Genomic DNA, 1,153,433 nt, shown 5'->3' on the forward strand with positions numbered 1-1,153,433 from the left:
TTGCTCTATATTGTGAAGGTAAAATTATGTTTCCAACAAGATCTGTACCATTTAGCCTTTCCAAATGGGATTCAAAGGACCTGTCATGATGTTGTTACAAGCTTAAACCACCACTGATTAAAATAGGTGAGTCTGTCCTTTAGAATTACAATCAAACTTTGGAAGAAGGCTCCAGGCTAGAGTTTCAAAGCTGACCTCTCCACTGTGCTGTCATTTGATAACTTAGCTGCATTTCCCCTGTATTTTCTGTTTGGATCCCTACTAGTAGATGGTGATCTTACCAGTATAAAGACCTTGGTGAGACTACTAGAGCAAGCTGGGATCTTCCCAGAGCAGTGAGAAATTGAGTACATTCTCCTCAGCACTGTCCTCGTTTAGGTTTCTTCCTCCTTTCATACTGAAGGATATTTTTGGTACTCTGTCTGCTAATACTCATGTATGCGATACTTGCGATGGGCAGCATTACATTGTATGAGCTGGGTGAAACCTTGTTATGAGTTGCATTAAAACGTTGTTGAGATTGATGGGCGTGAACACAGACTTCAACAAACATAACTGTAAGGATTAATTAATCAAAATCCCCCACCCAAGTCAAGAATGCTGGCTGAAAAGAAGTATGGGCCTGTAAGTTAAGAATCTACTCCTTTTGCTGTTGGTTTCTGCTGCATTTGGAGAAGCAAGACTTCGTACATTCCTTATAAATAAACAAGACTGCACCAAAGAAAATACCAGACTCCATCATCAATTTCTACTCCCAACTGGAACATAAGTGATGTTTGTTGAGCCCTGGTTGTGTGTAGATTTTGGAAGAGTAACATCACTTATCTTTTCCCCCTCAGTCTGAGCCCTGCACTATCTAGGCAACAGGGTTTGCACATTTGTGTACACGAAGAGAAGATAAAAAACTAGCAAAGCACACCACAACCAGTAAAACTCTTGAGTTCTTCATACACAGAGAGCCACCACTGACATAAGATACATGGAATTAAACACTGATGCTAGAGCATCAGTTGCTATCAGACAAAGGGCACTTTGAAATCCATTCAAAGCACACAAACCAGAATTTTTATATCTGGGGTTGCTAAGGTTAGGCATTTAAAGCCCTGTTTAGGGCTGCAAATTAAACTGGCCTGATTTTCTGAAGTTCTGAATGCCCAACAATTTTTTACAGTGGTCCAGGATAACTGTCACCTCTGAAAACGCAAACCATTTTTATTTAGGTCCAACATTTAGGTACCCATATTTGAAAATGTTCTCTCTCTCTCTTTTTTTTTTTTTGGTAAAATATAGAATATTCTTTTGTAAAATATAGAACATAATCTCAATTTCTTCTGCATTGTTCTCACACATTTTCCCTCCAGAGATTACAATGGTATGTTCTGGCAAGAAAAGCAAAAGTGCACTGAGACTGTGTACTACAGCTATTGAACTCAACATTCCCATTGGCTTCAGAGATTCACACTTTGATAACAGAATACTTTTATTTTGTGTTATATGCCAATACAGGCCTTGCCATTAATTTGGAATTCTGCCCAACTCTGCCCGACTATCTCCATTCACAGAAGCAACATGTAACAGCACCAGATTCTATTTGTCAAAACTGGTCATTATTTTCAAGAAAACTCCAGACGAGAGATTAAGCACAAAAGATCACTTTATTCCTAAAATCACATCCATATCACCTTGTAGAGGTGCACTTCTAGTTTTCAACACTGTAAATATATATCTTTTTTTTTTGTTTAACATATATATTTTAAAGGAAACAAACTAAGAAATAAATACAAAGCATAACAGTTTCAACTTTACATTTGCTTTGAGCATTGTCTGGTCTGGCATTCACTCTGAGGAGTTTTGCTCCTCTTTGAAACACTTAAAAAAAAAAAAAAGAAAGAAATCCAGAGCTAGCTCTCCAAAATCCTCAGGTAATCAGCTTTCTCATCCTCTTTCAATACAAAACATTCTGGAGCATGCTTGGATTGTCTTATATCAGTTTTACAATTCTAAAATCCTTCATTACTAATACACATGCTTTCTGGGAGACAATGTACAAGGATCAGAGTAATAGTCGTGTTAGTCTGTATTCGCAAAAAGAAAAGGAGTACTTGTGGCACCTTAGAGACTAATCAATTTATTTGAGCATAAGCTTTAGTGAGCTACAGCTCACTTCATCGGATGCATACTGTTTCCATCGTGCATCCGATGAAGTGAGCTGTAGCTCACGAAAGCTTATGCTCAAATAAATTGGTTAGTCTCTAAGGTGCCACAAGTACTCCTTATCTTTTAACGTACAAGGATGTAAATGTTCACAGAAAATTCCAGGTTACAAAATGTTCGTTTGGTAATGTACATGTCCACTGGTGAAGAGTTCCCAAAGCAGCAAGGAAATCAGTACTAAAGAAGTTTGCTGCTTTGATCGATGCGAACCTTACAAGACCAGACAATTCCCAAAGTTATTGATTGCATAACTGCAGGACAATCTGGGACTGGGGCTCTACATCAAATCTAATTAGTCAAAATGGTTAGCAATGCACATAAACTGCAGTATAAAATATGCCACCAAGGTCATCAAAGCATGCTATGGATGGAATTATTCTTACATGATCGGCACAGCTCACCACAATTGCACAGCTCTTTCTCGCAGCCAGGCATCAAGGACTGATACAGCAATTTTTATAAGGGTTTTACAGTTAAAGATGGGCTACAATAGTCAATTGCAGAAAATGTCATGTTTCTTCAAACACAGAGAGGAGATTGGATATGGCAAATGTTTTGCTTTGAATGTTCCATTGTCAGAAGCGATGCCCCTTAAAGGTTCCACTTGGAATGAGGGACAAGTATGGGACTGAATGGGTGTGGCTCTGAGCTCATCCAGTAAGTACCTCTTTCTGGGGGCAGTATTCCCAAAAATGAAATCACCGCGTGTTGGGCTGGTATAACTACATCTATATGGGCATTTTAAGAGCACCCAACAGCTCCATCACAGAGCAAGTATTTTAGCATCAGCGCATCTCTGTTCACAACAGGGTGTGAGGTAGTTTAGAACCAAGCTATGGAAGCCTATTCTCAAGAAACCTGGTAAAGGGGGAAAGATGCCAAAGGACGGTTAATGCACAAAACCACCATTATATAACACAACTGGCAGTCTCTGCTGGGGAGGAATGGGACCAGGGAGTCTGCTGCAGGTCAGGAATGAGGACCATTGACAGATGAGTGGAGAAATTCATAATAGGCCCCACATGCATTAAGCCTGGCCCTAACATTTCTTTCATGAGCTTTGAACCAAGGGCATTAAAATTTACTCCACAAAGAAAGCCCAGCTATTAAAAAAATTATAATAATGAAGTCAATATAGGAGAGAGGAACCCAAAATATTACAAGAACCTCGTGTCTCAAGATTCTCAGAGTAAGTTAGTAGAAATTGAGTCCTAAATGAATAGATTAGCTGTATGGGATGTTTGAATCTAAAAAAAATTATCTACTTTGTATTTGTTGCTCTGGCAAGACATGCTCAATGGATACTTTCTTTTGCCAATGCAACTGACTGAAAATATTCTCACAATACAATAAATGTATCAGTGTATTGTACTCGTGAATTCCAGGAGTGGAGAAATGATGGTAATGGTGCATGATGTAAACTACACAATCCCACACAAAGCCTGATCCTGCACCCCTTGAAGTCAATGGCAATCCCCTCATTGACTTCAGTGGTGAATGATCAGAGCCACAACGCATGCAGACAGTGAAAGCGGGTGCTTGCCTGGTGCCTGGATAGATTGGCTTAAACTTTGCACCTTAATAATTCTCAGCTTTCTACTACTTACAATGAAAGTTTGGATTCTAATGAATTGGGACTTGTATACATTACTCAGGTATGGGGCAGAGAGATGAACAGCTAAGTCCCTTCAGTTCATCATCATTCAGAAAAATATATGTTAGGTGCAGAAAGGAGAAAAAAAACAGGAGCAGCGAGTAGAGACAAAAAAAGAGGAGCTGGTAGCCCTGGGGCATCCCTGTTGAACCCTTCCCCTAGAAACTATTTCTGCATTGTTCTTTACAGTCTATTCTCCATGGCTTTATGTTCACTTTTGTTATAATCCTTTCCATAACAAAATCTAGATTATAAAATTCTTTAAATTAAAAGAAAAAAATATGAACGAGAGTCTAAGTAAAAATAAGACTCAAATGAATTTCAGGATTCTGGTGACATGGATTTATGAAACATCTACATATACTTTCTAAGTTATATGTATGCATATATGTGCATGTTTGCAACTACACGACAATCTCATCATCAGATGGCTCATTATGAGAGCACTTGCTAATATAAGATTGGTATACTTCGACTCTTAACCATGTTAAACCCCATACTCTTGTTATATAATCTCTCTTCATATCATTTAAAATATTTACTTCCTAATGCCTGTAAATTGCATTTTACCTGTACAACAGTCCCAAATTAGGAAATGTTAATAAAGTCTTTGTTATAAAATGAGTACAAGTGGACAAACACAAATGTCAAAGCAGAATCTTATCAACCCTCTGTATCAGATTATGAAGTTTTGGATTTCCCAGTCCTCCTACCAGCATTTAGCTTTAATCTGTTACTTGAAGCTCCCTTTGCACCCTAGGCTGCATCTCTGCCCACTTTTAATAATAATCCTATTTTTTCCAGGTCACATCTATATTTTCCTCTTGCACCACATAGTCCTGAAAGGTAGAAAGCAGAAAGAACCTGCTTCAGGTCCTTAGTAATGAAGCCATTTGTGATTCCTTTGAAAGTGTAGTTTCTGCATGTGTCAAATTCCTATGAGAAATTCCTGTGAAGAATTTAGCAGCTGAATTAAACAAAAAGCAACAAACATATGTAGAAGGTGCCAGACAACAGTTCTAGTGGCTGACTATACTTCAAGGGAAGTACAATATCTAAATGTTTTCATAAAAGGAGAATATTAATTGAAGGGGAACTCTTTATACCATCTATCTATACACATAAAGGTATGTACGTGCTAGGTATTTATCATAAATCACCTGCATCACACAGAGACTACAGGTATTTGTATAGTCTCAAAACATTACCAAGAAAAAGAACTACTCTATTTCCTTGTAGGTGTGTAAGTTTACTAGTGTTTGTTTAGGGAGACGCTTCAATAATTGTTATTGAGTCAGATTACATGGCGCACGGTCTCAAGGTGTAGGCACTGGTCTGAATAAGTACAATACAACCCTGCTTATCCAAAGGTTTCAGGAGACATTTGACACCTTCAGATAAACAGCATTTTGTTTGATAGGATATTTAAGTCAGTTCTGTATATGCCCCAGAATCCTCAGACAAACATACCATAGAGTGTTGCTGATGTTTCTGCCAGCTTTCATGACTCACCAGACAGCACTGAAAATCCTGGGAAACAAGCTTACCTTCTGTTAACTGGGGTTTGATTCATTGGGATTGCACACAAATAATGCATGGGCTGAGGTGATCAATAAGGAAATAGTTCTAGTGAAAGTTCTGGGGATACATTGTTAGTTTTTATATTGCACCAACAATGCAGTCCCACGGCACTTCCATTGCCTCTACCACAGCTCAGGGCCTGTAGCAACAGAGGGGGGCTCCTGTTTACTCCCTATATGAGGATTTTAGTGGTTTACCTGATGCAGTCTGAACTGCAATTCCCAGCACACTTATGTAAGGGATACAGCTCAATGCTCTGAAAAAAGTTATACTTATCATTCTATTAGACTGGGGGTGAGGAGGTGGGCGAAGAGATAATTCTCTGATTTCGCTAATAATGACTTATGCCAGCAGGGTATTATTACTCTGAGTAAGGTTTGTTATTCAGTTACTGCCACCATTCATATATGTTACAGTAATAAAATGCATGAGTAACTAAACATAAGTGATGTGTAACTCAACTTCCATCAGCTGTAAATTGTAGCCATCCTATGGGAAAATGGCAGGAATTTTCAGATTCCCCCCATGAGAATCCCATATATCACAGTTGTCATCTTGGATTCCCTTTGTCTAAGATAAGCTACATGGCAATTTCAAAAGTTTAAACTGCTGCTGAAGCATTTTAAATCTAAAACAAAGGACCCAGTTTTGCCGTGAGATGTGGGCACAATTCCTACTCATATCAGTCAAAGCTTTCTAATGAGTGCTTGTGGATTCCAACTGACACTCACAAAAATCACGTGTAGGAGAGCTGGCTAAAGTACAGCCTGCACACTTCCACAAACACCCTAATTTTTAATATGGACGTTCACTCCAGGGAGACAACAGGTCACAGCATACAAGGGAGCCAAGTGGGACCTGTAGTGTCTACAGACTGCACTATTGTCCTGAAGATGGAGATATGCAATTTGCTCTATTTTATGTGTGTTACTTACAGCCAAATTACAAACATCCCTCAACTGGGAACAACATGAACACCCCGGGCTTGAATGTCCACTGTTTCACACCTTGTGTACATCACTTTTAAGTGACCATAAAAAGGGTATAATATGCTACCAAATTACAATAGTAGCATTTTATACCCAGTTGCTCAGGTGCAAGGCCTCATCTAGACCAGAGTACCTGATTCTGTTGTAACTCAAGTTCATCAATTTACCTATTAGCCTAAGTTCACTAACAAAACTTTAAATGCTTTGTCTAGCTGCCCCAAGCTTTGGAATACACTGAGAGATCGGGACCAGAAATGAGCATTTGTATCTTAGAGCACAGGTTTTTGGAGCATCTAGATTAACTTTTACAACTGTCTAGGCAAGGTGGGTGAGGTAATATCTTTTACTGGACCAGCTTCTGTGGTGAAAGATACAAGCTTTTGAGCTACACAGAGCTCTTCTTCAGGTAGAGCTCTGTGTAGCTCAAAAACTTGTCTCTTTCACCAACAGAAGTGGTCCAGTAAAAGATATTACCTCACTCATCTTCTCTCTCTAATGTCCCAGAACTACCATGGCTACACCACCACTGCACTTTACAATTCTATTAGTTAATTCAAATTAGCAGGCAATCAATTAACTTACAAGATCAAGACTGTAGCTTGAATAAATCATTAATAGATACACAATTGGGAGGCAGTGGGTAATCAGGCCCTAGACTCTGGAACCTGTAAATTAATATTTCTAAAATATGTCCTTGCACCATGGCAGCTAATTTGACTTTATGCATGCACAAGATTGTTGTTTTTAACTGGCTTTGATGTTTCCTAATGGCTACAACCATCACTACTATAACTTCCTAAAAACGTATTCCAAACTCACCCCAATGGTATCTGAGCACCTTGCAAAACTTATATAAAGACAACAAATACTTCCTAAAAGGAAAATAATTACAAAATTCCCATTTGCCAGAAAAGTTCAAAAACTGAGTTAGTCTAGTCTCTGATTCCATATTTTATATTCTTGGGTGGGCATCGCATACATTTTGGTCCAACAGAACTAGTAGCTCTATCTAACAATGCAATAATAAACTCTAGTAACTTTACCTTCTAGTCTCTGCACTGACTCTGTCTATGCATAATATTGTTAAATGATCTGTAGTTATTAAAAGTTCATATTTTATCAATTGAAGAAACCCTGAAAAATCGGTTTCATTTACCTACAGTATTGAATTACCAACATCATGACTAAGGCCCTACTTAACTTGTGATATTGCAGACATTGGGGATTCTGCAATATAAGGTTTCCACCGCAATTTTGTCAGGCTGGCAGCTGACAGCGGAACCCGTCCATCAGATGGGCGCTGACAGTGGGAGCCCTGGCCCTCAGCCCCGTGCACGGCTGACAGCAGGAGCCCCGTCCATCAGCCAGGTGGCTGACACTGGGAGCTTCCACTGTCAATCCCACGCACGGCTGACAGAGGGAGCGCATTTTCCAAATTACTGCAAATAATATAGGCCCATTATTACTCTTCTGCAATTTCCCATGTCTTGTCCGCGACTCAACCGCAATTATATGACAATCATCCCACAATTCAAGTAGTGCCTTAATCATGACCTTTCACCTCCTTCCTCTATCAGAAGAGCCTACCAACTTGTCAAAGCAGATACAATACAGAAAATTCTCTAATTTAATGTTATAATAATAAAAATACATTAAGGTGAAGATACATTAACTGCATTAGAATTTTCCACAGCACTAATAAGCACTGAACTCCAGTGGGAGTTGTAGTCAGGACAAACATGCAGAATTGATTTCTAAAGAAAGAGAAATAAATGGAGCTCCAGAGGAAGCAAACTGCACTGAAGCACCAAGTTTCCTCTACATGAAAAAGGCTAATTTCACCTCTGTGCTAAACATCTCACATCAGCCTTGAATTCACTTGTTTTGTTATAGTTCAAACTGAACATGTTACTTTTGCAGAAGATAACGTAAAAATAAAAAGTACACACTGCAAATTCCTGGAAGAAAACAAATTTAATTTTCTTTGCCTTTTACCACATTGCTTCATTGTCAAAAGGAACTTCTTAAACGAAGGCTCATGAAATGGAAAACTGTGCCTCTGCATTATCAAATGTCCCTCCATGGAAAAATAAAAATACTTGCTTCTTTCAGTGGTACACTAGTTTCCTTTGCTAGAGAAAGACAAAATTATATTTTTGTTGCTTTTTAAATTAAAGAAAGTCTAAACTGATCTTTCAGGAGCTTGTTTGTAGGGTTATTTGACAATGGTTTGGAAAACAGAGCCGAGCAATTTTTGCTCAATTCAAAAACTCATTTTCCCAGAGAAATCAGTTTTACAAATACGGCCTGCTCTTGCTGAAAATATGGTTTGGTTTGGTGCCAGACGTTTCTGGGAATAAAAGTGTTTTTAATGTATTTGGAAGAAAGAGACACTTAATTAAAAAAGGAAACTTTAAAGGTAACTCTGCTGAGCACCACATGAGCTTGATGCTAGTCTAAACTGAAGCTAGCATTGGGAGAAAACAGAGGAAATGAAAAAGAATAAGGAAAAACTGAGGGTGGAGTTTATCGTTTTTAATGTCAAAGTCAATTTAAGTGCTAAATAGAAACAATGTCTCTAGAGTGAGAATATAAACAAATGCTATTAGCATAGAGATCTAACAACAAAACTCTTACAGTCTGACAGGAGACAAGAGAACATCTGGTCAGTCCTGTTCTATCTCAGTCACAGATAAAATATATAGTTATAGTATGCTATATAGTTCAGAGTACCTGTATATATCCCATCATCCTGAAGGGACACACTTTTTAATGGTACATCTAAGCAGCTCAACTATGCTTTTAGTTCTTTCCACCAAGAAACAAGCTAAAAACTCAGAGCAGGGTTGACAAAAATCATACATGAATACCAGAATTCCATTAAGCAGCAATCCCACAATGAAGAAAATCTATAAAAGAACTGGAAAAAGCTGAGGACATTTATACCAAAATATAAATTAATCCTCCTGCCTCACCACTGGCACATTATATTGGAAGAGAATGTTCATGGCAGAAGAGCATACCAGGCAATAAATAGATTTTGTGGGTTTTTAAAGACTGAGCAAAAATGAGATGCTCAAAACATACAACTCCAAAACCACCAACATTACTCGTTATACAAGACTAAAAGATCCAAACCACAAAATGGAAAGTGGTGGGGTTATTTTGGCTTGCAAAGGTTTGAAAATTCTGTGCCAACACAGACACAATGACTCACTTCAGAGACAGGTTCAAAGCACAAATAATTATCAGAGAGGGGACTAACAGGTGTGTGAAAGTGGCATGATGTGATGGGGAATCGTAATGTTAAAAAATTCCTATTTGTTTGTGAGGAAGGATGAGGTAATTTATCTCAGCTGTGGCTGACATACTTTTTTTGGATATTTGAAGTTCTACAGATCCTGTTGCTCTGCACTTTGAGAATTTCTCACATGTACTCTGCTATAGGTTAATCTTTCAAATTCTTCATGTCCCAAAACTGGGGTGAATAGAGGCCTGGGTGGCTAGTAGATGTAATAAGAAATCTAGAATATATAGATATCTTTGATCTATGAAGCCTCAGAGGGCAAGATCAGAGAGAATGCGAGAAGGAGGGGTGTAGACTGATGGCTTCTAAAGAGTCTTTTTTTGGCTCAGCAGCATTCTACAGAATAATTGTCCATGTCTGGGAAGTATACATTCAAAACCCTGCACTTTGTCTGTGAGAGTCTAAACCCAGGGACAATTGGTACAGATCTATTTCGTTCTTATGTTACAACACTCCCTACAATGGTGGCAATTAGAGCTAACAAAACTGGAAAATGATGTAATTTGTTTATTCACAGTCTGAGAATAGTGAAATTAGTTGTTAATTTATTTGTAGTCTCTTGCCAATGTCAACTCTGATGCTGAAGGTTCAACCCAAGAAAGACAAGGCAGGTTCCATGCTACTCAATAGGTCCAGCAAAGATTACAATTGTCAAGGGATTTTTGTTTGTTTCTTTTTAAATAAAAGTTTAGTCTAAAATTTTCTACCTCTGTACTTGAAGTTAATCAAAGAGCTCTGTACCCAAAACTTAGTCTGAATTCCACTATGCTAAATAAATGTGGTAATCAGCAGCCAGTGGTAGCTGATGGCTCATGAGCAATATTCCACATGCAGAGCACCACTACTAAGCACTATGAGCCATGACACCTAATAAAATGTATCACGTAATGTCCATGCATCTCCAATAAGAACCATCTTGATTCAGGCTATGGGGGCAAACGGTTTGGGGAGGGAATACAGGAGCTAACATGAGAAAGACTGAAGATGGGTCTGGCGATAAGGAAAAAAAGATAAAATTGCGAAAGTTATTCAACTTTACAGGAAATATATCAGAAAGAGGAAACATTTCTTTTTTTCTCTGTCAAGTGTCTGCTGTTTTGTAGCCACCATGCTATCTGTTCCTTCATGCTTTTAGCCCAACTGGTATTCAGAAAGAAATTCTTTCAGGTTAAGCAGTGTGATAGATTGATATACAACTCATTATATCATTATGTTCAAGCAGAGGAAAATCATATTTGACTTGACTAACTCTGACTTGTCATCTTGTTTTGCTCTCGCAAAGGTGTATTAGACCAACAGAAAAAAAATTCCAGGTCGATAAACTTGGACAGTAGATGCTCCAAAGATCATGTACTTCAGAAGAAATATCAATCTTTCCTAATTATTTTTGCCAATGACATCAATATTGTGTGTAAAAACAGAACCTCTTCTTCCCACACGGGCAAGCCCAGTGAGATGTAGAGCTTTTGCTAAGTCACATGGACTGGAGATTAGAGGATCCTGGTGATCACAATGTGAAAATGCTCAAGATTAAGAAAAAAAGCAGATAATCTGATCAAGTTACAAAGGACAAGTAGGACAGTTAACACTGAGATGTAAATTACTAAAGCAAGAACCAATGAAGAGTCAGATCAAACTACAATAGTTACATTAATTTTTTTCCATGAAGATTATGAGAAAAGTGTATAAGCGGCTTTTTAAATCCCTAGTTGAACACTGTAGTCTATTATTTTCTTTGAAATATTTTTGACTGCAAATTCTCATTTTTGTATTGCTGAGTCTGATCAGCAGCATGCCAGTGGTCAGCTGTAATTCTGCTTTTCTAAACACAAACACCACATTTGACAAATTTACAATAATTTTTGTAGAAATTTAAGTAAAACTTGAAGAGTCATCTTTGAATTAAGCAGATAGTTATCTACTTGTCAAACTGGAAGCTTGACTAGGAATTTCCCGCTTGGAACATAGATAAGAAATGACAATTTCGTAACTCAACAATTCAAGTAAAGTCAGAATTAAATACAGCATCCATGAATTGATTTGTTTTTATCATGAGGGTTTTTTCCTTGTCATACCAGGTGATACACATGCCTGTTACTTCCCTAATCTATTGTACTGTATGTACTACAGCCGAAAATAAGGGAAAAGTCGGACACCTAGTCAAAATGATTTAGAAAACAGCTTATCATTTACAAAGAACTATGGATTAAGAATAATTTAAAAAAATAAAAACAATCTATTTTCCCTAGTGATGTAATAAAGATCATCATTCTGTTTCCTAATCGGTGCCTTCAGGTAACAAGTACTTAATTTATATTCCTTCCAGTCTATGGTTCATATGCCATTTTTGTATTCCAATCTGGCTCTGCCTTTTATTTCCTTCCATTCTCCTTTCCTTGGTTAGATTAAAGAGGTAGGGTGTTAATGGGGAACTTGATATAGATTGAAGATCTATTTTATCCCCCCGGAGACCACCCTGATTTGAACAAATTGAAGAGAGTGAAGCAGCCCCTTTGTGTCCTTGCAAAGCCTTTTCCATTTCAGCATTTCCAGCTGGCAGGCATGGTCCCCTTTGTTCATTGAGAGAACAAGAAAAAAGGTGCCTGTACAAGAAGGTTGTGAATAATTTCGTATAGCATCATGGAGACTGCAAAAGCTCCTTTCCACTCTCCTTTATGGTTGGTGAGCATGTGTACGTGAGGTGGATCCAGTGAGGGAGTGCAGAGAACTGGTGCTTGAGGCTCGAACTGGGCGAGAAACAAGCTGTTGTGTGCCAGTGCCCAGTTCTGCTGTTGCCACTTCCTCGTTACTCTCTTCCTTGTGGGCACTGTTTTGTGCTGGACACTCAAAATGCACACAGTGAAACACCTGGGAAAAAAAATGAAGAGATAAGCAAAACAATTAACAGTAGCGAAAGTGTGAACAGAACTAAACAACACCTTCAGTGAAGCATGCAGGCAACGTGCCAGTGCCAAAGGGCTGATCCAAGCTAGAATGTTTCATCGTGGGCTTAACAGCCTGTGTTCAGAACCCACAACTGTTAGGGTTGAAACAAATGCGAGTAACAGCCATGTAGGGGGAGAAGGCCTTAGCCGATAAGCCTTTATGTCTGGTAGCCTTTAGTTTGAGGTGCTGAGCCTGAATTCAGTCAGATAGATAGTTCTGAGGCATATGGGGACATTTTGGTGATTTGGAAAAATCCTTTAGTTTGCAAAGCAGCATATCTATAATCTAAAAGCTATCAAATGACAATGAAAATGACTTAATTAAACTCCAGAAAGGCTGAACATCCACATTATCTATGAATTAAAGTGACATTGTAATGCAGATGATGTTATCTCATGACTGCCCTCTACTGTATTCAGCAACACCTCAGCAGATGCAATATTTTGCAGTACACAGAAATACAGGATTTGCCAGGTCCAAGGAGACCATTGCTTCATCAAATGCAGAATTCTGCTTCAAGTAGCAGCCAACAATTGATGTTTCAAGATGTGATCATTGTGCAAGCAGTACATAGGGGAACTCCTTCCAGACCCTGCAGGTGATTATCTTAGGCCCTAAAACAGGAAGATTTCCCTTTCAACATTTTTCACCATATTTCCTAGGTTAGTATAGCTGCTTATAGAACACCTGTTCATGTAGCTATTCAGTGGGTCCTTATAAATGCCACTGAACTGTTTGCTTCAATGATTTTTCCATGACAGTCAATTGCACAGGTTTACCACCAACTGTGTAAATAAATCTTTCCTTCTATTAATTTTAAATTTGCTGCCAATCAATTTCATTGAGTGTCCTCTTGTTCTTCTGTCACGGCACTAGCTGAAGAGGGATGCCTGCTTAGTTTTTACTAATCCATTCATTATTTTGTATGCTATCATGCTTCTTCTTATTCTCCTCTTAAACAGTCCAAAACATTTAAATCTCATCTCATAGCCACATAAACCCACTGAAACCTCTTCAAATCTTAGCTGTCCTTTCCTAGGCCTTTTAAGTTCAGCAACATCCTTTTTGAGGTCAGATGACCAAAACCAAACAAAGCACACAAAGTGTAGACAGATCATTGATTTATACAAGACCAGTATAATATTATCTATTATTTTCTACCCTGTCTTTAATACAATTTAGAATCCTATTAGTCTTTTTCACTGTGACTGCACATTGAGCAGACATCTTCATTGAACTGTCTACAGTAACCCCTAGATCTTTTTCCTGAGAGTTGCTAGCTAATTTAGAACCCAACAGCGTGTATGAAACCAAGAGAGCTTTATTCACAGTCATGTTCTCTGTAGCTCTCTTATTATAATTTCTTGTGTCTTTCTTGGTGCCAAAATTCTTGCAATTTTTTTTTGTCGTCTGCTCTGTTATTTTCTCTCCATTTCTAGGTGTGATATATATAATGTTAGCTTCTTTTGTAAACTCATCTCTGCATTTGCAATTGCGTTGCTGTGCTGTCTTTCATTAAATAGATTTCTCAAAGACTGTGATTACTTGCTAGGCTTTAAAGTTTTGAAGGTAACAGCCACTGTCATTTTTCTAGCTTCCATTACAAGTATCAGGATTTAAGGGAATGGACTATAGCTGATCAATGCATCTTTATAGTACACTGCTTTCCTAGCAAGGTGGTATGGTCAAAATGGGTAGGGCACAGGTCTGGAAATCGAGACACTCCATGCTCCCACAATGTCCTATGCAAATAGAGTTTCTCATTTAAAATTTCATCTTATATTTATATAGTGATACATCTTTTTATACAGTAGCTATTACTAACCATTAGCTGATATCAATCTATAAAATCAGAAAAACTTGTCTCCTAAATTATACCTTTCATTGTTACCATTTCTTTTTCATACCAGGCTGTAATGTTCACCTCAGAAGCTGCCACATTGACACTACTGTGGACTCAAGAGGTGTTTTATTATTGTTTCACTTTAACATATATAGAGCAACACTACTGAAGAGGGGGGAGGATTCAGAAGAACAATCCTGGATGTATCAATTCCACTCAGTATTTGATTTATATATGTAACCACAGATAAAGTAAAAACAAACAATGATGCATGTGCTTCTTTATAAAAGCAGGAACCAATAACTCAGTATTATCCTCTAATCTGAGGATTTCTTGTGCTTCTCTTGGGAAATTTGATGAAGTTCTGGCATCCAAATAAGGAGAGCCAAACTCCCCTACATTTGTTTGAGGACAAGAGGCCTCTTGCAGCAGACATGGCACTGGTCTATCAGGGACATCATCCAAAACTTTCAGTCACAATAAACCAATGACAAAAAGACCTGAGGAGAACAAATATTCTTTTTTCTTATTTATAAAAAAAATAGAAAGACTGACAAGTACAAGGAAAAAAGCCAATGAAAACTTTTTGTACTGAAATATACCAAAACCCAATATTTCATCTGAAATTTATGGCTTTCAATTCTGTCAACAAATGGAAAAAAACACAGGAATGGACAGAAGAGTTTATAATAATTAAATAAAAACATTTACAAAATAGTTCAATGTCACCTACCAACTACAAAAAACACTCAACCATCCACTGCCATCCTGAGAAAAGTGTGGAAAAAACACAGATTATGCTCTAAAAGTCATAAAATCCAAGCTCTGACAGACCAAGTAGGGAAGTACATCCTAGAGTTGAGGACTCCTCATTGAGAACAGGCTGTCAGCAGCCCATTTTGTTTAAAATTACACTGTTTCAATCAAGAAGTCTACTATTTACGGGCAAATAAATCTGGTCATCTGAAAAAGAATGATACACAAGCGGCATGTGCCCAGATTAATTTCAAAGCATGTGCCCAGATTAATTTCCTATGTAACTGAGATAAAATATTCTGAAGGAATAAAATGAAAGGAGCAGAATAATTTATGGCTTGAATATAGATATGATAAAGGCAGGAAGTGAATGGTAAGAATTTTCTAAAGAGCATCTGATCTGATTGATTAAAAGGATGAGGAAGTCATGTAACAAATCAAAACAGATTTGTGAAAAGAACAGAACAGTAACAACGAGATACTGCTGTGTATCAATAATCTAAACAAACTGGGACACATTAAACAGGGGGAATAAACTGAGTAACACATTTATATACACTATGATAACAGCAGCTTAGATGTGGCATGTTATGTAAAGGAAGGAAGTAGGGACCTAATTCTTCTCTCTGTGAAGTCAATGGGAGTTTGGCCATCAGACTTCAAAGGGAAAAGAATACAACCCTTTAAGAAGAGCAGTCATTGACTTCTGAGTAATAAAAGGACATGATAAAAACAGAATAACAAATTTTGGAAGACTGTGGGAAAAGGCTGGTGAAATCGGATCAAATAAAAAAAAAGGAAAGACCACAGGAGAAATGGGAAGTTTTCAAAAATATATTAATGTATGCCTGCCATCTAGTGATAAGCACAGTAAGAGTAGAAGAAAAATGCTAACATGAATGAACATGGTGGTATAAAATAAAATCAAGACTAAAGGAAGAGACACAAAGTCGGTGAGATATACGATGTCAAATTCAAAAGAGGATTACAAAGTGAAATTAGTGGAGAGATTAAAAATGGAGGTAGAGAATACAAGAAACTTTTAATAAGAAGTTAAGATAAATGAATGGAAGAGCAATTCTAAGTACATCAGGAACAAAAGGTCAGTGAAAAAGGTATTAGGGCCTCCAAGAGATAGCATTAGGGGAATTTGACAGAAGTAGTAAATTCTGCTAAAAATTTAATGAATTAATTGCCTTATCGTTCACAAAAGATGAGAGCCAGAAGTAGACACACGTTTCCCAGAGGAAGCAGATACAATGCTGAAGGAAATCAGGATCATGCTAAATAGGTAATTAAAACAAAATCTAACGTCCAAAGAGTAAAAAAAAACCACAAAAAACTTTACAGTCACATGCTTATAAAGACCAAAGCTCCAAAGGAAATGGCAAATATTCATGTTCTTCAGACATATCTCAAATCGTTTGGAAACAGGGAAGGTAGTGGCAGATTGGAGAGAAGCTTGTGCAATACCTATAATTAAGCAGGAATCAGATTCTTTATCTTTTAAGACACCTTACTCAAAACATACAGGTGGCAGCCTGGCTTGTACCAGGCTGCAATTCAAATTAGAGTATTCTTGAGCTCATAAGAAGTTGCATATCTTTGTATTTGTGCAACATTTTTTTACTTAATGCTTACTAATACATAGCATTTTACATTTTTTAAAAACATTTTATAAGCACTAACTAGGTAATAATCCTTACACACTTACCTCACAGGTATGTAAGTATTATTTACCCACTTTACAGATGAGGAAAACAGGAAGGAAGAGAGTAACTTGCCCAAAGCCACAAAACATGGAAAGGGTAAAGCTAGGATTAGAACACATGGAATGAACTCCCAGCCCCACTGAAATCAATGGCAGTTTTACCACTGACTTCCATGGGGCCAGAGTTTCATCTACCAGCTCTCAGTTCCTTTCAAGAACAAGGAATCCCAGCCTGCTCACCTGCTAGGTTAACTCCCAGGCAGTCTAACCAGTGCAGCTAGGTCCTAACAGAGCTGTCTGATTGGCCAAACCACCCAATTGCCTGAAGATATCAGCAGACATGCTCTTAAGACCCACAGCAGCAGCAAGGCACTAGCTGCTTAATGCATCCACTCACGGCTGTGATCGCTCCTTAGCCTGCTTGTTCCCATGTTCTAAACTCAGATCCGGCCCTGCTCCTGCCATGGACTCAGCCTTGCCTCACTCCAGGTAATCTGGCTCTGACCCTCAGCTCCAATTCCTGGCCTGACTCCTGCTTCAACCACTAGATCTGACTCTTGCTGCAACAACCAGTGTTTACTGCCTATTTCCCAGTCCCTAACTGTTTGATCAGTCCACCAAGAGGAACCCATCAGAGGAAAAGGGGTTCAGTTCTCTCTGGCTTAGATCCCACCATGACAAATGTTTTCCCGTCACAGATAGTGGGTGCAGTGTAGGAGCTGCAGGCTCAGATTGCTGCCCTGCAGGTGTAGAATGTGGCCTTGCAAGCACAAGCTGCACAACTTGCAGCTCTGTCCACTGCTCCCCATGAACCAAAGACTCCACTGCCAGATAAATTCAACAGTGACTGTAGCAAATTCTGTGGATTTCTGAATCTGTGCTGGCTTCTGTTTCTGTTGCAATGAAGAGCACTGACCAAGCCAAAGTAGAATTTATCATCCGCTTGCTGACTGAGGAGGCCCTGGCCTGGGCTTCCGCTGCTCATGGAAAAATCTAGCCCTCTCTTGGGTCAGTTTGAAAACTTTGTGCAAGCCATGGTGGTAATCTTTGATGACCCAAATCACATATGCACAGCAGAGGCTGCGCTTCAAGCATTGCGTCAGGGGGGCTGATTGGTTGCCAAGTTTGCCACAAATTTTCAGGGCCTGGTAGCAGACACTGAATGGAAAGAGGCTTGCAGTGTTACCACTTCCAGCTTGGCTGCCATGAAAAAAACGAAGATGACCGGGCACAGATGGAGTCCTTGCTTGGCCTGGACAGTATAATCGAACTGTGCATTAAGAGTGATCACCGTCTGACGGAGCAGTGCCAAGAGTGAAGCTCAGCCTCTTGTGGCCCATTGGTTTTCCTAACCCCAGTTTGCTAACCACAGGCTTTGTCCCCACAGACTGCCCATGCCCAGTCCTCCCTTTCCAAGGCTGAAGAAAAAAAAGACATACAAAATGGCAGGTTTATGCCTGTACTGCAGAGAACCAGGACACTTCGCATTGGGCTGTCCTGCCCCAGCAAATTCCATGTCTCAGCCCCAACAAAGATGCCTGGGTTGATGTTCTTCCCCTCCCCCGAGTACTTGATATTGATATTTGTCTGCCAGTACTTTGGCAACAGCTAACCAGAACCTGACACATTTCCGACTCTCCCTCTAACTTTGACACCCCACCATATCTGAGGTCCGCCTGGAAGCGCTGGTTGATTTGGGTGCTTCAGTAATTTCATAGACTTGGACTTTGCATGAGCACATGCAATGCCCATCCAGGTGTGAAAGCTCTCCATACTCGGTGGAGTGTATCGAAGGGACACTTCTCTTGTAGGGCCTGGTTACCCACCAGACTGCCCTCTTGGAGGTTACTATCCTCCAGTTTGGGCTCATCCAAGCACCACACTCTCAGATTATCCTCAGCATGCACTGGCTTGCCACCCACAATCCACATATCCATTGGCGGGCAGATGCAGTACATTTCAGCTCCCTGCATTGTCAGCAATCATGTCTCCCAATACTCAGCCCTGGACCAGAAGATCTCTGTGCTCACTCTGCCTCCTCAGAAAATCTGAGGCCATTAGTTCACAGGGAATCTCTGTACTCTCCGCATCCCTTCCTGCCACCTCAGTGATACCTGCTGAATACCAAGAATTTATAAGAAGAATGTGTACACCTTGCCACCCCATCCACTTATGACTGCTCCATTAATCTTTATCTGGAAGTGGAGATCTCTTTTGGTTATACCTACTCTCTTTTTGAAGCTGCCTTCAAAAGAACCTTCAAAATGATTTCATTCATCCATCCATATCTCTAGCTGGGGCACTGACCTTCTTTGTAAAAGAGGAGGATGGATCTCTAATGCCCTGTTTGGAATACAGCAAGCTAAACAAAGTTACCAAACAGAATTGGTAACTCCTGTCCCCTATCAGGGAATTCTTTCAATGACTTAGCTCTTCCATGGTCTTCACAAAGTTAGACCTCCATGGAGTTTATAACCTGGTAAGGGTTAGGAAGATTGACGAGTGGAAGTCCATCTTCCATACCTGGTAGAGACATTTCAAATAGCTAGTTATGCCGTTTGGCCTGTGCAATTCCCTGGCAATCTTCTAGCATTTCATCAATGATATCTTCAGGGACATGCTACACCATTTTGTATTATCTTAATCATAGAATATCAGCGTTGGAAGGGACCTCAGGAGGTCATCTAGTCCAACCCCCTGCTCAAAGCAGGACCAATCCCCAATTAAATCATCCCAGCCAGGGCTTTGTCAAGCCTGACCTTAAAAACTTCTAAGGAAGGAGATTCTACCACCTCCCTAGGTAACGCATTCCAGTGTTTCACCACCCTCCTAGTGAAAAAGTTTTTCCTAATAGCCAACCTAAACCTCCCCCACTGCAACTTGAGACCATTACTCCTTGTCCTGTCCTCTTCTACCACTAAGAATAGTCTAGAACCATCCTCTTTGGAACCACCTCTCAGGTAGTTGAAAGCAGCTATCAAATCCCCCCTCATTCTTCTCTTCTGCAGACTAAACAACCCCAGTTCCCTCAGCCTTTCCTCATAAGTCATGTGTTCCAGACCCCTAATCATTTTTGTTGCCCTTCGCTGGACTCTCTCCAATTTTTCCACATCCTTCTTGTAGTGTGGGGCTCAAAACTGGACACAGCACTCTAGATGAGGACTCACCAATGTCCAATAGAGGGGAACGATCACATCCCTCGATCTTCTGGCTATGCCCCTACTTATACAGCCCAAAATTCCATTGGCCTTCTTGGCAACAAGGGCACACTGTTGACTCATATCCAGCTTCTCGTCCACTGTCACCCCTAGGTTCTTTTCCGCAGAACTGCGGCCTAGCCATTCGGTCCCTAGTCTGTAGCGGTGCATTGGATTCTTCCGTCCTAAGTGCAGGACCCTGCACTTATCCTTGTTGAACCTCATCAGATTTCTTTTGGCCCAATCCTCCAATTTGTCTAGGTCCCTCTGTATCCTATCCCTACCTGCCACCGTATCTACCACTCCTCCTAGTTTAGTATCGTCCGCAAATTTGCTGAGAGTGCAATCCACACAATCCTCCAGATCATTTATAAAGATATTGAACAAAACCGGCCCCAGGACCAACCCTTGGGGCACTCCACTTGATACCGGCTGCCATCTAGACATGGAGCCATTGATCACTATCCGTTGAGCCCGACAATCTAGCCAACTTTCTACCCACCTTATAGTGCATTCATCCACCCCATACTTCTTTAACTTGCTGACAAGTATACTGTGGGAGACAGTGTCAAAAGCTTTGCTAAAGTCAAGAAACAATACATCCACTGCTTTCCCTTCATCCACAGAACCAGTTATCTCATCATAGAAGGTGATTAGATTAGTCAGGCACGACCTTCCCTTGGTGAATCCATTCTGCCTGTTCCTGATCACTTTCCTCTCGTGTAAGTGCTTCAGGATTGATTCCTTGAGGACCTGCTCCATGATTTTTCCAGGGACTGAGGTGAGGCTGACTGGCCTGTAGTTCCCAGGATCCTCCTCCTTCCCTTTTTTAAAGATGGGCACTACATTAGCCTTTTTCCAGTCATCCGGGACTTCCCCCGATCGCCATGAGTTTTCAAAGATAATGGCCAATGGCTCTGCAATCACAGCCGCCAACTCCTTTAGCACACTCGGATGCAACGCATCCGGCCCCATGGACTTGTGCACGTCCAGCTTTTCTAAATAGTCCCTAACCACTTCTTTCTCCACAGAGGGCTGGCCACCTACTCCCCATGCTGTGTTGCCCAGCGCAGCAGTCTGGGAGCTGACCTTGTTTGTGAAGACAGAGGCAAAAAAAGCATTGAGTACATTAGCTTTTTCCACATCCTCTGTCACTAGGTTGCATCCCTCATTCAGTAAGGGGCTCACACGTTCCTTGGCTTTCTTCTTGTTGCCAACATACCTGAAGAAACCCTTCTTGTTACTCTTAACATCTCTTGCTAGCTGCAGCTCCAGGTGTGATTTGGCCCTCCTGATCCGCAAGGATTTCACTGTTAAGCCAAGCTGGTCGCCTGCCATATTTACTATTCTTTAGACACATCGGGACGGTTTGTCCCTGTAACCTCAATAGGGATTCTTTGAAATACAGCCAGCTCTCCTGGACTCCTTTCCCCCTCATGTTATTCCCCCAGGGGATCCTACCCATCAGGTCCCCGAGGGAGTCGAAGTCTAAGTCCAGGGTCCGTATTCTGCTGCTTACCTTTTTTCTCTGTGTCAGGATCCTGAACTCGACCAACTCATGGTCACTGCCTCCCAGATTCCCATCCACTTTTGCTTCCCCTACTAATTCTTCCTGGTTTGTGAGCAGCAGGTCAAGAAAAGCTCTCCCCCTAGTTAGCTCCTCCAGAACTTGCACCAGGAAATTGTCCCCTACATTTTCCAAAAACTTCCTGGATTGTCTGTGCACCGCTGTAGTACTCTCCCAGCAGATATCAGGATGATTAAAGTCGCCCATGAGAACCAGGGCGTGCGATCTAGTAGCTTCTGTGAGTTGCCGGAAGAAAGCCTCGTCCACCTCATCCCCCTGGTCCAGTGGCCTATAGCAAACTCCCACCACTACATCACTCTTGTTGCTCACACTTCTAAACTTAATCCAGAGACACTCAGGTTTTTCTGCAGTTTCATACCAGAGCTCTGAGCAGTCATACTGCTCCCTTACATACAGTGCTACTCCCCCACCTTTTGTGCCCTGCCTGTCCTTCCTGAACAGTTTATAACCATCCATGACAGTACTCCAGTCATGTGAGTTACCCCACCAAGTCTCTGTTATTCCAATCACGTCATAATTCCTTGCCTTCACCAGGACCTCCAGTTCTCCCTGCTTGTTTCCTCATCTTTTCAGAAAATCAGGCCTTTTACAATCATCACGTATGCAACATCCTAGAGGGACTCCTTCAACATTGTCTGTATGCTAAGCCTGAGAAGTGAGAGTTTGACCAAGATACAATTGAATTCCTCAGGTATATCATCTGTCCCAAAGGGATAATCATGGACTAAAGATCATGGACTAAAGAGGCCGTAGGCAACTGGACTTCCATGGGGTACAGCAATTTGTGGGCTTTGCCAGTTTTCACAGGAAATTTATCAAGGGCTTTCCTAGTTTAGTCACCCTGTGATTGTCCTGCTAAGTAAGGGAGCCTGGTTCACCTGGTCCCTAGAAGCCCAATCCAACTTCAAGCAACTAAAAGAGAGCTTCACTATGGCACCCATACTGACCCCACAAAACTATTTACAATAGAGGCCCAAGTGTCAAACTTTGCTCTGGATGCAGTGTTGTCCCAGCCAGCAGATGACTGCACCCCCATGCCTTCTAGTCACATAAGCTAATTCATATGGAGAGAAACTTTGATATAGGGAAAAGGAGGTGATAGCCATAAAGGCAGCCTTTGAGGAACGGCACCGTCTTCTAGAAGGGCCCAGGTTCCCTGTACAAGTCCTCAGAGATCACAAGAACCTGGAATATCTTTGGACAGTCAGGCACCTTAACCAATGAGAGGTCTGCTGGTCCCTCTTGTTTGCCTGGCTCAATTTAATAATTACCTGTCATCCAGTGTCAAAAAACCTGTCCTGCAAGGATGAGTACCTTGACTCTGGCAGGCGAACTCCTTCAACAGTTCTTAAGGTGTCCAATTTTGTTAATGGGACAACAGACAGCAACCTGATGTCTTCCTCTATTCCTTGCAGCCCAATGACCCATTCACAGCTTAGATCCACCCATTCCTTGATGATGCCGGTACCCAGCCTGTTGCAGAGTTTAGAATACAGGATGATGTCCTCTTCCAGAAAGGCTGTATTCATGTTCTGGGGGGACAGCTTAGGCTTTAAGCCATGAATCACCACTTCTTGGTCACTTTGGCCACTTCAAGACCTGTAACTTGGTGTCAAGGACTTTCTGATGGTTGGGCCTGCACACCTCTGTCAAAAAGTGATAAAACACCCTGCAATCTTGGTGCCTGAACCAAGAGCCCATGCTTGAAACCGCTTGCTCTTCTCCAACCCCATCATATCCACTGTGGATCACCATGTCCATGGACTTCATAGTGGAGCTACCTTGCTCTCAGGGGTACACAACGATCTGGCTTGCTTTTTCCTAGAGAGAGTTTTTATTACCACAGATTGTCAAGAAGACCAGGGACCTCAGTTAATCTCCAGTTTCTGGCAGGAGCGTCTAATGCTCCTGGGCATAGAATCCCTCATCTCATCTATATACCATCTGCACACCAACTAGCAAACAGAATGGGTCAACCAGATCCTTGAACAATACCTTTGCTGCTTTTGAACTATCATCAAGACAACTGGGTTTCCCCTCTTCTCTATGTTGAATTTGTGTATGATAATGCCTCCAGCCAACAAAGTCCCTTCTTTGCCAATGATGGGTTTCATCTTTGTTTTCACCCAGCTATTCCTGCAAAGTCTCTTGTACCTGCTGCTGCAGATTTAACTTCCCACCTATGTCAAATACACCAAGAATCGAAGGAACACCTGACATCTGCTAAGGAGGCTTAAACCCCATGCCAACCAGGATTGCCAGGCTACTCCCACTCTTGCCATACACTACAAGGTTTGGCTACCCACTTGGAAACTTAGGTCAATGCGCCCGTTGGCTAAATTAGACCACCAGTATCTGGGTCCAAGATTCTGGAACAGGTCAATCCAGTGGCATTCAGGTTACAATTGCCTGAGTCCCTCTGGATCCACACAGAGTTCCATGTCTCCTTCCTCAAGCCTTATATCAAGAACCCATTTCTGCCCTGGTCCACCTCATCACCCCCACCTATCACTGTCCAGGGGCAGGAAAAATATTTGGTTTGACAGATCCTTGACTCCCGACACATCAGAAGGAAACTCCAGTACTTAGTGGACAGGGATGGTTATGGTCTGGATGAATGATCCTGGGAACAAGTGGAAAATATTCATGCCTTGAGTCTGCTTGCGGGAATTTTACAAAACCTTTCCTGACAGTTCTGGCCCTGATGCCCCTGGGAAACGCCCTTCAAGGAGGGGATACTGTCAGGAATAAGGTCCTGCAGCTAGCCTGTTTACCTGCTAGCTTAACCCTCAGGCCATATAATGAACCAGCTGAGCCCCAAGTGAGCTGCCTGATTGGCCAAACTGCCTGATTGGCTGAGGCGATCACCAGACCTACTCTTAAGACCAATAGCAGGGTGCTGGCTGCTCAAACATTTGCCCACAGCAGCTATAGCGCCTACACTTGCTTGTTCCCAGACTTGATCCTGCCCTGTTCCTAGCCTTGCTTCACTCCAGCTAACCCAGCTCTGACCCTCAGCTTTGATTCCTGGCCTGACTCCTGCTCAAGCCACTAGACACTACTCCTGCTCCAGCCAATAGGCAAGACTGCCCACATCCTGGTCCCTAACGGTTCCCAGTCTTTTGTTCATTCTACTAGGTCATTCTGCTTCCTTAGTTTGTTGCATTAGTCTTGTACATCCACTTCAACACCATAAAATATAATCATTTTGCCATTTTCATATGTTTTCCAGTAACATGGAGTATGACTGCCAGTTCCGACGGTGTCATGTGCAGCAACATGCTGTTGAAAACCTTAAACCAGCCCTACTAATAATCTAGGAACTATAGATTTGAAATATTAAGCTTCACAGTGGAGAAAAATAATGGAAATGTGAATCAGAGAGAATATGAGAACACCTGGAAAGGTGTGACTTAATGAAGCGTGCATGCATTCACAGAACGAAGATCATGTCAAACAAATACTATATTGTTTTGAAGAAATGAAATAGCTGATGGGGGAAAGGCAAACAGTAAAACTAATTTTTTTTGGTCTTGAAGAAAAGTTTCTGATAGAGTGCAACATGAAAGAGCCAGTTTAGGAAGAAAAGTTCAGAATGTGAGTGCTTAACATTTTCTTTCCTGATTTGTAACCATATGTAAAACACGGTACGTTAGCGGCTTTTATGAACTAAGAGATTAAAATAAAAGAAAAAGGACCTGATTCTCATTTACACTAAGGCCCATTTATATTGGTCTGGGAACATAAAGTGGCCCTAAAATGGATGTAAATTGTATTTGTGGTCTTAAACTTCGTGTAAATATAATTTACTCCCACTTTAGGGCCACTTTACACTGTCAGAGCAGTGTAATAGAGCTGTAGTGTAAATTAATATTAAGTGCCAACAATTAAGGTATATCCAAAAGGAGACAGTTAAAGGTAGATGGAGGAGGCTACTGGGTTAGAGGAATGATTTTACGCACTATACTGTATCTGTGACTTAGACAATTCATTGCATTTCAGTAAATGCAGAGAAATTTAAGATATGAAACTCAGGAGAAAACCAAAAAAGATTACAACCTCAATGATCACTGAAGATGTGGGGTAGTAGACAATAAGACTGTAGATCCTGTTGCATATGGCTTTACAAAAAATAAAACAGCGGGATCAAACACTATATAAATCAGAGAAAACTGCTTTGGTTTTTATTGAAGAGACTATTGAGGCTAGCTTTGGAATACTGTGCAATGTTCTGGCCATCTTATTATTTAAAAAACAACAACATAAGGGCTCACAACTTAATACTAGTGAAGAGGCAGGCAATACGGAATTTAGATGGGATTCTTCTGAGCAGTTACTTAATATATAGCAAAACAACCAAATGGATAGGTGCAACTCTCATAATATTGCTCTTGTAGAGTTTAACAGAAATAAAATAATTATTTGGAACAAAGTTGACTTTGGAATACAGTTCTTAGTGTCAAAAGAGGGAATGACCTAAATGGGCACCATGGTCTCTTTCCGACCTTTATAATACAAGCTACAGTGTGGAGAGCCAGAATGTGTAATGAATTTGCACGTACAGAAGGAATTTTCACCCCAGGCAATGTGCTCTACATAAACTACTATACAGCTCCTTAGAAATAGTACCAATTTCTACAGAGAATTGCACTAAAAAGCCCCCTGAGCGTCAGGTCTTAACCAACCTTTAGCTATTGGGGATCAGGATGAAACTTATCCTATGGGCAGAATAGCTCATAAATGCCTACTGCACACTTTCTTGGCCTTCCTCTGAAGTTTCTGATACTGGTTACTGTTGGTGACAGGATACCACCTAAACTGATCTCTGGTTTGATCCAGTACGGCAGCTCCTATGTTCCTAAATTACTGCAAACTTCATTTATGGTTTGCGGAGAATGAGAGTTATCTGCTTGATATTAACCTTCTGAAATGTCAGGAATTAAATCAAAGGAGTCTGTAAAGAATGAAACCCATAGGGAACAAAACAATGGCAAAGAGAAGGCTCCTTGAGGAAACAATGGGGGGAATGATGAACTGGAGAATATCCCGTCTGGCTCCATCCAAACTAGAATGGTTTACTCTTTCCAAGGCTGGGCCTAGGATCAGAGGGGATCCTAAACCTCACAAATGTTAGGAAAGAAAGGAGTGGTTACCCAGGTTGTGTCAGTGAAAGCTGACAGATGGACTGAGGCACACTGATACATAGCCTGTTGCTGCAGGATTGGCTGCTTTTCCTGCCAGAAAGAGAGGTAGGTGGCCTGAGAGGAATTCATAAACGATGGCAAGGAAAGCTGAAGGTGTAAGACAGATCCATTTGTGTTGGCCTTTTATTGTTTTTAGCCTTTGCTTTTCTTGCTTTTGTACCTTAAAAGGAATGAAAACATAATGTCTTGTTTTAGGTGCTGTTTCTGTGAACGTACAAACATGCACTGTCACATATGCTCCCGAAGAGAAACTCTGACAGGTACAACACCATGATTGGGAACCAGGGAGATTCCAGACCAGAAATCCAATCTAAGAGTGGTTGGACTGCACTGTTCCTCCCAGAGTGAGGTGCAAGAAGCCACGCCTGTCACCTAAAGGGTGCACTCCATGAGGAAAAAAGGGGTTTAAGATGCAGTTTTCCCTGTAGGCAGGATACTGTGCCTTTCATTGAACAGCTTTGTAAAACTGGACAAAGTATTCAGTGGTGAAAGTGAAATCAGTTAGAAATAAAAACAAGAAACGGGTATTGGAAATGATCATCCAAACTTATGAAATATTCTTTCACAGATACTCAGTCCCAAAACCAGGACATAATCACAGAGTTGATTCACAGCTTTAAAGTAAATTCTGCATCTGTAGCTCATCTATTGCTTTGTCACAGGAGCTAGTACAGATGAATTTTGGAGGGAAAGGGAATTGATCTAACTTTTATCACCATTTCAGGAGCAGTCTCCAAGACCAATGTAGTGTCACATTTATAATGTCCCCAGAATTCTAATGTTATAAGTATATGTATAGGAATAAATTTATATTAGTGATCTTTAGTAAAGAGATGACAACCAAAAGAGACTGACGAGTGTAAATATGATAGTCTACATAAAGCAGAAATGGAATAAGCTTTCATGGTGTACTTTCACCAAATCCATGGGAGGCAGGAAGATATTCTGGCTCCAAATTTCGGAGAACTCACTAATGAAAACTGAGCTTCACAACAAGACGTAAATTTTTAAAACATTTTTAGTGTTTAAAATATTTTTGATCTTTGTTTCCAGGGTGTACTTCTTCCCATTTCAGTCTCTTGCTCATTCTCTTTCCAACCTTCTGCTGAGTGTTGGCAGTGCTGATTGCTGATTCCGAAAGGTATGCATGATAGCAACCATTGCCTCAGCCATTTGTACTGACTTGACTTGTGAACTTTCACTCTATATACCTTCTGTTGCCTTGCCTAGGACAAACATCCCCATATAGTAAATAAAATCAGAACTCTTGACTTCTAGTACCACTACAGTTGCGAGAGTCCACCTGAAAGTCACATAACACACTTTACTGATTACTTATTATTATTTGAATCACCACAGGAGCCCGTCACGGACCAGGACTCTATCATGCTTGGCACTGTACAAACACAGAACAAAAAAGACCCAAAGAGCTTACAATGTAAGCACCGGACAAGAGACAACAGATGGATACAGCTAATTGGCACAGGAGAACAAGACAATATTGATCAGCATGATAGGCAGTGGTCTCAGCACACCAGCAGCCTAATCATTGTCAATTTTTTTGAAGGCAACACTGCAAAGGAGAGTTGGAAGGAGGAATCTAAAAAAAAATAATGAAGTGGCTTTGCAGATGTTGACAGGGAGCTCATCCCAAGCATGAGGGGCAACATGGCAGAAAGCCTGAAAGTGCTTGTTTGAAAATTTAACAAGTAAGTGATAGTGGCTGACATCATGGACTGATTGGAGGCAGGAGTCAACCTTACAGTACTAAATAAGAGATGACAGGAAGGGTGGGGAGAGACTGTGAAGGGCCTTGAAAGTGAAGACAAACGGCTTATGTTTGATACAACAGAGAAGAGGGAGTCAGTGAAGGGATTTAAAGAGAAGGGTGAGATGGTCACAATGATGGGATAGGAAAACTATCTTTGCAGCAGCATTCTGAATGGCAATGAGTGCTACAAGATAGCACCTGTCAAGTCCAAAAAACAGAATGTTGCAGTAACTGAGACACAAGATGATGAGAGCCTGGATGAGAGCTTAAGCTCTGTCGATGGATAGGAAAGGTTGTATCTTACAAATGTTATACCAAAAACATCTGAAAGACTTAGGCCTTGTCTACACTAAAGGGAAAAGTCGATCTAAGCTATGCAATCTGAGCTATGTGAATAGCAAGTCTTAGAGCCTGGGGATCACGGCATGCCCTGGTGACAAATTGGGGGGCGGGGGGGGAGGGGAGGAACCCACCGTAACTGAAATTTATAAGTGAACTAACCATGCTATCCTAACCAACTAGAACTATCTACAGCAAAACCCAAAAGTACTGCTAAGCCGCTTGACGAAGCAGAGCAAGGGGAAGTTCCAGCTATCGTCACTGGTGGTAAGAAGGAATTGAGGGCCCTTTATTGGGTGCCATGAAGGCACAACTCCAGGAGGTGCCTAGGCTGACCCCACGGATGTTGCTAGGGGAAAAATATTCCAGCTACTGTGCACATGCGCGCGCACACACCTGATTCAGAACTGATATGAACAAGTACTCAAAGAAGAACTGTTTCTTCTTCAAGGAGTGTCCCTATGGGTGCTCCACATTAGGTGGCTACCAAGCAGTTCACTCTAAGGTGGGTGTGGTGCGGGGTGCTTCAGAGTTGATTCCAGTACCAAAGAAAGCACAGCCGAGCTGAACACTCAGAAGCAAAGTCATGACTTATTGAGTAGTATTCAGCAAATGTACGTATAGATGCCCTTACATATTTCAATAATGGGCACATTTTTGAGGAATGCTGTAAAGGCGGAAATGGACCTCGTAGAGTAAATACATATGTTCAAAGATATTTGAATATTACAAGACTTGTAGCAAGAATTAATGCAGAAGGATATCATCTTGGAAAGACTTTGATTAGAGATTACAGACATTTTTAATCTACCAGCAAGCAAGACAAACAATTTCAGGGTCTTTCTATCCAGATGGAAGGCCAGGGCTCTTCTGATGTCAAGGGTGTACAACTGTGCTTCTTGATTATCGAGGGGAGGCATAGGGTGGAAGAATGGCAGGTGAAAGAATGGGTTGGTTAGTATGGAACTGGAAGAAATTTTAGGTATAAACATTTTGGATGGGATCGCAGCATGACCTTGTCCTTAAAAAATACTGTGAAAGGGGGGCATGCCATAAGGGCCCCTACTTAGCCATCACTTGGAAATCAGGAATGTCGTTTTCACTGACAAATGGAGCAGTGAGCAGGTAGCCATCTGTTCAAATGGGGGTTCTTGTGAGGCATTTAGGTATTAGATTAAGGTTCCAAAGAGCAGTAGGGTGCTTGACTTGCAGATCAAGGTTCCTCAGGGAACTCGGAAATCTCTCTGTCATTGGGTGGGCAAAAATGGAATAACCCTCCATTGGAGAGTTGAAAGCCCTGATGGCTGCTAGATGGTCTCTGACAGAGTTCAGTGAGAGTACAGAACTTTTTAGTGTTAGGATATAGTCCAGTATATCTGGCAGTGATGAGGTCATCGTTGGAATATATCTGAGGTCACACCAAAAGAGAAATCTTGTCCGTTTTTGAGAGTATGTGCAGCGAACAGACACTTTCCACCTGTGTAATAGTACTTTTTTTTTTTTTTTTTTTACACTTCCTCTGATCAGGTGGGTCTCTAATCCCATGAACCATCGACCAACCATGCTTTGAGACAAAACACTGTGAAACTGGAGTGAAGGATCTTCCTGCCTTACTGGGAAAGGAGATGAGGAGGGCATGAAGAGTGATCGGGGAGCAAACGGCCAATTATATTAAGTAAGGAATACATGTTAGTCTGGGCCACGTCAGAATTATTAAGATGACTCTGACTTTGTCTCTTTTTATTTTGAGGAGAACATTGGCTATTAGAGGAGTCTGTAGGAATACATACAGGAGATCCGACAACCCAATGAAGGTGAATAACATCCCTCAAGGATCAGTGACCCAGTCTGCCTCTCAAGCAAAACTGGGTACATTTATTGCTTAACTCTGTGGCGAACAAATCTGAGGAGTGCTGCATTGATGGAATATGTGGTGTAATAAGCTGGGGTCTATTTCCCACTCATGGTCTTTGAAAAAGTGCCTGCTAAGTGCATCCACAGTCACATTTTGAACCTCCAGGAGATAGGCTGCTGTGATGATGACCTAGATGCGTATGCACCAATTTCAAAGCTTGACATCCTTTGCGCAGACAGAGGGAGGGTTCTTGCTCCGCCTTGCCAACTAATATAAAACACGCATAATATGTTGTCTATCATGATCTTTATGTGTTTGCCCCTGATTAGAGGTAAAAATTGGAGACTCGTACCTGACTGCTCTGAATTCCAGGAGGTTGATGTGCAGCGTGGTCTCTTGCAACATCCATTTGCCCAGGGATGTGCAAGCATCTAGATGTATTCCCCACCCTAGTAGAGAGGCATCTGTCATTATGATGACCACTGGGAGAGGATGTGCAAATGGGACTCCTGTGCACACATTGTGATAATCTTTCCAGCAGTTGAGGGATTGTTTTACTCAGGTGGGTATGGAAAGAAGCACATTTTAACTGTGTTTGTTTGGTGAATAAACAGCCTGAGCCTAAAAGCAGTTCTTGACTGGAGTTTGGGAACTGAGTTGCATTGTACTGGCTATGTTGGAAATGGTCACAAACCTGTGCAGAGAAAAATAGGCTCTTCCTGTTAATGAACTGAGATGAGCCCCTAAGAATTCTAAGTTTTGCAGAGTGGTCAAAGTGGACTTTTGAATGTTGAACTGTAGGGCCTATTTGAGGAAGAGATCTATGGCTTTGGAAGTTGCCTGTGACGTTCAGGTAAGGGAATACTAAAATATATTTCCTGCAGTGCTGTGCTGCTACTACTGACATGACTTTCGAAAAGACCCTTGGGGCAGATGACAGGCCAAAGCGAAGCACCTGGTACTGAAAGTGGTCCTGACTGACAGTGAAACATGGGAATCGTTTGTGGGATGGATGGATCACTATGTGGAAATATGCATCCCAAAGGTCAAGGGCTGAGAACCAATCCCCTTGCTCTAGTGATGGAATTAGTAGCCTCAAATCTAGGATAAGTCTCCAACTGCCATTCTTTGCTGGTACCAGAAAATACCCAGAATAAAATCACTTTCATCTGTGTTGCATGGGAACTGGTTTTATAGCCCCCAAGCATAGGACAGAATCTATTTCTCGATGAAGCAAGCTCTTGTGACGGTCCCTGAAGAGCGATGGGATAGGGGGTTTGTTGGTGGAAGCTTAGTAAAGTGGATGGTGTGCTCTGTGGAAATAATCTCCAAAACCCACTTCTCTGTATGATTAACTCCCCAGCCCACCTGAAGCAAATGGAGGAAAGCAGGTGAATTGGTGCAGCTGGTAAGGAGAAGGAGAAGGATGGTAATTCAGGCCGTCAACTAGCCTGTCAAAATTGCTGCTTGAAGGTGGAAAGAGAGAGGTGGAAGGCTGAGAGGTGGATGGTTTCCTTTTCTGGAATCGATGTCTCTTCTGATGCGGTTCATATGACATCTGGAAGGTCAGGCATTAAGCAAGATGGGATCTCCAAGCCATCTGGGCCTTGCTGAGCTTTCTCTTGTGGGCAGGTGTATAGATACCAAGAGAATGTCAGGTAGCCCTAGAGTCCTTTAACATTCACAGAGTTTCAATCGTGCTGTCCACAAACAATGCAGACCTATCAAAAGGGAGGTCCTCCACCTTATTAGAATCATAGAATTGGAAGGGACCTCGAGAGGTCATCTAGTCCAGTCCCCTGCACTCAAGGCAGGAATAAGTCTTATCTAGACCATCCCTGACAGGTGTTTGTCCAACCTGCTCTTATCCCCAGTGATGGAGATTCCACCACCTCCCTAGACAATTTATTCCAGTTCTTAACCGCTCTGAGAGTTAGGAAGTTTTTCCTAATGTCCAATCTAAACCACTCTTGCTGCAATTTAAGCCCATTGCTTCTTGTCCTATCCTCAGAGGTTAAGAACAACAATTTTTCTCCCTCCTCCTTGTAACAACCTTTTATGTACTTGAAAACTGTTATCAAGTCCCCTCTCAGTCTTCTCTTCTCCAGACTAAACAAACCCAATTTTTTTCAATCTTCCCTCATAGGTCATGTTTTCTAGATCTTTAATCATTTGTGTTGCTCTTCTCTGGACTTTCTCCAATTTGTCCACATCTTTCCTGAAATGTGGTGCCTAGAACTGGACACAATACTCCAGTTGAGGCCTAATCAGCGTGGAATAGAGCAGAAGAATTACTTCTTGTGTCTTGCTTACAATACTCCTGCTAATACATCCCAGAATGATATTTGCTTTTTTTTTTTTTTTCTCAACAGCATTACACTGTTGACTCATATTTAGCTTGTGATCCACTATGACCCCCAGATCCCTTTTAGCAGTACTTTAGCTGATGGCTAGACATCCATGAGCAGATGTTAGAGAGATAGACTGAGATTTTAATTTGGATAGAAGAAGACAGCGTAAACAACAAGCACGAGAGGTGCTAAAGATCAATCACAACATCGCTAACATGGTAGGAAACTGCTTTTCATGCTTGAAATACAAGCCATGCCAAGAAGCAGAGCCACAGAGTCTTCATCCAGTTCCACAAAGGCCTTATGAAAAGGTAGGCACTGACTTATTTACCTCGCACTCAAAGGATCATTTAATAGTCACAGATTATTATTCTCTGTATTCAGAAATTTGCACACTGCACAGTACTAATAGTAAGTAAGTGACAGCAAGTGTGAAGGGTATCTTGTCCATACATGGAATTCCAGATGAAGTCTTTACTGATAATGGACCACAATTTTCTAGTGCAGATTTTAGGCAACTTGCAATAGATTGTGATTTTCATCACAGAACATCAAGTCCAAATTACCCCATCAAATGGATTTGTGGAAAGGTCTATATGGACAGTAAAGAGGCTTATGAAAAAGACTTTTGACAGCAGGGGTGATTTGTAGAAAGCTTTACTGGTTTACCAAAGTGCACCCCTGGAGAATGACTTTTCTCCAGTACAGCTGTTAATGGGAAGAAGGATCAAATCTAATTTACCAATTACTGATAACTTGCTGAAATCTCAGAACAATGAAACTATAAGGAAGATGAAAGAAAATCAGAAGTGGAAGCAGAAATATTATTTTGACAAAAGTACCCAGTATCCCAGGTGATAGAGTGTACCTGAGGAATCACACATGGAATATTTGGGGCCAAATGGGTACCATTAAAGAACAGCTGTATCCAAGGTCATATGTAGTCCAGACAGAACAGGGGACACATTTCGATGTAATATAAGGGATCTGTGAGTAATCCTAGAAAGTTCCAACACACTGACAGTACATGTGGACTCTGGTATTTCCCATCTGACTGATCCTTTATTATCAACACACAAAGGAGAAACTGTCAAGGAACAAGAGAACAACTCAGATTCTAATGAAAGAGTGATACTGAGAAGATCAGAGTGGAGATTAAGCCTCCTGAAAGACTCATAGAGACTTGCTAACCTGCCTGGAGAAGTCGTATTTGAGGAAAGTGAGTGGTAAAGACACTCCAGAGTGATGTACTGGTAACCTCTCCTCTCTAGGTAGTTGACAAATTGGGTTTATGGAAATGCACGACATGGGTAGAGAATTTAATGCATGTGTTATTAGATAATTGTTAGCTCTTTTTATATATGTGTATATATATGTGTATATAAGAGTTAATTTGTTTTTCTTTAAGATGAAAGATGTAGAGATGTGTTTGTAGAAGACTATAATTTAGAAACTTTCCCTCATAAGTGACAATATTATGAACATAGGAATTTGGACATGTGCTCTGGAGGCGGGGATTGAGAACACCACATGGCTGTGTGCAGCAGTTTATCAGATACACTCTCCAGTTTGTTTTATTAAAATTTTATTTCTTTCTCATTCACTGGTTCGTTACTTAATGAACCCCACATTGTTAGTGCTGAAGACAGCTGACAGGCCAAGGACGATGAGGATGGAGTACTGATTCTGAGACTTGTCTAGAAAAAGATAATTTGAGACTTTGGTGAGAGCGGTTTCAGGGGAATGCAATGGGCAGAAGCCAGACTGGAGAGAATCAAGGATGGAATTGAAAAGGAACTCCAGACAGTGATTGTAGACAACACATTCAATGAGCTTAGAGATGAAAGGGGAAGGGGTAGTTGGAGATAGAAGTGGGGTCAAGGTTGGTTATTTTTTAAGATGGGAGAGATTAAAACATGCTTGGAAAGAACCAGACAAAAGTGAGAGGTTAAAGAGAAGATTAAGGGAGAGGATGAGAGTGGGCACGAGAGTGATCAAGAAATGTGTGGGATGGATTCACGGGGCAAATAGAGGGGTAGGAGCTGGAGAGCAGATAAACTTCTGCATCCGTGACAGTGGAGGAGGAGAGTTGTCCTGGGGAAGGGAAGGGAAGCTGAGGGGAGGGGGAAGGTCACATTGTATTTTCTCTTGAGAGAAATCAGCAAGATCCTGTGCTGAGAGAGAAATGGAGGCAGGAGGAGTGGAGGGTTTGAGGAGTGAGTCAAAGGTGGCAAAAAGGCAGCTGAGATTGTGGGTGTGAGATTCACTTAAATTGAAGTTGTTTACCTAGGAAGATGGCAGAACTGAAGGAGGAGAGAACTAATTTGCAAGGGAGGAAGTCAGCCCAGTCACAGGATTTCCACCAGAGATGCTCTGCAGTGTGAGCGCAGGAAGCAGATGTTGGGGGTGGGCTGGGGGTTGACAGAGGAGACCTTGTGATGGCAGAAAGGGGCAAAACAGTCCAGGGTGGAGGAGAGTGAAGCATGGAGAGAATCAAAAACCCCATCAAAGGAAGAAAGGGAAGAGAGGGCTGAGAGCAGGTGAGAAGTTATCCACACTGATGGCCTGGAAGTCACAGAAAGACTGAGTGACAGGATGAGGGGAGTAGGGGGACTGATGGGTGATGCTGAAAGAGATCAGACAATGATCGGAGAAGGGGAACTCAGCAACAGGAGATCAGAAAGAGAGCGGTGCTTGGGCAAGAACAAGTAAAACGAATAGCCATTTTCATGAGTGGGACAATTGAACCGGGGCTGCAGGTCAAATGAGGGCTTGAGGGTGTGGAAACGTGTAGCTAAGGGATCAGCAGGATTGTCAACATGGAAGCTGAAGTCATCAATGTGGAGTGTGGGAGACTGAGAGGAAAGAAAGCAAGAGAGAGCAAAGAGTTGAAATCAGAGAGCATGGCTGATGGGGAGGAGTTCGGTGGATGGTAGTTGACAGTTAACATGGAGGGGGACAGGAGAATAATGTCGGATGCAGTGTTGCTCAAAAAAGGCAAAAGGGTGGGAAGAGGAGGTGTTGGAAGTGGCATGAATAGAAGAGAAGACCAATACCTTCACCATAGTCTGATCCAGGGAGTGTAAAAATCCTCTGTAAGAGAGGGCAGAGGAAGTGTCTGAATTATAGCTGTATTACAATAATGCTGAAAGGGCCATGAACACAATCAGAACCACATTGTGTGGCTCTGCAAACACACAGGAAAACATGGTTCCTGACCCAAACAGCTTACAATCTAAGACTCTGCTAAGACATACACATGTACTCACTTAACTTTACACATTTTGAGTGGCACCCCAAAGATAATTGCAGAAATAGGGTCTGATTTGAGACAATATGTAATCAGAGTCTCAAACTAGTGGGGAGGAGCAGGGTAACAACAGAAAGATCACATGGTTACATACTGCAGGGTAACTAGTGCACAACTTGATGTTTCTAAATATTCTGAATTAAAAATAAATAAATAAATAAAATCAGCTATCCTGATTACCACACAACATAGTCATTGCTGACTGATTGCTTGGCTCACTGACTTATAAGTAGAATAATCCTATTTATACATGATCGTCTTCTGGAAAATGAGACTTTTTATTATTATTTACAGGGCATCTTAATATTGTGTGATAAAAAAACAAGCGATCAGAGCCTATATTGCTTCCCCAATGCATTTATAATTGTGTGATCATTCCTAAAAATAAACATTTGTATGCTAAGTATTACTTCTAACTTACAGCAATGTTCAACAATGCCATGATGAAGGCCAGACAAACATTTTGGGCTTGTCTACACTACAAAATTAGGTCGGCTTAACTTCATCACTCAGGGCTGTGAAAATATTCACGCACTGTTGTGATGTAATTAAGATGACCTAAGCCCCATTGTAGATACTGCTAGGTCAACGGAAGAATTCTTCTGTCAACCTAGCTACCGCCTCTCAGAGTGCTACAGTGGTTTTTACATTTGGCTGTAAAGAAACCTGTACAGTCTGGAAAGATAATGACAAAGTGACCAAAATACTCTTCATTACTAGATTGCTAGAGCAGCAATAAACATAGGTACATTTTAGGCAGCATTAGCAGTTTACTATGGAAATAGAATGAAATCTGTATATTCAGCAAGAATACAATAGTTTTTCCTCTCTTAAAAACTGTCCCATACCTCATTAGCTGTGTTGTGAGTTCCAACTATTCTGATGAAGGATGCAGGTTGTCTGTCAAAAGTTATTGCTTGCCAAGATCTACAAAAGAAAGCAGAGGGACATACTGTATTAGGCAGAGTCACCATAGGTTGCAGTGAAATACAGAAAGAATCCATTGAAGTGACAAAACTGGCTGGCATTTAATGGGACCAGAAGGGGGACACACTTTTCATAGCCTGAATTTCCAGCAGTCTTGGTTCAGTTTAGATTTTTTAAGTGCCGTGACTCTACTTAGGTGTACTCCACACACAATTCAGTGCAAAAATTCATACAGAGAAGTTAAGCTCTAACTATTGTTAAAGACCTTTAAGAAAAATTGTAATAGAAAAAAATATTGGTCAGAATTCTAAAGCTCCTTTGAATTAATTTCTGACAGTATCAATAATAGAAATATACAGGAGGAAATGGATGTTCACATTAACTACCTGTAGAGACCAAAGGAATCACCAGGGCTGGATTAAGGCAAATCAGAGCTGTAGGCACATGATGACATGAACTCTCCACCTCTTGCATGGCTCCATCCCGTGGCCTCACCCCCAGCGCTGTGGCCTCATTCCCCACTTCAAATGGCAGTGGTGCCACCCTCCCTTTCTAAAGGCAGCAATATGGGGTCCCCTTCATTCAGCCAGGAGTGACAGGAGCAACTCCTCCCGCTGGGAACAGCAGGCCCCCACCTTTATCCTCTCAGAGGGGCAGGAGCTGGGGTGTAAACGTTGGTTAGGTGGGGAAAGACTGAGTTCACTGTACTCTTCTCCTGCCACACACACACTCCTGTTTTGGAGGGTAGGGAAGAAACTGAGATGCATAGGCTCTCTGCAACCATAAGGGCTAGAAACATTCTTCTGAAGTGATCACATGATTCAAGGTGCTGGGGCCCTAATATTGGTCTTTAGTACCTATACCTTTATCTGGCCCTGGGAACCACCCAAGTCTTTCAGGGTATGTCTCCACTGCAATTAGACACCTGTGGATGGTCTGTGCCAGCAGACACAAGCAGGCAGGGCTAAGGCTAAGGGGCTGTTTAATTCCAATGTAGGTGTTCGGGCTGAAGCCCAAGCTCTGGGACCCTCCCACCTCGCAGGATCCTAGAGCCTAGGCACCAGCCTGAGCCCGAATGTCTACACCACAGTTAAACAGCCTCTTCACCCAATTCAGCCCCAGGTTTTTAATTGCAGTGTATATACACTCTTAGTTACTCTTTGCTTGGTTGTTGAAAGTTTCAATCATTTGTCTGTGCATTTTTAGTGCATCCATGACCATGTTACCTTGGTCCCATAAATCCTTGATTAATATAATGATTATTGCAGTTTACACAGCATATTTCTAATCAGTATGTTGGCACCCACAACCGTAAAAATCACACAGTATTTTTATCTAAAAGATTTGCAGTCCATAATTAGATTTCTTTCTTCCACATCAGATAGTTGCAGACACATGTTTTTCAGTGATTATTGCTAATTACAAATGAAAGATCAAAAATTATTTATATTTAGATTTATGTCAGTTCATTGTTCTTTGGACCCTTTACTGAATCCTCACTCTATAAAGCAATTTTATAGAAAGAAAAAGACCACTTATTCAACATGTTAACTCAGTACTTATTCTTCATTACAACAAAGTGAAATATATCAGTTATTAAGAAAGGCAAGAGGTAGAAAATCATAGGGTATGTCTAAACTACAGTTGGGAAGTGTGACTGAAGCACACTCACACATACCGATACTAGCTTTGATCTAGCTATATCAGAGCTATCTCGAGTTAGAATAGAAGTGGCAGTCAATGGAAACAAGTTACTCTCATCTCACTTTTAGGGATCCCACTCATTACAAAATCTCAGAGAGATACAGTTGCCTTAGTATTATGTCAACGGTTTTATATGCAGCAAATTGTGTAAATTGGAACCTTAGTCAATTTATATTTTGTCCTCACTCTTAATCCTGTACTCCAGATGGTTTACTTACAACAATTAATAAAGAAACAATTGCATGCAATAGGACAAATTAGCTCCCATAAGGAAAGAAACTTTGTTTCAATTTTTATGATATACTGTAAAATCATCCCTGCATTGTGATTTTTAAAAAGAAAATTGCTTCCTCACCTTACTGCCTTGAAGTCTGACTTTTACATCATAATCCTTTTCTTGAACAGGAATATTTGATTTGCAAACAGTGTGGAGGTTGTAATGTTGTGTAGCAGACTTTGCATGGGATTGTGAAATCTCTACCTCCTAATAAAATAGAGCAGCATTACCCCAATAAACAAGACGCAAAGCACTCTGATTCCCACCATTCCTTCAAGCTCACATATCATGCTAAAAGTGAAAGAGGAGGAACAGGAAAGAAAAATACGATCTGAAGGTCTCAGTTTAAGAGCAATCTTCCATTATACTGGATTTCAGAGAGACAAGGTGAGTGAGGTAGTATCTTTTATTGGACCAACTTCTGTTGGTGAAAGAAATTTTCGAGCTACACAGAGCTCTTCTTCAGCTCAGCAACACTGCAATCATCATACTGGATTAACACTTAATTGCATTCAAATTTATTTTCAATAATACAACCTGAATGCTAGATACAAAATTAACCTTAATTAAAACTACCGTTACAAAGGGATTTGAATGATAAAAAAGTAATTAATACAATTTGATGAACTTCCCGAAGAGAAAAAAAAATCAGACATTTTCCTGAATTTATTCAGAATAACTTCAAATGTTATTCATAGAAGAAACAAGATAGCAACAGAAAAAGTGACAAGCACATCAGACCCTCCCAGTCCCTTATAACAGCTTTGCTGCTCACAGGGCCATTTGACTTGAACTAGAGTTTTATCCTGATAGTAAACTTTCGATCTCTTCTTCACAAAGATGGTATTACTGTGTCTAGGTTTTACTAGTTTTATTATCATGAGGTTGTATTCATTTAAAGGAGACTATCAATCTCAATCTGTTCCAATTTACACTAGTTTTACTGCATTGACTTCAGTGGAGTTATTTATGATTTATGTAAGTGAAATATGAATCTGTCACCTCCCCCCCTCCCGAGGTACAACATCCATCTGCACTCATGGCCTGCACATAATGTATTGTTTATTTGTATTCCTTATGGGGTTTGGGTCCCTCCTACTGTAGAGATCTGACTATCTCTTCATGCTCTAAATCAGTGTTTCCCAAACTTGGGACACCACTTGTTCAGGGAAAGCCCCTGGCGGGCCGGGCCGGTTTGTTTACCTGCTGCGTCCGCAGGTTTGGCCGAGCGTGGCTCCCACTGGCCGCGGTTCGCTGCTCCAGGCCAATGGGGGCTGAGGGAAGTGGCGCGGGATGTGCTGGCCGCCCTTCCTACAGCCCCCATTGGCCTGGAGCGGCGAACCGCGGCCAGCGGGAGCCGCGATTGGCCAAACCTGCGGAAGCTGCAGGTAAACAAACCAGCCCGGCTCGCCAGGGGCTTTCCCTGAACAAGCGGCGTCCCAAGTTTGGGAAACACTGCACTAAATGAACATGAAATCAGATAGGACTCTTTCACTGACTATCCCTATCTTTGTACGTCTATGGGAGTGCAAGTATGTTCTCAGTGGGGTATCTTTGCTTCTTGAGTTTGCTTTCCTTATTAGTCTGACAGAGCCTGAGTCAATTAACATTCAGGGCCTATTGCAAGTCCTACGTATTCACTTATGCTTTTGTATGAGGTGCAAACTGCCAAAGTTGAGTTTCTGTTTTATTTTGGAGAGTTGTGGCACTCTTACTAGTAATGACCCATCACTTCAGTTTGCATTAATGTATGTGCTTGCACATATAAGTATATGCAATTCATGTACTGAAAAATAAATATTTCTTTTTACAGACTGAACACTAAGAGAAGAAAAAGTGATATGGAAAGGCTAAATCTGCCTCTCACCACAGTGATCTGGAAAATATTCTAAAATTATGCTATGTGAAGGTGTTTAAATTGCTAGGAAAAGTTATTAGGAAGGGGCTATGTCTTTGTGGCTTCCCAAGTTAGGACACTTGTAGTTCTGGGACCAGGAAAAAGTTAGTTCAGGGATCCTAGTATACAATGTAAGTAGAAATATACCTATTTATAGCAATTCTGAGCACAGGTCAGATAATAGTGCCATCCTTCAATACAGATTCCCCCCAAAATGGGAATAAGTAACACAGACTGTCATCTCTCAGATGAAGTGGAGACAATGGGGCAGACGCATCCACCCAGTCATGCAGCAGTGGGATGTGACTGATATTAAAAGGCATTGAACAAGTGGTAGAAGTCCACTGAAGATCCTTTCAGTGACATTTTATGCAACTGCTTCCTGCAGATACCTCACAACCACTGCCATCACTGGCAGGTAGGAGAATCCTTATTGGCTGCCACAATGCTGTGATTGGAAAAGTACCACAATCACTTCTTTAGTCATATTGAAAGATGATGTAACAAATCTGAAGATTTTCTTGAGGATTTGAGATGTGAGGGGAGACAGGGTTTTTAACTTTTTATTAAAGTTGGTCCAGAGCATCTTTACTATTTTTTGGTACATACAACACCTATTTCCATGCTCGTTCAACACTTATTTACAACATTAGAGAATAAATTTCATAGTTATCAAACAACCTCCCAGTATCCACCACCATTTTTCCCCTAACCTACTGACAGACTCTAACACTGTGTGGCTAATTATAACTGGGAGGGCTGGGATAAGGATTCCTCCAAGGTAAGTTACTAATACAGTACAATCACTCAGCAAGATTCAGTTCCAGAACTGATATAAGAATCTGCTGAGCACGTCACCGTGGTGTGTTTCCTCTTTCCTCCTTGTTTTTTAAACTTTATGGAAGTGTTGATCTTTTTTTACCCTCGCACAGTGTCTGACTGGTTTACTCATTTTAGATTTTCTGCTCAAGCTGAGGCAGTCCTGGTCATCACTTTAACAGTAGACATAATCATTACCTCCAGCTGAGGTCTACAGCTTGAAGAAAAGACTAGGGACCAGCAACATACACTGACTTACACTAGGGTCCTCAAGCTGAAAGGCAGCAGTGCAAGTTGCTTGGTCTGCGGAATTCCCCTGGTACCATTTTTAAAAAGAAATTAGCCTTGTTACAGCCCTAAGGTGTTTTATTTAATACTCTACATCTCACCTCAGCCACACACCCCCAACTCTCTCATACTGCCTGACTCCCCTAAGGAGATGCAGTAATTGATAATTAGCATTCCAAAGCCAAGCTTGCATCCTGTGAGCCCGTCATATTTAATTACATTTTAACTATATTCGTCTTCAATAATAGCCCGAACATAATTTAGATAATTATCTCTCACTCTCTTATTCTCTTACTCTGTCTGTCTCACTTAAAGCTCTTTGCAACAAAAATCGCTTTTTCTGCTCAAACACACAAACAGACTCTCAGGCCAAGTGCTTTCATCTCTCCAACAGCAACAGCTGTCACTAGAAAACTCAATGGCTTTGCGCATCCAACAATCGACTCAGGAAAAAAAAAATCTTCATGTTTCTTCCTACTTCTTTATTTACTGGGGCAGGTGGGAGAAGAAGAATGGAAGAGGCATTACTATCCAGGCAAATTATAGCCTGTATCTCCATTATGGCACTTTACCTCTTACAAGGTGTAATGGCTTTTCTCACTGGTTTAAACTCTTGCCTGGTAAGTCATCTGAAAAGGTGCAGTCTTTCTAATATGATTTATTGTACATAATGACCTTTCCCCTTTTTGTGTTTCCCTCCAGAAGAAAGCAAGTTAAGAAAGAGGGAGAAACATATCTGTTACTGAGGTTTTCTAAGGATCCACTGACACTGTGAAGAGCTACTATATGACAGGATCTACTTACAACACAGTAGTGCTGGACGTGGTTAAAACCCAATTCATTCTTGTAGTGTAGAAAGAACTGAACTATACTTCAGAATTATGCTCCAACCGGGCTAATTCCAAGAGTTTAGCACGACACAAGAACACTTAAAATACGGTTTGGTTCTTGCTACACTGCAAGACCAAACCTATTTTAACTGTGTAAGATACTACCATGTTATAAGGAAGTCTAGCATTATGCTACCTTTCCATAACACAGACAGGGCCCAAGCAACAGCATTAATACACCTAATTTCTACGGATATCCACTAGCACAAATTCCCCTTTAAAATATGAATGAACACAAACTGAATTTACATCAAACATGGAGTTCTTTCATGGGTCCAGCTTATTTGCAATCTACGGTGCTAAACTGGAAATCCAAATTCTACTTATTCTCATGGAGGCAGGACAGAGGCAAAAGTGCCAGTCCCCAGGCTAGGTAGCAGTAGTGGGGATGGCAGTTTCATATGCTCTTCTAGATGGTCTCTGGGATCACAGGGAACCAGCCTCAAAAATTTGATGACTGAATCAATGATTGTGGCTGAGGTATGTACAAGTAGCTTCTACTGGAGTTGTGGTAATAGGGAGACTTAATGGCAAAAATGGACAATAGGATGAGTAAAAATTTCAAATGGCCTCCTGTCTGTGCACACATAAATCTGATAATTGCATTAACATTAAATTGGTCATCAAGCACCCAACTAGTATGTGCAAACTGCCATTTGTAAACACAAACGTGTGTATCACACAAAAGACAAGCCCATTGTGTCTACAGCAAGCAATGCAGCATGTTCTGCACAAGTAATATTCCTCCTGTATTATAACCAATACTATATCAATTTCTACTATGGAACAACTACAAAATTAACATGGATATGTGTATTAAAAATGCTATGAAAACAGTCATTGCAGTTCAACAGCAGCTAATTTTCAAATGTTAATAAGTTGGCAGTTTTTCTTTTCCTTTTTTAAATACCAAAAAAGACCAAACCATTTTATAGACAAATTGCCCGTAAATTTCCAGTTTATAAAGAAAGCTCATTTTCAGATACAGTGGTGCCAAATAAAATAAAATAAAATAATCCCCAATCTGCCCACCCTGGGAAATCTCTAATTTAGCACTTTAACATAAGAACAGGGGAGATCCAGCTAGCAGCTGCATGACCACATAAGGCGCCCAAGTTAAGGAACCAGCTCAGTCCTCTTCTCTAGGGGACCAGCAGGGTCTGGGTTGGGGCATAGGGAAAGGAGAAAATACTGTAAAGGGACCTGCATAATAAAAGCTAAGGCTATTTTAATTTTATTTTTTTTAATTAAAGTAAAACTCAGCATCCCTTTTCTCCTCACCTCCCTCAGTTAAGGACTATGAGAGCTTCAGCTCAGATTCCACCCATTTGTGATGTCACCGTTACAGTTTTCCAAAGAGCCTGGCAAAATTCTCCCACAAAAAGAGGACTGTCAAACCTAGTACTTCTAAAGGAGCAATAAGGATGCCAGCTCAAGTAGTTGTTTTTCCTCTGTAACTCTCTTTTCTTAGCCTCTCTTTGGTTAATTTATTTTTAATAGAGACAAAGCTAAAAGACATCTAATAGTGCATCTTTGTTACATTTATGTTATATTCCTTGATATGATAGTAATGAACAATGAAGAAAAGTAGAGCAAGAGGACTTGAAATGGCAATAGAAGTCTTTGAAGAAAGATACCATGAAATCTCTGAAGTAAATGCAAGAATAAGCACTACACATTAGTCATGGCAATATCTGTCACATAACTGCAGTATGTATTAACAAACAAACATGTTACCCTCTTTATAAGAAGTCCCTTAACTTTAAAATACATAAATACAAATTAATTAAAAACACCAACAAGACTGGCATTCCAGTAAACATTATACATCATTCCTCAGTGGCACTCCATCCAGGATACCAAAAGATCTATACTCCCTGAAGAGTTACCAATTAGCCTCTCTTTAGATAATTTATTTTTAATACACTTTATCAGACTCATGTATTGAGGCAACTGTCTGTGTTTAAAATACTCTGACAAACAACACAGGAAACAACGTTATTTATAAATGAACATAATATAAAAGCAGTCCACTAATTATCACTGGAGTATCTTTTCATCCAGAGTTCACTATGGCATTGTGAAGTGAATGAGAATTACTTCTGGGGGAAACCTGTGCCAAAAAATTAAAAATTCTGTGCACAATATTTTACAATTCTGCATATTTTTGGTCAATATAACACAATATAATCAAGGTGGTTTCAATTATTTTGGTAATTTATTTAAACTACAATACAATGCATGGAGAATGGCAGTGGGGAGCACTGGAAGAAATCCCCAAACTCCCTCTGTCTAATAGTAATGTTGCTAGTTGACCCTTTACTTCTAGTTATTAGTCAACAAATATATGCAGCTATATGCTCAGTGTTAGATCATAGGCAACTGAAGAGCAAGTGAGGGCTGGGGACTCAAAGTCACAATTTATATTGGCTACTGAGCATCTCCAAAAAGGTCAGTAACAAACAGTTCATGGAGCACATTTTGATAGGATATTTTTTCAGTCCAAAAATTTAGACCAGGCTCTAATCACTAAAGAACCACAAGTATTTATAAGGCCATACTGCCCTTTACAATAATGCTCCTTTACACCACTCTAGCAATGTAAAGGGGACTTAAAATTTGTACACCTGTTTTATACTCCTGGGGGAATTCACAAAGACAATGGGAACAATTCCCTACATTCTGCTCTGCCTGAGGGAACAGAGCCAGCCCTACGCCTACCTCTTCAGAAACACTGCCAAGCCCTGCCCCTACACGCTGAGCATGCCCGCAATAGTGAGCGAGAGGGACAGTGTCCCTCTCTCTCTCTCTCTCACAAGTATTACTGCCCAGCTCCTCCCCCCATGGTGATTTATGTCTCTACCAGCTGCTCTGGGTGCCCAAACTGACCTGCCTGCACTGCCAGGGAAGCGGTACATGACAGCTCTTGTGGCTTCCCTTTGCTTTCCTGTCAGAAGTAATTTTTCTGCGAAGCACAGAAATCTGTGGGGGCCATGAATTCTACACACGTGAAGCAGAATTCCCCCAGGAATAGAGAATGATGTGGGATGAGATGTTAATACACTCTGGACCTGGCCTAAAAAAACTGACAATACTGGACCCACACTTCTTCAAATTTTTACTTTTCTGCACATAGACTTACTGGATCCCAGGATACAAGTGTTGTGTGCTACATTATTTACATTTGAGGCTTCAAAACCAGAGGGTAATCACAAAACAGACAACCTAATTTTGGCATTCTGTCCAATATGAACTGGGCTTTCTAAGATTAAGTTACTGTGATCATTTCCTTATGGAGAAAAGCTTCTGACAATCCCCCAAAAGGTTTTTATTCTGAATATTTTTCCCCTGTGGAAGACATGCAATCCTGTAAGCATTTGCACATGGATTTGAAGCTATAACTCCTATATGAATTAAACAAAACAAAACAAAAACATCCCCAACTATTAACAAGGGATCTTTTAATGAACTGATATAAAGTTTTACAATGTGTGATTTACTGTAGTCATAAAACACCAACTTGATAATGCATATTTATTACAATAAAAAGACTGACTTATGAAAGAGATTTAACGAAGTCTATACTGACTTCCTGACATCTTTAAATGCCGCGAATGAAAAAATACATCTCTTTTTAACGTAATCTCTCCTTTCACAACTTCAGTGTAACATACAACAAAATAATGAATATTACAATAAAATATTTTTTTAAATGCAGCAAAGAATGTTTTATAAAATAGTCAAAGTAGAGCAATAGTAAAACAGAACCAAGTCACTAGGGAGCAGATTTTCAAAGATATTCAGACACCTAAAGATGCTGATAGATGCCTGGTGGGATTTTTCAAAAGCGCCAATGAGAGTTAGGCACCTAACCTGATTAGGAGCTTTTAAATATCTAGCCCGGTGTTCATCTGCATCTTTAGACACCTAAATACCTTTGAAAATCTGGCCCTAAAACCTACGGTTCCTGATTATGTAACTTTGTTAAACAAAACACTGGGAGTCAAATTTTCCAATATTGCCTCAAAACTTGTGCACACAAAACGTACGTATACACCCACTTGGGTGTCTGCAAACACAAACATATAGAGTGAGTATCCATCTGATTGGCACACCCCTGGTGCACACAAATTCTTGCAGGCAGAAAATTTGCAAGCACAATTTTGGAGGGTAAGCAGATCCCATATTGAACATTTTGTTGTATATATTTATTTCCACTATTTTGATGGATTGTGTACCTGTAGCCCATGGTTGTTCATGTAACCATTAAAAGTAATGAAGGGCTCTAATAAGATCATAATATATGCAGTAACACAACGAATGAACAGGATGCTGCTTATGACTTTTCATCCAACCCCCACTGTGGACCAAATCTTGATTATTTAACTTTTCAGATAACTAGAACAGAAAAGTTGATTGACAGAAAATTAAATAAATAACATTTTGGTGTGTGAGATAGAATCATGTTCCCTATTAATCAGTTCCTTTGTGGTGTGCAGGGTAACATGATATTTATCACTCTACTCTCACACACTCCTTTGGGGTGTCATTTCATGGCCTACCCATAAAAACTTCACATTTACAGGAACTGGCCCTCTATTACTGTCGATAACATCTAATTGACATGTCAAACTCCAAAGAATGTAGTAAATTGTAGTATCACTTCAAAGATGAAAATAAACTGGTAAAAAGGTAAATCATTATCTGTCTCTCTGTAACAACATACAAACATGCTAGAGATTGATAATTAAGGGAGAAAATTCTTCTTCCACTATTCTCACCACACCAAATTAGCTATTAACCTGATCTTTGGAAACAAGGCCACTCAGCTTGTAATTCAGTCTTGTACAATTTGAACAGCAAAAACACTGACCCAAGTTCATAGTGATTCAAATTTGAACTATTTTAGTCATGAAATATGGCTGTCCAAAAAAATGAGCGCAATTTTTGGTTTGCATCATGTCAGAGAGCAGGGAGATGATAGGTTATCTCCGTATGATTCTGGTGAGACTAAACTTTGAATACTCATTCAACTCCCTGCATCTCAACACCAAAAAGATATAGACATATTGGAGGGAGTTCAGAGAAGATGACAAAAATGATTTAGAGGCTGGAGGGATTGATTTATGAAGAAAGATTAAAAACTAAATATTAGCTAAACTTGTACAACTAAGGTGGTGGGAGAGACAGAATGACTGTCTATAAATATGCTATTTGAAGAGTGTGAAATTCAAGAAAGGAGAGTGATTGTTTAGTGTGATATAGGGGAAGCAATTAAGTAAAATTAGATAGGCACATTCAGACTGAATATCAGGAAGGATTACTAATGGTAGAAATCTACTAAATTGGGGAGTAGTTACCATCAGAAAGGGGTGAAAGCCCTGTCACTTGAGTCATAGGAAATTGTACTGACTGAATATAACTCTAGCAAATATACTGTAGGGAACAATCCTGCAGCAGCCCCCAAGGGATGAACCTGAAGACCTAATAATTCTGCTCCATCTCTGATTTCTATGATTCATGTATTTAATTTTTCCGGTACAAACTTTACTTGGAATGAATCAATAGTTTAATATTGTGAATGCGTTATAACATTTTGTGCCAGCCAAGTGGTATTTTCAATGCTATAAAAACTACACATGATTTGGTCAGCCAAGGCAAAATTGTGATTTTTCAAGGGTGTAATGAAATTAGATCCTGCATGTCAGCAATCTAATTAGGACAAATCTTTTCGGAAGAGAACAGAAATGCCACCTTTAGCACAAGATACATTAACCTTTGACTTGGTTTGTGTCTGTACAAGTGATTCTAACAGTCACTGTGGTTTAATGGCCACTTCTATAACAAAGGGCAGCTGCAAACACTAGCGGCACCAGGCATGTGAAGAGCAACCTATCACCTAGTTTGTGAACATTCAGACAGTTTCTATTAATTAGATAGCTAAATGACTATCTTATACAACAATCAACTCCACAGCAAATAAACACTACCATCAAATAAGAATTGCAACATTAGGTAGGCCTTCCCTTACACCACAGGGTAATCAACCCTCTCTCATAGGGAATGCCTGATGTTTGGATTATTATTTTGTGGTAACAATTACAATGGCGTTGGTTATGGGGGTATGTGTATTTATTTATATTCAGATGAAAAATATTTATTTTCAGAATACCACAGCTCAGCAAAAGCAGTTTCTCAAGATATGGTTGGCCATGAGATGCCTTACAGATCCAAATTTAGCCAAAACGTCATTATATAAAATATACAACCATGAAATGGAAGAAGAAAAGAAAAAAGTGTATTCATGAAAAAAGCCAATGATATAAAAAGACTTTTTAGGTCCCATCCAGGCCATTGTCCCAGGGATCAATGCAGGATTGTTTCTATTATATTTTCTAGTGTTTTGTCCAGTGTAGTTTTGAAGATATAAGAGCAGGAACTCCATTCAGTACTTTTCCAAACATTCAAATATGGGCAGGCAGTCACCAGTACTCTCCAACCCCTGTTCCACCAACTGTGAGTGTGCCCTTGACAAGGGGATGGGAAGCTGTATTAGTGGAAATGGTGTGTTCAGGTTTCAGGTGCATAGGTTTCAGTAACACGTAGATTAGTTTAGCAGCCTATTAGTATTTGTTAAGTTCACCAGAGTTGGCAATAGTTGCACAAGGTTTAGCAGACATCTCCAGAGCTGCTCGAGGCTGGGAGCCAAACTGAAATGTGATATGTTAAAGGTGCAACATACAAGTCAGTAAGATTCATATATTCATAGACTTTAAGGCCACAAGGGTCCACTGGGATTGTTTAGTCTGATCTATTTTATAGCACAGGTCATAGAAGTTCCTTGAATCTCCAGTATGATGTCATGATAAGTCCATGAGTCTAAGTTATTGTAATGTACATACTTAGGGGCCATGTGATGGGGCGCCTGCCCTGCACTGGCCCTGATAGGGTTAAAACCCAGCCTGAAGGGCTGCAAGGAACAGCCAATTAGGGCAGTGGCTAGCACCATGAACAGGGCTGCTAGGGCTTGCAGGCCCAAGGCCCTGGGAGGAGGGTGAAGGAGCCAAAGGCAGGAGCCAAAGGTGTTCAGGCTGTGGGGAAGTGGCCCAGAGAATTGAGACAGATTGCTGGAGAAAGAAAGGAGGGGCAGCGGGAAACTGTTGTTTACAGGGTCCCTGGGCTGGGGCCCAGAGTAGTGGGTGGGCCTGGGCCTTGGTCTCCCCCACCACCGGTGAAGAAGTGGCCAGGCTATGGACTGCCAAGCCACTGTGAGGAGCGGCTAGACTGTTGCAGAAGGAGTCCCCCGGAAGAGGGGAACCCAGATTGTGACATGGCCGGAGGGCTGTGATACAAAGCAGAGGCAGTGAGACTGGAACTGCAGTGGGTCTGCAAGTGGAGACGAGGACGGGAGAGCCACCACCACTGGAGGGCACACCCGCTGACCAGCGCTAATTCCGAAATGGCCAGCAGGAGGCGCCAGTGTGGTGAGACAGGCCCGAAAGTGGTATAGGTCCCTGAGGCTCCTTTACAGTATCTTATCCACTATCTCTAGATTTGGTCCTATGACTGTATTAAACAGTAAGGCAGGTGCAAAAAAACATAGCATGGTGGAATATTAAATTGATGGACAGTTGTGCCCTCTACAAAGCAAGCCCCAATCGAAAAAAGAATTTCTATAAAGAAATATTATTTACACTATAACTACAAACAAGAAATCCTGGACTAATGTACAATTCCATTTATTTTCTTTTTACACACAATTTATTGTAAGAATATTACAAATGTTTGATCAAACTGGAGATTGTCAATCACTAGCTATAGAGAAAAGGAAAACTAGAAAACTTTCTAGTTCAGAAAAATAGATCATGTGAGTCCCACGTAAGAGGAAAGGGTAGCTTAAGTGAAAGGACACCACCACAATAGTGGAAAGTCACAGAGGTATGGTACAGCAAGTCAACTAAGTTATGAAAACCAAGAGTATAGTTTTGAATTGGCTTTGGCTAAGGAGCCATCAGCAATGATGGAAGATGGCAAAAATATCTTGTTTCGAGTAATAAGAGAATAATCTGGCTGCCACACTGTGGCATTCCTGAAGTTGGAAAAGTAAGGATTTAAAAAAAAAACCATAACGAGGTAATTGCAATAGTTGAAATGAGAGGTAATTAAGACATGAATATAGATTTCTTGTCAGGACTGAGTAAGGATAAAATCTGGTAATATTCAGGAGATGGCAACAAGCAGACTAAAGCAGGAAAGATATGGAAGTATAAAAAGGGAAAAATCAAGGGTCCAGGGCAGGGTCCAAGTTTTCTAATTTTGGGAGTAAAGTTAAAGTCTGAGGCACAGCAGAATCAGATACACTGAACAAACAGGATGCTCTTTCTCAGTAGGAAAAAAAAAAAAGCAACAAGTTTTTTAAAGCCAACTTATCCAGAATAAATGAGTCAAGCATCTAATTAATGGCTTTTAGTCAGAGATGGCCACCATTGGAATAACCACAGAAATTAATGATTTAAAAATGTCTGAGATACTAACTTCCTTATAAAAAAAAAATTTCCATAACAAAAATATAGAAAAGAACACTGACAATGAGGAAGTGATTAGACATTATAAAAATAGCTATTAATAAAATGCAATTAGGAAATATGTAGAAAGTTTGAACACATACAGAACTGATTAATTTACACTAAGGCCCCATTTACACCTCACTGACAGTGAGAATCAGATCCATAAAAGTCTGGGTAGTCTATATCCTAAGCTATTAAGCAAGTTAGCAAATAAACTTACTACACACTACTAGAAATTAGTTTTGAAAACTACTGAAAAAACTGGGAAGTACCAAGAAATTGGAGAAAAGCATATCTAGTACTAATCTTCAAAAAAAGAAAGGATTCTAATTTCTGTCTTCAGTAAACAAGGGTAATGGGTGTGGTGGGCAAGGCCCCCTTACTCCCAAATGATTTCTGGGTGTTGAAATGGTCTGTTGGGGTGTCAAGGTTCCTCCCCCACTCTGAACTCTAGGGTACAGATGTGGGGACCTGCATGAAAACCTCCTAAGCTTACTTTTACCAGCTTAGGTTAAAACTTCCCCAAGGTACAAATTAATTTTATCCTTTGTCCTTGGAATATCCACTGCCACCACCAAACTCTAACTGGGTTTACTAGGAAACGCAGTTTGGACACGTCTTTCCCCCCAAAATCCTCCCAACCCTTGCACCCCACTTCCTGGGAAAGGTTTGGTAAAAATCCTCACTAATTTGCATAGGAGACCACAGACCCAAACCCTTGGATCTGAGAACAATGAAAAAGCATTCAGTTTTCTTACAAGAAGACTTTTAATAGAAATAGAAGTAAATAGAAGTAAAGAAATCACCTCTGTAAAATCAGGATGGTAGATACCTTACAGGGTAATTAGATTCAAAACAGAGAATCCCTCTAGGCAAAACCTTAAGTTACAAAAAAGACACACAGACAGAAATAGTCATTCTATTCAGCACAATTCTTTTCTCAGCCATTTAAAGAAATCATAATCTAACGCATACCTAGCTAGATTACTTACTAAAAGTTCTAAGACTCCATTCCTGTTCTATCCCCGGCAAAAGCAGCATATAGACAGACACACAGACCCTTTGTTTCTCTCCCTCCTCCCAGCTTTTGAAAGTATCTTGTCTCCTCATTGGTCATTTTGGTCAGGTGCCAGCGAGGTTACCTTTAGCTTCTTAACCCTTTACGGGTGAGAGGATTTTTCCTCTGGCCAGGAGGGATTTTAAAGGGGTTTACCCTTCCCTTTATATTTATGCCATGGGGCCACTGACAGCTGATGTAAGTTGCCCCATTTTATGTCGGGGAGCATCCTAGTGCCAAAACGTCTCCCCAAGTAGAGGCACGCACAGGTGGCTTAAAACCACCATTGTCCAAATCTCTCAAGCTGTGCCAAGTGCTCTTTGGCCACAACTCAGTATTTGGGCCTAAGTGTCCAATTAAAAAAGCTAGAATTTGACATTTCAGTTCATTGAGCCCATACAGAGTATTGTTCATAAACACTCTATAGAACAAGAATTATTCTCCAGAATTATTCAGTGAATATTTCTGAAAAATGATGAATTGAAGATCATAATCTGTTTATGGACAATTTACAAAATGAAGAGACAAAATTCATTTTCTACATTTTTCTATAGCAATTATTCACTCAGATTTCTGATATATTACTCCTAAAAATTAATTCCACTTGGCCTGGAGAAAAACACTATCACATGGATTGGAAACTGGCAAAAAGAAGGTAAACAAACAGTAAATGGCAAAATCTCAAGAATGGAAAAGGTTTCTTATGGAGTAACCCAGAGATCCATGTTTTCTCTGACCTTGTTGATGATCATGGGGTGGACTTTAATATCATGTTAAGGAAGCTCACAGATTACATCAGTTTGGGAGGAGATGCCAGTACCAGTGATGACCAATATAATACATCTATAGAAAAAATAATGCCACACATATATGTTTCCTGGGAAAGAACAGTGATACCAAAAGAAAACCAGGGGCTTGTCTACACAGCAAGTTACTGTGCAGAAGCATTTCTTTGCTCTTGAAAATGATTTGGTTGCAATTACAATCCATGTGTTGGTTGCATATAAAGAGATCACATCATATAATGGCTCCACACTGCACACTTTGAATATTGCACTCACTCTGGACACCTTGTTAATAAAGATATACTAGCAAATTGGAGAATGCTTACAGAAGAACAACAAAAATGTGGAGCTGGAGGGTTAGATTTTTGAGGAAAGATTTAAATATGCATAGCCTGCCAGAGATGACTCAAGAGTGGAACATGGTAACCGCTACAAATATCTGAAAGAGAGAGGAGATATTATTTAGTATGATATATGGGAGTATAACTAGAAGTAATGGAATGAAGTTAAGAAAGTAAAAAACTTACAGAAGGCAAATTGTATTAGATGACAGAAAAGTCTCTGAATGAGAACTAATGAAAATACCAACACTTAAACACATTTAAAGTAAATTGGCCACTGAAAATAATTCTACATCTTGAAAGACAAAATCAGTGAAAAATCCTGCGCCATAGTCCGATTTTAGTTTAGTTTTGAAAGACATAATTGCTGCCTGCTCATAAAGTGACCTATGAGTCTAATCTGGCTAGCACAATACCCACGAGACTTAGAAGATGTATTCATAATTTATTGTCATCTTCAAAATACCGAGCTGTACATGCCAAAAAGAGTTACAAAATATATGTAAAGCTCTACCTGACTGGCTATAGGCTAATATAAAAGGGAAAGAAGTATTCATGATGCAATTTACAAGAAATGTACAATTCCTTCCACCTCCAGATCACAAAGTACACTTCTATGAATTTCATATTTCTCCACAGGAGTGGTCTGTCCAGGTGGCCATATCAGTTTCTCAACATCTTAATTCTTTAATATCTGTAGAAATGGCCATATATTAAATTTCTCTGCTTTGCACCATTTCTTCAATATCCTTAAATATCTTTACCAAACTAGGCATTAAGGTCTTAACTACATTAAACCTCTGAGTAACATCTACAGAATGTTGATTTTAAATATAAGCCTATTCTCTAATGGCCCAGAACTGTGCAATGAGCAATCCTGAGAGTGATAAAGAATTAATCCAGTACTGTAAACCAGAAGAGGTTGAGTGCAGCAACACATTCAGCTGGGAGGGTGAGTCTTTCGCCCTCATTAGCTGATTAAGAAGCAAAATTGAGAGGATTAAATATTGAGGGGAAAGTTTTTTAAAAAAATCTCATACATCTTATTTTCATAACCATGGAAGAAGATCTAAATAATTAGAGTGAGAGCTCATACAGCAAAAAAAGAAAATGATGACTACAATAAGCTCAAAGTATTCTAAAATAGATCATTTCCCTACTCCAGCATTTGTTGCACAGAATATATAATGTTTTGAAAAGCCTGAGAGACTGCTAACAACTAAGTCAGAATCTCTCTGTTTAACGACAGATCAGCTGTACATCTGGCAGTCAGTGCATTAATCTTCCCTTCTCTAATGAACTGTGCATGCTACTGGCCATGATCTCTTGTGTGTCAGCACAAGTCATTTCTGCTTTCATATAGTTCTAATTCTTAGGTTATATTTATAAAATGGGAAGCTGTCTGGCAACAATGTGACAGCTATAGCTCCAATGGACACCATTGTGGGAACGCTATATCCATTTCTGCTGAATTTGAACTAGATAAGAATCAGTCAAATATTGGACTGATTAAAACATCAGGATATTTCCTTATTTCTGCAGTAGCTTCTGATTTAAGTTTTTGTAAAATCTAAATTTTAATTCAGAAAAAAATCTACTTTAACCAATTAAACAAATTCTAAAAGGGTGTGTGTGTGTATATATATATTATATATAAACTATTTATTTATTTAGGAATTTTTAACAAGCTTACAAATTCTTGCCATGTAAATATCAAAAACAAAACAATCATTACAACAGTTGTTTTTGTTTAAAGAAACATTATATAGGGATACAGTCATCAGATCTTTCTATTTAATGAGGTGTTACCACATTACAAAGTGAGCATCATTATGACACATATGTCACTTCAGGGATTTTATTGAGTGAAATCTCAATTCACACATATTAACAGAGCAGGCATGTCTATCAAATATTATTATTCAAAAAAATTGACAGGTGTGTTGGGTTTTTTAAGGTGAATGTACTATGTCTGAGTATTGAATAAAAATAACTAAATATTTAAGTATCAATGTCTGTTTTGCTCAGTACATAGTTAGCGTATTAATTTTTCTATAACCACAACCTCCCATATTTTTTGAACCATTCCTCTATAGTTGTACTATTTTTCTCTTTCCTATGAGAGGCTACCAATAGTTGACCGGTTACTAGCAGATGAAAGTAATTTTTCATTTCCTCTTGTCACCATTTCCACTAGCAAGCCCAAAGAAGATTACCAAAGGATCATTCGGTAATAAATATCCAACAATTTGTGATATTTGGTTACGGATTGCATCCCAGTACTCTCTAATGACTTGACATTTCCGCTATATATGCATTAATTCTCCTCTTTCACCACAATTTCTCCAACATGCATTCCCATTCAATCTATATATATATTTAACCTAACTGGTGTGAGGTACCACTGAATCAGAATCTTATTATTTTATTGTGCTATCTATTAAAGTTAGCTTTCCGTATAAAAAAGAAAATTTTTTAGAAATTTCTCTCTCTAGAAAGCTAAGAAATATAATGCCTGACTCAAAAGTACTGGAATTGGCAAGAATGGGCCAGTTGTAGTTAGTTTTGCTCTCTAATTAAGTTGGAAAATTTTCTCTACTGAATAGCTAGTCAACTGTGAGTGCCCATGATTCTCCCAATCTTTGAAGCTTTCTGGTTTGTGATACGGGTTAAGATGTGGATTATTAGCGGTAGGTGTCACTGGCAAAGGAAAAGAACTGATCTTATTTCTATCCCAAACCTACAAAGTAGCCTTTGTTAAAGGATGTGTGTAAATGATGTGTGGGCATGATTTTTTTTATTAATCCATACTAGCATAGTGATATTTACACTGCCACAATTTTCTTGTTCTATGAAGACCCAGTGTTTGGCTGGGTTAGCGCATTCCCACTCCACTTCTGCTGGCTTGGGAGTACCATAGAATATTTGGAAAAGCTAGTCCCCCATGTTTAATGGGTCTGTAAAGGGGAGATATTTGTCATTAAATGTGCTATTGTAATGTTACCCAATTACAGAAACAGATTTAATCAGTCGACAAACATATGTGTTTCTATATAGTTTCAGAACAGCCAATATTTTCAGCTGAAATTAGACCGCTTTCACCATCTTCCAAAGCTCTGGAAGCTTTACATGTATAACTGAGATTGTTTGATATGATTACGCACTCAAATGTCGAGAAATGTCAAAGGTAAGGTTATATTTGCAACTCTAACCATGCCAAAGCGAATCATGGCATACTCATGGTTAACTAGCTATTCGGTAAAGAAACTTTTCTAACTTAATTAGAGAGCAAACTGACTATAACTGGCCCACTCTCCCCTGGTACCAGTATTTTCAAGTCAAGCGTTATGTTTCTCAGCTTTCTAGAAAAGCTTTTTTATACAAAAAACTCAAATAAAGCCATATATCCTCCTGAAGTATTTCCAACAGCCTAAGACATACATGAGTAGCATCTTGTAATACCATTCATTCTTGCGTACTTTGCTTTCATTGTCATAATGGTCCAGTGTATCTTTATTGAGTTACACTTAAAATTCTCTTCTCTCTACAGTATTACATTTTAATAATTTACAGTTACAATGTATATGCTTATGCAACCTTAACTACGGCTGCTGCTGCTACATCTGCTAAAATAATCTAAAGAGAAAACAGGTTAAATCAAGAAATGAAAAAAAAACAACCCAGTATGAAGAGATATTATACCCCTTGAAAGCCTTTTTAACATTTTGATCTTCACTGTGGATATTTCAACTTCAAAAGCCTCATAATTTACATTGCTTAACATTTACAAATATCAAAAGAACAAAACAGAAGATAAAAGGTTGTAGGCTATATTTTCCAAAAGATCTGCTCATGTTGCAAATGTAAAAGCATCAATTATACCTTTAAACGGATGTGTGCAAGTTGCATTTAGGAGTGCTTTTAATTCTCTTCAGGTGACATTTAGTAGTAAAACTACTGTAACCCAAAAGAAGAAAGTAGAAATACGTGTGGGGAGGAGAGGCTGGGAACTGTCTATTTAAACAAATTACATATTTCAACCTTTCCCAACTGTGATTAGTCATTGAGTACCCAAATTTAGTTGAGGCTTCTGCATACATAATTATGATTTATTTAAAAGCACTCGTGGTAATAGTTTGTTCTCCATCACCTACAAATGAAGTTACTGAGGGAGACATTTGATTCTGAAATTGGAAAATGTTTTACTCATTATGATATGTAGTAAAGATAATCAGAAGGAGGAGACCCCCACCCCCTTTATTTTGTGTTAAGAGGGCAGTCAGACACTGGGTTATTTAAACTTTCAGGAGAAGAAGTTTCATAGACAGAAATTTGGCAAACTATACTTGATAAATATGAAAAGTTAAAAGTTGATTTGGTTAGAGGGGACTGTTTACATTTTGATATCCCTGTAATTAACGTATCAGCCTCTGAATTAATAAAATCAGGTTTTCACATTGTACTGATTTTCCTTTAGTCACAGAGACACTTGACTGAGTGAAGCGGACACCACGCTGTAAAAAGTGCAAAGAGGAGAAGCCAAAGATAATCCTGTGGTTAAAGCACAGAACTAGGAATGAGAAGATCACGGACTTTCTGTGAGAAATGGGGTATGTCACAACCTGAGGGTACTTCAGCATGCCCATCTATAAAATGCAGATGATAATAGTTACATACCTGACAATGATACTGTGAAGCTTAAGTCATTTAACAACTGTAAAGTAACTTGAGGTCTTCAGATGGAAGGTGGTAAAAATGGGCAAGTACTGTGTTCTAGTGAGAGAAGAGCAGTGATCAGGATGCAACTCTCTGTGTTAAGTTTTCTTCATCTATTTCTGGAAAAACCCCCATGTTACTTCACATATGTATCTGAGCACCAAATATGGGGTCATGTTCTTTAGGCTAACAGAAAAGTATGACTATTCTATATACTTGAGATATAGCCAAGAATTTCTGAATTCTTTTCAACATATTTAAAAAATAAAATCACATTGATATGAAAGACTACAGCAGTCAAATAGCTATCTTTCCATAAAAACTGACAATAGTTAGTTCATTAATAAACATCCATACTTATTTCAGGTCAGTAATAACATAAACCATACTTTTTTAGAGGGAATAAATATAATTTTAAAAATATTCAAGAAGACTCTCCTAGACTTTTGTTAGGGACCAATTAGTGTATGAAACTCATAATTTTATACAGTGAAAGATTAACCTCTTTGCTCTTTTTCAATGAACGATCTTTATTAGCCTCATGTTTGAGAACCTATTGCTCTTTAAAGGAAATGAGACCCTCAAATTTGAGATTTCTTGTTATACCTAAAATTTTCCCAGAATTACAGTTTGTAGATTAAATAAGCCATTTTCTTTGTGATAAAGGGAAAATGTTGCCTGGATGCATCAAGATTCTAACTTCCTCCATAGAAGGCTTTGGCTCTTTCATTTGGCCAAATCCAACAGTCCTTTACTCAGGTCCAGCTCCCAGAGAATTCAAGAGTTTTGCCTGTATGAAGATGGCAGTACTGACAAAGGTTAAAAATCACGGTCCTAACCCTGCAGTGTCTACTCATACAATATTTCAGACTTCTATGAGCGTTTTGTCTGAGTAAAGATTGGAGAATCAGTCTCCATATTTGTTGAAAATGGACACCTCTTCTGCTCTGTGCCTGCACTGAACATATTTTAATAAAAGATAGTTACCTTTTCCATAACTGGTGTTCTTCGAGTTGTGTTGCTCATGTCTATTCCACAATAGGTGTGCGTGCTCACCATGTGCACTGGTGCCGGAAGTTTTCCCCCTAGCAGTACCCATGGGGGGGAGTGCCCCAGCAACCCCTGGAGCGGTGCCTCCATGGCGTGGTATAAGGGGAGCTGTGTGCTTCCCCCACCGTCAGTTCCTTCTTGCCAAACTCCTCCAACAGAGGGGAAGGAGGGTGGGATGTGGAATAGACATGAGCAACACATCTTGAAGAACACCAGTTATGGAAAAGGTAACTGTCTTTTCTTCTTCAAGTGATTGTTCATGTCTATTTCACAATAGGTGATTCCAAGCTATATCTGTTGGAGCTGGGTAGGAGTTCACAAAAATTCTCAGGATGGAGTACAGCCCTGCCGAACCCGGCGTCATCCCTGGTTTGGGAGATGATGGTATTATGCGAGGTGAATGTGTGAACCGAGGACCACGTGGCAGCCTTACAAATGTCCTGGATGGGGATGTGGGTCAAGAAGGCAGCCGACGAGGCTTGCGCTTGAGTCAAGTGCACTTTCACAATCGGTGGCAGGGGGATACTTGCCAAATCATAACAGGTACGGATGCATGAAGTGATCCGGTTGGAGAACCACTGAGTGGAGATCAACCGACCTCTCATGTGCTCAGTCGAGGCGATGAATAGTTGCGAGGACTTTCCGAATGGCTTGGTCCGCTCGAGATGGAAAGCCAGCGTCCGTCGCACATCAAGCATGTGGAGACGGCACTCCTCACTGAATGTGTGGGGCTTGGGGCAGAGGACTGGTAGAAAAATGTCTTGACCCATGTGATAGGTGGAGACCACCTTCGGGAAGAACGCAGGGTGTGGGCAGAGCTGGACCGTGTCCTTATGAAAAACCGTGTATGGAGGCTCAGAGATCAGGGCCCTGAGCTCCAAGACCCGCCTGGCTGACATGATCCCGCCACCAGGAAGGCCAATTTCCACGAGAGGTGGGACCAGGAACAAATGCCTAGCGGCTCAAACGGGGGCCCCCGTGAGATGGCCCAACACCAGATTCAAGTCCAACTGCGGGACCGGGGGCCTAACATACAGAAAAAGACAGTCCAACCCTTGAGGAACCGGCCAATCATAACATGGGAGAATACCGTGTGACCCCGCACCAGCGGATGGAAGGCTGATATGGCCGCCAGGTGCACCTTGACTGATGAGGGTGTCAGGCCCTGGGCTCTAAGGTGGAGAAGGTAGTCCAGGATAAGCTGGATTGGGGCGGCCACTGGGGAAACGCCCCGCTCATCCGCCCATCTGGAGAACAGAGACCACTTTGCCAAGTAGGCGCGTCGCATGGAGGGCTGCCTGCTTTCTAGGAGGACGCGTTGAACTCCTTCTGAGCACGTCCTTTCTTCCCTACCTAACCACTGAGCAGCCACGCCGTGAGGTGGAGAGCTGCTAGGTTGGGGTGGAAGAGGCAGCCCCAGTCCTGGGAGAGCAGGTCCAGGCGAAACGGCAATGGCCACAGTGGAGCAACCGCCAGGCCCACGAGGGTCCCGTACCAATGTTGCCTGGGCCATGCTGGGGCAATCAGGAGGACCCAGGCCTTGTCCATCTTTACTTTCTCCAGGTCCTTGCTGATCAGTGGGAATGGGGGTAAGGCATAGAGAAACTGGCCTGACCAGGACAGGAGGAAGGCATCAGAGATAGCGCCCTGTCCCAGTTCCCCCCTGGAGCAGAATCTGGGATAGCGCCGAGTCTGCCGAGTAGCGAACAGGTCCACCTGGGGAGTCCCCCACACTCTGAAAAGAAGCCTGTGGTGGAGAGACCACTCGTGCTGAGAGAAGTCCCTGCTCAAGCGATCCACCCGTGCACCCAGTAGATGGAAGGCCTTTAGGCAGATCGCGTCAGCTATACAGAAATCCCACAGCCTGAGGGCTTCGCGGCAGAGGATCGGGCCCCACCTTGCCTGTTGATATAGAACATCAAGGCTGGTGTTGTCCGTGAAGACCCTGACCACTCTGCACTCTACGCGCGAGTGGAAGGCCACGCACGCCAGCCGTACCGCCCTGAGTTCCTTGACATTTATGTGTAGGGTCAGATCCTGAGCTGACCACAGACCTTGGGTCTGAACATTCCACACAAGGGCCCCCCAACCCAGGTCCAAGGCATCGAACACCAGTTCCAGTGACAGGGCCGTGTCCCTGAATGGGACCCCTTGGAGCATGTTGCTTGGGGCGGACCACCACCGTACGGAGGCAATCTCCGAGTCAGGTAAGGTGAGGACTTTGTCATCCTGTCCCTGGCCTGGGAGAACTCCGAGGCCAACCAGAGCTGAAGGGGCCTCATCCTGAGTCTGGCGTGACAGACCACGTACGTGCACTCCGACATGTGACCCAAGAGCTAGAGGCACGCTCTGGCTGCTGTCACCAGGAACCTTGTGGCCGTGTCGATGAGCCCCTTCAGGGTCTCGAACCTGTCCGGTGGGAGGGAGGCTCTGGCTGACGAGGCATCCAGGAGCGCCCCGATAAACACTATGTGTTGAACCGGGACTAACGTGGACTTGGTGTTGTTTACCAACAGGCCCAAAGCGGTTTACGTGGATGGGAGGAGCGTCACATGATCCCTCGCCTGCGGCTGGGAGCTGCCCTTGACCAGCCAATCGTCCAGAGAGGGAAAGATCTGGACCCCCTTGGCGCCTGAGGTAGGGCGCTACCACCGACATACATTTTGTAAATACCCTGGAGGCAGTGGACAGGCCAAATGGGAGGACCGTAAATTGGTAGTGTTCCTGCCCCACCACAAAATGGAGGAAGCGTCTGTGCCCCTTGAATATATGAATGTGGAAGTATGCGTCCTGCAGATCGAGGGCAGTGTACCAGTCCCCGGGATCCAGGGAGGGGATGATGGAGGCCAGGGAGACCATGCGGAACTTGAGCTTCACCATGTACTGGTTCAGACCTCACAGGTCCAGAACAGGCCTGAATCCCCCTTTGGCCTTCGGGATAAGGAAATAGCGGGAGTAGTACCCCTTGCCTTTGAACTCCCTGGGTATCACTTCCACAGCTCCTAGACCCAGGAGCGGCCCCACCTCCTGCTCGAGCAGAGCTTTGTGCGAAGGGTCCCCCAGGAGGGACGGGGGCGTGGGATGGTTGGGCGGGGAAGAAGTACACTGGAGGGTGTAGCCCTGGGAGATGGTGTTGAGGACCCACCAGTCCGAGGTCAGCTGCAACCGCTCTGGGAGGAAAGCACACAACGGATTGGAGAAGGGAATTTTACTGAGAGTGCATCCCTGATGAGAACTGGCAGGGTGCCCCCGAGTGTCCTGTCAAAACCGCTTTTTCCCCGCCTGCTTGCCCTTGGAGGACCCAGGTTGGGGGGCAGGCCAAGACTGCCTCTGAGGGCGCCTCTTATAGTTCCGCGACTTCTTATAGGAGGCCTTGTATTTCAGGTGGGTGGCCTGAGTGGGAGTCTGTTGCAGCTTTAACTTAGATTTAGCCAGAGCTGGAACACAGAGACCCAGAGTCTGGAGAGTCGTGCGGGAGTCTTTCATGCCATGCAGCCTTGTATCCTTTTGTTCCACAAACAGAGCTTTGCTGTCAAATGGGAAATCCTTCATGGAGGTCTGTGCCTCACTGGACAGCCCAAGAGACAGCCCAGTCCCTTGTCATGGACGCCACGGAGGTCATGGACTGCGCAGCCGTGTCTGTTGCATCCAAAGCTGCCTGTAGGGTTGCCCTGGCAGCCACTGTACCCTCCTCCACCAGCGCTTTGAAATCCTTCTTATTGCGCTCCTGGAGTGAGTCCTTGAACTTGGGCAGGGAGCCCCACAGATTGAACTCATATCGGCCCAGGAGAGCCTGGTGGTTTGCCACTCGTACCTGAAAGTGCGAGGACGAATAAATTTTTCTTCCAAAAGAGTCCAGCCTCCATGAGTCTTTATTTTTCAGGATAGGGGCTGGCTGGCCCTGCCGTTCCCTGTGGTTGACTGACTCAACCACAAGGGAGTTGGGCGCCAGGTGGGTGTATAAGTACTCGTGTCCCTTGGCAGGTACAAACTAGTTGCGTTCCACCCTCTTAGAGATGGGGGCCAACGAGGCTGGTGTTTGCCACAGGGCATTTGAAATTTTTGCCACCCCTTCATGGAGAGGCAAGGCTACCTTGCCCGGTGCCAAAGAGGACAGCACATTAAACAGGAAGTTCGAGGGCTTCTCCATCTCCTCTGCCTGGAGATGAAGGCTTGATGCCACCCTTTTTAAGAGTTCTTGGTGGGCCCTAAAGTCCTCCTGCGGGAAGGAGGAGGGCGGGGCCATAATCGCCTCATCTGGGGAGGCTGAGGAGGCCGGTGCGGTACTCTGGGTGTCCATTGGCACCAGAGGGTCTCCAGGCATGGTGCCAAGGATGTACGTCCCACCGACTCCTTCCTCGGAGGTCTGGAGAGGGAGGCCGATGGTTCTTCTGAGGCTCCGGCCACCGGGGGCTGTGTCAGAGGTCACGGTGCCCACTGGTACCATTGGGCCGGCCACTGGGCCTGGTGCCCCTGCACCTGCTGCGGCACCAGCAGAGCCAGTTGTTCAGCCTGGCTGGCATAGCCCATCAATGGACGACTACGAATGGAGGCCGCGCTGACGTACGACCTGCCACTGTCCCTGGACCAGGAGGAGCGGCAGTGCCGGAAGTGACGTCAACCACGGGACCATGATCGTGACATGGAGGACCGGTACTGTCGGTAACAGCTGCTCTGCGATTGGCTCTGACGGGTGTACCTGCAACGGCAGGACACCGGCGATAGACGCCCGGGGCTGTGGAGGCGATGCCTTGGCGGGGTCTTGGAGTGGGATTCCGAGTGGGAATGGCGTCAACACCCATGCCATGACTGGCTGCAATAACCCCTCTGAGACAAGGACCACTGGCGAGGTCTGCCTCGGTCCCGTGGGTATTCGCTCCTTGAGGTGGAGTGGTGCCGGGAGTCTCGGTCAGACGGAACCCAACCAGTCTGGTGGGAGTCGAGGGAAATCCACGTGGACTTTGCCCTGAACGGTCGCTGGGTGGCCAACGAAGTCGGGAACATTCCCTCGACTGAGACCAGTACTGAGCCAGGGGTGACTGCTGAGATCCCAGCAGCAGCTTGCCTCTGGAGCGTGGAGCTGACATCGGCGGTGCTCCTGGTACTGTCATGGACATAACATCCCGGGCAGCCTGCAGGGCCTCAGGCGTGGAGGGCATCCGGACATCTGGGGAGGCCTGCTCAGAATGGGCCGGGCTACTCCATTCGACCTGAGTCGGAGACCTAGAGGCCGGTGGGGATTGAGGACTGCCCGACATGGGTCTAGCCTCTGTCCTGGGTTTACTTCGGTGCTGCTGTGAAGAAGGCATCTTTCTAGCCTTCTTGGCATGCCCCGTGGATGGGAAGCAGTGTCAACTGGTCGATGGCGCCGGAAGGTCGCTGCGCACTGATACTGTGGTACCCAGTGCCGACTCGGAGTGGCGCGCTGGAGTTGGGGTCAGCGCCGACTCCATCAGAATGGCCCGGAGCCTAATGTCCCCTTCTCTCTTGGTCTGAGGCTTAAACAACTTGCATATCTTGCAACGATCGCTGATATGGGCTTCTCCCAAACAGCACAGACAGTTCGCGTGTGGGTCACTCCTTGGCACAGATCGCCTACAAGTGTTGCACGACTTAAAACCTGGGGTGTGGGGCATGCCCTGGCTCAGGTGCTCTAACTAACTGAACTAACTAAACAGCTAACTAACTACAGGTACCAACACTGAATGAACAAGCAGTTCTGGGGACGAGCTACAGAAAAGCTGGAGCAGAATAGTTTTGACGCACCTTCACTGGTGGCAAGAAGGAACAGAGGGTGGGGAGGGCATGCAGCTCCCCTTATTCCGCGCCATGGAGACGTCACTCCAGGGGTCGCTGGGGCGCTCCCCCCTTACGGGTACTCCTAGGGGAAAAACTTCCGGCACCTCTGCACATGGAGAGCACGCACACCTATTGTGGAATACACATGAGCGATCACCTGAAGAAGAACCTAATTTATTTTTCACCATATATATTATATATTGAGATTTATTTTAGTGGTCTCTGTATCTGAGGTCTGAATGACTCAACATCTTGGTCTCTCAGCCTTTCACCTCTGCATTTCTTATTGCAGCCATTGCATAAATCAAAGATATCACAGAATAAGTGAAATGATCTAAAATGCTGAGAAGTCTTACCTCAGACGTAAAGCATCAGAAAGCAGGTTGGATAAAATCCAATTACTTTTTTTAAGTGGGGGAAAGCTTTTATAAATTTAAATAGGATTTTTTAGATTGAAGTTAAACACATTTTCTTTGTAAAAATAAACCTATTTAAAATTTAATATGAAATTATGACAATCTATGTTAAGGCATAATTTTACCTCAGTCTATTAAAATTATTTAAATTGAATAAATATGTAAGATTCAAGTAGTACATGTTTGTTGCTGAAGTTTTAAAGAAAGTCAAACCACTGCGCTGGAGGAAGTCATTGTCTAAGCACCTGGAACCAGAGTTTGTTGAAGAGCTAAACCAGCTTTTGACAATAGTAGCTACTTCTACAGTGCAGAGAGAATATTTTTTTCATTTCAGCTCATAGTTGAGAAACCAATTGGGACTAGGCAATAAAGCTTGTTCTCCTCTTTCCATCTATGAATAAAAATGAGGTGTGAGAGGATGCAACCTACTAATTCTAAAATCTTGGAGGACATGGTGACTAGAAATAATCAGTTCAATTCACTATCTACTGATAACACTTCTTTTGTTTAATAAATCAGTTAGTTTTAAATGCAAATCATGTTTTGATAAACTTGCTTTTTCCCCTTATGTATCACACATGTGTAATTTAGTTTTACATATTTAATTAAAAAAAAGTTTAAAATTCTGGTTTTGTGCATTTTTAATTGAATTTAAATTTCCATCCAAATGCAGCCTGACACAAATCATGAGTAAACAAAATCTAATAAGCAATACATCATTCACCATTTTCTAATATAATATAAAAATGTAAAAATCAAGAATCTGAATGAATATATGTTCAGCTATATAATTGCTTAAATAAATGTGTATAGATGTCATGAATCCTTCTGATTCACAAAAAGTAGTACCAATTTAGTATAAAGCCTATATTTAGTTGCAAATCAACATGTTTTAATGGTTATCAACCAGTAAGAATCAATCTTTCTTCTGGAAAATAACTAAAAAGTACAAATGCAAAACAAGATTAAAATTGATTATTTAAATCAATACACCTAATGAGAAAGTAGAAAGAAAATGGAGTGAGGAAGAAGGTGGACATCCTGAAACAGCATAGAAAGAGGAGAGTATATAAATTTGCCTAATGTAGATGTGGACAGTATAGCGAGAAGCCTATAATATGGTTGGTATCTCACAGCTACAAACAAGTCTATCTTGTATAAAATCAAAGGCATAAGAAATACAATTGGTGAAGTAGTTTGAAATAAATGCAAATTCCTTATCTTATTTAAGAAAACAGAAGAGAAATCATAAGTCTCATAAAACTAACAAAAAAGCTGTTCTTTAAAAGCACCTGAATTCAGGCGGTCAAAGCAGAACTCTCTGCTGAATTATGAGTTTGAGAGAAAGTATTTAATCCTCACTTCTGTGGACAGTGATTGAGAAAAGTCACTAAGTCTGAAAGGAAGATAATGAGCCGTATACAAAGAAATAATAGAAGGAACAAGTTTGACTCTATAATCCACGATTTTGCTTTAAAAGGTTATCAGCAGAACATGGCCAACTCATACAAATTCAACGGATCAACTACATGTTGGCATAATACTTTTAAAAAGTCACAGGCATCAAAACAGCAGGCAAGAAATCTACAGGAGGGCCATGTACAAGACAGATAAACGACAGCAATGGCTTGTGATGAAAGCGCCATGGCATCTCATCTCATCATCATGATTTACAAGACTTACAAGGTAGCACAAAATCAACAATTCTGGCAGCAACTGGCCTTGTTCAAACCCAATAGGGATAAGTAGTTGCAAAGATGAATATATATATGTGAATGAATGGCTAATGCAGAGTGTGGCTATCTTGTTCTCCAACCCCTGACTATGTCGTAGGGTCTGAGTTGTTTTACAGCTTACACAAAGACATAACACTCCTTTTCTATTACAGAATAATTCTGTTCGGTGGGAGACAGTTTTTTGTTCAGAAATGCAAAGGGGTGTTTCTTGTTATCCTCCCCAGTTTGCATCAATACAGCTCCAAGATATGTGCTGGGTGCATCAGAACACAAGTCAAACTTTTTCTTCAAATCTGGACTGGCTAAAATGGGTGTCTTTGATCAAATTTGTTTCACTGCATCAAAACCCTTTTGACAGATGTCTAATCAAACCACTTTTTCTGCCTTTGTATTCTGGCATAAGTTTGTGATAGGACCAATGCTGTTAGTGAAACCTCTCACAAATTTTTGACAATAGATCTATGAAAGATTGAACCAGTTTTTAGTTTTGGGCCAATTCACAATAGCTTCCACTTTCAGGAGATCTGCGTAGATTTGGCCTCCACTCACCCAATGACCCTGGTTAAGAGATCTTTGCTGACCCCACCATACATTTTGACACCTTCACTGTGATGCCTACCTCCTCAAGATTTCTCAATACCTTTCCCTACTTGTGTTTTGTGTTCCTCTCAGGTGTTGCTAAATAGAGCAATATCATCTATGTAGTTTATAGCAAAGTCCTGGAACCCACATAATATCTGATTATGCCTATGGAATGTATCCTCTGCATCAGTTAATCCAAAGAGTAGTATCTTAAACTCCAAAAGTCCAAAATCAGTAATGAATGCAGACTTTTTCTGTGACTCAGTATCCAAGGGAACTTGCCAAAATTCCTTGGTTAAATCCACAGCAGTTAAATACTTAGCTAAGTGTATCTAACATATCATCCACACAAGCATCTGGGACTGTAACAGCATTACATTTTCTATAATCCACACAAAACCTTACTGTACAGTCTTTCTGTGGGACACTAGGATAATGAAGAAAATCCAGGGGGCTGTCTGAGACTGCTACAATTTCCATGTCTAGCATGCTGTGCATCTCCCCCTTGATCTCTTCCCTCATCCCTGTTGTCCTGTAAGCCCTACTGGTTACTGGGTGTGCTTCATTGGTGTTAATCTGATGTTCTCTCACGTGAGTCAGGCTAGATTTGTTAGAAAACACCCCTTTCTGACTTTGTAACACACTCATGACTTCTCTCTTTTCTAGTTGGGTTATCCTTTCACTTCAATTAACACTCTCTAACGGGGTCTCCCCCTTACTCTCAAACATTAAGTCTAAGAGAGACAATACTCTCATCCCTCATCTGCATACCACATCATGTTTACTATAGCCTCCCTATTATATTTTCAGTATGTTAATGTGAGCAGTTTGGGGTAAGCCCTGATAGTAGGTTTCTGTACATGCACTTAATTTAGTCTCTTTATCACCTCAAAGGATCCTCCCATGAGTTCTGCTCTTTTTCAGGGACTAACACCAGAAACAAATCACCTGTATCAGTGGTTCTCTACCTTTCCTGACTCCTGTACTCCTTTCAGAAGTCTGATTTGTCTTACGTTCCTCAAGTTTCACCTCACTTAAAAACTACTTGCTTACAAAATCAGACATAAAAATACAAAAGTGTCCCAGCATACTATTACTGAAAAATTGCTTACTTTCTCATTTTTACCAGTACTGGAAGAAGCAAAGACTTCAGTCCAGAAGTTGACTAATGAAGGCATTTATATTGAATCCTTAAGTGAACAGGACAAGAAGTGTTTGTTAAGACAACTGAAAAAGTACACAGACTTGATTCTTAAAAATCTACAACAGCGACTTCTAGATTCTACTCAACCTCTCCATAGCTTTTACAGATCCCTGTCCTATAAAACACCGACAGTTGAGTGGAGTGAGGCACTACCAGCAATGGGGCTGCCATGTGCTCAGGACAGAATAGAGAATTTGAACACAGAGTGGAATATCATACGACGAATGAATGAAGATTTGACTTCAACTTCTTTTTTTATCATCACTAGTAGCTTGACCTGATCTTTATGCTATGTTTCCTGGGCTGAAAGAAGTAGGAATTCATCTCTTGCTACTCCCAGTCACAACAGCTACAGTTGAGCGTTCTTTTTCATCATTGAATAGAATTTTGTGTTCTGAAAGAAGTCGCCTTCTGCCTGATCACATGAATGAACTAATGAGCATATTAACTGAAGGAATGGAAGTATCGGACACATGAGAAGCCACCAAAGATTAATGCATTGCATTCAAGAAGTTAATTAACAGAGTTGTGCAAAATTATAACAAGAAACCAAGAAAGATGTAGAGCTTCATAGAAGGCTTGAGTAGCCAATTTTAATTTGTGTGATGATTTTAAAATCTAATAAAATGATCATGAAGCATTTTTCAGTTTTTACTATGGTGCCATACAGCCCACCTTCACCCTCACGGTCTCACCCCTCATCGGCCCTGACCCCCCTGCCTGTAAATCTGAACACCCCCCGCCAATTTCAATTCCTGGGGAAAACACTGGGCTGGGGAATACCTTTCTGCTGCTCTAGTACTCAGATCTGTATTTCCTGTGCCTTCATTTGCTGCTTGTATGTTCTCTCTTCTATTTTGATTGCTGCCATTTGTCCTGTCCCTTGTAGTTGGCCTTGGCTACCTAGGTCGCCTCCATTCACCACTGGTGAACCCGCTCCTCTGCCTCATTGTTGGCTTTGGCTGCCTCGATCATCTCTAAGCACCGTTGGTGATATTCTGCTACCACTGCAGCTTTTCTTTTTTGTGCTGCAGCTCATGCAATCATCTCTCGGATTGTCATCTTTGCCATCTGCACACACAGGCCTCTGTCTCTGTGGAACTGCAATTTGGCCAGCTCTACCTGCACAGCTGTCTCCTGCAGGGGTTAATGTCTGGCTGGTTTCCCAACCCTGGGTCACCTTCCTCTTCCTCCTCCTGCTGCTGCTCAAAATACCGGATGAACAAGCTTCTCAAATCCTCTGCTGATCTCTCTTGCTCCGGAAAACCATATTTCAAACATTGGCTCCCATGCTGCTTTTTATCCACTGCGTCCAAGGAATCTGACTCATTTCCCTCCTTCTGTGTTGCATTTCCCTTAACCCAAAATAAACAAAAGAAAATAATAAGCCATAGTTCGTACTTTGCTTCTTCATTTTTGAATCCATTGGGGTCTGCTTAGCAAGTGTTTGGAGTGTGAACCTCAGTAGGCTGATATTGGTGTGCAACTCCTATAATGACTATACCACTGTGACATTTTGGAGATCACCCAGACTGGGAACGGTTTTTCATACAGCCTGCCCTGTAACTTTGGAGTTCCTTGGTGCCATGAGGCCACAATTCAACACCCTGACACCAGCAGCCTGTTTACAAGCACAAGGTCTCACCCTGGCTTCCACCAGCCTAGTTACTCCTTGCAAGGTAACACCAACAGCCCTTCCAGTCCCGAGTCTTCCTAAATCCATCCTCCCAGAGTTCTTAACTACCAGATACTTGGACCATTCCTCTCTGGTTCATCATTCCTGACAGGGCAAAACCAGTCCCCCAGTTATCAATTCATTTTGTGTCACATACACACAAAACATGCAGTCTGCACATCAGAGACCTGTTTCGCATAAAAATAAACAAAAAGTTTATTTAGCAGAAAAACCACAGATCTCAGGTGAAATAGTGAGGGAAAGCAAACATATACATGTTACGCAGAAAATAAACAAAGACGTGACTTCACGCTTTACCACTTTCATATTAGATAAAATCTCTTTTCTATTACAAGTCACTTATTGCCTTAAAACAGTTCCACATTGTACCCACTAGCTATAGGGCAGGATCCAGTGTTCACAGGCAGGGTCCCACTAAGTCTTTGTCCACACCAAGCAGCTTTTAGCGACATGGCTGTACTGCTTATGCCATGCTGCTAAAAGGTGCACAGAGTAGCTGCTGTTTGTCAAGCTCTCCTGCCTACAAAAAACTTCCAACCCCACGCGCGGCAGCAGCTTTGTCAACAGGAGAGCGCTCCTGCTGACAAAGCGATGTACACACCAGAGCTTTTCATTGGTAAAACTTTTGTCGTTCGGGGGTGTGGGTTTTTTTGTTTTTTTTTTAACACTCCCGAATGACAAAAGTTTTGCCGACGAAGTTCCAGTGTAGACAAAGCTTTAGAGGCTGTCCCTCAGTTTCTGGATGAAAACTTCACTTTCAAGCCTCCTTTTTAATAGGATTTCTCCACCTGCACCCACTTTTTTTCCTCTCCAGGTATGGTGACTCAAGGTTATTCAGAGTGGGATAAATTCTCTCTTGAGTTGATAGCCAGGATTTCTCAATGTCCTCCCGTTCACTTTAATGGCCCACCGTTGTCTTTTTCTGGGTTGTACGATGGATTGTTACTAGAGTGCAGTTTTGTGTAAATATGTGTCATGCGAAGTGCCTCTCCCTGTCTGGCCACTCATTGCCCTGCCTGCAATGAAGTCGAGCCAAAGATTATGGACGCAGTTCTCTAAATACACAAATACAAAAATTCATAACCACAGTGGGTATACATAACTCAAAATGACCTCGAAGTTCAGAACATTACAAGCTTTCATAAAAGACCTTACTCGATATACTTCCATAGTACAATAATATAGCATTCAATCAATCAGTTCAGCTGCTTATTTTTGGGGCCTAAACCTTCTGTTCTCCCTTTGGGATGTCTGTACTCTGATCATCACAAAGAGTATGCACCTATAAGTACTGCAGACAGATACCAAAGAGAGCAAGAGAGACAAAGCCATGCATATTCAAAACATGAAAAATAAATTCCTCACTACTCAAACCAAAGCATTATTATGCTTTATGAGCTAATGTCTAATAGGAAGTCAAAAAAGAGAAGAATGAGGGGGAGGAACAGAGAATGCATTTGTGTATGAGCAATACAATTAGGTCAGTATAAATATGTCTCTTAGGGGTCTGAAAAATCCATACCCCAGAATGAAGCAGTTAAACTGATCTAAGCCTCGGTGTAGACTGTGCTAGGTCGATGGAAGAATTCTCCTGTCAACCGAGCTATTGCCTCTCAGGGAGATGGAGTACCTACACCAATGGGAGAACCCTTCCCGTCTGTGTAGGTAGTGCCTTCACTGAAGCAGCGCAGCTGCACCACTATAGTGTTTTAAGTGTAGATAAGCCCTCAGCAGGCGCTAACTGTGGAGAGAGGGAGATAGTTTGTATTTAAGATATAATCTCTTGTAGTAAAATAAAAACAATAACTTGAGAGTTGGCAGTTTTATCATAGTAGCTGTTGAGCTGATCTTCAAGATTCATACCCCATGAGAGGCAGAAAGTCAAAGCCACTAGAGAAAGTTAAAGCTAGTTTAAGAATGTATAAAATGATTTAATTAAAAACATCTCCCCCTGAATATTTTTACTTTGTTTTTAAATGCAAAACTAAGCATTAGACATGCTGGACATATTTAAACTTAGCAATTTCTCATCAATCTTTGCAAAACATAGATTTAAAAATTCAGAATATTAGATGAAAAAATGCATAAAAATCTGATCTATTTACCACCATGGAAAGCAAGTACAAACCTCTTCTTATCAAAGACAAGTGGAAAACTACCAATTATTCTGCAGTATTACAAACTAAACATCCTGCTTATCCTGTTGCAGGACTACAACTCATTCAGTTCTTCCGGATTCATGTGGCTAAGGTTATTTTTGAAACAACAAAAGTAACAATAATGGCCCGTGGATTGATTCGATATTGTAAAAGCAATGTTGCCTATTACCACAGAATATTGAGCTGTTAGAGGGGCCCTGGGGGTTTCACTCTTGTGGGTCCAGAGGAGGAACAAATATCATTTTCCCCAGCCAGTACAGCTGCACTCACCCCAGCATCTTTTTTCAGTGGTGCTGTCCTGGGTAAATAAGTTATGTTCTCCTTTCCTCTGGGATATTAACTAACTAAAAGTTTGCTTTTCGTCATCAAAATGGAGTCCTTCTAAAAAAAAAATTCTGTGAATTTCAGTTCATGCACATTCCTTGTCATGAAACATTAAAAAAAAAAATGCATCCAGCCCACTTTCAGCTGTGATCTTGTCAGATTTTACAAGCTTGTAAGGGTAAGCCCAGGTCAGTGCTTGGGTGAGAGTAAAATCTAATACCTGCAGGAAATTGTATTTCTGATTCAGACAAGGGCCCTCTTTTCTCTGAGACAATATTGGACCAATACCCCAGCATGGTGCTAGGGTTACTGTGCTGTCTTTCAGAAGAGATATAAAACCAAGAACCTCACTACTTTTAAAGGTAATACTTTGCACCTTTATGCTGCCTTTTTATACTGCGCTTGCACAAAACCCACAAGATTTTTGTAGCTGAACAGCAGCAATCAAGAGTATTGGGTAAAAGCAGGCAATGAAAAAAACAGCATCTGAGACTGACCAGGGACTGGAAAACCTTTTCCGTAGCCTCTCTAGGTCACTGTTAGAGGACACAGAGAAAAAGAGCTAGATATTAACCACAACTGATTAAAATAAAAGCTATCAAATGCAACTTTAAACACAGAATATTCAGAATTCTGAGTGCCTCCTTAAGTACTGAAATATAATACAGGTCTATTTTTTATCTGTGAAACCTTATTATAGAATACCCTCTCCCTTTAATATACCAGGTACTTGAGGCTGGTACTCATTTTCTTTCCTTTTGCTTCCCTGAGAATCCTTTACAGTGTGAACACATTAGCACAAGGAACAGTAGTTCAGTACTCTATTGTTCAAGGATCTAATGTTCAATAATTAAACAAAGTGACCCCTTTATGCCTATCTGACTTGTTTCAACACAAACACTGCCAGTGGTGTAATGAACAGATTAATGAGAAGACTTTTTTATTCTTGTCAAGTGAGACTTGAATGTAAGCTAAGCACTGGGACAATTTCCCAGCTGTCTTGCTATAATTTGTGCTATTTTTTTTTTTCATTCAACAAACAAGGCTAACAGTGAATCTTCAGAATCTTGGGCAACACATTCTGGAGTACACAATACTGGGGTGAGGATAATTCAATGCAAAAAAGAAATAATTATGCTCCAAACCTACAATGTTTGACTCCAGAGGTCCAGGGCAGTTCCTCCTCTCCTGCTCCATTGGACTATAAGCCATATATGAGAATACATAACACACATGCAACACATGACTCTGAAACATGGATATCTGGGCTGTTTGTCTCCCTTTTCTCTGCAGAACAACAGAATTCATCATACCAAGTTATAGATTATAAATGCTTGGGAATTTTTGTTTAGAAATTAAATCCAAAATCCAGTTTTCAATAAAAGATATGTAACTAATAAGTATTTTTTTCTTCTTCTAAATATTTGAATAACCTGAAAAAGGCCAAACCATGTTTTTTGAAATATGGTTAAAAATTATGGCTTTTAGCCACTGACCTTTCTCCATTTCTTGACACATGATGATTTATTATATGGGGGAAAGGACAGAAAAGTGGAACACTGTAGATGGACAGATAACTTCATTGGGAAAAGTATACTTAAATCCCACTCTAGAAAATGTAAACTACAAAAATAATTGGACTTATGAAGTATCCTCCTCCCAACAGATTTTTACTTGGGATTCACTGATTCAGTCCTAATGGTGGCAGTACAAATGGCATCTACATAGGAAATGAATGCTGGGAGATGAGCTCAGAATTTGGGAAGTGGAATAGCTACAGTAAGCAGCATGCACATGTTGTAATAATAAAGAGGTCTGGAAACTTTTGAACATGTACCACCACAAAGCACTCTAGTATGGAAGACAAACAAAAGTCAAGTGGGAAAAAAAGGTAAATAACGACAATGTGCCTTTAGTTTTGCAATAATGAAACAGTACTTTCCGTTATGAAAAAGATAAAACTCGACTGAAATAGTCACACAGATAATTGGTGTCAAATTTCTAGGAATTGCATATGCATAAGCCATATGTTTGGTCTTATCTACAAAATAATTCCATGGATAGAATTTTCCACGGGGAAACCGAGCACTATAAAATAAGTACCATAGATTAGAATCCATTTCTCAATAACAATACAAAAGAGAACTTCAAAGATCAACATTTCAGGTGATATTAATCTTGGTGATAGTCTGTTTTGTTTTTTTTAATCATGGTACTTATTTTATCAAAAGTAAGAATCATTAACCCAAGGAATGATTCCTTCTGGCCTTTGGTTTCTTTTATTTTTAATATGAATTCTAGACTTCTTGTCAGTAAATTCTTCTAACAAGTACACGTCTCTATTGTTCAAAACTAACAAACTCAAGCAAACTTGTCACAAATGTCTGCCCTTTAAAAAAACAAAACAAAACAAAAAAAAACAAAAAAACCCAGAACCTGACTGGTTTTCATTACTGTCATACTGCGTAGAGAAAAACAGGGTTTAGTTTGAAAGCCGAAAAAATTTGCCTACATAGAGCATCTTTAAAATGACAATTACACAATAAGTGTGCATTAATTGGCTCCCATTTAAGGACAGCAAGCGTTCCCTGTGAAGACAACAACACCCCGGCTTCTCTTCCTCAATCCTCAGCCTTTTGAGACTGAGTGAGAGAGAAGAGGTTAGGAATAGCCTGTCACTGGAGGCTTTGAGCACTGAATTACTAATTCAGGCAAAATACTACATTAAAATACCATTACCCTGACCAAAGGCAACACATTCAGAGTTTAAAAGGAATTTTCACACTTGGGTAGACTATCAAATACAGTATATGCTACTTGAACAAAATTCAATTTACTTTCCCTTTGTTTCTTATTATTTTCTTTGACATTCTTACTGATCATCAAAGAAGTCTGCTGAAGTTTGAGTTTGCTACCTTTATAGTTTGTTCTACTCCTCCTGTTGGGAATCCAGCAGGCTAGTTTGGGGACCTCACAATCACTTTCAAGACAACAGTCTACAAAGGATTAGAATTTCAGTACAGGATTAGGCAAACAGACAAGCCAGGTTGCAAGGGAAAAAGCTCTTATCCAAGCACATCTTTAAGAACAGCAACAGGGATACAGAATATCTCTAGCAAAGTAAATTGTTTTGGTTTAAACATTCACCTTTTTTCCAACTCTGCGAGTCTGTCTCTCTCTCTAAAGCTGAATTTCATCCCTAATTCTCCCCATTTTCTTTTGCTATTGCAACATATGCTGCATTGTAAGAGACATCACTCATTTTTCTACGGTTCACAACAGTATTAGCTGTACAACTTGTGCTAAAGACAATAATTGGAGAATTTCAGACAACCATGAACATAAAACGGTTATATTATATAAAGCTTTCTGTAACTGTTATTCTTTGAGATGTGTTGCACATGTCCATTCCAATGTAGGTCTATATGTGCTCAGAGCACAGCTGCCAGAATTTTTTCCCCTAGAGGTATCTGTCAGGTTGGGTCCGGGGCCCTCTGGTGCCGTGCGCTCATAACACTGGTATAAAGGGCCCTGCTAATCCACTCTTCCTCAGTTTCTTCTTACCAACTGACTCCGATAACAGGGGTTGGAGGTTGGGTTTTGGAATGGACATGTACAACATATCTCGAAGAACAGTTACAGAAAGCTTAATAACCATTTTTTCCTCTTCAAGTGCTTGCACATGTCCATTCCAATGTCGGTGACTCACAAGCAGTTGTACAGGAGGTGGGCTTGAAGTTCAAGGACAGGCTGACTGCAAGACTGCACGGCTGCAGTTGGAGTCATTTCTAGCCTGCCGGGTGATGGCATAGCGCATTGAGAATGTTGCTGATCTGCAGATGTCCTGAATAGGAACTTGCGCTAGGAAAGCGGCCGAGGGGGCCTGTGATCTTGTGAAATAAGCAGTCATGTTAGCAGGGGCCAAGAGTTTGTAATGCCCAGATGCATGAAGTAATCCAGGATGAAATGGGAAGGCCCTTCTTTCTCTCTGCAAATGCTATGAACAGCTGAGTCAATCTGTGGAATGGTTTGGTAGTTTATATACAGAAAGCCAGAGCCTGTCTAACATTCAAAGAGTGTAGGCACTGTTCCGCTCTGCTCGCATGCAGTTTAGGATAGAATACTCAGAGGAAGATTGCTTGACTGCAGTGGAATTGTGAAACCACCTTTGAGAGGAACGACAGGTGTGGATTCAGCTGAATCTTATCTTTGAAGAAGATCACACATGGGGGTTCCAACGTAAGGGCCCAGATCTCTGAAACCCTTCTGGCCGGAGAGATGGCTACTAAGAAGGCCACTTTCCAGGAGAGATGTAACAACAAGCATGTTGCTAGTGGCTCAAACGGTGGACCAGTGAGTTTTGACAGGACGAGGTTTAGATCCCAGGGAGGAATGGGTTCTCTAACCTGGGGGTATATCCTCTCCAGGTCTTTAAGAAAACAGATAACCATCTTGTGCGAAAAAATGGATCGGTTGTTGACCTTGGGATGGAAGGCTGAAATGAACCTTAAAGTGAACCTTGACTGAAGAGAGGGACAGACCTTGTTGTTTCAGAAGCAGAAGGTACTCCAAAATGAGCTGTAGTGAGGACTGCATAGTTGAATTCTCTGTTGGTAGGACCAGATGGAGAACCACTTCGATTTTGCAAGGTAGGTGGCACTGGTAGAGGATTTTCTACAGCCCAGTAGGATTCTACAGACTTGCTCCTCATGATTCAGCCATGGAGCTTCCAGGCCACCAGATGAAGAGAGCTAAGTTTCAGATAGGAGCTGCAGGGTTGGTGCATAGGAGCTGGAAAAGGGACACGCCTCTGCTTCTGGGAGCTGCTTGAAGTAAGAGCTGCCTGGAGCCTGTACCCCTGAGCCTCTCCCCGCGCCCTAACCCCATTCCCCCAGCCCTGATCCCCCTCCTGCCCTCCGAACCTCTCGATCCCAGCTCGGAGCATTCCCCTGCACCCGAAACCCCTCATCCCTAGCCCCACTCCAGAGCCCGCCCCCCTCCCCGCCCCCCAAACCCCTACCCCAGCCCTGATCCCCCTCCTGCCCTCCGAACTCTTTGGTCCCAGCCCAGAGCACCCTTCTACATCCCAAACTCCTCATCCACAGCCCCACCCCAGAGCCCGCCCCCCACTACTGGAGCCCTCATTCCCCTTCCCCCGCACCCTACTCCCCCACCACAGCCTGGAGTCCCCTCCTGCACCCTGAACTCCTCATTTCTGGCCCCACCCTGGAGTCCGCACCCCCTCCCACAACCCAACCCCAATTTTGTGAGCATTCATGGCCCACCATACAATTTCTATTCCCAGATGTGGCCCTCTGGTCAAAAAGTTTGCCCACCCCTGCTTTAACTAGTACAAAGTATATGCGCTCTGTATGCTTTGCCGTAGGAGGGAGGGAGGCAGGGGTTTGCCACAGTGCCCTGACTGGGTCCATAATGGTCTTGTTGAGTGGTAGAGCAACACTAGAGGGACCTGCCGCTGACAACATATCTAGAAGTCTGTGTATTGTCTCCTTGACCACCTCTGCTTGTATACCCGAGTTTGAGGCTCCCGGCTTTACCAAGTCCTGATATGCCTTGGGTTCATCTTGCGGCGGGGAGACCCCTGCTGCCACCATTGCCTCATCTGGGAAGGAGGAGGAGGAGGCGATGACCGGCTTAGGAGCCTCTGTCACTTCCTCAGCGTCAGCCGAGGCCTGTGGGACTTCTTCCTGAAGGTTGGTGTGGATTTGGTACTGGAGTCTGGGTTGGGGTCTCTCAACGCAGTTCTGGGGGTGCCCTGGTCTCTGAAGCCACAGAGTATGATCGCTTTGAGAAGGTGCCCTGGGCCGGGGAAACCCCATGGGTTCCAAAATGGCCATTGCATAGGCACTGGTGCCCATGGACCTGGTGGCCAAGTGTTTGGCGGCACCCCTGTACTTGGGGCCACAGTAGTATAGGATTGGTCCGGGGAGCAGTGCATGTGGCTGTGATGATAGGGAAAGTAAGACCACAGTTTGGACTCTGATGAAGAGAATGAACTGCAGTGAGGAGACAAAGGCGGTGCCATTCCCTTCAGTGCCAGTGATCGTCATCATGGAGAAGATTGTGCAGGTGCTGCCAAATGGGGTTTCCCCTAGAAGGCGGTCACCATATAGGGCAAATTCCAGGAGATGGCTCTCTAGCTGCTCAGCAGGTACTGGCACTGCTGAGTCTTGAACATCCAGGGACACAAATATCAGTAGGGAAAGTAGGTCCATGACCACTGCAAATACCTGCAGAGTTGACAGTACCGCGAACTGGCCAATATATTGTCCGCGTGAGGAAGATGTCAGTGTCAGCGGAGCTTGCAGTGGTACTGAAGCTGAAAGTACCTGTTGCGATGGTGGGGAGGAAGAGCGGTCTGACGTGAGTCTCGCTCTATCCCAGTCCCCCTGCCTGCTTGTCTTTGGCACCGGGGATTGGCTCTTCTCCTGGTGCTTCTGGTGTTTCTTCTAAGGCACCAAAGAAGAATGGTGCCCGGACTCTCAACTGGTGAGAAGAGCACCCGGCACCGAAGCTGAGGTGCTTGATGCTGAGTCTGAGCATGGCTCCAAAGCAAGTCTTAGGGCTGCCTCCATGAGAAGCACCTTCACCTCGCTTCCCGGTCCTTCTTGGTGCAGGGTTTGAAGTCTCTGCAAACCTGGCAGTGGTCTTTTCTGTGAGATTTCCCTAAGCGCCTGAAGCAACTCAAATACGGGTCACTCAATGGCACTGACTTGCCACAGGAAGCTTGAAGCAGGGCTTGAAGCCTGGCAACCAAGGCATGCCCCAGCACCGAAATGTGAACAGCCTTGCTGACTAAGTGCACAGGCATTCAAAACTATCTATTAAAAATTATTAAACTATTAGAATTAACTACTAACTACTACAGTACAATAACTATTTACACTAAGAGGTAGGAAAAAGTCACTAGGAGAAATTCCCTGAGCAATGAGAAGTTCCAGAAACCGTCACAGGTGGTAAGAAGGAACTGAGGGAGAGTGGGGTCGCCAGCATTATGAGCACGTGTATACACCTACACTGAAATGGACATGTGCAAGCACTCAAAGAAAACCCTGCATTTTGCGCATGCGTTCTCTCTCTCTCTGTGTGTATATATACACACACACACAGATTGTGATAGGGTGCTGGGCAAAGGGTTGCAGATTCAGCCCTCTGTCATGCCCGCTCCTCATTAGAGGAACGAATTAGAGTGGGCTGGAGGTAACCTGGCCCTAATTGGGGACAGCAGGAGTAAAGGGAAAAGGCAGGGAATGGAAGCAGGGAGATAGTTCTCCCCTCCCACCTGCCTGCAGACGGTGAAGAGTGACTTGTACATGGTGAAATGGTGGTGGAAACAAGCCTGAGAATAAAGTGCACCAGTGATTACTAAACCCAGGGTCTCCCAGTAACTTTGTGAACCTAGCAGAGGTAGAAGCAAAGGGGGCCCTACCACGCTCTGCTACACGTGGGGGCTCGTCCGGGATCTCCTGTGCCAGAGCAAGTGTTTGGCAGCCCGGAGATGGAGGAGACTCTGCAATAGCTGGTCAAGCAGCAGGAGGTGCAGAAGGCAATGCAATGTTTTCAACAAGTCCACCATCTGGAGAGACAGGCCTTGCTCACCTGGCAGACAGAACAGCAGAGCCTGCAGGACTTCATTTGGGAGCAGGCCGGCATCCAACAATAGCACCTGCAGAAAGTGGTGAATCACACGGCAGGGGATGGTGCTTGGGCGCCAGGCCAAGGACTATGTAAAATGGGCCCGACAGATGATGCCGACACCTTCCTAGCTGCTGGAGCTGGATGGGACAGGACAACCTGGGCCGGGCAACTGGCTTCCTACATAGCTGGCAAAGCCCAAGCAGCCTACATGGCCCTAAGTGAAGGACAGGCCAGAAATTATGAAGTAGTGAAGGCAGCCATCCTGGATTGGGTGGGGCTGTCCGCGAAGTACCAGCAGAAGTTCCGGGCAGTGAGGTGAACGGCGGGTTTGCGGCCCCGGGCATTCACCCAAAAGTTAATGGACCGGGCCACCCGCTGGCTGAGGTCGGACACCCAGACTGTGGGGGAGATCACAGACAAGCTCGTCGTAGAGCAGTTCTTACAGGGCCTTCCCGAGAACATAAAGGTGTGGGTGAGGAGGCACCAACCGAATATGGTCGAGGCAGTTGTGAAATGTACAGAGGAGTAGGTGGAGGCGTCCTTTCCCAGGAAGGAAGGATGGCCAAGCAGGGATGTGGAGACCAGGAGAAGGCCCAGAGAAACCCCGCCTGGGAAGGGCCTGAGAATGAACGGGAGGACATGTGAGGGGCTCTCCTGGGGTCCTGACCGGTGGTCTGCTTGCAGTGCAGACAACCGGAACACACATGAATTGTGGGTGGGCGGAGTTGTGTGACTGGGCAAACACTGGAGGGCAGGGAAAGGAGCAGAAGCTGTCCACCATTCCAGTGATGATGGGGAGGAAATTCCAGCAAGGGCTGGTGGACTCAGCCTCAGCCTGCTCCCTAGTACAAAGGAAGCTGGTGAGGATGCACTGGTAGATTCCCAGGGCGAAGATGGATATAGAATGTGTCCACAGGGATAGGAGGCAATACACTATGGCCCAGGTGCCCCTTGAGGTTTGGGGCAGGTTTAAGCGGCAATGGGTTGGGGTAGTAAAGAGCCTATCCCATGGTAGCAGGTATGGACTGGGACCCCTTCCCAAAAGGGAAGGTGGGCAGAGGGAGAAGCCCAAGACAGGGAAAAGGAGAGATTCCCCTAAGAAGGGGCTAGAAACCCCCGAGCAGAAAACCTCTAGAGAACAGAGCACGAGAAGGAGGGGGAAGCTATGGGCAAGACATCCACCCTAAGGCCCTTGACTGGAGAGCAAGACCCGGTGGAGGCACTTATTAGCAGACCCCCAAAGGAAGAGACGCCGGCTCTGTTGGACAAGCGTGGGGGACAGGAAGCCCTGAGTGTCCAGGAGGGGGCCAGGACCAACCCCGAACCCTGATGGAAAGGAAGGGGGGGAAAACAGGGTAACACCCAAGGGGCTGTGAATCGTGCGAGGACCTGTGGGTCACGGTGGAGCTGTGGGGCCATCCACCCCCATACAATGTAGTTTCTGTGGGTGGGGGATGAAGGAAACCCACACGGAAAGCCCTGGTATTGACCTGAAAGAGGGGAAAAGACCTCCCCATAGAGGGCTCCCCCCTCCCCCAGGAGAGGAAGGAGAGGACATGGAGGTGTGAACCTGGCGGTTCGAGAAGGGGAGGAGATGTGTGACAGAGTGCTGGGCAAAGGGTTGCAGATTCAGCCTGTCATGTCCGCTCCTTGTTAAGGGAACAAATTAGAGTGGGCTGGAGGTAACCTGGCCCTAACTGGGGAGAGCAGGAGGAAAGGGAAAAGGCAGGGAATGGAAGCAGGGAGGTAGCTCTCCCCTCCCTCCTGCCTGCCTCCGAGTGACTTTGTGAAGCTAGCAGAGGCAGAAGCCAAGGGGGCCCCACCATGCTCTGCTACAGGGATTTACTTATTTTTAAATATAAATGCTCTTTCAGAATGAGAACTGATATGCCAAGTTTCAACTGAAAGTAAATATTTACATGTAGTTAATAATATAATACACCCTCGCTATAACACCCACTAGAATCCAAGTCTTTTGTTCGTTATAGCCAGGGATTCATTAGACTGAAAAAAAAAAACAATCAAAACGAATGATAAATTACTGGAGTAAGTTAATGAAGTTGCCTTGGATAAAGGCTTTATCATTATTAATTAATTAATTAAGCTAACAATAACCATTTGTGACATGCATCCAGTATTTTGTATTAATTCACTGAAGAACACAGCACAAAAAAACTCAAATCTCAAATTGAAATGGAACATTCAAAACCAGTCAAATATGAAAAATTTAAAAGTGCATCAACAAATTTTCAGTTTTGTTTCAATTCAAAAAATAAGAATGCCAAATGTTGATTTAAGTCTCAGTTCTAAAAAATTAATTAATTTTGCTTTCCTGCGCCGGTTGCATGGAAGCCAACATCAGCATTTGATGGAGTTGCAGGATTTTTACTGCCTCAACATCCTGTGTTTACATCAATGCAAAAGCAGTCTCTAACTGCGTTATTGCCTCAGATGCAAGTGGGGCAGGGGATGCTGGTTCGTCTGCCTCATCGATTTCATTTTCTTAGGCATCTGACCTCCCAAACACGTTGTTAATGATGTCTTCATCTGTCAGCATGATGGTAACTGCACACTCATCATCCATGTGAAGCCAGTCATTCACAACAGCTTCAGGATTCTCCACTCCATTTGGCAAATGAAGCATCTGGACATCCAACAGAAGTTGCTCATTGTCGTCATTTTCTAGTTGGAGCACTTCTGCATCATGATTGACAGTTGGCAGGGAGGACCTTAATGTCTTGTTCCAAATGTTTATGAAATTTCCTGAATGAATATCGGACCACGTGTCAGCTGCAAGATATATCAAATCTTTCAGAGTGAAGGATGTCAAAAAAGTCAGATAGCTTGTATTCCTTGTGACTAGGATTTCCCTCAGTAGCCTTTTTCTATACTGCTAATTGAATGCTGCAATTATCCCACCATCCATCAGCTCGATTTTTGACGTTGTGTTTTTAGGTAAGTAGACAATTTTTCTGGCAGATGTCACTAACTGGTGTGCAGGGAGTGCGCTGGGCAGTTGTCCAGGAGTAACAGGACTCTTCCATCTTAATGCACTCAATGTTGACGTTTCTTAACAGTAGGGACATAGTCCTCAATATACCATGGATTAAACATTTCCCGTCATCCAGGCTTTTCTGAGTTCTTGTAATTCACTGGAAGTGACTTCATATTAACGTGATGAAAGCATCGTGGCTGTCATGACTTTCCAATGAAAAGTGGGATAATTTTGGAACTTCCACATTTGCATGTTAACAGAACAGAAACATCACCCTTTCCTTCAGAATTCTATATCCCTGCACCATATCTGTTCTCTGGGACAATGTCCTGTCAGGCACACATGTCCAAAACAACCCTGTTTCATCGGCATTGTATATCTCAGGGGTTCTCAAACTGGGGTCACGAGGTTATTACATGGGGGGTTGTGAGCTGTCAGCCTCAACCCCAAGCCCCGCTTTGCATCCAGCATTTATAATGGTGTTAAATATATAAAAAAGTGTTTTTAATTTATAAAGGGGGGTCGCACTCAAAGGCTTGCTATGTGAAAGGGGTCACCAATACAAAGGTTTGAGAACCACTAGTATATCTGCTCAAGCATATAACCTCCTTCTAACAAAAGTTGCTTTAGCTTTGGGAGAAAGCTGTCTACAGCCTCATCATCACATGAACGGGACTCACCAACAATTTTCAGTTTCTGAATGCCATGCCTTTTTTCAAATCCTCGCAATCAGTCACCAGATTCTTTGAATGTTGTTTCAGGATTAATTTGCTGTACCAGGATGTTTGCTTTTTTGCAAATGATCGGTCCAGATACAGGATTACCACTGCTTCTGCACAGCTGGAACCACAAGACTGCTTCATCTAGTGCATCGTCATCGGATTTTAATTTATTTTGTGACAATCCTTTGTCAATCTTGACTTTATGGACAAATGCTTGGAGATTTTTCTGTTTTGTTTTTTTTTAATGTTCCAGTTGTGCTTTTTGACAGACCATACTCACATCAGAGATCTGCCTGCATTGCTCCTTTTTTCAAATGATCAATAATTCCTAGCTTTATTGCAACACAAATTGATTTTCGCTTTGGAGGCATGGCTCATATTTTAATGACACTTTTGTTTCAGAAGCACAATGTGACACTTCTGTTTTGGAAGCACAGCATGAACATATGGCACTGGATAAAAACTGTGCATGTATGTGCAACATCCTTTTGTTATTTATTTATTTATTTGTTTGTTTGTTTGTTTGTTTACAATACTGTAGTTGGGATCCAGGGACCAGGACTGTTATAGCCGAAGGTTTGTAATTATGAAAGGCATTCTAGAGTGTGTACTGTATCTTAATGGTCATCTGCTATTGTAGTGTAGTGTTGGTATAGAAGGCACTGGAATAATATACATAGCCCCAACACCCACCATCTGGTGACAAGTCTCTTATTTTCCTTAACAAAGGAGTGCAAACATACACCAGTTTAACTTGTACACCAGTGAGTAGTTCATTTTCTTCTCTTTGTTAAGATTTCTTTCCCTCATCAAACACTAACACCCTGTCCAAACTAATTTTCAATGAGGACAGCATGTCACTATTTAGTGCATAACTAAATGACTGGGTATTCTCTCAGAAACACTATTCTGCATTCAATGAAATTATTAGGAATTATCAGATAGGAACTAGTTCAGTGAAAAACTCTGAATACAATATTAATACCTTTCTGGGGTCTATTAACAGAAGTGTCAGATGTAAGATATGGGATGTAATTGTCTTGCTCTACTTGGCACTAGTGAGGCCTCAGCTGGAGTACTGAGTCCAATTCTGGGTGCCGCACTTTCAGTGAGATGTGGACAAATTGGAGAGATTCCAGAGAAGAGCAACAAAAATGATAATAAATGTTTAGAAAACCTGACCTATGAGGAAAAGTTAAGAAACTATGCATGTTTAGTCTTGTGTATTTACAAGCTTAAGATCTATGCTCTCAAAGTGAGATTTCCAGGAGTAGCTAAGTTACTTAGGCACACACATTTCAATGAAAATCATTTCTGCTTCTAAGTCAGCTCGGAACTCTTGAAAAATCCCACTATTTTTTTTAAAATTAAAGATAATTCAAGGGTTTTTCAGCTCTCCTGTGACTGTTTGCAAAAGAGAACTTGACTAAATGACTGAGTATGCAGGAAAGATAGTGAACATGATTGTACACAATGTCAAATACAAAATAAATTAACCGGAAAAAAAAACCCAGAAAAAATATTGCCCCTTCCCCCGTATCTAACTTTTTCCATGTATATTGATGTTAGGAGTTATTTGTATCTATAGTAGGTACAAACATTTCAGACAGAAAGGAGATTTTTCAAGTTGATGGTGTTTCTTTAAATGTTATTAACTCCATTGGATTGTACTGTTTTTGTATCCACTATGCTTTTGTAAGTTTGAGCTTCAGGGCAGAGACCTTTATTTGTTTAGCACAGATCATTATCAGGGGAGCTCATAGAACTGTCTATACTTAATGTTGCCCAACACTTCCCATTACATGACCTTTTTTTAGTTGATTATACCATTGCCAAACTTAAAATTATTCAGGCTGATATTTTCCATGCCAGGTGTCAGCTTCAGGTTGATGATTTCTTTTGGAAACTTTCAGCAAAAAAGGTTCAGCAGTTTCTGAGCATGAGAGTAGTGAAAAATACCCTGTTTAGCCCACGTTAAAACAATAAATCCATTCTTTGAGAACTTCTAGCACTTCTGTCCTTTGGATCTCGGGCTTGAAATTGAGTGAGAGGGGTGCCATGGAAGTGCCATTTGCTATTTCCATGTTAAAAAAAAATTCCAAATTTGGCCAAGCTATAAACTTTTTTAAAGCCTCACTTCAAACATGTTCACTAGAAACTTTGTTCAAGTTTGACAGCTAATATATCTGAAGATTCTGCTTGCTCTGACCATGGTCTTGCACAGTAGTAGTTCTTTCCTTGCAATTGCTCTTTCTGGCTGCGGTAGGGCTGCGTGGTGGCACGCACAGAGAATGAGAGCAGAGAGACTGCTTCTTCTGTGCTCTCAGTCTCTCAGTGCTTCCCTTGATGGTGACCAAGCAACATGGAGGATGATGCAGCCTGTCATGAATGCAGAGGGAACAAAAGCCAGGCCTGGGAGTAAAGTTGCCAATTTGGTTGGATGTAGTCCTGGAGGTTTCATCACGTCATATAATCTTTAATTAATCCTGGTGGGTTGGTAACCCTAGCTGAGAGCAACAGGTTGGTGGCAGAGGGAGTAGATTGGGATGAGGTACCTGGGGAAGGAAGGGGGGTGGGTAGGTGATAGGGAAAATGGTAGCAGATGGGGGGGTGGGGGAAAGACTGGGACTGAGAGCCAGCAGGGAACTGGGAGTTATGAGTGGGGGGGAGGAAGGAGACTGAAATCAGATGCAGAACTGGGGGCACTGGATGAAACTGACTGGGAGTGGCTGTGTCCAAGGGGTGAAAACTGGAATGAGGAGCAAGGAGCAGGACACAGGTCTGGAAGAGGGACAGACTTGAATGGTTTAAGAAAAACAGTATGTGATCATGTAATTAAAGACTATCATAATGCATATGCACAAGGGGAGAAAATTAAGGTTGCAAGAGCTTGACCTAGCAACCTTAATATTCTTTCAATGTAGTTTTAAAAATGTAATTTTGGTAGAACAGTAGCTATACTGTAGTTAAAGTTGTGCTACAAAGTTCAGATTTAATAGAAATTTTCAATCTTTATTTCGTAAAAATTGCAGTGAAATGGCAAAAACCTTAACAGAATATAAACTTTGAGCACTATTTAAATTTTTTATGGTGATTTGATGAAAAATGAATTGATATAGAAAGAATAATAAAAGTTCAAAAATCACCCTTTTTTTTCACTGGATTGTTCTCACTTTCACCCCTTTTAGAGGAAACACCACACACTGGGACTCATCCTTTGGCCACTATGTTGCTCCTCATGTGCTCATTCCAAGAATATCATTTATACATTTTTACCTATCACAGAAAATATGTGAGCCAAGGTGAATCTACCAAATTTTAATTTGATGACAAATTTGCTGTAGCATGAATGCTTGCACCCTCTCTCTCTCTCTCTCACACACACACACACAAGTTTCCTGAGCTACAAAAGAGGAGACCAGAAGTTCAGATCTCATTTCTTCTAAATGCTATTCTCATGCAATTCACTACCCTTATTACTGACTACAGCCATAAACTCCAATCTAGAAGACAGGGAAGAGATGCTGATCGCCCTTCCACACCCTTTTTCAAAAATAAATTAGCAAAGATATTATGCAAGATCACCGCAGGCAGAAAACCCAGGTCTCTAAAATGACAGTAACCAATCTAATCCACTACACTAATCTGCCTTTTAGAGGGACTAAACCAGTTTTAGTTATTCTTTCACTAAACATTATAAATCACATCCTCTATCCCAGAGCCAGGCATAGACTCCAGGATTCCTGATCACCAGTATTCTTCTGTTGACTAGTAAACAGTTACGTAACTCACTGTAAAAGTGTGTGTGAAATCCCCCTACCGTGTTAGGTCTAGAAAAGGTCTAGCAATTACTTGTGTAGCTCAAACAGTAAGGGCCTAAGATAGGGATGTGTAGGTCAAGGAATTCAAACCCTACTGCTGATTTATGTGGCGGGATGGTATGGTTGCATGTGATTCACACAGTGAAAAGGCCACTTTCAAACAGGGGTTGTAATTAAGAACCATCACATGACACGAGCAACATTAAGGCAAAATACTTTCTCAAATGCACGGATTATGGGACAGTCAGATGTGCTGATCTGTTGATATAATTGTTATAAAAACATATGAAGTCACTATCAAGGTGTTGCATTATAGGGTAAATTAGATTAAGCTGTGAATGGCGTATGTGTATCTGTTGGAGCTAGAAATGAAAGCCTATGGAACATTGGAGTGTATTATTGACAATGTGTAGGCAATAAGGTAGAAAGGAATGTACCAGTCTATCCCTTTCTTATTTCCATGTGTGACAGATTGTGGATATATCTTTATCAACTTGTAAACTTCAATTTGTTTTGTGAATCCTATTTTGGTTCAGAGGCTCTACTTTGTACTGTAACCTCCTTTGTGTATCCATTTTGTAGCCGGATGTAATGGGGTTTACAAACTCCACAATAGGCCTGAAGGGGTTAAAAGGCAATACTGGGCCCAAGTAGACCTGCTCCTCCAGGCCTGCTGAGCATGCTCCTACTGGAGAAGTGGGTTGAAAGGAGCTGAGAAGCCCATGCAAATGGTGATGGGAAGGAGGATGACTCCTCTGGGAAGCCAGACAAAAGACTGCCTGAGAGGGCACACAGATTGGGTAAGGCTCATAGACAGTGCCTTCTCCAACCACCACTCCCTTTGAGGTCCTGCAGAGCCTTGCTCCTTTGGTCTCTTTATTAACTGATTGACTGGTTCTAGAGGCCATGCCCCAAACTGAAGGGACATATAGGTAGGAAGTAGCTCAGGGCAGTGGACTTAGACTTGCTGCAGGGAGGATCCTGGTCTGGGACCCAGTGGAGTGGGAGGGCCTGGGTCTGGATCCTCCTACCACACCACTTTAAGGTCTGTTGCCCAGATGTGGGTGGAAACCAGGAGATTTCCAGCTTAGAGTCAGGAACCAGGCATCTATACTATCCTGAAAGAGATGCAAGGGGCTGGAGGGCCAATGGCATACCTGCTAGGCTGTCTGGTCTTCCAAGTGACCTATCACACAGGGGCTTGAGACCTTTGTCTGAGAAGCTATGACAGAACAATCAAGGGTCAACAACATAATGACTATTCCCTACTGGGTTTTCTATGGGTAGGGGCCCTGACTCTCAGCCCAGAAGCTGATAGGGGACATGGAGCCTGAAACTTTCCTAGGAAGAAGCACATGGGTAAATGGAGGACACAGGCTGTTTTAAAAGGGTGTTTTTCTAAGCCAGAGGCCAGACCACAATGACTGGCAAGACCACTGGGCTAAGGAGGGCAGAAAGGGCTACCAAGCCTAAGGATGCAGACCAAGCCTCAGACTCATAGGAGGGCATAAGGTCAGGCTTGGGGAGTGTGCTCAGGATTTTGCTGTTTTTCAAAGATCTGTAACTCTCCAGCATGTACTTTATTAAGAAGCAAGTGGTTAAGAAATTCTTTTGCTAGGCCAGTGTTCCTTGCTTTCCTGTACCTGAAGGGCTAACTGAGAAATCAGAGCTCCCACAGCCTGAAGGGATTGTGGGGGAAAGCATCTAATCAAGTGGGAGCTTGGGAGTGTTGTCAGACACAGGGTCTGTTTGTGGGAGTTTGCTGGAGAGACCCAGAGCTAGAAAAGTGATCAGTCACTACCCTGATAAAGGGCTCTTAGAAACTTAAGAGCCCAGAATTTGGGACACATTACAACAGACTGTGTCCATCCAGAAAGGTAGCTGGGCCAGGTTAAGACACCTTGCTTGTCAGGTTTTGGGTAGACAGAGTGTGTCCTACTGCAACCTTAACTGTAACTAAACATTCTTTTTGTTTGCTAATAAATATTACATTGCCAAACCAGTCTGGAAAAATGTGGAACTGGCTTGATCGGCAGCATCCACAAAAGTTGGTTTTGGTTTGAAAGAATGTCTCTTCATCTACACTTGAAGTCTCCACTCCCCAAAATCACATTTGTTGGGGTCTAGTCTCAGTTATTTGCAAGTTATAGGTATAATTCCAACCAGTGTTAGTGAGCCGTAACCATGTAAATCTCACACAGATCAATGGGATAATAGTTTGCTTAGTTTCTCCCATGGGCAAATAAGTGGAAAAAAATTAAACTCACTTGCAGGAAACTTTTGTTCGATCAGCCACCATCGTCCATTGCTGCTGATTAGTGGAAACCTCAATGTAGTAACTATAGCTCCGATCATCACAGTCCCAGAGAAGTAACCTGGACAGGGAGAAATAGAATATAGAAGTGATCAGTAAAATTACCACTAAACCAAGCTGCTCATTATTTTTTTTCAGTCTTTTCTATCTTCTCCTTAATCCTTATTTAGCTATACTCTTTGGTCTACAATGTGCCTCTAACAATCAGTGTTCCCTGTTGATACCCTTTTCCTTTCGCACATTATTTCGGGTATTCTTCTGAGTCCCAACTATTCACACTACTTTATGTTAACGCCAACAATCAATCTATAATATATTCCCTATAGTCATTCTACAATATTCATACAGTTTATTTTTAATTTATTTACTAATCTATATATACTCTATTTCAATTGCCAGGTGGAACTGCCAGTGTATCACTGACTTGAAGATCTGTTTGGATAATGTGGCTGTGTACAGAAAGCACAGCTCAAGGGCTAGAAATAAAATAAAGCAGATCCTGATTGTGTGGAATACTGTCTTCTTGCATATATTCTCGTATTGTGGCGCAAACACAAGGATTACTCACTAACAGAGAACTCAAGGCCTGCATATGAAATGGGAATTTCTCATCTCTATGGATCAAATTGGCAAAGAAAGAAAAAGTAAAACTGGCCTATTCAGGTCAGGTCAGGTCAGGTCAGGTCTTAAGAAGGACCCCTTCCTCTACTCATACTACCTAATGAGTGTGCTGTCCTTCAGGAAACACATTAAATGCATTGTTAAGGAGCTCCCTTCACCTTATCTTGGTTTTCCTGCAGTGTCCAGGACACAAGGCACCAGGAATATGGTTTAACTAAGCTCCAACTTTATCAAGTGAGACATCTGGGAACTATACGGCAATAGCTTGTCCAGAGCAGGTCATCCTTCCATTGTAACGTGTGCCACCTGGAGGGAGGTGGCCTTCAGCCTCCTACTCCTAAAAGTGTCATATGCTACCTCTGTGATTATTTGTACTGCATTTATGCCTCCTACTCCTCTGTTTCATCTGCTGTAGGGCTGTTGTCAGCTTCCGTTAACCTGTCTCGGAACCATTTCTGGGACTCCACTGCCCTTCCCTCCCAATATGAGGTTTAAAGGAGTGGGAAAGAGAGGGTCATCTCCTCACTGTACCAAACATTAGAAGCCCCATCCCCATTTCCCACCTTCTTTATGAGATATGGCTTCCTATTTCTCTTCTAGGTCTGGTTTATTAGGTAACTGAACCCCATGCTCAACGATTACCTGCACTGGGCACTTATGAAAAAAAATAATTTTACAATCTAACCTACCTACTAGGTCCCTGGGCTGTTCACAGGGAGATGAAACCACACCCATCTCAGCCCAATCTGGCAGTGAGATAAATTCTTTTCCAGCACTAAAAAGGCAACTAGCATGATGTCTACAACAAGGTCCACAAGCCCAGTCCTACCATAATGCCAAGGGGGGTGAGAGGGTGGAGCAGGAGCCCCCCCACCCCGCTGCAGAATGGTACCCTCAGACAGGAGGAAAGATTTATAGACCTTCCCCGTGGGTGCATGGGAGTCAGTAGGCCTATGCTGAACCCTTGTCCAACCAATGAGCCACAGAGCTCCGCCTCCTTCACTCTTCAAGCCTGAAGGAGCAGAGGGCGTGTATGCAATCCTTGAAGGAGCCAAGGGTTTTCTTTCCCCTGATATTCCAGACAAAATTTTCCCAAATCTTGAGGTGGAGTCTATGCTACAGGGACTAGTACACCATAGCTATGGCGCCACAGCAATGTCAGCATAATCCTGTAGTGTAGATGCAGGCTACAGGAATGGAAAGGGTTTTTCCATTGCTGTTGGAACACCACCTCCCCAAACAAAGGTACTGAGGCTGCTGAAAGCATTCTTTCATTGACCTACCTGCGTCTGCATTGGGGATTAGATCGCCATAGCTATGGCCCTTGGAGTGTGCTTTTTTTCACAGCCCAAGTACTGTAACTATGTCAACCTAAATTTTAAGTGTAGACCCGGCCTGAGGCTTGGGGGTGGTGGGAGGCAATCTCATTACATATTTTTCTTTAGAAGCAGTGAAGCATTTTTAAAAATTGATTAATAGATGTGATTTTGTTTATATCTTACATAAGTGCCTGGGCTGGCTGCATACCATTGATTAGCAGGGGTTTGGTTTACAACTAATTGCTTTCTTTGCTGTTGTTTTGATACAAAACTCAATAGCAAGTATGTTTTCAAAACTCTTATCTTTGCTGCTTGAGTTAGGAGTGACTGTAGACAAACTCAACAAACTGCACTTCCCTTTCTTCAAAATAATTGCTCTCTCTTCAGTCTGTGAACCAAGTTTTTAAATGGTAATATTCTAATTAGAAAGCCTGCATTATGCATGTTATGGCAAACTAGATTATGCTGAATGTGGTTTTTTTTTATCTTCTATTCATTTCCTTAAGGGATTAATTCTCTATCAGATTAAGAGTTACAAAGATTGAAGTCCTTTGCTTATTCACTGAACTGGGTGCCCTTTAAAAGCTCACAGAAAGTGCCTGCTCCATATTGTTTATGCAGTATGCCTAAATTTGTGCAATACCCTAGTGTAAATATTTCAGCCTTTGTGATAATTTGGCTAGCAGATTCTTGTCAGCAAATGTTGCTAACACTAAGGCTGGTGCACACTAGGAACTTATGTTGGTATAACTCTGTGGAAAATCCATACCCCTGAGCAACACAGTTATACTGACCTAATCCCTGGTGTAGACAGTACTATGTTGACAGATCGCTTCTCCTGTTAACGTAGCTACTGCCTCTCTGGGATGTGAAGTACCTATACAGAAGGGAGAAGCTCTCCTGTTGGCACAGATAGTGTCTTCACTAAGCACTACAGTGTCACAGCTGCACTGGTGTAAGTGCAGACAAGCCCTAACTGTAATGAACATTTGGTATATTTTGATTGCACCTGCTGTCTGCTATGAAATCTAGTGGGACCTGTTCCTACCACAACAATCAGAGCACAACTAACCAATCAAAAACAGCTAGAACTACATTGACCATCTAAATCACTATAAGTAGAGCTAAACATACAAGTAAAAAGAAAACTGTGGAATCTAGTTAGCACAATTAACAAAAGGGGCTAGTCAGGGTTCTTTCCTCAACTATGCACAGGAAACCCTTTTCAAACTACAGTGGGTAAGGATTGTTGCCTGTCACTGAAAATATCAAGAAACATCCAAATTGAGCCAGCTAGATTCTAAAAGAAAATAAACTTGGTCACATTTAAACACTTTTCCAGGAGCAAACTATCAAGCTTGTGTGTCTTTAAGGATCTCTTACCAGAATGCTTAAGTCTCATATAATTTCACTTCTCCCCAGTGAGACAATCTTTCTTGCTTTCAGCTGCTACCTCTGCTGTGACAAAAATTACTGTTCAAAAATTATTCCACTCCTCAGAGTTAAACAATGCTGCTGGTAGAGAGGTGAAAATGACCTAGCTGGGAGCTGAACAAAGAGCCCTTTTCCTTATGGGAAAATGCTGTCCATAGCTAAGCCTGCCTTGCTTTAGGAATTCATTTACTAGGAATATATGGGTCCAATCTCTGACCCAAGAATAGTGCTAAGGCCTCATGCTTCCATGATCCTGTGCAAATCAGAACCTGGTAAAACTTTAGGTTTAGCATTATATTTCCTATTTCTCAATCTCAGAAAATTTGGGCTCAGGTAGGCTGAACAAACAGATTTTACAAAGAGACTTCAGAATCTCTCAACTCAATCCCAAACCATTAATATTATTAATAAATAATAATTTAAGACACTAAAATAAAAGGCTTCCAAAAGAAGCCTTTTAGCTCTCATTAGTTCTGTCTATCTGCAAATTAAAAATTCAGAGCTGATTCTGTCAAATTCCCAGAGGCATCTTTTCAGGACTTGGTCAGAAGAAAGATTCAGCTATGAGAAATTCTGCTTCCTCAGATCCTCACTCACCCTGCTTTTCTACAACTGTTAAGGTTGTTTGCCAGCTCAAGACAAGACAGACTTCCGTGTTAAAAGTCTGACAACGTAAGGGTAGAATCCTAGATGTGACGAGTACTTATAAACAACAGATACTGAATCTATTTAACAATTTCTAATCGTAGGCTAAATCTTCTGAAGGATTATAAAGAGGGAAAAAGGCAAAAACATATGTAAATTGTTTTCTTTTATAAAGGCTGAAAAAAAAAGTACCTAATTACGTTTTTCAATGGATTTCTTTCATTATTGGGGACTCAATGCAGTTTCCTTGTGCCAGGTCTTCAAAGTTTTGATCAGGAGTTTAAAATTCAAATATTTCCAATAGCACAGTGGTAATTATAATTATTCTAACCGCTAAATGCTCTAATTAAAACACAAGTGGTGTGGATTGAGAGCAAAAGACTAAGTGGACATATCTCTTTTTTTGTGAGTTGCTCTCATCTCAGCAGTACTTGGCCCAGGTTAAACTACTTGAAAGAGGACATGGCTTTGGGTTATCATTAACAAACAGCGTATTAATTTAAGCCACTCCCAAAGAGATTTAACATGAATGATAAAAATAGACACTTACTCCTTTGGGATTTGTGAAAGATGCAAAATAAGAGTTTGGCCTTTGCCTCCACATTTTTTTTAAGAACAAAGAGAGAAAAGAAATACACTGTTTGGAATTTATTTGGCAAGAGCTGTCTTTTCAGAGAAAAAAAGCAAAAGCCTGCCAGGCACTTGCATGAATATTCACCAGTGCACACTGGGCACAAGGGCCACTTTTCATGCCACATGCACTAATCCTTCCAACGTATTCCAGGCAAGCTACTAGGGTAAACTTCTATAGAGGAGCTGTGCTTTGCTGTGATGAATTTGGGATGGCTGAAAGGAGAATGTCTAACTACAGAAGGCAGAGCTGTGTACACAACAGGAATACATCAGTCATGGGCAAAGCTGATGATGATACTGGGGCTTCCCATATTAGAATAAAATGTTACGTTAGCTTTCATTAGTAAATCTTGCCCTGTGGGCTGAGAGAGAAATGCTGAGTGAACTGAAGGTTCCTGCAGCTCATTCCTTGCAATAGCAGGAGCATTAAACATTTGTTTCTCTTATATTAACATTCCCAGAAGCCCAAGGCTTCCCCTATTATTCACTTAAGCACTAGTGTTTATTTAAATTACAAATTTGATAACACACTGCACTTTATAAAGTGCATTTAAAATACAGGTAAATATTTCCATGTTACAGGTGGGGGAACTGAGGCATACACAGATTAAGTGATTTGTCCTAGTCCATGCAGCAAAACCAGGTCAAAGCCTGGCCTAGAATCGAAGTGTCCTCTCTCCTAGCCTTGAGCATAGAGTAACCATGTTGCCTATCACATTCAGTAGCCCTGATATTCACTTGCAGCTATATGCAACATTCACTACTGGGTGTCTTAGCAAATGGCATGAGTCTGCTATGCCTTGTCCTCTAGCTCAAGAAATGTATATTGTAAATACAGTTATGCTGGAAGGTGTTAATGGCTGCCACCAAGCAGGCTGTTGATCTACAGACAATCACAGACCTGGTTAAAGCTGATATATATGCTAAGCACCCTTCTCTCAGGAGCCATAAAAAGAGCAATTAAGCCCATTTATGTAGTGACATAGCTGGAAACAGTAGAAGCTGCCACTCAAGGCAATGGGTCCTATGTTATGGCCTGATACTAAACCTACTAAAGGGTTCCCTGATTGCAATTGTAGAGGTACACACTTAGTAAATAAACAGCATTCCACCAAAGAAATAACTGAGTTGTATCATCAATTTCTCCTCCTAACGGAACAAGCGTGCAAGGCCCCAAATATTGGCTAACTATACAGGGCAAAAGAGGCAACGATACTTTTTTTCAAAACAGCTAAAAGTGTCATATGCTACCCCTGTGATTATTTGTACTGCATTTATGCCAGTATTTTACATTGCTGCTGCTCAGATTAAAAAAAAGCTGGGCATGTTTAGTCTTGAGAGGAGATGACTGGTGGGAGACCAGATAACAGTCTTCAAATATGTTAAGGGCTGTTATAAAGGGGACGGTGATCAATTACTCTCCGTGTCCACCAAGGGTAGGACAAATAATGGCCTTAATCTGCAGCAAGCGAGATTTAGGTTCGATATTAGCATAAATTTTCCAACTATAAAGATAGTTAAGCACTGGACTAGCCTTCCAAGGGAGGTTTTTAGGAACTGGTTAGACCAGGGGCGGGCAAACTTTTTGGCCTAAGAGCCGCATTGGGTTTCTGAAATTGTATGGAGTGCTGGTTAGGGGAATCATAGAATATCAGGGTTGGAAGGGACCTCAGGAGGTCATCTAGTCCAACCCCCTGCTCAAAGCAGGACCAATCCCCAATTAAATCATCCCAGCCAGGGCTTTGTCAAGCCTGACCTTCAAAACTTCTAAGGAAGGAGATTCTACCACCTCCCTAGGTAACGCATTCCAGTGCCTCCCCAAACAGCCAGGCATGGCCCGGCCCCTGCCCCCTATCTGACCCCCCCTGGGACTCCTGCCCCATCCAACACCCTCTGTTCCCTGACAGCTCCCTGTCCCAGTCCCCTGACCACTCCCAGAACCCCTGCCCCTAACTGCCCCCTGCCGCCCCATCCAACCGCCTCCTCCTTCCTGATTGCCCCCCCAGGACCCCTGCCCCATCCAACCACCCCTTCTCCCTGACCGTCCCCAGACACCTCGCCCCAACTGCCTCCCCACCCCATCCAACGCCCCCCTCTCCTTCCTGAGTGCCCCCCTCCAGGACCCCTGCCTCCATTCAACCCCCCTGTTCCCCACCCTCTGACCATCCCGACCCCTATCCATGCCCCTGACCACCCCCCGAACTCCCCTGCCCTCTATCCAACCCCTGCTCCCTGCCCCCTTACTGCGCGGCCTGGAGCACTGGTGGCTGGCGGCACGGCTGCACCAGGACAAGCAGCCACGCCACGCAGCACAGAGCAACAGGTCAGGCCGGGTTCTGCAGCTGCGCTACCCAGAGCATTGCGCCGGCGGCAAGGTGAGGCTGTGGGGGAGGAGGGACAGCAGGGGAGGGGCCAGGGGCTAGCTTCCCAGGCCAGGAGCCGGGCAGGATGGTCCCACGGGCCAGATGTGGCCTGTGGGCTGTAGTTTGCCCACCTCTGGGTTAGACAAACACCTGTCAGGGATGGTCTAGATATACGTGGTTCTACCTCAGTGCAGGGGGCTGGATTAGGTGACCTCTCAAGATCATGAGCAGCCCCATAATTCTGTGGTCCTATACTTCCAATCTGTCAGCTTTCTGGGGAGGATTTTTGTTCCCTGAACAGTATGTTCTGAGTGTGGTAAATAACTGGGAGCTGAGAAAATACTTAATAATAACGCACCTCACAAGAACATATCCCCTTCTTGAATACCTTAAAGGCAGTTCATGACACACAGATACCAGATTGTAATATGTCCATACAGTATGTGCAGTTTGCTAGAAAACCAGGTGTAGTTCAGAAAATATTCAAGCACAAGGTAACAACACTCTTAAAGAAAAATGTAATGAGCAAGCTTTAATAAACAGAATATTTTCATGGAAAGACACTTAAATTACCTACAGTTTCTGTAATCTCCCTTTCTGTTACTGCATTTATTTGTGTTTGAGTAGGTTTTCCTGCAGCCAACCAGTCCCTTTGCTGGATCCTGTAGAGGAGCCATAACCCTGCACACTTGTTTTGTGCTAGTATCATCCTTATTTAGACTTACGACTTCACTGCAGGATCAGGAAAGCAGAGAAGATTAGCAGTAAGGGAAGAAAGTGATAATTAGCAAAAATTGCATGGGATAATTGGAAATAGAATACGTGTCTGGGATGATGAAATACAGAGAAAATATTAACAAATTAATTCAAGAACCTTTAATGTTAGAAGGTACTTTGAAGATGAAAAGCACCATATATGTGCCTATTACTATTATTAAAGAGGGACAAGTAGTTAATATATGTTTACAGAGGTATAAAATAAGCCTATTTATTTTAACATGAGGAAGAAATTAAGATGCAGGCAAATACCATATGCACTGTTACAAATTATGTACTTGTGGATTGTCTTTTCTTCCCCTTTGGGAAACTGTAGAAAAAAATCTATAGGGTTATCAGCCAAATACGGAACTATAATATCATTAAAATCTCCAATTCAAGGATTGTTACAAGAGAGTTACAGCTACTCAGCTGATTTTGATACTGCAGCACTTTCATTACTAAAAACAATTTTAGCAGCTAAATAGGAAGGCACTTGCATTGCGTTTGCCATGTTAAATACACAATTTACCACATTTCTGCTCCTCATGGGATAACTTTTTTTTTTTTGTTACTGATAAGGACCAACCAGAGGGGAAAATGTGAAAGACATTTTTAGTCCAAGTAGAAAACAGAGTATGAGAAACTGGCTAAAAGGGACGTTTTATGTTCTGCATCAGCTACCTGCTTCAACTATATTATTATCTGCCACATGTGTGAGCCTTAACTTTTTCTTAGATAAACTTCATAAATGATAATTTTGTATTTTCCTATCCAAAATCTAAAAGATACAAATAAACTCATTTTCTTCTTTAAAAAAAATTCAAAATGTTTACAGGTCCTTTGTTGCAATGGCTGCTTACTATGAAAATATTTCTAAGCTTGTAATATTCATTAGAATTTCTTGCTAAATGTTTACATCTGGGAGTAAAGTGCTTCTCAGTTTATAAACAATCATTTGAAGGAGACAAATAAATTAAATCTGCAGTAAATCACAAGCACAAAACAGGTTCCTAAACTGTTTAACCTTCTGCATTTCCAATGCAGATAAGTTTCAACAGCCCTTCTGTTGAATTTAGTTGCCATAGTAATTTGCCCTAGTAGTTGCCATAGTTGCCATGAATTTAGTTGCCATAGTAATACTTTCTAACCCTGAAATATGACTTTAATGGAATTCCTTCCAGTTTCTGTAGACTACAAACATCTACTACCCTTTTTAAAGAATCACTGTTCTTGATCTCTTTGGATTTACCACATAATCTGAATATAGTAATGCTTATGAAACTCAAAACATATTTTCATTCCTAATCAATAGTTTAGGGCCCAGCCCATTGGTCTAGTAACAAATTCAGCTTCTGAAGGGAGGAGCAATTCACTCTATATTGACTCTCTATAGCCTACCTAAGAGAAGTGCTGCTGAACTTTGGAAGGATCCTCCTCTCCCAGCTGAAAAAATGGGATCACTCAAAGTGCCTTGAGGGAGATAGCTAAAGAATAGACAAAGATTGTGGAGGATCCTCCATCTTTCTCAAAAAAATGCAGGTTTAAATGAAGGGGAAGCTTAACTGACTGAATTTCTGTACTAAATTCAGCTTAATTCTGGTTTCTCTTTCGGGGACTCCTGATAATAGCAGCACCTTTGACCTTTCAGGTTTCACACTAAGGGAAGCTACTAGACAGCAATAGCAGCTAAACAATATGAGAACGGACAGCAATAGTGTAATGCTGATGTAGAAGAATGGTAACAAAAGAAGGCCCTCCACAGTCTATGTTTATAGTTATACTATTTAGGGACAAGACACCTTCACTAGTGACTAAGGCAGTATTTTGCTTCTTCAGCATTTGAGACTGAACATTTGTCTGTGGTTGCCTTGCATTACTTTGGGAGACAGTAATTTTTTTCGCACTTGTTTTAAAAGTCTGATGTTAGGTTTAATGCTGAACATTCATCAAGAGGTTAAAAGGTTTATGAACTGTGAAATAAATGCTGCTGTCCAGGGTGACTGAATGGACATTTCACTGGAGGCTGCTGTTAGGGCTGGTGAATCTTCCTGCAGTAGCAAATGCCTTTACATAAGCTAAACCCATATGTATCTGGTTTTAGTTTGGTCTATAAGGAGGCAGTGTGGTTTCTTTTGTCTTTTAAAGGGGGCGGGAAGATGGGAGGGGATATAGGTGGTGTAGCACTACCTCTTTAACGCTACACTACTCGAGGGTTCGCCTCTCTCAGAGGAATCCCTGGATGCCCCTTTAGAGTAGCTTTCAATCTGGTTTGTTCTGTTGCAGCAGCAAAAAGCTGGCAGAGTCCGAGTTGGGAACTGATCCCATGTTTTCACAGTTCACTCTCATTACAACTGACTAATAATTTTATAATATGGAATAATATACTTTATATTTTAATTTACGCAATTACACAAACCAATTATATAACCATCATTTTCTGGCCCCAAAAGCTACCATTCATCTAAAACTGTTTAATAATGAGAATTATTAAAATTGGTTCTGCTGGAAGACAATAGAGGGTGGCACAGAGCTTAATTACAGAAAATAGTCAATTTCTTGCACTAACCTGAAAATATTGAAAAGGATATAATGATTAGCCAATTGAAAGATGATAGGCAAAGGAACTATAAACTGAGAAAGTATATAAATTAGTGATTAGTCCCCTAATCTTTTATGTTGTCAGGCCTCTGCAGATTTTTTATTCTTAAATTTTAATGTTTTTTAATTGGTATGAAAATGATGTAATTACTTCTCAATCACCAACTTCTAAGACATTCTGAGTACTGTATTTTTCCTTTTTCTATGTAAGCTGTGATAGTTGGTTGAGGATATAAAAGCCCAAACTGAAGAGTGTGAACTGTTCACTGTACAAAGGTACTGACCGTAATATCATTGCTCATTGAACGTTCACCAGCAACATCTCTGGACTCAAATTCAGTGCAATTTCTATAGCAGTATTATCATAATTGCTAATGTTATGGTTAAGAATCTGTCAGGGTGTCTAACCCCTACACAGCTAACTTCAGTTTTATAATAGACATAATAGTTTTGTAGTTTCAGCTTGTAACAGACACAAGTTTATCAGGAGGACAATAAATATTTCCTGAAATTTATAAGGTGCAGGAGTACTAAACTAAGTGGTTCACCAATTCTGCACTCATCCAAAAATAGCTCCACTTCTAAAAAATGCAAATGTACAGACAGTTAGTGTATAATGTGAATAAGAGGAGAACAGGACACGAGAGAAAATCCTTAAGTCTCAGACCTTTTCCTTGTGCTTTTACTGATATTTTCCTTCAGGTTGGATCAAAGTCTTAAATTTTGTTTTAATTAAAAAAGACAGAAAAAAAGCATCAATTGTTGCAAGGAGTTTCAATCTCACTGGCTAATCAGTCAGGTACCTGTCTTAACAGGGAGAGGGCACAGATCTAGTTTCTAGCAATACATGCCTGACTTTGTAGATCAGGTTTCAGAGTAACAGCCGTGTTAGTCTGTATTTGCAAAAAGAAAAGGAGTACTTGTGGCACCTTAGAGACTAACCAATTTATCTGAGCATAAGCTTTCGTGAGCTACAGCTCACTTCATCGGATGCATACTGTGGAAAGTGTAGAAGATCTTTTTATACACATAAAGCATGAAAAAATACCTCCTCCCACCCCACTCTCCTGCTGATAATAGCTTATCTAAAGTGATCACTCTCCTTACAATGTGTATGATAAACAAGTTGAGCCATTTCCAGCACAAATCCAGGTTTTCTCACCCCTCCCTCCCTCCCACAAACCCACTCTCCTGCTGGTAATAGCTTATCTAAAGTGATCACTCTCCTTACAATGTGTATGATAATCACGGTGGGCCATTTCCAGCACAAATCCAGGATTTAACAAGAACGTCTTGGGGGGTGGTGGTGGTAGGAAAAAACAAGGGGAAATAGGTTACCTTGCATAATGACTTAGCCACTCCCAGTCTCTATTCAAGGCTAAGTTAATTGTATCCAATTTGCAAATGAATTCCAATTCAACAGTTTCTTGCTGGAGTCTGGATTTGAAGTTTTTTTGTTGTAATATAGCAACTTTCATGTCTGTAATCGCGTGACCAGAGAGATTGAAGTGTTCTCCGACTGGTTTATGAATGTTATAATTCTTGACATCTGATTTGCGTCCATTTATTCTTTTACGTAGAGACTGTCCAGTTTGACCAATGTACGTGGCAGAGGGGCATTGCTGGCACATGATGGCATATATCACATTGGTGGATGTGCAGGTGAACGAGCCTCTGATAGTGTGGCTGATGTTATTAGGCCCTGTGATGGTGTCCCCTGAATAGATATGTGGGTACAGTTGGCAACGGGCTTTGTTGCAAGGATAGGTTCCTGGGTTAGTGGTTCTGTTGTGTGGGTATGTGGTTGCTGGTGAGTATTTGCTTCAGGTTGGGGGGCTGTCTGTAGGCAAGGACTGGCCTGTCTCCCAAGATTTGTGAGAGTGTTGGGTCATCCTTCAGGATAGGTTGTAGATCCTTAATAATGCGTTGGAGGGGCTGAAGGTGATGGCTAGTGGCGTTCTGTTATTTTCTTTGTTCGGCCTGTCCTGTAGTAGGTGACTTCTGGGAACTCTTCTGGCTCTATCAGTCTGTTTCTTCACTTCCGTAGGTGGGTACTGTAGTTTTAAGAATGCTTGATAGAGATCTTGTAGGTGTTTGTCTCTGTCTGAGGGGTTGGAGCAAATGCGGTTGTATCGCAGAGCTTGGCTGTAGACGATGGATCTTGTGGTGTGGTCAGGGTGAAAGCTGGAGGCATGTAGGTAAGTATAGCGGTCAGTAGGCTTCCGGTGTAGGGTAGTGTTTATGTGACCATCATTTATTAGCACTGTAGTGTCCAGGAAGTGGATCTCTTGTGTGGACTGGACCTGGCTGAGGTTGATGGTGGGATGGAAATTGTTGAAATCATGGTGGAATTCCTCAAGGCTTCTTTTCCATGGGTCCAGATGATGAAGATGTCATCAATATAGTGCAAGCAGAGTAGGGGCATTAGGGGACGAGAGCTGAGGAAGCGTTGTTCTAAGTCAGCCATAAAAATGTTGGCATACTGTGGGGCCATGCGGGTACCCACAGCAGTGCCGCTGATCTGAAGGTATACATTGTCCCCAAATGTAAAATAGTTATGGGTAAGGACAAAGTCACAAAGTTCAGCCACCAGGTTAGCCGTGACATTATCGGGGATAGTGTTCTTGACGGCTTGTAGTCCATCTTTGTGTGGAATGTTGGTGTAGAGGGCTTCTACATCCATAGTGGCCAGGATGGTGTTATCAGGAAGATCACCGATGGACTGTAGTTTCCTCAGGAAGTCAGTGGTGTCTCGAAGGTAGCTGGGAGTGCTGGTAGTGTAGGGCCTGAGGAGGGAGTCTACATAGCCAGACAATCCTGCTGTCAGGGTGCCAATGCCTGAGATGATGGGGCACCCAGGATTTCCAGGTTTATGGATCTTGGGTAGTAGATAGAATATTCCAGGTCGGAGTTCCAGGGGTGTGTCTGTGCGGATTTGATCTTGTGCTTTTTCAGGGAGTTTCTTGAGCAAATGCTGTAGTTTCTTTTGGTAACTCTCAGTGGGATCAGAGGGTAATGGCTTGTAGAAAGTGGTGTTGGAGAGCTGTCGAGCAGCCTCTTGTTCATATTCCAACCTATTCACTATGACAACAGCACTTCCTTCGTCAGCCTTTTTGATTATGATGTCAGAGTTGTTTCTGAGGCTGTGGATGGCATTGTGTTCCGCACGGCTGAGGTTATGGGGCAAGTGATGTTGCTTTTCCACAATTTCAGCTCGTGCACGTCGGTGGAAGCACTCTATGTAGAAGTCCAGTCTGCTGTTTCGACCTTCAGGAGGAGTCCACCTAGAATCCTTCTTTTTGTAGTGTTGGTAGGGAGGTCTCTGTGGATTAGTATGTTGTTCAGAGGTATGTTGGAAATATTCCTTGAGTCGGAGACGTCCAAAATAGGATTCTGGGTCACCACAGAACTGTATCATGTTCGTGGGCGTGGAGGGGCAGAAGGAGAGGCCCCGAGATAGGACAGCTGCTTCCGCTGGGCTGAGAGTATAGTTGGATAGGTTAACAATATTGCTGGGTGGGTTGAGGGAACCATTGCTGTGGCCCCTTGTGGCATGTAGTAGTTTAGAAAGTTTAGAAAGAAGGATTCTAGATGGACTCCTCCTGAAGGTCGAAACAGCAGACTGGACTTCTACATAGAGTGCTTCCGCCGACGTGCATGGGCTGAAATTGTGGAGATCCACTTCTTGGACACTACAGTGCTAATCAATGATGGTCACATAAACACCACCCTATACCGGAAACCTACTGACCGCTATTCCTACCTACGTGCCTCCAGCTTTCACCCTGACCACGCCACACGGTCCATCGTCTACAGCCAAGCTCTGCGATACAACCACATTTGCTCCAATCCCTCAGACAGAGACAAACACCTACAAGTTCTCTATCAAGCATTCTTACAACTACAAGACCCACCTGCGGAAGTGAAGAAACAGATTGATAGAGCCAGAAGAGTTCCCAGAAGTCACCTACTACAGGACAGGCCTAACAAAGAAAATAACAGAACGCCACTAGCCGTCACCTTTAGCCCCCAACTAAAACCCCTCCAACATATTATTAAGGATCTACAACCTATCCTGAAGGATGACCCAACACTCTCACAAATCTTGGGAGACAGGCCTGTCCTTGCCTACAGACAGCCCCCCAACCTGAAGCAAATACTCACCAGCAACCACATAACACACAACAGAACCACTAACCCAGGAACCTATCCTTGCAACAAAGCCCGTTGCCAACTGTGTCCACATATCTATTCAGGGGACACCATCATAGGGCCTAATAACATCAGCCACACTATCAGAGGCTCGTTCACCTGCACATCCACCAATGTGATATATGCCATCATGTGCCAGCAATGCCCCTCTGTCACGTACATTGGTCAAACTGGACAGTCTCTACGTAAAAGAATAAATGGACACAAATCAGATGTCAAGAATTATAACATTCATAAACCAGTCGGAGAACACTTCAATCTCTCTGGTCACGCGATTACAGACATGAAAGTTGCTATATTACAACAAAAAAACTTCAAATCCGGACTCCAGCAAGAAACTGTTGAATTGGAATTCATTTGCAAATTGGATACAATTAACTTAGGCTTGAATAGAGACTGGGAGTGGCTAAGTCATTATGCAAGGTAACCTATTTCCCCTTGTTTTTTCCTACCACCACCACCCCCCCAGACGTTCTTGTTAAATCCTGGATTTGTGCTGGAAATGGCCCACCTTGATTATCATACACATTGTAAGGAGAGTGATCACTTTAGATAAGCTATTACCAGCAGGAGAGTGGGGTGGGAGGAGGTATTTTTTCATGCTTTATGTGTATAAAAAGATCTTCTACACTTTCCACAGTATGCATCCGATGAAGTGAGCTGTAGCTTATGCTCAGATAAATTGGTTAGTCTCTAAGGTGCCACAAGTACTCCTTTTCTTTTTGTAGATCAGCTATTGCTAACCTCTGAGGGTGCCAAGATTTCCAGCTTCATCCACAAGCACTGTAAATTTAGAAACCTCTCTTATAAAATGTCATATAAGACACAAATGCAGTTCCTGACAACATACAAGAACACTACCTGATTTTCTTAGGGCTTGTCTATATATTGAATTATTCCAAATAGCTATTCTGGGATAGTTCCATGTGCATACACTCTTATTCCAGAATAAGAGAGCCTTGGTCTAGTTCAGCATAATCCACTTTGAAAGTAGAATAAGAAACAGGAACAAGGCACTCTTATTCCAAAATAATGGAGTTATTCAGGAATAATTATTGCACTTTAGAAAAGAAATATTTGTGGCACCTTAGAGACTAACCAATTTATTTGAGCATAAGCTTTCGTAAGCTACAGCTCACTTCATCGGATGCATACTGTGGAAAGTGTAGAAGATCTTTTTATATACACATAAAGCATGAAAAAATACCTCCTCCCATCCCACTCTCCTGCTGATAATAGCTTATCTAAAGTGCGAATACAGACTAACACGGCTGTGACTCTGAAACCTATTGCACTTTAAATTCCCACCCTATCTTAATCCAAATTAACTTTCACATGTAGACAATCCCTTCGTGTGAAAACAATCAGCTCAATCGGGTAAATCTACACTGTAGGTAATAGTAAGCCTCCCACCCTGTGTAGACAGAGTCAGGCTAGTGGGGCTTGAGCTAGCGTGCTAAAAATAGCAGTATGGACATTGTGGCTTGAGCTGGAGCTCAGGCTCTCTAGCCTAGGGTGTCAGAATCCATCCTAACTCTGCAGTGAAGACATACCCTAAGAGTGGGCATATAATTTTAAGATGACTCTCTCCTTTCTTCAGTTGCTGCTATCATTTTTATCTAATAACATGAGTATTACAGAGCATCTAGCTGCTCCATAGTTAATGTTGAAACTAATTTTCTGTTTTAATACAGTAGACTTTTTTTCTGCTTTTTATAACTTTTTTTAAATCTTACTTTTGTATTTTGGTGCTATCCAAACAGATGTACAAGGCAGTCATTTGACATCATTGACAGGTTTCAGAGTAACAGCCGTGTTAGTCTGTATTCGCAAAAAGAAAAGGAGTACTTGTGGCACCTTAGAGACTAACCAATTTATTTGAGCATAAGCTTTCGTGAGCTGTAGCTCACGAAAGCTTATGCTCAAATAAATTGATTAGTCTCTAAGGTGCCACAAGTACTCCTTTTCATTTGACATCATGTAACTTTTACTTTTGTTCTGATATTATATTACTGTATTGAATTTGATAGATGTTGAGAAATTAAACATACTATGTTACATTGGAACAAAAATAAAAAACAAATAGATAAATACTAAAATATCCCCAATGATACAATTACTGACCAGGAAATGTTTCACATTTCAGAGTTGATTTACAAGAAAGCAATTTTATCTGTAAGGCTGCTGAAGCCTCATTGCTACTGGGTCTTTAGAGAAGAAGAATCCCCTTACCGTATTGATCCAATCATGAATGGCTGTGCTAGCTGTACCACAATAGCACCACTGCCTAGCTGATGACACGTGTACCCGGAATCCCAGTCATAATTCTTTGTATCTCCATTCAACAAGGCATTGCGACTTCGACTTACACCCTCAATCACACTGGCACAATCTGCAATTGTTGCAACATTTTCAGCGGGAACTGTAAATTAAAACACAATGAGAGCAAACGTGATCAAATGGACAGCAAATGAGTTATCCAGTGTTAACAATTTTTATTTCTGGTGAAGAATAAAAAATAAGCATAGAATTATCGCTAACACAGGGAGCTATGGATCTGTTTCATAGCATAAATTAAAAACACGTGTGATCTCTGAACCCAAGCAGTAAAATTTTTACAGCACTGATTCCAGCGTAGTCGTGTGACAAAATAAGTATTGATAACTAACATTCGGGGATAACTAACATTTGGGATATCATAGTTGGGACATTAACATTCTGCTTCCTTTCCTGTTGGTGTGAAAGGACCCTGTTGATAGTTTCCGCTAGACAAGCATGCCCAGGCAGCGTGAATGGAATGCCAATAACAGGAGCATTCCCCAGCTAATCAAGCAGAGGCAGGTAGGGGCAAAAATAAAATCCTGCATAGAAGTTATGTCTCTTGGCAAGGAGAGGAAAAAAGAGACCATATGGACCTTAACTTAATGGGAGTGGAGGAAAAGAGAGTAGATGCTATTTTCCCTCCTGGGGGTAGTGTTGCAGTATTATGAGATTTTTGTTTTCTTTTTTACACGGACTTTTATCCAAAACTCATTTTGGATCATGTGTCCATTTATATGTGACTGCAAAAATGCCACTGCACTACTGCTATCAAAAAGTAAAAGAGTTTACTGGAGAATATGGGGCCCAGCTAATACAATAATTATAATTATTAATAAAATACCTATCTCTTATGTAGTAGAACTGCAATTATTTGAATGTCACAGCAACTGTGAATAAGTTCAAAAAATTGAGGAAACCTTCATTGTAATGAATGGATGACTGAGATGACAACAGAGAGTTTCAGATAATCAAGGTTAGACTGCAATTCTATAACAAACTAAAAGCTGGAATTCGAATATTTTCTGTAACGTTTTTAGAGGTTTAGGAAGCTTACAAACTCATTTGTGTCAGAATAAAACAATGTTTGAGTATTAGGGGCATTTTCCTCTGATTCAGGAAAGACATCTTCTTAGAGATTGTTCCTTTGCATGGACTGGTTCTTTTCCTACTCATTCTATTCTGTTTAGGACTGCATGCTCAGTGGACTCCAATCTGTTTCATCCTTCTGAAACAGCTTCCCCACCTTTCCAGAGCAAACACAGCTCATTACAGTAACAGTTTATTTATGGGTAGAGGCCATTTAAGCAATTTCCCCAAAGATCAAAACAATAATAACGTGAAGGCTGTTAACTCCTCTCGGAGCATGTTGACAGGATGGGGTGGGCTTGTGTGTGCACGGGTGCTTTTCTCTACACTGTGTTCTACAAAGTGCTTTCACAAAAAGCTCTTATTTCTTGAATTCCCCAGTATTTACCTTAAGCAACGGTTAAGCGGGTATAGTGCTCTCTTAACTAGTTCCTTTCTATAATTCATTTGGCCTAAAAGCTGCTGTCAAGTTTTCAAACTTCATCTTGACAGTAAAGAGACAAATACATACACTTTTACATTTATAAAGATGGCAGAAATCCCTTCATTAAAGATATACTATTCAAGTCCAGTACCTTCTTAACAGTCGACACAGGAGTCTTAAGATATTCCCTCTTTCTTTAGCTAAACCTTTCATATTTTTATCTAACACCACTGCAAATGCAAAAAACAATGCTAAAGGAATGCCTGGATTGCAAAATGAAGCTCTCAAGTTTGGAAATGCAAAAATTAAAGTTGTTTGCTGAACCGTAACCATTTGCATGTATGTATTATGATACACAGTTTAATTATATGATAATATATTATTTTTGACAGGGCCATTGCCTCCTTTAGTATGCAGATGAGATATTACGCAGTGAATAAAGCAGCTGTTCAGTTTTTTATTTTATATATATATAGCCTCACTATATGAATAGGTGGTGCCTTGCCTTATTTACTGCACACAAATAACCCTTTCCCTGTTTTGCTACACTCAATCTAACATGTACTGTGAGTCCATATAATCCTGCATCCCTTCATAAGCATTTTCACTTATTATACAGCATGACGAATGCCTCTTTCCATATTCATCTTCATATATTAGTCCTGTCTTCACTGTAGTGTTAGCTCAACTTATCAACACTTGAGATAACTCCTCTTGAGTTAATCTAGCTCAACTGAGAGTGGTCACACTATAAAACAGCACTCAAATTGCACAGAGTGTTTAGATTAGCAGAACAGAGCAACTGTCAGCAGCTCTCAGCTTTAACCCATACCTTCTGAGAGGCCAGCTAGCTCAAGTTTAAAGCATCACTTAACTCAAACTAGAGATTTTTGTATGTGAAAAGGGGTCACCTTAGGGGGCAACATACTGAAGACTGTTCCACTGTATGGAAAAATGCTGGGCTTCTTCACATCCCTGCCTCATTCCACAAGTACCCTCACAAATCGTATTCCATATGTACATACACATTTAAAATAAAATATCTACACCTGACTTTCTTACATATTCCTGTGCATAAGCAATTGTTCAGAGATCATGTACTGCCTGAAAATTTTCTAATCTGTTTACATACATGTGTATGTGCAGTGCCAATAATAAATAATAGAAAGGATGTGCACATACACAAAATAAACTTTGTTAACTCTTACAACTAAAGCAAAGCAAAACTGACTTTTCTCAGACCTCTAAAAGGCACATCATGACCTAATGTCCCATTCAAGTTCTTATTTTTTTTTATTTTTTTTATTTTATTTTTTTACCAGCGCAGGCTGAAGTACTATACCTAAAAAAAAGGGGGAGAAGGGTGAAATGTTTCATAATGGCAAAAGTGTACAGTATTTCTTCAGTACTGAAAACAGTTGAACCATTTTTGCTCAGGCCTTCAAAACAAAAATTCAACCCAACCTATCCCCAATTCCTCACACTAGAACTAAGAACAAATGTGCAAAATTTCAACCCAAAGAGTAAAAACTAAAGTTATGGCAAATGAAAAAGATCCTTTAGAATTGGAGCACTAGTGTAACTATTGTAACACCACAACCTTAACTCTGCCCCACTAGGAATGCCACCTGTTCAGTGCCACCTTTTCCAAATTACCCCCTCCCACCTCAGCCAGGTACTTCCCTCCTCAACTTTCCCTTCAGCATGCTCCTTTCCCTCAAGTATCAGTTCCAAATATTATTAATTGTGGGTGTTTTATATAGGGGGTACTGGAAGGTTGGTGTCCCTAAGGAGACAGAGTTAAGATTGTGGCTTGTGATCGGTAGCATATTTTAGCTGTGGTGGTACTAAGATGTGAGCTTCGGACGGAGGAGTAGAGGTTGGCTATCTTTTCATTTCCTTGCTTTTTTGGTTTTGTGAGGTATATTATGTGTGTAGCAACTGCTTAACAATGAACAGGATCTGGTGAAGCCAAAGTGGCAAGTGTGGATTGTGGTTGGGGATATGAGGAAGGGCAACCCCAAGTATTGCCAAATGCAAGCATTTAACACCATGAAACAGATCCCCCAAAACTCATGAGACTGGATTAAACTGGTAGATGTATATTTATTTATTTTAAATCACATTTTTTGTTCGTTTCCTCTTTTTGAGTTGAGGACTATGTCTTCACTGGAGTGTTAACGCTGGTGGTCAGCACCTGGTCCTAAGTACCCACACTACAAAGCCACAACTGAGTTACTTGTCCTCACTGGTGCTGTGTACACACTTGTATATTTGCTAGGATATTTGGGAGGCGTATCCCATGTTACTTTGCACTGCTGCAAGCTCAGCCGCCCTATGATACTTTCCCAGGGAATTGTGGGAGCCTTGTCTGTTTTTCTGGGCACATGAGGGGAATTAAGGGAAGGCAGTGGATGACTATCAGCTCTCAGCTGATTTAGCCTGCATCCTCTCTGCAAGGTGGGCATGTTGCCTCACTTGGGCTTTAACTGATAGCCTCAGATGAGCCAGCAAACCCAGGTTGAAAACACCACCAAACTTGGCTGAGAGGGTTTGGTGTGTGGACAGGAGGGGAGGGATCAGTGCAAAACCGAAGTAAAAACTCTGCAGAGAAGACATAGCCTGTAGCGAGAAGTACCCACCCTCAGTGAGTCTGGGATCATTTCAGGCTCAAAAGCCAAATTTAAATGCATTAACGCAATCCTCCCTGTTGGCTACTGGAAGGGGGATTCAATTTACTGTCTTCTAATTCTGTCCTTCTACATCCCCTGTCCCTATAACTGGTTTCAGAGGAACAGCCTTGTTAGTCTGTATTCACAAAAAGAAAAGGAGTACTTGTGGCACCTTAGAGACTAACAAATTTATTTGGGCATAAGCTTTCGTGAGCTACAGCTCACTTCATCGGATGCATTCAGTGGAAAATACAGTGGGAAGATTTATATACATAGAGAACATGAAACAATGGATGTTACCATACACATTGTAACGAGAGTGATCACTTAAGGTGAGCTATTACCAGCAGGAAAGCGCGGGGGGGACGGACCTTTTGTAGTGATAATCAAGGTGGGCCAAGTTGTCAACTGCTGGAAATGGCTCACCTTGATTATCACTACAAAAGGTTCCCCCCCCGCCACTCTCCTGCTGGTAATAGCTCACCTTAAGTGATCACTCTCGTTACAGTGTGTATGGTAACACCCATTGTTTCATGTTCTCTATGTATATAAATCTCCCCACTGTATTTTCCACTGAATGCATCCGATGAAGTGAGCTGTAGCTCACAAAAGCTTATGCCCAAATAAATTTGTTAGTCTCTAAGGTGCCACAAGTACTCCTTTTCTTTTTGTCCCTATAACTGTCTCCCTTTCACCTGATCCTCCCTGCCCACCCCTTCCTGTCTTTCTCCCTAGTTTATCTTGTCTTCTGTCCCACTCATATGCCCTCACTATGATCTCCCATAATCCTGTCTTCCACATTTCTAATATCCGTTTACTCTGCAGAGGTGCAAGTTGGATTCACTCCTTTTCAGAAAAATGGAAGGCAGTGACCATCTTAGCTACCTGCAACATAAACTTTCTTCTGCACAGGCTTTAGAGAAACACAACCCTCTGAACTGAGGGCAGCCTGTGGTCTCCATCCACAGAGAACAATGTGAAATGGTAATCTTGTTGAAAAAAAAGCTATTTATTTTATTTTTATTTATTTTAATTTTATAGTTGCGAACCGAGTGAGTGGCGAACAGAGGACAGGCAAACAGAGGGAGTTTGCCTGGGGGTAGTTCCCACAGAGTGTTTTTGCCTTTCAGGCTTCTGTGAGCAGTGAATACAACATCTGAAGAGGCTCTTAGAAGGAAGACATTACGGATAGTGAGCGACCAGCTGTTGTGACCTGGACAGGATGTGCCATGTTTGTCAGAGGATAGAAGCAACTTCGTCTGTACGAAGTGCAAGCTGGTCTCGATAGTGGAAGACAAGATTAAAGGACTAGAGACCCAAGCATCAACCCTGCATTACATCAGAGAAAATGAAGACTTTCTGGATAGAAGCCAGCATTTGGTACTGCAGGCACAACATGCTGAAGAATCAGAGAGGGCAGTGCAGAACGGGGAAGAAAACTGGCAGCATATGACCTCCGGAAGAAGAAAGAGGAGAACCCATGTACTTCAATGAAGATAGAGGTAAGAAACTGTTTTCAGGCTCTCTGCACAGGTACTACGGCGGAGAATGGTTTGGAAGAGTTATCCAAAGGAAGGGATCAGAAGGAGACCCCATTGATCGGAAAGCATGGGATGCATTGTCCTAGGGATGGGGGTTCCATGACCACCACTCTCAAGAGAAGGAGACAGGTGGTGGTGGTCAGGGACTCCCTCCTAAGGGAGATGGAGTCATCCATCCGCAGTCCAGACCAGGAAACTCAAGAAGTGTGCTTCTTGCCTGGAGCTAGAATTCGGGATGTGACAGAGTGTCTGCCGAGACTGATCAAGCCCTCGGACTGCTACCCCTTCCTACTTCTCTACATGGGCACCAATGATACTGCCAAGAATGACCTTGAGGGGGTCACTGCAGACTACGTGGCTCTGGGAAGAAGGATAAAGGAGTTTGAGGCGCAAGTCATGTTCTTGTCCATCCTCCCTGTTGAAGGAAAAGGCCCAGGTAGGGTCCATCGAATTGTGGAAGTAAATGCGTGGTTACGCAGGTGGTGGCGGGGAGAGGGCTTTGGATTCTTTGACCATGGGATGTTGTTCCACGAAGAAGGATTGGGGGAAGGATTGCTAGGAAGAGATGGGATTCACCTAACAAAGGCAGGAAACAGCCTCTTCAAAGGCTTGCTAACCTGGTGAGGAGGGCTTTAAACTAAGTTTGGCAGGAGACGGTGACTTAAGCCCAGAGGTAAGTGGGGAAGTGGGACACCAGGAGGAAACACAAGGAGGAGGGTGCAACAGGGGAGGCTCCTGATTCATACTGAGAAAGTAGGGCAATCGACTACTTATCTTAAATGCTTGACACAAGAAGCCTGGGAAACAAGCAGGAAGAATTGGAAGTCCTCGCACGATCAAGGAACTGTGATTGGAATAACAGAGACTTGGTGGGGTAACTCACATGACTGGAGCACTGTCATGGATGGGTGTAAACTGTTCAGGAAGAACAGGTGGGAGAGAAAAGGAGGAGGAGTTGCACTGTATGTAAGAGAGCAGTATGATTGCTCAGAGCTCCAGTATGAAAATGGAGAAAAGCCTGTTCAGAGTCTATGGGTTAAGGTTAGAGGCGAGACCAACAAGTGTGATGTTGTGGTGGGCATCTACGATAGACCACCAGACCAGGAGGATGATGTAAACGAGGCTTTCTTCGGACAACTTACAGAAGTTTCCAGATCGCAGGCCCTGGTTCTAATGGGGGACTTCAATCACCCTGACATCTGCTGGGAGAGCAATAAGCAGTGCAGAGACAATCCAGGAAGTTTTTGGAGAGTGTTGGGGACAACTTCCTGGTGCAAGTGCTGGAGGAACCAACTAGGGGCCATGCTCCTCTTGACCTGCTGCTCACACACAGGTAAGAATTGATAGGGGAAGTAGAAGTGAGTGGCAACCTGGGCAGCAGTGACCATGAGATGGTCGAATTCAGGATCCTGACAAAAAGAAGAAAGAAAAGCAGCAGAATACGGACCCAGGACTTCAGAAAAGCAGACTTTGACTTCCTCAGGGAACTGATGGGCAGGATCCCCTGGGAGGCTAATTTGAGGCAGAAAGTAGTCCAGGGTAGCTGCCTGTATTTTAAAGAAGCCCTATTGATGACGCAGGAACAAATCAACAGAATATGCAGAAAGAATAGCAAATATGGCAGGCGACCAGCTTGGCTTAACAGAAAAATCTTCAGTGAGCTTAAACACAAAAAGGAAGCTTACAAGAAGTGGAAACTTGGACAGATGACTAGGAAGGAGTACAAAAATATTGCTCAAGCATGCTGAGGTGTAATCAGGAAGGCCAAAGCAAAACTGAAGTTGCAACTAGCAAGGGATGTGAAGGATAACAAGAAGGGTTTCTACAGGTATGTTAGCAACAAGAAGGTCAGGAAAAGTGTGAGACCCTTACTGAATGGAGGAGGTAAACTAGTGACAGATGATGTGGAAAAAGCTGAAGTACTCAATGCTTTTTTTGCCTTGGTCTTCACAGACAAGGCCAGCTCCCAGACTGCTGGACTGGGCAGTGCAGTATGGGGAGGAAGTGAAAGAACAAGTTAGGGACTTTAGAAAAGCTGGACATGCACAAGTCCATGGGTCCAGATCTAATGCATCTGAGGGTGCTGAGGGAGTTGGCTGATGTGATTGCAGAGCCATTGGCCATTATCTTTGAAAACTTGTGGCAATCAGGGGAGGTCCCGGACGACTGGAAAAAAGAAAATATAGTGCCCATCTTTAAAAAAGGGAAGAAGGAGAATCCAAGGAACTACAGACCAGGCAGCCTCACCTCAGTCCCTGGAAAAATCATGGAGCAGGTCCTCAAGGAATCCATTTTGAAACCCTTGGAGGCAAGGAAGGTGATCAGGAACAGTCAACATGGATTCACCAAGGGCAAGTCATGCCTGACCAACCTGACTGCCTTCTATGGTGAGATACTGGCTCTGTGGATATGGGGAAAGCGGTGGACATGATATATCTTAACTTTAGCAAAGCTTTTGATACGGTCTCCCACAATATTCTTGTCAGCAAGTTAAAAAAGTATGGATTGGATGAATGGACTATAAGGTGGATAGAAAGCTGGCTAGATTGTTGGGCTCAACGGGTAGTGATCAATGGCTCCATGTCTAGTTGGCAGCCGGTATCAAGTGGAGTGCCCCAGGAGTTGGTCCTGGGGCTGGTTTTGTTCAACATCTTCATTAATGATCTGGATGATGGGATGAATTGCACCCTCAGCAAGTTCGCACATGATACTAAACTGGAGGGAAAGGAAGATATGCTGGAGGGTAGGGATAGGGTCCTGAGTGACCTAGAAAAATTGGAGGATTGGGCCAAAATAAATCTGATGAGGTTCAACAAGGACAAATGCAGAGTCCTGTACTTACGACCGAAGAATCCTATACATTGCTACAGGCTGGGGACCGACTGGCTAAGCGACAGTTCTTGAGAAAAGGACCTGGGGATTTCAGTGGACGAGAAGCTGGATATGAGTCAACAGTGTGCCCTTGTTGCCAAGAAGGCTAACAGCATATTGGGCTTCATTAGTAGGAGCACTGCGAGCAGATCGAGGGAAGTGATTATTCCCCTCTATTCGGCACTAGTGAGGCTACATCTGGAGTATTGTGTCCAGTTTTGGGCACCACTACAGAAAGGATGTGGACAAATTGGAGAGAGTCCAGCAGAGGGCAACAAAAATGATTAAGGGGCTGGGGCACATGATTTATGAGGAGAGGCTGAGGGAACTTGGCTTATTTAGTCTGCGGGGGAAAAGGAGTGGGGGTGGGGGGGATTTGATAGCAGCCTTCAACTAACTGAAGGGGGGTTCCAAAGAGGATGCAGCTAGGCTGTTCTCAGTGGTAGCAGATGACAGAACAAGGAGCAATGGTCTCAAGTTATAGTGGGAGAGGTCTAGGCTGGTTATTAGGAAACACTATTTCACTAGGAGGATGGTGAAGCACTGGAATGGGTTACCTAAGGAGGAGGTGGAATCTCCATCCTTAGAGGTTTTTAAGGCCTGGCTTGACAAAGCCCTGGCTGGGATGATTTAGTTGGGGTTGGTCCTGCTTTGAGCAGGGGCTTGGACTAGATGACCTCCTGAGGTCTCTTCCAACCCTAATCTTCTATGATTCTATGATTAATTTATCTGAAATAGAAAATTTTATGTGCCAGCCCCTGATGAAGGACAAACTTTCAGTGATGAAGAGTAATGGCAAAATATTGTCCTTTATGCTAAATATTTATTTTCTGAAACTACCCTCTGCACTAGATCTACTCAAAATTCATTACTTTACCAATTTTGTGTAGCTAATAGTGGGGCGGGGGGGCTTGTCTCCCCCTCTTCCCCCCAAGAAATCCGTTGACTAAAAGGCTAAATGGTCAAAAATAAATTTCTCTTGGAGACCAATTTCAAACACTTCATATTAAAAATGTGTGAAAAGAAACCAAAGAAGAACTACACAGAAAATTCTGAGGGCATAATAAACTAACACTGAAATTTCACATGGAAAGACCACTAGAAGGAGGTAAAAACAGGAATTTATGCTATTTTAAGACCATGTCAGAACACACACAATTATAGAATTGCAACTGCTGCTTCTATAATGTTCTTTTAAAGTACTGCATTGTTTGAAAATGGTTTAAACACAGTCATGTGAAACTTGAGAACTACTCATGAAACTCTTCAGCTCTAAAAAATCATTGAGATCAATTTTAAATGAAGAGCATCCCTAGAATACCATTTTTACTATACTGCTCATGGTTTTCATAAAAAGGAGTGGGAATATGGCTTTTCTTATTGCTGAGACAACCCACCATATGCTGCCGAGACAAAATCAATCCCTATGCCAGAAAAGCACTGCACTAACCCTATGGTCCATGACAGAAAGCTACCAAGTACCATCTCATCATGTGCCATATCAAAAGCTACCAAGTGACCATACATGATATCCAAAAAACCATCTGGTCCTTAATGCCTGAAAACAGTTATTCACTAAATTTCTGATTTATAAGTAAAATAAATAAAATTGTGGCAAACATTGGAAATGTTTCAATAGGAAGGACTCAAAATGTGTTACTGTGAATAGACATGACAAAGCCTTGGCTGAGATGATTTAGTTGGTGTTGGTCCTGCTTTGAGCAGGGGATTGGACTAGATGACCTCCTGAGGTCTCTTCCAACCCTCATCTTCTATGATTCTAAGACATGAAATAGTCCTTCCCCCGACAGTAAAAACTGCAAGTGCTGGCACCAAAAAAGAAAGTTCTTTGGCTCTTCTTTCCCCTCCTTGCCTTGCAGACAGAGGAGAGACTTCCTTGGAATTAAGAAAACATATAGACTGCTGCTTTCAGTTTAAGGGGGAAAACTACTGACCTTTAGGTTAGAAAAGGGGCAGTGGGGCAATGCCAGTGTAACGATAATGCTTTCAGTTTGTGGTTTGAGGCTTTATATCCCATTCCTAGACGTTTTGTGAACTGTGCAAGACATTAATTTAGCATTGCACACCTCAACTCTATTCAAAAATTCACTTGCACACACCAAGCCCTACCCTCCCTCTGTTACACTGAATGATTTTTGAACTACTCCACAACCTCCTCACTCCTAAAAAACTATTACCTTGCCAAGCTGAACTTCCCAATAATTGCCCAGAAACCTGTCTCACTACACACCGAATGCAATACTGTGGTCCTTTTTATAGTGGTAAATTAAACAGTGACTCTAACTGCAACACACAGAAGGTGCCATATTGTTTTTGCTCCCAAGGGGAGTCTGCCACTCCCCATTTTGAATGTTCATTATCATCTTTCATACCCGCCTGATAAATTTATTAAAAACACCATCTGGATGGGACTCTGCTCTGTGCAGTATTTTCAGTCTTCTGGCTCTCTTCCTTTTCCCCCCTGGAATTTCTGCCTCAATTTGTGTCATTTTGTTTACAAAAATGCACTGCCAAAAACAACAGTCTAGTTTCTATCTATTTCTGTGTTTCTTTTTCTATGCTTCAGCTATCCAACTATTACAGTAACCCAAGCTGCAAGAAAAAGCAAAAGAGGAATGACTACATGGATGGGAATTACTTTTTTCGCCTTCTGTGCACATAGCAATTTTGCTCAGACAAATTTAATTTGCTGTTATGGAATGCAAAGAATGCATGTTAACAAAGTGTGAGCATTCAGTAAGCAAACAAAGTAAAAAATGACTCTGGCAGTGGATAACAGCAAGAAAATACTTATCTAAAAATGATTTTACTGTTCCCCACTCTTATGTTGCAGCATGGAGTGGTCAACAGCTTGCCAGTACATTTAAGGGCAGTGTTATTTCCAGGACATGAGCTGGGGGCCACCTATACCAACTATGTTTAAAAATAAGACTGACATGTTATTTAACTACCTTCCACCTCCGAGAGAAAGTGGTAGAGAAAAATGTCAGTCAGATATGTATATTTTCCCTTCTTTTTTATTTGGAGGTATTCTTTTTTTAAAAAACTATTTTTAACACCCAGTGTTTTCTGTAGGAAAAACTGGTCCCTAAGGTTACAGTTCTACTCTGAAAAGTGACTTTGCAAAAGTAACACTGTGGATTTCCATATTTATACCTCAGTGACTTCCATAGATGAGACTAAAGCTGGGTTCTTTCCATCTCAGGCATCACCACCAGTAATAAAGTCTGTTAAGGCCAAATTCTACCCTCAGTGAAACCAGTGCGTCTTTATTGCCTTCAGCTGGCTAGCATGGGTGTAAGCAATTGGTAATTAGCAATGTTGATGAACGAGAAGAAACAGATAGAATTCACCTGATTTTTGTATTGGCTCTCAGGGCTAACAGGAGTAATAAAAACATAATGTAGTTAATAAAATAAGTATATGACTCATACCCAGAGAAAGCAGATACATGTAAGAAGGTACCATTTTTATATAATCTATTTTCCTAAGAGAACTCACTTTTAAGATACTGCAGACTTTATCTGTTGGACATGTTTCTGATGAAATCTAGCTTTCCTTTCAACTCAACAATCTGGGTTTGAGGCTAAAAAGTTCAGTTAATAGAATGGATCACTCAGATTCCACAGAATTGTGTTGCTGATTTGCAGTCAGGAAGGTACACAAATGCTAGCAGGGGTTTCTCAGAGACAGTACCTGAATACATTTCAACCCATTGCAGATCTATTATTTCAGTTAAAAGAACTGTATGACTTTATTTCTCCACAGATTGGAAGGACAACAATCAACATCCAATCACACTAGAGGAAAGTGTTGCTTTTTTTTAAATGTGAAGTGACCATTCTTTCTCCTTCTGTTGCCTGTCAGACTGCCCATTTACCTTCCCTCATATCAGTGGCAAAATGATATTTTCTCTCTATTCAGCAGTAGGTTAAAGTTTCCTCACTGGCAAACTACACATGTAAACACTTAATGCTGAGGGCAAAGAAAAAGAAAGGAAATTAGGGTTGCTAACTGCTGTAACCAGTTTTGCTCTTTCCTATTATGTTACTTTAATCTTTTTCCACTTGGCAAACATAGGGATTTTTACCACTATTTTGGGTGGAGATTAAATGAACATCTCTTGTTCATTTTATTAAAAAATAAATAACATTAGGTATCCAGACTGTACATTTAACTACTGTATGAAAACATGTGTTCCTGTTGCTGTCACCCCCGTCTTTCCTGACTCCCACAAACAGGATTTTACACCCATCTGTTGTTACATCTGGTCCCTATTAAGATCATAAGCTCCTTCAGGCAGGCACTGGAGGATATGTTTGTACCTCACCCAGCACAACAGGCTCTGGTTGGGGGCTCCTAGGTGTGGCCCCTGTTGCAACACCACAGTACATAAGAAATTAACATAGTTGGTTTTGATATTTATAATAGTTTCTAATATTGTATTAGGCCAAAACATTTTTGAGCATGAAAATCAAAGATGCCAGCAAAGCTCTGGGGAGAGTGTACTTGCTACTTAACCTTTGCTACACAGGAAGCAGAAGGGCTACAATGCATTTTTTTTTTTTAAATAGCCATACAAAACAATATAGCTATTTGTTTGTTCAGAGTTGTTTTTTGTCTTCTGATGAAGGTGTAGATTTTGTTTTCTTAAACTAGCTACGTAGGGATAGATGGTGGCTTCTGCAACTGCAGCCATAGTGTGTGTGCGGGGGGGGGGGGGGGAGGGGGAGAGAGGAGACGACATGCAGCAGTCCCTGGAGGAATTCTGCTTAAAAGCTGTTGTGGCAGATGGAATATATCCAGGACACTGGGAGAAGGTGCTCAGGAACAGCAATGATTACATTCTTTTAAAGGGTGGAGTCTCTATTTTCTCCACCACACACAAACTTACTTCTCAGTAATAGCTGATGCAAAAGAGGCCAGGGTGCTGTCCACATTGTACCCAGCCGTACCCCTACTGAGGTGTGATATGCCATTCTAGTCTGCTTCTTCTTTCAGTCCAGGAATGTAAACACCCAAATTATGGCTGCTTCTGAATTAATTAAAAAATCACTTTAGTGTCAATCAACTTGTTCCTAAGAGAAATTTGATGTGGTCCCTAAAGCACACTTGAAACATACCTTGCAACCACACACGAAAGTGTACTCAAGAGGGAACAAATGTTGCAACCATCATTTAGATTACACCTGCTTAGAGCAAAGTTCAGTACAGTGTGGTCCTCAACTATGCCAGTCTCCATTGTGCAGTGCCAGTGTGAGCAGAGATAGATGGTGTATTAGTCCCAAGAGAGAAGCAACCAGGAACTTGGGTAACAGAAGGGAGGAACTAGAACTACTGATGCAGGAAGTGAAACCAGATGTTACAGGGATAACAGAAACATGGTGGAATAGTAGTCATAACTGGAGTACAAGTATTGACGGCTAGGTACTGTTCAGGAAAGACAGAAATACAGGTAAAGGTGGTGGAGTAGCATTGTATATTAATGACGAGGCAGACTGTAAAGAAATGAGAAGTGATGGAATGGATAAAACAGATTCAAAATCACTTTGAGGAAGAAAGCTACCAGAGGCTCCCCCAGGAAAGTGCTTGAGGTATGCCACAGACTCCCCCCCAGGATCCAATCTGGATATGGATGGAGACCTCAGATGCTTTTAATGAAATAAATACTACTGGGAATTGTGTGATTACGGGAGACTTTCATTTCCCAGATATAGATTGGAGGACATGTGCTACTAATAATGGTAGGGCCCAGATTTTCCTGGATGTGACAGCTGACAGATTTCTTCACCAAACAGTTACCAAATCAACAAGTGATGATGCCATTTTAGATTTGTTACCAGTTAGTAGTGGGGACCTCATAGAAGAGCTGGCTGTAGGGGACAATGTTTGCTAAAGTGATCATGAGCTAATTCACTTACAAATAAATGAAAGAATAAACAAAAATAGGTCTGCCAAAAGAGCAGACTTAAAAAAATTAAGGGAATTATTGAACTGGACTAGACTGAAGAACTCATGGATCTGAATGTGGAGGAAGCTTGGAATTACTTCAAGTCAAAGCTGCAGAAACTATCTGAGGCCTGCATCCCAAGCAAGGGGGAAAAAATTCAGAGGAAAGAGTTACAGACCAAACTGGATGAGCAAGCAGCTCAAACAGGTTATGAAAAGAAGGCCTACAAAGAATGGAAAATAGGATTGATCAGTAAGGAAAGCTACCCCCTTGGAAGTCAGAAAGTGTACAGAAAAAGTGAGAACTGCCAAAATCAGGCAGAGCTGGACCTTGTAAAGGAAATTAAAACAAATAGTAAAAGGTTCTATAGCTATATAAATAAAAGAAAACAAGGAAGGAGAAATGGGCCCACTAAGCACGGAGAATGGGTGATTAAAGATAATTTAGGCGTGACCCAAAAACTAAACAAATACTTTGCCTCAGTTTTTAATAACTGTAATGAGGAGTTTAGAGATAGTGGCAGGGTGGCTAATGGAAATGTGGATATGGAAGTAGAAATTACCATAGCTAAAGTGGAAATCAAACTCAAACAGCATAATGGGACCAGATTGGGGGCCCAGATAATCTCTGTCCATTAATATTATAGGAACTGGTATATGAAATTGCAAGCCCAAGAGCAAGAATTTTTAATGAATTAATAAACTCAGGGGTCATACTGGAGAATTGCTAATAGAGTGCCTATTTTTAAGAACAGTAAAATAGTGCTCTGGGAAACTACAGGCCTGTTAGTTTGACCTCAGTTGTATGCAAGGTCTTGGAACAAATTTTGCAAGAGAAAGTAGTTAAGGACATAGAGGTCAATCGTAATTGGGATTGTCATAAATATACAGCTAAGGGTAGCATAAAATCCCTCCTTACCTGTAAAGGGTTAAGAAGCTCAGACAACCTGGTTGGCACCTGACCAGAAGGACCAATGGGGAAAGAAGATACTTTCAAATCGGGGAGGGGGAGCTTTGTTTGGTGCTCTGTGTGTGTTCTCCCCAGAGACAAAGGGAGAGACCAAGCAAGTAATCCAGCTCCCACTGAAATGATACATCTAATATTACAGAAATAGTAAGTAATAGCAAGGAAATGTGTCAGAGTATCTTTTGTTTTAACTTGTGAATTGTCCCTGTGCTAAGAGGGAGGTTTATCTCTGTTTTTATAACTTTAAAGTTTTGTCTGGAGGAGAAATCCTCTGTGTTTTGAATCTTTTTGTTACCCTGTAAAGTTATCTTCCATCCTGATTTTACAGAGGTGATTCTTTTATTTTTTTTTAAATAAATTCTTCTTTTAAGAACCTGCTTGATTTTTCATTGTTCTTAAGATCCAAGGGTGGGTCTGTGTTCACCTGTACCAATTGGTGAGGATATTATTCTCAAGACTTCCCCAGGAAAGGGGGTGTAGGGCTTGGGGGAATATTTTGGGGGAATAGGACTCCAAGTGGTCCTTTCCCTGATTCTTTGTCTTAATCACTTGGTGGTGGCAGCACAGTGTTCAAGGACAAGGTGGAATTTATGCCTTGGGAAAGTTTTTAACCTAAGCTGGTAAAAATAAGCTTAGGGGGTCTTGCATGTGGGTCCCCACATCTGTACCCCAGAGGTCAGAGTGGGGAAGGAACCCTGACAGGGATAAAATAAAACATGGTTTTATAAGAGGTAGATCATGCCAGACCAACCTGATCTCTTTCTCTGAGAAGATAACTGATTGTTTAGACAAAGGAAATGCAGTAGACCTAATCTACCTGGATCTAAGTAAGGCATTTGATACAGTTTCATATGGGAAATTATTAGTTAACTTGGAGAAGATGGGGATTAATATGAGAATTGAAAGGCGGATAAGGAACTTTGTAAAGGGGAGACTACAAAGTGTCATACTGAATGGTAAACTGTCAGGCTGGAGGCAGGTTACTAGTGGAGTTCCTCAGGGATCAGTCTTGGGACCAATCTTATTCAACATGTTCATTAATGAATTTGGCACAAAAAGTGGCAGTGTGCTAATAAAATGTGTAGATGACACAAAGTTGGGAGGTACTGCTGATATGGAGGAGGATCGGAATTTCTTGATCTTGATGACCTTGAAAACTGGAGTAACAGAAACTGGATGAAATTTAATAGTGCAAAGCGGCAGGTGCACTTAGGGACTAACAACAATTTTTTTCTATAAGCTGGGGACTTATCAGTTGGAAGCGACCGATGACAAGACAGACTTGGGTGTATTGGTTGATCACAGGGTGACTGTTTCGCCAATATGATGCAGCCAAGAAAAAAGGCTAATTCAATCCTAAAATGCATCAGGTGAGGTACTTCCTGTAGATACAGGGAAGTGTTAGTACTATTATATAAGGCACTGGTGAGACCTCATCTGGAATATTGTGGGCAATTCTACTCTCCCATGTTTAAGAAAGATGAATTCAAACTGGAGCAGGTGCAGAGAAGGGCTACTAGGATGAGCAGAGGAATGGAGAACCAACCTTATGAGAAGAGACTCAAAGAGCTTGGTTGTTTAGCCTAAACAAAGGCTGAGGGGAGATATGATTGTTCTCTATAAATACATCAGAGGGATAAATACCAGGGAGGAAGAGGAGTTGTTTACATTAAGGGACTATGTTGACACAAGAACAAATGGATTTAAACTGGCCATGAACAAGTTTAGGCTTGAAATTAGATAAAGGTTTCTACCCATCAGAGGACTGAGGTTCTGGAACAGCCTTCCAAGGGAAGCAGTGGAAACAAAAAACCTAACTTTACTTCAAGACTGAGTTTGATAACTTTGTGGAGGAGATGGGATTATGAGACTGCCTAGAACGGCATGTAGCTGAGCTGTGACTGCTAGTAGCAAATATTCCCAATGGCTGGTGCTGGGACACTACATGTGGAGGGTTCTGAGTTACTACAAAGAAGTCTTTCCCTGGTGAATGGCTGTTGGGCCTTGCCGAAATTCTCAGGGTCCAACTGACGGCCATATTTGGGGTCTGGAAGGAATTTTCCCCCAGGTCAGATTGGCAAAGACTCTGGGCGGTTTTCACCTTCCTCTGTGGCCTGGGTCACTTGGCAGGTTTAAACTAGAGTCAATGGTGGATTCTCCGAAACTGGAAGTCTTTAAATCATGATCTGAGGGCTTCCATAACTCAGACAGAGGTTAGGGGTCTATTATAGGAGTGGGTGGGTAAAGTTCTGTGGCATATAATGTCCAGGAGGTTGGACTAGATGATCATGATGGTCCTGTCTGGCCTTTAAGTCTGAATTTATATCTGTGTAAACTAGATCACACCAATTAAGAGCTGAATGAGACTATTATAAGACACAACCTTTCTCCAGAAGTATCCATTATTACTGAAACCTAGTTTCCTCTAGAGTATCGATAAAGAGGGAGATGTCCAAAAGGCACAAATGGGAGTTTAGGGCCAAGTATCTGATTCCCATTGAATTTCAGTGGGAGTTAGATGCTTAATTCCCATTTATTCCTTAACAAATCTCCCCCCAAAACCTTACATTGCACTTAATAAAAGGCAGTTTCATTTTGTGGACAGAAGACCATACTCTGTGTCAGGAGACCTGGATTTTAAACCCTTAATGTGCCAGTGATTCACTGTGTGACCATGGGCAAGACACTTACTTCTTTGAGCCTGTTTCCTCATCTGTAAAATGATATTTAACCACCTACATAGAGCTCTTTGAGATCCGTATTAAGTGCTAATTATTATATTAGCAGTGTTTATTAATACTTAGCATGTATGTAACATAAATCCTCAACACGTTTGAGATAGGTATGTGTTATTTGCCCCATTTCACATGAGAAAAGACACGGAAAGATTAAGATATTTCTCTAATGTTACTCAGTGAGTAAATGGCAGAATTGGGATTAGAATTCAGGAGATCCTGGCTCTCAGTCTTGTGCTTAAGCCAGTAAATAATGTTGACTTTTTAGATTGTCAACAGTCCTTCCTACCTTTAAATATTGAAAACCCAAGATCTGACAAATTATCTGCTGTAGATGGCAATTTTTATGTTTACCACGACTAGTAGTTAGACAAGCCAGTCAGCACCCTGGGTATTACATGGGAATGTAAATTTTCCCATACACTCCTACGTAGTGGAATTTGCTACCTGGAAGAAAAGAGGGAGGAAGTTAGAATCAATAAGGTTTCTACTGACCTGAGAAAAACTAGTAACACTTGCTAGTGTTGCATGCAGTTGGCTGGTTTAGAATAACAAAAGAGAAGTCTGCTTTTTCTGGTCAATATCTGCTGGGGCTTGCTGTTTCTGACCCAACGAATCAGATCAAGATCATTCAAGTAATTAGAATGAAACAGACTTTTCACTAACACCATAGTGGCTATAGAGCTCTTTCATTAAACATGAGGCCTTCCTGCAGCCTGCTTTCAGAAACAGCAATTGCTTCAGAAAAACTTAGGAAATGAGCATTGTTTGCCGCAGCATTGGAAACAGGGAAGAAAGAAAACCTAAACCAGGGGAACAGATCTTTAGATCTACAGAGAAATGGGCAGCAGTAAATAAAACTAGGCATGTGGCTGTTTTTTACTGTAGAGGGAAAAAAATTCCCAGCAGTATTTAGATAATCTTAAAATTTTAATAATTTCCTAAGGGTATGCTTAGTGCAAAGCTGACAGATGTTGCTGGGAAAACCTGTTCAACTTTGAAAAAAAGCTAACCTTTAAAAAGGGGAGCAAGAACAAGATACGACAGCTTTGTGTAGATTTGACATTAAACTGGACAAGAAAACAGCACCTCTCACTGCTTCACCATGGGGGAGAGAGAGTAATATTTCACAAAGCCGAACTGCATTACTAGGAAATTGATTTGGCTATTTTCCCTTTGCTATATGCTTAAATGATTTTTTAAATAACTGCCATTGAGCAAAAGACAAGTGAATGATTATTTATTCCGTTTCTTTCTTTCCTTCCTTTTTTCTTTAAAACAATTTCTCATAAGGTACAGGATGGTCTGCAAATGAGGGTTCACAATGATTCATAAGTTTTGAATAGCATTCCCCAGAGGGTAACCAAGGGCATTCTATTTTTTATATCCATCTCCTACTCTTTACCCATTATTCACTGTTTTCCCCTGTTATGTTATGTAGAAGTAGAAAGATAGGCTGATAAATTGAGACAGGCCTGAAAAGCCAGAGATAAGTACAACATATAATATAGGCTTTCAGATTGTACTCCCAATGATCTGGACCAGACCTCAAGGTGAGGTGAGAGGTTGCTCCTACCCCCATGCTTGCATAGTCCTTGACATTCCCTAAGCAGAAGATGCCAATAGTGCCAGATTTGAGGATTTCAGTAACTCAGCCAGAGGTTAGGGGTCTGTTACAGGAGTGGGTGGGTGAGGTTCTGTGACCTGCAGTGTGCAGGAAGTCAGACTAGATGATCATGATGGTCCCTTCTGGCCTTAAAGTCTATGTGTCTAGTACAGCAGGGATATTATAACACTGACTACTGTCTCCTTGGACTGAGTTTAGGTGATCAAATTCTCTTCACTCCAAAGCAGAGAAGGGCAAAAGGAAACTCCAAGACAAGAAAAGACAACAAATGTATAAGGAAGCTCCTGACCTTTTGTAGTAGGCCCTTGTCACGGGGTAGTTAAAGAACACTAGCAAGGTCATCACATCGCAGGGTCCTGGACTCTGCATCCAAACTAGTAGTTCTGTCATTTGCTAAGACACTGGTATATTTTGCTTTACATTTATAAATAAAGTCTCAGACTTAACGCTGTTCAAAATTTTTGATGGTGAAATTCATGACAGCAATCACCGTGTCTCTTTTTTAAATTTTATGTTCTTGTTAAGCAAAATATTTATGTCAATACTATAAGGATGTATGTAGGGCTGTTTAACAAACGTATGCATTTACAGACTAACAACATGCCATAAGGAAAATTAAACCTCAGCCCAAACATCTGCATTGGGGAACAATTTCACAAGATCTCATTCATTTATATCACTTATCTTGTTTATCAGGACAATGAATTATAAATTGGCACTAAAACAAGCAGTGCTAGAAAGAGCAATTCCATCTAGCTTTCCCTTAAAACTGCTAGACAACTGCCATTAGAGCTTTTTGGATATTGATTACAGTACCTGTTTTACATCTCTCTTCTCACATTAACTTTTAAATGTCATACGTTGGGAGCTAATGGTTTTGACATGAAAATGTTGTATGTAAAACACAGTGACACAAAATTGCTATTATCAATCTACTACATGAAATTACACTTCACTTTTATTACTTGTTTGCCAGGCTCCTAATCTCCACTTTACAGCGATGGCCATTATGTAGACACTACACACTTGAAAATAATATGTCTGACAAATGTCCCTCCCTGTATGGAAAGCTACCTGATCCAATTGAATAAGTCTAATAAAGAGATTAAATAACATAGACTATATGCAGTTGCATGAGAACCCCCAAAAAGCGTCTCTCAGTGACCCAATTTTTTGTTATTTCTTTGATTGATGCTTTAAATAAGAGGACCCTTTTGTATCATTCCTGGCAATTGTCCAGGAAGTTGTTAAAGGTCACACAGCTCTTCCTAAAATGGCTGTGTCCCCCTGATGGACTAGCCAACATGCATTTTCTTAGTAAAACAGGCTCTTATAATGACTGCATTGTAATCTCTTGTAGTATTTAATGGCTGCCACACTGTCTACACAGTCAATGAAGTAACTGTATCTAAGAGCTAGTCTAAATAAACAGTGCACAGCAAGATGGGGTGTAAATCCACAGTGCACAAGTCTGCCGCACACTAATTGTGGACACTGCTATCATGCCCTAAAAGTTCCCTAGTGCACTTTGAGCTACTCCCATATTGAAACAGGAGGTCATAGAATCATAGAATATCAGGGTTGGAAGGGATCTCAGGAGGTCATCTAGTCCAACCCCCTGCTCAAAAGCAGGACCAATCCCCAATTAAATCATCCCAGCCAGGGCTTTGTCAAGCCTGACCTTAAAAACTTCTAAAGGAGATTCCACCACCTCCCTAGGCAACGCATTCCAGTGTTTCACCACCCTCCTAGTGAAAAAGTTTTTCCTAATAGCCAACCTAAACCTCCCCCACTGCAACTTGAGACCATTACTCTTTGTCCTGTCCTCTTCTACCACTGAGAATAGTCTAGAACCATCCTCTCTGGAACCACCTCTCAGGTAGCTGAAAGCAGCTATCAAATCCCCCCTCATTCTTCTCTTCTGCAGACTAAACAATCCCAGTTCCCTCAGCCTTTCCTCATAAGTCATGTGTTCCAGACCCCTAATCATTTTTGTTGCCCTTCGCTGGACTCTTTCCAATTTATCCACATCCTTCTTGTAGTGTGGGGCCCAAAACTGGACACAGTACTCCAGATGAGGCCTCACCAATGTCGAATAGAGGGGGACAATCACGTCCCTCGATCTGCTCGCTATGCCCCTACTTATACATCCCAAAATGCCATTGGCCTTCTTAGCAACAAGGGCACACTGCTGACTCATATCCAGCTTCTCGTCCACTGTCACCCCTAGGTCCTTTTCCGCAGAACTGCTGCCTAGCCATTCGGTCCCTAGTTTGTAGCTGTGCATTGGGTTCTTCTGTCCTAAGTGCAGGACCCTGCACTTATCCTTATTGAACCTCATCAGATTTCTTTTGGCCCAATCCTCCAATTTGTCCAGGTCCCTCTGTATCCTATCCCTGCCCTCCAGCGTATCTACCACTCCTCCCAGTTTAGTATCATCCGCAAATTTGCTGAGAGTGCAATCCACACAATCCTCCAGATTTATGAAGATATTGAACAAAACCGGCCCCAGGACCGACCCCTGGGGCACTCCACTTGACACCGGCTGCCAACTAGACATGGAGCCATTGATCACTACCCGTTGAGCCCGACAATCTAGCCAACTTTCTACCCATCTTATAGTGCATTCATCCAGCCCGTACTTCTTTAACTTGCTGACAAGAATACTGTGGGAGACCATGTCAAAAGCTTTGCTAAAGTCAAGAAACAATACATCCACTGCTTTCCCTTCATCCACAGAACCAGTAATCTCATCATAGAAGGCGATTAGATTAGTCAGGCATGACCTTCCCTTGGTGAATCCATGCTGACTGTTCCTGATCACTTTCCTCTCCTCTAAGTGCTTCAGGATTGATTCTTTGAGGACCTGCTCCATGATTTTTCCGGGGACTGAAGTGAGGCTGACTGGCCTGTAGTTCCCAGGATCCTCCTTCTTCCCTTTTTTAAAGATTGGCACTACATTAGCCTTTTTCCAGTCATCCGGGACTTCCCCCGTTCGCCATGAGTTTTCAAAGATAATGGCCAATGGCTCTGCAATCACAGCCGTCAGTTCCTTTAGCACTCTTAGATGCAACTCGTCCGGCCCCATGGACTTGTGCACGTCAGTGCGCACTAGGTCAGTGTGCACTAGGAAACCTAACATGGTGGCAGGGTCCACACAGACAATTAGTGAACAGCAGGCTAATGCACTGTATATTTACACCCCAGATTGCCATGCATGAACTGTTTGTCTAGACCAGTGGTCCCCAAACTTTTTACCTCACGCTCCCATTACCCCTATCTGCTCTTCTCCCCTGCCCCCAGAGCCGGGGCCGGAGCCAGAAGTGGGGCTGGCAGGGGGGAAGGGGACACAGACAGAGGTATGGGGTCTGAGGCTGGGGCCATAGTTGGGGGTAACGGGGGAGTGGAGCCAAGGTCGGCAGCTGGGGCCCCGGGCATCGAGCTGGCAGCTGGGGCTGAGCCAGGAGTGGAGCTGGGTGGCACTCTGTCCCTGACCAGGCCCCAGCTGTAAACCCCCCTCCCCGAAATGTTCCTCTGTGCCCCCCTAGACAAGCCATAACACATTGCTTCTGTAAGATATTTGAGAATGCAAGGTGCTATATGTAACCAAATTCTTTTCTAAACTATCCACTTTTAGCCTTAGTGCCCTCACACAGTTCTCAGAGAATAGTTCTTGTGGGGTCCTTCACACTCTGAGTTACTTGAACACTGCAATATCACTTAGAAAAGTGGGAGGCACTGAGAGATCTTCATTAAGCAGCACAGAAAGAGCTAAATCCTGTGCCAGCCCTCCCACCGGCATCACAAAGGCCTGGATCCACACAGGGACTTAGGCGTTACAATGCTGAGCATCAGGGCACGTAACTTTTAGGTGACTAGAAAATCATTGGAACACACAAATTTAAAAAGCCTGAGTCAGATGCCCAGGCTTTTATACAATGAACAGGGAGAGATGAGTGCCGAAGAATGTAATGCACGTAAGCCAGCACGCTAGGTGGAGAGATGCCTAAAATAGCCAATGGGAGATGCTGACAAGAGAGATGTGTCCTCAGCCCCTCCCCCTCTCACAGAGTTAGGCACCTAGCTCCAGGATGATGCCTATCTCGCTAGTGATCCACAACTAGGAACCCCTCCTCTGAAGTCTGGCAGCTTAGGCGCCTAAGCTGTTTCTTGTGAGAATGAGTTAGGCACATGCCTAACTTCACACAAAACACTGGAGGCAGCAGCAGCGACCTCCTTGTAACTTCTAGGCCAGTGGTTAGAGCACTCCGCTGAAAAGTGGGAGAATCAGATTGAATTTCCACCCCTTCGGCTTGATAGGATGAGAGGAGGCCAAAGGATTTGAACAGGCATCTCGTATCTCTCAAGAGAGTGCTCTAACTAGAGCCCTGCAAATCCGCGGATATCTGCAGACCATTTTTGCAGATAGTGGATCGGATACAGATAAAACCATGCAAGGCTCTACTCACCAATGGCACCTGGCCCGCGGCATCCGGCTTGGGCAGCCTGGGGAGCAGTTGGGGCCAGTGGCCGGGAGGCAGGTTGGAGTCGGGGCTGCCCAACATCCACTCACCATGCCACTTCCTGGCCAGCAGTTCGGGCCCCTCAGGCAACACCAGTGTCCCCACCCTGGCCGTGCTCCCAGTCCTGGGCCCAGTCTTCCAGCTCCTGGGCAACAAGGCCCACACCCGGCCATGGGGATTGGAACACTTGGGGCCCCAGCGCCCTACCCCTCCGCTCCACTGTGATGCAACACGTACTGCTGCTGCCGTGTGCTGTTGCTCGCAAGCCCCTGGGAGCAGCACAGGATGAGACGCCCCTTCCCCCCAGTTGCCTCCCCCCATGCTGCCCCTTCCCCTCGAGACCCTGCCCCCGCGCTTCCCCTTACCTCCAGTCCTCACCCTCGTGCTGCCTCTTCCTGCAAGACCCTACCCCCACACTCGCTCCCCTCTCCCCCCGCGGTCGCTAGCCCTTGTGAGATGGCTTGCTTCTGCAGGTGCGGCTACAGGTAAAAGACAGCTAGCGGATCGCAGGTTGGATCACGAGTTGCTACTGGCGGATGTGGATCCACATTTTTGTATCCGTGCAGGGCTCTAGCTCTAACCACTGACCTATGGGATAATTTGATCAGGGTGTTTCTCAGTCTGTGAAAGCTGTTGCACTGTGGATAAATGCCTAAACAGTTATTGGGTCAGAGAGAGAGAGAAAGAGACTGGCTCTCTAGCCTTGTGATTAGAACAGCTACCTGCAAGGTGCAAGACCCAAAGTCCAGTCCCTCTGCTCCAATCATTCTTTATTTATCAAAAGTGGAACAGCTTCAACAGGAAAGACTGAGAAAGACCCATATCAGAATATTTCATAGCTCAATGTTCAGAGCATTCTCCTGAGCCATGTGGGAGACCCTGTTCAAAAACTGTTTCCCCTTACCTCAAGCAGAGGGGGAACTGAATCTGGGTTTCCCACATCCCAGGTGAGTGCTCTGACCACTGGGCTAACAGTTATACAGTGGGAAACACCACTTCCTCCTCTGGCCAGATATTGAATGGGGCCTGATCCAGTAGGCAATCTCTGAGCCTGGGGCCCCAGACCCTTCTGAGCCTGGGAGATCATAGACAGGACCAGAGGTGGGCTTTTAAATCTGCGATGACATAATCCATGGGCTGTTACCCAGACAGAGGGGGAGTGGGGCAGCTGCAGGGGCAAAGGAAACGGTGTAGTTTCCTCTTCCTCTGCTTCATTTCAAATGACTGGAAAGCACAATCCAAAAACTTCATAAAATCTGGCCTGTGATTTCTGTAATGAGAAGCAGAGGACACATGATTGGGAAAGCATAAAGGAGCAGGAGTCTAAGCCTGTCCCAATGGATGCAGGAGAGATGTATCATCTGCAGAGCCTTCTGACTGAGATCTTACTGAAAAACTAGCCATCTTGAGCTCTGTGTTAAACTTAATTATTAATAAGATGCACAAATAAAAACCATCAAATTGCATTAAGTCACCCAGCTCTACCAAAACACACAACTGAAGTTAGACAGTGAGAGCATGTCCCCACTGTTCCAATAAAGCTTAGAAGAAAGAGTATGCAAATATGATTTAAATATTTCTGATTGAAACTTTAACATTTTTCAATTTTTTGTAATATAATGCATTTCAACAACCCTAAGAGATTCCATGGAAATTTGCAAAACATTAGAACAAATCTCAGGCTTCCTATGGTAAATATAAACATTTACACTTCAATTTATTGCACTTTCAGTTTTGTCTTATAACAGTAACATGGAAAACAAAGTCAATAAAGATCAGGCTAGTTATTCCTGTTATCATCAGGCTAGAATTCAAATAATTTCCTGGCAGAATTCTGTCATTTATATGCTAATTGTATCACAGATAACGGCATGCTTTCGATATACTGTTATTCTTTGCTAAAATCTAACTGTAACGTTAACAGGGTAACTTACCATTTAATGTTGCTATAAAAAAGATATTTAAGTCTTTACAACCTTTAGCAATGGAGATTGAGCAAAACCAAGAGTCTCCATCACTATATTTAAACTGAAATGCAACTGCTTTTATCAGGCATCCATTGACATGCAACTGCTAAAACAGACAAAGAAAGCAGCAACATGTCACACCAGAACTCTGCTAAAACCAAACCAAGTGTCAGAGAGATATTATCTGAAAGACAAGTGAATTAGGATCTAAGCTCAGACGTATACCCACACACCTTGACCCCCTTATTTGTTGGTCTGACAAAGTAGCCTTTAAATATTACAGCTCTCACCTCACAAGTTGAAAACAGTGTTACATGTGCCCTAAACTGTAGATTAAAAAACCCAAAACAGCACCCTAAATAATTCTTAAAATCCCAGCTCTACTAATACTATAATACACATGTATCTATTACTGATTTGCACACAGTAATAATATGGCTTTATATGAGTGAGCACAAGATTTCTGCACCTTAAATTAGCTAAGACCGTATTTATTTTAAAAGTATTTACTCCAACATGCTGGGTACTATTCTCTGTTGAGTAACTGCATACTCTTTTTGATATTGCACTTTTTCTTTAAATGCAATTCCTTCCTACACTGCCTGGATACAGTACCTTGCTGACATCAGATATGAGATTATTTTGTGAACTCCTCAGGGCACAGATAAGGTCTTTTTATCTGTATTATGAGGAGCCTTGCACACTCTTGAACCATGCCAAATAAAATTTAGAAAGACTTAACCTGACCTTTCATATATTTTTGTGACTGGCCCCTTTAAGAAAGAGTGGGTGTCCAGTGCACCTGCGACTGATTAGCTGTTACTCAATTGGGTTTAATTAAGTCAAGGCACATGGGCCTGAGGAGACGGAAGACAGGAAGAGGAAGGGGAGAACTGCCTGGCAGAAGCAAGGAAAGGTGAGGAAAGAACTGCCTGAGAAATACATAGAGAACAGCAGGTAAGAGCTACCTGGGAGGAGCAAGGGATAGCTGCCTGGGAGAGACAGGAAATTTCTGCAGGTATTACTTGGAAATAGGGAGGAACTGGCGAGGAGGCAAGTGGAAAGGTTAGCCTGCTGACTTAATATTTGAATATTTGAAGACAAAATATTCCCCCCCCGTATTAATACGTACTCTGGGTTAAATATTGGGATGGACACTGCAGAGAGACATCTCTGATGAACTCAGAATTTGGGGCTCACTGTTTACCACCTGCAAGATACGGTTTCAACTGGCAGAGTCCTGAAGAATTTGCTGACAAGACAGACAAGCTGGTGTGTCAAGGAGTTGTCACACAGCTTAGCTGTAGCACAACTCTCATTTTCTGAGGCTTGAGAGGGATAACATATGAGATGTTGAACCCCATAATGCTTTATGGGAATATGCTTATGAATGTATATATGACATAACTGGAATATGTTTTATGCTACATATGCCATGTAACATATCTCTATAAAGGTTATGATCTACTGAATATATTCATTCTATTTGTATGCATGTATCATTTTTGTATTCAAAGTTATCAATATTGGCTATGTACTTGTTTAATTTTGAATATTTGAATATTTGAGACTCAGTGTTTTTAACAATTTATGAGTTTATCCTGTATAAGCTTTATTCAGGGTAAAACGGATTTATTTGGGGTTTGGACCCCATTGGGAGCTGGGCATCTGAGTGTTGGAGACAGGAACACTTCTTAAGCTGTTTTCAGTTAAGCCTGCAGCTTTTAGGTAATGTGGCTCAGACCTGGGGTTGTGTTTGTAGCAAGCTAATGTGCCTGGCTCAAACAAGGCAAGGTTCTGAAGCCCCAAGCTGCCAGAGAAAACGGGCTCAGAGGTAGTCTCGGCACATCATTTAGAGGGTTTCTGTGATCCAACCCATCACAACACAGTAACTCACAATGCTGAGAATCCCAGCAGACAGTCACAGTAAGTCTTTTAGACTTGGCCTCTACTCAAAGCTTGAGTGAGCATAGCTATTCTGGGCAGAGATATGAAAAAAACACACCCCTGGCTGACAATTATGGCAACAAAAAGCCCCAGTGTAGACGCAGCCAGAAAAGTGCTTCTGTAAGCACAATGTTCTTTACGGAGGTCATATTCCTACATTCGCAGAAAAATTCCTTCTGTCAATGTATGCTGTGCCTACACAAGGTGGCTATGCAGGCATTGCTATGACACCATAGGCTCTGTAGTGCAGATACATCTTTAAAGTCATGTAGCCAACCTACAATGGAAGCAGACACAGGAATGTTCTTACAAACAAATGGGCTTTGCTTCTACTGGTATGAGTGGAACCCTAGGGTTGCAAAGACAAGATGAGTTCAGGCAATGAACCTGAAATGACTGAGAACAAAAGTGTCTTTAGTAATTTACATATAGTAGAGATAACTATAGAATTAAAAAACAGTTGTATTTCTTACCTATAAGACCTTTCTCAAGAGTGAAGGTTTTGTTCGTAAACATGCATTCAAATGCCACAATATGGAAAACTTTGTTCACTGTGTTGTGGGTGCCAACTATTCGGATGTACCTAAGAGAAGAGAGAAAAAACAAGTTAAAGACAATGAAGACCCACTTCCCAAGTTACCAATGATTCATTAGGATGCTGTCAGTGCTCTTGCCCTATCAAAGTATTTTGCCCAGCCACAAGAACCGGAGAATTGTTAAGAAGATTATGGATTTGACTACAGATATTGCACCTACTCAGAAATTCTGGCTCCAACAGAGCTTAGAAGAGTTACAGCAAATTTAAGAGCTGTGAAATGTATCAGAATTTTACAGGATTTGGATTAGATTTATCAAGAAAATCAAAACAAGACATCATCCAGCTCAAACATCAACTGTTTGTCCACAATACAACAACATTTGAGAACTAAAAATAGCTGCCTGATTCTACTAATGGCTACAGAGGCTAATTGACAACTTTCCACCACAATGAAAGATTTCATACACTAAAAATAAACTCAATAAATCAATGTAGCTTCCCTACAGAAGCCATAAATTCTCTTTTATTATAATGCTGCTTCTAATTCCAAATTGCTAAATTAACTCTTGACACATCAGACACCAACTTCTTTCGTGCAATACCTTTTATTAATTTCAGAGAAGTTATTTGAACAGTCAGGCTTCTGGGTTTCACTCTTGGTTATATAGCTTGCACTTCTGAACGCTAACGCAAAGTCACAGGCAGTGGCTGTTGAACAAAGTGGCCTATTCACCCTCTGCATTACCTTGGAGGCTTCACCTTCTACAAACAAGTATTAACCTTGAATCAATCTGCTCCCCTCATTTTCCAAAGGGATCTGACAGTTCAGAGGTTAATGAACAGTTGAAGTCATTATTATGAGTTCTGGAAAATCCCAAATGGGATACTATACGCTGTCTTGATGGATCTTAAAAAACAACCAGGAAAATGACTTGAATAGATAGCATTTCTCCAATTATGAATTATCCACACTGAAGGAAGGTGCATATTAAATGAACAGATTTCAATTAAGAGAAAGTAGAAGCTGTAAGACGTTAGCAATATCTTTCCCTCTGCTGTGTAAAATAACCTTTCATTTATCTAATGTAATTTTAGTTCTAACCTAATGGCTGTTCGCTAATACAGTAAGCTTGTCTCACGTTCATCATCACTGCAAGCTAACTAGGTAAAGTAAATGATGATTTTTTTTTTATCCCTTAACTAAGAAAGCTTTTTGTACTTAGGGCTATTTTCCCTTTTAGTTTTATTTAGGTCCCATCTACATACCAAAATGATTGTGTTAAAGGCACAATTCTTAAAAACTGCTGTTGATAAATGTTTCAACTAATACGTATTTTTCATTAGTGTAGGCAGAGCGGAATTCTTTAAAATGCTTTTAAATAAGTGGTTTACGAAATTTTTACTACATCCACAAAGGTGGCTAAACTATGTAAGCTGAAAACATTTGAAAGATCAACTTTTAAAATAAATCTCCTAATGTGATTTTATGTTGCAGACAGAATTTTAGTCTATCTTTAGGCAGTCAGCAAATACATTTATTTATTTTATCTGCTGACTGTTTCAAAGTGTTGACTTACTTAAAATTTATTACTAAATACACTTTTTGGCCAACTTATGTGACATGCTAAATCATACTGAATTTATGAACTTTCTCCAACAGGGAGCTGTAAGCCTCTACCTGCGCTACACTTGATGCAAAACATGTAATGTTAACTCTTGTGAGTACCACAACTTTGGTTCTTGCTGCTGGCAGTCCTGTAATGACAAAAAATTCAGTCATGTGATTTTTGAGGGAAAGAAACTCCTTCATACAGGGAAGGTGTACTATACTGCATGCCTAGAGACCAAAGTTCTAGTCCAAGTTCTTTCACTGACTGCTGTTAATATTTCTGAACCCTTCACAATCCTTATAATGAATCAAGGCTTCATGCCACTATGTTGGGGGGAACTATCACTCACCCATTTCACAGATAGATACCTGAGAGTACACACACAGCTGGGAATAGAATATAACAGAGCCAAATATTATACACTTTGCCTCACAGCATTTCAAAAGATCTTCTAGTTCTTTAGCTTAAGCGATAGAAGTTCATGCTTTTACATCTAGCAGTCCCAGGTCTGGTCCTTTCAGATTACCCAGAGGTATTGTTACATTTGACTTTGCTGACGACAACTCTCATATCACACTGCTCCCAGAGCCAGAGCCAGAAACCAAAATACTGTTGCACAGAATTTTACTGTAGTCTCAAAAATACTTGCAAAGTGTATGTTGTCTCCCTGTATAGGCTGATCCCCATAGAGAACAACAGAATGCTCTTTTCCTCCACCAGTTACTCCTAAAGTATAGTAGGAGAGGTCAGTGCTGTGAATCTGAAGGTTGTCAAACCCTGCTTATGACCCATGTGGAGGTGAAAAAAACATATACATTGTCATAAATATAAGGGGAAGGGTAAACCCCTTTGAAATTCCTCCTGGCCAGGGGAAAGCTCCTCTCACCTGTAAAGGGTTAAGAAGCTAAAGGTAACCTCGCTGGCACCTGACCAAAATGACCAATGAGGAGACAAGATACTTTCAAAAGCTGGGAGGAGGGAGAGAAACAAAGGGTCTGTGTCTGTCTGTGTGCTGCTTTTGCCAGGGACAGAACAGGAATGGAGTCTTAGAACTTTTAGTAAGTAATCTAGCTAGGTATGTGTTAGATTATGATTTCTTTAAATGGCTGAGAAAAGAATTGTGCTGAATAGAATAACTATTTCTGTCTGTGTATCTTTTTTGTAACTTAAGGTTTTGCCTAGAGGGGTTCTCTATGTTTTCTAATCTAATTACCCTGTAAGATATCTACCATCCTGATTTTACAGGGGGGATTTCTTCATTTCTATTTACTTCTATTTTCTATTAAAAGTCTTCTTGTAAAAGACTGAATGCTTTTTCATTGTTCTCAGATCCAAGGGTTTGGGTCTGTGGTCACCTATGCAAATTGGTGAGGCTTTTTATCCCACATTTCCCAGGAAAGGGGGGGTGCAAGTGTTGGGAGGATTGTTCATTGTTCTTAAGATCCAAGGGTCTGGGTCTGTAGTCACCTAGGCAAATTGGTGAGGCTTTTTACCAAACCTTGTCCAGGAAGTGGGGTGCAGGGTTTTGGGAAGTATTTTGGGGGGAAAGACGCGTCCAAACAGCTCTTCCCCAGTAACCAGTATTAGTTTGGTGGTGGTAGCGGCCATTCCAAGGACCACGGGTGGAATACTTTGTACCTTGGGGAAGTTTTGACTTAAGCTGGTAAAGATAAGCTTAGGAGGTTTTTCATGCAGGTCCCCACATCTGTACCCTAGAGTTCAGAGTGGGGGAGGAACCTTGACATGGTGGCATAGTGGTGGGATTAACCTGAAATCATTTTGAGATCCAGTTGAGATTTTTTGAACTAGAAATACAGATTTTAAAAAGGAATTTTTTTTTCCTGTGGCTTTGAAGCAGCTTTGAAACTGAAAGCATCTTGGGTTTTCCCTGCTTTGTGGCCAAGCAGAGACAAAAGGGGATTATCTTGTGAATTGCAGGTTTTCTTTGCCTGGAGGCAGGGTACTTAACTCCTGCAGGGAAATTCACAGTCTTCCAACCCAGAGGTTTTTTTTTTTCTTTTCTTCCTAAAAGTAAATAGGGGGTGTGTGTTCTACCCATTTGCTTTTTCTTTGGGCTGGGTAAGCAGGTTTCCAAGTAGTTTGGAGGTTTTTTGCTTTAAGTTGGGCCCAGAACAGAGACAAGGGAATTGTCTTTTTCTGTAGGCTGACAATCACTATCAGAGAATAGGTATTCTATTCCAGCACAGCAAAATTTTACAGCCAAGTTTTGTTTGTTTATTTCTAAACCTCGGGTGTAAAGTTAGTTAAAAACAGAGAGGTTAGAATGACCAAATCCTCAGCTCGACTACAGCTGGAATTAGCCAAATTTCAGGCTGAGGAAAGACAAAGGGAACATGAAAGACAGATAGAACTCATGCGGCTGAAGAAGGAACAAGAAAGGGAGGCAGAACAACACCAAGCGGCTGCTCACAGGAGAGCTATGGAAGCGAGGGACAAAGAACTGGAGGAGAAGGAAAAAGAGAGGAAGTATGTGGAGGAGATGGAGAAGATAAAGGCTCAGCAGAATATCCCAACAAACCCTAGTAATCCTTCTCCAAGTACCACTTCCCATCCCAGAAAGTTCCCCACCTACAAGGCAGGCGATGATACTGAGGCCTTCCTAGAAAACTTCGAAAGGGCCTGCCTTGGATACAACCTCTCTACTGACCAGTACATGGTAGAGCTGAGGCCGCAGCTCAGTGGACCCTTAGCTGAGGTGGCAGCTGAAATGCCTAAAGAACACATGAACAAGTATGAACTGTTTAAATCCAAGGCGAGAGTCAGAATGGGGATAACACCCGAGCAGTCTCGTCGGAGGTTCAGAGCCCTAAGGTGGAAACCAGACATGTCATTTACCCGACATGCCTACCACATTGTGAAACATTGGGATGCCTGGATATCAGGAGCAAGTGTTGAATCTCCAGTAAATTTGCCCTTCCTAATGCAAATGGAACAGTTCTTAGAGGGTGTTCCTGAGGAAATAGAAAGATACATCCTAGATGGGAAACCCAAAACTGTAATCGAGGCAGGAGAGATTGGAGCCAGATGGGTGGAGGTGGCAGAGAAGAAGAAAACTGGTCGCAGTTGGAGCGGAGACCAGAAGGGACCACCCCAGACCACACCCTATTACCGGGGGCCGCCCAAGGCCCCACCTACCTCCCAAAGAACCCTCCAGACCCCTTATCGTCCTGCCACCCCGTTCTCCAGCAACCCTCCTCGCCCCAGTGACCCGTCAGCTGGACGATGTTTTAAATGTAACGAGCTGGGGCATGTAAAGGCCAACTGCCCCAAGAACCCCAACAGATTACAGTTCATTGCACCGGAATCACACCAGAGGTCCACAGGCCCAGATACTTCCCAGATACCCTTAGAGCGGAGGGAAACTGTGAGTGTGGGCGGGAAGAAGGTCACCGCGTGGAGGGACACCGGAGCACAAGTGTCAGCTATCCATGCTTCCTTAGTGGACCCCAATTTAATCAACCCAGAGATCCAAGTGACGATTCAACCCTTCAAGTCCAACTCTTTCAATTTGCCTACAGCCAAGTTGCCTGTCCAGTACAAGGGCTGGTCAGGAATGTGGACTTTTGCAGTCTATGATGATTATCCCATCCCCATGCTGTTGGGGGAAGACTTGGCCAATCATGTGAAGCAGGCCAAGAGGGTGGGAACGGTCACCCGCAGCCAGGCTAAACAAGCCGTGAGGCCTAGCTCTGTTCCGGAAACTGCTATCAGGACCCAGTCAGAGGTGATGGACCTGGACCTTAGGCCAATGTCTGCAACAGCAGTAGTGGATCCAGTCCCAGAGACCCAGACGGAACCAGTCCCAGAACCGGAACCAGCCGAACAACCAACACCAGACCCTGTGTCAGCACTGAATCCAGTACTTGCAACCTCAACACCAGAGGGCCCCACTGAACCTGAACTGGCAGCAGCCGATAACCCTACACAAGAGGCTCAGCCGGAGCCTGAATCCCAACATAGTGCACCAGCGGAGAGCGGTTCACAGTCAACAGAAACAGCTCCATCCCCTATATTGCTTCCAGAGGGACCATGCCTAGGTCCACAATCCAATGAGGGACTGATGTCTCCAGCATCAAGGGAACAGTTCCAGACCGAACAGGAAGCAGATGAAAGCCTCCAGAGAGCTTGGACGGCGGCACGGAGCAACCCACCGCCTCTCAGCTCTTCTAATCGATCCAGGGTTGTTGTAGAAAGAGGACTTTTATACAAGGAAACTCTTTCTGGTGGATACCAGGAAGACTGGCATCCTCAGAGACAGTTGGTAGTTCCAACTAAATACCGGGCCAAGCTCTTGAGCTTAGCCCATGATCACCCTAGTGGCCATGCTGGGGTGAACAGGACCAAAGACCGTTTGGGGGGGTCATTCCACTGGGAGGGAATGGGCAAGGATGTTTCTACCTATGTCCAGTCTTGTGAGGTGTGCCAAAGAGTGGGAAAACCCCAAGACCAGGTCAAAGCCCCTCTACAACCACTCCCCATCATTGAAGTTCCATTTCAGCGAGTAGCTGTGGATATTCTGGGTCCTTTTCCGAAAAAGACAGCCAGAGGAAAGCAGTACATACTGACTTTCATGGATTTTGCCACCCGATGGCCGGAAGCAGTAGCTCTAAGCAACACCAGGGCTAAAAGTGTATGCCAGGCACTAGCAGACATTTTTGCCAGGGTAGGTTGGCCCTCCGACATCCTCACAGATGCAGGGACTAATTTCCTGGCAGGAACTATGAAAAACCTTTGGGAAGCTCATGGGGTAAATCACTTGGTTGCCACTCCTTACCACCATCAAACAAATGGCATGGTGGAGAAGTTTAATGGAACTTTGGGGGCCATGATACGTAAATTCGTAAATGAGCACTCCAATGATTGGGACCTAGTGTTGCAGCAGTTGCTCTTTGCCTACAGAGCTGTACCACATCCCAGTTTAGGGTTTTCCCCATTTGAACTTGTATATGGCCGTGAGGTTAAGGGGCCATTGCAGTTGGTGAAGCAGCAATGGGAGGGATTTACACCTTCTCCAGGAACTAACATTCTGGACTTTGTAACCAACCTACAAAACACCCTCCGAACCTCTTTAGCCCTTGCTAAAGAAAACTTACAGGATGCTCAAAAAGAGCAAAAAGCCTGGTATGATAAACATGCCAGAGAGCGTTCCTTCAAAGTAGGAGACCAGGTCATGGTCTTAAGGGCGCTCCAGGCCCATAAAATGGAAGCATCGTGGGAAGGGCCATTCACGGTCCAGGAGCGCCTGGGAGCTGTTAATTATCTCATAGCATTCCCCACCTCCAACCGAAAGCCTAAGGTGTACCATATTAATTCTCTAAAGCCCTTTTATTCCAGAGAATTAAAGGTTTGTCAGTTTACAGCCCAGGGAGAAGATGATGCTGAGTGGCCTGAAGGTGTCTACTACGAAGGGAAATGTGCTGGTGGTGTGGAAGAGGTGAACCTCTCCATGACCCTTGGGCGTATGCAGCGACAGCAGATCCAGGAGCTGTGCACTAGCTACGCGCCAACGTTCTCAGCCACCCCAGGACTGACTGAACGGGCATACCACTCCATTGACACAGGTAATGCTCACCCAATTAGGGTCCAACCTTACCGGGTGTCTCCTCAAGCTAAAACTGCTATAGAACGGGAGATCCAGGATATGTTACAGATGGGTGTAATCCGCCCCTCTGAAAGTGCATGGGCATCTCCAGTGGTTCTAGTTCCCAAACCAGATGGGGAAATACGTTTTTGCGTGGACTACCGTAAGCTAAATGCTGTAACTCGCCCAGACAACTATCCAATGCCACGCACAGATGAACTGTTAGAGAAACTGGGACGGGCCCAGTTCATCTCTACCTTGGACTTAACAAAGGGGTACTGGCAGGTACCGCTAGATGAATCTGCCAAGGAAAGGTCAGCCTTCATCACACATCTCGGGCTGTATGAATTTAATGTACTCCCTTTCGGGCTGCGAAATGCACCCGCCACTTTCCAAAGACTTGTAGATGGTCTCCTAGCGGGATTAGGAGAATATGCAGTCGCCTACCTTGACGATGTGGCCATATTTTCGGATTCCTGGGCAGACCACCTGGAACATCTACAAAAAGTCCTTGAGCGCATAAGGGAGGCAGGACTAACTGTTAAGGCTAAGAAGTGTCAAATAGGCCTAAACAGAGTGACTTACCTTGGACACCAGGTGGGTCAAGGAACTATCAGCCCCCTACAGGCCAAAGTGGATGCTATCCAAAAGTGGCCTGTCCCAAAGTCAAAGAAACAGGTTCAATCCTTCTTAGGCTTGGCCGGTTATTACAGGCGATTTGTACCGCACTACAGCCAAATCGCTGCCCCACTGACAGACCTAACCAAAAAGAAACAGCCAAATGCTGTTCAGTGGACCGGAAAGTGTCAGAAGGCCTTTAACAAGCTTAAAGCGACACTCATATCTGACCCTGTACTAAGGGCCCCAGACTTTGACAAACCGTTCCTAGTAACCACAGATGCATCCGAGCGTGGTGTGGGAGCAGTTTTAATGCAGAAAGGATCTGATCAAGAATTCCACCCTGTAGTGTTTCTCAGCAAAAAACTGTCTGAGAGGGAAAGCAACTGGTCAGTCACTGAAAAAGAATGTTATGCCATTGTCTACACTCTGGAAAAGCTACGCCCATATGTTTGGGGACGGCGTTTCCACCTGCAAACCGACCATGCTGCACTGAAGTGGCTTCACACCGTCAAAGAAACTAACAAAAAACTTCTTCGGTGGAGTTTAGCTCTCCAAGATTTTGATTTCGACATCCAACACATCTCAGGAGCTTCTAACAAAGTGGCTGATGCACTCTCCCGTGAAAGTTTCCCAGAATCAACTGGTTAAAATCGTCCTTAAGATGTGGAAAATATTGTTAGTCTTTATGTACTTGGTAGTATATTTAGAGATGCATGTGTCTTATTAACTCTGTTTTTCCTAGAGCTCCAGGAAGAAATCCCAGCCAGTGTTTCACCCTAGCTGAGATTTGGGGGCGTGTCATAAATATAAGGGGAAGGGTAAACCCCTTTGAAATTCCTCCTGGCCAGGGGAAAGCTCCTCTCACCTGTAAAGGGTTAAGAAGCTAAAGGTAACCTCGCTGGCACCTGACCAAAATGACCAATGAGGAGACAAGATACTTTCAAAAGCTGGGAGGAGGGAGAGAAACAAAGGGTCTGTGTCTGTCTGTGTGCTGCTTTTGCCAGGGACAGAACAGGAATGGAGTCTTAGAACTTTTAGTAAGTAATCTAGCTAGGTATGTGTTAGATTATGATTTCTTTAAATGGCTGAGAAAAGAATTGTGCTGAATAGAATAACTATTTCTGTCTGTGTATCTTTTTTGTAACTTAAGGTTTTGCCTAGAGGGGTTCTCTATGTTTTCTAATCTAATTACCCTGTAAGATATCTACCATCCTGATTTTACAGGGGGGATTTCTTCATTTCTATTTACTTCTATTTTCTATTAAAAGTCTTCTTGTAAAAGACTGAATGCTTTTTCATTGTTCTCAGATCCAAGGGTTTGGGTCTGTGGTCACCTATGCAAATTGGTGAGGCTTTTTATCCAACATTTCCCAGGAAAGGGGGGGTGCAAGTGTTGGGAGGATTGTTCATTGTTCTTAAGATCCAAGGGTCTGGGTCTGTAGTCACCTAGGCAAATTGGTGAGGCTTTTTACCAAACCTTGTCCAGGAAGTGGGGTGCAGGGTTTTGGGAAGTATTTTGGGGGGAAAGACGCGTCCAAACAGCTCTTCCCCAGTAACCAGTATTAGTTTGGTGGTGGTAGCGGCCATTCCAAGGACCACGGGTGGAATACTTTGTACCTTGGGGAAGTTTTGACTTAAGCTGGTAAAGATAAGCTTAGGAGGTTTTTCATGCAGGTCCCCACATCTGTACCCTAGAGTTCAGAGTGGGGGAGGAACCTTGACATACATATATGTATAAAAGCTAGTGAAACAACCCTGGAGTAACTGCTGGCATGATTTCATATTGCTAAACGTATTTAGAAGTGAATTTGGGTGTTGTATTGTTGTATTTCTGGTGTTTGTATCTTTCCCTTTAAGGATAGGGCGTGGTACTCTTCTGTAGAGTCTTTCAGATTGAGACCAAGGGGCAAGATATTTTGCTGGTGAGTCTAGAGAGGGGAAGAACCTGCCTCTGCAAACTCCAAAAAATTCAGAACTTACAATAAACCTATCTTTCAGAAGGCAAGCATTATTATCTGAAGTGTAACATCAGAACTTATGGGGGACTGAATATCTCAGGGCATTGCTAATGAACAAAGCTCTTCGCTGTTGGTATTTACTGATTTTCTCAAAAAAAATTCCGGGTTTTGAAAAAGCCAGTATTTGGGTTTTACTGATTTTCACCCAAATTTTGGCTTTTTGGGACCCATAAATGTTCTGTGGAAGAAACACACAGGGCTATGCTGAAGGGCCAGGGTTAGGAGGGTAACGGAAGGCTGCACTCCATGAGTACTGATCCCCCACCCATAGACTGAGGCTGACCCCAGCCCTTCGGCACAACCCTGTCTACTTCCCAGGGCCACGCAGAAGGGCTGGGGTCAGGAGTGGGTGCTGTCTGGCAGAGGAAGCAGATGGGCTCCTTGTGGGTGGTCTCTACTGCCAGGACCACCAGGCTCCCTGCCCATCTCGCTCTCCAGTGGTGCAGGTGCAGCAGCCATCAACTGGCAGTTAGCCTACTCTGTGCAGGAAGCCAGCAGGGACTCTGTGAATGGGGAGCTGAAGATAGGACCCTGGAATCTGTGGCAGGATGGTCAATGCTTCTGGCCCTTTAGCACAAACCACTCTGCTTCCTCTGTGAAGTGAGGGAGCGAGAAGAGCAGGGAGCCCATTTCTGGCAACTGAGACCACAATCACATCAGTAACCCCTGCCCCAGGCAACCCTTCTCTGCCCATTGCCCTTTGTTTTAGATTACTTACTTTCTCTGTTTTTAAAATTTAGAATAAACACTAATACATTCCCAGGAAATTTTGAAAAAAAATACCATAAATATCCAAAATGAAGGGCCTTACTAATGAGCTACCTAGCCTTTCACCTGCAGGTTGTCAGTTTGAATCCTAATTTTAATTTAATTTAATTTTAACTTTCAAAGGGCAAATTCATTGGTATACCAGAGCACTGCAAAGCAACCAAACTAATTAAGGTTCCAGAGTAACAGCCGTGTTAGTCTGTATTCGCAAAAAGAAAAGGAGTACTTGTGGCACCTTAGAGACTAACCAATTTATTTGAGCATAAGCTTTCGTGAGCTACAGCTCACTTCATCGGATGCATCCGATGAAGCGAGCTGTAGCTCACGAAAGCTTATGCTCAAATAAATTGGTTAGTCTCTAAGAAACTAATTAAGCTGGGTTTACAGCTGCTTCGTATCTCTAGAGAGACACAAAGCTACTGAAATCTACTGGTGAATCTGGCCCTTAATTTGCAACTGACTAAATGTTTTAGAGAGCTGTATTACATACCATACACTGATGCTGTGTGAAAAGAAGGTTGCTCGGTGCCTCATCCGTAGGGTCTAATGTCTCTGTGCTTTAAGGGGTAATGTCTCCCTGCTCTCCTGGCTCATTTGTGCTGCCAGTGGACCCAAACTAGCTGGGCCCTGGGGAACCTCCCAGCACTGATGCCCAAGTTACCATATGGTGAAGGAATCTTTAAAGAGCAATGACAGTTGGACAAGCGAGAACTCTTCTCATCTGTTCTGTCTCCCTCAGATCACTTACTGATTACAACCAAGAGAACTGCTGTGTGCAAATTAGCTGAAGATGAAGGGTGGTGATTGGTTGAGCTACCTCTAATGTCACAAAGATCACACTTAAAAGCTACTTAAGCAGTTCACCTTACCCTTTCTGTAGCTTACTTAAAAGCTTTTAGATAAAAAAATCAACAATAACATGGCTTAATTGCAACTAAATTTCTTCAAATATAGCCTATGCACAGGATTTCAATTAATTTTAACTAAGTGGAAAGTTTGGAAAGTTTTTACTTCAGTATGAAATAGTGTTTCTTTATGTATGAAAAAAACAGTGTCTCATATATATATATATATACACACACACACACACACACAGTTTTTTTAATACATAAAGAAGCTGAATCCCAGCCTTAAATGCAAAACAGAAGTCAACCTTAACTATGGAGTCACAGCCAGTGCCTCCAGAATACGTACAATATATTATACAAAATTTGGAAAGCTCTTGAAAATACTTCAAAATGTAGAGAAATATATAAATGAAAGATATTAAAGTATATTACCTTAAATGCATATTCTTACTACTACACTCACCTACCTTGTGAATATAATACCTATATTGGTCCATGTTTAATTATTCACCTTTAACATTCACTGTAATCTCAGGAAATTAAAATGTAAAATTCACAAAATGACGTATTTTAAAATAACTTCCTCCGTAAAAATAGATAAATACATCATTAATCCTTCACCAGTCGAACTGACCAAATGGAAAGAATATTTTGTAACTTGTCCAGCAGGAGGTGCTATATGAAAAACATCATCTCCATAAAAGATCAATAGCATCCCCACTGAAATATAGCCAGCCTATACAGCTCAGCACCTGAGATGCAAAATTCATGCCAGATCCCAAGCCTTCATCAAAACCTAAGTCTCATTATCCATTTACCCCTGAAATAAACCCATAGGTAACTCACAGCAATCAATAAAATGGTCTACATTTATTCTTATTATACAATTTACAGTAAAAAGAATGAATATTTTCAAAGCTTTCTGTTCTATGTCATGGCATAGGAACAATGACAGATACCACACTTTCTAGACAATTATTTTTGAATGAAAGCTGGAGGTTTCACTTGTTTCTCTTCCCCTTTCAATGTCATTTCTCAAATACATAGGAGGCTGAGATTTAAGCTGATAATAATGGCACTGCAGATAACTGACTTTATCAAGTCTGTAGAGGGATACTGCTGGAAAAATAGAATGGATGTTCCTCAGTATCTCTAAGGTCCTCTGCAAGAGCTTAGCCAGATGGAAGATAATTAAAACTTAAATAGGGATAGGGAAGATACACATGCAACAAACTGACCACCTCTGATGCAAATGAATGCTAAGGGCAGAAATCCTTATCTAGCTATCCAGAATTACATCTTTATCTTCCTCTTCTTTAACTAATTCTACACAATAACTAGGTTCGGTGCACACATGAAGATTAGGGTAGGAAAGGAATACAGTTCAGAGTAGACAAAAAAAGAAAAAGAGTGGACAGTACTTGAACTTTCAAGCTAGTTTAAATTATGAGGGGCAGAACAAAGTGAAAGTTGGAGTATCTAAATCACAGGTCAATCATCCAAAGACACATGTACTTATACTTCTCGCAGCCATATTAGTGACTGCCCCTTCCCTCCCTTAACAGAAAGCCTCTGTCTATGGTGTGCCATTTTGTAACTTCAGTCCCTGCCTCCTCCATTTATTAGTTTAAGCTCTAACATAAAATGTAGCTTTGCTTATCTAGGATGAAGACTGTGGTTTGGAGCAGCTCATACTTCATTACAGTTGAGATTGTACACAAAGTGAATGGAAAGCAGTGGGCACTCGTACAGATACTGGAAAAGCTTAAGACCCCCTGATCTAAGCACTGGGAGGCCTAGACTACAGGCATCTCTTTGTGAGCCCAACATGCAAGTCCTAATGCAAAGGTTATCATCAAAGTCAACATGGAACTAAAAGTGTGCCTGCCCTGCTCTGCACTCAGTAGTAAGCTTCCCTGTAGTCTGGAGGAACGTTTAGCTCTGGGAGTTGTGTTACATTTCTGCATATTAGCTTGAGCTTCTCTTTGGGGAATTACAGGTGCATGTTTTTTTGTACAACCTTGCAAATCAGTTTCTCTCCCAATTCACAAACACTGACACACCCCTTTACACAGGAAATAAATATTAGGACAATTACTCATGAAAATGACTGCCTATAATAATTTAAGTGTTCTGTATTCACTGAGCACTCAACTTAGAGTTCAGCAGTATTAGGGCTTCAATGTGGTTGCAGTGCACTATTTAATCAAACACATAGTCTCAGCAATGTCATCTTATAACCTGCAATCCTGAAGTGAAAATAACTGTACCTACTAAAATGCAATTCAAAATTGTCACATTTTCCATTTAGCTCGTGGAGGGGGAGTAATGCAGCACACTACCAAGCTGAAGATCTAGGTCCAGGGAGTGACCTTGAAATTCTTGTCCCTATGCCAAATGGAGATTGGTATGTTGCAGCTACATCCAACTCTGTCTGTGGGAAGAATGTGGCAATAGGCAAGAAATGAGGCTTGTACAGAATCCTCTCTAGGCTCATCAACAGAGCATTACTAATTGGGATAATCAGAAACCACAGATTCTGCTCCTCTGTTTTAAGAAATCTGGGAAAGGAAATAAACTAAACTAAAATAAGAGAAAAAGATTACATTGACATGAGATACTGCTTCACATAAACATGAAAATCCTTATTCTGTTTTAATTTCGTGCTATATAATATTTATCAAGCAATGCCATTAGTCAAACCTGGCAAAGAAAGGGAAAAACAGAGAAATTTCTTGCTCTTTATTTAAAAATATCAACTAAGTAAGCAAGAGAACCTCATAGAGTATCATGCCACCAACTCTGAAGAGTTTGAGATAGCAGCAGCAGCTTTAATATGACCCAAGAATATTCTATAGAACACAAAATAAATGGTTTGCAGTGTTCTCATTTGACAAGGGATAGGAACATATGTTATAATTACACACCAAAGAACGTATCGTATCTTGAATAATAGCTAAAAGTATTTCACACTAGTGATCATCTATAATAAAACCTATTCCATCAGCTAATAACTATATATTTCTATGTTAATCTTCATAGTTAGATTATTTAAATACTATTATCACAAAAGGTACTTACTGTGGTATTACTACAATAAGGAATTAATAATATAAGAACCCAGCCTTCCTCCCAATAAATCCTGTATTTTTTCCCCTCGGGTTTCTCATTAGGTTAAAAAGCAGCACTATTTCCTGCCTTAATCTTGCATTCTTTCATGTGGTAAGAATTTATTCTAGATATAAAATCATTAAATGCACAGCTTTAACAATTTACTCTAGCACCCTGATTTTTAAAATCATATTTTCACCTGAGGGGTATAAATTAAAGTCTATGTTTCATTTGATCCAAATGGCAAAAAAATGTCATTGCCTGACACTGGAAACATGATCTCCCTCCAAGCAAAGCAGAATGGATTCAGAATGTCTGGTACATCTTGGTAATGGACAAAATAACTATGTCTGAATGATAAATACCAACAATACACAGCTATATTCAACAAACAGATAGGCTTAAAAGCCTCTTATGAACACTTTTCAACCAGTTACACTGAAGAAATTTGCTTTCATATAAGTAATTGTAAACAATTGCCTAAACACTGGAGAGATGGTTCAGAAATACATCAATGATGGTGTGGTAATGCAACCATAGTTAAGGTTTCACAAAGATTTCCATTTTAAGAAGGAAAATTAAATTCTCTAAAATCTATTTAAATCACATTTTATAGTTAAAAATATTATCATCAGTAAATTATGATGCAAGGCAAGAAAATACAGGGGTTTCACATTTTGATCATTTGTCACATTTGGATTGCTCCTGACATACATCATCAGAACTGAAGTTAAGACATATGGTACTGACAACATAAGTTATGATGACAGAATGTCAGTTCTTTTTCTATAGGACTTGAAAAGATGCACTTGTAACCCACGCTAACACAGTGGTGGTTTTGGTCCTTTAGCTCAAGCAGTAAAGCTTCAAGTGGGGGATAGGGACAGGAGCTGGGATGGAAGGAGGAGTAATAGCAGAGGGGTGTGAGAAGAATAGCTTAAAAGGATGGAGACCCAATATATAATTTTTAAATTTTATATTTCATATGATAGTTTCATCTTGATAAGCTTTAAAGTAACTTTATCAAGATGTAGATGTCAGAAGATAAGATAGAAAGGTTACTGTAATTGCTTTGTTTCCAAGAATAAGAAACTGGAGGTGATGACACTGATCATAAGTTTGAACTTATTTTTAATTTAATTGATGAATGAATATTGAGTGATTGGATGTATCAGGGTTTTTTCCAATTAGCTATTTTTATAGGATTTTAATATTGAACTTTTCATAAACTGGCGACATAACATTATCTTAAGACCTTTCACTCGATAAGTCCATACTAGCCTCTTCAAAACTGGTCTCATGTATCTGGAATTTTCATGTTTTTGGGAGGTCACAGATAGGGGCGTCCACATTGTAGCGGCACCTTACCTCTCTAACTGTGTGCAACACAAAGGTCAGCTGTAGGCAGGGGGCGCCCTGAAGATGCTGTGCCTAGGGTTGCATAAGGGGTAAATCCAGCCCTGATGGCACAGTCAATGAAGTCTGCAAACTATAAGGATCAAGGGTAAGGCCAAGAAACTTCACCTACTGGATCAGTGAGCCATGTGAGGGAAGATTGACCTTCTTGAACCTCTAAGGCTAGCCACCTTGTGGAGAAGCAGCCACAACATCAATAAAAAAAGCTCTTGATTTTATTTTTGTGTGTTTTAATAAAAGTTATAAAAGAGATACTGAGTTAATTTCCTATGTTGCTTGATGAAAGAAATGTAAGGGCCTGGGGTGAATGCCAGCTGGTCAACCTAAAAGCCAGACCAGCTCCCGCTAATTAGTCTTTGGTGCTTGTAAGCAATCAGAGACAGGCTTGGGGAACAGGGGCAGAACAATCTATAACTGCTAGAACAAACACTCCCCTCCAGGATCTGGAACTGAATTGCGAATTTCCGAGTCTCAACAATCCCCTGCTCTCAGCACGTAGCTGTGAAAGCCACCGGGAAATTGTGTCTCTTATCTACCACTAGTGGCTACTCCGCACAGAGGGTGGCAACCTGCTACCAAATACTCAAATAGCTCAAGTGGCGGAGGTCAGTATTGTAGATCTAAAGGCTCCAACTGGGCTGATAATCTATGCTGGGGTCAATATGGCTCCCCACCCTAGAATTTCAGAGGATGGGTCAAACTTGTTGTTTGAATCTATGTGTTTTCTTTGTATAATTTCACATGTTATAAGAATATTAATAGGTTTGCAAAGTCAAGCATTCAGGTTAAGAAATAGAAGAATTAAGGTTGCCTATACAACTTAATTGCCCTCGCACCGCGCCCTTGTGCATATGCATTTAGGATACAGTCTTTAATTAATTATGTGATCATATATCATTTTTTCACAGAATTCCTGCTTCATTTAGTGCACAGAATGGATGTTGCACCGAGAATGAAATCAGGGTTGTGTTGTGAAGGAAGCTGTTGTCTGTAAATTGGAAAACGTGTGGTTAATGGGGCAAGGAACTTTAGGAATAGAAAGTTTGGGTCTTGTGGTTAAGGAACTGGAATGCCATCCTGGAGAACTGGAGTCTATCCTTGTTTCTGCCACAAATTCCTTTGTGATGCTGGGCAAATTGTTTACATCATTTTTTTTTTTTACTGGTGTCCTATAGTTCTGTATCCTTCATTTTCTGGGTGCTCACCTTGAGACATCTGGAGGCAAATTTGCAGAAATGCTGAGTGCTCACAACTGCAACTAAAGTTGATTAGTACTATGCTTTGAAAATATAAGGGGCTATAAAAATGCTAAGTACTCTGAAAAATCAGGCCCTAAGTGTCTGCCTCAAGTTGGGCACACAAAATTAGTGGTAAAATAAAATACCCTCTCTACCTTATAAGTGTGTTATGAAGATAAATTCATTAATGTTTGTGCAGTACTTAGATACTATGTTGGGAACATCATAGAAAAGTCCATGAAGAAAATAATGTTGCATTCAGTGGAAGGATCGGATGGTGAGTGGTAAAATAAGGTCAGGGGCCACACATTGAATGACGTACATAGAAAGAAATACTGAATGTCGACTACCCATTAGGTGAGCATGGTCCATCCTGTGCACTGAATGAGGCTAGACGTTCTGTAGGGGAAAACAAGTATGTGATCATATAATTATAGATAGTATCAAAACGCATGCTCTCAAAAGGGTTCAATTAAGGTTGCACAGGCAACTTTAATTCTGGCATTTATTAATTTTTGAGAACTTGATTTTAAAACCTTAAAGTTTCTTTTAATGTAGTTTTTTTGTATGTGATATACATATAAGATATACGACCTAACATTCAAATACACTGTCTTGGAAAGAAAGTTTATTTTTGCTTAACTTAGTGTTTAGTTTCGGTATTTCATTTATTTTCTTTTCTGTTTATTTTGGTTGTTTTCTGCATAGAACTTGGAAACAATAGGTGACGAATAAGCAGGGGTGGGAGTGTTGGGGACCAATAACTAATCCCTTTTCTGTATCCATTCTGTGCTATTGACAACAAATCTATCCATGTGGGAATACATTAAATCTTTTTTTACTGTTCAAAATATGTTTGAAACAATCTTACCTATTTTGAAGACTAAAAGTAAAATGTAAAAAGTTCAGTATTTGCATTTTTTTAAATTAATTACACTTTCATCAACTTAAGTATTCAGAACAAAAAATAGGTTCAACTTTAAACGAGGTAGCCTTCCCCCAGCTTATCAGATACATGTTTGCATTTGTTGTAGAGTTTTGAACTATAAGAAACACTATATTTTTAATTGATGGCATGGTGCCAGAAGTCTGGGACAGGTATCTTTTATCCTGCTTAAATCAACATAAGTTAATAGGTGTATTAATTATCACCTGTATCCATGCAAACTCATTTTTCTGCCATTCCCCATGCTTGATGTGTATCACTGGTTAAAATTTTCTCTCTCTCTTTGTACACAAGATCCTTGCGTAGACTAACTTGTGCATCCTGAATCATATGTTCCTTTAAAAGGTCTGATTCCTAACTGGGGATGGGGGGGGAGAGGAATCCTTACACTATGTGCTTGTGTACTCGAGAGTCATGTAAACTTGGGCATAACTGATTTGGTCTATGAGACAGGAATGGTAAAGAATGGAGTGTGCAGCCAAAAACCTGAGGCCAAACTGAATTTGAATGATGTCTCTCTCTTTCAGAGCAATGACAGACACAAATGAGGAGTATAGACACTAAAAACACTACAGCCAGTTTTCCCAATGAAATTAGAAATTGTTCACCTTCCTGTCAGAAATGCAGCATTTACATACAGCACATAATTTCTATAAATCTTCTTGTGGTTCAAGGGGAAAAGAACCACAGTTCAAGGACTGTATTAGTTCTCCTGTCAACTAACACCCACCCCCATCCCACCCCAAATACAAAGAAAAAATACTTCCTTATAAAAGGAAACCTGTATCACTTTGGCATTTAAAAGATGTTTCTGTAGTGAAGGGAACTGTACTGAACAACTAAATCTTTGCCATTTGACAAAACATTTAATTTTGCGGTTTGATCCTGTTTGAGAATAATGGATACTTCTAGCTGCCTATAAGTTATAAAGGTTTTGCTTGTATTTTTTTCAGACTCCTCTACTCCTAGTTGGTCACGTTCCATTTTTTCCACCAATTGCTATGACAGCAACGCCATGGAGGTCTGCTGTTAAAACTTTCCTTATTTTAATAAAACATTTGTTTCATGTTAATGTGAATACAATAAATAAGGTTTTATTTTAATTGCACAGAACAATTAAAGTGGTCTTCTGGCCACTTGGTAGAATATGTATCCATAAACAACTGAATGGACTACATGAACCGATATACACATCAGCGGTAGGAGGACAATCCCCTCAACTTTTACCTCTCACCCAAAAACTGCACATGCAACTATCATGACTTGCACACTTTATTGCAGATACAAATGCTTCTGATATTTTCCTAAACAACTGCACTGCATCTTACTTCTGCTGCTTTCATTTGTACAGTTGACCCATTTCATTCCCATAACAGCTGCTGCTGAGTACACTATAGATTAATTTAGCTGCGGATACCCTGGAGGACTTCTAATGCCACACTTCAGTCAGCTGCCTCAGAACAGTACTTGGAAAATGTGTGCTAAGGCACAAAAATGTACCTATTGTAGATCCCCTTTAATCCTTAGAGTAGTAACAGCAGCAATAAAATGGAGACAAACGTGAGTATTGCTTAGGCATAAATTCTAATCCCCTAAAAACAGTGAACAAGAAGACAATCTAAAAAGTGGAGAAGGCGTGAATGAGGAATATCTTGCATCAGTATCCCTTTCTAACTGACTGGCTAGTGCACTGAGAGCAGATAAAGTTTTGTTTGCCTTTGACAAAGTGGGTTAATGCCAAAGAAAAATAAATTTGATACATATAAAAAACAGGTCCAAGTCAATTTCGGGTTTCGTTTTCCATGCGTGGGACAATTTATGGAAGAATGCCACTACCAGGACTACCTAGCTCTTATCCCTTATAACTATTTAGGAACAAGTAGCATTCACATTCTGATCATTACCTTTCTTATCTTACAAAGCTCCTGCTTCAGAGGTGCTCTTCAGCTTATATCATGTACAGCCCAACAGACAAGGGCATTAAAAGGTCATTGTGTGTTTGTTTCTCACTAGAAAAGGAAACAGTGTCATTCACAATCATCTACACTTCTTTTTCTTGGCAACTCTGTCACATGCACAACCCTTCAAACTCACACAGCTGAACCAACAGACTCATGGCAAAAAGATAAAAGAATATAAGGGGGGAAAAGGCTTACTAGCCTTAAAACAACGTGCAAAATGGGAACATCATACCTTAAAAAGGTATGAAGCAGGAACAAATGTGAAAACAATACACTTGGAACAGAAAATCTTAAAAAATACACCAAGTCCATTTTACCTGACTGGAAATCCCTGCTACACAGATATGAAATAGCTCATAATGGCAGCGAACCACATAAAATGCTTACACAGAACTCAACCATTTAACACTTGCAGGCAAAACATATCTAAACCTGTAAACGTTGCACAGGACCAAATATATTTTCATCCAAACAGCTGTTCAGATACAAGCAGCAGTCTAATAGGTGGTTTCATTAACCTATGCATTCCTCCTAGTAGATTCACTACACTGTTTACCCCAACCCTTCATATTGCTGCTGTTGCCTGGTCAGTTAAGGGAATGAAAACATTGATGCAGTTGTGTGACAGATACATACAGTGTGTAGTTGCACAAGAAGCTACACACTGCATTTAACTGTCACCACACACTGTGCAACTGACATGGTTCTGGAGATATTTAAACAACTGAGCATCTGCACAGACAGAAGCATAATTAAGGGACAGAGAGTGGCATGACATAGTTTTCCATTTCCAAGTCAGAATGATGAGCTTGCAGGGAAATAAAATTTTTAAAAGAATTCTTCATTTCTAACTTTAGATTAATTTTCTAAATAGAAAAGAATAAACCTGCCAAATACAAGAGATAAGCCCAAATCATGCAATTTGCTCAAAACTGAACTTCCAAATTGTGTGTGAGAGCGTATGCATTGACATTCAAATCCTCAGATCTGAACCTGTCTCTGGCATTTTAGTTTCAGGTAAGATCCCAAAATGGAATGGACCTGTTCTCCTAATAACCTTTGGATGTGGACCAAAGAAGCAGAAGTCCTGTAACATCAGCTGATCTCATGTGACTTTTACCATTTGGGTGCAGAAATCTTGTAAAAGTGGCTAATAAGATCTGTATTTGAATCAAATCTGTATTTGAATCATAGTTCTGGTTCAGCACTAATCCTACATATAAAACCTCCATAACAGGATGAAATCTAACACAAATGCATCGAGAAGATACATATAAGATAGAAGGTTTTATGTGTGCACCAGCACAAACTTCATGCACACAAAGCGTATACACACTACAAATAAAATTGATGCATAACAAGTTTATGTGCATGGCATAGAGCACATAAAATTTCTCTTCTGGTAACAGCTGGCACATAAATTTTCAGTTACGACAAATAATGGCTTAAATGACCCAAAATTCAGACATTAAAACCCCCCTACATGTTGCACCATATCTACTGAGGAAACACCTCTCCACTAAATTTTTTCTAATTAGACATTTTTTTTTTAAGATATCAGTAAAAATGAAAGGTTGGATTGCCAAGGACATATTTCAGCCAGAGCCCAATTTTAAAAAAATCCCATTAAAATTATGAAAGTAATTAAATTAAACCTACAAAAAATTCAAAGGGTACAAAAAGTAACACTGTGTGAAATTTCATACTAATTGGCCAGCTAGTGTTGGACGGGAGAGGGGTGCAGGGAGAGGAACCAACCAACCGAAAAAAACCCAACCCTTCCTAAAAAAATCAAATTCCCCTCCCACTCCCTCCAAAAAACCCACCCAAGAGATTGTACCCTATTTTAAGCCCAGTTTTGAATACATTTTAATGATGAAATTGGTATTAGGTTCTATAAAGTTAGGTGTCACTTCACACTAGCCCGTATCATGACTGCAAAAAGACTCAGATTATTATAAATTATATTAAGCAGGCAATAAAATCTCAGGAAACTGTACCATACTGTTAAGTGACTACAGTTATCAACTGTACCAACTAAAGATGGGTCAAAGTCTTACCATGGACTTGGTGGGGGGGAGATGGGGCAAAGGTTCAGCCAAACACATGCTATGAAGTCACACTTTAAATTTACAAATCCCAGAATTTAGAATAGACAGTTGAAAATGAAGTCCATGCTCTTTGATAGAATAATCTGAATTTCCACTAAATACAATCTATACCCTGATCTCTATAAACTTTTTAAAATGTCATTAATTTATTGTATGCAGCGTACTTGTAGCTGTGTTGGTCCCAGGATATACAAGGTGGATGAGGTAATATCTTTTATTGCAGTGTTTCCCAAAACTTGGGACGTCGCTTGTTCAGGGAAAGCCCTTGGCGGGCCGGGCCAGTTTGTTTACCTGCCACATCCGCAAGTTCGGCTGATCGTGGCTCCCACTGGCTGCAGTTCGCTGTGCCCGGCCAATGGGGGCTGCGTGAAGCAGCGCGGGCTGAGGGACGTACTTGCCGCCGCTTCCCGCAGCCCCCATTGGCCAGATACAGTGAACAGCGACCAGTGGGAGCCGCAATCAGCTGAACTTGCGGACGTGGCAGGTAAACAAACCGGCCGGGCCCGCCACAGGCTTTCCCTGAACAAGTGGCGTCCCAAGTTTGGGAAACACTGTTTTATTGGACCAACTTCTGTTGGTGGGAGCGAACTAAAGAAGAGCTCTGTGTGGCTCAAAAGCTTGTCTCTCTCACCAACATAAGTTGCTCCTCTAAAAGATATTAGCTCACCCACCTTGTCTCTTCTTTGAACTTGTATGAGTTATATAACTGTTCATAAAGTATATTGCTTACTTATTTTCTCATTTTATAAAGCACTCATGTCCAGGGCTCTGTATTTTCATAATCCCTCCCCAAAACTGTGTATGCTAAAGAAAACAAAAACAGTAACTGAGTGCTTGTTTACAAACAGACACACACAAAATTAGCTATATATAATTTATTTTGGTTTTGCTTTTATCTTTTACCTCAGCCTTATTTTACCCAAGTTATTTATAAAAATGTAATACAAATATTAAAACCGCCAAAGTCCTCGTTTCCTATTGGTTGCCATACACCATCTCTGTGATACTGTGTAGTTTAACTCTTTATTGTCTGTTTCTATTTCGTATAGCTATTTTTAAGAGATTGAACTAAAGTTTTCAACTCCTCCAATAACTGCCAGTAAGTACCCTGCTTGATGGCCACTATCTCTTAGTAATTTTTTTTTTAAAAGCCCCAGTGCTGTAACTGAATTTACTTGGGTAAATTCCTATGCCTGTAGAGAGACCCATCATTGAAGTCAACAGGACTCTGCATGAGCACAAAGGTCTACGTGCATGGATCTGATTTTAAGACTAGGGCCTTAGTTTGAATTTGGACAAGAACTGTATCTACCTATGTGTTTGTGCAGCACCCAGCACAATCATTAACCAATCTTGAATGGGCCCTTTGGGAGCTACCTGAATAAATAAATAATAAAATCACAGGGACATAAAATTTGTTATTGGATCAGACCAATGGTGAAACAAGAGGTCTCAGACACAGGCCAGAAACATGAGCAGCAGAAAAAAGTAAAAAAACACTGTTAAGGGCAATTTTGGAGTAACCAGGTCGTAGGGGAAGTTCTTTCCAATGCTGGTCAGTCTGCGGCTGTCTTATACTCTGAAGCATGGAGGTTATATCTATTAAGTCAACACATGGAGGGGTTTCATTCATTTAATGGTGGACCTGTTCTGATGGTGGGGCTGATTATGATTTTTGAAAACTTAAAAAACAGAAAGAGCATGAAATTTGATAACTAACATCTTGAGAGAATGAATTTATGATTTTTTTTTTTATAAACTGGCTTCTTTTATTGTTATCAGATTGGATATTAGCAGCTTCATGGAAGAAATATGTAGTTTTGTACAGCTCTCCTTCAACAAAGATTTTTTTCACATTTGCAGATGAAAGCTGACAGCAACATGGAGCCACTAAGGAACCTCTTCAGTCCACAGCACTGCAGTTACCAGCCTTATTGACAAAAGCAGGATGTGACGAGAAATTTTGTCCCAGAAGTGTGTCAAATACATCCTGTGTTTCCTGGATGAGACCAGGGAGCATAAACCCAACATTGAGATTTCTTAGACCAAAACAACTGTGCTGAAGACTATGTCCTGCCTTAAAAGACTTATTTACAAGCCAATATTGTGACATTTTCATTCACAGAAGATGTCTATAATGCAAGTGCTTATGGTATGTTTCCACCAGCGATTATGCGGATTACCCTGTAAGAAGAATTTTTAGGAGAGTCTGACTGAAGTGTTTCTTGCTTCTAAATTGCCTGAGATGAACTCATTGACAGAGCAAGGTTGGCCTACTTTTCCATGAGGGGAGTAAATGAATGAATAAAAAAAATAAAAAAATAAAAAGCAGAGTCATAATACAAAGATTTCATTGTCTCAAAATAGCCTTTCATTCTACATGCAGTTTTAAATTTTCATCTCTGATATGTTTTTAACTACAGAGTAATCTTTTCTTAGAAGTTCTAAGAGAGTATCCTATCCCAGTTTGTGGTTAATAAACAAACCAAAGTCTAGACATTTTGTATGGCCATTTATGGTAACAATGGTAAAGATCTCTGGAAGTTTACAGAGTAGATAGTCATCTAAGATTTTTCTCAATAGATTATTGCTTTGATTTTGTGAACTTTGCTGTAAATGATCATAAATCTTGTACAGATATATTAAAGCTTTTTAAAATGAATTTAATACAGACAAATAATTTCACACTTAATGAGCTACAGTGTCTGGAAAGGCTGATCTTGCTTTCCCCTTTGCAGAACTTGCTGCTTACAGGTCAAACTCTCGCTGAAGGTTTTGGGTTTTTAAAACACAAAACGATCCATTAAAAAAAACAACATACTAACCAGATTAACCAAACTTGGTAAATCTGACTTTTTTGTTTTTTTTAAATACAAGTAGTTTAGAAAAGGATTAACAGAGGACTCAAATATATATGGAAGTATACATTACACACTGTATAAAATGGAGGCAAAAGTCATTATAAGCTATAAAAAGCATCCTTTTCAGATAAGCCAACCTATCTTTAAACTTCCAGAAGTCCTTAAAAATATATAAAAGAAAATATCAATTAATTCTTCTAGAGCTTTGAACTTCTGTGCCTTATGAAAGAAATTTGGCATTATAGCAATTTGTAAAATCATTGGCTACCTGTCTATAGTTTCTATTCCAGTTAATCAGTAAGTGTTTTGTAGTCTGTATTACTTTCCCAGTACACTCAAGAACTAGCTGCTAATTACTGCGGGTCTGAAAAAAGCAGCGCACAAATGACAAAAGGAATACATTATTTAGGGGGTTATTCATCAGATTCAGACAGTGCATTGGATTCAACCTTGAAAGTGTCATATGACCAGTTATTTTTAAATCAAATTGTATTTTACTGGAAATAATAAAGGTGGCATGGCAAAAGAGCACACTAAATTGACATGAACAGTAGGTCTATATTAATCTGCAACAAACATTTCCAGTTACCACAGCAAGAGCAGAAAGATGGCTGCATCTTCTTCCCAACCAGAAAGATGGCTGCATCTTAATAGTTTGTGAAGAGCTATATAAAACCCTTCCAAAATCCAACTCCTGGAAAACAAGTTGTGTGTGTTCGTGTGTGTATTATTACACACGAATACATATGTGAACACACATACACACGTGTGCGTGTGTGTATATATATATAAAATACACACGTACATACTTACGTGTATTAAAGTATTCTTCAGAGCACATATTCAGGAATAACAATTACTTAACGTAAAAGACCCTTGTCCTTGCTATTTATTTCTCTCAACTCAAATATCTCTCTTTCTCTGCTGCAATTCCTTTTATCTGTAGAACAAAATCATGTTTATCATCTACAGCTCATCACATTTCTCTTGCTGACTGAATGAAGGGTCAGCAAAAAAAACTAAGTTGATGAATACACAAAGGAAACAATTGGCACTGCCTCACCAACTTAGTGGATTATAATGGATATTCTTTCATTGAGGGGTTACTCACCAGGCTAAAATAGTTTAGTGTTTTGTGCATTGTACATGAGATAATTTTCTTTTGCTAAAATTCAACTCTGTGTCTCTACAACTCTAAAATATTCTAGCATTAAAACCATTTTAACAACATGTAGCAGTGAAACATGCAAGCACAGAGGTAGCCGACTCAAGTTCAGAAAGCACCTATTATCATAATCTGTTTGTATTACAGTTGCACCTAGATGCCAGACTGAGACTGGAACCCCATATTGTGGTAGGTGTTGTATACATTGCAACAAACAACCCCTGTCCCAATGAGCTACTGATCTAAATAGACAAAACCACCAAGGGGTGGGGGAAAAGTTAGTATCATCCTGGTTTTCCACATAGGGCAATTTACCTAATATCTCTGTTCCTCAAGGTCATATTGGAAATCTATGCAAGAACTAGGAATTAAACCCAGATCTCCTGAGTCCTAGAGCAGTGCCTTAAGCAAAAGATCATCTGCTCTCTCTACAAGCCACACCAATGTTATACCAACTTCACATGGCCAAATATTCTAAGAAAATGTTTTTAATATGTCATCAATATTCACTTCATTGTGAAGGAAGGGAGAGACCAAAAGGACTATTAATCACTGAAAAAAAGGGAGAAAGAATTTTTGACCAGAACACTCCTGTTTTGTCTGTAATAGGAAATAAATAAATTTATTAATTTTCTAATCTTTCTATGATTTGTTCACCTGCAGAATAATTACACTCAGGTTGTCCCACTTCAAATGTATATTAACATCACCCAGTCATTATCTAAATAAATTGGTATTGAGAATTAGCCAGACAGTTTCAGTCTGTTAAAAACATGTACTATGAATGAGAAGAGCAGAAGCTGTTAGGTTTTTATCAAAATTATGAAAATTAATGGAATACCTACTTTTGGAAGTCAGTTTGCCCTTGTCTGTGTCCTTGGTTGGCATCTCTTATTTTTTAAACTAATCACACACTTCTATTTGGTACAAATCTGTTGTTGGCCACAACTCAGGTGAAGCAAGACTGAGCATCTTTACCCATAGGTGCAATAAAGCATCAGTGAAATAAATTAAAATTTCACATGTAACGCCACATTAACGTAGCCTCCTTCAAACATTTACCAAAAAGCTTTTACTAACTCTGATAATGCATGCAACTCAACCCCTATAAGCCCATCTGTTACCAAAGGCACTTAGAAAAGGGAGGCGAATGAACAATTCCCCTTTCACTGTCTCTAGGCATTAAACCACAGAATTTCTGTTTGATAGTGTCCCTGTACAGCACTCATTTCCACTGGAAAATCAGGAAGTCTGACATTTCACGGAAGTTACAATATAACTTTGTTCCCTGTAAAAGAGGCTGGCTTAAAGAGTGTCACAAATTATCACCCATGTCACCAGAAAAGAATGTAACTCCTTTGGGGCAAATGCAGTAATTTGTCACTTACACCAATGGTTCCCAAACATTTTAGTACTGTGGCTCCCTAACAGCTATTTTGAAACTTGGTGGCTCCCCACAACCAAATGCTGGGTTGTGTTTTTTGGTTTTTTTACCAACTCACAACATTAGATTCAGGAGTTCAGAACACCAGAGTTTGGATGGTTTTGCAACTTTATACAACTACATACAGTTTATTAAATTATATAACCCAATGTATTTGGGTTTTTTAAATTATCATTTGAAAATAAGGATTTTTTGGCATGTTCAGACACAGTTGAAGATTTTAGTGAGAAGAATGGGCCTGTTTCAAACTGCATAATTGCGCAATGTTTGGTTGAATCTCTGATAGCACCACATGCAAGTTGCTTCCCAAGTTTAAACGATGTCTGTGTTTACAGTTCACAATATCATTACTGAAAACCAAGACACAGAGATAAATGGAAGCAGCACTTTCATAGTGTCATCACAGACTTCTTTGTATTCTTCTTTAACAAAAATCCAGAATTCCTGGCTTGTTAGATTTGAAAACTTGGTCTTCAGCATGTGATCAAACTTGGAATAGAGTCAACTCTTTGCCAAGAACGGGTTTTTAATCCAATTGGTACCTGGAAAATCTTGTTCCACTCCAGAAAAAATAGTAATCAAAATAGGAATACAATCCAGACAAATGAATTAATATTTGGTCTTTAACAGCATTTCTATCATTTTCACTCTGTTCTTTTAAAGAGGCTGATTACACTGGAAATATCTCGGTAATTCCCTTTTCAATGTGGCACCTCCAAAGCCAAAGCTTCTTCATTAATCCCCCGATTCTCTCTTTCATATCTAGTATATTGTATTCCTACCTTGAAATTTTACATTCAGTTTTCTAAGTGTGTCCACCAGGTAAGTTAACATACTCAAGAACTCCACATTACACATGTAATCTGTAAGATCTGTTTCCTCCAGGAATAAATTCTGATTTCATCATACAATACAGGATGCATTGTAACACTTTCCTACTAGATAACTTTTGCCTGACTTCACTGAGAAACGGAAGCTGAGTTTGGTCAGAGCCTATCTGATTGTACAACATGCTAAAACAATGTATTTTCACTGCCTGAGAATTTATAAAACTAACAATTTTAATAACTATGGAGAGGGCCTCATGCACTTCAGATTGCAACTTCTTTAATGCCAAAAATTAGCAAATAGTCATATAGTGTGCCCAAATTGCTGCTGGTGCCATTTTCTTACTTGTGATGCAACCTCACTGCTCTTTCTGGTCATGTCTCCTGCCCCATCAATGCACAGCCCCACACATGTAGCCCAGTTTAGACCTTCATCTATCATGAAGCTATCAAGGATTTGGTTATTTCCTCACTAGTTGTTTGGGTTGGGATTTCTTTGCAAAATAAGAGTTCTTCAACTATTGTACCTTCTTTGAAAAATCTCACATAACACAGAAACTGAGCTATGTAGGCTACATCTCTGGACTCATCAAGCTTCGCTACAAAATATTGACTTTTCCTAACTTGTCTCTCAGCTGGTCCTGGATGTTGTCTGAAGGTCACCTGTGCATTAACAGATGGTATTATTTGACATAGGAATGGTTTTCAGTACCATGGTTACTTGTTTCCCAATCATAATTCTATACATTTCACTGCTGTTAGAAGTAGAAGGGTCTTACCAATGGTGTGTGCTTACCTGCATTTTGGAATTCACATGGCCACAACCTAAAATGCTTCTAAGGCTTTTTGAGGAACAGCTAGTTCTCTAGGTATGACTTTTTTTTTTTTTTTGCTGTTATAATTCTTCTGGTTTCTGAAGGAAAAAATTGTGGCTTTTGTTTATGAATTCTGGGTGCTCAATTTCTAATTGTCTCTGCAGATTCCCTGGCTTCACATTTTAATTTACTAACACTTGAAAACAAATGACACATTGTGGCTTTGGAATTTCTGTAGTAATATCAAAACATGAAAATCCAAACATAATGTAGTTATAATTATTTTGTCTACTTTGTATCCTTGTCTGGTTAACTTTATTACAATCATCATCTTCTTCACCTGAACGTTTGCTACATACAGACTTAGCATTTGGTAAAAATCATTCCATTATAAAGATAAGACACACTGGTCTCTTCCTCAGACCCCTTCTCCTAACTCAGGGGCGGTCAAACGTTTTGGACCAAGGGCCACATCTGGGTATAGAAATTGTATGTTGGGCTATAAATGCTCATGAAATTGGGGGTTAGGTGCAGGAGGGGGTGAGGGCTCCGGCGGGGGGGTGCAGGAGGGTGGAGCTGAGGGGTTCGGAGGGCAGAAAGGAGATCAGGGCTGGGACAAGGGGTTTGGGTGCAGGAGAGGGTCGGGGTGCAGGCTCCGGGTGGAACTTACCTCAAGCAGCTCCCAGAAGCAGCAGCATGTCCCCCCTCTGGCTCCTACACGGAGGCACAGCCCAGCAGCTCTACATGCTGCCCTGGCTGCGGGTGCCGCCCCTGCAGCTCCCATTGGCCCCATTGGCTGACCAATGGGAGCTGGAGGGAGGTGCTTGGGGCAGGGGCAGCGTGCGGAGGCCCTGCCAGCCCCTACCCATAGGAGCCGGAGAGGGGATGTGCCGCTGCTTCTGGGACCTTGCGGAGCAAGCCCCCGACCTCAGTCCCCGGCAGGAGCTTGAGGGCCGGATGAAAACACCTGAATGGCCGGATGCGGCCCTGGGGTCATAGTTTGCCCACCCCTGTCCTAACTGCTAGTGCTGCCACTGTTGCTACCGGCACTGAGAGGCTCTCTTTGCCCTCTGCACCAGCAGGAGGCTTTCAGCCAACAGACTTTGTGCTTAAAGCTCCTTCTAGCAGGGAGACTCTGCAGGAGTGAAGAGCACAGTCTCCTGGCCCCAGCAGCAGCATAAGACACAGCAGACTTTTAAGCCTCATTTAATAGTCTCTTAATTTTGGGGGGGGGCCCCCCGAAAACAGCATATTGATTAACAGTTTTTTCTCCAAATACTTATGGCTCCTTGACTTACAGTTAAGGAAGCACTGGCTTACACAATGCCTTTGGGTAGGGTGACCAGATCGCAAGTATAAAAAATTGGGACAGAGCGTGGGGGGTAATAGGCACCTATATAAGAAAAATCCCCAAACGTCGGGACTGTCCCTATAAAATCAGGACATCTGGTCACCCTACCTTTAGGTTACCATAGCCTGACATGATATGCCATAGCATTAACAAAATTTTACAAAATATGTTGCAGTGGAGTGCACAATCAATGTGTGAACCTTTAAAAATAAAATATTACTAGAGTACCAAGCCCAGATAAAAGGAATAAAACTGCATATTTGTGTCAATAATATAAAGAGATCCACCTTGAATGATTTCTTTAGTACTGCATATTTCAACAGTCTAGCTACTCAGTGGCAGAGCCCTATGTAAAATCAAAGAGAACATTAATAAAGAGCCACTACCTGCCTGTACAGAAATATACATACAACTTTAAGGATGATTATGATGACTGCAATGAAATACTTCTGTTTCATGATAACTGAAAATACACAGTAATCATTTCCTTCCTCAGACAGCATAAACAATTAATTCCAGACAAAAATTATATATCCATTGTGAAAGATATGGCAATTTTGTGCAATATCCTGAAAAAACCTTATTGAATTACATTTAATTCAGTAAGGTTTATTTTAAGTATCTTTGGAATTCATTTTATTAAAAATGCAAATGTTTATGTATTACTGTGGAATTGTATGTAACATGTCGTGCGGGGGAGAAGATGTGAGTAATGTAAATACTGGGAAACGTTGAGTAGGGCACTATCAAATTCATGGTCCATTTTGGTCAATTTCATGGTCATAGGATTTTAAAAATCTTAAATTTCATGGTTTCAGCTATTTAAATCCGAAATTTCACAGTGTTGTAATTGTAGGGGTCCTGACCCAAAAAGGAGTTGTGGGGTTGGTGCAAGGTTATTGGGGGGAGAGGGGGGGTTGTGGTACTGCTACCCTTACTTCTGCACTGCTGCTGGTGGTGGCCCTGCCTTCAGAGGTGGGCAGCCGGGGAGCAGCGACTGCTGGCCAGGAGCCCAGCACTGAAGGCAGAGCCACTGCAAGCAGCAGCACAGATGTAAGGATGGCACGGTATGGTATTACCGCCCTTACTTCTGCGCTGCTGTCTGCAGAGCTGGGCCCTCAGTCAGCAGCCTCCACTCTCCGGCTGCCCAGCTCTGAAGGCAGCAATGCAGAAGTAAGGGTGGCCTGGTATGGTATTGCCACCCTTAGTTCTGTGCTGCTGTTGGCGGAGCGCTGCCTTCAGAGCTGGGCACCCAGACAACAGCCACTGCTCTCTAGCTGTCCAGCTCTGAAGGCAGCGCAGAAGTATAGGTGGCTATACCATGATCCCCTAAATTAATCTTGTGCCCCCCTCCCCCCTCCCCCCGCAACTCCCTTTTGGGTCAGGACCCCCAATTTTAGAAATGCTGGTCTCCCCCATGAAGTCTGTATAGTATAGGGTAAAAATCACACAAAAGACCAGATTTCACGGGCAGGACTAGATTTCACAGTCCGTGACGTGTTTTTCATGGCCGTGAATTTGGAAGTGCCCTAGTTATGAGCTTCAAAGGATTACTTGAAACAATTTACCAGACAAGAATAAACTTTTAAAGTCAAGTGGGTTTTCCAGAAATGTCTAGTGGGAGCTGTATGCAATTGTAACCCCTCTGGTTCTGCAAGAACTCAACCTTTTAAAGCTTCACCCTGAGGTGGGGACCTTTCTCTGCTGATCACTTGTTATATGAGGACAAGATCAGAGGCACAAACTGTATAAAGGAGTGACTCTCAGATTCATGAGTGTGCCTGTTCTGAGCAAAAGGTGTTATGAACTCATAAGCACAGAAAACTCCTGCGTAGGGTTTGAAGAACTGATTCCTACCAGAGCACTTGTTGGGGGTTGGGTGATTTCTGATAAGTTTATTAGCATGTGTATAGGTTCTTTTATTGTTTTAGTATGTTTTCTCCTGTATTGCTTTCACTTTAAGAATAAATGTTCTTGTTTGAGAAAAGCTGTGTGGTACCTTATAATTGTGGGCAATTACACTATTTACAGCCTCTGAGGAGAAGGCAAAACAGTGCTGCTTATGTGGCTCGACTTGCTGGGGTATTCACAGTGCAGGCAGTGAACTGTGCAGTTTGGAAAAATCCCAGTCAGCAGGGAGAGAGACGTGTGTCTCTATCCAAGAGAGGTGATGGCTAAGGAGCTTGGATCCTAAAAGTGGGTGCCCTTGCTAGACCACAGGGGGGAAAAACAGGTGTAGTTCCCTTAACTGTGCCACCCATCACAAAGAGTTCCAAGCAATCAAACAAATTTTGGCAATAACTTTTTCAGATGTTTGGCTAAGAAAGTAGTAATTTCAAGCAAAAGAGGAATGATTAAATGAACAGTGTTTAATCACTCAATACCCGCAACATTTATGACTCTGGAAATCTATATCCTCAAACGCATTAAATATAAGTTTGTTATGATATGACTACTTTGTTTAAGCAAGTTAAAATAAAAGTAAAAACAGAAATGGCAAGATTCCCTTCAGACAGGCAATGACATCTAATACTGAAAGGATACTTTCGGTAAATTCCTGAGCGGGACAATCTTAAATAGAAAAAAAATCAAACCAAACCCTGTTTAACACAAAAGCAGTAATTTGTCTCAGCTCTTTATTTGGAAATCATAGCTGGAATTTTTTCTGGATGCATACTGTCAAGAAAGAGGGATCTGTAAACAAGCACAAATAGTAAAAACAAAAACACTGCATAATGACCACATCCTTACTCGGACACCACCCTCCACAGCACAAACCCAACCCTAACATGATAATCTAGTGGAGATGCACTGTTACAATTGTCTTTAATGTGTGCAATGTCATAGGTACAAATAGAGTGTCTCACTATCCACAAAGAACCCTGGGATACCATGCCTGAAATGGCAGCGCTAATGTCACATAGCAGCAGCAGCAGTATGGACACAAGTATACACATGAACACAGCATTAGAGCTGTGTCCAGCACAACATAATGTGGGGAGCACGCACGAGCATGTGCATGGTCCAACACTTGAGTATGTGCGCCAGTGCAGACATAGCCTAAAAGACTTATCACAAATCTGTGCAAATTTAGAGTCTGTGGACTTCACCTTCATTAACATGTCATGTCTATTTTTCTGAATCTTCTGTATTACTTTTTTATAACCATCCTATTCATTATAGTGAGTCCACAAATTTTAAGTTTGAACTTGGTACTGGTTTATTTCAATATATAGATAAACTGAAGTAGAAGAGTTCTGTGCCTTGTATTCGTGCATATTAATTATCAGAAGACACATTTCAGCGGGCAGCTATTCATTGTTGTTTAATGTTTTATTCCCAGTGGTAATTGATGTCAGTTATGACAAGAAGACTATTATGAGACTACCACTATCTTTTCCATTGGAACATTATTCTCAGCCTAATGAAAAAATCCCTCCTATCTGAGTGCAGAGATACTCAATATTATTTATTGCCATATTTTGAATAGCTAACAATTACAGAATAACACTGGATACATTTCAGAGGGGTTATAAAGTTGTGATCAGATTATTCTTTTACTTCAGAAAGTGGGACCACAGCCCTTCTCTTGCTCCATCAGCTTCTTTGGCTTCCTATCTATCTCAGTGCCAGCTCAAAATTTCAGTTTTCATTTTCTGAACTCTGACTCGGTCTACTCTACTCCTCTGAACCCATATCCAGTTCCTCTACCCTTGGCTGGTCACTTATCTCCTATGATCTCCACCCTCTCCTCCCAGAAGGTCAAGTGTAAAGTAACGATCAAGCAAAGTTATCAAGTATCAAGCATAGATGATATGGTCAGAATGAATTATCTCACATCACCACCTTATATTAAATTTTGAGGTCAGTCTGAAGTTAATGTTTTACTTGTGTACCTTCACTATAACATTTACTAGACCCATTGCCTCCAAATTCAGCAGTTTCATTCTTGCTATGAAACCAAACCAGTCTAGTGTTCACAACTGTATGATTCTACTGTACCCACCTCCTCCTCAATTACCTAATCATAGAACTCTCTCAATCTCCACCAAATCCCTCTGAGATTATATCCATCAGCTCTCTCACATCCCAGTTCCTTTCATCCATGCTTCTAATTTTGGCTCCCTCTATCACCTCCCCATAATGTTTCACATTAGGGTCACTCTCAATTGTACAGTCACATGTGTTTGGAGATGCCACACAATCCTCTGGCCCAAATGAACCAATTTACCTCTTTAAAATGTCTCATTAACATCTTCCTATTCCCTTTAGTTTTCAAGATGTTTGTAGAGAGACTCAGTTGCAATCTAGCATATTAAACTATACACAAACAAAAAGCATTGTAATGCATAATATTTTTACTACCCTTCTACTGTATTTAACTTGTAGTACATTGAACTCCTAGGTTCCACATTTTGTATCTTCTGCCTCAATGAACAGTTCCTTGTTATGAAGAATTCAATAAAATATTAAAAAAGATAAAGATTGCTGTCAAATATAAATTCATTTTTATGTTTTCGGCAAACCCATGGCCCTTCACAAACTGTTCTATTATGTCTTCACTAGAAATTCTATCTAGTAGTGAACAATCATTCTTTTCCAAGTTACGAATTCTTCATAAGTGATGATACTGGAGTTTCTCTTTGCTGATGAATTAAAATGTGGTTAGGAGTTTTCAAAGTGTAAAATGGCTGTGATCTCATCCAATTTAAAAGGTATAACCTTAGAGCCCTTTCTTGATCTAGCTTTTCCTGTAGAAGAGGATCCTGAACATAAATTCCTCTTATTGTCTCTAGAAAATTTATAGTCTTCTATCTGAATTGTTGATGGAAACATTTTAAATCTGGTCTAAAGCAAAGATTCTAAAAGATTGATCCATATCTGAAGGGCATATGTCATTGTAAAATTATCTACTCTGCCTGTGAATTCAACAGTACTTGATTTTTCAAGGAGAATCAAGAATTACTTGCGTAGCTGGAACTGGACAAATTTCAACACCAATACTTCTGTATAACTGGAATAATAACAATCATTTACCCAAAGCATGATTTCTATCTTCTGTAATTATTTCAATTATCACTTTATACAGCAACTACTAAATGAAAATGTTTAAATAAAATCTGATTTAATGGGGTATATCTGTACGTAGGAAGCTCTTTGGGAAAAAGCATTATCCATTCTGCTGCATGTAAGTAACTAAAGAACTAGTGACTGTAAGACACGTTATCTATTAAAATATCAGAGAAGGTACCGGTCTTCAAAATTCAAAACAAGGAAATAGAATACAAAGAATCTGAAGTGTCAGAAAAAGGAAAATCCCACCAAGACTAAGCTTTGTTACTAATCATATTTGTTATGGTAGTGCCTAAGGGTCAACCAAGAATGTGCCCCCCTTTCACTAGTTACTGTACAATCACAAAGGGGGTAGACAGTCCCTGCCCCAAAGGGCTTACTATCTAAATAGATAGAGGTGGGGAGGAAAAAGTGAAACAAGCAGAGTAAACAATTTGGTGTAATGTATGTCCACAGCATTCCAAATTTCTCAGTGCCTAGGAGCATAGCTTTAATTTTAAAATACTTATGGTCCATATCATCTTGAGTTTATGTACTTGTCCCTTTCTCAGACATCCTTTCTGATAAACATCCAAAAAGGCTTGTGTTTTAAATGAAATATAATCTCAATGTTCAAAAGTCAATCATGGAAAAAATATTTTCCCCTATTTCAAATGAGATCTGATTTTACAGTCCTCCTTTGCAAAAAGTGACATTTTGTTAACATGTTTGGCTTTAAATTTTCATATGTTTACAGAATTTTGTGAAAAAAAGCCTTTCAGCAGAACTGTTTACCTCCTTTGGTACCTCCATTACCACAATGACCTAACATTTCACATTTTATTTGGTTGGAACCCACGTGCTGCGGGTAAATCACATATGTAGACATTGAAGGGGCATTCCTATACTTCTTTTATTCCTTATAACATAATAAAAACAGTTGTTTTCCTGAACCAGAAACGGAGTATAATTTGTACAATACCTGGACCAGACGTTAACAGTAATGTTTATCTGAGAAGCACTTTAAATATTTTTCTTATTACTTAGAAAAATCTATAGCTATAGAATGATAATTTGTAACAGGGAAAACCCTATGTTGACACTTTGATTTCTGCACCTACTGTTCCAGTTTTCTGCCATCTTTTCACTGCATTCATAGTGCCCATATATAAATAGAAAAGGAGAAATATAGGGAATTCCATATAGAAGGGGCATGTGTTTTGGTCCACTATAACTGGAGAACACTGTAACTGCATCTACACTATTGCTCAAAACTTATATAGTCTTTTTATATGAAAATGCCTATTCTACCCCTAAAACTTCAACCTTGAAATGATGCAGATTCTCATAAATACTAATCCCAAAGGCATGAGAAATATTTAAAATGGAATTCAGAGTAAAACTTTCCTGACTTTTGAAATATTAAAGCGTCATCATAAAAAATACATTTTAAAAGGGATTACATACGTTTTATTTTATGATGCATCCTGGTGTCCTTTCTAGAGAGTGAAATTCCTGTTTTGTATTTTAGTAAAAGGTTTGAGCTATAGATGGAACTTGCTTAAGCAAAGGCTGAGACTGGTAAATTAATGTTTTCTTTGGCCTGGGAATATACCACTCTTACTGATGTTGGAGGTGCAGTCTGAACTGCTCTCAACTGAGGAAGAGTTCATGCCTGACTAAATTGTCTGTCTCCTATTAAAATTATATAGATTAATACCGGAAAGGCTCCTAAACATATTTTGTACCCATTTTCTCTTGTATTTAGAACAGATTTAAGTAGTACAAGAAGACCACCCTCAAATTCCTCACTATGAAAGCAGAAAGAATAAATTTTATTCCCTTTAATGTAGCCAATTAAATATGCAATGTTTGCCTTTTCATCTGCCACGGGAAATCTGTTTTATATCATTCTTCTCTATGTTAGAATGAATCACTGTTACTGTGATGCCGGCAGACCAGGTGCCTGCCAAGACCCCTAGGTTTCAACTGAACACTGACCAATACATAGCTGTAGACCCGTCTGGCTCACCTTTGTGTTAGCATTGTTAAAATAGATGTTAAGTTTATAAGAATGTGTTCAGTGTTTAGCCGTGATGAAATGCTAGTAGGATGCTGCATGTAGTAATCTCACTTATAACATCTGTACCCCATGTTATAAGGTTATATTGAGTTTTTGCATTGTAAAACTCTAATTGTGTGAGTCATCAAACAGGTCATCAAATGTAAAATGCTGGCTTCCTACAGAAGGTTTAGGTCCTGCCCACCAAGAAGGTCCACTGAAACCAAATGAGCCACTGTGAAACATCAAAGTACAAAGACTTTGCTAGTTGCTCTCTCCCCACATCGATGAAGGGGAGACATACAAGTGAACTCATACCATCAGCTTGAACTCTGGGGAAAGGAATAAAAATCCCTGACAGGAGGAAACTGGATCTCTGTGCTGCTTGGACTTCAGGAGGGCAAGATTTCTAAGCACAAACAAGGGATTCCCCTGCTGCTTAGCCTGGGGTAGCCCTAGAGGACATACAGAGCTTGCATATTACAGCAGCTTCTATCATCTTTTGAAACCTTATGGCTGACTTAGAACCACGCTTCCTCAGCTCTCATCCCCTAATGCCCCTACTCTACTTGCACTACATTGATGACATCTTTGTCATCTGGACCCATAGGAAGGAGGCCCTTGAGGAATTCCACCAGGGTTTCAGCAATTTCCATCCCACCACCAACCTCAGCCTGGACCAGTCCACACAAGAGATCCACTTCCTGGACACTAGTGTGCTAATAAGTGATGGTCACATAAACACCACCCTATACCAGAAATCTACTTACCGCTATACTTCCCTACATGCCTCCAGCTTTCATCCAGACCATATCACACAATCCATTGTCTACAGCCAAGTTCTAAGTTACAACCGCATTTGCTCCAATCCCTCAGACAGAGACAAACACCTACAGGATCTCTATCAAGCGTTCTTAAAACTATAATACCCACCTGGTGAAGTGAAGAAACAGACTGACAGAGCCAGAAGGCTATATGTGTGCTATATATTCTGCTTATTGTATTTTTCACTACATGCATTTGATGAAGTGGGTTTTAGCCCATGAAAGCTTATGCCCAAATAAATCTGTTAGTCTCTAAAGTTCCGCAAGGACTTCTCGTTGTTTTTGCTGATACAGACTAACAAGGCTACCACTCTGAAACCTGTCATTTGTATTATGTGTTTACCTGCGTTACACTTGTAAATAACTCTTATTTCTTTTTCTTAGTTAATAAATCTTTAGTTAATTTATCACAGGATTGGCTACATGTGTTGTCTTTGGTATAGGATCTAAGGTGCAACTGACCTGGAGTAAGTGACTGGGAGTAACCCGAATATTATTGAGATTTTTGGTGTAAAGGGACCATCTATCACAAAGGCAAGCTTACCTGGGTGGCAAGATAGAATAGAGTACCCAAGGGGACAGTCTGTGACTCCATGCCAAGGCTGTTATAGTGCTTGAGGAGTTCACACTTGATACTTGGTTGGGGAAATGTAAGTAACACTCATAACCAGTTTGGAGTTTTTGCTCTGCTTCTTAATAGTCTGTCCTGAGGTTGGTACTCACACTTCTGAGCCACTCCAGACAGCATGACAGCCACATCATTAGTTCACAATTAATGCAAATGATCCAATGTTCTTACTGTATGTCAGATATGGTCTGAGAACTAACATTAAAGTAATCCCTCTTCCCACAATACTTGGGTAACTATACAGACTTATAAATATTGTGTACAGCCTTGGAGGTTAGTGTGATATTACATCTTAAAATGATGTCATTCAGGACATTTTATCACAGTTAGAACTCCACCTTCTAAATAGCAAATTCAGATATTATAATACAAAAATGTCCTTATAAAAGGAATCACATTTGCTATTCTACCTTAAAACAGAACATTTACAGAAGATTAAACATATATAAGCAAAGAGAGAAACAATAGTACATTACAGACTAGACTACAACTGTGGCTCACTGTTGCACAGGGTGCACAAGAGCAGGAAGAAGGCTTCTTAAATTCTTCTCCCTTCGGGAACGTAGATAAACTATAGTCTAGCTGTGACAGGTTTCAATTGGTCCACCGAGCCACTGGGGGGTGGTGGGGAGCTACTGCCTCACTGGCAGGCCTTGGTCACACCTTTCTGTCACTAGGGAATTAGCGGACGCGCCGGGGGAGCGCGGGCAAGAGTCAGTGGCACACCCCACAGGCAGGGGGAGTGCTGGCAAGAGTCTGTAGCGCATCCCTCAGGCAGGGGGAGCACCAGCAAGAGTCAGTGGCATTGTCGGGATTCTGCTACCCGAGGTGGGTTGGCCGGGGTAGGGGAACGCAGGCCCACCCAACTCCACTGCGTTCCAGCCCAGGGCTCTGATGCTGCCCTGACTGGGTTAAGGCCCCCCGCCCTTTGTACTTCCTGTTCCATCCCCTCCCCTTCCGGGGGTCGGAGTAAGCTTGGTCTGGCCCCGCCCACTCAGGCTGAGAGAGTGGCTCTTTACCCTCTGGTTTGGAGGGAAGCCACCCTGGCTCCCTACAGTAGCCCACAGACAAGTATCCTCATAAACCACTCAGACTTTGCTCTCATGCTAACAGTAAGGTCCTCAGAATCACCAGATATATTTCTAGTCATATTTCACAAAATGTTCCTGAGTTGTGTTTATTTTTGTTTAAATCACACCACTGGAGATTAGTTTCACTGGGCAATAGAATTGGTTTAATATTTTCCTTTTCATTCTGGAAAAGCTTGATTATGCTCAAAGAGGACTTTTTCAATCTAAAATAAAAAGCTCCTGTGGCTTTAAAAACCAGTCACAAGGACTTGTAAAAAACAACAACAAAAAACCAACAGTCTAAAATCCAAGATGGCATGTGTGAACTACAGTTCCGAACCTAAGGAGTTCAAAGGGGAGTGGTAATATTAGCACACCACTCAACTATGCAGTTTCCATGAAAAATCAAAACATAAGAATGGCCACGTTGAGTCAGACCAATGGTCCAGCTAGCCCAGTAGCCTGTCTTCTGAGATTGGCCAATGCCAGATGTTTCAGAAGGAATGAACAGAACAGGCAATCGAGTGATCCAGTCCCTGTCATCCACTCCCAGACTCTGGAAAACAGAGGGTAGAGACACTCAGAACATGGGGTTGCATCCCTGACCATCTTGGTTAATAGCCATTGATGGACCTATCCTCCATGAACTTATCTAGTTGTTTTTTGAACCCTGTTATAGTTTTGGCCTTCACAACACCCCCCGCAATGAATTCCACAGGTTGACTGTGCATTATGTGAAGAAGTACTTCCTTTCATTTGTTTTAAACCTGCTGCCTATTAATTTCATTGGGTGACCTATGGTTCTTGTGTTATGCGAAGCTGTAAATAACACTTCCTTATTCACTTTCTCCACATCAGTCAAGATTTTATAGACCTCTATCATATCCCCTCTTAGTTGTCTCTTTTGAAAGCTGAAAAGTCCTAATCTTTTTAATTGCTCCTCATATGGAAGCTGTTCCATATCCCTAACCAAATTAAAAATGTCATTAAAAAAATGACATTGGGGTCTTAATCTTTCTAAAGACCACATGTACGCTAAAGGACATTGGACACGTACAAAAAAAAATCCTACTGCATAGCTCTGAGGTCCTGGAGGGAACAAGACTATAATTTTCTCCAGTGTCTCCAATGACATTAAATCATCTGACGACATCCTAGTTGTGAAATACAAAATTTTATATTGTTGGTCAGATATTACAGTCAGAGACACATAAGAAATATAGTTAAGATAGTTAGAAATATGGATTACATGCAGGTTTCTCTGTAGTTTCTGAAAAAATACAAATTGGTGGATTCAGAATGCATGAATTTTATCACAGTACAGATGTATTAGTTTCTTCCAAACACACAGGGAGGCATAAATGGCACATCCTTTCATTTGATATTGTGATATAAATGTTATTGCTAGCTAATGTCCAAGTTCAATAAATTCTGAAAGCGTAGATGATGTACCAGAAGACAAAGTAATCAATCACCTTGAGTTTCACATAAGTTAACTCCATCTTCCCCAAAAATATGTTTTGCCTAGACTGAAATCCCAGAGGAGATGGATCCCTTCATTTAAAAAGAGCATCAAAACTAACAGAAAAGTTTCCAGATACTCAAGCTCTTTGTCTTCCTTCACTCCCACTCACATCTGAAGTGAAAACTCACATCTGAACATATCACAGTGAGCCAATTTAAGGATTGTTTACTAGGATTTTTTTTCAGTTAGATGCCTAACAATGAATGGTGTGGTGCAGCTGGACAGTGAGTAAGACTTTAATAGTGTACACTGGGGTGGGCAAACACAGGGCCAGGGAAGGCAGGGAGCCTGCCTTAGCCCCACTGCGCGCTGCTGCCACCCCGAAGCCACTCAAGATAAGCGGCACTGGGCCGGAGCCCGCACCCCTCCTGCGCCCCAACCCTCTGCCCGAGGCTCCTGCCACACCCTGAACCCCTCCTGTATTTTGCAGCCCAACCCCTTGCCTTGAGCCCCCTGCCATACCCCTCCTGCACCCCAAAACCCTGCCCTAAGCCCCCTCCCGCACTCCTCCCTGCACCCCAACCCCCTGCCCTGAGCCCCTTCCTGCACACCGCACCCCCTCCCACATCCCGCACTCCCTCCTACACCCCAACCCCCTGCCCCAGCCCTACATGAATGGCCCTGCATGCAATTTCCCCACCCAGATGTGGCCCTCAGGCCAAAAAGTTTGCCCACCCCTGGTGTACACTGAGATTGATTACTTGGAAAAAAAATGTTCCGAAAAAAGCTAGTGTTAAAATTTAAAGCAGACTCAACTCCTCCAAGTACATACAGTATACAACAATACATGGAAAATCCTTGTCATAGAAGCAGGACCCAGTGATTTTCAAATCTAAGGAAAAATAGTAAAGATCTTCTGATTCCTGATCTCATGAACAGAGAACATGATAATGATTGGTTCTTTTCAACTACACTTTTTTTTAACCCTACCTTCAACATCAATGTTGTTCTTATTCAATTCAAAGTCTCTGGCCTTCCAAAAATAAATAAATAAATAAATCTTTGCACTGCTGAATTTAATTGCCAGAACAGTGTCTGATCCTAACAGGTCAGCATTGATCTCTCTAAACCAATTGGCTCTTTCATTAGAGAGAAAATGAAGCAAAGAGAAAAGGCAAGTGAGCTCTTGCACATGCAGCTGGACTTCATCTTTTTTTACCCTGCTTCTCCCTCATTAACTAGCAGCCAATCGATCAGGAACCTGCTCAGAACCCAGAAAAACGATTCATCACTTCTGACACAGAATGATTTTAACATGTCACTAAAGTAAAGAATATTTGGGGTATCCCAACTCTATCTTTGCAGCCTGCCCCCTTTCACATATTTTTTTTAAAGAGAAGTCCAAATTCTACATCCTTTAACAAAGTCCAAATTTAAGCTCAATGTAGCACTCAGAATATGTCCCTATCAGTTAGTTGTCCTAAAACAGGATTTTTTGGAGCAGGGCACCTAATCTGAAATCTTCTCTATAGTGAAGAATTCAGTTTAATCAGGGAGAGAACCACATGGGGAAAGGCAAGAGAGAATATTCCTCCACTAACCCCCAAACTCATCACTGGCCTCACTATTCCTTAGCTCAGTGCTACCCCACCTGGGGGTCGTGAGCCCCTGGGGGTGGGGGGGCAAAGGACGGGTTTAGGGGTGCTGCAAGTGAAGGATGCGAATTAGGGGTGACAAGCAGCAGGGCAACTGCCCCAGGCCCCACAACCAAGGGCTCCCGCTGCCCTGGGCTGAAGCCCAAGCCCAAGCTCCTCCCAGTGCCTGGGGCTGAAGCATGTAAGGTTTGCAGGGACCCCTGTGGCATGGGGCCCCGGGCACTTGCCCTGCCTGCCACCCCTAAGGCTGGCCCTGAATATTACCCATAATTTACTTAATGATAATAAAGGTATGGGGTCTCAATTTTTTCAAGTCTTAGTGTGGAGGGGAGGGGCGGAGGGGTCCACAATTTTTTTTAAGTCCAAAGGGGGTCACCAGCACAAAAAGGTTGAAAAACACTGCCTTAGCTGATCAAATTCAAGCACCCAATTCTCACCTGCAAGGCTCTTCATAATCTCACTTCTAGCTACACCTCTGCTTTCATATTCCTTACACTACTACTTGCTCCCTAATACTCATCTCCAATTATCTCTCATCACCACTCCGTTGTTGTTCTTCTACTCCCAGCTCCATGTCTTCATTTATTCTGGCCCCATGCTTAGAAGAGTTCCCGGCATTTTATCTGCTAAATGCTCTCTGATTTGTCAAGTCACTCTTTAAAAGCACATTTCTTCCACAGATTTTACCTACACTAGGATCTTCACCGTTTAAAGCTCTCCACACGCTTTTACCTAAGCTGTTGTCCCATGCTTTGTCTTCTCTATATCAAACTTTAATGTCTGCAGAGTGTTTTGTCCCTTTCCTGTGTTCCCTAAAGTGCCATGCATATGCATTTCATGCAGTTCTCAATTCATATTCATACCAGCAAGACCATGAGGAGGGGAAAACAAGGAGACTAAGCATAAGATTGTACAACAGGAAGTAAAGGAATCAGGAAGAAAGAAAACTAAGGAAACAAAAAGTGGAGTAAGGAAAGGAGAAGAGAGTACGGGGAAAATAAAGGTCAGAACAGACAACAGATAACAAGGAAAAATGGAGTAAGACCACCACAGGAAAGGAATGCTGCTGTGGATTATAAAAAATTTCCAGTGAAAGAAATTGACAGTGACTAGACTGGGGAATATAGAAAGAGGAGGAGGAATGAGTAAATAAAACCAAAAGAATGAAAATGGAATAAGGCAATGGTTCTCAATTTTTTCTCCCTTTCCACACCAGAACTCCTGCCCTATTTAGCCAGAATATATACACAACAGTCTTCCAATTTAGCAAATAGGAAGGACAGGGTGGTCACGACTTCCTGACACCTGTTCGTCACACTCTACCCCATCCCCAGGTCAAGTGGGAATCTGTAGGATAGAATGGGAAGAAACAGACACTGAAAAGAAAAAATTATAAATAAAAAAACAAAAGAGAGAGAGAGACGAGACACAAACCATGTAGGGCAACAAAAATATTTTTGCTTATAGTGTTAATGGCTATATTCCATTGTCTGTCTCTGGAATGCTACCCACATAACTCTATTAATTTTGGGGATCCTGGAGGTGAAAGTATGTTGTCAAACTTCTGTCCCAACTGTTTAGCCTATAACTAGATTTACTGGGTAAATAACTCTCCTCCCTGAATTTTAATCTCTGACAAACACAACAATGGTTTACATCTCATGTGTCTGTAAAGTTCTCTTTTCTGCAATAGAAGCAAAACACAAGAGAGAACAACAGGCCCTTGCTAAAATTACTGAAAGTTCATAATGAAATCAAGCTTTTTACAGTTTTAAAGCCTCCAAGCACTCTGAATGCTGAACATCTGACTGATTTCTGGGAGTAGGCAGCTGATAGCTGGAAACAAGCACAAAGCTGGTACCCATAGGCAGCCATGTTTCTTTATTACTATTTTGATCTTCCTTGTTTTTTCCTAACACATCCTCATAATGCACCAAACATTATGAAATGTGCCTTTGAGATCTCTCCAAGGACATATCCACTTTACAGAAAGAAAATGAGAGAGAAGAAAGGGGATGAGGGGAATTGTCCTAAAATGGAAAAATTAGAAAAAGATGAATTTTCACATATTAACCTGTGTGCAATGATTTCCTTTCACTTTTTGTAATGCTTGCTTGGTATTACATCACTGATCCTTTCCACATGCAAGCCCAAAATGGCAAATTGCTTATCTCTAAGTCTAAGCGTATTTGTGCACAAACACTACATTAAAACAATACCATAAAAAAAAAAAAAAAACACCCAACCCAAACAAAACCAAAAACAAACCCACAACACTCTTCTACAGTATACATCTAAATACAATAAATTCTTCATCTGTATAGTCTTTCACATAATGGGCCAGCCTGACTGATGCTACCTACTTTAGTTCTGTCCCCAATCACTTATTTTTAATGAGATGTATGTTCTTTTGTTTTGGGCTTTTAAACCTATGAGTGAACCTATGACATAACACTATGTTTAAATAAGTTTAATTCATCCCACTGTGACTCATGTGGATGGCTGAAACATAACAGTGCAATGAATGTGACAGATTTCTAAGCATAAAAAGAGAACTGACTGCTCCAACTAACTCTCAATATTTCTTGTTTGAACAGAGAGTAAGTTATGTTTTCTAAATACAAGGACAGACAGAACTATTGCCATTCACTTTAGCAGAGGTGATGTGTCGGGAGGGGGGCAAACAGGGTCAAGTGCTTCCCCTCCCTCCCCCCCGAGCTGCTGGCCTGGGCAAGGAACGGAAGGGGCAGGATCAGAGCTGGAGCCGAAGGGGCGGTCCAGAGCCTCTTCTGGCCATGCTAGGATGCTGCCCAGTGCAGAGCAGCAGCTGCCTGGGAGAGCACTGGCCATGGCAGGCTGCCCCCCACCCAGGCTCGGCTTCCTGGCATAGCGGCTGAGCAAGCCAGAGGCTCCCCACCCTCCCAAAATGCTCAGCCCCTGTCCCTGGAAGTCAAGCCTGGGCAGAAAGCAGGCTGCTACTGCTGCCCCTCTCCAGCCAGGCTCTCCCCCAAGCAGCTGGCTATGCTGCACAGAGCAACGACCGGGAGCAGCTCTGTCCCACGCCCCTCCTGGGCCTGGTTGCCAGGGAGAGCAGCCGAACATTGGCTTCTGCCCCTCCCGGCCCCCGCAGATAACATGGGGTGGGGTGGAGGTGGGAAGAGCACAGGGGACCCGGGTTGGGGAGGTCATGTGTCCTCCCCTTTAGCTGGTGCCCTCCCAGTATGGGGAGGACCAGTCAGCTATGCTGAGTTTAGTATCTATGACACAACTGGCTAACCAATTTAATTTCACAGTCAAGAATTTAGGAGTTGTTCACAACATACCACAGCAATGGTCCATCAAGTTGAGTAGCCCATCTCTAACAAAAAGAACAGGAGTACTTGTGGCACCTTAAAGACTAACAAATTTATTAGAGCATAAGCTTTTGTGGGCTACAGCCCACTTCATCAGATGCACAGAATGGAACATATAGTAAGATAGATATATAGAGTGTATATATATACACACATACAGATAAGTTGGAAGTTACCATATAAACTGTGAGAGGCTAATTAGTTAAGATGAGCTATTATCAGCAGAAGAAAAAAACTTTTGTAGTGATAATCAAGATGGTCTCTTTAGACAGTTGACAAGAAGGTGTGAGGATACTTAACTTAAGGAAATAGAGTCAATATGTGTAATGACCCAGCCACTCCCAGTCTCTATTCAAACCCAAGTTAATGGTATCTAGTTTGCATATTAATTCAAGCTCAGCAGTTTCTCGATGGAGTCTGTTTTTGAAGCTTTTCTGTTGCAAAATTGCCACCCTTAAAACTTTTACTGAGTGGCCAGAGAGGCTGAAGTGTTCTCCTACTGGTTTTTGAATGTTACGATTCCTGATGTCAGATTTCTGTCCATTTATTCTTTTGCGTAGAGACTGTCCAGTTTGGGCAATGTACATGGCAGAGGGGCATTGCTGGCACATGATAGCATATACCACATTGGTAGATGTGCAGGTGAACGAGCCCCTGATGGCATGGCTAATGTGATTAGGTCCTATGATGGTGTCACTTGAATAAATATGTGGACAGAGTTGGCATCAGGCTTTGTTGCAAGGATAGGTTCCTGGGTTAGTGTTTTTCTTGTGTTGTGTGTGGTTTCTGGTGAGTATTTGCTTCAGGTTGGGGGGCTGTCTGTAAGCGAGGAATGCCTCCCAAGATCTGTGAGAGTGAGGGATCATTTTTCAGGATAGGTTGTAAATCTTTGATGATGCGCTAGAGAGGTTTTAGTTGGGGGCTGAAGGTGATGGCTAGTGGCGTTCTGTTATTTTCTTTGTTGGGCCTGTCCTGTAGTAGGTGACTTCTGGGTACTCTTCTGGCTCTGTCAATCTGCTTTTTCACTTCAGCAGGTGGGTACTGTAGTTTTAAGAATGCTTGATAGAGATCTTGTAGGTGTTTGTCTCTGTCTGAGGGATTGGAGCAAATGCGGCTGTATCTTAGAGCTTGGCTGTAGACAATGGATCGTGTGGTGTGTCCTGGATGGAAGCTGGAGGCATGGAGGTAAGTATAGCGGTCAGTAGGTTTCTGGTATAGGGTGGTGTTTATGTGACCATCACTTATTAGCACAGTAGTGTCCAGGAAATGGACCGCTTGTGTGGATTGGTCTAGGATGAGGTTGATGGTGGGATGGAAATTGTTGAAATCATGATGGAATTCCTCAAGGGCTTCTTTTCCATGGGTCCAGATGATGAAGAGGTCATCAGTGTAGCGCAAGTAGAGTAGGGGCGTTAGGGGACAAGAGCTGAGGAAGCGTTGTTCTAAGTCAGCCATAAAAATGTTGGCATACTGTGGGGCCATGTGGGTACCCATAGCAGTGCCGCTGATTTGAAGGTATATATTGTCCCCAAATGTGAAATAGTTATGGGTGAGGACAAAGTCACAAAGGTCAGCCACCGGGTTTGCCGTGACATTATCGGGGATGCTGTTCCTGACGGCTTGTAGTCCATCTTTGTGTGAATGTTGGTATAGAAGGCTTCTACATCCATAGTGACCAGGAGGGTGTTTTCAGGAAGATCACCGATGGATTGTAGTTTCCTCAGGAAGTCAGTGGTGTCTCGAAGATAGCTGGGAGTGCTGGTAGCATAGGGCCTGAGGAGAGAGTCCACATAGCCAGACAATCCTGCTGTCAGGGTGCCAATGCCTGAAATGACGGAGCGTCCAAGATTCCCAGGTTTATGGATCTTGGGAAGCAGATCTCTAACATCGGCCAGCAGCCAATGCTTCAGAAGAAGGTTCAAGAAATTTTTCAGGGGATAATTAGAGAATAATTAGCAGCCTACAGGAATAATTCTCTTAACTACATCAGTTAGTAATGGACTTGTGCCCATAGCATGAGGATTTATGGCATATCCATGTTAAATGTTTAATCCGTCTAATGAAATTGTGGATGTTCTCCCTATGCATCTATATAAAGGTCTCTTTTTAACAACTACATTTTTGGACTACAATATTTAATGGCAATGCATTCTACAGGTTAATTATGCATTATGCAAAAAATTTTCCTTATGTTGCATTTCAACTTCATTAGCTCTGCATTGTCTGCACTAAATGTCAGCCAGCCAGGCATTATCCCAGAGGAAATGGTTTGGCACTTGGTAAGCAAGAGAACTGGACCAACCAGATCCAATGATACAGAATTTAATTTAATTCATATACTGGTGACAATGCTACCCATATTTCCTCACTGACCCTACTAGTGGCCCCATATACAGTAGAACCTCAGAGTTACAGATACCTTGGGAATGGAGGTTATCCGTAACTCTAAAATGTTCTGTAACTCTGAAGAAGAGGTTATGGACTTCAGCCACACGGGGGGTTGGGGCTGCAGCCAGGGGAAGGGGGCGGTCAGGGCTCCGGGTGGGAGGGAGTCGGGGCTTCTGACCCACAGAATGCCAGGGCTCCAGGCAGGGGGCTCGGGGTTTCTGGCCCGCAGGAGCACTGGGGGACTCAGTGCTTTAGACCTGGGGAAAGTGCTGCGGCCTGGGGCTTCAGGGCCGTGGCTCTGCTCCCAGTTTCAGCCTCGTGGGGGTGTCAGGGCTCGGGACTTTAGCTATGGGGAGAGTGCTGGGGCTGAAACTAGGGCTTCCCTTGTAGCGAAAGCCCTGAGCCCCAGCCCCCCATGCGGGGCTGAAGCCAGGAACAGAGCCATGGGGCTGAAGCTCCGAGACCAGACGCCCCCATAAGGCTGAAACCGGGACTGGAGCCATGGGGCTGCAGCCCCAAGGCCCAGCACTCCCCCCAGCCTGAAGCCCTGAGTCTTGGTGCTCACAAGGGTCAGAAGCCCCTCACCCCTCACTCACACTCTGTGGCTGCAGCCTTAAGACCTGAGCCTCGGGCCAGTACAGTAATTGCTGCTTTTTTTGTGTGCATGTCTGCACTGCTGCCTGATTCAGGGCTTCTGGTTCCACAGCATGTCCAGTTGACCAGCAAGTCTGTAACTCTGGTGTACACATCTTTGAGGTACTACAATACATGTTGAGGGAGAAGTAACAGAATGGCAACCTGAATGATACGCCACCCAGGGCAAATGAACAATTGCCCGTGGGTTCTCATAAAAGGAATGGAACCGCTCTTGACGCCATCTACAAATTCATATGCAGATCAACAATACCTCTAGGTCCATAGTAAACAGTACTATAGAAAACTGATAGATCTTAAAAGTAAATAAATAAAAGGTCACCTGATCTTCATTCATCACCACATGAGATCAGGGAATGAAGAGGTATGGGGCAGAGCTGGTAGAAAAACAATTTTGTGGAAAATTTTAGTAGTTGTTTCTGTTCCACTGGGTTTGAATTTATTCTTTTTCTGTTTTTCATTATTTTTTAATATCTGTTTTTATATGTTTCAAAATATAACATTTAACAAAAACCTGGTTTTCACTAAGAAAATTAATTTTTAGTACATTAAAAATTTCAATAACAATTTAGAAAATGATTGATAAAATTTTAATGCAGATATGAATATGTTACTGACAGCTTTGTGAAACAGAAAATTTTGATTATGACCATTTTCATTAAAATTTTCATTTTCTTAAAGAAGCCATGTTTCAATAAATCATTCTGTGCTAAAAATTTCAACCAGCTCTAGTAAAGAGGTTTAACAACTTAGTCCAAGTGGAGAAGACTTGGGAATCTTCTCAGTCAACAGAACACTTAAGAAAGGGGGCAAAATGAGAGCAAGTGGAGCAGCAGAACCTGGTGGCATAATTACTTCAGTTGTAGCTCTTTATAAATGGCCATATCCCCCAAATATGGTTATTGTCTCTCAAGAGAAGAAAAGAACAAATTAATACTGATAATTATTTCAGCATGAACTGAACACACAGGAGTCACGGAGTACAGCAAACAGGAGTACATATCCATATTTTTGTTTTCTACATAATAGACATGAATATAGGAACCATTATTTCATTATTATTTCAGTTTAATGATATTTTCTCTTTTATTTTCTATTTATAGCCATTTACTATCACATCTATTAATTACAAAGTAAAATGAAATTGCTGGAGATGGAGATCTGAACTGATTCTACAAAGTGTTAGTACTTGCTCCCACTTCAATAAACCTCACAGCAGAAGACTAAAATGAAAAATAATGTGTTAGGATATAGATATTCAGGCCCGTCTGCAAAGGCCTGTACTTTAAGAATTTAGGTGTATTCTTATCACTTGGCTAGTTCTAGAGGTATAAAAGAAAGAATCAAAATCACTGTCTGCTGGTGTAAGGGCCTTCTCTTACTGTGACAGTCTGAGGCCCTGTTCTTAGGCTAAGGCCTTTGGCTAAGCAGCAGAGGCAGCCATAAGCTAGGAAGCGAACAGTCACATCCTCACATTCCAAACTAGTCACATTGAAATAAGGTGCTATTGGGCTGTTAGGCACTATCAGGACAGGATTGTATTCCTATCACCTCCAGAGAAAGGGAAGTGCCTAGAAAATGTAAAAGGAAACTTAGTTTGATAGCATCCTGTCTGGCAAGAACTCACTTATCAATAGCTGGGATGTGAAATCCTCACTTCTGTATTGTCTTGTCATTATAGTTCCCACTTTGCTATTGTTTGTCTGTATAATCTCTGTCTGGTTCTGTGATTGCTCCTGTCTGCTGTATAATTAATTTTGCTGGGTGTAAACTAATTAAGGTGGTGGGATATAATTGGTTACATAATCATGTTACAATATGTTAGGATTGGTTAGTTAAATTTCAGGAAAATGATTGGTTAAGGTATAGCTAAGCAGAACTCAAGTTTTACTATATAATCTGTAGTCAATGAGGAAGTGAGTGGGTGTGGGGGAGATGAGAACAGGGAATGGGGGTAAGGAAATTGGAATAATGTTTGGCTAAGGGCAGGAATGGGAACAGGGACACAGGTGTAAGGCTCTGTGGTGTCAGAGCTGGGAAGGAGGATACTAAGGAAGGAAACTGGAATCATGCTTGCTGGAAGTTCACCCCAATAAACATGGAATTGTTTGCACCTTTGGACTTCGGGTATTGTTGCTCTCTGTTCATGCGAGAAGGACCAGGAAGTAAGTGGGTGAAGGAATAAGCCCCCTAACATAATAAACATATTAAAAAATACTAAATATAGGAAGTTTCAATGGTGAAAATCAATTATAGGGCCTGATTATTTATTTTAACCCTTGAGTAACTGTTGTAGTAACTCTCCTCAATCCATTAGCACATACAAAACTTCTGAAAGGACAATAGCCTTACTCAGAGACCCCATCTTCTGCATATCATAACAAAAATGGAGCTTGGTCAAGAAATCTTCCATCTGGAGCCTGCATTTTTCATTTAGCAGTTGGTTATTTATTTTTTATTAAAGAATTGCAGCTGTAATTCAGGCCAGAGTTTAGTACGGAGGAAGGTCACTGTCATAATTAGCAAAAAGAAAAGGAGTACTTGTGGCACCTTAGAGACTAACCAGCTGTAGCTCACGAAAGCTCATGCTCAAATAAATTGGTTAGTCTCTAAGGTGCCACAAGTACTCCTTTTCTTTTTGCGAATACAGACTAACACGGCTGTTACTCTGAAACCTGTCATAATTAGGACACATTTCACTGTGCAAAAATGCCAGCACTTGTTTAGGAATATTTTTCATTAAATAAATTAAAATCTAAAAAGCCCAATTTCCTGGAGTTTTCAGTATTTGTCAGTACTTCACACTATGACTGTTAGCACTACATTACTGCCCACTTTGAAACTGGCTAGTTTATCCAGATTTTTAAGGAAGAATATAAAAACAATCAACAAGCATCTTGTAGGGTATAAACACCAAGGAGGAACTCCTTAGTGGTTTCCACTGAGGTAGAATCAAGACTAATGGAATGAAATGAAAGAAATGAATATATTAATTCACAAAAGAGTTACTAATGGTAAAATCTATAACACTGTACTAGGATAGTCACAAAAGTCCTATAAATAGAGTTATTTGAAACTCCACTAGAGAAAATATTGTAGGAACCAATCCTGATTCAGTCTCCCAGGAATGGGCCAGATGACTTAATGGGTCATTTCCAACTTGTGATGTGAAGCTGAGAGGGTGTAGAAAAGAGGAGCATCAGAATAGGTTTTGAGGAAGAAGAAATGCAGGACACAATGTCTACTGACAGTGATTATTCTTCAGCATGCTGTTACCAGAAATTATCAATTATCAACCTCACACCAAAAAGCTCTGTAGACAATCTACTGTAAGATATGATATCTATTTATTTTTTATGGTCCAAACTAGTTGCTATTATATCTAAATATTAGACCAGATGCTGTTTAATTTCCTGGGACCCAGCTCTATCACTATGTATTTTTTAATTACTATTTTTGCTTGCAAGAAACTGGTGGCTTACACATTCCCTCTCCCATGCCCCTCCCATCTCTACCATCAACAGTTCTTTGTTACTTAATAGTAAGATACTTATGGAATTTATTCAGAATTTGTAATTTTTAAATTTTATATTATACTATCTAGAAAAATAATTTAATATTAGCTGCAAGTAAATCATGAAATCCCTCTTTGTTCAAGTAAATGCTAAACATGTAAATTAGTATTATTTAGGATCAGAGATTGACAATAGTAAAAGTATACACATTTCAAAACAAATGAGAATGGCTATGCCCTGAAGATTACAATCTAGAAGGCACAAACAGGTATAGAACAGATACCAAGAAGAATACATAAAGTAGCACTGTGGACTATGTTTCTTTTTAGGAGTGACTTGAAGCACTTACTATTGTAAAGGAGACGTTTCAGTGAGAATCTTCTTCAACCTGTGGTAGTAAAACCTGGCTGTATGAGCCAGAGGTCAGAGCAAAGGACAGATCTATTCTAGATCAACCTGAGACCCTGACCTCAATGTGCAAGACTGGTTTGTGTCAAAAAATTCAAGTGCAACCCAAATGAAAAACTGAAGGAGGAGGTGGATGAAGGGGAGAGGACCTTAACTGAAAACTACATACTGCCTTCAAAATATGCTTTCCAGGGAAATATTCCTCCCCACAAAAAGACACAGAGCACTCAGCTATAAATACCAAGAAAAAATTTCTGCCTGTGAGCAATTACCTAACCATTTGAAAAACAGAAATAAGCAAAAACAGACCAATCCTGAAAGTCCACCACACTGGCATGGACTACACAGAACAGTCAATTACAATCATATTCAGCAATGATGTAGGTCAACTGAAAGCTCTGGAAAACTCTACAGATGACCTGTTGGCCTACATGAAAATATATTTGTGAAGTTTATCCACCATTCATGACAGAGTTCATGTTTTCTGCCTACAGACTTCATTTTAGGGCTATAGAATGCTGTACTGTATTTCAAATAGTCATTTCACACTTTGCACAATGGTGTTGTATGGCACATTATAAAAAGCTTGTAATAATAATACTTAAAGGGTGTTATTAAAAAAGAGAGGAAATTAGTGGTGGTGAAGTAATATCAAACATGCAGTACCCAGAATGAAACCATTTAGCTATGTAACCTTGATTCATTGTAAAAGAAACCAAACCAATTATGGTCTGGGGAAACTGTTCCCCTTGGAAAAGCCAAGGGTTGGGTGGGAAAAAAAGAGGCAAAGATACTTTGTTGTGTTCATTTGCCTCATGCAAATACCCCCATGTTCTTCTCACTGCAATTTCAAAATTCAGGGGCCCAACTGTAAGGAATGAACCCAAATCCTTGGGCTGTGCCAGTATAAGCAATCATTCCTTTTTCTATGCTTTACAACCAAGAATCGTGGGAGGCTTCACTTTTATTGATGCCACGTAAAAACACATTTAAAACCAGAATGCACTACAACTATTGAGTACCAGCAAATTGACTCTTACATTAAAGTACATCCAAAACATACAAACATATAGCTGTACTCATTTCATGTTAACACATATGTAACATCTGGGAAAGAGAATGGGATGATTTCCAATAATAAAGGCTACGATTTAGTCATAGGTATTTCTAATAAAAGTCAAGGACAGGTCACGGGCAATAAACAAAAATTCACGGCCTGTGACCTGTCCATGACTTGTACTATAAATACCCTTGACTAAATCTTAGCTGGAGGGCGACTGTTGGGGGGGGGGGGGTCCCAGCGCGAGCTGCTGCTCCAGGAGGCTGCTACTTGGAGGTGCCCTCAGGGGGCAGCTGCTCTGGGCAGGGTCCAGGAGGCCAGCAGCACCAGCTGCTGGGGCCCACCAAGCATCAGCTGCTCCAGCTGCCCCCATGTTGCCCACTTGCCATTGCTTCTGCCACCCCAGGGCCAGCTGCCTGGGGCTGCCTGAGTAGCAGCTGGCCCTGGGGCAGCTCCAGCAGCAGCCAGTCCATCTGGGTGCGGGGCTGTCCGAATGTCTGGCTGAAGAGCCGCTCCAGCAGTGGCCAGTGTGGCTGTTCCTGGCGCTGCCTGAGCAGCTGTTCCTGGGGCCAGCTACATGGGGGCCCTGGGCTCAGCCACACTGGCTGCTGCAAAGGTCACGGAGGTTGCAGAAAGTCATGGAATCCGTGACTTCCATGACAGACATGGATCCCTACCAATAATGCATTTTCAAACATAGTAACTCCTCACTTAAAATTGTCCTGGTTAACGTTGTTTCGTTGTTACGTTGCTGATCAATTAGGGAACATGCTTGTTTAAAGTTGTGCAATGCTCCCTTATAGTGTCGTTTGGCAGCTGCCTGCTTTGTCCACTGCTTGCAGGAAGAGCAGCCCGTTGCAGCTAGCTGGTGGGGGCTTGGAACCAGGGTGGACCAGCAGCCACCCTATCAGCTCCCCATTCCCTTAAGTTCCCTGTGCAGCAGCCACCCAGCAGGCTATCAATTGCCAGCAGTTCAGTTGTCCCTCCCCCTCACTACCATGTGCTGCTCCTTCCCTCTGCCTTGGAGCTGCTCCCCGGAGCCTCCTGCTTGCTGTGCTGTGTGTGTGTGTGGGGGGGGAAGTAAGGAGGGGAAAAGGGGGGCTAATGTCAGGGTGTCCCCCTCTCCCCTTCCTGCACCCTGCTTACCCCATCTTCAATAGAGCAGGGGGGGACACACAACAGAGCTCAGGATGGAGGGAGCTTCCTGGCAGTAGCTGCCTTCTCAACTTGCTGATTAACTTAAAACGGCAGTGTAGTTAGAGTGGGGTCAGTGTACTTAAAGGAGCAATGCACATCTCTCTCTCACACACAGGGTGTGTGTGTGTGTGTCTGCCATACCGTCTCCCCTCCCTCCGTTCGTTCTCCCTTGTAGAGTGTGAGGCTACATTAAAAACGAGTTAACCCTTGAGGGCTCAGCCAGTTGCTAGTTCTTCATTTAGCATCCCCTGGGAAATATCCCACCCTCTGACCACCACCTCAACCAAGCTTCACAATCATCATCGCTGTGTACCAGCATTAAATTGTTTGTTTAAAACTTATACTCTCTCTCTGTGAGAGTGTATATTATATAGTCTTTTGTCTGGTAAAAAAAATTTCCCTGGAACCTAACTCCCCCCATTTACATTAATTCTTATGGAGAAATTGGATTCGCTTAACATTGTTTCGCTTAAAGTCACATTTTTCAGGAACATAACTACAACATTAAGCAAGGAGTTACTGTATATGTAGAAAGAGAAAAAAATCCAAATGTCAGGTATTAAAAAGGCTGCATACGATTTATGGATGCATAGTGTGTATGTTCTCTATTCATTAACTTATTTCAATGCAAAGATAGTCTGACTCTAAATCGTCATGTCTTAAAACATAGGATCGTCCTCCAAATCCCTAAAATACTGATAAAAATAACAGAATATCACAGAAATTAAAGTATATACACACAAAGTCTGCATTTGAATGAAGTCAACTTAATTTTTCTATTTAAAGTTAAACTTAAGCATGAACATGCCATATGCTCTGTGTCTGCAGAATGTCCATCAACATTTCTAAGCAATAGCAGACACAGAGAAAAGGAAATTACAGTAGCAAGAAACTCTTTTTCATTGTCATTTCTAACGTAACAATCTTTAATATTGCTTCAATAGATACACAAGATTTATTATGCAACTTTTGCAAAGAAATACTGTACTGTATTTTTTTGTACATAGGTTATCTATATCTGCAAAGCAAAGGCTATAAAAAAGGTAGGCAAACTACGGCCCATGGGCAATATCCGGCCTGCAGGACCGTCCTGCTCGGCCCTTGAGTTGCCGGCTAGCCCACAGCCCCTCCCCTGCTGCTCCCCCTCCCCCACAGCCTCACCTTGCTGCGCCGCCAGCGCTCTGGCCTGCTGCTTCTGCTGGGCAGCGTGGTGGCGTGGCTGGCTCCGGCTGGGCGGCAAGCTCCTGCTACTCTGAGCGGCACGGTAAGGGAGTGGGGGGGTTGGATAAAGGGCAGAGGGTCCCGGGGGGGCAGTCAGGGGACAGGGGGCGGTTGGATGGGGTAGAGGTTCTGGGAGGGGGCGGTCAGGGGATGGGGAACAGGGGGGTTGGATAGGCATGGGAGTCCTGGGGGGGCTGTCAGAGGGCGGGAAGAGGGTGGATAGGGGTCGGGGCAGTCGGGGACAGGGAGCAGGTGGGGGGTTGGATGGGGGTGGGGTCCCGGGGGGTTGGTTGGGGCAGAGGGTCCTGGGGAGCAGTCAGGGGACAAGGAGCAGGGGGGGTTGGATGGGTCGGGGGTTTTGAGGGGGGCAGCAGCCAGGCTGTTTGGGGAGGCACAGCCTTTCCTATCCAGCCTTCCATATAGTTGCGCAACCCCGATGTGGCCCTCGGGCCAAAAAGTTTGCCCAACCTTGGGCTATAATAATTTTTAAGAAACTGTAATGTGTGTGGATAGCCTATAATGTAGGAAGAAACAAATAAGCAGGAACATAAGAGGAGTAATTAGAGTGCAACCTGAACTTCGAGTTGTAACCATTTGTCAGTTTTCACATAGGATCAGACCAATTATTTTATACTGAGCAGGCTGATAGCTTAATTTTATGTCTGAACATATTCACGAAGTAAATCAAATACTTTTAGGAAGCTTAAAGTATAATTACTGAATAATTACTTTTTTGAGCAGAACATTTTTTGTTACTATGATAAATAAGATAATTCCATGTTAGAATTATAAAGTTATTTGTGGTGATGATTTGTGTATGATTTATGAATTCTAGTTGCTATTATGAAGTTATTGCTGTGAAAACTGCTGTGTCATGTAATGCCTTCTGTGTGAATCCACCATGGACTGACAGGACCTAGCATGTATTCACCAGACTAGGGACAATGGAGATATTTAACTTTAATGAACACTTTGACCTGTCAGTAGATATGCTAAGGATATTTGCTGGAACTGGGAGATTTCCTACTTGTCTGCAGGAAGAGGAAAAGGAGTAAGTGGAAAGTTACCAGAAATAGGACAGACAGTGGTGACAATGGAGGGGTTTAAAGAGGGCTCACTAGGGAAAGGCTCAGGGACACACAAAAAACATTAGGCAGGAGAGAAGGGGATGGACCAGTCAAGATCAGAGAAAGTGAGCTGGGCTAGAGAAGGCTCCATGTTTCATAAAAGTCATGCACTGCAGCTGAAGGATCCTGGATGGCTCCAGATGACTCTGATACCACACCAAAGAATGTGGTGCAGTGGTGAGGAAACTGAGCCAGGGATAATGTGTGTAGGGTTTAATATTTTTGAAGAGAACTGTGTATTTCTTGTGCTATTAAAGCAAGAGAAATACCGTTGTAGAATTTTGTGTGAAGTGCCTGTGCATTTCATGTGTTACATTATTCATGTGCTCCTTGAAGAAGTAGACTGTAGACCCAGAACACCCCATGGCTGGAATTCTGGGAAAGCATGTGTTTAAGTTGGGGGGTTGGAGGGGGAGGGAAGAAGGGAACCTGAGGACTCAGCACAAGTGCTAGAACTGGGTATGGGGCTGTGTGGTCACAGCTCTCTGCAGGGGGGTACCAGATAGAGGTTCTGCACTCCAAGAGTGTGCCCCGAGGCCCTAAAGACAGTGGGAGTGAGTCGGCTCCATTCAGACGCAGGGGGTTAAAACACACAGGATCCAGCAGAGGGAATCCCCTCACAACAGTCTGGTGAGTGGCCAGAAGAGGTGCTCGGCTGGCTCTTTGACATTTGCACCCAAGAATCCATAGGTTAATAAAAAAAACCCATATGCGAGATTCTTGACCCAAAACCACCACAAGTGTAAGAGAGACCCAAACCACCAAATATGTAAGATTTTAAGAGAAACAATAAAAGTACACCTAATTGTTCACACATTTAACCAAACACTCTTCAGTGTGTAATATGAAACTCTAATGTCTAGAACTTCAGACATGACATACTGTATGCTTACTGGTAATAACATATGTCACAAATAGCAATATATAAAAAAATTCACAGACTAAGATCTCATCTTTTCTTACATTCCTTAGAAAATGACTAAGTACTCATTAGTAAGTCTTATCTTCAAATTACACATTGTATATTGATAGCAATAGTCACAGTAAAAGAAATATCAATGTTTCACTGAATTAATTCCTTCCAACAGGAGGAGTAGTCAATGCTTCTCTTATCTAAAAAGGGTTTCACTCGCTCTGTAATCCTGTTATTTCGTGTTCTCTCCGTCTTCTCTGTCTGGGGCATGAATCTATACATAAATTTCTAGGAACCCAACACAATAAAATGCTATTTAAAAAAATCAGCGCTGTAGAAAAAATGTTTAAACATAAAAATATCTGTTTGATCTGATGGCCTAACAGCCGTGTCCTATACCATAATGAAGGATATCTGGGTTTGTTTTTCTTGCACTGAAGACCAAGACTGCCATAGAGGCATGGTGTTTAGCCCTTGGGAAAAGGTAAATCTTTACATCAGCATCGCCAAAAATATGACTGAGGAGTAATTTTGAAAGGCTTTGAAGGGTAGTCTGTCTAGTCCTCTTCAGAGGGAAGGATTGTTGGTGAAACACACACTGATGTAGGGTGTGGATTTCAAATGAGAATAAGAGAAGAATATCTTTTAGGTTCCATCAGGATGCAGTGCACTACTCAAAACTAAAACAAATTAAAACATGCAGACAAAACTGTTCATCACCTACTTTATTATCAAGCTAAACCTGATAATCCAAAAAACTCTGGTTTTAAAAAGTAAATTACAAAAATTAAGTTACCATTGACAGAGTTTTAAAATAACTGACTCAAGAGTGGTCACTGCTAGGAACTTCAGCCAATTATTCTTATAATAGTAAGTGGAAAGAACAAGATTAAACACTGTAAACCAAATGTCTCAGGCAGAAGACAATCAATATTTTTAGCCAATCAATAAACTGCACCAAAGTGATGCCACAGAAAGAGTTCTGCTGATAGATAAACAAGTCAGCGAAATACATCTCATTAATTCATGGTGTAGAACTTCAGCCAGTCTATATAACGTGTTGCTTCAGCTCAGCTACTAGTAACTGGATCAAAGAGCCAAGACTAGGCTCAACGGACTTCTCAATCAAAACTATAACTAGCACCAAAAGGCATCAGAAACAAATAGTTCCAACCAAGGAGGAAACAACTTAAAAGTTATATTCTGAAATCGTGTCTGAGCTGATTGAAAGTCCAGTGGTATTCTTATGCCAGTGAAAAGGCATCAGAAGAAGAATAAACAAATGATGTAACAGACAGGAACAAGTTAGTACAGTGCTGGGGGAGCAAGGAATGAAAAATTCAAGGACAACTTTCAGTACAGATTACTTACAATACAACTCCACTCTGGCACCATCTCGGAGAGCTGGGCATCTTTTCTGAGGGGCCTTAGTAACAGGATGAAGGAAAAAACACCACGCAAAACAATGCTGGGAAAGGGAGAAACACTACCGCCCTCCCTCCTCAGAGGGGCATCATTCTGCAAAAATCTCACATTGAGCTGAGATTCTTAGTATTCCAATTCTACTGAGGGTATAATATAAAACTCTGCCAACTGCAAAAGCCAAGAAAGAAGTACAGCATATAAAGCCCAGAACAAAGCATACTGAAGCTCCGGTGGGCTTCACATAACTTTAGTTCAACAGCCCTGAATTTTAAGGTTACCATATTCTATATTTGTTTCATATAATCTTCTACAGAACTCAAATTACTTAAATTTACAGAATTATTCGCATGGAGTTAGCTGCTCCTATCTAGACCATTTACTGTGGAAGTGAATTCTAAGCACTGGACACACATACAATTAGCACCTTCAAGGTTTACACAGTCACTGATAATGAAACTGAGCAAGCAAACAGAAAGAAACAGTCTCTCTTTTCTTTTATTGACTCCTGATCTGTTTACAAGGATCAATTTGCACATTTTGTTCACTGTAACAAATTAGACCAAGCATAGACTTCAGCATCTTTTATTACAATGGTTCCCAACCTTTTCAGGCAACCATTAATTTACTAGACTAAAACTTTGCTTGTACCAGCCAGCCAGGCAGCAAGAAAATGCTACAATGATATCACTACTAGAGGAAAAGGGGGGAAAAAAAGCTATGTTCACTAATGAGAACTTGGGACTTAAATCAGGCCAAGAGAAAACAGGGCATTGAGTCAGACATGGAATTCCTACATATCTCTGTATAAATGAAATATAGCAGTTCACAGCAACACATGCATTATATTGGGGCTTAGATGCTAAAGTGACGATGGGCACCCATCACTAGATTAGATAAATAAAGAGATGTTTCAGTTGAACAATGAAGATTCTTGAATATGATGAATCTGCTGGTCACCCTGATACCTGATCATTTTTCTAGATACATAGATCATTCACCATATAAGGAAATATTTTAGTGATGAATACTTAGCTCTAGCATGATGGAGGAGGTTAATTATGGCACACCAGCATCAGATCAAAATACACTTTTGCAGATGGGAAACAGCTGGTTCTTACTTCTCAGATGGCCTTGAGAAACTTCTCAGCTGGCCTTTTTTATTATTTTTTATTCCCAGCTAGCTGTTTCTTGCTGAAATGATGAACTCTTTCCTCTTATCAGAGTTTACTAGTTGACAAGCCAGCTGACGGAGCTAAAGTGAGAGAGACAGTCGAGACTGAAGTCATCAAATGTAGAGACACTCAATCTTCCTGAAATTCTGGAAAACTTAGAAGGACCCTGCTTGTCAATGATGCAGCTACCTCACACTCTTTTTTCCTTTGATTTAAAGCAACAAAAACTCATGAAGGATTTTATGTAAATTATTAGAAAAGAACCTGTAATGAACCTGTCAGTAGTACACAATCCCTCCCCACCACCTTCCACCTTTCCTTCAGTCATTTTGTTTTATGGGGAAATGAGATAATAATTCAACAACACATGCCACTTTTTTTCTCTCTGAACACACACATGAATTTCTCAAGAGAAATCTTAACATGACACGCCTGAACACATTTTACCACTAAGCATTCTCTACACATTTCATAGTCAAACTTCACTCCTTTTCACATATAACATCAACTGAAGGGGCCTGAATAATACACCAACTGTAACATTTTATAAAATAAAAAACATTAAGTAACAAATTAATACCTTAGAGAAACACTTTCAAATAATCTGCTTGACAAAAAGTTTAAAAAGGAAAATCTCTAGAGATACATTGACATTTTAAGGAACTATTAGTGACACCAACCAAGTCCAGACTATTGAATTAAATGATATAATAAGTCCACTCCCTACATGAGATTCTGAAAAGAACTTTATGAGAGTTCGATGTCAGTGCTAAAATGAATAAAACTACCTAGCAAATAACTTGGAAACAATACCCAATTAATACATCCTTTACTGGTCATTTCTTCTTCCCCTGCACCAAACAGGGAAACTGAACAAATTCATTAATAGCCTATCCAGTATTGGGGTTTACTAGCAATATTACCTTTTTAATCTGGAATAAAGTCTATGGCTTTGATGTGCTAAAAGATAGATCACCAATTAATTTCTCTGGTCTGTACCTATCTTAAAGGTCTCTTTGTAATGTCCATCAAAATATCACCTTACTACTGATGCCTAGACAGAGATAAACCGAAGTGTTAATACGAAGTTCATCACACAACTTTTAGCAATAGGTCCCATTTACTGAGTTCCAGAAACACAGTACTTTGTTAAGAGTTTCCTTTTTAACTGTTCTTTCCAGGGAGGAACAAAAAGAAAGCGGGATTGCACTGCTTTTTTCCAAATACTTCTGTATACGTGAAGCTGATCTTTGATCCTTCTTAGTGTTATGTCCCAAAAGAAATTTATTTGTAGCTTCATTGTAGCACATATCTTTAAGCATTTTTATTTGTATTTCACAAGAGATTCCCCCCCCCAAAAACGATCACCTTTTTTTGTGTATATTATTTTGCCCTTACATAAACCCCTCAATTCTGCGAGGTGCTGCTGACATAATAGAAGTTGCTGGACCACCCTCAAACAGTATTGACTACACTGGGTGAAGGGAGACTCAGTATCTTTCAGAAAGTGCTCAGCTCTTCACAGAATCAAGCCTTTTATGAAAGGCTAAAAGCAACATAGGGATGCATAAGACAAACAAAGGATGCATCCACATTGCTGCTATACTGATTTACAGTTATAGCCATGAAACTTTGGTAGAGTTTGCACACTAAACAACAGATTAAATACTTACTTGAGATTTACATGTTAAAATGAGAAGAAGAAAAAAGAATTTCTAAATGTTAAACTAAACTGGTCTATTTTCTGAAGGATACACATTTAAAAAAATCTAATTTCAATGCAGCATTCATATTCATCAGGATATTTCATAAAATACTATGTACCACCAGAATGATGTGAGGTTAATTGGAAAGTCTGTGGAGAAATTCCATATTTTTTAAAAATATAGTTTGTTATCATGGAATCATAGAAATGTAGGACTGAAAGGGACATCCAGAAGTCATCAAGTCCACCCCTCTGCACTGTGGCAGGACCCAGTAAACCCAGACCATCCCTGACAGGGGTTTGTCCAACTTGTTTTTAAGAACTGGTGGGGATTCCACAACCTTCCTAGGAGTCTATTCCAGAATTTAGCTATCCTCATACTTAGAAAGTTTTCCCTAATATCTGTCCTAAATCTCCCTTGCTGCAGATTAAGCCAATTACTTCTTGTCCTACCTTCAGTGAACATGGAGAACAATCGATTGCCATCCTCTTTATAACAGCCATTAACATATTTGGAAAGCTGTACTAGGTCCTATCCCGCACCCCCGTCTTCTTTTCTCAAGACTAAACATGTCTGTTTTTTTTAACTTTACCACATAGGTCAGGTTTTCTAAACCTTTTATCATTTTTGTTACTCTCCTCTGGACTCTCCCCAATTTGTCCACATCTTTCTTAAGTGAGGTGCCCAGAATTGGACAAAGACTAGCGCTGAGGCCTTACCAGTGCTCAGTAGAGTGAGACAAGTACCACCCAAGTCTTACATATGACACTCCTGTTAATATACCCCAGAAGGATATTTGCCTTTGTCGCAGCTGCATCGCATTGTTGGCTCATGTACAATTTGTGATCCACTATAACCCCCATATCCTTTTTGGCAGTACTACCAGCTAGCCAGTCATTCCTCATTTTGCAGTTGTGCATTTGATTTTTCCTTCCTAAGTGAACTATGCTGCACGTCTCCAATTAATTTCATTTTGTTGAATTCACAACAATTCTCTAATTTGTCACGGTCATTTTGAATTCTAGTCCTGCCCTCCAAAATGCTTGCAACTCTTCCCAGCTTGGTATCATCTACAAATTTTAAAAGCATACACTCCACTCCATTATCCAAGTCATTAATACAAATATTGAATAGTACCAGACCCAGGACTGACCCTTGTGAGACCCGACTAGATATGTCCCCCCAGTTTGACAGCGAAACATTGATAACTATTCTTTGTGTAAAAAGAAAAGGAGTACTTGTGGCACCTTAGCGACTAACCAATTTATTTGAGCATAAGCTTTCGTGAGCTAAGCTCACTTCATCGGATGCATACTGTGGAAAGTGTAGAAGATCTTTTTATATACAAACAAAGCATGAAAAAATACCTCCTCTCACCCCACTCTCCTGCTGGTAATAGCTTATCTAAAGTGATCACTCTCCTTACAATGTTCCTCTTGTTTTTTCCTACCCCCCCGACGTTCTTGTTAAACCCTGAATATGTGCTGGAAATGGCCCACCTTGATTATCATACACATTGTAAGGAGAGTGATCACTTTAGATAATCTATTACCAGCAGGAGAGTGGGGTGGGAGGAGGTATTTTTTCATGCTTTGTGTGTATATAAAAAGATCTTCTACACTTTCCACAGTATGCATCCGATGAAGTGAGCTGTAGCTCACGAAAGCTTATGCTCATATAAATTGGTTAGTCTCTAAGGTGCCACAAGTACTCCTTTTCTTTTTGCGAATACAGACTAACACGGCTGTTACTCTGAAACCTATTCTTTGTGTATGGCTTTTCAACTGATTGTGCACTCACCTTATAGCAATTTCATCTAGACCACATTTCTCTAGTTCACTGATGAGCATGTCATGTGGAACTGTGTCAAAAGCCTTACTAAAAATCAAGATGCATCACATCTAGCGCTTCTCCCCTATATACTAGGCCAGTAACCCTGTCACAAAAGAAATTAAGTTGGTTAGGTAATATTTGTTCTTGATAAATCCATATTGGCTATTCCTTATAACCCTATTATCTTCAAGGTGCTTTCAAATTGATTGTTTAATAATTTGTTCCAGTATCTTTGTCACTAGTATTCAGTGAATCTGCAGATTATTGTTGATACTAAGAAAACCTGCCTCATTATATGGCTTATACTCACTTCTCTGTAAGAAAATGTACACAGAAAGCAGAAATAATATGGTAGTGTGTAACAGAGGGAGGGATCACCCAGCTCACTGAATTATGATCTTTGCTTTTTTTATTTTTAAGATATTTCATCTATTTCTGACCTCTTAATATCATAATCCTAAAATTGAAGCAAAGAGTTATTATTCATGAGTATGAGTAACAAGGTATGCAATAGGTATTAAAGAAAATCTATCACTTCCTCACACTGCTCACAAAGAAATTCCGTAAGAGAAGCATTTCTTCTTTGATCTTTGTGGTAACAGCTCCTCGTAAAGTGGAAATAGCCCTTCCTCTCAGAATCTCCTTTGCTATACCATTTGCTGCAAGTGTAAACTTGTATACACTACCTGCATATAACATCTGTTCTTCTTAATGCCAGAGAGAACTAACACTAATTATGAGAACTGTGTGTCCCCTGCTCCTCCCCCCCCCGCCCCCAACAATGCATTGCCTCTGCATACTTGCTACCAGGAGAGTCTACAAGGAGTCTTTAGCTGGATTACCAAAACCAAACTGGTTATTGTACTTTATGCATGACAAATAACAAAGAGAAGAACCTTGCTGCAAGCCACAATATAAACGCTTATCTTGATATTATCCAATAGCCATGGGCTCTCCTTTGATTATCTCTGTACAGAAAAGTTGGCCAAAATGTGGCCCCTGGAATTCCAAAATGCTACTCATATTCCTTCATCATTCATGTTGAAATCTAAACAATAAAGACTAAAATCATAGCAACGTAATCTCCATTTTAGGCTGCACTGCAAGTAGGGACCTGCAGTCTCTATTGCCTCAACAGCCGTATAAAAGTAATCTGCTGTTTTATACAAGTTAACTGCAATCTTGGCAAATATCAATGATGCCCTTGGTTGAGAAAACTTCAGACATCACTGCTTTAATGCTTCTAGAAGGCATGTTTCTGCTACCCTTATACTTCAAACCCTCTTATTCTGCTGCAAGGGTGACTAATGTGGCAGAATTGGGTCCACTAGGGAGTCACACACTTTGTTGCTACTGTAGGCAAAGCTCCTTTCACACACCAGGTGTTCCGTCATCACTCCATTCTCCTCCATAAGCTCCCTGTGAGCCACCACCCCATCTGCTTCTGTTTCAGGAAGTCCCTGCAACCCTGCCCCTCCCCCCACACATTCCAGGTGCTCTGTGTGCCTCCCCATTTCCCTGGTCCCCATTCACCCCCTCATGCCAGGGACTCTGTGTGCCCTATTTCCCATGTTCCCCATATGAGCGCTCCTATTCCCCCATATGAGGGGGTTCTCTGTGATGCCCTCATTCCCCCACATGCCAGAGTCTGTGTGTGCCACATTTTCCATGTTACCAGGTTTACCATGGTGCCAACATGCCGGGCGGGCCCCCACATTTGGAAGGGGCCCATAAAGAGACATCTCCAGCCCCAGCGTCTTGGCCGTGGGTCCGACCCCCAGCTGCTTCCATCACAGACAGGGCCTCGGCTGACCCCATAGAGAGAGAGAGAGCCCTCCGCCCCGGACTTCTCCACACACAGCTTCCCGGGGCCCCCCAGCCCAACCATCCCAGAACCCCCACAAGCCTAGCCCCACAGAGACCCACTGCCCCCAGCCCAGCCCCTCAGAGAGCGAGCGAGACTGGTCCCCCCACCCCTTCTCCCCACACACCGCTCCCTGGACCCCCCCCAGCCCAGCCCCACAGAGACCCACTGCCCCCAGCCCCCACCCCCTCCAAACAGCTCCCCAGCACAGCCCCACAGAGACCCACCACCCCTAGCCCCACACGAGACCCGCCCCCCAGTCCTCACCTCCATATAGACCCCCCTCACAATTCCTCCCCCCTTGTGCCCTATTGTCCCTGGCTGGCCCCTTGCTCTGGGAACCGCCTCTGCTCCCCCCGGTGCCATGTCCCATTGCCTCCAGCAGGCTCCTTGACAATGGGGGTCCACAAATATGTTTGGTGCCAGGCCCACAAAAGGTTAATCCAGCCCTGACTTTCCCCCATACCAGGGTAACCCATTCTCCTCTCCATCATGGGCTCTGAATGCCCTCCATCAGAGCTCCATCATTCTTTCCCTCATGCATGCCAGGGCTGTGTGCACCTCAGTTCCCCCCCACCCCCTCAAGATAGCTGAAGCAGATAGCTCTGCTAACCAGATGCCATGGGCTTCATGCGTTCTCATTTTTCCCCTCTCTTGGCTTTTCCCAAAATCAATATGGTTCTGCCCATTGAGATCTAGAATGATCCCTGAAAGTTTTGAATTGTTAGGATACAGCATTCTGAAGTTATGGCATTACACCCAGAGAAATGCCATCAAGTTGAGCGTAAGCCTCGCAAGCTCGACCAAGTACTACCACTCACCATGTTTAAAGTCCAGAACAGACCCTTCCCATTTCTTACTCTTTCAGAAGTAAAAACAACTTCAAAATGCCACAGAAAAGGAATTAATGCTCAAAATAGTTGAAAACAGTTTGTAGCTACACTTCCTATTCTTTAAAGCTGGCCATACAGAAAGATTGGAAGAGACCTAGTGTCTTACTCTTCTGTCTAGAGCACAGAAGACAGTAGTTCCTGTTTTAGTTTGTGCACTTTCAATATTACACAGAAAAATTCATCAAAGAACAGGATGGAGCTATGGGTGATTCTGGATAAATAATGCTACTAATATAGGGTCAAAGTCAAGCCAATATTAGCATCAAACTATGCTAAAATGATTCTCCCTCATTTATTTCCTTTTCTCTGAATGGTAGCTCTTCTGAAAAGCTCCTGCCTCAAAAAGACTAACTAAAATGCCAGTGGGTAACAATTTGAAATCCACAGCAGAGAAGTATTACAGTCACATTTAATTATATGATTCACTGCTTCTTCTTTAACATGCAATAAACAAGGCAATAAATTAGAAAATATTTTCTACAGTCTGTTCCATTAAAATTATTTTCTTTTTAAGCTTTGTGTCAACAAGAAAAATTCATTATTTCTATGGCATTTTAGTACTATTGAAACTTGCAAGAATATTACAAAACAGATTTATCTTTCATTGTTATAAATGTTTAACTGGAAACCAGCTGTGTGGATGTCAGTTTTAAGACTTCAAATTTCTGTATTATAGATTTAAAATAAAAAAAACCCTATGTTAATAAAATGTTAAGGTTGAAAGTTTAAACATAATGAAGTCTGGAACTTTTAATGTATGGTCCCCACAGTAATCATAACTCATCCCATTGCATATAGTATCAATCTAATTGGGTACTACTTTATTCTGCATAGAACTATAATGTGGCTGAGTTAACACTATTGTGGGAGCCATAACTTACAAATTTCCTAATTTTTGTGTATTTAAATTCTCAACTTCACTCTGGCATCAGCATACTTTTTAGCACTGAACTATCTTTAAAAGCAACTATGAACAAGAGAAAAGGTCTAGTATATTAAATGTAAAATGAATTCATATCAAAATGTGTGTTCTCCGGTGCCTCCTTGAGGTTTGTACCTGAGGTTGTAGGCCTAATGGGTTACCTATGTTGAACACTTTACGCAAGGAAGCTTAAATTTCTCAAGTATCATGCATAGTATGGGATCATGTCTGTGTCATAATATATATGAGCAAAACAGTCAAATTATGGTTGCACAAGCAACCTTCATTCTGACATTTTCCAACTTCTGACTTTTTCTGACTTTACTAATTTTCTTTTAATACTGTTTATGTGTTCGTAATTTCCTACATTTTAAAAAAATCCTAACTGAAAAAAATCAAATTCCATGATGTGGCATCATATTGACACCCACATGGGTCATCAGCAGGACTGGAACCTTTAAATCCATTGCACAGCACTCCACTGCTTGAACTAATGGATTAACTGATAGCAGCAGTAGGTTATCATCATCTATGTGGACCAGCTCTAGAGGCAGATGGGACTGGGAATGCCAGTGAGTTTCACAGATATTTGCCAAGAGCAGAGGAATTGTGAGACTCTGGGATCTTGGGTTTCATTCCAATCTCCGAAGGGAAATGTCACATCTGCCATTCCCATTAAGCATGACCTCTTCTGCCCAATCCACTCCACCCTGTCCTTATCCCAGTCTTAGGCCTGGTCTATGGGGTTAGGTCGAATTTAGCCACGGTAGGTCGATTTTAAAATGAATGCATCCACACAACCAACCCTGTTCCGTCGACTTAAAGGGCTCTTAAAATCAACTTCTGTACTCCTCCCTGACAAGGGGAGTAGTGCTAAAATCGACTTTGCTGGGTCGAATTTGGGGTAGTACGGACGCAAATCGACAGTATTGGCCTCCAGGAGCTATCCCAGAGTGCTCCATTCTGACTGCTCTGGACAGCGCTTTGAACTCTGATGCACTAACCAGGTAAACAGGAAAAGCCCTGGGAACTTTTGAATTTCATTTCCTGTTTGGTCAGCATGGCGAACTCAGCAGCACAGGTGACCATGCAGTCCCCCCAGAATCGTAGAACGTTTCTATGCTCTCCCTATCATCTCCGTCCCTGAGGTTATTGCAGATTAGAAGGTGAAAAAAACGCACTCGCGATAACATGTTTTCCAGCCTCATGCAGTCTTCCCACACTGATAGGGCACAGCTTAATGCATGGAGGCATTCAGTGGCAGAGGCCAGGAAAGAATTAAGTGAGTGTGAAGAGCAGAGGCAGGACATGATGCTGAGGCTAATGGGGGAGCAAACGGACATGACGAAGAGTCTGTTGGAGCTGCAGGAAAGCCAACAAGAGCACAGACCCCTGCTGCATCCATTGTATAACCGTCTACCCTCCTCCCCATGTTCCATAGCCTCCTCACCCAGACGCCCAAGAACGCAGGGGTGGGAAGGCTCTGGGCACCCAGCCACTCTACTCCAGAGGATGGCCCAAGCAACAAAAGGCTGTCATTTCAAACAGTTTCATTTTCATTGTGGCTACAATAGGCAATGTGGCCTTGTCCTTCCCTCCTCCCCCACCCCACCCGGGCTACCTTGTCCGTTATCTCATTTTTTAAAAAATTAATAAAGAAAGAATGCATGATTTCAAAACAAATAGTTACTTTACTTTGAAGGGGGGAGAGTGGTTGGCTTACAGGGAATTGAAATCAACAAAGGAAGCAGGTTTGCATCAAGGAGAAATACACACAACTGTCATACCGAAGCCTGGCCAGCCATGAAACTGGTTTTCAAAGCCTCTCTGATGCGCAGCGTGCCTTGCTGTGCTCTTCTCATCACCCTGGTGTCTGGCTGCTCAAAATCAGTTGCCAGGCAATTTGCCTCAACCTCCCACCCCACCACAAATGTCTCCCCCTTACTCTCACAGATATTATGGAGCACACAGCAAGTAGCAATAACTATGGGAATGTTGGTTGCGCTGAGGTCTGACCTAGTCAGCAAACAGCACCAGCAAGCTTTTAAACATCCAAAGGCACATTCTACCACCATTTTGCACTTGCTCAGCCTATAGTTCACAGAATCATAGAATATCAGGGCTGGAAGGGACCTCAGGAGGTCATCTAGTCCAACCCGCTGCTCAAAGCAGGACCAATCCCCAATTTTTGCCCCAGATCCCTAAATGGCCCCCCTCAAGGATTGAACTCACAACCCTGGGTTTAGCAGGCCAATGCTCAAACCACTGAGCTATTCCTCCCCCCAGCTGAACTGCTCCTTACTACTATCCAGGCTTCATGAGCCATGGGAGCAAGGGGTAGGACTGGGTAGGTGCGACTGTGCGGTGCTGCCGGCTGGGAGAGCAGCCTGAGGCAGAAGCCTCCAGCTCACATGATATTCCAGGCAGGACTGAATCTCCATATGACGAAACTTAAAGAAGAGAATGACCTTGAGTCTCTGGCTCCCATTCGATGCTCTAAGAGGAGACTAGCCATGTCTGTCCAGGCGCCCCTGATCAACCTCACTGAGGTCTGCCAGGAGCACCCAGGAGACATACGACAGCTATCAGTCCTACTGCATCATCTGCCATGAAGGCAAGGAGCTGCTGCTGTGTAGCAATGCAGTACCACATCTGCCAGCAGCACCCTGGAGACGTACGGTGACGGTGAGCTGAGCGGGCTCCATGCTTGCCATGGTATAGCATCTGAACGCCAGGAAAAGAGGCACGAAACGATTGTCTTACATTGCTTTCACAGAGGGAGGGAGGGGGGCCTGATGACATGTACCCAAAACCACCCGCTACAATGTTTTTGCCCCATCAGGCAACCAAGAATTCCAATGGGCAGCAGAGACTGCGGGAACTGTGGGATAGCTACCCACAGTGCACCGCTCTGTAAGTTGATGCTAGCCACTGTAGTGAGGATGCACTCCACTGACTTAATGCGTGAAGTGTGGACATATGCAATCAACTGTATAAAAATAGTTTCTAAAAATTGACTTCTATAAAATTGACCTAATTTCATAGTGTAGACATTCCCTTAGTTCTCTTTCCCATCCTGGCTCCTTGTCCCAGTCTTACTTTCTTCACCTAGCCAGTCCCCGTCTCCACCCCTCAGGCTTCTCAGTCCAGTCCATCGAGTCCTTGTTTCACCCCTTTGGACTCCCATCCCAACCTGGCCCCCACTCTCAGTTCCAGTCTCCTTGTCAAGCCATTCACAGTTTCCTTGTAACCCCTCACATCTCCTTGCCCCCAATTTCCTTACCTGACCACTGCTAGTTACCCCCCAGCCCCTCATTCCTTATCCCCAGTCTAAATCACTTCTAGTTCCAGTTCCTCCCAGCCCTGGCTCTTGATCTGATTCATTTTTCCCAGTCATTCTGACCTCCAGCTGCCCACATTCCTCATCCACACTTGCTCCTAGTCTACCTCTCCATGCTCTTTGTTCTGTCTCAGTGTCTCCCTACTTGACCCTGGCTCTTGTCCCAGTCTCTTTGCATAGCAGTTCCAGTTCTCCACCTAGTACCTAGCTCCTCATCAAACCTGTGTCCCTCCCCACTTACCTTCTTCCCCCATCTGATCTCAGCCTCCTTCCAACCTACTGGCTTCCAATCTCCTGCACTCAGTTTCCCTCTCGGCCACCCAGTCTCCTTGCCCAGCCAGTCCCAGCCTCCTCCACCCTAGGACCCAGTGTCCCCACATCCTTAACATCCAGTCTCTGTTTTCCCCTGTGCCTCATAGACTCCTTCTCCTGACCTTCTTCCCAGACCCCCAGCAGATCTGGCTCTTGTTACCTCTAAATTCAAATCAGGCAGCTTTTTCCTATGTTTGTCTCACTGTCTGAGCCCCCTGCTTTCAGTTCAGACACCCAGATCCAGCATGGGCAGTAGCAACCCACAGCTGCAATTTCATGGAAAGTCCTGCTCAGCCTTGGGCTGGAACATGCCTAGTGTAGACAGAATCTTCAGTGAATTTAGCTGTAAAGTTCTAGCAAGTCTCTACTAAGTATGGGTGGACCGTGCTTTTTCAAAGGTTTATAATTTGGTCAAGCTTGGGCAGATTTGTATGAGAAGAACAAAAAGCATATCGCTGACACAAAGGCCACCCCTCTGCCAAATTGCAAGTCTCTGCTCCAAAGCATAGGAACTCTAGAGCTTCTCAAACAAAGATTACCAGGATAGATATGAGGAAACATGAGGAAAACATATTTTTTCCTAAACTTGTTCTCAGAAATGACTGAACCATTTTGGCAGAAATTCTCCAAATATTTAGCCTGAAGCAGACACCTAATATGGAATATTTTACCCCAAATGGTTAATTTTCAAAGTTATAAGCAACTGAAAACAAGACCTTATAATTGGAAGTGTTGGGCAACCTTAATATCAGATGGTGCTACCAGCCCCACTTATAACACAGGTCTTTGAATGCAAGAGCTAAAACACGTGTGTCCACATCATTCTGGATAGCCTAAAAGGTCTTACACAAATGGATGGGAGAAATAACCTCATGAATGAAATCCTGGATCGTGTATGTACATTTCTGATATGTCTATATTATTTTATTACATATATGAGGGGTCATCAGCTCTGGAATAGGCTTCCCCACCGTATGAAATAGCACAAGTCTATCGACCATGCAGTGTACACCGAAATCCTATTTACATGGGCTGCTGCAAAGATGGACTTTTGAGAGAAATCAGAATTGTGTGTTCTGAGGGCAGCTTCTTTTTCTAATTTAGGGCAGGGATGCCTAGAGCCTTGAGTAGGATCCTTGTTGTTCTCTCTCTAAATCTAAATAAATAAATGAATGAGAAAGATCATACAGTAAGAGATGCTTCCTTTGTAACTTCAGTAAGGTCACTCTTTGTTTTTAGAGGAAATGGTACAAAACAAACAAAACTGATTTACAAAACTTTGTGTTATTACAGATTTATATTCAAAATTACCAAAAACTAAAGTATTAATCTTGTTTTTTTTTTAATTTTTGTTTTTTAGGTGTTGCTACTGGTAGGGTATTTTATCTGAATTTTACAAAACTGCTAAAGATAAGATAAAAAAAATTGACAATTAAGGTCCTGATCCTGCAAACACTTAAACAGGTATTTAACTTTATTCCTATGAATACTCCCATTGAGTTCAATGGGATTACATATGTATATAAATGTTTGCAATATCAGGGGCTAAAACTGTATTTTTATTTAAAAACAAAACACTTCTCTCAGTGGCATAAAATTTGGCACCTCAAAACAAAAATGCTTTAATGTTAACACTGAAACATTAGACTTTCAATACATGAACAAAATTACTGTGAACATTTTTAAACAGAACAACACTTTAAAAAATAGGAGCTGAAAATTAGGCCCTTCAGTCCATTTTTAGGCACCTAAGAGTGGGATTTTCAAGGGTACCTATGTGACTCAGGAGCATATATCCTATTGTCTTGAAACTGCATACCCTGATGCTGGTGTATAGCCTGGTGAAAGCATCACACATTTCTTCACTTCTGGGATTTTAATACATAGGAAGGTGTTGGGTTGTGGTGTTTGCAAATGCAGGCTGGGCTATATGCTTATCAAATTTTGTGTTAAGAGTTTGTGTTTTTCTCATAATAAGGATGCTAAAGAGGGCCTGGATTTGTGTTTTTTCAGCAAAAATTAACATTTTATGTGCAAAAATTCTTAGTAGTAAAAAAACCCTACATAAAATCTGAAATTCTATGAACAATTAAAAACTAATTAAAGAAATAAAGACAAAACATCCATATAATCAGTTTGAGACCATAAAATGGCAAGCAGAGAAATAACATGAAAATAAAAATCTGATTTAAATTAAAAAAATAGATTTATAAAAATAATCTGATTTAAATACGGAATCACAATTTTTAAAAATCAACTACTTTAAATAAACTTCTGCAGGTTATTAAGGCAAATAAGATTATTTAAAAAAAAATCTTAGTGAAAATGTTCATGGAAATAATAGTCAGCCATGAGAGTAGATGGGATAGAAATCAAAGGGCTATTCATACTTGGGAACATACACTAAACACCAACTGGAGTCAAAAAGAAATTCTCCCCATAGATTATTGCAAAATAAGGAACAATGCATGAAGTTTATGCTTTCTTCTGATGGGCATTCTATAGGTCACTGCCAAAGACAGGATATCTAACTAGACAGACAATTGTTGTGGGGAAGCAACTATGAGGTTCCTGTGAAACAGACAGTAACCCATCACCACTTTTAAGACAATAAAGGAAAATTTTACTAGAATAAAATTGCCTACAAATAGTTACACTGCACTCTAAAGAGTTAAGCTAGGCTTTGATCAGATGGTTTTGCTCCTTTATATTAAAATAAAAGAACAGCAATTAGTACGTTATTTAAATCCTGTTTGCCCTGATACTGTCCACATTACTTGCATTTCATGTCTTGCCAACATCTTTACAGAGTAAACTCCAATCTTACCAAGAGACTGGCCCGAGGGGAGGTGTGGGGGGGCGGGGGGAGGAAGCCTTTATGCTGAAAATAATGAAAATAACAAAGGAGCCATTTTACTGCTGCAAACTCTGACAATTTCCTCTTTGCATTAAAAAAGATAATAAGTGTCAAGCCCGTTATTAAAGCATATGACAGCTTTTAGAAAAAGGACAGCATACCCAACTCTGCAGTTAGTCAGTGTGGACACATGGGAAAAGAGCAAACAGTTTTTCTAACAGATTTTTTTGTATCAATGCCAATATGGCAACTAATATGAAAATGTTATTACTGTACTTTAATTCTTCTTCCAGCCTTTTTAATAACATTTTTCTCTAATTGATTCTGAGAAGCTACTTTGTGGACAAGCAGAAGTGTTTCTAAAAGATGTGGCATTAAGGACAAGACATGAGGTCAAATCAAGCTGTGACAACTTTTCAGACCCTTAAAGAACAGTTACACTGCTCATGGCATATCCTTGGGACTCATTTGCAGTCAGTGTAGCAAAGCACTGTTCTTAGGCTATGGAATGCGTCTCCCTGAGGAAATGCCAACCAATCTTGAGGAAGATGTTGTTCCTCTGCTGCTCTAATGTTTTGGGTTGAACAACAATTACAATCACTCCCACTCAATCCCAAAGTCAGGAGAGGAAATAGTGGCAGCAAGACTATGGCGGCTTCAGGAGATGGTTCTAGAGACTCATTTCTCTTATCAGCTTGATCATTATGAAGTTCTGAGCAAGGGGGGGAAGTGAAAGGATGAAGAGAAAGTAGAGCTACTCCACCAGCCTCTTTAACAGAGGGTTTTACAGAAAAGTGAATTAGAGGAATTTCCATTTCCTTTGATAACAAGGCTCCACAGATCTCATCCCAAATTTTATGTTGCTATTGAAATTCTGGGCTAGCTTTTCCAGTGTAACTGGACAAAAATACCCCACACCTTCAGAAGCATCAGCAAGTCAAATTCTTCATATGAACTTATATACAGCCTCTATATCACAATGAGGGAGAGAAGTTAGAAAATAAAAATGTAATGGGGTTGTCATCCATTGGAGAAAAGCTTGCTATCATTAAAAAAGGACAGTTAATCTGAGTTTTTAAAAAATGTGTATATAAAAAAATTGGCATTTTAAATAGATAGCATACCTGGACAGAGAGAGAGAGAGAGAGAGTGAGTATGTGTGCGCGCACGCACATGCATTTTAAGTTAACGGTTTTTCTGTACACCTGTTTAGAAGGCTCTTTGGGCAGATAAAAGAGAAACACAAAACAACATATTTAAGGCCCACCTTCTCTCCCTTCCCTTTTATCTCTGCACACAACTATCTGTGCTGCTTGTTTAGTTTCAACTCTGCTGCTCCTGTTTCCAGTGAAACAGGACCTGGGGAAAGATGTGCATCATCTACAAAATGGTGAAAGTGGATATTTACAAAGGAATAGCAAACATACAAAGTAAACAAAAGTGATGAAAGAAAAAATAAAAATGTTCACATCTATTTCACTTCATAAGGTTTATTTGTAACAACAGGTAGGTGCAAAGTTTTCAGATGGAAATGTGATTTTTTTTTAGTTGACTGTATACCTTTAATTAAAAGTAGAGAAAAGTAGATGCTGGACATACACTCACCTCACACACAGCCCCACACCCCTTGAGACATATAATTCATATATCATGAGAAAAAGAGTCATTGGTCAAGTGCTTCAACAACTAAAGGTCACTGCTTATTCTCTAGACAAAAAGAACCCAAAGAAGCTAAATTAATTTGGTTGTGTCTTGTGGGGAGGAGGCAGGACTGCAATCTGAAGACATTTTTAGCATGGAAAAGCACAACATTAGTCACCAGTTAGTCAGATATGAAACTAGAAAAGTCATACAGTACAGTGAATGGACCTGGGAGTTCATCCTAATAGAGAAGACTAGAGAGTATATGTGAATCATGTCATGAATACTCAGGTAGACTCAGTGGGTAGACAGCAGCAAGAGAGCAGCCGCCAATGTGGCATGGCTGTGAAAAAGGCTAATGAAACCCTAGGATGCATCAGGCAAGATATATCCAGTAGAGACAGGGAAATGTTAGTACTATTATACAAGGCACTGGTGAGACCTCATTTGGAATACTGTATGCAATTCTGGTCTCCTATGTTTAAGGATAATGAATTCAAACTGGTACAGGTGCAGAGAATGGCTATAGGATGATCAGAAGAATGGAAAACCTCCCTTATGAGAGGAGACAAAGAGTTTGGCTTGTTTAGCCTAACCAAAAGAAGGTTATAGGGAGAGAAGATTGTTGCCCATAAATACATCAGAGGGATAAACACTAGGGAGGGAGAGGACTTATTTTAGTTAAGGCTGGTGTTGGCACAAGAACAAATTGATATAAACTGGCCACCAGCAAGTTTAGGCTTGAAAGTAGATGAAGGTTTCTAACCATGAGAGGAGTGAGGTTCTCGAACAGCCTTCCAAGGGGAGTACTGGGGGCAAAAAACCTAACTGGCTTCAAGAGTGAGCTTGATAAGTTTATGGAGAGAGAGGTGGCATGATTGGACAGTGTGACGCTCTGTACCTCGGGGGAACACCTTACACCCCTATGTTCATCTTTATAAAATGATTGTGTGGTATCCAATGCAAAGTTTGTCATGTTGGGTGTCTTTGGAAGGCTCATGATGCACTGAGCATGGTTATTATAGTGATGTTATAGTAATTGTTACAGTAATGCTATACGTTATAATTTAATGTATGTAGTTATGAGGCCGAAAACATATCCTCATGGCTTAAAATAAGCCCAGGCAAAAATTCTCCAAGAGCAGAGAGGTAGTTCACATCTCATCAGGGCAGGTATGGGACAAACCTAGCCCAGCAAAACAAAAGATGTTGGCCTAGGCACCAACAAAAGAAACTGTTAGACTCTCCAGTGAGTCACCTCCCTTTCCTTTGGTCAGTTTGGAACTGCGATGAGTTAATGCTCATCTGACTCTGAAGGAGGGGAGGCAAAGCCAAGAGGAAAGAAAGGACATGAAAAAAGGGAGAGACATTTTCCATGCTCTCTCTCTCTTCCACCTACATCTACAGACATCACCACCACCACGTGACCGAAGCACTGATCAAAGGGGAGAGAACCTGGCTGAAGAGCAACCAGCCAGCCTGTGGTGAGAAGCATTTAAGTTTGTAAGGGCACTGAAAGTGTTAAGACAGCTTAGAATGTGTTTTGCTTTTATTTCATTTGACCAAATCTCACTTGTTATGCTTTGAGTTATAATCACTTAAAATCTATCTTTATAATTAATAAATCTGTTCGTTTATTCTACTTGAAGCAGTGCGTTTGGTTTGAAGCGTAACAGAGACTCTCCTTGGGATAACAAGCCTGGTACATATCAATTTCTTTGTTAAACTGACGAACTCATATAAGCTTACAGTGTCCAGCGGGCATAACTGGACACTGCAAGATGGAGGTTCCTAGGGCTGTGTCTGGGACCGCAGATATTGGCTAGTGTCATTCGCTTTGCAAGTAGCTGGGAGCAATTTACATGCCAGAGGCTGTGCATGAACAGCCCAGGAGTGGGGGTTCTCACAGCAGAGCAGGGTAAGGCTGGCTCTCAGAGTCAAGGATTGGAGTGACCTAGCAGATCACTGGTCCATATAACACAGAGGGGAATGTCACAGACAGATGTGGCCAATCCCCAGCTGCTAGTAGTGAATATTTCCGCAGTGGTCAGTGATGGGACACTAGATGGAGAATGCTCTGAGTTACCACAAACAATTCTTTCCCAGATGTCTGGCTGTTGGATCTTGCCGAAATGCTCAGGGTCCAACTCACCGCCGTATGGGAGGCTGGGAAGGAATTTCCCCCGGGTCAGATTGGCAGAGACCCTGGGAGATTTTCACCTTCCTCTGCAGCATGGGGCATGGGTCATTTGCAGGTTTAAACTAGTGTAAATGGTAGATTCTCTGTAACTGGTAGTCTTTAAATCATCATTTGAGGGCTTCAATAACTCATCCAGAGTTTATGAATCTATTACAGTAGTGGGTAGGTAAGGTTTTGCAGCCTGCAAAGTGCAGAAGGTCATATTAGATATTCATAATGGTTGCCTTCTGGGCTTGAAGTCTATGTGTCTATGCGAAAGGTGGAAAATCACAACAATGGCAATGTCTCTAGGTTAAAGAGAGATTAAAGAATTATAAAGCCCTTTACCTGTGTTTTTCCCGATAAGGTTTCTCATATAATATTTAATGGAGGCAGTTAAAATAACCTCTGATTTTGATATACCTTACACACAAACCTCCAGCTACTGTGGAACATTAATTTCAATGTGCATGCTGGGATGATGCTCGAACAGTCCTTTATGTCAAGGGCTGCTTTTAACTGCAAGCATATTTTTTCATGTGAGGCATCCAGTATAATGTTGAGAGAAAAACTTACATTTTTAATTTTATGGCAGACTCCACGCACACAGTTATCTGTTGGCGAGAGCTATTGGACACTTGTACATTCAAAGGCCCCCTTTTCTTTAGGCTACCCTTTAACTCAGTCCCTTCATCATGAAACTTTTTCTCTAAGACAGCTTTGAAACTGTTGTCAATACCTCTCTACAGACCAGGAGGGACAGGGTGTAAGTCATTTTCACACCATATTTGATATATAGTAGCCTGGAAAATGGTAGCCATGAAGTTGAACCCAGATCTTTTGGGTGACAGTGTAACATACTGTCGTTCTATATAATCAACTTTAGATATCATTTCTTCTTCAGTAAACACTTCCATTACTAGTGGTCCTTTTTATTTTCCTTGATTTAGCTTTGATCTGTTTTAAAGTTCATGACTGGCAAGATGTCTTCAGCTACCTGTTTACAAAACCTTATGTAAACAAAATTTAGGAATTCTTTTCAGCCGTAATTCACTTTGAAATAAATTCATTGTCTACCAACAACTCTTACCAGCATTTAAAAATCTCTTCTCATTTCTACAATAAGAAAACTTGTCATAGAACTTTGATATGTCAAGACACAAGATTTCCAACAGTTGACAAGAATGTCTGAGGAACAGTGGGGCGTGGAGGAGGGGAATAAACATGGGGAAATCATTTTACTTTGTGTAATGACCCATCCACTCCCAGTCTCTATTCAAGCCTAGAGTTAATTGTATCCAGTTTGCAAATTAATTCCAATTCAGCAGTCTCTCGCTGGAGTTTGTTTTTGAAGTTTTTTTGTTGAAGAATTGCAACTTTTAGGTCTGTAATCGAGTGACCAAAGAGATAGAAGTGTTCTCCAACTGGTTGTTGGATGTTATAATTCTTGACGTCTGATTTGTGTCCATTTATTCTTTTATGTAGAGACTGTCCAGTTTGACCAATGTACATGGCAGAGGGGCATTGCCACCTGCTGAAGTGAAGGAACAGATTGACAGAGCCAGAAGAGTACCCAGAAGTCTCCTACTACAGGACAGTCCCAACAAAGAAAATAACAGAACACCACTAGCCATCACCTTCAGCCCCCAACTAAAACCTCTCCAACGCACCATCAAGGATCTACAACGTATCCTGAAGGACGACCCATCACTCTCACAGATCTTAGGAGACAGGCCAGTCCTTGCTTACAGACAGCCCCCCAACCTGAAGCAAATACTCACCAGAAACCACACACAACACAAGAAAAACACTAACCCAGGAACCTATCCTTGCAACTAAGCCCGTTGCCAACTGTGTCCACATATCTATTCAGGGGACGCCATCATAGGGCCTAATTACATCAGCCACACTATCAGAGGCTTGTTCACCTGCACATCTACTAATGTGATATATGTCGTCATGTGCCAGCAATGCCCCTCTGCCATGTACATTGGTCAAACTGGACAGTCTCTACGTAAAAGAATAAATGGACACAAATCAGACGTCAAGAATTATAACATTCAAAAACCAGTCGGAGAACACTTCAATCTCTTTGGTCACTCAATTACAGACCTAAAAGTTGCAATTCTTCAACAAAAAAACTTCAAAAACAGACTCCAATGAGAGACTGCTGAATTAGAATTAATTTGCAAACTGGATACAATTAATTTAGGCTTGAATAGAGACTGGGAGTGGATGGGTCATTACACAAAGTAAAACGATTTCCCCATGTTTATTCCCCCCCTCCAACCCACACTGTTCCTCAGACGTTCTTGTCAACTGTTGGAAATGGCCCACCTTGATTATCACAACAAAATGTCCCCCCCGTCCCACTCTTCTGCTGGTAATAGCTCACCTTAAGTGATCACTCTCTTGTTACAGTGTGTATGGTAACACCCATTGTTTCATGTTCTCTATGTATATATATCTCCCCACTGTATTTTCCACTGAATGCATCTGACGAAATGAGCTGTAGCTCATGAAAGCTTATGCTCAAATAAATTTGTTAGTCTCTAAGGTGCCACAAGTACTCCTTTTCTTTATGGCATGAAAGTACTTCTTACTCCCATAGAGAAAAAATATGTTAAGGTTGAAAGTTTATATCAGTAACTTAAGGCTTAAATACATTACAGGTATGTTCTAGTAATTCAAAATCAAGCACTACAAATTCAGAATGAAGGCTATACTTAACAAAAATGCAGAATTAAGGCACCCACACAACATTAAACTTTGTCCTGTATTAATGTCATGCAATAACTATGCAATTACGATTAAAGCAGTAGTTCTCAACCTATTAATCATTGTAAGCCACATATGCAGCCCACAATGTGTTACCCGGGCTGCAGGTTGAGAATCACAGCACCCCTCCTCCCAAACCCTCCCCTCACACCACTATGTCCAGTGCCCCCAGCCCAGAGACCTCCTCCACAGAGTGGGGCCAGGAACAGAGCCCCGGTGGCGGGGCCAGGCGGCAGGGACCCCGGAACCCATTGTGCGAGGCCAGGCGGAAGCCCCGACCTGACCCCAACGCCAAACCTGACCCCAAACGCTCACTGTGTGGGGACCGGGCAGCAGCCCCGACTCTGGATCTTGCTGTGCAGGGCCGGATGGCAGCCCAAACCCGATCCCGCAGCCAACCCTGATTGCTGCTGTGTGGAGCTGGGTGGCTGCCCTGTCCTTGACCCCGGACCTTGGTGTGTGGGGCCAGGTGACAGTCCCAACTCCAACCCTGCTGTGCAGGGCGTGTGGCAGCTCCGACCCTGACCCTGCTGTGGGGGGCTGGCAGCAGCCCTGACCCTGGGCCCTGCTGTGTGGCAGTCCCGGCCCTGGACCCTGCCACGCTTTAGCATACAGCTGGGTTGCAGCTGTGTGCTAATTAAGCCACATGTTGCCTGTGGGCTGCAGGTTGAAAACCATTGGAATAAGGTATAATAATGTTTATGGCCCAGATCCCTAAGCCCCCATATTTTAGCTCTTATGATATTCCTATATCAATAGTGGGAATTTCCTTATTTTTAATTATTTTTTAAAAACTATCTTACATGAACACCAAACAAGAAACTGAAAGAGAATGTTACCATGCAATATTTCTAGTAATAGGATGATATGTAGTATCACCCTTAAATATTTTTTTCAAGCTTTAAACAGCAGATTCAATGAAGCACTGCAGAGTTGCCAGAGTGTCCGAGCCAGATAAACTGGATTTATAGCTGCTTTGCATTGCCAGTGCTGTGGAAGGTAGCTGAAGCATCTGGCAAATGTGGCCCTTAATATTAATTTACTTATAGATATAGATGGCTACGTTAATTGGCACAATGTGAAGAGAAAACCCCATCTCCAATATGTTTGTTCTTTATGGGTTTCCCCTGCACATCTGCCCCAGTTCCCCCACCACTGCCATCTCAATGCACAGTCGAGCCAAGGCAGTAGGGCCACAGAGAGCCTTCCAAGCACTGATAGTCAAACTAGTATGTGGACACAGAATCTTTAAACAGCAGAGCCAGTTGGGCCAAATAAACTACCAGTCAGTAGTCTTGAAACATGTCCAGTCTCCTCATATGACTGATTCATTACAACCAATAGAAATGTTGCACACAAATAAATTGTACTGAAAGGGTGGCAATTAGTTGAATTACCTCTGATGTCACAATGTCCCATTTAAGAGTTACCTGAACCAGTCTGTAGCCTATATAACCAAAGCAATTATATACAACAATCATTAATAACTTAGTTTAATTACAACCTAATTTTTTCAAATATAGCCTATGTGTACAATTTCAATTAACATTAACTATATGGAAAATTTTAAGACTCTGCCTTATTATTTTAAGATGGTTTGGACCAAAGAAAAGACTGACAGATGCTAAATTACTTAGACAATTATAACTAAATTTTTACTTAGGGACTAACAAATTTACTTGTAAAATCTCACACAACTGGGTACAGATTGAATCGTCTAAGTGCTGTAAGTATGGGGAGGAATACAGTATTTTTCATACAAATAAGAGATCGTATCACTGCTTTAAGTGCAAATTAGAGCTCAATCTTAAACCTGGAGTTGTGCTCAGTGCCTACATAATAAGTAGTACAAAGTAAATTTCATTACCCAAAAGTTTGGGAGTGAAGCCCCACTCAAAGGAAATTATATCAGTCATTCCCCCTACAATCCCTTTGTGCATTGAAGGCCTACTCATATTAATTTATAGATCTTCTGCATTTCCTCTTGCCCCCCAAAAGGTTGCATCCCACACTTTGGGAAATGCTGGACAAAACTTATACAACATGATAGACAACAAAACAAAACAGCAGTGAAAACTTGGTGGCTTACATAGGCTAGTTCAGAGCTAAATTAACTTGAAAGTTAACTTCCTTATCCCCTGAACTGGAATATTGCAGGGGCACTGCTGGTTGAAAAGAAAGCACATAGTAAATAGATGAATGCTGACTGAACTATTATAATACCAGATAGATAAGGGAACTTATGTAAAATGACTATACTACAGTATTATAATAACGAATGGAATATAATTAAATAATGAAAACAGACAGACATTACAAAATACTACAGAAATGTACTTGAAGCTGAAGAAAACATACATGATGTTGTATTGTATTATGTAAGAAACAGCATGTGAAGATACAATTGATGATTGCCTTGTAATTTTTTTAATGTATACATTCAGGGGGGCTTGAATGCTTGTACGTTCAAGCACAGCTTTGGTTTTTCATGATGAATAATTAAACATAGAAACAATACTTAAACATAATATTATCCCTTACCAAAAACTACCACCACCTTTTAGTTTTCCTTTCTTGTTACCACTTCAGTAGCTGTGTATCCTATATCATTTCAGTCCTAATTAAAACATAAAATGTCTTTAAGAAATGTTACGTCCTAATTTACCGCTTAATTTAATCTTATCGGTCAAACACTGCTAACACTGCATCTCTTAAACAGAACAAACTTATCTATTATCACACACCAAAAACCACATTAAAAGGAACCTTGCACTTCTGACAGATGATAGTAAAAGCAAGGAAATTTACAGTTAAAGAAGAAATACATCATACATCCTCCTGATACCTAATTGCAATGTGTTGCTTTAAGAGAACCATTACAGTGATGTTCCATAGTGCCTACATATGGGAGGATATATGACAAGTTTCACTCTTATCTTTGCTTTTATTATTTTCTCTCTATTCTACTTAGCAGTCTTTTAATATAAGGGGAAAGAAACACAAAAGGTCGTGCTGCAGTGCCCTGAACTCCTTGATGGGTGGGGAGACTACACCTTCATTGCGCAACAATGACCCCCTGCAGTAAATTAAAGAGTGACACTGATTGGCTCCAAAGGGAGTTCAGTAAAGGAGAACTTGAAAAAACAGATGATGGTTACCATTTGCGATCTTGAGAGTAGGGCAAAGGAGGAGTCCCTGAGAATTCTGATAGGGAGAGGAAAGACATTTACCGGTATGAGTGAGGTCATACCAAAGGTTTCAGCAAATGGGATAATAAAGCCATAGAGCACAGATTAAAAAACTGCATTTGGAAATTAATATGTAATCTGGCGATCAAAGATTCGCCTGGAGAGGCTAGAGGATTGCAGAGGAAAGAGCATATGCACTTGGACCTTTAAGAAGATTTATGTTGGGGGGCAAGTTACTGCAAGTAATTTCTTTAAACTTACAAAAAGAAGAAAAAAAGCATTATTTTTACCTCCATGAAGGAGAGCATGCAGTTAGCCCACATTACAGCGTGGATAAAAATCAATGACTTTTTAAAATAAATAAATAAATAAAAAATAAATCCGATTTTTTTGATAAAATGCGTTTTGAGAAAAAACCCTATCTAAAGATAGTTTTAATTAAGATACATTATAGCTCAAAGATATCTCATCATGGAATAGGGATTATAAATTTTAATTCTATAGTATGAGACAATATATTCATGTAATGTTTAAGAAAAGTTTTGTAAATGAGTTCCAATAGCTATTAGATTAGGGACCCAATCTTATGGGGTTCCAGAGGCTTCTGTATAGATTATTTAGGTTAATCTTTTTATCTACCCAATGGGACTCAGTGCTCAGTCTAGACGGCACCATCAGAGATGCTTAGTTTTGCAGTTCTCAAACTGTGGATTTATGTCTCTAGAGATAACATGTTTGTTAACAGCAAAAACGTTTATAAAAAATTATATATAGAGGTGAGAAATAACAGACCTCAACTCTATTGTCCCTCTACAAATTTGTGTACACAGAGTCAATACCTTACCTCTCTCTAAAAATGCAAAGTTTCAAAAAGTTCAATGAATAGAAGATTGCTGGGGGCAGAATAGATCTGGACAAGGAGTAAAAGTCTGGAGATAAATGTGAGAAGGGAGGGACAGGTAGCAGAAACAAAAGTGAAATTGTTTGAGCACCATATTCCAGATGTCTTGAGGTCTTTTTGAGTGTAGCCTTCTTTGATTTGAGATCTACCATACCATTCTCTCACTAGAAGGGAAAACCTATAATAGCAGCAGGCCATAAAAGAGACCCAGTTTGAGAATATTTTAATGAAGTTCCTCTACTTGTGGGTAAGACAGGCATGCATGCAAAATGCAAACAGTGAAACAAAGAAATGCAAGGCCTACTTGCCAGAATGAAACAATCCTGAGAAGTGTTCCTTCTCAGGAGGAAGCTGCTTTGAAGATGATGAAAGGAACATGTCTGAATATGCAGGATCTTCAGGTTGGTAAACTTTTTTTATTTCATACGTCTTTCTTAAGGACTGCCTTTCTTCCTTCTGGAGTATTCTTGAATTCTCATGTTTGAGCCAAAAATATAGTTGTTACTCTATGGTACTATCATTTTAGATGCAGTTGTGATAAAAAAATAAATAGCTGAAATAGGCAGATCTTCCTTTTACAATTTCACCTTTAAAGTAATACTGAGTGTCAGAGAATGCCATGAGTAATACTAAATTGGCAGTATGGTAATTATAATTAAATAACTGCATTGACTTATTTTGTTTAGGAGAATCCATCCTCAACATACAGGATTCTGAAGGCTATCCACCTTCAAGATCACCATCATTTTCTATAGTTTCAGAGTTATTATCTTACTACATGTTCCATTCTATGCGTCCAATCAAGTGGGCTGTAGCCCACGAAAGCTTATGCTCTAATAAATTTGTTAGTCTCTAAGGTGCCACAAGTACTCCTGTTCTTTTTGCAGATACAGACTAACATGGCTGCTACTCTGAAAAACCTGCCAATGATAGTGTTTCAGTCACATCATGTATGTCACATAGCCAAAGTATATCACCTGTAGCAAAAAGAAAAAAAAATCATTATCCAGAAACAACAATAGATAAGTTTGTGATAAGAACCAGCAGATTACAAAAAGAGATAATTGATGAAAAAATTGCCTGGTTTGTTGATGCAACAAACTCTCCTTTCCGTATGATTGAGAACCACACTTCATTAACATAGTTCAGTCATTAAGACCAGGATACAGTCCACCTAGCAGAGCAGATGTCACAGGCAAATTGCTGGATAAAGTGTATGAAAGAGAAATTGAGCAGTGTGCAAAAGGTCTAGAGGGTAAAATTGTTAACCTGAGTCTTGATAGGTGGAGCAATGTCCACAATGATCCTGTTGTATGTGCTTGTGTGACAACAGAAGAAGGGAATGTCTTCCTTACAGAAACAATTGATACATCAGGAAATGCACATACAGCATAATACTTACAAAAAGTAGCAGTAAAAGCTATAACAAACTGTGAAAAAAAAATTCAAATGTCTAGTATGCAGCTTGGTCACAGACAATACTACAAATGTATCCAAGATGAAGAAATTTAGAAGAGAGTCCCAAGCTAATAACATATGGTTGCACTGCTCATTTGATGCACCTCCTAGCCAAAGACTTCAGTGTTCCAGAAATAAAGGCTAATGTTGTTGAAATTGCAAAATACTTCCAAAACAACCACTTTGCAGCAGCTGCTCTGAAAAAAGTGGGAGGGACCAAGCTAACTCTCCCACCAGATGTGTGATGAACTCAGTAGTGGACTGTTTTGAGCACTATATCAAGAACTGGCCTAATGTGATGACAGTTTGTGAACAAAACTGTGAAAAAATAGATGGCACTGTCTCAACCAGAGCTCTCAATATTGGGCTTAAAAGAAACGTTGAACACATGCTAAGTACCCTGAAGCCTATTTCTGTAGCCTTGAGCAAAATGTAGGAAAATAGCTATTTAATTGCTGACACTGTTGAAATTTGGAAGGAACTGAGATAGATCTTAAAAAGAGAAATATGCAATGACAGAGTTAAATTACAAGCATTAAAAAAACAAATGGGACAAGCGCTATCCCCAGCTCATTTTCTTGCAAATATTCTCAATATTTGGCACCAGGCTCAAACCTGAACTGCTGAAGAAGAGGAGTTGGCTATGACATGGACATCCAGCAATCATACCTCCATAATGCCAACCCTAATAAACTTCAGAGCCAAGGATGAACCATTCAAGAAATATATGTTTGCTGATGATGTTTTAAAGAAAGTCACACTAGTGAACTGGTGGAAGTCACTTAAGCACTTGAATGCAGAGACTGTTGAAGTGATGATCTCACTTTTAACAGCAGTAGCTTCTTCTGCCGGTGTAGAAAGAATATTTTCTTCCTTTGGACTAATTCATTCCAAACTGAGAACTCGTTTGGGACCTGAAAAAGCAGGAAAGCTTGTTTTTCTTTTCCAGATTATGAAGAAACAGGAAAATGAAGGTGAAGATGACTGAGTTAGCTGCAGAAGCCAATATTTTAAGTTTCTCATGTTGACCTGGCTGACACAGTCTATCTAATTTTTTTTTAATATTTCATTTAACTACTTTAGTTTAAAACAATTTTAACAAAAACAAACCTGATTTTAAAAAACTTGAATGTTTAACTAAATTCAAAAATTCATATGCTTGTTTTGTTAAAATATTATATGTTTGCTGTTAAAGAAAAAAATCCAGAATACGTAACATTGTTGTTTTAGTTAAATAAAACAATTTAAATGTCTGTCTGGTGATGTTCCCCTCCTAATACAGCATGGCAAGAAAATCCTCCAAATATTAATGATTAACCCGTTCAATAGGAGATAGTTCACCTCCCAATGACTTCATAAATATCTGCTTCAATTACCTTTGGTAAATGAAATAACTAAACAATCATTCATTTTCTGATATAGCTGTTAAACTAATCTGAAAAGTTTTCAAAATAAATCACTTTAAAAATGTACAGTGTGTACCTTCTAAACATGAAACCTACATCTATCTCTGAGTTGTGAAGAATATGTATTAAGGTTAACAACAACCAACAAGAATGCACTTTTATGTAGAAATCCATGATTAAATCAAGTCTTCCTGACCAGTGATTTAAATCAATTTGATTTAAATCAAATCCACACTGCCACATTATAATTAATGGTTCCACACAAATAAGCATCTTAAGGATGCAACATTCCTATTGGCTAAAGACTCATATACAAATATGACATCTGTCAAAAATGAAATTTTTAATACTATAGTTATGATCTCCTGAAAACAGGATATTGTAATAGGAAGTGCTGAAACAACATTAACTTACTGCATTTCAAATACCAATACAATGGTCTTAGTTGGCTTCTCTATCACTTGTTTTATTTCACAGGGTAAGTTCAGACATTTGAAAACTACACAGTAAACTGCATTTGTACACCTTATATTATCTGGAATCTGTAACATATACAGCAGCAGCGCTGATGAGGTCTCTAAGCTCTAATGCTAAAGTTACACATTTTGTGACTGAAGAGGACAAATAAAGAACCACCATTGTTGGAGAAAGCAACACTTTATTCCCCTTATTTGGTAGTTACACTAATTTTGATATTTCAGTCAACATGGCATTTGCTTCGGTTCCACAGAAGGAGCACATAGATCAAAAATGTCTACAATTCTGCTTTGCAAAACTAAAATTTAGCAAGAAGGGAGGAAGGGAATCTGCAGTTAATCAACCTCTTCCTGAAATGGCAGCTGACAGTCCACTGAAACAGAATTAGTTAGCAATATAGCAAGGCCTTGGAAAAGGGAAGGGGGAAGGAAGAGAATAATTTATTCAATCAGAAAGTTTATTTAAAAAAAATCTTCAAAACATGTTTAACTTCAAACTTTTTACCCAAATAACCTCTCATTAAGAATGATCACAGAACTAAAACCACTGAGATTGGCTATAGTGTTTTAAGTTTAATTAACCACATTAATTAATGCTAAAAACAATGTTAACAGTGTATTATTTTGATCTAGTTAAATAAAGGATTATACACATTTCAGTAAATTATACAACATTAAACATTTAAGTAACTTGCAATGAAGCCATTACTGTCATTCAAATAAGTTTCCACAGTTAAAGGCTGCATGTTATGTATGAACTGATTTGGCATTACAAGAATATAAATCCTTTATCTGCTTAGTGAGAACATGGAATGAAGAGAGAATTTCTGTTCTTGAGTGAGAAGAAGTTTGCAGTTGCATAGCACGCTCTAGTGGCCAAAGGTATTCAAGATAACTAAGATCTCTGAAGTAAAATGAATAATTTGTTCACGTTCAGACTGAAAATATTGTATTATTTCTATTGAAGTAGTACCCAAAATGTGTTAGGTGCTTTTCAAACAGACAGGAAGATACCCTCCCTGCAATGCACCTTTTCTGACCATTTCAATACCGAATTCTCAACATCAGCTTTTGTTTTTCTCGGTGAAGGTTTACTAAATTTTTTAAATATATTTTAAACCATTTTTGCTATTTTCTACCAGGGCGAGTACATCTTCCCTTTCAAACCCAGCATAAATGGCAGAGCAGAAAGAATTTGTGTTATTAGAGTTCACATTCCTTTTCTTCATCAAGCACAAAGCACATGTATAGGAACCTCACTGAACCACTTGAAGACAGCCATGATTATGAACTGGTCTGTTTCCTTCTGATGCACACACTCAGCACTATGAATGAGGTTACAAAAGGTTACAGACTATGAATAAGGAATTGGACACAAATAGGTAACCAACTTCAGCCTTGTAATGTGATTATAGGATCATAGAATATCAGGGTTGGAAGGGACCTCAAGAGGTCACCTAGTCCAACCCCCTGCTCAAAGCAGGACCAATCCCCAACTAAAACATCCCAGCCAGGGCTTTGTCAAGCCTGATCTTAAAAACTTCAAAGGAAGGAGATTCCACCACCTCCCTAGGTAATGCATTCCAGTGCTTCACCACCCTCCTAGTGAAAAAGTTTTTCCTAATATCCAACCTAAACCTCCCCCACTGCAACTTGAGACCATTACTCCTCGTTCTGTCATCTGCTACCAAGGAGAACAGTCTAGATCCATCCTCTTTGGAACCCCCTTTCAGGTATTGAAAGCAGCTATCAAATCCACCTTCATTCTTCTCTTCCACAGACTAAACAACCCCAATTCCCTCAGCCTCCCCTCATAAGTCTCGTGTTCCAGTCCCCCAATCATTTTTGTTGTCCTTCGCTGGACTCTTTCCAATTTTTCCACATCCTTCTTGTAGTGTGGGGCCCAAAACTGGACACAGTACTCCAGATGAGGCCTCACCAATGTTGAATAGAGGGGAACGATCATATCCCTCGATCTGCTGGCAATGCCCCTACTTATACAGCCCAAAATGCCATTGGCCTTCTTGGCAACAACGGCACACTGGTGACTCATATCCAGCTTCTCATCCACTGTAATCCCCAGGTCCTTTTTTCAAGAACTGCCACTTAGCCAGTCGGTCCCTAGTCTGTAGCGGTGCATGGGATTCTTCCATCCTAAATGCAGGACTCTGCACTTGTCCTTGTGAACCTCATCAGATTTCTTTTGGCCCAATCCTCCAATTTGTCTAGGCCCCTCTGTATCCTATCCCTACCCTCCAGGTTATCTACCTCTCCTCCCAGTTTAGTGTCATCTGCAAACTTGCTGAGGGTGCAATCCACACCATCCTCCAGATCATTAATGAAGATATTGAACAAAACCGGCCCCAGGGCCAGCCCTTGGGGCACTCCACTTGATACCGGCTGCCAACTAGACATGGAGCCATTGATCGCTACCCGACAATCTAGCCCGATTGAGCCCGACAGTCTAGCCAGCTTTCTATTCACCTTACAGTCTATTCATTCAGCCCATACTTCTTTAACTTGCTGGCAAGAATACTGTGATACATGATATTCTGTATGTATATAAAAAAATAGTTATTTCCATTAATCTGCTTGAAAATGCTTTGAGCTATGGAAAGAAGTTTAATTATAAAACAAATTCAATCATCATTTTTCTTTATTAAAAATCATGCTATTGTTGCTGTACACATGATACACAAAAATTGTTTGCCTCATTTGGGAAATGAGAGATATAACACTGCAAGAAAAATAAGTACATTTTCTGATTTCTGCAAGAGTCCAATAGAGGTATCTATCTATCTTCAAATAAAGCCTTGCCTTTTTTTTTTTTTTTAAAGGTAGATTTTCAATTGGTGCGCCTCATCTCTGTCATGAAGCTTTTCCATTAAAGATGAGGGCCATACAGATAAAACCCCACATACAGTTTTTAAACGCAAGACCAAACCTCAGTGGCACAATTATGAAATAAATTAAGTCTTGTTCCTTTCAGTCTTTAATTCTAATGCTCTTGAAAATAAGTTTAATATACCTACACAAAACAGAACACACATACCAGTCTATTATATTCTGTGCTAACTCATTAAATAATGGCCCAAACCTGTTAATTTGCTTAAAGTTTATGGTCAAAAGTTTTCATTTATGATATAATTTTAGCCCAACACCACAAAATTATACTTGGCTGAAAGAAGCAACTTTTCTGATGGGAAAGCAAAATATTAGTTTTTTTTATTATCACAGTGTAAGAGGGGGGAAGTAGATTTTATACCTGGGTTGATACATTTTCATGACAATTCCGCAAAGGTGCTTTAAACCACACTTTAAAATTTCCACCCATTTAAATAATTTCTTCTAGTGTAATTAAATCACACAGTACACTCACTTTAAAAACGTAATTTAAAAAAAATAGAATACCAGACATTGTAAGCTTATCTATCTACCAGTGTGGTGGTGGTGGTATTTATTTTGTTTTTAAGGGGGTGGATTTCTCTTTCGAGCCAAATCATATATATTAAGCTGTACTGTCCATAAAGTTCATGGTACAACAAGAAAACCCAAAAAATATAAATCTGAGCTATGAAGGCTGATGAAGAAAACCTTTCCAATAAGACATCAACAACAAGACATATATTCTGTGGACATATTATCCTTTTCAGAAATTATTTACTGAAAGTGAATGTGTGAATTTATTCTCTTGAAATGCCATTATGACAACAAACAATAAGAAAAAAGTTATTTCATTCTCTTTTTTGCAGGGTTGATATGGTAGTTTCATAACTTAATCCTGGAAAATGGTATATTTGTAGTATGGTGATGCTAACTGGACTATTACACCTTAAACTTACATACCGGGAAAATAATTACACATCTTGTGCAATCCAGCATTACTTTTCACTTATCTTTATAACAAAGTGCATAATTATAGGCCACATTAGAGGACACACTACGGAAATGTGACCTAATGCATATCCTTATCTGTCTAAAATTCTACATATAAAGATACAACTACAAGGTCATGCCACAGATTGACATGAAGATAGGTTATCTTAAACTAGAATTTTAAGACTAGAGCATACAATTGTGCAGGAAAATCCATGGAAGAGGACAAAATTCCCAGGGAACTGCACAGAGTCTTCTCCTAATGCTCTCCATAGGATAAATGACCTGGGAACCACAGAGAGGGAAGAGATGTTGCTTCTTAAACCTCTGAAGACCAGGGACCAGTAATGAAATTTGTTCTCAACCTGTCACCATAGAGCCCTCTCCATCCTGGCAGAAGGGTTCCCTCAGAATCCACACCATGATTGGATTCTGCCCACTTACTGCTGCTTTTACCAACACCGCCTCTTGTTACTAGCCCTCTTCCCATGTTCCCTGCCTCATCTCCACCTATTCAATTACTGTAAGGTGGGTGCATACCAGTTGAAACACTGTACTCAAAGTGTAGATATCAACAGTTCATTGTCAAACTTGGGGGACTCACCTATTGGGATCCTGCAAGGGTCTGCGCTGGATCCAATACTATTCAACATTTTCATTAATGATCTGAATAATGGAATGGAGAGCATGCTTATAAAGTTTGCAGGTGACACCAAGCTGGGAGGAGTTGCAAGCACTTTGGAGGACAGGATTAGAATTCAAAATGATCTTGACAAATTGGAGAACTGGTCTGAAATCAACAAAATGAAATTCAGTAACAGAAAATTCAAAGTAATTCACTAAGGAAGGCAAAATCAAATGCACAACTACAAAATGGGGAATAACTAGCTAGGTGGGAGTGCTGCTGAAAAGCATCTGTGAATTATAATTGATCACAAACTGAATATGAGTCAACAACTAGCCTGCAAGAAAGGCTAGTATCATGCTGGGGTGTATTAACAGGATTGTCATATGTACGACATGGGAGGTAATGGTCCCACTCTACTAGGCACTGGTAAGGCCTCAGCTGGAGTACTGTGTCCAATTCTGGGGACCACACTTTAGGGAAGGTGTGGCTAAACTGAAGAGAGAAGAAAGCAACAAAAATAATAAAAGGTTTAGAAAACCTGATCTATGCATAAGTTTTAAAAAAACTGGACATGTTCAGTCTTGAGAAAAGACGGAGGTGGGGACCTAATAACAGTCTTCAAAATACGTTAAAGGAGGTTATAAAGAACATGGTGATCGATTGTTCTCGATGTCCACCGATGTTAGGACAAGAAGTAATGGGCTTAATCTGCAGCAAAGAAGATGTAGGTTAGATACTAGGAAAAACTTCCTAGCTATAAAGATAGATAAGCTCTGGAATAGGCTCCATGGGAGATTGTGTAATCTCTGTCATTTGAGGTTTTTAAGAACAAGTTAGAAGGCCTAAATATATGTATTCCTAGGTCAGTGCAGGGGGTGCACTCGATAACCTCTCAAGGTCCGTTCTAGCCCTTCATTCCTATGATTGTATTATTCTATGATTTTATGCTTCCTTCTATTTCCATAGTGGAGAATGTGGATTCACCTCTGCTTCAGAGTTCCCATTCCTCATATAACAAAATAAATAGACTAAACAATAAACTGACAGCAGACAATGGATTATATCAGTTGCTAATGGACATCTAGGATGCTGAACAACTATCTTGTGCACAGCATTCAAGATTATTATGTAAAATCAGAGCTCACTACGTTTCTGGAGGTGCATTTTAATCCTTAAACAAATGTTGGCTACAGCATGCACCCAACTGAAGGTCAAAGCAACAAGTTGTATTGAACACATTTTAATGTTCAGGAGACTGGCAAAATTTGCTGGAAACTATTTTGAGATTAAGGTTTTTTGATTATGATAATTTCAACATTTGATCTTAATTTTGTCAGTTGAAAATATCCTCGAACCCCCCCCCACACACACACACACTTTAATATCAGAAGATTTGAAAGCACTACAAATTCAACAACTCAGCAATTCTAAATTGTTATTATCACCGTCCACCTTTTGATTATCACAATGTTTAGGAATATATTCTTTTGACAAAATAAAAACTAAGCATCTGACAATCCTTTCTGGAAAAATAGTGGGCTGTGTAATGTACCTATTTTTATTAGCAATTATTTTACACATATTATGCTGAAATATTGAATTTCTCAAGGTAACGGATCTCTTCTAAACTGAAACTTTTTCAACATCTTTTTCCCTCCTTATTAACCATTATGATTTTGTATTTTATTGTACTTTCAAATGGTCTTAACATGCAATTCATGCGTCTTCTTTCCAGTCTGAAGCCTCACTTTTCAAACAGACTTAACATTCATCTTTATTACTTGGTCCTTTATCCTTTCTAATACAGATATTAACTGTGTAAACACTGGGATGAAGTTTGCATGAAATCTCTATCCATAGCTTTTTAACAAATCCTATCTTTATAACTTGTATTATCAAAATAGATATTTTTTAAGGGTCAGTATATGTGTGGTACCTGATTAATTAAATTCTCAACATTCTCAATTTTTTCTTAATTTTGTTAAGTAGACTTTTTGGGAAGTGTTTTAGATTAACACACTGCAATGGGTAAAACAAATTGTTCATTTCACTTCTAAAGAGCCTTTGTTTAGTCTTCCTGAGAATATGTTGAAAAGCCTTATACATTCTTTTTGCTCTCACTGTACATAATGCTCACACATATAGACTATTCTGCATTCACCATAAAAATCACTCTCTCTTGCCAGAAAGAACTATGGGGAGGGGAGAGGAGGGAAAAAGTTAAGAAAAAGAATCAGAATCAATTATGTCAAAATCTTGGGATATTTTAATTCTATGGTCTTTTCTGTAAAACAGTGGTTCTCAACCAGGGGTACACGTACCCTGGAGGTACGCAGAGGTCTTCCAGGGGTACATCAGCTCAACTCATCTAGATATTTGCCTCATTTTACAACAGGCTACATAAAAAGCACTAGCAAAGTCAGTACAAACTAAAATTTCATACAATGACTTGTTTCTACTGCTCTATATAGTATACACTGAAATGTAAGTACAATATTTATATTCCAATTTATTTATTTTATAATCATATGGTAAAAATTAGAAAGCAAGCAATTTTTCAGTATTAATGTGCTCTGACACTTTTGTAGTTTTATGCCTGATTTTGCAAGCAAGTAGTTTTTAAGTGAGGTGAAACTTGGGGGTACACAAGACAAATCAGACTCCTGAAAAGGGTACAGTAGTCTGAAAAAGTTGAGAGCAACTGCAGGTAAAACACAATATGTTGCCTTTGGAATATTTAAAATTTAAACCTCATTACTGGACTGTATCACACTACATGGGCCAGCAACAAGTCAACGCACAGCGCATTTAACTCCATTTGTCTGCTTATCCATGAGAGAAGTAACCATTTATATTTCACATAAACTGATATTCTACAGTAGTTTTATAAATGGAATAAATAACTTTTTATTCCATTTATCTTCCAAAACACCTTAGTTAGAGTAAGCGTATGCTTGGCCCTGTGCAGGTGCAGCCTCCTGTCTCCTTGCATCATGATGAAAGGTCAGGGACAGACACGGTCCTTGCACTCAGGATTACAAGGACTATACGTAGGGCCCTACAAAATTCATGGTCCATTTTGGTGAATTTCACCACAGTCACAGGATTTTTAAAATAGCAAATTTCATGATTTCAGGCATTTAAATTTGAAATACCATGGTGTTGTAATTGTAGGGGTCCTGACCCAAAAAGGAGTTGTGGGGTGGTTGAAAGATTATTGCGGGGGCGGGGGTGCAGTACTGCTACCCTTCTGTGCTGCTGCAGGCGGCAGCACTGTCATCAGAGCTGGGCAGTTGGAGAGCGGCAGCTACTGGCCGGGAGCCCAGCTCTGAAGGCAGAGCCGCTGCCCACAGCAGCGCAAGAACTAAGGATGGCATAGCATGGTATTGCCACCCTTACTTCTGCGCTGCTGCCTGCAGCGCTGGGCCCTGAGTTAGCAGCCGCCACTCTCCTGCTATCCAGCTCTGAAAGCAGCAGCGCAGAAGTAAGGGTGGCATAGTATTGTATTGCCACCCTTACTTCTGTACTGCTGCTGGCAGGGCGCTGCCTTCAGAGCTGGGCACCTGGCCGACAGCTGCTGCTCTCCAGCCACCCAACTCTGAAGACAGTACAGAAGCAAGGGTGGCAATACCATGATTCCCCCTAAAATAACTTTGTGACCCCTGTGCAACTCCCTTTTGGGTCAGGACCCCTAATTTGAGAAATGCTGGTCTCATCCATGAAACCTCTATAGCTAATGGTAAAATCACACAAAAAAACTCCAGATTTCATGGTGGAAGACTGGATTTCACAGTCCGTGATGTGTTTTTCATGGCCGAGAATTTGGCAGGGCGCTAACTACATGATGCTACCAACAGGGATTGAAGTGAGTGAAAAAGAGAGAGGGCAGGAGGGCTAACCCTACTGCTTCCCACCTCATCAGCTAGTGAAGCTCCCTACACTTCCAGGAAACATTTTTTCAGTGTACTTGCAGCACAATGGCTCCCAAATCTCCTCTTGAGACATTTATAGGCAGTCACAAATGCAAGATTATGCCTTTAAGAGCTCAATCGTGCCTTTATTCATTTTAATTTTATTAGCAAGTATAATAAATTATCACATACACATTCCCTTTTGCTGCAGAAATTCACTGTATACCTACACACTTTACAAACCGTACCAAGTCTTATGACTCTTCTGTAGTCCCATTATATACATCCTGTATTATTGTGTAGTCTAAAGAATTCCATAGATTACTTCTGCTTGCAGAGATGCTCTTAAAGTATTTTAATAGGAACAAGAACTTGAAATAGCATGTGATGTCTCAGAAGTCAACATAATATTATATTTACTCACACATCTTTTCCCTACTTTCAAACAAATGGATATGTTACATATGAACTGTCAGAACAACAAAAACTACATCAGTTCTCATGTCTAAACAGCTCTAAAATGGGAATACAGGCATGATGGGACTCTGTAATGTATATTTTTGTATAACACTGAAAGAGTAGCAATTTTTTTATTTGCTATATTCATTTCTAATCAATAAGCAAGTGGTATAAACACAACAGCTTTTATACTCCTAGCCCCTATACTCCTTTCCATGTGACAATGCAAATGGCCCAAGTTCAGCAGAAAACAGAAAGGTGTCAAAGAAAAGAGATAGAAACCCTTTCCTGAGTCCTTAATGAGGTCTCCAGAGCCAAAGGCAAACCAATAACAAATTGTACTTTCTACATAGTGGAGTGGGGGGGGAAGGGGGACGGGAAGGAAAGAAAAAATTAGAGCGAGAGAACCCTGGAGCATGTCATATGAAATTAATTGAACTTAGCCTTGCCAAGGAAACATTGGTAATAAACCCTCCCCACCTAAATTAAGTTTTTACACCAAGAGAAAAATAAAAATTTATGGCAGTAATTTCATCTTGAAAAACCTAGAAGTGCTTGCTGATTTTCTAGCACTCAGTAGAAAAATCCCAGAGGAGCAATGCAGACAGCAATAAGGCAGACTTCTAAAAAGATACCATTTAATTTCTCACTCCTCCCCTTGCATTATTACCACTATCCCACTTCTTTTTAGCTGACTATTAACTCTCTCACTGCAATATGCTTTCGTCAAGTTTCCAGTCATAAAGACTATAACCTCCATGGACTAACAGTTCAAAAAGAAGAAACTATATCTTTGCAGGTTCAATCATTCCTGTTATTCCATGAACAGCCAAATTATGCTAGACTTCGGATTAATTTGGGATTAACAAAAGGTGTCATAGACCAAAGGCAGAGACTGAAAATATTCTGTCTCAACATGGGCTAGAGGATTACCTTCTGCAGAACATCCGACACCAGATTTCTTAACTGTTTAAGAAGACTTACATGCTACAGAAACAAAACCATCTAACATTTGTCAGTTCTCTACTTCCACATCTTCATTCCCTTTTTTCTGTCTTGCTTCACCTTTATTTCCTACTTACACAGTATAGCAACCCATACTTGCCACTCTTCTATTTATTACATGGTTTTTTAGCCTTTGTTCATTTGAGTACTAGAAGTGAGAGTCTCCTTGTTTTGACTTGCTTTGTCTTAGTCTCAGGCAAGTTAGTATCTTTGTACCTCCATTTTTCCCATCTGCAAAATGGGGATAAAAACAGTTACATACCTTTTCATAACTATTGTTCTTCAAGATGCGTTGCTTATGTCCATTCCATTCTAGGTGTGTGCACGTCCACATGCACAGTCATTGATGATTTTTGCCTTAGGGGTATCCATAGGGTCGGTTATGGCACCCCATTGAGTGCCATGCTCATGCGCTGATACTAGGTGCCGCTGACCCTACGCCCTCTCAGTTCCTTCTTGCCAGCAACTCCGACAGATGGGTAGAAGGGCGGATAATGAAATGGACATGAGCAACACATCTCGAAGAACAACAGTTACAAAAATGTGGGTAACCATTTTTTCTTTGAGTGCTTGCTCATGTTGATTCCATGCTAGGTGACTCACAAGCAGTATCTCTGGAAGTGGGCTCAGAGTTCACAGCCTAGCAGCTTGCAGCACAGCTCTACCAAAGTCAGCATCGTACTGGGCCTGTTGGGTAAGTACGTAATGGGACATGTGGATGAATGACCAGGTAGCTGCCCTACAGATGTCCTGGATTGGCACCTGGGCTAGGAAAGCTGCTGAAGAGTTTTGTGCCATGGTTGAGTGAGCAGTGACAATCGCCAGAGGGGGCACCTTTGCCTGACTGTAGCAGCAGCAAATGCAGGCAAATTGATCCAAGAAGAAATTCTTTGAGTGGACACTGGACACCCTTTCATCCTGTCGGCCACCGCAATGAACAATTGCGTCGACTTCCAGAATGGCTTGGTCCTTTCAATGTAGGATGCTAGTGCCCTCCTGATGCCGAGGGAATGCAACCTACGTTCCTTCTCCGACTTACGTGGCTTTGGAAAAAAAACAGGTAAGTAAATGTCCTGGCCTGTATGAAACTGTGAGACCATCTTGGGCAGGAAAGCTGTGGCCACAGCTGGACATTGGCTTTGTAAAAGACAGTACAGGGTGGTTCTGAGGTAAGCACCCTAATCTCAGAGACCCGACAGGCGGATGTTATTGCAACGAGGAACACGATCTTCCAGGAGAGAGCAGGAAGCCAGAGGTTCAAAGGTAGGCTGTAACAGCACAAGATTCAGTTCCCATGGAGAAACAGGGTCCCTGATGTGAGGGTAGAGGCGCTCAGGGCCTTTGAGGAACCTGGCAGTCATGTCCTGGGTGAAAACTGACCTACCCTCAAGCGGCGGGGTGCAAGGCTGAGATAACGTCCAAGTGGACCTTGATAGATGAAAGGGACAGGCCTCGGAGCTTGAAATGCAGAAGGTAGTCCAGAATTAACAGCAACGAGGCCCACTTGGGCTGAATGCCTTTGTCCAAAGTCCAATAAGCAAACCGCTTCCATTCAGCCAGGTAGGTTGCTCAGGTGGAGGACTTTCTACTGCCCAACAGGACCTGCTGGACAGTGGCCAACCACTCCTGCTCCTCCACATTTAACCATGCAGCAGGCAAGCCGTCAGATGCAGTGCCACCAGGTTCGGGTGCAGAAGACTCCCATGGTTTTGGGACAGCAGTTCTGGCCTGAGCGGTTGCTATAATGGAACAGCCACCAAGAGTTCCAGCAGCATGCCAAACCAGTGCTAGCGCGGCCAAGGAGGATGAGGATCACCTTCACCCTATCCTGCTTGATCTTCATGAAGACTCTGAATTAGCGGCACTGGGGGAAGGTGTCCCCGACCATGGGAGCAGAAAAGCATCCAACAGGGAGCCTCCGTCAATCCCCAGAATTGAGCAGAAAACGTGGCATTTCCTGTTCTGCCTGGACGCGAACAGGTCCACCTGGGGAGTCCCCCACCTCTGGAAGATGATGCTGACCACTTCTGGATGGAGGGACCACTCATGGAGAGACAAGAAAGACCTGCTGAGGCGATCCGTCAAAGCATTCCTGGTCCTTGGGGAGGTGTGAGGCTATGAGATGGATGTCGTGTTATACACTGAAGTCCCAGAGCCTGAAGGCTTCCTGTCAAAGGGCAGGCGATCTGGCTCTGCCTTTCTTGTTGATATAGAACATAGCCGCTGTATTGTCCATCAGGACCTGGACCACCCCGCTTTTCATGAGAGGTAGAAAGGCTTGGCAGGCCAGGCGAACTGCCCTGAGCTCCCTGAAGTTGATGTGTAGGGAGCAAACAGACTTGATCAACGACCTTGTGTGCTGAGACTGCCCAGGTGAGCTCCCCACCCAGGTCCGAGGGATCACCGACGGGGACAAAGCCGGAACGGGAACTCCCTCCAACAACATGCAGGATTCTACCACCATGTGAGTGACAATAGTACTTGGCCCAGGACCCTGACCAGAGTGTCCATGCTGTGACTGTTGGGGACATAGACCAACACCAGCCACGCCTGCAGGAGCTTGAGGCGGAGCCGCGTGTGCCGAACCACATAAGAGCAGGCTGCCATGTGGCCCAACAATTGCAGGCACGTAAAAGCAGTGGTGAGAGGGTGGGCTTGCATGCACAAGATCAGGTCTGCCATGGCTTGGAACCGAGCCTTGGAGAGGAAGGCTCTAGCCTGAGTTGAGTCAAGGACCGTCCAATAAACTCTATGCATTGCACTGGAATTAAGGTTGACTTTGTCTCATTTATCAATAGGCTCAGGTCGCGATAGGTGGAGCAAACCAGATTGAGATGCCACCGCACAATCCCGGGATCAGCCCTTTATTAACCAGTCATCAAGGTGCAGATAAATTTGCACTTCTTAGCGCCGCAGGTAAGCAGCCACTAGAGATATGCACTTCGTAAACACCAAATGGCAGAGCCATGAATTGGAAATGGTGGTGGCCCAACATAAAATAGAGGAAACGCTTGTGCCCTGGGAAAATGGAAATATGTGTCATTTAAGATGAGGGTGGTGTACAAGTCTCCCGGATCCAGGGAAGGAATAATGGAGGCCAGAGAGACCATGCAAAACTTCAACTTTTGTAGAGACTTGTTGAGGTGGCACAGGTCGGGAATGGGTCTGAGGCCCCCTTTTGCTTTTGGGACTAGGAAATAGTAGGAGTAGAACCCTCTCCCCTTCAAATCTGGAGGGATCTCCTCTACCGCAGGCATAGGAGGTTCTTGAACTCTTGAATGAGTAGTGGCTCACGAGAAGGGTCCCTGAAGAGGGATGGGGGAAGGGGGTGAGAAGGAGGGTTGACCACGAACTGTAGGGTGTAGCTTGCAGATATTATGTCAAGAACCCAAAGGTCCAAGGTCAGCCACGACCAGAGGGGAACAAGGCAGTTGAGGAAAGAGCCGGGGGGACGGGGTGGATGGATGGATCCTGGGAAGTGACTGGGGCACCATCCTCGGGAGCACCCTCCAAGAACCAGGCTGGGCAGAGGAACAGGAAGATGAAGGGTGACGCCGTTTAAATCCTTTGTCTCTTCCTGTAGGAGCTGGACCTGTAAATCCTTCCTGTAGGAGCTGGACCAGGGGACACCCCAGGACCTTGACAGAGGCTGAGGGGGATGGAATGGCTTTTTAGCCTGCTTAGGGGTGTGTAGGCCCAAGAAACGGAGCGTGGCATGGGAGTCTTTAAGGCAATGGAGCTGTGCATCGGTCAGCTCCATAAAGAGCCCTGCTTACTCAAACGGGAGGTCTTGAAGGGTAATCTGCATCTCCTGGGACAGCCCAGAGGACTGTAATCAGGAGCTGTGCCTCATGACCACAGCAGAGGTGACCACCCTGGGCACTGAGTCCGTAGCGTCCCAGGCCATCTGGAGGGTGCCTGTTACCACTGCTTTACCCTCTTCCACCAAGGTGGCAAACTACTGGGCTCAGTCCTGAGGAAGGCTTCCTTGAACTTGCTGATGGAGTCCCACAGGTTGAAGTTGTACCTGCCTAACTGGACCTGATGGCTAGACATTTGAGCTTGCAGGCTGGCTGTCAAATACATTTTCCTGCCAAACAAGTCGAGCCTCTTGGCATCTTTATTTTGCAGCGTGCTGCTCACCTGGCCCTTTCGTTGACAGTGGACACAAGCAAGGATCCTGCTGGAGGGTGGGTATACAGGTACTCAAATCCATTTGCCGGCACATAGTACTTCTTTTCCACCTTCTTGTAGGTAGCAGAATGGAAGAGGGGATCTGCCACGCAGACTTAGCAATTTTTAGGACCCCTGGGTGGACGGGCAACGTGACTCAGGCCAGGGTGGAGGAGGGTATGACATTAAAGAGGTCGTCTGACCAGTCCACTTCCTTAACTAATTCCTTTAATTTTTTTAAATTTTCCCTTTTGAAATCAAGAACCCTAGTTGCAGACCTATTTTTGTTTATCCTTCCATTTAGTTTAAACTGAATTAACTCATGATCACTCAAACCAAGAGTTGTCCTCTTCAACCAGTTCTTCTATGAGGTTCTCGCTACTTACCAATACTAAATCTAAAGTGCCTTCACCTCTTGTTGGTTCAGTGACTATTTGATGAAAAAAATCTGTCAGCTGTCACATCCAGAAATATCTGGGCCCTAAAACCATTAGTAGCATTCGCCCTACAATGTATATCTGGTAAATTAAAGTCTTCCACAATCACATAACTCCAGGTAGAATTTATTGCATTAAAACAGAGGTCCCCAACACAGTGCCTATGGGCACAATGGCACCCTCTGGGGCAGTCGTGTGTGCCTGCAGGACACCGCGCCGCCAAAATGCCACTACGGAATATGCCTGCCGAAGAACCGCCCACCGAAATGCCGCCGAGAAGCGTTGCCGTTTCTCGGCAGCATTTCAGTGGCGACGCTTCTTGCCGCTGCCGCATCTTGGCAGCAGGCTGTCTGGTGCCCACTACAGTCTTCTGGGAATAGGAATATGCAATTCCCACAGAAAGGTTGGGGACCACTGCATTAAAATATTAAAGAAATCTCTATCCATATCCAAATGGGATCCTGGGGTTCTGCAGAAGACCCCAAGGACTATCCCAGTGGAGCCTCTGTTACCCTTCTTCCCCAAAGTGATTCTGACCCAAACAGATTCCATTTTAGTCACCCCATCAATTTTAATTTCTTTATACTCTACCTTGTCATTAATATACAATGCTACTCCACCACCTATACCTTTATTTCTGTCTTTCGTGAACAGTACATACCCTTCAATAGCTGTATTCCAGTCATGACTACCATGCCACCATTTTTCGTTATCCCTATAATGTCTGTTTTTACTTCTTGCACTAGTAATTCTAGTTCCTCTACTTTGTTATCCAGACTCCTTGCACTGGTGTACAGACATCTTAATTGTTTCTGCTTGGCTTCACCCAGATTCTTCACTCGATTAGGTACAGTCATTTTACTATCAGCATCGCCTACCTGACTGTCAGTAACAGCTGTACTGACAATATCTTTCCTCTTGTTCATTCTCCTACCCTCTGTTGTTCCTTTCTCCATCGTTGCATCTTCTAATCAGTTGTGCCAACCTCCATTCCAGAAGTTTATTTCCCTTCCTACTCAGGTGGAGTCCGTCCCATGAGAACACTCCTCTATCTGTGACTGCCTCCCATGCAATGTTCGACCAACATTCCAAAGCCCTCCTTACAGCACCATTGCCTGAGCCATCTCTTGTCCATCATAATCTTGTCTCACCTTCTCTCTCCTCCTCTAGGAACAGGCAGAATACTGAAGTTCACCTGAATCTCTATTTCTTAAAGCATCTTCCCCAGCCTAACAGTCTTCCTTGATGTGTTTAGGCAAGAATATAACATTAACATTTGTTCTCACATGAAGGACAATCAGAGGATTCTTTCCTGCTCCCATTAGGATCTTCTTCAGTCTCAGGTCCACATCCCATATTTTAGTCCCCAACAGACAACACACTATTCCATACTCCAGATCAGCTCTAGTGACAGGCATGTCTGTTCTTCTTACTAGGGAGCCCCTAGTCACGGAAACCTGCCTCTTCTTAATAGTGGTGTCATTCTCCGGCCTTCCTGCTTCTGTTTTTTTCTAATTGAAAGTCTTCTTGCCTTTTCTTCTCACTTGCAATCTTCTGTGAGTCATCTTCTATCCTCCTGCAGCTCCAAACTCTGACTATCTCCATGTGTCTTCCCCTTTTCTTGTAGGACAAGCTACTCTTCTCATCTTCCTGGCTCACTCATCTTCTGTTACTGCCTGCCTTTCCCCTTCATTTTCAAACTCAGCAAACCTGTTTTTCAGCTCTATTTCTCCTTCCCTAACTGGTCTTTTCCTCTGCCCTGATCTCATAGTCACATGCTTCCACTGGCCCATTTCCTCATCAAGAGGTCTACCCTCACAGTTATCTGGTCCAGCACGCATCTGCAAGTGTTGGGGTTTCCCTTTAGCCTCTTCTCTTCTTTCCGCTGTCATCTGCTCAAATCCCCTTCGAAACCTAACCATAGTTTCTAGCTGCATTTCCGAACTGCGGATCTTCTTGTCCATCAGATCCAACAGGCAGCACCTGCAAATGAAGCACCTTTCAGTTACCCTCTCCAGAATAATGTACATCCCAGGCCTTCCACATCCAGTCACCTTCACTGTCTCTTCCATTCTTTGGGTCACTACCACTTCTGCCTCTGTAGCTGTCACACTCTTCCCTTCTAACCTCCCATCAAGAAGGAAAAAACAGAAACAAAAAAACAGCACCCAAAACAGAAAAAAACAAAACAGAAACCCCACATATACCCTCCCCCAAACTTCTCCGGTTTTCAGCTCATGTATTACCGCAGTGCCTAGAAGGCTCAGTCATAGACTGGGACCTCATTGTGCTAGGTACCGTACAAACGAACAAAGATGGCCCCTGCCTCAAAGAGCTTACAATCTAAGTAGAAGACAAAGACAACAGATGACACAGAGAGGGGTTGGGGGGGCAAGGAAACAATGAGGCAGTACAGGTCAGCATAATAGGCAGTGCTATTAGCGTGTCAGCAACTTAACCATTATCAAGTTTTTTGTAGGCATCATGGCAAAAGTATTTTAAGGAGGGATTTGAAAGAGGATAATTAGATAGCTCTGCAGATGATTACAGGTAGTTCTTCCCAAGCATGAAGGGCAACATGGAAGAAAGCAAACAGGTGCTGATTTGAAATTTTAATAGGTGGGTGATGGATATAGAGCATTATCAGAACCTCAGTGAACAAAACTCTGACAAAGGCCAGTATTGCATTTTCTTCCTCTAGAAATAGCTCTGCCAACCCAGTCTAAGTTAGACTGACTTTATCCAGGAAATGTAGGACATCAATCTACAGAGGTAGATGGGTGATGGTAGTGATCCCAAATTTGCCCTTTGAAACCCGACAGAGGTTAAACACATGGACTACAGTTTTGGGTGGAGCACCACATATGATATCAAATGCAAATTCAAGTGAGCACCCTCAGTTCTTTAGCCTTCTTTCTGCTCATGGTGAACAAACCACCCAACTGAGGAAAGATGGCTAAAAAAGGAGCCTTCTAAATTTCTAATAATACAATACTCAGGATGATGTGTAAATCATGGATAACTGTTAACAAGGTTACCCAGCCTTGCTCCAAATAATATGAACTGCTGATTATGGTCCTTGACCGTTAATGCCTTGGGCTCTAAAAGCAAAACAACTAGAACTGGGAAATATTAATGACCTGTCTAGAAGATGGTTTCTTTCTACCTGGTCTCTATATGCCTAATACAGAGACTGAAGAGCCCAAACACCTGAAAATTGTCCCCTAAATCACCATCAAAGGTAGCTCCACTCAGTCCTGTCTGCCACTGTACAGTGGATATGAAAATCATGTAGCTGGCAGAGTTTAGCACACAAACAAAGACCCCTTAAGGTAAAGGGAAAAAATATAATTACTATAAATATCAGGACCCTAACTCATACATTCTACATTGTGACAGGATGATGCAGCCGCTGTCATTGACAGCTCCCTGATTCTCTGCCAGGTTCCAAGGAACTGTTCACCAGCTGTGGATTGCTGAAGTGTATTGTCCTCCAGGCATGCTGCTGAGCCCAAACCTCATTGCCATGACAAATTTCCTGCACCAGAGGGCTGTGGGAAGGATTATATAGGAGTTGGCTCTTTACCCATTGTGAAATCCCCATGTTGGGGGAATCCCAAGCCAAAGGGTTCCAAACACACTCTAATACCTTTGTACTGCTCAGATGACCCAGAAGGACTTATAAGGCAACTAGAAATGTCTTGTTATGTAATTTCCCATTGTACAATGGGATAACGTGGTTTAAGAAGTCTGGAAAAATAAGGGGTTTTTTTTAGCAGTAAAACAGTAGTTTTTGTGAAAATGATTAATACTTCACTTTTCCCTGAAAAATTACATGAAAGTTTTGTGCACTCCCATTCTTGACTGTAATTCAGAACTCATGAATATGTTTTTGCCTACTGTTGATGATACAATGTTCTCTTATTACTAATCTACAGTATGTCAATCCAGAGTAAGGGATAAAATATATTTATAGTTTTTAGTTTCAGACAAGAGAGAATTATTTAAATTTCATTCATTTTCACTCCAAAAATAGTATAAATTTGCTGTATTGCAACAATTTGTTCCCCCTTCATTCACACGCTTATCTGTGAAGGTGTAATGAAGTATGGTGTTGGAAAACATCTCCCTTTACAGCCTGTTATGCAATAATTTCTTCTCATCCTTCACTCTATTATAGATTCATAGATATTTAGGTCAGAAGGGACCATTATGATCATCTAGTCTGACCTCCTGCACAACGCAGGCCACAGAATTTCACCCACCACTCCTGCAAAAAACCCTCACACCTATATCTGTGCTACTGAAGTCCTCAAATAGTAGTTTACAGACTTCAAGGAGCAGAGAATCCTCCAGCAAGTGACCCGTGCCCCATACTACAGAGGAAGGCGGTTGTTTCTATTGCGGTTTTCTAATCAGATTTTACCAAAATATATTATAAATCCTTTTTTCTGATCTTTATAAGAAAAATGAAATCTAAACAGAAAGTGGTGCTTGTGTGTACACATACATACAACCTCCCACCCCCATGGTAAACTTAGGGCTTGTCTACATGGTATAGCAATGCGCACTAGAGGAGCATGAATTCTAAAGTGCACCAATGTGTTCAACACTCACTGGCTTGTGTAGACCCTGCTGGTGTCACCTAAAAGTTCCCTAGTGTGCACTGACAAATTAAGAATACTCAAGTGCATTTTTATCAATATAGTGGGGGGAAAGACATCAAGGAAGTCCCCACATTGACATTACACTAAATTAACATGCAAAAAAAGGTTAGTTTATAATCCCTCCCCCGCCAACACTATAATGCCCACACACTCAGCTGCCCAACAGATTTGTTCTTCTAATGATACTACAAGGGGAATAAGGTTATTAAAAAAAATCGAAACAGGTCTTTAAAAATTAGTTTTACCTGGTAACAAACATACTAATACGCACGAAAGCATAATTAGTTATTGCCTGGCACCACAGAGCATAGCTAAGGTTGTCTGGGTGCCTTAATACTACATTGCCACACCTTAACATGTTTGGATATGTAAAATTTCAACAGTAACTCTGAATTTCTACAATTTGTAACACTTGTTTTGGGATAATTAAAACACCCCTGTGATTTTTTTTACCTGTATGTTACTCATACATACTCTGAATCTTAACTCCATTTAAAGCAAGGTTTTGTTTTATTTTTGGTTATCTGACCATATAAAAATAGGACCAAGTTGATTAGGAAGCTAAAATAACTTCCCCCATGTACAAAAATCCTGAAGATTTGGAGAATGAAATGCTGCAAAAATTCCTCTGAGTCTGCAGAGAAATCCTCAAATATGCTGTCAAAAGTTCCTGCAGATTTCTTTTATCCATGATAAAGCTCTCCACATGACTGGTTACAAATAACCAAGAAAAAGCTTTCCCAGTCTTCAGATGAAAGGATAATAAATACACAGGATTTTAAAGAAAAATAATAACGAACTTCAGAATATTCCATTAATTTTTAAGTGATCTACTGTCTCCCTTGCTAATTAAAAAAGCATACAAAATGTACAGCTCAGGTTTTTAAAGACATTGTTACGCAATGTAAGAGGATATATGGATAATCTTAACAGACTGAGGTTGTAGAAAAAATAAAAATCAATAAATCACAGCTCTGTAAAGAACTCCAGAGCATCTACCTTTATAAACAGTGCACTGAATTTATCCAAAGAAATACTCCCAAATCCTGTTTTTTAAACTTAAACATGGTAAGAGTTGTGCTAAGGCTTCCAGTCTCTTGAAGGTCACATGACCACCTAAGTCCAGTAACTTCAGGAAACTTCAGTAGCCAAAGCAATTCTTCAGTTTATAGAGAACCATTAGTGCCAGAAGAAAAATGTCATCAGGTCTACACAGACACCATATATCTTGCTTCTAAGTAGCTACGAAAAGATCTCTTTAGGGCAGCTCATAAAAAAACACTGGGTTTTAAAAATGGTCGTCCAGTTGCTTTTTGTATGTATCATTTAAGAAATGTTTCAACATTAGAATCAATTTGTGAGAGCTATGTTTTTAATTGAGTTTCTATAAGCACACACAGAATAGGAATAAAGATATTTACATTATAGCAAATTGAATATATTAAGGCAGCATTGTACAGGTCTTCCATCTAACCGATTAACTGTTTTAAAGGGAAAATATACTCTAAATCTTATGTCAATAAAGAGTTCATAAGTTAATTAACCTCTCCATCTTACAACATGATAAAATTCCAATGTACAAATTGAATATTTCAGGGTTTTGTTTTTGTCTTTTTTAAAAAACATGCCTCTTGAATGAAACAGTGATTTTAATGCCAATGACTAGTAAAAAAATCTTTCATGATCTGCAGTAAAATAAGAGACCAGTGACACACATTGCCACCTAGTGGAAATATTGTTTAACTAAGAACATAGGAGCTGTAGCTCACGAAAGCTTATGCTCAAATAAATTGGTTAGTCTCTAAGATGCCACAAGTACTCCTTTTCTTTTTGCGAATACAGACTAACACGGCTGCTACTCTGAAACCTAAGAACAAAGGAACAGCCTTAGAAGATCAGACCAGTGGTTCTATTTAGTCCAGTATCCTGTTTTTAGCAGTGGCAGGTGCCAGATGTTTCAAAGGAAGGTGCAAGAACCCACTTGTTGACAGTTCTAGAATAACTTATCTATAAACAAACTTTCTTCCTAATGTCTTAGTCAGTGGTAGCTTACATCCTTGAAACATGATGGTATAGATTCCTCCTTTTAAAAAATGTTTATTTACCTCTACCTTATATAAATAATAACATCCACAACTGCATTAAAGTCAAAAACTTTTCTGAATTATTAGCATCTTATATCCTCGATTATATCTGTGGCCCTGAATTCCACAGGTTATTATGCAATGTATTTTTAAAAATCAGTTAATCTTATTGCCATTTAGTTAGCTGAATGTTGTCTTGAACTCATATTCTGAGACATGGCAACTGGAGCACTGATTTATCTTCTCCATGTCTTTCATTATTTTGTACACGGAAGCAAGCAGGCAGCAGCTCACTGGCTGGGAAAGTAGAATAAAGCTCCCAACAACCTCTCCAGCATTCGCAATCCCAAGCATTCAAAAAATCATGTTTTAGGCCCCCCCAAATAGAGTGAAGACTGGCTTAAAATCAGATTATCATAAATAACAAATTTGGGTTCTTTATATTTGCCTTCAGTTTTGAATTTTTATTACAGACTTGGGTCACATATTCAAGCTTTTCTCTACAACCACAAGGGCTAGAATCATATATACATCCATTTTATGAAAGCTGAAATCATGCAGTAATAGTATTCCAGAAGTCAGTGTTTTAAGAAAAAAAACAAACATCATGACAAACCTCACAAAAAACAGAAGAGCATTGCATCTAGCTCAAGACCCTTTCTTCAGGGCTAGTCTTATTTTCAAACAAAAGCCCAAAACAAGAGCACACACTCAAAATGCTAGATGATCATAATGGTCCCTTCTGACCTAAATATCTATGAATCTATTAATCATCTCAGGCTTTTCAAGCTTCCATTAAACGTGAGGAAAAAAGACATGTTCTCTCCCTGTATTAATCCTTTGTGGTGGCTAACATGGAGACTTCCATACTAAGACTCTGTGATCCCAAGCCTATCTGTTGCCACTGCCCCAGAAGCAAAGAGCCTGATACTTGGTTTCCTATAGATCACGTTGGATCCTACTCAAGTGCCCTGCAACTACAGCTCCAAGTTTTAAAAGAGAGCAAGGCCAAAACAGGCACACACAGATGTTCACATGCCCTCAAGGCCCACCGCCCTGTTACAGTATCTATCAGATCTTTTTCTTGCATGGTTACACCTAATTTACTACCTGTCTACATATGGAGCTATTCATGTACCACTGTTCCTGAACAACACTGCGTGTAGACACTCTTATGCTGGAAAAAAAAAAGGCTTTGTTCCTGTGTAGATTAAACTAAACAGGATCAAGGCCCCGCTGTTCTAGAATAAGAGTGCTAACAGGCAGAGATATTCTGGAATACCTGTTCCTGAATAACTCCATGTGGCAACAAATCCTCAGAACCCAGTAAAGTATATGAGAAGTTCAAGTTAGTCTTTCCAGTGTGCGTTATGTTGCATATCACCACTGAATTTCATCTGCCATCGTTCTACCTAGTCACTTAGTTATGCTAGGTCCCTCTGAAGTTCCTCACTGCCTTCTCGAGTCTTAACTAGCTTCAATTTTGTTTGTTGGCCAATTTTGCCACCTCAGCATTCACCCCCTTTTCCAAGTCATTAATAAATATATTAAAACACCAATCCTGCCGAGCATTTCACTGTTAACCTTTTGCCATGTTGAAAGATGACCATTTATTCCTGCTCTGTCTGTCTGTAATCCATGACTGTACTTTACCTCTCACCCCATTATTTTAGTTTACCTTTGTAGATGATTTTTATCAAAGACTTTTTGAAAGTCCAAATTAAGTCAGCCAGGTATTGTTTATCAAGTATATTGTTGCCATGCTCAAATAGTACTATCCTAGAGAAGCACAATTTTCCTTTATATAAATTATTTTAATTTGCCTATTCATATAGAATCACAGAACAGGAAGGGACCTTGAGAGGTCATCTAGTTTAGTTCCCTCCACTCATGGTAGGACTAAGTATTATCTAGACCATTCCTGACAGGTGTTTGTCTAACCTGCGTTAAAAATCTCCCATGCTGGAGACTCCACAACCTCCCTAGGCAATTTATTCCAGTGCTTAACCACCGACAGGTAGGAAACTTTTCCCTAATGTCCAACCTAAACCTCCTTTGCTGCAATTTAAGTCTATTGCTTCTTGTCCTATCCTCAGAGGTTAAGAAGAACGATTTTTCTTCCTCCTCCTTGTAATAACCTTTTATGTACTTGAAAACTGTTATCATGTCCCCTCTCAGTCTTCTCTTTTCCAGACTAAACAAACACAATTTTTTCAATCTTCCCTCATAGGTCATGTTTTCTAGACCTTTAATCGGTTTTGTCGCTCTTCTCTGGACTCTCTCCAATTTTCCCACATCCTTCCTGAAATGCGGTGCCCAGAACTGGACACAGTACTCCAGTAGAGGTCTAATCAGCGAATAGTAAAGCGGAAGAATTACTTCTCATGTCTTGCTTACAACACTCCTGCTAATACATCCCAGAATGATGGTGTTTTTTTTTTTGCAATAGCATTACACTATTGACTCATATGTAGCTTGTGGTCCACTATGACCCTCAGATCTCTTTCTGCAGTAGTCCTTCTTAGGCAGTCATTTCCCATTTTGTATGTGTGCAACTGATTGTTTCTTCCTAAAAGGGAGTATTTTGCATTTGTCCTTATTGAATTTCATCCTATTTACTTCAGACCATTTCTCCAGTTTGCTTATTTAAGCATGCTTACTTAAGTATAGCAGAAACCCATTTATCTGGTCTAATAGGAACAGGGCCAGATCAGATAATCAAAACTCCGGATAAACCGGAGAATAGGAAAATGCAATGCTGCAGCGCCATCCAGCAGCCACAGGAGAGATCACCCGCTCTGGCACTGGAATCCTGGTTGTTCAGTAAATGCAGAGTTAAGGGAGGGTCAGATAAATGGGATTCTATGATATTTTATAGTTCTATTGCTTCAGCACATTTTCCTCATATTGAAATAAGGTTCTCTGGTTTCTTTTTCTCAGAATTACTCCTCATGTCCTTTCAAAAGACAGGTACAACTTTCGTGAGACTCCAGTCCTCTGGAATAGTAGTTGATTTTAATGAGAGATTATATATTTTTGCTAGTAGCTCAGCTACTAGCCACCTTAAGTTTCTTCACAACTCTTGGATGTACCATCCAGACCTTGTGGCCTGTTGCTCTTTAATTTAATCACTTTGTTACAGCACCTCAGTCTCGACAGTGCCTAATCTTTATTACCTGAAAAGAGTTTAGAGAAAAGCTCCCAACATTCTGTGTGGCTTTCCATTTGTTTAGGGGTATGTATACTTTCTGTGATTCATCATATACCAGAATGGCTTCTATAACCTCCTGATTTTTAAAATATCCTTACTTTTGACTGTTAAGTTTTGACAGAGAACATTTGCGCTAGGGGTTAGCACCCTAGTCTAGAACTTGATAGACATGGGTTTAAGACTGTGGAGCCCCCCACCGAGTGGCACCTTCATGACGCTCTATATATGGTCCTGCCGACCTGACCCCCCTTCAGTTCCTTCTTGACGGCTATTCAGATAGAGGGGAAGGAGCGTGGGTATTGGAATGGACGTGAACAACACCTCTCGAAGAACAACAGTTATGAGAAGGTGAATAACCGTTTCTTCTTCACCTCGATTCCAATCAGGTGACTCCCAAGCTCCACCCCTGAAGTGGGGATTTAAGGAATAGTTGATTGGAGCACCGCTCTACCAAACGCTGCACCATCTCTGGAGTGTTGGGTGATCGCATAGTGCGAGGTAAACATATGTACTGATGAACATGTTGCTGTCCTGCACATCTCTTGTATTGGTACTTGGGCCAGAAACACTGCTGCTGAGGCTTGTGTCCTTGTGGAATGTGCCTTAATAGCCAGGGCTGAGATTGGTAGACCTTTCATCTGGTCTGCCAATGCCACGAATAGTTGGTTCGACTTCCTGAACGGCTTTATGAGCTTGATATAAAATGCTAGCGCCCAATGAACATCCAATGAGCGTAGCCTCTGCTCTTAGGTACTGTTGAGGCTTTGAATAAAAGATGGGTAGAAAAATGTCTTGGCTAGTATGTAATTGTGACACTACCTTAGGAAGAAAGGCTGGGTGGGGTGTTAGTTGCACCTTGTCCTTGTGGAAGACCATGTATAGAGGATTGGAGGTAAAGGCCTTTAACTCTGACACCCTCCTAGCTGATTGATGGCCACCAGGAAGGCTACTTTCCACAACAGATAGAGAAGGGAGCAAGTCACCAATGGTTCGAATGGGGGCCACATTAGTCTGGAGAGGACCAGGTTAAAGTCCCATGCAGGAACAGGCAGTCTAACCTGTGGATATAGCCATTTCAGGACCTTAAGAAAATGTCCTATCAAAGGATTAGCAAATAGAGAATACCCAGACACTCCTGAATGGAAGGCCGAGATGGCCGTGAGGTGTGGATGACGCTGCCAGGCTTTGTTGGTTGAGGTGCAGAAGGTACTCCAGGATGAGTGGTATAGATGCCTGGAGTGGACGTGTGTGTTGCTGGGCACACCAGTGAATGAACCTCATACATTTGGCTAGATAAGTGGCCCTGGTGGATGGTTTCCTGCTGCCAAGTAGAACCTCCCTTACTGGTTCTGAGCACAGGAGCTCCATGGGATTTAATCATGAAGCTTCCAGGCCGTGAGATGGACGGACTGGAAGTCTGAATGGTGAAGGCAACTGTGGTCCTGAGTGATCAGATTGGGGTAGAGTGGTAACACGATCGGGGTGTCCACTGACAGCTCCAGAAGCGTGATGTTCCAATGTTGATGGGGCCATGCTGGGGCCAGCAGAATTACCTCTGCTTTGCCCCTGCTGGATCTTGAGAAACACCTTGTGCACGAGTGGTACTGTGGGAAGGCATACATGAGGCGGTCTCACCAGGGTAGCAGGAACACATCCATGACTGAACCCGGGCTGTGTTTCTGAAAGGAGCAGAACATTGGGCACTTTATGTTGCTCCAGGTAGCAAAAAGATCGACCTGAGGAAACCCCCACCTTTGGAAGATGGAATGAAGGACATCCAGATGGATGGACCACTCGTGGTTGCAAAACGATCTGCTGAGGTGATCCGCTAGTTCGTTCTGCATTCTTGGGAGATAGGACACCTCCAGGTGAATGGGGTGGTCTACGCAGAACTCCGATCGGGGGAGGAGCAGGCTCCACCCTGCTTGTTGATGTAAAACATAGCAGTTGTGTTGTCCGTCATCACTGCCACGCACTGGCCTTGCAGCTGGGACTGGAAAGTTTGGCATGCTAGTCGCACTGCTCTGAGCTCCCTGATATTGATATGGAGGGAGAGCTCATCCTGCAACCACAGGCCTTGTGTTCAGAGATCTCCCAGATGCACCCCACAACCCAGAGCTGATGAGTCCATTACTAGGGACAAGGAGGGCCGTGGGCTGCTGAAAGGAACACCTTCACATTCCATCTGAGGGTTGAGCCACCAATGTAGGGGCTTGAGTATGTGTCCTGGCACCATCACTACCAAGTCCAGGCTGTCGTGTCCCAGGCAGTATACAGATGCGAGCCATGCTTTAAGGGGCCTGAGCCTCAGTCTGGCATGCTGGACCATGTAAGCGCAACCTGCCATGTGGCCAAGGAGATTCAGGCATCCCTTTGCAGTAGTGGTCGGGTACCGTCGGAGGCTTTGGATAATGTCTGTCATGGTTTGGAATCGGGTCTCCATCAGGAATGCCCTTGCCTGTACCGAGTCCAGCACCACTCTGATGAATTCTGTTCTTTGGGTCGGTGATAAGGTTGACTTGTTCATGTTGAGAAATCGTCTGTGCGCAGGCCGAATGGCTATGTGAAAGTACTTGTCTTTCATGTTGAGGGTGGTGTACCAGTCTCCCGGATCCAAGGACAGGATAACAGAGATCAGGGAGACCATGCAGAACTTCAACTTTACCATGTTCTGGTTGAATCCTTGCAGGTCTAAAATGGGTGTGAAAACTCCCTTTATCTTGGGGATTGGAAAACAGTGGGAGTAGAATCCCTTGACCCTTCGCTCCCAAGGAACCTCTTCCACTGCCCCTATGGTGAGGAGTGACTGCACCTCCTGGATAAGGAGTTGCACGTGAGAACGGTCCCTGAAGAGGGACGGGGAAGGCAGGGTGGAAGGGAGGGGAGGAGCAGAATTGGAGAAAATATCCCACTTCTACCATGTGAAGAACCCAGTGGTCCGATGTTGTAAAACCAGGCAAGTTTCTAGACAAGCTAATGTACCCCCGAGAGACCTCTATGTATCCCTAGGGGTACACAGACCCCTGGTTGAGAACCACTGAATTAGAACAAAGAATAGAATATAGCAACTCAGAACACAGGCTTCACAACGTGCTTTTGTTCAACAGAAAATATGAATTGCATAAAATTCTGCAAGCTACACCATGGGAATTCTACGCCTGTGAGAGGACATGTCAGATGAAGAGGAAGGATTGTTCAATGGTTAGGGCACGAGACAGATTCAAAAGATCTGAATTCAACTCACCATGAGCCACAGTTTTCCTGGTGTGATCTTGGGTAAATCATTATTATTAATTATTATTATTAAGTCTTTGTACCTCAGTTTCCAATTTGTAAAATGGGTATAATACAGTGGTCCCCAAACTGTGGGCCTGCCCCCTAGAGGGGCACAGTGGGTCCAGGCCAGCCCCATGGGAGGCGGGGAGAGAGTGCCACCCAGATCCACTGTACCCCCAGTTCCGCTCCAGACCCATTCCCAGCAGCCCAGACACAAAAAGTCTGGTTACCCACAGTAGGAGAGGCACAATCTAAGTAATAACTGATTCTTTTTGATGAAGTATTTGCCATGTGCTGCTTAGAAAAATATTTACTTCTGAGGTGAGAATGGAGATTTCAAAAATAATTTCTTTATGTTTTAAGTCCCAGAAAATACACCACACACTTCCCTCTTGATTATGCACTGCTTTTCTTACCACAGAAACACATAGTACAGTAAGCTGCAAAACCTCTGACACCAGTTCAGCTTTTGTATGTTCCCCACACTACAGAAGAGGGTGTGAAAATAAATCAATAAATTAACATCTGCCAAGAGAAAGAGCCGAGTCAATTTCACAGCATAACTGAATACAGCCAGCTGGGAATGGGGGTGGGTTCTATTCTTATCAGTTCTAAAGGCTTTCAAATGCAAAAGTAGGCCACAATTTGAGTGTATACAACTATGGAAGGAGGTGTAATGATGAGATTTGTGGGATCTTTCAAACTTGAATCCACACTGAAGCTCTGTATGAAAAGAGAGTGTAATACAGATTTTAAAATCAATATTTAATGCACTTACTGTATGCAGGGGTGTCAAAATGGGCAGGGAAAGAGCCCTGTCACCTTTTCAGCAGGAGCCTCGTACCCTTCCCCCACGAAGGCCCAGCCTTCCTGGCCAGGCCGGCAGCTGGAGCCCGGGCAGCTGTGGGTCACCACACTGCAGACCTTCCACATGCCTGGGGTCGGGGGGTGGTGAGCAGCCCCCGGCCCATGTCCCAGCCCTGTGGGCCCTGACCCTGCCCAGGACAGGACGATCCGCGGCTCCCCAATTCTGCCTGCGCGCAGCTTTTACCTGGACCCGGTTCTGACTGGGGGGCTGCAGCCCAGCCATGGTAAGAGCTGCACGGACAGCCGTGGGGAGCTACACCGTGGGGAACACAGGCCAGGGACTGCTCTTGACTCCCCCCACCCCATTCTGGGTAGGTGGAAGGTCCGCGACATAGCTCTTACCATGGCTGGGCTGCAGCACCCAGCTGAAGCCAGGTTGGGGTAAGAGCCAAGAACAGTGGTGGGGAGTCACAGATCCTCCTACCCTGGGCAAATGGTCTGGGGGGCAGGACATGGGCTGAGGGCTGCTCTTGGTCCCCCACCCTGGGCAGGTGGAGGTTCTGTGACTCCCAGCCCGCTGCACCTTCCACCTTGGCCGGGGATGGGGCCTTGGGCGGGGCCTCAGGCAGACAGGAGGGGCGGGGAGCCATGACCCCTGACCCCCCCCACACTTTTGGGCAGGCTCTGCTGCCCTTGATAGTATGTACAGTTATTCTCTCATGTTAACAATTAAGAATAGTGTACAGTGAAAATTTGTTAAAGTCACTGGTTTAAGTGTTTGCCATAATAATGAAGTGCCTTATAAAAATAAAAGAATGAATTTACCCTCACAATATCTTTATGAAGTAAGAAATTATTATCCTCACTTTACAGATGGAGAAACAGACACAAAGATTAAATGACTTAAAGGTCACACAGGAAGCGTGGCAAACAGAAACTGAACCCAGATTTCTTAAGTCTGAATCCAGTGATTTAACCAAAGATAATCTTTCCACTCCCTAGCAGGATACTGAAAGTACCAAACAAGTTGTTTCCAGTGGTAGTATGGGAAAATGATAAATTGTGCAAGGAAAATTTCATCACGTTAGCCCCCTCAACTGACCCACCCCCATCTTTAATATTCTATTCCTTTTAGCATTTTTCTGTAACTGAAAGGGTATGTTTTAAGCTAGCCTCGGAGAGGCACTTGCGCAAATCCTCATTATAACTGATTATTTTTGTTAAAGTATTTGCCATGTGTTACTTAAAAAAATATTTACTTCTGTGGTAAGAAATGGCATTTTCAAAACTAATTTCTTTATGTTTTAAGTCCCAGAAAATACACCACACCTGGCCCTCATGATTATGCAGAGCTTTTTTTTTTTTTAACGACTTCCTATGTTTCCTTTATGTTCTTCCTTTTCTTCCGTTTTCCTTTCCCTCACTAGTTTTCTTCCGTTAGCTGTATACCCCATAAATTTTTCATCCCTTTTTTTCCCCATTTCCTAAACACTGTAGAAAGGCAAGTCTTATTGTTTTTTCCATTTTTATTTCTCTATCTTTCGAACCTGCTCCTTTCTCTGACTTTTTCAGTGTTCTTTCCATTTCTCTTCTCCCCGTAAATTTCACCATTCTTCTTTATCGTCTTGCCCCTCAATCCCACCTCCTTTTTCTTCCTCTCCATCATTCCACTCACACTCGTTGTCCTTGCCCCAGGGAACACGCACACATGTATTCCCTCACCCCCATCTTCACAACAAAAGATGAATCCTACTTCTGCATCTGGAGTGCAGAGACATTCAGTCCAGTTTGCAGGCCAGGTGGACTGATTAGTTCAGTCGGCTATCCTTGATTTAGTCTGAGACAAGAAAGAGTGAGCCAAACTTCAATTACATGCTCAGCATACGTTCTGCCAGGACTAGGAGTGGAGGAGAAAGTTGTGGCAGTAATTTAGGGAGCTGCAAGGAGGATATGGCAATAGAGCCAGTGAGAGGGAATTGCAGCAAAGAGCTTTTTATATCCTCTCAGTAAAGCAACCTTAGACAGTCATATGGTCTTGTATAAAGTGGAGATAGCCCTCTAACCCAGGGGTTCTCAAACAGGGGGATCATGACTCCTCAGGGGGCAGCAAGGTGGTTACATGGGGGTCACAAATTAAATAAATTTTAAATTAAATAAAATTTAATTTTTATTAATTTATTAATAAAATTTAAATTAACCCTCCCTTCCCACCATTTTTAATTTAGAAGGGATGTCACACTGAGAGCCTTGCTGTCTGAAAGGGGTCAGCAATACGAAGTTTGAGAACCACTGAGTCTAACCACTACACTATTCTACAAGCGGACATGAAAGAAAGTGACTTGATACTGTGCTAAACCAGACAGCACTACCTAATCTGAACAGAGAAATTAAGAGCAATTGTAGTTTGTCAAATCAGGATTAGACTTCACACAAATGACACTAATGAAATCCTTAGAAGGTTCTGCTTCAAAATCTGTAGCAAGATTATAAACTCATAATCCTGTACATAGCACTTTTCCAACTTAAACCACTATAATATGATTTTTAAATGCAGCTGATTTTCTATTCAAGGGGAAAACAAACAGTCAAGTTGAAGTTTCTTGGGAGGAAAAAGTTTTGTTGTGTGTTACAATGCATTTAATGTGACACTCCTATTCACCATATTGGTTCTACCTTAAAAACAAAGAAAGGAATATATGTTTATACACAGAATGCGCCCTGACCCTTCCCAACAGGGAACCAAGTTTAAACACAATGGGCCAAATTTACTCCTAGTAATTATATCGTTAATGTCAACTGAATTACACCAAAGATGACTCTGGCCCAACGTTAGTTGACAGCTGGCTTTAAAAAACCTGGATCCTGAAACTGAAGAGCAAATCCACATCAATGTATGCCTCTGTTTTTGCACGTAAGATTTGAATATTCATAACAATCCAGAAATGGAATCGTTATCTGCTTTGCACTTCAAGTGTGATTTTTAACTGTGGTATAGTTTTAGATAAACAACAAACCATACCCATCATCTGTTTAGAAATAAGGAAAAGCATGTTTGCTTTAGACACTGACATTAAACAAATTCAACAGATGGCCCTCGCTGATCAGCCAACTGAAGTAAACTAGAATACTTATGAATCCAGCAAAATAGATTTCCTTTATAAAATTTTTCCTGTAAAATAATTAAATTTTAACAGAAACATCAAAACCTGTGACATACTGTAGAATTCTTAATATCTACAATATGTAAATTAATTCATTGGGTAACTAGAGGTTACTATACAAAAACTGATCATTTTGGTCCATATCACATTTCTTTTTCGGTTCAAATGGTCTAACAGATGCTACATTTTGAAGATTCCCAATGAATGCTCACAATTCCTATGAACATTAGAAATGAAACTCACAGCTTTTCATCATGCAAAATATGTATGGACTACATCATTTATAAGAATAATTATAACTCATTACAGTATAACCTGAAACATAATCAGACATAACAGAAAATAGTCCAACTCTATTTCTTTCCTAGATAAGACCCACCAAGAACTCTGCTGGTTTTAATATGATACCTTGGCCAACGGAAGTCAAGTATTTTCACACCAGCAAATCTATTTACAGACAATCTTATTTTCACATTGAAAGATTAAAATTTTCAGAAAGCGTACAGCCTGGCACATTGACTAGAGCTTTTGATGATCAATATGCAAATTGGTTTTTGTTCCTCCCCCGAGCTGACCATGTGTCAGTAAGAGCTCCCTCTTCTAAAGTATCAGCATAAGTTATGATGTTGGTTGATAAGGGACCTGACAAAGAAATCCTGAAGAAAGTTCTTGGTGATTGTTTTATTAATTATGATCACAGGCTTCAGAGAAATCTTCTTTTGATACCAGTGAGGTAGAAGCAACTCATTTGGAGCAGAAATTGAAAGACCAAGCCAAATATCAAATGTACACAAGAAGTCAGATGAACAAAGATTTTGTAATCAGTGAATACTTTCCTAGTCAAGGCTGTAACTTGCTTGAGCTTGTGGGTGTTTGCAGGGAGTCACTGTACCAGCTTGAGGACTGAGGCTATGTCATCACTAGGGCTCTGCGTCTGTCATCGAGGTCACAGAAGTCATGATTCTGTGACTTTCCAAGACCTCCAAACTTCTGCAGTGGCCAGTGTGGGTGACCTCAGGGCTGCCCAAGCAGCTAGCTCCTGGGCCAGCTGTTCAGGTGGCCCTGGGGACAGCCACACCAGCCACTACTGGAGCAGGGCCCCACAGCCAGCTGCACCGACCGCTGCTCAGGCAGCCCTGGCAGCTGGCCCCGGGACTGCTCAAGCAGCGGACAGTGTGGCTGGCCCAGGGGACCACCGAGCAGCAGTCCCAGGGTGGTCTGAGCTGCTGCTGCTCAGCAGTCCATGGCAGCTGGTGCCATTGGTCTCGCCCCCCCAATCAGTGCCCCCCCAGGCAATATTTGTTTATTGACCATGACTTGTCCATTACTTTTACTAAAAATACCCATGACTAAACTGTAGCCTTAGTCATCACCTCTGTTTTCCAAACTAGTTTTTGCTTTCTTAATGCTGAGATGGCAGGATGAAAAATAATAAAGTACTTACATAGTAGTCAACACATCCAAAGCACTGAACAAAACATGAATTAGTCTTCAAAACAACCATGTTTAACAAGTAATTCCCATTTCACAGATGCGGATACTGAGTCAAAGATGTACTGCCACCTGTCCAAGGCTCCAAGGTGAGTCAGTGGAAGAAAGACAACTTTGGTAAGCCTTTGAAGAAAAGTACAGGATTCCAGTGGCTGGAAAGACTAAGGCAACTGGGAGACGAAGGCAGTTAGCCAGCTGATATCGGGGGACTTATTCTTATTGCTACTGAATTAACTTGGGCAGCAAAAGTCCTATGGACATTAATGACAAGCCTTTATCATAAAGCTTTTAAAATCCCTTTGGGCTGTTTTGAGGTCTTAGAGAGCGCTCCTTGCCTGAAACTCCATTCCCATGTTTTTCAATCAGATCACAAATCTTCTAGAGAGGTACTATAAATTAAATCAAATCTCTTTTGGAGTGCTGCATATATTTTTCAAGTAAACACCACTTTCTACAGAAACAAATCACTTGCTGAATGTTACTAGTGCTACATCATTTTGTAGTCACTGCCTTCCTCCCCAAGTTCCAGGTTTGTTTTTAAATGCTTATAAAAGGTTCTCTAGTCCTGTGGAATTATTAGCATCCCTCAAAATATACTTAATTTGAACCATTTTCTTAATGCCTGTATATAAATTATCACCACTCTGATTATCCACTAGGATCATTGTACTAAAATTATGTTTGCTATACTTAAAGAGTACGAGAGCCCTAGAGATAAGAATGAAAGTGAAACATAGCTTCTTGAATGATAATTGCTTTGCACTGGCTCCCATAAGTAGAAGGAAAAATGACTGCACTTCACTGCAGTAGTTTCAGAACCTTCTCTGAGGTTGTTTGTCCAAGAACAGAAAGCATGGGGGGGAGGGGCAAGGGGGGGGTTACACTTCCTTTCTGGTCCATTCATAAAAGCCACAGCTTTTCACTGGAGGATCTGCACAGTAGATAAGGAACAATTACCTGGCATCCCAACAGTTATCTGCATTGCTACATAAGTATTTGCATCCCTTTCTATTTTGTTCTCTCATCTTTCTTTTCAAGGCCAGGGGGAGATAGAACATGGTCTTCCACTTAACTCATCTGTTGCAAGGCTGGGGCATAAAATGATTATTGGGGAATAAGCTGTGGAGGCATGAGACAAAAAATTCTTAGTTCTTGTTGGCCCATTTGTCTCATAATAAGGAAAGGAATGGAATTTCCGGTCAGTGGATAGATAGATTCTAATTTTTTAAATTTCAATATTTTAAAATTCAATATTTTGTCAGGTCATTTGCATTGCACCCATTGCCATAGAAGCTAAGTACCTTAATAAGAAAAATAAATCAAGGAGTACTTAATCATATGACATCTCCAAACCATCTGACATTTCAAAAGAAAAATAGCAATATTAAAAGAGATCAAAATCTAAATAAGTTGTCAAAATATGAAACAAGAAAAGCACATTTAAAACTATTTTCTGCAATTACATTATTTTCCACAACTGTCTGCATGCCATCCTTCAGCTTTTGTTTAATAAGGGCTTTAGTTATAGGACAATACCTATATAGAAATAAAGAAAGAATATTTACTTTCAATTTATGATCTGTTAAGCCATGTTTAAAAAAAAATCAGGAAAATGCTCAATACAAAAATGACTATTATATGAATAAGGCAATAAAATAGCAACATGATAGGGAGGAGGGAGGAGCAGGGAGACATCTTTCTACTTAACACAAACCTTTTTGTAGAGTCCAGAATTTCTACAAAAACTACACTATTTTCTATACTGTAAGTTTGTCCACTAGGACAATTACTTTTTTCCACCTTTTTTTTTCTCCAGTGTAAACTTTATTAAAACCCCCAAGATAGTGTTGTATTATGTTAAGAGAAGGGTCTGATAAATACTTCTGAGGATTTCATGCTGCCCTAATCTTCTGTCTCAGCCCTTTCTAATTTCTAAAGCAAGAGGACAAAAACAGAATGATTTTAGAAGGCTCTGAAGTCTAGCAAGGAAGAACCATATACATACAATAGTTTAAATACACTACTACATATACACATTTCAAAGGTTTCTGATCAAAAACAGTAAAAAGCAAACTACAAGTGAAAGAAAAGGTATACGATAGTGACACCATGTGGCTACATTTTGCTCTGAATTATTTTGGGACATTACTCTCAGTACATTTGTCACTGTCTTATAGTTTTCTTTTAAAAATCTAAACCCCAACCAAATTTCTTGCAAATCTGTGTGACAGAACAAACTAAAAAAACTTGCTTACAAAACATAAAAATAGAGATGGATTGAAGAAAATGCAATATCTTAAAAGGTGAAGTGAGTTGCTCTGTTTTAATCAAATCATCTATCCAAACTCCAATTCCCAAAAAATTTTGGACCACCATATACGGGATTATAGAAGAAAGTGAAAGTACATTAGTGTTCTGTCTGTATTTTTTATTATTTCCCATATCTATAACTAGGAGATGATTATCCACCAAAACAACAAATACTTACCTTGTATTTTATCCTGACCTAAAGCCTTACTGAGAAGGATCCAGAATACTGGCTACTGACACGTGGCACTGGATACTTTTTTTGCTAGCTTTACAATTAGCTTACTTAGAAAAAGATATTAGGCAATGTGTAGTAATTTGTAAGGTCTCTGGCATCTAATAATAGTTTTTTTAATACTAGTCAACCACTGCACATTGCAGCATGGATAGCAGGTTTTCTTTAAAGGATAAGTTGACAGTTTCTTTGTAGGGGTTACAGGAAACCTCTACTCCCTTTTTCCACCCAGGAAGAACACTGGGTCAGAATCACAGGTGCTGGCCCTGACGGCATCATTGCTTCCAATAACTACTGAATGTGAGAAGGCCCTACATTTTTGGAAGAAAGTCATTGCTCCTGGCCCTGTGTTTGGCTTATTGGCCTCACAAGCCAAAAAGAATACCCTCAATATAGATCCTCTCTGTGAATGTTGTAACAATTTTTCAAGATGAGATATGAACTGAGCACTGCCAAGAACATGGAGCAGACAAGGACCCTGCCCCAAGGAGCTTCCAATAGAACCAAAACAGAATTCCTCTTTTTTATGTGAATAGCAGCATTGTTTAGGGTACTGAATTAGTAATAAGGTGTGTAATAAGAATTTTGAGGAGAGATATGAAGGAGATAATAGAAACATTAATTTCTCAAGCAGAAAGAATGGATTACAAAAAAGATACCCACTGCACAAGTCTTCATGCCCAGGGATTTCTGCATTCTTTAACTGTTAGTGGAGGGAACTGTGAAACAGGATATCTGGGTTCTATTCCTAACTCTACCATTGACTCTGTTGTATAACTGTGAACAAGTCACTTAACCTGTTTTTCATTTCCCTGTCTTTGTAAAGACCTCACAGATCCGTAGATGAAAATGGCGATGTAAGTGCAAAGTATTATTATGAAATGGAGACAGAGATTGCTTGTTCTCAGGGAAAAGGAGATAGATTATTTAAAACAAATATCCCTGTAATGTATTTTCATTCTTATTTGCTTTTCTGCACAGTAAATGGTACATCTATACCACCTAAGTGAAGGGGATTGAACAAGTAGCAGTTAAGGGGTCAGAAAAAATATAATTATGGCAAAATGAGAAAAACTCAATGATAGTAAACAAAGAAAGCTTTGTATATGGTGACATTTCCCCAGTGCACAATCTGGATAGTTGAATAGCTGCGTACCCTTAATTCTCTAGCCGGTGGTGCCTTTACACTGCTTTGCTGTCAGAACACCCACCCCTGGCCTGTTTACAAAGCCTTTAGAATGCAAATTCACTCTCAACAAAACACTGAGCACTCTGACCAGTCACTCATGAATTACATACAGGGAGTAAATTCTTAGTCCTAGCATTGTCCTCCCAGAAATGTGCATCTTGTACTGCTCAGTACCCTTCTGAATTGTACAAGCTCATAGGAAGTTCATCATTTCATCAAGGGAAAATGATAACGCACAATCCTTGTTATCCCAAATACACTTTCCCACATACTTTAGACCAAACACCCTGGTTAAGATAAAACAAGAACTACAGAAAGATAGATTTTAAGTGATTACAAGTAATAATGCATAAAAGTCAGGATTGGTTACAAAAGAAATTAACAAGTAAAACGCAAGCTAATACCTAACCTAACAAGCTAAGTGAACTTAAGAGCAAAAGGTTTTCCTCACCATACTCTGCAGTAAATGTCACAGGTTGGGTCTCTTTCAGCCTGGAACCCTTCCCCTTTACTTTAGTTCTTTGAGAGTCATTAAGGTCATCAGCAGAAATGAAGGGAGAGAGAGGTGAGTTGGAAACCACGGTCTCTCATTCTTATGTTACTCTCCCTTCTTTGAGGATTACCACCAGCTGGGGTGCAGGCAACAAGCAGTTTCTTGTGGACGTGAGATTTAAGCTGTGACATACTGTGCCCCATGTAACGCCCTGTACCCACATATTTACCATTGTAATACGATTATGTTTTGAACAAAAGTATGCCTTGTGAAGTATCATTTGAAAAGTCATACTTTGCTAATCAGCAATGTCCTGTTAAAATGTGTGTATTATTGCATATAAAGTTATGAAATTTTGCTATATATTTGTTACTGGAACATGCTGAGAGTCTGGGAAACACCCACAGACTAGCTCCTTAGAAATAACAAAGGAACTATAAACAAAGGACTTACACATCATCCCCAGAGATACCTCAACTAACACGTAAACAGAAGGCGCAAGCAAGAATTTGCAATTCATATGAAGGAAACTTGGCAACTCACATACGCCATGGAACTGCCCGACTCCCATGACCCAGTAGAGACTTTTCCAGTAAAAGGCTCAGAGTATAAAAGTAGGGGAGAGAAGGGTCTCTAACCACCTCTCTCCTCCACCATCTGTACTGAAACAAGATTGCTTGAAAGCCTTTGAACTGGTGAGATTGGTCCCAAGTTGGGAAAGGATCCAGCTTGTGTACTAGAAACTGTGAACTGCCCGTTGCTCAAAAGTTCATCTTGTACCCTGGTGATGTCACACTGTCCCTGTGATGAAATGTAAATTTCTTATTCACACCGTCCCCTTGCTGGAGAATGGCCACTTAAGCAAGTGATAGCCCATTAACACCTGGTTGGGGCCAGTGTGTCTTTGCCTCTGAAAAACTGGTTTGTGGGTGTTATCCAGAATTACAGCATATTTCAGTAACAATCATACAGTAGAATCTCATAACTTCACATATAGCATCGCTACACATATGTAGGCATCGTTTACTGGGGGGCCTCTAAACTTAACTGGGAGTGTTCCACTTGGGAAGATCCTTAATGCTGCAATCCAGCCTTCAGGACTACAACTCCCATGTTGCCTTGGGGAAGACAGAGAGAGACTTCCTTTACTAGGGAATGCAGGGAGAACATGTGATGGGCTCCATTTTGGAGAGGAGCCGAGATTGCTCTATGGAGCTCTGTCCAAACCAGAAGCTGCTGCTAAACTGCTGCTAGAAAGCCAGAAGCTGCTGCTTAGAGTCTGCTAGGGCTTTGATCAAGCAGAGAGCCTCAGAGGCTGTTGATGGGCTTCACTGGAGCCAGGGCAGAGACAGTTGCTTTACCCAGAGCTGAGTGAAGGCAATATGGGTAACCACCACCTTTGTCTGGGAAAGTACTTGCAGAAAAGAGACTTTAAGGAGTTATCTGAGTCTCAGAAGAGGGAAAGAGGTCTTGTCATCTAACCAGAATCAGGGTTGCTGACATCTGCTTAAAACAACTCCAATCTTCAGAGGGGTTGGGCAGCTTGGAATGATTCCAAATTAGAATTGTTCTGCCCCTTGTTGCCTTGGCTGGACTTATTTACTGGACCAATAGAATGCTGTCCCCAGCTTCACAATCTTCAAGCACACCCATGCAAGCATTTAGAACTCTGAAATCCAGGGGAGTGTACACTCAGAGGTGGGTAAATGGTGACACTGTAAATGCAAGTTAAATATGTTTATTAATTGATTTATCCAACTGCCCCTGCTGATCTAAATTAGTAGCGACATTTAATCTCAGTCTACTATCCCACGTTTCCTCAAATTATTAAGTAAATGTGTGTTAACTCTAATCTAAGTGTATACTGGGTATATATTATTTATAATTGGTATTTTAGAGTTAGACCCATTGCACAGATTAGTTTAGGTTTATTCCTGGAGTCTCCAAAGGCTTGCCAGTGAGAGTGTACAGGCCCAGCCAGATGGAAGCACCGCTCATTTTAATGTCCTTAACAAGTAAAAGGACTGCAGCAGAGGGGTGGATAGAGGATTCCCACCTATCCAATATCATCACTGGGATACTCAGGATCTCCTTTACTGCCAACAATATCAGGCATCCAGGCACACAGGTGAGCGTTGCTTGCTCCCAAGTAACCCAGGGAGGAAAGGAGTAGGTTATACATATTTCAACAGTATAATGATATTCAGCAGTTTATGACTTTTCAAATGATACTTCACAAGGCATACTTTGTACAAAATTTATCATAGTCTTGCGAAAGCGGTGAACAAAACAGTATAGACTGTCACACATATATTATATATATATATACATACATACACACACACACACACACACACACACAAAGCTTCCCCTACTAAAAGAGACTATGATGACCTTCCCTTCACATTAAATGAACGTAAACATCTAAGATGGTGATCATATCCCATAAAGCAAGAGTAAAACATAACGTCTCTGTTTGCAAAAGCATAAGCAAGTTTCCCATTGTAATTTCAAAAAAAGTCACACTAGAGGGTTTGTTCACCATAGTTTTATTTTTAGTATATAATCAAGCCTTTCGTCAGGACAAGCAAAATTCTTACAGACCTAGAAAAACACCTACCATACATGCTTGAGGGAAAACATAAGTAGTTAGTGTTGAATCATAAAAGTATCACTGGCCATATTAAGTTACTAAGATGTCAAAGTATAACCAACCAGTTTGGACACCTCAGTGCACTGTCAACTGAGAGGTATTACGCATGAAGTACAACAGCACCCTTAGTTCACAAGTTAATTTGGATATTTTAAAATGCTATACAAAAACAATTTCAGGCTCTAATAGAGGCTACAATACATTATAAGTAATGTAATGAATGACTGATGAAGGCTGACTGAATTAGTCTATGTTTTTTGTGAAAAATTGTACATTTAAAAATTAACCTAACCAGAATTTGGGGGATGGAACACACATTCAACACAGCATGCTTTTCTAAATAAGCTCATATGAAGCTGGTATTGATACTGATAAACAGATTCATGAGTGAACAGATGCAAACTGAAGATGATGAAAAGTGAGCACAGAATGAAGAAAAATGCAGTTATGTGGAGAACTGGAGAATTTATTCAAACAACATTTACGCATAATGAAAGACTGTATATTTTCTTAAAACTCGGGTATTTGGTAGTCTCTTCTTGAAGAGCTCTCACTTTGCATGACTGATATTTATATGACAGATAACTCAGACAGCTAACCTGGCCAGTATTACAAGGTTAATAGTTTCTTTATAAGCTGCATTTTAACAATTTATCTGGTGTATTAGATACAAACATAATGTCCTTCATCATCAAGCATCGTATCTGTGTTGTTCAATTTTTTTTATTTATATATTTTTTGAGAGTAAAACCATAATAACTGCACCCAATGAACACATAACCCCAATCTCCACTTGTGCTTGGGCTCTTCTCTATCCATCACAAAGCATTCTTAGGTAATAGTGTTGTGAAGAGTCTTGCTCCAAATTCTCTTTTTTAAACCCATTTCAAGACTGTATGAATAAAAGAGTAATTATTGGAGACCTTGTGCAATTGAACTTTAATCCGTTCTGTTGGGGCCTGATATTGATTTTTTTTTCCACTTTAGCGCAAAAGAATACAGAGTCTAACTACTGAGATTTTTAGGTACCACCATTTAATGCATCAGGAACATCCAGCAGAAGCAGACTGCATTAAAGAAAAACTGCAGGCCTTTAGATAAATACTTAATTAAGGAACAGACTGAGTGTTTAGGTTCCACTCTCAGTTGGGAGCAGTGTGCTGCCTAGGTGTCCCTGTCAGGTTCCCTTCGTTTGACCCTTTGGCCCTACTCCTGTCCCTGTTATTTCATTAGTTGTCCCCAGGAAAAAAAAAAAAAGCCCTGGGAACCAATTGCTACTCAGAGTATGGTTTACTCTAGAACAGCGTGGGCAGGGGCAGAATAAATTACTGCAGTTCTTACTGACTGACCTCACAGGTGCTCCCCTCTGCAGGAAACTACTCTAACTATTCAACAGGGAGGAGCAGAGCATTCCCCCTGACTCTTTTAAACTCTTTCCTGTTCACTTGCTTGAAAAGGGGAATATCTAGACAGCAGGGGCTGTATTCTGTACCAGACTCATACCCACATTCTGGGTAAGTCTTACTTGCTGAGCAGAGGGAAGAGCCTTCCTCCCTTGCTTGGCTGTGAAAAACAAGGCCATAATCTAGCTCTAAATATACTGCATATTAAGAAATGAATTTCCAGCACAGTTTCTGAACATGTCAGTTTTTAAACATTTCCAAAAATATAAATCATCCTAGTGCCCAGGAGTGTTTATTTTACCAATACAACGTCAGACTGGATCCCATGTTGAAAGTATGCGTTAAGAGATCAGAAAATGCGGCTCACCATTGGAGTGCACAGGAAAGACATATACTTTTTTCAACTCCACCTTCCATATAAGTAAGGATAAGGCCTTTTCCTGTAGCCATATTAGGAGAGCAGCAGCCAATAGCCAAGAAGCAGAAAGTCACATCCTCACATTCCATCTAAATTACACTAAAACAATGTAATATCAGGCTGTTAAGAAGGCAGTCCTGTCCTACTAGTACCCACCATCACCAGATAAAGAAACAGATCTTAAGATGCTTAAAGAAAACTTTGTTTGATAGAACTCTAGCATTCTCTCTGGCAAGAAATCACTTAACATTTGTGATTGTTAAATCTGTACTTCTATTATTTTGCCTTTATGGTCCCTACTTCTCTGTTGTTTATCTGTATGGTCGCTGTCTAGTTCTTTGATTGTTTCTGTCTATTGCATAACTAATTTTGGTAGGTGTAAATCAACCATGTTGGTAGGGTATGATTGTTTAAAGAATTGTTTTACACTATGTCAGTATTGGTTAGAAAATTTAGTAATATTTTAGTAAAATGATTGGTTAAGATACTGCTAAGCAAGACTCAAATTTCACTCTATAAACTGGAGTCCAAAAGAAAGTTTCTGGGAATCAACTCCAGAACACAGCCCCAAGATCAGAGCTGCCAGATCTCACACCATGCAGAAGCTGGAGTCCTCCAGATGACCTAATCCTGACCAGCCAGCAGGAAAAGTTTGTCTGCCTTATTCGGAGTGGTGAGCATTGTATGCTTAGCGTGTGCATTCTGTTTTGGTGATTGTTAATAAATAGAGGTTAAGTTGGATATTACTATGTAAGGCTCTTTCACTGGTAAAAGACCCCGTCAACCTCCAAAAGATTAAGCCCTGAGGCCCTGAGTCCACAGGGAATGGGTGTTTGTTCTGAGTCCATAGGGAATTGGTGTTTACCTGTAGCCCACAGAGGGGTAAAGTTAGGCCTCTTTCCCCTGGAGCCCTAGTAACTGGGAAAGGGTGGGGATGCCTAAATCAACTGGGTTACACCTTAAGCCCTAGGAATTAGGTAGAGGTGGAAGCCTTGAGCTCCAGGAACTAGGTAGAGATGGGCTGTCCTAGAGTGTGCGGGCAACAAATTTAGGGTAAAGCTAGATGCCTTGTACCTGGAGCCCTAGGAACTGGGAAAGGGTGGGGGTGCCTAGACTAAAAGGTTTACACCTTGAGCCCACGGAAGGGTAAAGGTGGGTACCCTAGAGAGTGTGTGTAATCTTGAATTTTATGAGGGTAACATATAAAAACACCCTTTGAAGTTTTAAATAACGGTTTAAAAATCAAATAATTATTTTTTATAAAAAGTCAGCTTGCACCAAGCTTGAGTTTCTTGTTTTCTTATGCATTCAAACAGCAAGCTGTATTTCCTGTTGCTTATCCTAAATGAGACAGTCAAAATGGCACCTCCCTACTTGATGAATGATTTGGTCTCTTACTAGGCTTCCATTTTAAACTGTAGCCAACCAGTGAGAAAGGGAAGAAGAATAAACTGCACTCAGTGCTACGTCAGCTACTTATTTAAGAACTGAGTTCCTCCTTTCATTTTAACGTTTCTGAAGTAACTGCTGCTTTCTGGTTCAAACCCCCCACCACATCCCTTATCTCCCCCCGCCCCCCAAAAGGACATCAGAGGAGAGGGGGATAAAATACTCTGCTCCCAGAAGAGACTTATGATCCTTCCCGAACACCTCTCAAAACTACATTTCCAGGTTTTATTACTCTACTGTACTTTTTCAAACCTTTTTCATCTGCATCATACAAGAATAGTCATGGGTGCATTTTGGAAACCTGAAATACCTAAGGGGGGGAAGACCCATGTACTTATAGCAAGAGTGACAAATTCAGAGGAGGAAGAAATTATGCTTTTAAGATCTGAGTTTCTCTCTTTCAGTATCATTGCCTCTATGGTGTTCCCTACTAAATTGTGGGAGAATGCCAAATGGGAAAATTATATTTTCTTTGAATATGATGCAAATATCTGAACAATTAAACAAAAAAAGTATCTGATAGAGGATAAATAATAAAAGGAGTACTTGTGGAATGTTTCAGATGAAGTTTTATTTCATCTGATTCTATATATTTCTAAATTAGAAAAAAAAACACTTTTACAGTAGTGTTTTATCTGCTTTATAAGCTGGACATTTATATACCAACCATGTTTATGATAATTACCCAGTTCCTACGCTGGTAAACTATCTAGCTGTTTCTCAGATTGTTCTTTGACCTAATATGTTTAGAGGACTGTGTCTGACAAGCTTCCAAATTGTGATGGGATTTTTTGGTTTTTGTTCTCTATGTTTTCTTTAGAAAGTTATCACTGATGTTTAATTATGAACATGTAATATAAATAGTGTTAAGCTTTAGAAATTATTTATTGTTTACAATTAGATGCAGAGATTACAATATATTTTGAACAACATAACCTCACCAATGACTAGGAGACCCACTATGTTACTGGATCTTGCTAAATAGCAAGTGAATAAACAAAAAAACTAAGATACTTCATCACAAAATGTACTTAGTTCATCAGACAACTGAAGTTTAGCTTTAAATATTAATTATATCATAAAAGGAAATGTAGAATTTTTTAAATTAACAAAATCTTTATATAAGGCCTCACTAAAAGTGTGCTGGCTATTAAATCATTATTGAGCAGTGTGGAGAGATTGTTGTTTTGTATACAACAGCTGGAGAGTGTGTGCTAATTAGCAAAGTTCTACTCTATTACATCACAGTTTTGCTTTGAAAGAAAGTTCTTTCATACCTTTATACAAAACCAATTATTCTTATCCACCTGTTGACAGAGGCAGCTTCTTTGATGGATAAACCACGCAGTCTACTTAAAGCAGTACATCTGCCTTTTGCCAGACATGCATAATTCTTATTAACAAAAATAAGTATCATGTGCTGTGAAACGAGAATATACTCAGACTTAGACAGTAACCTTATTTGGTCAAAAGAGGTTCTCTCTGTCCATATTTTGAGTCTGTAGTGAAGAACACTGTTGGCCACACCTCATTCAGATGCCAAAGAACTTATTTATAGCTGAGGATTTATTGTCCATGTTTGTTTACTGCATTGCTCTGGTTGTATGGAGAATTGGTTTAAAAACAGAATTTAAAATGAGAAAAAAAGATGAGCAAGGTCTTATCTGTCATATCATCATAGAAGTGCTGAAATTACACAGTAAAGGAATAATCTGCTCCCTTTGCCTGCCAACGCAGGATTGCTCCCTTCATACAGTACATATACTAGTATGGTGTCCAGTCTGTTTTTAAAAGGTCTCAAACAACTGGACTTCCAAGAGAATGTCATGAATTTTACCCTGATATTTAGCTTAAGTTATCCTTTTCTTCTCCCTTTACATATACATCAAACAAAACAAAGAGAACAGTTATGTGCCTTACAGGAACTGTGGTTTGTGATGTGTTGTCCACAGAGATCCCACTCTTGGAGTTCACGCATCCTGTGCATGCAAGATCAGATTCTTTTGAAAATCATTGTTCATTAGAACCATGCCTGCATCCTGAATGCCCTCTTGCACGCCAGAGCTGAGAGCATAAAGTGTTCACCCTGCCCAAACCACGCATTCTGTTCCTTCATTGATAAGAATCCCATAGAAGTAGGACTCTGATCAGCAGGGAAGAAACCATTCTCTTCAAATGAATGTCATGTTGACTAGTCACCACCAAGGAGTTGGGAGTAGGGTGAGAAAAAGGGTATTTGGAGCCCTTGGCTGGAATTTTTCTTTTTTTAATTAGCCTTCATACACAGGGGTGCAATGGTGACAGGAATCTGCTAAATGTTATGGGCTGATTATAGGACAGCATCATTGACAGGCAGTGCTAGTTTGCCTCGAGATGTGGTGGGGAGGATATCCACTTGGGAGCATTGGAGCGCCTGTATTTCCTCCAAGGGAACCTATAAGGTCTTGGCTACACTATTCATCAAGTCCTGAAAAACCTTTAAATTCAATTGCATAGGATCATAGAGAGGGTCTGATAGCTTCATGTAGAGAAGACTAGGATTTGCTGGAAGGAGATACTTCCTCATTAGCTCTTGGCTGCTATTTCTCCTTGAAGTTTTCTTGATAATGGAGGCTGCCTGGAGAAGAGACTCATCTTGATGGGCCCACTTACAAAAAGACACCCCATAGAACTGGTCACCATAGAGAGGCCTAAGGATTCTATCAAGTCCAGTGTGCTGGGACATAAGGGAATGGAGCAGGACCCCAATACTGCCTGCCAGGGTTGGCAATGACTGGTTCCTGGAATGTCCTCCTCAGGGCTCATAGCTGAGGATGCAGGTTGGAAAGAGAAGGAAATCATGGATAAAGATGCTGGATTCTGAAGACATGTCCTCCACTGCATCCATTGGAGGAGCTCAAGGTGTTGGAACCAGCAGTCAAATCGGTACCAGTGGTCGAATGAGTACTGGCAGTTGGGTAGGCAGTGGCATCTGAATTGATACCAGTGACTGAGCTTTCATGGGCAGGAGCAGCAGTTCTGATTGATATGTTGCGTATATCAATACTGACAAGAACATCTTCCCACATGCAATTTATGCTTACAGCCCTCAAAGGGTGGTGAAGATTGGACAAACAGTCCATGTGACTGGAGGGCTCCAAGGGGAAACAGTCTGGGGCCTGAAAATTTCTTCTGAGTCCTTGTGACTGGAGGGCTCTGAAGGTCCTGAGAACTGTGCTGAACAGGACTGCCTACCGAGAGACTTCTCGGTATGCAGAATGGTAGCAGACCTTTTTGGCAGTTCCTGGCTCTTGGTAACAAAGGAAACTAAAGCCACAACAGTACACAGAGCAGGATGCAAGATTTCCTTAGATCTTAATCTCTGAGGCAACTTTTCCCTGTGCTTATAGTTCTCATCAGGGGACTGAGCGCCCCCCCACCTCCTTTTTTTTTAAGACGGTTTGGAGGTCTCAGAGGTTGATCTTAGGTCTTTGCTCACCAGAACTGAAGCCAAAGATGAGGAGGTCACTGGGATACTCTGCATGGCAGAGGACATGTGGGACCCCAGAAGTCCAGTAAGGAGAAGCTTAAGTTGTCTTCCGTCAGTTTCTGAGATCTGCTCTTAAATCCAGAGAGGCCTTGCACTTTGATGGGATGTGGAACTCTCCGAGGCAGCCAGAATGCCAATGGGAGAGGGGGAAGGACCTATAACAGGTATGAATTCTGGGGTTTGGGGCATAACCTCCAGAAAGGAATTTACAGTCGAAAAAGGGGCCAATAGATAGGAAGAGCCCAAACCAGGGCTGAAAAATTAAAGAAGGCACAAACTCGCACTGGGAAAAGACGACAAAATTGCTGGAAAAGGGAAAGATACTAAAAGAAAAAAAACACACAGAAAAGTCGTGTGTAGCTAGAAAGTCAGCAAACACTGCAATGCTCCGTTTCAATCCACAGGTGATTGAGAAGGAACTGGAATGGTGGCAGGTCCACCCCTCCCTATATATGCTCAGTCCACAGCGTGAGGGAGTCTAGGATGTGAGATTGACCCACATGCACTGCTGAAAAAAAGTCTCCAATCACAGAAACATCGGCACACACACATATAATGTGGAAACAACATCTGGAAGAAGAGCTCTTTTTGTTAATGTCAGCCAGCCAGCACCCAGACTTTCAGGTCCAGGTGCAGGATTCAGCCATTATTCTGCAGGATAAAATCCAGTAGGACCTGCATATTGACAAGTTCATGTGGTCCAAATAACAAAACTATCTGGCCCATGCTGGAACTATCACAATGATCTGACCCGCAGCCTGCTTGAGGTTCCTCATGACTCTGGGTATTGATGGAAAGGTGTACATCAAACCAGGAGTAGACAAAAATGCGAAAGGTGTCTGAGAGGAAGCCCAGACTCACCCCTCACTTGGAGCAGAACCCTGGACAGTTGTCCACCTGTAGGAATCCCAATCTGAAACAGACGTTTAGGAAGACCACGGTCTTGAGGGACCATTTATGCTTTTTGGATAAGTCTCTGTTAAGATGGCCTGCTAGTGTGATGTAGAGCTGCTGGAGTAATATGATGATGAATGAACCAGTCCCAGAGATGTGTAGCTTCCTGGCACAGAGGAGAGGATCTGGTTCCCCCTTGCCTACTGATATAGTGCATCACTGTGGTAGTGTCCCTAAACACTTGTATTGTCTAACAGATGAGGGGCAGGAAATCGCTACACGCCAGTCAGATAGCGCGAATTCCAGAATGTTTGTATATAGGAAAGCCTTGTGGGCAGACCACTTCACTTGGATCTTCAAGTGGTTAAGATGGGCTCCTCATCTGAGCACAAACATCTGTTTCTAGAGTCTTTGTTAGTTAAAGCACTGAAAAGCGTACACAACTGCACACCTGGGTTGGATACATCCACCAATCCAATGAGAATAGGGCTTCCTGAGGAGCTGTGACCACCTGATCCACGCTGTGCCTATCTAGTAGTTATGTTGATCTCAACCTCAATCTTGAAAGGGCGAAAGGTGAAGTCCAGCATACTGTATGACATATCAACATGCTGACATGTGTCCCCAGAAGTATGAGTCCAGTCCTCAGTAATGTTATCAATGAGTCTGAAGTTTATTATTAGGTTGAACATAATCTGAAACTTGGGTTAAGGGAGGTACACTCTTGCCTACTTGGAATCTAAGAGTGTCCTGATAACTCCACGGTCTGAATTGTGGTCAGTGTGGATTTTTCTTTGCTGACCTGAAGTCCTAATCAACAAAGAGGTTTAGTGTCTTCTGAAGTGAATCGGTCACTTGTTGGGAGATGGGATGGTAGGGGATTTCCCCCATATCAGCCAGTCACCAGGAGGGGGTACACTTGGATTTGTCTTCTCAGATGGGCAGCCACATATCTAACATGTTGGTGATTACCTGTGGGGCTAAGGAAAGACCAAAGGGTAGGACTCTATTGAGAGTGTGATGTTCCAACCAGGAACCTCAGGTGCTTTCTCTGAGCCAAATGTATTGAAATGTGAAAACAGGCGTCTTGAAGGCTGAGAGCCAAGCACGCTCCATGGAACGAGAAGAGACCATCACTACTGGGGCATTAGTACAGGACTTCACATTAAGACTTCTGGAGGAGTGAGTCTTAGAAGATGCTTTCTGTTCTGTCTGAAAAAGGGGAAAAAATAAATTGGTGCTTGCCTTGGTCCAGGGAGCAGTGCTCTTTTCAGGCCCTGTCTAAATGCATCACTGATGCAACTGAGGCACATGTGCACCACATGTGGAATCTGTGAGGACAATCACTCAAAGAAGAAACGTACCTGTATGTTGAATCCCTTTCCTCCATCACTTTTTAATCTCTCTTTTAGCAATGTATGATATGGCTCCATCAGTATCAAGATGCCACATAATTTAAAAAAATTATCTTCAACACCTCTGTGAGGTAGGGAAGTGCTATTATCTCCATAATACAATAAAATGAGTCAAAAAGAGACTAAGTTACTTCCCTAAAATTCATTCAAGAAATATGTGCAGAGTAGAGAACTGAACAGAGGTCTCCAAGGTCCCAGACTAGCACCTAGCCACTGGACCATCTTTTTTAGAGGTTGTAAACTCTTTGACTGAGGGACCATGTCTTTGTAGGTATTTGTACAGCTCCTAACACAATGGCCTCTCTCCTGCAGAAAAGCTCTACTTGCAGTAGGGAAAAGGAGGGCGAGAATTTTTTAATGAGGTTCCCCTGTGCCCAGTGACCTCTTTCCCTCCATTATCAGGGACATCTCACCACTAACGGCTGTCTCCTGGAGGGGGGGAAAAGAATCTACTTGCCGAAGCATAAGAGCCCTACAAGAAGGGACAGGCCCTTTTTGGGCTATCATTGTTTAGTTTGCCGTATGGTTCCACTACTTTACTTTGCATTTTTATATACAAAAGAGATCATTTATTAAAAAGATTTACAGTGTATATCATGAACATTTTAAAGCATTTCAAATTTCTCAGCAAATCACAGCTGCTGAGTGCTACTTTTATTGAATGAAAAAATACTAAGAGTCTTACCTCATTGGACTATAACTAGAGGAAGAGAAAAGAATACGCAAACTATTGTTCAACTGTGCTGTAAATATATTTAGAGAGAGAGAGAAGAGCACCAACGTTTTCAAACATGGTTCCCTAAAGTTCAGCAACTAAATTCATATTTATGCATCTACAGACCTAGTCTGATATTTGTAGATAAGTGACATCCACAACTTTCATTGAAATTACTATCAGATGTGGGTGCTCAACACCTGTGAAAATCAAGCCACTTATTTAGGTGCCTAAGAATTGAAAAGATACGCATACAGTATTATGCATATAAACTAACCTGCAGACACGGGCAGGAAAATACAGCTTCTGCCAGGACCGACAGAGATATTTAGAATGATCGATCACACGGATCCAGTCTAGCTCATCCATGGACACCTCAATATAGTAGGAATAAGACCTGTGGATTGCCAGAAATAATCATTAGAATAGAAGCAGTCAATACTCGTGAAATAACCTGCTTTCTGGAAGTTGGTGTTTATGTAAAAATATATTTTCACAAAAGGAACCCATATTCAGACTTCTGTGAGGAGGCTGCATTACAAATTGCTTTAAAAATAAATTTTAATGTAATCATATGTTAAAAGATATTTTCAGAACTACATAAAATGGTCAAATTCAGAATTCCCAGTAATAAGATGAGCTAAATTTAAAACCAGCACTGCAATTACTTCTACTGAAATATTAACAAGATATCAGAGAAAATTTAGCAGATCATAAATGTCAGCCTGAAACCCTTAACTGGAAAATGGAAGTTTATTTTGCGTCATGACATCTTTTTCATTGATTTTCTTCATCAGTCTTGACCTAGTTAGGTACAGTTGCTTCTCTTTCTATGTAATTTATCTAAGCTTTTTTTGAATTCTACTGTTTTTTTACTTAGTTGGTTCATATCTTGTTACTATTGGTCATTTATGCATTGACTAAAAAGTATTTCTTTAGAAGCTTTAAATCTGTTGACTTTCGGTGTTTCCAAGGGAGAAAGAAAAAAAACACAAATTCCAGTAGTTCTGAGTTGATGGAACTTTTGCTCAACAATAAAAGTTTAGCTTTTAAACTAACAGATCACTTCTAAAAAAATCAGTATATGTTATTCTGAAAGAACAATAACTGCACTTGAGATTATAAGTGAGTTTATTTTAAAGAATTAGTAACGTTAATATTTTTTATTCTAAAATAATGAAAATTGGTTACAAAAATCCAGTGGCAGGGTGACCATTTACTGACTATATATTGTTAAAGATCTGGGAATAGTTTAACACAAGGATGGTCTACGCTAGAAAATAATATTGAACCAACTACATCGCTCAGGGTGTGAAAAATCCACACACCTGAGCAATGTAGTTAAGTTGACCTAAGTCCCTATGCAGACAACACTAGGTTGACAGAATCATTTCAATGTAGAAAAGTTCATCATTGTTGTATATTAAATGTAATACTCTGTGAAAAACAAAAGGCATGAAAACTTTCCTCTTGCGTAACAGAATAAAGATATTTGCAAACAGCTGTATGATCTAGAGAACTATTAATAAAATTAAAAAAAAAAAAAACCCTTCCTGATAGCTAATATTAAATTGATATATTTTTGCTAATAGAAAATAAGGCTTGGAATTTCCAAAGTTACAGTGTCACCCAACTGTTAAACTTGTGTGCAATTTGATTCTTTAAGAACACGAAATAGCAAGAATAAAATATGAGGTAGGGTAGTTATATTAGTTAAGTGGGCAGTGATCATTCAAATTTCACACGTCTCCTTAAACAGGTCCCTAAGAACTATATTCATAACTTGGTAATTACCAGTCTGGGCAATTTTATTACACATAGGTTACTGTCACAAACCTAACACAAACAGAAAGGTTTTTCATTAAAATGATATTATTTTAACCAAAAGGATTCATTTTAAAATTCTCCTGCAGTATTGTCAACTGAAACACAAAAATATCATGTCACTGCAGGAGAACCAGAAAGTGAAATTGACCAGCCCAGTGTCATTATCTAAGTGCAAATGAGAAAGGTAGACAGCATAAATGGAGAGAAATGAATCACTTGTTTAAAATGATTTGAATAATTTAAGCAGCTATTAGTAAAAGAAGGAGTTTTATATATTTAAAGCATGTGGATGACTAAAATATTATGCATTTTAATACTGCAAAGTGAACGTGACTTGTTACATAAGTAACAAGTATGAAGCAAAAAAACCTCATAAGCCTATTCGAATGTTAAACATTAACATTTAAATTCAAGTTGTCAACGCTATCCCAACCATGATACGCTACTGAAACTGTGCAATTTATAGGCACTTAATAAAAGTTAATAATTCAATATTTTATCATTGAGGCAGGTCGGGTATAATCAGTTTTAATTTCTCTTAAATCAGGGTGACTTGTCACATACCGGCTATCTCTGTCCCAGAGTAGTATTCGTATGTGGTTGACTATCGATGGCTGACCTAGTTTAATTTCAATGCCAGAACGGCAGTCATCATCAATCGGGTGCCGGGAAAAACCATGATCCAAGTCGTAATTCTGTGTGTCCCCATCTAGCAAAGCAGACTTCAGCTCTCCTTTTACAACCTGGGCTCCATATTTCATAGTTGCAATGTTCTCACCTGGTACTAAAAGGGGAAAGAAAGAGTTGCTTACCAGTTATGATTTTACAACACAAACAAATTAGCAGAGATGATTTGGTGGCTACACAACCCTTCAGGTTGCTTCAGGGCTGTGAGCACCTAATCCAAAGGTCAATGAAGTTAATGGGAATTTATTGGCTCAATGGTCTTTGAATCAGGGCCTAGAACTTGGGCCCCTTGTCTGCCAAAGCAGCAAAATCCAACCTTTGCCACAGAATTGTGCCACAAAATCTAGTCTTATCAACACAGTTGGAGATAATGATCCTTAACTTCATTTGTAAAATACTGAGATATATGGTTGAAAAGTGTTGAGATAAAGTATTGTTTCTTTAAAAAACATGTTTCTATCCCTCATAATTGCAAAGAAAATGCTGAAAATATGACCTGAATGCAAAATACTGTGTTGTCTTCCTGATTCTATAGACAGGCTGACAATAGCTTTAGGGTGTACATTTTCCCATTCATTTCAATGTGGTGTTAGGTCTAAAACCTAGATAAGGTAAGTTAAAATGTTGACATTTTAAACATTTCATTGACGAACATGTTAGCAGAAACACCCAACTAAGATGCTGCCCCCATAATTACAAACAGCCTCCATTGCTTCCACAAATGCCAAAAGTCCCACCTGTCTTTTATCCACCTGTCACAACCTCCAGCTGGACTCACCCCACACTAATTTTGTACAATAGACTTATTGTCAATACAAATATTTACAAGCATATTGAAGACTAAACATGAGTGGACAGCATAAAAATAAACTGAACTTAGTATAACAGGCTACTGTTTCCAGTATTACTTAAGTTCATATTTAATTTTTCTAACTTGTTAAGATTTAAATGAAGCTGCTGCAGAATCCATGGAGCTTACTGAAAAATTTAGGTCCAGCTTGCTATTGAGTACATGGTGTCTCAGATCATAAGGCTGAAACATAGGTATTTATTGACAGGAGGAAGGCTTGTGTAGAACAAGGCAGCCTCTCCTTTGAGAGAATGTACATGGATCTGTTACAACCGTTGTCTTTCTATCCTGAACTGTTTGTGAAGTTCCTGGAAATCTGCCTATTCTCTAAAAGTAGTAATAATTAAGTGGGCTAACCATACACATTTCATGATGCATTATTTAATACTTTGAAGTGAATAGTTTTCTGATGATAGTTTACAGTTTAATTTGAACTTAGTACTTAAGGAAAAGCTACAGGAATTCAATTCTTAAAATAGCTACATTATTGACAGGGTGAGAAATCATGTGCTTCGGTGCCTGCTATCAAATGCTATCAACATGAATGCAGAGGATCAGTAAGGCCTGTAGTTTCCAAAGTGAAAAATCTGAAGGGACAGCTGCTAAAAAAAGCAGTTTCTCATGATGGAAAGCTCATCCCTGCATGATTTAAGAGACCACAATACAGAATATTCTCTAAGAGTATTCAACATTATTCTCAATTGCAGGGTAAATATTCTGTGCTATGTAAGCATTACTTTATAGCACACAAATGTTTTAATAAAACATTTGCCAACTGTAAAAGGTTAAAACCTAATTCACAAATGATACAAATAATCTAGTACAATTGTGGAGACAGGTTCCTATTACAGCAAACACAAGTGAAATGCTTTCCTCTCTTTTCATACCTAAAATGTAAGCTCTCTGGTGCAGGGACTGATTTTCATTTTACACATTACGTGCGCAAACAATGTAAAGAGGAAAAGAAAAAATCAGATACAGAATATTTTGAAACTAAACAGCAAAACTATTATTTTTATTACAAAATTGGCAATAAAAATCTGACAGATGTCTGCATTAAAGTTTGATTAATTTTTAGATATAAGGTTCTGCAAACGGTTTTTCTTGAGGAAAAATTAAGCATTTTGATAAAAATGCACTCTGCTGTAATTTACATGCTGAAGCGATATCTAGGCTATGTGGAGTTAACATATTTTGCTGATTTCCATTTAATGTTTGTCATCACTGCCATTGCAATTCTTCAGAAAAAGAGCAAATGAAAGTTAGGAAACTATTCCAGTTATATTTTTCATTGCTCTTTCTGCCTCCAGGTCAGATAAAAAAATTCACTCTCACTTAAAGCAATTTCAGATATTCCCAAGCATTCCCAAGGTGTTGGTTTAGGCATTTTAATTGTATAGGCATTTTCCAATTAGTAATATACCACCCATTTCTACTGGTAAATTATAAATCCATACATAGGGCCCTACCAAATTCACAGTCTATTTTGGTCAATTTCACGGTCATAGGATTTAAAAAATAGTAAATTTCATGATTTCAGCTATTTAAATGTGAAATTTCACAGTGTTACAATTGTAGGGGTCCTGACCCAAAGAAGAGTTGCGGGGGCCGGGGAGGGGGTGGAATTGCAACGTTATTGGGGGGGGGGTTACAGTACTTCTATCCTTACCTCTGCACGACTGCTGGCGGTGGTGCTGCCTTCAGTGCTGGGCAGCTGGAAAGCAAAGGCTGCTGGGTGGCAGCCCAGCCCTTAAGGGAAAGCCACTGCCAGCAGCAGTGCAGAAGTGAGGACCCCCAATTTCAGAAACACTGGTCTCTCCCATGAAATCTGTATAGTGTAGGGTAAAAACACACAAAAGACCTGATTTCACAGGAGGAAGCCAGATTTCACGGTCCATGACACATTTTTTCATGGCTGTGGATTTGGCAGGGCCCTCGCCATAGAACAGTTGCATTTTGAAAGTCCATCCTCAACAAGTTTAAAAAAATACTGATGCTCACTTAGCATGCCCCTGTAGTTGAGGTCCATGTCCCGACTTTCAGAACGGACTTTAATGGCATCCAGAATGGCATCAGGTGACAGCAATCCAGAAGGTCTTACAACATTTAGTAGCTCTGTCAGACTCATCAGGGGTAAGCGTACTGCCTGCATGATTTCAACATGATTCTCCTTGGGGTTATGTTTACACCAGTTCATCAAAGCCTGGAAAATATCCTTCTCAGGTGCTGCAAATGAATCCCTCAGCACAACATTTAGAAGAGCAGCCTAAGTAGAGAACATCCGAGAAAATTCATGTCTAAAACATAACAAAAATTAACAGATCTTTAACTAGTAAAGCTATAAAAGTTTTCAAAACTTGATTATACTAGTGGGACAGTGACTTTGTAGACAAACACCATGCTATTAAATAGCTTACATGTAGCCAGGGCATTAAAAAGTATTTTACTGAGAAAAGGAATTTTGGTCAGGATGTTGGTTTAATGCCTATCTAGCAGATGGCACCTCTAACAGAGCAACATTCCAAAGGAGTGAATGCCCAGCACTGTCAGATCAAAGTATAAGCCAAAGTCCTTATACTTGAATCCTAACCTTCTTGGTCAGAGACGAAAACACTACTGGCTCACTATGAGACTCTTACTGAGCAGCCTCCCTGGCCTTTCAGTTTTTATTTTGAGTATTGTACTCAGTTATAGCTTACTTGCTTTTACTCATTTTAATCACTTATGCAAGAATTCTAGGTTTTCTACTTACATAATAGGTTATGATTGTACCACCACCACCAGAACTAGGCTTAGAGTGTGTAAATGTCTCAAGCCACTCAAATTAATGGTATCTTTAAATTCTCGGTTCTGATGGGTCAAGGAGTAAATAAAGGTGATTTTTAGATTTGGCAGTATAGTGGGCTGCTAAAGTAAAATTTTGAACTTAGCTATATGATCTGACCTCTGAACTTAGCTATATGATCACTGGTGTGAAAATTAGATGCAGGTTTTGTATCACCCACTCCAAGCTCTTTCCCTCCTCTTTTCTCTTTTGGGGCCAAGCTGGTAACTGCAGAAAAGATTCACGAAACTCTATCTCCTGGACAGAAGCACAAACACGCATCTATTGCAAAATGAAACCTACCAGAATTGAACAACTTTTTGCATTTTCACTTTGCAGACAGTATAAGTAGGAATGAGCCTTAGAACAAGGAAGTCCTCCTGCAGCACTGGTTATGCCACAAATTCCAGTTACTGAAAGGAGGTAGCATGTTTCCTGGTCAATGGAGTCTGCTGATTTGTTCCATTCTACACTGATGTTATCCCCAGTGCATTCTTAGTTGACATATAATATCTGGCATCAAGCAGTTAACAGTGAGGACTTGAGTGTCAAAAGGGAGCGGAAGCAATTATAGTCTCCTTTGTAACCAGATACCAAGTTAGCTAGCTCTGTAAGGTCTCTGGTCCCTATTCGTAGAATAAATGTTCTCATTAAACCTGTCAAAAAAGTCAGTGTATTTTTTACAGTAAAAGGCACTTGAAATATTTTTCATACACATTTTAATATCCCTTTATAACCACGCATTGAAAGCTTGAAACTGAAACTTGCATTCTTACAAAAAAATTCTGCTACTTCACATGTATGCTGGTTTGAGTGCTGGGTTACTGGTACTGAGTTTTGAGGCAGATGAAACAGTATGGGAGCATTTACTGTAGAAGAAAAGACATCTAGGACTAAATCCTCTGGTGCAGTGTAGCCACTTGGCATTGTAACATCGATGTATCCAGCCCAGAAGGCTCACTCTAGTGCAGAGAGAACAGGAGTACTTGTGACACCTTAGAGACTAACAAATTTATTTGAGCATAAGGTTTCGTGGGCTACAGCCCACTTCATCGGATGCATGCAGTGGAAAATACAGGACGATTTTATATACACAGAGAATATGAAACAATGGGTATTACCATGCACACTATAATCATAGAATATCAGGGTTGGAAGGGACCTCAGGAGGTCATCTAGTCCAACCCCCTGCTCAAAGCAGGGCCAATCCCCAATTTTTGCCCCAGATCCCTAAATGGCCCCCTCAAGAATTGAACTCACAACCCTGGGTTTAGCAGGCCAATGCTTAAACCTGAGAGTGATCAGTTAAGGTGAGCTATTACCAGCAGGATTGTAGTTTCCTCAGGAAGTCAGTGGTGTCTCAAAGATAGCTAGGAGTGTTGGCAGTGTGGAGCCTGAGGAGGGAGTCTACATAGCCAGACAATCCTGCTGTCAGAGTGCCTGATCAGGGTTCCAGGGGTATGTCTGTGCGGATTTGCTCTTGTGCTTTTTCAGGGAGTTTCTTGAGCAGATGGTGTAGTTTCTTTTGGTAACCCTCAGTGGGATCAGAGGGTAATTGCTTGTAGAATGTGGTGTTGGAGAGCTGCCTAGACACACCCCTAGAGCCCCGAGCAGGGGTATTCCATCTGCTACCCAAGATCCATAAATGTGGAAATACTGGACGCTCTGTCATCTCAGGCATTGGCACCCTGACAGCAGGATTGTCTGGCTATGTAGACTCCCTCCTCAGGCCCTACGCTACCAGCACTCCCAGCTACCTTCGAACCACCACTGACTTTCTGAGGAAACTACAATCCATAAGTGATTTTCCTGAAAACACTATCCTAACTACTATGGATGTAGAATCCCTCTACACCAACATTCCATACAAAGATGGACTACAAGCCATCAGGAACAGTATCCCCGATAATGTCACAGCAAACCTGGTGGCTGACCTTTGTGACTTTGTCCTCACCCATAACTATTTCACATTTGGGAAAATGTATATATTAGCAGCACTGCTATGGATACCTGCATGGCCCCACAGTATGCCAACACTTTTAAGGCTGACTTAGAACAACGCTTCCTCAGCTCTCGTCCCCTAATGCCTCTACTCTACTTGTGCTACATTGATGACATCTTCATCATCTGGACCCATGGAAAAGAAGCCCTTGAGGAATTCCACCATGATTTCAACAATGTCCATCCCACCATCAACCTCAGCCTGGACCAGTCCACACAACAGGTCTACTTCCTGGACACTACGGTGCTGATAAGCGATAGTCACAACCACCACCCTATACCGGAAACCTACTGTCCGCTACACTTACCTACATGCCTCCAGCTTTCATCCAGACCACACCACACAATCCGTTGTCTACAGCCAAGCTCTAAGATACAACCGCATTTGCTCCAACCGCTCAGACAGAGACAAACACCTACAAGATCTCTATCAAGTATTCTTACAACTACAATACCCAGCTGCTGAAGTGAAGAAACAGATTGACAGAGCCAGAAGAGTACCCAGAAGTCACCTACTACAGGACAGGCACAACAAAGAAAATAACAGAACGCCACTAGCTATCACCTTCAGCCCCCAACTAAAACCTCTCCAACGCATCATCAAGGATCTACAACCTATCCTGAAGGACGACCCATCACTCACACAGATCTTGGGAGACAGGCCAGTCCTTGCTTACAGACAGCCCCCCAACCTGAAGCAAATACTTACCAGCAACCACCCACGAAAAACACTAACCCAGGAACCTATCCTTGCAACTAAGCCCGTTGCCAACTGTGTCCACATATCTATTCAAGGGACACCATCATAGGGCCTAATCACATCAGCCACACTATCAGAGGCTCCTTCAACTGCACATCTACCAATGTGATATATGCCATCGTGTGCCAGCAATGCCCCTCCGCCACGTACATTGGCCAAACCGGACAGTCTCTAAGTAAAAGAATAAATGGACACAAATCAGACGTCAAGAATTATAACATTCAAAAACCTGTCAGGGAACACTTCAGTCTCTCTGGTCACTCAATTACAGACCTAAAAGTCACAATATTACAACAACAAAACTTCAAAAACAGACTCCAAAGAGAGACTGCTGAATTGGAATTAATTTGCAAACTGGATACCATTAAATTAGGCTTGAATAAAGACTGGGAGTGGTTGTGTCATTACAAAAGTAAAATTATTTCTCCATGTTTATTTCCCCCCCCTGTACTGTTCCTCACACGTTCTTGTCAACTGCTGGAAATGGCCCATCTTGATTATCATTATAAAAGGTTGTTTTTTTTTTCACCTGCTGGTAATAGCTCACCTTAACTGATCACTCTCATTATAGTGTGCACGGTAACACCCATTGTTTCATGTTCTCTGTGTATATAAAATTATCCTACTGTATTTTCCACTGTATAAATCGGATGAAGTGGGCTGTACCCCACGAAAGCTTATGCTTAGATAAATTTGTTAGTCTCTAAGGTGCCACAAGTACTCCTGTTCTTTTCGTGGATATAGACTAACACGGCTGCTACTCTGAAATCTAGTGCAGAGGTGGGCAAACTACGGCCCGCGGGCCACATCCGGCCCACAGAACCGTCCTGACCGGCCCTTGAGCTCCCGGCTGGGGAGGCTAGCCCCCTGCCCCTCCCTTGCTGCCTCCCCTTCCCGCAGCCACGCTGCCGCATGGGCAGCGGAACTGGCTCCAGCTGGGCGGTACGGCTGGCAGTCCCGGTGCTCTCAGAGGCATGGTAAGGGAGCGGGGGGGTTGGATAAAGGGGCAGGGGGTCCCGGGGGGATGTCAGAGAGCAGGGGGAGGTTGGATGGGGCGGAGGTTTGGGGGGGGGGGCAGTCAGGGGACGGGGAACAGGGGAGGTTGGATAGGTGTGGGAGGCCCGGGGGGCCTGACAGGGGTCGGGGGTGTGGATAGGGGTCGGGGCAGTCAGGGGACAGGGAGGGCGTTGGATAAGAGTGAGGTCCGGGGGGGGGGGGGCGGTTATGGGACAAGGAGCGGGGGCGTTGGATGGGTCAGGGATTCTGAGGGGGGCAGTCAGGGGCCAGGGAGCGGTTGGATAAGCGTGGGAGCCCTGGGGGGGCCTGTCAGGGGTCGGGGAGTTGGATAGGGGGTGGGGAGTCCTGGGAGGAGGCGGTCGGGGACAAGGAGCGGGGGGGTTGGATGGGTCAAGGGTTCTGAGGGGGCAGGAAGTGGGAGGGGGTGGGGGCCAGGCTGTTTGGGGAGGCACAGCCTTTCCTACCCGGCCCTCCATACAGTTTCGCAAACCCGATGTGGCCCTCGGGCCAAAACGTTTGCCCAACCCTGTTCTAGTGCATGGGGGAACTCCAGTGGCACAGAGCCACCACAGAGATTCCTACGCACATTCATATACTACATCTAGTACAATGTAGGGGGTGTGACCAGAGGAAGGGACATAACTACACTGCAATAATCCAAAATTGTGGTTTTAGCCCGTTGGGACAATTAACAGCTGATGTAAACTGCAGCAGCCCAAAGGCTGCTCCAACTTATGCTTGGAGAATGATCCTGAGTGTAGGAGCCCTAGAATCAGGAAATGAACATAAACTGAGTTTTATGCCATCTTTGCAACTCCCTCCTCCAAACCTTTACTGCGTACACTTTGTCCAGATTTCAAACGCCAGACTACACTGTTCAAAGGACAGTGCAGACTTTACAAATATGTAAGAAAACATACAGAAGAAAAGAAGGTAAATATTTTCCTCCTACCCTTGACAATGTCCTGTTAAGAGTCACGTTTAAGTTTTATAATTGGTCACAATTGACTAGCTCAATAGATATTACATTTAGGAATGATCTTTAGGGTCTCTATTACCACAATGTTTATGTTTATAGAATTCTACAAAATATTACTTATTCATCTCATCTTGACTTGAGTAACTCCAGCAATGCAATTTCACTGCTAATTGACCTTACTATTAAAGTCTCTTATTACTTGGCCTATGCTTCTCTTTTCTTCATTTCAGACCACGATTAGCATTTTATCATAGTGTTTTTTGTAGACCACAACCAACATGCCTGAAAGAACTTACAAAGACGCACCTTAGAAAGTGACAGAAAGCCTTCGCTGGAGAGCACCTCTTGAGCATTTCTATCCATAAACATACAGCACATACAAGTCAGTTTAGGGAGTGAGTAGAGACTGGCAACATCAAAGGTCATACAAACGTTCTGAATATTAAGTATGGTGCAAAGATATTCAGAGGTGGAATCCTCCAATTCTGGGAATCCATATTTGTGAGCCAGGCTCAGGAAATCCAGGAGTACCTCTTCCTTCTCATCTCTTAATGTAGCACGGCCTGTGTAGATATATTTCAGCAGCATTGTAAATGCTTCTGCAGTGGTATCCTGAAGAGGGATTTCTGCTTCAGGCTGAGATTCTCTCATTCCACCATATAATAATGCTCTAGAGACAGAAAGAAAATGTGAGAAACTTGCACCCTCACAATAGGTGCCTTATTATATATATTTAAACAGTAAAGTAAATAAAGCAAGCATCCAAATGCCAGGTGAAAAAATAAATGAAGGTATATTTGCAATGGCTCCTCAGAGGAGACCACATAAAATGAAAAAGAATGGTCTTGAAAATATGAAACGGAAGCTGTGCAGACAGCTTAAAATTCAGCTCTACTCTGATAGTGTCTACGTAGGAATAGCACTGTGGGAGTCTCTTCATCATTATCTCAATTATTCTACATCAAGTTTAGTCAGTTTACAGGTAAAAAGAATGGGATGTGAGGTGGATTTTGTTTTTTTAATTTCAGCTCTGAAAATTCACCCTGGGATCTGACAGTTAAGTTAGGTTCTTTCCTACTCACACATCACCACCAGCAGTAAAGAGTTTTCAGAAAAAAATTATGTCCTTAGTGACACCTGCACAGCCCCACTGAAAGTTGAGGAAGCAGAAGTACAGACAGGTGAAATGACTTGCTAATGCTCTTACTATGAAAGAATAGCAGAACTGACAACAGAACCCAGGAGTATCAATCCCCATTTCATTGCTCTATCCACTAACTATGGCATAGGACAACATTGGAGGCCGAGGTGATGAGACTTGAGAAGAATCAAAAAATTTGCAACGTGTTTTCTCTAGATGATAGGTAATTTGTGCATTCTGTACACATACGTCTTAGTTTAATCACTAGCATCTCTGGCATTCATATAAGAGAAGAATTATCTTGAAATTTTACTAGGTACATTTTAAGAATGGTAAGTAGATCTGCTGTGTTAAAATGAGACATGAGTTTCAACGCAATTTTTAAACATACAATATTTTCCTAGTTCATATTGCAGCAGATAGACTCTTTTAAATGAGCAATTTCAGCAAGAAAGGCTAAAACTAAACATTTTTAATAAATAAGTTGTATACAAAATGGGAAATGACTGCCTAGGAAGGAAAGGGATCTGGGGTTCAGTGGACCACAAGCTAAATATCAGTCAACAGTGTAACACTTTTGCAAAAAAAAAAAGCAGACATATTTATGGGATGTATTAGCGGAAGCGTTGTGAACAAGACATGTGAAGTAATTCTTCCTCTCTACTCCGTGCTGATTAGGCCTCAACTGGAGTACTGTGTCCAGTTCTGGGCATCACATTTCAGGAAAGATGTGGACAAATTGGAGAAAGTCCGGAGAAGAACAAAAATTATTAAAGGTCTAGAAAACATGACCTATGAGGGAAGATTGAAAAAAATTGGGTTTATTTAGTCTGGAAAAGAGAAGACTGACAGGGGACATGATAACAGTTTTCAAGTACATAAAAGGTTGTTACAAGGAGGAAGGAGAAAAATTGTTCTTCTTAACCTCTGAGGATAGGACAAGAAGCATTGGGCTTAAATTGCAGCAAGGGAGGTTTAGATTGGACATTAGAAAAAACTTCCTACCTGTCAGGGTGGTTAAGCATTGGAATGAATTGCCTAGGGAGGTTGTGGAACCACCATCATTGGAGTTTAAGAGCAGGTTAGACAAATACCTGTCAGGGATGGTCTAGATAATAGTTAGTCCTGCCATGAGTGCAGGGGACTGGACTAGATGACCTCTCAAGCTCCCCTCCAGTCCTATGATTCTATGATACAAGCATGTTACCTGTATTTACACTTTTACTTTACAGAGGAAACCATCATCATATTTACATCATCCCATTTGTGTTCTGAAGTTTATTTCTTTTTAATCTGTAAATTGAGAGCCCAATTTAATAAAAGTCTAAAACATTATGATCTCATGGCATTTTCCAGCTTTTTACAGTTGGCCACAATGCTTTGATGCACTGGGAAGGACTCACACAAGAAAGGTCATGTTCAGTAAATAGTGGATTATGGAAGTATTTCTCTGAACTTCCTAATGTATATTTCATACACAAAGTTTCCTTTAAGCCTGACAAGAAGCAATACATCACCTGAAATAATGGCATCTGGCAGCCAGAATCACTCTATGTGCAGGAAAACGTTTCTTTTCTACAATAAAGGTAACATCACTATACTCCTCCCCATTCATTAGAGCACCAACATTCTCTGACAAAATGTGAACATGGTCAATTTCCCCCACAGCTGTGTAAGGACGGAGTGGGTGACTATTACTCATCTTGATGAAGTGATGGTATTGGCAGCCTACAGGAAGAAAGAAAAGAACCATAAGCATTTTTAAAACTGGGTACTGAAACTAACTCCAAGAACAAGTTACAATTACAAAAAAGCTAATGTAGATGGAATTTAGACAATTACAAGGGATAACAATTTAGTGAGGTTTCTGTTAAATCAGTTACAATAGGAACCCACCCAACGTACTTCAAAAATTATATTTCAGTTTGATTTCAGATATCTCCACCCTACTTTTATTCTGCCAATGCATCTGTTCTAAATCAACAAGATCCCATCAATCAAATCAAAGTATCTGAATGGGCTGTAAAACTTCTGCACTACTAAATGATTCACAAAAGACAAAACTGTGTATAAATTAAAATTAGTTGACTGACCAAGGATAGAGAAATCATCATCTGAGTAAACAGGCTTAGTCTAAATACTGAAATCTATGCTAAAGTGTTTTCATCAGTAATTAGCCAGATTATGGGTGTTCATGACATATTCTGCCTGGATCCAGATTAACGAGAACTGAAATAATTAGTGATTCTTAATTACTAACATATGAAGATTGTTCAGGCAGAGATTCTAGTAAATCCTTGAAAGACTTAGAAGAATCCACCGGGAAGCCATCTCCACCAAGTATATTTTCAGACTGAAGAGGCCTTATGAGAAAAAAGACCTGCTCTTCAATTGCAGAGTCTAAAAGATCTCTTAAGTAGAGAAATGGCATTTACAAGGCATATGGTTTAACTATTCATTTCACTTTGTGTGTGTACCCATGTGGTGTATAATTTGAAATAGCATTCCTTACACTTCAACTATCACTTGGGGAGAGAAATAACATGTTGTCTACATTTACAGAAAATATACCTCTGAATATTTTCTTCTTACCTAACAGACCAGAAACCTACCCCACTTGATTCTCTAGCCATATGCTTTACCGCTGGAAATCCACAAGCTTAAACAAAACGTGCAGACAGCCATAAAGGGTGATATATCCTTGACTGTAACAACATTATTATACGAAATTTCAATATTATACCATAAATTAAGTTGGTGATGGCCATTCCATTCTAAGCCTCAATTGTTAGTCTCCTGTAACTTCCCCCAAAAACCTGGGGGAGTAAATTTGTTATAAATATTCTCAGTCATTTTTTCAGAGTTTAAAGGTAAAATGGAGAGCAAACCCAGAAATGGAATTAAGCTCAGATTTGTGCGTTGAGCGTCCTCAACCATCAGGCTTCAGGAAGCATTCAGTTCAGAAATTTTTGACTAAGTTATTTTTCCTCTTTGATACTCTCTTAGAATCGCCCTGTTCACTGAACGTATCCAAGAAAGGGGCAACACAAATACCAGAGTTCTCATTGTAAATAAACACAAGCTGCGATATTTGTGATAACACAGAATGATGTATTCTGGGATACCTTCTGTGAACCAGGAAGTACCAAAATGATTTCACAGAAAGGAAAAGGGAATTTTAGAAATTAAAGTTCATTTCTGTGCAGTCCAGCTTGTGAGGACATGCAATGTAAAATATTGGGGTTTAATATTTATTCTTACATTGCAGTTCACTTAAGAGAAAGTCAGTTCAACGGTTTGACATTAGTGATGCAGATTTTACACTTCAAAAATATTTTCAGACACTTTTTGTGTTCTAGTAACCAGCTTTATTTAAAACGTTAAATTGGGTATGTGTGTGTGACAGGGTCAGGCCAGATGGCTATAGGAGAGTAACAGAAGACAGATATATTAGCCCCAGGCTAAGTAGGTCCATTTTCACTTGGTAAGGTAACAGGGAAGGTTCCAGAACAATCAGGAACCTTCTGGACACAATTAGGACAAGCTGATTAGAACACCTGCAGCCAATCAAGAAGCTGCTAGAATCAATTAAGGCAGGCTAATCAGGGCACCTGGGTTTTAAAAAGGAGCTCACTTCAGTTTGTGGTGTGCATGTGAGGAGCTGGGAGCAAGGAGCACTAGGAGCGGAGAGTGAGAATGCGGACTGTTGGAGAACTGAGGTGTACAAGCATTATCAGACATCAGGAGGAAGGTCCTATGGTGAGGATAAAGGTGTCGGGAGGAGGCCATGGGGAAGCAGCCCAGGGAGCTGTAGCTGTCGCACAGTTGTTCCATGAGGCACTCTAGACAGCTGCATTCCACAGGGCCCTGGGCTGGAACCCGGAGTAGAGGGCAGGCCCGGGTTCCCCCCAAATCCTCCCAACTCCTGGTCAGACACAGGAGTCGTCGACCTGGACCATGAATTCAGAAAAACGGCCAAGCTGAGGGCTGCCGTGAAGCTCCAAGGTGAGCAAATCCGCCAATAAGCACAAGACCCACCAAGGTAACGCAGGAACTTTGTCACAGTGTGCAATCCTCCATGAAGACAGAAGTAATTAAATTCACATACTGCACATATTCATTTCTGTAATAAAATAGTATGAAGTGTCACAAACTGAATGCATTCTCCTAGCTATATATGCTTTATGTGCACATTCTAGTAAGTGTGCAGAACGAAAAATACAACTGAGTTTAAATAGAGTATTTCTATTTCAGTACCATCTAGAAGCTCTGAGAACATAGCCTCACTGTGGTAGATACTGTACAAAAAAAGAGAATCCCTCCCCCCAAAAGCTTAAATTTAGACAAGACAGAAAGGGTGAGAGAGAAAAAAGCAGAAGATAGAAGAGGTGACTGACCCAAGGACACACAACAGGTCAGGGTAGCGAGGGGAACAGAATCCAGGTCTCCCATTCTGCCTATTACTTACATTAGGTGAGTGTTCTTGGTCAAACTCACTGCAAGTATAAGCAGAAACAACTCCAATGATGCCAAACAAATCGCTTCCACTTATGCAAATTATGAATCTGGGACTCTGAGCCTTTACTTAAATTTGTGATCCTATAGGTCCCCTCCATGATACATCAAAGAGGCTATGGTACTTTCAAGAATAATAAATCAAACACCCCCAAAAACAAAGCTCTCTATATAGTAGACTTTACCATAGTATCAATTAACATACCTTTAGCTGCTGAAAATTTGTAGACAAATTAGTCTTTAGGAAAAACCAGACGCATTTTATCATGTAATACCTTTTTACCAAAAGAACAAATAAAAATCTATAAATTATAACTAGGGCTGTCGATTAATCCCAGTTAACTCGCGCAATTAACTCAAAAAAAGTAATCACAATTAATCACAGTTTTAATCGCACTGTTAAACAATAGAATACCAATTCAAATGTATTAAATATTTTGGATGTTTTTCTACATTTTCAAATATATTGATTTAAATTACAACACAGAAGACAAAGTGTACAGTGCACTCACTTAATATTATTTTTATTACAAATATTTGCATTGTAAAAATGATAAACAAAAGAAATAGTTTTCAGAGTAACAGTCGTGTTAGTCTGTATTCGCAAAAAGAAAAGGAGTACTTGTGGCACCTTAGAGACTAACCAATTTATTTGAGCATAAGCTTTCGTGAGCTACAGCTCACTTCATCGGATGCATATTGTGGAAAGTGTAGATCTTTTTATACACACAAAGCATGAAAAAATACCTCCCCCCACCCCACTCTCCTGCTGGTAATAGCTTATCTAAAGCGATCACTCTCCTTACAATGTGTATGATAATCAAGATGGGCCATTTCTAGCACAAATCCAGGGTTTAATAAGAACGTCGGGGGGGGGGGGGGAGGCGTGGTAGGAAAAAACAAGGGGAAATAGGTTACCTTGCATAATGACTTAGCCACTCCCAGTCTCTATTCAAGCCTAAGTTAATTGTATCCAATTTGCAAATGAATTCCAATTCAACAGTTTTTTTCAATAGTATTTTTCAATTCAGCTCATACAAGTACTGTAGTTCAATCTCTTTATTGTGAAAGTGCAACTTACAAATGTAGATTTTTTTTTTTTTGGTTACATAACTGCACTCAGAAAAACAATGTAAAACTTTAGAGCCTAGGAGGCCACATACTCCTACTTCTTGTTCAGCCAATCATTAAGACAAACAAGATTGTTTACATTTATGGGAGATAATGCTGCCGGCTGCTTATTTACAATGTCACCTGAAAGTGAGAAAAGAAAAGGAGGACTTGTGGCACCTTAGAGACTAACAAATTTATTAGAGCATAAGCTTTCATGAGCTACAGCTCACTTTGAAAGCTTATGCTCTAATAAATTCTTAGTCACTAAGGTGCCACAAGTACTCCTTTTCTTTTTACGGATACAGACTAACTACTCTGAAACCTGAAAGTGAGAACAGGCATTCACGTGGCACTTTTGTTGCCAGCATTGCAAGGTATTTACATGCCAGATATGCTAAACATTCGTGTGCCGCTTCATGCTTCAGTACCAGTCCAGAGGATGGGCTTCCATGCTGATGTCGCTCGTTAAAAAAATAATGTGTTAATTAAATTTTGACTGAGCTCCTTGGGGGGTGGGGTGGAGAATAGTATGTCTCCTGCTGTTTTACCTGCATTCTGCCATATATTTCATGTTACAGTAGTCTCGGATGATGACCCAGCACATGTTGTTCATTTTAAGAAAACTTTCACTACAGATTTGACTAATGCAAAGAAGGTACCAATGTGAGATTTCTAAAGATAGCTGCAGGACTCGACCCAAAGGTCAAGAATCTGAAGTGCCTTCCAAAATCTGAGCGGGACGAATGTGGAGCATGCTTTCAGAAGTCTTCAAGAGCAACACGCCCATGCGGAAACTACAGAACCTGAACCACAAAAAAGAAAATCAACCTTCTGCTGGTGGCATCTGACTCAGATGATGAAAGTGAACATGTATCGGTCTGCTCTACTTTGGATTGTTATTGAGCAGAATCCATCATCTGCATGGATGCATGTCCTCTGGAATGATGGTTAAAGCATAAAGGAAGATATGAATCTTTAGCGCATCTGGCATGTAAATATCTTGCAACGCTGGCTACAACAATGTCATGCAAACACCTGTTCTCGCTTTCAGGTGACATTGTAAACTAGAAGTGTAAGCATTATCTCCCGCAAATGTAAACAAACTTGTTTGTCTGAGTGACTGGCTGAACGAGAAGTAGGACTGAGTGGACCTGTAGGCTCTAAAGGTTTACATTGTTTTATTTTTTAATGCAGTTATTTTTTGTACATTATTCTACATGTGTAAATTCAACTTTCACAATAAAAAGATTGCATTACAGTACTTGTATAAGGTGACTTGAAAAATACTATTTTTTTTTTACAGCACATATATTTGTAATAAAAAATAAATATAAAGTGAGCCCCGTACTCTGTGTTCTGTATTGTAATTGAAATATATTTGAAAATGTACAAAACATCCAAAAATATATAAATAAATGGTATTCTATTATTGTTTAACAGTGCGATTAATCATGTGATTAATTTTTTTAATGGCATGATTAATCACAATTAATTTTTTTGATCGCTTGACAGCCCTAATTATAACGTATCACCTAGTGGCAGATCTAGAATCTATATCCCCATCAGGATTTCCACATCCTACATTTTAGGAGTCCCTGCTTTTCACTTGAATTATGACTCTTAAGAGTAGAGTCAGATGAATCTCACCAGAACTGGCATAGATCTTCCTTCTACTTTCTCATCCTCATGGGAAGCTGGGAGATTCATACATGGCAGTTTATGGTGTAGCAGGATATTCGCTTCCCCCCCATCTATTTACTTCCATGTATCTGCCCTACACTCTGTTACATCCTCCTTTCCTTTTGAGATCAGTGTGTGGAGGGATGTGACCAAACACACACAATGGGTTAATTTTTCTAGGTGTGTTTGAAATCAAGTTGACAGAAAAGATTCGTCTGGCTCTCCACTAACTTTATTTCCAACATCTGTAGATGCTGCCTACACTGGTAACTGAGTGGGTTAAAGATGAATAGCCTTCATCTCAAGTCAAAACAGGTAAAAAACCTCTGGATTAGCAAGTGGCAGTTTGTATTCCTGCAAGAATCAATGTGTAGCCGCAGTACTCAGACTAAGGCTCACAATCTGCAAGTGGCCCTTTAATGTGTCTCCTGCACATATTAAAACCCTATGAGATTTAATTATCCAATCTAAGTTATTGACCAATCAGGACGCTTTTACTATGTTATTAACCAATTGCAGTTGATAAAATAATAACACTTGATCATTTTGCTGTGAGAATTTTATATATGTAAGCAAACTAAATATTTCCCATCATACGGTTTAAATATGAATATATAGTACTATAGTAAATGCAACAATGAATTCACACTACTGTGGCTCTTTTGGGTAATGCTGACCGCTAATTTGGCTCCTGAACCACTGAACTCTGATTATCACTGGTGTACAGGATGATAGGTAGAATCTGTTTGGGGAGTATTTCTGGGAGGCTTCGCCATTTAGACAATAGATGTGATTTGCCCTCTAAAAGGAACAATGTTGTGCTAGTCAAGAGTATGGACTACAACTATGCTGATTGCTGAAGACTTAGCGTTCCAAGAAATGGATTGGTTACTGGTGTGGGAGTTTTTCAAATTCTGTAGCAACAAAGGATTGAGATGACTGTTAACTTGATATAGATCAAGTGTTGGGGGTTTAGAATTTACCTTTCAACCTTGACTAGGGCATTGTAGGATACTAAAGCTGGTTTGAAATGGAGGTTCTGGTCACATTCAGTGCATAATCTGTTTGGAATAAGGCCAAATACCATAATTATTTAATCATAAATGGCACTGCCTGATCATGCCTGCATTGCAGACACACTGCAGGAAGTTGCCAATGATGCTATATTGGCTGATCTCTGCCCGGCTGGTTACTCCATTAGATATAAATCCAGGCAGGGACAGGGACAATATGTGCCCATACTTTTTAATGTTAAGCTGCAGCACAGGAGGTGACTCACCCCTGAAAATGAATCTGAATATACCCTAGTATCAAATTAATCTAGAGATCAAGGTGATATACAGGCCACCTTACAACTCTTAAGATTTTTCTCAAAATGATTCAGCTTTGCATTACAGCCATCAAAATTAACAGTCCTAGGAGATGTTACTACCAAGGATGACTCATGTATGCAATTTTGCAATCTCACCACTTGCACAACAGCTACAAGAGTACCCCAAGCAGTTTCAGGCACAAGCTGTATTGGTCAGCACACCTTTAATTTGATATTCAGAATTGGTTTGGAAACTAAGAACATAAGAATGATCGTACTGGGTTAGACCAATGGTCCATTTAGCCCAGTATCCTCTCTTCCTACAATGGCCAATGCCAGATACTTCAAAGAGAATTAATAGAACAGGACAATCATCAAGTGATCCATTCTGTCATCCACTCCCAGCATCTACCATTCAAGAGGCTGAGGGACATCCAGAACATAGGGGTGCATCCCTGATCATCTTGTCTAATATCCATTGATGGACCTATCCTCCATGAACTTATCTAGTTCTCTTTTGAATCAAGTTATATTTTGGGCTTCACAATACTCCCTGGCAACAAGTGCCTGCTGCCTATTAATTTCATTGGGTGACCTCTGATTCTTCTGTTATATAAAGGGCTAAAGAACACTTCCTTATTCCCTTTCTCCATAGCATTCACAATTTTCATAGACCTCATATTCTCTCCTCTCTCCACCACCCCCCGTTAGTCGTCTCTTTTCCAAGCTGAACAGTCTCCGTCTTTTTCATCTCTCCTCATACAGAAGCCATTCCATACCCCTAATCATTTTTGTTGCCCTTCTATGTATCTTTTCCAATTCTAATATATCTTTGTGACGGGGCAACCAGAATTGCATGCAGTCTTCAAGGTGTGGGCATGGATTTATATAATGGCATTATGATGTTTACGGTCTTATCATCTATCCCTTTCCTGATCCTTTTAGCTTTATTGACTGCTGCTGCACACTGAGCGGATGTTTTCAGAGAATTAACCAGAATTACTCCAAGATCTCTTTCTTGAGTGGTAATAGCCAATTTAGACCCCATCACTTTGTATGTGTATTTGGGATTATGTTTTCCAATACGCATTACTTTGCATGTATCAACATTGAAATTCATCTGCTATTTTGTTGCCCAGTCACCCAGTCTTGTGAGATCCCTTAGTAACTCTTCACTCTTCTGCTTTGGACTTACAAAATTACTCAAGAAGTTATCATCGGCAAATTTTGCTACCTCACTGTTTAGTCCTTTTCCCAGATCATTTATGAACATTGAACAGCAAAGATCCCACTACAAATCCCTGGGGGACCCTGTTATTTACCCCTCTCCATTCTGAAAACTCACCATTTATTCCTTCCCTGTATTTCCTGTCTCTTAACCAGTTAATGATCCATGAGAAGACCTTCCCCTATTTATCCCATGACTGCTTACTTTGCTTAAGAGCCCGATTCGGTAAAGGACCTTGTTCAAAGGCTTTCTGAAACTCAAAGTACGCTGTATCCACTGGGTCACCCTTGGCCACATTTGTTACCAATCTATTAGAATTCTTTGAGGGTGTCGAGGCATGATTGCCCTTTACGAAAGTCAAGTTGAATCTTTTCCAACAGCTCATGCTCATCCACGCATCTGATAATTCTGTTTACCAGTTTTCCTGCTACTGAAGTTAGGTTTACCAATCTGTAAGTGCCAGTATCACCTCTGGAACCTTTTTAAAAATCAGCTTTATATTAATCATTATTTAAATCAGCAAGCAGGAATCCTTGATTTAAATCATTAGTTCTGATCTAATTTAATGGTTGGTAACTGTGATGCTTCTTGGGGTATTCAAGGCGGTGAGTCACTTTGTAACCAACTACCTCCAGTGCTAGGGAGTCTTGCCTATGTTAGCTGGGTATTGGCTGCCTAACACAATTAGTCTGTCAGCCACTCACTCTTCTCTGGGCTACACCAGCTCTGTCTTTGCCTGGCAGGTTGACAATAGATTTACCTGAGCCTCCAAGTTCCTTCAAAGTGTATCCTTGTGGTGTCCAGCCCCTGATCACTGGATACTGAGAGAAATCCCAGATCATCTCATCCCAAAGGTACAGTGTACCACAGTTTACCTGTTTTACCTTAGACCACTGCTCCTACATCACACACAACACTGGAATCCAATTATAAACCAAAAGCGTATTTCTTTAAGAAAGAACAGAGATTCAGATCAAAACCAGTGTGAGAGATGGGAACAAATGATTACATAATAAAACATCATAACATGCATTCTAAAGACTAAACTAACAAGTTATCAGGTTTCCGAGTAGCAGCCATGTTAGTCTGTATTCGCAAAAAGAAAAGGAGTACTTGTGGCACCTTAGAGACTAACCAATTTATTTGAGCATAAGCTTTCCTGAGCTACAGCTCACTTCATCAGATGCATAACAAGTTATCGTCGTGTCTAAACCTAAGGAAACTGTCTACAGAAGTTTTTCTCACCCAAAGCTCTCTCCAGCACTTTCAACCAAGCCTTGCCGAGGTCCCCTTTTCATGAAGCAAACTTACTGCCAGTTTACTTCCTCGGTGAAGGATACCAGGGTCTATTTTTTCACCCCCAAATATACCACAACAGATCTTTGATGTTTACGTCACAAAAGGTACCATCCTCCTCCTCCCCCCTCCCCGCTGTTTACTTTTTCTGTTACTTTTCTTCTGAAGTTTCCACCAGCTCCTCATTAGCATTTGGTTTAGAATGCTAATACAATCCTATTGTATGACATACAATACACAATGGTCCCCACAGGAGATGTGTGTTTCCCACCCCTCTGTCTGGAGGAGTTTGTTTCAAGACACACTACCTTTCAGTGACCTGTTTTTAACTACAGATCTAGAGAACATAACTTTTAGTATAAAACACATAGTTCTGAACATATTTTCCAAACATACATCTCACAATGGCTATGAGGACCTGTGTGAGACATGCTTTAATGTCTTAATCCTTACACTTTCTTTCGTTGAACCCAGAGGATCCTATACCCCTATACACACCAGTGCCCTCTGCCAGTTGGCATCCAGAGTTTCTAGGGTCACAGTAACCGTTAAAACATGTTGATTTGCATCTAAATATAGCTTTTCCACTAAAACTGATATATTTTTGCTTACCAGGACAACATACTGTAGCTATACATATTTATGCAGTTATATAGCTTAACACACATTTATTCAGGTTCTTAATTTTTACATGTTTTATGATGTTTGCAAATAGTGAATCCTACCTTTTATTTTTTACTTATGATTTGTGTCAAGTTGCATTTCGATTGAAATTGGAATTCAATTAAAATGGGCAAAAAATAAGTTTTATTAGTTAAATAAAACTACTTTAAATGTCTGAATATATAAGAAAATAAACTGATCTGATTGTTTCTGGTTACCATATGCCTCAATATTTTAGAATTAGTAGATATCATCTTACAGCACATTTTAATTATATATTGGAAGAGGAAGACAAATTGTCCGGCTTTTTCAACTCCTAATCAGTATGATGGGATAACATGGTTTTGGTAATTAAATATTCATGGTAAACAGGCCCAATGGCCTGTGATGGGATATTAGATTGGGTGGGATCCGAGTTACCCAGGAAAGAATTTTCTGTAGTATCTGGCTGATGAATCTTGCCCATATGCTCAGGGTTTAGCTGATCGCCATATTTGGGATCAGGAAGGAATTTTCCTCCAGGGCAGATTGGAAGAGGCCCTGGAGGTTTTTCGCCTTCCTCTGTAGCATGGGGCACAGGTCACTTGCTGGAGGATTCTCTGCTCCTTGAAGTCTTTAAACCACAATTTGAGGACTTCAATAGCACAGACATAGGTGAGATGTTTTTTGCAGGAGTGGTGGGTGAAATTCTGTGGCCTGCGTTGTGCAGGAGTTCAGACTAGATGAACATAATGGTCCCTTCTGACCTAAATATCTACGAATCTATGATATCTTTGGTATCATCTGCAGTCTATATGAAAACCTTATAGATTCATAGAATATCAGAGTTGGAAGGGACCTCAGGAGGTCATCTAGTCCAACACCCTTCTCAAAGCAGGACCAATCCCCAATTTTGCCCCAGAACCCCCTAAATGGCCCCCTCAAGGATTGAACTCACAACCCTGGATTAGGAATATAAACAAAAATATTGTGTTGGTATACGTGATGTGACACTCCATATTATTTTTAGAAATATGCTTATGATATAAATATGGCAAAACTAAGATATTTTATGCAAGATGGCTCACATAAAATTATCATTGGAAAGGTTATGATTTACTGAATGTGATTATCCAATTTGTATGCATGTATCATTTCTGTATCTGGAGTTAGGAATATTGACTATGTAACAATTACAACTATGGTTATACTTGGAGATGCCAACCAGACAGTAAGCAATCGGCCTTGATAGGTCATTAGAAAAAAAATCTTTGAAGATGTGGATGTCCCATCTTCTGGAAGTTCCTTCCTGTGGACATTGCAAATGTAAGCAGAGTCAGGATGAGCTCTACCCTGACATCTGGTGGCAAGTCATGGTAGGTTGTGGAAAAGAACTTCAGGGGCTGATCTCATTTGCATAGGCACACCCACCCTGCCTAGATGGTCACTTTGGCTGCTGTAGGAGCCCCAGTTTCTCTGTTATAGGGGCAGGAATAAACTGTTATTATCCTGATTATGTGAATCAAGGACAGTGGAACTGTACTTGGCCTTTTGTTATGATGCAGGGACTCACCATCACCCAAGCAGCACTCGCTAGGCAAGGGTCATGGGATCCAAAACCCAGTGAATAGAGAAAGGCTGGGGACAGGAATTAATACTTGGTGGTATGGGCCCCTGGTGAGGGCCTTACATGCTAATTGCACTTCCTCCTCTCACCACTGTGGAATATCAGAGCTAATTTTGATTCCATCAGGAGTCTAGTTAGACTGCTGAGCCAAATTCACTTTGGGCTAATAGTGCACCAGCACTGAGGCTCCCCTACTACAAGCTGAAATCACAAGAGAGCTAAACTTACTAAGAGCTGAACTCATTGAGTGTTGTGTTAAGTAGTGGGGGAGCCTGAAGATATATTGGGGAGCAGTTTGCGGGACGGCTGGCAAGCAGAGCGGCTGGTGGAGCGGAGCAGTTTGTCGGATGCCTGGAGCAGCTCATGGGGGCAGCTGGCAGAGCGAAGCCCCATGGAGAGGTGGGGCAATAAGCTTTGGACCGTATTAGGTACCCCTTAACCCCCTCCATCTCCACCGAGGTTGCGAGGTAAAACTCTGCAGATAAACTTTCAAACTCTGGGGCTGCCCTGACCAGGGACAGAAACTTTTAGATTGTTGGACTTTTGGGACTTTGGGTGATTTTGGGTTGCTGGACTCAAGAACCAAAGGGAAAGGACACGCCCCAATTTGCTTGGGGTGGGTTTTTTGCTCATAGGTTGTGTTATGAATCCTGTTGGTGGTGTTTCCCCAACATAATGCCACATTGTTTCTCTCTGTTATTAAAAGGCTTTTTGCTACACTCAGACTCTGTGCTTGCGAGAGGGGAAGTATTGCCTCTTGGAGGCGCCCAGCGGGGGTGGTATACATTTGTCCCAGGTCACTGGGTGGGGGCTCGAGCCGGTTTTGCATTGTGTTATTGGAATGGAACCCCTAGATACTGAACCCAGCCCTTGTTGCTGCCAACTCTGATGGGCAGAAGGGTTACACAAATAAACCTGGTTTCATGGTTGCTTTGACACTGCAAGGTCAGGTGATGTCACCTGGTACAAGGAACCACCTTCGACACTACTGGTATTTTTCCACTGGAAACAAAGGCTTCCTGCCTTATGTAAATTCTATTTAAGGCTGGGGAGTAAGGCAAACAGGCCTCTTCTCCATGCCCTCCTGCCCAAAGAAGAAAGACTTCTGAAAGTACCTGAAGAGACAAAGGAACTGAGCTGTGGGAAAGGCAAGGGCTGAGTCCAAACTAAGACAGGAGTCTAGTCTGTAAAGAGAAATAACTGGAACTCTAAGCTACAGAAACTCTGCAACTTGACTAAAACAACATTCAGGGTGAGAAATTAAATTTTGTTACCTGTTTCTTGAGTATATGAAGCTTAGTTTGCATGTTTTGTTTTATTTGCTCAGTAATCTGCTTTGTTATGTTTGCTATGCCTTATCATCACTTAAAATTTATCTTTTGTAGTTAATAAACTTATTTCTTGTTTATAACATAACCCAGTTTGTGCAATTCATATGGGGGGGCAGAGGGAGAAAGAAGCTCTGCATCTCTCTCTCTCCATATTGAGGGAGAATTTTTATGAGCTTGCACTGGGTAGATCTTTCTATACAGCGCAAGACAATATTATTTTGGGTGTACTTTCCAGAGGGGAGCTGCACTTGAGTGCTGAGCAATTTCCTAGCTGAATCTTCCCATAGAGAGCTGCTTGCAGACCCTGTGAGTTTCTACAGCTGGTGCGTCCCTACCTGAGTGTGTGTGTGCTGTCAGAAGCCGAAGAGCCTGATTCAGCAAAACAGGGAGAGGGAGCCCAGGCTAGCGGAGCAGGCAGGTTCAATGAAACCCCAGTACATCAGGTGGGCGCTGAAAGGGGGGGGGGGCGGGGGGGTCCCAACCCGCCACAGTATAATTATAATTTTAATCAACAAGCAGTAAAAACAGATCAGATTATGTCTCTCCATTCTGCATGTACAGCATATAATTTTATCCTGATACATCCCTGCAATTACCATTAAGGTCAATTGGAGCTGTGCGCACATAACTGAGGATGTAACTGGCTCTAGCTAATGACAAGTAGTAAATCAAAGTAATCCATATAGTATGTACATCACAGAAGTTAAGACATTCTGAAATCTCCTGATTTCTGAAAATTAATGTAACAGTGTTACAATTTAAAAAAATGTTTTTGTTTGCCTTGCCCCCTACTCCCTTCTTGTGGGAGGGGGAAATTAAAGGAAAAAAAGGGATTCGCTCACTATTCTCTCCCCACTAAGCTGCCTTTTGCTGACAAAACTGTGTAGTGTAGACAAGGCCCAAGTGTCCACATGGGGAGTTAATGCGCACTAGTTATTCTGCACTAAATTTACAGCTTACTTTACTCTGCACTAACTTTCCCACATAGATAAGTCCAGAGCAGCTTTTTCTGAGTAGCAGCTATTCCACAATGTACCGTGGTAATAGATACTTAGACCCTGAAAGCACCTGTTAACATTACATATACACGTTGTTATTTATATTCCAGAAGCACTTAAGAGATTCCAACCAATGTTAGGGCTCCACTGTGCTAGGCACTGTACTGAATCACAGTAAGCAGCAATTCTAAAGAGTTTGCATTCTAAACAGACAAAGTGTGGGAGAAAGGAATGCAACATGTAAGCAGAAGTTGGACAACTGAGACACAGAGGTTAAGTGCCAAGAATTGAACTCAAGTCTCCTTTGAGTTCCATAATCTTTAGACACTATAGTAATTATATTTATACAATTCAAAGGCAAAAAACTACATTAACATGAAGTTGAGGTTGCATGGTGGTATGTTGATAAATGCAAAGTAATGCACATTGGAAAACATAATCCCAACTATACATACAAAATGACGGCGTCTAAATTCACTGTTCCGCTCAAGAAAGAGCTCTTGGAGTCATTGTGGCTAGTTCTCTGAAAACATCCACTCAGAATGCAGCAGCAGTCAAAAAAGCTAACAATGTTAGGAACCATTAGGAAAGGGATAGATAATAAGACAGAAAATACCATAATGCCTCTATATAAATCCATGGTACAACCCCACCTTGAATACTGCGAGCAGACCTGGTCGCCCGATTTTTTAAAAAAATACATTGGAATTGGAAAAGGTACATAGTAGGGCAACAAAAATGATTAGGGGTATGGAACAGCACAATATGAGGAGAGCTTAAAAAGACTGGGACTTGGAAACAAGACAAGTAAGGGGAGATACGATCGAGGTCTATAAAATCTTGACTGGTGTGGAGAAAGTGATTAAGGAAGTGTTATTTACTCCTTCACATAACATGACAACTTGGGGACACCAAATGAAATTAATAATCAGCTGGTTTAAAACAAATGAAAGGAAGTACTTTCTTTACACAATGCACAATCAACATGTGGAACTCTTTGCCAGGAGATGCTGCGAAGGCCAAAACTATAACAAGGTTTAAAAAAAAAAAAGAGAGGTTTCAGAGTAGCAGCCGTGTTAGTCTGTATTCGCCAGAAGAAAAGGAGTACTTGTGGCACTTTAGAGACTAACAGATTTATTTGAGCATAAGCTTTCATGAGCTACAGTTCTCTTCATCAGATGCATTACAGAGATTAAAATTTATTTGAGCATAAGCTTTCGTGTATTTTCTACTGTATGCATCCGATGAAGTGAGCTGTAGCTCACGAAAGCTTATGCTCAAATAAATTTGTTAGTCTCTAAGGTGCCACAAGTATGCCTCTTCTTTTTGAGAAAAAAAAAAAAGAGAAATTCCTGGAGGAGAGGTCCATCAATGGCTATTAGCCAGGATGAGCAGGGATGCAACACCATGCTCTGAGTGTCCCTAGCCGTGGTTTGCCAGAAGCCAGGAGTGGACGACAGGGGATGGACCACTCAAAGACTGCCTGTTCTGTTTATTCTCTCTGAATCACCTGGCATTGGCTACTGTCGGAAAACCGGATATTGGACTAGCTGGAGCATGGGTCTGACCCATTATGGCCATTCTTATGTTGTCCCCCTGCGGGAATGCTCAGTTGAGCAAAACTCAAATGTCTGAAACCAAGGAAATGCACAGTTAAGGCTGCCCATGGAACCTTAACCCTCCCTTCTTGGAGCAGTGCCCCAGTAGGTCTTATTAAGACCCATACCTTTGCTCTGCCAGTACCATAGTTGCTGAAATGTACAAGCTCTTCACCTCTTCTTACAACCAATTCACTCTCCCCCACAGGATTCCATCTAACGCTTTTAAAGGACATAAAAGTATAAGAAAAAGAAAGGAAAAAAAAGGTTGCCCATGCCATATCCTCCCTGGTCCCTTGGAAATGGCAGAGCCAATGGGAATTATTTGCATATACTCCAGGTACAATCAGTGTGTCAGACATTATGTGTACCTTCACTAAAGAGTGAAAGCAGTAGTTAGGTCCTGTTGGTAAAGGTGTGTTTGTGATAATAAGGACAGGTGTGGATTATCTTGAGGTGTGAGACAGACCTGTGATTATGCTCTGAAGAGATCTCTGTTTGTCACACTTCAGTGTATATGAGCAAAGAGAAGAGCTGCATGTGCACCTTTGGGATCCATTACGCATTATTTCAATACAGAATTATGTAGGTTATGTAAGTAGCAAGGCATAGGGCTTTTATTACAAGGATTATTGTCAGCAGTGAGGTGGAATATGAAAGGATTTTAATGTTATAATGATGGTATAGTGAAAGTGTAGGTTGAGAAGGTATCCTATGAATAAGTGTAAGGAGGTTGCAAAAGGCTGTGAAGTGGTTCTTAAATTGTACATGGGTGGTACTCTTTCTGCAGAGTTGGTTAAGTGTCTGTGTGAGGTCTGGATCTGGAACCTCCTGAATCTTAAGCCAGGTCAACACTACATACCTATACTGGTATAACTACACCACTCAGGGGTGTGAAAAATCTACATCCCTGAGCAACATGGTTATACTGACCTAACTCCGCGTGTACAGTGCTATGTCAACGGGATAGCTTCTGCTGTCAACATAGCTCCCACCTCTCAGGGAGGAGGGGATTAACCAATGTGCTGCAGCCACGCAGCTGTAGTGCTGTATGTGAAGACAAGCCTTTCTAGTGCCAAGGGCTAACGTTACTTGTGTCTATGTGCATACTGAGGCACTGCTTGAAGAGGGTAGAGGGAAGGTGGCATGGGCCACCTTCCTCTCCCACTCCCTTTATATCCTTTAACAGTATTAGATGGAATCCTGTGCGTAAGAGTGAATGGGTTGTAAAAGAAGCTGAAACATACATGCTCTTCACCAACTGTTGAAATTGTTCTTAAATACTATTCACTATTTGAGCCACCAAAAACTTAGTAGGTGCCATGCATTACCAAAGGTAAAAACTGACTGAGACCATTTTGACCCACATCACAGCAACAGTTGGATCTCTAGTTCTAGTACATACACAAAAAAAACCACCCTAGAAATTAAAAAAAACCCCACAAACAGCTATTTTATTCAGGGATTACATCTCCAGAAACCTTGGCTCAAATGACCTCCAATTTGGGTCACTAATCCTACTCTGCATTCCCACAAGGCCCAGCAAATTAAAAAAAAAAACCCATGGAAACATGTGGATTTTAAAGCATTGTCCTTTAAACAGGACAGATAGGGGGAAAGGGCTCCTCTACACATCCATCTGCAGCATATAAGGCTCTGAAAAGAGTGAATAAGAACATGCCATGGAGATGAATACAACCTGAACTAATAATTCAGGCGTGGTCTACACTGGAACTTCATGGGCAAAACTTTTTGTCGTTCGGGGGGGGGGGGGGGGGTGCGTGTGTGGTTTTTTAACACCCCTGAACGACAAAAGTTTTACAGATGAAAAGCACCGATGTGAACAGCACGTTGTCGAAAGCTGCTGCTGCTCATTGGGGTGGAATTTTTCTGTATGCAGGAGAGCTCTCTCCTGCCGACAAACAGCAGCTACATTGCTCACCTTTTAGCAGCATGACTGTAGCAGCACAGCCGTGTTGCTAAAAGCTGCATAGTGTAGACAGTCTCAGACATGAGAACCACTTCATTTATCCCAGTGGTTGTTCCCATGTCCCTCCTAAGTGTTTCAGAGCCTGTGATATGCATTAAGTATGCCCATTCTCAGCTCCCAACACAAAGAGCAAGCACTTCCCTATATCCTGGCTCATATGGGGACAGGAAGGAGATCAAACTCTCCCAAAAGGTCAAGCTGCCCCCATCCCCCAAAACTGGCTCACATGGAGCAGGGTAGGGAGGGGGGTGTCCAACCTCTGTATATGTGCATGGGCCCTGCGGATCTTGGCATACACAGACAGCAAAGAAAGGGGCTCAGTCACCCCAAGAGGAGCAAGCCCCCCTATACCCCTGCTTATATGAGGGGGTAGAGAGGGTAGCTCAGACCCACAGAGAGGGGCAAGAGGTCTCCAGATATGGGAACACACACACAAGGGGAGAATATGGCGCTGACAGGTACCCCAGCCTCTATTCTACACCAATCCTGCTGGCACTCACCCCCATGTTCCCCTTCTCAGTGTCCCACCCCTCCAAAACCCATAATCCCCAAGCCTCCCTCACCCCTCTTCTACTACTCACCATACTATTTATCCCCATCCATTTGCTAAAGATCCAAACCTCTCTCCCCCTATTCCCTCACTCCTCCATCCCCTAATACCACTCCCAGGAAGCATTCGTGGCTAATTTTTTCCTCCTAAAAACTTTGATTATACCCCCCCAAAAATGGAATTGCCACCACAATTATCCCACTCACAAGTTACACCAACCTTCAATCACTTAACCCATTCACTCCTTTTATCTTACATGGGGACTTGTGATTAACTTATCCTGTTATTAGACAAGGTGGGTGAACTAATATCTTTGATTTGCTCAACTTCTGTTGGTGAGAGACAAACTTTACACAGAAGTCTGAGGAAGAGCTCGAAAGCTTCTCTCTCTCACCAACAGAAGAAGTTGGTCCAATCAAAGATATTAGCTCACCCACCTTGTCTCTCTAATATCCTAGGACCTACACAGCTACAACATTAAGTTATTAAGCAAGGGAAGTTATCCTTAGTTATGTTAATTGAAGGATTAGTTCACAGCCAGTCTCAAAGAGGTCAGTGATTCATTCAGTCATTAGTACCTATCAATTTAGCAGTACAAGGCAACAGAAATCTTTTTTTGGGGGAGGGAGGTTGTAACATTGTAACCCTTGCTCAAACGATCCCAAATTTGGATTACTAATGCTACTTTGCACCCTCATGAGGCACATCAAATTTCAAAGAAATATGAAAAGGAGTACTTGTGGCACCTTAGAGACTCACAAATTTATTTGAGCATAAGCTTTCGTGAGCTACAGCTCACTCACGAAAGTTTATGCTCAAATAAATTTGTTAGTCCTAAGGTGCCACAAGTACTCCTTTTCTTTTTGCGAATACAGACTAACACGGCTGCTACTCTGAAAGAAATATGAGTAACCCTTTGGATTTCAGAGCACTTTACATGCTGTAAGACTCAAAGCTTGTAAATAGTGCCATTTTTCTGTACTGGTGCGTGCATGCTGTAAAAAAACAAAACCAAACCCCATCTTAAATACTTTCCTCAATTTGGGTTCCCCACAGACTTAGTAGATACCATGCACCAACTTAAGAAAAACTCAGATTGGGACCATTTTGAGCTGCATCACATCAATAGTTTGATCTTTAGCTCCAAGCCAAAAAAAAAAAAAAAGCCACCTAGAGACTCTCAAAAACAGCTACTTTTTTCTAGGCTTCTGCCGCCACAACCGCTACCTCAACTGACCCCCAAAATTTGAGTCACTAGCGCTACCCTGCACTCTCCTCAGACACACTCAACTCCAAAGAAATCCAACTAAATCCATCAATTTTAGGGTATTTGGAGAGGTCAAGCAGAAGTCATAATGCAACTTTAACTAGACTGGCACTGCCAGGGCACTAAAACAAGTGCTAGTCTCTGAAGTGCCACAAGGACTCCTCGGTTTTTTTGCTGATACAGACTAACACGGCTACCACTGAAACCTGTCATACTATGGACATTGCTTCCCCCGCACCCCTTTCCTGCTCCCCACTACAGGCCATTTCAGGTGCACTTCCTCCCTCGCACAATAACAGGGTTTCTGCAGCGGGCCCCCGTTTGTGCTCCCCAGTGCGGGGGACCACGAATTATCCCCTCACAGCGCTGTGCCGGGGTCGTATTCGCTGGCCCTGACATGGCGGCGGGCGGGTGCCAGCCGCGGCCGGAGGGGAGGCAGCGGCTCGGCCAAGGGCCGGTCGGGACGGAACAGCCTAAACACCGACCGCGGCGTGCAACCCTTGACACACAGGAGAGCAGGCACCCAGGCGCGGGAGCCGGCCCTAGCGCAGGCCGGGACCGCGAAATCCCCAGAGGACGCACAGAAGCCCTCAGGGGGCGGAGGGGCCCGCCCCCCGCTCACACGCGGCGAGGGGTGCGCGCCCCGCCACCACCCCTTGCCGGGGCTCCGCGCCCCCTTGGTGGGCGGGGACAGAGGACAACCCCGGGCGATGGTGCGCCGGCCCAACAACAACCCCCCAGGACTCACCGGCCGGAGCGGTGGTAGCGGCAGTTGCACCCTCCCCTTCCTCGGCTCGGCACCCCGGCGTCACTACGTCATCCCCCCTGCACGTTGAGCTCCCCTAGCAACGACAGACGTGCCCCTACGTGCTGACGTACATAGCAACAAGGGAGCCGGGGTGACTGGCTCTATAGCTACGGCCTCGGGACGCCCTAGGCTTGGGAGCTGTGTGCCAGCGCTGCGGGCCCGTTCCCATCAGCCCCGGCGCCCCGCTAGGATCAGTAACGAGCTGCGTCATTGAGCCCGGAGTCGCTGAGCACTTTCCCTCTCTGATACCCAACCCAGGGGCAGCGGAAACGAGTGAGATCGTGGAGATGGGTGGGGCCTTCTCCTCAGCCCCGCCCCCCGGCTGGGTTCCCCCCCCAAAGAGTTTTTAGTTTGTGTAAAAATTATTTCCTGATGGTAATTTCCCCCCTACTGTTACTCACACCTTCTTGTCAACTGTTTGAAATGGGCCATCCTGATTATCACTACTAAAGTTTTTTTTCCTCCTGCTGCTAATAGCCCACGTTAATTAGAACGAGCTGTACTTAGGGTACCTTAGAGACTAACAAATTTATTAGCGCATAAGCTTTCCTGGGCTACAGCCCACTTCAGGGGATGCATTCAGTGGGAAATACAGTAGGAAGATACATATATACACACACAGAGAACATGAAAAAATGGGGGTTGCCATACACACTATAACAAGAGTGATGAGTTAAGGTGGGCTATTATCAGCAGGAGGAAAAAATAAAAACCTTTAGTAGTGATAATCAAGATGGCCCATTTCCAACAGTTGACAAGAAGGTGTGAGTAACAGTAGGGGGAATAAATAAACATGGGGAAATAGTTTTACTTTGTGCAATGACCCATCCACTCCCAGTCTTTATTCAAGCCTAAATTAATTGTATCCACTTTGCAAATTAATTCCAATTCAGCAGTTTCTCCTTGGAGTCTGTTTTTGAAGTTTTTTGCGGTAGTATTGCCCTTTTTAGGTCTAATCGTGTGACCAGAGAGATTGAAGTGTCATTACGCTAAGTAAAGCTATTTCCCCGTGCTTATTTTTTCCCCTACTTGTTACTCACACCTTCTTGTCAACTGTTGGAAATGGGCCATCTTGATTATCACTGCAAAAGGTTTGGTTGTTGGTTTTTTTTCCAACAATTATTATCCTGCTGATAATACCTCACCTTAACTGATCACTCTTGTTATAGTGGGTATGGCAACTCCCATTTTTCATGTTCTCTGTGTGTGTGTGTATATATATATCTTCCTACTGTATTTTCTGCTGCATGCATCCGATGAAGTGGGTTTTAGCCCATGACAGCTTATGCTCAAATAAATTTGTTAGTCTCTAAGGTGCCACAAATACTCCTTGTTCTTTTTGCTGATACAGACTAACAGGGCTACCACTCTGAAACCTGCCACCTTACTTAATTACTCTCGTTAGAGTTGGTATGACAATCCCCATTTTTTCATGTTCTCTGTGTATATATATATATATATATAATCTTCCTACTGTATTTTCCACTACATGCATCTTATGAAGTGGGTTTAGGCCACGGAAGTTTATGCCCAAATAAATTTGTTAGTCTCTTAGGTGCCACAAGTACTCCTTGTTTTTTAGCGAATACATGTTTTTTATTGGCTTTTGTTAGTTTGTCATGTCAACATGCTTTTGTTAGTTTGTCATGTCAACATTTTAATAATTATTCCCTAAAGGTTTAAATGAGTCCCTGTTAATCTTCAGTAGCTAAGGTGGTATACGACAAATCAACAACAGTTAGACTTTGCTTCTTTCCATGAAGCAGAGATGAAAGCTCTCTCTCCTTCCTCAAATATTCAAGAGTGTGATCTTGCCATCAGTCACCTCAACTGCTATTTTAGTTATATTTTCATTTACACATATATTAGTCACCTAGAAGCCCAAACCACAGCATCTTCCCATGCATTTGCACAGAAACAATTGACTAAATGCATGTTAGTTAAAAATCATATTAACTGTCTCTAAACCCACTTATCTCCCACCTCTGCTCATTCAACCCCTTATGTCGTTAAACACTCAACAAAGCAGAGCAAGAAATTGTCACTCATCCCATTTGTGGAATAAGATATTGTTCAGTCCCTTGATTACAGGACTCCATACAAAATTACTCATTCGCATTTCCAGTCACACATATACTTTGATATGTAATGCTGTCATCCCTGATGTAATACTACATAAGAACAGTGCACCTACAATGTAAACTGTGCTCATAAGCATCTAATTTTGAAATATTAATAAGATTTGTCATTTTGACCTTGGTTAGGCTTTCCTTTGACTTTCACTTCGGATTTCTTTCTTTAGTACCACAAAAACTATGTAAATTAGTTCACTGTAGAAAACTCCACTCCCACCACTGGTGCAACTAGTGGACTAAATAATCTCCTAATGCAGTGCTACTCAAAGTGGTGGTCCGCGGACCAGTGCCAGTGTGTGAGCCATTGGCTGCCGGTCTGTGCGCACATTGGAAAAAAAAGATTGCCGGTCCCCCACATCAGATAGCTTGAGAAGCACTGTCCTAATGCACCATGGCAAGCCTGGAGATCTTGGAAATGCAGGGGGAAGAAGCCACAGTTAGCACTCCTATTTCTGTTATTTTACTCAAGACTCATTTAGAGCCGTGTTCTCATCATAGTAGCAGTGTGACAAGCTCTCTCTACTTTGTAATCAGATGTATGACAACAGCTTGCATAGGCATTCCTGTGCTAGCTTTAATCTAGCTAGAGTGACTAAAAATAGCAGCAAAGATGTGGTGGTGCAGGCTTCACCAGGGGCTGCACAAGCCTCCCTGGAGCCCTGAATACATGCTCACGCTTGCAACCTGCCTTGGGGTCCATGCTGCCACATCTTCATTGCTATTTTTAACCATGCTACCTATATTAAAGCTAGTGTGAGTATGCATACACCAGCTGCAATCATACTTTTGGTTGCAGAGTAGACACACCCAGGAACATGAGTATGCAAAACCACTGATAGTGTGACCAGATCATGCTTGTTCTGTTCAAAAAAAGGACTGAATTTGACTTTAGGGTGTATATGTTTCAAAAGCACCTAACTCCTATTTTCAAAAATGATTCAGTCACTTACAAGCTAAGTCTTATTGAAAGTTAATGGGACTTAGCTGCTTTTGACTTCTGTCCTTATTGTAAAAAGAAAAGGAGTATTAAGGTGCCACAAGTACTCCTTTTCTTTTTGCGAATACAGACTAACATGGCTGCTATTCTGAAACCTATCCTTATTGTGTTACACCCTATCTTGAAGCCCCATTCTTCTGCTTTTCTCAAAACTGTTTCCATGTTGTTTCCTATGCTTGTTACACACTCAGGTCTACTCTGTCAAGACACTCCCATCATTTCAAATTCCTCCTAAAAACCTTCGGTGATGCCTACAAAATGTGAGGCAACAACTACAGGAAAACATGACAACCACCAAAACGTATTTATGCCCAAAATAACCAATGCTTCCTCTTATTGCTGTAACCCTTATCCTTTTTGGCTACATCCCATTTCAATTGTTTATTGAACACTCTCTTCCCAAAATGCATCAGCCCACTTCTAAAGTTATTTTGTGAGCTCTTCAAATCAGTGATATCTTTTTTAAGTGTGTAAAGTAGTTAGCACAATGATGGGTGCTGTAAAAAATAAAGAAAGGAGTTTCAATTAGCACAGGGGAGGGGTAGTAGGATTGTCTTTCCAAATCCTAAATACTTGTTCCCTATGTCAGAGTAATAAGTGTATGACATAAGATGAGGTTGCCTAAGATGCTTGAGCCCTAATGACTGTTTTTAAGAGTTCTCTCAGATTGCCCTTTCTGCATCTCTCAAAATTAATCTAGAGGATTTGCTTTAAACGTGAACTTCGTGGCCATTGAATTGTTTCCTGGTATAAGGATCTAAAAGTTAACCTGCATTTATTTTTGTGAATATTGTTGAGATTGAAAAGGTAGGCACAGGTACAGTAGCTTTAATAAAGGATATTTTGCTGCATTAAATTTATTACCTACCATCTTGGAATGGGTAAAAATTATTCCAGGCTATTAAAAACTGGGCACATCTATGTTAGGAGTCACATAGCAATTTGTAATAGAATAAATTCTTCCAGATCTGCTGTCTCAAGGACATGCTGTAATTTTTTTATTTTAATTATTTATTTTTGCACCAACAGGGCTTGTTCATGTTCTAACAAGATGAAGTGTAGCTTCTTTCCTCTGTTCCCCACTAGTCCCTGGACAATAATTTTCTATTAAAACTTCTAGACCCAGAAAAGTAAAAGTAATATACAAGGTTATATTTCTTAAAGTCACCATTTCATTTCATTTTTGGCTCTTCTTACTGTCTCCCACAGTAGAAAGTCACCACACATCTCTGCTTATCTCTTATACAGCCCATAGTTACCATAGTAGCAGAGAATTGTAGAGAGGGATTTTGAAAGTTTTGCAGACACTTTATTTGGAAATAAATATTTTTATCTGATGCCACAGGGCTATCCAATTTAACAGTCACATCACTCAGGGCTGTTCAGTCCCAACAGGAATTATAAAGTGCTTATAGAACGCACTAAATACCAAGATGGTTTTGTTATGGGTTTTGGGCAGGCAGGGGAACGGGACGGTAAAGTGAGTATTTCAGTGCTACTGAAACACTTTAACATGAAACTGGCTCCATGTAAGATTTATAAACTTAAAGTGTTTTCCTGTTATTTACAACTTCAGTGTAACTGCAACCACTATTTTTTAAAAGGCAGATAAAAAGTTGTCATAACAGCAGAGAGTCATGGTTTCACAAACTACTAGGATTTTAGTTAAACTCCTATATCAAATTGTAGCTTGACATAAAAGATGTTTTAAATACACTATATTTAGCAGCACCCCAGGCATTACACACAATCACAGATAAGTATATCTGCCAGCTCTCAGCCACTGAACAAGGAATCATGGCATTTTCAGCTACTCCTTAGTTGTAAGCTAATTGCTGCATAGCCCTTGATTTTTAGAATAGATGTTCAGATTCTGTGCTCTTAAGATGCCCACTCTTGAGATCACGTGACAAGTCTGCCAACCTCCTCTGCCTACTTGCAGTCAACAGTCAGAGCTGCTCAAATGCAACACAGACTGAACTCTCTCCGTTGGCCTCGATGTGGCACTGCCATTAAGTTTCTAGTCTCAAGCAGCTTGAGTACCTACAAGTTGCAACTGAAAGTCTACTGCTTACTGACATAACTAAATGTACACACAAAGGTCCCAATCCTGCTTCCATTGAAGTCCAAACGAATTTTGCCACAGACTTCAGTGTAAGCAAGATGTGGCCCAAAAGACTAGTTTAAAGTGTTTTATCCCCTCTCCAAGTTTAACAAACAAAAAACCTGTCGCAGGTGGTAGACCTACATGACGTAAGATACAGCAATCTTCCTACTCACATATCCCACCCCCAATATACCAGTTCTCAGGCTGGTTCAAACATAGCTATATTGTGCAGCCAAAATTTCACTAACTCAATCAGCCCCGAAGGGGAGAATATACTAATTTTTGCATAAATGGTGAATGTGCATGAGTGCATTTTCAGAACACAGATGGTATTATGTTCTAATTAGAAACAGGAAGCAGTGGCATCACAAAAAAGAAAACAAAAGAAGAATACAAGGGGGAATTCAAGCAAGATGAGGTTTTAACAGGATTGGTAAAGAACTATTTGTGGGTGATGTTAATTTCTGTCAGTCAAGTATATGTCTCATGAATAGTAGAGTATGTTATATGTTTTCAGCCTCCGGGAGAAGGCTTGTACCTATTGTATAGTATGTTACTTTAAAACTAGATGAGGGTCACCATGTGGTTAGGATTCAAAATTTCAATCCAGTAGCCATCAGGATCCTGAATAAATGCAAGTCCTTTCATTTTACCTACAATAAAAAGATACATATTTTCAGATATAGTTAAGAACAATCTTAATAGTCTTTAAAGATTAAGATGCATATTTTACACTGACAAGAATGACACAGATTTATGGTTTCAAGATTGCCTCGTGTCTTTGCGTGGCAGACAGAGCAGGCAGTTAAAATAATGTGTTCTAGATCATATTTCATCACCAACCCCGAGGATCCAGTTCAGACTTTTAAAGACAGTCAGGGAAGCAGTTTACATGATTAACTTGTGCTTTAGAACTATGGGACAGATAGTATTTGTGCAAGTTTGCTCATTATCATATCATACTTGACATAACTGAAGTGACACTATAACCCTGTCATGTTGTAGTTCAGCCTAACTGCAAAAGTTGGAACCAATGTTATAAAATTGCCATTTTAAAATTGCTTTTTGCTTCACTGCTATGTCATCAGAGGCCTTTTCCAACCTCCTATACAAACAATGAATGTAAAGTCCAAACACTAGCTCTTCCTGGTGGCTGTTGTATTTTTGTGCTTTTGTTTGTTAAAGCCAAAATTCAGCTCACGCTTTTTTCCCAGGCATGGCTGATCCTAGGGTTCCTCCCTGAGGACTATTCAACTCACATCTAGATTCTCCCTTCCCCACTTTCTTTCTGCCCAGGTGATGGTATTGAGTCACCTATCTCAAAGTGAACAGCACCCACTTAACCCTTTCCTAGCAGCACCAACACCTGCTAACAAGGCGGGACGCTTCAGGTAAATACTGCCAGCATGTTATGTACTTCATGATTTTTTTAAATTTAAGTTTATCAGCAAAGACGTTTAATTGCCATTTGCTTTGACAGAGAAATTGACGAACTAGAAAAAAGGTTATATGAGGTCTCCTTTCAAACTCTTGTTCTTATACTATCTATCAGGGTATTTAAAAAGTTGATTCCCAGCCTCTGCACTAGGGTCACACATACCAATGCTAGTTCCAGCGAAAGAACCATAGGGCTTCAGTTACATCACTATGTGTGATTTCAGAAGATCTCTAGCACAGGTAGAGAGGGTCTATTTCTTCCTATGGTGAACAGAAAGTGGGGGTATCACAGAGAGAATAGCGTGCTCTGTGATGTTACACTCCAATTCAGGTAGGAATCAGTGCTCCAAAAGGAGAGCCATTTTCTTCCCCTGTTGGAAAGATGCTATCATGACAAAGTTTTCATGAAAGGCAGTTACTGACAGGAGCAACTAATAGAAGACAGGGAAAGTGAGTTCTGTCTTGGAGCTGTGAGGTCCCTTCATACAGGAATAGGTTTGATAATACAGATTTTTCTTGGTTCCCTGCCAGATTTTTTTTTAAAGCTGATTATGCAATGAGATTCTCTCTCAATATAGACCCCAGAGGAATATTTTAACACTCTCTCCACTGCATGAAATATAAAAGATTATACAATTCAAAGGGGAAAAAAAATATCCCTCAATAGTCCTATTCTATACCACAATAACTAGAAGACTGCTTAGGTTAGTAATGGATAAAAACAAGTTTTCAGAGGATTTAACAGCAGTAAAAAGAAAAGAAAAAACGTAACAGAAAGAGGAATCCAGGTAATCCAATTTGGTTCAGTCTGCAGTTTTGGTTACACCAATAAGCAGACGTAGGCACCACCACTTTGCACGACGAACACTTGACAAAATTACCGGATTTAGTCACAGACATTGGGGGTGGGGAGAGTTATGTCATTCAATCATTCAACCCATAAAATAGCACACATAATTTTCCACACTGAAAAAATACAGTAACCTAGCTAGCTAATAAATAATAAATTCAACTCATAATTAATGAAAAAATGTGTGTATATAGTATGAGATTACTACATGAGAAATGAAAATGAGCTTGCTTTGGGATTTTACAAGGCACTTACATCATTTAAACACATTTGGTACCCTGAATAATAATACTACTTCTTGCAAATCACATAAATAGGGAACCCATGGTCTCCTACCCTCACCTTATTGCAAAGGCACAGGGGTTATTGCTGCCCTAGTGCTGCAGAAAACCCTATGGGAAGAAGGGGATCAATTTATACAGAGGGCTGAAGGGGGAATAGGGGGACTCCCATAGTGCATTAATTAACACTTAATAAATATATAAATACATTACAGAGATAAGAACCTGGAGTGACAGGCTTAACTTTATGACAAGCTCCAGAGAAAGAAGACCCAGAGAGATTAATGGTAGGGGGAATCCTAGGGAGGCCAAAGGGGCTGATAGAGGGAGCGGACAGAACAAGGGTAGAGACAGAGTTACTGCTGGGTTGATCCAGGTCTTCTGGATCTCCCCTGTGGGTGGAAACACTGATAAATATCACTATAGGAGGGAACAATAGAATGGAATGCCCAGAAGAACAAATAACTTGAGGACAATTTCCTGAGGGGATCCTTACTCTTGCAGAGCTTTTCTAGCTCAGATATTTAAGCCTTGTCTACACTGCCACTTATAGCGCAGAAACTTTCTTCGCTCAGGGGTGTGAAATAACTGTAAAGTGCTGAAAAGTGGCAGTGTAGACACTGCTACAATGTTGGGAGCTGTGCTCCCAGCACTGGTAGCTATTCCCCTCGTGGAGGTGGTTTTATTACAGCGCTGGGAGAGCATTAACGTCGGCTGTGTAGACATTCCCACATAGGGTGGTTTGGCCCACAGAAATAAAAATCTGCACATCTTCCATGTGTTTTTAGACCAATGGAGGGAAAAAAAAACAAAAAAAAACCAGTGACCACAATTCAAGTGTCTTTTAAAATTGCCGATGAAACTGAGTTAACAAAATAAATGAGGTTATAAACAAGAAAATATACTTCAAGTGAAAAAACTATAAATGGACTTCTTGGCAACGAAATTGTAAGTTTTCTTACAGGAAAAGCCACAAACTGTCTGGAAAGGAAGAGCAGATTGAATTACTTGCCTCAGTGAAGTTAAATTCTCAAACAGAGAATTGTTGTGCCTGTGATGACGACAACCAACCGGGGCTTGCTCACCTGCGGCTTCCCCTCGGAGGTGCGGCCAGGCAGGTCTGCCTCTGCAACTCAGGCACAGCTCCCATTGGCCACTATGGCCAATAGGCTGGGAGCCTCCCAGCCAATGGGCTTGCGGGGGGGGGGGGCAAAAGGGGAGATTGTAGGGAGCTCGGGAGCAGGGGGCAGGAGAGCTGTCTCTGGGAGGTACAAAGGGGGGGTCTCAGGGTTGTGTGGGTCTCTGTGGGGTGGGGGAGGAGTGATGGAGGGAGCCAGCTGCAGCCCGGGTCTGCTCTGCCGGGGGGGAGGCGGAGTGTGTTGCTTTCGCCCATCCAGGAAGTCCCCTCTGTACTCAGTGCCAGCCCCGGGGTGCCCATTGCTGCTCCTTCCCCCACCCAGACTCCATTTGTCTGTCCCCACAACCCCCCAGATATTATATATGTGTGTGTGAGAAAGAGAGACAGACAGACAGACTGCTGCTGCTTTCTCTCTCTCTCTCTCTCTCTCTGCCCAGGGGCCAGGGCTGAGCTGCTGCCTGCGGCTCTCCCTTGCCCTCCTTTCTGTGGAGGCGCAGCCAGGCAGCTCTGGGAGCCAGGGAGGGGGACGCAGGCAGTGTGAGCTGCCCTGCCTCTGCAGAGACTCTCTTTCAGAGTCATTACAATCCACTTCCCCTGCAAGGCTGCTGTTGGAGGAAGATCAGACCCAACTCCAGGTACCTCCCCTGGCTGCAGGAAGCGCCAGGGCTACTGTCTTCCGAGCCCAGCTCGGAAGGCAACACAGAAGTGACTGTGGAAATCTCGCAACCCCCCTACAACAACGTTATGACCCCCTTTTGGGTTGGAACCCTCACGGTTACATCACCATGAAATTTCAGATGTAAACACCTAAAACCATGAAATTGACTATTATAAAAATCCTATGACCGTGAAATTGATCAAAATGGACCATGAATTTGGTAGGGCCCTAATTATCTAGAATTGATACAGCAGAAAGTAACCAGAATGATACAACGAGTAAAGTTTTTTATTTAAAAAGAGGACAGAGATAGCACATTTGTATCCTTTGGAAGAAAAGACAATCAAGAGGGGACTGTTAGCGTTGCAATGTATGACAAGTTGCGGAACCTTCCCAATTTTGATGGATAGATTATTTCGTTAGGCTTTTAGGATGTTAAAATGAAACAACACAGATGTTACATGTGAATTTGGCACATAGGACAAACGTTCCCCAATCATAGGATTGCTGCCATATGAAATTCTATATGGAATAGAAGAGATAACACAACACGGTCAATTGAAGTAGCAACAAAAGTGCACAAACTTTAGCCATAGATAGCTGACCAGATTTCCAGAAGTTACTCTGGGGCAGGCCAAATATAAGTTTTTCCTAGTGTGTAAAAGAGAGAAACTTTGATTGGCTCTAGCAAAACCTGAGGATGATGAATGAATTCAAGAAGTCACAGCAGCTATTAAAAACCCATATCACCTAACCTCCTCCCCTAATAATACATGAAAGAAAGATGAAGTCACAGTTTACTAGGGAAAAAAAATCATCAAGAATCAAATCATATTGATAAGATGACTTGGTGAAGACTTACCATCATCTGGTCTCTTCACAAATTTCACTCCCAGCTCTTCAAACCTCTTACAAGCTGCAGCTACATCAGGGACTGCAATTCCAATGTGACCTGTGCAACAGAGTAAGCAGAGGCAGAATACACAGTGCATAAATGAGCAAAAATTACAACAAATGGATTGTTGTTACAGTACCAAAATATGACAAGCACTTTACCCTATGCAAAGAGCTTCCAAGTTAGCTCATCTAAAATGCATCTTAATGTGTTAAAATAATTTACTCAAGGAAAGCCCTGTTTTAGTTTCTGGAAAAAAAAAAAATCTATTAAGGGTACTATCATTTTTGGCATTTTTATCTTCTCCCAGTAACCTAGCTGTTTCATAGGGTCTCAAAAGTTAAAACGTTTTGCAGAATACTCTAGTGACACAGTGATATACACAATAGAATCAGAGTTGAAGAAAAATGAAATTGAAAGGTAAAGGCAAAAGTGTTCATAAAAAACAGTAAGTCCAAGTATCAGGAAGTTTTCTGTATTTACAAAATAGGGTAAGAATTTAAACACTAATATTGTGTTTATAAAGGCAAGTACACTAATCACTTGTTCCCAGGTTCAGGGATCAGTTCAGAAACTTCAAATATCAAATTAAATAGTCTAGTCTAAAAAATGTATGTGATAAATCATACCAGTGACCTTTCAGACATTCAGAATATCCAGTCACAGAATTCCTCTGCACGTCAGGGCCAAATTTTGCTCTCACCCATATATCTGAGCGAAACTCAATCTTATATTTTAAAAAATTGAATGTTCTTCTAATTACACACAAAGTTCCAACCAAGATCCAAGTTCATGTTCTTTAGCTAAGTCTCAACACTGGGAGCAACCAGAGATAAAATATTATTTTTACTATGTTAAAATGTCTATCAGAAACAATGATAAAATTGACTCTTAAAGCAAGTGTATGTACAAACTACAACTGTGGCTTATTATTCTTAAGACAATATATTTACCCACAAGTTCTTATTCCTAATTTTCAAGGGTCTGTATATCGGAAAAACAGAGGTAAAAGTCCAGATTTCAAAATCTCTTCAAGTCTCCAAAATGAGTACTTTTTACTTAAACTAATCCACAATGCGAAGTCACTTCATCCACATAACTGTACAATAAAAATGCTATTAGTGTACAGTTATCATAACGAAGTAGTAGAACTGTTCCAATAACCTGTACACTTAACTTATGGCTCTATTTTACATATGAACATTTTCTCAATTCAATGGTCTAACGACTTAGAGACAATCAGACACTGAAAAGAAGAAAAATGACTGCAGTGCGTAACTTTCTCTAAAACATACCAAATCCCCGAGGATCTGAATTGCCATTGTGGTAAGACTGATTCTCATCATTTTCAGTGCCCCAATTACTATGAGAGAAAGGGAAAAACATAATTAATATAAAAGGAAGAGCAGCATGCTGTTTAAAAAAAAATTCTGAGAAGAATCAAAGAATATTTAGAAATATATGGCATTACTCACAGCCAAGAGTGCATTATAGTCTAGATCCCTACAGTTCAGGGACAGCTGTCCTCATTCATAGAATAATGCCTATCAGAACATTCTCCCAAAGTTACAGCATTTAGATACTACAGAAATGGATTAATTCAAAATGCATCTATAGATGGAACTCTGAATGCAATTTCCCCGTGTTTGGAATTTGAACATTGTTTGCAGAAGGATAACTTATATTTCCATGTTCTCATTGTGATAATTTAAAATGTTCTCTTTTGCCTCATCTACAAGCCACTTTACACCGCCGCAACTTTCTCGTACAGGGGTGTGAAAAAACACCTCCTCAGCACTGCAAGTTTCAGCGCTGTAAAGTGGCAGTATAGACAGTGCACTAGCCTTGGGAGCTGTGCTCCCAGCGCTATTCCCCTCATGGAGGTGGGGTGTTTTTTTTTTCGTTTAGTTTAAAAAAAAAACAAAAACAAAAAAAAACAGAAAACAAAAACCAGAGCTCTCTCCCAGTGCTGATGCCCCGACTGCACAGCCATGTTAAAGCGCTGCCACGGCAGCACTTCAGCATTGCTAGTGAAGACATACCCTAAGATAATTTTTTTTGGAGTTTGTGCAATATATGGACTCACACATAGAAACTAAAAATTTTATTAAAGTTAATGTTTAAAATCAAATTTACACAAGTTAAGGGGGAAGGTACTGTACATCTGGGGTCGGGCTTGGGTTATGGGGGATTGCAAGTATCGGTTACAAGGTTCACGAGGTACAAACATATCACATAAATCCAGATTGGGGTGTGGGAGTTTTTAAAAGCGTCAGTGGATAAATGGGCTGGGGTACGCCACCCATGGAATGTATTAAGAGTCCAAATCAGTACTGGTGTAGAGAATAAGTACATGGGTGGGGTACATCCCTTGATTGATTTCCCTGGTTGGCATTCATGGTTACTCAACCTGGTACTGGTGGTGTCCTGTGACGTGTTCTGTGTAGATGTCTCTGGACCACTACACTCATATCAAATAGTATTATATTAATTACGGTTGTGCCTGAAGACTCCAATCAGAGTTGGGGCCCCATTATATTAAAGTCTGACCAAACACACATTAAGAAACAGATCCTGTACCAAAGAGCTAAACAGTCATAATAGGCAATTCAACAGATGGAAATGGAGAAACAATAATATAAGAGGTCATACAATTATTCAGCTCTCATTTGCAAATCTTGTGGCTTAATACAAATATAAGCTGTAGGATGTTTTATAAGTGTTAACCTTTCACTAATTTTCATTCTATTTCTTCTGGCTCATTGAAACTGAATTCCTGACTGCTTCCTATTACTGAATTTCCCATCTTTCATTGTTATTAGACAACACTCCTGCCAAGAACACTTAAATATATTAAATCCCTTTGCCCTGCCCTCTCTCCACCATTCAACCATAGGGTACCCTCAGCCACTTTTCCAGAGTCATTACAATCCACTCTCCCAGAATAAAATCCCTTCCCTAGCACATGTTTGCAAATTGTTAATGATGTCATAGGTTGGCAGTAACAGTTCTGGGACTTTGAAGGTGTATTCCCTGCACTAGGAGGCAGGCAGACTGAGCCAAGCTTGCTTCCCCACTACTGCTGTGGCTCTAGCTGTGTCTGGATTCTGCTCCTCTCAAGGATTCAGGCTCAACTCTGGAAGGGTTGGGATGGGGCTCTAACCTCATATAGATTAGGAAGAGGGGGTGTTGCAGGGGTCAGCTCTCAGCTATTCACTGGGTGTGGAGGGAAGAGGGACCTGAAATAGCACAACGGGGGAGTACAAATTTGTTTTATTGAGTTTGTGTACTGGTCTATTTGGGAGGTTCTCTATGTCTCTACATAAGTTATCATAGCACCTATCATTACCAGCTGTCAAAACATTTAGGATACATTTTATTTCCATGTCAAAACACATGGTGGCACACTGACAAAATAGTTAGTCATTCTGTGTAACAATTGAGACTTCAAGCAAATTTCTCCCATCGCTGTAGTATTACATGATAAAGTGACATTAAAAGAGCCACATGCACTCAAAAAACAAAGACAAAATAATTTTACGTCCCTCTTCTATACCACTTTTAATCCATCAGTCTCAAAGTACTCTATACAGTGAAAGCTTAAATAGACTTTTCTAAGGTCACACAGTGAGTTAATAGCAGTGCTGGGGATAGAATCCAGATTGGACTCCCAACTGTATCCTCAGTCCAGTACACCACAACCGCCTCATAGCTGTTCTCTAAAATTCCTTTTCTAGTACACTGGACCCCTTCATCTTCCTTTTCACTGCTCTCCCTTAATTAACGTTTTCCTCAGGAAGCAGTTTCCCCCTCCTTTATGCTATGTTGGGGCTAGTGAATATTGAGAAAAAGCACAGTTCTACTTGTTCAGGTATCCAGCATCCATCTACTTGTCATTTCCAGCATCCAAGCCATACTTTTATGATGATATAAAAGAGGAAGTATTTTTCCACATTACGTTAATTGTACACAACCATGATCAGATAAAACAAAATACAATAATATAACCTAGTGCAAAGCACACAGTTGTAACTAATATCCATTAAATATAAGCAGAAGTGAACTGTAAAAAGCTGGAGTTAACACTTACTGTGTTAGTTCAAGTGTAGCCTTTCTAGAGAAAGTCCAAGCTGTTCTCTCTTTTGTATCTTTTGGGATATCATTTTTATCTTCATAAGCCAAAAAATAAAGTGAAAATTTCATAGTGGGAAAGTCACATTTTTGGAGCAATCTAAAAGGCAACAATTTTAAAAACAAGAGAGTCATAATTGATGGCATTTTTAAAGCGGCAACTAGACTGCAAGTCAACTAAAAAAAAAAATACCACAACAAACAAACAAACCACCACCCACTTTCTCCCTTTAGAGAATTATGACTATTCTCTTCCCTGCCCTCCTACAGCCCCACAAAGGTGGTTCAGTTTTCAAATATATGTCATGGAAATATTCTTGAGAGCTATATTCATGAACACGTTTGGAAAATAATCAATTAAAAAAAAACAACTTATGAACCTCTGAAAACTAGTAACTGTAGGTACACTAGAATAAAAATCTCAAGTCTGAGACTGGTATTCAATGCCTTGTGCATGAGAGTTTCCATAAGGGTGCTTATGTCCATCTTCCTTATTTATTTTTTTCACCGAAGACTTAACAGGCAATAAACTAGTAAGAGTATTTATTTTTTAAAACTCAATACAATTAATCTGTTGAACTCATTGCCACAAGATATCACTGAGGCCAGTGCATAGCAGAATTAAAAAAAAAAGAAAAAAAAAACCCACACCCAACAATAACATACATTTAGATGGATGAGAACGTTCACACTTACATTAGACAGGATAGAAAGATAGAAAAACAACAGGATACAGAACCTTCATATTTCATGGAACAAGCCAGCTGCTAGATGCCTTGGGTTAGGAAAGCCTGCCCATAAAGGAAGCTTTGTTTCTTTATTGGCAGTTACAGATATTCATGCACAGTCCTCTGAGGTATTTGGTATTAGCTATTGTCAGACACAGAATACTGTACTAGGTATAGACTACTAGTCTAATCTGGTATGGCATTTCCTGTGAAAATCCATTAGCTTCAAGAAAATAAATCAAGGTTTGTACTCAGAGAATCCATAATCAATTTTATTTGCCTTCCAGCAATAAAGATGTTTTAATGTCTCACTTTTCATACAATACAAAAAAAGCAGTATAGGAAATACCTGACTCAGTATGCCTGTTCACGTCTGTAATTCAATCTTTTTCAGCCAACACTAAATCTCCTCCAAGGAGACATAGGTCACTCAGACTAATATATACTCTGTTTCAATCACTTCTCACTAAGTAACAAATACAGTTTATATGAAATAGCTCAGTCAGAGATATTCATTAACTTCTCATTTCTGATTAAACCCACTGCTTCTTGAACCTTTCACTCGTGAAAATATTTGGAAAATATTTTCCTTATTAACTTTAGATGGTGCTTTTTCATAGGTCAGAATGTTTCAGATCTGCCAGAACTTTGTTTCAGGGCCCTTCTGCTGTGCTTGATGTTTGAAATGAATTTTAAGCACAAACAAAATGCCACTGCAGGGCACTAGCCTCCCAGCAACATTCCCCACATGAGTGGGCTGGGATGCCTACCACCTTCTGGGGCAAACACCTAAGAGCCGAGAACACTAGAAAGCTAGGGCAGACAGAGCAGCCCTAGAAATCTTTTAATAGTCCTAAGACTTCAGCTTCTTGTTTATCCTTCAATTAAGTCAGAGTATCGTGCTTAGGACAGAATTTTATTACTAAGAAAATTACTGCAATATCACAATTTCTGTATGATTATTTAACTGCAGCATCAGAGAGGAGAAAGCCTGTAAGCTTAAAATATATTTAAGACAAACCTTATCTCATGCAATTTTTACTCACGTCATTCCAAGAACTCTTGTATAAAAATCCAGTGACTTCTTAGGATCTTTTATTCGTAACATTGTCTGCTGCAACAGAAAATCCTAGAGAAAAATTATAGTAGTTATGCTACTCAGGAAAGCATATTAAGATGCCAATACAAATACATGAAGTTGGGCTTTTATTGTGAATCAATAATTTAGAAGGATATTGTCAAGATCAGTAGGACCAAAAAGTTATAAACATAAATACATACATGGTATGTCTATAAGTCTATTGCCCTGACCCTGCAAACACCTACAGGGCCTACATAATTATTGATAAAAGATATTAGTCTGTAAAGTGCTTTGCAAATTTACAGTACTGTGCAAAGTAATTGCAAAACGAAAAGGAGTACTTGTGGCACCTTAGAGACTAACCAATTTATTTGAGCATAAGCTTTCGTGAGCTACAGCTCACTTCATCGGATGCATACTGTGGAAAGTGTAGAAGATTTTTTTATACACACAAAGCATTAAAAAATACCTCCCCCCACCTCACTCTCCTGCTATTACCAGCAGGAGAGTGGGGTGGGGGGAGGTATTTTTTCATGCTTTGTGTGTATAAAAAGATCTTCTACACTTTCCACAGTATGCATCCGATGAAGTGAGCTGTAGCTCACGAAAGCTTATGCTCAAATAAATTGGTTAGTCTCTAAGGTGCCACTAGTACTCCTTTTCTTCTGGTGTATACCGACTAACACGGCTGTTACTCTGAAACCTGCGAAGTAATTGTTTTCCCTCACCAATGATAAATGCTTTGGTATTTTGTTACTTAAATTAAAAACCAAAAAAGCTAACATACTTTATCTTTGTTTCCATCCCTTTACACATAGTTACTCCATTTGAACCACTCTTGGGGGGCTCAAACTACACCTCTAGATGTATACCTCTTTAAACAGAACATAAGGACAGAAGGGACCATCAGATCATCTAGTATGACCACCTTTATATCACAGGCCATTAAATTTCACCCCGATAATCCTATATTATGCTCTAAAACAGGGATGGGCAAACTATGGCCTGCAGGCCGGATCCAGCCGTCAGGGCTCTGGATCTGGCCCGCAGGATTGCCACCCCTGTGGCACCACCGGAAGGCACCACATCCCTCCAGGAGCAGGGGGGAGAGAGGAAAGGGGCAGAGCGCTCCGTGCGCTGCCCTCGCCTATAGGCACCACCCCCTGCCCTCGCCTATAGGCACCGCCCCCCCATTGGCTGGGAAAGGGGAACCGCAGCCAATGGGAGCTTACGGGCAGGTACCCACAGGTGAGGGCAGTGCGCGGAACCCTCTCCCCTCCCCCAACCCCGCTTTCCCCAGGGGCCGCAGGGACATGGTGCCAGCCGCTTCCAGGAGCAGCACGTAGCCAGGGCGGGCAGACAGGCAGGGAGCCTACCCTGGCCCCGGTACACGCTACTGCCACCCTGGAGCCCACACCCCAAACGCCTCCTGCACCACAGCCCCCTGCCGTGAACCCCCTGCCGCACCCCAACCCCCTGCCCTGAGCCCCCTGCCACACCCCTACCCCCTGCCCTGAGCCCCCTCGTACACCCTGCACTCCTCCTCCATCCAAATCCCTTGCCCTGAGCCTCTTCCTGTACACTGCACCAACTCCAACACCCCAAACCCCTGCCCCAGCCCTACATTCATGGTCCTGCATGCCATTTTCCCACCCAGGTGTGGCCCTCGGGCCAAAAAATTTGCCTACCCCCGCCCTAAGACTTCAGTTAGACCAAAGCATTTCAGTCCACAAGAGATTTAACTGTTGCATGCCCCAGACATACAACACGAGAGGCTAAGGTACCACCAGTGCCTAAAGCCCTTGCAATAGCACAGAATTGATTAGGTGAGATATGCTCAGATGATCCCACCAGATGAACCATGACCCATTCTACAGAGGAAGGGGGAGGGGGTGGAACCCCAAACCAAGTACCTGCCAATCTGACCTGGGAGAAAATTTCCTCCTGACCCCAAATCTTGTGATTCTCTGTACCACTTCAGTGGCCTGGTACATTTTATCCCGTTGTCTCTCCAACTGGGACCAATCTCTGATGCTTCAGGGAAAGGTGGCAAAGGGGATCAAAAATCCTTCCTGATCTCTGCAGATGACCACTCAAAGCTCTGAAGCATGAGCTTTAATGTCTGGATAACATAGCAATACCCAGATCCTGCATTTTTCTGTCTCCCTCGGACTCCGTTCTTGCCTCTTAATGCTACTGAGTAGATTGCTTCTTTTTTTTTCCTCTCAATTTCTTCTAATTTGCCAATGCTTTATTTTAAATGTGTTGTCATCAGGCCACAGGGAAATTTCAGTTATTTTGTGGCCATAAGAATTCACTTTTTGATGTAAAATGGAAACAGTCCTCGGGAGTCTAGCCCTAACAAATAATTTACAAGATAAAATTCCATATCAAGAATGGTTCAAATATTATTGCATAGTCCCCTCCAAAACAAGGCAATCATGTAAAACTAGTCTATGGAGTTTTCTCCAGCCAATCCTTTTTCAGAATAAAAGATCCTGTAAAGTACTGTGCTAAACTGCAACAAAGATCTAAAAAGGAGTTTGTCTTAACTTTTACTCAAGGTCCCCCCGCCCCCCCGTGATTCAAATGCAGCACACTAAGAATATTTGAGCCTTTCTACATCTGATCCTGTTGCTTTGCTATCAGAACTGATTTATTATTATTATTGGCTGCAATTATAAGCTTTAAAATGGGAAGCCGATCCTTTCCGCACTGTCCTTGAGATAAGAAAAGTGACAGGGACCCATGTCTAAAAAGAGAAAGAAAAAAAAAGTAAAAAAAAAAAAAAGTAAAATCGGATAGATTTTTCTGTCAAATGGCTCCGATCCAGCCCCCGAAAAAAGTTTACACCAGCCTTGTTAAACGCAGTGAGTTATCAAGGATCGAAGAGTCCCTCTAACAGTGTGCGGGAGACGCCGTCCAACTGTATGCAGACTTAGTTACTCAACTACAGAGAAATCCAGGTGAGAGGGGAAACCACCATTGGGGCTGCATAAGGAGATCCTCCCCTTGCCCCATTAGGTAAGGGCGCCACAGGAATCTGCACTCTCTGCACTCTCCCGCTGCTCCCTTGAGCGTCTCAGAGGCCAGACTCCCTGTCTCGCTCACTGCACGTTCCCCACTCCCCCTATCACTTCACCCTCCTCGTCACCACGTTCTTCCTAATCCCCTATCTCCCCAGATTGCCTCTTTCATCAGCAGCTTCCTCCCCCAGTCCCCCGCTTACCTTGGTACTGGGATCCGGGTTGGAGCAGACGTGGTAGGCTGCTTCGTCGCTGAGGCCGCTGAGCTCCGGCTGTTCCGACATGTTGGAATTAGAATTGCTGAGCAAGGACTCGGGGCGATTAAGAAACGTATCTGTTACTACAAACACAAAGCACGGGGCGTTTTCTCATCAGCAGCCTCTACCAGAGTAAGAAACAGAGGAGCGTCCCAGCCAGTCACTGCAACCATTGCAAATTAGGCACGTCAGGATGATGTAATATTTCCATCAGGGTTGTCTCTGACTCTCTCTTACTACAATTCCCAGCATGCAATGTTTAATTTGCGATTAAACCACCTGAATCAGTCCACTTAAACAAAACAGCAAGTCCCACCTTTCAGTGCTTCGTAGTCGTGTAGCTAATACCGAACCGGGATATGCAATGCTACACTGAATAGAGTCTATTTATATATTGCACAATACATATGTGGAAGAGCTGCACAACCTTTATGGCAGAAGAGAAAGTGAAATCAAGATATTTGTCACTGTCCAAAATACCAAGGAGCGAGAGAAAGATATGTCCTCAAACTGTCAGATAGCATCGGGGTTAGCAACGTGTCCGTACACAGACACAAGTGTCCGTGATAAAAATTTTGAGGTCCATGGTAATTTTTCAAAAAATTTAATGACTGAATGATATAACCCCTTCCAATGTCCGTCACTAAGTATTGTAATTTTGTCAAGTGTATCGCACAACATGGTGGTGCTGAGCCCTGGATACTATAAATGATTGTCTATCTAATAAGGAAGAAATCAGTCTATATTTAATTCAGGGAGAAAGACAGCAATTTTCATGTGGTCCTCCCTGTTAAATGCTTCAGCAGGACCAATACCATCAATGTGGCCACTGAATGCCACTCAAGCACCTCGCAGTCTAAAAAGCAAGAAGTATCTAAAGCAACTCGGGGAGGAAAGAGAGCATATGAAGCATTATGCTATTTAGTGACCTACCACCAAATAAGAATTGGACAATACTACAAAAGTGACACATGATACAAAATTCCAAGCAATAATGCAAGACCCTTTTCCAGGAAAGCGTTTTGTGTGTTCTATCTGTCTCTGAAAGGCAACTCTCAGATTTCTTTTCACACATCAGTTGGCTGCCCAGATAGCGAGTGTGAAAAATCGGGACGGGGTGGGGAGTAACAGGAGCCTATATCAGAAAAAGCCCCAAATATCAGGACTGTCCCTATAAAATCAGGACATCTGGTCACCCTACATGTCAGTGCCTGTATATAATAGCTTGTTATGACAATAAACATTTGATTTGGAAACGATAGATTCCAGCATGATGGAACATAGTCTAGCCTAGAATTTGTGACTGGAGTTACCACTGTTGTTAGTTGTCCAACACAACAAACTTGTTTCTCATTAAATAATAAACTTGAGGAATTATGATTTATCAGCATATCAAGATGCAACATAAATTGTTGTTCTAAAATGTCATCATATTGAGTCAAAATGTCATCACATATCTGAAAAGGATATTTCATGGAATCTGAAAATGGTTAAAAATAGGACAAAGTAGGTTGCATTTTAGAACTCTATGAATAATATTTAACCTATGGGAACTGCTAGTTTTGTCTTGCCATAGATTGTGGATTTGGGAGAAGGTAAATATTAATGAAGTGAAGAGAAAGTAGAGAGAAACAACCACAACTTTTTTTCTCAAACTGATAGAGAACAAAAGGAAAGCCAAATATTGCACTAGCAGGTAGAACAAAGGCATACTGAAAATCAGTTGAAATTAGAAATGTTGCTCCCTTAACAAACAAACAAACAAACAAAACAAAAAACAGATTACCATATATCTTCCTGCAAAATATTGTAACAGAACAATTAAAGCTCACAGAGTGTAAATTTGTAATGTATGTATATTTTTATTGCAGAAGTTTCCAAGTCACAAGAGAGCTACCATCCAGTGGTACAATCCTTTTACTGTATGAGTGTTACAGAATATATGCAGAGCATGAAGAAAAATTACAATCTTTATATAACACAAAGTTTGAATATCACTTAAAAATATCCTCATTTCGTCCTGCATATGAACGTAGGCCCCAAACCTGCAAACACTCATGCATGAGCTTAACTTTACTATCATGAAAAATTCCTCTGACTTATATGGGACTATTCAGGGTAGTAAAGTTAAGCATGTGTGTAAGCATTTGCTGGACTGGGGTTGCAGAGTATAGTTCATCTGTCTTATCTTGTTATTAAATAAGTGGGAGGAATGGCCCTGCTTCCTTGCCTTTCCTAATTATTGGCAATGCAAAGAATATTATTCAAAACAGATAAGTGAATTAAAAAAAAATAAGGCCATAAGAGCAAAATTGAAAGACAAAATAATTTGTTATGATACAGGTTGCAAATATATATAAATTAAAGAGGAAAAATAAAATGAAACTGTATTAAAAAATTTGAAACCTAGGAAATGTCAAGTTGAGGCAAAATTTAAAAAACAAACAGATACAAAAATTGGAAAGTACTGTTAACGTATTCCAAGCATTCCACGTTGTGTATTAGATGGGTACCATATTTCCCTACTTTGCTTTAGATAGTTGCCCTGTTTCTCTGACAGGCTTTAGTGGGTGTGCTAGACAGAGGCCATTCTGTGCAGGTGTGCCAGAAAGAGGCAAGAGCAGCAGGAACTTTGTCTCTACTGTCTAGTATACTTGCATAGGGGACAGCCTTAATGTGGCTGCCACCACTTCAGAAACTGGGCATGTCTATACTGCCACGCAGTCCAGTGTATGAATAGCAGTGTGCACCAAAGTGCTGTACTATAACTCGCCCCATGTGGATAATGTGGGCATGAGCTGAAAGATCCCTAGTTCACTATATGGTGCTGCTTGCACAGATTTTATTGCAGGTGTGAAGCCCTAGTTTCTTTCCTTGACTGCTATATGAAGCAAAGGAAACTAAAATATGATTAAAATAGGAAAAAGTGATTTAAATCCACAAAAACTGACTGGGGACTCATGAGCAAGCATGGTACTTGAAAGTACTTTTGACTAATATTTTAAAATTGATTTCAAGTTGACAATGGTCCTTTAATGTTGTTTAGGGACCACTGTTTGACTTCAGGCTTGGGACAAAATGTATGGCTATAGTTAGAATATTTTTGATTTATTTATTAAGCACTGTTACCTTTGATATTCGTACATCACTTTCTGATCTTTGGGTAGGAGGTAGTCCATAAATATTCTTATTTTAAATTATTGTTTTTGGGCCAGACCAGGCCTTAGAGGGCATATGGAGAGGATGGACCCTACATAATTAAAGGATACTAGGAATGCGAGGGTGCGGTGGTGCTGCACTAAAAAATTGCAGGCAGAGGAACTATATGATTAAAGCTTACTGCCCTGATTCTGCTTCCTTCCAAAAGTTAGGGAAAGGATCTCTGCAAACCTCTCTATACAAGAGCTGTGAGTGGGGTCTAAAGAAGAAGCATGTTGTGTATGATTTTGCCTGGGGATATAGCTCATACCACATGCCCTATTCCCTCTGTGGGCAGAAACACTAAACAGGGAGAGACTGTGGAGTATAGTAGGTCACAATACAGGAAAGCAGTAATGCTGCCTTTGCAATGGCTGTGAAAGTTGCACCTGAGCATTTACCCCTTGGGCAGAATTTGGTCCATCAAATGTGCACATTTCTGGTGGTTAATTAAAGAGGGATCATTCAACTTGACAACAGAACAAGTCAGAAAATCGGTTGGCTAATGAAACCTGGCCCTGGGCACATGCAACAGGGGATCTAACCCTGAGACAGTGGAGCACCTACAGGCACAGCAGGAGTTTTCCTCATGGGAAGAGAGGGCTTCTAAGGCTACAGGGGCCATGGTTAGGGAGCAAGTTAGGGGGACGGACAGTGACCTGGCTGGCGCGGAGTTGTGGGAAGGGGTCAGTGGCAGAAAATGAGCGTTCAGAGACCAGGTACCAGGCCTTAGTGCGGCAAGTTAGGGCGCTGTGGATCGCCAAGCGGGGTGGCATCAGAGACAGCAGAGCAGCCGCACGCGCCTGCAGCGTGGCTCCCACCCCCCACGTTGGGCCGGGCCGCGCGAAGACTGCTTGGCTGGCTCGCGCGCCAACGATTCTCTCCATAACGGTCTGGTCAGCGGTTGCGACCTCCCCACCCCCTTCCATGTACCCTTCCGCAGCGCTGTCTAGTCCCGGCGCTCGAGCCTGGGAGCAGCGACGGCATCTTCGGGTTTCGGAAGGTGGAGGGATCCGACGGAACTCATTTCTCTCTCGTCTTGGGAGGGAAACCGTCGGCGCTTGGCTGAGCAGGTGAGTGTCCCGTTTCTCTCAAGAGGTCCGGCAAGCTGCTCGGTACAGGGCCGAGCCAGGTCAGTGAAGGGGGTGGCCTGCGATGGGGGAGGAGAGGCCGTCACCCACCTGCTCCTCCAGAAGGAGGCGCAAGAGACCGGACACCTCCTGAAAGCAAAAGGAGAGAAAGTTAAGAGCCAGACATACCCTCCCTCCAGAAACCGGCCACTCTCAGTGCCCGGCCCCGGAGGGAGCGTGTGAGACCGACAGCGGGAGGCCGCAAGAGACGCCGTTGTCTGTACGCATCACACCCAAACACAGAGTCCGGTCTGGGCGTGGTGGACGAGGCTGAGGCGCCCGCCCGCTTCTAATATTTGGGCTAGGCAGCAAAGCCAACCGTTTTCCCCGGGGAAGGCGGAGAGCGCTTCCGCTCCCCTCAGGAGGTGGGGAAAACTAAAGAGAGCCCAACCGAGCTGCAGGGATGAGGGAAAAGGGAGACCCCGACTCCCCCATTGACGGGAGGGGGCCTCCAAGGGGCGGGGAGGAGAGAAACCATCGCATTCGTCTCCGTCGCAATAGAGGGGCCGCCACTCCCTCTAGTTTTAAGGTAGGGAGGGAGTGGATGAAATCCTGTCTCCATTGAAGTCGTCAGGGTTTTGCCACTGACGTCAGTTGGCCAAGATTTCACCAACTTCCCCAGCCCTGTGGGGAGGGAGGCGCACTAACGCCCTGAATCTAGAGGGAGAGAGAGACTTACCGAAACAGCCGTAGAGAAAGAGAGCAACTGAGAGTCGTACAATTACCCCAGCCACCACTGGAGGTGGAAAAAAAGAGAGACTGATGCCTTCCAGCCCCTGAAAGTGGGGAGGGGGAGATGAAGAGCCTGACTCCAACCTCAGTAAGAGACGGCAAAGGTGGCTTTTTTGCCATATTAGCACTTCAGGGTTTTGGAGTCTGCTAGTGGTTGGTTTGGCCACTTACATATACCAGGTCTGGTCTATTTGATATTCAGGCTGCAACAGACCCCCAAGTAACTGCTTGGCAGCCCAGAATATCAAGAGAACTGATGCTATATCTCTTCCTCCCTCCTCTGACACATCCCTGTGCCAGATGCTGCAAGACTGTGCATGTCCTGGGTGTTGCAATTCGTGGGTGGAAAGACCTGGCATTATAGCATAAAAGGAAGAAACAAAGTTCAGGATTGGAGTCAGACTCCCCACTGTCATGGAAAAGAAATCCTGACCCCCTACTCCCTAAGGAAGAGGCCATCCTGTGATCCCTAAGAAAGAGACTGACTCTAACCCCTGAAGAAGGAAGAGCATGATTGCACCTATCCCTTGCTCCAGGCAGCATAGGCAGGGCATATACTGACACCCACCCTCAGGGGAGAGGAAGTAAAAATTTCCATGCAGGGGTGCTGGAACAATTTTTTTAGGGGGGGTGCTGAAAGTCATTGTACAAACTGTGCATCCTGTAAATGATGGAAGCCGTGCATCGGGTTGCTATTATTACTTCAAGCCAGGAGGTGTTCCATCCCCAGCACCTCCAGTTGCAGCACCCCTACTTCCACTTAGACCCTGTATGTAGTGAGCACACCCATGACCCTGTAGTGAAAGAGATATAAATACTCCCCTTCAGGAATAAGGGGAGATAGATCTACCTTCCGGATTCTAGGGTGTAGACAGACTGACCAATCTCAACCCTAGCCTCAAAGAGAAAGAGGGATACTGATGACCCTGGCATTAGGGACAGACAGTGAGACAGTTGCAGGAAGAGAGACAAAAATGTGGCTCTGTGCTCCTTCCTCCTAGCTCAGGAAAGCAATGAACAGGAGTGACCATCTCCCCTGCACCCTGTTGGGGGTGGGGAGAGATCCATCAATCTCTCCCATCTATAGGAGAAAAGAGATCAAATGAGGTTACCCTCCAGTCCTTGCCCAAGTCAGAGAGAGACTGCCGCTCCTCCTCCCTAATATAAGGGGTGGAGGAGGTAGATAGATACTTCGGCTCTTGGAAGTGGGATGGGGAAGAAAGTGAGAGCGTGTGTATAAGAGACCAAAGAGTTGATCTGGACCTCAGTGAGAGAGTGACTGATCCTTTGGTTCCAAGGGGACTGATGAGGGAGACTAACCCCCTCCTACACATCTGGGCACTAGGGAAGACACTATCTGAGATCTTCAGCTTCATGGGGAGGGGCTAGAGAGAGAAATAAACTAGCCAGTCCATTCGAGTGGCAGGTTCAGGTGAGAAAGATTTAACTCTTATCCAACGACCAGCCTTACACCGAGAAAGATCACTGATCCATTCCCCTCAGATACAGATGAGGTGTACTCCCATCGTTAGATGTGGGAAAGATTGAAATGGATACATTATCTGAAACATAAGGATAAAGATTGGGTGTGGGGCAGGGAGCTGAACTATAATCATGGGGTTAGGACTTCTCCCTTCTGATTTTTCTGCATCAGGATTTTTTTTTCAAGAAAGGAAAACAGCTTTGGTTCCGGAGGAGGTGATTGTATGTTAGATTCCATAGAACCTCTCAAGGACTGCTGTGTCAAGATCTTTATTTTCAAATTACTCTCTGTACAATGGCATTCTTCAGAAGTTTTTTCTACTTTCTAAAGCCCCCATCACTACAGTATTTAAATGCATCACAATCTTTATTTTGTCACAGCTGCACCTGTATTCCCCTTCTGTTGTCCCTCCAGGGTCAACCACTTTAGGTTCCAGCCGTTACCTCTCTTGCATAGAGACCTGTAGCTCTCCTCTTCCTGAGTGGGGTTTTTCCAGGCTGCATACTTCCCTGTTTACACTGATATCCTCAGCAAGCCAGACTGCCTAAACAGGCCGGTGTCTGTGCCTTGCTTTGCTAAGGCTACAAACAGCTGTAATTGCCAACAGTCACAAGTTACCACACAGCTCTTCGTAAGCAAGCACATTTGTTCTTAAGATAAAAGCATCACAGAGAAAATACATTAAACAATAAAAAACGTACAAAGATGCTCATAAAACTTACCAGAGATCATCACTGCCCCCCAGCTCCAACATGGGCTTTGGTAGGAGCCAGTCCTTCAAACCTCACCAAGCATTCTTTCTATGGTCAGTTGCAGCTCAGAACTAGTCTACCCCCCTGAGGAACAGATAAGTCATTCCTTTGTACAGCTTGGGCCTTTGATTTTGAAACTGGGAACAGGTAATTAGCAGACAGTGATCCTCTCCTCAGGGCATAGCTTCAGAAGGCTGGGTTTTTGCATAACCTGAGGTAAGGAATTTGCAGTATTCATGTCCCTCTAGAGCAGTGTTTCCCAAACTTTAACAGCCGGCGAAACCCTTTCACTAAATTGTGAAACCTCATGAACCTCCTCCTAAAAATGAATATTTCCAGGGATTTAAGTTTAAATTTCCTCTGCACTTCACACACTGTGGGGCTCCTGCTGCTGGACCCCGTTGAGCTTGGGCTGCAGGTCCTGCTGACTGCTGGAGCTCGGGGTGCCAGCCCCAACTGCCCAGGCCCGCTCTCCCTGGGGTTCAGGCTGCCGGCTCCCCCACTGATGGGGGCAGGGCTCAGGCTGTCAGCCCCAACTGCCCGGCCCCGCTCTCTCTGGGGCTCGGGCTGTCTGCCCTGCAATTGGGTCCCACCTGCTGCCTCCAATGCCTGGGGTCCTCTGGCCACCATTAGTGAAATTTTTCTGGCGAACCCCCTGTAATGTTCTGTGAACCCCTAGGGCTTTGCGAACCCCAGTTTGGGAACCACTGCTCCAGAGATTCCCCAGGCAAACCACTGGTTACTGTTTGAGCAAAAAGTCCATTCTCATCTGGCACATTTTCAGTTTAGTACCTTGAAGCTTATAACACTTCCCAGGGTTCACATCACATCTCCTTTCTAGAAAGAGGGGACATACAGTCCTGGCCCACAATAACACATAGTTTTTGCCTTTAATACAGTTCTTGCCAAAGAAACTTAATACAATAAATTTATTCAAAGTTATTGTGGGGAATTGCAATGTTTGTCACATCTATCCCTCAACACCCTTGTGAGCTGGGGGTTGTGATGGTGCCTCCCATAAGGCTTTATGGAAATATACTTATGAATGTATATATGACATAACTAGAATGTGTTTTATGCTACATATGCCACGTAACGTATCTCTGTAAAGGGTATGATCTACTGAATCTATTAATCCTATTTGTGTGCATGTATTATTTTTGTATTCAAAGTTATGAATATTAGCTGCATACTTCTTTGATTCTGAGTAGGTTTTAGTGAAGCAGTTGGTCAGCTTCCTGAGAAGACTATTCTCAATAAGTGTCCAACCAAGAAGCCCTTAAGCCAACAATGAACTTGGAGACACCAATCCACATCTGGGGTTTCCCAGGAATGTGGCTTGGCTGGTAAGGAGCTCAGTCATGCATAGACATGTGACTTGCCCAGGTGACTCTAAAACTCCATTTTGTAGCTGGACTTCACATAGGAGAGAGGAGGGGGGTCTCCACCCATAAGAGAAAGTCTATTTAAACCCCTGGGAGACCCTTCCATTTTGTCTTCAGCTGGCTAAAGAAAGGGCCTCTCCACCCTCAAAGATACCCGAAAGAAACTGGAACAAAGAACAGTAACTACAGGGGGTGTGAGTGATTGCTGGACCCAGACTAGAAGGAGATTAGTCTGTAAAGGGAAGCTTACTGGAACTGGTGAGGTTTTTATCTGTATTCAGTTTGATTAGACATAGACTTGCATGTTTTATTTTATTTTGCTTGGTAATTCACTTTTTTCTGTCTGTTACTACCACTTAGAGTGTATCAAAGCTCTTGACCTTATTCTTGATATTATTTCTGGAAAACATGTTGTCAAGGTTCCTCCCCCACTCTGAACTCTAGGGTACAGATGTGGGGACCTGCATGAAAAACCTCCTAAGCTTATCTTTACCAGCTTAGGTCAAAAACTTCCCCAAGGTACAAAATATTTCCCCCGTTGTCCTTGGACTGGCCGCTGCCACCACCAAACTAATACTGGTTACTGGGGAAGAGCTGTTTGGACGCGTCCTTCCCCCCAAAAATACTTCCCAAAACCTTGCACCCCACTTCCTGGACAAGGTTTGGTAAAAAGCCTCACCAATTTGCCTAGGTGACTACAGACCCAGACCCTTGGATCTTAAGAACAATGAACAATCTTCCCAACACTTGCACCCCCCCCTTTCCTGGGAAATGTTGGATAAAAAGCCTCACCAATTTGCATAGGTGACCACAGACCCAAACCCTTGGATCTGAGAACAATGAAAAAGCATTCAGTTTTCTTACAAGAAGACTTTTAATAAAAATAGAAGTAAATAGAAATAAAGAAATCCCCCCTGTAAACTCAGGATGGTAGATATCTTACAGGGTAATTAGATTCAAAAACATAGAGAACCCCTCTAGGCAAAACCTTAAGTTACAAAAAAGATACACAGACAGAAATAGTTATTCTATTCAGCACAATTCTTTTCTCAGCCATTTAAAGAAATCATAATCTAACACATACCTAGCTAGATTACTTACTAAAAGTTCTAAGACTCCATTCCTGGTCTATCCCTGGCAAAGACCCAGCATACAGACTGACACAGACCCTTTGTTTCTCTCCCTCCTCCCAGCTTTTGAAAGTATCTTGTCTCCTCATTGGTCATTTTGGTCAGGTGCCAGCGAGGTTACCTTTAGCTTCTTAACCCTTTACAGGTGAGAGGAGCTTTCCCCTGGCCAGGAGGGATTTCAAAGGGTTTTACCCTTCCCTTTATATTTATGACACATGTAGTGAATGTTCTACCTTTAAACTTTGATTGGACTGTCTTAAAGGGTTCTATTGATAGTGACAGAATAGCTGTGGTGGGACACTCTTTTGGTGCTGCCACAGCCATTGAGGCTCTTAGCAAAGAAGCTAGATTCAAGTGTGGCATTGGCCTGGATGCATGGATGCTTCCTCTAGATCAGTGGTTCTCAAAGTCGGTCCGCCGCTTGTTCAGGGAAAGCCCCGGCACGCCGGACTGGTTTGTTTACCTACCGTGTCCGCAGGTTCAGCTGATCGCGGCTCCCACTGGCCGCGGTTCACCGCTCCAGGCCAATGGGGGCTGCGGGAAGGGTGGCCAGCACGTCCCTTGACCCGCACCAATTCCCGCAGCCCCCATTGGCCTGGAGTGGTGAACCGGAGCCGGTGGGAGCCGCGATCGGCCAAACCTGCAGATGCGGCAGGTAAACAAACCTGTCTGGTGCGCCAGGGGCTTTCCCTGAACAAGCAGCGGACCAGCTTTGAGAACCACTGCTCTAGGTGATGAAGTTTATGCCAAGGTCCACCAGCCATTGTTGTTTATCAACTCAGAAAAATTCCAGTAGGCTTCAAATGTTCTAAAGATGAAGAAACTTTACTCCACTGGCACAGAAAGAAAAATGATCGCTATCAAGGGATCAGTACATCAGAGTTTTCCAGATTTTACCTTCCTGGTTGGTACCTTTGTTGGAAAGATTTTCAAATTAAAGGGAGAAATAGACCCAAATATAGCTATAGATATAAGCAACAAAACTTCATTGGCCTTCTTGCAGAAACATTTAGGTCTGGAGAAAGGTTTTGATCAGTGGGACGCTCTCGTAGATGGCGAAGGTCATAATGTCATTCCCGGAATCAACATTGATCTACCCTCAACTCGGCCTGAATCACTAGAATGAAGAAACTGATAATACCGTGTATACTAAAGCACTTCTTAAGTCTTCAACAAGATCTTACTTAGAAGTATAGTACTGGTGGCCAGCTACTTCCCACAGCTACAGCATATTTTTTTTTCTTACTTATCAAGACAGGTGACTGTGAGGCAGTCTTATTGCACACTGATAAGAGTTGCAGGGGTTTAAATTCATAACAGCCTATAAACTTATTATTTAAAATACTGTAATAAACTTTTACTTTCTACCAATTAAATACTAAATCATTTATTAGATAGATGTCTGGCTCTAAATTAGGAAAGAAGCAGTGTTGCCTAGTGTTTACATCAGGCGACTTTCATTCTGGCAAGAGTTTGGGCAAAATGTTTAACCTCTCTGCTCTTCAGCATCTCCATTCTTAAATGGAGAGAATACCTAACCAGCGTATCAGATGCTTTGAGCCCTCCAGCTGTAGAGTGCTACATAAGTACTGGAAAAAAAAAAAAATTACTAGAACGGAGTTAGCCTGACTTCAAGAATATCAAACGGGAAGCCCTGATTCAGTTTCTTAAGATTCTGATCCCAAATGGAGATATTTTGTAAAATCCATTTCCACCAGCACCACTGGAAGCCTCCTGAGAGCAGTTGTTCTTGGGAGGGTTCCTGTAAGATTTCTGGAAGTTTGGCTTTTCTTGTGAAGTTTCAGTTCCATCTTAACTGCAAACTGAAAGAAGGCTCCTTCTAGTTTTGGATTTGACCCAGAACCAAAATTGCAAGGACAGATTAGGATCTAGGGACTTAAATCACAGTCCTGCCTCCCAAAATTCAAACCAGTTTGGATTGTAGGTGCCACATACGGTATTTTTAGTAGTTAATAACTGATTCTGTTTTTTAGAAGCCACAGTGTACAAGCTTAAGCATTCCTGCCATTCTCTAGGAAACTAAAACTGCATACAAATTAGCTGAAATGTTTTCCCTCCATGACAGACAATGGAAGACTAGTAAAATTTCTTGTCAAGATTACAAAGCACATAGAGCACTTGGGTTGGATTTTCCAAAGCACCTAAGTGACACAGGAAGCGCAAGTCCCGTAAAAGTCAATGGGATTTTGCACCTTCTCTATGCAGCTTTTGCCTGCTTTGTAAACATCAGTTGGGGATGAGGCTGATACTGGAGAGAAAATTGAACTCTCAAGGCAATGTAGTCTTCATTTTTAAGAGTAATTATTTTGTCTTTATATACATTTTCCTGCTTTGTACAAATGCCATCTCAACATATTGTGACATGCAGTGTTACATTTAGGGATGCTTCTTTACATGCAAAGAAAAAGAAATCAGGGAGGGATAGCTCAGTGGTTTGAGTATTGGCCTGCTAAACCCAGGGTTTTGAGTTCAATCCTTGAGGGGGCCATTTCGGGATCTGGGGCAAAAATTGGGGATTGGTACTGCTTTGAGCAGGGGGTTGGACTAGGTGACCTCCTGAGGTCCCTTCCAACCCTGATATTCTATGATTTTACTTAATTAACCCAGAGTATGTATTAATACTTGGGGGGGAGGGGGGCAAACAGCTGTGCATATCCATCAATGTTATAGAGGGCGAACAATTCATGAGTTTACCCTGTATAAAGCTTTATACAGGGTAAAACGGATTTATTTAGGGTTTGGACCCCACTGGGAGTTGGGCATCTGAGTGTCAAGGACAGGAACACTTCCTAAGTTGCTTTCAATTAAGCCTACAGCTGTTATGGGACGTGGTTCAGATCTGGATCTGGGTTTGCAGCAGGCTAGCGGGTCTGGCTCAAACCAGGCAGGGCACTGAAGTCCTAAGCTGACAGGGCAGAAAAGCAGGAGCAGAAGTAGTCTTGGAACATCAGGTGGCAACCCCCACGGGGTTTCTGTGATCCATCCTGTCACAGGGGTAATAGTATTTTCCTGGTTTCAGAGTAACAGCCGTGTTAGTCTGTATTCGCAAAAAGAAAAGGAGTACTTGTGGCACCTTAGAGACTAACCAATTTATTTGAGCATGAGCTTTCGTGAGCTACAGCTCACTTCATCGGATGCATACCGTGGAAACTGCAGCAGACATTATATACACACAGAGATCATGAAACAATACCTCCTCCCACCCCACTGTCCTGCTGGTAATAGCTTATCTAAAGTGATCATCAAGTTGGGCCATTTCCAGCACAAATCCAGGTTTTCTCACCCTCCACCCCTCCACACCCCTGCTTTTACAGATGGGAAACAGAGAGGCTAAGGTATTTAGGTGCCTAACTCCTATTGATCAGTGGGAGTTAGGTGCCTAAGTATACTTGAGGATCCGGGCCTAAGTGACCAAGATCACACAAAAAGAAAAGGAGTACTTGTGGCACCTTAGAGACTAACCAATTTATTTGAGCATAAGCTTTTGTGAGCTACAGCTCACTTCATCGGATGCATACAGTGGAAAATACAGTGGGGAGATTTTATATACATAGAGAACATGAAACAATGGGTGTTACCATACACACTGTAACGAGAGTGATCACTTAAGATGAGCTGTTACCAGCAGGAGAGCACGATAGGGAAGGAACCTTTTGTAGTGATAATCAAGGTGGGCCATTTCCAGCAGTTGACAAGAACATGTGAGGAACAGTAAGGGGGGAAATAAACAAGGGGAAATAGTTTCTTTGTGTAATGACCCATCCACTCCCAGTCTCTATTCAAGCCTAAATTAATTGTATCCAGTTTGCAAATTAATTCCAATTCAGCAGTCTCTTGTTGGAGTCTGTTTTTGAAGTTTTTTTATTGAAGAATTTCCACTTTTAGGTCTGTAATCGAGTGACCAAAGAGATTGAAGTGTTCTCCAACTAGTTTTTGAATGTTCTAATTCTTGACGTCTGATTTGTGTCCATTCTTTTACATAGAGACTGTCCAGTTTGGCCAATGTACATGGCAGAGGGGCATTGCTGGCACATGATGGCATATATCACATTGGTAGATGCGCAGGTGAACGAGCCTCTGATAGTGTGGCTGATGTGATTAGGCCCTATGATGGTGTCCCCTGAATAGATATGTGGACACAGTTGGCAATGGGCTTTGTTGCCAGGATAGGTTCCTGGGTTAGTGTTTTTTGTTGTGTGGTGTGTGGTTGCTGGTGAGTATTTGCTTCAGGTTGGGGGGCTGTCTGTAAACAACGACTGGCCTGTCTCCCAAGATCTGTGAGAGTTATGGGTCATCCTTCAGGATAGGTTGAATAAAGACTGGGAGTGGATGTGTCATTACACAAAGTAAAACTATTTCCCCTTGTTTATTTCCCCCCTACTGTTCCTCACACATTCTTGTCAACCACTGGAAATGGCCCACCTTGATTATCACTACAAAAAGTTCCTTCCCACCCTGGTGCTCTCTTGCTGGTAATAGCTCATCTTAAGTGATCACTCCCATTACAGTGTGTATGGTAACACCCATTGTTTCATGTTCTCTGTGTATATAAATTCTCCCCACTGTATTTTCCACTGTATGCATCCGATGAAGTGAGCTGTAGCTCACAAAAGCTTATGCTCAAATAAATTGGTTAGTCTCTAAGGTGCCACAAGTACTCCTTTTCTTTTTGCGGATACAGACTAACACGGCTGCTACTCTGAAACAAAGTCTGTGGTGGACCAGAGAATTGAATGCTTGTCTTCCAAGTCATAAGCTAGTGCCCTAATCATTGGACAACTCCTGATGGTTTAAATACTAGCATCAGCCAATTAGTGAGCTATGAAGGGCGGCCCTTCAGCCCTTGCTGGGAATTATGTCCTGCAGAGCCTAGATTCATAGGGTTCCCCCATGGAAAGCTAGCCAAAGCGTTTAGTGGTTCTAACAGAAAAGGTCAGCAACTCACAATTCCTGTGTTTCTGGGTTCTAGTCTGCCTGGTTGTTACAAAAGTCAGATGAGACTACTTGTGTGCTTATAAGTTAAGCATTTGCATAAGTGTTGGCAAGAGTGGGGTCCAAAAATGTATTTATTCGGAGGCTTAATTGTTTCAGTAAAAATTGGGGAATGTTGTATTACTGATTTACTGGAAATTAACTTTTAAATCAAATTATAGTATATGTAAGATAGAATTAATCTGCAAAACTGAAACCAACTTGTGTTAAATGTTTTTGCTTTCCTGCATTTATGTTATACAACAACTGTATCAATTTTTTTTTTTTTTTTTTAGTGACTAGTAGTTTTTATCCCATAAACTATGACTAAGTCTCACTCATGTTAATATAGGTTGCTGGCTCTTCATTCTCCACAGTATTCTTCTGCACTGCTGAAAAAACAAAATGAAATCTGTACATTGAAATCAAACTTGTTTAAGTGCTATATAATAAAAATATACAGTAGGTAAAGGTTGAATAAGTTTCAGTAAACTAAACTGAGAAAGTTTCTAAACTGTATCTTCATCTGCACTTGTTTTTGTGTGTTGATTAGCAAAATAAGACTAGTTGTTTACATGTAGTCATTTTCTTAAATTAGAATGACTAGTACAAGTTTAGAAAAGATTCTCTGTACCTGCAGTAGATATTACAGAAGGAAAAAAAGCTGTTTTATTGCTTATGTCAACTATGTACACGATTGGCCAGTATTTCCATCAGTTCAGTGGTTCAGATTTAGATCTCAATTCTACAAACATACACAACTTCATGCATGAGTAATCTCATTGGAGTCAACAGGACTACTCATGTGCATTGAGTTAAATGTATGTGTGATGCTCTGTACCTCATAGGAACACCCTACACCCCCATGTTCATCTGTATAAAATGATTGTGTGGTATCCAATGCAAAGTTTGTCATGTTGGGTGTCTTTGGAAGGCTTATAATACACTGAGCATAGTTGTTATAGTAATTGTTACAGTAATGTTATAGGTTATAATTTCATGTATATAGTTATGAGGCTGAAAATATATCCTCATGGCTTAAAGCAAGCTCATGCAAAAACTCTCCAAGAACAGACAGGCAGTTCACCCCTCATCAGGGCATGGATGGGACAAACCCAGCCCAGCCTCACAGGAACAATGGATACTGGCTTAGGCAGCAACAGAAGAACCTTAGACCCTTGAGGGAGTTACCTCCTTTCTTTGGGCAGTTAGGGACTGCAATGAGGTAATGCTCACCTGACTCTGAAGGGGGGCAGGGCACATGCACAAAGCCAAGAAGAAAGAAAGGACATGATACAAGGGAGAGACATTTTGCCATGCTCTCTCTCTCCCACCTCCATCTGCATACACCACAACCACCAAGTGACTGAAACGCTGATCAAATGGGAGAGCCTGACTGAAAAGCCAGCCTGTGGTGAGAAGCATCTGAGTTTTTAAGGACATTGAAAGTGTTAAGATCAGCTTAGAATGGGGTTTGCTTTTATTGCATTTGACCAAATCTGACTTGTTATACTTTGAGTTATAATCATTTAAATCTACCTTTATAGTTAATAAATCTGTTCATTCATTCTACCTGAAGCAGTTCATTTGGTTTGCAGTGTGTTAGAGACTCCCCTTGGGAGAACAAGCATGGTACATATCAATTTCTTTGTTAAATTGACTAACTTATATAAGCTTGCAGCGTCTAGTGGGCATAACTGGACACTGCAAGATGGAGGTTCCCAGGATTGTGTCTGGGACTGGAGATATTGGCTAGTGTCATTCACTTGCAAGTAGCTGGGAGCAGCTTACATGCTAGCAGCTGTGCGTGAACAGCCCAGGACTGGGGGTTCTCACAGCAGAGCAGGGTAAGGCTGGCTTCCAGAGTAAGGATTGGAGAAGCCTAGCAGATCACCGGTTCAGATAATACCAAAGAGGAATGTCATAATGTGCTACGTCTGGGAGATTTGTGCATCAAAAAACTAAAAATTCTGCATATTTTGTCAAAACACCACAATATAATCATGCTGGTTTCCAGTTGTTTTGGTCATGTATTTAAACTACAATACAGAAAAAAGTAACACACAAAAAAGTTACAACTACTTGGTAACCAATACCCTACCCCTAATTCTGGATTTTCATTTAAATTACATTCCAGAACACCAAACAGCACAATAAAAATAAAATAGAATGTCATTTTAAATTGCTTACACTTTTACACAAGTCATTTTTGCTAATCATGGTCCTGCATTTCAGTACAATCCAGTATTCTAATTTAAATTATAGTACAGAAAACAAAGCCTTTAAGTTTTTCCTCACTTAGTGATTTCCTTTAGCAGAACGGATCAAATTGTACAGTGAAAAACTCTGCATCTGCAGAGTTTGAGACAGCATTTATGCAATTTGAGGCCAGCATTTATGTGACTGCATTTGTGCAGTTTGGAATTCTGTCTTTCACTGAAAGCCAAAACACCTGAGGGCTACAAAAATAGCTGCACTTTAAATAGCTTCAGGCACAATTTTTTCTCCTCTACAGTTTTAGCTCCTGTTCAGGTACCTCAGAAAATGCCAGGTATTGTTTATATCCTGCCATTTTTAAACACGATGAGAATCAAATCTACATGTCTCAGAAAATTCAGATCTTCTTGTCCAAATGAGAAATATTTGTCAATTTTTTCAGAAGACTGATAGCCTCTAAAGAGATCTAGACAGGCAAGTTTTTCCAACAGGAGATAAGTTTTCTGCCTCTCAAAATTTGAAGAACTCTGAGGTGCTTTCTGAAGAAAGGGAGCTCTAGATGTGAACTGAAATATCTGTAGTTCTTCCAGAAGGTCAAATGTGTTAACACTGCAAGGCTTCCTGCTCTCGAATGTCAGATTTAAACTGAGACTTTGTTCACATATCTCTGCTAGAAAAGTGATGTGTACTTTCAACAATGCATACTTAGCTGCGTCATTCTGTGTGAACTATTCAGAAAATGCTGAAACTGGAGAGCTGGTGTTGCACTCTTCATTAAAAACTTTTGTAGAATTGAAAGTTCTTAGATTGATACCGAACAGCATGGAATGAGCTGTTCCCGTGTGTGGGCTAGGAGGCCTGGATGCTTTTCCAGCTGGAGATTCTTGTAGTTTCTGGTTCATGAAATGGAGCTACCTCACTTTTGTACTACCCAAGTTGTAAAGTGCTTCAAAAACGTGTTCTATAAATGTTTCTAAATGCTTCACCAATACCTTCAACAATATGTCAAACAGAGGATATGCCCAGAATTCAGAAACAGTATTATCTAAGAAAAAACATAGAATCAAATGCCTTTTTCATGTAAGTAGTATTGTCAGTATCAATTACTACATTTTCATGATCAATCTGGTACTCATTTACAGCTTTGACTACAGCCTGTGAAACAGTTGAGTGATTATCATCACCTAAAAAACACCGTGTCCACCAAAAAAAGTAAACAAGTCAACTGCAATCAGGTTCTAATGGTGCAAGCAGTACATTCAGAACTGATCTCACCTCGTCACCACAACATTCAAAAATAACAGCAATTTTCTTGTCTTTAAGCTTCAGTTTTCTTTCAGGTACACTTCAGGTATGTATGTCTCAGTCAGTTGTGTCCAGGAATCGCACACCCCATTCCAGACCCTGCTGTCAAGAAATTCTCTCACAAGTGGATGGTCAGTCTTTGACAAGGGGATGTTGGCACCTGCTAGTGTCTTCACCCATGCTGTACAAATCTGAACGTAGAAGCAGTTAGATAAGTCTTGAATGAGGACAAATGTTTACTACCCATGTAATATTGTTAATCTAAGATTTATTCATATTATATTTAGTTCCGAATTTCTAGATTTTAATTTAGATTTAAAGTATAGTAAATCATATATGTAAATAAAATATTTGGTTTATGCCTCTAAGGAGAGGCACACTCAATAACAAAAATGCATCATCAAATCAATCAACTAAAATATCACATGAAAGTGCAAGTTATAGTGTAGAGCAGTGGTTTTCAAACTTCTTTTCTGGTGACCCAGTTGAAGAAAATTGTTGATGCCCGTGACCCAGTACTTCCCCCTGCCTAGGAGCCGGACCTGCTGCTGGCTGCTTGTGGGGCGCAGCGTGGTGTCAGAACAGATAGTGACTTGCCTGCCTCAGCTGGGCAGCACTGCCGCTGGGACTTTTAACAGCCTGGTTTAGTGGTGCTGACTAGAGCCACCCTGACCCATTGCCTTACATTCCGTGACACAGTACTGGGTCGCAACCCACAGTTTGAAAACGACTGGTGTAGTGTGTATTATTAAAGAGAAAACTGACCATAATCACTTAAAAAAAAAAAGTTAACAGAGCTGTATATTCAAGATCTTATAGCAAGTGAAGAGACCCTATCGCTATAGCTCTTCTAAGCTGCTACTTATATTTCAGTATAAGAACATTTTTTTGTATTTCCATTCACCTTCACATGTTCTTGCTTCGCCTGGGTTTTGTTTTTCCAGTGTACTTGTAATGGTCTTCTGATGTTTGTTTCTGCCTTTCTCCCTTGATTTTTTTTTTTTTTTGGGATGCACAATGATCCACAATTGCATACCATCAGTCATGATTGAGAACAACATTGCAGGATGTGCAAAATAAATTGTTCCCATCCACATGCAGTTTTATAGGGATTCTTGAGTATGAGAAGGTGGTGCAGCCATTTGTAATGCATGATGTGAAGACTGTACAAGTTGTGCAAAAGAATGAATATCCCTTTGGTCACTTCATCTGGACCTATCTGGCTACTTTGGGAACTGCTTGGTTCTGACTGTCCTGACAGTTTATTGACTGCTTGATACATATTTTATTTTCCCTCAAAGTCTTTTTTTTTTTTAAATGGGTAAGTAAAATAGATCCTGAGCTGTAATCTAACCCCATTATGCCACTCTGGCACAGGAGCAAAGCAAGAAAGCCCATAGACCTTCTTAGCTGAGGATTCCCTTGGTATGAAAGAGTCCTGACTGTCCTATGCCAATCCCTGTATAGGAAACAAGGAGGGCTGGGGAAAGGAGCACAGTCAGAGCATGCTACACTCTTGCCATTGTGAGTTGAACATGGCCCCCTGGGGACCCACTAGCTGGCATATTTTGTGGTAACAGCTTCCATCCTTGTACTCTTTAACCAACCAACAATAAATGTACTGATTGATTTAAAATCAAGCGCATACTTGACCAAAAAGGGGACTTGTACCACTCTAAAGGTCAATAAAGTTAAGCTATCAGCAAAAGTGCCTGAGAATGATCTCTGCTGTTCTTTGATGGTAAACGGTGAATCAGACAGGGATTCAGGTGAATGCTGAGCTGGACAGAGAATAGGAGTGAGGAGCATTGGAGGCAATCCCCAAACCTCTTTGTCTAATAGTAATGTAATTAAGTTTGAGCCTTTATTTCTAGTCATTAGTCAACTAAAGATGAAGCCATATGTTCAGTATGGCATCACAGGCAACTGAAGATTAAGTGAGAGCTGGAGAATCAAACTCCCAGTTTATATTAGCTACTGACCATCTCTAGAAAGGTCAGTAGTAAACAGTTCATGGAGCACATGGACTGAAAACTTTTTCAGGGGTCTGGGTGTGGCTGGCTCACTACAAAAGCAACTTTCCTTCTCCTGGAATTGACACCTCCTCATCAATTATTGGGAGGGGACTACATCCACCCTGATTGAATTGCCCCTGTCAATACTGGTTCTACACTTGTGAGGTAACTCCCTTCTCTTCATGTGTCAGTATAATAATGCCTGCATCTGTAATTTTCACTCCATGCATCTGAAGTGGGGTTTTTCCCGCAATGAAAGCTTATGCCCAAATAAATCTGTTAGTCTTTATGGTGCCACCGGCCTCCTTGTTGTTTTAATAAAAAAAAAATAGTTTTATTCTCTGATGCTGCAAACTCCTATGCACATGCTTAATTTGACCACTATAAAGTCATGGTCCTGCTTAAATGTGTGCAGGATCAGGTCCTTAATTTCAATATTATTTTTTGCCTATAGCAGTTTTGTAAAATTGAAATAAAATATCCTACCAGTAGTAGAGTGTGTTTAAAAAATAGCATTTATAATTTAGTTATATGTTTTAATCTAAATTTGCAGTGGTGCACACATTCAAATTTAGTTTAACAAGGCCTTAATGGATTTAACTTGCTTGATTTAAATCAGTTTTTTTTAAATTATGTTATTTACCCTGTCCTATGTACCTCTTTATGCAGTGTTTTCTGATATTTCTTTCAAGTGTCAGTAATTTCTATTTGTTTGTCCAAAACAATGTGACTAGACTTAAATATAGTCAGTACATCTTCAGTTGTCTTATATTTACTACTTTGGCAGTGATAGTAATATATGTTTTGTCACAAACCGCTTTACTAGTTGTCATTAGGATAGGTTGGGTTATTGTATATCTTATGGAAGATTAAGTGTTGAACCTCCTGTCTTAGGTGAAAATGAGGCAAAGTGGTTATAAACTGAAGTATTTTACAGTTTTCCATTATTCCTGGAGTATCTAATTTGAGTGAAAGATACATGAATACTGCAACATATGTAATGAGTTTCAGATTTGCCTCGTTATTCTGATTTATGAGATTTTTTCTTCCTCTGTCACATTTGTAGCTTTGTAACTAAGTTGTCCATGTGTCATTTGAATTTTTATTCACAGTTATAGGTTTTATCGCTACTTCTGTCAAACACTGATCAGTGAAGACATAGCATTTGTGTGTCAAAAATGTTTATTCCAAACATACAACTTGTAAGATGGTCACGGTGGGAGACCACACGCCCTTTGCTACAACACTTCTGGAGTGCTTCGGTTCAGGGGAAAATTAGCTCACAGTTAGTGTCCCAGGCGTGCAGTCACACTGAGCAGCGATAAGTCTATAGGCCCAGAGCCCTCAATCAGGGCGAAGCAACACACAGTTAATGGCTCTGGCTTGTGGTCTGGGAGACCAGCAACGAGTCTCTCTGCTCAGGTCCTCAGTCAGGGCAGTAATCCCGTAGGGGCTCTGACCTATGGTGAGTCATGCAGAGCAATAGAGAGCCTATTCCCCCAGCCCTCAATCGGGGAAGGGCAGCACTCAGTTCAGGAAAGGGGCTCTGGCCTTCAGTCCAGCAGAGCAACAGTGGGGAGATTAGCTCTCTGGTGTGAGACTCAGCAAACAATCTAGAAAAGGAGTACTTGTGGCACCTTAGAGACTAACCAATTTATTTGAGCATAAGCTTTCGTGAGTTACAGCTCACTTCATCAGATGCATTTGCCATCCTAGTTCAGGCAGGGTCCAGACCAATGCAGGCCTCCTGACCACAAAGTGGGGATGCTGCCACCCCTCACAGTGAGATGACAGGAGGACACAGGCCCTCCCGCTCCACTACATCCCAGCCCAGTGCCCTAACAGTGGTCCGCCACTGGGTCAGTGGGAAAAATCAAACCGCAACACACTGGCTGCTTGCAATCAGTCACACAGCCAAGCCCTATTTGGCTTCCCTAGGCTCCTTCCTACACTCAGTCCAGGTACCTGGGGTTGTTGTTGGTCTTGCTTGAGTAAACAACGAGCAGCAGCCCAAACAGCTCCTTGGTATCCCTGGCGTCCGGCAGCTCCATCCATCCTTCCAGGTCTCTGTAGTAGCTTCTATCAAGTCAAGGCTCCAGCAGCAGGGGAAAGACATGCTGCTACTCTGCACCAACTGAGCTAGAGGGCTGGCCTTTTATAGTTCCTGTTCCTGCTCTGCCCCTGTGCTTCTGGTGGAGTGGCCATGGGTTTGCCAGTTCTGCCCACCAGAGGGCAGTCACGGTTCTCTCCCGGTCTGTCAGGGAGGAAGGCAATGCCCCCTTGCTACACAACCGTATATTTTGATTTCACATGATTTCCATGATAAATGGAACATTGTGGATATTGCTCCACCAATCAAGACTCAGTAAGAGTTTTCTTCTCCAGGAATAGCGCACATGCTGTTTAATCTCATCATATACTGAATCCAGCAATCTTTCAGTAAATGTGCACATGCTTCATGTTGAGCACAAGAGTAGACCCAGTGCAGTCAGTGGGACTACTCACATGCTTAAATTCAAGTAGAAGCATAAGTTGTTTGCAAGATAGGGGCCTAAGTCATCAATGAGGTTGTCACAGTCCTCAAATTAGCTGCAACTCTGATCCTCCTGGTCTCCTCCAGTACACCCCACTAGGTCTTAGGCCTCCAGCCATCACCTGTCTCAGACCAGGGCCTTAGTTTTCAGATCCCTGCAATTCGTTATGATTTTGCCTGCAGTTCTGATCTCTCAGGGTAATGACACGGTTATCCAGTGATCAGTCTGTTTTTTTCAGAACCACTTTTTTAAAAAAATCAATAATACTTTGCTTTACGAAAGCAAACAGTTTATATGCATCCTTAGCTTACCAGGTGTTCACCCATCTTCAACATGGAGATCCTGGTAGGGCTAAAATACTTGAAGTCCTCCCACAGAGCTTGTTTTTGTTGATCACAGTCTCGTGCCTGTCAGTTCTGGATGGTGTCTCTCCCTGGATCAGGGCTGTTATTTTTATAAAATTTGAAGTTCCTTTTCTGCTAAGGCCTTTGAAACAGGTAAAACCAATCAATATGTGTGCTTTTTCCTAAGGGGGTGAAACTTCTGTTGTATGTTTGAATATAATAAGGCATGATGTCAAATAACTAACTCAGTTTAAGTTTTATTAGTAGTTAATACAGTGCTATACAGAAAGGAAAACATGTTACCTACTGTCTGTAATTGGAGAAGTGATGGGAGCTTATTTCAGTTCACTCCTAACTTCCCAAGCTCTTTATATACTAGTTTAGAACACAGAAAACCCTTTCTCGTGTTCTTTTTGTAGGGTGGTTTTGCTGACATTAGTTTATTTTGAATATTTTCTGCTGGTGCTAATCAATAAATTAATGACAGGTTTCAGAGTACAGCCGTGTTAGTCTGTATTCGCAAAAAGAAAAGGAGTACTAGTGGCACCTTAGAGACTAACCAATTTATTAATAAATGAATGACATCTGTAACCATATTTAGCTTTTAATGACTTAGAAATCAATCAGTGTTTCCTGTTACACTGATTACAGAATACGTCTGCTTTATCAAATATTCCTTGTCCATTTTGTCAATTACTTAATTTGATCAGTTACAGTGTAGTTATGAGTATCCCTTATCAGTTACACCATTTTGTCCATTACAGCATACATCTATAACAGGCATTCCTTTATATGCTATGTGTGTTTACAGAAAAGAGATAAAAAATGACCTATTGCCCTGTGAAGCTTTTTTTAATGATATCTGCTTTACTTAATTGATATGCTAAAAGCACCTTTTGATAGTTTTTTTTAAAATTATTATTATTATTATTATTATTATTCATTATTAATTACAGAAAACACCTGCCCCATATCAGTTACAACTGGTCCCTTTCTGGGCATTTGGACTAGGTCAGTTAAGTCAGAGTAAAAACCAAAGTGGATAATTAAGTACAGTCCTACTGATTACAGACATTTTTGTGAACACTAGTTTAACACAAATCATTAGGGTTAGCTAAAGTTCATTTTAGATTAATCTTAAATACAAAGAATTATAAACACAAGGCATAGTGGGACTTTGGTTCACCAAGAAAGAATCAAAAGGTTAGGGTAGGTTGAGTCATTTACTGTATTGTTTCAGTACTGGAGATTTGCATTCATTATCCCGCATTTTCAGTAGTTTCTGTAGAAAACATTCTTTATTTTATCCATTTAAGCAGGAATGCAATCACTACTAACAAGCCCATAAAGATACATATCATATTTATAAAATTAAAACAATAGTGTTTAAATATTCAGTGATTTCATATCATCTGTCCTAGAATCAAGACCTTTAACATATATGAAGGAATTTGAAAAATGACAAAAATAAATTTTAATTACAGTAAGCCAACTTGCTTGCTTGTTACTTTACTTCATTTGTCCAACTATACTAGCTCAAATTAATTTAACTTTTTTATTCGAGATATTAAAGTGCAAAAGGTACTTATTTTATAGTCTGAGCATCTCTACCCATGAATTAAAAATGCAATCAGTATAACAAGAAATTCTACAACAACCCCACAAATTAGAATAGAGCCATACAGCTCAAATGAATATATTAAATTCTTTACTTCACAAGACAAAATGAATGTAACTGTCAAGTTCAAAGCTTAGCACCCAAATTGGTGTAAAAGGGCTGTCAATCAATATTCTCTGGACATCTCTACATAAATTATGAAACCCAGCCACTCTGCAATATTTGATATATCATTAATGACAAACTTGTAATTTTCACAGGCATTTAAAAATAGACAAATTCAAATGAAATCGATAAACTGCTCTGATTTTCATTGTAACTCAAAAATGAAAGGAAATAGCATTTACGAACAATTAAGGTTAAATATTTTTCCAAATTCAGTGAAAAGTTTAGCATTTCTTACTAAAAGATCCAGAATATTCAAAGTGACTGACTGCAACAGCATCTTCAATTTCATCCTTAGTATCAGCAGCACAATTTTCAGAATGTTATTTGAGATTTGCCACCACATCTTTGTTGCACTTTTTACATCATGCATGTAATTCTTTCTTAACATTGCCAGCACTAAAGAGTTTCTTCAAAATATTTCCAGATGAGATCCTTGTTGCAATCAGGAGACACTGTCCATTTTCACACTAAATATCTAGTACTATAACCTTGTATAATAAAATTGTAAAAATTAAACATTTTTCTGCAAAAATTTATATAAAAAGCAACTTATTCCTAGCTATGCCCTGATCTTGCAAGCACTTATGTATGTGAGTACTCCTATTGACTACAGTGGAGCTACTCTTGCGTAAAGTTACTGACATGCATAAATGTTTGTGGGCGGAGGCCTTTAGGGCCTGGTCCAAAAGCCGATTGAAGTCAATGGGAGTCTTTGATGTGGTCAGCCCATGTGTGTGTGTTATAAACTGATGGATCCCGTTGCTTTCATGGATGAGTGTTCAGCCAGTATTAACTTAAGTTTTAGATTTATTTGTTTTTATGGCTTCTCACACGGGAAGCTCATCCAGTCCTGGATTTGCAGATGCAGTTACATGTCTTGCAAGTGTAGTCTTACTGAGAGAAGGGTTTGAGGCATTGACCTTAACACATGCTCTCTTCTTCTGCAAAGACCTTACACACTACTCCTCAAAAGTGGACATGGCCTCATATTACAGACCTCTCCATATGGATCTGTCCAGAGAAACTTTTTAACCAGGTTTTAATGTCTATGTTGCATACTTTGAGGCATAGGTGCTGACTCTGTCGATGCTCTGGGGTGGAGCACCCAAGGGAAAAAATTGGGTGCTCTGCACTCACCGGCAGCTCTCCACCCTGCCTCCCCAGCTCACCTCTGCTTCCACTCTGCCTCTGCCTCCTCCCCTGAGTGTGCCGCCGCGTCCTGCTTCTCCTCCCTCCCAGCGCTTGCGCTGCGAAACAGGTGTTTAACGTGGCAAGCACTGGGAGGAGGAGGAGGAACACTGCACACTTGGGGAAGAGGCGGGGGCAGGGATTTGTGGAGGGGTTGAATAGGGTCGGGGGGGGGAGTCGGGGCGGGCCTGAGGGTGGGGCTGAGGGCAGGGGGACACGAGAACCCACCGGCGCCAACGAAAGTTGGTGCCTGTGCTTTGAGGTTGGCCTTCAGTTGTCTTTGTATCTGAGGATTGATTGACCTTTAGAGTGGGTTCCCATGCTCAGTTGGCTATAGAACACTGCTTTTGGTATATGGGAAAGTCTCCATGCAGACCAAACGTCCTGACTCAGCAAAGCTGAGCACTGATGAGCGTATTCTTGATGCCAGGGGTTTGGCACCTCTCAAGGATTTAAGTGCTGGGGATCCTGTTCTGCTTCTTGATGTTGCAGATGGATCTTAAGCAGCAAAGGTGCCTTTAATTTACAAATTAAAGTAACCAATATAAATTTTAAAAAGCTTCTTTAATTTTTTTAAAAAATGATTGATTTTATTCACTCTGATATTTACAGGTAATTTGATATTGGGTAGAATAAAAGGCTATAATATTATATTTTAATCAATTCCAAATTGTTTAAAATATATGGTAAAACATTACTGAAAAATAAATATAAATAATTGGAAAATACTTTTTAAAATTGTCAATAATCAGATTCATGTAATGTTTGTGTTAAAGAAATCTATATAAGTTCCATAATATGTTATCTTTAACAACTTTGAGAGAACTTGACAGAAATATTAGGATTGTGTATTTGGTAAATGAGTTTAGAGGTCTACTACCTTTTTTTCCTACTCTCACTTGAGGATATAATTAAAGGCCTTTCTAAAGCATTGTTACAATAAGTGAATTGTTTGTAAATTGCAGGCTTCAAGATGGAGGAGGTGCCAGGGGATCAGATGGAAAGCCCAGACACTAGAGAGGAAGCTGGGCCCGGCCCCGCTCCGCCAGAGGAAGCTGGGCCCGGCCCCGCTCCGCCAGAGGAAGCTGGGCCCGGCCCCGCTCCGCCAGAGAAAGCTGGGCCTGGCCCTGTTCGACATGTGGCATCTCTCCGTCCTCCCCTAGAGTCGTTTAGCCCTTCTCTGGGTAACCGCAGGATGTCTAAGTTTCGTCGGAGTACTAGTGGAGTTCAATCTCTACAAGAAACTTTAAAAGAAAAACAGGTTTAGTATCAACTATTACAACTATAACAATGTAGTTTTCTCTCTCAATGTTCTGTTTCTTTTCTCAATTTATTATATCAATTTTTGTTAGGAAGATCTGCCTATTAGAATATGGCTGACTTTTTCTTGAAATAGTTTTTTGCAATATTTTCTTTTTTAATTTTAAAGTAATGAATAAAAAAGTGCAAAAAACATTCACAAATAACATATACAGATATATAGTTGCAGTCAAGCTATATTTGACTTTGGTCCTGCAAATATTTATGCATGTGTTTAACTTTATGTACTGTTAGTAATCCCACTGAAGTTACTGGTAAGTGATCTTTCTTTTTTTGTATTGGGACAACAATAATTGAAGTAGTGAATTATGGAAGGAGTGTACTAGTCAAAATATAACACACATATAGTAAAATATTCCGGGAGGTAGTTGTGGAGTATACTGTCCATTTAAGGGACACTCTGTAGCTTACAGCCAAGACAGCCGGGCTGCAGCGAAGGAATATCCTCCATCACTCTTGGGGCTGGGCAAAATAAACAGGAAAAGGAAGGGAGATGGAATCAGAAGCCACACTGAATTATAGGTTGCAGTCCCCCTCAGCACTAGGGCACTATGATGGGGGCCCTAGAGATTTTGGTTTTCTGATTGTAAGTTGGTTGCTCTGACTTAATGTTCTGAGGACTTAAGAACTTCGTTAAACTCCTCCTTCTTTGGCCTGATACCTAAAGAAAATGGAGAAATCCTGCCTGCTTCCTAGAATAATAAGAGAGAACTGGGGACTCTGCTGCTGGGGTTGGTTTGGAGGCCTTGATTATTTTTGTTGTTGTTATTAGTTTGGTTTTGGCCTTCACCATCTTGGATCTTCTACATGTAGCCTAGCTGACAGGATCTCTTGGGAGCCCCCTTCCTCTTAGAAGGGTCATGAATGGGAATCTCCGATTATTCCTGCAACAACAACAAACAGGTCAACAGAAACCGCTAGTTCCAGGAAGCACAGGTGGCTGCCCAGCAGCACCTAAAGGAAGCACAGGTAGCAGAGAGGAAACCAATTTCAGGAAGCATGGCTGGTGGCTCAATAGGAGATGCAGATAGCCACCCACAAATAACAACAGGATATGGTACATGCCAATCAGGAGTGGAACCACCAATTTCAGTCAGACATGGCTAGACTGCTCACCCCGCGGTCTGCAGGGGGAAGGGACCACCCTGGGAGGAGAAACTAGCTGTAGCATACATCTGAGCCTCACCCTGACCAAGCTGAGAGATGGTGATGGTAACCTAGAAGCCTATTTGACCATTGTTGAATGGGTTGATACCCCAGAGGTTCTGTGAGAGAAATACCTAAGTGGTACAGCTGTCCCCGTACATCACCAGGAGGCACAGGTAGCCTACTGCATGCTGAGTGAGGATTAAGCAGGGTCTTATACTGCACTAAAGATGGCTATAATGGATTGGTTCAACCTTTCCCCAGAGGTATGTCAGTGGAGATACTGGGGCTGAGGCATTTTCCACAAAAGCATTCCCATGTTTTGTGGCCCAGTGATTCTAGTATCTGGCCTCTTGGTGGCTGGTTCCAGAGACCCAAGTCTGTGGGGGAATTAATGAACCAATATTTGAACATCCTCCCAGATGTGGTGCAAGCCTGGGTCCAGTGCTTCCAGCTGCCATCTGTAGCAGTGTCTGTGGAAATCACTGAGATGTTCCTGGAGGCCACAGCATCTAGGAAGGAAAGTCCAGTCTCATGATGGCCTGCCTCGCTAGGAATTGTGGCAGGAGACAACACAGCTAGTGCCCAGCGACATCTGCCACCACAGCCCCAACCAGGACCGTAATTTTATTAAGTTCACAATCTTTACTGCTCCGTCTAACACTTAGGAAAGTTCTTCTGGCCATGTTTGTTTTGTTCTTTGACCTTGCTTACAAAATCCTTCACCTTGCCAATCATGGAGGCAGTCCCGTCTGTGCCAAACACTAAGACAGTTTTTCCAGTGTAATTCTCCCTCCTCGAGGTAGGCCATTGACACTCTGAAGATTTCCTCCCACATCGTGTGATGTGGCAGTTGTCTACAAAATAAAAAAAATTCTTTTATATAATTTCCATCAATACCTGACATTAGCCAAGAGTTGAGTATGACTTCTGATATCTGTTGATTCATCAAGATGCAGTGCAGATTTTCTGCTTGATTTGATTTTTTTTATCAGACCACAGTCTCAATGTCAGCTAATGTCATCAATGCAGTGACTTATCATATTATCTGAAAGGGAAACTTTTGCAATTTCATTGACTGCATTTTCACCTAACATTGTTCTCACCATTTCTTTGCATGCTGGTGAAATTAATGTTTCTGCGACTCTATGCAACTTTTTCATCTTTGCTACAAACTCAGCGACCAAGTAGCTTGGTTTCAGTGGTTTATCAGAAACTATTACACAATGTTTCATCAGATGCACTTGTTTTTCATTTTGATCCTTCAAATGCTCAAAAAAATATTTGCCTTTGTTGGCAGGGGACAGATGTTTGCTAGTAAGGTGTCGATTTTACTTACTTGGCACCACAGCATGGTTTGAGAGTTTCTCCCCACACATAAGACATTGTCAAAAAGAGTAAGATGGTTCACCTATAAATGAAAATCCAAATTGCAAATAACTCTCACAATAGCACTGGCTCACCACTTTGACTTTCTTATGTTCATGTCAGCTTCATCACTGAAAGTAGATGTGGAGGTGCCAGAATCTCTTTTCCTCAAATATTTGTCCATTTTTGAGTCTTCAATTCAAAATTCACTACTGTAACTTAATGGTTGATAAGAAAACACAGCTACCACATAATACCATGTGAACAGCAAGGTCATTTGAGCATAGTGTGTGTAATGTCTGTCTCACATGTACACTGAAGAGGAACAGCACAAAACGCAATTTGGTTATGACACTAATTAAAATAAAGAAACTTTTCTCCACACAAGTGACTTTTCCAAAATTCTGTGGCACACATGTTCATGCTTGATAGCACACCGATGTGCCGTGGCACACCAACTGGGAAACACCGCTTTAAGGGACAGTCTGGCTCTTACAGACAAATCAGCCTGGGTGCATTCAAGGAGCATCCTGCCTCCTCTTGGAGCTGGGCTATATAAAAAGGAAAAGGAAGCTGAGTAAGGGAGGGGGGACAAGAAGCAATGGTGGTAGCTACAGGTTGTGGGTTCACTCAGGCACCAGGACACTAGCTTGACCTAGACCTTCAGAGACTTGTTTTTTGACTGAGGACTGGTTTACAGAATAGGATAATGTGCTTTACAGGATTGTGATTTCTAAACCACACTAACGTGTTGTGCATTAATTGGTCTGATTAGATCCTGAATAGATCCTGCTAGTACCCTTTAATTTAGTACTGTTTGAAACAATAGTATGTTAAAGTGCAGTAGGGAACCTTGAGTGCACACCAGCAGGGTCTACAAGAACTAATAAATAGGGAACATGTTAGTGAGCTTTAGAAATCACACCCCCCGTACAGCGCATTAACTCACTGTGTAGATAAGTCCTAAGTTTGGTTGTTCTGAGGTAAGGGCCTTAGGAATTTGGTTAAGCTGCTCCTTCACTGACATGATGCCTAAAGAAAAGGGAGAAAGCCAGCCTGCCTCTTGCAACAATAAGAAAACTAGGAACTCTGCAAGCTGGGGTTGGTTTGGAGGCCTTCTTAAAGGGGACATGATTTTTTTTTTGTTGGTTTGGTTTTGCTCTTTCCCTTCTTGGATCCTGTATACAGATATTCTGTGTTTGCTTATCCTTGACATTCCCTCAGAGTTGACTTGTATATTTCAATGGTTATTTTTATTTTGTTCTCCAAGTAGTGTCACTGTAGGTACTCCACTTCAGGTGCGCATGCATCCCCGTGTGCCTTTGATTGGAGATTTTCTGTGGTTCCCATTTGGGCCCATGCATACACTTTACACATCCTCAGGCCCTGCACCAAGGATATATAGAGCTGCATGGGTGAACTACCCTTAATTCCTTCTCAAGTGCCTTTGGCCTGAGTTGGGAAGTCGAGCGTATCCGCTTCATTTAGATATAGGCAGTTAGCTAAACATAGTTTTCTTAGTTGTTTTCTTAGCTCAATTTAGTTATAGTATTTAGTTTGTGGGTTTGTTTGTTTCCCTGCCTGAAGAATTCTGGACTTTGATGCTTCTGGGTTATGCTGGGATCCCCAGGTTTTAAGCACTGTCTTTCCTACTGGAAAGCTATCCTGGTCAGTGGTGGACACCCATATACCAACCAAGTGTAAGATTTCCTCCTTCAAGAGAAGATCTTGTAAAAACTGGGACCATAACATTTAAATCTGTTAATGGTGAAACAAACCATAAGTCCAGTCTCCAACTCAGGTTCTGAGAACCCCACTGTGGACTGGCCTCTGAGCACACTTAGTGCCCTATGTGTGGGTCCTGGTCACCGAAAGCCTTCAGCTTCAGGTACCCCATCTGTCTCTGGGTCTCAGTCACCAAAAACATTGAGGGATACAGCAGAACCAAGAGTAAGACTGTGGGTAATGACAAGAGGAGCAGGAGTGGTTGGTCTCTTATTAAGAAGTCTTGGTCACCGACTCAAAAGAATGTTCTGGAGACCTCAGGTCCTAGTAGGAGTGCTACTGAGTGCTAGTCTAGGTGGTTCTGGTACTGTGAGACTGTCGAAGGCTTCCTATAAGAGTCACTCTTCCACTAAATTGAATTCAGTACCAAAGACTTTGCTGGCATCAGGTGGTCATGTCCATTCTGGTAGACATTTCACTTCGAAGAAGTCTGAACTATCCAACTTTTCTATACCTTTGATACCAACACTGGTATCCCATACTGCTACATCAGTACCACCTGAGTCTGGCTTCGGATGTACTCATTCAAAACATTCAGTGTCCACAGCACTGACATTTTTTGGACAGATCTGTGATTTGGTACTGATGCTGGCCTCCACAGGATACTCGTGGAGGAATTCTGCACCACTGTGCAAGTGCAGAATTAATATCCCCCACAGATTTTACTCTTTCCCCACAGGTAAATTGAATCACATGCCCCTCCTGGGCTGTGGTCCAGGGATATGGCGTCTGGTTCAGGCATCAGGCGCAGCTGGGGGAGATGCATCCAGGGAGGGGCAAGGCTGGGAACAACCTGGCTGGTGGCTCCCACCATGTGGTGGGCTCCAACAGATAGTTGCACTGAGCTGTGGGAGGGATGGGGACAGCACATCCCCTTCCACTGCACAGGCTGCTCCCAGGGCCAGGTCAGACCCACTTCCAGGAACCTCCCCCGACTGCAGGAAGCTCTGCACCTCCCTATCCCCACATCCTGCCCCCATTGCTCCCCAGCAGTAGACGGAGGGGTCACTGTTTGGGGAGTTGCCCCCTCTTTCTGCCCAAACCCCGTGAATCTGGACCCCACCCCAAATCCCCCCTGATGAGCCCAATCCTCTGCATCCAGACCCCTCACACACCCAGACTCCCCTGCTGAGCCCCAACCCTCTGCACATAGAACACCCCACTGAGCCCTCTGTATCTGGACCCCCATCCCACTGAGCCCCACACCACCAAGGCCTACTCCCCCAGCACCTGGAGCCCTCTGCTGAGCCCCCTGCCCTCAGACCCCTGTGAGCCCAATGCTCCCCCACAGCCAGACCGCTCCCTGCCAAGATCCAACCATCTTCTCCTTCACCCTCTGCAGAGTCCCATTCCCCCTGCACCCAGAATCCCCCAATGAGCCCCTGTGCATCCAGATCCCACCCGCCCCTAGACCCACCACTGAACCACCCGCAAGGGCTGACAAGGAGGTAACAGCTCACATAAACATTTCCTTGTCATCCATTACCAGGTTGTAACGCCTTCACCAGCTTTCATGGCAGATGAATTTAGACAATTTCTGGAGCTGTTGAAGTACATCACAGATATGCTTCAAATTCCTTTAGAGAAGCTCCAGGACTCTCCTCATAAGCCCCTGGACGTTTTACATACTTCAGCATCTGCACATGTGGCTTTTCCTGTGAATGGGGCTTTATTAGAGCCTACTACGACCATCTTTGTCATGGATTCAGTTAATGAGCATAGTAGACAATACCATATGAAGTCTACCCCTTACAACAAAAACCAGAAGTGACTGTTTCTTTGGCTGCAAGAGTTACTTGGGGTCTAAATTAGGTGTTACCACTTAAGAAAGAGATCTTGGAGTCATCGTGGATAGTTCTCTGAAAACATCCACTCAGTGTACAGCAGCAGTCAGAAAAGCGAACAGAATGTTGGGAATCATTAAGAAAGGGATAGATAATAAAGCAGAAAATATCATATTGCCGCTATATAAATCCATGGTATGCCCTATCTTGAATACTGCATGCAGATGTGGTCGCCCCAGCTCAAAAAAGATATATTGGAATTGGAAAAGGTTCAGAAAAGGGCAACAAAAATGATTAGGGATATGGAGGAGAGATTAATAAGACTGGGAGTTTTCAGCTTGGAAGAGAGATGACTAAGGGGGGATATGATAGAGGTATATAAAATTATGACTGGTGTGGAGAAAGTAAATAAGGAAGTTTATTTACACAAGAACTCGGGGTCACCAAATAAGATTAATAGGCAGCAGGTTTAAAATAAAAGGAAGTATTTCTTCACACAACGCACAGTCAACCTGTGGAACTCTTTGCCAGGAGATGTTGTGAAGGCCAAAACTATAACAGGGTTCAAAAAAGAACGAAGTAAATTCATGGAGAATAGGTCCATTAATGGCTATTAGCCAGGATGGGCGGGGATTGTGTCCCTAGCCTCTGTTTACCAGAAGCTAGGAATGAGCGACAGGGAATTGATCACTTGATGATTACCTGTTGATTCCCTCTGGGGCACCTGGCATTGGCCACTGTTGGAAGACAGGATACTGGGCTCGATGGACCTTTTGGGCCATTCTTATGTTCTTATTAAAACAGCTTTCTTGGTGGCCATCACTTCGGCTCGGATGGTTTGAGGCCTGCTGACTTTAATGATGGATTCCCCCCTTTACAGTCTTTTGAAAGGACAAAGTCTTGTTACATCCACATCCTAAATTTCAACCTAAAGTGTCTTCTGAATTGCATATTAATCAGATTATTCATCTCTCAGCTGTTTTCCTGAAATCATATCAGACTAGGCAGGAAGCTGCATTCCATACCTTAAATGTCAGAAGGGTATTATCCTTCTATATGGACAGAACCAAACCATTCTGAAAGTCTCCCAGGTTGTTTTTTTTCAATTGCAGACAGATGCAAAGGATCCACAGTCTCCTCCCAAAGAGTCTTAAGGTGGATTTCTGGGTGTATTGTCTCATGTTATGAATCTGCAAACATTCAGCCCCCTAGAGTGTTAGTCACAAGGTCTCAGTCTACTTCTATGACATTATTCAAGGATGTTCCAGTTGCTAAAATTTGCAGAGCTGCAACCTGGACTACAGTACATACTTTCTCCAATCACTATGCTTTGGGTAATGTCTCTAGATCAGATGCTGCAGCTGGCAATGCAGTTCTGTATTCAGTATTAGACTCTGCATCTAAGCTCCTTCCATCCTGGGGGATACTGCTCAGAAGTCACCTGAAGTGGAGCACACATAGGGACCCTATTGGAAAAAGGAGTAGAGGTTACTCACTTTGTGCATTAACTTGAATTCTTCAAGATTTGTATTCCTGTGGGTTCTCCACCATCTGCCCTCTTTCCTGGGATTCCTCTATGGGACTTTGTGGTAGAGAAGGGGTATTTGCCTGCATAGCATTCAGTATCCTTGGTACAGGACTTGAGGATATGTAGAACATACCTGTGGGCCAAACAGGTACTGCTACTGAAAATCCCTGCTCAAAGGCACACGGGGGCACACATACACCTGAAGTGGAGCACCCAGAGGGACACACATCTTGGAGAACTCCAATCAAGGGCGGCAGAACCTGCCCCAAAATATGGGGGGGAAGGCAGAGCCAGGGTCCCCCACACCTCCTCTTCTGCCAAGGCCTCGCCCCTGACCAAACCAGAAGCCGGAGTGGGCCAGGAGCCCTGGACCCTCCACCTGCCTGGGGTGGATGGGTCGAGAGCAGCCCCTGTCTTTTCCCCTCCCCACAGGCCTCCCACCCAGGGCGGGAGGGTCTGTGGCTCCCCACAGCTACCTGCAAGGCTCTTACCATGGCTGGGCTGCAGCCCCCCAGCTGGAGCTGGGTCCAGGTAAGAGCCACATGTGGCGCGTGGGCAGCTGTGGGAGCCGCGGACCCTCCTGCCCTGGGAAGGACGTCTGGGGGACAGGGACATGGGCCGGGGGCTGCTCTCAACCTCCTCAACCTGGGCAGGTGGAGGGTCCGCGGCATGGCGACTCACAGCTGCCCAGGCTCCCTGGTCCAGCTCCAGCTGCTGGCCTGTCCAGGGTCGGGGGGAGGCCTCAGGGAAGAAGAGGGGTGGGCCCCTGCCAAAAAGTGGGTGGGCCAAGCCTGTCCACTTTCAAAAAGTGGGAGAGCCATGGCCCTCTGCCCACCCACCCCCTATTCTAGCACCATTGACTCGAGTTGCTGCACAAGCTGAGTAACCTCCCCTTCTTTTAACCTATGAAAATATAGTTTATTTTTAAGGAGTAATTAGGGGAGTTTCACATAAACAGCAAACTATAATATTAGTTTCATGTTATGGGTCAGGTTAACAAATAATTTTGCAAACACTGCAGTTTTTAGTTTTTTTAAACTTTTTTTTATGTTTTAGGCACGATATAGAGATGCAAGGGAAGGTCGAAAAATGAAAATAGGTGCTTCATATAGATACATATTTGAAGTCCTAGGGGACAAACTTGGTTTAGATGCAACAACTGTGGAAGATATGATCTTGGATGGCCCTTCAGTAAGTCTGATTTAAACATTTTGTTTGTTTGTTATTGTTAATGTAGTTATATGTTGTTACCTAATTTATAAGTAACTTTTTTTTCTTTGAGTGCTTGCTCATGTTGATTCCATTCTAGGTATGTACACACCCATGTGTGCAGCTGTCTGAGATTTTTACCTTAGTGGTACCTGTAGGGCCAGCTGTGGCACCCTCTGGAGTGCTGTGCTCATGCCAAGGTATGTCAGGTACTGCAGGCCCTAGGCCCTCTCAGTTCCTTTTTACCTCCCATGGTGGTCAGTCGACGTTCCTTTCTTGCTTAGCAAGAACTAGTAGTTTCTACCATTCTGAACTTCGTGCCTTAAGGCTGTTGTATATAGTTCACCAGATCCCCTCGGCGCTACTCTCCGGCATGGGATTGATGCTCCCCTTACTATTACTGGCACCGCTCACTATCTCAACGGTCATCCTCTAGGCATCAGTCCCAATCACTGGCACAGTGGGAACGTTCCCCATCCCAGTACTGGTCTCCCCAGCACTGGTCGCACTGGTACCGCTCTCCACGCTACAGTTACTAGTCAGTTATGCCTAGGCAACAGTCACTGGTAGCCATGACCAGGAAACAAAAACAGGCATTGACGGCTCCTCCCGGGTCACCAGAAGGTGGTTCCTCCGGTATGGAGGGCCAGTTTAGCCCATCGCCAACACTTACTGGCGTGATTGGGCGCTGGAGCCTGCTCCCTCATCTGTGGCACCGCAATGGCAACACGTCCAGTGGCCAGCGCAGTGGCCTTATAGAAGCACGTGAGGTGTACCAGTTGTGACGATGCCTCCTTCGCAGCACTCCTTGGTCGCCATGATGGAGCATTGGGCAGTGACCCCACCAGCACTGGGCCCAGTACTGGAAGCCTGTTCTGAGGTCGGAGTGGAGGAACCTGTGCTGGCTGCAAAACCTCTTTCTCCAATGGTGGTCGAGACCCTAGCACCCCCACTGGTGGTCCAGTTTTCCTTGTCATCCCCAGACGAGGTGATCACGGGACCTTCCAGAGCTAACTGGCCGGATGACTTTATGGAACGTCAAACCCTTCTCTGGTGTGTGGCCGAGAACTTGGGGCTTGAGGTACAGGAGATGGCAGAGCAGGAGGACATCCTCTTCGTCCTCTCGGCCTTTACGCCCGCCTTGGTCACCCTGCCTGTACATGAGGAGGTCCTCAAGATAGGCACGACCTTTTGGCAGACCCCTCCTTCATCCCACCCACCTTGAAATGGGCTGAGAAAAAGTACTTTGTGCCAGCCAAAGGTTTTGAATACCTTTATACCCACCTGCCCCCGGGCTTGCTGGTTGAATCTGTGGCCAATGAAAAAGACAAGCAGGTTCTTACCTCCTCAACTCCGAAAAACAAAGAGGCTAAGAAACTCAATTTATTTGGGAGAAAAATTTATTCAGTCGCTAGCCTGCAATTTTGGGTGGTGAACCAACAGGCCCTGGGGGCCAGTACAATTTTAATCTCTGGGACAGTCTCAACAAGTTCCAGGAATCCGTCCCTTGGGTTTGGCCCAAGAGTTTGGCACTCTGGTGGAGGAGGGTACTGTGGTGGTGAGATGTTCCCTGCAGACGGCATGGGACATACAGACTCAATGGCAAGGGTGGTCGCAACAGTGGTGATCATGTGATCCAGCTCCTGGCTCCAGGCAGCGGGCCTCTCCCAGGAGATGCAGGCCTCAGTCCAGAACCTCCCTTTTGATGGAGTTGGTCTGTTCTCGGATCAGACAGATGCCAGGCTGCACGGTTGAAGGACAGTAGGGCTACCCTTTGCTCATTGGGCATGCACACACTGCAATCAGCCAGAAAACCCTTTCGGCCTCACCGCCGCCACCAAGAACCTTATAACCTTGTCAGGGATCTGCAAGAAGAAGGGATACCAGTTTTGATCATTGTCACCCTTCTTCCTCCCGATTTCCAGCCCATCCTGGGGCCACCAAACACCCAGGGGGCCAGAAGCAATCATTTTGAGGGTGTGCTTGAGAGCAATGCTGTAGCAAGGTGGTGTGGCTCCCCGCCACTCCGGAGAGGGTCGAGTCCCTCCAGACACCAGAGTGGGCGGAGCCAGGAAGCTCTGAGCCCACCCCTCAGAGAGACAGGAGGCGACCTGGAAGTAGAAAGGCACGACCCAGAAGTATAAAGGTGGGCCCTCAGAGCTCACTCGAGGACCAGCCGCAGCCAGCTTAGCCTGTGACTGGGAAAACCCCGCAGCCCCAGGTCCATGCCAAGACTGGCCTGACCTGCCCTGCGCCCGCTATCCAGGGGAGTACCGGACCTGCCCTGCGCCCACTATCCAGGGGAGTTACCGGACCTGCCCTGCGCCCACTATCCAGGGGAGTTACCGGACCTGCTGCCTGCCCATTACCCCGAGGAAACCATGGTGCTGGACCCCCCAGAGAACATCGCCGTGACCCAGGTACCAGAAGGAGGGGAGTTAGGAAGCAGCCTGCGGACAGCCGACCCTAGTCTGGCTATAATTCTGCCAGAACCCATGTCAGTGTGTTGCGGTCAGGATCCTCACTGACCCAGCAGTGGGTCATTCGCCGCTGCTAGGGTCCTGGGCTGGGACGCAGTGGAGTGGGTGGGCCTGCCTCCCCCCTGCCACCCAACTCGTGGGTGGCAGTCTCCCCCTCTTCCAGGTCCTTGGAGGCCTGGGCTAATTCACACATGCTGAGTTGCTCAGCCCTGCCTGAGGGCCTGAGCTATTGACTCTTCGTTGCCCCGCCCTGACCCAGGGCCTGGACTTGTTACCACTGAACTATTTGCTCAGCCCCTGCTTGAGGGCCTGAGCTACTGACTATTTGTTTCCCCTCCTTGACTCAGGGCCCGGGCCTACAGTGCTCATTCCAGTTACCGCAAGGGCTGTCGAGGGAGACTCCAGTGGCCGGAAAAATTCCCCAAAGTCAACTGTGTGTAGCAAGCCAGTGCGGCTCCCCGCCATTCCGCAGAAGGTTGAGCCCCGGCCTAGCCCCTTTACAGATGCCCTAGTCAGTCGACTGGATCCTACCCATCTTTTCCTCAACTGCCTCTCCCCCTTCTGCTCGGCCTGGTCACGGGTTATGTTGGACTGCTGGGTCCTGGATATAGTAGCTTGGGCTATATCCTGCAGTTCTTTACCACTCCTTCTTCCTGCCCTCCCCCATTTTCCCTTCCCTCTTCAGGGACCCTTCTCATGAGCAACTCCTTGTTCAGGAAATAGAGAAGCTCCTGGGCTTGGGAGCTGTGGAGGAGGTTCCTCAGGACATGGAAGGAGGAGGATTCTACTCCCGCTGCTTCCTAATCCCAAATGCCAGAGGGGGCCTCAGACCCATCCAGGACCTGCATGGCTTCAACAAGTCTCTCAAGAAGTTGACATTCCGCATGGTCTCCCTGGCCTGCATCATTCCTTCCCTGGATCTGGGAGACTGGCATGCCGATCTCGACTTAAAGGATGTTTACTTTCATGTCTCCATATTCCCGGGCCACAGGCGCTTCCTGCGTTTCATAGTGGCTGGGTGTCACTTCCAGTTCACAATGCTACCCTGTGGCCTGTACTTGGCTGCCAAGTTGTTCACGAAATATGTGGCGCCGGTAGCAGCTTACCTGAGATGTTGGGGAGTCCAGATCTTCCCGTATCTCGACGATTGGTTCATCAAGGGCAGCTCTCCGGAGCAGGTGCAACACAGCCTCAGTCTGGTGTGGTCCATCTGCAATGATCTGGGTCTGTTAATAAACACAGAAAAGTCCATGTTAATGCCAGTCTAACACATAGAGTTTATCGGAATGGTTCTTGACTCCACCTGAGTCATGTCCTTCCTTCCAGAAGCGTGCTTCCACGCCATGTCAGACTTGATTGCCCACATAAAGAGCCATCCACACACCACAGCCCACACGTGCCTGTGACTAATGGGCCACATGGCTGCCTGCATGTACGTGGTCAGCCATGCCCGAGTTCATCTATGGCCACTGCAGGCGTGGCTGGCCTCAGTCTCTATCCCCAGCAGAGTGGTCATGGACCCTGGACCGAGTGGTCATGGTGCTGAGCCACATCCTCTTGTCCTTGGATTTGTGTCTGAATCCAAAATCGGTGCTGCAGGGAGCTCCCTTCGTGACCCTGTCTCCGTTGCTTACCCTGATCTCAAATGCGATCTGACCCTTCATATCAATGTCAGGGAGCTCAGAGTGGTTCTCCTGGCCTGCCAGGCATTCTTGCCCCACCTGAAGGGCAGTGTGGTGTAGGTTTTGATGGACAATACAGCTCCTATGTATTATATCAACAGGTAGGGCGGCGCCAGGTCTTCGGCCCTGTGTTGGGAGGCACTCAGCCTCTTAGACTTTTGTGTGTGGCATGCCATTCATCTGGTGGCTGCCCACTTGCCTACAACCAGGAACTTCCTGGCGGTTCACCTCAGCAAGGCCTTGTAGTCTTGACACGAATGGTCCCTTCATCCGGAGGTGGTCAGTCTAATCTTCCGCAGGTGGGGGACTCCCCATGTGGACCTGTTTGTGTCCAGGCAGAAAAGAAAGTGTCACATGTTCTGTTCTCTGTGGGACAGGGACAAGGGCTCCCTGTTGGACGCCTTCCTGATTCCATGGTCAGGAGCACTGATGTACGCCTTCCCACTGGTAACGTTGATCCGCAAGGTACTGTGGACGGTGAAGCAAGACAGAAGGTGAAGCAAGGTTATCCTCATAGCCCCAGTGTAGCCTTGTCAACACTGGTTTGGCATGCTGCTGGGTCTCTAGGCAGCCACCCTGTTGCAGCTACCTCTTCAGCCAGATCTGCTGTTCCAGAACCATGGCAATCTGCTGCACCCGAACCTGGCATCACTGCACTTGACTGCTTGTGTGTCTGAGTATGGACAAATGGGAGTGCTCTGCTGGTGTCTAACAGGTCCTGATGGGCAGCAGAAAACTGTCCACCAGGGCTACATATGTGGCAAAGTGGAAGCAGTTCATGTGTTGGGCCTTTGACTGACACATTCATGTGGAAGAAGCCCCGCTGCAAGGACACCCTGGACTATTTACTGCACCTTAGGCACCAGGGTCTATCGCTATCTTTGATCAAGGTACACCTGGTGGCCATTTCGGCGTTCTACCCTCCATTTCAAGGCCGGTCGGTCTTTGCCCATCCCATGATGGCGTGCTTCCTGAAAGGTTTGGAGTGCCTTTACCTGCATGTCCGAGACCTGGTCCCCCTTTGGGAACTGAATCTTGTGCTATCGAGGCTCATGGGTCCCACCTTCGAACCCTTGGCTTCCTGCTCCCTCTGGCTTCTCTCCTGGAAGGTCTACTTCTTGGTCGCCATAACTTTGGACTGTAGGGTATCCGAGATCAGGGCACTCATGTCAGAGACACCCTATATGGTCTTCTATAAGGACAAGGTCCAGCTGTGTCCACATCTGGCCTTTCTGCCCAAGGTCATCTCCCAATTCCAAAGCCTTATGTGACGGAGGAGGAGCGCAGGCTGCATACCCTGGACGTCAGATGGCGTTGGCCTTCTACATTGATAGAACAAAGCTGTTATGTAAGTCAACACAGTCATTCGTTGCTGTCACAGACAGGATGAAAGATTGCCCAGTGTCAGCACAGAGAATCTTGTCTTGGATCATGGCCTGCATCCTCTACTGCTATGAGCTGGCAAAGGTGCTCCCGCTGGCGATCATAATGGCTCATGCGACTAGGGCGCAGGCGTCATCAGCAGCTTTCCTGGTACAGGTGCCAATCCAAGAGATCTGTTGGGCCACAACTTGGTAGTCCATCCACACATTCACGTTGCAGTACACGCTGACCCAGCAGGCTCAAGACAATGCTGGCTTTGGCAGAGCAGTGCTGCAATCTGCAATACTGTGAACTCCGAGCCCACCTCCGTTGATTCTGCTTGTGAGTCACCTAGAATGGAATCGACATGAGCAAGCGCTCGAAGAAAAAATGGTTACCTACCTTTTGTAAATATTGTTCTTCGAGATGTGTTGCTCATGTCCGTTCCGTTGCTTGCCCTCCTGCCCTTCCGTCAGAGTTGTCGGCAAGAAGAAACAGAGAGGGCATCGGGCCAGCGGCGCCTGATATACAGCGGTATGAGCGTGGCTCTGCAAAGGACACCACAGCTAGCCCTATGGGTACTGCTAAGGCAAAAATTTCTGATGGCCGCACACGTGGGTGCATGCACACCTAGAATGGAATGGACATGAGCAACACATCTCAAAGAACAACGATTAGGAAAGGTAGGTGACCGTTTTTTCTCCATCTTGTCTACTATTTGTGTGTATTATTGAATAGTTGCTGTGGTGATTAGTGCTTTGCAAGTCATTCAATAAGTGAAATAAATTAGTTCTTGAAGATGATACTATGGCATAATTCCTGTGAAAATACCAGCAATTGAAGTTTAGGGACTAAAAAAAAAAATCTATTAGGTTACCTAGTTCATCTCCCTGCCAGTGTTGGATAAAGTATTTATCATATCACCAAAACTTTGAACAGATCTCCAATTAAACGCTATATATTCTTTTAAGACAAATAAAAATGTAGTAATTTGACAGCATTTGATTTACAGTAACTTACTTTTTGATTTAACAGTTACAGGCATTTGATAATTTTTTAGCCAAAGATGGAAGTAGAACTTTGAAATTCTTATATCAAGAAGGAGAAGCACCAGGAGTAGGTACATGCTATTAATTTTTAACAATATTGTTATAGGTCGGGCTTATTGCACTGCCTGTTGTTCAGGTAGTCCATTATAAATCCCTATTTGCAGTTTATAACTTTGCCCAACTTGAACATTTCAGCGCAAATGTTTAATATTGTGTATCTGCCTCAGCCTGAATTGTTTTGGAAACCATCAGTCAAAAACAGTTCAATTGTTTTTGACAATGAGGATTGTGATATATTTGCAGAGGATTGAAGTTTGTATTTAGTTACTAATATCTTCATAAATTGTTCATGAACATTATTAGTTTTCGCCATAGAAAAAAAAACTATTTAATGATGTAATTTCTCAGTTCCTTTTAACAAATTATGTTCATACACAAGCGCTATTAAGGAAACTATCTGGGTTGTGCCTGACATGCACAAAAGGGAAAGAATAAATAAAATACTGAGTTGCAACTATTTTATATCACTGTAATAGTTTTAAACATTTTATGATATACATACATTTTAAAATAGTAATGTGCTTAAATTTATTTTCAGAATGTGGTCGAACAATTCCAGGAGTTGTAAAAGGAACTAAAATTATGAGATTATATTTAGACACTGCACCAGACAAATTCAAAGGACTCTGTTTATTTTTTGTTCGTTATAGGAATGACATCCCTCTAAATGCAAAAAGTATACATGAGGTATTCTCATTTTTTCCTGTTGCTTATATTAGTTTTACTCAAAATAAAAATTAAAAAGTTAAGAAATTGTTAATGTTTTGCAAAGGTTCATATTATTGCCACATTATAATTTTAGTCTTTCATATAAATTTTCCTGAGTGCTAAACTGAAGCACATACCTGTTTTACCATCCTGTTGTTGGGGAGCATTGCACAGTTACAGTGCTCCAAATGAAGCTTCAAAGTGGCATTGTGCCTCAGGAATGTACTATGTCTTTCAGAGTTCAGGTGAGAACAGCAAATGAAACATCGTAAAGGGGGGCAGCATTGTTCTTCCCCCTGTGCTGACCATCTCTTTGCCCCCTCTGCTTTTCTTGAAGAGGTTTAAGCTATTAGCCATGTTAGTGGGATCACTGAAATCTCTGAGCTTAAAGGCTCAACAGTTTGTGTAGCCCATTGCATGCTTTACACAATTATGAAGATACCAAACACAATCTTGCCCTTAGTAATTCATGTAGAATGCATGTTTCTGTTTTACATTGATTTTAGTGATATATGGCCCTGATTTTCATTTACATTAAGGCCCATTTATACGGCTCTGGCTCTATTAAGGAGCCTTACTATAAATGAAAATCAGGCCTATACTTTATCTATCTATACAAATCTGTTGTGATTTCAAATTCTTAGGACAGGAAATCTGTCATTGCTCTGTTGTAGTGTACTACTATACACACTATGGAATTACATGAGTAATAAATAGTAATAATTTTGTTCATAAAGTGATAATATTTATACTGTTAGTAAGTTTAGATTCCCAGATATCAAAAGGAATAATGCACCGGTGATGTATAAAATACAGAATCTTAACATGGTTAGTAGTCTCAGTTTTGGACCCAACTATTTTTGGGGGGAATTCCATATTTTGAGTTCATGAGGGGAAAAGGAAATTTATGGGAAGTTCTTCTAAAAATTGGTAGCTTGAAACTGCTTCAAAAATTACAATGATAAAAGTAGACATAGTTCAGACAGATTAGTGTCAGGGTACAGATGAGATGTTCAAAGCTAGTCAATGGCACTAAGTAAATGTAATTTATTATTCTCAGACACGGTGTCTTAAATGATATATCTTCAACACATATTGTAGCATTTCCCTAATCTTCTGAATGACAGAGAAATTGCATGAATATAATCTACAACCTTTAAATTAAGTGTTTTCAGATATGTTGAATCACTAGATAATGGCTTCTTGACTCTACCCTATTTTGTTGGAGAGAAAGTTCAGTAACATTAGTAAGTATTCTCATTGTGTTTTTATTTTATAAATATTCTCAACTTTTCTTAACTAAAGTTCTGCAAGTAGTTTCCCTATGGGTGCTCCAGTCTAGGTGTGCTAGCGCGCCCTGCACCTTTGATTGGAGATTTCTTATAGCAGTGTCCACTTGGCCTGCACATGCATGCCAGTCAACTTTATGCCTCATGCCATTGTTATACAGCACAGTGTGGGGGAACTGCACTCAGTTCTTTCTCAACTGCTTCAGCCTGAGACGGAGCTCTGGCAGTTGTTCCTGTTGAGATGTCCTCAACTTTGTTCTCATTTATTATTTTATTAGTTGTAGTTCTTAGTATTAGTGTAATTAATAAGCAGCAGTAGCTTTAGCTGCCTAGTTAAAAATAAATAAAATTCTCATATATAATTTAGATAGATATTAGTAGATAAGGTAGTTCTTGCCTACTGGGAGGTTATTCCTGGTTCTCCTGGTTTCAAATGCCAGGATGTCGTGCCAGGAGGCAATCCCAGTAAACAACAGGAACTCCTGCTGTGTCTGTTGCCTTGGGGAATTGCACATTGTACAGAAGTATAACTTCTGTCTTGTGCTGAAATCCAGAGCCAGAAAAAAACAGGTAGATAAAACTTTGGTTGCTGCTGATGGACAGCTCTTTACACCCAGATTCTGACCCCAGCTAAGAAAGACCATGCCATATGCCACTCTCCAAGCATATCTACAGCCTCCACTCTATCTGAGCTGCACTCCTCTAGGGCATATAAGAGGAAGCTGCAAGACCCCTGTCATAAGTTCTCCAAGGACCATGTTCTGGGATCACCAGGTGGAAAATGTACCTCTAAAAAGCTGAGGTTGTCGGTGTCTTCAGCCACTTCAGCACCATCCACTCTCCAGTTAGGTGCCTGTAGTGGGGCAACTGCCCCACTCTTGGAGAACAGGGATTGAAAGCAGCCAAGCTAGGCTGATTGGGGAAGCAGCCACAGCTGTGGCCAGCTCAATCTGGGCCCAGCCAGCCCTTATAAGAGGGCTGGGGGCCAGGAGCTGGAGCAGTCTCACTCTAGGCCTGGAGTGGGAAGAGCTAGCTGCCTGAGAGCAAGGTACCTGAAGTGGAGCAGTGCTGGGGAAGGGCAAAGGGAGCTGGGGAGCTCCAGGCTGGTGAACCCCCAGGCTGCAGGTCTTGGTGAAGGCCTACAAAAGGTACTGGGGCTGTAGAGAGGCAGCCCAGGGATAGGCAAAGGCAGCATCTCAACAGGAACCCCTTGCCAATGATGAGTGGCCATTACATACTGCAATCTGCCCCAGTGAAAGGGGGCTAGATGATGACTGGCAGTAGCCACTGAGGCAAGGTGGGGATAGAGGATTGGGGGTTCCCCTGGGACGGAAGACCCAGAGTGTGGGAGTATAGCAGGGGAAGAACCCTGAGGTAAAGGGCACTGGGGTCTGGGAGGGACCCAGGGCCGGAGGCAAGACACCGGCCAGCAGAGGGCGGTCTGAGTGCTGAAAGAGCTAATTCCTAAGACAACCAGCAGGAGGCACTGCACCAGTGAGTAGTCGCTCTGCTACAGTACCCAAGAAGCTGCTGGTTTCTCAGGTACCTGGGGCATTGCTAGACTGAAAGATGGCAAAGCCATGGGCCTGGAGAGATCATCGGTATCGTTAGCAGACCAAGACGGCAAAAAAAGTGCATCCTTTGCTTCCTCAGTACCAGAGAAGCCTGCTTGGGCTCCGACTGCACTTTCCTTGGCTCATCTGAGACCCACAGTACTGTCAGTGGCCTCAGCCACCAACACCTCGGTGCAGACCACAGACTCTGTACTCACAGCATGCTCTGCATTGCAGGCATTCTGTTTCCCCTGGGACCTGGCTGTATCAGAGACTTCCGATTCCTTGCTGCTCAGCTCCGACGTGCTTTCCATATCAAAGACATTGAGAACACCTGAAATGTGCCTGAAACTGATGGTTTCACCTGAAATTTCTCCAGGTGCTCCACTATTCCAGAGTTTGTGGAAGAGGAAAGTCTGATTCATAAGCTGCTTAATATCCTTCATTCATTCTCATCTGCCTGCATAGTTAGCTTTGCTGGTCAATGATGCCCTTCTGGACACAGTGAAGATCTGGCATGCTCCATCTACTATGCCTGCTACCTGAAGAAAGCAGATAAGTAGTATTATGTTCCTGCAAAAGACTCAGAATTTTTATTTTCTCATCCTCCCCAAATTCCTTGGTAGTCAACACAGTTAACGAACATGGAATGCAACACCACACCAAAACCACACCCCATGAAAAAGACCATAAGCATCTAGACCTACTTGGGAGGAAATCTTATTCGTCAACCTCCTTATAATTTAGAATTGCCAATTACCAGGCACTAATGGCAAAATACAATAATGTAAATTACATCAAACTGAACTGTTTTGTTGACCACCTATGGGCAGAACATAGAGAGCAATTCCAGACAGTCATTGTGGAGGGACAACTACTTGCCGGAACATCTCTACAAGCCTCCCTTGATGCCGCTGATACTTCTGCCTGTTTGATTGCTATATTGGCAGTAATGAGAAGGGCTTCCTGGCTCCAGCTCTCCAGGTTTCCAAAAGAAGTCCAGAATATGGTGGAGGATCTCCCTTTTGATAGGTCTAAATTGTTTGTGGACAGCACAGTTGAAACATTGTGAATGTGAAACGACTCTAGAGCTACCTGGCATTTGCTTGGTATCAAAACACCCGCCTACAAGAGGAAGCTCAGCAAGTCCCATATGGCTCAGAGATCCCATATTGCTTAATTCCTGAGCTTCCAGATGCCATATGAACCGCATCAAAAGGGACAGATTCCAGAGAAGGAAACCATCCACCTCTCTTTCCACTTTCAAGCAGCAATTTTGACAGGCTAGTTGAGAGCCTGAATTACCATCCTTCTCCTTACCAGCTGCACCAATTCACCTGTCTTCTTCCGTTTGATAACCATCTTTACTGCTTTAGGTGGGCTGGGGAGTTAATCACTACAGAGAAGTGGGTTTTGGAGATTTCCACAGGGAATACCATCTACTTTACTATGCTTCCACCAACAAACCCCCTATCTCATCGCTCTTCAGGGACTGCTCTCACAAGAGCTTGCTTCATCAAGAAATAGATTCTCTCTTATGCTTGGGGGCTATAGAACCAATTCTCATGCAACACAGATGAAAGGGATTTTATTCTGGGTATTTTCTGGTACCAACAAAGAATGGCAGTTGGAGACTCATCCTAGATTTGAGGCTACTAATTCCATCACTAGAGCAAGGGGATTGGTTCTCAGCCCTCGACCTTTGGGATACATATTTCCACATAGTGATCCATCCATCCCACAAATGATTCCTATGTTTCACTGTCGGTCAGGACCACTTTCAGTACCGGGTGCTCCGCTTTGGCCTGTCATCTGCCCTGAGGGTCTTTTTGAAAGTCATGTCAGTAGTAGCAGCACAGCACTGCAGGAAATGTATTTTAGTATTCCCTTACCTGAACGTCATAGGCAACTTCCAAAGCCATAGATCTCTTCCTCAAATTGGCCCTACAATTCAACATTCAAAAATTCACTTTGACCCCTGTACAAAACTTAGAATTCATAGGGGCTCATCTAAATTAATTAACAGCAAGGGCCTATTTTCCTCTGCACAGGTTTGTGGCCCTTTCCAACATAGCCAGTATAATGCAACTCAGTTCCCAAACTCCAGTCAAGAACTGCTTTTAGGCTCAGGCTGTTTATTCACCAAACAGACAGTTAAAATGTGCTTTTTTCCATACCCACCTGAGTAAAACAATCCCTCAACTGCTGGAAAGACTATTGCAGTAGTCCCATTTTCACATCCTCTCCCAGTGGTCATCATAATGACAGATGCTTCTGTGCTAGAGTGGGGAGTCCATCTAGATGCTTTCACAGCCCTGAGCAAGTGGATGTCGCAAGAGACCACGATACATATCAATGTCCTGGAATTCAGAGCAGTCAGATACGCCTGTCTCCAATCTTTACCACTAATCAGGGGCAAACACATACAGATCATGATGGACAACATATTATGCATGTTTTATATTAATTGGCAAGGAGGAGCAAGATCCCTCCCCCTGTCTGCGCAAAGGATGTCAAGTTTTAAAATTGGTGCATATGCATCCAGGTCATCACCACAGCAGCCTATCTCCTGGAGGTTCAAAATGTGACTGTGGATACACTTAGCAGGCACTTTTTCCAAGACCATGATAGAGAAATAGACCCTAGGTTATTACACCATATATTCCATCAATGGAGCACCCCTCAGATTTGTTCACCACAGAGTTAAGCAAGAAATGTACCCAGTTTTGCTTGAGAGGCGGACTGGGTCACTGATCCTTGAGGGATGCTATTCACCTTCATTGGTTGTTGGATCTCCTGTATGCATTCCTACAGACTCCTCTAATAGCCAATGTTCTCCTCAAAATAAAAAGAGACAAAGTCAGAGTCATCTTAATAGTTCTGACCTGGCCCAGACAAACATGTATTCCTTACTTAATATAATTGGCCGTTTGCTCCGCGATCACTCTTCATGCCGCTCCTCATCTCCTCTCCCAGGAAGGCAGGAAGATCCTTCACTCCAGTTTTGCAGTGTTTTGTCTCAAAGCATGGTTGGTTGATGGTTCATGGGATTAGAGACCACCTGATTAGAGGAAGTAAAAAAAGTACTATTACACAGGTGGAAAGTGTCTATTCGCTGCACATACTCCCAAAAATGGACAAGATTTCTCTTTTGGTGTGACCTCAGATATATTTCACCGATGACCTCTTCACTGCCTGATATACTGGACTATATCCTAATACTAAAAAGTTCTGGACTCTTGCTGAACTCCGTCAGATCCATCAAGCAGCCATCAGGGCTTTCCATTCTCCAATAGAGGGTTATTCCATTTTTGCCCACCCAATGACAGAAATTTCCGAGTTCCCTGAGGAATCTTGATCTGCCAGTCAAGCGCCCTACTATTGTTTGGAACCTTAATCTGGTACCTAAATGCCGCATAAGACCACAATTTGAACAGATGGCTGCCTGCTCACTGCTCTGTTTATCAATGAAAACGACATTCCTGATCTCCAAGTGATGGCTAAGTAGAGGCATGCCCCCCTTTCACAGTATTTTTTAAGGAGAAGGTCACGCTGTGATCCCATCCAAAATGTTTATACCTAAAATTTCTTCCAGTTCCATATTAACCAACCCATTCACCTGCCGTCCTTCCACCCTAACCTTCCCCTCGATAATCAAGAAGCACAGTTGTACACCCTTGACATCAGAAGAGCCCTGGCCTTCTATCTGGATAGAAAGATCCTGAAATTGTTTGTCTTGCTTGCAGGTAGATTAAAAGTGTCTGTAATCTCTAATCAAAGTCTTTCCAAGAGGATATCCATCTGCATTAATTCTTGCTATGGGTCTTGTAATATTCAAATACCTTTGAACCTATGTATTTACTCTGAGGTCCATTTCCACCTCTACAGCATTTCTCAAAAACATGCCCATTATTGAAATATGTAAGGGCATGTATACATACATTCTCTGAACACTACTGAATAACTCAAGACTTTGCTTCTGATAGAGTGTTCAGCTCGGCTGTGCTTTCTTTAGTACTAGACTCAACTCTGAAGCACCCCCCACCACACACACCTTAAACTAGTGAACTGCTTGGTAGTCACCTAATGTGGAGCACCTATAGGGACACTCCTTGAAGAAGAAATGGTTCTTCTTTGAGTGCTTGTTCATGTCAGTTCCAGTCAGGTGTGTGCACGTGCACAGTAGCTGGATGATTTTTCCCCTAGCAGCATCCGTGGGGTTGGCCTGGGCGCCCCCTGGAGTCACACCTTCTTACCACCAGTGACAGTAGCTGGAACTTCCCCTTGCTCTTGCTTCAGCAAATGGCTTAGCAGTACTTTTGGTTTTCGCTGTAGATAGTTGTAGTTGGTTGGTGTCAAGGTGCGGGACTCACCCCTGTGGTGCCTCCTACTGGTCTCTCAGGGAATTAGCTCTTCCAGCCTCCGGAGCATCCTCTGCAGGTTGGTGTCCTGCTTGCCACTTCCCCAGTGTCCCTCCTGAACCCCGGTGCCCCTTTTACCCAGGGTGCTGCCCCCTGGCAGTACCCCCACAGATCTCTGGGTCTCCCCTCCCTGGGGAACCCCCATCCACTATCCCCACCTCACCTCAGTCTTTGGCTACTGCCAGTCACCGTTGAGCCCCCACTCACTGGGGTGGACTGCAATATATAAGCCAATCATCACAGGCAAGGGGGGTTTGGACCTGCTGCCTCTGCCTACCCGTGGGCTGCCCTGTTGCAACCCCAGTACCCTGTCTTAGGCCATCTGCCAGGCCTACAGCCTGGGGCTTTTCCAGTCTGGAGCCTCCCAGCTCCTCTGGCCTTCCCCTGCCCTGCTCCACTCCAGGTACCTTGTCAAGCTCCCCAGCAGCCAGGCCCATCTCCCTCCACTGCTAGAGGAGACTCTCTGCTCCTGGCCCACTGCCCTCTTATAAGGACCAGCTAAGCCCTGATTCCCCCAATCAGCCTGGGAATTGCTTGCTCCCAGCCACAGCCCTTTCCTGGGCTGCTTTAAGCCGTTTAAGGCTGGAGCGGGTGACCACCCCACTACAGTTAGTATAGCGTAATTAGTTCACTTAAAAGTTTCAGTTATGAGGGGTTCCACCCCACTTTTCTCGCCCGCTTATTTGTCACCGGGGCATGCCGCAATCCCCAGGCTTCAAGACTTGCCAGGACTGCACGAAGCACATGCCTAAGAGTGACCCCCACACCTCCTGTTTACAGTGTCTGGGCAAGGGTCACCAAAAAGACCGCTGCAAGATCTGTTGGGAATTCTGACCAATAACTCTTAAAGCAGTGGCTTAAAATCCTCAGGGAGGCAGTTCTACAACCTCAGTGAGACCTAAGTGCCGGGGATCCCACTCCCAGTACGTCTTCTTTAGTGTGGATCACTCCAGCACTGTCTTCAAGAGATCTGGCATTGAAGAAAGACACTGCCAAGGAGACTCGGCGACATCATGGAGTCTCTCGGGGGCACTCCAGCCTTTGACACTGGTCCCAATTGCCGGCACAGAAGAAGAAGATAGAGTCAGATGCCTCTCAGTCAGACCAGCCAACAGTTGCACCTCAGTCGGGCCACAGTTCCGAGGCTCAGAGGGGGCTACATCAACTCCTGCCTAAGTGAGGCAGTCGAGTCCGGGCCCATCGCACTTGCCGAACCCCTTGGAGCACGTGCCACTCCTGTACACCCCGGAGGCTTTTGAGGCAGTACAGGACCTGCTGAGACTCATGGCGTCGTTCTTATCCCCGAGGCAGGAGGATGTGCTGGCACTGCAGCCTCCATCCTGGCACCCCATTCAGTCAAAGGGAAAGCCAGCGATGATGTCATGCCAAACCCCATCACCTGTGCACCCCCAGACACCAGTGCCTCCATCCAGGGAGCGCAGTCAGTTCCCAGGCTCCCGATGCTCTGTATCGAGAGGTGCAGCAACGCCCTGGTCCTCCTATGCTGAAACATCAGAAGTGGAGTTGGACTCGTACTGCTCTGACTATAGCAGGAGCAGAAGGTCCAACTCAAGGCACTGGAGGGGATCCTGCCTGATGCAGTGGCCCTCAGAATGGCAGAACATGGCTCCGTGGCCCTTTTGGACTCTGTGGGCTTTCTATCAAGGGCAGGGTTGGAGCCAAGGATCCTGCTCGGGAGCTGCATCAGTGGTGTCCGCAACGTTCCGCCATGACCAGCGACTGAGCAGTTACCTCAGGCGTCAACATTGTTGGCGGCAGCACTGTCACCGACATCGGCACTAACAGCAATGCTGCCCTCGACAACACCTTTGGCACCAGAGGCGTCAGTGGCTCATACTGCTGCCACAGTGCCGGCTGGGCCTTCGGCACCAACGACGCTGGCTGCGACGGCATTGATGAAGACCCCAGTGCAGATACTACACCAGGCATCTACACAGGCACAGGCATGAGACCCAATGTCAACACCAATACCCGATCCCTTCACGCCACTGGGACTGGGCCAACCGACCAAGGTCCCCCCGGGTCATGAGATCCCTCGGGTGGGGATGGTAGAGAGCAACCACCTCCTCTGGTGGGTGGCGTCCTCCTCCTCTTCACTAGATGAGGCACTGGCGGGCACTTCCATAGCCCCAGCTCTGGAAGACTCCAAGGTGTTGCAGCAGTTGCTGGTGCCAGGTCATGCAGGGTCTGGGCATTAAGGTGGAGGAAGTGGTAGATAATGCACACCCTGTGGTTGACATCCTGGCCCCCTCTGGCCCTTCCTGTATCACCTTACCATTTATAAGGACAATTACAGATATGACTAAGACGCTGTGGCAGACCCCAGCCTTGCTGCCACCCACTGCCAAGCATAACGAACACTGGCACTTTGTGCCCTCCAGGAGTTATGAACACCCCCATCCTCACTCTCTGGTGGTGGAAGCTGCTAACCAGTGGAAGAGGCGAGGTTTTCAGGGCCCTTCACCCAAGAATAGGGATGCTAAAAAACTACACCTATTCGGGCAAAAGGTGTACTCAACGGGGAGACTACAACTCCGAATATCTAATCAGCAGGCCATCGTCAGCAGGTACTCCTACAATACCTGCTCAGCGATGGCTAAATTCATGGAGTTGCTCCCCTCGGACTCCTGTGCAGAATTTTCAGCTTTGGTCGAGAAGGGGAGACTGATCTCCAAGGCGTCCCTGCAGGCTGCACTTGACAGGGCAGATGCTGCCACCAGGGTTATGGCCACAGGAGTAGCTATGAGAAAGGGTTCATGGCTCCAGGTTTCTGGTCTCCTCTATGAGGTCCAGCAGACCATACAAGACCTGCCTTTTGAGCGTGAAACACTTTTTTTTTTTTTGAGAAAATGGACAAGAGGCTAAACAGCCTAAAGGACTCCAGAGCCACCCTCAGGTCCTGGGCCTCTATACACCATCAACGCAGCAGAGACACTTCTGTCCTCAGCCTTCTCAGTGGTTCGGTCACCAGAACCGCCAGGTCAGGTCCAGAGGAGAAACAGGACCGGCAGGAGAAGGCCACATCAACCCTTTGGCCAGGGCTCGGGACAACCAAGCCTTCTGAAGGCACGGTCGAGGACTGTGTACCACACCAAAGAGTGGATCCACCTTGCCTTTCCTCTCATCCCGATTATCCCCTTTCTACTATGCATGGTCCTGTGTCACCTCAGACTGCTGGGTGCTCCACGTGGTAGAGAGGGGATACTCCATCCAATTCTGGGATATCCCACCCTTTCACCCCCCTTCCCTGTCCCTCTTCAGGGACCCGTCTCAAGAGCAACTCCTTATCCAGGAGGTGCAGTCACTCTTGTCTCTAGGGGTAGTGGAGGAGGTTCCTCTGGAGCACAGGTGTAAGGATTTTTATTCCCAGTATTTCCTAATACCGAAAGACAAAGGCAGCCTCAGGCCCATCCTGGACCTGGGAGAACTCAACAAGTTTGTGAAGAAACTCAAGTTTTGCATGATCTTGTTGGCCTCCATCAGCCCCTCACTGGATCCAGCAGACTGGTATGCTGCCCTCGACTTGAAGGATGCTTGCTTTCATATTGCAATCACTTAGCCCCGCAGGAAGTCCTTCAGGTTTTGGTGAACAATACCCACTACCAATTTACAGTCCTTCTGTTCGGCCTGTCAGCAGCACTTCAAGTCTTCACCAAGTGCATGGCAGTTGTTGCTGCGTTTCTGTGCAGGCACCAGGTATAGGTGTTTCCGTACCTCAACGACTGGCTGATCAAAGGCCACTCCAGGACCCAAGTGGAAACTCAAGTCAAATTCATCAGGGCCACCTTCGACAACCCGGGTCTCCTTCTAAACAAAGCAAAATTGACTCTGTCCCCCGTTCAGAGGATAGAGTTTATGGGGCAGTACTGGACTCGACCCAAGCCAGGGCATACCTGCCGGAAGCGAAGTTCCAGACCCTGGCCGGTATCATTCGAGGTCTCAGACAGTTTCCCACCACCACAGCAATAAGCTGCCTGAAGCTTCTGGGATACATAGCTGCCTGTACCTACGTGGTGCAGCATGCCAGACTCAGGCTCTGACCACTCCAGTCATTGTTAGCATTGCTGTATCGACCAGCCTGGGACAACTTGGACAGAATCGTGACCCTGCCTTGCCTGGTCCTCGACTCCGTCCTGTGGTGGCTTGACCCCGAGGAGGTGTGGTCGGGGTCCCCTTCGCCAGTTCACAGCCGTCTCTTTTGCTAGTGACAGACACATCAGACTTGGGCTGAGGAGCACATCTGGGAGACCGCAGGACAAAGGGTCTCTGGTCTCAGGCAGATCTGGCTCTCCACATCAACATCAGAGAGCTGAGAGAGGTGCACCTGGCTTACCAGACTTTCTAGGCATACTTAACGGGACAATGTGTATCAGTTATGACAGACAACACCATGGCAATGCTCTATATCAACAAATGGGGTGGGGGCACACTCCTCTCCCCTATGCCAGGAAAACCTCATGCTGTGGAAAGTCTGTGTAGAACATTCAATATGCCTACAAGTGTTGTACCTCCCCAGAGTACAGAACAAGCTGGTGGACTACCTCAGCAGGTCCTTTCACAGCCACAAGTGGTCCCTTCACTCGGACATCACAAATTCATTGTTCCAGAGGAGGGGATTTCCCCAGATAGACCTATTCGCCATGCACCGCAACAGGAAGTGCCAGCAGTTCTGCTCCTTCCAAAATCAGAGCCCGGGCTCCAGCAGATGCAGTGCTCCTCTCATGGGGAAGTAGTCTCCTGTACTCCTTTCCACGCATCCTGCTCATTCACAAGGTACTCAAGATCCAGAGGGAACAAGCTCAGGTCATATTGATAGCTCCAGCCTGGCCCTGCCAGCACTGGTACACATCTCTCCTAGACATATCCGTGGAAGCTCCAGTCACCCTGCCGCTCTTCCTGGAGCTTCTGACACAGGATCATGGTCGTCTCCAACATCTGAACCTCGGGTTGCTGCACCTCACAGAATAGAAGCTCTGTGGTTGAACCCGGTGGAGCTTTCCTGTTCAGACCAGGTTAGACAAGTCCCTCCTTGGCAGCTGGAAACCCTCTACAAGAACTACCTACCTTGCCAAGTGGAAGAGCTTTTCAATCTGGTCGGCACAGTGCCATTTGTTCCTGACGCTAGCCTCAGTGCCGCTTATTCTGGACTACCTCCTCCATCTGAAGCAGCAAGGGCTTTCAATATCATCAATAAGGGTTCACTTGGCTGCCATCTTGGCCTTCCACCTGGGCGTGAAGGGCTGCTCTGTCTTCGCTAACCTGATAGTCAGCCGACTTCTAAAAGGTCTCGACAGGCTATACCCTCATGTCTGGCAGCCTGTCCCGGCTTGGGACCACAACCTGGTCCTTTCTAGACTCATGGGACCACCCTTTGAACCCTGGGCGTCATGCTCCCTGCTCTACCTCTCTTACAAGGTCGCGTTCCTGGTAGTGATAACCTCGGCCAGGAGCATGTCTGAACTTAAGGCTCTCACATTAGAGCCCCCTTACACCGTGTTCTATAAGGACAAGGTTCACCTCAGACCTCATCCTGCTTTCCTACCAAAGGTTGTATCACAGTTTCACATCAACCAGGACATCTTTCTCTCGGTATTCTACCCTGAGCTGCATTCCAGGGGCAGAGAGCAGAGACTTCACTCACTGGATGTCCGTAAGGTGCTAGCCTTCTACATTGAGAGAACGAAACTATTCAGAAAATTGGTCCAGTTAGTCATAGCAGTGGTGGATAGAAAGAAAGGTCTGCCTGTGTCGTCACAACGCATTTTGTCATGGAACACGTTCTGTATTCGTGAGTGCTACAACCTGGCTGGGGTTCCTGCACCTCTAATCACTGTGCATTCCACCAGGGCATAGGCTTCATCAACAGCATTCCTGGCTCAGGTTCCCATTCATGGTCCTCCATTCATACTTTCTCCACACACTATGCGATTACCCAGCAGGCCAGAAATGATGTGGCGTTCAGACGAGCAGTGCGCCAATCAGTGGACAACTCCGACCCCGCCTCCTGAACTTGGGCTTGGGAGTCATCTGACTGGAACTGACATGAACAAGCACTTGAAGAAGAAAAAACAGTTACTCGCCTTCTCGTAACTGTTGTTCTTCGAGATGTGTTGTTCGTGTCCATTCCAATACCCACCCTCCTACACCTCTTTCGGAGTTGCTGGAAAGAATGAACTGAGGGGGTGGTGGGTTGAGAGGGCCCTTTATTGGGTGCCATGAAGGGACAACTCCAGCAGGTGCCCAGGCCGACCCCATGGATGCTGCTAGGGGAAAAATCTTCCGGCTACTGTGCATGTGTGTGTGCACACACCTGGTTGGAATGGACATGAACAGCACATCTCGAAGAACAACGGTTACAAGAAGGTTAGTAACCATTTTTTACTCAGTCTGTGCAGTAACTGTGGTTCTTAAACATGTGTGTCCCTACAGTTGCTCCACTATACCCGCCCTCTGCTTCAGAGGTATCTGTTATGATTCTTCGTGGTTGAGGAGGAACTGAGGGTGGTTGAACTGCGCAGTGCTGTATAACAACAGCATGGGGAATGAGGCTGACTAGCATGAATATATGGGCTGAACAGGCATGGCTAAGAGAAATCTCTGAGCAAAGATGCAGGGAGCGATAGTAAATCTAGAGTGGAGCACCCGTAGGGGGACACATCTCAAAGAACCACAGTTTATGCACAGGGTGAGTAAACATTTCTTTTTGTACTCAGAAATATAATGGATCTATATGGAAGATTTGTATGTTCTAAAAATGTGGTCATGTTTTCAGTATAATTGATTGCATTGCTAATAATCATTCTGTTGTTACATTTACAGGACATATACTTTTGTGTACTGGATGCAACGGAAGGACTCTTACGTGGTACTAGGAACGTGCTAGCAAATATTTTTCTACCAGCTATCCTTGCAACAAGTAATTGGGGTGCTTTAAGTCAAACCACACAGGGAACAATTGAAAAACAGAGTTTCATAGAAACCATTAATAGATATCTTTCATTTTTAGACGGTAAGAATCAGATTGAGTAAACAATCAGTCCGCTTAAAAATTACTTTTTAAAAACAGTAGAGTTGTTATAAACATGGGAAAACATTTCTTTACTTCTACAAGGAAGAATAAAAAGATAAAAACCTCAAGTATAAAAAACAAATATATTTGTATTTATTACATACTTGACAAACTTCAGTTTTAGTGATATAAAATTTTTAATGTAGGGGTCTAATTAGATTTCAGAAAAGCATGGTCTTTTGTGTGTGAGCCAGTAAAATGGCTATTATATTGCAAGACTAATTATTGGCTTATATTCCCAAAGTGAAGTGGTTCACCTTGGTAGAAACAACTGCTGGAGTATGTTCTGTATTTTAATTACTTTATTTTAGGTGCTAGAGTAAGCATAGAGGGAACTGTTGAGTTAAAAAAGATGGATCACATTGACTTTTCTAAACTTCAGTCCTTTGAGGAAGTGACAGCAGCAGCTGCTAATTCTGATACAGTTCGTCAACTAGAGGAAGTGCTTATGATATGGTATAAACAGATTGAACAAGTAAGTTGATTTAACATTTATATCCCCTGGTATAGAATTAAGGAGGTGTCTGGAGTCCATTTGTACTAAGTGCTATACAAGCACTTGCTATCTTTGTCACAATCTAATTAGAAACAAGAGTTTCTCAACAGTGAGTGTAACAAACCAGTAGAAAGGAGGGGACAGTAGGAAAAGAGAAACAGCAAGGAGGACATATGTTAACATAGGCCAGCTATGTCTACAGTCGGATGGCTTCAAATCTTTTAATATCTATCTGTCTGATACTAGTAGTGGAAGTGGATGTAGCTTTGATAATTTACACCCTAAGGATCTGTCCCCTGATATTTATCTCATCTTACTAATATTTTTATAAATGAGAAATATCAAGGAACAGATCTCTATTTATATAAGATATTGGTAACATAAGATACATATCAGAGGGCACATCCTCTGCTGTTATATATTGTCATTGCTCTGTTGACTTCAGTGGAGCTCTTTTATGATACCAGCTGAAGGTCTTTCCCCTGAAGTCCATATCAGCTATCTACTTAACCGTTATCAGTTGGCAGCTTACTGCAGGTGAAACAGGTATTGCAGCATCATCAAGCTGCAGTGCTTGCAAATTTCCTTGGTACATGAATCCCTAAATCCACCAGATGAGAGGAACCTTTCAAAAAAGTATTACTAATTAAAACAATCTCTTCCTCATTGTTTTCTCTTAAAATAAAAATAAATGATCAGTTATTTTCAAAACTCATAGTCCCTGATTCAGGAAACCACATAAACACATGCTTTCGTCCATTCTAATTTAGGACAGCACTTAAGCACTTGTTTAAGTCCCATTGACTTCACATCAAACATACGATTAGGTGCTGTCCTGAATAGGGATGCTTTCCTGAATCAGGCCTGTCTGTATGCCATTAGCAGTGTGTATGGTGTTTTTTTTAGTGTTTGTATTTTTGGAATGTTTGCCTTGGCGCTCTGTGGAATGCCTGATCCGGCCTCTAAAGTAATCATTAGTGTGAAATATAATCTTCAACCTGGCGATGTTTGTGATTCATGCCAGCTGGGTAGATGTTTCCATTATGAGAAACCAAATGCATACAAGAAGAGATTTTAGTGTTTCAATTTTAACTTTGGAATTAGAGTATCTGTATAAATAATGCTTAATCTTCAAGTGATTGTCCACATGGATTCACTCTTGATGAACATGTGACCCATGTGTGCAAGGTCAAATTTTTTGAATAGAAGTGTCAGTTGGAGCTGTGCCTGTGCCCATTTGCCATCCTGCTTCCTACAGCAGAGGGTATAAAAGGCAGAGTGGCTGCAAACCATGCTGAGTTCCCTTTTACTGCTTCTGGCTACTAGATGAAACCCACAGTATCCACATTCCTTTCTTTGCGAGGAATTAGAAAGTTTTTCAGGTTTAAAGTTTTAGTAGTTAGATTTTCTTTGCTGTTTGACTGGTTTTTGTTTGTTTGTTGTTTGTAATCTTAGTTAGAAGTAGAGGTAGGTTTTCTACTCTGTTCTGGGTCTTTCCTTGGCACATACCTCCCTCTATGAGAGGTTTCTACCTCTCCATGCCCCATGCACATACTCCCACTGAACAGGGGGCTACCCACCTGTGTATAGCTCAAATGGTAGATCCTAAGTTACTGGGCTTCAAGATCTGGCTGTCTTGTGATGCTGCCATCCCAGTCAATGAGGCCATACTTGGTGTGCCATGGCAAGGGACTTGTTCTGGCACACTGTTCTATCTGTAAGTCCTTTTCAAGGAGGACCCAGAAGGCCAAGGGGTGAAGGTGAGGCTGTTCCTACTGGAATGCTTGATGCAAGTGTCCTTTGACTGGGAAGATCCTCAGAGAAAATACTGACACTGGGTCTGCTGCACATGATCAGGACTCCAATTAGCCGTGATACCATCCTGAGCTCCTGTTCTGCCTCATGGAAGTCTTCTGCATCAGCCACACTGGAGATGGTACTGGAGTGTAGCCACAGGGAATATCACTCTAATGAGCAGAGCCGGTAACGACTCCCTTGCGGGGAACAGGGACAGAAAGCCTCTCCTAAGACTTGGGCATTGAGAGGTCTTAAGGTTGATACCCATACCAAGTTCTTAGTATCCAAACCAAAGTCAGCACCGACTGGCTCCTCTAAACATAAGGACCATGCTGCCACCAGCACAGAAAGAGGCCCCATGATCTTGGCACTGACTGCCACGTTACCAAGCACTTTGGCCCCAAAGACAACACCAAGTACTGTGACTGCAGTGAGGATTCTGTACTACCCATCTGGGCACCAATAGAGATTAGTGAAGACACAATTCTCCTTCACTGTCACTATTGCAATACACCACACCCAAGAGGAGATGTAAGGTGGTGGTGGTTGGGGAGTCCCTTCTGAGGGGGATGGAGGCATCCATCTGCCAACCTGACTGATGTTTCAGTAAGTGTGCTGCCTGCCTTGAGCACATATCAGAGACATCATAGAGAGGTTGCTGAGGCTTATCCCTCCTCTGACCATTACCCATGCTGCTCATCCATGTGGGTATTAGTGATATTGCCAGGTGTGACCGTGAGCAGATCAGCAGTGACTAGAGGGGTCTGGGAACAAGAGTGAAGGAGTTAGGGGTGCAGGTGGTGTTCTTGTCCATTATCCTGGTTGAAGATATGGGCCTAGGCAGGGGGAGACACATCCTGGAGATGAATGCATGGCTGTGCAGATGGGGTTGATGTTATGGCTTTGGATTCCTGGATCATCAGGATGCTGTTCAAGGAACAAGAATCATCACTTGATCATCGGCCTGGTTTGTTCATTCCCTTTGAAGCATCTGGCATTGGCCACTGTTGGAAGACAGGTTACTGGGTTAGATGGACCATTGGTCTGACTCAATATGGCCATATTCTTATGGGATGCTGTTCCAGGAAGGAGGACTGCTGGGAAGAGATGGGGTCCTCTTGACTAAGAAGGGGAAGAGCCTCTTCTCACACTGACAAGCCAACCTGGTAAAGAGGGCTTTAAACTAGCTTCACAGGGGCAGATGATGAAAGTCTACAGGTAGGTATAAAAAGGAGAACTTAACAGAGGGCTAGATGTTTGAGGGGGAATGGAAAATTATGATAGTCATGGGAACAGCAAGAGGGAAAACTGGGGGAATCTGTTAACAACTAGATGTCTGTATGCAGATGCAAGGACTATGGGGAATAGAGATGGAGAACTTGAAGTATAGGTAGACAAGCTAAATTATGACTTAACTGGTATTGCTGAGACTTGGTGGGTTAAATCTCATGCCTTGAATATTGGTATAGAGAAGTATAGCTTGTTCAGGATGGACAGATAGCAAAAAAAAGAGGCGATATTGCATTATACATCAAGAATATATACACTTGTTCTTAGGTCCTGAAGGGCGTGGGAGGCAGACCAGTTAAAAATCTGCGTGAAGATAAAAGGGGGGAAAACAGGGTGATGTCATGGTAGGGGTCTACTGTTGACCAGCAAATCAGGAGGAGGAGACATTTGTAGGACAAAGAACAGAAATGTCCAAAACACGAGACCTGTGTTTTAAGGGACTTTAACTACCCAGGCATCTGTAATAAAAATAATACGGCAAGACCCAAAATATCCAGTAAGTTTTTAGAATGTATTTGGGACTACTTCTTATTTAAGAAGGTAGATTGGATAACCAAGGAGGTGGCTATTTTAGAGTTGAGGAATTTTCTTACAGCCTTACCAACATTGGTCCATGTTAAGAAAATCTAGGGAAAAAGGAGTTCAGGAGTCCTGACAGTTTCTCAAAGAGACAATATTAAAGGCATAATATCCTGATATGAAGGAAAGAGAGGGAGAATAGTAAGAGGCCAATATGAGTCTATCTGGAGCTCTTTAATGACCTGAAAATCAAGAAGGCATCCTACCAAAAGTGGAAACAGACAGATTGCTAAGGAGGAGTACAAGAGATTAGTGCAAGCACGTAGGGGCAAAATTTGTGGGTATGTTTACACAGCACACTAAGCCCGGGCCAAGTTTAAGCCCTAGCCACCCTTCCATCCACAAAGAAATCAGTCTAGGATGACCAGATGTTCTGATATTATTGGGACTGTCCCAATATTAGGGGCCTTGTCTTATATAGGCAACTATCCCCCTCCCCCCGCCCCCCCCCCCCCCCAAAAAAAAAAGTATCCCGATTTTTCACACTTGCTATCTGGTCATCCTGAATCAGCCTGACTTGGGCCAGTAACCCCTCTGGACTTGGGCCCTTCGACCCTGCTAGGGGGGTTGGTCAGAGACCAAGTCCTTCTGTGATGTGGGTCAAAGCCCAGGCATTTTGCAGCATGGATGCAGCTCAAGTCCGGGTTGGCAGATTTGGGTCTGGAGAGTCTGTCATCACTATCCCATAATCCCCTTAGGTGTGCTTTCCAGCCCTTCCAGCCCAAAACTTCCAATTTGCTTCCCAGGAACTGGAAGCAATTTCTTGATTCAGATATAGCTGCTTGGTCTTTAACTCTTCATTTCCACATGGACTGCTCAATTGGAAACATAGTCAACCCTGACATATATTAGCTATGACCAGCACAAAGATTAAGTCCTGCATGAAGCATGCTACTAGGTGGCCAGAGGGACACAGCTTGTTTCTGGTTAACCTCTGGTGCAAGTTGAGCAAGACATTTGACTTCAGTAAGAACATAAGAAAGGATCATGTCTTCAAAGCTATATCCAAGTATCTGGAGATGTTGAGGATCGACTGGATAGCAGAACAATGCAGAAAGTGAATGAAGCATCTCAATGTAGACTGCTGCAAAGTTAAGGATGCTAATGGCACTTCTGAGAACTCCCTGTCTTCCTACCTCTTTTATGAGGAATTCAGCTGGGTTCTGGGAACTGTAGTGAGCACAGAGCTCACAGTGGTGCATGACAATCTGCTGAGCAGAGATGGCACTCTTATAGCCCCCCTGCCCTTGGTCACAGACACTGCTGGAGAAGAGCTAGTCACTGGAGGAAGGGCAAGAAGTGACCCTGATGCTGAGGCTGATAACCAGTGAAGCTATGCTGCTGGGACAGCTACAGCTGGGAAGCAGCTAACTTCAGAACAGGCATCAGAGGAAGAGCCTGGTAAGTTTCTGTCACCATGTTCGTTTTTATTAATATATGGATGTGAATGATTTATGGCTTATGGCCCTATGAAGTATTAATACAAGCCGTGGTTTTAGTGTGCTTCTGGTCAGGGAAGAACCTATGACATTCACTAGTACTCCCTTCTCTCTGACACCACGTAGGGTTCAATATGAACACCACAGAAAGGAAAAGGTTAAGCAGTTATAACATTTTTACTAGTTCCTCACTGTTGGGATTCCTTCTGAGACCTTTTTCAGTAGTCTTATCCAGAAATCTTGTCCACTTCTTGGAGAACACTTCATCCAGTTCTCTAGGATCCAAAAAACTCAGACTCCAGATTTCATCACTCAGGTTCCTTTATTTGACATATCGCAAACCTATGCTCAGTTGATCAGACCCAAGCATGGGTGGGTGTAAAATGTGCCACACATCCAACATTACATAGAAAACCTCTTCCTTTTATATACATTTACACATTACATTGTGTTTATTATACACTGTATTACACATTTTTGGATTGTCTTGATTACTTTGCAGGAAGCAATCCCTGTACAGCATGCTCCATTGCCACCTTCAGCTACAGCCCCACATCTTGAGTCCCCTTCCACGCTATTGTGTCCTGCAGACTATGCGGCCTTTCCTCAATTCGGGGGGTGCTGGACCATGTCACAGGCAATGAACACAGTAGCATATAGAACAGAGAAATGTACCCTGTGAATTCATCCAGTCCAATTGCAATCCACACATGCAAAACTCACCAGAAAGGCCAAGGAGACCAGGGGGCAGGGGAGACCCAGGAATAGCTGGACATGTCATTTCAGAACATGCACCTTTCACTGTTTTGGCACTGTTTGCTTGTTGTTTGTATGTGTTGTTAGTAGTCAATCTGCCTTTCTGGTTCTTACAGTGATATGTAAATATCTCTATAAAATAAAGCACACAAGGCTACAATAGCAAGTTTTATTATGTGTAATTTAAAAGTGGCACAAATCGTAATGAGTGACATCACATGTACAGTCTCAATAAATTTCATCATAAAAATTTACGAAGCTTCATCACAGCAATCCATAAACTTTGAGTTGCAATACATTGCCAGTGTTCATAAAATACTTATCTCCATACATTTCATGAAAGTGTTTACAAAATTCATAATACGTAATACCAATATACTGAAAAAAAATCCCACAGCTGCCATACACCCATCCGCAGCACAACCTCAAATACCATTTCATTCCCCCTCATGCATTGGACCATGCAAATCCAATATGTAGGAGCACAAAACATCCCTGATTTCTATTGTGCTTATGGATCTAGCACCAGTCATGAGAGGTGCTCTAACTGGCTGCATGTACCAGTTCAAATTAAAAGATTCCCCCTTGTACTTGCAGACATTGTGCAGACTGCACTGGCAACACTAGCATCCAAATGGTTTTAAAGGCAGCACCTATGGAATTTCAATCTGCCAAATGCACATTTCACCACCATCCTACAGCTACTGAGTGTGTAATTGAACATTCTTTGCCAGCTCTTCTGAAATCAGGATACAGTTTCATAAGCTATGGCAACAGGAGATAAGTGGGGTCCCTTAGAATAACAGTCGGGACAGTAACCCCATTTATAACAATGCCATTCAGTGGAAATAATGTCCTAGCTTGTCTTTAAACATAAAATCCTGATCTGTAGAGCACCTTGCAAGTGCATCTCATGTTAGTGTCCATGATTCTGCTCTGTGGTTGACAAGGGCTTGCATAACAATGGAGTAGAACCCTTTGTGGTTTATATACTCATGCAGTTCTTGTAGAGGCCAAACTATAGTCCTATTAGTGGCTCTGGAGCTGTTTGGAAAGCCCAATCTCTCAAAGCCAGCAATTATTTCAGGACCATTTGTGAAGCTCCCCACCTTTGGATATATCATAATCCTGATCAACTCACAAACCTCTGCCATAACAATCCCCACAGTTGATTTGCTAACTTCAAACTGGTTAGCCACAGATATGTAGCAGTCTGGGGTAGCCAGCTTCTAGATGGCTATAGTGACCTGCTTCTGGACCAGCATGGACTCCCTCATGAAAGTGAGTGTTTTGGTGCAGGATGGTTGATGTAAGCTGATCACAAACCTCCAGGAACGTCTGCTTCTTAATGTGAAAGTTCTGTACCCACTGTTGGTCGTACCAGGTCTGGATGATAATGAGATCACATAAGTCTGTGCTTGTAACCCTGCTCTAGAAGCACTGGTTTATGTAGGGGGAATCTGCAGCTAAAACAACAGGCAAGAGCAGTTTCAACTGTGTCACAGCTGGCATGTCAGCATCCCCCTCCAAGAGATGCCTTTGGCAGTTCAGAAACTGCTGCCGAAATGCCCACCAGCATCTTGCAGGACCTCCACCTGATTTCCAAAATCAGTCTAACAGCATGAGGTGGGGAAGTTCTAATTTGTGCTCTGCTATAGGTGCAGTAGCGTCCCTGTGCCTGGGATCGGAGATCTTTGGTAGCAATGCCTGTTGGGCTGCACATGCACTCCTCCCCATCTGACGCCATGAGCGGTGTCTATGTAGCACTGTGCAGTCCAAGCACTCTCAGTTCCTTTTCAACCACCCTTGGTCTTGGACGGAATCCTGAGAAGAGCCCTTCATACCTCTATAGTACTTTTAGTAATAGTAGTGTTTCCATTATAACTTCGTAGTTATTAGCTGTTTCCCTTATTTTTCTTTTTTCCCCCTTTCATTTTTTTCCCTTTGCTCTTTCCTCTCCATTATTCTTTAGATTAGTGTAGGTTTCCTTATTTCTATGCCCTTCCAAAAAGTTCTCCCTTCTCAGGGGGCTATGCCGAGATCCCCCGGGTTTAAGAGGTACTTCTCATGTTGTGAGGCCATCCCCATAAGCAACAGTCAGTCACTCATGGTGTGTATGTTGCGTGGGGTGAGGGGCATGTATCACAAAAGTGCCCCCACTGCCTCAAATTGAAAGCGCTGTCCAGAAAGGACCGTGAACTGAGACTAAAATTTTTATGAATGCGGAGTTCACTGCGACCAGCTTTAGACCCTGGTCTCAATACCTCTCCTGCGCAGTAGTCACCATTGGCACAGTCATTGGCTGACCCCTACATGCCGCACACCACTAACAGAAAATATATGTTCTCCCGCCCAGATGAGAAGAAAGGGGCCCTGAACTCACCCATCAGGGAGCCACCTCAAAGAAAGGCATCCCTTGTGAGGTTGGTAGCCTTGATATCTTCCAGGGCGAGACTTAGCTCTTACGACCACCCACGCATCTCTGCTACTGGCGCTAGGGAGAGGTCCAAGAGCCCTAAATGTGCAGGACCACATATAGTAACACTGTCACTTGGGAACAAGAAGGACAGTTCAAAGATTTTCAAATCAGCACTGACTGCCTCAACTGAAATGACTTTGAGTGCCTTGACACTGACCAAATAATCAGCATTGACCAAGCCGTTTGCAGTGGCCAAGCCCTCCGCACCAGCCAGGTCTTCAGCACCAACCAAGCCCTCAGCACCAATGCAACCCTCGGCACCGTCTACTGTTTGCTCTTCTTGGCACCAGCAATGTCCTCAATCTCTGCACAACCACTGGTACTGATGATGCTCCTACTGGTACCATAGAAGTTTCTATACCCAAGAAACCAGATTGTCCCTGACACTCCAGAGTCACTGCTTCTCTGTGCCAAGCTCCCCATGGCTCATACCTCTTCCCTGGAGACACAACACCGTTGTCCTTCACCACCAAGGACCACACAACCATTTCTAGCAAGGAGGAAGAGGTGGAGTACTCCATTGCACCTCGTACCCCACCATCATATCAAGGGCAGCCACACAAAGAATAATCTTTTAATCCTTGATACCCATTCCCAGAGACCAGAAGTGAACCAGGTTTCTGGTAGGGACCCCCCATGGATGCAAACCCATATGCCACTTCCCCCACATTGGCCCTATTGGGACCCTTGGGCCGTGTATAAGGCACACTTTCCCAACCTCCCACGAGCAGAGACACTCTCCATCCTCATCAGTCTCTAGATTGCCTGGCCCTCAACCAGAATTACTAGAGGAACAGTTTATGCCACCAGCCCACTTCTCCTGATGAGGCCATCATGCCACCACCACCAACATCAGCAAATGACTTTAAACAGTTCCAAGAACTGTTCTGCAGGATTGTGGATTGCCTCCAGATCCCCCTGGAGGAAGTCAGAGAGCAACAGCACAAGTTTCTCAACATCTTGCATGCTTGCACATTGGCAAAATTCACACTCCCGATCAACAACACCTTGTTGGACCCTGCCACCGTGATCTGGCAGACGCCAACATGAATACCACCCATCTGCAAGCCAGCAGAAAAGAAGCACTATGTCCCCACTAAGGACATGGAATTTCTCTTTTCCCACCCTACTCCAAACTTCTTCATTGTCAATGTGGTGCAAAAGAAGGGGCGACAACACCATTCTAGGACTATCCCTACGACAGGGACTGGAAGAAGCTAGATTTCTTTGGTCGCAAAGCACACTCCTCAGCAACTCTCCAGTTCTATATTGCTAATTATGAGGCACTGCTAGCCAAATATAATCACATCAACTATTCCAAGTTTCAGGAATTTAGCCAACACCTTCCAGAGGACAAAAAAGAGCAGCTCCAGGCACTGGTGATGGAAGGACAACTTCTGGTCCACGTGGCGCTGCAAGCCTCTCTGGACACCACGGATGTGGTGGCCCACTCTGATGATTAGATGAGCCTCATGGCTTCACCAGAGAGGTGCAGACCACTGTGAAAGATCTGCCCTTTGAAGGATCTAAACTCTTCGCTGAGTGCATGGATGAGTCCCTGCATTCTTTAAAAGATTCTAGAGTAATGCTGCATTCACTTGGTATACATGCACCAGCACCAGAGAAGACAGGAAGATATCAACATACCCCAAGGTCTCAACCTCCACATTTCACCCCTCAGTAGTAATATGACACAATGCAGGTGACAGAGACCTCCTCCCACACAGAGACACACACCAGTGCAATGGACTGTGCCCCTCCCCCCATCCAGCTCCAAACAACAATTTTGAAAATTTGGTTGAGGCCCCAAGATGCCTTCCCCTGATCCAGGTGCTGCAACCATCTCCAATAACCCATCAATTTGTCTACTCCTTGACCCACTTATACTCATCATGGTGACAAATCACCATGGACAAGTGGGTTCTGGAAATTGTCAACAAAGGGTATTCCATTCCTCTCTCTCTGCAGCATACCTACTCGGACACCAGAACACCATGGCAGATTCATTAAGCAGGAGATCCTCACAAGTCCATGAGTGGGAGTTAGACACAAGAACCGTACAATACATATTCAACCACTGGGGATTCCCAAGCGGTTGATCTCTTCGCCTTCACAATTCTGCTCAAGAGTGGATTTGGGTCACTGATCTCTGGGAGACAGCTTCCTCATACATGGGCTGCACCCTTACTCTACACCTTTCCACCCTTTCCCTACTGCTCATAGTACTTCACAAGATACAGATGGAACAAGCCAGAGTCATTCTCATAGCCCCATCCTGGCCAGGACAGATATGGTATCTTTACCTCATGCACACGATGGTCTGTCCACCAATCACCCTGCAGTTGACTTCACACCTCCTCTCGCAGGATGCAGGCCAAATCCTCCATGTGAACTGAGAACTTTTCCACCTGAAGGCATGGCTCCTTCATGGTTTCAAGATCCAGAGCTGACCTGTTTGGAAGAGGTAAAGGAGATTCTTTTAAATAGAAGACGTGCTACAACTTGCTATACTTATCTGCATAAATGGAAAAGATTCTGGACTTGGTGCGATACCAACCATGTCCCAGCAACGAACCATTCATTCTAGACTATATTCTAGAACTTAAAAGATTAGGACTGTTCACAAGCTCCGTTTGTGTACATCTGGCTGCCATTACTGCATTCCATCCCAAGATAGAAGTTCATTCCATATTTATCCAACCATTAACAAAAAGATTCCTTAAGGGCCCTCAAAACCTTTACCCTCAAATCCGAGACCCCACCCCACCTTGGGATCCCGGACTAGTTTTGTGCCGTCTCACCAGCTCTCTGTTTGGACCCATGGCAAAGTGCTCCTACATACATCTATCCATGAAAACAGAATTTCTCATCACCTTCACTGCTGATTCCTTGTGACTACATTGACTGGTTAGTCAGTTCACAGCATTTAGTTAGTCCTTGATGTCCTTCTTGGATGAGGTTTAGGATTTTTCCTCTCATTTCATTTGGAAATAAGATGCAGTCACCTTTCATCACAAGTCCACTTGGCTCATTTGTCCACATACTGCAAAGTACTCTTGTTACTTCCTTAATTTCCATTAGATACTTAGGCCACCCACCCCTAATGTAACTTAGAACTTCTTGAAACTGTTTCTGTCAATGTTGCTTATTGTAACTGGTATAGTCTATTTTCTGACACTGGTCTTTATGCATCCACATAGGCCTGTATGTCATTTTCAAGTTCACGGGTAGTTGAGTGTGATGCTGGGGTCCGTGACAGTCTTTTTGCTACTACCACATTTTCCACCAGGAATGTATTTAGCAATTGGGTTAAATTACATTAACTTTATCAGTAGACATTGGCATCTTAGAGGTGTTTGATCCAGGTCTTTTCCATTGATGAAGGTTGTAAGTGATTTATGGTCTGTTATCAGTGTAAAAGCATCCAATCCACACAGACATCTGTAGAAGTTTTGACATACCTATACAGTTGCCACACACTCCTTTTCAATCTATGCATATAGTTTGTCTGCTTGTGCGAGTGTGCAAGAGCAAAATGCAACTGCCTTCTACACAGATCCATGTTATTGCAACAGTACACCAGCTATGCCACAGCCGATTGTTTGGAGAATACTGTAGCTCCTTTCACTTTGAGAAGAAAGTCATGCAGTGTTGGGAGGATGCATTTTTCAGTCACAACTTTTTCATTTAGTCTTTTACGATCCACACAGATTTGTATTTTTCCATTTTTCTCTGTAACTGGTACTATTGGGGCACACCAGGGTGCTGGCTCAGATTTTCTCAGTTATGCCAATCCATTCCATTCTCTTTAACTCAGTTTCCACTTTATGAAGTAATGAGAATCCTGTGGTGTATGTACACTGTATGATTTAGCATTGCCTTTTACGGTTATTTGTACTGAGTCTCCTTTCAAAAGTTCACTATCACCAAATGTTCCATTGAATTCTTCCACCTTTCTCACAAGGCCCATCATAGCTGCCATGATGCAGCTGGGTAGGTTGTCGGTCTTTGATCTTTTGATCACATATGCTCTGAATACATAGCTTTTTGTCTTTGTAAATTGTTTCTGTGATGAACTGGCTTGTGCAGTTCAGAATATCTCCAGGGCTAGTCAAGGCTGAGTCATGATTTCAGCTCTGGGAGGCATTGAAAGTGATTGTAAGTCCCTTCTGAGATGATGGTCACATCTGCTCCTGAGTCAGTTTTAAAGTCAAATAGTCTTTTCAGTTCACTCTCCAGACAGGTTCTGTGTCATCATGGGTGATAGATTACAGAAACAATGGTTCTTGATTGTAATAAGCTGCAAAAATTATATATTCTATGCATGTTTTCCATATTTTACTTTAGTTGGACACACATCTTGAGCTGTGAAATTTTCTACTTCTTGTGTAATTAGTCTAAAATGCTTTTTGCAGTTTGCCTGAAATCTGCCCCTCTTAGTCTCAGGAGTCTTTTGGTAATTACTCTTAGCATCTACAGCTTCTAAGTGTGACAAAGCTCTGTCCTTGTCTCCGTGGGTCCCGCGTTTCCTGGCGGATTTCACAAGCCTCAGAGTCTCACTGTGACCCTCCACGTAGCCCTTCTCTCTCTAGAGGCAAGGGTCATAGCCTACTGAGCCATTTTCATCATAAGCCAACAAGGTGGGGTGAGGTGAGGAGAAGCTCTCCTCCCTTGCACAGTCTCTGTTGTCTACCAGTGATTAATTGGGGGGCAAAAGAGGAACCCAGGCCCACCCTCTACTCCGGGCTCCAGCCCAGGGACCCTAATAGTATCAGCTATGGTAGCTGACTTTTTAGAAACAGGACGCATACAATTCCCTGGACCACTTCCCCACAGCAGCCCCCACTTCCTCAAGATCCACTTTACCCTTACCTCAGGGCCTCCTTCCTTATGCCTGATATGGTTTGTACTGCTCAGTCTCTCCAACAGCGTGACTTTCTCCTACAGCTCCTGACACGCGCACCCACCTGATTGGCTTCAGGTGCCCCAACCAGCCTAGCTGTCCTCCCTGCCTTCTGGAAAGATCTTAATTGGCCCCAGGTGTCTTAATTAACCTGGAGCAGCTGCCATTTGCTTGTCCTGGTACCAGGGATTTGTTTAGCCTGTGGCTAATATATCTCTCTCCCATTACTTTACGATAGCCATCTGGCCTTGTCCCATCATATAAGTTAGTTTCAGATTTTTCAAGTTTGAGAAGTTGCCCTTGGTTTTCTGTTTTACTAGCTCAGACTGCTTTTCTGTTTTCTGTGTGTAGGGCCTATTTTTAATTGTAGCTGCTGTGAAAGGCTTTTGTCTGATAACCCAATAATCAGCCTATCTCTGATATTTACGTGTATTGCATTCACAGAATGACAGTTTTCAGCCAGTGCATACAGAATTCTTATAAAACATTCAACATTTTTACCTGGTTCTTGAATTCTCTGGTGAAAGCATGCTCTTTCATAAACTTTATTTCTCGGCGGTATAAAGTATGTGTCAAACATTGCCCAAACTCTTTTATAGTCATCTTTATCACAGTCTTCAGTAAAGGTGAATGATTTAAAGATATGCTCTGCCTGCTTCCCCATAGCAAAAATTAAAGAGCATACCTCGCTATATGTCCAGTTTCCTTGTGGAGTTTGTTTGCAATGTGAAATCTTGCAAAATATTGCTTTCAGTCTGTCTATTCTGAAGGTTTTGTCAAAACAGAAGTTCTGTGGGGCATTGAAGAGTAGCATGTTGATGAGATCATGCAAACTCTGTTGCTTTTCTTTCCTTCTGTCTGCAATCTGTGTTGATTTGTTCCTTCTGTTTCTGTTCTCCTCTTGTTCTCCTCTTGCACTACTTTACTTCTGATAGCATATCATGTATACCTTGTACACAGTACTGCAGGTCAAGCTTTTGTACCAGATATGGACTGGCTACAGAGCTTCCTTACCAGGGTCATACAACATAGATGTGTCCATGATAAGATCTTTAATGTAGTGCCAGGTGTGGCTGAGGTTAGCTTAAATAAGATATGTTATACTCAGTGCTTATAATACTGTTCAGCCTTCCATTTCATCTTGCTCCTGCAGGTATCCAGTGTCACCAGACCTGTGGCTGACCAAGGAGCCCTCTGCAGCTCTGCTGTCACAACCTCACTCTCTCCTTCCCTTGACAACAATGCTGCAGAGGGCTCTCTGAGCTGCTACAAGGCCAGTGACACCTGATCCCTGCAAATACAAGTATGGGGGGAGGCTGCACTTGTGCCTTCTGTTACCTATGGCTGTTTTTTTCATCCATTTCAGTGTTTCAGCTAAAATTGAAGTTTACCGACATCTGTTGATTTAAATTGAAGCCTGCCAAGCCTACCTATGAGAAAAGGTTAAAAAAACTGGGCCTGTTTAATCTTGAGAAAAGAAGGCTGAGGAGGGACCTGATAACAGTCTTCAAATATGTTGAGTACTGTTATAAAAGACGATAGTGATCAGTTATTCTTCATGTCCACTGAAGGTAGAACAAGAAATAATGGGTTTACTCTGCATCAAGGGAGATTTAGTTTATGTGTTAGAAAACTTTACAATTATAAGAATAAGCAAACACAGGCTTTCAAGGGAGGTTCTGGAACACCCATTGTTGGAGGCTTTTAAGAACAGGTTAGATAAACACTTGTCACGGGTGCTCTAGGTGTACGTGGTCCTGCCTCAGTGCCAGCGACTGGATTTGAGGACCTCTCAAGGTCTCTTCCAGAACTATATTTCTGTGATTCTATGTCCAGCTCTCTGTCCTGGCTGATTTAAGTTCTCCTTCCGAGGGATTCTAATTAACAAATGAACTAAGAGTGGGTTGTGACCTTCCCTGCCCTTTACACGCTCTACTACAGGAAGCAGGAGGGTGCTTAGGGTGTGGGCGAACCTCCAGAGGAAGCTGCCATTCCAAACAATCCATTCTCATGTTCATGGGGTGCATACACACCAAGAGTGGAATCTGTGGGGACAATATATCTTGAAAAAACATAGTTATTGTAGGATAAGCAACATTTCTTTACATAGAGTAAGAAATATCTAAACTAGAGATACAAACTTTGTTTTATATTGTGACAAAGCTCTGTCCTTGTATCCTTGGGTCCCACGCTTCCTGGCGGATTTTACTAGCCACAGAGGTTCACTGTGACCCTCCACGTAGCCCTTCTCTCTCTAAAGGCAAGGGTCACAGCCTACTGAGCCATTTTCATCATAAGCCAGCAAGGGAGGTGAGGAGACGCAACCCTCCCTCGCACAGCCTCTGTTGTCTCCCAGTCTCAGTGATTAATCAGGGAGGGAAGGGGGGAGCCAGGGCCCGCCCTCTACTCTGGGCTCCAGCCCAGGGACCCTAATAGTAGGAGCTATGGTAGCTGACTTTTTGGAAATAGGACGTGCACATTTCCCTGGGCCATTACTTCAGGGCCTCCTTCCTTGCATCTGAAATGGTTTGTACTGCTCAATTCCTCCAACAGGGCAGCTTCCTCCTACAGCTCCTGACACACACACCCAACTGACTAACTGGGAGGCTTTTAACTAGTTTCAACCAGCCCCTAATTGGCTTCAGGTGTCCCAGACAACTTAGCTATCTTCCCTGCCTTCTGGAAAGATCTTAATTGGCCCCAGGTGTCTTAATTGATCTGGAGCAGCTGCCATTTACTTATCCTGGTACCAGGGATTTGTTTAGCCTGGGGCTAATATATCTATCTCCCACTACTTTTCTACAGCCATCTGGCCTTGCCCCGTCACAATATTTAAAGTTATTTTATTGATTGCAGGTTCTTATTGAGAGTGAGCAGATGAGAAAAGAAGCCGACGATTCAGGACCATTGACTGAACTAGAACACTGGAAACGTATGTCTGCTAAATTCAATTTTATTATTGAGCAGATCAAAGGACCAAGTTGCAAAGCTGTCATAAATGTTCTAAATGTTGGACATTCCAAACTATTAAAGGTAATTCTTATTTTGTTCCTTTAAAAACTCCTTTGGTTGCTTTGAGCTAGATTTGCAATATTTATTTTACCTCATGGGTCTTTGAGAGGAGAAGTGGGAGAAGAAAGAGGAAAATATAGGGGAGGAGGTACAGTTCATAGTATATGGAGAGAAATAGCATGGGCTATTAGGGAATGTAGAAATAAATTACAATTACTAAAGCTAACTCAAGATAATTTCAGGGCCTGCCTTGACATTGTTTTTTCTGAATATCATTAAGTTTGAGTGATTGCACGTGTCAAATCTACTGTAGATGTGTGTGCTCCCTGTGCACAGAAGTCAGAGATTTTCCCCCTTCAACGGTACCCATTGGGGTGGCTTGAGTGCCTGCTGTCGCTGCGTGCCACTGTATGCTGGTATAAGAGAGTGGAGTTGCCTTCCTCCCCCTCAGTTCCTTCCTACTGCCAGTGACAGTTGTTGGAACAATTCCAGACTTGATTAAGTCAAGAACTTCCCTCATTCTTCTTTGCATATATTTGTAAGTTAGTTGTTTTAGTCAATTTTACGTAGTTTTAGGGCTAGGTGTCCTTTTTTCTCTTTCGGTACTGGGACCAATACCAGAATGATGCCTCACTTCCTGGGGTTTAAGTCCTGCCAGACCTGCTCAAAGCCTATGCCAGTCAACAACTTGTATCCAACCTGCCTGAAATGTTTCAGAGAATCTCACATCAGTGACAAATGTCACATTTGTAAAGGTTTCAAGCCTTGATCAGAAAAAGATGGGGTGGCAAGACTTAAGTGTTTGCTTATGGAAGCAGTATTTTGACCCCCCATTGGTGTCGTCACATGGGCAAAGCACACCAACTACATCAACTTTTTTACGGGGTGCACCGCTGGTGATATCTCTGGCTCTTTGGTCCCATTGCCTGATACTGAAGAAAAGACTCCAACCTTCCTCAGATTCTGCTTCTTCATCAGTATTGAAGTAAGACAGAGGCAGACACTCCACAAAGCAAGTGGGAGAGAGGCCATCCCTAGAACACTCATCATCTTTCATGGGGGATTGCAGCCTCCAGAGCTCGTTCCAGGTCTGTTGAGTCTGTCCCCTGAAGGACATTTGTAGAGCCAAGAGATGGTGCCAATCCCAACAACATCAGAGGCATGTGCAACTGCAAGAGACTTGCTTAGCCTCTTGGTACTGGTATCACCGGCAGTGGAAAGCTTGCAGTCGGTGCTGATGCCTGAGGCTCATACCTCACCGCTTCGAGATCCTGTAGTACTGTGATCCAAACCTCCTCAGAAGCCTGTTTTGTTGATAGGGAAGCCTCCTGTGATATCCCTGCTACCCCCATCCCTGGGCTTGGGCTATCTCTCACCAGTCCCATTGGGATTGGTCCCTCTTCTGTCAGAGGGATCCTCCTCCTCGGACCCAGAGGTGAGGTCCTCCTTATTATGTCTGGGAGATGGCACATCCCCCCATCAGATTTGTTGGGAGCATGGGCTGTGCAGCACTCCAGCAATGGTCCCCAACTTAACCATCAGTGGCCCTTTTGGTGACCACTGGGGCATTCCCCCTCCAGCCATGTCCTCCTTTCAACCTTCTTGGGTGCAGTCATGGAGGGTGAACCAGAGACACGAGCATCAAGAGAACCATTCCCTGGTATATGGTGCTGAGACCGGTATATGAGTATATGGGTATATGGGTATATGGGTATACCGGTATATGAGACCTGGTATATGGTGCTGAGACTGGTATATGGTGCTGAGACAGGCACCAAGATCACCCTTCTCTGGTACAAAGACTAGTACTGAGCAGCCAGAACTCACTTGGGCAGCCTCAGCCACTACCTTAGATATCAGTTGAATGTCTGTCTTCATAACCAGATGAGGCTACAGAGCTATGAAGTTACTCACTGGAGGACTACAGAGCCCACTGAGGTTTAAAAAAAAGGCCTCTGTACTTGATTTTCAGGCAGAAGAGTTGTCTGAGAGCTCTCACAAGTTGGTAGACATCCTGGTGTTGGCAACCCTGGCTAGGGAGGCTCTATCAACTAATGAAGCCATCATGGAACCAGTCAAGGCTCTTTGGCAGACACCCTCCTCCCTGCCCCCCGCCCCCAGCAAAATGAGCCAAGAGGAAGTACTTCGTCCCTTCTAAAAGTTATGAACATTTTTACTATCATCCATCCCCCTCCGGGTTCTTTTGTGATGGCAGCTGCCAATGAGTGGGAAAGACAGGGATAACAAGCTTCCATACCAAAAAGCAAAGACTCAGGGAGGAGGCACAGATACCAGCAAACAGACCTGAAAACAGGGGAGTTTAAATGGGAGTTTGTAAGAGGAGTTTGCGGGGGTGTGTGTGTGTGGAGAAACAGTGTGTGGTGTTCTGTTTTTGTTTTGTGTATGTGTGGTTGGTTTGTTTTTCCTTAATGGGAGCTTAGGAGGGAAGGCTGTGATGGCTACAGAGGCAGCAGTGGTAGTGACCCAAGAAATGGAAGAGACAATGAAGATGGCTGGATGTGGAAATGGCGGGATGTACATTATCCTGGACTGGATATCTGAAAGATGCTTTGTATGTAGTGCTGCCTGATAGATCTGATGGAAGAGACGATCTGAGGTTTGGAGGTGCAGGTAGAAATGATGGTTGAGTTTTGAAGAGGATTTGAACAGATAATGGAGGGAAGGAGAGAGGAGGCTGAAGGGAAAACTCAAATTTTGCAGATGCAACCTGGACTGGAGAACTGTGAAGGTAGAATGCTGGATGAGGAAAGTGGCCAGTGGAAGCTTGTGACTGCAAGAAGAAGGCAGAGGAAAAGACCAGCTAGTGAAGGAGAAATAGAGCTGAGGAACAGGTTTGCTGAGTTGGAAAATTAAGGGGCTAAGCGGGCAGTAACAGAAGGTAGGAGGACAAGGAAGAAGAGCAGCTCGTCCTACAGGAAGAGGAGAAGAGTAAATCGAGGTAGCCAGAGTTCAGAAACCCAGGATGTTAGAGGATAACTCACAGAAGATTGCAAGTGAAAACAAAAGACAAGAGGACTTACAACCAGAAAGAACAGAAGGATAAAGGCTGGAGAATTGTACCAACAACAGCAAGGTGCAGGTCTACATGACTGGGAACTCCCTATAAGAAGAACAGACATGCTTGTCACCATAGCTGATCCAGAGAACTACCGGAGGATGTACTGCCAGGAGCTAAGATGGAGTATGTGGATCTGAGTCTGAAGAGGCTCTCTAGCAGAAGCAGGAAAGAATCCACTGATTGTCCTTCACGTGGGAACAAATGATAGTGCTATATTCTGCTGGAATGCATCAAGGAGACTATTCCTGGCTGGGGAAGATGCTTACAGAAATGGAGGCTCTGGTGATCTTCAGTGGAACTCTACCTGTCCCTAAAGGAGGAGAGTGAAGGTGAGAAGAGTATGATGATCAACAGATGGCTCAGGCTATGGTGCTGTAAGGAGGGTTTTGGAATGTTTGGCCAATGGGAGGCATTCATGGACAGAGGACTGTTTTCATCTGACGGAATCCACCTGAGTAGAGAAGGAAATAGACTTCTGGAATGGAGGTTGGCACAACTAATGAAAAGAGCTTTTAACTAGGAATTTGGGAGAGACAAGTTGGAGATGCTCGTGTAATTGTCACACCTTATTCTAACATTGAGTGGAAGGAAAATCAAGTAAAAGAGGAGACAGCAATGGAGAAAGGAACAACAAAGGGTAGGAGAATGGAAATCAAGATGAAAAATAGTGCCAATACCAATGACACAAAGAGCCAGACAGGTGACACTGGCAGTAAAATGGCTGTACCTAGTTGGGCAAGAATCTGGGTGAAGCCAAGCAGAAACAAGCAAGATGTCTGTATACTAATGCAAGGAGCCTGGGTAACAAAGTGGAGCAATTAAAGCTATTGGTGCAGGAAATGAAACCAGATATTAGAGGGATAACACAAACATGGCAGAATAGTAGTCATAACTGAACTACAAGTATTGAAGGGTATGTGCTGTTCAGGAAAGATAGAAATCAAGGCAATGGTAGAGGAGTAGCATTGTATATTAATGATGAAGTAGAGTGTAAATAAATTAGAAGTGATGGAATGGATAAAATGGAATCTGTTTGGACCAAAATCACTTTGGGGAAGAAAGGTAACAGAGGCTCTTCTAGAATGGTGTTTGGGGTATGATACAGACCCCCCCATGTTCCAATTTGGCTATGGATAGCGATCTCTTTAATATTTTTGATGAAATAAATACTACCAGGAATTGTGTGATTATGGGAGACTTAAATTTCCCAGATATAGATTGGAAGACAAGTACTACTACTAATGGTTGGGCCCAGATATTCCTGGATGTGGTAGCTGACAGATTTCTTCACCAAATAGTCACCGAATCAACAAGAGTTGATGCCATTTTAGATTTAGTATTGATAAGTCGTGAGCATCTCATAGAATAATTGGTTGTAGAGGGCAACCGTGTTTCGAGTGATCATGAATTAATTCAGTTTAAACTAAATGGAAGGATAAATAAAAAGAGTTCTGTCTCTGCCCTTTTGAAATCAAGGACTCTAAACTTTAAATAATTTAAGGGAATTAGTTAGGGAAGTGGACTGGACTGAAGAGTTCAAGGATCTGAATATGAGGAGGCTTGGAATTACTTTGTCAAGTTGCAGAAACTATCTTGATCCTGCATCCCAAGCAAGAGGAAAAATGCATAGGGAAGGGTTGCAAACCAAACTGGATGAACAAGCATCTAAAACAAGTTATTAAGAGAAAGCTGAAAGCCTATAAGGAATGGAAGGTGGGTTGGATCAGCAAAGAAAGCTACCTCTTGGATGTCAGAAAGTGTAAGGAAAAAGTGAGAACTGCCAAAAGCCAAGCATAGTTGGACCTTGTAAAGGAAATTAAAACCAATAGTAAAAGGTGTTTTTAGCCATATAAATGAAAAGAATAGAAAAAGTGACCCCCCAGGCACTGAGGCTGGAGTGGAGATCAAAGATAATTCAGGTATGGCCCAATACCTAAACAAATACTTTGCCTCAGTTTTTAATAAGGATAATGAGGATCTTAGGATTAGTGGCAGGAGGGCTAATGGAAACAAGGATATGAGAGTAGAAATTAACATATCTGTGATGGAAGCCAAATTCAAACAAATCGGGGGCCAGGCACTTAGGGACTAACAACAATAACCTGGGGACTTATTATTTGGAAGTGACAGAGAAGGAGAAAGACCTCGGTGAATTGGTTGATCTTAGGATGACTATGAGCTGCCAATGTGATGCAGCCATGAATGCCAATGTAATGCAGGTCACATTGGCAGAGGCACTGTGGGGTTTTTTGCCTTTCTCTGCAGCATGGAGCATGGGTCACTTACTGGCTTAAATTAGAGTAAATGATGGATTCTCTGTAACTTGAAGTCTTTAAATCGTGGTTTGAGGACTTCAGTAACTCAACCAAAAGTTATTGGTCTATTACAGGAGTAGCTGGGTGAGGTTCTGTGGCCTGCGATGTGCAGGAGGTGTGACTGGATGATCATGATGGTCCCTTCTGGCCTTAAAGTCTATGAACCTATTAGGCTGGATATGTTTGCTTGCAAGCTTTTTTCTTCAGAAAGTGGGTAACTCAGGATTGCAAACTAGCAGACACGCCTGAGTAGATATCACTTCACCCTTTGGGAGATGTGACAGGGTCAGGCCAGATGGCTACAGGAGAGTGTTAGAAGGCAGATACATTAGTCCCAGATTAAGCAGGTCCATTTTCCCTGGGTAAGGTAACAGGGAGAGTTCCAGAACAAGAAGGAACTTGCTGGAACAAATTCAGGCAGGCTAATTAGGACACCTGGAGCCAATTAAGAAGCTGCTAGAATCAATTAGGGCAGGCTGGCTAATCAGGACACCTGAGTTAAAAAGGACCTCACTTCAGTTTCTGGCATGCGTATGAGGAGCTGGGAGCAAGAGGCACTAGGAGCTGAGAGTGAGATGGTGTACTGCTGGAGGACTGAGGAGTACAAGCATATTATCAGACACCAGGAGGAGGATCCTGTGATGAGGATAAAGAAGGGAGGAGGCCATGGGGAAGTAGCCCAGGGAGTTGTAGCTATCATGCAGCTGTTCCAGGAGACACTCTAGACAGCTGCAGTCCACAGGGCCTTGGGCTGGAAACCAGAGTAGAGGGCGGGTCCGGGTTCCCCCCAAACCTCCCAACTCCTGATCAGACTTGGACCGTGGGTTCCACCAGAGGGGAAGGTCTCTGGGCTGTTCCCCGACCCACATGGTGGATCAGCAGAGTCTGCGGGGATTGTTCTCCTTCCTTTTTCCCAGGCTGGCCAATGATGAGGTTAGCTGAGTGAGTGGCAGGTTTGAGCTACTAGCAAAAGTGGCCAAACTGAGGGCTGCCGTGAACCTCTGAGGCAAGCAAATCCTCCAATAAGCGCAGGACCCACCAAGGCAGAGGAGGAAGTTTGTCACAGAGAGCATTAAAAAATTCTACAACAAGTTACCAGAGGACTGTAGACAAGAGTTTTCAGTAAGACTGAAGAGGGTAAGTTGGTCACCAGGACTGCCCTTCAAAACAGTGTGGATAGCACAGATTTAGCTGCTTGAACCATGGTATCAGCCATTTGTATGAGAAGGTGTTTATGGTTACAGTTTTCTGGGTTACCCTAAGAGGTCCAACAGACTGTCCAAGACCTCCCTTTTGAAAGCCCTTCTCTTTGTTTCAGAGAAGAGGGATGACAGGATTCATAGTCTCATAGATTCCAGAGAGAAACTCAAATTGCTTGGAATCTAAACATTCAGCAATGAAAAGAAAGCAATTTCGTACACAGCAGCCATTCAGACACCAAAATTTAGCTTCTCAATTCCAAGATCTACCAAGGGAAAAGGGCAGGGGTTATAGGAGTCTCCCTTCACTGCCATCCTCTTTGGCATCAGTGGGCTCATCCCATCCAACCCTCACTTCCAAAAATACATTTTGAAGGGATAGCTGAGGATAGTGTACCACCTACTTTAGTTTCTTCTGTTCTCCATCTTTTATTTACCATTCACTTATCCCACTTCCTAAGTGCTCGGTCCTACATAACATCAGATCAGTGGATCATAAGCATGGTGGAATGGGGATATGCCATCCAGTTTATTTCTCCACCCCCCCTTTCTCTGTGTCCTCTTCAGGAACCACTCTCATGAGATTGCCGTGCAATGGGAGATCCAATTTTTTCTTCAGGCAGAGGCCATAGATGTTCCATTGTGCCTCATGTTACCAGCTTTGCCTGTTACTTTGGGGTATGCTCATTTATTAGGGTTACTCTTCAGGGAGGAGGGGCATTCTGTATGTTTATCAATGTACTGCTTGTATCATTTGTGTTCTCATATGGAGCTCTACTTCTCCCTGCTGCAAGTTCCCTCCCAATGGAGCTATCCTGGAGGACCTAGGTTCCCCAGGGCTAGGTTCTTCCAGCCCCAGAATCAGACTCACACACATTAACAGAGCGCATCTGAGAGGACCAGGTTAATCAGCACTTCCAAACTGACCCCTTAGATGTCCCTGGACTCAGTAGGCTGGGTCGAACAGAACCTCCAAGCCGATCACACAAATCAGGGCAGAAGGCTATACTTAGAGAGAGGTGGAGGTAGCTGAGGGTCTGGAGTGCTGGAGACAGGCAGAGCCCCCAGCATAATCAGTCAGGAGAAGATGAAGTCGCAATGGAACTGATTCAGATTTTGGATCCAGGCATCAGAACACTTACTTGAGCATGAATAGTGTTTTTTGCGGAGAAACAACAATGGTTCAAGGGAAAACACTAGATTTGTTTATGTGTAAACAATGAAGTATACCAAAGTTGTTTTGTTCAGGCTAGACATGGGAGCTGATCATTCCTGGTTTTGGGCGGTGTTCCTTGGAGGGAGCTCACAGTGCAATTAGGGAGCTTCACTATTTTGATTACCAATAAAGGATTTATTACTAGAATTGGTCTGATAACTACTGAGCTTGGTGTGCAATGCAGTTGAGGTTAGGGGAGTTTCCTTAATTCTGTCATCCTTATCCCAAGGGTTTAGGTGTGTCTCCCACTGCCTTTTCATAGCTTTTTGTAAATCTTTTTTCTGATTGGTTTTGGTTCAAGCAGAGGCGGGCGGGGTGGGTCCTTTCGTGAGTCAGACAGGCTGGGTACTGTACCCTGGTTCCCCAAGAACACAGAGCTGCTAGGTGACTTAACACTCAGAGGAACAGGCTTCTATTTCAACTGCTTCCTGTTTCCCTAAGTGGTGAATGGTTGCCATTATCAGTTCACAGTGCTCCTGTTCAGTCTGCCAGCTGCTCCTATGATGTTCACAAAGTGCATGGTGGTGGTGGTGGCAGCCTGTCTTCGAAAATTAGGTGTCCATGTGTTTCTGTACTTGGAGGACTGGTGGATCAGAGATTGGTCTAAGGCTCAAGTCCTGTGTAGCCTATCCACTGTCCTGTCCACATTCTGTACTCTGGGTTTCCTAGAAAATCAAGACAAATTCTGAAAACCCTCCTGGTGGTCACAGATGTGTCTTTTCTGGATTGGGGAGCTCATATGGGGTCCCTACAGATGCAAGGTCTTTGGTCATGTAGGTATCTAGATTCTCACATAAATGTCAGGAAGCTAAAAGTGCTATGTCTAGCCTGCTCGGCCTTCCTTTCCCACATAGTGGGAAAAAAATTGATCAATTCTGACACATAATTCAGTGACCATGTTTTCCATAAACAGACAAGGAGGAACACAGTTAAATCAACTCTTCCAGGAAGCAGTCCATTTCTGAGATTTTTGTATAATCCACCCAAGTGTTTTCAAAAAGAAAATGCCATCAATTCTGTTCCTGGGGAGGGCTTAGCCCAGGCTCACTGACAGATGTTTTTCTCGTGTCCTGGAAGAATTACCTCCTGCAAGCCTTCTCTCTGATTCCTTTACTGCCCAGAGTCTTATTCAAAATAAAATGAGACCATGCTAGCTACATCCTTATAGTACTAGTGTGGCCTCCTCACCACTTGTATTTGATCCTACTAACCTTGTCGATTGAGCCTCTGTCTCTCCCATTAGATCCAGACATAATCTCCTGTGACCAGGGGCATCTGCTTCATCCCAACCTCCAAGGTCTCTAACACTGTGGATGCTTCATGGCTGATACCCTTTGAAAAGTTCTGCTTGAAGAATGTGCAAAAAGTGCTTCTGAATAACAGAAAACTCTAAGCTAGAAACACTGACTTCACTAAGTGGAAGTGCTTCTCCATTTGGTCTCCTAGGAAAGATGAATCTCCAGAGTAAGCACCCTGCACCTCATACTGGACTATCTTCCAGGTCTAAAAAAAAGTTTGGATATTAACTCAATCTGGGTGCATCTGGCAGCTATTTCAGCCTTTCACGTCTGGGTGGATAATAGATCCCTTTTCTCCAACGCCAGCATCACCTGATTCCTAAAGTATATGGCCAAATTGTACCCTCAAATACGAGACCCCATCCCCCCTTGGGATCTGATTTTAGTCCTAACAGAATTGATGGTACCTCCCTTCAAACCCATTGTAACTTACTTTCTCCTCTGTGAAGGTGGCATTTCTGGTGGCAATTACCTCAGCCAGAAGGGTGGGTTAGTTGAGAGGTCAGGTGTCAGAACCCCCCATATACAGTTTTCCATAAAAATAAAGTTTATCTCTGCCTTCACCTGACATTTCTTACAAAAGTAGTCTCTAATTTTTGTGTTAAACAAGCAATCTATGTATCCACATTTTTCTGAAACGCCATACACTTAGAGATGAGGAAAAGCTTCACTTCTTGGATGTAAGAAGGGCTTTAAGTTTCTACCTGGAGCATGCTAAATCTCTACAGATCCTCTACACAATTCTTTTTAGCAGTTGCAGAGAGAGTTAGGGGCCCTCCAGTTTCCATTCAGACAATCTCATCCTGGATCTCTTGTGCATGGTCATCACTCCACACTTCCATAGAATCATAGACTTTAAGGTCAGAAGGGACCATTATGATCGTCTATTCTGACCTCCTGCACAAGGCAGGCCACGGAACCTCACCCACCAACTCCTGTAACAAACCTCTAATTTATGTCTGAGCTACTGAAGTCCTCAAATCATGGTTTAAAGACTTCAAGATGCAGAGAATCCTCCAACAAGTGACCCGTGCCCCATGCTGCAGAGGAAGGCGAAAACCCCCCAGGGCCTCTGCCAATCTGCCCTGGGGGAAAATTCCTTCCCGATCCCAAATATGGTGATCAGCTAAACCCTGAGCATGTGTGCAAGACTCACCAGCCAGACACCCAGGAAAGAATTCTCTGTAGTAACTCAGATCCCACCCCATCTATCGTCCCATCACAGGCCACAGGCATATCTACCACTAATAGTCGCAGATCAGTTAATTGCCAAAATTAGGCTATCCCATCATATCATCTCCTCCATAAACTTATCGAGTTTTGTCTTGAAACCAGATATGTCTTTTGCCCCCACTGCTTCCCTTGGAAGGCTGTTCCAGAGCTTCACTCCTCTGATGGTTAGAAATCTTCATCTAATTTCAAATCTAAACTTCCTGATGGTCAGTTTATATCCATTTGTTCTTGTGTCCACATTGGTACTGAGTTTAAATAATTCTTCTCCCTCCGTGGTATTTATCCCTCTGATATATTTATAGATAGCAATCATATCTCCTCTCAGCCTTCTTTTAGTTAGGCTAAACAAACCAAGCTCTTTGAGTCTCCTTTCATAAGACAGGTTTTCCATTCCTCGGATCATCCTAGTAGCCCTTCTCTGTACCTGTTCCAGTTTGAATTCATCCTTCTTAAACATGGGAGACCAGAACTGCACCCAATATTCCAGATGAGGTCTCACCAGTGCCTTGTATAACGGTACTAATACCTCCTTATCTCTACTGGAAATACCTCGCCTGATGCACCCCAAAACCGCATTAGCTTTTTTCACGGCCATAGCACACTGGCGGCTCATAGTCATCCTGTGATCAACCAATACTTCGAGGTCCTTCTCCTCCTCTGTTACTTCCAAGTAATGCGTACCCAATTTAAACATAAATTCTTGTTATTAATCCCTAAATGCATGACCTTGCACTTTTCACTATTAAATTTCATCCTATTACTATTACTCCAGTTTACAAGGTCATCCAGATCTTCCTGTATGATATCCCGGTCCTTCTCTGTATTGGCAATACCTCCCAGCTTTGTGTCATCTGCAAACTTTATTAGCACATTCCAACTTTTTGTGCCAAGGTCAGTAATAAAAAGATTAAATAAGACTGGTCTCAAAACCGATCCCTGAGGAACTCCACTAGTAACCTCCTTCCAGCCTGACAGTTCACCTTTCAGTGTGACCTGCTGTAGTCTCCCCTTTAACCAGTTCCTTATCCACCTTTCAGTTTTCATATTGATCCCCATCTTTTCCAATTTAGCTAATAATTCTCCATGTGGAACTGTATCAAATGCCTTACTGAAATCAAGGTAAATTAGATCCACTGCGTTCCCTTTGTCTAAAAAATCTGTTACCTTCTCAAAGAAGGCAATCAGGTTGAATTGACACGATCTACCTTTTGCAAAGCCATGTTGTATTTTGTCCCAATCACCATTGACCTCAATGTCCTAAACTACTTTGTCCTTCAAATTTTTTTCCAAGACCTTGTATACTACAGTTGTCAAACTAACAGGCCTGTAGTTATCCAGATTGTTTTTTTTACCTTTCTTAAAAATAGGAACTATGTTAGCAATTCTCCAGTCATACAGTACAACCCCTGAGTTTACAGATCGATTAAAAATTCTTGCTAATGGGCTTGCAATTTCATGTGCCCATTCCTTTAATATTCTTGGATGAAGATTATCCAGGCCCCCCCGATTTAGTCCCATTAAGCTGTTCGAGTTTGGCTTCTACCTCAGATGTGGTAATATCTACCTCCATATCCTCATTCCCATTTCTCATCCTACCATTATCCCCAAGCTCCTCATTAGCCTCCTTAAAGACTGAGGCAAAATATTTGTTTAAATATTGGGCCATGCCCAGATTATCCTTAACCTCCACTCCATCCTCAGTGTTAAGCAGTCTCACTTCTTCTTTCTTTGTTTTCTTCTTATTTATACAGCTATAAAACCTTTTACTATTGCTTTTGATTCTCTTTGCAGTGTGCAACTCTACATGGCTTTTGGCCTTTCTCATTTTATCTCTACGTGTTCTGACCTCAGTAAGGTAGCTTTCCTTGCTAATCCCTCCCATCTTCCACTCCTTGTAGGCTTTCTGCGTTTTCTTAATCACTTCTTTGAGATACTTGCTCATCCAGCTTGGTCTACAACTCCTGCCTATGAATTTTTTCCTCTTTCTTGGGATACAGGCTTCTGATAGTTTCTGTAACTTTGACTTGAAGTAATTCCAGGCCTCCTCCACCTTTAGATCCACAAGTCTTTCAGTCCAATCCACTTCCCTAACTGATTTCCTTAATTTTTTAAAGTTAGCCTTTTTGAAATAAAAAACCCTAGTCACAGATCTATTTTTGTTTATCCTTCCATTTAGTTTGAACTGAATTAGCTCATGATCGCTCGAACTAAGCTCATCCTCACTGCTCATGAAAACCAAATCTAAAATGGCATCCCGTCTTGTCGGTTCAGCAACTACTTGATGAAGGAATCCATCAGCTATTGTATCCAGGAAAATCTGAGCCCTATTATTATTACTAGCACTTGTTCTCCAGTCTGTATCTGGGAAGTTAAAGTCTCCCATGATCACACAATTCCCATTACTATTTACTTCTTTAAAAACATTAAAAAGGTCTCTATCCATATCCAAATTGGATCCCGGTGGTCTATAGCAGACCCCAAGCACTATCCTGGGGAGGCTCTAGTAGCTTTCTTCCCCAATGTGATTTTTGCCCAGACAGACTGTGTCTTATCCATTCCATCACTTTTTATTTCTTTACAGTCTACCTCATCATTGATATAAAATGCTACTCCACCACCTTTGCCTTTATTTCTGTCTTTCCTAAACAGCACATACCCTTCAATACCTGTACCCAGTCATGACTACTATTCCACCATGTTTCTGTTATCCCTATAATATCTGGTGTCACTTCCTGCACCAGTAGCTCTAGTTCCTCCATTTTGTTACCTAGGCTCCTCGCATTAGTGTACAAGCATCTTAATTTTTGTTGTTTGGCTTTGCTCACATTCTTTACCCGATTGGGCACAGACATTCTACCGCCAATATTACCTATTAGATTGATATGTACACTGCCTTTCTGCCTTATGTTCATTCTCCAACCCACAGCTGTATCCTTTCTTACTTTCTTTTCTTCCCTCTCAAAGAGAATCTGGCGTGGAGATTACCTGGACATCTCCCAACCATCTCCCCTGAATTCCTAGTTTAAAGTTCTCTTGATCAGTTTTGCCATCCTCTATCCTAGAAGTCTGTTTCCCTTCCTACTCAGGTGAAGTCCGTCCCGAGAGAACAGTCCTCTGTCCATGAATGCTTCCCAGTGGCCATACATCCCAGTGCCCTCTTTATAGCACCACTGCCTGAGCCATCTGTTGAGCATCATAATCTTGTCACACCTCTAGGAACAGGCACTATCCCACTGAAGATAACCTGACCCTCGATTTCCTTAAGCATCTTCCCCAGCCTGGCATAATCTCCCTTGATACATTCCAGCAAGAATCTAGCCGTATCATTTGTTCCCACATGAAGGACAATCAATGGATTCTTTCCCGCTCCTGTTAGGATCCTCTTCAGCCTCAGGTCCATATCCCATATCTTAGCACCTGGCAGACAGCACATCCTTCTGTTCTCTGGATCAGCTCTTGTTATAGGCCTGTCTATTCTTCTCAGTAATGAGTCCCCAATCACGTAGACCTGCCTTTTCCTGGCGATGGTGCGATTCTCCAGTCTATCTCCTGTTCCATCTGGCCGCAAGTCCTCTCGATTTCTATTGTCCCTTGCAATCCTCTGCAACCCATCCTGTATCCTCCTGGGGCTCATAGTGTGTGGTTATCTCCATTGACTCTTGCCCTCTTCCAGTAGGACTATCTGCTCTACTCTTCTTCCTTGGCCTCTCACCTTCAGTGACCACCTGCTGTGCCCCTTATTCATTTTCCAACTCTGCAGACCTGTTCCTGAGCTTTATTTCTCCTTCACTGGCCTGTCTTTTCCTCTGGCTGGTTCTCTTAGTCACATGCTTCCACTGTCCACCTTCCTCACCCAGCAGTATCCCCTCAGAGTTCTTCAGTCCTGCTTCCATCTGAAAGTCTGAGCTTTTCCCTTCAGCCTCCTCATGTCTTTGGTCCATCATCTGCTCGAACCCCCTTATAAACTCTACCAGAGTCTCCACTTGCATCTCCAATCCTCGGATCTTCTCTTCCGCCAACTCTATCAGGCGGCACTTCATGCAGACGAGATTCTTTTCAGGTACCCCCTCCAGGATCATGTACATGCCACAGCTTCTACATCCAGTCACCTTCATTGTGTCTTCCACTACTTGGGTCACTCCCACTACTGCCTCTGTGTCTGTCATAACCTTCTCACCTAAGTCCTATTAGTCGGGGAAACACAAACCAAACCAAAACACCACCACCCACAGCAAAACAAACCCCCAACGAGCACGAAAACACTGCCAGAACACCACACACTCTCTTCACTAGCCTGTCTGTTCCTTTTCCTGGCTCTTATTCTTCCCCCCAAACTCCCCTTACAAACTCCCACTGAAACTCCCCTGTTTACAGCTCTGATTGCTGGCTCCTGTGCTGCTGCAGCTGTCTGTGCTGCTGACTGACTAGCTGGCTACCATTATAGGACCCCTCATTATGCCAATTCCCATCAGTCCAGAGACAATGGCAGTTTCAGATGGGATGTCTTGCAATAACTGTTAAGATAGATTCTGAACTCAACTCCCTGTGTGTTTGCTTCTGAGTCACTTACAGTGGAATTGACATGTGCAATCACTTGAAGAAGAAAAAACAATTACCTACCTTTCTGTAATGGTTGTTCTTTGAGATGTGTTGCAAGTGTCCTTTTCATGACCTACCCAACCTGACCTCTGTTCTGGAGTCTGTCTGATACAAAGGAACTGAGGAGGACAGGAGTGGCTCCACTCTCTTCTATCAGCACGCAATAGTGCACAGCAACAGAGGGCACTCGAGCCACTCCAACAGGTACTGCTGAGGGAAAAAAAACTCCAACTTCTGTGCACAGGGGACACCCACCCACCTACAGTGGCATGGACATGTGCAATACATCTTGAAGAACAACAGTTATGGAAAGGTAGATAACCATTTTTTACAAATGTGTACATTCTGCACATCTATACATTGGCAATAATATATTGATATGTATGAAGTATTTGTAATCTTTTTCCCTCTAGATGTGGCGAGAGTTGGATGCCAGAATCACAGATACTGCAAATGAATCAAAAGATAATGTGAGATATTTATACACACTTGAAAAAGTATGTCAACCGCTTTATAACTATGATCTTGTAAGTATACCTTTTGTGATTCTCAGTACACAGTTTAAATAGTCATGTAGAATGCATAGAAAAACTTTAGGATAGAAAGTAGTAGATAGTAAACTTTAGGATAGAAGTAATCTTCTTTGTGGGATGTTCTACTTCAGAAAATGTATTTTTTCTAAATTTTTGTGTAACTTGTTATTTTTAAACCATTAATATATTGGACTAGATTCAATGAAATATTAATTACTGTACTTTTTTGCATAGAAATTAAGTCTAAATTCCTATAGGGTCCAAACATTTTTTAAATTTGTATTTTATTAACAATTGTGAATGTCCATTTTGTCTTTCTTGGAATAGTATATACGTTTTAAGAAGCTAAAAGAGAAAAAAATACATTTATGTACACTACAAAGATCATATAATTAAATTTAGTGGTTTTCATTAAAAATTCAGCATGTGCCAACAATAACCATACAATTGTATCCAAGAAACCACAGTTTCTCTAATACATGATGTGATGGGTTGGATCATAGAAAACCCCTTGGGAACTGCTGACTGATGTGCTGAGACTACTTTCAACCTGTTTTCCTTGCCAATTTGAGCCAGACACGCTAACCTGTTACAAACCCAGACCCAGTTCTGAACCACGTCCCCCACTGAAAACAGCTTAAGGAGTGTTCCTGTCTCTAACACTCAGATGCCCAGCTCCCAGTAGGGTCCAAACCCCAAATAAATCTGTTTTACCCTGTATAAAGCTTATACAGGATAAACTCATAAATTGTTCGCCCTCCATAACACTGATAGAGAGATATGCACAGCTGTCCCCCCCACCCCGCCCCGACCCGGTATTAGTACATACTCTGGGTTAAATAATAAGTAAAATGTGATTTTATTAAATACAAAAGGTAGGATTTAAGTGGTTCCAAGTAATAACAGACAGAACAAAGTGAATTACCAAGTAAAATAAAATAAAAAACGCAAGTGTAAACCTAATACAGTAAGAAAGTGATTTCAGATGAAATCTCACCCTCAGAGATGTTCTGGTAAGCTTCTTTTACAGACTAACCTCCCTCTAGTCTAGGCCCAGCAATCACTCACAACCCTGTGGTTACTATCCTTTGTTCCAGTTTCTTTCGGGTATCCTTTGGGGGTGGAGAGGCTATCTCTTGAGCCAGCTGAAGACAAAATGGAGGGGCTTCCAAGGAGCTTAACTAGACTTTCTTGTGTGTGGAGACCCCCTTCTCTCTCCTATCCAGAATTCAGCTCCAAGGTGGAGTTTTGGAGTCACATGGGCAAGTCACATGTCCATGCATGGCTCAGAACTTTACACATGGCAGCCATTGTTCACATGCTACTTTGAATATCCTCAGGTAGACTTCTTATGTGGATTGAAGACTTCCACGATCTATTGTCCATTAAATGTTTCTTGATTGGGCACTTAACTTGCAAATTTCCTTTCTAAAGAAGCTGACCAAATGCCTTACTAAGGCTACTTAAAATCAAACAAGTACACAGCCAATATTCATAACTTCAAATACAAAAATGATACATGCATACAAATAGAATGTATATATTCAGTAGATCATAATCTTTACAGAGATATGTTACATGGCATATGTAGCATAAAACATATTCCAGTTTTGTCATATATACATTCATAAGCCTATTCCCATAAAGCATTATGGCGTGCAACATCACACATGAAATATCTGTTCATTTGTTAACAAATGTTGCAAGGCTGCCTAAGAGTAGCAAGATAGGGGCAGAAAATGGTCCAAGATGGTATAATTTAAGAGGGAGGTGGAGAATTCATATGTGAGCACATACAGTGTAATCATCGGAAGAATATAATTTGAAAAGTACCTTTTTTGTTCCCATTGAATTCCAGATTTCTTTCTACTTTTGCAGATTAGTTGATCTTGTTTCTCATAGTAACTCTTTATAGGCAGCTAACACAGTTCTGTGTTTAGAAGAAGAAACAACCTCTGTGCCTGAAACACTCATTTCAATTAACACAGACAAAAAAGAAATAGCAAGTGATTCTAGAGGATCCACAAGCCTGCTACTAAAGAAATATATTCATCATGTTTGATTCAGTCCCATCAGTTAGTCGGGCAATGAATAAGATTCTCACACCCAAGCAATTTTATTGAAATTCACAGCTTTGCCTCTCTGCCTTTATTCCTTTTTGTTCTAGTTGGCAGGATATGTCAGCTAAGGTATTTGTACAGCTCCCATTATTGTCATATTTGAGCACCTCATAATACTTTGGTGAGGTAGGGGAATATCTGCATTGTACAGATTGGAAACTGGCTTGTCTGAAGTAACACAGGAAGTTTTTGGCAGAGTAGGGAACTGAACCTGCGTGTCCAAAGTTGCAGGCTCGCATCCTAACCAGTCTTCTTTCTCATACACTTTGTGATGTCAGGTTTCCCTCTTCCTCAGACAGCAGGCATGGAAGCTGGTCAGTCCATGTATAAAATTCAATTTCTTCCATGCCACTATTAGAGGGGGTTTTGTCCAACTGTTTGTCCCTTGGGCCCAGAACATTCTAGTTTCTTTTGGCCAAGGAGGTATCTGCCCAGATTCTCCCATTCTGAGAAGTAGGAATTTTTCCTCCTGTAATCCCTAATATACTCATACACAAGCCGGATGCAGGGGTTTCTATCCCATTCTTGTCCTCTACTTCAAAAGAGATCTGCCAGTCATGATTTGAGATAGAAACTACCAGGTCCACACTTCAGGTCATCCCATATCCTCTGTTCAGTGGACCTAAAAGATACAAACCTGCCATCATATCCCCATCTGTTAACGTTACCCAGGTCTTTCAGTGTCTACTCTCATTTAGCTCAGGGACAAAATCAATCACTATGCTATGAATCATGGATACCTAATCAATTGGGAGACAGACAGCATAAGGAAATAATGCATTTAGGAACATAGATAGCAAGGTCTTTCTTTTTCAAGTTTTATCAAACTCTCTTATCTTCTGTAGCCAGGTGTAAGAGCAATGCAAGTGTTCATAAATTCCTGCTGACTCATTGTGATGTGCAGTTTGTTGACTCTACCCAGGATGTAAAGAAGGTGGGATTGTCTCCTTGGGCGAGGTAACTAGGTCTGGGATTAGAGGCTCTATTGTGAAATTGTTAGAAACAATTTAGCCTGGAGGAGAAGGTTTAAATTGAGCTTTGTTTGGTATTATTTTTATTTCAAGTGACAAAAGAAGACATTTAGGAAGAGGGGTGAATTTGGGCATTAATCCAGAGTATGCATGCTCTTTTCTAGAGTGTGGTAAGGACTCAGCTTTTCCTGGCAGGGTCCTTTTCAGTTTCTTCCTCTCCAATCAGGTTGATTTTACAGCTCATGGACTGAGTGAACCTTATCCTGAAGGGTTGTTTTCACCTTTATTTTCTTCAAAGATTCCTCCTTCTTCTGTGGCATTCTTTCTTGAAATATTTCCTTTCTCTCCCTTAGCCTTTCATAAACCAGTTATGTAATGGTGCTGCTCCACTTTGGTTACTATGGTCCTGAGCTTCTTTTCCTACTCATCTGATTATATCAAAATGATACTCTCATTTTGGTCCCCATCTTCTAATACAAAAAAACATAACTTTTCTTGGTGTTAGACCCAGAGACAGATGATCCTTTCAGATGTGTAGTCTTAAAAAATACTGGTCTTCCAGCACCCCGTAGTCTTGTTTATCACCCTAGCTGAAGTAGCATATGTAAATAGATAGTGGTGAACACCTGGACCCATAGAGTTGGACTTCTCCTTATCTTCCCTCTGCATCTGGGTAGAGCCTCACCTTGTTTACATCAGAGTGGTTTAGCTTATGCAAAGAATACTTCATGGAGGATTTCAGAAAAATGGAGCTTACTGCTCCCTGTCTTCAAGGTCATGTGATAGCAACGTAGGTCTTCAACAGTTGATTAGTTCACTATAGTTCACTTTTTGTTCTTATATGACCTAGTAATGAAACCTCATCATGTCATAAATGCTAATAGTCTCAGGGTATGACAATATCTTGGCATGGAACTTTAAAATATCTGTCTTTTATATTTGCAAAGCTGTCAACTTGCTTTGTCTGTTGCTGTAGACTCAGTTTGACTGTTTGGTTTTCCAAGCCAAGTAGTCAAGCCATCCTTTGGGGTAAAAATGTATGTCCATAAAGACTGTTACCAGGGAGAATGGGAAAAGGAGGCACAACCAGGGAAAGTTACTCACTCTTAATCCTGTGTATCTCTGTTCTCTCATGTGATATCCCTCCTTCCTCCCTGTTCTTTTAAGTAACTTACAGTTTTCCTTCTTTTTAAGTTTTCACTGAGAGGAAGTGGGTGGATTGGGGTTTATATACTATCTATGATAGATAGATCTTTGCCTCCTGTTTGGTGGAGTCATAGTGTTACTATTAAAGGCTGTTGCTGTATTGAATGGGACAAAAGAGGACTGCCGCAAACAGGATTAACAGTGAGCAATCTTCCTTCTGCACCACAGGGAATCACCAAGTGTTGCCAAGTATCTTGCCTTCAAATTCACAGGTACGTGTGAACATGAGATTTAGATTGTCACTGGGGTTTCTTCCCCAGGGTGCCCCTTAGGCCCTAGACTTAGCCGCAGCACTCACTCAGGCCTCTGATCTGTGATGGCTGGGTGTTTTCCCATGCCAGGTCCACTCAGAAGGGGTTCAGCCAGAGGGCTGAGCCCTAGATAGTCCACCCCTTCCAGTGTTGTCAGTGAACTGAAGAAGGGGAATTAACACAAATGAATTATCCCATGACTGTGGTAAGATTCTTTTCCTTCAGAGAGCTCTTGTTGAGCTGCAGTCCCCAACTAAGTTCACAGGCAAATATAGAGGAATAGTCACCTCAAAAATGAATCAGGATCAGACCCTCTCTTCTTTCAAGGAGAGGCTAGTGGGCAGCAGCCATCAGAGGAGCCCCTTCCTTGTCAGCCTTCTCTCCAGGAGCTGAGGCCTGGAGGTTTCCTCAGCTTTCCTCCTTGGTCTGCCACCAAATGTGCTGGGATTTCCCCTTTTGAGCTGTTTCCTCCAGGTCCGACATCTCTCATAGGTGTGGTGGGGTGGAGCCATCTGCTTCCACATTAGCTCATTAACCCTAAATTGCCTAGTGTGGTGTTTTGTATACCGCATTACGCTGTTGTAGAGTAGATTTCAGAATGGTAGCCATGTTAGTCTGTATCAGCAAAAACAATGAGGAGTCCTTGTGGCACCTTAGAGACTAACAAATTTATTTGGGCATAAGCTTTCGTGGGCTAAAATCCACTTCATCAGATGCATGGAGTGAAAAATACAGTAAGCGGTATATAACAGCTCGTGAAAAGATGGGAGTTGCCTTACCAAGTTGGGGGTCAGTGCTAACAAGACCAATTTAATCAAGGTGGAAGTGGCCTATTCTCAACAGTTGACAAGAAGGGGTGAATATCAACAGAGGGAAAATTACTTACCTACATGCCTCCAGCTTTCATCCAGAGCACGTCACACAATCGATTGACCTCTAAGATCCAACCTCATTTGCTTCAATCCCTCAGACAGAGACAAACACCTATAGGATCTCTATCAAGCATTCTTAAAACTACAATACCTACCTGGTGAAGTGAAGAAACAGATTAACAGAGCCAGAAGGGTACCCAGAAGTCACCTACTAAAGGACAGGCCCAACAAAGAAAGTAACAGAACGTCATTAGCCGTCACCTATAGTCCACAAATAAAATCTCTCCAGTGCATCATCAAGGATCTACAACCTATCCTGAAAGACAATCTCTCACTCTCACAGACCTTGGGAGACAGGCCAGTCCTCGCTTACAGACAGTCCCACAACCTGAAGCAAATACTCACCAGCAACTACACACCACACAACAAAAACACTAACCCAGGAACCAATCCCTGCAACAAACCCTGTTGCCAACTCTGTCTGCATATCTATTCAAGGGACACCATCATAGGACCTAACCCGATAAGTCGCACTATCAGGGGCTCGTTCACCTGCACATCCACTGATGTGATATATGCCATCATGTGCCAGCAATGCCCCTCTGCCATGTATCCGGATAGTCTCTACGCAAAAGAATAAATGGACACAAATTAGATATCAACAACTGTAACATTCAAAAACCAGTTAAGATAAAAACCTAAGATAACTAGCTGATTGCCCTGCTTTCTCAGTATGAATCAGGAGGTCTCCGCTGTTGCACCCTCCTCTTTGTGTTTCCTTCCAGTATCCAACTTCCCCACTTACCTCAGGGCTTAGGTCTCCATCCCCTGGTGAACTTAGTTTAAAGCCCTCCTCACTAGGTTAGCAAGACTGCCTGCGAAGATGCTCTTTCCTCTCTTTGCTGGGTGGATCCCCTCTCTTCCTAGCAGTCCTTCTTCCTGGAACAACATCCCATGGTCAAAGAATCCAAAGCCCTTTCTCTGACACCACCTGCATAACCATGCATTTACTTCCACAATTCGATGGTTCCTACCTGTGCAGTAGAAGGATTTTATGTTTGTGTTTTGTATAAATTAGAATGAAGGATAAAGAATAATAATGTAGCATGTATTAAATGTATTGATTTGACCATATTCTGTCAGCCACCCTGTCTGAAATCAGAAAGGAATGGCCTACTGTGCCATTGGTAAAGATGCATCAGCCAGAATCTTGTGTCTGAAGTTGATTTCAAGGCAGTAATAGACCTTTAGGGTCACCACTCTGTTATAAGTTTAAAAATTAGCATTTTGAAATAAGTGAAAGAATGCAATGATTGTTTTCTCCTGCATTGCAATTTGATGTTCCTGTTCAAATGTTCTGTGTAAATCAATCCTGTTTTGTGTGTGAATGAGGAATGTGTGTGTTAGAAGATAGGTGTGAAGGCCATCACTGGACCAGATGTTCTAGGGAGGAATCAAGGACAGATGTAAAGGCACCAGGAGATTGCAACACACCCCATTGAGATGTCAGAGGAGGGCAGATTGATGACTCTAAAAGAGAAGGCAGGCACCTATCAGTGGGGACAAGATAGCTGTGATCAAAACCAGCATGGGATAACTCCCTGAGAGACTGATGAAAGAACAAGATAAAGAATAAGAAGAACAATTTAAGAAAACAAGCACTCGTCAAACGGCAATTGATTACAGCATGACAGTGCAAAACTCATTGGTCCCAATGAAGGAAGATCACTATATAAATAGGGTGCTTTGCCATTAAACTTTGGGTTGGTCCTGCCAAGACTTCCCCAGAGCATCGTGTCGCGACCGACAGAACCCGGCTCCTCCCTACCTGCGATCAACCTAGCTGGCCCCTAGGTTGCTCCTGACTCTGGACTGGTAACTATAACATTGACTGGCGGGATAGTGTGTGTGTGTGTGTGATTGAACATATATGCTAATTGTAGCTCCAGTAGATGCGGCATATTGCCTTTTCCCCTGAAAAAAGGTCCTGGTGCTGCTTATAAACATAACACCTGGGCCTTTTCCTTCAACAGGGAGGATGGATGAGTGCATGAGTTATGTCTCAAACTCCTTTATCCTTCTTCCCAAAGCCACATAGTGTGCAGTGACCCACTCAAGGTCATTCTTGTTAGTATTATTGGTGCCCATGTGGAGTAGTAAGAAGGGGTAGCAGTCCCAGGGCTTGATCAGTTTCAGCAGACAGCCCTTCACATTCTGAATTCTAGCTCCAGGCAAGCACCACACTTCTTGAGTTTCCCGGTCTGAATGGCAGATGACTCTATCCCCCTCAGGAGGGAGTCCCCAACCACAACCAAGCATCTCCTCTTTTTGGGAGTGGTGGTCATGGAACCCCCATCCCTAGGACAATGCATCCCATGCCTTCTAATTGATGGGGTCTCCTTCTGATCCCTTCCCTCAGATGACTCTTCCAAACCATTCTCCATCGTAGTACCTGTGCAGAGAGCCTGAAAATGGTTTCTTATCTCTATCTGCATTGGGGGTATATGGGATCTCCTCTTTCTTCTTCTGGAGGTCACATGCTGCCAGTTTTCTTCCCCGTTCTGCACTGCTCTCTCTGATTATTCAGCATGCAGTGCCTGCAGTACCAAACGCTGACTTCTGTGCAAGATGTGACAAGTTTTTTAAGACTGATAGACGTGAAGAAAAGTGTAATTTAGAAGTTGTGAATAGGAAACTTGGTAAGGGGAGAGAAGCTCACATAATTTTTTTAAAAATTTCTTTATTTTAGGTGTCTATGGCACATGGAATACAAAATTTGATTAATGCTATAAGAATGATTCACAGTGTTTCAAGGTATTACAATACTTCAGAGAGAATGACATCATTGTTTATAAAGGTAAGCACATTAATATCAAGGCTTCATTTATATAAACCGTGATGAAAGCAAACAGCTCTGAATATGACATTGCAGAAATTCTTGTTTTACTTCAATCAGCAGGATATCTTGGTGAAAAGTGGTAAGGATTTTATAAAGCTGTGATGCCCACTACTAAATATATAACACTTCTGTTGTCATGCTATAAAACAAATCAGGCATAAAGAAAACATCAGGCATTGCAACTGCAATTTATTTCTTATAATATTTTATATAGACTCACAAAGGTCTAGATTATGTCATCTTTATATTTAGTAGTCCCTTGCTCCACAAATACTATTTAACATGCAAAAAGAGAAGGAACTGTAGTGCTTCATGATGGACAAAACAGGTGGCAGGTCCAAGCATGAATGCTGTCTACTTCTTATCCTATGGGTCTGCTACTGTCCTCTAACTTCTCTCTCAGAACTTGTCTATGTCTGGCCAAATGATACCCCCTTGTCAGGTTACATTACCCAGCCTCTCCAGGGCTCTTCCCAGGTTCTTTCACAGGGTTATTCCAAAACTTTTCTTAAACTCTTTCTTTGTGGAGACCCAGAGCCCTGGCTTCTAGTCTCTCTAAACAGGTAGTGGCCTAGAATACCCCATCTAGAACTTCTGAGTTTTACTAGTGTGGCAAAGCTCCGACCTTGTCTAAGTGGGACCCACGTTTCCTGGCAGATTAAGCTAGCCTCAGAGGCTCACTGTGACCCTCTATGTAGCCCTTCTCCCTCTAGAGGCAGGGGTCACAGCCTACAGAGCCATTTTCATTATTAGCGAGCAAGGGAGGTGAGGAGAAGCCACCTTCCCTCGCAAAGTCTCTGTTGTCTCCCAGTCTCAGTGATTAGTCGGGGAGGGGAGGGGGGAGCCCAGGCCCGCCCTCTACTCTGGGCTCCAGCCCAGGGTCCTGATAGTAGCAGCTCTTGGTAGCTGACTTTTTAGAAACAGGATGAATATGATTCCCTGGGCCACTTCCCCACAGCAGCCTTCACTTCTTCAATATCTGCATCACCCTTACCTTCCTTGTGCCTGATAGGGTTTGTACTGCTCCGTTTCTCCCGCAGCCCGGCTTCCTCCTACATTTCCTGACACACACGCCTCCACCTGACTAACTGGGAGGCTTTTAACTAGTTTCAGCCAGCCCCTGGTTGGCTTCAGGTGTCCCAATCAACCTAGCTATCTCCCCTGCTTTCTGGAAGGATCTTAATTGGTCCCAGGTGTCTTAATTGACCTGGAGCAACTGCCATTTTCTTATCCTGGTAACAAGGATTCATTTAGCCTGGGACTAATATATCTGTCTCCCACTACTTTTCTATAGCCATCTGGCCTTACCCCGTCAAACTAGCTAAAACTCAAGTAGAGAAGAACCACATTTGTTTTCTCAGGACATTGCCCTTCACTCATGGATGCGCCCTGCACCCACGGATGGAGCCATTTCTAGTTGGAACACTGGATAGCCTCTGTGTATGTATGTTTAAAACATACAACAAACATGGTATCTTCTATTCTTGAGTTTCTGCTAGTGACATTCTGTGAGTATCTATATATTTTACACATACGGGTGGATGTGGGTATGGTGTGTGTAGATAGATAAAACACACCTGTAAGAATGATGCATGACTTCTAGTGGGGGTCCTGGCTCACATACTACACAGCTACCACATGAGTAAAAATTCTCAGAACTCTGGTAGTTCTGCTTGTCTCATGGTGGGAAACTAAGATCCAGGAGTGAGAATCCTGTTAGAGTGATCTTTTGAGAAGCAGAATTATGAGCAAACATCTTTTCCTTTTATGCCTGAGACTTGTTCAAATATTATTTCAGTGTCTAGAAGTATCTAAAATACTGTACTGTACTTAAGTCACATATGTTAGGATATTTAACGTAAATGTGATGGAAAAGTTCCAATTGCAGGTATATAATTTGTTTTTTTCAAGGTGTAATAAAAACAAAATTTTGGAGATCATTAACAAAGTTTGTTTTCGTTTATATGTACTAGGTTACAAATCAAATGGTTACAGCGTGTAAGGCATATATTACTGATGGTGGTTTATCTCGTGTATGGGACCAGGATACACCTGTAGTAATTAAAAAAATTCAGGTTTGTATAGTGGTATTTTGTTGTTTTCACTGGTTTAGATCACCTTCTGATGTGGGTTCTTATTTTACCTAGTAAGCACTGGCTTGTAGGACTGCACTGAAGTCCATCATTTTTATTAGAAAAGTATGCATTGCTTTGTAATATAAAGTTTTCCAGATTTCATATTAAATAAATTATTCAAAGCTGATTTATTACTGTTAAAAGTAAACATATAACACTATAGGATTTAAAAGAGACAGTCCCACTATTTAGAGTGTTCAATCTAAGGTAATCAGTCAAAGAACATAAAAGCAACAGAAAAAGGAAAAAGGATGATATTTAAAACAAGTAAAAATAAGTAATTACAGCATAGGGAGCTAATCATGTAAATTCTGATATTTTTAAATAGAAGTTGGGAGTAGCACAGAATGTGTAACTATCAGAGCCATGTCAGTCAAGAGGATTTAGAGGGACAGGATGGTATACAGGAGGAGGAATGTTATTCCAGGAATCAGGAGCAGTATGAGATAAGGCTCAAAGGCAAGAGTGACAGCAGTGTACTAATGGAGAAATGAAGCAAGAATGGTCAGAGTGCTGGGCTGATAGGTGATAATGATATGTAGGTAAAGGGAGAGTTTTAAAAATGATGAGGAGTTCCGATTTTATGTAGAAAGAGACAAGGAGCCAGTGAAAGCACATTAGAAAGTGAATTACATGCTAAGAGCAGCAGGAGAGTAAGGTTATTTTTACTGTTGAATGTTGGGTAGATTGGAGAGGAGATGGTCAATGGTTTTGATGAGAAAACTATATAGCATGAACCAGAGTTTTGTCAGACTAGGGAGAGATTTTGGAAACGCTAGTGGGAGAAGCAAAAGGATTTGGTGAGAACCCGGTGAGGAGAGAAGGAAAGGGAGGAGTCAAAGAATTTAAAGGTTGAGAGAGGGAGTGTGCATATATGTGGAGGGACTGTGTAGGGCACCAAAAATTTAACAACCTGTCAGAAGGTTGGGCTCCCTGCTTCATGGTAATAATGTAAGTTTATCCTTTGTAGAAAACCAGTTTGCAGGTTAAGACCACAATTTCCCTTTATCTTCTGTTGATCCCCTTTTCATGATCAATGATGAGTATTTAATGAGGTGGGACCTAATAGTACTCCACTCCACTTCAATTTGCATTGCTCTTTATCATTACTCTAAATAATCCTAATTCTTCAGCTCAGTTTTACTCTCCTTTGAGTTCCTGTACACGTATACATTCCATTTTAGGTGTATGTGTACTCAATGCACTTTAGTCAGAGACTTTTTCTAGTAGTACCTTTGGGGTAGTGGATGTGGTCTGGTGTGGTGGGGCGGTGCCCCACCCCCATGCCAGATTGGGCTACAACAGGCCAGAGCGGCTGCGCAAGGTGGCAGCCAATCAGGGAGGGCCTGTTAGGGAGCCAATCAGAGCCAGTATTACAGCCAGCCAATCAGGGCTACTCTAGTACCTATATAAAGGCTGCCCAGGAAGGGAGCAGGCAGTCTCTCCCAGGCCTTCAGAGGGTGAAGGTCTGTCTCCTGTGTGAGGAGACTAGCACCAGGGACAGCGCAGCGCAGCGCTGGGCAGGTGGGGGTAGCAGAAGGGAACTCCCGCCCGGTATCTGCTGGGCCGTGGGCCCTGAGGAAAAGGGCCTAGCCAGTGCAAAGGGGCCGAGGGGGAAACGGCCCAGGGAGAGAGACGGACAAAGAGAGAGAAGGAGGGCAGGCAGGAAGGCTGCCACCAAAGGGTCCCTGGGTTGGGACCCAGAGTAGAGAGCGGGCCTGGGTCTCCCCCCCTTGCACTTCCACCTGGCCGTTAGGAGTGCCCATCACGGACTGCACCAGACCCCTGCCAAAAGGGGTTAGACTTTGGGGTGTGGTTGGCCATTGTGGCTGGGGCGAAGAGAAGGACTGCTGATAACACCAAACCCCCGGAAGGGGGTGAGACCGGAGCAGTGGGCACTGCCAAAGGGCAGTGTCCTGAAGAAGACGCCGCAAGCTGGGAGCAACGTGGGTCGAGATGCCAAACAAGGGCGGGAGACGGACGGGACACCACTGGCAGAGGGCGCTCTGCATGAACTGAGCTAATTCCCTGACTGAGCAGCAGGAGGTGCTGCGGTGGCGAGTCCCAACCCCGTCACACCTGGATGTCCTTGTGATGCATCAGAGGGCATAAAGGGCAAGGCCACACTGACTCCCTCTCATTCTTTCTTACTGCCCATGGCAAGTACTGGAGATCTCCACTGCTTTTTGAGCTTTGTCATTTCTAGCCAGCTTTACATATTGAAATTGTATATAGTTGTAGATACTGTTAATAGTTAGTATTAGTTTAGTGTTAATTATATTATATTATATTATTATTATTTTCATTTTTCCTTCTGAGTGTTGCTCCTGGAGTCTCTCTGTTTACAATGCAGAGATCTTCAGGTTTCAAACTGTAAAGTAATGCCTGCAACTGATGGGCATCAAGTTGCTTGTTTTGTTTAGGAGAGGAACATGTTAAAGATAAGTGCTCCAATTGTAAGTCTTTTCTGTCGAGTACGAAGTATGAGAGAGATTCATCTTATGGCATACCTGTTAGAGAAGGCAATGTGCCCCTCCTCAGAATTTGATGACTTTGTTTGTCAGAGCTGAAATCTCTGCTACCCTGTAAAGAATGACCTTTTGGCTACCTCTTCTGCATATAAGGGAGAGAATGGGGGAAAGAGATGGTTATCTTTGTCCACAATGCTTCCTTGAAACCAAAGATGCTTGCTATTTCCTCCGAGTCAGACTCGAGACCAAAGAAGTTTTCCTTTTCAGCTCTCAAAGGTGAGACATCGGAAGGAACAATACGTTCTCTGGTACTGACTTGGGTGGAACATAAGAACAACGATGACCTCTGGTACTGTTAGAGGTGGCACTGTCAGATCTGGCACTAATGTCTCTGGTGCTTTCGAGACTGACATCTTCTTCATCTCACATGATAATGTCGACTCCGCTGTTTAATTCTTCAGAACTGTCGAGATCAGTGTTGTATACTTCAGCACCAATACCATCTACTTGGACTTGGGGGCACTTCATTCTATCTCCATACCTACAGTGCTTCAAGCTTTCTTAGTTGCTAAGGACTTAATATGTCTCTCAGTACCAGACTTGCCACTGCAGTCAGTATTGGTCGCAGTCATGTCAGCTAACATAGTCTCACTATACCTTTTATGGATCTGCCACCATTGCATGCTTCTCAACAGTCACTGGTACTGGTAACTACTTCTGCATCAGTACTTGCTACATTGGCTCTAGTACTGATGATAGTGCTGACAACATTTCTGTCTACATCTCTGGTACCACATATTTCTACCTCCCTTTACTCAAACTGCTATTGCTCCAAAATTTCCAGAGAACTGTAATATGTCTTCATCTAACTCCAGCAGCAGCTGGCCAGCTTCACCTGTTATGTCATTTAGATCTTGCTACTCTCCTGCTCAATCTTCATATAAATGTACTGCAAGGACATGATACTTGGCCACTTCTCCCATGTGCCTTCAGACAAGACTGAGATTCATCTGGAGACTTCTCTGCCTGGTGCTCATCACCTTGGTCTGTGGTTCCCTGTAACTTCCCATCCTGACCCTATTGGGCCATGGGATGCCTCTCAAGATATGAGCTTGGTGTCTGCCTCTTGATCCATATCCAAATCACTGCTCTGTTCCATCTTCTGCTACATAGGAAGCACCTCCCCTGGCTTCTGAGCAGGTGTCCCGCTTAGAGATCTTGGAAGAGGCGAGAGACAGGATGACACCACTGTCTAACTTCCTCTTATCTCATCATCCTCACCAGATGAGGTGATTACACCAGAAACATCCTTGCCACCTAGTGGATTTTTAAACTTTTCAGGATTTGATGAAGTGGTGACATACCCATAATGTGAATGGGCCAAGGTTGTTTAAGATAACCCTCATAAACTCCTGAAAATATTTGAAACCTTGGCTCCAGAATGTGTGGCTCTTCTGATCAATGAAACTCTTCACAATTCTGCTAAGACTTTATGGCAGAACCTGGCCTCCCTCCTGCTGGTATCAAAAAGGGCTGACAGTTGCTACTAAGTGCCCTCCCAAGAGGGTTATCGTTTTATCACGCATCCTTCCTTGTATTCTCCTGCGCTAATGGCTGTGAATGAACATACCAAAACAGTCACAGACAAAATCTAACCAAAAGATAAAGAATTGATTAAGTTAAACCTGTATGGCACGAAATCCTATACAACAGCCAGTTAGGAAATGGAAGTAGTAGGCTCTTCTGGCAAATATGTTTATTAATTGGAACTCTATCTCAAAATTTGGTGATAAATTGCCTGAGGAACTTAAGGAGCAATTTCTTGCCATCATAGCTACGGGTCACTTAACCACATTGACTCAGCAGTCATGGCTTTTAAATCTATGGCCACAGACATATCTATAAGCCATTCCTCCTGGCTTCAGGCCTCAGGGATTCCTAGAGAATTTCAAAACACAGGTGAAGATCTGCTTTTCAAAGGTCTAAATTGTTTTTGAAGAAAAAACTGCTATGCTTTGCTTACTCCAAAAGACTCTAGGGCTACATTATGTTCTTTGGAAGTCTACTCTCTGCCTCTAAAAAGGGACACTGTAAATCTCAATTTATCTGCTTAGACATGTGTACCCTTGTAGGAGATGCAGTAAGCCTTCGAGGTGCAAGCAGCTGCAGGATCTTCTAACCAGATGTCAGCTTCTTTAAAGCAGTAAATTTGATGGGCATATCAATGACAATTGACCAGTCACTATGTATCTGTAGTGGGGTGGTCACCCACTCCGGCCTTAAAGGGCTTAAAACAGCCCAGGAGACGGGTGTGGCTGGGAGCAAACAGTTCCCAGGCTGATTTGGGGAAGCAGGCTCAGATGTGGCCATGCCCCTATCAGGGCTTAGCTGGCCCTTATAAGAGGCAGTGGGCCAGGAGCAGACAAAGTCTCCTCTAGCTGTGGAGGGAGACGGGCCTGGCTGCTGGGGAGCGTACCAGGGTACCTGAGGTGAAGCAGGGCTGGGGAAGGCCAGAGGAGCTGGGAGGCTCCAGACTGGAAAAGCCCCAGGCTGTAGGCCTGGCAGATAGCCTAAGACAGGATACTGGGGTTGCAACAGGGCAGCCCACGGGTAGGCAGAGGTAGCAGGTCCAGACCCCCCTTGCCTGTGATGATTGGCTTATACACTGCAGTCCGCCCCAGTGTGCAGGGGCTCAATGGTGACTGGCAGTAGCCAAAGACTGAGGCGAGGTGGGGATAGTGGGTGGGGTTCCCCGGGGAGGGGAGACCCAGAGATCTGTGGTGTACTGCCAGGGAGCAGCACCCTGGGTAAAAGGGGCACTGGGGTCCGGGAGGGACACTGGGGCAGTGGCAAGCAGGACACCGGCCTGCAGAGGGCGCTCCGGAGGTTGGAAGAGCTAATTACCTGAGAGACCAGCAGGAGGCACCGCACGGGTGAGTCCCACACCATGACAGTATCTTCATACTAATTCCCTTTGAGAACCATTGGTAAAGATGCATCAGCCAGAATCTTGTGCCTGAAGCTGATTTCAAGGCAGTAATATACCTTTAGGGTCACCACTTTGTAGGTTAAAAATTAGCATTTGTCTCTCTTCCTCAGTGCCTGCACCTCCATAACATCAGACAAATGGTTCTGAGCACTGCTTAAGAAGGATATGTCATACGGTTCCAATCCTTCCTCCACCAACCTTCCCAGGGACCCTTTTCACAAGACTGCTTCAGAAAGTGCAGTCTCTCCTCTGTATGGGAACTATATTGAAAGTATCTCTACAACAAGGGGGGGAAAGGGTTTTATTCCCACTACTTGCTCATTCCCAGAACAGGCTGGTGTTCTGATATCCAGGTTTTTCCTTAGCTGGATGACTGGCTGATTTGAGGTCAGTCAAAAGAGCAAGTAGTGAGCAGCATTATTCAAATCCAGTTACTGTTTGCTCATCTGGAACTGAGAATAAATGCAGAAAAGTCAACTTTAATCCCAGTCCAAAAGACTGAATTTGTAAAAGCCATCTTCGATACTACTACAAAAAAGAAAAGGAGTACTTGTGGCACCTTAGAGACTAACCAATTTATTTGAGCATGAGCTTTCGTGAGCTACAGCTCACTTCATCAGATGCTACTACAGTGACTGCTTACTTATTTCAAGACAGGTTTCTGGCCATTGTCAACTTTTCAAGAACTTCAAAGCCAATCTCAGGACAATGGTATAATCCTGCCCATGACTTCTAGGTCTCATGGCATCATACACATATGCAATTTAGCATGTCAGACTTCACCTCAGGTACATGGAGTCCTGGCTCCATTCCACAACTGAGCAGACACTCTCTGGACATGCTGATTTATGTACTTGTATGAGTGCTTTTATCCCTAGACTGGTGAATGGACCCCAAAAACAGCTGTGTGGGAGTTCCCTTCTCCCCTTCAGAACCAGCAATGACAGTTGGCACAGATGCCTCCACCAAGGCCTGGGGTGTCCACCCAGGGGAGTTTCACAACATATACAAATCATAGAGTTAGGGGATACATTTAATGCAAGCAAGTGTTCCTAGCCATAATCAAAAGGCACACAACTCAGGTACTTATGGACAACACCACTGCCATGTTTTACCTGATCAGGCAAGGCAGAGCCAGGTTGGGTCACTTATGTGAAGAATCGATTCATCTCTGAAGTTTTGTGTTCAGAACATTACACTGAAGCCTTCCATCTGCTGGGATGAGAAACACTACAGTGTATTCCTTAAGCAGAAATGTCATTTATCACCAAGAGTTATCCTTGAAGATAAACATATTGGCCATCATGTTCTAGAAATGGGGACCACCCGCTGTAGATCTCTTTGCAACAAACCTAAACAAAAAGTGTTAGAGGTGTGTTTCAGGGTGGTTGGAGTCCAGACTCAGTAGCAGATATCTTCCTTCTTCCTTGATCAACCGATCTTCTCTGTGCCTTTCCACTGGTTCATCCTTGGAATCAAAGGATAAGGAAACTAAAATAAGACCACGCTACATTAACACTGATAGCTCTGGCTTGGCTAGGGCAGCATCGCTACATAGATCATCAAGAGCTCACAATCCAATCACCAATAACACTGCCATTTGTTGAAGGATGTTTGTCTCTGAATCAAGATCAGAAACTACATCCGGACCTACAGAATGTGCATTTCTGGGCCTGGATGAGATATGGTTGGACTCCTTGGAAAAATCTTGTTCTCAGGAGATCCAAACCATTCTTATTAACAGAAAGGATTCTATGAGATCTATATACTTAGCTAAGTGGAAGAGATTTTTCTATCTGGGCTGCTTCTCATCATCTTTGTCCCACTGGAGCCGAAATTCAGGACATCTTGTATATATACAAGACTTTTCAGTTAGCTCCATTAGAGTTAATTTAGCCACCATCTTGGCCATTCACCCTTCCATTAAAGGCTTGTAAGTTTTTTGTCACACCTGGAGGTAGTGAGGTGTCTTAAAGAGCTTGTTTGTGTATACTGTCCTGTCAGAGATCTAGTTCCATTTTGGGAGCTGAGGGTGTGTGTCTCAACTTCAAGCCTAAGTTGACCTATATTAGGTCAACTTACAGCCACCACAGTAATTACTGCAGTGGTTCATGTCCACACTACCCTCCCTGGGTTGATGGTGCATGTCCTCACCAGGAGCACTTGCACTGACCTAAGAGGGGCAGCATGGGGAGCTGAGAGCCCAGTCTCTCAGCTCTGCTGGCAGCTTCCTGCCAGGAACCTGGCTGCCCTATATGTTCCCAGGTTCCCAGCGGGCTGTGCTCCCCTCTGCTTCCTGTTCCCTGCTGGGAGTGGGGGGGAAACCCCCTGGAGCTTCTCCCCCATCGTTCCCTGCCGGGAACAGGGGAAGCCGCCTTGAGGCAAGTCATTCAGAGTGTCTCCTAGACTGTTTGTGCCCTACACAAAAAGAGTGAAGGGGAAAGCAATCTCAGCTCAGATATCTTCTTGCATAAGATCCCGTTACAAATTCACAAATGTAACTTCTCCAACAAAGATAACGACTCACTCTACAAGGGCTCAGGTTACCACAACAGCCTTCCTAAATAATGTACTGATTGTGGATATCTGTAAAGTGGCTACATGGTAATCAATACATACCTTCTCCAGACTATGCCATCAACTCCGGCATTGTGAATGGATGTAGACTTTGGTAAGTCTGTACTTCATTCCCTGTTCAAGTAGGTCCGAAGTCCCACTGCCTGTAAAGAAACCCACAGTGAAATGTACATGTACACAATCATTCAAAGAACTAAAAACCAGTTACTTACCTCTACAGTAGCTGCTGCTCTTCACCATAGGTTTGTGCACACATTGAGCTTGTCTTCACTACTGGGGTAAGTCAACCGAAGTTACTCTACTCCAGCTATGTGAATAACATAACTGGAGACAACATAGCTTAGGTCGACTTACCCCGGTGTCTTCACTGCTCTGCATCAATAGGAGACGCTCTCCAGTCCACTTACCTTACCTTTCTCAGGGAGCTGGAGTACTGGAATTGACCGGAGAGCACTCTACTGTCGAGTTAGCAGGTCTTCACTAGACCCACTAAATCAACACCCGCTGCATCAATTGCAGCAGTGTTGATCTCCCGGTAGAGAATACAAGCCAATACATTCCATGACCCTCCCTCCTTCTCTTCTAGTTTGGAAGTGTTTTCATTTGGAAGTGTTTTCATATTTCTGATGCAAAGGAACTCAGGAGGGTTTTCTTTAATGCCTTTGGCTGCATACACAAGGATATCGTAGGTGCATGCAGTGCCCCGACAGTACTGCTTATAAAAGTCTCTGACTCAAGTATTTTGGGCACACACATACACCTACAGTGGAATGTATGTATGCCCAACACATCTTGAAGAACAGTGATTATAGTAGAGGTACGTATCTGTTTCTTTCACATGACAACGATCATGTGCAGGTCAGTTTTTAGATTAGTTTTGTGAGTGACCTTTTGTAAGAAACATCAAATGCTTTACTGAAACCCGAATATTTTGCTATGTTTCCTCCAGCCACAAATTTTGTAATTCTAAGTGTACAAATTTGGGACAAAGCTGTCGTGTCAGTCTTGATAATAAAGAAAAAATTTCACAAAGGAAAATTATAATATTGTCTCTTTAAAGGCTCCAGCCTTCATATTTAACATCCTTTAATGCTGTGGCTTCTTTCTAAGGATATGGACCAGGCTTCCCTCACATTGTTTTCACTAAAAAAGTCTACTGCCACACCCGGGCAGGCTTCTTTTGGACCTTATAAACAAAGACAAGAAATCAAAAAGTCTTATCGGAGAGTCTTTTCAAGCAGAATGCAAACCTCAGGCAGAGACGAAGCAATCTTTTCTTCTGGGAGCACCAACCATTTCCACTTCCTGTTTAAATATCTGTTTTGCTGTCAACATGTGCTAAGATGGCTTGCAATCTGTCTCTTAATAACTAGTTGTATAGTTTTTTTTAAAAAAAATAAAATAATGGGAAACCAGGGATGTATTGAACATGAGGGATCTGTCATGTACCAAAGGACTGGGGGAACCTCCCCCTCCACAAAGGTCTTATTATATATTTTTTAAAAAGGACGGAAGAGTGGGGAAAGAGGGATTCTGGAAATTACTGATTGGTAAACATATAATGGATTGAAAATAAAGCACAAATATTTTTCCATCTGTAAGCACTTGGAGGATAATGGAACTATGGGAAATAAAGTTATTTCTTCAAATCACGGACTGTATGTTTTGATTGATAACATTGGTGGATGTAGGAAACATAGTGGTAATATCTGGACTTAAACACGATATCATGCCTCACATAAGCTAAATTGAAAACAAATTCAGAATGGCTGTGTTGAAGGCCCCATGACTTGCAAGCTTGGCCTAGATTCTGCAGCTAGATCCTATATTCTGTAGCACTCTGCTGAAAATTCTGCAGCTTCTTAAGAACAATTTTAAAAATTGATGATATATTAGAGAATTAAATATGAAAATGAATAATAAAATTAAAGTAGCTCCTAGGTTATTTATTTTAATATTAAATTTCCATTTATTTTACATTGCCTCCCCCATTTTCAGTATACTGCAGATTGTTATTTTTTAGGTTTCAGCATTAAGAACACTTTAATTTAATGGTGCATTTCAGACATTCTGAGCTATGTTTTCAGGCAGTATGACAACTCAGGAAGACATCAGTACTTCGATTTACATTTGGATCACATTTTCAAGCTTTTCTTTGGGACCACAAAGCCTAGAAACACAATTTTTTAAAATGAAAGCTGAGATCCTGGAGCAGCTTTTTGCAGAAAGCATGACTTCCATAACAAATTCCATGGAATTCCGGAATACATGGGACTTTGGCCATGTCTACACTACCACTTTTGTCAGTATAACTTATGTCATTCAGGGATGTGTTTAAAAACAAACAAACAAAAAAAACCCCACCCTCTTGAGCAACATAAGTTACACTGAAAGAAAAGGTGTACTTGTGGCACCTTAGAGACTAACAAATTTATTTGAGCATAAGCTTTCATGAGCTAAGGTGCCACAAGTACTCCTTTTCTTTTTGCGGATACAGACTAACAGGGCTGATACTCTGAAATAAGTTACACTGAGAGACATGCTGGTGTGGACCGTGCTATGTAGGTGGGAGAGCTTCTCCTGCTGATATAGCTACCACCGCTCATGAAGGTGGTTTTATTATGTAGATGGGAGAGCTCTCTCTCCTGCCAACATAGAGCAGCTACACAAGTGATCTTACAGTGGCACAGCTGCATTGGTACAGCTGTGTTGCTCTAAGCTCGCTAGTGTAGACATGGCTTTAGACTATGATTTGATTGCTGTCACTTATGACCCTAAACAAGGGTTACTGATAAGTTTGTTTTTCCTTCTTTAAATTGGGTTGAGATGACCAACAGAGTGCTTTAAGGGTTTGTGTTGATTTAACATAAAGCATCTATTATAAAACATTCTAGAGAATAAAAGCTTGAACATTTTGATTGAAGACTGGTTTGTTTTTTTGCATCCGCTGAACTGGTGCATTAATTAAGGTCTCAATTCAACAAACCACTTAAACATGTGCTTGCAGTTCAACATGTACTTACATGGCTTTTCTGTGGAATTCTACTCCTGGACAGCCAAGACAGGGTTTTTTACGTTAGGTATAATATTTGAAAGAGCTGCTGCCTAATTGCCGTCAACCTTTTTCCTCTACATTTTAAACTGGAAATGCTCATATTGGCATAGCTAGTTTTAACCATGCTGTGCTAATAGTATGGTTATAGGAAGTACTGTTTTCTGTTTTGGCTTCTTCTTGATACAGCCACTGTGTGTCAGAATCGTCTCATCTTTCTCCTTTCCCATACAACTTCTTGTCTTGTTCCTCTCTTGTTGAAGTATTTTTGCTAATTATTATTAGGTCAGTAGGTCTCAGAGGCCCCCCCAGCCATCCTTAGCACCCCCTTTTGTTAGGTGCTATATAACACATGGTAAAAGCCTCTGCTCTGAAGGGCTTACAATCTAGGGCCTTGATCCTGCAAAGGCTTACACACATGCTTAATTTTAGGGGTAATAATAATATTTGAATAATACTTAATACTTCAGCAAGAGGGAGGGAGAAATCAGTAGAACTATTCAGTGTGGAAAGTTAAGCGTGCTTAAATTTTTGCTGGATCAGACCTAAGACAAGACACATCTAGCAAATGTAAGAAAAGAAATCTGAAGGATCTGAGATGTTCAAGGGTAACACTGATATGGCATTTGGTAAAGATTAGCTCCCTGCAGCGATAGTTTTGAGTCAATTATTCTTAATCATAAAGTAAGATAAATACAGGAAATCCTTATTGGTCATCCATCTAACATTATTAGTTTGGTTTTTCACATTTTCTCCTCATCACTTTCTTCTTTTTGAAATGAGAATAGTAAGTGCTAAATAAGAAGAATTTGTCCATGTTAGTGCAGGACACAAGGAATAGGTCACAAGTCTGGTTGCAAAATTCTGTTTCAGTATCAAAATGATAATGTGGACTAATGACAAAAAATACCATTTTCTAAAATACAGAACAGCCAACAGAAACAACAGATTTTTTTTGTACATAAGAAATATTGCATGTTTCTTTCCATCTGATAGTTATTGCATTTGTTTCTCAACTTTTTTAGGACTGCATTTTTTTATTTAAAGAATATCAAAAATGCTTTCATAAAACAAGGAAACAGATTTTGGAAGCTCTAGGGGAAAAGACATTTGAAGTATCAGAGATGTATATTTTTGGCAAATTCGAAGCTTTTTGTAAAAGGCTAGAAAAAGTAAGTAACATTTTAAAAAAAAAGGTAATTGTGCATGTCTTTAATGAGAATTTTTGTAGATTGACTAAAGAATTGCTTAGTGCACTGTATTCTTAATTCAATATGAAAGATTTTTTTTCTTTAAAATGTGGTTGATGTTTTTGGATAAATACGGCATTTCTCTTGATTTCTTAGACCATCAAATTATTATGACTTTCACAAATAACGAAAGCTGTAGTTAAGAGTTGCAACTCACTTTTTTCATTTGCTCATAGCTTGTTAAAAAATTCGGTGTTTGGCTTTCTATGCTTGGTCTCAGCCTAAAATTCAGTTTTTTAAAAGGGTTCAGAAAAATCAATTAATCTGAACCTAAGCTTTGTCTACACTATGCAGCTTTTAGCGACATGGCTGTGCCACTACAGCCACGTTGCTAAAAGGAGCGCAGTGTATCTGCTGTTTGTCGGCAGGAAAAAGCTCTCCTGCCGACAAACTTCCACCCCGCTCAAGCAGCAATGACTTTGTGGGCAGGAGAGCACTCCTGCCGACAAAGTGCTGTTCACACCGGTGCTTTTCGTCAGTAAAACTTTTGTCGTTCAGGGTGTGTGGTTTATTTTTTTTTTTTCCCCAACTCCCCTGAATGACAAAAGTTCTGCCGATGAAGTTCCAGTGTAGACAAAGCCTAAGTTAGATGGACAGAGGAAAAAAAATAATAGATTTACATTTTTGCCAAAATACATAAGGCTTTCCCCCCCCAAAGATTATAAAAAGAAAGAGACCCACCACACACACATTGTACTTCAAATTTTCAAAATGTGATGTTTTTATTATTAATTTGTTTATTTATTAAGCTCCCATAGCATTATTTGTGTTGTACACGACAAAAAAATTAAGATAATTATGTATCCTAAAGAGTTAATAATCTATCCACACCCCATTAAAGTGAATGGAAAGAGTCCTGTTAATTTAATGGGCTTTGGAACAAACTGTAAAAAATAAAAAATGGAGAAGTGAAGAGTAGGAAACCCAAAGGGAGGATTGTTTTAGAGTTGTTGGTTGCTGGTGTGGTTTGTTTTTGTTTGTTTTTTGTTATTCTCTTCCTGTGGGTTTTGTAGAAGTGACATTTTAGGAGGGATTTGAACGTGGAAAGAGAGGGTGGTGGATTAGCTCCATGCAGGTGGCCTGATAACTCTTGACAGCCTTTTGTCTTCAGCGCCCTCTGGCAAACTCTTGTGCATGAGTCTTCAGCATTAATCAATGCATTTACAAAATCAGTTTAGGATCAGTTCCTCCAAATTGATCCCACTTGCACAGAACAAAATCAGAAAGAAGCATTTAAAGAATTCCCTAAGAAACCCAGGCTGGAGACTTTCATATCCTGGGTCCAAGGGTGTCATAAATATAAAGGGAAGGGTAAACCCCTTTAAAATCCCTCCTGGCCGGAGGAAAGATCCTCTCACCTGTAAAGGGTTAAGAAGCTAAAGGTAACCTCGCTGGCACCTGACCAAAATGAGCAATGAGGAGACAAGATACTTTCAAAAGCTGGGAGGAGGGAGAAAAATAAAGGGTCTGTGTCTGTCTGGGTGATGCTTTTGCCAGGGACAGAACAGGAATGGAGTCTTAGAACTTAGTAAGTAATCTAGCTAGGTATGTGTTAGTTTATGATTTCTTTAAATGGCTGAGAAAATAGCTGTGCTGAATAGAATGACTATTCCTGTCTGTGCGTCTTTTTTGTAACTTAAGGTTTTGCCTAGAGGGATTCTCTATGTTTTGAATCTAATTACCCTGTAAGGTATTTACCATCCTGATTTTACAGAGATGATTCTTTTTTACTTCTATTAAAAGTCTTCTTGTAAGGAAACTGAATGCTTTTTCATTGTTCTAAGATCCAAGGGTTTGGGTCTGTGGTCACCTATGCAAATTGTTGAGGATTTTTACCAAACCTTCCTCAGGAAGTGGGGTGCAAGGGTTGGGAGGATTTTTGGGGGAAAGACGTGTCCAAACTATGTTTTCTCAGGAACCCATATAAAGTTTGGTGGTGGCAGTGGAAGTCCAAGGGCAGAGGGTAACAAATAGTTTGTACCTTGGGGAAGTTTTAACCTAAACTGGTAAAAGTAAGCTTAGGAGGTTTTCATGCAGGTCCTCACATCTGTACCCTAGAGTTCAGAGTGGGGAAGGAACCTTGACAAAAGGCCATGAAGTAACCCGAGGTGGATCAAAGAGATCCTTAGTCTCAGATCAATTGATATTCTGTTTGTCTTGAAAGCAAGGCAACTGAGCTAGAAAATCTGGTGAATGGGCTATCTCTATAAGATAATCAGTTGGTGAACTCTTCCTCAGCTTATTTGGGGGTTAGACTGAGCCTTGCAGTCCCTTCTAACCGTATGATTCCACCATCGGTGCTACCTGCAAATGTCAGCTGAGATCCTCTGATTAAACCAATAAAGACTCCAGACCCAGATGCTCCCAATATGTTGAAAAGCTAGGCAGTGATTGGATCTAAGCCTCTTGCAACCAAGGAGGACATATTTCTATTCTTCTGTGCAAAGGGGGTAGACATCATTGGGGCATACCTGTCCTTAGAACATCTTGTAAAATGCAGAGATTGGCACTATGATTCTAGAGCACTTCTTCAAAACTTTTCACTTAAAAGGTCACAAAGCCTTTTTGTTAGTACTGTTTTTAAAGCACCGACAACGTGCTTAGTGATGAGCAAGATACAAAATGATTACTAGTCTCTGCCGTGAGGACAGTCCAATCTAAAAAATAAATCAGAGAACAAAGGATTCCATGGGAAGCCTAGCAAAGTGAGTAACTTGGACTTCTTTCTTTCTTTCCATAAACAGATGTAGTGCAATAGATGTGTAACCCAAGGCCATAGGTACAAGAAACAGGAAGAGGGATGGGGAAATAGAAACACCTAAATAAAAAAGTTGTCTCCTATTAAAATAGTGTCTCCTATTACTTAAGACATATGTACCTCTGTGGAAAATGTTTCTCTACCCTGACCCAATGTCTGAGTATGACTGGAGACTAAAAACTGAAGCCTATCCCAAAAACAAAGAAAAGTTGTCTACCCTACAAAGTTTTGTTGGCAAAAGTTATGCCACTTTAGTTAAAACCACTGTTGCATGTCTACATTATGCTCCTTGTGTGGGCAGAGTGCATCCACACTAGCAGCTCTTGCATTGATAGCCATGCGCTGTGGTATCTATCCCACTATGCAACTGTCCGCAGGGTGCTTTAGGAAGGGTTTGCAATGCCTCGTGGAGCAGGTACAGTGTCACATGATGCAGGTTTCTCAATCCCATCGTTCCATGGCACCCTAATAGATTGTCAGACACTTTTCAACTGAAGTGGGCAGGGGTGGGGGAGGGAGAGGAGAGTGGTGTGGGGGTGGGGGGGGGAGGAGACAGCAGGCTGTCTAACCTATCCTGAGACAGAGGGTGGGGGAATTCCCCCCATCAGCCCCCAGCTCTGCTCAGCACAGCAGTCTCTCCCGAAGCAGCCTGCTCTGCCTGCCTATGGCTCTGTGATTTCTCTAAGAGTTCTCCCACAACCTCCTCAGCTGTCAGAAGCAGGAGCGGCATCCTGCACAGGTCTGTGAGCTCTCCATGCTGAGGAATGTGAAAGCAGCACAGCAGTCCATCCATCCATCCCCACCCCACCCTCCGGCAGCAGCAGCCTGTCTTCCCCTGTGTTCCTAGTGCAGGGCAGAACAGGAGCATTCCACATAAATGATCTGACAGCTGAGCTTGCAGATGCTTCCCAGAAAGGGGAGGGACTCATGCCTGCAGGGCAGCAGAGATCAAAACAGTGAGCAGAGCCCTCAGGCATTGTGTTTTTCCTTGGTAATCATACAGTGCATATACTAGTTCTTGTGGTCTGTCTGTTGCGCTTGGAAATTCCTGTTTGTATGTCTTAAACATTGATGCTTCAGCTTTTGAGCCATTCCCCACCCTATCACTCAGATATTAAATGTAATTTAATGTAAAAGTTAACTACAGATAAACCTTCCTCAAGATACCAAGAAAAACAGAGCAAAAATATTGAAACGATTTAGATTAGGTTGAGTGATGGTGAGGGTTGGGGTAAGAAGTTGAGGGAGCAGTGTTTTGTTGTGAGTATTTAGATGAGGAATTCTGAGTGAAATAACCAATCAGAGCAGACTGGCCATTGATCTCAGTCTAGTCTGTTTAGCCCAGGATGTAATTATTCCTTTGTCAACAAAAAGCACCACAAGCAAACTAAATGAATTGAAATAAATTCATAATTTGATCTGAGTGTGAAAAATATTTTTTTATTTCAGATTACAGAGATGATTACTATAGTACAAACATTTTCTGCACTTAGTATGTCTACAATTGAAGGGATAGATATTATGGCAATAAAGTTCAAAAATATCTACCAGAGCATTCAAAAGAAACAATATGATATTCTTGACCCACGAAAAACTGAATTTGATGTAGATTTTGGAGACTTCATGACAAAAATCGAAAGTTTAGAGGTAAGTAACATTGTTATCTGTAACTTATTCAAGGCCATAATCTCATGATTTTTACATATTCAGAACCCCTTGGACTTCAGTGGGAGCTTTGACTGAAAAAGGACTGTATGATTTGGCTTTATTTGGTGAATGGTAGAGTTTGTTAGGAAAATAATAACAAATTTCACAACTTGTGCAAAGGCTTTTATATTTAACTGATCCTTAAATTTCTTGCCTTTCTTATGGTTATTTACAGATTATTAACTGCAGGAATATACTTGCCTACAGTTTTGTCAATGATATAGGTGTCTGTTTTCCAGATCTCGTGTACTCATAGCTCCCATTAATATTATAGGAGTTATGTTCTCACTTTGGGAAAATGTTTCACAAATGTAAGTTTTGCTATATACTGTGTACAGTGGACACCATTGAAACGGCACATTCATCCCCTGTGGTAGTTAAATTTACCAAGGTATCTGAGGAAGCATTCTAACTATAGGTAAATATTTCAAACATTGTGATAAAGATAAATATGTGGGTGTTGTAAACATTCCTTATTATTGACACCCACTGATGGGCAAGAGTTGGATCTCTTTCTGGGTTGATCTCTTGCCAGAAAAGAGAGGTTCTTCTTCAAGTGATTGCACATGTCTGTTCTACTTAGGTATGTGAACATTACGTGCACTTGAGTTGGAGAGCTTTCACTAATAGTACCCTGTGCTTACCTGTGTTTTCAGCTGTGGGTTTAAAGGCTGGAGCTGCCCTGACCTTCCCTCAGTTCCTTCTCATCTTCCATGGCTAAGAGTTGGAGGTCCCCATGCACTTTGCTTATGGTTTTTCCCGTGAGCTTTTTCACATCTTTTATTTGGTAAATGGTAGTTAGATTAGGATAGTTAGTAAGTAGTTTTGTGTCATTTTGCATTTTTGTCCCTATCTTGGTTTTTCAAGGCCTGAGATGCTTGGTACTGGCTTTAAAAGACAAAAGTCGTCATGCTTTAAACATTGCCCCTCCAGCCAGGTGGCAATGCCAACAAACAACCCACATACTCGCTGACTCTTATGTCAGGATGAGGGACACATCAGAGAAAAACGCAGCATTAGCTGTTTTTTGTTTTTTTTTAAAGAACACAAACATCCCGGGCAGCATATCTATTCATGCAGTCCCCCCATGCATCTTCTAATGCTGGCCCCTCACAAGTTCTGAGATTTGACTTTATACCAGCTAGGAGTGCTCCCACAGCTTTCTCTATTTCCCACTGTGAGAAGAGGAGGCACTCCCCTTCACCAGGACCTTCTCATAAGATGCCCCAAACTGTGACTACTTCAGATCAGTCTCTAGCTTCAAGACCCAGGAAGGGCTTCTTGAGCTACACAAAGGACCCTGGGGATTATTGTGCCTCAGATAAATCATCTCAGATGCTAACTGTACTAAGGTGAGTGTATGAGCCTTGGCTTGATGTTGCCTGTTAACATCCCAAGAGAGGCTTGACCCACCAGTGATGTTGACTCCATTACTGATTCTGTCAGTGCAGTTTAAATCAGTACCCACTAATCTGTGCATCTCTGCTACCAGCAGAAGGACCGAACTCATTTTCCCAAATCTCGATCAGCTTCAGTAGCCTTCCTAAACAACATAGAGATCATGGATGTGTAGAGCAGCCACTTGGATGTCCATACACGTTCACAAAACATTCCACAATAAACAAGGGTTTAAGATTGGACACATTGCTAGGTCTTACAGTGTTATCATCGCTTACACAAGCAATGCTGAAGCTCCTTCTGTCCAACGAGAGACATTGCTCAACAGTCACCTGAAGTGGAGCACGCACAGGGACACACTCTTCAAAGAAGAAGAGAGGGTTATTCACCCTGTGCAGTAACTGAGGTTCCTTGAAATGAGTGTCCCTGTAGGTGCTCCACTGCCTCCCTACCTCCCCTCTACTTTGGAGTTCAATTTCTGGACTCTACAGTAGAGAAGGAACTGGGGGGGGGTCTGGACACATACGCAAGGTAGGTGCCGACAACAGCACAAGACGGGGACAGCACATGCACGACCCAAATGAGCACTGCTGCTGAAATTCTTCAATCAAAGACGCAGGGATGCACATTCACCTGAAGTGGAGCACCCACTGTCTTCACCCATCTTGAAGAATCTCAGTTACTGCACAGGGTGAGGAACTTTCTCTTCCTCATCAAATAAGATCTGGTCACCAGAGACCTCAGGCCCTGAGAGGATTGCTAGTGAGGCTCTGAGCACTTTGGGTACTGTGAAGCACGTTAAGACTTCAACTAAGTCCCATACCTCAGTGGTAAAGGGCTTAGTATGAAAGACTGCTATGACCAAGAGAACGGATTCAGTGGAATCTTTTACCCAGTTGGTACCAACATCAGCACCTCACACAATGGCTTCTGTAACATCATCAGTGCTTTTAGCAAGTTCTTTTGTGCTCCTGGGTACTGCAGGAATTCCAGTACCTGAAAGACCTCAGGATACCAAATGAGCTTGAATCTCCAGTCCTTGTGACCTGAGTACTCCTCTCAGGATTGAGGTCAAGAGGGTCGTTGACTGCTCATGTTTTTGTGAGACCTACCTCTTCTCCATCTTCTACTATCCATGAGGGGTTATTACCTCTGATTCAATATGTGGAGGAGCATTTCGACTCAGTGTCTGAACTTCCTGTTCAAGACTCTCCAATTTATTCCAGGAGATGTTGTTATTCCCTAATGTGGCTGCAACAAAGACAGGACACCAGACCCCTGTCTGCTAATACTTGGTATGACCAACATTGGATATCTCCCCACATGCCTTACTGGGATTTATGGGCAATGTACTGCCAGTAATTATGAGAGACCTCAATTCAATCCTATAGGGAACACAGAAGACTTCATTCCCCAGTACTATTTATCCCTTCACTCCACTTTAAGAGTCCAAGAAGACCTTTGATGAGAAAGAGGCAAGGGTGGACAAGGAGGTTACCCGCCTTACAAACATCTCTTTGTCGTCACCTGGTGAGGCAGTAAAACCACCTCTGCCATTGTTAACTAATGACTTTTAAACATTTACAGGATCTGATGCAGTGGGTCGCTGACCCATGAAAGAATGACCCATTCCACTGAAGGAAATCTGGGTTTTCCATCGCAAGCTCCTGGACATAGTGCACAGCTCTTCCTCAGCACTGGTTGCACTGCAAATTACTGAATCCCTCCTTGAGCTAGCTTAGTCCATCTGGTAAACCCCACCTATGTCCTCCACATACGTGCAAGCAAGCTGATAAAAAATTCTGGCCTTGATTCTCTCACCCAGCACCAAATTATTTTGTTGTCGCCCCAGTCAATGAAAGGGGCAGGCAACATACCCAAAAAGCCATCCCTTATAAGGATCAGAAACCTCTAGACGTTTTTGGTTGTAAGAGCTACTCGTTAGCAACATTACAGTTGAGGAAAGGTAATCACCAGGTGCTGATGTCAAAATATGACTACCTGAACTATGAGAAGTTTAATGCATTTATTGACCATTTGCTACAGGAACATCCAGAACAGTTCTGTGTCATAATAAAGGAGGGTCAGCTCTTGGAAAAAACTTCACTGCAGCCTTCACATGATACTGCAACCAGGTCTGTTTACAGCAGAGTAGGGAGGAGATGAGCTTCCTTCTTTCCATTGTCTGGTATCCCTGTAAAATTTACTATTCGATGGCCAGAAGCTTTTTGCAGATTCCACAAACAACTCGCTTAATACCCTAAAGGGCTCCATGGCAACACTTAAATCTTTATGGATATACACCCCTGCAAATAATAAGTTTAGCAGGTCTCATTGGGCACAAAGATCCTACCCTACTCACTCTTCCACCTTCCGCAGGCCACTGGAACCACCAGCTAAGAGGCTGAAATTTTCAAAGAAAAAGCTGTCAACTACCTAGATTGTCATTCCAGCCTTTAACATTGTCCAAGCACCAGTTCTGATGATTCAGACCACCCAATGATCAGGTTTTCTCTGCTGCAATGCACAACCCCCCCTTCCTCAATGTGAGCACTAACACTCTCTCTTTCATCAAGTATGGGAGGCTATAATATCGGACAGATGGACGTTGGAGGCCATTAGTTTGGGTTGTATTGTCCAGTTTACCTCCATCCTGCCCTTCCAACCCCCTTCCCTGTCCCCCCTTGGGGATCCCTCTCAGATTTCTTTTGCTGACACAGGAGATTTCATCACTCCTAAGTCTAAGAGGCATAACACCAGTCCCACTTCAACACAGGGGAAAAGGATTCTATTCAAGATGCTTTCTGATACTCAAGAAAAACAGAGATTGGAAGCTGATATTAGATTTCAGACAATCGAAGAAGCATGTCAGACATCTAAATTTCAGGGTAGTGTCCCTAGCAGCTATAATTCCCTCCCTGAATCCAGAGACTGGTTTGCGATCCTCAATATCAAAAGTGCGTATATACACATAAACAACAAGCAGTCCTTGTGGCACTTAGAGACTAACAAATTTATTTGGGCATAAGCTTTTGTGGGCTAAAACCCACTTCATCAGATGCATGGAGTGAAAAATACAGAAAACAGTAAAAATATTACAGCACATGGAAAGATGGGAGTTGCCTTACCGAGTGGGGGGGGTCAGTGCTAACGAGGCTAATTCAAATAAGATGGAAGTGGCCTATTCTCAACAATTGACAAGAATGGGTGAATATCAAATGAGGAAAATTACTTTTTTGTAGTGCTAACAAGGCCAATGCAATCAAGGTGGACGTCACCTATTTCCAACAGTTGAGAAGAAGGTGTGAGTATCAGCAGAAGGGGAAAATTACTTTTTGTAGTGACCCATCCACTCCCAGTCTTTATTCATGCCTAATTTGATGGTGTTTGCAAATTAATTCCAGTTCTGCAGTTTCTCATTGGAGTCCGCTTCGTTGAAGAATTGCCACTTTTAAGTTTGAGTGTCCAGGGAGATTAAAGTGTTCTCCTACTGGTTTTTGAATGTTATGATTCTTGATGTCTGATTTGTGTCTATTTATCCTTTTACGTAGAGGCAGTCCGGTTTGGCCAATGTACATGGCAGAGGGGCATTGCTGGCACATGATGGCATATATCACATTGGTAGAGGTGCAGATGAACGAGCCCCAATGCTGTGGCTGATGTGGATGTACAGACTCCAAATAAATTTGTTAGTCTCTAAGGTGCCACAAGGACTCCTTGTTGTTTTTGCTGATACAGACTAACACGGCTACCACTCTGAAACCTATATCCATATAGCAATTCATCCTTCTCACAAAAGATTTCTTTGTTTCACATTCAATCACAATCATTACCACTATCAGGTCCTACCCTTCAGCCTGTCTTCAGTCCCAAAGGTGTTCTCAAAAATCATGGTGGTCGTAGCTCCTACCTCCGTTGTCTAGGAATAACTATCTTTCCCTACCTTGATGACTCACTCCCCAGGGGCTGGTTATATCAGGAGGTAGTTCAACCAACAACTTCTCTATGTCAAAGTCTAGGCCTGCAGGTAAATCTCGAGAATTTGATCTTACCCCCTACACAGTAAATTCTGTTTATAGAAGCATTTCTGATATTGATAATAGGTAGAGCTTACCTCCTTCTGGCTCTAAAGGACTTTATGCAAAGAGTACAGCTCCGTCCTCAAGTTCCAGTTAAGAACATGTCTGTAACTGCTGGGATGCATGGCACTTCCGTTTTTGTGGCATAAAATGGCAGGTTGCACCTTCAAAGTTTCCAGGGGTGGCTTAGGATAGTTTATGTAACTAACAAACACAATCTGCACAAATGGGTATCTGTATGAGTAATGAGTAAAGCAGTCACCTGAGTAATGCAGTCACCTGGTGAAGTAATCTGTCCAAGGTTTGTGGAGGATTCCAGTTCAACCAGAATCCCCCTTTGGTCATGTTAACATCAGACGCTTCCCACTTGGGCTGGGGAGCAGGTTTTTTAGATCCTCGTACAGTCGAGGGCAAATGGTTACAACAGGAACATCAATCTATTGGAGTTAAGAGTGATCAGAATACTTGGCTTCATTTTCTTTCCCTACTCAAAAACAAGGCCATCAAGATCCTGACAGACAACATAGTTTGCATATATTATATCAATTGTCAGGACAGAGCACATCCCCCCTCACTCTGCACCAAAGCAGATGAATCTTTAGAACTGGGAATTGGTGCAAAGCCAATCAGATAGTCATCTCAACTGCTTACCTCTTGGGTATACAAAACACCCTGGCAAACAACCTCAGCAGACACTTCCCTCTAAATTACAAATGTGAGTTGGACTCCTGAGTCTTCAATAACCTACTCCTAGTTTGGGGATTTCCAGAGGTCAACCTTTTTGCCATGGCATAAAGTGGAGGAAATTCTGTTCCAGAGGGGGACTCGATCCCCAGGCTCTGGGAGATGCTTTCTTCATTGCATTGACAAAAGGTCTTTTTTGTGCATATCCTCCAACTCCATTGCTCTTAAAGGTTCATATCATGATCGGACAGGACCAAGCCAAGGTAATTTTGATTGCAGCAACACAGCCAAGACAAGTTTGGTTTCCTCACCACATCAGACTCACCTTTTGCCCTTCATGGTGGCTCCCAATCAAGCCTTGACTGTTGTCTCAGGAGGCAGGTCAGATGCTTCACCCCAGTCTGAACATTCTGCAAGATAAGCATGGTTTCGCAAAGGTTCTTGGGACTAGAAGCTGCCGGTTCAATGGAAGTACAAATCGTAGATTCCTTTTAGCTGTGGAAAAGTACAAGACATATTTACTTTCAGAAATGGAGAAGATAATCGTTGGTGTAACCAGTGCCATATTTTCTCCTATCCAGTTGTCTCTTTCCACAGTCTTGGATTACTTGTTGGAACTGAAAATTTCAGGCCTTTCTATGAGTTCCATCACGGTTCATTTAGCAGTATAGTTTGTAAAGAGACCACAACTAAAACTCCTAAGTCGGTTGGTTTCTGATTTCCACCTTAATAGACTTCTGCCTAACTGTTTTCCTAAATCACACATAGAATCATAGACGATTAGAGTTGGAAGAGACCTCAGGAGTCATCTAGTCCAAACCCCTGATCAAAGCAGGACCAACCCCAACTAGCCAGGGCTTTTTTCAGGCCAGGCCTTAAAAACCTTTAAGGATGGAAATTCCACCACCTCCCTAGGTAACCCATTCCAGTGCTTCACCACCCTCCTAGTGAAATAGTGTTTCCTAATAACCAGCCTAGACCTCTCCCACTGTAACTTGAAACCATTACTCCTTGTTCTGTCATCTGCTACCACTGAGAACAGCCTAGCTGCATCCCCTTTGGAACCCCCCTTAAGTTAGTTGAAGGCTGCTATCAAATCCCCCCCCACTCCTTTTTCCCCACAGACTAAATAAGCCAAGTTCCCTCAGCCTCTCCTCATAAGTCATGTGCCCCAGCCCCCTAATCATTTTTGTTGCCCTCTGCTGGACTCTCTACAATTTGTCCACATCCCTTCTTTAGTGTGGTGCCCAAAACTGGACACAATACTCCAGATGTAGCCTCGCTAGTGCCGAATAGAGGGGAATAATGACTTCCCTTGATCTGCTGGTAATGCTCCTACTAATGCAGCCCAGTATGCCAATAGCCTTCTTGGTAACAAGGGCACACTGTTGATTCATATCCAGCTTCTCATCCACTGTAATTCCCAGGTCCTTTTCTCAAAAACTGCCACTTAGCCAGTCGGTCCCTAGTCTGTAGCAGTGCATGGGATTCTTCCGTCCTAAGTGCAGGACTCTGCACTTGTCCTTGTTGAACCTCATCAGATTTCTTTTGGCCCAATCCTCCAATTTGTCTAGGTCCCTCTGTATCCTATCCCTACCCTCCAGCGTATCTGCGAACTTGCTGAGGGTGCAATCCATCTCATCATCCAGATAATTAATGAAGATGAACAAAACCAGCCCCAGAACAAAACCAGCCCCTGAGGCACTCTGCTTGATACCGGCTGCCAACTAGACACTACCCGTTGTGTCCGATGATCTAGCCAGCTTCCTATCCACGTTATAGTCCATTCATTCAATCCATACTTTTTTAATTTCCTGGCAAGAATACTGTGGGAGACCGTATCAGAAGATTTGCTTAAGTCAAGGTATATCACATCCACTGCTTTCCCCATATTCACAGAGCCAGTTATCTCATCACAGAAGGCAATCAGGTTGGTCAGGCATGACTTTCCCTTGGTGAATCCATATTGACTGTTCCTGATCGCCTTCTGTCAAGGTTCCTTCCCCACTCTGAACTCTAGGGTACAGATGTGGGGACCTGCATGAAAACGTCCTAAGCTTACTTTTACCAGTTTAGGTTAAAACTTCCCCAAGATACAAACTATTTTTTACCCTCTGCCCTTGGACTTCCACTGCCACCACCAAACTTTATCTGGGTTCCTGAGAAAACATAGTTTGGACACGTCTTTCCCCCAAAAATCCTCCCAACCCTTGCACCCCACTTCCTGGGGAAGGTTTGGTAAAAATCCTCCCCAATTTGCATAGATGACCACAGACCCAAACCCTTGGATCTTAGAACAATGAAAAAGCATTCAGTTTTCTTACAAGAAGACTTTTAATAGAAGTAAAAAGGAATCACCTCTGTAAAATCAGGATGGTAAATACCTTACAGGGTAATTAGATTCAAAACATAGAGAATCCCTCTAGGCAAAACCTTAAATTACAAAAAAGACACACAGACAGGAATAGTCATTCTATTCAGCACAGCTATTTTCTCAGCCATTTAAAGAAATCATAAACTAACACATACCTAGCTAGATTACTTACTAAGTTCTAAGACTCCATTCCTGTTCTGTCCCCGGCAAAAGCATCACACAGACAGACCCAGACCCTTTGTTTTTCTCCCTCCTCCCAGCTTTTGAAAGTATCTTGTCTCCTCATTGGTCATTTTGGTCAGGTGCCAGCGAGGTTACTTTTAGCTTCTTAACCCTTTACAGGTGAGAGGATTTTTCCTCTGGCCAGGAGGGATTTTAAAGGGGTTTACCCTTCCCTTTATATTTATGACACCTTCCTCTCCTCCGAATGTTTCAAAATGGATTCCTTGAGGACCTATTCCATGATTTTTCCAGGGACTGAGGTGAGGCTGACCGGTCTGTAGTTTCCCAGATTCTCCTTCTTCCCTTTTTAAAAAATGGGCACTATATTTGCCATGAATAGGCATGAGGGGAGTCTTCACACACACAACGTCAGATGGGCCATCTCTTTTTACATAGATGGGATGAAGTTCTTTAGAACCGCACCTCAGCTATTTGTATTCTGTGCAGAGAGAATTAAGGCAATATCAGCTCAGAGGCTTTCTAACTGGATAACTGCTTGCATATCTTTCAGTTCTGAGGTAGCTTACACCTTACTTCCATGTAAGCTTTCAGTCATTTCATGAGAACCCAAGCTCCTTCAGTGGCTTTCTTAAGAAATATACCTATATTGGACATCTGCAGAGCAGCAACTTGGTCTTTAGTACATAGCTTTGCCAAGCATTATGCCATCACCACTGCCTCCAGAGCTGATTCAGACTTTGGGAAAGCTGAGCTGAAATACTCTTTTAAGTAGACGCCAGGCCCCACCAAAAAGTAATACTTGGGAGTTACCGAAGTAGAATAGACATGTACAATCACTATGCTTTGTGAGCTGTCATTTGAGAAGTCGTGATCTGCTGAACATTGCTATCTTGTTGAATAATTTGTTACCATTGTATGTGAAGTTACGAAGTTTTGCTCTGTGTGTTACTGAAATATGTTTTGAGTCTGAGATCATAGAATCATAGAATATCAGGGTTCGAAGGGACCTCAGAAGGTCATCTAGTCCAACCCCCTGCTCAAAGCAGGACCAATCCCCAACTAAATCATCCCAGCCAGGGCTTTGTCAAGCCTGACCTTAAAAACTTCTAAGGAAGGAGATTCCACCACTGCCCTAGGTAGCGCATTCCAGCGTTTCACCACCCTCCTAGTGAAAAAGTTTTTCCTAATATCCAACCTATCCCCCACTGCAACTTGAGACCATTACTCCTTGTTCTGTCATCTGCTACCACGGAGAACAGTCTAGATCCTTCCTCTTTGGAACCCCCTTTCAGGTAGTTGAAAGCAGCTATCAAATCCCCCCTCAGTCTTCTCTTCTAAACAATCCCAGTTCCCTCAGCCTCTCCTCATAAGTCATGTGTTCCAGTCCCCCAATCATTTTTGTTGCCCTCTGCTGAACGCTTTCCAATTTTTCCTCATCCTTCTTGTAGTGTGGGGCCCAAAACTGGACACAGTACTCCAGATGAGGCCTCACCAATGTTGAATAGAGGGGAATGATCACGTCCCTCGATCTGCTGGCGATGCCCCAACTTATACATCCCAAAATGCTATTGGCCTTCTTGGCAACAACAGCACACTGGTGACTCATATCCAGCTTCTCATCCACTGTAATCCCCAGGTCCTTTTCTCAAGAACTGCCACTTAGCCAGTCGGTCCTTAGTCTGTAGCGGTGCATGGGATTCTTCCGTCCTAAGTGCAGGACTCTGCACTTGTCCTTGTTGAACCTCATCAGATTTCTTTTGGCCCAATCCTCCAATTTGTCTAGGTCCCTCTGTATTCTATCCCTACCCTCCAGGTTATCTACCTCTCCTCCCAGTTTAGTGTCATCTGCGAACTTGCTGAGAGTGCAATCCACACCATCCTCCAGATCATTAATGAAGATATTGAACAAAACCGGCCCCAGGACCGACCCTTGGGGCACTCCACTTGATACCGGCTGCCACTAGACATGGAGCCATTGATCACTACCCGTTGAGCCCAACAATCTAGCCAGCTTTCTATCCACCTTATAGTCCATTCATCCAGCCCATACTTCTTTAACTTACTGGCAAGAATACTGTGGGAGACCATGTCAAAAGCTTTGCTAAAGTCAAGGAACAACATGTCTACTGCTTTCCCCTCATCCACAGAACCAGTTATCTCGTCATAGAAGGCAATTAGATTAGTCAGGCATGACTTGCCCTTGGTGAATCCATGCTGACTATTCCTGATCACTTTCCTCTCCTCTAAGTGCTTCAGAATTGATTCCTTGAGGACCTGCTCCATGATTTTTCTAGGGACTGAGGTGAGGCTGACTGGCCTGTAGTTCCCAGGATCCTCCTCCTTTCCTTTTTTAAAGATGGGCACTACATTAGCCTTTTTCCAGTCATCCGGGACCTCCCCTGATTGCCATGAGTTTTCAAAGATAATGGCCAATGGCTCTGCAATCACATCCGCCAACTCCTTTTTCACTCTCGGATGCAGCACATCCAGCCCCATGGACTACTGCTAGTCCAGCTTTTCTAAATAGTCCCAAACCACTTCTTTCTCCACCTCCTCCCCATGCTGTGCTGCCCAGTGCAGCAGTCTGGGCGCTCACCTTGTTCGTGAAGACAGAGGCAAAAAAAGCATTGAGTACATTAGCTTTTTCCACTCTGTCACTAGGTTGCCTCCCTCATTCAGTAAGGGGCCCACACTTTCCTTGACTTTCTTCTTGTTGCTAACATACCTGAAGAAACCCTTCTTGTTACTCTTAACATCTCTTGCTAGCTGCAACTCCAGGTGTGATTTGGCCTTCCTGATTTCACTCCTGCATGCCCGAGCAATATTTTTATACTCTTCCCTTGTCATTTGTCCAATCTTCCACTCTTTGTAAGTTTCTTTTTTGTGTTTAAGATCAGCAAGAATTTCACTGTTAAGCCAAGCTTTTCACCTGCCATATTTGCTATTCTTTCTACACATCGGGATGGTTGTAACCTCAATAAGGATTTTTTAAAATACAGCCAGCTCTCCTGAACTCCTTTCCCCCTCATGTTATTCTCCCAGGGGATCCTGCCCATCAGTTCCCTGAGGGAGTCAGTCTGCTTTTCTGAATTCCAGGGTCATATTCTGCTGCTCTCCTTTCTTCCCTGTGTCAGGATCCTGAACTTGACCATCTCATGGTCACTGCCTCCCATATTCCCATCCACTTTTGCTTCCCCTTCTAATTCTTCCGAGCTTGTGAGCAGCAGGTCCAGAAGAGCTCTGCCCCTAGTTGGTTCCTTCAGCACTTGCACCAGGAAATTGTCCCCTGCACTTTCCAAAAACTTCCTGGATTGTTTGTGCACCGCTGTATTGCTGTTTCAGCAGATATCAGGGTGATTGAAGTCTCCCATAAGAACCAGGGCCTGCGATCTAGTAACTTCTGTTAGTGGCCGGAAGAAAGCCTTGTCCACCTCATCCCCCTGATCCGGTGGTCTATAGCAGACTCCCACCATGACATCACCCTTGTTGCCCACGCTTCTAAACTTAATCCAGAGACACTCAGGTTTTTCTGCAGTTTCATACCGGAGCTCTGAGCAGTCATACTGCTCCCTTACATACAGTGCAACTCCCCCACCTTTTCTGCCCTGCCTGTCCCTCCTGAACAGTTTATATCCATCCATGACAGTACTCCAGTCATGTGAGTTATCCCAACAAGTCTCTGTTATTCCAATCACATCATAATTCCTTGACCGTGCCAGGACTTCCAGTTCTCCCTGCTTGTTTCCCAGGCTTCTTGCATTTGTGTATAGGTACTTGAGATAACCTGCTTTTTGTCCTGCTTTCTTAGTATGAAGCAGGAGCCCTCCCCTTTTGCGCTCTCCTGCTCGTGCTTCCTCCTGGTATCCCACGTCCCCACTTACCTCAGGGCTTTGGTCTCCTTCCCCTGGCAAACCTCCTCACTAGGTTAGCCAACCTGCTTGCGAAGATGCTGTTCCCTCTCTTTGTTAGGTGGAGCCCGTCTCTGCCTAGCACTCCTTGGAACACCATCCAGTGGTCAAAGAATCCAAAGCCTTCTCTCCGACACCACCTGCGTAGCCGTTCGTTGACTTCCACAATTCGACGGTCTCTACCCAGGCCTTTTCCTTCTACGGGGAGGATTGACGAGAACACCACTTGTGCCTCAAAATCCTTTATCCTTCTTCCCAGAGCCACATAGTCTGCAGTGATCTGCTCAAGGTCATTCTTTGCAGGATCATTGGTGCCCACGTGGAGAAGCAGGAAGGGGTAGCGATCTGAGGGCTTGATGAGTCTCAGCAGTCTCTCTGTCACATGCCCATAGCTGGCCTTTTTGGTGGCAACAAAGGAGCAACTAACATCCCCAAGACACATTTACATTAGGACTAACCAGCCAGGGGTTGATGGCCCATTAAGGAAAATCTACTCTCCCACTGGATCCCTTCTGAAGCACATAGACAATGGAGGTCCAGTGTCTCCGCAGGGCACATAGCACATATGACCTCTGACTCCATGTTTGAGACAGTATCTTTCCATGCGCATGGATTGGGGGGTATAAATTGGAGTCTGTAACATTAGCCAGGACCTCTCCCCTCCCACATCTATTCTGAAGGCAACAAAACCGCTGGGAAGAAAATGACTTTGAACTGTGGAGTCTGGTCCCAGACTGAGCAGGGAATTCAGCCTGTGTATTAATAACTGTGAATTGCTTAGAACGCAGAAAAACTGCTTGATTCAAATCTTGCTTAGTCTGATATAGCAATCTAAATTCTAAACTTTTTTTATTTTTTATTTCTCATGTAACCATCTCTGTCCTTTATGCCTAGCACTCATAATCACTTAAAATCTATCTTTCTGTTGTTAATAATCTTATTTTAATGTTTTATCCTTACCATTGAGTTTATTTAAAGTGCTTGGGGAATCTGCTCAGATTACGAAGGCTGGTCATGTTCACTGTCTTTTGATGAAGGGGTGAAGTAATTAATGAGCTTGCATTGTTCAAGAGAAAGTCTTGAGCTGCGTAAAATGTTATATTTCTGGGGTACAAGGCTTGGGGGTTGGGGGATTTGCTGGTGTCTCTCTCTGTATAGTTCATGAGTGGCTTAGAGAGCATTCATGCAATTTAGGTGGGTATATCCCTGCATGTTGTTGGCTGAGTGATCACAGCATTTGGAGAGGTTTATTGCTTATCACAGCAAGTGGTGTTGCTCTGCCCCTCCTTAGGAGGGTTTAATGGCTTTAGAATTCTAGCTAGGAGAATTACCTTCATTGATAGGGTGCCATCTCTTTAAGATCAGGACAGGTTGGATACCCTCCCCAGGATATATAATAAAGTTACCAGAGTTTTGGTGTATGTAAGACTGATAGGTACTGCAGTAATGGGCTTAATAAGGGAACTCAGTTTGGATGTAAGGGTTATGTCTCATTTTGCTGTTGTTATTGCTAATAAACTTGGCTTTGTAGCCCTTGAGTCTTAGCAGTCTTCAGGATCTGGGGTCCAGAAGACCCTATGTTGCACTTCCAGTCACACGTTAGGAGCATGGATACAGGAGTTGAGAACTATTTTATTAATAACTCACCTTTGGAGTATCTGTTGTTACAATTTCTGCTATCAATAAATACTCAGAGAAAATATTCAGAGAAAATTATTTATATGTTGAACATGCAAATATATATGATTTGAAACTACATAGAAACAGCAATGATTTCTTGTCATGATCTTCCTTGTTTTCTCTTTCTAGATTGTCATAGTGGTCTTTCTGTGCTTTTTTATTACATTAAGAAGGTACATTTATTGTAAAATACTCATTAAACATGTAGGAAAGCCATAGTAAATTAATACAGAAATATGTAAATTATTAGTCATTAGTCACATCCATAAAATGTAATATAGCTGGAAATATTCATATTTGTCTTAGGTGCAGATACAGACATTTATGAATACTTGTTTTGGAAGAATTTTGTCTTCACAGCATTCAGTTCAGCTACTTCAAAGGTAATGGCAATTATGCTTACAAAATATTTTTAAGCAGTAATGTTAATTTAAAAATGAATGACCTAGTCTACTACAATGCATTTGTGTCTTTATGGACTGTGCAAACTTTGAAAGCCCATGGATGAACACTGGTTTTCTAGCATATTTTAACCATTCCTCTGTTTTTTAGTTTAATGGTAATCTCAGACAGGTTTGGCTAGGACTTATCCTTTGGGCAATTTTTTTTGGTCACACTCTAGTTTTTGCACATTGCTCATATAACTTTATATATCCCAGAGTTTCAGCTTAGATTATTAGATCTGCAGAAACACAGTAAATTAAAGTGTTTTTCCTTTAAATAATATTTGATTATAATCTAATATAGGTTTCAGAAGCTGAATATGCCATGTCTTAAGCAGGAAATAGCACATACTGTTGGTCTTATTCTCCAGCATTATGTAGCAGAACTTGAAGCTACTAAAAAGGTAATTCTTTTTTTGTGTAATTAGATATTTGAAATAGTGTGTAAGTATAAAAATCTCCAATATTTAAATATATTCTAATCTAAAGAGTTCCTAGTTTATTTTTTAGCCATTTTATTAGTCTTGATTTATTATACTTCTTCCTGCATCCTGCCGAAGAGAACATCCTGTCTAAATGTGGGCACACTTTTCCTTTCTAGGCACATCTAGGGGAATGCTCCCTCATGAAAATTTTACAATTTAAAACAAACCAAAACATTATACTATTATTACTTAGGTTGGCAAAATGAAAATATATAATCATTTAGCAATAAACATACCTTGATTTTACACATCAGCTATTAAAACACAAGATCACATTAGATGTCAAACATATTTTGCCTAGGTATAACGTGATGTTTATAAATCGAATGATCATTTACACAAGGCTGCTTTATACTGTTCTGTAAAGAGCCCTGTGTCACTTTATAGATTAACAGACGTATTGGAGCATAGGCTTTTGTGGGTGAATACCCACTTCTGACAGTGTGGAAGGACTTTAATTATATTTACATCTGGCCCCTTGACATGACTAAAGTAGTGCAAATGAGCATCGGGCTGTAGGTGTCTAATTGAGTAAACTACTATCTACTACACAGACTGGTTATAATTATTAAATTAGTGTCACTGGTTAGCAATTTGATTGTTTTAAGGCAAACTATTTATGAATCAAAAAGAGCTTCCCAGTAGAGAATTGGGGGTAGGGAAGTCCATCCTTAGTTTGTCCAAGCCTAGAAAACATAGAATATGATCAAGTAGGGCCAGATTTTACTTATCTGTAATGTAGCCATGCAGGGATTAAGACTTCCCTCCTTCTCTGCTTTGGCACAAAAGAGAGCATGGACTGCATGCGTAGTACTACCTGCAACCAGAAATATGGGAAGTGGTGTGTACAGAGGGCACAGGAGATTTTTGTTATCAGTGCCCATTTGGTCAGTGTATGCTTTCTACTGGTACTGTTCTGTGTCTGAGTTAATGATGACTCACGATTGTCAAATAACAGGCTCAACTGGAATTATTTAATCAAAGATTACTAATCAGAGATTAGTGCAGCACTATACAGAATACACAAAGAACAGATACATTACCACCCTTTGATGTAATAAAGAACTGGATCTGTGTCTCTTCTTCACTGCAACCGGAGAGATCCGCAGTTTCATCCCTCAACTAAATTCTAACACAAATGTCATTATATAGGGTTTTTAAACAACGAAAACCTTTTTGCCAAAATAAACATATATTCTGGTATAATTTCTATACATTCTCAATTTACCTCATTTTTGTGTGAAGGCATAATTATTTACAGCTGAGAAGACTTTAAGATAATATCTTTCAGGGGGGTTTTCTTCCCTCATAATTATTCTTCCCTGTTGATTCTCTAATAGGAAACATGTACAGTAACAAGACTATCTACAGTTCTATAGACATGGAGATGCCATGGATTATTAGATGCAGCCTAACACACAGAAGTCCTGAATAGGATTACTTTTTAGTCAAGGACCAGTGTTCTGGGCCTTAGAATTCAACATACTCTTTGTTAATATCATAAAGATTCTAGAGAATAGTGGATATATACATGAATCAAATATACAGAAAGAAAAGAACTAAAAGAGTTAATATTTACTAAGAGTTACTAACACTCCCGACTCTGGTACTGGTTTGGTACGTGGTACCTGGAAATGAGGGTTTATAATGAGACTGAATCCCTTTTACTCTCAGGGAGATTGCATTTTGTACCAAGGTGAGACACGATGCCTCTATCAGTACTGTTCTCTTCCCTAGTACTGTCTGCAAGTTTGGGTAAACCTTAAACTAACTCTTTCCCTACTGCTCCATTTCTAGAGTCAGGGGTATGATATTCTTTCTTTGACTCCCAGCATAGTGGAAATGCATCATCTGAATATTCTCCCAGAGATCAGCCTCCAGAAGGGGCTCAGATAAATTTGAGGCATTGTAGTGTTCTAGATTTAGGCCCAGATTTTTAAAGGTATGTAAGTGTGCTGTGCTCAGCATTGCAAAGCCTATCTGATTTAGTAGCCTAAATCTCACTTTCAAAAGGGATTTAGGCATTTATGAGCCAAAATCCCATCAACAGTCAATGGGATTAAGATGCCTAAGTGCCTAAATCCCTTTTCAAAGTGAGATTAAAGATTTGTGTACATGGTGCCACAGACCAGTCCCCAACTCAACTTCTGAGGCATCAATTTGTAGGAGGAATTCCTTGGTGAAGTGTGGGTTGTAGAAAGCAAGCTCCCCACAGAGGTGATCCTTTAGGGTCTGAAAGGCCTTCTCACAGGTTTCCATCCAGAAGATCTTTCTCAGGCTGCTGTCGTTGAACAGATTGATGAGAGAGGCTGCAATAGATGAGATGATATCCCTGGCACAAACCAGCAATAGGATCCTGCCAGCCCCAAAACCTGGTTATCAGGGCTGGGGTCTGGGCAGCCTGAACTAGGGGTTAGTGTCAGGCATGGGTCCAGGGACCAGAAGTCAATTACCAGCAATCAGGTTGGGTGGAATGCCAGGAGATCAGAATCAAGGGACCAACTGGAGGGCAGGAGCTAGAAGGCAGTTACCAAGAGTCAGGCCAAGTCAGGATACTAGAAGGTCAGGATCAGAAAGCAGTAGCAGGTAAACACTAGACCAGCAGTCCATGGCAGGGTGAAGCCCAGTGTACAACTTCCTGTTTCCTCTTCTGGCTTAAATTCAGAAGCATTAGAGCTCTTCTAATCAGAATGTAGGGCTGGGGCTAGTGTCCCAGTTGGGCTCCATGAATCCCAGTCCCAGCTGCTGTCTGTGAGCTGCTGGGTGGAGGATTGGAGCATGAAGATTCACAAGGCCACTGCGGCCCCGGCTTCAAGACCCCCAGGGCCTGACACTCCTACTTCCTTGAGGTGGCAACAAGGCAGGGCTTCAAGGCCTGTGCCTTGTCTATAAGAAATTGCGGAATGGCCAGATACAATGTATATACCAGGTAAGTAGTTTTGTCTATGCCTATACAGCATTTTGTGGGGTTCTCCTTGAGGGACTGGAGTACAGCAGCTACCTGCTTCACAGTGTCCTCCTAATTCTGGCTATAGAAAGCAACATCATTGAGGTAGGCCATCGACATAACTATTGTGTGGCCAGAGGACCTGGTCCGTTAGACACTGGAACATTGGTGGGGCCCCATGTAGCCAAAACAGCATGGTCTGAAACTGATGTAGGCTGTGTGTGTGGAGGGGAAGGCTGTTTTTTCTCGAGACTCTAGAGTTAGTGGAATTTGCCAGTATCCCTTTGTAAGATCTAGGGTGGTAATATGTTTGGTCTCACCTGGCTTGTTGACGTGAAGTGGACCTCTTGAACTCTTGTGAGGGAGAACCCAGGAGGAGCTCTTCTTCAGGCCATTGACACTCCCAGTCCTGCCAGGTTTCCCATTACCTGGAGCCGATTCCTTCATTACAAGGGTTCCTCCATGGATGTTGCTGCATCTGTCCCAGCCACCTTATACCTCTCCATTAATTGGATTGCTTTGGCTACTGTCTTGGGCCAGTGCCATAAGTCTCAGTCCTTTTTCCGCCGGCTGGGTGTAACTGAGTAAATTGTTCAGGCAAAATCATTTCAGCCAATAGAAACCCTGTCCTTGTCTTGGGTTTTAGCCACTGCTGGCACAAGTCCTGCAGTTTCTGGGCCCCTGAGAAATATCGTTTTTCATGAAATTGCTGGTGGAACGTTTCTGGGATATCCAATGAGTCTAAAATGGATGCTTTGACTTGGGCATTGGGTCTAGTCCATGATAGGCAGCTTCTGTTGTCCTGGTCAAGTGTGGGGCCAGTAAGTCTGCCTATTACTACAGTGGCCAGTGTGCTGCTCTTGCCACCCAATCAAAAGTTTCAAGAAAGGCCTCTGGATCATCTTCAGGCCCCATCTTCATGAGTTTGACCAGCACCAGGGGTCCCACTGGGTATAACTCCAGCGAACCCATGGAGGAAGGCCCCCAGCCATTTCTCTTAACAATTTGGGCATTTAATTCCATGCAGAAGCTATATCTGTTCCAAATATATTATTATTTTAGTGAAGAAAGCATTGCTGGAAGCTCCATCATCTCCCTACATTTTGGTTAGGGAAGAGATATTAATCTGAAATATTAGAGAAAACCATTTTAATTTTTCAACAATTTTATAGCCTTGCATTTACTAATAGTGAATTTATTTCAGCTTTACCAGGCTCAAAAAGATGATCCTCCTCTTGCCCGAAACATGCCCCCTGTAGCAGGAAAGATACTGTGGGTGAGGCAGCTTTTCCGGCGGATAAGTGAACCAATCAACTTTTTCTATGTAAGTTGATCATTACTGATGTGAGGAAAAATTATAGATTTCATAAATAATCCATACTTGGTTTACTTGTGATCCAGTGACAAGACCACCTCTGACTCTGAACTTGTCACTTCTCATGTGTGAAGCAACATCAGTATTTGGATGTAAAATTGCTAGGAAAACACTGGTTCCGCAAGAAGCACTTCTGGGGATTCAGGAAGTGGTAGTATTTGACTCAGTATTAAACAAGTGCTCCAGCATCGTGGTAGCAGGCATTGAATTATTGGAAATGCAGTCATAAGAACGGAAGAATCGCCATACTGGGACAGACCAATGGTCCACCTAGCCTAATATCCTGTCTTCTGACAGTTGCTGGTACCAGATGCTTCACAGGGAATGAGCAGAGCAGGGCAATTGAGTGATCCATCTCCTGTCATCCAGCCCCAGCTTCTGGCAGTCAGAGGCAAAGGGACAGCCAGAGCACTGGGTTACACCCCTGACCATCTTGGCTAATAGCCATTGATGGACCTATCCTTCAGGAACTTGTCTAATTCTTTATTGAACCCAATTATATGTTTTGGTCTTCACAACATCCCCTAGCAATGAGTTCCACAGGTTGACCATGCATTGTGTGAAGAAGTACTTGCTGTCTATTAACTTCATTGGGTGACCCTCCATGTAGCCAGTGGTTCTTGTGTTATGTGAATAACTCTTCCTCATTCACTTTCTCCACACCACTTATGATTTTATAGACCTCTAATATTCCCTCTTAGTTGTCTCTTTTCCAAGTGTGCAGTCACAGTCTTTTTTATGTCTTCTCATATGGAAGCTGTTCCATATCCCCAATTTTTTTTTTTTTTTTTGCTCTTCTCTGTCCTTTTCCCAATTCTAATATATTTTGTTGAGGTGCGGTGACCAGAACTGCATGTAGTATTCAAGGTGCGGGTGTACCATGGATTTATATAATGGAATTATGATACGTCGTCTTATCTATTCCTTTCATAATGGTTCCTAACATTCTGTTACCCTTTCGACTGCTGCTACACATTGAGCAGCTGTTTTCAGAGAACCGAGTAAATGTTTTCAGGTCTTTGAATGAAGTATTATTTGAAGATATATTTCATCATTCCAATCAATAGCACCTATGAGGCAGGATGAGACCAGTCAGTAAGGAAGGACTTATGCTCTGCCCATCATCTAGCAAGGTGCTATCCTGTTTGGTTTTCAAATAATATAATGAAAGTTCTCAATCAAATTAAAAAAAACACAGCACCTTGATATTTGCTTAATAACTTTGTATGTGACATTTTTTGTAATCCAAATTATTTACAATTTGAAAAATTTAATTGCTTTTCATGTAATTATTTAAAGAAATAATAAAAGTGAAATTTGTGTGTGTTTAGCCTCAAAAATCTCCTTTATTCAGATTAATCCAAATCCTGAGTAGTGCCGAGTATCCATTTCAACAGAAGTTATAAGTTCTTTGCACAATAAAGTTGTCACTTTTTAATGTAGTCTTTTTAAAAATGCAGAGGTTTTTTTTAATTATTGCTTAGGTCAATCTCCTATTGATTTCAGCAGGCCATACATTTGGATCATAGTCTACTTGATAGCATGCTTTAAATATAAATTTAATTTGAGATTTAAAGCTTCAAAAATTCATAGTAAATCATTTTAAACAATTTTCATTTGACATCAAGTTAAACTGCTGTTTGATATGTTTATAATTTTAATTTGCAATGTTTTAATAGAAACATTCAGATATTTTGACAAGTCCAGAAGGTAAAGCAGTGGTTCGATTATTCAATAAAATTTCCTATGTATTGGTGGAATTTGAGGTACTTTATCACATGGCTTGGGTGAAGGAAATTTCACAGCTACAATATGGTGAGTAGTTAGGTATGTAAGACTTCTAATAAATGTGTGTAAGTTTTTCACATCAGCCTTGTTCTGCCTGTTATAATGTTTTATTGCAATTTGTTCTTATATGTTGTTGACAACTGCTAGATTTATAGAAAATCAACTTAAATATGTTTTTAGTATTTTAGCCTTTAAAATGTGCAAATGATAGTCTTGCTCCTGCAAGTATACATGATAGCACAGACCCCTGCCTCTGAATGACTTCAGTGGACCACTGTGTGGGTGAAGAGGTTTACAATACAGAACTACTTGCAGGGTGAGGCCAATGATTGATTTATTTGTAAAGCATAATCAGGGCTGGCCTTACCAGGAGGCGAACTAAGGCAGCCACCTCAGGTGCCAGACTGTTGGGGGGGGGGCACCACTAGGACCCAGAGTGTAGAAAATTATGTCTGCTGCTGGTGCATATGTATTCTCTCTGCTCTAGATGCACAGAGATGGTGGAGTGCTGTGTTGGAGGAAGGAGGGCACAAGAGACATAATAGGCAGGCAGGAGAAAAGGCGAGAGGGAATAACAGAAAGTAGCAGGCAGGGAGAGAGAGGAGGAGGAACCTCTTATGTACCTCTCTAGCATCCCCAGGAGCCTGGACTGATTAACACCAGCTTCTCAAGGAGCTTCCTGTTTCCTGCTGCTTCCCTGAACCCACTTGAGGAGAACAGGCAGTCAACCGAAGTAGTAGGAGCCAGTTAGGCCCTTAAGACACTGATCTCTTCCCTCACTCAGCCCCTGCTACCAGCCTGCTTTTTTGTTCCCTTCAACTGAGTGTTGAGAGCCACTATAGCTGGCACAGAACAGCAGTCATAAGTGAAAGAAGAAAATGCCCCTCTGGGGCAGCAGTCAGAAAAAGAAAGAAAGCAAAGGAAGCTTTTCTAGCTAAACAGGAAGGAGCTCTCCTGAGATACATAGACACAAATGTTCACGGTGAGCCTTCCGGCCCCAGTGAGGATGTGAGTGGTGAGGAGATGCCTGATCTTCCGGTTAGTCAGAGTGCAGGTGACCTGGCAGCTACTGCAGCATCCATATCTCCATCTCAAATGGATGTAACCATACACACTCCTGAAGAAAAGTGTGTAGATCAGAGAAGAGTGTGGTGGAGGCGCAAGAAACAGCTGCTGCTGAGTTTAGTTCCTTAAGTCTAGACGATCCAGGACTGTGGACCCATTTGAGCAGTAGCCTGAGGGACTTCCTTGTACTGCCTTGGCCACAGCAAGTGAAAAACTTCATGTTCCCCAAAGACAATGAAAATAGACATTTCCATTCAACACATTACTGGCGTGAAATCCCCAATGGTGACAAAGTGGAGAGGCCATGGCTTATGTACTCAGAACCCCAGAATGCTGCATACTGTTTTTGTTGCCAACTCTTCCAGTCTAATGTTCCAGCCACATTGGGTTCTACAGGAACAAAGGACTGGAAAAATCTGGTTAGAAATCTGGCATGCCATGAGAAGGTAGCAAATCACGAGAGAGCATTCCATAGGTGGAAAGAGCTTGAGATGAGACTAAGGTTAAAGGCCACCATAGATGATCCGCCTCAAGAGAAGATTGCATCAGAGTCTGTTTACTGGCAAAATGTTCTGAAAAGGCTCATTGCTATGGTGAGAATGCTTGCTACCCAAAACCTAGCACTGCGTGGCACTTCAGATCAGCTGTGTGTGCCAAACAAAGGAAACTTCATTAAAATTGTGGAGCTGATGGCTGAGTTTGATGCTGTATTCCAGGAGCATCTAAGAAGAGTCACCACCCACACACTACCTTGGAAAAACAATTCAAAATGAGATCATACAGTTACTGGCAACAAAAGTCAAGCAGAAGATTGTGGTAGATCCGAAGTCAGCAAGATATTACTCTGTTCTTCTGGACTGCACACCTGACATCAGCGATACGGAACAAATGACTTTAATGGTGCATTTTGTAAGAACAAGAGAACCTAGTGAAAATGTCCTGGCAATGGTGACTGTCAGAGAGCATTTTCTAGAATTTATTGACATTGATGATACTACAGAAGCTGGTATGACAAGTGAGCTTCCTAAAAAGCTGGAAGATATGGGAATTGCGATAGCTGACATGAGAGGTCAGGGCTACGATAATGGTGCCAACATGAGAGGAAATAACAAAGGAGTGCAGACACGGATCCGAGAGTTAAACCCTCGAGCTTTTTTTGTCCCACACAGTTCTCATTCACTGAACTTGGTGGTCAATAATGCAGCATCAACTTCCAGTGAGGCTGCTGAATTTTTTAATGTAATTCAAAGCATCTATGTATTTTTCTCTGCATCAACTCATCAATGTCAAATTTTGAAGCAACATCTGGGAACATCCTCTCTGACACTGAAACCACAGAGTGCCACATGATGGGGAAGTCGAGTGGAGGCAACAAAGCCTATCAAACACCAAATTGAGAAGATAGATGTTGCCATAGTTGCCATTATGGAGGATAATGCTATGACAGGAACTGTTCGTGGGGGAACAGTGGCAGCGGGAAATGGAATCACCAGAAACATATATAACTTCAAATTTCTGTGTGGCTTAGTGTTGTGGCATGACATACTGTTTGAAATAAATGTTGTAAGCAAGAGACTCCAAGGTGTTGACCTTGATATATCTGGAGCAATGGAACAACTGGACAGAGCAAAGTCATACCTACAGTCTTACCGGTCAGATGAGGGATTTCAAAATGTTTTGAAGAGTGCACAGAAGTTGGGAGAGGAACTTCACACTGAAGCTATTTTCCCACCCATTCAAGAATACAAGAGTCACCGAAGAAGAAGACATTTTGATTATGAGACACGGAATAATTCCATAAGAGACCCCAAACAACAATTCAAAGTTGAATTTTTTAACCAGGTGCTACATTGTGCAATACAGTCAGTTAAAGAACGTTTCATGCAGTGCAAGGAACACAGCAGTATATTTGAGATGTTGTATAATATTCCAAAACTCCTCACTATACCTGAAGAAGACCTCACCAGCAATGCTGGGCACTAGAGACATTGTTGACACATGATGACGTGCACGATATTGATGCAAGTGATTTAGGTGATGAACTGAAAGCCCTTTCAAGATACATTTCAGCAGGATCAACTCCAAAGGCTGTTCTGGAATATATGTGCACAAATAAAATGATCACCCTCTTTCCAAACGGTTTTGTTGCTCTGCGCATACTTCTAACACTTCCTGTAACAGTTGCCAGTGGAGAATGCAGCTTCTCCAAGCTGAATTTAATAAAAACACATCTACGCTCCACAATGACACAGGAGAGGTTGGTCGGCCTTGCAACCATCTCAACAGAGCATGAGCTGGCCCAGACTGTGGACCTTCAGCAGGAAGCAGTTCAAATCTTTGCAACCAAGAAGGCACGGAAAGCACCACTTTGATTATTCAAACAGATAAAAATGCCAGTGTTTACTATGCAGACAAGAAAAGTTATATTTGCTGTTCATGCGTTTGAAAGTTAAGTGGCAAAGCGTCCCGTGGCACCTTATAGGCTAACAGATGTATTGGAGCATAAGCTTTCATGGGTGAATACCCACTTCTTCAGATGCATGTGAAAGTTAAGTGTTACTTCAAATTTTTGAACAAGGCATTTTAAGTTGTTAGTTCTCCTTTATTGGGGTAGGTAGCAGAGCATACCATGAAAGGAGTAGAACAGGAAGAAGGCAGAATTGAGACGTTTCAAAGTTTTGGCCCAAGCAAAGGGGCATGGGGGCATCATTTGAGCTCCCCACCTCAGGTGCCAAAATGTTGTGGCCAGCCCTGAGCATAATTATCTTAGTATTACATTACATTTTTAGTTATGTAGGTTATATTGAATAGGAATTATAGTACAACTAGCTAAAGTAGTAATATGTAAAAGAAAATCTCCCAGATATACGATAACATGACTTTTTAGCAATTAAAACATTATTATTAATGTGTTTGTTTACCGAGTTTCCAAAAGTGTGTTAGGCACCATAAAGCAAACCAGTCATCTCTGAAGAGATTACAATGGAAGGCCCCGATCTTACAAAGACTTAAGCACATGCTTAACCAAATGGATCCTGCTCTGAAAAAGCTTACAATCATATTATAGATATGGTGCAACATGAAAGCAACAATTAACTGGGCTTAAATATATGACTATGAATCAGGGCACCTCAACATACTTTAAATGCCTCTAAACCATGTTGAGGTGTCCTGATTCATAGTCATATATTTTAAGCCCAGGAAGGATCATTGTGATCATCTAGCCCAAGTGTTCTCAATCTTCATTGCAGCATGATTTCCTTCTGACAACAAAAATTACTACACGACCCCAGAATGGGGGACTGAAGCCTGAGCTGTCCCGAGCCCTGCAGTCCCAAGCCCCACCGCCCGAGCCCCACCATCCTGGGCATGAGCAAAGCTGAAGCCCAAGGGCTTCAGCTTCAGGCAGGGGGCTTGTAACCTGATCCCTGCCACCCAGGGCTGAAGCCCTTGGGCTTTGACCCTCGGTGGTGGGACTCGTTTTTGGCTTCGGATCTGGGCAGTGGGGCTCAGGCTTCAGCTTTGGCCCTCAGCAAGTCTAATGCCAGCCCTGGTGACCCCATTAAAACAGGGTCATGACCCGCTTTGGGGTCCTGACCAACAATTTGAGAACCGCTGGTCTAGCCTGATCTCCTGCATAGCGCAAACAATAGCGCTTCTCTATATTAATTTCTGCTTCCAGTCCAATAGCTGTGCTTGAACTAGAGCATATATTTTAGAAAAACATCCAATCTTGATTTAAACATTTCCAGTGTAAGCTGTTCCAGTGTTTAATTACCTCACTGTTAAAATGTTGTGCCATATTTCTAGTCTGAATTTATTTAGCTTCAACTTCCAGTCATTGGTTCTTGTTATACCTTTGTCTGCTGGACTGAAGTTCACACTATCATCAACTTTGATCGTACAGGTTGCTATCAGAGACAGAAAATAGAACAAACCACTGGGCTTTAACTCTGAAAATGGATCCAAGCAAGTAGAATTTTGTGCTCACATGGAGCCCACAGAACTCCTCATGGAAAAAAGTGCCCACATGTGTGGTCTGATTGCAGGAATGGATTTTTCTATCCTTACATTTTGGGTTTTATCTGGCTTTGTTTTTCCTTAATCTTCCTATCTCAGTATTATCTTCTTCTTGGACTTGTTCCTGCAAGATATTGAGCAACTCCTGAAGGTGCTCAAGTCCTTGCAGGATTGAGCCCATAACTGCTTCATGCCCAATCATTCACATTTTCTCAAGTCTAATAAGGACTCATTATACAATAGAAACAACGGATAGATTGTTATGAATATTTATTTTAAAATATACTTTAATTTACTTGCAGCATTACAAGCTACACTACTGGTACGTCATCCTGAAACTGGGAAGTTGCTTGTTAATTTTGATCCCAAAATTCTAGAGATTGTCCGCGAGACTAAGTGTATGATAAAGATGGGTCTGGAAGTACCAGAGCAAGCAAAGAGGGTAGTAAAAATGGAAAATATTCTGAAGACAAACAAATTGTATTTGGAGGTAAGTTAAAAAACCCACCATTTCTTTTTAAAAGAAATAACTATTATTGTCTAGATTATAGTGCCATACTCTGCATACTGGTCTTTTAATACCACATTTTGAGTCCTGACTCTATATCAGTAATGTTAATTAAGAGGAGCCAGATTTTTTTAAAATAGAAAATGGGAAATCTTTCTTTGGCTTATCACCAATTTTCAGGAAAAAGGTTGGTGAATAAGACAGTTTGACAACTGAGGTGTTTTTGTGTTAAGGGGAAATTTGGTATTTGGAAGGTTTTGTCTGCTTGTGTGAGTGGTAAGATTGGGGATCATATAATTTAATATAGAGAGAATGGATTTGGTGGGACACATGAGTAGGAGGGGGTATTTATCTTCATTCATTGCAATTTTCCAGAGCCTCTTTCTCCCTCTCCTCTATTTTGGTTGCAGCTCCCTGATCTTTCTTACCTTAATTCTGATCTTGGGCCGAACTTTCTCAGTGTTGGTCCATAGTGCACTAGGCTATGTCATCTTTCTTTGAATTATCAGAGCACTACTGTACTGTGGATTATGCAATACAATCTGGAAAGCTTTATAATCATTTGTACAGTAGCATATGAAGAACACAGTGAGGAATGCCTGCAGACAGGGAAACAGTCCATTCAAGTTTCAGCATTAAGACATCTAGATTTTAGGCCTGAATTAAGGTGAGGATAGGGAAAAACGGAAGAGATAATAGAGAGCTTTTTCATAGGATAAAAGACTGTGGAGAAGTAGGAGAGGATGCCAGATAGCTGATTTTACTGAATATAGGAATTGCCATTCTGGATAAGACCCGTGGTTCAGAAGGCTATTTCCAATGGTATCTAGTAATGGATGCTTCAGAGAAGGTTCAAAGAACCTTGCCCATAGAGAAAGTTTCTTCATGACTTTGGTTAGAGTTTTCCTTATGCCCTGAAGCAAGTGTGTGTGTATAACCCTTCTAAAAACCTTCTTTTGTTTTTAATCCTTACTATTTTAATTATGGGTGTTCTGATTATCCATATAAATGAATAACCTTCTTTTAATCTTGCTAATTTTTTTGCCTCCATGATATCTTATGGCAGTGAGTTCCACTAGCTAATTAAGTACTGTGAAAAAGTATCTCATTTTATTAATTTTAAATGTGCAGCCTATCAATTTAATTGAATATCCTTCTGTTCCTGAGATTATGAGAAATGATACATAGGCTGGAGAAAATGCCTTCGAGTGAAAGTCTTATGGAGTTCAATCTGTTTAATTTATCAAAAAGAGGATTGAGAGGTGACTTAATTACAGTGTTCAAGCTCCTTCATGGGAGGAGAATACTGGGTACTAAAGGGCTCTTTAATCGAGCAGAAGGAGAGGTAACAAGAACCAGTGGCTGGAAGATGACACCAGATAAATTAACATTAAAAATTAGGCACACATTTCTAACCATGAGGTTGATTAATCACTAGAACAAACTACCAAGAGAAGTGGAGGGTTCTCCATCTCTTAATGTCATCAAATTATGACTGGATGCCTTTTTGGAAGCTATCCCTTAGTCAAACACAATTTATTGGGCTCAGTTTTGGGGTAACTAGGTGAAACGTAATGGTCTCTTGTATGCAAGAGATCAGAGTCCCTTCTGACCTTAAGATCTATGAAAATAGAAATGGTCAGTCAATCTTCTCCATACCTTTTTTTGTTTTGTTTTGTGTACGTCCTCATTGTGATGGATATGGAGATGCTATGTAATAACCTGAAAATAGTGAGATGTAATAATTTTATGACTACTGCACATGACTTGTTCAGTGAAGTAAAATTATTGTACATTCACTTCTTCTAGTGGCCTCTACATAATCCCATTCATGGGATGCACTGACTGGTGCTGCTTTAATGTCAGAAACGTAGCTAGCAGTGCCCGTTGGAGCACTTGCGCGCCTTTCTCCTCACTTCTCTGTTCCTAAAAGTTCTACAGGCAAGGCTAAAAAAGACGTATGTGTGGTGCTTCACCTGCTTCAGTTTGTTCCAACTGCTGTCAGTGACTGTTTAGCAAGCTCTCTGGATCATTGGTCCAGATCCTTCTTAGACGAACTAAATGCCAAGTTTTTAACACATCTAGATTTAGTTAGCCTGTATATAGTTACATAGTTAAGATTTTAGATAGGAACCAATACCAGGAAATGCCTATGTGGAAAATACTTCAATGGCCGATCGAAGATAAAAAGACCAGGATTTAAGTGTTGCGCTTCCTTCCCAGTAGCCTTCCTAACATCAGATGCACACTCACAAGGCACGTCTATGCTACAAAGTTAAGTTGACTTAATGTAAATTGAGATCCAGCTGCCACAGTAATTAAGTTGGTTATGTATGTCCACACCACGCCCATTGTGTCAATGGGGTGTGTTCTCACTAGCAGTGCTTGCATCAATGCACAGAGCAGTGCACCATGAGTAGCTATGCCACAGTATAACTAGCTGCAGGTGGTTTTAGGAAGGGCTTGCAACGCCTCATGGTACCAAAATATTGTCGCAGGGGGGAATGGGAATATGGCTTCAGCCTTCCATGATGCAGTTTCCTTCCTCCCTCCCTCTCTCCCTACCCTGATATCAATGGTAAACAACACATACTTTCTCATGCTTTTTTACAAAAGCCTGGCTTAGCCATGCATATGCCATAGCCCGAGAAGCATGGTCCCCACTCAGCTGTGCACTCTTGTGGTGAGCATTACAAATACCTCACACCTTATCCTGCAGTATTTCCAGAGCTGAGACAGGAACCACTGAGTGAAACGTTGCAATGTAGTTCAAGCAGTCCTGCTGCAAGCCATAGAATTAAACAATTTCCAGTTGCTTCTGGTAGTCGTACAGCCGCTGAACATGGTGGAGTGCCATTTCTGGTTCTGGGAAACAAGCACTGACTGATGGAATCGCATCATTCTGCAGGTATGGGATAATGAGCAGTGGCTGTAGAACTTTTGAATGCAGAAGGCCACTTTCTAGGAGCTTTGTGAAGAGCTTTCCCCAGCCCTGAAGCAGAGCAACACTAAAAAGAGACTTGCTCTGACAGTGGAGAAGTGAGTGGTGATTGCTCTTTGGAAGTGTGCAATGCCAAACTGCTACCAGTCAGTGGGGAATCAATCTAGAGTTGGTGAATCCAGTGTCGGAACTGTTGTAATGCAAGTATGCAGGGCCATTAATCGACTTTTGCTAAGAAGGGTAGTGACTCTGGATAATGTGCAGTACATAGTGGATGGTTTTGCCGCAATGGAGTTCTCTTAGCTGCAGTATGACAGGTTTCAGAGTAGCAGCCGTGTTAGTCTGTATTCTCAAAAAGAAAAGGAGTACTTGTGGCACCTTAGAGACTAACAAATTTATTTGAGCATGAGCTTTCGTGAGCTACAGTTCACTTCATCGGATACTCAAATAAATTTGTTAGTCTCTAAGGTGCCACAAGTACTCCTTTTCTCTTAGCTGCAGTGAGGCAGTAGATGGCATGCATCTCCCTGTCGCCAGGCCACCTAGCCAAAGAGTACATAAACTGTACTTGTGGCCAGGGTGGCAGAGCACTTCTCTGGCCCTGTGGCAGTGACTGGAACAGATTGCTCCTCTGCCCCCATGGCCGAATCCATGGAAGAGAGTTCCCGCAGGGCTGTGGCTGGCGCAGAGAGTTCCTCCAGCCCCGGCTGTGGCTATGGCAGAGGGCTCCTCTGGCCCTGTGGCCAAGGCTGGGGCAGATAGCAACTTGCACCAGTGGTTGTGGCCAGGCCAGAGAGCACCTCAGTTCCACGGCCATGGCCAGAACAGAGAGCTCTCCTGGGGTTGTGGGCAGGGCAGAGCCCTCCTTCATCCCCGGGGCCATGACCATGGGGCCATGGTGGAACAACAGAGAGCTCCTCGGCCCTAGGGCTGCGGGGGCAGGGGGAAGAGAGCTCCTTTGGCCCCAGGGCTGCGGTGGGGTGGCAGAGCACTCCTCCGGCCATGGGGCCACGTTGGGAGGGGGGAATGGGGGCGAGGGGACCACAGAGAGCTTCTAGGGGCTTCAGATGGGGCAGAGAGCTGCTCCAGGGCCATGGCCAGGGTGGTTATAGCACTCCTCTGGCCCCGGGGCTGTGGTGGGGTTACAGAGCACTCCTCCAGCCCTGGGGCTACATTGGGGCGGGACAGAGAGTTTCTTGGGGCTGCAGTGGGGTAACAGAGTGCTCCTCTGGCCCTGGGGCCACGGACGGTAGACAGCTCCTCCGGTTCTGGGGCCATGGGCAGGGCAGCAGAGCCCTCCTCTGGCCCTGGGGCTGCAGCGGGGTGGCAGAGCCTCCTCCAGCCCTGGGGCTGTGACTGGATTCTGTATTGTTGTTTTGATTCTGCGATTCCATCCACATTCTCATTCATAAGCCTCTATCTATTGGTGCTCCATGACCCATGCTCCTATCCTCTACTTCAGAGTTCTTAATGTGAGGGCTCCGCGGTCGAGAAGAGACTGAGGATGGTTCGCCCATGCAGTGCTAGTTAGCCTTGAGACAGAACACAAGGGGGAGAGAATGCATGTGTGGGGCAAATGGACACTGCTACCAAAGATCTCTGATCAGAAGCACAGGTCGCAGACACACCTACACTGGAGCACCTATAGGGACATACATCTTAAAGAACCATTGTTACTGTACAAGCTGAGTAACTTCTTCTTTTTAAGCATTTTTTTCTATTTAAATTTTCACAGTTGTGGGAAATTATGGGAGGGGTGTCAGATAACCGTACAAGACAGACAATTATTTAATGATAGAAGATGTTAAAATTCAAAAAGTTAAACCTTTGTATCCTTTGAAATACAAATTGTCAACAAAACATAAAAATGTACAAAATAAATATCTTTACATCAAACTCTAAGCTCTCAAACAGCATTTTTCTTACTTCGTATGTATCTGTAAATTTTAATTACTATCAATGGAGATTTTTTTTGTCAGTTCATATGCATATTTTGAACTCAACACTTACTGATAAAAATCTAATCCTTCCAAGCCTCTGTATAACATTTAATGTTAAGAGTTCTGATTTACATTATGGAGTTCTCCCAAATTCAGTCCAGTGCCTTAACCATAAAATCATTCTTCCTCTCCCTTTTTATTGGCCATGCCCCCTGTGTTGCTAATAGACATGAGGGGAGTAATGCTGGAGTCTGTATTCTGGCTGTGCAGCATCAGAGGATCATCTTTATACTGGGGCCAGATATCCCAGGCTAGTTTTTACTGATTTGGTACTGCATTACAACAGAGTTAAGTCAGTCGAACTCCGTTAAAAAACAATCCAGAATGGAGTTGCACTGATTTAAAACTGAAGTAACATAATGCTGAATCAGATCCTAATATCTTAATCTTAACCAGTGTGATAGATAAATAAAGTTGTCCTAAATTTCAGGTTGTTTTTAGGTCCTTGCTTGTTACAGGTTTTTTTGTTCAGTAGAACTTTACTTAGGAATTTCTGAGTTTCCTAATAATATTTGTGGGTTGCTTTTAGAAAACTGAAATGTTTAATTTTTTTGCTGAAAAAAAAATTGGTTCTTTAAACCAGTACTCAAGGTTAATTAATATTTTTGCTTGGGAATTTCCTTAAATATGTTTAAGGTTGTGTAGTGTCAGAATGCCTTGCAGGCCTTTTAGGGACTCCTACAGACCTGACAAACCATGCATAGACTTCACTGGACCTTTCAGGTATGCATGGCCCCTGGTGGATCTTGCTAGCTTCCCAGAAATGAACCCTGTTCTATCCCAGACAACTGCCCATCTCTGCATATTTACTTCCTTCTTCTTGTTTTCCATGTAGACATGCTAATTCCCCGTGTAATTTTTCCCCTTTTTATCTCCTTCTAGACTGGATCTGACAGCACTACAAGTGGTTCCCTACCTGACAGTCCTCCCATATGTGCAATGCATGCTTTGCAAAACATGCGATAAACAGATGCATGCATTACTATATATATTCTTTAAAAGATACAAGTATATACACCTTCATAAAATACAACTGCCTATTCTTTTAGTGGGGTTTTTAAGTGTATATATGTGTGTTTTATATTCTGGTGATATTTAAATATCTCTGCAATCTTTTTGTTTACTTTTTCAAAGGCATTTCTACTTGTTAGGGAGTTTTGGAGAAGCAGTTTGGAATTTTTATGTAAATCTGTTTTGGAGATATCGTGAGCCAAAAATGCAATAGGAAAACCTCTGAAAACTAAATATTGGGAAACCCCTAACTTCTTATGAGATTTGTTTCAAATTTGCCAGAAAACTTCTACCTTTGGGATGAGATGTAGTGTGTGAAATTTCATGATTGTTTGTTTTTTGTTGAAGATGGGGACAGGATGGGAGGGTGCTGAAAATTGGATTGATAGCAGGAAGTGAGTTTTAACTTTAACTACTATATGTAAGAACTAGGGCCTTTAGTTCAGTGTCGGAGAGGGCATGGTCCTGCCTCTTTCTGCTTCCTATGGGGAGGCTACTGCCACTTCTGGTACTAGTCTTGAGCAAGGACTGGTGTTTTGTGCTTCCTAAGCACAAGGACTGGTATTTTGACTGGGACATGTGCATAGGGACTGGAGATGTGAGGTGGGAAGTACCCTTTTTTTTCTTTCTTTCTCTTTTGCACTCACACACCTCACACAGGAAAACACAATCTTGCTGTTTTTCGTTGATGATAACAAATAGATAAATATTGTAAGTGTTCATGTCAAATTTTGCATTTAGAAATATTCTGGGGGAATATGTTCTGTACCATTGTCCTGTTTTCTTATGTCCATTATAATGATTTGTTTTTATTTCTACTGGTTTGCTTCTATGAAAATCTTCAATAAAGAAAAATATTTTAAAAAATATTGCTAATGAAATTGTCATGTTTTAATATTAACAGAATCTTCTCCAATGTTACGAAGATTTGTGTCAGGAAATACCAACAGCGTTCGTAAATTTGATGGCACCAAAAATGAGAAAGGTTGGTAATGCTAAATATATTTTTATTTGAATATACTGGAAGTTAGTGTAGCTTTAGAATTGTTTGTAATTTTCTTAACATTAAGATTCCAAGTTAAACAGTTCTGCACAGTATAATCTTACTGATTCTCACTAATGCCTGGGAGACCCATCGCAGATTATGTAATGTTGTGATTTAGCAAGTGAATAACACAGTGCGCCAGATTCTCATTTACAGTCAGGCCACTTTATACCAGTATAAAGATTGCTTACTCCCACTTTGAGGCTTATTTAGATTGCCAAAGCAGTGTATGTGTTCAGTTAGGAACATAGGCCTGGAAGGGACCTCCTAGGACGTTGAGTCCAGTCCCTTATATTGCAGGTGAGATGTGTTCCCCCTAAGCTGCCTGGTTGCGCAGCCGCCCAGGAGTGAATCAAGTGACATACACTTGATTAGCAGAGGCATGTACGGTGGCGTGTGTTCAGGTGCCCCTCTCCCAGATCTGCAGCCACATTGCTCCTGCCCTCTGCCTTGTGTGCTTTTACATTATACTATACAGATTTCACTGGGAAGACTAGCATTTCTCAAATTACGGATCCTGACCCAAAAGGGAGTTGCAAGGGGGTCACAAAGTTATTTTGGGGGGGGTTATGGTATTACCATCTTTACTTCTGCACTGCCTTCAGAGCTGGGCAGACAGAGAGCGGCGGCTGTTGACTGGGGGCCCAGCTCTGCAGGCAGCAGCGCAGAAATAAGGATGGCAATACCATACCATGCCATCCTTACTTCTTTGCAGCTGCTGGTGGCAGCTCTGCCCTCAGAGCTGGGCTCCTGGCCAGCAGCCACCACTCTCCAGCTTTCCAGCTTTTCAGCAGCTGCACAGAAGTAAGGGTAGCAGTATCGCAACCCCCCTACAATAACCTTGCGACCTCCCCACAACTCCTTTTTTGGGTCAGGACCCCTACAGTTACAACACTGTGAAATTTCAGATTTAAATAGTTGAAATCATTGAATTTATGATTTTTAAAATCCTGTGACACTGAATTGACCAAAATGGACCGTGAATTTGGTAGGGCCCTAGTCATAGACTTCCCCAACAGTCAGCGCGTGCGCGCACACACACACACACACACACACACACACACACACAGATTGTTTGTTTGTTTGTTTGTTTGTTTGTCCCTCTCCCCACACCTATGTACCCCCATGGAGCCAGGGTTGGGGGTGGGGCAGGGCTCAGGAGCTGGAGAGCTGTTGGCAGTTGCTGCAGTCTGAGCCTTCATACACTGTCTCTTTAAGGCACTCACCAGATCTCAGACTTCCCCAGCAGCCAGCATATACACACACAGTCTCTCTCTCTCTCTCTCTCTCTCTCTCTCTCACACACACACAGTCTCTGACACACTCACCTCTCAGCCCATACTTGTGTTGTTGTTACTTCTTGGTACTTCCTGCAATGTACATATATTCTCTGTAATTTTATTCTTTCAAAGTGCTGTTATTTTAGTTTTTTGACTAGTCTATGCATTTCATAATTTTATTTCTCTCTTATGCTTATTGAGTTCTAAAATGCTTAACCTGTCCTGATTGGAGTAATTATCCCTATGGTAACTTTTAAAAATATATATTATATCTAGGTTTTTTTTTGTTTCTACCGGTGGCACACATCCGCACATTAACTTGATATTGGTGCACCTAACAAAATTCATTCCTCACATGAAAGGAAAAAATTAGCAGGAACATTGCAGGTGACCCTGTCCTATTAATACAGTTCATAAACTGATCAAGCTCCATCTTAAAATTAGTTAGATTGTTTGCCCCCACTACTCCTATTGGGAGGCTGTTCCAGAAGTTCACTCCTCTAATTCTTAGGAACCTTATTCTAATTATCAGCCTAAATTTATTCATGACCAATTTATAGCCATTTGTTCTTGTGATAACATTGTCCTTTAGCTTAAATAGCTTTTCTCCATCCCTGATGTTTATCCGCCCCACCCACCCATGTTTTCGTAGAGAGCAGCTATTTCTTCTTCGAGTAGTGTCCCAGTGGGTGCTCCACTGTAGTTATGTCTGATTCCCTGCACTGATGATTGGAGAACTAGCAGTGTCTGTTGGACCCAAGCATGCACTGTCTCTCCTTCTCAACCACCTTTGGCTAGAGACAGAACTTTAGCTGTCCATTCGCGGATCATTAACTCCTTTACAGTTGCTAATTTTTAGCTTTCCTCAAAGCCTCTTTTCTTTATTATCTTTGTTTTTCCATTAGCCGTGCCTTAAAAAAAAGAGAGAGAGAGAGAGAAAAAGAAAGGACTTTGTTCTTTTATCAACCCTTGGTGTTGGGGGACCCCCTGACCAAGGGTATGCCCCAGCTCCCCAGGCTTCAAGAAGTGCTGCACTTGCAGCGAGGTGATCCCGGTCGCTGACAAGCACCCTCAGTGCATCTGCTGCCTTGGCAAGGGCCATGTCCAACAAAATTGTTCCCTCTGCCAGCAGCTCCAACGGAAATCCCTCAAGAACAGAGAACTGTGCCAAAAATTATCTTCATGGAGGCAGCTCTTCAATCTCAACCTCCCGGCAGTCGTGAGTCTCCCCCACAACCTTCAACCTTGAAGGGCAGTGAATCAAGGAAGCGGTCTGGGACTCCTGTCACAAGTCCAAAAAAGAGTCAGAAGTCCCCTCAGCAAGCCTAGGGGTAGCCGCAAGCAATCGCCATCTCGCTCAATATACTCAGCACTGCTGACATTGAGACCACATGGCACCCTCGCCTCATGGTAACCGTCAATATCTAACCAATGGACCCTTTGGGCATGGGCACCAAATCGTCATCACCAAAAGATAAGGGCAAACATCCTAGAAAGATGTTCCCGGTATGCGAGTCGACCTCAGTACTGTCAGCAACAGGAGTCCACCAGCACCAGAGAGACCAGTGATGGTTTCCTCTCCCCTCTGGCAACGACACCGGGATGATTGGTCTGATGGAATTTCACCAGTACCGGAGACCTCTGCATGCTAGAGGCATCCGAGTCTTCGCTCCTCCATACCGACATCATGGCACTGAGTCTTTGCCAGGCACGGGGGATATCCCCACAATCATGCCATGCCCCTCCATTGTCTAGTGAGGGGTTGGACAGTGAGCCAGAGGAGATCTCACAGTACTCCTGCGAAGCTCCATATGAGAACCACTATCAACAGGGTCCAAGAATGTACTTGCAGATGGCACCACCACCATCTTGGTATGGCCACCCACTGACATCTCCACCAGATCCTATACCACCACAATGGCCATACTGGTACCCTTGGATGGCACCCTGACAGCCAGCCTCGCAAGCATCAAGCATCACCCGACAAGCTTCCTGGCATGCTCCTTCAGCCACAGCATCTAGGGTCTCAAAGCCTCAAGAAATGGAGGAACAAAAAGCTGACACAGAGGAAGACATAACACCGAAACGCATATCCTCCTCTTTCCGGAACAAAGTGGTCATGCCTTCACCACCATCAATGGCAGATGACTTCTGTCTGTTTCAGGAGCTGGCGAAAAAAGTAGCAGATGCACTACAAGCTCATTGATATCCTTTACTTGTCATACTCTCTGAAGATTGCCTCCCAATTAATGAAGCCATCTTAGACCCAGCTAAAATGGGTCTAACCTCGGCATTGGTAATCTCGATGTACAAGAATGCAGGCAAGAAATATGTCCCCGCAAAGGAATCAGAGTTTCTTTTCTCCCACCCGCCACCCAACAACATTGTGATGGATGCCATGAATTTCTGTGGCCAAGAGCACCATTCCAGTTCAATGCCATACGGCAAAAATTGGAAGTGCCTTGATCTCTTTGGCAGGAAGGCGTATTCCTTGGCCACCTTACAATTCCGTGTTGCCAACTATCAGGCGCTCATGGTAAAATACAATTAGATGAATTACAGTAAGCTGAATAACTTTATTGTTAAGCTGCCAGAGAGTCACTGGGAATCCTTCAAGGCCATCATTCAGGAGGGACAACTAGTAGCAAAAACATCACTACAGTCGGCCCTCGATGCCACCAACACGGCAGCCAGATCCATCTCCACTGCTGTGGTGATGATACGGGTGTCATGGCTCCACTTGTCAGCATTCCTAAAGAAGGTGCAGACCACAGTAGAAGATCTCCCCTTTGAGGGTGTGAAGCTCCTTACAGAGAAGACTGATGCCTCCCTTCATAACTTGAGGGATTCCAGGGCCACTCTTTGGTTACTGGGAATCTGTACACTGGGGCAAAAGAAACGCTTTAGCTCCCCCAATCCCAGCACAGGCCATATATGACTCAATTCCCATCACAGTGCCATTATGAGTCACAATGGAAAAAAGGGAAAATTCCCAAAATGCAAACTGCCCAGTCCACAATCTTTGACCAAGCCCCCTGCCTCTAAGCACCACTTTTGATGGGCAGGTCAAGGTGCCGCAAGACAACTCCCACAAATGACTATGATTATGCAGCCATTTGGCCAATATTCTGCAGTGCCGGGGAGTGCATAATGTCATATAAATGGGTCTTAGAGATCGTCCAATTCGGATACTCCATGCACTTCACCTCTCTACCCCCTCCACAACACCCTTTCTCATCCCTCTTTAAGGGACCCTTCTCACAAGAGTCTATTATGAAAGGAGATTGCTCCAATTAGGAGCTATAGAGCCAGTACCTCAACATCTGAGGCAAAGGGTTCTTCTCTCATTACTTCCAAATACTCAAAAGAAAGGGAGATTGGGGACCCATACTGGACCTCAGAGCTCTCAACACGTTTATCGAAGCTCGGACGTTCAAGGTGGTTACATTATTGACAATTATTCCATCACTGGAACAGGGAGAATGGTTTTCAGCTCTTGACCTACAGGATGCCTACTTTCACATTTGAATACTACTGAATCACAGATGATTTCTCATAGTCTCTCTGGGACATGACTATTACCAATACAGAGTCCTCCCCTTCAATCTCTCATCGGCCCCGAGAGTATTTTCAAGTGTTCTCTCAGCGATAGCCTTTCATTTACACTTGCAAAGGATAATGATCTACCCATACCTGGATGATTGTCTCCTCAGAGCTCAATCGCTCCAAGAGGCTCATCAAGCCATCAACACCACAATGCACTTGTGTACAGAACTGGGCTTTCAGATCAACACCTAGAAGTCAACAGTCACGCCAGTGCCACACCTGGAATTTATAGGGGCTGACCTGGATATTCTACAGGCCAAAGCCTTCCTACCTCAACACATGTTCCTATCCCTGATCTCACTCATAGACACAGCTCAGCATAGTCCACAAATACCAGATAGATGCTGCTGTCTCCAACTGTTGGGGCATATGGTGGTGGGCACGACCATGATACCATATGCCAGACTCCACATGTGATACCTCCAACTATGGTTCAGTTCAGTTTAGACTGAACAGGGACAGGGTGGAGAAACCTCTGTCAGTATCTACCAGGATCAACAACTTCTTAGAGGTTTCAGAGTAGCAGCCGTGTTAGTCTGTATTTGCAAAAAGAAAAGGAGTACTAATGGCACCTTAGAGACTAACCAATTTATTTGAGCATAAGCTTTCGTGAGCTACAGCTCACTTCATCGGATGCATCCTTAGGCTGGTGGAAGGACCCAGCCACTATGTGCAAAGGGATACCCTTCTTGTGCACGTCACCATTGTTGCTCCTTACTACTGACGCATCACTCATAAGGTGGATCATGCACTTAAACAGCCTCACTACTAAGGCAAATGGTCACTTACAGAGATATCTGTACACATCGATCTCCTTGAACTGAGGGTGGCCAGGAATGGCTATGCCCATTTCTTCCTGCTGATAGCAGCATCACATACAAAGATCCTAACAGACAACATAGCCTGCATGTACTACATCAAACGCTGGGGCATAGGAGACCGCCCTCCATATGTGTGGAAGCAATGAGGCTATGGAATTGGTGCATCTCTCACAACGTCATTTTGTCAGCAGCTTACCTCCCTGGCATGCAGAACTCTACAGCAGACAACCTCAGTCGCAAATTCCTGCATGACTATCAGTGGGAGATGCACCTGTCAGTACTCCACACTCTGTTCACATGATGGGGAACACTGTCCATAGGCCTGTTTGTCACTTACCAGAACAAGAAGTGTCCGTGCTACTGTTCCAGCGCTCTCTGGGTGATGCTCTTCTCCCCTGGGACAAAGACCTTTTTTACATCTTTCATCTGTTTCCTCCTTTGCTGAAGGCTCTGCTAAAAATAAAAAGGGATGGAGCTCACGTTATCTGATCGCTCCTACTTGGCCGAGTACCCTTATCCGACACAGCTTGCGACATGCCTGACGATCTCTCTTTCGACTCTTCCACAACTCCTTTCACAGGCTGATAGGCGTACCCTACATCCCAATTTAGGGATGCTCTGCCTCAAAGCATGGTTCCTTCATGGTTCCAGCACTAGAAAATTTATGCTCAAAGGAAGTAGAAGAGGTCCTATTACACAGTAGAAAGTTATCCACACAAAATACTTTACCTGCAGAAATTGTCCAGGTTTCAGATTTGGTCTACATCCCAATAAATCTCTCCAACATCAATAATTCTTCCACGTATTCTGGAATATGCCCTGTGCTTTATAAAAATTGGGATTATCCCTAAACACTCTTAGGGTCCATCTAGCAGCTATCACAGCCTTTCACCAACTCAGAGGGATACACGGTGCTGTTGCATCCAACCACAAAAAGGTTCCTTAAGGGTATAATAATCCTTTTTCCTCACCTCGACTTCCTACCTCCATGTGGGACCTAAACTTGGTTCTGAAAGGGCAGACTAGAACCCCCTTTGAATCCATTGCCACCTGTTCATTAGCATACCTACAAGTGAAAACAGCCTTCCTGATACCAATCACCTTGGCAAGAAGAATAGGGGAGATAGCAGCTCTGATGGTGCATCCTCCTTACACAGTATTCTTTCCAAACAAGGTTACACTCAGGCTGCATCCAAAATTCATCCCTAAGGTAACCTCCCCATTTCTAATGAAACAGTCAATTCACCTTCCAGTCTTCTACCCCAAGCCTCACCAAGACAATAGGAAGGCTATACTACATACCCTAGACGTTAGGAGAACCCTGGCCTTCTTCCTTGATAAGACAAAGGCCTTCAGAAAATCCCCCAGATTTTTCCTCTCTGTGGCGGATAGATCCAAGGGCTCACCAATATCAGCCCAAAGACTCTCTAAGTGAGTCTTGAATTGGATCAGACAGTGCTATGACATTTGCAAATTGACCCCTCCAGATTTGATCCATACAAACTTCACAAGATCAGTCTCCTCATCTGTCGCTTTTTTCAAGGTTGTCCCTATCTCAGAGATCTGCAGAGTGGTGCATGGGCATCAGCCCACACTTTTGCAGAACACTATGCAATCACTGGGGACTCCACCACCAATGCTATCTTCAGCTCCACAGTACTGTCATTTGTAATTGACCCAACTCTGAAGTCCCCACCCTCCAAAAGGGATGCTGCTCAGAAGTTACCTACAGTGGAGCACCCATAGACACACTTCTCGAAGAAGGAGAAGAAGAAGTAGTTACTCACCTTGTGCAGTAACAATGGTTCTTCTTCAAGAAGCATCCCTGTGGGTGCTCCACTTTAGGTGAAAGGCTCTTTTCCTCTAAAACAGATGAGGTCGTACATACAATGAAGGACTCTGGGGCCACATTATGTACCTTAGGCATATACACCCCGCCTAATAAATGATGCTGATACACACCAATCAAAAAACAAGAAACACATCTTTCCACCACCAACAACAGTGGCATTTTGACCACAGCTGGAATAAACAATGCCCTCAAAGTCATAGAGCCCTGCAACATCAGACCTCATCTTCTCTACCATTGACAACCAAGCATCAATTTTGAAGTCTTGGTTGAAGGTCTGAATGACCTCCCCCAAACTATAGCGCTCCTACCGAAACTTTTGGCCACCACTTATGCCCATTCTGCCACGCTTGGGCAGCTATAACAACGGACCAATGGAGATCATAAGATCTGGTTATGCCATCCCCTTCCTCTCCATCCCACCCCACCCCTTCTCCATCCCTCTTCAGGGACCCCTCTCACAAGCACCTCCTACAACAGGAAGTGGACCACCTCCTACACCTGGGTGTTGTGAAACGAGTTCCAAATCAAAACAAAGGGAAGGGTTTGTACTCAAATTATTTCCTCACCAAAAAGAAAAGCGGTGGATGTAGACCCATCTTAGATCTTAGGAAGCTAAATAAATTCATATGCAACCACAGGTTCAAAATGGTCACAATAATACCAGCACTAGACTGCAGGGACTGATTTTCAACCCTCGATCTTCAAGACACATATTTTCATATCACCATACAACTGTCCCACAGACAATTCATGCAGGTAGGATCCAACCACTACCAATACTGAGTCCTACCCTTTGGTGTCTCCACTGCCCCTTGAGTTTTTTCAAAAACACTCGTGGTAGTAGCGGCACACTTACGTCGCAGAGGAGTGGTGATCTTCCCGTATTTAGATGACTGCCTACTGAAAGGTATGACCCGGGAAGAGGCGACATACATGGTACAAACAACCATAGAGCTATTCCACAAATGAGGGTTGCAGATAAGAACTCTCTAACAAAGAAATCAACTCTAACCCCGACACAACACCTGGAGTTCATTGGAACCTACCTCAACTGCGTACAAGCCAAAGCAATACTACCAAACAACAGGTTTATGACAATGAACACACACATTTCCATGATCACCACCAGTCCACAAACCTCAGTGAGGACTTGCCTTCAGCTCCTGGGGCATATGGTGGCCACAACGTTCATCTAAAGGCATGCAAGTTTCCATATGCGCTGTCTTCAGGGCTGGCTGAGCACTGTTTATATGCCCAGAAAACAAGGCCATCATGTCACTACACTGATGGATGAAATCAGAAAATGTCTTCACAGGGATCCCCTTTCAACAGGACCCTCCATCACTCTCTATCACAACGGACATGTCCCTGATAGGTTGGGGCTCTCATTTGGACCACCACATCACACAGGGCAAGTGGTCAGTGACCACTTCACATCAACCTCCTAGAGCTCTGAGCAGTACACAACTCATGCCGTCATTTCCTGCCAGTCATACAAAACAAATCAATTTGCATACTAACCAACAACATTGCATGCATGTTTTATATTAATCGACAAGGAGGAGCTCGCTCTTGCACTCTAGGCACAGAAGCCCTGAAATTGTGGAGGAGTTGTATCTGCAACAACATAAACATTACGGCATCTTACCTACCGGGATGCCAGAATACAACAGTGGGCACACTAAGCAGACACTTCTCAGAGGAACACGAATGGGAAATACGTGACAGTATCCTCAAAACGATATTTCAGAAATGGGGCTACCCATCAATAGAACTATTTGCATCAGCAACAAACTGTATGCATTCCCACCGATACCCCTAATCTTGCGAGCCATTCACAAGATATGGACCAACGGAGCACAAATCATCCTGATTGTCCCCACCTGGCCCAGACAGACTAGGTTCCCTTACATGTCGCGCCTGGCAGTGTGTGCTCCACAAATGCTTCCCTTGTGGACGGAACTTCTGTCAGAGAACAAGGGCCGAACACTCCATCCGAATCCAGAGAAGCTCCACCTCAAAGCATGGGTCCTACGTGGTTTCAACATGGAGAACTAGACTGTTCAAAAAAAGTATTGCTAAACAGAAGACGATCTACCAATAGAAATACTTACCTCCAGAAGAGGAAGAGATTCTCGATACGGTGCCAACAAAAAAAGACATGCAGTCATGGCACCTCTACCGACTATATTAGACTATATACTAGAACTGAAACAATTGGGCTTAACCATAAGCTCAATCAAAGTACATCTAGTGGCCATTATGGCTTTTCACAATAAGGTAGGGGGGCATCAGTCTTTGCTCACCCAATCATGAGACATTTCCTAGTGGGTATACAGAACATGTATCAGGAAGTTTAACAACCTACACCACCGTGGGACTTGAATCATGTACTCAAATGCCTGACCAGACGACTCTTTGACCCATTAGCGACCTGCTCTCTCCTACATATGTCAATGAAGGTCATGTTTCTGGTGGCCATCACATCAGCCAGAAGGGTGAATGAAATATGGGCACTGATGGCTGAACCTCCCTACAACTAAGGAGAAAATCATGCTATGACCACACCCAAATTTTTTTGCCGACAATAGCTACATCCTTCCACGTAAACCAAACTATACGCTTACCCACGTTTTACCTTAAACCACACAGGGATTCACAAGAGGCTGACCTGCACACACTTGATGTCAGGCGAGCCATAGCGCTCTATTTAGACAGAACCAAACCATTCTGTAAATCACCAAGACCGTTTATCTCCACAACAGAACGATCTAAGGGTCATGTTGTATCGACCCAGAGACTATCTAAATGGATCTCCACCTGTATTCAAACCTGTTACCAACTACACAATAAAGAACCTCCCTCAGGCTTCAGATCTCATTCTACATGTGATGTGCTACATCAATAACCTTCCTTAAGAATGTCCCCTTAATAGAGATATGTAGAGTTGCCACCTGGGCATCCAAGCACACCTTTGCTAAACATGATGCAATCCCCGAAGTGCTATGTCAGATACCATAATTGGCCTTACCGTGCTCTTGACCACTACACACATAACTCCAAAGCCCCTACTATCCACAGTAGGGCACTGCTCTACAGACACCTAAAGTGGAGTATCCACAGGGATACTACTTGAAGAAGAAGTTACTCACCTTGTGCAGTAACAATGGTTCTTCAAGATGTGTGTCCCTGTGTGTGCTCCACTACCCGCCCTCCTTCCCTCTACTTCAGAGTTTTTGCTATCAGACTTCGCAGTAGAGAAGGAACTGAGGGGGTCAGGTCATGCGTGCACTGCAAGAGGCGCCAATGACACTGCGAGACAGCTACTGCATGTGCACTCTCGGACCGAGCACTGCTACCTAAAATCTCTGATCTCCAGTGCAGGAATGCACCGACGCCTAAAGTGGAGCACCCACAGGGACATGCGTCTCAAAGAACCATTATTACTGCACAAGGTGAGTAACTTCTTCTTCTTTGAGATGTGTGTCCCTATGAGTACTCTACAACCTGCCCTCCTCCCCTCTGCTTTGGAGTTCTTGTTATGACCCTGCGATAGGGAAGGAACTGAGGACAGTTAGCCTGTGTGCACCAACTAGCGTTGTGGCGCAGCACAAGGAAAGACAGCGCATGTGCGGGCCCAATGGACACTGCTACCAAAGTGTCTGTGATCAGCAGCGCAGGGACACAGACACACCTACGTTGGAGCACCCATAGGGGCACACATCTCGAAGAACCATTGTTACTGCACAAGGTGAGTAACTTCTTTATCTCCTCACTGCCTTCATTTTGCTAGACTAAACAAGCCAAGCTCTTTCAGTCTCCTATGATAAGATAGGTCTCTCCATTCTCCTGATCACCCTAGAAGCCCTCCTCTGAACCTATTCCAGATTGAATTCATCTTTCTTGAATATGGGTGACCACATTGTACAAAATATTCCAGATGAGGACTTACTAGTGCCTTGTACAATGACATTAATACTTTACTATTTCATTGGAAATATCTCATCTCATATATCCCAGGATTGCATTTGTCTTTTTCACAACCACATCACATTGGTGGTTCATAGTCATCCTGTGATCGACTAATACATCCAGGTCTTTCTCCTCAAACCAATTAGCATCCCAGCATATAGCAGAAATTCTTGTTCTTTTTTGAGTAATGTCCCTACAGGTGCTCCACTTCTGGTAAAAGTGCACCCTGTGCACCATTGATCAGAGACTTTTGGTAGCAGTGCCTGTTTGGTCCAACATGCACCCTAGCTATACTTGTGCCTTATACCAAGGGTGTATAGGGCTGTGATGGATGAATCAGTTCCTTCTCTATTGTGAAGTCCAGCAAGGCAAAGACTCCAAAGCAGAAGGGAAGGAGGATGGATAGTGGAACACCCTATGTGGGACTAACGTCTCAAAGAACTCCAGTTACTGTACAGAATAATTAAATTCTCATTCTGTGAATAACGTCTTCATGGGCGCTCCACTTTGAAGCAATACTCCCCAAAGAAAGTGGGTGCTTTTGAGTCCTATCTAAGACTGCTTGTAGAACTGCAGTACCAAAGGGGGTGACTGCTCTAGAGGCATGTACTACAGCATAATATTTTAAGAAGGTACGGACCAAACCCCACGTGATAGTTTTGCATATTTCTTCAGTGGATGTCTCGCAGTGTCATCAGGGCTATGGAAGTAGATTGTGATTTAGTAGAATGCACTTGTAACAGGTCATGCTGTCATCGCCACGGTGCTTCCAGGAATTAGCTCATCCTAGCCTCGGAGCGTCTCCTTCTGGCCGGCATCTCTCCTGCTGTCGCTACTTGTCTTTCCATTATGAATCTTCACCCACTATACCTCAGGCCCCACGTCCCTCCTGGCCTGCGATGCCCCTTCTCAGGTACTGCCCCACGGCAGTACCCCAACACTAAAGGATCCTCCCCTAAGCCCACCTCGCCTCAGTGACCCACTGCCAGTCTTCATCTAGCCCCTTACTTCAGGAGCAAACCGCAGTCTGAAGTGGCCACTCATCATCGGCAAGGAGGTTGAACCTGTTGCCTCTTCCTCCTCTGGCTGCCTCCCCACAGCCCTAATACCTCTTCCGGCCCTGACAGCAAGGCCTCTGCCTGGGGGTTTGCCAGGCTGGAGCTCCCACAGCTCCTCCTGTCCTTCCCCAGCACTACACTGTCCAAGGAACCCTTTTCCTCTTTCAGGCAACCAGATCCATCTCTCTCCAAGGTTGGAGAAAGACTGACTGCCTTCCGGCCCTGCAGCCCTTTTATAGGGCCCAGCCTGACCGTGATTGACTGCCTCCCAGCCTTCTCTGATTGGCTCTGAGCCCTCTCCAAGGGCTGGCTTTTAACTCCTTGTAAATCAGAGCAGGGTGACTGCCCTGCTACAGCGCTATAACTAAGGCTGCAAGTCTGTCATGAACATCACGGAAGTCACGGATTCTGTGACTTTCCATGACCAATGTGACTTCTGCAGCGGCTGGTGCTGGTGCAGGGGCTGTGCGGCTTGGGCAGGCCCTGGGCCAGCAGCAGAAGTTTGGGTGTGTGGGAGGGAGCTAGAAGCAGGGATTCGGGGGGTGTGCTTACCTGTCGGGGGGGGGGGGGGCTGCAGCTTCGAGGGGGGGGCGGGTCTCCGCGCTGCATTCTGCTGGTGCCTACAGACCCCACCCCCACAGCTCCCATTGGCTGCATTTCCTGGCCAGTGGGAGCTGCGGCAAGCAGCACTTGTGGCGGGAGCAGCGGAAGAGCTCCTGTCCTGGCTCCTGCCTCTGCCGCCTAGAAGCTGCAGGGACATGGAGCCGGGTAGAAAGCCCCTGCCAGCCCCTTCAACCCTCCCTACCCCAGTACTAGCGGGGGTCCCGGGTCACCTCCCCCAGCACCCGCGGTGCCCCCAGATTGCCCCCCCAGAGCACCCACGACCCAAGTTTTAGTCACGGCGGATATTTTTAGCAAAAGTCATGGACAGGTCATGGGCCTGTGAATTTTTGTTTAAGACCCGTGTCCTGTCCATGACTTTTTTACTAAAAATACCTGTGAATAAAACATAGCCTTAGCTATAACCATAGGAGGGGGCTGAACATTAGCAGTGTTGTGGTAAGAGGGGATACAACCACAAACCCATTTCAGGAGAGCCTTTGGGTCAAAACAGGGGCCACTTTAATTCTGGCCATGAAAGAGACAAACAGCCCTCAAGGCTTTAGTCCTTTCCAAATAGAAATCGAACACTCTCCTGACATCCCAGGTGTGAAGAGCAGCATCTTCCCTAATCAGATGAAATTTAGAATGAAAACTGACAGCTGAATGACCTGATTGATATGAAAGTCTGAGGTTACCTTAGGCAAAAAATAAGGATATGGCTGGTAAGGAAAGCGAGGATTTTAGAAATAGTATAGGGATTGCAACAACAAGATTTACTGAGAAAGTGGATGTGATGAAAAAAGGAAAGGGAAGAGTCAAAAATACTGATTCATATGAGCTCCAGAGATGTGATGTCAATCTGATCACAGTGATGGAGAAGTGCAGCAAAGAACAGGGTTTAGGAGAAAACGTGGACAGTTCATGTTTTGTTTTAGTTAAAGGAAATAACATCCATAAGGAAATGTTAGAGGACCAGCAAGAGATTTGAGACTGGACAGGAAGAGAGAGGTCAGTGGTTGGCAGGTACATTTGAGAATTGTCAGCATAGTGGTGAATATGGCTGTGGTACACATAAAAACCTAAATAAACATCGAGTAAATCACTTCAAGGAAAACTGCAGAAACAAAACATAGATGCAAACTAACAGAATCTGTTTCTTTCAGTAATGAGCACAGGACCATTGTTCATTTTTATAATCATCAGTCCTGTTTGTATGTTATATTCCTAACATTTATTTTTTTCTATATTTAGTTATCATTTTTGTTTTGTTTTGTTTGTTTGTTTAGGTAGAATCTGTGTTGAGACAAGGACTTACTATATTAACTTGGTCATCTCTGACATTGGACAGTTTTTTTCAAGAAGTTGATGAAGTTATGAATATGTTTAAGCAGCTTTTGAAAAAGGTATGCATATTTGCCAAATTAATTAAAATGACATTTTTTGAAGAAATTTCAAATACACTTTCATTTGATTTTAGAATATTTCACAGCAAAAAATAACTTGTGCTTTAAACTCAATTAATGATTTGACTTCTATTCACATGTAAGAAACTTCTTAAGGCTTGTCTACATTACCACTGGATCGATGGGCAGCGATCCATCCAGCAGGGGTCGATTTATCATGTCTAGTCTAGACGTGATAAATTAACCGCTGAGCGCTCTCCCGTCAACTCCGGTACTCCACCAGGGTGAGAGGTGCAGGCAGAGTCGATGGGAGAGCCTCAGCCACCGACATACTGCAGTGAAGACAACGTGGTAAGTAGATCTAAGTACGTCGACTTCAGCTATGTTATTCACGTAGTGGAAGTCACGCAACTTAGGTCGGGCCCCCCTTCCCCCCAGTGTAGACCAGGCCTTAGTTAAGATTAACATTAAATTCTTAATAACTTTTAGTGATAACGTTTTGCAACATTGAAATATGTCTCTGTTTTTTTAAAGCAAATGTTGTTGTTCACATGCATTTCTTTTGGAAGAATGATAAGGCCCTGGTAGTTTCTCCATATTTACATCCTTGCTACCACCTTTAAACCCTAGATTTTAACCTCTTTTCTTCAAGTTGAGTTCGTATTAGGTCTCACCATTGTTTGTGACTAGCACTCTGATTTCTTGTCAGAAAGGGTCTCTAATTTTTGTCAGTGCCCTCCCCTTCTGGTTTGAAGAGCAAGGTAAGTATTTCTTATTTCTCAGACCACTACTGGGGTAACCGTGCCTGTCTACAGAGGCAACTGCATAATCCTCCCCAGCCTTTTCTAGGTTCCTCCTGCTGAACATGGCCAATACTGCATGACCCCCAGTCATTGCCTCCATTGGTGAATGAGAAGTATCTTCAGCTCTCCTTCTGGAATCCTTTCTTCTCCAAATCCTTTTTCTCCATGCTGAGAATTGCTTTGATAACTTTGCCTAAGGTTCAGGAATTCCAACTTTTGGTCTAAGCCATTAAGAACAACTTGGGAAGCCTGAATGTCCCAGTTGTATTCCAGCAGCTGTTGAAGCTTCCCCCTCTCCAACAACTCTATTCATTGGCCTTGCCTGCATCCATTATAGAAAAGAAGTCAGTTCAAGTGGGAGAGTGTGCAAAATCACATGACACTATCAGTTCTTCAAGTAGTTGCAGATGTGTATTCCACTCAGGTGTGTGTATGCCCAGTGCACAGAAGCCAGAGAATTTTGCTTAACAATACTTGTAGGGGTAACACTCATGTCTTCTGGCCACCTAGCCCCTCCTCTGGCTATTTAAGAGCAGCACTGCCCCAACTCTCCTCTGTTCCTTCTCACTGCCCAGGGCTAGAGTTGGAATGCTCAGTGTGCTTCTTACCTTATGCTGTTTCACAGAGTTTTTTTGTATATACACCTCTAGCCTGATATAATGCGACCCGATATAACACGAATTTGGATATAACGTGGTAAAGCAGTGCTTTGGGGGGCGGGGCTGCGTGCTCCGGCAGATCAGCATGTCTGGCTCCGACACGCTGCTCTGAGCGGCGCCGGGCTAGGGCCGAGGGGTTGGATAAGGGGCAGAGGGTCTCAGGGGGTGGTCAGAGGACAGGGAACAGGGGCGTTGAATAGAGCGTGGGAGTCCCGGGGGGCCTGTCAGGGGGCGGGGGTGTTGAGAGGGGTCAGGGAGTGTGGGGGGGTGTTGGATGGGTCGGGGGTTCTGAGGGGTCAGTCAGGGGGCGGGAAGTGACTATTAATAACGGAAATACTCGAGGCCAAAGCAAGTTCAATATAACGTGGTTTCACCTAACACAGTAAGATTTTTTGGCTCCCAAGGACCACGTTATATTGGGGTAGAGGTGTAGTTGTTAATTGTAGTTAGTTTAGTGGTGCCTATAGGTTTAGTTTTATTAAAAATGGTTGGATAGGATTTTGCCTGGTGTGATGCCCTCGCCAGCATTTGAACACTGCCCATCATGTGGGGTAGTTAGCTCTAATAATGAGAACCACACACTCAGTGTTTATTGTGCCTTCGGGAAGGGCCCATTAAAGAAAGGTCCTTCATCTGCAAGTCATTCAAAAAGAGAATGCAGGTGGACAGAGACTTTTATTTGAAGCAGCACCCTCAGGAACAGACCATGAGGCCAGTTTCAGCACTGGGGACCTTCACAGATTGTCAGGCCCCTCAGAGGGCATCTGAGCTGGCACAGGCTGCTGTTAGGCCAAATTCATATTCTTCTCCCCCACAGAAAAAAAGAGACAGTTCTTCCTCTGGTCCTCCTAGAAAAATTTATCACAAAATGGACTGGGGCTATTCCAGAACTCAGAGAGATTCCTCCTCCCCTTCCAAGAGGAGTGCAGATCTACATTGTGATTCATTCACGATAGAGCAGGGCTATTTGCTCTCCAGTGCCGAGATGAGAGCAACTGGACTCTACCATTGACTCAGGTACCATCCATGGGGCTTCCTCTGAGTCCAGTACCAACAATTTCAGTGTCAGCACTGACTGTTTCCACACCAGTGGTGTATCAGGCAGCATTGGACTTTCTTTGCCTGGCTGTTCCTGATCCTCCACTAACTGAGGAATGTTCAGCTGTGGAGGCTTCTTTAGTGTCCTTGGTGCTGTCTGGATTGGTTGCAGACCTGCCATTATTATTGGAATCTTCTTTTGCGCCTCTTCCAATTCAGGGTGCAGAGTTGAGGTCGCCTGCCTTTTCGGTACTGAGGGACTTGTCAACACAGCTACTATCTTCTGTGCTAATGATGATCCCAGCACACTGCATCTATGGGTTCAGTGCCAGCTTCGACTTTGGCACCAATATCTGCTTCAGTACTGAGTGTGAGTATGAGGCCTGTGTTAGTGGTTAAAGCACCAACTGCTTTACTGTTGTCAGTACTGATGCATCCTGTGAGCAGGACTTTGGATAAGGCTGGATGTTTGTTGGATGGGTGGCTCCTTCATTGCCTATGGACTACTCTGAAGGTTCCTCAGGTTTGGGCTCGGAGACCTCTTCCTCCTCTCTCCCGCCTTCTCAGTATCTCTCTCAAAAGTTGTTGAGACTTCCTGGTGATCACCAGTGGTACTGAGATTGGCACCACATGCAGAGTGTAATACATATCTGCATTAACATCTCAAAGAACAGCAGTTATCATACAGGTAAGTAACAGTTTTTTTATGTAATAGGGCACTTTTGACTCAGCTGCCCCCTCCACGTGTACAGAAAAAGCAGTGGTCTGGGTTGATCTCTGTGTATTTAATCTTGTGGGATGCTCCCCCTCAGTGCTGCAGAGTTTCAATGACCTTCTGCAAAACTGTCCATTGGGCTTGCTCAGAGAAATACAGATCTCAGCTTTGGAAGGCTTGTCTTGTGAAGGTCATGAACTCTTCAGTTTAAAGACTGACTCTTCATAGTAGCCTGACATCAGTCCTGGACAAAAAAATCAAAAAGCTGAGGTGGTTTAAATTGATAAAGAATTAAAGGATAGGAATAGAATTATTGCCAGTCAACATAATTATATGGAAAATAAGTCTTGTCAAATAATCCTGATTTCATTTTTTGGGATGAGATTACAAGTTTGTTTGATAAAGGTAAGTGCATAGATGTAATGTACTTAGACTTGTGTAAGGAATTTGACTTAGTACTGCACAACATTCTTATTAAAATTTAGCACTATACAATATCAGTAAAGCATACATTAAATAGATCAAGAACTGGCTAACTGACAGCTCTTAGAAAGTAGCTGATATTGGGGAACCATCATTAAATTGGGGTGTTCTTTGATTGCTTGCATATGTCCATTACACTGTAGGTGATTGTGTGTCTTGAGGACCAGTGCTGGGGAGTTTTCTCTGATGGTACCTATAAGGGCAGCACTGCTCATTGCCAAGCTCCTTGTGCTGCAAGTGAGAATATAAAGGGCTGAGTCCCTCTTTCAGTTCCTTCTTTCCATCTGTGGTCAGAGCATTTGTGTTCCTTGTGAACAAATACTTGATCTACCTAGTGCTGCTCAAAAGTCTTTGGACTTTTATTTTTTCTTTATTCATGTTATAGTTCTATTTTTATATGGCCTTTCTTTTGGGATTTTTCCAATATTGTGGGTCTCTAGACCCTGCCTGGAACTGAGAAACCTATGCCAAAGTCCCTAGAGTTCAAACTTTCATCGGCTGCAGAAAGCCTCTCCCTGTTAGTGACCCTCATTCATACTGCTGCAAGTGTTTGGGTGAGGGCCAGGTTATAGGTGCTCTCTCTGTTGCAGCTTCAAGACTAGAACTAAGAAGCTGAGGGAGGAGTGCCTCTAATATATCCAGATGGAGGCTGCCCTTAGATCAATGTCAGAGCCTGTCATAAATATAAAGGGAAGGGTAAACCCCTTTAAAATCCCTCCTGGTCAGAGGAAAAATGCTCTCACCTGTAAAGGGTTAAGAAGCTAAAGGTAACCTCTCTGGCACCTGACCAAAATGACCAATGAGGAGACAAGATACTTTCAAAAGCTGGGAGGAGGGAGAAAAACAAAGGGCCTGTGTCTGTCTGTATGCTGCTTTTGCCAGGGACAGAACAGGAATGGAGTCTTAGAATTTTTAGTAAGTAATCTAGCTAGGTATGTGTTAGATTATGATTTCTTTAAATGGCTGAGAAAAGAGCTGTGCTGAATAGAATGACTATTCCTGTCTGTGTGTCTTTTTTGTAACTTAAGGTTTTGCCTAGAGGGATTCTCTATGTTTTGAATCTAATTACCCTGTAAGGTATCTACCATCCTGATTTTACAGAGGTGATTTCTTTACTTCTATTAAAAGTCTTCTTGTAAGAAAACAATGCTTTTTCATTGTTCTAAGATCCAAGGGTTTGTGGTCACCTATGCAAATTGGTGAGGATTTTTACCAAACCTTCCCCAGGAAGTGGGGTGCAAGGGTTGGGAGGATTTTGGGGGAAAAGACGTGTCCAAACTACGTTTTCCCAGTAAACCCAGATAAAGTTTGGTGGTGGCAGTCGAAAACCAAGGGCAAAGGGTAAAATAATTTTGTACCTTGGGGAAGTTTTAACCTAAGCTGGTAAAAGTAAGCTTAGGAGGTTTTCATGCAGGTCCGCACATCTGTACCCTAGAGTTCAGAGTGGGGAAGGAACCTTGACAGAGCCCCTTCAGTCATCTGAGGGAAGGTCTTCGAAGACTCCTTCCCGAAGTGTTCCTTTGGATGTATCAGCTAAAAGAGGCCTCAGAAGATCCCTTTCTCTGGGACTGTCCTTTTTAGGCCCAGGGAATCAGAGTCCCGGCCTCAAAAGCAGAAACAGAAGTTGGCATTCGGTTCCTTGAAGTTTAGGATACGGGTATCTGTGATGTTTCCTGGGGTACCCAGAGTTGCAAGGCAGTTCATACCACTCCCCCTTAGCATGAGAAAACCTTGTCTGTGCCTGCCAGGAGGTCATCTTTCCAACTCCACTGGCCACGGTTAACACAAGCACTTCCCTGTAGGCCTTTGCAGGCCCTGCTGTTTCTCTACATGTTAGTGACAGGCAGATTACAACTGCTGAGCCCTCTGAACTTCTCCCAAGCGGGTCCAGCCCCTGTTCCACTGGACATTCATATTATTCACAGATCCGCTGCTTCCAAAGAAACAGAACACTCCAGCTGACCAGTTCCACCCCAGATTACCACTCTGCTTAACACACAGCACTTAGATGTGTTTATGGGGAAATCAAGTATAAATTTATTTAACAGAGCATAGAGATTCAAGAAATAGCACATAGAAGTATTGGAAACAAATGGTTATCTATCAGATAAAATAATAATGCATTCTAGAGCCTAGACTTTGTTAACAGGATACTTTCATGTCTAATAAAATATTGCTCACCAGTGCTTTACAATCAGGCTGGCTGTGACCCCCCCTTTTCATAAGACAAACATGCTGTTAGCTTGCCTCCTTAGTGAAGGATCCTGTGTGTTTCTTTGCATTCCCTGGTACACCAGACTAATCTTAATCATAAACAGGTTTTCTCTTGTAGATTTCCCAGTTTTTTGACTGGTATTGGCTTAGTAGGCAAATGGGCATCCATTGTAAGGCCTACAGTACAGAATACACACATAGTCGGACAAAGAGATAAGTGTCTGTTACCATCTGCCTGAAAGGAACTTGGACGAGGTCTGTGTCCTCTTGGTGATCTGTCTTACCTCCCATACTTTAAGAACATACTTTTTCACATAGATACACAATTCCTTAAATATTGTCCATACATACATTTCACAGGCATTATGATGATCATTGGCTTATTGGCTCTCATTAGACACCTCACATGCTACCTACTGATGGACAGTTATTACTCCTGGGGGAACTTTGTGCCACTGCACAAGTGCAGAATTAATGTCCCCCACAGATTTTACTCTTTCTCAGCAGAATAATTGATTTACATGCCCCTTCTGGGCAGCGGTCCCAACCAGGCTCATCTGGTTCAAGTGTCGGGAGCTGCCGGAGGAGATGAAAATCACTGACTCAGGGCAGGGTGGGGCTGGGCATGAGTGTAAGACTCTGTCCCTCTCGCTTGCTATTGCAGTGAGCCAGGAGTCTGTGTGGGGTCAGGGCTGAGGATGACCCAGCCAGTGGCTGCTACTGTGTGCCAGGCTCCAGCTTCTAGTCCTGGCTGGGCTGGGGAGGACGGGCTTCCTCTTCCTTTGCACGGGCCCTCCAGACCCACCCCCAAGAACCTCCCCCCGACTGCAGGAAGCTCCACACCTGCACCCTCCTCTTTCTGTCCCCATCACTCCCCAGCCACAGGGGGAAGGGGTCACTGTACAGGGAGCTGTGCCACTGTCCACCCAAAGTCCCCATGCATCCAAACCCCCCACAAACATCTAGATCCCTGCCGAGCCGCACCCCCTGCATCCAGACTCCCCCACCAAGCCCCACCCTCTCCACTCCTGTTGTCCTTCTAATCTATTGTCTGCAACAATTTCAGTTCTAGTCCAGTGACTGTATAGTGACATGCTGAGTATTACTTAGCTATGCCAGTGTCAAAGTCAAATTCAGGACTCTCATCATTTGTCAGACCACTCTGTTTATTAGCAAAGTGTTTTGCCAATGCACCCAGATATGTGAGCCCCTCTCTGAGGCTCAAGCTAACTTATTTATACAAATAAGCCAAAGCCAATTTAACATAAGAGACAAAAGGAAGCAGAAACTGACAAATATACATACATATCTTATTTGCATACTAATGTTTACCAATCTCCTAGCTCAGTAGGAGCTCTAAGTTAATTAGTTTGAGGACCCATTGCCTCACACTCCTTAATGTTTCTCTTCCTGACAACTATATTTCAACAAACCCTTCAAGTAGCATTTCTTTAATGAATTATAATTTCAATATAATTCATTCTACTTTCACACCAGTCACTGAGATCCCAATCTGGTAAAGTGTTAGTTTCAGTGGGGATACTCAGGTGCTGAATTTTATGCATATATTTAAGTGCTGTGACAGATCATGGGCTAACTTCACTCCTAAGGATGTGCCGCTCATTAGGGTATGTCTACACAGCAAAGAAAAACACATAGCTGGCCTGTTCCAGCCAACTCAGTCTCACAGGGTTTGGGCTGCAGGGCTGATTCATTGCTGTGTAGACTTCTGGACTGGGACTGGAACCCAGGCTCTAAGGCCATGCAGAGTGGGAGGGTCCCAGAGCTACAGCTCTAGTCTGAGCCCGGAAGTCTGCACTGCAATGAAACAACCACAGCAGGATGAGCTGTCAGCTTGCATGAGCCCACCATGTTTTTTCTTTGCAGTGTAGACATACCCTTAAAGTCTTCTTTGCTTGACATACATGGAAACATTAGTATTGTCATCTGCTCTGTGGAGACATACAGATGTGCTAATATGCCTAGTAAGGAATCTGTTTGTCAAAAAACATTTCCTGAACGTTTTTTGTTGTTGTCTGTATTGTATTGACATAAACTACCAAAATAATTGAAAATGGCACAATTATATTGTGTTATTTTGACAAATAAAATATGCAGAATTTTGCAGAATTTTTAATTTTTTGGTGCAGAATTCCCTCAAGAGTATATTATGCATATGTCTGATGCAGAGGATCCCTGAAAGATTCCTTTACACCTCCTGTGCCCTCTGCCAGTTGGCATCAAGAAGTCCCTGGGTCATAGACCCCTTCCACAGAGGGTCCATCAGGTAACAAAGGTAAAGCATGCTCTTTGGGCTCATTCAGAGAGACCTTAATCATTAACTCTGGTGCCCTCTCAGGGACTGTCGAGTCTGGCTACTTCTTTGATGGCAACAGAGCAGTCTTTCCTGATCACTGCAAGTCAGCAGCCCATGTTGGTACTGACTACACCAGAGGTTTACACTGTGGGTAGAGACTTAATATACCTGTTTGTACTGCTATCGTCTTTGCCTCAGGGTGAAGAATCTCATCCGGCACTAAAGCAGCCTTCTAGATGGTCTGCACTGGGTTGCTTGACCATGGCATCAAATTCCTCTGAGTTGGTACTACCACTTTCCACAGGACCAGCTCCAGATCCCCCACACCACATGTTACTGACAGCCAGGAAAATGTCCATGCTGTCCCTGATACCATGCTTATGGCATAGCTCCTGTTCAAGGTCTCCAAGGACCCCTCTCAGCACTGTATCACCCTGGTTCTCTGTGTACTCTGAGTTGTGATCAGATTCTGAAGATGACTCTCCTATTCCCTGATAGCCTTGGGCTCACTCATGTCATTGTTCTCATTGCGTGTCTTTGAGAAGAGTTTGTCCAGGAATTGGAACTCATGGGCCACACAAGCCAGGAGGCTGGTACTCTATCAGTCCCCAGTGGCCCTATCAGTCCCCTGGTTCCCTTGTGGGATGCCTCCAGCATCCACCTGTACACTGCCTTATATGACTAGATCTTTTCCTCCCAGCTCACAGAGGCTGGTAACAGTTCATACCAATCAGACTTCTGACTCCCGTGCACTCAGCTTACCGCTGCTGGCTCTGGAATATCTGCCAGTTCAGCTGGTACCAGTACCAGAAGAACAACCCAGAGAGTCATTTCCCTTGCCTCCATTTCACACCTCTTCTTCATCACCTGATGAGGCCCTGATACCAGAGACGTCATCCTGGGGCCCAGTACCAGATGATTTTGAAGGATATCAGGAGTTACTCAGGAGAATGGCAACATCTCTGGACAGCCAAATGGAGTTTGTAGAGGTTAATGTACACAAGATCTCCATCTCACTGCAGCAGGGAAGGTAGCCCTGCCTATAAAAGATGCTATCATTCAGACAGCCAAAATGATCTGGCAGACCCCTTCCTGCATTTCTTTGGTGGCCAAATGAATGGAATGGAAATACCAGGTTCCATCCCAGGGTTCTGAGCAATTCTGTCTACATGCCACCCCTGCTCATTGGACGTGGCTGCAGTGAATGAGAGATGTCATCAGGGCAGGAATAAGGCTGCCCCAAGGACAAAGATGCTAAAAAGCCTGATCATTTTGGCAGAAAAGAAAATTATTCCACGGCAAGTCTACGACTCTGGATTGCCATACATCATACCCTGTTGTCACAGTATGACTTCTCCAGTTGGGAAGCCATATCCCACTTTGTCATCAAGCTGTCTGTTGCTCATGGCTGAGGGATGCCTTGGCTCTTGTTCAGCACTGCAAGCTTCCCTGGAAATGGTGGACTCTGCAGCTAGGGCCATGGTGACAGTTGTAATGATGCACTGAACCTCCGGGTTGCGTTCCTGGTTGCATACTGTTCAAAACAAAGAAAAATCCTTTCTCATGCTCCATCTTGTTTTGAATCAATAAGTCAATGATATTTGTAACTAATTTATCACTACTATCACATCTGTGACCACAATTAGGTCTTAATGCTTAGACATCAATCCATACCTAATTGTTTTGCTGGCACATTGATTATAGAACACACCTGCTATACCACATGTGCCTTGTCTATTTTGTCATTTATTAAGTTAATCAATTACAGAAAATTTATGGGCATTCCTTATCAGTTACACATTTGGTTCCCTAATACATACACCTATAGCAGTGTAACCGTTCTGTCAGGTGGAGTTGGCAGCAACAAGGGGCAGGTTCAATATCTAGGGCAGGGATCGGCAACCTTTGGCCTGCCGCCCTCCAGGGTAAGGTCCCGGCGGGCCGGTTTGTTTACCTGCTGCGTCCGCAGGTTCGTCTGATTGCAGCTCCCACTGGCCGCAGTTCACTGCTCCAGGCCAATGGGGGCTGCGGGAAGTGGCACGAGCCGAGGGATGTGCTGGCCGCCGCTTCCTGCAGCCCCCATTGGCCTGGAGCGGCAAACCGCGGCCACTGGGAACTGTGATCGGCTGAACCTGCAGACGTGGCAGGTAGACAAACTGGCCCAGCACACAAGGTTGCCGATCCCTGATCTAGGGTTTCCTCTTAACAATATAAAACAGAACTGGCTTGAGCCCCTACCCAGTAATTTGGGAAAACTTACCACCACCCCGAGGTTCCTCTGATAAGCAATATTTCCCCACTCACAAGGACTGAGTCTGTGTATAGCAAAAGAGAAGTTTTATTAAAAGGGAAAGGGAACCCAGCATTAATTTAGGGAAAAAACGGTTATTAACCTTTTCATAGCTCTTGTTCTTTGAGATGTATTGCACATGTGCATTCCAATGTAGATGTGTGTGCGCTCCAAGCACAGTTGCCAGAATTTTTCTCCTAGTGGTATCCATTGTGTCTGCTCAAGGGCCCTCTTGTGCCGTGTGTTCAAGGTGCCAGCATAAAGGGCTCTGCCAACCCCACTTCCCTTCAGTTTCTTCTTACTGACTGCCTTTGATAAAAGGGGACGGAGGCTGGGTTTTGGAATGGATATGTGCAACACATCTTGAAGAACAACAGTTATGGAAAGGTTAGTATCTGTTTTTCTTCTTCGAGTGATTGCACATGTCCATTCCGAGGTAGGTGTATAGGAGATGGGTTTGGTGTTCAAGGACAGGCTGACTGCAAGACTGCATGTGTACCGACAACAAGGTTGTTGCTCCGAAGATGTCTAAAAAGGGACTTGCACTAGGAAGGCGGCGGAGGAGGCCTGAGATCTTGCGGAATGAGCTGTCAGATTACCTGTGGGCAAGATGTTTGTGAGTTTATAACGTGCTCAGATGCATGAAGTAATCCAAGATGAGATTCTCTGTGTGAAGATGGGGAGACGCTTTATTCTCTCTGCTATCGCTATGAACAGCTGACTAGATCTGCGGAATGGTTTGGTCCTTTGTATATAGAAAGGTAGGGCCCATCTAACATCCAAAGAGTGAAAGGGCTGTTCCTCTCTGTTCGCATGTGGTTTAGGGTAGAATACCATAAGGAAGATTGCTTGACTACAGTGGAATTGTGAGGCCATAGTATCTACATGGTGAACAAATTTAATAATGGGCTCTTCAATCTAGTAGAGAAAGGTATAACATGATTAAATGGATGGAAGTTGAAGCTAGACAAATTCAGACTCAAAATTAGGCATAATTTTTTGACAGTATGTGTGATTAATCATTGCAACAATTTATCAGTGGTTGTGGTGGATTCTCCATCACTGACAACATGTAGATCAAGATTGGATATTTTTCTAAAAGATATGCCCTTGGAATTATTTAGGGAAGTTCCGTGGCCTGTGTTATACATCAAGTTAGACAAGATGATCACAATGGTCCCTTCAGGTCTTGGAATCTATGACTATATGAAAGATCTGGTCCATGATTCTTGACCTGATCATCAAACTAGCTGCTTCCTTCCTGATGCAGCAGATGCTGATTCAGATGATAAAGAAAGCCTCTTCCTGGAGTATCGCAGCTTCTTAGATGGTTTATTAGATCTTTGGTATAGCTTCTGGACCTGAAGGAAGACTTCCTCTTTCTGGCAGATGTGCAAAGTGCAAGGAACTGCAATCTTGTCCTCGAGTCATCTACAGTATTCATAGATTCATAGAGTTTAAGGCCAGAGGGGACTGTGGTCCCCAAATCTTTTTCAGAGTCACTGCCTCTGAGGATAGAATCCCCAGTCCTGTAAGTATGGCCCAAATGCTTTGTTCCTAGATGTATATATTTACATTTAACCATATTAAAATACATATTGTTTGCTTGTGCTCAGTTTACTAAGCAGTCTGTATCACACTGAATCAGTGTCCTGTCCTCTTCATTATTTACCATTCCTTCAATTTTTGTGTCATTTGCAAACTTTATCATTGATGATGTTTTCTTCCAGGTCATTGATAAAAATTTTAAATAGCGTAAGGCCAATCCCTTTGGGACCCCATGCGAAACAGTCGTGCTCGATGATGAGTCCCCATTTACAGTTATATTTTGAGACCTATCAGCTAGTCAATTTTTAGTCAGTTTAATGTGTGCCAGGTTAATTTTATATCATTCTAGTTTTTTAATCAAAATTTTGTGCATCACCAAGTCAGATGCCTTGCAGAAGTCTAAGTATATTATGTCAACACTTTTATCTTTATCAATCAAACTTGTAATCTCATCAAGATATTCAAGTTAGTTTGGTGACATCTATTTTCCACAAATGCATGTTGATTTGAATTAATTACATTAGCCTTATTTAATTCTTTATTAATGAAGTCCCATATCAGCAGCTCCGTTATCTTGCCTAGGATCGACATCTGGCTAAGATGGCGTATAATTACCTAGGTCATCTCATTTACCCTTTTTAAGAATTGACACAACAGTAGCTTTCTTTCAGTCTTCTGGAACTTCCCCAATGCTCTAAGACTTATTGAAAATCAACATTAACAATCCAGCATGCACCTTGGCCAGCTCTTTAAAAACTCTTGCAAGTTGTCTGACCCTGCTGATTTAAAAATGTCTAAATTAAGTAGTTTCTGCTCAACATTCTCCAGAGATACTACTGAAATGAACAGAGTGTTAGTATAATCATTTGATGAGATTATATCATCTGTTTACTCAAATAGAGAACACAAATATTTAATGAACACTTCTGCCTTTTCTGCGTTGTTAGTGATACTGCTACCATTTCCATCCAGAAATGGACCAATACTATTGTCAGGAACTTTTAATTTGTTATAACTCTATAGTCTATTCCTTTAAAAACTCCTTGTCCTTAACTCTGTTGTCCACAGAGTTCTCCTTGTGTCCCTCTTCTTCCCTTATCAATTGTCTATAATTCCTGACCTGTGATTTATATTAATTACTATCAACTTCCCCTTTCTTCCAAATATATCTATTTCTGTATATGGCTGCCTTCACTTCCCTTCTAAACCAGATTGATTTTTTAATGAGCGTAGCCTTCTTCCTCAGTTGTAGGACTGTGGCTTTTTGGGCATCTAGTAAAGTGTTCTTAATTGATGCCCAATTATCATTCCTATTCTTCTGATTAAATTCTTTCTCCCAAGTGATTTGGTTTATATTTGTTTTCAGCTTTATAAAATTAGCCTTATTATAATACCCAGTATATGTATTATTGTTCTGGACTTTATTCTGCTTGCACATGTGATCAAGTAATGATCACTTGTACCTAAGCTACCATTAACTTTTAGTTCTGTGGTCACTTCTTCTGTTTCTGTTAAGACAAGGGCTAATAAGGAATCTCCTGTGGACCGCCTTACTTTTTTCACAAGTACCTTTCTTTATTTCCTTGCTGCATTGAGAGGGATTACCACAACCAGATTCTCAATAAGCAAACAAGATTACACCATCCAATTCCACTCCATGATGTCTTCCATCCCCCTTCATGGTCCCCGTCAGCTGTAATGTGGGTAATGTGGGATGCTCATCTGGGACTCTTAAAGACATAGAGCTGCAGAAAACCTCTACTCCCAAGAATCCCTCTGTAAAAATGTCCCGGAGCTCCATGAAATCTGTCTAATTTAGAAGGTATTTTTAAATCAAATGTTGGGCCCCTCTCTTCACAAATCTTGAGAGACAACACCACTATCATATATCATGTCACATAGCAAAGGAGGGCATAGTCAGCTCCTCTCTGCCTTGAAGCCTCAAGATTTTAGAAACAGTAGGTGACAGCTATAGCTCTTATCTGGGCAATGACCTGGCCAGCAACCTCAGGAGACAATCAGCCCACTATGTGTGGACCTCAAAGCATTTCTCAGGAGCACCAGGGGCACTTTTCCCTCAGCCCCCTAGAGAATTAGGCATGTCAGCACCCCACCCACAAATACATCCCAGCTGTTGGAGTAAGTATCTGTTTGGGTCTGTGGTCTGTGCCCATTGTATTCTTCTCTTGCTACACATCAATCTTTGGTGTGGTTTTGCCAGGCCTCCCAGAATAGTGGGTCTCAGAGTAAAACCTCCTTGAGATCTGTGGGAGAGTTCATATGTTTCAGAACTATTATTTCAGGTTATCTGCAGACTCATGTAGATATTGCTGTTTTGGTTACTGTGATAGGGAGCACAAACCTCACACTGGCCAGGATAGGTTTATCTTTCAGGGTTGTAGCTGTCCATACTTCTCTTACCCTTAGTTTATTATTATCCCTTGCTGTATTGTCTTATTTAATGCCTGATTCTGCAAGATGCTGAGTACCTCCTGAGAGAAGCTGTGTATTAATTTGGCTCTTATTAAAGTCAATGGGAGTAAAGGGAGTTCAGCATTTCTGAGCACTCAGCCCCTTGTAGGCTCAGCCCTTACGTTGTAGATTCGGGGGGGCAAGGAACTGACAGTATTTGTCTGTAAAACCCAGGGTATACTGATGGCATGATATAAATAATAATGGTGCATAACACTTTAGAGGTATAAATGTAGTGTTAATTACATTTTGCTTTTCTTTAGGTTAATGACTTATGTGAAATGCAGATTGATTTAATAATGAAAGACATATCAAATACTGTTTTAATTGTCCTGCCAGAGGATGGTCCTATCAAAATGGAGGATATGCTGGCACGTAATGAGGTATACATCATTTTACATTCTAAGATTGTGAATCCTTGTGTTTTGTGTACATTCGAAAATAATGATTAAATAATACTTTTTTTTATCTAGAAGAGGGATTTTCCCTCTCTGGAGCAACACAAAATAATGAATATTGTTATTTTTAATAAGTCTTAACCATACTTGTATTTTCTTTCTGATTAAAATATTTCATTTTGAATAACTTTGCCCATTTTGCAAAGGTAAATATATTCTTTTATAGTTATAGTCCTTGGTCTATGTCTTTGATCTACTGAGATTACAATATTGCATAGAATTTGAATTTATTTAACTATCACTAGTATATGGCATGCATACACCTATTTTTTATTGAGGTCTACAGCTACTAGCTTTGTCAACTTAATTATTTTTGTCATATGTCTGGTCTTCTCCACCTTACAGTAGAATCCTTACATTAAACATTATTATTTCAGTTATTGAGACACAAAGAGGGGCAAAGTCTTTCAATCAAGTTTTAAAAAAACAGACTTATCACTTTCCCTTTAGTCTTTTTACTTGTTCTTAAAGTACAAAGCCCCTATCAGTTCTCAATTCTAATTTTACTTCTACTTTTTTTTCTTTACTGTTCTGTAGTTAGATGTGTGAAGAAAAGAAGGCAGATAATAGAAGAAATGGTAGCATGAGGCAGTTACAGCTCAGGCATTTTAGCAGTACAGATTATTTCCTTGCTAGATCTGCAGAATCCTGAGTTGTTAACTGGAAGTTCACTGCATTAAACCTCATGTTGCCATTCCTTCTTTATGGCAAACCCATGCTTCAGATTTTGGTGCCTGTGAAAAAGTTGGTGTTGCTGCTACTTGTAATGATGGTTTCTGTGTAGTTGGTGTTGGCATGAGCTCTGGCAGTAAAGGCTCTCTCTTATCTCCACATTGGTGTATCATTCTTCAGGCCTGCTTGAGATGGAGACACACTCAAATTGGAATGATTAAAACTGATTTTTTTTTAAAATACGAAAGACACTAAGTATTCATAGATCAGAAAATATCCTTATAGTAAGAGGACAACAAGCATATCTGGCTTCAGTTTCTAGAATGGATCACTAGAGTCACTGGCTTTTCTTTATTCACTGTCAAGTAGTTCCTCCACTGAATATATTTGCAGTGCCTTTGAACCCTGTTCTGGACAGGTTGGTGAAAGAGATATGGCAACATCCTCATTCCATCCTGGACAGAGAAAAGGCAGTTGAAAATAATTATATTTTACCTATAGATACCTCAGCCCCATGAAAATTTAAGAATAGCCCCTTTCTGTGAGGCATTAATGCCTTTCAAGGATAGGCACACTAAGTGCCTTCCATGTCTAGGAGAAGGCCACATTGACAGGTGCTCAATTTGTAAGTCTTTCTCAAAGAGAACACCAAAAGCTAGAGGAGCACACCAGAAGATGTTTTTGATTGAGAAATCAATTCATCTGTCCTCAAGCCCTGGAGTCACTGGGGCTGAAAATCTGGAGCAATTGTCTAAAGTGCTCCACATCAGAGGACTGCACTGATGAAGTGACAGGAAGTCATTAAAATAAGCTTCCTCCTCAATTGGTAATGACTCGCGGTGCATGGGAATAAAGAAAAATTCTGACAGCTAGATCTCTTCCCTTAAGTCTCTCTCACAAGACTCTCAAAAAAACAGAGCTCCCACTTTGGCCTTGGAGAAGGATATCACGAGGCCCAGAAAGGGTCCCTTTGCAACTCACTCAAGCTTTGGACACTGAACCTTCGTACTGGTCTCCTCAGAGTGTAAAAAATTGCCAGGTACCAGTCGTGTGGAACTGAAGCATATGGTACTGATGCCTTCAGTACTAAATTTTCAGCCAAACCTGCAAATGAGAATTGCCAATTAGCAGGCATTATTGGGCAAATATGACTATTTTAACTATGACAATATCTCCAAATTCACTGTTAAAGTCCCACAGGACTGCAGGAAAGAATATTTAATTTCAGAAAGTCAACTAGTAGTACATCCTTCCTTTCAGGCAGCTCTTGATGTGTTGGATATAGCAGTGTTGATCTCCATGGTACAATCAGTTGGCTCCAAGCTTCCTGCATTCTTAGGAGATACAGGTTATGGTAGAAGACCTGCTGTCATAAATATAAAGGGAAGGGTAAACACCTTTAAAATCCCTCCTCGCTGGAGGGAAAACCCTTTCACCTGTAAAGGGTTAAGAAGCTAGGATAACCTCGCTGGCACCTGACCAAAATGACCAATGAGGAGACAAGATACTTTCAAAAGCTGGGGGGGGGGAGAAACAAAGGCTCTCTCTGTCTGTGTGATGCTTTTGCCGGGAACAGAAAGGAATGGAGTCTTAGAATTTAGTAAGTAATCTCACTAGATATGCATTAGATTCTGTTTGTTTAAATGGCTGAGAAAATAGGCTGTGCTGAATGGAATGGATATTCCTGTTTTTGTGTCTTTTTGTAACTTAAGGTTTTGCCTAGAGGGATTCTTTATGTTTTGAATCTACTTACCCTGTAAGGTATTTACCATCCTGATTTTACAGAGGTGATTCTTTTACTTTTTCTTCTATTAAAATTCTTCTTTTAAGAACCTGATTGCTTTTTCATTGTTCTTAAGATCCAAGGGTTTGGGTCTGTGTTCACCTATGCAAATTGGTGAGGATTTTTATCAAGCCTTCCCCAGGAAAGGGGGTGTAGGGTTTGGGGAGAATTTTGGGGGGAAAGACATTTCCAAGCGGGCTCTTTCCCGGTTATATATCTGTTAGACGCTTGGTGGTGGCAGAGATAAAGTCCAAGGGCAAAAGGTAAAATAGTTTGTACCTTGGGGAAGTTTTAACCTAAGTTGGTAAAAATAAGCTTAGGGGGTTTTCATGCAGGTCCCCACATCTGTACCCTAGAGTTCAGAGTGGGGAGGGAACCTTGATACTTGCCTTTTGAGAGATGTAATTTATTCAGTTCCAAGACTGATGAGGCCTTACATTCTTTGAAGGACTCCTGTGCAAGTCTGAGATCATTGGGAGTATATATTCCTGCTTCAAAGAGGAAGCCAGCTTGACACCACTCTTATCCAAGTGAATCTTATTACCTGCAACACAGATCTTCTAGCTTTCCAAGAAAGCTTCAGAGGTTCTAGAGGAGAAAACCCATCAGCATTCTCTGTGTCATCTGCACATCCAGCTACGTCCTCAAGGCAGGAAATTTGACTTGTCAGTCAGGAGTTCTGTGCAACTTTGAGTAGACCTACCTGTTATTTCCCTACCTTTTGGGAACTGCCTTTTTCATTTTCATGGGGTTTGGATTACCATAATGACAGACGGTTGGGTTTTGGAGATAACAGAACTGGGATATTTCATTCAGTTTCACACCTTTCTCACCTCCCACTCCTCTTTCCCATCCCTTTTTGAGAGCCTCTCTACAAAAGAATCCTATATCAGGAAGTATGATAGCTTCTAGCTCTTGGTGCAGTAGAAGTAGTTCCATCAGAATTTAGAGGGGAATGGTTTTACTCCTGTTTTCTGATACCAAAGAAATAGAGGGTCTGGTGCCCAATTCTGGATTTGAGACAGCTTAATGGCTTCATCCACAGACTCAAGTCCAGGTAACTCAGGCTTCAATAATTCTTTCCCTGGATCCACAGGACTGATACTCTGTTCTCTATATTCAAGATTTATATTTTCATAGTACTACTTCCATCCTGCCCACAGAAAAGATATCTGAGGTTTCAAGTCAGCAATTCCCATTACCAGTACAAACTTTTGGATTACGCATAGTAATGAGAGTATTCAACAAATGCCTGTAGTAGCAGACTACCTAAGAAAGTGAGAAGTCAGTTTATCCATACCTTGGTGACTGGCTCCTCAACGGGTGGTCAACATCATTTAACAGATGCTTAATTTTTTTGTCTCCCTGGGAGTAAGGATCAACCAGGAAAATTGATTCTAGTCCCCATTCAAAAAATACATTTCATAGGAGCAGTCCTGGATGCAACAGCAGCAAACACTTACCCGCCCCAGGAGAAATTCCATGATTTAGGAGATTTAGTCTTTGGCGAGCAGATGGATCTTAGAGACTGGGCTCTAACCTGAGCCTGAATGTCTACATTGCTATTTTTAGCCCTGTAGCATGAGCCCGGTGAGCCCAAGTCAGTTGACCAGGCACTGAGACTCACATCCACTAATTTTTTGTTTGTTTTCAGTGTGGGCATATCCTTATGCTTTAAGGGCAGAAGGGACCATTAGATCATCTAGTCTGACCTTATGTATATCACAGGCCACCTGTGTATTAATACCTGTGTATTAATCTCAACAACTGAAATGAGACCAAAGTATTCACAGGAGACTAGACTATTACGTGCCATAGGCAGATAATAGGAGGTACTGAGGTGCACCAGTGCCCACGGCGCTCGCAGTGGCAGGGAGATTAAGTGAGATACCCAGATAATCCTGGCTGGTGACCTGCACCCACATGCTGCAGAGAGAGGCAACCCCCACGCTCCCAGGTCACTGCAAATCTGACCTGGAGGAAAATTCCTTCCTGACCACACACATGGTGCTCAGTTAGACTCTGAGCATGTGAGCAAGAACCAGCTAGCCAAGCACTTGTTTACCAGGAAAGATCTTAACACAGTCCTTGAATTACAGTAGAGTCCTTTATAGTAGAATTATAGAGAAAGGTGAGACCAGTAATCAGTGGATCAAAATTGGTGTGTTGGAAACTAGGTTTCACTTGTGAACAGAATAATGAGGGGATAGGCTGTTCCATCTACTACCTGTTTGGGATCCTCAGGAAGAGACTTTGGGGGAAAAGCTGGCTCCACAGTGCTGTCTGTTAGGATCCCAACAAGGGCAGTTAGGGCTAAGGGTCAAAGCAGGGGCAAACCTGAGGCTAGGAGTAGCTGAGGGGTCCATACACAGTTCCAGACCAGGGTCTATACCAAGCATCAGAGTTGAAGTCAGGTTTCAGGGTCTGAGTCTTGAAGCAAAGGCTAAAACAAGCTGAGGTTAAGCTAGGAATTCAAGAACATAGAATAGGAACAGTCATTGCAGCTACAGAAGCTCCATTCTGTTTGTCTGGATGCTTCCTGGAATGCCCCTTGGGTTTATATAGGGCAGGGAGCCAATCAGGGGCCATGGGGCTGCTCCCCACCAAACCTTTGAAGTGGAACTTCCCATGATCTCTGTCCACAGCAAGTCATGGGATGTAGCACACAGATTGGGTACAGCTGCTGCTGGTTAGCAGCTTGGAGATGTTAACTGCCTTGTAGCTCTATAAGCCTGGGTCCTAGATCTATGGGGCCTTACACTGGATGGGGAAAGAGTGATCTTTATCATTATATCTGCCACCCCCCACTCGTCTTTTGGAACCATCTTAACATTGTCGTGCCTTTATCATTCTGATTCTGACCAAACTGGGCCAGAAAGAGGGGAAACCAGATGACATTGCTATCTTCACTAATGTTGACTAAATTCTGAACAACACTTGGCATGTGAGACTTTGTAACTCACCGTCTGCTCCCAGTGTGTCCTTTCCCCACACCTTATATCTTCTCTTTCCTATCCTTCTCCTTTTGCCTTCTGTCTAATAAGGGTCTGTCTTAGCCAGCCAGGACCTTATATTTTGCAACACTCCTGTAAGCTTCTGACTAGAGAAACACAGCTAAAAGCAATGACCTAAACACCTCAATACTGGAACAAGTTTGCCATGTTTGAGTGGCTAATAAGATCATGTGCCATGCCTGTTTCTCCAGGAGTAAGGTTACAAGTAAGAGTCAACACCAGAAATAGTAGCTGCATTTTCTATCTTTGCTGTTCTTTTCTCTTCCCTCTAGTGTGTATTTGTCTTGTTTTGTCTTCTAGAAAACAGGATCAGACTTCAACAACAACAGCAATGACAACAGCTCCAGCCCATCTCAACTAACGTCTCTTTCCTTCCCAAAGGACACCTATGACCATCATTAATATAATCTAAGAGACTGTTAAATAAGAGATTTTTTTTCCTTCTAAAGACTCTTTATAGCTGAAGGGAATGGGAATAAAGAGATACTGTTAAAATGAAAGCCTTACTTAATACTTTATATTTCAAATGCTTTAACTTTTTCCTTTTTTCCCCTATATTTTTAAATATGTTTGCCATGGTACTAAGCAGGCTGAGGTCTTGGTATATCAAACCCCGAACCTTGTTTAGCACTGTTTAATATTGGACAGTAAGAGAGTCATGTTAACACCTTTAATTCTGAGTCCCTATAATCCACATACATTAATACAACTTCTTTGAGAAGTATGCCCTTAGCAGAAATATGTAGGATGACTACTTTGCATTCAATACATATATTTACACAGCCATAGTAGAAATATTGCAATCTGAAACTTGTTTTGGCCTGGCCGTCTTACATGTTTAGGAGGATTAGGTTGCTACTTGTGACTCACCATCAATGAAATATATATATTGGGCAAGCACTCAAAGAAGAAACTGTTACTTACCTTACAGTTACTGTGGTTCTTCAAGATGAGTTGTCCATATATATTAGATGAACCACCTTTTTGCTTGCTACTGTGGAGACTGATTACACCTGAGAGGGTTCAGAGATGAGCCACAGGAAAGATTTGGTAGCTGGAAAAAAAATCTTTACATCAGTGTTCTCTAAACTTTAGAAAGCTGAGAAAATGAAACCAATCACAACCCCTTTCAGCCCTGACGTGGCTTTAATGACATAGCCATATTTTAAGTCTTTGTAATATGATGCATCCTCTCTTTTCTTACATGCTTTGAGCAGTGAAATAGTAAACAATGTTGATATTTAAAATGTCATCACTGGCACCTAAGTTAGCATTCATTAAAAGCAATAGGGCATTTCATGCCTCAGAACTATTATTCCAGGCTCTCTGTAAATTCAGGCACACATTGTTGCTTCCTTTACACTCAAGGTCTTGTTTTTAAGGTTTTGTCTGCAACCATAAAAGCTAGAGATTAAAAAAACTGAAAAGTGAAACTCTGGAGAATGCATAAGAGGCCTTGTTTGTATATCTTTAGGCAGGTATGCCTAATGCTTTGGGGAGCACTGCATTTCAATTAGATGTTTAAGGAGCACAATTTATTTAGTTTATAAAAAGAAGGTCAAGAGGTGACTTTGTCACTGCCTGCAAGTATCTACACAGAAAAAAATGTCTCTGTGCATTAACATTAATGTAAAGGCTATCACCAGCAGGAGAGTGAATTTGTGTGGGGGGGTGGAGGGTGAGAAAACCTGGATTTGTGCTGGAAATGGCCTAACCTGATGATCACTTTAGATAAGCTATTACCAGCAGGACAGTGGGGTGGGAGGAGGTATTGTTGCATATTCTCTGTGTATATATAAAGTCTGCTGCAGTTTCCACGGTATGCATCCGATGAAGTGAGCTGTAGCTTACGAAAGCTCATGCTCAAATAAATTGGTTAGTCTCTAAGGTGCCACAAGTACTCCTTTTCTTTTTGCGAATACAGACTAACACGGCTGTTACTCTGAAACCTGTAAAGGATTGTGTGATACATTCAGTTCAGGGATCAGTAATGTATTTATTTATTTATTTTGAGATTAATAACAGCACATGAAATACTGTTTAAGGTGTGATTTTTTTTCCAAGGAGCTTAAAGGAATCGGGAGCCCAAATTAAGTTCTTTTAAAAGTCCCAACCTATATTTAGTAGAAATCCTTACATTAAAAGGTGCATATATTACAAGTAACTTTTAGTTCTAGCATATAGTTAGTGTTTTATGATGGAATTAAGTTGTTTTGTTATCCAAATTTAATAAACTATTTCATATTTCAAACAGAACATGCTCTAGTAAATATGAGAATTACATTTCTCCATCCAATCCCTTGATTTCCCCCTCAAACCCTAGGGAAGATCCCTGCAGATCAGGGTTAAGGCACATGACAGTCAATGAAGAGAAGCTTGCACTGCTATTCATACATTCTTGTTTTGTAAAAAAAGAAAAAACTCTCCAATCTCTGAGGCTTTCAGTTGGCTAACATTCATTAGCAGTAAATACACTTTTAAAATATTTTCCTATTGCAATAGCACCTTTTCGAAAAGATGATCTGAGAGCAAGATAATTAATTTTGTGTGTTCCTTTACCCTTATTAAATTCATATTCAGTGTACTAAACATATGTCCAAGTGACAATCTGTATTAAGGTAACTGACTGTGTATATTTTAACAGACTTACACCAAAGAATGGGCTGAAATATTGAACCACAAAAGTATGCACATAGAAGATGCTGTCCAGGAGCTGATATCTATATTTGAGACGATTTATGAAATTAAAGATTCTAAGAAAACTTTAAAAAAGTATTCATTGCCAGGTACTTATTAGTATGTGTACTTATGTTAAGCAATTTCTACTCTAAGTTTTTGAGAAAAGAGAGAGTATCTGACAGTAGAATTTCTTTCCAGAGAAGAGGGTTATTTTAGACCTCTGCCTTCAACCCCTTCTTCTGTTGCATGGCTTCTCTTCGCATTCCTCACTAATGAGTTAATGTCCCCCACCTATTGAATTCAGATGCAGTCCAACATTTTTGCTCGGACTCCAGGACTAAGCCCCACCTTTCAGTTCAGACTGCCATACAAGTCCTTTCAAAACTGGAAACACTCCAGCAACCTATTATTATCATTAAGACAACAACTTGATATATTATTTAATGTTAAAACAATTATATGTCTAAATCTTCCTTTTGAGAAAAAATTCAGTTTGTATTCTGATTATTTACTGAACTACCAGGGTGGGTTGAATGAAGAGAGAAGTTGCTAACAGAATAAGATATTTCTTACTTGATAATTTTCTGTCTACCCAGCTTCTTTCCTCATTCATCATTAATGGTAAGTAGCATTGAATCACAGAGCAGAACCTTGGGCATTTTGCATTATTTTTTTGTGAAAAGATCTATTTCTGGGTGCCTCAGACAGCAATTTTTTTTTTGTCTTTTTTCAGGGACCATTCTTGTATTTCTTCCCCATCCTTGTTGAGATGATCTGCCAAATATTGTCTTTTCCTTCTAGATCAGGAGCGGGCAAACTTTTTGGCCTGAGGGCCACGTTGGGTTTCTGAAATTGTATGGAGGGCCGCTTAGGGGAGGCTGTGCCTCCTGAAACAGCCAGGCATGGCCTGTCCCCTGCCCCCATCTGACCCCTCCCTGCTTCTTGCCCCCTGACAGCCCCCCCCAGGACTTCTACCCCATCCAACCCCCTCCCTGTTCCCTGTCCCCTGATGGCCCCCCTGGGACCTTTACCCCATCCACCCTCCTTGCTTCCTGTCCCCTGACTGCCCCCGGAACCCCTGCCCCTGACTGCCCCCCCCATCCCATCCAACCCCCCCCCCCGACTGCCCCGCTGGGACCCCTGCCCCCATTCAACCCCCTGTTCCCCACCCTCTGACTGCCCCAACCACTATCCACCCCCCTGCCCCTGACCACCCCTCCGAACTGCCCTGCCCTCTATCCAACACCCCCTGCTCCCTGCCCCCTTACCACGCTGCCTGGAGCACGGGTGACTGGTGGTGCTACAGCCGTGCTGCCCAGAGCACCAGGACAGGTAGCCGTGCCGCCTGGCTGGAGCCAGCCATGCGACCACTCTGCAGCTGCACTGCCTGGCAAGAGCTCACAGCCCCACCGCCCAGAGCATTGTGCTGGCGGTGCAGTGAGCTGAGGCTGCAGGGAAGGGGGAACAACAGGGGAGGGGCTGGGGGCTAGCCTCCTGGGCCAGGAGCTCAGGGGCTGGGCAGGAGGGTCCCACGGGCTGGATGTGGCCCGGGGGCCATAGTTTGCCCACCTCTGTTCTAGATGGAATGCTATGCGTAAATGCTGTGATGAATGCACCAGTCCTATTATATAATAGCCTCCTTGCAGAACTGTAAAGAATGAGCTCCTCCCTGTTTGTTTATACAGAACATAGCTACCGCGTTGTCACTTACTACTTCAATTACTAAGTCTTGTAGGTGAGGTAGAAAAGATTTGAGACTTTGTTAGACTGCCCTTTGCCCCACCATGCTATGTAGATATTTCTCAAAGTGGTTCCAATGACTGTGTTCGCTGAACTGACCACCCCATCCTAAGCTGAATACATATGAAGTGATAGTAGCTGATGGAGTGGTGGATTGAATGACACGCTCCTCAGAATGTTGCTTCTCTGTATCCACCATTTAAATGAAAATAGCATTTCTTTTGGAAGAGACAACTTTATGCAAATGACTTGGCTGCTAATTTCTTGCTAGCCAATGCTGTAATAATCTCATTCTGAAGTGAGTGTATAGAGTTACAAATGTTGCTGAAGCCCTGAGGCCCATCAGTCTGAAGAGGAACATATCTATCTGGTTTGAGTCTCTTGGAGGTTCATTGGCAGACTGAATCTTTAGGAAATTTTCTTCTGGAGGGAAGGCTCTTCCAATTTGGAAATCTAAAATTGCTTCAATGAAATGGATCTGCTGTGTAGGAAGAGATGTGACTTCTTCCAACCTATTCTGAGATCTGGTTTCTCAAAAAGAATTAAAGCACAGTCCATGTTGATGGTCAGTGATTCTTTCAATTTAGGAAGAAACAATCAGTTGCACACATACAAAATGGGAAATGACTGCCTAGGAAGGAGTACTGCAGAAAGGGATCTGGGGGGTCATAGTGGATCATAAGCTAAATATGAGTCAACAGTGCAACACTGTTGCAAAAAAAGCAAACCTCATTCTGGGATGTATTAGCAGGAATGTTGTAAGCAAGACCCGAGAAGGAATTCTTCCACTCTACTCTGCACTGGTTAGGCCTCAACTGGAGTATTGTGTCCAATTCTGGGCACCACATTTCAGGAAAGATGTGGACAAATTGGAGAAAGTCCAGAGAAGAGCAACAAAAATGATTAAAGGTCTAGAAAACATGACCTCTGAGAGAAGATTGAAAAAACTGGGTTTGTTTAGTCTGGAAAAGAGAGGACTGAGAGGGGACAGATTACAGTTTTCAAGTATATAAAAGGTTGTTACAAGGAGGAGGGAGAAAAATTGTTGTTCTTAACTGCTGAGGATAGGACAAGAAGCATTGGTCTTAAATTGCAGCAAGGGAGGTTTAGGTTGGACTTTAGGAAAAACTTCCTAACTGTGAGGGTGATTAAGTGCTGGAATAAATTGCCTAGGGAAGTTGTGGAATCTCCATCATTGGAGATTTTTAAGAGCAGGTTAGACAAATACCTGTCAGGGATGGTCTAGATCAGTGGTTCTCAAAGCCAGTCCACCACTTGTTCAGGGAAAGCCCCTGGCGGCTGGGCCGGTTTGTTCACCTGCCGCGTCTGCAGGTTCGGCCGATCACGGCTCCCACTGGCTGCAGTTCGCTGCTCCAGGCCAATGGGGGCTGTGGGAAGCGGCGCTGGCCAAGGGATGTGCTGGTTGCCCTTCCCGTAGCCCCCATTGGCCTGGAGCAGCAAACCGTGGCCAGTGGGAGCCGCGATCGGCCGAATCTGTGGACGTGGCAGGTAAACAAACCGGTCCGGCCCGCCAGGGGCTTTCCCTGAACAAGCGGCGGACCGGCTTTGAGAACTACTGGTCTAGATAATACTTAGTCCTGCCATGAGTACAGGGGACTGGACTAGACAACCTCTCGAGGTCTTCTCCAGTCCTATGATTCTATGAAATGAAGCTATTAGCGAGTCATCCACACAGAGCTATATGTGAATCGTGCAATCTTAAATGCTCTGCCATGACTGAGAGGCATCTTGATACCTGACAAGCAGTAGAAAGGTCATAGAGGAGGATCCTGTACTGTTAGCGATCTTCCCCTACCAGGAAACAGAGGTATTTGCGATGTGGAGGTATGATCAATGTATGAATATATGCATATTTGAGGTCAAGAGTGCTGAACCAATCTAAGGAGGATAGCGAAGGAATTATGGATGCAAGGGTCACCGTGTGGAATCTGAACTTCATGACGAATGAATTAAATGTTCTGAGGTCTAAGATGGGCTGGTCTGCCTTCCTTCTTCGTATTAGGACACATATTTGGGCTTTCTGCATTCTAACTTCTTTCCCAGTTTGAGACATATCCATGTTATATCTCTGTTGCAGCATATCCTGGAAGTAGATCAAACTTCTCTATGAAGGCTCTGGGACTTGGCCACATGATTATCCACCTCCAGACCAGTAAATGAGGTCTCCTTCCTTTCCTTTCCATTTCCCAGCTTTTAAAGCCAAACTCTAGAAGTAGTACGCAGCATCACTCTCTTTGCCTTTTGCCTTTTCTTGAGGCAATTGTTTAAAAAAGGTTCTTTACTTGAACAAGGTGGAGTACCTTTCTTCCATTTTCATCACCTTGCTTGGAAGCAAAAAATGATAAGGTGCTCTATCTGTGAGGAGATGAACTCAGGAGCTCCAGCAGGGGAGCTCTGTCACAATTGTTCTCAGCCTATGGACCCTTGCATCGCTGGGACCCTTGCTTAGCTTAGCTCAGAATCTGGAGATTTGTGGAGATCTTTGTGTCTTCCCACACCAGCTGATACTCCTCCCATGAAACTGCCACAAGGACATAACAGTTCTCCTCAAGTTAGGGAGGAGTGTCAAGGCCATCTCCAGTCAGAAATCACTGGGGATTCAATTCCCTGAAAACTTTTTTTTCACCTCCAACTTTAAGAGAATAATATCCATAGTCCCTTCTCAAGTTGTTAAGTGGGTATTAAGAATCACATGACAAGGAGCCTGGTCTTCCCCTGTTTCCAGCAGAAGGATTTGGATCGGTTCAGGGGGAAGCCTATAGGTGGGCTTGTTGATGGACAGGTAGAAGTACGGTTTGGGGTGAAGGTCATGGTTTCTGTAGTTGACTATACCTGCTTGTATTGCAAAAATAAAAGGTGCCTTTAGTCTCTGTTATGCAGGAGGTCAGAGTAGATGATCACAGTGGTCCCTTCTGGCCTTAAAATCGATGTCCTTCTGTATTTCATTTCAACAAGGGGCACATTTTAGGGAAGAAGGAGGAAATATTTTGGTGGCAGGTTAATCTTTTAAAAATGATAGTTGTTTGATGGGATTTGGAATATTAAAATAAGCCCTAAGGAAGAAGTTTAGAAGGCCAAGGGCAGTGAGGCAATCAGAAATTTATGAAATTGCTCTGTAATTTAACAAATGGACATCACCTCACTTCAGTGTGTATGCATGTGTGTATATATATGTATATGTTGCCCTTAAGCTAACAAAGCACCATGTGCCATAGGTGTGAAGAGAAAATCAAACACCTGTTCCAACTCCCATTAAAGTGAATGGAATGATTTCCATTGACTCCAGCATGCTCTAAAGCAGAATATAATCTTCAAGTTACAAGAAATACAGTTAAATAATTTAATATTTGTTATAACTCTAGTCTATTCTAGTTTTATTGTCTTCTAATTGTTTTTTATTTACAGTAAAAGGGAAACATGTGGCATTTGGGGGTGATGGAGAGGAGGGAGATACTGATGGTTCTTCAGGTATTCTTAGTGAGGATGCTGAGGACAATGAGAAAGAAGATGAGTTTAGAAAGGTACTTCATTATAAAAAGAGAAAATGTATGAATTTCATAACAAAAGTTTTTAGAACTGAACAGAAAATGCCTAATTTTTAGTAACTGAGTAACTGAAGCCACCACACAACTTCTGAATGTAGTTCATAAGGTTAAAAATGTCTTATCTTTCAAAGAATGTATTATATGCTGCAGCATGGCTTTCATTAATCAGTTTTTCAGTAAGTAAGGGAGCCAGAGATATACTGGTTGGGCAACAGCACAAGATGTTGTGCTATAATAAGAGGCCATAACAGACAGGCTTCCTCTAGTGCAGGCAAACACACATTCTCCTCTTCCTCACAGTACAACCAACTACCCATCCTCCTCTTCATTTCCCCACTGCCTCCTTCATTTCAGAAAGTCCACCCCTATATTTTTCTGGCACCCACCTTCTTTTTCATCTCCCACTGTGAAGGGAGTTGAAGCTTAAGTGCTAACTTAAATGCTAATGATAGTTCCAGGAGTTACAGCTGCTGGGTGCAGGTGAGTGGTAATGTGTTGTGGTGAATGGTGACTGGGTTGTGTACAGGTGCATGGTGCTCATGGGTCCTGTGGATTGAATGATATTTTTCTATGAACTTCTTTAGTCCAGTACTGTTAGACTTTCCTGCCTTTGTTCCTTTCTTCAGAGATCGACACAAGATTCTTGTGATTTTTATCCCCAAAATGAATGCTGGCTCCTCTTGATGGCATCCTACTTACTGCAATCATATTGGGTATGTCTACACTGCGCATTAAGCCCAGGTCTTTGACATGTGGATTTGGTGTTTCCAAGCCTGCATATGAGCATCCAGACTACTTTGTAGACTGTGTTTTCAGGTGCTGGACACAGGTCTAAGAGCTGTGCTAATGTGTCTATACTGTGCTATGGAGACCTTCTGACTCAGGTCTGCTGCTTGACCTGTGTCCAGACTGCAAAGTGACAGTGCTTGGATTTGAATCACAGCAAGACTGAGTTTCTGACTCCCCGCTGCCCTGCAGAGTCCTAGTACCTGGGTTGTGAGTGCTTGCTGACCAGAGTCAGAATGATTTGTGTGTGAATGGAAGGGGGGCTTAGGCTCAAAACTGAGTCAGAGCCCGGGCTTAGTGTGCTGGTTAGACATACCCCATTTAGAGCCTGTTCTTATCAAGGCAAACTGAGTTTTCTCAGGGATTTATCTGTGTGCCCTCTTCCAAGCAGGGTGGGTGGGTTCTTTCTGTGGGGGTGTAGCGGGGGAGGACTATTTCTCTCCTCCTAGCTCTGGCCTAGCAGCAGTTCTGGAAGGGAGAGGCTATTTTGGAAGGCTTTCAGGAGACCAAGGGAATTCCTAATATTAATGCTTTCTGTAGCCCAGCATCTCCCACTTTTGTGGTACATATGGGCTATTCTTCTTTGACGGTTCACACTTATTCCACTCAAATAAGTGCATGCCCCAGAGCTGGAGAGTTTTCTATAGTAATATGCGTCAGTGTGGTGCATGCACTGTGTACTTCCTGGTGGTCCTTTCCAAGGCTATTTAAGCACAGCACTGCTTTGACACCTCTCAGTTCTTTCTCACTTCAAGTGGCCTGAGTCACTCCCCATGCGGTTTACCTCATGGTTACTATGCAGTGAGAAATTCTCTTTCTAAATCTGCTACTGTCATAAATATAAAGGGAAGGCTAACCACCTTTAAATCCCTCCTGGCCAGAGGAAAAAACCCTTTCACCTGTAAAGGGTTAAGAAGCTAGGATAACCTCACTGGCACCTGACCAAAATGACCAATGAGGAGACAAGACACTTTCAAAAGCTGGGAAGAGGGAGAACATCAAAGGGTCTGTGTCTGTCTGGGTGAGGCTTTTGCCAGGGACAGAACAGGAATGGAGTCTTAGAATTTAGTAAGTAATCTAGCTTGATATGCGTTAGATTATGATTTCTTTAAATGGCTGAGAAAATAAGATGTGCTGAATAGAATGAATATTCCTGTCTGTGTGTCTTTTTGTAACCTAAGGTTTTGCCTAGAGGGATTCTCTATGTTTTGAATCTAATTACCCTGTAAGGTATTTACCATCCTGATCTTACAGAGATGATCCTTTTTTTTTTTTACTGTTTCTTCTATTAAAATGTTTCTTTTCAAGAACTGAATGCTTTTTTTCATTGTTCTAAGATCCAAGGGCTTGTAAATTGGTGAGGATTTTTACCAAACCTTCCCCAAGAAGTAGGGTGCAAGGGTTGGGAGGATTTTTTGGGGGAAAGACGTTTCCAAACAACGCTTTCTCAGGAACCCAGAGAAACGTTTGGTGGTGGCAGTGGAAAACCAAGGGCAAAGGGTAAAATAATTTGTACCTTGGGGAAGTTTTAACCTAAGCTGGTAAAAGTAAGCTTAGGAGGTTTTCATGCAGGTCCCCACATTTGTACCCTAGAGTTCAAAGTGGGGAAGGAACCTTGACAGCTAGTATTGTTAGTTTTTCTAGTTTAGTAATAGTTTATAGTAGTGCATGTAGTTAGTGATAGTTTGGTAACTTTTGTTTTTTAGAAGAAGATAGTGCCTGGTGGCATTCCATCACTGGCTTCAAACATTGCCCATTGTGTGGGGTGGCTATCCCAAACAGTGATCCAGACATGCTCTGTCTCTTATGCCTTGGTGAGGGGCATATCAGAGAGAAGTGCGGTATTTGTTGCTCCTTTAAATGAAGAACACAAATCTCTAGAAACGTGTGCCTCAAACAGCACCTCAAGGAGCAGGTAGTATGATCTTCTTTGGCACTGAGGCGTATGGCAGGTCATTCAGCCTCACAACTGGCTTCTGAATGGTAACAAGTCTCAGACAGGCCTCTGACTCAGACTCCTCTCCACAGAAGAGAAGGGATCAATCCTCCTCTACAGGTCCTCCATGAAAGAGCTCCCATAAACTAGACAGGAGCGATGCCAAATCCAAGAGACTTTCATTCTAGCTGAAAGAGAGATTATTGAACACTGCTAAAATTCCTCTGGTGCATAGGGTAGAGCCCGGCCTTCATCCCATGTCTCCTTGGTTCCAAGGTGGAACCATACCAGTACTATACCATCGACTCCGACACTGTTACAGGGATGGCAGTTGAGTCCAGTACCAATAGACATGACTCCAGCACTGGTCCTTTTGGTGCCACCGCCCCCACAGCACTTTCAAGTGACAACTGGCCTGCTTGGCCTATCCCAAATTTTCCAATGGCACAAGAATATAACTTAAGATCTGCCTTCAGCCATTCTGGTTCCATCCAGTTCTGCAACCTCTACACACAGTCCACCAATGGTACCAGTACTAGTTTCCACACAGAGAGACAATAAAAATGCTTCCTCAGCACCAACTTCGGTACCACGGTTTACCAGATTGGTACTGTCTCTGACTTTGGCTTCTGTGCTGATGCTTTGTCCAGCGCCTCCAGTTTCAGGACCAAATTGGTCATCTGTTTTGATATCAGCACCAATAGAAAGGGTGTTCCTGGCAATTTCAGGTAATTTGCCACCACTGTTTGTCCCTCCAATCCCACTCCTTCACTATGATTTGCATATGTTTGAGACTCTTGGACCACATGGTCTCATTTATTTATATACTGTTGCATTGAGAGGCTGCATCTGCGCATTCTCCAAAGATGACTGAAGTTGGTCTACCAACTGAATTTCCATTTATTATATAAGTTGACCAGGGTTCCCCAGCTGGCTCTGTTGTCCCCGTGTCACAGCCAAGTCATAGGCAGCCAGACCTAGTGATTAGAGCTGGGGTCCACAGTCATGGGACAGGAATCAAGAATCAGCCAGGTCAGGATACAAACTTGAGAGGAAAACCACAAATTGGTAACTGGAGTCATGCCAGGTCAGGATACCAGGGGTCAGAGGCAGGTGACAAACTGGAAATCAGAATCATGGGCCAAGAGTCAGAATCTGAAGGTTTTTCAGGACCTCATGAGGTTAGCTGATACTTCAGACATCCCATTAGAGATAATCCAGAATAAATAGCACAAGGCATTGGACATTCTACAACTTGCTCGGTCAAGTAGACTAAACCTATCTATTAATGAAAGGCTGTTGCTCAGACCATATGACACATTTCTGTATCTATCTCTGAGACCTCCAAATGTGCAGGCAGGAGATACCAGGTACTGGTTAAGACTTAGGGATATTTTTTTCAACACTCCACTCACAGAGGTCCTGGGTTGTCCAAGTCGTACATGAGAGTCAAAAACAGCAGTCCAGAGAAAAAATTCCAAAGAAACTGGACCTTTTGGGTTGTAAAGTCTACTTCTCATGAGCCTTCAACTTAGAATAATTAATTATCAAGCACTTGCAAGATATGACTTCCTACTGTGGGACAGACTCCCACCCCCATGGACATGTTCCCTAAGGAATATCAAGAGCAAGTAAGATCAACTATGACTGAGGGTCAACTCAACAGCAGAACAACACTCCGGACAGTGATCGATGTCTCAGATATGGTGACAAGGACCACAGCTATGGCTGTGACAATGAGGCGGTCATCCTGGTTCCAGATTTCTGGCATCCCTTGTGAAGTCCAAGTGACTATAAAGGACTTAGCATTTCAGTGGAATGATCTTCTCAACCATATAATTAATTAAGAATTATGTTATCTGAAAAATTCCTGCATGACCCTTTGTTTACTGGATTTCCATGTTCCAGCTCAGAATCACAAGCAATAGCAACAACAGTGGCCTCAGTTCTCATTCAGATACAGGCCTCAACAGTTTCAAGAACATCTTTCAGAGCCACTGAGGAAGAGACAATGATTCCACTAAAGGCACTCATTGTTCTGCCCCTCGGCAGCCCCACAACAAGGGCAAGTGCCCAGAAACAGTACTGATGTGATTCTCGAGAGCACAGCTGGAGCATCTATGGATATGTCTCCTTCTACTCACTTTGGCAACTGCTTGTTTTATTTCAAGTAATCTTAGGTTGAGATTACCTTTGGCCAGTGGGTCTTCAAGGTTTGTGAACAAGCGGTATCCCATCAAGTTTCAGACTGAGGCCATGTCCTTCTTTCCTCCCTGTCCCAATCTCTCTTCAGGGACAGTTTTGCAACAAGAAGTCAACTCCTTACTACAGCTGGGTGCAATAGAGGTGGTACCTCAAGAATTCAGCTGGAAAGACTTTTACTTCCAGATTCTTAACCCCAAAGAAGAAAGGGGGATTTAGACGCATCCTAGACCTTTGATGTCTTAATCTCTTTATTCATAGTTTCAAATTCAGGATGGTTGCCTTAGCCTCTGTTATCCCCTCCTTGGATCCTTTGGACTGGTTCAGGGCTCTCATCTTGCAAGATGCCTGTTTTCACAGCTCAATAATTCTGGTACACAGAACATTTCTAGAGTTTATGGTAGAGATATCTGAGTACAAATACAAAGTCCTACCCTTTAGCCTGTCCACCATTCCAAGGGTGCTTACCAAAGTTATCACCATGATTGAAGCCCAGCTAAGAAGGCAAGGAATCCAGATTATTTTACCTACACAACTGGCTGATATGGGGCACATCCCTGCCGTAGTTCACTGGCTCCATTCAAAAGGCTCTCAGAACCTCTTTGTTACCCTAGGTCTTGAGGTCAACAAGGACTAGTGGACACAACTGGATCAGGTATGCACAGATGTTCTGTTCTTCTTATCCCTTCCATCGAAGACCCTAATCATGGATGCCTACACCAACTTCAGGTTCAGTGGAAATGGCTGATGCCCAAGACTTCCCTTCACATCAGTATGCTAGAACTCAGAGCTCTTTGGCTGCCCCTCCTATGGAGACTTACCAAAGCAGTGCCTACAGACAATAAGATGGCCGTGCATTACATGAATAGGCGAGGAGTAGCCTGGTTTTGCCCCGCAGTGTAAAGAAACCTTTCCTCTGTGAACTTGAAGTATTCGGCCTCATATCACCCTGACAGCTTTCCATCTTCTGGGTCTTCAGAACACTATGATAGATTGGCTCAGCAGAGACCTCTCAGAAAACCCTGAATGATCCCTCAAATTTTGTTGTCCAAAGTTCGTTCCACAGAAGGGAATACCAGGCGATAGTTCTATACATGATATGCCACAACAACAGATGCCAGAGGTTTTGCTCCAGAGGAGGTAAGAGCCCAGGATCCCTCACAGATGCCTTCCTCTTCCCTTGGACTGCAGACCTCATGTATATTTTTCTAACAATATCCATGATCTCCAAAGTCTTGTGGAAGCTTGGATAAGACTCAGACTGTCAATCTGATAGCCTCATCTTGGGCCAGGCAGCTCTAGTACTCAGACTTGATGAGGCTTTTGATTTAGAAGCCAATCACTTAACTGGCCTTGCTTGACTTACTGTTTCAGGTCTACTGTCAGGTCCTCCATTCAGACCCAGACTCTATATGTTACAGCCTGGGTCCTGACTGACTGATCTCTGCTGAAAGGAATTGCTCAATGGCAATCCTAAACTTCTTGCTTCAGAGTTGGAAGCCTTCCACAAGACAAATTTACTAATTCAAATAAGACCTTTCTCTGTGTAGTCTGAACAGCAGCACCTACACTTCTGCAAACAATGGTCCCAAATATATTGAACTGTTTACTCCTCACTGAAACAGTCGGGAATGTCTCTTAGCTTGATTAAGGGTCATCTCCCTGCTGGAGGGACACACATTGTTCTCTCAGTCTACTGTACTGAGATTTCTTAAGGGACTGACTTATGCCTTTCCACCAGTCAGAGAACCCCTTGCTCCCTGGGATCTCAGTGTAGTGCCAACTTGCTTAATGGTTCCTCCCTTCAAGCCAATGGCTCCCTTCTGATACTATCACCTTTCCATGAAGACATCTTTCCTGTTGGCCATAGCATGGGCCAGGAGAAAAGGGGAAATTCAGGCCCTCCTGGCAGAATCCTCCATACAGTCTTTCACAAGGATAAGATCACCCTGAGGTCTCATCCTAAATTCCTGCCTAAGGTGTCTCAGACTTTCACATTAATCAATCTATTAATCTTCCAGCCTTTTTTTCCCCACAGATCTCATTCTTACACGACCAGAGTAAAACTTCATACACTAGATGTGTTTAGAACATTGTCCTTTTCCATGGCCAAGATTAGATTAGTTAGACCTCACCAAGACTATTTGTTCTATTTGCAAAATGGAAGGGGAACAACCAAGTTTTTCACAGAGACTATCCAAATTGGTTTTGGACTTTATACATTCTTGCTATGGATTAGTGAAGCAAGGTTCACTTGGTCACATAAGGTCTTATTCAACCTGTGTTCAGGCAGCCTCTGCCAGCCTTTGACCAATGTTCCCTTGACTGAGGTTTGTAGAGCGGTAATTTAGAAATCAGTCCATACTTAGACAATTCACTATGCCTTGGTACAGGCCTCTAGATCAGACGCAAGCTTTGGTAGAGTGGTCCTTCAATTGATATTTCAGTAGGACCCCTCTTAGACATGTCCAAGAGCAGTGTACTGCTTGCTAGTCACCAAAAATAGTGCGGATAATCACTCTAGAAGAAAGTACAATTATTTATATCACAGTAACTCTGGTTCTTTGAGATGTATTATCTGCACATTTTCCATTACTTGCCCTCCATCCCTGCTAAATCAGAGTCCTGACACTTGGGATTCTTATTGGCAAAGGAACTGATAGGCAGTTGAGATCACCCTGCCCTTTATATCCTCAGCTGGTCACAAGGGCTGCCAGAGTGCAGGAATGGCCCAAAGTACACTGCTATCTCAAAATAATCGAATCTCACATATGTTGGGTACATCTACATCAAGAGTGGAATCTTATTTTTATTTTGTTTTAAGTGGTTTCGTCTTCATGGACTTTAAAGTAACTGGTTTTTATCAGATGATTCTGGTGATTCATTTTATCAGATGATTTTTTTATCCAGATGATTCTGGACTTCAAGCTCTTTGACTTATAGACCAATTCCCAAATAGAAAAATTACTGTAAATCCCTTGTTTTTGAGAAGGAACTGGAGGTGTTGAAACTAATAACTGATTATAAGTTTATTCAAACTTACTTTAAATCTTGCTGATGGATGAATGCTGAGTGACTGGTTGTTGCTAGATTTCTTTTTCAGTTAGCTATTTTTGTAGGACTTTTATGATGAACATTCTGCAATCTTGTGACCCAACGTCATCTCAGGTCTTTCATTCAGATAAAACAATGCCAGTTTTCTCAAAAGTGGTCTCATGAATCTGTATTTTTGATATTTTTAGGTGTTCACAGACATCAGTCTCTATGGTATTCAAAATACCAAATATTTTTAAATTACTAATTTAATCAGGACTTTTCCAAATCTAAAGATGACCTAATTTGAATCAGATTAGACCAGCTTGCATGGCTCCAAGATAGCCTTGCACCAGATTAGTTCAAATATCTTGGAGGGAGGTGCTGCAAGATGGCATAAGCAAAGTTTGCAAGTCATAAGAATCAAGGATTAGGCTGAGAAGTCCAGCCTTTTCGGTCAGTAAGTCACATGAGAGGAGACTGATGTTCCAGAATCTCCGAGATCTTGAGGAGAGGAAGTCACAACATCAACACACAGGCTATGCCAGCCTTTGACCAATCTTCCTGCAGCTGAAGAAAGTCTGCTAGTGAGAAGCACTGTGCCAGCAGAACATTACTGTCTGGCTTCTTGACTGCAGTTCTAGCTCTTCCTCTATGAGAGACCAGAAGACTGAGAGAACTGAAGAGGTTGCAACCCCCTATTATCTTAAGTATCTTAATTTTCCTTTTTCTATTTTTATTAGTTAAGAAACAGCCCAGCCATTTTATATTCTTTAATTTTAGGATGTGAAAGTGTAGTATGTACATGCACAGGCCCGCCGACAGCAATTCTGGTCCCCAGGGCAGAACAGTCAGTGGGCACTCTTCCAGCAAGGCCAGGGCTTCCACATGCCCACTTGGCTGCCTTCGCTACTGCTGATACCACCCATTGCATGCCTAGGAGCTCTGCAGCCCGCCAGGGCAATTTAAAAGGGCCCAGGGCTCCCGGGCCCTTTTGAATCGTCCAGGCCCCTGGGCAATTGCCCCTTTCCCCCTTCCCCCCGACCCCAACTCCCCGTCAGCAGGCCTGTACATGCATGTATGTCTGAGCACTCATAAAGACCACAAGGGGAAGGCACCATAAAAGGAAAGATCCCCAAGTTTAAACAGCCCTAAATATTGTCTCATAGACTATATGAATAGTTTTATCTTTAAAAGGCTTGATGATAGACTTTAAATTTTCTGTAATTTCTGGTAAATAAGAGTTGCCCAACCTTCTGCTTTTCAAGAGTATTTCATTAAAAATCTGTATTATAATATCTCTGTTGTGGAGAAGGAGGAAAAGGTTAGCCACCACATAAGAACAGAATTCTAGGAAGGAAGCATTATAATTGGCTTCTCAGGTTGTGGTTTAGACATTAAACCAGGGGTGGCCAGCCTGTGGCTCCGGAGTCACATGAAGCTCTTCAGAAGTTAATATGTAGCTCCTTGTATAGGCACCAACTCCGGGGCTGGAGCTACAGGCACCAACTTTGCTGTGTGCCGGACGGTGCTCACTGCTCAACCCTTGGCTCTGCCATGGGCCCTGCCCCAACTCCACCCCTTCCCACACCCCTCCCCCATAATGGCCTGTAGTGCCCTTGCTCTTCCCCCTCTCCCCCAGAGCCTCCTGAACGCAACGAAACAGCTGATCGGGAGGTGCGGGGAGGGAACAGGAGGCTCTGATCGGCCGGGCTGCAGAAGGGTGGGAGTCACTGGGAGCAGGGTGGGGGAGCTGATGCAGGGGCTGCTGATGTATTACTGTGGCTCTTTGGCAGTGTACATTGTTAAATTCTGGCTCCTTATCAGGCTCAGGTTGGCCACCCCGCATTAAACCATTTGCTTTTAAACTCTTGACCTGGTTTAAACCAAAGATCTGATAGACTTTAGTGTAAAAATCTTTAGTTGGGATTTATAACCAAATATTCAACCACCTTTTTAGAATCCTCTTTAGAATTTTATAAGCATTGATTTTGATATTCATTTCATTTAATTAATTTGATGGTTAAATTCCAATCCAATATTGAATCTAATTTATTGATTTGATTTTGATTTAATTGTTGTAATGTTCCATTTTTAGTTTAATATTACTATTAACAGCTTAGCTTTGATTGTTTTGTTGATTTTTCTTTTGTTTAAATTTTTAAATAAAATGATATTGAACCACATTTCTTTCAATAAGCAGTGTCGGTCCAGAACTTTTGAGGATCTTGTTGGGTGTTGGCTAGTTAAACTAAAATCCTGACCATAATTCCCCATAATTAGTCATTGATTCTCAGCTGGTGTAAGGGGGGACCGAAATGTCCCATTTCTGGCTGAGGTAACATTTCTTGTGGTATAGGCATTGCAGACAAAATTAAAAATGCAGGTACAATTATTTCAGATCATTAAAATGAGAATTTTTTTAAAAAAATGTTACTTCATTGAGTGACTTAGAATAATTTTCTCTCCTTTATTTTACCTTCTCCAGTTTACTTCTTTTACATTTCTTTTAACCTTTGGATTATATGAATAAAGGATCTAAATATTTTTATTTGTTGCAGGAATGTAAAGAGATAGTTGCATATTTCAGTCATCAGTTATTAGACAGTCTGTTGAAAGCCACCCGGCTATCTTTGGATACTCTTAAAAAAAGAATGTTTGTTTCAAAGTAAGTTGCAAGTGAAGTAGTACTTCAGTAAAACAGCTTAGAGAGTAATACTGAGGTAGTATTATGAAAATCCATTTGGTTTCTTTATCTTTGTTACCAAGAATTTATACGAAAGACTAAGGGGAAAATGCATTTATGTTCATTGATTGTAATTCTTTTCTTCTAGTACCAACAGATGCTACACATCCTTTTTCCATGAACCAAAGCCTTCTGCCTTTTAATATACCTTCCTGTTTTCAATAGACAAAATAAAGGGTTTTGGCAGTGTAACATGTTTCAAATTCATTATTTTTTGTTCATTTTTTCTAGTGCCACTCCCAATACACTAGGTGGTTTCCGGAAATTGGAGAAAGAATTAACCTTGCTTTACATAGCTCACATTCTAACAATGGATAAACAGATTAACAAAGGCTTTTTCCTTCAATCCTTCAACCAAGATTTTCCTTCAATCCTAAAGAAGGTCATCCTGGTGACAGTTTTGATAGCAGATGTATCTGTGAATGCCATGTGCTTTGACTTTAGAATAGTGAACTCAAACTCTGAAGCCAAGTGCTAGATCTGATTTCATCCACAGATAGCGAACAAACACTCTAAGCAAATATTTTGTGCTTCCAAGTTCAAAGAATCCCTACTTTTCTGAGAAAAGATGGTGAAACAATTGTAGCTTACAATGCCCCAACCCAAACAGTTGCTTCCTCTCTCAGCCAACAAACCAAGAAGAGAATAAAAGTTTTCCTCTACGCAGAGTCACTCCTTTTGCTCATACTCAGGGCAAAGGAGAAAGGAGAACACTTGCAGTGTGTTCTTGGATTGCAGATGCAATCCTTGGAGTAAAGTCTAGGATTCCAAGACTAGAGTTATCTCAGATGCCCCCTAGACATGGCATCAACTATCCACAGAGATTTGGGCCAGTTCTGTAATCGGAGCAGACACTTTGGGGAAACTGTCCTTGCTTAGGAGATTGGTCCTTCCCCACTTCATGCAGCAAAATGTGGGAAATATCCCTTTGGAAGGACTGGAGTTGTTCAGTGAAAAGACACAGCACTCTAGAAATTAAAGGATTCCTGATCAATCCTGGTCTGTCTACCAATCTTCCTATGGAAGACCCTTTTCCATTTTCAACGTAAGGGACAACAGTAATAGTAGGCTATGGTTTGGTACACAGTTTCCTCAATGAGACAGTCGTTTACTAGAAGATAAAGATCTAGACATTAGAAAAAAAAAGTCTTTATATGGTTCAATTTCTGAATCTTCCTCCAAGATGCAAATCTAAGGACACTCTTGAATTTTCTAAACTTCTGGATTTTAATTTCCCTTCCATTTCTTCTTGAGGAATCATGATTTTTTTCATGATGGCATGGAGTTGAACCTCAGACAAATGGATTTTGGAAATTCTCTGACGAGGCTGTGTAATCCAACTCCTACACATAACATCTGGCCACTGCCTACCTTCAGAGATCTTCCCATTGTAGATATATATAAAGCAGCTACTCTTCACATTTTTACAAAGCATTGTTGCTTGGGTTTGGCTTCAAGTTTCAGGTTTCCCATACCCAAGATTTATTTCCAAGGTAGGGAAGTCCAAATTCTCGCTACAGCCCTACCACCACTGCCAAGAAAATAAAAATTTTCAGGATGCGCTTTTTCTTTATTTGACCAATTTCCTTTCAGTATATTTTTTTCTTTCTAATTACTGTCTCCTTCTACAGACTTTAATGTATCTAGTTTCTTGTGTTGGACATTTAAGAGGTGTTCTATCATTGTGCTTATTGCAGCTTTATCAATTTCGGGGGAGGGGGAGAGGAATGGGGGACATGATTCATACTTTTGTCTGCAAAGTGAAATCCTGGCCCCATTGCAGTCAATAGGAGTTTTGGCTTTCACTTCAGTGGAGCCAGAATTTCAGCACAGATATCCTGCACAGTTGGAATCTTGAGAGAAGGAAATTACTTAGTAGTTTTTCTGGTTCACTAAATATATCATTTTGCAGAATTCTCACTCACCTAGCCACTGCATTTTAGGATTTGTAAACTGTCTGTTTTAACATGTCCTGATTCTTGCAACTTGTTTTCACTTTTTTTTGTCTTTGGGGGTATGTTTTAATCATGTGTTGATCATTTTGTAATGGTTTATCATCCTGGAAATTTCACTTTCCACCCTATTGAAGGACCTGATTGAAATGCTTGGTGAGCAGATTTCATTATTTTTGGAGAGCCTTCTGTCACACTTAAACAAGTACTGACTGGAAGGCTCTAAGGGCAGTGTCTAGGTCCAGGGTGACATGTGGCTATCTTTGGTGGGGATGGTGGTGCTCTTGGCTGCTACCACTACCCTTAGACATTAAAAACTTTTAGAACTAGGGGCATTCTGTCTGTCCTGTGTTACAGATCCTGGGGTGAGAATTCTCCAAAGTGATTTCAGAGATGCCAAATTTCAAGGGAAGTAATTTCCTTTTATAGTAACTCAAATGATGATGGCATGATAATTAAAAAGTTTTATGGTGAAGTATATATAATGTATTTCAATTTTATTTTCGGCACCAGCACCTTTGGACGAACAGCTTTTTTTGCTCAGGCAAGCAAATCTGAAGAAGTTGTTTCTTTCCTAAAAGCTGAAGTGCATCTTGCTATTCCTAATGTGGTAAGCACTATGTGATATTATATTTAGCAAAATAAGAAGATGTTATCTAAGAATTACATTTCCATATCCCTACTTGTGAGATGTGTGATACCTGTGGTGACCTTGAAACCATCTAAAAGAACAGTGACTGCTGGGGCAAGGCAGGTGTCCCCTTGGTAAAATGTGTTCACACCCCGACATCCTCAGTTCCCTCTTACAGTGGCTAGCTGCAGGCATCAGGACCATTTATAGAGTGTTGTAGTATTTGTCAGCAACTATATTTCCTATTTGTTCATTTCTGTTCTTTTTGATTATTGTAGTTGGCTGTTAATTTCTCCCTTATTTTTGGTTTTTGAAATGTTAGATTGGTTCTTTTTTATATTGACTCTTTGGCTGTTTTATGACTTTAGCCCTTGGTGTGGTTATGTGATTGTGTTGATAGTTTTTGTTGTTGTGGTGTTTTTGTCATGGCCACCATCTTTAAAGGCACATCACCTCACTTGTATTACGAACAATGGAAAATGGTGATCATTTGGAAAAAGAGAAATTCTTCGTAGGTTTCTCTGAAGTTTTTATGCTCCAGCCTGTGCTGACAGATAAACTTTGTTATGAAAATTAATGCCAAAAATTGCCATTAATATTAAATACTTATTTTCAAAAGTAATCCATTTCACCAGATCTATTTAACAGGGAAGGTAGATGGGAGTCGCAAACTAGGGTGTGTGCATGTGAGTTTTTTTAGAGATTCATGAGGAAGGTGGAGACTGGAGTATGAATATATAGGGAAGTTTAAGGAGGTGCAACAGGTAGGGGAAATTTGGAGTAAAGGAGGGAAGGGGTATACTCTCTAGCTGCTTTGCAGTGATCTGGCTAAAGAAAGTGGCTTTAAATCCTGCATAACTGGACAAATATGTTCAGGCTGTTTTATGCTACTCTAGAGTGGCATAAAGCAGCTGGAGCATACTGGTGAATCTAGCCATGAAAATTATATATTTAAAACGTGATTTGAGATTGATACTACTTATCTTAAAATCTCTAGAAATGTCACATGGTAGTATTCTTTGAATTTCTTATGTAGTGTTAATATATGAAAACTGTAATTAAAACCAAAAATTTACATTTTCTGACAAAACTGTGTTGAGATGGAGTTAAATACATTACAGGGATGTTGTAATTATCCCCAAACCAAATGTTGTTCTTTGAGATTTTTTTTTTTGCACATGGATCTTACTTCAAGGTGCATGTGTGCTCCATGAACATGAGATTGTGGTTTTTTTGATCAGCGGCGTCCACTGGGGTTGCACCTGCACCCTATATATTGTCCCTCACTTCTTTTTTTTTTTATCACCCATGGCAGCTGAGACGGAACTTAGGATATGTCCACCTGCTTCCCCACAATCCTTTATTATAGATTCAGTGTTTTGTGTAGTAGTTAGGTCTTTATTACTAGTTATGCTTATTGTTTTACTTTTATATAGCCAAAACCCACACATTTTTATTAGGTTTTAGTTAGGGCCAGGGCCTTCTCAACACCAAGACCTTTCAGCCTCATGGCAGAAGCTAAGTCCCCATGTTTTAAATCTTGACCACCTTCTTCAAGTGCTTGGCTATATATATTTCACTGTTGGTGTGCATGCGCCCAATGCACCTGAGTTCAGATTCTTTTGGCCAGCAGTGTCCGTTGATTCCAAGATTCTGACTTGTGTCTGTCTATACAGCTGGCTCACAGGAAGTACATGTGATTCCTAGTAGGAAAGACTTACTACCAGTGCAGGTTCACTAAGGGCCTTGCAGTGGTGGCAACACATTTAAGAAGGCGCGGCACACAAATTTACCCATGTCTCAATGACTGGTTGATCAGAGAGAAATCACCTCATCAAGTAGCACAGTTCAAACATTCTTCAGTCTGTTCTCACTGGGGTTCAGAATAAACAAGGCCCCCGTTCACTATAACCCTTATCATAGAATACATAGGGATGCTGCTGGATTCAAATTCAGCAAAAGTGTATTTCCCATGGTAAAGATTCCAGACTATAGTGGACTTCATTACCCAATTACAGGCTCATCAAAACATCAATAAGGATGTGCCTCAGGCTTCTGGGGCACATGGTCTTCTGAACATACATGACGCAGTTTGCTAGACTTCACCTATGTTCCATACAGGGGTAGTTAAAAATCAGTGTATTTTCCCAGAAAGAATCACATGGACATGCACGTGACCTTTGCAAATGAAGTTATCTTCTTATTAGACTGGTAGAAAGACCCACATCAAGTGGAAAACGGGTTCACTTCTCCTGGCTTCTGTCTACCAAGAATCTAGTGACAGATGCCTCCATTCAAGGATGGGAAGCTCACTCAGATTACCGATAAATACAAGACCACTGGTAGTTTTAGCATATTATTTCAATAGAACTACCAGTTTTAGGAAGTCATTTTGGTTATTTGTTTCTTACACTATGACCTTTATGATTCTTAGTATTTCTGCCCAGACTTTTTCCAGGAGTGTTAAACAATGTATCATTTAATGCTATGAGTGAGCAGTAGTCCCTGTGGCACTGTTGTAAGGTTTCATTGTACTAGGGCAGTGACAGTGTCTTTTGCTTGCCTTAAACATGTTCCTATTGAAGAAATCTGTAAATCTGCTCCTTGGAAGTCAGTCCATATCTTTAATAAATATTATGCTTTGGATTTGCCTTCAAGAGCAGATTTAGATTTGATGATGCTTCAAACTTTATTTAATTAGGACTCTTTCTACATCCTGAGTTTTCAGCACTGCTTGCCATACTACTCACAAGTGGGAATATGTGGAGCCACTCAAAGAAGAAATGAAGGTTACTTACTTGTAACTAATATTCTTCTAGATGACTCTGCATATTCACCCTTCCCTCCCACCTTCCCCTCTTTCTTAGAGTTATATAATGGTTTCTCTATGTTGGCAGTGGAATGAACTGAGGCAGAAAACATTGCAGAACCCCTATATAGACTCACCCTCAGAACGTTAAGGTACACTGAGGAGAGAGACAGGAGGGGGCATATGTGTGCTCTAATGGGTGCTGCTTGCAGACGGTTCTACCATTAGCCTGCAGTGGACAGCACGTAACCCGTAAGTGTGAATGTGCAGAGTAATTGTGAAGAACTCCAGGTATTAGTAAATAACCTTCATTTACTGCAATTTAAGTAACCTCTTTATGAATCCAACAAATTTAATAAATATTAAATTTAAAAGAAATGCAAACATACTGAGATATGGAAATGCACATTTAGGGCACCCAGATTACCTTAACTCTGCCTCATAGTGACACTATGGTGGGGAGGGGAGGAGGAGGAGAAAAATCTGCGTCTTTAAAAAGAAATTTAATCTAATCTGTGACCAAAAACATGAATATGCCTAAATCATAATCATATGATTATTGCATTGTGACACTACAATTGTGACACTACACTACAGGACATTTTCAGAAATGGTCTTTGTCAAGGTTCCTTCCCCACTCTGAACTCTAGGGTACAGATGTGGGGACCCGCATGAAAGATCCCCTAAGCTTATTCTTACCAGCTTAGGTTAAAAACTTCCCCAAGGTACAAACTTTGCCTTGTCCTTGAACAATATGCTGCCACCACCAAGTGATTTAAACAAAGAACAGGGAAAGAGACTACTTAGAGAAGTCTTCCCCAAAATATCCCCCCAAGCCCTACACCTCCTCTCCTGGGGAAGGCTTGATAATGATATCCTCACCAATTGGTACAGGTGAACACAGACCCAAACCGTTGGATCTTAAGAACAATGAAAAATCAATCAGGTTCTTAAAAGAAGAATTTTATTTAAAGAAAAGGTAAAAGAATCACCTCTGTAAAATCAGGATGGTAAATACTTTACAGGGTAATCAGATTCAAAACATAGAGAATCCCTCTAGGCAAAACCTTAAATTACAAAAAGACACAAAAACAGGAATACACATTCCCTCCAACACAGCGAATTTTACAAGTCAAAAAACAAAAGGAAATCTAACGCATTTTCTAGCTAGATTACTTACTGACTTTACAGGAGTTGGAAGGCTTGCATCCTTGATCTGTTCCCGGCAAAGGTATCACTCAGACAGACCAAAACTTTTTTCCCCCTTCAGATTTGAAAGTATCTTGTTTCCTCATTGGTCATTTTGGGTCAGGTGCCAGCGAGGTTACCTTAGCTTTTTAACCCTTTACAGGTGAAAGGATTTTGCCTCTGGCCAGGAGGGATTTTATAGCACTATATACAGAAAGGTGGTTACCCTTCCCTTTATATTTATAGGTTTCAGAGTAGCAGCCGTGTTAGTCTGTATTCGCAAAAAGAAAAGGTACACCTTTTCTTTATATTTAAGGCAGTCTTGGTCCTGGTAATGATGCTGAGGAAGTTGAGGTCAGCTTTGCAAATCCAGAAGTGAAGGTTTTTGAACCTGTATCTGTCTTTGTCAGCTCCTTCAAGGATTCCAGTCAGGAACCTTGGATAATTCAGCTTCTCTCATGGCTTCTCCTGAATTAGAAGGATCTGAAGTCTAGCCTGTCAATCCTTGCAATCCATAGGTGTTAAGGTCTGACAGATCTCACACTGGTTGGGGGGATGAGCTTCCTCAGACAGAATAGTTAGCTGGAGACGTCACCCAACTTCAGAAATATTCTTGGGCAGGAGGTGCAATCCTTTAATTTTGGGGGGAAGGGTCAGCACAAGCAATGGCATTGAGTAGTTGGACACAAGAAAGGTAATATTCTGTGGCTGGCAATGGGGCAATGTCGCACATATCCATCCTTGAGTAAAACAGAGCTCTGGACAATTGTGATTCAGAGGGGTGCTTCTGAGTCACAATTATTTTGAACTCCTACTGGGGTGGCACAGCTATGCAGCACCCTTAGCAAGGACTATAACAAAAGGCTCAATGTAGCCCTTGGAAAATTAGGTTATGGTGCATTTATTTAAACAACATTTTTTATATTTTGTGCAGGTAATGGTTCCTAGTTTAGATGATATACAGCAAGCCATCAATCGCATGATCCAATTAACACTGGAAGTAAGTCGTGGAGTCGCACACTGGGGACAGCAACACTTACAAAAATCTAGTATATTACTGAACAGAAATGTACCTGTTGTCTCCTCATCACCCAGTGTGGTAGCAGGGAAAACAGCCAAAAAAGAAGAAAGTAAGGTTTTTTGCTTACTTTAACTTTTTTCTTCTAATAAAATGTCTTTGCTTCTGAATATTTCATGATTATTCTCATTTGGTTTGAAAGGGACCTAGTGTGTATTCTTTTGGATTATCTTAGCTATTTTTACTTTAATTTAGTCAGTTGTATTTAACAGAAGTGCGTATTTCATACTCATGAAAGTAATAGTAAACTACATAATAATCAGATAAACTACTGCATTATGTAAATATTGTCACAGTATAGGTTTCCCCTTTAACTTCAAGCAACATAAACTCGTTAGTGGTACCTTTATGTACTGCTCCCACTTTCTTACTACTGAAGAATGTAGTACATCATGTTATTAGATAAAATAAAGAGTTGTGCAAACTTCGTTCACTGGGTCGTTAACATGGGAAAGAGAGGCAGTGCTGTTGTTAGGATTCAGGATTCACTAACATTACAATTGAAAGATTTCATTATTATCTGTATTCCTAAAGTGGACATATGCAGAATTGTCCTATTACCAGCATTATTAAGAGAGAGGAAGGATGCTAGAGTGGTTAGGGCACTGGGTAGGATTTATGAGACCGGGGTTCAGTAACCTGCTCCACCACAAGCTTTCTGTCTGTGCTTCAATTCTGCATCTGTAAATTCAGGACAGCAGTACTTCTGTAACTCACAGGAGTGTAGTAAGGATAAATACATTAAAGATTGTAGGATGCTTGGATGCTGAGGTGATGGTGGCAATATAAGTAACTAAGATAGGTGACTAGATTGTCATTTAAATCACGAGGGGCATATGTTGCACAGAATTTTTAGAGTTCAATTAATATGCCATGATATGAGAGAATGTAGAGATGCATAGAGCAATACTGGCAGGGCTGGCCTTAGGGCAGGGCAATGTGGGCACCCACCCAGGGCTCTGTAGTCAGGGGGCACCGTGGTGCATAGGCCAGGGGCTTGGGCTTCCCCTTGCTGCCTGTGGGGTGCAGCCTGGCATCGCAGGAGCGTTGCGTACACTTCCCTGCTCTTGAGCGAAGGTCACCTGCTCACTGCTCCATGTGGTTTCCCAGCCTGGCTCCAAGTCGTGCCTCCACACTCTGTGACTGCGAGCCAGGCTCTTCCCCGCGTCCTTCCCCCAGATTGTCCCAGTCCAATGGAAGGTGAGTGGGGTGTCTCGGCCAGCCAATGGGAGCTGGAAGTTGCCAGCCTCTTCCAGGTTGGGATGGGAAGGGAAGAGACTGGGAATTAAAACTGCAGGGCAGAGAGATCAGTAAGTCTTAGGGGGTCCTGACCCCGTGTCCCAGGTTCCAGCCCCCCACAGCTCCCAGGGGACCCCCTCTCTATGCCCCCATCTACAAGCCCTTCCATCTCCTGAGGGCCCCTTCCCTGTGCTCCCAGCTCCTAGCCCCCCCCCAGCTCTCAGGGAACACCTCCATGTGCCCCCAGCTCCCAGCCCCTCCCCCGCCCCCCAGCTTCCAGGGGCCTTCCCTGTGCCTCGATGGTCCCAGCCCTCCCAGCTCCCAGGGCTCTCCCCCGTGCCCCAAGAGCCTGGGGTACCCCTCCCTGTGCCCCTAGCTCCCAGCACCCCTCCATGCCCACACATCTCCCAGGAGGCACCTTCTTCTGCCCCACCAATCCCAGCCTCCCAGTTCTCAGCCCCTCCTCGCCCCATTCTCCCCAGTTTTCAGGGGGTCCCTCACATCTTCAAGGTTCCCCTCTTGCATGCCACACTCTGACCTCACAGTTCCCCATGCTCCCCAGCTGTCATGGACTCCCCCGTTTTCTTACTCATCCCAAAGGGAGGTATTAGTGCAGGTGGTTGGGGATATTTCAGGAGCCAACCTTCCGCCATCACCATCCACCCTAGCTACCTTCAGTGGACTGGAGCATTTTAACCTCTCCCTCCCACAATAAGCCACCTTCCCTGGGCTGAGGAGGGGCACTTCAATATTGTGGATGCTCAGTATTGGGGTGGGGAGAGATCTGCCCTTCTGGAGCCCCCATGTCACCACAACATTGTGATTCCATCTGTGCAGCTCCGGTTCCCTCCACCCTTTCTGGGACTCTCAGGTCACCATGCTACTCTGCCAACACCAGCCTTCTGGTGCCCTTCTGTGACTGCGCCTCCCCTTGGGCTGCCAACCCTCTGGGGCTCTGGCAGAGGAGCTGGATGCTGTGCTGAGTGGGAGAGTTTGGGAGGTGCAGAAGAGATACGACTCTGCCCCAGAGCCCGCTCACTCTGTGAGAATGCGGAAGACTGCCTACTATATTGTCTTGGCTGTCTTGCTCAATGACCAAATGAGGGAATTCCTGTAACACTTGCTGGGGGAGTCAAAATGACTTCTGTGGGGTTTCCTATGATGCCCATCACCATGGCATCCAGATGTGAATCACTGCAAAGCAAGACCGGCCCTATGTGTGGGCAATGTGGGCAGGGGCGGTGCTGTGGTTAAGAGGCAAGAAGCAGGGTGGGCCTGAAGTGTGAGGTCATAGAAGGGAGTTTGGGGCAGTGAGGGGTGGGGGGAGAGGCAGTGGGGGCAGGGGTGATGGGGTTGGGGTAGGGAGCCTGGGAAGGCAGCTGGCGCCAGAGGCGGCAAAATACAAGTTTGCCCAGGGTGCTATTTTCCCTAAGGCCAGTCCTGATTACTTTCTGAAAATATTTTTGACTCTTTTAAAGAAAATGTGAGAAAATAGCATAAAAATAATTGTCAACAAAAATACTGGGAATCACACTTTTAAAAATGTGTTGAATTGTATGTAAATTAGGGCTGCAGATTAATCGGAGTTAATCCATGTGATTAACACAAAACAAATTAACTAGATTAAAAAATAGTTGTGATTAATCACATTTTTAATTGTACTCTTAAATAATAATAAAATGCCAATTTAAATTTATTATAAATATTTTTGGACTTTTTTGACATTTTCAAATATATTGATTTCAATTATAATACAGAATACAAAAGTGTATAGTGCTCACTTTATCTTATTGTTTTTGATTACAAATATTTGTACTGTAGTGTAATCTCTTTTTATCATGAAATATCTTACAAATGTAGAATTATTATTTTTTACATAATTGCACTCAAATACAAAACAATGTAAAACTTTAGAGCCTACTTGTCCATTCAGTCCTCCCCTTTATTCAGCCAATTGCTAAGACAAACAAGTTTGTTTACATCTGTGGGAGATAATGCTGCCCGCTTCTTAATTATAATGTCACCTGAAAGTGAGAACATGCATTCGCATGGCACTGTTGTAGCGGGCGTTGCAAGGTATTTATGTGCCAGACATGCTAAACATTCATATGCCCCTTCATGCTTCGACTTGCAGGCTCTAAATTTTACATTGTTTTGTTTTTTGACTAAGGTTATGTAAAAAAGCCCTACATTTGTAAGTTGCACTTTCACGATAAAGAGATTGCACTACAGTACTTGTATGAAGTGAATTGAAAAATACTGTTCTTTTCTTTATCTTTTTTACAGTGCAAATATTTATAATAAAAAATAACATAAAGTGAGCACTGTACACGTATTCTGAAATCAATATATTTGAAAAGGTAGAAAAGCATCCAAAATATTTATAATAAATTTAAATTGGTATTCTATTATTGTTTCAGTGCAATTAAAACTGCAATTTATCACTACTATTTTTTTAATCTCACAATTAATTGTAATTCTTTTTTTAAATCATTTGACATCCCTAATGGACTTATATGTACTAACCTCTCACATGTAGAAATTGAAGTTAAAATGTTTCTCTTGGGCGACAAGTGACATTTACGGATCCTTAAACTACATATTTTGACTCAATTGGATGTCTGCTTAGAAAAGAGTCTTTCATGGAATAACAAGGGTGTCGCATATAAGAGATAAAATACCTTATATTGTTTGAGAGAACTTGTATGGTTAAATATTTGAAATATATGGTTTTAACAAACCTAATAAATATCACTTTACATAAAGTAACATCAAACCTGTGCTAGGTGTCCACTCTACAAGAAGAATGAAGACAGAGTCCCTGAAAATTTAAAATGCAAATGGGCAATATATAGATAGAGGAGAGGGGAATGGGATGCAACAACCCAAGCAGTAATGAAGTACAGGTTACAGGTTTTGACACTTCCACAATTTTTGGTTTAACTCTTTTGTCTTCTGTTTTGTTAAAAGTATATTGGGAGATGATTCTAGTTTTATGTTTTTGGAAATCTGAAGGGGGATTTTAATGGTTTGTTAACTTTTATGTAAATTGTTTATTTTACAGAAGTACTCGATGACAGCATTCCTGTAAGAAAGCTAAGAAATTTTTATCCAGGTGTTGCAGAACACAAAGATATTTCTAAATTAGTTGTGCTCCTCTCCTCGTCTGTAAATTCTGTAAGAAAAGCAGCTAGTGAAGCACTGCAAGACTTTCAGAAATATAAGGTTCTGTGGACAGAAGACAGAGATGCTAAAGTTCAGGTAAATTTATTGATGAGCATTTCTAGAGGAGTATCATCTATAACAGGGGTACACAAAGGTCTTCGAGGGGGCATGTCAACTCATTGAGATTTTTGCCTAGTTTTACAACAGGTTCTAGAGCCGTGCAGTGGGACAGGGATCCCACAGGTACCACAGGACCCACTGCCATAATACCAGGAGCAGGATAAAAATTCAACAAACAAGGCGGGAGCGGGTTGAAGTGGGTATTATGGGGTGGAAAGGAAGCAGGATTAAAATAATAGTGCTCCCTTGCCACAAACAACTTGAACGCCCCAGCCAGCAACCACTGCTTTCTGGTTGTCCAGTTCTGAATGCAGTGCCGCTGTCCGCAGCAGCGTAGAAATAAGGGGGGCAATACCATACCACTGCTATCCGGCCGCCGAATGACAAGGCTCACAAGTGAAAAACAGGCTTAATATCACACTGAAATGTAAGTAAAATATTTGTATTCCAGTTGGTTTATTTTATAATTATATGGCAAAAATGAGAAAGTAAACAATTTTTCAGTAATAATGTTTTTTGACACTTTTGTAATTTTATGTCTGATTTTGTAAGGAAGTAGTTTTTAAGTGAGGTGAAACTTGGGGTACACAAGACAAATCAGACTCCTGAAAGGGATATAGTAGTCTGGAAAGGTTGAGAACCACTTCTCTATAAGTCTCTTCATCTTCTAAAATAAGAAGACAACTGAAGAAGATTGGAGGAAAAGGATGTGGAAATAAATTGAATAACAGCTGAAAGAAATCACTATGACCTTACAGCAACAGGAGTAAACTATATATACTGTATTTTTCCTAAGCAGGAGCACCCCACAAGTGAGGTGAATTAGGGTATATTTACACTGTGATTAAACCCACCCACGACTGGCTTGTGTCAGCTGACTCGGGCTCACAAGGTTTGGGCTGCAGACTTGTAAAATTGCGGTATAGACGTTCAGGCTCAGGCTGGAGCCTAGGCTCTGGGACCCTCCCCCTTTGCAGGGTCCCAAAGCTTGGGTTCCAGCCATAGGCGGCAACTTCCCCTCTTCCCCGTGAGTGCTCGATTCCCCTCCCTACCTCCAGGCCCCGCCCCCACTCCACCCCTGGCAATTTGGCCATCCTGATGGCAATGGGGCAGGCTCATGCTGTGGAACACCTATTCTGGGCCCGTGAAACAAGCACAGACTGGTGGGACCAGATAGTGTTGCAGGTCTGGGATGATTCCCAGTGGCTGCGAAACTTTCGCATGCATAAGGGCACTTTCATGGAACTTTGTGACTTGCTTTCCCCTGCTCTGAAGCACAATAATACCAAGCTGAGAGCAGCCCTCACAGTTCACAGGTGAGTGGCGATAGCCCTCTGGAAGCTTGCAATGCCAGACAGCTACCAGTCAGTCGGGAATCAATTTGGACTGGGCAAATCTGTTGTGGGGGCTGCTGTGATCCAAGTAGCCAACACAATCACTGAGCTGCTGCTAGCAAGAGTAGTGACTGTGGGAAATGTGCAGGTCACAGTGGATGGCTTTGCTGCTACAGGATTCCCTAACTGTGGTGGGGTGATAGATGGAATGCATATCCCTATCTTGGGACCAGACCACCAAGGCAGCCAGTACATAAACTGAAAGGGGTACTTTTCAATAGTGCTGCAAGCACTGATGGATCACAAGGGATGTTTCACCAACATCAATGTGGGATGGCCGGGAAAGGTACATGACGCTCGCATCTTCAGGAACTCTGGTCTGTTTCAAAAGCTGCAGGAAGGGACTTTATTCCCAGACCAGAAAATAACCGTTGGGGATGTTGAAATGCCTATAGTCATCCTTGGGGACCCAGCCGACCCCTTGCTCCCATGGCTTATGAAGCCATACACAGGGAGCCTGGACAGTAGTCAGGAGCTGTTCAACTATAGGCTGAGCAAGTGCAGAACGGTAGTTGAATATGCATTTGGATGTTTAAAAGCACGCTGGTGCAGTTTACTGACTCGGGTAGATCTCAGCGAAGCCAATATTCCCATTGTTATTACTGCTTGCTGTGCGCTCCACAATACCTGTGAGAGTAAGGGGGAGACATTTATGGCGGGGTGGGAAGTTGAAGCAAATCGCCTGGCTGCTGACTACACGCAGCCAGACACCAGGGCAGTTAGAAGAGCACAGCAGGGCACGCTGTGCATCAGAGAAGCTTTGAAAATCAGTTTACTGTGTGACAGTTCTGTTTGTTTCTTCTTGATGAAAACCTGCCACCTCGGTTCACTCTACTTTCCTGTAAGCCAACCGCCCTCCTCTCCCGCCTTTGATCACTGCTTGCAGAGGCAATAAAGTCATTGTTGTTTCAAATTGATGCATTCTTTATTAATTCATCACACAAATGGGGGGAGAACTGCCAAGGTAGCCCGGGAGGGGTGGGGGAGGAGGGGAGCACGGGGTGAGGTGGGGTGGGGGAGGAGGGAAGGACAAGGCCACACTGCACTTCAAAACTTATTGAATGCCAGCCTTCTGTTGCTTGGGCAGTCCTCTGGGGTGGAGTGGTTGGGTGCCCGGAGGGCCCCCCTCCCCACCGCATTCTTGGGCGTCTGGGTGAGGAGGCTATGGAACTTGGGGAGCAGGGCAGTTGATTACACATGGGCTGCAGTGGCGGTCTGTGCCTTTCCTGCACCTCAGCCATACGCTGGAGCATATCAGTTTGATCCTCCAGTATCTTCAGCATTGCATCCTGCCTCCTTTCATCATGCTGCCGCCACCTCTCCTGTTGCTCCAGCCATCTGTCCTCATGTTCATTTTGTGCTTTCCTGGACTCTGCTATTGTCTGCCTCCATGCATTCTACTGGGCTCTTTCAGTTGGGTGGACTGCATGAGCTCAGAGAACATTTCATCGCAAGTGCATTTTTTTTCGCCACCTTATCTGTGCTAGCCTCTGGGATGGAGATGCTAGTTGCAACGTTGAAACATTTGCAGCTGTGTGAGGAAAAAAAGGGAAAAAATTGAAAAAGACACATTGGCCATTTAAAAGGAGGGGCTGATGTTTTCGGGTTAATGTGCAGCACAAACCCAACTAACCCCCCCCACCCACAATCCTCTGGGATGATCGCCTGCCCCCCTCCCCCCACCGTGTGGCTAATAGCAGGGATGATTTCTTTCCAGCTACAGGCGAACAGCCCAGGAGGAGCGGACATCTCTGAACGTCCCCCGAATAAAATTCCCCTATTTCAACAAGGTGACCATGAATGATATCACTCTCCTGAGGATAACACAGAGAGATAAAAAATGGATGTTGCTTGAATGCCAGCAAACACCGGGACCACACACTGCCATGTTTTCTTATGCAATGATTCCAGACTACGTGCTACTGGCCTGCCATGGTAAGGTGTCCTACCATGGAAGATGCAATAAGGCTACCCTCCCCAGAAACCTTTTGCAAAGGCTTTGGGAGTACCTCCAGGAAAGCGTCACTGAGATATCCCTGGAGGATTTCCGCCCCATCCCCAGGCACATTAACAGACTTTTCCAGTAGCTGTACTGGCCACGAATGCATCTCAAGTCTTCAGGGCAAAGTAATCATTAAACACGCTTGTGAGCTGTAGCTCACGAAAGCTTATGCTCAAATAAATTGGTTAGTCTCTAAGGTGCCACAAGTACTCCTTTTCTTTTTGCTTTTAAACCGTGTATTATATTTACAAAGGTACACTCACCAGAGGTGTCTTCTCTGCCTTCAAGGTCCGGGAGCCCGGGTTGGGAGGGTATTGGATACAGGGTGATAAACAGTTCCTGGCTGTCGGGGAGAACGGTTTCTCCGCTTGCCTAGTGTGTGCTGTCTTCAACATCCCCCTCCTCATCATCTTCCTCGTCCCCAAAATCCTCATCCCTGTTGCGTGAGACTCCCCCCTTGCAGGAGTCCATGTACAGGGGTGGGGCAGTGTTAGGGGCACCCCCTAGAATTGCATGCAGCTCATCATAGAAGCAGCATGTCTGGGGCTCTGACCCTGAGCGGGCGTTTGCCTCTTGGGTTTTTTGGTAGGCTTGCCTAGCTCCTTAGGTTTCACGTGGCACTGCAGCGGGTCCCTGTTATAGCCTCTGTCCTTCATACCCTTGGAAATCGTTTCAAATATTTTGGCATTTTGTCTTTTAGAACGGAGTTCTGATAGCACAGATTTGTCTCCCCCCTACAACGATCAGATCCAGAACCTCCTGTTCGGTCCATGCTGGAGCTCTTTTGCGATTCTGGAACTCCATGGTCACCTCTGGTGATGAGATCTGCACAGTCACCTGTGCTGATCAGCTTGCCACACTGGCCAAACAGGAAATGAAATTCAAAAGTTGCGGGGTTTTTCCTGTCTACTTGGCCAGTGCATCCGAGTTCAGAGTGTTGTCCAGAGCTGTCACAATGGAGCACTGTGAATTGCATCCACACTAACCCAAATTTGACCTAGTGATGTCAATTTCAGCGCTAATCCCCTCATCGGGGAGGAGTACAGAAATCAATTTTCGGAGCCCGTTAAATTGACAAAAATGGCTTCGTTGTGTGTACGGGTGTGGGGTTAAATCGATCTAACGCTGCTAAATTCGACCTAAACTCATAGTGTAGACCAAGGCTGATAATATGGTGAGCAGCACTAAAAAATGGCAATTTACTGCAGCATAATATTCTTTTACCATGACATTTACTTTTACGGTTGCATTTTCTATTATTTATATTTAGAATTAAAAATACCTCAAATACTGCAATTAATTAAACTACTCTGAGTAGTTAATGTCCAGAATTTTGTGGCACCCAGCATATTTAATGTTAGAGAAGGATATATATTTCTTGATAAAATAACATTTTGTAAGGATGTTTCTTGAAAAAAGCACAAAAGTGGGAGCGGCTAAAGAGAGGGATATAAATTAGACTGAGCTGTTATTGTTTCTGCTTTGTGTATTGCGAATATGGGCTCCTACTTAGGGAGACAGATGTTTCCAGGTGCGTTCAGATAGAACTCTGGAAAGTGCAGTGCCCTCTGGAACTACGAATGTACCTAGCCTCAGCTGTCATTTAGTTCCTCCTCTCCTCCGTCAACTTAAGGTCAGAAGTTCCAGTCTTCACATTCAATCTTTCATTGGCTTTTCATTTTAAAAATCTTCAAAATAATCATTTATATTGAGCTATTTTTTGTGTTTTCTCTGTTTTTATAATTGGGCTAGATAGATTTAGGTAGTTCCACACTGTTGCATAAGTCTCTGCAGTTGTCTTTGGCGCTATACCCTGTTATATGCTGGCTTGTTAACCCTATTCTTCAGTTCTTCTTCAAGTGCTGTCTCTGTGGGTGCTCCACTCTAGGTGTCGGTGCATCCCAGCACTGTTGATCAGAGATTTCGGTAGCAGTGCCTGGTCGGGACGCAGGCGCTCAGTTGATATCTCCCATCTCATTGGAATCTTCCTGAGCGCCTGCATCCCGCACCCCCCTCAGTTCCTTCTCAACCGTCCCCACCTGAAGATGGGACTCGGGGCAGTGCTACTTCTCTTCCCTGGTCTCTGTAGGAAAAAAGTAACAAAGAATATAGAAATAGTTATTAATTACATCCCAGTTGTTTCCCTTCCTTTAGTGTAGTTACATAGTTACTTAGTTAAAAAACAAAAACAAAAAAACTTTTCGCTTCAGGCTTGTCTCCTGCTGAGACACTTTCCGCTGCCGTTTCTAGTTCACAATGCCAGGGGCTTCAGGATACAAAAAGTGTGTTTCCTGTCAGGACTCCATGCCACGGTCCGATGGGCACTCACATTGTGTGAAGTGCCTCGGGGAAACCCACATTCCCGCAAAGTGCCTCCACTGTACGAGCCTGAAGTCAAGGGCTCGGCACGACAGGGACCTGCAGCTTAAAATGCTTCTGGTGGAAAAATCCCTGCAGCCGCTTTCGGAGACAGGGAATGTTAAACCCGCTCCTACATGCTCCCCGGCCAGATCTGAACTAATGGGGAGCATTGCTGCACCCTCTTTGGAACAGAGGCAAGAAGCACAGCAGTCTCATAGGAGAGACTCTGACAAGGGTAAAGGGTCTGCCGTGAGATCCTTACCCTCTGTGCGACAGCGCCACAGGCAGGCCCCTCAGCTCTTTCTAAAGCCTCAGCCATGGCTCCTGCAGACTGCAGAGGCAGGACATGACCTCCCGTACCGGGAAGGTTTCCACGGCACCGAGCGCCTCAGTGCTAAAAATAGCTGCGGTGCTGGCTGTGCACTCTGCCCCAGTGCCGACAAGGACGTCACCACCAACCCCCTCCGCGTTTAAAATAGCCGCAGTGCTGACGGCACGCTCTGCCCCGGTGCCGGGAAGAATGTCGGCACCGAGCCTGCCTCCTGCCCCAGCACCAGCAGCGGACCCCCTGCAGGGAACCTCCAACAGACCCGTGCACCGCTGACACTTTCACTTTCACTTGCTAATGTGCTACAGCACAGTCCAGGCTCAGCGCAGCCCAGGGAGGAGGAGCAACAGTTCCTCACTCAGTGTGACCTCTCAGTGCCACCTGAGCCTAACTCTCCGCTCCTGGATGCACAAGGCTCACTCTTCTAACAGCCCCTTTCACCACCTGGACTGGCTACCTTCACTGACAGCGAACCCGATATACAGCAGCAGGTGGAGTTCTCTCCACCTGCCTCTCCTCCTCCACCAGACCCTCTTCCACCTCAGGCTATGGTCCACAGCCACCAACCTCAGTTTCCCTACTTAGTTCCTCCCCCCTCCCCCCCGTGGACGGCACCTGGGTTCTCCTACCCTATGCCTTGGCCCCAGTGGTACCCTTGGCCACATCCTCCTACCACTCATCCTCAGACCTCTTCCACGAAACCACTACCTGCTTCTGTGCCTCGATCTCCAGCTCTGTCCACTTCTAGAATACCAGAACCCCTTCCTGAGAATGTAAGCTATGAACCATCTCCTGACTCACTGAACCCTAATTCTCCATCTGCTCCAGACGGAGCCCTCTCCCCCTGGCCTCCACAGAACATGGACGACTGTAAACAATTTCAAGAGCTTTTCAAGAGGGTGGCATTCAGTCAAGACATTCCCCTAGAAGAGGTTCAGGAGACACAACACAAACTCCTCAGAATCCTTCAACCCTCTGCACCCTCAAAGATCGCACTCCCTATAAATGAAGCACTCCTGGAACCAGCTGACACTCTCTGGCAAACTCCAGCTTCATTATTACCTAGCTGCAGAAAGGCTGAACTTAAATACTGTGTTCCTGCTAAGGATGCTGACTTCCTATTTTCTCACCCACAACCGAACTGTCTCGTCATAGATACAGTCACACAAAGGGCGAAACAGCCACAATATCCGCCCATCCTGCAAGACAAGGACCTTAAACGCCTTGACGTCTTGGATCACAGGTTTACAAGTCCTCCACTCTACAATTCAGGATTGCAAACTACTCTGCACTCCTCGCCAGCTATGACTTTGATAACTACAATAAACTTTTTGAATTTGCCTCCTACATTCCAGAGGATAGGAGAGCGGAATTTAAATCAATTCTGAGCGAGGGCCAATTGATTTCCAGAATGGCCCTACAAGCCTCTTTAGACATGGCGGACGCATTAGTCCGTACTACTGCAACTGCTGTGGTTATGCACAGATCTTCATGGTTTTCTACATCTGGCATCCCTAAAGATCTGCAGACCAAAGTGCAGGACCTCCCCTTTGATAAAGACAAACTGTTTTCCAAAAAAAACAATGAACTACTTCACGCTATGAAAGATTCTAGAGCAACACTGCACACCCTGAGTATTCACCCATCTCTTCCCAGGAGACGACGATACCAACCTTACCAAAGACCACACACACAACAATATTATTGGCCTCAACCCAAACCATATGATGTAAATAGGAATCGCTCTAGCCCCCTAAGCGCAGACAAAATCAAGCTCAAGCAACCACCTCCCACCCATCCGGGAATAAACAACAATTTTGAAATGTTGGTCGAGGGTCTGCACGACCACCCCTTGATTCCACAGCCTACTTGCCCATTTGGCCACCGTTTCCAGAGTTTCCAACATGCCTGGCAGCATATTACACAGGATCGCTGGGTCCTCGAAATAGTTCAGTCCAGTTACTCTATCCCATTCATATCCTATCCTCCTACTCTTCCCCCTTCCCCGTCCCTCTTCAGGGACCCCTCTCACTAGCACCTACTTCATGTAGAAGTGGTTCATCTTCTCCAGCTAGGCGCAGTGGAACCTGTGCCAACACAACATCGAGGGAAAGGGTTCTACTCCCTTTACTTCGTGACCAGAAAAAGACCGGGGATGAAGGCCTATACTAGATCTATGCCAACTGAACAAATTTTGAGGATACAAAAATTCAAGATGGTCACACTGGACACAGTAATTCCTGCACTGGATCAAGGGGACTGGTTCACAGCCCTCGACCTACAGGACGCTTATTTTCATATATCAATTCATCCAGCTCACGGATGCTTCCTATGATTCACGATCGGTCATGACCATTTTCAATACAGAGTTCTTCCTTTTGGCCTCTCCACAGCGCCGAGAGTCTTTTCCAAAACTCTAGCCGTGGTCGTGGCTCACCTCCACAAACATGGAGTCACACTTTTCCCCTACCTGGACGGTTATCTCATCAAGGGCAACTGCTATGGCGAGACACTTCAAGCTACTTGTTTCGCCATCTCCCTCTTTCACAGCCAAGGCCTCCAAATAAACATCCAAAAATCCACCCTGACACCTACACAACAGATTGAGTTCATCGGAGCTCATCTTGACTCAATCCAGAGCAGAGCCTCACTGCCATATCACAGATTCCTCGCTATCATGCAGCTCATACGCACGCTCTCTATTCGTCCCAAGACACAGGCAAGAATCTGTCCACAGCTCCTTGGTCACATGGCAGCCACCACCTTCGTGGTCCAGTATGCCAGGCTACACATGAGATATCTTCAGGGCTGGTACAATTCCAATTTCAAACCCAACAGAGACACCTTAGGGATGCTGCTAACTCCTCCTCCCAATGTTCTAGCTTCCCTACATGGGTGTACAAGACCAGAAAACCACTGCACAGGGGTTTCCTTCCAGCAACGATCCCCTACGCTCATGCTCACCACGGACGCTTCCCTAATCGGTGGGAGAGTGCATCTAGGTTGACACAGGGCACAAGGCTAGTGGTCCGCATCAGAGACGCACCGACACATAAATCTCTTAGAGCTCAGAGCAGTGAGGTGAGCATGCCTTCACTTTCTTTCCCTCATAAAGAACAAATCATTTCTGGTCCTAATAGACAACATAGCATGTATGTACTACATCAACAGACAAGGGGGAGCCCAATTACATTCCCTTTGCATGGAAGCCATCAGACTATGGAATTGGTGCATACAACATCAAATACAAATCATCGCTTCCTACCTACTGCCACAACACTACTGCTGACGCAGACACTTCTCAACAGAACACAAATGGGAACTGCATCCCGCAATACTTCAACAGCTCTTCTCCCTCTGGGGCACCCCATCAATAGACGTCTTTGCCACAACCCAGAATCGAAAATGTTGACTGTTTTGCTCCAGAGCGGGACTCGGGACTGCATCCCTAGGAGATGCGTTCCTCATCCCATGGCACAGCTCTCTCCTCTACGCCTTCCCACCAATCCCTCTGCTACACAGGGTTCTTCGGAAGTTCGTAGACGACAGGGCCTGGGTCATCCTTATTGCCCCAGATTGGCCAAGACAGACGTGGTATCCTTACCTACTCCGCATGTCCTCCCGTCATCCACAGGCTCTCCCCAACAGGCCAGATCTCCTTTCCCAGGACAACGGACGGGTTCTTCACCCCCAACTCCAAAAGCTCCACCTGACAGCCTGGTTCCTTCATGGTTCCAAACCCATGAACTAGCCTGTTCCAAGCAAGTCCGATACGTCCTCCTGCACAGTAGATAAGACTCCACTCATAAAACTTACCTGCAGAAGTGGAAGCGTTTCACCCTCTGGTGCTCACGTAATCACTTAACGCCCAATACTATGACCCTCCCTAACATTCTAGACTACCTCCTGAAACTAAAACAGGACAGACGTTTGCTCAGCTCCATCAAAGTACACCTGGCGGCCTTACTACCTTCCACGACCTGTTAGAAGGTTATTCACTCTTTACCCACCCCACGATAAAACGATTTCTCACGGGCCTGCAAAATCTGTACCCTGAAATTTACTGAACAGAAGCTACATGGAATCTTAACCTCGTTCTTCACACTCTCATGAAACCTCCATTCAAGCCTTTGGCTACCTCCTCTCTTCTCCATATGTCCATGAAGGTAGCTTTCTTAGTTGCAATAACATCAGCAAGGAGAGTAGGTGAAATAAGCACCCTGATGGCCCATCCTCCCTATACAATCTTCTCCAAAGACAAAGTCACTCTGAGACTACATCCTAAATTTCTCCCTAAGGTGGTATCCATCTTCCACCTTAACCAACCGATATACTTGCCTACTTTTTATCCCAAACCGCACAAGACTCAACATGAGGCATCCCTGCATACTCTCGACGTCAGGTGAACAATCGCCTTTTACTTAGACAGGACTAAGCCATTTTGTAAATCTCCATGACTCTGTCTCCATCACCAAAAGATATGGCTATCTCCAAACAATGTCTGTCCAAGTGGATCTCTGACTGCATTAGATCCTCTTACTGTATTCAAAATATTCAGCCTCCCAAAGGCATTAGAACTCATTCCACTCGAGCTATGTCGACATCCGTTGCCTTCCTACATAATGTACCCATTTCTGACATCTGTAGAGTGGCTTCATGGTCATGTGAACACATGTTTGCCAAACACTATGCTATCACGCAAGATACCATGGCAGACACCATAGTAGGCCATACAGTACTCTCCACAGTACTCACTGCTGCATCTCCAAAGTCCCACCGACCATGGTGGGAACTGCTGCACATTCACCTAGAGTAGAGCACCCACAGGGACTGCACTCGAAGAAGAAGGGGAAGGTATTCACCTTGCAGTAACTGAAGTTCTTCGAGATGTGTGTCCCTGTGAGTGCTCCACTCTCCACTCTCCTCCCCTCCACTTTAGAGTACTAGTATAATCGCTCCACGGTAGAGGAGGAACTGAGGGCGGTGCGGGACACAGGCGCTCAGGAAGATTCCAACGAGATGGGAGATACCAACTGAGTGCCTGCGTCCTGACCAGGCACTGCTACCAAAAATCTCTAATCAACGGCGCTGGGATGCACCGACACCTAGAGTGGAGCACCCACAGGGACACACATCTCGAAGAACTTCAGTAACTGCAAGGTGAGTAACTTCCCCTTCTGGTTTGTTCATTGATGTAATTAACATTATTAGATTTTAAAGCCAGAAGGATCATTAGAGCATCTAGTCTAACTTTCTGTATAATGCAAGTTATCAAACCTTACCCTTCCATCGTGCCAAGTAACTTGTATTTGACTAAAGCATGTTTTCCAGAAAGGCATCCAGTCTTGATATGAAGACATCAAAAAATTGAGAATCTACCAGTTGTCTTGGTAGTTTGTTCTAATTGTTAATCCCCCTTACTGTTAAAAATTTGTGCTTTATTTCTTATTTGAATTTGTTTGGCTTTAGCTTCCAGCCATCGGTTCTTCTTATGCCTTTATTTGCTAGATTCAAGAGCCCTTTAGTACACAGTATTTTCTCCCTGTGAGGGTACTTTCACCATAATACATCATAATCAAGTTACCTCTCAGTATTCTTTTTGATAAGCTAAACAGATTGAGGCCTTTACATCTCTCACTGTGAGGCATTTTTTTCCAACCTTTGAATCATTTTTATGAATCTTTTGTGCAGCCTCTTAAATTTTTCAACATCTGTTATAAATGTGGACACCAGAACTGTATGTAATATTCTAGTATCAATATCACCAGTGCTTTTTTCAGAGGTAAAATCTCCTCCCTGTTCCTATACACTACTCTCCTGTTTATGCATCCAAGGATTTCATTAGCTCCTTTTGTCATAGCATCACAATTGGAGCCCATGTGAAGTTGCTTGTCCACTTCGATCGCTAAATCCTTTTCAGAATCACTGTTGAGCAAGATACAGTCCCCCATTCTGTAGGTATAACCTACATTCTTTGGTTCTAGAGGTGTGACCTTGCACTTGTATTAAAATGCATTATGTTTGAATGGACCCAGCTCACCAAGTGATTCAGATTGCTCACTGTATGTAGGACCCTACCAGTTTCACAGTCCATTTTGATCAATTTCACAGCCAGAGGATTTAAAAATCGGTCAGTTTAATGTTTTCAGATGTTTACATCTGAAATTTCACAGTGTTTTAACCGTGGGGGGTCCCAATCCAAAAGGTACCTGGAGGTAGTCTGATTCCCCGCCCCCCAGAGGAGCTGTGAAGGGGAAGGACAAGTACTGTCCCTCCCCAGCCCAGCAGTGACTCGCAGTTAGGAGACCCTGGCTGGGGTCCTCCCAGCAGCAGTGGGAGATCGGACCCACCTCCACAAGCCTCCTCTGGCTGCAGGAACCTCTGGGGCTGTTTCCTGCAGAGTCTTTTCCTGTTTCCCCAGAGTTTCCTGCAGCAGGGGGAGGCACTATGGGGTGGGTCTGATCTCCCCCTGAGAGAGGCCATGCCACAGAAGGATAAATCCTGCCCCTCCACAGCCCAGCGGGGACTTGCAGCTAGGAGCCCTCAGCTGGGCGCTCCCAGCAGCATGGCGGGAGATCAGATTTCACAGGGAAGGGCTTATATCACAGTCTGAGACATGTTTTTCACAGCCGTGAAATTGGTAGGGCCCTAACTATATGACTGCCCTGTCCTTTTTATTATTTACCAATTCCACCGATCTTTGTGTTACCTGCAAATTTTATCAGCAGTGATTTTATATTACTTCCAGATTGTTGAAAATATTGAATAGCAATGGACCTAGTAGCAATTCCTGTGGAACTTCACTAGAAAAACCCAAATTCCATGATTATTTGCCATTGACAACTACTTTTTGAGATCTGTCAGCTAGTCAGTTCTTAATCCATTTAATATTTTGTGACAGGATCACCCCTGAGCTTGTGGCAAAGCGCTGCTGGGTCCTTGGGCAGATGTACAAGACAAAACTATTTTATTTGACTGTCATGCCCTTCTGGTGGGTACCGTCTGCAACAGCTGTACTGAGCAATAGCATGCAAGTCACTAGTCTTAAATCAAAATTATAATTCCATATGAGTCATATCTTCCCTCAGGGAGGCTCTCACAAGCAGCAGTCCTTCAAGCAATTCTTGACCATACCCAGGCATCTCTCACAGAGTGAGAGCAGGAGGTCTGGTCTCCCTCTCATCCACCTCTCAACTGATCTGGGTTCTCCCCACAAGCCTGACACTTATTGCGGCATAGTTGGGTTGGGCTGATTGAGTCCACAGAAGTGGCCAGGATGGAGATTTTATATCCCACCACATATGTGCTTAACAGAAATTGTATGGTGCTATGTTTTTAATCAGAATATTATGTGGCACTAAATCAAATGCCTTATCTTAGCAATATTTCTGTCTTGCTCCATCATGATAATCATGATGGAGCAAGATGTTGATCATGGATTAACATTCCTAGTATTTGAGTTAAGGTTATTCCATATTGGCACCCATTAGGACCAGTTAGTCAAGGCTTAAACTCCTTCTCTTAGAGAAAGTTTTAATGAAGCTACCTACCGTTAAAAAGCATATATGTTTAGGGTTAGGGTTAATTTAGAGCAACAAGACTATTTTGAAGACTAACTCCAAAAAGTCTTCAGGATTGAAGAAATCCAGAGGCAGTAGAGATGAGCTGAATTCAGCATTAATTACTTCTTCCTTGGTGTTGAAGAGGAAGTATGATCATTGCTCTGAGACTTGTTCAGAAAGCAAGAAAGCCTATGTTTTATAGTAAATTGACTGCTTCACTTTAAAGAGACTCAGTGCTGAACCTCCTTTGCTTTGAGCAGGATTGGGAGCAGAAGTGTGCTTTGATATTCACTTTGGTTTCACCCATCCTAATAGTGTCCTCTTGTTAATGGAGTATCCAGTACCCAATGACTGTGGGTCACTTCCCTTGGAAAACATTCTGACTGTGAGGACAAATCTGATTAGGAAGATGTGGGTGCTGATCCTGTCCCAGATAATTGACTGACATTAATTTGTCAACATCCCTAGATGAGGATGTAGCTATATTCTCAGTTTTTCCATTTGATGACCAAAACCAATTTCACTAGATGTCATCTAGGGTGGCAGAATGATTTTAGTGTGTCTCTTCAGGAGAAGACCCATCTTTTACTTGATGTTCTGGGATTCCTAGATTCACAGAATACAAGGTCATAAAGGACCACTATGATCTGACCTCTTGAATAATACAGGCGATTGGACTTCCCTGAATTAATTCCTGTTTGAACTAGAGCACATCTTTTAGAAGAAACGTGCAAACTTAATTTAAAAATTGTCAGTGATAGATAATCCACTACAACCCATGGCAAGTTGTTCCAGTGGTTAATTAACTTAAGTGTTAAAACTTTTCTATTTCCTTTATTTCCAGTTTGACTTTCTCTGGCTTCAACTTCTTCTTTGAGTTACTGTCCCTGTGTGTATTGTATGTGTGGGTAAGTGTGCGCACTGTGTGCCCAAGCCTGGAACTTCTTCATAGCAGTGTCTTTTGATCTGCATATGCACAGTGACTCTCCTTGTGCTCCCAACCGAGGGTATAAGAGGCAGTGGGGGTCAATGCTTCTCTAGTTCTTTCTTACAGCTGGATGGCCTGAGTTGGAATCATGTCATCCTTCGTTATTGCAGAATCTGAAAAATTTAATTGTACATAGTTTATATCTTACCTTAGGAATTTTAGTTAGTGTATAGTTTAATATAGAATAGAAAACTCCCCTTCCCATCTCCCCAGTTGAGGTGAAATCTTTCCTGGTCCCGAGAGTATGCCCAGGGTCCTGGGATTCAAGAACTGTGTCTCCTGCCCTCACTCCTTCTCCATCAGCGACGAGCATCACAGGTGCCTATACTCTCTAAGTGAGGCACATATCTTTGTGAAGTGCAATATCTGTAAATCCTTCTTGCCCAGAGCTAAAGATGCCTGAGAGCTGTGACTGAAAGTCTCTGATGGAAGAAGCTATGAGGCCCTGCTCTGACACAGGTCCAAGAGACCCCCTGTACATCTGCTTCAGCTGACCAGCAGTGCCTCTTCAAGCACAAGCATTGGAGCAAAGCCCTTAACAAACCAAGGGCTCATCACACAGGACTCCCCAAGAGAGTCAGAGACACTTGCATGAGCATAAGGACAGAACCCTGCATCGGATTGTCCAGGAGAAATGTGCTTCCTCCCCGAACTGGTCCAGGTTGGGTGAGACATTGTGTATGGAACCCTCAGAAGCAGCTCTGCCGAGACCCTCAGGCTGCAGGGTAAGGAGTGGGAAAAGAGGGATTCAACAGTGACTGACGGTGACCGGGGCAGAAAGACAAATACTTTCCAGTCCTATCTACGAGTGCAGGTATCATCTCGTCATTCCAAAGTCCGCCTGGCTCTGTCCCATGAACTGGGCCCTTTAGGCATTTGTACTGGAACTCCTTGGACTCTGGGCCATACAGAGACCTTTGTAATGCTGGAGGATATCTTCCTTCCTTACCTGCAGTCTCCACTCCTTTTGGGCCCTGCCCTCCTGAGAGACGTCCTTACCTCGGAGGAAGAACGGTTGCTGTTGTCTCAGGAGAGGCCTGTTTTCGATCCATTGGGCAGGAACTCCTCAGTACCAGCGGTACCATTGCTACCAATGCAACTGTCCTCAGAATTGGAGGACTGGAGAAGATAGCTGCACTAGTATCTCCGCAAAGGCTGAAGAGTCCTGACAGACAGCCAAGGCATTATTATCCCTCCAGTTATGAACCCCCACCCCGGGACACTTGGTATTGGTTCCTGCGGGGGGGTCCACCATGACCTATGGATTCTTCCTTCTGGCCTTATTGGGGCTCCCTGGTAGGAACTTCTCAGGAGTCATACCGCTTCTCCCCCTCTCATCAGCTGGTTCCGTCAATGTGTGAGGAGGAAGAACCAGACCTGGTTCCACTGGTACTGCTGGTTCTGATGGGATCTTCCTTATAGTCTCTGGACTCTGCAACCACTCCTTCATCATCCTCTCCACTGGATAAACACTGGCAATATCAGGAATTGTTGCGAAGGGTCACTAATGATCTACATATCCTGCTAGAGGAGGCTCAGGACCCTCAACATTGATTCCTGGACATTTTATAACCACAGGGACCAACCAGGAGGCCCTTCCAATCAATGAGGCCATATTAGAACCGGCCAGAGCATCTGGTACACACCAGGATCTCGTGCTCCTATGCCAAAAAGAGCCAAAAGATGCTATTTTGTGCTGGCCAAGAGTGCTGACTTCTTGTTTTCCCATCTGCACCTAAGTCGTTGGTGGTACAGGCAGCTATGGAGAGAGCTTGGCCACATTACCAAAAATCTACCCTGCCAAATAAAGGGTCAAAGAGACTGCACCTCCTGGGTAGGAACGTATTCTCCTTCAGAGGCCTCCAATTTCATATAGCTAATTACCACACTTTATTAGCAAAATACAATTTTAACCTACAGAACATTGCAGAATTTAAAGACAAACTGCCCATGGAAGACTGAGCCCAGTTTCTATCATCTCTGGACAAGGGAAAATTGGTAGCAAAGGTGGCTCTCCAGGCTGTGGTAGATGCTACAGATACAACATCCAGATCTTTGGCCAAAGGATCATGTGAAGGGACTTATGGTTCCAGTCATCCCAAGAGAGGCCCAAAATACTATACGAGACCTCGCCTTTGACAAGTCCAACTTTTTAAATGAAAAGACAGATGAGTCTCTACACTCTGTCAAGGACTCAAGATCCACCCTGCAATCCCTGGGGATTTACACTGCAGCCCACAGGAGAAAACACTAGAAACAGACCTTTAGACCACGAATACCCCCGTTTGCATACCCTGTACTACCAGTGTCTACCTGAACCTCCTCGTACATGACAAAGGATTTAGCGGTCCAATTTCTTAGCTCCCTCCACTGCTACACTCTCCAAACACTCCCAGCAACAGACCAGAGGCCCTTTTTTTGGCATGCACATCAAGACCCACGTACCACCACTGATGCCACCTACTTCTCTGGTCATCTTTCGAGACCATCTTACTTTATTGCCCACAGTTGGAACAAGATCACCATGGACACTTGGTTTCTGGAGATTATCCATGAGGGATACTCTATAGAGTTTCTTTCTTTCCCACCACACAAACCAGCTTCCCAATGCCACTTCAGGGACCCCTCTCACCAACTCATTCTTCACAGGAAGTGGAATCCCTGTAATGTCGGGTGTGACAGAGAGTGTCCCACTTCAATACCAGAGGAGAGGTTCTATTCCCCATATTTTCTAATCCCCAAAAAAGACAGAGGGTGGAGACCCCTCTTGGACCTTCAGCAGTTGAACATCTTTATCCGAAAGCTGAAATTCAGGATGATTACTCTGGCCTCTATAATCCCCTCCTTTCAGAAGGGAGTGTGGTTCACAGCTCTCGACATGAAGGACACGTATTTCTGTCAATTAGCCACTTTTTAATCCATTCAAAGTGTGCCATATTTTATATCATTCTAGTTTTTTTAATCAAAATGACACATGGTACCAAGTCAAATGCCTTATTGGTTTTCAGTTATCTGGTTTATTCTCCTTTCAGCCTGAGTGTTTGTCTGTAAGGCTACAGATTTGACAGGATGTTTGAGACCCTCAAATCAGCCATTGCTCCTGACCTTCTTATGGTGATCGTCTATCACAGTTTCTTGTATCGGGACATGGAATTAAAGACTTTTGGGTCCTAGAAACCATGATGTGTGGCTACTCAATCTAGTTCCACTCCCTGCTTCCTCCCAAGATATCTCTTTTAAGGGATCCCTCTAATGAGAAGATGTTGAGATCAAGTCTCTCCCCTCCTGAAGATAGTATCTGTAGAAAACATTGCAGAGGAGTACAGAGGGGGAAAAATCTATTCAGGGTACTCTTTTTGCGAAAGGATAATGGTCTTCACCCTAATCATGGACTTTGGAAAGTTAAACAGATACATCAAGAGTTTTAAGTTTCAGATACTCACTTTGTCTTTCATAATCCTTTCACTTTCCTTGTAAGATTGATTTGGGATTTTCAGTTTGAAAAATGTTTACTTTCGTATTGCAGTCAGGCCATTCCACTTTCAGTACCTCAGATTTTATAGAGTCATAGAAATGTAGGGCTGGAAGGCACCTTGAGAGGGACCCTGTATGTGAGGCTGAACCAAGTATACTTAGACCATCCCCGACAGGTGTATGTCTAACCTGTTCTTAAAAACTTTCTATTATGGGGATTCCACAACCTCCCTTGGAAGCATATTCCAGTGCTTTACTATCCATATAGTGAGAAAGCTTTTCCTAATAGCTAACTAAATCTCCCTTTCTGCAGATTTTACCCATTACTTCTTGTCCTACCTTCAGTGGACATAGAGAACGGTTGATCATTGTGCTCTTTATAGCAGTCCCTAGCTTAGATGAGTAATGAATTCAGCCATCTTGAAAAGTCTTAAAAGCCTCAGCAGAAGGAACTTGCAACCTATTTCAATCTGTGAATCTCCTCATACATTGAAAAAATCCTCAACGGTCCCATCCCAGGATCTCTTTAATTAGAGCCATTCTGGGCTAGATTCAGGCCAACACCTTCCTTCTGAAGTAAAAGGATTTTGAACCTCTCAGACCATATGTACTCTGTGTTGAAGCAGAACTCATGTCAGACAGTGAAATTTTGCCTCAGTTGCTGGGTCTCATGGCCTCCATGAAACATCCTTTGCTCAACTTTGGATGAGGCCACTTCAACACTTGCTAGTTCAGAACTTCAGGAGCCATTGTGGAATGTCTGTGAGCTTGACAATTACATCAGAAATCCTCTGGGTCTTCTTCAGGTTGGTTGTACATATATATTCCATTTGTGGTGCACATGAGCTGCGTACACTTGGGAGCAAAATCTTTTTGATCTTGCATATGACGTTATGCGTTGTATTGAGGTTGTAAAGGGAAGAGTGGGCCCAGCTGCCCCTCAGATCCTTTTTACCATCCATGGCTATGAGATGGAATCCCAGCAGTCTCTTTTGTCTTCATGCACACACTAAATCAGTTGTTGTGTATTTAATTTTAAATACTAATAGTTTATGTCATAAATATAAAGGGAAGGGTAAACCCCTTTAAAATCCCTCCTGGCCAGAGGAAAAATCCTCTCACCTGTAAAGGGTTAAGAAGCTAAAGGTAACCTTGCTGGCACCTGACCAAAATGACCAATGAGGAGACAAGATACTTTCAAAAGCTGGGAGGAGGGAGAGAAACAAAGGGTCTGTATCTGTCGTTATGCTGCTTTTGCCGGGGATAGACCAGGAATGGAGTCTTAGAACTTTTAGTAAGTAATCTAGCTAGGTATGTGTTAGATTATGATTTCTTTAAATGGATGAGAAAGGAACTGTGCTGAATAGAATGACTATTCCTGTCTGTGTGTCTTTTTTTGTAACTTAAGGTTTTGCCTAGAGGGATTCTCTATGTTTTGAATCTTATTACCCTGTAAGGTATCTACCATCCTGATTTTACAGAGGTGATTTCTTTACTTCTATTAAAAGTCGTCTTGTAAGAAAACTGAATGCTTTTTCATTGTTCTCAGATCCAAGGGTTTGGGTCTGTGGTCACCTATGCAAATTGGTGAGGATTTTTACCAAACCTTCCCCAGGAAGTGGGGTGCAAGGGTTGGGAGGATTTTGGGGGGAAAGACGTGTCCAAACTACGTTTTCCAGTAAACCCAGTTAGAGTTTGGTGGTGGCAGTGGAGATCCAGGGACAAGGGATAAAATTAATTTGTACCTTGGGGAAGTTTTAACCTAAGCTGGTGAAAGTAAGCTTAGGAGGTTTTCATGCAGGTCCCCACATCTGTACCCTAGAGTTCAGAGTGGGGGAGGAACCTTGACAGTTTATTTATTCATGTCATTAGAGTAGTTTTGCCTGTAGTCCCACAGGTTTACTCCTTACTATTTTTGTTTTTTAATTGTTTTGGTTTGAGAGGAAATATATTTCTCTGGTACCAGGATGTAGGAATGACTGAACCAAAGTCTCCTGTGTTCAATACTTCCCCTTCTGTGGTGAGACTATAATGTTCACAGGAGGATCACATAAGATTCCTCTTTTGCCTCAGAGAGGAGCATATCCCCAATAAATGCTTCATTTGCAAGTTTTTTTCAAAAAGGTAAAGAGAGGCTTGTCTCAAATTATTTCTCTCTCAGAGGGCTATGTGGCTCTCATCAGACCTGACCAAACATGAAAGTCTGAGTCCAGAAGTGCCCTAATGAGCTCTGGATCAGCCGCTAGCTCCATAAACAGATGTAGCCCTAACTATGGACAGTGGTGGATTATCGCATGGGCCAATGGGGCCTGTGTCCAAGGGCCCCGGCCAATTTGGGGGTCCCGCAGGAATGGCGAGAACTTTCCCCCCACTGCCCTGCTCCTCATGTCCCCCCTGCCCCGCTTCTCCTCTGTCTTTCCCCTGAGGCCATGCCTCCAGCCCAGCTGGCAGCCTGTGGAATGGCTAGCAATCCATATTTCCTCCACCCCCAGGCAATGCTGGCTGAGCAGCTGAGGTGGCCCGAGTCCATTCCTGCGACGTGCTGTGCCACGCTGGACGAAGCCCCATACATCCGACTGAGCATACAGAGAAAATTTCTGAGGAGGAACTTCCTTCTGTGGAGGAATACACTACACCAGCTGTCATCTCATCATTGTCCCAGACGAAGCCGTGGTTTCATGCACACCAATCCAGTTGGATGACTAAGACCTTTGAGGACTTAAACAGTCATATTGAGGAGTCTCTGGAAACACCTGTGGACGTACTAGAAGAGAGCTCCCACAATCTCTTTGATGTACTGCATATTTCCACGCCTGGTCAGCTACTGCTAGCTCTTAATGACAAAAAACATCTGGCAAACTTTGCAAGTGTTGCACCAATCTCTGAGAAAGAGGAGAAGAGGTACCAGGTGTTGTCCACTGGACTTGTATACCTGTCTGCGCACATATACTTGGTTCCATGGTGGTTGCAGCAGCACAGGAGAGGAACAAACAACATCCAAAAATGACACCATTGAACAAGGAGCCCAAACAGCTGGATTTTTTTTGTGAGGAAGAACTATTCACAGCCACTCTGAAATTAAGAATTGCTAACTATCAAGCACTGTAAGAGAGGTATGATTACCGAAATTGGCATAAGTTCTCAGACTTCATTAACAGACTTCCTCAATAATAACAATATCTACCTCTTATATAGCACTTTTAATCAGTAGATCTTCAAGTACTTTACAAAGCAGGAGTATTCAAATCTTTGATTACTGAAGGGCAGCTTATAGCTCAGATGACTCTCTAGGCTTCATTAGACACCTCCACCACTGTGACTCAGTCCATGGCAACCTTGATCACCATGAGGAGAGTATCTTGGCCTCAGTATTCAGGCATCCCAACGGAGGAGAAGATGAGAATTTAAGACATCCCTTTTGAGAGTTTTAAACTCGTAAGCAGAAAGATAGATGACATTCTGCATTTGTCAAAGGACCCTTCTAGAAACAGTGACAAAGCTCTGTCCTTGTCTCTGGGGGTCCCGCGTTTCCTGGCGGATTTCACTAGCCTCAGAGGCTCACTGTGACCCTCCATGTAGCCCTTCTCTCTCTAGAGGCAAGGGTCATAGCTTACTGAGCCATTTTCATCATAAGCCAGCAAGGGAGATGAGGAGAAGCAACCCTCCCTCACACAGTCTCTATTGTCTCCCAGTCTCAGTGATTAATCGGGGAGAGGAGGGAGGAGCCCGGGCCCGCCCTCTACTCTGGGCTCCAGCCCAGGGACCCTAATAGTAGCAGCTATGGTAGCTGACTTTTTGGAAATAGGACGTGTACAATTCCCTGGGCCACTTCCCCACTGCAGCCCTCACTCAATATCTCCTTCACCATTACCTTAGGGCCTCCGTCCTTGTGCCTGATATGGATTTGTACTGCTTAGTTCTGCCAGCAGAGTGGCTTCCTCCTACAGCTCCTGCTACGTGCGCCTCACTGACTAATTGGGAGGCTTTTAACTAGTTCCAGCCAGCCCTTGACTGGCTTTAGGTGTCTCAATCAACCTAACTATCTCCACTGCTTTCTAGAAGGATCTTAATTGGCCCCAGGTGTCTTGATTAACCTGGAGCAACTGCCATTTGGTTACCATGGTACCAGGGATTTGTTTAGCCTGGGGCTAACATACCTGTTCCTCACTACTTTACTATAGCCATCTGGCTTTGCCCTGTCACAAAACATATACATCAGCTCCTAAAAGGAAGCAGGGATGATTACAGTCATATTTTAGGCAGAGAACATTCTTGAATGCCTTTTACCATCAGTGGCTCTATAAACCTCCAAGAGGCAGTGCTTCCAAAACAGGAGACCTCTGACGTCTACATCAGCCACCTATCATGCTGTGACCACTTCAAAGCAATCCTTTTGGTGTGTTGGTCGATGGTTGTCCAGCAATCAGTCCACAAGACCTTTACCATTTCTTCCTCCCATTTGGGGACTGCCTTTATTATTTTCGAGGAGCATGAAGCCTTATAACATCAGACTGCTGAGTTCTAGAAATAATCTTGGTGGGGTAGTTGTGTACACTGCCTACCACTCACCCCCTTTCCCTGCTGTGATTCAGGCATTCTTCTCACTTCAATAAGTGCAATCCCTTCTTGATCTAGGAGCAAGAGAGGAATTTCCATTTCAGTACAGGGGGAAGGGTTATTATTCCAATTATTTTCTAATACGAAAGAAAAAGGGGATAGCATCATATCCTGGATTTGAGGTGTCTCAATGCCTTCTTTTGCCACTTCAACTTCAAAGTGGTAACTATGGGCTCCATAATTCCATTGATAGATCTACAGGACTGGATTCTAACTCTTGCTTTGCAAGATGCATACTTCCATATCTCCAGTCACACCTCTCATGGAAAATGCCAAAGGTTTCAAGAAGGAGAGCCTCACTACCAATTCAGGGTTCTACACTTTAGACTATTGACAGCACTGAGCATCGCCAAATGCTTATCAGTGTTAGTGGCTCACTTCAGAAATGAGGAGTAACAGTAACCCTGGTCCGAGGGAAGTAACATCAACAATTGGAGAATTCCATTCATCAAATTTTCTGACACTTTGTTGAGTTAGGCCTGAAAATCAACAACAACAAAAATTCCATGATAGAATCATCAAGGTCTGATGCTTCTTTTGGCAGAGTGGTACTACAATCTTTAAGTAGATTCCGAGCACCCATCTCCTTGCATCAGGTCACTGCTTATGAGACACCAAGAGCGGACTATATGTGGACAAGCACTTGAAGAAGAAATGGTTACTTTCCGTACAGTAAGTGTCATTCTTAGATGTGTTGTCAATATATATCTCCTACGACCAGCCATCTCCCTATTGTGAAATCCTGTAACACGGGTTCTGTCTTAGCAAAGGGATTGGGGGGCAGTTGGGACAGCTCCATCCTTTATGCCCATGGTACAGGACACAAGGACACGTCAGACACTGTATGACCCTGTCATAAATATAAAGGGAAGGGTAAACCCCTTTGAAATCCCTCCTGGCCAGGGGAAAGCTCCTCTCACCTGTAAAGGGTTAAGAAGCTAAAGGTAACCTTGCTGGCACCTGACCAAGATGACCAATGAGGAGACAAGATACTTTCAAAAGCTGGGAGGAGGGAGAGAAACAAAAGGTCTGTGTGTCTGTCTATATGCTGGTTTCTGCCGGAGATAGACCAGGAATGGAGTCTTAGAACTTTTAGTAAGTAATCTAGCTAGGTATGTGTTAGATTATGATTTCTTTAAATGGCTGAGAAAAGAATTGTGCTGAATAGAATAACTATCTCTGTCTGTGTATCTTTTTTGTAACTTAAGGTTTTGCCTAGAGGGGTTGTCTATGTTTTTGAATCTAATTACCCTGTAAGATATCTACCATCCTGATTTTACAGGGGGGATTTCTTTATTTCTATTTACTTCTATTTTTATTAAAAGTCTTCTTGTAAGAAAACTGAATGCTTTTTCATTGTTCTCAGATCCAAGGGTCTGGGTCTGTAGTCACCTAGGCAAATTGGTGAGGCTTTTTACCAAACCTTGTCCAGGAAGTGGCGTGCAAGGTTTTGGGAAGTATTTTGGGGGGAAAGACGCGTCCAAACGGCTCTCCCCAGTAACCAGTATTAGTTTGGTGGTGGTAGCGGCCAGTCCAAGGACGACGGGTGGAATATTTTGTACCTTGGGGAAGTTTTGACCTAAGCTGGTAAAGATAAGCTTAGGAGGTTTTTCATGCAGGTCCCCACATCTGTATCCTAGAGTTCAGAGTGGGGGAGGAACCTTGACAGACCCCAAAAGTGCCTGTGCACCAAGTAAGGAATTTCTACAACTCACCGTCAAGGATGATGTCCTTGAGAAGAAGCAGGGTTGTGCTCAGCCAAATTAACTCAAAGAGTTCTAAAACAAAAGGAGTACTTGTGGCACCTTAGAGACTAAACAATTTATTTGAGCATAAGCTTTCGTGAGCTACAGCTCACTTCATCGGATGCATACTGTGGAAAATACAGAAGATGTTTTTATACACACAGACCATGAAAAAATGGTTCTCTCCCCCCACCCCACTCTCCTGCTGGTAATAGCTTATCTAAAGTGATCACTCTCCTTACAATGTGTATGATAATCAAGGTGGGCCATTTCCAGCACAAATCCAGGTTTTCCCCCACCCCCCCAAAACCTACTCTCCTGTTGGTAATAGCTTATCTAAAGTGATCACTCTCCTTACAATGTGTATGATAATCAAGGTGGGCCATTTCCAGCACAAATTGGGGGGCGTGGGGGGAGAAAACCTGGATTTGTGCTGGAAATGGCCCACCTTGATTATCATACACATTGTAAGGAGAGTGATCACTTTAGATAAGCTATTACCAGCAGGAGAGTGGGGTGGGGGGAGAGAACCATTTTTTCGTGGTCTGTGTGTATAAAAACATCTTCTGTATTTTCCACAGTATGCATCCGATGAAGTGAGCTGTAGCTCACGAAAGCTCATGCTTAAATAAATTGGTTAGTCTCTAAGGTGCCACAAGTACTCCTTTTCTTTTTGCGAATACAGACTAACACGGTTGTTACTCTGAAACCAGTTACTAAAACAGTTAATAGTGTACTGGATCTCACAGAAATGCAGTCACCCAGAAACAGATTTGTTTGTCATCAATATTTATGTGAAATGTTCAAGAATATGATCGAGGGCATGATGGACATACATTTTCTCTCAGTAATTTTCCTTTAGAGTTGGAACAAAGCCTTGATTATTCAAGTAATTGGGAAAATAAAACAAAATAAAGCCAGAGTCCTTTTGGATACATCTTCACAGGCTGTGGCAGCCTGCAGCGTTGATCTTGGAAGTCAACAGCAAGCTGGCATGTTAACAGACTCACGAGGGTTGTGCTACAATGCAAAAAATAGCTGTGTAGACAGAGCTTTTAATTTGTGACATGGGCTGGAGCTTGTGCTCTGAAGCCCCCCTCTAACCTTCAGAACCTAAACTGCAATATCTACACACCTGTTTTTAGCACTTGGAGGCTCACTGCTGCAGCTTGTGTAGACATACCCTTTGATTGCACCAGGTTGGGCCAGACATTCAGTGTTCACAGAACTCCAAAAGCTGTCTTGAGAAATGGCTATATCTCCTTGTATCTCCTGTTGACTTAGCCTAATTCAACATTTCAATCTCAAATCTCTTAATTTAACTACTAAGACCATGGTGAGTCTAACTTCATCTGCCTTGCTTGTTCTGCTAATGTACAGCTTATACTTCTCAGTGTAGAAAATCATCTATATTAAAAATGCTACTTTCAAAAATACAAAATATTCTGGCTCTGATTTTTCAATCCTAGAATATATGCTTTACCTTAAATTGTTAAGTCTTTCCATATCATGAATTCATGTGCTTTTCTCAGCAATTTCTGTGTACTGTTTCCCTGTGGGCTGATGCTGTAAGGGTCATCGTTGATAGAATTTCTTCAAAGAACTGATCAATCTTTCCTCCATTTAAAGTCCCTGTTTTGATCTGGGATCTCAGTCGAATCCTCACGAGGATGAAGAGGGATAATTTGAGCCGTTGGGAGAGATCTCTCTGTGTCACATGTCTCTAAACAAAGCTTTTCTCCTCGCAATTGTATCTGCCAAAAGATTTGATCGTAGTGCAGGCTGACTAATCTTCCTTTCACAGACTCAGAGCTCACTCCACTAAGGCTAAGGAAGATTCCATGGCCTGCCTTTGTAACATCTCTACTAAAAATAGGTAGGGCTGCTATTTTGAGTTTAATACACGCTTCTACTCTGCACCACTGTCTTGACTTAGGGTATGTCTGCACTGCAATAAAAGACCCACATCATGACCACAGCTGGCCCAGGTCAGCTGACTTGGGCTCGAGAGGCTTGGGCTGTGGCTCTATAAAATTGCAGTGTAGATGTTCAGGCTTGGGCTGGAGTCTGGGCTCTGAGACCTCGCAAGGGCAGAGTCTCAGAGCCAGGCCTTCTGTCTCAGCCCAAACGTCTACACCAGCAGTCCCCAAACTTTTGAGGGTCGTGTCCCCCCTTACCCTGTCTATGCCCACCCCAAAGTTGGGCCGGGAGTAGGGCCATGGCTCCAGGGGAATGGGGATGCAGGGAGCTGAGGCTGGGCCCCAGCTGGGAAGTGGATCTGGGGCCAGGAGCACTGCTGTGGCCAGAGGCTGGAAGTGGGCACAGGAGTGGAGCTGCAGCTGGGCTGCTGTGGGGGCTGGTAGCAGGCCCGCAGCCAGGTGTAGCTCCACTCCCAGCCTTTGTCCCCAGCCTTGGACCTGGGCCAGGAATGGAGCTGTGGCCAGCAGCTGAGGCTGGGGGCTGGCATGGGGCTGGGTGGCACTCTCTCCCACCCCCACAGGGGCTGGTCCAGCCCCTCTGTGCCCCTCTGGACGTTGGTCCACGTCCCCCTAGAGAGGCGTGCCCCATACTTGGGGGACCTTGGGTCTACACTGCAGTTTTATAGCTGTGCAGCCTGAGCCCTGTGAGCCCAAGTCAGCTGACCTGGGCTCTGAAACACAGTGCAATGGATTTTTAATCACAGTGTAGAACATACCCTTAGTTCCCATGATAGATGTTTGTTTTGGGAGGTGAGTTTTTAGTCTCTATTCAACTAGTACTTCTCCATCCACCTCTTCTTGTGGTTTGTACTGCTAGCTAAACTCTCACAAGTAGTGGGCACATGCAGAGGGCGCTATGCAGAAGAAAATTTTAGTTTACACTAGTAACTGGAGTTCTCTGAGAGTGTTGCCTCTGCATATTCACACTACCAACCCATATCCCCGTCTTCCTGACAGTTCTTAGGTGAGATTTGAACTCTGAGATTTAGCAGAAGGAAATGAGATAGTTGGGGACTGCATCTCTTATATATAACTTCAGCCCTGGATATTTGGTAATGTGAGAGAGAGTTCATGTAGCACTCAATGGACACTGCTCTTTTAGAAGGTTCAGAAGTCCTGCAGCATCCAAGGACACATCCCACAACTGTGACTGTACAAAGACAACACTCTCAAAAAACTCCAATTATGATTAAATAAACTGTTATTCAAAAGACAGCACCTCTGTTACTTGTGATTGACTATTCTGATTTGAAAACTGAAAACAGAATAGAAGCAGAATGGAAGTGCAGTTAAATTTATATTCCCTTTAAATAAAACTGATACATTCTTTTTCTTTGCTGCAGAACATTTATCCTTATGACACTTTTCAGTTTTAAGTTATTAATTATAATTAAGACTGTCCAGTTTCCTAGAATAGATTGAAGGGAGCTATTACTAGGAAATACAATGAGTTTGGGTTTCTTTCAGTGGCACATTGAGCACAGTTGGGACTGTTGCTTAGAGACAGTCCTAACTTGCTTCATATCAATCCTGCTGGGAACCATTCCCGGTTCATGCAGCTTGTCTTCTCAATATGTCCAGCTTTCCCTCACTGCCTGTTCTGTATGCATTCTCATGCAAGGAACCTGCGAAAGAGAGGTGTCAGACATATGGAGAGTGTATTTCTCAAGAGAGGCTGGCATGGAGCCTAAAGTTGGTCTGTACTCAGATAAGAGACTGGGAGTGGAGAGAGGAGCTTTCATTACTTGATACTCAGTTGAGACAGGGGAGGGAAAAGTGGGACACTCAGCAGTGGGAAGGAGTTGGGGCCACTTCAAGAGAAGAGTTGGAGTATGGTTGTCCTCAGGACTCTAAAAGTAAAACCTTTCAAGCAGAATTTTTTGCTCAAATGTGACATAACAGTATGGTGTACAATGGCTAACACTGAGTTATTTTATAGCCTCATCTTGGTTTTTTTCCTTTTTTTAACAAAACAGTAATTATATCTCCAGCTGCACATCAAAAATTACATCTTTACGTTTTGTAGTCTAAGAAGAAATATTAGATAATACATCCACAACAACAATGAATATATAATTCGCTATTTTAGTGTACTGAGGGCCAAATTTTCAAAGGCCCGTATAATGATAAAACCAAACACATAGACAATTGCGGGGCAAAATCCTATAGGTGCATGTACATACTGATACTTGTGCATGGAATTACTCAATTTGTCCATACAGTTGTGGGAAGTACACATATATTTGATGCAGCTCTTTCATGGTGTGGTTATGATGGAGTGTTTATCCCTTACCAGTCCTAAAGAAGTAAAGGGGCCCAATAGGGGCCAATTAAACTAGAAAACTCCACCTGGAGGGACACTTAGGCTTAACTGACAAGCACTAATTGAAGATAGAGCCCATCTGGGCAGGAGTAGGTGAGGCTTGTATAAAGCCAGGAAGTGAGAGCAGAAGAGAGCTTCAATGTGGAAGTCTGCAATCACTTTCTTTGCCTAGTGAGGAGAGAAGAAGAAATCTCATGGGGGAGCAGAAACTCTGGGATTCTGACCCTGAGGGATGGGGGTTTACCCAAAGGGGTGGAGAAGGAAAGCCTGAGAAGGTAGGGTAGGAAGAAGCCCAGGGAAACAGCTGCCAAAGTCGATACAATCCCCATCTTGGCAGATGTTTCCCTGGGCTTCTTTCTATCCTGCTTTCTTAGGGTTTCTTTCCTCACAACTTCTCTGGGGTTGACCCTTCTTCCAAGGCTTGGATCCCAGGGCTTATTTTCCACATTGGGTTTCCTCCTCCCCACCTCTGCTCCTGGAGAATGACTTCAGACTCTCTCCCTGCATCCTCCTTCTATTACAAACCTCCTCTAATCATTTTCCATCGTCTCCCTCAGCTGGATGTCGTGCAATTAGTAATTATAATTCCCTGAGTCTCCTGTCAGGTGCAACTGTAGAGGTTAAGTGTCCCCTCCTTGACCACCTTAACCCCTTCAGGGCTAATGTGGGGTGAACACCCCATTACAGCAGAAATTTCAAAATTTGGCCTTTTAGGTTAACAACTTTGACACATTAAAAATGTGATATATAATATTAAAGTTGTTTCACTGATGAGATAAAAAAGACCATTTATTAACTGAGAGTTTAAACTACCCACAGCAATTTCTGGCTAGCAGTCCCTCTCTGACTGAAATCAGAGCAGAAATTCTTCATTATGCTACTTTTGAACAAGAGATTGAGGATTTAAAACCTACAATTATTGTGGGTCCAGTTGAATTACATACAGGTATGAAAATTTCTCTTTTTTCTTTGTACATAATATATGATATAATAAATTAATATAATATTTATATTTAGGGCCCTGACAAATTCATGGTCCATTTTGGTCAATTTCACAGTCATAGGATTTTAAAAATAATAAATTTCATGATTTCAGCTATTTAAATCTGAAATTTCACAGTGTTATAATTGAAGGGGTCCTGACCCAAAAAGTAGTTAGGGGCGGGGGAGATCCTCAAGGAGGGATTGTAGTATTGTTACCATTACTTCTGTGCTGCTGCTGGCAGGGCTCCACCTTCAGAGCTGGTTGCCTGGCCAACAGCCACCGCTCTCCAGCCACCCAGCTCTTAAGGCAGTGCAGAAGTAAGAGTAGCAATACCAAAAAAAGCGAGGCGAACTCTTAACAGTCATGATACCTGGTTCTCTAGGCTTGAAAAGATGTGACTCCTGCTGTGATGCAATGCCAGTCTCCAATGGCCACTCTATATGTGTCCGATGTTTGGGGGAGACACATATCCCTCAAAAATGTGCCCATTATAGTAACTTGAAAGCCAGGGCATGATGCAACAGAGACCTTCACCTCATAGAATCATAGAATATCAGGGTTGGAAGGGACCCCTGAAGGTCATCTAGTCCAACCGCCTGCTCGAAGCAGGACCAATTCCCAGTTAAATCATCCCAGCCAGGGCTTTGTCAAGCCTGACCTTAAAAACTTCCAAGGAAGGAGATTCCACCACCTCCCTAGGCAACGCATTCCAGTGTTTCACCACCCTCTTAGTGAAAAAGTTTTTCCTAATATCCAATCTAAACCTCCCCCACTGCAACTTGAGACCATTACTCCTCGTTCTGTCATCTGCTACCATTGAGAACAGTCTAGAGCCATCCTCTTTGGAACCCCCTTTCAGGTAGTTGAAAGCAGCTATCAAATCCCCCCTCATTCTTCTCTTCTGCAGGCTAAACAATCCCAGCTCCCTCAGCCTCTCCTCATAAGTCATGTGTTCTAGACCCCTAATAATTTTTGTTGCCCTTCGCTGGACTCTCTCCAATTTATCCACATCCTTCTTGTAGTGTGGGGCCCAAAACTGGACACAGTACTCCAGATGAGGCCTCACCAATGTCGAATAGAGGGGGACGATCACGTCCCTCGATCTGCTCGCTATGCCCCTACTTATACATCCCAAAATGCCATTGGCCTTCTTGGCAACAAGGGCACACTGCTGACTCATATCCAGCTTCTCGTCCACTGTCACCCCTAGGTCCTTTTCCGCAGAACTGCTGCCTAGCCATTTGGTCCCTAGTCTGTAGCGGTGCATTGGATTCTTCCGTCCTAAGTGCAGGACCCTGCACTTATCCTTATTGAACCTCATCAGATTTCTTTTGGCCCAATCCTCCAATTTGTCTAGGTCCTTCTGTATCCTATCCCTCCCCTCCAGCGTATCTACCACTCCTCCCAGTTTAGTATCGTCCGCAAATTTGCTGAGAGTGCAATCCACAGAATCCTCCAGATCATTTATGAAGATATTGAACAAAACCGGCCCCAGGACCGACCCCTGGGGCACTCCACTTGACACTAGCTGCCAACTAGACATGGAGCCATTGATCACTACCCGTTGAGCCTGACAATCTAGCCAGCTTTCTACCCACCCTATAGTGCATTCATCCAGCCCATACTTCCTTAACTTGCTGACAAGAATACTGTGGGAGACTGTGTCAAAAGCTTTGCTAAAGTCAAGAAACAATACATCCACTGCTTTCCCTTCATCCACAGAACCAGTAATCTCATGATAAAAGGCGATTAGATTAGTCAGGCATGACCTTCCCTTGGTGAATCCATGCTGGCTGTTCCTGATCACTTTCCTCTCATGCAAGTACTTCAAGATTGATTCTTTGAGGACCTGCTCCATGATTTTTCCAGGGACTGAGGTGAGGCTGACTGGCCTGTAGTTCCCAGGATCCTCCTTCTTCCCTTTTTTAAAGATTGGCACTACATTAGCCTTTTTCCAGTCATCCGGGACTTCCCCGGTTTGCCACGAGTTTTCAAAGATAATGGCCAATGGCTCTGCAATCACAGCCGCCAATTCCTTCAGCACTCTCGGATGCAACTCGTCCGGCCCCATGGACTTGTGCATGTCCAGCTTTTCTAAATAGTCCCTAACCACCTCTATCTCCACAGAGGGCTGGCCATCTCTTCCCCATTTTGTGATGCCCAGCGTAGCAGTCTGGGAGCTGACCTTGTTAGTGAAAACAGAGGCAAAAAAAGCATTGAGTACATTAGCTTTTTCCACATCCTCTGTAACTAGGTTGCCTCCCTCATTCAGTAGGGGGCCCACACTTTCCTTGGCTTTCTTCTTGTTGCCAACATACCTGAAGAAACCCTTCTTGTTACTCTTGACATCTCTCGCTAGCTGCAGCTCCAGGTGCGATTTGGCCCTCCTGATTTCATTCCTACATGCCCGAGCAATATTGATCCTCAAAATGATCCTAATGGAAAAGTCCCTTCAGCCTACTGATATGGGACCAAACCCAACATCAGCAGATGGCTCCCCAGGCAAAACCTCTGCTAAAGAAAGTGCTCAGTCTTCCTAAGTTTCTAGGAAGTGAGCTGCGACCTCCCCTCACAGGGACACGCAATAAAAGAAGAGGTCCCCAGTGAGGTTGCCGTCCTCTGTGCTGAGCTCAGCTAGAGTTAGCATTTTTGAGGCTCCGGGCACCTCTGGCACTGTCCCTTCATGGACCCCTGCTGAACCCCACCACACCGATAAGGAGTTGAGGCACAGACCCACCTTCTCTTCTATGGCACCAACCACCCCAGTGTTTGACACAGTACCGAGACCCGTACCATTGGCAATGCTGCCAGCACCGACGGAGTCATCGGCACTGACTGACAGACTGAGAATGGCACCGACTGTCCTGATGAAGGCTACATGTAAATCTGTCACAGCACTGACCAAATCTACAACAGTGGCACCGTTGACACCGAAACAGGCAACTCTGCAACAGTTTCTGCACCACAGAGACATTGCTGTCTCTTCAGTGCCACAATCATCCATGCTCAGCACTGATGGATCTCCAGGCTGAATATTGGAGCAGATACCCCGTTACCTGCTCCCCCACCCATCTCCAGTGATGATGATGGTGATTTTCATGGGAACCCCTTCGCCTCCGAACACTCCTCTCCCATGGAACATGGACCTCTATGGAAAGCCATGAAAACTAAGACCCGTCAGAGTCATGAAATGCAGCAATGGTATGGGCAACCCTGGATCTGTCCATCAATGCCCTGTCCTATGCAGTGGCCCCCCCCACCCCCCCGGGACTCATGAGTGATGTATAGGGCTCACTACACCAGACCGCTGACTCCAACCAGGGTGAAATCGGATCACCTCCACCATCCCCAAGCCAGGAGACATCGGAGGCACCAGAGGGCTTAGCAGAAGAGAGGGAAGAAGACACAGACCAAGACAGCATTTCACCTACCCAAAACTCATCCTCTTTCCCCGATGAAGCAATAATGCCACTGTCTCCAACCACGGTGAAACAATTCCAGGAGCTCTTTAAAAGAGTAGCCATCAGCCAAGACATACGACTGAAGGAGATGCAAGAAATCCACCACAAGCTGCTGCAAATCCTACACACATCTGCATAATCTAAAATAGCACTACCAATAAATGATGCAATAATGCTACCGGTGGAGAACATTTGGTAGAGGCCTGTGTCATAAATATAAAGGGAAGGGTAAACCCCTTTAAAATCCCTCCTGGCCAGAGAAAAAATCCTCTCACCTGTAAAGGGTTAAGAAGCTAAAGGTAACCTCGCTGGCACCTGACCAGAATGACCAATGAGGAGACAAGATACTTTCAAAAGCTGGGAGGAGGGAGAAAAACAAAGGGTCTGTGTCTGTCTGTATGCTGCTTTTGCCGGGGACAGAACAGGAATGGAGTCTTAGAACTTTTAGTATGTAATCTAGCTAGGTATGACAGGTTTCAGAGTAACAGCCGTGTTAGTCTGTATTCGCAAAAAGAAAAGGAGTACTTGTGGCACCTTAGAGACTAACCAATTTATTTGAGCATGAGCTTTCGTGAGCTACAGCTCACTTCATCAGATGCATACCGTGGAAACTGCAGCAGACTTTATATATACACAGAGAAGGAGGTGCTGTTGTCATCATGAATAGGTCGGAATATGAACAAGAGGCTGCTCGGCAGCTCTCCAACACGAGTTTCTACAAGCCATTACCCTATGATCCCACTGAGAGTTACCAAAAGCAACTACAGCATTTGCTCAAGAAACTTCCTGAAAAAGCATAAGATCAAATCCGCACAGACACACCCCTGGAAACCTGACCTGGGATATTTTATCTACTACCCAAGATCCATAAACCTGGAACTCCTGGGCGCCCCATCATTTCAGGCATTGGCACCCTGACAGCAGGATTGTCTGGCTATGTAGACTCCCTCCTCAGGCCCTACGCTACCAGCACTCCCAGCTACCTTCGAGACACCACTGACTTCCTGAGGAAACTTCAATCCATCGGTGATCTTCCTGATAACACCATCCTGGCCACTATGGATGTAGAAGCCCTCTACACCAACATTCCACACAAAGATGGACTACAAGCCGTCAGGAACACTATCCCCAATAATGTCACGGCTAACCTGGTGGCTGAACTTTGTGACTTTGTCCTTACCCATCACTATTTCACATTTGGGGACAATGTATACCTTCAGATCAGCGGCACTGCTATGGGTACCCGCATGGCCCCACAGTATGCCAACATTTTTATGGCTGGTTTAGAACAACGGTTCCTCAGCTCTCGTCCCCTAAAGCCCCTACTCTACTTGCGCTATATTGATGACATCTTCATCATCTGGACCCATGGAAAAGAAGCCCTTGAGGAATTCCACCATGATTTCAACAATTTCCATCCCACCACCAACCTCAGCCTGGTCCAGTCCACACAAGAGATCCACTTCCTGGACACTACAGTGCTAATAAACAATGGTCACATAAACACCACCCTATACCGGAAACCTACTGACCGCTATTCCTACCTGCATGCCTCCAGCTTTCACCCTGACCACACCACAAGATCCATCGTCTACAGCCAAGCTCTGCGATACAACCGCATTTGCTCCAACCCCTCAGACAGAGACAAACACCTACAAGATCTCTGTCAAGCTTTCTTACAACTACAATACCAACCTGCGGAAGTAAAGAAACAGATTGATAGAGCCAGAAGAGTTCCCAGAAGTTACCTACTACAGGACAGGCCTAACAAAGAAAATAACAGAACGCCACTAGCCGTCACCTTCAGCCCCCAACTAAAACCCCTCCAACGCATTATTAAGGATCTACAACCTATCCTAAAGGATGACCCAACACTCTCACAAATCTTGGGAGACAGGCCAGTCCTTGCCTACAGACAGCCCCGCAACCTGAAGCAAATACTCACCAACAACCACATACCACACAACAGAACCACTAACCCAGGAACTTATCCTTGCAACAAAGCCCGTTGCCAATTGTGCCCACATATCTATTCAGGGGACACCATCACAGGGCCTAATAACATCAGCCACACTATCAGAGGGTCGTTCACCTGCACATCCACCAATGTGATTTATGCCATCATGTGCCAGCAATGCCCCTCTGCCATGTACATTGGTCAAACTGGACAGTCTCTACGTAAAAGAATAAATGGACACAAATCAGATGTCAAGAATTATAACATTCATAAACCAGTCGGAGAACACTTCAATCTCTCTGGTCACGCAATCACAGACATGAAGGTCGCTATCTTAAAACAAAAAAACTTCAAATCCAGACTCCAGCGAGAAACTGCTGAATTGGAATTCATTTGCAAATTGGATACTATTAATTTAGGCTTAAATAGAGACTGGGAGTGGCTAAGTCATTATGCAAGGTAGCCTATTTCCTCTTGTTTTTTCCTACCACCCCCCCCCAGATGTTCTGGTTTAACTTGGATTTAAACTTGGAGAGTGGTCAGTTTGGATGAGCTATTACCAGCAGGAGAGTGAGTTTGTGTGTGTATGGGGGTGGGTTTTTGGAGGGGGGTGAGGGAGTGAGAGAACCTGGATTTGTGCAGGAAATGGCCTAACTTGATTATCATGCACATTGTGTAAAGAGTTGTCACTTTGGATGGGCTATCACCAGCAGGAGAATGAATTTGTGTGGGGGGGTGGAGGGTGAGAAAACCTGGATTTGTGCTGGAAATGGCCTAACCTGAAGATTACTTTAGATGAGCTATTACCAGCAGGACAGTGGGGTGGGAGGAGGTATTGTTTCATATTCTCTGTGTATATATAAAGTCTGCTGCAGTTTCCACGGTATGCATCTGATGAAGTCAGAGCCCTGGCTGGGATGATTTAACTGGGAATTGGTCCTGCTTCGAGCAGGGGGTTGGACTAGATGACCTTCAGGGGTCCCTTCCAACCCTGATATTCTATGATTCTATGATTCTATGATTCTAAGTGAGCTGTAGCTCACGAAAGCTCATGCTCAAATAAATTGGTTAGTCTCTAAGGTGCCAGAAGTACTCCTTTTCTTCTAGCTAGGTATGTGTTAGATTATGATTTCTTCAAATGGCTGAGAAAAGAGCTGTGCTGAATAGAATGACTATTCCTGTCTGTGTGTCTTTTTTGTAACTTAAGGTTTTGCCTAGAGGGATTCTCTATGTTTTGAAACTAATTACCCTGTAAGATATCTACCATCCTGATTTTACAGAGGTGATTTCTTTACTTCTATTAAAAGTCGTCTTGTAAGGAAACTGAATACTTTTTCATTGTTCTACGATCCAAGGGTTTGGGTCTGTGGTCACCTATGCAAATTGGGGAGGATTTTTACCAAACCTTCCCCAGGAAGTGGGGTGCAAGGGTTGGGAGGATTTTTGGGGGAAAGACGTGTCCAAACTACGTTTTCCCAGTAAACCCAGATAAAGTTTGGTGCTGGCAGTGGAAATCCAAGAGTAAAATAATTTTGTACCTTGGGGAAGTTTTAACCTAAGCTGGTAAAAGTAAGCTTAGGAGGTTTTCATGCAGGTCTGCACATCTGTACCCTAGAGTTCAGAGTGGGGAAGGAACCTTGACAGCCTGCGACAATACTGCCTACCAGCAAAAGAGCAGACAGAAAATACTTTGTCCCAGCTAAAGGGATGGACTTCCTTTTTTCACATCCGCAACCTAATTCCCTAGCTAAGGAAGTCGCCAACCACTGTGGCAAACAACCCCAATATTGATCCACTCCCCAGGACAAAGAACATAACCGTTTAGACCTTTTTAGCCAAAAAATATACTCGTCAGCTATACTACCATTCCAGGTTTCCAATTACTCAGCCCTCCTAGTCAAATATATCTTTAACAATTATGGTAAGCTGCAAGAATTTATTGAGGACTTACTGGAAGAAAAATGACCACAGTTCAAAGCTATAATGACGGAGGGACAGCTAATTGCCTGAAAAGTCCTACAGGCCTCTATGGACTTAGCGGATACAGCTGTGAGAATGATGGCCATGGCTGTAGTAATGTGCAGGGCCTCATGGCTGCAGTCCTCAGGTATCCCGAAAGAGTTCCAACTGAAGGTTGAGGATCTACTCTTCGATAGGGAGAAAGTCCTTTCCACAAAAATGGACGACACCCTTCACTCAGTGAAGGACTCACGGGTCCTTGCATATTTTAGATATATACATGCCACTTACCAGAAGGTGTCAGTACCAACCGTACCAAAAGGGCAGGGACACCTAATTCCACAGCCCACAAAAATGACAGTTCGAACCTAACAGGAACAAATAATGCCTGCAGAGATGCAGGACCCCTCAAAATCAGTCTTCGACTACACAACCAAATAACAGTTTTGAAGTTTTGGTCAAGGGCCTGAACAACCTCCCCCGCAACATGATGCTATCAATTACTTCCACCCACCCTTTTGGCCACCACCTGCACCCATTCTACCCTGCCTCGGCAGCATTAACAACAGATCAATGGATATTGGAGATCATAAGATCAGGCTACACCATCCGCTTTCTCTCCCACCCTCCTACCTTACCCTCTTCCCCATCCCTCTTCAGGAACCCTTCTCATGAGCACCTCTTACAACAAGAAATGAACCATCTTCTACAATTGGATGCTGTGGAGCAAGATCCCATGCAATACAGAGAGAAGGGTTTTTACTCCCATTATTTTCTCACCAAAAAGAAAAATGGTGGATGGAGACCCATCTTGGACCTTCGGAAGCTCAACAAATTTGTGTGAATCCATGGTTTGAAAATGGTCACACTGGCCGTGATTATACCAGCAGTTGACAGAGAGGATTGGCTTCAGCCCTCGACTTCCAAGATGCTTATTTTCATATTACCATACATCGTGCGCATAGGCAATTTCTATGATTCACAGTGGGAACCAATCATTACCAGGACAGAGTGCTACCCTTTTGCTTCTCCACTGCTCCACAGTTTTTTTTCCAAAATCCTTGCAGTAGTGGCAATCCATTTGCGAAAACAGTGGGTAATGATCTTCCCGTACCTTGACAACTGACTACTGAAAGGTACGACTCAGGAAGAAAAGACAAACATGGTGCAGAATACCATCACTTTGTTCCAGACTCTGGAGTTGCAAATAAATGTACAAAAATCAACCCTAACCCTGGTGCAACAACTGGAATTCATTTGAGACCTATCTCGATTCCACACAGGCCAGAGCATCGTTACTCAGCTCCAGATTCTAACACTAAACAACCTCATCACGACAGACACCAGCCCTCAAATGTCTGCCAGAACCTGCCTAGAACTATTAGGTCACATGCGGCCACAACATTTGTGGTAAGACATGTGAGATTGCATATACATTGCCTATAGGGCTGGCTGAAGTCAGTATAAATCCTCATCAAACACAATCTAAACAAAAGAGTAATGATACCATCAAGAGTCATATCCCTAAAGTGATGGACGAAACCTGAAAACGTCTGCACAGGGATCCCTTTCCAACAGGATCCACCATCACTAATAATTATGATGGATGCATCATTGGTATGCTGGGGTGCTCACCTGGACCAGCACACTGTACAAGACAGGTGGTCACCAATGGAAGCCCAACTTCACATCAATCTCCTAGAGCTCCTGGTGGTATACAGTGCATGCAAACATTTCTTCCGATCATATGGAATGAGTCAATCCGGATACTGACTGACATGTGTGTTCTATATCAATCACCAAGGAGGAGCTTGCTCCAATTCATTATGCACTGAAGCCATGAAACTATGGAATTGGTGCATACACAACAACATAACCATCTCAGCATCTTACCTCCCTGGGTGCCAAAATATGACAGCGGACATGCTAAGCAGACATTTCTCCAGGAACACGAATGGGAAATACACGACAGTGTCAACCAATGATATTCAAGAACTGGGGCTTTTCATCTGTAGACCTGTTTGCATCAGGAACAAACCACAAGTGCCCCCTTTATAGCACTCTAGTCACTAGGGGATGCCTTCCTCATCAAATGGGATGCAGCACTCATGTATGCATTCCCACCGATACCTCTAATCTTGCAAGTCATTCACAAAGTATGGACCAACAGGGCCCATGTCATATTGACTGCTCCAGTGTGGCCCAGACAGACTTGGTTCCCTAACCTGATGTGCTTGGCAGTGTGCACTCCATGAGCTCTTCCCTTGCAGGTGGATTTCCTCTTACAGAACAAAGGCCGGACTCACCAACCAAATCCAGAGAAACTTCACCTCAGAGCATGGCTCCCACATGGTTTCAACACGATGAATTAGCCTGCTTGGAAAGAGTGAAATGTGTTATTAAACAGTAAGAGATCCACTACTTGCAATACTTACTCCCAAAAATGGAAGAGATTCTCACTATGGCACCAACAAAAACAGTTAACTGCAGTCACGGCACCTCTCCCGATTGTAATGGACTACATATTGGAACTTAAAGAATTGGGCTTATTTATAAGCTCAATTAAAGTACACCTAGCGGCCATCTCAGCCTTTCACCATAACTTGGATGGAACATCAGTCTTTGCACACCCAATCACTAAATGCTTCCTCATTTGTGTACAAAACATTTACCTGGAAGTCCGACAACCTACACCCCCATGGGACTTGAACCTTGTACTTAAATGCCTCACTAGAGCCCGTTTTGAATCTTTCACTCCTCATATGTCGATGAAAGTTGCGTTCTTGGTTGCGATCACCTCAGCCAGACGAATCAGCAAGATTGGGGCACTGATGGCTGAGCCCCCTTACACCGTGTTCGCTAAAGACAAGGTCACATTGTGACCACATCCAAAATTTTTGCCTAAAATATCAACATCCTTTCACATAAACCACCTCATACACCTTCCCACGTTTTACCCAAAACCACACGGGAACTGACAAGAGGTCATCCTACTTATGCTCAATGTCAGTGAGCCATAGCGTTTTACTTAGACAGAACCAAGCCCTTCCAAAAATCTCCAAGGCTGTTTATTTCCACAACAGAACACTCCAAAGGATGCACAATATTAACCCAGAGACTGTTTAAGTGGATCTCTACATGTATCCAATTTTGCTATTGGCTGCATAACAAGGAACCCCCACAATCGATCCCATCGCACTCCACACATTCCATAGCTACGTCTATAGCCTTCCTGAATAATGTCCCTCTGATAGACATATGCAGGGCTACCACCTGGGCCTCTAAGCACACCTTTGCAAAACACTGTGACATCACCCAGTGTTCTATGTCAGACACTATATTAGGCCTTACTGTGCTCTCTTTAACAACTCATGCGAATCTGAAGCCCCTTCTGTCCACAGTGGGGCACTGCTCTAGAGTCACCAGAAGCAGAGTACCCACAGGGACACTACTTTGAATCAGAAGAGGAAGTTACTCACCTTGTGCAGTAACGAGGGTTCTTCAGATGTCTGTCCCTGTGGGTGCTTCACTACCCACACTCCTCTCCTCTACTTCAGAGTTCGCTAATTGAGCTCAGCGGTAGAGAAGGAAATGAAAGGGTTGGGTTGTGCGTGCACTAGATGAGGCGCCAACGGCACTGCAAGATGACTACTGTGTACATGCGCCCCAACTGAGCACTGCTACAGAAAATCTCCGATCTATGGTGCAGGGATGCACCAACACCTGAAATAGCACACCCACAGGGATACACATCTCAAAGAACCCTTGTTACTGCACAAGGTGTGTAACTTCCTCTTTGGTAGTAATTTGTCATGAAACCTGGCAAGGTTTTACTTCAGTAGACCCTTGAAGAAAGCATTCATACATTCTTATTTTCAAAGCTCACCAGAAGAATCTTGAATTTGCCCTCTGTAAAGAATACTAATAGTATTCCTTTTTTCTGTTCAGCCTTGAAAATGTTCTGGTTATGTGTCATGCAGTTGGCTGCTACCCAAGCACCCCTCATGATCAGAGGTCTTTCTGCAGTGCTTTGCCCATGTTGTCTCCTTCACCTGGTACCTTAAACAAATTCAAGACAGTCCAAAGGAAATTAAAATATTCCCCACCTGGGGTCCAATTTATTCACTCTTTAAGTATATGCTGGCTGAGCAGGTCTCGACCCCAGTTCAATGTCTCTCTCCCCTTAACTGGTGGATTCCTAGTCCTCTTTCCCAGAGCTGGGCACAGTTCAAAGTCTCTGCATGTGCTAATCTTGCTCCCTGAAGCCGTGTCTGTTCCAGCCAGCTATAGCTTCTCAAGCCTCTGTTCCTGGACATCCCCCAGCATTCTGCAGCAACCTGCTGCCCTTTATAGGGAGTTTCCTGATCCTACTCAGATGGGGCTTAACCTGTCATCAGGGTTGGCTTAGCCCCAGGATCTCTGCCTATGGGGCAAGCTACCCTGTTACATGGTGGCAGCGATAAAACCAAGGCTCAAGTAATCCCATATTTAGATAACTATCTGGTGAAAGGTTCAACGGCCACAACCACTTAGGATGCAGTATATCAAGTAATTCTTTATCTCTTCTGTATGGGATTCATGATAAACTTAGAATTTACTGAGCCCTTTCCAAAATTTCTCATTTGGGATCCCTCTTCAGCAGTCTCATGGGAGGAAGTTCATCTGAATCAGAAAAGGATTGAGAAGATAATTATCCCATACAGTATTCTGTTTTGTGGGAAAACTTCAAAGCTTTAATATATTAACAGTTCTTTAATTTCTAGGGCTAATGTTTATTTGAGCTGGTTGCTTAACTGAGACTGTTTTCCTTGATACTTCTCCATATTTTAAGGTCTTCAGTGGGATCAGTTTCCATCCTTTTGCTCATCCCTTTTCTCTTCATATTTTTCTTTTCAATGCTGGGGTAACCAGATCAGCGTATTCACAGGAGCATAACTATGCACAACATGCGTAAACATCAAATGTATAAAGAGAAAATGAAACAAAATGCTGATCAAGTACACAGAGCTTAGAGAACATAACTTTGAAGCTGGAGATCTCGTCTGTGTTGTCAACACAGAAGTGGAAGTAGTCTAGAAGTAGGTTAGAGAGCCATGGAGGAGACACAAGGTTTAGGAATTGTCTGAATCAGAACTTGAATCTGATTCTATTGCTTAAATTGTTGGTGTAATATTTAAATTAAAGAATTCTCTGCAACCTATGACTCTGCTTTTTCAGGAGTACTATCATAGATGTCAGTCTGAAAGATGGGGGAGCAACACTGAAAGCATGTTTTGGACACATCACCCAACAGGAACAAGAAGCAGTTTGCTGTGCCCTTTTGTCACTAAGGTCTGGATTCACAAAATCAGTTAAGCATATGCTTAATTTTAAGCATGTGAGTAGTCACATTGAAGACAATCTGCTTAAATGATTTGCTGACTAAAATCCTGAAATTTCTGGACATGATTCAGCCAGCACTATGGTTGTGGCATATGTAAATTTAAGGAAGAGATATTTAGAGAACCCTTGGTTAGAGAGCTGTTCCACAGTCCAGTTAAATAGACAAGCAAGAAAAGCTGAGATTTTTACACCATTGCAGACAAATATTATTTTAGAGATATTAGGATGCACAAACCAGAAGACAGAAGTCGAAGTCCAGAGGTAACGCCTGAAGAATATGTATCGGAGAAGGCAGAAGATGCAATTCTAACAGTCACGCTGCTTTTAATTTTCAAAAAGATCAGATAATATTTTCCAAGGGGCAAAACCCAACCAGCATCTTGGAAATCATTAAGGATAGTCATTAATTCTCTCTGCTGTAACTAATAAATGTCATCTCCTCACATATACTGACCAACCCAGTTAATGGAGAAACAATGAAAGTCCTAATGGTATGTCACTTGTATGTTGTAGCCATAGAAAATGTCTCAGCACTAGTTTTCAGGCATTTATTCTGTTTTTTTTTTTTGTATGCCCAAGAAAAATGTTAAAATACTGTCTGTTCTGGACTTAAAGAAGCTGAACCTTTCAGTAAAGATCAAACTAAGAATGGAATTATTAACTTTCAACTCTTCTCGTCCCTTGAAGACCTGGACTTCACAGATGATCTCGCTCTCCTATCACATACCCAACACCATAAACAAGCAAAAAAAACCCTGACTCAATACATTCAGCAAGCAAATCGGGCTGGAAATCAACTGCAATAAGACAAATGTCATGCACTATCACCATCACCAGTATGGATAGAGGATCACATTTTCACCCAGGTAGAAATATTCACATACTTGTGCAGAACCATCAGCCAGGACAGTAGAACAAGCCAGGACATCCGGAACAGAATCATTAAAGCCTGGAACACCTTCAGGAGCTTAAATATAGTCTGGCAATCATCAACAACACACCAAAATCAAACTCAAGATTTATCAGAGCTGCATGCTTTCAGCACTATTTTATAGTGCAGAATGCTGGGGAATAACAAAGTATGACCCGTCCAAACTGTCTTTATTTCATACAAACTGCCTCAGAAAAATTCTCTGTATCTTTTGGCCCAGAACAATCTCAGACCAAGACCTATGAGCAACATCATTGCCAGGAGCCGTTGGGAGATGGATTGGCCATGTGCTTTGGATGGAAACTGATTCCATCACCAGAATAGCAATAAGATGGAAACCTGAAGGCAGTAGGGAAAGAACCTTGCTTAAAGGTTTCTTTCTTCAGTAGGGAAAGAACCTTGCTTAAAAATCAGGTAGTCTTTTCAGGACTTAACTAGAGTTCATAGGGTGAGAGGCAAATTTCTGCCATGGATCAGAAACTGGCTAAGAGAAAGAAAACAAAGAATAGGAATAAATGGTCGATTTTCATCATGGCAAAAGATTCTCTGTGGGGTGCCACAAGGTTCCATATTTGCAGTGATGTTTTTAAATATATTTATTAATCTGGGAAACAGGTGAGCAGTGAGGTGGCAAAGTTTGCAGACAACAGAAAATTATTTATGTTTATGAAGACTGAACAAGAATGTGCGGAACTTCTGATGGCACAGGTGAAATTTGCTGTTAAAAAGGGTGAGCTAATTCATAAAATGAGAGAAATAATTTGAACTACATGCATTCTTTGCTCGGTTCTAAATTAAGTGTAACTGTTCAGGAAAAAGACCTGGACATTGTGGACAGCTTAATGAATCCTTCTGCTTATATAATCAGCAGCAGTAAAAGGAACCTAATAAAATATCAGCATGCATGAAGAATGGGATGGAATATAATACTGAAAACTTTACAATGGTGTGTATATATAAGTCAGTGGTAGGCCTCACCTGAAATATGGTCTTGAGTTCTAGTTACTCTACTTAATATATGAGGTGGATGAGGTAATATCTTTTATTAGATCAACTTCTGTGAGAGAGACAAGCTTTCCAGCTACACAGTGCTCTTCTTCAGGTTTAGGAAAGGTACTTCGAGCATCACAACTAAATACAAGAGGGAACAGATTGTTTAGCATAAGTAGTTAGCTCATATTCTAAGGACAATTCAAGGTACAGTGGGCTATCTTGTCACTCTAAGGTCCTGGGACCGACACGGCTATAAATACACTACACCATACACACATATATATGTATATAATATAGCAGAAATAGAGGAAGTGAATGATTGGGCAAAAATAATGAATTAGAGACCTGGAAAAAACTTCCATATACAGAGAAATTGAAAAATTGGGTCTGTTTATTTTAAAGAGAAAATGAACAAGAAAGGACAGGAGAAAGATATAATGAATGGTTGGAATAGAGAAGGTAGATTGGGCACTTCAATTCATCTTTTTGAATAAGGGACATTCAGTTAAATAGAAAGATAGCAAATATGAACTCATAAAAGAAAATATTTGTTGCACAATGAGCCTGAGGAACTCATTGTCACAAGATATTATGGAAGTTAATAGCTTGGTAGGATTAAGAAAAACCTGCAGTATGTATGGACCATAAGAACATTCAGCATCCTTGGTTCAAAAATGTAAGCCTCTTTCTAGAAGTTTTATCTATGATCATCAACATGCTTTTTCAGTTGTTTAGTGCTTGTATTAAAACATTCTGGCAAACATAATAGAAGAAGTAACTTATGTGCAATTCTTGTTTTATGAACATAATGATTATATTAGATTAGCAATTACTTATGTTCTATCACTAGAGTTCAGAAATGTTGTTTGTTGAAATTCTTATTTGTTCCAAAAATAACCAGTAATAGAAAGAGTCCTTGGCTCTTCTGCTTCTCTTTTGGGTGTGTGTGTATTATCTGCTTATGATATGATATAACAATTCAAAATTTTAGTTGTGGCATATTCCAGATGCAGTCATGTAAAGGAGTACAGGCCCAAGATGCCAAATTCTCAGATGATGTAAATCAGTTTAGCTCCATTGACTTTAAGCTATACTAATTTTACATGAAAAGAGGATCTTGTCTGTGAATTTGAAATGATGCAGTATAAGTGAATAATTTTCTCCTTTTGTTAGTTGTCTTATACGTTTGTTCTTTTAGTGAGATAAACTTATAAAGATGCTTTAAAGCTGATAAAATTTATAAAGCAACCAGAGATTAAGTGAAATAACTTTTAAATGATTATGAAACAATAGAATTAAGTAATTCAATTCACTTTATGTAGTAATTTTTCTGACTATAATTCTATTTTAAAGATATACACATGATTCTTTTGTATAAGTAGTGTAGTTGTCTTCAGAGCATTAAAATTTAGATGCAATTAAGTGTTGGGGTTTTTTAAACCAGGACCATTGAAACTCGCTTTGTCAATTGAAGCCAAAGCATGGAAGATGCTACTCTGTCGTTACTTAAATGAGGAATATAAGAAGAAAATGACAGACATGATATCATTTATAACTGAATATTTGAAGAAATTATCTCGACCTATTCGTGACTTAGATGATGTCAGATTTGCAATGGAAGCTTTGTCTAGCATACGTGATAATGAAATACAAATGGATATGACCTTAGGACCTATTGAAGTAAGACAGTTCTTAATTTTTGTTGTTTTGAAATAAAATAATTTATTTAGAATTTGGGATTTTTAAATAAACTTGGAGAACCCTAATGATGAGTATATGTTCCTCCAGTCTCCACTTTGAGGGGTGGGAAACAAAATACTTATTTTCTCCCCTTTTAGCTCCCTGCCGCAACACTTCTGTTGTTCTTGATACTCACCATCCTAGTCCTACCCTTTTTTGTATGCATAGATAGAGCCTTCTGCAATCTTATCTTTCTGCCTTCCAGATTCCCTGCACAGAGCCACTTTTCATTTAGTAAGTCACAGTACATTGTCAGAGGTAAATGCATAATTTTTCTAGTGTAAGTTCTTTTAGTTTTCCCAGTTCTTTTAATTTCTTTTTTTTTTAATTTGTCCATCTTTTGTGGAAGGAGGGAAAAGGCTAAATGCTAACATTCTCCATTCTGAAGACTGGTTATACTACCATGATACCAGAAAGATAGTGGTTAAATATTTCAAATGATTATAAAAGTACAAAAAGAACAAATATAAAGGCAAAGGCATAGTCAGGAAAAGCACATGCCAATGTAACAAAGTTCAATGTGCACCTGGTGGTGTATCTGGTGTTGTAATTTTGTCAGATAAAATAGACTGAATCTTTCTTTCATTGCTTTCTTTGATGTCAGTAGTTCTCTATGTTGGATGTCACTGACATTAAAGAATAAGAGTAATAAGAATTTTCTATATTAGGGAAATTTGCATTAGCATAATTGCATATTGTGTTCACAGTGAAAACCTAGTATTGCACCAGTACAGTGTGTCTACACTCGAGGTTTGTACCAATGTAACCATAGTGATGCAGTTACACTGGTGCAAATTTCCCTAATTTAGACAAGCCCCGTTTTTCCTAATTTAGACAAGCGCTGTGTCTGTTTTTCAAATTAGGTATACGAGTCTGTCAAGGTTGAGTCCCCAATCTGGCACTTTGAGTGCAGAAGGTAGGGTTCCGCAAGGATTCTAAAAAATTAATACTGGCCACTTCAGGCTGCATTAACCTCCCAAGGTTACAGCTTTTCTCTGACCGTGGATGGGTATATGCTGCCACCACCCAAATGCAACCTCAGGAAGGTTATTCTTGATGGAGCACTTGGGAATTCCTTCCTGTGGGGTACCCTCAAGCCCTTTCACCCCTGCTCCGGGGAAGAGCTGAGAAAGAAAACAGAGGAAATTAGCTGTTGCCCCCAGCTAATTAAACAACATATGCACAAACTTCTTAGGACACCAAAAATCCAATCCTGTTCTTAAAAAAGGTAAATTGTATTAAAAAACAAAAAGAAAAAAAATACATTTGGCACTTAGGCTTTTGCTAGATTTAAAAAACCCACTTACAAAAATTAAACATCAAGAATAACCTTCCTGAGGTCCAGCTTAAAGGTTACAAGCAAAACAAAAAGCATTTGGGGTTAGCACAGAGGAGTCTACAAGCCAATAAGAAAAAAACATAAATAAACCTAATTGTGTCTTTCTAAACATTCCTGATCTACTTACATATCTGCATTGTTAAATAAGTAGTTCTAGATATGATTTGATGATTTCCATATCTGGCCTTAAGCTTCTCACAGCATAACTGCTCCCTGTTCCCCTCTTTTCCAGAGAACCACAACACACAGACAAAGGGAAGTTTTTTCCCCATTTTAAAAAGTTCTAACCCTCCCATTGGCTCTTTTGGTCAGGTGCCCACTCCTTTCCTTTTACCTGTGGGCTTGTTAACCCTTTACAGGTAAAGCAAGTAGAGAAGAGCACCAAGAGGGGTTTTATAGCTAACTGGCTGGCTGGGTGTCCATAAAAGGAAGCTCCCCCCTCCCTCATTTATCACTGAGTCATTCATTGTCCTTCGTGTCATCCTGGTGGGCCAAGATTCTTACTTTCTTTTCTAATGATCCATTATCCATGAGTTCTAATCTATTTCAGATATGGAATTTCTGTTATTATAGCAGCCCAAAACATATCTAGTGTGAGAAAAGTTGTCTCATCCACACAGCTCCCTGATGAATTTAAGCTAGCAGCACTAATAGAAGCGGTAAATACCACCAACAGCAAGATTAAAAGAATAGGTAGAGTTTAGACAAGAGAAGTATGTGCACAAGTGGAGACATGGAACAGTATCTTCACCAACAGCAGTGGTTTTAGGAAAGTATAAGCCATCTTGTTCCTTAGTGGGAATCTACCATGCACCAACATCCAGTCTACCAGTTCTTGGGATTCTAGTACAATAATAAATTCTGATAGTAGCAGCAGTGTTCAACATATCTTCTAGTATAGCCAATTCATGTTGTTATAGATGTGTAGGGAAAATGTTACTGAATCTGATGAATATTTATTTTGTTTTATTTTAATAGCTCCATATGTATCCTACGTACTTAGAGAGGGGTGTAAGGATAAGGTCCTGACCCAAAGTGTTTACAGTATATACTATAGAGCAGTGGTTCTCAAACTGGGGGTCAAGAGCCCTCAGGGGGTTGCGAGATTATTACATGGGGGGTCGCAAGCTGTCAGCCTCCACCCCCCGCTTCGTCTCCAGCATTTATAATAGTGCTAAATATAAAAAAAGTGTTTTAAATCTATAGTGGGGGTCGCACTCAGAGGCTTGCTATGTGAAAGGGGTCACCAATATAAAACTTTGAGAACCACTGCTATAGAGTTTCCTAACATTTGAGTTCCACTCATGTCAGTGGGATTACTGACATGAGTACATCACTTTTAAATATAAATATTTTCAGGATTGTGCCCTAAGTGGAAAACATATAAACCAGGAATGTGATAAAAACCAGGATATAGAGTAATGATAATTAGCAAGTTACTTGTTAGTTCCATGTTTTTGTTTGATTTTTGTCCCCCTTACGCCCTCATTGATTTAATTAATGCTTTGTTGAGGGGAGGACTAGTTTTCATAAGACTTACTGAAGTGTGGGTCAAGGGAATACTTAGAAGAAGAGATGGCGTAGGCTTGGGCTGAGATAGGAAGAGGTTTCCGAGCATAGAGGGTTGCAGGAAAGAAAGAACTATGTATTCACAGGCAGTCGTAAGCTGTAGTGAATACACGCTACAAGTACACAACAGCAGGCAAATGACTTACATGCTTCACTCAGCCATTTGTCTTAGTTGGTTATAATTTTTAGTATACAATTAATAATCTACTTTGAAAAAATGTAATTAGCATGAAAAACGTGATATAATAATACATTTTTAGGTGGTTCTGTGAACATTAACACAGACAATGTCTAGTGTTTCTAAATTTGCCTCTAATATTTCATATAGCTCTGCTCATTACAAGATTAGCTGTATCTGTTGTGCTCAGAGACTGGCTCTTCTTCATCCAAACCCCTTTTTTTAAAAAAAAACAACAAAACGTATATTTTGGGCCTAAACTAAGTTGGCTGTATTCTTTTAAAGTATATTTTACAAACTTTGTATTCCTGCAAATAAATTTGAATTGCATCATAATTATTTTTTCTTCTTTTATAGGAAGCCTATAGTATTTTAAATAGATTTGAAGTTGAGGTGACAAAAGAGGAATCAGAAGGAGTTGATACACTTAGATATTCTTTTAACAAATTACAGACCAAAGCTGTAAGTATCTGAAACTGTCCTTTTGCTACTATTTATTAGAAGATAATATGAGTGATTAGGCTTATATGAGAGTAAGGGATTAATACATAAACTGTACTGCTCCAGGAGTAGCCAATGTAGGAATTGGTCACCTCTTACAATGATAGTGAGTGAAGTAAGTTACTTACCACATTTCATAGTGTCAGAATGCAGCTGAATCCTATCCTTTTGTTTTGTTCTTCCCTAATACTTTTTAAAAAAATCTCTGAATATGAACAATGTCCAGGTTTTGTTGTGTAGCTAGTTAGTTAAGTTTAGTTTGGTTTGACCACTCTGAATTTTCAAAGATGAGGAAGTTACAGCATCTTGTAAGAGAATAATGCATTGAAGGTGTTTGGATTTTTTGTTTGGATTTTTTTTAAACATTGTTTTCATATTTAGCTGTCTGAATAAAAAGCTATTTTTTGTCCAATGCTTCTGTAGTTTTTTTAATGTAACAAATCAACTTGATTATATAGAATTGACATCCCTTTCTTTATTACTATTTTTAAAGAAATAACTTTATTTCAATAATTTATTAATAAATGGACATTCATTTATATTTTAGGTCAGTGTTCAAGATGAGTTGGTTCAAGTTCAGCCAAAATTTAAGAGTAATCTGTTAGAGTCCGTTGAAATTTTTCGTGAAGATGTGGCAAACTTTGACACATCATATGACACGGTAATTAAGTTATCTGTTGGGCTTGTGGTTCAGTTCCTCGGAATATATGGCTTGCAGCAGTTGGGTGCCAAAATTTTGATCTGCTGAGTTGTCTCTGAGTTCCTGAGGGCATGGTAACCCAACAGACCTTCTGTCATAGTTACTAGGTCAGCTGTGCTTCAGATCCCTTTTAGTCCTTCTTAAGTGTACCCCTCAGATGATAAACCCGCCTTCATTAATCTCTCTCAAGGGTTGAACCATGCAGTTTTACCACTCCTAATCTTCATCTCTGTGCTGCAGCCCTGCTATTTCTCAATCATGTCTATTTGACAGACCAAACTGAGTTTAGTACCTGTAAGACTTTTCTCTGGGAGCCTGTGACCAACAAGCTGATTAATATGACTCAAAAACAATTTATTCAAAATAAAGTTTTATTTATTCTTTCACCCAAAGATATAAAATAAAAAAGGCCTATATGCATTTTCAGACAGCTCTTGTTCCTGGACACCCACCCGGCTGCTGGGTTTGGGTCCCACATCCCTGGGCCCCATGTACTTTAAGCTTCCCTTGGTCTGAACATGCTGCAGCACTGCCTCTTTCCTTGGTCTCAATGGCACACTTCCTGTGCATAGACTCTCTGTTATCCCCTCTTGGAAATGTATCTTTGCAGCCCAGCTAGCCTCTGCCCCAGGATTACTGTTGTGTCTCCTTTTCTCTCCCACAGATTCCCCAGTAGTTTAACCACACCATCTCCCAGAACTCCAACCTTATGGGCATTCTGGGCTTATAATTTAACTCTTTAGGGACATGTGATAGGTGAAGCATATAACACAAACAAAGGTTTCTAAACACAATTACTCCTTGCTTTAGATAGCAGAAAAGCTATACAGATCCAGTCATAAATAATAAATCCCTACATGCATTTCCTCACTTCATTTTCATTACCACTCGGGAGCATGATCTGGGTTTAGGTCAGAGTTTCTAGGGTGTTCAGAATCCCCTTCCTGCAGTTCATGGCTTCCCCTCCGAATCCTGGAGTCCCTCTGTCTCTCTTCCAGGTCAGCTTCCTTTGATGTTGGCTGGTCCCATACTCAAAAAAGTTCTCTGTTCTGTGAAACCATGCTCAGTTTACTTCTGCTCCTTGCCTCAAGCTTCCTGAGTGTAATCTGTGAGTTCTCCTGGGTATATAAATCCTAGCATTAACATCTGGCTTCTTAATTCTGTTGTTTAGGAATTTTCCAGCCTCCAAGCCCTCTCCCAGACAAACATAGACTAATTGGTTTCCCAGTTCTGGTAATCCTCCTTAGCATACCCGTTATTCAGTCAGAGCACACTTAGATACGTCTTGATGGAGCATCTTCCAGATAACATGAAACGATCGCTAAGGGTATTTTCTCAGCATTCTCTCCAAGCATTCTTCTGCTTCATGCTTCTGACTCCTTTAGCAAGTTCAGTGGAGACTGCAATTATGCTTCATTTGTGAAGCTACCCTGATTTTCACTAACTAAAGATCAGGCGCTAAACCTTTTATAAATGATTGATCTTAATGATCAGCTCATTTTTTCTCATATTACTGACGGTAACATTTTCAAAAGCACCTAAGTGCCTTAGGAATAGATCACAGTAACATTTTCTGAGATGAAAAATGCAGATCATGGCAATAAAAATGCTTTGTGAATTTGTGTTGAATTTGCTGAGTTGTTTTGGTCAGGAAAATAAAATTTGGAAAAAATCAAAACAATTTCTTTTGAAATGTTCTGAATTAAACGTTATGATTTTTTGAAACAAAACTACCTTTGTTTAGAAATTTACTTCAATTTTGTTTTAAAAAGGTTAGAAAAACTTAAAAACAGAATGAAATATTTCATTTTGGATCAAACAAAATGTTTTGCTTGTGGTGAAACAATTTTTTTTTACTACTTTGGTACACTGAAAAATGTAAAAAAAATGTTCATTTGGGTCAACCTGAAGCAATTTTTTGTTTTGTTTTTTGATATGACCAACAATGGAAAAGTCAGTTATTCACACATTTCTGTTTAGGGGCCTATGTCCCACTGATTTCATGCAAGGGCTTTTGAAAATTTTACCGTCAGTCTCATGGATGGGTCTCAAAGGAGAAATATAATTCTAGCTCTTCGAATATATTGCCTTCTTTGTTCTCCTTGCAAACTTCAGAGAAGTGGGATTTAAGTAGTGGAAAAAATGAAGGATGTTGTGTCACCAGAGCCCTTTGTTTCTTTGCTTTAACAGTCATGGGGGATGCTTTCACAGCCCTAATGGGCACTGCTTTTTTTTTTAAAGTGATTCCAAGCTCTGTGGCACAATGGGTTTGCATCCCATAATGCAGATCTACAGAGTCAATATACTTGAAATACAGTTACTGGTATGTTAATCTTTCTATCTTCCTCCCTTCCACTCCTAACACCTCAAGTTATACTTAACAAGAAATTATGTGCAGTTCTATAAATACCAGTGAAAGTAAGCTCTGTGAAAAGAAAAGAAATACATGGCAGATTGGGTATTCTGTAACTTTGATTATACCTTTGATAAAAGTAAAGAGTTGCCTCAAGTCACTTTTTGGGCATTCTCGCTTTATTTTTGACAGGATGAAAATATGTAAAACATGAAAGTATATTATCTACTAATACTAAATTTGATTAGACTACAGAAATTTCTATTTTATCTAAAATATTTTTTCCTTTGATACACTTCTGTAATTCTTTTGGCATTAGAGGGATTTATGGACACACTTCAGTGATTCATATACTCCTTACATATATCCCTTGACTATTTAAACAATTTTGTACATGCTGATGGTTTGTAAATATACAATTTGCCTTAACACACTTGAAGAGTTAATATTCACTTTGTTAACAATTTGTTTGCTTTAGGAAGGACCCATGGTTCCAAATACACCCCCACAAGAAGCTAGCAACAGGTTACAAATATTCCAGGTAAGAAAAAAGTAATTTTTGAAATGTTAAATTGAGAGTCATAGTTGTGAATCAAAGTGAGTTTAGAAAAAGATCCATTACTATCTATGGAACACGGGAATTGATGGATAAGCTTGAGCATTACACTGTAAATTACTTAGATCATAAACTCTTCAGAGCAGGGATTGTCTCTTACTATGTGATTATACAGCACCTAGCACTGTGGGCCCTGTGCTCAACTGGGACCTTGAAACACTGCTGTGATGCAAATAATAACAACAAGAAGAAGAACTTAATTTGTTCAGTGTGTTTTCTACAGACATTTTCTGCATTAGAAACAGAAATTCTCAGGGGATTTCAGGGACGGATTTCTGCAGCAAAGATACACAGTTGGTATGTACCTTTGCTTCATTCTGTTAGTCACAGTCAAATGGCCATATGTCTTTTCTTCAAAACCAACACCTCTAGCTCCCTTTAATCTTTTTTTCCTCATTAGACACTTGCTGCTGAGTTTGATAGTTTCCTAAAACCAATTTTTGGTTTATGCAACAGTGTTCCTATCCATGTCTGCTTGAATTATGGTAATTTAGAAACTAATATTTTGAGAAACTGTACCTGCTACTCCACTGCCCTGTATTTTGTATAGTCATTTGTGTCTGTGAAGAGTGAATGCAAATTGCACATAATGTGCTTCCAGATTGGAAGAGTAATGCTTTATGTTCAATCTGCACAGATACAAATGACTCTACAAGGTAGAGGTCCACTATATTTAATGCTTTTGTAAAATTCAAGTGTATTATGTTGGCCACTCTTACTTCTTCTGTCTACATTTGTTGTGCTGTCAAATAATGCAATCAAGGCTCAAATATCACAGTGATGGTATCGTACTTACTATAGGTTGAGTGATTTTTGTTTGGCCAAGTTTGTTGTTCATTGGTTATATGCTAAATATTTAACTTTTTTGCCATAATATTGATTCAATTATTTTTCTAAGGAAATAAGTTATAGTTATTGTGATAGTCAGTAGACAGGCTGTCCTTTGTGAGACCCTTTATAAGTCCCTTGATTTATCCCTTTCAAGTGGTAGGCCCATTCATCAACTTCTCTTTGAGGAGGGATCCTGCTAAGCAACCACTCTCTGACTGGCCTCCAGCTTACTACACCCTGGTTGCCAGCTAGGGTTGCCAACTATCTAGAAGCTGAAAACTGAACCCTTGCCCCACCTTTTCTCCTGAGGCCCCGCCCCCACTCACTCTTCTTCTCCCCCCTCTCCCCCATCGCTGGCTTTCCACACACACACACCCTGCTCATTCCCCCGTCTTCTGGGACTCACCTGCTGCCTGCAGAGCCGGGCTGGGAGGAGCTGATGCAGAGCCTGCCCGCCTGCCAAATTGGGGCACAGCGGTCAGACTCTGGCTCAGGAAAGGAGCATAGTTAGTGCATACGCAGCCTTTTAACACTCCCCTTTCCCATTCTTTCTCTTTCAATGTACAACTGTATTGAGCTTTTCCTGATTTCACTTAATATCCCCCATTGACTTATAATTAAATTAGAGCCTGGTAACATAGTACACAGGAAAATGAAGGTGAGATTTTATTGTTTGATTTGATCTGATCTGTGCAATACCATTTGCATAAACTGTGACAAAGCTCTGTCCTTGCCTCCGTGGGTCCCGCGTTTCCTGGCAGATTTCGCTAGCCTCAGAGGCTCACTTGACTCTGCACATAACCCTTCTCTCTCTAGAGACAAGGGTCACAGTCTACTAAGCCATTTTCATCATAAGCCAGCGAGGGAGGTGAGGAGAAGTTATCCTTCTTTGCACGGTCTCTGTTGTCTCCCAGTCTCAGTGATTAATCAGGGGGCAAAGGTTGCGGGGGGGGGGAGCCCGGGCCCACCCTCTACTCCGGGCTCTAGCCCAGGACCCTAATAGTATCAGTTATGGTAGCTGACCTTTTAGAAACATAACATGTACAATTCCCTGGGCTACTTTCCCCACAGCAGCCCTCACTTCCTCAAGCTCCACTTCACCCTTACCTCAGGGCCTCCTTCCTTGTGCCTGATATGGTGTGTACTACTCAGCCTCTCCAACAGCACAACTTCCTCCCACAGCTCCTGACATGCACACCCACCTGACTAACTGAGAGGCTTTTAACTAGTTTCAGCCAGCCCCTGATTGGCTTCAGGTGTTCCAATCAACCTAGCCTTCTCCCTGCCTTCTGGAAAGTTCTTAATTGGCCCCAGGTGTCTTAATTGACCTGGAGCAGCTGCCATTTCACTTATCCTGGTACCAAGGATTTGTTTAGCCTGGAACTAATATATCTATCTCCCACTACTTTTCTATAGCCATCTGGCCTTGCCCCTCACAAAACCCAAGGTAGAGCATAGAATCATAGAACTGGAATCATAGAATCATAGAATCATAGAATATCAGGGTTGGAAGGGACCCCTGAAGGTCATCTAGTCCAACCCCCTGCTCGAAGCAGGACCAATTCCCAGTTAAATCATCCCAGCCAGGGCTTTGTCAAGCCTGACCTTAAAAACCTCTAAGGAAGGAGATTCTACCACCTCCCTAGGTAACGCATTCCAGTGTTTTACCACCCTCTTAGTGAAAAAGATTTTCCTAATATCCAACCTAAATCTCCCGCATTGCAACTTGAGACCATTACTCCTTGTTTTGTCATCTGCTACCATTGAGAACAGTCTAGAGCCATCCTCTTTGGAACTCCCTTTCAGGTAGTTGAAAGCAGCTATTAAATCCCCCCTCATTCTTCTCTTCTGCAGGCTAAACAATCCCAGCTCCCTCAGCCTCTCCTCATAAGTCATGTGTTCTAGACCCCTAATCATTTTTGTTGCCCTTCGCTGGACTCTCTCCAATTTATCCACATCCTTCTTGTAGTGTGGGGCCCAAAACTGGACACAGTACTCCAGATGAGGCCTCACCAATGTCGAATAGAGGGGAACGATCACGTCCCTCGATCTGCTCGCTATGCCCCTACTTATACATCCCAAAATGCCATTGGCCTTCTTGACAACAAGGGCACACTGCTGACTCATATTCAGCTTCTCGTCCACTGTCACCCCTAGGTCCTTTTCCGCAGAACTGCTGCCTAGCCATTCGGTCCCTAGTCTGTAGCGGTGCATTGGATTCTTCCGTCCTAAGTGCAGGACCCTGCACTTATCCTTATTGAACCTCATCAGATTTCTTTTGGCCCAATCCTCCAATTTGTCTAGGTCCTTCTGTATCCTATCCCTCCCCTCCAGCGTATCTACCACTCCTCCCAGTTTAGTATCATCCGCAAATTTGCTGAGAGTGCAATCCACACCATCCTCCAGATCATTTATAAAGATATTGAACAAAACCGGCCCCAGGACCGACCCTTGGGGCACTCCGCTTGATACCGGCTGCCAACTAGACATGGAGCCATTGATCACTACCCGTTGAGCCCGACAATCTAGCCAGCTTTCTACCCACCTTATAGTGCATTCATCCAGCCCATACTTCCTTAACTTGCTGACAAGAATACTGTGGGAGACCGTGTCCAAAGCTTTGCTAAAGTCAAGAAACAATACATCCACTGCTTTCCCTTCATCCACAGAACCAGTAATCTCATCATAAAAGGCGATTAGATTAGTCAGGCATGACCTTCCCTTGGTGAATCCATGCTGGCTGTTCCTGATCACTTTCCTCTCATGCAAGTGCATCAGGATTGATTCTTTCAGGACCTGCTCCATGATTTTTCCAGGGAAGGGACCTTGAGGTCATCTAGTCCAGTGCCGTGCACTCAAGGCAGGACTAAGTATTATCTAGACCATCCCTGACAGGTGTTTGTCCAACCTGCTCTTAAAAATCCCCAATGATGGAGATTCCAGAATCTCCCTAGGCAATTTATTCCAGCGCTTAACCACTCTGACAGTTTGGAATTTTTTCCTAATGTCCAACCTAAACTGCCCTGGCTGCAATTTAAGGCCATTGCTTCTTGTCCTATCCTCAGAGGTTAAGAAGAACAAATTCTCTCCCTCTTCCTTGTAACAACCTTTTATGTACTTGAAAACTGTTATCACATCCCCTCTCAGTCTTCTCTTCTCCAGACTAAACAAACCCAATTTTTTCAATCTTCCCTCATAGGTCATGTTTTCTAGACCTCTATTCATTTTTGTTGCTCTTCTCTGGACTTTCTTCAATTTGTCTACATCTTTCCTGAAATGTGGTGCCACAATACTCCAGCTGAGGCCTAATCACTGTGGAGTAGAGCGGAAGAATTACTTCTCATGTCTTGCTTACAATACTCCTGCTAATACATCCCAGAATGATGTTTGCTTTTTTTGCAACAGCGTTACACTGTTGACTCATATTTAGCTTGTGATACACTATGACCCCCAGATCCCTTTCCGCATTACTCCTTCCTAGGCCATCATTTCCCATTTTGTATGTATGCAACTGATAGTTCTTCTTTGAGAGATGTCCCTGTGGGTGCTCCACTGCAGGTGTCAGTGCGCCCCTGCGCCGTCGTTCGGAGATTTTTACAGCACCCATACAGGTTGCGCATGCGCAGAGCCTGCCTTACATACCAGTCTTGTCTTAATAGTGCGCATTCACGGCCGATCTCCTCAGTTCCTTCTCTACCGTCCCTGGCTGGATTCAGAGCTCAGCAGACTCGTTAAAAACTTTTTCTCTTACTCATTCTACATACTCTTTTCCCTTAGTTTAGCACCCTAGTTACTTGATAAGTTCATCCCTAAAAAAAAAAAAAAAAAGTTCCCTCTTGTTCCTGTCATCCTCCAGCTGATGCTAATATGCCTGGCTCCCCAGGATTTAAGCGGTGCACTACATGCAGGGACGCCATCCCTATCTTGGATGGTCACTCCCAGTATATAAAATGCCTGGGGGGCCCCTTCATGGTGGCCTCTCCACTGAGGCTGCCTTGGATGGGGTTGGTTTAGGAGGCAATAACAATGGGAATTTTTGCCTCACTAGCAATGGGACTAAGCCCTCCTATTCATTTCCCAGTTCCCTGGGGACCCTCAGAGCTCCACCCAGACTTCTGAGAACCTTACTGGAAAATTGCATGGAGCAAGTGGGCTCTGAGCCATGATCCAGCCACTCGTCACAGTAATGCTTAGCACAGATCTAGTGCTTCACTGCCAGGGATCTCAAAGTACACTGTAAATGGAAGTGGATATTGCCATCCTCATCTTATGGAAGGGGAAACTGAGGCACGGAGCAGCACATGATTTGCTCAGGGTCACCCAGCAAGTCTGTAACAGAGCTGGGATTAGAACCCAGGAGTCCTATCTCTCAGTCCCTCTGCTGTAACCACTGGCCCAAACTCCCTTTCCAGCACGTGTGTGACCTATGCCCTTCCAAAGTATCCTGCTCCTAGACTGCAATCCTGCTCCCCAGGAAATCAATTCCCTACAGATGCCTACATGCCATCCTTGGGCTGGGGTCTGCCTTTCAGGGAGCTTTCCCCTGGCTGGTGGCTTGGTCCCTGGGACGCTGAGTGTGGACACAAAGCAGCCTGGTGAGCACAGGCCCTGTACGGGGCTCAGCCAGCTTTAGGAGCCAAGTGTGCTTGGCCTTTGTGGAGCTATAAATGAGTCAAGGCCACTTTTTCGGTGTGGCCCGTGAGCTGGAATATGGTGACAGGGGGCAGGGCCCATGAGCCACGGGGCTTTCTTGCCGGGTCAGCAAAGCAATCCAACTGCAGAGAGCGGCTGGGCAGCCCAGGCTCTCTGCTGCCTCCTTGCCCCATGTGCAGCTTTGCCTGTTCCCCCCTCCTTGCCCTGTATATTGCCCGCCTGCTACTGCTGCCCCTCCCCACCTGTTGCTCGCCCCCTTGCTGCCCTGCATGCTGTCGCCCCTCTCCCTGCCCCACCTCTTCTGGAACACCTGTTGCCTGGGCTGTTGCCGCCCTCTCCACCCCTCTTGTAGGTGCCTGGGCTGTTGTCCCCCATCCCTGCTCTGAGTACCCCCCCTTTCTTGCTCCGCTTGTTGGAGTCCCGGAATCCAGCTCACCATCAAGTGACCCAGCCAGGTCACGGCACTCGCGTCTCTCCAGACACTGCTGGATCCTCAGCAGGTCTGGGAGCAGAGAGCAGCTCCTCGTGGCTCCAGCCACAGCTGCTGCTCTTCCTGCCCCCTCAGTGGAAGAGGCTGGTTACTACAAGTAACCGGACTTTGAGCGCAGCTGTCTGGACGCTGCCAGGTTCCCTTTTCGACCGGGCGTTCCAGCTGAAAACCTGATACATGACTATATTGCCAACTGTGTTATTTATTAGCAATCCCTGGAACTTTGCAAGAGTTTTCCTTCGGGAGCCTGTGGAAAGCAACAATATGCAGTGAGACAGAAGCAGTTTCTTCAAAAAAAGTATGGTTTATTTGCTAAAAGATTCACATCACTCAGATAAAAAGATTTAAAATAACAGATCTCTGTGTATACTGTGTTACCTGTGCTTGGCATTCCCTCCAAGCCCCTAGGTAGACATGGGTTTGCCTCAGTGTCCGCTCTTCTCTTGAGGACCAAATTACAGTTTGTCTGCTGCAGATCCCTCACTCCCAGTCGGTGTATCTGGGTCAACCTGCAGCTGCTGAAAACTCCCCCCGCCCCTCCTTCTCTGTAGGGCATGTCTTTTAATAGACCAATGTTTTGATGTTCAGATTCTCAGCTTTGGCAAACAGTCACATTGCCAGGGTTGGAGCTGAGAAGTCCCTCTTCATGGCTATAAACGTAACTATTGTGTGTGAGGGGATGCTTCTTATCTAGGCTATGGGTTATCCTTTTCTACTTTCCTTCTCTACAGCCCCTCTTGATCTAACTATGCATTCAGGCAGGGTAATATCACCCAGATAAACTGAAAGGCGTATGTTAGTTATAAAAAGTAATACAAATATTTTCCAATTCTCTATACTTGTGGAATGGTAATTGTCAGAATCACTTATCCTTCCTTTTTTAAAATTGATTCTGTATTTGCTTTTTACCAATCTTCTGGCAGTAGTCTTTGCCTGACAAGTTATATAATTCTGCCTCTATTTAATGGTTTTTTCAAGTTGTGTCCACACCAGCTAATACAATGTTTAATTTCTCCTGACTGGATAATATAATGTGGCTTTAAGTGCGCATCCTTTTTTATAAAATATTCCTTCAGATCTTTGTTGTGCACATTTTCTCTGTTTAGCTGGAGCATATGTAATATTAAATGAGACAGTGTTTTAAAAAAATCTGTTCAATTGTAATCTGCTGCTATTGTGGCATTCCTTGTTGACACTAGAAAAAACATTCCCCACTGTAGGTAGAAATTGAACAGGATTTAAAATCAAATGTATGTCCTTTGGAGACCAAAAGATGTTACTAGATATTTCTTTGTATACATACTGCAGACTTAAGATAGCTTTATAATTGGACAGCAGTTTATGATAATTAGAGGATCTCTTAGTTACCAAATGTATATCCTGTTTGCATTTTTAAATTTTAATTTGATCAGGCCAATTTTGATGAACTCTGGCGGAAATTTGTCACTTATTCATCTGGTGAACAGCTGTTTGGATTACCTGTCACAGACTATGAAGTTTTACATAAAATCAGGTAATGGAAAATAGAGCTATCTTCAAGAACATGTTAAGTACTTTAGAAATGCTGTAGTGAATTGAAAAAGGGCATTTGTACAAAAGTATATGTACTTATCCCATCATTTCTGGCAGACCTTATGTGGTATAAAAGAGCAGGGTGCCTGCAACTCTTAGCAGAGGGAGGAGAAAAAACTGAGGTATAGGAAGGAAGGTGAAGACCAGCTGTGGTCTGGAATTAGAATGGAGTTGGAACTGGAGAGTCATGGCTGACTGGGTGCTCTGTCCATGAAGTGGGACTGGCTGGAAGTAAAAACTGCAATTGGGCTCTAAAGTGGTACTGACTGGAGCCAGGAAGTGGTGTTTCAGTTGGGGAGTGAGGAATGACCAGCATCTGGAGCCAAGCAGCAGGGACTAGCTGGGGATTCAGAGATGGAGACAATCTCTGGAGGGTTTGGGGAATTGGTATGACTGGGGAAATGATATAAGTATTACATGTACTCCAGGAAAAAAATTTGCATGCCTGTCTCAGAAACAGTTGAACAGTATTCAAGCTTCCTCTGGATGGCTCACAGAGGTTTTTGCAGCTGTAAGCTAAATTAAAAAAAGCAAAACAATCCACAAAGGGAGATCAGAACACAGAATCTTTGTTAACTTGCAGGTAGGATTGCGCAATTGAAGAAAAGATACACCGTTAAACATATCTGGAAAACCCCAAAGTATTAAAAACCATAGCAACTGAAAACTAAAGTTACGCAAACAATTCTGCCACTATTTTTAACACTCAGTACATATACACAGACCATTTAACATCGAAACAACTTTAACTTTGATCCTGTATCAAAATACAGAGGATCAGATCCTCAGCATAGCTCCTTTGAAAGATCAGGTCCAGAAATTTTAAAAGTTTACCCTTATTCATATAATTGTTCTAAAAAGTTGGCCTTTCATAGAATTCTAATTATAGTATATAATGAGTGAGTATATATATAGTGACTATGAACTCACTCATTTCTCTCTGTGTTTGCCTATTTGATATTTGTACAATATTGTATTGTATTGTCTTCTATTTACTCATTCCTTTATATTGGAATAATATGAGAGCAAGGTATTTTGTTTTTATTTAGGTTACTCTACCTAGATAAATGTATTGGTATGATATCATTTAAATACTAAATATAAATATTTCAGTCCTCCAGCTTTTTAATAATTTTTATTAATATTCTATGAATTCCATCCAATTTATTGAAAACTTTCTGGTATTGAGACAGCCAGAACTATATACAGTATTCTAACGGTTGTCCAACCTCAGCTATATAAAAAGCAACAATCATTCTGGTCCATGATACAATGCCTATACAAAGGCATCCCAAAATTAATTAGAAATTTTATTAATATAATCTTGCAAACTCATGTCAAACCCATTGTCCCCTGCTAAATCCATTTCTGCTATACCTATTCAAGCATTATTCTATAATTTGATAGTCTTGGGCATCCCCCTGCCTCTCATATTCCACAGCTTTTTGGTCAGAAGTTCATTTATCTGGCCTTTCTGTACAAACCAGTTAAGCATTTCCTCCAACTTAAACCATTTCAGGAGGGAAATATTAAAAGGCATCTTCAAATAAAAACTAAAATCGGGCAATACAGGCTTGTCTACACAGGGGGGTTAAACTGGGTTGAGTTGAGCTAATATGGTTTGAAAACACTTTCATGCACAAACACCATTCATTGTGATGCACTAACTGCATTTATCAAACTGTGGAGTCCTCTTTCAAAGTGAACTAAGTTTGATATGAATTGTGTTAGTTCAGTCTATTGTTTATGTTCATGCACTGCAGCTGCGCACTACTTTGGCAGTCCTCCAATTGCTATCCCATGCTGCTTTGTGGGTGACCATCACTGATTTGTCCATATACCTGTGTGCCCTCCACTGCTCTGGTGTCAAGTTGGCTGGATGTCCCCATTTGCTCCTTAATTCAAAAATATCTGCATTGCTGTCAGATTGCCTTACAACATTACTTAAGCAGCTGCCTGAAGCTATACTGAGACACTCGATCTTATCCACAATCTGGGAAGGAGCATCAATGCAGGAAGCTCTTGTGGCCAGGCACTGGAATAAAGAAGATTTTATGTACATTGCTAAGCAGATGTCTGCAAGGCACCAGAACCAGATCACCCACCAATGCAGAATAAAGACCAAACAGCCCAGGAGAATGTACATTAAAACCAAGGATACCAGGAAAAGTCCGGCAGTGGAAATGTGATCTGTCTATTTTTGAGGAGCTGGACACAATTTTGATCCATTACACCAGAAGTCGGCAATCTCCGGCAGGCAGCACATCAGGGTAATTTGCTGGTGGGCCATGCGACATTATGTGCTGACCACCGCTTCCCGCAGCTCCCATTGGCCGGGAACGGCGAACCGCGGCCACTGGGAGCTGCGTGGGGCTGTTCCTGCGGGTGGTCAATGTAAACAAAATGTCTTGCGGCCCGCCAGCGGATTACCCTGATGGGCCGCATGCCGAAGGTTGCCGACCCCTGCATTACACCACTACTGAAACTTACCTCCCTCTTTCCTGCCCCACTGCAAAGATGAGCAGCAAGAGTCATTGGAGGATGAACATGAGGAGCCTCCTGAAAAGCTGTCCCCAGCAAGCCAAGATGTGTTCAGGAGTCAGAACTTTGTTGCCAGGTAGAAAGTGACCCTGATTCCTGCCATGCAGGAACTGAGCGTGATTCCTAGCCAGTTTCTAGCCTGAAAAACAGGCCAGGGTTGAGGAGGCACATCCTATTGAGGAAAACTTGTCATGTATCTAACTGTTTTTAAAATGTATTATTATTATTATTATTATTATGCTATACTGCCATGCTACCTTCTGTTCCGGAAGCCTAATGGCCACAGCCATTTTAGGCAGATATGAACTAGGAGCCTTTCTGAGTCTCCAGCCCCCTCCTCAACTCCCTTCTTCATCCCATACATTTGGCCTCCTCCTGCCCCCCACCAATACATGTTTTCAAAATAGAAACTGCTCATGCCAGAAAACTGACCTGTCTCATGTTAAAGCCCTGATTATCGACCATTTTGAAGCCTACACCATGACCTATCTACCTATGTTCCTTTCCCCTCCCCACATCTGTCCTGCCTGGTGAACTCATGCCGCAGTATATCAAGTGCCGCCAGCCCATGCCCTCTCAGTTTCTTCTTACCGCTAGAGTGCAGGCATCCTCTGCAGCCTTCCTTGCTCAGGTCCTGATCCAAGAGTTTGTCGGGCCGCCACCTGGTCGTCTGTTCATACGTTTGCATTGCACTACGCACTGATCCAGCAGGCATGAGATGATGCTGGCTTTGGCAGAGCAGTGCTGCAAGCTGCATGACGGTGAACTCCAAGACCACCTCCATTGATACTGCTTGTGAGTCACCTAGAATGGAATCGACATGAGCAAGCACTCAAAGAAGAAAAAACAGTTATCTGCCTTTTGTAACTGTTGTTCTTTGAGATGTGTTGCTCGTGTCCATTCCATTACCCACCCTGCTGCCCCTCTGTCATAGTTGTCAGCAAGAAGGAACTGAGAGGGCATGGGCCGACTGTGCCTGATATACCACAGCATGATTGCGGCACTCTAGAGGGCACCACAGCTGACGCTATGAGTACCTGTAAGGCAAAAATCTCTGACGGCTGCGCATGTGAGCACGCACACACACACACACCTAGAATGGAATGGACATGAGCAACACATCTTGAAGAACAACAGTTACAAAAGGTAGTTAGCTGGTTTTTATGCACAGCATCACCTAGTGGCTGAACAGTATAGTACAGTTTAGCATTCCATTACAACTCCTTAAAGTTTCTACATTCCTATCATTTCCAAAATATATACTTAGGAGAGGCTCATATACCAGAGAAGTGTACCTTCTGTCAAAAATTGAAGGCAAGGACAAGAAAGAGCTGTGAACTGAAGCTGAGGCTCCTGATGATGGAGAGTTCTCTGAGACCAGCCACTGACCCTAGTCCTTGGACTCCCCCAGAGCAACAATCCCCGATGCAACCATCAACGTCCATGGCACATCATACTCTGGTGGCATCAAAGAGGAAATCTACTGATTCCTCTCACAAAAGCTCAGAAAAGAGAGCTATTCTCAGATTGAAGAATTGACCAGGAGAAAGAGATCCCTGGCAAAATCAGTGACCTTGGTACCAACAGAGCCGCAGCGCAGTACCCATGAGATATTAGGCTCCTCAACTACCAGTACCAGCACTAAGCCTAAAAACCAGAGGGGCACAGCTCAGTAGCATCAGTACCATCTGACAAGAGAAGTGGTAGAGACCAGAATACCTCTTCTAAAACGGCACCTCTGGAGACAAGGAAAGCCGTGGTACTGATCACTTCAATCAGAGACCTCTTCTAGCTGATCATCAGACAAAAGACTACAGCTACCACTGACTCCTTGATACTCATTGGCTATTCTAGACAAACTTTGTTGGTATCAATTACCATGGCAGTACCACAGGAATTTCGTTTCTCCAAGGACCTCTTGGTTTCAGAGAAACTCGAATCCCTGCTGCTTGGTATCGGTGGTGCGGTGCAGTACTGACCACATCTCGGTCTCTGGAATTCCCTGTGGTACTAGGACACTCACCACCAGCCTCTATCAAGTGAAAAGGAAGAGGACAATGATAACTTATCTTCGGTCTAAGTGCAAAGTTTCCCAGGGCAGTGTTAAGGGACCAGTCACCTAGAACCATGACAGGACTGACAAGGCCCACCCATTTGGTATGGATATTTTTGTGTACCATCACCCAGGCCCTTCACACCATCCCAGTGGCTGTACTGGGACTCATAGGCAGCCTATAGACACCAGTCCTCTAGGACCTCAAGTGTCTCCCATAGGATTAGAGTAAGATGATCTTCCTCAGCTTCCATTTCTAGACTCCCTGATCCCCAAGAGGAGACCTTTGAGAAGCAAGAGGCAAGGCTTGATCAAGAAATTACTCAAGCAATAAACATTTCATCATCCACTCCAGGTGAAGCTGTGATGCCTCCTCCACCATCTACGGCACATAACTTTGAACAATTTTTAGACCTCACTAGGAGAGTGGCAGAGACACTTCAGATCTGCCTTGAAGAAGTAAAGGAGTTGCAAAACAAGATGATGGACATCCTCCACACATCCTCACCAGCACGTATTGCATTCCTGATCAACAAGGCTCAGCTAGACCCAGCCAAGGTCATCTGGCAAACTCTGGCCATGATAACTCCCACATGTAAAAGGGCAGACAAAAATATTATGTCCCCTCAATGATTGTGGACTTTTTATTTTCCCAACCATCCCCAAATTCCCTTATTGTATATACTGTAAACACACATGGCAAACAGTACCATGCTAAATCAACACCCTACTACAAGAACTGGTAATGACTGGCCTTATTTGGCAGGAAGTCATATTCATCAGCAACCCTACCATTTCGGATTGCTAATTACCAGGCTCTATGGTGAAATATTATATCAATTATGGAAAACTTAATGCCTTTATTAAACATCTCCCAAATGATCAAAGAGAACAATTCCAAGCCATCATTGCCAAGAGCCAGTTTCTGGCAAGGACAGCACTACAGACTACATTAGACGCTGGAGACACAGCTGCCTGCTCCATATCAATGGCAGTAGTGATGAGGAGAGCTTCCTGGCTTCACCTTTCCATTCTCCCAAGAGAAGTCCAAATGACCGTGGAGGACCTTCCATTCAAAGAATCCAAACTCTTTGCAGAAAAGACAGATGCCTCACTACACACACTGAAGGACTGAAGAGCCACATTATGCTCTTTGGGGAGCTACACAGCGGCACAAAAAAGACAATACAGTAAGTCACAGACATCACAAAGATCCCGACCAGCCCAGTTTCCTCCACCTCAGAGACAATACAAACCCCAGCAGAAGACAACAGGTGCAGAAATGAAAGCCGATGGTTCCCCAAACTTCAACTGTACAGCCCTCAATGTTGAAACATCAGTTTTGATACTTTGATTGAGGTCCCAAAGAACCACTGCCATCATCAATTGCTGCAAAACTCGAACCATCTACATCCCTTTGGACACTGCCTTGTTCTTTTTCAACAAAACTGGGAAAAGATAACATCAGACAAATGGATACTGGAGATCATCTCCAATGGTTATTCAATCCATTTTGCCTCCGTCCCTCCTACCCATCCTCCCTCCCCACCCTCTTCAGGGACCCTCCTCATGAGAGCCTATTATGTCAGGAAATAAATCATCTCCTAAACCTTGGTGCTGTAGAACCAGTTCCAAATGAACACAGATGGAAGGGTTTCTATTACAAATACTTCCTAATATTGGGGAAAAAACAGAGGATGGAGGCCCATTCTCAATCTGAGAGCACTAAACAAATATGGAAAGGCACAAAGATGGTTACACTACCAGCAATAATTCCATCTCTAGACCAGGGAGACTGCTTCTCAGTCCTTGACCTACAAAGATGCTTATTTTCACATTGTGATTCAACAGAAGGTTCCTCAGGTACACTTTTGGTCAAGACCATTTTCATTACAGAGTACTTCCATTCAGCCTGTCACCTGCGCCCAGCGTGTTCTTGAAGGTCCTATCTGTGATAGCGGCCCACCTTCACAAATCAGGAAACATGATGTACCTGTATCTAGATGACTACCTACTCAAGGCATGATCCTTTGATGACACCCAGTGGCCACGCAAAAGACTATAGATGTATTCACACAATGGGGACTACAGCTGAACACTCAAAAATTGACTTTGACTCCTGGACACCATCTGGAATTCATAGGAGCCTATCTCGATGCAGTGAAGGCCAAAGCCTTCCTCCCACCACACAGATTCAACACTCTAACTGTCTTAATAGACACCATTCAGACCAACTCCCAGATCTCGGCCAGAAATTGCCTTCAATGCTGGGGTGGATGGGCTGCGGCTGGCCCCTTCCCCATGTCCTCTAGACCTGCTGAATTGGTCTCAGGCTGTCGGGATGCGCTAAACAAACAGCGATAAACAGACTAAAAAACGATTCAATATGGGTATAAAGATGAGCTGTTCGACCATTTCCATTGATATACAGGCAGTGTTGTAGCTGCATCGGTCCCAGGAGGTTAGAGACAAGATGGGCGTGGGAATATCTTCCATAGGATCAACTTCTGTGAGTGAGACAGACCAAGCTCCTGAAGAGACGAGCTCTGTGTAGCTCAAACCCGTGACTTGGGCACATGCATCCCACAATGCATAGTGAGGAAAAATCCCAGAATGCACACTGCTGAGCGGCGAAGCAAAGGACCATAAGATATCCTCAGAGAATGCCATGTGTTTAGTACACAGCAAGCTGCTACCATGTGAATGCAATGATACCAGTTGAAAGAGGGCACAGCTGACTTGTGTGCATGCTATTAAAGTGCGGCTTGCCTGTTGCATGTGAACTAATGCGCGTCAAATCAGTCTGGTTTGTCCCCCAACATCCCCCCACATAGCAAGCCCTGAATTAGTCTACCTGAAACTTTTGCAATATTGTTATTAATATCAAACAACTTGATTGTTGGGCAATTCATACTAGTACTTCACATTGTTTTATTACTTGATTGCTGTTATTGTTCTCTTCGCTAGAGTACATAGACACAGCTTTCTATCCCCAAAGGCTTGCATTCTAAAAAGATGTTAGTTATTCTTCTGTACTCATAATAAATGAACAGAAATTATTACACTGTCTTTCAGTACCTGATTCTAATGGTTGATATGATTTTTATCTTGTAGGAAGGAGCTTGGCTTGCTTCAGAAATTATATGGATTATATGATACTGTAATGAACAATATCAGTGGGTATTACGAGATACTTTGGACAGATGTAGATATTGAAAAAATTAATGCTGAACTTTTGGACTTTCAAAACAGGTATTTCTCCTAATATGAACTTTTTAACAGGTTAAATTTGAATATAAATAATGATAATTGCATTACAAATAACTTAGTATCTTTAAAGCATCTTGATATATAGATAAATTTGGGAAATTTGTTAATAGTGTTTGTCAAAGGGTGACTGGCTCCTTTGAGGGGATATGAGTCCCAGCCCCAACTGTTACTAATCAGGTGCCTCTTTGCTGAGGTTGTGCGGCTAAGTTCAGGTGACAACTGGAAGATTACCTGTTCTTTATAAAGGCCAACAGGAGCTTTGTGCTGGAAAACAGTAGGGGAAAGAATGAAGTTATTAGGTGATTTCTAGATAGATGGCTTAGGAGTGAACTGTAGGGAGTAGAAAAGCTGCTGCAGAAATCCCTGGCTCAGGGCAAGGATGGGGAGAGACCGAGAGAGGTGAGGGAAAAGCCACTGGGAACAGTAAACAATCTTGGGTGAACTATATATTGGGGTATTTTGCCCAAGTTTTCTGTTTAATCAAAAAACTGTGCCCAGAGACAAGGACCTACAATAGACTCAGGTGTTACTTTGATCCTACCTGGACTAGTGAGCTAGCTCACCGGCTTACAGTATTGACTATAAGATTAAAATTTGAGAATCTCTTGAAACATTGTATACTATTCTTAAAATATATAGGTAACCTAAAATAACTTGAGAAACTGAACACCTTTTACAGTAGGCGTTCCTGTTATATAATTAGTAGGTGTACTACTCCAGTATTCTTGAAAAATTTAAAATATTTTGATACTTTGAAGTCTAATGAGTCATAGTTTGCTCACAAAAAAGTTTTCTAATTTTTTTAATTTAATTTATTCTTAGTGATTTAGAAATTAGCTTCAGTATTATGTGAGGAAATATATAGCATGGAAGATGGGGGCTAGGTTTATTGGACAGAATAGATTTTTTTTTTTGTTCAGCATAGCTTCTTTCCTCTGTCACCACTAATGGGTTAATGCCCCCCACCTGTGGAATTTGTAGGCAATCCAAAGTTGTTCCTGGAGGCTCCAGGACAACGCCTCATCCTTCAGCTCAAGCTACCAGATGTCCAGCCTCTGGTGGCATAATAAATTGGTGGTTCAGTTTCTCCTGTGCACTTTGTTTTATAACTTTAATTTGTATTTGTTGTTGTGCAGCAGTAATTTATAATCTTTCTTCCATGTTCTCTTTCTCCCTTGGATTGGGTATTTGATAGTGTGATGGTTTCAGTCACCTAGATCTGTCACTGCTGTGCCTCCTTTCTGGGATTCCTCTGCTCGCCCTCCTCACAGGCAGTGCTCTCCCACAAATGTTGGGCTAAATCTAAGTGGTGTTCCCTATGTGAGGCAGCATGTACTGGCACTAGAGAGGGCAAATTATAGCCTACCTGTTCATAGCTAGCCAAACCTTCCATAGCCAGGGCACAAGGCTCAGAGTTGAACAGATATGTCAGGACATCACCTTCTCCCAGGAGCTGTGACTCCAATATAGAAAAGCCTGGAGGTTCTGAATATTTTGGGAAGAGGGAGGAGAAGGATGTTATCTGTCTAACCCAGAGAGTAAGTCCAGCATCAGAACTGGTCTGGAGTAGAAAACCTCCTGAAGGGATTCAAAGTCGTATCTCTACTCCACCCCAGTATTGAAGTGGGTACTTAGTTCCCTAAGGAAAAAAGCAGGCCTTCTACAAAGCCCTTTTCCTCCCCATGATGAATCAGGATTCTTATGATCCTCAGGGGTAAGGTGAAGAAATGGGTTTTCTTCTTCAAGTGTCCTCTGCATATTCCCACTCTGTAGATATGCACCAACTGGTGTGGTTGAATGGTGCAGGCTTCTATTAGTAGTGCCTGATTGTTTATGTGCCCTTCTCCGCCCCCGCCCTCAGCATCTGATCATGTTTTGAGGGCATGGCTGTAAAAGGGGGCATAGCAGTGGTTACCAGTCCCACCTCAGTTCCTTTTAACTGCTCCCTGGATGGATGTGAGCCTTCTTTGGATTCAATAGGTGCCATGTTTATTATTTTTAATAGTTAGATAGTTAGCACTTAGTGTTAGTATTAGTTACTGTTTGTTATTGCAGATCCAAAGATCAAGAAGCATGGTTTTAAAAGAAGTGGATTATGTCTGGCAGTTTTTCCAGAGTCAGATGCCCATGCTTGCTCGCTTAGGAGCAGGACATTCTCCTTGTTGTTGCTTGATGTATGTACTTTCACACCATGAGCTAGGAAGGACAGGCAAAACAGATTCCAAGCTCTCCTTATCAGTTAAAACCTCCAGATCTGAGGTGTCTAAGGTTTCAGATAATAAAAGCAAGAGGCCTGGTTTGGCTCCAAGTCCTTCAAGTTCCACAAAGTCTTTTGTGGTTAAACCACAAGGAGTCCAGTGGCACCTTAAAGACTAACAGATTTATTTAAACCGTCAATCTTGGCAATGAGCTCCAGTTCCAAAGTCCTCTGACCTGGCTGCAAAGAAGGTACCAGAGTCAAGGAAATCAGGTTTGGAAGATAAATGATTTATGCTTGAAAATTCTGTGGAACTAGGGCCCTCGGTTCTGAGGAAGAAAAAAGCCAGGTCAGAACACCTTTCCAGAGATTCATTGATTCCCTCAGATCATGAACATTCAGATCTGAGACACAAGGAAGGGGATTCTAAGAACACTGAGCACTTTCATTGGACTGTTCTAAGGAAGTCTACAGCCCAGATGTTATACCAGCACTGATAGCATCTAATGTAGGGTCCCTACAGGTGTCTGAAGAACTGTACTCCTCGGGTCCAGTTGATATTTCTATAGCAAAGAAAGACTTGGATAATGATCTGTCTCCACAACTCTTTTTGAGAAGAAGAGGAACTTAGATGACTCCTTGGTTATGTTGCCTCCACCTCCCAGGACACCTTGGCTCTCCTAGAAGAACGATATCTCCTGTGTCAATGTTAAGAATACAATGTTAAGAACAGGCTCAGATCCATATTCAGAGGAAGAACTGGCTTCAATGAGAGGACCTTTGTTAGACACAGACTATTACAAGCACGTGTACCCCCTGACTCTCACATACTACTGGACTGGACAAATTGGCAGGACTGGCAAGTACCTTCCTGGATTCCTTAGCTTTATTGGTCAGCTCCGGGCCTTCCATACCAACCTTCTTCCAAAGTCATGCCTCTGGTTCAGCATCAAACCAGAGAGGTTTTTGCGGGTCTACAGCATTCAGATCTAAGTTACACAAATTCAAGACACCCAGACTTGAAGGAATATTCTGATCAGAGATTTTTGGATCCTACACTAATGGATCTGAAAATGAGACAAGTCCCCTATTCTAATTCAAGATGTTTTATATGATGAGGAAGAGGAAGTTGAGGTTCCTGTACAGACAAATATTTTGCACAACCAGGACTTTATGGGCATATCCTCTCCAGACAAAAACATTTGAATTGCCTAAGCTGCTTCACCATCTGAGGATGCCATTAAATTCCAAGAATTAATCAGCAGAATGGCTTCTATGTTGAAATTGCCTTCAGTTTCATTGGAGGAAACTTTGCACCCTGTTTTTGACATAATTGAAAATACTTCTTCAAATAAGGTTTCTCTGCCCCTTTTGAATGGTTTATGACAATCAGCGAAATCAAAATGGAATACCCCATCTTCTTGACAGCCAATTGTAAGAAAGGTGGATACGCTTTACCAGATTCCGTCAGAAGGGACCAGGAATGGAGAGCAGTACAGCATTGCACAGACCACCCAGAATGTTTTTGGAGAGTGTTCGGCACAACTTCCTGGTGCAAGTGCTAGAGGAACCAACTCCGGGTCATACTCCTCTTGATCTGCTGCTCACAAACAGGGAAGAATTGGTAGGGGAAGTAGAAGTGGGTGGCAACCTGGGCAGCAGTGATCAAGAGAAGTCGAGGTCAGGATCCTAACAAAAGGAGGAAGGGAGAGCAGCAGAATGTGGACCCTGGACTTCAGAAAAGCAGACTTTGACTCCTTCGGGGAACTGATGGGCAGCATCCCCTGGGAGGCTAATATGAGTGGGAAAGGAGTCCAGGACAGCTGGCTGTACAGTAACTCCTCACTTAAAGTCATCCCGGTTAACATTGTTTTGTTGTTACATTGCTGATCAATTAGGGAACATGCTCATTTAAAGTTGTGCAATTAGGGAACATGCTCCACTATTACGTTGTTTGGCTGCCTGCTTTCTCCACAACTGGAAGGCTCCCTATGCCGCCCCAACACCCCACAGCACCTCCCGCCCTCCGGCAGACCCCACGGATCAGCGCCATCCCCCTCCTCCCCCCGCCTCCTGCCCGTAGCAGTCAGCTGGTTTGTGGTGTTTAGGAGGCAGGAGGGAAGGGGGAGGAGCAAGGACTCGGCGCGCAGGCTCCCCCACCCTCCCCTGTCTCCTGAACACCACAAACCAGCTGATTGCCCTGGGCAGGAGGTGGTGGGGAAGGGAGTGGGAGCCTGCGTGCCGAGTCCTCATTCTTCCCTCCTGCCTCCTAAACACTGCAAGCCAGCTGATTGCCCCGGGCAGGAGGGAGGGCGGAGGAGCGAGGACTCGGCTTGCCACCCCCTTCCCTCCTGCGGTGGCAATCAGCTGGCTTGCTGCATTCAGAAGGGAGGGGAGAGAGGGGGGAGGAGCAACGACGCAGCGTGCAAATTAAAGGGGGAGCAGGTGGGGGGGAGAAGAGGAGGGTCAAGGGTAGAGGCTTGGGGGAAGGGGTGGAGTGGGCGGGCTGAGGGTTGAATGATGATGATCCTGACAGGGAGTGCAGCTCCAAAGTGATTAGGGTAGTTGGTCACCTAATGACTTGCTATAAAGAAATTTACCAAGAAAAAAAAAGGAAAGCAAAACAACAAACTCTAGATTTGTTTTTTCGAGTTCAGAAAGTTCAGCAAGAGGAGCAGCTGGACAATCCACCCTCTTCCACTGTCTGACTCCACCACTCAGCCAAGCTTCATACTCAGCAATGATGATTGTAGTGTTAAATTGCTTGTTCAGGAGTCAGTGACCCATATGACTGCCGGTGCTGAAAGCCAAAAAGAAGCCACTGGCATGAAGAATGAAGTGCTCAACCCCAAGACAAAAACCAAACTTGTTTTTTGGAACGTACGGACAATGTACGAAACAGGGAAGCTAGCTCAGGTCACAGCAGAGATGAGATGCTACAGCTTATACATCCTGGGTGTCAGCGAGAGCAGATGGACAGGATCAGGAAGATTAACAACAGCCTTGGGAGAAACTTTGCTGTTTTCTGGACGGGATGATGGAGAACACCATGAGGGTGTTGCCATCCTTTTGAAGAAGGGAGTGAAGCATTCCCTGCTTGAATGGAAAGCCATCAGCAGCAGACTTATGAGGGCCAGACTGAAAGGGAAACATAATATCACTCTAATTCAGTGCTATGCTCCGACAAATGACAGTGATAAAGAAGTAAAGGACAAATTCTACCTTACACTATAGGCGAAGTTAGAGTGACTACCATGCCATGACCTAACTATCGTCATGGGAGACCTGAATGCCAAGGTCGGTAAGGACAACACAAACAATGACAGACCAATGGGAAGACATTGGTGTGGCACCATGAATGAAAACAGAGAAAGTGTTGTTGATTTCTGTAACATGAATGACCTAGTCATCAGCGGAACCCTGTTTGAACATTGTGAAATTCACAAGCTCACATGGTGTTCTCCAAACGGCAGAGGTAAGAACCAGATTGATCATATCATGATCAATGGCAAACGGCGACGCTCATTGACAGATGTGAAAGTGAGAAGGGGTGCAGATGTTGGCAGCGACCACCACCTTGTGACAGCCTCCATCAAGCTAAAACTGAGAAGTGTGGGTCCACCAAACAAGGGACATAGACGTTATGATATTGACAAGCTAAAGTCCCTTGAAATACAGAAAGTCTTCGTTCTGCAGTTAACTAACAGGTTTCAAGCACTTGCAGACCTTGATGAAGAGGAGGGGAACGCAGATGAGGAGATTAACAAGAAGTGGGACAAAGTAACAGCAATTTATAAACAGAGCAGTAAAGCCTGTCTAGGTTACAGGCAGAAGAGAAGGAAGGAGTGGATTACACACAGCACATGCAATGCCATAGAAACCAGATGAACCCTGAAGAAAAAAGTTTTAGACACAAAATCCCAGAAGCTAAAGGATAGCAAGACACATCAGGAGATCAAATGCCAAGTGAGAGCGGACAAACGGCATTATATTGATAATCTGGCAACACAAGCAGCTGCTCGTGGTGAGCAAGGAGCTGTCTACAAAATGATGCGGCTTATCAGTGGTAAACGCCAGACACCAACAAATACTCTCATCAGGAACAGACAAGGACACCTACTAACAACCGAAAAAGAACAAGAAATGCGCTGGACAGAGCATTTCAAAGAATTGCTGAACAGGGAGCCACCTAAAGAGGAAACAAACATCCAGGAGGCAGAAGAAGATCTTGATATTAACATAGACACCTCAACTAAGGAAGAGATCATTCAAGTCATCAAATCCTTAAAAAATGGGAAAGCTCCTGGCAAGGATAACTTGAATGCAGAAATGTTCAAGGTAAATCCTAAATTAGCAGCATCTATCCTGGCCCCTCTATTTACATCAGTCTGGGAAAGGGAAAAAGTGCCAGATGAATGGACGAATGGGGTTATAGCGAAGATACCAAAGAAAGGAACTCTCAGTGATTGTAATAACTGGCGTGATATCACACTTTTATCTGTGCCAAGCAAAGTACTGTGTAAGATCATAGTCCAGCGTATATCTGAGGCAGTTGATAGTATTCTTAGAAAAGAGCAAGCTGGTTTTCCGAAAGGGCATGGTTGCACATACTAGATCTTCACTCTACGAAACATAATAGAACAGTGCTTAGAATGGCAATGGCAACTCTACGTAAATTTCATAGACTTTGAGAAGGCTTTTGATAGCATTCACAGGACCAGCCTATGGTGCATTCTGTGTGCATATGGAATTCCTTTCCGTATAATCAATGTCATCAAAAGCTTCTATTTCAATTTTACATGTAGTCTTGAACACAGTGAGCTCAGTTTTGAAGTCAAAACAGGAGTACGTCAGGGGTGTGTCATGTCTGCAATCCTCTTCAATGTTGCTATCGACTGGGTAATGCAGCGTACAACAGAAGATGTTCCAAGAGGCATTAAATGGACACTCTTCTCATCCCTTGAAGACCTGGATTTCGCAGATGATGTTGCTCTCCTATAACATACCCAACACCATATACAAGAAAAAACAACTTGACTCAACGCATTCAGCCAGAAATTGGACTGAAAATCAACCTCAATAAGACAAAAAGAAAAGGAGTACTTGTGGCACCTTAGAGACTAACCAATTTATTTGAGCATGAGCTTTCGTGAGCTACAGCTCACTTCATCAGATGCATACCGTGGAAACTGCAGCAGACTTTATATATACACAGAGAATATGAAACAATACCTCCTCCCACCCCACTGTCCTGCTGGTAATAGCTTATCTAAAGTGAGCATCAGGTTAGGCCATTTCCAGCACAAATCCAGGTTTTCTCACCCTCCAGGGGCTAGATAAGCTATTACCAGCAGGACAGTGGGGTGGGAGGAGGTATTGTTTCATATTCTCTGTGTATATATAAAGTCTGCTGCAGTTTCCACGGTATGCATCCGATGAAGTGAGCTGTAGCTCACGAAAGCTCATGCTCAAATAAATTGGTTAGTCTCTAAGGTGCCACAAGTACTCCTTTTCTTTTTGTGAATACAGACTAACAGGGCTGTTACTCTGAAACCTCTCAATAAGACAGATATCATGACCTTTAATATTACCTCACCATCACCAGTACGGATTATGTTCTCACCAATGTAGAAACATTCACGTACTTGGGCAGCACCATCAGCCAGGATGGTGGAACAAGCCAGGACATCTGGAACAAAATTAATAAAGCCAGGAACGCTTTCAGGAGCTTAAATACAGACTGGAATTCATCAAAATACAACACAAAACCAAACTTAAGATTTATCAAAGCTGCATACTTTCAACACTACTTTATAGTGCAGAATGCTGCGGAATGATAAAGTATGACATGTCCAAACTGTCTTCATTCCGTACAACTTGTCTCAGAAAAATCCTCCATATCTTTTGGCCCAGAACAATCTCAAACCAAGATCCATTGACACCATGTAGCCAAGAGGATCTGAGCACCATCATTGCCAGGAGGCGTTGGAGATGTATCAGTCGTGTGCTTTGGATGGAAACTGATTCGATCACCAGAGTAGTAATAAGATGGACACTTGAAGGCAAGCAAAAACGAAGGTGCCCGAAAACAACATGGCGAAAAGCTGTGGAAGCCGAGCTGAAAAACCTGGGGCACAGCTGGGGAACCATTGGAAGACTTGCCAGAAACGGACAGGAATGGAGCAGCTTCATCACTGCCCAAAATGCCAGAGGTGTAATAGGAACATCATGATGATGATGATGATGATGATCTGATAAGGGTATGGATCCTCTGTCAGCACCTATTCAGTCTATATTAAGCTATATTTAAAGAATAAAGGTTTATCTATTGCACCATTAAGGGGGCATTTAGCTGCAATAGCAGCTTTTCATGTGCAAATTGATGGTAAATCAGTATTCTCACAGGATGTTGTTAAAGAGGTTTTTTAAAGAGTTACTAAATTTGTATCCCCCAGTAAGAAATTCTATAGTGCCATGGGATTTGAATTTAGTAATATCACAGCTTATGTCTCTACCCTTCGAGCCCTTATCTTCTGTTCCATATTTAATCTGTCATGTAAGAGTGCTGTTATTATAGCAATAATATCATACAGGAGGGTTAGTCAATTTCAGCTTTAATGGCTGACCCTCCATTTATAAGTTTTTATAAGGACTATGTAGTTTTTCATCCACATCCAAGATTCATACCAAATGTCATTTCTGACTTCTATGTCAATCAATCCATTATTCTACCCCAGTCTTTTTTGCCAGATCTCATTCAAATAATGGTGAATCAAAATTACACCGTTTGAATGCAAAATAATTTTATCATTCTATTTCAATAAGACTGAGGATTTTAGTTCTTCACAGTAATTTTTTCATATGCAGGCTAACTTTAAAAGGAATTCCATTTCTGCATAAAAATTTCCTAAATGGGTCAGAGTATAATTGAAAGTTATAAAAATGCATCACGATTTCCTGTTCAACTGAGAGCACACTCCATTAGAGTATTGGTGGCCTCAGTGATGTTTGGAAAATGTCCCATTAGTAGAAATTTGTAGAGTCACCACATGGATTCTATACATACATTTACAAAACATTATTTGTTAGATTTTGCAACCAAGTAGCATGCCAAGTTTGGTAGATCAGTTCTTCAGTCAATGTTTAGTTAGGACTCCTTTCCCACCATCTGGTTTTCTATATGTACTGCTGATTAAACTATCCCAAGAGTGGGAATATGAAGAGAACACTCAGGTAAGAAATTAAGGTTATTTACCTGTAACCAAAGTTCTTCAGGATAGACTTTGCACATTCATAATCCCTATCCTCTTTCCTCTTTTTTGTGGAGTACTGTCTTCCATCGGCTCAGCATTAGCAATGGAAGGAACTGAGACAATAACAGCTGTCATGCCCTCTTTTATAGCCATGCCCTTAGAATATGTTCAGATGCTGAGGGTGGGGACAGAGAGGGACATATGAACAATTGGTTAGGCACTACTAGTACAAGGCTGCACTGTTCAACAGCACTAATCGACACATATCCAAAAATGAGAATATTCAGAATCCATTTTGAAGAACCTCCATTACAGGTGTGTACCCTTCATTTCTTCGTGGTGCCGAAACCTTTCTGTTCAAAGTATGTTCTTTCCAAAATTCCTAGGAAATAGTTCTCCCTTCATTTGTTTTAGCCCTTGCCATGGATTTACAGGGTCTCTGCTATGTTCTGGCCTTTTAACAGCCTATTGTTAAAGTAACCCCTGTAGTGTACCAGATCCCAAGGGTGCACACTTTCTCACAAGGGCAGGCCACACAACCTCAACTGCTCCTAGACTGGGCCTTTGTGCTCCAGCAACCCCTGTTTCTCACTGTGAGCTCTTACAGTGACTCCACCTTAGTTCAGACTCCTGTGGAGACTTCTATATCTTCAAGAAGCAATGGAAATTGAGTATCTGTAGTGAAGGAGGGCAGCCTTTTCCGAACAAGGTAGCATTTCTTAGTGAACTGGAAGTCCTTAGTTTATCACGGTAAAGCAAAGCTCAAGTCAGAGTTCATATTGGTAGGAGCAATGGCTCCAAGATGCCATGTCTTCTGAGACCCATCTTGGTTCCAAATCAATCTGTGTGAGTCCAGTGGCATCCTTAAAAACAATCCCTTGACAATGTATCCCTTTCTTTCTAGCTGTGGTCTTTTCACCCTGCTTCTGTGCAGAGTGTTAGAGGAAGTAGCTAAACTTACTCTTGGCTGTAGGTCACTAGGTGTTAATGCCCTTGCTGTTGGCTTTGCAGCTGCCAGTGCAGGGACTTCCATTTATATGTATTTATTCTATTCAGTTCATGTAAATATACCTGGTTTCAAACCAGATCTTGTCTACACTATAACTTACTTTGGTATAATTGTGACGTTCCCCTGGTGTTATCTGGACCGGTGATCTGCTAAGTCACTGAAATCCTCGACTCTGAGAGCCAGCCTTACCCTTCTCCGCTGTGAGAACCCCCATTCCTGGGCTATTCATGCACAGCCTCTGGCATGTCAGCTGCTTGGATTGTGAACCCGAATGCCACTAGCCAATATCTCCGGTCCCAGACACAACCCTAGGAACCTCCGTCTTGTAGTGTCCCGTTATGCCCGCTGGACGCTGCAAGCTTATGTGAGTTTGTCAGTTTAACAAATAAATTGATATGTACCAGCCTTGTTATCCCAAGGGGAGTCTCTGACATGCTTCAAACCAAACGCACTGCTTCAGGTACAACAAACAAACAAATTTATTAACTAGAAAGATAGATTTTAAGTGATTATAAGTCAAAGCACAAGTCAGATTTGGTCGAATGAAATAAAAGCAAAACGCAGTCTAAGTTGATCTTAACACTTTCAGTGCCCTTACAAACTTAGATGCTTCTCACCACAGACTGTCTGGTTGCCCTTCAGCCAGGCTCTCCCCTTTGGTCAGCACTTCAGTCGCTTGGTTGTGGTGGTGTCTGTAGATGTAGGTGAAGAGAGAGAAAGAGCATGGCAAACGTCTCTCCATTTTATCATGTTCTTTCTTCCCTCTTGGCTTCACCCCCCCCCCCCCGGGTCAGGTGAGCATTACCTCATCGTAGTCCCTGACTGACCAAAGGAAGAGTGGTGACTCACTGAGAGTCCAACAGATCCTTTTTTGCAGTCTAGGCCTTTGTTCCTGTGAGGCTGGGCTGGGTGTGTGAACTGCCCCTCTGTTCCTGGAGAGTTTTGCCTGGGCTTGTTTTAAGCTATGAGGACACATTTTCAGCCTCATAACTATGTACATGAAATTACAACCTATAACATTACTGTAACATTACTATAACAACAATGCTCAGTGCATCATGAGCCTTCTGAAGACACCCGACATGACACACCTTGCATTGGATACCACACAATCACATTATAAGGATGAACATGGGGGTGCAGGGTGTTCCCCCGAGATACAGAGTGTCACAATAACTTAAGTCACTCAGGGATGTGAATAATCCAAACCGCTGAGCAAGGTAAGTTATACCGACCTAAGCACTGGAGTTGACAGCGCTATGTCGGCAGGAGAGCTTCTTCCGCCAACATAGCTACCACCTCTTGTGGGAGGTGGAGCAATTAAGCTGACTGGAGAGCTCTCTCCCATCAGCATAGGGCGTCTTCACCAGAAGAACCTCCGTAGCACTTCTAGTGTAGATGTAGCGCCAGATTGCATACATGACACCAGTCATGCCTCCCTCCCTTTTATGCTCAGTGTTATAGAAATACTGTCACAGGGTACCTGGTCCCTGTGAGTAGAGCTGGACTAAGCTCCCTTGTGTCAGAAAAGGTGAGCCAAATTCAGACAATTAAAGGTGATTGGGCTATACCTGAAGCTTTAAAGGGCAGGAAATGAAGGAGGAGAGAGTGATTGAGACAAGCTGTGCCTGGGGAAGATCAGCCATAGTGGAGTGGAGCTAACTCCAGTGGTGTGTCTCTGGAGCAAAGAGCCAGGTGGCTGGGGAAGCAGCCCTGGGGCTGCTGCTCCATGAAGGGAGGACAGCAGATTAAAACTGAGAAGCTGTCAGGAGCAGGAGTGCCAGAGATCCGTCTGAGGAGTGGCCCTGAAGTCTGAGACAAAGGAGAGAGTTAAAAGACGGTTTTCTGTTTGTTTACTTGCCTGTTTTAAGAAAATGAACCATCCTCAAGGAGATTGGGAGTGACAGTGTGTTCTTGAAAGCTGGGAAGAAGCTCCACCCTGTGACAAATACATAGTGAGCAGCTAAACTAAAACGAACATATGGATCATAAAAATATAACCAAAATTCTTACATTGATCACGCACCTTGGAAGGTGTTGGCACTGGTTTTATGACAAAAAGAAAAGGAGTACTTGTGGCACCTTAGAGACTAACAAATTTAGTCTCTAAGGTGCCACAAATACTCCTTTTCTTTTTGCGAATACAGACTAACACGGCTGCTACTTTGAAACCTGGTTTTATGACCTATTACAAAAATGTGTATAACATACCCTGCTATCTCCCAACCCCCCATTGTCCTATGACTGCAGAGGTGTTAACTGCCCACTTCAGTTTAAACGGGCTCCTACACCATGTGTGAACCCCTGATGCTTAAGAAGTCTGTCCCACCTTGTATTTATCTTGGACGCTCTGATTACCTTTTCCAGGTATGAAGAAGAGCTCTATGAAGTTCAAAAGTTTGTCCTCTCTACCAACAGAAATTGGTCCAATAAAAGATATTATCTCACCCACCTTGTCTCCCTCATATCATGGGACAACACATCTACAACAATAATGTGACACAAATGACATCCCTAGAAAGCTAAAGGTATATCTCAAACATTCAGAGTGCAGACCCTAATTGTTCTCTGCACATATCATTCCATCTAAAATGCCAGGGCCTTAGGGCCAGAAATTGCTTAGGCAAGATGTTAAAATCCTACACCAGTTGTTATGCTAGATATCTGGGAAATATTTCTGGAGAAGAAATTGAGACTCCGTCTACAAGTCTCTATTGGCATTGTTGGAAATAGTTTGAGGAACACTTGCTAAGTAGGTTTCCATTCTTCTACAGGCCATCCTTTGGTAGGAGGGTGTTACTGGGTTGGTTCCCAAATAATTCTTTAAATTCCAAGACTCTGGCTTTATATGGGGGGACACTTCCACTTCTATCTATTATACTAGTCTAATCATTAAAACTGCTTTTTTCTTTTCTACTTAGGGATTCACTGCTCACTACTTCCTATTAGTGAGGTGACAACCTGTTCTGCAGAATGTGAAATTTCTTATCTGCTTTTCTTTCTGCTAGCAGGTTCTCCTCTCATCAATCCACTGTGCTAATCTGGTAAACAACTGGAATACAATTTGTAACAGATTTTTTTCTCTAAAGGGAGAATTAGACAGACATATTTGCTTGACAATTAGCTGTAATATACCAAGTATGTCTTAATGCTACTAATAAGTTGCTGAAATGACATCTTTGGAAGAATATTACTGATTACCTGAATTGAAGGATTAAGTTTAGTTCTGAAGCATTCAGCAATTATATTGATCTCTCTCCAAATTTCAAATTAACCCATTAGTAATGAATGAGGGTAGAAATGGCTAAGAGAAAATTATCAGATAATAAATCTTGCACTTGCATTAGAAGATTACTTTCTTGGAGTTCTGTTTAATCCACCACCTGTGTGAGAATGGGATTGAAGGGATAACATTATGCTTTTTAGAACAGTGCTTACAATGATTTTTGCAGGAAAGATAGACACTGATATCACTGGTACACTATTTAAATGAAATTGATATAAGTCAACAGACTAATTGTTGAGCCATTGTTACTGAGAAAATAATTTTGGTGAAACAATGGTGTCTGTTTTAAATCGCCTGTTTTTTTTCAAATATACATTAAAATAGTTCAAGGTCCTTTTTGATAAAATATTAAATCAACAATATAAGAAGTGTACAAATGTATCAATTATTATTATTTACTGAATTAAAGGTGCCGCAAACTTCCCAAAGGACTTAAAAACTGGCAAGCATTTTTAGACCTCAAGAAAAGAATAGATGATTTTAGTGAGTCATGTCCACTGTTGGAAATGATGACTAATAAAGCAATGAAGGAGAGACATTGGAATCGCATTGCTGAAACAACAGGACATCAATTTGATGTGGAATCAGATTCTTTTTGTCTTCGAAACATCATGGAAGCACCACTTCTTAAACATAAAGATGATATCGAGGTAAGTGCATACATTGCTTTTGATCCTTCAATTTATATTTTCAGGAAAGAACAAAATATTAATTGTATAAAGGTTATATTTATGATGCATTTAAGGACTTTTTGATTATGAAATAAAACACTATTCTGAAACAATGCATGGTATGTTAAATAGTTGTTGTCCATTATAGAATCATAGAAATGTAGGGCTGGAAGGGACCTCAAAGGTCATCTAGTCCAATCCCCTCTGTGCTGAAGCAGGTCCAAGTATACCTAGATCATCTCTGACAGGTGTCTGACGTGTTCTTAAAAACCTCCAATGACTGGGATTCCACAACCTCCCTTGATAAGCTATTTCAGTACTTAACTATCCTTGTAGTTAGAAAGTTTTTCCTAATGTCTAACCTAAATATCCCTTGCTGCAGATTATACCCATTACTTCTTGACCTACTTTCAGTGGACATTGAGAACAATTGATCACCATCCACTTTACAACAGCCCTTAACATATTTGAAGACTGTTATCGGGTCCCCTCTCAGTCTTCTTTTTTCAAGACTAAACGTACCCAGGTTTTTAAACCTTTCCTGTACCTTTTATCATTTTTGTTGCTCTCCTTTGGACTCTCTCCAGTTTGTCCTCCTCTTTCTTAAAGTGTGGTGCTTAAAATTTGACATATTAATCCACCTGAGGCCTCACCAATGCCAAGTAGAGTGGAATAATTAATGCTTATCTCTTATATGATGCCCTTGGTAATGCACCACAGAATGACATTTGCTTTTTGCACAAATGCATCACATTGTCGACTCCTATTCAGTTTGTGATCCAGTAAAATCCTCAGATCTTTTTCAATAACAATGTTATTAGTGTGCTGCTTTTCCTTTGGTCTGCTTGCCCCTCTAAGGGTGTCTTCCAAAGTGCTAGTTAACACTGTTTTCCTCTGGCAAAAAGGGTTCATGTATACCAACGTTGAGATTGCCTGCTCAGAGCACCATTCCTGGAAAAGGCTCACAAAGCTGCGGTCCCACAGCTCAGATTCTGTTCTGAAGCAACATGTATTTGTCATCACCAAGAGCAGAATGACACCACATGGGTCAATATTACTTCTGGGAATAATCAGATATCAACCTCCACATATGTTTATTTCTGTCAGAGAGCAGGATTCAGAAGCTGGTGGCCACAGGGTGCAAAGTCATTCGATCTCCAGTCACATCTGTCAGGGCTTTGTCTGGGATCAGAATGATGGTCACTTGCACCAACATACTGCTGGGTCTTGAGAAATTAAATCTAGCTACATGAGATTTGAGAGGTAATAATTAATATAGGTTATTCAGATGCTTTTATCATATCTTTAGCCTTGAGAAAGTATACCCAGGGCCTGGTCTATATGTAAGGCTGTATATATATAGAGAGAGAGCTAAGTTATTAACATATAAGGATCCAGTCAAGACAAGGGCAAAGCTTTTATTTCTTTCTATGTTTTTTTTTTAATTTTTATAGTAAGTCTTAATATGAGCCAAAATCCTCAGACTTTAAAATCCAGATAATAAACATTTCCAGCTCACTAGAAATGCAAGTGGGTGCAGGATGTTCCTCTCTTCCGGACATAAGAATTCTTGGAGCTGCCTCACTTCTAATCTCTACACCAATGAGGAGAATTCCCACTTGGGATTAAAATCTTATATTAAAAATCCAGATGAAGCATCCCTTTGATCCCTTTTCAGAAGTGCCCTTAGACTTTTTAAAAGGCTTATCTCCTTTCAGTCATTTCAGTAAATAGCGTTTTCAGAAGTTAAGGTCTTATTGGGGGACAGCGGCTGTTCACCTCTTCATGAGGACATAGATGTACTGAGAGTTAATTCTTTATTCCCAAAATAAATCCAGTTACAAAAAATTATTTTCCCCATCACTTTTGCCCCCTATAAAAAAAACCTTTAAAAACAGAACAAAAAATGAAACAAAAACCTTCCACTCTTTTGGCATACTCTTGATGTCAAAGGTCTAAAAATCAACATTGAATGTAGTACCCAATTCAGAAAAATCTCTACTTCTCTTGGTCTGTATACCCATCATAAACAAATGAAAAACAAGCAAAGAAAAACAGAAGAAATATTGCAGTTTTTTTATTAGATGGCTAAGTTGGTGCATTTCAGATGCTTTCAAAAGTAGAAATCTTTTTTCCCCTTGAAAATTTGTGCTTATTTATTCAAAGTAATTGAAGATTCATATATAACAGAGAGAGATATCCAGTGTCCACCTGGTCGTGTTTCCACACCATCACTAAGATTAACCATTTAAACATGTAGGCTTCATCAGTCTCTGCCTTTGGAGGTAGGGATTTGCACATTATGCTCCCTTAAAAAAGGGAGACACGTCTACCTCCTCATTCGTTCTTTGTTTCTCTCCCCAATGATTCACTGTTATTGGACATCGCATTGCAGTGGATCTGTGGACTTTCTCTGTGAAGAACAGGAAAACTTAACCCAAAATCTCCTTTATTCTAGCAGGAAAGTCTGGAGAGAGCTAAGCCAACTGACAAAAGCATTATAGTTCTGAGGAAGGCTTAATCTGTCAAATTCGGCTCCATTTTCTTTAGAGGCATGATATATCTGTCCTCCAATATTTGAGGTGAAATTTGAAGTTTTCCCTGCTGGAGGAAGTGTTTTTATACGATTTTTTCTGTCTAATAACCTGAGAATTAAAGTTTAAAGGAATTAGCTCTACAAAGCAACTTTGGAAGTATTTCAGACTGAATAATGCAAGTATAGCCGCTTCAAGCTGTGATTAACAGGTCTGGGACCTTCCTCTAAAGAACTGCAGCAAGGGTGAGCCCCACTGTAATAGATCTATAGCCCTTCCCTCTAGAAGAAAGGAAAATTTTCAGGTAAGTTAAAGTTTTCCTATTCCTTATCTCCCCACAGTAGTCTAAACCAGTGGACAAATTGTTCTTCATTTGATTGGACTAGTCACAAAGCAGAACACTTTTTTCAGCCAAGAGACTCTAATTTCTTTTCTGCTTCCAGCTGTTCCATTGTTTTATGGAAGATGACAAACAGCTTTAATAGCTTCAATCACCACAGCCACAGAAATTTTCTCTCCAGATAGCAAGCTTTTCCTGTTTAGAGGCATGATCAACAGAGCCCACAGTACTTGTAATTTCTCTTTATCCACTCACTTTAATACTTCTGATAGTCATATTGGGGTTAGAAGTCTTTCACAAGTGGTGGCAACTTCAGACTCCAATTTGGAACCACTCAATCAGGTATACTTGGGCCCATAGCCTTTATAGAGGCACAAGGTTGGGCAGTCTCCTTTTAGAAGCCCAATACACTTCTCAATTGCCAGAAGGGAGAACATTGTGAACTCAGGAGCTATTCAGCTCCAGGGTGAACACTCCCTCAAACTGTCCAGTTCTTCTTTAAGTGATTGCATATGTCCATTCCATTTCTAGTGTGGGTACAACCTGCGCAGTCACTGGAACTTTTTTCCTTCAGTGATACCTGTTGGCACAGCTCAAATGCACTATGCGGCAATCACAGACAACTGGTGCCTCTCCATATTGGAAGCTCTGTAGCCAGCTGCCTGGGAGAGAGACAGGGGCTGACTCTGAGCATGCTGGAGGGAGGAGGGCTCTGGCTCGCTCGGCCACTCTGGAAGCCGAGCCTGGGCAGGGGGCAGTCCACCACCACTGCATCCAGGTGCTCTCCCAGGCAACTGCTGTGCTGCACCCCTGGTCCCGCCCCTTCTGCTTCAGCTCTGGCTCTGACCCTTGTGCTCCACACCTAGGTGGCTGCTGGCGTGCGCTTGACCCTCCATGCCCCCCGATGCGTCGCCTCTGGCTTCCGTGTGCTGTTGACATCGGTATAAAGGGACCAGCCAACCAAGAGCCCTCTTAGTTTCTTCTTACTGCTTGTGACAGTCACTGGAACTGCTCTTCTTGCATTTGCAAGTTCTCTGAGCAGACTTTGTTCTCTTGTATTGTAAATAGTTTGTGTTATTAAGGTTATTAGTATTTAGCTAGGGTTTTTTTTGTTTGTTTGTTCTTTTACCATCTCAGGGTTTCAGTTGACACCCAGTGCTGAGGGATGCCTCGATCACCGGGCTTCAAGTCCTACATTTCCTGAAATAAGGCTGTTCTTGTGAGCGACCTGCGCTCAAGTTGCAGTTAAAGTACCTGTGGGAGCTTGTATTGGAGAGAGCTGCCAAATTTGAAGTGACTTTAAGCCTCGCATGAAGAAAGATTGTGAAGCCAGGCTAAAGCTTCTACTCATGAAGGTGGCTTTGAGACCTCCATCTGAGTCAGGTCAGTCAGACTCTGCACTGACTGCCTTGACATCAGTAAGGAGTGTGCCTCCTGCTGTACCTGAGTCCCAATACCACTCACCATCCCCAATGCCTAAAAAGAGGCATAAAACTCAGACTGCTGAAAGGAAGAGATCCGCGGCACCGAAGTCTGCTAGGCATGGAGATAAGAGTAGAGTGCAGTCTAAGGCCTGGTCTACACTAAAGCGTTAGGTCAATGTAAGGCAGCTAATGTTGACCTAATTATGTTAGTGTACATACTACAGCCTTGCTCCTGCCGATTTAAGTGCCCTACTACACCGACATATAACTTTACCTCCACGAGAGGCGTAGGGCTTATGTCAGTGTAGTTAGGGCCATGCAGTGTTCCTGTACACACTGTGTTACTTACATCTATTGGCTGTCATTCTTGTAAATTTCACGGCTCTGCTGGAGCCATGAAATTGACAAGAAAGCTGGCTCCCAGTTCCCCAGCCAGATTGCTTCCCGGTTTCCACTTCAGGCAGGGCTGCCACCCAGGCTCCCAGCTCAGGCTGCTGTCAGGACTCCCTGCTCCCGGGACCCCACTTCCAGCTGAGCTGCCACCCAGGTTCACTTTAAGGTCAGAAGGGACCATTATGATCATCTAGTCCGACCTCCTGCACAACGCAGGCCACAGAATTTCACCCACCAACTCCTGTAACAAACCTCTAATCTATGTCTGAGCTATTGAAGTCCTCAGATCATGGTTTAAAGACTTCAAGGTGCAGAGAATCCTCCAGCAAGTGACCTGTGCCCCATGCTGCAGAGGAACACAAAAAAACCCCAGGGCCTCTGCCAATCTGCCCTGGTGGAAAATTCCTTCCCAATCCCAAATATGGTGATCAGCTAAACCCTGAGCATGTGGGCAAGACTCACCAGCCAGACATCCAGGAAAGAATTCTCTGTAGTAACTCAGATCCCACCCTATCTAGTGTCCCATCACAGGCCATTGGGCATATTTACCTCTAATAGTCAAAGATCAATTAATTGCCAAAATTAGGCTATCCCATCATAGCATCCCCTCCATAAACTTATCAAGCTTATTCTTGAAGCCAGATATGTTTTTTGCCCCCGCTGCTCCCCTTGGAAGGCTGTTCCAGAACTTCACTCCTCTGATGGTTAGAAACCTTCATCTAATTTCAAGTCTAAACTTCCTGATGGCCAGTTTATATCCATTTGTTCTTGTGTCCACATTGGTACTGAATTTAAATAATTCGTCTCCCTCCGTGGTATTTATCCCTCTGATATATTTATAGATAGCAATCATATCTCCTCTCTGCCTTCTTTTAGTTAGGCTAAACAAGCCAAGCTCTTTGAGTCTCCTTTGAGGTTTTCCATTCCTCGGATCATCCTAGTAGCCCTTCTCTGTACCTGTTCCAGTTTGAATTCATCCTTCTTAAACATGGGAGACCAGAACTGCACCCAATATTCCAGATGAGGTCTCACCAGTGCCTTGTATAACACCTCCTTATCTCTACTGGAAATACCTCTCCTGATGCATACCAAGACCTCATTAGCTTTTTTCATGGCCATATCGCATTGGCGGCTCATCATCATCCTGTGATCAACCAATACTCCGAGGTCCTTCTCCTCCTCTGTTACTTCCAACTGATGCGTCCCCAGCTTATAATAAAAATTCTTTTTATTAATCCCTAAATGCATGACCTTGCACTTTTCACTATTAAATTTCATCCTATTACTATTACTCCAGTTTACAAGGTCATCCAGATCTTCCTTTATGATATCCCGGTCCTTCTCTGTATCGGCAATACCTCCCAGCTTTGTGTCATCCGCAAACTTCATTAGCACATTTCTGCTTTTTGTGCCAAGGTCAGTAATAAAAAGATTGAATAAGACTGGTCTCAAAACCGATCCCTGAGGAACTCCACTAGTGACTCCTTCCAGCCTGACAGTTCACTTTTCAGTACAACCTGTTGTAATCTCCCCTTTAACCAGTTCCTTATCCACCTTTCAGTTTTCATATTGATCCCCATCTTTTCCAATTTAGCTAATAATTCCCCATGTGGAACCGTATCAAATGCCTTACTGAAATCGAGGTAAATTGGATCCACTGTGTTTCCTTTGTCTAAAAAGTCTGTTATCTTCTCAAAGGAGGAGATCAGGTTGGTTTGGCATGATCTACCTTTTGTAAAACCGTGTTCTATTTTGTCCCAATTACCATTTACCTCAATGTCCTTAACTACTTTCTCCTTCAAAAAATTTTCCAGATGTCAAACTAACAGGCCTGTAGTTACCTGGGTCACTTTTTTTCCCTTTCTTAAAAATAGGTTCCTAGCTCCCCGCTCCCATCCAGGCTGCTGCTTGGGCTCTCAGCTCCCTGCTCCCCTCCAGGAGCCTGGCTGCCCCCCTGGGCTCCCCATTCCCCACTGGGAGCACAGCTGCGCCTGATGGTGAGCTCCACACCTGAAGTCTGCTGCTGTGCTCACAGTGGGGAACTAAAACCTCGGGGTGGGGAAGGGCAGCCAGGCTCCTGGTGGGGAGATCTGAGCCTAGGGTGGGGGGAGCCAGGCTTCCGGAGGGGAGATCTGCGCCCATTGTCCAGTCGGCTGCCCTGTTGCTGGCGGGGAGTGGGGAGATGGGCGATCGGAGGGGAGCTGTGCACAGAGCTGAGAGCCCTGGCTCTGAGCTCCCCACACTGCTCCTCTTAAGTCAGCGGAAGAGTTTCTGGTGAGGACACACACCACCAACAGAAGAAAGGCAGTGTGGACATGAACCACTGTAGTAATTATTGCAGTGGCTGTAAATTGACCTAGCATAGGTTCACTTAAGTTTACAGTGTAGACATGCCCTCAGTCTAAGCACTCCTCTGCTTCAGTACCACAGAAGACAGCACCGTTGATTCTGGTCCATAGGCAGGTTCCATCAACTCCAGAGCCAGAAGGAGCTCCTGTCACACCTGTGGCACCTCACCATACCAACACTATCTCAGAACCAATCACACGGGAGGCAACTGTGGCTGCCAGGGCCTTCCTGCGTGTTAGGTTGATGTAAGCTACATTGCTCTGGGGGGGTGATTTTTTGAGACCCCTGAATGATGTAACGTATATCAGTTTAATCGGCAGTATAGACCAGGCCTCAGTCGTCTCTCCTGTGTTAGTGTCATGACCTACAGGCCTCAAACCTGGTCCACATGCACAGTCTCGCAACACCCCTCTACTGGGCTGCCTGCTAACAACTGCTTACCCAGGACCCATGAAGCCCAGCCTCAGTTTGAGCCTCTTATGTAAAATGTTTTTGGTTTTTGATGTCCCATTGGCACAGTCCTGGAGCAGCTGATTGGCCCTTTGGCCTTACTTAATCCAGCAACAGGAACAGGAAGCTGTTCAAACAACTGAGATCCACCCTGCTCTGGACTGTGTATCTTGTGGCTCCTGCTCCTCAAGCTTGACTTCCCAGCTTCCTGACGTGGCTTGACTCTGGACCTCTGACTTGTGGTTCTGACCTCTGATTTGTCACCTGCCTCTGTCCTCCTGATATCCTAACTTGGCTTGACTGTGATTACTGTCTTGTGCTTCTGATCTCCAGTCTGTCTCTGGCTCCTGTCCTCCTGGTATCCTGACCCAGCAAATTCCTGACTGTTGACTCCGGCTCTGACCAGTAGGTGTCACTGCCCACTACTCAGGCCTCACAGTCAGGAAGCATTTACCTATGGGAATTTTGCATAGCCCATTCACTGAACCTTGATGCCCGTTACCTTCCAGGGGTACAGAATGAGCTAGCAGATTGCCTGCTCAGGTCTTTCTCCAGTTACCAGTAGTCCCTTTGCTTGGATGTAGCCATATGCATTTTCCAGCAGTGGAGGACTCCCCAAATAGACCTATTTGCCAACAAGTACAACAGAAAATGTCACCAATTCTGCTCCCTACAAGGCTACAGTGCAGATTCCATCACAGATGCTTTCCTGCTACCCTGGATGGGAAATGCTTTTTATTATGCTTGTCCCCCAATCCCACTGCTACACAGAGATCCTACTAAAGATCAAGTGGGCCAACGTCTATGTTTTGTTAATATCCTCAGCATGGCTCCACCAACTGGTTCTCCATTCTACTGGACCTCTCAGTGGTGACTCCAATTTCACTCCTGTTGCATTTGGATTTGATGTCTCAGGATCATGGCTGGCTGCTCCACCCAAACCTGTGATCCCTTCTTTTAACAGCCTGGAAGCTCCAGGAAATCCCAAAGAGCAGGCTTGTTTGGAGCAAGTTTGCCAGATCTTACTAGGTAGCAGAAAGCCCTCCACAAGGGCCACCTAGCTGTCAAAATGGAAGCCGTTGTCTCTCTGGGCTTGTCAAACCAGAGTCTCACCAATGCATTTGTCCATCCAACAAATGCTTGACTATCTGATGTACCTGAAACAGCAAGGCTCACTGACTTCCTACTTCAAGGTTCACCTGTCAGCAGTATCAGCTTTTCACCCTGACGTGGATAACTCTTCTTTTTTTTCCTAATGACATGACAAATTACATTCCTTGAAGGCCTGGAAAGATTGTACCCTCAGCTAAAGAAGCATATTTTTCCTTGGGACTTGAACTTAATTTTGTCTAAACTTATGGGACCACCATTTGAGCCTCGAGCAATGTGCTCCTTTCTACACCTTTCGTGGAATATGGTTTTCCTAATTGCTGTTACTTCTACCAGAAGGATCTCTGAACTGTGCACCCTCACATCTGAACCATTGTACACAGTCTTCTTTAAAGATGCAGTGTATTTACACCCTCATCCGAGGTTTCTCTCTAAGTTTCAAATTTTCATATCAATGTACTTACTTTTTTTTACCCAAAGCCACCTGCAAATACAGACAAGCAGTGGCTACACACATTGGATGTTAGACGAGCACTGGTGTTCTACATAGACAGGGCCAAACAGTCCACTCAACTGTCTGTGGCCTGAGGGGACAGAATGAAAAGTCTTCCAACCTCCAGGCAGAAAATTTAATCTTGGATAACTTCTTGTATCCGCATGTTATGATCTGACAGGCTGCCAGACAAACTGACGGACAACTCCGTAAGATTGCAAGTGTCCTCAATGGCATTCCTAGCACAGATTCCTATCCTGGACATTTGCAAAGCAGTAACCTGGTCATCCATGTACACTTTTTCCTCCCATTACACCATAACTCCTGGGAGAGTGGAGTGGGGGGAAGGGGGAAAGATTTCCAAGTGAAAAATGGCAGGGTTTTCAGGAGTAGGTAACAACCCCCACTCTTCTCCCAGAGCCAGAATAAGAACCTGGGGGTAAGGGTTCCCAACTGTTTCAACCCAGGGAGCCTACTCTTGGCTCAAAGCTAACTATATTCTTTTCTTCTTTTCTTTCTTCTTTCTCTCAGTTTACTTAATTTGCTGCTAGTAGCCTGTACTTTAAACTGACCTCACAGGGTTAATTGGTTTCTTTCCACCTCTTCCTCCTCCTCTCCCCCTGCCTTTCCACACTTTTGTTTTTCTAAAGTTTTAATGGAGGGTACTTTGAATACTTATGTAAAATGTTTTTGGTTTTTTGAACAAAGTATGACAGAGGTCTGCTATATTCCTCTGAAATTTTTTGGAGTAAAAGATCCATGGGCATCCATAGAGACAAATGTTTTACTGCCTTTTTGAACAGTCTCAAGGTAAAGACAGCACAGGTTAAGGCAGCTGTGTGGCAAAAATTGTACTTGGTGGCTAAGTTGTTACAAACAAATTGCACTACCTTAAAGAACTAAAAGTAGGAGTAAGTGATTTAAAGAAGTAAGTGAAAAGTTACAAATACCTTTTACAAAAATTGATAATACAGGGTTTGGAGAAAAGTAAACATTTGAAAGTTGTAAAAATGGTAAAAGGTAACTATTGTAAAAATATTAAAAGGGTAACAGTTGTGGTGTTACAAAAAGGAAGTTTTTGGTTTAATAATAAAATCCAGTTATATAAATGTAACTGTATGTGCAACTCTGTGCAGTCACAGATGGATGGAAGCTTGGTAATTAAATTATACAAATGGGTCAGGTAGAGTGGCTACTACCACCACTCACTATGCTTCTGTCCCCAGAAGCCTTTACAGCTATTCTGAGGGAAAATGGGCCCTTTTCCCACAGAAATGGTCTTTAAGGGACTGCTGCAGGCAGCAGGCAAAAAAAAATCTGTTCAAAATTATTTAACTATTGGGTAATGTAATCAAAATTACGAAAGGAATGTAAGGGGTTTCTATTAAAACTTAACTTGGCTGCCCCTGGCTGTCTCTAGTTGTACAAGATGGAAGTATAAACAGGGTACAGTTGTGTAGAAAAAAGTAATTGCTGTGCAAGGGATGTTATTCAAAAGAAAATTTTGTATGTGTGCACTGGAAAAAGGGGAACAATGATGGGAACACTGAGCCTTGGGGTGGGTCTTAGGGATCGGACTGTCGCTTTAGTGTGAGTGTATGAAAACTCTGTGGGCACGGGGGAGGCGGTTACACCTTGTGTAAAATTAATATGGCTAATATAATGTTATGGAGGTTAAACTATGGAAGGAATGTGCATTTTCTCAGGACGTGTGCAGTGTATATTGGAGAAAGGGTAAAAGAAATGCAAACAAAACATGGTACTTAATTAAAATCCTATAAGAGCTCCAAAAGGAGCCATGTCCTCTGGAATGCTGGCCGAAACATGAAGGGGCATATGAATGTTTAGCATACCTGGCATGTAGATACCTTGAAATGCTGGCTACAAAAGTGCCATGCGAATGCCTGTTCTCACTTTCAGGTGACATTCTAAATAAGAAGTGGGCATAGAATCATAGAATATCAGGGTTGGAAGGGACCTCAGGAGGTCATCCAGTCATCCAGTCCAACCCCCTCCTCAAAGCAGGACCAATCCCCAACTAAATCATCCCAGCCAGGGCTTTGTCAAGCCTCACCTTAAAAACTTCTAAGGAAGGAGATTCCACCACCTCCCTAGGTAACACATTCCAGTGTTTCACCACCCTCGTAGTGAAAAAGTTTTTCCTAATATCCAACCTAAACCTCCCCCACTGCAACTTGAGACCATTATTCCTTGTTCTGTCATCTGCTACCACTGAGAACAGAACCTCTTTGGAACCCTCTTTCAGGTAGTTGAAAGCAGCTATCATTCTTCTCTTCCGCAGTCTAAACAATCCCAGTTCCCTCAGCCTCTCCTCATAAGTCATGTGTTCCAGTCCCCTAATCATTTGTGTTGCTCTCTGCTGGACTCTCTCCAATTTTTCCACATCCTTCTTGTAGTGTGGGGCCCAAAACTGGACACAGTACTCCAGATGAGGCCTCACCAATGTCGAATAGAGGGGAACGATCACGTCGCTCTATCTGCTGGCAATGCCCCTACTTATACATCTCAAAATGCCATTGGCCTTCTTGGCAACAAGGGCACACTGTTAACTCATATCCAGCTTCTCGTCCATGGTAACCCCTAGGTCCTTTTCTGGAGAACTGCTGCCGAGCCATTCGGTCCCTAGTCTGTAGCGGTGCATGGGATTCTTCCGTCCTAAGTGCAGGACTCTGCATTTGTCCTTGTTGAACCTCATCAGATTTCTTTTGGCCCAATCCTCTAATTTGTCTAGGTCCCTCTGTATCCTATCCCTACCTGCTACCGTATCTACATCTCCTCCCAGTTTAGTGTCATCTGCAGACTTGCTGAGGGTGCAATCCACACCATCCCCCAGATCATTTATGAAGATATTGAAGAAAACCGGCCCGAGGACCAACCCTTGGGGCACTCCACTTGATACCGGCTGCCAACTAGACATGGAGCCATTGATCACTACCCGTTGAGCCCGACAATCTAGCCAACTTTCTATTCACCTTATAGTCTATTCATCCAGTCCATACTTCTTTAATTTGTTGGCAAGAATACTGTGGGAGACAGTGTCAAAAGCTTTGCTAAAGTCAAGGAACAACACGTCCACTGCTTTCCCCTCATCCACAGAGCCAGTTATCTCATCATAGAAGGCAATTAGATTAGTCAGGCATGACTTGCCCTTGGTGAATCCATGCTGACTATTCCTGATCACTTCCCTCTCCTCTAAGTGCTTCAGAAATGATTCCTTGAGGACCTGCTCCATGATTTTTCCAGGGACTGAGGTGAGGCTGACTGGCCTGTAGTTCCCTGGATCCTCCTCCTTCCCTTTTTTAAAGATGGGCATTACATTAGCCTTTTTCCAGTCGTCCGGGACTTCCCCCGATCGCCATGAGTTTTCAAAGATAATGGCCAATGGCTCTGCAATCACATCCGCCAACTCCTTTAGCACTCTCGGATGCAGCGCATCCGGCCCCATGGACTTGTGCTTGTCCAGCTTTTCTAAATAGTCCCGAACCACTTCTTTCTCCACAGAGGGCTGGTCACTTCCTCCCCACGCTGTACTGCCCAGTGCCGTAGTCTGGGAGCTGACCTTGTTCGTGAAGACAGAGGCAAAAAAAGCATTGAGTACATTAGCTTTTTCCACATCCTCTGTCACTAGGTTGCCTCCCTCATTCAGTAAGGGGCCCACACTTTCCTTGACTTTCTTCTTGTTGCTAACATACCTGAAGAAACTCTTCTTGTTACTCTTAACATCTCTTGCTAGCTGCAACTCCAGGTGTGATTTGGCCTTCCTGATTTCACTCCTGCATGCCCGAGCAATATTTTTATACTCATCCCTGGTCATTTGTCCAATCTTCCACTTCTGGAAAGCTTCTTTTTTGTGTTTAAGATCAGCAAGGATTTCACTGTTAAGCCAAACTGGTCGCCTGCCATATTTGCTATTCTTTCTACACATCGGGATGGTTTGTCCCTGTAACCTCAATAAGGATTCTTTAAAATACAGCCAGCTCTCCTGAACTCCTTTCCCCCTCATGTTATTCTCCCAGGGGATCCTGCCCATCAGTTCCCTGAGGGAGTCAAAGTCTGCTTTTCTGAATTCCAGGGTCCGTATTCTGCTGCTCTCCTTTCTTCCCTGTGTCAGGATCCTGAACTTGACCATCTCATGGTCACTGCCTCCCAGGTTCCCATCCACTTTAGGTTCCCCTGCTAATTCTTCCCGATTTGTGAGCAGCAGGTCAAGAAGAGCTCTGCCCCTAGTTGGTTCCTCCAGCACTTGCACCACGAAATTGTCTCCTACACTTTCCAAAAACTTCCTGGATTGTCTGTGCACTGCTGTATTGCTCTCCCAGCAGATATCAGGGTGATTGAAGTCTCCCATGAGAACCAGGGCCTGCAATCTAGTAACTTCCGTGAGTTGCCGGAAGAAAGCCTTGTCCACCTCATCCCACTGGTCTAGTGGTCTATAGCAGACTCCCACCACGACATCACCCCTGTTGCTCACGCTTCTAAACTTAATCCAGAGACACTCAGGTTTTTCTACAGTTTCATACTTGAGCTCTGAGCAGTCATACTGCTCCCTTACATACAATGCAACTCCCCCACCTTTTCTGCCCTGCCTGTCCCTCCTGAACAATTTATATCTATCCATGACAGTACTCCAGTCATGTGAGTTATCCCACCAAGTCTCTGTTATTCCAATTACATCATAATTCCTTGACTGTGCCAGGATTTCCAGTTCTCCCTGCTTGTTTCCCAGGCTTCTTGCATTTGTGTATAGGCACTTGAGATAACTCGCTGATCGTCCCTCTTTCTCAGTTTGAGGCAGGAGACCTGCTCTCTCGCGCGCTCCTGCTCATGCTTCCTCCTGGTATCCCACTTCCCCACTTACCTCATGGCTTTGGTCTCCTTCCCCCAGTGAACCTAGTTTAAAGTCCTCCTCCCTAGGTTAGCCAGCCTGCTTGCGAAGATGCTCTTCCCTCTCTTCGTTGGGTGGAGGCCGTCTCTGCCTAGCACTCCTCCTTCTTGGAACACCATCCCATGGTCAAAGAATCAAAAGCCTTCTCTCCAACACCACCTGCGTAGCCATTCATTGACTTCCACGATTCGACGGTTTCTACCCAGGCCTTTTCCTTCCACGGGGAGGATGGACGAGAACACCACTTGCACCTCAAGCTCCTTTATCCTTCTTCCCAGAGCCACGTAGTCTGCAGTGATCCGCTCAAGGTCATTCTTGGCAGTATCATTGGTGCCCACGTGGAGAAGCAGGAAGGGGTAGCGATCCAAGGGCTTGATGAGTCTCAGCAGTCTCTCTGTCACATCGTGAATCCTAGCTCCTGGCAAGCAGCAGACTTCTCGGTTTTCCCGGTCGGGGTGGCAGATAGATGACTCAGTGCCCCTGAGGAGAGAGTCCCCGACCACCACCACCCACCTCCTTCTCTTGGGAGCGGTGGTCGTGGAACCCCCAACCCTAGGACAGTGCATCTCATGCCTTCCAATCGGCGGAGTCTTCTTCTGTTCCCTTCCCTCAGATGTGTCATCTAGTCCACTCTCCGCATTAGTACCTGTGGAGAGAACATGAAAACGGTTACTTACCTGTATCTGCATCATTATCTCCTGCAAATGTAAACAAAGTTGTTTGTCTTAGTGATTGGCTGAATGAGAAGAAGGACTGGGTGAACTTGTAGGCTTTAAAATTTTGCATTGTTTGTTTTTTGAGTGCAGTTATGTAACAAAAAAAGTCTACATTTATAAGTTATACTTTTATGAAAAAGAGATTGCACTAGAGTACTCGTGTAAGGTGAACTGAAAAATACTGATTCTTTTATCGTTTTTACAGTGCAAATATTTGTATTCTGTGTTGTAATTGAAATCAATATATTTGAAAATGTAGAAAGCATCCAAAAATATTTAATACATTTTCATTGGTTTTCTATTGTTTAACAGTGCGATTAAAACTGTGATTAAATTTTTTTAATTGCAATTAATTTTTTGAGTTAATTCCTTGAGTTAACTGTGATTAATCAACAGCCCTAAGTAGGATTACAGAAGCATGGTGGAATAGCACTCATGACTGGAATACAGGTATTGACAGGTATATGCTATGTAGGAGAGATTAGCGATAATGATAAAGGTGGTGGGACAGCATTGTACATTGACAAAGTAGTAAAGTGTAAAGAAACAAGAAGTGATAGTATGGACAAAACTGGATCTGTTTGGCTCAAAATCACTTTGGAGAAGGATTGTAAAAGAGGTTTTGTTGGGATAGTGTTAGAGGTCTGCTGTAGCCCCCAGGGTCAGACTTAGATATGGATAGAGATCTCTTTAATATTATTACTATTGGGAATTGATTTGTAATGGAAGACTTTAACTTCCTGAGCATAGATTGGAGAATAAATGTTACTAAGTTAGCTCAGTTATTCCTGGATGTGATAGAAGACAATTTTCTTCATCAAACTGTAACCAAACCAACAAGAGGTGATGCAATTTTAGACTTGGTTTTGGAAAATAGAGAGGACATCATAGAAGAGCTGGTTGTAGAAAATAACCCTTAGATCAAGTGATCATGAGTTCCTTCATTTTAAATTTAAATGGAAGGATAATCAAAACCAGATTCATCGACTGTGATTCTGGGTGTGAGAAAACCTGGATTTGTGCTGGAAATGGCCCGACTTGATTATCATACACATTGTAAGGAGAGTGATCACTTTAGATAAGCTATTACCAGCAGGAGAGTGGGGTGGGAGGAGGTATTTTTTCATGCTTTGTGTGTATATAAAAAGATCTTCTACACTTTCCACAGTATGCATCTGATGAAGTGAGCTGTAGCTCACGAAAGCTTATGCTCAAATAAATTGGTTAGTCTCTAAGGTGCCACAAGTGCTCCTTTTCTTTTTGCTAATACATCTGTGTTTTCAGTGGTAGTACAATATGACTGAGATTAGCTATCATTTTATCTATATTTAAGAAAAGGGAAAAAAGGTGATCTGGACAATTACAGATCTCTTATTCTGACCTCAGTAGCATGCAAGGCTTTAGAACAAACGGTGAAGGAAATAAAAATTAAACTTATGGAGGTAATTGGTAAAAGGGATGTAGTGCAACAGAGATTTACGAAAGGTATATCATTTCAGAATAACCTGATTTCTTTCTTTGGGAAAATAATTGATTTTTTAGATATGGGAAGTGTAGTGAATCTAATATATTTGAGTTTCAGTAAAGTATTTCACATGGTACCTCATGGAAAATTAATAGTTAAATTAGGGAAGATGTGGATTAATACAGCACTGTAAGGTGGATAAGGAATTTGATAAGGGGGAGAAAGCAATGGGTTATGCTGTAAGTGAATTATCAGACTGTAAGGAGATTACTAGTGTAGTTTCTCAGGGATTGGTCTTGAGACCATTCTTATTCAATCTTTTTATTAATGACCTTGGCACACAGAGTAGGAATGTGCTAATGAAATTTGCCAAGGACAAAAAGTTGGGAGATATTATCAATACAGAAGAGAATTGGAGCATTATACAGGAAGATCTGGATAATCTTGGAGACTGGAGTCACAGAAATGGGATGAAATTCAATAGTACAAAGTGCAAGGTCATGCACTTAGAATCTAATAGGAATTTCTGCTACAAGCTAAGTGCCCATCAGTTGGAAACTATAGAGGAGGACAGAGATCTGTCTGTGTGGGTGATCAGAGGATGACTGTGAGCTATTAAGGAGATGTGGCTGTGAAAAAAGGCACAGGGCACTGGTAAGGTAAGTTCTTGTTTGGAATACTGTGTACAATTCTGGTCACCCATGTTCAAGAAAGATGAATTCAAACTGGAACAGGTACAGAGAAAAGCTATGAGGATGACTGGGGAATGGATGATCTATTTTATGAGAAGAAACTGGAAGAACTTGGCTTGTTTAGTCTAGCAAAAAGAACACTGAGAGGGGATGTGATTCATTTCTCTCTATAAATACATTAAAGTGTTAAATACCAGGGACAGTGAAGAGCTATTTAAGCTAAAGAATGATGTTGGTACAAAACAAATGGATGTAAACTGGCCATGAACAAATTCAGGCTGGAAATTAGAAAGTTTCTAACCATTGGAAGGGTGAGGTTCTGGGAGTTGTGGGGGAAAACAACCTAATTAATTTCAAGAGAGAGCTGGGCAGATTTAGAGTGTGATTGTATGACAGGGTTGCTTGTGATGGTAGGGGGCAGGACTCAGTAGCCTTGGGGCTCAATTCCCATTTATATTGTATGTTCGTTAAGCTCTTGCTTCAGGCTTTCCACCAGCAACCAGCAGGTGTCTGGAAGGGATTCTCCCCAATTTATTCTTTTAATCTCCTTCCTCTGAAGTGGCAGTGATGTCCATGGCTGGAGCTGAAACACTGGGCAGCATGTGCCAGGGCTCTGAGGTGGCACTGAGCATTCTCTATTTCAAGTGCTTGGCTTGTCTAGTTCATGCTCACCTGCTCAGGGTCTAACTGATCACCATATGTAGGGCTAAGAAGGAATGTTCCCAGAGGTGAGATTTTTAGTAACTTTGTGGGTGGGTTCAACTTCCTTTGCAGCATATGGGTGTGAATCATTTGCTAGGATTATCTGTGTATATCTCATTTCATCATTTCCCTGCCATTGCAGGGGTTTTGGGCATTGATGCATCTTGTCTCTCTCCCTCACCACCCCACCCCCCTTTTCAGATAACACAGCTTTTACTGTATTAGGAAAGGTTTCACATCTGGATAATGAAGATTTAAAAACTGTTTTTTTTTACTTTGCAGGATATCTGTATATCTGCTATAAAGGAAAAGGATATTGAAGCTAAATTGTCTCAGATAATTGAAAGTTGGGGAGGCCAGAATTTGAGTTTTTCACCATTTAAAGCGAGAGGAGAGCTACTGTTAAAGGGAGCTGAATCAGCAGAAATTATTACACTTATGGAGGACAGTTTAATGATCTTGGGCTCTTTACTTAGTAACAGGTAATTCTTAAGTGAATTTTTTGTGGATTTGCTAATTTTTGTAAATGTTGATAATAAACACACCATAATTAAATTTTCAACCATGTTATTCGAAGTGGCAAAGAGTCCTATGACACCTTTTAGACTAACAGACATATTGGAGCATAAACTTTCGTGGGTGAATACCCACTTTGTCCGACGAAGTGGGTATTCACCCACGAAAGCTTATGCTCCAGAAGTGGGTATTCACCCACGAAAGCTCATGCTCCAATACGTCTGTTAGTCTATAAGGTGCCACAGGACTCTTTGCCACTTTTACAGATCCAGACTAACGCAGCTACCCCTCTGATACATGTTATTAGATTGACACTTAATCAGCAATAAATGTGGATGAAATGTTACTGTATTGTGTAGATGTTGGTACATTAATAATGTTACTACAGATAACTTCTTTCAGCTCACAAACATATAGCAATCTATTCTCTTGATACATTTGAATAAAATTACATTTGTTTATTCAAGTTTTTAAGAGATCATTTTTGTTCTCTAATTTATCCATATTTTGTTTCACTCCCTCTATAAATATTTTTCTTTATACTTTAATTTAAAGTTATTCTTATTTTTCATCCCTGGTTTCAGATATAATATACCATTTAAAAAAGATATTCAGAACTGGGTGTACAAACTGAGCACCTCCAGTGATATCATTGAAGAGTGGTTGGTGGTTCAAAACCTATGGATTTATCTTGAAGCTGTTTTTGTTGGGGGAGATATTGCAAAGCAATTACCTCAGGTAAATCTATAATACTTACTCATATTTATATTGTAAAAACTTAACTAAATACCAGTTTACAAAAGAATGTGTTACCGTGTTGATTTAAATTATGCTTAGGAAGCAAAACGTTTTCAGAACATTGACAAATCATGGATAAAAATAATGCAACGAGCTCACGAGAATCCTAATGTTGTTAACTGTTGTGTTGGAGATGAGACTATGGGACAGCTTCTGCCTCATTTACATGAACAGTTGGAGGTGTGTCAGAAATCACTTACAGGGTAAGAAATTTTTTTGAATACATGATTACGTTATACAGTTATATAAAGTCAGTAATGTTTTATTTTAATTACAAATCAAAGAGCTAAAAGTGTTAAACATAGAAGTTATTTTTATAAGGTTGTCACACACATTAATATACTGTAGTCTGTCTCTAGAAGAGCAGTATTGCAATCTTCATTTTATTATTTGTATTCAAAATTCCTTCAGCAATTGGGTGGCTAGATAATCTCCCAAGAATAGGAATCTGTACTAATAACATCCAAAGGAGAAAGTGTTACTACAGTAAGTATAGATATTCAGATAGGTTTAGACACCCAAACTGCCTTCCCACTTCTTTGAAGTATCATACATAGATTCTGATGTAAGGAACTAAATGAACACAGGACATTAGCTCTTGAAGTCCTGAATTCAGTTTAAATGATTTGCTGCACTGGGCCTGTGATCCTGTTATAAGTATTCTTTGTTGCCAGAAAGGCATTTGTGTGACCCCAGCAGTCATGGGGTATGTCTGTATTTGGAGTTGAAGGCGACATTTCCAACTTGCATAGACATCCTCGCTCCAGATGTCATCGAGGTAGCCCACTAAAAATAGCCTAGCCACTTTATCACAGGCAGCAGTGAGCTGTGACATGGGATAGCCACTCTAAGTGCACATCTGCCTGGACGCGGTAGGTACATACTTGTGGCTAGCCTCTGCCACTGCTCTCTGCCACCCATTCTACCACAGCTGCACTACTATTTTTAACATGCTGACTTGATGAAACCTACTTCTAGGATGTCTACACATCTTCAAAGTCGGATGGGAATCACACCCCTAGTTCCAAGTGTGGACATAGCCACAACTTTCCATATGTTTCTGACTTTAACACAGAGGGTATGTCTACACAGTAATTAAACACCAATGACTGACCCGTGTCAGCTGACACAGGGTCTCAGGGCTTGGGCTGTGGGGCTGTAAAATTGTGATGTAGACATTTGGGTTAGGGCTGGAGCCCAAGCTCTGGGACCCCTTGAGAGGTGAAAGTCCCAGAGCCTGGGCTCCAGCCTGAGCCTGAATATCTACACCACAGTTTTACAGCCTGAGCCCACTAGCCCGAATCAGCTGACCCAGGCCAGCTGCAGGTGTTTAACTGCAGTGTAGACATACCCTGATGGTCCAGTTGTGCCCAAGAACAAGAATCTGTACAACAGAATTTACTCAAAGAACTACAGTTATTGGTAAGCATCTTTCTTTCTAGGCATTAGCACAGAGCAGGGTGGAAAAAATTCAATTATGAAAAAAATTAAAATCTTATTTTTAATGGAAACACATTTTTCTTTCTAAAAAACGCATTTAAAATTAAATTTGAAATTGTCAACCTAAATCAAGACCTAAACTTAATAGATTATAGTAAAAGCATTTACATTAAATAAAAAATAATATTCAAGCAGTATGGGTAGCTGCTGAAATTTTAAAGTCAGACCACTGAACTAATGGAAATCACTGACAAAGCACCTGCAAACAGAGTTTGTTGAAGTGTCAAACCAGCTTTTGAAAGAAGCAGCTTCTTCTGTAGGCACAGAGAGAATATTTTCTTTATTTCAGTTTTTTTCAACTAGTTCAGTTCAATGACTAGTTCAAAGATGAGAAACTGATTGGGTGTTGAAAAAGCAGGAAAACTTGTTTTTCTCTTCTGAACTGTGCATGAAAGTGTGAGAGTATGAGATCTACTAGTTCTGAAGTCTTGAATGACCGGCTGACCCGAAGGAATCAGTTCAATTCACTTACTACAGATAATATACTTCCTTTGTTTAATAAATCAGTTTAAAAAACAAAACAAGTTTTGATAACTTACTGGTTTCTAATCTATCTAGCACATTTAAGGTAGTTTTATTCAACTGATAAAAACAATTTTAAATGCTGTTTTTTAAAAAATTAATGGAACTTCAGTTTGCATCCAAACACAGCTTGACACAAATCATGAGTAAAAAGTTAATCTAGTAAATAACAAATGTGTCATTTGCCATTTTCTAACATAATAAAAACTGTAAATATTAAGAATCTGAATAAATGTATGTTAAACTCTATAATTGCTAAATAAGTGTATAAAAATATAATATCCTCCTGGTTAGCAAAAAAAAAGCACCCATTTAGTGCAAAGGCTGTATTTAGTTGCATATCAACATGTTTTAATGGTTGCCAACCAATAAGAATAATCCTTTCTTTAGGAAAACAACTAAAAAGTAAAAATGCAAAACAGGATTAAAATAAATAATTTAAATCAATATTTCCTAATAGCCAATTTAAATCATGATTATAATTGGTGATTTAAATTACTTTGCTTTAAAACAGTTCACCCTGGCACATAGTATTGTGGCAGTGAGCTATGGCTTTTAATATTTTAAGCCCTGATTTGTGAAAGCTGCCCTATTCAGGACAGCACTTAACTATGTGCTTTAAATTAAGCATATGCTTAAAGTGCTATCCTGAATAGAGGTATACTCAAGCATTTGTTTAAATCTTTTTCTAAATTGAGTGTTAGAGTGATAGGTTTAGGAAGGATGAAGAAAATGGTGGGTTTTTTTAAATGATATAATATTTCACAGTCTGATTCACAATTTCATGTACAATACATTTTGTAATGAAAATCTTGCACAATATTTAAGATATTTAGAGAAGAAAAGGCTACTGTTTCCCAGATTCTTCTTTATCTCTGATCCTGCCCTTCTTGAAATTCTTGGACAAGCAAGTGATTCACACACCATTCAGGTAAGTCTTGAGTGACTATTTTAAAATTAGTACGCTACCAAAAAAAGCTTTGAAAGAAATATTTAAATAAATAAAATATGCAAAAAGCAAAGGCAAAGTAAACTGTAAATGTAACAAATTCTTCTTGAAAACCTCATTCAGAGCAAGATTTTCAGCTGCTTCTCAGACTTTAGATTTTACTGTAAATTTTACTGTAAAACAAACGCACAGAAAGTAACTTAAAAATTCTACATTTAGTGCATAATGACATGATCCTGCTACATAATCTGTGCAGTATAAAACTCCGTTTGTGAACTTCCTTGCAGGATCAAGTCAATAGTTATTTTTCTTATATGTCTGTTAATATTAAATGTTTACATTGAATTACTTTCTAAATTATCCTTCTAGCCACATATGCCTGCCGTATCTGACAATATAAATGAAGTGGAGTTTCACCCAAAGGATTATGATCGCATAATGGCAGTCATATCAAGAGAAGGAGAGAAAATTCCAGTAATACTGCTAATTTCTTCTCAATTTATTATTAATTTTAAATGTTTCATTGTTTATTTTTTTCAGTAACCTTATTATATGAGAAGCCATTCTTTTGCTGAATGCACACAAGTAGATGGTTAAACTAAGTTAATTATGAATTAATAGTTAATTACATGATTTCTTTAAAAAAAGATCAGAATAAACTCTACATATTTGGTAATATGTTTATTGATATTTAAAATCAAAACAATAACTATATAACATTTATAACACAGTAATAAATAATAGGGATTTGGTAGCTACATATAATTGTGTACATTTCACTTCTATTAAATTTTTCAGTTAGACACTCCAGTGAATGCAAAAGGACCTGTAGAACTTTGGTTGCTAGATTTGTTGCGCATGCAACAGTCTTCATTACACTGTGTAATTAGGGCAGCATATTATCAAATTAGTGACCCAGGATACCAGCTGCTTAACTTCCTTTATCACTTCCCAGCACAGGTAAGAACAGGGGGGGAATATATATGTCTATGTATGCATATATGTATAGATTAGAAGCAGCCTTCTGAGAAAAGCAGAGGTTGTACAATTTGTGGTTGGCAATTTTATCTGTTTGTTTCAGGTAGTCCTCAAAATGTGCTTGGTGTGATACAAACATAGTCCCTGACCTCAAAAGTTTATACTCTCAAAAAGTTGAGATGATGATGATGATGGGCGATCACTCGTTACCGGGTATGATCATCTTCCATGGGAGTTATGGGTCCTCAGGTGGCTAATAAAGCCAATCCTTTAACCACAAGTTCTATTACAATGAGGGCAGATGTTTTCAGGCTCAGCAGGAGGCTGTTGATCATGACTGGAAATCAGTCTCTCCTTTCTCCTGTGCCTCTTGTCCTCTTCGGCTTGTCGGCGAGCAAGTTCAAAATGCAGGGGACCATCACGTAGGACTTCACTCCATTTTAAGCGATCCTGGGCAAGTGTCTCCCAAGTGTCAATGTCAATATTACACTTTTTAGGTTGTCCTTCAGCAAGTCCTTATAACGCTTCCATTATGCACCCAGGTTACGATACCCTTTTTTCAGCTGAGAGAACATAACCTGTTTTGGGAGGCAATGATCTGGATTCCGGACAATGTGACCAATCCAGGGGAATTGCTGATGGATGGTCATTGCCTCGATACTGGTGGTCTTTGCTACTTCCAGAAGACTAATATTGGTGCACCTGTCTTCCCATTTGATCTTCAGAATCTTATGAAGGCAGTGTTGATGGTGCCTCTCAAGGACTTTCAAGTGGTGTCTATAGGTTTTCCAAGTTTTGGACCCATACAACAGTGCTGGGAGAATAACGGCTTGATAAATAAGGAGCTTGGTGTCTGTTTGAATGTTGTGATCTTCAAAAACCCTGTGGCGTAAACGAGAAAAAGCTACACTGGCACAGCTCAGGCGATGTTGAATTTCTGGATCAATTTCTGGATCAATTTCTGGATCAATTCTGCTAAGCCTGAACAGGTTTCCCTCCATTCTGTAAATGATTTCAACGCCAGCTGTAAACTTCCCAGAAATTAGTTAAAGAATGACAGCAGTAAAAACCACAAACATGGTTGGAGCAATGATACAGCCCTGTTTGACTCCTGTTTGTACTTTGAAAGGTTCACTCTGGGAGCCAGTGCTGCTCAGAACAGTCACTTTCATGTTATCATGAAGCAATTTTAGGACATCAATGTATTTATCAGGACATCCAATCTTAGAAAGTACAGTCCAGAGGGCACAACGATTCACTGAATGAAAGGCTTTAGTTAGATCAATAAAAGTCATATATAGTGGTCGGTTTTGCTCCTGACACTTTTCTTGCAGCTGCCGTGCTGTGAAGCACATATTCACAGTTCCACAGTATGGTCGGAAACCACTCTGTGACTCCAGTAAGATTTCTTCTGATAGGGGCAGAAGGCAGGTTGCAAGGATCTGTGCCAGAACTTTGCCTGCAAAGACTAGGAGGGAGATACCACAATAATTTCCATAATCCACTTTATCCCCTTTCTTGAAGAAGGAGACAATCTCCTCCTTTATCCAGATTTTAAGGATAAGCAGATAAAGCTGCCGAATTAGCTCTGGTCCACCATTTTTAAAGATTTCAGCAGGGATCCCATCTAGACCTGCTGCCTTGTCGTTCTTCATCTGCTTGGTGAAATTGTGTACCTCATATAAATTGGGAGGGTCTCCGAGCTCATCCCGAAATGGTCATTGCAGGATTTGCTCAAAGACTTCATCTGTAACCATAGAATTACGGTTAAGGAGATCTTCAAAATGTTTTTTCCAGCGAGCATTGATGGCTTCATTGTCCTTCAGAAGTGTGGTTCCATCTTTAGAGTGAAGAGGATTCATACCATGACAAATTGGCCCATAAACAGCTTTCGTGGCACTAAAGAAACCACATGTATTGTGGATGTCCATGAGATGTTGGAGTTTTTGCGCTTTCTCAGTCCACCATTTGTTCTTTAGTTTTACATTGTATTTCTGCCCTCACCTTGGCATGGGCTTCTCTTTTTATATTACAATTTATGTTGTTCTGCCAAGTGCGAAATGTCATTTTCTTCTCGTTGATGAGTTGCTCAATTTCAGTATCATTCTCGTCAAACCAGTTCTAATATTTTCTGGTTTGGTAGCCTATGGTTTCCTCACAGGCATTAATGATTACTGCTTTCAACTGGATCCAATGTTCCTCAATTTCTTCTGGAAACTCTGATGGGAGCTTTTCTTCTAAGACTGCTTGGAAGTGGTCATGCTTAATAGGGTCCTTCAATCTTGAACCTTCAACTTGCGCCTGACCTGCTTCTTTTGCAGCATCCATTTGGGAGCAATCTTAATTTTCATTGTGGATCGAATAAGGCGATGATCAGTGCAACAGTCATCAGCACTTGTCATTGTTCTTGTGAGAAGTACGTCACTACAATCTCGGGCACGAACTCTCGAGGAGATGCCAGCGCTTTGACCATGGGTGTCTCCAAGATGTTTTGAACTTTTCCTTTTGTCGGAAAAGAGTTTTCATAATAATAAATTCATGTTCAGCACACTTGGTCAGGAGTAGAATTCCATTTGAATTGTTTTGGCAACTCCTTCTTTCCTGATTGTTCCTTTCCACAGGTCTGACTCTCGTCCAATACGTGCACTGAAATCCCCCAGAAGGATGATCTTGTCTTCTGTAGGGGTCTCTCATAAAATAGTTTCCAACTGAGAATAAAAATCTTTCTTTACATTCTCATCGGCATCCAGTGTTGGTGCATAGGTGCTCACAATAGTTGCCAGTTGATTTTTGGTGAGCCTCAGAGTGTCATAAAGTGCTCAAAAAGAAAAGGAGTGCTTGTGGCACCTTAGAGACTAACAAATTTATTTGAGCATAAGCTTTCGTGAGCTACAGCTTCATGCATTTGATGAAGTGAGCTGTAGCTCACGAAAGCTTATGCTCAAATAAATTTTTTTGTCTCTAAGGTGCCACAAGTACTCCTTTTCTTTTTGCGAATACAGACTAACACGGCTGCTACTCTGAAACCTGTCATAAACTGCTCATTGATGCCAGCTGTTACCTCAGAGAGGCACCTTTCAAGCTTGTTCTTTATAGCAAAACCCACTCTATGAAATCGGGGTTCATCTACAGATTTTCCCTTCCAGAAGTAAGTATAGCCTCCTTTTTCCTCCCTCACCTGTCCTTCATCAGCTCTTCTAGTTTCAGACAAAGCAGCAATACTGATGTTAAACCGACTCAATTCACAAGCAATAATGCCTGTACGTCGCTCTGGTCGGTCATTGTTTGAGTTGTCCATCAGGGTATGTACATTCCAAGTTCCAAAGTTGAAAAGTTTCTTTCATTTTCGACTGTTGAGGTGGTAATCCTGCTGGATGCAGCTGTTCAGCCAGGAAAAACAAAGGCAAGACAATTTTTAGGGTACCTTTTCTAACCCCCTCCCCATGTGGGGTGAGCAGAGTGGATCTTAAAAAGGACTTCTCAGTCATGGATGCAGCTGCCAAGATGCTTGACCTGCCTCAATCCTCGAGCAAGATGACTGTATCACACACCCACCTCCTGTGTGTGGGTCTGTGACTAGGAACTTCTGGATTTCACTGTCCTGTTCCCATCATCACTTGCCTATCGCCACTGGACTTTTGACTTGTGCAAATGTTATTTTCCCCAAAACTGGAAGATGCCTGTGTGGGACTTCTTTTAAAGTGGTGAGACTGGTGCACAACAATCACCACACTATCCTTGACAGATAGAGGACCTGAAACCAATGGCATGGACACCATGACGATTGGAGATCCTCTGTCTGCTGCAGCCTTCATCCACCTTCACAGCTGTTGTAACATTACACAACAGTTTCATCTCCATTGTGCAGTTATCCTCCGTCTGCTCTGCTGCTAGGGACTTCTTGGATCACACTCTATCTGGAACCTCACCCTTGACTGTTCTGCCATGGGTGACCCTGAGGGAGTACATGACTCCAGGCAGCATTGTTCTCGGGGTCATTGAGACACACAAGCCTCTCCACCACTACAAGGTGGTGATCCATGGAGAGGGTAGGGAAAAGGGGAAAAAAATAAAGTGAGGTTATAACAGGGTGATCGCTACATCTTAATGACACAACAGTTTAATAAAACAATGGTTTTATATATGTAAAATAGATTATGTGTAAAATAGATTATTCAAAACTATGCCTTTATACTTACATACTTCATATTGGAGCTAGTGATCTTATCTCTTGTCATGAATTCTCTCACTCCTTATGTTAATGTTGTGACATGGACATTACAGGGACAGATATTTTCAAACAAAATCTCACCCTAGCTTCATGAAGCAGTTTTCTCCATCTGTTTGTATGAAATAATTTTTTCTTGGATCTTGTTCTCGGGGTCATTGAGACACACAAGCCTCTCCACCACTACAAGGAGGTGATCCCTGGAGAGGGTAGGGAAAAGGGGAAAAAAATAAAGTGAAGTTATCAGAGGGTGATCACTACATCTTAATGACATATGGATACTGCTGGCCAAAATACTCCAAATTTGAGTGCATGAAGTGCAAGGACACCTGTCAGCTGTGATGAAACCAGCCTTGTGCAGAAGTTCCACTTCATGCTGTCTATATCACTTCTTAACCTGGCCAACAATTGTTCAAATCAAATTAGCAAGAAAAAGGCAGAGTCTATAAACATAAAAAAGAGTCTTTAAAAGGCTCTTGATTATCTGAGCTTTTATCTTCATTTACCCCTTTGCCCCTCCAAAGGGGTTACTAGTCTCTCAGAGGCAGACAGGTGGAAACTTCTTTGGGTGGCTGGTAGAAAACCGTTACTCCTTAGCAATCCCTAGTTCTTCTGCTCCTTTTCTTACTGTTTCTCCCTCTTTGTAGTTAGGCTTGCCATCATTAGTCAGGCAGCTGTGGGTGTCTCTCCATAATTGGCATTTCTCACAGCTGAGCTGGGGTGTAGTTTGGCAGTCTGCTGGCAGGGAAGGTTCTTAATCCTTTCCTGCCTGTGTTTTGTGTAGGGTCTGTAGATCCCTTCACAGCATCCATTAATGAAATGTGCATATGGGAAACACATATTTAGTCTTGAGAAAAGAGTAGGGGGTCCTGATAACAGTCTTCTTCACAATCTAAACAGAGAAAGAGATCCTTCAAACCTTGGATGAAGACTAATGTAATCTTTGTCAAATGTTAGCTCACAGATCTGACATAAGGATTGAGAGGTGCAAATCAATCTGTGATTTACCTGCTTCCTAACCCTTTGAAGACCATCTGTCTCTTTTCTATGGACAACTGGATTTTAGAGATAATAAAGGAAGGTTATAGCATTCAGTTTGACAACTTTCCTCTTTCCAACCCTCCACCCCAACTTCTCCATTCAGGGACCCCTCTCAAAAAGGAGTGTTAAGAGCAAAAATCCATGTTCTAATACAAGCAGGACAATAGAGGAATTCCTGAGAGAGTTCAGAAGCCATGGTTTTTATTCCTGCTATCTTCTGATATCAAAGAAAGATGGAGGACTTTGACTGATGTTAGATTCAAGGAAATTAGACACATAGCAGGAAATTCCAGGTCGGAATGTTAACTCTAGCATCTATTATCCCTTCCCTTTCGACTCTAGTTTGGTTTTGCAACCATCAGTCTGAAGGATGTATATTTCTATAATATCATCACATCACAAGTATCTTTGGTTTACACTCAATCAAAACAATTTTCAGTACAAGGTTCTACCATTTGGTCTTTCCATTGGACACAGAATCTTTATGAAGTGTCTGTCTGCATTAGCAGCCCATTTAGGAAGGCATGGTATTTTCGCCTAACCCTGTGTCTGGAACTGCTTTCGTTGACTGGCACCCCATCATGGTGGGGTGTGAACATAAGAATGGCCATACTGGGTTATACCAGTGGTCCATCTTACCCAGTATCCTATCTTCCAAAAGTGGTCAGAGCCAGATGCTTCAGAAAAAATGAACAGAGCAGGGCAATTATCAAGTGATCCCTATTGTCCAATCCCTGCTTCTGGCAGTCATAGGTTTAGAGACAACTGAACAGGGGGTTACATCCCTGACCATCTTGGTTAATACCCATTGATGGATCTAGCCACCATGAATTTATATAATTATTTTTTGAACCCAGTTATCATTTTAGCCTTCACAACATCCCCTGTCAACAAGTTCTGCAGATTGACTGTTCGTTGTGTGAAGAAGTACTTCCTTATATTTGTTTTTAAACTGCTGCCTATTGATTTCATTGGTTCATGTGTTATGCAAAGGGGTAAATAACACTTTTACTCACTTTCTCCACAGCATCCATGATTTCATAGACCTTTATCACAATCCCTCCACTAAGTTGTCTCTTTTTATGAAGCTGAACAGTCCCAATCTTTTTCATCTCTCCCCCTAGGAAGCTGTTCTGTACCCCTGAACATTTTCTTTGCCCTTTTCTGTACCTTTTCCAATTCTAATATACCTTTTTTGGGTTGGGGGAACCAGAACTGCACACAGTATTCAAGGTGTGGGCATACCATGGATTTATATAGTGGCATTATGAAATTTCCTGTCTTATCTTCTATCCCTTTCCTAATGATTCCTAGCATTCTGTTACTCTTTTGACTGTCTCTGCACACTGAGCAGGTGTTTTCAGTGAACCATCTAAGATGATTCCAAGATCTCTTTCATGAGTGGTAACAGCTAATTTAGATCCACCATTTTGTATGTATAATTGGGATTATTCTTCCCATGTACATTATTTTGCACTTATCAACATAGAATTTCATCTGCTGTTTTGTTGCCCAGTCACCCAGTTTTATAAGATCCTTTTGTAACTCTTCGCAGTCAACTTTGGACTTAACTATCTTGAGTAATTTTGTATCATCTGCAAATGTTATGACCTCCTTTTCACCCCCTTTTCCAGGTTGTTTATGAATATGTTGAAAAGTACAGATCTTTCGGGGATCCCTCTATTTACCTCTTTCCACTATGAAAATGGATGATTTATTCCTACCCTTTGTTTCGTGTCTTTTAAACAGTTACTGATCCAGGAGAGGACTTTCCCTCTTATCTCATGACTATTTACTTTGCTGAAAAGCCTTTGCTGAGGGGACCTTGTTGAATGCTTTTTGAAAGCCCAAGTACACTACATCAGCTAGATCACCTTTGTCCACAGGCTTGTTGACACCCTCAAAGAATTCTAATAGATTGGTGAGGCATGGTTTTCCTTTACAAAAGCTGTGTTGACTCTTCCCCAACATACTGTGTTCATCTGTGTGTCTGATAGTTCTGTTCCTTACTGTAGTTTAAAACAATTTGCCTGGTATTTAAGTTAGAATTACCCAGTCTTTAATTGCCAGGATCACCTCTGGAGTGTATTTTTAAATATCAGCATTATATTAGCGATCCTCCAATAATCTGGTAGAGAGGCTGATTTAAGTGCTAGATTACATATCACGGTTAGCAGTTCTACAGTTTCATGTATGAGTTCCTTCAGAACTCCTAGTTGAATGCCATCTGGTCCTGGTGACTTCTTATTACTGTTTAATTTATCAATTTGTTCCAAAAGCTTCTCTATTGACACCTCAGTCTGGGACAGTTCCTCAAATTTGTCACCTAAAAAGAATGTGTCAGATGAGGGAATCTCCCTCACATCATCTGTAGTGAAGACTAAGGCAAAGAATTCATTTAGTTTCTCCGCAGTAGCCTTGTCTTCTTTGAGTGCTTATTGTTTTTGTGTCTTTTGCTAGTTGCTCTTCATATTCTTTTTTAGCGTGCCTAATTATATTTGACTTTCCTGAGTTTATGCTCCTTTCTATTTTCCTTAATAGCATTTGACTTCCAATTTTTACAGGACACGTTTTTGTCTCTATCTGCCACCTTTACTCTGCTGTTTATCCATGGCAGTATTTTTTTTGGTCCACTTACTAATTTTGTTTGATTCTGTTATGCATCTGGTTAGAGCCTCTGTTATGGTGGTTTTTAAAAGTTTGCAGGCATTTCACTCTTTTGATTGTTCCTTTTAATGTCTGTTTAACTAACTTCCTTATTGTTGTGAAGTTTCCCTTTTTGAAATTAAATGCTACTGCGGTGGGTTTCTTTGGTATTTTCCCTCCTAGAAAGATGTTAAATTGAATTATGTTATAGTTGCTATTACCAAGCAGTTCAGTTATATTCACCTCTTGGACCAGATCCTGTGCTCCACTTAGGACTAAATCAAGAATTGCCTCTCTCCTTGTGGGTTCCAGGACTAGTTGCTCTAAGAAGCTGTTATTAATGGTGTCTAGAAATCTACCTCTGTATCCTGTATTGAGGTGACATACACCTAGTCAATATGGGAATAGTTGAAATCCCCCATTATTACTAGGTTTTCTGCTTTTGTAGCATCTCTAATCGCCCTGAGCATTCACAATCACCATCCTGGTCAGGTGGTCAGTAGTATATTCCTACTGCTATACTCTCATTATTCAGCATGAAATTTCTATGCATAGAGTTTCTATAGTACATTTATAGTACAGTTTGGGCAAGTCTAACTCAGTTTTCCCTTTTTTTTGGGAATCACCATTTAGTCCCTTGTCTGGCAGTTCCTTGCTATGACTCCAACCCTCTGGTTGGTTCATTAGTAGTCTCCCCTCTTGGGGCAGGAAAGAGTCCAGTGGGTCAGGAAGCTGGCAACCATAGCGAAGGGTTGATAGTCTCTGGTCTTTTGGGTTTCAGGCCCCCCTTTTCTCCACAGTCTTTAATAATCCCTCTGCTGGGATTAGTAGGGGAACCCAGGCCCACTCCTCTTGGTTCCAATACATGAACCCTATATGAACTAGTTGGAACTACTCCCTATCCTTCCTGCTTCCTACTACACCTCTCTTGTACGCTATTTTGCAACTCATGCTCTATGATCCTCTTCATCTGGAGGTCCAGCTACCTAGGCAGCTTCTCGACAATCTGTTGCTGAAGGATCCTGTTCTCAATGGTTTCTCAGATTCCCTGGGAGCCATGGCTCCCTCCTGACCTAGAGCCTTTTTATCTCACTATCTGTTGCAGGGCCACCAGTCCTTCCAAGCTAAGGAGGCAGCTCTTCATTTAGCAGCTGGGACACTATGGGGTCTGGTCACCTCATGACACCTTATTTGGATGGTTGACTTCTCAAAGCCAGCTTGGGTCTTATAAAAGACAGAGAGGAGGGAAGCTCAAAGGGGGGCAGCAGAAGCAAGCAGATGGCCATTCTTAGGGGAAAGTACTGCCCAGGAGCTCATTGCTTGAGACCTACCACCACAGACCTTTACAAACATACAAAGGAGAGGCCGGTGACTGAGCATGTGGGTCAGAGACTAAACTGAAATGATTTGCTTTGGGAAGCCAAAGGAAGTTGGGGTAGGAAGTGGTCCTGGAGGCAGAGGCAGCTGCTTCACATCTCACTGTACCAGTTGGAGCTGCCCAACATTGGACCCTGGACCAGAGCCCAGTGAAGAGGGTGAACCTGGCTTACCTTACCCACTCCAAAAGGACGTTATCAAAAGAGCCTTCACCTAGGGTGAGAGGCCAGCTGGCAAAGGCTTTGACTGTTCAGGGGCCCAGCCCCGCAAATTCCTGTGCTAAAGGGGATAACTGGAAACCCTTAGGGTGGGGTGTTGAAGGACAACACTGTGTTTCAACTGGGAGATGACCTGCCAACCTGTTTTTAATTTCCTAGACCACATGCTCATAAACTAGATTACATAGTTTGCATGCTAAAAGGGCATTGTCCTACTACTTGAATAGGAAAAAGGACTTCAGAATCCCTCCTCAAGTGTTAATTTCTTCTGCTGAAAATTGTAAGGGCTGGGCTATTTCTGCTCAGTCATTGTCTACATAGGTCTGACAATGTATAGAGAAGCATTATAAAACTTCAAGTTCTCCCCCTGATAGAATTAAACCACACTCTACCAGAACAATGGCTGCCACTTTAGCATGTCTTAGACATGTCCTGCTTGTTGAAATTTATAGGGCTGCAACTTGGAGATTGAGTCATACTTTTACTAAACATTACACTATAGATTTGGGATCTGATGCTCATTTTGGGAGAGCAGTACTTCAGTCATTTTTTAATTAGGGCCCTTAGTCCCTCCATCCACTAAAGAATATTGCTCGCCAAACTATCTCAAGTGTGGGAATATACAGAAGACACTTGGAAGAAAAAATGGCAATTACTTACCTGTAACCAGAGTTCTTTGAAATGGACTCTGCATATTCTGCTCCCCATCCACCTTCCCCTCTTCTGTGGAGCCCTAATTAGCTCCTGTGGTTCCTGAGGCTGTGAGGGGGACTGCAGGTGGACAGCAGAGGTGGAGTGATGGTGTGTGAACCATGGATGCGGGGCCGGGAGGAGCGTTGGACTTGAGCTAATCACCAGAGTACCAGGAGAAAGTGAGCGATGCACCCTGTGACAGTACCACATCCCCTTCAATAGCCTTGCCCTGAAACATACTCAAATGCTGAGGAGAAGAGAAAAGGCTGGGTGCTTTAATGGGCCCTGTGACCAGAAGCTGCAGTGATTGGCATATCTCAAGCATGTGAATATGCAGAGTCCGTCTCAAAGAATCCTGGTTACAGGTAACTAACCTTCATTTTGCTTATACTTGGGATATGAATTAAAGGTGGTTTTAAATCATATAATTCCTTTGTATTCTGAGGCTGTGCAAGGGCCTTTGTTGTAAGTTAGAGCAGCCCTGAGGCTGTAATTTATATTGTTTCCTATGGATTCTTATGGTCCTAGGGAAGAGAAAATAATTGTAGCTCTGTACACTTGAGCCATGCACCCAAACATCTCCCCAATCCATCCCCTCCACTAGGGGCTGGGAGCAGGTCTGGTGTCAAATCCTTACACTAGATCTGCACTGCCTATGGGATAATTTCACAGTACCATTTCTACCCATTTTAAAGCCAATTTATGCTTATGCAGCCAGAGCAGCATAAAAGGGCCTTAAATGTAACTGAGAATCATGTCAAATATATCTGTGTACCTCACTATGTGACTGAGATTATGGTAAAATAATGTATACATTTATTTCTGGGTTTCCTTGAATGTTTGTGAAATATGATTTGATAGAAAAGTGCACCCTGGAAACCCTCTGATTGTCTTTCTATTGAAACAGGGAAATCCTTAGTGAGAAATCACTTTGAATCCCTCCAATAAGTTACCCTAAGATATACTTAGAAAGTAAGGTACCAAAGTCTTATAAATCTTGGTTTACAATAAATGTTAATTAATGTGTCAGTTTACTTGTTATATTTTATAGGTAGGGTTACTGGGAATTCAGATGTTGTGGACACATGATTCAGAAGAAGCCCTACACAATGCAAAAGATGACAGGAAAATCATGCCAGTAACCAATCAGAAATTTCTGGATATACTAAATACACTTATCAGCCAGACAACACATGATCTTTCCAGCTTCGACAGAGTGAAATTTGAAACCCTGGTTACCATTCATGTGCATCAGAGAGATATTTTTGATGACTTGGTAAAGTACAGATTTTAATTTCTGAAAGCCAAATATAGTTTCTGTCACAATGATACCTAGTGCTTATAATGACTACATAGTGCTTTTATCTGCAGGATCCCAAACTGCATTTGTGTGTGTGTTAATATGGTAACATCATTATTCTCTCTAGAGTTAAGATTGTATTTAGATTTTTGCTTGTGGTGAGACTTTTGCTTAATACAGGACTAAAATCCATCTGTTTTACACTCATTCTTATGATTGAATTTAGTCTCCAAATTTTTATTCTTTCTAAACTATTTGATTCTTCTTCGAGTAGTGTCCCTAAGCTCCACTTTAGGTGTCTGTGTGCCCCTGCACCTCTAATCGGAGTTTTTTGGTAGCAGTGTCCCGTTGAGCCCGGGCATGTGCTTCTCCCTCCTGCCTCGAGGCTATTTAGCACTGCCTGGGTGGAACCCCCCTCACTTCCTTCTCTACTGCCTTTGGCCTCTGACAGAAGGAGCAGTTGTCCCTTCCTTATCTGTGTCATTAGCATAAGTAGTGTTTGTTTTGTTACATTTGTTCTCCCTAAAAGTACTCAGGCTAGTGTCTATTTTATTTTATTTTATTTTATTTTATTTTATTTTATTTTATTCCTTTGGTTTAAAAAGAGGAAAAGGAAAAGAACTTCACTTTCCTTTCCTGTCTGGGGGCATTCCCTCCTCCCCAGGCATCTAGTAGACTCATAATTATTTTCTTTTTCAGATAAAAAAAAAAAAAGTAAATACTATGTTTTGCATATTCCTCCCTGCTAGAGGATGACAACCCCCTGCTCAGGGGCTTGCCTGGCTCTCTCTGCTCCAAGCGGTGCCTCTCCTGCCAGGAGTAATTTCCTGTAATGGCCAGACACTCACTGTGCCTGGGAGACCCTCACAGAAGTGCTTTACCTGCAACACCTAAAACTGCAGCCTCACAGGAGCTGGGAGCTGAAGTAAAAATTCCTCCCTATAGAGGAGGGAGGGAACTCCGGTGGGTGTTGACCCCGGATCATCCCTGGAGCCTTCACTTCAAAAGGGGTCGAGTGGTGAAGGGGGAGGAAGGGAGGGAAGCCACCAGCAGACTCCCCCTGGAAAGGCTCCTCCAAGCAACTGGCCAGCCAGGGGGGTGTTCCCCAGTGCGGCCATCTCCGCACTGATCCCCGAGCAACTGGCCAGCCAGAGGGGTGTTCCCCAGTGCGGCAATCTTGGCACTGATACCCGAGTAGCTGGCCAGACAGTGGGACTCCCCAGAGCGGCCACCTCAATAGGACAATACCAGCAGAGGAACCTCTTGCTGTGAGCTCAGCTGCCACTCTGGTTTGGCACAGAGCTTCCTGCTGTGAGCTCAGCTGCCCCACAGTTCTGCACCTAAGCTCTGGAAGCTGAAACCTGAGAAGGGGCTTTCTGTGCTGTGCTGCTCTGAGCTGTACTCTGGGCAACTACTGCACCTAGAGGGGATAAAAAGAAAAGGAGGACTTGTGGCACCTTAGAGACTAACAAATTTATTTGAGCATAAGCTTTTGTGAGCTACAGCTCACTTCATGGATGCATTCAGTGGAAAATACAGTGGGGAGATTTATATACACAGAGAACATGAAACAATGGGTGTTACTATACACACTGTAAGGAGAGTGATCAGATAAGGTGAGCTATTACCAGCAGGAGAGCGGGGACGGGGAAAAAACCTTTTGTAGTGATAATCAAGGTGGGCCATTTCCAGCAGTTGACAAGAACGTCTGAGGAATAGGGGGTGGGGGGAATAAACATGGGGAAATAGTTTTACTTTGTGTAATGACCTATCCACTCCCAGTCTCTATTCAAGCCTAAGTTAATTGTATCCAGTTTGCAAATTAATTCCAATTCAGCAGTCTCCCGTTGGAGTCTGTTTTTGAAGTTTTTTTGTTGAAGAATTGCCACTTTTAGGTCTGTAATCGAGTGACCAAAGAGATTGAAGTGTTCTCCGACAGGTTTTTGAATGTTATAATTCTTGAGGTCTGATTTGTGTCCATTTATTCTTTTACGTAGAGACTGTCCAGTTTGACCAACATACATGGCAGGGGGGCATTGGTGACACATGATGGCATATATCACATTGGTAGATGTGCAGGTGAACGAGCCTCTGATAGTGTGGCTGATGTGATTAGACCCTACGATGGTGTCCCCCGAATAGATATGTGGACACAGTTGGCAACTGGCTTTGTTGCAAGGATAGGTTCCTGGGTTAGTGGTTCTGTTGTGTGGTTGCTGGTGAGTATTTGCTTCAGGTTGGGGGGCTGTCTGTAAGCAAGGACTGGCCAGTCTCCCAAGATCTGTGAGAGTGATGGGTCGTCCTTCAGGATAGGTTGTAGATCCTTGATGATGCATTGGAGAGGTTTTAGTTGGAGGCTGAAGGTGATGGCTAGTGGCGTTCTGTTATTTTCTTTGTTGGGCCTGTCCTGTAGTAGGTGACTTCTGGGTACTCTTCTGGCTCTGTCAATCTGTTTCTTCACTTCAGCATTGTGGTTGTAAGAACGCTTGATAGAGATGTTGTAGGTGTTTGTCTCTGTCTGAGGGGATAGTTACCTTACCATCTCTAAAAGAGAGACACAGAGAAGCCCTGCTGTCAGCTCTGCTTCCGCATGGAGACACCAGAGGCTTCCACCCCTCATGCTCTGAGGCAACTGTACCATCCCCTAAGGAGAGGGGACAGTTACCGTAACATCTGTAAAAGAGCGGCATAGAGAAACCCTTTTGTACCTGATGCAACAAAACTCCCATCTTAGAAGTGTTCTGCACCTTCCCAACCATTGATACTGACTACAGACACTCCTCTGTGGTTCCACATGAGCCCATGCTAACACAGGTGCTCTGATACTCTGGAGACCTGTGGCCTCAGTACCCAGGGAGAGACAATTACTAAACCATCTTTAAAGAAGTGGCACCAACAAACTTTTTGTACTGGGCAAACTGTCATTTAGGTAGTGCTCTGCCCAACTATCGGTACTGACAATGTACCGTGGACCCTCCTCTGTGGTACCAAATGAACCCATGGTTCTGCATGGGCTCTGGTACCCTGGAGACCTGATGATTGGGGAAGAACCACAATCCTCATTAGTTGGTAGCAGGACCCCAGTATCAAGCACATCCCGGCACCCAGAATCGCTCTTAGCACTGGGCTGTATACTGCCAATACCCCAGTCAGTGGCACCCTTACACACTGACAAATCTGACACTGGCCAGGAGATCATTCCCTGGCCCCTCATGGTAGCCCACCACCACACTACAAGGGTCATCCCCAATTCCATCATGCCAACCGCCCATGCCCGCCTTCCTGCCTCTCCCTCCAAAGGCCATATTGTGACTCTTCAGCGATACATACACACACGTGGTGCGACCGTCTCCGGTGTCTCTCAGGGAGAGTCCACCAGATGGTTTGCTACAGTCTGGCACCTTAGCCAGGGCAGGAGAGCACCTGAGACAGGACAGGAGAAAGCTTTTTCAGAACAGGAAAGAAGGGGGGGGGGGAATGAAGAGGAAGCTACCTCTTCAGCACACTTCTCCTCATCTCTCCCAGATGAGACTGTGCTGCCCACCCCTCATCACTAGGTGAAGATTTAAGAACTTTCTGGATCTTACCAAGAGGGTGGTAGACAAGCGGCAGATTCCCTTACAGGAGGTGGCAGATACACATCACAAGTTGGTGGAAATTCTGCACACTACCTTCTCATCTAGAACTGTCCTCCCAATTAATGAGCTCTTTCTAGATCCTACCAAAGTCATCTGGCAGAACCAGCCTCCATCGCACCAACCAGCAACGGAGTGTAAACAAAAACAACCCTACATCTCTACCCAAAGAGGCAGACTTTGTTTTCAACATTCGCAACCCAATTCCATCATAGTGGATGTGGTTAATGCATGAAGCAAGCAACATAATGCCAAGTCAACTCCATATGATCAGGCTTCGCAAGATGGCGTATTCATCGACAACATTACTGTTTAGAGTAATAAATTACCAAACTGTTATGGCCAAAACAATTTTTTTAATGTTGGGAAACCCAGGATGTTTCTGAAACATTACTGGAAACACAAAAAGAACAGATTCAGACCATTCTTAGCGAAGGTCAGTTAATAGCCAGACTGGTCCTAGAGACACCATTGGATGTAGCTATTACAGCTGCCTGCCCGGTCTCCATGACAGTGGTACTGAGGTGGGTTGTGGGTTTGTTTGTTTTTTGTTCGCTCCACCTCTCTAAATTGCCCAAAGAGCTAGAGACTTCCAGTTTGAAGGGCCAAACTCTTTGCGGAGAAGACAGATTTTCTCTCCACATCCTGGAGGATTCTTGGACCGCACAATACTCCTTAGGAATCTACGCTGCGGAACAGAAGAGAAGATATACCTCTCAACCACACCACAGATCACAATCTTCTCAATACTCATCATCTCAGTGCTGTTATGAACCATAGTGTAAGAGGTCCAGGGCTCAAAAGTGAGAACAGTCTGTACCCCAGTCCATGACCTCTCAAACTGCCTCTTATAAGCACTTTGATGAGCTGGTCGGGGGCCTGAATAATGGTACCTTACAGCATCAGCTGCCATTTATACACCTATCATGCCACTCAAAAGCCACCTTACCTTACTTCACAGCAGTTAGGACCAGCTCTAGAGTAAAGAGATTGATTTCTAGCCCTGAACCTACAGGGTGCCAACTTCCATATCTCAATACAACCATCGTACAGATTTCCTACTGCTTACCTTTGGGGCAGGATCATTATCGGTACAGACTGCTCCACACAGGGTATTCTCCAAGGTTCACGTCATTGTAGTGGCATACTAACCCCAGTACAGTGACTGGACTTCATCAGCACCAACCTGATGCAGTATGAGTGAGAGCGCTCCTCTCACTACCCACATTCACCACCATGGGACATGTCTCCCTAATATTCTGGGGAGCTCACCTACACAACAAGATTCAGGACAAATGGTCTTCCACAGAAATGACCTGTATGTTTTGTATAAACTTCCAAGGAGCTGCCAGATCTCCCTCCCTCTACAAGACAGCATTCAGACTTTGAAATTGATGAACCTATCACAGTGTGCTCATCTCAGCTGTCTGTCTACAAGGGATACAGAATGGGACAACCAACAGTTTCAGTTGGAATTTTTTCACGACAGTGAGTGTATACTGAATTCAGAGGTGCTTCAAGATATAGCCACCCTTTGGGGAACCCGGCCTATGGATCTCTTTGCTACTTATCGGAACAAGAAAGGTCCTTGTTACTGCTCCAAGGCCTGTTTGGGGAAACATTCACTTGCAGTTGCCCTCATCTTCCCAGCAGACAGGGCCCACTTGTATGTCTTTTCCCAGTTTCCTACTCTATGCAAGATTCTGTTGAAAATTCAGTGAAACAAAGCGAGAGTTATTATGATTGCCCCTCTTGACTATGACAAGTCTGGCTCCCTTACCTGATGCAGATGGCAATATGACCTCCTGTTCCTCTGACATCAGCCCATTCCCCACCCGCTCTCTCAAAACAATGGGCTGACCCTTCATCCCAACCCATGGGTCCTCCGTCTCCAGGTTTGGATCTTTCTTTGTTCCAAGGCTTAGATGCAGAATCCTCTGACAAGCTGAAACACGTGTTGCAACACAACCACAAGTTGACCACTCCACATACCTATCTACAATATGGAAACGATTCCAAGTTTGTACCATTCCAAATCCACAGACCCAAACTCATCTTTCCTCCCTCTGATTTTGCACATTTTAAACTCTCACTCAGCTCCTTTAAGGTAAATATCATGGCGAAAATGGCTTCCACTTGGAGTTTGGTCAACCACTAATGCATAGATTCTTTAAGGGCACTGGGACTCTCTTCCCCCACGTAACACCACCTGCTCCAGCTTGGGGCTTTAATCTAGTTCTCAGGGCTTGGACTAGACCTCCTTCCAAGTCCAGGGCAACTTGTTCTCTCTTACACCTGTCCATGACGACAACATTTCTAATTGCCATCACCTCAGCTAGGCACATAGGAGAAATAGCGGCCCCGATGGCACACCTGTCATTCACGGCCTTTTTTTTTTTTTAAAGACAAAGTAACTCTAAGGCCATATCCCAAGTTTCTCCCTACTTTTTCTGCACTTTCCATATGAATCAACAGATCCATCTCCCTGTTTTTTCTCAAAACCACATTGTGACAACTGGGAGACAATTGTGCATATGCTAGATATTAGAAGGACATTAGCATTCTACTTGGACAGGACTAAGGACTTCAGGAAATCCCCTAAACTCTTCCTTTCATCCACAGAAAGATCCAAAAACTCTGTGATATCTCCTCAAAGACTATCCAAATGGGTCTCTAGTTGCATTAATCACTTAGCAAGTGTGCAACTTGCTTCCGTCCATATGCACTCCATAAGATCAGTTCCTACCTCAATCACATTCCATACGGATACCCCTATCTCCCCAATCTATAGAGCAATGATTGGGGCCTCTGTCCATACTTTCGCAGAACATTATGCGATCACTGAAGATTTGGCCGCTGACACCATCTTCGACTCCACAGTACTCTCTGTAGTAAAAGACTCCGCTCCGAAGTCCCAGCTTCCAGTGGTGGGTACTGCTCCAGAGTCAGCTAAAGTGGAGCACCCATAGGGACACTACTCAAAGAAGAAGAGGAAGTTACTCACATTGTGCAGTAATGATGTTTCCTTGAGATGTGTGTCCCTATTGGTGCTCCACAACCTGCCCTCCTCCCCTCTACTTCAGAGTTCTCTGTAGGGCTCTGTGGTAGAGAAGGAAGTGAGGGGGGTTCGCCTGTGCAGTGCTAAATAGCCTCGAGGCAGACCACGAGGGAGGGAGAGCACATGTGTGGGCTCAACAGGACACTGCTACCAAAAATCTCCGATTAGAGGTGCAGGGGCACACAGACACCTAAAGTGGAGCACCCATAGGAACACACATCTCGAAGAACCATCGTTACTGCACAAGGTGAGTAACTTCCTCATCTTATTTTTCTCTAAAAGATTTAGAAATTTTGGCAAAAGCATGTTTAGAATGTTCCTTTTTGGAATTGGGTTCTGACACACTCACCTTTTGTTTGTGACAGAAAATCTGAGCTGGGAAGGGGGATTGGATGGGTGTGTGGTGATGGTAAAAGAATAGTTCAGTTTGTGTTTCTGACCAGCTTCCCTTGATTCATCACAGGGGGAATTCTTATTTAATGAACCAAAGGAAGTTTGAGAGAGACAAGGTAAGTGAGGTAAGACCTTTTATTGGACCAACTTCTTTTGGTGGAAGGTACAAGCTTTTGAGCTACACAGAGTCTTCTTCAAGTTTGGAGAAGGAAGTGGAGTGTCTGAGCTAAATACTAGTCAGACAATTTGTTTTCTTCCCCAGAACTGAAGCAGAGCTCTGTCTAGCCTGAAGGCTTGTACCTTCCACCAACAGAAGTTGGTCCAATAAAAGGTCTTACCTCACCTACCTTGTCTCTCTGATATCCTGGGACCAACATGGCTAACCCACTGCAAACCAAGATGTTTGTCAGACTAGGACTGCAGCTTTACATTCCTTATGAAGCTGGTGGGAGCCCTCAAGGGGATTTGGGTGGGGAGGGGGAAAAAGATAAATGTTGCTTTGGGAGGGGGTTCAGACAGACTTGGCGGTAGGTATAGTCGCTCCACAACACTCCATCGCTCATGGGCTACTTCTTCCTCTCCCCAATTCAATGACTCTCTTGCTCATTGGCTTCTGAGGGCTTCTCAGCTTTCTGCAGTATTCTGCCAATGAAACAGCAGAGTTCTTGGGCTTATGGAGATGGAAACAATTAAGGGAGCAATAGGGCTGAGAGTGCTGGGAAGAGATTGGGCAAGTGAACCAGGATCTCAGGAGCTGGTGAGCCGAGAGGGAATAGAAACTGGAGGAGTGGAGGAACCAGGGGATGGAAGGAGGGAGACAGAAAGGGCTACTTTGCTTCTACCCCTTCCATCAGAGTTCCTGTACTTCCTACTCCCATAAGGCTGCTACTGGCCTGATGAGGGCAGTCAGTGGCAGTCCCAGTCTTATGTATGTTGGTTTGCCAGAAGAGGAGCTCTTCTTTGATGAACTATGGGAAACGTATTCGAGTGGGATTGCTACTTTGTCTTTATAAGGCTAGTGGAAGTTTTGAGGGGATAAGGAGAAAAAACAAGATTGTGGTAGGGGAAAGGAGGAAGAAGAGAAATTGGGTGAGGTGGAAAGGCAGGCTGGGCTACTGGACCCCTGCTCTTGGTGTTCCCTGCCCTACAAAACAAGAGGGCCCATAAGTCTGGAGAGACTGACAGGTAGCCCTCAGAAGCAAGGAAGAGAGTTGACAGTGGACTGAGTGATATGAAGAACCAAGGACACTGGTGATCAGAAGCTAAGGGTCACAAGAGCTGGTGGGTCAGAGAGGAATAGATAGCGGGGAGGCATAGGAACCAAAGAGGGTTGAGGGGTGGGCAAGAACCAGGTGAAGGAAAAACCTTTAATCATGGAGCCAGTGGCTTAGGTATAGCTATGGAAGACAGGACTCCATGCAGTCCAGCCTGCCTTCCCCACATCACCAGCACCACTTATTTCTCCCCACCGAACACAATACCCAATGATCCTTCCCCTTCCTCCCCAAACTCTCTGGCTTTGCAGTGTGGCTGGTGGTAGACTCACCATCTACAAGGACAACTTATACTGCAAAATGGAAGTGTTTTTGCTTTTGGGTTTGCCAACATAATCTTTCTCCATGAGACATCAATCCCTCATATGCTTGCACATCTATTTTTCGTAACCTCTGGTTTGTCGCTTAGTTCATTAAATACTTACATGGGTGCTATCTCTGCACATCATCCACCAATTCAAGATGGTCACAGGGTGGCTGGCCCCTGTGTTGAAAATAGATCCAGCTCCCTTGTACTAGAGTAGGTGCTTCCAGATGAGCTAATTGAAAGGGTGGGTCTATACCTATATTATAAAGAGTCAAAGGGAGTTTCAGTGAGGGCAGAGTTAGAAGGAGAACTGTGAAGTGAAGCTTCAGGGGGTGAGAGAGAGCGAGAGCGAGAGAGACTCCTGCAGTGGTTCCAAGAAAGGGAGTTGTGATTGAATAAGAAAACGCAGCTGAAAGTTTGTTTTGTTCTTCCTTTAGGAGAAGGCAGGCAGTCCAGGTCTTTGCATCTTCTCCAGATGCTCAGAGCAATAATGGACAGTACCCTTGGGAAGAGGGGCAGTGCCTAACTTAAGGCTGGGTGGAATTTTTTTTGTTTTTGGAACTTTGATAATAAAAAACAGACCCCAAGAAGGGCTGTGATTGGATGAGGGAGACTGTGTGGCTTTCTTAAGTGGCCCTGAAGAAGAAATTGAGGCAGGGTGCTGCAGAGCAATCTCTGATGTCTACAGGGTGCTCAGGATGCAGCCAGCCATGTTATAAAGACCACAATGTTTTGTTTTTGTTTTTTATTGTTTATGTTAAAATGTTTGTGAAAGGTCTTCTGAAAGTTTATTTTCCCCCTCTGATAAGACCACTTTCTCCATATTGGAATCTTAATGTGATACTTACCAATTTGTTGGGACCGCCACTGGAGCCATTAGCCTCATGCCCATTACTCCAGTTGTCTATGAAGACAGCAGTCCTCATTGCAATTACATTGGCATGCACGGTTTATGATTTGAAGCTCGTGTGAACCCTTCATATACAATTTTTCACAGCGATAAAGTTAGTGTGACCATAAATTACTTTCAAAAGAAATTCAGGGTATGATTTTCATTTAAATCAGTCCATTCACATAGCTTTTCCCCCCAAAGACTCATACAACCAAGGTTGAGGCTGTGTTACAAACTCTGAATGTTCTCTGAGCTCTGAATGAGTGAACAATATGCTGCAGTTGTGAAAAAGGCTAATATTCTGGGGTGTATTAACAGGAGTGTCCTATGTAAGACATGGGAGGTAATTGTCCCACTCTACTTGGCACTGGTGAGGCCTCAGCTGGAATACTGTGTCCAATTCTGGGCATCACTCTTTAGGAAAGATGTGGACAAATTGGAGAGAGTCCAAAGGAGAACAAAAATGAGAAAAGGGCTAGAAAACCTGAGTTATGAGGAAAGGTTAAAAAAAACGGACATTTGTTTAGCTTTGTGAAAAGAAGACTGAGGGGGGGCAGAGGGGACCAGATAACAGTTGTCAAATAAGTTAAGGGCTGTTATAAAGGGAATTGTGAGCAATTGTACTCCATGTCCACCGCAGGTAGGGAAAGAAGTAATGGCCGTAGTCTGTAGCAAGGTTAGATATTAGGAAATAGTTTCTCATTATAAGGATAGTTAAGCTCTGGAATAGGCTTCCAAGGAATCCTCAACATTGGAGGTTTTTAAGCAGATTGAACAAACACCTGTCAGGGAGGGTCTAGATTTACTTGGTCCTGCCACAACACAGGGGGCTGGACTTGATGACTTCTGGGTCCCTTCCAGCCCTGCATTTCTATGATTGGTTTTGTGCTAGCCAAAAATAAATAAATAAAATAAAAATTCAGGCAGTCCCTAGGCTATTAACTATGAAGAGATCCAAGGTTAGGCAGCCTCAAATCAGAAAATCTTGAATTGGATGTCACAGTCTATAAAGTCATGTGGTGGCCAGTTTAGAACTCCCAGATCATGTTATGTCACATTCTGCCAGAGCACAGGCCTCTTCTGCAGTCTGTTTTAGGGGAATGCCCATAGCTAGTATATGTAGGGCTGCTACTTGAAGTAGAATACATATCTTCACTAGCCATTACTCTCTCGTTTAGGCATCTCATTCAGATGCTCAATTTGGGAGTGCTGTGTTGTAGTCTTTGTTTATTTAGAGGAGGGTACTGCGAGTCTATCTATTACATTCTGCTGGAGAGTCACCAGAAGTAGAACATGTGTAAACAAGCACTTGAAGAAAAAAATACGGTTAGTAAATGGAGTTCTTTGAGATGTGTTGTTTGTGTTCGAAGACCTACCATCCTTTCCCCACATCTGCTGAGTCCAATAGCCTGGACTTGATAATTGCACAGGACCTGATGATTGGTTTGTTGCTCTGTTCCCTTGTGGAGGGAGAGGCTCGAGGACATCAGGAAGCAGGTGCGACCAACAGACACTGCTGGTTAAAGTGTTCTGATCTCCAGTGCATGAGGTGCATGCACACCAGTAGTAGAACACATGTAAACAACACATCTCAAAGAACTCTGGTTACTTAAGGTAAGTAATTTCCTTCTTGATGAGAGAGAAGTGGTGTGTGGCTGGGAACAGCAAAGAGCGTTCATCACTTGTGCTCTACTCTCTGGCACTGCCAGTCTCATGGGTTCCTACGTTGCATGTTTTGTGGCTCCCCATCCATTGTTTTTCAGATCTCCAGCACTCCCGCTACACATAGAGCAGTGGGGCCCATGGGGATAGGGACAAGGCTGAATGAGGACCATGTGCTGTGCAGGGAAAACAGGAGGCTGAGGAGAGGGAGTACTGGGAACACAGTGGGTTGGAAATCCAGGGGCCACAGGAGCCAATGGACTTGGGGGTTAGCAGAGATGGGAAGCAGAGGACCCCATGGCTTGTGGGGGACAGTGTCCGTTTAAAAAACAAGGAAATTCACACAAAATGTTGGTTCAAAACAGATAAGGCTTCCAAAATGATGCATGGCTCCTGAATGCAAATACACAAAAGCATAGAAATATGAAAGTAAGCCCACATACACATATTCTAGATACTCATTTTTTGAGGAGGATATTGGAAATAAATCTATTTGAAGGGAAAATGCCAATTTTTAAACAGGGCTAGCACCAAATGAGTGGGGTTAGAAAGTTGAAATTTGAGCATTATTTCATTCAGTATGCATCTGTCTGCTGTGTGAAACAAAGTATTTATACACACAAAGGTCAGTGTCAATAGAATATTGGTATACAATTATTTAAAAAAATTGTATCAGTCTTGTGTCCAGGCTAATGTTGCAGTAGAGATGTTTTTTAAATGCTTATGTCTGAGACCATAAAAAACCCACACATTTTAACTATCTCTATGCTATGCCAAATGTAAAGTTTTTGATCCCTTCTGCTGAGAACCTAGAACTGTCAATCAATTTTGTTATAATGGCAAAAGTTGGGTTTTTTGCCTTGTGGGGTTTTACATTCTTTTTTTATACCCATAAATGCCTGCACTATTTGTTCTTTTTCAAATTATTGGAACATTGACTGAGGTTTAATTTTTCTGAAACTTTTCACAAAACGATATTTTGGACTAGAATATTTACGCAATTTGTGTATTCTTGTAATATTTGCAAGAAAAAGTTTAAAATCACAACCTTAATCATAGGTATCTGTTTGTACTCCACCTGTGTATACACAAAATAAACCTTGATTATCCAAATGTCTCACATGATATCTGAAAACTTTAGATAGCCATTTCAGTTTATGAAATAAATATTTGTGATGAAGAAACAAATGTTGGATAATCCAAAATTGAGATAATCAGTCTTCAATAATTGTGGTTTACCTATGTATATATTATAGCACTACTAAGAATGTTAATTTTGGAGGATTCCATTTATAAGTAGACTCTCTTCTAAGACTTGAATAAACTTGCTTAGTAATATTGTTACCCCTTTTTTACCCAAGCATTTAGCTAATTTTCATGATCTAGTCAGTTTCCATTAGGAGGAGAAATTAATGTAGAAGGTATTTTGATGCAATCCTGTTAATTTATAAAGAATATACAAAGTCCTGTTTCCATGAACATAGCAGATATCATACAGGAGATAATTTCTTTGCTCATATTTCCGTGCCTTTTTCAGCCAGGACTTTACCCAAGAAGTCTCTTAGCGTTTGTTCCTCAGTGTCACTTTATCAGGACTTCTCTGGCTGTGTCTGGGGCTTCTTTGCTCTGTGTCCTTCTCTCTGTTTCTGCTGTTCCTCTCACACACAGATGCACAGAGCTCATCCAATCAAAACAGCAGCCCCTGTGTTTGCTATATCGGTCACCAGCAAATAGCTTTGGGCCACATGGTTCAGCTTCTACTCAAATTTCGGAATTTCATTGTTTCATTTAAAATGAATGAAAGGCAGCAGTTACACCTACCAGCTTCGGTGAGGTTTTGTCCAACCCTCCCCACCACCAGCATAACAATATGTTGTAAGTCCTCTGTACCTGTGTGGGCTAGCCTGAAGTATGCTGCTCCTCTGGCATGAACGATTTGTAATTTTAACCGGCCCACTTACTGAGGGGATTCTGCAGTGGCATGAAGCTGACATAGGGGCTCTTATACCATTTAGGGTGTGTCTGCACTGCAATCCAAAGTGTGGTTGCAGCTACTGAAGCTCATACTGCTGCGTCTACACTACTATTTTTATCCATGCTAGCCCAAGTAAAGCCAGGGATGCTGGGTGCAGCAGCACCCCATGGCTTGAAGTGGTTTCCATCATATACAGGGTTTACAGTTTTGTTCAATGGCTTTCAGCATCCCCACTATAAAAATTGTTCCAATGCCACTTGGTAAAGCTACTGTGTAAGTGTGCCTAAGCGTTCTGCAACCACACTTTGGATTGCAGTGTACATATGTCCTTACTGTTATTACTGTGCACATAGCAAGAGGAAGGAAAAAAGCATCTCTGGAGAAAAGAGGTGTAGGCCAAAACATCCCTGTGTCACACTGACCTCCTGCTGTGTTTTGGCCCTTATGGCAGTTGCAGCTTGGCCTTCAGACTGTTCTGAAACAGTGCAAGGGGAATGGACATGCACAGAGCTAATGACAATTTTTTAAGCCAGTTATACACATCAGCTGCTGATTTACGATATCAGTATTTTGTTTGTCCCTCATCGTCTTGCTTTGTGTGTTCCTGTTAAAGCAGTGGGAGCTTTACTGTACGTGAATAATAGGTTTCTTTTATGGATTCAAATTGTCAGAACATTTTCTGAATTATAAACTTTAAAAATAAATTCTTATGCAGTGCAGAAATGTTTTCAGTTTTACTCCTACCAAAGCTTGAAATAGGTGATCATGCAAGTATAGTGAAATGTTCTATCTTTATTATTCTAATGCAGTTACTCGTTATATAAGACATAATACTGGGATACTGTGCATCTGTAATTTATGGCTTATTTTTCTTTTTGTTTAAGGTAAAAATGCATATCAAGTCAGTAACTGATTTTGAATGGCTAAAGCAGAGTCGATTTTATTTTAAGGAAGATGTGGATCAAGTTTGGGTATCCATTACAAATGTTGATTTTATTTACCAAAATGAATTTCTGGGATGCACTGATCGTCTGGTTATAACTCCTCTGACTGATAGGTGAGAAACAATGTTTTTCTTGAGGTTGGGGGAGAAGCCCAAAAAATGTTTAACATGCAGAGTGGCTTCTTTTATATAGTATCTCCACAGAGTCATACTCTGGACTGCTGTAAATGTAAAATTGTACATTGTGTTCCAGAACATGTAATGAATGTCTACCTGTGTGTTTAAATAGGCATCCACACCTCTTTTTCGTTTAATAAAATAGACGCTCCCTAATCTACATACTTTATAACTCCTACAGAAATATGATGTCTTCACTCTTCTCAACAATGATTTAATTAACAGCAGAAATGTGTTTATATTAGTATAATATGTTATAATTTAGGAAGTATTATATTATATAATGATAACTTGATGGTAGAATTGGTATTTGAGGCCCAAGAGACTCCTAGACTTGGCTCAACAATTTGATGTGGGGGACCTAGAAATCTCTTCTTCCTTCTTGTTACTTCCCTATTCACGGTCAGCAATTTTTGTAGCTTTCTTCCAATACTCATGATTGTGCACCTGCCTGTCATGAAAACTGGTCTCTCTCTAAGGTCCACTGATATCTGGTCCATGTACTGAGTCTTTGGCCTCCTCCTTGGTGATCTTCCATCCATGATCATTGCAAGGATCCTCCTACCAATGTAACTTTTGGGTCTTCACTGGATATGTCTATACCAATGTATTCTCATCTCACTCACCTGTCTTCAATTGGGACAATCTGCATTAGGCACCTCCTAACCTCATTTCATTTTTTATCACAGAACATCGAACCATTTGACCATCTCAACATCTGAATTTCTGTGGTGGATGATTCCTTTTCTTGTGGCTGGCCACGTCTCTGTTCCATACTTTAGAGTGGGTTGAATTACAGTTTTACCTTCATGGACATCTCTTTATTACAGAGAACTGGGGTCAACTCCCACCATTTATACTGTGGCTTTGAAACAATGCTAGGCATCACTTAGGAGGACACCACTGTTACCAACCATTGATCCTAGGTATTTCAGTTCTTTCACTTTTCTAAGCTCTCTGCCTGTAATATCCTTTTATTGTGGGTCCTCCTGCCTAAGCTATCATAGCCTCAGTCTTACCAATACTTACTCTAAATCCTCTCTACTGAAAACTCTGTTGCCACTGTTCAAATTTGATTTGCAGGGTCTAGCAATCTTCTGTGCACATCACTAAGTCATCAAGATAGTTAAGACCAAAGCAGACTGTGAAGAACTTCAAAAAGATCTCACAAAACTAAGTGATTGGGCAACAAAATGGCAAATGAAATTTAATGCGGATACATGTAAAGTAATGCACATTGGAAAAAATAACCCCAACTATACGTACAATATGATGGGGGCTAATTTAGCTACAACTAATCAGGAGAAAGATCTTGGAGTCATCGTGGATAGTTCTCTGAAGACATCCACACAGTATACAGCGGTAGTCAAAAAAGCAAATGGGATGTTAGGAATCGTTAAAAAAGGGATAGAGAATAAGACAGAGAATATCTTATTGTCCTTTTATAAATCCATGGTACGCCCACATCTTGAATACTGCATATAGATGCGGTCCCCTCATCTCAAAAAAGATATGCTGGCATGAGAAAAGGTTCAGAAAAGGAAAACTAAAATGATTAGGGGTTTGGAACAGGTCCCATATGAGGAGAGATTAAAGAGGCTAGGACTTTTCAGCTTGGAAAAGAGGAGACTAAGGGGGAATATGATAGAGATATATAAAATCACGAGTGGTTTGGAGAAAGTGAATAAGGAAAAGTTATTTACTTGTTCCCATAATGTAAGAACTAGGGGCCACCAAATGAGATTAATGGGTAGCAGGTTTAAAACAAATAAAAGGAAGTTCTTCTTCACTCAGCAAACAGTCAACCTGTGGAACTCCTTGCCTGAGGAGGTTGTGAAGGCTAGGGCTATAACAGGGTTTAAAAGAGAACTGGATAAATTCATGGAGGTTAAGTCCATTAATGGCTATTAGCCAGGATGGGTAAGGAATGGTGTCCCTAGCCTCTGTTTGTCAGAGGGTGGAGATGGATGGCAGGAGAGAGATCACATGATCATTACCTGTTAGGTTCACTCTCTCTGGCATTGGCCACTGTCGGTAGAGAGGATACTGGGCTGGATGGACCTTTGGTCTGACCCAGTATGGCCATTCTTATGTCCTTATCAACGAACAACATAGTCCATGGTGGTTTCCTTTGAAGACAACTACAGACAAAAAACCACAATGCTAACCCCTGGGGCAGGCCAATATCGACTGGAAATTCTCTGCTGTAGCTCCATTTGGTTTTGACTACAGTAGTCACCATTATACATATCCTCAATAAGATGGACATTCAGCAAGCTAGTTCTTTTGGTACACAATTGTATGCCTTCTCCAAATCCACAAAGACCGTGCCCAGTTGCCGTTTCTTTTCTCTGTGCTACTCCATGAGGACTCATACAGCAATTATGGCATCAATTGTACTTCTTCTTGGCACAAATCTAGTCCAATTCCCTGCTCAAAGGAAGACGAATCCCCAACTAAATCATCCCAGCCAGGGCTTTGTCAAGCCTGACCTTTGGGTGGTATGTGTGGTATGTTTCCAATAAAGCACAACAATTCATTGAAAAACTCCTCTTACCTTTTGATCATCTCCTAACTGTGGTGCATACCCATTTACTGTGTGGATAGTCACTTCTTCTCACCACAGTTTAACACTCATCGGTCATTCTGGTAACGTCTATCACATGCCTCTGCATAGTTTCATCCAAAATAACTCCAACACCATTTCTGGAGGTTGAACTCACTGAATAGTAGATTTTTGTAACCCTCCTCCAGCATCTGAACTTTACAATCTCTCCATTTAGTCTCTTGTTCACATGTCAGATTTACTCTTCTCTAAGACCTCACATAGCTCCAAACTTCTTCCAGTTAGCATTTCCATGTTCCAACTTGCATAGCTCAGCTTACTCACTTCTTTAAATTTAGTGGCCCTAGTCCAGGTTACAAGTCAGGCAAGGCTTTTGTACATCACGTGCAGAGCTCACTCTGAGGTACACTTGACCTGGACATTAGTTCACATGAGCATATCTATTGGACAAGCTTTATGGATCACCTTCCCCTTCTTCTAGCTGAGCTGCCTCCCTAGGTTAGTGAGCTCATCTGCCCCAGCAAGACTTATTTTAAGGTGATCTTTAATCACCTTGATGTCCTTTTCATAGGACCAGTGTGGTATTTCATGGAAGGAGCCACTCCACCAGAGACCCAACACATCCTGCTGAGAGATGCCTCCAGTTGTTCTGAGACTCCTTATTTGGATCTTTGCAATTGTCTGGCATATGCAGGGATGTTCCCATAGCTGCCACCCAGGGATGTGCCTGATGGGAGTTGATCACTCATTCACAGGGTATGGGACATAAAAATCTAAAGGAAAAATACATCTTTTCATTAAGTTAAAGTTTCCAGCTCTTTTGCTTGTGAAGATTACCTTGGAAATGTAAACCAATATGAATTGATATAAACCCCTCACTACAGCTGAAGACTAGTTACTGATTTTTCGTAAGAATCATAAATGTAGGCCTGGAAAGGACCACAGTTAGGTCATTTAGTCCAGTCCCTTGCACAGAGGCAGGAATAAGTATTATCTGGACCATCCCCGACTGGTGCTTGTCTACCTGTTCTTAAAAACCTTCAATGACAGAGATTCCACAACCTCCCTAGGTAATTTTGTTCCAGTGCTTAACTACCATTACAGAAGGAAGTTTTTCCTGTTGTCTAATCTAAATCTCTTACTGCAATTTAAGCCCATTATTTCTTGTCCTCTCCTTGGTGGATACGGAGAACAATTTTTCACCCTCTTCTTGATAACAACCTTTTATGTACAGTTGACTCGTTTAGTTTGTGATCCACTATGACCCCCAGATCCATAGGTGCCAACTCTGTGGGTGCTCCAGGGCTGGAGCACCCACGGGGAAAAATTAGTGGGTGCTCTGCACCCATCGGCAGCCAAGCTCCCCGCTCCTCCCCCTACCCCAGCTCGCCTCCGCCTCCTCCCCTGAGTGTGCTGCGTCCCCACTTCTCCTCCCAGTGCTTGCTGCTGCAAAACAGCTGTTTCGCAGCGTAACAATCTGTGGGAGGGAGAGGGGAGGAGTGGGAATGCAGCGTGCTCAGGGGAGGAGGTGAAGAAGAGGTGGGGACAGGGCAGGGATTTGGGGAAAGAGTCCAATAGGGGCAGGGAGGGGGCAGAGTTGGGGCAGGGACTTTGGGGAAGGGGTTGAAATAGGGGAGGGGCAGGGGTGGAGTCGGGGTGGAGCCGGGGATGCTGGGGTTGTCGCCTATGCCCAGATCCTTTGCTACAGTACTCTGTCCTAGGCAGTCATTTTCCATTTTGTATTCGTGCTGTTGATCCTTCCTAAGTGTAGTATTTTGCATTTGTCCTTATTGAATTTAATCCTATTTATTTTAATTGGTTTCTCTGGTTTGTCAATCATCATTCTGAATTCTAATCCTGTCTTCCAAAGTGCTTTCAATTCCTCCCCGCTTGGTATCTGCAAACTTTATAAGTGGACTCTCTATGCCAGTATTCAAATCATATATGAAGATACCAAATAGAACCAGACCCAGGACAGATCCCTGTAGGACCCCATTTGATGTGGCCTTTCCACTTGACTCTGTACCATCGATAACGATTCTGAGTATGCTTTTCCAACCAGTTGTGCATCCATCTGAGTGCTATTCTACCATGTTTCTATAATATCCGGTTTGACCTACTGCACTAGTTGTTCCAGTTCCTCCATTTTATTTCCCAGACTCCTTGCATTCGTGTACAAGCATTGAAGTCACTTCCTTTAGTCACAGAGTTTTCTAGCTCTTGGTATTCCATTATCCCTTGCCATATCTTCAATTAACTGATTTTCCTGCTCCTGTGACTTGAAATCAGGCATGAAATACATGTTTCAAATTGTTGGAAAAACTGAGGCCTGTTAGCGCTTAGGTCCATTATGTAATCTTACTTTGAACATCCAAATCTGTGAGAGGGCATCTGCACAGCCCCTTCCTGATAAGTGGCTCTGATGGTACCACTCCCAAGAGTGTGAATTTGCAGTCAAGTATTCTCCTGGAACTCCAGGTACATAATTATGAACTAAACAATAAGAAAATTGCACATTGGTGCCAATTTGGGTGGGGAAAAAAATCTCTTCCTGAATTTTAAACAGCTTTGTGTCAACAGATTTATGCTGGATCTTCCTGAAGAGTAACTTAGTGGTAGAACTGAGCCCATTTAGATGTTTTATTTGTTTTTCTGGTTAGCTATCAATTTTTGAAAAAATTCCTAATAAGCAGATTTGTTATGTAATGACTTAAGTGAAAGGAAACAAACTTGATTATATTATTCAACACATTGTTCAGTAGTAAGCAAAAAGGAGCATTTTGGTATCATGTTGAAGACATTAATTTCAACTCTTTATATACAAAACATGTAATTAATTCCACTCCCCCATCTAAATACTACAAAATTAACAGAAATGTATCTTTCCGTGTTGTTGATGCTTTCTCGATGCTACTAGTATTAATGTATGTTCTGCCATAACTATATTGAATGATGTATCAAGCCCATAATAATATGAAAGGTTAACCCACTAACAATCCAGTATTCAGCAGCTGACTAGAATGTCCTCTCCATTTGTATCCTCATCTTCGTTATCTGAACTGTCCTCCATACTGTCACATCCATGTTATCACACATTTGCAAAATATGTGCTAGAGAGCATTTGAGTCCACGTGTAAGGCACTGGCAATCAGGTAATTTGCATTCTATGATGCATTTACAAGCTCTCAGCTGCAAGACTACCTCAGGGGCAGGCCAGCCTTTCATCCATTCTGTTGTCAGCTCACCCTTCTACATGAGGCAGTGACCATGAGATTGTTGAGTTCAGGATCCTGACACAAGGAAGAAAGGAGAGCAGCAGAATACAGACCCTGGACTTCAGAAAAGCAGACTTTGACTCCCTCAGGAAATTGATGGGCAGGATCCCCTAGGAGAATAACATGAGGGGGAAAGGAGAGCTGGCTATATTATAAAGAATCCTTATTGAGGTTGCAGGAACAAACCATCCTGATGTGTAGAAAGAATAGTAAATATGGCAGGTGACCAGCTTGGCTTAACAGTGAAATCCTTGCTGATCTTAAAAACAAAAAAGAAGCTTACAAGAAGTGGAAGATTGGACAAATGACCAGGGAGGAATATAAAAATATTGCTCAGGCATGCAGGAATGACATCAGGAAGGCCAAATCACACTTCGAGTTGCAGCTAGCGAGGGATGTTAAGAGTAACAAGAAGGGTTTCTTCAGGTATTTTAGCAACCAGAAGAAGGTCAAGGAAAGTGTGGGCCCCTTACTGAATGCAGGAGGCAACCTAGTGACAGAGGAAAAAGCTAATGTATTAAATTCTTTTGTATTAAGTGTATTTTGTATTCTAATGTATTAAAAAGCTAATGTATTAAATTCTTTTTTTGCCTCTGTCTTCACGAACAAGGTCAGCTCCCAGACTATTGCACTGGGCAGCACAGCATGTGGAGGAGGTGACCAGCCCTCTGTGGAGAAAGAAGTGGTTCCAAACTATTTAAAAAAGCTGGACAAGCACAAGTCCATGGGGCTGGATGCACTGCATCCGAGGGTGCTAAAGGAGTTGGTGGATGTGATTGCAGAGCCATTGGCCATTATCTTTGAAAACTGACAGCGATCAGGGGAGGTCCTGGATGACTGGAAAAAGGCTAATGTGTAGTGCCCATCTTTAAAAAAGGGAAGAATGAGGATCCGGGGAACTACAGGCCAGTCAGCCTCTCCTCAGTCCCTGGAAAAATCATGGAGCAGGTCCTCAAGGAATCAATTTTGAAGCACTTAGAGGAGAGGAAAGTGATCAAGAACAGTCAGCATGGATTCACCAAGGGCAAGTCATGCCTTTATAACCTAATTGCCTTCTGTGACGAGATAACTGGCTCTGTGGATGGGGGGAAAGCAGTGGACGTGTTATTCCTTGACTTTAGCAAAGCTTTGGATATGGTCTTCCACAGTATTCTTGCCAGCAAGTTAAAGAAGTATGGGCTGGATGTATGGACAATAAGGTGGATAGAAAGCTGGCCAGATCATCGGGCTCAACGGGTAGTGATCAATGGCTCCATGTCTAGTAGGCAGTCGGTATCAAGTGGAGTGCCCCAAGGGTCGGTCCTCAGGCCAGTTTTGTTCAATATCTTCATTAATGATCTGGAGGATGGTGTGGATTGCACCCTCAGCAAGTTTGCAGATGACACTAAACTGGGAGGAGTGGTAGATACGCTGGAGGGTAGGGATAGGATATGGATACAGAGGGACCTAGACAAATTGGAGGATTGGGCCAAAAGAAATCTGATGAGGTTCAACAAGGACAAGTGCAGAGTCCTGCACTTAGGACGGAAGAATCCAATGAACCGCTACAGACTAGGGACCGACTGGCTGGGCAGCAGTTCTGCAGAAAAGAATCTAGGGGTTACAGTGGACGAGAAGCTGGATATGAGTCAACAGTGCGCCTGTGTTGCCAAGAAGGCTAACAGCATTTTGGGTTGTATAAGTAGGAGCATTGCCAGCAGATCGAGGGCCGTGATCATTCCCCTCTATTCGGCATTGATGAGGCCCCATCTGGAGTACTGTGTCTAGTTTTGGGCCCCACACTACAAGAAGGATGTGGAAAAATTGGAAAGAGTCCAGCGGAGGGCAACAAAAATGATTGGGGGCTGGAACACATGACTTATGAGGAGACGCTGCGGGGACTGGGGTTATTTAGTCTGCGGAAGAGAAGAATGAGGGGGGATTCGATAGCTGCTTTCAACTGCCTGAAAGGTGGTTCCAAAGAGGATGGATCTAGACTGTTCTCAGTGGTAGCAGATGACAGAACAAGGAGTAATGGTCTCAAGTTGCAGTAGGGGATGTTTAGGTTGAATATTAGGAAAAACTTTTTCAGTAGGAGGGTGGTGAAGCACTGGAATGGGTTACCTAGGGAGGTGGTGGAATCTCCTTCCTTAGAGGTTTTTAAAGTCAGGCTTGACAAAGCCCTGGCTGGGATGATTTAGTTGGGGATTAGTCCTGCTTTGAGCAGGGGGTTGGACTGGATGACCTCCTGAGGTCCCTTCCAACCCTGATATTCTATGATTCTATGACCCAGCCACGCCCCATGGTATGGCTGGTTATGACTGGATACTTCTCCAGGCTCCTACAGCAGACAGCAGCCTCATAACTGGCACAAAACATTCAGGTAGAGGCAGTCTTTGCACAGAGGAAGCAGGCCATATTCAACATCTCCCTTCTTAGCAGTTCTGGTATCTTAGCTCATTTAGCTCTGTGATATTTGACTTAGCAACTTACATTGTACAGGTGAATTCCTGAAGATGGTGTCGAAAGGTCTTTAGATAAGACCTCTGTTACCCTAACTCTGCCAGTGCTCAGTAAATGTACTCTTTTCTGGTGATTAACTTTACACCAATATCTTTCCCACATCTTGCAAATGTGCTAACAGAATCATACCAGTGAATGCATGCATTCCCAACAGGGCTGAGCAGACTTATTTTCTTAGTGATGTGATGCCAAGTTTGGTTACATCTATATACCTTATTTGATTTTTTATGTCAGATCTGGCATAGATTTTTGCCAATGTTTCTGAAGAAAGCAAGGGTAAGAATTGGCACATCAGTGTCCTCAGATACAGTAATAACTGATTTCATGGTTCTTTGATGCATGCTTTGCATGTAACATTATCCGTGTGTGTGATTTTTGTGAAGAGGACAAGTCCAGAAAGTTTGGTAAGCTTGTTATACAGTACTCCTGGTATGTCATATACATTATCTCACCTGTTTTCTCCAGGAAATAAGGCTTTTTCCATTCATCACATAAGAACTTGATGAAAGAAGTCTTGCTGGTAGAACATTCAAGAAAACACCTCCAGTGTTTGTATCAGGCCAGAAGATCCAATATTCTTCAATAGAACTTCAGGGCCTGCTCTTTTATTTTCCATCTCTGAATTTTTAATGGAGATGTGTGGTAGGGTTTACACACTCCACACTAAGATTGAGACAGGAGAAGGACCGGAGCAGGACTGGGCTAGGAAAGCTCATCCCCTCAGGTACTGCTGAGCATGCTCCTGAGGAAGAGACCAGTATAAAGAGAGCTCTGGCAGCCAGGGATTGGGGGTGGGGGAGAGAAAATACAGAAGCCGTTTCCTGAAGGAGCACTACTCTGCAGCAGCAGGAGAAGAAACCGCTACTGTGGGGGTTCAGCTATGAGTCTTCCTCCCCACCCCTTGACACTACCCAAGAAGGAGGTAGAATGCGGGGCAAGGGCAACAGAGGGCTGCAGTCATCAGTCCTAGATGGTGGGGGTTTGAGGCAAGGACTGCAACCATATGCCAAACTGAGACACAAGGTGTGGTAGGACGTGGCCAATTGGCCAAATTCTGAGGGGCTGATCTCAGGCCATCCCAAGCTTCAACACTTTTAGGGCCCTGGGCTGGGACCCCTTATACCTGGCCTCCAGAAGGGCAGGGCAAGGGGTTACAGGTAAAGAGGCTGGTCCAGCAGGGACCTCAACCAAAGGGCCCAAGTCATATTGAACTGAGGGAGAGACTGATGTTGGCAGCCCAGACCACTAAATCTACTGGCTGACTAAACCACCCCACTAAAAGTTGTAATTGAACATATTGGAGATCACATCTATCCTGTCACTGTCAGTTGTAGTCTTCAAGGCTGACACATTCTCTGACAGATCACCATATGTTTTGTTCTTAATATTTATTTTGTGTATAAGACCCATTCCATCTATGGTGTAAGCAGATGGGCTAGGGATTATGCCAACTCTTTTCCTCAAGATTCCTTGTCAGGGCTGCTTTATTTGTCTTCCTCATGGTGCCATCAAAGATGGTGAGAGCCTGGGGCAGTGGTCCTAAGGGGTGCTGCAGTACTTCCCTTATGTCCAGATTCCTATTTGATGCATGTGGGATATGTGATCCACCTTTAATACAATCTCCTCATTTGAGACTTTTGTTTTCCTGGATTTCTTTATCACTGAATGTCTTTTGTTTTTGCTTTGGCAGCCTATCACAGGAGTTCTGGGTTGGCTGCACAGTTTCTAGTCTGTTATGTCTGAATGCTATATATGCACCTTCTTTTTTCTCCTTTGCATGTAAGAGATTGTGACAGGGTTGGGGGGAAAAACCCGTCAAGTGCAGGGCGAGTGTGTCCCACACAGCCTCCTAAACCAAAGTCAATATACTCACCCTGATAGCTGGGCAGTGTGGCCCAATGGCCAAAGTCAGTAGGTTCTCCCCTCTTAGCAGGCAGTAAGGTCCAGTTATCAGTCTATAGTGCTGACCCTCCTAGCGGGGCAGTAAGGCCTAGCAGCTACAGTCAGTAGATTTGCCCCAGGGAGACAGGGGCAATAAGGCCTAGTGGCCAGTAAGTAAATTCACCCTTGTCAGCAGGGCAGTAAGGCCTAGAGGCTAGGGTCAGCCAAGATGGGGGCCACCACGCACAGGAAAGGGGTATGGGTGGCCTGGGTAGGGTGGTCTGGACCCTCCCTCTCCGCCGGACCCCAGCCCAGGGCCCTGGTCGTGGCAGGGGTGCATGCCACTGAGTCGGAGGGGAAGGAGGGGTTTCCAACCAAAACACACTGACTCAAAAATTCCAGTTCACTAATCAGGCCCCTATCCAGGGGCGGCCCTAGACTAGCTGCCAGCAACTGGTGCCTTAGGTGAACCATGCAATCGGCACCCCCCCACCCCCAAACCCAAGGGCAGATTTAGGCTGAGGTTTTTAGTAAACTGGGAAATATTTTCCCCTTTTTTTCCTTTCAGTGTTTTTTAACCGTTTTTTTTTTTTAAACAGAGGGTTAATTATTCGGTTTGTCCATCCGTCTGTCCAGCCAATGTTTCTGAGATCAGATAAAATAGAGACACGACATTTTCAGAATAGATTTGTACACAACAGCTAGATGATATTTCAGTCTGATTTCAAATAAAAATGCATTAAAATGTTAATTATAATTTTTATTACTACAAATCCAAAATCATCCATTACGCTATCCTGCTTTAACTGCCATTACCACCACATCCAATATAGAAAGAAATAAGAAAACTCTTCAATGAACTTTAACCTGTATTTACAAAACACTCCAAATAAAAAACACTCTGTGCTCTTAAAACATGGCTTTTCTTGCTTTAAGTTTTGAAAATTCAGTCGCTAGTTCTTTTAGATCCAGTTTTCCAGCTATTTCATGCTCTATTGACATTGTGGCAAGTCCAACAAGTCTCTCTTGCACCATTGTTGAACTCAGATATGTTTTTATCAATTTTAACTTTGAGAAGCTATGTTCCTCACTAGCTACGGAAACCGGCAAAGTTAAAAGAATGTGTAGAGCTATAAAAATGTTTTGAAAGCTGTCTATGGGTTTATTTTCACAAACAAACTTCAGTACTTCTTCAGGAGTGGAATGTTCCTTAAGTCATCTTGAAAAAGCCTGAAGCTCATTACACATCTGTAGCATCAATGTCTTTTGAATTTTCATGAGTCAATGCCGACTCCAGTTTTATACAAATTCTCTTATCTGTTTTGCTGTTTCTTTTGCAAGCTGTGGATATCATATAGAAAGCCAAACACTGACTCTGTCTGCTGCATCTGTTGAAATCTTTCATCAAACAAGTGAATAGCAGTATCAAAGACTGCAAAGTAGAAATTCACTTTGAACCTTTGTTTTGGTAGTATGATCAGAAATTTCAGTTAGGGCATCATAAATGTTTCCAAGTTCATAGCGAAGAGGCTACAAAGCATCAATGTGACTCTCCCATCTTGTCTGACCAAGTGGTTTCACAGTTAGAGAATTCACATGGCGAGTCAGAATCTCCCAATGACGTGTTGAGCCTGAGAAAAACACATAAACGTGTTGCACCAGGTCAAAGAAACTGCTTGCCTCCAGACAGCATCTAGCAGCATCATTGACAACCAAATTCAGAGAATGCGCACTGCAAGAAACAAAAAAGGCCCTAGGATTGATTTCCATCATTCTCCTTTGCACACCATTGTCTCTACTCTTCATATTACTTCCATTATCATAGCCTTGGCCATGTACATTTTCAACAGATAATGATGTCGTTTCAAGCTCTTGTAGAATAATTTTAGTCATAAATGCTCCAGTCGTCTCCTTCAATGGTATGAAACCCCAAAAATGTTCCTTTATGAGCACTTCAACATTATCTTCATCTGCAGAGTTTCCAAATCAAGAAAATGAATGATCATCGCTATTTGTTCAACATGACTCACATCTGGTGTACAGTCCAGTATTATTAAAAGGTATTTTGCAGAATGGGCAGCTTCTACAATTTTCTTTTTAATGGCATTTCCTAGGATTTGAATCAGTTCATTCTGCATATTTTTTCCTAAGTAATGAACCTGTGTTCCATGATCAGTTATTTTACATAGATGCTCCTTCATGACTGGATCAAACAAAGCTAGGTATTCAACAAATTTTAAAAATTTTCCATTACCTGGAGTGTATAATTTTTCATTTCTACCACAGCCCCGGAATGCTAAATTTTGCACATCAAGAACTCTCACTACAACAATCAGACACTCTAATATTTGTTGCCAATATTCTTCTTTTTCCTTGATCACATGTAAATTTTCATTGATAGTTTTTTCTTTTTTCAATTGTAATTCAACTTCTTTCCAATTTTGAAAAGATTCCAAATGTTCTGTACTTCTTTCATGTGAAGAGAGAATTGAAGATATGTTTTTCCAGTTCTTCGAACCATTTTCAGTAAGTGATATACCAATTGTTTGATTTCTAAACAACTTGCAGCAAAAGCAAAACACAGTGTCCTTCGACACTGAATATTATAACCAGTTTTGATTAATTTCTTCCCCATTAATGAGTTTCCTCTTGTAATGCTGAGCAGAGAATTTTCTTTTATTTCCATTCTCAGGGAAGGGAAATTCATGAACTTGTTCGGGTCCATTTCCACGAGAATTTGCCGCACACTGTCATCACATCTGGGCCAGGAAGCTGGGTCCCCATACTGTAACTTGTTCGTAGCTTCCTCATCCTTTCTTCCTTCTACTTCATTTACTTCAATTTCTTCATGTGTCTCTGAAGGTGAATAAATTTTCTCCACTTCCATATCAGTCTGATGCTGTGAGCTGCCTTCATCTAGAAGTAAGTTTCTATCATGTTGAATTTCCAAACTCCTTTTTGTGGATGTGAGCTACCCTCATCTCAAAGTAAAATTCCTTCATCTGGATGCTGTGAACTGCTTCCTTTTTTATTTGGATTAAAGAGAAGATCTTTCAGGAAGGATCCCTGCTGTTTTGCTTGGTCCTTTTCCTTCTCAGCCTTTCATTACAATACTCTGCTTCTGAGGGTTTTCTTTTTCCTGTTTCTGCCATGGGGCATTTGAATATTGTTATGTACTGTGCTCCTGACTGCAAGCATTATAGCGTTAAGGATGGCTGACACACCCACCACGTGGTTGGCAATTTAAACCACAGTGCAGCCATCCCAACACGTCTTTTCACTGCTTAAAGGTTCAATGATTAGTAACATACACTCACTTACCTATTAAAACAGTTAGCTACAGCATTTACACAGAAACAAAATGACCTTTTTCTACATTATAACCTGACACTAGTTGTTTGGAAAGAAATCCCCTTCCTCACGGTTACCTGCTTGGAGTGTGATGACATCACTTTCGTAGTCTATTAAGCGTTAACGCTGTTACTTTTCTTTTATGGACCTTATTTATTACATGTGAACCAGTTATAACAAAGAAAAGTTCATAATTATACAGTCCGATAATAACGCTAAGGTTTAAGAACACTTAAAGATACTCACTCACATTTTGGATATATAATGCTGAAAGATGTTATTCTTTATTCTTTGGCACCAAGAAACACAATTTTCTACAGTATTCGCTCAATTCTTAACCATCTACCTGTGACATGTGTTAAAATGACTGTTTGACATGTATCAACTCGCAATATCTCCATTCTACATGAATTTCCAGCTATGCGACCTTGATGTATATTCGAGTTAGGTGTCACTGGCGTTGCAGCTCTTGCCGCTGGCAGATGTGTTTCATTGTGGCTGAGTTATTGCTAATCAAAATTGCAGAGTGGGTCATCTTGACCCTACATCACAAATTGAAAAAAAAATTCGGTAAAATATTATTTATTTTTGCAGTAAATAAAAGATTTGACATATTAATAAATTCTCAAATGTAGAGAAATGAATTATAATTCATATTTCCTCTGTATGCACACAGGAATTGAAATAATGAAATCTTCGTTATTTTATTTGTATTTTTTTTCACCTTTTTAATTTTTTTTTTTATTTTTTCGCTCAAATTTGGTGCCCCATTTAACTTGGCACTATAGGTGACCACCTAGTTCACCTATATGGACGGGCCGCCCCTGCACCTATCAAATTCCGCTTGGCTGCTTCCTACCATAGTTCCCACTGTCCTGGTCTGGGCATCTCTGTTATCGCCAGATTCTCTGTCTGTGCTGTCCCTGGTGACTCTGGATGCAGTGAAGTCTCCATGGGTACCTTGGTGTCTGCCTGGGTTGCGGTGTCTTGGGCTCCCACGGCCTTGGGCATCAGCTGATCCTTGGCAGGAGCCAGCAAAATACGTCCTTCCTCCCCAGCAGTCAGCCCCAACTGAGGTGAGCTGCTCCCTTTTATACCACTGCACCTGGAGCATGCCTAATAGAGTGAAGTGGGCATGGTTTCCTCAGCCCACAATGTAGAGTTAACCCTTCAGCATCCAGTGCAGAGCGAGTGAGCCCTGTCACACAGATCCTTGCTAACATCTTCAGGAGCTACAGAACAAGTGAAGAGACGGACTAATTAATTTAGTTCTACAAAGGGATTGACCCAGGTCTTCTCCAGTGTATCTGTCAGTGACTGACATCATTTTCATCTCTCTCTAACCTGGGTGGCTCAAGATCTGCATGAGATATGCCAGGTGTCTGGACCTGTACTGTTTGCCTTAGTTTTCTAAAAATAGGTATCTCTGCACTCCACAGTTAGGTAATACCTGTTCACTGCCCCAGACTGAGGACTTAATTCTTTGGTCCCATCTGTTGTCTGTGTGTCCTTATTGACAGTCTCCTGAATGGCCTGATCTACAGGAATTTTTCCAAAGGGTTTCATTACTCCATCTGTACAGAGAAGCTTCCGATTTTGAAATGATCACACACCTCAGGATGTTCTATCTCCAACCATGCCATTTGTATGAAGAACACTAGCAGATATCTTGTTTAATTCTGCTTGTCATCAGCCAAACCACTAAGGTATCATGACTCCGATCATGGTTAAGTGAAGAAACCCAGTCACCTTCTCTGGATGCTTGAGAAAAAGGCCAGGAACCACAACAACCATATCAGTTTAACTCATCCAGAATGTTGATAAGTCGCTGTTTTCATTACTCAAATGGTTCAGGTATGTGTTAAAAAGCTGAAATCCAAACACAGGATGAATGGTTGAGGATATCATTCAACTGGTTTATGTTGCCAAATAGCTTCTCCATCCAGATTGTGTCATGGAGGATTTGTAAATCAATCAAGTGGTGGTCCTCCATCCAGGTATAAATGCCCTTCCTGACTAATCTCATCAGGGCCTCGTACACTGATTTGAGTAGTCTAACAGCTGAGTGGTGCTTGGGTCCCTCCAGTACATCCCGATGGAACTTTCAGCAGTAATACTGGACTCCTAAATCATTGGAATCTTTTCCCAGTGATTGACATCATATTGCATATTTTATGAAATGCTCCCATTCTGATAATTATAGATTGGAATTTTATCATTTTTTTCTCATTTTTCTTTTCCTCATTCTTCCACAGGCATACAATGCCTCGTCAAAGACACACACTTCGTAAAATATAAATTGATTTTTTCCCAGTATTTTCAGAGTCTAATTAAGGAGTTTTTAGTCTGTGGACATCTAAAAGATTTTTTAGTCAGTGGTGCATTCATGACTAGCAAATATCCAACTTTGTCCTGAGTCATACTGACCTTGTTGCATGCTTGGATACTGAAGTCAATCCAGGAGCTGATTGGTTATTTACATCTGTTTGCCTGAGCAGAGACCATACTTCATTCTTAACATGAGCATTGTGAATGGCCCCTTCATAGTGTACCTCCACTGATTCCATCCAGAAGGGCCAACTCAGTTACCAGCATTATAAAGAGTAAGCAGTAGTGGTGGAGGAGTGATGCTGTTGTTTTTGACTTTCTCTGCATGTGGAGGCATCTTGGCTTGTCCAGTAGTTCGTACACTGCAATACCATTTAATCTTTGATGTCCCTGAATCACTGAGTGTGTCTCCTCAAGTCTGTTGCTGTTATCATATGCCAAAGTTGTAGAGATGCAGGGCAGAATGTTGGATGGTATTGACAAACCTGATTCCTCCTCATTAACCAGCTTCTGCAGACAGAGGTGAGTGTCCATTTCCTCCAGCTGACTATAAGATATCCATGATCTATTTGGTTGAGTGCCTGAAACAACTCCATATTGCTTGTGGGGGATATCCTGTTACCATGAGTAGTGAAGTGCTTTGCAGGGTTCTGCAAACTTCCACTAATGTCATATATATAATGTTGGGGAAAATAGACTGTATGAATCTTTGTACTCTCTTTTGTGTCCCCTGTTAACACCTGCAGGAAGTCCATGAGAGATTTTTGGCATTGGTGCATAATAATTATCAAGCCTCTCTGGCTGTAGATGCCATAGAATCATAGAATAGAATCATAGAATATCAGGGTTGGAAGGGACCTCAGGAGGTCATCTAGTCCAACCCCCTGCTCAAAGCAGGACCCATCCCCAACTAAATCATCCCAGCCAGGGCTGTGTCAAGCCTGACCTTAAAAATATCTAAGGAAGGAGATTCCACCACCTCTCTAGGTAACGCATTCCAGTGTTTCACCACTCTCCTAGTGAAAAAGTTTTTCCTAATATCCAACCTAAACCTCGCCCACTGCAACTTGAGACCATTACTCCTTGTCTGTCATCAGCTACCACTGAGAACAGTCTAGATCCATGGTTAATCAATCTTGGATTCCTTCACATTTAACTGCATGATCATGGCACATTGCTTCGAAACCTGATCAGAGTCTTCTGTCAAAAGTGAATCCAGTTCAGAGGCCATTCTTAGATTCTCATTGACTAACATTGCCTTAGATAAATTTTCTGGTATCACCATAAGTTTGCCATTATCTGATATCTCCAGGCTACGACTGAATTCTGCTTCCAGTGTTCTCCAAATGTTTGAGACTTGATATTTTTTTCAATACCTAGAGAGCTCACATTGGCCACCAATTTCTCTGGCATGTTCACCACTAATACAATATGAGGCTTTGAAAACAAATTAGGCTATTCAGTTATTCTCACTATCATATGTTTTTTTCTTTCATAAAGTATACACTGTCATCATCTTCACCTTGACAAAACTTCTGCTTTTCTGATGGTCTTATGTAGGCTCTAACAAGATCTGTGATCGTATGCTTCTGCTGCTACCATCTCCCTTGATGTAACAACCAATATCTTTCTCTTCTCTTCTCTTCTCTTCTCTTCTGTACATTCCTGTTTGACCTGAGATCTACTGCTCGCCACGGTGACACTCAGGACTTGGTCCCTTTCACATAAATGGATACCTTTGTCATAAAACATACAGACTTTTTTGTATGCTCTGGTGGATGATGCTCCCATTCCCCTTATTGATTTTCATGATTCATGACCAATTTCTTAACTACAGGTTTTGCCTCTTTTTCATGCTGTTGCAGAGTTTTCTTGTGTATAAAGATCTTTCTGCAGTTTAGGTGATAAAATGTGTGTTGCTTCATTGGTGTCTTTATAGTGCATAATGGTGGCACATTTTTGGATCTCTGTCTCTTAAAAGATTCTTTCATGATTCCAGGTCTCTTGGTTTGGTCAGTCCTGTGAAAGGAGCCTCCACATCACATATCAGACACATGTTTTTAGACCTTTTACCCAGTTTGTGAATGCTTTTTGGGAACCTCTGAATCAGATTAAATTGTTCATTCAGTAATCACAATAGCATCACAGTCAAATCTGAAGCAAACAGTACCTTATTTTATACAAAAACTACCAAAAATTGATTTTAAGTCGAGAAATCTGTGTAGAATCAAATCATTTTTCATGTGAAGCATGACCTCCGTTATTAGGTATTTGGTAGTTGCCATGTTAATGATTATGCAAATAAGACAATTTTTCATAGTATTCATTATTGTAATGTAAAAAAAGTAATTACCCAAAATTGGATGAAGATGTATTCATTTTTAGTCAAAATATTGCCTATACCCATTGTTCACCCAGTGTTTCTGCTTAGTAGTACTGTTACCATGGAAACAGGCATACCTCCACCTTTAAGATACCATGCAGAAAGGTCCACCACATATTTATGTAATATGTGTGCAAGAATATTTTTTAAAGTGGGAATTTGCCCACCCAGGTGGTACCAAAAAGTTGTCTGGCTCATGGACTAACACGCCAGTAACCTACTTTTGTCCCTTAATTGTTCAAATGTCCTATATTTTCTTTATCTCAACCCTAGAGAGTTCATGGAATCCTGCTCACTTGGGTTTAGATTAAATTTTTAGTCTTGGCCCTGAGCAAGGGTGATTTATACCTAACTGCTCCTCCATAGGAGTAGTTTTACAAAGGAATTGTGATTCAGAGAGGCACAGTCATTCCCTGGCCTCTGTGTAAATTACTGCAGCCCTTGAAAAAGTGCATCTTATTTATTTCTTGTGTATGGACACCTGTTCTGACCTAAGGCTTTGTTCACTCTGTCTCTCTCCACACTTTCCCATCCATTGTCTCACTGAGAGGAATATCCAGAGAACAGGGGTTGTGCTCTACAACAGACCCAAGTCTGGGTAAATCAAGCAGTGGGGTTGGGTGGCCTCCTTACTCCCCATGAAGTGTAACTTGGCCAAGCAAAGCAAAGTCACAAGTTAGCTTTTTATTAAAAAAAGGTTGGATTGTGTCTTTAACTGCAGTTGTCCCAGGAGGCAGTGTGGCTCAGAGAAATATCTCTGAGGCTCAATTCCCTCCCTGCTCCCCCTTTTCCTGGAAGTGGGGGAAGGGTAGGAGGATAATAATTTACTGTTGTCCTGTACTAGCCACAAATTACAACACCCCCTGAACTGTGCTGACTCAGATATGCTGACTGGCATATTGACGGGGCTGAGCCAAGACGTTCCATACCTCACCCATCTGCTTTGGAGGTGGTTCTTAATCCCTTTTTCTCCTCTGCATGGGCATTTAGTCAAGTCAATCTAGCCTAATGGGACTATATACCTGTGAGGTACTGCTTAACATGAACAACCATGGCAGAATCTGCTCTTCAAAAACTATCTGCTATGATAATTGATAATGAACATTCTTTATTGTGATACTGCAGGTTGTTTACTGCTTCTTTTTTAGGTAGCATACATTGTACCCCATCTAATACCTATAGTCTGTAGGTGAATCAGGTTAAGATTTATTTATGACATTAACATTTAAAGGCTATATTCTGCCACTCTCACTCATGTAGAGTAGTACCTTATCATGTGGGTAGTACTACCGTTATTATTGGGACTGCTCTCAGAGTAAGGTACAATTCAATGTGAGGGTTATAGCCCATACTTATTTCTTTATTATATGCATGTAGGTTTTATTTCTCATTTTCATCTATAGTTAATTATACATTTGAATTAACATTTACAGATGCTATATAACCTTAGCTCAGGCTTTGGGAATGAACATGGGAGGAGCTCCAGCAGGACCAGCTGGAACTGGTAAAACAGAAACGACAAAAGACATGGGAAAGGCTCTGGGAAAATATGTAGTAGTATTTAACTGTTCTGATCAAATGGACTTCAGAGGCTTGGGTAGGATTTTCAAAGGTAAGATTTTCCATGTTGCATGTACTGAGAAACAAAGAACAAATTACTTTTTTATTAAATTATAATAGTCAAATAGGATAAAATTTTACAAGCACTTAACCCCCATTTTCAATAGTGCCTTAGGCACTTAGGAGTTCTACTTGCTCCTAAGAGCCTAAATCACTTGAAAATGGGTAGAAGTTCACTACTAACCTGTGACTGCCTCTGAGCATAGGCATTGCTGCCTCCCTGTGGGCATCCAAATCCTACCTCCTGCCTAAGCCCTGGAGTGATTCACAAACCAGGGGAAGATGGGCATTCAGCAGCCTAACTCTTCTGAGGGGCCAGATTCGATAGATGTGTTCAGAGCAGGGACAGGCAAACTTTTTGGCCTGAGGGCCACATCGGGTTTCCAGAATTGTATGGAGGGCTGGTTAGGGGAGGCTGTGTCTCCCCAAAACAGCAAGGCGTGGCCCGGGCCCGGCCCCGGCCTCCTATCCAAACCCCCCACCCCACTTCTTGCCCCCTGACGGGTCCCCCAGGACTCCTGCCCCATCCACCACCCCTGTCCCCTGATCGCCCCCCTGGGACTCCTACCCCATCCACCACCCCCTGCTACCTGTCTCCTGAACACCCCCAGATCTCCCACCTCTGACTGCCCCCTGCCACCCCATCCAACCCCCCCCCCCTCATTCCTGACTTACCCTCCGGGACCCCTGCCCCATCCAACCACACCTTCTCTCTGTCCCCTGACCGCCCCCGGAACTCCTGCCCTTGACTGCCTCCTGCCACCCCATCTAACCTCCCCTCCTTCCTGACTGCCCCCCCAGGACCTCTGCCCCATCCAACACCCCTATTCCCTGCCCTCTTACCATCCCGACCCTTATCCACACCTCCACTCCGTGACCACCACCCCCAGTTCCCCTGCCCTTTATCCAACCCCCCCACTCCCTGCCCCCTTACTGTGCTTCCTGGAGCACTGGTGGCTGGCAGCACTACAGCCACGCCAGCCGGAGCACCGGGTCAGGCTGCGGCTCTGCAACTGTGCTGCCCGGCCTCCCAGAGCATTGTGCCGGCAGTGCAGTAAGCTGAGGCTGAGGGGTAGGGGGAACAACGGTGGGGGGGCCTAGGGACGAGCCTCCCAGGCCAGGAGCTCAGGGGCCAAGCAGGAGGGTCCTGTGGCCTGGTTGTGGCCTGTGGGCTGCAGTTTGCCTGCATCTGGTTCAGAGCCTGCCTACTGGATCAGGCCCCAGTAGATGAGCTTACACAAAATAGCTGGAGGGGTAGGACCTCTCTCATAACTTTTAGCGCAGTGGTTAGGGTGCTCACTTGGGAGGTGGGAAAGCCCTGGTTCAAGTCCCCTCTTGAACCAGGGATTTGAACCAGGATCTGCTGCCTGTCAGGTGACTGCTCTAACCATTGGGCTATAAGTCTAATATAGAGAGCCCTTCGGTCTCTCCTGTTGAAGCTGTTGCATTGTGGGTAAATAATATATGAATCATTGGAGCAGAGGGATTGGATTCTGGGTGTCCCACATCCTGGGTGACTGCTCTGTCAGGCTATAGAATCAACCTTTTGCTTGTATTCTCATTTTCACTTTCTTAGTCATTTTAAATAGTAATGCCTAGCCATACAAATATGCTTTCCTGAGGTAAATACTCATTTAGTCTTTTTCAATAATAGATGTATTACACACAAAGTTAAAAGAACATTATCAGGGTTGCAAAGTCAAGAAATCAAAGCTAAGAAATGCCAGAATTGCCTGTGTTCAGCTCCTTGAGTATGCATTATAATCTTTAATTACATGATCACAAGTTAGCTTATCCCAGTTACTGGTGACCTGAGATAACTGCAGTGAAAACATGCAGTCACAGCCAATCCGAAGTATCTGTACATGTTAATCTTCCAATCCCTTCCCACTAGCCCCCTGAGCATTTAGTCCTGTGTGCCATCTACCCATACTTTGACCCTTGACTGGAAGATCTGCTCAGCTCCTCGGTCCCATTGTTTGTGTATTTTCTGTAGCTTCATCCATCAACCACTCTAAGAAGAAAACATGATTACTTAGCCCTATTGTAGTAGTACTTCAAATTATGGTTCACATGTGTATTCCACCACCTACCCTATCTCCCCTCTGCACTGGAGTCTTCAGACACATTTCCAATGTAAAAGAACTGAGGGTATAAGGGGAGAGGGGAAGTTTGGGATGGCACCACACTTATATAGCCTTAGAAGTGGCCATGAGGAGGTGCAGGGTGCCTGTGCCACCTTGGTGGGTGCTCTAACAGAAAGCTCTCTGACTCCAGCTTGCTGGGGGTGCACACATTCCTGTGTGGAATACATAAATGAACCATATCTCAAAGAACAATAGTTGTAATACAGGTAAATAACCATTTTATCCTCTTTGCTAGGGCAGTTCTCTAAAAAGCGTAAATGATTGGACCACTCTTGACCTCCAAATCCGAAAAAGAAGACTGCTTCAACTTTCTCAGAGTCCTCAGTGTGAGATTTTTCTGCTCAGAGATTAGCCACACCTTTTGGCTTGCCACTCCCTGGTACTACCCCATACTGGCTCTCATAGAGCATGGCCTTTGATTTCTGTACCCATTCCAGGATGATCAAGACTGGCTACTTCATCAGTGGCAACAGTGGATCCACCATCGCTGCTGTTGGTAGGGCAGTGGACATTATTGGTACTGACCATGCCAGAGGCCTATATAGCTGCAAAAAATCTGCTCTTCCTCTTGGTAACACTTCACTGCTCATCCAAACTAACGGCACCTTGTCAGGACTGTCACATGCAGTGCAGACATCAGCACTGACATTGGGGTCTGTTACAGCAACTGTGACCACAGGTCAGATACAGTCTTCCTCAGTCTCCTTCGCCCAGACTGCAGGTTGTGCTTTTCCTCAGTGCACGGTACCAATAGCTTGGAAGCCCCTGATGTTGCCACTGGTATCTCAGTCCTATCATATTTCACTGTCCTGATCTCTGATGACACCTGCTGATACCATACTACCTTTGCCTTTGGAGCATTCTGACCCTTCTTGGAGTGTGAAGTGGGTTCCTATGTCTCCCACTTCAGGGAGTTCAGGGCATCCTCCAGGCCTTGTTCCTGCTCTCACAAACATCCTGCCCAGAGCAGGTTGAAAGACTAGAGTGCTTGGTCTAGGCACAACTGGAGTCTGATACCATATCAGCCCCATTATTGGCCCTAATGGGTGCCTTGAAGAATGCCTCCAGTGACCAGGTCTGCTTCCTCATTACTCTACAGAAACAAATCGCCAAGAAGGGAGGGTTTCCCACCTGGTAGAGAGAAGTCGCTTTCGATCAGTACAAAGCAGCTGCCATACACCCAAGAGCGGGACTTTCCACAACCTGCTTCAGACTTGCCATCTATATTTGTGGTGCAAGATCAGCCTCTGGAGTTTTCTACCCTGCCTTCTTTGAATATCTCATCCTTGTCACTGGATAAGGCTCTGGTGTTGAAGTGTCTTCTCTGGTACCAGATGACATTAAGCTCTACCCAAAGCTCCTGAAAAGGATGGATACTACATCGGTTGGTATCCAGATGGAGCTCATGGAGCAGAATCCTCATAATCTCATGGGAATTTTACACCCAGCTATATCATGGAAAGATGCCCTTCCTGTAAGTAAGACTATAATGCAGCTCATTAAATCCCTATTGCAAACCCCTTCATCAGTCATGCTTGTGGCAAAGTGCATAGAACATAAATGCCAAGTTCTGTCCCAGACATACGGACACTTCTATCAACACCTCCATGTCAGGCTCTCTGGTAATGGTAGATAGTAAATGAAAGACCACAACAAAGGTAGAGCAAAAGCTTCCCTCAAAGAAAAGGACAAACAAAAATTAATTTTTTAAAAAGGTATTATTCAGTTGCAAGGGTACATCTGCATATGGCTACCCATCAGACGCTCTTATCCTGATACAACTATTCAAATTTGGCTGCTATGTTCAAATTCCTGAACAAGCAACCTGAGGACTGTAGGAACAAGTTTCAGTTCCTTCTGATGGAGGGTCGTTTGATCTTCCAGGCTGCTCTTCAGACTTTCCTTGATGCTTCAGACTTAGCTGCAAGGGTCATGGTGACAGCCATAGTCATGCACCATTTGTTGTGGCTTCAGTTGTTGGGGATTCCTGTAGAGGTGCAGCAGACTCTTGAAGACCTCCTCTTCGAAAGCTGTGCTTTATTTTTCTTTAAGACTGATGAGGAAGTATACACACTGAAAGTCTCCGGGGCTGTGCGAAAGTCACTGGTCTTTATATGCCAGCCTGGGAAAGCACTATGTTTCAGTATCAGTTTCAGCTGAAACAGCAGTATTACCCACCCAGACACCTGGACCAGTCCAGGTACAAACACAGACAACTTATAAGGAGGCCTACTCCATCTACCTCTGTGGTCATTTTCATCCTGACAGCTGCAGGCTTCAAAGGAACTTGTTTGACTCCTCTGTCAAGGATAGCCTACTTGTCAGATCAGATCTCTGTTTCTCCTACTTCCTATGTGCGTAGCAGTCCATCACCTCAAACAAGTGGCTGCTAAGAACAATGGAAAGTGGATATACCCTGAAGTTTCTTTCTTTCCCCTCTTTGGCCCCCCTTCCCTGTCCCTTTTCAGGGACCTATAACCAACTCTGTACTAAGACAAGTGCAAACTCTTTATTCCTTGGGAGCTACAAAGGAATTGACCCCTCAGTACCAGGACAAGAGTTTCTACTCCCACTACTTCCTATAACCAAAACAAAACAAGTCTCAGGCCAATTCTAGACCTTCAGAACTTGAACAAATGCATCAAGAACCTGAGGTTTCTTGTGGTTTTCCTTGTACCTATTATCCCTTCATCAGAGCCAAGTGATTGGTATGCTGACTTTGATTTGTGAGATGCATATTTCCTTGTGGCAGTCTACCCAGGCCACAGAATATTCCTAAGGTGCATGATAGAAAGAGATCACTTCCAGTTCACAGTTCTACCCTTTGGCCTATCATTTGCATTGAGAGCTTTCACTAGATTCATGGTGATAGCAGCTTGTCTCCACTATTGGGATGTCCAAAGGTATCTGTACCTAGATGACTGGTTGCTATGGAGTTGCTCCTGTCAACAAGTGGAAGGAAGTATCTATTGGATGCTCTCTCTGTTCCAATACCTAGGGCTGGAAGTGAACAAGAGACATTGATCCTCAAGCTCTCCAGAGATATAGAATTTATTGGGACAGTTCTGGGGATTTCAGCTCCAACCCAGGTTGTTTCTTCTTTGAGACCCCTGTGTGCCATTCAGAAGCAGTCCCCAAATCTCAGTGAGGAACTATCTCAGGCTCCTGGGACCTATGGTAGCATGGACTTGTGACCTCTCCCTCCCCTATTCCAGACTGCATCTCAGAGGCTTGCACACACAGCTCAGATCAGTTACTGCCCTCATATGCACTATCTGGACAAGCTAGTGTTTATTCCAGGCAAGGGGTTGGTGGATGAATCCTGGCATGTAGGGGAGTCCTGTTCTCACCAACTCTCCCCTCTATGATCAGATGATGGATGCTTCTACCACGAGGTGGGGAGTGCATTTGGGTGATCTGAAGGGTCATGGCTTGTGGTCTCCCACAAGGTCCAATTACACATAAATGTTCTTGAGTTACGTGCAATATCCAGAGTGTGTTAGTTTCTTCCACGCATACAGGACAGAATCAAATCAATCATCCTGGTGCTCTCTGACAATACCACAGTAGTGTTTTTATGTGTACAAACAGGAGGGTGCCATATCAGGCAACTTGTCTCAAGAGGCAATCAAGCTGTGGGTTTCTGCGTATGGATATGGGTTTCTACATTGCTAACTCTCAAAGCATCTCACCTGCCAGGAGTCCAGAATGCCCTAGCAGACTGCCTGAACAAGTCATTCAACTTGGATCACAAATGGTCTCTCCAGCTGGCTACTCTAAGATCAATTTTTCAAGTAGGGGTTGTTTCTACAGTAGATTTGTTTAAAGAAAAGGAGTACTTGTGGCACCTTAGAGACTAACCAATTTATTTGAGCATGAGCTTTCGTGAGCTACAGCTCACTTCATCAGATGCATACCGTGGAAACTGCAGCAGACTTTATATATACACAGAGAATATGAAACAATACCTCCTCCCACCCCACTGTCCTGCTGGTAATAGCTTATCTAAAGTAATCTTCAGGTTAGGCCATTTCCAGCACAAATCCAGGTTTTCTCACCCTCCACCCCCCCACACAAATTCACTCTCCTGCTGGTGATAGCCCATCCAAAGTGACAACTCTTTACACAATGTGCATGATAATGAAGTTAGGCCATTTCCTGCACAAATCCAGGTTCTCTCACTCCCTCACCCCCCTCCAAAAACCCACCCCTATACACACACAAACTCACTCTCCTGCTGGTAATAGCTCATCCAAACTGACCACTCTCCAAGTTTAAATCCAAGTTAAACCAGAACATCTGGGGGGGGGGTAGGAAAAAACAAGAGGAAATAGGCTACCTTGCATAATGACTTAGCCACTCCCAGTCTCTATTTAAGCCTAAATTAATAGTATCCAATTTGCAAATGATTACCAGCAGGAGAGTGAGTTTGTGTGTGTATGGGGGTGGGTTTTTGGAGGGGGGTGAGGGAGTGAGAGAACCTGGATTTGTGCAGGAAATGGCCTAACTTCATTATCATGCACATTGTGTAAAGAGTTGTCACTTTGGATGGGCTATCACCAGCAGGAGAGTGAATTTGTGTGGGGGGGTGGAGGGTGAGAAAACCTGGATTTGTGCTGGAAATGGCCTAACCTGAAGATTACTTTAGATAAGCTATTACCAGCAGGACAGTGGGGTGGGAGGAGGTATTGTTTCATATTCTCTGTGTATATATAAAGTCTGCTGCAGTTTCCACGGTATGCATCTGATGAAGTGAGCTGTAGCTCACGAAAGCTCATGCTCAAATAAATTGGTTAGTCTCTAAGGTGCCACAAGTACTCCTTTTCTTTTTGCGAATACAGACTAACACGGCTGTTACTCTGAAACCAGTAGATTTGTTTGCAACTCTCCAGAACTGAAAGTGTTCCTGATTCTGTTCAAGTATAGGTCACAGTCCCAAGTCCATCTCAGATGCATTCCTCTTCCCACTGGACAAGGATCTGCTGTACATGTAGACACCAGTGCCTCTAATCCCCATGGTTATTGTCAAGCTAAAGCAAGAACAAGGCAAAATTATCCTCATTGTTCCAGATTGGCCAAGGACATTGTGGTACTCCAATCTACACAAGCCATCCCTTCAAGAACCTACTTCTAATAAAAAAATCTGATATCCTAGAATCATGGGCAGGTGTTGCACCTGAATCCTCAGTCGCTGTAGCTCATGGCCTACTTCCTCAGCAATTAAACCCAGAGGAGGTGCACTCCTCAGTACCAGTTTAGAATGTCCTGCTCAATAGTAGGAAACCACCCACGAGATCTACTTGCCTTAGTAATTGGAAGTTTCTTCTAACTGGGCAGCTAGTCATGGTGTGTCTCCTACACAATCTACAATTCAAAAGATTTTGGATTATTTGTTACACCTTAAAGGTCTGGCAGTCCTCTCCATCAAGGTACATCCGGCCGCAATACAGGCATAAAATGCTGAAATTGAGGGCATATCTCTAACCCTATGACTACCAGCTTCCTAAAAGCTCTAGAGAAGTTGCTCCCACCATCAGAGATCCTACTCCACTGTGGGTCTTGAATTTAGTACTGTCAATTCTTATGGGACCTCTGTTTGAGCCTTTAACCTCCTGCTTGTTGTTACACCTCTCAGCAAAGGCGGCCTTTTTAATAGCCATCTCCACTGCAAAGACAGTAGGGGAACAGTGTACCCTGACAATGAATCCTCCATTTATACAAGGACAAGGTGCAGCTTAGCTCACACACTAAGTTTCTTTCCAAAGTAGCATCTGATTTCCATCTCAATCAGTCAGTGTACTTATCTGTCATCTTTCACATGCTCACAAAGATGAACAGATGCACCACACTTCGGATGTTCGCCGAGCCTTGGCTTATTACTTGAATAAACCAAAGATCTTCCAGGTCTTTTCTAAACTTTTTTTACTTTGTGCAGAATGAATGAGAAGCCATCTTGTCACCAAATGGATCACCAGTTGTGTTGTCATGTGCTACACTGTCAAGGGTACTGTGCTCATAAGAAGCTGTTAGAGCAATCATCCCCAAACTTTTTACCTGTGCCCCCTCATTCCTGTCTGTGCCCCTTCTCCCACCTCCCCCAAGCTGGGGCTGGGAGGGGGGGATGTGGACATGGGTAAGGGGGCCAAGGCTTGGTCCACAGCTGGGGACAGGAGCGGAGTCTTGGCTGAGGGCCAGGGCCCCGGGTGTGGAGTCAGCAGCCGGGGCCAGTGGCAGGGGCCAGGAGCAGAGCTGGGTGGCTCTCCTGCCCTCCATGGGTGCTGGCCCGGGACCCAGCTGAGCTCCCCGAACATTCATTGGCACCCCTCTGGGGAGGGCGGTGCCCCCCAGTTTGGGGACCTCTGTGTTAGAGCATTCATCTAGAGCATGCGCCACCTCCTCAGTGTTTGTGGGGAAAGATCCATATCGTGGACATCTGCAGAGCAGCGACATAGTCCTCAGACCACATATTAGCTAGATACTGTATAATTATTGAGGCATCAAGGGAAGATGTGAATGTGGGCAAAGTGGTCCTGCAACCCCTCTTCCAATTATACTCCTAGTCCCCACTCCATTGAAAATGGTTTAGGAGTCCCCTACAGTGTAACAGACATATACAATCACTTGAAGAGAAGAGTTACCTTTTTGTGACTATTGTTCTTTGAGATGTGTTCCATATATTCATTACCCAACCCACCTTCCTTCCCCAATGCTTTGGAATCTAATTTCTAAGATTCTGGTATAAAGGAACTGAAGGATGGGCTAGTCGGCTCCACCCTTTATCCCTTCAACTCGGAGGATGTGGGATGCCAGGGCACAGGGTTGGCCGCCCTGCAGGTACTGCTAAGGAAAACTCTCTTGCACATCCCTGTACATATGTACAGTGTAATGAACATATGGAACACATCTCAAAGAACAACACTTACGAAAAGGTGAGTAATCGTTTCTTTTCCTTTAACCTTATTCTTGGAAATGGCTGAAATCTTCTTAAATAGTCAGACACGCAAACACCCAGCCTGGAAAATTTCAGCCCAAACAATTAAGGTGTGGCAAAGTTGTAAGCAACTGACAACCGGGCCTTTACAGTGTCTGCAACATTAATAATACGTGGTGCTACCAGCCCTGCCTATAATAATTTTGTTTTGAAAGCTTCATAATTAGGATGTTAGAGTCTTGTCGTTTAATAGAAAAGTGTCAAGATACTGTCTTTTTGGAACTCCGTGAATATTGTAGAGAGAGAGATTAGTAATTTTTTTTAAAATTACAATAGCAAAGGCCAGGAGGAAGTGTGTGAGAGCTGGAGAGAAAACATTCTTGGCTGAGGGGATCTGGGTATGGAATGAATTTCCACAGGAGATTAGGTGAATCTAAAGTGTTGCCAGCTTTAGGAAATACTACACAATTTTCCTCTTCCAAAACCATATATACTGTAGCAAGAATGACATTCACAACATTGACACCCTCATCTACCCAAACACTCTGCCCACAGAAAAAAAACACCCAACACCCTGAAAAAAACAGATAAATAAAAAAATAAAATGAAAATGTCATAGCCAAAGTAGAGATTTTACCCCCAAAAGAAGAGTCAGACTCCAAGAAGTCCATTAGGAATTTCAATATTGGTATTAATTTAATATGGAAGGTACTTAGATATTGCAGTAATAGGCAGACATATAAAACCCATAAATAGATAACATACAATTTAAAAAATTTCATTTACAAATCTATATGAAGTTATTCATGGTGAAAGTCTGAAATTTGGGAGCGGTGCTTACAGAAAGGGAAAGTAAGAGGACAGGAATACTAGTAGATACTGAGGAAGAGGGAAGCCATGTAGCTGTAAAAATGTACTGTTCAGTTTCTGAAGTTCTGATCAGAAAAAAGATGCAGAAAGTGTGACTGAGTGATTTTAGAAAGATAGATTACATACCAATAATCCTGATTACACAGTCCACTTTTTTATTCTCACAATTTTATCCTGAGTCTTGCGATTGTGTTCTATTTAAAGTCCCAGATACTGGAGACAAGTGATTACATGAGAATCTTAGCTTTAACTTAAAAAAAAAGTAGTAAAAGTTTCTAGACTTCATGGTTGCAGAGGAAAGTTTGAAAGTGTGACCCAAGTGCACACTGAAGACTCAAAAAATAGAAGGCAGATAAAAAGAACCCAAATCTCATTTTTTTTTAAATTAAGAAACTAATCTTTATACTGAATTATGGGTCCAACTGTAGGAAAACCTGTATCCAAGACCTGGCAATTCCCTAAAGAATTAAAAACAATTATTCTGATTGCGTTTCACTGTTAAGAAGTTTGTATACTGAAAAAACTGCCTGCAATATTTGCAGGAAGAGAGGTGCCGACCAAATAGCTTAGGCTTGTGGGCGAATCATTTCCAGAAACCGTCATCAGCCACATTTTCCTTTTCCATTGTAGGTCTTGCGCAGTCAGGTTCCTGGGGATGCTTCGATGAATTTAACAGAATTGAATTACCTGTTTTATCAGTTGCAGCACAACAAATTTATATTATTTTAACAGCAAGGAAAGAAAGGAAAAAGCAGTTCATATTTTCTGATGGAGATATTGTAGATTTAAATCCAGAGTTCGGAATTTTTCTTACAATGGTAAATATATGAATGGAAGAGTGTAATTTGGTAATCCTTGATAAGAGAAGACAAATTATACAGGTTAATAACATAGTAACTTGAAAACAATGCATATTGTTAATTACATTGTGGTATGTACATAGTACTGATTTTGCAAACAATAAGTATACAATTACTTACGACCACACTATCTCCTGAAAATGTTGTTTGAACTTTTTTTCAAAACAAAGCCCAGATATTTTTGCCTAAATGAATGCTGCTTCCTTCCGTATAATGAATCATGAATGTGAATTACCTATTAATGTATTAATAGTTTTGTTCCTTATTTCATGATAGTGATGGCTAGTCCTCTAAAAAGATTGCCACAGGTCTTGTGTGTGTGTGGGGGGGGGGGTGTGTGTCTTAATTTTTAATAGAATGCAATAAAATATTCTTGACGTGCTTCTCCATATATATTCTGCTTTTGGCATGCATACATCCCGAAGCACTCAAGATTGGAATAGTTGGGCCAGCAATGTCTGTTGGGCTGTGCATGTGTTTTGAGTGTCCTCATGACCCTTTCTTCTCCTCTCACACACACACACACACACACATGCACGCACACACACACATACACATACACACACAGCTGAGGGCATAAAGGTCAGAGTGGGGCCAAACAACCCTCAGCTATCTTTTACCTCCCATGGCTGCAAGATGGAACTGTAAGCCAGTGTTTCTTTGTCTTGTGCACATGCATACAGTAACTCCTCACTTAAAGTCGTCCTGGTTAACGTTGTTTTGTTGTTACATTGCTGATCAAGTAGGGAACATGCTCGTTTAAAGTAGTGCAATGCTCCCTTATAACTTCGTTTGGCAGCCGCCTGCTTTGTCCACTGCTTGCAGAAAGAGCAGCCTGTTGCAGCTAGCTGGTGGGGGCTTGGAACCAGGGTGGACCGGCAGCCTCCCTATCAGCTCCCCGCTCCCCTAAGTTCCCTGTGCAGCAGCCACCCAGCAGGCTATCAATTGCCAGCAGTTCAGCTAACCCTCCTCCCACTGCCAAGTGCTGCTCCTGCCCTCTGCCTTGGAGCTGCTCCCCGAGCCTCCTGCTTGCTGTGCGGGGTGGGTGTGTGTGCGCTAATGTCAGGGTGTCCCCCTCCTCCTTGCTCCTGCACCCCGCTTACCCCATCTCCGTAGAGCAGGGGGTTATACAACAGGACTCAGGGTGGAGGGAGCTTCCTGGCAGCAGCTGTGGTCTCAGCTTGCTGATTAACTTAACAAGGCAGTGTTCTTAAGAGTGGGTCAGCGTACTTAAAAGGAAAATCCGCATCTCTCTCTCTCTCTCTCTCTCTCTCCATTCCTGCTGCCTTCTAGAGTGTGAGGCTACATTAACAACGAGTTAGCCCTTGAGGGCTCAGCCAATTACTAGTTCATCATTTAGCAGTAAGGCATCCCTTGGGAAATATCCCACCCTCTGACTTCATCACCTCAACCAAGCTTCACAATCATCATTGCTGTGTACAGTATTAAATTGTTTGTTTAAAACTTATACTTTGTGTGTGTGTGTGTGTGTATAGTCTTTTGTCTGGCAAAAAAAAAAATTTCCTGGAACCTAACCCCCCCATTTACATTAATTCTTATGGGGAAATTGGATTCGCTTAACATTGTTTCGCTTAAAGTCGCATTTTTCAGGAACATAACTACAACATTAAGTGAGGAGTTACTGTATCTAAAACAAATTCATTGTATATAATTAACACTTTAGAATAGTTTTAGTAGTTTAGGATTACTATAGGTTTATTGGTTTCAGAGTAGCAGCCATGTTAGTCTGTATTCGCAAAAAGAAAAGGAGTACTTGTGGCACCTTAGAGACTCACAAATTTATTTGAGCATAAGCTTTTGTGAGCTGTTACAGGTAAATTTTTTCTGGTTACCTGCTACCAGGATTCAGCCTTTATGGATGAGCAAAACCTCAAATAATGCCTCTCATGTGAGGCAACTGTATCCCTCAGTGATGGTCATATAAGTTGTCCGTTAGACTTTTTGAGAAAAAAGTTTTATGAGGCCTGCCTCTGATCCAGATATGCAGGATAAACCCATATCTGAGCAGTCTTCCTGAAATGCCCTGCAGCCAGCTTCTGGACTCCTGCTCCCATGAAACACACTCCTTGGCTGCTCCTGTTGTTAAGTATTCATCACTGAGTGTTAGTGGTAGGACACGGAATACTTCTTCTAAAGCACAAGGTCTCTAATAAAAGAGGCAGAGTTTGCCTCGTTCCTCCTTAGTCAAGGGTAGTACAAGGCGTAAATTCAATCATTCAGACACTCATAAAGACTCTAGTTGCTGTACTTCAATATTAGCCATTGTCTCTGGCACAAGCTTCACAGCTCTCAATACTGACATTGGAGCTCACTCTAGAAGTACCAGCTATATTGTTATCATCATTGTCAGCAACTTCCACCCAGTGCTGTCATCCTCAAAATGTTGTTCACAGTACCAGCTGTCCTGACACTGAAATTCACAGTAGTGGGTGAATCTAGCAGTATCCACCCTTTCTGAGTCACCACTATTGTCTTTGGTACCAGATACAATCCTTGGTACTGACAAGCATTCTTCATCAGGCCCTGGGGCTCCTACCAAATCAGATCCTCCACTGGTAGAGAATTATTACTTTTCCACATCTGCTTCAGACTGCAGTTGTGGGAGAGAGGTCTCTCACATATTCCCCAAGATCTTAATGCATCTCATAGAGATTCCAGAGCACGAGGCTACCCTAGTAGACACAGGAGATATAAGATGGACATCCTCTTTGGTATCCTACACCACAGTCCCTCGTTCATTTCACTTCTGGCTCCCATGCTTGGCCATACTGGGCACCACAGGGTCTTCAACATGAAAACCCACCTCCTCTGTCCTTTCCAGGGCTAGATCTGCCTCCCCTTAGGGTTCAGCAACAACAATCCCAGATGTCAGTTGCGAATACTTAGCTATTACAAATTTCTGATGAGGAATTCCATCTGCCTACTGAACTCACCCTTGTTGCCATTTCATCATCATCACCTCATGAGGCTGTGGTCCCATCTACTCCATCACTTCCCAATGGCTGCAGGGCATTTCAAGACCTCCTTTGATGAAGGGCTGTGACATCAGAAAAAACATTTGATGTGGTGCACGACAAATCTCTCAAATTGTTAGCTACCATGAACTTCTCAATGCCAGCAACACTGGCTATGCTAATCAATGAAGGACAGTTAGAGACAGCAGAGCTCTTGTTGAAGAACCCCCATCTATTCCACTGCCTTTGAAAAAGGAAGAGAAAAGGTACCAGACACCATCATCAGGATTTCAGTATTTTTATACTAATCCACACCTAGATCTCTTGTCGTTACCACTGCCCAAGAGCAAGCAAGGCAATACCTAAGAAAAGGGAACTCAAGTGAATGGATCTCTTTGAAAGGAAGAACTACTCACCTGTCAGGCTCTAGCTTAGAATTGCCAACTACCAGGCACTCCTTTCCAAGTATGATTTCTTCAACAGGCACAAGGTATCAGACTTTACTGACTGGTTACAGCAGGAGTCTAGAGAGGAATTAAGTTCCTTGATCTCTGAGGTCTGATTGGGAGTACTGTGTGGCGGGGTTCAGGGAGGGAGCACCACCTCCACCACCTGACTCATCTTAGTAGGCCACACAGCCTGTGGGTCAGTGTCAATATCTGCTGCAGTTGTGCCGATTTCTGATCCCAGCAGCCTTCGTGCCCAGTGCTGCCTCTGCCCCCAGAGACTTTGGCCTGTGTCTTCCCCCACCCTGAAAACCCGAGGGGGAAGGGACAGGTATTGTGTCTATTTTTGTCTTGGCTCGGGGTGGGGGAGCAACCAAAAATTGTAACTTAAATGGGGGGGCTCAGCTCAAAAAGTTTGAAAACCGTTGCTCTAGGTATTAGAAGAGCATTGGGTTTTTACCTGGACTGGTCTAGGCCATTTATCTCAACTCTTTGTAACCATTTCAGATAGAGTAACAGGCCAAATGGTCTCCACCCAGAGGATCTCTACCTGGATTTCCAGCTTCATTAATTTATGTTACTAATTGGCCGATGTTACACCTCCAAATAGAGTGATGGTGCACTCAAACAGGTTGAGAGCAACTTCTGCAGCCATTCTGGCTAAGATTCCCATTCTGGATATTAGTAATGCAGTTACCTGGTCATTGCTCTCTATGTTTGCCTCTGACTATGCCATCTCTCATCAATCAAGGGACAATGCCAGATTAGGCCAAGTTGTCCTTCAGTCCATGTTCTGGTAGTTCAAATTGCTTGTGGGTCACCTACAGTGGAATGGACACTTACGATCACTCAAAGAAGGAAAAACGGTTCTTCTTTGAGTGCTTACTCATGTCCATTCCAATGTAGGTGTACACATGCACGTGCACCGTCGCCAGAAGTTTTTCCCTCAGTGGTGTCCATCGGGTCAGCTCCTGCACCCCCTGGAGTGGCACCCTCATGGCACGGTATATAAGGGCCTGCCGACCATCTGCCCCTTCAATTCCTTTTAACTGCCCATGACAGTCGCTGGAACATTACTGGTCTCTTGGTCATGCAAGTGCTTCCTTCAGTGGACTTTTGTAAATAGAAAATTGTATATAGTTATTACATTAGTTGGTAGTTAGAACAGTAGTTAACTGAGTTAGAATAGGTTTAGTTCCCCGCACACGGGGCTCACCTGCCCCGGCTCCAGGACATGCCTCGATCCCAAGGCTTTAAGCCATGTGCTCCGTGCTACAAACTGGTGCCGGGGAGTGACCCACATGACAGTTGCCTAAAGTGCCTCGGAGAGACACATTCAAGAGAGGTGCTGCATCTGTAAGAACTTTACACATAGGACCAAGAAGGAGAGGGACAACAGGTTAAAGTTCCTTCTGATTGAAGTGGCACTTCATCCCCATACAGAGCCGCAAGGGGAATTGGCACTGACCGCCTCAGGGTTGGTTAGGAGCGCCCTGGCGTCCCTTGTCACAACTTTGCTTTTCCTCCTCTGCACCAAGGAAGGACACTGAAAAGTACTGCTGGCCCTGTTATTCTCCACCAGTGCACAAGAAGATGATCCCTGCACCAACTCCTCAGCACCGCTCACCATTGCTGGTGCTGAAGAAGAAACAGCATAAGATGAACCATGGGCACTTGCTGACCCCAAGGCCTGAGGGCCATAGGTGCTCAGAGAGGGTGTAACCCGCACCAGGCCACTATGATGCAGCAGTAGAGTGCAATATTTCGTTGACTCCAGTGCCAGGAAGGGCATCATTGAGTCCAATGCAAATGCTTTCCCCGCTGAGGGAGAGCCACTGGGGAAACTCAGCTCTGGCTTTACCATCAACACCAAAGGCATTCCACGCAGTGAGGGACTTACTCTTCTTCCCGATGCCACCATCTCCAGTGCAGCATGAACAATCAACAGCAACCCCAGCACCGAGAGAGGCTATGGCACCAAAGCAAGTGCGTACCAAGGGCAAGCCGGCTATGATGCAATGGCACAGCTCTTCCCCAAATGGCACCACTCCACCTCGTGGGACCGATACACTTCACGACATTGGTCTATGTCGCAGCAGTGCTCTACCCTGCGACACTGTTCTACTTCCCAGCACCGACCCACTTCGGCACTGCACTGCTCATTGCCCCCACACCTCTGCTCGCTGGTGCTGACTGGCACCGCACCACCGTGGTCACCCAGGAATGACTTTCCTGAATCAGACTCAGAGGCTGAATCCTGTGCCTCAAGGGGGAATAAACATGGTTGGGCTACAGACACCGAGTGCTAGACATGGTTTAAGAGGTTGACATCAACACCATGGCCACCAACTCAATGGCAAATACCTATGCCGTGGCCAATTTGGAACCCGTGGGCATTCCAACAGCTCCAAGGGCCCCATTCAGAACACGCATACTTGGCGACTTTTAAAGGGTGAGCTCCCCCACAGTCCCCCTCGGATCAGGAGTTCCCGGTGCCAAGGTCAGTGCAGAGGCTGGTGGTGATGCTGGTACCGAGGAACGAGATACACCTTCACGGGACCCATCTACAGAAGAGACGGTTCCATGTCTGGTCCCTGTACCGGCTTCATCATCCTCCTCCCAAGATGAGGCACTAGTGGGGACTGCTGTGGTGCCCACCGAGGATGACTGTAGGGCACATCAGGAGCTTCTACACAGGATGGCCCAAAACTTGGGCATTCAGGCAGAAGTCGCTGAGGCTGCTCACTCCCTTGTGGACATATTGGCACCCTCAGGGCCGTCGTGAGTTGCCTTACTCCTGAATGGGGCTATTCTGGAGCTGATAAAGGATCTTTGGTAAACCCTTATGTTGATACAAGTAAGAGAACAGAGAGGCAGTATTTCGTTCCTCAAAAGGGTTGAGTTCCTATATACTCACCTGCCACTGGGCTCCTTGATTGTCTCTGTGGCGAATGAAAAAGAGAAGCAGGGACAGCAGAGGCCATCCCCAAAAGCCAAGGATGTAAAAAAATTGGATTTATTTGGAAGGAAAGTCTATTTCATGGGGGGCCTCCAGCTGAGGATAGCCAACCATCAGGCCCTCTTAGGCTGTGTCAAGGTTCCTTCCCCACTCCGAACTTCAGGGTACAGATGTGGGGACATGCATGAAAGACCCCCTAAGCTTATTCTTACCAGCTTAGGTTAAAATCTTCCCCAAGGTACAAACTTTGCCTTGTCCTTGAACAGTGTGCCACCACCGCCAAGCGTTTTAAACAAAGAACAGGGAAAGAGACCACCTGGAGACGTCTTCCCCCAAAATATCCCCCTCAAGCCCTACACCCCCTTTCCTGGGGAAGGCTTGATAATAATCCTCACAAATTGGTACAGGTGAACACAGACCCAAACCGTTGGATCTTAAGAACAATGAAAAATCAATCAGGTTCTTAAAAGAAGAATTTTAATTAAAGAAAAGGTAAAAGAATCACCTCTGTAAAATCAGGATGGTAAATACCTTACAGGGTAATCAGATTCAAAACATAGAGAATCCCTCTAGGCAAAACCTTAAGTTACAAAAAGACACAAAAAGAGAAATATACATTCCCTCCAGCATAGCTTATTTACAAGCCAATAAATAAAAGAAAATCTAACGCATTTTCTAGCTAGATTACTTACTAACTTTAAAGGAGTTGTAAGGCTTACATTCCTGATCTGTTCCCGGCAAAAGCATCACACAGACAGCCCAAACCCTTTGTTCCCCCCGCCTCCAGATTTGAAAGAATCTTGTCCCCTTGTTGGCCATTTTGGGTCAAGTGCCAGCGAGGTTACCTTAGCTTCTTAACCCTATACAGGTGAAAGGATTTTGCCTCTGGCCAGGAGGGATTTTATAGCACTGTATACAGAAAGGTGGTTATCCTTCCATTTATATTTATGGCAGGCTGCTATGGGTTTAATTCTGTGTCTATCTTGGAAAAGTTCAAGGAGCTCCTGCCTCTAGAATTGAGGGGTGAGTTTGCTGCTTTATTGGAGGAGGGGAAAGCAGTAACCAAGGGATCCCTTAAGGTGGCTCTGGATGGGGCAGATGTGGCTGCCTGAGTCATGGCCTTGACGTTGGTGATGAAACAATGCTCCTGGTTACAGGCCTTGGGACTTCCATATGAGGTCCAGAAAACCATCCAGGACCTACCATTTGAAGGAGGCTCCCTCTTCTTTGGGCAAATGGCCTTTTGAGGGTACACCTGGGGATGGCGTACCAGGACGTTACCTGGATCATATCTTCCCTTCATTTGTGGACCGGGCATGGTCCCGCATTACCACTGACCATTGGGTGTTGTGCACAGTAGAAGTGGGATATATCCTAAAGTTCAGTTGTTCCCCTCCTTTCCACCCATCCTCTTCAGGGATCCTTCTCCCATGAGATTTCTGGCCCAGGAGGTGCAGTCATTTCTAAGGGCAGGAGCAGTGGAGGAGGTTCCTCCAGAGCTAAGGAGCAGAGGTTTTATTCCCCTTATTTCCTGATCCCAAAGACCAACAGTGACCTAAGACCCATTTTGGATCTGTGTAACCTCAAGAGCTTCAAGTAAAAGCTTACATTGAGCATGGTCTCATTGGCCTCGATTTATTCCCTCTTCGTATCCAGGGGACTGGTTTGCCACCCTCAACCTAAAGCACACATTTTCACACTGTGATATTCTGAGGACACAGGAATATCTACAGTTTGTGGTGGACCAAAACCGTTATCAGTTCAGTGCTACCCTTTGGCTTATCAGCAGCACCAAGTGCATGTCAGTTATGGTGGTCTTCCTGAGGAGTTGGGTGCAAGTATACCCCTACCTGGCTGAGTGGCTGATTAGAGGCCAGTCCAGGAACCAAGTTGAAACTCATGTAGAACTGATACAGTTAACCTTTCAAGACTTGGGGCTATTGATAAACAAGTAGAAATCGATATTTTCACCAACCCAAAGAATAGAATTAATTGGCACGGTCCTAGACTCCACCTGAGCCAGGGCCTTTCTTCTGGAGAGTCACTTTCAAGCAATAGGGATGCTTATAGAAGATGTGGCAGAACACCCCATTAGTACAGTAAGGACGTCCTTGAAGCTGCTGGGTCACATTGCGTCATGCACTTATGTGGTGCAGCACACAAGGCTGAAGCTAATGCCGCTCCAGTGATGGCTAGTGTCAGTATACACATCAGGCCACCATCATCTGGACAGGGTGGTCTCCCTTCCCCCATCGATAATTTCAACGCTTCGATGTTGCAGGACCCAGAGAACGTGTGTGCGGTTGTTCCCATCTCAAGACCTGCTCCCATGCTGTCCCTAGTCATGGACGCTTCGAATGTGGGATAGGAAACCCATCTGGGGAGCCTCAGGACCAAGGCCTTTGGTCACAAGAAGAGCTGGCTTTGCACATCAGTGTGAGGGAGCTAAGGGTGGTGCACCTAGCCTGCCTGGCTCTCAGAATTTGTTAGTGGGAAACCAGGCAGCGATCCTCATGGACAACACAACACAACAGACTGACAGGCCCCCCGTTCGAGCCACTGGCAATCCTGCTTGTTAGGATATAGATATTCAGGTCTGCCTGTAAGGGCCTATACTCTAAGAATTTAGGTGTATTCTTATCACTTGGCTAGTTATAGAGATATAAAAGAAAGAAAGAATCAAAATCACTGTCTGCCGGTGTAAGGGCCTTCTCTTACTGTGACAGTCTGAGGCCCTGTTCGTAGGCTAAGGCCTTTGGCTAAGCAACAGGCAGCCATAAACTGGGAAGCGATCGGTCACATCCTCACATTCCAAACTAACCACATTGCTATTGGGCTGTTAGGAATACAATCCTGTCCTGATAGTGCTTATCACCTCCATAGAAAGGGAAGTGCCTAGACAATGTAAAAGGAAACTTAGTTTGATAGCATCCTGTCTGGCAAGAACTCACTTATCAATAGCTGGGATGTGAAATCCTCACTTCTGTATTGTTTTGTCATTATAGTTCCCACTTTGCTATTGTTTGTCTGTATAATCTCTGTCTGGTTCTGTGATTGTTCCTGTCTGCTGTATAATTAATTTTGCTGGGTGTAAACTAATTAAGATGGCGGGATATAATTGGTTACATAATCATGTTACAATATGTTAGGATTGGTTAGTTAAATTTCAGGAAAATGGTTGGTTAAGGTATAGCTAAGCAGAACTCAAGTTTTACTATATAGTCTGCAGTCAATCAGGGAGTGGGGGTGGGTGTGTGGGTGGGGGAAATGGGAACAGGGAATGGGGATGGGGAAATTGGAATCACGTTTTGCTAAAGGGGGAAATGGGAACAGGGAATGGGGGTAAGAAAATTGGAATCATGTTTGGCTAAGGGCAGGAATGGGAACAGGGACACAGGTATAAGGCTCTGTGGTGTCAGAGCTGGGAAGGGGGACACTAAGGAAGGAAACTGGAATCATGCTTGCTGGAAGTTCACCCCAATAAACATCGAATTGTTTGCACCTTTGGACTTCGGGTATTGTTGCTCTCTGTTCATGTGAGAAGGACCAGGGAAGTAAGTGGGTGAAGGAATAAGCCCCCTAACACTGCTCATTACTTTATCTGTCATGGAAGGCGACATTCTTGGTGGCTATCACCTCAGGTAGAAGGGTCTTGGAGATTCAGGCATTCACCTCTGCGCCATCATACACAGTCTTTTTCAAGGACAAGGTGCAGCTACAACCCCACCTGTCCTTTCTGCTAAAAGTGGTCTCTCAATTCCATAGCCATTGAGATATATTCCTCCCAGTCTTCTACCCAAAGGCCCATGCTAGCAGGGAGAAACAGTGCTCCATTCATTGGACATTTGATGGGCACTCGCCTTCTATTTAGAGAGGACCGAGCCCTTTAGGAAGACCATGGAACAGTTTGTGGTCATCGCAGACAGAATTAAAGGCAACCCAGTCTCAACACAGAGAATCTGATCGTGAAATCCATACTTGCTATGAGTTGGTGGGGGCCCAGCTCCTAAACTGATGGCACACTCTACAAGGGTACAAGCGTCATCAGCCACGTTTGTGGCACAGGTCCCGAAACAGGACATCTGTAGGGCAGCGATGTGGTCATTGGTACACACGTTCGTGACACATTATGCTATCACTCAGCAAGCCAGAGATAATGCGGGCTTTGGCAGAGCAGTACTCCAATCAGCATGTAAATGAACTCCAAGCCCTCCTCCAATGTAACTGCTTGGGAGTCACCTACATTGGAGTGTACATGAGCAACCACTCTAAGAAGAAAAAATTGTTACCTTTTCTGTAACTGTTCTTCAAGATGTGTTGCTCATGTCCATTCCAAAACCCGCCCACCTACCCCTCTGTCAGAGTTGCTGGCACTAAGGAACTGAAGGGATGGAGGATCAGCAGGTGCCACTCCAGGGTCACAGGAGCTGACCCGACGGATATCACTAAAGGAAAAACTTCTGGCGACGGTGCACATGTGCGCACACACTTACTTTGGAATGGACATGAGCAACACATTTTGAAGAACAACAGTTACAGAAAAGGTTAGAAACCGTTTTTACCTACCTTTCTGTAAATGTTCTTTGAGATGTGTTGCATATGTCCATGCCACAACCCACCCACTTCCCCTCTCTATCGGAGTGTTTTTGGTACTAACAACTGAGAAGGGACGGGGGCAGCGTAGCCCTTTATGCCTGCAGTGGTACAAGGTACCAGAAGGAGCTCACGTTGCCCTGACAGGGACTGGTAAAGGAAAAATCTCCAACAATATGTGGTGGAATGGACGTGTGCAACGCATCTTGAAGATCAACAGTTACGGAAAGGTAGTTACCAGTTTTTTCTCTTTCAAGTTCTCAGGCAAAATTCTGTGACAACATACATTCTTGTGGTATTTTGACACCAGAGGTTCTTGCAACAACTACCCAAAATATTTCAGCACCCTTAAAAGTATTTCAAACCGAAGAGGAAGATGGAGGATCTAGATCCATTCCTTTCTTAAGGCATTGCTTCTGATTAGGGCTGTTGATTAAGCACAGTTTTAATCTAACAGTTAAACAAGAGACTACCAATTGAAATGTATTAAATATTTTGGAGGTTTTTCCACATTTTCAATAATATTGATTTCAATTAAACATAGAACTCAGAGTGTGTATTATTTTTATTACAAATATTTGCACTGTAAAAATAACAGAAATAGTATTTTTCAATTCACCTCATACAAGTACCATAGTGCAAGCTCTTTATCGTGAAAGCACAACTTACAAATGTGATATTTTTTTTTGTTACATAACTGCACTCAAAAACAAAACAATATAAAACTTCAGAGCCTACAAGTCGACTCAGTCCTACTCCTTGTTCAGTCAATCGCTAAGAGAAACAAGTTTGTTTCTATTTACAGGAGATAATGTTACCCACTTCTTATTTACAATGTCACCTGAAATTGAGAACAGACATTCACCTGGCACTTCTGTAGCTGGCACTGCAAGGTATTTACATGCCAGACATGCTAAACATTCATGTGCCCCTTCATGCTTTGGCCACCATTCCAGAGGACATGCTTCCATGCTGATGACGCCCATTAAAAAAATAATATATTAATTAGATTTGTGACTCCTTTGGGGAGAATTGTATGTCTCCTGCTCTGTGTTTTACCTGCATTCTGCCATATATTTCATGTTATAGCAGTCTTGAATGACGACCCAGCATATGTTGTTCATTTTAAGAACACTTTTACTGCAGATTTGACAAAACGCAAAGAAGGTACCAATGTGAGATTTCTAAAGATAGCTACAGCACTCAACCCAAGATTTAAGAATCCGAAGTGCCTTCCAAAACCTGATTGGGCCGGGGTGTGGAGCATGCTTTCAGAAGTCTTAAAAGAGCAATGCTACGATGCAGAAACTACAGAACCCGAACCACCAAAAAAGAAAATCAACCTTCTGGTGATGGCATCTGACTCAGATGATGAAAATGAACATGAGTTGGTCTGCACTGATTTTGATCATTATCTAGTAGAACCCATCATCAGCATGGACACATGTCCTCTGGAATGGTGGCCAAAGCATGAAGGGGCATCTGAATCTTTACTGCATCTGGCACATAAATATCTTGCAACGCCAGCTATAACAGTGCCATGCAAACGCCTGTTCTCACTTTCAGATGACATTATAAACAAGAAGTGGGCAGCATTATCTCTAGCAATGGAAATAAACTTGTTTGTCTGAGCAATTGGCTGAACAAGATGTAGGACTGAGTGGTCTGTAGGCTCTAAAGTTTTACATTGTTTTATTTTTGAATGCAGTTATTTTTTGTACATAATTCTACATTTGTAAGTTCAACTTTTATGACACAAGGACTCCTTGCTGTTTTTATGATAAAGAGATTGCACTACAGTACTTGTATTAAGTGAATTGAAAAATACTATTTTTCTTTTTAAAGTGTAAATATTTATAATAAAAAATAAATATAAAGTGAGCACTGTACGCTTTGTATTTTTTAATCACTTGACAGCCCTACTTCTGATGCTTCCGCTTATTTAATCAAGGTACAGGCACTCTTAGGTTTTCCATAGCAGTATTATATGAGATCAGACTGAGATAAGCTCAGTATATTTATTTATATTAGGGCTGTCAATTAATCACAGTAAATGCAAGCGATTAATGCAAAACCAGTTAATTAGATTTTTAAAAGTTGTGATTAATTGCAGTTTTATGAGTTACTGTTAAAGCAAATGACTGCAGTTTCCATGCAGCATCAGTCAGGTGTACCGTGACTCCAAGATAGCTGTCATTGCTCAAGGACGTCCAGTGATCACCAGTCAAAGCAACCACTAGTGCATTTTTCAGAAGCTCCAACTTCGTAATCATGTTGTGATATAGGTCATGTATTTCTGATGTAATGGTTCCTCAGGAGCACAAGGTGTATGACTAACTGGCAGGTGCAATTTGAATAACATCCCTTAGCCCTCTGTGTTTACAATGTTGAGTGGTCTGCAGTCCATAGCTATCCACTTTCTAATAGCATTGGTTAAGCTGTTGCACTTAGTTGGATCCATGAGCTTGTAGTGATCTTGAAACTCTAAGTGTACTCTGTTGCAGCTGGTGAGATTCATTTGCTGTCAGTGGGTTATCCGTAGCAGAAGAACTAAAGGCAAAAGCGTGTTTAGCGCATAGGTGGTACTGCAGACTTGAAGTATTTCAATGGTATTGGAACTCAGCCTCGCAAAAACTACAGATAACCATCTTTTTATCCAGAGAACCATCTGGAAGTTTTTTTAAACTAAACTTCCCATTCAAAAGACCTGAACTTTTGCTGCTTTGCTCCATTAACTTTTTCTGATATTTAATCACTCCAAACCATGAGAACATAATAAAACTGTGCCAGTATCCACCAAGCGATGAAGTACAGTAAGTGAAGAGGGTGAAAACAGAGGTGTATGATTAATGATAGTTTAAAAAAACATTTGTTTGTTTTGTGTTAATCGCTTGCATTAAATGCAATTGACAGCCCTAAAAAAATAATTCTACATTTGTAAATTGCACTTTAATGATAAAGAGATTGCGATACAGTACTTGTACGAGGTGAATTGAAAAATACTATATTTTTATCTTTTTTACAGTGCAAATATTTGTAATAAAAATAATAATATAAAGTGAGCACTGTATACTTTGTATTCTGTGTTGCAATTGAAAACAACATAGTTGAAAATGTAGAAAAAGATCCAAAATATTTAGAGTAAATTTAAATTGGTGTTCTAGTGTTGGTTAACAGTGCAATTAAAATGACAATTAATCATGACTATTTTTTTAATCTCGTGATTAATTTTGATTATTTTTTAATCATTTGACAGCCTGAATTTAGATTAATGTCTAGTAATTCAAAAGTTGCTTTATTGCATATATTTGGAGCACCACAACATAGTACTGTACCTTCTGAACAGTAGAAAAATAAATACAACACGTAAATTTCTCATGCTTTCAGCTTCTCTTTTTGAAAATTAAATTTCTCCAAACAAGTAAAGGCATTTGTGTTTTTGGCAACTTAAATATCCATTTTTCAATTATCTAAATGGAAAAAATGAATATTTTCTTACATTAGGAAAAAAGCACCTTTGCAAATTTATAGAACTCAAATATTGGATAGGTTTTTATTAAACTTAACTAAAATATTCTGGAGTAAGGCTAATGAAGAAAAAGTTTTGCCCAATAGATATTTTATTCCATAAAATCGTATGCATTTGAAAACTGGTTTGTAATGAAAATGCATTTTCAACCATAACTATAGCAATGCTTTTACAATTGTAGCTGTTGGTCAAAATTTCTTTCATGATCTTTAATAATTAAACAATAAACTAACTGATTCTGATCTCACCATAATCTACAGTAATCTGGATCAAAATCAGGTCTTAAATATTTAAGTCATCATTAACATTCCTTAAGTAACTGGTCTGAACACTAAAAACATTTATTGTAGATACTGTAAGTAAGAATATTGTACAATATATGTTTCATGCATAGAATCCTGGGTATGCCGGCCGTCAGGAGCTACCAGAAAATCTAAAAATTCAATTTAGAACTGTGTCCATGATGGTTCCAGATAGACAGGTAAAACTAATTACTTGGCTAAAGAGAAACAAAGTATTTTAAGTTTATTTGAGATACATTTTTTAAAAATATGTGCATATTTAAAAAAAAATTAGCCCATTTCCCCTTTTTTCCTTTCCTTCCAAAAATTTCAGAAAAATTAATCAAATTCTTAATGCTATGTTATATTTCAGATAATTATGAGAGTTAAGCTTGCAAGCTGTGGGTTTATTGATAATGTGGTCTTAGCTCAAAAATTCTTCGTTCTTTACAAACTTTGCGAGGAGCAGCTCACTAAGCAGGTGTGTTTCCTAGTCTTACAGTATTTACAATACAATTTTTCCTTTAGGTTTTGATCTGAGCACATCTCTATTGGAATACAAATGTTATGTTTCTTTTAAAGTTGAAATATATTTCAAACAAAAAATCTCTTTATAAAGTGTATAGAACCTTTGAGCAAAGAGCAATCTTATTTTTCACCCCTTTAAACAGATTTATACATATTTTGTAATAATTGTTTATCAGTAATAATTTGTAATAATTTGGGTTCTTCACTCTCCTTAAGTCTCCTGCACAGATTCACACACATGGATTTGATGCTGGATCTGTGCGTGAACCAACAAGAAATTATTAGTATTTTAGGTTAATATCTTTATTACAGTAACACTTAAATGCCTCAACTAGGTTGGACCCCATGTGCTAGGCATTAAATAAGTATTATAGTGGTGCACCAGTTCTGCTATGTTTGGGGTTGTCTAGTACGTCCTGTTTAAAGGACAAAGCTTTTAAGTGCCCTGAAATCTGCATGCTTACTCATATTGTGTTGAAATGAGCTCTGCCTTATGTGGCATGGGATAGGGTTAGTGATCTAACTTTGGGATCAATTGAGCAATGTGTTCCCAAAATAAAGCCCTCCCCAAAAATAGCATTTCATAGAGTGCCCATATTCTACCAATTTGTTTTGCACCAACATGTGGCTCCAACCATGACTGTCATCACAGGACAGGACGGAACCTCGATAGGTCATCTAGTCCAGTCCCCTGCACTTAGCCTGTCTCAATTAGCCCATGCTAAACACTCATGCACATGCACCAAACAGATTGCAATGCATATGTCCAGAGAGAATAGCCAAGAGGGTTTCCAGCCATTAAATTTTCACATGGCCTGGATAGCTCCATACTACTGATCAAGGAGGCTGTTTTCAGCCCTATGAAGCTGCTGTGGCAGACCCCAGCATCCATCTCTCTGACCTGAAAACACAGTGACAAAAAATATTATGTTCTGGCGAAGGATGTGGAATTTCTATTCTTGCACTAAGAAAAGGAGTACTTGTGGCACCTTAGAGACTAACCAATTTATTTGAGCATAAGCTTTCGTGAGCTACAGCTCACTTCATCGGATGCATACTGTGGAAAGTACGGAAGATCTTTTTATACACACAAAGCATGAAAAAATGGGTGTTTACCACTACAAAAGGTTTTCTCTCCCCCCACCCCACTCTCCTGCTGGTAATAGCTTATCTAAAGTGATCACTCTCCTTACAATGTGTATGATAATCAAGGTGGGCCATTTCCAGCACAAATCCAGGGTTTAACAAGAACGTCTTAGAATCATAGAATCATAGAATCATAGAATATCAGGGTTGGAAGGGACCCCTGAAGGTCATCTAGTCCAACCCCCTGCTCGAAGCAGGACCAATTCCCAGTTAAATCATCCCAGCCAGGGCTTTGTCAAGCCTGACCTTAAAAACTTCCAAGGAAGGAGATTCCACCACCTCCCTAGGCAACGCATTCCAGTGTTTCACCACCCTCTTAGTGAAAAAGTTTATCCTAATATCCAATCTAAACCTCCCCCACTGCAACTTGAAGCCATTACTCCTCGTTCTGTCATCTGCTACCATTGAGAACAGTCTAGAGCCATCCTCTTTGGAACCCCCTTTCAGGTAGTTGAAAGCAGCTATCAAATCCCCCCTCATTCTTCTCTTCTGCAGGCTAAACAATCCCAGCTCCCTCAGCCTCTCCTCATAAGTCATGTGTTCTAGACCCCTAATCATTTTTGTTGCCCTTCGCTGGACTCTCTCCAATTTATCCACATCCTTCTTGTAGTGTGGGGCCCAAAACTGGACCTTAAATCTTGGGGGATGGGGGTAGGAAAAAACAAGGGGAAATAGGTTACCTTGCATAATGACTTAGCCACTCCCAGTCTGGATTCAAGCCTAAGTTAATTGTATCCAATTTGCAAATGAATTTCAATTCAACAGCCTCTCGCTGGAGTCTGGTTTTGAAGTTTTTTTGTTGTAATATCGCAACTTTCATGTCTGTAATCGCGTGACCAGAGAGATTGAAGTGTTCTCCGACTGGTTTATGAATGTTGTAATTCTTGACATCTGATTTGTGTCCATTTATTCTTTTACGTAGAGACTGTCCAGTTTGACCAATGTACATGGCAGAGCTTATGCTCAAATAAAGTGGTTAGTCTCTAAGGTGCCACAAATACTCCTTTTCTTTTTGCAAATACAGACTAACACGGCTGTTACTCTGAAACCTATTCTTGCACTCCAGCCCAAATTCTTTGGTGGCCAATGCAGTACAAGAGAGAGGCCATCAATACCAATCCTGTGCTAGTCATCCAAACAGATTGGAAACACCTAGACTTATTTGGACACACAGCATATTCATCAGCAATGCTCCAGTTTAGAATCTCCAGCTACAAAGCTCTCATGGCCAAGTGTAATTACTTAAATTACTCTAAACTGGAGGAATTCTGCCATGACCTGCCAAAGGCTAAGAAAAAGCAATTCCAGTCTTTTATATAGAAAGGACACCTTCAAGCCCGAATAGGCCTTTAAGCCTTGTTAGACTCTGCAGACATTGCTGCCCAGTCCATCACGACTGCTGTGGTCATGAGGCAAGCATCATTTTCCTAAAGAGACTTTCCTAAAGAGGTGCAAACCACAGTAGACGATTCTCTACACTCCAATCTCTTGGCATTTACCCACCTGTGCTGAAGAGATGCCTGGGTAAATATCATCTCCCCCCACAATCCTGACCACAGCAGTACATCCCTCAATAACACTATGACAGTCAGTGCCCAAGACAAAGGCCAGCTACCAAACGTAGGCAGCCCACTCCTCGAGGGGCTACCTTTCTCACCCCTCAATGAAGTAATAATTTTGAAGGAGTGATCAAGGACCAAAGAAGCCTCCCCTTATTTCAGTCATTCCCACCATCTTTGGCAGTCCAACCATTTGGCGACTGACTAGCTCTGTTTTTCCCATCTTGGAGACTAATCACCTTAGACAGGTGGGTTCTAGAGATAATCAGGGAAGGATACTCCATCCCCTTCCTATCCATCCTGCCCTGTGACCCCCTCTCCATGTCCTTCTTCAGGGACCCCTTTCATGATTCCATTCTATAGGGAGAAATAAACCATCTTGAGCAACTGAGAGCCATAGAACTGGTTCCTTCTCAGCACATGGGACAGGGTTTCTGCTACCACTGTTTCTGGATCCAGAAGAAATCTGGCAGCTGGCCACCAATCCTGGACCTTTGCAATCTAAAGAAGTTTGTCAAACTGCAACACTTCAAGATGGTTACCTTCTCCAGTATTATCCCAGCACTGGAAGAAGGGACTGGTTTTCGGCCCTTGACCTCAAAGATGCATACTTTCATACTACAATACACCCTGCCCACAGGCGATTTCTCTGATTCATCATGGGTGACAACCACTACCAGTATAAGGTACTGCCTTTTGGACTGTCCATGGCATCTCAGGTGCTCTGCAAGATCCTTGAGGTGTAGTTGCTGCCTACCTAAGGAAACAAGGAGTTCTCATCTTTCCATACTTGAACGACTGTCTCCTCAAGGCCCCATCCGAGACTGATGTTCTCTGAGCTGTCCGCATAACAATAGATCTGTTCACAAAGCTAGGCCTCCTTGTGAACCGAGAAAAATCCACTTTTAATGCTGGTACAACAACAAGAATTCATCAGTGCACAGTTGGATGCCATACAAGCCAGAGCCTTCCTACCACCTCACAGATTCTTGGCTATAATACACCTGGTATCCAATATACAAGTCTGCCCCCAGATCTCTGCCAGAACATGTCTCCAACTTTTAAGCCACATGGCAGCAGCCACTTTCGTGGTCATACATGCAAAACTACACATGTGATATCTTCAGGCATGGCTCTGTACAGTATATCTCCCCCACAAACACAACCTCCACAAGCTCTTATCCATGCCGATGAGAGTCAAGTACTCACTGCTTTGGTGGGCACAGCCCAACAACATCTGTGTCAGAGTTCCTTTCCTCCAACCAACACTGATCATGATCCTAACAACCAATGCCTCTCTAATCGGTTGGGGAGCACATCTCCATGATCACATAGTGCCGGGCCAATGGTTGTTAACTGAATCTGCCCTACACATCAATCTCCTAGAATTATGCAATGCCTGCTGACATTTCCTCTCTCTGCTCAAACACTACCATCAGAGTCATGATGGACAATCTTGCCTGAATGTATTACATCAACAGGCAGGGCGGAGTGAGGTCCCACTCTTCATGCTTGGAGGCATTCAAACTATGGATCAGGTGTATCAAACACATCATCACCATTTCAACAGTGTACCTCTCTGGACACCAGAACACCACTGCAGACACATTGAGCATGAGGTTCTCCCATGAAAACAGGTGGGAACTGGACATGCAAGCACTTCAGCACATCTTTAACTGATAGGAATACCCCACCATAGACCTCTTTGCCACACAGCACAATGCCTGCTGCCCTCAATTCTGTTTCAGAGTGGGACTGGGACACTGATCTATGGGAGACGCATTCCTCATAATGTGGGATGCACCACTTCTTTATGCCTCTCCCCCTTCCCCTCCTATTCTGAATACTTTGCAAGATACAGGAGGGCCAAGCTCATGTCATGCTTATAGCTCCAACATGGCCATGACAATTCTGGTATACTTACCTCCTCCACATGATGGTATACCAACTGATCTCTCTTTCTCAGGATGCATCTTCCATCCCAATCCACAGATGCTCCATCTCAAAGCCTGGCTCATCTGTGGTTCTAGGATTCAGAAATAACCTGTTCAGACACAGTCAAACAGATATTTTTGAATAGTAGGTGTGAAATGACTAGACACACTTACAAATGGACTAGATTTCAATGCTGGTGCGCCCCCTACCAAGTCGATGCAGCACATGTTCTGCTACCACTTATTCTGGGCTATATATGCTACACCTTAAACAATCAGGGTTATCTATCAGCTCCATTTGTGTACACTTGATAGTAATAACTACTTTTCACTGCCACATAGACAGTCATTCTGTCTTCACACATCTGCTCAAAAAACGCTTTCCAAAGGGTCTCCAAAATCTTTATCCGCACGTACGAGACCCAAACCCTGCCTGGGACCTCATCCTCATCCTACTTCCTCCGACTAGACCCCTGTTCGACCAACGGCAACCTGTTCTTACATGCATCTATAACGAAAATGGCCTTCCTTGTTGCCATCACTTCTGCCCGACGAGTTGGTGAAATTGCGATCCTTATGGCATATCCACTATACATACCCTTCTACAAGGATAAAGTTACACTATGCCCACACCTTTCCATCTCAACCAAACAATACACCTTCCTTGATTCTTCCCAAAGCCTCACAGTAACCAGCAAGAGGCAGCTCTACACACCCTGAATGTGAGACAAGCATTAGCGTTTTACCTGGACAGGACTAAACCTTTCTGAAAATCATCGCAGTTATTCCTCTCCACTGTCACACCCCCATGTCCCCCCCAATCAGAGGGTTCCCTGGGAAGGCAGATCAGCACTGTATGTTGCTAATGCTGTTGTAGGCATTGCAAAGTATTCTGGGAAGGGTGAAAGGTGTGCATGGGGAGTGGAAGATTCTTTTGCAGGCTGCAAGAGGCCAAAGGGTGAAGGAGAAAGAGAGCAGAGAACAGGTTAACTCAACACTTCAGCTAGCTCGGTCCAAAGATAAGACGCTGGCTCCAGCTCAAGGCCACAGCACACAACTGACACTCGGTGGCCTGCCAAGAAAGACGGGACAGACCTGGATTCCAACTCAGACCAGCCGCAAAAAAAGAAGATTGAACTGCATAAACCTGCAGCAGCTGCAAAACCGAGTGAGACAGTGAAGGCCAACGAGGGGGAAAACAACTGATGTAGCATCCCTGAAGCCAGAATGTTTGGGGAAAACCAAAGAAGCCATGAAAGGCCAGCTCAGACCAGTACAAAGAGCACGGGGGGGCAGAAGTCCCAGACCAAGATGCCCGCAAAGAACCCTAAGGTTTAAAACCCTCCCTTGAGCTAAAGCAAATTGGAGTTTGGCAGCGGACCCTGGATGACCTGTGCACACACAACAGAACTCCCGTGCACCCCTCCCCCTCTTCTTCTTCTGTTACATCCAGGCCTGGCCAGCCTCGGCTACTGTGGGTGTGAGTATGAAAGTGGGTTAGGGCTAGGGGCACTAACGCTTTCTTCCTTACTCTGAGTTATGTGGGGAGCACCCATCGCTCTCTGCTGTTATTTTATTATTTTCTTAATAAAGCTTCATAACTTAGACACTTGGTGTGTTCCATCATCTCCTCCCAAACAATCCTGCGGCTTCAGCCTGATCACCTGACGCCTCAGGCAGATTGGTAACAGAAATCTGTCACACCACCACCAAAAGATCTAGAAACACAGCCATACCTAAACAACACCTTTCAAAGTGGATTTGGCAGTGTATATATTTATCTTAAGAACTCCACAATAGACAACCTCCTACCACAGTCAGAGCACATTCCACACATTCATTATCCACCTTGATAGCATTTCTCAATAATGTCTCTATTGCTAAAATTTGCAAAGTGACCACATGGACATCAACAGACATTTTTTGCCCGTCACTAAGCTAGTACACATGATGCCACCATGGACACTCCTCATAGACTCTTAGATATTAAGGTCAGAAGGGACCATTAAGATCATCTAGTCCAACCTCCCGCACAACGCAGGGCACAGAATCTTACCCACCCACTCCTGTAATAAACCTCTCACCTATGTCTGAGCTATTGAAGTCCTCAAATCATGGTTTAAAAACTTAAAAGTGCAGAGAATCTTCCAACAAGTGACCCGTGCCCCATGCTAGAGGAAGGCGAAAAACCCCCGGGGCCTCTTCCAATCTGCCCTGGAGGAAAATTCCTTCCTGACCCCAAATATGGCAATCAGCTGAACCCTGAGCATGAGGGCAAGATTCACCAGCCAGATACCTGCCCCTACTTTTCCTACTGCTGGCAATGCCCTCGATCTGCTGGCAATGCCCCTACTTATACATCCAAAAATGCGATTGGCCTTCTTGGCAACAAGGGCACACTGTTGACTCATATCCAGCTTCTCGTCCACTGTAACCCCTAGGTCCTTTTCTGCAGAACTGCTGCCGAGCTATTCGGTCCCTAGTCTGTAGCGGTGCATTGGATTCTTCCGTCCTAAGTGCAGGACTCTGCACTTGTTCTTGTTGAACCTCATCAGAGTTCTTTTGGCCCAATCCTCCAATTTGTCTAGGTCCCTATGTATCCTATCCCTACCCTCCAGCATATCTACCTCTCCTCCCAGTTTAGTGTCATCTGCAAACTTGCTGAGGGTGCAATCCACACCATCCTCCAGATCATTTAGGAAGATATTGAACAAAACCGGCCCCAGGACCAACCCTTGGGGCACTCCACTTGATACCGGCTGCCAACTAGATATGGAGCCATTAATCACTACCCGTTGAGCCCGACAATCTAGCCAGCTTTCTATGCACCTTATAGTCCATTCATCCAGCCCATACTTCTTTAACTTGCTGGCAAGAATACTGTGGGAGATGGTGTCAAAAGCTTTGCTAAAGTCAAGGAACAACACGTCCACTGCTTTCCCTTCATCCACAGAACCAGTTATCTCATCATAGAAGGCAATTAGATTAGTCAGGCATGACTTGCCCTTGGTGAATCCATGCTGACTGTTCCTGATCACTTTCCTCTCCTCCAGTTCCTTCAAAATGGTTTCCTTGAGGACCTGCTCCATGATTTTTCCAGGGACTGAGGTGAGGCTGACTGGCCTGTAGTTCTCAGGATCATCCTTCTTCCCTTTTTTAAAGATGGGCACTACATTAGCCTTGGGCACTGTAGTTCCCTGGGTTCTCCTTCTTCCCTTTTTTAAAGATGGGCACTATATTTGACTTTTTCCAATCATAGAAACATAGAATATCAGGGTTGGAAGGGACCTCAGGAGGTCATCTAGTCCAACCCCCTGCTCAAAGCAGGACCAATCCCCAATTAAATCATCCCAGCCAGGGCTTTGTCAAGCCTGACCTTAAAAACTTCTAAGGAAGGAGATTCTACCACCTCCCTAGGTAACACATTCCAGTGTTTCACCACCCTCCTAATGAAAAAGATTTTCCTAATATCCAACCTAAATCTCCCGCATTGCAACTTGAGACCATTACTCCTTGTTCTGTCATCTGCTACCACTGAGAACAGTCTAGAGCCATCCTCTTTGGAACCCCCTTTCAGGTAGTTGAAAGCAGCTATCAAATCCCCCCTCATTCTTCTCTTCTGTAGACTAAACAATCCCAGTTCCCTCAGCCTCTCCTCATAAGTCATGTGTTCCAGTCCCCTAATCATTTTTGTTCCCCTCGCTGGACGCTTTCCAATTTATCCACATCCTTCTTGTAGTGTGGGGCCCAAAACTGGACACAGTACTCCAGATGAGGCCTCACCAGTGTCAAATAGAGGAGAACTATCGATCTGCTGGCAATGCCCCTACTTATATTGCCAGGAAAGAATTCTCTGTAGTAACTCGTATCCCACCCTATCCAACATCCCATCACAGGCCATTGTGCCTATTTACCATGAATAGTTGAAGATCAATTAATTGCCAAAAACATGTTATCCCATCATACCATCTCCTCCATAAACTTATCAAGTTTAATCTAGGACATGCTGTCCTATCATTGACAGTAAATGTCACTCCAAAGCCCCAGTCTTCCAATTAGGGGCACTGCTTTCTAGTCACCTACAAGTGGAGCACTCATAGGGGCATTACTCAAAGAAGAAGAGAAGGTTACTCACTCTGTGCAGTAACTGAGGTTCTTTGAGATGTGTCCCCCTATAGGTGCTCCACTACCCGCTCTCTTTCCATCTGCTTCATAGCCAAAAAAAGCATACTCTCTGTGGCAGAGAAGGAACTGGAGGCTATTGGACATACACTGCTATATATACGTCACATGCACTGCGCAAGAGAGGGGAGGTGTTCATGTGTTGTCCGATGTGCATGGCTGATGAAGATCTCCAATCCCAGATGCAGGGGGTACTGCCGCACCTACAACTGGAGCACCCAGAGGCGGACACATCTCGAAGAACCTCAGTTACTTCACAGGTTGAGTAACCTCATTTAATAGAACCAGACCCAGGAATGACCCTACAGGACCCCACTAGGCATACCCTTCCAATTTGACAGCAAACCACTGATAACTACTCTTTGAGTACAATACTCCCCTATACTAGACTTTGGGGAGAGATAAGTGCATCAGAGGGAGCAATCTGAAGTATAATCTCACTGGTGCTCCTCCTGAATGGCATGGTTCTGTCCTGCCCACTAGGCAGGGCTACAGTGTAAGTACCATAGCCTCGCCTTAGAGGTTATGAACACTGGTGAAATCATTGAAGCGGCACCAATTTACACCAGAAGAGAACTTTGCTGAGAAGGCCTAATTCTCTTTTTTTAATTATTTAAATGAAATCATTCTTCATTTACACTAATTTCGGTGAGAGTAGACTCATGCTATAGTCATTGTGCATTGATTGAGTCAGATAACACTAGTTTGACTAATTTTTTTAATAGGCCCAGGCCTGCATGGCTTAGCGCAAAACTGAGTATAGATCTATTGAGGAAATAAATCTGGAGACTTCCAATTGTTGGTATGTAAGCTATTTTTTCCCCCTTTTTAGGTTCATTATGACTTTGGGCTGAGGAATATCCTTTCCGTATTAAGGACTCTTGGAGCTCAAAAGAGGGCCAGACCAGATGACAGTGAATTGAGTACTGTTATGAGAGGACTAAGGGATATGAACCTCTCTAAACTGGTGAGAATCTGTCAGTTTAAGATTTCAGTAGTGTATGGGTGAATGTCCTGCCTTTTTTCACAGTTGACAGTTTTTTATATGGTTTTTTAAAAAATCTCAAACACTCCTAAACTTCATTTTTAAAATTCAGACTGGCAAGTAGCTCAATGAGCAGAATGTGCTTATCAAATTTGAAAACAATGCTTAAAATGCTTGAGATCATAAACAAAACACTACTGTGCTGTGCATGGGCAGTATGTTGTTTTCCTTACTAAATTAAGTGTGCACGGGGTGATGAACGTGGTATAAATGAACAGATTAACTTGAGTGCTCACTTAACTAGATTGCTCTTTATAGTCAGCCTGCTCAATGATGCATACTTGTGTACATGGGTACACATCTAAAATATACATAATTAGGCATACTCAAAAGTTGGTGTGCATCTGCTTAAATGATGTTCCTTCTTTTTTGGTAGCCTGAATTTAGGGGCATAATCAGCATGTTATTTTGAAATCAGCTACTAAATTGTTTAATGCTCATTATTGTAACATAATGATTCATTTTGACTTATGAGAAAAGAAAACTTTACTATGCCTAGTTGTGCTTTAAATTTTTTTCATTTTTTCATTTTTCAGGTAGATGAAGATGAGCCCTTATTTCTTAGTCTCATCAATGACCTCTTCCCTGGGCTACAGTTGGACAGTAGTACATATGCTGAACTACAGGCTGCAGTATCCAACCAGGTTGAAGAGACAGGATTGATTAATCATCCACCTTGGAATCTTAAGCTTATTCAGGTAGAGCATCTTATCTCTCAAAGCCTTCAGACAAGCTATAGATCGTAATAGATGCTCTTGAATTCTGTATGTGAATAATCTATTTTTGCACATCGCATTCTCCTCAGTTCATAATGAATGGGATATGCCTCTTCCTTGTGGAATTTGGAAGTAGTCCATAGTTCTTTCTGAGGGCTCTAGGATTAAATTGTGCCTTTCTGATTCTGAGCCTGTGGGTTCTCAATCTGTCAGGGAATAGGGATCTGTGTCTCAGAGGTGAGAAGGGTCATTGACCCATTTTCATTAACTGAACAGTTGAGCACAAGGAGTATATACTCACAACAGAGCCACAGAAGGGCTCCATTTCAATCTAGTTATACCATAATTGGTTTATACAGAGATAAGTAAGAAATCCTTTTCTGCAGCCCAGCATCTCCAGCACTTCTCAGATATATGGGTCTATTCCCCTCCTGTCTCCTGTTTCCAGGATCAGTTCAACACTGTAACACAGCCCCAGCTGATCACTCCCCCTTCTTTGGTTTATATCCAGATCTTCTGCCTCCACAACAACAATTCAGTGATATCATGGGCAGTGCATATCGTAGGCTGGGGGAGGCTAAGCTTCCCCAAACAGCCCTGCCCACACTCTGCCCTGAGGCCCCCTCCTGCTTGCTGCTTCCCCCTTGGCCCCAGCCCAGGCAGGCTGCTCCTCTTCCCGGAAACATGCTGAGGCTGGGGATGGGACAAAGGCAGATGGCTGGGAGCCGGGACTTGGGGTGGCTGGGGCTGCCCAGTGCTGGGGGGCCCCCAGGCACTGGGGCTGCACTGCCCGGCACTCTGAGGCTGGGGGCGCTGGAGCTGTGCTGCCTGGCTCTCAGGCTGCCCTGCACTGGGGCCGCAGATCCCACTCCTCTGGGGGCTGGGGCCACAGCAGCCGGTGCTCTGGGGGCTGGGGCTGAGGTGCCCAGTGCTCAGGGGGAGGGTGGGGGATGGGGGTGCTGGGGCTGCCCACCCTTTGCTCAGGGGAACTAGGGGTGCTGAGGCTGGGGCTGAGGTGCCTGGGTGCTCCAGTGCTTGGGGGGACTGGAGGTGTTGGAGCTGTGCCTGGTCTGTGCCTGTGGGGGCTGGGGCTGTGATGCCCTGTGCTTGGCTTGGGGGCTGGGTCCATGGCACCTGGCACTCGGGGGGGGGTTGGAGGTGCCTGGGCTGTCTGCCTTGTGCTCGGGGATGCTGGGGGCACTGGGGCCGTGGTGCCCGGGGCTCAGGGTGCTGGGGCTGCCAGCCAGGTGCTCGGGCCACCCAGCACTGGGACCTCAGTGTCCAGGGCTGGGGCCGCGGTGCCCTGTTCTCAGGGGGGCTGGGAGGGGCTGGGGCTGCAGTGCCCTGTGCTCGGGGGGCTGGGGCCATGGAGCACTGTGCTTGGGGGTGGGAGGGGGGCTGGAGGCGCTGGGGCTTCCCGCCCTGTGCTTGTGGGGCTGGGGGTGCTTGGGCAGGGCAGCCCGGGACTGGGGCGGCAGGGCCAGTAGCCGTGGGGAGCAGGGAGGGGAGCTGAAGGGGCGAGGAAGGAGGCAGAGGGGTGGCGGGGCCTCTGGCAGAAGCAGCGGGACCGGGGGATAGCCTCCGACAATGGCAGCTCACATGTTGCCCATGAGTGATAGTTTGCTTTGCTCCCAACTATTTCTATGCCAGCTTTGACTTTAATATATTTTTTTGAAGTAGTTGTGTGCAGCCATTAAATTTCCGTTTCTCCTCCTCCTCTCCTGGATCATATAAATAGCAGTCTGGTGGTATCAGCCACTCAGATGCATTACTTCAGGACCTCCGTACTGGACTCCTTGCCTCCCCCCGTCTCCCACCCTGGCATGGCATAGCTCTCCTGGAAACACCAGGCTAAATCAAAACAATGTTCCATGTGTGAGGCAGGAATTATGGGCTCTTCAGAGGGTGAATTATACTCTGCCTGATCACAGCCGGCCAACTTGCACAATGCCAGAGCAGGGTCTTAGAGTCGGATTTGTTGCCTTCCCACAAGGAGCCACAACTTCAGTGCAGAAAAACCTAATCAGGAAATACAGAGCATATCACAGAGACAATCCAAGGATGAGGAGGACACCATCTGGCCAGCTCAGGGGGTATGTCCCAGGGCAGAGGTGAGCTGGAAGAAAAATAACCTTAGGGGGCACCATGTCCACCCTCCCACCAAAGTGAGTACACAGCTCCCTGGGGGAAAAAGCAGGGTTCCTACAGAGCTCCCCTGCTTCCCAGTACAAATCTGGGGACTCAAGTAATGAGATTCCCATCCCCAGACAGGGAAGTGGGACCCTGAGGGGAGGACACAGTTGGAGATATATCCAGAAAGATCAAGACACTAAATAAAGAGAGATCCTATGCAGTCACAGCCAAGTGACAACTCCTGCAAAGTAGGTGAAAAAGTCCAAAAATCCCCAAAAAGAATTTAAAAAGTGTGGGGGGGACAAATCTAGATGGTATTTATCCTCTGACTCTGGAGCCATCTCCTCTACTGAGGAAGGAGTACTCTAAGATTCTAGCTCTGAGCAGGCCATAGAAAAAAGCTGCAAGGTTTTTTTTCTCCCTGATAAATTTGAGAATATGTACAGAAGGTTGTATCTGCCATTTAGGCACATGATGACAGGACTAAGGGTAAATACCTGCCTTCCAAATCTCTGCATGATATAGCCATCTTGCTGCACCCCGCCTTTGTTGGCATAATCAGTGAGGAATGAGAAACACCTAGTGGGATAAACACTTAGATACTATGAAATGTAAGAGCTCAAACAAGCCATCACAGAATAAACCAAAGGTCAATATTGTAGTGACATCTTTAGCAAAAGATACGATAATCCCATCCAAAGCGGGATTTTTTCCCAAAGAAATAACTGCCAAAAAAGTGAGAGCCACTCTGAGGCTTCCTCAGCCACCATTAGAGCATCCCTGGCCATTAGCTGCTTTGCGAGAACCACAGAATTCAAGCTGGATGACCTTAAATCAATGAAAGACAAGGGCCATCCTGACTTCTAGCCTACCCTGAAGAAAATATCCCTAGCAACAGCCTTTGTAGTAAATGCCTCAGTGGATGCAATGAGATTCTCAGTCAGGGCCACAACTTCCAGCTCAGAAGCCAGCAACCTCATTTGGCTACACCTCCAGACTGCAGACCCCCATGACACTCACATCCTGTGCTCATCCAAATTCAAAGGTGTCATGTTTTGGGGTGCAATTCAGACAAATGAGATGTTGTGTCACTGCTTGTCCCATAACCCTGAGTTCCTTAAAATGATCTGCTGCTGTAGTTCCTTGCCTGGACGCTCACAGCCAGCACACAAGCATACACTGAGGGTACGTCTTCACTACCTGCCAGCTTGGCAGGTAGTGATCGATTTATCAAGGATCGATTTATTGCGTCTCGTCTAGATGCGATAAATTGATCCCCGAATCGACGACTGTACTCCACCTCGGCAGGAGGAGTAAGCGGAGTCAACAGGGGAGCCGCCGCGATCGACTTACCTCCGTGAGGACGGCCAGGTAACTCGAATTAAGATACTTTGACTTCAGCTACGCGAATAGCGTAGCGGAAGTTGCGTATCTTAGTTCGAAACCCCTTCCCCGCCCCCAGTGTATCCCAGGCCTAAGTGTCTGTATGTTAAGCAAGCCTGGTTCAGCAAAGCTGACTCCAGCAGCCTGCTTGTTACACCACAACCAAAGTCTGGTCTCCACCAGCCTTTGTTACTGCTAGTCAATTGACCACATCACACCCCTAGTCCCAAATTTCCCCCAAATTGTCTGCCCTGAAATGTCCAGCCCTTTCCTGGAACTTTCAGAGGAGTAATAAGTTCTATTCATCCTTTTAAAGAAACAAAAGCAGTTTATCACTTTAAGTGGAGTTAATAATTACTTCAATTCAAATACAGCACTGCGTTGTTTTAGATCAAAGTTAAAAAAAAGTTTATTAACAAAAAGAGATGGGGCTTTAAGGGAGTACAAGGGATAAAGACAAAATGGTCACAAGCGAACAAAAGTAAAATACACTTTCTAGTGCCTAACACTTTACTCAACAAGCTGCAGCTTGGTTCTAGGTATATTTCTTACCAGTCTCTTTTTTCTTTCTAGCAATGTCTGACTTTCTCTTAGTCAGGTACTTACACAGAAGTATAATGTGCTGGTTTTCCTTGTCTTTCTAAGTGAAAGATCTTTGCCTTATCTGGTTTCTCACCTATATTCAGTTCCCAGAGACTTCATCCCTGTAGCTGAAGAATCCATCTTTCTCAGTTTTCAAGAACTCTGACCCCTTGTGTCTGTTCAGTGATGGATTCCAGGATGATTTCTTCTTCTTGTGTGTGCAATTCAGCACTTCTTCGAGTGCTGTCCCTGTGGGTGCTCCACTCCAGGTGACGGTGTGTCCTTGTGCCACTGATCGGAGATCTTCGGTAGCAGTGCCTGGTCGGGACGCACGCGCTCAGCTTCTGTCTCGCGGTCTCGTTAGGGTCTGCCTGAGCGCACGCATCCCGCACCCCCCTCAGTTCCTTCTCAACTGTCCTCAGCTGAAGACAGGACTCAGGGTAGTGCTGAACCTCTTCCCTGGTCACTGAAGGAAACAAGTACAAAGACATAGAAATAGTTAGTTAGAAACATCACAGTTATTTCCCTTCCTTTGAACAGTTACCTATTTGAAAAAAAACAAAAACAAAAAAACCCTTTTTTCCCCAAGTTTATCTCTCATTTAGACACACTCCCCTGGCATTCCTAGTGCAATAATACCAGGGTCTTCAGGATTTAAAAAATGTGCCTCCTGTCAAGAGTCTATACCACGGTCTGACAGACACTCACGCTGTGTGAAGTGCCTTGGCGAGACACACGTCCCTGCCAAGTGTGTCCATTGTACCAGCCTGAAAACCAGGGCTTGTCGTGACAGGGACCTGTTGCTGAAAATGCTCCTGATGGAGAAATCCCTACAGCCACCTGTGGAGATGGGCAATAACAAACCCTCTCCCTCATGCTCCCCGGCCAGGTCTAAACCAGTTGGGAGAGCAGCTTCACCCTCTCAAGCAAAGAGGCAGGAAGCCAAACTGTCTCCATCCAGAGACTTTCAAAAGGGTAAAGGATCTCCTGCGAGATCCTTACCCTCAGTGCTGACAGTGCTGAAGGCAGGCGCCTCTGACTGTCCCAGCACCTCAGCCACAGCTCCCGTGGAATGCAGTGTCAGGGACCCAAATTCCCATAGCAGGAAGGTCTCCTTGGCACCGGTCTCCTCAGCACTAAAAATAGACCCAGTGCTGACAAGAACGTCGGCACTGAGCCTGCCTACCATTCCAGCAGCTGGAGTGGACCTCCCGCAGGGTGCCTACAAACAGCCTGCGGCACTGGCGAAAGCAAAAACAGAAGTCAGTACGGGCTTCTGAGCACATATCACGCTCAGCAAGATCACAGCCCAGGGAGCAGCAGCAATTCTTAAATCAGGACATCTCAGTGGCCCCTGAGCCTGACTCTCCGTTCCTTGACACACCGTGCTCACTCTTTGACCAGCTGCTCTCCCTACCTGACCTGGCTACCTTCACTGACAGCAATCCCGATAGCAGCAGCAGGTGGAGTTCTCCCCATCTGCATCTCCTCCTCCACCGGAACCATTTACACCTCAGGTCATGGCTCACAAGCACCAGCTTCAGTTTCCCTACTTTGCTCCCCTGTGGGCAGGACCTCACTTCTCTTATCCCATGCTTTGTCCTCAGTGATACCCTTGGCTGGCTCCTGCTGCCACTCGTCCCCATGATTCTTCCACCAGACCACAAGCTTTTTCTGCGCCCCTATCTCCAGCTCCGTCTACTTCTAGAGCGCCTGCACCCCCCCCCCAGAAGAGGTGGTCTATGAACCATACCCTGGTTCACCAACTCCTAACTCTCCATTAGCTCCAGATGGAGCCCTCATACCTCATGCCACAGAAAGTGGACAACTTTAAGCAATTCCAGGAACTTTTCAAGAGGGAGGCACTCAACCAGGACATCCCTTTAGATGAGGTCCAGGAGACATAGCACAGACTCCTCAAAATCCTCCAACCCTCTGCGCCCTCAAAGATCGCACTCCCCATAAATGAAGCATTCCTAGAACCAGCTGACACCCTCTGGCAGACCCCAGCCTCTATCCCACCAACTTGCAAAAGGCTGAAAGTAAATATTATGTTCCTGCTAAGGATGTAGACTTCTTATTTTCCCATCCACAACCGAATTCTCTTGTAGTGGATGCAGCGACACACAGGACGAAACAGCTGCACTACCGGCCCATGCCGCAAGACAAGGACCTCAAACGCCTTGACCTCTTGGGCTGCAAGGTCTATACCTCTTCCACTTCGCAATTCAGAATTGCAAACTATTCCGCCCTACTTGCAAGCTACAACTTCGACAATTACAATAAGCTTTTTGATTTTATCTCCCATATCCCAGAGGACAGGAGAGCAGACTTTAAGTCCACCCTTGTCGAGGGCCAGTTGGTCTCCAGTATGGCCCTACAAACATCTCTGGACATGGCGGACACAGCAGCCCACACTTCTGCAACTGAGGTGGTTATGCACAGATCTTCCTGGCTGTCTGCATCCAGTGTCCCCAAAGACCTGCTGAGCAAAGTGGAGGACCTCCCCTTTGATAAATATAAGCTTTTTTTCCAAAAAAATGGATGAATTCCTTCACACTATGAAAGACTCTAGAGCAACCCTGCGCACCCTGGGCATCTACCTATCACTTCCCAGGAGACAATGGTATCAACCTTATCAGAGTTCACGCACACAACATCACCAGCCCCAGCCCAGACCATACGATATAGCCAGGAATTGCGCTAGACCTCCTTGGTGCAGACAAAACCAGGTCCAACCAGCTACCTCCCACCCATCGGGAAACAAACAACAATTATGAAGTGTTGGTTGAGGGTCTGCGCAACCACCCCTTGACTCCACCACCTATTTGCCCATTTGGCCACTGCCTCCAGGTTTTCCGCCATGCCTGGCAGCAGACCACACAGGACCATTGGGTCCTGGAAATAGTTCAGTCCAGTTATTCCATCCCTTTTATATCCTACCCTCCTACCCTTCCCCCTTCCCTGTCCCTCTTCAGGGACCCCTCTCATGAGCACCTACTTCGCGCAGAAGTGGTTCATTTTCTATAGCTAGGTGCAGTGGAACCTGTGCTGACACAACATCGAGGAAAAGTGTTCTACTCCCACTACTTTCTGACCCAAAAGAAGAGTGGGGGATGGAGACTGAACATATTCATACATGTACAGAAATTCAAGATGGTCACAACTGGGCACAATAATACCCACGCTGGAACAAGGGGATTGGTTCACAGCCCTCAACCTACAGGACGCCTATTTTCACATATCCATTCATCCAGCACACAGACACTTCCTGCGATTCACACTCGGACACAACCATTTTCAAAACAGGGTACTCCCTTTCGGACTCTCCACAGCACCGAGAGTATTCTCCAAGACCCTAGCTGTAGTTGTGGCCCACCTCCACAGACACGGAACCATGCTTTTCCCCTACCTAGACGATAGCCTCATCAAAGGCAGCTCATACGATGAGACATTACGAGCTACCTCTTTCGCCATCTCCCTCTTCCACAGCTTAGGTCTGCAAATAAACTTTAAAAAATCCACCCTGACACCCACAGAGCAGATCGATTTCATCGGAGCTCACCTGGACTCAATTCGAACCAGAGCCTCACTCCCACACAACAGATTCCTTGCTATTACACATCTCATACTCACACTGTCCGTTCGTCCCAGGATACAGGCAAGAATTTGCCTACAGCTTCTTGGCCACATGGCAGCCACCACCTTCGTGGTCAAGTACACCAGGCTGCACATGAGATGTCTTCAGGGTTGGCTCAACTCCAACTTCAAACCCAGCAGACACAGCTTCTGCATGATGCTAACTCCTCCAACGAATGTACTAGCTTCCCTACGATGGTGGACAAGACCAGAGAACCTCTGCATGGGCATTCCCTTCCAGCAGCACTCCCCAGCACTCATGCTCACCACGGATGCTTCCCTGATCGGATGGGGAGTGCACCTGGGGGGACACACGGCACAGGGCCTCTGGTCCCTGTCAGACACATCTGCACATAAATCTCCTTGAGCTCAGAGCAGTCAGACACACCTGCCTTCACTTTCTCTCCCCCATAAAGAACAAATCTATCTGGGTCCTTACGGACAATATAGTATGTATGTTTTACATCAACAGACTGGGGAGCACGATCGAACTCCCTGTGCATGGAGGCCATCCGGTTATGGAATTGGTGCATTCAACACCACATAGAAATTACCACTTCATACATACCCTGATGTCACAAAACAACTGCCAACACACTCAGCAGATACTTCTCTGAGGAACACAAATGGGAATTACATCCCACGATACTATGACAGCTCTTCTCCCACTGGGGCACCCCATCGATAGACCTCTTTGCCACAACCCAGAATCGCAAATGCCACCTATTTTGCTCCAGAGCGGGACTCGGGACTGCATCCCTAGGAGACCTGTTTCTCATCCCGTGGAACAACTCCTTCATGTATACCTTTCCATCGATTCCTCTGATACACAGGGTTCTATGCAAGATCAGAGATGACAAGGCCTAGGTCATACTTATTGCCCCAGCTTGGCCAAGACAGACATGGTATCCTTACATGCTACGCATGTCCATCCATCCTCCATGGTCTCTCCCCAACAGACCAGATCTGCTTTCTCAGGACAACGGCTGGCTTCTTCATCCGCAGCTCCAGAAACTCCACCTGGCAGCGTGGTTCCTTCATGGTTCCAAATAGACTGTTCTGAGCAAGTCCGGAATGTCCTCCTGCACAGTAGAAGAGACTCCACTCATAAAACTTACTTGAAAAAGTGGAAATGCTTCTCCATGTGGTGCTCCCATAAACGCTTGACGCCCCACATCGTGACCCTCCCTAAATCCTAGACTACCTTTTGAAACTAAAACAGGACAGGCTCTCGCTCAGCTCCATCAGAGTACATCTCGTGGCCCTCACCACCTTCCATGATTTGCTGGATGGATAGTCACTCTTTGCCCACCCCACAATAAAACGCTTTCTCACGGGCCTGCAAAATCTCTACCCTGAGATTCATCCATCGGCAGCCGCCTGGAATCTCAGCCTAGTTCTTCACGGTCTTATGAAACCTCCCTTCGAGTCCTTAGCTACCTCATCCCTTCTCCACATGTCTTTGAAGGTAGCTTTCTTGGTTGCCATAACATCAGCAAGGAGAGTAGGGGAAATAAGCACCCTGATGGCCTACCCTCCCTACGCAACCTTCTCTAAAGATAAAGTTACCTTGCGACCCCACCCTAAATTTCTCCCTAAGGCGGTGTCCACCTTCCACCTTAACCAACCGATATACTTACCTGCATTCTAGCCCAAACCTCATAAGACTCTGCACAAAGCTTCTCTACATACCCTCGATGTCATACGGGCAATAGCCTTTTATCTAGACAGGACTAAACCGTTTCGTAAATCCCCTTGGCTATTTGTCTCCACTACTGAGAGATCGAAGAGTGCGGCTATCTCTAAGCAACAACTTTCCAAGTGGATCTCTGACTGCATCAGATTCAGTTACCGAACTCAGAATGCCCAACCATGTGAGGGCATCAGAACTCATTCTACTCGGGCGATGTCAACATCCGTTGCCTTCCTCCAGGACGTACCTATTACTGATATCTGCAAGGTGGCCACATGGACATCTGACCACACATTTGCCAAACATTATGCTATCACACAGGATACCATGGCAGGCACCATCGTAGGCCACACAGTACTGTCTACAAGGTCACTGCCACAACTCCAAAGTCCCACCAGCCATAGTGGGTACTGCTTCACGTTCACCTGGAGTGGAGCACCCACAGGGACACCACTTGAAGAAGAAGACAAGGTTACTCATCTTGCAGTAACTGAGGTTCTTCAAGATGTGTGTCCCTGTGGGTGCTCCACTCCCCACCCTCTTCCCCTCTTCTTTGGAGTACTATTCTGACATCTCCACAGTAGAGAAGGAATCGAGGGGGCTGTGGGACTCTAAAGAGACCGCGAGACAGCAGCTAAGCACATGTGTCCTGACCAGGCACCGCTACCGAAGATCTCCTATCAACAGCGCCGGGACGCACCGTCACCTGGAGTGGAGCACCCACAGGGACACACATCTCGAAGAACCTCAGTTACTGTAAGGTGAGTAACCTTCTCTTCTCTCTCCTTATATCTTCCCAAACTCGCTGATTTGTCCCCAGACTCATGACCTCATGCTATTCTTCCCTTCCTGTAGACTTCCCATTCCCGTGTTGATTTGTATGTAAATGAAGCTTCCATTGTTTTTGATCACACCTTGCTTAATTTAAGTGGAGACAGACAGATAGATAGCTGCCTTCCCTCCTGTCTGGGAGGAAACCTGTTTCTCCCTTTGTTTGATCACAGACTTTATTCCTCACATATGATTAATACATCTTTACAATAATATTAATCGCAAATGTGTCATTAGATTTCACAAAAACCTTACTTGATACATTTTTATAATACAGTAATATTGTATATGATCAGTGGATTCAATTGCTTATAATTTGAGGTTCAGATCCCCGCAAAAGGCTAATCTCCCTCACTTGCTAGATTGAGGGCTCTGTTTATCATTTCTGTAAATGTGCCTTCTTTTTCTCTGCCTGACAGCAAGCTGGTCAGCCAAGCAAATACACATTCCATTTTCTAGGGCAGACTGGATTTATGTATTGCTTGCTGAACATAATTCTAATGCACATCCATAACTCTTTGTACACACCTCCAACATACATCATGCAAGAATAGTAACAATCAGTGAGTTATTAGTTTTACAATGATATATTACATGCCACCTTTTGGGAATATATCATGACAAGCGTGTTAGGTATAGTGAGTATATCAGTACTGGCACAAGTTGCTGACATAGAGTAGTGTCACAAGAGGCTCTCTCCTGTTTGGGGAAAAGTTGTGTAAGATGATGGCAGACAGTGCCAAACTGAAGCAGTGCCTCCACACCCCATGTAGCATATCAAGGAGAGTCTACAAGCTCACTAACACAGAGAAATATTCCTTTTGTCCATCCTCTTCACAAAAGTATCAGAGGAAAGACAGCAGGCTCTAATTTCACTGGGGAAAACCCTGGAATCGCGGATCAGAAAGCAAAGCCAGAAGTGGTACCACCACTGCCTAGGGTTTATTATGAAAAAGAGTGAATGTGCTTCTGCCCAGATCTGAATCTAGGAGATAGAATTTGCAGCTTCTCAGGAGAATGGTCTGTATTGACCACACACAAATGGCTGAGAGAGATAATGAGCTGCCAAAGGACAGATTCCAGAAAATCTAGAATCTGATATCTATGTTGGTAAGGAACACAAGGTCATCCATAGCTTAGTGTCTCCAACTACTAGGCCTTCTGGTTTTGTGCATAGGATTCACCCCGTGAGCAAGGTCCCATATCCGGTGTCTCCAGGCTTTTATCCTAAAAGTAAGGATCCAGTCATTGAAACGTATGCAGTATCAGGTGCTGGTCCCAAGCATGGTACTGAACTCCCTCAACTAGTGGTGAATCCCAGAGAATGCCTGCAAGGGTCTCCCCCTGTGCCTTTGACAACCACAGGTACTCAAAACAGGTGCTAGGCTAGTGGGGAAAGGAGCACACCTGAGACACAGAATAGCACAAGGCAATTGAAGCTCCATTGAAAGGAATCAGACCATCAAACTCTAAGAGCACAGAGCTGTCAGGCTAGCCATATGAAGGTTCCAGAGCTACCATAAAGGCCCAGGACATTTTGACCCAGTCGGACAACTCTACCACTGTGGTATACCTCATCAATCAAGGGGGAACTCAGAGCTCTACTTTGGGTGTAGAAGCAATTGAGATAAGATGGACTGTGCAGAGAAGAATCCCTCTTCCATAAGGCAATACACATCAAAGGAGAACTGAACCAGAAGTCAGACTGGCTCAGCAAACATGCTGTCAACAATTCAGAATGGTGTCTGAATCAGGAATTCTTCAATCTGATCTCACAGAATTATGGCCTTCTAGTGGTCAACCTGTTTGCCAGTCACAAGAACAGAAAGCTGCCAAAGCATTTCACTGGACAAGCAGATCCCAGATCACTGGGGACAGAGGGTCTCTCTAACAGGGCTTGCTTTATACATTTCCACTTCTTATGTTTCTAGAGAAGGTGATTCAGGAAATAAGATGAGAAGAAGGTAAGGGTTTGTCTCCACACTGGCTGAGGAGATCATGTTACTCAGATCTGGTAGACCTGGCAATGGAATCCCCACTGTATCAGTCAGTGAGACTGGACATCCATTACCAAGGTACTATCTTCCATCCAAACTCAAACCATCTCCAACTAACAGCATGGCTATTGAGAGGTAAGTGTTGATAGCCAAAATAATTGGGACTGTACTGTCTTCCAGATTATTTTTGATGCTAAAGGCGTACTCCTATATCCGGTCTAGGTTTAGCTCAGGGTGTCAAGAAAACAACAAAAAATCTGGTATTCCAGCTATTCTGGATTATCTTTATGATGGTGTGAACAAGGAGCTCCAGCCCAGCACCTTTGACTGGTGTTGGCCACAAGTAGTATCTTTATATGCAGGGTCCTCTGGTTCCTTGGCAGAGGATCGTCAAATCTCAAGATTTCTCAACTCAATAAGACTGGCTATACCTGCAGTCAGACCAGTCTTTTCTAAATGGAATCTACAACTGTTTATTGGTTGCTATCATGCCTCCTAGATGAGTTTAGGAGTCGGCAGCTTTATCCATGCAGGAATCTCATTATGTGTACTATGACAAGGGGGTAAAGACTTCCTTGCCAAAAGTGAATGCATCTTTCCATGCCTCTCAGGAGGTCAGGATGATCTTCTCTTATTTTGTCTAAAGCCACAGCATTGTACAGAAAAGCTATGGCATAATCTGGTGTTCTTAGACCACTAAAGATCTATCTTAAGCACATCATCTTGACAAGAAGATTGGGCTTCTTCTTTGCCTTCTTTTATCCAATGTGCCAAGTGCTCTGGACATCCAAACTATTTCTTTCCTTCCCAATTCACATAATTCACTGCTCACTGCTTTTTATTTGTCACAGATTGTGGGGGATACTATGTGCTAGAGTGGAAATTTTCTTACCCAATAATTTCCTCTCTAGTGGTAACATCCCCCATGATTAAGTAATTGATTCTTTTTTTGGAGTATGAGTTATGTATATAGGTAAAAGTTAGTTCAATTTTACGGTTAATAATGTTCTTAACTGACAGCTATATGAGTATCTCTACAGCTTGGGAATAACTCTCCAAGAGGCCTTGGGAGCAAAATTGTACCACTGCCAAATTCCACAGGGAAAAGGGATAGCCTATTCATAATGAATTGTGGGAGATGCTGCCACTAGAAAGTAAATTATAGAATAAGTAATTTTCCCTTTCTCGGCTCCTATGGGTAGCTATGACTGAGACTACCTCACAGAGAAAGTCTCCTTCTTGAGATTTTTAGGTAGCCTCTTAAGGAAACAGGCAAAAGGACTTGAGTCCCAGGCAGTTTATGGTGTCTCAGATTCAGTATTTACAATGTGACTATGGCTATGATAAAATACCTTTACTGGCTGTTTAGTTTGACCTTTGGCTCTGAAGTTCAGGCCAGGATTTTGGCTAGGTCTTTAAAAGAGTCTTATTTTAGTACCAAGATGGATGACACATTGTCCTGTCTTAAAAAGATTAGGGCTAAAACTAAATCTCAAGCAATGAATGTTACCCCACACAGAATATCAAAAGGTAAACAAGTATTCAGTTAATATTGATGATATAAGGGCTAGTATTACCATCACATGGTATATCCAAATCTTGGGGGGGAGCGGGAGGCGTTTTGGTTAAATCCACCTGTTTTTGCCATTGAAATCTCCCTGTGATAACAGAAATTCCTGTGATCACCAGGATACAAAACTGGAGGTATTCTTTGTTTATGTGTACTTTACACATTTACATTATTTAGAACTGCAATGGTTAACTATTCTCTTGCTATACCTTGTTTGTATTCACATTCATTTTTCTCTGTGAATAGCATTAAATTTCTTTTAAAAATATGTTATAGTAAAGTTATTTTTGAGCTGCTCTGAAGATGTCAGACAGGACTCCCCTCAAGAAACTATGTTTCACAATAAACACATTTGGCTTTCATCAGTTTAGGAGCTACAGGTTAGTCAGTAGCATTACACAAAGAGTAGCAATTACAAATGTATTTGACAGGTTTCAGAGTGGTAGCCGTGTTAGTCTGTGTCAGCAAAAAGAGCAAGGAGTACTTGTGGCACATTTATTTGGGCATAAACTTTCGTGTGCTAAAACCCACTTCATCAGATGCATGCAGTGGAAAATATAGTAGGAAGATATATATACAGAGAACATGAAAAAATGCAGGTTGCCATACCAACTCTAATGAGACTAATCAATTAAGGCAGGCTATTATCAGTAGGAGAAAAAAAAACTTTTGTAGTGATAATCAGGATGGCCCATTTCAAACAATTGACAAGAAGGTATGAGTAACAGTAGGGGAAAAATTAGCATGGGGAAATAGTAGTTTCCCCATGTGTAATGACTCATCCACTCCCAGTCTTTATTCAAGCCTAATTTAATGGTGTCTAGTTTGCAAATTAATTCCAGTTCTGCAGTTTCTCGTTGGAGTCTGTTTTTGAAGTTTTTTTTGTTGAAAAACAGCAACTTTTAGGTCTGTAATTCAGTGTCCAGGGAAGTTGAAGTGTTCTCCGACTGGTTTTTGAATGTTATAATTCTTGACGTCTGATTTGTGTACATTTATTCTTTTGCATAGTGACTGTCCGGTTTGGCCAATGTACATGGCAGAAGGGCATTGCTGGCACATGATGGCATATATCACATTGGTAGATGTGCAGGTGAACAAGCCTCTGATGGTGTGGCTGATGTGATTAGGTCCTATGATAGTATCCCTTGAATAGATAAGCCTTTTAAAATAAGCATGAATTTTTCAAAATTATTCACTTTTTTCTTATTAGTTATATGAAACTTATAAAGTACGCCATGGGCTGATGATACTTGGACCCAGTGGATCTGGAAAAACAACAGTTATAACTATGCTGATGAAGGCAATGACAGAGTGTGGGCGTCCTCATAGAGAAATGCGTATGAACCCAAAAGCTATTACTGCTCCTCAAATGTTTGGCAAACTCGATACTGCAACTAATGACTGGACAGATGGAATCTTTTCTACGCTGTGGAGGAAAACACTAAAAGCTAAAAAGGGTATGCAAATATATTGTATGTGATATGATCAAAATATCTCATCCATGCTGTGCTGAAAAAGTATCTAATATTTGCAAATGTGGTAACATACTCTCTCTTGAATGAAGAAATATAGTTATGACGAGGGATTTGAGTTCAGGTCTGTTATTAATAAGAGGTCAAATAATCAGGCTGAATCAATCTTTGATTAATAATCTTTGATAAATATTAATACAGCACAACACAGAAAGGAAGGCTATAGTTACCAAACCTATCTGGAGACTGGAAAAGTGACTGCAGCTCTGTTCATTCCCAACTCACTCCCAGGAACTCTGTTTTTTATATATTGCATATTCCTATTTATCCGAAACCCTATTATCCGAACCTCTGCATTATCCAAATCCCTTCCTTGTCTCCCAGCATGAGATCCATGAGATCCATGCTGCAGAGGACATGTGGAGGTTGGGATAATAGAGCAGGGGCCTCCAGCTGGCAGTGCGAAGAGGCAGGGGATGAAACCACCGGCTGCAAGAGAGGCCACTCTGTTGCTGAATAGCTCTTGCAGCTGCACAGGGAACCCTTTGCAGCCCTGTTGACATAGGAATGAGTGAATAGGGTCATGACAATGGAGCTACAGAGGGCTTCAGAGGCCCAGTCACTTCAACTTTCCAGTTCAGCACTGTTAATATGAATTATGCTTTGCTTTTGTAAAATTATAATCAAGATTTGTACGGATTAGTTTTAGTGGCTTTAAAATAACGTATTTTCTATTTTAATGTTAATTACTTTGATAGAATATATGGTTGCAAAATTTCTATTCCTAATAATATGTTTTTTGATCTCTAATTGAAACTATGAAATATTTTTGATGGAGGAAGGGAATCTTAGTTTCTGCAACTTTTGTTTTAAAATTTGGAATTAACGGTGTCTGAGAAAAACACAGTTCTCACTCTTAGGTTGGGTGCAGCAAGTCAGATACACTTTATTATCTCAAGCAATTGCACAGAGGGAGAGAGTGCACAGGGTTTCCCCCACCTAGACAGGTCTCTCTAAAGATAAACAATTAGAGCAAGTATTTATACCTTTATTACAGACAATAATAAGCAACAGCTACATATTGTTTATACATATTCCTTCATGACATCTTATTTTTCTCATATAGTCTACATTCTGTTCTTATCTAATACGAGGTCACAACAGCCTCTTTCACAGTTCTTTTCCAGTTGCTTCACACTATCCGCGCTTCTACACATCTTGCATTATTAAAGCTAGAGTTAGCCTGACTCCTGTTCTTTCCAGAGGCCTGCATCCAAATTCGCTTTATCTACTTCCACAATGGTAATATCATAAACAGAATTACAGGCCAACATTTTCAAGCTTGGGTGCCTAAAATTAGGCACCTACATCCATATATATTCACCTAAATAAAAGTGGTCCGATTTTTTTAGAGTTGCTGTTCACCCACAGCTCTTGTTGACTGAAGTGGAAGCGGTGAGTAATCCGCACCTTTTATTAGGCCACTTTTATTTAGCTGCTTAAATGTAGATAGTTTCCCCATTTTAGGCACCCAAGTTTGAAAATTTTGGCCTTTAGAACTATATAGGATATTATATGAAGGCAGATACTTGGTTTCGAGAGAAAAGTGTTTAAATTGCTGTTGATTTACAGTAGCGGTGCTTCTCAGCCAAGTTCAGGGAGTTCAGTGCCATCCAGTCTGCTACAATGGAACTGTGGAGGCAATGCCAGAAGAGAACAAGGTTTCTTACTTACAGTAACTCTTGTTTGCTGATCGTATTCCTCTGGTGAGCCACACTGACCCTTGCTTTTCCTTCCCTTTAACTTCGGAGCCCAACTCCATTGGGCTTCAAGAGGCAGAGAGGAACAGTTTAAAAAGTCTGGGTTATTTATAATTGCCTTTGTGATGTGGGGTTAGAAGACATGCATCTATCCCCCAACGGCCAGCTACTGCTTCAAAATTGGTTCCCTGGATAGGTATTCAATTCCTACAGCGGGGCTTTGTCGAGTCAATGCTATTGGAAGACAAGAGTTCTCCTTTTACTGATTTTCCATATGCATATTCCACTTACGGTGTGCATGCATCTCATACATCTGACATTGGAGTCTTTATGGCCGTAAGTGCTCCTTGTGGCTGAACATCCACTCCAAGTTTCTTGATGCTCCACACTGAGAACATGAAAGGTCAGAGCAGGCCAACCATTATTCAGTTACTCTTACCACCTCCTGGCTTCGAGACAGCTGCTCAGTCTGTTACAAGAAAAGGAGTACTTGTGGCACCTTAGAGACTAACAAATTTATTAGAGCATAAACTTTCGTGAGCTACAGCTCACTTCATCAGTATGCATCCGATGAAGTGAGCTGTAGCTCATGAAAGCTTATGCTCTAATAAATTTGTTAGTCTCTAAGGTGCCACAAGTACTCCTTTTCTTTTTACGGATACAGACTAACATGGCTGCTACTCTTAAACCTGTCAGTCTGTTACTTCAGTGAACTCCTATCCCCTTTTCTCTGTCTTTGTATATACATTTTATAATCAGTAGTAGTTAGCTTGTTGCCCATTTGGTATGTTATTTGTATTTAGCTTGGGTTATTTTTTAAGGAAATTATCTTTACTCTTGATACTGAGATGGCCTCTTTTAAGTCTCTCAGTTTTAAGTAATGCTCATGAATGATGAACATTGAGAAGCTGGATATGAGTCAACAGTGTGCCCTTGTTGCCAAGAAGGCCAATGGCATTTTGGGATGTATAAGTAGGGACATAGTCAGCAGATCGAGGGATGTGATCGTTCCCCTCTATTCGACATTGGTGAGGCCTCATCTGGAGTACTGTGTCCAGTTTTGGGCCCCACACTACAAGAAGGATGTGGATAAATTGGAGAGAGTCCAGCGAAGGGCAAAAAAATAATTAGGGGTCTGGAACACATGACTTATGAGGAGAGGCTGAGGGAACTGGGATTGTTTAGTCTGCAGAAGAGAAGAATGAGGGGGGATTTGATAGCTGCTTTCAACTACCTGAGAGGTGGTTCCAAAGAGGATGGTTCTAGATGATTCTCAGTGGTAGAAGATGACAGGACAAGGAGTAATGGTCTCAATTGCAGTGGGGGAGGTTTAGGTTGGATATTAGGAAAAACTTTTTCATTAGGAGGGTGGTGAAACACTGGAATGTGTTATCTAGGGAGGTGGTAGAATCTCCTTCCTTAGAAGTTTTTAAGGTCAGGCTTGACAAAGCCCTGGCTGGGATGATTTAATTGGGGATTGGTCCTGCTTTGAGCAGGGGGTTGGACTAGATGACCTCCTGAAGTCCCTTCCAACCCTGATATTCTATGATTCTATGATTCTAAAGTGCTTATTTTGTTTGGGAGAATTGCACATCCCTGGCAACTGTACAATTTGTAGGTCCTTTACTGATAGGAGGGAGGCTCACCTACAAATATTTTTAATGGGCAGATCCATGAAACCATCTTCAGAGCTGGGGTCCTTTGACCCTTCTATTTATGACCTGGTAAGTTATAGGAGTGCTCCAGGGAATAAGAGGTCTACAACATCTGAAATCCCATCAGCTGCTTCTTTAGCCCAGAATCTGAGAAAGACTGATAGTGTTCCTGCTGTGAAGAAGGGGCATGGTCAGGAAAATATGAGAGGCAGCTCTCCAATCAGTTTCTCCTCAGAAAAGAAAGTGGCTTCAAATGCACTGTTCCACTCAAGAGAGATTTTGCTGCCCCATGTGGCCTCAGCTCTGAAATACCAAGCGAAAACAGTGTCTAGTACAGTGTCATCTCATGTTTCCTTCTCACCGAGCTTGTTACCAACTACTGTAACTCCAACTCTGGTGCTATCTACTTCTGCTGCTCCAGTACTGCAGCCTTCATCACTTGCTCCAGTACCACTGTTTCTCCTAATTAATGTGCTTTACATTAATAACAATATACCTGGCACTGGAGGATCTACCCATTTTGCAGGAACAGGCTTCTCAGTCTGAGATCCTACTATGGAGTTGCCAATCTTTCTGCTGACTTATTGGGACCTACCATAATGATGTTGTCTTCCTTGGATGAGGCTGTGCTTTCTCCCATTATGCTACAGATAGATGATTTCAAGAGTTTTCAAGACTAGTTAAAATCCATTTGGAAGAGGTTCAGGAGCCTACTCATAACTCATTGATGTTATCCAATCCTTGTCTGCTGTTTCCAATTAATAAGTTGTAACAGGGAGCCATCTCTGATTAGTATGCTGCCCTCCTTTCCAGGGCTTGTCCTGTTGGCTGGGAGAGAGGAGAGACTTGCTGCACCCTGTAAAACAAGAATCCTGGTCCCAGGACCTAAAAGGAGCGGAAGCACAGGATTTTTCCCATACACTAATTGTTCCTCCAGGACCACTTCCTCTCTCCCAGGATCTGATTCTGCCATTTCATAGGCCCTCATATACATCCATATTCCTGTCATACAATGGAACAGGGGTTCTCTGAGGGTTCTACTACCCTCAAAGGGGATGGACCATCTCTGTTTCATGAGGCCATTATAGACCCTGCAAAAATTCTTTGGCAGATTCCCACTTCAGCAGCTTCAGTGTCCTGAAAATCAGACACATATCACATTCCCTCTAAGAGAGATGAACTCTTTTATTCCTACCTGGTGCATGGTTCCCTGGGTGATGACAGCTCAAATGAGAATTCCAGGCAACAATTCAAAACCACGCCGAAAGACTGGGAGCCAAAGCGATGAGATTTCTTTAGTCAAAAATCTTATTAGTTGGCCAGTTTACAGTTTGGGACTGCAGATTGTCAGTTTATGTACTATGTGACTGGCAGATAGATAATGTGACACCAATTTTTGAAAAAATCTCAAGAGGTGATCCTGGCAATTACAGACCAGTGAGCCTAATTTCAGTACCAGGCAAATTAGTTGAAACTATAGTAAAAAACAGAATTATCAGACACATGCATCAACATGATGTGTTGAGGAAGAGTCAACACAGCTTTTGTAAAGAGAAATCATTCCTCACCAAACTATTAGAATTCTCTAAGGGGGTCAACAAGCATGTGGACAAGGGTGATCCAGTGGATACAGTGGACTTGTAGTTGCAGAAAGCCTTTGACAAGGTCCCTCACCAGAGGCTCTTAAGCAAAGTAAGCAGTCATGGGATAAGAGGGAAGGTCCTCTCATGGATAAGTAACTGGTTAAAAGACAGGACAAAAAGGGCAGAAGTAAATAGTTTTTAGAATGGAAAGTGATAAATAGTGGTGTCCCCCAGGTATCTGTACTGGGACTAGTGCTGTTCAACATACTCATAAATGATCTGGAAAGAGGGGTAAACAGTGAGGTAGCAAAATTTGCAGATGATACAAAATTACTCAAGATAGTGAAGTCCAAACCTGACTGCAAAGAGTTACAAGGGAATCTCACAAAAATGGGTGATTGGGCAACAAAATGGCAGATGAAATTCAGTGTTGATAAATGCAATGTAATGCACATTGGAAAACGTAATCCCAACTATAAATACAAAATGATGGATCTAAATGATCTGTTACCACTCAAGAAGGAGATCCTGGAGTCATTGTGTATAGTTCGCTGAAAACATCCACTGAGTGTGCAATGGCAGTCAGAAAAGCTAACAGAATGTTAGGAATCATTAGGAAAGGGATAGATAATAATACAGAAAATATCATAATACCACTATATAAATCTATGGTATGCCTACACCTTGAATACTGCATGCAGTTCTAGTCACCCCATCTCAAAAAAGATATATTAGAATTTAAAAAGATACAGAGAAGGGCAATAAAATGATTAAGGGTCTGGAACAGATTCCATACGAGGAGAGATGAAAAACACTGGGACTTTTCAGTTTGGAAAAAAGATGACTAAGAGGGGATATGATAGAGGTCTATAAAATCATGAATTGTGTGGAGAAAGTGAATAAGAAACTGTCATTTACTCTTTCACATAACACAAGAACTAGGGGTCAACCAATTAAATTAATAGGCAGCAGTTTACAACAAACAAAAAGAAGTACTTCTTCATACAATGCATAGTCAACCTGAAGAACTCAGTGCCAGGTGATGCTGTAAAGGCCAAAACTATAACGGGGTTCATAAAAGAATTAGATAAGTTTCTGGAGGATAGGTCCATCAATGGCTATTAGTCAAGCTGATCAGGGATGCAACCCCATGCTCTGGGTATCCCTAGCCCCTGAATGCCAGAAACTGGGACTGGAGGATACAGGATGGATCACTCGATGATTGCCAGTTCTGTTCATTCCCTCTGAAGCACCTGGCAATGGCTACTGTTGAAAGACAGGATATTGGGCAAGATGGATCATTGGTCTGACCTTATATGGCCAAAATAAAATAACCTAAGAGTCTTCTGACTCAAACACTTCCTCCTCCACTGAGGAAGGGGAGCTCTCAGATTCAGGCTCTGAGCAGACCAAGAAAAAATATGAAGCAAAAGTTTTTTCCCTCCAGAAATGTTTGAAACCTGGTGCAAAAATGTTGCATAATCCTGAGTAAGTGGTAAAGGACAAGCCTAAAAGCAAGTACCAGCATTCTAAATCCTCACCTGAGATAGCTGTCCTGCTGCATTTATCCTTCCAGGATGTGAACAGAGAAGAGTGTGAAACCTCTGGGAAAGGTAAACGAATAAGCAGATATGCAAGTTGTAAGAGCACACACAGACTACATCTTTGGTGAATGCAGGGCTGGTTATGGTATGTTACCATCAAGCATCATCTGGATATGCTTCTGTGTGTACCTCCACTAGTACTCTTCTCCCTGAAACTCACAGTCATACCAAAGGTCAATGTCAGGCCTACTCCTCCATCTGGACTAAGTTAACTAATGGAATCAAGAACACAACAAAATTGCTAAGGATCCTGCTATTCCACTTTTTTTTTTGGACTTTCTTCAGGGAAGGCATAGACCAGGATATTCAGCCCAGCTTCATAGCACCAGTAGTATCCTATTTGCAGGATCCTTCTGGTTCCTTGACAGAGAACCTTGAGGTATCCAGATGTCTCAGAGCAGTCAGACTAACTAAACCTGTGGTTAGATCTATCTTTCCTAGGTGGGACCTACCATTGCTGTTAAAAGCCCTAACCACACACCATTTTAAGCCTCTGACATCAATATCTCCATTCTACCTATCCATCAAAAACTGTTTACTGGTCGCCTTCACACCTGCTAGATGAGTTTCTGAACTGGCAGTTTTATCCATGCAGGAATCCCACTGTGTGTTCCATGATGACAAGGTGATGCTAAAAATCCCAGAATTGTCCTTGCCTAAGATGAATTCACCTTTCCATGCCTCACAGGAGTCGTCCTCCCTTCATTCTGTCCAAAGCCATAGCACCTGACAGAAAAGCTGTGGCACACTTTAGAAGTTTGAAGAGCACTAAAGATCTATATCAAGTGCACCTAAGTGATCAGAATATTGATCTTCTTGTTTGGCCACTTTCATCTGAAGTGCCAAGGGCTCAGGTTATCTAAGCTATTGGTAGCTAAATGGATCAAGCCGTGCATCATAGAGTCATAGAATGTGTCAGATGCTCTTGTTCCAGACAGCATCAAGGCACACTTCACAAGATCCGTGGAGACTTTGTGGGAAGAAAGAGCTTGTGCTTCCACCACAAAGACCTGCGGGGCAGCAACATGGTTGTTGGTTTATATCTTTATTACACACTGTACAGTGGACATTTTGTCCTCTGCAGAGGCCTCCTTTGGCAGGATGCTGCTGCAGGTAGTGGTCTAGTAATAGCATTGCCATTTTAGGCAATTAACTCTGGGGGTCTTTCCTGTCTCATTCCGTTTTTCTTATCCCTCCCTACTTCTTTTCACTGCTCGCTACTTCTCATACATATCAAAATTATGGGAGATGTTGGGCTGCAGAATGGTAAATTTCCTAATTTTCTTTCTGCTAACATCATTTCCCACAATTCTACCCTCCCTGCCTGGCTTCCTAGGGACAGTATTTAATTTTGATAGTTTTGCTTTAGTCCATAGCTTACTGTACATAGTTCTCATTGAAATTAATGTTACTAATCATATTCTGTCGGTTTTACACAGCTTTGGAACGAATCATCTGGCAGCAGGCTGGAGAAGGGGCATGGCTGGCATTAGCTGTGCTACAGCTTTGAATTGCCTCTGGAAAATGTAGACAGGAGGAGACTAGCCCGTATGTATCACAATTGTGGCAGACATTGCGAGTAGAAATAAAATTACTAAGTAAGAAATTTACCTATCTCACTGTGTGAGAACCTGTTTTGAAGTGGCCAAAGTGGAACCTCCTGCTTCTCTCAGAACTCACTCCACCAGCCCTCAGGCAGTCTCAGCAGCATCTGTGAGGAATATTTTGATTATGCACATACGTAAAGCAGTCACCTGAGGTTTTATTCATACATTTACGATGCATTATGCAATCACTGAAACCTCCAGATCAGATGCTGCATTTGGTAAGACTTTTACAATCCCTATTCTCCTAAGACTCTGAGCCTCACCATAAGTAGAATATGCATATGGACAATCACTCAGAAAAGAAAGGAAAGTTACTTATCTGGGTAATTGGAGTTTTTCAAGTTGTGATGTCCATATCGATATTCCATGACCTGCCTTCTATTCCCTTTACCTTGGAGTTCTGTATCACTAGGATTCTGCAGCAGAAAGGAAACTGTGTAGTGATTGACCCATTCTGTTCTTTTATGCCCTTGGTGTGGGGCATGAGGACCCTCGGCATATATGTGTGGCCATAACAGGTACTGCTGGCCAAAAGACAGATCAACAGTGCCTGCACATCATAAGTGGAATATGCATATGGACAGCACATCACAAAGAATTCCAGTTACTGTATAGGTAAATAACTTTACTATAGGTAAGTAACTCCTTTTATACATATAGCTTAGCTATTTAAAATATCCTCCTTTGAATATATTTTGTTCCCATTTTGATGTAAAAATGTGAATTCTTTCTGTTTTGATTGTTTCCAGGTGAGAATATCTTTCTGATTTTAGATGGTCCTGTGGATGCAATTTGGATTGAGAATCTAAATTCTGTTTTGGATGATAACAAGACTCTGACTCTAGCTAATGGTGATAGAATTCCTATGTCTCCTACGTGTAAACTGTTATTTGAGGTTCACAACATTGAGAATGCCTCTCCTGCAACAGTTTCTAGAATGGGCATGGTCTACATCAGTTCTTCTGCCCTCAACTGGAGACCAATTTTACAAGTAAGGTTAAGACGGAGGGGAAGGGTATTACTTATTAATTTTATTTTGTTGTACTTTGTATGTAGACAAATTTTATGCTTTTTTATTTTATTTTGCAGGCATGGCTAAAGAAACGTACACCTCAAGAAGCTGATATTTTACAGAATTTATATGACAGAATCTTTGAAGAAGCATATACATACATGAAACTAAACCTTAATCCAAAAATGGAGCTTTTAGAATGTAACTACATTATGCAGGTAGAACAGATATTGCCATCTAAATTATTTTGTGTTTTTGCATGAATTCATTGTTTAAAATCAAGTATGCAGAAACAGCAAAAAGAACATTCACTTCCTTGAGTACTGATTAAAGTGGCAATAAAATTCCTTTTCAAAGGAATATACCCTGGGAGCCCCACATAGGCTTCTTCTATCTGTTGGAGTTGTATCTTCAATAAGTTCAGATGCTCATGACTGTTCTAGAACGATGTTTTCCCTATTATAACCATGCTTGCCATTCCAGTAATGGGTTTTCTTCTGCACTGTGTCTACAACATGTAGGATCAGACCTATTGATCACACTAAGTAAATTTCACTCCCTCTTTTGAGAAAAGTTCCTGTTCATTCAGCCTGCTGGCAGCTTCAGTATTATTTACATTTGTTGCCCCACGCTACACAGCAAATGAAAACTTTTAAAAGTTCTGAGTCAAAATACTTTTATCTTAAGGCTTTCTCTCCTTTTGGGGTACCAAGATCTCTTGCATGCAACATCTCTTCTCCTGAGCTAAGATCCAACATGACAGAAAAACCCTAGCAAATGAAGAGGAAAGCTGGAAGATGCCTCCCCAATTCAGTTACCGTCCAGGCTTGCTTAGTGGGGAAAATTTTGCTCCTTCTGCTTTAACAATGATTTTTCTTCATTTGGATTACCAAGTCCTTTGCCAGGGTTGCCACTGCTGCATCAACTGTAGGGAGGATGAACAGAGAATCTTTGGGTTCTAGAATCCTTCTAGAATTTCAAGGTTTCCCAAATTAGCTTCTCTTGTGTCAGGAGTTTCCCATTTATTAAGTTATTTGAAGGGTGAATATAGTAAGACAGCAAATCAAATTCTATTTTAATTTTGGATGGAAGGTATTCCCTTTTGTATTTAGCCTGCTTATCCTCTTTGTTTGACTTGCTGGCTCAGCATTATGATGATCTAAAACGGAGAGTTCCCCTTGTTCAGGGGAGAAGCTAGAACTCGTGGAACAAGATGGAGACCTAGAAAGGCTTTGGGGTTTTTACCCCATGTTACTGGGATCCCAGTAGGGGCCAGCTGTGGTCACTCAATTAGGGTGAACTGCAAAGAATGGGGCAGACAATCCCCAAAAAGCTGGTGGATATTCCAATACTTAGATTTACCAAGACAGCATAAAAAGCTTCTGTTTATACCTTACTGGTTACTCAGAAGTCCAAACAACACAGTTCCCTTAAAGTGATCCAGCCTCAGGCCTCCATCCAGGTACCTAAGTCAAATATGATGATTTCTGAAAATCTTATTTCATCATATAGAAGAAAAGGTTCTACCAATCCCAAAGGATCAGACACATTACCTCCCAGGTTAATGAATGTTTCAGATCTTACCCAAATACACGCAAACAGGCAATTCTTATTAACTAAACTAAAATTTATTAAAAAACAAAAGAGAGAGAGAGAGTACGGTTAAAAGATCAATATACATATAGACATGAGTTTAATTCTTGAGGTTCAGATTCATAGCAGAGATGGTGAGCTTTGTAGTTGCAAAGAGTTCCTTTAGAATGTAGTTCATAGGTTATGGTCCAACGTCCAATATCATTTCAGGGCATTCCACCTTAGGACTGGGATCTCGGTCCTTATGGCTTAAACTTCCCCTCTATGAAGCCTCAAGCAGATCTGAGATGACAGAATCAGGACCTTTTACAGTCTTTTATACAGTTTTCTAGCATCCATTTGACCATACAGTCCTTGGTAAGGAATAGGCTTTTGATGTAACCTTCTGTTTTCTAAACACCACCAGTAATTAGTTACACAAATTAACATAGGGTAATTTATTCATTAGGCAGTCTATTTCAAACTTGAAAGAGAAATATAGACAATGACATTATTTTACCCAAGATTCTTCTAAATGTTAATATTCCCTTTTGATCTCTGAATGAGTAGCTATGGTGACAGACAGGAACTGTCTGTTTACACTCTAAGATACACACAATTAGTATCACTTCTAACTTCTAACAATATAGGTTTGCATTTCAAAGTTCTAGCCTATTTAGCATGAATGGCCCTAATTACAATTCCCATACCTTTCTACATGACTTTAAAGATTGGCTTTGGGTCAGCCAGCCTGCAAGCTGTTTAACCCGTTCTGGCCATGAGTTATACTTTGTATAAGATTCGTTGCAATTATATAACAGTGGTAGCAATATGATTTGCATGGTTATATTTTAATCAGACAACGTCACAGCCCAAGTTTTTGGATTTTTTTTTTTAGCCTTTTGGAAAGAGGGTGGTCATTCCTGTTAAGTGACCAGTCTCTTTTCTTGTCTGGTGTTCCCTTGTGGGTTTCAGAGTAACAGCCGTGTTAGTCTGTATTCGCAAAAAGAAAAGGAGTACTTGTGGCACCTTAGAGACTAACCAATTTATTTGAGCATGAGCTTTCGTGAGCTACAGCTCACTTCATTGGATGCATACTGTGGAAACTGCAGAAGACATTATATACACAGAGACCATGAAACAACACCTCCTCCCACCCCACTCTCCTGCTCGTAATAGCTTATCTAAAGTGATCATCAAGTTGGGCCATTTCCAGCACAAATCCAGGTTTTCTCACCCTCCGCCCCCCCCCACACAAACTCACTCTCCTGCTGGTAAGTGGTCACTTTGGATGGGCTATTACCAGCAGGAGAGTGAGTTTGTGTGGCGGGGGGGGCGGAGGGTGAGAAAACCTGGATTTGTGCTGGAAATGGCCCAACTTGATGATCACTTTAGATAAGCTATTACGAGCAGGAGAGTGGGGTGGGAGGAGGTATTGTTTCATGGTCTCTGTGTATATAATGTCTTCTGCAGTTTCCACAGTATGCATCTGATGAAGTGAGCTGTAGCTCACGAAAGCTCATGCTCAAATAAATTGGTTAGTCTCTAAGGTGCCACAAGTACTCCTTTCCCCTTGTGGGTTGTAGCCCGTAGGGCAGAGGGTGAGAGGGTTAGGTGCTCTACATCAAGTAAATCAGTTACATACCTGAGAAAGGGATGGAACCTAGGAGCTTTTCCCTGTTTGAGGTGCATTGGAACACTGGGATCAGTGTGAGTTTTGGACTCACACCTGGGAGACTACTTGATTGGTGAGTACTGCCTAGTTTGTGAAGATGTTTGAAGGCTTCTCAGTTGGTGTGGAGGGAAGCAGAGACATCAATAAGTCATGCAGTCTTCTGGAACTTTTTTGTGCGTGCGCACATGCTTGTGGACACCTGCATTCTCTCTCAGGTGATTTGGCGCTTTCTCTCTTGTATTTTGGCACGTTTCAATGTATTTTTTTCTTTTAAAGATGGAAGGAGTCCGAGTGTTTTCAAACAATGTATTGATTTGTTTTTGGCAGAAAAATGTCTGTTACAGATGAGCATTATTTTTTCATCTGCTGCCATAGATTTAAAGATTATGACCTAGGAGATTCACAAAAGGTCTTAGACACCTAACTGCCACTGTGATTCACAAAACCTCCACTCAGCTGCTGCCAAACCCTGTGTGAGCACCTAAACTCACTCAGTGTGCAAATCTTTTGCTGTAAAAGTTCGCTAGGTGCCCATGTTACTGCCTCTGAGCATGCATGCTGCAGCCTCACACCTCTGCCTAACTTGCCTGAGGGACCTGATATAATAAGTATGCTCAGACCTTGCCTAAAAGATCAGTGAGCTTACACAAAATGGCTAGATGATAATGATGGGCCAGGAGTACTTGTGGCACCTTAGAGACTAACACATTTATTTGAGCATAAGCTTTCGTGGGCTACAGCCCACTTCATTGGATGCAAAGAATGGAACATATAGTAAGAAGATATATATATATATACACATACAGAGAATATGAAAAGCTGGAGTAAGAGGCTAATTAATTAAGATGAGCGATTGTCAGGAGGAGAAAAAAAATTTTGTAGAGATACTCAAGATGGCCCATTTAGACAGTTGCCAAGAAGGTGTGAGGATACTTAACTTAAGGAAATAGATTCAATATGTGTAATGACCCAGCCACTCCCAGTCTCTATTCAAACCCAAGTTAATGGTATCTAGTTTGCATATTAATTCAAGCTCAGCAGTTTCTCGATGGAGTCTGTTTTTGAAGCTTTTCTGTTGCAAAATTGTCACCTTTAAGTCTGTTACTGAGTGGCCAGAGAGGTTGAAGTGTTCTCCTACCGGTTTTTGAATGTTATGGTTCCTGATGTCAGATTTGTGTCCGTTTATTCTTTTGCGTAGAGACTGTCTGGTTTGGCCAATGTACATGGCAGAGGGGCATTGCTGGCACTTGATGGCATATATCACATTGGTAGACGTGCAGGTGAATGAGCCCCTGATGGCGTGATTAATGTGATTAGGTCCTATGATGGTGTCACTTGAATAAATATGTGGACAGAGTTGGCATCGGGCTTTGTTGCAAGGATAGGTTCCTGGGTTCGTGTTTTTGTTGTGTGGTGTGTGGTTGCTGGTGAGTATTTGCTTCAGGTTGGGGGGCTGTCTGTCAGTGAGGAGTGCTCTGTCTCCCAAGATCTGTGAGAGTGAGGGATTGTTTTTCAGGATAGGTTGTATGGGCCAATAATTCTTTTAGTATCTATCCACAGTGGAACAGCTTCAACAGAAAAGAATGGGGGAGCCCTATATCAGAATATCCTATAGCACAATAATTAGGGCACTCACCTCAAATGAAGCAGATCCTAGTTTAATTCTCTTCTGCCCCTCAGGTAGAGGGGGGACTTGGACAAAGGATCTCTCACATCCCCGCTGAGTACTCTAATCACTGGGTTAAAAGTTATTAGATGGGCATCACTACCACCTCCTCCTCGCCATCTGCCTGGGCTTCTTGCTGAAATGGGGTAGGTGCCTAAAGCCAGAACAGGGTTTACTGCTGAACATCCCAAGCAGAGGAGGTGCCTTTCTGCAGCCTGACCTTAGGTACCCATCTCCAAGAGAAGGGTGAGGCTTAGCACACACCCTTTAGCTTGGAGTCTCCCACAGCCTGTCTTAGGCGCGGAGCTGCATAGCATGCTGGCTTTTGTGAATCCTATTCGGAGATGCCTGTCTCTCCTCATACATTGTATAGGGAGCCTAGGTGCCAGACTCAAGCTGTCATAAATATAAGGGGAAGGGTAAACCCCTTTAAAATCCCTCCTGGCCAGAGGAAAAATCCTCTCCCCTGTAAAGGGTTAAGAAGCTAAAGGTAACCTCGCTGGCACCTGACCAAAATGACCAATGAGGAGACAAGATACTTTCAAAAGCTGGGAGGAGGGAGAGAAACAAAGGGTCTGTGTGTCTGTCTATATGCTGCTTTTGCCAGGGATAGACCAGGAATGGAGTCTTAGAACTTTTAGTAAGTAATCTAGCTGGGTATGTGTTAGATTATGATTTCTTTAAATGGCTGAGAAAAGAATTGTGCTGAATAGAATGACTATTTCTGTCTGTGTGTCTTTTTTGTAACTTAAGGTTTTGCCTAGAGGGATTCTCTATGTTTTGAATCTAATTACCCTGTAAGGTATCTACCATCCTGATTTTACAGGGGTGATTCCTTTACTCCTATTTACTTCTATTTCTATTAAAAGTCTTCTTGTAAGAAAACTGAATGCTTTTTCATTGTTCTCAGATCCAAGGGTTTGGGTCTGTGGTCACCTATGCAAATTGGTGAGGATTTTTACCAAACCTTTCCCAGGAAGTGGGGTGCAAGGGTTGGGAGGATTTTGGGGGGAAAGGCGTGTCCAAACTATGTTTCCCAGTAAACCCAGTTAGAGTTTGGTGGTGGCAGTGGTTATTCCAAGGACAAAGGATAAAATTAATTTGTACCTTGGGGAAGTTTTAACCTAAGCTGGTAAAAGTAAGCTTAGGAGGTTTTCATGCAGGTCCCCACATCTGTACCCTAGAGTTCAGAGTCGGGGAGGAACCTTGACACAAGCTTTGTGAATCCCAGTGTTTCTCTAGTCACCTAAAAGTTAGGTGACAACATTTCTTTGTGAATTTAGTCCCCATAAATACCTTTAAAAATCTAGCTGATTGATTTACAGGGAGACAGTCACTTTTGAAAATGAGACTTGGGCTCCTAAGTCACTTAGGTTCCTTTGAAAATTTTACCCATGGTTATATATATAGCTTTACTCTGTATTTCCTTGTTATAATTTTGAGTTTGACATTGTCCTTTAGCAACCTTGACTGGTTTTCAAAATGAGTTTTTAATGTCTGAATATATATGAAGCTAAAAACTGACTGTCATATTTTCTTAATGCTGTTTTTTGTATATTTCCAGTCTATTAATCTTTTGGAGGGTTTGATACCCTCAAAGGAAGAAGGCGGTATTTCATCTCCAGCACATCTTCATAAATTGTTTGCTTTTGGATTAATGTGGAGTTTAGGTGCTCTTCTGGAGTTGGATAGCAGGGATAAACTGGAAGCCTTCATTCGAGCAAACGATAGCAAATTAGATTTGCCAGAAATCCCTAAAAACACCAATCAAACAATGTATGAGTTTCATGTTACTGATTATGGTAAGAGAAAACACATTGACATTCTTTTTGATAATTAATGACATTTTCAAATAAATAAGGTTGGTTCAAAATATAAAAGTACTCTATAATTACATATTATTTGGTCACATGGTCAGAGCTTTCCTTTCTTGCTAAGACCCTATTGGAACACTAATCTTATGGAATCTGAATGCAAGTTATGTATGTGGAGGTATACAGTGGGGAGGAGTTGAGGTCTTTTTTGAATTAATAATAATTTTTTATACCTCTTGTTTTTAATTTAGTTTTCATGGATTCTTCCTATTGAGGTACCTTAATTAGTCTACAGCATAGGTAATTTTTGAGCATGTTATTTCTGTTAGATTAATTTTACTTTATCTTTTACATTTTTTCTAAAATAAACAGTATTGGTTCTCCTTTGACTTATTGTGCACATATACATTCCACTGTAGGTGTATGTACACCCAATGCATTCGAGTCAAAGACTTTTGCTAGTAGTACTACTAGGCAATGCATATGCCACTTCCTCATGCACTGAGATGAGAGTATAAAAGGGGTATGTCCACCCACTCCCTCTCAATTCCTTCACCCCCATGGCAAGAGTTGAAGCCCACTCATAGCATTTGCTTTGATTAACTAGCATTTCAAAATTCCTGTAGCATACATAGTTATAGATAGTATTTAGCGTAGTATAGTTAGGTTAATTGGTCGTAGTATTTAGTAGGTAAATACACCAGGTATTATGGAAAAAATCCCCAGGTTTCCAGCAGTGTGGAACGCATAGGGCTGTTTTCCCTGTTACAGAAAGGCATTAAAGCGGCTTGATTTGCTTTTGTGAGGACCATGTGAGGGACAAATGCTCCCTATGGCGCACCACTTATGGCATGTGGATGGCGCAGGGCTTCTGAAAGTGTGCTGGGCTTCCTGGGCAGCTCCTTACCACCACCCAGCTTTTGGACAGGCCAGGAGGCAGGGCCATGGTGGGAAGGGGAGGCACAGAGGGTGGGGCCCCATGACAGGGGGGATGTGGAGGGCCCAAATGTTCTTTGTGCATAGGGCCCCAATAAATCTTAATCCACCTGTAGTAAAGGGGCATATAATTGCTCCATCCATTGAGCCTGAAGGAGGGTGGTTATCACACCCATCAGCTTTTAAGGGGGGTTGTGACCTTCTAGCTGAAAGATTCTCTTGATGGCAGCCATTAACAGCTTCATAAAAATACAAAAGGAAACCTGAACATGAGGTCCAATTGGTTAAGCAGACAAACAGTAGATCTGTTGGAATGATTCCTCAACCAGAAAATATTTTATCAGATCTTAGACCAGTTGGGTGATGTGAGGCTCTGTCTATTGGCAACAAATAGAAATATCAAAGAACCAAGAAGCTAGCCAACCCCAGCTGCAAACTCCCATTCCAACAGTGTAGGGAACACATTTAAAAATGTAGCATTTTAAAAGTTATTCCTTTCTGCAATCATAGCTTCAAGTTGCTGCACCAAGAAAGAGTTGGTTAGCTCACCATCTCCTTTTGGTTTGTGGCAGAGACATGGAATAAATTTGAAGCCTTCCTACATACCCTGCATTTCCTTATCCTCTTGGTAGGAGGCACAGAAGTTAAAGGCTTCTCTTTGAGTCTGACAACTTCACTCCCCAGACAGCTCCTTCTGCTACTGAACTACCTGCTGCTGAGCTGTCTTTGGGTCTACTGCAGAGAGGAGAAAACACAATATTTTGACTAGTGGAGCTACTAAATGCAGACAGAGTATTATTAGGTACTATATTCTCCATTTGTTGCTCTCTTTAGGTGACTGGCAACATTGGAATAAAAGAGTTCAGGAATATGTTTATCCAACAGAAAGTATCCCAGATTATGCATCTATTCTGGTTCCAAATGTAGATAATGTCAGAACTCAGTTTTTGGTAGAAACAATTGCTAAGCAACACAAAGTAAGTACACTATTTCTTATTTAATTGCAAAGCTAATATATATGGCGTAACATAAAGAGGCTTCCTGTCATAAAACAGGGATGTGATAATCCCTCTTTATATTCTCTGTCTCTACTCAGATTTGGTCAGGTTGTACATTTATTTAATTGTATTTACATTATTTTCATTATCTACAAATTTGCCACTCACAAGCGTCTCTTCGTCCACATAAAACACTTAAAATAAAGCTCATTATGTAAAAGATCAATAGAATTAGTCATACACACACAAAAAAAATGTTAAATATAATCCAAATAATCCCTGCCATTTTTTCCTCTCAGGAAAAAGGCTAAAGGAGATTTTAACATCAGTTTCTGAGTATCAACAGACTAGTGCTCTCTTAGATGAATTGGGAAGGTGGATTTCAGAGTCAAGGGACATCCGCTGAAAACACCTTACCACCACCTTTGGTTATATGAAGTTCTTTCAATGGGAAAGCAATAGCTGATCCCAACTGTCATGAAAGTACAAAGGAAGAGAATGCTTCTCATTTAGTAACAATCTAAACCAGAAAAAACTTTCAAGAGCAAAATCAATACCTTGAACTACACCTAGAAATAAATAAATATTTGGAGTAGTAATATGGTTTATTTAATTTCAATGTGTAAAATGCACTTATCGTACACTCTGAGGGTTTGCAATAATAGTACATGCAGTTCATAACAAAAAGATAAACCAGGCATTGATCCAATGCCACTGTGATGGGTTGTTCACTCCACATCAGCCCTGTAAGGGTTAAGGAAGCTGAGAAAGGGCCAGTTAGGATAATATGCCACACATGAGTGGCTTAGGGCAGAAAAGCAACCCCTAATTGGAAGATGAAGCTCATCTAAACAGGTGTGGGCTGGGCTAATATAAAGCCAGGAAGCTGGCAACAGAAATGGGGGCAGTGTGGAAATCTGCAGTCATTGTCTGTGCATTAGAGAGGAAAGGAGGGAACCTAGGGAAAGAGTTAGAACCCTGGGAGCATGGCCCTGAGGATAGAGTGTTCCCAGGAGAGAGAAAGATGGAGAAGAAAGCCTGTGGGAGGTAGATAGGAAGCAGCCAGGGAGAGAGCAGCAAAGCTGGGGACTGAGCAGACCTTGGCTGCATGTTGTAGGGTCTCTGGGTTGGAACCTGGAGAAGTGTGTGGGCCTGTGTACTCCTACCAGCCACTGACAGAGTGGCAGTGCCTGGACAGTGAGATTCTACATCTTGGAAGGGGAAACGCCATGGTAACCTGCCCGAAGGGTTGCAGCTCCTGGAGTGAGAAAGGGGCCACAGAGTGACAGAGAGGACAATGAGAGGAGAGACCGCAAGAGGAGGTGTCACACCTGGAAGAGAGCTGTCAAGGTTCCTTCCCCACTCTGAACTGTAGGGTACAGATGAAAACCTCCTAAGCTTACTTTTACCAGCTTAGGTTAAAACTTCCCCAAGGTACAAACTATTTTACCTTTTGCCCTTGGACTTTATCGCTGCCACCACCAAACGTCTAACCTGTATATAACTGGGAAAGAGCCTGTTTGGAAACGTCTTTCCCCCAAAAATCCTCCCACACACACAGGTGGCCAAAATCCTGCACCCCCTTTCCTGGGGAAGGTTTGATAAAAAATCCTTACCAATTTGCATAGGTGAACACAGACCCAAACCCTTGAATCTTAAGAACAATGAAAAAACAATCAGATTCTTAAAAGAAGAATTTTAATAGAAGAAAAAGTAAAAAGAATCACCTCTGTAAAATCAGGGTGGTAAATACCTTACAGGGTAATTAGATTAAAAACATAGAGAATGCCTCTAGGCAAAACCTTAAGTTACAAAAAGACACAAAAACAGGAATCTACATTCCTTTCAGCACAGACTTATTTTCTCAGCCATTTAAAGAATACAGAATCTAACGCATATCTAGCTAGATTACTTACTAAGTTCTAAGACTCCATTCCTGTTCTGTCCCCGGCAAAAGCATCACACAGACAGAAAGAGCCTTTGTTTCTCCCCCCCTCCAGCTTTTGAAAGTATCTTGTCTCCTCATTGGTCATTTTGGTCAGGTGCCAGCAAGGTTATCCTAGCTTCTTAACCCTTTACAGGTGAAAAGGGTTTTTCCTCTGGCCAGGAGGGATTTTAAAGGTGTTTACCCTTCCCTTTATATTTATGACACCCCCCCCCAAATCACAGATAGGGTGAAACGCTGGCTGTGATTTCTTCCTGGAGCTCTAGGAAAAAACAGAGTTAATAAGACACATGCACCTCTAAAAATACTACCAAGTATATAAAGACTAACAATATTTTCCACATCTCAAGGACGAATTTAACCAGTTGATTCTGGGAAACTTTCACGGGAGAGTGCATCAGCCATTTTGTTAGAAGCTCCTGAGATGTGTTGGATGTCGAAATCAAAATCTTGGAGAGCTAAACTCCACCGAATAAGTTTTTTCTTATTTCCCATGGCGGTATGAAGCCACTGTAACGCAGCGTGGTCGGTTTGCAGGTGGAAACGCCATCCCCAAACATATGGGCATAGTTTTTTCAGAGCGTAGACAACGGCGTAACATTCTTTTTCGCTGACTGAGCAGTTGCTTTCCCTCTCAGACAGCTTCTTGCTGAGAAACACCTCAGGGTGGAATTCTTGATCTGGTCCTTTTGCATTAAAACTGCTCCCACACCATGCTCGGACGCATCTGTGGTTACTAGGAACGATTTGTCAAAGTCTGGGGCCCTTAGTACAGGGTCAGACATGAGTGTCGCTTTAAGCTGGTTAAAGGCCTTCTGACACTCTTCAGTCCACTGAACGGCATTTGGCTGTTTCCTTTTGGTTAGGTCTGTCAGTGGGGCGGCGATTTGTCTGTATTGCGGTACAAATCGTCTGTAATAACCGGCCAAGCCTAAGAAGGATTGAACCTGTTTCTTTGACTTTGGGACAAGCCACTTTTGGATAGCATCCACTTTGGCCTGTAGGGGGTTGATAGTTCCTTGACCGACCTGGTGTCCAAGGTAACTCACTCTGTTTAGGCCTATTTGACAGTTCTTAGCCTTAACAGTTAGTCCTGCCTCCCTTATGCGCTCGAAGACTTTTTGTAGATGTTCCACGTGTTCTGCCCAGGAATCCGAAAATATGGCCACATCGTCAAGGTAGGCGACTGCATATTCTCCTAATCCCGCTACGAGACCATCTACAAGTCTTTGGAAGGTGGCGGGTGCATTCCGCAGCCCGAAAGGGAGTACATTAAATTCATACAGCCCGACATATGTATGTTCCTTGGCGGATTCATCTAGCGGTACCTGCCAGTACCCCTTGGTTAAGTCCAAGGTAGAGATGAACTGGGCCCATCCCAGTTTCTCTAATAGTTCATCTGTGCGTGGCATTGGATAGTTGTCTGGGCGAGTTACAGCATTTAGCTTACAGTAGTCCACGCAAAAACGTATTTCCCCATCTGGTTTGGGAACTAGAACCACTGGAGATGCCCATGCACTTCCAGAGGGGCGGATTACACCCAGCATATCCTAGATCTCCCGTTCTATAGCAGTTTTAGCTTGAGGAGACACCCAGTAAGGTTGGACTTTAATTGGGTGAGCATTACCTGTGTCAATGGAGTGGTGTGCCCATTCAGTCAGTCCTGGAGTGGCTGAGAATGTCAGCACGTAGCTAGTGCACAGCTCCTTGATCTGCTGTCACTGTATACACCCAAGGGTCATGGAGAGGTTCACCTCTTCCACGCCACCAGCACTTTTCCCTTCGTAGTAGACACCTTCAGGCCACTCAGGGTCATCTCCTCCCTGGGCTGTAAACTGACAAACCTTTAATTCTCTGGAATAAAAGGGCTTTAGAGAATTAATATGGTACACCTTAGGCTTTTGGTTGGAGGTGGGGAATGCTATGAGATAATTAACAGCTCCCAGGCGCTCTTGGACCGTGAATGGCCCTTCCCACGACGCTTTCATTTTATGGGCCTGGAGCGCCTTTAAGACCATGACCTGGTCCCCTACTTTGAAGGAATGCTCTCTGACATGTTTATCATAACAGGCTTTTTGTTCTTTTTGAGCATCCTGTAGGTTTTCTTTAGCAAGGGCTAGAGAGGTTCGGAGGGTGTTTTGTAGGTTGGTTACAAATTCCAGAATGTTAGTTCCTGGAGAAGGTGTAAATCCCTCCCATTGCTGCTTCACCAACTGTAATGGCCCCTTAGCCTCTCGGCCATATACAAGTTCAAATGGTGAAAACCCTAAACTAGGATGTGGTACAGCTCTGTAGGCAAAGAGCAACTGCTGCAACACTAGGTCTCAATCATTGGAGTGCTCATTTACGAATTTACGTATCATGGCCCCCAAAGTCCCATTAAATTTCTCCACCAGGCCATTTGTTTGATGATGGTAAGGGGTGGCAACCAAGTGATTCACCCCATGAGCTTCCCAAAGGCTTTCCATAGTTCCTGCCAGGAAATTAGTCCCTGCATCTGTGAGGATGTCAGAGGGCCAACCTACCCTGGCAAAAATGTCTGCTAGTGCCTGGCACACACTTTAGCCCTGGTGTTGCTTAGAGCTACTGCTTCCGGCCATCAGGTGGCAAAATCCATGAAAGTCAGTATGTACTGCTTTCCTCTGGGTGTCTTTTTTGGAAAAGGACCCAGAATATCCACAGCTACTCACTGAAATGGAACTTCAATGATGGGGAGTGGCTGGAGAGGGGCTTTGACCTGGTCTTGGGGTTTTCCCACTCTTTGGCATACCTCACAAGACCGGACATAGGTAGAAACATCCTTGCCCATTCCCTCCCAGTGGAGTGACCTCCCCAAATGGTCTTTGGTCCTGTTCACCGCAGCATGGTCACTAGGATGATCATGGGCTAAGCTCAAGAGCTTGGCCCGGTATTTAGTTGGAACTACCAACTGTCTCTGAGGATGCCAGTCTTCCTGGTGTCCACCAGAAAGAGTTTCCTTGTATAAAAGTCCTCTTTCTACAACAAACCTGGATCGATTAGAAGAGCTGAGAGGCGGCGGGATGCTCCGTGCCGCCATCCAAGCTCTCTGGATGCTTTCATCTGCTTCCTGTTCGGTCTGGAACTGTTCCCTTGATGCTGGAGACATCAGTTCCTCATTGGATTGTGGACCTATGCTTGGTCCCTCTGGAAGTGATATAGGGGATGGGGCTGTTTCCGTTGACTGTGAACCGCTCTCCGCTGGTGCACTATGTTGGGGTTCAGGCTCCGGCTGAGCCTCTTGTGTTGGGTTATGAGCTGCTGCCGGTTCAGGTTCAGTGGGGCCCTCTGGTGTTGGGGTTGCAAGTACTGGGTTCAGTGCTGGCAATGGGTCTGGTGCTAGTTGTTCCGCTGTTGTGTTGTGTCCCAGAATTGCCCCCTAGTACAGCAGGTTGGCATCTGTTGTATGTACTTCATGATCTGGAGGGCAGATAGGAAGACCCCTGTGGATATTCCCTGGGATTGTCAAACTCAGAGATTTGAGTACCTGGTTTGGAATCAGCACCCAATCTTGCATGTGTTCTGGTGAGTGGTTCCACACAGAATTGCTTGAGATGGATGACTGGATGACCACTTGTCTGTGCTTGAGAGAGACAATTCTTTAAATGGCTGAGAAAATAAGCATATAATTAGACATGTATTTGGATTTTATAAAATGCAAGAGACAACAAATGACATTACAGAACTATCCAATGTAGATGCTGCATTGGTATCATTTATGAAGAATATTCTAATCCCATTGGAAGGGAATTTTCACAAGGACACAACAGTTAGAAAGGTGGAAGCCTCCCACAGGATTTATAGATTTTAATGCCAGAAGGGACACTATAATCATCTAATCTGAACTCTTGCATAACAGAGGCCATAGAATGTCTTCAGAATAATTCCTGTTTGAACTAGGGCATATCTTTTCGAAAAACATCCAATCTTGATTTAAAAATTGCCACTGATGGAGAATATACCACAACACTTTGTCAGTTATTCAACACAACACAATGCAGAGCACGTGGACCTCCAGAGACAGGAACAAGAGCATCCACTTCTTCAACTTCAAAGTGATGAAGAAAGTCCTCCAGAGGTTCCAAAGCCACCTTCGGGAGGATCACATTCTGCTCCAGTCAGAAAATATCATGACAGTGGCATACATCAATGACCAAGGAGGAACTCAGAGCTCAGTCCTGCACTTGGAAGTGAGGGAGATAATAGAATGGGCAGAGGGGAACCTGGCTACCATAAGAGCAATACACATGAAGGAAATCTGAATGCAGACTAGTTTAGCACATGCTTAGTCAACAACTCAGAATGGTATTTAAATCAGGAAGTCTTCAACCTGATCTCACAGAAATTCAGCCTCCTGGCAGTCATTCTATTTACAAGCTGGAAGAGCAGAAAGCTGGCACAATACTTGATCAGAAAAACAGTTATCAAGTCACTAAGGACAGATGTACACAGGTGGCCAAGGGACTTGCTCTACATATTTCCACCTCTTCCACTTCTAGGGAAAGTGATTGAGAAGATAAGGCAAAAGCAAGCAAAGGTGATAGTTCTGGCTCCACACTAGCTGAGGAGACCATGTTTTTCTAATCTAGTAGACTTGGCACTGGAATCTCCAGTGCATCTGCCAGTGAGACTGGACATCCTTCACCAAGGTCCCATTCTCCATCCAAATCCAGGCCATTTCCAACTGGCAGCATGGCTATTGGGAGGGAAGCAATAATTATACTGCGGTTATCCTCCAAAGTGACTGGGACTCTATTGGCCTTCAGACAAACTTCAGCGCTTAAGTCCTACTACTCTGGTTGGTCAAGGTTGATCTTATGTTGTCAAAAACTAAACAAAATCAGAAACCTCAACAATCCCTGGAATTCTAGCAATTCCCGATTTTCTTCAGTATGGTATAGACAAGGGACTTTGGCCCATCACCAGAGCATGTCAGGTGTCAGCCACAGCAGTGTCTTATATTCAGAGTCCTCTGGTTCCTTATCTGAAAATCTTCAAATCTCAAGATTTCTCAGAGCAACCAGATTAGTCTGGCCAAAGGTCTAGTCAGTCTTTCTTAAGTGGGATCTATCACTGGTGCAAAAAACCGTAATCACCTATTACTTTGAACTGTTAAGAGTTACACCACTCTATTTATCTGTCAAAACCTGCCTCTTGGCACATCCATTAGATGGCTTATGGAGTTAGCAGCTCTGTATATGCAGATTCTAAGGACTGCAGAATCTTTCTTACCAAAAGTGAATTCCTCTGTCCAGGCATGACCAGAAGTTATCTTCCCACTATTCTGTCCAAATCCACAGTATGCTACTGTAGAGCCATGGCATAATCAGAATGTATGTAGAGCACTGAAGATCTACCTCAAGTGCACCAGCTTAAGAAGAAGATCATGCTTCTTGTTTGTTCCTTTTCACCAGAAGTGCCAAGGTCTTCAGGCATCCACGCTATCTCTGGCTCGTTCAAATAATGTGAAACATATTCCTGAAGGAATCAGAGCCTATTGTACTAAATTTCTAGCCACATCATGAACAGAAAGAGCATGTGCTTCAACTAAGGAAATTTTCATGGCAGCAAGATGGCTTCTATCAAAACCTTTATTAAACCTTATAAGGTGGATTTAATATTCTCTGCAGAGGCATTCTTCTGAAGGAAGGAGCTGTATACTGTGATCAAAAAATAACTTGTTCTTCAGGCATTTACTTTCAGGTGGAGAATTCTTTATCTCAGTCTGTTTTTTTGGTTCCTCTGTACTTACATTTCACTGTTTGCTATATCCCACACACAACAAACTTGTGGGAAATGTTGGGCCTCAGAATGGAAAATTTATTGTACAATAATTTCCTTTCTTCTAGCAGCAGCTCCCACAATTTTACATCCCTGCTATGAGTTCAGTAGTCATAGCCAAGGGACAACATTTATTTTTATGTCTACAAGTTTATGGGCCTGATGAGCCCTACTGGACATAGTTCACTAGCTAACATTAAGGTTATTGTTTCTTATCAGTGTCTGGAGAGGGCAGATGGACCGAGCTGCAGGGGGTGGAGGGTCACCTGGACCAGCCAGATAACTTCTCTGAATCCCATGGAGCTGCCCCTGGCCAAGCTACTCGAGACCTGGAGCTTGCCTCCTATTTGCTGTGCAAAGCCGGGGGTGGAGGCACTGATGTTGGGGCGTCCCTCTGTCCCCACCCATGTACCTGGTCTCTGCTGAGCTGTGGTGGGGGTCAGGAGGAGCATGTCTGTGCTGTTGCCTCGGGGTTGGCAGTGGGTGCTGTCACCACTGCTGTTGAGGCTCCTGAATGTTCTGCTTAAAGAGACAGTGCACTGACACACTCAGATACACTCACATTCCCCCCAACACACATACACACTCCTGCCCCCAATGTACACACTTTCTCTCTCACACACTCCCCCTAACACACACATACACTCTCACACACACGTGCACACACACTCCCCCAACACACATTCTCACACACACGCTTCTCCAACATACTCTCTCTCACACACACACACTCCCCCCAACACACTCTCTCTGTCACACACACACATACACACACACTCCCTGTAACGAGGCTGGTTCTGGTGGACCCCAACTGCAAGTGCCAATTCAGGACAAATTGCTTAAAGCAGGGCAGTTACAGCCCAAGGCTGGGGTTTCTGTGCACACCAAGGCAAACCAAACCAAACCAGCCAAACAGAGAAGACTTTGATTTTACCCCACGAGCTAACCACAAGTCACACAAGCAATTCCCTTAGACACTCCAGTTTCCCAGTATCCCCACCAGTGCCACTCGTTATGGGGACAAATGGTTATGAAAACCAATACCCCAGTAAAAGAAAAAAGGTTCTCTCGATCCCAAAGGACCAAGCCCCAGACCTAGGTCAATATACAAATCAGATCTTACCCACAAATCACGCTGTTGCCAATCCTTTGGAGTCTACCATCTAAAGGTTTATTCATAAAAGGAAAAAAATATAGATGAGAGCTAGAATTGGTTAAATGGAATCAATTACATACAGTAATGACAAAGATCTTGGTTCAGACTTGCAGCAGTGATAGAATAAACTGCAGGTTCAAATCAAGTCTCTGGAGTACATCCATAGCTGGGATGGGTCATTCAGTCCTTCGTTCAAAGCTTCAGTGTAGCAAAGTTCCTCAAAAGATAAGAAGTGGGATTGAAGACAAGATGGAGGAGCTGCAGCAGCTTTTTATATTCTCTTGCCATGTGGTCTTTCTTTCTTTGTTCCAAAGACAAGCTCTCCATCACATGGCCTGGAAAAACCTCAAAGGTCTGTCCATAGGCAGGTCCCTGCATATCTTGCTGAGTCACAAGGCATGTCTGCCTTCTCTCAGTGGTCACATGTATAGCTGATGGTCCTTAATGGGCCATCAAGCAGGCTAGGCAGAGCTGACACCAACTTGTCTGGGGTGTCACCCAGAAGCATAGCATAAGTTTGGAATACAAACAGTATAGAGCCAATACTTATATCTTTAAATACAAAAATGATACATGCAAACAGATAGCATAATCCTAACCAGCAAACCATAACCTGTCTTAGATACCTTATTTGACCCCCTTTATACAAGATTTGGTGCCACTACAGGACCTTGGTTGCAACAATGTTCTATATGGTCCCAGTTCAAGTCAATAACGTCACACTCCCTCAACACACACACACTGTCTCTCACACACACACAGACGTTGTTGTTGTTGTTACTTCTTGGTACTTCCTGTTGAAATGCACAAGGGATCTATAATCTCTGTAATTTTATTCTTTCAAAGTTCATTAAGGATTACAGTATTGATATTTTAGTGTTTTGACTGGTCTGTGTATTTCATAATTTTATTTCTTGCTTATGCATAAATTTAATTCTTTGAGTAGTGAGTTCTAAAATGCCTTACCTGTCCTTGCTGTAGTAATTATCATTATTACTTTTATTGCCATATTGTACTTTGTCATTCATTACTTAAAGCGGTACAATCAAATAATAGTATCCTTTTAAAATGTAAATTTTGCTTGTACTCACCTTAGCAATTCCAGTTTAAAAAATATTAGCTAAACACATAATTTTAGACACTGTACAGATGAAGGACGCTTATTTTAAAATAGTATTTTTAGTTATATCTGTAAAATAACTTAATATTCATACAAAAATAAATGTGGTTCCGACTCTGATACTAATATTAATGATGGAGTCAAATGTTAGTGAGTCACACACATGATTGTGATCAATAAACATAAATGCCAAAATAATTAGATAAATAAATTCCTGTTCTTAATAAAAGAGAAAATAAAACCTTAAATGCATATGTTAAAATTAAGTAAATACATTTTTAGTGGAGTGAAAAACAATTGACTAAAATAAAGTGGGAGTAACACAGATTGTTACTGAAATTAAGCAGATTTTATTTATTTCTCCTAAATATAGTGTACAAAGTATCAAACTTGTGTTTCTGATATCTATGTTAAAGCTCCAGAATTGATACCTCAAGGTTTGGGATTGGGAATATTTTGCTGTATTATCTCTTGCTTGTTCTAAACTTACATATAAACTTAATATAGGGCTTTAATTGGTGTTTCGATATATGTTTTCTTTCTTTATATAGGACTTATATGCAGTGCTCCTGTCAGCTAATTTCTAAATTATTATCTGCAAAAAAGTCTAGTTTTCAGGTTAAAGTTGCGCCCCCCACCAAATCTGAAATGGTGCTCCTGGTGAGCCAAGAGTTCCCAGAGGGCTGCAGGATGGCCATGGGTTCTGGCAAGATGCAGACCTCATGTGACAGCACAGAGCCTGCCTTGAGCTGCAGGCTGAGCACCAGGCATCACAAGCCGCAGCAACAGTGTAGAAGTAAGAGTGGCAATACATCATATACCATGCTTCCCTTACTGCTACGCTGCTGCTGCTGGTGGCGTTGCCTTCAGAGGTGGGTGGCTGCCCAGGCAGTGCTTAATTTATGCTGGGGCTGAGCTCCTGCAACTCTTTCAATATAAATTAAGCACTGGGAGGAGGCAGCAGGGCCAGAGGTGTTGTGTGGGGTAGGGCACCTGAGGAACTTTTGGAGGACAGCGGAGATGGAGGACAGCGGAGATGGAGGGTAGGGAGCCATGGGGGCACCCACGGAGGCTAGAGGTGTCAACATATAAGTTTGCCCAGGGTGCCATTTTCCCCAAGGCTGGCCCGGACTGCTTTGACTAATCCAGTGCTGTCCTCCCCACAGCCATTTCTTGGAGGTTGAACTGCCCATTTTAAGGAGACTTTGGCAGTGATCGTATCAGAAAAATGGGATAAACTGAGACCACTGGATAACATTTGTAAAACTTTCTCCAGTACCCTTTTCCCTTCATTCCTTCCCTCTAACAGCCGAACTTCAGTAGTTAATTTGTGTCAGGGAAACCAGAAGGGACAGAAACCTAATAGTTTGTCAATTCATACAGTAGCACAGACAGGCCGCCAGCTTAATTACAGTAATAAATCAATACCGAAGTTTATTATTTTTAAATATCCTTTGCTTTAAAATAATTTTCTATACAGTAAGTCATTTAATTAGCAGTTTTATAATATCTGTCTTTCTAAAATTTTTATTACAGGCAGTTTTGCTCACAGGAGAACAGGGAACTGCAAAGACTGTAATGATTAAAGGTTATTTGAAAAAATATGATCCTGAAGAACATTTGTCAAAAAGTTTAAACTTTTCCTCTGCCACAGAACCATTTATGTTTCAGGTAAGATCATAGATCTTACACAGTACTAATGTATTTTTTTTGTATAAATATTTAAAATGTACTTTAAAGTTCTGATGATAAAGGCTAGGATTTTCAGAAGCTCCTAAATGATTTAGGAATGACTTATGCTGTAGGAATTATTTTGGGGAAGTTTCTTGGCCTGTGTTACATAGGAGGTCAGACTACATGATCACAATGGTCCCTTCTGTCCTTGGAATCTATGAAAGTCAATGGGTCTTGTTCTCCTAAATCACTTAGGGCTTGTCTACAGTACTTGCTGCATCGGCGGGCAGCAGTCTATCCAGCGGGGTTCGATTTATCGTGTCTAGTATAGACGCGATAAATCGACCATTGAGTGCTCTCCCGTTGACTCCGGTACTCCACCAGAACGAGGAGCGCAAGTGGAGTCAACAGGAGAGTGTCAGCTGTCGACTTACCGCAGTGAAGACACCGCGGTAAGTAGATCTAAGTATGTTGACTTCAGCTACACTATTCATGTAGCCGAAGTTGCGTATCTTAGAGTGACCCTGCACAGTACTGTAGACAAGCCCTTGGGCACTTTAGACAATTCCACACCAAATCACTTTTACAGTAAATTGATAATTCTGCTGCACAGGTTTCCTCATTCTTCATGAATGGGCTGTGCTTCTTTGCAGTGGAACTCTGAAACCATTTGCTGTTTTCACTAGGGGCTCCAGGACTAAGACCCACAGACCACTAGAAAATCCTATAGAAAAACTTAATGGTTTTGTTTCTCCCAAACACTTTGTTTTCTAACTTTATATTTCATTAATTTTTTTACAGTAATGATCTAACTTCAGCCTCTAGCTCTTCTCTCCTTTTCCTCAGTTGAGGAATCATTAGAGCATTGAGACTCAAATCTTCTGGGTCCTCTGGTGCAGCACTGCTCTAGCAGACTCCCTTTGTTCCCAACCATAGCTGCTGATAAACTATGGAAGCATAAAATCAAGTTCAACAGGTACTGTAGGGAGCATTTTAGGTGCTCAAGAGGGCAAGTGCTAGGCAAGCCACTGACACCTGCACTGCCAGGGCAACTGCCAGAGCTGAATTAGTTAGCTGGTGCTGCTGTCTCCGTGCTCAAAGCAGTGACACCATGGTGGAAAGCCTCAAATAGGAGCAAGGATTCCCCTTTGAAGGGTTCTTGAATGGAAGGGGATGTCAAACAGCCTGCTCCAGGGGTCAGTCTTGCAAACTCCATGGGCTCTGGTCCCAGAAAAGCCAAAATTAAGCACTCTCTTTTAAAGACCTAACTCATAACTTTAATGAGAAAATGGTATAAAAGTCAGGGTTTAGATCTTTTCTTCTTTACTTTCCCATACTGAAGGAATGCATATAGGATACTCTCACGGTACTCTGTATCAGGCTCTGTGGCCCTGCAGTCTGTCTGGGTATGTAGAGAAGGCTGTTATTTCTGGGAAGTCCTGCCTCAGGTTCTCAGCTCATGGACCCTTGCTTTGCCAGAGAAAGTGGCTCAGATTTCAGGCAGCAGTATAATAGGAATTATGCCTAACTGGTTCTCAGTCCCAAGGACCATCACTCAGCCAGGGGTTCAGAATCTCAAAGAAGTGAAGGGTCTCCTTACTGCTCTTCCTCCTTTCTGGGAAAATCCCTAAGTGGTACATATACAAAGATTAGCAGCATTCTGTGTCCAGGCACACTGGACTTCTCAATTGAATATTCACAGGTGTCAAGATTCATCAGAATGGCCAGATTAGACAAGACTGTGGCCTCTTTTTCTAGCTGACATCCCCTCCAAAAGGCAGGTTTCGGAATTAATACTTCCGTCTAAATAAAAACTCATGTTGCACTTCTAATGAGGAAAAGTTTATCCTTATGCATCTAAAAATCCTTTTGGCTCAAAGTAAATTCTTCTTGCTATGCTTCTTGGAAAATAGTTCTCCTGTCATTTTATCCAATTCCCAAGCATCTTTTGGAAAGACTGGGGCATAACTGAAAGTTTGTAGAGCTCTAAAGATATATCTCAAGCATACAGAGTACACATGCTGATCATAACCTGTTTCTTATTCAGTCCAAAATGGCAGGGCCTTTGGGCCTCAAAGTTGCTGCAAGCAAGATGCTAAAATCCTGTGTCATTTGGCTTACTAGACATCTGGGAAATGTTCCAAAGGGAATCCAGGCACCCCCTAGTCTAATGCACTGGAAATAGAAAATGTGTGAGCCTCAGGGTAAATGTGTAGAGTGGCATCATTATCTTCAGAAAATGCATATATCAAACTCTGCGAAGTAAGTTTCCATTCCTCTGCATAGACATCCTTTGGGAAGAAGATGCTACATGGGTTCCCAAATAATTCCCTAATTTAAAAAGGCTTTGCTTTATAGAGGCGTAATTGTATTTCTTCCTCAAGAGATGTTGCTGTGGATGCTCCACTCCAGGTCAAGGTGCATCCCTGCGCCTTCGCTCAGAGAGTTTTACAGCAATGCCTGTACAGGCCGCGCACGAGTAGTGCCTGCCTCGCACGCTGTCGGTGCCTCAATAGCGCATGCGCAGGCCAGACTCAGTTCCCTCTCTACCGTCCCCGGCCTGAGACGGAGCTCAGCAGTCCTGCTCATTCTTCACTTCTTCGATAGTTACCTTAGACAAATGTATAGTAATTAACTTAGTTATCTGAGTTAGGGAAGTTTTAGTTCTTATACTTACCTTCCCTGTTTAAAACATAAATCTCCCCTGTTTTACCTCAGAATCAGTGACCCCATAAAATGCCTGGTTCATCAGGTTTCAGGAGATGCACAATGTGCAGAGAAGCCATTCCCATTTCAGGCGGCCATTTTCAATGTGTCCGGTGTTCGGGGGAATCCCATGTTCCCCAAAAGTGTGCCCACTGTAACAAACTGAAGGCCAGGACATGCAAGGATAAAGACCTGAGGCTGAAGCTCATCCTCATGGAGAAATCCCTCAGACCCAGGCCAGCAGGCCTCACGGCAGAGTCCACCGCCAAAATCTTCCAAAGACAAGACACTGACAAAAAAAGTGGCCAGTCTCATTGCCTCATAGGGAGCAGATAGCCTTGAAATGATTGCCGACCAGGTCGGTCTCATCAGCACCAGCCGTTCAGTGGCTCAGCACATACAATGCTCCTGGCACCTCCAGCACCATCTCTGCTTCAGCAGCTGCCGGCATCCACAGTTCAGGTGCCAAGGCTGATGGCGCTGAGTTGCCTGCCTCCACTGTGGCACTGTCAGTCATAGCAAAGGATGTGGTGCCAACAACTGCTCCCGTGCCCGTGCCACAGATGACCATGACTGCTCCCATTGTGCCAACTCAGGTTACTCCAGCACCAGCCCAGCACACAGCGCTGCCCGTGTATTTTGTGCCTCACCCATCGGAACCGACCCAGCACGCAGTGCCTCCAGTGCATTTAGTGCCTCAACAATCGGCCCCGTCAATCTCCACACTGACCCAATTTATGCACCAGAGAGATCTGGTAGTTTCTTCTAGCCAAGAATCTCGTCTACTGGGCACCAACGTTTCACTGAGGCCATCGGCACTGTACTGACAGCTGTCTCCAATCCCTTCACACTTCTCCAGTGATGAAGACAATGATGTGGAAGGGTTTTTTTCTCCACACCACTCTTCCCCAGTCAGGATGCCTATTAGTGCTGTGCCACTTAGATCACAGTCCTCATATTCCAGAGACTTACCACCTTGGTATGGCCACCATTGGAGGGGGCCATCTCTGCCCTTCCTGGGACAATGGCCCTATTGGAGTCCCTGGGGTTCTTACAGAAGACATTACAGAAGTCATCCCAGCCCACGCAAGGAGGATGCTCAATCTCCTCCTCCACCTTCACACACTGCTATGGCTGTACAGGAGGAACTTACATTTCTAGAGGGAGAAGATGTCGCACCCAACACCTCTCTACCCAATAACAATTCATCTTGGTCACCAGACGAGGCTATTATGCCGCTGCCACCAACAACGGCAGATGATTTTACACATTTCCAAGATTTATTTAAAAGAGTCACTAACAAGCTAAAAATCGCTCTTGGGAAGGTGCCAGAGACTTAACACAAGCAAACCGACACTTTATAAACCTCTACTTCTTCCAAGATTGCATTGCCAATCAATGGGGCTATCCTGGAACCCACCAAGACCATATGGTAGACCCCAGCCATGATACCCCCAATGTGCAAGAGAGCTGACCATAAATACTATGTCCCTTCTAAAGGATTCAAATTCCTTTTTACACACCCAGCACCCAACTCACTGGTAGTTGAAGTGACCAATCAATGAAACAAACAGCAACATTTTTGGTCCAATGCATCAGATAAGGACAGTAAGAGGATGGACTTATTCGGCCACAAAGTTTACTCGTTTTCCATGTTACAAGTTAGAGTGCAGTCTATGCGACTCTGTTAGCCAAGTATGAGCACAGGAACTATGGAAAAGTCATGGAATTGTTAATGACATTCCTGAAGAAAAACAACAACAATTCAAAGCTGTGGTCTCTGAGGGGCAGATGATATCTCGTACAGCTTTCCAGGCCACATTTGATTACTGCTGATACAGCCACAAGCTCCACCGCTAAGTCAGTGGTCATGCATCGAACCTTATGGTTGAGCTCATCCTCATTCCCACGGGAGATACAGAACGCCACAGAAGATCTCCCTTTCAATGGCGAGAAGCTGTTTGCAGCCAAAACTAATGAAGTGCTGCACACCATGAAAGACTCACATGCTACACTGAGGTGTCAGGGCATCCACACACCTGCCACAAGAAGGAGACAATACAGATATCAGCCTTACTAACACTCACAATATCCAGCACACACACAAAAACATCAAAGGCCATCAGCAGCACCAACGCCAGAGAAATAGATCTCAATGGCACGACCCCCCCAACACCAGCAGCGTCTCAACCTCCTCCTCCTAATAAGCAGATTTGAAGCCTTGGTCGAGGGTATAGAAGACTGTTACGGGGCAGTGACTCACCCCTGTGTTCCTCCTGCTGGCTCTCTGGGAAATAGCTCTTTTTACCAGCTCTGGAGCACCCTCTGCCGGTGTCTTGCCGTCGCTGGCCTCCGTGTCCCTCCCAGACCCCGGTGTCCTTTTACCTGGGGTGTTTCCGCTCCAGGCAATACCCCACAGATCTGGGTCTACCCTCCCCGGGGAACCCCCCAACCTCTATCCCCATCTTGCCTCAGCCTATGGGCTACTGCCAGTCACCATCTAGCCCCCTTTCACTGGGGCTGACTGCAGTCTGTATAAGCCAGTCATCATAGGCAGGGTGGGTTTGGACCTGCTGCCTCCGCCTATCCTTGGGCTGCACTGTTGCAACCCCAGTACCCTGTCTTAGGTCGTCTGCCAGGCCTGCAGCCTGGGGCTTTTCCAGTCTGGAGCCTCCCAGCTCCTCTGGCCTTCCCCAGCCCTGCTTCACCTCAGGTTCCTTCGTACGCTCCCCAGTCAGCCCCGCTTTTCCTTCTCTGCCACAGTCCTCTCCCCGGGCTGTTTTAAGCCTTTTAAGGCAGGAGTGGGTGACCACCCCACTACAAAGACCTCCCACCTACTCTAGCACTCATATAAACCATCCACCCCTTTGGGCACTGTCTGCTCCCATTCTGTGCCAACTGGGTAGCTATCACTGCAGACAGATGGGCCCTAGAAGTCATCCGCTCTGGCTATACAATCCCCTTCCTGTCCATACCCCCCACCCACCCCTATCCCTCTTCAGGGACCCCTCTCACAACCTCTGACAAGAGGTTCAACATTTTCTGCAATTAGGTGCTGTGGAGACAATGCCAGCTCAGCACAGAGGGAAGGGGTTTTACTCCCACTATTTTTGATACAAAACAAAAGTGGGAGCTGGCGACCCATTCTTGGCCTCAGCTGACTAAACATGTTCGTCAAGAAGCAACAATTCAAGATGGTTGCCCTAACAGCAATAATTCCAGTGCTGGAGCTGGGAGATTGGTTTTCAGCCCTCGACATGCAAGACCCTTATTTTCACATCACTATGCACCCTGTCCGCAGACACTTTCTCAGATTTGCCCTGGGCTCAGACCATTACCAGTACAAGGTTTTACCCTTTGGCCTCTCAAAGCACCCCAGGTCTTCTCAAAGGTTCTTGTGGTGGTAACGGCACATCTCAGGAAAAAAAGGGATAATAATCTTTCTGTACCTGGATGATTGCCTGCTGAAGTCACACACCTACGAAAAAGCCATCCTATTCATGCAGATGACTATTGACTGCTTCCAGAATCTTGATCTGCAAATGAATATAAACAACTACATCCAACCCAACAACTGGAATTCATAGGCACACACCTAGACTTGATAATGGGGTTCGCATCTCTACTGTCAGATTCTACACCATAAAGAATCTTGTTGGCCAGTTGAGGATCAGCCCATGGGTGACAGCCGCTGACTGCCTGCAACTTCTAGGCCACATGGCTGCATGTACTTTTGTTGTCAAGACCGCACGCCTGAACATGCAGCGCCTACAAGGTTGGTTGGCCACCATCAGCAAACCAAACGTGCACAGACTAAACAGACTACTAACTATGCCGCCAAAGGTCAAGTATTCACTAATATGGTGGACTCTACCACACAACATGTGCTCCGGGGTCCTGTTCTTGCAGGATTCTCCCTCACTTATAATCATGACAGACGCCTCCCTCACTGGGTGGGGGGCACACATGGGACATCACACGACTCAGAGCCTATGGTCCTCTACAAAAACCACGCTACATATAAATCTTCTAGAGCTCTGAGTTGTCCAAAATGCCTGTCTCTACTTTCTCCCACTCCTCAAGAAACAAAGAATCAGGTGATGACCGACAACATCGCATGTACGTTTTACATAAACAGACAAGGGGGAGCTCGATCCCATTCACTATGCACCAAGGCTAGGAAATTTTGGAATTGGTGCCTCCAACACAACGTACATATCTCAGCCTCATACCTGTCCGGGTAGCAGAACACCACAGCAGACAAGCTCAGTCAATCTTTTCCCCTAGACCACAAATGGGAGATAAACAGTACCATCTTACACGGCATCTCCCACAGTTGGGTTATCCTCAACTGGATCTATTTGCAACTGCGACCATCACAAAATGCCCCAGATTCTGCTGCAGAGCGGGTCTGGGAAAGCACTCCATGGGGGACGCGTTCATGATCACATGGACCAACAACTTGTTGAATGCAGTCCCACCAATACCACAGGGTGATACAAAAGATATGAACAGACAGGGCCAGGGTCATCCTAATAGCTCCTACATGGTCCAGACAGGCATGGTACCCATTTCTAACACAATGTCCGCTTGTGCCCTGATCTCGCTCCCTCCCCTTCCGGACCTATTATCTCAACGCAGGGGCTAATTACACCACCCTAGTATAGCAATGCTCAACCTCAAGGCATGGCTCCTCAATGGTTCTCTACTGAACCCAACAAGATTGTTCCCAACAAGTCCGAACGGTGCTGTTACACAGCAGGACACAATCTACACATACTACCTATCTTCATAAATGGACTAGGTTCACCACGTGGTGTTCCACCAGGCACACCTCTCCTGCTTCTGCCCCTCTCTTACTTATACTGGACTGTCTTCTAGAACTTAAATTATCCGGGCTTTCCTTTAGCTGAATAAAAATACATCTAGCAGCAATCACAGTGTTTCACCAAAAAATCGATGACACAGTGATCTTTGCCCACCCTATCACAAAGAGATACCTCAAGGACATCCAAACCCTGTATCTGGACATTAGACCACCCACTCAGCCAGGGGACTTACACTTGGTCCTCAAAGCCCTGATGCACAAACCTTTTGCACCACTAGCAACCTGCTCTCTACTGCACCTATCCATGAAAGCTGCATTTTTAATGGCAATTACATTCATGGGAGAACTTGGAGCACTCATGGCTGAACCTCTGTACACTATCTTTTTGAAAGATAAAGTCACGCTTTGAACTCATCCTAAATTTCTCCCTACGGTGCATTCGTTCTTCCACCTCAATGAACCTATTCATCTACCAACCTTCTTTCCTAAACTGCATGTGAATCCTTGTGGAGCTGCAATGCACACCCTTGATGTTTGCAGGGTGTTATCTTTTTATCTGTATAGAAGTAAGCTGTTGAGAGCTTCCCCTAAACTTTTTATCTCAATATCAGAACACACTAAGGGCAAATCAATATCCACACAAAGAATATCTAACTGGATATCAGACTGCATCCACCTATGCTACCAATTAAAGCACATACAACCTCCAACTTCAGTCAAGGCACACTCTACTAGATCTGTGTCATCCTCTATAGCATTTCTGCATAACATCCCACTTGCAGACATAAGAACATAAGAATGGCCATACTGGGTCAGACCAAAGGCCCATCTAACCCAGTATCCTGTCTTCTGACAGTGGCCAATGTCAGGTGCCCCAGAGGAAATGAACAGAACAGGTAATCATCAAGTTATCCATCCCCTGTCTCCTATTCCCAGCTTCTGGCAAACAGAGGCTAGGGACACCATCCCTGACCATCCTGGCTAATAGCCATTGATGGACCTATCCTCCATGAATTTATCTAGTTCTTTTTTTAACCCTGTTATAGTCTTGGCCTTCACAACATCCTCTGGCAAGGAGTTCCATAGGTTGACTATGTGTTGTGTGAAAAAATACTTCCTTTTGTTTGTTTTAAACCTGCTGCCTATTAATTTCATTTGATGATCCCTAGTTCTTGTATTATGAGAAGGAGTAGCTGACACTTCCTTATTTACTTTCTCCACACCAGTCATGATTTTATAGACCATATCCCTCCTTAGTTGTCTTTTTTCCAAGCTGAAAAGTCCCAGGCTTATTCATCTCTCCTCATATGGAAGTCACTCCATATCCCTAATAATTTTTGTTGACCTTTTCTGCAAGGCTGCCACCTTTGCCAAAAATTACGCTCTCACACAGGGACCCCTGATGGACACTCAAGTGGGATGAGCTGTGCTGTCAATGGCTTTTTTACCAGATCCCAAGTCCCTACCATCCTCAGAGATGCTGCCTTTAAGTCACCTGGAGTGGAACACCCACAGGGACATCTCTCAAAGAAGAAGAGGAGGTTACTCGCCTTGTGCAGTAACTGGTGTTCTTCAAGATGAGTGTCCCTGTGGGTGATCCACTACCCACCCTCCTCCCCTCTACTTCGGAGTTTGGAGCAGGCTCCGTTATAGAGAAGGAACTGAGGAGTCCAGGATGCACACACACTATTGAGGCACCAGCAGCACATTGGGCAGGCACTGTGCATGCGCGGCCCGTATGGGCACTGCTGTAAAACTCTCAGAGCGAAGGCACAGGGAGTGGAGTGGAGCACCCACAGGGACACTCATCTCAAAAAACATCAGTTACTGCACAAGGTGAGTAACCTCCTCTTCGGCTTATTATTCTACTGTAATTTATAATTGAAATTCTAGTTTATTCTTTCTCATCTTGCTTCAGTGATTCCTTACTCTTTATTGCCCATTAGTGAATTTTGAGAGGAGAAGCTGTGCACCAGAACTGAAAATGTCTTAGTTGATCATTTTCTTTTTGTTAGCAATTCCTCTCCTCAATCTACCACCCTAGTAGTTTGTTAAATGACCAAAATACAATTCAAAACTAATTGTTTTTTTCTCTAAAGGGAGACCTCAACACACCTTAAGGATCATTAATATAATTTGAGATTATCATCTTAATGCTAATAATCAGTTGTTAGGAGTCTTTTTACGTCTTTGGAAAAATTCTTCTGGTGGCATGAGGTAATGGGGTTTTAGTCCTGAATCCTCCAGGAATAATTCCAGACTACCTTTGAGTTCCATGAGGGAGAGAGACAGCCTATTTGTGAAGAATGAGACAAGAAACTGCTGACAAAAAGAAAATTCTCAGATAAGAAATTTTCCATTATCTCAAGGCAACACGCAGTACATTTTAAAAAAACCCTTTCCAAATATAAATATAAAATGTTTAAAAAATATGCTGGTATTGTAGATACTAAATTCAAACTTTTTCTTTTTTCTTCAGAGGACAATAGAGAGTTATGTGGACAAACGCATGGGAAGTACTTATGGACCACCAGGCGGGAGAAGAATGACCGTGTTTATTGATGACATTAATATGCCAATAATTAATGAATGGGGAGATCAGGTATAGAAGAAAACTTCATATAAGAAGATATGACTAAAATATATTTTGTAGTATTTAACAAAAATATTTGAATCTCAGATTTTATAAGTCAGATTTTTTCTCATATACAGTAAACATTTTACTCCTTTTTACAATGCAGTGTTTTTATTAAACTGTAAATCATAGAAAAGTCATATGATAATGGTGTAATTATTAAATAAACATCAGGGAGTAGAATAGATATTCTGAAGATATATCTTGGACTTAGGAGTCATATTTCATATATCATCCTTAACTTTGTCATATTTTTAAAAGCTCTAATGAAAGCAGTATAATCCCCAAAACAGCATGTTATTCAAATGTTCAGCCTGATATTAAATTGACAGGACTAGTCAGTTTTAGTAAACCATACATTTCTGCAAAAAAGTTCTGTATTATTTGTGGGAAAGCCATATGGTATCTTGTACACAGACAAAGTAGTTCTTAGTATTGCTCCTAGAGTTATTTAAAATAAGAATATTCCATTCCACTTTTCCCTAGATATTGTACTCCCCTCATTCTACTGTGCTTATCCAAAGACAGTTCACACCACGGAAAACAGATGGCATGACATAGATGTGCAAAGAGCACAATGAATCTGTTTTCCTTGAACACAGCACATAAGAAAGACCCACAGCCTAGTATGTCTCTTGGCACCCAAAAAGCAAAGGAAAGAAGTCATGGAAGTTTCCATAACCAGATACGTAAGATATTGCCTTGTGGAAACATATAGGTGTTAGGAAACTCAGCTCCTGAGGGGATTTAGGACACACTCACTTCCCAAGGTCACCAGTAACCTATTGGATGGATACATTTCCTCATCAATGATTAATGGAGAAATTATGCTGGGGAATACTAAATATACTCATCTAATAATTTCCTTCTATTAATCTTTTCACCAGAACATCCCAACAAATGGGAAGACCAACTGATATAAATATTAGCATGAAGATATTTCATGAGCAGTATATGTAGCTAATTTTACCATTATTGTTTGTATTATGGTAGAGCTTAGGTCTCCAGACAAGACTGGATCCACTTGCTAAGCACAGTACATTCATATATTTAGAAGCTGTCTTTTCCCAAAAAGCTTATAATCTAAATAGACAAGATAGAGAAAGGTTGGGAGAAAGCAAATAGCAGTATTTTCCCCATTTTTCAAAATGAGAAACTGAGCCATTGAGAAATTAAGTGATTTGCCCAAGGCCACACAGAAGTCTGCTGCAGAGTTAGGAACTGAACCCATCTTCTCTGAGTACCAGTTCAGTGCCTTAACCACAAGATAATACTTCTTTATTTGGTCAAAGTGAGTAAGACAGTGTTTTTATTACATTTAGTAATATCTTAAAGCTCTAAAAAAAATTTCTGGTGGTTTGCCATGTAGGAGGTGCTGTGGTCTGTATCTAGACTAAGATAAAAACAAATTTCTCTGCGGAGTAGAGGAGAGATTGCAAGAAGAAAGAAAATTAGAAGATGAGCATATTTCCATTTTCTTCTTTTGAAATGGTAATTAATATTTGTTTTATAATCTTGTAGGTAACCAATGAAATAGTTCGTCAGATGATGGAAATGGAAGGAATGTACAGTTTAGATAAACCTGGAGACTTCACTACAATTGTTGATGTACAGTTAGTAGCAGCTATGATACACCCTGGAGGAGGCCGTAATGATATCCCACAGCGTTTAAAAAGGCAGTTTACTGTGTTTAATTGCACACTACCATCGAATGCATCCATAGACAAAATTTTTGGTATTCATATTTTTTAGTTATTTTGATTTATTTTACTGTAGACTAATACATGTAAAATTTATAAACTTGAGTCCTGATTGTCCTCTTACATGAATTTAGATCAGGAGTAACTCCAATGAAGTAACTGGAGTTGTATTAGTATAAAATTGTGCAAGTGGGAGGAGAATTGGGCCTTGCATTAGAATGAGACAGTCAGATTCATTTGATTTGTGACTTAAAGGTGAATTAAATACTACTTCTAATTTTAAATACACAATAAATCTTTTTAAAAGTTTTCCGTTCCCAAATCAGTTAGAGTGAAATTTGTCATATTGGAAAGGGCCCATTCAAGCTCTAGTTCACTTCTTAAGTCCCTGGTGAAGACCTGGTGTAGGCCCTCTGAAATTAGGTGAGTTCCACCCTAACAAAATATATGTGTAGGCTTCTGAATTACGAACAAACATATGTTAAGAAAAGTTAACAGTTAATTAATGCTTTCCTCTCTGACCTCACAATACATGACCAATATAATTTCCTCTAAAATAGTTGATGATATTGCTAACATCAAAAGCCATGTAAGGAGCATAGCTCCCTGCACTGGTGCTGTTCACAACAGGCATCTTAGCTCCCAGTGCACTGGATGGATTACCCCCTGTGCGAGGAGCATCACAAGGAATTAAGTTCTTGCTGGTGTTCCACGCAGCCACCTATGCAGGAGGATTCGAGATGCAATTTACTCTTTGGTTTTTTAAACCAGCGGTTCTCAACCAGGGGTACACATACCGCTGAGGGTACACAGAGGTCTTCCAGGGTGTACGTCAACTCATCTTGATATTTGCCTAGTTTACAATAGGCTATGTAAAAAGCAATAGCAAAGAAACTAAAATTTCATACAGACAACTTGTTTATACTTCTCTATATACTATACACTGAAATGTAAGTACAATATTTATAATCCAATCAATTTATTTTATAGTTATATGGTAAAAATGAGTAAGTACGCCATTTCTCAGTCTTAGTGTGCTGTGACACTTTTGTATTTTTATGTCTGATTTTTGTAAACAAGTAGTTTTTAAGTGGGGTGAAACTTGGGGGTATGCAAGACAAATCAGACTCCTGAAAGGGATACAGTAGTCTGGAAAGGTTGAGAGCCACTGTTTTAAACTATTTATTATGGGCCAGATTCTGCCATTTATGCTTATTTTGAGTCATACCTTACTTTGCAATTAGTCTCATTGAAAAAATAAATAATTAAAAAATAGAGAACCCTGAACTCAGGACTTTGCAGGTAAACAGCCTTTTAAGTTAATCTAAATAATTAAATTTGAACCCAGGATTTTAATTGTTAAAGTTTTTAATTCACTAACTCATAATTCTATTTACACCTGAGCATATCATTTTTAAGTTGAGCAATGCCTTTGTCTTTTAGCAAATTATCTGTCCTTTTTCCACTCTTTTCCTTTCCAATTTCTCTCCCAGTCAAATGTCTTCAGCTGAGTTAGAGGTTCTGTACCTATTATTCTCACCAAGCGTCCCTTTTCATAGCTGTCTGGTTTTGGCAGGTATGATCTGGTTGTGTCATTTGTGGAATTTGTTTGGGTAGGATACAGAATAAATTTCAGATCTCAGAATAGAATTTAGAATTACAAAAATGAAAATTGCATGTTAACAAGAAGGATTCTATATTATACTTTTCAAAATCTGTTTATTGAAAATAGACTTGCAAACAGTCATGATTTTCATCTTTCCTTCTGCCCCCATAAATCCCTACTAATTCACATGAATAGTAGAAAAAAAACCAGTAGACCCAACTTTTCTTAGGATGCAAAGGGAACATAAGGCCAGCTTAACAGGCTACTTGGGAAATCCTCCAGCCTAGGGGGACTCTCTGAATGCAGGTGCATTGGCTCTGCACTTCAACACTGTGCTAACTCCAGCATAGGGGCATGGCTGAGGGTAGAGGGTTTGCAGCTGGAGTGTTTCTATACTTCAGCTGGTTTTGGCTGCTTGAACAGCCCATTGAGGCCATAGATAAATGGGCATAGGTTAGAACAGTCCTGAAGTTGCACTGATTAAGTTAGGATTGAATGGGCCCCAGAGCTGGGGTGCTGCAAAGGTAGTATAAAGCCAGCTTTGCACACTACACTCCTACTCTGTGGGTCATGGGCCAAACTTAGTTCAGTTGGATCCAAGAATCAGGACCAGTGATGTTAGCAAGGCTATTGCTAGACACTTTATTGGGGTATTACAGTCATTCTATTTCTGTGCTCAACACAGCAAAATGTATACTACAAAGACTGCCCACTAGGGCAAAGAAAGTAGCCAGGACAAAAGAGACACTGAGTTCCATTTCTTCCTTGGCTCTGGAAAATTTTACCCTTCAGGGAAGTTACTCCTGCAAGTTCAGCTCCCCCAGCTCTGCTATCTTCTGCTGTGATTTTATTTGGTGGGCTCCTATATTAACTTATTTTTAACATTAACTCTGTCTCCTTAACATCACTTATCTTCCTCTTTCTTTATGACAACCTTTATGTTCATTATCACTTGAAAGAAACTTAAGGTTTTCCTGTTGCATATATGAATTAGAAATAAGGTAAATAATACATACATACTTATGGGCATAATTGTAAGCTTGTGATTAGTCCCATTTAGGTCAACAGGACTACTCATGTGCCTAATGTTAGGCATGTATAGAAATATTTGCACGACTAATTGCTGTGTTTGTACCTATTTTTTCTTCTTCAAGTGATTATCCACATGAATGTCACTTGGTGTGTGCATGCACCCCATGCTTCTAACATCAGATTCTTTTGGACAGCAGTGTCCGTCGGGGCTGCACTTGTGCTCTAAGTGCCCTTGCACCCCCCCACACCTGAGCACATAAAGTGTGGAATGGACCCAACTTTCCCTTAGTTCCCTCTTACCACACATGGCTGTGAGATGGAACTCCTACAATTCCACTCCTCTGCACTCTGAGACTTTACTGATTTTGTGTATATCTATCTATCAATCGATACATAGATATAAGTAAATAGTGATATTAGTGCAATTAGTGTAATTGTTTTCTTTTCTATACCTGTTTGCTATACATATATATATAAAAAAGCTTTTTATGAGGGCTAGGAACTTCCTTGGTACTGGAATTTAGCCACTATGATTGAAATGAAGTTCCTGAAGTTCAAAAATTTTCCCTCCTATGATGCGGTTATTTAGCTTAATGATGGGACTTGAGGTGCCATTTTTATCTTGGAGAGGGGCATATCCCTGATAGATGCTCACTCTGTTTCTCCTTCTCCAAGAGAACGTAGAAGGTGAGAGAGGCCTATCATATACTTTTTCTTCTGGAGTGCTCAATGAGATCCTCCTCAGAACCAGAGAAAAAAGAGCCTACTGGTCCTGAACAGGCTTCCTTGGCTAGTACTTCTGTGAATTGCAGGTCAACTCCAGGCTCCTTGGCTCAATCAAAGAAACAGTCATTCACTGAGACTGGCAGCACAGCTATGTTCTCCTTCACCCAGTCATCTGAAAAGGGTAGGATGGAACATCATTCCCAGAGTGAGCACAGGCCTAGGTCACCTTTCCTGGGATCCAGTAAAAGGAGCCAGAGATCTCCTTGGGCTACTCAGCCAAATGGTGTTTCATGGCCCAAATCAGGTCCCTCTGATACCCTGATAAAACCCAGTCACCAAACATGTATGGTAGTGTCTCAGGAAGAGGTCTGCACTTACCTGTTACCAATCTCTTGGTATGAACACACAGTGCCATGATTCTGGTACTTACTGCTGTGGTACAGATGTTTTCAGCACCAGCTTTCTGAGCATTGACTTTTTTTTGGTACCCAGTGATCTTACAGTGACTGGACAACCTGAGTCACTATTATTATCCCCACCTGTGAGAGTGTCCTATATGGCACAAGTAACCAGAACTATTATGATACTGGTCACCTCCCCAGTTCTGGTGGTGGGAGAGATTCAAGCTTACTCCAGGACTCTGGTTAGGGTTGCCCCACCATCAGAGAAGGAGTGCTCTTACTCTTCCTCCCCTTCTGAATTGTAGTAGGGAGGTATCCCCCACCACTCTCCTCATTCCCATTCATATTACCATGGTAGTCTGATTGGAATCTAGGAGCTGTCACTGTCAGCATAGAAACCTATGGACTCTAGGAAAGAACACCTACCCTGGGATTCACCCCATGGCCCCAAGCCCCTCACCCCTGTAACGTGCAATCTTGGCCCTATTGGACCTCTGGAGGGATGCAACCAGTGAAGAGTTCTACCTCTACAGCTGTCTATAGGGTTAAATCTCTCCTTCTTTCAAAATTCATACAGTTGCTCAAGAGGAACAGGTGGCACAGACTCTCACTGTATATTAGAAAGACCAAAAAAGTGAGAAAGAACACCTGCAAATGGAGCAATACCTGATATCAGTAGCCATCCCCTCTTCCTCACTAGACGAGGCAGTGATGTCCCCTTCTTCCATTCAACTTGGTGTTTTCAAAATGTTTCAGGAACTTTTGCATCAAATGGCAAATACATTAGAAATGCCTGTGGAGGTAGTGCAAGGGAAATCACATAAGCGTCTAGACCCTCTACGCTTTTCTATGCCCCAAATATTACCCATGTGAATTAATGAGGGGCTATTAGAAGCAATAAGAAATATATGGCAGACCCTGTCATCTGTGACACCTATCTCTACAAAGGCAGACGGGCTCATCAAGTCCCTTAAGTTTGGTATGAATATTTTTATGTGCACCAGTTCTTCTTCGAGTGCTTGTTCATGTCGATTCCAGTCAGGTATGTGCATGCGCATATGCACATTGGCCGGAAGATTTTTCCCTTAGCAGCATCTGTTGGGTTGGTCTGGGAGCCCCCTGGAGTCACGCCCTCATGGCGCCTAATATATAGCCCTGCCAACCCTCCACCCCTTCAGTTCCTTCTTGCCGCCAGTGATGGTGGCTAGAACTTCCCTTGGCTCTTGCTCAGCAAGTTTCCTCTCTCTTCCATTGTATATAGTTAGTTATCAGTAGTGTTCCAGTTAATAGTTTAGTGTAGTATAGTGTTGTTGGGGGTTTTCCCCCACTCCGGCCCCAGCACCGTGGCATGTTGCGGTCCCCGGGCTTCAAGAACTACATGGCCTGCGCCAAGCACATGCCGAAAAGTGACCTGCACTCGTCGTGTCTTCGGTGCCTGCGGGAGACCCATCAGAAAGATCGTTGTAAGATCTGCTACAAGTTCTGCCCGAGAACACTTAAAGAAAGGGAACAGCAGCTGAAGGTGATCCTCATGGAGGCAGCCCTATGCCCCGACTCCGACCCGGGCTCGAAAGACCTGACCCCTACAGTGTCGTCCCTGATGCAGAGTGCCCTGGTGCTGTCGGCGAGTTCAGCACCGAGGAAGAACTCCTCCACGGACGCCCGGCACAACCATGGCTCCTCACAGAACCCGTCATGGGGCCTTTCTGCTCCCACTTGCCAGTGCCTCAAAAGAAGAAAAAGCCGGCAACCATTCTCCTCCAGCTAAGCCTCGAGATGTGTGACCCCAGGTGGGCCACTCCTCGACATCTCCTTCCGGGGCCGTGTCGACTGCTGCCAAGGTGCAGCAGTCAAGTCTGGCCCCACCTCGATCACTGGTACCTACGCAGCAGCTGCAGCTCCTGTCCATGCCGGAAGCCTACCAGGCTGCTCGAGACCTCCTCCACCTAACAGCACCATTCTCGCCTGCCAAGGAGGAACCCTCAGTGCTGACAGAGCCGCGTCCTCTGGTGCACTCTAAAGGGAAGCCAGCTATGATGTCGAGGCGCACACCTTCGCCTTGTCCATCGGTGCCTACTCGCTCCGACAGAGAGCCTTCCTGCTCCCCGAGTTCTCGACGTTTGAGGCATCAAGGATCAGCTCCTCCATGGTCTTGTGTCTGAGACCTCAGAGTCAGAGCCCAACTCCTATCGCTCGAGTAGGAGCAGAAGCCGTAGAGAGAGGTCGGGCAGAGACAGAAGGGAACATCATGCGTGGCCTCCGCAGAGGTAGAATCCGCCTCAGTGGCCCTTCTGGACCCCCTGGTCTTATCACCTGAGCCAGGGAGGAACCCAGGGCCCTCAGTCAGTGGCATCTTCAGTGGCCTCCACCACTTTTGTACCGCCTTCCACTGCGCATCTGCCCCTGGCGCCTACAGTCCCAACGCCTTTGCCTCTGGCCCCGTCGTCAACCCCGGCACAACCTCCTCAAAGGTTCCAGCAGCAGAACTGCCAGGACAATTCCACATACCTGGCCAAGTGGAAGAGATTTTCAGTCTGGTCAGCTCAGCGTTAGCCCCAGTGCCCCAGATTTTGGATTATCTTTTCCACTTGAAGCAAGAAGGTCTCTCCTTGTCTTCTATAAGAGTGCACCTGGCTGCCATCTCGGCTTTCCATCTGGGGGTACAGGGCCGCTCAGTTTTAGCTAACCCCCTGGTCACCCGCTTCCTGAAGGGCCTCGACAGGTTGTACCCACCTGTCCGCCAACCGGTTCCTGCTTGGGACCTCAACTTGGTCCTCTCTGGGCTCATGAGGCATCCCTCTGAGCCTCTAGCAACATGCTCCCTGCTCTACCTTTCCTACAAGGTCGCGTTCCTGGTGGTGATAACTTCAGCCCAGAGGGTGTCTGAGCTCAGGGCTCTAACATTGGAGCCGCCCTACACCATATTTTTTAAGGACAAGATTCAGCTCAGACCCCCATCCGGCCTTCCTCCCGAAGGTTGTGTCGCAGTTCCACATAAACCAGGACATTTTCCTCCCAGTTTTCTACCCCAAACCTCATGCAAGTAGCAGGGAGCAGAAGCTCCACACTCTCGACGTCCGCAGAATGCTGGCCTTTTACATCAAGAGGACAAAACCATTCAGGAAGTCGGTACAGCTCTTTGTCACAGTAGCGGACAGGATGAAAGGTCAGCCTGTTTTGACACAGCGCATTTCATCATGGATTGTAACCTGCATTACTGAGTGCTACAATCTAGCAAGTATCCCAGCGCCCCCAATAACGGTGCACTCTACAAGAGAGCAAGCTTCATCAACAGCTTTCCTGGCTCAAGTCCCCACCCAGGAAATCTACAGGGCAGGTGACTTGGTCATCAATACACACTTTCGCTGTGCATTATGCGATTACTAGACAGGCCAGAAATGATGTGGCCTTTGGTAGAGCAGTATTCCAATCAGTGGACAGCTCTGACCCCACCTCCTGAATTTGCTTGGGAGTCACCTGATTGGAATCGACATGAACAAGCACTCGAAGAAGAAAAAACGGTTACTCACCTCTCGTAACTGTTGTTCTTCGAGATGTGTTGTTCATGTCCATTCCAATACCCACCCTCCTACCCCTCTGTTGGAGTAGCTATGAAGAAGGAACCGAAGAATTGGCAGGTCGGCAAGGCTATATATTAGGCACCATGAGGGCGCAACTCTAGGGGGTGCCCAGGCCGACCCAATAGATGCTGCTAAGGGAAAAATCTTCCAGCCAACAGGCACATGCGCATGCACACACCTGACTGTAATGGACATGAACAACACATCTCGAAGAACAACAGTTACGAGAGGTGAGTAACTGTTTTTTTCTTGATCTTTGGTAGTAGCGTCAGTGCAAGAAAGGTCATGACAGCAGGGATGCCCAAAAACAACTCCAAAAGATAAAGATTTGAAAAAAAATGTATTTAGCAAGAAAAAATACTCATCAAATCTGCAAATTCATATTGCAAATTACCATGAGCTCCTAGAAAAGTTTGATTGTCTTAATAGGGACAAACTGTCAGAATTTATTTAAAAACTCCCTCAATAAAATAGGGAGAAACTGAAATCTTTGTAACTGAGGGACAATTGGTGACTCATATATCACTGCATAGCATTAGATATGTTGGCCACTGCAGTACAATCAATGGCTACATCCATCGCCATGTTCAAGATTTCATGGTTACAATTTTCAGGCATACCAAAGGAGCTTGAGATAAGTGAGGACTTCCTATTAAAAAGTTGTTACCAGTCCAACGCTAGAACCAATGAAGACCTGCACTCTCTGTGTGATTTGAGAGCCACTCTCAGTTTCTGGCAGTTTACATGCCAGCCCGTAGAAAGCAGCCAGGTCACAAAGTTACTCTAGATAAAGACCTATTATTACAAACCACTAAAATCATCAAAGCCATTGGGGAAGAAATAGAAGGCCCTCTGTCTCTTCCTCTGCAGCTGCACATCCCATGTCCACCTCACAGCAGCAAGTTTGATGCCAACTTCAAGAGCCATGCGGAGACTTTTGAGTATCTATACCCTTCCCTCTATTTTTTTGACACCAGCTTTTGAATTTTTAGAAAGCCTGGAATTGAATTACCTTAGACAGTTGTGTTTTAGAGGTGATCAGTGTGGGGATTCTATTCAATTTCAGTCTCTTCCTATCTCCTTCCCCCCTTTCCTAGCCTCTTTGAGGGCCCTCTCATGAGATATTATTAAAGTAAGAAACATCTCCCTTCTAAATCTCATCACACTGGAAGACCTGCCTCTGCAGTTCAGAGGGAAAGTATTTTACTCACATTACTTTCTTATCCTGAAGAAGAAGGGGAGCTGGTATCCAATCCTTGATTTGAGGTTTATCAGCAAGTTCATCTACCATTTTTAATTCAGGAGGGTAACCCTAGGCTCAGTATCCTTAGATTTCTTAGACTGGTTTGTGGTTCTCAGTTTCTAAGAAACATACTTTCACCTATCCATTCACTTAGCACACAGAAAATACTTGAGATTCTAAGTGGGAACTTCCCACCACCACTATTGACTTCTGCCCTTTGGTCTTTCAGCTGTACATACCAGAGAATTTGCCAAGTGCATGGCAGTCATGGTGGCCTATATAAGGACCTAAGGGAGTCAGATATACCCAGACCTCCATGATTGCCGTGTTCAAGGAAGTGAATGTTCCATTCACAAAATCCTACATCTTTTCACCACACTGGGTCTCAGGAAAAAAAAAAAGGTCATTATTGCTGTTGACCCAGAAAAGAGAGTTGATTGAGGTAGTGCTGGTGGATTCCACATCAGCTGAGTTTATCTGCCATAGGGAAGACTCAAGACCATACTAGATCTCATCAGCCAGCTGTAGTCTTACCCATAAATGTCTGTAAGTGTATGCCTTAGACACCTGGTTCATGTGGCCTCTTAAGCGTACATTATACAGCATGCTAGACATCACCTACATTCCATGCAAGGGTGGTTGAAATCTGTGTATCTGCCCAATAGACATCACATGAGGGTTCAGGTTCCTCAAAAAGTCTTGTATCATTAAACTGGTGGAAGGAGCCTTTCCAGGTATGCAAGGAGTACTGTTTTCTCCTCCCTCCCTACCAAGAAACTGGTCACAGCTGCCTCCATACTTGGGTGGGAAGTTCACCTAGACTCCTCACAGACACAAGAGTTCTGGACTCCTGCAGATACTCACCTTCAAATAAAATTTCTGTAACTTAGAGCTATTTGTCTAGTGTGCACAACATTTCTTCCCATGGTACATAGACTAAAAGTTCAGATAATGACAGACAACACAAAACAATGTTTTATGTCAACAGACAGGGAAGAGCACGTTCATTCCTCCCACACCCACCCACACCCACCCACACATACACACTTTGCCAAGAAGTTGTTCATTTCTGGAACTAGTGCATTCGTCACTGAATCACACAAGTAGCTCTGCAACTACCAGACTTGCAGAATGTCGTAACGGACCAGCTCAGCAGGCAATTTGCAAATGACTGCAAATGGACTGTCAAAGACACCATCCTACTGAGCAGCTTTGCAGGTGGGGATACCTGACAGTTGACCTGTTTGCTTCAGATTGGAACAAGAAATGCCAAACATGCTGTTCAAAGGAAGGCCTGAGTCCAGGCTTCCTGTTGGATGCTTTGCTTGTCTCATGGTCTCTGTTTATCCACCAATTTCTTATCTACCATCCCCGTTAATACTTAGGGTACTCAGCAGGACTCAGCAGTAGTGATTGTGCTAGCCCCAGCTTGGTCCAGACAGCTAATTAACCTGTCAACTCACCCTCTGATAACATTACCTGTCTTACTTGATATGATCTGATCTTCCAGAACAAAGGTCAGATCCTTCACCCAAACCCAGCATCACTGCATCTGACAACATAGATATGGGCTGATCAATTACTGTCAAAAGAAGCTGCTCCTGCTGATATCCATGATACTGATACACAGCTGAAAGGACTCAGCTAGACTGACCTATTCAGCCAAATGGAAGAGATTCTCTCTTTGGCTCTATAATGCCACTTACCTCCCTTAGAAGCCCCATACCTACTATTCTGGGCTGTCTGCTATCACTAAAGCATTTAGGGCTATCCATCAGCTCCATACGTATATATTTAGCAACAATACCCAGTCACTGTCCTCCACCATATTTTATCACCCTATAATTGCTTAGATTTCTCAAGGATCTTATTCGTACATTTTCCGCAGTTCAGGGGCCCTCTCCTTCAGGGGACCTTAATGCAGTCTCAGCAGAACAATTTGCTGTCTATACTGTCTATCCATGAAAAGGGCCTTTTGTAGCTATAACATCAGCTCAAAGGGTAGGGGAGATTCAGGTCCTCATGGATGGTCCACTTGACATGGTGCTCCTTGAAGACAAAGTGACCCTGAAGCTTAACCCTAAATTTTAACCAAAGGTTGTTTTAGATTTTCATCTGAATCAGATAATTCACTGTCCAGTTTTCTTTCCAGGCCTCACTTAAACAAGGGGACACCAAAGTGCACACCCTTGATGGGGTTAGGGCTCTTTCATGTGATCTTGACAGAACAGGACCTTCAGGAACTCTACCATGCTGTTTGTAGAATTTGCTGATAGGATGAAAGGTCAGACAATATCCACCCACAGACTATCTAAATGATATCTAACTGTATTAGATCGTGCTATGAGTTAGCAAAATTAGCCTAGAGCCCACTCCACCAGGGCTCAGGCAACTTCTGCGGCTTCTTTGGGAAGCATATCAATTTCAGAAATGTTCAGGGCAGCTACATGAGAATCAGTGCACACTTTTATCCAGCACTATTCCTTAGCTGAGACCTCAAGATTTGACGTCCTCTTAGGCAGACCTGTCTTGCAACCATTATTAAAATAGGACTCCTAGCACTCACCTTCTGATTATGAGGTCCTTGCTTGCTAGTCACTAGAAGTGGAATCCATGTTGACAATCACTCAAAGAAGAAAAAATGATTACTTACCTAACAGTAACTGCAGTTCTTTTAGATGTATTGTTCCCATTGATTCTCTGACACACCTTCCTTCTCTGCTACTTCAGAGTCCTATATCACTTGAATTCTGTAATGGTAAAGGAACTGAAAGATGGTAAGGTCCATTCCACCCTTTATGTCCTTCTAGGGTGTATTTGCAAGGCCATCTAGAGCACAACCACAGCCCCAATAGACACTGCTGGCCAAAAAAATCCAATCTCACATGAATGGGGGGCCTGTGCACCAGACCAGAAGTGTAATCTATGTAGACAATGTATCTCAATGAACCATGGCGACTGTAAGGTAAATAACCTTTCTTTCTTAGGAAAGAATGAATTATATCTTACAATCATTGTGAACTTGTATATTGCATCTTATTTTTCAGGAATAATTGGCTGTGGATACTTTCATCCATGCAGAAAATTCAATCCTGAAATATGTGACATGATAAAGAAATTAGTTCCAGCAGGCAGAATATTGTGGCAATGGACTAAGGTACAGAATACAGGAAATAATGGAGTTGTATTCACTATTTATTAACAGGGTGCCTATTACCATAAGTTAGGTGCTTATTTCAAAATTTTAAAAACATATGTTTCATAAAACTACCCACAGTGGTTACCCACTGTGATCAGCGGTTAATGAGGTGAGAAAATGTGGGTGACGCTCTTCCAAACTATGCTCAAAAATAAGATCAACCCACATGAGATGCCACTCAGAGTAGATTACGCAAATGTTCCAAATGTGATCAAGAATGCTTGCTGGGCCCTTTGGGCTTGGCTTTCCCAAAATGGGATCTGCTTGCTCTGCTGGGCTCTTCGTACTGGGCTTTCCCTTGGTGAAACTCATATGCTCCACTGGGCTTCATGACCATGGCTCCTCTTAGAGGGGTCTCAGATGCTCCACTAGACTGTGCTAGGCTCTTTGGGTTAGGGCAAAGTGGTGGGGGAAAGTGGTGTTACTCCCCAAGTCCACTCACTCATGGCACCAATGAGCTGTTACTCACAATAGATTATGCAGCTCTTTATAATTTTATCCTTCCTCTTTTTTCTTGGGGCTTCTCCACACACAAAAGTTGTACCATTTTCACTATATTGGCATAGTTAAAGCTGTACAACACCACTAGTGTGGACACAGTTATATCAATATAAAGGTATTTTACACTGGTATAGCTATTTTGGTTAAAAAAAATTAAGTTATCCCTAACTAAAATCGTGATACTGGTACAAAATTTGTGTAGGTCAGGCCAAAAGTACTGACTTTCACTGCTTATCAAAGAGAAAGTAAACATTCTTATATTGAGCATCTGAGTTAGCACCCATTGAAATAAATGGGGTAGTTCACACCTCTAAAAGTTATTTCAGATTCTGCAAAAGCAAGTATACATCATTGCATCAGTTATACCCTGTTCACATTTTCAAGACACTCTCAGCAACCAAAAGATCTAGAAACTTACTTTTTTTGAAATTAAAGCTTAGTTCTAGTAAGAGACCAATATGGCTCTCTCAGGAGCTCTTTAATAACCTGAAAATTAAAAAGGAATCCTACAAAAAGTGGGAGCAAGGACAAATTGCTAAGGATGAGCATAAAAGAGTGGCACAAGCATGCAGGGACAGAATCAGAAAGGCTAAGGCACAATATAAGTTACAACTGAGAAGGGACATAAAATGCAATAAGAAGAGATTCTATAAATACATTAGAAGTAACAGAAAGATGAAGAAAAGTGTAGGTCCATTACTTAATGGGGATGGAGAGCAAATAATAGATGACACAAAGAAGGCTGACATCTTGAATACCTTTTTTGCTTCAGTCTTCACTATAAAAGCTAATTGTGATCAGATGCTTAACGTAATTAATATTAACAAGGGGGAAGGAACACAAGCCAGAATAGGGAAAGAATAGGTTAAAGAATATTTAGATAAAATAGATATATTCAAGTTGGCAGGGCCTGTTGAAATTCACCTTATAATAGGTCTGAACTACTTCACGATTATCTTTAGAACTCAGACAAGTGAGGTTCCAAAGGACTGAAGGATGGCAAACATAATACCTGTCTTAAAAGGGTGAAAATAGAGGACCAGTGGAATTATAGACCAGTCATCTTAACTTCAATACCTGGAAGGGTATTGAAAAAATTATTAAACAATCCACTTGTAACCATCTAGAGAATAATAAGGTGATAATTAATGGCCAACAAGAAAAATCATGCCAAACCAACCTAATTTCATTCTTGACAGTGTAACCAGACTAGTGGGTAAGGGCAAAGTAGTAGACATGACATACCTTGACTTTAGTACGGCTTTTGACACATTCCCATTCTGATCTGACATTCTCATAAGCATGTAAATACCATTAATATGTTATAGATTAAATTAAACTGGGAGGACATATCAAACAGGGTCACACAGGGGTCTGTCCTGGATATAGTTCTGTTCAACATTTTGATTAATGACTTGGATAATGGAGTGGAGATTACATTTATAAATTTTGCAGATGACACCAATCTGGGAGGGATTACAAGCTATTTGTAGAGCAGGATTAGAATTTAAAATGATTTTGACAAATTAGAGAATTCGTCTGAAATAAATAAGATGAAATTCAATAGGGACAAGTGAAAAGTTCTACATTTATGGAGGAAATCTCAAATACAAAATGGGCAATAACTGGGTAGGCAGTGGTACCGCAGAAAAAGATTTGGGTGTTATAGTGACACACATTGTCACTCTATCCCCCACAAAAAGTCACAAATTGAATATGACTCAACAATGTGATACTTCTGTGAAAAAGGTAAATGTCATTCTGGGATGACCTCTAGGGCACTCCTGTGGTGTGAGGAAAGGAGCCTCTCTCATCACAGACTTCCTTCTCTGCTGTCTGGGTTCCGAACCTCATTGTGTCTGAAGAAGCAGGCTGAGCAACTTGGTTTCTAAACAAAAAGGAAAAACAGAGTAAAGTATGGTTTCAGAGTAACAGCCGTGTTAGTCTGTATTCGCAAAAAGAAAAGGAGTACTTGTGGCACCTTAGAGACTAACCAATTTATTTGAGCATGAGCTTTCGTGAGCTACAGCTCACTTCATCGGATGCATACTGTGGAAACTGCAGAAGATTCTACTGCAGTTTCCACAGTATGCATCCGATGAAGTGAGCTGTAGCTCACGAGAGCTCATGCTCAAATAAATTGGTTAGTCTCTAAGGTGCCACAAGTACTCCTTTTCTTTTAGAGTAAAGTATGTCCTTCTGCTTCTCCAGAAGATCCAGCTTGCAGACGTTCTTCAGCCATTCTCCCAGTAAGCAGCCCCTGCTCTCTGAATGCGACCTTTTACTAAACTTGGATCATCCCATCTCTAGGTTTGGCAGGTTTCACATGTATGCCAGGTTGGGATTGACTGTGCCCAGAGGAGCTTTTTACCCTCTTCCTGACTGTGGTGGGAACCCATTAACAACTGTTGTAAGACACGGGATATAATTGTGCCAATCTAGTTGGCACTGGTGAGGCCTCAGCTGGAGCATTATGTCCAGTTTTGGGCACCACACTTTAAGAAAGATGTGTACAAACTGGAGCGAGGCCATAGGAGAGCAACAAAAATGACAAAAAGTTGGAAAACATGATTTATGTGGAAAAGTTGAAAGAATTGGTCATGTTTAGTTAGAGAAGAAAATGCTGAAGGGGGACTGGATAGCTGTCTTTAAAATATAAAAGATTATTATAAAGAGGATGGTGATCAATTGTTCTCCATGTCCACTGAGGGTAGGCCAAGAAGAATTGGTATATTAAGCAGCAAGAATGATTTAGGTTAAATGTTAGGAAAAAAACGTTTTTCACTGGAACAGATTATCTAGGGAGATTGTGGAAATTCCCATCATTGGAGGTTTTTAAGAATAGGCTAGATAAACGTCTGTGAGGGATGGTGCAAGTATATGTCAGTGCTGGGGAATGGACTAGATGACCTCTTGAGATCCCTTCTAGCCCTACATTTCTGTAATTCTATAATTCTGAAAGATAAGAAGGCACCATGAAAGAGGGGTCAATATGTGATAGAGGTCGAATCTGTGCCCTGATTATGATATACCTTCATCGCCAAGTCATTTCCATTTTCTTTGTGGGCCAGATTCTACTCTCATATGCTTGTACACAGAGTTTTTGAAATACATGACAGTGTGAACTGGAAATATGCATCTGAACTCATTAGAAATACTTTTAATAATAATAAATAATAATAGTATTATTCCTAAATCTTTAATAGATTTTGTGTATGTTTGAAAATCTTTCCCTCTTTCTCACCTGCCAAGATGTGAGTTCAGATTTCTATTTTTCTCCTGTTGGAGCTGATTGGGTTTCAGACATCTGAAGCGTTATAAGGAATGCAGTTGCCTTTTTGTAAATGTGTTTTATATTAACAAACCTTTCAGGAGAAACAGGACCATGAACATGCCACCTTGGCAGTCAATGAATCTTTGGGCCTATTTCCGATCTTGGTAGTACAAATGTAAATTCTGTAAACAAAAGAGTAATTTAAGAGGGATTCGGTGATTAGATCTGACAACATTCCACCCAACTCTAATACTAAAAAGCAAGACAACAGCAAGTTATGGGACACAGTTTCCACTGAGTAACAGGCAGTATCACAAGGAACTTTCTTCTGCCTCCAAGCCAAATGATAAGGAAGCCCTTCAGATAGCATGTTAATCTCTCTCACAATATAGCACACAACCTTAATTACATCCTCAGCAACTTTAACAAATATTCAGTATTCACATATGTGCACAAGTTAAGTGTGTAGTGGGTCATGTATTTGTGGGGGCAGCATGAGTTGTGATTAAGGTTTTGCATTATATTGTGAGGGAGATTAATGTGTTCTGTGCAGTGTGTCCCTTATCAGCTGGAGGCAGAAGGAAGTTCCTTATGACAATGTTGAGTTTGTTTTTTATTGTCTTATTTTTTCTTAATGTGGAACTGTGCTGTGTAGGCATTGTGGTACAGGTAAGAGGTGTCTCATAATTTGGTATTTCTTTTTTCTTTTTCTTTTCTTTTTTTTTTAAAAAAAGCTTTGCCTTGTGGGGAAATATGACAGAGTGCTGGGAATCAGCAGCTGAACCAGCACTCTGGTCACTGGTTAACCAGTTAGGCCCCAGCAAGGGCCTAATTAATGAGAGAAGTTACTGATTACCAGGTTGGATTGGGACTGGGATGCTAATGGGCTACTTAGCCCTTTAACAAGGAGACTGGATAAAACAGCACAGGAAGGAAGCCCAAGAGGTTGGGTGGGAGGAAGCAGAAGGAGGTGGGTGGTGGCAGGGAGGGAGGGACTGACTGACTGACAAAAGGGAGTTCTCTGGGCAGAGACACCTTTACTCCCTTTTTTAGGAGAAGGGGTAATGAAGCTGGATAGCATTGTAAATACCATGACTGCCCTGGTATATAAAGGTGGTGGTGTGAACCACTATAAATAAATTGCTTGGTGGTACCTACAAAAGGGAAGATTTCTGAGCCATTTGTGTGAAGCAAAGAGGATGGGAGTGGAGGAATTCTATCACAGGTGGGAGCTTGCCTGGGATCCAGCCTTTATCTGGACAAACAGAGAGTCTGATGGGGAAGCTGGTGTAAAGGTTCAGCAGGCTGGGAGATGGAGGAGGCATTGCAGTGGCTGGTTGAACAGCAGAAGGAAAAGCAGAAGGTTTTCCAGACCTTCCAGCAGTCCCATCACGTGGAGAGAATATTCTTTCTCACCTAAGCTGAGCGACAAAAAAGTCTTCAGGAATTTATAAGGGAGTGAGCCCAGGTACAGCAACAACTATTACAAAATGGTTTGAGCCCTGTGACGGGAGCGGTAATCGGGGTGGAGGGTGGACCTCAGCAGGATTGGCCCTGTGAATAACCCCAATGCATTTTTAGTTACTTTCGAGAGTGTGGCTGTAGATGCAGATGTAGGGACAAGGGAACCTGGGTCCTACAGCTAGCGCTCTAATTAACAGGGGAGGCTCAGGTGACCTATATGACTCTCAGTGGCAAGCAAGCAAGGGATTATGAAGTTGTTAAGGCAGCCATCCTAGATTGGGTGGGACTTTCGACAGAAAAGTACAGGCAAAAATGTCCAGCTGCAAAATAGACTGGGGGTTAAAGTCCCAGGCATTTGCCCAAAAACTGACAGACTGAGACACTTGTTCACTGAGGCCAGACACTCAAGGTGTGGGCGATATTATGAATGTTGTCATTCTTGAACAGTCCTTCTCTCCCAGAGAATATCTGGGTATGAGTCTATTGGCATCAACCCATTACCCTACATGCAACAATTAAACTAATACGACAGTTTGTAGAGGTGGACTTTGCTACCAGGGGGTGAGGGGGTGGCAGATTAAGAGGATGGATCTAGGGAGGAAGACTGGAGAAATTACATTCGGAAAGGCTGCCAAGAAGAAGGAGCCCAGGGGAACACTGATGGAGTCTCAGGCTCTTGCGTGTTACCACATGGGCATCAGGGACATATAAAAAGAGACCTGCCCATACCTGGACTGTGGGTTTACAAAATTCTGGGTTTGAGCCAGGACTCCGAAGAAGGGAAAAAGAAGGAAATTACTTACCATTTCTGTAATACTGGGGAGGAGGTATCAAAGGGATCTGGTAGACACTGCCATCTCAGCCTGTTCATTAATCAGATGAGAGCTGGTGAAACCCCACTGGATATTTCCTAGAGCAAGAGTGACACCCGAATGTATACATTGGGATAAGAAACTCTAACCTATGGCACAGATGCCCCTGGATGCTCACTGGAATTTAAATGGAAGTGGCTTGGGGGGAGTGGATAGGTTGCACCACCCCCTTGTGTAAGGCACTGACTGGAACCCCTTCCCACTAGGTGAGCAAAAGGGGCATCCCAGGGGGAAGGAGTGAAATTCACAGGAAAGGGAGAAGAGCTGTTAAATTTAGAAGGGTTGGAAAATATTATCCAGAAGAACACATGCTAGAGAGAGAATAAAGAAAGGGAAATACCCTGAGAGATTAAGGGAGAAGGAAAAAAGAAAAACAAGGAAATGGTTTCAGGGAATGAAAATAACCCCAAATTTGTTAATAGTGGTCAAGCAGTTTCAGATTTTCTGCTTTAGAATGACAAAGGAAGGGACCCCAAGAGCAGTATGGAGTTGTTGGGAGAACAAGTGACCACAGGTAGCCAGGAGGAACAGTAGCACAAGCAGACCCCTCCACAAAATAAAAGGGGCGAGAACGAAAAACCTGGCCCCCCAGGTTGCCCCCAGTGCAAGGACCTGTGGGCTGAAATGGAGTTATGAGGGCAATTTCCATCCACCAAATGTGATTTCTGTGGGTGGAGAATGCACACCCCTTACAAGGGGACTCTAGGTGACTATCCTGGGAGCAAAGAAAGATTGAAGCCAAATAGTGCCTCCAGTAAAGTGAGGAGAGCGAAGGGAATGAAACACCTTTCCAACAGGCAAGGTGCAGAGGTGTGTGATAGAGTGCTGGGAACCAGCAACTGAATCAGCACTTTGGTCACTGTTTAATCAGTTAAGCCCCAGATAGGGCTGATGTGGGAGATTAATTTGTGATTATCTGATCAGATTGGGGTTGAGAAGTTAATGAGCTATCTACTCCATTAACAAGGAGACTGGATAAAAGAGCACAGGAAGGAAGTGCAAAAGGTGGGTGGACAACAGAAAAGAAAGAAAGAAGGAAGAGGTTAGCAATGCATAAGAAAAAGGCGTTCTTTCAGTGGAGATACATTTAACCCCTCCCTCCACCCTTTCAGGAGAAGGGGTAGTGAAACTGGATAACATAAATACCACAGCTGCCCTAGTATGTAAAGATGGTGGCGTGAACCACTATAAATAAACTGCGTGGGGGTATCTACAAAATGGAAGGTCTCTGAGTAGTCTGAAGCAAAGAGGATAGGAGTGGAGGCGCCCCATCACAGGAAGTCACACTTAACCAACCTTAAACCTTTTAAACAAAGTTTTTGTGTATGGGATTTCCTGCAGTTTTAATACAGCAAGTTTAGGGGTTCAATGAAATTGAGAAAGAGATCTCCCCCTACTTTCTCTAAGGTGTTGAGGATATGAGAGTGTGGGGATGTTTGAGGTAGGAAAAGAGACACAGCAGAATGGAGAGGGAATGGAAGGGAGCTAAGTGTTTAGAAGGGCTCAGCAAATCCATATCGACCCTTAATGACTCCAGTACAATGATGCATTCCTGGGACGAGGGTGCTCTTCAGTGTAGTGTATTTCAACTGAATCAGGTTCCTTGTATGGGGGAAAAGGTGAAGTGAACAATCCCCCTCAAAATATACTTTAGCTGAATTAAACATGCAGTGTGTTGAGAGCCAGGAGACCACGAGTTCAAATCTTACCTGTTCTGCTCACTATTGTTTATATTTCTGTGCACTTCACAGCCTTGATTATTGAGCATACCTATACCTTAAGAGGAGGTCAAATATCAACTACTCCATTTGACACATTTAACTAAAAGGATGCACAAAGTAATTTATAGTAGAGCTGGGCATAGATACCAGCTTGCTTATATGGCCGACACTACACTGGCTCTCAGAAAGAAACTGTCAAACCTCTGTGTTTCTCTATGTAGTCTATAGCTACTGTTCTAACCACTAGACTACACTCCTCTCTGACATCCAAGAACAGAACTCAGGTTGTTCTTCGAGTGATTGTCCATATGTATTCCGCCTCTGGTGCATGTGCTCCATGTATGTAAGATCAGATCCTTTTGGCCAGAAATGCTTGGGGCCATGCTTGCACGCCGAGTAAACACCCCCACCAGTTACTCTGTGCCCAACCATTATTCTGTTTCTTCTTACTGCCCATGGCTGTGAGATAGAACCCTTAGCAATGTCTGTTTCTCTTGCAGACTGCGTAACCCAGAAAATTTTTCTGTAATACTTAGTTCTTTAAATTAGGTCTTAATATAATTAGGGTAGTGTTTGTCAGTTAGTTAGTGTAAATAGTGTAGGTATACACATTGGTTTTAACAAAAGAAAGAAAAAACCCTATATGTTTCTTCATAGTTTTAGGGAAATTTTTCCTGGTATTGGGATTTAGCCCTTGTGACTCAACCAAGGCCCCCGGAGTTCAAGAATCGCCCATCTTGTGAGGCATTTATGCCACGAAACAACTGTCACTCAAGATGCCTTTTTTGCTGTGGGGAAGGACATATGCTCTATCTGCTGTTTTTTCTCAAAAAGAATGCAGAAAACGAGAAAGGCTCGCCTTAGACTTTTTCTTTTGGACTTTTTTTTTTAGGCCTACCTCAGAGAAAATAACTCCCTGGGCCTGAACAGCCTTTGTGTAGGAATGCTCCTGCTAGTTCTGACTCAACCCCTAGTTCCCAGGCCTTTTCTTCTAAGAAAACCTTGGCTTCAGAGACTAGCAAGACTGCCAAGTCCTCCTTGGCAAAATCTTCTGATCGTCGTAGGAAGGAGCACTGTTCCTCTGTAGAACATAAGTGCAAGTTGCCTTTTCTGGGTCTTAGTGGGGGGAAAAATAGCTCACTTCACCTCACTCCCTCTAAGGCTGGTTCATGGCCTGGAATGTGTCCCACTGACACCCTGATGAAGACTGGTAGCTGACTGACAGTATTATTTCAGGAGAAGTTCCAGGCTGTGCCTGGTACCAGTTCTGTGGTACTGATGTCAATTCACTCTGTATTGATGACCTTCGGCACCCATGACACTGTGCTGATTATCTCTTTTCCACTCCTCTCAATTCTGACCTTCTCGGCACTGAAGTCATTTGTGGTACCAACTGACCTAACAGAGCCAACTATTTTGTGCCCTGTAGTAAAGGTTCCTCCTATGGACCAGCGACTGCCATGGTACCCAGCACTTCTTCACCACTGACGAGATCACTCTTTAGACCTCCTCCATCCCTGGAGGAGGAATATTCCTTTTCTTCAGTCTCTGAACACAGCAGTGAGGTGTCCCCTGTCCACTCACCAAGGTCTCATTCATATTACCTCTGTTGGTCTGTGAGGGAGTCTAGGGCCTGTTATTTTACGCACAGACTTAGGATCATGGATCCTGAAACATTCATGGGCTAGTCTCAATCACTGGGAGTCTACATGCCAGTGCCTAAGAGAAAGCAAGCCAGGCCTCAGAGTTATTCCACAGAGAGTCCCTCTGCATATTAGTACACTCAGCAGAGAGTCTCAGAGCCACCAAGGAAGAGACAAAGATTTCAGAGATAGAGACCTTCTGCCTCTGTGTCTTCTGCTACAAACCCTGCATCCACTTTGAAACAGCAATTTTGATACTGTGGTCAAGAGCCATTCTGTAGAACATCTGGAAGATCTATATTCTTTTTTGCCCCCTTTTGGAGACTGCCTTTGTTATTTTCAGGGAGTCTGGGACCCCATCACCTCAGACGATTGGATCGTAGAGATTTTCAGATTGGGGTATTCTTTATCATTTCAGATTCCCTACCTTCACTCCACTTCTCTGTCCTTCTTGAGAGACCTCTCTCACAAGAGACCTACTCCAAACGGTGGACAGACTTCTACCTCTCAGAGCAGTGGAACATGTTCATTTGCAGTTCAATGGGTGGGGTTTTTACTCACGCTGTTTTCACAAAGAAAAAAGGGAGATGGTGCCTGATTCTAGAATTGAAGTGCCTTCATCAGCAGCAATCTTAGCCTCTTGATGAAGGGAATATCTACCTTTGGGTGGAGAGGTTACCTGGATCATCATCAAATATGAGGAACTATGGACCTTTGAAGAATGCCTTTGCATAAAGGTGTCTGAACTCAGAATGATTTGTTTGGTCTGCCCAGCATTTCTTCTGATGATACAAGGACTGACAGTATGGCAGACTCTATGACAGTGATGATCCATGTGAACAGTCAAGGAGAAGCTCAGTTGTCCCCTCTGCCAGGAATCTGTTTGCCTTTGGGACTGGAGTGTTTGGCATCAAGTCATCCTGATAGCTCTGTATCTGCGAGGACTATTCACAACCAAGACATTAATCAATATATTTTAGAAGTTGGATTGAGATGTCTTTTATAAGTTATCAGTTTTATTTAATGAAAACCAAAAAATATATGAACTTTTGGTTACATGTTCTAAGTGTTGACATTTTACATACAGGGCTCAATCCTGCTCCCACTGAGATTTTTGCCACTGATTTCACTGGGAGAAGGAGGAGGCCCAGATTGCGATATATGAAAGCAAGTATCATTATTATTTTCAGTGTGTATTACTCTTCTTTCCTTTTAGATGTCTTTGAGTTTGAACAATAACTATATTTTCGGCTTTAGGTAAAGATGCTGCCCACACCATCCAAGTTTCATTATATCTTCAATCTTCGAGACCTTTCCAGAATTTGGCAAGGAATGTTAACTATCAAAGCAGAAGAATGTGAGGATATCACTACCCTTATGGCACTTTTTAAAAATGAGTGCAATAGAGTCATTACTGACAGGTACAATAATTCTATAATTTTGTATGTATTATAATATTTCGTACTATTGGGAGACCATTAATTCTTTTCACAGAAGCTCTCCATCTGATGTCAAGGAGAGGTCTGCACAGAGATCCATGTTAGAGTATGTCTTTGGTGTTGATTTAATAATTCTGTAATTTTATATGTTTTACAATATTTAGTAGTATTGGGAGACCATTATATTTATGGTCATATACTCTTGCTCTTTCTTCAGGGATGAAAATCAGCAATATAGGGCCAAGTTTAAAGATGTTTTATTTTTCTGCAACCATCCTGCCTTGTGGTTTTATCCCAACAAATATCAACTTAGGTCTAAATGGGCTAGGTCAGTAATTGGATTGAATAACACCAAAGAGCATATTCTAACTTGGATCTCAGTGCAGACCTCTCCTTGACATCAAAGAGAGGGCTGGTGTGAAAAGAAGGTAGTATGATGACCTACATTTGTACACTGGCCCACAGATCATAATTTAAAATGTAATTTAGTCCTCTCCACAGAATGAGTTTGACTGCCCTGTAATAAACCAATGGCCCCTTTCCCCCTGGGCATGTTCAAATGATTCATAAAACAGAGGTCTAGTTATTAAAGGTCCCATGGCACTATTTTCAAGAATAGGAGCATTAGCTCAGTATAACAAAGATGTGTGGCCACCCTCAGCGATTGACAGTGAGGGACGGCCAGATGCCCCCTGGTGAGTGGAACCAGGAAGGCCACGCTCATCACACCGGAAGCAGAGGTGCGGGACAGGAACAGGAAGAGTAAAAGGCAGGCCCTAAAGCTCAGCTGGGAAGCAGCAGCCAGAGGAGACGGATGCATTCTTCCCACTGCTGATGCAGAAGACTTCAGTTACCCTGAGGACTTGCACAAGCTACCAAAGCTGCCAGACCTAGCCAACACTGAGGAACTGTTGGGGTTGCCACTGGCAGTGTACCCTGAGGAGACACCAGACACTCACCACACTGAAGTACCATACCTGGGGAGAGTAGGAAGTAGCCCAGGGAAACTAGACAACCCTCTGGTAGAGTGCTGGCCTGATACAAACTCAGTGTGTTGCAGGTTGATCCCCACTCTTCCACTGTTAGGGCCCTGGGCTGGGACATGGTGGAGTCAGGTGGGCCTGTCTCCCCCTACCCTCTGCCACCCCACCCTTGGAGGCCCGTGTCAGTTTACTGCCTGAGTCCTAGACTGTGTTTGGTGCTCACCCCTGCCTAAGGGCCTGGGCTGTGGACTGTTCACTGCTCTACCCTGCCTGTGGGTTGGAGCCCTAGAGACAGCTAATTTCCCCCTTGTACAGACTGCCATTCCAGGTGCGTGACAGCAAAGAAGCGTGGCCTCCCTCAGAGATTGACAGTGAGGGATAGCCATGCACTCCTATGTGCCTACACTCAGGAATCATAGTAAAATTGTAGCTAGAGCAGAGGTGGGCAAACTACAGCCCACGTGCCACATCCGGCCCGTGGGACCGTCCTGCCTGGCCCTTGAGCTCCTGGACTGGGAGGCTAGCCCCCAGCCCCTCCCCTGCTGTCCCTCCTCCCCCGCAGCCTCAGGTCGCCACGCTGCCAGTGCTCTGGCCCACTGCTCCTGCTGGGGAACGCAGCGGTGGGGCTAAGAGCTCCTGCTTCTCTGAGCGGCATGGTAAGGGGACGGGGAGTGGGGGGGTTGGATAAGGGGCTGGAGGTCCCGGGGGCAGTTAGGGGCAGGGGGTTCCAGGGGGCAGTCAGAGGATAGGGAGCAGTTGGATGGGGTGGAGGTTCGGGGAGGCAGTCAGGGGACGTGTGGGAATCCTGGGGGGCCTGTCAGGGGGTGGGGGCGTGGATACGGGTTGGGGCAGTCAGGGGACAGGGAGCAGTGGGGGTTGGATAGGGGGTGGGGTCCTGGGCAGGTGGTTAGGGGCGAGAGGTCCTGGGAGGGGGCAGTCAGGGGACAAGAAGCAGGGGGGTGGGGGTCAGGCTGTTTGGGGAGGCACAGCCTTCCCTACCTGGCCCTCCATACAGTTTTGCAACCCTGATGTGGCCCTCAGGCCAAAATGTTTGCCCACCCCTGAGCTAGAGTATAGTGATCACAATTAAAAATCAACATTTACCCACAATTACTACTGAGATCTCAGATAATGCAGGTTTCAGAGTAGCAGCCATGTTAGTCTGTATCCGCAAAAAGAAAAGGAGTACCTGTGGTGCTGTAAGTACTCCTTTTCAGATAATGTAGTTGTTTCCTATTCTAATTCCCGAGGGAAATTCTTTCATATTTCAAATACCGTAGGTTAGTAACTATGAATAAATGTTAACTTTTTATAAACAGTTGTATATATGTTGTATTTCTTCATGTATATATTACAAAGTGAAAGTAGTAATGGTTTGCTACAGACACAACAGGACACAGGGTGTAATAAAGAATAAACTCTGTCTTGTCTTTCTTTCTGATTAGTCCTAAACTCAGAGGTCTTGAAATGGTGCATGCCCTGTATCTTCTTTTGTACATTTATCAGCCATATTTTCAGATCATATCTTCATAAGATGAATTTATCTATGCTAAAATGTTGGGTATATAAACATTACTGTTCAGCACAATAGATTTCACACACTGCTACATATCTACTTCCACTCTGGCAAAGCCAAAAGTATAAAAAATCTATTTCTTTCTCTCTCACACACACTTAGCCTGAGTCAGTGTAAGAGTTTCTGATGTACAAAAAACAAGATTCTTCTTCAAGTAGTGTACCTGTGGGTTCTCCATTTCAGGTGCACATGAGTCCTGAGCCTTTGATCAGAGATTTTTGGTACCAATGCCTATTTGACCTGTGCATGCTCCCTACATGTCCCTGTAGCCTGTAGCTAGGCTATATAGGGCTGTGAGGGTGAATGGCCCTCAGTTCCATCTCATCTGCCTTCGGCCAGAGACAGAGTTTAGTGTGTGCCTGTTTACTCTTTATATTAGTAGTAGTTCTTTATTAGTAGTAGGTTTAGTACCTTATAGTTATTGGAATGGTTAATTTAGCTTTTTCTTATTTCCCCAAAAAAATTATATACATTTTTTGTTTTTCCCCTTTGAGGGGTTCAAACAAATTTTCTTCTGTCTGGGATGCCAAGCTCCCTGGGATTTAAAAGGTGGCTCTCTTGTGCAGAAGCTGTGGTGAGCATTCCCAGTGCATATGTTTTTTTGGAGACGCTCATCTACTCAGCAAGTTCAAGATATGCACTTCTTTAAAGGGAAGATCCCATAAGAACAGGGAAATAACATACAGGCTCTTAATAACGTAGCAAGCCCTAAGACCAGCTTCAGGTGCAGAGAACCCCCCTCTACAGGGACCCTCCTCTTCTGTCAGTGCCCCGTTGAAGTCAAGGTCATGGTCACCAAGACTTTTCAAGGTAAAGAGAGCAGCAACGTTCTGGTCTCTGATACTTTCCATGAGTCAGGCCGATAACTGCACCAGCAGTACTGAGAGCTTCCCGCTCCAAGTCTAAGAAGGGGGATAAGAGGTGCAGAACAGAGAGTTCCTCCTCAAAGAAAACTCAGTCACTGGAGACCTCAGGCCCTGAGAGAGGTGCTAGTGAGGCTCTATGCACTTTGGGTACTATGAAACACTTTAGGACTTCAACTAAGTCCCATACCTCAACGGTAAAGGGCTCAGTACTGAAGACGACTGTTACCAAGAGAGCGGCTTCAATGGAATCCGCAGTCCCCTTGGTACCGACACCAATGCCCCAGACAACAGCATTGGGAACATCATTGGTGTACATAGCAAGTTCAGTTGTGCTAGTACCACAGGAGTTCCCATATCTGAACGACCTTAGGGTACCTAATGAGCCTGAATATCTCCTCCTTGAAACTTCCAGACACCTCTTAATACTAAGGCCTGCTTGGTCACCAATCACTCCTGTTTTGTGAGACCTGTCTCTTTTCCAGCTTCTAGTATCCAGGAAGAGGGATTTTCACCTCCTGTACAATATGTGGAGGAGTAGTCCAGCTCAGACTCAAAACTTTCTGTTCAAGGCTCTCCAGTTTACTCTGGGAGACATTATTCCCTGATGCAGATGCAAGAAAGGCAGAATATCAGGTCCCTGCCTATTAACACTTGAGATGACCAACTCTTGATACCTCCCCCCATGCCTTATGGTCTCCTCATTGGCTGTACTGGAATCCATGGGCAATGTACTGCCAGTAATTTCTCAGGGCCCCAATTAACTCCTATAAGGAATAAAGAAGGCCTCGTTACCCGGTATCATCCATCCCCTCCTGCACTGTGAGTCAACAGAGGAGACCTCTGAGGAGCAAGAGGCAGGAGTGAATACAGAGGTTATCCCCCTTACAAATATATCCTTCTTCATTAGCTGATGAGGCAGTAATGCCACTACCGCCATCAATAGCTGATGACTTTTGCCAGTTCCAGTACTTGATGAAGCAGGTTGTTGAGACCCTGCAAATTCCCTTCAAAGAAGTCCAAGATTCCCATCACAAGCTGCCTGACATATTGCACGCTTCTGCTTCAGCTTGAGTGGCACTGCCAGTTAATGAAGCGCATCTTGACCGAGCCAAGACCATCAGGCAAACTGCAGCAACAGTCCCCACTACATGCAAGCAAGCTGATTAAAAAAATACTACATCCTGGCCAGGCATTCTGAGTTTTTGTTTTCTCACCCAGCACCAAATTCTCTGGTCATGTGAATTAGGCAGGCAACATACCCAAAAAGTCACCCCATAAGAGCATAAGTGCCATTACAGTTCAGGATAGCTAATCATCAGGCACTGATGTCAAAATATGACTACCTGAACTATGAGTTTAATATTTTTATTGACCATTTGCCACAAAAACACCAAGAACAGTTTAGTGCCATAATAAAGGAAGGTCAGCTCTTGGCAAAAACATCTTTGCAGGCTTCACTTGATGTGGCAGACACTGCAGCCAGATATATTTTCACCACAAGAGCAATGAGACAAGTTTCCTGGCTTCAATTGTGTGGTTTTCCATTGGAAGTGCAATCCACGGTGGAAGATTTACCTGTTCAGGGTCACAAGCTCTTCACAGATTTCCTGGACGATTTGCTTCATACCATGAAGGACTCTGGGGCAACACCTGCAAATAAGAGAAAATTGGCACAATTTTCTGCCTTCCATAGGCCACCAGAACTACCAGCTAAGAGGTCAAGATTTTCTAAAAAGCAGCCTGCAACTACCTTGGCTGCATCATCCCAGCCATCAATATTGTCCAAACTCCAGTTAGGATGGTTTGGTCAAGAGTCCAAACCTCCCAATAATTAAGGTTTCTTGGCTGCATGACACAACTCCCCTTTTTCAGTTTGGGCATGGGAGGCTATAATATCAGACAAATGGGTTTTGGAAGCCATGGCATCAGTTTATACTAACCAATTTACATCCATCCTGCCCTCCCACCCCTATCCCTCTTTAGGGACCCCTCTCAGAATCATTTGCTGTCACAGGATATCTCAGTGCTCCTAAGTCTAGGGGCCATAGAACCAGTTCCACTTCAAGACAGAGGACAAGGATACCACTCAAGATATTTAGTGATACCCAAGAAAAAGAGTGGCAGAGGCCACTATGATATCTCAGACAACTGAACAAACATGTCAGATATCTGAAATTCAGAACAGTGTCCCTAGCAGCTATAATTACCTCCCCAAATCTGGGGCCTGGTCTGTGACCCTCAACCTCAAAGATGCCTACTCCCACGTAGAAATTAATCTCTCTCAGAAAAGATTTATTTGTTTCACATTCAATCACAATCATTACCAATACTTGGTCTGACCCTTTGGTCTGCCTTCTGCCCCAGGGGTGTTCTCAAAAATAATGGCTGTTGTAGCTGCCTATATCCTCATGTAGGAATAACTGTCTTTCTCTACCTGGGCAACTGGCTCCTCAGAGGTTGGTCTTATCAGGAGGTGTGGTTGGCAGTTCTAACAACAGCTTCACTATTTCGAAGGCTAGGCCTGCAGATGAATCTCAAGTAATCAATCTTGACCCCTATGCAGAAAATACTCTTTACAGGAGCATTTCAGGATTCAATAACAGGCAGAGCATATCTCCATCCTGACAGGTTCCTTGCTCTAAAGGATCTTATTCAAAAAGTGTAACTCCGTACTCAAGTTCCAGCAAGGGCATGTCTGCAACTGCTGAGACACATGGCAGCTTGCATTTTTGTGACACAAAACACCAGGTTGCACCTTCAGTGTCTCCAGGGGTGGTCAGGACAGTTTGTGTATGAACAAACACAGTCTATACAAGCAGGTATCTATACCCAGCCAGGTCCTACAGTCACTCACCTGATGGAAGAATCCTTCCAAGATTTGTGCAGGAGTCCTGTTCAGCCAGAATCCCCCTACCATCGTGTTACATCAGACACTTTCCTTTTGGGCTGGGGGGGCTCACTTGGATCCTCACACAGTCCAAGGCAAGTAGTCACAATAGGAACAATGCTGCACATCGATCTGTAGGAGTTAATAGTAGTCAGAAATGCTTGAGACCACTTTCTTTCCCTTGTAAAAAACAAATCCATCAAGATCATGACAGACAACATAGCTTGTGTGTATTATATTAATCGTCAGGGTAGAGCGTGTTCCTACCCCCCGCCCCACTCTGCTCTGAAAGGATAAAACTTTGGAGCTGGTTCGTAACCAACCAGATAGTCATCTCAGCATCTTACCTCCCAGGTATTCAAAACATCATGGCAGATGACCTCAGCAGAAATATGTCCCTAAATTACATATGGGAGTTGGATTCAAGTCCTCAACAAAATATTTCTTTTGTGGAGATTTCCAGAGGTTGACCTTTTTGCCCCAGCAGCTAACACAAAGTGCAGGAAATTCTATTCCAGAGGGAACTCAATCCCCAGTTTCTAGCAGATGCTTTCCTCATTACATGGACAAAAAGTCTTTTTTATGCATATCCTCCAATTCCTTTGCTTTTAAAGATCTTCATCAAGATCCGACTGGACCAACCCAATGTAATTTTGATTGCACCAACTTGACCAAGACGAGTTTGGTTTCCTTACCTCATCATACTCACCCCTCACCCTCTGTGGCAGCTCCCCTACCAAACCTCGGCTGTTGTCTTAGGATGCAGGTCAGATGCTTCACCCCAGTCTGAACATTCTTGTACAAGCTTGGTTCCTCAGTGGTTCTTGGGATTAATGGCAGCCTGTTCATCAGGAGTACAAAATGTACTTTTAAGTAGCAGAAAGGAATCTACAAGACACACTTACCTTCAGAAATGGAGACTATATCATCTCTGGTATAACCGGCTTCATCTTTCACCTGTCCAGTCATTTTTACACTGTCTTGGATTAGCTGCTGGAACTGAAAACATCAGGCCTTTCTATGAGTGCCATCAAGGTTAATTTAGGGCCTATAACTATGTGCCTGCTGCTACATCTGTCTCTGAAGATGGATTTTAGTGGCCATTAACCAAACTATTCACCTTTCTGTTTTCTTTCTTGAGCTGCATCAGTCTACACAGGAATCTGCCTTTCATGCATTACATGTTAAGAAGTCATTATCCTTTTACTTGGACAGCACTAGGGCATTCAGGAAGTCTCCTAGACTCTTTATTTGTATTACAGATAGGTCTAAGGGAGCCTCTGACTTCATTTTCTCACTGGATTTCTGGATGCGTTTATTGCCTATTATGGTTTGGCTGAGGTTGCACCTCCTCTACAAGTGATTGTGCATTCTACTAGAGCACAGTCTACAGCATTTCCCTACTTAAGGACATTCAGTTGCTGAAATCTGCAGGTCTGCAGCATGATCCTCAGTGCATACATTTTTCACCCATTATACTTTGGTTCACCTGCAAGATCACATGCTTCAGTATGCAACACAGTTCTTACTTTTGTGATAACCTCTGTTCCAAAATTCCCACCTCCGTAAGGGGTTACTGCCATGGAGTCGCCTGAAGTAGAACACCCACAGGGACACTACTCAAAGAAGGAGATTACTCATCTTGTGCAGTAACTGGAGTTCTTCAAGATTTGTGTCACTGTGAGTGCTCTACTATCCACCTTTCTTCCTCTCTGTTTCAGGGTTTCCTCTGTGGGACTTTGCAGTAGAGAAGGAACTGAGGGTGGTTTGCCTGCACAGCCCTATATAGCCTCAGTATGGGACACGAGGATATGTAGGGTACAAGTGTGGGTCAAATGGGCATTGCTACCAAAAATCTCTGATCAAAGGCGCAGGGTATCTGACGTGGAGCACCCACAGGAATGCACATCTTGAAGAATGCCAGTTACTGCACAAGGTGAGTAACCTCTCCTTCACAATGCTTGCCTCTGGTAGTCAAGTGGAGGCAGGCTCTAATTTTTATATTCCAATAATCTTCTGGTATAAGGAAGGCGATAAAGTTATAAAAGCTGGAGCTTTCCAAAATACTGACGACAGGATTCTGGTAATATGGATGAAGCAAAAACAGGCTAAATATACATTGGCATGTAGACTGCAGCAAATGATAGCTAAAACACACACAAAAAGTTAAAAGTTACACATTGAGCCTCTCTTTCCCCCATTCCCTCAGCCTGTTTTCCTTGTGTCCCTATTCACAGAGCTTGTCCCCTTTCTCTCCCCTGGTCCCTCTTGAGTCCACGCACCAGGCTGTCCTTCTGACACCCATCTCTTCTCCCATCCCATTTTCTGAACCTGTTCTCACTTGAACTGATCCCTCTAATCGTTTCTATCTAAAGCCCCTTATATAGCAAGCATGCTTCACCATGAGTCTCTGTCTCTGCCAGAAATGTCCTGAATCCATTGGCTGCTGCCTCTCCCTTCTCCCTAGGGAGCTCCACACTGTCTGAATGTCAGCAAGGGAGAACTCTGAGTGGAGGAAGGCAGACAGTTTCCCTGAGCTCAGTGCTGGTGCCACAGTAGCTCTTAGGGGGTAGGAGGAATCACTTAGTGGAAAAACCTGCTTAGTTCCTATCGCCTCTCTGGATGCACAAGATTCCAGCAGAGTTGAGGGAGTTCATAGAGGAAATCTAAAATTCTATGCAGCAATTTGCATTTTCTTAATTTTCTTAATCTCAGGATTATAAATGTAACCCTTCTGCCAGGCCAAGTTGATAGCAGCAAGGGCCGGGTTCAGTACGCAGGGGTTCCCTCTCATCAAAGCAAATGCAAAACTGGCTTGAGCCCCCACCCAGTGACCTGGGAAAATCTTACACACCCCCTGGGCGCCTCAAAGAGGCAATACTTCCCCTCTCGCAAGCACAGAGTCTCGGTGTAGCAGAGAATCTTTAATAACATGAGGTAAACGACATCAGCGTTAAATTGGGGAAACACCACAACTAGTGTTCATTAACCAAACCATGAGCAAAGACCCACCCCAGCAAATTGGGCCACATCCTTTCCCTTGGGTTCTTGAGTCCCAGAACCCAAACGTCTCTTGAGTCCAGCAATCCACAAATCACCCAAAGTCCAAAAAGTCCAGCCTCAGAGTTCAAAAGTTCATCTGCAGAGTGTTACTCTCCAGTCTGGCTAAAAATGTGCCTGTGTGTGGGGGGGGAAAGAGGTAAGGGGCACCTTACGTAACCTGAAGCTGACTGCCCCACAGGGCTCCACTCCTCCACGAACGGCTCCGCTCTGCACAGCTCTGCTCCGCACAGCTCCACTCCGCCATCTCACAAACAGCTCCGCTCCACACAGCTCCACTCCGCTGTCTCACGAATGGCTCCGCTCTGCACAGCTCCGCTCCGCCCCACCGTCTCACGAACCGCTCCACCGTCTCACGAACGGCTCCGCTCTGCACAGCTCTGCTCCACCGTCTCACAAACTCTCCGCCAGCCTATCCATGAACAGCACCACTGCACTCTAGATCTTCCAGCTCCCCACTACTTGACACAGTGCTCAGTGATTTCAGCTCATAGTAGTGGGAGCCATAGTGCTGGTGCACCATAAGGCCAAAGTGAATACAGCACAGTACCTGTAGCAAGACTCTTAATAGACCCAAAATTAGCTCTGACATTCCACAGTGGAGAGAGACAGAGGTGCAATTGGTGTTTCACGCCCTCACAAAGGGGCCCACACCACCAGGTACTAATACCTGTCTCAAGCCTCTCTCCCTTCACAGAGTTTTGGAACCCATGACCCTTGCCTAGCGAGTGCTACTTAGTTGATAGTGAGTCCCTCCATCATAACAAAAGGTCGAGTACGGTTCCAAGCACAGTTCCCATAATCAGGGTAAGAACAATTTATTCTTCCTGCCCCAATAACAGAGACACTGGGGATCCCACAGCAGCCAAAGTGACCATTTGGGCAGCTATGGCCTCATGCTAGGTGGGGTGGGTGTGCCTATGCAAATGAGATGGGCCCCTGAAGTTGTTTTCCACAACTTGCCATACCTCACCACCAGATATCAGGGTGGAGCTCATCCTAACACTGCTTACATAAATGGAAGTAAGGCAAGAGTTTCCTGCTCCAGCCAGACACTCTCATTGCGCCCATAGTATGAGAAAGACTACTCAACATAAATCAATTGTAGAGTACATTATCTGTTCATAAATTTCTTTGTGCCCTAAATTATGCTTACCGGTGCACATTATGAGAAACAAAAGTATATATTTGTACAGACATTAGTGCCTTGTTTAATGGAAGAAGAAAGATGACACTCAATTTGAATTTGAAGTCAGGACCATATCCATTCATAAATGCCATGAAGCTTCAAAATAAAACCCTTTTAGGGAGAGCCAGCTATAAAGCGAAAGACTTTACGTTTGGCATGCAATTTATGTGATATCAGTTTACTGAATATGTTCACATTCTGCATTGATTGGACAATACCAAAGTACATAAAGGGACATGAAAGATGAATGTATTTATATAATGTTCACGTATTGTCTTCTCCTACCCTGCTTTGGGTTCAACACAGCTAGTGTTATGGTGCCATCTGTCAGAATGCTAGTAGACTAATAATGAGATTTAGGGGTTATATACAGGCTGACTCCACCCCTCAATTCTTCAATATTTTTGCCTCCTCGTCCAAAAGCACAGAGCTTTGCTCACAGCTGTCTGATTTGGGGTTGCCCTGTTCTTTCCACCCCCCAATATTTCATCTCTGAGAAGGAGGAGAAAAGAAGGCTGTGAATATCAGCACATTTAAATATCTGTGATTCAGAGTTGTTCTTAGCTGCCCACTTTTCCCTTTTCTAGAACCTCTCACACTCTTATCTATCACCACTGAGCAGAGTGTTCCTAGCTGTTTCTTAAGAAATCACACTCCCTCTACTAAAGTAACTGCTTGCTAATTCTGTTAGCTTGTTTGAATCCATATGCAGGATAGAATCAAAGGAGAAGGTTTAACTAGGGAAAATTCCTCACCAGTAACTGTATCAGTGTTCTCTGTTTTCTCCCATCCTGCATTCCTCCCTTCCTCTCCTCTGTATTCTTTCTTCTTTGTTTGCCTTTCCTCTGCTATTTGTGGATTTTGGTGTAAGAGCAGTCTGAAGGAACAAGTTGTGAAATCAGCCTACACAGGTATATCCCCTCTTCTTTTCACTATTTTTTTGTTTCCTTGCTGTCTGAGAGGTGGCATCATGACTTTAGATGTACTGAATCCCAAACTAAGAGGGTAGAAAAGGTAGGGCTTTGATTAAGCACAGCTATCAGTGAATCATTTCCCCTTATTTAACTGATAAATTAAATGTTCTGTCCTAACTGGATGAAAGTCAGAAAGCTAAATTATTCTGTATTATAGAGATATGATACTGTACTTGTAAAACATAGTGGCACTTAAATTTCAGTGGCTATCATTATCTAATTTGTGTTTTGCTAAAGTTTTACTTGAGTCATTTCAGTGTTTAACTATTTTCATTCCTTTTTAGCTAAAAAGTTTTTCCATTCTTTTAAATTGTATTAATCTATGTCTTGTAGATTTGTTAATGATGAAGATGTAGCTTGGTTTGATAAAGCCACTACTAAAGCAATTGAGGAACATGTGGATCCAGGATTAGCATCAATTCTCCAGGCTGAACCATATTTTGTAGATTTTTTACAGGATATGCCTGAACCAACTGGTGATGAACCTGAAGATTTTGTATTTGAAGCACCAAAAGTTTATGAAATGGTATTTTATTTTACACCTTAAAAATTAGGCATTCAAGGGTTTTTTTTTTTTACTTATTAAATGTACTATATTGTTGGGATCATATTGAAAGTTTTATCAAATAAATGCACAAATGTTGGTTTAGGGAATACATTTTTAGGTTGGTCAAATTAGTTTACAGTTAATCATGTAAATCTACATCTTTAAAAAGCAATTTAAAATGTGGTAAACAATCCACCTGATATAAATATAGGCTGTTCATTCTCTTCCACTTCACTCCACTGTTTTCCAGTCTTAATGACATATTTCGGCTACACAGAATTAGTGAAACAGTTTTAAGAACCAACAGGATTGTGTGCTCCTGTGCAGCCGGCAGCATGCCCTTTAAGACAGCACTGAAGAATATCAGTGAAATTTTAAATCCTGAAGGATAAATAGAGGATCTAAAATCACTATTTTCTTTTGGGGTTGGTACAAACAATATGAGATTCTTCTTTCATGACACACAAGATAATGTTAATTCAGGAAGAGCAGCAGTGGCCGCGTGTTTTACTTCATTTGTAAAGAAAGTCATTGTCAAGGCCAAACAGGACGTTGGTGTTGAAGCGCGAAGTGAAAGGTACCTTCTCAAGCCTTGAAGCAGTCACTGCAAGACCTTCTAAATAAAGGGATGCTCAGCCTCCTTTCCACCTCAGTTTTACTTTTTTTTCCCCATCTGCCCATGACTTGGAGCTACTTGTGTCTGATGCTTTTTTAATGTGTTATAGTTCAAATGTAACTTTTCTTCGTTGGTTTTAAGTACATTTTAATTATTAGTATAGTTTATCTGTGTTTGGCAGAAAATTTTCTAGCTGGCATTTTTTCCCCTGCTAGAAAAAATTGACTTAGCAACTTTTTGTGGTAGCTTCCATTAGACAATGTAAGTCAGTTTGAACCTCTATGGGAAATATTTTCACGCAAGGCTGTGTTTTCAAAATAATGTGCCTGAATGTACATGTAAAATAGGCAATTGTATACCAATTGGGCCCTAAAACTTTTTGATTAAGTGGCATTTAAGAGTGTAAAACCAATCATACACCTAAGTGAAAGGAAAATTACAGGCAGGCCTGAGGGTTGACCATGTATTATATGCACAAATAAATTTTCAACATAATTATGGGCTGAAACTGTGATATTACACTTAGGTGATGGTTTTGCCCATTTAAAGAAGTAATAAAATAAGATCCATTCTGGAAAAATGCAAACATACTACATCTGGGGAAAATAATCCAATACACAGATCCGTGGGGGGAGATTCTTGAAAAACAGTAATGATGAAAGAGACTTGGGTTGACAGTAGACTGCAAATTTACTTGTGAGATGCCAACATAATTTTTTGCAGTATATAAAGAAACCTCACATCTCAAAGCAGAGGAGGCATTTGTCCCTTTCCATGTATGGCTGTTGGAACTGCACCTAAAATACTGTGTTCTGTTTTGGCAAGCTAATTATCATTAAGTTGTTGAAAAAATTGAATCAATGCAGAAAAGAGCACTATAAATGTAGGGATTGATTTATGAGGAAAGATTTTAAAAAAATGCATTTGAATATTGTTACTTTGGCCAACAGACAGAGACAATATAGTTGTGCATAAGTATTTGAAGTGTGTAAACCCCAAAGAAGGAGGTGGATTCTTTTGACTCATGCAAGGAGATATAATTAGGAATTATAGGTGAAATTAAGCAAAGAAATTTTAGATTGAATTTCTAGCAAATGTCTGATTCCTATCCCTTCTGTAGTGTGAGACATTTTGGTTGTACCTATCTTCCTGAAACTGGTGGACCACTTCTGTGCCAGTGATCTTTCAGCATTCTCCGTATCCTTTGCAATCCTAACTTTTAATGCTAATGTTGGGGCAGCAACAAGAAAATTATTTCCCCTACTCTCTGTTCTCCTTTAGGGGACAACATTTTTGGGCTTTGTTCTTCAAAGAAGATCCCCCCAACAAGTTATTTTTCTCCATGTATTCTCTCTCCCCCATCATGGTGGAGCAGGTCAAATGGAACAAGCCAAAGGTTCAGAGTTGTTTCATCTGTAATGAGACCTTCTCAGAAGCCGTGAAAGGGGAATACTGCCATGATTGTTTCAAGCTCATGTTTGCCATTTTTTCTAGCCATCAGTCTGCCAGAACAGGGGGTTGAGAGTTTAGATGAGTTGTTGGTCTCTGCATTCCTCTACACCAGCTGAGACCACTCCTGAGACTCCTCCACAAAGACGGGTTAGTCTTCTTCAACTCTGTGACTCAGCAAATTGAGCCCCTAAGATGTTTTAAATTACTTGCAGAACTGTTTCAATCCACAACTGTCCAAGAATCAGGGGAGCTGAAAACGTGGCTTTGAGCCACCTTTTCGTCTTACTTTCCTCAATAGTGCAAAGTGTAAATTCAGCACAGCTGAGAATCTGTCCCAATATAAATAAGCCACAAGCAAATAAATCCTGAAGGAACTAATAAGAATACCAGTGTTCTAGATATAAGAACAAGTGAAAAAACCAGGAGCCGACCGCAGGATTCCTTGTAAAGATGCAGTTTATGTGCCATGTCAGAGCCTGCAAGCCTATTTTAGTTCTAAATGCTGTTAACAGTTCCTGATTATATTATGAGACACAATTCTAAAAGAGAGAGTCTATGGATGCAGCAGATGCATTGATCTCAGGTAACTGGGAAGTAATTCAGTGAAGGAGTTTGCAAAAAGTTTGTCTACATAATTTTATTCAGATAAGTGTTTTTACCTCTGTAGTTACACTAATATGCTAGGACTATCTATAAATATTGTTATTTTTCTTGCTTTTTTCTCTCTCTTTCAGATCCCGAGCTTTGAATTTCTGTGTGAAAAATTGCAAATGTACCAGAGGCAATACAATGAAGCCGTTAGGGGATCATTTCTTGATTTGGTGTTTTTTAAAGATGCAATGACACATCTTGTTAAGGTTTTGTTTATACAGCATTTAATAATACATTTAATTTAGGTGACTGGACCTCATGAGTTATATGAATAGTAGAACTAAACTGACCATTTGAATTTGGAATTGTCAGGTAGGGGATAGAGGGTAGTTGTGTGTAAAAGCTAAATGTTCTTGGAAGGAAGCAAGGAGTGATGTTCAGAAGGCTTGGTAAGGGGACAGTCTTTTTCAATTTCCACATGTTATGTGGTGGATGGAGCAAGCTGCATAATCTCAAAAATTACCATGCAAAGACAATACAAAGTTAGATGTTAATATAAAGAAAGATCTGAGGAATATACAGAAGGGTTTTAACAGTATAAAGAAATCAGTAAAGAATGGAATATGAAAGCCCCTTTAAATAAATGTAAAACTATGCATTAAGAAGACAATATATATTGACTAACTGGATTAAAGGAAGCACTGAAGGCAGATGTATTATACAATAACAGTGAGTTATGGTTTCATTGTTTGCAAACAGCAAAAATGGCAGTCTTAGGGCTTGTCTATATGGGAAAGCTATTGTGAAATAAGCTAGAGTGTGAATTTAAACCACAATAGCTGTTCCATACTAACTGCCCATGTGTACACTATAGTACTAAGAGTGCCATTTTGGATAAAGCTAAACTGCAAAAAGGCACTCTTAGGCAATATCTCCACTGGCCAGAGCCTTTCCCACTGCCTCCCACCTCCAAAACCTCTTCCCACTGCCTGGAAAGCTACTGGCAGCTCTGTACTGCAGGAGTCTTTTCCTGTGGAAGGGAAAGGTTGATGCTGCAGGGAGTTGCCAGAACTTTTCCTGGTGTTGGAGCCCTTCTCTGCTTTAGGGAAAGACTCCAGCAACAGGGAGGCAGGGGGACACTACATTGCTAAAAATAGCAGTGCAGATGAGGGAGGCACTGCTTTGATGAGTAGGGTACATACGCTGGTATATACCCACAGGATTCAGGCATGTCCTTACTCTACTGACCTAAGCAGTGCCTCACCATCAACACTGTTCCCATGCTAGGGGTGTGGATAGTGTATGTACTCTACATACCACCAAAAGCAGAGTGCAGCATAGATGTACCTTTAGTGTGGAATAAGAGTGTCCACATGAGGAGCTAGTATGGAATAGTTATTGTGAAATAATTATTCTACAATACCTATTCTGGGCTATTTCCCTATGTGGATAAGCCCTTAGGATAGAGTCACAAATTAAAACCTTTTATCATGCAGACTAGATGCTACATATTATGTACAAAAGCTTACAAATGGAGAAGCATTACATTAGGAATACATGGACATTTATTTCAACCCACTATGCAGTACAACCTATGTAGATGCAATCTACTGCTACTGGTACACAACCTTAAGTGTGAGCCTGATCTGTTGGGCAAATTTCAATTGAAAATATAGAAATCTATTATAATCACTTGTGAGATACTTTGACAATTAAGAATATGTGATGTGAAAATATTTTATGTTAGTATATTGCAAAATTTCGATATTTACCATTTTTGCCACATGCTAAACAATTTCATTATTTCTGGGGAAAAAATATTTGCCCATGCAAAACTAATAATCATCTTTTAATACATTGTCATTTGTTAGCTTTTTGTTAAACACCACATTAAGGTATTGAAATTAACTTAAACAGTACAAACTATAGTCATGGTCATGCTGCACTGTTTCTGGAACTGTGCAAAAAAATGACACCTTTTCATGTTGGGTATCCTTGTTTCACCTCACCTACTGGCTTATTATATCTTTTGGCAGTTCCACATTATACCTCATCTAAATGTACATAATATAAGATTTTAAATTATATATGATGTCGGTGTGTGTAGGGTGGGTACTTTAAACTCCAAAATATGGCCCTTTTTGGAGAATTACCGCACACCAATATGGACAGACTGTAATTCTTGAAAGCTCATAACTTGGTCAAAGGAAAGCGAGTTTTCACCAGAGCACTGAAAGGCTCTTCTTTTCAGTGAAAGATATTTCCATACTCTATTTTCATTTCTCTACCTTTTAATCAAGAGATGTTTTTAGAAAAAAAATTGCAAACATTTCTATAAGTGTAGATGTGTGGGTTTTTTCACTCTTCTGCTAATTAAAAGTGGCTTTTGTGGTGTTGTCTTTTAAAGTCCCACTCATTAGGAGATTAAGCTTGGAAAATTTCAATCTTAAATCTACAATTAAACAGAAATCCTAAACATATTTATTTTAAATCCCACATGCAACTCATAAATTAGAAGCTATGTTCTTAAAATGCAGCCCTTTCACTTAAGTCACATGAATCTCTTCAGATACTATTGCTTTATTTGGAAGAAGGGGCCTTATTTTTCTCTATGGGAAAGGTCTTCAAAAGTACTCTCCCAGATAATATTTGGAGTAAAACAGATATTTAACTCTGCTAATCTTTTATAACTAGCTAAACACAGCACAGATTACTTGTATTTTTTCTGTATAGATTTCACGAATAATTCGGACTGCATGTGGAAATGCTTTACTTGTAGGAGTTGGTGGTTCTGGAAAACAGAGTCTTTCAAGATTGGCCTCTTTTATAGCTGGATACAGAATATTTCAGATAACTTTAACCAGGTAAGAAATGAAAAAATATTGTGTTATTTGTCTCTCCAAAACTAGAACCTGATGTTTTTGAGGAAATGTAAGTATTTTAATCTTTATTTTAAACACTATCTTTAAAAACAGTAAACAAAAAAATTGTTACAGTCTGATTCATTTATGCATCAGTGGCTGCTCACTAGGACCCTAATTCAGCAAATCATAACTACCCATCAAAGCTCTGAAGCACGTGCTTAAATGCTTTCCTGAATTGATCCTGAGTCTTTCAGTTTATTTCACGGGGAGATGGATCTTCCCCTCGCTGAAGTGTGTGGATATTATAGTCATGATTTGTTCTACAAATTATATATTAAATATAATTTGAAAAATTGATAAGATTCTGTATTGTGTATTAAGCAAATTTGTAATTTCTCTTTTTCCTCATAGATCCTATAATGTTTCCAATCTGACAGATGATCTGAAACTTCTATATAGAGTAGCGGGTGCAGAAGGAAAAGGCATCACTTTCATTTTCACTGACAATGAAATAAAAGATGAAGCATTTCTGGAATACCTTAACAATCTGCTATCTTCAGGAGAGGTTAGATCCTCAAAATGGCAGTATACTTTAGCAATAAAAAATTTCAATATTTGCTCTTAACACCTGATTGCCATTGATTTTTGTAATAATTAATGGGGCCAGAAAGGATTCAAATCCCAAATATCTCAAATTTGGGACATTTGGGGCCCCAACTGAATCTCAATATAAATTTCTGGATTTACGTCAGTACTCTTGCAAGAATACCTTTTGATGCTCATAAAAGTACAGTATTTCCTCATGCAGCCATGCTCCAATGTGAAATTGATTTGGACAGATTATGTAAGCATTAGGGAGAAAATAAGTGAGGAGGGTATTTAAAAGGCCACCATTACCAAAGGGTGTCCTTGCTAGTTTAGGGCTTTATTTTTCCCTAACATCCATTGTCTTTAATGAAGTTGCTCAGGGTGTAAATCAGGGAAGAATTTGGCCCTTAGTTCATCTAAATTGTTTGTGTGTGTGTAGAGACAGATAGATGGAAAGATAGATTACAATTATAAAATATATTATCATTCAGTTAAATTAATGCAATTTCTTTTCCTATGCATTTTGGTTTTGTACAAAGATTTCCAATTTATTTGCTCGGGATGAGCTGGATGAAATTACACAAGGATTAATATCTGTGATGAAAAAAGAGCTGCCTCGATTTCCTCCTACATTTGATAATCTTTATGAGTATTTTATATCACGGTCAAAGAAGAATTTGCATGTTGTTCTCTGCTTTTCTCCAGTGAGTTTTCTTTTTGTAACTATCTTGTTTATTTCTGTGGGTACATTCCCATATAAAACATGATGTGATCATTCAAGGTTTATAATTTGAAGAGTCAGGGCATATATCAAGCAGTGAATGCAGTTTTTCAGTATTTTAGGTTTTACTGAAGTCCTTGATTGTTGCTGGAAAAACAAGAGCCCTCAAAGCAGGTGTGAGTGGATGTCAAGCTTTTAATTGAAATTAATGTACAACTAACTGAAGTTTTAAAACACTAAGTAGCATTCATCTTTAATATGAGTTTTTTTCTAATGTTTTATTAATTTTATTGAGGATATCAAGATAATAAAAAAGAATAGGATGCAGATATAGGGTAAAAGCTATGCATGATGTTATAATGGTAAAACAGAATGAGAAAAAAATGCTTAAATTTTATGTACATGTTAATGTTTTGGATAAAATCAGATATGGTATCACACACACTATATTAAGCATTGTTTTAAAACTGTTACTTTTGTTAGGTTGGTGAGAAGTTCCGCGCACGTTCTTTGAAATTTCCTGGTCTGATATCAGGCTGCACTATGGACTGGTTCAATCGGTGGCCTAAAGAAGCCCTTGTTGCTGTAGCCAGTTACTTCCTTTCAGAATTTAATATTGTTTGTTCTTCTGAAGTTAAAGCACAAGTAGTAGAAACTATGGGCCTCTTTCATGATATAGTTTCTGAGAACTGTGAGAACTATTTCCAAAGGTAACATTTTGTACAAATTTAAAAATTGAGCAATCACAAAAAATATTATTACTATTTATGGAATAATGTTTATGGCATTGTAATATATGAAGAAATAGTGGTCTTTTACAGTTTATTAATACAGAAGTGAAGTTGGTATTTGATAAATTCAAAAGCCATCCATAATAATCACAAGTATGTGGCAACTTCATTACCCTATTCCCATTGTAGGATAAGAATAAAAAATGGTACAAGAAACTTTAATATAGCTTGTGTGGATAAGGACAGATGTAATTGCACATAAAAGGTGACATTAAGTATTATCGTTGTGAAGGGATGCTGTATTTTGACTGCATGAAATGCTTCTCTTTCCATATAATATTTGCTGTCTGTGTTTTAAAAAATAATTCAGTTGAAACTGAAGACCTGGACACTAGTGCGGCTATTTAGATCTCCAGTGAATACTATGTGAAAGTTATATATTAAATTATAATTTTCTTAAATTTCTGCCTTTCAGATATCGACGAAGAGCTCATGTTACACCCAAATCTTATCTCTCTTTCATAAATGGTTACAAAGATGTTTATTCTGAAAAGCTAGGAAACATTAATGAACAAGCTGAACGCATGCAAATAGGTAAGATGTATAGGGAATAAAAATAAATCTTAGATATGGTCCCAGATGACCTCTGTTTTATGGTTGGGCTTCTCATTCACAGATCATTTAGGATCACTCCCTTTTTGTATCACAGTCAAATAGCCCAAACCTGAAATGTGTATGTTAAACCTTATAATTCAAATGATGGTTACTTCAGAGTACTGTATGTGGCAGTAACGTCAATTGGCCAAGTCCCTTGGTATGATAAGAGTGGTACAAATACAGCATTAAAACTAGTTTAATCATCTATCTGAGCATTCCCTCTATTAAACATAAATATTTAATATTCCCAAATTAGCTTTTATAACAGAAAAGGGAAGTTGAAAATGGCTAGAAAAAACACCTGACTGATTGGCTTGAGGGTCGAAGAGGCAGCTCAAAACCACTCCAATCCTTTCTCTGAAGTTTCTGCATTAGCAGTGAGAATTCGGCATAAACTGTCAGTTTGCCTCCTACCCTAGTACAGTGTTGAACATGGCTGGAGAAGTGGTTGAGACAGGCAGAAGTGTGAGGGAGGTTACATGCTTTTTATGCCTGAACCTAGTGCTTGTAGTATTTTAAAAAAGAAAAAAGAAAAGCCGTAAGTTCATTCAATTGGAGGTTAGACTAGATGACCCTTGAGGTCCCTTCGACCCTATGATTCTATGATTACTGTAGGCAGAATTGGCAGTGCTGCCTATTATTAAGGTCGCCAGACACTTCCCATTATAAGACTGTGTTTTTAGTTTCTTATAACTTTGCCATACTTTAACTGTTTGGGCAGAAATTTTCCATGCTGGGTGTCTGCCTCAGTGTGACGGGGTGCACATGCCCTGCACTGTACAAGAGGAGTTAACCCCGTACTGTGGGCAAAGAAAGCCACCCCCCTCGCCCCTGCTGAACATGCTCCACTTTGAGAGCCAGTATAAAAGGAGGTAACCCAGCTCAGTCAGGAGGGATTGGTGAGGAGAGAGGAGACACATTGCAACCTCCCACCCAGGAGCTGCTGGAGCCCCAGACCAGGGGGCCTAAGCCTGCTGAGACCTGGGTAGATACCCAGCTACCCGTGGACACCCAGGAGGCATTGGAACAGTCAGAAGCTCCACAGGCTGGAGACCCAGGAGACACATGGACCATACCACTAGAAGACAGGGTAGGAAGTAGACTAGGGGGAGTAGTCATTGATCCAGTTGTAAGACCTAGACAAATTAGACAAATTGTAGGACTTGGACAAATTAGAGGATTGGGCCAAAAGAAATTTGATGAGGTTCAACAAGGACAAGTGCAGAGTCCTGCACATAGGACAGAAGAATCCCATGCACCGATATAGACTAGGGACCGAATGGCTAGGCAGCAGTTCTGCAGAAAAGGACTTAGGGGTTACAGTGGACCAGAAGCTGGATATGAATCAACAGTGTGCCCTTGTTGCCAAGAAGGCTAATGGCATTTTGGGCTGTATAAGTAGGGACATTGCCAGCAGATCAAGGAACTTGATCATTCCCCTCTATTTGACATTGGTGAGGCCTCATCTGGAGTACTATGTCCAGTTTTGGGCCCCACACTACAAAAGAATGTGGAAAAATTGGAAAGAGTCCAGCAGAGGGCAACAAAAATTATTAGGGGACTGGAACACATGACTTATGAGGAGAGGCTGAGGGAATTGGGATTGTTTAGTCTGCGGAAGAGAAGAATGAGGGGGGATTTGATAGCTGCTTTCAACTACCTGAAAGGGGGTTCCAAAGAGGATGGATCTAGACTGTTCTCAGTGGTAGCAGATGACAGAACAAGGAGTAATGTCTCAAATTGCAGTGGGGGAGGTTTAGGTTGGATATTAGGAAAAACTTTTTCGCTAGGAGGGTGGTGAAGCACTGGAATGCGTTACCTAGGAAGGTGGTGGAATCTTCTTCCTTAGAGGTTTTTAAGGTCAGGCTTGACAAAGCCCTGGCTGGGATGATTTAGTTGGGGATTGGTCTTGCTTTGAGCAGGGGGTTGGACTAGATGACCTCCTGAGGTCCCTTCCAACCCTGATATTCTGTGATGACCAGGAACTAAGTCAGCGTGTTTCGGTTGGATCCCCGCAGACCCAGTTTTGAGTACACTCACCTCTGACAGGGACTCTACCCTGGCCACACGCCTCCCCCCCCCCCCCACAACCATTAGGCCATCCAGCCCGGTGAGAGAGGGCAGCCATACTGAATATGGCCATTTGGCCATCCAGCCCTGCAGGAGAGGGCAGCCATATTGATTCTGGCCATTAGGCCATCCAGCCTGCAAGAGAGGGCAGCTGTAAGGACTCTGGTCACTAGGCCTTGCAGCACTGTGTAGAAGGGCAGCCATATTGACTCTGGCCATTAGAACATCTAGCTCTGCAGGGAACAGCAGCTGTATTGATTCTGGCCATTAGGCCATGCAGCCCTGTGAGAAAGGGCAGTCATATTGACTCTAGCCACTAGACCATACCGTCCTGAGGCAAAGGGTGGTCTGGTAGAGTCAGCCGCGAGGCTATAATGCCCCTTCCTCCACCCCAAAGGAGGGACAGAGTGCACTTACCCTGTGACACTCAGATTGAACTTTTTGAAAAGTTATAGTCAAAATGGGTCCACTGTTTGCAAGAATGAGATTAGAAAAAATAAATTATTTTGCCATATTAAAAAAATTCTTACAACTATTTCATTGAGAAGATCTAGTCCCCCATGCTTTGGAGTAGGGATTTGAAATTCAGCATGTGGAGTTACATTTGTATCAGGGATGTGCCCTTTGCTGTTCCCATGAAAAGTCTCCCAAATTGGGTCAAATTATAACACTTTGAAAAAACATAGTTTGCGTATGTTTAATAGGAATTTATTAGAGCTTTGCTGCTAAAATCTCTGAAGATTCCAGTTGCACTAACATGCTCCAGCCTATCTCAGCTCCTGCATGTAACTGAAGTGTGCATTTGCCATCCCTGGGCTACTGGGGGTGAGCAGGACTTTCCCTGCAATTACAGCTCATGGCTGCTGAGGCTGGGCATTGGAACTGACAGCAGGGAGAGTGTCTCTTCTGTTCTCTCAATGTCACCCCATTGGCATCTAGACAACATAGAGGAGGAAGGTGCCTGACTTGAATGAAGTGGGGACAAGAGCCAGACTGGGGAAAGGTGGGAGGAGCAGATTGAGAAAAAGGCCCTAGTGCGGAGAAGAGACTTGAAGTGGAGTCTGGCAGGGTGCAAGAAACTGGGACCTGGGGTTGAAATTGGCTGGGCAAGAAGACATGGACTAGGAGATGGGGGAGGAGAAGAGAGGGCATTAGGACAAGGACCCTGAGAAGAGTGAAGGGGAAGGAGACTAAGATTGGATGAGAAGCCCAGGGTAGGAGACTGTGAGCTAGTGGGCAGGTGAATGAGAGAGGGGAATAATTGGAGGGTGGTTGTGAGGGGGCAGATTGAGAAGAGTTAGAAATTATCAAAAATATAGCATTATTCTCCACCTTTCTGAACTGCCATGATTATCTTATATTTGATAGGTCTCGCCAAGCTGATGGAAGCCAGTGAATCTGTTGCCAAACTCTCTCTGAAATTGGCAGTGAAAGAAAAGGAATTGGCTTTGGCTTCTGTAAAGGCAGATAAAGTACGTACTTATTTGCTAAACATATTTGTGATCTAGATTCACTTTAATGTCCACTGGTGGCAAAAAAAAAAAAATAGTGTGGGAGAACTGTAGTAGTGTAAAAGGTCCACAACATCCTCTTTGTCAAGGAACTTGCAGGAAATGGATGTAACCCAAAACAGCCTGCTCCTGTGCAAGGAGGAGATGTGGCAAGGGAAGCTGTGTATGCTGCTTCAGCACAGGCTCCACAGTAGCCCTGCCAGTGAGGCTCCTGAGGAGCCCCAACGGAAACTAAAGCTGCCCTGGTGGAACCCACTGGGGAGGGAGATGGTGGAAAAACTATATAAATGCCGGGCCTGGCTTTCCCTAGTTTCTTTCCTCTGTAAGCAGCAGGTCTCATTGCTTGTTTCAGTGCTCTTTGTTGTAATACAGCTTGGTTTGAGAGTTATTCATAGTTAATTTTTAGTTAAGTTATATGTATTAAATTAAGATAATCTGTTAATATTCAATAGCTGGACCTTTTTAGTGTTAGTCAATTCTGTTCCATTGTGTGGTTCGTCTCAGCTTTAATATAGGAGGTCCAGAAAGAAAAATAAAAGTTTGAGTGGTTCTTGTTTTGCAACAACAAAGTAAAGAGTCCCTGTGATCTTGCACAATGCTGGTCCAGTGGATTGTGCATGTAAGCATAATTTTAAAAATGATGCTCAGCAAAGAGACCACAGAGGAGCCTGATTTGACTTTAATGAAAGTGTTTCTATAGGGAATCAAATTATTCTGGCGTAATAGCAGATGTAGCATCTTCTTGTCTCAAGGACACTCCACACTACTTATCAGCCTTGGTGATGGTCTCTTGGAAACTGACGTTAAAGAGGAAGGAGAAGAGGAATATGTTGATGATTCTAAGGCTGTTTCCAAAGCCTAGGCCCTCTTCCTCCACCTCACAAGACAACAGTATGCTTCCATTGCTTCCATTTAACCACCAGATAATTATAAGATTTGTGGAGTTTGCAGTTCAGGAAAAAAATTGTACAGACTGTTTGACATTTTGGAGTTTAAATGTAATGGCAAAATATTTCTCCCACAAACCAAGGGATACTTGTGGAATTGGCAGTCTTAGATAAGTCAGAAAAAGGAACTATTTCTGATCAGTGTCTGGAGACAGAGAATCCAGAAGGTTGGACTATCTAGGATACAAGAACTACTCTTCTGCAGTATGGTCTTCTGTTTATCAAATTAGCCCCATTTTTACCTCTCTGCAGTCATCTTTCTTTACTCCTTGCCTTATTTTCTTCACTGTCTCCTAGGCACAGAACTAACCATGCATGTGTCTGGGGGGTGGGGATGAGGCATATGTGTGTATAAATAAAAAAAAAACACCAAACAAAAAACAAAACAAAGCTCTTTGAGCCCAGGACTTCATTTTTTATTTGTCTATAAAGTGATTTGCATATATAAGTATTATAGAAGTAATTAAGATAATAGCACACAATAATGTCCAAGTACAATTTCTACACTTGGGATTAGATCCCTGGAACAGCTGCCTGAAGTAAAACACAAGGTCAGTATGCCTTTCATTTCCTTAGAGAGACACGATGGGTGAGGTAAAATCTTTTATTGAACTGAATAAAAGATATTACTTGACACCTTTTCTCTCTAATATCCTGGGACCAGCATGACTACAACACATTGCATTTCATTGTATAGTCTGATTCTGTTCCTGGGGAAGACCCAGAGCTTGTGAGATTTGTAGATAGAGTCTGGTTAAGGCCAAGCAAAGAACTACTGAGTCCCTATGACAGTTTTGTGAAACATCTGCAAAAGTGGAGCAACTTTTGGGACAGACTGAACTTTATTTGGCATGAGAGGGAAGTGGAACATGAGAGAAAAAGAGAGAAGCTTCCTCAAGACCTCACTCTGCTGCAATATCTGTCCCTCTCCTCAAGCGCTAAACATGTCAGAGTTGATATGACATAATCAAATGCCTCCTTTGGATGCAGACATATTCTGTCTGGATTATGTCAAAAAACAAAAACAAAACCCCAAATCCAACTCCATTATCCCCCAAAAAATTTGTTCAAGACTGAGGATAAGATTTACAGCAGTGATCATCAGACCTCAATGGTTCAGTAGCAAAATCAGCAACAACATTCACAAAAGAGCCACAGTAGTGTGAATTCATTGTTTCATTTACTATATATATATATATATATATATATATATTTAGTCTCACAGCAAAGTGACTGACCAAGTATTCTATAATTGGTATAGAAGATGCAGCTGCCCCACCCCAGGAGAGCAGGGGTTAAAAGCAGCCCTTGGAGAGGGCTGTGGCTGGGACCCAGTTAGACAAGTGATTAAGAGCAGCTGAAAGAGGCTGACTGAGTAGCTGGCCACAAGTGTAGCTAGCTCAATCAGGGCACAGTGGGCCCTGATATAAGGGCTAAGGGAGGTGCTAGGTCAGTCTCACTCCAGCTTTGGAGTGGGAAGGGCCTAGCTGCCTGGGAGTACAAGGGTACCTGAAGCAGAGCAGTGCTAGAGAAGGGCAAAAGCAGCTCCAGCCTGGCAACTCCCCAGGCTGAGGCCTTTGTAAAAGCCTAAAGAGGTGCAGAAGTGCAGCCCGGGGATAGGCAGAGGCACCTGGTCCAACCCCCTTGCCAATGATGAGTGTCCATTAAAGACTGCAGTCTGCCCCAGGGAAAGTGTCTAGATGATGACTGGCAGTAACCACTGAGGCAAGGTGGGTATAGAGGGATGGGGGTTCCCCTGGGAGGGGAGACCCATGGTGTGGGGGTACTGCTTTGAGCAGAACCCCAAGGTAAAGGGCACCAGGGTCTGGGAGGGAAAGAGGGGGCCTGCAGCAGGCAAGTCACTGGCCAGCAGGGGGCGCTCCAGGTGGTGGAATTGAGCTAATTCCCAGATGACCAGCAGGAGGCACTATGCCGGTGAGTCAGCGATCTGCTACATATCCAAATCCCAAATAAATCCATTTTACCCTGTATAAAGCTTATACAGGGTAAATTCATAGATTGTCTGCCCTCGATAACACTGATAGAGAGATATGCACAGATGTTTGCTTCCCCAGGTATTAATAACTTACTATGGGTTTACTAATAAACAAAAGTGATGTTATTAAGTATAAAAAGCAGGATTTAAAGTAATAACAGACAGAACAAAGTAAGTCGCCAAGCAAAATAAAGCAAAAACACGCAAATCTAAGTCTAATACATTAAGAAACTGATTACAGGTAATATCTCACCCTCAGAGAAGTTCCAATAAGCTTCTTTCACAGACTAGACTCCTCCCTAGTCTGGGCCCAGTCCTTTCCCCGGTATAGTCCTTGTTAGTTCCAGCAGATATCTCAGGTGGTAAGCAGGGGTTTTCTCATGATTGGCTGGCCCTTTTGTCCTGCTCCAACCCATTTTATAGCTTTGGCACAAGGCAGGAATCTTTAGTCTGTGTGGGTCCCCACCCCTCCTTCTAAATGAAAAAGTACCAGATTTAAGATGGATTTCATTATAAAGTGACATGGTCACATGTCACTGTAAGACCCCTAGTTTCCATTCCCCATGTACTGGCCACACATACACAGGAAGGCTTTCAAGTAACTAAGGCCATTTAGAGCTGATTGTTTCTGGAGCACCCTTAATGGCCTCCACTTAATATGTTTACACCAGTGATACAAGTTTATATCTTATTTTCCTAACTCCAGATCTAGAAATAATACATGCAAACAAATAGGATGAACACACTTATTAGATTACAAGCTTTCTAATGACACCATACAAGGGATATTTAGTGTAAAGCATATTCCAGTTATGTCATATTCATAAGCATGTTTCCATAAAGCACATGGACTGCAACGTCACAAATATATACACCTGTTCTGAGGTCCAGAAGGATGTGAGAGGCAGATCAGTTGAAAGTCTCTGTATGAAGATGAGGATAGTTAAACTCTGGAATAGGCTTCCAAGGGAGATTGTGAAGTCCTCATCATTGGGAGGTGGGGGTTAAGAACAGGCTAGACAAATATCTGTCAGGGATATTTGGTTTACTTGGTCCTGCCTCAGCAGAGGAGGTTGGACTAGACGATCTCTTGAGATCCATTCCAGCCTCACTTTTCTATGATTCTCAGATGGTGGCTGTTATATGGCTTGTCACTTGGTGTGACTGTTTTTTACTGTGTACCCTCTCTCTGTTATTTTCCTGCTTGCCATTTCCCAGTAATTCTCTCCAGATTGTAAGAAGGGCCATTCTATGAAAGTAGATCAAGTTTATCTTACCTGTTAATTGGAATGACCCTCTGCCAATTCAGAACAATCCTCCTTTGTGTGTTTTTCTTAATTATATTTCATGTTATTATTATTATTATTATTATTATCATCATTTCTTAATTATATTTCCAGCATTGGAAACTTTCTCTGGAAGTTTTAGTGACAAGCTGGCTTTTGTGGACCAGTGGCTGATACCTGGACATAGAAATGTGCATACTCCTGCCTCTAAAAGCAGTTTGGCAGAAAATTCCACTTCGGGTGTGCATGCACCCCAGGCGTTTGAGATTAGAATCTTTTGGTCAGCAATGTCTGCTGGGGTAGTGCCTTCTGTGTCCTTGTGCAGCTCCCTCCTCCCCCCACTTCTAATGCATAGATAGAGCCCTGCACAGATACAAAATTAGGATCCGCATCAATCCGCAAACATAGTCTGCGGATATAAAATGGATATCCACATATTTTCAGGGCTCTATGCATAGAGGGCGGAGCAGGGCCAACTGTTGCTCAGTTCCATTTTTTACCACCAATGGTTATGAGACAGAACTTCTAGCAGTGTTCACTTTCTCTTGTGTATTTTGCAATTTAATCTATCTAGTTGTATATTTGTTAGTATTAGTGTATAGTATATGTGTAGTGTTAGTATTATTCCCATTATTTTCTAATATCCAAGAAAAAAAGGAGGATGGTGCCCAATTCTGGACTTGAGATGGCTCAGTGCCTTTATTTGTTGATTCAAATTCAGAATGGTAACCCTGGTCCCTATAATCCCATACCTAGGTCCACAGGACTGGTTCATATTTCTCAACTGCAGAATGTGTATTTTCATATAACTATCCACCTGGCATACAGGAAATACTTGAGGTTTCAAGTGAGGACCTCCCCTTTTCAATAGAGAGTCCTATTGTTTGATTTGTCCACAGAACCAAGAACCTTTACCAAATGCCTTGCAGTCATGGTGGCTAATCTAAGACAAGGAATACAAGTTTATCCTTACCTTGGTGATTGGCTCATTTGAGAGAGTTCACCTCAGCAGATGAAAGATTCATTTAATTAGTTCTGTCAGCTTTTCACCATCATCAACAACAAAAATCATCATTAGTGCCAACCCAGAGGATAGAATTCATATAGGCAGTTCTAGATTCTACTACATTACTACAGCAAGAACATACCTACCTCAAGATAGTTTCAAAGTTGTGACAGATCTTGTTTTGAATTATAAAACTGTCCTCAAACTCTGGTAAGAATGTGTCTAAAACATTACATGGCCTCTTGCACATACGTAACACAGCATACCAGACATCACCTTCACTACATGCAAGGGTGGTTGAAATCCATCTACCTTCCAAACAAACAGCACATTGACATGAGAGGGCAGGTCCCTTGAGAAATCCTCTTATCATTAAATTGGTGGAAGATCCCAGTCAGATATTACAGGGGAATATCATTTTCGTCACCTCTACCCATGAAATTTTGCTACTTTACATTCCATAGTAAAATTATATATGTACCGTGTGTAGCTAATATTAACCAAGAAACAGCCCTTTTGTATTCTGATTTCATTATATTTGCAAATGTATTCATTTGTTCTCATATTTGCATATTTTTACATTTTATTTGTTTATATATTTATTGTTAATGCTAGGTGCTGGCAGAAGTTACAGTAAGTGCTGAGGCATCAGCTAAAGTAAAAAATGAAGTCCAAGGTGTGAAGGACAAAGCACAAAAGATTGTAGATGAAATTGATTCAGAGAAAGTGGTAGCAGAGACCAAACTGGAGGCAGCTAGACCAGCATTAGAAGAAGCAGAAGCTGCATTGAATGTGAGTAAAGTTTGTAGGTTTTCATCAGTCTACCAGGTGTTGTCTTCTATGATTAAAGAATGGCTAATACCAGCCAGACAAGGGTTCACCTCATGTTCATGGCCATCATTTGAGCTTGTCAGTTTTAGTACGCAAGCCTCTTGTTAACAGTTGTGGAGTCCATATTTTACTTCCAAGTGCATCCATATCTCTGCTTTAAGAGAGAGAAATAAATATCCCTTCATGTCCTGCTTCCATCTAGCCAGTTAACAAGTATAAAGGCTTAGATGTAAATCTTCCCAAAAGTTCTTTGAGTGATTGCACATGTGCATTGCACTCTTGATGTGCGCATGCCCCACGCACAGTCAGAATTTTTTCCCTCAGTGGTATCCATTGGGACAGCTCACCCTTTGAGCCTCTAGCAACATGTTCCTCCCTGCAACTCTGAAGGTGGCTTTCCTAGTAGCTATCACTTCAGCCAGAAGGGTGGCCAAGCTGTGTATTCTGACATCCAAACCATCTTATACAACCTTCTTTAAGAATAAAGTATACTTTCCCAGTCATCCAAGATTTTTCTCTAATGTGGTGTCTAATTTTCATATTAACTAGTCAATTTACTTACCTACTTTTTACCCAAAACCACACACCAGTAGGGAGGAACAATGCCTGCACACCAAAGATATTAGGAGACCTTCGGCACTCTACATGGACAGGACTAACCAGTTCTGTTTGTCAAGCCAATTATTCATGGCCATTGTGGACAAGGTGAAGGGTCACCAGGTCTCAACACAAAGAATTTAGTCTTGGATAAGTTTCTGCATTCGTATATGTTATGATCTGGCAGCAATGTGACAGCACATTACACAAAATAGCAAACAGCCTCTGCGGTGTTTCTTGCTCATGTCCCAGTCCACGAAATTTGTATAGCAGCAACCTGGTCTTCCATTCACACCTTCTCATCACATTACGCCATCACTCATTACTCTAGAGACAGTGCTAAATTTGGATGAGTTGTACTCCAGTCTGTGTGTACATGATCTCCGATCCTTCCTCTTACTTTATGACATGTGAGTCACTGAGTGTGAAATGCACATGTGCAATCAATCAGTGAAGAAAAATGGTTAGTAACCTTCCATTGTTGTTGTTCAAGATATGTTGCACATGTCCATTACATGACCTGCCCTCCTCTGCATCAAAGTTGTCCAGCAAGAAGGAACTGAGGGAACTCGGGAGTGGCTGGGCCCTTTATACTGTCATGCTGTAATGCATGGCAACAGAGGGCACTCAAGCTGCTCCGATGGCTACTGCTGATGGAAAAATTGCCCACAATTCTGTGGGGGCACACACACACACACCAAGAGTGCAATAGACATGTGCAACACATCTCAAAGAACAGCAGTTATGGAAGGTTAGTAACCATTTTTTTAAAGGTGTCAGTAGAATCTAGAATGCCTTCCAGTCTGACTTGGAAAGTATTCTCTTAGTGTGAGAATAATGCTTTTCATTATCTTGTTAGATCACTGACATCTTTCCATATTTCCTTAGCAAAAGTGGAGTCTGAAGGATGGATGCTCCCTCTCCCATTAATGGATTTTATGTATATTTTTCTGGAACTAAAGAGAAAGGAACAAAGTAGGTCAGAGGGATCATAAGAAGAGAAGTTCACAAATGACAAAGCATTACTGCATTTCAGATCTTAATTGATTTGTTCTGCTGTACTCTGAACAGTTGTCAAGCAGAGAATCATGGAGAAAGGAGGAAGTGGCGTAGAGAGATAAAAGCATCAGTATGTCTTATTGATTCAATCCATCTCCTGCTCCAGTTACTAATAGTTATACCAAGAGAAGGGTTCAGTCAATCACAAGCAAGAGAAATCAAGCATTATCCACTCAGAAACATTGAAGTCCACATTGGTGATAGGAAGGGCCAGACTTTCAAAACTCTTGCATGCATCTTGAAAATTCCATTTTGTAGATGTAATTACCTCTTTGCTTTGCAAATAGCAGCATGCATATATTTTGTTGGCACAAATTAGGCTGCTGGTTTTGATATGTTGACACAATATTTGTCTAATCACATCACTTAATTTACAGATAAATATTTATTCAAATGAGAAATCTATCTAAGCAGTGGTCTCAAAGTGACACTAATAGAAAGCCAAAGAGCAGCAATACAGGACTTTAATGCCTTCTCAATGACTCCATTTACCAAATGCCCAAGCAAGCCATTTTCTTGCCTTTCTATATTCTTCTGCCGGGAACATTACACTTTAAGTTACACCAATTTACAATTCATTTTTCATCACTGTTAAATATAACAGCTTAATTCCATAATGCCTGTATTATTTGTATTTAATTTTGATTTTCACAGGGGGATGGAGAAAACAGATAGGTGTTTAGTATATATTTCTTTAAATCAGCTTCGGGGCATAGAACTATAAAGTTTAGTAAAGTAATCCCAATAACTCATATATACTGTATGTTCATAAATCAAACTTCCCTCAAGCACAAAAATGAAAATTGGAATAATAATAATAATTAATATGATATTGAATGAAAAAATCTATGAAATGGTACTAAGCAATAAGTCCACTTTCCCTCGATATAGACTATCAAACCAGTGGATATTGCTACGGTTCGGAAACTTGCGAAACCCCCTCATCTAATCATGAGAATTATGGATTGCTGTTTGTTACTGTTCCAAAAGAAAATAGACGCAGTGACACAGGATCCAGAAAAGGCTTGCTGCAAACCATCCTGGGGAGAGTCACTAAAAGTAAGTAGAATGTCCAGGCAGCAAGTCTTGAACATTTTCTAAAACAATAAAAAAAATGAATATCAGTGTTTTATGGTGCTAAATCCTTGTTCAAAATAGGGACATACATCCTTAAAACATGAACACAAATATAAGCTTTTAGAGCAGCATAAATATGCAAACAAATTCTGCTTGATAACACAAATTTTGCTATGTCCTTAGTGGAAAGTGTGTTGCTTAAAGTTTTGATGAACAGACACATAAAGGGCTTTGTTCAATCCTTCAGAGTAAAACTGCAAGAAAGAATAAGTGAGGAAATGTAGTATTTCTGTAGCTCTAATTTTGTCTGACATAGAACCAGTTAGTTAATTTTATTGGGAACTCTAGGTGCTTTGCACCTCTGAAAATCAGGGTATTTTTATTTAGGGCTTGTCTACAGACAAAAGTTGAACTGCTTTAGATGTTCAGGTATAGTTAAACAGATACAGCCCCCCTAGTGTGAATGCAGTTATACTGGTATAAATGTGTATACTGGTAAAGTTTATTCCCACATGGAAAGAAGCTATACCAATATAAGAAACCTTTATGGTAGTATAACTGCGTCCACATTATGGGTTTTATCGGTATAACTATTTTGGTTAAAAAAATAAATAAAAACCTAACTGACATAGTCAGATCAGTACAAAAACTTTGTGTAGACCAGGTCTAAGGTACCTACATTTGAAAATGTTGGCCAATACCCTTGCCCTGAAAGGCTTACAATATAAAATAGGAATGAAAACAGAACAGAGAGGAGTTTAAACTGGTGTAAACCAGTGTAGCTCTATTGACTTCCATGGAGCTATGCATACCAGATGAAGATTAGGTTTACTGGAAGAACTAAACATCACAAAGCATGGGGGAGGGAATGGATAGTATAGTTGACCTTATGGTTGAGTCATGGAACTGGGAGCTGAGAGATCTGAACTCTGCTCCTACTTATTGAATACATTGGACCAACGGGTTTTTTCATAGCTGTTTGAACATGCTAGACAAAATGACTAGTCATCAGCTTCAAAGATACTGTCTCCTTGTCCAGCTGCACTCCTTCTCAGACTGACTTCTATGCTTTCTTCGGTTTATCTTCTGCCTTGGTGCCTCCTGAAGAGGTCAACCATTTTTATGAGCAAACAGTAACATAGATAATAGAATCATAGAACTGTAGGGCTGGAAGGAACCTCAAAAGTTCATCTAGTCCATCCTCCCCATGCTGAGGCAGGATTAAGTATACTTAAACCATCCCTGAAAGGTGTTTGTCTAACCTGTTCTTAAAAACTTCCAAAGATGGGAATTCCTCTTAACCAGGTCCTCTTAACCTGTTGCAGTGCTTAACTATCCTTATAATTCGAACGTTTTTCCTAATATCTAACCTGAACCTCCCTTGCTGTAAACTTACCCTCAGTGTACATGGAGAACAATTGATCACCATCTCCTTATAGCAACCTTTTTATATATTTGAAGACTGTTATTATGTCCTGGCTCAGCCTTTTCTTCTCTAGACTAAACATGTTTTTCCTCAAGTTTTCCAAACTTCTTATCACTTTTGTTGATCTCCTTTGGACTCTCTTCAATTTGTTCATGCACAAAACTGGACACGCTATTCCAGCTGAGTCCTCACCAGTGCTGAGTAGAGCAGAACAGTTACCTCTCATGTCTTACATATGACACTCCTGCTTATAAATCCTAGAATGATATTTGGCTCACACTGCATCACACTGTTGACTCATATTCATTTTGTGATCGACTATAATTCCCAAATCCTTTTCTGCACTACTGCTGCCTAACCAGTTGTTTGATTTTTCCTTCCTAAGTGTAATATTTTGTAGTTGTTTTTATTGAATTTCATCCTATTTATTTCAGACCAATTCCCTAATTTATCAAGATAATTTGGAATTCTAATAGCTGTGCCCAGATTCTTTCAGTGGTAGACTCATGATGCTAAAATTGTGATGCGTCCAACTCATCCTTGTTCTCTCTCAAGGCTGACAAGAAGCTCCCTTCCCTTTTAAGGCAGGCATAATGGTCTCTTATAGCAAAGTCCATGACAGTGGCACCAGACTGGGAGCACTAGTTCCCCGTTGTCTTGGGATTTAGCTACTGAGTTCGTTCCCTTCTGCCCAGCTCGTGATTTGGTCATCATTAGGAGCCCAGGTTTCTGCTCCCTGTTCTCTCAAGCCACCAACCCTTGCTCTTCCAAGGCGTGAGATTTGATACCAAGACCTATGTCCTGTTACCATAAGATGCTGATCCTCGCATTGTCAGGGCATGGGGCTTTGAATTAGACAGGTGTATAGTGACTTAGCTCCCACCCAGAGCAGAGACTCCACAATGGTAAGGCTGTGGTTTCCAGACCTTCTACAACTATTACAAGGAACCTGTCTCTCCCCATAACCGCAGATCCAGAAGAATGGTCAGATTTCCCACCCAGACCCACAATATCTTCAGGTGACAATATGAGCCATAGGGATCTGACAGACCTGGAAATATCCTTCTAAATGCCAGAAACAGTCAACCCACAGATGCTATGACCTTAAATGGAAAAACTTTTCTGTCTGAGCAAATAATATGTATGCAGTGTTGTTGTAGCTATGTTGGTCCCAGGTAACATAGATCCAGCATTAGTTTCCATCCATTCTATGTTGGAGTATCTGCTTTATTTAAAATGCATAGGACTGTCTGTATCGCTTGTAAAATGACAGGTTTCAGAGTAACAGCCGTGTTAGTCTGTATTCGCAAAAAGAAAAGGAGTACTTGTGACACCTTAGAGACTAACCAATTTATTTGAGCATGAGCTTTCGTGAGCTACAGCTCACTTCATCGGATGCATACTGTGGAAACTGCAGAAGACATTATATATACACAGAGACCATGAAACAATACCTCCTCCCACCCCACTCTCCTGCTGGTAATAGCTTATCTAAAGTGATCATCAAGTTGGGCCATTTCCAGCACAAATCCAGGTTTTCTCACCCTCCGCCCCCCCCCCCCCACACACACACACAAACTCACTCTCCTGCTGGTAATAGCCCATCCAAAGTGAACACTCTCTTTAAAATGTGTATGATAATCAAGGTGGGCCATTTTCTTATCACTTGTAAAGGTGCACTTAGCAACTACTTCTGTGCTCCATGTACTGATAACAAGACTATATTCACCCATGACAGAGTTAAGAGATTCATGAAGGTGCTAATGAATGTTACCCTCCAGTTGAAGAACCAAGCAACATGGGATCTCAACCTTGTACTTACTAAGATCATGAAATTCCTTTCAAAACATTGGGAGAATGTTCCTTATTTCACCTTTCAGTGAAGAAAGCTTTAATTGTGGCCATTACATCTTTTGTAAGAGCAAACAAGCTCTTATGAATGACCCACCGTCTACAGTCTTCCACATAGATAAGGTGGTCCTATGCCCACACCCTACATTTATTCCCAAGGTGGTAACAGAATTCCATCTCAACCAATCCATTAATTTGTCAGCATTTTTCACAGACTTCAGTCTCATTCGAGTGAGACAAAGTTACACCCTTAGATGCCAAGAGAGCTTTAGCTTTCTTTTTAAATTGGTGCCTGGAATTTAGGAAATCATCAAGATGCTTTATCTCTTATTGGGATAATAATAAAGGACAATCAGTTACATCACAGTGTCTGTCTAAGTGGGTTAGGTTTTGTATAGAGGAAAGTTAGAAACAAAGCTCAGTTCTTGCTTTTACAAAACACTACTCCCTAAGTCTGACATCCAGATTGGCTCTCAGTTTAGTAAGGCACTGTTACAGTAGTTGCTTAACTAGACTCAGGGTCCCACTATCTGGAGACCGGAGTACTGCTTATCACACTATTCCAAGAGTGGTAATGTGCAGAGGCATTGAGGAAGAAATGACTGTTACTCACCATTAATCAGAGTTCTTCAAGATGGATTCTGAACATTGACACACCCTGCCCTCCTTGCCTTCTTTCTTAGAGTCCTGTTTGTAACTGTAGATCTGAGGAGGTGATGGAAGGAAAGGAGAGGGCCAGGGCACTTCTCCTTTTATAGCCTCTCTCTCAGAACATCCATAGAAATGTAGGACTGGAAGGGACCTTCTGAGTCATTGAGTCCAGCCCCAAGCTTTCACAGTCAATCATATCATATAATCATGTTCATAACCTTATCAAGCTCCATCTAAAAACTACTTATTTTGTTCAGGAACAAGGAGTAGATGACTGCTCTTGTGCTCCAGCTGTCCAACAGGCACTACTATGAAAAGGTTCTATTGTCCAAGCTGCACCGCCAGTACATTCCCAGAGTGTGAATGTGCAGAGGTCATCTTAAAGAACTCTGGTTATAGGTGAATAACCTTAATTTCTTCAAGAATTACTTCTGTGCATTCACACTTTGCACCCACTGTCTCCTGTACCTTGGAGTTCTTCATATAGACAAATCTCAGTGGCTCAAGAGAAGGAGTTGAGATGATTGAGGCACTGCACTTACTTAAATAGATGGGGGTACCAATCGCTCACTACCATGAGGGATCACTCATGTACCCCCCAAAAGCCATGTCTTTGAAGAGAGCAGTTTGAGCTCATCACCAGGGGCCACTGTCCCACAAGCTGGATTGCACAGAGGTGACTCTTGAGGAACAGTTACTGGAAAGTAACCTCTCTTAATTTTAAAACAGTTGAAAGACTAGTTAAATAAAAATGTAGGAGGAGTTAGTAAAATAAAGTTTCTCCTCTTCATATTAAGTGTAACAGATTGCTCCTTCTGTACTTTAGGGTCATTTTCCAAACATTACTCAATCATGAAAGATTGAACTTTTCAATGTAGAATATCAAATAGTTACTAAAGCTGATTTTTGTTTTGTTTTTGCAGCTTATGAGTGGTCCATTCCTGCAGAGTCTCCAACAATTTGCTAAGGATAGTATCAATGAAGAAACAGTAGAATTACTACAGCCTTATTTTAACATGGAGGACTATACTTTTGAGAATGGTAAAAAGGTCTGTGGTAATGTGGCAGGACTCCTGTCTTGGACACTAGCCATGGCAACATTTTATGGAATTAACAGAGAAGTGTTACCTCTTAAGGTAAAATATAATCTTTGTTTTTGATACTTGCAATTAGTGAATTTAAATACATATACTGTTTTATTTTGTAGCAGAAATATACTATCAGGGTTGGTCCATTAAAAAATGGCATATCAAGAGTTGTTATGAATAAGAAAAAAACCTTCTAAATTGGCTGAAAATAGTCATGTGTTGAATAAATGGATTTTCACTCTCCCTCCATCAAAGACCCAGAGTAATCTTAACCTCCCGCATGAAATTGTATCTGCTACATGCCAGGGAGGTCTCTGAAATGTTAAAAACTCTAATATCCCACAGGGTCCTAGAGCGCAGGCTCCAGCATGAGCCCGGGATGTCTACACAGCAATGAAACAGCCCTGCAGCCTGAGCCCCATGAGCCTGAGTCAGCTGGCACAGGCCAGCTGCAGGTTTTGCTTTGCTGTGTAGACATACCCTATGAATCTTGGGACTGCTGGATTTTCAAAAGAAATTGTTTCTTTTCTCCATGTTTCCTTCAAAATAGGAGGAAGGCTTTTTCTTGTTTGTTTCTTAATTTAATTTAACTGAATTTAGTAGTGAGTAGCCAATTTTGTTATTTTAGAAATCTTAATTTCTTCAGACCTATTTGTCTTTAGACCATTATAATTAAAAGTGATAAGAAATCAGGATTTAAAAGGTGCATTTTATGCATGCAAAATTTCCCTGACAAAGAACACAATTTATGTTTGGGATGCCATGACACTCCCATAGTGGTGGTTTTCTTTTGGCTTTGAGGGCATTGAGAAAGAAATTTCAAAATCTTCTTTATAAAAGTGACTTTAGGCATGACATTTGTGTGAGCGATTTTGCTTTTTCTTGTTTTAATCATGGATCCCAGATCATCTTCAAAAACACCTGAAAAAAGGAAAAGAAGTAATTTGATTCATATCACATTTTTGGCAGAGACTACAGAGCCCGTCAGTGACAATCCTGAACTAATATGCTACTTTAGCATGATCCTTTCCTTGATCAATGGCCTTGATATTTAGCATCAGTTTGCTGAATCAGTTCCATCTCTTTTGAACAATAGGGTTTTCGTTTGACTTCCCGCATGGCATAATGTTTGGTCTAGCTTACAGAGCAAAATCATTAGTAACCTTGATCCAATCCAGGCCTCCAGTCAGTCTGCTCCCTAGAAGTTTCTTTCATTGCTGTAACCAGTGGCACACAGTATCAAGCGCTTCTGCTCCAAAAGCTTTAGTATTAAGCACCATCTCAGTAAATTAAATTAAAGTTGCCTGTTTTTACTGTGCTCCAGCTATAATACTAAAGCCAGAAACCCACAAGAGGAATACTTTAAAGCTAGAGACACAAGACAATAACTACAGGTTTCAGAGTAGCAGCCATGTTAGTCTGTATTCACAAAAAGAAAAGGAGTACTTATGGCACCTTAGAGACTAACAAATTTATTTGAGCATAACCTTTCGTGAGCTACAGCTTATGCTTATGCTCAAATAAATTTGTTAGTCTCTAAGGTGCCACAAGTACTCCTTTTCTTCTTAAGACAATAATTGTAATCAGGCAAAATGGGGGAAAGAATGTCATATATATCAGCAGGGAATTTAAGGAAAGAGTGTTCTTTTTTCCAGGGGTTGAGATAGGCAAGGGAAAAGCTTCTGGTGCCGCAGCCCTCGTTGATCAGAGGAGTTACTTTATTTTGATGTTACTCTTGAGTTTTGTGTTTGAAAAATCAATTGTCCCCTGAGGCAAGGACCTGAAATGGACTTGCGTGTGAGACTGGTTCCTTTCTGCGCCAGTGAGATAGCTTACCAGCTTACAGGTCTTCTTTTCTAAAAATTCTTTAGAATCTAATATGGAGGGATAACTGCACAGTGATTTCAAAACTTCAGCAGTAATCTTGCAGTCATTGATAGAAATATCACATCCAGGAAGAGCAACAGTATATTGCAGGCTGATAATCTAAAGAAAAATGACTAAAAAGTTTCCCTGTCATTAGTAAAAATATCTACTTGGCCACAATTGAGTGGCTTATTGGCCTACGGCTATGATTCTCAAGAATGTTAGGTTATCCTTGACAAATCTCCTAAACTCATGATTAGCTGCCATTGCAGAAAACATGAATTATAAAAATAAAGTAAAACAGAGCTGAACAACAAAGCCCCAGGGATGTTCTCTTTTCCAGGAGCCTGATTGTAATGTTCTTTTCAACATGCCTCTGTCTTGCTCAGTGAGGCATCTGACATCTTCCCAGACCAGAATATTATTTTAAAATTGGCACCCTGGAGCAGGAAGCCAATTTCTTACATTATTATGCTAATACAAATATCATAAGTAGAGATTTAAAAATATGGATTTAAGTGACATTGTTTGGAAAAGGAAATAATTTAAAATACATATTTCATGGTGTTTATTTAATAATGATATTGTGCACAGATTTGTATTCCTGTCCCGGTTGACTAACAATGGAGTAGATTTGAAATAACAGATTTTCTGTTGTATGCCATTATTGTCTAACCATGCTTTATTCTTAGTCTAATTTAGCAAAACAAGAAGGACGTTTGAAAGTAGCTAATGAAGAGTTAGCCACGGCTCAGGCATTATTAGATGAGAAACAAGCTGAACTGGATAAAGTACAGGCAAAATTTGATGCAGCAATGAAGGAGAAAATGGTGAGATAAAAATATTGTATGAATATAAAAAATGGTTTGCACACTGAAACTTTAAAGCGTTATATAGTTTGTGTTTACTGGTTCAATCTTTTCAGAATACAATGAAAGATAAATTGGAGAATAATGTGTAATTACTACAAATGAGCTTCATTTAACCCCTCTTCTTTATGATGCAATGGCTCAGGGACTATTTGCCCTTTATAGAAAAGTGATTTTTAATGCAACAGCATTTTGCTTATCTTAGTTTAATTCTGAAGGTTTTAAAACTTAGCTAGGAAACCTGTTTATTTTAAAAGCCAGTTGTGTGAAACACTGGGACCAGGAACCAATAAAAGCTGCATGTTCATTCAGGGTCTAGTGCCTTCTGAAGCTCCAGTAGGGGACTCAGATCTCGACTTCTTCAGTTTTCCTTTTTTTTTTTTTTTTTTGGTTGATCTCTCCATGCATAGGGTAAGTATTCTTGAGAAAAAATAGTTTATAAATTTGTAAATATAGTAAAGGTCTTTGAATAATAGAATTTGAAAATTTAATGAGACAGGAAAACTTGTCCAATTTTAGGACCTGTTGAATGATGCAGATGTGTGCAGGAGAAAGATGCAAGCAGCGTCTGCACTTATAGATGGATTGAGTGGAGAGAAAGTTAGATGGACTCAGCAAAGTAAGGAGTTTAAAACGCAGATTAACAGGTATAGTATCTGTTCAACAAAAGAGCAAGATGTCTATAAAATACAAAGACACTATTTGGCAATAAAATACCCTTCCATAGGTAATTTACACTGCACAAACTTTGTTAGTTATATGCTGTATATTGCATGGAAATTCCAGGTGTCTGAGTGTTTTCATTCTGAATTAGAGCAAAATCTCAGGCCTTGGAATGTCCCATGAAAGGGAATATTCTGATTCAGGAATGTACTAATGCCACAGCCCATCTCAGTCTCCCTGTCCCACAGTGCTGCTCTTTCCTCCTATGTCATAAGATGGGAGGAAGAAAGAAGAAAAACCTTTGGGCTGACAAGGGGGTGGGAGGGAAACTCCTAGGTTAATGATGGAAGAGGATGGGGTGGAAGGAAACCCCCCCCACGTTGATGATAGGAGTGTGTAGGGGGGAATGGAGGAGGGAAACCTGTGAGTGGTGACAAGGGAAACTCCTGGGCTCTAGACCAGTATCTCTCAACCTTTCCAGACTACTGGACCCCTTTCATGAATCTGATTTGTCTAGCATACCCCCAAATTACACCTCACTTAAAAACTACTTGCTTACAAAATCAGACATAAAAATACAAAAGTGTCACAGCACACTATTACTGAAAAATTGCTTACTTTCTCATTTTTACCATATAGTTATAAAATAAGTCATCTGGAATATAAATATTGTACTACATTTCAGTGTATAGTATATAGAGCAGTATAAACAAGTCATTATCCATATGAAATTGTAGTTTGCACTGACTGTTCTAGTGCTTTATATCTAGCCTGTTGTAAAACTAGGCAAATATCTAGATGAATTGATGTACCCGCTGGAAAGCCTCTGTGTATCCCCAGAGGTCTACGTACCCCTGGTTGAGAACCACTGCTTTAGACAGGGGGCTGCCCAGAGAGCCTCAGTGTAGGGAAGCCTGGGAGCAAGGCAGCTTGGCAGTCTGTGAACCAAACAGCCCAGGGAGGCTGGAAGTTTAGTGGACTGAAATAGTGCGTGACCATGCAATTAAATATTGTATCATAATGTTGTCTGCTTAGGCAACCTTAATTCTGGCATGTCCTAACTTTTGAGTTCTGATTTTGCAACCTTAATGTACTGTTAAAGTAGTTTTTCTGGGTGTAATTTATGTATAGGATACCAAGATACAACGGCAATAGGTACATTCGGAAAGCTTAGATTTAAAATAAATGTGGTAGAGACTTGCTTATAATTGGAAGAGGCTAAGAGAGTGCACGCTAGAACCTTATTGAAATTAAAATTCTCACTGTCTTTCTGGTCAGTACACCAGCAGGCACAGGTATCCAAAGGTTATGAATCTATGGAGAAAATTATTTCTTATGGAAATAAAAAATTTAATCAACTAACTACACAGGATTAAAACTGTTAATGAGTAGCAATAGGCTTATCCCATTTATTTGATATGATCATTCGATTGAGTAATGAAAATCTAAGTCTTGTTCATGACATTATCCTTCCTTTCTCTCTCATGTTATTTTACATAAAACAATTGTAAATAGTTCACAACTAGTTCAGATATTTATGTACAGTATACACTCAGTCTTAGAGTAAATTTTAGAGTTTTTCAGCTGTTTGTTGATCTTTGCTGTTTTGGGGTCTCATTAGACCTTACCTTAAAGTGGTGGTTTCATCTCTGAAAATAGGATATAAGAAGTGTTCCTTTTGTGCAGCTGTGTTCCTTGCTGTAGATGGGCTTGAAAAATGCCTATTATGCATTGGGAAGAGGCTCTCGGCTAAAAGTTTTGAAGTATGCTGCTGTACAGCTTCTTTCCTTGTTCATCACTAATGTGTAGTGCCTCCCATCTGTGGAATTCAGAGGTGGTCCAATATTGTTGCTGGTGGCCCCAAGATTAAACCACAAGATTTCCTGCCTCTCACAGAAGAACACATTGACAGTTCTTTTTCTCCCAACCATTTTGTTTTTATATTTTTAATTTTTATTTGTTTTATGCCATCCTGACTTCACCTTCAAACTTTATTAGATACATGGTTTCCCATAGACACCTCCTTTGAGGACATCGTACAAATTAAATGAGGACTTTTGATTAAAATCAAATGTTAAATATAAAGAGATTTCATGAGTTTTGGGAGTCTCAGATTGGTGCAGCAGTAGCTCCAACTGTGAAAGATGTAGTCACATCTTCATATTCCCACTTAAGGGTATTGCACATTCTAATGGTGCCTAATGGTAGAACCTTTTTCATATGGTGTCCATTACAGTGTTCTCATACCCCACTCTCCCCTCAGCACTTCTGAACATAAGGCTATATAAGGGGATGAAGCACCCTCTACCACCTCAATTCCTTCCAAGTGCTTGCCTAGATGGAAGTGAAGCGCTCTGGTCCATTCAGGTCCGTGTTTTTTTCCTTCAGTCATAGGGTTGTACTTCAGTAATGAGTTTAGGTTGTTAGATCAGTTCCAGGTTATGGAAGAACCAGAGAAGAAGAAGCTGGGATTCCAGAGATATGCTTCATGCCCTGCTGTCTTCCTGACATCTGATGTCCACATTAGGTGACTCAAGTGCTTGGGAGAGGACCACTCTTTTCTGGGTGTTCCATCTGCTGGACTTTTATGCCCAAAGCTCCCTAGGACAGGCAGAACAGATTACAGGTGCTTCTCCTTAAGGAAGTTCTTGAAGCTAAACCCTTTGGATCTGGGCAGTCATTGGATCCAAGGTCTAGGACACCAGTTTCAGCTCCTGTGACTTCTTCAGTAAGTCAAAGCAGTTTAAGGGTTCCAGGAAATCGGAACCTTTATCGGGTCCAGCTGCAGTTCCCACTGCTCCAGCAGTCAGGCCTTTGAAGCCGCCTTTGTTGGAACCAAGGGCCACATTGTCATCTCTGGCTGTCTCAGTACCAAAGGAGAAGTTGTCTAGGGAAAAGACAACCACTGTTAGCAGTGCCAGATCCCACAAGTCAGATTTATCAGTTACATCCAATTCTGACAGAACCTCTACAGTCACAAAAACAAGGTTGGTTCTGGTCTCAGTTTCAGGAGTCAATAAGATGGATTTGGATATTTAATTGGATCCTGTGCCATCCAAAGTCTTTGGCTCTGGCCATAATCCTTGCTCTGGTTCTGGGTCCATCTTCTAGTTCTGAAGAAGACTTTTACTTTAGTAAAAGTGCACTGTTCAGCTTCTGGGTGTTCCTTGGATCTGAGTGAGAATCCGAGAGTCCTGATAAAGAGATAAGCTTTGCCAGTTCTGAGTTTGGCATCTCCTTTGCCTGAGAAAAGAAGATCAGAAGAGATAGTTTGCCTTTCTCCTGGTTTGCCTGTACCTCGTCCTAAAACTCCTATCCGTTCTCCAAGAAGAGTTTTCTCTGTTTGTTTCTGCCCTCCCCTGGGTCTGTTGTCTCTTGTGCATTCCGTTGTGGATCTGAGGCCAGTTCTGTATCTAGATAGAATAAAAAGATGTGTTTCCTCCTGGTTCAGCACTTCTTTTGATCCTGCACCTGCAGGTTTGTTCCCAAATCCCAGTTGCTGGGAAGACTGGCAATCCTGGAATCCATGATCTTATTAGGGGTCACCACTGGAATTTTTCATATGTCTTCTGTATGGATGGAGAGGTGATGTTTCATCTGTAAAGGATCCAGTGATGGAGAACTCCTAGATCCGATTCCACCAGCTGCATCTGCATCTCAGATAGTGGTGCCTGGTATTCTGTCTGAAGAAGAGGATGAGAAGATAGCGCCTCTTTTTTCGAACAGGAGTATGCTGATGGAGACTATAATCCTGATTTGTCACCAAATGAGCATGTGGGAGTGGCTTCTGCTTCCTCCTGTTCTGGGAACACTCTGCCGTTTCATGATTTAGTGGACCATATGGTATCCACTTTGGATTTGCATTCAGTGCCTGGAGGAGACATCTCATTAGGTGTTTGACATTCTTTGGGGCTACTTCCAAAAATATGATGTCCTTACCAATGTTTTATCCAGCCTGCTAAGAGGCAGGAGTGGATGAAACAGTCTTATCAGCCTACAGCCAAGAAGGCAGACAAATTATTTCAGATACTCTCTGAGGGGTTTTCATATGTTCATACACACCCTGCACCAATTCACTGGTAGGGATTGGTGCGAGCAGCAGGTCAAGATCTGGACAGGCACATTCTTCCCCTGCAGACAGAGCGGGGAAGATTGATTACATAGGTAGAAAGGTGGTTCTCTTCTTCCTCTCTTGGTATTAGGGTGGCAAATTACCAAGTTATTATGGCTGGCTATCAGTTCCACCTGTGGGAAAAGATGGCACCATTCGTACAGGATTGCCAGATGACAAACAGAATTTGGCAAATGCAGTTCCAGTGGATGATCAAAATGTGGCAAAGAACTCTCTCTGTAGTTTGTTTGACACCTCAGATTCTTTGCTAGAACACTGGCGTCTGCAGTTACTCTGAGGAGACATGCTCTGCTTCATTCCTCTTCTTTGGCTCTGGATTCTAGAATTAAAGTGGAAAATCTCTTCAAAGGGGATGGTCTTTTCAGTGAAAAGACAGATGAGTTGCTGCTGGACAAGCTGGAGAAGACAAGATTGTTGGCCTGCTTTTTGGGCTTGATTACTTTTACTGGGAGGAGATCTTCTACCCCTTTCTGTTATCAGAGACAGTATTATCCACAATCTCCTTTGGCTTATTTATTGTCAATTCAAAGGAGTCAATAACAGCCTCAGCAGGCTATGTCATTCCAGAGCCTGCATAAAAAGAGATCTTTTAAATTGAGGTCTAAATCTAAGCCATCTGATGCCTCCCTGTCATCTTCATTGCACACCAGGCCTCAGATATGATGTGAGAATTGAGAGTCAAGAACCAATCAGCAAGGCCCTTTCCTTTGTCTGCTTCAAGACAAGCTAGCTCATTTATCAGCCAAATTAAGATTTTTACCTTGGACAGTGGGTCCTAGAAATTATAGAAAATGACTATGCCCTTCAGTTTGAGAAGCTACCTCATTGGTGCAGAATGTACTGCTTAATTCTAGAAAGCTGACTACCAGGTGGTACCATTTGAAATGGACCAGATTTATGGCTTGCAAAAGGGGAAAATCTGATTCTCCTGTTTCAGTTCTATACCCTGTATTTTAGAATATTTGATACACCTAGAAATTGAGGAGTTATGTAACTCACCTTTGAAAGTTAATTTGGAAGCTATCTCTGCTTGCCACTTTTTAGTTAATGCAAAATGCTGTTTGTGCATAATACAGATAAGAAGTCTATGAAAGGACTATCTAATATGTATCCCCCTTTGAGAAATCCCATCCCTCCTTGGGATCTTAGTTTGGTTTAGGTGCCACCTTTTGAATCTTTGGCTGAGAGTTCTTTATATTATTTATCTTTTACGATGGTATTCATTATTGCTATAACTTCAGCCAGAAATATGACTGAAAAAGACTTTACCCACTAGTAACTGTTGATCTTTGAGAGTCCCCTCTGTGCATTCACATTACCCACATGCCTTCTTTTCTGCCTCAGAGTTTATTAATACATCAGAATTCTGTGCTCAAGTTTGAAGGAACTGAGATGATCAGGGAATGAACTCACATATAGTGTAGAATGATGATGCCACTCTCATGCAAGACTGTTTATGCACCCTCCAATGGACATGTATTTTCAAAGCAGTTCCTCAGCTCAATGCCAAGGGAACTATGTCCCAAAAGTGTGAATGCACAGAGGCAGTTCTCAAAGAACAAATTTCTGGTAAGTAACTGTTTTTGATATACACATTTCAAAATGTCATGGTTTAACTGCATTGTATACAAATGGTACATTATCTCATAATTGTGATTTTATCCCTTTTCTAGACTTGTGGGAGATGTTTTACTCTGCACAGGTTTCCTTTCATACTGTGGCCCTTTTAATCAGATCTTCAGGAACCTTTTGCTTAAAGATTTATGGGAAGTAGAGCTGAAAGTCCGGAAAATCCCTTTTACTGAAAACTTGAACCTCATTTCAATGTTGGTGGATCAACCAACAGTAAGCTTTATACACTGTTGATTTATTTACTACTATAAGAATAAGATTATTCTCAAACCTTGCATGCAAATGGACACACAGCTTAACATTTTTCTTTGGAATTTTTATGTCCAGTATTGGTACAAATAATTCTTAATGTTGGAGAAAGTGTAGTTAGGACAGAAGTGTAATCACTGATGCTTGTTTCTCTGTTATTGCTCATCAATATGGTACAGCTTGACAAAGTTGTTACTGGTTGGTTCCTCCCATATATCACAGTACTGAGTAAGGTATAGACGGATAAATTAGACAGACCTATATAGTAGACAACTAGAAGTGATAGACATTACTGACAAGTTGGGTATGGGTGCTGTGATGGGATGTTTCCTCCACCCATGCCTTGAAAGTGTGTCTGGGTCATGGGGCAGCTGCCTTTTATGGGGAGTTAGGGCCTAGTCTGCATGTGACTGCCTTATGAAGGCCCTGCATGTGACTGCCTTACCTGGGAGTAATTGACTGCCCCAGGTGTCTGATTAGTAAACTAGCATCTAGGCTGGACCTAATAAAGGTTACCCAAGCTCAATTAGAGGGAACCCCAAAGGTGAGATCGGAAGATCCTGTGTAGAGGAGCTCCTAGGAGAGGCCTGAACAGGAAGTCTAGAGGATGAGCTCTTTGGGGAACCTATCACAATGGAGAGCCTGAAAGAGGTGGTCCTAGGAAGGAGAGCTTACTAGATGGGGGCTGGAGTCAGGGGCCATCCAAGAGGGCCTTGTCTGAGCCAGTGGTCTTCCAGACACTGGCCAGAAACCCAGCCTGCTAAGGATCACCTGCTGTTCCTGGAGAAGTGGATGGACATCCCCTGAATCCAGAGAAGGCTCTTATTCCAGAAGAGGCAAGAAGCCTAACACCAGGGGCAAAGACTGGAATGGAGAAAACCCCTGGGAAGGAGCCTGTGTAGAGACAAACACTTGACTCATTTGGGGGACAGATGAATTAATAATGACCCAGTCACCCAGGTGAAATGTTGGGGTGAAAGTTTTGTTTGTGGGCTGCATTGGCTTTTCTGTTAATAAATGAGATGCTCCACAAGAATGTGCTCTTTAGAGTCTAACATTCCGTTTAGACTTGTTGGTACCGTGGGTGAAAGAAAAATCAAGTAAGGGCTGATCTGCAACATATGCCTGCCTGCAAATGGGCATGCCAGGGCAGCCTGGAATGATGACAGCCTGAGAGACCAATTATCCTGCCTTCTCACATTTGGAAGGTGGGCCAGGACTAATTAGAAATAAAGCCCAGCTGGGGGAGATCAGAGCTTTTTTCCATCAAGAGCTGGGTGAGCCCAGTTGGGAGGAGGAAACCCAGAAAAGAGAGGGTGGGCAGTTCTTTCTTTCTCTGAGAAGCAGCCTGAAGGAAGGTTGAGAAGGAGAAAGGGGAGAACACCAGGGAGGCCTCCAGCTCACAGCTAGAGAAGCCTAATTGGGGTCTCCTGAACCCATGAGTAAGGAGAAGAGTGAGCCAGCCCCTGGATTTTGGGCAGGGTTAAAGCACAGAAGGACAGATTCATGCCTGATGAGATGGTGCTCGCTTGGCTGAAGGCTTGTTTTTTGTACATTTTTTAGTACTCTGGGAAAGGACGTTGAGGCCCTAAAAGAGGCAGGACTCTATAAAGTGTTCTAACCAGAGGGCTACAACACTTCTGTGGCTGGAATAGGCTTAAGGACAGTGAGGAAAAACTGAAGCAAAAGTTGGTGCAATGCCACAGCTAACCAGCAGTGGATATGTTGGAGTATCAACTTTGCCACAGTCCCATATCATCCTGATGTGAATGTTTCACAGTATCATTGTACTTACAGTATTGTTTTATTGGTAACTTTTGGTCATGACCACATTGTCTGGGTGTGGATTTCTGATCCCAAATCTATATTTAATACTGGTGATAACATGTCTGTGACCAAATAGTACAAAAAATAAGTATATTGTGCTGAAATGTCAAGTAATGAAAGTCAACACCCTGTCATTTTTTATTTACAGTGGAACCTCAGAGTTACAAACACCTCGAGAATGGAGGTTGTTCATAACTCTGAAATGTTCGTAACTATGAACAAAACGTTATGGTCATTCTTTCAAAAGTTTGCAACTAAACATTGACTTAATACTGCTTTTAAACTTTACTATGCAAAGAAAATTTCTGCTTTCCCAGGGCCAAATTTCCAATTAGGCACAGTAGGCACATGCCTAGGGTGCTGGCGTTCTAAGGGTGCCTAAAAGTAAAAAGTGGGTTAAAAGTTTCATTTTTTAAAGAAAACATGAAGGTCAGCTGTAGGCAGCGGGAACACTGAAGATGCTTTGCCTAGGGGCTTGTAAGGTGTAAATCCAGCCTTGTGTTTTCCCTTTATTTTTTATTAGTTTACATTTAACACCGTAGTTTACTGTATTTGGTTTTTTGTTTGTTTGTTTTGTCTCTGCTGCTGCTTGATTGTGTATTTCTGGTTCCAAATGAGGTGTGCAGTTGACTGGTCAATTCGTAACTTTGGTGTTCGTAACTCTGAGGTTCTATTGTACTAGAATTTTCATTACAGGTGCAACATAATTTCATAAGAAAGAGGTTGCATAGTTGTAGTCAGTTTGTGCAAGTCAAATTTGTATAATGTTTTTCTAATTATAAATTATTTTCACTTAATTCGGTTTGTAATCTTGTTGCAGAAAAATACAGTTTAAAAATTAGCTAAAAAGGTGTTTGGGGAGAAAAACTGTGTAAGAGCCCAGTCCTTAGGGTGGAGGAGAAATTATTGCTCATAGTAGTGTGATTGTCTCTGCCCATGTTGGGAATCCATTACTGTTGGGCTTCAAAGTGACCCATGTCCATTACTGTTGGCCACAGATAAAGCAATATCACGTGAGATCCTCAAAGAATGGATGCAAAGGATTCCCTGTGAAAATGTCCTCATGTCCATTGTGCCTTGAAAACCCAATTTTTTTACATTTAAAGAGCATAATAAAATGTGAAAAATGGTAGTTAAAGTGCAAAGTTTCCCAACCAGCTGATGCTGGTTTGCACATTGAAATATTTTTGTCAGCACTATACGATATCTCTAGGCTAACCCATTATCCCCATATTTGTACATTTGGCCCAAAGTTTCAGAATTAATTACGTTATGTTGATGATTTTCCTTTACCCAGATTAGTGAATGGAATCTGCAAGGGCTGCCAGGAGATGAACTCTCAATTCAGAATGGTATAATTGTTACTAAGGCAACCAGATACCCACTTTTGATAGACCCACAAACTCAAGGAAAAACCTGGATTAAACAGAAAGAAAAGGGTAACGAATTACAAGTAAGTAATAAAGTTTTAAATAAATATAATTGTATCATTCTCCCTCTACCCTTGTCATCTTAGACTGTAAGCTCTTTGGGGCAGGATGTGTATCTCCACATATGTTCGTATGTACATAACATAGAACAGTCAATTTCTGATGGGGCTTCTGAGAACTACAATATAGACTATTGAATAAATACTAAAACAGTCAATGCAGGATAAAATAACTAAGCTTCTAAATATACAGACTGAGTATCTCCCTGTTTACTAGGAAAAAGGTTAGTTGCCCACAAAAATATCTATTCTGGTAGATTCCCACCCTTTATTTCACAAAGCCCCAGTGGGTGCTCCCTGTGCTCAAAGTTCTGGTACATGCTGCTCCTGCTGATGTGTCCAGGCTGCTTACAGTAAGTATTTAGTTAAGCTGGTTCATTTTAAAACAGGAGTTGGAAATAATTGCAGAAGAATCCGGAAATTAAAGAGAAAGTAAAAAGAGCAAATCACAGAAGTCTTAGCTGTCTGGGTAGGAGGGAGGGAGAGTAGTAGTCTATAAGGATGCACATCTTTACAGAACAATGATGGGTAAGCTTCCTTCTTTCAAATATACCTATCTGGACATATTTTTGGTCTCTTTACTCTTTTCAGAATATCTCTGAAAGGAAAACAAAGACACTGGAACAAACAGAGAGCAATCAAAAGAGAAAGAAGTGCATGATTTTTAGTTTGTTGATTTTATTTAAATAGTACTATGCTAGACATTATGCAGACACATATAGACAGAGTAATGGGGGAAAAAACTAATAACAGAAAAGGGGAGAGAGAAAGGGATACACAGATTAATTTACAGGATTACTGGGAAAGCACACTACCAACACCATGTTGATTCCTTTTTTTAAATAAATAACCTTTTGGGTTTTTTTAATAAGGAGTTAGTATGGTATACAAGATCAGAGAGGTAATTCTATGTTGAGGGGACAGCATGGTGAAAGGGGTAACAAAGGAGTGTGAGAGAAGCAGTATTGGCAGAGGATAGAGTCTGAACAGAAGCAAGGTAGGCAGCCTTTGAAGAGATATGGGCAGAGGTAGAATTGTGCAAAGCCTTGAAAGTGTAGACAAAATGTTTAAAACTGATGCAGAAAGAGATTTGGAGCCAGAGAAGGAACTCATAATTAGAGCTGATGTGGTTGGAGTAAGTTGAGGTCAAGGTGATGAGGACCAGGCACACAGGCCAAGGACCTAGGTAGCCCAAAGTTATTAAAATGTAAGTACTCAAGCTAAGATGTCAGTTTATCAAAAAACATGAAAAGTAATGTTGATCACAATGATATCAAAGCTTAATATGAAACAATAGCTAAGCAAAGTAAGCTGAAGTAGCTTGGGTAGGGAAGCCTGTGTTTTTAAAAGGCTTAAGCTAGTGTTGCCAACTCTTACAGTTTATTGAGTTTCCTTATTGTTGCTACACTTGGGGGCTAAAGCAGAGAACCTAGTAAGGGGGCACAGAATAGTGACGTTGTAGCAGAGTTGAAAACAAACAAATGGTTGGGTGAAACATGGTAACAACTTAATTCTTTAATTATCTGCATCAGACTTATATTGGTGACCTAGTAGTGAAAAGAAAAGGAGTACTTGTGGCACCTTAGAGACTAACCAATTTATTTGAGCTAAGCTTTCGTGACCTATAGCTCACTTCATCGGATGCATACTGTGGAAAGTACAGAAGATCTTTTTATACACACAAACCATGAAAAAATGGGTGTTTACCACTACAAAAGGTTTTCTCTCCCCCCACCCCACTCTCCGGCTGGTAATAGCGTATCTAAAGTGATCACTCTCCTTACAATGTGTATGATAATCAAGGTGAGCCATTTCCAGCACAAATCCAGGGTTTAACAAGAATGTTGGGGGGCGGAGGAGGGTAGGAAAAAACTAGGGGAAATAGGTTACCTTGCATAATGACTTAGCCACTCCCAGTCTCTATTCAAGCCTAAGTTAATAGTATCCAATTTGCAAATGAATTCCAATTCAACAGTCTCTCGGTGGAGTCTGGTTTTGAAGTTTTTCTGTTGTAATATCGCAACTTTCATGTCTGTAATCGCGTGACCAGAGAGATTGAAGTGTTCTCTGACTGGTTTATGAATGTTATAATTCTTGACATCTGATTTGTGTCCATTTATTCTTTTACGTAGAGACTGTCCAGTTTGACCAATGTACATGGCAAAGGGGCATTGCTGGCACATGATGGCATATATCACAGTGGTGGATGTGCAGGTGAACGAGCCTCTGATAGTGTGGCTGACGTTATTAGGCCCTGTGATGGTGTCCCCTGAATAGCTATGTTGCGATATTACAACAGAAAAACTTCAAAACCAGACTCCAGCGAGAGACTGTTGAATTGGAATTCATTTGCAAATTGGATACTGTTAACTTAGGCTTGAATAGAGACTGGGAGTGGCTAAGTCATTATGCAAGGTAACCTATTTCCCCTTGTTTTTTCCTACCCTCCCCCCTCAGACGTTCTTGTTAAACCCTGGATTTGTGCTGGAAATGGCCCACCTTGATTATCATACACATTGTGAGGAGAGTGATCACTTTAGATAAGCTATTACCAGTAGGAGAGTGGGGTGGGGGGAGAGAAAACCTTCTGTAGTGGTAAACACCCATTTTTTCATGCTTTGTGTGTATAAAAAGATCTTCTGTACTTTCCACAGCATGCATCCAATGAAGTGAGCTGTAGCTCATGAAAGCTGATGCTCAAATAAATTGGTTAGTCTCTAAGGTGCCACAAGTACTCCTTTTTTTTTTTGCGAATACAGACTAACACTGCTGTTACTCTGAAACCTAGTAGTGAAAAGCTCCATATCCCATTACAACCAATCTCTTGAATCATCTTCATTAATTCAAAGTTGTATTAATACATTTCACTGTATACATGACAAAATATTTTTTACCACAAGAAGACTGATTGCTACACTAAGCCAAATGAACATGTTGCTGTCTTTTAAATGCAAAAGCAAGCAAAGCAATTTTGCTAGTAAATCCTGTGGTTTTCGAAAAGAACTTTGAACACATAATTCTGTATTTATAATAATGAACTGTTTCCTTTCAAAGGTGACAACTTTGAACCACAAGTATTTCCGCACGCACTTAGAGGACAGCCTTTCATTGGGAAGATCACTAGTGATTGAGGATATAAGTGAAGAGTTGGATCCAGCACTGGATAATATATTAGAAAAGAATTTCATTAAATCAGGAACCTCTTTCAAGGTTAGTTACCTAACAGAAGAATTATAATAGTGTTTATTTTGTGTTGAATAATATAGTTCTTTATTTAGCTTTCTAAAGCTGTACTAAATGGAACATATTTTATTTTCTATGGGGTAATAAAAATTCATTAAAAACAGCAAGCTTAAATAATAAAATGTGATGTTTGAGATGACATGTTGATCTAGTAGCAAAGTAACATGATGGTGTATGAGGAATCTGAGTTTAATTAGAGGTCACTCCTGAGGCTTCCAAGTCAGCAGTGAGTTGCATTAATCCTATTGAATGGTGGGTGTGCTTTCTATTGATTTTTAAGTGATGCCCAACTAGTCTCCACTAAGAATAGAATTAACAGGTGTCAGGGTTCCTCCCCACTCTGAACTCTGGGACCCACATGAAAGACCCCCTAAACTTATATTCTACCAGCTTAGGTTAAAACTTCCCCAAGGCACAAATTCCTTTCCTTGTCCTTGGATGGTATTGCTGCCACCACCAAATAATTTACACAAAAATTCAGGAAAGGGTCACTTGGAATCCCTATCCCTCCCAAAATATCCCCCCAAGCCTCTTCACGCCCTTTCCTGGGGAGACTTGAGAACAATATACCAACCAATTGCCTTAGCAACGGGGGCACAGACCAGACCCTTTGTCTTCAGGACACTGAAACCAATCAGGCTCTTAAAAGAAGAACTTTATTTATAAGAAAAAAAATAAAAGGATCACACCTGCAAAATCAGGATGGAAGGTAACTTTACAGAGTAAATAAAAAGATTTAAAACTCAGAGGATTCCCCTCTGGCTCAGCTTCACAGTTACAAAAACAGGAATAAAACTACCTCTGTAGCATAGGAAAATTCACAGCTAAAACAAAAGATAACCTAACTCATTTCCTTGCCCTACTTACAATTTCTGTAATTTTAGATGGAATATTCCAGGTATATTTTCAGGAAATGTTGTACCTGCCTGGCTTCTCCCTGTCCAGAGAGGGAACAAACAAAGAGAACAACAAACAAATCCTTCCTCCCCAGATTTGAAAGTATCTTGTTTCCTCATTGGTCCTTCAGTACAGCTGCCAAGGAGGGATTTTATGCTACTCTTTCCTCTATATTTATGACAACAGGCTTCAGAAGAAATGACATCTAACTATCTTCATCAGTGGGGTGATCATAACGATGCATGACCTTTAACTTTTTGGAGTGTGCTTTACTAGTAATAAGAAATATCTGTCCTCCTCTTGTGTCTTTTTATTCTTGTGCTCAAATGACTTGTGCAGTTCTTTTCCCCTTAATTTAGTTATATAACAGCACAGAGAGACCATTTTGATTTCCTAACGGAAATGAGGGAAGTGTCCATCTACTTTGTTCTAGCATACATTATGGCTACCATTTTTCCTCTGCAGTTCTCCCCACCACTGCGACTTTCTCTAGACCAAGAAAATTACCTTTATAAACTATAAAAGGAGAAAAAACGGAAGAATCCCCAACTAAAATAATTGTATCCTGTTTAATCTTAAATGACCAAAACAATAATTTGTCTTTGGGGTATTTTTATCTTTATTAATTTTCAATGTAAGTATGTATAATTATGTTGGAAGCTAAAGACTACTTGACAGAGGCTGTAGTCCAAATTATTGGTGGTAATGAGAATTGTCTCCTATAAAACTGTTTAAACATTCTTTGCTGCTATTTTGATTGAGTTGCCAGAGCAGGGTAGGCAATAGCGGTGAGGTGGAGATACCTCCTCACTAACCCACTCTCCCCAGGGTTAGTGTTTTTGAAGTAGCCCAGGTAAGCCTATGTGTGCATGACAAGGGAGCTCATACCCACTGCTTAAACTTCCTTGCACTTATACACACACACATGCAGTTTTTAGGGAATTTTGGAAATGATTTGTGGGTTTAAAACAACTGTGTGGATATGTAACTGATGTATGCAGTACTTTATAAAAGTGATTGAATAAGATATTTATTTTTGCAGAGGTACTTTAAATTCATCTTGTTGTGATAAGGATAAGACAAAACTATTTATTTATTCTACCTCACTTAATTCATTAATTTCTTCCTATGCTCCATTTGTGAAAGAAAAATGATTTCTGTAAAGATCAGCATTTTCTTAGGAAATGAGTCTTGAGCTGTGATTAGTTATGTTTGCGTTCAAGATTATAATGATAATGCCCTTGGAGTCACTGAAGCCCCATACTGGAAGTAGTTCCTGCATTTATCTTGAGATTAATACTACTTTTATAATATATCATAACTGCTAATCACTTTTTGTTTCTTGAGCTTTACTTATGGAGCTTGATTTTTTTTTCATAACTTGACCTGTGAAACAAATATACTAACTACAAGCCGTCAGGAACAGTGTCCCCGATAATGTCACGGCAAACCTGGTGGCTGAACTTTGACTTTGTCCTCACCCACAACTATGTCACATTTGGAGACCATATATACCTTCAAATCAGCAGCACTGCTATGGGTACCCGCATGGCCCCACACTATGCCAACATTTTTATGGCTGACTTAGAACAACGCTTCCTCAGCTCTCGTCCCATAATGCCCATACTCTACTTGCGCTACATTGATGACATCTTCATGATCTGGACCCATGGGAAAGAAGCCCTTGAGGAATTCCACCAGGATTTCAACAGTTTCTACCCCACCATCAACCTCAGCCTGGACCAGTCCACACAAGAGATCCACTTCCTGGACATTACAGTGCAAATAAGCTATGGTCACATAAACACCATCCTACACCAGAAACCTACTGACCTCTATACATGCCTCCACCTTTCATCCAGAACACATCACATGATCCGTTGTCTACAGCCAAGCTCTAAGATACAACTGCATTTGCGCCGATCCCTCAGACAGAGACAAACACCTACAGGATCTCTATCAAGTGTTCTTAAAACTACAGTACCCACCTGGTGAAGTGAAGAAACAGATTGACAGAACCAGAAGGGTACCCAGAAGTCACCTATTACAGGACAGGCCCAACAAAGAAAATAACAGAACGCCACTAGCCATCACCTTCAGCCCCCAACTAAAATCTCTCTAGCGCATCATCAAGGATCTATGACCTATCCTGAAGGACGATCCCTCACTCTCACGGACCTTGGGTGACAGGCCAGTCCTCACTTACAGACAGCCCCCCAACCTGAAGCAAATACTCACCAGCAACTACCACACAACAAAAACACTAACCCAGGAACCTATCCCTACAACAAGCCCCGCTGCCAACTGTGTCCACATATCTATTCAAGGGACACCATCATAGGACCTAACCACGTCAGCCACACTATTAGAGGCTCGTTCACCTGCACATCTACCAATGTGATATATGCCATCATGTGCCAGCAATGCCCCTCTGCCATGTACATTGGCCAAACCTGACAGTCTCTATGCAAAAGAATAAATGGACACAAATCAGTCATCAAGAATTATAACATTCAAAAACCAGTGGGAGAACACTTCAACCTCCCTGGACACTCAACAACAGACTTAAAAGTGGCAATTCTTCAAAAAAAAAAAAAAAAAAAAAAACCTTCAAAAACAGACTCCAATGAGAAACTGCAGAACTGGAATTAATTTGCAAACTGGACACCATCAAATTAGGCCTGAATAAAGACTGGGAGTGCAAGGGTCACTACAAAAACTAAAAACTAATTTCCCCAGACTAATTTTCCCCTACTGTTACTCACACCTTCTTGTCAACTGTTTGAAATGGGCCACCCTGATTAGCACTCCAAAAGTGATTTTCCTCCTGTTGATAATAGCCCACTTTAATTGAATTGTCTCATTAGAACTGACCACCCACTGGTAAGGCAACTCCCATCTTTTCACGTACTGTGTATATATATCTTCCTACTGTATGTTCCGCTCCATGCATCTGATGAAGTGGGTTTTACCCCACAAAAGCTTATGCCTAAATACATTTGTTAGTCTCTAAGGTGCCACAAGTAGTCCTTGTTGTTTTTGCTGATATAGACTAACATGGCTACTACTCTAAAATATACTAATTGCAATCTTTGTTATTTCAATGATGTAAATGTTTCCATGGTTTGTACACAGTCAGTCAATTAGCTTTACTGGTTAAAATCAAATTCATCTGCTGTCACTTGACACTTGTGAACTTTTTCTTCAGGTGAAAGTTGGTGATAAGGAGGTAGAGGTGATGACTACATTTAAACTGTATATTACTACAAAACTACCCAATCCTGCTTTCACACCTGAGATCAATGCTAAAACATCAGTTATTGATTTTACTGTTACAATGAAGGGACTTGAGAATCAATTACTGAAAAGAGTAATTCTTACTGAGAAACAGGTAAGCTAGCAAGATGAACAAAGAACTGCAATACTAATTGTGCAATAGTGGTACTTGTTTAGCTAACTTTAATATATGGGATGAAAAATGCAAGTAGAGAAGGGCAAACTGTCAATCTTTTTTAATGTTTTAGTAAGTTTCAGAAAGGAAACTTCTAAACAGAAATACACAGTTGTGAATTTTCTCTTAAGAGTGAGAACTTGTGGAAAAGAGGCCTGTCAATGTGCTAGTATCAGCATTAGAAATTGTATACTGCAATTTGGCATTTATTAAGATAATTGAAGCTGGATAAACACAGGAAAAACATGCTACTCAAACAAAGAAATAAAAAATGTTATAGAAATAACATTTATTTAAATGGGGAAAATATAAAATAACTGAAATAAAATATAAGCTCTAGTATCCTGCAGTATGGACAAGTGCTTTTTAAATATGATGCAGTGGTATAGTCAATAAACAGTTGTATCATTTTCTTGATTTCTGACACTAGGAGTTGGAGGGAGAGCGAATTAAACTCATGGAAGATGTAACTTTTAATAAGCGGAAGATGAAAGAATTGGAAGACAATCTTCTCTATAAACTAAGCGCAACTAAAGGTTATATATTAATGAATAAAAACAGGGATTTTTGTGGGGAAAGTAAAACTAATCAGTGTCAATATGGAAGGGCCTTTATGTGAACCATAAACAAAGCAAGAAGGAGTATATTAAACCACACTTACCTTTTATCAAAAGCTCATCTAAGGAAAGTGGAAGAAGGTGACTAGTCTAGCATTTGAGATGAACCCTCTAGACATGCTTGTCTATATATGTATGGGCATGAACTGGTATAGTTCCACTGGGGAGAAGCCGGATCTGGTGAAGTCACACAGGGGATCTTTACCATTTGCACAAAGTAAAGTTTCATAGAGGTATGGTTTGGTGAAAGGGAATATGAGGGAGGTCAGAGAAGGAGAAATCCAAAGATCTGCCATTGAAGCTGGTGTTGATGCTGTGGAATAGTTTCGGTGTTGAATCCTGCCCCAGAGGCCCTGGAACATCTGTATCTCCACTCCAGGGAGATCCTCCTCACCCAAATAAATTAATGAGGCTGTGGAAACTCTTTTGGCTCTGTGTACCATACATGGGGACTAGTTTCCCTTTTTGTCCTATTGCGGGACCTGTTCTCTTTAAGTCTGAAGGAGTGTTACAGCTAAATGAGGATCACCATATCAGAACCCTGACTCCTTATCTGTTGTGCTTCAGTATTGTATGTAGATGAAGAATACAATTAAGTCTTAGTGGTGACTTGGTAGGAACATCAGGAGTGTGTGTGGTGCTTATTATAGGTGTCTCTTTTGAGGGGAGATAGCTCTTCCATAAAGGAAAAAACTGTTTAGCTAGTATGTCACTGCCTCTATTGAAGGAAGAAGTCACTTTATATTGCTCTCGTAATCTAAAGGCATCTTAAATGGGGTATAATCACTTGCATGCCTTTTAAGGTCCCTTTACGTTGCTGGAGAAGTGGGGGTTTAACACCTACAGTGCAGTTATAGCAGGAAGAGAGACAAAACTACTTCAGCTAGGTACTCAGCTGCTGAAACTGGTGTAGCTCTGGAGTTAGTGCAACTAGGCACATTTATACCAGTCCATTGTGCAATAAAAACACAGGATTATGGAGCAGCTTTTTAAAATTTCTTTAAAATACCTGTCCTGGTTGGATATAAAAGCCAAAATCATTTTTTAGACTCGCTATGCACATGTATCTTAGTGGATTGACTCTCCTGGGAGTTGCCAGCAGCATGTCCCACTCTCCTGATATCTGAAAAAGAGAACAAAGAGAAAAGGACATTGAGCCCTTGTCTATAGGGGAAAGGATTTTTTAAGTATATCTTCAGATTATTATTTTTTGCATAAACTGCCTTGCATCCAAACACAAATGATATTTTGCATTATCTTGTGTCTTATCCCACTATAATTAATCTTCATGGAAGCAAGTTGATTCTAGTTCTAAATGAGACATAGTGCTGAAAACTTCATATAGGTACATCACCATTTCCTAACAGCTGTGGCACTGCAGGTAGTCCTTCTACTGCCCTTCCACACTGCTTTGAGGACCTGGGGAATTACAGACCAGTCAGCCTAACTTCAATACTTGGAAAGATACTGGAACAAATTATTGAAGAATCAGTTCGTAAGCATCAAGAGGATAGAGTGGTAACTTATGTCCAAAATGGGTTTGCCAAGAACAAATCAGGCCAAGCCAACATAACTTGCTTTGATAGAGTTACTGCCTAATGAATAGAAGGAGAGCAGTAGACATAATATATTTTGATTTTTGGTAAGGCTTTTGACACAATCTCACATTACATTGTCATAAACAAAATAGGAAAATATGGTCTAAATGAAATTACTGTAAGATGGGTGCACAACTTCTTGAAGAACCTACTCTGAGAATAGTTATCAGTGATTCACTGTCAAACTGGGAAGACATATGTAGGGTCTGTCCCTACAATACTTTCATTGGTGGCTTGGATAACAGTGGAGACTATACTTATAAAATTGGCAGATGACATCAAGGTGGGTGGGTTGCAAGATCTTTAGAAGACAGGATTAGAATTCAAAAGGACCTTGATAAATTGGAGAATTGGTCTGAAATCAATCAGATGAAATTCAGTAAAGACTAGTACAAAGTACTACACCTAGGAAGAAAAAAATCAAATGCATAAATACATATAACTGGAATAACTGGCGGGGCAGTAGTAATACTGAACAGGAGTTGTGAGTTATATTGAATCACAAATTAAATATGAACCAACAATGTGATGCAGTTGTGGAAAAGGCTGATATCATTCTAGAATGTATTAACAGGAATGTTTGTAAGATGTGGGAGATAATTGTTCTACTGTACTCAGTACTGGTAAAACCTCAGCAGGAATACTATGTCCAAGCCTGGGCATCACACTTTAAGAAAGATGTGGACAAATTGGAGAGAGAGAGAGAGAGTGCAAAGGAGAGCAACAAAATGATAAAGGGCTTAGAAAAGCTGACTTATGAGGCAAGGTTTAAATAAACTAGGCATGTTTAGTTTTGAGAAAAGAAGACTGAGGAGGGACCTGATAACAATCTTCAGATATGTTAAGAGCTGTTATAGAGGACAATGATCAATTGTGCTCCATGTCCAATGAAGGTAGGACAAGAAGTAGTTGGTTTAGGCTGCAGCAATGGAGATTTAGATTAGATACTTAGAAAAATATTGAAGCTAAAAAGATAGGTAAGTACTGAATAGGTTACCAAAGGAGACTGTGGAGTCCTCTCATTGGACGTTTTTAAGAACAGGTTGATCCTGCCTCAGCACAGGAGCTCTTGAAGTCCATTCCACCCTTACATTTCTATGCTTCTGTGATTGCTTCTCATTTTGATTGGTCTATTAGGTTACCTGTGCACTCTCTACTGCTTGGGGTCCACTTGACTGGATGTCCCCACTCTTTAAATACCAACACTCACCTAAGTGCATCTCTTTGCAAATCCAGCTTGTGACAAGTTCACAGACCCCAAAGCCCATTATAGCCATCATGCTTGTGTGTGCTTATATTAGGAGATCCTGCTGTGACCTCTGGAGACAGATAAGGACCGAGTTCAGTCTTTCCAATAGTCACTGGAATACAAAGAGCTACAGGTGTTTAGCAGAGCAAATATAGGCGGAGTATTCCCAGGACGCATCAAAGACAAGGAGCTAGGGCAGAATTACAAAATCATACCTCTGTAATGCTCCTAGTACACTTATATACTGTGAAATGCTTCCGCAGAATATTGAATCAAATTCAAGGTCTTGGGTCTTATCTTCAAGGTGCTGCATGGCCTGAGCCCAGGTTATATAAAAGATTCGCTTAAGCTCTGGGATGAACATTCTGGTTGACAACTTCATTTCTCTGACACAATGGAACTTTCTACAATAAGGTTAAACCTTGTCTGTTCAGGAGATGAGAACTTTCTCAGGAGCCACTTCTTTTTCCCTGCCTTCTCTAGTATACATAGATAGTTTTGTGTGTGTGTGTGTGTGTGCATACCACATTGCTCACTGCACCAGTGGAAGGCATTCAGCTACTACAATGATAAGTGCAATATAAGAACTAGAATAGAATAGAACAGATTTTTACCCAAGAGGCCACAACAAACTGCTGGTAAATGTTGGACAGTTTGGTCCACAATGAAGCAGTCACCTTTGGAAACCACACAGGCAACCATGGATCCCAGCCAGGAGGAAATTCCCCTAGACAGCTACAATCTTTTCAATGCTCCTTACAGCCAGTCAGAGACTCAACTGCAGACACCACTAGAGACCTAGCTGGTGAGCCAGGTTGACAGTACTGCAGAGGGAACCTCATCCAGTAAGTATTAAGTGCTACATTAAAATAATCTGTCACATTAGCATCTACTGAGGTGGATTTAGAAACTTTCTTCTGGGCACTGGCTGCACATCACCATGTCTGGTAGATATTACTACAACAAGCACCTTTAACACAAGACAGGTATCTCTCAGGGGTCTTCAGCCTTGTCATGAGATTCCACCTTCCTTCTATTCTTCCAAATGCATGCTCTGTAGTCGTTATGCTGCTACTCCAGGTATAGTTGAACAGCTCCTTTCTCTTATACAAGTGTCCCATAAAAGGCTTCATAAGTCAGAGAAGCAGAGGGTAAGCTTGGCCTCCCAGAACAACAGCTGGAACCACCCCAGTAATGTCCATAGTGGTTTGGGAGCAAAAGTTCCATTTTTCATTACATAAAACATAAGTGAATTTCCCCAAATCCCAGCATTATTGACCTTTCCAGACTACGCACATTAATGTTAGTGAACTTGCTAGGGTGATAAATTTCTAGGGCTTATGTGGAGGAATACCCCTTTCTGTTGATGAACTGCAAGATCTGGTAGGATGATGGCCACATGCTTCTTCATATTTTGGGGAACTTGCATGTTGTTGGTCCAACACTGAAGCTCTGGGGTAAGCTCTGTGCAACTTTTCATGAAAGTGACTGACTGTTCTGTGCTAGGCCGCAGGCCTATCAGGAGTGCTCCGAAAGAACGAGGCCTACATGCAGCAAAGCACTGAGTTATTGGCTTTAATGAAGGTAAGTGACACACCCGCAATGGGGACTCCAAGTGTTGCTGTCATGGAGGCGGGGAACCCAGTGCACCGGAGCTCTGCCTGGAACGGAGTCCAACACGTTCTGGCATTGATATATACGGGTGCGGAAGTCACCATCTTGCACTCCACGCAGACCCAGGGCCGAGCCACTGTCGTAAAAGGCCTCGGAGGAGCGGAGACCCCGGCATATGAGGTTATTGTCACCCTTACCCTGGGGAAGGCTCCTCCGTTCCAGGCCATGGTTCTGGCAGCTGCTATTGGAGAATACATACTGGGCATCGACGTCCTGTGGGGTTGTTCTGTGGATAACCAGTACGGCCTCTTCGCGTTTGGACATCCCCAGTATGTAAGCGCGACTTGGGTCCCGGAGGTACGGGTGTTGACAATCCTACAGGGCGCCCCCGTTGGGAGCCCGTGGTGTTGCCTCCCCCGACAGCTGTAGTATCAAAACAACAGTATCGCCTCCCTGGAGGGAGGAGGAGATTACCCAGACGATTAGTGTGCTGTTAGAAGCCAAGATTATGCGGCCCATCTTAAGCCCATACAATAGTTCCCCGTGGCCAGTGTGGAAACCAGATGGGACGTGGCGTATGACAGTTGACTATCGCGAGTTGAATAAGGTCACCCCTCCGCTGACGGCTGTCGTGCCGGACATGGTGACCTTAATAGAGCGTATCACGGCAGCTGCCCTGCCCTGGCATGCCATCATAGACCTCGCTAATGCCTTTTTCTCCATCTTCATTGCTCCTGACAGTCAGGAACAGTTTGTGTTCTTGTGGCAGGCTCGTCAGTACACCTTCTGTGTTTTGCCGTAGGGCTGGAAGCACTCCCCAACGATTTGCCATCAGTTGGTGAGTGCAGACCTTGCCCACCTAGGGCTGCCAGACGCGACCCGGTGTTATCATTACATTGATGATGTGACGGTATCCGGCCCCTCCCGCGAACTGGTGGCGGATGCGTTGCACGCAGTCGTTACGGGCCTGGAGGCGCGCGGATGGACTCTGAACCCGCATAAAATCCAGGGCCCCGCGCAGACGGTAGTCTATCTGGGTATCATGTGGGCGGGGCCAGAGCGGCAAATTCCCGGAAAGTACAACAAACGGTGCAGCGTTATCCCCCACCCCAGACAAAGAAAGAGTTGCAAGCCTTCCTTGGTCTACTTGGGTTCTGGTGTGCCTTCATTTCCCATTTAGCCTTCCTCATGCAGCCCTAGCAGGCCGTGGTACGAAAGGCGGCGCCCTGGCAATGGAAGCAGAGCCATCAAAGTGCCTTTTGACTTGTGTAAGGAGGCCCTGCACACTCATGCTCGGCTCCACGCTCCGCAGCCTGGGGTCCCCTTTGAGCTCGAGGTCACCACGGTGGCAGACGTGGTTTCGTGGGGGTTATGGCAGCAGGTAGGGGCCCAGCAAAAGGAACCTATCGGGTTCTGGTCCTGTACATTGAGGGGGACTGAACCCAGATACACCTCCCTGGAAAAGCAGATCCTGGCAGTGGTCTGGGCGTTGCAAGATACCGAGCGCATAACAGGCCCCACACTGGTCATTATGCGCATGCCCATTCCTCTGGGGCACTAGGTATGGGCAGAGCCGGCCCAAATGCAGACGGGTTGCACAGCTCACAACCCACTTTAAGCAGAAGCATTACTTGCAACAGCGCATGCTGCTGGGCTGGCCCTCCCTCTCCACCCCACATGCCCTGTTATTGGGGGCTGTCACTTTTGAGCATGTACCCTCCCTCACTGATGAGCTGCCCGCAGTGGAAGACCCTGTGCCCTCCTCCCCAGTAGGGGAGGTCCCCCCCGGTGGACCACGTGTCCACCAAGAGCAGGAATATGTACGGTTTACGGACGGATCAGCCTCCTATACAGCTCAGGGAACCCGGCAGTGGTGGGCCATAGCCTATACCCCCTATGCAGATATAGTTGCGATGGCTTGGGGAACGGCCGGCTCCAGCCAGTGGGCCAAACTGCGGGCCGCCACCCTTGCGATTGAGGGCGCCCCACCATGGATTTACCTATATACAGACAGCTGGGTACTGTATAAGGGTCTCCAGACCTGGATAACTGCATGGGAGGCAAAGGGTTGGGAAGTCGCAGGCCAGCTCCTATGGGGAGCTTCGCTTTGGCAGCAACTGCTACGCTACACCCGACAGGCCCCTCTGGCTGTGCGACTTGTGGACACCCACACTAAGGCGAAAACCTCCGAGGCCCACTGGAATGCGGTGGCTGACGATATGGCCCGAGGAGAGGTCTTGCAGCTAGCGGAACGGTATCATGTGGAGGGAGGCCACCGAGGAGCCCGAGCAACGCAAATTACAGCCCTCCGCCAAGGTGTCTCCCTACCCCTGACGGCGTGTCGAACTGTCCATGCCAGTTGTCCGGTCTGCTCCCGCTTGGCGCCCATCGCCCTCCTGGGACCGGCCGGTAAAATTTATCGAGTTACTGGCCCCTGTCAGGATTGGCAAGTGGACTGTATTGGCCCCTTGCCTCAAGAGTGACGCCAGCAGTATGCCTTCACAGCTGTCGATATGTATACTTGCCTTTTATTTGTGTATCCTAGTGCAACCGCTGCCAGAGCCACCACATTAGCTGCGCTGCAGCAATTGTGCTCCCGCTACAGGACTCCACGCACTCTGCAGAGTGACCAAGGAACCCACTTCACAGCCCAGGCAGTGCGAACCTGGGCTGCAGACGCAGCAGTGGATTGACACTACCATCTGCCCTACACGCCGACAGCGAGTGGCCTTATCGAACGCCTGAAAGGGCTCTTGAAGGACCAGATCCGTCACCTTACCCCCACCCATACATTCTACGGATGGTCTGGGGTGCTGGAACAGGCTGTCTGGCTACTGAACAATCGCTCACTAGGTAGCCAGACACCCTTCCACCGGCTGGTTTTTCCCCCTACCATACCTACCTTCCTACGGGTAAATTTGATACAGGCACGGGGTGTGATTGACCCAACGCTGGGCCTCATAACCCTATATGCACCACACCCCTATACCCTCCAGGCTGGACAAGAGGTGAGCCCTTGGCCCGCCCAAGCGCAGTTACAATGTGAGCCACCATGTCTGGTTTTCCTTACACCCGTTGGTTTCCGGCATGAGATTCTATCCCCCGTATTGGTTGAGTTCGGACTGCTGGTTAGGCGCCCTCTCGTGCGCCAACGTGGTAACAGAACCAGTGCACTGGGAGCGAGGGGAGGCCCTGTGTAAACTTGTTCCTTTACCTCCCATAGGTCTGGAAACCAGCGTCCCGAGCGAGGCCGAGTGGCACATGCTAACTAGCATGTGGTGGACGTTACCGCAACGTGAACCACAAGCCGCCATCGTCTTCACCACTGGGGAAGGATGGGTGTACATACTCCCGGAGGGAGAAGACCATCTCTGCATGGTCTAGCTCTCCCGCTTGTCACAGCGCTTGTTATGAGTAACACAGCTGGAGTAGCTGCCACCTCAGCCATGAACGCCCGGTTGGTACTAGCCCAAAGTGCTGTGAACGCGACATCGTTTTGTCTACTGCGTATATATGCCATGGGAGCCTTGATGGAGACCTGTTTCATTGGCGTCTGTACCGCACCGGCCCTTGTGCAGCACTACTCCTTACTTAAGACAATGAATAAGACTATTACTTATACGGATTTGTATGCCTTGGGTCCAGCCCAATATGATTTAGACGCGTCCATGTATTCTTTTCGCCTTGCCAATGTCACTTTTGCCTCCTCTTGTATGTCCTTTGTGAATGCCAGGCATGTTGCAGGAGAGCATACGAATATGGATTTGATTTGTAATGAACGTACTAATGTTTCATTTGCATATGAGCATATGAAACTGCCAACAGGATGGTTTCTCTTATGTGGCAAGATCGCTTATACCTACATCCCAGCCAATAGTTCAGGGGGCCCCTGTGCTCTTGGCCGAGTGGCCCCCCTCATCTTTCCACACCCCTCACAGTTCCCTGCCCACCACAGGAGAGATGCCATCCCCCTTGACTCCACGTGTAAAGCTGATGTAAGGTTATTTTCCGAGGCCGAGGCTGCGGCTCTTGCTTTTTCATTGGTTGTCATTCCTGGGTTGGTGGCGCATAATTATCATGCGGTGGAACACCTTGCTTGTACGGTTGCGAAAGCCATCAACCTGACCTCTACAGTCCTCGCACTCCTTTCACACGAGTTGGGAGAGGTACGTCAGGGAGTGCTGCAGAACAGGCTAGCTGTTGATTATTTACTGCTCCAACACGGCCATCCGTGCCAGGAGTTTGCTGGCATGTGCTGCTTTAATGTAACGGACACAGGGCCTTCCATTGAAGCCGATTTACAACACCTCCGGCAGTTGGTGGAGGGCATCCGCCAGCAGCAAGGGGACACCTGGCTTTGGTCCTGGCTCTCCGCTTTACGGGTTTGGGCCGCCCATCTTGTCCAAGGTCTCCTCCTTGGCCTTATATGCCTCCTTGGCTTGTATTTTTGCTGTATTTGCTGCCGTAGTCTAGTTTCCCACTGCTGTGCACGGTCTCCCCACCGCACCGTGTCCTCATGGTCCCTGACGTTGCTCGAGAAAGCGAGGGGAGGAGTGTAAGGGACTGCGGAAGACTTTGTTACAGCCTAGTTAGGGAACTTCTGCTTTCTTGGGGCCGCCAGGTCACTGTAGGACATGGAAAACCGGCTATAACCAGCTTCAGGCCAGTTTTGTCTGCCCTGCATGACCTTTTTGGAAAGTCCCTAATTATATATTCATGAGCTGTTTTTGAGTACTGCTTATTATGGCTCGCTGGTTGCCCCTTCGTCGGACTCCATCCCAGGCAGAGGTCTGGTGCGCTGGGTTCCCCGCCTCCGTGACAGCAACGCTTGGAGTCCCTGTTGCTATGTAATACTGCATCCTGGAATATCTACCCAGAGTGCTGTGTGGATATTTCAGAAAAAAGGAGCACTTTGTGCTATAACTCACAAGGGATGTAGCTTAAGTCACTTTATACAAACCAGCATGGACCTACTTTTTTGGTTTAGTAATACCTGTATAATTATAGTGAGAAAAACTTTCAAAAAAGTTTTCCAGTGTAGACAAGGCCTTAATTAAATATTACTCTGAATTTATCTGCTCTAGGGACTGCAGGATAAGGGGCAACATTTTAAAAGTGCCTAACTAATTTAGGAGACTAAGTCTCATTGATTTTTTCAGTGCAACCAATCCAGAGAACCTGAAATTCTTTCAACGAGTGCTGTGTGTAGATGTAGTAAACTGTATGCATGTGAAAGCAGACACACTGCACAGTTGTAGCTTGCATGAGTACAGTCAAATCTTCAGCATCAGCATCAGTGCAGTTCTCTAACATACTAAATACAAAACTAGGTATTTTGACGTTTGTATTTGTTTTGCTCGACCTGCATTTTTTAAAAGTTGTGAAACTCAATAAATCATTTCAGTTTAAGTAAATAACTTCTGTAATTTTCATTTTTGAGTTCTACATATAGGAAATTCTAAAATCTATTCTAAATATATTTCATATTTGCCCTTTTAGGTTCTTTAGTAGATGATGAATCTTTGATTGGTGTACTGCGAATAACTAAGCAAACAGCTGCTGAAGTATCTGAAAAGTTATATGTGGCAGCAGAAACTCAAGTGAAGATTAACACTGCACAAGAGGAATATCGACCTGCTGCTACTCGAGGAAGCATTCTTTATTTTCTTATCACAGAAATGAGCATGGTCAATAACATGTACCAGACTTCACTGGCTCAGTTCCTAAAGTTATTTGATCAGTCCATGGCCAGGTAAGAATATATAGATTTCTCTATCTTTGAAATTTTTCTCTTTCCGTTCCAGTTAATATTTATATTAACTACATTATTGCTTTGTATTTTGTTTTCCTGCTTTAGATCTGAAAAGTCTCCTTTGCCGCAGAAAAGAATCTCAAATATTATTGAGTATCTTACATTTGAAACATTTACATATTCTGTCAGAGGCCTTTATGAAGACCACAAATTTCTTTTTACCCTTCTTCTGACACTAAAAATTGATCTTCAGAGAGGGCAGGTCAAAGCCAAAGAGTTCCAAGCACTTATTAAAGGTAAAACATTAAAAAAAGGTGTTGTATTTAAAATAATAATAATTTGAATTTCCTTTGGTGAGTTATTGGGCTTTTTAAACTTATAAATAGTAGAAAGTAAACTTTGTTTTTATCTTCTGATTTACATTATTTCAAAGTGTGCTCTTAGGTGCACAGCTTCTACCATGATTCTTCACAACTGGGCTTTGCCTGTTCCCTGTGATATTTGAGGTGGTCCCTGGTTATTTTGAGCAACTCCAAGATTAAGCTCTATCTTCTGTTTTAGGCTATCGGAAGTTATGTCTCTGGAACAAGATGGTAGTTCAGCTCTTCCTAACCAGCTTGTATAGTTTTTATTTGTTCCTCAAGGTGTAGCAATCTCATTTTACCTCTGGCTCCTCTGCCCCTCTTCTCATACAGGAAATTGCCAAAGCATTGAGGCTTTCCTCTACAGTGGCATAGTAATCATGCAAGCATCAAGCAAAGTCTAAGAGGTACTATAATTTTAAGACCATTTTTGAAGAGACCAGGAGTCCTAGGCGTAGATGCCCTGTGGCTTAGTCGCCAAAGGGCGTCCTTTATGCTTTTCCCCAGTGCCTCTCATTGCCAGGGTAATACAGAAAATCAGAAAGGAGGAAGCAGATGTGATCTTGGTGGTCCCACACTGGCCCAGGACACCTTGATTTCTTGATTTTGTGAATATGCCAGTGGAGCCACCATTGTTCCTGAATCCAAGGCCAGATTTGTTATCCCAGGGTCCAGTTCTTCACCAGGATCCAAGCAAGTTAAATCTATCAGTTTGGGATTTGGGAGAAAGTTTCTAGAACCAAAGGGTTACTCTGTTGATCTCATTGAAACTATGTTAGCATGTAGGATTAAAATCAACAAATGGGGCTTACTCAAGGATCTGGTCTAAATTCAAAGCCTGTTGTAGAGACACTCCGCATCATGTAGCCAAAGTACCTCATGTTTTTACAAGATGGTTTTGACCTCAGTTTGCAGACTAATACCTTAAAAGTACATGTTTCTGCACTGTTTGCAATTTTGAGTGTATCCAGAAAACCTTCCATTTCCCACCAGAAGGACAAACTATTGCATCCTCCTAAGTTGCATATAGTTCCATCTTGGGATTTGAGCATTGCGCTTGATGCCTTAATGCAGGTGCCCTTTGAACCTGTAAAATCAGTTTCACTGTATTGCTAGACTATCAAAATTATCTTTTTGATCGCTATCGCTTCACCACGAAAAGTGTCAGAGTTGAGCGCTTTGTTAGTTGTTCCATCCTGCTGCATTTTCACAAAGATAAAGTAGTTTTGAGAATGGATCCCATCTTTATTCCAAACGTAAATTTAATTTTTCATCGAGCACAAGAGTTCTCATTCCCTTCTTTTTGTCCGCATCCTTCACACCCAAAGAAGCAGCTATGGCATTTACTGGATGTAAGGTGGGCCTTAAAGTGTTATCTGAAAACAAATGAGAACATAAGAAAAACAGCAGCTTTGCTGGTTGTATTTCAGCCAAAACAAAGATGTAATAATGCATCTAAATCATCAGTCTCTCACTGGACACATTGATGCATTGCTGAGGTGTATAGAGTAAAAGAACTCAATCCTCCAGAGCTCATTCAGTACGAACAGTGGTTATATCATGGACTGAGAAATGGCAGGCCCCTTACAGATGAATCTGTAAAGCTTCAACTTGATCATCCCTGCTTACATTTACCAAGTTCTACAAGATAGATAGTCATCAGCCACTGCAGCCTTTGGCAAGTGAGTCTTGCACACTGTGGTGATTCCTTAGAGTAAAGGAATCCTTTCTCTGACAGACAATTTGGTCATTTCTCTGCTGACAAAATCTCACACTGAGGCTTGGTGGACCTAGCTCTGTGAGAGAATGGGAGCATTTGTGGTTGCTTATCTGAGAAGTTTTGCTTTTTCGAAGAGATCAGTCCACAGATCCAGCACTTTCCTGAAAAAGGGAGATCTGTGAAACTTATTTTTGCAAGGTGCTGATGCAGGACAAGAGATTCATTTCGTGTTTCACGGTCCAGAGGGGCTAGCTTTGGAAGCATCTCAAAACTAAGGTGTGGGGGTCTCCAGAAGGTGGGGTCTAGTCCCTCATCAGCTGTTCAGTCAGCTTTGATTCTGCCCCCTATAACCACAGACGTATCCCTTCAAGGAAAGGAAAATTTGCAGATAAGTAATCATAAATTTTCCCATTCTCGTGGCCTAAAGTGGGGGATAGAGGTAGTTTTGGAGCCCCTGAGCAACAACACTGGAATACCTTCAAAATCTACAGAGAAAAAGCATTGCACATTTATGGAAAATCAAGGAAGAAGCTGCTAACAAAAAGGAAATCATGGTAAGAAATTATATTCTGTATCCTGATCCCTCTCCCAGTCTGTAACAATTGGGTTGTACCACTTTTCCTTCAGTTACATGTCAAATAGCCAGGAAATAATAAACCCTCCTTATCTGGGCCTTATGTTGATCTTCATGCAGGATTAGGCTCTTCAGGATGGTCTTTCTTCTACCTTTGCAAGTTTCTTCCTCCTTCCCTGGCTTTCCTGTAAACTCTGATGGATTAGTTGGTTAATGTCTGTACTTTGAACATGTAACCACTGCTGGTGAAGGATTGTTTTTGACATTATAAGATTCCATTTTATCTTTACTTCTATACTAGTCACAAAAAGGACTGTCTTGAGAGAAATTCTTCATAAAGGAATATTTCTCTTCTTACAAGTAAATGCAAAATCTACACTGCATCATCATAGATAAAAGGGAATTTTAATTTATTCAAAGAATTTCCTGTGCACTAAAATAATGTTAGTGCAATAAATCATTTTGTAATAAAATAAATATTCAAAACAGCAAGGTGCAGGGTACCCCTTGTAAAAAATTAAGAAAACCGATGGTAAATTCTAGATCTGAAGGATTGTGACATGGATCTAAGAATATGTCCTATATATGAACAAATATTTCAAGTTAATTATACAAAATTAATATTTAAAACTAAGTCAATTGTCTTTACAGCTGGTGTCAGCTCTGGCTGTGTACACTTACTGTTCTGCTCTGGTTGTGGTAATAGCTACATTATATTGTAGTGAGTATATAATAGTCACTCTTGAAAAATTTCTTTAATTTGAAAGATACTACTTGTTTCAAAGAGCAGGTCCCTTTCTTAACATAGGTGATATCTCAAAACAGAGATAACTTCTTAAGTGCAACCACTATATATTCTTGTTCAAGAGATTGAACAGGGATAACATTTTTGATTGCTCATCAGTAACAATACATACTTTCTTTAGGACTTAGCAGGAGGTTCTCAGATTTAAGGGCATGAGCTTCCAAAATAAATAATTTCATACTATGTTACCAACATATACTTTCAAACTGAACTGGTAAATATATTAAAGGGATCCCTGCATTCAGAAAGTGAGATATAGAAATTTAATCTGCAAGTGAACATCTTGGAGGAGTGAACATAGCTGCTCACATTTAAAACATTTAGAAATCTTAGACGATATCCTCCTCTTCCAATCTAAAAAGAAGCAGGAGAGATGTGAGCAGAAAAACTCTCCATCCCTTTTTTCCTCCTGCACTGCAATAATAATTCTCTGAGTTCCAAAGCGTATTTCAGCACAATAGAACAGAAATATCAAGCATGATTCATGTGTATTTCATCACAACAATATTCTGTTCCAGGAGGTGCAGCGCTGGATCTAAAAGCTTGCCCTCCCAAACCATTCCGGTGGATTCTTGACATGACATGGCTGAATCTGGTGGAACTGAGCAAACTTCCACAATTTGCAGAAATTATGAATCAGGTGGTGGTGGTGTTGTTACAATTATTTATCTTTATTGTATTAATACCCAAAGGTCCCAGTCAGGATTGGGGTCCCATTATCCTAGATGCTGTATAGACCCCTAAGACATGATCACTACCCTGAAGAACTTATCTTCTAAAAAGACAAAAATAGAAGAAGGCTGGGGAAAGGGGGCACAACATAGAAGCAAAGTGATATGAATAGTGATGGGCACATTGATTCTGTGTCTTTCCCTTTTCAAAAATATTCATTTATTTTTATTTATTTTTAATATTTTTGTATATGGGGTGTAAAGTTGGAGTGAGAAGGGATTGGGGGTAAAGGAAGTAATGGAAGGAGGGATATAAGGGATGAATGTCGGAGGAAAGAAGAAGGAGAGGAGGAGGAGGAAGGCAGAGGCGCATGAAGGCAAGAAGTATGACTCTAGCAGTGAAGGGATTATAAGGGAGATGTGGAAGGTGGTTGGGGCAAACAGGAAACGTTGTGGAGAATTCAAATTTTAGAAAACAGTCTGCTACCTTTGCTGATGTCTTTGGGCTGTGAAGATCTGAGGTGGAGATGGGGACCTTTCCCTGTCCTGCTGCTACTGCTCCCATCTGTTTCTGGGAAAGTACCTGCTGTGCCTGGAAGGCTTGCTTCATGCCCAGAATGTCATGCTGAGGCAGGATGGTGTCTGGTACCATTAGTGGGGATGTCCAGCCCTATAGTTCAAAATTAGGGGAAGCAGGGACCCTATTCTTTTCCCCACTACTACTACTTCTAGATGTGGCTGAGAAACAACCATGTAATATTTAGTATTACAAACAGAGAGAGATTAATTCAGAGTTCAATTATTTGGTTATAAGATCTGCATTTCTCTGGCTTACATGGCAGTTACATACACACAGAGCTATTTCTGAGCTGTTGTTAAACTTCTGGTTCCAGGCAATGCCAGATTGGGAGGGGCCCCCATAAGGACAAGAGTTATGCACATTTGCTCCTCACTCCTCCCTTTAGTCTGTATGAGTTGTGAGTGAGCAAGCTGTGCTCCCCCTGCCTCATGGAGATACAGTACTTCTGAAGTTTGAGACTGTCCAATGCCTAGTGAGCCAGCCAGACCTTTCTTCATATACAGTATATATACAAGTCTCAGCATGCCTCTTGTTTTCCTTGCATTGATCTTAGAAGCTTTGCTGTAGAAGACTTCACCTCTCAGGCTATGTCTACACTACACACCAGTGTCAGTGGTATGTAGTGTACACGTAGTTACATGATGCAGTGAAAAGCAAGCTGTGTGCACGTGTCCGTGAAAGACTTCATCAGACCCCTGCTGCTGGAGCCTTTCACTACATTGAGAAAAGTCTCTGGGAGCAGGGATGCAGTGGGGATTTCCCCCCACCCTCACCAGACCCATTCCCCTCTACTGCTGTCTTTCCCTGTGGTGGAACAGGGCTCTCGCAGTGGGCAGCTGGTGGAGCTTTTCCCCACTGCCTCTTGCTGCTTGAGTCTTTTCCTGCAGTGGGGGAAGGCTCCAGCAGTGGGGAGCTGCCCACGCTTTTCCCTGCTGTCTCCCCGCCTGCCAGAGTCTTTCCTTGCTGCCAGAAACTTTTCCTTTTACCGGGAAAGACTCCAGCAGGAAGGAAGGAGCAGGACACTACTCTGCTAAAAATAGCAGTGTAGACAGGGAGGCATGGCTTAGATGATTAGAGTAAAGACACGCCTGAAGGCTGTGGGAATGTACGCAAGTACATAGCTGAGTAGAGAGCCCTGTAGGTATGTACTTGTGTACATTCCCACGCCCTTCAGGCATGCTTTACTCTACTTGCCTAAGTTGTGCCTCACTGGTTACACTGCTATGTCCAAATGTACACAACACACTGCCAAAAGAAGCGTGCAGTATAGACGTACATTTAGTCACTCCATTCAGATCCCAATTCTGTCTCTGTTTTTTAGGTTTTTATATAGCGACCATCATCGTGGTCTCACTCTAGCCTTTATATCTCTTGACAGATATTTTAGGAGAGGTTTGATCACTCACTGGTCAGACTTATTCTCAGTTGGCATTTCAAAAGCTGCATAATATGCTGGCTGTAGGTTAGCATCAGCTGTTATTTTTGACTTGGGCATCTTTGACCATTTGGCCCATAGTGGCACATGTGACAGTTTTAGCTATTATCTCTTAGTATTTTATTATTAAGAGAGACATATCAATTATAATACTCTTCTTCCTCCATGCTTGTAGCGTAGAATCAGCCTGCTGAACAGATGAACTTCCTAGCTTCCTACATAGAATATAATTCTCTGTTTGGGTAGTAATCTATTCTAAAACAAATTATTTGAAGACTATATCTTAATATCACAATATTTTATTGTAATATCTTAATATTAGATTATCACAGTGATCCTTCCTAGCCCTGCAATCCATTAATATTACAGTATACGATTTGGGAATCTGTCTATACAATTTATGAATTCTGGTTGACATTATGAAGTTATCATGAGTTACTATCAAAACTGCTGATCATGACTGTCTCTCTCTCTCTGTATGTGTATCCACTATGCCTTACCTGCCTGAAAAGCATGTCTTCCTCACACTGAGAATGATAGGAAAGTATTTAACTTTAAATAATTGTGCTTTGACCACAGTAGTTATTTGAAAGAGTAACTGCATCCAAATGGAAAAGATACTTCCTCCTTGTCTGAAGGGAGAGGGGAAGAGGAGAGCAGTAGAAAGTTACCAAAAGACAGAATAAAAGAAGCCAGGTGTTAGAAAGAGGCACATAAACTAGGGAAATACACAAGAACAGGGAGCATTAGAGGTTTTGGCCCTTTGTCTGTAACTCAAGAGGAGAGAGAAGCACTGCAGCATGTAAGGGCCTACATATGGCAGGGACTTTGCCTTCCTTCCTAAGCCAAGATGCTCTCCCAAGGGGCACTGCAGTTAAGATGTTCATTGTTTTCTAAATGTTCTGTATTCTCTTGTGTTCAAAAGAGAAATTATGTTAAAATCCTGTGCAAAATATGTATGTGTTATCCGCTTCACAGTTACTACAAAAGTCTCGTGAGAGAGTTAAACAGTAAACAAGAAAATTCACACCTTGAGATGGAGTTCTGTAAGAGGGTGTCTTTAAAATATGGGAGAGTCCGAAGGGTCACCATTGCGTCCAGGGGCTTGGCAGCTGAACAGCAGATTCCAGTTCTCACCTTTGGGTGATAGATAAAGGGTCTGTGCCCCAAGAATGTGTCTAGGGTCCCCAAGATAGGGGTAGTGGCTGGATTCCATTCATGCCTTGTAGGTTTAAAATATCTAGTGATCCAGGGACCCAGAGGCTTGTATTCCCCTCACAGCAGTTTGGTGGATGGTCAGCCAGGGTATGCTCAAACAGATCTGTCACCAACATCTTAATATCACAATACATATATCTCCAGAAGTGCTACAGACATATATGTGACATATATTCTACTTAGCATAATAATATGAAGGATATTATTAAAACATAACTTTCTAAAATTACTGTGTACATTTTCTTATCGGCGAAGTTTATTTATGTGTTTACTCATGTAATAAATTTAGATATCCCGTAATGAGAAGGGGTGGAAAAGTTGGTTTGATAAAGATGCTCCTGAAGAAGAAGTTATTCCTGATGGATACAATGACTCACTAGATACCTGTCGCAAACTTTTGCTTATCAGGTGAGAATCATCATAGATTTTGGAGCACTGTTCATTACTGAGATAAGTTTCTTATTGCAGAAAATATCGAAGTGTATCATTGTGCTGTAGTTAATAGAATATGCACTGTATAATGTTTCTATATATGGTATGCAGTAATATTTAACTATTAAGATTCACTGACTTTACAGCCACTCACTGAAAAAGGAAACTCTTTGTTTGGAATCATCTACTAGTATATAGTTAATAGTTTTCCAGAAAATACCTTTCTTCAACTTTACCTTCAATATTAAGGAAGGATCACCATGCTAAACAGCAATAGGAAGAGAACTCTAGAGCTGGAGAGTACAGCTTATGGAACCCCCCCCGCAAAAAAAAAATTATTGAAAATGTTAAAATAATTTTCATTGTATATATTTTCAAAATGAATTTTTTTTATTTTTGTGGAAATTATCATAATTTTTATTTTTATTTTTTGTTTTCAAAATAACTAATTTTCAAAAATGAAGGGTTTTTTGATTTTAAAAAGAGATGGGGTTATTAAAAATACCATTATCTGACTACACTGATTAATTAAAACTGCCGATACAAAACATAAACCTAAAAAATAGGGTGGATTGCTTTAAATAAAAATCACCAATTTTAATCATGATTTAAATCAGAAAGCAGGAAATCTTGATATAAATAATCGATTTTAATCGTGTTTTGTATTTGTACTTTTTAGTTATTTTTCTAAAGAAAGGTTGATCTCGTTAGTTGGTAAGTATTAGAACGTGTTATATTCAAATAAACACAGCCTTTACATTAAATTTTAGTCCTTTGGTAACCAAGGGGATACAATTTATGTATAGACATCTATTTAAGCAATTAGGATCTTAATGTTTATGGTGAATGTTTAATGGTGAATGATGTACTTCGTATTTACAAAATAATTTTATGTGTATTGTGTCAAGAGCTATTTGGATGGAAATTTAAATTCAATTAAAATGCACAAAAACAGCATTTTAATTGTTTTTAGTTTATAAAACTACCTTAAGTGCTGGATACACAAGAAAAAACTTTATCTAAACATTTATCAAAACATGTTTTACATTTAAAATTAATTGATTTATTAAACAAAGGAAGAATTATCGGTAGTTAATTAATTGAACTGATTGTTTCTGATCATCATGTCCTTCAAGATTTTAGAAGGACAGTAGATCTCAACCTCTCACATCTAGTGTGATTAATAGATTGAAAGAGGAAAATAAGCTTTCCTGAGTTTTTTCAACTCCAAATTGGTTTTGTAACTTTGAATGAACTAATTATTGAACGGAATTAGCTGAATGAACTGAATGAAAAAAATACTCTCTGCACCTGCAGAAGAGGCTATTATTGACAAAAGCTGGGTTTAGCACTTCAGCAAACTGGTTCCAGGTGCTTTAAAACTGGGCAGCAAATATGTACTGCTTAATATTATTCTTAATTTAATTTAAATTATTTTAATATATTAGAATAAGCTTAGGCCTTAATATAGTTTGTCAGTTTCATATTTAATTTTAAGTAGATTTAGTTTTTAAAAATAAAACCATATTTAATTTAAATTAAAAAAAAGATTTAATTTTTTTAAATCTGTTTTTTCTAAAATAATTAATTTGTATCTATCCTATTAAGAAAGAAAGATTGCAGCTCAACTCAAAAAATGAAAGGTACAGTGGTAATAAAAGAAGGATTCAGTGAGCAACTCTGAAAAAAGAAAAGGAGTACTTATGGCACCTTAGAGACTGACCAATTTATTTGAGCATAAGCTTTCATGAGCTACAGCTCACTTTATCGGATGCATACTCCTTTTCTTTTTGTGACTACAGACTAGGCTGTTACTCTGAAAGTGAGCAACTCTGTTAAGTTTTATGTACTATTTTATTTGTTCAAGGCACCATATTCCCATTGGCATCAGTTATAGCTGGGAGTGTTCAGCACTTGTGCTCAAGTTGGGCACCCAGAAAATGAACTAAAATTTACTGACCACCTGTGAAAAGTTTGGATTAAGTGACTTGTCTTGTAGTACATCGGAGCTCTGTGGCTAAGGGAGGGATAGTATCCATTTCTCTGGGGCAGTATTCAGGTGCTTTAACAATGAATCCAGCCTTTCTCTACATACAATCCACTGCCTCATTCAATACATGCCTTCCAACTTTTGCAGCAGCTGGGGCAGGTATCTTATAAACAACAGCATTAATTACACAACCTCTATTCACCCCCCAGAGACGGTCCATCCTGTGCAGTGAAGGAGGCAGGGGTGCTATGGAAAAATAGTATGTGACAATCTAATTGAAGATTGTATCATAATGCATGTGCACAAGGGGCCAAATTAAAGTTGCTTAGGCAACAAACTCTAACAAATCCCTATTGAGCATATGCAAACTTTTTTCAAAGGCTTATACAGTAGAACCTCAGAGGTATGAACACATCGAGAATGGAGGTTGTTCGTAACTCTGAAGTGTTCGTAACTCTGAACAAAACATTATGGTTGTTCTTTCAAAAGTTTACAACTGAACATTGACTTAATACAGCTTTGAAACTTTACTATGCAGAAGAAAATTGCTGCTTTTAACCATCTTAATTTAAATGAAAAAAGCACAGAATGTTTCCTTACCTTGTCAAATCTTTTTTTGAACATTCCCTTTATTTTTTTAGTAGTTTACGTTTAACACAGTACTGCACTGTATTTGCTTTTTTTGTTTTTCGTCTCTGCTGCTGCCTGACTCCATATTTCTGGTTTCAAATGAGGTGTGTGGTTCACCGGTCAATTTGTAACTCTGGTGTTCATAACTCTGAGATCTACTGTAACTTGGCCAGATTAGGATGCTTTTTTTGTGAGAACAGTAAAAAGCACCCCTCTGACACAAATAGAAGCTGCTCTACTAAATGTCAAAGCATGCAGGCACTTCAGTTTCTCAGTTAAACAGTTTTAAGATTTGTTTTAATATGAGCAAAACAACTTATTTTCCCCTAATTGTGTTCTTGGACATGGCTGAACTGCTTTTGCTGAAACTTTCAAAAAAAAAAAAAAAAAATCAGCCTGAGACAGTTACCCAGAATGGAAAATTTCAGTCCATACAGTTAAAGCGTGCAAAGTTATGAGCAACTGAAAACAGGGTCTTAGAATGGAAAGTGGACAACCGTAAGTGTAAGCAGCACTGCCAGCTGTGCCCTGTATAAAAACGTATACATTCAGTAGTATTATATATTATGTAGTATGAGTCTCTACACAATTAAAGTTGCGTTTCTCATTATTAGCGAGTTCTTGACACAGCTTTAGTTTCACAACTGAACCAATCCAACTGATATAGCGTGTAGTAACATGGCTTCAATATATCTAGTCTGTTTACTATGAACGGAGCAGTGCTCTCTAGTATATCACATTTCTTGTTCCACTTCGACATTGAGGAACTTGTAAATGCAAGTTTAATTGGGGGGGGGGGTGTTAAAAAAATTTTTTTTACTAATGACTCCTCTGTTGCTGAGTTTGAAAACTTAACCATTTTTAAGGTCTATTAAAAAGAACTAGTTCAAAGTATTTTGGAATAGAATATTTTAAGTTATTTTACTGTCAATGTTTCCTTAACATGTTTTGTCTCCTATATAATCTCACAGTCTCAAATTTCCCTCCATAACCTTGAAATGAAATAAAATAAAGGAAAGAGATACTGAATTTGTAGCTCACTACATATGTGTATTCCCAGGTCTTGGTGCCCAGATCGCACCCTTTCCCAAGCCAGAAAGTATATTGCTGATTCGCTGGAAGAGAAATATACAGAACCAGTCATTTTAAATTTAGAGAAGACTTGGGAAGAAAGTGATACACGAACACCCCTTATCTGTTTCTTGTCTATGGGGTCTGACCCAACTATTCAGATTGATGCCTTGGCAAGGAAACTTAAACTGGGTATGAACATAGTTATTCATTCTCATCATAAAAAGGAAATATAACTTCGGGGATTTTATTCTAGAAAACTGCTTTGTTAAACCTGCCTTACCATTAGTTGTCCCTGAACTTTCTCCTAGAGATGGAGAAAGAAAGTAATCAATAGTTTAAATAAATACTGCAGTGCTGAAGATCATTCTTCAGTAATATGTTCTCAATGTTTACATTGCTTATTAGTTATCTTCCTTCCAATCCATGACATTATTCATTCTATAATTGTAAGTATTTATGATAGATACCTACTCTGTCTTATGGCTTGTCTACGCAGGATGTTACTGCGCAGCAAACCAGGATGTGAATGTACATTGCATTAGCTTGCAATGCAGTAACATCCTGTGTGGACATGGCTGTAGTGCACTAGAAGTTCTGTAGTGCACTTTGATGTCCTATCATTTCAAACAGCAATATATCCAAGCACGCTATACAGAACTTTTAGTGCGCAATAGCAGTTTCTACACAGGGCATTACTGTGTGGCAAGCTAGTGCTCTGTAGATTCACACCTTGGCTTGCTGCGCAGTAACACTGCATGTAGACAAGCCCTTGAGTTTTGCACAGCTGAGAGTGCTGTCTCTTGATTGTACAATTCTAAATATTTCTTGCTGCAGATAGCAAGATAATCTGCCATTTTTTTTATTTTCATGAAATTATTTCTGTAACAAAAAGGTACTTTAAAAAAAATTCTAGACTTTGTGTATATATTGTGTCTACAATATGTGTGATATTGTACTTACAAATTGAGTAGTTGCATGGACAAGTGGTTAAATACATTTATGCTAATTAGTCACATTAGAATGTGCAGTTACTTGATTTGTGTGGACAGTTGTAATTTTGCCTGCAAATCTGGTTGCTAGTTGCACATCTAAACTTCTTGAAAATCTTGCTTTGCATGTAATTAGGAGAAACTATTGTGTTCAAATTCCCATTGATAACAGTAATATGAGCCATATTTATTCCATTATAAATACATAGTATGTCTGTTAAATATACAGTTTCAAGTGCTTCATTAGACTTTTAATGTTTATAAAAAATTACGCTCATATTGAGAAATAATTAAATATTGAAGGCATACAAACTGAATAAACGGGAATAAAATGTATATATTTGTATGTTAAAATAGTGCTCCATTCCATTTTTCAGGAGTTTTTCCCAATATCATTTTGAACTAGTAATTTTAATTTCACTTGTTCTTAGCTGAAGAAGCTAACATATATACATTAATTAACAACATGGTGTTCCATCTGTTGTAGAATGTAGGACTATCTCTATGGGTCAGGGACAAGAAGTTCATGCACGCAAGCTAACTCAGATGTCAATGCAGCAGGTATGAAAGAACACTGAAATGCCAGTTAAGGTTCTGTGTTGCTTTTTCATGCCCTTTATACCCGTACCCTTGTGTCCTACAGTTTCTGTGTAAAATTGACTCTGGGTTTTACATGCTCATCTCACGGTCAGAAATATTTAAAAGTCCCACATCAGTTTAGTGTATTTATATCCAATGCTGAAAACGCAGTGCAGCACTAGATACAGAAAATCAGCAATAGCAATAGAAAACTTCTGAAAATCAAACCGGTTTTATCTAGGGAAGGGACCATCTTTTGTGTGTGTGTTTGTATAGTGCCTAGCACAGTGAAGTCCTGGTCCATGACTTGGGGTACTAGATGCTACAGTAATACAAATAATAATAATAATTTAGAAGAGTGACAGAGTTTAATTAAGCATCTTCCTCCCAAACTAGTAGAGACTTCTTAAAAGAAAAGAAATATATTTAATTATTTTCACTGTATTTCAGTTGGCCAAAATATATGAAATGGTGATAGAAATATTTTAATTAAATTTATTCATCAAATGTTCATTTGTATGTAAATGAACTAACACAAAATAGCAACTGTAACATTATAAATTACAATAAAACCCATGTAGGTCACTGGAATTAATTTAATAATCTCAGATATTTGTATTAGGCTTCTTTTTCTTCTTAACAAATAACACAGTTGAGGCTGAAAAGACTAATTATTTTAATTCACAAATAGAAGAAATTCATTCCTGTGTAGGTTGCCAACCCTTGAAATACAGCTTTTGTGGTACTTAAGGGATCCATAGGATTTGGGCAACCTTCTGCACAAGGCTGAATTTCATCCAAATGTTCTTATTGGAGATTAATTTAGGTTATCAGTGAAAATGTTTAATCTTCCCTCATCCTCTCTACAGTAACATTAGACTCTTTAACTTACAGATAATTAAAAAGAAAAGATGTGTGTGTTGGGTTTCAACTGGAATATTTTCACTCTTTGGAGACTTTTTGAACTGATAATGCAGTTGAGTCAATAGAAGTTTCTCTGGGTTAAGGAATGCCGGGTTTGGCTTTCTGTTATTTACTTTTGCCACTTGATGGCACTGCTACTTTACTTTTACATTGTGTCCAGTTATTTTGTTCTCTGTCTGAACTATAGCATATGAAAATAACTTCAAATTTATTTTTGCTAGCTGTTACATCTATGTCAATATCCAAATGGAATGATACTGTGTTGCCAAAAAACATACCAAACCTCCACAAACTCAGAGTAATTAGATGTATGTGACCAAATCTGATTCTAACGTAAACATGGTGTTTTTTCTTTTTTTAAAAATCACAAGATGGTTTACTGACTAAAAATTATTTCATAAATTATTTTTATACAGGGCGGCTGGGTGTTACTTCAGAACTGTCACCTAGGCTTGGATTTCATGGATGAACTACTGGAAACAGTTATTACTGCTGAGATTCTTGATGAGACCTTTCGAGTTTGGATAACCACTGAGCCACATGACAAGTTCCCAATTACACTGCTACAGGTTTGTTCAATACTTAGTTAGACCTAATATCATTAAGTGAATTTATCTAAATTAGGTATATGAAAATGAAATAATTAGTCAAACAAAATTCGAAGCTAAAAATATGGCACTGGAATGGAAGTTATGTTGCAAAATCTGAAGCATTCTCAAAAGTCACATGTTAACATTTTGAAAATACTGTACATCCTAGGACTTTAAATTACTGGTTCCAATATACATTCATTTTGTGTAGTTTCTGATCAGCTGAACTCAGCTACACATGTCTTGATTCTATGACTCATAACTTTACAAGTTGCAACATTTTAGATAGACCCTTGTTTTATTTTAAGAAAGTAAATCTAATTGTTTCACCATTTTTACATGACAGATTTCTATAAAGTTCACAAATGAACCTCCCCAGGGTGTACGTGCAGGTTTGAAAAGAACGTTTTCAGGAATTAATCAAGACCTGCTAGATGTCAGCAATATGCCTATGTGGAAACCTCTGCTTTACACTGTAGCTTTCCTACATTCCACTGTCCAGGTATTTCATATAGGTTTTGCATTCAACTTCATGTTAAGTGGAGTCTTTTTCACTGGGGTTCCTGATAAAAAGTGGATATTTGTATCTTTATTGTAATATGAAAGTCTCTTATTTCATGTTCCATGTTCATCCATTTTGCAGGACTGGGGACTCCTTTTCAGATGTACCTTACTGATTTAGTCTCTTTTAAGATGCAGGCATATTTTATATTCTGAGAATTTAAAACCTTTTTTGCTTTTATTAATGTCAATAGACATTTTCCTCCATTGACTTCAGTGTGAGCAGGACTCGGCCCATGTTGTGTAATTTAAAGATATAGTAGTTGTGAGATTTATATTCTAACGTTTTTCACTTTCTGAGTATAGATCCTTTTATCCACAGATCTCAAAGAACTTTATAAACATGAATTAAACCTTAAGGTCTCTTTTGAAGGCTCATCTACACTTACAGTGCTGCAGCGGTGGAGCTGCTCTGGTGCAGCTGCACCTCTCTACCGTTTAGTGAAGACTGTGCCTACCTCCCATTGGTGTAGGTACTCCACCACCCTGATAGGCGGTAGCTTTGTTGAAGGGAGAAGCCCTCCCGTGGACATAGTGCTGTCTACACTGGGAGTTCTGTTGGTATAACTGCATCCTTTGGGGTGTGGATTTTCCACACCCCTGAATGACATAGTTATACCAATATAAGTTTGTAGTGTAGAACACAGCTAAGCTGCTGATATTCTTGCTGTGGCACATGGATGCAGTTTTTAAAGGTCCCACCCAGGGAGGCAGGTTTATGCACGTATTTGCTCCTCACTCCTCTTCCAGCTCATAGGAACGCTGAGTGAGCAAGCTATGCTGCATGCTGCCTCATGGAGATACTGTACCTGTAGTGCTGGAGTATCCCAGGCCTATTCAGCCAGTGGAGCGGGAACTTTTTGGTAATACTGTAGCTATTCATCCATCCAGATGAGGTATTTAAAGAGTGTCAGTCACCATATTTATATAGGCACTGGTCTGTGTTTAAACTCACTATCCCCTGATCCCACAACGGTTCCATAGATAAGTATACTGTACTCAGTAATTCAGGAAAGTTTACAAAGAACCAGTATACTCAATCTTAAACTATTATGGGTTAATACTGCCTTATTTCCTCATAGTAAATAATATCTGACTTAAGAAGAATAGAAGGAAAATTGTTTGCAACCCCAATTGTTCATTGAGGTTATTTGCGTATTTCACAGTTTCAGTGGTATCTAACTGTTCTTTCAGTCCTTAATTCAAATACCTGTCCTTGCAACCTAAAACACAGGGCAAATTCTGCTCTAAGTTACTCTGCATAAATCTGGAGTGACTCTAGTCAATGGACTCGTTCTAGATTTACTGAAAGTAGAATTGTAAACAACTATGGAAACCCTTTTTGTGAGCTTCAACACAAATGTTAATTAGATTAAAATGTGAACATTTTCTCCACAAAACTCCTTTAATTGTTAATATTAAAAATAAGTTTTCAAAAGTGAAACCTCTGAAAGTCACATATATACAATATCAGGATAAAAGAAAATGACTTCTTCTTGCCTGTCAGTTTTTTCAATAAATAGGATTATTTCAAATGAAAGTCTATCACCAAATTATGTGATTTCTAAGACATTCAGAAAAAGCATTAGTCGTTTTAAATAAATCATAACTCAGTAAACAAAAGCATAACTTAAACTTGACTGCTTAATTACGTAACTAGTTATGCTGAAAAATGCAGCTATATTTTTAAATAGATTGTCAAACCCCCACCCCCACAAGTTCAGTTTGGTGTTTTGACTTTTCTGGTGCACGTTTCCTCTTCTGCATCTTAAAACAGAAGGTATCCTGACAGACAGTATATCTCCACCTATTAGGAAGCAAGTAGGCAAAAAGAACTGTCAGACATTGCAAATAAGGATCAACCTTTCAATGTTCTTTCTCCTCAATATTTTGCTCTTTCACATGTAAGCATAGAGCAAGTATCTTAGTCCTCCAGTTTTAAGCCTCTCTTTTTCTGTTGCATCGCTTCTCTCCTCATTCATTACTCTCAGGCTAATGCCCCTAACCTGTGGAATTCAAAAGCAGTCCAGTGCTGCTGCGAGAGGCACCAAGATGAAGCTCCACCTTTCAGATCAGGCCACCAGACTTTCTACCTCCAGTGGTAGAACAAGTGGGTGATTCAGTTTTTCCCAACCATTTTGTTTTTAAATCTTTACTTGTATTCGTTTTTGTGCAGTTGTGGTTTATAATCTTCCTCCTCTTCCTCCCCTGGATCAGATAAATAGCAGCTTGGTGCTTTCAACCACCTGGATCTGCCACTGCAACATCTCCCAGGTAGAATCCCCTGCCCCCACTCAGGCATGGCAGAACTGTCCTGCAAACACCTGATTTAAAGCAGTGTTCCATAAGTGAGGCAGCAATTACAGGCTCTACAGAGGGTGAATTATATCCTGACTGTTGCCTGTGAGCTGACCTTTGCCCTGCCAGGGTATGGGGGTTTACATTCTGACCAGCATGTCAAGTCCTCACCCTGCCCTGAGGAAAAACCCTCACTCCAATACAGAAAAGCCCTATCAGCAGCTTCTGAGCTTTTGGGATGGAGTCTAAAGGATGAGGAGGAAGCTAAATCCCACAACAGACTTGGGTTGGAGGGACAGGCAGATCCTAAAAGGATCCAGAGACTCCATCCTCATCATCACAGATACTGGCGTGGATCCTCAGGTCCCTGGGGAAAGAAGCAAGGATCCTACACTTCTCCCCTTCCTCCCAGTATGAATCAGGGGATTTTCATGATACTGAAGGGTAAAGGCCTGCAAATCCCAGAGATGCCCGAAAAGGCTAAAGCAAGTGTGTCCATCGCAAGGCAGTGAAATTCAGGGGTTTGATCCCTTCTCCTTTACTGCCTCCATTCCCTGAGGCAGTATTAGCTGTGTCTATTCTCCAGAATCTCTCTCTCAGTGCTGTGTGTCATAGTTCCTGCCCCACCCCCAGCCCCCCACAATATGTCTGGGCATGCAAAGAAGCCCGTTCCTCCTGTGCAAGTCTGCTTCAGGCTGCAGGTTACTGGAAATTTGGCCTGTCTGGCTTTCAATTTGAGGACCCTCACTCTGCTAGGGAGAGAACTCAGTTTTGAGGCAGCAGCAGAATGAGAGTTGTGCCTTCTGATCATCAGCCATAAACCCTCTGCCAGGGAAAGGGGCTCAAACTCTAAAAGATGAGAAAGGGTCTCTGTCTCCACTCCTCCTGTATATCATAGGCTGGCTCCACATTAAAGCCTTAGGAGCACTTCACGCAGTCTGTGACCAAAACAGAGGCACATGATGATTTCACTCCCCATGAAGGAGCATCATCGTGGGATTACAGGGAGGTAAGTGAGAAATCCCTTTCCATGTTCAAAATAATCCTTATTTACTGAGTAAAGCCCTGAGTGGTACTAGATTGCTCTTACTGTACTTATTTGTGTGCTAACCAGCCTGTGGGAGTAGGCAGGCAAGCTTTCAGGCTCCTGGGGATATCTACGAAGATACTTCCACAATCAGGGTATGTGTACCAGTACCCCTCCTCTGAATGTGTAGTCCTCATGCCAGGATGAATAGTATATTACTTCATCCCCTGTAAACAGCCAGGGGAAGAAATACCACACACATATGAATAAAAAAAATTAAACCGACAAGACTTTTCCAGTACAGGATGTCAATGGCTTGCAAAGAATTCCCCATCAAGCGTTATCAGATACATGATTTCCTGTTGATGCTTCCTCTGAGGGCATCATAGACTCCAAGTGAGGGCACCTGATTAATCCAAATGTTAAACTAAAACAAAAGTTATAAATGTTGGGAGTGTAAGGTTCATGCAGCAGTAGCTCCACCAATGAAAGACATAGTCACACTTTCAGAAAGGGACTTTGTTCCAAAAGACAACATAGACCATAGGACTGATGACAAACTGCACAGCAGTTTTAAAGCCTCAACTTTAGCCTTTCAGATGAAAGTGTTTTGTTTCATATATTTAGTAAAGAAAACTTAATTTGTGGCAAACAAGTGCCTCATTGTCGAGAGAGGTATGATCCTTGCTTGTAGTGACATGTCTCATGTTCTGTCCTGGTCAAACCCTTAATGTGATTTGTGATGAGCAATGGATTCCAACTTGGTGGCTACAAGTAAGCCATGTTACACCTGTGAATAGACATCACTCATCTTAAATGTATATTTTGTCCTACTCACACTTGCAGGTGAGCAGCTATTGGGAGAAACATTAGAGAATTACTAGCTATGATTGCAGAGAGGCCTCAGCCCTCACTGTCAAAGCTAGCACAGCAATCCATTGGTTGCTACCAACACCCAGGGTATTCAAGAAGGGACTGTTACCCTGGCAGAGGGAAAAATCTGGAGCAGATGCTTCCAAAGAAACACCGGTATATTTTCCTCCAAACCAAAACAAATCCTCAGCATGATAAAGACAAAGAACATTTGTATAGAAGAGCACCCTATCGCTGTGTAAGAGTCTGCCTTCTGATCCACTCTTTGCACCAAGAAACTTAAGTGGCTGTTGATCATCACAGCAAAGCACTGGTTTCATGCTACAGATCTACACTCATGCATAGATAACATGCCAATCAGTACACTGTCCAGAGAAACAGACATCTTCATAAATGAACAGCTGCTGAAAAGGATTCATAGCCACTGGTTCTTCAAAATCAAGAGTTTTTGAGTTCAATATGAAGAATTATTCACCCAGATGCCAAAACAAACATGGATCTGGCTGTAATTTTACCATAATGATGAAGATTTGCAAAGATCAAAACCTTCATTGCATCAATCATTTCCTGAGAGGTCATCACTAGCCAATTATTTCCAGTGGCTAGGATTGCTGGTGCCATGCTTCAGCTTCATCTGCTCCAAGTGGATTTCTCAAAATGCACCTGCTGAAATTACTTTTGAGGACCTAGAACCATGAACTTGATGCAATGCAAAATTGTGCGTCATTCTTGGATAACATCCAATGCCTCTTTTTAGGTAGGTAAATTAAAAAAAATCCAACTTTGACTCTGGATCCTTGAAAAAACAACGAGGAGTCTACCCCTCTGAAATCTAGAACCTTGCATACTCACTGTGAAAGAAAGCTTCCCTGGTAGACAAATTTCCAGAATCTCATTGTACACATCCTTTCAGTTCATTTCAATACCTCTGTCAGAGTGTATCTTAAGGGAGCAGAGGGAGAAAGGAAAATCCGCAAATGTGGCCATTTGGGTTTGGACCAATGGTCCACTGAGTCCAGTATCCTGTCTATGACGGTAACTAGTACTATCTGCATCAGTGGAAAGTACAAGAAACCACATAGTGAGCAATTATGGTACTTGCAGAGGCATGAGTGTTTATAACCCTTCTGAAACCAGGGTGTAACCAGGGGTCAGAGCTTCTCATGGCAGTAGAAATAATTTCCTGGGTACAGAAGAATTTACAGCCTTTTTAAGACAACTCACCTAAAGGACACAGAAGAGAGTAAAAGGGAGAGTTTGTGATACTACTCTTAGTCCTTCACTGGCCCAGAAGGCCTTTAGTACTTGCTAGATAGCCAAGGACGCCACATTATCTGCAGAAAACACCAGACCTCTAGGAGCATGGACTCCTTCATCAGACCGGGAACACCTACAGTTAACAGCATGGATTCTCCACTAACCTCTGATACAGTTTGGTATCCAGACAGAACTCAACCAGGATATTCATTTACGGATATGGTCAAATTTACATTTCTGGTGTGAGCGGAAACAGAAAGGTCTTTGGGACAGAGAATGCCTCTTTGTGCTGTGCCCAGCACAATGGGGACCTGACCTCTAGATACTATTGTGATACAAATATTATAATAATCCCAAAGGTCTGGTAATCTCAGCTACACTAGAGTTTCTGCAGGAGGTTTGGCTGGAATCCTGTAACCAAGCACTGTAGAAACGTGGGTACCAACCATAGCAACATTTTGTAGTCAGGCAAATTGGATCCTCCATATGAGTGTCATGTGTTAAATTTAATCACATTGACCAATTAGAAAACCCTATGGCTGGCCTTTCTGGTTGCCGTGACTTCTGAACGGCAAGTTTTGGAATTAGTTCCTATGTCCGTACAACCATCAACACTGCCTTTGTCATGTGGAAAAGGTTATTCTTGTAGCTCCAGAAATCTTTCAGTTCAAGATAAGTTCCTCTTTCTGCAATTCCTAGGAAATAGTTCTCCCATCATTTCTTTCTAACCCTTGGAAGGTTGTGGCATAAATGGGCATTCCTAGAGCTCTAAAGATATATCTCAAGCATATGGAGTACATATGACAATTGTACGCTGTTCATCTCATTCCAAAATGGCAAGGTCTTAGGGCCTCAAGGTTGCTGCAGGCAAGATGTAAAAACTTGGCACCAGTTGGCATGCCAGGCACCTGGGAAACTATTCACAGAAGTCCTTAGAAGCACTAGGGGAAAAGTGTATGAGCCTCATCTGAGGAAGACTTGCAAAGTAAGTTTCCATTCCTCTGCAATGGTATCCTTTGGTAGGAAAATGCTCCTGGGTTGGTTCCCACATAGTCTCTTAGTTTATAAAGCTCTTGTTTTATATGGGAGAAACTTCCATTGCTGCATATTATTCTACTATAATAATTAAATTCTGTTTATACTTTCCCTCCCTACTTCTGGGATTCACTGCTCGCTACCTCCCCTGAGTAATGAATGAGGAGAGAAGCTGTGCAACAGAATTAGAAATTCCTTAGCTGGTTATTTTCTTTCTGTTAGCAGCCTCTCTTCAAATTCAGCCCACTGTGGTAGTCTTGTAAATAACATGACTATAAATTGAAATCTTTCTGTAAAGGGAGAAATTATCATAAGGGTAATTTAATACATTATATCAAGTTGTTTTAATGCTAATAATTGGTTGCTGGAGTGTTTCTATAGCTATGGAAGAACTCTTCTGGTGGCCTGAGCTGAAGAGCAGAGCGTAGTCCTGGGCCTCCTGCACAATATTGGGCCACCTTTGAATTCCACAGGTGGGGTGCATTAGTTCATGAGTAATGAATTCAGAGAGAAATTGCTAGCAGAACAGAAATGTCTTATTTCCCTTTAAGCTCTAAACTAAACTGTTAGAAGGAGAAACTGCTTACTGGGCTCTGTTTAGGCTCTACTCAAAACCAATACTCTTCTTAATCTGAAATCTTGTGATTTGTTACCCTGGAATTGTCCTCTCTCTTTGCTATCATTGCTGAAATTTTCTTCTCTGCCCCATCCTCATTCATTTACACTTTTTGGGAGTTGATGGTTTTGGAACCTGGAACTTTGCCTCTGAGGTTATGACATAATTTTCTATTCTAAACATCACTATAGTCACATTTAGAGGTGAATCTAAGTCCAAGGGAAGCAAGAATTAGTTTAAATTGGTGTAATTTATACCTTCATTCAGGGAATGCAAATCACTTTGCAGCGTATCTCAGCCCTGACCTCAGAGGGACCATCTCTAGGAGTGTGACAAAATCCATAATTTCCTATCTGAGATTGACAAAAATCAGCATTCTTGTTGACAATGTAGGCCATAATTTTTTGCTGGGTGAATATCTGTCCACTATAAACTAATCTGAGACTACCAGTTTGTTACTTAGGCTAACTTCTTTTGGTCACAAGTGATCTAAAGAGAAATTCGTATTAGTGACATGAAGGTGAAAGTCTGATGTATCTTAACAAATTGCCTTTTCAGTCTAATCCCCTAGGACTAGTTCTTTTATACTGACTACAATGGGAAGCAGGGCCGGCCTTAGGGAAAAGGGTGCCCTGGGCGAACTTGTATTTTGGCGCCATTTCTTTGAGTCCAGGTGCACGGAGGTTGGGTGGACGGGGGAAGCTCCCCCGGCAGTGACTCCTCCCCCTGCATCTGCAATGGGGGCAGGAAGCAGGGCGGGGGGTGGAGAGCTTCCTGCAGCCAGGGGAGGTTCCCCGAGGTGCAGCCCGTGCAGGGGAAGAGGAAGTCCTGTCCCCCCCAAGCCCAGCTGGGACTAGCAGCTATAGCCCAGTGCACAATAGGAGCCTCTGGCTGGGGTTCCCCCAGCCCTATCCCTCCCTGGCTCTGAGCCCAGCACTCGGGAGTTAAAGGGGCCTTGGGCTGGCTGTGTTTGGAGTCGGGGGGTTGATCACAGCACACACACCCCGACCACAGTTCCCTGGAAAGTCGCCCCTGTCACCCACCCTTAAGGCTGGCCCTGATGGGCAGCTCTTTTGTCCTTATTATTTTCTGGTCATTGAAGACATACTGCTCTCTGCTCGAATGCTATTTTACTGTAGTACTGAAAGCATAAATAGACTCTAGTAAATACAATGACTGATAATTATTTATTTTTTCACAGCTATTATGTGATGTCAGTTGAAAATTGAAAGCATGTGCAACTGCAATTGAATGAACATTTAGATGTTATTTTAATATTCTATACAGATATAGCTATTTTAGAATTTAGTCCTATGTATAGTTAACACTTACTCTCATGATGAACTTTTAAAATAAGGTTGTACTTTGAAAGTGACTCTGTAATAATGGTGGTATAAAGTTTATCAACATTAGCTTTTTTGACATGTTCATTGTCTTTCAACAGTTTTCATATCAAAGTTGTTTAGATTACATATAAAAAGATGGTGTTTCTAACCTGCAGAACAGCAGATTCACCCCGAGGATTGAATGTCAGGCCATTGTCTTTTTGGTTATATAACATCATCAGTGAGAGAGATTCCATAGCTGTAACTTAGTTAACAATAACAATGAGGAGTTCGGTGGCACCTTAAAGACTAATAGATTTATTTGGGCATAAGCTTTCATGGGTAAAAAACCCACTTCAGATGCATGGAGTGAAAATTACAGATGCAGGCATTATTATACTGACACATGAAGAGAAGGGAGTTACAGGGCCAATTCAATCAGGGTGGATGTAGTCCACTCCCAATAATTGATGAGAGGTGTCAATGCCACGAGAGGGAAAGTTGCTTCTGTAGTGAGCCAGCCACTCCCAGTCCCTATTCAAGCCCAAATTAATGGTGTTAAATTTGCAAGTGAACATTAGTTCTTCAGTTTCTTTTTGAAGTCTGTTTTTGAAGTTTTTTTGTTCTTTTAAATCTGTTATAGAATGTCCAGGGAAATTGAAGTGTTCTCCCCCTCTGGCTTTTGTATGTTACCATTCCTGATGTCCGATTTGTGTCCATTTATTCTTTTACGTAGAGACTGTCTGGTTTGGCCAATGCACATGGCAGAGGGGCATTGCTGGCACATGATGGCATATATCACATTAGTAAATGTGCAGGTGAATGAGTCCCTGACAGTATGGCTGATGTGGTTGGGTCCTCTGATGGTTAGTCAACAATGTTATGAATGTGTGTGCAAGCCATAAAAGAATTCAGCTGACTCTCCCATAGCTACTTTGGCTTTGCTGTGTAAATGGGATTAAAGTGAGATAAAAATGTATTTGTCGTGTGTAGCTAGCAATCAATACTAAGGCCTCCTTTTCACTCCACACTTGAATTTACAGGCAGACACATGAACCAGAAGAAAGAAAAGTCTCCTGCTACAGGGGGTCTGTGTTATTTAATGCACCCTGGAACTAGTTTCCATTATGCTTCAGTGAGAAGCAGATACTGATGTATAGTTCTTTTTAGGAGCGCCTACCTCTCCCTGTTCCCCCAAAATGTCTGGAAACCATCCCTGAAAAATCAGAGAAAAAATATGAAAACATTTACTGACAGCTCTGTCTTCCCTGATCAGCTACAAGAAACAGAAGTTCTTCTTTGAGTGATTGCACATGTACACTCCACTTCAGGTGTTTGCATGCCCAGTGTACCAGAATTGGAAATTTTTCCCTTAGCAGTACCTGTCAAGGTGGTGCCTCATGTTGCTGTGCAATGTGTAAACAGCCAGAACCGCCCCAACCCACTCAGTTCCTTCTTACCAGCCGTGGTCGGAGGTCAGAACATGGTAGCTTGCTTTTGCTACTGTTCTCCCTTTTGGTAACATTGTTCTTCTTGTATATAGTTTGGGACTTGTTCATAGCTTAGTGTAAGTTTCAATTTTGGTGGTTTGTTTTTCATAATTCAGTTCCCACTTGTTCTGGGTGCCAATGCCTGGTACCAGGGAATGCCTTGGTTTCCTAGCTTTAGCCTTGCACTGGCTGCAGGAAATCCATGCTGGTGAGTGACCTCATTCTCAGTGTCTAAAGTGCCTTGGCGAGGGTCATGTCCAAGACAGATGCCAAATCTGTAAGCCGTGGCCTAAAAAGGCTAGGGAGCTGAGGCTATGTCACCTTCTCCAGGAGGCTGCCCTGGGTCCACCATCATAGCTTTCCTGCTCGAGGCAGGCACTGTCCACTTCTGCTTTATACAGAAGTACCCCTCCAGGCATTGCCACTCTCTTTCCCTGGTACCAAAAAGAAATAGCAGGGTGCTTTGAAGGACTCATCCTCTAAGATATCAAGGTCCCTAGTACTGTCAACCAGTGAACAGTCTGGGAAGCAGGGTAGAGTATCTTCAGAGAAGAGCCATTCCTGGGTGCCACTGGATCTCAGGCAGGATCATCAATTCTAGCATGTGTGCCTCTTCGATTGAGACTGACTGCTGCTAGCAGATCAACCCATTCTGCAGTATCAACGTCTTTAATGCAACAACAGCAGCATACAGGGGACCTCTCAGTACCAATAACCCCAGAGGCATATGGGTGCCTCAGAGTATCAGCATCTCCAGCAGTAAAGGAGACATCTCACCTGGTACCAACAAACACTCAGTCTGCATCATATCTACATGCAGGTAGAGGCCAGCTTCTGGTACCATAGCCACCTTTGGATATCCCTGCACCGCCTTGCCCAGTGCCATCCAGAGGCAAACCCGCTGTGCTCCCCTTGATACTGTCATCTCTAGAGTCTCAACAGCAGTCTTCAGCACCAAACATGACCACACATACCACCCATCCCACACATCAGATGACTCAGGCTCATTTTCAGAATCAGAGATTGCTGATATCTGTCTCAGTCCCAAGATAGGAGGCATCGCTTTCCATTCTTGAGGAGTTTTCACCCTTGGTGTCCAGCAGAGGTTCCAGATTGGTTGAGGGACATGAAAGAGGCCTGTTCAAGGGATGCACAAATGTTCTTACAAATAGAAGAAAATCTTCTTCTAAGTACTGTGGCAGAGCTCTGACTTTATCCCCATGGGTCGCGCTTCTAGGTGGTTTATGCTAGCCTCAGTGGCTCACTGCAACCCTCCACGTAGCCCTTCTTTCTCTAGGTCCAGGGTTACAGTCTACTGAGCCCTTTTCATCATAAGCCAGCAAGGAGGTTGGTGAGAGAACTCCCACAGTGTCTGTTGTCCCTAGGGGCTTATTTCAGAACAGTTTAGCCTCCTGTCCTGACAGGGGCCTGTCTTCCCCTCCCAGGAAGTGTTTCTGTAGTGGCAGGTTCGGGGGGAACCCGGGCCCGCCTTCTACCCCAGGGACCTTAATGGTAGCAGCTGTTGGCAACCGACCTTTCACTGCCAGAGTTGCTACATTTCCCTGGACCACTTCCCCACAGCACTCTCGCTTCTTCACCCTTACCTTAGGGCTCCCTTACCGATGGCTTGAGGGTGTCTTCATTAACCAGACCTTCAGCTGCACTTTCTCTCCTCTGGCAACTTTGCTCTCCCCAGCCTGACTGGAATGAGCCCTTTTATAGTATCAGAAGGGCCTTAATTAGAGTCAGGTGTTCACATTACCTTAATGACCTCACCTGACTCTTTGCAGGTTAATTGGACTCAGGTGTTCTCATTAGCCTGGAGCAGCCCCTGCTCTGGTCGGTCAGGGAACAGAAAACTGCTAATCCAGTGGCCAGTATATCTGTCTTCTACTACTTTGTTGTACCCAACTGGCCTGGGTCTATCACAGTACACTTACTATTGAACTGGAACTTGTGGTCTCATCAAAAAGGTGTTTCACCGTTCTGGTCTTCTATACAGCATGTTCTGAACTATTTATTCCACCTGAAATAGCAACATCTTTCCATTAGTTCCATCTGGGTTCATTCATTTAGAAACTATTGCCACTTTCCACCCTCCAGTTGCTAATCAGTCAGTTCTCTACAATCTCAGGTTCTTGAGGAGTCTGGGGTTATTTCCCCAAGTATTGGATCCTATCACCCCTTGGGACTTAAATCTGGTATTAACAAGGCTGATGGCTCCACCCTTTGAACCACAGGCTAACTCGTAGTTGCTTCATCTTTCAACAGGGCCGGCCCACAACATTTTGGCACCTGAGGCGGGGAGCTCAAATGATACCCCATGCCCCCTCGCTTGGGGCAAAACTTTGAAACGTCTCATTTCTGCCTTCTTCCTGTTCTTCTCCTCTCATTGTACTGCTCTGCTACCTACCCCAATAAAGGAGAACTAACAACTTAAAATGCCTTGTTCAAAAATTTTAAATAACACTTAACTTTCAAACGCCTGAACAGCAAATGTAACTTTTCTTGTCTGCATAGTAAACACTGGCATTTTTATTTGTTTGAATAATCAAAGTGGTGCTTTCCGTGCCTTCTTGGTTGCAAAGATTTGAACTGCTTCCTGCTGAAGGTCCACAGTCTGGGCCAGCTCATGCTCTGTTGAGATGGTTACAAGGCCGACCAGCCTCTCCTGTGTCATTGCAGAGCTTAGATGTGTGTTTATTAACTTCAGCTTGGAGAAGCTGCATTCTCCATTGGCAACTGTTACAGGAAGTGTTAGAAGTATGCGCAGAGCAACAAAAGCATTTGGAAAGAGGGTGGTCATCTTATTTGTGCACATATATTCCAGAACAGCCTTTGGAGTTGATCCTGCTGAAATGTATCTTGAAAGGGCTTTCAGTTCATCACCTAAATCACTTGCATCAATATCGTGCATGTCATCACGTGTCAGCACTGTCTCTAGTGCCCTGCATTGCTGGTGAGGTCTTCTTCAGGTATAGTAAGGAGTTTTGGAATATTATACAACATCCCAAATATACTGCTGTGTTCCTTGAGCTGCATGAAACGTTCTTCAGCTGACTGTATTGCACAATGTAGCACCTGGTTGAAGAATTCAACTTTGAATTGTTGTTTGGGGTCTCTTATGGGATTATCCCGTGCCTCATAATACAAATGTCGTCTTCTTCGGTGACTCTTATATTCTTGAATGGGTGGGAAAATAGCTTCAGTGTGAAGTTCCTCTCCCAACTTCTGTGCACTCTTCAGAATGTTTTGAAATCCCTCATTTGACCGGTAAGACTGTAGGTATGACTTTGCTTTGTCCAGTTGTTCCATTGCTCCAGATATATCAAGGTCAACACTTTGGAGTCTTTTGCTTACAACATTTATTTCAAACAGTATGTCATGTCACAACACTAAGCCACACAGAAATTTGAAGTTTTGTATGTTTCTGGTGATTCCATTTCCCTCTGCCACTGTTCTCCCATGAACAGTTCCTGTCATAGCATTATCCTCCATAATGGCAACTATGGCATCATCTATCTTCCCAATTTGGTGTTTGATAGGCTTTATCGCCTCCACTCAAATTCCCCATCGTGTGGCTCTCCGTGGTTTCAGTGTCAGAGAGGATGTTCCCAGATGTTGCTTCAAAATTTGTCGTCGATGAGTTGATGCAGAGAAAAATACATAGATGCTTTGAATTACATTTAAAAATTCAGCACTCTCACTAGAAGCTGATGCTGCATCACTGACCACCAAGTTCAATGAATGATATCTGCTGGGACAAAAAAAGCTCCAGGGTTTAACTCTTGGATCCGTGTCTGCACTCCTCTGTTCTTTCCTCTCATGTTGGCACCATTATCGTAGCTCTGACCTCTCATGTCAGCTATCGCAATTCCCATGTGTTCCAGCTTTTTAAGAAGTGCATTTGTCATACCAGCTCCTGTAGTATCATCAATGTCAATAAATTGTAGAAAATGCTCTCTGACAATCACCATTGCAGGGACATTTTCACTAGGTTCTCTTGTTGTTACAAAATGCACCATTAAAGTTATTTGTTCCATATGGCTGATGTCAGGTGTGCAGTCCAGAAGAACAGAGTAATATCTTGCTGACTTCAGATCTGCCACAATCTTCTGTTTGACTTTTGCTGCCAGGAACTATATGATCTCATTTTGAATTGTTTTTCCAAGGTAGTGGTGTGTGGATGGTGACTCTTCTTAGATGCTCCTGGAATACAGCATCAAACCCAGCCATCAGCTCCACAATTTTAATGAAGTTTCCATTGTTTGGCACATACAGCTGATCTGAAGTGCCACGCAGTGCTAGGTTTTGGGTAGCAAGCATTCTCACAATGGCAATGAGCCTTTTTCAGAACATTTTGCCAGTAAAGAGACTCTGATGCAATCTTCTCTTGATGCTGATCATCTATGGTGGCCTTTAACCTTAGTCTCATCTCAAGCTCTTTCCACCTATGGAATGCTCTCTGGTGATTTGCTACCTTCTCATGGCATGCCAGATTTGTAGCCAGATTTTTCCAGTCCTTTGTTCCTGTAGAACCCAATGTAGCTGGAACATTAGACTGGAAGAGTTAGCAACACAAACAGTACGCAGCATTCTGGGGTTTTGAGTACATAAGCCATGGCCTCTCCACTTTGTCACCATTGGGGATTTCACGCCAGTAATGTGTTGAATGGAAATGTCTATTTTCATTGTCTTTGGGGAACATGAAGTTTTTCACTTGCTGTGGCCAAGGCAGTACAAGGAAGTCCCTCAGGCTACTGCTCAAATGGGTCCACAGTCCTGGATCATCTAGACTTAAGGAACTAAACTCAGCAGCAGCTGTTTCTTGCGCCTCCACCACACTCTTCTCTGATCTACACACTTTTCTTCAGGAATGTGCATGGTTACATCCATTTGAGATGGAGATATGGATGCTGCAGTAGCTGCCAGGTCACCTGCACTCTGACTAACCAGAAGATGAGGCATCTCCTCAGCACTCACATCCTCACTGGGGCCGGAAGGCTCACCGTGAACATTTGTATCTATGTATATCGGGAGAGCTCCTTCCTGCTTAGCTAGAAAAGCTTCTTTCTTTTTCTGAATGCTTTCTTGTTTTCTTTCTTTTTCTGAATGCTGCCTCAGAGGGGCATTTTCTTCTTTCACTTATGACTGCTGTTCTGTGCCAGCTATAGTGGCTCTCAACACTCAGTTGAAGGGGACAAATAAGCAGGCTGGTAGCAGGGGCTGAGTGAGGGAAGAGATCAGTGTCTTAAGGGCCTAACTGGCTCCTACTACTTCGGTTGACTGCCTGTTCTCCTCAAGTGGGTTCAGGGATGCTGCAAGAAACAAGAAGCTCCCTGAGAAGCTGGTGTTAATCAGTCCAGGCTCCTGGGGGTGCTAGAGAGGTACCTCCTCTCTCTTCCTGCAGCTCCTGCTGCTTTCTGTTATTCCCTCTCGCCTTTTTTCCTGCCTGCCTGTTATGTCTCTTGTGCCCTCCTTCTTCCAGCACAGCACTCCACCATCTCTGTGCATCTAGAGCAGAGAGAATACATATGCACCAGCAGCAGACACAATTTTCTACACTCTGGGTTGTAGTGGCACCCCCACACAGTCTGGCACCTGAGGCAGCTACCTCAGTTCGCCTCATGGTAAGGCCAGCCCTGTCTTTCAATGAAAGTAGCCTTTTTGGTAATGATCACCACTGTGAGGAGGGGTAGAATTGTGAGCCCTGATAGCTGACCCCATTATACAGTCTTTTACAAAGATCCTACATCCAAAATTTCTGACTTAAGTAGTCTCTCACTTCCACATCAATCAGGCAATACACTTACCAACTTTCTTTCCTACGCCCCCCATGCTTATAAAGATGAGGAGATGCTCCATACCTGGGATGTCAGGAGAGCCTTAGCTTTTCACTTGGACAGGACTAACACTTTTAGGTCATCCTCACAATTGTTCATGGCAGTTGAGGACAGGATGAAGGATATTCCAGTCTCAACTCAGAGAATTTCATCATGGATTTCCTCCTGCATATATTTTTGCTACGACATTGCCAACGCCACTCTGACAGAGTGGTAGGACATTTGTAGAACTGCAATTGGTCATCAGTACATACCTTTGCATCTCATTATGCCATGTCTCAATCTACAGATGATGCCAGATTTGGATGTGTAGTCCTTCAATCATTGTTCAGTTAAAATCCAATCCCACCTCTGGATTGGACTGCTTGTGATGCACCTGAAGTGCATGTGCAATCTTTCAAAAGAAGAAAAAGTGGTTACTAATCTGTTCCGTACCTTTTGTTCTTCCAGATGTGTTGTCCATGTCCATTCCATGAGTCACCTTCCTTCCCCTCTATATTGGGGTCTGTCCAGAAGTAGAAACTATGGATGTCAGCGTGGCTCCACCCTTTATACCATTGCTCGGCAGCAGAGAGTTCGGTACTGCTAAGGGGAAAATCTCTGACTCTGGTACACTGGGCATGCACGTACATGAACTGGAATGGACATAGAATCATAGAATATTAGGGTTGGAAGAGACCTCAGGAAGTCATCTAGTCCAATCCCCTGCTCAAAGCAGGACCAACACCAACTAAATCATCCCAGCCAAGGCTTTGTCAAGCCGGGCCTTAAAAACCTCTAAGGATGGAGATTCCACCACCTCCCTAGGTAACCCATTCCAGTGCTTCACCACCCTTCTAGTGAAATAGTGTCTCCTAATATCCAACCTAGACCTCCCCCACTGCAACTTGAGACCATTGCTTCTTGTTCTATCATCTGCCACCACTTAGAAAAGCCTAGCTCCATCCTCTTTGAACCCCCTTCAGGTAGTTGAAGACTGCTATCAAATCCCTCCTCACTCTTCTCTTCTGCAGACTAAATAACCCCAGTTCCCTCAGCCTCACCTCGTAAGTCATGTGCCCGAGGCCCCTAATAATTTTTGTTGCCCTCCACTGGACTCTCTCCAATTTGTCCACATCCATTCTGCAGTGGGGGGACCAAAACTGGACACAATACTCCAGGTGTGGCCTCACCAGTGCCGAATAGAGGGGAATAATCACTTCCCTCGATCTGCTGGCAATGCTCCTACTAATACAGCCCAATATACTATTGGTCTTCTTGGCAACGAGGGCACACTGCTGACTCATATCCAGCTTCTCGTCCACTGTAATCCCCAGGTCCTTTTCTGCATGTGTGACACATCTTGAAGAACAGTTACAGAACAATTAGTGACCATTTTTTCCATGTGTGTCTGAAATGTGCAGGGTCAGACTTCCAGCCAAAGACCCAGCCAGCAGCAAGGTCTAATAAGGTAGATAAACTTTCTTTTTATCACAAATATGCTGTCTCCCTACAAACCCACTGTGTCAGTTGCTTCCTCTTCCACAGCCACTGTGTGTGTCCTCTAGATCAGTGCTTCTCAAGCTATCTGATGTGGGGGACCAGCATTTTTTTTTCCAATGTAAGAGAAGACCGGCAGCTGATGGCTCACGGACCAGCATCGGTCTGCGGACCACCACTTTGAGTAGCACTGCTCTAGATTCAGCTATTGCTTCCGCATGCTACTCTCAGCCATCTGACAGTGTCCCTGCTTGCTTTTTTTTTTTTTTTTTTTTTTTTGCCTTCTTAGATCTGGTATTGGTAGGCTGCCTCAACAAGGCCCTCAGGCCACAGAGGCTAGTCTCCCTCTAAATGTTGTAAGAAAACTAGTGACAGAAGGATGGAAAGAGCCATGATTGGACAGTTGATGAGCTGTAACTTCTGGTTTTCTGCTCAATTCTGTTCATTTTCTTATTGCATCCTCCCACCATTCCCCAATCTATTTGTTTTGACCTCGTGTTGCATCTTCTCTGTTATTTAGATTGTGAGCTCTCTGGGGCAGGGACTGTCTTCTTTATTACATGTCTGTATAGTGCTTGGTACAGGAGGCCCTGATCCTTGATTAGAATCCCGAGGTATTATGATAATACAAATAATAATAGTATTATAATAATAACAAGGTGTTTCATTTAGGGGGTAGAGAATCCAAAACATCTCTAAAGCTTCTTTGTCATTTGGTTGAGAAGGCACTGACCATGCAGGAGAAAATTTAAATAAATACATAAATAAATAAATTCATGCCATTTTAACGAATGACTTTGTAGCTGATGTTACAAATACTGTGGACATTTCAAAATTTGTAAGCGGCCTGATCCAACAACTCCCATTCCAATCAGCTGGAGTCTTTTCATTTATTTTAATGGAGTTGAATCAGACCCACCGTTTGTGTCCAGTGAAGTGGTGGCTCACATAATTCTCTGGCTTTCCCAATGGATTGTCAAGTTTCAGAATAAAGAAAAGGTTCTCTTCCTTGCGTTTTTGGGGAGTTGGACTTTTTGATAATGACTTAGATAAAGCAGTAAGAGGTTTTCTTTCTAACTGGAGTCTTTTTGTCAGCAAAGTAAAGAAAGTGCCAAATTCAACACTTCTGTTCAGAACCAGTGAGCTTCTTCAGACAATCATACCAACATTATACATCTAACATTTGCAGCTCAGGGAACTATATATAAATATCAGCGGGACAGAGGTCAGAAGGCTTTTGGAAGGTCCTCATCCTAGTAAATCCACACTGATTTCCTGCTGCTCTCTGAACCCATTCATTCTTTTGGGGACAGAGTTATCCTTTTTTTTTCAGAGTGGAAAAACATACCATTAGACAAATGGATTCTGTCATTCTAACTGTTACTATATAGAATATGCCTCACTTCTCAGGAAATGTTATAAAGAGTGATGCTAATATATTTATCATCTACAAGATATCTGTTTTTCTTCCTTTCCCTTCAGATGAGCTGAATGAAAGCACTTTCTCTGCTGTTGTTTTTAAGTGCCCAAGCATTCAGAAGACTTCACAGAAATCTTGACTCTCAAATGGCTTAACTGGCTTTTGGAGCATAGCAAATTCAAGAAGGAATTTCTTTAGTGTATAATAGAAGCTGTGCAGCAAAGAAAAGTTTTAGTATCCACAGTTGTGCGATACTCATATCTCCATATAAGTACTGCTACATTTGTCAGAAGTATCCAACGTTTAAGATCAACAACCAAAATTTTCAGTACACTGTCCTCCCTTTCAGCTTTGGTATGGCCTCAAAAATTTCCTCAAAGATTCTGATTGCAATAGTGTCTGCCCTGGGATGTTCATGTTTTTCTATATTTAGACGATTGGCTAATAAATGATAAATCTCTTCCAAAAGTTCAGATTGTGGTTACAAATGAATTATTGGGGTTTATCATGAATCTTCAAAAGAGTGTTTTAGAACCATCAAAGATTCTAGTCTATTTGGGATCTTACCTCATTACACAGGAGAGTTATGTGAATTTGTATCAGAAAAGGTTTCAGAGGATTGTTAAGCCACGGGTCTGTGCAAGACACAGTCAGGGAATAAAAAAGACCTTTATATTAGCATATTGGAAATGGAAGCTGTTTACTTGGCATGTTTACATTTCAAGACAGATTTTTCAGAATCCAGTTTTGTCTGTTCGGACAGTTCTGAGGTGAGGTCTTATCTCAATAATTAATGAGGGACTGAGAACATAGCCATACTCAGAAAGATGGTACCCATCTTGAAATGAACAGGAAAAGAAATGCTTAGTTCCCAGCACAATCCATATTTGAATTTTGGGAAATTCAAAATCATAGCAGGTTGGCTCAGCCACTCCAGTGTGCATCCTAGGGAATGTAGCATTAGCCCAGAAATATTTCATCTGATTTGCATGATATGTGGAGTAATAGGCTTATTTAACACAAGCCACAGCTGCAAATTACTTCTCTTCTACAGTAACAGGGATCTACTAGGAATAGACACAGTCTGTTCCTTGGAATTGCAGAGTTCTCTGTGCCTTCCCTTCTTTCCCCCCTCATTCTCAGAATGCTGTGAAAAGTATGAAGAGAAAAGGCAAAGCTGCATGGTTGTGGAGAAGCTTTCTTGTGGTCTTCTTGACCCTATTGACCTAAGCAAAGCCCATGAACTCTACAGCAACTTGCTGCCAAAAAGTGATTTTTTCACTACCACTAGTAATCCATACACCTACCTGATTACTATTATTTTAACCAGTTCCACTAGTGTGTTAATTCTAGGCAAATTGCTTTTGGTTCCAGTGTGCACTAACAACATTTTCGTCTAATTCATTTTACTGATGTCATTTGTCTGTCAAAAACAACAAGGAGTCCTGTGGCACCTTAAAGACTAACAGATATATTTGAGCATAAGCTTTCATGGATAAAAACCTCACTTCTTCAGATGCATGGAGTGAAAGTTACAGATGTAGACATAAATATACTGACACATGAAGAGAAGGGAGTTACCTCACAAGTGGAGAACCAGTGTTGACAGGATCAATTTGATCAGGGTAGATGTAGTCCACTCCCAACAATAGATGAGGAGGTGTCAATTCTAGGAGAGACAAAGCTGCTTCTGTAATGAGCCAGCCACTCCCAGTCACTGTTCAAGCCCAAATTAATGGTATTACATTTGCAATGGTGTTAAATTTGCAAATGAATTTTAGTTCTGCTGTTTCTCTTTGAAGTCTGTTTCTGAAGTTTTTTTGTTCAAGTACAGCTACTTTCAAATCTGTTATAGAATGTCCAGGAAGATTGAAGTGTTCTCCCACTGGCTTTTGTGTGTTACCATTCCTGATGTCCGATTTGTGTCCATTTATTCTTTTACGTGGGGACTGTCCGGCTTGGCCAATGTACATGGCAGAGGGGCATTGCTGGCACACGATGGCATATATAACATTAGTGGACATGCGGGTGAATGAGCCTCTGATGGTGTGGCTGATGTGGTTGGGTCCTCTGATGGTATCACTAGAGTAGATATGGGGACAGAGTAGACAATGAGGTTTGCTACAGGGATTGGTTCCTGGGTTAGTGTTTCTGTGGTATGGTGTGTAGTTGCTGGTGAGTATTTGCTTCAGGTTGTGGGGGCTGTCTGTAAGCGAGGACTGGCCTGTCTCCCAAGGTCTGTGAGAGTGAGGGATCATTTTCCAGGATAGGTTGTAGATCGTTGATAATGTGCTGGAGAGGTTTTAGCTGGGGGCTGTACATGATGGCCAGTGGTGTTCTGTTATTTTCCTTGTGGGACCTGTCCTGTAGTAGGTGATTTCTGGGTACCCGTCTTGCTCTGTCAGTCTGTTTCCTCACTTCCCTAGGTGGGTATTGTAGTTTTAAGAATGCTTGATAAAGATCTTGTAGGTGTTTGTCTCTGTCTGAGGGATTGGAGCAAATTCGGTTGTATCTTACGGCTTGGCTGTAGACAATGGATCATGTGATGTTTCCTGGATAGAAGCTGGAGGCATGTAAGTAAGTATAGTGGTCAGTAGGTTTCCGGTATAGGGTGGTGTTTATGTGACCATCACTTATTTGCACTGTAGTGTCCAGGAAGTGGATCTCTTGTGTGGACTGGTCCAGGCTGAGGTTGATGGTGGGGTGGAAATTGTTGAAATCCAGGTGGAATTCTTCAAGCGCCTCCTTCCCGTGGGTCCATATGATGAAGATGTCATCAATGTAGCGTAAGTAGAGGAGGGGTGCTAGGGGGCAAGAGCTGAGGAAGCGTTGCTCTAAGTCCGCCATAAAGATGTTGGCATAGTGTGGGGCCATGCGAGTACCCATAGCAGTGCCATTGACTTGAAGGATAAGTTGTCCCCAAATCTAAAATAGTTGTGGGTGAGGACAAAGTCATGAAGCTCAGCCACCAAGTGTGCCATGGCCTCATCAGGGATACTATTCTTGACAACTTGTAGTCCAGCTTGTCTGTCAATCACCTGTAGAGAGAAGAGAAGCCATGGATTAGTGGTCTCTCAGAAATCCATTTCAAGGTAGAGAAAATTTCAGTTAGGTCAATATATATAACTCTCAGTACACATAGGCAGCAGATCTGATAAGTAAGGTACCAATTTTTACATAGTTATTTTTCTGACCATAACCACACTTCAACATATTAGGTGACTGGCATGTTGAAGTCAATAGGAGTTTTGTCCATTAACTTCAGTGTGGCCAGGGTTTTACCCATTTACTGTTGCTAACTGGGAAGTTATGTTGTTTGAGATGCCTAATAAATGTGCTATCTCTGAAACTGATTTTAAAAAATGTAAGTACAGTATTCCACAGCTCCGTCTTTATCTTGTTGTATTTCTTTGCTTCTACATTTTTGACAGTTTTTAGAAGGAGCAAAATAGCATGCAACAGCCATTTACAAGGAGGGCACAAATGTACATGTTCATACAAAGGAATAAAAATAACAGACTAATACATATCTGAGATTCCTAGGAGCCATATAAGAAGATTGTCAGCAAATCACAGGCCTACACCACATGAGGAGTTTAAAATGTGGTTGTGAGGGATGTGAGGCTGTTCAGTGTTTTATAATGCCTTCATTCTAAGGATTACTTCTCCATATTTTAGAGATAACTATTTTTCTTTTTACTGGTAGATTTACACTTACATTTACAAAGAAGCATGCAATGTTAACCTGAAACATTAATAATGAAGGATCTGAGATAACATAAGGGAGGTAGACGGGCAGCCATACCATGTGTAAAAGTGGTAAGAACTTTGAAAGGCATCAGAAAAGGAATTAAGGCAAAAGGGACAAGCTAAGTGCACTTGAGCAACTCAGTGTCATAATATGAAACTGAAAAATTAAAACTACCTTTAGCAAATAGACCATATATAGAAAAAAAGAAAGATTATACCCTGACTGGCAGATGTGCTGAGTCTGTTGAAGTCAGTGGGAACTGCAAGTGCTCATCATGTCTGAAAATTAGGCCAAGTATAGAACTTAACATAACAAACTCTATCATCCTGATCTAGCAATAGAGACATAGGAGATTTTAAAACCCAGGGCTATTAAGATGATTGGGATGGGTAGTGATAAATGTTTTTGTTGTTTTTCCTTCACATGCTGTTCCAATATGCTGCACCTGAAACCCATTTTTAATTATTAATGCCACAAAGGAATGCATAATGGAGTATTTGGACTGGGTCATTTATTGACTGTAATCTTTAATTCCAGTTTAATTTCATCAGAAATAATAATGAAACAACACAGTGAGTAAATTTAAAGAAAACAGACTGACTATTTATTTTCAATGGTATTCTTAAGGAACGACGCAAGTTTGGCCCTTTGGGTTGGAATATTCCCTATGAATTCAACTCTGCTGACTTTACAGCCAGTGTTCAGTTTATACAGAATCACTTAGATGAATGTGACATCAAGAAAGTGAGTCATATTTATGTGAACAGTATCTATAATTGCTTCTACTTCATATAGTTCTGTTTATATTGTGAAAAATACTTATTCTTTCAGTCATACGAATAGTGACGAAAATGTCAATTCTGAAGCACAGTCAGTCTAGTACGGACACTATTATCCACATGAAAACTGTAGCAAAAAAAAAATTAAAATTAATTGAAAAAGCATTAAGTATTTTCTCATCAGTCACTATAGGTCAAATTCTGCAGTTCTTACTCAGCCCATATTCCCATGGACTACAATAGGAGTTCTGGTTAGAGACTTCAGAATTTGATCTTGCAATTTCAGCATTCTATCTAAAATATGACTGCCTTTGAACAATTACTGGTTAATGCTGATTCTGTTTTTAAGTATATTATATTATAGAACATAAAGAAACTATGCAGATAAACTACATGTCTATAGTTACTTGCATTTCAGACAAATTGGTTCAGTTTGTTCATAATAAAATTAAAAATGCCATTTAAGACTTCATCAACTGAGTATTTCTAATATTTCCTTTGATTCATAGTATCCAACTTTTTCATCCGTAAGGCCTACCTTATTGTTTCAAAGAGAGCAAGGGCAACAGTTCAGGGTAGAATCTCTACCATGCTCTGCTCCTTTTGTGATGCTTAGGCAGTGAAATCATCCACAAATCCCCTGCAGGGATTTTCTCTAGCACAGAGGAGTCTCTCGCATGCATAGAGCATGTTTGTTTCCTACACCTCCCTCTCCACAGTCTCTTGGATAGAACGGGGGAATAGTTAGAGCACACTGAACTCTGATTATCCCCAATTTGTATATAGTCTCTTGGGGACTACAGAGAGCCAGTACAAATAAGAGCAATCCTCAGGCTGCTCAAATCTGTGATGGGATTGGGGCAGAGAATCCAGGAGCTATAATTGGTTATTGTTTCTCATCTTCTCCTATTTTGCCCTCTCCTGGGGTGCTGTGGATGGCTGTGTCAGTGAGGGAAACCATCCTTTGCTGAACATTCCCTTAGGTTCTGACAAGTCAAACTTCTATCCTGTTCTCCTTAGGCTCCCAAGGTGTAGTGCACAGAAGCAGGTAGTGGAACAGCCATCTTCTGCAATGCATCAGGTGGCCAGTGAGGGAGTGGCTGAGAAACAAGGAAGAGACCACAGCTGTTCAAAGGGCTTCCAAACCACACCATATCTGCTTTTAGGACTACAAAGGAGGTGGTGGGAGGTTTTTGGGGAGGCAAAGCCTCCATGTCATGACAGGACCAATTCTAATACTTGAGTTTAAAAATTATAGGACATGGTTCAGGGAATATATTTGAAATTTGTGATTAAACTTTATCTTCTAAACACAGTCATTCTTGAGGGTCACAATTTAGAGCCTCAAGGACTACCAGGGTCCCCCAAACCTACTGGTTGGACACCACTGCCATAGATGGATATTGATTGTAACTACAGTATTTTATTTTATTTGTATCTAGGGTATATCATGGAGCACAGTACGATACATGATTGGAGAAGTGCAATATGGAGGTCGGGTCACTGATGATTATGATAAGCGTCTTCTTAATTGTTTTGCAAGAGTAAGAGAGCTTGAAAATACAGTTCTTTGTCATTATAAAGAAAATCTGGCAACAGTATCAATATTCATTTTTACTAAAATATATAATGTGATTTGTGATTTTTGCAGTTAGATTTCATGAAGTGAATATTTAAGTCAATATTGCAATTATATTATATGAAGAGAATCATCTAGAGTGTCAGAACTCTTGTTTCTGGTGGGTTTTTATCTCTTCAACACTCTACTTTGTAAAAGCCTTGCCTTGTGGGTAAAGTATACAAATTATCCTTCCTAGCCCATGAGATCCTCCTCCTTGAATAGCCCTCTTAAAATAGAAGCATGCACACTTTTTAATAAAGAAAAATAATTTACCCAACTTGAACTCAACTTTTGAAGGAATCACTTTGTAATGACACAGCCTTATTTTTGTTTTAGAGTAAAATGACTGGTTTTAGCCCAACTATAATTCTAACTTCTCAAGAAGACTGAAGAAAATAAATGCAAGGTTGAAATCCCTGTATGAAATGGCAAAGTTATCCAAAGTTTTGATTTCTCTAAGTGTGTCTTTTCTTTATTTTGCACAGGTGTGGTTCAGTGAAAAGATGTTTGAGAGCACATTTTGTTTCTACACTGGATATAAAATCCCAGTATGCAAAACTCTGGATCAGTATCAGGAGTACATTCAGACCCTCCCTGCCATGGATAGCCCAGAAGTCTTTGGTCTTCACCCAAATGCTAACATCACGTAAGTGGGTCTCAAACATTATGACGCTGAGGATTTTTCTTTTAATTTTTGAAAACAGTCAGAGCCCTATCAAATATATTTGAGTAAAAGCATACATTTTGCAGGGAAACTCTTGGGCCTGCGTGGAGTCCACTGCCTAAGGAAGCTTTTATGGACTCTTTGAAAACCACAGTTTTCAATTTAAAAACATCTTTTTCAAAATACCCCCTGTGGTAATGTACATATAGACTGAGAGCAGTCTAGCAGCTTTATGGCATATCTCTAATAACAATTTTACTTATTCTTTTAAAGCAATCACTTCCTTTCAAAAACAATGAAAGTAAAGTCATAGAAGTCTTTTTTGAATTCTGCTAACATTAGCTAACCTGTGTATTGTAAAATTATTCATGTTTATATTAATATGTGCATTCACTTACAGATACCATGCAATTCAACAATAAAAAGTTGGTAATGTTTGCATTCTGCTGCTCCATGCTTCCAATTCATATACCTTTTTTGCTCCTATACACATTTTTGCCAAATAATTCTTTGGGTGACACTTTCTTTACGGTATGCCTTTTGATGTAACAGTAACCTTTGTTGCCATCTCTCTTGTATATTTCCATAATTCCATTATTTAAAAGTGGCTTTTTGGCATCACTTAGTACCCACTCCGTTTTAATTTTTGTCTTTCACTTATTCCCTTTTTGATTCACAAACAATATATGCAACATCTTGATTTTTATTTTCTTCAACTAATATCATATGATCTCTAACAAGATATAATGAATCATCATTTTTCCTTGCAGTTCCTATAATTCTGTCATGAATTATGTCATTTGCAAGATATTCATACTCATTGTTTCTAGGGCTGTTATAAACTGCTCAAATGTTTCATTTGCATTTTTTAAGAAGTGTTAAACACCTGGTATTCAAATGTGATATAGTTCTATGAACCCAATATTGTCTAGAATTTTTGTTCAGGGCATGGTTTTGCACATTTCTTTATCCTCAGTTTTAAGGTGCAGATTCTTAGCCATTTTGTGCAGTCACTGAAGGCACAAATATGCACTATTGTGATTTTTATATGGTCCCATCACCACAGTATATCACAGTGCCAATATCACAGGAATCCTAGGAGAATGGCACACCACCTTAGAGTCCACTGATCCAGGTACATCTATAGAAGGAAAGGAGCTGGAAGAGAAGCAGCTATCTTCCTCTTCCATTCCTGCTCCAATGCATTCAGACCCCCTACAACTGGATAAATGGTCCACCAAGATGAGTTGTGATTTGCTCCAATCCAGAGCTGAAATAAGTCCTGGGGAGAACTACTTTGGATTTGTAATGGGGGAGTTAAAGAGAACTCACTCAGAAAATGAGCATTGACTCTGGCGCTGCTAGAGGGATTCCTAGAGAGACCTAAGCTGCGTATAGCTCTGTTCTGGAATCTTTCACTTCTCCCCAGCACTGGTTTTTATCCTCCTCTTGGTGCATCTTTTTCTTAGAGACTCCAACTAGCAGAGTGAGTGAACATCAGCCTCTGGTGACTTACCTTGTAAAATTTGGTATATAAAGATGGATAAGGTGATGCTGTGGACCAATCTGATATTTTTCTTCAAGGTGAAGTTGGAGTTCCATCTTAATGAGTTTATTACTTGGCCTGCATTCATTCTATGCCAGCATCCCCTTCTTCATAATAAAAAGGTCCTTGGGGATCTCTTTGGGGCAGATTAGAGTCTTTAGAAAGTCCACCCAATTTTTTGTTTCTTATGACACCGATTTGTTGGGCAGTCCCAGCACTGCCCAGCAAATCGGTGTCATAAGAAACAATGGGAGATGTCAAAATAGATGTCAAAATGCATCTCCAATTATTATAACCTGGCCAGCATGAAACAGGGAATGGCCAGTTTAAGGCTTACGCAATCAGAGGCAAGGCTGTCACTAATACTGCATGTCCTAGGGATGTCTCCATTGCAGCAACTGTACAACAGCAATATGGTCCTTTCCTACTAGGAGGCTGTCCTGATTAGTGATGGACAAGCTTGGTGTTGCTGGTGTTTGGGAGACACCCATGTGCTGGCCAGGTATAAGATCCATTCCTCACCAACTTCCATGGGACATGAATTGGTACTGCAGGAGTTTAGATATTCAAATGATTTTGTTGTGTCAGATCAGCCAGAATTTCCATTATGTACTGCTTCTACCTTTCCGCATCAAGATCTTCTGGCTCAACCTCCTTCTACCCTGATGTCGACCATTCAGGGTGAACAGTTATCACCCACCCACCCACACCCGGAATTTGATGACAATGAATCTTCTGATTTATAGATCTCAATTCAGGGTTCTCCTGTCTGTTAGGCAAGACAGCATTCTCCTACCTATTCTGAGAGAATGGAGGACAGATGACATTGTCTCCCATCTACCTGGGGTGACCAACAGTGGATGCCTCCTCCCTTGCCTTATGGGCCACCCTAGTGGTCTTATTGGGACCCCTGTGCACCACCAAAATTCCTAAGAGGGCCAAGTCACTCTCACAGGATGCATAGGCAGACCCATTCCTCTGAGCCCTCATTCCCAGTTCGCCAACAAGAGCCAGTGGAGGAGATCTTTGAGAAGCAGGAGGCAAGGGGTGACAGGGAAGTAATACCTCACCCAAGTATTTCCTTGTCATTACCAGGTGAGTCTGTAGTGCCATCACCACCTTCCATAGCAGATGACTTTAGACAATCCCAGGAGCTGATGAAACGTATCACAGATACACTTCAAGTCCCTCTAGAAGAGATCCAGGACTCTCATCATAAGCTCCTGGACATTTTACATACTTTAGCTCTGCACATGTGGTGCTCCCTGTGAATTAGGTTTTACTAGAGCCTGTTAGGTCCACTAGTTTTGATGGCTTGATTGAGAGCCCGAACCATCCACTCCATAGGAATCTACTGCTGCACTATCCTCCCTCCTTCCTTCCTTTGGATACTATCGTTCCTATTTCCAACCTCCATGGGAGAGAATACAATCTGACAAATATGTTTTGGAGGTCATAACATCTGGTTATTCCATCCTTGTCACTGCCATTCTCCCCCACCCCATCCCTTTTTAGGGACCCTTCGCACAATCGGTTGCTTTTTTCCACATTTACCGGTCATAGAACCAGTTTCAGTTCAGCAGAGGGATCAGGGTTTCTATTCCAAGTACTTTCTGGTCCTCAAAAAGACTGGAGATGGAGACCAGTATTAGAACTCAGACATCTAAACAACTGCATGAAACAGCAGAAATTCAGGATGATGACCCTTGCAGCTATAATTCCCTCCCTACTTTCCAGGGATTGGTTTATGACTCTTGACCTTCAGGACGTGTATTTTCATGTCAAAATTCATACCTCTCACAAGAGGCATCTTCATTTTACAGTTAACCATGATCACTTCAAGTGTCGTGTGCTTTGTTTTGGTCTCTGCTCTGCACCAAAGGTAGTCTCAAAGATCATGGTGGTTGTTGCTGCCTACCTACGTCAACTCATGATTGTCTTCCTTTATCTCTATGATTGGTTTCTCAGGGATCAGTCTTACCAAGAGGTCCTATTGGCAGTACAAATGACCTGGTCTCTATTCCACAGTTTAGGCCTCCAACTCAATGTTAAAAAGTTAAGTTTGACAGCAGTATAGCAGTATTTCACAGGAGCTTCTCTGGATGCTGTGACAATCAGGCATTACCTTGCTACGGACAGGTTCATATAAAAAAAAATCTCATTTCAAAGAATCAGATAAGTTCTCAAACCTTGACAAGAATTTGTCTTCAACTATTCGGTCATATGGCAGCTTGTACCTTCATAACCCAACATACAATTCATACCTTCAGTGCTTCCAGGGATGGCTCAGGACAGGTTGTGTACAGAACAAACACAGTCTGGACAAACAGGTGTCCTTGTTGGGTTCTGGAGTCACGCAGTTGGTGGAAGGACCTCTCCAAGGTTTGTATGGGAGTCCCTTTTGTTCAGGCTCCTCCTACCATCATTATAACATCAAATTCGTCCTTCTTGGGATGCGGGCTGAGGGCTGATGAATCTTTTTCCACAGATTAGAAAGCTTACTCCAATATTGGACTTAAAACTTGTCCTTAATTGCCTGAAGAAACATCCTTTCAAACCATTAGCTACATGTTTGTTGCTGCACCTATCCAGGAAAACAGCTTTCTTGGTGGCCATCACTTCTGCCTGGTGGATCAGAGAAATGGGGGTTTTAATGACAGATCCCCCTTTTTACAAAATTCTTCAAAGAAAAGATCACATTACAACCACATCCTAAGTTTCTACTTAAAGTGTCTTCTGAATTTCATGTTAACTAGACTGTCATCTCCTAGTTTTTTCCTGAAACCACATGAGACTAAGCAGGGAAATGCCCTCCATACCTTGGATATTAGAAAGGCATTAGCCTCTTATCTGTACAGAACCAACCCGTTCCAAAAGTCTCTCAAACTGTTTCAGTTGTGAACAGATCCAAAGCACCCACAGTCTCCACCCAAAGACCTTTGTGGTGGATCTCTGGGTATATTATTTCATGTTATGACTCTGTCAACATTCAACCTCCTTCTAGAGTGTTATCTCATGGTCTCAATCTACTTTTATGGCATTATTCAAGATGCTCCAGTTGCTGAAATTTTCAGAGCTGCAACCTGGACTCCAATATATATTTTTTCCAAGCATTATGCTTTGATTCATGCCTCTAGATCAGAGGCGGCAGTTGGCAATGCAGTTCTGTCATCAATGTTAGACTCTGCGTTTCAGCTTCCTCCTCCCTGTGTGGATACTGCTTGAGAGTCATCTAAAGTGAAGCAGCCATACCTTATTTGAAGAAGGAAAGATTGTTCAGTAACTGGAGTTCTACGGGATGTGTTTCCCTGTATATGCTGCACTACTGGCCTTCCTTCCCCTCTGCTTCAGAGTTTCCTCTGCAGGATTTTGCAGTAGAGAAGGAACTGAGGTCGGTTCACCAGTGCAGCCCTATATAGCCTCAGTACAGTGAATGAGGATGTTTAAGGCGCATGCGCAGGCCAAACAGGCACCACTACAAAAAATCTCCGATCAAAGACGCATGGAGCTGTCGATCAATGGTGCATGGTTGCACATACACACCTGAAGTGCAGCACCTGTGGGGGACATGTCTCTAATAATTCCAGTTTCTGCACAATGTGAGTAACCTCTCCTTTTGTTTTGATTTGGGGACGGGACATATTTTTATATTTTTTTAATTTTTATATTTGCAATGTATTATATTTTTAAAATATTAAATTGACATCATCAGAGCTTCATCTTCCATGCATGTAAAGGAACTGACTGCAATGTTGGGATAGTGGTACTTATAACCTGTTAAGAATGACATATGACGTCCTGACTCATACGCTAACCTTGTACCACTACTCTTAGGAGTCAGAATTCTTTAAAAACTTGCACTAAGAATCTAAGACGCAAAAGTAAGTATTTCAGTCTAAATGATATCTTCAGAAAAACAGAATAACAAGTAATTTCTCCTAGTTTTTCTCATTTATAGACTTTTTAAATTTTATTCACAAACTGTTTATGCTGAACTGCTATAGCTATTTTCTCCAATGTTATAATTTCTAAAAAAGCTTAGCTGCTTTGAGAGTTCACATACATCCATCTTTCAGCACAATCTTTAGTTTTATTTCTTATATAACTATATATGAGACAAACTAGTGGATGGAGATGGGTGTCATCTGAAAGTGGATAGGCAAAACTGACATGTAAAGTTATGCTCCGAGTCAGTGTACAAGTTCATGTGTATTTGACTTGGAGGGTAGGCAATGGCAGCCCTGCAACACCAGGACAGACTTCTGTTGGTAATAAACTGGTTTTATTCAGACTCTCTCTTGTACATCCTTATGACTACGTAGCAGTATAACAAAAGTACTTCTGTGACTGTACTGGTGTTGTAGGGCTGGCATTGACTACCTTCTTTTTGGATCAAATATAGCATATATTTATTCACTTCTTTATATTGTCTCAAAGCATAACCTTACACTAGCACTGCACATGCTGTATCTATTCTGTAGATAAGAGATTTTAATCTCCAGTGTTGTAAATCCAGAAATTTTTACCATCAATCCTGTAGTGCCTTGTAAAAGAATGGATTTACTATTTAATAAGGGCCTTTACATCTAGCCTTGTGTAATGGGAACAGTATGCATAGCTCTTCCCCACCTCACTCCCCAAGAAGCAGCCTGTTAAGGTTCCTTCCCCACTCTAAACTCTGGGGTACAGATGTGGGGACCTGCATGAAAGACCCCCTAAACTTATTTTTACCAGCTTAGGTTAAAAACTTTTCCAAGGCACAAGGTATGCTGCAGGGAAAAGGACCACTTGGAGTTCCTCTTCCCCCAGCTATCCCCCCAAGCTCTTACACTCCCTTTCCTGGGGAGGCTTGAGAATAAACAAGTTGAGCACAGACCAGCTTGCGCTTCTTAGGACCCTAAGAACCCAATCAGATTTTTAAAAAAACAGAACTTTATTAGAAGAACAAAACAAAGATAAAATAAACACTCTGTAAAATTAGAATGGAAGATAATCTCACAGGCAGTCAGATTTAAAACATTTCTCTAGGCAAAACCTTAAGTTACAAAAAGACACAAAAACAGGAATACACATTCCCCCCAGCACAGCGAATTTACAAGCCAAAACAAAGAAAACCTAATGCATTTTTTAGCTAGATTACTTATTAACTTCACAGGAGTTGAAGGGCTTGCATCCTTAATCTGTTCCCGGCAAAGGTATTACACAAACAAAAGCCTTCCCCCCCAAATTTAAAAGTATCTTGTCCCCTTATTGGTCATTTTGGGTCAGGTGCCAGCGAGGTTTTCTTAGCTTCTTAACCCTTTACAGGTGAAAGGATTTGCCTCTGGCCAGGAGGGATTTTATAGCACTGTATACAAAAAGGTGGTTACCCTTCCCTTTATATTTATAACACAGCTCAAGGACAGTAATTCTTGGCCACAGATCCTTCCCTTCTTCAAGCCAGCACATTGAGGGAGAAGATTCAAGGCTTTGCTCTCTCCTTACCCTCTTGTTAACAGAGTGGAATAATATCCCTGTGGAACCTGCTGTTCCTCCTATTCCTTACGTAGAAATCTGAGGTCACACAAAGGTCCCCTACCCTACTGCATGCTCAGTATGCTCAGCACTGGAAAACAATCTCTACCCTGAGGAGTTCACAATCTAGTTGATAACCTAATAGGTGTTTTCCATTTTCTACTTCTATGATTCTACAAAGCATAAAGTTTAGCTGTAAAGAAGCTATGTAATTTATGAAATATTCTTAATGATTTAATATTCCTCTCAGATATCAGAGTAACACCGCAGCCAGTGTTCTTAACACCATCACTAATATTCAACCTAAGGAAAGTGGAGGTGGAGCTGGAGAAACTCGTGAAGCCATTGTATTCCGATTAGCTGAAGATATGCTTGGTAAACTGCCTCCTGATTATATACCCCATGAGGTAAACTAGTCTGTTTTTTTTTTTATTTCTTCTTCGAGTGATTGCACATGTGCATTCCATTCTTGGGTGTGCACATGCCCTGCACATCGTCACTGGAAATTTTTCTCTTAGTGGTACCTGTCTGAGTGGTTCAAGTGCCCTCTGCCATGGGCGGCGAGTTCTATGAGCCCGTGGTGCCTGGGCACCAGGAATATTCCTGACCCGGGGCCCGGCTCCAGCAATGTCTGAGGCCAGGTCTCTCCCTCAGCCCCGTCTTCTGCCCCACGTGTCCCCCGGGCCATTTAAAACAGCCCGGGGCCCTCACTCACCACCAGCAGCGCAGCAGATCTGAGCGGTGTCCTGCCTGCTCGCGCCACGTGGCTACCGGCCCCGCCCTGCAGCCCCTGGGTGGGGTGGGTCTGTGCCCCGCCCCCAAGTACCCCTGAAGCCAATAGGAAGCTGCGGAGGCGGTGCCTGGGGGTAGCAGCACATGGAGACTCCCAGCTCGCCCTGCCTAGGAGCCTCAGTTAAGTGTCGCACCCCGCCACCTCTGCACCCAAACTCTGTCCCAGAGCCTGCACCCCTCACCCTCTCCTACACCCTTGCCCAAGCCCAGAGCCTACACCCAGACTCCATCCCAGAGTCTAGACCCCCCACCCCCTCCTACACCACCAGAGCCTGCACCCAGCACCCAAACTCCATCCCAGAGCCTGCACCTCAGACCCCCTCCCCCACCAAAACTCCATCCCAGAGACCAACCTCTCACCCGTCCTTCACCCCCAACCCCTGCCTCAGCCCAGGGCCTGCACCCCAGACCTCCTCCCCCACTCAAACTCCATCCCAGAGCCTGCACCCCCACCTCCTTACCACACACCCTCTCCTGCCCCCAAACTCCTTCCCAGATCCTGCACCCCAGCCCTCCGCACTCCCTTCCAGAGCCTGCACCCAAACTCCCTCCCAGAGCCTGCACCTCTGACCCCCTCCTGCATTCCCAGAGCCTTCACCAAGCACCCAAACTCTCACCCGTCCTGCACCCCAATCCCATGCCCCAGCCCAGGGCCTGCACCCCAGACCTCCTCCCCCAACACAAACTCCCTCCCAGAGCCTTAGGCAGGTGGGGGGCGGAGTTTTGGGGGGGGCGGGTTCTGAGCACCACCAGAATTTCTACAAACCTGCCACCCCTGCCCTCTGCTGCTGCATGCTGCTGGTGCTGATGTAAAGGGCCCAACCAATCCCGAACCTTCTCAGTTCCTTCAGATCACCTGTGACAGTCACTGGAACTGCTCTTCTTGTTTTTGCAAGTGCTCTCAGTGGACTGTGTTCTCCTGTATTTTATTGTAAATAGTTTAGTGTTTGTTTAGTTAGTTCAGTTTTTACCCCATCTGAGGATTTCGGTTGGTTCCTGGAGCCGAGGGATGCCTTAGTTACCAGGCTTTAAGCCCTGCATTAAGGCTATGTCCAGGAGTGACCTGCACTCAAGTTGCTTGAAGTGCCTCAAGGAAACTCCTACTGGGGTAGTGTTGCCAAACTTGTAGGGACTTTAAGCTGCACACAAAGAGAGACTGTGAAGCCAGGTTAAAGTTTCTACTCATGGAGGTTGCCTTGAGCCCCCCATTTGAGCCAGGTTGGTCAGATTCGGCACCAAGTGCCTCCTATCATGTTTGAGTCCCAGCACTGCTCACCATCCCCAGTGCCTAATAAGAGGCATAAAAAGCAGACTGACAAAAGGGGGAGATCCCTGGCACTGAAGCTAGGCACGGGGACAGGAGTAGATTGTGGTGGTAAAGCACTCCTCTGCTTTGGTACCACCGAAGATGGCACCATTGACTCCAGTGCCTAGGCACGTTCCATTGAGTCTGGAACCAGAAGGAGCTCCTTCCACCTCTGTGGCATCACACCATACTGACACTGTCTCGGTACTGACCATGCTGGAAGTGTTTGAGGCTGCCAGGAACCTCCTGGCTCTGTTCGTGCCTGTATTGCTGGCAGTACAAGAGTCGACACTATTAGTGCCAGTGCACACAGGAGAACCAGCAGAATCACTACAGCACTCAGAACCATGCCAGCCTCACGTAGTCCTGATGGCTCATTCTTCGGTACCATCAAAGGGAAAATCTGTAACGCCCGCCTTCTCTGCAGGCCTCTCTACCAGTCACCAGCACCATCTGGAATGGTGCCTCCAGGGCCAGCGGAAAGAGAATCATTGTCTTCCAAGTCAGAGGTCAGGTCCTACATTTCCTGTTCTCAGAGCCACTCTCACTACCCCTCCTCCAGAAGTTTCTACCCTTCAAGGGATCTGGTCAAAGGAGTACCATCAAGCGGTTGGCCAGGAGGTCATTGGGTGCCTATGCCCTATCCAGTGGCCTTTTGGAATTCAGGGGGCTTTGAGCCTATTTCCAGATCCTATTCCAAGAACTCCTATTTAGTGGCATTGGAATGGCGTGCACAGCTACCCACCAGGTAGCAACTGTCCCTGACTTTGGTACTGAGCCAAGTACTGGACAGCAAGAGCCAGCTCAACAGGACCGTGAAGATCAAGAAAGGGAGAAAGGGCATCCACAGGCAGTGCTGGCCGCCTCCTCCTCTTCCCTTAAAGAAGCAGTCTCGGGGTGGGGTTGGGGGGAACATGTTGCCTCCCCCACATGACTATAAGGTGCACCAGGAATTGTTAGAGGGTTTCCTTAAGGATATACATACAGGCGGAAGAAGTAAAAGAATCCTCTAATTTCCTGGTTGATATTTTAGCCACTGCAGGTCCTTCAAGAGTGGCCATGCCTTTCAATGAGACCATTATGGACTCAGTTAAGGTCTATGGCAGACTCCTACATCCCTTTCCCCAACTTCAAAAAGGGCCGAGCACAAGTATTATGCACCTGCTCAAAGTTATGAGTTCCTTTCCTCTCATCCCTGTACACCTTTCCCTCTTTCCCCCGGTAGTATCTGCTACCAATGAGAGAGAAAAAGCCTGGGGCATCTGGGCACAACCCTAAAATCAAAAGATTCAAAAAAGTTAGGCATGTTTGATAGGAAAGTTTGTTCTGTTGTGGGGTTCCAGCTCAGGATTGCAAACCATCATGCACTTTTGGGCTGGTATGACTCTAACATATGGAACTCCATGCTAAAATTTAAAAACAAGCCCCGAGAGGATGCTAGGCAGGAGTTCTCCTCACTAGTGGATGAGGGAAAGTCAGCGGAAAGGGCCTCGCTATAAGCTTCTGTGGATGTGGTTGGCTCAGCAGCCAGGCTTATGGCTTTCTCAGTGGCCATGCATAGGAGCTCCTGGTTACAGTCCTCTGGATTCCTGCCGGAGGTCCAACAGACTGGGCAGGACCATCACTTGGAGGGATCCTTGCTCCTTTTGGAGCAGACTGATGCTAAGCTCCATGGGATAAAGGCTTTGAGGGCAATATTAAAGTCCCTTGGGTGCACATCCCAGTCCCTTCCAGGAAGCAATTCAGGTCTCAGCAACCCCTTCAGTATTCTGCTCCAGCTGTCCAACAGGATCTGCAGAAAAAGAAGAGTAGAGGTTATAGGCATAGACTACCTCCTCCTTCTACTTCTGCATCAATGCGTGCCCCTCCTAGACATCCAGTTTGTTCCAAGCAGGCATTTTGATGGAACACTCAGAGATGCTGTACCAGTTCCCAGGATGCCAGACCCCATTCTTCTTTTGTCTGTAAACCACCTTTCCCATTTCCTCAGTGTTTGGTCCCATATGTTGGGGGTTAAGCACTGTGGAAGTGGGATAGATCTTCCAGTTTATTTCTATCCCTCCTTCCCAGTCCCTCTTCAGGGACACCTCACACAAAGAATTTCAGGTCCAGAAGGTTCAAAGTCTCCTTCAGGTTGAAGACATAGAGGAGTTTCCACAGAATTTAAGAGGGAAGGGTTGCTACTTCCATTATTTCCTAATCCTGAAAGCCAAGGGATCCCTCAGATCTATTTTAGACCTGAGTTGGCTCAACAACTATCTCAAAAAGATAAAGTTTTGCATGGTCACCCTGGCATCCCTTATTTCCTCTCTGGATCCTGTTGACTGATATGCCACCCTTGATTTAAGAGATGCATACTTTCAAGTATCAATATACCATGGGCAAAGAAAGTTCTTCATATTCATAGTGAAACACTGGCATTACCAGTTCTTGATGCTTCCATTCAGCCTGTCAGCAGCACTCGAGTGTTCACAAAACGTATGGCTGTAGTATTGGCATTCCTCAGGAGACTAGGAGTACAGGTCTACCATTACCTGGATGACTGTCTAGTCACGGGTCAATCCAAATCTAAGGTTATATCCAGCATGGCACTGTTACCACAAATCTCCAATTACAAGCACAGGATGTCAAGCCAGCTGAAGTGGAGCACCCAGAGGGACAGCCATCTTGAAGAACCTCAGTTACTGCACAAGGTGAGTAACCTTCTCTTCAGTCATGGCTTCAGCTATTGGACTGTATGAACCCATGTGCGTCACTGTCTTTGCTTACTTTCACTGTCACAAATGTTCCCCTTCCTCAAATTTCACCAGGGCCTTTTTGCCTAACTTCCTGCTTTGCAGATCTAAGAAACCATATCCTGATGATAACTCAACCATCTAAGGAGCTGTTACAAGATCCTTGATTATTTCTTGTCAGAATCTGAATCTCTTAGAAAAAGATGGAGTCAATAAGAATATTTACTGACTTCCCTTGCATCCCCCTTCCTCCTTCTAAAAATCCCACTGGGTTGTGTTTCCACAATCCCAAATCACAGGCCTCTCATTTATTTTTCTCAGTACTAAAAAAGCATTAAACTACCGTATACAACAATACTTGCAAAACTTCAAAATGTAATTGACTTGTTTTCTCTACACTTCCTATATTTTAGGTGAAAGCCCGTTTAATAAAGATGGGACACCTTAATTCTATGAATATTTTTCTTCGTCAAGAAATTGACCGAATGCAAAAGGTTATTACAATACTCCGAAACAGTCTGAATGATCTTAAGTTAGCCATAGAGGGAACCATTATTATGAGTGAGGTGAGTACATGCGTCTTTCTCATAAAAAAGTACTCATTTTATAACTAACACATTTCAGCTGTTACAGGTAATTCATTTATTATTATTTTCACTTTTTCAGAATTTGAGAGATGCACTTGATAATATGTATGATGCTCGAATTCCTCAACTGTGGAAAAGGGTATCTTGGGATTCTTCAACACTTGGATTCTGGTTTACTGAACTCCTGGAAAGAAATACTCAGTTCCATACCTGGATATTTGAAGGGAGACCAAATGTGTTTTGGATGACTGGGTTCTTTAATCCACAAGGTGCGTACTGTCAGGATTTTGCTCATGTTTATAGTACAGTGTATTATGTTTAATCACAGTTTGATGCATTTCACTACATATGTAATTGAATGTAGTAGATGAAATAATGAATAGTTGTTTTCTTCAATTCAGGAGTCTGGGTTATGGACCTAATGTAACAAAAATTGATAACATAGCTTCCAAAGAAAATATATTTTTATTTCCTGATTTCCTTATGACTTGTAACGTTTCATCTAATTTTAAACTGCAAGTTGCAAGTACTGGAGAGTTGCATTCTGCCGCAACAGGTAATTTAGCAACTGCACAGTAGCAAAAACAGATATGAGTACATTGTAAGGGAACCAGTTTTGTACATCGTAGAGAGATGTTATTTGTTGGCTTGTTTTGTTAATCTAGATCAGATTGGTTCATTATAGGTAGGAGGTGGAACCCTCTCTCTTTCATTCTAAGCTACCACTCTTACAATGTAAACTCTTTGAGTCAGGTAATATATTTTACTCTCTGATTTGTAAAGTGCCACATACATTTGCAATATTACATAAATAAACAGTAGTAATGAAAACCTATTATGTAAATATTCCACCAGGGACAAATCTTTTCTTGACTTCTCAGTCAAGGCACCTTCAACCACTATTGGCACCTTCAACCACTTCATACATCTTGATATCCTGTCCTCTATTGGTCAACTTCTCGCGAGGACATTGTTGCAAGCTTCACTAGATGCCACTGACATAGCTGCCTGCTCCATCTCAGCAGCACCGGTGCTGCAGGGGCTTCCCAGCTTTACCTTTCTGGCTTTCCAAGGGAGGTCCAGTCCACTGTGGAGGACCTTCCTTTCAAAGCATCCAGATTATCTGCAGAAGAGGCAGATGAATCCCTCCATACACTAAAAAAATTCCAGAGCCACTTTGCACTCGCTGGAAGTTTACACACTTGCACAAAAAAAGGAGCTATAGTAAATCCCAGATGGCACAGAGATCCCAGCTTCCTCAATTGCCTCCTCCCACGGGATGTACGTCCCTTCGCCTCTTCTCCCCCCTTGAACACTGCGGTCTCAATTTACACACAATTGCTGGCCTTGTTGGAGACTCGTACTGTTCGAGGGTACATATGTCACATGCCTGATGGAGGGTGCTCTGTCAGGACTTGCAATGTTATGTGCAACGAGGAAGGGGGACCACCAGTTCGCACTGCCTACCGCTCACGTACCCAGCCAGTTCTGGGCTTAACTCACGGCTGTTTGCTTGCTGGTGGTTTGTCCAAATGCTCCATAACACAGCCCTTAGTTAAACAGTATATAACCCTCTGATACTCGTCTCCCTTCCCAACTGGTACCCCTTTTTAACCCCTATGCTTGGATTACACGTGTCTAGGTTCCTTTTCACTTAAATTTTAAAAAGCAGGAGCAAAATGTGTCTAAAAGGGATGAGAGACTTCTATCCCTAGCCTAATGAGGTGGTAAATTCAACATACTAACCTCTCTTTGGATGTCAGTCTCTGGCTCCCAATCAGTTCACAAACTTGCATCCCATCCTCATCGTCATCTGAAGGAACAGAAATGGACACTGTACAGAGTCAAGCACAAGGGTTTATTACGCACAGCACTGGCAGAGTGTCACTTTGTTTATCAGGCTCAGCGAGACACTGCTAAACAATTGATTACAATAGATTATATAAGGTGCTTATGGGCGGAGAGAAGAGATGGGGTGGGAGTTCCCGAGACTCTGGATAAATTCTAGCAGCAAGACAAGATTAGCACAATAAACCAATAGTCTAAAAGATTACATAATGACTCCGCCCATAGCTCAGGTTAACATGTTGCTAATACACAGGTGTTTTCCCTCAAACTTTTCCTATTGCAATGTGTAGGTTAAATCCTGATTTTTGGGGTCTATCGGAATGAGGTAGTTCTTCAGGTTGGCCAACAGGTACATTCCTGGGGGTTTAAAGCAAAAAGACAGTGAAAAGCACGGGCAATAGATATTATCTTAGGGTTCACCATTTTGTTTCTGAGAACTAGAAGTGGCATCTGTAAGGGAGGATACATCTGTGGAAGGGAGGATGTCATATCTCATACTGACATGTTAGGCCTCTCCCTGAACTCTGGTTGGCATTTGGGGAGTTTGTCTGTATCTCCTTCCTGCACCGGGGAGTAGACTTTGAGGCTCCTCTCAGTGCATTGTGTGCCTGTAACTCATGATAAGGACACCCAATTACTGCTCACCATCTGGTGTTATGCTGACTCTGCTTATCTAGTTGAAACAAAGCAAGGTTGCCTCCTGTTCACTCAGGTTTCCTTTAGCCATATATTGTTCATTGTTAGCTAGGCTCCAGGCCTCTGACCAAGCTGTGGTATTTGGGCCTATATGAAAAGTTCTTAACAGAGACTGTGGTTAAGATCTTACATACATATTAATGGGGGTTAGCCCTTCAGATACAATGCTTTAAGATGGTTACTTTGGCAGCAATAATCCCATTTCTAGGCCAGGGGGTCTAGTTCTTGGCCCTTGACCTATAAGATGCTTACTTTGATATCACAATCCACTCATCCCACAGAAGGTTTCTAAGTGTCACTCTGGGACAAGACCACTTTCACAACAAGGTGCGCCCATTCTGTCCATCATCTGCACCCAGAGTGTTCTCAAAGGCCTTTTCTGTGGCACTGGTACACGTTTGCAAACAAGTAATTACGATATTCCTATATTTAGGTGATTGCCTGCTCAAAGCACACTCCTTTGATGATGATTTGAGGGTCACACAAAAGACTATGGACCTATTTCTCCAACTGGGACTACAATTAAACATCCAAAAGTCCACATTAACTCCATTTATCCGTAGGGGCCTACCTAGATGTAGTAGAGGCCAAAGCTTTCCTTACCTCACACAGATTCAGTACCTTAGCCAACTTAATCTCAACAGATCAGACCAGACCTCAGCCAGAAACTGTCTTCAACTGCTGGGACACGTGGAAGTGGGCACCTTTTTAATAAGTCACATAAGACTCCACATGCACTGCCTTCGAGGATGGCTCAGAACAGTGTACGTACAAGCACACACAGCTTAGCTTAAACTTTTATCGATGCCCTTGTCAGTCAACACCTCCCTCGACTGGTGGAAAGACCCTCACAATGTCTGCGCAGGTGTTCCCTTCACTCAGCCAACCCCAATGTTAATATTGGCAAAAGATACATCCCTATTGGGATAGGGAGTCCACCTGGACACCCATGCTGTTTAAGGCAAGTGGTCCCCACTTGAATCCACACTACATATCATTTACTAGAACTCAGAGCAGTCAGGAATGCCTGTACACATTTCCTACCACTGATTAGGGGCAACATATAAAGATTATGGCAAACAACATCTCATATGTTTTACATAAACCACCAGGGAGGAGTAAGATCACCTTCCCTTTGGGCTGAGGCAGTGAAACTCTGGAATTGGTATATCTGCTACCACAGCAACATCTCAGCAGCTTACCTCCTGGACATAGAGAACACTACAGCAGATGCTTTCAGTAGGAAATTTCCCAGGATCATGAATGGGAAATATACTCTATCATTCTTCACAGCATAGTTCTACGTTGGGGAGTCCCAAAGATAGACTTACTCGCTGAAGCCAGAAACAAGAAGTGCTCCCAGTTCTGCTTCAGGGCTGGCATGAGTTATCACTCTCTTTGAGATGCCTTTCTCCTACACTGGAACACAGGTCTCTTCTATGCCTTTCCACCAATTCCTGTAAAATCCAAGGTCCTTCTCAAGACAAGAAAAGAAAGAGTCAGGGTTATACTTATAGCTCACATGTGTTCAAGACAAACATGGTTTCCATACCTTACTCAACTGGCGACTTGCCTACCAATCACTCTCCAGCCTGTTCCTCATCTCCTTTCTCAGGATGCTGGTCGGATCCAGCACCCCATCTACAGGTTCTCCGACTCCAGGTGTGGCTCCTCGATAGTTCCAAAGGTAGGAAATGACCTGTTCTGAGGATTTAAAAATGGTGCTGCTACATAGCAGGAAACAAACTACTCATCACACGTATATTCAAAAGTGGAAGAGATTCCAACTCTGGTGTGAGTCAAGACACATTACTCCTACATCCTCTCCACTACTGCTTGTGTTAGAGTACATCCTAGAACTAAAAGGGTCAGGATTATTGCTAAACTCCATAAAAGTGCCTCTCACAGCCATCACAACCTTCCATCATAAGATAGATGGTTATTCTGTTTTGGCCCATGCTATAACAAGAAGGTTTCTCAAGGATATGAGTAACCTCTTCCCACAAATCTGGTGCCCTACTCTGGCATGGGACCTCAGCCTTTTCCTCAGGTGTCTTATGAGGCCTCCCTCTGAACTCCTGGCCACCTGCTCTCTTCTACACCTCTCGACGAAAACTGCATTCCTAGTGTCCATTACGTCTGCTCAGAGAGTGAGAGAAATAGGTGCTCTAATAGCAAAGACAAGGTTACATTACGACTGCACCCCAGGTTCCTACCAAAAATATCTTCAGACTTCCATATACATCAGCATATCCACCTTTCAGACTTTTTTCTGAAACCGCACTGGGACAAAAGGGAGGTGGCTTTACATACACTTGATGGCAGGAGAGCATTAGCCTTCTATTTGGCTAGGAGTAAACCCTTCAGGAAATCTCCCAGACTATTTCTCTCCATTGCAGACAGATCAAAGGGATCCTCATCTCTAAGGGTATGTCTACACTACCCGCCGGATTGGCGGGCAGCAATCGATCCAGCGGGGGGTCGATTTATCGTGTCTAGTCTTGATGCGATAAATCGATCCCCGAGCGCTCTCCTGTCGACTCCTGTACTCCACCGCCGCGAGAGGCGCAGGCTGACTCAATGGGGGAGCTGCTGCAGTCGACTCACCGGGGTGAAGACACCATGGTAAGTCGATCTAAGTACGTCGACTTCAGCTACATTATTCACGTAGCTGAAGTTGCGTAACTTAGATCGATTCCACCCACCCCCAGTGTAGACCAGGGCTCAACAAAGACTCTCTAGATGGATATCGGACTGCATTACCCATTGCTGTTTCACTCACAACCTTCAACCTCCCTCTAGAGTTTGAACTCTCTCCATGAGATCTCTCTCCACTTCCTTAGCCTTCCTCAAGGACATTCCAGTCGCAGAAATATGCAGAGCAGTGACTTGGACTTCTGCTCATACATTTGCTGAACATTATGCAGTCACCCACGACTCAGCATCCGATGCCATATTTGGCTCCACTGTTTTATCCTCAATCCTAGACTTGACTCTGAAGCCCCACCCTCTATTAGGGGCACTGCTGCAGTCACCTAGAGTGGAGCACCCATAGACACACTACTCGAAGAAGAAGAAAAGGTTACTCACCTTGTGCATTAACTCTGGTTTTGCAGATAATGTGTGTCCCCTGTGCGTGCTCCACTACCCATCCGCCTCCCGTCTGCTTCAGAGTTATTTCCAATGAGCTCTGTGATAGAGAAGGAACTCAGGGTGGATTGCCTGCACAGTGCTATCTAGCCCTGATGAAGGGCATGAGACTGGGAGAGCACATGTGCAGACCAAATGGATACTGCTCCCTAAAATCTCCAATCTGAGGCACAGGGGGTGCAAATACACCTGGAGTGGAGCACCCATAGGGACACATATCTCAAAGAACCACAGTTACTGTGCAAGGTGAGTAACCTTTTCTTCTGCCTGGGTAATCTTATCCATTCTCACAGGTTTGACTGCTAACTCTAAGCCAGTGATTCACAAATCTATTTTTCTGGACTGTTGACCTTTTCTTCCTTTATTCTGGCTGCATTTCAACTTGCCTCTATGACATCTCCATGTAGCTGTCTCACTGGTTGTATAAACCAAACATGGCTAAAAGTTTTCATCTTTCCTTCAAAACTTTTCCCTGTTCTTCCATTCTTAGTAACCTTTGACAACACTGCCATCCTTTTAGGAACTCAGGGCAGCTAACTTGGTAGCTATTAGGATGTCATGATACACTCGTGATAGTGCATCCAGACTTACAGCTGAGGAGTTATTGATGGAAACATTTGAGAAATTAATAGCTGAGACGACAGAGAGGCTTCAACTCTCTCATTGTCAAAGCCATCACAGCAGTCCATTGGTTGCTACCAACACCCAGGGTATCCAAGAAGGGACTAAGTACCCTGGTGGGACAGGAGGGGGGAATCTGGAGCAGAAGCTTCCAAGGAAACTAAGATAAATTTTCTATTCTCCCCTCTCCACCTAGAGTCTTAGGTGGCTGGTAGTAGTCACAGTAAGGCACACACTGCCACAACCCAGATTCTGAATCTCCTCCATGTGCATGGCTTTGCAGTAACACAAGGAAAAGCTCCCTGATTCACCTGACAAATGTAATTCACCTGGGAATGGAGACAGACATTTTGGTGACAAAGATCTACCCATCACTAGACTGATTCCAGAAGATCCAGGATCTAATATCAATGCTGGACAAGTGAATGAAGCCAAACATAGCTCAATATCTTTAGACATTAGGCCTTCTGGTCTCATACATATGAGTCTCCACATGGGTAAGATCACATATCAAGTGTGTTAGGGGGCTTATTCCTTCACCCACTTCCTTCCCTGGTCCTTCTTGCATGAACAGAGAGCAACAATACCCGAAGTCCAAAGGTGCAAACAATTAGATGTTTATTGGGGTGAACTTCCAGCAAGCATGATTCCAGTTTCCTTCCTTAGTGTCCCCCTTCCCAGCTCTGACACCACAGAGCCTTACCTGTGTCCCTGTTCCCATTCCTGCCCTTAGCTAAACATGATTCCAATTTCCCCACCCCCATTCCCTGTTTCCATTCCCCCCCCCACACACATACTTCCTGATTGACTGCAGACTATATAGTAAAACGTGAGTTCTGCTTAGCTATACCTTAACCAATCATTTTACTGAAATTTAACTAACCAATCCTAACATATTGTAACATGATTATTTAACCAATTATATCCCACCACCCTAATTAGTTTATACCCAGCAAAATTAATTATACAGCAGACAGAAACAATCACAGAACCAGAGATTATACAGACAAACAATAGGGAAATGGGGGCTACAGTGATAGAACAACGAAGAAATGAGGATTTCACATCCCAGCTATTGATAAGTGAGTTCTTGCCAGACAGGATGCTATCAAACTAAGTTTCCTTTTACATTTTCTAGTCACTTCCCTTTCTCTGGAGGCGATAGGCATTATCAGGACAGGACTGTATTCCTAACAGCCCAATAGCACTTTATTTCAGTGTGACTAGTTTGGAATGTGAGGATGTGACCGGTCGCTTCCCAGCTTATGGTTGCCTCTGTTGCTTAGCCAAAGGCCTTAGCCTAAGCACAGGGCCTCAGACTGTCACAGTAAGAGAAGGACCTTACACTGGCAGACAGTGATTTTGATTCTTTCTTTTATACCTCTATAACTAGCCAAGTGATAAGAATACACCTAAATTCTTAGAGTATAGGCCTTTACAGACAGGTCTGAATATCTATATCCTAACAGAGTGTGTCCCGGCATTTCTTCTGAGAGTGTGGGACTGTGAGGAGCTGCACTTACCAGTGGTACCAAATCATGATTAGGTGGCTGGATCATGATTCTCCTCCATCTCTAGAGTCCTCTGCAGGTGGTGGCTCTGGCACAGTGGTGGTCTCCTTTCCAGTAGACAGTAACTCAGCCCTCTGGCCAGGTCACAAGTTGAGTCTGCCCCCTTCTGGTGATGGTGGGATAACAGTCCAACAAAATATGTAAGTCCAACATCCCCAACAAAAGAGCCTTCAGCCTACATACAGGGTTCTGGGGGCTGCACACCCTGTCTCAGAGCTTACAATGTCTCTATCCCCCTTAGCTCAGGGGCCCTTTGCAGGAAGTGAATTGGTAGGGGAGCCCAGGCCATCCCTCCCAACTAGGCTCCAACCCAGGAGCCCTATGAAAGGCAGTGATATCGAACACCCAGGAGTGCTTCAGAACTGCCTCCTTTGGTCACTTCCTGCAGCTTACACACCGAGTCCAGGTTGTGGTCAGAAAGCCTCACAAATGATTCACCAGACAATGGAGTGAAGGGTTCCGTAGGGCTTAGGGAATGGCTGGTCCTCCCCTAGGGGCTGGGGTAGCTGTTGCCTGTAGACTTCACTCCTGCAGCTGGGCTTCAGCTGGGCCCTTTCTCAGGAATTCCCAAGGTAGGACCTATCCTATCTGCCCCCTTCTGAGCTATCTGGCTGTCTTTTAAGCTCCCCCTCCAACTGGACCAACTCTGCAGGTGTGGCAGGGTGGAGCCACATGGGCCCAAACTGCTCCTTTACCCTTTCTATTCCAGTGTAGGGTTTATATAGCTCATCACAGGGACCATCCCCCGGAGTGAATGCAACACCAGGTGCTGGTTCCCAACCTGATGCTGGATCCCCTAAGATGATGGACAGTTCCACAGAATGTCCCATATGCCTTCCAGGTCTGCAGGTTGTCACAACCACACACCAGTCTGAAGGAATGGGGAGCACTTCTGGGACCCAGAACAATGTTGAGTATCTGGAGCTCCAGGAAAGGAACCACAGCATCAAGTTCTTGGAGGTCACAGCTGTCAAACTAGCTCTGCTAAGATTCCAAAGCTGCCTACAGGGCAATCCCATCTTGGTCCAACCAGACAACATGTCCGTGGTTGCATACCTAAACAACCAAGGGGGAACAAGGAGCATAGCTCTACATGCAGAAATAGTGGAGACAATGGAATGGGTAAACAAGACTCTCCCTTCCTTAAAGGTGAGACACATAAAGAGAGAGCAGAAACAAAAGGCAGAATGGCTCAGCAGATGCAAAATCAACTACTTGGAGTAATGCCTGAACCAGGAAGTCTTTACTTTCATCTCGCAGACTTTCGGTCTCCCCTATCAACCTTCTTTGCCAAATGCAAGAATGCAAAATGGCCAGAAGTCTTCACCTGGGAAACAAACCCTTAGTCCATGGGGACAAATGCTTTGTTGCACAGATGGCTGCAAGGCCTGCTATATGCCTTCCTGCCCTTCCCTCTCGTAGGGAAGATGATCCAAAATACAAGGTGAGAAAAAGCAAGGGTGATAGTGCTAGCTTCATACTGGCCAAGGAGACCCTGGTTCTCTTATCTGATAGAATTCAAGATGGAACCACAGTTAGATGATAATATCAGACATGTTTTTTCCAAGGTCTGTCCTGCATTCAGTCCCAGATTGTCCTGCTATTGAAAGGAAAGTGTTAGTTGCACTTGGCCTATCTTTCAAAGTGATCAGGACTCTGCTCTCATCCAGGAGAATTTCCATGCTAAAAACCTATGGACCAAGTTCAGTCTGTGGTGCCAAGAGAACAACAGTGATCCAAGGGATCCTGGAATTCTGGCCACTCTGGACTTTCTTCAGGAAGGTGCAGATAAAGGCCTTCAGCCAGCACCGTAGCACACCAGGTATTAGCCCTAAGTAGTATACTCTTTGCAGGATCCTTGGGCTTCTTGGTAGAATCCTCAGGTATCCAGATTTCTCAGAGCAATCAGACTGGACAGACCATTGGTCAGACTGATCTTCCCTAAGTGGGACCTACCACTGCTGTTGAAAGTTGTAACCACCCATCCTTTTGACCCTAAGACTTCCTTCATTCTGCCCACAGAAACAGCACCCAGCCAAAAAGCAGTGGTGCACCCTAAATATCAAAAAAGCACTGAAGACTTACATCAAGCATACAAAATCCACAAGGAGATCAGGCTCCTTTTTCATTTCCTTTCAGCCTGAGGTGCCAAGGATTTAAAGTATCCAAGCTGTCCAAAGATGCTGTCATTTGAATATGAGACCTATGATTGCCCTTAACTGTGTGCCATCTGTCAACACCTCCAGGAATCCAGGTTGTTTTTCCATAGATCTGTATAGCTCTTGTGCTGTCTAAGAGTAAATTGTGTGTGTTTAGAAATTCCTTTTTAGAATCTGTATGTTATTTGCTCATTCTGTCCAATAATCCCCAAAGAGGGAAATAGTGAACCAAAGGGTCCATAGCTTTGGTGGAACTTTGTGAGCATGCAACAGCTACTGCGGAGGCTTGAGAGAACTGGCACTAGTTTCAAGACCTAGGCAGAGCCTCACTGCCAAGAGGGGTGTCAAACATAGGGTCTGTACCTGATGTGTGTCCCTAAAGGCCCAGAGCCAGTGCCTAAATTCTGCCTAGCCCCAGCAAGCCAAGAGCAGATGCGCCACGTTTGGGTCCAATCCAGTAGCCTGGGGAGTGTCCACTAGGTGGACCCCATCCACCTTTTTGTCAGTTCTTTTGCTCAGATGAGTTACACTAAATCCTGTGGCTTGACTTTTCAGGATTCCTGACAGCAATGAGACAAGAAGCAACTCGAGCACATAAAGGCTGGGCATTAGATACAGTTACAATACATAATGAAGTTTTAAAGCAATCTAAAGAAGAAATCACAACATCCCCTGCTGTATGTATGACATATGAAGATATTTTTGTATTCAATTCTGTATTTAATATATATTTTTTCATACTTAAGGCATTTCAAATGGCTAGAAGAAAAGTTGACACTGTACTCGCCTCACAGTATTTATCCATTTTACAAGTTAAAGACAAATCACAGAAAATGTGAGGATTCTTACTTTCTCTTTTGCAGCTTATAAATATAAGTTTTATTAAAGAAATATTCAAATATTCACACTAAGCTACACTAACTATCTCTTAGGTTCTGTGTTGAACTGAAATTGAAAACATCTGTGCTATTTGCTAAAAAATGGGACAAAGGTGCACCTATCAAAATGTATCTATTCTTCAGCCATGGAATAATTATGGCATATTTTTATCATTTATGTAAAGTACTTCAGAATGAATGTTAGGTAGTATCTTCTATTTGGTGAACTCACTTACTCAACTAACTAATCTCCACTCATTTCAATCACATTATTCTCTGAAGGTTTTTCAAGTTATTTAATGTTAAATTATAAATTCCCTTTTTTCTTATTGCAGATCCTTCTAACTATAATACACAGGCTTATTTTGAGAGGTTTAAATTAATTATTCATTCTGTAAGTTAAACCAGATAACATATATGCATAACATATCTGCTCACTCTCCACACAGGAAGGGGTTTATATTTACGGACTGTACTTGGATGGAGCAGGCTGGGACAGACGTAATAGTAAACTCACTGAACCTACACCAAAGATTCTCTTCACAATACTCCCTGTGGTGCACATATTTGCTGTTAACACAACTGGTCCCAAGGATCCCAAACTCTATGTTTGTCCTATTTACAAGAAACCCAGGAGGACGGATCTGACCTACATCACTGTGATCTATTTAAGGACAACCGTATCTCCAGATCACTGGATACTGAGAGGAGTGGCACTCCTGTGTGATATCAAGTAAACCCTGTCCTTCAGACTATGACAGAAACTTTATAGACTTTGGCACATGTAACCAGTTATACCTATCCTAAGCTGCCTTTTTTCTAATGGTTTAATAGTTTGCCCATTTGCCCATTATATTAAATCTTTTAAATGAATAATTTAAATGCAAGTTCTAAGAATGATTCTTTTCTCCCTAAGTCTAAAGAAGTAATTGAACTGGTGATGGAAATTATTATTTCACTGGTGATGTTTTTAAAGTCAAGTATCTCAGTAACTGTAACATTTGAGAGTTTGCATAACAATACTTAAAAGCAAAGTAAAGATCGTTTTAAATAATAAAATTAGTGGAAGATGTTATTAAAAAGAAAAACATACAGTTGTTTTCTCATTATTTCTGCTTCCTGTTATTCATATCAGGTTTCAGTGAGATTAGAAGAAAACAGACTGCAATAGAAAACATTACAAAATGAAGCTTTATTTTACTCCAGATACAAGTTTTAAAAGCAACACTAGACAGCAAATCATAAATTTGAATATTAAACATAAAACTCTTCTGTCTAATGTAGAGAGAACTTGACCCATACTTTCTGCAGGGATGTTTCATGGTTCATTGCACAGTGCTAAACAATGTAGATGTAGCAAAACTGCACTCTGAGTGTTTGTAAGCGATCCTCATGCATTTCCCTTTGGGCCATTGGACAGTGAGCAATATGTCCTGTATTCAGTTTAGCTGATATATGTGTTGAGAAAAAAGGAGTCCTGATATGTGTAGAAACAAACCTGAAGAATCAGAGTAGAGTGCAGATTGGTTTACTGTCAGTGCTGCTGTAACTGAAATACTGGGCCAAATTATGTACAGCTACTGTTACCTCCCTTCCTCCATCCCAGTTTAACACTTTGCTGATGCATAGACCAGAATGCTTGGAGTGCAGATCACAGTGTTCCCTACTTTGCCTGGTGTACATACATGAGTGCAGTTAACACTGAGAGTAAAAAGACCATCAAGATGTCCAATCTAACCAACCCATTTAATAACCCAAGCAGATTTGTGCTTGCCCGTAAGACTTTATTTTGGCTTGCACAGCTTCTTCATTCATCTTCCACAAATGTGCTATATCTCTTCCCTATGGAATTCAGGGGCAATCCGGTGCCATTGCTGGGGGCTCTAGGACTAAGTCCCACTTCTCATAGCAAGCCACCAAAAGTTCTGCCTGCAGTAGTGGAACATTCTGGCAGTTCAGTTTCTCTGGACCAGTTTGTTTTATCGTATTAATTTTTTGGGGGGGTTGACAATGGCATTCTCATTTCAGCTTCTGGCTCCTCTCTCCCTCCAGTCAGCTGAGGAATCACCAGAAAACTGAGGCTCTAATCTTCTCTGCCCTCTAGTATAGACCCTCTTTTGTAGGCTTCCTATGCCCCACCCCTGCAGTAGCAATGTAGTCCTACAAGCATTGAACCAAATCCAAGACATGCTATATTTTTAAGGCAGCTTTTCAGGAGCTTCTGAGGATGAGCTATGCACTGTCTGCTGCTAGTCAGCCACCTTTGCTTTTCACAACACAAGGCTTTGAGTTCAACTGGCATGTTGGGACCTTGTCTGCTGGGAAAGCTCAACCAGAGGAACCAGAATTCCCAAGGAGAGGACCCTACACAGCCTGTTGGGGGGTAAAATTTGCAAAACTCCATAAATTCTAGGTCTAAAAAGGCAAAAGCAAGCAATCCCTTCTTAAGGGGCTGTTATGTGATTTTATTCAGCTAGTAATATAAAAATCAGGTTTTAAATAATTTCTTCTTTGCCTTCCCACCCTGAAGGGCTGTTTGCTAGGTGTTTTCTCTTGCATAGGGACTTTCTCTCGGTACTGTCAGGTTCTCTGCCTCTCCACAACTGGCAGCATGTCTGGACATCAAACTGTCATCAAACACAACAGTCTACTGTTGTACCAGCCACAGTGACCACAGTTGATGTAATTGCACCAGGCATCAAGCAGTGAAGTTCCCAGATCTGGCTCAATCCTGCAAATCCATGAATCTCTGGGGTTCCCGGGAGAGTGGTGCCAGGTAAATTCAGGGCATGCACCCCTTTGAACATCAATGTAGAGTTTGAGAACACAGTATGTTAGGGTGTTCTTCTCTATTTTAGCAACATGGCCAAAGAGCATGTAACACCACTTTTGAGTATAATGAACGACTGAAGGAATGTCAGATCTCTGCGAGACTGAAATTTTGCACAAAGTGAAACCACTTTCTGCTTAGAATTTGTTGCTGACAGCACCGGTGGAATGCCTCTAGCCACTCCAACTCTCCCTGTAAGAGGGATCCATGTTTCTGATCCGTATAGCAATACAGGTTTGAATGATCCTTAACTTTGTCTCAGCACAAAGACATTTTTGCATCATCACCTCCTGCTTGAGGTCCATGTCTTACTTAGGGGCATCAAAGAAGCACTCCAATTTAATGGTTGCTATCTGTGAAGACAAGGCTGATTCAAAGCACTCTGTCTCCACCCATGTCTGTAGCCTAGGTGAACCTACTGTAAAGTGGGTGTACAACTGGCTGGAAAAGCATGTTCAGAAAGTACTTATCAATGGCTCACAATCAAGCTGGAAGGGCATATTGAGTGGGCTCCCACAGGGATCTGTCTTGGGTCCGGTTCTGTTCAATATGATAATAAATGGTTTGGATAATGGCATAGAAAGTATACTTATAAAGTTTGCAGATAATACTAAACTGGGAGGGGTTGCAAGTGCTTTGGAAGACAGGATCAGAATTCACAATGATCTTGACAAACTGGAGAAATGGTCTGAAATAAATAGGATGAAATTCAATAAGGACAAATACAAAATACTACACTTAGGAAGGAATAATCAATTGCACAAATACAAAATGGGAAGTGACTGCCTATGAAGGAGTACTGCTGCAAAGGATCTGAGGGTTATAGTGGATCACAAACTAAATATGAGTCAAGTGTGTAATGCTGTTGCAAAGAAAGCAAACATCATTCTGGGCTGTATTAGTAGGAGTATTGCAAGCAAGACACAAGAAGTAATTCTTCCACTCTACTCAGCGCTTATAAGGTCTCAATTGGAGTATTGTGTCCCGTTCTGGGTACCACACTTAGGGAAAGGTGTGGACAAATTGGAGAAAGTCCAGAGGAGAGCAACAGAAATTATTAAAGGTCTAGAAAACATGACCTATGAGAAAAGATTGAAAAAAACAGGTTTGTTTAGTCTGAAGAAAAGACGACTGAGGAGGGACATGATAACATGACTGCAAGTAGAAGGTTGTTATGAAGAATAGGATGATAAATTGTTCTCCTTAACCACTGAGCACAGGACAAGAAGTCATGGACTGAAATCGCAGCAAGGGAGATTTAGGTAAGACATTAGGAAAAATTTCCTAACTGCAAGGGTAGTTAAGCACGGGAACAAATTATCTAGGGAGGTTGTGGAACCTCCATCATTGGAGATTTTTAAGTATAGGTTAGACGACCAACTGTCAGGGGTGGTCTAGATAATACTTAGTTCTGCCTCAGTGCAAGGGACTGGACTAGATGACCTACTGAGGTCCCTTCCAGTCCAACATTTCTATGATTCTGTGAAATCCTGGCCCCATTGAGGTCAATGGGAGTTTTCACCCATAGTTCCCATAAATTTTACTTATATAATTTTAAGGTGTTTTTTTTAAAATAGATGTAACGCATGGCTAGAAAGGGTTAAACAACTTGCAGGCTGAATGACCCAAAGCCCACCTTTAAAGTCATGTTAGAAAGGTATGCGAATGATAATTAGGGCCATTCATGCTAACTAGGCTAGAACTTTGAAATGCAAACCTATATTGTTAGAAGTAATACTAATTGTCAGGTTTCAGAGTAACAGCCCTGTTAGTCTGTATTCGCAAAAAGAAAAGGAGTACTTGTGGCACCTTAGAGACTAACCAATTTATTTGAGCATAAGCTCACTTCATCGGATGCATACTGTGGAAACTGCAGAAGACATTATATACACAGAGACCATGAAACAATACCTCCTCCCACCCCACTCTCCTGCTGGTAATAGCTTATCTAAAGTGATCATCAAGTTGGGCCATTTCCAGCACAAATCCAGGTTTTCTCACCCTCCGCCCCACCACACACAAACTCACTCTCCTGCTGGTAATAGCCCATCCAAAGTGACCACTCTCTTTAAAATGTGTATGATAATCAAGGTGGGCCATTTCCAGCACAAATCCAGGTTTTCTCACCCCTCCACCCCCCTCCAAAAACCACACACACAAACTCACTCTCCTGCTGGTAATAGCTTATCCAAAGTGACCACTCTCCTCACAATGTGTATGAAAATCAAGGTGGGCCATTTCCAGCACAAATACAGGTTTTCTCACCCTCCCACCCCCTTTTTTTCAAAAAACCACACACACAAAAACTCACTCTCCTGCTGGTAATAGCTTATCCAAAGCGACCACTCTCCCTACAATGTGCATGATAATCAAGGTGGGCCATTTCCAGCACAAATCCAGGTTTTCTCACCCCCCCACCCCCATACACACACAAACTCACTCTCCTGCTGGTAATAGCTCATCCAAGGTGACCACTCTCCCTACAATGTGCATGATAATCAAGGTGGGCCATTTCCAGCACAAATCCAGGTTTTCTCACCCCCCCAACCCCAAACTCACTCTCCTGCTGGCAATAGCTCATCCAAACTGACCACTCTCCTTACAATGTGCATGATAATCAAGGTGGGCCATTTCCAGCATAAATCCAAGTTTAACCAGAACGTCGGGGGGGGGGTAGAAAAAAACAAGGGGAAATAGGCTACCTTGCATAATGACTTAGCCACTCCCAGTCTCTATTTAAGCCTAAATTAATAGTATCCAATTTGCAAATGAATTCCAATTCAGCAGTTTCTCGCTGGAGTCTGGATTTGAAGTCTTTTTGTTGTAAGATAGCAACCTTCATGTCTGTGATTGCGTGACCAGAGAGATTGAAGTGTTCTCTGACTGGTTTATGAATGTTATAATTCTTGACATCTGATTTGTGTCCATTTATTCTTTTACATAGAGACGGTCCAGTTTGACCAATGTACATGGCAGAGGGGCATTGCTGGCACACGATGGCATATATCACATTGGTGAATGTGCAGGTGAACGAGCCTCTGATAGTGTGGCTGATGTTATTAGGCCCTTTGATGGTGTCCCCTGAATAGATATGTGGGCACAGTTGGCAACGGGCTTTGTTGCAAGGATAGGTTCCAGGGTTAGTGGTTCTGTTGTGTGGTATGTTTGTTGGTGAGTATTTGCTTCAGGTTGGGGGGCTGTCTGTAGGCAAGGACTGGCCTGTCTCCCAAGATTTGTGAGAGTGTTGGGTCATCCTTCAGGATAGGTTGTAGATCCTTAATAATGCGTTGGAGGGGTTTTAGTTGGGGGCTGAAGGTGACGGCTAGTGGTGTTCTGTTATTTTCTTTGTTAGGCCTGTCCTGTAGTAGGTGACTTCTGGGAACATAACAGTGGCTGTCGTTCGATATCCAGATTATCTTTAGCGTACAAACCCTCCAGGATAGGAGTGAATGCATTTTTCAAAGTAAGATGACTAAAAATGATTTTTAACAATTTTCTTGTTTCTAAGACAAGGAAATATGAGCTTCATGTTGAAATTAAGTATTTCCTTTGAGCTAAATCTTGTCCTCTATATTGCCATTGCACAGAATAAGTTTCCCAATGTCCACAGGCTACAACACCAGACACAGCCATTCACATTCATTATATAATTTACAAAAGTGTAATATAAAACCTTTATAGTCATTTCTTTTCTGTCATCAAGAAATGAATGGCCAAAAGAGTACAACCCATATTGTCTGACAGTTGGCATTTGAAATTCTAAACCATCCATCTTGCATGAGTCCCATTCATTCATTCCTTTGACATATAGAATACTTAACATATTGCCAGTCCTCTGGAACTTGAGCTGCAAATTATCAACTAATCATGCTCATTCATTCTAAAGTCTGCAACAAGGTTTGTGTGCTCCAGATTATAAAAAAAAACAGGACGATTTCAGCTCCTGCACTGCTACAGTGTGTAGCAACAGATATAAGAACATTTCATCCAAGGATGATAATCTCCACGAAGTGGCTGGATAACTTTATAACTAATAATTCTATTGATAGTTAGGAATATTAAGATAAGGAGTAATGAGATTTCATGCTTCAGGGTATAATGCCATCATGACCAGGATCAGAAAGAAATTTCCCCCACCCCCACCCTAATGCATTTCACAATTGTCCAGTTACTTTAAGGGTTTGCTCCTTCCTTTGCCATTTGAGATATTACCATTGTGTGAGGCAGAGTCAGGAATTTAGGAGTGACATAGGAGACAGGAATCATTGCTTAGAGGGTTTATTATAATCCTTATGTGTTTATTGCAGCTGGATTTTAAAAACATAAACTTTTTTATCTCCAATGTTTTTGTCTCCAAATGTCATGAATGCTATATAAATAATAGATACCCAAAATAATATGTTGCTAGCTAAGTCACAGTCCCCAAAAATCCAACGTTTGAAGCTGAAATTCAGACCATTTGGTTTCCAACTGTGGAAAACTGTAACAACATCCCCTGGAGCACTCCATGGCCCAAAGAAAACAGTCGCACCAGGACCTAAAGACCAATGGACTTGTAATAATAAAAATTGAAGTTTACTCATTCTATGGGACACTTATTGTATAGTATTGCTATGAGCTACATTTCTCATGCAGATGTGCATAAAGATTTGGCTCTGCTGAACTTGTCTCACTTAACAAAATATCAGTAAGAACCAGACAGTCTCCCCAAAACCCAAACCCAGTAATGATGATTCAACAGTAAAATCCTTCTGCTTCAGTTCGTAAATATATATTTCAGTTCTCTAAATGATTTGAATAGCTTCAGTAATGTGCCCCAAATCATAGGCCATGGCTCCCATATGAGGTGTAATGGCATTTAGGGATCTTTGAGAGAACTGGGCATCATGGGCAGCGGGTGAACCCCTGCTTTGGGGAGGCTAGCCTGACGGCCCTGCCCCTTCTGTCCAAGGCCCCGCCCCCCCACCCTGTAAAAGAAGAAGCCCTGACTCTGAGGGGGCCCTGCAATGGATGGATGCACTACAAGGTGGGTAGAAAGCTGGCTAGATTGTTGGGCTCAACGGGTAGTGATCAATGGCTCCATATCTAGTTGGCAGCCGGTATCTAGCGGAGTGCCCCAAGGGTCGGTCCTGGGGCTGGTTTTGTTCAATATCTTCATAAATGATCTGGAGGATGGTGTGGATTGCACCCTCAGCAAGTTTGCAGATGATACTAAACTGGGAGGAGTGGTAGATACGCTGGAGGGTAGGGATAGGATACAGAGGGACCTAGACAAATTGGAGGATTGGGCCAAAAGAAATCTGATGAGGTTCAACAAGGATAAGTGCAGAGTCCTGCACTTAGGATGGAAGAATCCCATGCACCGCTACAGACTAGGGACCGAATGGCTAGGCAGCAGTTCTGCAGAGAAGGACCTAGAGGTGACAGTGGACGAGAAGCTGGATATGAGTCAACAGTGTGCCCTTGTTGCCAAGAAGGCCAATGGCATTTTGGGGTGTATAAGTAGGGGCATTGCCAGCAGATCGAGGGACATGATCGCTCCCCTCTATTCGACATTGGTAAGGCCTCATCTGGAGTAGTGTGTCCAGTTTTGGGCCCCACACTACAAGAAGGATGTGGAGAAGTTGGAGAGAGTCCAGTGAAGGGCAACAAAAATGATTAGGGGTCTGGAACACATGACTTATGAGGAGAGGCTGAGGGAACTGGGATTGTTTAGTCTAAGGAAGAGAAGAATGAGGGGGGATTTGATAGCTGCTTTTAACTACCTGAAAGGTGGATCCAAAGAGGATGGATCTAGACTATTCTCAGTGATAGCAGATGACAGGACAAGGAGTAATGGTCTCAAGTTGCAGTGGGGGAGGTTTAGGTTGGATATTAGGAAAAAAATTTTCACTAGGAGGGTGGTGAAACACTGGAATGCATTACCTAGGGAGGTGGTGGAATCCCCTTCCTTAGAAGTTTTTAAGGTCAGGCTTGACAAAGCCCTGGCTGGGATGATTTAGTTGGGATTGGTCCTGCTCTGGGCAGGGGGTTGGACTAGATGGCCCTTCCAACTCTGTTATTCTATGATTCTATGACCAGAGGAGCCCCAGCCCACTCACCGCAGCCATATCAGGCCGATCCGCTGCTGCTGGCCTCTGCCCCTCCAGCCCCTCTCCGACCACTGCCTCCCTGCCAGAATCAGGTCAAGCTGCTGGCCTCCCCAAACGTCAGGCCGAGCTGCCGGCCTCCCCCAGCCCCAGGCCAGGCCGAGCTGCCAGCCTCCCCCAGCGCCGGGCCGAACTGCCGTTCTCCTCCAGCACTGGACAAGGCCAAGCCGCCAGCCTCCCCAAGTGGTGGCCTCCCCCAGTGCCAGGCCAAGCCACCAGTCCCCCAGGCATCTGAGTGTCTGCTGGGCTGAGCCGCCAGCCCCCTAGTGCCAGCTCCTCCTGCCCCTGAAGACACCCGCCCCGTCCACCGAGCCGCCAGCCCCAGCCCCCAGCCAAGTCTGCTCAGTCCACTGGCTGCTGGCACTCCACGTCCCTCCTTCTCCTCCGACTCGAGTAGGAAGGACACGGCGAGCAGCAGGGGCCAGGGTGGGGGGGGGGTGGAGGAGGCAGTGGGGTCTTGGGGAAGGACCGGGGCCACCGCGCCCCAAGTGTCGTGTGGTGGGTAGGCGGCAGAGCCAGGGAGGAAAAGGCCTTCCATGGCCTATTATACCCACTGCCCATGCTCTGCATGTAGTTCTAGTTGTCTCTGCAAGGACTGAATTGAGCTGAAATTCAGAATCATATGATGCTGCCACAGATGCCAATTACAGAACATGAGATTTTTCTTAGTATCAATATGAAAGCAGCTCCATCTGAAAGCTCCAAACAGCTAACACTATTTAAAGTACCTGGGCTACACTTTTAGAGCCACTGCTTGGGACAGCAACTCCCTCACCCCCAAATTAAATCCTTTGGATCTAGATGGCCTGCAGCTTTGCACTCGGCAACCTCAGAAGTATGGATTGTTGGGTTGCGGTGGGGGTGGAGGTGAGGGTGCGGGAAGGGATGTAGTTTAAGAGTTTGATTATCCATTTGTACTGTGGTAACACAGTGGTTCTCAACCAGGGGTACGCGTACCACTGGGAGTATGCAGAGGTCTTCCCGGGGGACATCAGCTCATCTACATATTTGCCTAGTTTTACAACAGGCTACATAAAAAGTACTAGCGCAGACAGTACAAATGAAAATGTCATACAATGACTTGTGTATACTGCTCTATATACAATACACTGAAATGTAAGTATAATATTTATATTCCAATTGATTTTATAATGACATGGTAAAAATGAGAAAGTAGACAATTTTCAGGAATAGTGTGCTGGGACACTTTTGTATTTTTAAGTTTGGTTTTGTAAGCAAGTTGTTTTTAACTGCAATAAAACTTGGGGATACACAAGACAAATCAGACTCCTGAAAGGGGTACAGTAGTCTGGAAAGGTTGAGAGCCACTGACCTAGAGGAACTGACTAGGTTGGGACCTCTTTGTGTGAGGCCCCATACAAACATACAGTAAATGAGAAGGTAGTTACAATAGCAAAGACAATGTCATTCTTGCTCCTTTTTGGTTGTAGATACTTTACATGCCACTCAGGAGCATAATATACTTGATTCCTAATGGAAACAAAGAAGGATAATTAGTATGTTATTTGGGGAAATGTCTGCCATCCAGCTAAGGTCATAGTAATGCCACAGTAATGCAGGTTCCCTAACAAACAGCACTTTCCTTTTTTTAGGAGCTTTTTGGGGTGAATGTGGAGAACTTCCTGTGGAAAAACTAAGTTGGATAAAATAATTTTCCACTTGTTTGTGAATGCACTGAGGTTAGTGCTCACTCTTATTTCAACTAGTGTTGAGCTTTAGAGCCTGCGAAAGCTCTAGATTCTGTGAAAGCACAGGTTTCAGAATAGCAGTCGTGTTAGTCTGTATTCGCAAAAAGAAGAGGAATGCATCCAATGAAGTGAGCTGTAGCTCACGAAAGATTATGCTCAAATAAATTGGTTAGTCTCTAAGGTGCCACAAGTCCTCCTTTTCTTTTTGTGAAAGCACAGTCTCTCTTATATTCAAGAATTTCATAAGAATGGCCATATTGGGTCAGATCTAGCTTAGTGTCCTGTCTTCCGGCAGTGGCCAATGCCAGGTGCTTCAGAGGGAAGGAACAGAACAGGGCAATTTATCAAGTGATCCATCCCGTGTCATCCACTCCCAGTTTCTGGCTATCAGAGGCTAGGGACACCCAGAGCATGAGGTTATGTCTCTGACCCTCTTGGCTAATAGCGATTGATGGACCTATCCTTCATGAACTTATCTAATTCTTTTCTGAACCCCGTTATAGTTTTGGCCTTCACATCATCCCCTAACAATGAGTTCCACAGGCTGATTGTGCATTGTGTGAAGAAGTACTTTCTTTTGTTTTCAACGTGTTGCCTAGTAATTTCATTGGGTGACCCTTGGTTCTTGTGTTATGTGCAGGAGTAAATAGCACTTCCCTATTCACTTCCTCCACACCAGTCCTGATTTTATAGACCTCTGTCACATCCCCTCCTAGTTGTCTCTTTTCCAAGCTGAACAGTCCCAATCTTTTTAAGCTCTCCTCATACAGAAGCTGTTCCATATGGTTGCCATACTCTGTACCTTTTCCAATTCTAATATATTTTTTCTGAGATGGGGTGACCAGAACTGCACGCAGTATTCAAGGTGTGGGCATACCATAGATTTTATATAGTTGTATTATGATATTTTCTGCCTTATTTTCTATCTTTTTTGTAATGGTTCCTAACAGTCTGTTAGCTTTTTTGACTGCTGCTGCACACTGAGCAGATGTTTTCAGAGAACTATCCACAGTGACTCCAAGAGCTCTTTCTTGAGTGGTAACACCTATTTTAGACCCCATATTTTTGTATGTAATATTGGGATTATGTTTTCCAATGTGCATTACTTTGCATTTATCAACAGTGAATTTCACCTGCCATTTTGCTTCCCAGTCACCCAGTTTAGTGGGATCCCTTTGTAAGTCTTCACAGTCTGCTCTGGACTTAACTATCTTGAGTAATTTTGTACCGTCTGCAAAAGGTAACTTGGAAAAATTAATGTTCCATTTGTTTGTGAATGTGCGGTTCGTGCTCCCTCTTATTTCAAGTGGTGTTGAGCTTAGTGGAAGTTCTAGATCCTGTGAAAGCACTGTCTCATATTCAAGAGCTTCCCTCTACTAGTCATCAGCTATATTATTCTCATGACACATAGTTGTTGTGGATGCTGAGGCAATTTCTCAGGCAGCAAAAGCTGTTCCTGTGCAGATCTTTGAATATCAGGACTAAGACCTTGAATTGGACTTTGTATTCAATGAGAAGCCATTGCAGAGTAGAGCACTGAGGTGATACTTTCATGGCAACTGGTGTTACTTAGCAGATGGGCAGCTGTACTTTGTACCAGATACAGCTTTCTCAAGATGTGTAGTTTTATTCAAAATTATAATGAGTTACAGTAATCAAGCCTGATGTCCAGATCTGTCTTTGAAATGATGGGGCACACTCTTCCGGCTAGTCACAGATGAAACAAAGTGCCGAGTCCATGGGTGCTCCGTGGCTGGAGCACTCATGGGGAAAAATTAGCAGGTGCTTCGCACCCACTGGCAGCCAAGCTCCCCCCGCCTCCTCCTCGCCTCCTCCTTCCCCGAGCATGCCTCCTCCCTGCTCCTCCACCTACCTCCCAGTGCTTCCTGTGCGGCCACCACCAAACAGCTGTTTGGCAGCACTTTGGACTTTCCGGGCGGGAAGGGGGAGGAGCGGGGAGGAGGTGGAGAAGAGGTGGGGCAGGGGTGGAGACTTGGGGGAAGGGGGTGGAATGGAGGCAGGGATTTTGGGGAAGGGGTGGAATGGAGGCAGAGTGAGGGTAGTGCAGGGGTTCTTGTTCTCTTTGAATTCTTTATAAGTTCTCAGAAAGATGACCCTAGGAAGAAGGGACCACAACTAATTGAAGGCTGCCTGACTCTTATTTCACTGGCTAGGAAATCAGTGCACCAACTTACAGTCTGACATAGAGGCAATGTAGAATAGGCACAGATGACATTTCAGCCTGTGTTTTGTCACCGACTTCCTCAATGGTTTCATGTAAACATTGAATAAGAGAGGGTACGGATTCTCAAACTTTTTCATGTTATGGACCATCAACTTGCCCATTCATAACTGCGTGTACTATCTCCCCTCTTATTCATGATGCCACATCCTCATAGCAATTACAGCAATTGCCTGCATGTAAAAGTAATAGGAACTAGCACCATGTGACAAGCCATCTCTCCACAGCACATCCCTGAGTTTTTAATGGACTATAAATCTGAGATAGGAGACAGGCCTGAGCCCTGTGGAACTTTAAGGTGGATTCTGTGAAGATGAAAGAACTGTTGTTGACCATCACAGTCGTGGAGGTGCAGTCTGAGTCAAAGGGCTCCAGACATTTGAGGACGTTTCTGCGGCAGTTTTACAGCCAACTGGGTGTTCAGTTTTGTTACTGAATGCAAATGCGGATTTGCTAATTAACACAGGTCTGAACTGGATTCCAGATACTGATCCAAGATCTGATCTCAGAAGGATCAGCAAAGTTTATATACCTCAGGCATATATATAGGCAAAACCAAACCACCAGATTAAGAACTGCTTTCCTTACAAAGCATAGCTGTCTTGAGTTTTACTCTGTTCTAATTTGAATGTTAGAGATTTTACATTACATGCCACTTTTCCAATACAAACACCTACAACTGCTTTCCAGTTGTTTCTTAACAGAAGACATTAACATATCTATTGTCAGTGCAAAACTGAAGCGATACCCTCCTCCCATCATAAATCTTAAGAATTTTGAACTAACTCAATATTCCACTCAAGAGGGAAAATATTGCATCTGCCCAAAAGACTTCAATTATTAGATCATATTTCTCAAATAAAACTAGGAAAGGGCCACCTCATCATTCATTTGGATATTTTGATCAATCTTCTGTATCATTTTTCCCAGCACAGCACAATGCATCATCTCTAATGCTTCATTTGGATCTCCTCAATAAAGTTATTCTTCTTCCCCTTACAATAATTCTGATGTGAGAGATTAAGTTAAATTTCTAACATCAATAAATCCAACAATAAATGCAGTGAAGCTCTAACAGAAACATCTACTCCCACCTCTTTAGAGATGTCTTTCATCACTGCCTCCCAAAAGATGTTTATTATTGGACAGGTTCCTTACCATTTGTAGGAAAACACCCTCTGTTGTACCATGGTGATTTAAGATAACTGGATTTGTGCAGTATTCTGAAATTGGATAAGGGTTACTTGACGAACATAATAAAATGTAGCTGTTAGTGTTTAATGTTATAAATAATCCTTTTAGCTATGGTGAGTCAAAACATGTCATCTTTCCTCACACCATCTTCCACATCACCTTCCTATTTTCTCCATATTTTCCTAAAGGATATCCATTATCCAACAATAAATAATCATAAAATTCCTTTCTCTTTCAAATAACTAATTTACGTAGTCTAAATGCTGACAAATGGAAATAAATTTACTGTTTCTCCAGCAACACATACTTTATTTGAAAATGAATTTAATTGTAGAGATTCCTTTTTTCCTAGCTGATGAAAAGATTTTTTTTTCCAAGTACATGCCACATACATCTCCAAGAACAACCAATACCACATTTACCACATCAGAAATTGTATAGCTGGAAAACTGGATTATACCAAAGTGATCTTTTGATGGATATTTTGATTTATTTTAAATGTGTATATACAACAGCAATTGTTTTGTTATTTTTAATTTATTAATTTATCTATGTTTATATTGCTGTAGCACTGAGAAGAATCTGGGCTCCATTATGCAAACAATATTTAGAGTTTCCTTGTGAATTCTATTAGTTTTTGAATGCTCTATTCCTTTTCTTTTAAATACTGTATCTAATCACACCAAACTTGACTGAGTCAATAATGGTTTTTGCTTCTTCAAGTGGTTGCACCTATGTCCACTTCAGGTATGTGTACGCTCAGAGCACAAAACCAGAGATCTTTTTCCCAAATTGGTACCTGTTGGGGTGGCACATGCACCCTCCACACACTCATCCTGTTAGCCAATAGTCTAAAGAGGTGGAGCTGCCCTGAGTCTCCCTCAGTTTGTTCTCACCGCCCATGGACAATAGTTGGAACCTGTGTGCCTACTCGCTCAATCTGTCTTTTCTTCTCTTAGATAAACTTTATAAAATGTAGTAAATAGTTAGATTAGTTGTTTTAGTGTTAGTTTGGATAGCAGTACTCACTTTTTATAATTTTTTGTTTTGATTGTTGGACTTGTACTTAGCATCATCGACCTTCGATACCAGGGCATACCTAAGTCCCTGGGCTTTATACACTGTTCTGGTTGTAATAAGTCTATGCCAGTCAATGACCTTCACTTCCATTGTTTGAAGTGTTTGGGTGAGGGCACATTTGAGAGAAGTGTCCAGTTTGCAGGGGGTTCAAGACTAGGACCAAAAAATTTAGAGAGGTGAATCTTCATCATGTACGGCTGGAAGCTACCTTGTGGCCTCCCTCGGACCTAGCTGCTCAGTGTGCAGACCCATGGGCTCTGCTCCATGAGGGAGCATGTCTGTGGACATTGCTGTTTCCCCATGTCTGAGGGATTCAGAAAGGAGGCATCATTCTTCCTCCACAATACTGCACAAGAGAGAGAAAAAACAAATCATCTACTTGCTTTGAAGTCAAAGAGATCTTCCTTGTCAACAAGCCTTGATCCCCAGTGGATCCTTCCATGAGTAAGTCATGTGCAAGAGTAAGGGGCCCAACTCTAGCTAGGCGCTCCCCAGTAGCACATACTGCCTTGGCTGCTCAGATAGAGTAGTTCTCTCCAGCACTGTCCTCAGTACAGTTGAGACTGACTCCTTTGCCAGGGCTGTCTATGACATCATCACTCCAGCATGTGGCATATGGCACTCTTGATACCAACAATGCTGGAAGCATATGCAGCAGCCAGTATTGGGTTTACCGTGGTGCCAGTGGCACCGGTCCCAGAGTCAGGAGGGGCCCCGGCCAGCCTGATCCCTGGCCCCCGCCCCTGCTCCACCCCAGCCCCGCCCCTGCTCACTGGAACTGCCCCGCACCTCTTGGGCTGATGGCCATGGTGTCCACCTGTAGGGTTTCAGGCTCCACTCCGGCCACAGCAGCCATCAGGTGTCCCAAGGGAGCCCAGCTAGCCTAGGGCTGGTGGGTACAGCGGCGGTTTAGGGGGAGGAGAAGCCCCAACCCCAGCAGGAGCTGCGGCACTGAAGCCCCCAGCTGCCCTAGTGGCAAAAGCTGCAGAGCTGAAGCCCTGAACCCCCTCTGTGCAGAGCTGGCCTAAGCCCCTCTCTCTCCCGTTTCCCCCTATGTGGAGCTGGCTCTCATTCTCAGGCTGTGGAGAAATTCAGTCCAAATCTACCAACCTTGGTATATTCATTTCTCCCATCATGACACAGCCATGAATGGATTTAGCCGAAGAGGCAGGGTCAGCATTAGCCCCGTTTGGCAGGTGGGATCTAGGGCTGGGATCCAGAGGTTAAGTGACTTTCCCAAGGCTAAGCAGTGAGTCTGTGACAGAGAACCAAACCCAGAACACCTGGCCCCCAGGCCTGTGCCTTAACCACCCACTGGCAAAACCAAAAGTCATCACCTACGATGGGATGGGGAAGAGAAGGGGATAGGGGAAGTGGGGGCCCAGCATGCGGATTCCCTTGGCAGCAGCTGGGGCTCCCCTCTTAAGCAGGCCTATCAAACCCTCACCCTGACAAGCCCCAACTCCTCTGCATCTATACCACCCTGATGAGCCCCCCCAGATACCTTCCCCCCTGAGCCCCAACCACCTACACCTGGACCCCCACCCAAATGAACCCCACCTCTCCTGCACCCAGACACCCTCCCCCCAACCCCCGAGCTCCAACCACTTTCACTTGGCACCACTGCAGACTCCCATTGCCCCTTCACCTGGAACCTCCCTGTGCATCTACATCCCCCACTGAGCTGCCCGCACCTAGACTGCCCCGCACAGAACCCTCTAACCCCCATCTGGATCCCCCCACACTAAGTCCCTCTGCACTTGGATCCTGCTGCCGGGCTGAGCCACCCTGCCCACATCTGGTGTGCCTGGCACAAAAGGAGCAGGGCCCCAGGGTGTTTCTGTGGCAGGCATGGCCCTTGTGCTGTATCAGGGTCAGGTTCAGCCTCACTGCCAAGTCCCTGTCCTGGGGGCAGGGGAGGCTTCAGGATATTCTCCCACTGCAATGGCCTGTGCTCCCCACTGTGATGGTGGAGCTTCCACATTTATTTATTGTAAAAAAAAAAAAAAAAAAAAAAAAAAGGCAGAATTTTAAAATATTATGCACAGAATTTGATGCAGAATTCCCTCAGGAATATGGGGCGCTGTACAGCTGTGATGGTGGGACTGTGAAGGGGGTCCTGGACAGTAGGGGATCTTTGGGTGGGGGAGCTGGGCAGGGGGTATGGTATGCAGAGTGCTGTGCAGTTGTGGTGGGGGGGGTCAGTGGGAAGGGTCTTTGGGCAGAGGGTGCTGGGCATAGAGGCCTGGGTAGAGACTGTCGAATTGTGGAAGTCAACTAATGGCTACGCAGGTGGTGTCGGAGAGAAGGCTTTGGATTCTTTGACCATGGGATGGTGTTCCAAGGAGGAGGAGTGCTAGGCAGAGATGGGCTCCACCTAACGAAGAGAGGGAAGATCATCTTCACAAGCAGGCTGGCCAACCTAGTGAGGAGGACTTTAAACTAGGTTCACCGTGGGAAGGAGACCAAAGCCCTGAGGTAAGTGGGGAAGTGGGATACCAGGAGGAAGCACGAGCAGGAGTGCACGAGAGGGCAGGGCTCCTGCCTCAAACTGAGAAAGAGGGACGATCAGCGAGTTATCTCAAGTGCCTATACACAAATGCAAGAAGCCTGGGAAACAAGCAGGGAGAACTGGAAGTCCTGGCACAGTCAAGGAATTATGATGTGACTGGAATAACAGAGACTTGGTGGGATAACTCACATGACTGGAGTACTGTCATGGATGGATATAAACTGTTCAGGAAGGACAGGCAGGGCAAAAAAGGTGGGGGAGTTGCACTGTATGTAAGGGAGCAGTATGACTGCTCAGAGCTCATGTATGAAACTGTAGAAAAACCTGAGTGTCTCTGGATTAAGTTTAGAAGCGTGAGCAACAAGGGTGATGTCGTGGTGGGAGTCTGCTATAGACCACCGGACCAGGGGGATGAGGTGGACGAGGCTTTCTTCCGGCAACTCACAGAAGTTACTAGATCGCAGGCCCTGGTTCTTATGGGAGACTTCAATCACCCTGATATCTGCTGGGAGAGCAATACAGCGGTGCACAGACAATCCAGGAAGTTTTTGGAAAGTGTAGGGGACAATTTCCTGGTGCAAGTGCTGGAGGAACCAACTAGGGGCAGAGCTCGTCTTGACCTGCTGCTCACAAATCGGGAAGAATTAGCAGGGGAAGCTAAAGTGGATGGGTACCTGGGAGGCAGTGACCATGAGATGGTCGAGTTCAGGATCCTGACACAGGGAAGAAAGGAGAGAGCAGCAGAATACGGACCCCGGACTTCAGAAAAGCAGACTTTGACTCCCTCAGGGAACTGATGGGCAGGATCCCCTGGGAGAATAACCTGAGGGAGAAAGGAGTCCAGGAGAGCTGGCTGTATTTTAAAGAATCCTTATTGAGGTTACAGGGACAAACCATCCCGATGTGTAGAAAGAATAGCAAATATGGCAGGCGACCAGTTTGGCTTAACAGTGAAATCCTTGCTGATCTTAAACACAAAAAAGAAGCTTTCAAGAAGTGGACGATTGGACAAATGACCAGGGATGAGTATATAAATATTGCTCGGGCATGCAGGAGTGAAATCAGGAAGGCCAAATCACACCTGGAGTTGCAGCTAGCAAGAGATGTTATGAGTAACAAGAAAGGTTTCTTCAGGTATGTTAGCAACAAGAAGAAAGTCAAGGAAAGTGTGGGCCCCTTACTGAATGAGGGGGGCAACCTAGTGACAGAGAATGTGGAAAAAGCTAATGTACTCAATGCCTTTTTTGCCTCTGTCTTCACGAACAAGGTCAGCGCCCAGACTACTGCACTGGGCAGCACAGCATGGTGGGGAGGTGACCTCTGTGGAGAAAGAAGTGGTTCAGGACTATTTAGAAAAGCTGGACGAGCACAAGTCCCTGGGGCTGGATGCGCTGCATCCAAGATTGCTAAAGGATTTGTGATTGCAGAGCCATCGGCCATTATCTTTGGAAACTCATGACGATTGGGGGAGGTCCTGGACGACTGGAAAAAGGCTAATGGAGTGCCCATCTTTAAAAAAGGGGAGAAGGAGGATCCTGGGAACTACAGGCCAGTCAGCCTCAGCTCAGTCCCTGGAAAAATCATGGAGCAGGTCCTCAAGGAATCCATTCTGAAGCACTCAGAGGAGAGGAAAGTGATCAGGAACAGTCAGCATGGATTCACCAAGGGCAAGTCATGCCTGACTAATCTAATTGCCTTCTATGACGAGATAACTGGCTCTGTGGATGAGGGGAAAGCGGTGGACGTGTTGTTCCTTGACTTTAGCAAAGCTTTTGACACGGTCTCCCACAGTATTCTTGCCAGCAAGTTAAAGAAGTATGGGCTGGATGAATGGACTATAAGGTGGATAGAAAGTTGGCTAGATTGTTGGGCTCAACGGGTAGTGATCAATGGCTCCCGGTCTAGTTGGCAGTCGGTATCAAGTGGAGTGCCCCAAGGGTCGGTCCTTGGGCTGGTTTTGTTCAATATCTTCATAAATGATCTGGAGGATGGTGTGGATTGCACCCTCAGCAAGTTTGCAGATGACACTAAACTGGGAGGAGAGGTAGATACGCTGGAGGGTAGGGATAGGATACAGAGGGCCCTAGACAAATTAGAGGATTGGGCCAAAAGAAATCTGATGAGGTTCAACAAGGACAAGTGCAGAGTCCTGCACTTAGGATGGAAGAATCCCATGCACCGCTACAGACTAGGGACCGAATGGCTCGGCAGCAGTTCTGAAGAAAAGGACGTAGGGGTTACAGTGAACGAGAAGCTGGATACGAGTCAACAGTGTGCCCTTGTTGCCAAGAAGGCCAATGGCATTTTGGGATGTATATGTCGGGGCATTGCCAGCAGATCAAGGGACGTGATCCTTCCCCTCTATTCGACACTGGTGAGGCCTCATCTGGAGTACTGTGTCCAGTTTTGGGCCCCACACTACAAGAAGGATGTGGAAAAATTGGAAAGAGTCCAGAGGAGGGCAACAAAAATGATTAGGGGACTGGAACACATGACTTATGAGGAGAGGCTGAGGGAACTGGGATTGTTTAGTCTACAGAAGAGAAGAATGAGGGGGGATTTGATAGCTGCTTTCAACTACCTGAAAGGGGGTTCCAAAGAGGATGGCTCTAGACTGTTCTCAGTGGCAGCTGACGACAGAACAAGGAGTAATGATCTCAAGTTGGAGTGGGGGAGGTTTAGGTTGGATATTAGGAAAAAAATTTTCACTAGGAGGGTGGTGAAACACTGGAATGTGTTACCTAGGGAGGTGGTGGAATCTCCTTCATGTCAAGGTTCCTTCCCCACCCTGAACTCTTGGGTACAGATGTGGGGACCTGCATGAAAACCTCCTAAGCTTACTTTCAGCAGCTTAGGTTAAAACTTCCCCAAGGTACAAATTAATTTTATCCTTCGTCCCTGGATCTCCACTGCCACCACCAAACTCTAACTGGGTTTACTGGGAAACGTAGTTTGAACACGTCTTTTCCCCCAAAATCCTCCCAACCCTTGCACCCCACTTCCTGGGGAAGGTTTGGTAAAAATACTCACCAATTTGCATAGGTGAGCACAGACCCAAACTCTTGGATCTGAGAACAAAGAGAAAGCATTCAGTTTTCTTAGAAGACTTTTAATAGAAGTAAAGAAATCACCTCTGTAAAATCAGGATGGTAGATACCTTACAGGGTAATTAGATTTAAAACATAGAGAATCCTTCTAGGCAAAACCTTAAGTTACAAAAAAGACACACAGACAGGAATAGTCATTCTATTCAGCACAGTTCTTTTCTCAGCCATTTAAAGAAATCATAATTTAACACATACCTCGCTAGATTACTTACTAAAGTTCTAAGACTCCATTCCTAGTCTATCCCCAGCAAAAGCAGCATACAGACAGACACAGACCCTTTGTTTCTCTCCCTCCTCCCAGCTTTTGAAAGTATCTTGTCTCCTCATTGGTCATTTTGGTCAGGTGCCAGCGAGGTTACCTTTAGCTTCTTAACCCTTTACAGGTGAGAGGATTTTTCCTCTGGCCAGGAGGGATTTTAAAAGGGTTTACCCTTCCCTTTATATTTATGACACCTTCCTTAGAAGTTTTTAAGGTCAGGCTTGACAAAGCCCTGGCTGGGATGATTTAGTTGGGGATTGGTCCTGCTTTGAGCAGGGGGTTGGACTAGATGATCTCCTGAGGTCCCTTCCAACCCTGATATTCTATGATTCTATGATTCATAGCAGGTCCTGGGGCACTGGGCATAGGGATCTGTGGGGGAAGTCTCTGGGTGAGGGGGTGCTGGGCATACGGGCAGCGCACTGGGCAGGGGGGCAGTGTGGAAGGGGCATGCTGGCCGTGCAGGGCTGGGTGGGCCAGTATGTGTCTAGCAGTTGTGAGTTTGTAAACAGTGCCCTTGTGCTGGGCTGAGTGGGGCCACTCCTGCTGTGCTCACCTCATTGCCCCCAACCAGCCCCTCGCTCTGTGGACCACCCCCCATCACATGCCCTACTTCCCCAATCACATACTCATGCCCTATTTCCCCAATGGGGGCCCACAAATATGTTTGGTGCTGGGCCCACAAAAAGTTAATCCGGCCCTGGCAGCAGCTAAAGACTTATTTTGCCTTTTAGTCCCAGACTCCCTGATTTTACAGGAGGTTGAGTTATCAGTTCCAGCTACTTCTTCAAAAACTCCAGTACTGTCTACATCTTTGCTGCTGTACCACTCGACTCTGGCTTTGGTGCAGCAAATGTCAGTACCAACAACGAGCAATACCTATGTGCAGCTGCAACCTAACTGTTTGGTACTCTCCCTGGATAAGCCTCTGATGCTTCTCCCTGTACCCACCACATCTGATTACAGATCTCAATTGCCAATCTGTTCTACATAGCCTGGCACTGCACCTCCATAGCCCTCTGACTATTCCTACTCTTCTTTGGAGTCAGAGTTGGGATCATACACAACCCAGTCCTGTTATAGGAAGTCTCATAATTCACCGTCCCCCTCGTGGAGATCTAGATCTTGGTACTGACGCTCTATCAGGAGCAAGTCTAGAGACAAGGGCCCATAGGATATTTTTAACTAGGATCCAGTACCTTATTAGTGGACATTCTGGAACCCATATGGGGCATGTCACCAGCTTCCCATGTTTCCCTGGTACCTTGCTTGGCTAAGTTACCCCTGAGGAAAGGAGGGATGCCGATCGAATTCCAGAGCTCTTATGGCCGGATCCAGGCCCAGCTGACTGAGCCTCATTGCACTCACCTGCTTAACAGGGGAGCCCTAGCTACTGCCAAGGGGATCCGCATGCTGGGCCCCAGCTTCCCCTATCCCCTTCTCTTCTTCATCCTCTCTGCAACAGGGTCAAATTGTCATTTTCAATTCAGGATGATTATAAGACATACTGTAAATGGGGTGAGCTACCCTTATGCCTCTCCTCATGGCCAAGTGTGGCCCTGTCTTTTCAGAGAATATCCTTCTGGATTACATCCTGTATCTTCTTATGCTATGAGACTGCTAAGGTTTCCTCAAACTGAGAGTTTCAGAACATTTTACAAGAGCACAAGCATTCTGGGTTAGGTGATGTTTTCAGGGCTGTAACCTGGTCATTGGTACATATTTTCACTAACAATGTGCTATCTCCCAAGCAGGGGCAGCTCTACCAATTTTGCCGCCCCAAGCTGTCGCCGCCGAATTGTCGCTGGCCCAGAAGAGCGGTGGAGCTGCCGCTGAATTGCCACGGGAGGACACACACTGCCGCCCCATTCTCAGTGCCGCCCCAAGCACCTGCTTGGAAAGCTGGTGCCTGGAGCTGACCCTGCTCCCAAGCCTCAAGAGTTTATGCCAGATTTGGGAGATCTGTCTTGCAGTCCTTGTGCAGGTAGACTCTGAAACCCTCCACCTTGTCAAACTGCTTGGGAGCCACCTGAAGGGGAATGGATGTGTGTAGGACATCTCAAAGAACAACAGTTACAGCACAGGGTTTTTCTGTCTTCTCAGTCAATCCAAACTGAAGAGGTAATGACAAAAATTCAAACAGAATGGGCAGGAAAGTTACACCACCCTTCTGCTAGGTAACTAAACTCTCAAGTCTGCAAAAACATACACTGGGACTACTCATGTACTTAAAGTTTAGTCTGTGCCTGAGACTTTGTAGGATCAGAACCCTAGGTCAGGATACAAGTATAACTCCAGTAGTGCAGATAATAAACCAGGAATCACATATACTGTAAAAAATTCAGACCTAACACAGCTATAATGTGATGACCGACAAAAGAAGGCGCCCAACCTAGCCAAGGCAAGGGCAGAGTTTCTGAACAGAGGGAGGAGCTTTGCTCTTACAAGGTGAAGGGGAAACAGTAATAATTTATGCTGATGGTTTACAGTCAAACGATCCCTCTGGTTAGCGAAACGACCCGCCCGGCTTTACTACGCTCCACCCACGAACTCCACGCTCCGGCTTCGCGCTGCGGAGCCCAGGCGAATACAACCAAGCGCCTCGTTTCGGCCTCCGCAGACGATTGGATGGACTCGCGGTCACAGCCCAGTGCGCCCCGCCCCTTCATTCAGCGGAGTCGCCGCCCGGCAGCCGCGCGCCGCTCTCGCCCGCTGAGGAGCGCGCGCCGCTGGGTGCGTGTGGGCTGGGGCAAGCACCCGCCGTCCGGGGCGAGCCCCGCTCCACAGCCTGCGCCGAGGCGCGAGCTGCGGGCTCCCTCCCCTGGGCTCGCCCCAGCAAAGGCTCCCCGCGCCCTCGCTCCAGCAGCCGCTGAAGTTCAGTCCAACTCTGCCGCGCCTCCTGCGGAGCCCGGCCGGTCCCTGCGCCCCTCGCCGGGTGGGCTCCCTCTGCAGGCGCGGCGCCCCGGTCGCCTGCTCCCCGGCGGCCCCCTGCAAGGGAGCGGGTGCTGCCGCGGTCCTCCCTCCACCCCCAGTCTCTCCTCAGCCCTCAGCCCGGCCCGGCTGGGTGCTGCGGGACATGAGCCTCTCCTCGGCGCCGGCTCCTTTCGCCTTCGCTTTCGTGCTGTGCTTGGCCGCGGGGCAGTCGGTCCCCATGAGACAGGTGGGTCCGTCCGCGTCCGTCCCGGCCAGGCGCCCCCACCGGCTGGGGCAGGGGGCGCGGGGCTAGCTGCAGGGCAGGCGCTGGGGGGGCTGCGGGGGCTCTCGGCGCTCACGCGCCCGCCCCCTGCCCCCCGGGGTATTCGGGGACCCAGCTCGTGGGGGAGTCGCGTAGTTACAGTTTCTTCCCTGATCCTTTTGTGGCCCCCGCCTCAGAGCGGCCACTTGCTGGGGGGATGTGGTGCGTCAGCGGGAACGGGGGGGCTCTGCTTTCAGTCCCATCCCTTTGCTAAAACTGCCTGAGTGTACACAAGGAGTCAAGGGTCCTTCCCTGCATCCCCGCCCAGGGCTGGCCCTAGACCAAATGGCGCCCCCCCCCCCCGATTTGTTAAACTTTTGAATACCTTATTTTTATTGCATTCACGACTTTGATGCACGCTTTACATGCATGTTTTAGCCCTGTCATATAAGATGATAAATTTCCCTTTTGTCGCTTGCAACAAAAACAGCACCCCGAGCCTAGTATCCCAGATGGTCGCCTGCCCCTAAATCCAACCCTGTCCCAGCTGCTTGGTGCCCCTTGGTTCAAGAGAAGAAGCCACATCGTTTCCTTCAGCCATTGGATGGCAAGGAAACCCGACCCCTCTGCTTCTTAGCTCAGTGCTGACTTATTCACCGCTCCCTTGGTTTGTCCAGAGCTAGCTTTCCATCAAGTTCTGTTCATTCTTCCTTGTGGCTGTGTGCATTGGGATGTGCCTGGGCTCAGTGTCCACAGACCTAAGCCTGGCTACTAAGGAATGACTGGGAGGTGGAAGGGAAGGTGAGTGTGGAGTATTCTGCCTTGTTATCCAGTGGAGGAAAACTTTTAGCGGTCTCTTGGGGCTTGTCTTGCAAATTGGAGTTGAAACAATTAAATAAATTGTAATTCACACCTCTAGTTATTTTGGTGCTAGTCTCCCTGAGGACACTCTTATTTCAGATTAAGAATGCCAGCTGTATTTCAATGTAATTTAAGTAGGTAACAAAATTGATTTAAATTATATTTAGGCTTGGAAGGGTAAGATTTTTATTATCTGTGGTGTTCTAGATATGTTGGTCCCAGGATAGTAGGGCTAGTCTACGCTGGCAATGCTAAAGCGCTGCTGTGGAAGCGGTTTAGCGTGACTTGTGTGGTCCGAGCTCAGCCCTGCGAGAGAGGTCTCCCAGTGCTCTTTTAAAAAAACAAAAAAACTCCACCTCAACGAGGGGTGTAGCTCCCAGCGCTGGGGCAATGTTTACCTGGCGCTTTACAGCGCTGCAACTTGCTGTGCTCAGGAGGGTGTTTTTTCACACCCTTGAGCGAGAAGGTTGCAGCGCTGTTAATTTCCAGTGTAGACAAGCCCTTAGACTTTATCTACACTGCCAATTGAACAACACAACTTTTGTCGTTCACAGGTGCTTAAAAAAGCCCCCCCCCCCCCCCCCAAAGACACAAGTTTTGCTGTGGCAAGGGGGCAGTGTAAATGGCTCATTGTCAGCAGGAGTGCTCTCCTATCGACAACGCAAACCCCACTCGTAGGAGGTGGAAGTATTTTGTCTGAAAAAGTGCCGACAAACCACTTTTACACTGCCTGACTTTTAATGACGCGGCCATGTCACTAAAAGCTGTGTAGTGTAGACAAACCCTAGTTTCCCAGACCTGAAGGAAGCTTATCTCTCTCACCCAGCACAAATTTTTCCAATAAAAGATATTACCTCACCCACCTTATCTCTAAGATTTTTACCAGTAAGCTTCAGTAAATATCAATTTCACCACACACACACAGACTGATGAAAATATATTTAATTATCAAAATGTACAGATAAGAAATAAATTAAAAAATGTAGCTTGAGAAGTTATTAGTTTGATTTTAAGGCTATTTACTTTGCCAGTGTCACATGCCAAAATACATAAATTTGTGTTGTAATGGTTATAAAGCTTTAACTTTTTAAATGTTATCATCCATTATTTTAAATGTTATCATCCATCGCACTATTGTCTGGTTCCACAAAAAATTTTTAACCGTGAAAATGTAAATAGATAAAAATGCTTAAACATAAGCATTGATATTATCCATTGAAATTATAAAAGAAATCAAATTCTGTCAAGTCTAATTATATTGTAATAGGTCACTCTTAATCTGATATACAAGTGCCCAAACACAAATTTGCACCAAAATAACTAGAGGTATGAATTGCAACCGATTTAATTGTTTCAGTTCTAGGTTGTATGTAGATAAATCCTTAATCCATCTTTATAGCCATAATATAGTACTCCTATTGTGACATAATTGAAAAATAGCTCCTGTTCAGATTGTAAAAGGGCAGGATCGGAACACAGGACAGGAACAAGTGATATTATTACCTTATTTGCACAGTCCCAATGTTGTATTTTACAGATAAAGAAAAAGAAGATCCAGGTCCTGACAAGCTTGCAATCTAAATGGGGTGAAAGAGATGTAACAGAGAAGTAAAATGACCAAGTTAAAATCTTGTTAGTCCCAGGGTAACTCTTTATTCCACCCTACTCCTGGATTAAATATATGTTTATGTTGTGATATGAGCTAAATTAAACCATCATCAGGTGATGCATGAGAGCAGGGCTGGATTGTTAGCGGTGGAAGGTCCTGAAAGAAGTGAGTTTTACAGAGGGATGTGGTAGAGAATGAGACTGCTTGAGATACTGGAGGGTTTCGAAAATGCAAGTAGGAAACTCTCTCCCTAATGGTGAGGGGTGGCTGTGGCACTGGGCCTGTGATTGATACATATCTCAAATATTTTTCTTTAGAAAAGAAAGTGTAGCCGTTATGTTGGAGACCTGAAAATTGACCTGATGCAATGCTGTCTTCCTGAGTCTCCAGTCAAATTACTCTAGCTCGTCTTCTGGCAACAGCAAAGTGAAGTGGGTGAAGTTCTGTTTGGTTTTGCTGCTGATGTTTAGAACCCTATGTGCAGCTGTGAAAATGACGATCATGTTAATCTCTGTTCCGTGGAACAGCTCTGAACAGTAGTTGGGGCGAGCTCTGGAGCTCGGTACTGTGGTAGACCCGGTGTAGGCAGGACCTGCGATATGCGGAACTCTGAAAGTATGGATGAGGAATTAATAAAATGCAGAATAAAATGAGGCAAGTGGTGGGACAAGAGAGCAGGAAATAGGGGGTGATATTATTGAAGTGACGAACAGAATAAATTACTGCAGCATGTTGAAGGGACAACAGAGCGGGGAGAAGAGGCTGGGGAGAAGAAGGCTTCAGTAATTCAGGTGACAGAACGAGGGCATGTTAGCAGTAGGAACATAAGGGATACAGTTGGTAAGAGGTTGGATGGGCGGAAGAGGAAATGAAGATGAGATTGTGAGCATTCATGGTAGGGAAGAGTGGAGAAGAATAGAAGTAAGGAAGATGCTTTGGGATGGAAGATGTATGCATTTACTGCAGCTACTCAAACTAAGTGTGGGGCTTTTCTTCAAAGCAGAAACTGAAGACTCTGTGCAAAACAACTCTCTTGCCACCCCAGTAATTGGATTGTCCTGGCCATTATTTAAGGCTTTCCCCCTAATGAAAGCCTGTATATAAACACACACACGTGTATTACAACTTTTCTCTGTAATCTGTAGTAGCAACTGAACTTCAGTTTTCCTCTCTAGTTCTCCTACATCCTGATACAGTATTTGGCTGCTGCTAGCATGTAGTACAGGATGAGGGAATTTAGTGCATAACTGCAATACTCTGAGAAATGGGAGAACTCATAATGCCACAGGGCAAGACTGAGCTTGTGAGCAGGACATAGATGGTAGAGAGGCAAAGTGAAATGTGTGGTTCCTTCAGAATGAGTCAGAACAAATTCTCATTGGGCTGGAAAGAAATGGGGTTGGTTTGGGAAACCAGGTATCACTGGTTTCCTCTTGGTTGCCCATTAATTTTAAGGTTAGTAACATTGTCTGTCAAAACATGCATGTTAAAAACTTAAGCCCTATTGGGTTCCATCTGGTCTGACCCCAGGGCAATGCAGGATATTTCCTGTTGTACACTTCCTCATGTTGTGTCCAGTTCTAAATGTCCACAACTGTGTGGCTTTCACAATTTTCCTTGGCAGACAGTTCCATTACCGAAGATTTTGCTGCCATGAATCTTTCCTGATTGATATTCAGTGGAAATGTTCTCTTTAACTCCATCCCATTACTCAGTTATTTTATTTTGGTAGTGCCTAAGGACTGACTGAAAAGGGGTGTCTGAGAGCTAGACATTGTACAGACACAGAGTAGTAGGCAGTGCCAGTCCCAAAGAGCTTACAATGTAAATAGACAAGATAGACCCAGGATAGGGAGACTGAGCAATTTGATGGTGCAATCATCATGGCAGTGTCTTTGTTTATTTTTTAAGCTCTTCTTGGTTGGGGTTTTGTTAGGAGGGGGATCAGCTAAATGGCAAGATGAGAGAGGAGGGAACAAGGGGGATAGTACAGTGGAGAACAGAGAGGAAGCCTGTCCACTACCCTAAACGCTTTCTCGCCATCTTATTCTTGAGACCTGTTTATTTTTTTTCTGTGGCATTGAATGTAGTGAAACAGTAAGGAGCTGGTACTGAGCTTCTACTGTGAGTGGCCACTTTGCTATCACGTACAATCCTGCATCACCTGCAGATCATTGCTGTCTGAGCAGATTACAGATTCATAAAGTCACAAATAGTTTGTGTCCTGAGTCCTTCAAAGACCACCTTCTCTCCCCCAGGTAAAACCAGGTGAAGCCAATGGTCCTTTAGGGGCAGGGCATCTTCAGGGAAGTGTCTTTGACTCTGGCACACACTTACCTGTAGATTCACTAGAGCCCAGATCGGGGGTGGGGGGCTGGGAACAGGGCAGGAGGGCTATACTGCAAAACCAGGCTTTTTTAGGGATGGGTGGTAGACTGGGTGGGTCTCGGACCTGGACACTAGCTTCCATTTGTATGTATTTGACAGATGCTCTCGGTTCTGGGCAGGGATAGATCAAATAAATGAAGTGAGAATATTAAGCAAATGTCTTGAGGAAGCAGAAGGGGAAACTGTGGCACTAACATTAATCCTTTCCATCGTCCTTTTCAGTCAGTGATTCTGTGCTTCAACCCATCCTGGCATCTGTATTTGTAACATTTAAATGTGTTTGTAAACTCCTGGAGAGATGCATGTAAACACACAGTATAGTTCAAGTGAAAGGTTACAGATCTTGTTCTCTTCTCTGCTCTTATTCCTGAGGCTCCTTATGCTGAAACAGACAGGCATGCTGCGTTAGTATCAAGCTCCACATTGCCTTAGTAAGTCAAAACTGGGCACATGGTACCTGTTGTTCTGCAGCTCCTGGGATTTCTAAGCCTGATGTCTGGTTTGGAGGACTGAGCAGCACCTGCTCAGCTCCAGTATGGCTCCATGAAGAGACTGATAGTGGGTGCAGAAGTAGTTAGTGCTTGCCACTCATCCCTCCCTTCCCACCCCCCCAAAGACCACCATTTAAACTATGATCCAACAGCTTGCTAACCCAGTGAGCACCATCCATCTCTGCTTTAACTGCAGCGTAGGTTTCTAGTTGCAGGTAGGTTTTATGAACATCCCCTCTCTAAATCTTGACATTCCACTGGTAGAGATGCAGCTTTTAATGAAGCTATTTAAAAGTTGCATTGGGATTTGATTTGGGCAACACTTGATGCAAAAATCCCAGTTGTACACTTGCATGAGTTCCTGAGTTCTGTCACATTCACATTTACCTTCCCTCCCCGAGAACTGGATAAGGAGTCTTCCCTTCTCTGTGTGGATAAGTAAACTTCTCTGATTGCAAGACACACTCCTGCCTGCTGCTGGTTCCTGGATGGATGAGCTGGTCAAAAACCAGTAAAAGGGAGTTGGAGTGCATGGGCTGGAGATCGGGGAGGGTTTTCAGGAGCAGGAACAAAGTGCAAGACTTGCTCCCAGCAAGAGCCTTGACCAACCCTGTCTCCCCCTTGGCGAGAATCACTCTACACTAGCAATTTTCTTCAACTCCCACACTGCAGCCTCACTAGTGCTAGTGTACACTGGTAACCAGTGCCTTAATTATTGTGGACTGGTCTACAACAGTGCTCCCCTCGTTACTACCACCAGTAGAGCTACATGCTGGCAGTGGGGCAGTTTTGAAGAAAAAAGCTAGGGTGAACCAGGCAGGGTGGATAAAAATTAATCATTTTAAAAATGTGTTTTTTAATTTTAAATTTGACTTTTGGTTAAAATTTAAATACAAGTTTATTTTTTAAAAATCAACCTTATATAAAGGCCTACATTTACTATTGAAATCCCTTCAATTAAATACAAAAATAACATTAAGCAGTGTATGTTTGCTGCCAAGTAATAAAGAAAGTCAGACCACTGAACTGATGGAAGTCACTGATTTATCACTTCAACAAATGCTGGTTCCAGGTGCTTAATCAGCTTTTGGTATCGGTAGAGAATTATGCAGGTACAGGGTATATTTTCTTCATTTCAGTTTATTCAGGTAGTTCAGTTCAATGGCTGGATCATTCAAAATAAGAAACCAATTAAGAGTTGAAAAAGCAGGAAAACTTGTTATCCTCTTCCAATCTATGAATAAAAACTAGGCGTGAGAGGATGAGGTATACTAATTCTCAGTCTTGAAGGACATGGTGACCAGAAACCATCCAATCAATTAACGAATTACAGATAATACTACTTTTGTTTAATAAATCAATTAGTTTTAAATGCAAAATGTGTTTTGATAACATACTTTTTTCTTGTGTCCAGCACATTTAAGGTATTTTAATTTTTATTAATTGTAATTTAAATGTGTTTTGTGAATATGTAATTGAATTTGAATATACAAATCCAGCTTGAGACAAATCACAATTTAATCTAGCAAATAAGAAATGCATCATTTATCATTTTCCAACACAGTACAAAAATTTAAAAATTAAGAATCTGAATAAATGTAAGCAAAGCTATATAATTGTCCAAATAACTGAATATGATTATAGTGTTTCCTCCTAGCTAGCGAAAAGAAGCTAAAGTTTAGTGTAAAGGCTATTTTAGTTACAAACCAATAGTTTTTAATGGTTACCAACCACAGAGAATCTGCCTTTTTTTAGGAAAATAACTACAAGTACAGATACAAAATGCTATTAAAATCAGTTATTTAATTCAGTGTTTCAAGGTCTCTGATACTCTGTCCTGTTTCTTACTTATCTATATCTAAAGAGCCAGTTCCTGGTTGATGTTCCTCCTTGGAACCAGGCACTTTCTTGGGAGTTAAACATTCTTTCACATTAAAGTATTTATATAACACTTTTAGTCAGTATAAATCTGATGGTACTGTTACTTACAAATGACAAATCCACATATGAGTTAATGCATGGCATCCTGAAAGAGGGTTAACTGAAACCTTTATGCTGAACCTTAATGTATTCTTTATCTCACTTTTTACAGAAACTATATTTTAGTGATGTTTTGGAGAATTTACAAAAAATTACCAACAGCATATTTGTGCCGTGAAGCCAGGTGCTTAAGAACCACAAATTCAATTTGTGTAGGCCTCAAAGAGAAATTATAACTTAATGTTTTAGAAATTTCTGAAATTGCCTGAAATAGTTTTTCTATTGTGACTTTTTAAAAAGAAACTCCTGATATCTTGGGTCCTACAAGGATTAGAAGCAAGTGCAGTGTTTCCTGTAGGAGATCTTGAAATTGCCCCGTTCTGTTGATATCTATCTCCCATTTCTAGTCCTAATGAGTAGCAAGTTATTGTACTCTAAATCTGTCACAGGATCAGACCTGTATTTCCCATCCTGCTACTTGGATCTGTGTAATGAGTGAAAGAAGTAGCAAATGCTTTGTATATAAATTGGCAGGTTCTTAAAGCTGTTCAGAAGTTGGACATGTTAGAAATAGTCCTGTTTGAGATGAACTAGTGGCAAAGTACAGGTGATAAATGTACGTTCTGCAATGGATTACATGGATATTTCCCTCCTTCATATAGGAGGTATGTATTTTGGGGAAAGGGTTCTTTCTGAATGACTGTGGAAATGAAGTTTTGATGGATTGAAACCTCCTGCTCTGGGAAGAAGCTATCGGTTCAGCTGCTGTATAGTTTGGCTAAGCAAACTGAGTCTGAGTTACAGGACAAGTATAAGGGTTGGTTACTGATGGCTGATTAAGTTTTAAATGGTCCTGTATCACGTCCTGTTCCTGTGAGCCAGATTAGCTAAATGAAGCTTTAATTTGCTGTGTTGATGTTATGTCCTCCAAATAGCTGGCTATTCAGTAGGAGCTGTTATCTCTGACATCACGGCATCTTTATTTGTTTATTGCTCAGGGCAGTCCTTGGAAAAGGGAATGTTTCCTTCTGCAATGTCCTAGGTTGCCAACCCAATGAATTAAAGTATTCCATCTTTTTGTGTTCAGTGTTTATAAACATATAATGGTTTAATAGAGACGGGGGTATGGAAACTTTATTAATAGGGTTGTCTCCATGCATGGTATCTTGAGGCAAGGTATTAGTTCCATTAGTCTTAGGCTTAATGCAGGTAACTTTACACAGTAGCAAATACCTTGTTGCTAGAGGGAAAAGGTGGATGAGGTAATATCTTTTATTGAACCAAAATCTGTTGGACTAAAATCTGTTGAGAGAAACATGCTTTCAAGCTACACAGAGCTCTTCTTCCTACCTGGGAAAGGTACTAAGGGTATGTCTATGCAGCAAAGGAAAAACATATAGCTGGCCCATGCCAGCCGACTCGGGTTTGTGGGGCTCGGGCTACAGGACTGTTTCATTGCTGTGTAGACTTCTGGGCTCCAAGCTCTAGGACCGTGTGTGGTGGGAGGGTCTGAGAGATTGGGCTACAGCCTGAGACCAGAAGTCTACACTGCAATGAAACAGCCCTGCGATCCCAAGTCAGCTGGCATGGGCCAGTTGTAGGTTTTTCTTTGCTGCGTAGACATACCCAAAGAGCATCACAGCTACATACAAGATTGAACAGATAGAATATGTGCTAACTACTTAGTATAAGGGACCATTCAAGGTGAAGTGGCCTGTTAACACCCCAGTAGTTTAGGGCAAAAAGAGGGTTAGTGGGTTACAGATGTCTGTAATAGAGACACTGGATTTATGGCTTAAGACTGTGATTTTTAGTATCTAGCGAAGTTATGAATTTACGCTCCCAGGCTCATCTTTTGAAAGTGTTTGTGCAGGTTTTCTTTGAGGATGTGGACTAGTAGGTCAGATATAGAGCGATCACTTTGTCAAAAGAAAAGGAGTACTTGTGGCACCTTAGAGACTCACCAATTTATTTGAGCATAAGCTTTCGTGAGCTATAGAAGTGACCTATAGCTCAGGAAAGCTTATGGTCAAATAAATTGGTGAGTCTCTAAGGTGCCACAAGTACTCCTTTTCTTTTTGCGAATACAGACTAACACGGCTGTTACTCTGAAATTTGTCAAAAGTGTTCACCCACAGGTGATAGTGGTGTTTTTTTTTGTTTTTTAAATAATTTTCCTATGTGAGTTCATTATTGCTAGGAAAACTAACCCAGTCAAAAGCTAACAAAAACTGCATCTCAGAGACATCCTGCATTACCTGTTAGTGAGTGATGCTGAATAGTGTTAAATTCAGCAGCTGGACCCTAACTCTGCTGCCCAGGGAAAGGTCTAACCTCAAGACTTGCATTCCAGATGCTCTCTGCATATCCCACTTCTAATGTCTTCAGTGACCGTATAAGAACACACAAACTTTGCCCAGTCAAGTACTGAAGGTGCTTCTTGCCACAAGCCAGAGGTCACACTTAATTTGCATGCAATAGAGTAGTTTGCAGCTACCCTCATTTTAAATACGGATTTTCAGCCTGAGATGAGGATAGGTCCTGATGTGATACTCCATCTTGATTGGAACAGCCTCTGCTCAGCACATGTCAGAAACTGTAGGTTGTACATCTTGGTGTAAGTGAGGGCAAATGCAGACTGCACTATAAAGCTCTGAGCTACATTTGGCTCCTAGCTGCACTGTAGCCATCCCTGATGTACATATACAGGACAGGATATAAAGAATATCATGAATTTTTAACAGATGAAAATAAACTTATATAATATGGGTTTGGTACTTTTTTTTTTTTAATGCACACTGGTTGGGTTGCCTTGCTCTGTATTTCACGTACCTAGGTTTGGAAAGCTTTGCTTTCACATACCCTGAACAAGGAAATTAGGTGACCCCACTTTCAAATGTGCCCCCGGGTGTCTTGGTCTGAATCTCCCTGGTTTTTGCCTCACTAGCAAAAGAAAAAAGAAACCTCCACCCAACTCTGTGAGGAAAATGTCCAGTATTCAATAGCTTGATGAAAATGGAGCAACCCATAAAGGTATTGCTTTGAAAGACCAATTCTTGTGCTGCAGGTATTCTCCCCGGTAAAGGCAAGCTGATGCTTATCAAGTTTCCATTCTCTGGGGTTACTCTTCTGGTTATTTTCTTTCCATCTAGCTGAAGTTTGGTAAGTCCTGATGCAACTCCTTATTAGTGTGTGTGTTTTGTCTCCATGGAAGTTTTTAAAGATGTTACATTTTGAAGTATAGAGCAGCAACAAACACCTAATACAGACTTTTCATTCAAGTAGAGCTTACTAGGATGGCCTTGTGAGCTACTCCCCCAAAGTTTAATCTGTCACTTACATGAAGGCTCAAATAAATTGGTTAGTCTCTAAGGTGCCACAAGTACTCCTTTTTCTTTTTGGTTAGGGATAGCGGTTGCACAATGTAACGCAAGTTTAGTTCAGAACAGTGTAGTGAGTACAAACAGAGCTAAATAATGGCGGATAGAGAAACTGTAAGTTGCAAATGTGGGAAAGGAAAGATCCATTAGCTATTTATTGCCATTTGACTACAGTCTTACTGCAATTGACCATTGATTGATTTTTTTTTTTTTTGCCTGTTCACTTCTCTCTGCTATAAATTGACTCCTATCTCCTTGCTATTGATTACATTTCATTGTGTATGAGTGTGGGATAAATAGAAGCAATCTGCCTCTTAGTTTTCCCACTTGAGTCTAGACCTCCCTGTTCTTTGCTGCCTCTGTACTGCCACAAGACTTTCACTTCCAAACACGTCCCAAACTGATTTAGGCATTGCAGTGTTGAGGTCTGTTAATGCAATTACATTGCTCTGCTACATGAGACATACAGAATGTGGCTTACGGCTGAGGACCAAGAAGTGCAGCTAAGCCAGGAGGAAGCTCGCTTGCTGGAGCTGCTGTTGGCTGAGCCGGGGGGCCTGTGGTGTGGTTATTTACTGGATGTGTCCCGGAAGGAGTTGGTCCACTTCATAAAGGACTCCACTGCAGAGTGAGCCTGGGTGCTTGGTGCCTGGGTGCGAGCTACCACGCTGCAAAGCCGTACCAGAATTCCTGTCTCGCTGGTGCTGCACTTGCCTGTGTATGTCACTGGGACTTCTGGGGGCATACCTCGTAGTTCTTAGTGCTGCAGTAAGATGAACTGCTCTAATTCTTTCCCACAGAATTGTGGGAGAACTTGTCCGTCTTCTGGGCATGTGTTGGCTGGAGGGAGGAAATGTGGGAAGGGAATGGAGGGCTATCAGCGCTGAGTGATTTAGCCTGTGTCCACACTGCAAAGTGGGTGAGTGTCATTCAGGCTAGTAACTGGAACCTGGGCTCTAACCTGTTTCCCTACTGTGCCAGCTAGCCTGGGTTGAGAGGGATTTTTTTGGATGGGGGGAGGAAGGAGCAGTACCTGAGTATGAGCCCAGGCTAACTCTGCACTGTAGACACTGACATACCCTAAAGGGTGATAGTTCTCTGGAGAATCGGCCTCCTGCTGGCAACGATGCCCTATACAATGAAGTGCAATTTTCTGTTACATGATCATTATGGTGGCAGTTGTGCCTGGCTCTGGCATGTTTCAGTGTGGTTTTGATTGCTTCATGCTGTTCTGCTCAGGTAGCATAGCATCAGGGGGTATACTCATTCCTTGCATTATGTTCCCATCTGGAACTGAAGCTGCCTCTCTTGCTATACCACATATTGCTTTATTTAATTTCAATCAGATTAGTTTAAATTAATCAAATTGTAAATGTAGCCTGAGAATTGTACTGTTTGCTGTCCTGAAAAACAAGATTTTCATTTACGCACACAACCCCCAAACCCTAACTCGGCTGATCACACTCACAGCAAATGCTGCAATGTTGTGAGCTTAAATAACCTTGGACTCTGCAATGACACTGTGACCAGGGTCCGGGGGTGGGAGGCCCAGTCGGGTTACTCAGTTAGGTCAAACTGCAAAGAATGGAGCAGACAATCCCCAAAGTTGGTGGTTACTCCAATACTTAGATCTACCCAGTTAGCCACAAAACAGTTTCTGTAATACCTTATTGGTTATACAGAAGCCAAAACACAGTTCCCTTAAAAGCAACCCAGTCTGTGGGCTCCCTCCCAGACAGCCAAGTCAAATATGAAAGTTCTACCAATCCCAAAGGATTGGACACATTACCTCCCAATTTAATGAATATTCCAGATTTTACCAAATACCTGCTTACAGCCAATTCTTAACTAAACTAAAATTTATTTAAAAAAAAAGTGTATTGGTTAAAAGATCAATATACATACAGACATGTGTACAGTTCTGAGATCAGTTTCATAGTAGAGCTGGTGAGCTTCGTAGTTGCAAAGAGTTATTTCAGAATTAGTTCATATGTTATAGTCCAATGTTCATATCCAAGGTGATCCAGATGGGACTGGAGATCTGTCTTATGACTCAAGCTTCCCCTGCATCAAGCAGATCTGAGATAAAAAGGATCAGGACCCAAGCAACCTTTATACAGTTCCAGGCCTTGTCTTGACAGCACAAAGTCCTTAGGTGAACAATAGGTAATCATCTAGACTTTGAAGTAGACCTATTTCTTAAGCATCATCAGTAATTAGCTACACAGATTAACATGAGGCTTTTGCCTGTTTTCCACCATTTGCAGGTGATCTGCTGTATACTTCAAAGGGAAATCAGTACAGTGATATCACTAAATTTACAGTTCATTTAAATGTTAAAATCTCCTTTTGGTCTCTGAAGTAACAGAATACAGCAGAGACAGGAACTGTTTGATTACATTGTCCATCTCTAACACGTTATATATAAACAACACACACAAACACAAACCTCTACCAATATGTCTCTAAAGTTTGAATTTAGGTCACTTATCATGCAGGATGCTTAACTCTTTCTGGCCATGTGTCAGACACTGGTAAGTTGTTTGGGACAATTACTGAAGTATTGTAGCATATACTTATAAGGAAGGGGATGGAAATATGTAACTCTAGACATTAAAGTATATCCTGACCTTTTAGTCACTATGACTGGCTGGGCTAGGCCCAGAGGCCCTTTGCTGGAGGACTCAGGGTTCTGCCACACTTATCCCAGGAAAGGAGTAGTGGACCTAAGTCCTCCAAGCTGCCTAAAGAGACTGGGAAGGAACCAGCCAATCAGAGGGTTGCAGGCTAGTATAAAAGGAGCAGCAGTGCAGACCAGAGTCAGAGGACTGCAGGTGGTGCTGCTGGCTGGCCAAAGGAAACTGTAGCACCATGGACTGCTCAGCACTGGCAGGGACCTGGGGGGGAGAGAGCTCCTGGCTGGCTGCTGGGCCTGATTACAGAAGAGTCCTGAGCCCAGCTTCTGCCCTCTGAGAGGAGGGGAAAGAATGTAATAGAGCATTCTAAGAGACGGCTGCTAAAGCTCTTCCCAGACCTCCTGAGTAGGAAGATGGATGAAGACCTGTAACTCTTTTATACATGGTTCAGATGTTTAGTAAGAGAGGTGGGATAACCAAAGAAGCAGCTGCCTAGGGTTCCATCTAAGTGGCTCCTCAGTAACACTGGGGCCATCAGGGCTGTTTCCTTATAAGACAATTTGAAAATCTCTCCTGTTTCCAGCAGCTTCTATCTAACTGGTTTCATCCCTATCCCATCACTGCCCTCAACTGAGCAGATGGGAATGCCTTTTCAGGAGGAGGAGATGGTAAGAGAGAGGAAGGAAGCAGAGCATGACTGGAGGATTTGTGCGCATGCCAAGTCTCCATCTAATGCCCCAGTTCGCAAGGGGCTGGGTCTCATGAAAACACCACTGTAACAGCAATCCTATAATGGCAAAAAACTTCAAAGGAGAGGCTCAAGATCCATCCTTGCTCTGCCTGAACTTCCCGGTACAATGGGATCCGGAGAGTCATATGCTGTTCCATGACCTTTGCCTAACCTGGCCAAAATTAACAATGTTTTAGCAATAGCTGTTTCCTCATGTTAGAGGGTATGTGTTAGACACTTAAAACATATGCACACACTCAAGGTGACATTATCACTGCTCCTTCCCTGGTTGGGCGAGGGAGTATGTTTTCTGTTTTTAATGCTGGAGAGAAAAATAAGGGGAGGGATTGTGGGGACAGAGGACCAAAATAGAGTGTGTGTGTGTGAGAGAAAATGTGGAAATTATGGTGCACTGAAGACAGGATAGCACCTTTACAATGGTGGTGTTATGCACATTATATAACTGTTCAGTGCTCAGCTACCAAGGTGACAGGTGCCTTAGAAACACCTGATAGCTAGAGCGAGGAAAGCAGAGAGCACTGGGCCCCCTTGCTGAGTCAGAGCAGAAAGAGCCCCTGGCTTGTTTTCTGACCCTGCTCACAACACCAGACACTGTGAAGCCAAGCAACTAGTGAGTCAACAGACCTCCAGATCCCTCCTCGGGAAGCAGCTCTGCATATTTCACTGTCCCATACAGCATTCAGTGGCTCTTCTTTAGTGCAAACCTCTAAACAAGGAAACAACTAATTGCTAGGCACTTTTTAGTTCAGAATGTAAATCCTCTACTGTTGTCTTCACCTCTCCTTTTCCTGTTTTATCCCTTGGCTGTGGATTTTGTTGAAGAGTTCTGCATCTTATCTCATGTGGTGGCTCTCTTCTCTGCACTATAGTGTCTAGCTCAGTGGTTCTCAAACTTTTGTATTGGTGATCGCTTTCACCCAGCAAACCTCTGAGTGCGTCCTCTTCTTCCCCCTCCCTCCCAAAATTAAAAACACTTTTAAATATGTTAAACACCATTATAAATGCTGGAGGCAAAGCAGGGTTTGAGGTGGAGACTGACAGCTCATGACCCCCTGAGGGGTCCCGACCCCCCAGTTTGAGAACCACTGGTTTAGCTCAGTGTTTCTCAAATGTGGCCACCAGGGGCTTTTTGTGTGGACACAACAGCCTTCTGGGCAGTGATTGGGAGGGAGGGGGGAAGCAGCAGCCCCGCCCTCCTTGTTGCTCCTGGGTGTGACACCCTGTACCATCTCTGGGCCACCAAAAAATTTGTTGAGAACCCTTCTAGCTATCATTTTCAATCTGTCTGGAACAACGTAAGCATGCGACAGCTTGTGATCTAGCCCAGAAGCATTCCTTCCAGTCCTCTTTACTCTAGGATCTCCTATTCTGTTTGGATTGCTTTGTGTAATACTTGGTTTAAAAAAGAAAAATCGGAGCATCTAAAAGCACTTTATAGAGAATGAGCCTCCAGCCCTCTGAGGTAGGTACATAAATATCATACTAACTTTATGGCTAAATGATATATCTACTAGTCCTTGGCCGAGCTGGGAAAAGTACTTGGGAATTCTGACCTGTCAGAAGAGAATGTGATCTAGTACTTGCTCAAGCTGCACCCAGGCAAGATGGTCATTTCCTTAGTGATGCTATTAGGTGCCTTGCACCGTGGGATTTTGGTCCTGGAGTAGGGATCCTGGGCTTTAGGTAATATAAATAATGAGAGGAATAATAGGTGGCCTTTGTGTACGCTTTACAACTACATCCTGACTTAGCTCTTCTCTCCCCCTGCTCCTTGCTGAAATTTTTGGAGGAAAAGCAGCTGTTGGAAAGTGAACACAACAGTAGTTTTTGTTACACTGTTGAGATTGTGTGCCTGCTCAGTGAACTGGGATCACCACAGAGGAAAACGTTTTAGTCCTGATTGGACAAACTGCTGCCTACTGGGTTCTGAGAAGATCTGAAAGTTGCTGCTACAAACCCTGTTCAGTGTCTGAACACTGTCAAATACATATTGGTAGGAACTGAAATGCTTGGGTTCCAACTATAGCATTAAATCAGCTGCATGGTGCATACTGTATGTTTTATGGTGCAAACTGGAAATCTATCCATTCAGCCAGGATTGGAAAGCATTACTGTGTGATCTTGGGCAAGCCACTTTACCTTTCTGTGATTCCTGTTTTTTCTCCTCCCATCCTTTTTCTGCCTTATTTATTTAGGGTACAGCTGGTCATAAACTTTCCAAAAACTTCCAGACTGAAAATAAGGTGTAAATTTTTGACAGTGTGGGTAACTAACCATTGGCACAATTTACCAAGGGTTGTGATGGAGTCTCCATCACTGACTATTTTTAAATCAAGATTGGATGTTTTCCTAAAAGCTCAGCTCTGGGAATTACTTTGGGTAAGTTCTGTGGCCTGTGCTATACAGGAGGTCAGACGTGAGGATCATAATAGTTCCTTCTGGCCTTGGAATCTATGAACAGAGTCACAGAAGCATGGGCTTAGAAGGGGCCGCAAGGGTCATGTAGTCTAACCCCCCCCACCAAGATGCAGGTTTGACCCTTTATTTCTGGTTAATAGTCAACAAATATATGCAGCCATATGCTCAGTGTTACATCATAGGCAACTGAAGAGCAAGTGAGGACTGAAGAATAAAACTCACAATTTATATTGGCTATTGACCATCTCCAGAAAGGTTAATACCAAACAGTTTATGGAGCACATTTTGATAGGAATTTTTTTCAGTCCAAAAATTTAGGCCAGTTCTAATCACTAAAGTACCATAAGAATTTATATGGTCATACTGTCCTTTACACCAGTGATTTTCAAACTGCGGGTCGTGACCAGTACTGGGCCATGGAATGTAAGGCACTGGGTCATGGCAGCTCTGGTCAGCACAGCTGACCAGGCTGTTAAAAGTCCCGTCGGCGATGCTGCCCAGCTAAGGCGGGCTAGTCCCTACCTGTTCTGACATGGTGTGGTGCTCCGGAAGCAGCCAGCAGCAGGTCTGGCTTCTAGGTGGGGGAGCCACGGGGCTCCATGCTCTGTCCCCACCCCAAGCACCAGCTCTGCATTCCCATTGGCCAGTTCCTGGCCAATGGAGTTGGGGGGCTGGTGCCTGTGGGCGAGAGCCATGTGGAGCCGCTTGCGTGTGCCTCCACCTAGGAGCTGTACCTGCTGCTTGTCACTTCTGGGGCACAGCGCAGTCTGTCGTGCTAGGACAGACGGGAAGCCTGCCTTAGCATCCCCACTACGCTGCTGACCAAGAGCCACCCAAGGTAAGCCTGTGCCCCAATCCCCAGCCCTGAGGCCCTACAAACCCAGAGCCCCTTTCTGCACCCCAAACCCCTCATCGCTGGCCCCACCCCAGAGCCAGCACTCTCAGCCCAGATCCCTGACCCCCCCCCGCATCCCAAACCCCGCAGCCCTTGCCCCTGCCCCCCAACCCTCTGCCCCATCCCTGAGCCCCTCCCAAACCCCTCATCCCCAGCTCCATTGGGTTGCGAGCATCAACAATTTTCTTCAACTGGGTCGCTAGAAAAAAAAGTTTGAAAACCACTGCTTTACACTACTCTGGCAACATAAAGGAACCTTAACTTTTACACCTGTCTTATAGTCCTGGGAGAATTCACAAAGAGAATGGAAACAATTCACTAAGGCAGGCTGGCTGCTACATTCTGCTACGCCACACGCCTCCCTCCTCAGAAACACCCCAAAACCCTACCTCTCCATACCAGTCATGCTGCAATAGTGAGCAAGAGAGTCTCTTGACTGCTCAGCCCCTCCCACCGTATCCCAGTGGTGATTTATGTCTCTACTGGCTGCTCCAGGTGCCCGAAGCAATCTGCCTGCGTTGCCGGGGAGGGGCACGTGACCCCTGCTCTTGTGGGCTTCCCTTTGTTTCCCCATCAGAAGTAATTTTTCTGGGGGGAACATTAATTCTGCGCATGTGCAGAGACACAGAATTCCCCAAGGAGTATGAAACCAAATTGCATTTGCTTCTCTTTTTGCAACAGCATCTTGTTAACTTATGTTGAGGTTGTGATCCACCACAGTTCCCAAATCCTTCTCAGCAGTGCTGCTGCCAAGCTAGTTATCCCCCCTTCTGTATTTGTGCATTTGGTTTTTTCTTCCCTAGGTGTAGCACCTTACGTTTGTCTTTGGTGAATTTTGTTTTGTTGTCTATAGCCTAGTTTTCCAATTTATCAAGATCCCTTTGAATTTTAGTTCTATCCCCCAAAGTATTTGCAATTTCCCCCACATGCCCAGCTTTGTATCACTTGCAGATTTGATCAGTATGCTCTCTATTCCCACATCTAGGTAATTAATAAAGATGTTAAATAACATTGACTCGGAACAGATGGCTGTGGAACCCCTCTTGAGGCCTCCTTCCAATCTGACATCATTCCATTAATAGTCACTCTTTCTTTGCAGTTGTTTAACTAATTATGTATCCACTTAATGGTAGTTCTACTGAGCTTGTATTTCTCCAGGTTACTTATTAAAATGTTATGTGGAACTGTCAAAAGCCTTGCTAAAGTCCAGGTATATTATGTCCATCGCATTTCCCCAAGACACAAACCAGTTACCTTGTCAAAGAGTGATATCAAGCTGGTTTGGCAGGATTTGTTCTTAGTAAATCCATGCTGTCCAGGAGTGATCACCCCTTCATCCTCCAGGTATTTGCAAATTGAATATTTTATACATTGCTCTAGTAACTTCCCAGCTATCAAAGTCAGGCTGACTGGTCTGTAGCTCCCAGGCTCTTCCTTTTTCCCCCTTTTATTAAAGGGAGTTAGTTCTCTGTTTGAAAATGCTTAGTTACCAGAATAGAAAGTCTTTTATTCCGTTAAAAATTGAAACTTTCAGCCAGCCACTAGGCAGGCTGCCTGAGCTTCCCCATCAGCAGGCCAGCTCCCTGCCTGGAATATTTTGAAAGACTCCAATTCTGTGGGAAACTTCATATTTCTGATTTTTTTTGTTGCTATTTGGAATGAAAAACACTTCAGAAACATTACATTTCGTGCATAAAAGAAAGTCCTGTTCCCACACATATGTAACTTAGATATAAGATTTTAGGGTAGGGACTGATGCTTACTACGAGTTTGTACAGTGCCTAACTGTGATGGTATCAGGGTTGAGAGATCTTGCTACCGCCTGTCCTGACACAAGGAAGCTTTGTCTGTGCCTGCCACAAGTCCGCTCCCCAACTCCACCAGCCATGGGCAACACAATGTAGAGACCAAACCCAAATGATCCCTGTGCCCTTTGCCAGTTGGCACCAAGAGGTCCCTGGCTCATGCTTGCACAATGAGGTCCTGATCTCAGGGCCTCTAGGCCCGACTGTAATAGTTTTTGTTAATAATGAACCATATCCGTGATGTGGAAGATTCCAACAGCAGCGTTAACTCAGCATCTTTTCACTTCCAGGTCTTAACTATGCGACCTTATTGTTGTGGTGACATTTTTTGTTCATTTAGTAAATGATCGTCGTTATGCTCGTTACTGCTGATATTCTACCAGGATGATCTGAAGAGGGGCTTTTCTGTTCAGGGGTTGGAAGCACATCTTGCCTTTTCTCCCACCTGTTGCTTCCATTGTACATTGTGAACTGGGCTGTAGACTCTGAGGCTCTTGATCACATCTTTGTCTCCTGTGCTTGAGGTCTCCTGTAATGTTATCCAGATGCTATAAGGAACATTCAGGGTGTGAAGGAGGATTCCATGCAGGGGCCTTTGTGTGTTTCCTTTGAAATATCGGCTCCTTTGGAAATAGTAGGTTGGGTGGTTTTGGTCAGTTCCCCCCCCCATTCTCTCTCTCTCTCTCACACACACACACTCTGTTACTACGTGTGTTTCATCCTTAGTGGAATTAGGATTGGTCCATTAAGTTCAGGACGTCTGTATCTGAATTGCCCCAAATTGGTGTGGGTTGGTCCAGATAACCAAATGGTTTCATCTCTAAATATTAATTCATATAAGCTATTATTAAAGCCTTCCTAGGATGAAATGCTTGGGATTTTTCCTTCAAGTGTTAGAGATCAAGCATTACAAATAAGTCTGGGAATATTCCTGGCTACCTCTCAGGCTGAAAGCAAAAGTTTGGGCTCAGTGAGACCGAATAATGAGAGGAAGAGAGAAGCTGTCCAAGTGAATAAATTAAAATAAAGCAAACAAAATCTCTTTCAATCATATTGCAAGGACATCTCCCGGACAGCACAGTAGGGATCGGTCTTGAGGCCAGAGTTGGAGAGTGTCTGTTTAGGACTAGAACAAGTGGCCCGTGTTTCTGTATATGATGCTTATGGAAAAAGTTCTCTCTCTCTCAAAATAATATATGTTGTATGTCTGTAGCACTCATAAAGTATGATGAAATACTCATCATAACACATGCTAAATATTATTCCCAGTGTCACAGGTATGTATGGAGGAAATGAGGCAGAGGGATGTAACTTTCTAAGGGTCACACAGTGAATGAGTGATAGAAGTCCTGGCAGACTTCCAGCCCGATGATGGAACTAGTTTCTCAGTGTTAATGCTTTTGTGTGAATAGAGCTAATGGCCTCTGCTGTTGTCAGGGTGAATAAAACATGTTTGGTAATTTGGCAAATTAAGTCCCGGAAGTGCCTTGCTGTGCTGGCTAGCAGGAATACCAAATAGAACTTTCTGATTAAATCAGCAATAGCTCTAAAAGTATGAAACAGAACCTGCCATTTTTCTGTGGGCAAGAGGGGCTGACTGTCATGTATTCTCCAGGTGAAAAGAGGGGGATAGGGACTAGAACATCAATGGTGGGAAAACCTGGGCTGAGGCAGAGGGAAGTGCAAACAATTTCTCCAAGTCTATATTGCAGCTGTTACAAACGGAGACTCCCCTCCACCTGCATCGGGACAGCCAAAATGTGCCCAAAGGTGGAAAAGTGCTTTACGTTCTAGATTGCCTACTGTCTACCGCTGAACAGGACACCCCTAACTATGAGGACTTGTCATATAACTTGCTGAGAAGATCACCTAATCCATGAAAGTTTTTAGAGGTCTGGACTCAGAGATCATATGTAGGGCCAGTATCACAACAGTGTCCTTTATAGAATTTCCTTTATTCACATAATAGAAAGTACTGAATATACTGAAGGAAACACAAGCCGTGAGCTGATGATGTAAAACTGAAGGAAGAAAATTAGTGAAATTGAATGGGAGGAAAAATTTTAATATAAAACTGTCAATAATTGGGCACTGTTATAAGAATGCAGAATTCTGGGGCATCTAATAAAGCAATCTCATAAGAAGGCTTCTTAGGTTAAAAACAAAAAATGCACTTTCATTTTTTTTTCTATTTTTATATTGTGACAAAGTTCCTCCTCTGCCTTGGTGGGTCTCGCACTTATTGGCGGATTTGCTTGTCTTGGAGCTTCACAGCAGCCCTCAGTTTGACCGTTTTCATGAACCCACAGTCCAGGTCAACTCCTCCTGTGTCTGACCAGGAGTTGGGAGGTTTGCGGGGAACCCGGGCCCGCCCTCTACTCCGGGTTCCAGCCCAGGGCCCTGTGAAATGCAGCTGTTTAGAGTGCCTCCTGGAACAGCTGTGCGACAGCTACAACTCCCTGGGCTACTTCCCCATGGCCTCCTCCCAACACCTTCTTTATCCTCACCATAGGACCTTCCTCCTGGTGTCTGATGATGCTTGTACTCCTCAGTCCTCCAACAGTATGCATTCTCGCTCTCAGCTCCTAGTGCCTCTTGCTCCCAGCTCCTCACATGCACACCACAAACTGAAGTGAGCTCCTTTTTAAACCCAGGTGCCCTGATTAGCCTGCCTTAATTGATTCTAGCAGCTTCTTGATTGGCTGCAGGTGTTCTAATTCGCCTGTCTGTCTTAATTGTCGCCAGAAGGTTCCTGATTGTTCTGGAACCTTCTCTGTTACCTTACCCAGGGAAAAGGGACCTACTTAACCTGGGGCTAATATATCTGCCTTCTATCTCTGGCCTGACCATGTCACCATACATACATACACACACACATACATATATTAAATTTTAAAAAAGGATTTTCAGATTAAGCAGGGAAGTGAAAGTAGCAACTAAAATAATTTTACAAACCCAATATATAACATGTTGGCTCTCAGGAGTCTGATTTGTCTTGCGTACCCCCCAAGTTACACCTCACTTTAAAAACTATTTGTGTACAAAATCAGACATAAAATTACAAAAGTGTTGCAGCACACTATTAGTAGAAAAATTGCTTACTTTCTCGTTTTACTGTATAATTATAAAATCAATTGGAATATAAATATTGTACTTACATTTTAGTGTGTAGTATATAGAGCGGTATAAACAAGTCATTGTCTGTATGACATTTTAGTTTGTACTTTTTTATGTAAGCTGTTGTAAAACCAGACAAATATCTAGATGAATTGATGTACCCATTTAACACCCCTGCATACCCTAGGGGTATGTGTACCACTGGCTGAGAAACATTGATACAACAGTGGAAAGATGGGGAAGTTGATAGTAATGAGTACTAATTGGCAGTTAAGAAATGAAGACAATTGATGGCAAAATTATCAATGGTGATACAGAAAAGGAAAAAGTATTTTAATATTTCTGTTCTGTATTTGGAAAGAAGCAGGATGATGTATTCATATCTTACTGTGACAAGATTCTATTCCATCAGTAACTACAGAAGTTTAGTATCCTTCTAAAGTGTCAGAATTGGATAACTTGCACTCAATCCTGCACAATATCCACATGCTTCACTCAGTAGTTGCTTAATCAGATTTAACCTTGCACTGTTCCTTAATAAAGGGACACTTTTCCCCTTGATCCGACTTTGTATTGCAGTTTCCTCAGTTGTGTGATTACTAAGAGAGGCAGGAGGACATAGGAGCATGGCAAGGGTTCTGGACTCTACTTTGCAGGAATCAATCTGCAGTGTCTCAGTAGACATTATCATTGAGTGATGATGCAACTTGTGCATTGATTGCCAGGATTACCTGACAGGACAGAAATAGGCAGTAATGTCTGTCTATTGTATATGCATGTCTATGGTGCAATTGTGGTGATTGGTCACTGGGGTAACATCACACAGGAGATTTTTGGGAGTTGGGTTTGCGGGGTAGCCAGCTAACTTTCATACAGTATACTGACAACTGGAGTGTACCTTTTTGCTGGATTTACACCTCGAAATGAAAGATTTGAGGGGCACTTGTTGCAGAACATGTTAACTCAGGCGTTTGTAGCTAGGATCGATGATATGAGAACTATAGACTTATTGCATACGACCACACTGCACAGAAAAACTGCAGTGTCAATTGGCTTGTGGCTCAGGCTGCAGGGTTAAAAATAGTGTTTGTAGACATTTTGGGCTTGGGGTGGAGTCCAGGCTTTTGAGCCTGGCGAGGAGGAAGGGTTATGGAGTCCCAGCTCTAGCCTGAGCCTGAATGTCTACACTGCTATGTTTAGCTCTGTGAGCCTGAATCAGTTGACCTGGGCTCTGCTATTTGGTGCTGCGGGGGTGGTTGGTTGTTAGGTTTTTTTGTGTAGACATACCCATTGGGGCAGCTAGTCAGGCTTTTAGGTTGAGCAGATGGTATCCTCCATCCCAGGCCCTCAGAGGCTCTAGACCCACATTGATTATTTGAAAAAAACATTACTTCACTAAACGTCAACAAAATTTACTAAAACTCTTCTTAATTTGATTTTATGGGGTATTTTTAAGAAAATAATATATTACCAAAGCTAAATTAATATTCAACTAAAAATAAAGCCTTGTCAAATGGGAATCTAATCAAGATCAAAACAAACAGGTGAGTCTCAATATTAGATTGGAGTTAAATCATCCAATTAAATAGTCAAATTTAATTAAACTGTCAAACTAATACAAAAATAATCCATCCTTAAATTCTTAGATGCATTCTAAAAAGGTGGCTGGCTGTTTGGTTGTAAATCCCAACTAATCAACTCTATAACTTAGGAAACTATCTGAATATTGAAACAGAACGATATCTAGATTCCTATTTTTGAACTAGACTACAGATCAAAAACAGATTCCAAGAGAAGCTATCTTGATAGAAAAGTTTTATTTTAAGGCTTATCATTTGAAACCGAGTATTTTAAATATTCTTTAAGCTCTATATATACATGTGACTCAGGGAATTGATGTTGCATTTATCTCTTAAGGAACACACACAAAATAGCGGTTTGGGAGTCAGAATTCCCAGATTCCATTCTCCCTTCTGCCACTTACTGTGTGACCTTTGGCAATTCCCTTAATGTTTCTGGGCCTTAATTTAGCCCTCTATGAAATAGATAAATATTATTCCTATCTGACAAAAAGGTATTGTGAGGCTTCTGTTTGTAAAATGCCTTGAGATAGGAATTCTGACAAGTCCTAAAAGCCCAAGTGGTCCCCGTTGTGATGCTGCTGCCCAACACTTGCTGCACGTAAAGTCCCAGGGTGAGGAAAGCCTGTGGGTCCATTCTGACTTGTCTCTCCTTTCTCTAAGCCACCTCATGCAGCGAGAGGTGCTCTAAGGGTATGTCTACACTATGAAATTTGGTCAAATTTATAGAAGTCGGTTTTTTAGAAATCGGTTTTATATAGTCGATTGTGTCCCCACACAAAATGCTTTCAGTGCATTAACTCAGCGGAGTGCTTCCACAGTACCAAGGCGAACGTCGACTTCTGGAGTGTTGCACTGTGGTAGCTATCCCACAGTCTCCACTGCCCATTGGAATTCTGGGTTGAGATCCCAATGCCGGATGGGGTAAAAAACATTGTCCCAGGTGGTTCTGGGTACATGTCGTCAGGCCCTCCCTCCCTCCCGCTGTGAAAACAGCAGACAATCGTTTTGCGCCTTTTTTCCTGAGTTACTTGTGCAGATGCCATACCACGGCAAGCATGGAGCCTGCTCAGTTCACTGTCACTGTATGTCTCCTGGGTGCTGGCAGACACGGTACTGCATTGCTACACAGCAGCAGCAATCCATTGCCTTGTGGCAGCAGACGGTGCAATAGGCCTGAAAACCATCCTCATTGTGTCCGAAGTGCTCCTGGCTTCCACAGTAAGGTCGGTCAGGAGCACCTGGGCAGACATGGGTGCAGGGACTAAATTAGGAGTGACTCGACCAGGTCATTCTCTTTAACCCTGCAGGCAGTCCTATTGTACTATCTTACGGTGAGCAGGCAGGAGATGAGGATGGCTTGCAGTCCTACTGCACCGTCTGCTGCCAGCCAAAGATGTGAAAGATAGATGGAGTGGATCAAAACAAGAAATAGACTAGATTTATTTTGTATTCATTTGCTCCCCCCCCCCCCCCCCCGGTGAAATCAACGGCTGACAATTGTTTTGTTGAGGTCTCTCAAGGGCACCTTGAAAACTTTAATGGAGATTCAGTCCTGCCTGAAATACCAGAGGGAGGGATAGCTTAGTGGGTTGAGCATTGGCCTGCTAATTTGAGTTCAATCCTTGAGGGGGCCATTCTGTCTGACAGCTGTTTTTGTTTCTCCTTGATGTAAAGCCACCCCCTTTGTTGATTTTAAGTCCCTGTAAGCCAACCCTGTAAGCCATGTGGTCAGTCGCCCCTCCCTCCGTCAGAGCAACGGCAGACAATCGTTCCACGCCTTTTTTCTGTGCGGGCGCCATACCACGGCAAGCATGGAGCCCGCTCAGATCACTTTGGCAGTTAAGAGCACATTAAACACCACACACGTTATCCAGCAGTATATGCAGCACCAGAACCTGGCAAAGCGAAACTGCGCGAGTAGGCGACATCTGCGCTGTGACGAGAGTGATGGGAACATGGACACAGACTTCTCTCAAAGCACGGGCCCTGGGAATGCGGGCAGCATGGTGCTAATGGGGCAGGTTCATGCAGTGGAACACCGATTCTGGGCCCGGGAAACAAGCACAGACTGGTGGGACCGCATAGTGTTGCAGGTCTGGGACGATTCCCAGTGGCCGCAAAACTTTCGCATGCGTAAGGGCACTTCCATGGAACTTCTTTTCCCCTGCCCTGAAGCGCATGAATACCAAGATGAGAGCAGCCCTCACAGTTGAGAAGTGAGTGGCATTAGCCCTGTGGAAGCTTGCAATGCCAGACAGCTACCGGTCAGTTGGGAATCAATTTGGAGTGGGCAAATCTACTGTGGGGGCTGCTGTGATCCAAGTAGCCCACGCAATCAAAGATCTGCTGATATCAAGGGTAGTGACCCTGGGAAATGTGCAGGTCATAGTGGATGGCTTTGCTGCAATGGGATTCCCTAACTGTGGTGGGGCCATAGATGGAACCCATATCCCTATCTTGGCACCGGAGCACCAAGCCGGCGAGTACATAAACCGCACTTTTCAGTAGTGCTGCAAACACTGGTGGATCACAAGGGACGTTTCACCAACATCAACGTGGGATGGCCGGGAAAGGTACATGACACTCGCATCTTCAGGAACTCTGGTCTGTTTCAAAAGCTGCAGGAAGGGATGTTATTCCCAGACCAGAAAATAATTGTTGGGGATGTTGAAATGCCTATCGTTATCCTTGGGGACCCAGCCTACCCCTTAATGCCATGGCTCATGAAGCCATATGCAGGCAGCCTGGACAGTAGTCAGGAGCTGTTCAACTACAGGCTGAGCAAGTGCAGGATGGTGGTAGAATGTGCATTTGGATGTTTAAAGGTGCGCTGGCGCAGTTTACTGACTCAGTTAGACCTCAGCGAAACCAATATTCCCACTGTTATTACTGCTTGCTGTGTGCTCCACAATATCTGTGAGAGTAAGGGGGAGACGTTTATGGCGGGGTGGGAGGTTGAGGCAAGTCGCCTGGCCGCTGGTTACGTGCAGCCAGACACCAGGGCGGTTAGAAGAGCACAGGAGGGCGCTGTGCGCATCAGAGAAGCTTTGAAAACCAGTTTCATGACTGGCCAGGCTACGGTGTGACAGTTCTGTTTTGTTTCTCCTTGATGGAAACCCCCCACCCCTTGGTTCACTCTACTTCCCTGTAAGCCAACCACCCTCCCCTCCTCCCTTCGATCACCGCTTGCAGAGGCAATAGTCATTGTTGCTTCACATTCATACATTTTTTATGCATTCATCACACAGATAGGGGGGTAACTGCCAAGGTAGCCCGGGAGGGGTGGTGGAGGAGAGAAGCGCCAGGAGGGGTGGGGGAGGAGGGAAGGACAAGGCCACACTGCACTTCAAAACTTATTGAATGCCAGCCTTCTGTTGCTTGGGCAATCCTCTGGGGTGGAGTGGCTAGGTGGCCGGAGGCCCCCCCACTGTGTTCATGGGCGTCTTGGTGAGGAGGCTATGGAACTTGGGGAGGAGGGCGGTTGGTTACACGGGCTGTAGCGGCGGTCTGTGCTCCAGCTGCCTTTCCTGCAGCTCAACCATACGCTGGAGCATATTAGTTTGATCCTCCAGCAGCCTCAGCATTGAATCCTGCCTCCTCTCATCACGCTGCTGCCACCTTTCAGCTTCAGCCCTGTCTTCAGCCTGCCACCTCTCCTCCCGGTCATTTTATGCTTTCCTGCACTCTGATATTGTCTGCCTCCACGCATTTGTCTGTGCTCTGTCAGTGTGGGAGGACAGCATGAGCTCGGAGAACATTTCATCGTGAGTGTGTTTTTTCACCTTCTAATCTTCACTAGCCTCTGAGAAGGAGAAGATCCTGTGATCCTTGAAACACATGCAGCTGGTGGACGGGGGGAAAAAAAAAGGGACAGTGGTATTTAAAAAGACACATTTTTATAGAACAATGGGTACACTCTTTCACAGTAAACCTTGCTGTTAAGTTACATACCTAGCACATGTGCTTTCCTTACAAGGTCGCATTTTGCCTCCCCCCACCATGTGGCTAGCCCCTCCCCCCTCCCCTTGGCTAACAGCGGGGAACATTTCTGTTCAGCCACAGGCAAACAGCCCAGCAGGAATGGGCACTTCTGAATGTCCCCTGAAGAAAAGCACCCTATTTCAACCAGATGACCATGAATGATATCTTACTCTCCTGAGGATAACACAGAGAGATGAAGAATGGATGATGATTGAACGCCAGCAAACATACACTGCAATGCTTTGTTCTACGGTGATTCCCGAGTACGTGTTACTGGCCTGGAGTGGTAATAAGGCTGGATGGAATAAAGCTGCCCTCCCCAGAAACCTTTTGCAAAGGCTTTGGGAGTACATCCAGGAGAGCTGCAAATGCCAGGGCAAATTAATCATTAAACATGTTTGCTTTTAAACCATGTATACTATTTTAAAAGGTACACTCACCAGAGGACCCTTCTCCACCTGGTGGGTCCGGGAGGCAGCCTTGGGTGGGTTTGGGGGGTACTGGCTCCAGGTCCAGGGTGAGAAACAGTTCCTGGCTGTCGGGAGAAGCGGTTTTTCTGCTTGCTTGCTGTGAGCTATCTACAACTTCATCATCTTCCTCATTCCCAAAACCTGCTTCTGTGTTGCCTCCATCTCCATTGAAGGAGTCAAACAACACTGCTGGGGTAGTGGTGGCTGAACCCCCTAAAATAGCATGCAGCTCATCATAGAAGCAGCATGTTTGGGGCTCTGAACCGGAGCGGCTGTTTGCCTTTCTGGTAGGCTTGCCTCAGCTCCTTAAGTTTCACGCGGCACTGCTTCGGGTCCCCGTTATGGCCTCTGTCCTTCATGCCCTGGGAGATTTTGACAAATATTTTGGCATTTCAGAAACTGGAACGGAGTTCTGATAGCACAGATTCCTCTCCCCATACAGCCATCATATCCTGTACCTCCCGTTTGGTCCATGCTGGAGCTGTTTTGCGATTCTGGGACTCCATCATGGTCACCTCTGCTGATGAGCTCTGCACTCTCCTGCAGCTTGCCACGCTGGCCAAACAGGAAATTGAAATTCAGAAGTTCGCGGGCCTTTTCCTGTCTACCTGGCCAGTGCATCTGAGTTGAGAGCGCTGTCCAGAGCAGACACAATGGAGCACTCTGGCATAGCTCCTGGAAGCCAATACAGTCTAATTGTGTCCACAGTACCCCAAATTTGACCCGGCAAGGCCGATTTCAGCGCTAATTCCCCTTGTCGGGGGTGGAGTAAGGAAATCAATTTTAAGTTGAAAAAAAGGGCTTCGTCATGTGGACGGGTGCAGGGTTAAATCGATTTAATGCTGCTAAATTCGACCTCCACTTCTAGTGTAGACCAAGGCTAAGAGGGTGTTGCAGGCTGGAGGGACTGTGTAGAAGCTGTGAAGCAAACTGACACAGAGGGCTCTTTTTGTTTTTAATCCTGATTGAATTTGCTGCTGTCCTAATTTTGACAAAACAAGTCTTTGGGGTGTAGAAAATGTAGCCGTGTGGCTTGCGTGTTGCATAGTGTATGTGCTTGCCTGTAAATTGTAAACGCTGCATGCATCCAAACATGTGAAATCTAGTGTACGTGCTCCAGCATATGCAAAGCCTGGTCAAGAGTCTGCGATGCTGTTCTGCCTTGCTTGCAGGTACAGTAAACTCATGTCACTATATACTGTAAGGGCTAGCCTGCACTGTTTTTACGTTGAGGAGAAGTACAGTGGAAACATCCAAGGGGATACTTCTCATTAATAGAACCAAGAGTTTGAGATGAGTGTAGTTTGGAGAGTTCTGGTCCTGTGGGCTCAATTCTCAAGTCTTGTAATTATGTTCTTGGCTGAAAATTTACAAAGCCACTGCATATAGACAGTCTTGGGAGAGGGATGGTTAACAGAGTGTGATACAGGAGGGCCAGGGAGTAGTGGTAGAGTGCTAGAGGGGAAATATATAAACCCAGGGCTATTTAAGGCTTGGTTCCCTGTAGACTAGGGAGGGTGGCTACTGGTTAATTGGAGCACCTGTATTTCAATTAAGGCCCTGTCAGGAATCTAATAAAACCCCATGCTTCAGGCAGTCAGGAGGAAGGAGAGAAGACTGGAGTTTGGAGGTGTGCTGTGAGACTTGAAAGATCAGAGAATTGAAGTAAGGGAGACCCTGCCCCAGCAGGTACCCCACCCAAGGGGGAAGAGGGTAAGAACCCACAGGGGTTGAGAGGGGCTGGGGCTCAGAGTGAGGAGCAAACCCAGACCCCTCCCCCGCTTTCCTCCTCTACCACCTTCCGGGGCCACTAGCGGGGACTTCTGTGGCCCAGGGGCAAGGGGTGGCATCTTAGCCCCCCTGCCAAGAAAAGCGCAGGACCCACCATATTAACATCAGCCATCTTGTCCCAAGGAAAAGGTCAATACAGCAGATAGCTGGACAGTGGACCTTGAATATGGTGACAATGAGCTGCTAACGAGTTACACTGCTATTGGTTAATTAAAACAGAAGTAACTAGTTTCCCTGAGTTGGAACTCTAAAAACTATAGAGGTAATCGCATTCTTCTCTTGAATTCAGTTATGATTAGGAAATGCAGGAGCCATGAAATTATGTATCCGATTTCTTGAATAGCTTTGTGATTATTATTTTACTGTCTCAAATCACTTGTTTATATTGGAGACTAAGTTCATATCAGTGTATCTGAGCATACAGCAACAACAGAGGTAGAATAAAGTGTTCCTATCAAAACTGGTGACTCAGCTCTGAAGATTCACTCTTGTTTTTAAGACAAATGTGGCGGTGTCTATTTAGGATGGTGGAGGGGTGTTAAGGTTTTGATGTGGGTGTGTTTTTGTTTTGTGGCTTTTTTAATCTTTTATCACTAGGGATATAACTGTCTAGAAATACCAGTAAAAGGCTGAGACCTGGTTTCTGTTCCTGGTTCTGCTGCTACAGTCTTGGGCAAATCACTTAACCTCTGTGCATCCCTTCCTCTGTCTGTCTAAATGGGGATATTGCTTATCTTACAATGGTGTTTGTGAGACTTAGCTAACTAATGGTTTGTTAGACTGTTTGAGACTCTTAATAAATTGAGGGCCCTTGTTCTGTTAAATCACCTTAGGCATCTGCTGCGTGGCCTCAAGGTGTCAGTTCTTGGAACTGAGATGCATGTTGTCTCCTAAAGGAGATGCTCTTTTATTCTTGAATCTTAAATATCTTCAAGGAATCTTCCCTGCCCCACACCCGATGTCCCAGTTTCATAACTACAGGGGTTGGTCTGCAGCACATCATTTTATATTCCTTATCTGTTCTTGTTTTGCCTATTCCCTGGTGGCCAGCCTGCTCGCCTGTGTCACTTTACAAATGAACTAATCAGCATAGAGCTTTTCTATGTCCATGAGTGAGGTGCTTTAAATATACCTGGTTCAGTAGGTATTGGGTTAGATATTTCCCTGGTGTATGTCCATGGAAGTCATCCGGGGTTAATTTGACTCACCGCATTTTTAAACCACAGCAAAAAGAAACAAAAATCCTACTTGATTAGGTGAATCCTTCCCTCTCTGTATCACGTGAAGCTGCTGACCTCTACGTCACCGATCTCTGCACTTCACAGCACCTCTGACCATACGAGGTTCATCAATCTTTTCCCTTTCTCCCTCTTCCCTTCCTCACCCCTTGAAAGATTCCATGTTATAACACCCCTTCTTCTGATAGAGGGCTGGGTTCACCTCCCTCTGGTGTATTTGTGTGAGAGAGACTTAAATTACAGCTCTCCTAACCTCTGACAGCCCTGTCAAGTGAATTGGAGTAGAGGTCTGATTTCTCCCCATCTTCTTCCACAGTTTTGCTAGCTGTACTGCCTTGGGCCAGCAAAACTATGCAACTCATTTAAAATAAGAATTACAGTGCTGGTAAAAAGAAAAGGCGTACTTGTGACACCTTAGTTTGTTAGTCTGTAAGGTGCCACAAGTACTCCTGTTCTTTTTGCGAATACCGACTAACACGGCTGCTACTCTGAAACCTGTCATAGTGCTGGTAAAGTACTCCATAAACCTTGTCTGTGGATAGCATTACTGAGCTGCACGTGGCAGTATAATCTAGCTTATTTTTATACAGAGTCTGTATCATCTTGGTCTCTCTCCCTTTTGAGAGGAGTGCCACAGAATTGTCCAGCACTCTGCTAGAATCATGGGGCTACTTCCTGATTTGGAGTTCTTTTATAGCTGTGGCTGCATTTTTATTTATTTATTTTTTTAAACTGAGCCTTTTTGTCACCAGAGTCCAAGGAAGGGGGTTTTTCTTTGTGCCTTTGCTTAGGAGCATAGTTTTCTCATGCTGGATTTGTAACTGACCCAGGCAGTAAGTCCTGCGCAGGAACATTTGTCAGAACAGATGAAAGAAGCTGTAATGAAAAGAACATTTGATAAAATGGCTGTCAAACTAAATCTGTGTCCACTTGAGCTGGAAGCATGTTGACTATTGGTTCCCCCAGTGACCAGTGGGCAGAGCTCCATCCCAACCTAAGTGCTGGAGGACATTTCAAGGAGCAGGAGTAAAGACTGCTGGTAATTCTTCTCCATCCCATCCCTATCTGTCACTGAGGACAGGTGTAATAGAAAATGCCACTTCCCCAGTACAAAGCCACATAGGAGAGGAAAGCCTTTTTACAGCATCTGACCTACCAGAGGAGAAGCATTCCATGCATCGATTGCTAGAGGATCTCTCTTAATTCTAGACACTGCTGAAACTGAAAGTGCAGTTAATAAGAATGCTTTATTAATGTGCCATTCCCGCTATGGCCCAGCAAACTAGTTCAGGAAAAATAAGAATGATGCTGAAAACTGAAACTGAACGTTGGTTGGTTTGGTTTTTGTTTTGTTGAGAGTCTTAGCGTTCCAGATGTGTTGTCCCTGATCCACCAACTAATCTGGGACCAGGAGATAGATCCCATGGCAAAGGATACCTCATGGAGGCCCAGTGTGCTAGGGGAGGGAATAAAAGACTAAATGCTGGAGAAATGGTGAGCAGCTGCTGCTGCTCAGAGAGAGGCCAAATGGCAGGTGTGTGCAGGAAGCTGCTGCAGAAATCTCTCAGTTACTCCTGCAGTGCTTTCCCTCCATGTGTTCATCAGTTACTGCTCCCAACGAGAGAAGGGAGGAAACTTAAAAAGGGAGAACGTTGCGGGGGGAATTTAGCTCTCCAGCCTGTTGAGTAATTTTTTCTTGGTTACTAACGAACCAGAAACATTGTGTAAAACATTCTTGAAAGCTGGCAGTAAAGACTTTTTTCTCTGAATGAAGGGCTGCTCTGATTGTGTTTGCCATTTCCGAGGGGTTTGTCCAGAATGACCCAGCTGCCAACCGAGTAACTTGTAAAATATGAGTTGGGAGGCATAATTAAGGCGAGCTCATTTGATCAGTGAAGCAGTTGCCAAGGCAGGGTAATAATAATTACTTCATCTCAGAGGGGCACTGCGGCTTGCCTAAATCAAGAAGACCACGATAAATTGGAGTGAAAATTGAAATTGGGCATCATAACTCCAAGTGGAAAAAAAACTGAAGGAAAGTCAAACTTGGGGAAGAAGGGGAAATAATAAACTGTGGAAAACTGTTTTCTAAAATGAAAATATGCTTTAAAAGCATATGAAAACATGGAAAACCACAGTCTCACAAATGCCCTTGACTCTGCCCTGTATCATCACCCGAAATTAAGAGACAACATAGTCCTCCGACAAAACAGCTCTTCAACACACAAAATAAGAGCTACAGGACTGCACTTTATCAATGGAGTGTCCCATAGTGGATTTATTATCTGTGTCTATAGGGCACCCTGTGATTCACCTTCAATCTGCCAAAGGAATGTGAAATTTGGCATATAACAAGTCCCATGAATGAGAGCAAAGTGGTCAAAGTATTGCCCTCCCCAATACCACTTCCAGAAATTCATAGATTCCCAGGCCAGAAGAGATCATTGTGATCCTCTGGTATGGCACAAGCCATAGAACTTCCCCAAAAATAATTCCTGGAAAAACATCCGATCTTGATTTTTAAAAATTCAGTGATGGAGAATCCACCGCGACCCTTGGTAGATTGGTCCAATGGTTTATTTCTGTCACTGTTCACAGTTTACACCAGATTTCCAATCTGAATTTATCTAGCTTCAACTTTCAGCAATTGGATTGTGTTGTACCTTTCTCTACTAGATTGAAGAGCCCATTATTAAATATTTGTTCCCCGTGTAGATACTTATAGACACTAATCAAGTCACCACTTAACCTTCTCTTTGTTAAGTTAAATTGTTCCTAGATGAATACATTTACGTTTAGCTATATTAAAATGCATATTGTTTGCTTGACCCAGTTTACCAAGTGATCTAGATCTCTCTGAATCAGTGACCTGTCCTCTTCATTATTTACTACTCCCCCAATTTTTGTATCTGCAGACTTCATCTCTGAAGATTTTATGTTTCTTCCATGTCATTGCCTCTTTTGGTTTTTCTCAGACTTTCAAGACCTATTATACCCTGGCAGAGGAGCACCCTAACCAATTCTCAGGGATTCTGGGTACCTTTTCATGAAAGGTAAAGATGTGGAGGCAAAATCTGCCTTATTACTGAAATTGGAGGTCAGCCTTACCTATGCTGTCACTACAGTGTCTTCAGAAAACACCACTGCCACCTTGATTTCTCTTTCAGATAAATTTTAAAAATCTTGAGAGAAAAATAATAATCTTCAGGTCTATATGGGACAACACCACATTAGAGAGAAACTGAGAACTGAGTCAGAGGCTGACTCAGGGGACTAATAATGGCATGCTGACACTCTTGCTTTCAAACCACTGGATTCAATCCATTATATCCTAGTAGTGACTAAAAGCTGTTACTGGCTGGAGGTTGTTTGGTGCTCTGTGTGAAATGAGTTGGAGTGAGGAGGGATGTCAATCCATGTCCTGGGCAGACAGACACAACAAAATTCCACCACAAGATGGACGCTTACTGTGACCGTTATCTGAGAAGCCATAGACAGAAAAGAACCAGAGGATGAATCACTTCCATGCTCAAAGAAGCAATGTCTATGTCTGGGCTGAGGCATATTGTTGGATGAGGAGCACTTTGAGGGAAGTTTGCGCTAATGCTGATGTGTCTGAGCCTGGTCTGTGGCTTGAGGGACTGTCACCACCAAATTCACTTAAACTTGAGAACTAAAATGAAACCTGACAACTGCCCTCCCCAGAGAGAGGAGATTCTCACCCCTTGTGGATACAAGGTGATAGTTGTTTACAGAGGACTTTCTGGGGTTTCAGTGCTGTACTCTGCTCCTTTAGGGCTATGATCAGAGGACAAAGCTCAGTGTTGTAAATTCAAGCCTATATCTGTTGTTCATGGAATCAAATTGCCCATCCCGGGGAGTGGAAGCTTCTCTAATGCAGACCCTTAGTTTAGTGACCCTTTCATTAGACTCTTTATTCTGGCCCGTCATTCTTTGCCTCTTTTCAAAACCTAACTAGTAATAGGCCAATCTCTAAAAGGCTTTCAGATAAGATCCTCAGTCTCCCCAAGCCTGGGATTCTGATCCAGAGCAAAATAGCCTGGAAATTAGGCATTGCTGGGAACCAATTTTCCAGGAAGGGTAGTCATATTACTACTGATTTATTATTAGCACTTCACATCTACAAAGAACTGTAGGAGCATAATCCTATATGGATCTACACAACCCCACGGTGACGTAAGTACGATATTGTACCTGTGTCACGGAGAAACTGAAGCAGGAAAGTGAAGTTACTTGCCAGAGTCATCTGGGGAGTCACTTTGGGAGTTGGGATTAGAATTTGGCAGTTCCTAGATCCTAGTCTTTGTCATCACAGTTGATTAGATTTCCAGATCATAAGGGACCAGAGTGATAATTTAGTCTGACTTCCTACATAAAACAGGCCATAGAACCTACCCACAATAATTCCTAGAGCAGATCTTTTGGAAAAACATCCAATCTTGATTTTAAAATTGTCAGTGATGGAGAATCCACAATGATCCTTGGTAAATTGTTCCTATGGCTAATTACATTGTTAAAATTGTACACTTTATTTCCAGTCCAAGTGTATCTAGTTTCAGCTTCCAGCCATTGGATCATGTTATAGCAATTGAGTCCTTGGTGATAAACTGGGGACATTACATATTCTGGAATGGGACACAGCTGAATGGATTGGGCAAGCTGAGGCCAATGTAGAAGGAGAACTTTTGTTTTCACACATAAGGCTGGGGTAGGGGAATGCATGGACAAGAAGGGAGGTAGCTCAATAAGGTTCTGAGAAACAGCCACATTTTTCCAAGCTGTATCAGAGACTGGGAGAGAACTTGCCACGTGAGTTCTGTGAAGTTCTGAGCAGCCTCCGCTTCCATTGACCTCCATGAGAAATGAGGTGGTTGAGCACCTTGCAGTTTCAGGCTCTCGTGCCATGGAACAGCACTTGTGGAGCAAGGATTGCGTTGGGGTCAAATAGATTAAATTACCTGGTATTACAGGAGTAGCCTCCAGGATATAGGAAAATAAGTGCTTTTTTGTGCAGTGAAAACTGCTAAGATAGTGTGAGATCATGGTAAGGATTTCATATGAAGGTGTCGCTGATTTCTAAAGAAGTCTTTCCTGAGACTTTCTGAATGGGATAATTTATCACCAGAGATTAATTGCACTTAATTATATTACTACAATGAATGGCTCACTGCACTTGTCTCTTTTAATTCTCCTGAATCCATTTCAGGTCACCCAAGCTGCATCTCTGCTTGCCTCCTTTTGTGCTTCTCCCACTTGTGCCTCATGCAGCCCCTCGTATGCCTTGAAATCCCACTACCTCAACCTAATCTGCCATGCCTCCGTCTTTCCTTAGTACACATCTCTCCTGCAGGGAGGCTATTTACCTTTTAGTGCATCTCCTCTCACTGCTCAGTATTTAGCAAAGAACTGAAAATAATCATTGCAAGATGGCAACAAACTAGTGATTTAAAAGCATGATACTTACAAAACGTGCTTAACTACACTATTTGTTTGAGTTACTTGTTGCCTTCCGCAACCCCGCCTCCTGCCTATGGATCGTCCATTTAGGTGTAAGCCCTTGGGAGCAGGGGCCTTGTCATGTTTACCTGTGTATAAAGTGTCTAGCACACGGACACTATACAAATAGTAGTAATCTATTCACTAACTTAGTGTCTGTAGTTTGAGTAATTAATTACATTGCCCATCTATCGTGCTATATAAATCATACTGATTATTGTTCACCTGGTATTAAATCCCTTCGTAAAAGGGTAGGTGGAATGTATAAAGTGTACATCCGATGACTAATTTGGTATTCACCTGAGCAACAAGAAATGGTATTCAGATTAATCAGATTATAAACTGCTGAGTGCATAGAGCAATAAAGATACTGTACAATCGATTATGGGGGTTTTTTTGGTGTGTTTTTTTTTTTTTGCAGCAGGATATTGGTGGTAAAAGTAATCCCTCAAATGAGTCTTCTTCACTAAAGAGAACATGTCTGATTATTTTCCTAATAATAGTTTGCTAATAATTGTATTACAGTTGCTTTAGCACAGGATGAGAAATCATTGCAGATAGAACATCTACTTCTGATTAAACAAGTGGACAGAGATTTCAGTTTTCCCAGTCATTATTAAAGGCGGTTATTCCTATATGGCTATTTAAATCTGGTCAGGAAAAAAGACACCTTTTTTTCTTTTCCAAAAATTTTTTTTTAAACTAGTGTATTCTGGAAAATCTAATGACCTTAATGTGAATAATCTTGGGTTTATATAATTGACTACAGCTATTTTTTAATTAAAAAATGACTTACACATGTTTTTCAGTACAGTATAAAGGGGTGAATTTGGTTTGCTGTGATTTGTGGGGGGTCATGTTTACTAAATATTCCATGAAAATATTTGTGAATCCAAATTTAGGGCAAAGGATTATTGTCCAAAAGCTTATCCTGGACGTGCTACTTTTTTTACTGTTTCTAAAACGTTTCCCATGCAGTTGGAAATAAATAAAACAATACCGTGTGACTTAAGTGGCCAAGCATACAGGAAGAATAGTGACTGGTTACAATGAACAACCTGTAAACAACCTATAGTCTGAAAATGACTCGTTCAGCAGGTTATATGGTGAATATTCAGGAACAATTAATCCAATTGAAGAAAATGAGCGCTGGCTTGTGAATGACTTTCTAACCTAATAAAGGAGAAGGCTAGATTTTTTTGACTTTAGGCACCCAAATAAGTGGTTTGATTATTTTTTTCCAGACATCAGGAGCATGTAAGCTCCCTACAGGCTTCTGTGTGTTTATAGACACCTGTATAAAATATGATTGAATTCTAGTCCTTCAGTCAGGACTATGGGTGAAATCTGACTGGCAGTGCAGCCCTAGTTAGCAAGATGCAGACCAGAGTGCTTTGTATCAACTAGACAAAGACTGTAACTGCTATTAAAATCTACACTTAAATACAGGCACTTAATAAATGTCCATGTTGTGTTTAGGCAAGTCAGTCCCACTCCTCATTAGGCCTCCCGAGAGTATCTTTATGAATGAACATGATGATGATAGTGTTACTTGCTGCTCATTTGGGCTTCTGGGACATTTGTCACAGGAGAGTAACTCATTTGCTCGTCATCAGAAGCTCAGCCTGATCAGCATTTTGCTGGTTTTTGTCATGAGCTCTGATCTTCACAAACCTTACTAATATGTTAGTCAAGAGCAGAGGAGCACCTGGAAGCATGCGTTGGCCAATAAGGTCCGCAGGCCCTCACATAGCTCATGTTTGTGAGAGCAATATTGTCATGCTTGTATGTCTGAGCATGGTTGTGATGTGCTCCCATTAGTGACCCCTATTTTGGGTGGGTTAGTTGCTCAAGGCAGAGGCTTGATGTGCAAATTTTTCTTCACAAACATTTTAAATGTTTCAAATTATTGGAAAGAGTACAGTGCTGGCAGGGGGACCCTTAAAGCTCCGTGTTAAAGAAGTATAGGGTCTAATTCTGTTCATGCTTACATTCGTGTAAAATGCACGGCAATTGAATGGGCTTCAGTTGAGTCACGTTGTAATGGAAAGAATCCAGCCCAGTTTTCTTTAAACTCTTGTATAATTAAAAACGGCTTCATTTTTTATTTTATTTTTTTGCCAGTTTAAAATGATACTTTGTAGGCCCTTGGCTTCTCCCCACCCCCACAAAAAGGATTTAGGTATGTGAAGGGATAAAAAACAACAAAAGGGGCAGTTAAAGCAGCTAGGATAAAATTACAAGGGTTATTTAATCCTCATTCTTCAAAGCATAAACATCAATAGCTGGGGTTAGATGACTTTTTCCCCCACCGCATGTTAGAGTATTGCACAATTAGGTTCATGCTGCTGGTTTTATGCCTTCTGAAGCATCCATGCTGGGCCATTCTGAGACAGAATGCTGGGCTAGATGGACCATTGGTCACTTACAGGATGGTAATTCTTATGTTCATAATTCAGCTTTTGCTAGTTTGATGTTTTTAAAAGACCACAAGGGAAAATGCAGGCAACAAGATGGGCCTGTCGGAGCCACCTAGGATGCCTACTACTTAATTCACTTGGCTTCACTATGGTCACATTAATCATCAGTGACCAGATGTAGAAACTTTTCTCTTCCTGAAACTCTGAGTAGCTGGCAGTAAGTGTCTGTGCAATGTGCAGAGGCAGATCCTTGCCTTCTCACCCCCCTCCCACCAAGAGAAGTGTGCTAGATGTTGGAGCAGCTGCCACCCACAAGAGACCGTTAACAAGGGGAAAGTTTAGTCCCTGCTTTGGAGGAACACTTGGACCGTGTCAGCTGAATGCGCTCGGTTTTCTTGGCCTCAATTTTGGGATCACAGAAGTTGCTGTTGGCTAGAAGTCCTTTTCCAAGGAAGCTCACTGATGTCCCAGCTCATTGAAAAGGTTTGTTTGGAGGTAATGAATCAGATAATGAGCATCACTCGTGACCATGACCTTTTCATGGAAAATCTCCATACCATGTCAGACAGGTTGTGTGTTTTGCATTGGCCACGTCCTTGGTTGTCCTGAAACAAGCATGCAACATATGCTCTTTATGATCATGAAACTCTGTATTTCCTTCTCCCTCTTTATAGGCGGTCTTGACAGGGCTGTTCTAGTACTTGCAGCTGTAGCCCAGTTAGATCTACCCTGCGTTTTTATTTATCTAGAGTGTCTGTGAAGCAGCTGGTTTGGCTCTTAAAGTACCTGAGACCTTTCTCTTGCAGAGCGCATATGGGTCCCTCGCTGAAGTGATGCAGAGGTGGAAAGAATATCAGCTCCAGTGCCTGAAGTATCTCTATGAGACGCCCCCTCTTGTGGCAGGTAAGCCTGCTCGGCAGGAATGGGATATCTACTTCTGCTAACTGTGGCAAGGAACTCTTATGGGCTTGAAAGTCCTCCCTCTCCATAACTCCATTTCCATTCTCTCCAGCTCACTGCTTGTGTTGGGCTGCTTCCTGGGATAACCGCTTTCCATGCAGGCAGTGGGAGAGGAGATTACATGGAATGGATCAGCTATAAAATCATTCATCTCTATGGCCCAAAGTATCTTGCAGTGCTATGGCTCATCTTTGGTTCTAAGGCAGGTGGTATCGTCAGTGCAGCCTGCAGGATGAATGCCACCCACGGAGTTCTGCAATGTGCCCTGCAGCCTTTAATGTGGAGGAGCAGCCCGAGGGAGACTATAGGTCCTAGCAAGGAGTGTTCTACAGGAATCTTCAAGGAGAGTCCTGTATTCAACATATAAGTCCATATACATTCGGTCCCTTTTAATTTACACCCATTTTAAGGGCCCTTTATCTGTCAGAGTGATGTAAAGCGGCCTTAGTGTAAATGAGAATGCAGTTCATGGTCTCTCTAGTCTGAAATCTTCTGTTGAAGATAAGGCCAGCTGCAATCTGTTCAGAGTTATGCTTGGCAAATTGCTGAGACTTGCTGACAATGCAGCCCACAATTGAACACAGCCTGGGACCTCCTAGAGTGCCTCTGTGCTACAGTGAAGCTCTGAAACGGACCACGCAGGTCTCAAATTACTTTTATAAAACACTGTTTTTAAAAATGTTGTTTGTTTCCCCATAGCTGCCTCTTGTTAGATGTATTGCTACAATGGAGTGTATAGTGATAGCAGTAGTGGGAGGGAGACATTAATCTCCTTTTGTGCCATTATGCATAGAATGACGCCCTCCAAGACTGACGGTTTAATAAATGTGAAGCTGTAGCATTAGCACATTTATGGTCATTGTGTGGGTATATTAGCAATGTATCAATGTATTTAGAATTCACAATGTCATGTCAGCAACCAGTTCTCAGGGAAAGATTATCTACAGCATTCATAACAAGAATGAGCTGCTGAGAACCAACATGAGCGACTGGGCTACACAAAGGCAGAGAGATGAGAAGGATACCTGGCACCAGGGCAGGATGGAAGCCTCTGGCTGCAGGTATTGTGGCATCATGGCGTAAGATCTTTGCAATGTCATCTCTGCAATCATCCTGCCCATTTGTTCAGTCAGTGAGAGAGCAGCCTGGCAGGTTCAGTCCCTTTCCTTTATTCTTATAAGGGGTGAGGATAAATGGTATTTTTTTCCCCTTCCTAAAATAAAATAAAACCTTTTACAGTTATGTGGTGCAGTTGCTTCACCTTCATTCCTCCTGTTTTCCGATGGTTGCTCTTCACAGTCGTCATGGTTCAAGGGCAATGCTTGATCCCATTCTCCATCTCTCTGCAGAAGGCAAGTTCTGCAGCAGGACATTGGATGACTATGCCTGCTGGCCTGATGGGCTACCTGGGTCCTATGTGAATGTAAGCTGCCCTTGGTATCTTCCTTGGGCCAGCACAGGTAAGAGTCTGTCCTTTCTGGGCAAATCCAACCCCAAATGTGAGATGTTTGCCTCTCAGCAGCCTGTTTAAACTTACGCAGCCATTGCATGGCACTGGGACTGTGTTGTGGTCACCCTGTGATAACGTTTATGGCTGCTAAGAACCAAGGTATGACTGGCTGCCTGCAGCACACACACAGATAAGAGTGACTTATATGCTGGAGGCTGTTTGTGAGGAGCAAGGCATTGTAAAGGGCACCCCAGCTTACAGGGCAGGGGTAACACAGCTACTCATTACTCTGGATTGTACCCCGGTATGCCACAGCAACCCACTACATGGCAACAAAAATAATTTGCAACTCTGGGCTGTTCAGGCAAATGGAATGGAATCTGATCACATCTCCCCACCCCTCTTCTGGACAGTATGAATATGTTGTATCTGTTATTCCTATAAGGGTATAATATGTGGTTACCCCAAAGGGAGTTACCCAGATATTTCAGCTTGAACGTACTCTATTTGATTAAAACAAGTTTTAAAATTTCTTTGTAGTTGTTAATTAGTACAAGTAAAGAGGTATAAATGTCAGAAACGGTTATAAGAAAAAATAAAGAGAACGCTTACTGGTGCCTAATTTAACACACTACATTTAGAGTCAAAGCAAAGTTTTCTCACCACATGCTTTCAGCAGTGTTATTGACCAAATTCTTTGTCAGGACCCCTCTCCCAGAGTCCAACACCTTCCTTTGTCTCTTCAGGTGCGGTGAATGTGATAGGAAGGGGGAGGGAGGATCCCTAGGAGTGTTCGTCCTTCCTTTTTATAGTGTCTGTTCCCCTTGTAGAAAAACATTTCTAGCTGAGAACAAGGAGTCAGTCTATGTAGAAGGATATTCCCTGCTGTTTTTTTTCCACCTGTTTGAACTTCGTTTGTGTTCCCTTCCTGCTTGATGATGACCGTGTTTACTGCTTAAATGCAAATTAAGCAGAGCACACATTTCCTTTGTTTAGGACAGACCTGTTTGCCAGCTTCTGTTTGGGCGGGACTGTGGAGTTTGAAACATGTGGTGTTAACACCATAAAGTTGCATCTTAGAACTTCACATACAATGTTGCCACACCTATTTTACAGGACAATACTGATCAGCAAATTGAGTTTTCAGATGATACCTTAAAAGGCATACCTTATACCAAGATTATTACAGTAGAGGTATATTCTGTCACAGCTGCTCACTCCTTTTTCCCTTGCTGTCTGGAATGACCCTTACACTTTTCACATTACTCCTTTACCAGTACCTTGCTCACACTAAATACCCATGTTGGAGATAATTTTTTCCAAGATGTATGTTTTGCATTTGTCCAAGGTGAATAACATTTTTCTTACACTCACTTTTGTATTATTTCTCTGCTGTTGGTAGCAATTGTCAACTTGATATCATCTGTGAATTAATATTCTCTTTGTTTATCCCCTCCAGATCATTAATAAAGATATTAAATCTTTCAAGCTATTTAAAGATTTTCTCTTACTAATGCACAAATGTATTTTACCTTCCAATTACTTGACTTAAAAGCCCATCAGATGCTCCAGAACTCTTCCCAATAACTCTAATCTTTTTGGATATCTAATAACCTACTTATAGGATTAAACTCCTTCCCTCCAGCAAACCCATTTATTTTCAGTCTTTAAGACTCTACGTGCAGTTATTTGACTGCTAACAACACTTGAAACCATCACTGCAAGAGAGAGTCAGAATTTAATGCAATACTGTGGGGTACTAAGTTATCAGAATGTGCAATATCTTTCATATACTTTTGCAAATAAGTAAAAAATGAATTGCCCTGAAAGCAGAGTATTTGAGTGAAAATAATAGCAATGCTTTGGACTTCTATAGAGTATTGCCCAGGAGGATTGCAAAAGCAGTTTAGACACAAATTAAGCCTCACAATCTCCTTTCCTCTTCATTGCTGGTTAGACCCTATATTGTCCCTATTTGACAAAGGGGAGTTGGGGGAAGGAAGGGAACAAAGAAATGAAGTGATTTGCTGAAGATAACACACAAAGTTACTGTGAGAGCTGGAAATGTAACCCAGGAGTCTGAATTTCCGTGGCCTGACTCATCACTGCACTGCACCTTGTGGAGTCATTTACACCACTGCCAAGTGGGTATAAAATGCTGCCAGACTAGATGAGTTGCGTCCTTACACTGTCTTTTCCCTGGAGGAAAAATCTTTCAAAAGATGGAGCACAGCAGTGAATTGAGCCTCCAGTTCCCTTCTATAACCACACTCACATTGTTTGTGTGTTCTTACATAGCAATGCATTCCCATAAATCCAAAATAGGGTTTGACACTGCTGGGTGTGGACCCCTAATTTTCTGTTCTACACATGCTGAAAAGGGAGACAAAGTTACAAATGAGGCTTTGTTCAGGAAGTATCTCGAAAGGCTCTTTGGTGAGGTCTGATGTTACTGAGTGAGAAGTGCAACAGTTAAATGTAGCTTGAGAAGTGTGACTCTTAAGCTATGTCTTCACTAGAAATGCTGCCGTGGCACAGCTGTAGCGTTGCAGCTGTGCCCCTGTAGTACTTCAGTGTAGACACTCACTACAGTGATGGGAGGCGTTTTCCCATTGCTATAGTTGATCCACCTTCCCAAGAGGTGGTAGCTCGGTCAACAGAATTCTTCCATCAACCTAGCACTGTCTGCACTGGGGGTAAAGTCCAGCTTAAGTACATTGCTCCGGAGTGTGGATTTTCACACCCCTGAGTAACATACCTGGGTTGACCTAATTTTTTAGTGTAGACCCGGCCTTAAGAATATGCTTGACTTTATGCCTGGGGGTCATCCCATTGATAGAGGTTAGGATATGCCTACACTTAAAATGCTACAGTGTCACAGCTGTGGTACTTCGGTGTAGGCACTTGCTACAAGGACAGAAGGGGCTCTCCTGTTGCTGTAGTTAATCCACCTCCCTGAGAGGTAGTAGCTATGATGGAAGAATTCTTCCTTTGACCTAGCCCTGTCTACACTGTGGGTTAAGTCAGCTTAATTAAGTCTTTAGCGTGTGATTTTTTTCACACCCTGTGAGATATAGCAATGCCGATGTAACTTTTCAGTGTCGACCGCCCCTTATGAAGTAACTTCTCTTGTCAACAGGTCAGTCAACTGCAGGATTTTCTGCATCTTCCTCTCAACATCTGCTATTGGCCACTGATCTGGTGTAGCAATTCCTGTGTTCCCAATTTGTGCAGTGAGGCTGTAGCCATTGCAGATGCTGTGGAGAGTGTGACCCGCCGCTCCTGCTGGGGGTAGAACATAGAAAGCAAAGTAAATGGAAAAAACCTGTTGTACTGTTTGGCCTAGATAGTTATCACATTAGGGCTTGGGATAGATGTTGTTGTGTGTGTTTTTTTTCTCTTCCCCCAAGTAATTGCTTAAAATGATCATTTTGTGTTAAAAGGTAATCAGATTCCATTTAGCCAGTTACATTAACAAGCCTGAACTGGTGCCAGTTGGATTAGAGGGCTGGAAAAAGAGCCCATACTGTGAGTGCTTGCAGTGAGAGATTTTGTAATGCAGGAACTCTTCTTGTTCATACTGCAGACTTGGCCAACTTTGTATTTGAGCAGCTACTTTGTCTTTCTCATTCACAGGTCTCATTCTCCCTCACTCTATTCTGATGGGCTATCAGTCTTAGCACCAGCCTGACTCATGGCTTTGCTGACACATGTAGCTCCGCAGGGTGACTAGCAGGACAGGAAGCTGAAAATGATTGTTTTTTCATCCACTTAGCCATTAGTCCAATCCCTGATGCTGTCAGCAGTCTCCCCTTCTCTCTGTCTGCAGCCACCAACTTTTCTCAGGGAGGTATAACTGTGTCCCACAGCGTGGTAGCTTCTGAAACTCTGCCTGCATCAAACTGCTAGCCTATGCTTTAGTGCCCTGACCAGGGAGGGTCCGAACAGGCTACTCTCCTATTCTAAAGTAAATGGGAGAATTTTCTCTTACTCCCCCTATCTTTGAGGGGAGGCAAATGCCTGCATTTTCAAATCCATGTGCTTAAAATTAAGCACTTAAATTCATATTTAGGCATCAAGTCAGGAACTTTTGAAGGAGCTGAAGAGAACTAGGAACCCAGTTCCAGTGAATTAAATAACAATGACATGAATCTGAGAAGTGCTAAGTCATACTTCATATCAGCTTTTTGCCCTCTGCCAGACTTAGACGAGTGGTTCCCCGCCCCAAGCTGTCTGGGCTGACATGTCTGTTGATCAGCTAAGGTCCTGGTTGAATCTGCTGTAACCAATAGCAGGGGGTTGGTCACTCATGGTCCTGAGACCAGAGGAAGCACTAGCCCTTAGGGTTTAGTGCTAGTCAGGGACTTGGGAGATCTGGGCTCTAGTCTGTATTCAACTACAGACTTCCTATGTGACTTTAAGCAAGTCATGCAGGCTTGGATCCACAAAGGGACTTAAGTGTTGTGACACCCAGTGTTGCAGTGCCTAGAAGATCACTGGTACAGTACTGTAATCTGCAAAGCCTGAGGTTCCCATACAATGAATGGGGGAAATTGGCACCTGAAAATGCAATCCACCGTAGCCAGCATGCTAGGCAGGAAGTCACCTAAGCTAGCCAATAGAAGATGCCAACAAGAGGGGTATGTCCCAAGCCCTGGACCTCTCAGGGTTTGGCATCTATCTTTGCTTTCAATCCCCAACCAGAAACCTCTCTTCTGGAGTCAGGTGGCTTAGGTATCTAGTTTCTTGGGAGAAGGAGTGAGGCATCTGTGTTATGCCACGCTAAATGGGAGGGGGTTATTGATGCTTGCCTTATGACTGTTAGCCCAGTGCTTGGCACACTCACCTGGGATGGTGATGAATCCAGGTTCAATTCCCCACTGTCTGCAGAAGTGGGAGAAAGGGTTTGAACAAGGGTTTGAACACCTGTAACGAGAGCACTTCAATCACTAAACTATGGGATACTCTGAGGTGGGAGGTTTAGGTTAGGTATTAGGAAAAACTTCCTGACTGTCAGGGTGGTTAAGCACTAGAATAAATTGCCTAGGGAGGTTGTGGAATCTCCATCATTGGAGATTTTTAAGAGCAGGTTAGACAAACACCTGTCATGAATGGTCTAGATAATTAGTCCTGCCACGGGTGCAGGGGACTGGACTAGATGACCTCTCGAGGTGCCTTCCAGTTCTGATTCTATGTGGTGCTCCCTCAGTCTCTCTCGTTGAAGCTGCTCTACTTTGGATAAATAATTAGTCACTGGACCAGACAGCATGCAAATGACTCTATAGCTTGGTCGTTAGGGTACCCACCTAGGAGGTGGGAGACCCAGGGTCCAATTCCTCTGCTCCAGGATCTGTTTAATTATTGATACACAGTGGAACGACTTAAACGAGACAGTTTGAGGGACCCTGTGTCAGAGTATCCCATAGCTCAGTTGATTAGGGCACTCTCCTGAGAGATGTGGGCTTCTCCTCTTTGAGTCCTTTCTCCCTTTCAGGCAGAAGGGGAACTGAACTTAGATCTCCCACATCCTACCTGAGTGATCTAACCACTGGGCTACAAGTAACAAGGAGGGAACTACCACCACCTCCTCTGTCTCAGGCTGCATTTTGAATGGCCATGAGCCAGTAGGTGCTCAGGGTTCACTTACCAGACTAGTTCCCCCAGGAAATGTAGGCATTTGCCTGCCTATCTTCCCCTGGTTTGCGCATAGCTCTTGAGCTTAGGTGGGAGATAAGTGTCTGGATGCCTGGAGTGAAGCAGCAGTGCACATGTGCATACTCAGAGGCAGAAACTTAGGCACCTAGGGAATTTTTACAGCTGGAATTTAGGTGCCAGGTGAGTGTAGGCACCTACAGGCTTAGTTAGCAGGTGAGCAGGGGCATACTGGATCACAGTGGAGCCTAAAACTGGAACTTAGACGCCTAAGTACCTTTGTGAATCTGGGCTGTAGTGTTTCTATACCTGTTTCCTATTGGTAACATGGGGATGGTAGTGCTGCCCTACCTCCCAGGAGGCTTGTGAGGATTAAATGCATTAGATTGTGAGGGGGTCAGATGTGGTGACGGAAGCCATACAAGTTGTCAAGGTTCCTTCCCCACTCTGAATGCTGGGGTACAGATGTGGGGACTTGCATGAAAACCTCCTAAGTTTACTTTTACGAGCTTAGATTAAAACTTCCCCAAGGTACAAACTATTTTACCTTTTGCTCTTGGACTTTCGCTGCCACCACCAAATGTCTAACCGGTATTTTTTTATTAGGAAAGAGCCCGTTTGGAAACGTCTTTCCCCCCAAAATCCTCACCAAAACCTTGCACCCCCCTTCCTGGTGAAGGTTTGATAAAAATCCTCACCAATTTGCATAGGTGAACACAGGCTGAAACCCTTGAATTTTAAAAGCAATGAAAAAAATATCGGTTTCTTAAAAGAAGAATATTAATAGAAGAAAAAGTAAAAAGAATCACCTCTGTAAAATCAGGATGGTAAATACCTTACAGGGTAATTAGATTCAAAACATAGAGAATCCCTCTAGGCAAAACCTTAAGTTACAAAAAGACACAAAGACAGGAATATCCATTCCATTCAGCACAGCTTATTTTCTCAGCCATTTAAACAAACAGAATCTAATGCATATCTAGCTAGATTACTTACTAAGTTCTAAGACTCCATTCCTGTTCTGTCCCCGGCAAAAGCATCACACAGACAGACCCAGACCCTTTTGTTTCTTCCCCCCCCTCCAGCTTTGAAAGTATCTTGTCTCCTCATTGGTCATTGTGGTCAGGTGCCAGCGAGGTTATCCTAGCTTCTTAACCCTTTACAGGTGAAAGGGTTTTTCCTCTGGCCAGGTGGGATTTTAAAGGGGTTTACCCTTCCCTTTATATTTATGACACAAGTACCTTAGCTAGACACTGTGGTTTAGAGCAGTTCATTCTTCACTGCATGTTGAGTGGGAGGTCAGCAGCTGCTGTGCACCACATCCCAGCAGAGAGGCTCAGCATCACAGTAGGGATGAGCAGGCCAGTGTACCAGTCACTAAAGTACTACCTTATTCCCGTCTTCATTATATGAGGTACCAAACATTTGCGTCCCCTGGTACTTCAGCACAAGCTGGCACTGTGTGTGTACTGCAGTTGTTTAGATAATGTTTCCAGGACTGCATCTGGCAATGACCGCAAGACGTACTTTGGAGGATGCTTACCTGTTTTCTGTTCTTCTTGTGGGCAAGTCTCAGGGCATTCTGCTATGGGGAGCATTTGCTGATTGCAGCATTTCAGTCAAAATACTTTAAAGATGATGTGAAAATTATTTTTTCCTGTTGAGGCTGTGTAGCAAATGTGATTCACATGAAGCAGGCCTTTTATATTCCTGCTGCATGAAGTTCAGATTGGGGAACCTGACACCATATTGAAGTCCTTCTACCTAACTGTTTAGTTGCTTTGATAATCCAGAACCATTTCCATTGCCTCTCTGCCTTAGGTACTTATATGTGCTTCATCACCACAGCAGCTGAACACCTCGTGATCTCTAAGGGAGTTATCCTCACAATACCGCTATGCCCCAGGGAAATACTATTATCCCCATCTTACACATGAGGAACTGAGGCACAGAGAAGCCAAGGTCACACAAAGTCTATAGCAGAGCAGGAAATTGAATCTAGGTATCTCAAGTCCCAGCCTAACATCCTAACTGCTGGACTATCCTTTCTCCCTCCTGTCATTCATTTTCAGTGCTCGTGAACATGACCTGTTCGTCTGTTCAGGAGCCCAGTAACACAGTGCTTAGCGAGCCACTTTAGATAAAATAAAGCCTAACCTGAACTGGTGCTCAAAACTTAATCTTCAAAGTCTGAGGACACTGAGGTACATGTTTCTGTTTTTTATTTCCATAGTAGTGTCTGCATCTCCTGGTCTCAGACAGGGCTGTGTTGGAAATGTTGGACATATGTGAAACAGTTCTGTCGTGGTTTTCCTTAGTCCTGACAGATGTTCTAGAGGACCTGTTCCCATGAAGTTTCCAGCCTACTTTTAGACCAACTCTAAAGCCCAGAGAAGCCAAGGTAAAGGCTTTCAGTGACTCCAGTAGGCTTTGGATCAGGTCTTTTGTGAACACAAAGGCTTCAGAGGAACTTCTGCCTTTCTGCCTGAGCCAAAGCTGTTGAGATTTGCTCACTAGTAAAACTACAGAGTGACGTTTTGCACTCAGTTACGTACAAGTAACCCTGTGGAAATCTGGTAACCATAAAATATGGCTGAAGATATTGTGACTTTTTGTATGCACTGAAGTCAGTGTATTTAAATGGGTGCAATTGAGGGCAACTGTGTACCTCGATGTACCATCAGTTAGCAATATTAAAGGAAAATAGCAGTGCCCCTTTGAGAGAAAGCATCCAGTTACTGTCACTGGCTATGCATCTCAGTATTGTTACTTTTTTAAAATTTAAGGCCAGTTGCCAATAATTCTGTATGGACCTGGAAAGCTTGGAGCCGCTAGTACAATTCATTTTACACTTATGTCCTTTGGGGTTCTGATATTTTATTGTTTAATGGCACTAAATCCTCTTAAATAGAAAATCTTCCAGAGATAGTGGTTCCAAACACGACGTATGTGCACAGTAACCACATCAGTTGTTTTTATGTATACTGGGGCATATAAAGGTTAGCTGCAGCCTGGTGGAGCATAGCCATAGCTCAGTACCCTATGACAGCTAATATGTTCCCTCTCTTCTTATTGTTTCAGGTAGCTCGGAAGTTAGTGGCTGTGGGGGGTGTGCGTCTGTTGATTTAAATTACATTATTTGAAACATAAGCATTAAGTAGATTATAATGAAACACCATATCCAAGATCTTTGGTTGCTACTGATACCTACATTTAGTAGCTATAAATAGAGATGACACCAGCTCACAAAATTCAGATCTGGCGCCAAACTCACCTGAAGTTTGTGGATGTTTTGTGTCCAGGGTTTTGGTTCAGGATCCATCCCTAGCTGAGGTACCTGCTGTCTGATTCAGCTGGCCTCCTAATCCACTATGATCCTGGATAACTTTCACTTATTTCAGTGGGCTGCCCAGTAGCAGCGGGCTGTGCAGTGGCCTTGTAACCAGTCAAGACAGTGGTCCCCAAACTTCTTCTGTCACGCTCCCCCGCCCCGCCCCCAGTAATAGAATCTATCCATGCCCTCCCCCTCCCCCCGTGAGCTGGGAGCCGAGCCACAGCCATGCTCAGGACCTAGGGCATGGAGCTGAGCCGCGGTCCGGGCTGGGAATCAGGCACCCAGGCTAGGGTGGGGGCATAGCAGGGCTGGGTGGTACTCCCTTCCCACCTGCCTTGGGGGCTGGCCTCACCCCCCTGAATGTTCCTCTGTTCCCCCCCCAGGTGGGGCGCACCACAGCTTGTGGACCTCTGAGTCAAGATGATGCCATAAAAACAGAACTCTCACACAGTCCCTGTTAGGTGTCTACTGCATAAAAATGTTCTAACAGATTCCAAATTGTGGGATTGAAAGGAGCAGGGTAATTCCCCCAGAAGTTTCTTTGGTTTAGGCCTCCACAGCAGTAAGGTCTCCTTCTTTATTACATAAACACCCTCTAAAAGGAGTTTCATTTAAAATATGGTATAAAGTAAAAGTCAGCAAGAGGGTTCACTACACTTTCTTTCCCTCTTACACCAAAATTAAAAGTTTGTAGTAGGCTTTCAAATGTTAACTTGATCTTGAACGGGGCCAGATTATCTCCCCAGAAGAGATGTTAATTTGCATTTGCCAACCCCATTAAAGCAATTCAAATTTTAAATTTCCTTCCCTGGACTAAAAGTTGTCTCAATCTAATCAACAAATTCACTTTGCAAATAATATGAAAACTCACTCACTGACAGGAAGTTTACCTCTGACTTTATCAGCCTACATCTGTTTATAAGATGGTAAACTCTAGAACATATGCCACTCTTGTTTCAAGGACAAAAATATGGACTGTTGGAATAAACAGTCAGAAATTTCATTAGGAGGTACACAATGGAGGTATATATGTGTCAAGCTCAGGGCAACTGTCCCAGCTTGGTGTGTGTAGGGCATGGGGAGGTGTTGAAATGTCAGTACTTTCTTATATACTTGGTAGGACTGTGTTGTTATCCAGGATTTATTTATTTATTTATTTATTTTATTTTTGGTCAGAGTGGCCTTTCCAGTTAAAATAAATAGAAATATATTATAGTTATTATATTATATAGAAGTACAACTCCCCACCGAGGTGTTTTTTCATTAGAAGTCTCAGGTGAAGAAATATATAGCATCTCATTACAGGGGACTTTACATCTTTTAATAGAAACAAAGTATGCTCTTGCTAAGTATTGATGAAAGAGAATGTTAATCCAGTCATTAGTTAGTAACTAAAGTTCTGAATTAAGCATTAATCTTGTATAGCAAGTGTTTTGCTGAAAAGGGACTAAGGCTATTATCTGAAAGTTACCAGCTAGTTGGAAGATTCACATTCCAAGCCCCAAAGACTGGATTTTTTTTTTTTAATTTAGGTAAATTTAGTATTTATCAGCAGTGTTTCAGTTTACACTATTGAATTCTAAGAGTTTGTCTTCCTCTGAGTCAGACAGACAGAGACACACACATTCTAATTCTGATCTCTTTGGTGTAAATCAGAAGTACTGCCATTGAAGTCAGGTAGAGTTACATACATGTAAGAGCAGAATCAGACCCCCTGTGAATATAGATTGCCAGGATTGAATGAGTTTGGAACTCTTTGCCTTTTTTATTTATTGTGGTGTTCATCTTAATTTTTGGATCCCTTACATATTAGTACATAATATTTATTGAAAAATACAAAGATTTTCTGAGACCAAATTTCACTTTTCATAGAAAGATGTACACAGACTTATATGTATGGACAGTCTAGGACATCCTAGTAATAGTTTTATTTTATAAAATATATATATATATTTTAAAAATCAATCCCCCTTTCATTTCAAAACAGTTTCACAAACAGTTTTAACTTTAAAAGTGCTAGGCTTTGCAAAATGGCTGCAGTTTTCCTTTAATCTCACACACAGACTCTCTTGTTTATCTGCATTGTTACCCTTTCCCTCTAATTTGTTGCTGTGCACTTCCCCCTGAGAGTTTTCTGTGATAGCCAAATCCTCCACCTCCCACCCTCCAAGAGATCCTGTCGCTTATTCTGGAATTATGGCAAATAAAAACTCATCCTCAAACAAGCTCCAAATGTTGACTTTTAGAATTTGTATTCATCACCTTAAATTTTGTTTGAAAAAGAAAAATTTTGTTTGTTTGTCCTTATGGGTGGCATGTTTATGAGAAAACCCAGTTTTATGGCTCCTTCCATGAAGATAATGACCGTGGTGTTGGCTTGTTGCCAGCCTCATTTTCCCTTTCTGGAGCTAATTTATTCTGCTTTCTGACAATCAAAATAACAAGAGGTGAGTTAGGGAAGAACAGGAGCAAGTGCTCAATCAGCATAATTGGTCCTACAGGAAAAACTGACTTGCATACACAAAACCTGCTTGATGACTGTCCCTAGAGCTTAGTGAAGTGGGGCAACAATCGCTGTCAAGTGAATACAAATGGAGAGAGACTCCTGTGAGATTGTCCTCACCCTCACTGTGGATGAGTGACAAAGGGCCCTTCCAAGTTTATACACATGAGCAGTCAATTAGCTGTGGATTTTGATGTTTAAAGAGAGGATTTTAACCTCAGCAGGAGAAGAGGAGCTCTCAAACCCATAAAGAGACTAGTTACCTATAGACAGTGAGGGACACATGAGAGGAAAGGCAGAGAATGTGGGATACACTGACTATAGAATCTTTTAGGAGAATCGAATCTTAGGATTAGGATATGGGATGGAAAACTTCAGTGAGATAGGTTTGAGTGTAGTAAAGTTGGGTTGGAAATTAAGTTTGTAATGGATGTGTTAGTACCTGTCCATAACTGTAGTCAGCCAAGGTAGCAATACCTACAGTTAAAGTTGCTTGATGCTTCCGAAGATCTGATATTCAATTGTTTCTAACTTTGCCAAACTTTAACTGTTTGAGCTGAAATTTTCCGTGCTGAGAAGCTGCATAAAACTGAATTATTTTTTGGAAGTTTTAGCCAAAAAGCTTCTGCTTCTTCCCATATTGAGATTAAGGAAAATGGTGTTTTGCCCCTATTTAAAAAAAAAAAAAAAAAAATCTGTACAAACTTTTTGGTCAGAAGCTTTAGCATCTCCCTGCTTTAGAGGATGGAGTTGAAATTTGGAAAGGGGTATTTGTCCTGGCGTCAGATGTGCTTTTTGCTGATCCTGTGACAGACCCTGAGACCTCTGCCTGCTTCAGCGCGCATGATGGATGGTATTCTGGGAATTAAATCAGGGTTGTGTAGTGAAGGAGACTGTTTGTAGGACCCTACTTTGCTTACTGCAGAAGTTGGAAGGTGACTAATGAATGAGGCAGGGGAGTGCTGTAAGAGAGAGGACAATCTCATGGTTTAGGCAGTTGAATGCTGCAGTGGAGAACTGTCTCTACCACAGAGTTCCTAGGTGATGCTGGCAAGTCACTTCAGCCAAAATGTTCACAGGTGACTGTTCATTTTCTGGGTACCTGAATGGGGATGAAGATAATGCAACCTCACTTCACTGGGGTATTGTGAAGGTTAATGCATTGGTCTTTCTATAGAACTAAGATACTAAATGAGAGCACCATAAACAAGTCCATGAGGAAATTACTAATTCTGTGTTCAGTGCAGAGGTTGTGTGGGGTGGTTAAATAAGGCCTAGAGCCACACACTGAGTTGTAAGGATAAAAGAAATATGGAATAGCGACCTATTTTGTGAGCACTAATCATCCTGGGCACTGAATGAGGCAGGGAGGGCCTTGTGGAAAAATAGTGAATGATCGTGTAATTAAAAATTGTATGATGATGATATATGGACAAGGGGGCTGAATTAAAACTTTGCATTGGCAATCTTAATGCTGGCATTTCCTAATTTTGAAGTGCTTGACTTTCTACCTTTAATGTTCTTAATGTAGTTTTTGAGTATAATAATAAATATTGTCTGCACATATAAAATACAAGATCCACTGAGGAACCAAAACTGCATCCTGACATAAAGGGAGTTTGATGTGCCATTTATGGGGAACAGGGTTAGTACAGTTAGAAGCTTACATAGAACAGAGAATGTTCCAGCATGGAGCTCCACGGAACTGTGGAGGAGGCAGTGCTACCTTTTATCCACAGCAACCTCCTCTTGATTATGCAGCACGATTCCTTTCTGCCTGTCACCCTCCCCTTTGGAGAAGAACTTTATTCTGTCTGTGTATTGTAAATAGAATACAAGATTCAGGGGAAAACAAATGCTTACTGGATATTTAAAGCCAGAAATACGTGATGGGGAAATTCCTGATTGGTTATATGATCAGTTGCACCTCTGTTGACCAGTGGAAGATTGTTCCTCCGCATCTGTTCAGCCCAGTTTTAAATATCCCTGGTGCAGGAGCTAAGAATATAATTTAGGATACTGTGGTGATGAACCTACTGTAAATATATAGCTGGGTAAATAGGTTTGCAGGAAAAGCTGGAACCCCCCTTCCCCAACAAGTTGAGACTGCTCATGGGTTTCATGGTGCCAGCTGCAGTTTGTACTTCAAAGCCAAACGTAAGATTCCTGGACTTAGTACATTTTTGTTGTGAAGAAAACCAAGCCTGGGAGTGAGACATTTAAACATTAACTTCCCCAGCAAAGAACTGACCGCATAATCCAGCGAGCTATGTGCTCAGGCTACATTGAATGATAAACTCAGCTAGGAATGAGCTGAGATGAGCTCTTCAGAGGAGGAGAAACTCCTCCGTTAAAATGCATTGTCTTCCCCATTGAAGGTCAAGTCACTTGGTCAGGGAACACGTCAATCTGTGGCAGCAAATCATTCTGTTGGTATTCATTCACTACAGAGTCACTGCTGCCTTCAAGAGAAAACTGTTACCTTTTCCAGAACATTGGGAATTAATGAAACTGGGTAATTCTAGAATGTTACGTTCTTAATGGGGGTTTAAATAATGAAAGGCCTACTCTGCAGTTCAGAAGTGTGATTCCTCAACCTGGGTAGGCAGATTCACATGAGCTCTGCTTGAGCTAGTATGCTAACATGAGTGTGTACGTTGTGGTATGAGTGGCCCATCAAGGTAGCCTCCTGAGTTTGGGTTCAGAGGTGTGCGTGAGCTTGGATGCAGGCAACTAGCCCATGCCACCACCAGTGCCACAAATGTCCATACTGCTATTTTTTTAGTGTGTTCCCGGCTGCAATGTAGACATACCCTTATTGATCTTAAATTCTATATAATTAATTACAGTACAAAAAAACTGGATCCTGAAGAAGCAATAAGGGACTGTCATTTAGATCTAGCTTTTTTTAAAAGATAGTATATTTCGCTTTGGGTCAAGGCTGATCATTACAGACTTGGTTTCATAGACTCTGCATCCCCCAGCATGTGGTATTAAAAACAAGAGGCACCTGGGCCTCTTTGTTGGACTCCTTAGCCTCCTTTGGCCTGTGGATGCATCTTGGTCACCCCACATTTTAACTCCTCATCTTGTAAATGGTTTGGGTAGAGAGTTTTACAATAAGCCAGTGAGGTAGACACACTGCAGCTGAAGTATGAAGGGTCGTATGGTCCAGATTGGCTTATTGCTGCATTTTGTTTTGTAATATTTTAAAGATGAACTTGTAGCATCTTAAAGGTGAACTGCTAAGCTGGCCTTTCATTTCAGTCCAAGGTTACTAACGCATTCTGGGTAGATTTCAAAGCTTTCCTTTATTTCCGCCATTATTCTGACTTCTGGAGTAGATTTAGTGGCTCTAACATTAATGTTCTCTGCAGCAATTCAGCTGCCTAATGTGTCATCCACTAAATCTTGAGGAAAATTAACCCTTTATGTTCACTACTGTTCACCTAACAAGCAATCTCTGGCAATGCAGCAACATCCCCTACAGTTTTCACAGGTTATAAATAAAGGGAGTGAATGATGAAGCATTCAAATAAAGTGGTTAATGAATATGAAATATATTATATGCACAGGCCTCCTCTCTTTCTTTCTGTCTTTTGTAGACACAGAGAGAGAGACACACTTACTGAAGAAAATTCTCTACTAGCTTATAATTTTATAGAATAATATAACTATAATACTAAAAACAAAGTACTAAATCAATGACCTATTATGGAACACCAATTACCAACAAGCAAACCAGTTACCAATTTCACTACCAGTTGTTAGGGGGCTTATTCCTTCACCCACTCACTTCCCTGGTCCTTCTCGCATGAACAGAGAGCCACAATACCCGAAGTCCAAAGGTGCAAACAATTTGATATTTATTGGGGTGAACTTCCAGCAAGCATGATTCCAGTTTCCTTCCTTAGTGTCCCCCTTCCCAGCTATGAGACTACAGAACCTTAACTGTGTCCCTGTTCCCATTCCCCCCCACCTTAGCAAAACATGATTCCAATTTCCCCACCCACACACTTCCTGATTGACTGTAGACTATATAGTAAAACTTGAGTTCTGCTTAGCTATACCTTAACCAATCATTTTACTGAAATTTAACTAACCAATCCTAACATAGTGTAACATGATTATTTAACCAATTATATCCCACCGCCTTAATTAGTTTACACCCAGCAAAATTAATTATACAGCAGACAGAAACAATCACAGAACCAGACAGAAATTATACAGACAAACAATGGGAAATGGGGACTACAATGATAGAACAATACAGAAATGAGGATTTCACATCTCAGCTGTGGATAAATGAGTGCTTGCCAGACCGGATGCTATCAAACTAAGTTTCCTTTTACATTTTCTAGGCACTTCTCTTTCTCTGGAGGTGATAGGCGTTATCAGGACAGGAGTGTATTTCTAACAGCCGAATAGCACCTTATTTCAATGTGACTTGTTTGGAATGTAAAGATGTGACCGTTTGCTTCCCAGCTTATGGCTGTCTCTGCTGCTTAGCCAAAGGCCTTAGCCTAAGAACAGGGCCTCAGACTGTCACAGTAAGAGAAGGCCCTTACACTGGCAGACAGTGATTTTGATTTTTTCTTTTATACCTCTATAACTTGCTAAGTGATAAGAATACACCTAAGTTCTTAGGAGGCTAGGCCTTTACAGACAGGCCTGAATATCTATATCCTAACACCAGTTATAATACCAAATGCCAGTTAGAATACCAATTTCCAATTACAATACTTATTACAATACCAGTTACCAAGGCAATTATGAGTTACAGTGCAATCACTAATTATATTATTTTGTATTATAAGTTTAAATTTTTAAAACCTAATTTTAAAATCAAATTGAAAACTGAAACATTTTGGTTTTATCAGAACTCTTTGATTAACCCCAAATTATTTGTTTTTGTTAATTTTGTTTTACAGAAAATGTTGACTTTATTTTCCAATTTGGAACTTAACTTTCTTTTTTTAAATGTCAGAATTTCCCACAGAACAGAAATTTAGAGTTTTGATCCGCTCAAATTTGTAGTAAGCAGGAAACTGGTTGGCTTGGTATATTAGCAACAGGATATAGGTTCAATCCGGATCAAATTGATAGTGAAAGCTGTAATAAAAAGACTTTTTGATGACTTATGTAAAATGAATTAATGCTCTCAGGTCAGTTTCTAGTGGGTACGTGTCCATGTCACACTGCTGTCTCAGCAAAGGGCAGGAGCTGAATTGGCCATGGTGATCTAACTATGGTACCTTCTTAACCAAGAGGTGGTTTAGATTGAGGCTGAGGCATTTTTAGCAAGCTACAGTGTTTAGGAAGCTGCTGCTGTACCTGTTTTGTGGATAAGTGTTGAGTCTCCAGCATGTTTGCATACCATAATGAGAAAGTATATTCTAAATACATGGATAAGACTTTTACCAGCACAAAGTTCCCTGTACTACAATGTATCTGAAAGCTCTCCACTCTGCCTACTTTTATTTTGCTGGTTCAGTATAGTTCTGTTTTATTTTATGCCTTTTAATCTTTTCTCTTTTCATAGCACTAGACTTCTAACAGCCTCTAAAGGGCTCTTGATTTGTTGTTGGTTTTACTCTCTTTCTGTCAGTAAAAAATGTGTGGGAAGCTTAGAGAGATTTGTGCTCAATTTTTAGAGCAGAGGTTTGTCCAAGCATACACATTTTTGTGTGCTCATCTTTGTATACCCTTCTTGAGTGTTCCCTGTTACCACTCTTACTAATTTTGGGACTAGTATAGGCAAAGAGAGGAGGGTATATGTGGTCTTTGTGTTCCTCCATCTCCTGAGCAAATATGGGTATTTGCTTACATTCCTGGTAAGGCAACTTTGCCTTTTGTAATGGCTCAGCTTACAGGGAGACTTTGGCAGGAACCTGCGCATATGCATACCTCCTACAGATGAGCTTAAGTCACAAAGTTCAGGATCAAACTTTCCTAAAGTTCTGGGGTGTTTGAATCTGGGCATTCAGTTTAGATCCATTTCTTCTCCTAACAAAATACATGCAGTTTTCTCACCAAACAGAGGTTTGTTTTCAGCCACAAACTCTGTGGGTTGCTGCTGCTGCTGCTGAACAGTTGGAGTGCTCTTTGGAGTACTTTTTGTAATGTTGTTCTTGGAAGCCATACACAGTTGGCTGTGAGAATGAATGAACTGAAGTGTTTGTTACAGGAAAGGAGCACGGTGAAGAACAGCTGTAATAAGGTGACAGGTGAGGGGAGAGGTTATGCTAAGCTTCGCAGTTGTTCTGTTCTTCTCCCCTGTAAGTCTGTGTTCTTTCCCTCCTTGTCGTTGGCAGTGCTCCATGGACAAGTTTACCGTTTCTGCACTCCTGAGGGCACTTGGCTGCTGAAGGAGAATTCCACCCTGCCATGGAAGAACATTTCTGAATGTGAGGCATCAGATGGGGTAAGGGGAAGAGGTTTTGCCTATAAAAAACTGTAATAAGTCAACACTTAAATATTATTCCTACTGAAATCAGCCTTTTCAACCTGATCTCTCTAACTGGCCCCAGTGAGCATTCGTATTTTTTTAAAGAGACGTTATTAAGGGCACAAAAAGCAAATGATACCAATGCATAGGAAAGTTAAGAAGTATGGTAAGAGGCCACCTTGGCTTAACCAGGAGACCTTCAGTGACCTGAAACTAAAAAGAGAGTCATTCAAAAAATGGAAACTAGGTCCAAGGATGAATATAAAAAAAAACAACACAAGCATGTAGGGACAATATTAGAAAGACCAAGGCAAAAAAATAGATTAAACTAGCTAGGGATATAAAGAGTAAGAAGAAAACATTTTACAAATACATGAGAAGCAAGAGGAAGACCAAGGACAGGGTAGGCCCATTATTTAATAAGGAAAGAAAGAGAACAGAAAACATAGCAATGGCCAAATGCCTTTGTTTTCACTAAAAAAGTTAGCAATGATTGGATGACAAATATAGCAACATCAGGGAGGTGGTGGAATCTCCTTCCTTATAAGTTTTTAAGGTCAGGCTTGACAAAGCCCTGGCTGGGATGATTTAGTTGGGGATTGGTCCTGCTTTGAGCAGGGGGTTGGACTAGATGACCTCCTGAGGTCCCTTCCAACCCTGATATTCTATGATTCTATGATTATGATCAGTGTAAATGGGGTAGGATCTGAGGCTAAAATAGGAAGTGAACAAGTGAAGAATTACTTAGATAAGTTAGATGTCTTCAAGCTGGCAGGGCCTGATGAAATACATGCTAGACTACTTAAGGAACTGGCTGAAGAGATCTCTGAGCCATTAGCTGTTATCTTTGAGAACTTGTGGAGGATGGGAGAGATCCCAGGGGACTAGAAAAGGGCAAATCTAGTATCTGTCTATTGAAAAAAGGGAATAAGGACAACCCAGGGAATTATAAACTGGTCAGTTTAACTTTGGTACCCAGAATGGTAATGGAGCAAATAATCAATCTGTTAAGCACCTAGAAGAAAATAAAGAAATAACAATCAGCATGGATTTCTCAAGAACAAATCATGTCAAATCAACCTAATATCCTTCTCTGACAGGGTATCAAGCCTTGTGAATAGGAGGGAAGCAGTAGATGTGATATATCTCAACTTTAGTAAGCCTTTGATACTGTCTCACATGACCATCTTGTAAACAAACTAGAGAATCCTAGCTTAGATGAACCACTATAAGGTTGGTGAACAACTAGCTGGAAAACTGTACTCAGAGAGTAGTTATCAGTGAGCCACAATCGAGGTAGAAGAGCATATTGAGTGGTTCTTGCAGGGATCTGTCTTAGGTCTCCTTCTATTCAACATCTTCATAAATGATTTGGATAACAGCATAGATAGAGAGTGCTCTTATAAAGTTGGCAGATGGTACCAAGCTGGAAGGGGTTCCAAGCACTTTGGAGGACAGGATTAGAATTCAGAATGACCCTGGCAAACTGGAGAAAATGTCTGAATTAAACAGGATGAAATTCAATAAGGACAAGTGCAAAGTATTACACTTAGGAAGGAATAATCAGTTTTACAAATACAAAATGGGAAATGACTGTCTAGAAAGGAGTACTGCACAAAAGGAGTTGGGAGTTATAGTGGCTCACAAACTAAATATGAGTCAACAATGTAATACTGTTGCAAAAAAAACATGCATCATTCTGGGATGTATTAGCAGGAATATTGTAAGCAAGACCTGAGAAGTAATTCTTCCACCTTTATTCGGCACTGATAAGGCTTCCACTGGAGTATTGTGTCCAGTTCTGGGTGCCACATGTCAGGAAAGATGTGGACAAATTGGAGAAAGTCCAGAAGAGAGCAACAAAAATGAGTAAAGGTCTAGAAAACATGACCTACGAGGAAAGATTGAAAAAACTGGATTTGTTTAGTCTGGAGAAGGGAAGACTGAGGGGGGACATAACACTCTTCAAGCATGTAAAAGGTTGTTATAGAGAGGAAAGTGATAAATTTTTCTCCTTAGCCACTGAGGACAGGACAAGAAGTAATGGGCTTAAATTGAGATTTAGGATTGACATTAGGAAAAACTTCTTCTGTAAAGTTAGTTAACAAATTGCCTAGGGAGGTTGTGGAATCTCCATGGTTTTTAAGAACAAATTAGACAAACAACTGTCTGGGATGGTCTGATAATACTTGTTCCTGCCTCAATGCAGGGGACTGGACTCGATGAACTATTGAGGTCCCTTCCAGTCCTACATTTCTATGATTTATGCTCTCTGTCTACTTTAGCTGAACTTGGTCAGCAAAGTTAGACTGGTCAATTTCACTTCCTGGCTGTAATGCACTAGACCTTGGGAGAAGTTAAGAGCTCTCAACATGCTATAGGACTAGCCCTTTGCCTCTGACCTATTTATTGAGTGCACAGTCCCTGTTTCAAGGAGCTCCGTGCTCTAGTATAGACATGGACAAACGATTCAGATATAGGAGATGCCCAAAACTGTCAGGGGTTCCTGTTCTCCTAGAATTCCCTGTTCTGCAATGCCACAACCCTTCATAGGGAGCAGGAAGATTGCAAATTGGAAAGGGCTGTGAAAGGGAAGAAGAGAAATTCAACACATCTGAAGGAAAGTTTAGGAAATGTAAGCAATCCCCTAACTTGCAGCCCCACCCCTTGTCCCACTCCTTCAAAGCTCTGTGGCATCAAGAGAGCTTTAGCCTAACACAGACTGCATGCCTGGTCATTTTTTATTCCACTTGCAGTTTAAGGCTTCTTCCTTAACTATATGTTGAGAGCTGCTAAGCAGACAAATGCCTTTTGGCAGCACTTGGCCATTTGATACATATCTCATTTCCATAAAATACAGTGCTTCAGGGGGCAATTATGTTAAACCCTAAATACACTGTGTCACCTCCTGATATGGAAATTGCTTGCCATGTTTCTTTCTATTTTCCACTTTAGCAGATGCAGAACTCCTAATTGCTTGCTTTTCAGATATGTTTATGCATTTGTATTAATGTAGATGGAATATATGGGCTAAAGGTGTTAACCCAGTCAATGTCCAACATTAAACTGTGTTTAAAGAAGGTGTGGGTTTGGTTTGCAGAGACCTCAGTCTGCTTAATACCCTGGCAAACACATAATTAAAAATCATTTTTACCTCTTATTGGAAATAAAGAGAAGGAGGAAAAGCAATTAAGGCATTTGAAATGTAACGTATTAAGTAAGACTTTTATTTTAACGACATCCCTTGTTCCCTTTCTCTGTAGCTGGAGTGTTTAGAAGGAAAAACCCTCTTGTTTGACACTCTTAGAGGGTATCAGAGATTGTAATAACAGTCCTTCTGGGGAAAAGAGAAGAAGTTAGTTGAGATGGGCTGGAGCTGCTGCTGCTGCTGTTGTTGGGAATCCTTAAGAAAGGGATAGATAACAAGACAGAAAATACCATAGTGTCTCTGTATAAATCCATGGTACGCCCATATCTTGAATACTATGTGCAGATGTGGTCACCCCATCTCAAAAAAAGATATAATGGAACTGGAAAAGGTTCAGAAAAGGGCAACAAAAATGATTAGGGGTATGGAACAGCTTCCATATGAGGAGAGCTTAAAAAGACTGGGACTTTTCAGCTTGGAAAGGAGGCAACTAAGGGGATATGATGGAGGGCTATAAAATCATGACTGGTGTGGAGAAAGTAAATAAGGAAGTGTTATTTACTCCTTCTCATAACACACAAACTAGTGGTTACCAAATGCAATTAATAGGCAGCAGATTTAAACAAACAAAAAGAAGTATTTCTTCACACAATGCACGGTCAACCTGTGGAACTTCTTGGCAGAGAATGTTGCGAAGGCCAAGACTGCAACAGGGTTCAAAAAAGAACTAGATACAAGTTCATGGAGGATAGGTCAACCTGTGACTTTTAGCCAGGATGGGCAGGGATGGTGTCCCTAGCCTCAGTTTTGCCAGAAGCTGGGAATGGGTGACAAGGGGTGGATTATTTGATGATTACCTGTTCTGTTCATTCCCTCTGAAGCATCTGGCATTGGCCAATACTGGGCTAGATGGACCTTTGGTCTGACCCAATATGGCCTTTCTTATGGTCTTATGTTAAAGTCCGATCCTATTTCATATCAGATGGTGTTTGGGACTCAGCTGGAGCTGGTAAGGGTGGCAGTGTCATCTGAGTCTTTCTCTGAAACCCAGTCTGGTCAGGATATCTCTCAGGATCAGGAGGATGAAGGCATGGGGTCCCAGGAGGTGGTGATGGTGATGGTGAAGCTCACTCCAGTAGCTCATTTTTCTTCCCAAAGTCTCTTTCTTAAGGACCCCACCAAGGGAATGGTGGGTGAAATAGCCTATCCCCTCATTATTTTGTCCACGAGTTAGGCATAGTTTCTGAAACATGAGTTTTGGTTCAGATTTTTGGTTCCATGCTTTTCTTGTTTACCAGGTATGATCTTAACACAATCCTGAGTTATATTAGTATGCTTTTTTTGTTTGGACTAATTCAATCCTTCTGTCTCCCTTTGATACCTTTTCCCATCAGTACGTGGTGTTATAGGTTATTGTGACATCTTATGAACTTTTATGTACTTTTTACAGTTGAGCTCACAATTAGGTTAAATTTTTAGGCCCAATTATCACAACATGTATCCAACCACAGGGGGTTTAGTTTGAGTAAAAATCACTGTCATGTTGTGGGCATCCCCCAAACACAAACCCGCTAGGAATGTCTGAGGGAGGCTCTGCACAAAGATCACAAGGAAATACTGTTTTGCCATCACCCTAAAGTTTGTTTTAATGTAACATCCTCCAAGATGAGAGAGAAGGCATCATGTCCTTTAAACATTAAACATCAGTTTGGGCTGCGTTGATGTTTCAAACTGTTGAGTCTCAGAAGTTGTGCCAGGCTGTGACCCTGACAGTCTCTCCTCCTGGACTAAGCAGTCTTCAAATCCTTCCTTTTAAAACACTATTATTCCACAAAACCTGTCAGTGATGGCCTCTGCACTCAGTCTGAATCCTCACATGCTGTGCTGTGTGCCTGTGAATGGTTTTACCTATTTCTGAAGCTGGGAGAGTGTCGTCTTTGGTATAGCACAGTGCACATTGCTCAGTAATTGTAGTGTCATCAATCCAAAGTGGAAAAATAAAATGGATGAGTCTTGGAAATAGATTTGTGATTAGAGGTGAGCCAGAATCAGAATGCAGGATCTAAATCCTGCCCCACAACCCAAACATCATGATTCAGGCCTATCTCTTATCTATTGTATGTTCTACAAAAATCTTTTCTCCCCAAGATATGTACCAAAATTTTCAAACTTGGATATGAAAGGAGCCACTAAATATGGCATTAAGGAATATAGCTTTAGGCATCCCCGGTTGAAAATGCTGGCTTCAGAAATTTTATCTGCTGTTGCAGAACTGATGTGTTGATGTGTGTGTCTGTATGGCAATCTAGATAGGAAGGACAGTGTTCCTTGCATTTGGAATTCACTCCTTTCTCCACTCCCTTCAGCCTTGTTCTGCAATAGCCCCATTTTATTGACTTTCTGGACTTGCTTCAAAGCCCTTGTATTTGAATGGGAAGTTGGGGTGGGATTTTTGTTTTTGAGGAATGTGAAAAGTGGAAGATTCTGATTTGTAATGTGGGCCTCTGAGCACCTAATAAAGGGGTGGAAAAATAGTAGGTTTCATCAAAGTAGGGTTGGCGGGAAGGTGATGGGGAGATGGGAGGAGAGAAACAGGTCCAATGAGTGCTGTCTTTTCTTTCCTTCTATGCTGTCAGGACGCACCAGAGGAACAACTCCTCTACGTGTCGGTCATCTACACCATTGGATATGCTCTTTCATTCTCTGCCCTGGTAATAGCGACTGCCATCCTTCTTGGATTCAGGTAATCCTGGTGCAGTTCAAAGCAGAGTGGAAGCAGCCATGCTGTTCTCCCAGTCTAAATAGCATCAGACTTTGAAACATTCAGCTTCTCCCGTCTACCATCTCCCCGTTCTACTCCTTTTATCATCTCACCCTTCCCTGCTCCCTTCTTACACCTTATCTCTCCCAAACATATTTAGCTTCTAAACTACTAGGAGCGCTAGTTGAAATATTTTTGACAAAATGAAAATTTGTCAAACTATGCCGTTTCAGTGAAGCTGAAATGCTTTGTGGAGGTGTATTGGTTTGACAAAATTTTCATTGGAAGGCAGGGAGAGGACAGACTGACTCTGTCATACGCTAGGGTGGTGAGGGCATTGGCATAGGAGGTAGGAAACCCATGTTCAAGTCCTTGTTCTGCTTGATTCAGAGAAGAGTTTCTCATCCCAGATCAAAATGAGATCAGAATCAGGGACTCGAACCTGCCAGATCAGCCTCCCCACATGAACACCTCAAGGTTTTGATCTGAAGATAGATACTTTAAAGCAATTCCATTTTTGCCAAAATATTTGAAAGATTTTTGTTCTACTGTGGAACAACCCCCCCCCCCAAAAAACAAACAAACAAACAAACACTGCTAACAATGCTATGAACAGAATTGCCATCCTCCAGTCAGCTCTCTCTATTAGTTCCTTCTAGGTATGACTCCATCAAATTCTGTGGAAGGGCATAGAAATTAACAGAGTCTGGCGACTGAGAAGCCATTGAAAGGACCCTGGAACATACGTTAGATTGCTTAGGTTTGATCAAAAAATGCTGGCAGCCTGATCTAGATCATACATCTCTGCATAAATGCACCATACATGCCTGCTGCAATTTAATTGATTCTAGCCTGGTTTGTCTGAATTTTGGGGATTCTGAGCACAGCAGGTGCAAATAGGGGGGCATTCAGAATGACATCTAGAAAGTGCAGGAAATGCAGAGATGTGATCCTGGTCTATTGTATTCTATCTTTTTCCAGCTGAGAAACATGGGACCAGTGACTACTCTTTGCATGCCAAAGAAGGCTTACAATGACTACCGCTGAGTTGAAATTTGTGGGAAACCCAGAAAGACAAGATCTGCCTCCGTCAATGCCATGGGAGTATTATGATGATTCACATGTTTAGGCATTAGTACAGATTAGGGATTCAGAGTCACTGCTCTCTGGCTACCACTAAATTACCCCTGCCAGAGATGACTTCTCCCCAGAATTCATAAAAATACTCCTGAGGAGCAATTTATTTTGCTGTGGAAATGGCGCAGATTGAGACAAAATGGCAGGTGTTTTCAAAAACTTCCTGGAGGAAGATGTCCAAAACTCCCAACCACAGTTCAAATCCCTGCAGCTGAGCACCGTGTTCGGCTGTCAATCCAAGAACAAATAACTTTAGTATCAAAAAAACAGTTAAGGTGTTAAGTGACAAATGTATTTGCCTTTTGCCTAATTTATAAAACCTGAGCACTGTAACATAAGAAAATGAAAAATTGAATAGCATCAATGTTAGAGGTTTCACAAAAACATTAAAAAGGAGCCATTTTAAAGTCCTTTAATTTCAAAAAATGTTCGACTTGTTCATAATTATCAGGACAAATTCTAGTTGTCAGAAGGACTTAACCCTAAACATTTGGAAGCATGATTTTTCTTTTTCCTTGTAGTTAACATCTGCATTGTAGTTGGACTCTGACTGCAGCCTCTGCTTCTAATTATCCATAGCAACCTTGCATGCTTGCAGAGCTGGGAGTAGAAACCTAGTTCCAAAACAGATTCTCCACCTTGAGCTAAAGGAACATCTCTGTTAGCTATAGAATATCCTTTATATTAATTCTAAGGTGCAACCAGCCAACAGAGGGCAACATGCTCATAAACAAGTAGTGCCCAGTCCTGCTCCTACTGAAGTCAGTGGTAGAAACCTTCTGTATTCAACAGTTGAAACAGGATAGTCCCCATACCTCCCATTGAAATCAATGGGAGCGATATTGGGCACCTAAACTACCCACGGTGGAGATAATCAGTAACTGTATTTACTTACAAACTATTTTCTGGTGTATGAATTTTCAGGCAGATTTAAGAATATGGAAAGTTTGCAGCGGTAGCAACAAGCTAGTTTTGAGATAGATGGTGACCAAAGTTAAACATGGTTAAATTGTGAAATGACCTGTAACTCAAAAGTGGCTTAATGAATCTTCTTCAGACTTCGCAGAAATATTCTTCTTTGCCTTCTGAATAAATCTAGAAAATTTCAGGCCAAATCTATTTCCTAAGCCAACGTTGCAGGGCTGAAAAGTTAGGACTTTAAAATATAGGTACAACTGTTTCTCTGTAATATGCTCAGTATATTTTTTTCAGAAATAAAAAATAATCACTTGCAGCAGAGCGTAGTTTAATATGAATTTTCCAAGTGGCACTGCCTACTTTCTTGATCCTAGCTGTGAGAATGTGTCTTTGTTTAAATGGAAAAACAAATTAATAGATTTTCCCCCATCTCTCCCCTCCGCAGCACGTGTGCTTCTGCTTACATGTGGAGTTTGTCACAAGCTGAGGGAGGAAATATTAGTGGGAGAACTTTGGTAAAATATTGACAGCACTTCATTGCTGAGTTTCAGTCACACAACTCCCGTTTCCTTTGCCCGCCCAAAACACATTTTGACAGGTAGCAATTTTGTTGTCTGTGCAGCTGGCTATTGAAATTCACGAAGATGATGATCTTTCGTCATTGTTTTTTATCATCATCACAAAGGTGAAAATCATGTTTCTTTTAGACTCATGGAAGATGTTTGCGATCCTCTCAGGATGCTGTTGATGAATGTAGTCCTCTCTTGTTGTTGTCTAAGTGATAATTAATATGTATGATAATTTCCCTTCACGGCGACTGATACTTTAACATAGTCTGCTGCTGTGCTGCACACCAGCACATGAACCCTTCCAAAGTATTCCTGTTGCACTCTTGTTTTCTTTGCTGAAGGATCACTTAAATAGTTTAGACGGAGCATTATGTAAAAAGTCCAGTCCTTTAGATCCCTCAGCTGTGATCACTGTAATTAAGGTTGTAAATCATGTTTCATTATAACTCCCTATTTTTCACACACTCCAATTATTTTTCTGAAATATTAACTTTTTGGGCGGAAATTTTCCAGGTCAGGTTTCTGCCTAAAGATGAATATTTCTTACAGAGAGTTTCAGATCTCCACAGCCATTCGCAAGTAATGAGTTTCCAGTGACTCATCTGAATGGGTATCCACTGATTTTGAAAAGAATCTATCAATTTCACTCTCATTGATACCCGTGGTATCATTGCAGCCTACACGCACTCACTGACTCAGGCTTTGCTTTTTTCTTACAGGCATCTGCACTGCACTAGGAATTACATTCACCTGAATCTCTTCACTTCTTTTATCCTACGTGCTGTATCTGTCTTCATTAAGGACTCTGTGGTGAAGTGGATGTACAAAACAGCTACGCCTGAGCACCAGTGGGAAGGACTCATCTCCTACCAGGTAGGGGCAGGAGTCATGCTGCTTCTGAGGTCAGTGGTCCATCAGCTGCATGAAACTCTGCAGTTTCACTTTCTACTGGGGTTTGTCCAAAATATTTTCTTCACTTCCACAGGGTTTTCCTTTGAATCCCTTGGCACACTTTATACAGTTCTAGTCATGCAATCCCAGTTTTGTTACCTATGAATAACTGCTACCCCATTTAAAAGAAAAGGAGTACTTGTGGCACCTTAGAGACTAACAAATTTATTTGAGCGTAAGCTTTCGTGAGCTACATTCGATGAAGTGAGCTGTAGCTCACGAAAGCTTACGCTCAAATAAATTTGTTAGTCTCTCAGGTGCCACAAGTACTCCTTTTCTTTTTGTGGATACAGACTAACACGGCTGCTACCCTGAAACCTGCTACCCCATTGTGTTTCTTGTCCTATTGGAGGTTTGTCCCCATGGGGCAAAGAAAACATCAAGAGAAGGGGTTTTTTTCCCCCTGCATGTTGGTAAATGCTTAATACCTCTCCCCCTCACTACACACTCGCCATTTCCAGTCATGACCACAAAATATTCTGACAGATGTTCCACTGCAACAGGTGATATTGTCCAGCCAATCAGGTGATCCAGTGAGCTGGTCATTCTTGGGGTACTTTATAGTCCTGCTAACTATGGTGATTTGATTTGAATGCAAGTCCAAATCTGGAAGGAGCTCTACAGTAACATGTCACTTAGTATTTAGTCTGAATATAGAAAGTATGCAAATATTCTGTGACGATGCTGAAACCAGAGAACTGCTTTCTCTCCCCCCTTGAGTGCTGGTATGTAAAATGTAACCAAGTTGTGGGAGACAGTTATTTGGAAATTTAAATGGGAGTAGATACTTATCTGCTGTGATTCTAGGTGATATGCAGGGGGTTAAAGTCACTGGAAAATGTAAAAATCAGGAAGGCTTTTTAATCTGTCTTTGAGCACTGTGATAGGAACCTTAGGCATTTTTCACCTTCCACTGAAAGGGGATCACCTGTTGTGACCAGATGGGTGCATCCCACATGATGATCAGTTTCTTGTAACATGCAGACTTCAGGGTGCATCAACAAGCTGATATAAAATCATAAATGTGAGGATTGGCAATGACCTCCTGGATTGTCAGTCAGTCCCTTCTGTCAAGCAGGGAGGGCTGAGTACTTCTGCATAGTGTGTAAACGGTGCTGTGTAGTTCAGATTTGTTTCATGATTTGATGGGCAAATGAATTAGTTAATTGTATTTGTTTAGATTCCTGATTGCTTGTAAAATTCAGAGAAATGGCCAGGAGGGTTTTGCAGTCAGATATGATGCATCAGGGCAATACTGCTCTGGTATCACACATCACTTGCCTTTGAAGAATTGGCAGCATTGTGGCATCAACTGTGTGTTCTGGAGTAGTGGAGTTCTTATCTGTAGAATACAGTATCTGTGGACCAGAAATTTTTCATTGGCTGATTTCAGTAACTGGAGACGATCTTGTAGCTACTCTTCTCTTCTCTTACCTTCTCCTCCTATACTGTACAGGCAAACTACCACTTAAGGTGTACACGGGGGAATATACAGAGCAGTAGATGTGTAAAGAAACAAGGGAAAATGTTCTTTTATACAGTTCTCTGCTGTGTTTTTGAAGTACAGTAGCTGATCCTTTGTTATCCCAATGGTTAGGTGTGATCTGTTTAGTCGAGATATTTTTTTGACTGGTAATAGGGGCGTACAGTTAATCCTGTTCTTCTGTTTGTGTTACTAGAACTTCTGTGGGGTTTTTTTTTGTCTCCCTTTTTCACCACCTCTGGTACATTCACTGACCTGTATTTTCTGCTCTCTCAGGAGTCACTCAGCTGCCGCCTGGTTTTTGTGATGATGCAATATTGTGTGGCTGCAAACTACTACTGGCTGTTGGTGGAAGGCATGTACCTGTACACACTGCTGGTCCTGTCGGTCTTTTCTGAACAGAGAATTTTTCGGCTTTATCTCTGCATTGGCTGGGGTAAGTCAGTCTCGTGTTTTCTTTCTCATATTATTTACAGGTTGCTGAGTGCACTTGCCTGCACAGTCACTGTGGTGACTACCCTATCTCATACTTTGGGACAGGTGAAATAGGAAAAGCTGTCTGTTTAAGCATGTTCTCTTCTGTAACTGTTGAATTCAAGTCCTGCTTCCCGTTCCTTTTCTGTTCTTAATATCTGACCCAATGCTTTTAAAATCCTTTATAGATATTATGCTATTTTAGTTTCTTGTATGAGAGCCTTTAGCTGAAAACAATGACTATGTATAAATCTCGTAAATGCATACATTAGGCTCCATGGGACATCTGTATAACTCCATAAACTCACCGAGACCCTGCAAAATATACTAACACCCACAAACTTCTGTAAACTGGATGACGGGCACACAGTGCTTTACCACTGTATGTTAGTTGCTTGATGTGAAAGACCTTTGGGCTATATAAGTGTAATAAAATGGAACAGGGCAATCCAAGAATAGCCCTCATATCAAGCATCTCACTTTACATAACAGCTGTTTGTCATCTGAAGACAGCAGCACCTACAGGAGGAAATGCTAGCCACTCCTGGGTGCAAATGAGTGTATTTCCTTGTACGTACAACGCAGGGTTATAGATTTTGATTGCATGAGCTATGTGGAATATTACTGGGGCTGCTAAATGAAGGTAATGATAGGTCAGCTCTACCGTATGGGCAGAACAATTGGTTATCTTCTGGAGAGCGATGGAATGTTCAGTGACTATTGTGCATGTGCGTGAGAGATTAGGGGTTGTGATGGGTTGGATAAGTTTCAGTCCCTTGAGTCCGAGCTGTCTGTAGTAGAAATGCTAAAGCTCTGAATCTTTCTCTCTCCAACTAAGCTTCTTTTTGTTAAACTAAATAGATTGAGCTCCTTTTGTCTGGCACTGGTAAGGCATGTTTTCTAATCCTTTAACCATTCTTGTGGCTCTTCTGTGAATCGTCTCCAATTTATCAACAGCTTTGATTGTATTACATAGGAACAAAGAACTGGAAGGGTTCTTCTGGGTTACTGAGTCCAGTCCATTCCTCTGCTATCACAAGCAGCCCCATCATGTACTCCTGTTCATAAATTTATCAAGCTCCATCTGAAAACTAATTAAGTTGTTTGCTCCCACAACTGCTGTTGAAAGACACTGTTCTTCCCCATTTTCTGCATTTGCCTTCTGTGAATATGCTAGCAAATATGTTTACTGGTAAAATTCATATAAATGATCCATTGCAAATTACTAACTCACCTGTATTGAATACGTAGTGAGATATGAATGGTGAAAGAGTTCTGATGTGTTAATGGGAATAAATAAATATGAGAATAACAAATCTCTGCTGGAATGTGCTAGCCAAAAAAGTGCTGCTGTAACCCTTTCTCTATCATCTTAGTGTGCATAGCAACAGCAGCTACATGCTGTGTAATCCATTATTAAAATCATACATAGCTCAGATCCTGTGAGCAGTCCTGCCCCTCATAAAACTTATAAGGCATCCAACTCACCAGGGAGCAAAACAGAACAGAAATAAAAACAAAATTATATTCCGCAAAATGCCAAAATTCCTGTATAAGAAATAGTGGAGAGGGGTGGTATTTTGTCCGAAAAAGTTCAGCCTCTGGTAAGAACAAAAGATGAAAATGATGAAGAAAAATGACACAGTCCTGTTTGTTCTCCCTCATCTTTCAAGTTTTACTACTGTCAAGAGTTTGTGAAAATGACTGGCAATGCCAGAGTCTGGCATGCAATGTCTAGGCATCATCCACACTTCCTGCCAGTACTGTTGACTCCTGACCTGCGAAGTCCCTTACTATTCCAACCCTGAGTACTTACACAAAACACTGCCAATGCACCTTCATTCTCAAATACAGCAGCCTCTACAACTCCTATCCTGGGAAGTGCCCTCAAAAGTGTTCATAACTCGTTCCTACATCAGACTTAATGATTGTGAATGTAACTACTGGCAAAATGAAGTAAGAATAGCTTTTCTTCCTGTCTCTCTGTCTTGCTCATTATTCTTTCTTCATGAATATGTAACCCTGGTTCAGATCTCTTTATGCCATGAATGCTCAGAAGGTCTTCTGAATAGACTGATTTTTCTCAATGTAATGTTCATGTTTGCTCCAACGAAACAAGATGCTCCTGTTCTAGGTGAAAGAGTTCTGTAGCTTGAAATAGTTTCAGTTGTTAAAAGATCACCCTAGCGACAGAAAGGAACTAGTGGATTGAAAAAGAAACAAAACACAGAAGTGATGATGTGTTCAGTTGCTAGTCCCTCATGTCATCCATCTAACAATGGGAAGTTATGGACATGGGTCATGGACAGGCAAAGGCCTTAAGGACAAAGATCTCAAAGGTTGCCATTATCTAGCAGTACAGTGCCCATTGCATATGATGAATCACACCTGATAAAGCTGGTTTTTACCAGAGCTGGCTGAATAATTGATTTGACTTCCACTAATTTGTTCACCACTTGCTATTGTTCAATGAATGTTTTTACATCAAATTTCGGTTTGTTATGAATATTTGTTTATTAACTACTTCTCCCTTTTCTTTTGTTATAATTGAGCCATTTGATTGGTCACAGAAGCCTCACGGTATTGTTTCTGCTTCCTGGTTGGATAACACTAATTTTTCTATGTGTGATCACATGTATATGGGTTTGAGCTTCTCCCAGACATCCACAGGAACAGAACCATTGGAGTGTTTATGAGCAACCACTGTATCCAACTTGCTGGTTTCGTTCCCCTGAATGTTTGCAAATACTCGTTTTTGCAGCATTTGCCCTGCTGTAATTGTTGTGCTTGGCAGGTGCTGTGCATGAAGTCACAGAACAAGTAAGAGCTAAATAGGCTAGGCCAAATTCATCCTCACGCATATGAAAATAAAGGAATTTACACCCTAGATAAATTTGACTGGCAATTTAGGGGCCAATCCTCAGCTAGTGTAAATGGTTGTAGTGAATCTGCCCCAGATTTTAGGCCTAAATGCTGAGCTTTGTTAAAATTTGTCATAAGGTGGGCAGCAGCAGCTAACACACACACGTTGTTCCCAGAGATGTACTGACATGAGTCAGCGAGGATGATTTGAAACCCATGCAATTTCTGGGTGATAATATAAAGAGGTGGTTGTTAAATCAAAACTACCATGTTCGTTTAGTTTCTGTTCAAAACCTGGGGGGGTGAAACTGCTTTTTTTTTTTTCACCCCATTTGGAAAGCGGTCTCATTGGGGTGTTTCTCTGTTGTGTCTCTTGGCAACATTAACATATAACAGGGAGTAAAATGCTAAATTACAAAATATTTTAAAAGAATTTTCCAAGTACATTTTAGCTAAAGATTAATAATTGACTATTATGTAGATGGATTATTATTGTTACTATTTCTATTTATTAGGATGTACTCCATTCACGTCAATGCACATTTGAGTTTATTTTTCTTTTGCAGTAGAAATAAATAATTGATTTTTAAAAATTCTGTTCAGTTCATTTTTATAAAAGAAATACCCATGTAGCAAAACTGGAAAAAATGTAAAAACCTTTCCTGAATGATCTAAGTAAATTAATGTAGGGCAAAATTTCACCCCGTTTCACAAATCAGGAGTCATTTATGTGAACATCAGTTTTATATTCACAGGATTCCACAAGCATCCCTGGATTTTTTGGTCAGGAATCTCCATTTTTTTTCTGGCTACATCCTTGTAGAAAATATTGGGGAAAGTGGAATATGTAGAGAGGGCAGTGTTATATTTTTGCTTGTTTCGAAGAATTATTATTATCTGGGTTACCTTAGCACCAAGGAGCCCCAGTCATGGACCAGAACATGGTGGTGCTGTACAAACACAAAACAAAAGACAGTCCTGACCCCAACGGGCTTACCGTCTGAGTTGTGCAAAAGGTTTTGTGATTTCATACAGGCACGCATGTAATGTATTGTGCATGCTATGTAAACCAAAGCCCACATCTTCCCTTGTTGCCAGCATTTGCAAAGCTGCTAGGAAAATTATACTGTATCCAGAACAGAAACAGTGGCAACAACAAAAGAGGCCATATTGGGCAAATGGCAGGGCAGGTAGATGAGTTACTCCCTTCAGTCTAGAGTAGCTAAGCAGAATATTGACTCAGAAGGAGTGGGCTCATTTGCAGTGGAAAAGAGAATGTTGTTGCTATTTATTTCTTATACTGCCCACAATGAGCTGAATGCTCCACAGATGTTGGAGCCCCAAAGCACTCTTGCTCCACAAGAGACAAAACAGACATGGAATGCAGGGGGAAAGGAACACCACATGTAAAGTGGTCATGGTGATGATAAGACATTGGTGTTTTTTGTTTCTTAAAATACATAGATTATTCCTAGTTACAGCATTTAAGGCAGCAAGGCATTGTTCTTTTAGTCTGAGTCTGAGAGAGCAGGCACTGAACCCAACTCACCCCAACTAACTATATCAGCACTGTATAAAATAGTCTAGTCTATGAGAACAGCAGATTACACTTCAACCCATCCATACGCCCACCAGCAGCTACTGGAACAGGGAACTTTTTACATTCTGAAGAGGAGGAAAATGATGATGTTTGAGCAACATCCCACAATTGCAGTGTGCAGGGAGAATGACACAACTGGGCAATGAGCTGCACTCAAGACTAACAGGAATATATTAATAAAAAGCCAGACCGATTCTCTGAGCTCCTACAGCAATTTTACACCCAGCTGTGCTCACAGCGGGAAGCTGCCAACCAGAAAAACTGACATCCCAAACCACCTCCAAGGAAGAAAGAGCTGTAGGAATGAAGCTATCAGTGTCTAAAGCCAGATTGCAAGGAAGATCCAGGAAGAACACTTTCTTTCAAAGTCTTGTATAGACTCGGTATAGCAATTAGATGTGTTCGTTCCATTAGCCATTTCCTTTTTAACTTGCTTCTTCAAGTAAAAGTCTTTGTTAGAACCAGGGATATCAAGAGCCTTACTAAAAAAACTGCAGCATTCTACACTAGTGGCCGCAAGCCCTGCAGTACATACCGCTGTTGCAAGCTGCTGCGTTTTGGACCATTCCTCTTGTTGCTTCAGACTTTCCAAACAGATATGGGGATTGAGACACATTGAAGTTTTGTGTGTGTCTAAATCCCCTGGTTGAGTTTGAAACTCTCAGCCACTGGTAGTTGTTTTTTCTCTACCCAGAGTAATTGGAAACTTTTGTATCAGAAGGGCCTTTGTTTTAGATTAAGGGCATGCCTACACTGACCAGGGATGGCCAGGGATGACGTGCTATGGCAGAACTGTGTGTGGAGCCCAGGAATAGAATAGCTGGGGTGGGTGGGAACGTCAGGCTGAAAGTGGATTGGTGGAAGTGTGCGTAAGAAACTTTCATAGCTTAAAGCGCTTAGCACAATGGCACCTGATCTATTACTGGGGTTCCTAGGCTACCTGGTAATATAAATAAATAACAATAATACTCAACCCCGTGCTATAAACCCCTGTTTCATGAGCACCAAATTGATGGAAACAGTTCAGAAAGAAAAATTAACTGTGTCAAATGTGGTTAAATTATGAGGTCTATTTTGGGAGAAAAACTTTTGTCTGTAGCAATGCAGATGTCAATGTAAAGTGTAACCATGAATCTAATAAAAGATACCATTGACCTTGTTATCTCCATTTTAATATAATTTGCTGTCATCTTATCCTGTGGTTGCCACTTAAAAAGTCATAACATTAGAGATACCATAGTTTTTCCTCTGAATTGAGAATAGATGGTTGGTAAATGTTGATTTGCTGTCATGGCATACTGTGATGCATATAATCTTAGAAATGTGTGGATAGAATTAAAGATCTGCAATTTTTAGATCCCTGATCCCAATGGATATGGCGGGGGGGAAGGAGAGGGAGAAAAAGATATGTTCCCTGTGTTAATACATTACCAAATCCTGAACTCACTTTGACATCTTTTCTTAGTCTAGCCAAACCACTGTACATACACCAAAATACATTATGGGTTTGTTTGACAAGGAAAACCTCTCCATTGGGTAGAGGTTTCTGAATCATGTGAAGTTATGGTTCCCTCCTATGAACATGCTCTCTTGGTACAGTACACAAAAGTTACCCTAGACTGAGTCTTAGAGCAAACCACGCATGCTTGGGGTGTGTCTAGACTAACATTCACAATCATGTAAATTAACTCAAGTTAATTAGCAATCAAGACCAGGATCACAAACTCTTGACCAGACAAAGCCTTTGTGATCTTTGAAAACTAAATCCTTTAGGAGATGCTGGAGACATTGCTGTTTTTTTGTGCTATAAATCACAAGAGAGACATTACTTCAGATTATACAGTCCATTGTAAACAGGATTTATGTGGATTAAGTAATGTCGTGGGGACATACCCTGACTAGATTCCTGACCAGGACGTTGGAACAAGAGACTCTATCCCTCATAGCCCCGCTACCCTGAGAGTCTGTCCCAGATTATATACTGAGCCTAGCACCTCCTGGAACAGAACTTTTGAAGTTTGGTCGGTGCTGCATGTATATTCACGCAGTACAGACTATATCAATTAAAACTCATAAATTTCCACAATGCTGTCAAATCTCAGGGCCTTGGATTAAAGTGCAGTGACATGAGACGTGACTGATGTAGCAGCGCAGGCACTGGATAGCAACTGGGAGGAGACGCCAGTCACCATGTTACCCTTAATTCATTTAGTACTTTCTAATCAGAATACTGAAGTTGTTCAGTAATGACAGGCTTTGTCTAGTTTGGCCCTTTTAAAATATATCACTAATAATTTGAATCTCACTGAATCAAAAAATCAAGTAATGCAATTAAATATGGAGAGATTGCTGATGTATCCAGGCTATGGAGAGCTCCACAAATCATAGCACTTATCTCTCTAAACCTCTGTTCCTTTCCCGAAATATATCGTGTTCATGTTTCATCTTGTAAATTTTATATTAGGGTGACTTTTAATCCAGCCTTAATTCCCTGCAAAGTCAAGAAGGGAAAAATTCAGTCTAATTTAATAGCTTCCATGAATCAAAGACTCATTTGGGATTGAAAGTGATCTGCAGTGGGTCGCCTAAGACACTTCCTAGGCGTCCTAGCACAACTGGGAGCTTGTCTAGCTGGCCCTGCAGTTCGGACGGTGTGAGTGTTAATTGCATCGTACACTAGGGTGCATCACTGTAACTCCCCGATGTGAATGCTGTGCGTGCAAACGAACAGGTACCTAGCTTACATTAATGCAGTCCTGTTTGAAGAGGACTACGTTAATGCAAACCAGGTATCTTGAGTTTGTGCCCGCAGCATCCATAAGGGGAAGTTACAGGACAACACTTCAGTGCACACTGTAATTCACCCCCCAGTTGTCTGGGAGGTGCTCTGTAGCCCAAACTGTGGGGCCACATAGACAGTTCTCACTAGCCCATTCTGATAGATGGCTGCGTGATCCGAGGATTGAATACCTCCAGTGATGGTGATTTGGCAACCTCCCCCTGACCGGCTCACTCCATTGTCCTTATGATTAGTTATAAAACGCTTCAGAAAGTTTCCTTGCTGTTGCTGCCTGTTACTTCTCATTCTGTCGTTACTGACGAGGGAGGATAACTGACCCTTTGTCTCTTTGTAACAGCCTGCTCTCCTGGGTGGCTGTGAAAGAATACAATACAACACAACTGAAAGTTATTACAGCATAATTCACATTGCAGATACTGTTTTGAGATTTCCAGACCACTGCAGATCATAACACTTTTATTACTTTCACACACCCCCCCCCACATCCCTTTAAATACACTCCATGGATTGTACACCACCTTACTTGGCACTAATGTGGGTAAAGAACCTGAAAGGGTGTGCAGGGAGGGACAGATTCACAGAGAAATTATGGAAATGTGACACCTTGGGACAATGTTTCATCCCGCTCTGTCTAATGAAACATTCCCCCCTTTGCATTGTTTCTGGACATTTCCAGCACTATCAGTTGACAGATGCACTTTTTAAGTGTAGATTTAAATGTGGGCGAACGTAATGCAAGTGAAGGATGTTGGATTGATGGACTTGAGTCTGAATAACAACAGAACTGCAAGCTTCCCCAACACAACACCTCCCACTCCTCCCTCACTGTGACCTAGCGGGAGCTCCCGAATTCGGTCTCCATGGCCCATTCAATGAAAGCTGCCAACAAGAGGTTCAATTAGTGCCAGTTTTGGAGGTGTTTTTTGTCACATGAACACCTATCCACTTGGAACTAGACTGATCCCCGTAACTCATTTTATATAGGCCACTAAAGGATGGTAACTTAGCAGCATTGTTGACCTGGAACCGTGTTTGGTAGGTACACTGGATGGGAGCTGCAACCCTGTCACTGGCTGGCTATGTTGCTCTTAGTCATATGATGTTTTAGTCCTTCTTGCTTTTCCTTGTTTCTGATTGTCAGTATCTATCTTGTCTCCTCTCTTCTCAGGTGTACCAATGCTGTTTGTTATCCCCTGGGGAATTGTCAAGTACCTTTATGAAGATGAGGGGTTGGTTCAGTTCTAATATCTAGCTGATATTTCATTTGTGGTGCGTGTGTGTTGGGGGGTCACTTTTGTTCGGTTTGATTGCTTTGGCAATGGCTGATGTGCTGAAATCCTATGTAGTTGCTTGTGTTGTGTATGATGCTCTTGCATAACATTTCTGAAAGGCACACAAGCTCATTCCTGGTCAGAATTTTCCATATGTCTAAGGTTATCTGTTCCTCTGCAGGTCAAAGAGAGGTACATTTGTATCTCTTTTTCAGCAGCTACCATATCTGTTATAGAGGTTGTCATACCTTATCAGACTATCTTTGATAGTCTGCCTCTGGCAGTAGCCTCTCCAGGATTCTTCAGAGGAAGACAAAAACCTCCCACCAGTGTTCTCTGTGTTATTCCTTCCTGACCCTTGTTGTGATCGTCTTATGCCTTGCAGCAGAGATCTGATTATCCATTCTTTTCTTAGCTTCCATTATTCAGTCCTTTATAAAATACAGCCATGTTCTCTGTCTGGCTGTCCTTGCATTGCAGAGGATTGCACAGGTTGACTGCATCGCATAAGGAAATGCTGTAGAACTTGAAATACTTGTTTTCTGTTAACTTTCACCATAGTGAAAAATCAGTGGCATCATTTAATCTTACCAAAGATTATTTCTAGCAACAGGCTAGTAGCAGCTTTCCTCTAATAGGGACTGGCTGGGAGCATGGAAATAATGTAATGCATGGCCAACATCCTTTGCGCTGATAAACAATTCTACGTTATTTATTTTTTATTCTGTTTACCACCCATTGGGCCCTGTTGCCACTCAGCGTACACACCCTGCTGGCACCTTCCTAGAAAACCCTGTTTAAACACAGTCCTTTGCTAGAGAGGTACCAATATGGTGTGAAAATTCACTGTAGTTGGGCCCAACATTGTATCAACTCTCCCCTTGACAGAGTAATCAAAGGATGGGATATCAGGAATCAGTTTTTATTTGTCTTTCATAATACAAAATGGTTTGCTCAAGTCTTCTTCTTTCCAGGCTAAAATAATCCTATGGTTTTCTGACTGTTCTGTCCAGGTCTGTCTCAACTATATTCTGTAATAAGTAAGACCTTGGCTTATCTGTTGCAAGTTTTGTCCAGATGATCGCTATAGCTTTAAAGAACTTGAACAGTCAGCGCTCCACAGGCCTATCTTTCCGTTGGTGTGGAAAATGTATTCAAAATGCTCTCCCTCAGCCTTCTGCATTATGCAATGCTCAGAGCTGACTTATGATTTCTATTAAAGAAAACTGTTTCTTGCTGCCTTCAGCAGACCCTAAAAGGGGCAATTTTGCATCTTATTAGGTTTTCTAAATCTTGTATAAATATTTGTAAAATACTGTAATAAATCACCTTGTGCAGCTTCCTCTCTGAAGGGCAAGATTTCTATGCCTCGGGCCTCGGGATGGCATTTGTTAGTGCGTCTAGGGATATCTTTCATGCCATTTGCCATAGTGCTGCCGCTGTGGATGTGCAGAAGGCTGTAAATTTCATTTGTGACTCAACTATCTCCCCAGTTATGAGGCATAACTAGAAATAAATAAGGTCAGGGCTACAATGGCTCAATGTTCTAGGCAATCCTGAGAATGTAACCACTCAGAATCAAGGATTGTAGCCTGCAAGGACAGGTTGTCTACTTGCAAACTGTCTCCTTCCTGCCTGACCAGGATTGCCACAATTGTGGCTTCAACTGTGAAGTTCCCCTAAAAACTGCCATTCATTAAAAAGAATTGATGTATTACAAGAAGACCTTTTCAGCTCCCCTGTTTTTTAAAATCTCTCTCTCCATTTTTGTCGGTCCAATTATATATGGGTGGAAGTGAAGACAGATTGTTTCTTAATTATAGGAATGCACCCACAAGTCTGGTACTAACATTCATCCCCCACACTCACGTCTGCATCATCAGTTAATTGCAGATGCAAAATGCAGGGACTGGTTTGCAGCTTTTTTTTAAAATCAGACTGTTCAGTTGCACCAAACCAAGACAGAAGTGCACTGAAGATGATTTTTTTTAAAGGAATACAAACTTGGGATGAAAAAGCAGAGTTTTTACAGCGGTATTTGGTTAGTTGGATAACTTCCCCACTAAGGACCGAATGCTGGGAATTGCTAAACATGGTCTGAGAGGCAGTGAGCATACTCAGTTGCCAGTGAATAGATCCAGGTCACAATAGATGGTGATGTTTCTATTACTGTAACAACTCCAGAAAGTACAAATAGACAAGAAATCACGTACCGATGTCAGTTTTATTTTTTGGACACTTTAATTGTGCTGGTACACTAATTGCATTGTAATGGTGTTGTATAAATTTAAAAATAGTTAAAGCTGATCTGTGCTGTGGAAACCAATTAATGCATGTATAAATGTAGCAGAGCTAATGTAAAGAACCATTTCTCAGTCTTTGTCATCACTAGGAACTTTAAAAATTGTCTCTGTTTCTACTGCAGCTACTCAGAGAAATTAAAACTGCTTCTAGTCATGTCTCAGAAGTATCCACATAAAATTAATTTTAAAGGCTACATGAAGTTGGTTCCCAGTCACTCATGCCAGTGAAGTGGTTCTCCTGTTAACACCGTATTTTCATCTGTTGGGTTTGATAAGGACTGGTGCCTTTGAATAATGTTGAATGGTTTGATAGGAGATTAATAAAGTTATTAATTCCAGTTTATGCAAATGTTAGGAATCCTGCATGCTACTTGCTCATAACTTTTTCTTTAAAATTTCTTTGGGACTGAAACCTACATATATATTGAAAGAACTGGATATGCCCTTTTTCCTGATCTCCGTTAAATAGCCCAGGTTGGAGTGAGTGAACAGGTGCTTTTAAAATATAGATGCTTAATCTTAACACTGAGTGGGGGGGAAGTGAGAGAGAGGCTGGAAATCTGACCAACGCAATGCAGTTCCCTTCTATAGCAGCAATTCTCAAACTTTAGCAACCCGAAGGCCCACATTTTTATTTAAATTTTTTCAGGGACCCCCAAGTCCCGCACCTATGCTCAGCCCCAGGCCCCGCCCCCACTCCATCCCTTCCGCCAAGGCCCCACCCTCACTCCATCCCCCCTCTCTCCGTCACTTTCTCTCACCCACCCTCACTTACTTTCACCAGCCTGGGGCAGGGGGTTGGGTGAGGGACAGGATGTGGGCTCTGGGAGGGAGTTTGGGTAAGGGATGGGATGTGCGGTGCGGGCTCTAGGAGGGAGTTTGGGTGTGAGCTCTGGGCAGGGGGTTGGGGTGTGGGTTCTGGCTGGGTGGCGCTTACCTTGGGCAGCTTCCGAAAGCCACCAGCACATCTATCTGGCAGCGGTTCCTAGGCGGGGGGGTTCAAGGGGTTTCCGCACACTGCCCCTGCCCACAGGCACCGCTCCTGCAGCTCCCATTGGCTGCTATTCCTGGCCAGTGGGAGCTGTGGAGTTGGCACTTGGGGTGCAGGCAGTGCACAGAGACACCCCCCCCCCAAAAGAGCTGCAGGGATGTGCCGGTCTCTTCTGGGAGCCACGCAGAGCTAGGGCAGGCAGGAAGCCTGCCTTAGCCCTGCTGTGCCATTGGACTTTTAGTGCCTAAAATCTCTGTTTGGCTTCAGTAGCCTCTGGGAGATAGAGGGAGGAGGAGAAGGAGTTGAGGGAGGGAGAGGAGTTGATCAGCAGAGCCTGTGGATCCCAGTTTGAGAAATGCTGTTCTATAGGATATTCATAAACAGCCAAGTAACAAGATTTGACTTCGGCACTTATAAGATTTAATAAAAAAAAGTTGAATAGAAAGATTAGGGTAGCTACCATGTGGGCAAAATATTTGATTTTTTTTTTTTAACGAATTCTTGCTCAGCCAGATGTCATATTTGGACCGTTGATTCAATTCTGTAAATCTTCACAATGATAGAAAATTATGTAGGGGGATTAGTCATCAGATTGCAAGAGAGACAGGCTAACAGCATCCAGTTGGGTGCTGTAATTTAGAATGAGGCATTCAAATGTTTCTAAAAACCACAAGTAGCAGCATCTGTTTCCATGTCAGCATGATGTGCTTTTCTGGTATCTAGTTCTCATCATCTGCATTGCCGAGACGCGTGATGAGAGAGGAGAGACTTCATGCATAGTCTTAGCTTTTTGTTTTGTGTTTCACCTCTCTGCTGCCTCCCCAGTTGCTGGACCAGAAACCAAAACATGAATTACTGGCTGATCATCAGACTGCCCATTCTAATCGCCATTGGGGTGAGTGACCAGGAGCAAATACAGGGATTCAGCATACATGTAATGAGACAGATGGAGAGACCAGAGCAGTCAATGCTGGAGAATATACTTTTGCTTAACAAAGCTATCATACAGCAGCTCTGCTCTTCACATGTAATAATGGGGAGAAAACTACAAGGAGAGTTTGGGAGCCAAAGCTGAGAGATTGCATGGTGGATGAATTAATGGTAGAGACAGAATGTGAGAGTCCGTATGAAAGATGTAATGGTGATGGCCACTGTCCTATAGGAAAACTGGGGAGTTCCTGGTCCTCACTTGAGTTCAGAAACATGATCATGTGAAATCAATTCTGTTTCTGGCAGAAAAAACAATGCCAGACACCTGGCTACATGCTACAAATTCCATGGTATTTTAAAAAAATGCTAGATTCCTGAGTCACAGAATTGTGGAGACCACAGGGCACCAATTGGGATGAATAGGACCATTTATACTACTCAGAACTCCTGATTCCAGTTGTCTGCAGACTCAGGCAGGCATCACCTCTTTGATTTATGCTCAATTTACCTATTAAAGGTGAACTATCCAATCGTAAAAGCTAGAAACAGATTCTGGAGCATGATTCTGTGGCAAGAGCTGAATTCCATAGCAAATTCTGCAGCTGCAGAAACGTGGAATACACAGGGCCCTGTCTATAGATACCTTGACACAATATATGTTCATCCATATGTTTTGTCTTGCAAATATACTTCCTGATGATTATATCAGCTACTTCTTTCTTTTCTCCAGGTGAATTTCCTGATCTTTATCAGAGTTATATGCATCATCATTTCCAAGCTGCAAGCAAATCTGATGTGCAAAACTGATACAAAATGCAGGTAAGTTATTTGGTGAGCTAGCACTTGCTGTGCCCTTTGAAAAGGGAGACACAAGCAGGAGTGGTGTGCCATAGGAGATTAAAGATTTCAGGCACTGGGTGGTATGTAGGAGGCATTGCACATAACTATGATAGTCCAGAACAACTGACCACAGATGAAGCCCGCTGGTGGGTACAGAGCTTATGGTAAACCTGCCCTATCAATGCCTTTGTTGTACCTGTTCTATGGATTAAATGGAGGTCTTGGTCTTCTGGGGCTGTCAATCCAGAATTTACCATGAGCACTGAAACAAAAAATCCATTAGGCAATTATTTTTAAGAAACAGGGAGAAAAACACTGTTGTCCTTGTTTCCATCACTGCTCTTACTTCCCATCTCCACTAGTTACTGTGCTCTCTTATCATGACCTATGTGTCCTAAGTTTTCTGAGCATATTTGTGTGACTCTTTGTCTGGTACAGTATGTGAGGCTTACTGCATGAGTTTAATTTTTACCTTGCAGACTTCTTTGCATGTGGACTGTTCGTGGCTCACCTAGACAGCTGTTCACACCACCAACATTCATGGGCATATTCTTCATCCCTTGATTTCTCTGTCTTTGGGGCTTTAAGATCCTTCCCCCAGATGAATCTTGGTCGACACACAAAGTTGTCCCACCTAATGCTGTGCATATTGTGACACTGCATTGGTGCATGACAGCTTGGGTCATCACAATACCCTGTGACCCACTGTCGTCATGTTTTGGTGGAACAGTATGATGCCTTGATTCAAGGGCCCAAAACAAGGACCCACTAGTCTGGATTTGCTCTGGTATGTCACAGACACCTTAACGTAAGACCCTCACCTCCACTTACAGAGGACTCTCTCTAAATGTTGACATGATGGATAGCTAAGTCTAGGACCAAGGGAACATTAAAACCTTGCCATTGTTAATCACATTTTGTTCTGTCATAACAAATTCACCATAGCAATCGCTAATCTCTGCCTGTCTTTGCACATGAAATAATGGCTGTCTAATGGGTATTTGGTGCTCAGCATGGGAGAAGGGGGCTCCTTTTGGAGGGTTGAGAGAGATAAGATGGACGTGGGTCCACTTTATCTCTCGCTATCACAACCTCTGTGACCCTCATGATAGGGAGGTTTATGAATCTTGAACTTTGATACAGTGGAGCCCTCTCTGAGTGGTGATTGGTTTTGTGGCAACACACCCCAAAAAGCTTCACTATAAGCAGAGTTTCACTCTAACAGGATTCAGAGTAACAGCCGTGTTAGTCTGTATTCGCAAAAAGAAAAGGAGTACTTGTGGCACCTTAGAGACTAACCAATTTATTTGAGCATGAGCTTTCGTGAGCTACAGCTCTCTAAGGTGCCACAAGTACTCCTTTTCTTTTTACTCTAACAGGAGAAGACTTGCCTGGCAAAAGATCCTCTCCTTTTCACCCAGGAATACTGAAGTCCTGTAGCCTATCCCTGCAGCTCGAAGGGCATTGACAGTTGTTAGGTGGGAGCCCTGAAAAGTTCCATCTTCACTCCAAGAGCCTAGAAAGATCAGGCTGGCTCCTGTGATGAGAACAAAACTGGAGGCCAGGGATTCCTCTCCACTCTTCTCCAAGAAGTTAGTGGTAACTTCTCCTTTCTGATGTTTCCTGAGGAGGTGGGGAGGGAGTGAAAGGCATTGATGCAGTTCGAAAGGTCTCAAGCTTTTGCTGTGTTCTTTATAGCTGTTGTTTGGTAGTTAAATACACCAATGCTAGGTGCCCTAGAAATGCACTGGATTAGATTCAAGAGTATTTGGAAAGCAATTGAGCCGATCTGTGCTGGTGTCAGGCAGGATACGTTCTCCTTATCCCTCTCAGTACTTTCTCTCTTGTTGATGGAGATCTTGATGGCACCAAATCCCTTTTCCTGTGTGGAGGAGCTGAGGTTGTTGGGAAACTTCTTGCCTGCCTCAGAGAATTTTATCTTGGGAGACTGGCCCTTTATTCCCCACAAGGGTATTTCTCCCACTTTTGCAAGACCTTCTGAGTAGAGCCATGTTGGGACTCCCTTCTGAACCCATTAGCACTGTTGATATGCCAATCAGAGGGGCTCTGCACAGCCACACGAGGTGCCTCTCCCTTTCCCCCATGAGTGTCCCCAGAGCAAGTTGAGCTTCTGCTATATGAGGAAGCAAGAGGCTGACCCTGGCTTCCTCAGGTGGCAGTGGAGAGCACTAATTGCAAGGCAAGTGTGGCTGCTAGATTTCCTTTTTAAACCACCCTCTCAGCCACTCCATGGAATCCCCTGCCTAGGTCCATTGGTGATCCTGCATCTCCCACTTGCCTGTAAGTGCACACTGATGTAAATAGCTGCTTTGGTTCTCCATCTCTCTGCTTGCATATCACTTTGAAACACAGCATCTAGGGTGCCAAGCTAATCAAGAGCCTGCATTCAGTAGACTTTGAGAGCCTTGAGACTCCATTGGAGCCTCTGCTTCCCATTTACTGGAGGAACAGCTTGCATCTTGTCTGCAAATGACAACTCCTCACAAGATGCTGATAACATGTTAGCAGGTTCTCTGGCCCCAGGCAGCCTAGGAATTCCCATCTTAGGGATCTGGCATCTTTCATTACCAGGTTGTGTTGCTCAGTGCCTTACTCCTCTCATCAGTGTTAAGAACCTTTGTTTTGGGAAGCATTCTTCTCCTCCTGTGTATTCATATCTCTGCTCATTGCTCTTGCACTGGGTTTTGCCCTCACTACCCAGGTCCCTGGTCTTTGGAGCTTGCCTTGAAAACATCAGCAATCATTCCCTTTTACTTTACGTTCACGTCTCTCATTTGACAAAGCTCAGTGACTTACAGTTATAGTGCTTTGAAGATGTAATGTGCTATGTAAGTGCTAAGGAATACTCAATAATCCTTTGGCCTTTGCTGGCGCTTTCAGTCCAGTGATCTCGAAGCACTGTACAGTCAGCACTCCTCTTTATACAGTAATTTATAGTATATTTACTATACTATAAATATACTATACTATATTACTTTATACAGTAATTTATAGTATATAGAATTTATAGTATTCTGCATGCCTACAGTGCCTTTGAGCCAGCAATCTGAATGTGCTTTGCAAACATTGAATTAATCCTCACAACCCCATATTGTCGTGTGGAAACATCATCCCCCTGCTGTCCATGGGGGAAACTCCAGACACACTGTGGTAAAATAACTTGCCTGAGGTCACCCGATGACTCCGTGAGTCAGAAACAGACTAAGGAGTCCTAACTTCCAGATTTCTGTGCTAAATCAGTAGCGGCTATACTGCCTGCTATGACTTCCCTTTCTTTATTACTTTAGATTGGCCAAGTCTACATTGACTCTGATCCCGCTGCTGGGGACCCATGAGGTCATCTTTGCCTTTGTTACTGATGAGCACGCCAGAGGAACGCTACGCTTTGTGAAGCTCTTTTGTGAACTGTCCTTCAACTCCTTCCAGGTAACACCCAGGAAACACACATTCAGCCCAGTTTGTATGTTCAATGCTGCTGGAAACCAGTTTGTCTTTCATGGCAGGTACCCTAAATTTCTTTCCTAATTCAGCTCTTGATGTTAGAGGATTATGAACCTAGGAAAAGTAGGGTAGCCAGAGTGCTAAAATCAGGTGGCCAGTCCTGGTCCTGGCATGCCACACACTCTCCTTTTTAGTGCTTCCTAGATCTCCAGCAGTGATCTGGCCCTTATATCTGCATGTTAATTTCTGTTTTATGTGCAAAACCTAAAAACAAAAATTGTCCATGGTCTCCTGGGAAACTATAATGGTGTCACCCAGGGCAAATTATATGGCTTCTACGATGCTTTTTTGGAAATCTGACCCTTGAAAGGCACATCTGTAGGACTATAACTGTGCATGTGGGGAGGTAGTTAAGGAGTATGGATAGAAAGGATATGGGGGATTCTGTAATGATTCTTTTTCAGCTGTTGTCTCACGTGACCTCTTTTATAGGAATTTCCCCATTTGTGGTGGGTGACCATTATTCTTCTAAACTTCCCACAGGCATTTCAGCCTGCATTTCAATGTCCCCATGAATTGCTGATGTATGGAGTAATTATAGGCCATGGTCAGGGAAAGGGGAGAATTTTAAGGCGCAAGGGTTGGCGGAACCTAAAAACGTTTGTGTCCTGTGGGAGCTGTTTGGGGTCATGTCATCAAGATTTTTCTCAGCAGAGAGGAATAAACTCTCATCCACTTTTCTGTTTCTTCCTCTAACTATGGAGCATTCCATGTTGGAATGAGATTCTCCTCCCCCTGCAGGTTTGACTAGCAAAACTTGGAGCATTTCTGTGGGCTGTTTTTCTGACTGTTGTTCTGTTGTCTTGGTGGATTTCAGGGACTCATGGTGGCAATTCTCTACTGCTTCATCAACAACGAGGTAAGAGAGACACCAAAGCAGCTCCAGCTTGCCATATCACCATCCACTGCAGAAAAAGAAATCGAAAATGGTCTCGAACTATTAATTGTATCAGTTCAGGTTTGTTCTAGGGTTTCTGCATACAGTAATGACCCACTGGAGGAAATTAGAGGATGATTTCTCATCACACAGACTATGGGAAAGGATTCAGGGTTAGCTGCAGGCAGAGTCCTGCGAGTTTCTTTGATCCAACCTTTTCATAGATTCCAAGACCAAAAGGGACCACTGTGATCATCTAGTCTGAACCTCTGTATAACACAGGCCATAGAACTTCTCCTAAAACAATTCCCAGAGCAGATCTTTTAAAAAAACATCCAGTCTTGGTTTAAAAATTGTCAGTGATGGTGAATCCACCACGACCATTGGTAAATTGTTCCAGTGGTTAATTTCTGTCACTGTTAAAAATGTATGCCTTATTTCCAATCTGAATTTGTCTAGCTTCAACTGCTAGCCATTCGACTGTGTTGTACTTGTCTCTGCTCAGTTGAAGAGCCCATTGTTAAATATTTGTTTCCCATGTAGTTACTTAAAGACTATAATCAAGTCATCCCTAAACCTTCTCTTTGTTAAGCTACATAGATTGAGCTCCTTGAATCTATAACTATGGAGAACATTTTCTAATACTTTAATCATTCTTGTGGCTCTTCTCGGAATTCATCAGTATCTTTCTTGAAGTTGTGGACACCAGAACTGAATGCAGGATTCCAGCAGTGGTTGCACCAGTGCCAAATATAACCTGTCTACACCTACTTGAGATTCCTTTTTACGCATTCAAGGATCACATTAGCCCGTTTGACCAATGTCACACTGGGGAGCTCATGGTTAGCTGATTATCTGCCATGACCCCCAAACCTTTTTCAGTCACTGCTTCCCTGGATAGTGTCTCCCATCCTGTAAGTATGATCTACATTCTTTGTTCCTAGATGTGTAGTTTTACATTTAGACATATTAAAATGCACATTGTTTGCTTGCACCCAGCTCACCAAGCAATCCAGATTGCTCTGCGTCTGTGACCTGTCCTCTTCATTATTTGCAGCTTTCCCAATTTTTGTGTCATCTGCAAACTTTAGCAGTGATGATTTTTGTTTTCCTCAACATTATTGAGAAAAATGTTAAATAGCGTAGGGCCAAGAACAAATTCCTGCAGGATCCCCTAGAAATACAACTATTCAATGGTCATTCACCTTTTACAATGACATTTTGAAACTTATCAGTTAGCCTATTTTTAATCCATTTAATATGTGGCTTGTTAACTTTATATCGTTCTAGTTTTTTAATCCAAATGTCTTGTGGCACCAAGTCATACACTTTACAGAAGTCTTGATATATTACATTGACACTGTTACTTTTATCAATCATATATTTTTTGATAACATTACAGGTGCTGTTTGATGTGATCTCTTTTTTCCATAACCCCATGTTGCTTGGCATTAATTGTATTACTGTCCTTAATTTTTTATTAATTGAGTCTCATATCAGCGGCCCCGTTATCTTGCCCAGGATCAATGTCAGTCCGACAGGCCTATAATTATCTGGAACGTCCTGTTTACCCTTTTTAAATATTGGCACATGAGCTTTCTTCCAGTCTTCTGGAACCCAGTGTTCCAAAACTTATTGAAAGTCAGCATTAATGGTCCAGCATGCTCCTCGGACAGCTCTTTTAAAACTCTTGGATGTAGTTATCTACACCTGTTGATTTTTAAATATCTAACTTTAGTAGCTGCTGTTTAACATCCTCCTGAGCTACTAGTGAAATTGAAACAGTGTTATATGGTATGATCACATTGTGTTTTTCCCCTCAAATACAGAACAGAAATATTTATTGAACACTTCTGCATCATTGTTGATACTTTTCTGCATCATTTTCATCTAGTAATGGACCAATATCATTGTTAGGATTCTTTTTGTTCCTAATATATTTAAGGACTATAAGAAGGATGTTTTTAACAATGCTGACCGTAGATTTCTCCTTGTGTTTCTTTGCTTTCCTTAGCGATTTTCTACAATTCCTAGCTTCTGATTTATTATTCATTACTATCAACTTCCCCTTTCTTCCATTTGTTATATAATGGAAATAAACTGGCCATCAGGAAGTTTAGACTTCAAATTAGATGAAGGTTTCTAACCATCAGAGGAGTAAAGTTCTGAAATAGCCTTCCAAGGGGAGCAGTGAAGGCAAAAGACATATCTGGCTTCAAAACTAAGCTTGATAAATTTATGGAGGGGATGATATGATGGGATAGCCTAATTTTGGCAATTAATTGATCTTTGACAATTAGCAGTAAATATGCTCAATGGCCTGTGATGGGACACTAGATAGGATGGGATCTGAGTTACAACAGAGAATTCTTTCCTGGGTGTCTGGCTGGTGAGTCTTGCCCACATGCTCAAAGTTTAGCTAATCGCCATATTTGGGGTCAGGAAGGAATTTTCCTTCAGGGCAGATTGGCAGAGGCCCTGGGGGTTTTTTGCCTTCCTCTGCAGCTTGGGACCTGGGCCACTTGCTGGAGGATTCTCTGCACCTTGAAGTCTTTAAACCACGAGTTGAGGACTTCAATAGCTCAGACATAGGTCAGAGGTTTCTTACAGGAGTGGGTGGGTGAGATTCTGTGGCCTGCCTTGTGCAGGAGGTCAGACTAGAAGATCATAATGATCCCTTCTGACCTTAAAGTTTCTGAGACCCCCATCAGTTTTCCTTAAACAGTGTCTGCTTTATTTTGAGGAATTTGGAAGCAGAACCATTGCCTTTTTGTTCCAAAAACTCAGTTAACGTGCAATTGGTACCTCAGAGAACAACTCTTTTAACTAACCCCTCTAGTAGGTTTCTTATCCTCTCTGTGGCCCAGGCACTAGAGGACAACATGACTCATTCAGACACACTAGTCAAAACTAGTCCATTACAGTGGACATGGGATGGCGGGTTTCATGCATGCTAAGCTTCCACATCTGGATGTGCCATATTCTGGACCCATGCTTCTATTTAAGATATGACAATTAACTGATGTATGAAGGTACTAGGCACAATGGTTTATTTTATGCAGATAGATTTTTATGCTTAACTGCAGTGCATAATCAAAGGTACTGTATAATGTCCTTCAATATCTGGTGTAATGCTGTTTGGAAGGACACGGTCAAGGTATTTTTCATCACTGGCATTTTTCTTTAACTCGCTATTGTTGTCAAGAACCTATTGGAAGCTCAAAACTCAGATTAGGGTTTCTATTGAATTTATCCTTTATGATGCAATTCTTGAACCTGCTGTTTGCTGAAGTAAATAGTTGCTATTTCTTTGCCTTGTGGAATGAACATGTTGAAAATCCAAAGGTCCAAATTCATCCAAGATGTAATACCACTTAAATCAATGGAATTACACAGGGATGAATGTAGCCTCAGATCTTTAAGTGTTTGCAGTCATAAAACAAGGATGGAAAGTTAGCTCCTGGTTTACAATACAAACTTATGTCAGTATAACTACATTGCTCAGGGGTATGGAAAATCCACATTGTTATACCTACCAAACTCCCTGTGTCGACAATGGACTTCTCCCTTCGACATAGCTACTGCCTCTCAGGGAGGTGCGGTACCTACACCAAGCAAGACGCTCTCCCATCAGCATAGGTAGTCTTCACTAAGCGCTACAGCGGCGCTGTAAGGGTAGACAAGACTGGACACTTTGGCTGTGTTTGCATTAGGAAAGTGTATTCATTGCTGACAATGGGTATGTGCAACAGTTGCTGCTGAATTGGTGCTAAAAACTAACTGCAAGTAAGGACAGGGCCAGACCATATTTAGAACAGTTTCAGAACTGCAGCTGAGCACTGCTTGGAGCAAGGTAATATAGACTAGGCTTGCTGGTGCTGGCTGCGTAGCATAAACAGGTTTATTTATAGAGATAAGAGTAAGTGCTGTCATTATTTTGCCTATGAAATAATGGTGTGATGGACCAATAAGGTAATTAGGGAGACTATTTGAAGCAATAATAAGGGAGCCTTAAAACCTTGCCAGTGTCCTTCAGTGAGATACGTTATATTTTTTCCTGTCCCAAAATGGGATTATTTCAAGACTTGATTATTTCCTTATTAAATGCCTTTGTTTCCTCCTTTGCTCGTGTAAGGTTCAGACAGAGTTTCGGAAAAGCTGGGAACGCTGGAGACTGGAACACTTTTATGTCCAGAGAGACAGCAGTATGAAACCACTGAAATGTCCAGCCAACAGCCTCAGCAGTGGCGGCACAGTGGGCAGCAGTGTCTATGCTGCCACTTGCCAAGCCACATTCAGCTAGGATTGCTACAGATTGCCCAAACTGAACTGTAGGAGGCACCTGAAGACCCTCAAATACCCAGGCACGCAGCTTAAAAATGTTTGCTGGACCCAGAGACTTAACCTTCTATTGCTCGTTGCTGGAGGCAGCTGGACAAGGCTTTCTAAGGAAAGCAGTCTGCTAATGTAATCAACACATCAGAAGATAAATTGAGCATGTCTAAAGTAAGTTTTAAGAGTTTGTTCCTGTTAATACATGAGGCCTCCAGGTGTCCAAAACTTAAGCAGTGCATTGATCCAGTCACAAACCACAGGGTCAATGGCTTATTATTGTAGGTGGGCGAGCTGAGATCCACTGATTAAATTACAAGAATACAGAACATGACTATTGACAATAAACCATGTTTGTACTTTTACTGGGAAAGGTGAGGCTGATATTCACTATTTTTAGAAAGAGACATTAGTGGAGTTTGAACATATTTCTTTGTGGCACAGTCACTGGGCCACAACAGTTAAATGGAAAGAGCATCCCTAAATCAAGGTTGGAGGTCTGCTTCACTGCTTGATGCGAAGGGGCAAATATGGGGCATTCATAAAGCCTATAACTAGAAACAGTAATGTGCACACTACTGATTATTTTTTTTAAGCTTCATTTGGAGAAGTATGTTCTTTGTATATCAGGGGCCTATCCTCCCGTTAATGAGTATGGGTTCTTTGGGTTAACGCTGATAGTGTAACACCTGAACATTAATCTTTTACACAGCACTCTGCACTGTCAGTTGGCTACACAAATATTAATATGGATGGAAGTAATGAGTTGCACCTCAGAGTAAGTGGCTGACCATGGATGTTTTCTGTGGATGGTATGCTCCGTTTCTTGGGTGTACAAACATGCAAAAGTTATACTGTGGCCATTACACATCTTGCAAAATTTTCTTCACTTTGAAATAACAGAATTCTTGGAGTTCACTCGTGTACTCTCTCAATTTCCTTGTCTCTTGCCTTGTTTGTTTTCTTTTGGCATGATGTATCTTCAAGGCTCTTTTCTCATGATGCCAGGAACTAAAATATTGTTCTTTGAGTTTATTTGGTAACTACACTTTTAGCACTGAGGACAGCTCCCTGCTGTACTTTCTCTTCTGTGCTGGAGCTATTTAAATGTATACTCTTAATGAGCCTTTAAAATGTCACCATTTACAATGTTGCAAGATGAAAGGAAATATTTATGTAAACTCAAAAGTTTTTTCTAAAAATGAGTGAATCCAGTCCAGAGGACCACTCAAAGTGCTAACTGCTCTCAACTCCTGCTGAAATCTACAGGAGCTGAGTGCGCTCAGCACTGTGAAGGGCAGAGCCTACATAAGAAGATTAAGAGAAGCTATATACCCCTTGCCCCAGTTGCTTGGGCTAGAGCTACACTACACACTTCAGTATAACTACCTTGCTCAGGCATATCAAACCTCTGAACAACATATTTATTATAACAACCTTAACCCCCCACCCCTCCCATGTAGACAGCACTATGTCAGCAGCAGATCTTCTCCTGCTGACATAGCTACTGCCTCTTACAGAGGTGGAGTAACTAAGCTGACAGGAGACGTCTCTCCCATCGGCTTAGAGCATCTTCACCAGAAGTGCTACAGCACTGATGCAGCTCCACCAATGCAAGTTTGTAGTGTAGACCTGCCCTTAATGTGAAAGGACTTACTCCTGTGGTCCTTATTCAGGCAAACTGCCCAGTGAAGTCTGAGAACTTTGTGTAAGGACCAAAGGATCAGGCCTACTGTTTATAGGATTCAAATAGTCTAATGACTTATTTCACACTGTACTACTCGCAAAATACTCTTCCTCTCCCTACATACCACTCTGATTGGTATTTCTCTGTCTCTTTGGGTGTAAATAAGCTTTGGTTGTAGTGGTTAAGACCAAAACTTTGACTCCTAGTTACCTTAGAGGCCTGCCTCTCTTCTCATGTTGTTTACTCCTAGTGGAGTTCAGCCAAGGTACTCAACCTAATACCTATCTGGTGTAAATGTCCTGCAGGGCCTTCTCAATCTTTGAGCTAGAGTCACAAGGTGAAAAGTAGTAATAGTAATAGAACCAGCCCCCCATAGTCTTTATTGCAGTGGTTAGAGCTCCTAGGATGCTGGAGACCCAGGTTCAAGTCCACTCTGCCTAATTGTGGAACTGAGTCTCCAACTTCCCAGGAGAGTGCCTTAGCCACTGGGCTACAGAGTCATTTTCTCTTTGGTTCAATGACTATTTATTTAAAAAGTGGAACAGCTTCAACAAGACAAGTTCAGTGGTTCGGGTACTCAGGGTGGGAGACTCAAATTCAAATCTCTACTCCACATCAGGTGGGGGAAATCAACTCTAGGTCTCCCACAGCCCATTAGTAGCCTGGGAGCATGTGGGGTAGCTGGGCTCCCAGCAAGAAGCTGCCAGCAGAGCTGAGAGACCAGGCTTTCAGCTCCCTGCACTGGCCCCCTTAGGCCAATGAAAATGCTCCTGGTGAGGACTTGCACCACTGCAGTAATTACTGAGGTGGTTGTAAGTCGACCTAATATAGGTTGACTTAAGTTTTTAGGGTAGACATACCCTCTGTCTCTCTGGTTGAAGAGGTTCCACTGTGTATAAATACTCAAATATTCATTGAGCCAGAGAGGAAGAAAAAGTGAGAGAATGAATTTGTAGGCTGGTGGTTGGTTAAGCCATGTTCCTGGCATATAGGAGAGTCTGCTTTAAGACTCTGTTCCAATAAATATTTAATTAATAATATGAAATGGAACAGCTTCAGCAGGAGAGATTGAGAGAGACCTATCCCAGGATATCCAACAGCCTTGTGGTTAGGACACGTACCTACAATATTGGAGACCTGCATTCAAGTCCTTGCTTCAAATCAATCAGGCAGAACAGGGATTCAGAGCTGGGTCTCCCACCTCCTTGTCCATTGGTCTGTTTAGTATAATGACACACAAATATGCCTGGCAGCCACAACAATGCTTTGAACTGTTGACTCTTTTTTATGCGAGGCCTGAACAACCGGTAGGCATGCACCTAATTTGAGAATCCCACCAGAATTAGGCATGAGCCAGAGTGTCAAGCAGCTCAGCTGTCATGATTTGGGGGGGGGGGGGGGGGTTGCACATGCTCACCGGTAGAAATGTAGGTACTATGGGAATTTAGGCACTTACAAGTTTAGATAGCAGCTGGTTTGTGAATACCATTGGGACCTAAAGTAGCAGTTAGACACCTATGTCCTTTGTGAATCTAGCCCTTAGACTCTGCTTTCTCTCTCCTTCTGCTTGTCTGCAAACCAGAGTCTGTTGAGCTCAGGACATGCTGGAAGGCCCATATATTTGCTTGGACTTTTTCCTGAGGTGGGAGTAGTTCAAGGAAGTGGAGGTCTCTACTGTGGTGAAGATTTTACCAAGTCCTGTCATGCAGTTTATAAATGAACATGAATCAAATTGTTATGATTTAACTATATTTAAGTTTCAGACCCATAGCTGATAAGTACTCTTTATATGTCCAAATAATTCAGTAATTTAAGTCATCTACAACCATGCAGTGAAAAAATAAAATATGGCAAATTTCCAAGAAAAGTTTTAGGTTGAGCTGCAACTGTCTCCCTTTACACAGTGACTGTTACTTCCTGTGACTAACAGATTTTTGAAATGCGTTTTAACATAATGCAAATTTGTATGTACTTTATTAATACACATTTGTTTACATGCCTATGGGGAATTCTCATCCTGAAAGAAGAGAATGGACCCTATTTTCACCATGATAAAAGGTTAACAGTGGGATGCTACACGTTTCCATGTTCGGACCTGTGTTTAATATATTTACCCATGAGCTGAAAAAGAGAGGTGGTAACAATATGTTGCAGTAATGCAATTGTTTGGGTTAGTCAAGATAAAGGAATTACTATGTCAGATCAGACCACTGGTCCAGTACAAGCCAATACTAGATACTCCAGATAAAAGTGCAAGAAACCTCATATCAAACAACTAAAGAATAACTTCCTCAAAGGGGAAGTTTCTTCAGGTTAGCTTCACAAAGCTTACTTTTAGATGCCTACAAAAACGTAGGAATGACACTGCGATTCGCAGAGTTAGGTGCTTAGGCTTGCTATACAATGAATGGGGTGAGAGAGGCACCTCAGACTGCAATTCATAAATAAGTTAGCAGGTAGGGAGCAGCCTATCTAATAGATGCTGATGACAAGGGTGTGGCCTAACTCTTGCTCTTCTCACTCTTAGGCACCTAAGTCTAGGTTGCAGGGAGGCACTTATCTCAGCTAGCGATCCACAGGCAGAACTCCTCTCCTGGAGTCAGGCAGTTTAGGTGTGCTTAAGGTGTTTCCTGTGAGAATGAGCCAACTACTAGCTGTGGGACAGGCATGTAGGGACAAGGGAGGGTGTCTCTGGTTAAAACTGTTCTGCTGGGGATAAATGAGTGTCATTGATGAGAGAGCTTGGAAGAATGACTCTGTATCCTGGCAATTAAGACATCCACCTAAGGTGGTAGAAGACCCAAAGTCTAGTCCCTCCACTCCAATGACATTCTTTATCCATAGTGAAACAGCTTCCACCAAAGAAATCAAGGGATCTGTATCTCCTTTTTCCTCACCCCACTACACTGGAATATAGCCTAGCTCAGTTGACTAGGGCATTCTCCTGAGAGGTGTGGGAGATCCCGTATTTAAATGCTTTCTTTATTTCAAGCAGATGAGGAATTGAATCTGAGTCTCCCACATACCAGGTTAGTATGCTAACCACTGGGCTAAAAGTTATAAGTTTGGCTGCTCTTCCTGTTCAGATTCTGAATGGGATCTGATCTGGTAGGCAGCTTCTGAGCACATGTACTGAATCAGGCCCTGCATGCGACTAATTTGGCCAGATATTTGCCTGCCTTGGTTTGTAAATTGTTCTGGTGCTTAGCTGGGGAGTTAGGCATCTGGACACCTAGAAGGAAGCAGCAGTATACCCACCCTGAGGCTGAACCTTTAGGTGCCTAAGGAATTTCTAACATGTACATACCAAATGAAGGTATGCCAGTGTTTGGTGGCTTGCACTGGAACCAAAACTGGGCCTTAGGCACCTAACTATACCTTTGTGAATCTAGCCCTTCCTAATTTCTTTCACATAGGTATTAGCTTACATCATGTGGTAATAGGATATATAAACCTTTTTTTAAAATCTTATCCAATGTAATTGGTTATTCCTATAAAAGCTCAATAGTATCTTGTGAGCATCAGTGTCAGAGATTAATTATTCACTATCCGTTTTAAATTTGTTGCCTGTGTTACTGCTCTTGTATTGAAAGGGTAAATAGAAGCACCCACTCTACTTACTGTATACCTCTGTCATGTCCCCTCTTATTTTAATTCTCTGAAAAGTGGGGGATTGTTTAGTTTTGAATCTCTCCTCATATGGAAGGCCCACCGTGCCTTATTTTCATCACCCACTCTAAAAGCCCTGTGAGGAACCTTAGAGACCTAACAAAGGCTCTGATTCAACAAAGTGCTTGCTTAAGTGCTTCGATAAACAGGAACAGATTGACATGAAGGCCAAAGCTGTAGGATACCAGTGAATGGGCAGCATCACAATAGGTAAAATTCATGATCAGCTGTGCAGTATCTTGCATTTGTCAAAGGGATAATTTACCTACTCTCAGCCATGGCTGGGTTCTAATTTAACTGTTATGTCTCATGACAAAACTTGGCTATTATTATGGACAGCTCAATGAAGACTTGAGCACGTTGTACAGAAGCCATTTAAAAAAAAAAGTTGGGACATTTACAGAGTAGGTAGAAAAATTGTAGTAAAAAAATGTTATAATGCCATGATCTAATTCAAGAGCTGGTCAGCTGCCTTGAAAAATACATAGCAAAACTGGAAAGGGTCCAGAGATGGGTGATGAAAGTGATTACAAGCATGCAGAGATTTGTGTTTAGCGCAAAAGGATGACAGACAGTTGGAAGAAATGTGCTTCATCAATTAAGGGTTGAAAGTATCACAGACACTTCTCTTCCTGTTGCCATTAAAGGGAGCACTCCAAAAACCCCAGGAATACCAGAAAGCATGCCTAATACTTCTATGGTAAAACACAAACAAGAAAAATTAATTTTGGAGGAAACTTTCAAGCATCCTCTTATTTGCCATAAAGTAGTAAAGGAAAAATACAAGTTCTCTATCCTTCACCTCTTGTGCAGATCATCTTTCAGAGAAAAAAAAATCACTGCGGTCAAATACATGAAGTTAGTTTTGTGAGAAGCTGCTGGTAAAACAAATTACGATAAAAAAAAATCCTGGTTCTCAGTGACCCACCATGTCAAAATATTTAGGCTAATTTATTCAATCCTGCCTTTGGAAAAAATAAACATTTTTCAGACAGGGCCTAGAAGACAGTTTTCACACATTTGATCAGCATCTTCAATAAATCCTTTTGCTGTCTGACTGCTAACTATGCTTCAGAATTTGCAGTATCTTTTTAACCTGCATTTGTGAATGTGTATTTTTGTGCCTTGTAGCAACATGCTCACTCACTGTGATAATTTATTTCGAAGTGTTTGGAGCCAGACTTTAAATGCACACATAGCAATTTTGGTGAGTGAAAACTTTGCCTATTTTTGCTGCTACAAAGAGTATGTACTCTTTCATGAATGTTTAAATGTTAATATGTATTTGAATGTGATTTCTTTGCATGTAAAAACAAACAGGCAGCTACAGAAGATGTATATGTAGACCATATATGCTCCCTGTACCCATTAAATGGATGTGTAGTTTCCTTATTTCTCCTTGGAATGTAATTCCCTTGACACATAAATCTGTTGTTACTGGTGTGGTTTGTTTCTTCTGGCTACTTTTTACAGTTCTTGGTGGAATATTTTCAAGGAGACTTAAGTGACAAGTTATGATTCACTCAAAGAAACAGAAAAGCCTTTATGGAGTGGATACTAAATCATTTGAGAGTTTATGTCCTCAAGCAATCTGCCTAAAAACCATCTTCTACTTCTGCAGTGTTAGCAACTTTCTTGATCGCCCTTATAGCAACAGCTACTCCATTAGAATACCTGGTGAACAGTAGGACCCCCACTAGAATCAGACTGGGCATCTAAATTAGTGTTTTGAACAGATGACTGTCCAAATCAGAAAAGATGTTTTACTTGGTATGTGTTTAATTCTTTCTAAGAGACTGATTAGATTTGCATGAAATTTTAGTGGTGCCTCAGTCTTTAATTATCAGAGCAAACCATCTGAAGCTAGAAGGCTAAGCAGTAGCTGGAGAGCTGCATAAAGATCCTCAGTAGATCAAGTATGATTGATATCCTTACTAATATTGTCCTTTCACTTTGATTAAGTCAGTGAGAGCATCTCACTATCTGAAGCACTTCTCCTCTATCTATTCCCTTCCCACTTCATGCTGGTAACTTGGACTGCAAAGTGTCATTTATATATCATCATTACACAAAGGGAATAAATTACAATCACACTAAAAACATTTGATTTTTTTTTTATGGGTATGATCCCATCATGATACAATACATTTGAGGAAAACCTACTAACATTAGTCAGTATTGAAAAGCCATGGCACGGGTTATCGGAGTAAACCCTTCCATGGAGACTCGTACTAGAGAAACCTCTCATAGTTTAAAGGATAGCATCTGCCAGAGGCAAGAACCTCCAACAATTCAAGTTGAATACCCAATGATGATAAAAGTTGTCTGTCCAGCCAGAAATCAAAATAGTTTCTTGGAACAGGAGTTAATTATACATATTCAATAACCAGGACAAAATAGCATTGTATTTTTTCCTGTGTTAGAGCTCACCCATCTACAGCCGTGAACAGCTCAATAACTATAAAGAGATCACTGCTCATTAAGTAGGCAGTCTTGGCAGAGTTTGAAGCTCTAATGATTATTTTTCATCTCCTGAAGCCTACATTTTACCTTGAAACCAGAATAACTCTTGGATGGGATTCTAAAGCAGGATAATTATTTTACAATAAATCACATTCCCATAAGGATTAAGTAAGAAGATGGAAAATCAAACCTTACATTACAGGCTGTAAACTTAACTTGGCTGAGTGCAGACTATAACCCATCCTCCATGCAGCATTACAAAGGAGTTCACAGGACCTGTGGGGTGCTGGGCTCAATACCTCTTCTGTTGAAGAGTTTATTCCTTAATCTGCATAATTAGGAATATTATGAGAAAATTATGGATTCCAAGTCAGCTGACTTTCCCTCACCATCTCCAGTTCTCTGCCTCATTTATCACCATCATCTCTTTATAAATGGCAGGACTAGCAGCCTGCCAAAGTGCAATTACAGTGATAAGGGCGAGGAAAAACAGTTATTAATCATACTATTAAAAGCCTCACTAGAGCCAAATAAGATTCTCCAGCAGCTAAACTTACCCCTTGCTGCAAAACCACGTTCCCAAATTTCAACTTTCATTTAAAAAACAGATTTGGTTTTGGCAGAAAGAACCTTGAAACCATAAACTGAATTTAACTCAGAGGTGTAAAATACCCTATTCATTACAATCAGGGCCCTGGGGACTCTGCAGTCCTGTAATTTGGAATTTTTCCCCAATATCTACCACTCAGCATTTTTCTTGGGGAATTTGCTTTGCTGTTGCAGCCAGGTGCCCATACAACATGCCTGCAGCTTCCTCTTGATCTTCAGCTTTCCCCACAACACAGAAGTAACTGGATTATAGTCCATGTTCCCTGCACTGTCCCATAGACTCGAATGCGCTCAGTCCATGAAGAACTGTTGGTTTTGAAGTGCCAGGAGGATACAGTTCACACCTGGCTTGAGGAGTGCGCCTAAGGCAGGGCAGCGAGCAGGGGCAGGACAGGGGAAGCGCAGGCAAAGCAGCCTGAGGTGGCGCCAGCTCCCGGAGCGGGAGGCGCGCCCACAGCTACTGCGAGGCAGGCTGCGCCCCCAGGTCCTGGCGCCAGCCGCTACCTCCCGGCCGCGGGTCCGTAGTGTAACTCTCGCTCCAGCTGCTCCGCGGTGAGCGTGCCCTGGATGGGCTGGCAGCCCGGGTTGAAGACGGAGTAGGCGCTTCTCTCCCCCGGCCGCCTCTCGCCGGGGCCGCGCGTGCCGGCGTAGAGCCAGTAGAACAGCGACAGGACGAAGCAGGGCAGCCCGAACTGCAGCTCCGCGGCCAGCCCCAGCAGCACCAGCCACAGCAGGAACTTCAGCAGGGCCGTGTGGGCCAGGAGAGCCCGGGCGCCCCACGGGGCGGCGGCACCAGCAGCCACGTCCCGCGGGGGTCCCGGCCTGCGCGCCGCTTCCTGAGGGGCAAGAGCAGGCGGGGTGTGTGGGGGAGGGGCCCTGCGCCGGGCTGCCCCGCTCCTCCGGAACCCCAACCCCAACCCCGCGCCCGGCGGCCTCCCAGACACCGCCCGCCCCCGGGGTCCGCGCCGCCTCTGACCGGCGGCGGGGACGGGGGTCAAGGGTCACCCCGCTGAAGGTCCCCAGGAGCACGAGCCACGGCACGTGGTACCGGCAGCAGCGCTGCGGTCCCGGCGCCACCCCGCGAAGGGCGGCGCGGGGCAGGGCAAGTCTAGGCCCGAACCCCCTCCCCCACTCACCTGGGCGGGGCGGTCCCGCGGGCCGAGGGCGGCCTCCGGCCCTGCTCGCTGCTCGCTAGCTGGAGCCGCCACCGCCTTTGCCGGGGCCGCTGTGGGTTGGGGGGCGCGGCGCGCGGCTCGGAACTGCGCCAGCCTCCGCTCCATGGAGACCAACGGCCCCGGCCCGGCCCGCGCCGCGGCTGCACGTCCTGACGCAACCGGACCCTTCGCCCACAGGCCCCCTACGTCACTGAGCGCTCGGGGGAGGAGCCACCCGCCGCCCCGCCCCCAGCCTTAGGGGGCGGAGCTAGGATTCCTCTTCTCTGGTTCATTCACGTTAGGGGGCGGAACCCAGCAGCCGAGGGGGAGCCAGGCTTACTCACTGGGGGCCAGGGCCAAGGGCTGTTGCCTCAATCGAGGCCGATTTAAGGCCCAGCCACAGACTGGCAGGGCCCAAGTGCCCTGATGCACAGGGGTGGCGCAGATGAAGGACCCTCCCGAGGGGAGGCGGATGGATGTGACCAGAGGTGGGGCCCATCCCCTTCTTCTGCAGGGGCCTGGCTGGCGCTCAGCCCCACACGTTTGCAAGGGGGACGGGGCACCTGCAGCTCTGATCAGGGTTTGAGTTGAACTAAGCTGTTTGCCAGAGGGCGAGCGCCATGGATTAAGCTGGTTCCTTTGATGGGTTTTACAGTTGTTGCCTTTCACTGATAGACCCTGGGCTTTATGGTATGAGACAAGGCATAGGGGACGTTAGCCAAAGCCTTTCTTTTTGTAAGGACTAACCTTACAAACTTCATTTCAGGGGGAGGGGAGGGGGGATGTTTATACAAATGCCATTTTCTTTTAGTAGTTCTAGTTTTGCTGCATACATTGTTACCCATAAAAATATTAAAATAATTGCGTGTACTTACATTGTTAAAAAGATCATCCTCGCTCTCTCCATCCTCAGTGGTTTCTATTGCCTCACTGTGATACATTCCGATGCTGAACTGTCGAAGCATAGCCTGGTATGGGACAAAAAATTGGAGCATAGGCTATGTCCAGTGGGCAGGCCAGAAAGTTCACAAATTTTGGTGTGTTTTCTTAATTGACAGAGTAGGGATAGAAGGATTCTAAAATGCTAAAGATGCGCATGTACATTGACCCTCCCGTCAATCACTAAAAATACTCCTACAGCCATTTTTAAACTATAACTTTGTGTTCAAGACACCTATAACAAAAAAAAACCCCACCCAAGTAAGCGACCTCCAAATAAAACAATCCTTCGCCTCAAAATATTAAAGCAGCTTTAAACAAACAAAAAAAACAAGCCCAATTCAACTGGATTTTGTCTTGGAAGAGGGCAGATGCTCATGGGATGCAGCCTTCTGCTCCTCTCCTGCTCCAGTAGGGAACGGAAGGCTTCTTCGACTTCCTCATAGTGCGTACCTTCCTCCCAGTGCTCCCACAGATACTGCATCCTTTCAGCCCAGGCCTCCTTAGAAAGAGCGGGGGCATGCAGGGGACATGAATCTCCAAAGGGGCTTAACAAAAAAAAGTTTGGAAACCACCAATCTAATGAGAAGTGCCCCTTAAATGCCTGGAAGTGATCACAGCAAAGGGAGAGAGAAAGACAGTAAGATATAGATGTTAATTTAATAGCAGTGGTGGATACTGGAACAACTGAAAACAACACTTGTAGTAATAGGTGTTAAAGAGAGGCCCTTTAAATACTTCAAAAACAGAGTTTGAAACACAGCTTTTAAGATAGAAAGCAGCGTGTAGGCATGGGCAGCAAGTATAGGCCAGGGGAGGCTAAGCCTCCACAAACAGGATGCGGCGCACCTCCCTTTGGAGGCACACCACTAGCCTGCCACCTTTGGAGCACCACTGCCGAAAAGGCGCCTGTGGCCTTGCCCAAGTTTCGCTCTAAAACCCCGCTCCTGCAGCCCGCTCTTCCCCGGTAGCCCTGCCCACACTGCTCCTCTTCCCACCCCTGTCTGCCTCTTCCCCCCCGAGGCCCTGCACTCACTCCACCTATTCCCTTATACCCCCCACCCACCCGTGCTTCTTCGCCAATTAACTCCATGGCCCCCTGCTCCCACCTCTTTGCCCCTTGAGAGACAGAGAGGTGTGGATGGTGAGCGGGGGGGGGGGCCAATCGAGGGAGGGAGCAGAGAGGCGGCAGGTGCGGGGGAGGGGGGGCAAGCGGGAGTGGGGCCTAAGATGGAGTGTGAGCAGGGCCTCATGGGGAGGAGGCAAAGCGGGGGCAGGCCTCAGGGCAGAGCAGGGGGCAGGACCACAGTCTGGACCCTGGTGGCCGCCCCTACTTCTAGGGAGCTTCAGGCTGTCAGGCCCAGCCTCCTCAAATGCAAGAGTCACGCACTGCCCATGCATACAGGTTACGCATAAATGGCAGCAAAACTATTTTAACTGACGGAAGCCTATAGGATTACAAGACCAATTAGCACTGTCTACAAACTGACTTTTTAGACCTAGTAAAATTGAGCTAGCCTTTTTTTTTTTTTTTTAAATACAACTTAACAGCATGGAAAGCTGGGTCAGTCATTATTTCAACTTTCTGCTGCTGTCATTACACCTCTGAAATACAAACTAGCTTATAGTAGCTGGCTGTGGGTTTATTATCGCTTTGGCAGTAATGCTCTGGTTACCAATGAGATATCACTTCCATGCTATTCTGTAATTTCCAGTTCCTTATAGCTCTTTCAGAAATGACCTGGGGCGGGGGTGGGGAGGGCTGAAATTTCTCATGCTCAGTGTTTGGAAAATTAAATACAAATCCCTGGTGCTGTTTTTGAGTTATTTTAGGGTGGGAACATTTTTTATTTTTCAACTAAGACAGTTCTCAGCTGCATATTTTACACTCAATTACAGATCAATTTTATTTTAAACTTTAAGCGTCACACCTGTGCCATGATGAATCAAAATGTTTCCCTTGTTTAAATAAACGTGGTCTGGAAATAACATTCCAAATGTTTTAAAAAAGCATGCATAGGACATTGGTTTGCTGCCTGATGTATCTAGTATGCGGGATAAAATGCCCTTCTGGTGCTGATGAACATATCAAATAGAGCACACTTGAAGCACTGACGTTCGGACAAAACCACAAGCACTTAAAGAGATAAGTCCACACGTACATCAGCAGTAAGTGGTTAGTATGAGAAAGACACATAGTAAAGATTAATTATATCTGTACATATGACTTACGAGTTTGGTATTGAATTTATAATCCTTCCTGTCAAATTCTTCTCAAAGTCTATATAGTATATTTGTTATGCTGTGTTCTGTTGATATGAGGCAACTCACTTTTCTGACTGTTAAAGACAGAGGTAAGGGTGCTATGAGAACCTTAACTTTGAATGGCTTAACTTTTGTGCAATTGTAACTTCATTCTTAACTGTATATTACAAACACACAGACTTAATTCAATCCGTACGAGTGTCCACCCACGCTACGTGACCATCCCTAAGTAGCTCTTCAATGTACCCAACAACTGCTTAAAAATAGTCCCCATGGCAAAACAACCTGGGCCACGTCTATCCACAGTTATAATGACCATATGGCCTGTGCAGCCCAACAAGCCCTAACACTGGATCCTCAGACAGGTTCATTTAAAGCAAGAAACTGATATGTAGACTTGCCAGAAGCTGGAGCATTGTTGCTGGGAGCTTTGTCAGTTTCCATAAGTCCAACATGTTTATAAACATAATCTGATTAGCTGTTCAAAGTAAACTAAGCATTTTTAAAAGGCTACTCCTTTAAGAGACTTAAGAATAGTTGCTTAATATCGTTTTCAAAGTATGCTTATGCTATACACACACACGCAAGCATGGCAAGATATGATCAGGCTATGTCTGATTTAGTTCAATGTGAATCTCTTATTCTTGCTGCAATCAAAGGATCTGTTTTTAACTTAGTTTCTTGGCTCCTGTTCCTTTCTTATATCTTTGGCATGTCATTCTTAATAGCTACTGTCACATGGACAGATCAGCTCAGGCCATCGCTATAGGCCAATTCATTTATATGTGAATATCAAAGGAGTTAAATGTATTAGTATATGTTCAGGCCAATTCACTTGTATGTTAATAACAGCTCAAAGGAGACATTAATTGTGTTGTTTTCACTATCTCTAGCCTGTTGTTTACTATTACATTATATTTACATTATGCATGCCTGGTAATTAATAGCGTGTGTTAATGTAAGAGTGTATTCAGGTGTCAGAACTTCATGAAAACTAATGGAACATTACTTGTGTTGTTTTCACTTATCTATTCCTATTATAATGTAATGGTAGTCATTATATATATCCCTGTGATTACATAACTCATCAAATGGAAATGAAGAGGAGTGCTAAATGCAAAGCAATTGACCATTGTGTAAGTACAGACACTTGTCAGCTTGTTGTCTGTGAAAAGAAGCTAGAAGCACTGATTCAAAGAGCTCCTTTGGCTCTGGACTGTTTGGATTCTAACAGGACAGAATAACTGAACAAGAAAACAGAGATCCCAAAGTTATTCTGGGTAGCCCGGAGAAGACTTTGGGGAAACTGGCAGATTACTAAATCTCTGCTGCCATTTTGGATTTACAAACCTTGACTTACCTGTTAACGTACCTGCTTTAACCTCTCAATAACTCTAATTTCTTTTTCTTGGTTAATAAACCTTTAGTTTACTAGAGAATTGGCTGCCAGCATTGTCTTTGGTGTGAGATCCAGAGTACTAATTGATTTGGGGGTAAGTGACTGGTCCTTTGGGACTAGGAGAAAGCTGATGTGGTGTGATTTTTGGTTTATGTGACCATTATCACTAAGTCCAGTTTGTCTGTGTGGCAGGATGGGCGGAGAGTCTAAGGGGACTTTATGGTAAAACTAGTATAGTGATCCAGGAGTGCAAATTTGTTACTGGCATGGTGAAATCTAATTATAAATTATACCACCAGTTGGGGGTGTCTGCCCTGTTTCCTGGTGAGACACTGCAGACAGCGTGACAGCTACAATAATATATGACAGTCCATCTGCGTTCAGAAACAGCAGATCATTGTAAGAACTTGGATTTACTTAGCTTTGTGCCAAACCATGACTGCTGTGTCCTATAAATGCAAAGCAGCACAGTTACCGATTTATTTTTGTCCAGGCAAAAAACAAGTGAAATAGAGGAGACTCTCTTATTCTTCAGACATTTTCAATGCTCAGAAATTCTGCAGGATACCTGTGCCCCTAACCAAGTGTGAACATCTTCATACCTATGATGTAAAATAATCTTTACAAAATCAGAGTCACATAGGTCATTAGAACAGGTGGGAAACTGGCTGCATTTTGCTTCATTTTCCCTCTTCAGGAACTTCTAAAACTAGCACCATGCGTGGCTTTGGACATCATATACAATCTGCAAAACAGCAGGAATAAATTCCGTGATGTAAAGATTGACAAAATAAAAATCTACTCCAATTTGTGTCCAAAATGTAAAATGAATCTTTAAGTGATTGCACAAGGGTCATTTATTTTTTCATTTTCACAAGTCTGCATTTTTTAGTTCCTTCTGGAAGCAGAAGGGCTAGAAAATGAGTTGAAAGGCTATTCTTGAGGTATTTTGAGATGACTGGAAGCAGGACGCAATAGAAATTTCACCAGAAAACCTCTTCTTAAAAAATTTGTATCCTAATTTAGCTGACCTAAAGGGATGGAGAAACATTCAACCCCCCTAGGCACATATTAGATGTGATCTTTCTGAAATTGGCACATCACTCAAACAGGACTACCACACCACAGCACCAGCAACCCATTTCTTCAATAATAAAGCCTTAATCAGAGCTTTTGTCCAATAGAAGTCAAATTTTAATGGAAATGCTGCTCCAAAGCTCTTTCAGCCTCACAAAGTGTCCATTCTATCCATTTTTGTGCATGCCATACTATTCTGAAATAATATTGATGATCAAATTCCATTAATTCTCTTGAGTACAGATGTATTCCTCTCATTAATTGATAGGAACTTTCTCTTTCACGACATTAACATCCGCTCATACGGACTAGCTAAGTGCCATTAATTCAGGCAAAGGATTATTAATGTAATGATCTGACTTCATTAGTTCTATGGAGCTGAGGGAGAAAAGGCTGCAGTAGCTTTAGTTTTTGAGAATGTGTATTAAATGGAATGGAGTGGGTAGACTTGGACTTGTCTAATTCCTTACAGAGGTTTTTGCATATTTAGCGCTGATTAGTAAATGGAGAGAAGAGACACTTGTTTTGTAAAACTTGTAATTTAGATTAATTTTTCCTCCTAAAATTCTAACATAGGAGAATTAACTTTTAAAGACACAGAGTGAAAATTGGTTCCTTTTTATTAGATTAGAACAGAGGTCTCAAACTCCTGGCCCGTGGGCCATCTGTGGCCCGAGAACCTTCCCAATGTGGCCCGCGGGGCTCCAGCAATTTTGGGCAGGGTCTCTCCTTTGGCCCCGCCTGCCGCCCCTGGATGCTCCCCACCACGCGCGTCCCCCAGGCAATTTACAATGGCCTGCTCACGCCACGTGTCTGCTGACCCCTCCCTGCAGCCTCAGGCCGGGGCAGGGCAGTGCCTCCACACACTGCCCCCGCCCCGAGTGCTCCTGCAGCCAATGGGCAGCTGTGGGGGTGGTCCATGCGGCGGCAGCGTGCGGATGCAGCCTGGCTTGGCCCTCCCCACCTTGGAGCCTCAGGCGGGTGCCACACACCCCGACCCTCTCCCAGAGCCAGCACCCCAACCCCCTTCCCCCCAATCTCTCTCTTAGAGCCTGCATCCCCTTCCCACACACCCCCTCCTGCCCCAAATTCCCTCCCAGAGCCTGCACCCCTCTCCCTTTCTCCCTCCCAGAGCCTGCACCCACACTGCCTTCCCCAGCCCAGAGCCTGCACCCAGCACCTAAACTCCATCCCACAGCCTGCACCCCCCCGACTCCCTCCCTGACCCAAACTCCCTCCCAGAGCCTAACCTCTCACCCCTTCTGCACCCCAAACTCCTTCCCAGAGCCTGAACCCCAATCCCCTACCCCAGACCTCCTCCCCCACCCAAACTCCTTCCCAGAGCCTTAGGCAGGTGGGGGGGAGGCAATATATTCATGTAATGTTTAAGAAAAGTTTTGTAAATTAGTTCCAATAGTTCATGGATTAGGGGCCCAATCGTATGGGGTTCCACAGGCTTCTGTATAGATTTAGGTTAATCTTTCTATCTACCCAATGGGACTCAGTGCTCAGTCTAGAAGATACTATCAGAGATGCTTAGTTTTGCAGTTCTCAAACTGTGGATTTGTGTCTCCAGAGGTAACATGCTTGTTAACAGCAAAAATATTTCAATAAATAAATAATATATAGAGAAATAACAGACCTCAACTCTATTGTCCCTTTGCAAATTTGTGTACATAGAGTCAATCCCCTATCTCTCTCAAAGTGAAAAGTTTCAGAAAGTTCAATGAATAGAAGATTGTTGGGGGCAGAACAGATCTGGACAAGGAGAAGAAGTCTGGAGATAAATGTGAGAAGCGAGGGCTATATGCTTTTTTTGTTAAAATATTATGTTTGCTGTTGAAGAAAAAAATCCAGAATACTTAACATTGTTGTTTTAGTTAAATAAAACAATTTAAATGTCTGTCTGGTGATGTTCTCCTCCTAATACAGCCTGGCAAGAAAATCATCCAAATATTAAGGATTAACCTGTTAAACTGGAGATAGTTCACCTCCCAATGACTTCATAAATATCTGCTTTAATTATCTTTGGTAAATGAAATAACCAAACAATCATTCATTTTCTGATATAGCTGTAAAACTCATCTGAAAAGTTTTCAAAATAAATCACCTTTAAAAAATGTATAGCGTGTACCTTCTAAAAATGAAACCTACATCTATCTCTGATTTGTGAAGAATATGTATTAAGGTTATAATAACCAACAAGATTGCACTTTTATGTAGAAAACCATGATTAAATAGAGTCTTCCTGACGAGTGATTCAAATCACATCTACCCTACCTGCTGTGCTCTTGCCCCGGGCCCTTCATTCCCCAGGGGGGCCCACAAATATGTTTGGCGCCAGGCCCACAAAAAGTTAATCCAGCCCTGAGTATGGCAATAATAAAAAGAACAAGATCAGGGCCAAGCTGAGCCTCCTCCTAGCCAAGTCAGCAGCAGCTGTGTAAAGTCTTATACAGAAAAGAAACTCTTTTAAAGTAAACCTCTGTAGATGGTTTTCCTGCCATTTAGTTCTAACATCCCACCTATGTACAACAAAATACAGATCTCCCAGATGCTACAATATGTATGTCCACAAGGTGGCAGTGGTGGAGTATTATTGGCAAGGAAAGTCTGGTTAAGAGTATCTCACAGAATTTCAGAGCCTGTTCACCAGACCGAGAAAAAAAAAAAGTTGCTTACCTTCTCATAATTGTTGTTCTTCAAGATGTGTTGCTCATATTCATTCCAATTAGGTGCGTGCACACCGCGTGCAGTTGCCGGAAGGTTTTTCCCTAGCACGGGGTGGGCAAATTATGGCACGTGGGCCGGAGCCATTTTAAGCCGGCCTGCGATCTCCTGCTGGGGAGCGGGGTCAGGGGCTGCACCATGCAGCTCAGCCCCACTCCTGCCAGGGCAGCACCCGGCTGGGGTGCTGGGTTGGGGCCACGCCACAAGACTCCCAGAAACTGCAGCATGGCCCCGCTCCAATGGCCCCCTCCAGCCCTCCAATGGGAGCTACAGGGGCGGTGCCTGCTGATGGGGCAGCGTGTAGAGCCTCCCGGCTGTGCCTCTGTGTAGGAGCCGTAGAAGGGACATGTCACTGCTTCTGAGAGCTGCTTGAGGTAAGTGCTGGTCGGAGCCTGCACCCCTGAGCCTCTCCCCCTGCCCCAACACCCTGCCCCAGCCCTGATCCCCCTCCCGCTCTCCAAACCCCTCAATCCCAGCCTGGAACACCCTCCTACACCCCAAACTCCTCATCCCCAGCCCCACCCCAAGCCCTCACCCCATCCCACACCCCAACTGCAGTTTTATGAGCATTCATGGCCCACCATACAATTTCTATTCCCCGCTGTGGCCCTCAGACCAAAAGGTTTGCCTACCCCTGCCCTAGCAGCACCTGTCGGGTCGGCTGGGAGGCCCCTGGAGTTGCACCTTCATGGTGCCACATATAAGGCCCTCCAGTTCCTCCTTGTGGGATACTCCGACAGAGGAGAAGGCGGGATTTGGAATGGATATGAGCAACACATCTCTAAGAACAACAGTTATGAGAAAGTAGGTAACCGTTTTTTCTTCTCCAAGGGCTTGCTCATACAGATTCCAATTAGGTGACTCCCAAGCCTTACCTAGGAGGTAGGGTCAGAGTTCATAGAATCACTGACTGAAGCACAGCCCTGCCAAACACTGCATCATCCCTGGCGTGCTGAGTGATGGCGTAATAGGAAGTGAAAGTGTGAACCAAGGACCATATTGCCGCTCTATATATCTCCTGGATCGGGATGTGGGCAGGAAGGCTGCTGAGGATGCCTGAGCTCTGGTGGAGTGTGTAGTCAGAACGGGGACAGGGACCTTTGCCAGGCTGTAACTTGCCTGGGTACAGGACGTGATCCATGATGATATCCTTTGCGTGGACACCAGGGCACCTTTCATCCTGTCTGCCACCACAACAAACAGCTGGTTCAACTTGCAGAATGGTTTAGTTCATTCAATATAAAAAGCCAGTACATGCTGCACGGCCAGGGAGTGGAGTCTCTGCGCGGCTATTGGCATGAGGCTTTGGGAAAGACTGAAGGGAATAGGTCTTGCTTGGCATGGAAATGTGAGACCACCTTCGGGTGGAATGCCAGTTGATTTCAGTTGCACCTTGTTCTTGTAAAAGCTGGTATATGGAGGGTCGGATGTGAGGGCCTTGAAGTTGGACACCCTCCTGCCTGACATTACTGCAACCAAGAAAGCCAAGAGATGGAGAGAGTGAGCATGTCGCTAGGAGCTTGGACGGGGGTCCCCATCAGCCGAGACTACCAGGTTAAGGTCCCAAGCTAGGGTCGCCACCGGCTCTGAGGATACAGTCTGTCCAACCCTTTGAGGAACTGTCGCACCATTTCGTTAGTGAAGATGGAGTGGCCATGTTCTCCTGGGTGAAAAGCTGAGATGGCAGCCAGGTGAACCTTTATCAATGAGTGAGACAAGCCCTGCTGTTCCAAGTTTAGGAGCCCTGATCCCCCTCCCAAGATAAAGGGAACGGATGATTGTGTTGGAGGGATACGGCTCTGCGAGCACCAAATAACAAATCTTTTTCACTTGGCCAGGTAAGTAGCTGTGGTTGATGGTTTTCTGCTACCCAAAAGAACCTCCCTAATGGGGTCTGCGCATGAGAGCTCTAGTGGGTTTAACCACGCAGCTTCCAAGCCGTGAGGTGGAGAGATTAGAGATCGGGATGTTGAAGATGGCTGTGATGTTGAGTGATGAGGTCTGGAACTAAATTGTAGAGTGATTGGAGTATCTGCTGACATCTCCAGTAGCATGGTATACCAGTGCTGATGTGGCCAGGCTGGTGCCACCAGGATCACAGAGGTTCTGTTGCACCGTATCTTGAGGAGGACCTTGTGAACCAGTGGAATAGGAGGGAATGTGTAGAAGAGGTTGTCCTTTCATGGAAGAAGAAACACATCTGCAAATGAGCCCGGGCTGTGGTTCAGGAAGGAGCAGAATTGCAGGCATTTCCTGTTGCCCCTTGTGGCGAACAGATTGATCTGGGGAATGCCACAGCATTGGAAGATATTGCTTATGTCTGGGCGAATAGACCACTCATGATCGTGAAAAGACCTGCTGAGAAAGTCTGCTAGCTGGTTCTGAGACCCAGGACAATAGGATGCTTCCAAGAGTATCTAGTGTGCTATGCAGAACTCCCAGAGCTTGAAGGCTCCCTGACATCTGTTGATATAAAACATTGCTGTTGTATTGTCTGTCTGGACTTATACCCTCCAGAAAAGGCCAAAAAGTCTGATATGTGAGCAGGACTGCCCTGAGTTCCCTGATGTTGATGTGACATCAGTTCCTCTGGAGACCAGAGGCCCTGAGTTCTGTGCTCTCCGAAGTGCATCCCCCACTCCATGGCCAAGGCATCGGTGGTCAGACATAGTGAGGGGTGGGGTTTGGAAAATGCGATCCCTGAACATATCAAGTGCGGGTTGAGCCACCACTGAAGAGACTTGAGAACCCCCAGTAGAAGGGTAACTACCTTGTCTAGGCTGTGCCTGCTTGGCAGATACTCAGATGCTAACCAAGTCTTGAGAGGTCTGAGTCTGAGCCTTGCGTGTTGCACTACATACATGCAAGATGCCACGTGTCCTAGGGGTTTCAAGCAACTCCATACCGTGGTTATAGGTTCATCTGAGGTCCTGTATGATGTCGTGAACGGCCAGGAAGCGGGACTGAGGTAGGAACGCTCTGGCCTGTCTCAAGTCTAGCACCACCCCTATGAACTCTATTCTCTGTAGTAGGGGTGAGGGTTGATTTTTGAATGTTTAGGAGAAGGCCCAATGCATCTACAGTGGATCTTATGAGGGTGACCTGTTAATCCACTTGTGTCCTGAAGCGGCCCTTGACTAGCTAGTCGTCTAGGTATGGGAATACCCGAACCTGCCTTTTCTGCAGAATGTCGGCCATGAGCAACATACATTTGGTGAACACCTGAGGTGCTGATGATAGGCTGAACGGCAGCACTGTAAATTGGTAGTGGGTGCCCCCAACTACAAACCTTAGGAAGTGCCTGTGGGGCAGGAATATGGAAATGTGGAAATATGCGTCCTTCAAGTCGAGGGTGGCATACCAATCTCCTGGATCCAGAGAAGGGTTAATAGTGGCCAAAGAGACCATATGAAACTTTAGTTTCTTCATGAACCTGTTGAGATTGCACAGGTCCAAGATGGGTCTGAGGCCCCCTTTTGCTTTCAGTATTAGGAAATACTGGGAGTAAAACCCCTTTCCCTTGAGCTCCAATGGAACCTCCTCCCCAGCCCCCATTGATAGGAGGATTTGTACCTCCTGGATTAGATGTGAAAAGGGTCCCTGAAGAGGGACCGAGAAGGGGGATGGAAGGAGGGGGTGCAAAGAGAATTAAAGGGAATATCCCATTTCTACCATGAGGAGGACCCAACGCTTTGAGGTGATTTGGGACCACGCCCAGTAGAAATGGGATAGATGTGCTGAAAAGGGGAAAGAAGGATCCAGTTGATAGGTTGGTATAATGCCCTTGGGCACATCCTCAAAAGGTTTGCCTAGGGCCCGGTGGTTGCCTGGACGACGCAGATCACCGGTTGTTCGGGGGTTGGGGTTGGCAATGGCCATTTTGATTTCTGGGTCGTCTGCAGTTCTGGTCCTGTCCAGACTGCCCCTGATATGGTCAGGATGTGGGCTGAGGCCTAAATTGTCTATGCTGGGTGGCAGGAGTGTGTAGCTCCAGCGATCTCAGAGTGGCTCAAGGGTCTGTCAAACTGTGGAGTCTCAAGTCAGTTTTCTCAGAAAATAATGTGGTGCCCTCGAACGGGAGATCCTGGATAGTCTGTTGAACCTCCCCGGGGACGACCTGGCCTGCAGCCATGAGCAACGGCGCATTGCGATGCCTGAAGACATAGCTCGCATTGCGGAGTCCACAGAGTCTAACACCATTTGCAGTGATGTCCTGGCGACTGTCTTGCCCTCATCCATGAGAGCTGAGAATTCCGGCTTAGAGTCTGGCAGGACAAGGTCTGAAAATGTGGATATTGCACCCCATGATTTAAAGTTATATCAGCTAAGGATTACCTGCTGGTTTCCAATCTGAAGCCGGAGCTCTCTGTTGGAGTACATCTTCCTCCTGAAGAGGTCCAGCTTCTTCACATCCTTAGCTTGAGGGGTAGGCCCTTGCTGCCCTTGCCTCTCCCTCTGACAGCTGCACCCACCAACGAGTCTGGAGCCAACCTGGTGGGTCCTGCCGGGGATAAAATGTCCACCATTGGGTCTGACACCTCGGTGACCTCTTCCATCTGTATCCCAAGGTTCTGAGCGACCTGCCTCAGGAGTTGAAGGTGGGACTGATCATAGCACCTGTGCCAGATGCCATGCTGGTCCTGCTGTCAGTGGCAGGCACGGTACTGACGGTGACGCTAGAGGCGGTACCAGTGGCTGATGCTCAAAAGAGATCCCTGGCCCTGGACGCAGTCCTTCTCTCGGAGGCGACCGAGAAGGAGCATCCCGAAACAGACCCCTGGGACTAATGGTAAGCCCACTGGGTCCAGAAGGGCCACTGTGCCGGCATCTGGGCTGGTACCTGCCATTATGCTGGGCATGGCACCGGGGGAAAGGTCTGCATCATCCCCACAGTCTGTGAGTGTCAGCAGCTACAGTGCCAGTTCTCTGAGACACATGGGAATCCATCTCTGATTCAGACTCCGAGGAGTCTGCGCGTGGAGACAATGGCAGCGCTGTGCCAGTCAGTGCTGGGGAGATGGAGATCAGTGCCGAGTCATAGCTGGCTTTCCCCTGGACTGCATAGATGGCCTCTGTGTTGCCTGGATCCTCGGCCAGTGCACTGTCACTGTGATCGGGAGAGTGCAGACCTGTCAGAGTTATCAGGTCCTGGGCCACCTCGTAAGTCTCAGGTGTGAAGGAAGGTCTAAATACTCCACCTGGATCTCCTCTGGTGGTACCAGACTCAACGGCCCCTCCTGTGAGTCCGGAGTCAACAGTGCTGGCTGTTGAGCAGGAGGGGAGGTGTGGTACTGCAGAGGTGACCCTCCCTTGGGCAGCTCTCATTCCGCTGTTTGGGACAGGGAGCGCCCCTGTCCGTCTTCCTGTGCTTCTTCCTTGGCACAGGAGACTGATCAGTGCCGTGACTGCTCCCATGCTGTGGTCTTCGGTGCCAGAGCTGAGGGTCTCTTACCTCAGAGTCCTTCCTTGGCACCTCCTGGATCGAAGCTGGTGCACTGCGCACCAATGCCAAGGAAGCATCCAGGCCAAAGTCCTTTTACAAATTTTCAAAGGATGGAACAATGAAGTGTTTTTGGAATGTAAAAGTGATTGTTTAGGTCTACCAGGGTCAAATGCTCCTTTTGCTGGGAAAAGTTTACACAAGGGAAAGTTACAGCAGAAGTTGTGCATCTTAAGAACTTCCAAATTTCTGCCAAGAAGGGGACTTCTTCCTTGGGAAAGGAGTAGTTCAAAGGCCATGGCAGGGACAACGAAAAGTGTCTTTTGTAACTAGAGACATCTTAAAATCCACTAGGAGATCCTTTCATACCGCTCTTTTAGCCCCTTTCTCCCCTATCAGTCCAGTTCCCTAGGTACATTGTTAGATGTACTGAAAGGGGCTGTTCCTGTAACAGGCCCCAGTGTTTTCGGGGGCCTCTGGCCTCACAAAGGGTAAAATCAGCCCTATGAGGCATTTTGGAAAAGGTTAACAAAAAGAGCAGGACTGAGCCAGTTCATGTTGCTCTAGAGGCCCCACGGTTTCTGCAGAATTTAAGCTTTCATTTTAAAATAGTTAGTTTCTAGTCCTTGTGAGTATGAAGATCTTGCTCTGAATTGGACAAGTGACTAGGCTGAACCTGCAGACAGGAACAAAACCTCTAAAGAGCTCTTGCCTCATCAAAATGGCCATGATTCAACTGTGCAGCATGGGCAGGCAGTGCAGGGGGATTCCGAGGAGTTTGGTGCACAGTTGTCAACTTTCACGCGGTAAATAAGTACCCCGACTTTCACAATAAGCCAAAAATCAAGCTAATCGCATTTCAAAACAAGGCCAAAACAAGCCAATCCCTTAGATCCCCCCAGCATGCAGTCTGGGACTGTGGTGGGCCCACTGTGCACCCTTGACTCTCTCCCGCCTTGGCCCTGCTTGCCCGTTTGGCTCCCGGCAAGGGGGGGGGGGGAATCAAAAAAAAAAAAAAAAAAAAGAAGCAGCAGCAGCAAGCTACAACAAGCAACTCACAAGCCAATTAAGCCAAAAACAAGCTCAATTTCTGCATTTTTTTCACGGGTTTGGCATATCTGGTTTGATGGCATGGCAAGGGCAGTGCTAAGGAGTTCCTAGTTGATCCACCGCTACATGGATCCACAAACCTGATCCACGTACCTAACCCTCCCTGCCACCTCCAATACCACCTGGGGCATAGTAAAATCCCAGCTAATATTAAAGCTCAATAGAAGTGGTAGTATTCCAAGCTGCTAGGTTACAAATAGGTTGGTGTAATTCACACCCATGCTTCAGCCCCTTAGTGTGTAAATTACATCATCAAGTTGGACTTTTTTAGACCATTTTACCAATTTGCAACTTACACCCCATATAACCCATCTCTGAATTTGGCCCTTATAGTTTATCAGAGGGTGAAAGGGGTGGCCGTGGGGGGTAATTGTTAAGAACAAAATATGGTTGGTTCAAAAGCAAAACATTCAGAAACTGTCCTAAGCCACCAGACATGGCAATCCAAATGACACCTTCCCTCCCAGAGGCCGTTTGAACGTTTGCCTTACAGGCAAGGCAGAAATCACACACTTTCGCTGACCTTATCGGGGTAGTATTTTCATAAGGATAAACTGTTCTTGAACAATTTCTCCAGTGTATAACCACAAACAGGCCTCTCTTGAGCATCAGGCATTCCAGGCTTTCTTCACATATTTACTTTTTGAACAAACCCATTTTATCTGGCCTATGCAAAAAAAATCTCTGGTTCTTTATGCCCCTTCTGCAAATAGGTACATTTTGCTGCATGTGCCTTTCCCCAGATAAATAATGTAAAGAAGACACTCTCAAACACCAGTCTCTGTAGCAGTCCCACTTCCCTGCTATAGGATCTGTAGTCATTCATCACTGCTCCCTCTCACTTTGGTTATTAACCCAGCTCTTTCTCCATTTTAAGATTTCACCATCAAAAGCATGATGTAATTAACCTCTAATACATTTATATGGTGCTATGGTCAAAAGGCTTCCTGATGTCTAATAAAAGTGAGTCTTCTCTGGTCACCTCTTCAAAACTAGTGTCATTTGTTGTTATATACACGTTCTCCCTGGGAAGACAGGTAATAGGGTATGGCGCTTTTAACCTCTAACATGCTGGTTTGACTCTAGCCTTCTTCAGTTGCTACAATCTGATGGCTGTTTGACCATCTAGCCACCAGCCCAACAGGAACTAGTATGTCCCCTATCTCAACACAGAGACCAAGTAACTGGAGACTGAAGATAGATGAATTCAGACTAGAAATAAGGTGCACAATTTTTAACAGCAAGTATAACTTTTGGAACAACTTACCTATGGAGGTAGTGGGTCCTCTCTCACTTGAAGTCTTCAAATCAAAACTTGATGTCTTTCTAAAAGACGTGCTCCAACTTAACCAGGAGGAGAGGTTACTTACCTTACAGTAACGTGAGTTCTTCAGAATGTTTTGTTCCCGAGGCTGCTCCACTGTAGGATGTGCATGGACCTATGTGCTTTTGACTAGAGATTGCAAAGTAGCATTCGCGGGCCTGCACAGAACAGCACCTCAATGTTCTGAACAAGGGCATATAGGAAGGTGGAAGCCCGCCGCCACTCAGTTTCCTCTCGACCATGAAGCCTAACTGCACAGCAAGGTAGTAAGCAATATCTCCTTTGAGTATACATCCCGATGGATGCTCCACTGTAGGAGACCCCCCCGAGCAGTAACTCAATGAAGAGGTGGGTGCTGAGGAAATAAGACCTAGACAGTTTGAAGGATTACATTACCAAAGGCAATAAAATCTCTGGAAGCAGGTAAGATGGCATAGCATTTGGCAAAGGTAGGGATTGAAAACTAAGTAGCAAACCTACAGATCTCTGCTATGGGAACATCTTGTGGACTGAGCTCTAGTAGAATGTGCTGTCACTCCTTGATGGGGGTGTATCCCTGCATTCTTGTAACAAGTCCTGTTACAACCCAAAACCCACATGGGACAGCCTTTGTGTGAAAATCAGTTGGCCCTTCATCCTATGTGTGATTGATACAAATAGTCTAGGAGAGGCATGGAATGGTTTAGTCCTGTCCAGGTAGAAGGCAAGGGCCCTCCTGACATCCAAAGAATGAAGGCTTGATTCTTCTCTGGAGGCATGGATGTTTTGGGTAAAAAACTGGTAGGTGAATTTTGTTGTTAATGTTATGTTCCAAGGAGACCTTTGAGAAAAAATGAGGATAGGTACATATTATAGCCTTGTCTTTGTAGAAAGTGGGTGTATGTTGTGGGTCCACCATAAGTGCTCCCAGCTCCTACATTTACCTTGCTGAAGTGATGGCAATTAGAAAAGAAATTTTGAGGGAGAGGTGGAGGAGGGAGGTGATCACCGTCAGTTTGAAGGGGGGTTTCCTTTGGGTGTTCAAAACAAGGTTATGGTCTTTCTGGAGGGCCAGTTGTTGAATAGAAGGAAACAGGTTGTATTGTCTGGAAGATGTTGCAGAAGATGAAGACATAACCAACCAAAAGACATAATCTGTGATAGTGCCAGGGAAAAAAAGCACCCATTATTGGGTGAACAGCACGTCACCCTTTGGTCTCATCAAGAGGGTGCACTCTTTGAAGGGGCAGGGGACTAAAACAATTGAGGAAGCTTTTTGAGGACATCTTCTGGGGGATAGAGAAGCTCTTGTCAGAGTATAGAATAGAGCTGAAAAGCCCAACTGTCTCCGAACCATGCCCCTAGGAAAGTTTCCCTCCTGTTAAGGCAATGGCTAAAAGAGGTGCTGGATAGGTTCATTGGTCTGGGAATAAAAGTGGAAGAACCAGCACAGTACACTCATTGGACATTGTATGTGTGGGTGGAATGCTTCCTTTATGTATAGGCCCAAAAGAAATTAATATGTAAAAAGAGAACATTTTCCACTACCAATAAGGGAGACATTTTTGGGGAGATGGCTGATGCAAAATATAGGAGCTCAGCAGGGCTGGTATAGTTAAGGTTGCAACATGGCTTCTGTTTAAAGGCTGACCTTTCTAAGTCCTCTAAAATTGACATGCTTAGTTGGATTCCTTTGAAATTCGATGTGCCTCAGAAGGGTAAGGTTAGTGACCCAATTTGGGGTGACTTGATGCAGCGGTTGGAAAGATATAAGCCCAGAAAAAATAAATTTTTTTTCCCAAAGAGTTTCTAGATTTCATTTTATTTTATTTCTGCAAAGAGCTAGAGGTCGAACTATTGATGTGACATGGGTCAAAATGGTCTCAGTCTGTCAAGTTTTACCCAAGATAGTCCATGGCACCAAATAAATCTTTGGGGGACCCACATTGAGAATGGTATTTAAGAAAATGTAAATTTTACAGTGTTTATATGCTGATACAGAAAAATGGCCAAAAAGTTTCCATTCTCACCATTTTATATGCTTTTAAATCTAAATGGTTAATTGGATTTCTTTGAAATTTAGCATGCCTCATGGGATAGCATTAGTGATCTACAGTTTCGTTCATTTGACCAAGGGGGTTCCTGAGTTACAGGTCTCCACCCCAAACTATTAACCTGAGAGGTACCAAAGACTGGATGAATTAGATAGACGGGTGAGTTCACCGCCATCAAGTTATCACAAACTCCCATCTAAAGTCAAAGGAGTTTTGGACATAAATTGTTGGAAGTTGTTAAAATTTGAGAGTCATGGATGGCAATTTTATGGGGGTGGGGGGATTATAAATGTAATCAAAGTTTTGGGGAGAAAAAATTTAGACATCTGAATGTTTCCTGAGAGGAGGGGTTTGGGAATGTAGCAAGGAGAGAGGGATTGTGGGGATGAATGGAAGGGGTGGGAGGCTTTGCACATCCAGCTCTGCCTGTGCACACCAATCCCCTGCACCTCCCAGTTCTGCCCGTGCATGCCAACCTTCCTGCACACCACAGCTCTACCAGTGTGCACCCCAAGCCCCCTGAACTCCCACCTTCCTGTACCTCACAGCTCTGCCAGTGCACCCCAGCTCATGCACAAACCCTGCTCCCATCCACCAATTCACTTGGTTGTATGCTCTTTGGGGCAGGGACTGCACCACTGTAGTTAAGTTTGTATCACAACTTCTGTGTAAAGGCTCATGCAACTGTACCTCTGCCCTCTTTCAGCAATGCCCCAATATGTCTCAAAACACACACACCTTCACTCTGCCAATCCCATAGTTGCTGAAATGCACAAGCTCTCCACCTCCTTGTACATCCCATTCCCTCTTGCCCATAGGATTCCATCTAACATTATTAAAGGAGAAAAAGGCGGGGAAAGATTGCCCATGCCACCTTCCCTCTGCCCTCTTCAAACATTGTCTCAGTGTGCACATAATCACATTGGCCCTTGGCACTATAAGATTCAGGAGGTTCCAGATCCTGACGTATACTCCCTGACCCACTTAGCCAACTCCCCAGAAAGAATACCACGTGTACAATTTAAGAACCACTTCACAGCCTTTACAACCCCTTTGCACTTATTTAAAGGATACCATCTCAGCCCTACATTTTCACTTAACCATCATTAGAGGATTAGAATCCTCTCATATTCCACCTCACTGCTGACAACAACCTTTGTAATAAAAGCTCTGTGCCCTGCTACCAACATAGCCTACACAATTCTGCATTTAGAAATTATGCTTACTGCATCCTGACAGTATATGTGCATCTCTTCTGTTCTGTCACACGTGAAGTGCAAAACACAGATCTCCTCAGATCAGTCACAACCCTGTCTCATACCTCAGAGTAATCCACAGATCTTGCAAACATACCTCCACCAAGCAGAGCTAACCACTGCCTCCACTACTCAGTTCCTGACACAGAACACACTCACTTTACCTGGAGTGCACGCAGACAATAAATGACTAGACTGCTTGCTATTGACAACATCCTTTGTAATAAATCCTATGCCCTGCTAATTGTACAACGTACACAATTCCGCATTGAAATGATGCGTACTGGATCCTGAAGGTACACATGCAGCTTTTCCCTTTGCTCACACACATCAGAGGGTGTAAACCACAAATCTCCTCAGATCATAATCACAGCTCTGTCACACAGCTCAAAGAAATCCGCACACATCATTGGGGACTCACAGGTGTATAAAGGGACAGATAAAGCAAAATTAAAAAAAACAACATAATTTGGGGTCCCAGGAGCTGCCACCACTTCATGAAAATGATGCTGTGTACCTCTCTGATGGGAAAAAATGGTTGTTAACAGCAGTGGTGTCACAAGAGGTTGCCCTGCGGCCATATGAGGTTCTCACCCCAGACAGAGTCATACTATGGAGGAATAGGTGACACCTTCTCCAAATCACAGAAGGGAAGGAGATAAGGAGCACTGAGTCTGCTGTTTTGCCTGAGAGGGTCTCAGACAAGCAACCACTACAGCAGGTTGAGGTAATGGAGGGACATGGAACCACAAAAACAAGTGGACTTGCTGCGTCCTGACAGCAGTAGTGCTGAGGTTCCAGGGGAGCCCTCCAGGTCCAAACGATAGCTCAGGGCACCTCAAAGGCTCATAGAATGTTGTTATTGAATTTAGTGATTGGGCTGGTTATAAAAGTGTTTGTAATTATGTGCTATATGAATATGGGGTTGTAAGTGTTTTTGTTATTAACATTTGGCTTGGAAGGGAAGATGTGGTATTGGGGACTTTGCCTTTAAAGGCTGAGCTTCCCAGACAGAGTCTGGGCAGGGCGCTGTGAAGCTCTTGTTATTATGCACGGCAAGCTGGAACAGGACACAGGATAAACCAGATCTCTCGCATGCTCCCTGAGCACTGAGTGATCATATGACAGGACTGGCTGCAACAACAGAATGTCCCAGGTAGCCCCTGCCAGTCTTACGTTCTGTGTTCCTAAAGGTGATCTCTCCAAATCAGGGCTGAGGCATATAGGTGGAGTGGTGTAGCTGGGGGAGGGTGCAGGGAGGGGAGATTGCTTTGTTATTGCCTGTACTGTACCTGTTCTGTGTTAAATAGAGGATTTTATTCTCCAGGGCTACCAAAATCCAGTACCTTTTCTTCAGCAGCAATAAATTCACATGCATTCTCCAGGACTGCATCCCTCTCCCTCATGATAAATCTGCAACTGACAGGTCTGTACCTCCAGCTGTCCCTTGTTCTTGTCACTAATTAATGCTGTCTGCCCTTTCCCACTATGCAGGGCAGGAGTACAGGTTTGTAATTGCAAGGTTGTCCTTATAAATGCAATGCAACCTTGATCAGCTGACACCTGAAGCTTTTGGCTAAAAAAGGATTTGAAGAATAGAGGCTGGCTCTGAGTGTAGAATTCGAGATCCGCAGAGCCTGCTCAATTAACTGAGCAGAACCAAGCAAGCTTTCTAAACAAATGAGGAGAGGAAACAGAAGGATCTAACATTGATTAAAAGGCCTTTAAGGGTTTAGCACAAAACAGGAGAGGACAACAGTTGAGCCAGGTGGTGCCCTCTGCTCCCCCATGTATGAAGTTATAGATCACTTCTCTTCGTTTCTTAGTTTGTCATCTCTTTTAGGCCTGTGGGATGCAGGCCATGTTCTATGGGAATTCTCTCTCGCTAGTTGCTCTGATGTCTTTTTCACCTGCTGTGTGTAGGACCCTTAGTTTTAGTAATTCATTTTCTGTCCTAGGAAAATGTCTTTGATTCTGGCAAGTTTCCCCTACTCTTCCTAGTGAGCTTTGAGGCAAAGAAATTTTTCAGTTTCCCAGCATTATCTGCTTCTTCCATGACCAACTTCCTCTCTTTTCCCCTTGGCTCTAGCAGTCTCCCACAGACCTTTTGTTCCAGCATAATTGTAAAATCCTTTGTTTGTCTTCATGTGTTTTGTTGCCTTTCCATCATTTTTGCTCATGGCTTTGCTGATTGTTCTCTGCCCCCTCCTACCTCAATGCCTCCCTCCCCCCCCACTCTTCTCTAACTTTGTGCTTTGATCCAGTTCCTGTTGTTCATATATTTTACTGTGTCTTTGTGTTAACTCCCTGCTCAACCCCCCGCCCCAAGGTAATGGGTCATTTTTTGCTTGCCCAACATTTCCATCTTGATAGTAAACATCTTGATCTCCATGTAATTTACCTTTTCAATGTTTTCCATTCATTCCAGTTGCACAATGTGTTGCACACAATAAGGCCTGAAACCTATTCTCAAAAATCAGCGTAATGTTTGTGTATTTGAAGGCAGAATTTGGCAGCTTTACATTCGTTTTCCATAGTACTTTGTGGCAGCATTAGCTCTTTGTATTTCTATTGTGAGGACTTTGCCTGAACCTAATTTTAACTATAATTAGATTAAGGACACTTATTATTTTAGTGACATGGGCTTTTCTATTTATTCAGATGATTGAAAATTCCAAAATACTTATTTTCTTGTGAAATCAAATCCTGCTTGCATTGAAATCAATGAGATTTTTACTAGGAAGATTTAGGGGGTGGTGGTTTGAGAATTTTGCGCACTGCTATCTTGAATATCTGATCTTGTCTCCCTTAGCAACATTCTGATCTTTAGTGCAACACTAGATATTCAGAGATATACTGAGACATTCAATATTTTACTTTAGAGCACATAATTAAAATCTTACCTGCAATTTTACATGAATGACATTTTGTTTTAAAAAAGCAAATTGTCTAGTGACAAGGACTGGAATCAGGGGTTCTGGATCCTGAATCTGGCAACACCTCAATGTGTGACACCTGGAACACTTTAGAAATGTGAAAGATTAGTTTGTAAAGTGCGTTGAGATCCTCAGATAGCTTGTCTCTGCATCAGACCTTCCATCTGAAGAAGATGAGGAAAATCTGTATTATTTTTATGAATAATAGGCATGACTCAGTTTCACCCACTAACTTTTGTATTGTTACCTACTGGGATTGAAGGAAAGGGTGCTGGAACAGGGGCTAGAGGGGCATGGCCCCATCACTTTTTACCGGCCGTAAGGGCAAGCGGAGGCGGAGAGGAGTGGGAGTGGGGAGGTGGTGTGAGAGCAGGGCCTCAGGGAGAAGGGGTGGCGTGGGGGGACAGGGACATGGTTCGGCCACCACTGGCCCCCCACTTTCAGGGAGCTTCCATTGCTCCTAATTGAAGGGTTTAATGTATTTCCTGGGACAGGGAAATAAGAGGGGTTTTGGTCAGATAGTTCATACCAACTCAGACATGCCTATCAAGAAAATGTACATGGAGGTACCTTGAAGAGACAATGGAAGACTATGCCTGAAGAGACAATGGGAGCTTTTCTTGACTGCTGCTCACAAACCGGGAAGAATTAGTAGGGGAAGCAAAAGTGGATGGGAATCTGGGAGGCAGTGACCATGAGTTGGTTGAGTTCAGGATCCTGACACAGGGAAGAAAGGTAAGCAGCAGGATACGGACCCTGGACTTCAGGAAAGCAGACTTCGACTCCCTCAGGGAACGGATGGGTAGGATCCCCTGGGGGACTAACATGAAGGGGAAAGGAGTCCAGGAGAGCTGGCTGTATTTCAAGGAATCCCTGTTGATGTTACAGGGACAAACCATCCCGATGTGTCGAAAGAATAGTAAATATGGCAGGCAACCAGCTTGGCTTAACGGTGAAATCCTAGCGGATCTTAAACATAAAAAAAAGCTTACAAGAAAAAGTGGAAGGTTGGACATATGACCAGGGAAGAGTATAAAAATATTGCTCGGGCATGTAGGAATGAAATCAGGAGGGCCAAATCGCACCTGGAGCTGCAGCTAGCAAGAGATGTCAAGAGTAACAAGAAGGGTTTCTTCAGGTATGTTGGCAACAAGAAGAAAGCCAAGGAAAGTGTGGGCCCCTTAATGAATGAGGGAGGCAACCTAGTGACAGAGGATGTGGAAAAAGCTCATGTACTCAATGCTTTTTTTGCCTCTGTCTTCACTAACAAGGTCAGCTCCCAGACTGCTGCGCTGGGCATCACAAAATGGGGAAGAGATGGCCAGCCCTCTGTGGAGACAGAGGTGGTTAGGGACTATTTAGAAAAGCTGGACGTGCACAAGTCCATGGGGCCGGACGAGTTGCATCCGAGAGTGCTAAAGGAATTGGCGGCTGTGATTGCAGAGCCATTGGCCATTATCTTTGAAAACTCGTGGCGAACAGGGGAAGTCCTGGATGACTGGAAAAAGGCTAATGTAGTGCCAATCTTTAAAAAAGGGAAGAAGGAGGATCCTGGGAACTACAGGCCAGTCAGCCTCACCTCAGTCCCTGGAAAAATCATGGAGCAGGTCCTCAAAGAATCAATCCTGAAGCACTTACATGAGAGGAAAGTGATCAGGAACAGTCAGCATGGATTCACCAAGGGAAGGTCATGCCTGACTAATCTAATCGCCTTCTATGATGAGATTACTGGTTCTGTGGATGAAGGGAAAGCAGTGGATGTATTGTTTCTTGACTTTAGCAAAGCTTTTGACATGGTCTCCCGCAGTATTCTTGTCAGCAAGTTAAGAAGTATGGGCTGGATGAATGCACTATAAGGTGGGTAGAAAGTTGGCTAGATTGTCCGGCTCAACGGGTAGTGATCAATGGCTCCATGTCTAGTTGGCAGCCGGTATCAAGCGGAGTGCCCCAGGGGTCAGTCCTGGGGCCAGTTTTGTTCAATATCTTCATAAATGATCTGGAGGATGGTGTGGATTGCACTCAGCAAATTTGCGGATGATACTAAATTGGGAGGAGTGGTAGATACGCTGGAGGGCAGGGATAGGATACAGAGGGACCTAGACAAATTGGAGGATTGGGCCAAAAGAAATCTGATGAGGTTCAATAAGGATAAGTGCAGAGTCCTGCACTTAGGACGGAAGAACCCAAAGCACAGCTACAGACTAGGGACCGAATGGTTAGGCGGCAGTTCTGCAGAAAAGGACCTAGGGGTGACAGTGGACAAGAAGCTGGATATGAGTCAGCAGTGTGCCCTTGTTGCCAAGAAGGCCAATGGCATTTTGGGATGTATAAGTAGGGGCATAGTGAGCAGATTGAGGGACGTGATCGTCCCCCTCTATTCGACATTGGTGAGGCCTCATCTGGAGTACTGTGTCCAGTTTTGGGCCCCACACTACAAGAAGGATGTGGATAAATTGGAGAGAGTCCAGCTAAGGGCAACAAAAATGATTAGGGGTCTGCAACACATGACTTATGAGGAGAGGCTGAGGGAACTGGGATTGTTTAGTCTGCAGAAGAGAAGAATGAGGGGGGATTTGATAGCTGCTTTCAACTACCTGAGAGGTGGTTCCAGAGAGGATGGTTCTAGACTATTCTCAGTGATAGAAGAGGACAGGACAAGGAGTAATGGTCTCAAGTTGCAGTGGGGGAGGTTTAGGTTGGATATTAGGAAAAACTTTTTCACTAGGAGGGTGGTGAAACACTGGAATGTGTTACCTAGGGAGGTGGTAGAATCTCCTTCCTTAGAAGTTTTTAAGGTCAGGCTTGACAAAGCCCTGGCTGGGATGATTTAATTGGGGATTGGTCCTGCTTTGAGCAGGGGGTTGGACTAGATGACCTCCTGAGGTCCCTTCCAACCCTGATATTCTATGATTCTAAGACTAAGGACTGGTCACTAATGACTGCCAGCCAAGAGAGACGGAATGTGTGAAACCAGAGTGACCGCTACTTGAAGTAAAGAACTGAAGCGTGAGCAGACTTTTCAATCCTAGACATTTTGGGGCAAAAGAGGCAGGTTGTTTTGCCAGTATGTGCAGACATGTAAGCTTTCTTTTTCCATTCTAAGCAGAGAAACCTACATACTGTATTCCAGTTGACTAACATAAATGCTGTCGACTTTACAAAGACTGTTCTCTATCACAGCAAACATCGGCTGATTGCATTGTTTCTAAAGAGGTAAAGTCTCCAACAGGGATTCAAGCTCTTTTGTACTCACTGAAGGAGCCATGGTGAGAAACCAACAGGAGTGTTGAAGCCAGAGGTCCAGTCTCAGAGTAGCGAGCATAGACTCCCCCTTGCAAAAAAGTGCAGGCCTCAGACCTATGACTAAAAGGGGTGCCCCCCAGAAAGGCTGTCAGAGGCAAGTTAATCCTGTGTATCGGTGACAGGCTGCTATTTTCTTTTCAGTTTAGACTAGACTCTCAGGAGAGACATATACTGTGCTCTCTCCTCAAGCTTTACTTTTGCATTTTCTTGTTTTGCTATTTCTAGTTGATTGTGTTTCTGTTCAGACTTTACTCAGTTTCACTTGCAAGTTCTCATGTATAGAAGGGTGGACTCATGACTGGCATGCTACCTCATAGCTGGGCACAGCCTAGCAGCCCCTCTCTCTTGCACCTCCTACGGACAGTCCATCCAATCCCATGGTGGTATGACTTGGCCCTTGGGCCCTTCGAGGGTAACAGAAAGTCCAACCAATAATTTGATGTCCATACAAAATATCTTTCACCCCAATTCTGACCTCATGGACTTCACCCCCTTCTCAGGGTCTTCATGCCACCTTACTAGTGGGTGTTAGGGGATCCCAGGCCCACCCTCTGCATTGAATTCCAGACTAGCAACTGCAGGATAAGCAGTCAAGGTTCACTCCACCAGACTCCTTGCTGCTACTTTCCTGTTCTCCTTTGTAACAAGCCTGTGAACAGCCCCCTCAAAGTTCACCCTTCTTTCAGGGCTAGGACACATGGGACTCACTCTGGGAATCCCCTAATAAATCCCAAATCAAAAGGGTAACCTTAAACCACTTTCTGCCCCCCTCAGGCTTGCTATTTCATCCCTTTCTATTCCTCAGCTGAATGCCTCCCAGAGCTCTCTCCACCCTGGTGGCTTCTCTCTGACGCTCCTGGCTTCTTACCAGACTTTGCTATGCAGGAGAGGATTCCAGGGCCAACTTTCCCTAGGCTTCTTCTTTGACACCAGTCTCTCCACATACTAGTCCCAGAGCATAACTGTAAAATTCTTCCCTCACCCCTTCTGCCCCAGACTCCCTGCCTTTATAGCAACCACACAGCTCTTCTCCCAGCTGGGACTCATCTTTAATTGGGGCTGATCCGTATTCCAGGTTTAACCAGATGGGTTAATTGGCCTCTCAGCCCACATTAATCCCTTTTAAAGCCAGGATGGGAGTATATACCCCATCAGATAACCCAATGTTGCCATGCTTGGGTTCCAAATACTGCAGGGGATATTGATTTTTTTTTTTTTTATAAAAGTTTGTTAGAATGAAAAAAACCCAAACATTCCTATTAGTTTTAGGTTTTGTAAAATCTTGTTTTTACAAAACCAAAATGTTTCTACCTAGTGTGACCTGACAGAGTCACATAACGAAGTATCTGTGACTGCTCTGGTTTCTTGTAGAGCTCAGTAGTTATTGTATTTCTATAATATTCTTTTCTGGGACTCCTTGAAACACATGCTAGGTCAAGTTACTAAGAAACACCTCAACAAAATACAACAACCTTATTTTTAGGTGAAGTATTATTTGCCCATCCAGTAAAGACAAACAACATTGGAATGTACACAAACCTGGAGTGAAATGTTCTTATCTACCCTGTACTGTGACCAGAATTTATATTTAGAAACAAGAAATCATGACTGAGATTACAGAAAGTGCTTCAGAATTGTGACAACATCCCAGAGAACATGTACAAAGCCTTAGTCCTACTTGAAAGAAACGTGCTAATGATTGGGGTCAAATTCTCCCTTGCACAGGAAAAACCTGAATAGGGGACAGGAAACTCCATGAGCTTCAATTCAGAGGCTTCCACCTTATCTTTTTATTGGAGAGGGTGAAGACACTTCTTTGCCCTCTATCTACGGATCTTGGGACACTGAGCCTGTACCTCATAATTGCTTCAGGAGGCATGCTCTCATGTGGTCCCTAACAGCCACTGCCCCCAGTTTCCTCCTCAGGTGGATTTACATAGAATAGGATACAATAAAATTAAATGTTGGATGGGTCAACATGATCTTATGTAAATTACCCCCACAGAGCTAAGGCCAGGGGTGAAGGTGAGGAATAATGTCTCAGAGAGCAGCCATCCCCGCACCCTTGGAATTTGAAATCTGCAATGCATTCTTAGAGGAGTTTCCAGAGGATTACAGAGTAAGTATTCCTCTCTTCCACACAGCTCAGATGTGCCAGGTCTGGGTTCTGTCCATGCACAGAAACACAGGAAACACTCAGGCCCCAGCTTTTTATAAAACAGGGCACAGAAAAGCTACTAAAAACATGAACTGTAATGGTAAGGAGGTTTCTATTTGGGGTTTCAAAAAGCTTGCAAACAGTTGAGACACAGTTTTCAGGAAAACTACTTTCAGCAGCACAACCCTATGTGCAGGATATTATGATAGTGAGGGGAAATCATTCCATGCCTAGTGTCCTAAAATGGTATAATGAGGTGCTTTTTAGCCTGTAGTCCATGGACCCCCAGGAGTCCGCAGACTATTTCTAAGGAGTCCGTGAAAGGTTGTTGTTACCATAGAACAGTGGTTTTCAACTTGTAGTCTGCAGACCTCTGGAGGTCCATAGACTATATCTAAGATTTCCAAAGGGGCCCGTACCTCCATTTGAAATTTTTTAAGAGTCCACAAATGAAAAAAGGTTGAAAAGCACGAGTATAATGCAATATTTTAATGTATTCTGGGATACCTTTCCATCACTGAAAATGACTGAGATCCAGTGAGATATTAGCCAAACGTCCTAAGCGTATTAGTGAATACTGAGGAACAGTTCAGTCAGCCACATTTTTACAGACTGCTCTGTTAACTATCCTGAAGGCAGCAAGAGGTATTTGAATGACAGGATCCCACTTCTGAATCCTTTTGAGTGAACAAAACTTCTTTGTATATGAACATTTTTTCCCCAAAGACTCCAGATGTTTTCCTGGGTTGTTTATGGGAATGGGTAAAAGGTCAAGTTTGTGTTGACAAAGAGTCTTGCTTGTTTTCTCCCAAATTGCCACTTCTTCAGTTCACAAGCAGCAGTAATATTTTAAGGGAACTCAGTTTGTTTTGCATTACATAGGGCTTGCTTACACAGGGGATTTTTGCACCAGTGTACTGCATCACTGTGGCTACACTAGTGCAACCTTGAGTGTAAATGCACTGCTGTGGTGTAATAAGTCACTTGCACTGGTATGACTTACCCATACAAGTCACTTTTTACACAAGTGCAGAGCATCAATGCTAGGGGGTTGCGCTGATGCAGCTTGTTAGTGTAGTACGCTGGTGAAAAAATCCCCAGTGTGGACAAGCCCTTGGAGCAGGTTGGGCTCATACATTGCTTGGAGGGTTGATGAAGTTTGAGGAGCTAGTTGTGGATTTACCATGATGCTGGGCTTCAAAAAGCTTGTTCTTTCCTGTTATTCCCCACTCCCAAGCCTCTCCTGAATCTCGTTGCTGATTTCCAGCTTGCCTTTACAGATCTCTGCCTGAAGAGGCAGAGATTAACTTAAACCTATGGACCTAAAATCCCCAGACCTTTGGTGAATTTTGGACCCAGATCCAAATCCAAACATTGCAAGCTCTGGCCCATTTTTACTGGGAAAAAAAATAGCAAAAAACAGTGGCACCAGAGATCTCTTAATGAAGATCAGCACTGCAACCCAACTTTGTAAAATTTAACTGTTTTCCCATAGCGTATGCAACACAAACACTGCCAACTGGTGCTACGCCTGAAGACCTAGAAAGTGGAACTGACTAGTTATACTGCCCAGCTAAGTGAAAGGCAGAATGCCAACAAACAGCACAAAACGGTGACAATGAAATTCATTTTCTAAACATCAATAATCTCAGATATGAATAGCATGTTGCTACTAGGCCTTGACAACTCACCCTCTGCGCCTACCATGTCCACTTGGAACTTCAGGGTGAATAGAATTCAGATCCGCCTGTTCAAAACAAACCAACCGTATACACCGAAACCCAATTTATAACACTTAAGCAAAAAGAGACTCTCCATTCGCTATTTGCAGTATAGCGGCTAACATTTATGTAGTTCTGAATCTAGCCCAAAGAGGGCAGCCACTCACTATTAGTTCATTACAGTATAAATATGATTTATAAGCTCTGCTGCTAGCATTAATGAGATACTGATTTTAAATGTAATTTTAAAACCTTGTTTCCTTGATATGCCAAAGAAAGTAGGCTTCTAAACATACATTGTTCCAAATAAAGACAAAAACCAAAGAGAATCTTGTCATCCCCAGGGAGGAACTCAGGAGATTAGACTAATTGAGTAAGGTCTCATTTTTCACTTAGCCTTTCACTGGAGGCAGCTGTTTTCCTCACTACAACCTCAATTACCCTCTGTGCTCATCATTTACTTCTGAAGCTTTTAGGAAAAATAGCCAAAGCACAAGACAAATTGCTCCCCCTAGCAGGAGACTGAGCATCTCCCCATGACAACATGAAGTCCCACAGGCTGAAACTAAGCAAGAAGACAAAGGAAGGCTAAACGAGTTGGGGATCTACCATAATTTCAGACCCTTCCTCAAAATTTCACTCCCGGAGAGATTTTCCCTCCTCGTAACCCCAGACCTCTGGGGACCCTTGTTTAGGATGACCAGATAGCAAGTGTGAAAAATCGGGACAGGCGGTGGCGAGGTGGGGGGTAATAGGAGCCTATATAAGAAAAAGCCCCAAATATCAGGACTGTCCCTATAAAATCGGGACATCTGGTCACCCTACCCTTGTTATCCTTCCATTCCTAAATCCTCAATCTTCCTTCCATGTGAATCAGCCCACTCATTCAGCCCCTGGCAGCCAAACAGCCTGCTACAATCTCTGCTGCCTGATAATCAGTCTCTGACTCAGTGCTCACTCCAGGGCCCCTCTAACCTTGAGGCCTGGATCCCAAGGATCCTACTTCAATCTGCCCTTACCCCCAGGATTGCTTCCACTCATTGTGCATCCGAGTGCTTTTCTTGGACAACAGTTGGAACTCCCAGCCTCAGGGACTCATCACTGATGTAATCTCTGAAAATATTTGCAAAACGCCAGAGATGTTTTGAATTCTTGGTGCCTGAGCAATCCAACAGCTATTGAACCATCTGTGCAGAAGTATCTGCCTAGGATGGCTCAAGCTTTAATATATTGCTAGAACCACAGTAGGTTTATTATTATTTGTATTAGAGTAGCATGTAGAGTTCCCAGATGAAACCCCATGTGCGAGGTCCTGTACATAACACATTAAGAGTCAGTTCCGACCCCAAAGAATTTACAGTCTAAATAGACAATAGTTGGGAGTGGAAACTGAGAGGAAGGGACTTGCCTAAGGCCACATAGCACATTGGTGGCACAGCTGGGAATAGAACCCCTATTTTCTGAGTTCCAGCCCAGTGCCTTATCCACTAGACTATGCTGCCTGTCCATGCATTTACTAATATATCAAGCAGACTGGCAACGTGACTGTCATGGCAGAGTGAGGAAGTGGATTTGGTGAGCTCCCACTCTCCCCTTCCTTCATCACCTGCAAGATTTACAATGAAGCCCCCAGCTAGACCCTACTCCTCCAACTAGACTCTGTTGCGGTATCCCTGAAGAGCAGAAAGCTGGTAAGAATAAGGCAGAGGGGCAGGAGCAGAGAAGCTGCTGAGAGCCTCCGACACACTACGAGTACAATGTCAGAAGCAGGCTGGCTGAGAGGCCCATCTGCCTCAACACTGGTGTATACATAGCAGTATTGCCAACCCCAAAGGCTGAAAACTCATGAAAGTAAAAAAAAGAAAAAAGGAACCAAACACAAAAAATAATCTTATCTTTTGATGTTTGAAATCCCCCCTGTCCATCACAGTGTATGCATGTGGCCAATGCTCCCAAATTTGTTAAAATGATTTTGGCCTCCACTGCAGGAGATCTCACCCTCATATCTGCCTGTTCTCCCACTCTCCACATCAGTTCTGCTCCCACAGCCTCACCTTTGCTCTTGCAGCTCCAGGGGCTCTTCACCCCTCTTTTCAAAGCCTGCAGGGATGGGATTGTAGGCAGTGTTGCCAATGTCAAGGCTGGAGTTTTGGCAAATTGCATGAGGCAAATAGCTGCTAAAGTAGCCAAATGACAGATATGGTGAAAATTTGGGCTTTTTGAACCATTCACAATCTTTGCGTTCCAGACACTATCCAGCAGGAGGGTGTTCATTTGTGTAAAGTAAAATACTGATATTAGAAATTTAAAAATAAAAAACAGGAATATTTCTATCTGCCTCAGGTTTTACAAATATCTTTCTTTTATGAAATGTAAGTTTGGAGGCAAATGTAACCTGACAGGGCAGCCATTTAAATCATAGCTACTGACAAACTCAGGGTCTGCCTCATCATGGTGAAGGCCCCGGGCAGGGGGCTGCAGTGGGAGGAAGGGAAAGGGGCCAACTGATCTGTGCTTCTTTTCAACTCCTGGCACTGGGTGAGGGGAGTCCCTTGTCCTTGCGCTTCCAAAAATCACTCCCCAGCAGCACCCCCACAAATGCTCTTTAACCCCCAGCATACTCGCCCTTGTTCCCCGCTTCCCCAGCAGGGCCCCCCTGCCCCACACCAACCCCCAAGTAGGGGTCCCCACTTGTACTTCAGCAGCTCCCACATCCCCTCCCAACAGCGAGCTCTGGCTGCTCCCTGATGCCAGCCCTCAACAGGGTGCCCTGACTGTCACCCCACTATCCCTTGCCAGGCACCAGATGGCATATGGAGTTTGAGACCCCTCATATCAGCAGGGTGTGGTCCACAGGAAGGGTTACCCCTAGATCATATGATGAAACCCCTTAAAGAGCCAGTCCAGGATCTCACAGAGGAGGGGGGTGCGATACCCACCATGTACTCCTGGAGCTCATTCGCTGTTTCTGGCTTTGCCGCCTCACTTCTTGTCATCACCACAGAGACAACGCACACTGCTCACTTCTGCTCTCTGCTCCATCCTGTCAGACATGGCCCAGACCTGGCTGCACTCTAAGATGGTGCTGCATTGTATCTGCCCGCTATAGACCCTGGTGGTGTGCTGTAAAGGAATCTGTTACAGTCATGTGAACGTGGTCCCCTTACAGTACACCAGCAGGGTCTATACGGGGCAGTTACAGAGCAGCTGAACATTAGGGAGGGGCACGTAGAGTGGTCTGACACACAGCCGCTTTGTTGCCACGCCGCTGTGTAGACAAGCCTTAAAAATTGCCCTAATTTTGGCAGAGGCAACAATTTTCACCCCCAAAAGTCACCTGTTGCTGATTCCAGAGATTTTCTTGCTGAAGCCTTCAAAAAGCAGTCTAACTGTCAAAAATCACCAAAGGTTGGGAACACTGGTTGCAGGGACGAGGGAGGAGCAGAACAGCCATACCTGTTGGTCTTGGGAGGAAACGTGCAGCTGCCCTGAGTAACTGGGCTTTTTCTTCTCCCTCTTCCCCCATTCCCTCCTGTGACAATAGTGTCAGCTCCTGATTGCTGCAGTAACTCTGGTTGGCTGCTCTTTCCCAGGAGGCCAGACAGTAGGGAAAGCAGCCAATCAGAGGGGTCTCTCTCCCAGGCAGGTCTGAAATTTGCCAGAAGGCTGGGGCCTCTCGCATCATTGGGAGCTTGACTCCAACCCCTCCTGAAATCCTGTGACTCACAAAGAAATCAGCAGAGCTGCTAGCACTGATATAGTGAAAGGCAGTGGTTTTACACACACACTTCCTTCCTGCTCTGCCTTCCTGAATGCACTGTCAATGTGGCAGCAGGAGATTGACTATGCTTTTGATACTGCCAGAAAGTTGAAAGAAATAAAAGTGCAGAACAACCAAAGTAGTCTCATGTTAGATTGCTTTATAGGTGTACAGAGGAGAAGGGCTGAACTGCAGAAGTCCACAAGCAGCTCCACAGGAAAGAGATACTTTGATTTGCACAAATATTCCCAGTACTGCTACAAATATATCAGACAATTCAAGCCACTTTTTCTACAAGCTGGGGGAAACCCAGACGTACCTGACTTCAGTACTTGAACCAAAACTAAGTAAACCAAGAAGTAGTTAGACTGATGAGACTCAGAGCTGAGAGCTAATTATCAGGGAAGGGGAATGAAAATACAGTGATTATTTGTTGTAAGACAAATGCTGCCTCAGCAGAAGTTTAAACAATCATTTTTTTTAAGTCTGTGAAGCTATTGCTAAGCAATAGTTTTCAACAAATCATGGTACATGATGATACATGTTAAAGTCTGTCTATTAATAAAGGATATCAGAAAATATAGTACAAAGTATAAGGAGAAAGTGAAAATTAGAATGTTTACAATGGTTTAAAGTTTTATGTTATAATTAGAGATGATATTAAATATAATGGTAGGGAAGCTGACAAATACTGTATAGATTCAAATATCTGGGGGCTGTGAAACATATCACATGGTAAAGACAATACTAAATCTTCTAAGAAATGGGTGAAAAAAAAGAGAACCAAGAACAATCTCGTGCTCCTGGAACATCTGGGTTGTGTCAACATAGCATTTTGGAGTGAGTCTCCTAGCCTGGGTCGACAGACATGGGCTAGCCGGGCATACAGCTGTATAGACAGTGCTTTGAAGTCGTGACTCAGGCTGGAGCTCAGGCTCTGAAGTCCATCCTCCTCTTTAGGCTTGAGAGTCAAAGTTCCAGCCCAAGCTGCAACTTCAAAGGACTGTATATATAGCTTTATAGCTGTTTTTAGAGTGCTAGCACGAGTCTGGGAGTTTCACTCCAGAAAGTGGTGTAGACATACTCTAGGGGACTACACCACCCAATAAAACTGCTTTAAAAAAAAAAAGGAGAAGGTATCAATGGCAATGCTTCAGGAAACCTAAAACAAAACAAAAATCCACCTTAAAAGGGAATGGGCATCCCATGTGTACAGAACGTCTTTCAGTTCCCATAAGAGGAGTGTATGTATACTAATAAGAAAACAAGTGCAGGATCAGGTAGAAGGATCAAAAGAGATTTAGAGGGTTTACTGGTTTGTTGCAGGGATGTACAAGTCTGTTATACTACATGACATATGCCCCAAATGAGAAGGATACCCTTTTCTTCAATAATATTTTTTGAATGATTGCAGAGGTCCAGAACTCATGGGTAACTGTGGCAAGTCACTTAATCTGCTGTAGGGTGGTCTACCAGAGAGGCAAGAAGCTCCAGGTTATTTAAAAAAAAAAACAAAAAACTCAAAATACTGGAATCAGCAAATACAGAACAGGACATGATGGCTATTTGGAGGTTTGCTACACTCTATGGGGAGGGACTTCACTTTTTAACCCAATCTGCCAAAACATGTCATAGAATAGTTGCTACAGTAATACAACAAAAACAGATTTTTAAATCAAGAGCCTTCTACACAAAATCCTTAATGTAGGAATTTAAATAATACATATCTCTGACTATGCACTTATATTCATGAAAATATAGTCCAATTCAGGATGAAGACAGAGAACTGGAGATTTGGTAATATATTGCTAGAAGACAAATATTTTGTGAATAAAATGGAAAAACATATTGATGATTATATTAAGGACAATCCCTTATAGGATATATCCCAGGGAACTAGGTGGGAGGCCTTTAAAGCAGTAGCAAAGGAACATTATCTCATACAATGGCTATTTGGGGGGGGGCAAGGGAGGAACCAAAGGCAAAAAACAGGCAAACTTAAAGAAACTAACTTATGGTTTGCAGAAGCAATGCAACATGACTAATAACGTAGATCTGCTCCAAGAGATTAAGAATGTGAAAAGAGCATTAGAGCCACTGATAACAGAAAAACCCAGCCAGCTCTCCTATTTGCCAAAGGAAGGTTGTACCAAGGGTTGTGATGGATTCTCCATTAATTTTTAAATCAAGATTAAATGTTCTTCTAAAAGATCTGCTCTAGGAATTATTTTGGGGAAGTTCTATGGCCTGTGTTAGATGGGAGGTCAGGCTAGATGATCATAATGGTCCTTTTCTGGCCTTCGAGTCTATGAATCAAATGGGGGCACAAGTCGGGCAGATTACTAACCAGACTGATTTCTAATAGAAGACCCAGAACAGCTATGGGCTACTCAAAAAACCAACCCAAAAAAACCCAAAAAACAACAACAAAAACACAAAAAAACAGCCAAACAAAAGAATTTACAAGATACTAACTAAATAATTTTCAGAAGATATATAATTAGCTGATATGTAAACACAGAATACTGTACTGCAGGATCTTAAACTGTCCAGACTCACACATAATGACAGAGAGCTACTAGGTAGCCCATCAATACAAGAAGAAATAGAGATAGCGATTTCGTTATTGAAATCAGGGAGCAGTCCTGGACAAGATGGATACATCTCTGAATTCTGTGAAGTATTTAAAACATAGGTAACTCCCTCATTAGTGAGTGCACTTCAGTTTGAGGCAACAGAGTGCTTATGGGACAGCTTATCAGGCAGCTGTAGGTTTGCCACCTAAACCAAATAAGGATTTACCAGTTCCAACATCTTATAGGCCTCTCTCTTTAATAAATATAGATAGTAAGGTTCTGACTAAAATACTGGCATCCAGATTAGTGACAATATGCCTAAATTGATGAATCAAAATCAAACTGGCTTTATAAAAGGAAGAAACCCCTTAAGTAGTATAAGAAAACTTCTACAATGTGGTAAGCACTCCAGGAGCACTAATAACAAGACCTACATTCTAAGCATGGATACAGAAATGGCTCTTGACTCAGGAGAACACCCATTTCTATTCAGAATGTTGGAGAAATATGATTTTGGGGAACACATTCAGAAGTGGATCAAGTAATCTATAGATATCCTAATGCATGTAGCTGGCAAAATGTTGCAAAGAACTGAGCTGATACCACTTTGCAGAGCAACAAGACAAGCATGTCCCATATTACCTTTGTCATTTGTTTTGAATTATTGAACCATTATCACAAAAGATCAGAGACACTGAAAGCATTCAATGAATAGGTGTATTGGAAATAGAAAACAAAGTATCCTTTTATGTTGACAACCTTCCGCTTTTTATACAAGATATACATAAAATATGGCCATTATTACAAGAAATAATTGAAGTTTGGTCAGGAATCAATGTACAGACTAAACTACTCTGAAATCAGATACTATGGCTCAGCTCCAAAAGATACTTATAAGATGATAAATGCCTACTGAAAGTAATGGATAATAAAATTAGGTACTTAGGCATTAACGTATCACCTGTAATGGGTGAGCTGTTTAAATTAAATATTGAGCCATTAATGAAAGCTATTTACAATGACTGAGACAGGAGGACATTATTGCCATTAGAAAGACATGGGTGAGGTAATATCTTTTATTGGACCAACTTCTGTTAGCGAGAGAGACAAACTTTCGGGCTACACAGAGCTCTTCTTCAGATCTGGGGAAGGTACTCAGATTGGGCTAAATAAGTACTTATTAAGATGTAAGGGCAAATACCACTATAATAAGTGGAAGGAAGGTTGGAAAATCTTAAAACAAAGCAGATGTAAGCAATATATTAAAAGAAAAGTATAAGCTTATATTGCACAGATTGCTTATTTTACTTAAACAAGCTTCCAGAAAAGAAACAAAACCACCTGCATTAAAAAACATTATACAAGGGTTTGAAGTTTCAGCAATAAAGATTGTGTCTAGAGTGTATAATTTCATGGCTCTCTTTTTAAAAGACAAACTGCATAAAGCTATTAAGTTATAGTGTAGAGACTGTAAATATGAAAACAACAAAAGATTGCTGAGCTGTTCTGTCTGGTTCACAGAATGTATTTTTCTCCATTTCTGTATCATGAAAATACATATCGCCTAGATGTTTGTATAAAATGCAACACATCCAGATCTTCTTTCATGCTGGATAGTAGAAACATATTGGAAATCCCTCCTAAAAGAAATAAAAAGCACTAGAGATAGAACTTGAACAAGACTTAAAACCATGGGTATTGGGCGTTGGTCTATTAAAAAGATCTGAGCCGGGAATAAGGAAGCTACTTTTATTCTTGCTCTTTATAGGGGTGGGGAGGGGAGGGAGGGAAAACGAACAGCACTCCTAAAGCTGTGGACCCAGGCAACACTTTTTACTCTGGCTCCTGGAAAAAACTGTTAGTGGACTATTCAGTAATGAAAGACAACATATTTTGTGAGAAAAATGCCAGACAAACTTCACCCTACCCTCTCCACGCTCCAAAAGGGATAAAAGTAATAGTGTACCCTGCACAGGAAAACACCACAATAGAAATCCTGAAGTCATTGAAATGCTTTGATATGTGCACAATAATTGAGAAGGGCATACAGAGAGGACATCAAAGAAGGAGGAGGATGTAATTCAGTTATGTTTTCATACTTCCTATCTTCCCCTGAAAATGGTAATCTTCACAATAAAGATTTTAAAAAGTGATTGTGACTGTTTAAATATACGTATAATCAAATTATGGTTGTTTAAATACTTTGAAAAGAGGGGAAAGGGAAATGATATAACAATATATAGTCAATAAAGAATATTGTTAATTTTATAATAACTGGCTTATTGTACATGTCACAACAACGTATCAAAAATATTTTATTGTAAATGCCCAGAAATGTCAAAAGTCTTTTCCCTATCAATAAACAAATTAAATAAAATCAAGCTGACTGTGCTTTCATAGGACTTACATTATGATTAACCCATGTTTTTATTAACAACAAGGCCTGGCTTTCTCCCCAAAATACTCAGCTTTGTCACAAGGTGAATATATTATCTGACCACTAGTTGGCACTGTTACTTCACCAAAATACATAGCTTTTAAATGAAGATAGCGGAATAATATAAATAAATTAAATAAACAAACTACTTCCTCAAAGACTTTTGAGGCTTAGATTTCATTCAGCTACATCTAGGTTGAGGGATGTGTGTGTGAGCACAACTGTAAAATCATCCTCTTCCCCTACCAACCTGTTTCAGTCAACTAATCAACTCGAGCAGGTAGGCCAAACAGTGTTTGCTGAAGGAGAGAGGGAAACAACAGTCCCAGGTATAATTTGTCAGGAGTAGTATAGTCAAAGGCACTGAAGAGGTCAAGACCAGGCTGGGAATCCAGGCTCTGGAGATCTCTCTAGGCCAGCGAGCTTAAATGGCAGCAGTATTTTGTTTTCACTCTCAGCAGTTCATCGTGTACATTACCCTGGAGAGCTACTTTTTCCTGCCACAACCTCTCACTGCCAGAGAATACAATATTTGAATATTTGCTACTACCACCAAGATCTGCACCTGCGGCGGCTCCACCCGGGCCCACGCCCTAGGCTTCAAGGCGCACCGCAGCGGCCCTCCTACTCGTTGCGGCGCAGCCCCCGCGGCTCTCATTGCCGGCGACGGCCGGGTATGGGCCCGACACTCCAGCGCCATCCATTTTCAGGACTAGTTGATTCGGCAGCTGAGTTGTTACACACTCCTTAGCGGATTCCAACTTCCATGGCCACCGTCCTGCTGTTTATATCAACCAACACCTTTTCTTCGGAATGGTGCTCGCTTATCTCTTAGGACCGACTGACCCATGTTCAACTGCTGTTCACAGGGAGTCCTTCTCCACTTTGGCCTTCAAAGTTCTACAATAGAGACTCTCATCCTGTTCTGACTCTTGCAGAGTCTGCCTATAGCTATAGGCAGATACCACTACTTTCTCCTTATAGAGCTTCCTCCATCCAACTCCATGGAATATGCATGATGTCTGACTTCCCCACCCTTTCCAAATCTATGTGGATCCCCAGTGATCACTCTGAGGCACAGGACATCTGGACAAAGGCCGCGTGTCTCCATACTGGCTCCAAGTACCCCTGTTGGCTCTCTGGCAGTCACACAGGACCTTATTAAAGGATGCATGTAGTGAGGCCTAAGGTTGCGTTAATTTTTTTGGTTGATTCCCTGTGAGGCTTGGAGAAAAGGACATAAAACCCCCTGGTTCTGCTGCCCCTGGCTCTTCTCCGCATACTGATCCCCTGAGAGACCCTGCACAGGTTCTGGGGTAGGAGATGCCATGAGAGATCTTCCACATAAGAAGATGGACATCCATGAGTGGAATACGCCCTCCACACCTAGTTCCTGGGGTGGAAATTTTCACCCATAAGAGTCTAACTTCTGTGACTGATCCTTTATAGTGAATATCTTGGTCCTGCTTTAAAGAAAATTCACTGTCAGACAAAATTGGGGCTAACATTTTAGTTGCATAACAATAAGCTTTCATGAAACCTAGAACCAATAGAACTGTTTTCACGATCAAAAGAAAATAAATAGAAATGGAAACAGATTTTAAAATAAAAACAAAAATATACACCCCCTGCAATATTTCCAGTACTGTAACCCTTATGGTTGTCAACCCTCCAGGATTGTTCTGGAGTCTCCAGGAATCAAAGGTTATGTCATGTGATGAAATCTCCAGGAATTCGTCCAACCAAAGTTGGCAACCCTAGTAACCGTGGGCTACTGCATGAGAACCATAAACTGAAATTGACTGTAAACTAGAGTGAGCATCAGAATGGAAATCAGAAAGTTCTATATTTAAATCCTGTCTGTGCTACTGGGTCACCATGTGGCCTTGAGCAGGTCACATCACCTCTCCATGTTTCAGTTTCCTCATCTGTAAAATATCATCCACCTTGTGTGGCACTGTTAAAATTTAACTAATTATAAAATGCTATATAAATGCTAATTATAAACAAAAGTTGGACTGGCTTGTCTATTTTCATGACACAAACTGGAAAAATATGAAAAAAGTAAACAAACAGCATAACTGGTAGAAAAATCCTTCCATTTTAATAACCTAATTTGAAGAGTTGTTTGAAGTAGAGAAGAAATTCGTTTTTGAAGAGTGCTTTTAACCTGACAGCATCTGTTTAAGAAAGTACTTTAGGTTGATCTACAGGAACCTCATAAAATTAAACTTTATGTGATTGCTTTTTACATGTACTTCATCGGCACCATTTTCAAAGATTCAAGATAGCAAAAGCTGATCCCAAGACATCCAGGGTTGTTTTAAGCTATTCACACCACTGATTGGGTAGATATTATACCAAAATGCTCTCAGTAGTTTAGTGGCCACTCTGATCATCCACTATCATCAGATCTCTTTGGGGTTGTTTTCTTTTGAAGATTCTCACCATTAAACAACTTGATGCACTGGAGGAAACAGATGTAAAGTTGCTTTAAAACATATGTAATATATAGAATAATGTCTCTTGTTTCTTCACACTGTAAAGCAACTGAAGACTGGATAACATCTCCAAGTTTGTAACAGAGATTGCCTCCTGGTATTCAATTCACTTCATTATCACAATCTACAGAAAGCCTGTCCCTTATTCCACATGAAAAAAGTTTCCATTCTTTAAAGATAAATCAGATTAACAAGCTTTTAAAATTGGTAATGATGTAAGGCTTGAGGAATATCCTTCTGTGCAGCATAAACAATGACTCTGCTAATATCTCATGCCATTGAGGAAGAAAGATCACTAGCAGACCTAAGCCAAGATGCTGTGGGAAATAAATAGAAGACAACAACAGCTGGAAATATTTGGCTCCTATAGTAAGGCTTTGCAACCCTTTGGACGATGGGTTTCAAAGCCTAGTTTCATGCGAACCATGTAGTTAAAGCTTGCATGAGAAACCAAATTAGTAGTATAGTATACATTAGTAAATTAGTATACATTGCATCAATGTATGCAACTATATACTGCGGGACTTGGTTATTCTGTCACCTGAGATGAAATGTATGAAAAACAAAATCTTCCCATAAACAAGTTAGTCTCCCCATCTGTAAAATTCACAGATGACAGAGAAATGCAACTCAGCTCCAGAGTTAATGTCATATGCATGGATCTGAAATGTAGATAGCTACTATACTGCAAGAGCGTTCTTGTTTTTGTTCTGTTCCAATGGTTCCCAACTTTTTCCAGCATCAAATCTATTCACTCACACATTGACATGACCACATCACCACATTAAGGTGGATAAGGATAGTGAACAAAATTATTTATTATTTGTATTGTGGTAGCACCGAGGAGCCCCAGCTACAGATCAAGGCCCCATTGTGCTAGGCACAATACAAATACAAAATGAAAAGATATTACCTGTGTCAGGTCTTTGAGACAGGGACTATTTTACTTGCCTGTCAAGAAAAAACAAACAAATTTTTATCTGGAGTAAATGGGTGCATAGAATTTTGCAAGGGTGTAATCATAACAACAGTTCAAAATACATAGGCTCAAAAGTGAGAAAAATAAAGTAAAAAAAAAAAGTCCCAGTAGTTAGCAATGAATTTTCCTACCTGAGCCTAGAGCATACACACTAGCAGGCCAAAGCAAGTACTTTAACCAGTTGTCTCTATAGGAAAAAGGAACTGGTCATCACTTACTAAGATTATATAAATTGGTAGATAAGTGGATGATTACAGCTCTATGAACTATCATTGAGTTTTGCTAGGTAAAACTGAAAAGCTGAATAAAAAAAGCACCTAGAGAGGAAATGTGTAGACTAACTATTTCTGCCCCTTCCTTCTATTTTCTATGAAGGATGGTCAATCACAGTTACTCAAAGAATTTCTGCCATTATGGTTGTGTAATGCTAGGATACAACGAATATTTAAGAAATCCAGAGAATGTTCTTCTCCCATGGTATCATTTGATGAGAGACTTTCAGAAAGTTGGAGAGAGGACTAACTGAAAGAAAATAAGCTGTTTGTATTCATTTAGTACAGCATGGAAATTGGTAAGTTGTGCCCCAGACCTTTACTTGAATAAACAATTATGTGTCTCATTAAATGTTCCAAACAATAAAATAAATAGTCTTTTAAGAAGTAAATCATCTGTGTAAACAGGGAATGGGAAATGCTACTGAATTGCCAACCATTTTCTGAAGAAAAGAAAAAAGAAATGATCAAGAAATCAGCTTCTTGTGCTGTTCCAGAGATCAAAATACAAACATAACCTAGGAAGTGCATTGTAGACTCAGGATGGTGAATGGCTGTCCTGACTCCCATTTCTACATATGGAGAAATGGGTTTGTGGAACATTCTAAATAAAATTAATCAACAAGAGCCAGACACAGTAGGCCAGCTTTGGAAATGTAGCTACCAATATACTGGGCTTTTCCCTCTCTGACCATCCTCTCACACCTTCTTTTCCTCACCATGGGCAAACGGACTTCTCCCACTAAACAGAGACTGCAAAAAAACCCTGGGTATTACTTTTCTTATAAAGAAAGAGAGACAGATGCACTGACTTTCCCAGTGGAAGGGAGGTCGTGGTCATTTTGAGATGCTGCCGCCTTCCCAAATGGAGACTTTCCACTTTGGGAGTCTTGTGTTTGGGGATGTTTTATCCTTTTAATGTCTTTACTGTAATATTGTTCAGTGTCCCAGGCATTTACATGGTGAGGTTGGTGTCTAGAAATAAAATATTATTTTATTTTACTTTGGGGTGGTAACATTTTACAAAAGAACTAGAGGAAACCCATGTTGCACTCATGAAGCTATCAGACAACGGGGCCAAATTCTCCCAGACCTGGTCTACACCTAAAATATATATTAACCCAGCTACACTGTTCATGGATGTGAACAATTCACACCCTGAGAGAGAGACATAATTAAGCCAATCTTAGCCCCAGTATAGACAGTGGTAGGCTGGCAGAAGAATTCTTCTGTCAACCTAGCTACCACCTCTCGAGGGAGTGGATTTACTACAGCAAAGGAAAAATCTCTTCTACTGCTGCATTAAGTGTCCATACTACTGCTGTACCACTGTAGCACCTGTAGTGTAGACACAGACTCAGTTATATGAATGCTATCTCACTGACTTTGATGGAGTTGCACAAGCATTAAGTCAGAGGAGAGTTTGCTCCAAAGAGAAGTGCGCGAGACACTGAATCCAAGAACTAGCCGAAACTACTAAACCACCACATATGCAGCTAATCTGGGATCGGATAGTGCTTCTGAGCACCTGTTGTGCTTTTTCTGCTCCATTATGGGCCTTCAGAGATGTATGCAATATTCTGTGCCACTTTGTAAAGTCAACACTGAATGTGTGATTAGCACACAGCCTGATTAAATTGTTTCACAAGATTTAAGGATTACAAAAGTACATGACTCACTCTGTAATGGGACATTAACATTTAGTGGCTCACAATAGGAGAGATTCTTGTGGTTGCAAGTAAATTGGGAGCGGGAAAAGGCAAACAAGTTAAAACTGCCAAGAGGTAATCATTTCTGCAAGCAAACAAGTGGCTATTCCCACTATAGAAGAGGGAAATATACCTTTTTTATCCCCTAGATAAAAGCACTGTTGGAACAATTCCAATTATTGCAACAATCAGCAGGCACAGCAATGATACAGAATGAGAGAAAAGTGCAGAACTCTGAGATTTGTGTCACCAGTAGGATTTGTATTAGATCCTCTTTCCCCGGTTAGGGAAAATGTTATGCGGGACAGCTGACTTTCTGGGTCAGTTTGCAACTGAGCTCATTCCATCTAACTACAATACACTTAAGAGGGTCGATGACAAAACACTGCTGTCTTGATTACAGTAAAGAGTTATGCAAACTAGGGGTGGTCCGATTTATCAGACCACCAAAGCAGCTTCTGGAAATGAACATGCATCTGTTTGCACAGGACAGTGAAAACCACCGGGAGAGTATGGCAGATACGGGCTCATACATACCCCGGCTCCAAAATTAAACCAAAAACCTTCTTGCATTGACATTTTGGCTCAGTGATTGATAGCTGTTTTCCCTCTTCCTGACCTTTGGTGGACAGGTGGGGGGTGATTCAGTGGGTAAGAGAAACATCATTGTTCAAAGTGTATTAAAGGAAAGCAAGAGACTCCAAAGGAGCTAGCTACCATCTCCATGGTGATCTTGAACATTGCCATGAACCTCAGTACAGGAATAAAACACAAGAGGCCAGATTCAGACCGTGTGTAAATTGGCACAACCTCATTTAAGTCAATGAGTCAGAGCCCAGAGATGCACCAATTTATATCAGCTCAGGATCTGGACAAAGATTAGAGAGTCTTGGCGGGGGCGGGGGGGAGAATCAAGGCAAACAACATACACTCCATTTTTAACAGTTGTGAGAGATGTGGAATGGAGCGTGTCTGCCTTAAAGATCCTAACTTGAATGAGACTGACTAAGGGTACATCTACACTGCAAAAAACAGGTCAAAAAAACAAAAAACAGGGCAGCTCATCTCAGAGCCTAGGTCAACTGACTTGGGCTTGCATGGATTGGGCTATGGGGCTAAAAATAGCAGTGTAGATGTTCTCACTTGGTCTAGACGCTAAACTCTGAAACCTACCCAACTCACCTGGTTTCAGAGCCCAGGCTTCCACCTGAGTGGCAATGTCTACAGTGCTTTTGTAAGCCCCATAGTTTAAGCCCTGTGAGCCCAAGTCAGTTGACCTGGGCTCTAAGACCGACTGCTGCCGGTTTTTGGTTTGGGTTTTTTTTTTTTTTTCCTTTTTTCTTTTCTTCTCTTCAGTGTAGACATACCCAGGGATGTAAAGTCACAGATGAAACAAATGTGTGACAAACAAGAAGATCTGAACAGCCAAGGAGGAAGAAAAACGTTAAGGTCATAGGAATTCCTGAAAGCACAAGAGGTAAAAACCCAGTGACATTGTTTGAATGCCCCCAGCACAACAAGATCAAAGATTGAGAGAGCTCATTTTATAGGATATCAATACGCAGACTAAAGACTGCCAGTTGCCAAGCTCATACACACACTTGTAGTATTGTATCCCAGTAAGGAATGAATCATTTGATTAACTGATTTCAGAGTAGCAGCCGTGTTAGTCTGTATCCGCAAAAAGAACAGGAGTACTTGTGGCACCTTAGAGACTAACAAATTTATCTGAGCATAAGCTTTCGTGAGCTACAGCTGTAGCTCACGAAAGCTTATGCTCAGATAAATTTGTTAGTCTCTACGGTGCCATAAGTACTCCTTTTCTTTTTTTGATTAACTGAACTGTTCATTTTTGGATTTTTGTTTTTTGTCGTTGTTGGGTAAGTATGCAAATATATAAAATGCAGGAAGCAAATTTCCTGTAAAACAACTCCACTTAACTTCAAACATATGCTGCAACTCACAAGGTTCTCCAGAGAAACATGTAGCTTTTCCACCCCTCAAAAAGATTAACAATCAGGAGCATACCAGAGACATTAAACTAAATGCAGAGAAGGGCTGGAAATAAATTTTTAGCTTTGTGTCACTCTTAAACCTCAGACACTCCCTGTTTCTGGAACCTGACAGTGCAAAGTAAAAGTGATGTGTCATAGGATGCAAAGGATTGCTTTTAAATGAATGCAGATACCTAATTGTCCACAGCCTACAGACAGGTAGTGACCCAGCAGTCTCAAAGGCTCTGTTGTGGCTTTTCACCACAGCCTTATTTTGGGGATGATGCAGAACAATCCACCTGAAAGGGAGCCCTGGGAAGCATAATGCCTCTTAGAGCAAACTGGTTCACAAGTGAAGTGTGTCTGTGTTGCACCGGTTATCCCTTTCAACCCAAGTAGCCAATCACCAGGATTTTGCAAGTTGTTTCCAGTAGGAAGAGAAAAATTATTGTTGGAGTCAGGCATTTCTTTGATGCAATCCTGTTTATTTACAAATAATATACACAAAGTCCTGTTTCTCTGAACACAGTAGGATTCATACAGCAGGAGACAGGTTCTTTGCTCACAGTTGCAAGTCTCTTTCCTGCCAACACTCCACTCAAAAGCTCTCTTTGTCAATGGTCTCTCAGCAGCATGCTATAAGTGCTTCTCTGGCTGTCCCTAAGCTTCCTTCTATGTATGCTTCTGTGGTGCTGCCTCACTATAAAACAATATCCACTCCCCCTCCCCCAGCATTTGTATTCAGCCCCCAGACAAAACCTCCACCCACATAGCTAAGATTCCTCAATGGCCTTGCATGTGGCCTGTGTTTTGGGTGGTGGCTCCTAATGTTTCAGTTATCTGTTCTGTAAAGGGGGAGGGATAGTTCAGTGGTTTGAGCATTGGCCTGCTAAACCCAGGGCTGTGAGTTCAATCCTTGAGGGGGCCATTTAGGGATCTGGGACAAAAACTGGGGATTAGTCCTGCTTTCAGCAGGGGATTGGACTAGATGACCTCCTGAGGTGCCTTCCAACCCTGATATTCTAAGATAATTGCCTTTTTACATTTATTCTGAATGAAGGGAAGTTATGACCAGAGCTGGAGAAATAACTGATTTTTTGGTTTGCTGGCAGGTCTGACCAAAAAAAATATTTTAAAAAGATCAGTTTGACCCAAATCAAATCTAAAAAGTTACAAAAAATAATAACAGGTTTCAGAGCCATAGCTCACGAAAGCTTATGCTCAAATAAATCTGTTAGTCTCTAAGGTGCCACAAGTCCTAGTTTTCTTTTTTAAAAAAATAATAATAATCTAGCAAATTGAAACAAATCCATATTGGGTCACATGAATTGACTCTGAATGGATTCTTCTGGGTGGCAGTGACTTTCCCTTTATTACTTTTAGCTCAATGGTTAGAGCACTTGCCTGGAATGTGGGAGACCTCAATTCAGTTTCCCCTCTCTGCCTGATGTGGAGAAGGCATTTGAACTTGGGTTTCCCATATTTCAGGACAGTGGCCTCACCACTGGGTTAGAGAGTATTCTAGGGAGGAGCTCTCTCCATCTCTCCTGTTGAAGCTGTTCCACTTTGTAAATCATTAAATAGTCATTGTGGGAGACCCACATTCAAGACCCAGATCCAACAGCTATTTAATTATGTATACAAACTGGAACGGCTTCAACAGGAGAGCCGTCTAGTGTGGCCAGTGGAGAGTGGGCTAGGGCTATGTCCCTCCTTCCTCCCTTGGGATGGCTCATGCCCCAGGAGCACTAGCAAGGATCAGTCCCTGTTCTCAGGAGGGAGCGGGGACCATGACTGGCCATTGTGCTGGGATGCATGTGCAGGGCAGGCTTCTTGCTTCTTCTCCTTCCACTGTGCACTTGCACAGGGGTCAACCTTCAGGCTCAAAACACTGACATGGATGGAAGTAAAGATGGGCCCAAATAAAATAAATAAATAAATAAATAAAAATACCAACTCCAATCTTATCATTTGGAACCAACTGTAGACACAATATCTTAAGGTAGTAACATGCAATAAAACATTTAAAGGTGCTCCAAGCACATGCCAGAGTTCTCTGATGGGAATTTCCTACATTTTTATTTTTCCATTTCCTTACATTCAAATATCAAAGAATACATCTTAAGTGTACACAGCTTTGAAGAAAGCAGCCAAGCAAGGAGTTAACTATGAAAGAACACACAGCCATCTGTAATGTGACAATTACATTAAATCCTCTGAGAATTGGTCTTTTGTATCCATACTCTGTTGTGTTGTTGTTGTTGTTGTTTTTCTTACCAGCCAACAGTAATTACCAAAGGAAAAATAATTCTTGGGAAAAATTATTTTATTAATCAGTCAATGTAACATTTAACTCAGTTACAAGCTTAATGTTTTACATTGCAATACCCTGTGGTCTGTTGTGATCCAAGCGCTGGACATGTATTCCACAAGAGACTCACTCCCCTAGGACTTCTTGGGTTGGAAGAAAAGGCATTTCTCTTTGTGGATGGAGTTACTGATAGACATACAGCATTAAGGTCAAGCTCTGGAAGTTAAAAATTTGTTATTTATATTTAGAAATCAAAACAACAAAGTGCCTCTCCCTGCTGCCCTAGAGGCCCTAATGCCAATTAAAATATATTTTTTAAAGCATTAAAGACATTCCCATTCAGCAAACCCCAACAAAAATAATCAATCCAATCAAAGCAACAAACCACAGAAGTCCTCCATCATATAGCAGAATCTATTCTCTCCCTACCCTCACCATCTCTAAATGCCAGGGTAGCAGTTGATGGCTATTTCAGACCAAGGTGGGAAGTGAACTCTAGAGTCAAAGGGTCCTCATGCAGAGTGCTCTGCAGAAAGTGCCTAGTGTTTTAAACTCAGGAGGCTCCAGCTCAAGCACCTTCACTGACTGCATCTGTGGCAGAAAGGCATTGCAAAGAGACAGTCTCCAAGGTACGCCAGTGCCAAAACCAACATCTCAAGCTCCATCTGGAAGCCAATAGATAGGCAGATCAGAGTGGGATACCCCCATCTAAGCTTCCAAATCAATTTAAGGAGTAACCCTATGTAGGGTGCATTGCAATAGTCTAACCTCAAAGCATGCATGATGGTGCAAGGTCTGAGGGAAAACGTCATACTCTGCTGGCTCCACATAGATGGGGGTGGGTGGAGGGAAAGAGTGACTACAGATGCTTCTGGCAAAAAGATATGTTAGAAATGGAAAAGATACAGAGGCGGGCAACAGAAATGGTTAAGGGTATGGAATAATTTCCATCTGAAGAAAGATTTTAAAATTTGGGACTGTTCAGCTTGGAAGAGAGATGACTGGAGGAGGAGGGGGAAGATGATAGAGGTCTATAAAATCATGAATAGTGTTGAAAAAATAACCCATTATTTACCCATTCACATAACAAAAGGACCAGGGTCACCAAATGAAGGTTTAAAAACAAACATAAGGAAGTACTTCTTCACACAATGCAGGGTCAACCTGTGGAACTCATTGCCAGGAGGTGATGTGAAGGCCAAAAATATAACTGGGTTCAAAAAAGAATTAGATAAGTTCATGCAGGAAAGGTCCATCAATGGCTATTAGCCAAGATGGTCAGGGATAGAACTCATGATCTGAGTGTCCCTAAGCCTCTGGTAGCCAAATGATGGGACAAGGGAAGGACCACTTGTTAATTGCCCTGTTCTGTACATTCTCTTTGAATCATCTGGCCCTGCCCACTGGTGGAAGACAGGATACTGGGCTAGATGGGCCATTGATCTGACCCAGTATGACCATTCTTATCTAAAAGAACCTGTTGGTCTAACTAGGTTACCAAATTGCAAACTTGATTAACAAACAATGAACTGAACAGTCAACTTGACCTTCACTCAAGGGAGGCATTAATATAATCACAAATTCCATTTGCCTAACTGAATATACCTGCACAATTTCAGAGCAGCACGACTGACTTGGTTTACTGTCCTTGCTTTTCAAAGAGATGTGGGAGAGCAAGCTGGATTGTACTTTGTGCATCATCATCAAAACACTACTTGCTGATGGTTGTATGGCCACAACTAGGCACTGCAGGATTTGGGGGTAGGAAGAAGTCCTCTGTTTGCATGCAGTGTGAAATGGCAACTAAAGTAAAAATGGGTAAAAAAAAAATCTTTCCACTTTTCAGAATGTTTCTAGTGTTTGACCTATTTCCATATTAAAGAAAAACAATTTTTTTAAATTTCAGAAAACTTAGTTCCTAGTCTGAAGTGAAACTGGAGTCCTGAATGTCTTCTCTGATCTTGGTCCATCAGTAAAAGGGATTTCAGATGTATGTTCTTAACCAATGTTTTGATGGGGGTAACTTCCAATATGAATTCAGAGCTTTAATGTTTTGTCTCCATTAGTGTGTCCCCTTTAATAAAGTTTTAAATTAAGTAAGCAAAAATCAGGTCACAGAACTCTATAAATAAATTAGCCTCTTCACAGAAATGTTTCTTCACTTAGCAAGACTGCTGAGCGTATTGAATCAATGGATGATCAATAAACAGAAGTTGGGGTAATTCTTACTTAGGTCAATTGTCCCTTTCACAACAACGCCAGTGGGATGTTATTTCGATGTTGTCCTGTTATCAGAATGGTGCATCTTTTTTTGCTAAGAGTTTGAGTGTGAAAAAGGTGCATTTGCTGCAAGACATGTACGCATACTCATCCACTGCCACAAGATATATCCCACTGAAAAATCAACCAAGCAAAATTCAGCAGCGTTTATGGGTCAAGTTCTGCTCTCATAAAGACTGGTCTGAATTTGGAGTAAACTGGCATGAGCCAAAGCAGAGCTTGGCCCTCTGACTTAAAGGAAGAGACTTTTTTTTTCTTTTTTTTTTTAAAGCATAAATAGTCCTTGGCATTTAGCAGTGTATGGTGTCTGATTGCGCACATTAGCAAGTAACAACAAATTTGTTATGCAGTAATTTCTCTTCTGCGCTCCTTCCTTGCCCAGTTTGTCTCTTATGATGCAGTTAATCAAGTTTGCAATTTGGTGATCTAGTTAGACCAACAGGTGCTTTTAGATAAGAATGGTCATACTGGGTCAGATCAATGGCCCATCTAGCTCTGTCTTCCACCAGCGGGCAGGGCCAGATGATTCAGAGAGAATGTACAGAACAGGGCAATTAACAAGTGGTCCTTCCCTTGTCCCATCATTTGGCTACCAGAGGCTTAGGGACACTCAGATCATGAGTTCTATCCCTGACCATCTTGGCTAATAGCCATTGATGGACCTTTCCTGCATGAACTTATCTAATTCTTTTTTGAACCCAGTTATATTTTTGGCCTTCACATCACCCCCTGGCAATGAGTTCCACAGGTTGACCCTGCATTGTGTGAAGAAGTACTTCCTTATGTTTGTTTTTAAACCTTCATTTGGTGACCCTGGTCCTTTTGTTATGTGAATGGGTAAATAATGGGTTATTTTTTCAACACTATTCATGATTTTATAGACCTCTATCATCTTCCTCCCCCCCTCCAGTCATCTCTCTTCCAAACTGAACAGTCCCCACTTAGTAGAGCACAGGAACTGCCATACTGAATGCCATATCGGATCAGATCTAAGGTCCATCTAGTCTAGTATCCTGTCTCGGACAGTAGCCAGTGCTCCATGGTCAGAGGAAGGTGTAAGAAATCTGCAGTAGGCAGCTATGGGTTAATCTGCTCCTCACATTAAGTCTCATCCTGATCTCGAATAGAGATTGGGTTAAGCCCTGAAATATGAGGTTTAATGTCCCTTCCACAATGTTTGTTAGCATTAACTATTATACCTCCCTCCTTCAATGTCACCCTTCCCTCCTCTGGGCTTGTCTTGGCACAACCAAGATGGCGTACAGCTATTCTACAGGGAACCCCCTTACTCTGGAGATATTCCCTGTTGTGATGATCTGGCTGGTATCCAGTCACTGCAGTAGCATAAAGGGGCGCATGCAACCCAATTGTGGCCATTATTGTAAAACCTCGCTGTCAAGATTCATGTGTATTCTGGCAGTAGAGAAGAGGTTAATTGTAACAGCCCTGGAGCGTGTGACCCCATGACTGCAGCTCTAACAATTAAGCCCACTATAAAATGTCTCAAAATATTTCTTGTGACTTTCTCATCTTTGGGTTGGGGGGGGGAAGGTTACTCCCCTTGTATGCAAAAGAAAATAATAGCTCCAAGCAAAACTTTTCCAAAGGAGAAAGCTTCCTGACCATCTGTTTTTAACTGCATTAAAAACATCAGTTTTGCTGCCGAATATCAACAACATCCTTAGATATAATTTCATTCAAGGTTAAACTTTCATTTCCCTCACCCCCACCCAACCCGGCACCTGCTTGGAGCTGCAGTATTGTTCTGGTGTAAGCTGGTAGTTTTCCACTGTCTTTAAAATAGTTCAGAAGCTACATTTTTTCTTCAAAATATACAATTCATGACTTTCCAAATGGAGGGTCTCATTCTGTGTAGTACCCAGTACCTAATCCTGGTTGACTTGAGTGGGAGCTGCAGGTATTCAGCATCTCTCAGGATGAGATCCTGGATGCATATTTATTCAACTTGTCCAAGGAAAAGAAGTCCTTTAAAGTAACTGACCCCACCTCACCCCTACAGCCTCTTACAGAGATTAACGTTCAACCTCTCCTGTAGGTGTCAAAAATGCTGCCATGTTCATGTGAAGTCGTAAGAGAATGACTGCCCTGCACTTTCGATTACACACAGGGGTCCCATTAAGAAAATATTTTCAGGGACAATTCTTAAATAATATGTGGTTTTGGGGGCTGCAAATTCCCAGATGCTATGGGGAGAGGAATGTTATGAGCATCTTGGTGAATTTGAGGCAATTCTCTCCATAGAGGAGAAGGACAGAGAAAATAACTTTAATATTAAATTAGACACTTAATCATTAGCATCCTCTAAAAACCCTGATTACTTAAAAAATGTCCTGTATCTCAAAACTTTTCACCCTTCCCCCGCCACCAACTCCTTCACTTCTTCCCTTCCATCTCTAACTTCCTGTCTCAGCCAAAATGTTTACCCTGCTTTGCTACTCACCCACACCAAGGGTCCTCCTTGTATTTTTCCTGATACTGTTTTCCTCCTCTTCATTTGCACAGAGTGTGGACTCAGTCAGCACAAGGTTCTGGTAGCATGGCACTCAGTTGCACATAGAGGGTCTAGTTCATTATTGTATGCACTCTGCATTAGTGTAAATGACTATACAGGCACGGGGGAAAGTTGGTATAAGGAGCTACCAGATCAGAATGGTTTGTTTTGCACAGATATAGCTGACCGCACAAGGTGCAGAAAAACAATTAATTGGGTGTAGAAAAAAGTAAGGGATTCTCTTGAAATCCCAGAATTTAAAGTCATGGAATGATGTATTTTAATGGACTTCTCCTAATGGTATGCATTAGATATAGTCAGAAGACAGAACCAGCAAGCTTCAAGAGATAGTCAGAGGGGGGAATTTTTTATTATTTTTTTTAAACTAACCTGTCAAGGTTCCTTCCCCACTGAACTCTAGGGTACAGATGTGGGGACCTGCATGAAAGACCCCCTAAGCTTATTCTTACCAGCTTAGGTTAAAAACTTCCTCAAGGTAGAAACTTTGCCTTGTCCTTGAACCCTATGCTGCCAACACCAAGCGTGTTAAACAAAGAACAGGGAAAGAGCCCACTTGGAGACGTCTTCCCCCAAAATATCCCCCCAAGCCCTACACCTGCTTTCCTGGGGAAGGCTTGATAAAAATCCTCATCAATTTGTACAGGTGAACACAGACTCAAACCCTGGGATCTTAAGAACAATGAAAAAGCAATTAGGTTCTTAAAAGAAGAATTTTAATTAAAGAAAAGGTAAAAGAATCACCTCTGTAAAAATCAGGATGGTAAATACCTTACAGGGTAATCAGATTCAAAACATAGAGAATCCCTCTCGACAAAACGTTTAGTTACAAAAAGACACAAAAACAGGAATATACATTCCATTCAGCACAGCTATTTTACCAGCCATTAAACAAAAGAAATCTAACGCATTTCTAGCTAGATTACTTACTAACTTTTTACAGGAGTTCTGAGCTGCATTCCTGATCTGTTCCCAGCAAAAGCATCACACAGCCAGACAGACCCTTTGTCCCCACCAGCTTTGAAAGTAACTTGTCTCCTCATTGGTCATTTTGGTCAGGTGCCAGCAAGGTTATCTTTACAGGTGAAAGGGTTTTGCCTCTGGCCAGGAGGGATTTAAAGGTGGTTACCCTTCCCTTTATATTTATGACAAACCTTTAAGGTATTTTTATTGTGAATGCCCCTTGCAGTCAGGTTAGAGGGGGCATTCAGAACAGAAATCTAAGTTTAACTTCATTTGTATATTTCCTTTGTAATTTACTGTTAACATCTTGCGTCTTGACAGAGAGATAATTTCCTCTCCCTGTGCCTTTGGCTTCATTGACTTATTTTGCCACTAGACCCTTTTTCCTGGCTGGGTCCATTCTTTCATTTAACCCAAGTTACCCAACACTGCGAGGAAAGGTTAAACTACTGCTTCTAGTCTTTCTGTACCATCATCTTAAGGCGTACCCACTGCCAGAGAAAACTCACAGTTCAGGGGCTTGTCTATCATGTGCCTCTCTTCTGGTTGTAAGGATCCAGCCTAAAAGCAGCACGTGCCAGTGAAAACAGATTCAGACCACAGTGACAGTACAATGGAAATCTTGGGTAACTCCTTTCAACTTCAACGGAGTAAGTCCAGATTTGTACCAGTGTAACAAAGCAGAACTTCACTCTTTCTTTGTTCTAATGCAGAGGAACAAATTTACAATGATTTTTTCCTCCCTTTTCACTCAAAATGATACTTAAAACCCAGATAAATATTCAGAAGTTTGAGACACTAAGAATCCACGTTGGAAGGATTTGGGTTTATATCTACTTTTAACAAACATTTGTTCTTAATAGCCCTCCATGGAATTCAAATTTCTAAGATAGCTGCTTATTTTCTTTCCTTATCTGGAAAAGGGTGGCAAGGAATTTTGCTGTCCAGTAGGCCTTTCCACAAAGCCCTTTGCAAAACACCAGGTATTCTCCCCAGGTCAGAAATAAGGGCAGTCCAGGCCTGGTACAATATGGCTTCCTGCACATCATGATTGAGGTGCATCATCAAAGCTGTATGTAGGCCCATAATTGACTAGGGTGTGTATGGAGGGCAAGGGAACACCAGTGTGTAGGTAAGTATATGGATGTTCTGTCACAGCGGTATGAAAGTGTTCAGCATATCTCCTAGTTCTCAGTCTCACTTGCATGAGCACAAAGTATTTATTTATTTTTAAGAAAGAAGCGGAGCCCAAACAAAAAGCCTGGTGCCTGCAATATAGACACATGCCTGCACAACAGTCTAGAGCACTGCTTCTCAAGCTATCTGATGTGGGGGACCAGCAATTTTTTTTTCCAATGTGTGCGCAGACCAGCAGCCAATGGCTCACGGACCAGCACCGGTCCACGGACCACCACTTTGAGTAGCACTGCTCTAGAAGGCTTATTAATACTCCCAGATCAATTAAGTACTAGGAACTACTCCACCCCCGGTCCCCCCTTATTTAATTGCATCAGCTGTTCATGAACTGAGAGTGGGGCTTTCTCCTCACTTAAGAAATTGTTTCCTGGGAACAGGACTCTGATCTGGAGTCAATCTAGTGTGGCCCTCCCTCATTCCTTAATCAGAGGCTCCCACCTCCTCCCCCAGCCCCTCTGCCTTGGAGAGTCTGCCAGCCCATTCGGAAGCGTAAGGACACTTATGAATGGCAACATACTGCAGTTCTAACATTGTGACTGCTGACAGAGGTGGGAGACAGACTTTGCAGAGTCTGATGAGAGGTGCACAAAACCTGAACCAAATAATAAATTACATGACATCAGGAAGGTTTGGGCTGGCTCTGAGTTCAGAGCCATGGTCCCAGAATTCTAGCACTTTATTAATGATGTATTAATTTTATTACATGATTTTTTTATACAACTACATTTTTGTGGGAAGATGCGAGAGTTGTTTTTATCCAATGAAGTGACATCACTGCTATAAAACAAGGGGTCGTAATGTCACAGCTGGTAAATCTTGAAACAATCATAACAAAATATTTTTGTGTTGCCAGTTCAAAAGCTCTGCATTGCTAAAGAAGTTTGCACTGAAATGAAACTGCCCAAGATAGTTGGCTCAAGGTTTTTCTGATGAGAAAACCCATCTTTCCATGGATAAATTCTGAATAGGATTTGATATCAAGATGGGATTTCTAGAAATCAAAACTGGCACGTTCATTAGCAGTGAAAACAACCATACTAATGGCATCACTTCATGAAAGATCAGCATCAGAGACTGTAGCCCACTTCCATCCAGCTCTAATGCTGGGAACAATCAAAGGCAGAGCTATATTATTACTGCATTGAATATGTTCTTTACAGTTTTCAGAGTATAGATGTTTTTCTTTGTGCATGTCTGTGAAGTGCTGGTGAATGGTGCCAGTCTATTTCATGACTGAGATTGGTGAGGGAAGGGCCACAGAACCGAGACATTAACAGAGTACGGGGGACAAAAGAGAACAGCAGGGATAACTGCAGGTCACAGGACCAAAGTGAGGGAACCAGAAAGGAACACTGAGCAAAGAACCTCAGACAACACTCACTACTATGAGAAGAGTTGAAAGAGATAGTGGATGCAGCACAGAGGAACTGCCCTCATGTGTGCACAAACAAACAAGTGATGGGAAAAAGGTCCTGTGACGGGGTGTGCATACCCCACACTAGCCACGACAGGGTTAAACCCACATTATGGACAGCAGAAGTCCTGCTCCCTAGGCCAGACTGGGCATGCTCCAGATGATGCAGCAGTTCAAAGGGAGGGAGCCCAGCTCATTTGGGGCTAGATTTTGGAGGGAAGGACCTGTACGGGGAGCTCCCACTGAGGACCCTGTCTGCAGAGACCAGAGGACCCAAGGACATGCTTGGACCCCTGTGACCAATGGAGCCTCAGGAAGTAACCTGTGCGGTGGAGCCTGGAGACCCCAAAGCCTCATGGACTGCCACACGAGACAGTGGTAGGAAGTAACCCAGGGAGGGTAATGGCGTCGTATCTCCTACCCAGGTAAGCTCAGTGTGTTTTGGTGGGATTCCCCACTGAGCCAGTAGTGGACCACTCTGCCACTGCTAGGGCTCTGGGTCGTGGACTGGAGGAGTTGGGTGGGCCTGGGCCCCCCTGCCTGGGCTGCCAGTGCCCCGACCCCTTTGCTGGTGACCGCTTGGGTTCTGGCCATTAGGCCCCACTGCCGCTCTGCAAAGGGCTGCTCTGTTGACTCTGGCCGCTAGGCCCCGCCGCTATTACCTTTGCTCTGGTCCTTAGACCTTGGGGTAGTGAGGTTGGTGATAGACAAGCAGACTTAATAGCGGTGTCCACATACTCCCTGCACCCCCTTTTTGGGACAGGGTGTGCATACACTGCCACAGGCCCCATCACTGTAAAAAAAACAAAAAAAAAACACATTTAGCTTCTTCCTCCTGGACTTATAGATGGCCACTCTGGCCAATGCCAGGAGGAGGCTGAGGAGAAGTCTTTGGATTTTTTTGGTGCGATGGGTGAACAGCATGCAAGAAAACAGGTATGGGGGAGATGTACTGCAGAATGGGCAAACATGAGCTTCTCAGATACTTTCTCCTGCCAATGCACCTCAACCTGGCATTGGAGGAGTTACTTGAAAGGGAAAGTTTAGCCTCCAAGGCATCATCTGTCCAAGTCTTGTCCTTTCTGCTGAGCTTACCAACAAGGGGACCAGTTATGAGGATGGTTTTGTGATACTGCCATCTACCTACTGCAGATATTGAATTCCACCACCAGATTCAAACCAGATCCTTATAGGTCTACAGCTTCTTATCTCATTACCAAAGTCTGAACCATCTAGTCCTCCTAAAATTCTGTTTCTGACTAAAGCTCAGCTTCTGAGATTAGAAATTTTCTGGAAATCATTGACACTATATCTACATTAGAAAAAAAAAGTCACATTCAACCTTGAATAGCTCAGACTCCTAGAAAAGCCTCCAAAGATCGCGCAAAACCATATTTCCTGTAGGATTTAATGTTCCAGCTCAATCAATCTGCAAAATCATGGCTAATTATTAAACAGGCAGGAATACTACTGGAGAAATTTCAACATGACCCAAAGGAGGAAATGTGCAGTAATTACCCTCACTCAAAAAAAAAAAAACAAAAAACCAACCCTTTATGTGGAAGACAAAAGGCACTGGAGCATTTAACTTTAGGGGCAATCCCGGCTGCCTGAAGAACAGAGGGGAACATTCGAAAGCAGGATGGTATTGCTGCCACTCACTGTCCTTTTAAACCTTAACTGTGTGATCTCACTGGAGTTAATGGTGCTCATCACTCCACAGCATTAGAGCCAGTTTGTGTTCCCCACAGACCTCCATCTGCTGAGTCTCTTTTTAATTCTTCTAAGTTTTGATATCATAATGGTGAAGCTAGTGCTAAGAGACACTGAAAATTTGTCAGTTTGGATGGAATTTAAGTACCCAAAGCTGGGCAGCTGAGAAGTCCTCCTTACTCCTTTTGATGGGGCTATGTTCTGCTCCTGTCCTCTGATGCCCCAGAAACTGCTATGACCCATTTTTGTCTTGTGGGCAGGCTGTATTTTATTCTAAACCCATCCTTCAACACCAGTACCGTGCAACCTCAGTTTTAACTTCCGCTTCTTTCAGCCCTTCTTGTTAGGGCCCTAGGAGGAGAGGAGGCCTCCCTCTCTCTAGGGAGCACCTTTATTCCAGGCTCAGTTAGCCCTGTCCTCCTCCCTCTAACATTTCCTTCCTGGCTTCTTCTCAGATGGGCCAGCTGAGGGCTAATTAGTTGCTTACCTCCCCAGCCTCTCCTCCTGATTAGCTAGTTATTCAATCAGCTGTTAGTGGGGAAACCAATTGAGGCTACAGTGATCAGAGTGCTGACTCACCTGCCAGACCTTAGCATCCTGTCACTCTCCTATTCCTGATCCTTTTCCAACAAACTACTCTTTCTCCCTTCACCTGAAGTCTTGTAGTTCTTATCTGGATCCTGTCAGAGTAGCAAATCAGTTTGTATGAGACCCTTGAAGTGCAGACAGAGTCAGGATCCAGAAGTTTACTTTCTTTCCTTATAAACTTAAATGCTCTGTACAAAGTCTTCCTCTCGTATCAAGACCTTGGTATGTCAGGTACTGTACATAGACCCAGGAAGAGCAATTTCCCCCCTCTCCAAGAGCTTACAGTGTAAATAGGCAAGACAAAAGGGTCAGAGGAAGGAAGCATCATTATCCCTCTTGTACAGCCAGGGAAATGAGGCACAAAGAGGGTAGGTCATAGACAAAGTTTGTGTCAGAGCTAGGAAAGGAACCCCAACCTCTCAAGTCCCAGTCCAATGGCTTAACCATAAGCCCATTCTTGTTCTCAACACATTTCCTCTCCTCTGGCAGGAATGTTCATGGGGAAGAGGAAAATGTGGGCATCATGACCCACCTTGCATATTTGAGATAATTCTGCCTAGTGGATACACTTCAAAGGAGGATTATCAATTTAAATACTGCATTTTCTAAAACTAATAAGCTCTAAAGTCTAACTTTTAAAAGATATTTAGGCATTGCTGCTCTCGGCATTGAAAGCCAAGCTGATTTAAGACCTAAATCTCACTTGCAAAAGGGTGTTAGGGATTTAAGAGCTTAAATCCCATCAACTGTCAATGGTATTTAGGATCTTAAGTGCCTAAATCACATTTGAAAATAAGATTCAGATTCCTAAATCAGTTAGGGTTTGCAATGCTGAGAGCAGCAGTGCCCAAATATCTAAAATTGTGGACCTCAGACCCTATGATAAGCTCTGATACACAGATCTGTGTATCAGCCAGCTGCCCTCAGCCCAGGTAAGTTTGTTTTCTGAAAAGAAAGTGGGGGAAGACATGGTTACTTCAATACAGCAGGATATTCAGAAGAAGCAAAAGAATATTTAGTTTCAAAAGGCCATTCTCCTAGTATAACAGTATTACACTGTATTAGAAAATATACCCCTTGATCTGTTACATATTTTAAAAAAATCTGAAGTTGTGCAAAATAGCTAAGACATATGGGAGTCGGGACATTGAGCCTCTAAACAATGCCCTTTTCGTCAGTATCCACAATGGGTTTTCACAAAGCTGTTTGGAAAATGCCTGGCTATTTCTGTTCTAGAGCAATTCAGTCATGGAAAGTTTTCCATGTACCACAGCAAGGCCATAGAGCAAACAATTTATCATTGCACGAACTGAGCTTGCACAATAAAAACAAACAGGGAGTGATACATGACAAAACCTTGAAAGCAGCATTTTCGTTCTTAATTACCTGGTTAGAAGCTCTCTGTGGAGCAGTTTGTGGGGGCTGATAACTTTCCTGTTTAGAGAGTGAGAATAACTGTGACCATAAAGCAAATTTTGTGTGGACTCTAATCTTGGTTTTCTGAGGGGGTGGCTATCAATGGATTTTTCCTCTGGAGTTTCTGTTTCTCTATATAGAAAAACAGAAATAATCCATTTCATTTTCTTTTAAGACAATCCTACATGACTTAGCTGCTTCCTGTGTGGTAGATTTGGTGCTGAAGATAAAGGGATTAATTCTCTGTTATATTAATGTCCCTTTATGCCATGCAGGCACCATAAGGGGCCTTGAAGTGGGAAGAACAAACCCCCTCAGAATACCTTCTCCACAAAAGGCCTCCCTCGATGGTGTAGAACTGGCCTAAGGCCTAGACACTGTTGGTCCCACTCCCAGCCTTCAGTTCAAAGGACAGATCGAGGGTGGGGCAATAGAGCTCTACACTATAGTTACTCTCTGCTTCTCAGGATTATAGGGCTGTTGGACGCAGAATGTAAGGGTATGTCTAAACTGCCCAAATTACAGCATGGCTGCGCTGGGACATGGGTAGTGTAGACATGCTTTATCACTGGGGGAGAGCTCTCCCAGCAATTTAAAAAAACAAACAAAAAAACCCACCCACTCTGAGGTAGCGATGGTGCTCCCGGTGATAAACCATGGTCCGTATTGGTGCTTTTCAGTGCTAAAACTTTTGTCACTTGTGGGGTGGTATATTTTTCACACCCATGGACAAAAGTTTTATCGCTGAAAGTGGCAGTGTAGACACTGCCTAAGTTAGAGCAGTTCTAACTTTTACTGGGGCACAGACAGGCCTCTGCCTGGCCCCAGAATACAGGGAATGCAAATGGGGCTTGCCCAGCTCCACACTCCTCTCCAAAAAGAAGTCACCTACTACAGGACAGGCCCAACAAAGATAACAGAACACCACTAGCCATCAACTTCAGCCCCCAACTAAAACCTCTCCAACTCATCATCAAGGATCTACAACCTATCCTGGAGGATGACCCATCACTCTCACAGATCTTGGGAGACAGGCCAGTCCTTGCCTACAGACAGCCCCCCAACCTGAAGCAAATACTTACCAGCAACCACACACCACACAACAAAAACACTAACCCAGGAACCTATCCTTGCAACAAAGCCCGTTGGCAACTGTGCCCACATATCTATTCAGGGGACACCATCATAGGGCCTAATCACATCAGCCACACTACCAGAGGTTCGTTCACCTGCACATCTACCAATGTGATATATGCCATCATGTGCCAGCAATGCCCCTCTGCCATGTACATTAGTCAAACTGGACAGTCTCTACATGAAAGAATAAATGGACACAAAACAGACGTCAAGAATTATAACATTCTAAAACCAGTCGGAGAACACTTCAATCTCTCTGGTCACTCAATTACAGACCTAAAGGTCACAATATTACAACAAAAAGACTTCAAAAACAGACTCCAACGAGAGACTGCTGAATTGGAATTAATTTGCAAACTGGATACAATTAACTTAGGCTTGAATAGAGACTGGGAGTGGATGTGTCATTACACAAAGTAAAACTATTTCCCCATGTTTATTTCCCCAACACCACCACTGCTCCTCAGACGTTCCTGTTAACTGCTGGAAATGGCCCACCTTGATTATCACTACAAAAGGTTTTCTTCCCCCTCCGCCCCCGCTCTCCTGCTGGTAATAGCTCATCTTAAGTGATCACTCTCCTTACAGTGTGTATGATAACACCCATTTTTTCATGTTCTGTGTGTATATAAATCTCCTCACTGTATTTTCCACTGAATGCATCCGATGAAGTGAGCTGTAGCTCACGAAAGCTTATGCTCAAATAAATTGGTTAGTCTCTAAGGTGCCACAAGTACTCCTTTTCTTTTTGCGAATACAGACTAACACGGCTGCTACTCTGAAACGCCTCTCCAAGTGGCTTGCGCTGCTCCAATAACAGCAATGGAGTCACTGAGAATCAGGTGCAATATTCACAGGTGACACATTAAGACCTTTCCATGCATTCTTTTGGTTTTGTCATCCCATCTTCACTGAAATATCCAGGAAAGGGCCATCTTTTATCCCATCATAAACATTATCTGATACTTAAGACTTCGTCAAAGCAGCACACACACTGGACCAAACCCAAAGTATCTCACCCAATTATGATGCGGTTAGTCCCAATGGAAAATATGCTGGTGGAATGTTTACTACTGCTGGGTGAAAGGGGGTGGTATTCCTGACATTTTGTTCCTGTCGTATCAAACCATGTTTTGTAAATGTGCCTTCAAATTATTATTTTCTCACCAAGAGTCCTTTGGATATTCAAAAATAGGGATGTTACTTATTCCCACACATTCAGCATCTCCATGTCACACACAGATAATTTCAGTTAGTAGAAAAAACAAGGAGTACTTGTGGCACCTTAGACTAACCAATTTATTTGAGCATAAGCTTTCATGGGCTAAAGCCCACTTCATCAGATGCATGCCAGTTAGTAGGTAAGCTATTCCACTAAACCTACAGGAAACAATATCTGAAAGAGCAAAACTGTCTATGACTTAAAGCTACATACAGTGTCAAAGATGATGGCAAGCTGGAAGCACACACTTAGTACAGGGTAGTCTATCTTGCTGTAGTGAAGGTGCTTATGTTTAATTTTATGTATTTATTTCGGTAAAAGAGCAGACTGTGTTTTCTAACAAGCCATGAACAGACTATGAATACTAGGCATTTCAGGAGCATCTTTCATCCAGAGAGCTGAAAACACTTCAAGTCAATCCCTCCTCCCTGTCAGGTCATTCATGATCCCCATTTGAAAGGACTGGAAGCTGAGGCAGCAAAAGTTTAGGTGATTTGCAGGAAACCAGAAGCAAAGCCACGAGTAGAACCCAGGAGTCCTCAAATGTGTTTCTTTTCTCTAACCACAGTATCAAATGCATCTTTTATAAAAGGAGGGCAAAACCAAAACACACACACACACACAATTTCTATGTGGAACGGCCCTCAAACTCCACGGTCACAAGGAAATACACAAACCATTACTGCTGAGCAAATATTAAAACATTTGGAGATTGTTTGACTAAAAATCCAAAAGGCTTATGTTGTGTTATCCTGATTTCCAGAAGTAAGGGTAGCACTTCAGCTTTTGAAGATTATTCTAAACAGAACCTTCAAATATTTGGAGATAAGAACGGTCACTGTGAAAACACAAGAGAATCTACAAAGCGCATCATGACTGATTTTGTCCAATTAGGGTTTTAAGAAAAATGGTAGAAACATACCCTTGTGGGTCATTTCTAACCTGGCCTTCCTAACACAGAGTAATATTGGAGTCTAAATCCAGGAGAGCAAAAGTCAGCTTGTGGCTTCACCAAAGTGCCTTCACTCTGGCTAGTCTCCAGAGGGCAATCTCTTGCATTAGACTCATGGAGTGGTAAGGTAATTTTTCATTAAACAGTTTTAAAAAACTGCTTGGAAAAGCACTAGAGGGAACAATCCCACACTGGCCCTTGGTTTATTTGTTTGTGATCATGAACCTGAGTACCCACTTCATGATTCTTCAATGGAAGAATTCAGCATCACTGTCCATTATCCCTGCCTTTGGTCTGATGATTAAAGTCTTGGAAAACATATCCTCCTGAGCAGTTTCTGTTTCGGAAGCTTATTGCAGCATGTTATAATGAGGTTGGTGACCTGTACCTTCCCCCAGAGAGCTCAATGCCCCTTTATTCCAATCCTTGGTTGTTCAGTTATGCTAAATTTATGGATGCCTTTGCATAAAGTTAATAGACTCATTGAGCCAGATCTTCAGTTGGTGCAAATCAGCTCCATGAAGCGAAGCTAAATTGTAGCAGCTGAGGAGCTGGCTTTACAGATCAATTATTTGCATTTCATCATTTTTGTTTTTTTAATAATTGTGATGTGTTGTCACAGGTGATGGAAAAGCCACACCATGTCACTTGTGACAAAACACCTATTGATTTCCACAACTGCCCCATGTACGCATCTAAAAGGAAAACTACATTATATATAAGCAAAAGAACAAATGTCACACCAGTGTTAATCTGAAGTATTTCCATTGACTTTACTGGAACAGCTCCAATTTATGCAGGTGTCTGATTTAGTCCATTGCTATAGTAAAGACTATGACAGCCATTTCTTGTGAACATTGCTCTAACAGGTTTCAGAGTAGCAGCCGTGTTAGTCTGTATTCGCAAAAAGAAAAGGAGTATTTTCAAACCCTGAACAAATGGGTTTGAATGAACAGGAATGTGAGGAAGACATTCTCACACTTGCTTCTAAAAATGTGCTACAAAAATTACAAGCAAAGCAGACCATTCATGTAAACCCCTGCACATGGGCCTACAAATCAGTATTTGTTCTGTTTTTATGGACAAATTCAAGGCAGATAGAGTGTATGCAGATAGCGTGCCACCAATGTCGGCAGACACAGGACTTTTAGAAGCCTGGTTTAAAAATAAAAACACTCGGCAAAGCCCTGACAAAGGATTTTTAAAGTGTATTGTACAATATTAGTTTCCTCTTTCCTCGCCAAGTTAGGATCTACATGGCAGATCCCAGCTGTAAATTCTGGTTTCCGTACATGCCTTTTAGGCAATCTCTAGACTATGAAAAGACATTGTGCTTTAAGATGTGTTAGCAAACACATTGTAACCAGCATGATGTACACAAGATTATGCACCCATGGGGGTTGATCAAGACCAGCTGACTCTTTTAAAACACAATTTATCCTATTGACATTAGGTGCAAAGTCAGCTATAATATTGTGTGAGTTGTGAGCCAGTAGATTTTAAAACATAGCATATTTTCCTACTTTAGCCATGGCCTCAGATAAAAGTACACGTGTGGGAGACAGAACACTGGAGTTGAGATCCACTCTGTGGTTCTGAAAGGAGGATGTTGGCCTTATGTTTTGTTTAGCACCAGCAGTGTGCGGAACGGTGTTCAAAACGCAAAGACCAAAACAATACCTGCCCCCAAAATCTTCCATTCAAGCATACAAACACAGAGGAGACACAACTATTTTAATTTGTTGTTATGAACTCACTGCTTGGGGGGCATAGGGAAGAAGTGAGTTTTTAGAAAGGATTTAAATAATACAACAAGGCATAGATTATCCAACAAGTTTATGGAATACATTTAAATCAACTTTTTATTACAGAAGGTGGATAAAGCAACTAGGGGAGATGCTGTTTTAGATTTAATTCTGACAAATAGGGATGAACTGGTTGAGAACTTGAAGGTGGAAGGCAGTTTGGGTGAAAGTGATCATGAAATAAGAATTCACAATTCTAAGGAACAGTAGGAGGGAGAATAGCAGAATAAAGACAATGGACTTCAAGAAGGCAGACTTCAGCAAACTCAGACAACTGGTAAGTAAGATGCCATGGGAGACAAGTCTAAGGGGGGGTGGGTTGGGGAGGAGTCCAGAAAAGTTGGCAGTTTTTTAAAAGATACAGTACTAAGAAAACATGCACAAACTATTCAAATTCTTATCTTTCCTATGTATCATAGTAAGAGGCCACCCTGGCTTATTCAAGAGATCTCAAATGATCTGAAACTCAAAAAAGAGTAACACAAAATGTGGAAATGAGGTCAGATTACGAATGAAGAATGTAAAAACCAACATAAGCATGTAGGGATAAAATTAGAAAAGCCAAGGCACAAAATGAGATTGAACTAGTTTGGGATGTAAAAAATTAAAAAAATAAAATAAAAAAACTTGACAAATTCATTAGAAGCAAGAGGAAAACCAAGGACAGGGTAGACCCTTTACTCAATGAGGAGGGAAAGACAAACAGAAAATGCAGCAGTGGCAGAAGTGTTAAATGCCTCTTTTGCTTCAGTTTTCACCAAAAAGGTTAGCAGTGATCGGACAACTAAGACAGTGAACATCAATGGGGTACAATCTAAGATCTTGTCTCACTGCCACTTTACAGCGCTGCAACTTTCTCGCTCAGGGATATGTTTTAAAAAAAAAAACCCACACACCACACCCCTGAGCACCGCAAGTTTCAACGCTGTAACGTGGCAGTTGACAGCGTGCACCAGCGCTGGTAGCACCTCCCCGAGGGGAGAAGTGGTTTTTTTTGTTTTGTTTTGTTTCTTTTACAGCACTGGGAGAGCTCTCCCCCCAGCACTGGTGCCGCGTCTACACAGCCATGTTAACGCCCTGCCACAGCAGTGCTTTAAGGTTGCTAGTGAAGACATACCTTGAGGCTAAAATAGGAATAGAACAATTCAGCAGGGCCTAATGAAGTACATCCTAGACTACTTAAGGAACTGGCTGAAGAGATCTCTGAGCCATTAGTGATTATCTGTGAGAACTAGTGGAGGATGGGAGAGATCCCAGAGGACAGGAAAAGGTCAAATATAGTACTTATCTATAAAAATGGGGAATATGGTCAATCCAGGGAATTATAGACCAGTCAGCTTAATTTCTGTACCTGGAAAGATAATGAATCAAACAATCAATCTGTAAGCATCAAGAAGAAAATAAAGTGATAAGTAACAGTCAAGAACAAATCATGTCAAAAACCAACCCAGGTTTGGTTTGACAGGCTAACACTCCTTGTGGATAGGGGGAAGTAGTAGATGTGATATTTTGGTCAGGCTTTTAATACTATCTCACATGACCTGCTCATAAACTAGGGAAATATAGCTTAGATCAGGGGTCGGCAACCTTTCAGAAGTGGTGTGCCGAGTCTTCATTTATTCACTCCTAATTTAAGGTTTTGCGTGCCAGTAATACATTTTAACGTTTTTTAGAAGGTCTCTCTCTATAAGCCTATATATTATATAACTAAACTATTGTCATATGTAAAGGAAACAAGGTTTTCAAAATGTTTAAGCAGCTTCATTTAAAATTAAATTAAAATGCTGATCTTATGCCGCCGGCCCGCTGAGCCCGCTGCCAGCCTGGGGTTCCGTTCACCTAGGCCGGCAGCAGGCTGAGTGGGACCTGTGGCCAGGACCCTGGCTGGCAAGGGGCTGGCAGCCAGAACCCCAGACCAGCAGCAGGTTAGAGTAGACTGGGTACCTACCTACATAGAGTGGGTACCTACCTTCTCCCTGGTTCTAGCCTATTCCCTTCCTCTCTCTCTCTGCACTGAGCTGAGGGAGGGAGTGCACTGAGCATAGGGCTGGGGGTGAAGGAGCAGGGTGGGGGTTGGGGTGTAGCGTCTGGCCAGGAGCTAGAATGAGGGAGGGGGCTCGGGTTGGGGTTTGGGTGTGGAGTGCTTACAAGGGCAGCTCCCATTTGGTGCAAGAGGTGCAGGTGGGAATGTGGGGGGTGCAAGAGTCAGGGCATAGGGTGTGGGGGGCTGCGTATGTGTGGGGGGTACTGGAGTCAGGGCAGAGGGCTGGGGGCATGTGTGGGTGGTGCTGGAGTCAGGGCTGAGGTCATGGGATGGGTGCAGGGGTCAGGGCAGGAGGCTGGGTGTGTGTGAGGGGGGTGCAGGGATCAGGGCAGAGGGCTGGGGATGTGGACTAGGGTCCTGGGGGTGCTCCCAGCCCCCTGCCCAGAGCGGCTCAGTGGGTGGGGCTGGAGGGGATATGCCCTGATTCCACACACCCCCTTCCCCAAGGCCCTGTCCCCACCTCTTCTCCACCTTCTCCCCGGAGCAGCGAGCATGCTCAAGCTCTGCTTCTCCCCCTCCCTCGCAAGGGCCATCAGCTGATTGGCGGCAGGGAGGGAGAGGAGGAGGGGGCAGGAACCCAGCACGCTGAGGGAAGAGGCGGGGGAGGGGAGAGCTTGTCTGCCCTGCAGCAGCAGCCGGCAGGACCAAGCTTCTTCACCCTGCCCCCACGGGAGGGGCGGGGAGTGGAGAAGAGTGGGCGGGGTGGGCAGGATTTTTAATGGCATGCTGCTGCCTGCCGGCGTCCCAGCCGCCAGCCCAGCTCAGCCCAGAGCCGGCCTAGGTTTGGCAGCAGGCTGAGCGGAGCCGGCGGCTGGGACCCGGCAGGTAGCAGCGTGCCATTAAAAATCTGCTCGCATGCCGTCTTTGGCACGCGTGCCATAGGTTGCTGACTCCTGGCTTAGATGAACCTAGTATAAGGTGGGTGCGTAACTGGTTAGAAAACCATACTGACAGTAGTTATCAATGGTTCTCAGTCAACCTGGAAGAGCATATCAAGTGCAGTCCTGCAAAGATCTATCCTGGGTCCAGTTCTATTCAATATCTTCACAAATGATTTGGATAATGGCATAGAAAGGACACTTACAAAGTTTGCAGACGATACCAAGCTGGAAAGGGTTGCAAGTGCTTTGGAGGCCAGGATTAGAATTCAAAATTATCTTGACAAACTGGAGAAATTGCCTGAAATAAGTAGGATGAAATTCAAAATGGACAAATGAAAAAAGTATTACCCTTAGGAAGGAATAATTCATTGAGTAAATACAAAATGGGAAATGACTGCCTAGAAAAGGATCTGGTGTCAGGAGCTTAATGTGGATCACAAACTTAAAAAAAATACAAGTCAAAAATGTAATAGCTGTTGCAAAAAAAAAAAAAGCAAACATCATTCTGGGATGTATTAGCAGAAATGCTGTAAGCAAGACAGGAAAAGTAGTTCTTTTACTCTACTCAGGATTGATAAGGCCTCACCTGGAGTACTGTGTCCAGTTCTGGACAGCACACTTAGGGCAGGATATGGACAAACTGGAGCAACTCCAGAGGCGAGCAACAAAAATGATTAAAGGTCTAGAAACATGAACTACGAGGAAAGATTGAAAAACATGAGTTTGTTTAGTCTGGAGTAGAGAAGATCGAGTGGAGACATAATAGTCTTCAGGAATGTAAAAGGTTGTTATAAAGAGGAGGATAAACTGTTCTCCTTATCCACGGACGACAGGACAAGAAGTAGTGGGCTAAAATTGCAGCATGAGTGGTTTAGGTTAGACATGAGGAAAGCTTCCTGGCAGAGTAGTTAAACACGGGAACAAATTACCTAGGGAGGTTATGGAATCTCCATTAATCCAGGCTTTTAAGAACATGTTAGACAACCACCTGTCAGGGATGGTCTAGATCAGTGCTACTCAAAGTGGTGGTCCACGGACTAGTGCCGGTCCGCGAGCCATCGGCTGCCAGTCTGTGTGCACATTGAGAAAAAAAAATTGCCAGTCCCCCACATCAGATAGCTTGAGAAGCACTGGTCTAGATAACATTTAGTCCTGCCTCAGTGCAGGGGACTGGACTAGATGACCTATTAAGATTACATCTAGTCCTACATTTCTAGGATTCTATTGTGCGTTTGCAAGTAATTTCCCCACTCTGTGCCTCTGTTTCTCAATAGAGAGGCTTAACTCCTCATTGCTGGTAAAAAGAAAAGGAGTACTTGTGGCACCTTAGAGACTAACCAGTTTATTTGAGCATGAGCTTTCGTGAGCTACAGCTCAGTGAGCTGTAGCTCACGAAAGCTCATGCTCAAATAAACTGGTTAGTCTCTAAGGTGCCACAAGTACTCCTTTTCTTTTTGCGAATACAGACTAACAGGGCTGTTACTCTGAAACCTGTCATTGCTGGTAAAGTGCTTTGAGATCCCTAGAAGGAAAACATTAATGAAATGCAAGTCCTACTCATAAGATTTCATCTAACTAGCCTTCCCCATACAGTAGCAGACAGGTGGATACATCACAAAGTTGTTTTCATTTTGTGGGAGAGGAGCTGTACAATGTCCCAAGCTGATTCAAACATGAAAGGATGTGGGGAAGGGAGGAGGAAAAAACAACTGGAAGTTCTAGCTTATTTCTCCCCTTTCCTCCACAGGCACGTTTGCTAAGCCATAGTGCAAAACTAAACCTTGGTGGGGTGCGTGGGCTCTTTCTATCTAAGAGTGCAATGGTCCTGTGGGGAAAGGAAAGGGAAGACAAGGAAGCATATTTCTCTGAACACTCACAGGATTCCACACTGGGTGCTCTGTGGTACATTTTTCTACACATTTCTAGGAGAGGCTACAAATTTGTCCAAGCTCATTTATGCAATGTTCAGTGCAAATTACTATGCATAGCGCCAACTGCCTGATTGGTTTTACCAACATCATCTGGTTTAAATCTACTGGTACCTTCTGGAGGCTGGTCAAAAAAATCAAAATGCAGGATCCTTCCTCTTTGTTGTTTTTATTATTATTTTAAAACTTTCATCTCCTCTGGGAATTCACTGTGGTTGAAAGAACTGCCACTGTGAAACCAAACTACATCATTTATAAAATCAGATTCACTGCATTCTCCATTTCCTTCTTGAGAACCACAGCTTAATTATTAAATCAAGAGGAAATTCATAAGGATATTGTGCTAATTAATTTGAACTTCCTCTCACTGTTTTAACAACTGCAGAGCTGAACTGGCCTGTCATTGATACTAGTGTCTGCATGCTTAACAAATGACATGCAATGGCTCTAAGAAAAAAAAAACAAAAAACTGCCATCACATTGTGTGTGTAACCAATATAGTTTTTTGCTTTAATGGACATACAGGCACTAATAATCACGTTAGCCTGATGGACTCCATGAAACCTTAGTAACTTTTACTAGACCATGAAGGCAGCTTGGACTGTAGTAGGATGTAAAACAAAATTTAAGTGTTTTCAGGTGTTGATTTATAGCAAAACTTCCAATGGCAACAAGCATGTCAGACTGTATAGTAGTCAAGGCATGGACATGGCATTGTTAGATCAAGAGCTGATGATAAGAGTGTCTCAGAAAGAGGAGACCTGAAAAGGAATGATGGCAATTTGCTAGCAGAATAACTGAAGGGCTATAAGGATCTTGAAACTCTGTCTCTTCTGGTCTCTTACTGACTAGGAGATTATGTTCTGCAAACACTTGAGGAAATGAGGTGGAGGATAGATTAAATTTAGGCATAAAACATCCCTTATAAAAGGAAATACTACAGTATTCTGCAGTTATCACACTGTACTGTCACTACTGTAAGCTGCTATGTTTTGAGACAGGACTTTAGAATGCTGCAGTCGCATTTTACAAGGAATTATGTGTGTCTTTAAAATATAATGTGTTACCAGTAAATCAAAATACTCTCTTGATAGCCAAGTGGGCAGTTTTACAATCAATCTCTGCAGGTCCAGGGGTATAATCTTACATATCCCAAAACCATAAACCACTGCTTGTTCCTTAAGATCCCATCTAAAAGAAAGCTGTGCACATCGGCATCAAGACTTACTCTTGGAGTCTGATCTAGTGAATCAATGCCATCCAAACAAATAGGATTGATGAAAGACTGTGCAGGGACTGGCATCCTAGGAAGATTTTGCAATGAGTCCCCTGAAACACAGAAAATAGCTGCTGTTTAAAGCAATCTGACAGGTTTCAGAGTAGCAGCCATGTTAGTCTGTATTTGCAAAAAGAAAAGGAGTACTTGTGGCACCTTCGAGACTTACAAATTTATTTGAGCATAAGCTTTCGTGAGCTACAGCTCACTTCATTGGATGCATTCAGTGGAAAATACAGTGGGGAGATTTATATACATAGAGAACATGAAACAATGGGTGCTACCATACACACTGTAAGGAGAGTGATCACTTAAGGTGAGCTATTACCAGCAGGAGAGCAGGGCGGGGGACCTTTTGTAGTGATAATCAAGGTGGGCCATTTCCAGCAGTTGACAAGAACATCTGAGGAACAGTTGCGGGGGGGGGGGGGGGGCGAATAAACATGGGGAAATAGTTTTACTTTGTGTAATGACCCATCCACTCCCAGACTCTATTCAAGCCGAAGTTAATTGTATCCAGTTTGCAAATTAATTCCAATTCAGCAGTCTCTCCTTGGAGTCTGGTTTTGAAGTTTTTTTGTTGAAGTATTGCCACTTTTAGGTCTGTAATCGAGTGACCAGTGAGATTGAAGTGTTCTCCAACTGGTTTTAGAATGTTATAATTCTTGACATCTGATTTGTGTCCATTTAGTCTTTTATGTAGAGACTGTTCAGTTTGACCAATGTACATGGCAGAGGGGTATTGCTGGCACATGATGGCATATATCACATTGGTAGATGTGCAGGTGAACGAGCCTCTGATAGTGTGGCTAATGTGATTAGGCCCTATGATGGTGTCCCCTCAATAGATATGTGGACACAGTTGGCAACGGGCTTTGTTGCAAGGATAGGTTCCTGGGTTAGTGGTTCTGTTGTGTGGTGTGTGGTTGCTGGTGAGCATTTGCTTCAGGTTGGGGGGCTGTCTTTGTAAGCAAGGACTGGCCTGTCTCCCAAGATTTGTGAGAGTGATGGGTCGTCCTTCAGGATAGGTTGTAGATCCTTGATAATGCGTTGGAGAGGTTTTAGTTGGGGACTGAAGGTGATGGCTAGTGGCGTTCTGTTATTTTCTTTGTTGGGCCTGTCCTGTAGTAGGTGACTTCTGAGTACTCTTCTGGCTCTGACAATCTGTTTCTTCACTTCAGCAGGTGGGTATTGTAGTTGTAAGAATGCTTGATAGAGATCTTGTAGGTGTTTGTCTCTGTCTGAGGGGTTGGAGCAAATGTGGTTGTATCGTAGAGCTTGGCTGTAGACAGTGGATCATGTGGTGTGGTCTGGATGAAAGCTGGAGGCATGTAGGTAGGAATAGCGGTCAGTAGGTTTCCGGTATAGGGTGGTGTTTATGTGACCATTGCTTATTAGCACCGTAGTGTCCAGAAAGTGGATCTCTTGTGTGGACTGGTCCAGGCTGAGGTTGATGGTAGGATGGAAATTGTTGAAATCTTGGTGGAATTCCTCAAGGGCTTCTTTTCCATGGGTCCAGATCATGAAGATGTCATCAATGTAGCGCAAGTAGAGTAGGGGCATTAGGGGACAAGAGCTGAGGAAGCGTTGTTCTAAGTCAGCCATAAAAATGTTGGCATACTGTGGGGCCATGCGGGTACCCACAGCAGTGCCGCTGATTTGAAGGTATACATTGTCCCCAAATGTGAAATAGTTTTGGGTGAGGACAAAGTCACAAAGTTCAGCCACCAGGTTTGCTGTGACATTATTGGGGATACTGTTCCTGACAGCTTGTAGTCCATTTTTGTGTGGAATGTTGGTGTAGAGGGCTTCTACATCCATAGTGGCCAGGATGGTGTTATCAGGAAGATCACCGATGGATTGTAGTTTCCTCAGGAAGTCAGTGGTGTCTCGAAGATAGCTGGGAGTGCTGGTAGCATAGGGCCTGAGGAGGGAGTCTACATAGCCAGACAATCCTGCTGTCAGGGTGCCAATGCCTGAGATGATGGGGCGTCCAGGATTTCCAGGTTTATGGATCTTGAGTAGCAGATAGAATACCCCAGGTCGGGGTTCCAGGGGTGTGTCTGTGCGGATTTGTTCTTGTGCTTTTTCAGGGAGTTTCTTGAGCAAATGGTGTAGTTTCTTTTGGTAACCCCCAGTGGGATCAGAGGGTAATGGCTTGTAGAAAGTGGTGTTGGAGAGCTGCCTAGCAGCCTCTTGTTCATATTCTGACCTATTCATGATGACGACAGCACCTCTTTTGTCAGCCTTTTTGATTATGATGTCAGAGTTGTTTCTGAGGCTGTGGATGGCATTGTGTTCTGCACGGCTGAGGTTATGGGGCAAGTGATGCTGCTTTTCCACAATTTCAGCCCGTGCCCGTCAGCGGAAGCACTCTATGTAGAAGTCCAGTCTGTTGTTTCGACCTTCAGGAGGAGTCCACCAAGAATCCTTCTTTTTGTAGTGTTGGTAGGAAGGTCTCTGTGGGTTAGCATGTTGTTCAGAGGTGTGTTGGAAATATTCCTTGAGTCGAAGGCGTTGAAAGTAGCATTCTAAGTCACCACAGAACTGTATCATGTTTGTGGGGGTGGAGGGACAGAAGGAGAGGCCCCGAGATAGGACAGATTCTTCTGCTGGGCTAAGAGTATAGTTGGATAGATTAACAATATTACTTCAACAAAAAAACTTCAAAAAAAGACTCCAACGAGAGACTGCTGAATTGGAATTAATTTGCAAACTAGATACAATTAACTTAGGCTTGAATAGAGACTGGGAGTGGATGTGTCATTACACAAAGTAAAACTATTTCCCCATGTTTATTTCCCCCCTACTGTTCCTCAGACGTTCTTGTCAACTGCTGGAAATGGCCCACCTTGATTATCACTACAAAAGGTCCTCCAGCTCTCCTGCTGGTAATAGCTCACCTTAAGTGATCACTCTCCTTACAGTGTGTATGGTAACACCCATTGTTTCATGTTCTCTATGTATATAAATCTCCCCACTGTATTTTCCACTGAATGCATCTGATGAAATGAGCTGTAGCTCACGAAAGCTTATGCTCAAATACATTTGTTAGTCTCTAAGGTGCCACAAGTCCTCCTTTTCTTTTTAAAAACTGACAGTGGATGCTTTTGGTGTTACACTGTAGCACAAATACAAGCAGAATAAAGCTATGCACCAGCAAACAGAATCACTCCCACTCAATGTTCTCAGCAAAGGCAGCAAAAGTAAACAAGGGTTTGATATCATAAGACAGTCATTGTTTGTTCTTGGATAAATTTAAACTCTTTGGGCCTGATGCTGAGAGGCACTGAGGATTTTTAGCTCCCCTTAATTTAAGAGGGAGTTGAAGGCACTCAGCATCTCTCAGGGAGGTGCTCAACAACCCACAAGATTGATCCCTTTGATTAGTATTTTGCCCCTTCATTGCCACTGGTGTGGGCATGGGTTTTGACAGCAGTTTTACAAACAGCTCTGTGGACTGGCCATTCAACTGCCTGGAATGTCAAGGGCAGGCTGGTTCTCTCCAGATAAGTGCACTCAGTAAGGGCTTGGAGTTGAGGGTGCCCGGCGCAGGGCCGAGCTCACTGGCTCAGGCCTGAGAGACACGTGAATTGGCCCTGGTGTGATAAGTGCTGTGCCCAAGTAGGGCCTGAGCATGGAAACAGTTAATGTGCAGCCTCAGTAACAGTAATTGATATAGAGCATCATAAGAACATGGCACCTGACGCTATTTACTGTAAGTAACATGGCAAGAGACAGATTGTAACCACCCAATAGCCACATAACGTGCAATTTGGCATTGACTCGAGAACAGTTATTAAAAGCTGTTTCACCACAAACAGGAACTTAGTTTCTGCCACCACAAACTTGCACTCACTTTCCAAAACAAGGGATAGTTGCACAGTGACTGTGCTCTCATGCTGGAGAAGATGGGCCTGGCCTAATGGCCTGTCCACTTTTTGCCATGGGCCCAGCCTCCTGTCCCTCCTCTTCCCCTGAGCCCTGTGCCCTGGCCTGGTTGGAAGCTGGAGCCTGACCTGGGTAAGAGCAGCGCAGGGAGCCTGGGCAGCTAAGGGGAGCTGTAGACCCTCCACATGCCTGGGGGGGGCGGGCCCAAGAGCAGCACCTGATCTGTGTCCCCACCTGCCGGGTCCCCTGCCCAGGGCAGGTGGAGGGTCCCTGGCTCCTTACAGCTGCCTGGGCAGCTGTTACCATGGCCCAGCTGTGGCTTTTCGTCCCCCAGGCCAAGCCAGAAGCTGGAGCCAGGTCAGGGTAAGAGCCGTGTGGGGAGCCACCAACCCTTCACCTGTCCAGTGCAGGGGGCCCAGGGGCAGGGACACAGGTTGGGGGCTTCTCTCGGGGGGCCCCCCACTCTGGGCAGGTGAAGGGGCCTGGGCTCCCCAAACCAGCTCTGGCTTCGTCTAGGGGTGGGTGCTTCGGGGGAAGAGGAGGGGCAAGGCCATGAAGGGGGCAGGGTCTCATGACCCCCCCACACTTTTAGAAAGCGTCCGTCGCCTCTGCTGAGACCCCCCCCATTCCAAATTTACTAGTTTGGTCTAATTCCAGTTGTTGGGTTTAGTGTGAAGGTGGAGTTAGTGGCCTGTGATATACAGGACATCAGACTAGATCAGTGGCTCTCAACTTTCCAGACTACTGTACCCCTTTCAGGAGTCTGATTTGTCTTGCGTACCTGCAAGTTTCACTTCACTTAAAAACTATTTGCTTACAAAATCGGTCATAAAAATCCAAAAGTGTCACAGCACACTATAACTGAAAAATTGCTTACTTTCTCATTTTTATGTTATAATTATAAAATAAATCAACTGGAATATAAATATTGTACTTAAATTTCAGTGTACAGTATATAGAGCAGTATAAACAGGCCTGCGGACAGCAGTTCCAGGCCCCAAGGCCATCCCTAGGGGGTGGGGGCAGAAATGACAAATTTGTCACTTCTGGGACTGACAGCACTGGTTGATCATGCCGGCCCCTGGGGCCCTGCAAAGCGCGAAGCCTGGAGCAATTGTGCACGCCTAGGAGCCCTGCAGCCCACCCGAGCAATTTAAAAGGGCCCAAGGCTCCCGGCCACCGCTACTGTGGCAATGGTCAGGGGCCCCAGGCCCTTTTAAATTGCCTGGGCCCCTGGGTAATTGCCCCTTTTGACCTCCTCCTGTTGGCGGGCCTGAGTATAAACAAGTCATTGTCTGTATGACATTTTAGTTTGTACTGACTTTGCTACTGCCTTTTATATAGCCGGATGTAAAACTAGGCAAATATGTAGATGAGTTGAAGTACACCCTGGAAGACTTTTGCGTACCCTCAGGGGTACATGTACCCCTGGTTGAGAACCACCTAACTAGATGATCTGGTGGTCCCTTCTGGCCTTTAACTCTATGGGCTTGTCTACACTGGCAAGCTTTTTTCGATGAAACTAATGTCGCCAAGGAAAAATTGACAAAAGCAAAGTCGCCAAAGTGTGTCTACATTTTCTCCCTCTGTCGACAGATCGTGTCCACATTCGGGGCACCTTTGTCGACAGTGAGAGCAATGGACTGTGGGTATGTATAGTGCCTGGTGACACCATCAGTCGCTGGGTGTTGTGGGAATGAGGAAATGGAGCGCAGCGCATCCTGGGATGTGCAAAATGTACCGTCATGCACTGCTTTGTGTCCCACCCCTCCAAAGGTCTCTGGCTTCCTTTCGCACCATTTTCCCAGCTGTCATTCTTTTGTAGTGCGTGCCAGCATCTGCAGTGAGAGAGGATGGATCCCGCACTTCTCTCCCATGTGCTGTTAACTGTCGTGAGGACATCGCTCATGGCAGCACAGTTACTCACAAAGTTAGCGGAGGATGAATCACAGGTACCCGAGTGGGATATGGACGGCAGCAACTTATCAGTGCTTTGTGCATTCACAGAGCAGCTGCATACGGTAGAGCGTCGCTTT

General features: G+C 42.8%; 5 protein-coding genes and 1 pseudogene across 7 annotated transcripts; 3 read left to right on the plus strand and 3 right to left on the minus strand.

Moving 5' to 3' along the window:
• Nucleotides 1–2,241: 2,241 nt before the first annotated feature.
• On the minus strand, nucleotides 2,242–310,712 carry BTBD9 (BTB domain containing 9). 3 transcript variants are annotated; one of them, XM_077813610.1, is made up of 12 exons: nucleotides 310,659–310,705; nucleotides 292,802–292,886; nucleotides 290,281–290,491; nucleotides 287,929–288,292; nucleotides 282,043–282,307; nucleotides 279,069–279,288; nucleotides 276,955–277,074; nucleotides 137,071–137,180; nucleotides 108,178–108,367; nucleotides 91,315–91,422; nucleotides 37,465–37,543; nucleotides 2,242–12,613 (listed from the first exon to the last, which is right to left on the minus strand). In XM_077813610.1, exons 3-12 carry the CDS (start codon nucleotides 290,463–290,465, stop codon nucleotides 12,419–12,421), a joined length of 1,836 nt encoding a protein of 611 aa, XP_077669736.1. In that variant the 5' UTR covers nucleotides 290,466–290,491; nucleotides 292,802–292,886; nucleotides 310,659–310,705; the 3' UTR covers nucleotides 2,242–12,418. The 3 variants fall into 3 exon arrangements, with proteins under 3 accessions (XP_077669736.1, XP_077669737.1, XP_077669738.1); XM_077813611.1 differs by lacking the exon at nucleotides 292,802–292,886 and having other exon boundaries at nucleotides 310,659–310,712; XM_077813612.1 differs by lacking the exons at nucleotides 2,242–12,613; nucleotides 37,465–37,543 and adding an exon at nucleotides 54,187–54,266.
• A 4,114-nt stretch (nucleotides 310,713–314,826) lies between these two features.
• Nucleotides 314,827–330,668, minus strand: GLO1 (glyoxalase I). The gene is made up of 6 exons (XM_077813613.1): nucleotides 330,386–330,668; nucleotides 327,122–327,204; nucleotides 325,307–325,447; nucleotides 322,512–322,579; nucleotides 321,184–321,273; nucleotides 314,827–316,610 (listed from the first exon to the last, which is right to left on the minus strand). The coding sequence occupies exons 1-6, from the start codon at nucleotides 330,464–330,466 to the stop codon at nucleotides 316,522–316,524; spliced, it is 552 nt and encodes a 183-aa protein (XP_077669739.1). The 5' UTR covers nucleotides 330,467–330,668; the 3' UTR covers nucleotides 314,827–316,521.
• Nucleotides 330,465–341,375, plus strand: LOC144262424 (platelet-activating factor acetylhydrolase-like; annotated as a pseudogene).
• Nucleotides 341,376–357,603: 16,228 nt separating this feature from the next.
• Nucleotides 357,604–949,381, plus strand: DNAH8 (dynein axonemal heavy chain 8). The gene is made up of 92 exons (XM_077812184.1): nucleotides 357,604–357,891; nucleotides 366,618–366,752; nucleotides 373,330–373,414; nucleotides 373,942–374,090; nucleotides 388,215–388,404; nucleotides 388,776–388,939; nucleotides 405,060–405,236; nucleotides 420,568–420,681; nucleotides 428,857–428,964; nucleotides 430,980–431,081; nucleotides 443,256–443,402; nucleotides 447,688–447,885; nucleotides 462,558–462,634; nucleotides 462,999–463,098; nucleotides 467,331–467,450; nucleotides 469,181–469,316; nucleotides 474,677–474,864; nucleotides 481,739–481,819; nucleotides 496,358–496,474; nucleotides 511,277–511,396; nucleotides 519,585–519,726; nucleotides 524,786–524,901; nucleotides 535,444–535,550; nucleotides 538,094–538,190; nucleotides 543,143–543,338; nucleotides 547,590–547,786; nucleotides 577,403–577,529; nucleotides 593,696–593,931; nucleotides 597,435–597,539; nucleotides 598,126–598,239; nucleotides 601,110–601,172; nucleotides 608,634–608,734; nucleotides 616,502–616,639; nucleotides 630,812–631,052; nucleotides 648,930–649,129; nucleotides 649,748–649,901; nucleotides 650,001–650,164; nucleotides 652,812–652,914; nucleotides 653,302–653,406; nucleotides 653,731–653,892; nucleotides 665,165–665,389; nucleotides 679,494–679,666; nucleotides 699,449–699,627; nucleotides 710,214–710,401; nucleotides 725,340–725,426; nucleotides 725,600–725,707; nucleotides 735,408–735,542; nucleotides 736,157–736,318; nucleotides 751,375–751,621; nucleotides 760,595–760,836; nucleotides 760,935–761,075; nucleotides 767,335–767,572; nucleotides 769,355–769,497; nucleotides 781,075–781,209; nucleotides 791,226–791,348; nucleotides 792,903–793,116; nucleotides 804,718–804,827; nucleotides 815,602–815,765; nucleotides 827,652–827,844; nucleotides 830,668–830,790; nucleotides 833,258–833,388; nucleotides 833,800–833,953; nucleotides 834,516–834,680; nucleotides 835,181–835,407; nucleotides 835,904–836,022; nucleotides 839,524–839,627; nucleotides 845,517–845,693; nucleotides 848,280–848,447; nucleotides 853,317–853,529; nucleotides 856,040–856,177; nucleotides 856,736–856,863; nucleotides 862,685–862,856; nucleotides 866,017–866,172; nucleotides 869,263–869,418; nucleotides 873,557–873,739; nucleotides 874,230–874,335; nucleotides 884,377–884,629; nucleotides 884,735–884,925; nucleotides 888,609–888,730; nucleotides 892,284–892,402; nucleotides 896,107–896,309; nucleotides 897,597–897,670; nucleotides 899,029–899,181; nucleotides 899,549–899,704; nucleotides 922,805–922,921; nucleotides 924,399–924,500; nucleotides 925,063–925,223; nucleotides 932,552–932,708; nucleotides 937,548–937,700; nucleotides 937,801–937,990; nucleotides 948,322–948,443; nucleotides 949,094–949,381. Exons 1-92 carry the CDS (start codon nucleotides 357,604–357,606, stop codon nucleotides 949,379–949,381), a joined length of 14,052 nt encoding a protein of 4,683 aa, XP_077668310.1.
• Nucleotides 949,382–984,080: 34,699 nt separating this feature from the next.
• On the plus strand, nucleotides 984,081–1,066,631 carry GLP1R (glucagon like peptide 1 receptor). Its single transcript, XM_077812185.1, has 15 exons — nucleotides 984,081–984,238; nucleotides 986,830–986,914; nucleotides 1,012,982–1,013,135; nucleotides 1,014,542–1,014,652; nucleotides 1,032,446–1,032,555; nucleotides 1,038,364–1,038,470; nucleotides 1,040,989–1,041,044; nucleotides 1,041,744–1,041,985; nucleotides 1,043,823–1,043,982; nucleotides 1,052,451–1,052,511; nucleotides 1,056,673–1,056,742; nucleotides 1,057,508–1,057,596; nucleotides 1,060,926–1,061,064; nucleotides 1,061,957–1,061,998; nucleotides 1,066,152–1,066,631. Exons 1-15 carry the CDS (start codon nucleotides 984,081–984,083, stop codon nucleotides 1,066,317–1,066,319), a joined length of 1,752 nt encoding a protein of 583 aa, XP_077668311.1. The 3' UTR covers nucleotides 1,066,320–1,066,631.
• Nucleotides 1,066,632–1,073,802: 7,171 nt separating this feature from the next.
• On the minus strand, nucleotides 1,073,803–1,076,128 carry SAYSD1 (SAYSVFN motif domain containing 1). The gene is made up of 2 exons (XM_077813615.1): nucleotides 1,075,913–1,076,128; nucleotides 1,073,803–1,075,612 (listed from the first exon to the last, which is right to left on the minus strand). The coding sequence occupies exons 1-2, from the start codon at nucleotides 1,076,054–1,076,056 to the stop codon at nucleotides 1,075,277–1,075,279; spliced, it is 480 nt and encodes a 159-aa protein (XP_077669741.1). The 5' UTR covers nucleotides 1,076,057–1,076,128; the 3' UTR covers nucleotides 1,073,803–1,075,276.
• Nucleotides 1,076,129–1,153,433: the final 77,305 nt, after the last annotated feature.

This window comes from Eretmochelys imbricata, chromosome 3 (genome assembly GCF_965152235.1).
Source record: "Eretmochelys imbricata isolate rEreImb1 chromosome 3, rEreImb1.hap1, whole genome shotgun sequence".
In the NCBI taxonomy this organism is placed as follows: domain Eukaryota; kingdom Metazoa; phylum Chordata; order Testudines; family Cheloniidae; genus Eretmochelys; species Eretmochelys imbricata.

Bases quoted from the DNA above. Each gene is read 5' to 3' on its own strand.
- GLO1 (XM_077813613.1), bottom strand. From the start codon at position 330,466: ATGTCGGAACAGCCGGAGCTCAGCGGCCTCAGCGACGAAGCAGCCTAC. The intron at 327,205-330,385 runs GTAAGCGGGGGA...ATTTTTCTCTAG, and splicing joins ACCCGGATCCCAGTACCAAG to GATTTTCTGTTGCAGCAGAC. The intron at 322,580-325,306 runs GTAAGTGTTAAC...TTTCTCTCATAG, and splicing joins GCTACACTTGAACTAACACA to TAATTGGGGCACTGAAAATG.
- SAYSD1 (XM_077813615.1), bottom strand. From the start codon at position 1,076,056: ATGGAGCGGAGGCTGGCGCAGTTCCGAGCCGCGCGCCGCGCCCCCCAA. The intron at 1,075,613-1,075,912 runs GTGAGTGGGGGA...CTTGCCCCTCAG, and splicing joins CGCGGGACCGCCCCGCCCAG to GAAGCGGCGCGCAGGCCGGG.
- BTBD9 (XM_077813611.1), bottom strand. From the start codon at position 290,465: ATGAGTAATAGTCACCCACTCCGTCCTTACACAGCTGTGGGGGAAATT. The intron at 37,544-91,314 runs GTGAGTTTAATT...TTTCTTTTGTAG, and splicing joins CGAACAAAAGTTTCCTGCAA to ATCTTGGCAAGCAATAACTT. The intron at 12,614-37,464 runs GTATGGGACAGT...TTTTTTTCCCAG, and splicing joins CTCACAACACAGCTAATGAG to GTGTTTCACTGTGTGCATTT.
- DNAH8 (XM_077812184.1), top strand. From the start codon at position 357,604: ATGGAGGAGGTGCCAGGGGATCAGATGGAAAGCCCAGACACTAGAGAG. The intron at 845,694-848,279 runs GTGAGTAAAGTT...CCCTCGATATAG, and splicing joins AAGCAGAAGCTGCATTGAAT to ACTATCAAACCAGTGGATAT. The intron at 869,419-873,556 runs GTTAGTTACCTA...CTTTTTCTTCAG, and splicing joins AATCAGGAACCTCTTTCAAG to GTGAAAGTTGGTGATAAGGA.
- GLP1R (XM_077812185.1), top strand. From the start codon at position 984,081: ATGTGGCTTACGGCTGAGGACCAAGAAGTGCAGCTAAGCCAGGAGGAA. The intron at 1,041,986-1,043,822 runs GTAGGGGCAGGA...CTGCTCTCTCAG, and splicing joins AAGGACTCATCTCCTACCAG to GAGTCACTCAGCTGCCGCCT. The intron at 1,043,983-1,052,450 runs GTAAGTCAGTCT...CTCTCTTCTCAG, and splicing joins TTATCTCTGCATTGGCTGGG to GTGTACCAATGCTGTTTGTT.